The sequence below is a fragment of the Anser anser genome, assembly GCF_964211835.1.
Source record: "Anser anser genome assembly, chromosome: 1".
NCBI lineage: Eukaryota > Metazoa > Chordata > Aves > Anseriformes > Anatidae > Anser > Anser anser.
Window position 1 is genome coordinate 88,104,727 of NC_139720.1, and position 1,093,343 is coordinate 89,198,069.

The 1,093,343-nt window shown below is 37.9% G+C and overlaps 7 protein-coding genes and 2 long non-coding RNA genes across 48 annotated transcripts; 4 read left to right on the top strand and 5 right to left on the bottom strand.

Annotated features, from left to right (window-relative positions):
- Positions 1–24,883: 24,883 nt before the first annotated feature.
- On the top strand, positions 24,884–61,111 carry GABRR3 (gamma-aminobutyric acid type A receptor subunit rho3). Of its 4 annotated transcripts, XM_083820706.1 has the most exons (13): positions 24,884–24,909; positions 25,015–29,557; positions 30,137–30,216; positions 31,423–31,553; positions 31,797–31,926; positions 39,022–39,134; positions 48,544–48,611; positions 50,117–50,340; positions 53,000–53,082; positions 53,903–54,043; positions 56,834–56,986; positions 58,627–58,823; positions 59,857–61,111. In XM_083820706.1, exons 4-13 carry the CDS (start codon positions 31,478–31,480, stop codon positions 60,157–60,159), a joined length of 1,488 nt encoding a protein of 495 aa, XP_083676832.1. In that variant the 5' UTR covers positions 24,884–24,909; positions 25,015–29,557; positions 30,137–30,216; positions 31,423–31,477; the 3' UTR covers positions 60,160–61,111. The 4 variants fall into 4 exon arrangements, with proteins under 4 accessions (XP_083676832.1, XP_083676833.1, XP_083676835.1 ...); XM_083820707.1 differs by lacking the exon at positions 31,423–31,553 and having other exon boundaries at positions 24,890–24,909; XM_083820709.1 differs by lacking the exon at positions 31,423–31,553 and having other exon boundaries at positions 24,890–24,909; positions 25,015–27,663.
- A 2,216-nt stretch (positions 61,112–63,327) lies between these two features.
- Positions 63,328–81,153, top strand: RIOX2 (ribosomal oxygenase 2). 9 transcript variants are annotated; one of them, XM_083820710.1, is made up of 11 exons: positions 63,328–64,517; positions 67,246–67,380; positions 67,507–67,942; positions 70,392–70,511; positions 71,572–71,700; positions 74,184–74,287; positions 76,717–76,819; positions 77,457–77,622; positions 77,885–77,973; positions 79,248–79,361; positions 80,480–81,153. In XM_083820710.1, the coding sequence occupies exons 3-11, from the start codon at positions 67,511–67,513 to the stop codon at positions 80,639–80,641; spliced, it is 1,419 nt and encodes a 472-aa protein (XP_083676836.1). In that variant the 5' UTR covers positions 63,328–64,517; positions 67,246–67,380; positions 67,507–67,510; the 3' UTR covers positions 80,642–81,153. The 9 variants fall into 9 exon arrangements, with proteins under 9 accessions (XP_083676836.1, XP_083676844.1, XP_083676841.1 ...); XM_083820712.1 differs by having other exon boundaries at positions 64,511–66,019; XM_083820716.1 differs by having other exon boundaries at positions 64,512–66,019; positions 80,483–81,153.
- Positions 81,154–81,442: 289 nt separating this feature from the next.
- On the bottom strand, positions 81,443–175,459 carry CRYBG3 (crystallin beta-gamma domain containing 3). Of its 3 annotated transcripts, XM_083820684.1 has the most exons (23): positions 175,220–175,324; positions 168,134–168,260; positions 161,939–162,017; positions 149,148–149,584; positions 130,487–135,458; positions 129,479–129,526; positions 129,023–129,138; positions 127,776–127,923; positions 120,985–121,121; positions 119,518–119,632; positions 118,298–118,333; positions 117,290–117,423; positions 115,377–115,503; positions 110,376–110,518; positions 106,857–106,983; positions 105,789–105,821; positions 101,618–101,727; positions 100,943–101,069; positions 91,737–91,876; positions 88,234–88,357; positions 85,619–85,777; positions 84,885–85,044; positions 81,443–83,424 (listed from the first exon to the last, which is right to left on the bottom strand). In XM_083820684.1, the coding sequence occupies exons 2-23, from the start codon at positions 168,148–168,150 to the stop codon at positions 83,336–83,338; spliced, it is 7,578 nt and encodes a 2,525-aa protein (XP_083676810.1). In that variant the 5' UTR covers positions 168,151–168,260; positions 175,220–175,324; the 3' UTR covers positions 81,443–83,335. The 3 variants fall into 3 exon arrangements, with proteins under 3 accessions (XP_083676810.1, XP_083676808.1, XP_083676809.1); XM_083820682.1 differs by lacking the exon at positions 168,134–168,260 and having other exon boundaries at positions 175,220–175,459; XM_083820683.1 differs by lacking the exons at positions 161,939–162,017; positions 168,134–168,260; positions 175,220–175,324 and adding an exon at positions 153,295–157,220.
- Positions 175,460–186,941: 11,482 nt separating this feature from the next.
- ARL6 (ARF like GTPase 6) lies at positions 186,942–205,543 on the bottom strand. Of its 3 annotated transcripts, none has more exons than XM_083820722.1 (8): positions 205,416–205,543; positions 202,934–203,084; positions 200,692–200,753; positions 198,921–198,989; positions 195,908–196,002; positions 192,091–192,220; positions 190,608–190,663; positions 186,942–188,005 (listed from the first exon to the last, which is right to left on the bottom strand). In XM_083820722.1, exons 2-8 carry the CDS (start codon positions 203,054–203,056, stop codon positions 187,980–187,982), a joined length of 561 nt encoding a protein of 186 aa, XP_083676848.1. In that variant the 5' UTR covers positions 203,057–203,084; positions 205,416–205,543; the 3' UTR covers positions 186,942–187,979. The 3 variants fall into 3 exon arrangements, with proteins under 3 accessions (XP_083676848.1, XP_083676847.1, XP_083676846.1); XM_083820721.1 differs by lacking the exon at positions 205,416–205,543 and adding an exon at positions 205,279–205,415; XM_083820720.1 differs by lacking the exon at positions 205,416–205,543 and adding an exon at positions 205,279–205,415 and having other exon boundaries at positions 200,689–200,753.
- A 2,312-nt stretch (positions 205,544–207,855) lies between these two features.
- EPHA6 (EPH receptor A6) lies at positions 207,856–783,729 on the bottom strand. 15 transcript variants are annotated; one of them, XM_083820701.1, is made up of 19 exons: positions 783,696–783,729; positions 701,087–701,151; positions 604,786–605,449; positions 472,617–472,772; positions 464,292–464,627; positions 383,543–383,667; positions 360,902–360,949; positions 360,313–360,475; positions 349,897–350,005; positions 346,363–346,433; positions 342,826–342,951; positions 333,818–334,003; positions 306,995–307,117; positions 293,527–293,588; positions 280,476–280,685; positions 233,016–233,165; positions 223,538–223,731; positions 221,069–221,218; positions 207,856–218,461 (listed from the first exon to the last, which is right to left on the bottom strand). In XM_083820701.1, the coding sequence occupies exons 1-19, from the start codon at positions 783,712–783,714 to the stop codon at positions 218,347–218,349; spliced, it is 3,072 nt and encodes a 1,023-aa protein (XP_083676827.1). In that variant the 5' UTR covers positions 783,715–783,729; the 3' UTR covers positions 207,856–218,346. The 15 variants fall into 15 exon arrangements, 13 of the variants coding, with proteins under 13 accessions (XP_083676827.1, XP_083676819.1, XP_083676828.1 ...); XM_083820693.1 differs by lacking the exon at positions 783,696–783,729 and adding an exon at positions 733,149–733,899; XM_083820702.1 differs by lacking the exons at positions 472,617–472,772; positions 783,696–783,729 and adding an exon at positions 733,149–733,899.
- On the top strand, positions 211,996–297,142 carry LOC310892650. Of its 4 annotated transcripts, none has more exons than XR_014578286.1 (6): positions 211,996–212,110; positions 253,911–254,059; positions 257,904–258,001; positions 274,947–275,343; positions 277,872–278,001; positions 294,396–297,142. It is a non-coding gene; the product is annotated as an uncharacterized lncRNA (long non-coding RNA). The 4 variants fall into 4 exon arrangements; XR_014578287.1 differs by having other exon boundaries at positions 274,947–275,091; XR_014578289.1 differs by lacking the exon at positions 211,996–212,110 and adding an exon at positions 246,624–251,852 and having other exon boundaries at positions 274,947–275,091.
- LOC310892648 (inositol 1,4,5-trisphosphate receptor-interacting protein-like 1) lies at positions 320,176–328,169 on the bottom strand. Its single transcript, XM_083820719.1, has one exon. It carries the CDS (start codon positions 327,275–327,277, stop codon positions 326,243–326,245), a length of 1,035 nt encoding a protein of 344 aa, XP_083676845.1. The 5' UTR covers positions 327,278–328,169; the 3' UTR covers positions 320,176–326,242.
- Positions 783,730–813,506: 29,777 nt separating the features above from the next.
- On the top strand, positions 813,507–902,310 carry LOC310885764. Of its 8 annotated transcripts, none has more exons than XR_014574962.1 (9): positions 813,507–814,889; positions 816,004–816,157; positions 816,279–816,311; positions 830,882–831,023; positions 831,119–831,186; positions 892,752–892,991; positions 899,006–899,086; positions 901,113–901,397; positions 901,639–902,310. It is a non-coding gene; the product is annotated as an uncharacterized lncRNA (long non-coding RNA). The 8 variants fall into 8 exon arrangements; XR_014574965.1 differs by having other exon boundaries at positions 813,509–814,889; positions 901,113–901,313; XR_014574963.1 differs by having other exon boundaries at positions 813,508–814,879; positions 901,113–902,310.
- Positions 902,311–1,044,080: 141,770 nt separating this feature from the next.
- On the bottom strand, positions 1,044,081–1,046,115 carry LOC310885911 (inositol 1,4,5-trisphosphate receptor-interacting protein-like 1). The gene has a single exon (XM_083809765.1). The coding sequence runs from the start codon at positions 1,045,492–1,045,494 to the stop codon at positions 1,044,460–1,044,462; it is 1,035 nt and encodes a 344-aa protein (XP_083665891.1). The 5' UTR covers positions 1,045,495–1,046,115; the 3' UTR covers positions 1,044,081–1,044,459.
- Between the last annotated feature and the right edge of the window lie 47,228 nt (positions 1,046,116–1,093,343).

Sequence of the window (1,093,343 nt, forward strand, 5' to 3'; positions counted from 1 at the left end):
TGTTAGGAAAAGGTTCTGCACCCAGAGGGTGGTCGGGCACTGGGACAGGCTCCCCAGGGAACTGGTCACAGCACCGAGCCTGCCGGAGTTCAAGAAGCGTTTGGACAGTGCTCTCAGGCACAGGGTTTGACTTTTGGGTGGTCCTGTGAGTTGGACCAGGAGTTGAACTCAATGATCCTTGCAGCTCCCTTCCAACTTGGGATATTCAGTGATTCTATGAATAATAGGACTTGGGGGCAGGAGCTGGAGGGACGGTGGCAAATTTCTAATGTTTGTAGCAACAAAGGAAAAACTTGAAAATATTATTCAAGCGTACACAGAAGCAATCAAACAAGAATGAAAACATCAAACCATCCCACAATCCCCAACCTCACAACTCTGGAGGCAACCTGTTGGTCTGGGTCTGGTTTTGGACCCGGGCCTTTGAGGTCGGTGATGTCGCTGGAGCTCCCCCTAGCGCTGCCACTCGAGCCGCATCTGTACGGGTACAACCACTCGTTTGCGTGTAGAAAGGAAAATCGGTGGATGTCTACTTCACGCCAATTTGGTAACCACCATGGCGATACAATGCCTGGGACCATCGTTCTTCCTTTCAGTTAATCCAATGAGAGGAACAGACCCACCAGTAGCAGACCATAATGCTCTTGTTACACATCAGCTGACCAGTTCTTTTAGCTGGATGCCGAAAGATGCATAATAAAAATTTCTAGTTTCTAATTCCCATATTAACAGCCCACATTTGATGGATAGGATGGTGAGTGAGAATTTGGGGTGCATCTTATTTTCCTGCTAAGTGAACTGAAGATTGTCAGTCTGCTCAAGCTGCTTTTCCCCTGTTCTGCTGCCTTTCTGTCCTGCAATAGCTTGCTGTAATTCTTTACATCCCAGGAAGAAAATTGATTAAAACAAAGAGCCATTATCTAAAGCCAAGGTTCAGACGTAATTGAACTCACTTTTATATCATATAGAATTCTAGATATATGGAATGTATCTAAGAAGGATATTTCTTAGGATTGTTGCAAGCATCAAAAGCGACTCCTTTGCTGTGCTGCGATGATTCCTGGCAAATAATTTGGTGTCTTGAAGCTTGGGCAGATGGTCGCTGTAGGAAGCATTCTCTTGATTAAATGTCGGAGATGCTGAGTCTGTTGAAACAGTTATCTGCCTAAACTCCTTCCCTTTATGCCTTCTTCCCCTGGTGGAGGCAGGATGAGGTTCACTAAGGACATCGTCCTGCCTTACCTTTAATAGTAAAATCTTTGTAAGCAGTAGATAAATGTTGTTTCCATAAAACCTTAAGGTAGAATACTGTATATGTCTTAAACACTTTGAGAACACCCTAGAGGATGATTTTGAGGAGGAAATTCCAGAAATAAGCGTTTAAAATAGATATCATTGGAGGTGTGTGCGCTTGTGTGCAAGGGATGGGAGAATCTGCTCAGAGACACTGTCTTGGAAAGCTGAGCAGTGATGTCTGCAAAGTTGCTTCTGTATGGAAAGATACCACCGAGTCAGTTTCAGTCTGTGAGGCTGGGGCCTATTATTCATGGTCACTGAACCTAATGCAAAGACCACCAAATCCTTGGGAATCCTCTCTCTGTGCTTCACTGTTTCATGTCACTGCTCGACAGCGCTGTCAAAAAACAAGGTGCCCGTTAGCACGGCTTAGGTCAGAGCCCGCATTCCTCCCGGTCTGGTCACGTCGCTTTGAGAGACCTCAGCCAAAGTACAGGGAACGGCACAGAGGGCAGGCACGAGGTGATCTGCTCAGCCTAAATACAGATTGATTTTGTCTTCAAAACCCAGGACTAAATCGATTTTAAATTATTTTCATGAATTATAGCCTGCCTGAACGCTTTTATCTGTGAAAGCATCCAGTTTCTCTTCGGTGGCATCCTCTACTGTTGAGTTTGAGTTATTTTTTTAAATTTATTTATCTGTGTTTTAAATGTTCTTTTTATTATTTGTAATTGCTCTTTTCTTTTGATGAAAAGGTACCGTCTGTCTTCTCTGTGACTTTTAAGAACTTTCTGCCAATGCTCCCCCACTTGATCCATTTCCATTTGCTGATAGAGCCAATTAAATCCAAAAACTTACTAAGAATGTGCGCAATGAGATGTTTTGATTTGAAAAGTAGGCACGTGCTACTCTCAAAGCAAGATCTTTTCATTTGATCATGACTCAACCTGTTACCAGGCTTCCCTTATTTTGCGGGAGGAGGGCTGTGCGCAAATCCATGGGATCTGACAGATTTGTTCCAAGTCAGGCCTGACGGCTACTAATTTAGGCAGTTTCCATTTCAGTGAAAAGCTCCCTAACTAGAGTTTGTTAATGGGCTTGTTACTAATTAGAAAACAAATCCCAGGGGACCTGCAGCTGCTCTCAAACAGTTCTGCAGGTCTTCTCCTTCCCCTCGGGTACGACGCAAGGTTCAGATCCTGTTTCCAGTTTTTCCTCCTGCCTGACCTGCCCTTAACCCCAAGCAATCTGGCACTTAGCTACTATTTTTTTCTCCTGGTGAGCAGTGAAAGATGGAGAGCTGGGAGGAAAGAAGAAACTGGCTGTGGGAGAGCTATAAGAGCTGTGGCTGTAAATTTTTAGCGGCACCAAGCAGTTCAGTGCTCCAGTCCTTTCCAGGACACCTCTGCTGCACCGACAAATACAAGTGAGCAGCCCATTTGGTAGCTGCCGGGGAGATTTATGTGTGCGCTTCAGGTGCACTCATCTTCACGCTCCATCGCTTCCCTCTCAGATGCAATACCCTGATGTCCCCTCTGTGTCCAGCATGAATGTACTATAATTCATGCCCTATGATTAGTATATTAATTTTTAATGGGCCTTTTTGTTCTCCAGCTCTCATCTGTTTACAGAGATGCATCTGTCACTGAGCAAGATGTACCAGTGCTGAGTCTGGTGCTCCAAACGTATGTTATATATGGTACTTCTTGCATATCTGCTCCTCATTTTTTATATTGGATCCCCATGCATAGCTAAAGAAATTTGATTTAAAACAAAATACATTGAAAATCAACCTGCAACTGTTAAATCATCTAAAAGAAATATAATTAATACAAGATACTATTTGCAGTGAGCTGAAAATCACACCTGCTCAAATGCTGGACCGGGCTTCTGTTCATCAGAATGTGATGGCCATTCAGTAGTATGTGCAAGATGGGTTAGTGCTCTCATTTAAATTCTTACTGGATTAATTAGTGTTGTCGTGGTCCTCAGCAGTTAGCTCTAAGGGCATGAGAAGCTGATTCGGCACGTTTGTACATATAAAATATATATACATGGGACTGTTATCTGTCTCATTTCATGAGCATTTCAAAGAGAAAATGCTGTGCTTTAAAGTAATTTATGGTTATTTTACCTAGGATTATAAACAGCAAGGAAGGTTTCTGTAACTCTTTAAGCACATACATCCTTTCAGCTAAGCCCTGTGTGTGTTAGGTGCCATGACAAAACCATTTGGCTTCGATTTTGGCACACAGTGGGGTCACAGTCAGTGCCTCCATCGGGCCCCCCATGGGGCAGGAGCCCCTCGCCCTGTCCCAGCCCCACCTGCTCCTGCTCCCCACTGGTGTGCGGGTGTTGTGCGCTTTCCCCCACCTCACTGAAAATCTGTCTGATTGCTCCAAAACCCAGCTGCTTCATTCCCGTCACGGGAGTGTCACATTGCTCTTTTGAATGGGTTTGATTGCTGCCTGCAGGCTCTAAATGTGGCTCGTGACATACTCCCACAGAGGAGAGATGGGCAAACAATACAGAAATGGGAAACTGAACGAGCGTGATCCTTTCATTTGAAAAATGATTTCTCTCGCCCTGCTTTTCACAATCTCTATCCTGGCAGTGTGGCTCGGTGGGGGGATGAAGGACACAGAAGACCCTGAGCCCAAGATGCAGTGGGTGGCTGGAGCCCTGCCCCTGGGGGCTTTGTGTGGCCATGAGCACGAGGGTGGAGAGCAGGGGGAGCCCTTGGTGATCACACAGCAACAGAACCGCCTGCTCGCAAGGCTCTTTCTCAATACAGTAAGTGTGAAAAGGTTAGGTTAAATTCGTGATTCCTTGTGATTGCTGTGGGAATAACAGCTCTGGATGAGGTGGTTTGGCACAGGTAAAACTGGAGCTCTTCACTCACCATAGGGCACAAAGGCCACAAGGTGCCTCTTCAACTTGTAGCCATTAGCCCATTACCGTTGCAGCTGTGTCCTGACAGAAGCAGAGCTGTGCCAGCATTGGCATCCCACAGTCTTTCATGGGTTTCCATGGCAACTGACGAGGACGTGGTGAGGTTAAGAAAAACGCAACTTCTGGGCTAAATGCTGGGTTGGGAGAGGCAGCATCCGGGGGGTGCCCCACAGGCTCCATGCACTCCCCGAGCAAGCCCTGACAGGGATGTGTGGGCACGTAGGTCCAGAAACCTCCCTGGGCTGGCACATGGGAGGAGATCTGGTTGGAGGCAAAATATGATTCGAAACATTAATTCCTTCCCAGATCCACTCACTGAGTCTGACCTAAAACATGCAGGGCTGGTGCCGGGGGCAGCAGCCAGCTAAGGCAGGGAGGGCTGCCTGCTCCCCTGGGGTGCAAAGCGCTCCGGCAGCCACAGCCACATCCCAGGGCTTGGGATCCTGAGCAGCTCCGAATCGTGAACCTGGTGTTGTCAGTGTCACCCACACGCACCAGAGCACAGGTAATGGATTTCATTACAGAAATGTCTCCAAAATAAATTTCCCTAAAGCATTCTGTTCACAAAACAAATTAAAATGAAAAAAAAAAAAAAAAAGAAAAAAGAAAAAAAAGAAAGAAAGAAACACCTTGTTCCAGCATGGCCCAAGACCACGTTTTAATAGGAACATTTATCTTAAGGGAGAGAGACAGCGTGCTTCGTCAGCCATCTCTATCAAGCATGCAACACCTGAGTACATAGAAAGCTTCTGTACCTCAGGGCAGAAATAAGGAAAAACAAAACAGCCAGCACAAATGTTGTATAAAAAGTCAATGTAGTTACAGGCAGTTACTGCTTTTTGGTGTTGGTGGTGGTGGTGGTGTTCTCTGTGTGTTTTGTGTTTCTATTTCGTTTATTTGTTTTCTTTTGAATCACTTTTACTGTGGCTTTTATATAGTGCATGTTGTGAAGTATTTTATAATGAATATATTGTTATACTAAATTCATTTTCCAAGATTGTTTTCAGAAACATGATACGCTTTGGTATGCACAATCTACATACAATTTCTGAGTGTTTTCTTTTCCCTGCACAGCTCAGCCGTTGCTGCTTTCCACTTGCAGTATTTTTATTTTTTTTCCTATTTTGCTGTTATCTCAGGTTAGTCTGTGTGCATCAGAGTACTGTTTCTGATAATATATCATCATTAAAACATATTAAATAATTATATGTATTTAACAGAGCCAAATATACTTCCTATGCATTTACTAGGTTATGAACAATGCATTCTGCGCTTTCCAAAACATTAATAAATCTTAGTCTGATTGAGCAAATAGTTCTTACTCATATTTTCATTTTTTTGAGAAGAAAAAAAAAGAAGCAAAACCCTTCCTTCTTCTATGCTTTAGGTTTTGTTTGTTGGTTTGTTTTCCCAGGAAATGTGACATTCCTAATTATGGCATAGCAAAGGGAAATAAAATTCTACTTCCAGAGAAGGTTCCTGTTGTAAATAGTGCCTGGATTCTTCTGCCTAATCTCATTTCATTTGGGCTGTCAGATGAGCAGATAAATAACTCTCCCTATAACCTCTGTTTTGTTGTTCTTTTTTTTTTTTTTTCTGTTGCAAATAATTGACAATTCTAGTATTCGCCTGCATGTCACTAAAATATGTTCTAAATGACAAGGATAAAAGAGCCTTGGTTTAGTTGGAGATAATTTTAGCTTCTCTCTTCCAACAAAAAACGCATGGGCTAAATTTGGACACCATTTTCTTGCAGAGCTAATAATATTTGGCTTATCTTTTGTTCTGGTTTCATTTTTCTTTCATTTGTCCAACAGCCCTAATTTCATTTATTTATTTAAAATCATTTATTTAGAGAGACCAACAGCATGTATTCATTTTAACCAATGTATCTAACTATTCTGCCAAAGAACATGATAAATACTAGCTATTTCTAATCAACTTGCCTGGCTTTACAAGCACATTTTTAAAAAAAAAAATTCAGCTCCACTTGCTGAAAAAAGCAGACTATGAAGAAGTGAATTGGCTCTTTAGGAATAGCAAAATATCTATTTTGTTTCTGCAGGAAAACATCATCGTGCTTCTGCTTCTGAACCTGCACACGTTTCATCCTTTCAGTTGAATTCAGTTGTATCAACTGGGTTTCTTAGGACTTTTGGTCCTGATTTTAAGAATCATCCTAGGTTCTGGGATCCAACACAAGCCTTGAGGCAATTAAAAATGCATTTCTTCTCTAATGATGTTTTCCCAGAGACAGATTTTACCAACAAAATCTGTGCAGTTTTTTCCCTGCCTGATGTCAGGTGAGCTAGAGCTCCTGGATATGGTAAATTTGAGTATAGCTCAACAAAATAGACCAAGGTGTTATTAGGACTGCAAAACCTCAGGATAATGTTTGGTGTGGGTACCAGCTGCCAAAATGTCAGTGTGCTTATGGAGATCAGGTCAAAGATCTCTGGTGAGGCCCACTTTGAGCTATTTTTGACTCTCCTTTTATTGCTACTGCCACTATTCTCATATCATCCATTTACAACTTCAATATCACTGAGCTCAACAGTCCTCAAAGCAGAATTGCTTTAGAAATCCATGCTTAAAACCATGCAGGGCTGAGTATGGTTTCCTATTTAATTACTTTTTAGTTGTTTTTATAGGACATTTCCATTTTACTCTTTTGTCCAAAAAGACCCCACTCAGGCTTTCTGCCTCACTCTAAACATTTCACATCAGAGACCTGGTACTGTTCTAATCTGACACCTGTCCCTCGCTGTTTCATCTTTGAAGCTCTTATCAGCTGATGGATGCACTGATTTAAAGAGCATGGCTTTGAGCTGTGAGAGGCGGTGGTTTTAGACCAAGTCCATTTGCTCTGGGCTTCCTTTCATCTGGATGTGTGATACAACCTGAAAAGTCCAGGAGAAATTTTTCTGCTTTACCTATCAACAGCATTGCTTGAGGGATGAGTTCAGGGATTCTGTGTCACTGAAGCTGTAGATTAATTAATCTCTATTGAGCTTGTAGGAATTTAATTCTCTCTTTTTTTTTCCTTTTTTTTTTAATAGATTAATGTTCAATCCTTTAACCAAGATATGGGGAGGCTCTTAAAAATCATCAGTAGAAATAAGGAATCAGAATTTACCAATGTCATGTTATAGTTTGGTATATTAGGAAAAGCAAATAATACACCTTATTTGTTATTATAAAACAGAAAAAATATAATCACTGTTTGAGTGAGATAAGGATTTTTGCTCAGTTCCACTTGAAAAATTATCAGCAGTATTTTTCTAGCCAGTGGGAAATTATGCAGCCTGACATTTTTGCTAAACTGTCAGTTTTTAAAGGCACAGAATCTAAATCTGACACTTCCTCAGAACAATTTTGGATCAAAACCCAGGATTACCTTTGTAGTTTTTGTAACTAATGTTGTTCGTCTCTTGGGACTGCTGGAAGACATGCTATTCTCCTGCATAAAAAAAATCACTTGCCCTTATCCCCAGGGTATGTCAGTGAAAATAAAAGACAAACAGGTATTCTTTTAAACTGTAGTTAACACTTTATCAGTCCTGCAAGCCTTCAGTTAACCTTCAGTTATCTTCAGCTCACTGTCTTTCTAACTTGTACTGTTCACACTCTGACTAGAAATGAGAGACCATTATGGTCTATGATCTGACATGGGCAGTAGCATTTCACTACATCACAGAGATCTTAATTACTACAGCTGTGTTTTTTTCCTCTATGAAAAACACAACCAAAAACATTTCTGTAATTTCAATTTATATACAATGATTTTCAGATATACAGTGATCTATCTTAAAGTGAGATAAATTCCTAGATAAAATTTTCCTACATAAGTTTTCCTACATACATCTCCATTTACAGAACCTCTTACACCTTAGCAGCAAGCAGAGTTAAATTCTAGTCTAAAGAGATGCACATATCAGTCCATCCTTTCATTTGTGTAGATTAACGACTATGGAGCTTGTCTGCTAGGGATGTACATAATAACTGAATTCAGGGTTGTTTTTTTCTCTCTTTCACAAGATGAGCATGGTTGTTTCTTTCTGTTATAAAATACAGGAATATGGTATTTCATGCCTATGTATTTTTATTGATCTACTAATCATTATCTACATAGAAATTTCACTGTTCATTGTCTATACTGCTGATCTGCATCACAGGCATCCATGTGATACTTCTCATCAGAGATACATCTCTGTCAGCTGAATTCCCAAAGCATTTCAGATGTTGGACTTTGTTGTACCATCCACCTGGGGCCATTGCAGAGACAATAAGTGGTGGGCTTGGGTCCAAATAAAGTTTCCTAATGATTTCTTTCTGCAGAAAAAGCTGGGAAAAAACAAAGGATAATTTATGATATTGTTTCATGTTCCTTTCTTAACACTTTATTCAGCCACTCCCAAACAGAGCTGATGTATTTTTCTTTCAACGGGGTAAATTTGAGTCATAAAGTATTTCAGACTCCATCTTCAATATCTTCTTTTCCCTTGGTGAGCAGCAATGTTTCTTGTTGCTTTGTTTTGCTGCCTCGCAATGGCTGGAAGGCAAGGTTTGATGGCTGAAGCTCCACTTTCCAGGTCTGGCCTTTGATCGGAACCTCTGGAACAACATTTTGAGGTAGTTACCATGGCACAAAAGATGATGAATGGAGAAAAAAAATTACTTGTGCATAACACAGGTGATAAGTTTTCTTTTCTCATTCTAGTTTCCTCTCTTGGCTGGAATTCTTGAAAATATTTTATTGTTTTCCTAACTTGTGTATCTTTTTAAGAGATTTTAAGGTTTGAAGGTACCAGGATGATCAGCTTGTCTGATCCTCCTGCTTCAGACCCTGGAATTTCTCACCAGCTTTTAGCCATTGGATCTTGCATGCATTTTTCTACCACATACGGAGCCATGAAGAATGAAAACTCATCTCTGTGTTGGAATACTCTCACTGCAATATTTTAATGTGTTTTTATTCTTCCACCACTTTACAAGATGGAAAAGTCAGTACTCTGAACCTGGATTTAATATTCTAGTGCTGATCTCCATGAAGTGGCACCAATACAATTACATCCCTGTTACCAAGGACTAAAGGATCAACTCTAGATTTTTATAGACAATTAGCTTTTAGAATTACTATTTCATCACTAATACTGTGTAATGCATGTTTTCTTGGGACAGCTATAATAAGATTTAAGGAGAAAATGGAATGAGACAATGCAATTATCATCCATGATTACTCCTTTTGTTCTTGTCTGAGTCAATTTTTGAGGGGAGGGAGAGCTTCTTGTTTAGTGTTTCATAAATAATCTCCTGTTGTAATGGTTCTGAAGGTACATTTCATTTTATTACTCAAAGTGGTGGTGATGCCAGCAGAAAATGATAATTGTATTCCTAAAATGATGTATCAAACACAGAGGACATCAACAAATATGAATTGTAATGTGTGAGCAAAAAGCTGGTAAAAAATGACAGCTAAAGAAATGCACACGCTAAAAATAAGTTAATAATTATGTATTGAATGATGCAGATGAACACCAACTTTACAGCAGAGGAAAAGCAAGAGGACTTAAATGTGTATGGTTTATGCAAAACCATTACATACACATACCTACATTACACAGGATGGTCTCATGAGACTCTTGAGTGCCTGCAGCACTTGACTCAAGTTATCAGAAAACATACTCACACATTAGCAGTTTTGCAAATGCTGCCAATAAGCTGTGAAATGGAAACAGTCTGTGGTTAGCACTGGCCAGTGAAGAAAAGGTTCCAGACCACACCAGGATTTTTCAAGCCAGAAAGCTAATGCCAAAATCAGCAATAAACAAATAGGATTTTCTAATACTGCTCAATGTCTCTGAGCCAGCTGGTCACCTCCTCATCTTTGCTTTCATCTCAGTAGGTCCCCAGAGTTAACACAGAGCCCTTTCAGTGTTGTTATTTTTTTCCCCTAGGAAAAACATTCTCATTCCAAAAAAAAAAAAAAAATAATAATCCAAGTGGATTATATTTACAATTTAGAGACATTTTAGCATAAAATTTGTGTAAGTGCTGGTCTCAAAATACTGAACTTTCAGTGATAAACCTGTGGGGCTTGTTATAATTACTAATAAGTACTGTCTACCGGAGTCTTATGTGCCTCAGTCATTTTCCTCCAGATGAGTGAATTTAGGAGGAACTCATAAACCATAGGAAAGTGGGCTTGGGATTGGAGAATATTTAAAATTCCAAATTGTATTCTTCAAGATATATGTTGGCAGGAAAAAAAAAAAAAGTCTTATTAGAATCTTGTTAGACATTTGGAAAGATACTGGAAGGCTTTCGGTGACTACTGCCAACTACAAGTTGGTTGGGTAATAGAAAATAATCCCAAATTTAAAAAAAAAAAAAAAAAAAGTTGCCCAAATCTATTACTGAGAAGGCAAAAAACACTGTAAGAAAAGAATATTTTTTAACAAATGCAATAAGCCAGCAATTCCAAATGATATTAGTTCTTCCAAACCAAATACTGTGCAAAATGAGCTGACTTTTTTTTTTTTAATGTAAAAGAAATTATTTATCTCCAGCTTCTCTACCTACCTAGGAGGTGTGGGATATGAAGACATTTGAAGGAGATCATGACTATTTTGCACTTTACTTGTTTTGTTTTGCTTTGTTTTGTTTTGTTTTATAACAACAATCACAGGTCACAGAACTATAATTTTGATGGTGTATGGGACACAGATCGAAAAACAAAAAATAGTTGAAGGACTTGTGTGTGAATGGTGTTAATCTGTATTTTTGCTCTGCCTCATTTATGAACCCTGGTCTGCTGCAGCCCTTTGAATCTCAGTTCTGGCATGAGGTTTCCCCAGCATCGTCTTCTCAGAAAAAACGGAGCCTTTTACCCTGCCACAGGAGTCAGCCAGGGGGGAGAGAAATCACACTCAGCAGCACTTTGTCCTCCAGTGCTGAAGTCTTCTGCTGCTGGCTGTGCTGCCGTGGTGTGGCTCAGAAACCACCAGACCTTTTGGAGGAAAGGTCAGTGACGAAGCCCAGAGAACCAGCAAAGCGGAACGTGAGTGACTGACTAAATGCCAAGGCACTTTTTGGGCAGGGAGCCTGCTGGCATCGCTGATGGACCATGATGGGCCAATGCTCATGAGTGGGACGAGAGGTTCCCTTGGTGGGGGAGTTTTATGAGCTACATGATTTGTGATATAATTCTTCTACCACATATATTATGACTACCCTCCTTTTAATCGTGTCCAAGTCTCTGACCCTCCTATCCTTTTTGCTGTTGTACTCAGCTGGCTGGGATTGAGCACCCGCTGAGCAAGAATAGCTCTTCCACTAGTTTTCACAGCTGAGTCCTCAGTGTCCCACACCATGGTCTTCCCCAGCTTCAGCCAAGATTCAAGTTCCCACCTCATCTCTGCTGTGGAAGATGCAAGATTATGGCAGGATGGGAAAAAATTACTAATGTTAACCTTTACTCTGCTGTCAATTGCCAGATAACCTGTTCGCATTTTCCTTTGCAGTACACAATCTTTCACAGAATGGTTTGGGTTGGGATGGACCTTTAAGATCATGTAGGTCCACACCTCCCACCAGACCAGGTTGCTCAAAGCCCTGTTGGAGGACAGCCCTTCTCAATTTGACCTACAAAGTACTTGTTGTGAAGGTATTTTCCTGCACCACCTTAGGAGTATGGGAGATACATAAAGGGGAGAACTTTGCACCAACCATTGGAGTGTTTTGGCCGTTGTGGGAATAGTGGGTCTTTTGTTTGTAAGTAAGTGGATATTCTGGGATAAGGTGAAAGTTTTCATATAGGCATTTGCTGGTAGTGGAGTATTCCTGTGGGAAAAATTACTTGTGATGTCTTCTCTGTGAGGCATGGAAAGAAGGACCCTAGCTACATGTGATTTGATAAAAACTGCACACTTTTGTAAGGGACTGTTGAGTGCAGACCATGGGGCAAAGTTGAGGCTGCCTGCAAAATGCAATGTGATAGCAGGGAAATGTGTGGTGGGCTTTTCAAAGTGACCCAGAAGCTCCATACCTACCTGGCTTGTTCAGCGCCTTCTCTACTGCCTAGCTGGGCCATACCTCACAGAAGTACTCCCTCGTACTTTATGGACTGCTGCAACCTTGAACCTCAGTAAATTCTAGAGAAAGTGTGATAACTAGAGAAAAATATGGCCTTAACATCTGTTAAGCAGATAGCAAGATCTATGTAATACTGAGCTGTTAAGATAGTGAAACTGAAAATGTACCCTCCAGATTAAATTTGGGTAAAAGCAACACTGTGTGATTAACTTGGAAATAAACAAGGTTTACTTCATTAAATACATGATTCAATATAACATTTAATGTAATTAAATACTGTTCAGAAAGAATCCAGAGCTTGCCTTAGTTAAACAAGAAGAAATACAAAATAATTGTCAACTTAAGTGCAAATGGAAAAAGCTGTCTGTTTTGTGATCTTAGAATATTTTAATATGTTACCTACTGATGCACTGTGTATAATACAGTGTTCAAGTACATAAATTTTTCCTGTCTTTGCTGAACTGAGAAGAAATCTAGTAAGTATTGGAGTTTGTTTTGTTTTATTTTTTTTTGGTGTGTTGTGTTAAATGTGAATCACTTAGAGCTGGGAGAGAGATGGGTCTTTAAAGTGGGAGCTAGGAAAGAGCTGAGAAACTATTTGGGTCAAGGACAGAGGGTTGTGTCCTGTTTAGGAGAACTGGTAACTAAATCATAGAATCACAGAGTGATTTGGGTTGGAAGGGACCTTAAGGATCATCCAGTTCCAACTTCCCTGCCATGGGCAGGGATGCCACCCACTAGACCAAGTTGCCCAAGGCCCCATCCAACCTGGCCTTGAGCACCTCCAGGGATGGGGCATCCACAGCTTCTCTGGGCAAAGAGAACCTGGTGAGGAAGGGGAGAGCACAAGGGTTGTGCCTTTGGGATATGGAAGCTGTGTGGTTAAGAATAAGGCAGAAGGAATGCAAATATATTTTTAGTTGAAATTAGAGCCACCTTTTTAAGTCTAGGGCCAAATTATCCTGGCGCCTCTTATACAACACAACAACTATGCTAGGGACTTACCCTCTCCACCATGACAAACGTGTTCATGATTCTGTGAGAAAGCCCAATGGTGCATTGTTGAATTTGAGTGTTTTTTTGTTTGGTTGGTTTCCCTCCTACTTTTACCAGCTCCAGAAGAAGATCCAGAAGTCTTTTATTGCAAAACCGTATCAGTGGAGAAAGAAACGGTATAATATTATGTTATTTCTAGATTTCCCATGCTGAGGAGCTGTGCAGGAACGTTAATATATCTGTGGGCTGGGAATCCCAGCTTCGAGCACGGTAGCTGTTCAAATGTGATGCAGACGAGCTATTTAGGGCAGTAAGAAGCTGATAGCTGCACAGTTAGTGGCAAGGAATTTGCTGTGTGGCTGAGGGTGAAACCTACAGTGTGTGTGGAACATGCAGAATATTTCTAAGCTCTTTACAAGCAGAAATTCTGAGTGAGTTGCAACCCACTCAGAATAAAGGACATACTGGTACCTGAGGTGAGAGGTTAGAGCATCAGCACAGAGCTGCTTGTGGCTGCTTCTCCACTCAGCAGAGGAATCCTTGGGTTAGCCTGTCTCCACAGACTTTTTCCTCTTACTCAGCTGCTTGTCACTGCTACCAAAGGATGTTTAGAACAGAAATATCCTCTCCAGGAGCTGGGTATAAATGAGATTACAGTTCTCTCTCTCTCAAAAGGGGGTTGACAGCTGTACAGTCTTAGTGCAGCTGTCTTGAATCACAGAATTCCCCCAGCAATGATAAAAACCCAGCCTGCTGCCTATAAAAATCACTAGGAAAGTGTTTTTCTTTCTTCTGTTTTTGTTGTTGTTTGTTTAACTTCTGTGTAATTAGAGGATGTATTGCTCAATAGGGAGTGGGGGGACAGAACCTTTCTGGCCATGGTTTCTTTTCTAACTCTAACCCAAAAGACTTTTTCAGCCTTCACTTGGAGAAGTTATGCCTATTTCCTCCGGGCTGAGAAAATCTGATTGCTCTCCAGTGTACATTTGGACAGTGCAGATATTGTTCTCCACCAAAGTGTCCCTTGCTTTTTCTGAGCTAGTGACTAGACATTAATATTGAATTCCTGCTGTCAAATACCTCTTTGTGAAAGGTCAGTGGACAAACATATCCCCATGATTCCAGAAGTGTTCAGCTAGGGCAAGGTAGTTAACGATGTCTTACAGGCTTCCCAAGCCAAATGATTTCAGACTATAGTCCACTTGTACGCTGAGACTGGAGGAAGCTAAAGCTAATTAGAAGGTATTCTGGCAGTCTGCTCACCTTCATTTTTTTGACATCTTTCCAGGTCAGAGTATCCTAATAATAATAATAATAATAATAATAATAATAATAATAATAATAATAGTAATAGTAATAATAATAATCTTTTCAAAGTGCATATTTGACTGAACAGATGAACATTATGAATGGTGACTCTTCTACCCTTATGGCAGGTTTGCAACCAGACATGTACCTTCTTTGTGGAATAGTTAATGGATTTAAATGATGTTGGGAAATATGAGAAGCAATCATCTTGTCTGGCTTAATTAGAAAAAAAAAAACAGCAATAAGTCTAAGCACTGAGTTACGTAATCTGTTTCCTGACTGATCTGTTGAGCAACTTAAACGGAGGGAGGGAAAGCAGTGTAAAAGCTGAATTCTCTCTTGAATTTTAGCCATCACACCTGGGGAATGGAGTCTTTTTTTATTTGGAAAATAGTGCCTTTAAGTTCTCAGTGAGGCAAAGCAGGACATGAACAGGGAAATAAAGGGGTAGGGATAACTGAGGTTATGAGACATGGTGGGCAGTGGAGCTGTCTGTGAGGGGCAGGCAATGCAGAGGATGCAAAGACCGAATCTTTCAGTCCAGTTTTGTGGAGAGCTCCAGTGAGAAAATGCAACAAGGAAATGGTAGGGGAGATGCACGCACTGATGCTGCCGGCAGAAAGAAATAGATAGGTTCAAAACAGATTCATCAAGTCAGAGTAGTCTGTGAAGCAAACAGGATAAAAAGAGCGATCATTGACAGCCAGGGGAGGAAATGTGGCAGAACAATCGGGTAAAGCACCAATAGAAATGTCTCCTATAACTTAGCAGGGAGAGATCTCCGGTGAAGTACACTGGAGGAAAACCAGCAAGAGAGCTGTCAGAGAAGACAAGGTCCCATGAACAGACAGCTTGCCTGAGACCTGTGGAGGCAGCTTGAAGAGATGATCAATTTTGTTGTCATGGAGGCACCAGCTAATTTACTGAAAGTCAGAAGGGTATAGAGGGAGGAAATGCAATTTTTCCAAGAAGACAAATTGGTTGAAAATAATGAGGAGAACACTAGGATGTGAAAAGCAAAGGAAATGAAGGGATGGATTAAAGGGAGTAAAAAATGGGTTACTTTCTCTTGAGGTGTTGCAAAGACCAAGCTCTTAGCACAACTGACATCTCTCATAGAAAATAAAATCTCCTGAAAGCTGGGAGAAACATCTAGAAAATCACAAATTGCTATAAAAAAACTCTTCTACTGGTTTAAAGAATAACTAGCAATACTGTGATGTGTGGACAACAGGACGTCCAGACTGTCAGAGGGTTATATTTTACTACCCACCAACTCCCAACTCCAGTGAGACATTCAAGCCTCCATGTACTCTTCACATCAAAAAGCAAAAAACTGTAGTCTTTCATTCTGCGTTGAAAAGAAAAAAAATCTGTCTTCTTTTCAGTGATGCTGGTGGGAAGCTCTTAATTAATCAGCCTCTGATTAATCAAGAGCTGCCAACGTCAGTTTCAGGAGTTAAGCACTCCAGCCCAAAGAAGTCATTATTGCCATGAGAGAAGGTACCAAGGATAACAAGTTACTCCTGAAGGGAACATCTCATTCTGTCATATCCTCTAAATCTTTGTTATAGCGCTCCCTTTCATGTGGCTTCTAGCTGAGGTTTGCTTCTTTTTACCTTCTGCTTGTGGCACAGAATTTCTTTTAAGGTCTTGTGGGCGTCCAAATTTGTCAGAAAGTAACATGGACATTATATATAAATATATATATATATATGGGGCCTTTACTCTTTCAAGAAAGAAAGACAGAGAGAAAATTGAAGCATTACCTTTAAGCTTCATTTGCCTCACTGCAGCTAATAACAATGGTACTAAGAGGACACAAAGTGTTAACTGCAGATATGTAAAAATCCTTAGATAGTGGAAAAAGAGGGCCAATAACAGAGATGCCAGACTTTCAGTTTCACCATCTTCCTTTCCCTTGATAACTTCTCCTCTTCAGAAAGGAACATTCTCCTCTCCAGAGTGACCGGCGCTTCCACAATTCCTGAGGGGCTGCTTCATAGCCAGAGCGTTCCCCTTTGCAGTTTAAGGGTGTTCCCCCACAGCCCACATCTGCCTGGCCTGTCGATCTTGTTCCTTTTCTCTGCTGGTTTGGGAGCTGCCTTGACTGCAGCAAAGGCTGTGACTGCAGCAAGGAGGTAGGAGTGCGGAACGGCAGTACCTCCCATAGCTTTCAGAGGCTCAGAAGGATTTGTCACTCGTGCACACAAACATGTGACAGAAACATATGGCTAGGAATGAGCAATAGCTTCCTACGCTCGCTCACACTGGAGCTGGCAGGTCTGCTCGATGGAAGGTACGGAAGAAAGAGTGAGGAGGAAGTAGATTTTTATAAAACCAGGGAATAATTAAAATGTTCTCAAAGGTTATCTGTGCAAAACAGCTGCCAACTCCAACTGCTAGCTTACAGCATTTGTCTCTCTCTCAAATCCTCTGCCTCTCCTAGCCACGCTGTTGCAGGAACCAAGCAGTCATGTGCACAATTCCTCCATTGTGCTGCATCTTGCGTTTGACCTGGTCATCCCACCATGGTGCTGTGTAGCCCAGTCAATTCTGACTGCCTGCTCTCCAGATGCAGAGTCATCCAGATGCCTGTCATCCTTCTTCTGTGAGTTTTACCCAAATGTTCAGAAATTTCTGAGCCTTGCTGGGCGAGTTATCCCCAGCTGGCAGGGAAAGACAAGAGAGCTCAGGCAATATCCAGGACCAAAACTCCATTCCACTTGCTTGGATTAATCCCTGCTCTCCTTACCCCTGTTTTTATCTCAGGGGATAACAGACTAGTTTACTTTTAGGCCAAGTTTCCTACAAATGCAGAAAATGTTCAGGGCCATTTAAACTGAGATCTATGGGACACAAAGAAAACGCTAGCTAGAAGTCATGGGGAAAGTCCAGGAGCTACCCTTCCAGGAGGGTAGAAGAAGCCTCATTTGTGGCTGCTACCCTAAAGTGGTCCTTCAGAGCAGTGGCTGGGCAGGCTATTTACACCATTGCCTCTTTGCATCTCTGTAAACCAATGCCCTCTTTGTACAGTGTTGATGGTAAATGAAGGTCTGATGCTCCATGCATGTGAAATGTGAAGGTAACAGGCAAGATTCATGCAATCCCTTTATAACCTTATTAGGATTATTAGGTTACTAGGATGTAGCTTCTTCTCCCTCCTGCTGTGATGTTGAACAGAGAGTTATTGAAATAAAGTTGTTTTCAAAATAAACTGGTATTTCAGGGATTTTATGCACTCTCAACTCCTGGGTCTACCACGTCTGAAGAGACTGCATTCAGATGACTCTCGTGCCGTGTCCCCTTGAGTCTGCTGATTCTCCAGCACTGTGCATACCAGATATCAACTTGACTGTCTTGGTCTGAGGAACCACCATGCCAACATAATGAAAGAAAACAATAGAGTTAAAAACAAAAACAAAACAAACAAACAACAACAAAACAAACAACAACAACAAAAAAAACCACAACAGGATAAACAAGAATGCAGTCAAAATTAAGGCTAGCAATTAGGCAATAAGCTTTTTAGGCTGTTTTATTTAATCTTACTGATTTGGACTTTGAATTCCCGAGTACACTTATTTAAAACTTCAAACTCCAGTTTCATGTTCTGCATTTGTTGTCTATAGTCTGTTCTTGGAGGGTATTCTGTACTGACTCTTTATAAGGAAGATTATATGCCAGCCTGTTCTAAATAGCATGTGAAGTGATGAGTTTCAACACTGATAAAAGAAGAGGAATTCATACCTGCAAGACCACTAGGTAAGGTGGGCTGGGCTTACAAAGAAATGTACCATTGCATTTATATCACTAATTAAAAGCTACAATAGCACAAAGTTTCCACTTAAACATAAGGAAATAAAAGTTACGGAGAAGATATTCTGGGCAATATTGAAAGGCAGTTAAAGAACAAAGCAATTATCAGGCAAAGTCAATGAGGGTTCATGAAGGGAAAGTCCTGCCTTACTAATTTGATCTCCTTGTACAACAAGGTCACTCGCTTAGTGGATGAAGGGAAGGCCCTGGATGTAATTTTTTCCAGATTTTAGTAATGCCTTTGATACTGTCCCTCAAGGTACCCTTCTGGACAAGTTGTCCAGCTGTGAGATAAACAGGTTCACACTATGCTGGGTGATGATCTGGCTCAATGGTAGAGCTCAAAGGGCTGTAGTAAATGGAGGTATATCTGTCTGGCAGATGGTCACCAGGGGTGAGGGTGGTCAAACACTGTAACAGGCTTCCTAGAGAGGTGGTTGATGCCCCATGCCTGTCAGCGTTCAAGGGGCATCCAGGTAATGCCCTCAATAACATGCTTTAGCTTTTGGCTAGCCCTGAAGTGGTCAAGCAGTTGGACTTGATGATCTTTGTAGGTCCCCCCCTTAAAAAACACTGGACCCTAGGACCTTGCACTGGAAATTTAAATGTTGGTTTTGGGGTGCTTGAGTGACCCTTAAATCTGAAAGGCTCTAGTAAATTGTGTCCCAGACTTGTCAAAGCTCAGTAAGTATGCTGTTTTCGTAACTTCAAGAAATCCCACAGAGCTGGTGGAGAAATTGTATCTTGGCTTCAGGCAAGACTGAGTTTAAGAAAAAACTCTGAATGAAACATGGACTCTTCTGCTTTTCAGAATAACCATCAAGAGGATTTTGGCTTTTTGGAGACATGTAACCCTGACCATACTTCGCAGATGAGCAGATAGCTCTGGAGGACCAGCACCACTTTATCTGAGATGAGTAACATAAGAGAAAAATGTTGTTTTTTTTGGTGGGAGTTTATTCAACAACTCTTTTCATGGTGAAACCCCTTCATTCCAAGTTCTTCTGAGAATAGACTCAGCCCAGTTCAGACTCCAGAAAAGGCTTCTCCTTTGCGAGGAAGAATGTGTTTTCTGTCTTTAAATATAAGTAAAAGTGTCTTTCTGTAATGCTCTTTTTAATATTGCTTGAGGTATAAAATGAGATATAAGTAGAAATTTAATTAATTTCTCTCTTGGTATTAGATGGAGGCAAATAGCCATGATGTGTGTTGACTTTAGCTGTGAGCTAAGTTTAAGACATGAACCAGGATCAGAGAAATTGGTTTCCCCTTTTCAGACCACTCTAATGAATGACCAACAATTTTTGCATTGTCCTGTGTCTGTGAGATGCTGGCCCAGGAGCTGCAGCAGCGAGGGCATGGTGAGAGTGGCAAGCAGCTGAATGGCAGCTAATTTCCACTCCTTTGCCTGTGCTGAGCTCTCTTCCGGAGCTGTCAGGTTGTTCCTGGTAACCAGCCTTGCTGACAGCTCACAAAGCTCTGCATTTTGGAGTCTGCAGTATCAAAGTGCCTTTAGGCTGTCAGTCTGTAAGCTGCCAGCAGATCTATAGATGAGCGGACTGCAGGCTTCATAGATCCATAGGCAATGACACGGAGGAAATAACGTGCTGCAGGCAGTGCTATGCTTAGCTCTGCCTGTCAGCTTTAATTTTAGCTCTTTAATTTCCTGTGGCTGCAAATGATGGTGATGGGCTGTGCTATCATTTAAAGACTCTGCCTTATACAACATGTGTTTTGGAACGGAGGCCATAATTTTTTGATATCCATCCTTAGGATCTTGATCTGTTGCTTGACTAAAGTCTTTAGAAACTTTCCTATATTAAATATATATATTCTTATTAAGAAATAAATTTGTATTCAGGAGGTTTTAAGGACCCGAGGAAAATCATTTGCTGTCTTCTATCCAATGGATGTTGTGAGCTATTGCATTTTATCTCTAAAATTTGCTACTAAAGAAAAGAAATAGGAACGGGGCCCGCCGTATTTGATCATACTGGGCATATGCATATAGCTGTTTAGATGAGGTGTGTTTGCATTTGTCCTGTTTCTCCTTACCATATGTTGATCTACCCACTGAGTTATGTAAAGGGTCTTTTAGAGCATTTTACAGTCCCTTCCTGACCAGAAAGGGTAAAATGGGTTTTTGATGATCCCTTGTTTTTCCTCTGGAATTTTTACATGAATAACAATTACTCTGCCTTCCCTTAAAAAAAAATATAGTGTTTTGACACCCATTAAGCCATGTTCATGAGCTTTTACCTCGCTGTGACTATATATCCTATACATCCTGACCAACTTGAATTTGAACTGCTAGCTGCATCAAGGTGGGAATCACCCCTCTGTCTTGTGTAAGATCTTAGAAATAGAAGTATATTCCGGTGTAATGAAAATGCATTATTTTCAGTGATGACAATACCAATAATAACACTCTCACCTTATCCTGTCATGTACTTGGAAGGGTTTGCTGAGAGTTATAGCCTTTACTTGACTAGCTATGTTGTGAGCAACAGAAGATGAAAGTGAGAAATTGTCTTATAAAAACACATGGAAAGGTGTGTCCCTAAGAGAAAAATTAAGGCAAGGAGGATTTTCAAAGTGTGAACAAGAGTGTGAATTGTTGCCATTGGGTGTTAAGCTTTATGACTGCTTTTTACATCAATTTGCATACAGCTGCCTTTTCAGGCTGATTCTGAATGACTAGGTGCAATCTTTCTAAACCCTACATTTTCCTCCTGTAGATACAGCTTGGAAACAGAGCATTGCTGATCTAGTGTTTAACAAGGAAAAGTATGCAGCAGTGGTGATAGATCTGCCTACCTCACTGTTGCAGTAGCAGTATTATCTGTATTAATGTACATTTTTATATGGGTTTTATACAGGTTGGAATTAAGGTCTTGCAGGATCAGGGAACTGACATATAGAAGGGATAATAACTCCAGAAACAATGAGCAGGGGAAGTTTGCTCAATTCTTTCAACTATAAATACAATGAAAAAGACAAAGTAGATACGTTAATTTAATTTTGCAGTACAGAATATAACTTTTCAAACAGCTTTACTTACAAAATGCTGGAAACATTGCAGGCTGAAGAAGGCAGATTTAATAATTGGCCCTGCCTGTTGCACTGAATGTGCTCAAACTCTATCTTTTATACCATCTTTTTCACTATAGCTGAGTACCTTAGTGTGCAGCCTGAAGGGAAGCCTTCTGAAAAGCAGAAAGAAGAGTAATGTTTTTTCAGTAAAGCAATCAGAATCAGTTTATTTTTTTTTCCCTAGCATTTCACAAAACATGATTTCAGAGCCCTGAATTTCTTGCTTCTTGTTCCGTTTCCTCTCAATGCAGTGTGATGAAACTCTTATGATACAAACAGGGATGCTATCACATCACAGTGCAATTTTTTAAAATTCAGTGATGAAAAAAAATCCATATCACCGTTGGTGGGAAGCTATACCCAACAAGCCATCAGAGCACATAGACGTGGTGTGTTTGTGAAAGGTTAATGGGGCTGGAGCTGCTGTTGGAGGGTGTCTGTAAGTCTGTAAGTCTGGAAGCCTGGGTGTATTCAGAGTCCCTGCACTGGGACTGAGAGATATCTCCTGTCATGGGAGGATCATGCTCTTCCAGCCCGTGAGTTACACAATGGTGTGCACTGATCACAGCTGCACGTTGTCCGTTATCTGCTGAATGCAGATCCTTTGTTACAGAAAGAAAACAGAGCACAGCAAAACAAACAAGCAAACAAACAAAACACCTCAGCAATATTGGATAGAATTTTACTGCAAGTCTCGCACGCTCTGTCTCCGAGCCTGAGAAACCCAATGCCTTGCTACAGGTTTTAATCAAGTTGGTGCTTATTCACAAAGAGGTGTACATTTTGTGCCACTAAAAATTAACCCAATTCTTGACTAGGACTCAAGGTTGAGTCTTAGCTCACAATTCTGGAAATCTTTCAGCTGTGGTAGGCACGTACATTTCCCCTGTTCATACAGTATTAATCATACTCCTGCCATTGCAAGGTGTCAGAGTATCTCTGCAATTCCCAAACATATTTTTTTTTCTCTCTTCCTGTTCTCCAAGTCCACACACTATAGACTATAGACTGATTCCCACAGCTATATCTAGCAAGTTTACCACGTTCCTTTCTATTGCATTTTCCTTAATGCTGTGGATCTAGAACACACTGTAATGTAAAACTTGGCAAAAGCACGCTCCCTGTAAAACAAAACTATGTTTCTTATTCTTGTTACTGGAAAAGCTTCTAAATGTGATCATTCATGACTAACAAAGTAGAAGTCAGGCAAAACAGTGTGTTTGCTATTTAAAATCATCTACCTTCAAGTCATCCTGAATTTTTGCACTTGACAACTTTTGAAGTCTGGGGGAAAAATACCTATGACATTATTTCCCAAATTATTTCTACATCAAGTAATCTGTGGTGTTTATTTCCACTACATATTTGACACTCCTGCTAAAATTTGTGATAGACGAAGGCCATTGCTGAGGTTCTATGAATGCCTTGCGCTAAGGTGATCAGATTAAAAGTCGAAAAAAGAATGTGGGATATAAGGAGCCTCTTCCCATTCTTAAAATGTGTTACAGTCGTGCCACCTGCATCAAGTCACAGAAGTCAGTGCAGATGGCACATTACCTGGCAGGGGCCATATGACAGTAGGACACACCTATACAAGGAACCTAATGGCTCAAAAGTGTCTGTGCTGGGGCCTGTATCCCTCTACGTGCAACGTGAACTACAAGATCTCCAACATGAACGATCACCAGTAAATGAAGAACAAAAGAGGGCAGATAAACGACAAAGAACAACAATAAAAGGTGGTGGTGGTGGCAAGTTCAAGGCAAGTATGAGGAGGTATTTATCCGCATGCTGGGCAAGAACGCTGTGGAGCTCCCTGCTGCAGGCTGTTACAGATGCTGGTGCTTTGGATAAGGTCTCTGCAGACAGGAACTTAAGGAGGAACACTATTTCTGAGCAGGCTCCTCCTGTATCTTATCACTAGCTAAAATATTCTTAATCTACATAAGGTAATTAGCATATTAGCAACACTAAATTAGTTTTCTGGGTTTTGTTCATAGAAAGGTCTGCTCTTTTCTTTACTAATGAATTTCTTCGCCTTTTACAAGTATTCTTATTCCCTATATCAGTCTCACTGAAGCCCATCTGCCCACATACAACTTCAATCTTTTTTGTCATAAATTAAAAGCTGCTACCTTTATTTCAATTCTAAATGACTTCTAATGGTCTTTTGCAGTGCGTAATATACTAAGGTCTAGTAAAGGAATTGAGATCAAATTACAGTCACTGGATCTTATTGCAAAGCGGATGGAAATCAGTTTCTGTAAGAAACGTCAGGGAAGTTGCTCTGGACAAGCTGTGACAGAAGTAACTGCTAAAGAAAATCTGCACAGGCTCGTAAGCAGGGCTCCTCTTAGCCAAAGCAGGACATCTGATGAGCCTTACACCCCCTTTTTCCTGTTACTGTTCCAGACTTTTTATCAGTTTATCCATCCCTCAAATTCCCAGCTAAATCTGCCTGCTAGGCTTTGCGTCACGTCGTCCCCTGGATGAGGTGCCTCTCCATTGGGACTACCGAAGAGCCGCCCTTCTGCTCCCAGCCGACTTATTCCGCCTCGTTTTTAATTTCTTCCTCCTCCTGTTGCTCTCGCAGGTCGGTGTTGAAGCAGGGCACCCCGCTGTCCCCAGGTCCACACCGCCCATAGGCCGTTAAGAGCCGCCGGAGGCCATTTTGTCTCCCGGCTCCGGGCGGGGAGCGGCGCTGCCACCTTGCGGCCGCTGGCAGCCAGCAACCGCCATCTTGCTGCCGGCCCGCCGTATTCTTAAAAGTTGTATTTTTAATAAAAAGATGGCACGTGGCATAGCCAGGACACCCGTGTTGCAGATCACAGCCCAGACGTTTACATGGAGTTATCTTTATGTTAGCAGTGAAACAACGAACAGGAGAGCTAGAGCTAGGGAAAGACCTCAGAAACCCGATTAGATTCAATGCACATCCTTGTTGGTTTCACCTGTCAGTTGCAGGCAGCAGAAAGGGTGAAATTTTATCTCCTCTCATTGCCATCTTGGTTATTTCTACCTTCATGTCAGGATTTTTTTATCAAAGTTACGAGAAGGAGCTGTTCTTAGCCGGAACAAAGATTTTCATGCATAGAACAAATTTCACACCAACCTTCACTGCTGTTGTCCATCACTTAACATCTCTCTCCTTCAAGGTTTTCTTAATACACAAGTGTTAAAGGAGTGTGAGAGAGAGAAATGGAAGAAACCCAACAGTAGCATTACCTGTAAATTTTCCATGGAAATAGCCTGGTTGTACACTTAGGTGCATCCTCTTGGATCTATTGTTTATGCAACACACCATGATCAAGTTACTTGTTTTTAACAGCTGCTTCATTTCAAATGCTGCTCATTTCTTCTGCAGGGTGGACTGGTCAAAGAATTGGCACAGACACATACAGAAATAAAGTATGTTGAAAATAGCATTTTTTTTTTAATTCATTGCTTAGAAATGTGAATTGTTCAAATATATATATATATATATTTTGATTTAGAAATACATTCTTTTGGCAGCCACTGGGAAAACAGAAATTGCCAAACCCTGAAAAAACTAAATATGGGTACCCCCTATCAAGTGTTGAGATAAGTATATAAAACTTAAATGTGTATTTACTTAAGAATATGATTTGGTTAGTTAAAACTAGCTTCCCAGTTTGAAATGAGCACCTGCTCTGTGATGTGAACATATGTTTCTCTGGAAGTTATCAATGGGAAAGAAAAGCCTGGAAAACAGCCACACTGAATTGTGCCTGATGGCTTCTGAAGCTGTTTTATGTCCAATAGAGATCAGACTTTAATCAATAAATCTGTCTCTGTTTTGATTGTAAATCAAAAAAGTTTGTAGTGCTAAAGCTCAAAGGCACATATTTCCAATCGTTCAACAGTTTTTTTCTCCTCATGTTCACAGGTGACAGAAAAAGGAGATTAGCAGAGATGCAACACATCTCAGAAATTACTTCCCATCTGAGATATTGTTAACTCCCGGACAGCAAACTGGGCTTGTTCTGATATCCCTTTTGTAGAAGGTTCTTAATGAACATCAGGGTGGCAGCAAGAGAAGGGTAAACACAGTTGCTGAATTGTTTTGTTTAGGTCTGTGGAGGGAAATGAGCCAAAAGAGCCTCAAATAGCAGTTAGGACTAACTGGTGAGCACTGCTGAGAGACAGTGATATTTGCCAAACTGCCAAGGCAGAAAGAAAGAAAGAAAGAAAATTGACGCAGTCTATATTGCTTTCATATTGAAGCACTGTGTTCAGGCCATACAGATGGCAAACTAGCTTCCTTCTTGGGGATACACCATACTGTTGCAAGCCCTTGTTTTCTGTGAGTTGCTCAGGCTTATGGGTCATCCCCTTTCTCTTCCCTCACTAGTGAAAGGCACTAAGATTTTTAAAGAAATGTATCCTACAGACACAAAGAAGCAAACCCTGGAAACTCCTCCTGGGATGAGATGGACGTGAATGCAGGAGCACGGTAGCTGTATCCAGTGCCTGTGATCAACATGAGATAGTGGAAAGGCAAAACGGTTAAGTTATTGCCTTGTTTTCTGCCACGGAAAACAGTGAGTTTATAAGCGTAAATCTAGGATGAATGTGGCTGCCTGTTTTTTCCAGAGATATCCCTCAAGACACAGATTGTTCCTTAACAGGAGGCAGTAAAACTGATTATTTTACTTTCCAAATTGCTGGTGTAGAAGCTAAGTAAAAGGATTTAGGGATTAATTTAATTAAATGATTAGTCTGTCAAGGGCAAAATGGCAAAGGGGAAAGAATCCTCAGTTTAGAGGCTGTATAAATAGGGAATGTGAGGAATCAGAGAGGTTTAGGCAATTGTTTAGTTATCCTTTACTTTTTAATGAACTGCACTTTTTCTTAATGAGCCATAAGAACTGGATGCTCACTGATGAGAAGAAAAAGCAGAGTGCTGAAGTTAAATTTGATTTCTAGGATTTTGATCTCTCATCAGCATTTCCTGCTGACTTGGCTGTGAACAGTTTTCAGAGTACTGATTTTAAGATGGATTGACCACCCAGATGCCAGTGAAGCCAACTGGAAGCCAAATATTTTGTATTTCTCTCAGTGGCTTCTGAATTAATGTCATTTCCCAATAGCAATTCTAGAGTTTAGATTGCAGATTTGAGTTTTAGCTTTGCTATTTATGGGAGTGTTTGAGGGTTTGGAATAGTGACACCAGGTCTGTGGCTAGAGGAGGTGTCAGAACAGAGAAGTTCTTGCAAAAATGTGCTTAAGGCTGTATTTTCAATGTCCCAAAGCAGCTGTGAGGTGAGCTGAACTTCAGAGGATGTCAGAACCACGACCAGACTCCTGGGCTCAATGTGGATCCATGTGATATAGACGTGTAGAGTGTATCTGGTGACTGTGCATTTACAGTTTGGTTTACTTTGCTGTAGGCTTTGTCTGGTGCCAGGAATGCTCCCTGTGATGATATGAGAATTTCACAGAGAGTGAAATATTAAAACATATGAAACAATAAGTCTAGAACCATAATTTCACTGGAAATTTATATGCAAAAAAATTATATCACATTAAAGGGAAAAGGAAAACCAGTAGCACTTTCTTTTTACAGTAAAAATAAATAATCATTGGAAAATACTATGTGCTTTCTTCAGCATTGTTACTATTAATACTATTTTTCATATCACCTAACAGAAATTAAGGGTACAGTTTCATGGTTGGCTTAAGCCAGCCTAGCTGTATGTCACCACGGAAGGGGCAGATTCTCCCTGCCACGCTGCTGCCCGCTGCTTGAAGAAACCAGCTGAGCAGCTGCTGCTGGTGACGCAAGACTAGCTTGTGCTAGTGCCAGGCCAGTGTGCTGCAGGGATGGACAGAGGGCAGAGTTTCACCAGTAGCCTGGTAGTTCTGTCTAAGCTGGTTGTAAAACCATAGAGTTTATCTGAGTAAGCACTGTGCAAATATTTTGCACAGCTGAGCTGTCAGTTTTGCTGGCTTTTGCATGTTTTTTTTTGTTGCTGTGTTTTTTTGTTTGTTTTCTTTTGTTTCTGTTTCAGTGCTTTGCAGTCCTTAAGTGTCCAGTTTGTTACCTCAGACTACTTGGGACAGTCATGAATGTTCACTTGCCACCCCTACTAAGAGACTTCATACGAAGCGGAATCATAAGAGCTGGGTCACACTGCAAGGGTTAAGTAAAGCACTTCATCCATTTTGAGCTCTGTAAGCTGGATTCGTAATGCTCAGTCTCTGCTTTCCTCTCACTTCATCTTGTTAGGAAATGTGAATAGGCACCTTATTCTAGTGAGTTGGTTCATCACCTGTGTTGATATAAACAGGACAGAGTATCCTTAATTCTGACTTTTGTATTTTTGCAAGTGACTGCAATATAAATGGTAAGCTGTATGTGCTGGGCCTGTTACCATAGAAAAGCAAAACGCTGCTTATTCTTGCACTGCAGTATTTCATACACACTCACACAGCCACTTTTTCTATGATTTGCTAGTTGTATGGGATACCCTCTATCCCTTCTACTTTATATAACATGTATTAGAAACATGCATCTTTCAGAAGATTCTTAAGAATGCTTTTTTCCTTGTTTCATTCTCTGATTAAGAGAATCAAAAATATATTCCAGGTAAACCTACACCCTTTGTTCGACATTGCATTTCTTCTCCATCTTGCGCAGCAAATTTGCAGGTTTTTAGTACTAATGTGCGGCAGTGTTTCAGCTCCCATTGTTTAAAGTAGACTTAAGATGTGCTCAGATTTTCTGAAAAATGCAGGCCTCTGAAATGTCTCTGCATCCTTGGCATTCTTCTGCTCTCGTTTTTATAATAGCTGTTGTCAATTTGCTCTGTTTTGTGATTTGCAGTGGAGAGGGGTCTGTAGTTCCAAACTGAAGTTACCTGAAACTGTGTATTATTTTGTTTATTAAAGGGGAGGCATCTAATTTTCTGATATTAGGTGGTGTACTTACCTTTGTTTCTTTTGCTTGGTTGTTTGTAAACTGTTCTAATAAGCTCATGCACTATAACCACATACTGGATTTGTCCTTGAAAGAAGCGTTGTAAGCATTTCATGGGCTACAGAGAAAGGATAACTTTAAAGAAATATTTTAATGGTAGCAAAGAGACAATGTTTTAACTGTGTTTAAACACAAGGAGCTGTTAACAACTTGTCCGAAACAAGCAAAGTATTTTTTCTTCTGCAAAAAAAAATCCTTTCAGAATTGATTACTGATAAATGCATTGGAGATTAACCTGTTTTCTTAATGTTAATTTATAATGTTATTATAATCTGTTCTGTGTAATGCTCTCTTACCCAGAGGAAATTAAAACAGCTCTAGTATGAAGAAACCCTGTTGCTGTGGGTGACATCTAGTTGCCCTCACTGATATTACACAGCCATTACTGGAAGTGTTCACCATTTCATGCTGCAGGAGTCCCTCCCAAGGACTTCATGTGTGGGGGATAGACAGAATTAATTTCTGGGAATATTCCTTAGCTAAAGACAGAAAAATAGTACTAAGATTTGCAGTGCGCTTGCTCAAGGCTCCTCAAGGTAATATTTAGTGTTACGATACCAGTGATGTGGAGGTGGTGGAATATGCTAGTGTGTCTAGCCCTCAGTTTTGACTAAAGCAGAAACAGTGAAAGGAACACTGAGCATGCTTTGGAAATCCTCCATGGAGTACTTCTTTCAGCACCACAGCTTAGTGGTGAACTTCATGCTCCAGCCAGGAATAACAAACAGCAGGGTACTGATATCTGAATGAAAACATCAGTTACCTCTTTCTGTTAAAGACTCCCCTCTTGGCTGATGTACCTTCTGGAGGAAGGGACATCCATATGCAGCTTAGCCAGGAGCAGGCAGTCATTCTGCAAAGCCAAGTCATTTGTCTTTGCTCTTTCCCGGAGCAGGGGCTCTAAGCACTCCATTTTCCAGCCAAAGTAATTACACAAAGTAATATTTTCCTGTTTTTAATGGACTCTTTTGACTTCCTCAAAGAAAGCACACAAAGTCAACACATCTACGCATCAGCGTGATGTGATTTAGCCTCGGGTTCCTTTCAAAGAGCTTGGTGAGTAACCTCTCCTTCCCTTCTATCCTCCTTAGTGAGGATAATAGCTACCAGTTTCAGATAAGGGTGATGTTAACCTCTACAATATAGCTTTCTCCAAAGTCTCTGGAAACAATGTGGATGATTACTATTAGCAGGGAAGACGGTGTGTACATGTAGTTAATTATTTGTGGTTGAGGACAATGGTTGATAATGAGTTAACACTGAGGAGTGTGCAGATAGCTGAACATGCAGAATTGCAGTAACACCTTTGTCACACAGCCTGCAGTGTAGTTAACTCTGTATCCGATCTGCTACTGTTGGGCCTGTGCTTGGGCAGGGAAAGAGGAGGACCCAAAGGGTATTTTCTCTATTGTGATTTAATCAGGTATTCTGATACTTTGATATATGTAGGCTGGATGAGACAAGACAGCTTAACCAAACTGGCTAGGAAACAAGTAGTATCTCTACCTGGAATAAATTCTTATTAGAGTTATTATTTATTTTTCCTTTTCCCTCTAAACCGTAGTGCGAATTAATGGAACCTGTTAAAGGTCTTATATACTCTGGCATAATCAAATATATGTTTACCTTCTCCAGAAACTCCACCCTAGGAATACACTAAGACCTGCTGGAAACACTATCTGGCTAACCCTGGATCAGTCTGCAAATGATCTTCTGTGAGTTTGTTGAACAGGAAAGGACAAAACCATGAACAATGTAGAGTGAGAGGGATAATGGGGTTGGAAACCTTTGATCTAATCTAACACTGTTGCATTTTTATACTGATTGGGAAAGGATTTTTTTTTTTTCTTTTCCAGTCACAGGAAGATAGCTGTTCAACTCCTAGTGGAAAAAAATCAGCAGGAATTATTTGGTAATCTCCTCCTGGAAATAATTTGCATCCGATAGTTACTTCTTGGGCCAAATAAAGTTAGTTGAGAATCCCAAGGGACTTCTGAGGAGGCAGATGTCTACATCACAAAATGATTATCCGGTTACTCTGTGGTGTTAACAGTCTCAGCTGACAGAATAGTGGGTGTTTTGTGTTGTTTTGTTTTGTTTTTTTCCCTCCTCCCCCTCTATTTGTTTGACTCAGGAAGAAGCCTACTGCTGGGAGACCTGAATTACTTCTACTTTTGTCAGATAGGGGTTGGGGATTTCCATCTCCCTAACTTTCAATCTCATCTCTCTCATTTTGTAGATAAAGAAAAATAAACACATGCTGTCAGTTTTGGAAATTACTGAACTTGCTGATGGTTTTAAAAGGATAAATTGATTGTGTCAGCTAAGAAGGTGTGTCCAGTATTGCCCAGTTTGAAGTCCACAAGAAATCTTACCACTTTTAATAGAAGCTGGCAGTCTTAAGTTATCTCTTAAGCAACATTTTGTTAATATTTTGCAATTCAATCTGCCATTGAACAGGCAGGGCAGTCTAAACAAAATCAAGACAACATTAGGGGTGGTAGATATTAGATGTGCACATGCCTTTTATATTTAGGATAAATTAAATTATTATTATGCTGCAGAGCTTAGAAAAAAAAAAAAAGATTGTCAGTATTTCCAAATGTTAATGGGGAGTATTGAAACAAGACTTCATTTGTAGGCTGGACTTGTTTCATGGCATTATGCTTTCTGTATCTACAGACAAAATGCTTTCTACTGCAGATCACAGAATCCGAAATGATCTTAATGGTTGGGAAGACAATGCAATGTAGCCAGTTAATGAAAGAGCGTGATCTGTACAGAAAATTATTTTGAGCAGATACACACACACGTAGAAAGAAAGATTAATTTAGAGACATTTGTCATTAAAGCAGATTTTTGTATGGTTTTCTGTGGGATTTAAGGGGGATTAAATGTTTGACATCACTTTGCCTGCACAGGCTATGTTGTTGAAGAGGTTACTGAGTGAGTGATGGAGAACTCAAATATGCGCCTATGCTGAAAGAGTGGAAGCAATGGATCAGACTGCAACCTGGCAAAAAAATTTGCTCTATCTACTATATTTCTAAAAGTAAGGTGCTTCTGGTTTGACAACAGATGCCACAGGAATGTAGAGCTTAAGGAATTTTAATGATTTGCCAAAATATGAGGGGAACTCAGAGAGGGCATTGGAGCTGGGATGCCTATGTCTTCTGTCTTCAGTGATGCCTTGCTTCACATGCATCCTTTGTGTGATATGCTGTTTCTAAACAGTAAAAGCACTAAAAAGTCAGCAAAGTGGATTGGCTGATCAGGTGCATTTCTCTTTTGGAAGAGATGGTCCTGGTCATGAAGCTTCTGCTCCTCACCTGCCTGTGGCCAACAGCAGTGCTACACAGCTCTCAAAGTCAGCATCACCATCGTCATCATCGGCAACAATTCTCGTTCTTAAGAAAGCATAACAGGTAAGCAATACATTCTCTCTGTCTGTGTTCCTCTGATAAACTTTGTGCTGTCTGTCAGCAACCTTTTGATGCACCCTATTTGTTCACTGTCCTGTTTTGCCAGTTTCTGAATATATGCTATGCATAATACATGTATAGGGTGTTCCCAAAACAGAAATGGTAAACTATTAATTGACAGAGCTTTTTCATAATTAGACATTACATAATGTGATTTCATGTATGCTTCATGTATACACAGGCATGTACACACACCCCCACACAACTCTTTTAAATTGTGTGATATCAGACTACTATTGTGATGAACTGAGTATTTTTGTCCTCACTTCCCTTACAACAAGTAGAAATGCCTTCCAGAGTTTGATGCTAATGTTTGAAAGTGACTTCCATTAACTAAACAGCAGAGTAGCTACACTGTTAAGATGCAGAAGACATTTTTATGGCACTAAATGAGGTGAATTGTACTTTATTTTTAGTGATGACACAGTGTGCTCCCATTCTGGAATACGCCTATGCTTTTAGACATTGGAAGGGAAATTGTTCATAGTCTTTCCAAACAAGTAATTTGTTTAAAAGGAATAGTGATGCAAAGCTTTTTGTATAAATTTCTATGCAAAGTGTTTGTGCTTTTTCCCACAAATGCAATTTCATGTCTTCCATGTGAGGCCTCTGAATGTGTTTTGAGATCAGTCTCATAACATGTAAACAGACCACTGACTACCTGTGATATTTCAGGTAAAATCTCTCTTTGTTGGGAGGTAGGAAACAGTGTAATAAGTAGCTCTATTTAAGGAAGGAGAAGAGGTGCAATGGTTAAACTTTTTCCTGTCCTTGATGCCCTATTAAAATGGGCAGGGGAGCTCATTGTTTTTTCATAATAATCACCTATTGAGGAAAAGTGACATAATTGGACTCCTCTGATGCGGTTAAGCTGTTTTTAAAGTTACCTTTGTAGCAGGCATACAGCTGTTTATCTTCTGTATCACTCCTTATGTGATAATCCAGCAGTGACATATCTTTGAGTCCTTACATGTCTTGTTAAAATCATGGTTAAGCAACTCAAGGCAAGAGAAAATATCCCAGTGACACAATGGAAGTGCCTGGAGATGCTATATAGCTCAGTATTTCTGGATTTCACCTCAAGGTCATAGGATCAAGTTTAGTCTAAGCCAAAAGCTCATGAAAAGAATGCCTACTCAGCAGACTGTTTGAAACACTGATAATTTTAGAGTGAATGCTAGTGCATGATTATTTGTAACAATAAAACAAAATAAACAGAACTAGAACTAATGTCAAAATAAGGTATAATATGTTGCTTTACTAGTCTCAGGAAGCAATTGAGAATCAAATGGAAACAGAATAAAATAACTCCTTAGTGCTGTAGGGGTAAAGAAGGTCTGCGTTAAGCTGAGCTAATACATTTTTGCTAGTGGTAAAAGGGAAACGTATGCTAATATTTGCATTTATCCCGTTCTGCAATAGCTGGACATTGCTGACCTCTTGCCACAGCATGACGGTAACTATATTAGCACAGTATCCTCTACATCTTCATAGGTCTTTACTAATACCTACAAATGGATCCTTAGGACAGGCCTGTGAGACAGGCAGAAGAAATGTGTTAACAGAATAGAAACCAGGAAGAATGGCAGCACCGTGTTCTCAGCTAACACTGAATAGGGTAGCAGTTTTCTTTATACAAGGCAAAGCCTTCCATATCTTCATTTCCTAGGCCCTTGTGATTTAAAATTTGGAACTGGGAAGAAGACTGCAGAATCTGAGCCACAGAAGATCCCAAAGCTTAACAGCTGCAAATCAGCTTTTCTGTGGAAAGGATCCAAATACGTTTAATTTCTCTTTGTTTGATTCACACTCTGGTTTTATTTCTAAAGGCAGCATTATCCTCCAGTACATTGCAACAGGGTCTGACTTTCCTCTTTTTCTTTCTGGGGAAAAACCTTTCAGCCAGCCCTAGAGTTATTAGGGACACAGCTGACAGATGGCCTTGGTTAAATGGGTGGCCTTTTAGAAAGAATCCCATGTGAAAATGTTACTTAACCTACAAGTTCCACTGGTTTAATAGAGTAACCCAATTCTCCCTCCAAAGCTATTTGTCTGCATTCTCTTGTAAAGAAGATTTTAAAGCATTAACCAAAAGTACATGAGAAAGAGATTATTCTCATGGTCCATTTCCTAAAGCAAAGAACAAAGCATTTGACTATCCAAATAGTAGGCATTTTGACAGTGCATGTTGCTGATGTTACTGAACTCTTGGAAATGGAGAGAGAGAGAGAGAACTGTACAGTTTCGATGCTTACTTTTTTTCTGGGTTTCAAAATTTGATGTGTGTTTGTTTCAGAGATCACACAGTTGTATAGCTCCACATAACCTCCTGGGATTAAGATTTCCATAGTTTTTCATTTTGTTTTCCTTCTATTTGATAGTAGCTAGAGTATCTCAGGAACATAGCACTGGAAATAAACTTATGGCCGTTAAATTTAGGGTCTTTCATGGTATTCTTTTCACAAAAGGGTCCTTCAGAGTACCCTTTTCATAAACTCACCTAGTTTCATTTTGAATGTGATGAGATTTTTTTCTCCTCTACTTCCATACTGCAGTAATAAAGGAAGTGTGGTATTTCGGATACTAAAATAGTGTAACAGAAAACAAAGCCACTCCTACCTGTCCTTCCTGAGATGTGAGTTTAAGATTTTTCAAAGTCTTTGACTTTCTCATGAGCAGCAAAGAGCATTAAAACAGAACAGCTGCAAAGGATCTTACCAAATGTCCATGTATGATAGTGCCCTGTTTCCAACAGTGGCTGTAAGCACAAGTTTGGAAGAATAAGGACAGGGCAAACATAAAAGGTATTTTCCACTAATAGTCCCCCATCCTGCAGTCATCATATTTTCCTCAGAAACTTCCTGAGTTTGATGTAATTTCTGCAGATTTAGTGACTTTCTGTGGATTTCTTTTCCGTGAACTTGTCTGATTTCTCCCTGAAGCAGAATAAACTTCCAGTAACCTGGTAAGTTAGAAACAAACAAAACAAAACAAACAAGCAAACAAACAAAAAAAAACAGATGGGATACTAACCACATTGCTCTCTTGAATGCCACTGGTTATGTAACACCACTGTTGACATTATTGGGTTAAATGCTTCAGCCAGAAATGATCCAATTTCCCTGAAGCAGACCTTTCACCTTTCACTCCTTGTTACTTATTAAGGTTAGGTAGGAGCAGCTAAGTTTGCCCTTAAAAGCCTGCCATGTATTCATCTGTTGTTAAAGAATTCTGAATTAGTTCCCTTGGTTTTGTAGGCAGTGACTAGCTGCTCTTTGAGAGCTCTGCCAGACACCAAGGCATTGAGCCATGAGTCCATGTAACAGTACTGGGTAGCGAAGCATCCAAACAGTATCTCACTTGTTTTTCGTCTGAAGAGCTAGTGCTTCCATTAATTTCCTATACAAATGCCAGAAGGGGTGTCTTCCCTATGTGATCTGAAACACTTCAAATGATTTTTATGACCTCCTTTGGAATTTATAGGCTACAATTTCATTTGCATAATGTAAAATGTTGCCTGGAATACAGCTGTAGGAAGAGCTATTATAACTGGAAGCAGTAGTTTCTTGAGCATGTGCTTCACCGAGGCTGACAAGCCCATTTTTGCCATTGCCCAGATCTATGCCAATACCAAGCCACCTGTCAGATCTCCGTTTATTACTACTACCCCAGACAGGTAGAGAGAGATTTCCTTTCCTCAGATGCATGCGGGCTTTTCCTCTCAAACACCAGAGCCTGATGTCTGCCATACAATGAGGATACAGAATCAATGACTACCCTTAGACTCCTAGATTATGGTGCTCTGGCCAAAGCTGTGTGATAAGAGGCCATGGTGCCAGGCCACCAAAGTATAATCTAAGTCTTCGATGTGCTTCTGTGGGACTGAAAACTATTTCACTGGCAACTGCCACACCACTAGGGTCTTGACTGACCTTGAGAAGCTTTTCTGAGACCTACACTGGTTAGATCTGTCTCTTCTGCTTTTTAATGGAATTGGCCCCATGGGAAGGAGCACTCAAGAAAACATCTGCTGATGATTTCACAATGCTGTGGTACTGATCAATAGTTAGATATGGGTCTAGGATTTCTTGGGAGTAAACAAATACATGCATGCAATTTCCTTTGAGTCACCAGTTAAATAACTTTAATGCTGCAGTGAGGACAATTTAATACTCTAACTCTTAGCCAAGGAACAACATCTGGAATCCAGATGCTGATGTTAAAGGAATATTTGCTGGAGAACACTTCTTAGCCTTGGGTGGGAGAAGCAGGCAATGAAGAGAAAAAAAGTGAAGCAGAAGTGTATTAAAAAAAAAAAAGTAGAATGTTTTATGGGATTTTTAAAATTTTTGGTACCTTTACACGTGCAATGTTACCAGTGTCCATGAAATTAATTCCAAGTACCATGAGCACGTACCTCTGCATGTAAGCTTTTTTTCCTTTACAATTAAAAAAAAATCTGCCAAAGGAAGGTATTGAAGAAAAGATGCCACACATTTGTAATGAAAGTACATTCTGTACTGTACTTTCTCTTCTGACTCCTGCAAGATCTTGCCTTGTTTGAACAACTACTTCTGATAGCAGCTAGAAATAATTATTGTTACTCCACCATTTGTACATAAAACATCAGGTTGAAGATGCTATTCAACTAAATGGGCATAAAAGATGATTTTCACATAGGCAGCGTTTTTGTTTATTGTGTCCTCTTACAGGAGCACAGGAAGAATATCAAAATCAATAACATCTCTTTCAGAAGCTTATTAAGAAGAAATCTCTTGCCCTGGTTGCTTATATTTTGCCTCTTGATACTGCTAGGGAACATTTTCCTCTGTCACCTAGTTGTTTCCAGTAAGAAGTTATAATAAATGTAGCATAGCTTTAGCTTGCTTCTTCCAGTGAAATCGTCAGAGCCTCAGACAGGTATCTTCCTCGGCACATTTGATAACAAATAACTTACTGCTTCCAAACTGTATTAGCTGTGCCATGGCATTCTGAACATAATTCATCGTTTCCTCCTATACCAGTTCCCAAGCAGCAGAATTTCCCTGCATGCCTACTGTGGAGTACTGCAGGTGTTTGTTTCTACTGCCTGTTCTGCTCTGACACAGACAGGCTTGATTACGGCTGTTTTAATTCTCTGAACCGTGAGGTTTCGTTTTAGCATCCACATAGTTTTGTTCCAAGGGAACTAAAGTCTTTCTTTGAAATGCCTGATGGATGTTTGCCCTGTTAATTTTTTTCAGGCAACACTGCCAGAGACATTCAAGAATATGCAGGTAGATTAACTTGGTCAACCCTAACGGTTCTGAATAGACAAACAGATGGTGACACTGCAGCATCCCTGTGACACAGCATTGTAATTCCTTGACCTTCATTATTTAAAAGGGGGAGGGGGAGCCCAAGTAAATACAGCAGCTCCTTATCCTAAGGTATCTCATATCTCATCCAACTCAGTGCTTGACTACAGGGCAAATCTTTAGAACAAATTGTGATCATTCAGTCTAAAGCAACAATTACAGTCACTGGCTGCAAAGTCTCAGAGAATCATAGAGGGCATGAAAGAAAAGATCTCTAGGGAGATTCCCTTGCCTGTGGCAAAGTAGCTGTGTTTAAGACATTCATACAGATATCTGTCTAACCAATTTTTATATAGCCTGACTGAAAGGAGTCTCAAAACCTCCCCAGGCAATCTGTTCCAGCGTTTCACTGTTCTCACCAGGAGGTACCACATGCCTCCCTTGTTGCCACTGCCCATCCTGTCTGGGAGTGGATATGGAGCAAAGGGCCCTGTAAAAGCTCATTATGTGTTCTGAAGACTGTGATATGTTCCCTCAGTCTTCTTTCTACAAATTAAACAGCACTGGTTCCTTGGGATCCTCCCATACCTTTTATAAAATGGAAGCTCAAAACTAGGTGCAGTGCTCCAGCTGAGGTTTGGCTAGCTCTGCTATTACTTGGAGCCAGCCACTTAGAGCAAGTCATACAACAAGGAGTGGAGTCCGAAGGAGGCATCATAGCAGAAGCATGTAATATAACAGATTCTTTCAAAAGGCTGTGTCTCCCAGCTGCCAGATCTTGTCTGTGTTATAACCCAAATACTTTAGCATAAGACCACCCTGCTCTCTGTGGCGTACTTTCTGTGTATAGGAAAAATAAAAAAGGAGGCTGCACTGTGATGGGCAGCTGCAGTTCATTTTAGATGCAGGCCCAGCACATAAATGCCCTTCTCCGGTAGTGAAATTCCTCATGGAGTTTGGGATGTGGTGGCAGTACATTCTGCAAAGGGAAGAGAGTTAGCAGCAGTCAGTAGGAAGAACAGAATTCATGACATCCTACTGAGAGCATACAAACAGAAAGATTCATCTGTGTTGCCTCTGTGCTACCCAGAGCTAAGAGACAGGACGTCTATGATGCAAAGAAATACTGCGTGTCTGAGCAGCAAACAAGGGGTGAGCTAATGAGCAACAAACAAATGGGAAATTACATGTTAGCATATAACTTGGCCACAACCGACGGATGTTTGAGAGGACCTCAAAAAATGAGTTCCTGGATCCAGGACTGTCAGCTTCAGAGTCCCTCAGAAAAATGATTGATTCATTTGAGCTCTTAGGGAAAAAAGAAGAAGATTTATGATAAAAATTGTAATTGTCTTTGTCATATGGGTAATATATGAAGTCATTTAAAAATATGGATTCATGGTGTTATTTCCAAATCTGTGTTGAAAGAAGTTAATACCTTTTTTTTTTCTTTTTTTTTCTTTTTTTTTTCTTTTTTTTTTTTCATTTGGCTATAGTTTCTCATATAATGATAGTCTCTGAGGGGACTTCTTGTATGTAATAGGTGTTCGTCATGAACCTGGGTGCCCTCACACCTGATTTATCCACGTTTTCCAATATGTGTCTCCCCAGCTTTATTAACACAGTTGTTTCCCTTATTACTGCAGATTCAACTGTCCAGGATTCTTGAGCCCCTGCTTCATTTAGCCTTCTGTCAGGCAGGAAAAAAAATGAAGTTTCTTACTTTTTTTTTTAAACATAGCAAACGAGAAATTAAAATGAGGAAAATTGACAGCACCAAAGTACGGCCACTTAAATCTGAGCAGCTTCTTCGCATAGAGGACCATGATTTTGCACTGAGACCTGGATTTGGAGGTAAGCAGCAGGTGCCAGTGCTGTGCTGGTTAATACTTCATTCTCTATCTGAAAGTTACTTAAACTCTGTCCGGCAATGTCATTTAAAATTGAATGACAGCTTTAATTGCAGCTCACCTCTTTTATACTCCAGAAACCAAAGAAAAAAACTAGAAATAATTGAAGGTGAGGCACTTTTTTTGTGTTTAGCATATCAATAGGAGAAACCATTCAAACTGACTCCTTCTCAGAAGTAATTAAAAAAAGCAATATTATTAGAATACTACTCTTTGAGCACAGTGATTAAGGTATCCCTGGAAACTGCATAGTCTAGTAGCAATTAGCAAATTACTTAGTCATCAGATTTGTTTTGAGAGATTGAAATGAGCTATGAATTCCTAAATCTGTTTGCTCTGTACAAAATTTAATAGCTAACCACAGGCCTTCAGTTTATTACCATGTAGTTTCTGTGTTGTTGGGCACTATGATGATTATTTCTTCATTTAACTAAATTGCATGTGGATAACATCCCAATCAATGGGATGTTCCCAGTTTAGATTTGATTTTGACTCTCCTTCATGGAAGGTAAAATGAGAAAGCTGCCCTACTCTTAAGCTTTGCCTGCGTCTTTGCATCACCAGTTCAGTGTTCATAATTCATAGAAATAGACTGAACTGCACTGGATTATGAAGCCAAAATAAAATATATGAGGAGCAATAATCAGCTGTGTAAAAAGGCATAAATCTAGGAGGCTAGATGAAGCCTGTGGAGCTATTCTTATTGACACCAGGTGCTGGGCCCTGGCAAGCATGCCAGGAGGGAGAAATCTGAAGTAAGAAAAACCTCTCTGGATGCATTGGTTGAATGTGAAAGAATTTCTCATTACGCTAGAAATTTTGGCTTGTCAGGGAGCAAAAATCTTTCCTGACTTTTAACAGTAGTTGAGTTATATCTGTATCTTGGCAGCAAAAGTTAGGATTGCGTCTTACCTAAAACCTGTCTACCCTAATATCTGTCACTCTTGACATCTTCCTGTTATTACCTGCTTTGTCACACAAGGAATTTAAACTTTTGAGAGTATCATCTCGGAGAGGAAGCAGTATTTCCATGAAAGAAGCAACAGTTCAGGATGTACTTTATCACTGGATCATCACAGAAAGCAATACTTCTGATGTACATAAAAGCAGCTTTCAGAATATACCCTGTGATCTGGCAGCTGTAATTTTCCACAGGCAGCGAGGATTTTTCTGCGCCCAGCAAATCTGGACCAGGCTTTTTCCCCTTGTCCTTTTATTTTCAGATGACTAGTCATAGAGCCCTTTCAATTCCCATTGAAGACAGCTGTGGTTTTTCCACTGACTTCATTGTACGGGCCTCCTAATAATCAGATTGCCATGGGTACGATTTCAGCTGCACTCCTGTCTTTCAGAAATAGCTTTCAGCAGAACTGTGCATCAGCTTTGCTGCTCTTGTATTATACACATGCTGTAGTGGCATAGGTGGCAATTCTAAAAGCCATGTCCAATAGTTCACACGCATTCACATTTTCAGGACTCTCTTAATAAATGGAATACTTACGTATCAATCTCTCTAAGACTATAACATGGATCCATTAACATTTTTACAGCACGCAATGAAAAGTCTTGGGGAAATGAGTATTGATCCTAAATTTACACTGCATTATTCCTGTCTTACCATTGATTTCAATGTTGTTACAGCAGTAAAGAATGGCTTGTTTTTCAGAAGAGACAGGTTAATAAGGCATAACAGAGAGTTAGCACACAAATGTAACCTCATCAAAGGACAAAACCATCTGAAACATGAATCTGAGTAACATACCCAAAATTATTGTCTGACAGCAGAGTACGTGTTTGTCTAAAAGACACTGATGAATAAGTGTGCAATAGAAGGAAACCTAGCTAGAGAAGATGAAATTAGACGTATCCCTGCTGCCCAGGTACTGACTGGAAGGAGTCACATATACCCTTCTCACGAGGTGGGCACTGCCACCAGCAACACTCACAGCATGTTCGGAACAGCTTATGCCCTAGGGCTGGCACAGCTAGGGGACAAGGACTTTGCTTACTTTCCTCTTCTTCACGCTGCACCCACTGCCATAACATGGCTCTGAATTGCATTAAGACTTACAATACTGTGGCCTTATGTATTTAAACAGATGAGATTTGGGGTTCGTTTTTATCAAATATAAAATAGCATCTCAGTACTGTGATTCTTTGAGGGCTTGGATCTGTCACATGTCACAGTGCATGATTTATTTAGCTCAGCACAATGCATGATTTTATGATACTGATGGGCGAAAAAAAAAACAGAGCTGAGTGAAAAACAAGTATTTAAAAATGATTCTTTACCTTTCAAAGAGGGACAATTTTTTTGCCCTCCTCTATATCTCATTGGGATTTCCTTGATGTGTCATTGAGTTGTAATGACAGATTTTGTTAATTTCTACTGTGCCCCTTTCCCTGAGAAGGTCAATCATCCTTTGCACCAGTTTGAGGAAAGAAGCAGCTGGAAAATCTATGCTGTTTTTAACCTGCTGGAGATTCCTCAATTCAGGCAACTCATAAATCTAAATCTAGCTTTTTTAATTTCATTTAGCCCCACACATGCAAAGTGAATGAGGAAGATAACAGGACCCAGAGATTTTAGTATTTATAATTAAATAAAAAAGGAAAGACAGAGAAAACACGTGCTGAATTTGTATTGTAAACTGAGCAAACATCTGCACAGGAAAAAATTTGGGGGAAATGAATGTAGAGCTGTTGAACACTGATGCTTCTGGCTGCAGTGTCACTGGAAATAATTGTGACCTTGCTCACATGGCTGATTGCATTCTCCTGAAAATATATCATTGCTCTTTGGAGATGAAAGGTCGTTTTTTGACCAAATGGCCACAATTCTGCTTTTATTTATTTGAGTGTAATTTGTCTTTGTTCTGTTGATTGCAATGATCTTCCAGCTGCACAAGCAGAACCTGACTATCTGCTGATTTTAAAATTTAGTCCTGACATTGTCTGTTTATTAACAGATTAGAGATCTAAGTCTGAGAAGCATACTGTGTCAGCATGAAGCAAAATCAGCAAGCTGCTAGCAAGCTGTTTCTACATTTTTGCTATAGAAATGGTCCTATGTCTGGAGCACATTACACAGTGAGGCTGAGTGAAGCAAACCTATTCAGTACATCCAAATATTATTTAAAACAAAAAAAAATATGAAAACTTATGTTGTCACATTGCATTTACTCCCTAAGCCAGGCTCTTGGGTTGTTTGTTTTGTCACGGTCCTCTTCTGTTTGGAAGTCTCTGGTAGATGGACCCAAGCAGACTGGCCTCCTGCAGACCAAGGAGAAGAAAGAGTGCTAAAGTTTTGTAGATGAGCATAGTGAAGGCTTGAGAAATTCCACCAGCAACGGTATAGTACTGGTCATCAGTTGTGGTAAGGACTGTCTGCATAAGTCCTACCAAAGGAAACAGAAGACTGCCAGTAGACTCAGAGTCAGATCTTTTCATGACTTATAAATGTCTTTGTATGCCTATTGCCTAAAGTACCTCAACTGATTTTTCAGTAGCCTGATGAACTGATAGTCTGTGAGAAGATAGCTCAAGTTTGGACTGGAGAAAAAGCAAGAAATTAAATTATGTTGACAGCACATCTCAGAATGATCATCTCCATATTTTAAACTCAATGAGAAAAGGTGAGCACAGGCCAGTATCAGACACTGCGCTGAGATTTCTAGCAGCTCACATCTGAGGAGCACCATGCAGGCTGTCTTGACAGCCAAAACCTTATACATTGAGGGAGGTGTTAGCGTGAGTCACACTTAGAAACCTTTTTAAATTACTTTATTTTCTACTATATTTATGCATCTATTTCTCTATATAATGTTATTTTCTTAACATTCTTATTTCAGTGTATTGGCAGAAGTCATTTTGAGCTCTTGGTTTCCTGAGTTCTGTCTCCATGAGCTAAAAATCAGCATTGTCATTTTAAAAATCATCATTCCTTTACTCCTCTGTCCTTCGGTTTTCTTAAAACTCTTCCACAAGCTCTCTGAACTATTTTGCCATCTAGAGATTATAGAACGAGATATTAACTGTCACTACATAAAAATAGTTCTCTCTGTGTGTATATATACATATACGAATATATATATTGAAGTATAACAGCTTTATTTTTCTTTTCCATTGTGTGTTAATGACCTGTCAGGCCCTATGCTACTGGTGGGCGAGTTAAAGAAATTTTAGAATTGGTTATTTCTGCTTTGTCAACCTGTAAAAGGTTACACATATTAGAAATATGGAAAATAATTTAGTACAATTTAGCTGGTCAAACCATAGCAGTCTTTCTAGAGAATTTTCATCCCAAACTGCAATTAAGCGTAGTCTTTAGTCCACATTTTCAGAGGATCAGAGATCACAGTAACTCCTCCCCACTTCTTGAAAGTTCAGAAACATCTTCTCGCTGTTATGGAGGAGAGTGACTGACAAAAGTGGAATAACTTTCTCCCATGTGTTACTGGAAGGAATAGCTGGGGTCCAAAACAGGAGGGAAATATTTCGGTAATTTGCAAGACCTCTGATAGACAACTTCTCCTGGATATGTTTTTGTACATTGCTAATTCTTCTATTCCAAGAGCTGGCTCTGGCTGATACCAGTCCCCCTTCATTTCCCATGTGAATAAGAAAGAAACAAAAGAGTAACGAGTAATTGCCAATAGTGCTCCTGTTTTACTTCGTTGCCAGGGGAAAGTAAATGTATCCACGCAGCTTAATTTACCTGCGGTTTGTTTGCACTTCTGTCTCTTCGGTTCTCTTCCTCTACAAGCCTACAAGCCTTTTTTAGAAAAAAGCATTTGTATGGATCTTAATCCTCCCCCAGTCTCTCTGTGTTTTACTGGGAGCCTTCTGTAGACCTAGATTTTTTCTCAGCATACCCTGTTACAAAGCTAACTGTGAAAAATCAGCGACTGATCTTTCTAAATTCAATGTCTATCTTAGGAAATTGCAGGTGCAATCTGCTGTGTGTTTAAAGGTTTGACTACTACTACTACAAAAAACAAACAAACAATTATATAATTCATTAAGCCAGTTATTACTGCAGAAATTGATCCTAGAATGCTAAAAAATATCCTTTTTTATGTAATAGCTCTTTAAAAAATGATATTGTAGGCTCTGTCTTTCCTGCTATTTATTAAAAAATTCCATGCTCATCAAGGAATTCTTTTGCTGTGTTTAAACCTTTAAAATAAAAGAGAACAGCAATGGCTTGTGTGAAGATAAATCCCTCTGAAAACAATTCTATTTTTTCTCCTGAGGAGTAATTATCTTGAAAATCTGTGGAACCTCCATTGTGAAAATCACTAATCCCTCTAAAATAATGATTTGTAGCAGTGCTCCAGCAGCAACTGAAGCTGCTCAATTTAATAACAAAATCCTCTCTGCCATCCCCAGTTTTGTCAAGCTGGGAAATAAAAAACACAGCTTTTCTCTGGTTACTTTTTTTCAAAGTGAATTTGATGTCATTGCCTGATGGTCAGCCAGAGATTGAAAATCTCAGTACATTAAAGGGAAAGCTGTGGTGCACACATAGGAGTAGAAAAATGACTCATTTTCTGGCCGTTTTAGGATGCTTATTGAAATGCTGTTTTTTAAAAAAACAATCTTGGTATAATAAACCCAAGGGATAGACAATTTTCAGTTTTCAGCAACCTGTTCACAATAGCTTATTATTACTGTTTCTAGTGGATTTTTTTTTTTTTTTTTTTTTTTAATAATCCCAGAAAGAAATGTTCCAAGAAAACTACAAAGCTAAGAAGACCTGGATGAGAGGAGGGCCAATATGATTTCTACAGGGGCGGCAGTGTTAGTGGCAGAAATATAAAAATGCTTCAGGTTGGAAAAGCGAACAGTACTCTGAAGAGAACAGGACAGCATATATATATATTATATACATAATGTTTAGTGTCTTTATCATCTGAAGTAGGGGCAGAATGGGATGAAAATACTTGTAGCTGCTATGATCTGTCAATATAAGGATATAAGGTCAGAGCTGGGTTTGGGGGACATGGTTTAATAATTGTCTGTAATGAATGCTAAGCTCAACAGTGTTTTCTCCTTAATCAGTATGAGTACACTCTTGGGCTATTTCCCATACAGAGAACAGGAATCTCTTTCTAAGGATTATGTTTTACAGTTCTAGCATTTCTACCTCATCAGGAACAAATTTCATTGCAATTGTTACCTATTTATTTAATTAACTTTAGAAACACCCACTGTAATTCTGCTGGCCATAGCTTTTGATCTCTTTTATGTTTTTCACTGTCCTCACTGATTTGGTTTTATAACAGTTCTCAACTTAGTGCAAGCTGTCCTTTCAAAGAATGAAGTACCTCTCCATGTATTTATGTGTAACAGGCACTTCAGCTTGTGCAAGTGTAACCAACATAATCATCTGTACTTAAGCTGCTACTAGTTTCTAGTTCTAAGACCAGTTTCTTTATATCTGCCCAGATAAGGTGAATTATTGACTGAAATGGTGTCCACATTTGAGTAGCGATTGTTTGGGCCAGGAAATTGTCTACAGTTTTTGCAAAGCCCAAGAAAGCGTTAGGACTACCACACTTTGAAGAGCTGTCATTCAGAAAAAATACTTTTCCCTGCTATGCATGGTATGTGTTCACTTAGAAAGCCAGTCATCCTGTTCTGTGGTATGATTTCTGGGTCCTTCCCTGCCTGCTTGAAGAATGCTGAAGGAAGACAGTTAACTTTATTTGCTTTAGACTTGTACTTGACTCAGAAACTGGTAAAAGCCTTTATTATTATTATTTTTTTTTTTTACTGTGGAGAGCAGCTCCCCTCTCCTCCCCCTTCACCAATGTAATTCTACTCAAATAGGACTAAACCCACTGATAAAAACATTCCAGTCATGCATATCAACCCCAAATTTTAGTAATACCTGTTAAGATCAAGTGTATGCTCAGATATGAGCACTTCCAGTATGTCCTGCCACTTGCAGCTGCCACAGTGCTAGGATAAGAGTTTGGAGACACCTACAATATCAAGAAGTTGAAGCTTATTGGTGAGTAGGCTTAGATAATATGCAGTTCCTCTGCCCGTCAGTCCCTCCAAGCTTCCCTGGTAAACAACTGGCATTTCTAACGCTCAAGCTACATCCAGATTAGAACTCCAGGAAGTACCTGTTACAATGAACGGAGTTTAAAGGGACCCAAGAACAATGAGGCCATATTTCATGCTGTTGGCATACTAGTCAGCTTTGTAGCAACTATGCTCCTAGGCTGGAGCACTGTGCTTCTACAGCCAGCCTGCTCCCTGACATACCCCAGCTGGCCCACAGCTAACTCAGGTATCAGCTCTGCAATGTGGGCTTATCCTATTTCACCATGCAAATGAGGAGCTTGAAAAACAACACCTCATCTTTCCGCAGTGTTTGCATTCAAATGATGTGCAAATACCACTTGTGAATGATGTTCACATCATGTATAAATCCTGCTATGACTTCCACTTAGACTAAACCTGTCTTTAGCTTCCACCATAGTTTAGACCTCAGTGGAATACTGAAAGGATGACCACTCCGACTACAAGCTGGCATTTTTGTAGCCATACTCAGTGCAAATCAGTATTTAGCATAAGTAAACTATTTATGTAGTGTGCTTGGGACTGCATGGGCAAAATAAAGATGAGAAGTGGTCAAACCTGGTTTAGGAGAGGCGTAAAATATTTTTATCAGTTTGTGTGAAGGAGCCTGGTTGGATATATACGTTGATACTCTTGTGCATCGGCCTCTCAGGTAGATGTCTCCTGCTGCCTTTAGTCTCCTAAAGAAGCAGTATTTTCCCAAGTACTGTTCAGAGTTTTACTAACGCACTAATTGACTGAATTTGTTTTTGAGCTTTGATTCTCTGGCTGATGGACTGAGCCACACATTTCTCTCAGTGGCAGAGGTGATTTCTGAGCCATGCAGCACAGCTCTTGTGAGTGCAGACATGCTTTTGTATCCCCTGCTAACTCTGGTCGTGGTTTACCTTGTTTTTCTGTGCACATCCTCATCTGTTCTATGCAGGGTCAAAACCTCCATTAAAAATACAAGTCAAATCTAGAGATTACAGAGCCAGATTTTAAAATACCTTTAAAATAGTTCAAGATCTCCAGTGGTAAGAACTGGAGGCAGCTGTGTAATCCTCGAGGGCTGCTATTTAAAGGATAATTCCAAAAAGAGACACAGTATTGTGTAGCTGGTTATCAGGAGACTGATATTTCTGGACTATTTTACTCTAATGTAAGGAAAGCACAAGAAAGAGAGAAAGACGAGTTAAAGAATGCTATCTCCTGCTGTTCAGAATTCTTTGTACCCACGTTTTGTACTGCATTATTTTAAAAGTTTACTCTTAAAGTATTTTAAATGCTTATTTTTTACAAATGTAATTGGAATTCCAAGTACAATAGTTATGATTTTAATTCCAAATGGAGAATATTCTTCAGTGTGTGTGTATGCACAAATCTCTGTCCTCTCCTTCTTCTGTAAGGAAATGCTTAGTCAATTACTTAAGTGGAATGACTTGCTTGCTGAAAATTACACAGGTACATAAGCAGTATAGACCTAGGTTTTTAATTCTAGATATTGTGTACTGAAGAGACTATAAATAATTTTATATTTTGCTGTAATTCTAATTGATTCTAATCACTTTATAACAAAAATGCAAATATGGTTTTATGATATGTTCATTCAGATCACATTATGTCATAAATTTACAGCCTTTTTCAGTGGCATGAAATAGTGGGATAGTATTTAAAAAAAATCCACCAAGTGCCATTTGGTGTGTATTGTACTTGAAAATAAATTCCTATTTATTATATTTATAAATTATTATACATTGCACACACAACACTCCATCATGGCACATACTTAGTGACTTAGTGTGTGTACAGCTTTTCCCTTATAAGGTAGTCAGAAAGAAATCCATTTTCACAAATTTGTATGCTAAAATTTAAATAGTTAAGCAACTAAAGATAATCAGGAGGCATAATATTTTTTTAATAAGAGTTGAGAGTGATAAGTTTCTCCCTACGACAGCTTCTCCCTACGACAGTTCTAAATAGTACACCAAGCAGTTAATTGGCTTTGGTACTGCAAGGAAGCTGCCACTGCTATCTAAACTGCAATGCCACCAACAACTAGTCTGGCTTCAGAGATCACTTAAGATTTTGTATTTATTTCTACAACTCTTTAGCACTGGGTTTTACTGTATTGCCATGGACTTTCTCATTCAGTGTACTATGGTGGACAGACCATAGCAAATGATGGTATGGAGTGTACTCTGCATTTGTTAATATACAGTCTTCCTTTTAAAAATACAAATTTATGTTCATCGCTCTTTCATTCTGTTGCTTTGAAGGGTCTCCAATACCTGTGGGCATTGATGTGCAGGTAGAAAGCATTGACAGCATATCTGAAGTTGACATGGTAAGTTGGTTAGTAAAACTGAAATAAAGAATTTCAGCCAAAACGCAAGGTCCTAGAAACATCCAGATGGATGATATAGAACAATACAGTTAAAGAAAGCAAACACTTAGCACAGCCTTGCCGTAAAGCATGCAAGTCATCCTCATTTAAATTAGTGTTATGTACGAGCACACGCTGAATTTCTCCCCGAGCCAGAGGAACAGAACAGAGCGGAGAGCACTCCGATTTGAAAATGTCAACCATTCAGTGAGTCCCATGGGCTTCCATGTAAGCTCTTAGTGCTCTGCACTTTTGAATATGAGGTTTAATGTCTTTTGTTTCCTTTCTTTATGCAGGTCTGAATATTCCTCATCATTTCTGACATGATGGAGCTGTGGTCATAACAAATGGAAATACAAAAATCAGCTCCAGGAATGGTCTTAGGAAGGAGACACCCTCACTACAATCAAGGACATGTAGCAGTGGAATGCAGGCTGCTCATTCCTTAGACAAAATTGTCACTAATAGTGCCACTCAGACATTGGTGCCAAGTTGCTCAGTCCTAGAATAGCAGGGCACATTAACTTGGCAAAGAGATCTCATTTGTGGTATCCATTCACACCAAGTGTAGCTCACCATGAGTGTTGACCTTGCTGTGGGTTCTGTCAGTACGAACCCCTGCATTGCTGTGCAAACCTACCCAAATCAGTGGGTTTCACGCAGGCATAAAATCACGTTAAAGGAGATTATTTTCAGAAGTATTTGTTCTAACAAGATGAGTAATGCAAAAGCTAGTTAGGTCAGCCCAGAGCAGATATTCTGTGCAGAAGCTCAGAATGGATTTCCAGCTTCCTCTCCATCTCTTTCCACAACTGTATTTGTTATATGCCACGTTATATAGCCATCTTATTCTATGTAAGATATTTATGACAATATTTCATATTAAAAAGATTGTAATTCTTGTAGAATTTAATTGTTTACTCTCATGAAATTCACCATAATGTTTCTATAAGATTCATTTCATTCATAAAATTTACTAATCTAAAAATCCTGACTGATCTTTGTACAAAATGTACAGATGAATGGATTTTACAAACTGACCTAAAGGAACTGTAAAGGAATTGTAAAGGATCTGTAGTCTGTTGTGGGAATAACTTGTGAAAATTTCCACAGGAAAACCCTCTCCCTTCACCTTAGGTTGGTTGTAGAGTTTCTTTTTCACTTTGTTGATGATCCAATCCAGCAGACCCCTGAGCTCTGTAAGAGTTTTATCTGAGTATAAATCACATATGAACAAACCCCAGACTCAGACACCAGGGACCAGGCAAGCAGCAGGTATCTCAGAGGTAGCTCCGATGTATATTTCATCTCACTGAGTGGCATTTGATTGCCACTTTGATTGAGGATCCTCCACATGATGTTTATAGCAGAAACTGATCCTTTACATGAGTTGATTACTTTGTACTGTTTTCTGTTGTGCATGAATAAAACATGGATTGTCTTCTTTTATTTTTAATTAAACAAAGGACTTCACAATGACTTTGTATCTCAGACATTACTGGAAGGATGAGAGACTTTCATTTCGTAGTACCAAAAACAAAAGCATGACTTTTGATGGAAGACTGATAAAAAAGATCTGGGTACCCGATGTGTTTTTTGTACACTCCAAAAGATCTTTCATCCATGATACAACTGTGGAAAATGTCATGCTCCGAGTATACCCTGATGGCAACGTACTCTTCAGTCTACGGTAAGAACAATACCGTTTTTATAAGGAAATACATGATGCAGTTGTGGAGCAATAGTCTGTCTAATGAGAAACTACTGGAAATACTTGAAGTTAGGATTCTGATGCTGAACTGGCATTAATCCTCTGGTGTCAAGTACTGGGAACAACTGACAACTGGAAATTTGCAGTGTACCAGTGGGAAAATAAATTTAGGATCGATAACATAAAAATAACATCTGTCATTCACATACTGTTCCCCATCACAGGATGATGGCACTTTTTCCATCTGTTGTGAATACCACTGAAGTTTTTCAAGTGTTAGTCCATTGCCAGTGGTTTTAGCAATATTGCAGTAGTTTTACTGTTGAGTGCAGTAAAGCCCTAAATTATTAGTACAGAACATTTTTTTCCCCTGAGTCTTTTAAAATTGTCTCAGCTATTTTCACCCTGGGATACCTGTAAACATAGCGCTGATATAAATCAGAGCTGCAGGTAGGCACAGAGAGCTGCAGATAATCAGTGCTGATGCCAGCAGTGTTTAACAGGCACACTGTGTGACTACTAAGAACTGGAAAGCAAAACAGCAGTTCCAGAACTGGAATAGCAATGTCATTAAACATGCCTCCCTTCTACCTATACAGTATTGCTTTTCTTTATCAAGCAGATTTGGATGATGCGGCAGAAACAGTTTTAATGGAAGAATTTTCCCCCTTGGGCAGAGGCCCTGGAGCCTGTGCATTCTCCAGTTTCTTACTAATTAGCCCTGTGCACAGATGTGATATTTCATCTGATCTGGAGAGCTGGAAGATTTATGCAAGCACTTGAGTTTTTGGTCATGTAATAATTGTTCTAACAAGTAAATGAATTCATCTGCCTTCTCATACGGCATGCAGAAAGCCTCACAGCAATTGCTGTACACCACCTTAGAATAGCGTTAGGCTTTTATGTTCAAGAATCACACTGAGCAGCAAAACACCATGAGGTAAACTATGCATTTTATTGTTATATTCACTTCTGTGCTTCACAAGAGAGAGGGATCAGAGGAAATACACCAAGGCTTACAGCAGTAGCTCTCAATATGAGAGGTATGACTCTTGAGATGGGAGACCCTGCCTTGCGTCCTACATCCCATTTGCAAGCTAGTGCCCTACTTTTACATCTTGTCCTCTTCTCTCTGCTCCCAGAGTTACCTTCCCCTAGCCCTGCATTATCTGTTGGTGGGTTCTGGGTGACTCCTTTCTCTGACAGGTGAGCCTTCATGCAGTCTCACCTTCCTATGCCAGTGAAGAGCAAAACCCCAAAGTTCCTGCTAAACCTCTGGATTTTATCCTGTGCATAAGCATGAAGAGCAGGTCCTGTCCTCTTCCTTCCTTTCTCTGTCATGTCTTAACAAACTAAGAAGAAGGGAAGGGGGTGACCTAAGGGCTGGTGAACCAAGGTTTTGAAATGATTAAGGTCATACAGCATGTTTCTAGCCTGAGTGCTGTTAATCTATATGTTCCTAAAGAACCGGATGCTCATTAAACCCTCTTTTTGTATTGCCAGATTTACATGCGATGGGTAGATTATATTCCAAATCCTTATGTGCAAGAAATCTGAATATTCCACAGTTTTTCTTCAGTACCCAGCATCCAGGACTTTACTGAAGCAAAATGGAATAAAAATCCAGATTTGGTGCTAAAATAGTCTATTTTTTTCTCCACATTTTCTTGCTGTTCCCCTGATCCTGTAGTCAACAGTTAAAAGATAGAAATAACATCCATAGCTGGAGGTCTTATGCATCTTTTTAAAGATGTATCACTCTTACCATCTCATTTCAACCCTGTAAAATCTTACATTTGTAAAAGCTTAGCAGTGATTGCTGCTGTGTGATGTGATTGCTGATCACAAGTTTCCAAAGATCACATATATATCCATTGAATCCAGTATCAGTAAAGTTCCTGTAGGATTCAATTTGGGGAAAAATGAAATCCCAAAGACATCAAATGATATACAAGCTTTGACAAGAAAGGAAAATTTGGAAGTTTTTACTACATTTCAATTGCTGCTTCTAGCCTTCCTGTTTGTTTGTTTATTGTGTTATTCAGTTAAAATGCTAGGGGTCATTTGTCTTCTAAATATTAGTGAAAAAGCAAGTGAAATTCATTGTCTAGGTTTCCTTAAGCTTTTTAGGGTATTAGGCATTTGTATGTTGTTGAAGAGCAGAATAGGCTTTCAGAAATTGCAGCTTATCTTTTTATGCAATTAAATATTATAGCCATGCTAACAGGGAATACAGCACTTGGAATAATATTTACTCTACTCTTTAATATTACCTACTTCAGTCTATCAGAAACTCAGTCAAGAAATGTGAACTTTGCTTTTTAATCTTGGCAAGTGTAACCATTCAAAGCAAAATGTGTGAAAGGCTAATCAAGGATCAGGCCAGTAAAAAGTTTATAAATTGAGTGTAATGTACTTAATAAGAAAGACTATTTATGTTTAAAAATGTATTCTCTCACTGGCTTAGTTTTCTATCACTACCTTGAGGCAATTTTAGAAGTGTCCATAACAGCAGAAAAAGTAATTCATTTGGATTCTAACCAGCAGGTTGGTCGGGGATTTCAATCAGATGTTTGCACAGCCCAGAGAAAGTGTGAAATTTTTCATTTACTTTCTGGTTTTCTGTTCCTTCCTGCAGAATAACAGTTTCTGCTATGTGTTTCATGGATTTCAGTAGGTTTCCTCTGGACACTCAGAACTGTTCGTTAGAACTGGAAAGCTGTAAGTTTAATTCATGACTGCTCCTCACATGTGCATTATTACCAGCACTTCATCTTCTTCATAACACCTTTTTCACCTGTTTTGGTGTGGGCCATGAACTCTTTGACCTGTACATATTAAACTGCTTTGTATCCAGTTTGGGATATTTCTGTAACTCAGTACACTTTGGGAAGACAGAAAAACAACCATGTGCCCCACTTTGTTTTAACTGGGTTGATGTTCCAAGGTCTCAATCCAAAATTTTTTCCTTGTCAAAAATCATGCTTCGTCTGAGGAAAAATGCAAGTTAAAAGTAAAATAAAATGTCAAGATTTGACCTCATAGAAAAATGAGAAGGAATGCTTGTGTTACAGTGAAATGTCTGTTTTCTCAGCCCTGACTCTGTGGTCTGTAGTAAAGGTAATTGTCTCTTGCAGAGAACTTTGATACCTCAGAATTTATTTTGTTTGGATTAAGAGCAAAACTGGGATGCTGGCTGGTTGTTCAGACTCCACAAAAGGGAACAGACTGCCACTGCTCGGGCAATCTGCTCAGCACAGCAGCTCCCGAGCTGTACCCCTGTTTGCCTTGGGACCCTGAGCATGCCTGTGATCCCCCTCTGTCAGGTACATGGCTGACATGGCACAAGACTCCACCTGAAAAAAGGTGCAATGTGTTTTTTTGCAATTTTTCTATGTCAACTAACTGGCAAATTGGTATTAAAAAAAATAGGTTTCCTTGGGGTTTTCCAAATTGTTGTGACTGTTATTCTATTGCTAAGAAAAGAAAACAGTAGCTTTATTCCAGCAGAGAAGGTGATTTAGTTTTTACTTTCTCACAGATGCATATAATGAAGATGATCTGATGTTATACTGGAAACATGGAAATCAGTCCCTGAGCACAGATGAACACATCTCCCTCTCCCAGTTTTTCATTGAAGAATTCAGTGCTTCCAGTGGACTTGCATTTTACAGCAGTACTGGTATAGTAAGCCCCTGTCATTAGAAGAGAAGCATGGGACATAGCCAGGCAGACTGTCTTTCACCTTCAAATTAATTGCTAATTAATTAGCAATAACAGACCTCTGAGAGGTCTGTCAGTCACACTGATCTGTTAACCTCAGCCTTAAGTTCTCTTTACATTACCAGTGTAACACTTGCTCCGTATTAGAAGAGGCCATGATAATACTTGTAACCCGACAAAAGGAACCTTAAAGAAATGCAGAACAACTAAATATATGTTGTTGTGAGCTCTTGCAAAATTGTGGGCCTCTTCTGAAAGTCTCTGGAGTATCAGGTTTACAGGAATATTTGGGTCCTGGTTATATAGAAAAAATATTGAAAATACAAACCCTAAAGGGTCAAGTACTAGAAAGCAAACAGAAGGAACACTCAACGTATTTTGTTGTCTAAAATCTCGTTTTTGGGAGCTGGAAAGTGTCATTAAAAATATACTGACTTCAAAGATTCTTCATGAGAGTGTTTATAAGCTATTAAGGTCTAATTCATGGTTTGCTTAATGTTCCATGTTTATACATAAAGTTGCAGAAAAAAAATAAATAATAATCCCTGTATGTCTGTTCTACATTGTTTACATGCAGATATCTGTGCCAGACAGGTTTTTATTCCTCACTATACATCTTGAACTACACCTTTTGGCAAACTGCACAAGGCCCTAGGAGTTTATTATGGGTTTGATTTCATGCAAAGTGGTTTTTATTTTCTCTTTATTTGTGCATGCAATTATAAATTTTGCATTATGTCTCTATGTAAGTAGTCTAAACATACTTTTCTTAACCAGTTCAAATAGAATGCTTGCTACTGTACTTTCTAGTTTGAGACAGTTCATTTCAATGGGAATATTCCCCTTTTATATGCAGGCAGATTAATGAAATAGAAATGGACAAGATTCCATACAGCGGGATGAAATGCGTAACAACTTGGAAAACAAAACAAAACAAAACAACAACAAAAAAAACTTGAAGATATATAGGAAAGCTGCAAATAGATTTATTTACTTTATTTTAGATACAGAATATCTTCATTTTCTTTAAAAAGAGTAAGAGGGATTGAAGTTTGCAGGGCTCTCATTTTAATGGCTGATATTTAATGCAGAAATTCCAGTTTAAATGATACTGCAGCCTAAGCAGTGAGGAATTCACAGCTTGATCAGTTTCTTCAGCCTTATCTCTTGCCTGTGTCTGAGCTAAGAACAGAGCTCCAGCTTTCAAGAGCCACTGTCATGTGAGAAGAGAAAGGGTGATACCTCGCTATCGTAACACTGCCTTGCAGAGAGCTACGTCAAACTTGTCCTTGTTGCAAGAAGGAGACTGGGATGGTTTCCACCAAATTGCTATCACTGTGTTGAAACTGCATTCTGGGAACCCAGGTGGCTTCTTTACCCGTGCTATTCTCATCAAAAAACACTAATGCAAGCAAATACAGCCTTGTGCACAACACTGCAACCTCATACAAGTTCTGTACCTTTACAGCACCTTCACAGCATCTTTGATTTTGCAAAAAGTAACTGCTTAACAGTAACGTGCAGATGTTTTGAAAACAAGCTAATGCAGCAGGGTAAAGATGGCAGAGTAGGCTTTTTTAAGTCACCGGTGACCACTGGGAGGTACCTCGGAATAAATGCATGTGCCTTATCTGTTAACTAGATCACTGATGTTTGTAGGCATACACTTTTCTTTGGCTTTGAGGCCCTGTGTCAGACAGGAGCTTACACTTTCTCCTTTTCTTTTTGTTTTGCTTCTTGTTGGAAGAAAGTGGTTACATGTAACATCTCCTCCCCACCAAAGGAACAGTAGGGAACTATCAGCATAACTCTAGGGGCAGCCATCTCCTCCTGAAGAGTCTCAGATGAAAAAAATGGACAAAAAATGCTGCTCACAGAGCAGACTTCTGCATTTTAGGTTGTGCATAGCTTTTCCTGTGAATCTCAGTGAACTACGCATGTACGGCGTTTAGGCTTTTGGAGTTCCCTGGCCTCCAAAGGAGCAACAATGTCACTGTCAACAATCATTTCTAAAGACAAAACCCTTCAGCATGGCTGAAATCACTTAGAGCATGTGTAATATTAAACGGGGTCACTGCTGAGATAGTCCTTTTTATAAAGTGTCTCTTTGTGATGGCATGACTGTTCAGACACAGGCTTATTTCTGGCTGCAGTTGTATAGAAAAGGCAGATTCTGCACAGACAGCTACTTTGCCTTCTTTTCACCTCAGTGTAAACTGTCTTCCTTGCACAAAGTGTAGCACACGTGCTTTGCTGCACATCCAGAGCCTGCCCCAAAAGTCACTAGATGGCACCCTTACCTCTAAAGTCAATGCTGGGCAGGCAAAATGGTCTGACCATAGGAAAAGTGCGGCTTGGTGCCTGGGCGTTTGCAGCATGAGAGACGGCAGGCTGCTTTTGAGGGGAGGTAGGGTATCGGCTTCACTGAGCTAGCTGAACTGGACTATTATATCTTATCTGTATCCCCCCAGCAGTTTCACTTGAAATCTATTTACTTTTTTTTCAGTTTCCTAACCTTAAAATTATGCAATACTCGTGATGCCTCACTGCCGAGGCAGCTGTGTATTAATGAGGTATGGATGGGTAGTCTGTAAAGCACTATATGAAAGCAGGGTGTTAGCAGTATCTCTTAGGTCTTTACCATTACTGATGTGGAAACACTGGAGGAGAGGACTGGTGAACAGAGGTTACAAATAACATAGTTCTCTTCTTTTCTCCCCCATCTTCTTCCTCTCCTTTTTCTCAATAGGCTGGTACAATCGACTTTTCATAAATTTTGCACTCCGGAGACATATTTTCTTTTTTGTGCTTCAATCCTATTTCCCAGCCATGCTGATGGTGATGTTGTCTTGGGTTTCATTCTGGATTGACAGAAGAGCCGTTCCTGCCAGGGTATCACTAGGTAAACCTTCACTGTATTCTTTTGGGATACATAGAATGGATAGGAGAGAGCTTTGGAAGTTACCTTAGCTCCTAATTTACGCAAGACATGAGCAAATATATCAGGTCATTGCCTGAACAACTTTATTATTGCCACGGTTGTCAGTAACACAAACTCCTTTAGTCAACCTCTGTGTTTGGAAATGGGATGTTTCTTCAGGCTGATTTTGCTGTACTAGCAGCTCACATGCCGCAGAAGGAAAGAGAAAATTCTTTCTGCAGATTTCCCTAGGTCGAATTTTAGTTCATTCCTTTTTCTTTCTTCTTCTTCTTCTTTTTTTTTTTTTTTCCTCGCCTCTTCCCAGGGAAGTAACAGGTAGTCAAATCCCTTCCCAGATCCATGGCTCATGAGAGATACTTCACAGGCACAGCAAAATCTATCTAAAATCTTTGTAGCTCAGCTTTCTCTCTAGAAACAGTTGATATCTTCCTACAAACCTGGAGCCACTTTTTTGACTTGTCCTAGGTAGCAAAGCCTTTCTTTGTCAGGTACTTTGAAAATGTTTGCTTCAGTGCCTTAACTGTGCAAGGCAGGCAGGCTATGTGGAAGGCAAAGAGCAAGCTGGGTGTCTTTCTGCTCTTTTGGTTTTAATTCTGAACACCACATTTTGGGATAAAAAGATTAATAACAGTTTTTGTTTTTTTCTATAACATTATTGTTTTCTCAGTGATGAATCAGTTGATACCACTTCAAGGCTACCTTTTGTTGGTAATTTAACACTAATGGACTTGGACTAGGTACAGTCTTTTTTTTTTTTTTTCAAAGATTAGCATCTCTGTGAAAATCTGATGGAAATATATTAAGATATCTAATGTATCCCTAATATATCTGAGTCCTAAAACTGTCAGTTTAAGAGTTAGTGATGAAGCTCCTGCTCTTTCTTCTCACTGATACTGGTCCCAGAAGCTGACTGTATGTTGCTGTATTTCTTAGACAAGTGAAAACTTTGAGAATCTTTAAGAAACAAACTTGCACCTACTGAGGCAGCCCTTAATGTTTATCTATAGCTATAATAATCTGCCTTTCTGTTGGCAGAGTCTAAAACTATTAATACATGAGATATAAATATATTAGTCTAAAACCAACTTATGATACCTAGTTTTATTAATGCATCTACCAATCTATTTTATTTGTAAGAAATTTAACTTCATATTGAAAAATCAAGTTTTAATTCTCAGTAGGTCATTTGTAATGTTGTCAAGATGTTTTTGCTGATCATGTTCTTTAATTTATGCGTGGGTTTCTAAAGAAAGTTATGCATCAGGAGTTTTACAAATAATGTATGTTCACTGCCAATTAGCGGTCATAGAAAAGCTGTCAGAGAAAGTATTCCTTGCACTGCTGAATCAGCAGCGTTTTGTCCCCACTGCTCAAACATGGTGTGCTGCAGCTCTAACTACGCACAATGAGTGGAGACAGTTTTCAGTATTGTATGTGATAGGTCCTTCATGGTTCACTCCACTTTTCAGAGCCTGTTCAGTGAAGTTAAAAGCAGTCTCAATCATCTGCCCTCACAGAGCTGTGCTGTCCAAGCAACTGGTGATGAGCTAATCAGAACCAGCTGGCCTGTATTATGATAACCTCCCCTTCTTCTTTGGCAGGCATAACTACAGTGCTGACAATGTCAACCATCATCACAGGAGTAAGTGCCTCAATGCCTCAAGTGTCTTACATAAAGGCTGTGGATGTGTATTTATGGATCAGCTTCCTTTTTGTCTTCCTGTCTGTCATCGAATATGCTGCAGTGAACTATCTCACCACAATTGAAGAGAGAAAACAACTCAAAAAAAGGGGCAAGGTACAATGATCTGTTTTTTGCTGCCTTCAGGAGTATCATAGAAGCCACAAAATAATCCTGATACAAAACCGTGATAATAGTACTGTAACCATCTCTGTGACTCCATTTTGTATCTCATTTTTTCTTGGCCGAAGGGGGGAAATGTATTAATCTCTCAGATCTTGAGAAGGTCTGAGCTTTCTCTCCCTTCCTTTTCTTGTAGCAGAGGTTAAGGAGCACATCTCCTGATTTTTATTATTCCCCCCACCCCTGCCCAGAGGAAAGTAATCTTTATTTTGTTTCTCAAATGCCTATTGATCAAGGGAGTGTTTTCATCTTTTTCCTTTCTCCGAAATATACACTAAAATGTAGTCACTGTGATATTTCCTCCTGTTCCCTGTGAAACAGCCTATCCTTCTCCTGCTCCCCCATTTTCAGATAGGCAGATGGGTTTAATGATTTTTTTTTTTTGTGCCAAGACCAGATGAATGACAAGGTCATTTTTTCATTTTTTTGAAAAGTGTGCCTGAAGTAGAAATGTTTATATTTCTGTAAACATTTGCTTTCTATGAAGCACTCACTTAAAAACTTTGCTTCAAGAATATCCCCATATGTGAAATCATTTGCTGGAATATCACAAAGGGAAGAATACACAAAGGATGCATATGTTGCTCACATGATTTGATAATCCTATCAAAAACCATGGAAATGTTTGAAGTCCAATAGCTCCAGCAACACAGACCTACAGGAAATGCAGAGTTTGATTTTTCTGTTTCAGAAGCAAGGGCACATGTAAGTCAGCTGGCAATAATCAGTCAGACAAGTGTGTTTTGTCACATATATCCCTTTACTTGCTCATGTCCTCCACAGGGGGCCAGGCCCCACAGGTAGCAGTATTTGGGGTAGATACACTGGGAGGTAACCACATTCTCCTTATGCTCTCAATATGGGGAACAGCGCTGAAGAGAAAGCTTTTTTAATTTTGTGTTTTATTTAATTATTAATTACTAAAATGGCTCCTGCTAGATGCAGAATAACTATTCTTTGTTGCCAGGCATCAGGAATGTACAGTATTGATGCAGTGCAAGCAATGGCTTTTGATGGCTGCTACCACGACCCGGACGTGGACATGGACCTGACTGCTTTTTCTGACCGCTGTGAAGAGAATGCAACTCGGGCACGAGCAACCAGCGTCTCCAACGTGGGCCCAGCTCGCATCAAGAGAAAGAGATCTCTGAAAGGAAATGTGGGCAGGATTATTCTGCAGAACAATCATGTCATTGACACATATTCCAGGATTATATTTCCCAGTGTGTATATCGTGTTCAACTTTTTTTACTGGGGTTTGTACATATGAACAGAAATCATTATAAGCTAGATGTTATTTTGTGTATGAGAGTAGCATTGTGCTCTAAAAATAATGCAACAGCAGTACAGAAAATGGTTGAAAGTTTCTGAAACTGGCTTCTGTGTCAAACCAAGGCAGGTTTGTTTAGCAGCAAACCTGCTCATGAAAAATTCTCATGCGCCTGTTTTTTCAGTTGGACTGTGTGGTGCTTCATTGGGACAACCGAATGCACATGCTACTGCTGCAGTAGCACAGAAGCAGTTTGCTCACTAAGGGAGCCCTTTATCACACACCTAAACAGATAGCAGCTCCTGGTCAATGTATTATTCAGTGTCTATCTGCACTATAATTATTCCTCTTTAATCAGCCTTTCTGTTTGTTCTCCACTTATTGTCCAGGTTAGTTTTCAGTCAGCACCAATCGCCTTCAAATAGCTCCTATTCCTGTTTCACCTGCTGCATTTCTGTTTTGCTAGGCAACCTATATACACCTCAGGAGCCTTTGTCCTCAGATAGTACAGAAAGCAGGAAGCAAAGTTAATGGAGCTTTGTACATGGTGCATCATCGAAGCCTCAAGAAAACCCTTCACCCTGTCAGCTGTACTTGTCTTTCCACGGGATCACTGGGAGGGACCTCTATTCTGGAGAGATCTTGATCACTAGTCCCTGAGGTATCAAAGCAATAGCATCCCAGATGCAATGCACTCAGTGTCTTACAGCCACCTCCCTGGTGAAGTATCACCTGCACAAAGTGTGCCCTTCATGTGACACCCACACACCTGTGCCTCATGTAGGCCTGCTGTAATCACCTGCTTTCTGTATTCAGAAACCTAGCCTTTGAGGAAGAGATTTTAGAATACTTTTTCAAGAAAGCAAACAAACTGTGTCTTCAGCAGAATCTGGTTCTTCCATTTTATACCGTATACATGAACTTGGGGTTTTGTCCCACCCTTGGCTTCAGAGATTGGAAGTTACAGTGAGGGGATGCTGTACATGCTTGCTTGCAGCATTTGTCCCTATCACAGCTCAAGTTACCACACCAACACCTGAGACACACAGGAAATAAAAAGAAGCAGCTGTGCCAAAACAGAGCCATATACAGGAAACCTGCTGGTCCCAGATGAGTCCTGCATGGAACCCTTAGGTTGAAGGGTTAATTCAACCTCCTTAGGTTGAATTAAAGATGTTCAGGGACACACACAAAAAGTGTTCACAGGTCCAGGAAAGAATCAAGATTACTTCTGTGACTTTCCCAAATAAGAAACATTTTCCACTTAAATTTCCTGGTTTTGTCTGTCAATTAATGAAGTGAGTTCACATTTACAAATTCAGTTCAAAATGATAATTTGTGTTAACAGAAAACGTGAAAAGGTAAATGCTTGGTCACTGCTTGGTTAAGATCAGGAAATGGGAATAAATTTGGAAGTCTGAACCACTCTTGGATTTATATGATTTTCCTACTCCAATATTGTTTGATTATAGCATGGTGATGTCTCATACTGTTTCAAAAAGCTGCATTTGTCAAGCTCTCAGTTACAGAGCTGGAAAAGCTGGCGACACATTGCATGCCGGCTGATTGAAATCTGATGGAGTGAGTGGGTACTTTGGCAGTCAAGTCACTGCCAAACAAATGATCAGAGCTAAGACAGCTTTGATACTCTTCCAGGAAATCCTGACATGGAAAGGAGAACTGTACCAGGAATGACAATGCTGGGAACGTAAAGCCAAAGGACATGCACGGTTTTGGCAACAGCAACGGCACACCAGACCTCAAGCTGAGCAGATGTGTAATATAAATATATAAAAGAAATTACCATGTCATCCTTGTTACTGCACTGCTATTATGAATGCATCCTGCACAGATGTTCCAGATTGCCTGAGAAGATCCCATCTAATTGCTCCAGATGTGTGTGCCCTAAACTTATAGCATGAACTAATGTAACACCATTGTTTTCACATAAAATTTTTATCTGCCTTATGGGAAGAAGTATTTATCCAAAAGTAAATCTTCAGCCTCTGACAGAAAAAGTACCCAAGTGCTTCTTGACCCAAAACAATTCCCTCTTCTAAATATCTTAGAGGATCTGCAGCAGCAAGGGCTCTACAGTCTAGCCTGCCCAAGTCCCGTGTAGACTGGCCAGCAAACTGACCCACACATGGAAGCGTATAGGCAAAGAGATTCATGCCTGCATTTACTTTCCCAGCACATCCTATACAGGTACCTGAAAGCAGTTTAGTTTTCTTTGATGGAGAAAACTTATTTATTTTGCAAGTGTGAATGTAACCATTGGCAAAGTGTTCTCATCATGGAAAGTGATGAGAAATTCACTATATAGCGAGTTTTATTATGATAATGACGAGGATTGCATCTTATGATGATGAAACTTACTGCAAACTTTTTTCAGCAAAGCTTATGATTTTTATCTTCTCAATGCAGTGATAGGGATGATACCAGGATCAATTATGCTTCACAGATCCTTTCTTGTAAAATAATAAAAAACAGTATTTAAATGCATTATTTTTAGAGGGCTTTCTGAGCATTAGCTGACTAAAATTCAGATGACCCTCTTTTGAAGTTTGTGTCACCTTCCGGAAGGGTATGGTAGTAAATACTTTTAGTCATTTTGTCTAGACAAACCAGCATGAGAGTCTTTATAAAAGTATTCACAAGTATTTCCCACTCCTGTTATTTGTGGCCGTTTTTGCAGCCAGTCAAATGTGGGAGTTTTAATTCCCACAGCATTTACTAAAACTTATGTAAATACATATTTGTTTGAGTGTTCACCCTAGTGGTATTCAAGCAGTTATGCTGATAATACTTTGTGGATTTTTGGAAAACAGAAATAACAGCTTGTAATTGCTCCTTTGACCAGCTGAAGCGCAGGATGTGGCCTCCCTATTTTTAGCATCTGCTGGTACACCCATCTGGATTAAGAAAACATCCTGGAAGTGTTAATGTAGGTGATTAAGCTGCAAAATTTAAGTCTGGAAAACTACTTCACACTTCAAAGCTTTATAATTTTTGAGGAAGAAGTAAGCAGAATTTCATGCCAGTGACCTGTTTTTCAGAGGGCTAGAAAAAGTTACACCTTTGAATATCCTAACTATTAGTGTTTACACTAAAATGATCTCAATTTAATACATTTTGCAAGTGTCCTGGATGCTGAGTGACGTCACGATGAACTAATAAGAGGACAGAATTAGAAAGCAGAGAATATCTTTTTTTTCTTCTAAAGTGACAGTCCAATGAAAGAAAATGCTTGAGAGAGAAATTTAAATTTTCCTGTGTAATTCATATACATATGTACATAGCTTTAGTTTCAGCCCTGGCAAAATTTATCTCCTTGTAACAAATCCACATGCTGATCGGTCTATATTTTTCATGACTGAATGGCAACAACGTCCTGGTCATCTGGAGACCAAAGTGGTCCAGGAGGTAAAGACGCAAGGACAGAATACGATGAAAAGTGTTTGTCTTTTATTCCCTTCCATCCCCTTTTTCCATGTATTATGTTTTGCCATTCTCTCTATTCAGCACATAGGAGTTTGGATGTATTAGTGAATGTGGAACCCCATGGAAACACATAACATTTATTCCAAGGGACCCAATTAGCGCCATGGAAGCAGGAGTTATTTCTACCACAAGAAGAAACAGGACTGCAGAAGAATTTTCTAAAAAGGCAGGAATCTGAGCTGCTATTTTAGATGTGATAGGTAAATGTGATATTTGGATGCTCTATTATTTCTGTTATCTTAAGGCAACATCTCCCTCCGGAGTGCTGCTAGGACACGGTCTCCTCTGTTATCTATCTTTGAGAAGTCCTTCTAGGAACTATCATGTGCCCAATACAACTTTCCACGTATATTAGCCACATACTTAGAGGCTGCTCAGGTTTCCAAATTTCACCTTTTGCTGGTAGTTCTATTTTTTGTTCTTCAGGTGATCAGTACACAAGAACACAAGTTTAGCAAAACCTACCTAACAATTTCTCTGACATCTTGCAGCCAACGTAAAATTAACCCATTAATAGACATATTTAATAAAGGCAACTAAAAATATTTCGAGAAGTTTTCACACCCTCAGTCAAAGGCCTCAGCAGAGGGACACAAGAAGGAGACTCAGGTCCAGGAAAAAACAACGCAGCTAAAGCCCAGACCATTAATTAGTTATTATACACAGTAAAACTTCGCGCAAAGAACCACAAGGTTTTGCGATGTATTTGCTATTTTAACCCATCACGCTCAGCAACACGGGCTGCCTCCGAGGCTTCCCAGTCGATCCCTTACCGCCCCCCGGCCGCCATTTTGTGGCGGCCGCCGAGCACCTCCTCCGGCCCCGCCCCGCGCAGCGGCCCCGTGCTCGGGAGGGTGAGCCCGGGGGTCCGGGGGGGGAGCGGAGCCGGCGGGGGCGGCTGATGGCGGCGGGGGGGACCGTCCAGCAGCCGCCCCGCCGGGGAGCAGGGGGACATCGGGGCAGCCCGGCGTCTTTGCCTGTCCCGGCTGCGGGGTGGGAGGCAGCGTGGGGTGCTGGGTGCCGGGGCAGGAGCAGGAGGCAGCGTGGGTGACCCCCTCGGGGGGTAGAGGGGTGCCAGGAGTCGCCCCGGTGCTCCGGGGATCGTCAGACCGCGGCCCCCGGGGGCTGCTGCCCGCTGGGCGTGCTGCAGGCGGTGCCCCTCGCGGCTGGTAGCTGCCCCCCTTGGCGTGGCCGCACGTGTGAGCGCTGGCTGGGATCCGCGGCTGGCCCTGCAGCACGGTTTTCCGTGTTTTTTTTTTTTTTCTCCTTTCTGGAAAAAGTTTAATGGTACCCACATGTGGTAGCGCGGCGGTGGGAAACAGCAGGGCTGTGTGGCCTAAGAATAGCTGTGACCAAGTGTTTCTGCCAGAGCCCCCCCCACACACCCCGTGCTGCGTAAGGGCTGCTTTACAGGCCTGCGCTCAGAAGCAGGGCTCAACTCTCAGTAAGTTTAAGCATAAACAGGTGTGTGACAGGGAAAATACTGATGTGGAATAACTCCTGTCTGAAGCAAGAAGTGGTGCGCTCTGTTGTGTTTTTCTTGCTTGTTCTAATAAGCCAATAAAACACGGCAGCACAGCATGCTGTGTAAATGGAGCCCAGTTCTGTGAGCAGTACTTACCGGGATTTAACTGTTGAAGGCTGTGCGTGAGCATGAGGCTGATAGGACGGATTTAGGTCTGGGATACAAAACGGGCAGTTTGGTCTTGGTTGGATTTGAGTTGCTGGCTTTGGGGGTGTCAGTGCAAAATCTCAATGCCTGCAGCATTGTCAGAGGTTGCTAGCAGTCGTGGGCTAACCTTCAGTCCTTTTGAGCATTCCCACTTCTTGCTGAGGGCTGTGGCTTGCTGCAGCGAGGAGTGTCCGGTGGTGATGAGCATTCCCTCTTGCTGTACTTCGGTGACTGTCAGTTACTGCTGAGGCACAGGAGCTGCTGATGAAACACTTTGCTAGGGAGTTGGTGTAGCAGTGAGGACGCATGCAGCTGTGTAGGAGAACTTCGCACTGTGCGTACACACCAGAACTAGAGTTTGTTTTGTGATAAGGATTCTGCGTAAATAAAAGCATAAGAGCGTTTACTTTGGGGAGTAAAGCTGTCATTTTCACTGCCAAATGAAAGCTGCAGCATGTTGCAACTCCTTGCGTGTTGGTTTCACAAATCCTGCTCAGACAAGCCCAGGGTTAGCTGGGCTCAGCCAGCCCAGACAGAGCAAGCAAGCTGCAGTCCTGGAGGGCTTGGTGCTGGCTCTCTGTCAGGATGCTTAACTCAGCTTCTCAGGCTGGCTTTCACCTCTGCGTGGGGCTTTGAGCCACTCGGGATGAACTGCTGGTGCTGATCTAAAGTTAACGCAACTATGTCTGTACGTACTATGGTGTTAGACTTACCGTTACTTGATTTTTGCCTTAACTTTCCTGAAAACTTGGCAGATGAGCCCTTTGTGAATTATCTTTTTTATTTTTTACATAATGATATATGAACATATTATCTACCTGGAAAAAACAAACAAACAAAAAAACCCACAAATTAAGTGACTTCCAACTTTAAAATTAAATGTGTGCAATTTGGGGAAAAAAAAAAAACCTTTTCATTCTACATAAACCACAAAGTTTGACAGCTTTACAAAGATGGAAGCAGAACCTTATAATTTTAGTTTTTGCTGTAATTACACAGCGTCAGCAGAAGGCCCTAAAAATATTCCCTCCCTTCTGTAGACTTAGTTTAGCCAGAGCTGGCCATCCAAAGCACAGTGTAGAGACCATGACAGATGTGGGCCAGTGTCGCTGTGCACTGAGGATGACTAACACCGGGCTCTGCAGCATGATAACTTCACGATGTTCCCAGGGGCTGTGGCCTCCAGCAGGTGATCCACAAACAGGGTGCTTTTCTAGGTCTTTGGAGGCTGCTTGAGGGTTTCCTGGGTCTTTGGAGGCTGGTGTAACTGCTCGCACCAACTGTATCACCCGCCCCACCGAACCTGGTGTTCCTTCATCCCTCACACCAATCCTGCCTCATTGCCCACCCGGTGCTCGTGCTTCCAGTGTGTCATACTTGTGCCAGGGGCACATACCTGTGGCTGTATGAGATATGGCTTATGTTGGGTGTAAGTGGTGTTAATGTAGTGAGGTGGTTTTATACAATGACATATTCAATTCTTTATTATATTCAAAACAGGTAGTTGTTTAAATGACTTGAGTAAAGACAATGGATTTGTGATATGTACGGCAGCTGGAAAGCTTGGTTTAACGGGTGGGATTCTGCACTTGAAATCCCATACGTCCTTCCCCATCTTGCTGCAGCTGGAAGGTGGTTGGAAAGTCTTCGCTGTGCTTCTTTCCAACATTGGTGTGTTTCACGGAAGTGTAATAGGGTCCAAATTTCTCATTCTGTCCCCTCTCCACCCCCTTTGCAAGTTATCATTAAAGCTCTTACATGTAAGGGTTTTGTTTTATTTTGTTTTTTTTAGAAAATGTAGCTACTGCTACAGAAGACCAGTCTACCAAGGGTTCTTTTTGTGGGTGGATTTCTGTATTTATAAAGATCTCATGAGTGTGGCCGTTTGGATTCATTGTGTCTGTTTTTAGTATAAACTCAGGTGTGGGATTTGAACTTCTGTGAGCCACAGCTTCCAATAGAGTCCGTTGGAGTTTGCTGAGGATCTGAGAGTGGATTGGAGACCTACTGCGGACTCTCTTTTTTCCTGCTGCTTGGAACAAATAGTGAGCATCTGAAAGCAGAGCCATTCCTGGGGTGCTCTTGTACTCCAGTGGAGAAGGCAAGAGGAGCTGCTCAGGGCCCTCAAGGTTGTGCTGCTGGTTGACTGTTCTCTCTCTCCTCTTGAACAGGAACATGCCCAAGAAAGGAGGGAGGCAAGCTGAAATGGGAAAAGAAATGCAGGTGCAGTGTAAACGAGCAAAGGTGGAAGCAGCTTGTTCGCCGCCAGTCATGAGTTTTGAGAGCCCAGACAGCCTCTTTGGAAGCCTGATCTCTCCCATCAAACCAGAAGTGTTTTTCAGGGAGTATTGGGAACAAAAGCCACTGCTTGTTCAGAGAAATGATCTCCTGCTGGCTGCTTATTACCAGTCTCTCTTCCAGCTGCCAGATTTGAAGGAACTGTGCAGCCAGGGTCTGTACTATGGGCGTGATATAAATATCTGCAGATGTGTGAATGGAAAAAAGAAAGTTTTAAATAAAGAAGGCAAAGTGAATTACATGCAGCTGAAGAAGGACTTTGACCAGAAAAAGGCAACAATACAGTTTCATCAGCCTCAGAGATTTAAGGTTGGGTCATTTCATGCATTTGAATATAATTAATACATGTTTTATAATGCAGCATATTTTGCTTGACACATACTAGACACAGCTTCGTCTCTGTCCCCAGTAAATCCTGGTGAAGCAGCTCACATCAATGACCTGCTGAAATCTATATGTGAACTGTATTAAAAGACAGTTTATACTTTTGCACTGCACACATTTCAGTGGTCTGCAGTAAGAACAAATCTGACTTACGCTGTAAAATTAAGTATTCCTTTTTAAAAATTTGCTTTACATACAAGTTCAGAAAGATCTAAGTTCACAAAATTGATGATTATCTATCTGTGCCTGCTTAAATTATTCTTTCTGCCCCATTGTTTTCTTCTGCAAATGGAGTATTTATGCCGTTTTCCTATAATAGAAGACAAGGTGTGAAATCATGTAAAAGATCTGCAGGACATTTTGCAATTCTTGACAATGGATGGGCTTTGAATTGCACCACAGATGTGAACCACTGCAATTTTGGTGATTGTCTTCTCTTTTTTGTTCTTTTTGATGCTTTTGCAATCTTCATGCATTCAGAATGAGGCAGCGGGTATCTGCACAGTTGTGTAAAGGACTTGGGTGTTTATACTTGGATTTGAGTAGTCCTTTTTTTGTCCCATGGTGTCAATGCAATTTAATTATGAAGTGGTCTGTAAGGACTCAAGTATACAGCTGCATCAGTATTGTTGGCTGATACCAGGTCAAGTGCCACTGGCATTTCCAGTGACAGGGGCATCTGCAGTTGAGATGTTGTATGATTTATGTTGAAATGTAGAGCTTGAGCTGAACGTGCATAAATTCTGGCTGAAGTTGCCCTTGGGTGGCTCGGGTAGTTTGGCATCTTTTGCTGTGAGAGTCATCCCTTTGGTGCATTACCTGTCACATGTCAGACATGGGTGAGTAAAGTTTGTTCTTTAATATGCCCACACAATTAATAAACAAACATGCTTTTGAAAGGAAGTTCAGAGAAGAAACTCTCAGAGTTAATGAGAAAAACCTGTTCTGAGAAGAAAATGAAAAACAATCAAAGTGGAGTTTGGGCAGGGAGCACTGCCAGCCTCAGCCATGGCTCACGTGCTGTACATCAGCTGGTTATTTCATACGTTAAACTCAGGAGGGGGCTGGGGCTTAGCTCCAAAGCTTTGTGCCTTCTGTACTGGGTCTATTCAAAACATTGCACCTGAGCTTCTCGTACTGAATATGTGTCTGGTTCATAGCTTAATGTTAGATCTGAGGTGCATTCTTCAAAAATCTTTGGGGAGCTCTGTTATTAAATATTTGCTTAAATCCCTTGTTGAATTGAGTAATAACCTCAAGTATTTTGCTGCAGTAAGACATGCTTGTTTATATTTTCTTCTTTTTCTTTTCCCCAGTACCTTGTACTTATCTTGACCTTCGCTATAACTGTTTGAAAATTAGATTCAAGTAACGATTTGTAAAGTGTTAGTCTCTTTATTCTTGAAAAGCCCAGAGTTGCAGCACCTTGATTCAGCTTAGCTAAAATTAGCAGATAGATGACTTAAAACTTCTGTGTGCTAGCTATTAGAGTTCCTTTGTTCCTTTTTTTTTTTTTTTTTTTAATTTAAACTGCAGCCTGTGAGCCTGTGTTAACATATATGAGTGATAACAGAGGGAGAATGAAGTCTTATCAGTCTTCTTCAGGATTTGTTTTGATGGTACCTCAGTAGCTTTGTGCTTTGAAGGTTTTTTTAAAAGCATCTCTTGGCATGAATTTGTTAAATTTTAATACATATATTTTAGTTGTGGGGGAGCAAAGTAGTTTTAATAGGTTGAAAGATACAAGAGATTCTTGCTTTGAATTATAAATCTGTGGCTTATTCCACAAACAAATCCTGATACATACACTGCAAAATCTCAGAGGCATATAAAAACAAGTCAGAGATACTTCATCTCCTTGATTGTGTACCTGCAGAGTGTTGCTTGGTTTCTGTTGCAATTGGAGGCATTGGAAACAGGTCTCTAACCTTTGTACGCTCTCTCTGATGCTGGCTAATATAATGCAAGTCATGCATGTGTTTATTGAATTCAGATGTTTTGCAGTTCATGGGATGACGGTTGGTTTCTTTTCCTCTATATCTAGCCCCTTTTTGGTTTTGCAACCTAAAGACAGCACAGGGAAGAGAGCAAACACCAGTGCTGTGTAGCATATCTGGTAGCATGTACCAATCCTTAGCTTACTGACTACCTTTATAGCAGATCTTTGCTTCTGCAGTGCTTGCTTTCTGCAGGAACACCTTTCTACCCTGGCAGCAAGTACTCATTGCTTCCACCTTCCCAGCCTCCATCTCCCAGTTATTGATGTTGGTAATTCACTAGAAGAACCTCCCAGGCAACAAGGGAGGCTACGGGCTGGGAGACAGCCCGGCTTGGCTGAACTGTTCAGTAGTAACATCATCCTTTCTCTCTAAAGGAGGAGCTCTGGAAGATTCAGGAGAAGCTGGAGTGTTACTTCGGGTCCCTGGTTGGGTCAAATGTGTACATTACTCCGCAGGGGTCACAGGGCCTTCCCCCTCACTACGACGATGTTGAGGTAGGACAGCACGACCTTGGCCGTGAAGCTCTGCAGGGGGTTTTGCTAGTGGCAGTGGATACCTCTCTCTGTTTTTTTTTTTTTTTCCTCCCCTCACATAATCTAACATTATAGAAAAATGTTTTTCCACTTATGGTAATTGATTGCAAGTGTTTCCGTGTGGTTGTTTTTTTTTTCCTCTCTGAAATTTCACTGAAAAGGTACTGAGGTATCTAATGGTACTATCCCATAAAGTATGCTTTCCAGGCCTGGTATTTTCTTTAGATGAAAATTTGTTTTGCCAGCTGCAGAAACTTTCTAGCACCTTCTTTTCATTTTCACTTCATTCAGACCCCCAAGAATCTAGAAATTCTTTTTTCCGTTACAAATTACTTGCAATTTTTCACTGGAAGCAGCCTGGTGGTCCTGGTTCCCATTTGCTGGGCCTGCTGATTTTAAGAAGTTACTGGGATAATGGAGTCCTGTGGTCCAAATGCGTTTCAGATTAGCTTCTAAAAGAAGCACTCAAATAACCACTGGATTCAAGCACATCTTGAAGTTGGGCTGTCGCACCATTTATCTTCCCCATTAACTACATTTGGAGTTTCATTTTTCTGCATGTTCTGGCATGTGTCATCAGCCCCTAGCTCACAGCATCCCCTAGGTGTTTATGACACCGTTTGCCAGTGATTGGTGGTAAGACCCGTATCGCCTAACATTTTGAATATCCGTGTGGAAGATGTTACTTTTAAGTTAGTCGTCCAACGCCTTTTTAAAATCATTGGGAGAAACAGGGATTTCCAGGTGCCTACCTTAGACAGGATAAAGCAGATCTTACTTCACAGCTCTTCTCCTCATCTCTAAGTAGAGCCTAAAAAAATATGTCAGGTGTGAATTTCTACATTGGAATTTCTACATATATACACCTAATAATTCAGCTCGTGTCCCTTCTGTTTGCTTTTTCTCTCTGATTTCTGGCATGCTTCCACAGACTTTCCAAGTAAAATGATGGCTTGACATTTCGGATTAGTTGAATGTGTGAGGGGAGGCAGGGCTTCACTGTGCATTTGGTCTTTTGCAGGTGTTCATCCTTCAGCTAGAAGGTGAGAAACACTGGCGACTCTATAAACCAACGGTGCATTTAGCTCGGGAGTATAACGTTGAATCAGAAGATAGGATTGGGAATCCCACACATGAATTTGTATTAAAGGTACTGTAATTGAATTGCTTTAACTGGTCTGAGCTGTAATTGCCTGAAAAGTAGTTATATTTAAAACGGTCCTTTTCTTAAAAACAGTACTCTCAATTCTTGTGGCTGTGAAATTGAGGGCAGGGTTGGTGCACGAAACACTCTGAGCGTAAGAAATTTAGGTTGCAGTTGTCTAACTATCCTATCCTTTCACAAAGGTATCATTTGCTTTAGTATTTAAATAATGGGCCAAGAAACCAGTTCTTTCTGGAAACTGTTTAGTGTTTTATAAGTTGGGCACCCAGAGTCCTGGTTCATGTTTGTGCAGTTCCACGTAGAAAAAGCACTGGTTTTAAGCATGGTTATGAAATGGTTTATGCTGTTACATGCTGTCTGTAATCACTCAGTCTGACCCATCTGTGCACTAAGACTTAAAGTTTACCAAAGTTTTTCACTGTTTTGGTGAATTGGATTTAAATATTATACCTGACCGATAAACAGAAGCGTGAACTAAAAAACATATTAACTTGATGTATTGTTTTTTCTTTTTCCAAACCTGAAAATCAAGTGTTTGGCTGTTTTTTGTTATTTAAAATAGAATATTTCACTAAGATTAATTAATGCAACCCTTTCGACAGCAGCATATCTTGTCCTGTTCTGTTTTACATATTTGTACTTCAGAAGTGTGTTACTTACCCAACAGGTAGGGCTGCTCTGTTTTGGAAGCCTCGTTAGTTTCTCTACCTTGTGTCCTGTCTCTGCAAGGTCCCTGCTCTTTCCTGTTTTCAGACTTGCCTTTGGAAGTAGGTAGTTTAGGAAGAGTGGTTTAGCTTGGATATGATACTGATCTTCCTGACTGTGCAGTTTGTCAGATGGTAATTTTCAGTTGTCAGGATGTATTGGTTGATGCGAAGTCTAGTAGATTACAGTTCAATGTTTTCTTTCTGGAACATGTTGGGTTGGACTTCAATGCCTTTGATTTTTATGGAATAATGCCATATTCCACAAGGCATTGTACAGGTGTTACTGCAGTGAAGATACTGGCCTCTGGCCCTGAAAAGGGCTTGAAAATGTTCCAAGTTTTTAATTTACTTTTATGTTTGGTGTTCCGTTCCTGCGTCCCTTTTCTTTTTGTTGTCTGTATGAAGGTCTCTGACAGGAATGTATAGACTGGTATTTCCTCCCTAAACATCTAAAATATTTCCCATCTCCTATTTTTTGCATTTCTGCCTGCTGTTCATGGGCAGCTTAGAACAAATTGACTGGTCAGAGGCTGTATTGGAGTTCTTCTCCCCTTCTCTGAGAAACTGGTAGCTGAATGAGCGCGAAGGCATGCTAGTTGGTGTAGGAGGTCCCAAACGGCAGTTTGTCTTGGTGACTCCTCATCAGGCCGTGGACACAGCTGGATTGTTACTGGTGTCAAGCACAGAGCTTACGTGGCCAGTGGCTATCTATCCTTCAAGAATGATTTCCCATTTACTTTGCTGATATCCCCACCTTCATCCAGTTCAGAAGAAGAAGTGATCAGAATCTCGTGTCTCTTGGGAACTGCTCTGTCCTTTTCTGGGAGTTGCGACCCAGAGTCTGTGAAGAATCTGGTCATTTTAATTGATGATTGTTGTGCTTGCTGGTTCACGTGATTTACACTGGTGAGACTACCAAGCAGATAAGAAGAACAGGAGTTGCACTGCAGTGAAAGCTGCTTTGAACAGTGATGATCCTGGATTCTTCTGGTGTGAGCAAATTTAAGAAACAGTAAAATTACAACGGAATCAGATTTCACCATTGTTGGTGTATGAATTCTTTCTTTGACTCTGCTATACAGCTATATAGATGTTTATAGGGGAAGCTATAATTAACTGATGTTTTTCCTTCTTGGAGGCAATTTGGTGTGCTGCGTACTTCTCTCTTACCTTGACTTCCTAATCTAAATTTTTATCTGTGTGGAAATTTTATTTAGATAGGTAAGAAAAAAGTTAGGGAGGGGAAATGTTGTACCTTTTTTTTTTTTTTAAGTGCTATAACTGAAAATTTCAGACAATAGTATTGCAACAGACTGCAATCTTTATAGAATATTTGGCTTTTCTTGTGGATACTGACCTTTTCCTTTGACATGATCTGACTGGATTCACATCGCACTTCTTCTCTGCTAGCCCAGTGTATTGTCAGCAGGTTCATCTCAGCTGCGGCTTTGACACCTTTATGCAGCTGAGCTGGAATGTGCATGTTCTGTACTGTTAAAAGCTTGCTTTGTTCTTTCAGACAGGTGCATAATAAATATTAGTAGTAAGTTGGGGAGTTCAAGGTATCAGACTTCCTGGCATAAGGTGCTTTATATTATTAAAATATACTATGGAGGATCTCCCTATTTTGTGATTAAAAAACCAGAAACAAACCACATTGTCAGTCAGTCTGCTCAGAGAGTATTTCCTCTATTTTGGCAACAGCACAGTAAGGTTTGACCAGGTGCCCTAAACATACCGATTCTTTTCATTTTCTTGCAGCCTGGTGACTTGCTGTACTTCCCAAGAGGGACTATTCACCAAGCTGACACTCCTCCTGGGATATCTTATTCTACACACGTGACCATCAGCACCTACCAAAACAAGTAATTATTCTTTCTTTATTTATTTTTCTAAAAAGTGGCTTTTCTGATAATGGCTTTCATCTGCCCGGCGATGTGTGTGAATACAACAGACCTGAAACTGTTGTTTCAAAGTGAGGTCTTGTTGTTAAAATAAAACCTTGTAACGAATGTTGCTTAGCTCTTTTCTGCCTTCATTCTATTTAGCCCTTGTATATTTTGTTTCCCTTTGACTAATACAGGGATAGCGCATGTTACTTTCCTCCTAGAAATATGGTGGAATGGAACATATGTGGGTACCCCACTACTATATATGTTCCCTGCAGTTAGTAACAAAATTTAAGCCAGTATTCAGGTAGCTGAATTGAAGTTTTGGAGGCTGGGGGAGGGAGAGGAGGGAAACACTTGTGTGAAGTGGCCTGTTTACGAGGTATTTGTGCAGCAAACTCAGTGCATTTAATGGGTTATTTTATTATTTACCAGCAGTAGACTTTAATGTGGAAGATAATGTTACAAAAGTAAACTCACTGTTGTGTTTAAAAATCTGTCATCAGTGGCTGAAATTATTGGGCATTTCATAAACCAGAGAAAGAGTCATGGGTTACTTCTTTCATCTTGTTCTCTCCTACATTTTGTAGTCACCCACGCCTGTTCTGATAGACTTGCAGCAAATTCTTTCTTCGCATATATTTTCTACTTATCTGTGTTTTTCATCTCCCCAGCACATGCATGCAAGTCAGGTTTCCTTTGACACACATCTAATGCTTGTGCCCACTGAAACCTTTCATCACACAGGGAAATACTGCTGTGACCTAATCAGCCTCTCTCAGATGCTGGCCTTGGAGTTATTGGCCAGAGTTAGGAATCGGGAAGGATTTCTCTTAGCCACAAAATAGGGCAGAACAAGTTTGGGCATGCTCTAGATGATCATAAGATGTTATTTTTAACCACCGTGCTGTAACCCCAGGATGTCCATACTGCCAGTAACTCTTAATGTGGCCATGGTGGAGGGAAAATTAAGGTGAAGATACTCAGAGGAATGAGTCTTCTTAAAAAAAAAAAAAAAAAAGGGTTCTTCTGATTTTAATTTACAATATTCTATTGAGAAGGCAAAAAAAAGTTATTTTCTGTAAGCACTGATGGCCACTGCAAAGAGTGTTCGAGCTCATTTATAATATAGGTGGCAGTGTAAGTGCTGAGCTGCTTTGGCTAAGTGTGATGGCACACCCAAGCTGATCAGCAGCGAGTGGCCTCCAGAAACACGTCCTCTTCTTCCATTTCCCCGCCCTTTTTGTGCCACCACTTTCCTGCGCTGACTTGGTGCTTTCCCTGATGCAGTGAACTGAATAGACAGAGGATTGACTCCAGAAGAAGTGTATTTTGGTGTGTTGATGGTAGTTGGGCTGGACGGATTTGCTGTTTTACGTTTCAGTGGGCAGGAGTGCTCCTGAATGTGCAGAACAGATCTTGTCCAGCTTGATCCATACAGAGTTCTTACGTGTCAAGCAGTGTTGGACAGACAAGTTCCTTGTAATCGGGTTGACGGTGACCTGACGGGCTTGTGTGGAGTAAATGCAGTTTCTCTGTGAAAGCACAAGCCAAATACCAGCCCGCTGAGAAGTGGTGTCCTCAGGAAGCATATTCCCTGAGCACCTGTGTAAGGATGAGGAGAGGAAAAACGAAAAGCTTGAGGAGTGCCGTTCTTCTATCTATAAAAAGTGGAATTACCATCCCGGCTGTAGGTAATGAAGTGTAAAAGCCTGTCTCTGCATCGCTTTCAACAGGCATATGTAAAGTAAGCAGCAGTCCTATTATAGGCTTGCTATGGTACCTTGATTTGGCTTGGAGAAGGAAGTATGGTCTGGAAACATTTCCCTGGAAAATTGGAAGAGCTCCTTGAAAATAGCTGTTCCTTATTGTGGAGGATGATCAGTCTCCTTGTGACTGCTGTGGAAGCAGTGTGTGTGCAGAAAGAGCCGTGAGGGGGGAGCTGCTGATGGAAGTGGTGTGTTCAGGGATCTTAGGCACTGAGACAAAAGGGACTCCACTGTGCGCTGGGGGAAGGTTTGTGCGGGCCAGATCCCAGCCTGAGGCAGGAAGAGAAGTGTGGAGGAGTTCATTATAAGCAGGGCATTTTGCCAAAGTAATGAGTAGCTGAAGATAGTTGTTGACAGATGGAGATTTGGGGGAAGAGGAGGGAAGCAGTAAGAAGTATAAGATGGCTAATTCTCTTTATCAGCCAGAATCCTTCCCTCCCAGTGTGTAGCCATTCCTGAGTGGAGAAGATCTATTTAAAAATAAATAAATAAATAATAACCCCCCCCTTAAACGAGACTATAATAAGTCATACTTTCTCAGGTAGTAATGGCACCAGACATAGGTAGGGGAAAGCATGCCTCTCTTATTTCAGTGCAGCTATTTTAGTAATTCTCTTTTTCCTTCCTGTCCTACAGCTCTTGGGGAGACTTCTTACTGGATGCAATTCCTGGCCTTGTGTTTGATACTGCAAAAGATGACGTGGCTCTGCGGACAGGCATACCAAGGCAACTGCTCATGGTAAATAGGTGGGACTCGGGGAAAAATAGTTCATCCAGCTGAAACTTTAGTACTGAAGCAAGTGTGTATCTTGCTGATCTGCTCTGAAAGCTCAGTGCAATGGCACTGTCTTGTCCTGCAGCAAAACCACTTCTTCTGAAGACTTCAGGATGACTGTTCTGAGGTTTGGTGCAGCTGAAGCAATGCATATTCTTTAATATCGCAGTGTCCTTGTATGGCTCGCTTCCTTCTCAAAGCAATGTTATTTGCTTTGGAGCTGTCAGACAGGTGTAGTTTCCATCAGGTCAGACTTCTGACTCTTTAAAAGTTAGTGGAGCTGTAAATTGTTCTGTGTCCTTTTTATGGTTGTCTAGCTGTGAAAGAGAGAACAAGTCTCTCTTTCAAGTACGCTTGCAAGCCCTTTAGCATTGCAGTTAGCCCCATAGTGAGGAAAACTGAGCATCAGCTTTGGTGTGTGAACAGCTCAGCTCACATGGAATGTGTAAAATAAACAACATTTGTTGTTTTGGGAATAAATCTTGTTACCCTTTGGAAAGATAAAAGGGGACTGTCCAGATCATCACTGCACCTCCTTCTCTCTAGGATAGTCTCTGTTTAGCTTAAATTCATGTGAGAGCAACTCTGTGTGAATATTCAGCAGGTGGATATAGCAGACTCAACAAAAAAACTGAGCAGCATTTTGAGAATGCTTGCAGACCGCCTGGAAAACACCAAAGAACTGAGATCATCTGACATGAAGAAGGATTTCATTATGAACCGTTTGCCACCTTACTTGGGATGCGATTCTGATCCTTTAACTCCAGGTAGGTTTTGAGGTTTACCACCTCTTTATTCCCTTTGCTGATGTTATGGTAGAGCTGTTGCTAACTCTTCCTTTTATGATTTCTTTTGTGTATTATGGCAGGCAAAGATTGGAGTCTAGTGTGAGCTTCGTGTTTGAGAAAGATGTCGAAACATAGCTTAACAGGAAATGTAGCCACAAGAAGAAGGCTAGGAGAGTAGGGCTAATTTGCACCACTTATATGGTTTCCTTCCTTTCTAATGAAGAATTTTTTTTTTTCTTAGGTGGGAAGTTGCCGAAATTAGATAGCCAAATTAGACTGCAGTTTAGGGATCATGCAATAGTTACGGTGGAGCCCGATCAAGAGAATTCTGTAAGTATAAGGAAGGTACCCCTCTGCACTTCGGGTGTGTGGGAGTGTTGCAGAGTGTGAAACAGGGTCTTGGACTGTTGTACTGGTCTGTCTGAAAAGGTCCTGCAATTATTGCTTAGCTGGATAATACATCCTATTAGGATTTGGTAGGAGATCTTGGAGTTGCTGTCAAGCAGTAATATGGCTTGTTCTTGCCTTCTGGAAGAGATCTACAGAACTAAATTTATCCTGTGATTTTGCATGGCAGGTGCATGGTTTTCATCTGAGACTAGATGGGATAGATCATTACCACCACTAAATGAACTGTACAGCTCTTGATAATGGATTTAATTATTTATTTTATTCTTTGTGTTCAAGAGCACAAATAGGTTTCCTTAGAAAGGGGAATTCTATTGCAGCTGCTACAGGCTGTCTATGCGCTTAGTCGTCACCTCTGAGTGATCTTTATCCCTAAGCTGCTGCCAATGAAAACAAAATAGTTCCATAAAATAGATGCTGGCATCTTGGATTATGTTGTGTCCAGTCTGCTTCTTAGCTATGAAGGTTTGTGGTATGAATTTGAAAAAGTTATTGGAGAAAACTGACTGCTCTAGAATTTTAGACTTCAGACTTCTACAGAATTATTTTGTTGTCTTGTTTGTTTTCAATTAAAAAAACCAAAACCTAGGACATCTTGTACTTTTTTTTTTTCCACAAGTAAATTGTTTCCCTGTGAGAAAAAAAACATAGCGTAACTTCTGATTTTCCTCCCCCATTTTGTTTGTGTCTGTATTACCGTGAGAATATGTGGGTTTTGGAAGCTCTGTTGTTGCTGCAACTCCTTTTGATGTCATACAGATAAATCTGAATGAGATCACACAGAGAAGACTTGTGTCCTCAAATTCTCAGTGAGATCTGCCCACAGAGCACTGAACTAGCTTGCACAGCTTAACCAAGGAATGATAGACATGATTTTCAAGAGACAGACCAGTATGATGGAAACTTAACAATATGAATTCCTTCATTAAGACCTTCTAGGAGGTGCACCTTAAATGGCACGTGAGTCCAGCAGAGGCATTATTAAGGCAGAAAAGGCTTTAAAATCTTCCATAAATGTTTTGTAGACTCCCTTATTTCTGTCATAGCTAGCTGTTGGATCATTATGTTAGGAAGGTGATTTCCTTTTCTTGATACTACAGTGGACTCCAGAATTAGGCAGATAATATTGTCACTTGAGTGTGATGAATTTGAGGATGCGGGGCATATGTAACTATTTTCTTCCTGCTGTCTCTTAGGATGAAGTTCGCAAAGAGATGGTGTATGTGTATCATTCTTTAAAGAACAGGAGAGAAACTCACATGATGGGGACAGAAGACGATGATACTACCAGTGAGGAAGGTGTATCACAGGTTTGTTCCCCACTTCATTTTTATGAACACATACACACACAAAAAAGCTATGTTGTCTTGTTCGGTTTTGCTGCAGATTTCTTATGCATGCCTTGAGTTATGTCCTAGGTAATGTAGCTATATGCTGGCACATGTTCTGTAGTGGCAGGGGGTCACTGTACCTTCTGCAGGACAGTGTGTTTATGCCAGTTTGAAATGATGTTAGCCTCTGATGTTAGCCCTGTTACGTAGAGCAAGGTAAGTGTGCCTATTTTAGGGTGGTGTGGGAGGGTGGGTCAGCATCAGGAGTAATGAGTTAAATCTCTTCCTGAAGTGTAAAGAGGGAACTTCTGTTATTAATAAGGCTGCAGGTGGTTCTCCTTCATGCTTACTCAGGGTATATACAATATTCCTGAAGAGGCTGCAAGCTTTGCATCTTTTTGTTCCAATTTATGACAGTGAGATGCTATTACGTCAGGCTTGTGACCTGACCCTTGGATACAGGTGTCCACAAATATACCTTAGAGGCAAAACTCTTGTCTAAGCAGTTATATATAGCAAGGCTTTTTGCCTGTCAGTTGCTTACTTTTTAAGGTAGATTTTGCTGAACCTCTAGAGAAAACTGGTAACTGAGGTCTCATACTGGCAGCTGGACAATATATGTAAGTCTTAGAATATAGCTTTTTGCCCTTAAGGTCTCCAGCCATGGCAAGACAGGTCTTCTAGGTCTTCTGTCAAACTATTCCTAAAGATTGTGTGTAACAGAAAGAAACAAACTTACATCCTCTTCTAAAAATAATGGGTAGGGTTAGGCAAGAGTGTAAATTTGAAAAGGCATTTGCTTCCTCAGTTCAGAAGCCATAAGAGGAAGACATGTACCTTAGGTCTCTCTACATCAGTAAGAGGTGCTAGAGCATGTAAGCACAGCTTTCATATAAGAAGAGATTTCAGCTGTATTTCTATTAAGAAAATCAGCAGGATGATACTGATTTTATGCAGGATGCACTCAGAAATCCCAATGTGAAGTGGGAAAGGAGCACCTGCTGATCAGTACCTATGTCTTAAACATTGTGTAATAATAGACATGTTGTACTTGTGAACACTGAAGTGGTTTTTCGTTTCCTTTTTTTTTCTCCCAGCAGACTCATGGACTGCGTTTTCCTTTGTCATACTTGGATGCACTGAAGCAGATTTGGAGTGGCAGTACTGTTTATGTTAAAGAGCTTAAACTTACTTCTGACGCAGAGAAAGAAAACCTTGCCTTGTCACTATGGACTGAATGTCTAATTGAAGTTTTTTAATGCTTTTGTAAACTAGCTCCTCATGGAAGCAGTATTTCTGGCCATTAAGAAGTTCTTGAAAGAAAGACTCATTTTTTTTCTTTCTTTCCATCCAGCCCTTGGATTGTATTGCTGTCTAACAACACACTGCAATATGTGTGTGCATACGCAAATACATACATGCTTTGCTACTTTCTTATGCTGAATGTTCTTTTAGTTTCCTTAGTGCTTTGGGAAAGTGGTCATCGGGACAACAGGTAAGCTGCTCAGAAACACTAATAGTGGAACAGTTCATGTTACTTTTAATTGCCAGACTGTTAATACCCTTAGAAAAATTCTGTATCTCCACCAAAATTATTGATGTCTTACACTTCTTAGATAATGAAGCCCGATTTTAAGTACCTTAGTTCCTGGGGGATATTCTATGAAAAATCCCTTCATCACAGCTGTAAACAGCTCAATTTACTTTCCCCATGCTGTTGATTTTTTTAAGATGCTGTCACCTGTCGAATAAACAAATGTTTAGTATTTAACCTCTGTCCCTTCCTAATCTGAAAGTAACCCAAACCTGTACCTGGCATCTGTATCTCCAACACTCACCTGAGTGGGTTCCGGTGGCAGTATTGCAATTATTTTAATACTTTAAAATCTACATTTAATATGCAAACCGATATAATGGCAGTCACTTATTGAATGTACTTATTTCTGTTTTTTTGGCCAATTGAAAGAAAATACTTTACAGGAATACGCTTGACATCTATTAAAAACTATTATTGTGTTTTGATAAGTTTGTTTAAAAAGAAACCAACAGGCAAAAGATTCCTCCTAAAAAGTTTTATACAATTAAAATATACATGCTTAGCATTTTACATTCAAGATCTCTTAAGTACAAAAGCCTTCTTTACTTGGTTATATAACACTGGCACACCAAATATGATTTAGTTGTTCTTGATTTAAAAGACTAGACCTTTTTACACAGGCTTTAAAATTGCATATAGAAAGCAAGTCACATGTAGAACATGATATACTGACATATTAAAAAAAGCAAAACAAGTGCTTTAGTTGTAAAAATATATACATACATTTGGAAATCTGTTATTTAAACAGCAGATTTATGATAATTTTAGAATGTAAAATAGTAAGTTAAGTGCAAGTAGACTTTTTTAAATAGTTCTATATAGAATTCCATTTCATACAAAAATAGACATCCATATATTTTACTTCTGTGGCAAATAGGGTTATGGGTTTTTATTTGCTTAAGGATGAATCCTGTTTGGGTGCACTGGAATAGTTACAGCTTTTGGAAACTAAAATAGCTTTGTTTTTCACTAATCTAAACTCTTTAAATAGTTATAGAAATACATACCCTGAATATACAAATAAGGAAAAAAAATTACATATTCAATAAAGTAGATTAATTTAGTGACATGCAAAATGAAGATACCAGTGAACTAATGGACTTCTATTCCACTTGAGGGGTTAACAGCCCTACAAGTGTCTGCAGTTCCTTACGTATTTGTCCGTGTTGAGTGAGGAACATGCTTATTACAAGCCTGCAAGAACTGCAGTCCAGTAAAGTATTTTTCTCTTCCCTACCTTAAGTGACAGCAGGTGGGATGGCTGCATATTGCTGAAATTGAGGAAACTGCAAGCATGCTGGACTGGTCTTCATTAGTCTAATTCCTGCTCCTTTGGGCTAAGATGGACATGTTGATGAGCCAGAGGAACCTTAAAATACAGTTACACTGTTCTTTTGACATTAATCAAGTTGGAATGCAGGCTGCTAGCACTTGGTGAGTTACCTTCTGAAGGAAGGCATGGCTTCAAGAACAAATTATATTGTATTAAATTAGTCTATATGCATGAGAACAAGCTAGAGTAAAATCATCACTGTTCTAAATTCAGTAAGCCCTTGTAGAAATCTAGCCTGACCCAAGATAGCTGATTCTCTTGATATATGCATCTATGCCTATGTATTAAAAGTGATCTTCAGGGATTACTCACAATTTCACGGGTTGGACACAGCCCATGGATCTGCAAAACAAGTTCCTAAATCTGGAAATTTGGTCTTGCTAAAACAAATGAAGATAAAGGCCTACCAGTAACGTTAGGAAAGTAACAGTCAGATTTTCATTATTGCCCCATTTCATATACTGAGCTGGGAATTCCAGTTCAAAGTTGTCTTTATGAACAAAATAAATTGCACTTTAGCAAGAGATACGATTTGAGGTTCAGGATCGCTTAGAGCCTGAACTGTTTCCCTTGGGACATAAAAATCCAACTCAACCTCTTTCAGGCTCATTAGTGCATTCATGCTTCAGTGAGCTTTCATCAGTTTTTGAGAGAAAGGAAAAGACAACATTTCTAAAGAGTCTTTTCCATCTTATCTCTTGCAGTTCATATCCTGCAAAACTTCTGTCTAGCCTTCTGCATTTACTTTAATACTTCAGATGAAAAGTAACAGCGACTTTCATAGGAGAGGCCTCTAAAAGAATCAGCTCAGAGTACAGTCCCGGTGGAAAGACATTAATTAGCTCACCCTCACATCCTTCAGATTTGAGCAAAATCCAGTTGTTTTAGGAGTTGGTGCTTTGCACAAATGAAAGCAGAGAGGATTTGCTGCATAAGGTTCCAGTGGTGCATGACTTCAGTAGTAGGTTTTTTCCTCCAGATGTTAATAAACAACATAAGGTCCATCTGTGTGGTGGGTTTTACTCAAAATATTTCAATGTCCCATTTTTGTGAATGTTTGTCCTCTACTGGCTGATTCATAATGATGTGATTCTTGTCATAATAATTTCCTCCTTAAAAACAAAACAAATTCATAAAGGCAAACCATTAAAAAAGAAAAGCTCAGAAAAGTCTCAATAGAATCTTTAAAAATGTGACTAAGAAGAGAATTAGCTGATAGACAGACGTTCTATGAGGGACAGGCTACTGTCTGCCCTTCCATCACTGTTTGTCTCCTTCAAACTGTCATTTATCAACTTAAGCCCTGAGGAACTCTATTAATTCAGAAGCAGAGTCCACCAAAAACTTGAGTCCTCAATATACCTTTGTGCACAAAAAAAGCACCTTTAAAGAGATTTTTGCTTTTGGCAGATCCTGAGATCCTACTATGTGAGTGGATTTTTGAACTTACATGTTGCTAGAGTGAAAATACACAGAATTACAGCTATGGGGTATTTGGCATAAAATAACCATTTCAGACCCCAGATTTATGAAGTCTTTAAAATTTCTCTCCTTTGACTACATGTAGCATAGAAATAACAGTGCATTTGTACCATGCCATAAATAAAAATCCACTAAAAGAAATGCGTGTTCTAAAAAGCGATCAAATGGTATCTCCCCACTCCAGCCTTCAACATTGTGCAGTGATCTAGGCAGCACAGCTTTCAGATACTGTAAGAATTGCTATCAGTATTACCAATTGGGATTTCACTTCTCATCTAATCGCTTAGTAGTCACTATTTATCAATTAATAATGGTGCTTTAACTCCTTACTTATGGAAGCCAGAAATGCTCTATTAGTTTAAAATCACTGAGCTGAGAATTCATTATCAGCAAGTCTGAGGTGCAAAGGTCAGATCTGTAATGGCCAGCAGGACACTTACTATAAAGGTTGATAACTTCAGATGTGGGGTGTGCCATTACCCTGGTCTGTACACCCTGCAGGGGTGTTAGGCCATCAGTTAATTCACTTAGTTCTTCCATCTGAGAAGGCAGCATCATGGAGCCCCCAGCCTATAACCAGACACTGTAAGGTCACTGTCCCACCACTTTTCCTTGGGGATAAAACTTTAGCAGCAGCAGCGGGGCTGGAACGAGTTGTGCGTGAGGAACAGGCAGTCTCCAGTGAGGTTGTTCTACCATGATGGGTCAGTACGACTTGGACGTTAGCGATGAGAATTCTCACCAGCTTGAAAACATTAGGAGCAAGCACTTTTCTCTTTTAGGCACACCTATTCTGTGGTGGTGTTTTTTCCACCACTGTTGTGTCTTCTGTAACTGCCATTTCTTACTATCAGTGCTACTGAATTCCCTGAAGTAGAATAGCTGATTTGATAAAAGTAAACCTCTGGGATCAAACAGTAAGGTCCCCCCAGACTTGTCACACTGTCAAGCAACTGAACATAAAACTAGCAAGACAGGATACAGTATTTAACCATAGGTACAAAGGAGCTGGAATACTGCAACTGGCCACAATCCTAAATGCATTTAGAACATGTAAGGGTTGATTTCGTTTGTTTGTTTTTTTATATACCTTTAATATCAAGCACCAGTTGGTCGCTGAGGTATGAACTGATGGTTCCATCCTCGTTGAGTCTCCACTTTTGCCTTTCCTTCCCATGTTCTGCCCAGAGTGCGACTTTGGCTCCAGGCACGTCTCTGCCACCAATGACATCCAGACAGGCATTGTTAGCCTAAGAAGCAAGAAGAAAAGTGAGATCCAGGCCACAAAGCTTCAGTTTTGTGTCTGACTTACTTCTGTTTCAGGCCCTGAAAATATTACAGTAATCATGCTATAGTTGGTAAGTAAGGCGAGTAAGCCAGGAACAGATTATTCAACAATTGACTAGTTGCCCAATCACAGAAGGTGGTCTTTGTTACTTTAGTTATTTCTTATGTTAAGTCAACAGTTTTTTTTATATTAAAAACAGACCATCAAGGGCAGCATTAATACAAAAACACAGCCTTTCTTTGTGTATTCCTTTCCAGAGAAATTCCTAACTATTTAGAGATAATAAATGTTCTTAAATGTGAGACTTTAGACAAAAAACAGATTCCTACTTACAAGAACATCAGTGCCATTAGACAGATATTGTCCAATTTGCCAAAGCAGACAGAGTACATCTGTCTATACACAGTAGGAAGATGTAGGTTATAGAAGTTTTGGTTCAACGTGCCTAGGAGAGGCCAAAAGCTATCCAGGTGTTAATGCTAGTTTCTTTTAGAAATCCAGGTGTTACAACCCACTTCCAGCATCTGGAAACTCACCTTGGATTTGAAGAGTCCATGACAGTAGTGCCAGAGCTGGGTATTCTTGCCATTGTATGGAGACACGCACACTGATGTTGCTCTTATATCTGCTAGGCTTCCAGCAACTGTCAGGTATTTACCGTGGGCTCGGTTCTTGATTCTGAGGTACACTGCTGGCTGAAATGGTGTGAAGGAAGACAGTTAACACCACACAGATTCAAAAAGTTGATGCCAGAATGCCTCCCATCCATCCTACATTAGTTTTCTAAAGTATATGTTGCATTCCCCAGTTCCAGATGACTATGTAAAATACTTTTAGTGGAAATGAATGTGCATGTAAGGCAACACTAAATGTTTTTCACATGCAGACAGACAGCTACATGCAGCAATAGCAGTTTTTATTTAAGTGTATTTCTGTCTATAGAACTAATTCCTGTGACATGCAAATAGCTTTAGTTCACATTTCATTCACTCCAAGGCCAGTAAATGGGGTATAATGCACAAGCTTTTTACTCTCTGAACACAGAACTTGCTGAGTCACCTATCCAGCAACTTCAACACCATTAACTGGAATATTAACTGAGAAGTTTCACCATTGCTTTTGAACATACACAGACAAGAGGGTACTCAAATGGCATCTTCTTTTACTCAGCTTACTCAAAAAATAAGGAGATTCTGTAGGGCTACTACAGGATTTGTGGTTTTGCTCCATTATTCACAGATTTTGGAGCAAATAAAGGAAAGGGAACTATAAAGGGCAGCTCCCCCCACATGCCAAATTCTTCTGAGAGCTTTGAACCTCCTTTTTCTGTAATAAAACAAACCCTACATTAAGAGACAATAAAGCCTCCATCCTACCAAGCATCCATGAATTCATATAACATATTCATCCACGTATTCATATATATATTGTATATTCTTTACAGGGAAGGGATCATATTTGGAAGGTCACTGAGCAAAACTGTTGGGTCTCATCTTGCATTAGTTTCAGGTGTTTAGCTTTTCTTGCAGTACCTATTACACCAGCAGACTTGACACAGAAAGGAGGAGGAAATACAAAGTGGTAACAAGTTTGTAGTAGTATTCCAGTCTAAAAAAAAGAAAACCTAACATATTCCCACAGAAGTGTCAAGCATGACCAGCAGAGTGCACAAACTCAAGGAAGCCTTGTCTGCAGGATTTAAAATAAAAACAAAAACAAAAAGCAGCATACAAACTCCAAATGCCAAAAACCCCAGCAAAATACCTGAGGTACTACTTATAACATTGCTCACTGTTGCAATATAAAAAAGGATGCTACTGAATACAAAAGCTCTTAAGATTAGTGTCTGAAGAGAGAATTCTGTTTTTAAGATGAGCACAAATTATTTTATTGTTATTTGCAAAAACAGAGCCAAAATGGGATCCTTTGGTAGTTACCACTTCCAAGGAATTCCAGGGAACTGTCAACTTCCTAGACTAACAAATCATTTTTGTTAAAATTTCTTTCCTTTTCCAGTGGGGAAGCATATAATGCATAACTAACGGTAAAGATGATCGTGTTTTTCACTGTGACATCTCCCCAGTTGAATCTATTATTTAAAAATAAAGCAGCATTCGTCATGAAGTGGAGACAAGTTATTCTGTGAGCAGCAGAGCTACCGAAAACTCTTCTGTGGAGTTACTGCTCACATTCCCTTCCACTCTCCCTTTCCCTGTCTTCCAGGACACAGTGCTCCCACAGCTATGTGCGGCTGGGCACACAGCAGCATGTGCTTTGGCTGTTTTAGAGCTCATCTGTGTCCCTGATTACCTGACACCCCTCGGAAAGGTGAAGGGTCAGAATTAGAAATTGGCATTGCTTGGGTGTGCAGTAAGGATGGAGAACCTTGGTGGGACTGCACAAACTTTGCTTCTTTTGGAAATTCGGGCTACAGCAAACTTGTTCTTGCTTCCATTAATGTTAATTATAAAACAAGCCAATATAGAATTGGTTTTCTCATTATATGTTTATATTTTTATATTACAAAAATGTAAAAATAGCATATCTAGAGAACATGCTAATGAGCCGTTCAGAAAAGCAAAATTTGACTCCAAGAAACAAGGAATTATTTTCCTTTAGGAACCTAATATAGATCTCAGTAACTGCCAGTGGAGGAATTTTCTGCTACAGTAATCTTCTGGTATGTCCTTTTGGCTATCATCATTTGGCCTGATTTAAGGAGTACGATGTGCAGCATTATACTCAGTGGTACGACTGATACTTTCGCACTAACCCCCATCAAAGTCATAGAATCACAGCATGGTTTGGGTTGGAAGGGTCCCTTAAGGATTATTCAATTCCAACCCCCCTTTATGTTGGGGGCCCCAGAGCCGAACACAGGGCTCCAGGTGGGGTCTCACAAGAGCAGAGCAGAGGGGTGTAATCACCTCCCTTGCCCTGCTGGTCAGGCTTCTTTTGATGCAGCCCAGGACACGGTTGGCTTTCTGGGCTGCAAGTGCACATTGCCAGCTCATGTTGAGCTTCTCATCAACCAACACCCCCAGGTCCTTCCCATCAGGGCTGCTCTCACTCTCATTCTCCACCCAGCTTGTATTTGTGCTTGGGATTGCCCCTGCCCAGGTGCACAAGTCCCTATACAGTCTTACAGTACCTGCTTCACAGGACGAAGGGAGCCGATGACTTTCCAGCCACTGTATTCACGCCAGTTGGAAATTTCACTGGGCTCCAGCAGAATCTGCTTTCCTAAAAAATTACATCCTTCATATGCAATCCACCTGGATACAGAAAACAGAACGTGAAAGACTACATGTTAACTATAACAAAACTAAACTAGGGGCTTATGTTCAGGACTGTGCTCTTGAAAGCCCCCAGACCTCCCCACAGCAGGGACACTAGCAAAGCTGCATTACCATGCCCCAGAATAGCATCTGTTTTAATGGTTTAGCTGTTTTCTGTCTAAATTAAGACATGTTTGCTGTTTGCTTACCTCAGACTTGTAGGCTTCTCCCTTCTTCCCCAAGCTTCTCCCACAAATTTGAGAATCTCAAATTTGAGAACCTAGATGGGATTACTACAGGTTGCAGTGGGCGTGCATTAGGAAACCGGGAAGCCACACGTCAAGACAACAGTACTAGCAGCATTGCATGGTTGTACATAATAATTATGAGAGGATTTTGATCAGTGTTTTCTTTTATAATAACTAAAACTATAAAAAAAAATCCACTTGTCTGGAATATAAAAATACATAAAAAATATTTACTCCAAAACCCATAAATTGCTGTAGCAGACTGTACTATAGTGAACATATCTGCATGTGAACATGGCCAAAACATTTAACAGAGTTAAAGTGCCAGCACATACAGATCCTTTTTATCCGGACATCTGCTCAGTAGTTAGTGTGTTGCTGCTTACAAAGGCAGCCTCAGGATTATAGATCAGTTTTGTTTGAATCAATAGGACATTGTTGTGCAGACAGTGAACCTAAATGTTTGACTCATTAACTCATTGGAACACAAAGCAAATACTGGTTTCCCCAGTTACCTGTTCTACAGGTCAGCTGCCAAGAACTTGAGGGATGGCTGCACTCTTTGTTTGTTTTAAGTCAGTGAGAGAACATCCACAAACAGTGCTCACAGCACCTGTAATTTACTTTCCCCATTGCGCATAACTTGGAGGAGCAGCCAGCCAGCTTTTTAGGAGGCTGAGCCTCCATGGAGGAATCATCCAACAGTGATCTGTCCCTTAGTGAGACCTTACCACTGTTTCTTCAAATTAAGTCACATACCTCCTGAATAACAGGTATTCAGAGCAGCTTGACAACCACTAGGCGTTCCTTGTACTTCTAACATATTTCTGACTTTTTTCTTGTGATACTTCCTGTAAAGTCACTGAAAATTCACTGTTAATGTTTTTCTTGGGATACTGAACAGTCTCATTCGAAATCAGTTTCTGTTGTCAAAGCATATGTTTATGCTGGTATTTGCTGACACTGACAAAACTTATCTGGGCTCTCACGTGGACCAGCAAGCCCCCACTATTCCGTCTTTCTCAGACCCTGGAGCACCTCGGTCCCCAGCCCTTTTCAGCAAACCACAACCTAGGCTTGTGTCATTTCTCACTGAGGTGTTCAGTTGGCTCGGGAAGGATCCTCATACCTCAGCACAGGAGCAAGATGCCATCGCACAGACATAAATCTTACTCTGTCATTTGTTTAAAGCTGACAGTAGGCTTCAGGGCAAGGAGCCCAAACACCCTCTTAATCTGCCTCCTGAACTCTTGGTTACAGATAAGGCAAACCAACACTCTAGGACTGGAAGTCTCCCACAATCACCTGTCACACCCTTGGTCTTTAAGCTATCTATTTGCAGTGTAGGATGAGAACAGACTGTGGAGGTCTGTTTCCTGGGGAACACCGTGAGCAACTCAGAGAAAGCCCAGCCAAGCACCTTTTCATTCTGCCCTGACTCTTCACAGAGACAGGAACCAGCTAACCCAGCTGGGATGCTCAGGAACAAACAGGAAGGTGGGGAAGGGGCTGGAACCTTGCAATTACTCTCCCGTGCTTTTCTACTATGTGGTCCTGAAGCCCTCACCCTTCCTTTACAGCCACACACCTGATGAGATGGCAGAAAAAGCTCACAGAGAGATACTACCCCACAGGAAGCACTTCAGAGTGTAACACCTCTATAGAGGTATTTCCCACCTGAAATAAGTCAGGTGTTACTCTCAGCAACAGACTTTCCTCCTCCAAACTAGCATCACAGATCAATGTGGAACATGAATGCTGTTCTCAGTCTTAAACTGCAGCTGCTTGCCACTGCCATTTGGGGCACCTAAAGACAACAGCAGCAGATGATCACTCACTCTATGTATTTTCATAATGGGCTCAGGACTGAAGCGGCATAGATGCTAGGGACTAGAATGCATAGTAAATTGACAAAGCTCTGTGGTGAAAGTGAAATGGGCCCACTGCTACAGTCAATAGCTGGTGACTGTTCTTACAGAAAAGGAGGGTCAATTCTTAGCCAATGTTTCAAGAAAAAGCTTGTGTGAAATGTCTGAAAGAAAACAGTCCACACGCAGTGCTCTGGAGCATCAGCTAGGTTAGGCTTAGGCTTTGTACCAACCTCTAAGAATCAGAGGAGCATGCAGCAGTGTTAGCACATATCTATAGACAGGTTTTAACTTCTACATGGTAACAGACTCAATGAGTTTGCAAAATTCATCGCAAGAATCACAACAGAGGTGTATGTAAGCAGTGAACAAACAGTCTACATGAATTCCTTGCCTAATTAGTTCAAATTTTGCATGATTTTGTGTCATCCCATAAGACCTCTGAAGACAATTACAGCCTTGTGTATGTGAATGCCATAAGAGGTGGGAAGAAGGTTAAAAATGAACGCAGGAAGTGTGTGTCACATTTGAAGAACAGCAGTTTCCAGTCGGCCCCAGTTGCAAGACTCGGCAAGTTCTTTGTTCCTGCTGTCGAAGTGCAGGCCTGAAACTTGGCCAAGACAGAATACTTGGGAGCTTCTCCAGAAGGTGAAATGGGGAGAAGGGAAAGGTTGGAAGGTCACTTCCGCAGATGCAAGATGGTTTTCACAGAAGAGGCTGGGTGTTTAATCAGTCATGGGGGGGGGGGCGGTTAAACTAACAACAGAAGCAAATTACTGCTCCAGCTGTCCGATCTGCCCCAAGCCTCTCTCACAAGTCACTGACTCTGTGGCAGCTAAACAGCTTGTCAAGCTTCACTGAACCACTGCGGTGGTTCATGTTAAATCACTTCAGTTTACAGCAGGTATTTTACAACCAGTTAATAAAGGCAGACTGAGTTTACCTGTCCTTGTGAGTCAGGAATCAAAACTGATCTACTTTTGGCTCCTGGCTTGAACAACAGGCTCTATTGTTCATTATGCATAGGGATAAAAGGATGGTTCTTAACAGGGGAAAAATGCATCCCCTGCCCAGAGTTCTTGTTCATTTCAGGTCTTGGTACAAAAGGTGAATCCAGCATTCAACAACATTTTAGGATTTTGAAATGTCTTAAAATAACAGAATGTAAAATGCATCCTATGAAAAAAAGGCAGCAATTGTGAGAAAACACATGCTCAGTATTAGTTCCTACAATATCAAGAATATTTCTTCCATACTCACAATCCACTTCTCACCCATACAGACTGAGTGTAAAAATGAAGATCCTCATTCAAAACGGAATTGACGGGTTTGGTGAAGTGCAGCTCTCTGCCCTTGCAGCATTCCAGAGCAAACAGACTGATGGAGGGCTCAGCAAAAACCTTGGGGGAGGGTGAAAAAAGCAAAATTTTACTCATAGTTAACTTCAGTTGTTAAGTATGGTACACACATTTTGCCACTTTGATTTCATTTCTACATGCTTTTGGTTTAGATCATGCTCCCTCAGCAAATGTAGCAGCAAAGAAAAAAAAAGTGCATCTACCAACAAAGCACAAACAGCTGAAACATACTGGATTTATCAGTGGCTTTGTCATCAGAGTGTAGTTCCCCACTGACACAAGCCAGAGACTGAGTCACATAGAGATGCAGAGGAGCCTCTGTTTGCATTTGAAAAAACTCTCTATGATCTGGTCTGTATTGTCAGGCTCTTGATTGCTTTTCAAAAATCCAGTTTATTTACTGCTGGAACAGGTTATGGTAGTAGTTTTCAGGGTGATCTGCAGATTGCTTCTATAGTAGTGAGGCAAAACACAAGTCTATTGTCCCGAGACTTACATTAGCTATTCAGTGGTTTGTTCACTGAAAAAATCTTAGGGATCTGCAAATTGAAAAGGACTCAAAGCATCAAAACTACAAAGTTCTCAATGTTTTTAACAGACAGTTCTATTTTTCTTCTGACAACCATGAAAACTTAACATTATTAGTAACCGCTTCAATCTTGTTTAGAATTGCGACATTTTTCACTTTTGTCTTTCTCTACAGCTGAGAGATTTCTTATGAAAGCAAATAAAAAGATCAGTTTGCATAAAATTGTGGTACAGCTGTAAGATCAGCAGAAAAGCAGAGGGGGAAAAGATTTAATTGTAAAAAGTCTGTGCCTTAGTACAAGGAACACTTGTATGTTTTTTCAGCATTTTACAGCTGAAAAATGCTGAAATCGTAAGCACTTGCAATTTATATCTTGATGCAGCTGGCAAAGGAAGAGGGAATAGGTCTGACTAACTGCTCCAATTAGCAGCCTCTCCAGGGAAGCCACCTTGTTCTTAGAAGATGTTAACTGGAGATAGCCAGCTCAGTGCAAAAGGAAGAATTTCTTTTGCAGCAAAGGTATGGCCCCAGGTGGAATGAATGAAACAAAATCTTGAATTATAGTAGATGAAGGTGCTGAGTAATTAAGAGAACCTAACTTTCATGTTTGAAGAGGCACATGTATTGTAGTATCTCTGAAGAGCTCAGTTGTGATTCAGCACTTACAAATTTACTGGCACTGACTCAGTGCACTTGGTATGTAACTGGTTGTTCAAATCCTGCCTCAGAAAAATTGCTTTCCTCCACTGACCACTGCAGAGACAACATAAGTCATGCTACACTCCACGGACTGGGAGTTTGATGAGACATTTTAAAGAGTTTGGGATCATCCACCTGCAGAGATTTTTTAAAAGCCTATTACACTCCTACAAAACTAATGCTACAAAACAGAAGGAGATTAAAACCCATCATTGTCTTTATTTTGAAATGCCTGTTCTTCCCATATGCCTTCTGGTATATCAAATGGGTCAAATTTATGATGTGTGTTTAAAGGCTTACTTTGCAATCTAGACCAACAGATCTAGTGCAGGCAGCTACTTCTTGGTTCGCTTTGCTGAGCAAGGTGCTACCACCGCGCTCCAGTCTGCAAGAAGCCTACTCACTTGGCTCCAGCTTTCACCTGAGTGGAGACCAGAAGCCGTGTCCAGAACAGGTCCAAAAGGGAGAATTTTCACAGGTGCACCAGAAGGCATGGGAAACACCATTTGGCATCCTTGCTGCTAGACACTGCTACCGAAGTCTAACATTTATCTTGCTTTTTTCCATTACATTAGAGACTGGGATACTGTGCTAGATGAACCAGTCATCTGATCCAGCAGATCCATTTATAAACCAAGCATCTGAACAGCAAACAGGTGGAGTCAATTAAAATGACTACAGGTCTCACACAGTTGAGACCTGTTTAAACTTTGATGGGCCTGCAAAAGCCATCAGGTTTTTCAGAGTCCCAGTCTGTCAGTACGCAGCAGACATCACATCTAAGACACACACACAGACAGCTGATCACAAGGACTGATATCACCCTTTCCAGTGAGACCTAAAAGGACTTCACTGGTCTTGGTGCAGACGTGAAGCACAGAAAAAAACCCACATGCTGCTGTCTCAAGCACCGAAGCTCTCATATTTCCATAACCAAATATAGAGCAACGAGCTGATTACTCACTTTATATATACCATTTTACACCAACAGCTGGCAGCAGTGACTTGGCCTGGCTTTTTTCTCTGATTTTGTTTTCTTAGCTCCATGGAAACTATCAACAGTAAAAAACAAGGTTTTGAGGCTATGCTATTACACTTCCTACAGAGACATCTTGCTTGCCACCTTCCTTGCAGGACACTGTGGTGCATTTTCACCCATTCTCAGGCTGAAGAGCCATCACCAATAGACAAGCTGATCAGCTTACTTCACCACGGCCCAGTCCTGATGGACCACAGAAGAATGTGTATCTCCAAGGGCCAGAGGAAGGGCAACCAGGCAGAGAATACAAGAGGGGATACCTCACAGCAAGGCACTAGCTTAGATGGACTCCAGTCCCCGATTTTGAAAGGTGAGCTAAAGGCATCTACTTTCACTCACAACTGGCAACTCAGTCCCATGTCTAGGTTAGGACTACCTTGGCTTCCTTTCATAGTTATTTCAAGGAAAATACCTGAAATGACATCCTTTGGGGAAAGCTTGCCAATTGCAAGAATGATAAAGCACTAAGAAATTCATTTAATCTGATCTTTGTGTATTAAGGAGCTAACTGCCTTGCTTACACCCACACCAATAGATTTGCAGGTTTTGTTTTTGCCGTTTTTAAGGCCAGTGTCAGTGTTCAGGGAGAAACTTGAAAATATTTAATATATTCAAGAGGACAGTGATTAAAGAAGGCTGTATTTACATAGTATTTTCAAGGTAGAAGCACCCTTGTGAGCTTTTAAGAACAATGATATTCTTTACTTAACAGGTGTGGTAATCTATGGTTAATACACCCTATCGTGCAAGGAAAACGACAAATCCTTCTTCCCTCCCCACACTGTGATTTCAGAAGCTGAAAGTTAAGCCATTGAAATCAGCACAGTAAAAGTCTTTCGTTTAGTTCAGCTCGGACTTTCCCCTGCGTGACTTCCACCTTCACTTAATGGAGAGAAGCTGTGCACCACAATTTTTCACAATTCAGAACAGAATTTTATACTTTTGCAGTTCAGAAAAAAACTGCAAAAGCAGCCCTGAAGCATTTGATACTAAACAAAGATCAGTGCAAGGTGAGCTTCCTTTCAAATGCCTTTTCCTTGCAGTGTAAGGCTTAGGTGCCTGATTCATGGAAATAAAATAGTGTAGAGGTACAAAGAAGTTAACCAAAAGGTGCTACAGCTGAAAACCAAGTGCACATGGGGATTTGCACACATGCTTATAATAAAAAAAAAACTATAGTTTTAGTTAAAGATAACATACGGATAATTTTAATAATGAATTTTGTCAAAATTATTACTAATCATCCTGCTGAGAAGGGCTCACCCCCATAACATACTTTTCTTGCACTTTTGGCAAACATAGATTTTGAGAATTTGAATGTGAAAACCCAGTAAAGCCAAAGAAAGAAATCCATAGGACTAAAACATGACTGCAAGCCCGTCATGACAAGGGTTGGGACATTTCCCCATTTGCGGCCCTGCTGACCTGCTGCAAACAGCCTTTGCCAGATCTTAACTGGAGGAGCTTCAATAGCTGTATTATAACATCCTTGGAAAAATCTTTATTTTTCAGTCTTGGCTAGCTTATTATGTTCAAATGTCTTTGCTGAAGTTGTGCCTGACTGGCTACTCCCCTCGGTGTGGGAAGGACGCCTGGCTGAGGGAAACGAATGCAGTGCTGGAAGACAGGAACACCCATGGTCCAGCCCCAGCCACATCAGATGACTCATGACCTGGCCCTGGGAAACACTGATTGCTTTCTGTATCTTATTTTATTATTTACCTCACAGGAATGCTGGGAAGATAAGTTAACACCTGTATTTAACTTAAAGATAAGCAATATAGAAATACGGGAAGTATCGTGATTGATCAGAGGAAGGACAAGGAATGCCTCAGAAAAAAAAAAAAGAAAGAAAGAAAAGGCATTGCACAACCTACAACCCACATCTCATTTTTGTTTTTAGCAAACAAATTTAGAATTCTGTTTGACAAGCTATGAGACTGGTTTAACTTTAAGGATGAAGTTAACACAATCCCTGCTACCCACACAACACCAGATCAAATATTATGGGGAGTTTAATGAAATAACATGCTTGAGAAAAGGCTGAACTAAAGCTGAACTCCACTTTGTAAGAACATCCTGTAGGCATCTCCATCCCCAAAACTTTTCAAGCAACAAACACTGGACAAATGCCCCAATAAGTAACCACAGCCCTATAAATGTCCCAGCTGATTTCACCCGCTTTCTTGCTGTGCCAGGGGAGCAGCCCACACTTGGAGCCCACACTTCCTTTTCTTGAATTCATGGCAGTACAGGAGGCAAGTCCTTGTTGACGGAGGTATGGAAACCTGCACCTCTGCTGTAAATGCAGCAACCCTTAACCTGTGCTATGCTTTCACCTGCCTGCACAGTGGCTAACAACAATAAATCCAGACAATTTCATCAGTGAGCACTTCTTTAAAAGATTTTGCATTTGTAGATGAAAAGAGACAATAAGAGGCAAGCTGCATGAATTCCAACGTTCCTACTGCTGCTAAATAGATATGTATCCTCCTATTGCAAGTGGTTTTTGAAGTAACTGCCTGTTCACTTAAAGAAATGCGTTACAGTGAGATAGGCCTTTCAGCACTTTTTTCCCCATTATAAAATAGTACATGAAAAAGACTCTGGACTTTTCAGAAGCAAGCCTTTTCTGAAGAAATGAGGCCTTGTAACGTATTATTTACCTTACAATCTAGATTAATACATGGGTACTGTAACTGTTTTTCTTCATAGAATATTGAAAATAAAGGATATTGTTTTTTTCATTATCAAGCTACAGAAGTGGTTTGTTTCTTCTGTATAACTTCTTATTAACCTATACTGTTAAAAACAAACAAACCAAAATAAAAAAGCCAAAAAAAAAACCCAAAACAACACAAAACTCCCAGAAGGACAAAACAGAACAGTCTGAGCAAAATGGAACAGCAGGGAAGAAAACTAACTGGTAGGACCTCCTAAATATTTAGTTTGAGTATTATATGCCTCAGAGAAGAACCTCTTTCCCATCTTGGCCTACTGTAAACAGTTCTTGCCTTCCTCTCTGTCAGGAACAGGGAGGCAAATTCCAATTTCCCAGTTCAGTTTCGAGCATATCAAAACCACTTTTGGTTTGCAGTCAGTAAAATCAGTCCAAGCCCGACAAAAAGAAAAAATAAACTGATGACTGAAGAAGCACAGCCCTAGGACTATGGAATGCTTTCCTCACTCTCCTTATGAACCTGTGTAACTTTGCTTTGCTATTTCCTGAACAAATGGTAGAGGAAATTGTTCTCAAAGGTGTACTTACTTCCTCTATGACGCTAGTGCACAAAAGAGGATATAACCAAGGTGTAACCATGTCAATTTGAATTTCATGAGAAATGGGGGACTGTGTGTGGGAAGGGCTGGGGCCAGCATGCCATATTTATATAAGAGCTCAGTTTTTCAGGAAAGAACCAATAAGGCATCCCTCCAAGAGCAAAAAGTTAGAGCAAAAGTTAGCCAAACTAAAATACTATCACAGTAAAGAAATCAGACTATCACTAGTCTGAGCCTGTTTTCCTATCCGAATTCGTTAAACTCATTTTGTGTTGCTCTGAAAGTTTTTTTTTTTCTATTTTAATTGGGCCAACTCAGTGATTTAGAATAACGTTTTTCATTTTGTTAGGCAATTCAGCTCTTTAACAAGCAAACTATATTTCTGGTAATTTTCAAAATAAAAATCCAAAAGTTTACTTTTCTAAGAAAATACCTTTTTTTTTTCTATTTAGAACTGTTTGCTATATTTGTAAATATTCTGCTTGCATCAAAACCTCATTTTCCTGCGAACAAACTATTTATTCAAATCCTTTCCTTTCTTCGCTTGATTTAAAGAAAAAAAATTCAAGGATTTGCAGAAGTTATTACCCTGTTTCATATAGATTAAGGCTTTACTCTTACCTCATACAGTCACAAAAATACCACTGACATCTTGGAGTGTTTTCCCATCAGCTCATAAAGCTATATACTGTGAAGGAGTATGACAAATAAATAATTTCAGTCCTCAAGCCCTCCTTCCAAAATGGAGAGTTCAGGAATCTTGTGGCAGCTGACAACATCTAAAAAGGCCTCTCAAACTGTTGCATGTTTTAAGCAAAAAGTCAAGACGTTACACTTAAGGCATTTCCATGTGCTAGATGCTCCGTTTAGCTACCCAAACAGATGGAAATAGAAAGGGCACCTTGATGTAGAATCAGATGCAGAAGTCTCTGTGGATGCCCAGCCATGCTGCACACACCCTGCAGGTGTCACTGACCTATGCTAACTGCTAGGTTTCACAAATACTTTGGAGTTAGTCCCACACAAGGAACCAATATTTTTACACAAATACTGCTGATAAAGTCCCTAGGTTGGAACTTTATTCAGCTGCATAATATCAACATACCATATAGTTAATTATCATTACAAATTTGCAAATTATAAAGGGAATACCCAGATCCCTTGTCCCCATTTCACCCAGCACATCTGTCCTCCTACCCCAAAGGATGGGTTGAAACAATCTACTTCTAAAATACATAGTTGGACCAACCAGTCAATGGACATGAACTGCTCTCAAGAGCCAGTCAGGATCTCGCCTTATGAGCCCTTTGTACTGGTAAGGACATCATTTTTAATTCCTCTGCCAATGCCACGGGCCTCTATTTCTAGTTGACATCTGGGAGGCAGAAACCTCATGCGGGCTCCCCTGCAGTCTAAGAGTCCTTCCAACAGCTACGCTTGCAGTAAATGTACGTCCCTTAAAGGAGAACATTCAGGGCTTATCATTAGGGTTACGCATTCTCCTCACACGTCTGAGCTATTGAGCTCACAGAATCGTAGATACACACCTTAAGTCTCAAATTGGGCTAGTATTTAAACCCAAACAATGGAAGGGGTTCCAATGTTACAGCAGAATTCAATAATGCTATACAACAATTCCACTTGGGAATACACTTGCTGCTCTCTTGAATGAGCTAACAGAAATATTTTGTAATAAAAAGGGCTCTGTTCCAAGAACAGTGCATGGCGGACAATGCACAGAATTAACTACGGCTGTTTCTGACCACTGACCAAACCTACTGCTGCGTGCTTAACATCACGTCTGTGCTAAACAATGCCTCTGAACACTGTCCTGCACCATTAGCACACACAATGTGTTAGGGGTCCATGAGTGCATTTCTATTTGTAAAGCAGGTGTGGTTCAGTAGCATTTTACACTGTTAAATGCCTGGACTTTGAGAAACATAAGGTCTCCGATTTGCAAGAAAGGAACTGGACTAGAGGTGCAAGCTACACACAAAGCACAGGAAGATATGTGTAAGCTTCCCACACATGGCCTGCCAAGCATACTTCTCCCAGGGTTGGCCATTGACAATCAAAGGCTGCCAGTAACTTTCTACTACGCCAAGCTGCCCGCTTACTTCCCTGTGAGACTACACCTTGGGGAATTTGGATGGGACCTATCATTTCATGTCAAAACTTCATTCTGATTTAACAGAGCAGAACACAAAACTCTAACATGAAAGGGAGATCTTTAATCTGCAAAACAGGCTCTCAGCAGGTGGGAAGCTATAGCTCCACTGAAGTCAATGCAGCTTGATCTGTGTAACCTAGCAAAAGGACCAGTTCTCAGCCTTGAGCTCTACATCCTTCCCACCAAGGTTTTTGTGAACAGGTTTTAAAAAAAAAAGCACCAAACAGAAAAAAAGGACTTAAATTCACAGTTTACTTCAAGTATTGAGTAATCTTTACAGCCTACTTACATAAAAGCTACAGAAAAGGGCACCGTGCCACATGGACCGAGTTTGTACTCATTGATCAGGGAAAGAGGAAGACTCTTGGTGAAGTTGGTCAGTGCTGGAGAGCAGTGGGCGGAGCAGGTATTTGCTTCTCTTTCAGTGACAGCATTATGGCCAGCTTATCTTTTGTGCTCTTGCATAGGAGCATACTGAGAGATGGGACAAAGGCACAGACATGACAACAAGATTCCAGAGGCATATGTCCTATGGGCAGAATTACAGCAAGACCTAAAAAAGCTAAATCTATCTTGTACTGGATACATTCCTGTTCAATCTCCTGGCCATAAAGGACCTTGTATCTCAGCTTACTGCTACAATTGGTCACTTGACTTCAAGATTTTTGTTTGGGTAGTACAACCAACGTGACCTGAAGGTCACAAGAAAACTGTGTGCATGTGTAATAAGTACTTGCCTTGTGTATCAGGAGTCGCTAAGAAAGAGGATGGCCAGAACTGAGCTTTGGACTGGACTATCTGACGTGTCATACACAAATCACAGGCCACATGTGGTATATTATACCACTTTACTTACTGACCCCTAATTCGAGATGCCATTAGGAGATAAAACCCTTTTTAAAAAAAAAATAAAAAATCTGAAGAACAGTTAGTAAATTAAACAGAATAATGGCAAGTATATGCTAACATGTAATATCAGTTTTCATATCTTGTGTGTACTTTGCTTTAAGACTGAACCTTGGCTGTAGGCCTAATAAAAGCAGCCCCATATGCTTAGACAGCATGTCAAGAAGTAACATCTCACTGTGTACTAAGCTTGCTGAGCTGCATTACAAAATTCAGTCAGAAAAACACCAAACAATGCAACTTGTATGAATGACAGCAACTTTCATCCCAGAACACACAAGCATCCAAGAGTGTGTGCCTACAAGTGAATGCGTGCATGTGTGCACACAGCCTGACTTGTTCCAAACCCCCAAATCCCATAAGCCAAGAAAACAAACTTCATTCTTTTCCCTGAGTGGGAGTTTGTTTAACACAAGCACTTGCTTTAGACATCTGACTAGGAGAAGAGTTCCAAAGCATTATTATTTTCAATAACGTCCTTACGTATTCAATAGGCTTGAGGGATTTGATTGTAGCAGTTGGGCAGCCACAGGAAGTGAGGTCAACGTAGAGGCCTTCTTCCAGCACACAGTGATTGTCAGCAATTTCCCCTTGGTAATACAGGAGCCAACTGTAAGAATAATGTAGCAAAAAAAAAAGATTAGCACCTCTAGCTGCTTATTAACAGTAAGTTTTTTCAAGATTTAATATTTGCTAAGGAAGTGAGGAATTAAAAAAATTTGTTTGTTCTTGTTAAGCTTTGAATGAAGGTGGCTTGAAAGGCTATGTGACAAAGCAACCAAAGCAGCAAAAACAAATCGTGGTATAGAAATTTCAGACTCAAACAATGCTAATGGAATGCAGATACCTCTCCTGCATGGAAGTTCTTAAAGTCTGGAATAAATGCTAATGGGAGTTAAAAAAAAGTCACAGTAACTGTCAACTTGCCACAGGGAAAGCAAAAGGCATACTTCCCAAATCAATGGCAGGACGACACTTACTGAGCTACATTGCAAGACAAAGGGTCTAAGACGTGATGGAATATGATCGGAGTGTGTTACGCACTTTTGACAATTTGAAATTTGAGAGTTATGCACTTCTGATGATCTGAAATAAAGTCATGGTAGGAAAAAAAAATCATATTACTTAAAGCGGTGGCATGTAAAACAACAGACTTACCATCCCCGAAGAACCTTAAAAGAACATGGTATGAATGATGTGAAATCAGAAACTTCTGCTGTGAAATCTATGCATGCTCCTTGGAAATGTGTATTACTGAAAGCTTTGAGCTACAAGAACAAAACAAAATAAAGCCAATGACTAGAAGGGAAACAAACTCATTACCGTTAATGTAAACAAAGATAGCTGTGGTCTTATGTATCCATTTAATTCACAAAGATACAATAAATAGAATGAATTCTTAGGGAAACTTTTACATTTCCATAGCTGCTTTCTTCATTAGAAATACTGTGTTTTTATCATCTCTGTGCCTGGTTTAGAAAGCTGATGCTAATGATGTTAACACTGTTACGGTGATGTTAATGCAGAGGTATCAAACGTAAGTTCAAATGCAGTAGGAGAAGACCCAGAGAAGAGAGAAGGCTAGGACTGAAGGGTGTTATCTTCCATCTGAAGTACCCTTGAACTGCAGATAACTCTCAGTAATACAGGGTTCAAAACAGGAAAGGAAAGAATAGGTCAAAAGATACAAGGCTACTATCGACTAAGTGCCTTGAAATCTTCTGTGACCAGTGATTCGCAGTAATTTCTTGTTCAAGAACCAGCAGGAGAATTTCTGGGGACGAGTGGGTGCAGCTTGGTAGATGTACCATCAATATATGAAGTTCACCTAAGATAGTTTTACATGTCACAAAGAAGAACTTCCAGCAACATTGAGCAATACCCCACAATAAGATGTGTTCAATTCACCCTGAAAAACGATAAGGTAGAAAGTACTGCAGTTAAAAAAAAAAACATTAAAATAATGATAATTAAAAAAGTAGTATAATATAGCCTATGACTTATAGTGAAAGTCACTTAGAATTCTGTACCGTTGGATTACCACTGTGTAACTGAATCTCACTTTAAAGCCTGAAAGAGAGGCTGAAAAAGAACGCAAAATTTATCTTTATCAAGAGAACAGCTCATATTCTGTAATGGAAGAAAAACACTATGGCTGTTGCAAGAGCTAATTCCCCCTTTATGCCCCAAATTGGCCTAGCTTCCTGCCAAAGAAAAGAACTCAAATGCTCTTGCCAGTACTGAGAGAGAAGGCCAAACACAAGAATTAGCAAATGATTTTATGGAAAAGTTCAGACTATGTTTTTAAAAGAAATGAATATGTTTCTTGCTGGAAAAAAAAAAAGAAAAAAAGAAAAAAAGAAAAAAAAAACAAAACACAAGAAAGGTTTAACCTAGCCTTGCATGATAGAACTAAAAATTGAAGAAAACAGATCAGCTACAATATGATGGCTAAAGTATAACTATTTTTTTCTGTAAACATAATTGCACTGCAATATCCCAGAGCATTTATTTAAGCTGTAACTACGTACTATTTTCTATGCACTTATCTTAAAGTCTTTTATAAAGGAATATATGCACACACAGTCCTTCTTTCATAGGCCAGACGTTATGCAACACTTTAAAAAAAGATCTGTGACTCCTTTTTATACAGAATACATCTAGTCATGAATGATGGTCTTCAGTTCACAAAAGCTAAGATGAAGTACCAACTCCTCAGTGACAACACTGCATATCTGCAATTATTATCAAACGGCAGCTATCAGGATTTGACGTCACTTTATAAGGCTTTGCTTCCTAAAAAGTCAACAGCACGCTGGAAATTCAAACAAGTTATCACTGCAGTTCCCTCTGCTTCCTAAATTGTTGAAGTCAACTGTTAATGAAAGAGGCTTTGTTCTTGCTGGACGAAACAAAGTTTTCTTTTTAAAAAATAAAATGATTGGCTTTTTAGAATTGATGATTTCAGTCATTCTTGCATCATATGTACTTCGTTTATTACAGAGCCTGGCAGGAGTAAAAGGTCAGGGCAGTTACTGAAAGATTAAAGAAAATTTAGTTGTTTTTCCATTTCTGTATAACAACTAAAAACCAATGTGGAAAAAGACACTCTCTCTTAGACAGTGAACACAGTTCCCTTAACTCAGACATATGGTTATTAAAGGTGGGAGAATATATACAGAATCATTCAAAATAACTGGTGTATAGCTTATTCAAGGGTCAAATACTTAGGATGCTTAAGGATTTGCCAGCTCATACGCACCATGCTTTGAATTTCCAAACTAAGAGACTGTTGCATACATGGAAACATTTCATTAACTTTGAATAGGAAAATGCTTATATTTATTTGAAACACTGTCTATTACTTCTTCTTCTTATTGAGTTTATTTACTATTATTAAATGTTTCCTTACAAAAATTTATTCAAAATACTTCCCTTCCTAAAAGAAATGTAGCGATATGAATGACATTCTTCCTTCCCCAGTTTTAGGACAGAATCCTATGAAAATCAGGATTGTAATAAATCAGGATATCATCTTTTAAAAATGGGATTCAGAATGGTACTCGAGAACAGAACAGGCAAAGCATAATCTGGTACAGACCAGTATTTTTTGGTGATTGTGTATAAACACACACAGATGCAGATTTTTTGATACATCACTGGAAATCAGGAAGACAATAAATACAATTTACTGAGACTTCGAAAGTTTAAATTGATCTTAAAGGTCTGCAAAACTGCATTAAAGCACTTGAATACTTTTTTTGGAAATGCTGAAAAAGTAGAAGAGTTGAAGACAGAGAGAAAATTATTTTCAAGTGTTTGGATCCCACTGGTTTAATCTGAGTCTTACATTATCTTATTTTACCTAGTATCCTTTACCAAGGCCTTACTGTGAATGTACTTGCAAGTCTTTGAATTTGGCCGCAAACTGCCATATGAATAGGTCTGGCAGGAAACCAGTGTTTAAGACTAAAATAATACACCGATTATGTCTTCAGACAGGAAACATTTCCTGTAGTCCTAGGTTTATCATAAAACTGTAGAACTAAAGTACTTAGAGAAAAAGAAGGGTGTGGTCAACCTGCTAAGTAACACAATGCATGCACTTCCCACGTGTGTATGGCTATTATACTCATTGAAGGAAGAGAGAACAAAATTATGTCCACATGACAAAATACTTAAGTTTTCTAAAACTGTCATTGAGTTCTAGAGTCTCTTTCTTTTCAAAAATGTCATGTTTCCCAAAATAAAGTTTTCCAAACTTGCTTAATTAAAAGCATGTCATAAGGAGAGCAATATAACAACTTAGATAACCCATGCTAGCAACCCACTCCAGGACAGAAAAGAAGAAATCAAACCACAAATGCAGGAATGAAGGAGAGCCCTGTCAGGGAAGAACGTTGTGGGAGACACAGACCATCCTTGGTGATGAGCACAAACATTCAGAGCAGGTTTTAGACATAGAAAGATACCACAAAGGTATGTTAATGGAAAGATACCACCAAAGGTATGTTAATGGAACACAACCTTGTAAGATAAAGACCAGAAGTGCCAACCCCCAAACTAACTTGTCCTGAAAACAGAAGTGAATTATAGGGACTACTTTTTCTCTTTATAAATTGTCACTAAGGCAGATAAAACTTTCAGGGAAATTGTTAGAATGCATAATAGAAGAGAATGATCTCAATTTTGTTATAATCAAGATGTGCTCAGTGAAGGTCCTACATTACTGGGAGGAAAAGGAAAGCATGGAGTATGTGGGGCCCACTCCTACAAGAGCAGCTATACAATGCTTGGAAGACCATGACAAGCAGAGTTACCAACACGTAAGACAAAAATCCCAACTTCCCCTGTTGATCGACCTGCTGGTTTAAAGAGTGCAATTCATTTTTTTGCAGTTTGTACTTTGCTATTCTTCACCTCATACATAAGGCAAGATAGTGACAAACCACATGCAATACAAAAGAATGGAAAGAATGTATGCCACAAAGAGAAGGATGAATGCATGTGATAGCAAGTTTCCAGAAACAGGAAGGAAAGAATAGGAAAATAGCTAGCTAGAAAGATCCAAAGTCACTCAAAACCTACTGAAATGCTTGCGTTTTTAAGGACAGAACACTAAAGGGTATGATCTGGAATAAAACCAAGAACGGAACAACGGCAAACAGCCTTTACACATTTACCAGCTTCCTCAAGCAATGCTGTACTGTATGGAGATTATAATACTGAGATATTCATCTGAAGTAATGAAGCAAGAAATTCAGCATTACCTGTGTTTAATTATTAAATGTGGTTTAGTACTAGAGACTGTTATATAATGTCAGCTTACCAAATGTGGAGGTTCATTCGTTCCAAGAGGTTCCTGCAATAATAAATATATACACATGCATATGAACAAATAAAATTAACTACAATTAGTTTCCTATAACACATGTCAAGTTCCTTAAATTGTAAGCTACAAATTCAAGAGCAGAGACACACACTTCCTATGCTCTTGGCACAATTCTCTTCCTCCATCCTCTGCCATCAGATGCCTAGAAGGTCATGACTAACTGCCTGGTTGTTCAGTCCTCTTCCACATAGAGAACTTGCATCATTATTTAGTTCATGTAACTAATTAATTAGTTCACATAACATGGATTAGAGTCCATGTAAATTTCTCTGTATTTATTTTAAATGTATTTTGTGAAAAAATACAAAGTTCAAGATAATATTGGGACACCTCTTTCAACACATGCTCTTCAAAATAAGGTAAACTCTTTGTTCCTTTTCTGTTTTCAGTGCAGTACTATCATTTAGTATATACTCATTACTGAGGATTTTCTTTGTTTTGCATTAGGGCTTTGACAGTGCTGGCACTAATCCGTTTGGTCAAGTTGCCCTACCTTGGATTTAATAACGGATTACAAATTTTTCCTCCTTTTATTTGCTATATACCTTATAAATATTTCAGTGGAAAACAGAGAAAAAAAACACCACTACAGAGCTCTGTTACGCAATAATAATACAGGCCAGATAATGGATATAAAAATACTTGAGAATTTATCAGTTAGATATTATATTTTACTATGCTTTAAGGCAAATAAATATTTCCAGGTCAGGTTATTCTTTCCATGAATGCAGTCTGCCAAAGGGAGGTTCTTCTTATGAAGTTTCCCTGGCAATTTTCTCATTAACAGATAGAAAGGTCCACAATGTCCATTTCAGAAAAAGTAGGTCCAGTCTCCATCCTGAACAGATTCATTGTGTGTCATCCATAAGGGTCTTTAATTTATTTCCAAGTAAACAGATAAACTGATTAAACAGCACAACCCAAATGACAAAATTCTTGTATGCTCTGAACTCGACAGGTCTCCTTTCTTTTAAGTTTTCCCTTTAACAAGTTCTAGTAACTCACCAATTTAATAGGTCGAATTGACATAATGATTTTACTGGATCCTCCCCAGTCAAAGAAACACTTGTATTTTCCCTTCTCCAATACATATTGCTCTCCACAGAAATGTTTCTGCTGGTATGCAACCCACCTGGAAAATGGCACAAACAATAAACTGAAAACATCATATTTTCCTGTGTATTTGATGAAAATACTAGCAAGTTAAATTGAACATTTTTCCTTGGAATTTTTTTTGATAAGCTCATTTGACAGTGTAACATCAAATTCCATCTGAGGTGCTTAAGAGTCACACAGTTTATTTACTATTTTTACGTCGCAAATGTAAACAATTTGACAAAGATTCAACTTTGGGTCTCTGCTTTCTATCAAATTTATATTCAGAATAAGATCATGCCTTACTTAGAAGGCCAGAGGAAAGATACTTGATTGACAAGTTCTTCAATCTCTTTCAGCTCAATCTTTACTTGTTCCTCATCCTCCTCCAAGACACATCTTTCTTCCAACACTTCCAGTTGAATTTAAGAGAAATGGTGTAAGAAGAAAGAGAAATAAATGAGGAATTCTTGACAGGATGAGATAAAGCAAAAGCTTGCAATGGTTGCCTATTCAGACTACTTCCAGTCTGCTATCCACGTTGCAATTAAAGAAGAAAGGAACCCTGTGTGAGACCAGTGGCCCCATCTAGCCCTGCACATGTTCTTTAGTAGTTACATAAATAGGTGGAGGCAAGTTAGGGAGATGCCACTAAGCTGGCCACTTTCCTTGGTCCGTTCCTCTCTTAGTCCCCCATAAACCGAGACTGTTATATTAGGGATATTAGAGGACACCACATTCCCTAGTCTATTGTAATTACAAGCATACAATTTAGCACCATGTAAGCATTTTTTAGATTACTCTTCCCTATTTTTATTAATATACATTTTTCTACATTCCACCTGCCACCTTTTTGCCTGCTCAATTTTATGAGGTCCATCTGGAGGTCCTCACCATTAACGTGGCCCTTAACTGCCCATAAAAACTTAGTCTGTCATCTGTAGACTTGAAGAGTTCACTGCTTGCTTCCTTTCCCAGCTTACCAGGTTTTCCTGAATAAATCATTAAATATATGATTGAATAAAACCAGATTTATCACCAGTGCTTGAGAAACCAACAACTCTTCTCTATTTTTAAAAGTGCCCAATGAACCCTATACTTTGCTTCCTATACTTTAGTCAGCTTTCAGTCTGTAACAGAACTTTTCTTCCAATTCCATACAACCTTATTTCTTTAACAAACTATACACCATTCTACCATTCTCTCAAAGGCCTTTTTTCTTTTTTCTTTTTTTCTCTCTAAGTACTGTGTCTACAGGACCATCTTTAATGTATGAGCATATCCATTTTCTCATAGAATACCAGAAGTTCAGTGAAGCAGGACTTTACAGAAGCCACATTAAGTCCTTCCCTACAGACTGTGATTAACCATGCATTCCATGATCTTACAGATTTTCCCATTTTACTATGGACTGAAGCCAGATTCATTAGTCTATAGGTCCCAGGGAGCCCCTCCTAAGCCATTTTTGGAGATGGAGTTAAGCTGGCAGTCTACCAGACCTGTAGAACAGTGGCTGTTTCCAACAACGAGGTATGCACACTGGCCAGCAGTTGGTAGCCTTGCAACACTCCTCTGCTTATCCTTCATGTAAATCTCCGTGATGTCTGCTTGTAGTGGGTTTACGTGGCAAGGTTTTGGTAGCAGGGGGCCATAAGGGTGGCTTCTGTGAGAAGGATCTAGAAGCTGCCCCATGTTTGGTAAGGGCCCCACTGCTGACCAGAGCTGAGCCAATAAGTGATGTTTTACGCCTCTGTGAGAGCATATTTAAGACAGGGAAAAAAAAAACACTGCGCCACACACAGCAGGGAGAGTGAGAGGAGTGAGGAACAGCCTTGCAGGCGCCAAGGTCAGTGAAGAAGGAGGGGGAGAGGTGCTCCAGGCGCCGGAGCAGAAGTCCCCTGCGGCCTGCGGTGAGGACCATGGTGAAGCAGGCTGTCCCCCTGCAGCCCATGGAGTACCACGGTGGAGCAGGGTTCCACACTGCAGCCCGTGGAGGAGACCACGGTGGAGCACGGTGGACCTGCACCGAGGGAGGCTGCGGCCTGTAGAAGACCCCTGTGAGAGCAGATTCCAGGCCGGACCTGTAGCCCGTGGAGAGGAGACCACGCAGGAGCAGGTGACCTGGCAGGAGCTGCTGCCCGTGGGGGACCCAGGTTGGAGCAGTTCACTCCTGAGGGATGGACCCTGTGGTACGGACCCATATCTGGAGCAGTTCCTGAAGAGTTGCTGCCTGTGGGCAACCCACGCCGGATCAGTTCAGCAAGGACTGCATCCCGTGGGAGGGACCCCACAGCACAGGGGACGAGAGTGACTGAGAAGGAGCGGCGGAGAAGAAGTGCTGACTGTGACTGACCATAACCCCCGTTCCCCTGTGCCGCTCGGGGGGAGGACGTGGAAGAGGGTGGATGGGGGGGAAGGTGCTTTTGGTTTCTTTCCTTTGTTTCTCACTTCTCTAGCTTGTCAGTAATAGGTAATAAATCTTACTATCTCCCTATGCTGAGTCTGTTTTGCCCGTCATGATAATTACTGTGCGATCTCCCTGTCCTTATCTCAACCTTTGAGCCCTTTTCATCATATTTTCTCCCCCTTTCCCTTTGAGGAGGGGGAGTGAGAGCAGCTGTGGTGGAGCTCGGCCGCCCACCTGAGTAAAACCACCACATCAGTATCAGAGCTGCCATTTGATGCCAGGCAAGCAAGATTCCAGTTCCCCCCACAGTATTTTTTAGGCTTCTGGCACTGGGATAGAAGTACTTGTAAGCTTTGTCCTTGCTTCATCACTTAATACTTCATATACCTGTCAACAGACATTGCAGACGGTCTAATTTACCTTCCTTATTTATTGCAATTGTGCTGTTTACTTTCGTCCTAGACTTCACATAAGCACACTGAACATTAACGAAGTCCACCCTGTTGGTTTCATCAGCCTGAAACAGATACTCTTCAACCTGTTGGTTTAACTCCTAGCTTTTAATTTAAATAATTCTCTAAAAAGTATTTTAATTTTTAGTGCCCACAGCCTGACTTTATTATGATTAAGGCACAACACATCCTTTTTGTACAGACTCCACGTGTCCCATAAGGTATCCCAGTTCTTAACATACCTAAAATCCCTCTTCCATACCATAATGCTCTGTATTATTGCTGAAGTGCTTGTGTTACAAAACTACAGCATACATAGTTTCTGGAAGGTTGTCACAAGCTTTCTCTAGTAACTAGAGCGCCCAGATCCAAATCAAGGTGTCAGCAGGAGACTTAGAGAAAACATTAAGATATTTTCTTCATTTACCAAGGGAACAGAGGGAAATATTGTTCTCCCTCAACTGTTTACCACCTGTTCCATGTGAAATATATTCTGTCAAAATATGTACCCCAAAACAGCTCTGCACAAAAATACTTAATACTTCCGTTCATAGATTTCAGTAGACTTACACTCCACTTCTCACAAGAATCGACCTTGTTTCTGGGCCAAATCCAGCCTGCTCCAAATCAGAAATTTCTTCATTGATAATGTCCAGTGTTTTCCCATCTTCATCCTCAGACTGAAAAAGTGCCACTGATGACTCTATGAAATCCTAAGAGGCAACACAGGAGTTAGAAGATAGGCTGCTACAACTCAGTGACACTTCACAACATAAAACATTTTGGAAAAGAGCTGTAGCCTGAAAGACAACATTTTATAAAACAATGAAGGGGTGTATGTCCCTTATATGAATCTTTAAGGAGGATTTTGGCATTGAAGAATGTAGCTGGGAGCCTGTCAATCTGGTTTGTCCTTCAGTGGTTTCCACTTTAGAGAGGAAGAACATGCTGCCCCTGACCACCACCCTTTTCTTAACAAGAATGACTGAGTGCAAAGATGCCTGCCTGGGCAAAAGAATGCTTGGGGACCAAGCATTCATCATCCAACAGCTTCACAAATGACAACTCGAATCATTACCATCACTACAGTCTTTTACTTCAAGTTCTCCTTCCCCATCTCTTCCCATGTTCAAGGCAATAATCACGGAGAGGACAAGACTGTGCAACATCTGGGAAGGTATAGATCACCTTTTCAGCACAAAGGGTTTATGGATTTTGGAGACATTCATTGCATGACTGATCTCTACAGCAATAAAATAAATACCATACTGAATTATCATATCCTGTCCCATATAGCTGTGTGACATTGCTTTATGATTTCAGCCAGCATAGTGTCTTAACCACTCAGCAGTTCTAAGCACACAGCTCAGTCACTGCTTGTGAACATGGAAAACAACAATCACAGAATGGCCTGGGTTGGAAGGGACCTCAAAGATCACCTGCTTCCAACCCCCCCTGCCATGGGCAGGGACACCACCCACTAGATCAGGTTGCTCAGAGACTCATCTAACTTGGTCTTGAACACCTCCAGGGATGGGCATCCACAACCTCTCTGAGCAACCTGTTCCAGAGCCTCACCACCCTCTGAGTGAAGAATTTCCTCCTAACCTCTAATCTAAATCTCCCCTCTTCTCCATTCACTTACCTTAAAACTTAACAAGAACATGAACTCAATTCCATTTCAGTGTTTCTGAAACATTCTGCAATGTTGTAATAAGCTTCAAATAAGTAAGCTTTGCAAGTAAGTTTTGCAAACAGAAGAAAAGGCTGTCAAGCAAATACACTAGCCAACGCAGATTCACAAAACATATGAGGACACCCTCATAAGAATTATTAAATTAAATACTTGCTGATGTAGCACTTAAACTACCATGCGGAGAGCAGTATGCTGAAGGCTACACACTGACAAAACTAGACTTACAAGAATCAAAATAACACTTAGAAATTAAGACCAGACCAAGCATGCAGCCAGATTCATTTGGTCAGGTAAACCTGACCAAACAGACTCTTTAAAGAAGATCATGCCTTTTTGCAGGATTCAATCATAATCCGAACCAATTTTAGAATGAACACTACTTAATGTGGCACTACCTCTTTGCGTTGTTTACAGTACACTAAAAAGTGACAGAGCAACTTGTGTACTACAATTGGTTTTCCTATTATGTTGGCCACCTACTTCTTTCATTTATTTAAGAAGCTCCAAGTACTTCAGGTCTACACTAGAAATTAAAATACCATTTTTGGTAAAATCATCAACTGCAATTTCAGACTACTTTTTAGAAAAAAGAAAAATACTAGTGCAGTTTTAGTGACAACAGAAAATGGCTTACTTAACAGTCCTAAAGCAAGAATCTTCTATGAGTTCCTGAAAAGCCATTTAGATCAAACATGCGCATTTCTTTACATTTAAAATGCTGATAATATGTCCACAAGCCTAATAAAACAAACGTTTCAAATACAGTCATCATTTTTTCCTCCCTAAGTTTTCACAGCAATTTCTCATGTAGTAAGCAATATGAGAATACTTTAAAATGAACTTCCAAGACAAGGCCAATCACTTTAGACCTGAAAACATCAGTGGGAAAGTTCTGAAGGCAACATACTCTGTTTTGCTAAAAGATTCAGAAATTGGTCTTTCCCTGATCATGACAAACACAGGCATACCCCAAATTCACAGATTCTCTCATTTTACCCTGGAAAAAACAGCAAATTCAAGTGGTCCCCCATATCAGCATGCAGTACAAACTGCTGCCCTCCCTCAGGAACATGCCCTGCATTTGACTCCAGTGTCCCAATGTAGCTGCTGATAACAGAGCTGGCAGCGTGCTGGAAAATACAACTCTACACAACCTTCCTATCTCTTCTTTCAAAACACTACCCAAATCCCTACATGACAGCTTGTGACAGGTTGAAACAAATGTTTGAGACAGACCCAAACTGAAATATCTTAGAGCATATCTATGTGCATGTGCATCTTTACCAGTGGGTGGGGAGGGGTGAAATCCACAATCCCTCTTTTGTGTGCGATGAAGAAACCTTTCTGATTAGTCAGGAGATTAAACTCACGTCTCAGCTCCGCTGCAGTAGCTGGTACGAGTGGAGGCTTGGATTAATACACAGAAATATGGCTTGGATATTCCTGGTGCTAATAAGCTCTCAGGGAACCTGTCATGCTGAGTGTCATGGCACAGAAACACCTGAAGAGCTTTGCATAGCCACATTTAACAGAGCTGGCACTGACACAGGCTAATGAGGCACGCCGTACCCAGCCTGGCTGTACACAGCCATTTACGTGCTCCTGCACCATGCTCCCTGCTCTGGGAGCATAGCACCGAGACGTGTGATCCGACTCTGCCTGGAGCTGACTCAGGTACACAGGGCTCATTAGCTGGGGCTCCAGGCTGTGTGAACTGGGCTAAATTGTTTTCAGGCCTGGGCTAGCCTTAAAGCCAACACAGTCCAGGTCATCTGGTGTGATGCCTGAGGGAAAATGTCTAGCTGGATGGGCTCCTGCATGAGATGACACCGGTGAGTACCTGTGAAAAGTACGGTCAGTCCCCAGCCCCGCTCCTTGTTGTAAGCTGACCATGAATAACGCAACACAGCTACATTTCACAAATTCCTTCATCTTCTGCAGAGATTCTTGAATTCATCTGACTAAAACAGAATTTTCAGGAAAAAAGAATAAATATCTGGTATGTGGCAACAAGCCTGCTGTGTCTGAGACTGCCGTAGGCTTCACTACACTCCTCTTCACAGCACTGCTGAAATATAGAGATGAACTTGTATGCTCCTTGCGCAGCAAGGGGCCTGAGGCACAGACAGCTGTTTTTGCATTTTTGCCCAAGTCCCCTCTAAAAAGAGTTTGGTAGTAAAATGTATTTACAATCCTGACCTTAAATAGCATACACAAAGTCACAAAGGGAACATATGGCATGCCTGAACACTGACCTATGTATTGAAAGTGGAGGTCAATCTGTTGGTCAAGCAGAATAAAATGCCAATGCCATCAGTCATTTTTTTGATTCCAAATACAAACTGCCTTATTCTTTTTAAGTTATGCTACAATCTGAGGAAAAGCATTACTTATACACTGTCAATACTTATATATTGATATACATGTACATGTCTGTTTGAATGATATATGTTGATACACGGATGTGATTGATACATGTTTTCAAAATGCTATGGACTTCAGCAACCTGACTCTTTCAGGCTTGAGTCAAATTAAATCAAAGAATCACTCAATGTCCTGAGTTGGAAGGGACCCACAAGGATCATTGAGTCCAACTCCTGGCTCTGTACAGGACCACCTAAAAATCAAACGCTGTATCTGAGAGCATTGTCCAAATGCTTCTTGAACTCCAGCAGGCTCGTTGCTGTGACCACTGCCCTGGGGAGCCTGTCCCAGTGCCTGACCACCCTCTGGGTGCAGAACCTTTCCCTAACACCCAGCCTGACCCTCCCCTGTCCCAGCTCCATGCCGTTCCCTCGGGTCCTGTCGCTGTCCCCAGAGAGCAGAGCTCAGCGCCTGCCCCTCCGCTCCCCTCGTGAGGGAGCTGCAGGCCGCCATGAGGCCTCACCTCCGCCTGCTCTGCTCTAGGCCAAAAGATGAAGGAATTCCAAAATTCCTTTTTGGATTCCAAAATTCCAAAAATCCAAAGATGAAGGAAGTCCAAAATCCAAAGTGACTGTTGCATTAGTTTGCTCTAAATGCCTATCTTCAACTTTCACAAAACTCCTGGCTCAGGAATATCACATCATATCTGGAAGACTGGGTAACGTCAGAGTAAGCAATTTAATTCTCAAAAGGAGCCGCTCTTTGCAGCTGCATTTAAAGAGCAGGAACACTCACAAAGCTCCTTTTACTATCAAACAAACGACATACAAAAATCAATCAACAACCCAACAACAAAAAAAAAAATGACAAAAGACGAAACCAACCAACCAAATCAACCCCCAACTAAATGAAATAATAAGGAAGTTCTAATCCCATGTTTCTACATCACTGGAAAGTCTAACATTACTACCAGTGCTGGACTCTGATATAGTTTTTATTATTTCATCGTTGTCCCCACTAAACACATTTTAGTAGAATGGATTTTTTCCACTTGATTATTCTTGTTGCCAAAATTTTCTGGCACAAAAATCACAGAGACAGAGGGTAATGCTGTTTAAAGGCTCACAACAGCTGCTATGTTGAAAAACTATTTTATATTTTAATAAGAAACTACGCTGTACATTTACCAATGTTAAACTTATTTTTTTAAGTCTATTCTAGAGATTTGAACAGCTTAAAGTGCAGAAGTGAGATACTTTGAAAATCTTGCAGGAGAACAAGGAATTCTGCATGATACATTATTTCATGAACTTTAGAAAAGCTACTCAAAACCTGCTTCTACTTTACAACATATACAGTCCAGTCTAAATTTCAGCAAGTAAGAAAATGAGAGTGAACTTGGACAAACGATGGAATGACCAAACACATGACAGCTGTATCGTAAAGGAAGAACAACCTTCTTTATGTATAGAGCTGTGCATAATTTGTATGAAATTCATAAAAGTACTTACAGCCTGAAGAAACCGGAAAGACAGGAGGACGCTGTCATTTCCCCCCCATGAGTGCCTGTCTTGATAATCTCCCTCCTCCAGCAAATACTGACGGCCTTTGTAGCGTTCCTTATCATAAGCAACCCATCTACAGTAACCACACAACGAAAGAGAAATAACTAAAAGGAAAACAACTCCACACATGATTTTTCGTAACAAATAAAAGGGGAAATGAACATCCTAAGAACACTAAGATGAGTATCACAGACTCCGCTAACAAACAAAGCAAGATTTGTTGGAAATCACAACATGCAACCAAGCGCTCTTTGTGGATCAAAATTCCGCCATGTGATTGTTTCTCCAACAACAGTTTGTGTAATGCTACTTGATGTATCTCTCCTCAGTCAGCCATATTCTTAATACCAATATTCAGTACTAAACAGAGGCTAACACATCTAGCAGCCAAAACACCATAAGGCACCAATTGCCAATGATAAAACCCAGCAGAAGATCTCTTCCATCGTCTTCATGAACAAGAAGATCCGACCCTTGCTGGAGTTTATGATAATATTCAGGAATTTCAGCAGAGGAAGCTTTCATCCACTTACACTGTTTCCTGCTGTAGTCTACGAATAGACAAGTGAATTGAATATATACAATATATCATATATGGAACATATTTAAATACTAAGTGAATAAAACTCTTAAAAGTATTTTGAACAAAACAGATAAATCAATTAAAATAAGGTGTTTCTATATCATTTTTGAAAGTGGAACTTAATTTGAAAAAGTGCCACCCCCCCCCCTTATTTCTTTCTTGCAAGCATTTATTTCGCTAGAACTCCCTTGCAAGTATTTAGAACTGCTGTACAAATTCTGTTGGCATTGAAATTTGGCAGGCAGTTATAGCTTTACTCTTAGTACCATTTGGTTTACATTAATTCATCTGTTTAAGTTACCACAGCATTAAAAATAAAAGACACCACAACAGACAGAAGGATGATTCTTAAGAATTTGAGGCTTCCCAGATAGCTAATATGTAGTGTATTTATTTGAATAGATTGTGTATTCACAATTAAGTTTATTTTTAATTTAGTGCTTGTAAATTCTGATGACAGCCTGTATATTAGTGAGTCTTTATACTGAAGTATTGAAAACCCCTATGAAAAAAAATAAAGCTTCTGAAAGCTATTCAATTGCTAAGCTCTTTGGCAGAAGCAACCATCCTGTATGCTTTCAAACCGTCTTAAATTTTTGGGTCGTGGGAGAGGTTGAAAGAACAATCTGTGGGTTAGTAGTTCTCTAGAACAGCTGACGCTGAGCCTACCTCTTGAGTCGTTCACCTAAGTGTCTGGTTCTGTGTTTCACAGCCCTTTTAGTGTGTGTGAGAGGGAGGGAAGGACAGGCAAGGCAACAGAGTCAATCCCAGGCCTCAAAGGAGAAAATAAGGGTGGATTCTTATTTTTAGATAACATGCAACAGGTGGCAAAGTAAAACCATTAAGACAGTAAGACAGTTTATAGATTTCAGAGGCATTAAAATGTCAAACTGAAGACTGTCCACACCTATTGAAGGTCATTTACGTAAATCAAATAGAGATTATCAGAAGCATAAATCAATCTAAATTACAGCTCTGTGTGAAAGCTGTCATTAAGGAACAAAGTGGCCCAGTTTACTGGCATCTAAATGGTCAACATTGACTTCACACCCCTCACACACTTAGTTTTACCTTCCAATATTTCCTTAGATAGGTAAGCCACTCAGAGAGGTAGTTTTTTTTAAGGCTGATAACTGACAAGAGAAATGTATATTTCTTTCTTCTCAAAATATTTTACCGAGATAAATTTTAATCACGTCGTAGTTGGCACTTCCTAACATTTAGTTACAATTTTCTATTTTAAAGTACACGAATACAAAGTGTGAAATACACTTACACTCCACCGACGATGCGTATTGATCCAATTTCCTTAAAATACTCTTTGCTACCAAACAGAGCCGGGACAGAAGTGATATTTTCTGAAAATTCTTTGGACCATCCTCCAAAGTGTGTTTTCTCATATATTATCATCTAGAAAACATGATTTCAAACAATGCCTTGAACATGTCCTGAATTGTAGTTTGAATGTAACTGCACTCTGCAGCTATATGACTGTGATTTATTCTGTAATATGGTGCCTAGGCAGCAGATAATAGCCTGCAGCGAATCCTATGTTTGTCACAGCTGGATGTGCTAAGCTAACCCTTACAACTAGTCAAGAGTTTGAGAGTCAACAACAGTCCACAGCTCTGCACTTTGCTGAAGTCATTTCAGTGACTGCAGATAACATACACACCCAGCTGGTTTCTTTATCTGCCAAACCACACAGTTCAGCTATCAACAGTATTAATATTTATTAATGCTATTTATTACAAACATTTCCAAGTGTTGCATGTATTTGTATAATTAAAAGTTACCTAAACCATTAGCATTTTTGTGGAGAACCAGAAAGAGGAGGAAAGAGGAACAATAATGCTAGATTAGCTTTCTGCTCCTCAACTCACAGAAGGTTTGTGGTTTTACTCATGACCTGTAGTACTGAGCTCAGGTATAGGAAGGAAGGGTTCTGATCTCCCCCATATTTTTTTTAAACATAGTACATTAAATGGGAAAATCTCTCCTGACCCACTTCCATTACAGTGATGTGTCAGTCAGAAAACCCCATTTTATGTTGCAAAAGCTTTACAATTTTTCTACAGCAAATTCGCACTCTCTTAATATGTTAAAAACCAAACTACTACTACTTTCACATCTCAGGAAGCATTAGTAAGAAAGCAGACCTGACAGTATTAGCGAATTTTCCTTCAGCAGCAAATATCACACACCCAACAAAAAGAAAATAGCCTTGAAAAGGGTTTTGTATTTCCAGTGCTCCAGTTGTATTTTCAGCATCCTCAGTGCTTACCTTGACATTCATAGGCATTTGTACCTTTAATCCACCCTAAAAAAAGATGGAAAATAGTATCTATATAAAATTTGAAGTTATGGTTTGATACGTATTTCACATTACTATCAGATCATGAAATCTTTGTAATTATATTCACCATACTCAGTATTAGCCAAATCAAGCATTAGCTTAAATACTCTGGTAATTCATGAAGGCCAGGGATGCTATCAACCTGATCTACAAACAAAATCAGTGCATTGACAACCCTACAGGGGTGCAAGCAATGTTAAAATATTCCTTTGTTGTCTATTAGTGCTCAAAAACAAATATTTACCATGTGTTTTTTTTTTTAACTAATTTGCATTGAACATTTTTTTAAAATTAACTTTTAAAGCTGTGTTGTATGTATTTCAAGTTACTTAAGCATCAGTGATGAAACACTAAGAAACTACAAACATGAGAAGACAAAAACTATAGGCTGAAATATTCATGTCTGTGGTTAAAGAGCAAATTCAACAAATGTACTTTCCCTGGAAATGTTAGTGAATGATGTTCTGTAAGAGAATAAGACACCTACCTCCCAAGCTGTTAGGTGGGAGCTCCCAAGCTGTTATATCTTATTGACTTGAGGCTTTTAAATTCTCCTTCTGTAGACTTGCTACGTATACAGTCAAATGATGCGTTATATCCTGCCACATCTTTTTCACAATTAAACCTATATGATGTCTATCAAAATCAAAATTAGCTGCCCCTCTCAAGATTTGTATGCAATGTGAGGTGACGGGAAGACTACTGGGTATTTTTAATAGTAAACTCCTCATCTGTCTTGCACCCGCAGCAGACTCTGTCTGCACTATTAAAAAAGAAAATGAACAACTTCTCAGGAGCTGTTTTAATTAATGAATTGGTGTTGGTTGCAATACAACTACAAATCTTTCAGTTCTATCTTGTTTGATCTCCACTCCACAGCAGCAGTTTCCCAGGAACATGTCTTACTGTTGCACTGGCTATGTGTTCTTATTGGAACAGATGCAGGAGCCCGGCAAGCCCTGGAACAAGTGACTACTGTGCCATTCCAACACTACCAACATACCATGGCATGAGAGGACTGTTACACACGTAAGGATTAAACCTGAAAGGATGTCAGAACCTAGGTCACATGTCGATCAAAACCACCAAGGGTTCACAACAACCAAAAGGCAAGCACATGACTTATTAGGGAGCTGTGAAGTCCTCACCATTTTTAAGGGACGCAGAGATTTCACATCTGCTGAAGGAATTTCAGATGGTTCATTGCATTCTTCCAAAATCTTCATCTCTCCTTTGTAATTAAAGTCTGAATAACCAAGCCATCTATAACAATCGGGATAAAGGATTTATTAGTCTAATTAGATACATTACAAATATACCGATCTTAATATTATTTTTCTTTTTCTGCTTATTAGCGGTAGACAATGTGTTTTAGATACTGTCAGCACATCAAAAACAAGCTATTTAAACACACCAGCACTATCAATGCTAAAAAGATCTCAGATACTTTTACTCAGTCCCAGGCAAACATAAATGAAAGAGCAGAAAGTTACCAACTTGTTTACTTGCTTTAAGAAGCCAGTTTGTTACACCGTGAGTATACTGAACCAATACTAAAGCATCAGCATTAAGGATGAGACACATGAAATTTTACCTAGGACTGCCACATTTGGAATCGAAAGGTTTCTAACATCAAATCCTACTTATTTATTTTCAGTGGAAGTTATTAAAGTATGATTGTTTATGACACTCCTTTGGAAAGCAAGATACTTTAATTTTAATGTGAAAATCAAAAATGTTGGCACTCCTTCAGACTGCCTTAAATAAAAAAGAATACTGAACACAGAGGTTGGATGCAGGGTTAGTAAACAAAATAAGGAACGGAGGAAGAGCCATTGAGCTGTATGGACAATTACTTTCTTAAAACTACACACAGAGACTACAAGCAGTTAATAGTAAGTCAGAGTTCTGTCAAAACTATGACAAGATTCTGTTTTTAATTCCTTCATCACCTCAAGCTTCACAGACATATTACAAGATCGTGGGAAGGAAAGCTTGGCTTGCGCGGAAAGGCAAACTCAGACTCTTGTAACAGAACAGCTAATGTCATTCTGCAAAGAAGAGGCACAGAATTTCCAAACTTCAGGAAATGTGTTGGACATTTACCCAAAAAATAAGACTATTCTGCTCAAAACAGGAAATGCTGTTTCTAAACTAAAGGGGCCTATGCAATATGATAATATTGCATCACCTCGCTGCAAAAAGTCAGAATATAGCCATAAATTGAAGAATGCTTGCATGACATAATATTCATCTTCTGGTATTCAGCCACAATGTTATAGTTATAACAGGGTGGGTGGCTAGGGAGACGGCATCTATTCTCCAGTGAACGTAAAGCTAATTATAGCTGAGCTGCTCTTTCTATTTATAAAGCTACTCAAAGATGGAATTATAGAAGACCTCTGCCAGCAACTAGAAGAAAAAAATCCTTCAAAAATTTGCTTCCACTGCTAGAAGCTTGCATAGCACAATGCTGAAATGTAGAGCTATGAATATCTAGTGTATGTTAACTGATATATTGCAAAAACCTAGAATATCGTTCCTATCATTGACTTTCAGCCCAAGATGCTTTTCTACCTGCTGGCAAACTGCTGTAAAACAGGTTCAGTACTCACACTCCTGATTTGACACTTATATATGGGTTTTTTTCAACATCCAGTTCTTCTAAATTGGCAACTGCGCTTTGTATGCAGACAGGAAGTCCCCCTGTGTCAGCTCCCAGGCAGAACTCGATCTCTGGAACGCTGCAGTCCTGCAGAAACAAACCAAACGCTAAGGATTATCGATGCTCAGAAAGTCTGCCCCACTGGAGGGATGGGGAAAAAGGACAAGTAATCTTTCGTTCTTCTTTCCCGTTTTCTTACCCTTCTAACCTAACTCTGGGCTTTATGTAAAGGAAGGTTTTTGTTTTTAAATGGAAATTGTGATTTTTATAAAAGGTAAGAGAAGTAAATTTCCATCTCCTAGTAACTTTCAAAAAAAAAAAAAAGTACATTTACGCCTAGGCTGCTTTCAAAAAGCTGTTTAAATACTATTCAGGTAAAGGTTCTGACAGCATTTACTGACAGACAAACCATGAATAATATACTGTAGATTATTTATTTATTTATTTTTAAGACGTTGCTTCCGTAAGACACATGTAGATAAATATTATGCATGTATTACTAAAATTTTCTGGAAATGTCTACTACTTCATTCCTCTTCTTCCCCTCCAGCCCCCCTGGTGATAATTAGGTTCTGTTATGCATCTGACTATGCTTTCAAGACATGTGAATTCAATTTTCTGTCACATTAAATAATTTCACAGTGTCTTAGACAAAGAAAGAAAAAGAACAGTACTGGAAAGCATTTGTAAAGAAGAGAGTTTAGCAATTTTTCTGTTACTACAAAGCAACAAACTCTGTTACAATCTTGAAGGTATACGTCTATGCCAGAGAACAACTTGCTGAACACATGACCTGCTCCAGAATTTGCAGACTTTTTAGTTGAACCACATTAATTTAATAACATTTATATAAAATACATTGTCAAAACCTTTTTTTTTTCTTTTTTTTTTTTTCCCCAGCACTCAAACACATTATGAATCAATAAGGATCTCCTGTAAGATCCTGATTCAGCAGTGTATTACAGAATTGCCTTCCTGTTACAGTGAAAGGTGGCTCACACACTTATAGTTTGCTAAGCTATAGCTGAAAACCTTCAGTACTCAGTATTAACTTCATAGTACACTTTCCCTTTGGGCCCATGGGTCCTTTGCATTAGGCCAATGAACTTGAATAGCATAAAAAGACCCCAGAAGTCTTAAATGTAGCTGGATGAAGATGCCACTTAAATGTGCGCTGGAGAAGAAGGATGAGAAGCTGACCCCAAGGTTCCTTCAACAGAAGTATTGGGTTACTGGATTTGTTCCGGAACCAGACAGGGTCACAACAAAATCCCACACGCCCTGTGGCTTCTCAGAAACCCAGAAGACAAAATACATATAGCTGGCAGAGAAACCCTGCCTGAGGGCACAAAATCTCTTAAAGTTTCAGCCCCTCATCTCGTGACAATGCCAACACACTCTCCCTTTACACCTGGTTTTGAGTGAAGCTTTCAAATGAAGAAGCATCACAAATAGAAAAACAGCTCTGCTTGGTCAAAGTTCTTTCAGGAGTTATTTAACTGTCAGCAATAATTGTGGCAATTCTAATAGGTGCACTTCCGTATATTACTTCACTTTCCTCATGAGACTTAAGTACCACAGTATTCTGTTTTGGCAACTCTTTCTCTTGCACAATCATGTTTCCTTCTTATTGTACCTTGCAAACAATGAATACTATTTGTTTTCAGGAAAACAAAAAACAAGAAAAGGGCCACCATCCTTTAATACCAGAATATTAATATTCAGATGAATAAAAGCTGAAAGACTAGGGATAAAAACCTTTCTAGTACAATGCTACCTTATAGCAAGGAACATTATTCCTCAAGCTCTAAAGGTATTGCAAAACAAGATTAAAAGAAGTTTTACTGTAGTTTTATAGTCTCCTATAATACCTGACATATATGTCTGAAATCTGTGAATCCAACAGTAAAATTTGATAAGCAAGATCAGAAGTTGCACCAATAAGAATTCCACAGGTAATGATGCTAGACTCTAATGGTTTCAGATAAATTCTGAAACAAAGTACCTACAAGACTAAACAAGCAGCAAAATAAAGTATCTTTGCCTGAGGGCTCAGACAGACTAGGAGCCAGTATGTTTGATTTTCATTTGGTAGGAGGTATTTTTTTTCCATTTGAAGTTTGGAAAGAACCAGTTTGTATTCTCTTTTCAAGTTTTGCTATCCTCATTGAAGCTCAAGGCAGGCTCCACCTCAACAGGTGAAGAATGTAGCAGTTCTCCAAAGCCTACGTGAATCACAAGCATCCAGAATAAAATCTCTCCCAGTTACCACCACCTCTCTTCTGCCAGATTTTGACAGCCATAAATAAACTCTACTCATTGCAATGGTATTTTTGTGTGTACTAGATTAAATCTACGAAGTCCTGTCGTAAAGTAATAAACTGAGGTCTTCATCAAAAGCAATACCTACTTTTAAAGTTAATAACATCTTCAAGCAAGAAGTACCTTATATTTTCTAAGCATATTAAAAAAAAAAAATCAAAAATACACGTTTTGACTTAAATAGCTCAAATTACGTACATTGACTACACATATTAATTCACAGATTGCAAAAAAAGGATAGAATTACCTTGCTGTATAAATGAACACTATGTATTTGCAGATGTACATTCAAGTAGAATAACATTGATTTCTATAGCTTAAGCATGTAAACTTCAGCTGAGTAAACATTTGCCCTAGCATGTTCAGATTTGCCTAAATGTATTTAATTGGCATCATTACTTTCAGAAGCTTTTTTAACTTTTCTAATGAAGCCACTATCTTTAAAAACAAAATGAAAACCACACAAATATGACAGCATTCAAGTCAAGAACCAGATCCTTCAGCCCCAAACCCTTTCATTTGTAAGGCGTCAAGATTTTAGAGTAAGATAGCCACATGCAAAACTATCACAGTGTTTCTGGACAGATCCCAAACTGGAAAGTTTCCTTCCTATTCCCCCTGCCCTGCCACCCACTTCACAAGCAGTCAAAACTCATGCCACATTCATTATGCTACTGACACATCAGGCGAAAACAAAAGAAAAAGCACTGCAAACAGATTAAGTCTCCTCTGGGTAGTTGTCTTCATTACCAATGATACTACACAACTAGGAAATGCTTAGGAAGGTCACAGCCTATGGGCACTCAACTGTGGCACTCTACCCATACCTCCACCAAGTCATCCTGGAGCACCCGTGCTTCTCTCACGGTCTTCTAGGAGAAGAGATGAGGAAGCAGCAAAGACAATGCTGTCTTCTACAGTCTACAAAGTGCTTAGAAAGCATGGGGACTACTCAAGCCAGCTTGCTGAGAACAGACATTTCCAGAACTGTATCATGCCTCTTAGCAGAAAGGTTCAGGCTTCCTCTGAAGAAAGTTACAAAGCACCCTCAAGACCTTAGCATTAAATATTACTCTTGGTGGCGTCTTTGGCATTTTTCTAGTCTGTCCAAGAGCCCTATCATAAGCAAGAGACCCAGAGCCTTCAACCACCTCAAAGTGGTCTTGGCTATTTACCCTCCTTCTGGATCCAGGGTTACAGCACCAGCAGGGCTAAGCACTTTCAGTGCTGTTCTCATTGGAGCGGTAAACTTTGGTGACTGAAGTGATCAAAATAGCCTGTTTAAATGATGGTAGCCTTTTATATCAACAACAGGACAAAGCATGACTAAAGCCTGGCTTCTCAAGCAAAAAGTAAAGACGATGAGAGAAGAGAAGAGTCTTATTGAAAACCAGACCTAATTAGTTCTGGTGCTCACACAATTGCTTTTTAATTCAGTCTAGACACGCATCTTACTGTTGATACATAGTTTGTCCTTAGGACATGTCAGCTTCTGCAGCATTTTTAGAATTCTTATTCTGTCAGTACTACAGCCTTTTTTTATCCATTCAAAATCTTTTCTTCCAGTTCTGCCTTGCACCTCTCTTGCTATCACACATCATCACAAAACCAAACTACAAAACTTAACATGGCTGCAAGTAAAATAAAATATTAAAGAAATTAATGCCTATACCACCAACAACGCTTCAGGATACCTTGTGGCATTTGATTATGTAGTCACTGCTTGAATTAATATTTTCTTTTCATCCAGCAAACCACACAAACAGAACACAGCCTTCAAGTAATGTTGGGCATTGGGTGAGCATTCCCATTACAAAAAGTTTTGCTTAAGGAAACTGCACAAGGAATCCAGTTATTCCCTGCCTAAGCATCTTGCAGATAGAGATTACAAACTACTGTTTCAGACCTCTTTTCATCCTGTAAAACAGTGGTTTATAGGATTACTCCAGAATGGAAACATCGGTACCTCTTTTCAGCTCTTGTTTTTGGGAAAGCAACTGTTAGCAACCTCTTTGGGCCTCCAGAAACAAAGAGAAAAAGCCCCTTGATTCCACAGGATTTACAGCAGACCATAGAACTAACTTGGCTAAGTTGATTGCAGGAGCCGCAACAAACCTGTGTTTGCAGGTAGATTTCACTATCTTAGGCCCATGTTTACTTGCCTTAGTGGAATTCAAACTTCTCATTATTTCAAATAGGTCTTCATTTCACTACTCCCATGTTCTGTTACTTTGGGATCTTCTCCTTCTCCCCTCCCCAGCCAAGTTGCTTCAATTAAACACACATGAATTCATCTAATCCATACCCACAGTGAGTAGAGCCACAAGCTAACCAGAAAGTTAACAGAATCTTTGTTTTCTTCTGGATGCTTGAAGCCAAATCAGAGCAAGAAGCTACTGTCAGATTGTTTCTGAGTACACTAACATCTGCTAGTAAAAAATAAAAACATTAAACATACCTCCTAGAGCTTCTTTAGTAATCATCTGTTTTTCTCGTTTGTAAGCCATTTTCTTTTCAAATACTTAGCCAATGTTCGTATCTGCTAACTCAAGGCATCTGAACAGCCCCTAGACAACCACCATGAAAAGCCACTAGAAGATTCAGTCAACAAGCGTGATAAACTGGACACAGAGCCAGTATGACCAAACTAGGCAGAAGACAAGCCACTGGGCTTCTCAGGCTATGAAGAAGAGAATGGCAGTAAAACATACTGCTCATCATACACACAAGCTGCCTGAAAGAGAAATAGCTATTTGTCAATACTAAAAAAGCCTATATTATCACAAAAAAGTAAATTAAAAAGATTGAACTTTGGTAAACTACCTTCTAAAAGTAGTTCCACAGCAACTGACATAAAACTTAAAAAAGGGGATTTCACAAATCAAGATTTAGAGGACAAAACCCTGCTTAGCAAGTTCTATACCCCCACTAGCTGCATACAACACTAGGGACTAATTGCAAAAGTCCACCCATATCTACTGGAGATTTAAGTTACATGAGAAATAGTGTTTATTATTAAAATAGGGTATTACTGTAAGGAAGGCTTTCCATCTGTGTTGCATACAAATGAACCACATATGGGAAGAACAATATTAAACTTAGGTCTATTACAAACATTTTTATCAAGCATGATGGAACTAACAACAGTGTCTTTCCTGTCCAAAGGTTTTCTTAGATACCCACAATACACCGAGCTTCCCTGAGCTTCAGACCATAGTTCTACATGTTATTACTGGCTTTCTTTAATTATTTATCAGTTTTCCACATTATCAATCAATATTCATATCCCACATTGGTCAAATGTTTTTAGCATTTATTTGAGCTAAATAAATTAGCAGAACTGTTCATGTCCTCAACCAGCCTCTTCTGAATTTATTTATTTTCAAGTCTTTAAGAAAATGAAAAAGTATTTCTAATTGCTGTAATGACATTATGTCTCTGTAGTGATTACAAAAAGGTCATCAGTTTTAAAATGACTTGTATACCAGTAGAGTACAAAAACCCAGCACTTTCTCTGAAACACTTTCACATTGTGATACAAATGATAGTTCACTCACAATAAAGGGCCGTTGCACTGTGAATAAAGGGAATGTTATGCTAAACACAAAGAGCACTAATTCTTAAATCACAAGATCTGGTAAATATATTCCTCATTCACTAACCAATAATGGATGCATTATATTTAGTTTTAGGCATTTGATTCCTATCTTTTAAACAAAATGCCTTTTAAACTTCTGGCTGTATGCAGAGTCAGATGCTGTAGGTGTACCACTAGGCCACGTGGAACCCCAGGAGTCGACACAAAGCTGTGGAAGCAGCAACAGTAAATTTTGAAGGCTATGCTGTACAAATGGGATTGTTATGTGTGGGATTGTAATGTGATTATTTCCCGTCTAGACGCCTACCTGGGCATCCTGCTCTAGGGAACCTGCTTTGTCAGGGGGGTTGGACCTGATGGTCTCTTGAGATCCCTTCCAACCCCTACAATTCTGTGTGATTCTGTAATCCCAGCTACTAGCACCCAAAATAGAAACCACACTAACATAGTAGGTATTTTAAGCTTAATATAAGCATTTCTTAAAAAAATATGAACTGATTCCATTTAATTTCAATTAACTGGACAGGTAAACACCTAACCATCACTGTATCAGATAAAGGTGGTGGCAAAGAAAGATAAGCCATGTTTGCTCATTATCTTTAAGAAGAAAAGGAAATTTAGCACAAAAACTAATAGCAAAGAGTAAACACTCAGTCACTAGAGCCCTATGATTTATCTTGAAGGTAAAAAATTTGATTCACAACAAATTTGAACAAAATCACTAAACACAGCATACACACATTGTTCATTGTTAGTGATACGCCACTGTTGCCAACAGAAATTTATCATTTATGCGATAATATCGTTAACAACATCTATACCTTTGTTACATGTTTGATTGAACCCACTGTGAGGTTTCTTCGACGGTGTTTCACACCTGGAAGATCCCAAAGGTGATCCAGTATAGTCTCTCCTTCTTCTAGTACATGTTTCCGACCCTGGAACTTCGGTTTCTCATAGAAAATCCAACTGTAATAACGAAATCATGGACTGAGTTGTTGCTATTATGTAAGACTATCCTTATACAGCACATTTGCTGAAAAGCTTAGCAACAAGCTCTTCCGATCATGCCAGTTATCACCCATTTCTTACACATTCTTTCATTATTCACATATGAATGCAATACCTTCAGATACGTATGTGACCTGTGCTTTAAAAATAAAGCATGCAGTTCTTTTCCTCCAGGAGGTAGACTAAGATAACTTAAAATATTAAATGTATAAAAACATACCTCAGTAACTATGCAAATAAAAAGCCTTATTTTACCAGAACAAACACACTAACTGACATATCAAAACATATTCTGTTTAAATACATACTACGTAAGGCATAAAACATACACATACTAATGATGACATTCAATGTTTCCTTAGGATGTGAAAGAAATGCATATAAAAAAGAAAACGTGTGCCTCAAAACTGCCTAGGTGTTACATACATTGTTACTATGGACAAGAGTCAGAAACATACACTGTAAGCGCCACCAAGTAAATTCCAATGCAACAGCTGACGTGGTAACAGCCACAGGTTGCCAAGGCAAACCTATTACTTCATATTGAGCTATACCTTTACAAGTGGATTGAGAAACACTTAAAGGTACTTGTATATCCTCCTGCACACATAATCCTCTAAATACTACATTACAAACTGCAGTGGAGATTGCATGCTTTATGTTCTTTTTGCAGCACCTATTGTATAATAAAATTGAACCGGAAAAAAGCCAACAAAACAAACAAAATAAAAACATTTTCTTTGGCACACACATACTTCTCATGATGATTATCACTCTACTGTCTCAGCACTTCAGGCAAGAAGTCTAAACTTACATGTTGTTCTATTAGGAACTTTCTGTTTGAAGCTAGTTCCCAAGAGAAACATTATTTTTGCACTGCAGCATTTGAAGCCTTTTTCTATGCTTTTTTCATTGGTGTCAGTCTAATTATAAAAGAAAGAAAAAGAGTCTTGCAGATCAGATATGTGTCATAAATTAAAGAAATGTAAACACAAGAAAAAAACACACATACAGTCTTTTGAAAAGATTCTGTTTAAATATGACCTGGATTTCTTACCATCCTCTAATTATCCTAAGTAATGCTCCAATGGGAAAGATCCAGGATGTGGTATCCAGCACATCAGAATGAACTTCTTGTTTACTTTTGTCACCATGAATGTCATAAATAATAATCTGAAACAAGACACAACACATATGAATGAAGGCCCATTTCAACATACAGTGCAGACAGTTAATTTTTGCTTGGAATAAAACCTACTTCATTTTGCGCCCACTAAACTGATATCCTACACATTTTCTTGTTATATGAAGCACTCTACGGAGGACAAGGAAACACAGTAAGATTACTAGTGACAGGATTTTTGTAATACAGTCTCATTATAAGCAAGTGTAAGCATATGTTACATTAAAATACAGAAAGCTAGACTAACGTCAGGTGCTTTCCATTAAAAAATGGTATAATAAATTTTTCCATGTGTCATATTGATCTGTGTGATGCACAAATTCTGCTTACCTTTCCTGGTCTTGGATTGTATTTGAGACTTGCCCTGTCAATTAGATTCTGAAATTAAAAGGACATGGAAAACAACTATTAATATCCACAACAGTAGCACAAAGCATGGAAAGATTATTCTAGGCCCACTGTTCCAATAAATGTATGCAAGTGTAATTAGCAGAAACACCTAAGATTTTTCCCACTGTTATTCAGAATTGGTGTAACTAGTTAAACAGAATCAACCAGTCAGCAGAAAGCAGCGAACGCTAGAGAGGAAGAACTATTGTAGAATTTGTAATTTATGGAAATGTATTACACTTTCCTAGCAAACAGAAAGGCGTATGCCTCAACAGTGGTAAAACCAAACCAGACCCCTATCAAAGAATGAAACATTCCTAACATCATGAAGAGACGGGCTTCTTCAATTGCACTTTTGGTCTATGCAGCCTTTTTGATTTCTTAGTATCAGAAGAAATGTTTCCATACCCTCACCTGCCATTGCTCTAAATAAACTAAAAAAACGAATGCCAACCTACAGAAGCAGGTATATTACTTGTTGACAGAGCTACAACTTACAGAAGATTATGTGATGAAACAATCAAACAACTCAGTAAGCAGGTAATTATATTGTTTGGAAAACACAGCTCTACTAATCACAAAACGCGGAAGAAATGAAATAACAGTATTCATACAAAGGGCAGTTCCATGATTTTCAGACTGAAATATCTTTAACATGGTCAAGTCTGTTATGCTATTATACAAACTTGCCATTATGCATATTTTCCCATTATATTTTCTGTTCACACTTTCTATTTTACAATTAGAGGCTACTTTGATCTGTGTGAACCAAGAATACCATGTTTTTTCAATGATTCTATCAGAAGACTTTTTTTTTTTTTTGAGTCTCTGATCTTAAACAGCCTAATTAATCTTAAAAAGTGGGGGGCTGAAGGAGGAAGAAGCAAGACATACATTTTGAATCTGGCCTAATCACTTTGTTTATTAATATCTGACATGACATCTTACCGCTGACAATTCTCCCAGTTTTGTCATGGTGTGATCTTGGGACCAGTGAATCTTTGGCTGCAACATATCCTGGAGAACGCTTCCAAATCTGGCTCCCTTCTCAGAGTAGTAATTGGTGGCAGATTTCAAATACTGGTAATACACACTTGTAGGAGCATGCTTTAGAGCAGCATCAGCTTTCTGTGAAACTGGCTTACAATATGTTTGTCTAGGAGAAGCCTCATCTTCAACCAGTTCTGGTTGCTCCTTAGAGTCAAGTTGTTCTTTTGAAAGAAACAGTGACTGTTCAGGAAATGGATATATATTTTGGTCATTTGACTGAAGGGTTGTTTTTAAATTCCCTGTCCACTCACTGGAAAGACTTTGCTCTTCTCTCTCAACATCAAGTACATTTCCTTCATACAATGATTCTTCCTCCTCCTCATCCTCCATTCCCTCCTCCTCCTCTTTACTGAATTGAGAGGTAAACTGTAAGCGCTCAGAAACTGACTGGAGAAGGGATAGCACAGAAGCGTGATCAGTGTTATCTTTAGATATTCCACTAGGATGGCCTTCTGGTGACACGTCTGTGGACAACAGGTCTTCTTGGGGGCTGTCATCTTCATATATGGGAGACAAAGAGAAAGGGTATATTCTATAGCGCTTAGCCTCCACGCTCAGAAATGACTCTGAGCTACGGCTCTCTGTTGCTTCTTTCAACTTGATATCCTTTCCATAAAGATAGGCTGGCTCATGTTTATTTTTTGCTCTTTCACATGCTAGATGATCTGTACTATCCAAAGGCAGATGAGAAGAAGAAAGAGAGCTAGTTTCCAAATCTTCAGTTGAGACAGACTTGTTCTCAGTTTGAAGGGCACCTTCATAAATGATAGTAAAAGAACTGTTTTCCCACTGCTCAATTAGTGGAGAAGAGCCTGAAAGACCCATCGATTCCTTCATGTCTTTGCTGCAGTCCAGACCATTTTCTTCAAGCTGATCATTTCTCTGCATATCTTGATCCTTCATTTGTACCTCTTTCGGATTCTCATTGTTTTGGGCAAAGACTGTCTTGAAGCAGTGTTTCCCTTCACTGTGCTCTCCAGTAACAGGCAATTCAGATGCAATGAACTGTGTCTGTAATCCAATATTAAACAGTATTGTCTCACTTGCTCCTTCTGCTAGTTTGTCTTTATTCTCCACTACCTTTGAATCTTCTAAGGTTGCTTTTACTTGTGCAAATACTTCTGCAGCCTCTCTTCCACAGTGTTCATCCGGATTGTCCTCTGCACTGCTTTCCAGAGAACCCTGATGACTTCTTTTGTCTTTGGATTCACTCTGCATGCTGCTACTTGCTTCATCAGGCATAAAAGATAACAAATTAACATCTACAGTTGGCTGCACTGTGTACTCTGGCACATCAGTATTATTGCACGAATCTTTTAACTGCAATGGCAGAAGCATCTCCTCAGTCACAGCAGCATCTCTGGTCATTAAATGTAAAGACACATCAGACTTTCTACTAGCAGCTGATAACCCAGCGTTACCACACATCTCTGCTGCAGCCAGATGTTCATGCACCTTTTTATCATGTTCCTCTTTTGCTAGTATCATTGGGGTTGATTCTGGCTGTGCCAAACTACCAGTAGGTAGAAATCCATTTGTTTGACACGTAAATGCATTATTCAGTATCTTTTCACCTCTTTGGGGCCAATCTGCGCTGTTTTCTGTACTATTTGGAACCACAGGAAGATCTGAGCAATCTGCCTTTTCACAGTTTGTACTTATATTCTGAGTTTCCACCTTAGCTGTTGGTTCTTTGATTATGTCCTGTGTTCTGGCAGATAAATTACTATCCATGTTTAAAATCTTTGGAGTTTCAGCCTCAGTTTTAGGCTTAACCTTTTCAGAACGCCTTTTACTATCACTGCATTGCCCCTGACTGGATATTAGCTTTTGTTTGGCTGAGTTAATAACTTCATCAATTATTTCTTTTGCTTTTAATGTTAGTGCACTATGTAGGTCAATTTTATCAGGGATGTAAGACAGTGTCTTTTCATCTTGATTATTTGTATCATATGTTTCATTCCCCATTAGTGAATAGGAGCCTCCTCTACTGCTCTCGTTGAAATGTTTCAATGAATGCAGAGCTGACTGGATTTCTTCTGCTTCCAGCTGCACGGTTCCAGTTTTCTGATCATTTAGAATATCTGTATTTATTAAACTATCCTTGCTCCCACAAACGTGGCAGACACCAACAGCTTGTTTTGCTATTATTTCCTCTATAGCTAAGTGTAAAACTGAGTCCACTATTTCCTCAGCTTTCTTAAACAAAAGAGCAGCATCCTGGAACTTAGTGTATTCTCCTCCCTTCCCATAAGTATCTTTCCATACTTTCTCAAAACAGAGCTCGTTTGACTCTGTAGGTGCAGCAGCTGTTTGGTCATCTCTTTCACATAGGGATTCTGAGATACTAGACGTGTGGTTACAAAGATTCACCTTCTCCACAGTATTTCTGCACACCTTCTCAGTATGCACTGAATCAGATGCTGTTTCCAAAGTTTTCAAAGGACGTACGGGTGATGGCATTGTCTCTACCAAGACGCAGCCGTCAGCCTGCTGTGCAGAGGATACTTCCTCTGCTTCATCACCAGCTTTGAGAAGTGAGGAATTACTGTTCTCCTGAGCAATGCCCAATGTTTCCAAGGCAGAAATAGAAAGGTTTGAGGCTTCTTTGGATCCCTGAGTAGGTGAAGTGGGCCTGGGGATGCAAAAATCCCACGTATCTACTTCAGCACCAAAATGGTGGAGCACAGCTGGGGTAAACTCAGGTGCCAGAGAAACAACTGGGCATGAAGCCCTTGGGTCTTCCGAGCAAAGTGGTGTCTCGGTCATTCTGTCCTCAGGGATTATTCTCCTAGATTCGGCACCCAGAAGAACACAACCCTCCTGCTCAGAAGCAGCAGAGCATCTAGCAATCAGGCCATTTTCAAAATTAGTGGAAGGAGAATGGATTTCTCCTTGGTTGTCAGATGAAGAATAAAGCATTGTGGATGATATCCTATGCTTATTACTGTTTTCATTCCTGGAAGAAATACTAATATGCCTATCTTCAGAACTAGGTGAAGATGCAGAAATGATGTCTACATCAACATCTTTTTCAGCGATTACAGTGGAATGGTTGGTCAGAGGTCTTCCTCCATTTCTTAAGGCAGAACGAGAATCCTCCAGATTTTTTTCTTGTGATTTATAAATAGGAGAGGAAAGTTCAGAAATGTAATCCTTAGATTCAGAAGGAACAACAGTCATCTCGTTCATACCAGCCTCATTGATTTTAGAAGCAGCAGGAGTAGGATTGTCTGTCCTCTCAATGTTGACTAAAGGGCAAGGTGCAGGCTTTCCTGTGTTGTCTTCTGTAAGTATAACTAATGCTTTTGCAGGAATATCTTGCACAGTTTTAAGGGAAACAGTACCAAGGTCATGGACAGGAGCTGAATTTTCTGAGAGGCTTGTATGTACAGGCTCAAAGGATTTGCTCTTTTCACATTCATGATCAGGAAGAGAAACAGTGTCTCTCACATCTTTTAAACCGACTCCTCTTTTCACTATAGTTTTATTTTCAGACTTGCAACTAGGATGAAGAGGAGCTGAGCAACAATCTCCAGTTTCAGAAGAAGACTCAAAAGTAACAGAGAGAGGTGCTGTCAACTCATCAAAGTTAGATTTCACATTTTCACACTCATGTACGCATGCCAATACATCGGCAAAATTATCTACTGCAACCTCAGATGAAACCTTCATTTTTTCTAGACAAGGTAAACCAGGCTGTTGCGTGGCAGTATCCTTAGAATTCTCTGCAAGGATTAATTGGTGTTCATTTACTACCTGCGTTGGTTTCCCTAACTCATTCAGTTCTTCATTACTAGTCCCCTGGACAATGACTATGTCTTTATCACTTTTAATAGTTAACACTGAAGCAGTCAGATTACCTGTGACTATGCACTTTTCTCCTCTGGACTCCATGCTAAGTGAAGTGGGTATTTGTTCATTAAAAGGTAAAGGAATAGTAGCAAGAAAGCTCTGGGGATTTTGTTCTCTTTCTGCAGCTGCCACAATTTTCTGTGCATTGCTTTTTCTTGGATCACTATCTTTATTTGCACTATCTGTACGCTGATCTGCTGGCTGCTGAAGCGTAGTGGTACTGGAATGAAGCTCCTGGACATCTGATGTTAGCTCTGAGTGGTTATTCGTTTGATGATTACAGCAATATTCTCCCTTGCTTGTTTGTAGTTCTTCATTGACTGTCTTATTTGATTTGGGTGACTGTAAACAATCATCTTGTATTTTTTTTGTGGACTCCTTATTAGATTCTTTACTACAATGAATTTCTTTATCAGAGTTAGAAGTGGCATTTTTGTCCATTTGAAACAGAACTTCTGCTTCTCTCAACAGTCCACCCTCTTTTCCAATTAACTTGTCCACAGAACCCATTTTAAGGGAACTGGTAATTTGAGAAGTGGAATTGGTTAGGATCTCACCGTCTCTACTAGATGACAATAATGAATCTAGTGAATATGCCCTCTTAACTTTTGTTGCTTCTAAAGCTGGTGTATGTCTTAAGTCTACTTCATCAGATGATTCAGTAGGTGAAGCTGAGGCATTTGGAGTTATTTCATGCCTGTTGCTACCCAAGCAATGCTGAGTTTTACCAGACTTTTTCAATTCCATTTTAACTTCAGAAGAATTTACGATGACATCAACTTTATGATCTTTATCCTCAACTTCTCCATTTTCTTTTATTAAGTGTCCTAATTTTGGAGAGACAGTTGGTTGCATTTCTCCATTTTCTTTGACCATTGAAGCATTTCCATTCTCAGTACTTTCTTCTCCTTTTTCAGCTGTTTCTGATTGATTCTTCATTAGCTGCCTAATCCTTGCAGAACCTCGATATGTAGCATAAGTGACTGCGGGTGCTTGTGGTTTCTGTTGTGTCTTCCTGTAACAAGGAGCATCATTATCAACATAAGACAGAATACATAAATAGCTAGTGTGATAATAATAGAGGTTAACACAAACTGTAGATGATGTAACATTACTATTTTCCTCCAAAGACTAACATAAACTGTAGACTGCACGCAACACTACTTTCCTCCTTTTCTTGCTCTTCCTAAATATGGATTTCTGTGACAAACAATACATATACTGTCTTTTACTGAAAAAAGACAACGAACTATAAACAAGAACTAGATATTGCTATAAACAGCTTCCGTCATTTGCTTTTTACTGGACAATGGCATTATTATTTAGAAAAGAAACTGCAAGTCAACATTTGCAATGACATAAAAAGGCATACTTCTGTGAAGATGTTATATCCTACTAGAACAGGTATATACTTTAATACTGAAAAAATACTGTACTTATTATACTAATAATACTTATTAAAATATTGAATTGAAAATTGATTTTTTTTTTTTACCTAGGCTTTCAATACAGTGGTAAAGAGCAAGGCCAGGGCAAGCAAAATACATGGAGAAAAGAAAGTATACAAAAGTGGATGCTTTCTGGACCACTGGGCAGTAAGAAAAGAGAGAGAAGGCAGATCAGGTGAAAATGAAGGCTCCATAAATACTTGAAGAAATATCAATATGAGATGCCTAGAAATGTGACAAGTAATTGGTAGACCTAGTCATTTATCTTACATTTAATAGCAAGCAAACAATTATCCCCCCCCCCAAAAAAAACACAAAACAAACCACCAAAACAAACACACCACCATCAAAAAACCCTACTGTAATGCAAAAAAATAACAACAAAAAATCACCATAGAAAAACTGTGACTCTGATCTTTCACTGCCCTTTCTGATAGTCTAAGGATAAATTCAGAGCCTGTTAATTTTAATTTTCTTAAGAAGCTTCTAAAGAACTCTCTGAAGAAAGTTTTTCTTCTTTCTTAAAATTAGCTGACATAATAAATGCTTACCTTCCTTTCTAATGCTTCTCTCCTTCCCCCCTTTTTTGTTGTTTAAAGAATTCCTGCAAAAATAGGGCAGTGACGATATGTACATGAACACACCAGCTCTTCACCTTCGAGCAAAGCAGACACTCACAGACTGTTCTTAAATTCTATTTTGCTTTAGCTCCCACCTAAACTAAGAACAGAACCTTTCAAACACTTATCCAGTCTGATCCTACATCTACTAACATGCTGGCTGGAAGTGGCAGTTCACCTACCTAGGAAATTGCCATTTAGAAGAGTCTCTTGAAAAACAGAGTTAGCTAAGACTTTGATTCCTAATACGAAATAGCCAAAAAGTGTCTCAATAGCATGTTCAGAAATTCTTTGCAGCTTACCATTAGTTCATTTTTATTGAGAAGTTATTATAGCTAGAGAGTTGAAGACAAGTAATTTAAGCATGATATAGTACATGAATTCACTATGGAAAAGTGAACTACGAAATAAATAATTTTCTTTATTTGACTATCATTGAGCAACCGTAACTTCAAATATTGTCTGCATGGATTTTGAGTACGTATTCTCTCCATAGGTACAGAAGAATATAAAAAAGGAGTGGTTTTACGCATATAAAATAGAATCTCTTCTCTGTCAAGGCACCCAGATTTTTATTTCCATTATGCTTTTATTTTGAAGGGGTAACTCAGTATTATTTAAAATCACAGGCAAACTCCGTCCTTGTGCAATATTTGCACATGCAAAGAGTACAGGTAAACTCAAAGCAAAATTATTCATATTCATAAACATTAAAACAGAGTTATAAACACTCATTTATTAAGAGCTAGGTTTATTTGGGCTAATGCCAAAATACTTGAAATATGGGAATTTAGACATGGTGAGAACTGGAAAATGAAATTTCTATTGGGGATTAAATATACTATAATCCCCAATGAGGGCTACAACAGAATCTCAGTATAGAATTTACAGGAAAGTAATATATAAACACCATGTCTCCTAAGCATTTGCAAAGCTAGATGCATTTAGTCTTCTATACCACTAGTCTGGTTTCCAGAGATTCCAGCAGTGGTAGCTGCTAAACATCACACACACCATTTAAGTTGCTATTTTCAGCAATCTCATCTCTTAAAACAAGCATACATATTCCTGCTTGGAAGAAAACAAAATACATTTGGAAAAAGGGTAGTAGAGAAAAAATAAAAGATTAGGGTTTTCTTTTGTTTTGTTTTCTTTATGTATATATAAAGCTTCCTTTATATATGTATAAAGGTTTTTTTAATATATTTAAAAGTTATACTGTTTTCCATGTCCTTATAGAAAACTTTCTTGTATATTAGAAAAATATTTTTTAAAGCTCCAGATATCCTAAAAATCTTATAGGAAGGAATTGTTGAGTTCTATAGTACACTATATTTACTCAGCATCAAAACAGACATAGCCATAATAAAATAAGTTTGAAGGAAGTAAGACCGGATCATGTTCTCGCTCAGAATTAACCTTACTGTGTATCTTCTCCCATTTCAGTTAAGTTGCAATGGAGTCAAAATGCTTTAAATAACCACTATTAAACCACAAGATTAAAAAAAAAATATATATCCAACCATCGCTTCTCCCATACTTTGGTCAACCTCAAACATAAAAGTCAGTCCACAACAGTCCAGAATCCAGATAAAATTTCTTTGAAGAAAACAAACAGAACATGGGCTTGCACCAATTCTCCAAACAAGTTTTATGAATTCTTGAAAAGGAAAACCATAATGATACATATTTAAAGTGAGCTTGTTAAATGGTATTGCAAGGTACTGAAAACTCATTTCCACAACAAACACCGCATTATTTTGAATAAACTGCTCAATGACAATGAATTTTTACTGAGCGTCTTTCATTCTGCAGTTGGTATTTTGTCTGATATGCAGTGTGAAGAATTCAGAATTTATCTATAAACATAGTGCTCTGACACAAACCTGGAAAATACCTTTGTTTGTCTCTCACACCCAACTTTGCCTTCAATTTCACCCATGAACTCAACAATTCTTAAATTGAAACCATCCAGAAATGAGATGAATAGGTTAATTTTAGACAAGACTGCCTACAGAGGGATGAAAAGGAGAACCCAGCATGAAAGGGTACTATATTTTATATTGACTTGAGCTACGGATCCCAGTTAGGGGTTCTATCATCTATTCCATGTGGTCAGGCAAAACAAGTGTACACAGAACTTCCTTCTTGCCTATCACATGCCTTTTATCATTTCTCCTAATTCTTTTTGCTTTCTATTTGTCTTCTGAGGGAATTTTATGCTCTGATTGACTGAATTGTAGTTGAAGTCTGAGGAAGACTCAGAGCAATGTGCCCTACGGAGCTCCGTGTACAAACCCAATCATGACCAGCAGTGGCTACAGCACCGCTTCATCTTGCACAGCCTCATCCCGTGGTCAGCCTCTGCCAGCGTCTCCTGCCGTACAGCTCTGTTTTCCTGCAGACCTGCCCCTTCCAAGAGTTTCTGCACTGGATGTTGTTTTAAAAAGGAACCAACCTCTCCTTTGCAGACATGGCAACTTAGGGATCCCTGACCTTTCAGCGAGAGTTTGCTGCTCAGCATATTGTAACAATTTTGTCAACGGACTTTTATTCCTACTGCGTTTATTTTTAGAGCACACAGGAGCGTTTGCAATCTGAATGCTCGCATGCAACAAGATGTTTAAAAAATGAAAACCTATGCTCCTATGTGGCAGTTGCAACTCAGTTGGCTTGCTCTAAATCTTGCTTTAAGTCTTATGAAACACATTAAGAAGCAGGCTCTGTCATGCAAAATTGCTTTAAAATGCCACTAGGGACTTGTTCCACAGACATTTAAAGTAACAATTCATTTCTGATCATCAAAAGAATACATCATTTCAGAACTTACCTTAGAAACTCTTTGCAAATTGTTTTTTCCAATTCAGATGAGGGCACATATGAAAGCCTGATTATACACAAAACCTAGCCTATAGTTCTGTCACCCGTCACATACTGTGAGATTCCTTCTTTCCCTTCTTAATAGGAAGCTATTCAATTCCCTATAAAGCCAAAACTCTGTTTCACAGAAGACTCTCTGACAGCAACAAGAGAAGATGTCACCATGAGTTACGTTACATTTGTCAAAAGCAGCTGCTTGTAGAGATTTCTTCTATTATGGAAGAGAAATACTAAGTTCAAGAGGGGCTAACTCAAGGAGGGGAGGGGTACATTTTCTGGCACATCTCATATAACAGACATCTTGTGCAACTTGCCTTAAAGCGTCATTCGCTATAAAACAAGCTTGTTGGTTTTGAAACCCTGAAGCAGGAGGAATTTCACTACCCTGAATGCCTCATCTCAGTGCGTCCATATAGATTACATTGGTTGCATCTTTTTCAAGTGTATGTCATTAAATTGGTGACCCCTCATATTTGTACCATGCAACAAAGCAAAAAGCAGACACCCCTAGATTATTTTCAAACAGAGCCAGGAAGATCTCTCAGTAAGACATCGCACTACATGGATACACCGCCTCAGATCCCCAGGCAGCATAGCTTCATTTGCACAGCCTGACATCCACGCTACAAAGCCCTTGCAGCCAGCACCATGGCTGAGTTTTGGGCTCACCAGTGCTGAAGAATGAGCATATTGAAGGGGGCACAGGAAGTTCTGCACCAATATACGAAAGAACTTCTTCACAGTGAGGGTGACGGAGCACTGGAACAGGCTGCCCAGGGAGGTTGTGGAGTCTCCTTCTCTGGAGATATTCAAGGCCCATCTGGACGCCTACCTGGGCAACCTGCTCTAGGGAACCTACTTTGGCAGGGGGGTTGGACTTGATGATCTTTCAAGGTCCCTTCCAACCCCTACAATTCTGTGATTCTGCGATATTGCTGGCTGGCCTGTTTTGGCAGCACACAACACTTGGCTTTCCCAAGGCATGCAACAGCCATTTTTTCCCCCTCACACCAGATACACTCTCTCCAGTCCAGACGTCTCCCATTTTTTCAAGCTTACAAGTGCATGTTTTTCCTCATTTCCTTTCATGGACCCCTCAGAAGTAGCTCCTACACCAGAAAGATCTGCAGGCTTCAGGCTGAAATCCACTGCTCTAAATCAGTATGTCTCCCGTGGTTCCTGTCTACCCCTCCCTAATTATTTTATAATTATGCTATTGTTTATTTAAAATTTTTCCATTTATTTTTTTCTACTTCTTGCTTAACTGACTGCTTTTTAAAAATCATGTTAAGGTCCTCTGACCTTCTGGTTGACTCCAACTTATTCAGCTAGCTATTTTTACAGTCATGTCAGATCTTTATAAATGGAAAAAATAAAAATCTTATTGAAAAAAAGCCACTGTGGGCTAACTGAAAAGTTGCCATACACAACTTAGATCAAAGAAAATGATTTTTTAGCCAGAGGGGATAGCTTCATGATTTAAATCTGAAGTTTGAAACACCTAGTGTCCTGGGACTTCACATTTGTATACTCTTAAAGGTCAAAAGTTTGGTTTGAACACCGTGATTTGCACGCAGTTGATTTTGCAGGAGATTACAAAGCTAATGTTCCATAAGGACAATTAAGAGTCGAAGACAATTTAAATAAAAACAAATGTTGTCTCCGTGACCTTGGAAGGAATGTTTTTCCTTTCCCCGGCTTCTCATGGTACTGTTTCTTGCTTACCTTCCCCATCTGGGCAAGAAGCTGTACTCCACAGTCTGCAGGAAGAAAGGACAGCCCTAGGCTTACCCAACACCAGCAGCTGCAAGATCCAGAACAGCACAAAGGGTCTGGGATCACTCCCAGAACCTCACTACCCTCTTTCCCCAGTACCCATCAGTGGCAGCCTCTTCTGCCCCATAGCTGTGGGACGTATGCATGCATATATGCCTGTGTGCCACCCTTGCCCCCCACAACTCACATCGTTCAACCAGCTCCCCCTCTGCCAGGCACTCAGATACTCAGGTGCTCAAGACCTTCCTTTTCTAGGGAGCGGGGATGAGCACATCTCCAGGCACAGATCCACAGGAGAGGCTGGGAAGGGCCATAGGAGACCATCCACCTTAACGCCCACTCAGAGCAATGAGATCAGGGTGCCTGGGGCCTTGCTGTGCCGCCTCTGAGGATGTCTTGGGGATAGGAAGCCTGTGCACATACCCCATGGTATGTGACTCCCCTCATAGTAACTATGTGTTTCCCAGTACCAGTATCAGAATATTTCAAGTTCCTGTTGCCTCTCCTCCCAAGGGTGCACATCTCTGAGAGGAGTCTGCCTTCATCTCCTCTGAGGCTCCCTATGAGACAGCTGAGGACAGCAAGGTGTCCCCTTGGCCTTCTCTTCCTTGGGCTAAAGGAAGCCAGTCCTTCTAGCCTCTCCTCACACTTGATGAGGAATTAAAGGTAGGACATCCCCCAACTCTCAAGAGTGCAGCTTTGGACCTGTTTGACTTCAAGGTGCCCGACACAGAGAGATTATTCGTCCCTTTCACATACACCGATGTGAGCAGGAGTCAAGCAGATACATCAGCAGGACATTACACTAGAAACTGTCTCTGAACATCACACAGGCTCACTGTGAATAGATGACCAAAGATAACTTTGCATCCTAGCAGCCCATCTGCCTGCTTAAAGAAGAAAACTTGCAGTATCACCCCTCCGATGCTACTTGCTACCCCAACAACAGTAAAGATGAAGGTGTGAGGAATAAGCCCTTAATGGCAAATAAAGGCCAAAGCCTGAACAATTACACTGCAGGTACAAAGAACTCCCAAACTTCACGGCAAAATTTCTAAGAAACAGACTCTATTAAATTACTACATTGCAAAGCTCATTAACCATCCCCCCCCCCCCCCCAAAAAAAAAAAGAATCAGTGGAAAAAAAAAACAACGTAGAGTTAATTTTCAGCTTAATTAATTTAGCTGAATTTTGCATCGTGCATCTGTTATGAATTACTCTTAAACTAGAAGCTTTCATCCTTCAGAAAGGCACAGGTCTGTGTTTCGGTGCCAGCAGCCACCTTTCCTCTGGCCCACATCCCAGCTGTGGGCAGGGAAGCTCCCGGCAGTGAGGCCTGGGCCCGCATTTCCTCCACCGCAGAGTCCCGGCACCAACCCAGCCAGCTCCTGCAATGGGTTGCTAAACCCCAGCACAGCCCTCGTCTTCACAAGCTCACCCACAGCTCACCCACAGAGGCTTTGGCTCCCATTGAAATTCAAGAGTCTGTGGATAGCTTGGTCAACTATGGTGTGCACAGAGGTGCTTCTGGAAGAAAAGATTTAAGAAAAACGAAGCCCTCTGTTACTTCACTGAATGCTAAGTCCTTCCAGAGGAGCTTGGGTATACCCCTCCGGCCACTGCTAGAGGTCTCCCTCCACAATTGACCACCATGAGAATTAGTGGTAGGATGTCACCAGCCTGATCCTTCCCCGGGAGTCTTCTAAATCCATTTTAGGCCCCATTTGGCTGTCCTAGAAGGGCAGAGCTCTCCCACACTGTTTATTCCCCTCTTGAGGGGCAGCAAGTTGCTCTAGCAGAGACTCTCTGCCCATCTGAGCACCAGCAACCGAACAACACTGCACTTTCACCTTTGGTTTCTGAAGGCAGAAGCCAGAAAGCCATAGGAAGAGCAATTCCCATGTCCCTCTCCTCCCTCCCTCCCCATCTCCCCACCGCTACCTCTGCCCCTCACTCCTCCTTGTGCTACCCCAAGTCTCTGTGAAGCAAATTGCATCAGCGAAGTATTTGTTGATACAATGGGAACCTTTATGCAGGTACGTTAAAATAATTAGGACAGCACTCTTTTCTTCCTTTTACTGTGATCTTCCAACAAATGCTTTCAAAGATGCATGGAAACTGTCATACTGTGTGCACATTCGTGGTTTAAAATGTTCAGGTCTTGTGTGTAAAATAGGTCCTGGTTAGGCAATTACAGAGAAGGACACGGCTCTGTTCACAAGATGGATTTGATTTCAGCAAATGCCTCACTAGCTTCCCCACTCTTCTACATTATTCCTCAGGAGTTACCTGGTGAGACCATCGCTTGGAATTAAGTGATTTCATTTCTGTTCATTTACTCTTGATTCTGTGCCAAACGCATCTATTGAGAAAGATGAATGCTGCTACTACTTACTGAACCAAAACCACAATACACAATCAATCAGGCAAATTAATGGTTGTTTTTTCAGGTCACCACAAGACTGCATCTGACCAGTAATACAAAGGTGAATGACAAGCTCTGAAAGAGACATGTTAACCATTTATCAGAAGGATTTTATCATCTGCATTTCTAACAGAGCAAAATAAAAGGATAGCCTTTTTGACAGTACTAAGATGGAAACACTATGCAATTAGATGTGTATCAACTGTTTTTCTAGACTTTAAAATCCAAAAACCTCCAACCCTCACAAAACTTAATAACGTATTACCTAGTAGATCTGTACCTTGTCTCAAATTTGTCTCTCCTCATGGCTACCCCCCCTTCTCAATGAAATAGCTTGCAATGCTCTAGCTAAACTATTACGAGGACTTGGCTCCTGGTAGGGTGCAAAGTGTAAAAGCAAACTGTTTTGAACACTGCTTTTGAAATCACCCCCTCTCATCTTCTACTTACAGTTAGGAAATCTTTGCAGTTGTGGGTTGGAAATTCTTTCTCACTTCCAAGCCCACAGGGGTCGTAACAGAAGGGAGAAGTCAGAATCTTTAATACTTTGTTAAATTTGGGTATTAGCATTTTAACCAATGGTCAGGATTTTACAGTCAAAACATTTAGAGTTTTCAACAACTTTTCAGCTCATCGATCATGTTCAGCAATGCAACAAGACTTCTTACTGAACTCCAGAACAAGCCATGCGATTTCACAAGTTAAGCATTGTTAAACATCGTTAAGCATTTCACTATACACAACATCGACTTATTGTTCATCAATGCTATAAAAAAAAAGTATGAGAAGATAGGCAAATGGCAAGCAGTCAGCAGAGAAGATCTAGGCCATCAGATTTTTTTTTAATTTAATTTATTTATAGTTATTATTTTTCCCCTGGGAAAAAGAGAAATAAGTTGTTAGAGTTACGAGTTATGTTCTCAGTCACTTGTAGAGTGTACTGCCTATTACCTTGACTGCTATTCTTGAGAACATGGTACGTACCTACTGCAGGAAGTCCATTTTCAGGGGTCTTTGGGAAATAGCCTCAATTTTGAAACAAATTGCTGCTTGTTAATTAAAGGCAAGAAGATGGGAGCAAGCCCATGTTTTGCGTTATCTACATCATGAAATCTTAGACTCTCTCATAGAGACTTTCAGTGGTGAGAAATTAAGTGCATCCCCACTATTTCATTGGTTTTACTTTTAGGGCTTATTTTGTTAATTAAAGGTTGTTTTTCAACTTCATTAAGAAGGAGTGCAAAGACTAAAACTAAACATGAACTTTCCACTTTTATACTTAGCCCTCAATCACTGCAGACACTAAAGATTTTTCCACATGTAGTAGCCCATACCTTGTCTTTCTTTTTCCTACTGACAGCTATGAGCGCTATTTTAACATTGTATTTTACTGACCTCACCCCTTCATCATGAACCTTCTACAGAACAGGGCAAGCCCAATTGCTTGCTTCAGTTCTCAATGGCAAGGAAACCTTAAACCATCCCACACAACTGGAAAACTAATGGATGAAATAACTGGAGACTTAGAGAACTCAACTCCCTTCACCTATCTCCAGTGCTGCAATTATTACACTACTGTCCACAATAATTGTTGCCTAGAGACTTTGTCCAATTTATCATGGTTTTCTGCTCTATGCTTCTCCTTTACCACATGCTGCTGCCTGGATTAAAGGACCAGAAGCCCTGAAGGTACAATTACCACTGAGCCAGACAGGCAGGGTGATGGAGAAATAACACGGCCTACACGTTTCGTCCCTCACAAACACGCACTCCACAGACTGAGTTCACAAATTTCACTCTGCTTGGATCCAGGCCTGGAAACTTGAGTCTCTACCCAAGGCCAGGCCTCCCACTGAGGGCAGAAATAACCTCCGTCTACAGGTCAGAGCAGTCTGATTTCCTGGTATTTTGCAAAATAATGCTTTAAGGACATGAGGTTAATAAAGTTGTCTGGGTAGATGCTCTGAGACTACTTGGTATGCATTAAGCTCCGAAAGTTTTTTAAAAAAAAACAACCAAACACACCAAAACCAGACAACTCTCATGGGGATTATGCAATCTAACAACTGTTCCTCTTTTACTTATCGTTTGTAGCCTCCTCTCTAACCAGAGATAACCTCTAACTTAATATTTAACAGTAGTTTGGAATTAACAAATTCATTTAGAATGTTCCTTATGACAAAGGAAACAGTTATGAGATCAATAATACATGCTTGCAGTGGTCTGAAATATTTGTAAAGCCCTGCATTTCAACTTCTCACTACAATAAATGTTAAAACCACATTTTAACGTAACAATCAATGGAATCATTCATGCCTTTGAATATGTATGGCTCACTAACATATCTCATCTGCCTTTTGGGACCTGATCCTCAAGAGATTAGCAGAAGACCGTGTTCACACCACCACTTTCCTTTATGGTATCCACACACCATCCTGTTCCTTTGTGCTACATTTTTCCCCCCCATCTCTGTTCATATGCTTTTAGCACCCACATCTAGCTACTTCTTAGTACTTTCTACAAAACTATCAGGCCACCTGTAGGCAATCAGGAGTGCTTTTACAGTTTAACTATGCTAAATGAAGATTAGTTAGTTTACATTTAGTAAAGAAGCTAGTACTAAAGAGAAGAAAACCCTGCTCCACATCCTTTAAATTTCTATGAACTATAAGAAAACAAAAATGACGTAATCACCTCCATAACGTAAAACAGAGGTATTATTGATTCAAACTTTTCTAAAAGGTAAACAGTGCAAACCTCTGCTTCCATATTGTTGTTTCAATTTCTTTGCAGTAATTGCTTCAAAAACACAGTTCACATTGTGTAGTCAGGCAGAGAAAAACATACACAGAAGTTGCACAGAGATCGTCTAACTCTTTAGTATACTGAGCCGAAAAGGGCAGAATGTACACTGTACTTTTGAGAACAAGTTTAAAAGGAAAATGACTGTTTTAATGCTTTTCCAATTTTATAATGGCTACATTTAACAGTCAGTTTCTGGGAAAAACTTTGTTTTCTACATACACCAACTCACTCCTACCTTCAAACCAATAACAGACATTTTTATATTCTTGCCTGACTATGAGACACATAAACTACACAGAGAAAAACCTACACTGATTTGCCTAGCTTATCTAACACTATAGGCCAAAGTAAGATATGTTTGATTGAAAATGCCAACTGCAACTCTGATTTCAATAAAATCAGCATAACTCAAAAAATAATTGCACAAAGCAAGGTCACTTCAGTGAGCTAGTACCCATACCATCTGAACTCTTCAAGTTTTATTAATGCCATATGTATAAATCCTCATCGTTCTGAAGACTGAGACCATCTGACCCTTTCAATTGTGCATACAGACTGCCCAGCACCTCTTTACTTAGTGCTGAACATCTACTCAAATGCAGCAGTATAAAAAGAACAGAAAGCAAAACCAAATCTCAACACATTGTCACTTCCCCTGCTCCTAGTCACAGACCTGTAAGCATCGAAAAAAAAAAAAAGGAAAGTCAAACAAATCTCCTTCACACTTTGAAACACTTTGAAAAGGCAGCAGAAGCAAGAGGTCTCCACCTGGAAGGAGAGAAATGCACCAGCTCTTTATGGCATCATCCACAGGGCTGGGAGAAAAGAAAAAGACTGACTTCTTCGGAGGTGCCCATGACTGCCTCTCATCTACTCCTTCTTTGATGGCTCTCATTGCCATGTTGAGTTTACCACACTTTAGGCCTTCAGCTGAATCTCCAGTACTCATAATCATCCGAATACACAGAAGAGTCTGAAGGTAAATTACAAGAGAACAGCAGAAAAGCAGATTTGACTTTGTTGTCAAGATGTATGAGGTAAAAATGGTACAGAGTACAGATTGCCCCCATAAGGTGAATAATACAATCAATAGCTGTGTGTGGAGAGAATGAGAAAAAGAGCAAACACTGAAGAAAATACAGCAGAAAGTATGTTGCAATATGATATGGAAGAAACTACGTAGAATGAAGTAAAAAGTGAGAAAGAGCTGTTAATGTCTATTGCCTTTTTTTGACAGTGCATCTGCACAGCCCCTGGCATTATAGCGTGCAACTTCGCCTTCGGTTTCCAGAATTCACTACAAAAACAGTGAACAGCAGTGAGACTGATGAAGCAAGCCAGCCTGTTGAACACCTTTTAAGAAAAGCAGTTTGTTCAGAAACTAGACTGAATAGCATAATGCACCTGGGCCTCTTCAGATAACAAATAAAGGGAGGGGAAACTCTTATACACAGACCAGTGAAGTGGTCATGGGCTGCAACTTGCACTTTGGAAAAAGTGTCAGTACAACATATGCTAGTACATTAAGTATCCATCATAAAAACTGGTTGATTGTCACAATCATAGGATCATAAAACAGATTGGGTTGGAAGAGATCTTAAAGATCATCTAATCAATCAGATCAAAACCAAAGAGTTCTCAAGAGAACACAACCACTATTATTACAAATTATGAACAGTACTTTATTCTATGCTCAGTTCATCTGCCAGTTCTGAAATCTATGACTTACCCTTCACCAACCATAGGAGTACCGCAGTAGCGGTAATACCCCAAATCATTACTTTCGGTTTAAAATTTTAAATATGTATCCTGAGCAGTACTGAAAACCCAAGTAAAAATTAATTACAGACTCACCATCTTTGGGCAAGTTCATGTTCTAGGCACCAATCAGAAATTGGACAAGTATCACATGCACACACACATGTAACCCAAACGGAAGCTGTACTAGCCCACATATAGTCAAATATTCAACCTAACTGCTACAAATACTTTTGGAATTCTATTATCTATGTTTATACTAGAGTCAGAAAGTTTTGTAATATACAGTGTGGACCACAGCCAACATTTTAGCTTTTCTACTCACAAACACACATCAGTGCCTGTGGCACCAATTTTTTTTGGAAATTGTTTTTGGAAATATTACAGGACTGTTAAGGATGTTCTATACTTAGGCTAATTGAGTATTTTACATAACCTTCTTTTCATTACACAAAAAACCCTAAGAACAAAGGGAAGCAACATAAATAAGAAAAAAAATGCCAAGTCAAATAAACCAGGAAAGATAATTTAAAAAATGCAGAAACCTTAACTGCAGAAGTAAAAACACAGAACTAGTTAAATATAAAAATGAGAAACCTTTTAACCTTTATTTAGCCCACAATACGGATGTAAACAAGCTTGTATTTTCTTTCTTCTTTTTATTCTTTTAAATAGGTCTACAATACTGAATGTATTCCTAAATGCCACATCTTTTCTCCCTTCATGCTTAGAAGGATCTACAGTGGACTTATCATCCATGGTCAGAAGATTTCTAGAAAAACATTTTTTAAGTTGTATTTTGTAGCATTTGACGTCTCCCTATTTATTTAAGGTTGTTACTATTAGAGTTTTGCACAAAGTTGAGTCAGAGACACTCCATTCATTCTTAGAAATGACAGTCACTGGTTCTCCATTCAACAAAACTTCAGTCACTTTAGTTCTCTGCACACACACACTTTTTAATAAATTAATATTAAATTATAAAACTTACTTTTGCACAACTGTAGATTGTTTTTGACCTTTTTCCAGATCCTTTGAGCTATCTTTCCCAATGTTATTTGGGATCACGTCATCTTTATTTACAGAGTCCTCTTTCATTCTAGCTGTAGAACAGACAGGCTTTTCATTTTTTTGATGCTGTGGATGCATGTCCTCCATAGGAGTATTTGTGTTCTGCAAATCCTTTTCACATCTGTTGGGTTCATCTTGGAAAGTTGACTGTTTAGATTCTACCAAAGAAGATTTTGTTGTGAGATTAAATAAGCTTCCAAGAAACTGAAAAAAACCTTCTCGGGGTTGCTTGTCTTTATCTGCTGTTTTTATTCCAGGAGTCAAACTAGGAAGGCTATTAGCCTTTTTCAGCTCCTCTTGGATTTCAGACTTGTTAAGTTCTTCTGTGGAATGGTTCTTTTCTTCATTTTGACAAACCTAAAATAAATATGAGAAGTAGATAAAGAAGACGTTAATTTTCATTTTCCTGCATTCCCCAAATCCTTAGTTTTTATTTGCTTCTATGCCCTGTACTCTTTAAGGAGATCTGCAGTTTAAAATTCATTTTAAAATCAAAGCCCTGTGCTCTCTTTTTCTCTCTATGCACTAAAAAGCCAAAAGGGCTAAACTGGCTAGAAGATTCACAAAGCTGCTGCTGGGGAAGTAAAGCACAGAAGGACAGCTTCAACTTGCAGGGAAAAAAGCCACCAATACAACAGAGGAACAAGCAAAGAACTATTTTTCACACCCTTGTATCACAAGCAAACAGAAGAGTTTCTTAGTTAATACTACGGCACATTCAGTATTATTTACTGACATATATGTCCTGCCAGAAGGAGATTATGAGATTAGGCCTAAAACAGAACTTAAAATGAAAGAAAAGCAGGTTGCTTTCAGCATCTCTTTCTTAAAAGATCACATAAGGGAAATTACACACTGGTGTGTTAACAGACAGACAGTTGATTTTCTCATTGCTCCTAAAAGTTTCGACTCTTCTTACTGCTTGGAGTTAGGTGCCAACCATCTGCAGCAAGGACATGTTCTGGTCCTGCCGTGCGCTGAACCAGCAGAAGAAATTCCACAAACTGGCACTCACACTCTCATTCTTTCAGGTTGTACCCTGAGACCAACTCAGGTGTACCAACAAGTACTTCAGACTCCAATCTGCTCAAAAATGAAGCTTCACGAACAAAACTATATGCACTTACGAGATGAACTGTTTTCAGCTTGCAAATGCATACAAGTACATCATAGCAAAATACAAACGCAGCCGTAAACACACAAAGTCCTACATATCACTACTTCCCTGCACCTAATCCACAACAGCTGTTTAAAGCCCGCTGAAAGTAATTCATACTAACACAGGTTCTCACCTCCTTTAAACCACAGAGGCAAGGCAAGCTCTGTTCCTCACCAGTTCATACCCTTGAGTTTCCTTGGTGTCAGCTTCTCTTAGAGATCCAAGAACTGCTGCCCAAGACCATGCTATGTCTTCCAACAATGATCTGCCCAAAAAGGTGCTGCTAATTCACTGGTAGGCTTCACAAACACTGTGTTAAACCCCTTTTCAGCCTCCCAGTCTGGAAATACTTTTCCTCCTCCAAAATTTCTGGGGAGCTCCCCCCCTCCGTATTCTCCATCCTCAGCCTTCATAGAGGGTGCTAGATGCCATTGCTGCCTATTCCATCCTTACCGTATAATCCCTGTAATGTCTATCCTTTCAACCCAGTTTATTAGAACAGAATAAAGTTAGATCAAATCTATCCTGCTCAGCAGGGTGGGAAAGGAGAACATGAATAAAAAGTTCTGCACAAGTTTTAGTTGTGTCAATATCATCTTTGGATAAGATATTAAATTGGGTAATGCCTATCCATCCAAAATAAGCAGAAAGCTACTACTTTCATTAGTTTGCTAATCCTATTTCAAACTGAAAATATATTTCTCTCAAGTAATTAAACAAATATGATAATTTGTTAATGGTTCATCTATGATCATGCTAATGATGAAAAAAGTGTTTTAATGAACACCCTTTTCATGGTTGGGGGAACATTAATTTCTTTAAAAATTGCAAGCAACACTTAGTGATGCTGGGGCAGTGATCTTTAATCTTCAAGCAATATTTTGTCACCTTTTCCATCAAACAGTGGATGCACTTGCTTCATATTAAAAGGTTAGATTTGCATGTTGAAAATAGAATTGCTCACGTGAGGATAGAAATTGAAAAGCACTCATGGGTCCCTGAGAAATCCATACAACCTGTATTGTCTTCATACAGGTAAGAGAGTTAAAAAACCATGTTTAACGTTTTAGTACGCTTTCAAATGTGGGGTGAGTCAAACTCTAGCCTTTTTGTCATCCCACCTGTGACAAACCCCACCTGCTCCCACACACACTGCGCTAATCATCTACAGCTGTATCTCTCAAAGGGGATGCAGTCATCCCCGTAGCATTTAGGGAATTACCACTTCACAAGTCAAATCTACCCAGGCCCATCCCTGGAAATAAAATAGAAGACAGCTTACAAGAGTACCATAGTGTTGGCTGGTATCTTTAGTTCTAGACAAACTGACCAAGTAGCATGCAAATCTGAGATGAATCTCTTGGGCAATTAACTTTATCTCATATGAACTAAGTACTTTCAAGGAAGAAAGAAGAAAATTTAATTTCCAAAATTTGATGATACATGAATGACTTACTGTAATCAACTGCAGAGTTATACTGTCATAGTTTCTTCCTTCACTTTGATTTGTATATTAGCATTGTTCAATACCTGTTTTTGATTTAACTTTAAGTGAGGGAGGGTATTTCTCCCTTGTTCTGTGATTAACATAGTTCACATACATTTGTCAGGCTTAAAAGAGTATTTCAGTGCAAGAAGTGCATAAAAACCTTATTGTTTTTTTCTGCAGATCTAATTGTTGCAGGCTATAAACATTTTTCTTGATTACTACAATATCTATGAAATTAACAACTAAATATACTAACTACAGAAGAAAATATTACATTCAAAACTTGCCAACTATTTACTTTTTCTCTCTTTTTTTTTTGTTTTAAGATATCTGTATTCAGGAATGTTTTCTTCTATTAGGAACTGAGACTTCAAACATGGCTAAATCTCTACGTATGGAATTCTTCTCCTAGCAGCTCTGAGGCATTATGCTTGCAAAGACACTGCCTCTTACTTATAAGCATAATTCATATCCTGCATGAAAAGCTGTTTTGCAGTCTCTGTTTCCAGAAACAGAAACCTATTTAGACTTTTCTTGCTCTTTAATCTTTCTTTCCTTACTTAACTGCTGCTAAATCAAAAGAACAGGAAGTTTTAATATGAAAGGGTCCTTCTGTACCTTTAACCATAAGTGGTGTCTTGCATAATAAAGCCCCGGAGAACATTTACACTATGCTTACTTGACGATATATGTGGATATTAAATCCCAACACAGAAGCTACGCAAATCTTTCTTCCCTCCATTCAATATAATCAATCCTACTTTCCATATATTCTCCCCTCTGCTCCACTTTGCTACAGAAGAGAGCATCAGCTATTGATGCTTTATCAGTCGCACATAAAATATCAATCCAAAGTCTGAACCACTATTCAGGTATTATACAAACAAAACTGTTCCTGCCACAGATTTTAAAGTTTGTATTTTAAGATAATGGCGTATTCAAAGTAATTAGACTAAAGCACATGACCTGTAAATCCCGTAAGCCATTAACACAGCAGGAGCCTTCAGACACAAGCGCCTGAACACCACAGCAGTACAACAGCAATTGCAGAAGGCAACATCATGGTAACTTTCACTTATTATTGGCATTCTCTGAGCTTGCCCCTGACAGAAGCCACCAGCAAATGCTTAAGATAGGCAGAGAATGTGCAGGGCGTATGCAAGCAATCCTTACCCTGGTATGTCCCAGCAATTTTTAGCAGTCGAGGCTTCTACTTCACCTTAACAGAGCAGCCACATTGCATCAAAATTAAACTTGAGCAGTTTGGTATTCACAATGCTGGAAGAATCCCAGACCGTGATACTGGTTATACTTCGTTTCACCAGTTAAAAAATAAATAGACCCTCTTCCAGCATCACAGAAGTCTGAACAGTTTCTCAGGCATACCACACAAACAATAGCTTTGGGGTGAAAACCTACCTGCCAGATCTCCCTTGAGATCCTTATTGGTGCAAGGAAAGACCTAAGCTGCCCTGTCACAGCACTGTCTTTCTGGAGAGCTCCTTTCATATGCAGACTGCCATCAGTCTGCCCCTTGTCTCCCCCTTCCCATCCTCTATGAGCTTTCCTGCTTGTGACATGCTTCATAAGCCTTTAATCAACCTTTATTCCTTTAGCAACTCCTTACTTGAAGTTTCACTGGGCAAGCCCTGAGTCACCTGGCCTGACCTTGCAGCTGTAAGCAGGAGGCCAGACCAGATGACGACCTGGGGTCCCTTCAACCAGAGTTATCCTATGGTCCCGAGACCTCACACGCAACCAGGCTGGCGTGGAGGGGAAACTTAGCAGAGCGTGAAACAAGATCACGGCTTCAATCAGGTGACTGAAGAGACTGCGGTAATGACCAGAGCTGTATTTACTGTGCAGTCAGGTGGTGCAGTCTCACCTCGCTTGAGCAACCGCTGCAGAGAAGCACTAGCAGCAGGGACTTGGAAGACGAGCCCACGTTGTCGTGTCTCGAGCCTGATTGCTATCCGAGCTGATTTATTCAACAGTAGGCTAGGTATGTTTTCCAGGCTGCAGTCCACTTCTGGCTGCAGCACAGACATATGCCCCGAACCAAACTGCACGCAGGCAGCCCGGCACAGGGCTTGCTGCTGGTGCGAGCAGCTCCCCTGACGTGCAGAGCCCAGCAGCAGCCTGACCAGGGGCTGCTCTGCCAGCTTCGCCCAGCCTCTGACACACGGTGTGAGCGGCAGCCCTGGAAGCTGCCTCCTCTCGGCAGCCGAGTGGGAAAAGTTCACGTTGCCAGAGGTTTTCATTTGGCAGGGTTTGTGTCAGTCTGCCAGGAATATGATCTCTTTTATTGCCCTAACAAGTGAAATAAATGAAAACAGGGACAGCATTAAAACACAGATCTCTGCAAATAAAGGATTAGCTCCCAGCCACAACAGCCAGACATTTCGGGTTTTGCTCGCTGAGAGCAAACACTCATTACGAAGCAGCAATTCTAGACAACAGCCTGGAAATCTCCCACAGACAGCTTGTCTTACTACAGGGGAAGCTGCCAACAGAGCACACCCTGCAGACCCTATGGATGCACCTCTGTACTCTATCCACCTCACCTTTCCACAGGTACTGTTGCAAGAGGAGACAGACGGACATCAGGGTTTTAGGGTACTTACCCATTCACCCCAGGGACCCTCAGACAGTCATTTAACCCCAGCAATTTACTCATTCAAGAAATAGTCACAGAATTTCTTTTCACTAGTGTGTAGTTGTTTCAGATTAAAGTTTTGGGTGTACAAAGTAGTGTGCTAAAGCACCACTGCCTCAAATACTGGAAAATTAATGACGTTCCTCGGCTTAGCTTTGACCTTTCAACATAACCAGGATGACCACATTTAATTTCACAATTCCTGAGCATCTCATTAGATCTCTACAGTATGTAAATCTTGTATGCTAAGCAAAATCACACTGAAATAGCTTGAGTTGCTGGCAGATTAGTACATTCCCATGAGGAGCCCCTGCTGCATGTTTTTCAGCACATTTCCCTTCTCTGGGAGGGTAAAGCATCTTTGCAGTAATCTCCCACTTGTTTTACAATGAGTGGGACATGCTGAGCCACATGAAAAAGGCTTTTGTTTTTTTTTTCAGCTAGTATGAGGCAAAGAAGTTAAGCACTCTCAAACAACAGGAGGCAATACATACGGAAAGACTCTCTTTCCTACTGCAAACCTGATGAAAAAGAACTGGACATAGTGCAAAAGATTAGGAACAAGAATTCTGTAAGAAAATTATCATAGTATTAAGAGAAATTCAGGAAAAGGAACTATCAAGGCAGTATGATACATCATAAACAGAACTCCTAAGAGTCTACTGTTGCAAGCGTTCCTGAGACAAATGGATTTAAAAACCACACTGTCAAAACGTTTTTGTTTCTTTTTATTACAGCAGTAATTAAAGTGGAGAAGATGATGTAAGGCATCTCTCCACCGCTGTCAAAAACTGTTTATCTTAACTAAATAATAGCTTTAAAATAATCAGAGAAAAGAAAACAAAGAATAACAAATAAAGCATTGGGGGCTTTGGGGGTTTCAAGTTAAACGTGAGTTCTGTATTTCCACAAACAACACATGTTTTGAACCTCTGAACTCTTTGGCGTTTTCATACTGCAAAGTTTTCCTTCTACATCCTCCTTTCTCTGCTTGTTTTGACATGAAGAAAAAATCAGGTCATGACAACAGTGGAAGACGACTAACTAGAAAACTAATGAAATCACGACAGCTTCATAATCAGGTGTGTTGAACAACAGGAAGGGATTTTTAGTTAAACTGTATTGGCTTTGCATTTTTTTTTGATACACCCATTTAAATTCAATGACTATTCAACATCTGGAAAGCGAGTGGCCTTTGTTGAAAGTTCAGCACTGGGACTTTTAAAATTTGTTTATCCATTTGAATTCTTGAAACACTGAGGGGACCTTAACACATTTCATTTGTCAGACGATGAAAGAAAAGATTAAACAAACATGCTCTGAATTCACCCAAAATTTGAGCAAATACTCAGACTCACCTTCACTGACAAGTGAACAAAAAGCAAGGTGGTAAGGGGAAAGATTTCAAATGAAAACAAAGATAAAAAGGAGGAACAATTCAAAATAAAGTTTCTGCAGTGTAACCTTTATGTTGAATTGTAAACTCAGGCAAAGCCTCTAGAATGACAAAACGAACTTTACAATTTATGAAGTTCTGTTTATACAAGTAACAGTAATTTCCAAACTTCTCTCTCTGAATTTTCTCCTGAAATTACTGTAAAGCTCTGATTAAAGACTAAGAATTGGTACTCCTTTCTCAATATATAAACATCTCTTTATTACTCGGTCTAGTATAGACCCTGAGAGAATTAAATTGTCTCATTTCAGTTCTTTCCTCTATGTTCTCCCAACGTTATTCTTCTATTGCCCTTTAATGAAAATGCATTTATGAACACGAAATGGCTTCCATTCTCTTTTACTTGGTAATTCCCTGATATACAAAAATAAATTTAAAAAAGGTCAAATTCACCTTTTCAATGCAAAAAAAGTCTGCACAAGCAGGCAGTACATTGGGAAGAGAGTAAGAGTGCAATTTCCACCCATACTTAAATTCTAATGGCAGGTTTTAGCTTCTGGCATCACTCTCCTCCTCATCTGTCTCCTCAGTGATTTTATGCGCTAGACTCAGCAAGGTTTAAGCCTATTCTTTTTTCATTCATCCTGAAACAAAGTTCCCTTATCAAGATCTTCTTTGAAGAATGACTATAGTAAAAAGGGAAATATATTTCAGAATCATCTTTTTAAAAATTTTTGGTACTACAGAGGAACTTACTAGGACACTATATAGGATGATCTTGAAATGTCTTCCCAAACACATACTGCTGTAAACACCATTCATTTAACAAAGAGTCCTGTGTAAACAGAAGATTCTATGTACTTCCTCTAAAATTTCATTTCAAAGAATGTCCAAATAGTTTCCAAAGAGAAAAAGATTTGCTGTTGGGTTCCACAAGAAAAATCCTGATCACGCAAACTCCAAAAACATTTTGGTTTTGTTTTTCATTCACAGCTGTGAGCAGCAACAACTACATGTTTAGCAGTAACTTTTTTTTTTTTAAATCATGGTTGGCAGTAATATTCCACCTCCCTTGACTCCCAAAAGTCGACTAATCCTTCTCTCTCATTTCTAACTATTAAGTCTAAACCAGAGGTATTCAGCAAGCATTCGCACACATACTGAGCTGATATAACTTAACTACACACATATGAAATAAAGATAATATGAAATAAACCCATGCTACAGAAAAGTATGTGGTAAATAAAGACACTAGGCTTAATTTCAATTTCAATTTCTTTTTGTAGAACTTAAAATTAATGATAAAGTCAGAATTAGGGATACTCAGTAAGAACAGCTACATATATTCACCAAGTTCGTTCAAAGAGCTTTTTTTTAAAAAAAAAAAAACACACATGGATTACACACTAGATGGAAACTGATGGGATACAGAAATACAGAACTAATTAGGCTGAAAGGAATCTGGCTGGGGAGGTCACGTAGTCTAAGCTCCTGCTCAAAGCAGCTCCAGTTAGAGCAGGGCTTCAGCCAGCTGAGTTTTGAATATTTCCAGGGATAAAGGTCCCACAACTTTCTTGGGTAACTTTTGCCAATATTTGACCACCAATACAGTAAAACGGGAAAAAAGTAAGATAAGTTGTCAAAGCTAACTGGGATTTCCCATGTTCCAATTTACACCCGTTGCCTCTTGTCCTGCCTGTTGCAACTGCAAGAAGAATCTGGCTCCATCTTCTCACATAATTGCAGTCTTTGACATCAAATTTTAATACTTTATCTACCATTTAAATACAGCCATCTTTATATTACCTTGAAATTAAATTAATGTGAGAAAGCAGGGCTGCAGAATTATCTCTTCTCAATGTTCATAGTATACAGGAGTACTTATCACAGGCCAATTAGCAACAGGTTTAATTTGTAGCAAGCAAGCTTTAGATTGGATATTAAGAGAAGACTTTCTAATTAGAGGGCTTATGAAATTGGTGGGACAGTTGTCTGACAAAGTTGCAGAGATCTTGGAGATCCCCATCCCTGGAGGTCTTTGAGAACAAGTCAGACAAACTTCTATCAGGTATGACAGATACAGAGGTCTCACCTTGGGGCAGAGGAGTGGGCTAGATAATCTTTGCAGTACTTTCTCGCTCTGTGTCTTCTATGAAGACTGAGACTGTCTCTGGTTAATCCAGGCAACTAGTACCCAGGCTTGAGCCTTTGGGCCGAATTATAAAATATTTAAAGCTATCAAAATACTGACATCTAAATTACACACTTGGTAGATTACATTTGTACCTACCTTCTCAAACTTCTGCATTTGCCTCAGAGAGCTCACAGGGCAGTTCTTCTGCCAAGACGCTTAAGAATTCTTTCCTGATCAATTATGGGAGAATGTGCTTTTTCTTCCAGGCACCGTTACAGGAAGAATATCACGGGACGACTGTCAGGCAAGTCAATCTGCCAACACAAGCCCCAGTTGGACAAGAACCTCGGATAGGGCCAGCCTGGGATCTAAACAATTTGCTATTATTGAATCAGTCACTGCTGCTACAACTACAGTATGGTAATACAGGTAGAAGCCCAGGTTAAACTTGTGGCACAAGCACGTACAAGAGTGCTGTGTGCATTCTTCAAAACTATACTAATAAGACATTATCCAGTATGCAGCTCATTACAGTAAGCAGCATTAACTCAATCAGTAGCTGTTCCATTCAAGTCAAACAAGACCTACGTTCCACTTGTAAACCTCTGTTTTCAGGGCATTACCAAAAACTGTAAAGATGTATTCACCTGCTTTTGCAGGAAACACTGTTGCAATATTCCTTTTAAAAACAGTCTGCTAAAAGTGAGCTTAATGATACACTAGTATGTACAGGACACCATGCAATGCAGATGCTTAGAACGGGAAACATCAAGTTCAAGAACTGTTTACATCCACACAGCCACGTGTTCAACAATCACATCATTCAAATGGGGCATTTACTCAGAAAAAGCACTGTTTGCAGCTCTAATTCAAAGAAATAGAACCCAAACAGAATCTGTAAATAAACAGTGGCAGGCTCTGGCAATGAATTAATAGACATAGCAAGTATATTTCAATAATATTTTCCTGAATGTGACCAAATGATGAGTGATAATGTCATCTTGGCACAAAAAGATAAGGTTTTGTATTTTCTTAAGGTGTTAAAGTATCATCTTCTCCCTCTGAGCTAAAGATTTCATCACAGGGAAGAAAGAAGCATGTATACAGAACTGGTAAGCAAGCCCTCAGAGCAGCTGGAGGGCTGTGGTAGCTCAGCATGTTTCTCAGCTCCACTCACCCTGTCAGTTATCATTTACATCTCCGACCTTTGCTGTTAAGACAGAGACACTGCAGTTCCCCTGCTATGTCGCCCCCGGCCTTCTGCTGAGATGGCCAATGAATATAAATACATCACAGCATGTAAGTCTATCAGAAACACGACAGATCATTAACTTGGTGGCAGACAGACACAATATGGTATCAGTTTGCAGTCACCGTCCACCTGAAATAAGTAGGAACATAGTTCAGAGATATGGGTATGTATTGAAACCTGCCCAGACCCAATCCAATAGATACACAGACTTAGAAATTCCTCACAAAGTACACTTCCTACAACTACAAAAGATTTTTTTTTCATAGTGTAGTTACCTTGATGACTCAGTGAAGGAAACTGGAGTGATTTTCCATACCATACATTATTCCTTTCACATGAGACAGAGCCCCAGTTCTCTCCAACTGTTCAGCCATATTCTAGTTATCTTTGCACAAGACAGCTTATTTTGGACAATGTCAGGCACTGAACAGTATGGTATTATAAAAAAAAAAAAGTGTGCATTGGAAGGAGTAATGCCAGGAAAAAAAAAATCTCCACCAAAAAAAAGGGGGGGGGGGTTGAGGTGGGCTACCTCTCTAAATCACTTCTTATTACCTAGTTGTAATTTAAAGGCACACAAGATAAAATTGTAGTACTAAGAGTACGCATTAGTATGCCTATGAAACTGCTGAAGCGTATCAGAAGATTTTTTGATCAGCTTAAGAAAGCAAAAAAGAAGTTGGACAGGAAGTTCTCAGTACATTTGAACAGCCAGAGCATTCTAGTCATATGAAAGCCGCACCTTTCTTATAAAGCCTATACAAAGCCAAACACCAGGTATTATTTCAAAGATAATGTAACACACAATCTTACACTGCCAAGCATAAATCAAAGACAATATAATTAAATAAAAACTTTTAATGGCAAGACAAAGAACAGAGCAGCTACTTGGAACAAAACTTTACAGCATTAATATTGGCACCAACTTTAAACATACAAAAAGTTCTGAGTAGAAGACTTGAGTGCAATGAATTTAGATTCAGTAGGAAAAAATCAAAACTTAGGTTTCTGTAAATTAAAAATGTACCAAAGGAGATTTAGTTTTTGGCAAAAACGAGACACTCTTAGATAATTTAAACCTGTTATGCTCCTTGTACTCCACCTATACATCCCGCTCGTCCACTGAAATCTAACCCTGTTCGTACTTCTGTTTAAGCAGTTCCTTGTGTTGAAGTCCTGTGCACATATGCTAAATCATTCCTCTCCCCCAGTCAAAACCTTCTTCAAAAGGAAAATGTTTTAGAAATTTTCACTGATCTAACACAGAAAAAATAAGATTTTTTAAAATGCAAAAACATTGCTTCTACTATAGTACAATCTCCTCTGGTTGAAAGAATCAATTCTGCCTGTGTTTCAAGCCATAAAAGCAATAGTCCATGATTTATGACAACGGGAAGGCATTCAGTAGCGTGGTCTGGGAGCCCAGCTCACACAGTGCTGGCTTGAATCCACAGGGCTTCCAAAAAAATGCTGCTGTGCTGTTTCTCACCTTGATGCATAATAATTACATTCAACACAGGATTGATCTTTATCTAATAACTCAGCTACTGACCTACGTCTTTGCAGAGGCAACTGCAACATTTCTTCACCTTTGGCAAAACCCCTCCAAATAGTCCCTAGATAGTGAAGATGCCACTATACAGTGACTGTCAGCCATACAGCAAAAAGACCACTTCCTTCCCCATATACTGCTAGTGCTCAGTCTAGGCAACACTATATAGAAACCTCAGATTCAGTCTGTTAAGAAGCCTACTACATCCACAAATAAATCTGGTGGACTAGTCAAGGCCCTTTCAGGGAAATTGCCACAAGATTTTCTGTAGTAGTTAAGCTACTACTAATGTAGAAAAAGAAACAAAAAATAGAAAAAGTACTTAGTGAATGAACTGCTAAAATGACTCTGTGCAGGGCATGATGTGACAGCAACTACTTGGAAGAGGGCTGTACCACTAGGCCCCATCTTGCATAGAACTATTTATGATAAATAGTGATATGATATTAGTTTATTAGTTTAGATTAGTTTTAGATTAGTTATGATAAACTAAATCTAAACACAACTTTACTGGCAGCTACCACTTCGTGTCAAATGACTCATAGGAGAAAACGTCACATAAAAGCATGTCCATTTTTTCAGTAGAATGCTTACAGGATAAGACAAGCATGATTAACAGGGATAACATTGGTGAAGAATAGCTAACATGCATAAGTATTTCAGCAGAAAGTTCTTACAGCGCTTTGGTTGGCAACCAGTGCAACTTCAGGAAAACACTTGCTGGTTAGATATTCATAAATTATATAGAAATGGCACTTTAGGTGATTGTCAAATCAGAATTTGATAAAAACACTGGCTTCATCCTTTACTAGATGACTGCATGCGGAATTGGGACTACACTCACATTTATTTAATGTAAGTAAAGATATTAACTTTGCTTCAAGAACAAGAAGTACAGATAGTCTTCCTATTTTTTGCATGTGTACCCTAGCATGATGGGCCCTGACCCAGAACATGGCAACTATGTGCTACAAGGCAATACATGAAGACCTCCAACCTCAGAACATAGCAAAAAGCTACAAGCAGATGCGGCAGGCTTAGCTCAATTCAGTATTAGTAAATAAAAATCATACCTTCAAAAGTGCAGGAAGAGTTGTGCTTTCCTTTTGGTTGTTCTTTAAATTTATGGCTTCACTCCCTTTGTGTTCAGAACTGAAAAAAAAAAAGATATTTTGCAACACTGAGGACTTGCATTATTCAATTCCACTTGAGAGCCAACACATTCAATTTAAACACAAAGGAGCATTAACTTAAAAGGACAGATGAACATGTTTTCCAAAACACAGCCCATATGCTGCATGTATTGCAACTGAAAAAGCCATGCCCCAAAAAGCTCAAATGGAAGCAAAATACCTATTTCACATCATACTGATGTTTTCAAAACTCAAGCATTCAGAAAAGGCATATAGTGTAACTAAGGCTGCTCTTCCAACTGAAAAACAAAACAAAAAAACCCACATACACACAAAACAAAACCAAAAACTTTCTGTGCATAAATAATTCTGTGTATAATTTTCTATTGGGAAAAAAATAGTGTAGTTGATGAATTGTTCACTGTAGCATTCCTTGGCATAGCAGTATCCACCTGGCAGCTAGAAGGCACCCACAGTCCTTACACCAAAGATTGCAATTGAGTGGAATGTGCTCAGGGCAGATGGAATCATTACAAATCACACCTACCAGAGTTACCAAATCTTTACTCAACACTGAAAATACCTAATGAGCATTTGCATGCAAATTCAGAAAAAATTTCGAAAGGGGACAATAGGCACGTTATCATTACCAAGGCAACACTAGCTGACCATTTTAAAACTCAGAAGTCCAAAGTCTCATATGTCCTTGCTGCCAATTCACCCTGGCCTAAACTTTCTTCAGAACCCCATCTTTGGGATGAGGGGAACCATTTTTCTCCTGATTCTTAAAACTATCCTTAAGCACAATCCAGCAGAAAACATTTTTAATTCAAACCTTTATGCTACATGCAGCTACAAAGCAAAATCACATCAAGGAAAACATTAGAGGATGTGAATGACAGATCACTTCCTGCATTGCCTATCATAAACTGAAAAAAAAAACCACTTCGTATCAGTACAGCACATAAATATCCACTTTTGCAATGAAGTGATAATCGCTTCAAAAACCCTTCTTCAACAATTTCAGAAATTTAGCTTTGCTATTTATAAATGCACAAGCCCTTATTTTTGTTCTTGTATGAAGAGATGAATTGACAGCTGTTTAAATAAAAGAAAAAATATTTATTAATTGCATTTTGGTGAATTCTGCCAGGATTTAAAGAAAAGATTGAGATGTGGGCTGGTATTCCCATTACCACTGACTGTTAAGCCACAGGTAAGCACGTCTCAGTAAGACATTTGAGAAGAAAGGTTTTTTTCCTGATTGTGGATTAGGCATTGGAGTTAAATATACATTGATATACACATCAAAAATGAAATCCAGTCTGACTAAATGTTATTTTCCCTTACAAGCTGCTTAGAGTCAAGATTCCCTGAACAAAAATGAGAACACAGCTCTCCTGCGGTTAGGGTTAAGATCCTCTAGATCTTCTTGGATGCGTCAGAACAGAAAAGAGAAAGTTCTTTTCTCTCTTTTATAGATCCTCTTCAAGTTCAAAACCATGTACTTTCAGATCACCTCAGGTAATCCTTCATAATGCATTCTGAAACACTAAGATGCTTTTTCAGGGAAAGCACACAGTCTTGGCTGTTCTTTGCCTCCCTGTAAGACATAGCAGATGAATTAATATTCTCTCCTATCAAATTCTTGTGCTGTTGATGTGTTTCATGAAGAAGATGCCACAAACACTTCTGGGCAGCCTGGCACACTAATAAAAGTGCTTCACAGCATGTAACCTATTTTCTCCCTCTTAGTTTAAAAAACAAAACACAAAAACAAACCCTTCTTAGATCTGCACAGCTTTTCCTGACGCTGAAACACTTGACCTTAGCAGGAGCTCCCTGTACTAAGAGCAGAAGAATGAGGCTGATATCCACCAGGTGTTCTTCTTGGCTTCAGGACACCAGTCCTTACGGAACTGCTCTGCAGAGCACAAATTAAATACTTGCTTTTGTTGAGTATTACCAGCACTGAATCATTTGTGGCCTCTTCTCTTGCCACTTTGTTTTGCTCATATTCTTCCCTTCAAATTCTGTTTTTATTTCCTAATCCTTTTATCGCTTACCTACTTTTTGTTTGCGTTTGAAATATATGCCTGTGTTACTTCCTTCTCGCTAGCCGGGCTCGGACAGCTTGCTATGACATTGCACAGCGTACACACCAAAACTGAAAGAATGCAGTTCGGCGGATAAACATCTTAAAATCAACCAATCGAAAAAAAAAAGTATCAAAACTTTCTTTCCAACATAAAATAAACCCAAACCTGGAAGCAATTCCCCACACCCTTTCATGGTTTATATTCTAGCGTTTCTACATTCCTGAACCTTTTGCTTTAGGGTGTAGTTCCTCCACACGCTGACTTTGTCAGCAGAACCAGCTTCAGAAATCTCCACACCTTCCTCTTCAACCTCAGCCATCCGTTCTTGCCCCTAATCCAACTCCGCAGGGCTCTCCGGTCCTAGATAAACACAAGGGGGGAGCAGAAGCTTCCAGCAGTGAGAGCTCAGCCAGCGATCCAGCTCACAGCCCGGTGATTCGTGCCAGCGCACACGAAGGGGCAGTGAGCACTGCTCAGCGGGCAGGGATGAGCGAGGGCACGCTGCTGCAGCTCGCTTCTTGTCAGCCTGTGCCTGTGGCCGAGGCTCAGGTCTGAGAGGATCTTCAAGTGACTTGCACCAAAGGGATGATGTTCACAGCACAGAAGCTCACTTTGCTGAAAGCAAGCCTCTTGGACTCCTTAAAATAAAGTTGTCTTGTTTTCTCCCAAAGTCAAGACTACCTTCTACAACCTAACCAACACGTGCACATTACTTGTGCCACGCTCTGTGCTTGGGACTGGAGCCAGGCTGGTTGTTGTCCACCGGACTCTCCCTGATGCAGCTCATCACTCCCTATTGCCAACCCCCCTGCCATTTTTAGGGCTTCCTCCCCACCCCCCCCATCATTGCATCAATCACAGAGCAGTCATTACTCATACATTTTGGAACAGCACTTTCCCCACAACTTCTCTAAAAAGGAAAAAAAAAAAAAGTGACGTTTACGGGCCTCCTCACAACCATACACTCCCATGCTTAAAAGAACCAACCACAGAGGAGCTAGTGTAATTATGCCACATGTACTTTATGTTGCAACACAGTCCCATGCTGTCCATATGAGCCTATACTCAGAGATGCAGTGAACACATTTTTAATTGTGAATGCCATAGTTTAATAATTAATTATTGGGAAATACGTTAAGACAACTAACATGTATACTAAAAATGACCTATTCTTTCAATTTTTGATATACCCCTGCTAGGCTATCATCAGTGGAAATATGTAATACTTCCAAGAACTGTACTCTAGGAGGGTTTATACATTATTTTTTTTTTTACAGAACCGTATCTGCTATTAAAAAATGTTACAAATGTTGATTTCTTAGTTACGTGTATTACACTCCTGAATTATCATGCTTTTGCTAAGAACAGAAAACAACAGACTGGTAGTACGGATAGGCTCCCCACATGCATTTGGACTGCATCTGCATTACTGAAGTTTGCCTCCACTGAGCTTCATCCTTGCCTTAAGCTTTTCTGGAGCAGTGTATTTTTGCAGAGCTTGGCCACACCAGGTACTGAGCACATTACTCCCTGTTCAGCACGTCTGAAGCTAGGTTTGTGCTTAGCTGCCCACATGGCTTTGCTAGACCAGCCAGCCAGATCTCGGACAGGGTTGCAGCACTCCCACTTCTTAACTAAGGAAGATTTATCTCGTGAGTCTTCAGTCCTACACTTCACAAGGTACTGTTGTTATATTATGTACCCAGCAACAGGACTCCACTAACCCAAGTCTAACGGCACACAAACAGAGTTCACAGATTTAAGTTTGCCAAGTATTAGCCCTAAGAACTCTTAAAACCAAAATGCCTTGAAACTTGTTGACTGGCCTCAGAGGGATTTCCTTACCCTCCCTATACAGGGATCTTCCAGCACCAGGATCACCACGGCATCCCTGAGGCAAGGAACTCCATGCACCCAGGGGACTGCTCACCCAAGCGACACCCACTACTCCGAAAGCCTCCATGGTCTGTCCGTACTCCTTGTGCAAATCAGAAGGTTTGAATCTCCTTTCTTTAGGGAAGTGAAAGAGCAGAGCATGATCCCAGGACTACAGAAAACACCTCTGCCCCTCCAATGTGCTTCCACGGACTTCTTAACTATATAGGCAGTTACTCACAGATCATCACAACTGCTTGCTTACGTATTCAGGGAGATACTACTTTTATTTTTTAAATAATAATAAAAAAGATGGCATGGAAATATTAAATAACTTGCCCAGAGTAATAAAGATGCTGTCAAAATTAAGGCTAGACATCAAGCCTTTCAGCTACTTCTCCAGTATGTAATCTACTGCCTTCCTACTGCTATTTCTGCCTGACATCCCTTTTCTCAATCATATGTTGGTGCATCTGACACAGATGGGTTAATCGTCAGTGAAGGCCGACGGATCTCTTCATCTCAGCTGTCTCACTGCTCTACCCTAGTGCCTTGCCGGCACGCCTACCCTGATTAGTATCACTCCTATCCTCCAAATAACCAAGATTAAACACAAGTTAACAACAGATCCCATTCTGTATATTCTGCATAAACTTCTCTTTGTGTGATTTTCTAACGCTTTTTGTTCTGCTGCTGAAAATCTGTTCTGACCTTTCTGTAATAGCAGGACAGGTGGTGTCTGAATCAGAAGCAGATTTTGGTCCAAGTTTTTAATCATTGCACTTGCACAGGAAAGGTCAGAGATTATTACGGGGAAGAAAAATGCTTATAGTTCTTACCGTTGCTCACACACAAAGAATAAAAAAGTAGACAAGTATAAGCAGAAATACTCGGATCCAGTTTAGTTAATATACATGAGGGATTACAGTAAAGAAAGCACCAATTCAAGGGAGCAAATTTAATTTAATGGTTTGTGAGAGCTTTTCCAAATGTCTCTAAAAACAGAACGAGACAATTATAAACAATTACATCTTCAAACGGCCCTCGCAGCACCTCCATGCAGCACGAGAAGTCTGCTTCCTCCACCTTTGTTCTTCGTAACAATCCCTGGGAACTTGCAAATTAAAAGCCCACCCCCTCTTCCTCTATTAACCAACCCCACCCATATTATGCACACAGCAGATTGTGAATGTGTTGTGTTAGATAATAAACAAGCTACTGGCACTATGCAAGTGCGATCAAGCACAAACGTGTGAGTTGAGATAAGACTGACCAAACGCAGTGCTTACCAAACTGAAGCTAACCACTGTGGCATTTTACAAGGCACCCGCTGCAGATTGCTGTTTGGGAACGGGGCAATTAATGGGCAGGCAGGCTCTTAAGAAAACAGGGACGGCTGGCTGAGGCTCAACTCAAGGGACATTGCAACACCACTTGTGGATACCAACCCTGCCTTGTCCTCCCACCTGGGAATACTCTGACTGTACAAAGCGAGGTCGCTTCCAACCTGGCAGGTCCAGAATTCACTCCTCGTGCAGCCCAGATGTTACCAGATGTTACCGCAGAAGTGAGGGCTCTACCATTTTGCTACCTCTCTTCCTCTCTCTCTTCAGGAACAGATGACTCCCCCCTGCGAAGTCAAACACTCTTTGCTACCACATTAAGCTAACATTGTTTATTTTTAACTGGGCTTCTCTTCAGATTAAGGCAGAAATGGGGGCCATTTCATGGGTTGATTTGCAACAGTAAGAGAGTAAGCAATGCCTAACCTGAAAGCTGCTGTGAGGTACCAAGTGTCCCAAAGCTCCTACATCTGACTTTACTGACATAACGCTAATAAACTAAGCTTGACCTCTCTCTCCAGGTTTAATTACATCACTTGTGACATCTCCTTTGAATATTTTTGAAACGGTTTTCCTCAAGACAATGTGTCTTTGTTTTAGCATTGTTGACATAATTCACCCTCCAGTGCAGTCCTCACTGAGGCTAATGTCATTTTTGACTTCCCTTTCTTGACAGTTTCTTCATTTCAGCATTCGGGGATGTGATTCCAGTTCCTGATCCCTGCCTTTTATTTCTCTTTGAAAAAACTAGTGCTCCTCTCTGAGAAGTTGCACTACATTTGGTCTTGATGTTATCACTTCTTTCCAACTTTACTTACTGCCAAGACGATAACATATTTAGTGGTGATCCTGCAAAGGAAGTATTTCAAACCCTGACAATCAGAGAGGTTGCTAAAGAGAATCTGATCACCTAGTACCTCACGACACAGCTGGGGGAGAGCCTCCCTAAAGAATGGGAAAGAGAAGAAACCCGAGTCAAGTAGTACTATCAAATGTAATTTTGCAAGACCAAAATTGTCATGAAGTTTCAGCAAATTTCAGGGATTCTCAAACCGTGTGAACAGACCAGTAGTAGTTACAAACACATCTGCAAAGAGCCATAGGTTAGCTAGTATTGGTTTCTTCTCTGTTTCTGCTTTTAAAAAGAAGACAGCTAAAAACGCAGACCTGTTGAGTAATATTTTTCTACATCTACCAGTTGCCAGACTTGCCACACAGACCACTATGATCACTGAAACTGGCCTGCGTAATAATCTAGATCACAAAATTTCACCAAGGGAGACCTGCATTAAGCCTGTAGCACCTGGCTGAAAGATACAGAGTTCTGATTAAAAAGTGGCAAGCAACAAAAAATCTGTCATATTTGTAAATAAGACTTTTCTGTGTTTATTACTACTAAATTCCCTGAGTCAGTACTAAAAATTAGGCTTACTGCTCAGAATATGTCAGGCTTTGTCTCTCATCTATGGGATCTACCGACGTCTACGTGGAGCAGATCACAAAGCCCTCTGGTTCAAACACCTTCTTCAAGTCACAGGTCTGTTGTGACGTGAAGCACTTAACTCTCATTTCCCCTGCAGTTATATACCTTGAGGCAGAGCCATGCCTCAAACTGTAATCCTGTCATTTGAAAACCTCCTAGACGACCTAAACACTATTGAGCTACTTAGTTTTACTCTGTGAGGCGGGTTTTCCAGACATCAGATTGTTCTGGAGCTCTTCTCAGCCATTTCCAGTTTGTCAGTACCTTTTTCATAATAAAACATGGATGCTTCAACTAGGCTCAGTACTCTAGTAACTAAAGTGCAGCCATAGATTACACGTACTTTATTTATACAACTGAGCATCGCTTTTTCCTCTGAGCCACCATTTTGCTTTGGCAGCTCATGTTCAGGTGACTGCCAATGATGACAGTTGAGTCTGCTTCTGTAAGGTTGTCATCTACATGGTGATTCCTCTATTTTTCACCCTACTTATCTGCAAACTTCACAAGCTACAATTTTTATCTTCTTTCAAATTACTTGTGGAGATACTAAATTGATTCAAAACCACTTTGTTTAAATTTTTTCACATATAAAAAGTAGAAAATTATTTTCCACATACGATTTTTTATATCCCTCAGTTTGTCCCACTGCCATTACACTTGCAAATATTTTAATTGGGGCATCAGCACCAAGCGAGATGCCTTAAAGAGTCTGAAGGTACTGTTTTAGCAGTTTGTCAACTAAAATTGTAATCTCATCAAAAAATCAAGTTTGAGAGTTCCCATCCTCCTGCAATGTTAGGATCAACATATTTATTAACTTCTCAGGTCACCTGAAAGCCTTGATAAATCAACTTTTCAATCCTTTCCCTTTAATCCAACCAAATACAATGGACTTAAAAGTGTTAATTGAAATGCCAACACCTTAACTCTAGATCCTAAAATCACACTTGTGAAGCCATTCATGCCCTGTGAAGCCCAGAGAACTGTCTAAACCTGATCTACAAAGAGAAGTTAGACATTTTTTTCAAGAGTCAAGCTTTTGGCATGTATATTGAATAACATCCGTTAAACTAATCAAAAGGAAAACATCACAGTACAGTGGCAAGAAGATGCATCTTCAGCGTCTGAGGGAAGCAGCAAAAATTCATAAAAACTGCCTTCTGCACCAAATGTCAGTCAAGATACAGCAGCATTTTTACAGAAAACAGAGATGCATTTAAACAGAAAATAGTAATGAACAAAGAGCTATTCCCCCTCCCCCAAATGACAAATTTCAACCAACTTCTCAGTAAGATTCCCAATTCCAGCACTGTTCACGGGAAACCAGCAGTGACAAAGTCTTCCCGTAATCTCTGACAAGGCTGTTAGGGCTTGTCCTGAAGAGAGGAGTGTTTGCACAGAAATCTGAATGTGAAGTTTCTGGCTCCCACTTCTGTCCTTACATGTAGGCCACACACATAGGGAGGAACAGTAAAGACATCAAGATAAACGGAAATTATAAAAACAAGTCAGTGGGTTTGAAATCGGAGGGCAAAAGGAAAGCAAAACAACTATTTAAAACGTATAAGAGAAGTAGGGGAAAGGGAGCAGAAAGCAGAGAAAAGTAGGGATGAAGAAAACAGAGGCAAAAGGAAGATGAGACAGGAACTCAGGCAAGAGAAGTATTACAATCAGCCAACTCATTTAAGTGTTGGAATAACATAAAATGTATTCTATTCAATTAAACAACCCCACTTGAAAACTGGTTTGATTACAGGCAGCATTAAGCGTGTTAGATTGTTTTAACTGAAACATTTTTTCCTCTCAGACCTGTTTATGCTGCTTGTTTACATACTGTTTTTTGCTCTGCTTGCATAGCAAAGCTAGGTCAACTTCATGCTCTGCATTAGCAGCACTGCTTCACATACACAATGTGAACTGCAGAGCGTATAAGTATAAAACTGATTTTTTTTAATCCTCTTTCAAAACGCAAAGTAAAAAAAAAAGCCATGAAAAATAAAGATGTTATAAAAGTACCAATATGCCATATTTTGCAAGGAAAAAATACATTAAAATGCAAGAAACAAACCATGCCTTGCCATCAAACATGTTCCTTTAAACCTAAAAGGCTAGAGCTCAGTGAAATAAGTATGATGGCCCATGATCGCCCTTGCTGAATAACTTAATCTGTTTTATACACAAGGGAATTCAACAGCCATACAAAAGCTAGAGAAAATAAATACAAATGTTTCTGAGTAGAGTCTACTTCAATATTGAGCAGTAGGATTATACTAGATTACATCAAGGTTTTTGCCCTGGCATCTGTCAAGCATAGTAACAAATATGAATATAGGATCTGCTCCATATTCACTAGTCTGAGAGGTTAGGTAAAGTTTTCAGCATACGTATGAAATAAATATATTTCTGGCTGCTAACACACAAACTTGGTATAACACCAGAAGCGGCTTTGTAAACTATTTACATTTAAGGTTAAAATTACTGAATTAATAGAGAATAGCTCATTATAAAACTGCTTTCAAAAGACACATATTTACAGGGTTGGGGACAAACAACAATACATACAAATGACAAGAAAATAGAAGACATTAAACCAATCCACGAAAGCTTTAAAGCAGCAGTAGATATTTTCCTCCTGATAAACAGGGTTTCACGTATTTTTTAATAGATGCCATTAAGAAAAAGCAACCGAAAAAAAAAAAACATGCAAAGGAGACTGGTGTCACCAGCAAAAGCAGCGAGCTCTTCTAGTCAGGTCGGAGCAGAAAACTATTGGTAGAGGCACACGAGGCTACAAGTTCACCACAAGAAAATACTTCTCAAACTCTCCCATTTTGTACATGCGCAGGGCAGTATCCTGCAGACACTTCCCATATTCATCAAAGTTCCCTCTCTCAAGTCCAAAGCCTGCATCTTCGATTCAACCAAAACAAATCTGATGGCTAAATTTGTTGCACTTAATTGGTGATTAAAAAAAATAAAAGGCTTTGTCACTGGATTTTCTTCTGCCTTTGCTCTTCATGTACTCCCAAGAAATACTTCCTTGCACGTTGTTCCCTGCTTTCATCAATAGGCGAAGTGCAGGCCTGCACGGCCTTCTGGACTTAGCCCGAGACCTTCAACCCATTTAAACAGATATACTGCCTTCTGTGACACATTTTAGCAATTTAAGAAACACTGGAACATTTGGAAAACCAAGACTCCATTCAAAAACATGGCAAGCCATGAAATTATAAATACAATTAGTGACTGTATTTTATCTCACAAAATTGACACGAGAAGTTAAATGACTATGGAAATTCACATTTCTGATCTGAAGAGTCTTCAAAAGTGCTACTGTAAGGTCAGTTAAAATTTTTAAAAATTATTTTAGAAATTAAAATATCAGAAAAATAGATATGTTAATTTTCCCAGAAAAGCCTACGGTGTAGCAATGTAGTGCTATGCTACTGTCTGGAAGTGCAACAGTATACACTCGCTGAAGAGTATGCAGTCCAAAAAAGCCTCAGAAAATAAAAGCAGCAGTTAGATTTTCATCTTTGTAAGAAGTTTCAATAACCAGAAATACAATCTTCACAATAACATATTTCTGAATTCCATTTTTTTTTCCTCACTTGTGAGTCTTTTATTCATCAGATGAGAAGACTGATAAGTTTTAACTGCTGCAAAACCGTTCCTTAAAACCAAGGAATCACAGATATTTTGGAAATCTCTTTGTATTAATTCTAGCACTTATGACACTTATTGGGAAGGAGAGAGTGCTGTTAACATTAACTTTTTTTTTTTGTAAAGTTGTTTTTTCTTTTAAGGAGTGCTACTGTTATAATTAATACTTTAGTAACATTTCCTTTAGGAAATGTCTCACAAGCACATGGCCAGCTGCTGGGCTTGCTCCTTTTGGGTCTCACTCCCATGAGACATTTAGGTTCACGCCTAATTCTAATCAAACAAGTAGTCCCACTATAATATACAGAATATTTCCTTACTTAATTATAGGCAATAGCTTTGGTAACCTGCTGAATAAGGGCCTTTGCAATTTTGAATTATAATTTTGAATTATCCTGCAATAAAAGTCACAATAGAAAAAAAGAGGAAACAAACAGAAAAAAAGTCCAACAAATTAACAAACAAACATAAATTTTTCATAATGCACCTTGCTTTAGTAAGTTTAATTTGAATTCTTCTAAATAACTGGAGTCTTCCCCTTGCTGGTTCTACAAACTGTTACCTCTGCTGCATTCTCACAAATGAGTTAGATTTAAAAGAAATAAAACTGAAATAATCTTCCTCTGCCCTCTGAACGGAAGAGTGTCTTTACTAGAATACAGACTTTTTTTTCCCCAGAAAACAATAGATTTCTTCTAAGACACCAACAGTATGTGAATCAAAACCAGCCAGGAGGTAGCAAGTTCAGAAGAAATAAGTTCAAAATGCATTACTCCCCTTTTAATCCATTCCCAGTAGTTCCCAAATGCATTTTTTACAGCTACAAAAATACATGTGCTTTATAAACAGGAACAATGACTGGCAAGCCCAGAGGAAGAAAGAGGCTCTCTAATCTCTCCTTAGGCAGTATAAACAAAGTTCTTCCACCTCTGAAAGCCCTTAGAAACTAATGGATGAACAGAACAATAATCTCAATTTAAAAACAAAACAAAACCTATAAGACCAAATAAAAGGTTGCTCTTCCCTGCTTGATGTCTCTGGTACTCTTCAGTAATGCAGAAACAATATCTGGACAATTCCAACAAAGGCCCACTTGCACTGGTAGCTACTTGACCAAGCAATGGCACTTGGAGGGAAAAAGATAAACCTGAAATGAACTTGCTAAACAATATAGAGAGGAACAAATTATAAAGACAGAGTTTAAAGAAAATTTTAGTGGTAGCTCTTGGTTAAAGTGATTGGTGAAGTGTCACACCCCCTTGGAGGCTTCTAAGGTGACCTACAAGGTCACGTTTACTTACAACAGGTCAATTGCTAAGGCATGGAAGCAGCATATCACTGAATGAATATGCAGTAGATTGGCTTATACTCTAAAAGCTGCATCTTCATCCAGATGGACAAAAGAAACATGTAAACATAACGATAAATAAATTAGACTGACATTAGAATAAAAAATCAATCGGATTTTTCCACACTGGAGATTTAGACTGCCAGTAACAAACAATTAATTTTGTATATTGAAAATATCAAATAGCAGAGTAGAGCACAATGACTACGTTTGATGGAAGCTGATGATAAGGAACTGGGAAGAAAAACACCAAAGACCTCGTTCAAAGCCATGCCAGCATCATGACTCTGAAGAATGCATTTACAGAGGCAAGCAGTAGGTGAAAGATAACTCACATTTAAGTTGCATGTAAAAGCAGAATGAGCCCCTAACAGATGTGCTGTACCTCGTGCCACCACAAAACTTTCAACTATTCTGCACGGGTTATTTTCCACCAGCAAGCCTCCAGCAAGTCTCATGTTCATCAGAGCTACAAACAGCTGTAAGGGCAAGTTATCAGCACATAGCTCTTTGCCACACGAGGTTCTCAGAAGAAAATCCTATGACACTGATTAACAAACAGTGCAATTCCCTCTCCCCTTCCTCCTGTTTTAAGCCCAGGTGAGAGTAGGGTTGATTTTCTTATTTATTTATTTTTTAAAGCTAAATCTGAACATGAACACGATGCCCGGAGCATGAAATGCTAAGACCTCTGTACCCTGGGCTGAAGGGGCAGCTGTGGGGCGGGGGGACGCTCTGCAATTTTCCGCGACTGGTGAGAAAGAACTAGTGATATCCACTATCTCCTTTACTAGCGCACTTATTTGCCAGCCTGTTTAAACACAAACATAGGCAGTGTCAAGAATGACCCAAAAAGATTAAAACCAGCATGTTAAAAGCTAAAAAACCTTAGTAGTATACCTGAGGAAATAAGGCCAGGACGGCTGACACCTCCTTACCACAAAATACACCCCAATTAATTCAGACCGATAACAAGACTCCATAAGAAGCAGAAGGCAACTTTATCTGTGGGTACGTACACGCAGAAACCAGCCACCAGAAAAAGAAAAAAAAAAAAAAAGCAAAGCAAAAAGGAAGAGGAAGAAACGCACGAGACGCTTGGGACGCTTGGGAACCTTCTCACCTCGCCCGCGCTCCCCGCGCACCGGCAGCCACCGGCCCGCCCCGCCCCGCGCCCCGCACCGCCACCCAGACCCCGGGGAAGGTTTTGCCGGGCGCTAGCAGCCGCCTTGCACCAGCCCGGGGGGACCCGGGGCGCGGACCCCGCACGGGGCGAGCCCCCTCCCCGCTTTCGGTTTCCGCGGAAGGGCCGCAGCCGGCGGAGCTGCGCCCCGGGGCCGGTTCCCCGCGGGACAACCCGGGCTCGGCCGAGGAGTGCGGCCGTGCCGTGCCGTGCCGTGCCCCTACCTGTGCGCTCCCGCCGGCCGGCCGGGCGCCGCCGCCTCCTGCCGCGGGGGGCTCCTGGCGAAGAAGCGGGAGAAGGCGCCGTGCCAGGAGGGGCCGGCCCGCCGCCGGCTGCCCCCGCCGGACATCGCCGGGACGGGACGGGGACGGGGACGGGACGGGAGGCGCCGCCACAGCCGCCCGGCACCGAGTCACCGAGTCCCGGCGGCGGCCGCTTCCCCCCGCCCCGCCGGGGGCGGCCCTGCCCGGCCCTGGGGCGGAGCCGCCGCGGTGCCTCCGCCCGGCGGCGGCCCCCGGGAGCGGGGACACGGGGCGGGAGGCGCGGCCATTAGCCTCGGCGCCTTAATTGGGGAAAAGGAGCTCCGGGAGGAGCCGCAGCCCGCTCTTCGCGGTGGAGGTGGGACAGGCCCCGCGTGTTTGGCCGCCCGCCCCCCCTCCCCGAGGCGCGGCCATTTCCCTGCCTCGCCTCAGGGGAGCTCCGGCCGCCCCCGCTGGGGAAGGTGAGGGACGTGGAGGAAAGGGGCTCTCCCGCCTTTCCAGGAGATTTTTTTTTCCTAGAAAGGGATTTGCGTTTACTGACATCTTCGGTTGATGGCTAGATTTGATGCTCTTATGAGTCGTCTTCAAGCCGAAGGATGCTGTGAAGGTTTTTCTCCCTCTGAGGACTGTAGCCTCCCTCAAGTTAACATCAAACTATTTTGACCAACAGGGACGACTTCACAACAACCCAGTGATGAACAGAAATATCCCTGCTTTACAGATAGAGAGATGATGCACACCACCTTAACAATTCACTGTGTGTGAATCACTTGTAAAATAAGCTAACCTCGATGTCAGGATTTTAAATACAGAACCACCCTTTCCTCTTTTTCACCTTGATGAACATCTGTTTCTTTGTGACTGCCTGCCTCACTTTCATATGGCTTTGCATCGTGCTACCTCACAGTATCACAGCACGGCTGGCTGGGACCGCTGGAGGCCATCTGGTCCAGAGCAGGCTGCCCAGGACCGCATCTTTTGAACATCTCCAAGGATGGAGTCTCCACCATCTCTCTGGCCAGCCCATGCCAGTGTTCACCTCTTTCCTGAAAGAGGTTTCTCCATTCATTCACCTCAGTTCACCCCCTCTATACCCAAGGCTTCTGGGCCAGTATTCTCCACTTTCTTTTGCCACAGTACCAGCCTGCTGGGGCAGCAGCAGCTCAGGCTGGACATGAAGCTCTACGCCCACCTGCAGAGAAGCAGCAATAAAACAGCCTGGAAATGACATACTGGCTACTTTACAGTCTACTTTCCACTGCTTTGGCTATGAGAAAGATCTTTAAAATAAATATATACATACAAATGCACAAGCAGTTCCCCTTCATATTGTCCAAGTCTCCCGTAGCTTTGATCTGGATTTTAAAAACAGACACAGGTGGATATTGAACAAGTACTTAAGTTTTTACTGGTCAGCAAATTAAGACTAGCTGGTGGTCTCACAGGTTATGAGAGGCAGCTGTCTTTCCTGTGGTAAAAGACTGTTGTCAATAACCTCACTGAGTGGACCAGCATTTACTACACAGCAAGGTCCTGCCTCATTTTCAGTGTCCAGACAAGGAGCAAACACTTTTCTCAGTGATCCAGGATGCCCCAGACCTAGCACAAATCTATGAAATGTTTCATGCCAGAAAAGTGCATATATAAATAAGACACACACCACCACATTTTAAAAGTACCTACACAGTTGCCCATTCTTGGGAAAAAGAGCATCAGAGATACAACCACAAAACGTAACAGCAACCCCTACGAAACCTTAGAGAGGACATGTTCTCTCTAACATTCAAAATAAAAGTAATTAAGGCTCAAAAATCAAATTGGAAGACTGACAATTCATTAAAAGCAATTAAATGGAACTGCACGAACAGGCTGTGGTGATGCTTCGGCTGGTAGTGACTCTTTGTTACTTGTAATTCTTTACCACGTACATCTCACAACCTACCCACCTATTGCCCAAGTGAGATCTAATCCCTAAGCTGTAGCAAACCTGAATATAATAATTAGCACTCATAAAGCACCTGGTACCTCCAAATAATTTAAGCATTAATTGATCCTCATAACCACCTCAGGATGTAGTTAAGTATGGCACGGTAAGCTCTGCACGCAGACACAGGCAGCCAAAACATGCACCTGCTCCCCAAGGGGCACCCGGGGCAGCGTGAGGCACTGCCAGTGCCATGCTTGCCCAGGAGCAAAGCACTGAAGGCATCAGAAGTGCTCATCCCAAACAGCAGCATTTTGTGCTCCAATCTGTTTTTCCTTTCTGCTTTTCAATGAGATGAAGAAAAGACAGAAACATAGCATGTGACAGCTCTGGCAGAGGCACAGAAGTAAACTATAATCAAAGTAGTAAAAGTATATTGATATAAAAAAAAATGAACACAGCCCACATAAGGTAACCCCTTTCTTTGTATGTCCCCTGCAGTAATTGAGTACCCTGTGACTTCACAGCAAATAAATCTCCCACATTTAAAAGAGTGAAATGGGAGATGCTGGCAGGTACATCAAGGGGAACCTGGTTTCAGCTGTTCACTCCTTCCACGAAGGGAGATGAACTGAGGTGGGAGCATGCATTGCGTGGCAGGTGGGCTCACCTTCAGCACCACTGCCCACACTCACAGCAGCACCCACACGGTAGCCACAGCAGACGGGGAAGCGTGCTCCCTTCTGCCTCGTAGCAGGGTGCTCACATGCAGCCCCCGCGAGGTAAAGCTGCACCACCCAGGGCAGAGGGAAACCATTATAATACAGCTGTGGAGTCAAAGATTATTGCGGCAGAGGAAAAAGTCTGGCCAGGGCTCTCCAGCTGGTGGTGAGGTGGGTTTTTTTGCAGCTTGTCCTGCCCAGGGTTTCACATGAACCAGCATCTCAATTAAGGGAGGAGGGGGTGCTGCACCTGTGCCACATCCACTCATTTTCTGCTGCAATCCAGATGATAAGGGTTGTGCACAAGGGAAGCCTCCCCCTTCTCCTTGCTGCTTTAGGGTGAGCAGAGGGTGAAATTTTAATTGTGCTTTTTGCATTCCCTTCCTTTTAAGGGTCTTTAAAATCTTGAGTGAAATATTTTGTTTTGTTTGGATACCAAAAAGGAAAAGTTTTCGTCACGCTTGTTTATGAGGAGCCCTTCTCTCACACACATCTTTAAGCATTTTCTGATATACTGAAGTGATGACTAAGAAAGAAATGTAGTCTTAAAACCACCAAGCTACACATCTTCCCTGCAAGCACATTTTAGCACAACGTATTTAATAATAATAATAAAAAACAAACCCAAAACCACAACAGTTTCAATCTATTTGCATTGTTGCACCACTACAATAAGAAGAGTTCATATGCTTTGAGATACAGCCCTCTTAAGCGGAAGCACAGTTCACTTTTCTTTTTCATACACATCTAATGCATTTGTCTATAAAAGTATTTTGGATTTTTTTTTTTTTTTAATTAATAGGCAACCCCATTTTCCAGGCTCTTACAAAACATGTCTGTATTGCACAAACCACAATAACAGGTGCTCCTTTACTTTTTTCCTTTCCAATGTATAATATTACAGCAAGCTTTCTAATAGGTTGCATGGGACCATGAATTAATATGCACAGTGGAGTCACCACATGCAATATTTCATAGTCATTTTTGAGAATATTCATCCTCCAGAGAATGAAAAAAATACTGATGACTTTAAAGTCTCCAATCTGTGCCTATTCTAAAGTGAAGACACAACAGAATTGAACATTTGTGTCTTGGATATATTATTACCCAGATGAAGTACGTTACCAAGGATTCCTAGGATATACTGTCTATCTAGCTATGACCTTTTGTTGTAAAGCACGCACTGCACAGCTTCCAGCAATCCTCATCCTTTAACTGTGAGCACACTGTTCCTCCATTTGATTTGCTGAAAATGGTTTGAAAGAAAGACACACATGGGCAGCTGCTATTGTTCAAACGCCTTGGGGTCTGGAGAAGATGGCTGGAAATGGCTTGTGGTATTAACTGTAGTTACTGAGAGCTGTAACTGTATTCTTTATAATTTTGGAGAAGACTTATTCAGTGTAGTAATTCAAAGTTTTAAGATGATTTTTCAGAAGCCCTCTTCTTTTTGTTCTCCACACTATAATTTTTGAAGTTTACATTTACCATGTAGCAGAAGTTCTAGAATAGAAAATTAATTGTAAAGAACAAAATAAAATTGACCAGCACCTACAGGAGCTCTTTTTGGGGCAGACTTTCACTGTGCCTGAGCACAGAGCAAAAAGGATTAAAAACCTCATATTTCAGTGGTACTTATGTATCCAGCTCTTCTAGATAAGAACCAAAGTCCTTTTCTGTTAATTCCATCAGAACTGGTAACTGTCAGATAATTAGAACAGCTTGTCTGGAAGGGTTTCCAGACGTTTTGGATAGCACCTCATATCAATTGCACTTGTATGAATACAAAGATGAAACTCACTTGTGCTCTTACTGGTGCTAATTATTGCAAAATACTCTACCCTAAATGGCGCTCAAAAATTCAGCATTTCATATAACAAGGTCACTGTTAAACCATCTTGTTCTGCGTAACACCTCCTTGCTAAGGCTCTCTATCCACCATCACCCCAAGAAGAAAAATTATGATGAAATGAAGTCTTCCAGCAAGCTAATTTCATCCGCTTTCTAATATATGTAGTATACATAGAAAAAAAAGCAGCACAAATAATTTAGTGCCCAGAAGACTATAAGAGCTTACACAAAGAGATGTCTGATATGCTAATAAAGGAAATCCATGAAACGCATAATCAGCAAGTTCTACACTATAGTTCATTTAGCACTTTTCTTCCTAGAATGCCTTTTGACTATCAGATTTGTGAATATAGACCTTCCTGTACAAAACTACATGCTATCAAATATCACATCACATTACTAATATTATAAAGGCTTACCCTATTTACATACATATATGTAAAAGTACATCTTTCAATTTGCAGATTACTAAGCAGTTTAGAATTCTGGTACAAGCCTATGTACAGCAAACAAGCCTGTGGACACCAGATTTGCCTTTTTTTTAGTTACCTTTCAAAGATTTCTTAAAATTAGCTGCTGGAACCTGTGACTCCATAGAACCACTGACTAAAAAGCAGTGTCAGAGATACACCAATTCTTTTGTCTATTCTGCTAGATTTTGTAACAGAATACTTTTTATCCCAATGCCCTTTATACAACATCACTCAAAATGTTTGAAAAATTAGAGTGTATACCAGAAAAGGTAAACCTTATCAAACTCACAGCAAATACAAGGAATGGGATACTCCAAAAGGAATAATCATCTTTAGTGTTTGGAGGAATACACTGCAAAGTATTCTTGAAGATTGCAAGCAAACCAGTCTCTAACAAGTAGAATCTTTACCAACTTGAGCTAAACAGGATCGCAAAAGATTTTTGGCTGCAAATATTGCAGAATCCCATCTGGCTTCATGGAACAACTTAGTTTCCTGTCTATTTCACTTCAGCTTCCAGAAAAGGGGGGGGGGGAGGACTTTTTTAATGGATTCAAAGGAGATCTACACATTACTCCAAATAGCAAATACCTCAATCTTATTACAGAACAGAAAAAGAAAAAATAGAGTCTAATTCTTGGCTGAAGACATACACAGATTCACTTAACAATAAATAGTATGCATAGCATACGGAAAACCTGTAAGACAAATGTTAAAGCCCCAGTCTGTAAGAGTGCAAGGGACCTTTAATCAGAGTATGCCAATTACTTAGTTAAATAATAGCACAAATGAACCTTCAGCTTTGTCCTCATACCCAAAAACAAGAATTCTGTATGATACGTACACTTTCTCCTACTGGTTGGGAAGGGATTTACAAGACCACCTAGAAATGCATGCATCCCCATTGCAATATTTAAGGATGTATTAAAAGTGTTTTTAACAAGCTTATGTTTAACAAGGTTATTTTTGAGCTTTCGCTCTTCTGTTCCAAACCCAAGCAAAAAAAAAGACATTACGCAGATAAGAACAGCAAGAGGGAAGAAGCTGAGATCATGTAATAAAAATGTCACTTCTAGAAGTAACAATTCAAACTTCGTTATTGGTTTACTTAACCTTCACAACACAGACAAGCCCTCTGGTTCGGACCAAGTACTCTACAGATACCTCACATGATTTCCTGCAACACAACTACAATTTCCAGTACAGGTTTTAAAAATTTAGTCAGAAGTTGAGTGCTTCACTTTCGGACTTTTGAACTATGCTACCCTTCCCTAGAAAAGGCAGGAAACCTACTTTGAGGCAGAGAAGTTTCAGAACAGTCTGCAGAAAACTCACAATAGATGCACAGGTTGGAATGAAGCTCAACTGTTACCTGTTTATACCTATTCATACCATTTTATCATACATTACTGCCTTCCAAAAAAAAGTTTGATAATTTGATTACCTAATACATTTATTCTTTCTTCCAGAGAAGTTGTATATTTTAACAGTAACTTTTTATTTGTTTATAATTGCCTGTGCTGAGCATCAGTTTAAGAAATCTCAGCAATTTTGATTCAAATCTGGTGCCATAATCACAGGTTTTCCCTTTCTTTCACTTGCCTTTCTCACATAAGACACTCAAGATATGAGGCAACTCCCTCAACACTTTCTCAATACTAATATTCTTATAGGGTTTATTCTTACAGGATTTAATAGTTTTTGTTCAAATACTTCACCCTAGAGTACAAGTACTCTAAAATTTCTTTAAAGAACACAAGACCTCCTTCCTCATCTTCATTAAATACTGGTTTGAAAAGTATACAGCATTTTTTGCCATTAAAAAGTATACCCAGTTATACACGATTCAAGGTCACATGCTGCAAATATATAGCATGCAGACAATGGGGATATAAGCCTGAAACTCAGTCTTTTCATCTGATGATGATCTTTAGAAATATTTGCTGTACATATTGTACAGCTTTAGTCCAATATGAATAATACAAGTAAAGGGGATTCCCCACAATGGAAGATAACATTTATGAGCTATAGTAATGGCATCCTATAAAATAGTAGACAGAAATATTCTTCCAAATTTTTGTTCAGGGTGTGCTGCACCACCAAAAAACATTATCTTTCTCAGCAGGAACATTCTACCCTGGAGAAAGAACCCTTCATTCATCCTTGGTCCTCTCAACCAAGAACATAACGTTTTCTTCCTTGGTTTATGCAAATAAATGTTTGCGGATAATAATAAAACAGAGACTTCCTTATGAAGCGAGATTTTAAGTAACAAAGAAAAGAAAACAAAACAAACAAAAATAAGCATTGCAAAGTTTTTCCCTAGTAACACCACGCAACCTGTATGATCACAGACACAGACAATTTCAGGAGCACTATCAACACCTGACAGCTCATAATAGTTCCTTTTACTCATGACTGCCTATTTTTTCACTTCTCATGTTATGCTATTTCCTCTGAATTGGAAGAGCTACATACCACTTAACTTACCAATGCTTATATCCTTTAATAGTGGAGCAAACTTTCTCGGTTCTAACTGGACCATGTCACAAACTATTGTATTATTACTAGATATTCTACTAGAATTATTAGCCAGAGATCTCCAGGGGCCACGTTGTCCTGGTGAGTTCTATTCTTTTACAAGATTTAAACACCATGGTTTTGTACAAAGTTTTAAAAACTTGTCTTATCTTTTAGGTCCATATAGGCAAACACACACTAGTGCTTTAGTTCAGATCAGGAGAGGTACTTTGGAGACCATCCCCGCTAACAGTGCTTTTGTTTACAACACAAAATAGGTTTGGAGTACACAAACGGAATTATTTTTGGATTAAACTAACCTGTAAAACTCAGGGCATCTAACATGTTCCAACAACGAAGAGGCACACAGTCTAGAGGGCCAGAAAAGAGCCAGGCTGAAGAGGACTCTGTAACACACGGACTGTGGACACCAGGTCCTCAGTACCAGCCATCTTGCTCTGCAAAACCAGCTCTGTAGTAAGGCTGAGCTCCTTACAAAGGAGCCTGTATTGCCAAGCATCCACTTCAGTCATTTAACACGGCTACTTCACTGAGCCTCAAGAGGCGTGGGTTTCATTGATATTCTTTAACATTAGCATGACTTGACTTCAGCCCAAACAAGCACCTTCCACACATCCCATTTTTCTCTCTCCCCTCCTTGCTGTCTTTTCCCCGTTACTGAAAACGGTGAGGTAACCCTTCTTCAAGCTCCATTTGTTCCAAAAACTAAATTGCTAGGCCTACAATCTACTTGCTGATGTCCAAAGACAAACAGGTTGTAAAAAAGACTGCCTAACAAAGTTTCTCAATTTACATTTCTTTTACTAAATGAGTTAACCTGATCTTCAAAGGTGTCCACTGAATCACAAAGAAATTACTTACGCTCTCTTGTGAGTTGATGTCTGAGTAATAAGACTGCAATACAAGTTCATCTGATAAATATTTTATAAAACAGAAGAACATTTAATGGTGAAAAGAGACATTAACAATCTAGCTTTCATTTTACAGATTTACTTTGGAAAAGGGTAGTGGGAGTGGGCTTCATGCAATCATTAGAAAAGTGGAAGAAGTAAACACAGCTGATTCTCTCGGAGAGATCCTGACATCCTCTGGAACAGAACGGTGTGATCCCATACCATCAATGTACTCCTGAGAACAAACAGAACTTCACAGGGTTGGAAGTATTCAGTCAATTAAATAGCAATCCAATTGACTGGACACTAATAAATTAATTATTTCACACCAACACAGTTGTTTCCTGATGCAACTTACTTTGACAAGAGATAGAGAGCCTCAGAACTGAAGTATAGTCACTGAATATTACTATAAACACTTGGCACTTGCACTTGTTTTAAGACAGCACTATAAATCCTGAATTCTGATTAGATTGTACCCATAACATTACCTTGGCATAGTAACAGTGCACTTTACAATTTATGCAATCAAGTAAGGGCTGTACAATAAAGATAATAAAAGATCAGGGCATATAAAAGTCAGCTTTCAAAGCAAACTTTTCCTGACCTTTCTGAAAGGGGAGAAAGGAAGTCTTTTCTCAGTAGTTCCCTCTCTTGCTTTCTCATTCCAGTCTTCTGTGACCTTCTCTCATTATGTATTTTGTTTCACAAAAGAAACAGGAAAGAGAGCTGCACATTTTCACTAGCATAGTTGACTAGTTAAAAAAAAAAAAGATTCCCTGACTCAGCCAAAGTAAAGGAGTAAGAAGCTTAGGAACTAGATTTGTAAGGATTTCTTTGCAACAGAAATAAGGCTGGCCAGAAAAATTTACTGAAATAGTATCATGAGGAACGTGGTGATTTTCAAAAAAGCAAAACAAAGTGTTTTTTCTTTTTTTTTGATCCAACTGTACTTCTTGACATAAACATTTGCTTTCAAGACAAGTATTCTGAACCAACGTTAACAAAATGTTATTTCAGTTACACCTTCTATGGGATGACCTGTTTTCTGAGAGAAACAGTAAGTCTGCTGCACAGCTGTGTTAAGGAGCACTGAAATGCAACGTTACTATGCTGTGTATTATCACATCAGAATGCCTTCCTGCAGACAACTAAGCAATGCAACTGATCTGCTATGTTCTAGTTTTTCATAGTAGACTATCTTTCTCATTAGTAAATAAAAAACAAGAACCATATTAAAGGAAGATCCATTACATTTACATCCTAACCCTTAGAACTGCCCTTGCTCAGCACAAAATTGCCCAGGAGTCTTTGGGCCATGAGAAATCTCAGCACACCTGCGAATAGCTACAGGTTTAAACACACCAAGTAGCAGAGGCAAGGCTAGAAAGAATTCGGATTCAAACATTTACCTGATAGCCTCCTACTTGTGAAGGAGAGATGTAGAAAGCAGTACTTTGTATGCAAAAGTCACCGTCTCATGTTTCAGCTGAAAATACAGTCTTATGCATGATCAGGCATATTTTAAGGAAATTCATAAATGCTTAGCAGAGTCGAGTGCTTAATGGAAGAAGCAATAGCATACCACATTGCATAGGTTGTCAAGACAGAACTGTCTCACAGGCTCTTTCAGTCACTATATTGGCTTTCAGCTTCATACTTATGAAGTCTACATATACATATGGCAACACAGTAAAAAAAAAAACAAACCCAACAGACTATTCTACAAGCACCATTTAAACCTCCAAAGGAACTTTTTTTTTTTGGAAGCTCAAACAAACTCATACATACAAATTGCCTTGGAGCATCCAGGTAAAACTCATTAATCTAATTATATTAGCATTCTAAATTAAATGGGATAAAAGCATTAAAAACAAGTTACTGGGCCCTCAGAAAAAAAAAAAAACTCCAAGCAAGCATTTTTGTACAGATGCATGAGGCTTTTCTGTTATTTATGATCCATGTACTAAATCTATTAGAGCAGCTCAAGGCTGTAGCAACTGTGCATGTTATGGAGCTGTCCCTGTGCAAGAAGATGTGAACATGCAGACATTCCTTCTGCCGTTGTGTTCCACAGAACAATCACAAATGCTCTAGAAGTAGTAGCCATGTAATGACTAAAGCAGTAACAGAAAAACAAAACTTCACTGAAGGGAATGTCCCCATTCTCACTTATTCAAAGAGAGCTCCATCCAACACAGTCTCCTGGTAGAAGAGAAACAGAAAGATCTCCTGAGGTGAAAAATAAAATAATTTTTAAAATTCCCCAAAAAAGGGGGACAGTAATCAGCATAAATAAGTAACTGCTTTTTTCAAAGGACTTACTAACTTCATTGGAAAGCACAAAGTAAAAGTTAATAGGGTACTTCCCTCAGATTTGTGGATGGAAGAAGAAAGCAGTAGGTTCAAACAGCTTCCTATGACCATAAGAAAAAAGACAGTACTTTATGTGGTCCAATATAAACAAGTCATCAGCAAGCCATTAAGGTCCATATTCAAAAATATTTTTATTCAAGAAAGGCAGAAATGCAGTTAGGTTTTATGTAAGAACTTAAACCTTGCTTTGGTAAGGAAAAATTAATGTCAGCTTAAAATTAAATATGCCATCTAAGTGAACCAAGTAATTGCAAAGTATTTGTACTCAGAAAAAGATGTCTCCAACAAGTATTATTTTTGATACCATATTATCCAATGCAAAGTAAACAAAAAAGTTGCTACACAATTCAGAGTTCGAAAAACTTCTCAATTATGTGATTTTTTCCTCCTTTGTACCTGACTGTGTACATTTTTAGCAGTTGACAGAAAGCCAAAGGTGTCACAGAAACAGACATGAAGGATAAGTATTTTCATGACAAACAGAATTGTCAGAAATATAACATCCGGTAAGATAGATTTTTACAGTAAGAGCTCCCTTGAGCAAAGCAGGTGAGTTAAAATTCAATTATTATTAAAGAGTTAAAGTACATGAAACTGTTTTATTATTTCAGGCAGTTCCCTTTGCTCCAAATATTCCTCTATTAAGTTAGCCATAAAAGGTATGCTTACAGAATATTTCTGCATTTTATACGTTAACATGGGAGAGTAAAAAAAAATTTTCCAAGACCTACATATTACATCTCCCACAGGAATCAGTAAGTGGAAGTGAAATACAGTAAAGGACCATCTTTACCACTCTCAGTAAGTGTCGTCTTGTCTATCAGACATAGGAAGAGGGATTAATGAGGAAGAGTTGGCATGACAAAAACAGAGTGCTTAGCATTGCTTTAATTTGTTACTTAGACCTTTGAAGTTAGAAAGTTTATTAAAAATCCTTCTTGAAAGTAAAATATTTTATACACAACAGAAGTATAATACATATTTCATATTAATGATCTAGTAACTAGTGAACTGCCTCTTAACTGTGTTTCCAAAACATAATTTTCAATTGTACGCTTCACAAATACCTGGAACTGCAGTCTAGCTTATCAGAAAGTATAACAAATACATGCAATTAAAAACAGAACACCTTGAGAGAACCATTTTATTACAGTATAGAATGCTATTTCCATCACAAAATGGACAAAAATTCCAAATGAAACTAACTGAAAACCAAGAACCCCTATAATGTAAAGGCAATCAATGAACACATTTATGTTAAAAAAAACGTGACGTGCTGTACATTTAAAGTTTTATTGATGGGAATGCAAACATAACCATGGCATATCACAAAAACATTTTGTAACATTTCATTATGAGCAGTTCCTTAAAAACATCTGCAATCATTTGTAACAGCTGCACTTAGTATTTGAATCCTTGTAACTTCAATCAAAATATTCTTCTAGTAGCCTATTGCAGATGGTTATTAAAAAAACCTATGTCACAATTTACAGTAAAAAATGCCAGAAATACCTACTGTTTGCAGGTGCCCTATTTTAAGTATTTCATACAGCTTTATTTCAGGAAGTGCTGATTATTCTTCCTTGGGAATATAAATTTTACCACTTGCTCAAAAGTTGTCTTCCCCAGAAAAACACAGGGGCACTTCCTGATGGCTAATTATCACCTCTAACTAAAATGAATGCAGATGCTTATTATTTACACATTTTTGGTTTTAAATATGCTCTCCAGTCATGAGATTCAATTTAATTTATGGATGTGCATACCTGAGGTACTATGTTATCTAATGCATTTTTCCTGGAAGTGATACTAAAAAGAAACAAATGAACACAGAATATTTAGCTGAACTGGCTGTATTCTTCAAGTCTTTCTTCCTTTCCAAGATCTTGTACACCTACTAACAAAGCTTGTAAGTGAGAACACCATACATCTTTTATTTATCTCTCATGTCTTCATTGCTTGGATCTGATCTGTTAATAAAAAGAGACAGCTAGTATTAAATACAAGTAAGATGAATTATTGTTTTATTTCACTTCTTGAAAACATAGTCCAGTATGTCCAGGTTATGGAACTACATCAATAGATACTTTGGTGTAGTTAAAATAGTGGGGCACAATCCAGTTTGAGTTGTTTTCAATTTGCTCTCACATCCACTTCTGAAATTCCTCCACAGCCCAGTAGTTCTCCTCAAATATAGCTAATTAAACATGAAGAACCTTCTACATAATTTTTATCCTTTACAAGCTTTAGCTAAAGGATTAAAACAAGGCCTGAGAATTGTGAAGTACACTTTTCAATTCCTTGCGCACATTTTCAGCTTCCACATAACTAAACTAGGATTAACTCCCCAACAGCAATGAACACCAAAGGATTTAAAGTTTGTTTTTGCATAATTCACATGGAAACATCCTTGCTCTCAGTAACCACACTTCTCCATACCGAGAGCCTGATTGCCACTTCTAAATTCACTTCAAAGATTTTCTTAGTTAGCATAAATATACTGCATCCCCATTACAATATGGGGAAGTCAGCACAATTTAATTAAAAGCAGTAGTAAGGAATGAGAGCTGTGTTTAGTCCAACATGAGACAGGTTAGTTTTACCCTACTGATGATACGGTGTTGCAATAGAAATCCACATTACAAAATGTGGAAATAAGCAATCTCAGCGCTTGCTGAGGAAAAAAAGGCAAAACCTGATCCCTCCCGAAACCAGGGAAGCTATGAGTCTGCAAGAGACCTACAATGGATCTGCAAAAAGTAGCTAAGAAAAGCATGGTTGTTGACAAAAAACCTACATATTCATTAACCAGGTGTCTGTTCCTCCACTTAAGTTTATGACACCTGTGATTTAGAGACTAATATAACAGTTCTTCCATTTTTTCTCCTCCAGTGCTCTAGCAATGGGCAGGAGAATCATAGCAGAAGATGAAATGAAATCTTCATTCACTGAAAGTGTAACTGCCAAACCGCACATGCTTAGGTGACAATCCAGTTTAAACCTAACCCCACTTAAGCTTTTAGGGTGCACTGAGATGGGAGTTAATAGAAATTCTTTTAGGTAAAATCCATCTGTGAAGAATTTCAACTCAGAAAATTAAGAATTTTAACTACCCATGAGAGTGAATAGCTACAAAGAGCTATACAAGTGAGTGACAGCAGAAGCACTTAATTGCAGAGATTAAAAATCTATGTATACAACTTAAATATTTCATCAGAAAATATTTAGACTAGCATTTGAGAACCTCTTTAAGTAGCTTGAAGCTATGTACAAAATCATCAACTCCAACTTTGGACTGAAACTTAGAAGTTTTAAGTGGAGACCCTGGAAATCACAGGAAGATATTACAGAATCAGAACTATACCTAAAATTAGGAAAAAGTATTATATTTGGAATCTACTCTCTGTAATGAAATACAGCAGTGAAGGAAGCTCAGTAGTAAGGTGCTGCTTCTCCACTACTGAGCTCTTTTAGATGGTGGAGGATGCATCAGTTTCTCTGCAAGGCAGTAAATCTCTTTGCAGAGACCATTTTTAGTTAGTATACCTTCACCTGAAAACATGACCAAACGTTTTTGTATTCTGTAACAATGTAGTAAAACCAACCATCTCCTTCTAATTAACAGAAAGGATTCTAAGTAGAAAGGACAGTCTGGTATCCATGGACATGAGGAGTAATGTTAATCAGGTAGAATGTCTGATAGTATTTAGCTACACCTTTCAAAGAAATTTGGTGGCACTAACTCTGGGAGATTGCTGACATCTAGTGGCTACCACAGCACAGAACACGTCAATCTAAAGTCATCTCGCACAGCATTTTGTTCTCATACTCACATTATTCTCCACTAATACACTCACAATGTAAGCAATGTACATTAGATTGAGGGTGCTAAAATTAGAACAATACCACACTTCACTATTCTAAACATTTAGCAGTACACGGGAGGACCACAGAGACCCAATCCTTACCAATACACAACATAAGGAAATTACACAGCAACCACACCAAGTTTGCAATTAAAGAATGCATATGTAATGCATCCTATAAGCCAGATCTGTTATTTTCTATGTGGTTACAAGTGTCTGCATATGCTAGGATCCTTACAATGTAAGCTGTTTTTTTTTGGCTCTATGTCAAACAAATATACTGATTTTGATTCTTTTATCTTTCTAGCCTGCTTATTCACCATTTCCAAATACTTAACAACAAGATATGGAAAACTGGGACAGGCCAGTAAGAAAAAATTAAAGAACAAACTGAGCTACCACTATACAAATTAAAGTGCACGAGCACCATGTATTATTATTGTTTAAAAGAAAGTTTTGCACTGTTTCAAGGGTATGCGTTAACATTTCATAGTACACACTTTTGACAGAGAGCTAACATGATCTTTGTGTGCACATTAAGGAGAAAAATGAAAGGTAAGCATGAGACAGAGCATCAGTACTCACTGTGTGATTTGATCTGACAGCAGAAATGGACAGAAAGAAAAAGGAAATAAAGAAAAAACCTTACAAAATGAGAAGAGTTTAACGGAATGAGAATAGAGCAAGAGAATTGCACACTGCATACCTTGGAGCCAATCCACACCATCCTGTAAACCTTCTCCTTTAAGAGCATCACTGGCACTGAAAGAAACAAATCAAATTATGAAGACATGGTAATAATAACAGTTTCAATGGACTCGTCACTATACCTGTAATTTACAGAACTGCAAAGTAGTATGTACAATTAAGTTTTCTTCACCTGAAGAAGACTGCTTCTCAAAGGATTAATTCTACAGTACCTTCCCAATATGAGAACATTTCAAGATGTGCTTTTAGTTTTGAGTAACTACTACAGTTCTGAGACAGGGGAATCATTCCTAGAACATGAGGGGCTCTTGAAGACCTCCCACATGAGGCAGCTGTATTGTTCTGCTGCAGATACACTTTGGTAACACCCTCTGCAAATGCTGTAAAACGTGTTTACTGTCTACAACAAGACCAAAGAAATAGCACCTTTCTTCCTCCCACACAGTTCCTATACAAAGCAAAGGTGTTGGAGTACTGGAGGAAACAAGTACTGTGCGTACACGTTTCTTGTAACAGCCACCCTAGGGCTGTCTGTTTATGTTAGGCCACAATGAGAACAGTGTGAATTTACCCTTTGAATCACAGGGGTACAACTGTTTAAGGCCCCTCATTCTTCAGCTTATGAAAATTAACACAGCAGTGAATCTGCACTACTTTGTGGTTATCTATAAAATTATTTCTCAAGGAGCTTGGGAATTCATCAGTGCAAAGCAACAATTCCAAAATAACGCCCAGGTAATCAAGTTAATTATTAAAAGGGCCTAAAATGAAAATTTTAGCTTTCAGCAGCACTTAGCTGCTGATATCAATTTTAGTTTACAATATATGAACTTTTGTAAGCTAAAAATATAACTTCTGTAAAGTACTTCTGAGCACAAAGGGTTTTTTCCCCAGTCAACACGGACACAATCCTTTTATTTATAGGAAAGCTCTACATCCTTCAGAAAGAAAATACAATAGTTCTTAAAACTAAAAAAAAACCCTCAGACATTATGTGGTGCAATACTGTCTCTCTGAATTCCCACAGGAACAGCTTACTAAGGGATCTTTTAACAGCAGCACCTGGAGACTGAAAGAAATCAACTCTAAAGGCTTCACTGTTGATATTATTTATCCTGCAAGACAATCCAGCAGCAACACGGATGGCAATTCCACACAATCTCCCAGCAAAAATAGGCGCAGCTACTCTTCTGATAAGAATGCTGCTTTTCAATTTCACTGAAGTTCTCTATTTCATTATTCGGGTAACAGTTCTCTCGTGAAAATTTTCTACTTACAGTCTACATGAATGCACTGTATTGTGCCTATAAAATGTATTTCATAGCAAGTATTGTAATGTTTCCACTCATTCCACATATGGCAGAACGGCATTTTATCTGGTAGATTTAGTTTGTATTATATAATACTGAGTGGTATGATAGAGCTAAAATATGAATACAAATTGTCACCAATAAAAGAGTAAAAATAAAAGGAAAGTTTACCAGATATGCCAGGGTTTGTCTTTGATGTTTTCTAATGACAATAACTGAGATACTTTCACAGATGATATCGCATCCCTGAGGTCCATCTTGTTAGCAAAGAACAGAATAGGCAGTCGACGGTGCTTAATATCTAGGCACAGGCAGAAATAGAAGAACCATGACAATATGCAACACAATCTCTGCAAGTAACAAACTACAAACAATACAAGAAGGTATTCTGCTCACCTGTAACTGCAATTCTTTGAAGGTTGTATGCTACCAAGATGCACACTGTTGGGTCACATGGCCTCTGATGCATGCTTCAAGAAAGCTCAAACTTTCTGGTAGGCTTTGGGATCTCCCCCTACCTTACACATATACTTAAAGCTGTAGGTAGGAGTTGTTGGTGAAGCTGAGGAACAGGAGCTCAAGCAATTTCTTACAAATACTATGTGTGCCTCTGTTTAGTGAAGACTGGATGTGTAAAATGAACAGAAAAATTATTTGCATTCCTTCATATCCTCCCAAAAGTAGATGCATATGAGTAGTCTGCACTATCCTTTAGCATCCTGGAGTACATCCATGACTTTCTTTAAAGTTCATAAAATAAGAAAAAAGATGCAGATGTCAGGACATCCCTTATCTGACCTTCACTTGAACAAAGACTTCTCTACCAGAAGCTCTTTGCAGTTAGTAGTGGGAACCACAGTCCCAACCAAGGACCCTGATACACTGCTAGTTTCTGGTGTATTTATGCATGCAACAGCCTCTCTGATTACCATGAAAGGCTAGAGAGTCATTGCAAGGAAACAAAGCATACATCTGCCAGGTTGGAGAGAATAAAGCTGGCAAAAAATTACTAGTATCAGTGCCAACTACAGAAATTGTTCCACATTATTTAAAGAGATTAATTCTGGGATTTGTGAAAATCTGGATTTGAATCAACCCGTCAATTTTTCATAGGAAAAGATCTTTAAAGAAACTGTGATGAAAGTTTCCATAGAGGCGCTTCTTAGAATAGTAAAGAGAAGAGGTTGCTTCCCATAGGAAACAAGCTAAGGATTTGTATGGAACCTTCAAACATAAGCCAACTGACCCTGCTGGGAAGGGTGGCAGAACCCCCTTAAAAAACCGACTCTCCTAATGCTGAAATGAATCGAAATTCTTAATTATGCTCTTTTCAAACCTTTTACTGAACCTTCCCACAAATCCAGTGGAGATACTACTACTACAACCATACTCAGAGATCATGAGTGCTCAACAAAATGCTGACGTTTTCACAGTTGTTTACCCTATCTGGAACTACTTTTTCCTCTGATATCCTCTAATGTGAATCAAAAGGCCTTAAAATAGTAGCACAGAAAGAATATAATTAAATTTCTGTTCTGATTCCACAGTTGAATAGCTCTTGTGTCTCCCAACTGATACTCTTACACTAACGTAAAGTACAGTTAAATGAACTCTCGCACCCACAGGTTGCAGTTTACAGATATATTAGAACCACAGAAGTTTGTTAACATCACATAGGCAGATAGCCAAATTTACCAAGGAATTCTCACTGTAGTTTCTTTTTTGTTTGTTTGTTAAGCACCTGAAAACGGGTACAACCTACCCACATATACTCATAAATGCACACTTAAAGATGTTTGCTAAATAAACTGATAAACAGACACATTTTTTCCTACCTTATTATTTCCTACTATGCTATACCCTATTCTTCCTAACACATTAAAAAAAGACAAACACTAGAGACATGCGATGTGTAATTTTATACGAAGCATTTCAAATGTACAGAAATTTCATTTTATTTTAGAAGCATGTGCTGGAGGTCAAGTGACCCAAGAGTCAATGTCTGACTAGGTAATCCAATGACTGTGACCTTGCAAAATGCTGAAGTAATAACATAACAATGATCATTAAACAAGCTGTTATTTGTAGAGTTCACAGTCCACTATCACAAGTAGTAGTTTTGATCTTCAAAACAATCCCAGCTAGTACAACTTCTACCACCATTAATGCTTCACATTTCACATTCCCTCTCACCTGACCACTTCAGGCAAAGCCTGTTTTACTGAAGGATTGCTAAGATTTTCAGGGACAGGAATCTATTCAAGGTTATTACCCAGCGTCCACTTAAAGTGTAAGCATGTACATTCAAACCATTTAAACCAGGGGGTTCACAGAGGCAGAAGCACAGAAGGGGAGTAACTAGGGCATATAGAAGAAGGGTAGAACAACAGTAATGCAAATAAAAATATTGCTGTAGTAAAACAGCTATAGATTGATTCAGTTAATAGTTAATTTTTATCAAACATTATTCTCTTTGGTCCTCTTGGATTAAGACCTATCAAAATCCCAAAGGATAGGAACGCTATGGCTGCATTTTACCTGAGCTGCCCCAAGGCAAAAATACAGTAGTGCCCTTCCTTGGTGCTAGGGAATACACCAGGTGGCCACAGCCACGATCTTTGAGAATGAAAAAACGTAAGCGTATCAAAAGCTGAAGACTGCTGACCTACTAGATCAGTGTTAGTAACCTGTTAATACCTAAATACGATACCCAAAGTTGCAAATCCTCAGTCTTAACACTTTTTACTCTTTTGTGTTATAATAAAGCAGTACATACTGCAGTTGTGTCTACCTCCTATCCTTAGTCTTATGTGGCTTCCCTTTTATCAACAGAATCACCTTTTTACCAGTGTGGTTAATACCTGCTTTGTTAGAGTTCCCTGACCCTTATGTAATCCACCTGCAGCCCTTGGTTCACCTCCGCCCTCCCCTTGAACTTTGCGAGCCTGTCCTTTCAGCGTCTGCACTTGAAGTGGCCCATTCCTCTGAACATGAAATGAAGAGGGCCCAGTCAGCTCACTTATGCTCAGCTACAGCATCCTTGCTGATGAGCTCATGTATTACATGCAGCCTGCATGGAAAAGGAAACCACAGCAATATGATTGGCTCCTATCTCACAATACTATTCTTGGTTAGAAATACGGAAGTATTTCTCTTTTCTCACGTCTAGTACTGTAACCCCACAAGTTAAGGCTCTACCAGCTTAATAAATACAAAATTGCAGTATGATTTCACTTTTAAATTTCCTGCATGTAGTTTTACACCCTGGCTACTCACAACAATACTACAGTGCTGAAAGTCAATCAAAATTGCATATTGCTTATAAATACATAATTTGATTCCAATAGTGTTGGCCATATGGAAAGGCAAAGAAGGAAAGAGTTGATTGATCTCAAAACTTATCTAAGAGAACACAGCCCCATAGAAAAAAAATAAAGTAAAAGCCCCTAAAACTAAATGCCTCACCATGAATCTTCTCATATTCTGTCCTGCCCCACATATCCTTTTATAGGCAATTGAAACTGACTGGTATAACTACCCTGGTATCCTTATTTTTTAGCTATCTTGCAATAATAATAATAAAAAAGATCATGAAGATAAAAAAAATGAAAATTTGCATTAAAGGAACTAGTCTTCACAGAAGAATTTAGACAAGGGAATTTTGTGTATGTTAGTCACTGTATACAGGCTCTCCAGCTTCCAGAAGATCAAAATCTATTATTCAAACTAGCACAACTTTTGTTCTATGTTGATTAAGAATGAAGTCCAAGAAGAAGCAATCCAACACAATGTAGCCAGCTGGCAAATGACCAGTTTGTAAGTCAGAACAGGTACATAAAAAACCCTTATCCAGGGCTATTATTCTAGTATTCACGAATGTCTAAAATATTTATAAAATATTCAGAATGCAGAATGTGTCAGGTAAGAAGATTTTTTCTTACAACAACATAACAAATATGGAGACAGAAGGGGAAAAAAGCCTCCTCACCTGGATGATTCAGAAGGGTGTCAAGTTCTTCTTTGGCCACAACCATTCTTAATTTGTCACTGCTATCAATGACAAAAATAATGGCTTGGCCTTCTCTGCATAACATAAAAAGAGCAAAGAGGCAAATTATAGGTTCTCTTAAACTGTGATTAAGAAAAGGCTTTAGAAGAAACACCAAAAAAAAAATCAAACCTGTGTTTTCCTCTAATTTCTGCTATTTGCCATTAAGATTTGAATCCAGTCCTATTTCTGAAATTCAACCGTTTGACAACCTGCATACATTTTTTGAGACTTGAGATTGTTAGCTGCATGACTCTTACAAGGTTCAGTCTACACAACAGGCTCTTCAGAAATCTTGATTTCACCACCGACACTGAAAAATGAACTCTGAAAATGTAACCGACTGCTATGCTGACAACGTGCTCACAAAGTAAACCTGTAGAGAGCTTTCTGTAAAAGTCCTTTATTTCCTACACTAAAACAATTTTATTTAGAATTTTTCTGTTTAAACTGAACTTGATTTTATTTCTAAAGAAAAACTGCGTGTCTACAGCTGTTTAAACAACCAGGCACATGCAGATTAACTTTCACAAAAGTCTGCATAAATAGTTTTGTTTTTCTTTTAACAACAGGTAAAAATTTTCTACTATTTCAAATCATCAAAGACATTTTGCTGGCAAAATGACCACAGACAAAATGTATATATATGCCCATTAACTCCTGATTTCAACATATTATTTATATTTCATGTTTCATTTATTGAAACTTATTTGAAAGCAAAATAAAGTCTGATCAATTCAGAAGAACAGCTATAGGAGAGCCACAAAAAGTATTCTTAATTTACCTGTTAATGTAATAGTTATTTGTCCTTTGTTTTACATTTCTCTGAGAGACAATTAGAGGTACTTCTTCACCCCCCCCAACCCTACCCCTCAGTACTATCTTTGTCCCAGACCAAAAAAACCACAAAACAAAACACACACAAAAACCAGTCCCTACTGATAAAAAGAAATATCTTGACCAGTCTAAGACTGCAGGAGAATGTCCATTATTTTGAGGAATACGGCAGAACTTGAATAGTAAATAAAAAAATACTTTGACTGTTTCAGCTAATATTCAAAACTTAGAGTGTACAACATTTATCTATGGGAAACAGAGTCCTAATGTGTATTTACTAACACAAAATAACTTCACAAACAGGTAGCACAACGTAAATTTACAAATAATAAAGACACTTGTCCTTTGAGGACAACCTAGAAGATAGGTTCAAGGCAAATAAATGAGCAATCTTTAAGTACTTTGAGGCAACTACTTCAACGCAGACATTTGATCAGAATTGACTGGCATTTTGCTGTTCTTATAAAATTAAATCTAGCTTAACTTTATAAACTAAACAGTACATAATTATTTTCTATTATTTTTTAGCAGAAGTTAATCTTCAGTATTTGACTACTGCACTGGATCAGGAACAGAAGTGGATACAAGTGTACATTTCACTGTCAGCATTAACTAAGAAACTCCCTTCCCGTTTACACTAACAAAAGCAGTTTATGCCACATAAGGAGTAATTTACTGCATTAAAATACATCAGTCAGAAAAATCATTTGCTTATGAAACACTCAGCTAGCATTTTGAGAGCAGCCTAGGGGCATCAGCCATTGAAATCCAAAAGTTTTGGGAAACAGACATCTAACACTCTTGAAAGTGATGCCCACACAAGTCTTCAAATTGTTAACACAATTTTGACATGGAAAGAAGATGAAGTGTTAATCCTCAATTAAAGAATACTTTCAAGACTATCACATTTAATATTAATAAAATATTTAAATTTTATTATAATCTCCAGAATGGGGAACACAAGCTGTTTCTGTGTGATATAATAATGTTCAACTTCTGTTGATCAGCAACAGGTATTACAGAATGCCAGTGAAACAACAGAAATAAATCTTCAAGTTTCATCAGAAGCTACAAAAATACACCATAGTTTCTATTACCAGTAAGTCAATATTTGGAGCAGTGCATCCAGCTCTGGGGCCCCTAGTACAAGAGATGTGGACCTACTAGAGCAGGTCCAGGGGGTGTCCACGAAAATGCTCAGAGGGCTAAAGCACCTCTTCTGTGAGGACAGGCTGGGGTTTAGCCTAGAGAAGGCTCCAGGGAAACCTTAGAGCAGCCTTCCAGTATTTAAAGGGGGCCTACGGGAAAGGTGAGTAGATACTTTATACCAGGGTATGTAGTGATAGGACAAGGGGTAACTGCTTTAAACTAGAATACTAGTTAAACTAGATTTAGATTAGCTATAAGGAAGAAATTCTTCACTCAGAGAAGGGGTGAGGCCCTGACACAGGTTGCCCACAGAAGCTGTGGTTGTCCCATCCCTGGAGGCGTTCAAGGCTGGATGGGGCTTTGGGCAACCTGGTCTGGTGGGAGGTGTCCCTGTCCATAGCAGGAGGGTTGTAACTGAATGGATCTTTAAGGAGCCTTCCTATCCAAACCATTCTGTGATTCTATGAATGCCATAATATTATAAAATACAGTAAATATCCTACTTCATAAGTAACATATAAGAATACTTGATCAAATTCTTAGTTTACATGTGCCACCTCATCCTCTGAGGCTCCTCACATATTTTAAAAAAAAAAGCAACCCTCAGCCACCAGCCAATATCTTTTGGCTTTTAAAGTCTCTTACTCACAGAGGAACAGAAAAGTAAGAGACCTAATTTATCTTGGTGCTTTCTTACAGGATTGTTTTTTTGTTTTTGTTTTTAGAATTTAAATCTCATCTTTAGCACGCTCCCCCAATCTTTGAGATAAGATGTCCCCAAAAGTATGATAATTAACAGCATATCAATTCTTCTTAAAATAGTTGTACTTATTCAGACCAACCTCCTGTCGAACACCAGGCACGATTCTTTAACTCATTTCTAAGCGCTAGATATTATTAGACTTCCATCTGTACAACGTACATGCTAATATGAACAGCAATGCTTTAAAACAAATAATAGGCTTACTTGTAGTAATGTTCCCAGAGGTTTCTGTATCTGCCTTGGCCTGACATATCAAACACTGTGAAAGACAAACTGTAAAGAAAAGAAAATCAGGCACAAAGAACAAAACCAAAACCAAACTATTTACTTTGCTACCCTGACAGAAAGAGCCCGATCAACTTGAATCCCAATTATCTGTAAAAGATTCCAAAAGGAACTTTGGCTGCTGTATCTGCCTTCAAACTATCCTACTCAGCTTTGTGGTCTTATCATAGAAATACTTCACAACAGAAAAAAAATGTTTATTCTCTGCAAAAAGAACTATATCAATTACAAAAAGTTGTACTGAATACAAAATAAGCTCCCATTCAGCCTCTCTTTTGATCACATTATCATTGAATGTTGTTTACAACACCGAGTATATAAAATTTGGAAGAGCCATGACTTAAAATGCACACCCTGTCTTAAATTCTGTTCTTAGACAGGCATCAACAGCATCAAAAAGATTCTGTAGGCAGAAATAGCTTTAAAAAAAACAACAACTAAAAACAAACAAACAAACCACACACCACTCTCCCTTCTGAGAAGCATCACATTCTGGCAATAACAGGTTTCTGCAGGTGAGCAAGCTACAAAGGACAGTCTCTGCAACTTTGAGATATCACACAAATGCTAAACACAAGGTCAACTTCCAGAACATGACAAGAAAACTCTGATCCACTTCTGAAACGTCTACAGAGGCAACACTGAAAGCAATACTAGGTTTTCCTATTTTGGGTAGTCCCACACAGCTTTCAGAGTGGAAGCAGTATCAAAATGAGGAGGTCTCAAAACATTCTTTCCAGTCTATGTCCGGACATTACCAGATTCTAGACCAGCTGCCCTGCCAAATAAAAAGTTCTTAACAACTCCAAAACAATGTTTTGATTGTAATACCAGAACTTTTTTTTTTTGGTTAAACATTCTACATTGTATAATCGCAGGTCACTTCTGTTACAGGACCAGAATAAAAGAAAGTAATATAAATGGATTTACATTCTCACACACCCAAACCTGTCTTACGTGCTTTACTGAGACAGAATACAGCTGTGAGCCTCCAGTAGAAACAGGAAACCCATCAATCCCACATGTCAGCTCAAGGAGGAAACAATTGTCTTGCAGACTGACTGCACCCATTAAAAATACACAGTGAAGGTTACAAAATAATAAACTAATATCTAATGTTACCTCTTTGAAACATTTTTGCCTTGCCATATCCCTTACATACATCCTAGCTTTCCTAATAGCTTGGCCTTCACTCAGCCAATAATTTGTTCCTTTCCTGACCTTTGCCCCTGACATCTTCCCATTGCTAAGGCTGTAACCACCATTTTTCATTTAATGAGATTAGACTGCAATCTCCTCAGAGTCTCTCCAGTGAGAGTGCTTATCGGAATACAGGTTGCCACCTAAGTAACTGCCTGTCCTCAAGGCTGTAACAGCGTCCCAGTCTGAAATGGTTAAGAAAGAAATCACTCACACCACTGCAAAGCTTTTATTAAAAAAAAATAAAATAAAAATAACTTTACATACATAGTTTTATAGCAGCGCAAAACATGGAATATATTCTAACACTGTCAGTCCAGAATTGCAGCTAGGACTCCTGGATACTACAACACTGCAGCAGGCTACGTGACATTTCAATACACCAGCACGCCATTACGCTCAGTTACATTATACTGAAAGTGTGATCCAAGTCCAGCTGATGTACATTGATTATTACAGTTAAAAGGGAGAAAATTAAAGAAACTGCTACCTGGATGTCTTGAATTTCTCTATACTGAATCCTATTGTTGGAACGATGTCCTGAGTTTGAGCCTATAAGAGAAAGAAAGTACAAATTTTTAAATAAAATTAGGAAACACTTAATATTGAAATATATTGGTAACATGAATACATCACACATCTGTTTTTCCCAATACAAAATACAATTTGCAAAATACACAATGCAATACATGAGATTTTTATAAATCCAGATACTGTTACTAAATAAGTTCCCTGAAAAGCATAATAATTCACAATCAAGGTTTTTAATTTTCTAGGAAAAACAGTAGATACAATTGGACAAGAGCACTGAAGACATTTCATCCTTAAAAGTGAGATTACATTAGACTGTGTGTGTACATGTGGATGTTACCTAAGAAATAAACATGAGATATGTTAATGTGGAAGATGACAGCTTGAAGACGATGACTGAGGTCAAAGTTCAAAATACTCATGCACTCTTATGACCACAAGGTCAGCACAAACAAGCCTGCACAACGTCCAAAGCCTCTTTGAGGAAAGAGGGTATACTTCTGTCAACACGTCAGACGAGCCATACTCAACTTGTACTACCAGCTTGGAAGAGTCTGTCTGAGGCTGAGAAGTGTACTGCAGACACTACACAATGGCCTGATCGCAGCTCTACTCAAACTACCTGATCACTGGAGGAATGGCCAAAATGTAAAGCGTTACTGATAGACCTGACTGGTAACCAGATTTACTGCTGGGCTAGTGAAGTAACCTCTCAGCTAAATCGGTACAACAGAATAATAGCTCCTTTAGGAAGCAGAAATACTGAGCAGGGAGAAAGGTTACATTTAGATTACAGATCACATTTAGATTACAAAGATCCTCAGATTATAGAGCTGAGAAAGTGATACACAATCCTTTCACAAACTTCCTAAAGCCCCTTATTAAAAACACTATTAAAGTAGTTACTCTTCCCATGCAACTGAAACAAGCTTAGTTTATCCATCTACATCTAGTTTTATTGCGAAAATGGTATTTCACCATCCTAAACAGTTTAGTCAGCAGCTCCTGTCAACCAGGGAAAATCTGTGCAAAATAAATGTTAAAGAAATAATATCATCTCCTCTAGTTCAAATGTATTTATGAGGCCCAACAGATACAACCGCAGACACGCAGAGAAACACTTCTAATTGCCAGACAAATGATATATTGTTCCTACAGCAAAGCAGCACTTGTTCTTGAGAAGACTGCACTGCTCTTAAGAATATCCATAGCTGAAAATCATCTGTTGACTGAACTTACTAAAACCAATTTCATGAAATCTGATCTAATGATATTTGTTGCACATTAGAGAATTTGCCATGTCTTGCTAGGATAGGACTTATGGAAGTTGAATGCAAAGCCACCCTCCTAACATACCACATTAAAAGAAAACAGTAAATTCTCATTATATGACTTACAGTAAAGCAACGGAGAAATAAATTCTATTTGATCAAGTAACTCCCTCAGGACCTTCTCTTATATCTACCCCTGTGCTAAATCTTGAAATCAGTATTCAGCTCTAGTTAGGACACCTTTACTAAGGTGATCCTGACATCAAAACCCTGCTACAAGGAAGGTCTCAAAAATTGTGCGTGTATATAGATATATATATTCACATATATATGTATCGTTATAGATATTACATACATATACATAATTTTCCTGTTACAAATTGCAGCAATTCCCCCAAATGATTGGCAACAGACAGTAAGCGATTTTATAGTTTTCATTTATCAATTTATTTCATTCGCATTAGAAGACTAATTCCAAAGAATAGAATTGTACCAGGCTCTTTTACTGAGTTATATTTTTAAACAATGTGCAGTGGTACTCTTCAAAAAAATATAAATCAATGGAATTAAAAAACCAAAATCTGTGTCCTGATAATAAGCAACAAAAAAGCCACTATATTCCAAATGCACATAACCAAGATGCACAAGCCTCATCTCAGCCATCATAAACCCTTCCTTACTGAGTGATCGTAGAAGATGTGCCATGTTAACACTGGTTTTGGTAAACGTTTTCATAATATGCACATGGTTGCTGACATTTAGTTTTAGTTGGTTTGAAATTTGTAAAATACATCTGTACTGCTGTACTAAATCAAAAAATTCTTCACATCTTTTTCATGATCACAATCAGTATAGCAGCATGCAGAAACAGCTTAAACAGACATCAACTCCGGAGTAAAACATCAACAGTAAACTAAGTAGGCTACTTACATTTGAAGGTTTAAGTTTATTTATGATCGTTGTTTTGCCACTATTGTCCAAACCAAGGCACAGAACATGAACCTCCTTCTTCTTCAGCCCAAGCCATCCTGCTAGCTTGTCAAACAGTCCCATGATTATGGCTCAAATACACAGCGATCACCTGTTGTTCAGAAAATCAGAGACGGGAAGAGCCGTTGGAAAAGGGTTACATATACAGCAGCACTAGCACAGTAGGTGGGCATGTGGATAAGAAGTCCTTAAACTTTTAGAAGGACGGCATGAGTAAGATGCTGCACAAACAGTACCGCAGCAGGTTTGCTCGGTGCAATAAGCAAATGGTGTGTAAGCTGATTATGGTGAAGAAGCCCTGATGCTAAAGGAGATTGGCTGTTTATAGCCCTGCCGATGTAACGTGGCGTCCTCGATTCACTGGGCAGCCACGCTGCTGGTTTCCCAAGCGCTCCAATAGAAGCACGAGGGCAACACCTCCTTACCTTCCGCTGAACGGACAGAAAGGAGGTAAAGTAGATTTTACTTCAGGCTGCCAATAGTCCTGTCAGTCACTGTAATTTGGACAACAAAGCAAAATGAAATCTACCTTCTTCAGCACCTGCTACCTGATTTGCTGAACCCTGAAGCAAATAAAGCTCCCTCTGTCAACTCAATTCAAACTATAATTGTAACGGGCTTTGACGACATTAACATGCGGAAATTGGGAGCTCATGCACTACAAATAGAAACTGCTTATAATGGGTTCAACAGACACGAAGGCAGACAACTTAACATTCACCTGCACGTCACGTGGAATCTAAACTCCTGCTCAGACACTGAAGTTACCTGGCAGTCATATACTGGAAGGAGCTTTCATTTTGCTTTCCCACAGGGCAGTTGGCTGAACATGTTTTGCAAGGAGAATAACCCTTGTCTAGCCTGAATAAAATCCTTGGAGGAAATTTCAGCAAACAAATAAAACCAAACATTTGTGACACTTTCAATAATAAAGCATTTTATTAACGCCAGCGGAATTTCATGGAGTGGCCAGGGTTGTTTTTTCTCTTAATAAAGAAAACACACAAACACTGGATAGCTCAAACCGTGAGCTTTATTACCCCAGAAAGTTAGAAAGAGAAAGATGAAAAAATATCACTTCTTCACTAATTGATTACAACATTATCATTAATTGAATTTTAATATAAAATAGTTTAAGCACTTAAAAACAAACTTTGTAATTTAAGCCATCAGCTTTGCTTGGCATCAACTTTTTTTTTTTAAATATACAGATTTAATATAAAGCTTTATCACTCTAATGCGTTTTGGTTCAAGCCTGGCAGTAATTTAGAGTAGCCAGGTATGCTATATGTTGTTGTCACCAGATTAAACAAGCCCAATGTCAGTTATACCTATTCCCTCAAATAAAAGTCATGAATTTTCTTCTAACTCCCTTTATTTTATGCCCTACTACTTTATTATGCAAACAAGCACTGAAAGCAGATTAAGGCTTAGGGTTTACTATCAAATTAACCTGACAATCCCCTGCTCCAAAACACATTACTTCCTAGTGTAATCAAGGCTCACATATATACATATTCTAGAGGATGAGGTCCACAAAATAAAATAAACACTACGAAATTTTCAATAGGAAACCTCCAACTATTTCACATTTTTGAGCTGATCTGTGACAGTCCGTAATGTGGAAATCAGTCGAGTGTTAATTGGCTGACTGCAGCAGTGGCCCTTCAAAACACGTAACTTCAAGCGCTGAAGCTTTAGAAAAGTTTTCAGATACAAAGTTCTGGTGAAGCACTACTGAAGTGCTACCTTGCTAACCACAACTTAGTGAGCACGGAATATTGTGGAAGATGTTGAAGCAAGGCTTCTGTAAGAACAAGAAATAAATTCACATTTTTCCATTTCTAAATATTGCAGTCTATTTGAAATATCATCATCTCCTACAGTGAGCCAAACTAACTCGAAGAAAAGTGCTGCAAAGCAACCTTGCAGGCAGCAAGCTGCATCCCTGAACTCTTGTGTACATACCCTGAAGCCTGAGCAGACAAGGGACAATTGCATTGGGAAGGTAAGAACCTCACAGGCACTCATGCAACAGAAAAGGAGAAAACGCAAGAACTTAAAAAACGCTCCAGGGGCTTATAGCCTATAATGCTGTGCAGCACATCGCACCAGACATGCCCGCGACCCGCTGCTGCGATCACCCGCACCCTGCTTAAGCAGCAACCCAGAGCCCTCACCGCACACGCGGGCGCAGCTTTTGGGCTCCTGAGGCAGGGACGAGACCAGAAGGGCCGCGGGCCCCTTCCAAACTAAACGGCGTTAAACCACTCCACCCAACTCACCTGAACTACTCAAATTCAAACGCTGCAATACCAAGGCTGCCCCAGCCACCGAAGAGGCCCTTTTTTAGCTCAGCATCACCGACAACTTAACGATAACATATATTTTTTATGCACGGGGCCCCCGGCGCAGCACAGACCTCGGCCCACAAAATGTCGGCCGGGCCCGGCCGCCGCTGCTGTTGCCGTGGAAACCTCCGCCCCGCCCCGCCCCGCCCCGCCCCTCCGCAGCAGCCGCGCCGCTTCCGGCGGCTGGTGGGCGGCACCTGCCCGGCAGCCGGAGCCCCGCCCGCGTGCTGGCCCAACGGCCGCGGGCAGCCGTTGGAGGGGCGGCGGGCGGGAGTCCTGTCAGGGGTTGCGCTCTGGGGTGGCCGGCGTAGTGCTGAGGCTCAGAGAAACGCCTGTTAAAGAACAAGAGGCGAAAAGTAGAGGGGTCGGGTGCTCACAGGAACGCGTGTTCCGAAGGGTGGGTGGTAGACTACAATATGTAGTTTTAAGTAGTTACAGCAACTGCGCTTTGAGAAGGCAGCAGCTGGCTTAGGCTGGACATAGCATACAGAGATACATTTATTTTCATTTTTTTGCAGTGCAGCTTAATCCAGTCAGAGTGTCTGGTTCTATGTCTGCTGTACAAACTCAAAAGCTATTTAAATCCAAACAGCAGCAAGTTTAAAGTAAAACACAATGTCTTCCCTGCCACGTACCTACACTTCCATGCCGTATTTTTCTGTTCTGTGAAAATGAGTATCATGATTTTTTGTGCTGCTGCAGTTACCAAAATCCCTCAGGCTACCATTAAAAAGCCTCATGAAGTTTTTAACTGGACCACTGTCATGAGTTTTCCTCACTATCTCACTTGTGTTGAGGTACTTACAGGATTTAAAAGATGGGTCATATTGTACGCCCCGTGTTCAGATCGATAGCCTGCACTGCAGACCCGAATGAGACCCTATGTGGTCAAGCAAAACTTGATGCAGGGAAGACTTGGCATGCTACCACATCCTTATTTATCACAGATTGGCCAGCTAGCTAAAGCAACTCAGTCCCTGTCTCTCCCCTCACTACAACCTGGTGTTTCTGTAATTCCAGATCTAAAATATTTCTTTGGATTTGTGCTTCACTTTTAAACAGAAAGGAAGCAATGGGTGAGGGGTGGACAGCATGGTTCTTCCCAAAAGAGCATCTGTACTGCTCCTTGGCCTGAAGAAGCAATTTTCCTTCACAAAGCTCCATCCCTCGTTGCAATAAACCATGATCTAGTTTCACCGATGCTTTCACCCTACTGTCTTTACTGCCTTGGGAAGAGGAGTGACAGCGATAGAAATAGCTCTTTGATAGCAGTGTGGACAGTTCTTGCTGCTAAAATCTTTATGGTTATAATTTGCTTCACATTAAACTTCAAAGATTAAAAATACTGCCAACATTTTGTCTAGTATTTGGCTTTCTAGTTCTCATTGTTGCCTTCATTATTATTAAAGGTTTGAGGTAATTGCAGTCGTGATTTCGTGATTCTGCTAAACCCAGAAAGGTTCTGACTGAAAGATGAGATTCCCTCATGACATCGTGAGCCATTAAAGGAAAACCAAGAGGTGTAAGTGTCACAATGAAATCCTGAGTTGAAGCACTTTCTAATAGTTAATTGGGTTGTGGGGTAAGTCTGTGTTAGAGGAAAGTTCATCTCCTACTTTTTATACTGAAATTAGTCTACATGTAAGAATTAGTTCTAAAGGCAACCAAAGAGGTAAGAATGGCAAAGGTATTTCGGTAGCCAGATCTAAAATGAAATATTAATTCTTTACTATATTCGTCCTGTTAAACTTGATGGTCCTGAGTGATTAAACTCTTACCATGACTTCTGACATTTATTTTCTATTAATCTACACATTTCTGTTGGGTCTTGTATTGCACACATACAACGTTGTGAAAGGAAAGGCTAACTGTAATTTTAAACTTTTTGAGGTATGATCTGATTATTTTATATGGCACTCTGCTTCTCTGAGAATCAGTCTCATGCCCTGGCATTATTTACATAATACAGTCAGTTATAAAACAACATGTGTCAGCAAGTTTTGAAAAACACTAGAGAAGGAGTTGCATGGATGAGTGAACCATTGTAAGGAGAGTGAACAGTGCTGTAGAATCTTAACAGCAAATTAAAATCTGATTAAAATTCAAATAGTGTTTCTTAAAAGGGGAGAGAGCTGTTGTTTGGAACTTTTGATGTGTATAGTTTTTTCCTAATGCTATTAACTGTATGTGCACTTTGAAAAGGTGTTTATCAAAGCATAAATGCTCAGTGGTAAACACAGAAGAGGCCACAGTGGTTAAGCATTCTTTTGCTCAAACAAAACAAAACAAAACAAAACAAAACACCAAAAACACAACACCCTGAAGCATCTCAAGTGTTAGAACATATTGCCGGTCCATCTTTATTAGTACACCACCCTGTGTTAAGCAGCTGATTTTTTTTCTCTCCTTTTTTTTTCTTTTTCTTTTTTTTGCATTATCATGTATGACAGGCTTCTCTGTGTATCATTATATTAGTAACCTAAGGCAAAACAAACACCATTAACTCAAAAATAACCACCAGTACTGTAACTTTTATTTGCTAATAAATATCTTAATAAACAGGCTTACCCCATCTGTAAGACCTGATAATGCCTCTTAGGAAATCATAGAAAAATAAAATACAATAATAATCAGTAACTTGTACTTTGTACAAAAATCTTATTATGTTGCTCAGCAGGTAGCTTTGCCAAACCCCATATTCTTTCTGCAAAGAGATGGCGTATGTAATGCAATTCACCTTAAAAACACCCTAATGTTGAGAGCTGAGCATTCTATTACACTATTAACTTGTAGGCATGCCAGCACGTGAAAATTTACATGGAACATCATATTATCATAGGAATAGAATTTTAAAAAATGATAACGCCACTTTTCAGTAAATAAATAACAACTTCACTTCTTATGGAAATTCCCCTTGGGACTGCAGATCAGTATATTAAGCTTTTTATTTCATGGCTATTCCTACAATATTGTTCTAAACCGGTTAAAAGATGGAAAGAAAAAAAATGCACTTGGAGCATATTTGGGAGTTATACTATAGGAAGAAAGTCATTCTGAGCAGTGAGGCAGTCCCAGGGGGAAAACAACTATACCAGCTATGAAATGTTCAGTCTCTCAGAATTAATAGATCTTGCTTGCTGTGTGCAGTGCCACACAAGTTCAGACCAATGAAGATATAACAGTGCCAAGGTTGCTTTTCTGTGAGACGAATGGTGAAGATTTAGTTACAGGTAGTTGTCATTATTCAAATATATCTTGGTGAGGAGAAGCAACTGCAAAACAAGTGTTAACAATCTGGGGTCTTCAAAGAAAAGGTGATTTTCAGAGCAGTGATAAGGATATGAGATCTGGGCTGAGGCCACTGTTTGTCTGTAAAATAGTTTGCAAGTATTACGATTATACTGTTACTTTTGAAGCCATCTACCCTTGAAGTTTTGACATGGCTGTTTAAATATATAATCTAAAGTGTCTGTCATCAAATAGTTATTCATATATACACATACATTGATACATTTTATGGCTATGCTAGAACAGCAGACTATGAAGAGTAGTCATATTTGTGTACAATCTAATTTCACAGAAGAGACAGAGATTAAAACCTCTTTAATTCATATACGTTTAAAACCAACACACAGAAATAGAGGCTATCCTGAGAAAACATACTGTTCACATTATATTCCAAAAGAAAAAAAAATAAGCTAGTATTTGAGAGGTAATCAAACATTTTTCTTGTATTTTTTTTTCTGCAAGTGATTTCTTTTTAATGATGAGAAAACAATTAACTCCGACTTGATCAATGAAGGGTGCTTTGCTAGAAAATAAACCACTGCCTTTCAGTAAACATGGTTTCACATGATCTTTTTAAGCCTTTTTTTCCTTGTTAAACTGCAGATGTAATCCCGAGGACTGCAGAGTATCTGCCGTCATTACTGAAGTCAACAGCAGCTGTACCACACCAAACAAGAGCAAGCCCCCTTTGTTAGCCTCTGGGTTTTCAATCGTGGCAGCACCACATGTGACAAAACTGATACCACAAGGGAATTTTGACCATGGACCCAAGGCTCTAGGTAAGAGCAACATATACTGAAGTTCTGACTGAATCCAGTTCCTTCACCAGAGTTAACCAAGAAACAATTTTTCCCACCCTTATCTGAAATAGCCCTCTACCTTGTGAAGAAAAGTTGGAAGAAATTGCTGCAGAAGAAATGGTATTAAAAATCATATACTGCCAATTCAAACCTAACCATTTCTTGGGGAGAGGCCAATAGAGAATCATGGCCAAAAGTTTTAAAATGTTTATGTCATGTGTTAGGAATTTTAGAGTAGGAGGTTTTTCTTGAAATATGGAATTAATGAAAGAGTCCAGGAAACAGAACCACTAGGAGGACATTATTTATTTGCTACTGTGCCTTTCATTAACTGGCAAATCTCAAACCTTACACTGCAATGCACTAGGAGTATGAAACAGAGCTTATTCAAAGAGGATAATAATCAGCTAGAACTGCTGAAGGGGAGGTCATATTGTATAATGTTGTGTGTTTAGGAAGAAAAGAGAGACAAATCCTACAAATAAAGGTTGTATTCTCTGTAAGTTCTGCTTGATAGGGAGGGTAGCTTTATCCTGAATTTAAATCCAGGATTTGGGGAGATTTTCTGAAGAAAAAAAAACAACACACAAAACATTTATATTATGTACTGCAGTATTTCTATTAGATGTGTAGTTTGTTTTAAATACTTATTCCAAACTCAGTGGTGGTAACCCATTCCAGATAAAACAACAGTGCAGCAACCACTTTTTGTACCTTGCATGTGCCACTTTGAAGGTAACCATCATCTGTTTCACCACATCGCTGAGGCAGCAGCATTGTCTTTTATGATCAGTGCACCCTCTTTCCCCCAGTTAGAGTAGGCCATCCATTCCATGCAAATCTTTAGAAACCTTTGATGTAAAACCTACTTCAGTCTGTTGATGTCTTCTTATACGGATTTAACTGAGTTTGGATTATGCCCCGAATGGCCAAACTACATCTCAACTCAAAACTCCCAACAAAGAAATTAAAACTAGCAAAAGGTTTTAGCAATACATTTGAACGACAAGACAACATGTGTCCTAATAAATGTTGGTTCTCTAACAACAAATCAACTGTGACAGTAGTGGGATGCAGGAAGGGAGTATTTATTAGGAGAGCTGAATCCTACGTACTGTAAGTATAAGGTAGGGCTTCATCCTACTGCCACTGAAGTCAGTAACAAACTGATGAATTTTGGTCACAGCAAAACAGTGCCTATTGACACCGAAATATTTAACTCTTCACACAGTTACATCATTGTCCCTGGAATTACTCAATCAGGAGGTTTATTAAAATCCTTCATCAGAATGTGAAACACCTGGTGTTTTAGAGTAGAACCTTCCCAAGACAAAAATGTAATCGTGTAGTTGGCATTTAGTAACTAAAATAATCTATAGATTTGAAACATTGGCTGTATTTTTTGTCTTTTTTCAGCTCATCCTATTGTACATAAAGAAATGGTAAGTTATACAAATCAAAGCATTCAGCTTGCTAAAAATACTTGTTTAGCTTTTCCTTTTTGCCTCTCAGTCATTGTCAAGTAGAGTTCAGTCTGCACAAGAGAAAACTGAAAATTTGTGTAAGGAAATAGATATCAGTCCTCTGAAGAAAAATTAGTTCTTCAGTTGTGTGTGTAGAAAAGAAAATTGTTGTTTACTGGAAGTTCTAATTTAAATTATGACAATTGTACCTTTTTTATTTATTTTTTTTCATAAGCTGGACCCTGGAAAACCTGCAAATAGATTTTTTCCAATCACTGCTGTAGAGGACCCTCAGAACATTATGCTGTGATGGTACTATGAAAGTGCTCCCTATAGAGATTCAATGAGCACTTTTTCATAATTCACAACCAGAAGTAAATATTCCAATGCAGATTTTCCCCCAAATTCGATTAGCCAGGTCCTAGATTCGAGGTTACTTTCTAAACAACTGAGGCCCCAGGCATCACACAGTTCGTAATACAGACAGCTAGATTTCTTTGTGATTTGTGAGTTATCAGTCCCACGGTTTTGGCTTATCTACTGCTCAATATATATGCTGCTTAGCAGTTTTTCACTGAATTGTCAATAATGAGAAGTATCAGTATAAAATATTTTATTAACAAATTTGTAGTCAACTTGCTGATATGCATGTTAGAGATGAATATTCCCCAAAACCTGTACGAAGCAGTAGGTCCTCTGATAATATCAATGAATATGCTGGACTCCCGAGGAAACCATATGTGTTACTGAAGTTAAAGGACACAATAACATTATTTCTTACTGCCTTACAAATATTTTATAGGGGTTTGGATTTGCAAGCACTTTGTGCCTAACTCTTCATGTAAATAGTCCAATTCCTAATCAGCCTTCCTATATGAATTAAGCTGCACAAGCACTGAAATGTTTACAGATTCAGGAGTTTCTGAACATGGCACAGTAAATACATTATTTCTGGGACACACATATAGTTACTAACTAGTCAAGTACTAAGACGCTTAGACATAGGTAAAAAATTCAGACATGGACAAAGCAGAACAACTGAAATGATTTTGAAATGATTTTGAGACTGAACTCATTAATATATTTTCCCTATCTTCAATGTCATGAATTTGCATTTTTTATTTCAGTTTAATTGCAAAGATATGAAAAATCAGATAATATGCTAAAACTTTCTGGAAGAGAGGTGTACGCGGGAAATTACTGCAGCAAAGAAAGGTAAGAGATACTGATATAGAATATTCAAAGAAACATACAAATAGATTTCACTATGTGAATGTGAACTGGTGTTATTTCACATATAAAAGGCGGAAATATTTTTTTAATCTACTTTTAGCCTCATGTTCTTTCATTAAGAATTTTCTGTTCCTTTCTAAAGTTCAACACATCTTTTTATAGTATATATTGGCATATTATTACTCATATTCTTTTTTGAGATTTCTTTCATTTTAACCTCAGAAGAGTCTTAAAATGGCTACTTAAAAGAAAATCACTTATATACTGTTTAAACTCTTTGGTGACTTCAGCAGAGGGACTCAACTTTTTTATAGCATGGACAACATCTTACTAAAGATGCCAGCTGATGGACACCTCTTTTCCCTTTTATGATCACAGATAATTTCTACAGTAATCAGTTGCATGGAAAAGAATCATTAGAAAAAGATCCAGTGTGGTGGTGATAGAAAGGTCAGCATCAGGTTACCAGATAGTTTTCTGTAAACTAGTTTGCATTTTTTTTTTCTTCTTCTTATGGAGGAAAAGAGAGGCTGTCCAGAAAACAAGCCAAGGAAGTTTGGGAGGTACTACATGTATAGAGTGCACGCTGCTTAAAATTTTAAAAGCCAATGGAGCAGGTCAACACCATTACCATTATTGGGAGCTATGTAATTAAGTTCTGTATGCTTGAAAAATCTCAGACATTATGATACACATATTTACAATTATTTATGTACATATCCACACATTTTTTATATCCATTATGTGCTCAACATATCCTAGTCCATAATCTGAGAATCTATATACAACCATAGCACTCATGGATGAGCAGTGTGTGCTACTAAATATGGTATATGATGGCAGAAGATATTTGTGAACTCTAAATGTATGGAACTGTCTTGTGCAAGTTTTTTTGTTTTGTTTTGTTTTGTTTTTGTTAGACTTCCTTAGCACAATATGGACAGTTCTTTTTTCACTATGTTCTAGTCTTTATAGATTTTTTTTTCCTTTTCAGTGCTGATTCATTCATCTCTCCAGGTGATTTCAAGGCCCCTGTCACACTCAGTCTTAGCTCAGCCTGGCAGATCTTTCTCTTACTCTCAAAATATTACAATAGTACTGTTAATAAAGGAAGAAAAATAGATTATCTTTGCCATTTATTCAGGAAAGATCAATTACAGTTGGTGAGCAAGGGTATTCCTGAAGAAAACAGTTTAACAGAATACAGTGCTCTTCAACCATGTGCAAATGCTACGATAAATGAAGTATCGCTATTTTAATACTTTTCCTAGAAGATGCAATAGACTAAAGCCTTTTTAAGGTTATTCTGGCCTTTGCTACTCTAAGAGATGTGTTGGACTGGATTAGAAGTGAGCCCTCCTTCCCACTCTATGCAGGACATATGCCAAGACAGACTGAGCCCATGAAGGAGTAGTTACAGGTATCCTGCATTCATAAAGAGAAATTCTCGGCTGCCTGGATGTGCCCTGGAGAATCACTCCATCAGCTGAGTTACAATAGCTAAATACAGGCTTCAATTTGCAGTGGGGCCAGCTGAAATTCAGTAACTGGCCTTCACTACAAGTACATTCTATGCTGCTTTGCCTTGGTGTTTGACATAGTCCCATGGGGTTGTTCTAACATCAAAATTGCTGTGGTAAACACACTCTTACTAGGCACCTCCACAGTCCCAGGTGTTCCACATAGTAAATGTACTACATCTGAATAAAGGGCATCTGTATGTTACTTATGGCACACATTTGGGCCATGCATGAATCTGCATTGAAAATGAATTTAATGGAGCCCAGGATTAGGTTCATCATATCTATAAAAATGGAAAATGGAAAGTCAGTCTTAAATTACAAAAAATCAAAGTACTACCGTCTATGAGTTCCGTATCAGAATAAACTAGCTAATCCTTAATACGACTTCAGACGCAGAACGCTTTGTCAAGAGCAATTAAGTTATTTGAATTCATTGTTTAGTGTACTGTTTGCAGTTACAGGATTGCCTGATCCTGATGTATTAAACCACAGCATGCACCTAAGCTTTTATTAGACAAGTACTGAATTTATATTCATGGGAAACAAAAAAGGTTACTTAGGTTTAAGAAAAATTTAAATTATATAGCTCAATTCTCCTCCATGGAGTCGCATTGCTTCTCAATAATTCCAAAGAGTATGCAAACAGCTCATGGGCAAAGTCTACTAAATCTGCTGTTGTTTAATTTTAACACCAGCATTACAGATGAGGTCCTCTCTTTTTCAAAGGTTCAGCACAAATACTAAATACAGTCAATGCATGAGATTCATCTGACTAAACACAGATGCCTGTATATGAGCTAGTCATTCTGGTCTTGCGTGCTTCTCTGGCACAATTCATCTCACCCAAAAGTAAATAACTACGTTTGCCAGATGACATTTGTCAGTATATGAATACTGCAAGGCCCAGCTCTCTTCATTGATTAAAACAGAGCTTCAGATGACTAGCTCACATGCAGACCTCTAAAATTAGGTGATGAGAATTCCCCTCAATAGGTCCCAGGGCTCTGACTGACACATGAAGATGGCTTGAGTAAGGATGACTGACATGGCTTCCATGTTAGATGACTGCCCCTCTTGGCTGCGTGAACATCCAAGTTTCTTGTCAGTCAAATTTGGAAGCACTGTGGTTGGCACGTGATGGATAGCTGGGGCAGTGCCCTTGTCGACCAAGAGACCCTAATCCCATTCTCCTGTTCAGCAGTCAAGGCCCTCACTTAAGCTATCTTTTGTAGTCTTAAGTGGTACACAGGTAGAGGTAACAGTACAAATAGATGGAGTTTGTTCTCGATAAATATCAGATCTGTGAGAAAAACCTATACATGGATATTATTTTATTATTATAAATAACTAACTTAGAACTATTTCCTTAAGTCCACATTTTAATTTTTTTTTTCTTGCATATCATGCACATTTTATTTTGTGAAATTTCAACAAGTACTTTTAGTCATGAAGCACTGTGCAATGTTGGCCAGATTTTCAAAACCAGTGTACTAGATTTGCTTGAATTTGTTAAGTTTAAACTGTAACTGCACACTGCAATATGCAGGATAACTAGAGTAATATTCACCTGAAGAAAGTATCCCCTTAAAAAAAAAAACAAACAAAAAAAACACTTTAAGTTCACATATACACTTGTGGCTTGCACAGAATTGGGCTCGCATTTGAGAAGCATCACCTGTTTTTTCTCTTGAATATTTTTTTGTTTGTTTTTAAATGAACAAAAAGACACTTAAACAGACATAATAGTAGCACTTCTCTTTGTGCTGAATAACATGGAAGAGTAGGCTTGGAAGCCTAACAAGAGCAAATAAAATGTTTCCAAAATGGAGCAAATGTAAATCTGATCAAAGTAACTACTATAAAAGTGTCATATTGCACCTCCACAACAACAGAAACGAAAGCCATATGAACCCACAAAATCCTGGATGTACAATGTTTTTAATAAATGTCCTCACCAAAAGAATCCCTTCTTCTTTCCTTTCTGGTTACCCAAACTCTTGTTTATATAAAAAATATATCTGATTAATAAATGTTTTTATATTGTTATTATATTTTTTCTATTGAAAATATATTTTCAGTAGTGTGATAAGTTTGGAAATTAATTTCCATGAAATATATCCAGGTTGTGTGCATGTAACATACTGCTTTGCATGCACACTACCAGGAATGAATAAATGTGCAAAGGAGAATTTAAAAGTGCACGTTATGTTGCATGTTATGCAGACCAAAGTTATGGTCTGCATTAGTTATGAGTAATTTTGAAACCCCACTGACAAATAACAGATTCATACCTCCTCAGTAATATGTTTAAATATGAGAGAGGCTCCTTCCACAGATGTCATGTTGTTGGCCATGAAAGCAATGACAGGCAAAATGGAAAACAATAAGAAAGGAAAAGCGAGTTTTAGATTACCCTGTGATGTTACTGCTTTTTAAAAGGTTTCAGGTAAGTATGATTTTCTTTCTGTAAGGGAACCCTTAACAACAACAACACAAAAATTCAAATGTAGAATTGGGGCAGAAATTTTCAAGTGACAGTCACAAACAAGAATAATTTTTTTTTCTCCTCTAAAGGCCTGTGATCCTGCAAAACACACATGCTGGTACAGTCCTACTGAGGTCAGTGGGACTACTCATGCTGATAAAATTACCTCTGTGGCCAGTATAAGACTGGTAGCGCCCTTCTCTAAAACATGTTTACCAAGTTGGCATTGTAGAACACTGGTGAATCCTTATCTTTAGAAAACTTGTTCCTCAGTTAAATCTATTTTTTATTTTTATTTTTTAATGGAAGAAAGGAAAATTTATTCAGTTCACTATTGTTATCCCATGTAAATTAAGGAAGTTATTCCAAAACAAAGTAACAACAGTGAATCAGGCCTTGCATGTCCTACTCTGTGAACCAGTTGGAAGCATAATCTTTTCTGAGTTGCTTTCTGCTCTTCCTTCTTGCCACTGGTATATATCAGCAGCCTTTTTCAAGAGTCAGGAAATACAATTTGATTTACAATCTGTAAATTAAGCAGTAAATATTATTATGATTACATAAAGAAGTTAGTTCATTTTGATGTACATATATATTATTACTAATTACTCAAATGCACAATTTAACTGAATATTTGTAATGCTTAAGTATATTGAAATGCCACATAACTTAAGAATGTTCTCCAAACCATGTATAAATTAACAAAAGCATCTGTACCCCATTTACATGTGACATGCATGTAGATCTGTGTGCGACTTCTCCAGCTTGCAGACATGTACTCATGTCCCAGGCTCTTAGTAGCGCATATCCCATGCAAAAGTTTGGAAATGTAGCCCAGCACGAGTGTGTTAATTGTCTGATCAAAAAATGAAATCTGTAAGTCTTAGAGAGGTACAAATATTATGTTAGGCCTTTGCAGCCATTTTCTTGCATGTAAATATGGCTATTCAAGAGTTCTAAAGGTAATTATCTTCGATGTCATTTAGATATTTGTACTAAATGAAGATCTGGCCCGTGGTAACCAGAACTGCATTTCAGCAGAGTCTGCTTTTCACTTCTAAAAGCAATTAGAAGTAGACTCAAGGCAACATATTATTACACTGCTGTCCTATGTCTCCTTTTCTGCCTACATACAATATAATCGAATACCACAGTGTAACTTCCAGCATTAGTCTGTGGCTGTACCACTGCCCTCTATTGGATGATGCTACAGCTGATCTGCTCCTGTGGGATAAGACATATCACCCCACTGATGGCTGACCCTCTAAGGTCTACTGCCATGTTGAGTTCAAGTTGTGGAGGCCTGCATTTTTGGAACAGAAAACTTTCTGAAGTCTATGTGGCCACAACATAGCTGAAAACCATGCTTTACATGTGGTTATGGAAATATTACAATCAGTTTTCTGGTGACAATTTGCCACAGAGTAGAAGCAAATGCTGAGTGTTAAAAAAGGTCTAGGGTGGTGAAGAATACAAAAGATGAATAAATTTTCCAACCTAATCTAAAATTTAAACCATAAAAAGTGTCGAGTGCTAAAGTAATTCAGAATCAAGGACCTGAAGATTTCAGGCAGATTTCTTTCACTATTCTCCCAATTATCTACATAATGAAAACTCACTATATAAAATCATCAGTCATTTCTGCAAACAATACTAGCATTTTGAGGCACCGGCTTACCAGCATTTAAACGATTATAAAGTAATATAACGATAAGACCCATACATTTGGATTTAATTAAGAGATAAAATAAGAGATAAATAAATATTTATGTGAAACTTCTTGATTGCACATTTGGTATTGGAAGTTACATGGTCACAGAACATGAAAGAAGTCAAATACGTTTTGATCTACCAGCAAACTCTAAATACATCGATAAAGAAGCCACACCAGGCCAAATAGATTACTACTTTCAAGTGAGTTCATGAAAGTTTCCCAAATACTGTTATACAAAGTTACACATCCATGCTGAGTTATTCATCAATGTGTAGCAAGAGTCTTGCAGTAGGCCAGGATTTTATTGGCAGATAACTGACGGAGGAACTATGCAGTGTGATTAAAAATTCCAGTTTGGAAGCATTAACATAGAAGTACTTTTAGAGTCTAACCAGGAGACTGCAGTTCTTGAAGTTGGGAAGAGCAGAAGGGAAGAATGAGAATATTTTCCATTTTAGAAATGCTGAGGCACAAAACACAGTTGATTTCAGTACTTTCATACATGAAATCCTTTCTCCTGTATGTGCATCATGTGTAACCGCAAAGTCTGTAAACTGCTGACTATTCGTCTCTGGTGTCCAATGAGTACAACTCCAATTCTTCTAATGTCACTGCAAGATAAAAAATTTCATCTTGGATGCAAGTATATAAAAACTCTTGTCCCCAAAGAATATAAACATACGACAAGTTGCTCTGCTTAAGGACAGTTTACTTTCCTGAGTGGGACAAACAAGAATGCTGCAGATGTTCAAGTTTGCTGTATTTGTCAATTTCAAATTAAAAGGAAAAAAAAAGTGCCATTTAAGAATTTCCCTTCCAGTTTTCCTTCATCTCATCCAGCCCTCCATCCCAGAGCAGGTGGCACACCTGCAGAGCCTGACTCTGTCAGGAATGAAGCCAACAGCCCTTAGCATCCAGCACAAGCCACCAGTTTGGCTGTCATCTAAACATCATTTTCAATGCACTGAGAAAGATTACAGAGGTGGTGAGGGCAGGAAGCTTCAGTTATGCCCTGTCAATTGTACTAACCCCACAATAGGACATGGCATTGACATTGCATGTTTAGATATCCTCAAAAATTGTTTTACAATTATAGCTAGTAAAGCATCTCATGGGTTGAGGCACAACCCTTATGAGTTTCACATTTTCAGTTCAAGATACCTGTCTCTATCCTGCAGATGAAGAGCCAGTAGATAGCAGCAACTGTTATGTACTTAGGCTTAACATCCACATGGAGGATAACATACAACACTTAAGATCAGCAGGGACTATGCAAAAAATATTGAGCATCGTAGAAGCCTAAAAGCAGCAGCAAGGAGAATAAACCTTTGCAGGTGGGGTGGTGGTTAGAAATGCAGGAACAATGCATAGCACTTATCAAGAAAGACTTAATAAAACTCAGAAAGAAGGTAGCAGGCTAAGGGTCAGAAAGGTTATCTGAAGAAAGAAGGAATCTTTTGTAAATCTGAAGTGTTATCTGAAAGAGGAGAGTAGAAAGGACGATAACCTTAAGCAGATTATCAGTAAAAACACTGCAAGGCAGACAAAACAGAGCTTGAGGAACAACCAGCCAAAGGCACTTCAAAAATAAAGCTTGCAATAAAACTTTCTGTAAACTCATGGGGTAAAAGAAGCCAGTCAGCGTGCCCACAGAGTCTAATTTTAATTGGGATATAAAAGAGCACTGAAAGACTGGCCACTAAACAATTAATTGTGTTGACATTCACTGTGGAAGAGAGTGACTCACAGAGCCAGTTATGGGGGACTTGTCAGAAGATCTGTCAGAAGTGGAAGTGACTGCCAGAAACATTATGGGACAAACTGAAAAAAACAAGCAGCATCTTCAGAACAAGACTGTACTTAGTCAAGAGTTTTAAAGGATCTCAAGGATAAAATAGTGGAAATACTGATAGGGATGTGAGGGAGAGAGATATCAGCTCATTCCATTTGCTTAAACATTTATTAGTGCCTGAGGCATCGAGAGTGGTGACAGACAAAATAAAAAGCTTCCAGAGGAGGTCTGAGGAACTACAGACCTGTGAACCTGTAATCATTAAAGGGTAGAGTAGAAACCACAAAAAGGAATAAAATTAGTAGATGCCTGGGTAAATGATCACTTGAAGAGTCGCTACAGCTTTTGCAAAGAAAAGTCCTGTTTTATAAAGTTAATTGCTTCCTATGGAGGAGTCAGCATGCATATGGATGAAGGTGATCCACTTGATACACTCTACTTGGATTTCCAAAGTCATTAGAGAAGGTTCCTCATCAAAAGTTTATACAGAAAATGAGCTATGTCGTAAGAAAGTCTTCCCATGAATAAATAACTGGTTAAAAGATAGGAGGTTAAGAGCAAATTGTCAGTTTTTACAATGGAGTCATCAGTGAAAATCTGCAGGGACCTATGCTGGGATAATGATGAACATTACCGTTCAACAAATCAGTAAATGGTCTGGAAAAACAGGTGAGCAAAGAGGTTAAAAAGTCAGTTGGTGAGACTGAATTATTCAGGGCAGCAAGGGAAAGGGCCAGCTGTGAAGAGTTCTAGAAAGATCTACGACTGACTGTGCCACAAAACAGTAGATGAAATTCTGTGTAGGTGAACGTAAAGTGATACACGTGGTAGAAAACCAGTTCTAACTTCATGTATAAAATTCCTGAATCTGAACTGACAATTACCATTGTTAACACAGGTAAGTCCCAGCGTCACATAAAAGATCAGGAATGAATGCAAAGGGAATGGAGAGCAACATAGCTCTCATAGCAATATCATTATGCTACCATACTAATCCGTAGTTTGCCCAAACCTGTGTTTTCATTTAAAAAATGTAATGAAATTGAAGTTGGCTGAAAAAAGGCAGAAGGGTATGGAACAACTTCCACGTGAGGAATGACTTGGGCTTGATGATGTTCACAGCAAAGTAAGAAAACATTTTGCCACTGATTTCAGTGGTTTAGATCAAAACTGATTACCCAGGAAACATTTAAGGATGTTTATTGCCTAAGCTTTGCTAGCACGTAGTATGGTCAGAGAATGAACCTCCTGATGTCTAATCACAACTTTATCTTTCATTGTTTTGGTAAAAGCTGCATTTGTCTTTTATTAGCTTAGGTATGAAAGGAAATGAAAGCGGTGTTCCACGCATCAGAATAATTATGTCACTGCAGCATCCAAACAAATTCAGATTAGTCACTACAGGAACAGTAGATTACATACTTACTCAATGCTCATTCTTGAAACCATATCCAAAGTTGTGAAACCTGCTGCCATGAAGTTATTTTTATACTGACCCATTTTTATGGAGTCCAGCCAATCACTAACTGAAACAAACAAAGGATATTCTGGAACTTCACCAGGTGAATCTGGCATTCTGTAGAAACAAAATGCAAAGGTCACCAAAGCAATATAAAATATGATGCTTGGTTTACTCAGGTAGACATTATTTTTAATAAAAGGCAGAAGGAATGAATGGGAACCCTGAGATGTAAAGGTCAGTTCTTAACTGAGGTTCTCTTTAACCCCTTGTCTAAAGCTTACAAATCATGTTAGTGTGCAAAGTTTCACTTAAACAATACATTTTTTTAAAAGCACTGCAACTTAGTAACAAAAAGGAGTACACCTATGCCACTGTTCTTATTGTTACCACAGTGTTTGTTTGCAGTTCTTACATGTTCAGGATGGTAATTGTTTGTAAATACAGTAGTTGAAGTAGGGAGAAAACAAAATTTAATGTTAGATGCAATTTAATAATATTAACATACTGCAAGATGATTTTTACATTTTTCTGTAAAGTAATACTAATGGCTCCTTATTGCTATATCATTATGCAATGTGAACACTGTTTGTAGCAGCTACAAAACTAAACCTAAAAAAGCAAGAACATTTTATATCTTTGCTTTTACACAGAATTATACAGCATAGCAAATAAAAATGAAGGAGCTAATTTAGTTGAGTTTCTGTTTCACTTCTTTTCCCTACTGTTGTTGCAACTGAAATGGAAAGATGGAAAAAAAGCAATCAGGGGACATGCATTTCCAGTCTTTCACTGTGCACCATGCTGGTAAGGGCTCACAACTTCCACAGACTTTGTACGTTTTGTGTGGAGAAACTGTAGCAACAGAATGCAAAAAAGCATACAGCTATGTATAAAAGCTTTATAGTAGACTTTAGAAGGAAGATATAATTTATTCTATATATATAATTTTTTGTTTCCAGCAAAATCCAGCTAACATTAAGTGATGGAATATAACTTATGTATAACGTAGGAGGCAACACACCCTAGTATCTTAACGTGGAGTTTCAACCACACATCTGAATACATTAAACACATGGATTTTCATTCATATCATCAGAATTATACAGAGATAAAGTCTGGAGAACCCTGTCAGGTACAAGGCTAGATTACAGACCTACAGAGGTCCCTTACAATCTGATTTATTCTAAGATAGTACAATTCCTATAGCATAACTGCTGATCTTTTTAATTAATAGTAACACAGTAAGTATTCAGATTAACTGCATCAAACACTTCTGAATGAATGGAAAAACTTTCCCAAACAGGTGAGCACAATAAAAGATCATCTGCATGACTCTTAAAATCTTAGAACCTTAAGTAATGTTTTTAAAAAATAAGTAAAAAATGCATCACTTTGATGCTAAATAAAGTGACCCATGTACAAGTAAAAAGTGATATGCATATATTTACATGCACACACACATATATGTAAAGCAAGAGACCACTAAATCTTGTACATGCACATTAAATCCCACAAGCCACTCCAGTCTGTGGTAGGTGGAATGGCTGTAGCCTACTAGGTATTCCTAGAAACCACTCCCTTCACAGCAAGATACCAGCCTCAGTCTTTTCCCTATCTCTCATCCCTTCTCCAAGCACTATCACGCATCTTTTATCCCACTGAGGTTCTTAGCAAGACTCACCTGGGCACTGAGAATCCCTTATAAGCCCAGGGGATCTCCGAGAAAAGACATTTATCTCAAGGTATATTTCAGATAATGAGGTCAGTGAGGCCAGCTGTAACTTCACTCATTTCAGCTGCTACCCAGGCACAGCTTAGATTACTAAGCTTGCAAAAGTTGGAAAGTGTTCAACTATGGCCTTTCCTCTCCTGTGGCTGCATTCATTTCTGTAATATGATTACCAGAAAAAGCTTTGGACAACACCATCAAAAATTTGCTGTACAATGGTAACAGTGTAATCTCTGTTTGGTCACCTGTGCCATTCTTCTGCAGATAACTTTCTGCAGGAAGTTACTCCAAGGCACTTCAGAAATTGCTAGAGCATTGTCAGATGGAGGCTGAAGGTAATAAATGGAGAAGGAAAAACAAACAAACAAACAAACAAAAGTACAAACAGAAAAACACTTAGGAAAAGCACCAAAGCAGTGAACAAAGATTCCCAAAGATTAAAGATAGACAGTGAACAGAGCTCATAAAAATAAAAAAAAGAAAATTGCCCAGTGTAATTTTTGTGGCTTGAGAAAAAACGTCCTTTTGCAACAGCGTGTCAAGAATAAAACAAACCTCTAAAGGGGCTCAAAATTATTTGAAACCCCCGTAACACTGTCAATTCAGAACTTTGCCACTCTCTCCCACTCCTGCCTCATACTCTAAAACATCTAATGATGGCCACCATGGCATATTCAAGGGGAAAGTGCTGAATATGTTCTTACACAAGTACATCCTCCACTAGGGTATGAAGGGTGCTTGGATTGCGGATCAGTTTGTCTAGGAAGCTGACGATATCACTAAATTTTGGACGGTGGTTCCTCTCCTTTTGCCAGCAGTGAAGCATTAGTTGGTGAAGAGAAGCTGGGCAGCCCATGGGAGCTGGAAGCCTATAGCCTTCTTCAATAGACAGGATAACCTGAAGAAATAAAATGTATATGATTACAGGGCATTACAGTTAAATGCTGAAAAGACAGTGTAAAATTGAAAATTAGAAACCAGTGATAACACTTAATGGTACAGCCACCCTCACTTTATGCATCGCTGGAGCATCACTCGGCAAATCAGGGCTAGCAGGAGTGTGACTGATGCTCTCTGTAGGTGGGCTCAAGCAGAGCATCAATCACGAAAGTACGCCCCATGATGCGTGTGAAATATTTTTTTGGGATATGAAACAGTGGATTCTTTTTTAGACTCTGACCATCCAAGAAAGGAGGGGGAAAGAGCTAGTAAATATCGCTGTCTTTTTCTTCCACCTGCAGGTTGATGTTGTAGTGAATGGAGTCACAGGGCCACAAAACTAACCTCAAATGGCCTCTGCATACTGGGATGCTCTAATATTTGCATCCTGACAACATGTTGCACTACAAATGCACACTGGAGCATCCCACAAATTCACTTGCTGATCATATGCTTCTACTGATCTTTAGAGTACAACTAATTCAGTTCAACGTCTCGCACAGAATTACAACAAAGCACAACATTATTTTGCACAGCCTTTCTCAAAAAAACTGAACATCCAAGCTATTTATGATAAAATAAAATAAAATAAAATAAAATAAAATAAAATAAAATAAAATAAAATAAAATAAAATAAAATAAAATAATAAAATGAAATAAAATTCTGGTTTATATTGTGTACCCTAAAGTGAGTAAAACTTTCAGATTCAGTAGATGTGGGAAAACACTGGAATTAGAAAGAAACTGATTTGATGTTATAGATGAAGGACATGCATGAAAAATTACATTTGATTGAAAGCTTATTTTTAGTAAAACAGATAATAAATAATATTGTCTGGAAATACATTAGCAGCATGATAGGAAGCAGCAAAACCAGGTAAGGTCCATGAAAATTTGGCAGGATTTTTTATGTAAGTTTAAAAACCAAGAGGTTTTTTGCTCACTAGATTCTGCAATGAATGATGACGGTAGCAGTGGGGATGTTGACAGAAATAACGGAATTGTGCTTTCTTGTATGTAAAAGAATGGAAAGATAATATACAGTTGATCAAAAACAAAGCTAGGAAAAAACCAACCCTACCACACGCATATAATCCTTCCACAGAAAAATCCAAGTAATGCTAAATGGTCTTTGAAGTACACATGATTGTACACAATATTTATAATAATACAGCGCACTTATGAGAAACATACCTACTGCATTTATACCCACTCTGCTTTAAGGAGACATTTATCATTTTCACGCAGATATATGTATATGCTGCAGACATATTAATGCAGCTGGAAGGGGGTGCATTAAGATATTTACAGCAAATCAATGTTTTATAGCACTAGCTGTAGCTTCAATATATTCAGTCTCATTACCCTAGAATATATCCTCCTTTTTTTTTTTTTTTGAATTCTGAATTAATGTTGTTGGCTCTGTTTAGCAATGCCTAATGCTTATGCTGCAAGCATTATGCAAATAAATAACAGTAATGAAGCCACATTAGGACCTCAGCTCCCCTTTATGGCATGGCAGAGAATGGAACAAGAATCTTGTTACTGTACACAGCGGGGTGCCTGAGTTTTCTAAAATGAGGTGACTTGATCCTACAGTATACAGCCCCCTTGTACCCTGGCAGAAACACATATGCATGAAAAATGTGTTTCAACACCACGGGGAATTGGATTTCTATGGGTAAGTTTCAAAGCCATCAGTGGCAGCCCTCAGGAGGACAGGCCACTCAAAAGGCAGTATAATTTGCCACAGAGATCTCTGAATTTTATGCACCTGTGAGTACTGACAGACACACGCATACAGATGGGGCTAGCCACGCACATACGGCGGTGACATCTACCGGTAAATTATAGGTCAATATGATAATGCTTCCACCTGCCTTCCTGGCTACTTATCTCCCTGGGATTTACCTCAACGCTCCAAAATCTGGGTTGCCAAAACGGCTGCTCTCGGAAAAAAATACCATCAGGCTGCCAGAGAAATATCTCCTCCAAGCCTCCTTACCATGGAATATGCTCTCAGACGCTCCCGTTACAGACTCAGGGTGGATGAAATTCAATCCACCATGCACAAAATGTTATTCACAAAACTGCCAATAATCTAGTATCTCGAGCAGTCTGTCAGACGTGGCTTCATAAAACCTAGGTGCTTATTATACTACGGGGTATAGCTGAGTTGTTACTTGTCATTGAAGCTGCAATCTTCCGAAGCCCAGAAATGCAGATATCATAGTCTTTACATTTAACTCTACCCACTGCAAATGATGAATTTCTGAAATGTTTTCTGTTTTTAAGGGAAAGGAAAAGCTTCTCTTCTTTTATTGGACGTATAGCATTTGCTTGACACAACAATGGAGAGCTGAAGAGGTTTTTCTGAAATAAATTATTCAGGAAAAAAGCAAACGCAGCCACAATTTTGCAGACATTATATTTTCTCTGACACACTCTATTTCATGATGTCTTTGAAAAAGAAGTTATAGCCCATTTTGTTTCCTCTCTTGTTCAAAAGGAACATTTCTGTATAAAGGGAAATGCCAGCTGTTACTGGGATAATTACAATTTCTCATTGATACAAGAATGTTTTAAAAATAAACTGTAAATATTGCTCATTAGTATCACTGTGAGGCAGGCATTATTTTTAGAGTTGAAGAAGTAGAGTAGATGTGATGAGAGGTGGTGAATTCTGCAGTGGGAGTCGAGTGTCAAAGGAAGAACTGGAGCTTTTAAATTCAGTATTCTCTACTCACTTTGCTACTTGCATATCACCTATTTCTGAACAGAGGAATTAGATATCCAAACAACTACGAGGAGGAGAAGCATTAAATTTTTCTGGGTAATATATGAATTATTTAGTATGCAAAGATTATATATTTTAATACATTTTAAATGCATTTTTCCTCAACAGCTTGAAGGTTGAAGCAGCACCACATTAATCATGAAAGGGGCTAAGTGTTTGTATCTACAAGAAGGATATAGAAAAAGCTCTAGCTATCAGTGCAAGTCTTTGCACATTAGCAAATCTATGTGCCATCAAGTTCAGCCTGAAAGAATATGAACATGAGCTTAGTTTCAGTACACACCAAGCCCTCAGTCTGCTAACAAAAAGGCTGATTACTGCTCTCTTGTTCTGGTTTTGTGATGAATGCTTGATGGATATGAAAAGCAGTAAAACATTCAAATATTCCATACTGCAATCAAACACTGGGAAAAAAAAGCTTTAGGTTTCTTTTCAGTGATGAGGATGTTTAAAACTCACTAGTAGGTCTTGTGGGTCAGCATTAAGGTGAGTAAAATGGGCAGGGTGTTTTTACAAGTAAATCTTTCTGTCAAGTGAGAATATAAAATATATGGGAAAGGGAGTATTTTTAAAGTTAACTAATTATTTTAGTGCTCTTAAATGCACAGGCTTTTATGTTCGTAAAGGGGAACATTCTTTTTATATTTTTTGTACGCAGATGATATCAATCACTGGAGTTTGTTAAATACATTTTGTCATTTTTGTTTGATGTTAGAGGCAGCTGTAACGGTTGAAGACTAAGTTAATATTAAATATTAATTACACAAAAATATCTGAAAATGTTTATGGACTACTACATACAATTTATATATTCTTTAGTTTAAAAGTAATTTCAAATTGGCAACAAACGGTATCTGAAAATAAAGCTATAATCTTTCTGATAGTTTCATTATTAACAGTAATATAGACTTTGCTTTTGAAAGCTAACTGACAGGTTTTTTAATGAGACAGAGGCAGAACAAAGCCCAGAGGGATGTTGTCCCTGTGTCCTGCTGACATCTGAAAAATCTACCAGGAGAGATAGGCAGCTGCTCACACCTCATGGTACAGAGCCAATCCCAGATGCCTGCCAAGTGTTTTGATATCTCTGGATTCAAAGAAAAGTTTTAGGGTAAGTTATTATTACTAGTACAGGAAACTGCCATCAGTGTAAGGACTTTTATTCTGTGTGCTACAGTAGTTTTCTTGCCTATTGATTACAATCCATTAAATATTCTTTTTCTTTTGGAATACTGTAGTTCTGCAACATGCAATAATTTATACAATGGCCTCTAACAGGTGTCCCAGTAGACTTCACTCACAGCTGTTCTACAAACCAAATGCACGGAAAATAAATCTTCCTTTCCTCACACGAACATTAGCAAGCCAGGCTCTTAGCACAATCTGTTCATCAGTACACTAGTTTCCTTGGAAAGTTCAATATCTTAGCTAATGTTTATTAATTAAGCAATAAGACATGACAGACTGTGCGGCAGCCCTAATTAATGGATACCTCTGGTGCCTGCCACACATCTAAGAAGTGCATTAATCAGCACCAACACAGGTCTGAAGTGACTTACCACAATAATAAAATGGTTATTTACTTAAACAAGAACATTTCTCAAAGCTAATAACATTTCAAGCCTCTACATTATACCATGTACAGTATTAAAAAATGTATGAGAGACATTTTCAAACTCTGTTGCCTAAAGTTCAGCTTCCAAATCCCTGCATAAGAATATGAACAGAGGATGCCTGATCTGCAAAGGTGTTGAGTCTCTCTGGCTTGCACTGCCCCGGTGGATATGTATGAACAGCTGCAGTCTGAAAATCAGATGGAGCTTATTTAGGTGACAGGTATCACTTTTACACTTCTCTTTGCATGAGCTTGGACACTTTGCTACCTGTGCGTGTTCTTGGTTCTTTCATTACTGTGATCGAGGGGTTACACAGGGTAGAAGCAGACCCTTGGTAGAAGCAGTTCAGCCCCACTACTCGTCTGGCTGAAGGTGTGTTCATGAGGCAAAGAGGCACCAGACAATGCTGAACGGTCTTCTCTTACCATTTCCTCCTGTTGGGTGGGGAACGGTGTATTGTTTGTTGTCATGTTATGCATGTAAGAAGTGAATGTTTAACTGACAGCTGCTTCCACTAAAATCACAACTTAGCGTGGTCCAAAAAGTGAACTAATTTCCCAAAGTAATAAGAAAAGCAATTTACAAGATGGTATGTGAAAAAATACTCCAGACCTGTGGAGTTTATATGTGGAAAACTGCTTCTGTTGCTCTACAAAAACCCACCCTGGTCTGTAAGTATCTCATCACTAACTAGAGCCAAGTTTTATTAAGACCAAAACACGATTTCCAGAAAATAATTTCTTGTAATGTTAATGATGCCAAATATTTTGCTGTTGCAGAACCTGTAACTATACATAGGCCTTACAGACAATCGTTTGCATAATATGTCTTTTATGAACCTGGTTAGTGCATGCCTCTCTCTGTTACTTCCTCTGCCATGTGTACAGTATCAATGACCTTTGGGAAAATCCTGTTGTTTCCGCAAAATAAGCTCACGTGAATTCAGGGTAACTTACTGTACTAAAACATACGTCCCAACATCCAGCAAAGTAAACTTTACAATATGTCTAATAACTTGAAAATTCACAATGACATTTAGAGTCACTAAACATACTTAGAAGGTCACAGGTACTTGCTGTTAACATTTCAGCAGTGAAAGCCTGTGGGCAGGGCTCTGGAGAGAGAGTCCTTTGTGCTATGCTTTGGTGAACTGCAGGGAGAGCTCTCAGGAGTCCGCATCATTAACGTAAGCAGCATCCATAAGGCCCACATCATTATTCTGTGCTAACAGATACTTATATTTTGGACGTACAAATGATTAAATGTTACCCTCCTGCTGAAGCAGAATATTTAATATGCCCTAAATGGAGAGGGTCACTAATGAATTATTGCTGCTGGCATAGTCTTGAATAAATACTTTGTAGATTCTGACAGAGAGAAAGAGGATAGGCTTGAAGCCTGCTTCAAAGAAAGGGAGACAGGTAGAATAAATTTCTGTGTTGTGTATGACTCTAGCCTGGCCACTTGGACTCTACGTAAGGGTCCTACAAATTATTCAAACCCTTCCACAAGGAGGTGAAGAGTGGGGTCAGACAGACTTGATGAAGTCTCCTTCTCTCTCCCCCGCCATTCCCAGTTGGCAGGAACATCAGTGAGAGTCAAGGGCTGGGCTGGTATGGATCCAGTGTGAAGAGAAGTATTATGATTACAGAAGTAAAAGAGACAGTGGTAACTGGCTTTCTCATAGAAAGTTAACTCAAGACCAGATGAAATCACTCACAGCTGGAATAGAGACTGAAATTCCCTATGTGGTAGCACAAGATTGCATGACAGTGAGACACAAGGATGCAGCAGAAAAGCATTCTCTTCCTCACACCTCTGCAAGTTGCTGTCACTCATAGCCACCCATCACCCAGAGCTAGATAAGCAGAGTGGCAAGATGAGGGATGGAGACAGACTTATGGGGAGGTGACACTGCAGCTGGAAGCACTGGCTGCAAGGCACTGCACAGAAGCCAGGCACCACGGCAGGACTGACTTTGTATTTCTGGCTTCATTAATCTCCAAAACCACATGAACAGGGTGCTGCAGAGGGAAGTGAGAAGTGAAATACTAATTACACGGTAAGGAAATCTAGGCAAAAGACTGCTGCCCATGATATGTTCAGAGGCAAGAGCAGAAAGGACTGTGAGCTACTGCTGCATTTATGGTTAGCATAATCCCTTGACCAGGCAGAGTTAATTGGGTTGGAAGGGAAAAAGTAACTGCCCAGTAAGCCTCACTTGTAAAGCCACATGTGGACATTTTACCTACTGCTCAGCGACTGCTGCGTGGACAAGAGGCAGGGGGCACAAACTGAAAAACATGAAATTCCATCAAAACGTGAGACAATCCTTTTCTGCTGTGATGGTGACTGAGAACTGGCGCAGGCTGTCCTGAGAGGTTGTGGAGTCTCCCTCTTTGGGGATGCTCCAGGAGGGAGATGGTCCTGAGCAAACTGCTTTAGCTGACCCTGCTTGAGCAAGCGGTGTCGGACAAGACAGTCTTGAAAGGCCCCTCAGCCTTTGCTGTTCATGATACGCAAATGCCTTTTTCTCAGTTTCATGTTCTGTTCCATCTCACCTTAACAGAAGGCTCACAGTGAAACCAACCATTGCATCTGTTAGTTTGGGAAGGCAGAAAATGTGAGGCTAGACATGCATTTGGATACAAGCTGATTGCATGCAATGCAGAGTAATCAGGTTTTGCAACAGCATATGAATGATGAATAAGCTGATATTGCCTTGGCTGTGTTTAGCTTTGTTTCTGAATGGAAGAATAGCTCAAAAATAGCACCCTCTGCTATTTCAAGGCTGCAAGAGACATCCTAACTCTTTAGCAATGAGCTCCTAAACACCACATCTTACAACGTGGCATTTTAAGAAAAATAATGACAGTTTGCCATAAATTAGTGTTTGTATGCTGTGGCAGTTCAGGAGCTGGTAAGTGGTTCTCAGTTCAGGCAAGGAAACAGCTGGTTGTTAGCCTGCATTGGCCCATTCATCCTCTTTTATTAACTTTGAACCTACTAGCCCACTTCAATCAAATCAAACATGTTGTGTTAAAATCAGCAGCTGGGAAGAATAAAAGGTTTGCTGTTGATATATTTGGTTGTGCAAAACAGACTTAAATATGTGAGAAATGTATACACAGAATCACACACTGTGCCCCAGGGAAAAGTAGGCTTAATTCAGTCGTCTAAGTATAGGTGTTTAATTTTAGACTTCCTTGAGTATCCTGCCTGGTTTTCAGCTGTTGTTCCTCAAGGACTTGCGTCTCCTGCATGTGATGCATCAGATGCATGTGGAGATCTTAGTCACACTAGGCAATCTAAAAAGCTAATGGATTGCTAGCTGTGGAAAACAGAATCGAGCCTACTGGGCGTATCTGCTTATTTCACAATAGATCTGATGTGATTAGAGTTCAAACAGTACCAAAATAATGTCTCCACTGAACAAAAAGGTCCATCTCAGCTCAGTGGTTTATTGTGGTCTTCAGACAGACAACCAGCTGCCACTGCCCGGTCTATCAACTGGTGTGTAGCTCAAAACCAGGCACAGCACGTACTGTCCCATACCTGCTGTTAACTGAGGAGCAGAGTAGGGAGCTGGGCTGCTGTCTGGTAGATGTGTGGAAAGGGTGTGGAGGCTGTAGGCATTGTTAGGGGAGAATGATGTACAGGAGAGGTGATCTTATTCCAAAGGGTAAACTCACAAGAGAAATGTTGGAGAAAAGTAGGATATGTACGAGTGAGTACAAATCCAAAGGAAATAAGGCTTTATTAGTATTAGTTCTTTAGTTCTGATTTTTTTTAACACTCTAAAATTATGTTTTTTAATGAAAATCTTTTTTAGATCCTTATCCCCAAATGACTCATCAGCCTTAACAAGCAACCAGACTTGAACAGCTGAATAACTTAGCAACAATATAAAAACAGGCATTTGGGAAAAGTCTTGTCAACTCTTCAGAACCAGTGCAGAGGTATTCTAGACACACAGAGAGGTTAAGATGGGTTGGCAGATATTCTTCATTTTCACATAGAGGTTGATGGCTGGTGGGAAGACTATGCCAGCTTGAGCTGTGATGGGGGCGCATCAAATAACAGAGTGAAAATGTAGCTGTGGTGGAAAAAAAGGCATTCCTCCCTTTCTATGCTACATTTCCTAGGACAAGCCTTCGACGTTACAATATGTAAATATGTGTTTTAATTGGGAAAGCTTATTTGGCCACATGCTTTGTAAAAATATGTCAGAGAACAGCATTACTTTGTTAAGAGGGAGGACTATTATCCTGCACCGTGGTTAAGCCTATAGTTGGTCTTTAAGGAAAGCAATGTGTTTAATTCTTAAAAAGGAGGATTTGCAAATACATTCCTCATGGCAACTTAACCTTTACTATTTTAGCATTTATCTGTGTACGCCCATTGAAGGATACTGTCAGACTGTAATGGAGATAATGGGCCAAATTTATCATCAGAATAGTTCCAGTCTTCCCTCCAGTTTTGATTTATAGCTTAACTGAGAACTGCATCAAATTGCATATCTGATGCAGATTCCCAGGGATTTGGATGAAAGCCACATATATCCAGCATCAAAACCTGGCAAGCTGCCTATGACTTTGTAATACATCTTTAATCCTTGGACGAAGCTAGTCAAGGTATTGGCAATAGAGGGCCAAGTCTCCAGGTTGCATAAATTAGCTATTCCATTGAAGTTGATAAGAGTTATGCTGATTTAGATAAGTTGAGGTTGCAGCCTAGAAAGTGAATGAGAAAGCAAAGCAGGGAAGAGAAAGACAACCATTTTCAAGGAACATTTCAACAACGTGCAGAGTAGTCCTATGCAGTACTTACATCCTGGTTGGACATCTCCCAGTATGGCCTCTCACCGTAGGACATCACTTCCCACATTACAATCCCATAGCTCCATGCATCGCTTGCTGAAGAGAACTTACGGTAAGCTATAGCTTCAGGAGCAGTCCACCGTATGGGGATTTTTCCACCCTGCAAAATACGTTGACAACGTATCAATATGACTGGAATACAGAATATATATATATATATTTTTTTTTTTAAAAAAAAGGTATCCTAGATGCCAAGTTCTGCCTTCTGTCAATTTGCTGCAAGCGGAAAGGAAGAAATAACCCTTTTTCAGAATCTGATAGAAATTTGGTTTCGTCTGTAGTCTAATTCACCAAAAGCAGTGCTTCTTGAAAAAAATCTCAGTTCAGAGAACAAAACACTTTTTAAATGATTCATGTTCATTCAAGGGCATATAATTAGTCAGAACCTTCAATATAAATAGTCACATGCCTTTTGATTGAAAAAAAAAAACCAAAAAAATTGAGATTCCTAATAAATTGACATTTAATCTCTTTCTTCAAAGGAAACAGAAACATTTACTGCAAAAGGGAATACCCAAAGCACTTAATAAAATTATATAAGCAGAAAGGAAACTATAGCCTTTCTATTATTCTTTACCCTTGATAATGTATTTTATTTTTTTGTTAGTGCCCTTTAAACGTCCAGGTAAATAGCAAACCAAGTTAGTTTCTAGTAGGCATTTTCTTAGGGTATTGAATAAATTTGTTCTGCAGCTTTCCACTTAAAATTCAAGTACTACCACAAAAAAAATGGGGGTAAGAATTCAATCTACAAACCTGAGTTACTCTTTCGGAGACCACAGTATGCAGAATTTTTCTCTGACATTACTAATTTACTTCACTGCATCTGTTCTATACTCCCATAAATAGTTTATGTACAAAAAACTATTTTTCCTTTTCACAACAAAGTGTTTCTTCTCCATTTCTCAATTCAAAACTACGTATTTACTATCATTTTCTGCATAAAATTTCAAATAAGTTGTCGAGTGAGCAAGCAGTATGCTGACGGTGCCACTAGATGGTAGGAGGAGGCAGGCAGTGGAGCTGAGCTAACTTAGCAGGAGTTGCTTTCAACCAGCAGTAATAGACTCTGCTCAGTGTTATGATTTTATTTCTGACAGAAACAAAAGGAGAAATGAACTAGAACATCGGTTTGGCAGTTGAAGAGAAGCCACAGTTAAAAACAAATATGCAAATCTCTGTTAATTTGCTTTGAATATACACAAAAATATTTGTCTGCGAGCTGTTGAGGCCTGATGCAAAATTGACTCCGATTATGCTTCTTCTACCAGAAAGTGTTCAAAAGCAAAGCTTGGTGTCTGCAGTGATGTGCCAGAAAGGTAACTTCTCATCACTGACCGCCACCTTCTGATGAAAAATGTACGGTTAGCATTTAAGTTGTATGATAATTAAGAGAGTCCTCTGCATGAGCTTACATTTTTTGCAGCTGGTTGTTTAAAGCCTTTGCCTGCTCAATTTTGGCCTCACACAGGTCTGGTTGGCATCAGTAGCAAACTGCCTACTGATTTTCACAGCAGTAAGATAAAGGTAACACTGTGTTGTATTTTTGCCTAAGATACCACCTGCCCCCATTTTACTTTCTTTAATCCAATAACCAGCTCACTCACCTGGGATGCGTGAGACGCAGAGACCTTAATGCCACCCCTGCTGCCATACCTGAGCGGGCCCTAGCCAGCGCGTGTTATGGCTGCAGGGTGTGATGATGCTCCTCATCCCTCCCTGGTACAGCTGTTCCACTTGGGAAGCAATTACAAATGCATTTGGGTACGAGAATGGAAAAAACAGGATGCCACAGGAGATTTATGATAGGACATTCTCCACGGAAAGACAAGCCTGATTTCTAAATAAATTAGATGAGAACATTTGGCATTTGATGACTCACAGTCTCACTGCAATGGTATTTTGGTGGGATGTGTAAGCCCAGGCCTCCTTAGGCAGTGGAAGATTTAAATATTTAAATATTGTGTGCCCCAGATGAACACAACGCACTGGGCTGCCCGACCAGAAGGATTTCCCCAGAATCACTTGAACTGTGGAGAATGCTTCATCACAGCGAGTGGGGAGTGAGGAAAAATATCTCCTCGCACCACAGTCTGGGGCCTTATATTTTTTTACTGGATCAAGCAGTCCTTTATTTTTAAACACTTTGTTGTCAATTTTGTGTATTCCATTCTCAGATCCCTGGCTTTTGCAGGTTACAGGGGGGACAACAGATATTTTCCCAGCCTAAGTCACAGTGTTGCGGTAAGCACTTACCTCCTTATTTTGGACCTGGACACATGCATTTTTAGTAAGGTACACAACATTCATGCTGACCCATATAATAAGAGACACTACCCTGAAAATCCTAAATGCTCTTCCTCATCATAGCATATTAATCCTGGCTGCCAAATGATGTAGGACACCAATGAGAGTTTACCCTCTAAATCCAGTCTCAGCAAACAATCCTCGCTGCCTTTTGCTCTGTGCCCATTTAGGATACTTTCTGAAGTGCTACAACAGCATTTGAGGGAGGATGAAAAAGAAAAATTCCTTATTTTCTTTCCTCATCACAGTCTTAGCAGATAATAGTGAAAAAAAAAACTACCAGTTTAAATGATCGTGTTATTGTCAGACTTTCACACTGTTTATCATGACAAACGGATGAGTCTACACATTTACAGTGAGCCTACATTTCCACTTTGCATACTTTTATTAATCATGTATCAGTATTTTAATTTTAATAAAAAGCCTACATTTAATCTACTTTTAGGGAAAGCACAAATCTAGATACGCAAATAAAAAGCATTTGGATTTTTACAAAATTTGACGTTAACAATTTAACATCATATGGATATCAATGTGCATAATAATTTTTAATTTTTTTTCCATCAATCTGATTATGTATTCCCAAATTATACTCAAAAAAGCAGTCACTGTTGTCATCTTGAGCAGCTTTTGCAGCTCAACCTGTGGACTGCTGGCTAAATATAAATGAGTTTCAAAGAATCTGACTAGACTCTGTAACTAGTTTCATCATGCAGCTTTACTGACTGATCCGTTTTGGACTGAAACAGTAGTGGCTCATTGAGTGTGAAAATGAGAATGGAGAACAGCATCTTAACAAAATTCAAGGCAGTTCATGTTCAAGGGCAAAAGATGTGCTCAGTGTTGTAATGCAAAAGAAAATCTTTTGTGCTAGCCCTAATGACAAAGTGAAGCAAAACCTCTAAAACTTTTAAGTGGATTCATCTCAAACATGACATAATATTCATAAAAATGTAAATTTCAACACTTAATTATGTTTGCAGAATATCTTTTTATGCAAAAAAATTGTTTTATTTATTTGAAAATAATTCAAAAGGTGGAGATTGCAATATGACTACCTTAAGACACATATATAACTGAACAATAGTAATAGCTGTTCATGCATAACAGAAGGGCACGTAAGGTTTAAAATAGCCAAAAATATAATTCCTGTATCTGGTTAGAGTAATAAACACTGTTACTGATATCTGACATTTCCTTTAATATTTTGATCTAATTAGGAATATAGTAAATACTTATGCTTATACAATGCCCCACCTTCAAGTTAAAATAATTTATAAACCACCTAAATTTTACTACTTCAGCAATGCAATCTGTCACAGCTCCCTGTATCAGAAAGCCCTTGAGCACGCTTTTTATTTTTTTTGTTATTCTTTTTTTTTTTTTTTTTGGGGTGGTGGGGGTTGTTTGGGGAGTGGGGAAGAGGGGAAGGGACAGAAGTGGTGTTAGGAACTACGCTGTATTTCTGCCTCACCTCATACATTAATAATGACACCAGTGACAAGCTAATTTTCTTTTCGTATAGTAAAAGAACACGAACACTGCAATTCAAATTATTAAAATTTTTGCATAATCCTTTTTTGCATACACTTCCTGCTGAATACTGTCTAGCTCCTGATATTTTTCTTGATTGTCATTTAATACGTAATTTCACTATGCAATGTCAAGAATCCACTTGGAATTAGAGTATTAGGCTGACATTGCTTCATGTGTAGAACTGCTCAGAGATCAGCTCCTGAAATGAAATTTGCCCCCTTGCCCACCCACACCTACACAGACACTGGCTTTCCCAGTAGAGCTGGCAATAGCAGTTTGCCACACGTCTAATGACAGAATTGGATTTATGTGTTACAGAAAGCCTTTCTTTGCCTAAAGCAATGCATCAGAGACAGTCTTCCCAAAATGCTGTCTCTTATTTGAGCTTACAACAAAAAAGTGCTTATGATCTGCTATGTGAAAAGACACTGGTGAGCAACTGACACTGCCATTACGTATTGTCCAACAGGCAGCAAAGTCTATTCCTTACTCTGCGTTTTTGCCATCTCCAATTTGATTTTTTTTTTTTACATGGTTGACATCTTTTTAAAGAAACAAGAGGCGTGAACAGTTTCTTTAATTAAATATTTAAACATGTTTTAACACTGGAGCAGAACAATGTAACTGGCAGCTACAGCACATTATTCCACTAAGGTGAAGGTCAGGATACATCAGCTCAAAATCCTTGATGTGAAAAATGACACAGAGGGCAAAGAAGCAAAGAAGGAAGTCTGTTAGATGCCCAGAACTTTTGGCATACCCTGCTAGCTAATTAAAGAAAGGAGCAACTCCACTGAAAACCTCAGATATAAAATTGAAGGTAAGATTTACGAGCTCTTAATGGATGTGCAAAGACAGTGATGCACGTAAGCTGCCAGAAACAAACACTGTGCATCAGGGCCCATGATGTCCTCAGAACTAACAGTGATGTGAAACAGTACCTATTTCTGTTGGAAAGTCTGTTCCTTGTTTCCCTTGAGTGACAGAACATGCAGAGGGACTGTCACAGAAGTGACTGAGGTTTTATGAAATTCTGAGGCACAAACCCATCAGTTCCAGATCCACAGACACCTAGAACTGTCTATTTCTAGGACAAGAGGCAGTGAACTACATGCACCATTAGTCTGATCTGGCAGAGAAGTTCCTATGTATCTGTCACTTACTATTCTCTTATGTATGATGTTACTGAAATGGGCAATTTTCCATGACACAAGTGTAGTATCTGTCTTTTTCTCCACCCCATGTGACAGAAATGGGAAAAAGAACTTCAGAGTGAAGAGAGACAAAAGTAACGAGAGATTAGTTTTAAATATTGGACATAATTCATCATTCTGTACAAAAGCCTTACCCCACTTTACTGGAGCAATGCTTTTATTTGAGCATATGAATCAAGTTTTTCATGCACAAAGTTACAAATACTCAGAATATAGCATTTTCAAATCATTATTTAGAATGATTCAGTATTATCAACATTCTATAGACACTATTGGAATATCAGAGAAACTTCACGTCAGGATAGCGAAAAGGTTCTGAAAAGGCTTTTCAGAATTTGCCTTCATTCTGGCTGACTGTAGCCAGTTCTGCCAGTCTTTCATTTCCCTCAGAACTGAAACAAAACACCCCAAATTTCAAAAAGACAGGATTTCCTTTTAATCTCTGGTAAAAAAAAAAAGAAAAAAAGAAAAAAAATCCTGAATAAAATGTTAAATATGTGGAACTTGATTTATTTCCCCTAAAGTTAACTATCGATTTTTTATAAGTTATGATTTTGACAGTATGTCATTTTAGTGAATATTAACCCATACAGCACATGTATATTTGTGTCTTCAAAGTGGAGGAAGCTGTTGGTGGATGGGAAAAATCAGCACTTAAGATATTGCCAGAACTAAAACAGCCAAAATGAAAAAATTGTCCACAGATCATCGGAAACACTTCACATTAATTAGCATTAAGATTAGAGGTACAGCAGGATGTTTCTCCAAAATACTACACCCGACCAGTCATTTAATCTTCCTAAAGGCCATCAGCAAGTCTGAATTCATTAGTTGTACACGTACACACAAAAACTCCAGAAAAACAGATATCTCATAGAATCATAGAACGGCTCAGGCTGGAAGGGTCCTCAAAGATCACCTAGTTCCAACCCCCCTGCCATAGGCAAAGATGCTGTGCACTAGATCAGCCTGCTCAGGGCCCCATCTAACCTGGCCTTGAACACCTCCTGGGATGGGGCATCCACAGCTTCTCTGGGCAGCCTGTGCCAGTGCCTCACTGCCCTCTGAGTGAAGGCTCCTACCCTAATGACTTTTATATAAAGACTACTGCTAAGTTCAAACACTACAGAATTAAAGTATTATAGTACTCTTCTAAATATTGAAGAATTCTGAAATTAGGAACATTATATAAAACAACAGGAATTCTCATCAGTAGCTGTGGTAGTATTTCCTTCGAGACAAAACACTTCAACATGCAATCCCTTGCCTGTTCTGAGGCACTGATCTTCACTTGGGTTGAAAGTTAATAAGAAGTCTGATAAAAATGCATAGCTTTGACCCTCAAAATCCACATAAGTGAAATGGTACTGAATATTTCTGACCACTTACATCCGTCCTGCGATCATGTTTTCTTGACAGTGCAATTTAAAGAGCTTTATACAATGACAAAGATACAGCAAGTGACCAAATGCAGGTGGTTGACATCATTGTATCTTGTCTGTGTAAATAACTATACTACAGATATCTTTCCTTGCTAGCCATGATGCCTTCATCTACAAGGTGCTCATTAAAAGACCAAAGGTTTTTACCCATTTATTTTAAGAATGCATATTCTTTCATTTTCGAGCGAATAAAGTTCATTCCAGTGATCAAGCAAAAGGAGCCTGTGGTTGAAACTGGGAACAGTTCCAGTCCTCCAAAGCCGAAAGTTCACTGAAGTTTTTTTTGTTGTTGTTGTTGTTTTGTTTCAGAAGAAGAAGGGAGAAGAAAGTGAAGAGGAAGAAGGAAAAGACAAAGAGAAAAAGAAAAAAGATTTAACTTTCAGAAGTTGACAGCTAGAGGTGTCAGAGAGACGCAAGAGCAGGTCTGCTCCCTAAGGGAAGGAGAGCTGGGAGCAGCTTTGGCGGAGGCTGGGAATGCCCTCGTGGACCAGGTTCACCCCAAGGTGCCTGGCAGCACGAGCAGAGCAAGGTGGTGATGGTAATGGGCACTGTTGACAGCCCTGTGAGCATCAGGCAAAGGCAAGCCAAGGTCAATCCAACAAATCTGAACATCTCCAATCCAAAAGGACTGGGCTGGCCAGCTGCAGTGCTAATGAGGCGGGGTCCTGAGCCCATGGGCAGGGGCGGGGAGAGGCCCCCGAGGAGGCCTGGTGGTGTCCTCAGAGCCCTGGTAAGAACCAGACACTTTTTTTGAACCAGACTGTTTTTTTGAAAGGTAATGTTAAGACCGGTGGGGCCAAGGAACCTCCAAATGTTGTAGAGGGTAGACCTTGGCATTTCCCTAGCACTAAGAATGCATCAGTGAATTTTACAATATTGGGTGCTTGGCCATCAATAACAAAGAAATTATTTCTTTTTCTGAAATTAAATATCAGAGTCATGCATCTCTACAAATCCAGTTTAGAAACTACAGCGCTACTTGACAGTAAAGATAGGAAAAAAGGTCATTTTTCTTGAAACTAATATTTCTGGCAAAGATCTATCTCTTTCTGAGAGCATCAATTTCAAGCTATCTGCCAGCTGTGTCAGCACAGCTCACATTACAGCCGTAACCAATTTCTTGAAAGTTACTCCTACAGAGTCCTTCAATCTGCACACCCAAAGCCTATTCACTTTGCTTACATGACTAGTCCTACTGAAGTCAATGGAAAAGGTGAAGGGGATTTGTTCTGAGATGCTTATTTGAAGGATACCTTACATTGCACAACTCCGTAACAAAGAAATTTGCCGTAAGATCCACTCTTACTGCAGAATTGAGTTACTGGATAAAAATATTTCTCCAAAAATGAGTAAGTTGAATCAAAAAAAAAAAAAAGTTCCCAAGCATTATGCTTTCTTGAAAGCATCAGTCAAGACTTGCCTCTGAAATGATGCCCCTGACTTCACCAGGGCTCCATAAAGTGTTTATTATTGGATCAAAAGTAAACTGTTACCATGTGCTGCTTGAACACTTCATATCATTAACTATCATTAACGATTTCACAGCTAGTGATTTCAACACGAATATCTAGTTGACATGCACAACAAACAGTTCCCATGTTTCAATGATCGAGTGACCTTTCTCTGTGCTGCCATAATGCCCAGATCATTCAGACTTGACTGCCTTGTCCCCGAACCCCTGCCACGATTCCTCCCACAGCATGCAATTAGAAGAGGCCAATAAGAACTCAGAAGCATATAGAAGCTTGGAAATTGAGGACTAAAGAAAATGGATTTAAATGCAAAATTAACAGTATATAGGCTGCAGTACTGTCTCCAGTATACATTTTCATATTCCATTAACAAAAGCCTTGCATGTTTTCTTCAAAATGAGTCTGCAAAGGATTTTTTTGGGGTGCTGTACTAGAGAGAATGTAGGGACTTAGATACTGAATTCATATACAGCTTGCTGTGGGGCACACTAGATTTTATTTATCTAAGGCTTCTTAAAAACTTTGTTCTAGAAATGTGTCAGAAACATCACAAAAGATAGGCTTCTCTTTTGAGAGTTAGTGTCATACACAGATGACAATGATCAGAATTATTATGAGACTAAGCTACTCTGCAAGTATCATTGCTTTACATTTCATCCCAGCTGGGTCAGGAAGTGCAGAGGTGAATTAATAGCTCAGTAATGGATGAATTAAATCTTCCGCTCACATTTTTGTGAGGTCACTTCTCATTTTATCCTGAAGGAGTTTGACGGTTCTTTAAGTTTCAGTCAGTTCATGGATTAGTAACTGCTTTAAAGAAAGGAAACAAACAGTCAGAAGGAAAAGGTCAACTTTTAGAGTGGCAACCCCCAGGGACCAATGCTAATGTCCTGCTGTCAGTGTATGTAGAAGGAATCTACAATACAGACTGGACAGTGAACAGGTAAAACTGTGCTAATAACTAAAAGGTATTCATGGTAGCAAGGATGGTGACAGACCCCCCAGATTTGCCCAGAATCTTATGATACTGAGTTGCCAACTTATAAAGTGGCACAAAATTCAGTGATATAAAGTGAAAGACACAAAACAAAATGCTCCTAACTTTACATTAAAAAATAACAGGACTCTACTAACCTATCACTGTTCAAGACTGATATGTTGTGGTTATAACAGACAGTTCTTTGGAATTATCAACTCCATGCTCAATGCAGACTGAAGAGGACAAAAAAAAAAGAAAAAAAGAAATGAAGACATAGAAATGATCAGGAAAAGAAAAAAAAATATGACTGTTGAAACCTACTGTATTCCTGCATATTGTCTACTGATTGTAGTCTTGATCCCACATCCAAAAAGGACACACTAACAGAAGCTAACAGATCTGCAGAAAAAGACATGAGGGATGTTCAAACGCATGGAATAAAAGAAACTAACAGAGATCTAAGCAACCCTAAGTATAATGAATAGGAAAATAGGTGGAGAGTATATGTGTTTGCTTAGAGTATAGAACCAGGGTATATCACATGTAAGTGGCAAATAGCAGATTAAGAACAACAACAAAGTGAGTTTTTTTGTTTGTTTGTTTCACAATGACATTTATTGCCAGAGGATGTTGTGGACTCTAAAAATACAAACATCCCCAAAAAGTAACTAGATGAACTTACAGAAGAAATATTCATGAAAGATACACACCTCTGATTCCTCTAACTGGGAATCATAGAATCATTTAGGTTGGAAAGGACCTCCAAGATCATCAAGTCCAACTGTTAACCTAGTACTGCCAAGCCTATCACTCACCCACGTCCGTAAGTACCACACCCACGTGTCTTTTTAATACCTCTGGGGACGGTGACTCAGCCACTTCCCTGGGCAGCCTGGTCCAATGACTCACAATGGTTTCAGTGAAGAAATTTTTCCTAATATCCAACCTAAACCTCCCCCTGATGCAACTTGAGGCCATTTCCTCCTGTTTGTTGCTTGGAAGAAGATACTGCCCCCCCATCCCTCTGCAACCTCCTTTGAGGTAGTTGTAGAGAGCAATAAGGTCTCCCCCGAGCCTCCTTTTCTCTAGGCTAAATAACCACAGTGCCCTCAGCCGCTCCTCATAAAACTTGTTCTCTAGACCCTTCAGCAGCTTTGTTGCCCTTCTTTGGACATATTCCAGCCCCTCGATGTCCTTCCTGTCATGAGGGGCCCTGAACTGAGTGTGGCATTTGAGGTGCGGCCTCACCAGAGCCCTGTACAGGGGGACAATCACTTCCTCAGTTCTGCTGGCCAAACTCTTTTCCTATAGCCCTCCTTGGAGTTTGCTACTGATTGCATTTTGGAAACGTGCTACTGAACTAAAAGGCACTGGGGCTGGCTGAGTTTGATCAGTATTCCCTTCCTCTGTTCTCAATTGACTTGCGGGTAAAATATGGTGTAAAAAATGCAACATGGTGTAAAAGTATGACTGCAAAAGAGTGGACAGTGAACATGCTATTAACAATAAAATATATATATATTTTTAAAAAATTAAAAGCTAAAAAAAATTAAAGACATCTGAAGTGAGGTGTTCTTTATGTGAGACAGTATAATTTTAGACAGCTATCTGAAGGATCACAAAATGTTGTTGATTCTATGACTACAATTTTACACCTTTGTAATGGACCCCAATGATTATATATATCCTAGATGGCTAAAATCATCGACAAAAGGAAATAAATAGTACAGCATTTGCTAAGTTTTAGCAACAGAAAAAGGACTGAGTACTAAGGAGATAAACTGGCACAGTGTTATCTGTAAAAATACTGCCCTGTTACAGTGCAAAGCGGCTACTGGGTGTGTGTGGAGGTCTTATGTTTATTCCATGGACGCTATCTTGTAAAGATTACAGCTTCATATCTTCAGCAATAAATAAATTCACTTCAGGGTGGAAAAAATAATAAAAAAAGAGAATAAAATTATGCCCAGACTGTTGGGAAACTTGCAAGTTTCATGTCTCTAAGTGAACCCACATCCTATGTAAAAATATTGTTTATATATTGCTGGGGAGAGGGAGAACAGATGCTTACGAAGGAAAAGAGCCATGGGTTTAGAAACACGACAGGGACCAGGCAATGGTCAAATACTGGGCACCATCTCCCATCTTCCCACCTGGAGACACAGAGCTCTGACAAAGATGAGAAACTGCTTGCCAAAGACAGGGCGTGCAGTGAGGCTCAGCAGACAAGAGGACCACAACAGCCACTTCTCCTGTGCTGCACCAAAGCACTCCCAGTGTCACCCTGCAGGTTCTCCAAAGAAACAAAGTGCATGAGCTACAGCTGCATGCCTGACCATCAACCCCCACACTTTGAACCACCAGCAATTTCAAGAGGCATGTATGAGAGAAAGGTAGAGATTGGAAAGACATCAAAGGCTTGATTAAGTCACCTAAACATGGTGTCAAGTGTCCCTTTTGGCACTGTCACTTGCTATTTTAGGAAAATGCAGGTCTCCCACAGTGTCACATCTGCAGTCCTCTGCACCTATCTCAGGTACACCTTGATGTCTCAGAGGACAATAAACCTCTACATTTAAGCAATATTTGAACAAAGGAGAGAACTGACTGTTTCTCCTGAAGGAAAGGCAGAAGAGCTCAGTTCACAGCTGTTCTCAGAGCAGAAGGCAGCAGCTAGGTTGCAGGTCAGGCTGTACACTAGCTGGTCTGCTGGGCATAACACACTACGTCTTTCCCAGCTAGAGAAACCAGGCAAATGCTAGGACTACTGGGGAGATGGTATAGGGACACAGAAGGGAAGTATGAGTGGTTTGATGTTGTATGAGGCCACAGGGACAATGGAGGGCTCTAAGTCTTATCAGGGAAGTGAAACTGTTGGAGCACACCAAGAAACTGAAGGTACTGTGAAAGTGCCATTTGAAGACTTTGAGATGAGAAGTTATACTATTGAGGTTGTAGAACATAGCCTGAGAACTAGGATAACCGTAGGGCTTCATTAAGTTGCTGCTCATGAAATAATTTTTCCCTGTCCTATGACCAAGGAATCCTGTTATGGCAGAAGTTACAACACAGTGTTATCATACTATAACTACACAAATATAGATGAAACATATCACCAAAAAATTACAAAGAAATTAACATGAGGGAGTAGTTTTCAGTCTAAGGGGCTGCTTCACAACAAAGTTTCTCTGATATTTCTATTTGGTTTAGTGACATACTGGTATCATCCATAGATCACTGCAGCATGTCAGCATGCAAATTGTTGAATAATAGGATAACCATCTGTTTGATGATGAATAGTTTGGCACAGAAATGCGGTTGAGCCTTCCTGCAGATACCCACATTGAACTAAATCTCTGTAAAATGAGTAAAGGGAACTGAACACCAAGTTAGTTTCTATTTCACTACCATCACTAGCTTACAAGGACAAAGCATTGACTGACACTTGCATGGAAGCTCCAGTCATACTAATGGTGATGCTAATATGTTATACAATGGCTAATACTAGTGTAACGTTGGTTTACAGGCACTGAAAATTTAATTCTGACCTCTATAATAACAATATTTCTTAGTATTGCACTTCCTAGACTTATGTTTTTTACTTCTTTTCTATATCTTGATGCATTTTAATTTAGGCTGTACATGAGTTGTGGGACTAGGATACCTTTTGTCCTATATTCAACTTTTGTCAGTTGAATTTACTTGTGTTCCCCAGATGGCATAAAGTTTTGAGTAATACACTATTAGATTATCTTTTTCTGATGATACATCATACTAAATCATCATCTGACTGATGATAATATAATGGGAATAACATATTAACATAATTTATCATTCCTGTACCTTGCTCAGGGGATATTTTACTTTATCATATAATATATTAGCTGTCACTTCCATGATATATTACAGTAAGACATCATCAGAAAGAAACATTTTGATGAAGTAGTACTTAACAGTAGAGACTATTATCTAGGGATAAACAGCCCTCAGGGGTACTTTGTTTAACAGACTATTGGAATACAAAGGTAAGAAGATACATGGCATAATGAGAGGTGCGATTATTCTCTGACATCAGAGTTGCCACTGGTGCTAAACCAGCTGTGGTTTATCTTGGAATAGTAATTTATATAACTTGCTATACACCCTCCAAGCAATGGCGATTTCTGCTTTACTTTAATGAATTCACCTAAAAGCTTCACCGAAGTAGCTGAAACTTGTTTTGACCTTTAAGAGTATCTCTACTGATCAAAACAAAACAAAAACGTGTTTTTCACTGAAAAATCCACCTAGTTTAGAATAATGCAAAATGAGGTAGGTCGTCTCTGCCCCCAATTTAGAAATGTTCATCTAGCAGAGCTGGAATCGCAAATGACAAAATGTTTTTAACCACAAGTTTACTGATAAATGACCATTACCATAATTTTTAGCATTTGGGTTCTATGCAAATTAAGGGTATGCCTCTGGCTAAGTTACATCAAAGTTGGCTTAACTCCTGCCTTAAGGCACAAATGCATGGCAGTGATGCATTTACACAGCCAGCCCGCATAATAAACAGGTGCAGCTACTTCAGCAAGCCCCTTCCTGTGCTATAAAAAAGCATATGCTCTGATTTTTTCCTTTCTTCAATCATCTCAGTTACATTTATGTATGAAAAAAAATGAATATATACACAAAAAGGAAATGGATTACCAAAGCTCTTCAGGAGAGCAGCAAAACAACGCGTGTTCTGACAGGCAGCCACCAGCACAGCTCTGCCTGTGGCATCTAAAGTACATGCAGGTAAACTCTTTCAGTAATAGCACTGGGGAAGAGCATAAATCACAGACACAGCAGAACTTGATGACATTTTAAGAAAAAAAAATTTCCTCCTTTGTCTCAAAATGACAGCTCTTTGGTTTACAGTTTTGCTGCCCTTATTTCTGGATTATGACCTTGTACTCTTAAGGAAATTAAAGCACACAGGTTTCGATATCAATGAAGGGTGAAATTATGGAATATTAGTGCATGGTTTTGAGTTCTTATTTTCAAGATCTTCTGTGTAAAGTGCAAGTCTACTTCCAAACCCAGAAATTCATACAACTTCCAAGAGCAGCAACACTAATCAGACTACCACCTATTTTCACACTTACAAGAAAGAGGGGAATATGTTACAGCATATGTGGCCTTCCACTGCTTATTTCGGTGTAGACTGGAAAATTTCTATCGTGATCTCATGATTGTCATCAGTTGTTCCCAACAACCCACAAGGTCCCTTTAGTTGTGGTGGAAGAGCTGAAGAAAGCACTTTAATCTTGCAAAGAATGGGTATCATTGTTACATCTGGTAAAAACAGCAGTATCAAGATAATGCTGATGAAAAACTTCACAGGTAAATTCAGTGTCCAGTGATTCAACAACACCAAAAACAACACTGAAAAGAAGCCACCACCCCTTATCAGCAATTTCCAGAATGATACTTGATTTATTCCAGGCATGAGAGAGCTCACTAATTACAACTTCAAGAGCGTGCTCTGGGAAATTGCTCTAGGTGAGCCATCTATCCTCTTTAACAAATTTCCACACCTTCTGGCACACTCTGTGAAACTTTTTCCAGGGCCAGAGCATTAATAGCTCTATGGCACGTATTCTTACGGCTAATGAAAGGTAGATTAGGCTGCAGTTTTGGCATAACACCCATAAAATAAATTAAAAAAAGCAATGCAACCCCTCATCCCCGCCACCTATAACATAAAAATCAACTTGAAAGAAAAACCAGGCTTTGATCCAGTTTTCTTTCACAGATAAGATGTAGCATTCAGAAAGGGAGCTCTTCATTGCTGTTTCTGCCTTGAATCCCACAGGGTGTGCACAAGATACACTCCCAGCAATGCGGCCACTCTCTTGCTCATCTCTTAAGTTTACTCTGTCTACTTAAGCTGTTCACTGGACCCTCATGTTTCAGTGCCTGGCATAAATGCTTTTTACACCCATTCCTCTGATTTGCAATCACTTGCTACAAATGATCTTTGACTTTTGCTGTTTCTGAAATACAAGTGGGTGCTAGAGATCTTTGGTTTTTAAATGCATCTGCTACTGCTTCTGCTGACTTATCTCGGCTGAAAAAAGTATGTCTCCAGTCTTAATCTGTCTGGGGTCATAGGATACAATCCCACATCTTTATCTCATGTTTCATGGTTTCAGGCATTATTCTTCGTGGCAATATCTCACTCACTTCTTGCTCTCTTTGCCAGGCAAGACAGTAGAAAAGCTTTACCTACATTTTTAAAATTTGTAGTTGGTTGTTTACACAACCTTAAATTTTGCTGTCAATACCAGTGTTTCTGCTTTCTTACAGAAATCCAGCACCCCAGCATGTTATGCTTGCGCATGCCATCTCCTTTCCAAGGTACTTATGGCACATCTGTCTATTTATCATCCTCACTGTGCTTACAGATCGCATTCAATTGCTGCCACCATGTTTGATGTACCATGTGAATAGGTGTTAATGCAAAAAGGCTTCAAGCTTTTCAACACTTATGCACCTGTTTACATTGGAGATGCAATTGTGGGCTAGCTTTCTAGCCACACACATGTGAATAGGTTGTCCTGTGCTTTTCCAAACTCTCTTTTTCTGCAGCTTGTGTTTTCCAACCCAGGTTCCCTTTAGGATGCTGAAGTGATCATGATCTCATTAGTCTAAATAAAGCTGTTGATGGCACGCTCTTCGTCTTTCTAGCCCTCACTTCCAATTTCATCCACGGGATTGAACTTGGATAAACAAACAAAAAAACCCAAGAATTTGGGGAAAACGAGTCTTCGGTTTCTCACAGCTACATAGAATTAATGGAAACAATGGACTGATCAGGTTTTTTATGTGTACTGCTTTTTGCAATATACACAAACACTGTGTTAATGGACAAAAGCCATGATATTTTATTGCACATTTGGTCTTTTTAAAGTGCTTCAAAATCTATCAGTTGTTTAAGGTTTTTGGCAATGGGATATGGGAGCTGTGGTAAATTGCTGCTGCAGAAAAAATGTCTACTAAAAATAAGCACAAGGATATTTAAATTACTTTGTTTATTCTGGCATTTGAGGGTTAAAAAGCTCAGGGCTGAAACTGCCTTCTTTAGATTCAGGGTAATCACAGCAAATGTACCATACAAAACCCTTAATCAGAAAAACAAGCTTGTTTTTGCACTGTTCCCTCAATTGTCTTCACATTTATATAAAAGCCTATAAAGTTTGAGGTACACTGACCAATAATGATTTTTCCAAGCACTGTAACCGAATTAGGAGAAGTTGTTTTTCACACTTTGTATTTCGTAAGTATTCCCCAAAACAAGAGGCGTTTTTTGCTGAAATTTGTTAAACATTAAAATGGTGCCATAACACTGCTTCACCATTTTGCTCTTCAGAGTGCTTTACAGCTCATAACTAATTACTCTCATGGCAGCCCTTTGCAGAAGCTACTCTCTCCATTTAACAGCAGGAGAAACAGAGATGGAGGTTGAGAACTGTCGAATATGCTGAATACCTGAAATTCTTACTGGCAATACCCGGATTTCTGGATGCTCACTATTACTGAAAACAGGCTGTAAATGACATTTTTCTCCTTTGTCTAAAATTGACAACTCTTTGGCAAAAACCTCTGAGACAATGTTCCAGCTTATTGTGGTTGTCGGTTTCCTGGGCTGTGCCTTCATCTCACAATGGAAAGAGCTTTACAAAGGATTTTGCACTTGTAAAAATAGAAGAACAAATTTACAGTCAACCACTATGAATGCGTATATAGACACCTTTCTCCTTTGTAGTCTGTTCACTTAAGTAAAAATCAACATACAGATCTGTAAGAAAGAAATAATTACAGACAAAGAAGAGCCAGTTCTGTTTTGTTACAGAAAAAATGAAAATTATTCTCACAGTACGCACCTCACCAGGAAATGATGAAATATGGGATGTAAGGAAATGTATTATCTCTAACAATTCCACCTTGAAGCAATCTTTATAATACTTACCAGTCCTATCATTACATTCTACCTACAACTGAGGAAATGTTGCTAAAGTTATTAAGCACCAGTAACATATATAAATCTCTAGACTTAAAAAATGAATCACATTCACTATGAGATTAAATCAAACCTTTTCCTCAGTGCAACATTGTGGTGCACCTCCCAAAATAAAATGGTGTTGATCTCCTATCTCTGATCTTTGTAAATACTAGAAAAAGAGCAGAAAGATGTTTAACCTCCAAGAACATTCTGTTCAATTTCCTTTTTTCAGTTCAACTCAAAAGATCTGATAGGCAGCTAATAATAACTTCTCTTTTGTCATTCAATCTGCATGCTAACTTTCATAATGAAAATTCAGTTTCATATTTTTTGCCGTGCGTTTGATTATTATTTTATTTATTTAGTACCTCATCATTAATTTGATCAAACACACCTCACCACTACTAGGCTGCAGGAACAAAATGTTGGCTTTCATGTATTGCTCTGGGACTTGTCATCAAGCCAAATTCACAGATGTTCCAGTGAACACACAACGTTTGGTCCATTTCTAGTATAAACATCATGGTTTACTTTAGCTACAGTGCCATGATCTTGTCTAAGTAATCACTAAGTTCAGCTAAGACACCTCACCTATTCTGTCTATAGCTCTATGTTTTTGGTAAGATGATGCAAAGCAGAAAGAAGTGGGAAAAAAACAAGATTAGGCAAAGGGGAAAAAAATCCCATGAGATGATCACAATGGCCTTTTGCGTGAATAACCCTCCCTGAATCCTCATGAATTCTTATCAACTTCTGTTATGTTACTGAAAGATATAGGCCTATAAAAACTTTACAGGACAGAAAATCATGATTTGCTATTTTAAAGCAGACTGACAACAAATATATGTGCATACAGGAAAAAAAAATATTCCTGAGCAATAAACAGCTAGTTCCATGGACACACTAGCAACACAGACAGTGCAAATAAAAATGCTCAATGGCTATGAAACATGCAGGAGTGCAAAACATCTTTGAGCTGCTGTTCCCATGGACTATAAGACTGGTGTTGCATGGATACCAGGAAGAGTAATGTGTATCTTAACTATGGAAAAAATAACCTTTTCCACAGCAAATCCACCAAAATATAAGTCTCTGTAATAATAGAATAAGATCTCGGCTGGAGCTTAGTAGGTTCCTCATAAATGCTTGTCCTTGCCCTGTTCTCCATCTCTCTGACCTAGAGAAACCTGGATTTTCAGAATGCACTAATATTAAATCTGAACATGAAAAAATTATGACCCGAATTGCAAGATATTGCTTCTTTTTTTTTTTTTTTAAGTACTTTCTAGAGGGGATCTTTTAAGGGATAAGTTATTTATTTATTTATTTATAAGTTTTCTTACTCCTACAAGAACTAGAAAAAATGCATCTGAATTTCAGTCCTATGAATATTCCAAGAGCTGATTCTTCCCAAAGATAACAAGGTGATTCAGAGTAAAAATCACAAGTGCTGACAAGCAAGAGGCTAGCAGTTTGTGGAATCCAGCCTGTGTATTTGCTATAATTAAGCTCGTGCACACAAACTGATGACCGCAGTGTTGCTATTCATCTTAATATGATGGATCTTCTGAGCAGAACTTTTAAAGCTTGAGTTACAGACCTACTGAAGACTACGTCGCATCAGTTTTTTCTTATGAGTTTGTTTTATACATCTTTTTTTTTTTTTTTTTTACCACACAGATTACCAAAGGGCATCATCAGTTGATGTACAGATAGCTAATACAAGTACCTTTTACTATTGGTTATAAACAAGTTCGTGCGAAAAATGCAGTGCACCACAGGCAGAAACCTAGGTGCAAAGATTCAAGGTAACATTGAAGAACACCTGTATTATATTGCATTTGTGTTAGGGAGGCTGCTGTTGTTGCCCCCATAACTAATTTCAAACTTTAATTTCAAATCCTTACGTTTCTATGTTTAAAACTTTAGAGCACTACAACATTATTCATGTGAAAAGTTAACGTGAAAAAATGCATCAGCAAGATGTTTTTTTAGCTTTTAAATGAACATCTCATAATACCCAATTTCAACTCCAGTGTAGTATATGCAGGACTAGAAACAGGTGCCTCGTCACAGAGAACATATAGCCTGAAACTCTGAGATCACTGGAATAAACCATGCAACAGCTTGATTTCACAATGCCTGGAAAAAAAGGCAAAGCTGCACTGACAGTTACAGGGACCTTTAAAAAATAAGCTGTAAACAGGAGTCCTAGTACTTGACCAGACGTTTTGTAAGGAAAAGAGACTTGCAGAGGAGCCAGTGAAAGGAACCTTGTCTAAATGTGCTGTCAAAACACATGTAGAGCTTGCTACCAATGCCCTGGAGGTATGGGAGAAATATCACATACAAAGGGACAAAAATTATCCCAAGCAACAGTCATTACAGTCTTACAAGGGAAACTGACAGCAATCAAAGTATCTCCTTGGGACACAGCATGCACTTGGAACGAAGCTGTCTATGGGACAAATATTCTGATTTGTATGTCTTATTTGTGGATGAAAGTACCTTTCACTAAAACATAATACCTGCAGCGCTAAAACACAATTCCTAATGTGACTGGATATGTAGGACATAGAAAAAAAAATATAGGCCAGGTAAGGGCAGACAGATAGAATAGCAGGCTCTAAAAGTCCACCAGGCTCTGTCTTCTCCGACACTTCCACTGTGATGAAACTTCCTACACAAATAAGAAAAAATGTTTTCAAGGAAGTCACCAAGTAATTTCTTATGCAATTCTTCTATCTCAAGTAAATGTAATAAAGGGTACATTAAAACATGTAGGTTCCTATAACTAAATTCCTATAACTGAATGTTGTGGTTTAACCCGGCTGGCAGCTAAACACCACACAGCCGTTCGCTCACCCTCCCCCCTCCCTCTCTGGGATGGGGGAGAGAAACGGGAAAGTGAAGCCGGTGAGTTGAGATAAAGACAGTTTATTAAGACAGGAAAATAATAATAACAATAATAATAATAATAGTGATAATGGTAATAGTATTAACAATAATAATGTGTAAGAAAACAAGTGATGCACAATGCAATTGCTCACCACCCGCTGACCGATGCCCAGCCTATCCCCGAGCAGCCGGCCCCCCACCCCGGCCAGCCACCCCTATATATTGTTTAGCATGACGTCAGATGGTATGGAATACCCCTTTGGCCAGTTTGGGTCAGCTGTCCTGGGTCTGTCCCCTCCCAGCTCCTGCTGCACCCCCAGCCTGCTCGCTGGCAGGACAGAGCGAGAAGCCGAAAAGTCCTTGGCCTGGTGTAAACACTGCTCTGCAACAATTAAAACATCAGCATGTTATCAGCGCTCTTCTCATCCTAATCCAAAACATAGCACCCTACCAGCTACTATGAGCTACTTAACTCTGTCCTAACTGGAACCAGGACACTGAACTTGTAATATCCATTTAATAAGGACTTGGCTCTGCCTTCAGGTATAACCTGAGAAAAAGCATGGCTGAGCGAAGATATGGAGCTTCATCGTTGTGCTCTGAGTATTTTTCTTAACCTTTGGAGGAGTACTGGATGCTAGAACACATCTCTGGAGGTGCTCAAGGCCAGGCTGGATGGGGCTTTGGGCAACCTGGTCTGGTGGGAGGTGTCCCTGCCCATGGCAGGGGGTTGGAGCTGGGTGGGCTTTAAGGTCCCTCCCAACCCAAACCATTTTGTAGTTCTATCAGCAATTATAGATCTTTTTAGAAGATGATAGAGGATAAAGGCAGCAAACCCATATGACTTACTTTAATTTTTAATTATTTTTGTTTACAATTGTTTCTTGTGGAAAAGCAGGGTAAAAGCCCTGGGAGAGGGGCTATGTTATGTACAGTTTTACTTCTGATAGAGGCTGTTTTGCTTGTAGTGCTACTGACTCTGCCCAGGGATAGATGTGCTGGGAGAAGGTAATGCACAGCAGACAAGAGGCAGCCTGAAGCTCATGCTGAGATGGAAAGACACGTACTGAGGAACATGTAGCCAAAGCTGAGAGATAGAAGGAAGAACTTTCTAGAGGTAAGATTCTTGGGGCAACTGAGTGACAAAGTCTAGCCTGCAAGCAAGAGCTACATGTTTGCCTAAAGCTCTGGCTAAGTTAGGGTATCATCACAAGCTTTCTTCCCAGTTACCAATAAGGACTTAAAGGTAGAGCCCTAAGAGGAGGGAAGTTTATGACTTCAAGTACAGAATCTAGTGACATTAAAATATTTAACCATGGAAATAGAATATTCTCTACATCTGAATTTAAACTGTAGATTATTCTGTCACATAACTATGCAGTATTACTATCCTGTGGATGACAGTAGTACCAAGAATATATACAAAAGCCATTATCCTTTCCTAATTGAGAAGCAGATGTTACTTATGGTTTTTATTTCTGATGGAGGCTAAGTGTTCTGTGCGTGATTGGAAAGAAGCAAACATTTAAAACTCAGCAACTCACTAAAACTGTGGATCCCAGTCTTTTTCTTTCAAGAAGAGCAAAGCAGACCTGCTAAATAATTTATGAGCATGACAGTTTCATGAACCTTTGCAGCTCCCATTTAGAAAAGACTTTCTTTTCAAAGTCTGTGCACACAGCATGCATTACTTTCTTTGAATAATTTACAGTGCATTGTAGTGTAAGTTTTTTTTCCCTTTTATTCTATGAACTAAGCAAATTTCAGAAGCAATACTATACAATGAAATATATTCCTTTTGTTAGTCACAGCTGTTAGGTGTATCTGTCTATTTTCTCTCTCCTCCCATACCTCCCCTTATTGCAAGGTTGCTGTGCTATGAACAAAGGCAATACGATCAAGAGACTAAAGGGATCCCAGGAATATTTTCATTTCCTGGACTAGGTTTGTCGGGAAGATGGTACTGCTGAATATAGCATAAATGGATTATTTGTTGTAAGTGTGCCTTCCTGTTTCAGCTGGCAATGCTGAGCACCAGCATGTCTACAATCCGAAGTAATGTGGTGTAGAGACTAGCTCTTGAGAAGCATGGTCTCTGTGGCATGCCTCACTGGTGGAACAGTACTACAGAAGCACGAGCAGAAACACTGCCAGCTTACGCCGTAGGGCACACTACTAGTGAAGGTCAAAAGCTTTTCAGATTATTGCATGGAATAAGGTCCCAGTTTAACAAGAAAATTCAGCACCTATCTAACCCTAAACCCAACGGGAAACTGCAGTATTTCTCCTTCCATTCTTCTCCAAAAGTTTGCTGAAACATTAATTTTTACATTACATAGCACACTGATAAATTCTGTAAAACAAAACTTAAGGCTGCACATTCAGGCACTCAAAAATTAAAAGAATGAAATAGGTAGTTACGTGATGCTAATAAGAAATGGCCTAATAGGCTTCCTTGACAAACCTAGATGCTTTGAAGAATTGCCTGTTGACTTCCTTTGCATTTTACAACTGCAAATGTTTATAAAAACCTAAGTAACTTAGTATAATGTAGACCAGCATACGTATTTAACTAGAATAAGACTGAAGTAAGTTTTACTCAAGATATAAAGTTCAGCCCCAGCACAAGACCTGTTTACTTTTTAAAACACACTTGAATTATTTGAATTCCTGAAATGAACTACTAAACTTATAAGAAAAAAAAATAGCCACAGAGAAAGTTGAGAAAGTTATACAAAAATAGGACCAAGGGAACAAAGACCAAATTAAACTTCATACCAAGAACATTTACTTAAAGATATATTTGCATTTATTATTTATCAGCTTAAATGAATTATATCAGATTGTTAGAGAAGAGGCTGAAGAGAGTCTCTTCAAGTTTTATGCAAATGATATCTTTAAAATTTGTTGAAAAATTAAATGATCAAATCAGAGAAATGTGCCTTAAATAAGTGCATTAAGCATAAAATACAAATGTAGTAACAATGATTGGGCAATGTTTATTCACTGATACAGAACTAAACCAGGAACAGGCTGCTGGCTGCCACACTTCTGTGGGAAAAAAAAAAAAGGACATGAATGGAGAACATCTGCCTAAGGCCTTAACTGATAGCACTGCTTCTGTAAATTTGGGAGTATATCCACAATGAAAAGCCTTTCTGTGTCAAAAAACAAAAACAAAACAAAACAACAACAAAAAAAAACACATGGCATTGCTAAAGAGGATGAAATAAGAAGTTAGGTGTGGTGGCTGAGTTGCAGGATTTGGGCATAAAAAAATTGTTCAGTTCATGTGTGATTACAAATGAATTTAAAGCAAAGAGAGAGGTAAATATTTCTTAATTGTCAGAATATTGTTACTAGCTTCCTCATTTCAGAGAAATGGATGTAGTATGTTTTCCTCAGGCTACATCTGACTGCTTACCAAATATACCTCTGTATTGGCAGTGAGCGCTACAGTGGGGGAAACAGCCTAGATGCTCAAGCTAATTGCTCACATTGAATAACAGCTTATCCATGACTGCAACTATTTATTTCTGCAGAAGCACTAAAGATTTGGGAGCTATTCAGCCTGGGTAAGAAAGGCTTAAAGAGATGAGCAACACATTTGTTGAGATTTTTCCCTAGAGATTTTTTTTTTAAAGTAAGGAGTAGGGTGACTGCATTTTTATTCAAAAGGGTTTGCATTAAAGCCTTAGATGTGGATCTTCAGGAGGGAATTTAAATGAAAAGCAGATTGCCTGATGGAAAAAAGCGATAGCTCCAGTCAGAGGGTCAGATATAAAACAAGATACAATGAAAACAGAGGGAGAAATGATAGGTAATGCATTGAGAGTGAAGATAGAGGCAGTTAGAAATTACAGTAAAAATATAAGCACAGTTAGTGGCGCGGTGTTATGGAAGCGAATTACAAATCTGATCTCAAAGTGCACTTCCGCTCAGCTCATTTAGAAGTGTAATGCAAAATCAAGGAAGTGTAATGCAAATCAAAAGTAAGTGTGGCCATATTCATAGAATCATACAAAGCTTTGGGTTGGAAGGGACCATTGAAGATCACATAGTCCAACCCTGATATTATTAAGAAGAAAACCAATTCTTCCATGTGGCTTCGTGTCTTCATATGTCCTTAGTTATTTCCAAATATTGCACTTTTCTTGAACATGTTTGACTTCACCATCTAAAGACTTCTTTCGAAGGAAAAGTTATTTTAAGTGAACTTAGAAAATTCTAAGTGAAGAAACTCAAAATGAAATTTCTGAGTTTATTAGAGACAATTTACCTCATCTCTTACTTCATAAGAGATCATTCATTTCTGTATTTGACTAAAAGCCTCATAAGGAATAGTCAGTAATATGAATCCATGAAACATTCTGTAGGAGAAAGAAAGCTAGAAGATTTAAGAGAAAAGGTTCTTCTTCCCCCCATCCCCTTACCCCCCCCAAGAGAAAAAAAGTTTTAAAAAAAAAAAAAGAAAAAAAAGCTAGAGTTCTAGAGTAGAAGGAAGGGGAGCAAGGAATCCAAAGCGTTAAAAAAATAAATCCTTTTTATGCAGCAATATACAGAATTAATGTACACAGATTTTGGAATTACTTTAAATAACAAATATTCAGAACGCTGTCGTCCCCCCCCCCCCCCCAAACTGCCACAATGAAGATATGCTGAATGTGAGGAGTCAGAAGATTCTGCCACCTTTTAAATCAAAGATGATACAGCCACAGTGGGGCAGTCAAGGATAACATATGTGATGTGTTTCTAGAACGCTTCCAAAGTGCAATGAACAGATCAAATATTTTAGATACTAAAGGCAAAATCTCACAGTGCTTCGTCAGGCAAAACTCCTGTTGAAGCCAATGGGAGTTTTGCCTGAATAAGTACTGAGCAAAGACTATGCTATCTGACCTAGATTTATCAGTCATACAAATCTAGGTCTAATGTTTTTTTCTTTTTTCTTTTAATAACAGACAACTACTGTGCCGCAATATTCTTGCTCAAAGGACAACACAGCAACAATAAACTATGAAACAACCCCCACATATCTAATGAAGGGGAGAATTCACAGGTAGGCAAGGAGCTGATGTCTTGAAAACCTGCCAAAGGGCAAGACTAAAAGAATAAGTTTGCCATTTAAAATTTGTGGAAGCGCAGGAAAGAGAATAAAGTTCCCAAGGGCTTTTGTGTAACTGAAAATAATTTGGCTTTCCTATGTGAAAGCAAACCAATTCATAAGCAAATAGGCAACAATGAGTAATTTCTTTCTCTAGTTATTCTTCTGATTTAGGGCAGACTGCAATTTCTACATGGTCAGCAGAAATTCTTCTACTTGACTTCACTGGGGATTAATTTAGTTGAATAACTAGGTCTTCCTTGTTCCTAAGTTAACATTTCTATTACAGAAATAAAAAAAGTAGATTAAGTTTAACACATGCATATATCTTGCTTCAGAAACTTCCTTCTGTCATTGCAGAATCCCATTTACATCAAGTTCAACATCATTTACAGGAAACTATACAGGACTGCACAAAATATTAGAAATAGTATCAACACCAACGACAGTAGAATCACAGATTTTACTCGAAGGAAGAAGGGCAGATGGCAGAACACAAGTACTGCATATCACAACACAGAAATCAAAATCATACCAAGATAAAACTCCACTGTTCCATATTTAGCTGGATCTATGCCTTGCAAGATTATTTTATTTTAAGAGCAGTAGTTAAACAATGTGAAAAGACATTTCCTTTTTGTCTAAGAGCTCTTTCATCATTAATGTATCTGAAACCTTCTGAACTGTGCAATATTACCCAGAGAAGTGAACAGCTGTAGTATTCAGCCAGATAATAGCTTGATTCCATCTTTATGAAATTAAACTTAAGATTTTTAAAGGGCAGGTCCTTGAAAGTGAAAAGCCTACAACCCCTATCAAGTGTCAGTATAAGACCTTGTAATTTTACAAAGTAAATGCTAAACCCACAGTCCAAGTTCAGCCAGCTCCATGTTTCATCAACAGATTTATACATTTTGCTCCCTTTTGCAAACATCTGTTAATTTTTCACTTGAGAAATGAGGTTGTCATATTAACAAGAGCATCTGATTGATCCTCTTCAGTGAATATGGCCATGGAGAAGGTAACTCATACTCCAGACCACATCTCAGAAAGCTACTACACTCGTGATTTTGCTCAGATTGTTCTGCGTCTGAAACTATTCTCCTCATCCACTTTCATACACTCGTATAGATTGGACTTCGGCATCACCATGACACTGATACATTTCCCAGAAAAGCCTTTGCTACCTCCCCTCTTTGTGGATGACTATCATAAATTAATATTTGCTTAAGAAAATCAAAACATAAATAATATTAACTCTCCTTTGCTTTCAGAAATATCAGGCTTGCTTTCCTTCTTTGTATTCCTGCAAGACCATCACATCCTCCCCTCCTTCATTTCTTGACTGGCTCACTTCGGTGACATTACTAATACCAGTTCTCATTTAAAACAACCAACCAAAAAAACAACCAACCAACCAACACAAAAAAAACACTAAACAAAACAACAATAAAAAAACAAATCAAGTCAAGTGGCTTCCTCTCCCCTACCCAAAGATTTTTTGTAAGTAAAGGAAAAAAAGGACTGTCTTTTCCCCAGATCTGTTTCTTCATGACTGGATGTCAGAATTCCATGCGAAAAATCAATTAGGGTTAAGTCCTTGCAAAATTCAGAGCCTCTCTATTTTCTACATTACCATTTAATTACTCACAAAATAAGAACATAATCAGTACCTCGGAAATTTTATTGCCTGTTTTTAATTTGTTAGAAATTGATAATCAAAAGTCACTAGGACAATCAGGAAGAGCCAGTCACATACAAATACAGTGCAGGATAACATCTCAGGAGCTAGACTTAAAAACAGGAAAGACAGATGCATTCGTCTTTTGGGTCTTTAGCACACAGAAATTCCTAATTAAGAAAAAAAAAGCCTGCATCACAGTCTAGCAGTACTACCTAGTATTTTTGGTCTCTTAGGGTGTCGTAATTATTTGCTCTCCAGTTGACACAGTATGCTCAGTGCAAAACGATACAAGCAGATGAAAATAAGAGATTGAGACAAAAACATAAAAGATCTCTTATAGCATCTGAAGTCAGTGTGAGACTCCTCTCAAACTTCATTCCCTGTGAGCTCTGAAATATGCAACTGTGCCTGAAAAACTGCTTTTAAGTAGCTAAGAGTAGCAGGGTCCCCCCCATGCCCCAGTTAGTGCAATATGGGACTAGAGAAAGGAATTCATTTATTCATTTGATTATACTCAAGTACATACTGCAAAGGAATTATATCCTAGTGCAGAAGATATCAAGATTTAATTATGAAGCTTTACAAAAAGCCAGTGAAGCCAACAATATCAAATTTTCAACCCATTTCAAATTTTCCAACCCAAAAGTTTTATATGGTTCTGTGGAGAAAAAGTACTTATCACAGCAGTGTTTAATGTGGATCATAAATTCACGTGGGGAACGTTGCAACAAATGAAAACAAAAGTAATCCAGATCTTGCTTCCTTCGATCTAACAACAGCTATATAACAGAGGTGGATTTGAGCCGTTTGGCTCACTGGAGATGAATGATATTCTTTCTCCATAAATTGCTTACCTTTTCTGATGTCTACAGCACACAGTAAACAAGTTTAGCTTCTTAACCCGTCTTTAAAATGTACCGATAATTTTGAATGAGAAAAAGCCATATGACTAAGCTAAATTCTTTTTCAAAGCTTTTGGGAGGTTGTCCTGCTTGTTCCATGTATCAGAATGCTACTACCTCAATGTAATTAGAGTCAGCTTACACACTAGTGAAAGCAACAGCTCTGACCTTAAAGAACTGCATTTAAACTCATTTAACAGGATGTCAGGAACCGTGAGTGCTGCTTTCAGATACTTTCCAATATAACACTTTTACCACAGTAAAGGTATTTTATGATGCACTGCATTTTGGTCAACATTCTGATTATTCAAATACTAAGTAAAGTGGTTCACTAGTATCAACAGCCTAAGATATTGGTGTTCAGGTTTATATTCATTCACCTAATTGGCAACAAAGCAAGAACTTCAGTTTTATGTCAGCATGTCTACGGTTTTAATCGTGTTGATGATATAGTTCTATGCAAATGAAGGTACTGCTGAAAATGTATAAACCTGCAGAACATACTTACAATAGCTTCTCCAATTACAGTTTGAAAGTGGCAATTCTGATTAATTAAAATTAAACAATTATAAAAACATGCAATCAAGCTTCATATGCATGCTAGAACAGCTGTGTCTGAAGTTAGATTTTTAGTCTGATAACTGCTACTTATTAAAAAAATCTGTCAGCAGTACAGGAAATGAAGAGTAGAATACTACGACTGCTCATAGCACAGGTAGGTAGCGCATCCAGTATATTATATATTATTATACTACTTTATGGAACTTGTTTGCCAAAAGACCAGCTAGAAACAAGGACAGTAGTGCAAATGAACAGTTTCCCATTGTTCACAGGTCCAACTGAGAGAGCTTAAGAGCCTTGGTCTGTTCTTTCGGAGAGGATTACCTGTAGCTTTTTGAGATTCATAGCCTTCATTTAACTATTACTTTAGGTATTATTTTCAAATGCATGGGCTTTCCTTCCCAACTTCCATCCTTGCACAGATATTTAAGATTTGCTAGGAGATGTAGCATTGCCTATTGGCATGGGTTTAACACCAGTAAGACTTGCACCTTATACAGAAGACAATCTCAACTTTTATGATTGTGAGGTAACACTGGAAAAAGTGAACCTTTTTTGACTAGTTATATAACCACACATAAGAAACGCTATTTTTTTCCAAAATAGCTTCCTAAACATTCCACTAGTTAATTATATAATACTAATGATACCAGCCAGTGCTTTAACACAGCTGATGTATAATCCTCCATTCTGGGGTAGAGCAGAAGTAAAATAGATGTTTTTTTCAGCAATGGAAGGGATTATTTAAGTGCTTCAGGGAAATTGACCCTGCCTCTGCCTTCCCCAAGGTGCTAATCAGGTCATTAGGTCACCGGAGACAATGACAATTATATTAAAAAAAAAAAAAAGAATATTTGGTACATTTAAACATTTCAAAGTAAAAGGTGTCTGGAGAAAAATAACATTTTTCTTTTCTCCAGATGTTTAATGACAAGTATTTAGAGATAAAACAGGCAAAATAAAATGAAAAGATGATAAAATATGCAGCCTATTGAAGATCACTGTACAGTCACAAATTACCACCTTTGGAAGAATGGCAACTCCAGAGGCTCCCCAGCTTATCCATGTTTCCTTTCTAAACAGGAATATTTTTCTATTCTCATTTCATTTGCATTCCCTACCAGGAGTGGCTGAGCTGTGCTGTGAGCAGCGATGCAGAAGGAAGATTTACAGTGTAATGGATCTGTTATAAGAGTCTCTTCCTTTTGCACAGGTAGCATATGGTAGAGCTGCTTCATGGCTTTGGCTGGTCACATACTCTGAGAAACATGCACACTCCAAACCTATTAAGCAAGTCAGTATCTTCTGGTAATGAAATCTGCACTTTCCAAAGAAGAAATGATTTGTCTATTATACAATTAATCTACAATCTAGGAAGTAGATTTATTTTTTGAAAAACATATAGAGGACATGCAGGAGGTCATATCAAGTGTCCCCTAGAATTCTGTATTGAATATAAGAGAATGAAATAAAAGCTATGTTCTCAAAAACAACAACAAAAACACAAAACAAACAAACAAACACCACCACCTGGCCTAACCGTTGATGATACGTTTCTTTCAATGCTTTAATGTTATCTGAATTAAAAAATAAAGCCAGCTAGCATTTCCCTAACAGTGTGTGAGAGTTACAAAGCAAAATCAGGAACCTAACACTGCAGAAAAGTGTAACAATTAAAAAAAAAAAAGCCTTTCTTGCTTTTGAAGATAAACTAGAGATAAAATTTATTTGAAAAGATCAAATAAGCACTCCAAAGTCAGGTAACAAAACCTAAAGTAATTCAATTAAACCCATTTCCAAATCAGCATCCTAAAACACAAAACGTAGCTGAAGAACCTAATTTAATCTCACCTACATTAGCTTGGAATGTTTTTTTAACCTAATATTTACCACTTGCTTTTACTATTGCTTGCTCTTGATTATAGCCAAACCATAGGAAAGATTTAGATGCATTTCTATATGCTACTTTTTGATAAACTCCAATCCACGACCTTCTATTGTATTAGCTGGTATTTAAGCCAATCATTAAGATCCACTCCGGTGTACTTTTCTTCTTCTTCTTTTTTTTTTTTTTTAAACAGAAGTTTTTGCACTAAACATTTTATCAATAAAAGTTACCTTGGCTAATTTCTGTCATTACTTGCACTGCTAAAATACTAAGTGATACTCCCTGCCTGCTTACCTTCTCTTACCCTTTTTGATCTCTACAATGTTTCCCCATAACAGTGGTTTTAGTTGTATTCAATATTCTGTACTAAGACTCAGCAGAGCTACATAATGGGCTGCCCAGGGAAGTGGTTGAGTCACCATCCCTGGAGGTCTTTAAGAGACGTTTAGATGTTGAGCTTAGTGATGTGGTTTAGTGGAGGACTTGTTAGTGTTAGGTCAGAGGTTGGACTCAGTGATCTTGGAGGTCTCTTCCAACCTAGACGATTCTGTGATAAGCTGTTGGTAGTTTCTGCAAATTTATATGCTTGTCCTGGATTGCCTGTTTTTACTGCTGTACATAATTTCTTAAAGTTATTCCTAGAGTCTTTGTCAGATTGTTACTCAACCACATAACTGCTTCTTTTTGGGCTGCGATTCCCACAGCCACATTTTGGTTTTCACTTTCAGTAATGAACATATTTGGTAGAATTAGATTACTTAAAAGCAGTGATTTACTAAAAAAAAAATCTTGAGGCCAAGATTTGCTTTGCATTTACGCAGCACATGGCACAGAATTTCACTGTGTGAATCCTCCACAGCCCCTCCTGTACAAGTTAGGGCATACCTTTCAGAAAAATGCAGTCCTGATTCAAGGACGTCTCCAAGATACCCTCCAGTTCCATGAACGGGTTGTTTTATTGACTAGAGTTACTCTCACTGTTTGAAACAAGAACTGCCATAGTGAGTCAAACACAAGGTGCTCTAATTCCCCAGCCTATGACAGCGGCCAGTATCAGATGCTTCAGAGAAAGGAGTGAAAGTTTGAAAATAATGCACACTCTGCTACTTTGTGCTTTCATACTTGTTTTCTTCCTGTCCTCTAGGAGGACTATGCTGAAATACAAGGTTTCAGATCCCTTTAAAATTGTTAAAGATCTCAGTAACCTGCTATTCTTCCCTATTGATATTTAATCTTTTTTTTTTTTTTAAATCTTGTTGAAATCTTTGCCACAGAAAGCCATTTGGGCCATCAACTCCATAGCTTAACTATTCATCGTGTGATTAAACAATTTCCCCATCTTTAAAATCCTTTGGAATTTCCCATCATTTAACTTACTTAACTTGACTGTACCTCTGTATTTGTACTTTCTGAAAAGCAAGAGTGTACATTTCTGACCTACACCATTCACTATTCAACATAGCATCTTTTCAGTGATCATCCGAGCCAAAATTTTAGGCCAGATGTAAGGCTCACTGATGTGGATTCCCTTGATAACACTGCAGTAGCCAAGTAAATTTTCTTGTTAATTCTCTGGAATAGTGGCTGTTTCCAGTGGGATTCTGTATTGGGCTTACATGGCAAGGTTTTGGTAGCGGGGGACCTGCAGGGGTGGCCTCTGTGAGCAGAGCCCAGCACTTGCCCCATATTAGATAAGAGCGAGCTCCAGCCAGCTCCAAAAGTGTCCCATTGCTGGCCAGAGCTGAGTCAATAAGCGATGCTGGTTGTGAAAGCATAGTTAAAGGGATATTCCAAACCATATGACATCACATTCAGTATGAAAAGCTGTGAAAGGAGAAGAAGGGGCTCTTGTTATGAAAGCATCTGTCTTCCTGAACAGGTGCTAAACATATTGGGGCTCTGCTTCTCAAGACAAGGCCAAACATCACTTACTGATGGGAAGTAATATGGTTTTCTTTGCTTCCACATGGCCTTTGCTTGTTTTTTTGTCTTCTTTAATTAAAACGTCCTTACCTTCACCCAGGAGCTTTTTTTTTTTCCCCTTCCAAATTTTCTCTCCCTCTTCCTTTGAAGAGGGGACATGAGAGTGTGTTGTGGTAGAGTTTAGCTGGCCATCAGCGTGAAACCACCAAAGATTCACAGTCAGAACCCAACAGAGCTTTTCTGACTGTTGGGATACCTCTCATAATCCTAATTCCCTATGCCTTTCCTTGCTACAGCAGTGTTGTGGTTTAACCCGGCTGGCAGCTAAACACCACACAGCCGTTCGCTCACCCTCCCCCCTCCCTCTCTGGGATGGGGGGAGAGAAACGGGAAAGTGAAGCCTGTGAGTTGAGATAAAGACAGTTTATTAAGACAGGAAAATAATAATAACAATAATAATAATAATAGTGATAATGGTAATAGTATTAACAATAATAATGTGTAAGAAAACAAGTGATGCACAATGCAATTGCTCACCACCCGCTGACCGATGCCCAGCCTATTCCCGAGCAGCCGGCCCCCCCACCCCGGCCAGCCACCCCTATATATTGTTTAGCATGACGTCAGATGGTATGGAATACCCCCTTTGGCCAGTTTGGGTCAGCTGTCCTGGGTCTGTCCCCTCCCAGCTCCTGCTGCACCCCCAGCCTGCTCACTGGCAGGACAGAGCGAGAAGCTGAAATGTCCTTGGCCTGGTGTAAGCACTGCTCTGCAACAATTAAAACATCAGCATGTTATCAGCGCTCTTCTCATCCTAATCCAAAACATAGCACCCTACCAGCTACTATGAGCTACTTAACTCTGTCCTAACTGGAACCAGGACAGATATCCACCCCTTATTCCATACCATTTATGTCATGCTCAGGTTACACTCTGTCCAATACATTCTAATTAATCACCATTTTCATCTATGATATATAGCAATCATGGTAGTGATGACATACATTATTATATAATAATTAACATACTACAATTCAACTCATGGGCTATTCTCACCCAGTATCAAATCCCCTTGAGGTACACACCGGACCTCCCCATTCTTTTGCATTACCCACCAAGTGCATCCAGGTCCCTGAGCAAAAGCAATTCCACGAATAGGTTTGCCTTTTCCTGAGGCAGGAGTAGCCCAGACTGTTTTACCCAGCATGTTTCTTACGTGCACTACAGGAACTTTATCCCCTTCTACAGTGCGTAACAGGTTTGATTGGGCAGGTCCAGCTCGGTTGGCAGATCCCCTGGTATTGACTAACCAGGTGGCCTTTGCCAAATGTGTATCCCAATTTTTGAATGTCCCAGCACCCATTGCTTTCAGTGTAGTCTTCAACAGTCCATTGTATCGTTCAACTTTTCCAGAGGCTGGTGCATGATAGGGGATGTGATACACCCACTCAATACCATGTTCTTTGGCCCAAGTGTCTATAAGGTTGTTTCGGAAATGAGTCCCGTTGTCTGACTCAATTCTCTCTGGGGTGCCATGTCGCCATAAGACTTGCTTTTCAAGGCCCAGGATAGTGTTCCGGGCGGTGGCATGGGGCACAGGATATGTTTCCAGCCATCCGGTGGTTGCTTCCACCATTGTAAGTACGTGGCGCTTGCCGTTGCGGGTTTGAGGGAGTGTGATGTAATCGATCTGCCAGGCCTCTCCATATTTATATTTCAGCCATCGTCCTCCATACCAAAGAGGTTTTGACCGTTTGGCTTGCTTGATTGCAGCACATGTTTCACAGTCATGAATAACCTGTGCTATAGTGTCCATGGTCAGGTCCACCCCTCGATCACGAGCCCATCTGTAGGTTGCATCTCTACCTTGATGGCCTGAGGTGTCATGGGCCCATCGGGCTATAAATAATTCACCTTTATGTTGCCAGTCCAGGTCCACCTGAGCCACTTCAATCTTAGCAGCCTGATCCACCTGCTGGTTGTTTTGGTGTTCTTCAGTAGCCCGATTCTTGGGCACATGAGCATCTACATGGCGTACCTTTACAACCAGGTTCTCTACCCGGGCAGCAATATCTTGCCACAATGCCGCAGCCCAGATGGGCTTGCCCCTGCGCTGCCAGTTGTTCTGCTTCCATTGCTGTAACCACCCCCACAGGGCATTTGCTACCATCCATGAATCAGTATAGAGATAGAGAACTGGCCACTTTTCTCGTTCAGCAATATCTAAAGCCAGCTGAATGGCTTTTACTTCTGCAAACTGACTCGATTCACCTTCTCCCTCAGCAGCTTCTGCAACTCGTCGTGTAGGACTCCATACAGCAGCTTTCCATCTCCAATGCTTTCCCACAATACGACAGGACCCGTCAGTGAACAAGGCATATTTCTTCTCATTTTCCGGTAGCTTGTTGTACAGGGGGGCTTCTTCAGCACGAACCACCTCCTCCTCTGGTGATATCCCAAAGTATTTGCCTTCTGGCCAGTCCATAATCACCTCCAAGATTCCTGGGCGACTGGGGTTTCCTATTCGAGCCCGCTGAGTAATCAGTGCAACCCACTTGCTCCATGTAGCATCAGTTGCATGATGCGTAGAGGGGACCCTTCCTTTGAACATCCAGCCTAGTACCGGCAGTCGGGGTGCCAGGAGGAGCTGCGCTTCAGTACCGACCACTTCCGAAGCAGATCGAACTCCTTCATATGCTGCCAATATCTCCTTTTCAGTTGGAGTATAGCGGGCTTCAGATCCTCTGTATCCCCGACTCCAAAACCCCAGGGGTCGACCTCGAGTTTCCCCAGGTTCTTTCTGCCAGAGGCTCCAGGTGGGACCATTCTCTCCGGCTGCGGTGTAGAGCACATTCTTTACATCTGGTCCTGTTCGGACTGGCCCGAGGGCTACTGCATGAACTATTTCCTGCTTAATTTGTTCAAAGGCTTGTCGTTGCTCAGGGCCCCATTCAAAAGCATTCTTCTTACGGGTTACTTGGTAGAGCGGGTTTACAATCAGACTGTAATTTGGAATATGCATTCTCCAAAACCCCACGACACCTAGGAAAGTTTGTGTTTCTTTTTTGCTAGTTGGTGGAGACATAGCTGTTATTTTGTTGATCACATCCATTGGGATTTGACGGCGTCCATCTTGCCATTTTATTCCTAAAAACTGGATCTCTCGTGCAGGTCCTTTAACTTTATTCTGTTTTATGGCAAAACCGGCCTTCAGAAGGATTTGGACTATTTTCTTCCCTTTCTCGAAAACTTCTTCTGCAGTGTCACCCCACACAATGATGTCATCGATGTACTGCAGGTGTTCAGGAGCTTCCCCCTGCTCCAGCGCAGACTGGATCAGTCCATGGCAAATGGTAGGGCTGTGTTTCCACCCCTGGGGCAGCCGATTCCAAGTATATTGGACTCCCCTCCAAGTGAAAGCAAACTGTGGCCTGCACTGTGCTGCTAGAGGGATGGAGAAAAATGCATTAGCGATATCAATTGTGGCATACCACTTGGCTGCCTTTGATTCCAGTTCATACTGGAGTTCTAGCATGTCCGGCACTGCAGCACTCAGTGGTGGCGTGACTTCGTTCAGGCCACGATAGTCCACTGTTAGTCTCCACTCACCATTAGACTTTCGCACTGGCCATATGGGACTATTAAAAGGTGAATGAGTCTTGCTGATCACTCCTTGGCTCTCCAGTTGACGAATTAGCTTATGGATGGGACTCAGGGAGTCTCGGTTGGTGCGATATTGCCGCCGGTGCACAGTTGTGGTAGCGATCGGCACTTGCTGTTCTTCAACCCTCAGCAACCCCACAACAGAAGGGTCCTCTGAGAGACCAGGCAAGGTAGACAACTGTTTAATGTCCTCTGTCTCCAAAGCAGCTATGCCAAAAGCCCAGCGGAACCCTTTTGGGTCCTTGAAATATCCTCTTCTAAGATAGTCTATGCCAAGGATGCACGGAGCATCTGGGCCAGTCACAATACGGTGCTTTTGCCACTCATTACCGGTTAGACTCACTTCAGCCTCCAATACAGTTAACTGCTGGGATCCCCCCGTCACACCATAAATACAGATGGGCTCTGGCCCTTTATAGCTTGATGGCATTAGAGTACATTGTGCACCGGTGTCTACCAAAGCCTTATACTTCTGTGCGTCTGACGTGCCAGGCCATCGAATCCACACAGTCCAATAAACTCGATTGTCCCTTTCCTCCCCCTGGCTGGAGGCAGGGCCCCTCTAGTCCTGGTCAGAATCTTCATTTCTGTGTTTAAAGGACTGCCTGCTGGAAGTTGGAGCAGCAAACCTTTCAGAGAACTCCTTTTTCCCAATTGTTTTCCTTTGCAATTCACGTACCCGTGCCTCTAGGGTCGCAGTAGATTTTCCATCCCATTTTCTCATGTCCTCTCCATGGTCACGTAGGTAAAACCACAGGGTGGCGCGGTGTGTGTGCCCACCATATTGTCTTCCTTGCATAGATGAACGTTTACCCCTAATAGCTGAGACACTGGTTTGTACAGGTGGGGAGGAAAATAAACTCTCTTTAAGTTGGTGGATCTCTTCAGAAAGTTTCTCCAAGGTATTCTCTTTTAGCTGGTGGACACTAGTTCGTTCAGGTGAAGGGGAAGATAATCTTTCTTCAAGTTGGTGGATCTTTTCAGAAAGTTTCTCCAAAGCATTCTCTTTTAGCTGGTGGACACTGGTTCGTTCAGGTGAAGGGGAAGATAATCTTTCTTCAAGTTGGTGGATCTTTTCAGAAAGTTTCTCCAAAGCATTCTCTTTTAGCTGGTGGACACTGGTTCGTTCAGGTGAAGGGGAAGATAATCTTTCTTCAAGTTGGTGGATCTTTTCAGAAAGTTTCTCTAAAGCATTCTCTTTTAGCTGGTGGACACTGGTTCGTTCAGGTGGAGGGGAAGATAAATTCTCTTTAAGTTGGTGGACCTCTTCAGAGAGTTTCTCCACAGCTGAGACACAGGCCTTTAGGGAAGAGGAGAGATTTCCTTCGTACTGCCGGAGTATTTTAGTCACTTCATTCACTGTGGGATTCTCCTCCGTTTTCCAGGCTAGTATTGCCAATGAGTTGGCATATGATGATGGGGCACTCCGTACAAACTTCCGCCACATGGGTGGTGTACACTGGACTGCATCTGGATCTGTGGATGTTTGTGCGTCATCTAGGTCCTTATAAATTACTTCCCGTACGGCCAATTCCCTCAGGTACTGAATTCCCTTCTCCATGGTGGTCCATTTGCTTGGTAAACATACAAGTTCTTCCTTGAAGAGATACCTTTCCTTCACAGCTGACAGGAGACGCCTCCAGAGGCTGCGAGATTGTGCTCCATCTCCAATTGCTTTGTCAATGCATGCGTCCCTAGCAAGGGATCCCAGCCGCCTGGCTTCCTTGCCCTCCAATTCCACATAATTGGCTCCCGTGTCCCAGCACCGGAGCAGCCAGGTGACAAGCTGCTCGCCTATACAGCGACCAAAATCTTTTCGCACATCTCGTAGCTCACGCTGGTATAGAGTCCGGGTAATTACTGTTGATTTTCCGACATCCTCATCCTCATCTTCAGTCTCCTGCACCTTTGATGGCTGGTATGGAGTCCGGGTAGTTACTGTTGATTTTTCGCCATCCTCATCCTCATCTTCAGTCTCCTGCACCTTTGATGGCCCAGCCTCGTCTTCACTTCGCCCAGACTTAGCAGAAGACTGTCTGCGTTTTAAACGACCTGAGCCTCTATACCATTTTTTCACCTTGTCTACAGGGGCAACTTGCACTGCTACAGCTCGTTTCTCTGACCCAGCCACAGGGTCTGCCACAGGGGTTGGAATACCCTCTGCGGGGTCAACTTGCACTGCTACAGCTCGTTTCTCTGACCCAGACACAGGGTCTGCCACAGGGGTTGGGATACCCTCTGCGGGGTCAACTTGCACTGCTACAGCTCGTTTCTCTGACCCAGCCACAGGAGTGGGAGCAGCTGCACGAGCTGGGGCAGCTGCAGGAGCTGGGACAGCTGCAGGAGCTGGAGCGGCTGCAGGGGCTGGAGCTGGAGCGGCTGCAGGAGCTGGAGCTGGAGGGGCTGCAGGAGCCGGAACGGCTGCAGGAGCTGGAGCTGGAGTAGCTGCAGGAGCTGGAACTGGAGCGGCTGCAGGAGCTGCAGCTGGAGCGGCTGCAGGAGCTGGAGCTAGGTTGCTAATAACATCAATTGCAGCTCGATAGGCACAAGCCAGACCCCAGCACGCTACAGTGATTTGTGTCACTTTGGAACTGCCAGAGTCATGACACCTTTTTTTCAAGCATTCTGCCAGCTTTTTAGGATTTTGCAGTTGTTCAGGGGTGAATGTCCAAAACACTGGAGGTGACCACTGCTCTAGAAACCTGCCCATATCCTCCCACACTCCCTGCCACTCGCAACTATCCCGCCTCAAGACAGATCTCCGGATGAGATTCCTAAGTAGTTGTTTAACCCTCCACAAAATCTGAAGCGCATTCAGGAGACATAACAACAAGAGCAGGCTGGTCTGAGTATCCCAAGGATATTCAACATCTCGGAGAACCACCGTAACTAACTCGGGGGATAAGAGGGTGGTGGTGAAGGAGAAAGGGAGAGTGAACAGGTAGGGAAACATGTCTTCCCCTGTCCCCTTCACAGATTGGCTCCCTAACGAAAACAGGCAATAGGTGTAATTGCTAATAGTTTCCGAGATATGGGTTCCAAAGTATAGAGTCGACGTCAGTGCTGAGTACAAATACCAGGTTAGAGTCGTGACCAGATATTTCATCATTTCATAAGCCATTGTTACACCGCACAGTACCATAACAATCTTAAACCAGGGCCCGGAAAGGATAAACAGTGCAACAGGGAGCACATACAGAAAGTAACGCACCATAAAACTCAATTTGGAATACAGGTACAGCAGACTGGAGATTAAGGCAATCAACATCGTGACTAGCAACTATTAAGCAGGTCCAATACTTATACCAATTTTAGTTTAACACACTCTGGTCAGATTTGTCGATATCTCAACCCTTCGGGCCCCACGTTGGGCGCCAAAAAGACTGTTGTGGTTTAACCCGGCTGGCAGCTAAACACCACACAGCCGTTCGCTCACCCTCCCCCCTCCCTCTCTGGGATGGGGGGAGAGAAACGGGAAAGTGAAGCCTGTGAGTTGAGATAAAGACAGTTTATTAAGACAGGAAAATAATAATAACAATAATAATAATAATAGTGATAATGGTAATAGTATTAACAATAATAATGTGTAAGAAAACAAGTGATGCACAATGCAATTGCTCACCACCCGCTGACCGATGCCCAGCCTATTCCCGAGCAGCCGGCCCCCCCACCCCGGCCAGCCACCCCTATATATTGTTTAGCATGACGTCAGATGGTATGGAATACCCCTTTGGCCAGTTTGGGTCAGCTGTCCTGGGTCTGTCCCCTCCCAGCTCCTGCTGCACCCCCAGCCTGCTCACTGGCAGGACAGAGCGAGAAGCTGAAATGTCCTTGGCCTGGTGTAAGCACTGCTCTGCAACAATTAAAACATCAGCATGTTATCAGCGCTCTTCTCATCCTAATCCAAAACATAGCACCCTACCAGCTACTATGAGCTACTTAACTCTGTCCTAACTGGAACCAGGACAAGCAGTTACGATGTGTTCAATAAAAAGCATTCAGTTATCGAACAGAAGATATTCCAAGTGCAGTGGGTTTTCAACTTCAGGTATATCAACCCCTGAGAGCCTATGGAATACTTTTAAGAGATCTGTGAAAGGTACTAATGCGTTACACAAAAACTTGGAAATGGGAGATTTCTAACCAAGTCTGCATCTCCATTAGATAAATTTCAGGAATGCATGCCATGAGAAAGGTTAACAATCACTGCACCAGAATATGCTTTACTGATACCAGAGAATATTATTCCAAAAAATAATCAATGCAATCACTATTAGTATTAAATATAAACAATCATTTTTCTCCTAGATGTGACTCTAATGGCACAGACACTTCAGGTCTATCAGAAGTTCATTTTCAATCCTACTGTGCAAGCCACTCGTAAATTCATGCTTCCATTTTTTAAACGGACACTTACAGATGACCCAATCTGAGAAACAGCAAGGCACATACATGTAGGCATTAATACTCCAATTCGTTAACATGAAATTGATAGGAGTCAGAGAAATAAGAAATTTAAATCCAAGCTAATAGGCAGAGCTTGCAAGTTTCTAAGAGGCAGATATTTCTAGACTGATTATAGTGCAATTTCTTTTTTTTTCATTGGAAGTCAAATCATGTTATTACGAATGATGGGATGATGCTAATGGAAAAAAATCACATTAAGAATGAAACACAAAATAACCCACTTTTTACTATCAAGGAGTTAGGACATTGTGTTGAGTTCATGAACAGAAGGATTTTAAGCACAAAAAAAAAAAAGAAATGCAAAGCTTCCAACTGTGTTTCTCTGCTAAATGCATATCTGGAGTTCCTAGATCAGGGTGGGGTGTTGGAGGAAGAAGAGCAGGGATGCTTTCATATAGAATATCAGGAACTGTTATATAAAGTTTTACAGTTAAATTTAACCACAAAATTTAGAAGTCTCTCTGAATTAAGCTTCTTTTGACTCTCTTCACATCTAAACACAATTTTTTTGTGCTTGTTCCTCCCTGCCCTCCAACATTTGAGATTCAAGTGACAACTGTTACAGTGCAGAAGAGAATACTCACAGAAATAGCAAATTAGACAAAACTCTTGGAAAGAGAACGTATTTTTATATTTATTTCATTCTTGTCCTTAGACCTTTCCTCTAAGGGTCTGCTTTTGTTGTGATCTGTGTTATATTCTGTTGGCTTCCAAAATGGATAAATAAACCAGAAAACCTCTTAAATGAACTTGGGATCACAGCTGGAAAAAAAGCTGAATTGAGAACCTAGTAGAGTGGATGCATTAAAATACTTACCTTTTGAAAAAGACTCATGACCTCATCTTCAGGGGCTTCTGTAAATCAGAAGTCAACAAAACAAAAAGCACTACCACCTGCACTGAAAGGGAAAGTCTGGGACTTGGCAGCTTTGAAACACAGAACTACTCATCAAGAGTACTCACATCTAACACTGTGACAGGTCAAAGGACAATAAGTCTTTTTTTTTTTTTTTCCAGGACGCTCATTCTTTAGGCTACTCCTTTGCTCTTTGTCTATTTGTCCTTGAGCATAACCTGAGCATGTTCTATCTTTGATCCAGCCCAACAGAACAGACGACGGCATCTTGAATTACGCACGTGTAGGCTTCCATCCCCACCTATCTTCTGAGTGGGGAATGGCTCCACCTTAGGCTGGCAACTCATGGGAAGGTGATTTATCTGACCACCACCTCACCAATCCCATCACACACTTGAAAACTAGTTACCCATCTCCCATTCCCTGGAGTAGGCTTCGCACATTAGCATAGCTCTTATTAACTTGCTTCTTGACCTGTCGCTCATGCTCTGAGTGTGTTTACTTTATGTGTTAGCACCAGAGTCAAGCTAGAGTCCTTCCTACTGCTTAAAAAAGTTAAAGGCAACCCACTGCACTCAGCAGGCTGGCACCCAGCTATGAGCCAGGATGGATGGTGTCTGGAGATGCACAGCAGCTGCCAGCAGATGGATTCCTGCATGGGAGACCAATAATCCTGATAAGGCAGTTAGTTTGTATCCCCTTGCCTCATCAAAAAGACAACTCATTCAGGATCCCATTGAATTCTGTACCTCTAATTTGGCTAATATTATAATCTCACAGAGCATCCCTGGAAGGGTACAACCTTTAAAGGGTTCTGCAAACTTCAGCATTTGTCCCACAAAGTAGAAGTCAGGCCATTTTTCTCCATGGCCACAAGAGCTACGTGTTTACCTCTTAACTGAAATGCAGATAGCGCAGAGTAATGAAAACAACTTTTCCTTTTTTCTCACTTCCAGATAATTTGCCATCTTACAAAATGTTGTCTGTGCGCACTCAGCAAGTACCCTGCATCTAATGCTTGGCTACAGAACTGATGTGGTAGAAAAGATAGAAGCATGAAAGGGATTTTCGGACTGAATGGAAATGGATGGTGTGCCTGAGGTGGGTACCACAAAAAGAAGGGCCTGTTCTACTCATCCTACTAAAATTAGAGAAGACTGATTTTCTGCTTGGAGGCGTCAGGATGTAGGATGGCCCTACAATATGGTAGGAAGACTCAGAAGACTTGTGAGAGTACAAGCCTTTCTTTTAGATGCTATAGAGAACAGATGTGGTGAAGAAGGCAAGGCTACTGCAGAGAGCTTATGGAAATATGGAAAGCTGGAGAAATGTAAGCTTCATAAACAGACCCAGGTGAGGCTATTTCAGCTAGGCATTAACCTTAGACAGCAACAGAATATTCAGTCAAGGTACCCATACAGGGCTCCAGCTCAGCAAGATAGTTGCAAAGCTCGGGGGAACAAATCTTCTTCTCACAGGACATTACCCTGTCATAAATGGCTTTAGCCTACTCACTTTTAAGCCAGCCTTTAGTAAGATTAAAAGCAGAAAAACTCCAGATAAGGGAAGAGCTCAGTGGGACTCCACACCATGTGCCTGGTTTCAGGGACTGAAAACCAAACGTGGTCATGATGCATCCTGCTGATCAGGATGTTCCTCTCATTTGGTGATGACAAAGTGTGCTGTTTTCATGTTGCACACAGAAATAACCAACCGACAACAGTTGTGCTCAACCTTATGTCACCAATTAGTTTAAGAAAGGAGGTTAATGCAGCCCTTTCTGGTACAGGGCCCCTTTTCCTTATTCTTTCCTGAACTGTTGCCAATAATCAATTTACTCTATTGTCTTCAATTAAATTAATTCTTAAAGTAAATGTCTAGACAACATGCTTGTCATAGACTTGACTCACAACACTGAGACTGTTCAGAAATATTTGCTTGACATCCCAAACTAACTAGAAAATTGTGTGTCATTTTACTTTTCAAGAATCTAAACCGTCTCTCACCTCATACCCCTGATTTGTGTACCAGTAACAGAATATTGAAAGTGTATTAACATGTTGAAATTATATAGTAAAAGAAAAAAGAAAAAAAGTCCACATCCCAAGCCACCAGAAGTTTCACTACTTGCCAGGATTGGTATACATTACTGCCTGTCAATCTGCTTTGCTCCTCTAATGAATCTAATAAACACCAAATCTTCCTGAATGGGATATTTTATTCAACTTGCTGGGCGAGAATCGTATCCATGAAGTTCACAAAGTGATTCACTAAAATATATGCAATAATTTAATTCCCTAATGAGTATTATGGAAATAATGTTTTACATATTAAGGTTAAATTCATAAATCCTGCAGATAAAAAACAGAATATGTTTCTCTATGTATCACACAATTCAGTTTGTAGCAGGTTTTTATCTAACTAAAAAAACCCCACAGATTTAATGAAGAATATCAAAGTGTCATCATTAACACAGATACCAGTTTAGCCCTTTTTGCATTAGTGACACTGATCTTGGTCTGTTCATACATATGTACACATTTTGCTATATGCAAGGTTTCCTGGAGACTCATGGCGCTTTTCTAAGTACAGGTGAACCCTGAATATATTTTAAAAGTAAATGAATCCACATCATATAACATAGACTACCTAAACCAGGGATGCAAGAGCCTGGATGTCCTCTGTATTGACAGGAATGCATGTTTATATACTAGAAATGTCTTTTCATGAGCTACTGTTGCCTTGGAAACCAATACTAAAAATGAAAATTTTGTCTCTACGGGGAAAAAAAACACACCGTATTATTCAGTTATCTCAGAAGTGTCCTTATCTTTTCCTGATCAATCTGAAACAAAGACTGGCAGTTGGGTATTACTAACTCCTAATTCCCTCTTCCTATTCAAGAATAATACCTTGCTTTAATTTTTTTTCCTATCTGTGATAAGAAACAGAGGACTGTTACTTATTTCCTGCCAAACCCTCTTATCAAAAAAGATACTTACATTCTTTGTCTCAATAGTTTGGAGAAGAAAAAAGGAAAGCCTTTGCAGAAGTCGGAAAGCTGTTTCCTGAAACTGAAGTCTTCTCATGTACTGATTAAAGCATTCAACAGCTGTTCTAGTAGCGTCACAGATTGAAATTCTTGGGAAACATACTGTCCTTAAATTGTGTTACTTTGGGGCATTTGTCAGTTTTTCCTATGACTCTTAGTTGAATATTGTTTCCTAAATAGTGTTTCAACATGAGCACAGAATGATGCAATTTTCTAAGTGGTTTCCTTTCCAGCCTTTTCCTATCAGGGTTATTGCTTTTTCTAGACATACTTGTGATTTTTCCCCTGCACATGGGAAGATATGCCAATAGAAACAATGTAAGATCTATTCTGAACCAGCAAGTAAAGAGGAAGAAAACTTACATCAGATGACAACGGGAAGACAAAGCAAAATATGTTGATAATCTTTAACTCAAGGCTGTGCCTGCTGAGGTGTGGTAAATCCATAGGATATGATGGTCATTTAGCTTATTTTTGTTAGAATGCAAGCTGTTCAGTCACAGAGTGTGACACCCTTATAAAACTTGATTTGTCTTTTACTTCAGTTTACCTTGTTTTCATCTAGGAATAGGTTCACATACTTTTGACCACTGTATCAAAGATGGGATGACATATTTTTTAAAATTCTGATTGACTTGAGTACTGCTGTAGATCTTATTTCCAAAGAAAATATCCAATCATTATGTTCTATTTTTGGCACCAGACTAAGAGAAGAAAAAAACCCAGTCTCTTCTGAGTAGTGACAGGCAGTTGTATAATGGGAGATGTGAGCCTAAAATTACTACTACTCAATATGCAGATCAACTCTACGGATTTCTTGTAACTACAGGTACTTGGCTGCTATCAAGAAAAATCTCTGTGGAGAGGATACACACATTCTAACGGCACAAAACCTCCATTAAGAGCACTGAGGATTTAACCTTCATATGGCAAAAGCACAGTATGGAACTAACTAAACTGTATGTATGATATAAATACCTCTAGTAATACATGTGGCTTGCTGTTGGAAAGATGTTCATGAGTTTGCTCAGTAAAGTTGATGGATATTCTTGGAATAGTCCAATGTCAAAGTTCTAGCCAGAACTGGTGCCCTGCACACTACATTTTCCTTTAGGAAGAAATCTTGGATTACTACCTATGAATACCATGGAGGAAAAAGTAAAAAACCGCACCACCCTAAAGTAGCAGTAGGTTGCGCTGGTGAATAGTTTCCTGCCTCACATCACAGAATATTCATTAATTCTGTTCAGTACAATAACAGGCTCATGATTCTTTCAAAAACCATGCAGCTATGTTGAGGATTTTGAAATTTTACAAGGCTTCACATCCCAACAAAATTTCTATGTATTTCAGAGACAAAGGTTTCCAGTCACCATGTAAGCAGATCAGAAAAAAAAAAAAATCAGTTCTTTCCTGATCAGTAATGTTCTGTAAGGGAACTGTTTTTACCTTTTAACTTACCGCGAGGGGTAGGGGGTGTAAATGGTGATCAGGAGAAGGGTGTATGATGTAACAGGTGGTCAGCAAAAGCAATGAGAGAGCATGATGTCCATTGTGGGGTTCTATTCATTTACTATGAAAGGCTGCTTTAAGGGTGAAATGCCTGTTCTGTGTTTCAAGAAAGTCCTTCAACACAGATATATTTCTTTTTTTTTAAAAAAAACATAGCATTTCCTGATGAAATGTAGCTCTAGATGTGATGAAAAAGGCAGGCACTAACTACTCCGAAAAGCTTCCTCTTTGGTATAGGCATCCATTGGACAATTACAGATAATAGTTGCTTGTCAAGTCGCAGTGCCTTTCACCAGCTGAGCTCATCACACCGTGGTCAACAATGAGCAATGCAACTGAATTTGCCTGTCACTGGGGCCATCACCTGCCCCCCAGGCATGCTCATGTGGACAATCAGCATGACTCAGCCAACAACTCAGTAAGCTGCAGTAACTAAAATCATTTAGGTTGGAAAAGACACTTAAGATCATCATGTCCAATCATCAACTTAACACTACCAGTTCCAACACTAAAACATGTCCCTAAGCACCATATCCACACTTCTCTTAAATACCTCTATTTAGTTTTCCTCCAATCATCACACTAGTAAGCAGTGTTAAACAAAAGAAGCTTTAAGAAATAAATGAGGGAAAACCTCCCCTATGAAGGAAGAAACTGATTTTTTCCTTCTTCCTTGAAGTTTGAATACTAACAGCTAGAACCTTGTGAAGTGACTTGTTTTGCTTTAATCAGCTTGCAGTACTGCACAGACCTTGTTCTAAGAAGTGGCCGAAGTTTACAGTGAATTGACCAGAACACGTATTTTCACCTTAAATGAAGAGTGTGCAGTCCCATTACAATAGCTATATAGAATTCAACAGATCAAACAGCACTTACTACAATACTTTTAAATTAGATGTGTTCATCCTTTCAGCCATAAATCGCTTTTTAAAGTGAAAGTACTTTTGGAGAAATTACTTAATGCTATTTTACTATCTCTATTGGCATTCTGTCACTGTGCCCTATCACAGGAACATATACATTCTGTGCATTTCAGACAATTTGAATGAGAAACCTCTCTGGCTCTGAAGCAACTTCAGTTTCAATGAAAGACTAACATTACTTGAAAACTGTTTGTATTTCACTACGATTCTTAATGCTGTGGTAATAGTCATAACAGGAATGCAAATGAATATTTTGCTATGATGAAAAAAATGCTGCATCTGACCTTGGAGTTCTATTGGCATCAACATGCTCCTTTTTCTATTTGCTCCATACTGCAGATGCAGTTAACTTTTTCTTTTAAGTTAAATTTGAACAAGCTACTCAGGTTTAACAATTTTCATTTCAGTGAAAATAAAATAGAAGCCCCCATTCTCCACTATAAAAACAATTTACTTGCATTGCATGATGAATTTTTAAGTATTAATGAGATAAGATTAAACCCTGAGATAAAGGTCCTAAATATTCTTACAGAAGGTAAGCTTAAATAAAATAAGTTTTAATTTATGAATGCAAAGCTTGATACCATGCTTCCATCAGTGGAATCTGTGAGATGTCCTCGTCCCCAAACCCCCTTTTTAAGAGCATATCTTTGTAAGTGAACTTAGGGAAGCAGAGGAGGAAAGGATGTAGAAAACAAACAAACAAAAAAAGCAAGAACAGAAAAGTCTCTGTGTTACATCCGCACATTTGCTTAAAAAAAAAAAAAAAAAGAAGTGCTGAAGATTATAAGCCCCCTCACATTGGGGGGGAGGAAAAAAAATAAGAAAACTTCCCTTCTTCCCTTCAGTGAATTGGCAGAGCTATTAAACCACATGCACTGATAATGGAACAAAGCCAGCCAATTCAAACTGTTATTCCTATGGTATAGACAAATTTGAAACTGGAATAGAAGAGCTACAAGGCAATAAACTGTTCAAATTAGATAAAACAAACTTACACTTGTTGTGTAAGCAGCTTCAGGATCGTCCTCTAACACTCGTGAAAGACCAAAATCGGAGACTTTACACATGAGGTTACTGTTGACCAAGATATTACGGGCTGCCAGATCACGGTGTACATAGCCCATGTCCGAGAGGTACTTCATGCCTGATGCAATTCCCCGCAGCATGCCAACCAGCTGGATGACTGTGAAGTGGCCATCATGCTTCTGCAAGTAAAGATCAAAGTTCAAAGTAGATAGTTAGTTTTCATGAATTTCATACTAGCAACATTAGCTACATCTTTTATTTAAAACGCCAGCCAGCCAACGTGCCCACTGAAAACTCGATTTTTCATTTAACTGGCTCAGCGGCACAAGCTACCCCATCTGTCAGCATGCAGTTCATCTCCCTTTTCTTCAACACTTCCACGCTCTCTCTGATCTTTCCTGTGACCACACTTAATCTTTTATCCTTAGTTATTAAGAACATTTTCCCCAAACCCATTTTTTTTATAAATGCAGGAATGACAGCATAGAAAAGTCCTCTCTCCATCTCTTACTCCATACTCCTAGGAACCAAAACGTCCTACTTTTACTGCCCCAGCCTTGATGGTCTGCAAGAGATACTGCTGTTGCCTAAAACAGGTAACCAGAGTAACTTTGGAGCTTTACCACATCTCTGTTCTGCATATAACACCATATAATCTCTGAACACTAGACTGAAAAAGAGATTTGGGCTGATATTCAGGGGATCATGCATGGCTTCTCCAGTTTTCCTAGGTGACTGAAGTTAAGCCCAGATCTATGAAAGCATTAGGCTACTAAACTTCTACTTAGATGTTCAACTCCAATAGATTTCAGCAGAAGTTTTGTCATTAACTGTGCTCGTCTATGTAATTAGTATTGGTGGGCCTCCATTTCCCATCTGCAAAATGAAAATTAATGCTTCTATACCAGCTGGGTCAGAAGACTGCCGAATTCCTTGGTAATGGGGACCATACAAATACCTATAAGGAAGTTTGATGATGAGCTCTTGCCTGATTTACATCTGCTCTATCTACCCTTTAAGGCAGACTGCTGACAGCAGAATTTTTGTGACCTCAGCTGGCAGACATTTAGCTTCTCATGGATTATTCAGTAAGCCAAGCTTTTACATTAGCAAGAACAGCTAAGCAAAAAACAAACAGCTCTTCTCTACAAGCAAGTTAACTTCCCATTTTCTCTTTGGACACTTTCAGCACTCAGCTACATACAAGTAGCATTCAGGACATTTCTATTGCTTAGTTCATATGTTTAAGTTAGATAAACTTCACAGTCAAATCCAGTAAATTCATTAGATTAATTGAAGCAATGAACTCAACTGCACAGATATGCTTAATCTTATCCCTGAACAGCAAGTCATTTTAGCATATCTATTAATCAGGACTCATTAGTTTGGGGCCTACATCTAACTAGTCAGGTATATAAGCATAAAAAGAAACAAGGGACTAGTGCTCTAACATGTGTAAAAATGTAAAAAACAAACAAACAAACACCAAACAAACAAACAAACAAAACACAAACCAAACCAAAAACACAACACACAGAGAATACACATAAAAACATGTGCAGGGTACAGAGGTTAGTGTTACTTGCTCTTCATATTACTAACCCATCTGTCTCAGGACAGAACAGTACCAGACCAAGACGTGCCTGTAACATATAATGTCTACTTAGATCAAGTATTTATATGTTTTTAATGTAAAAATTACAAAGATAAAATATCCCCTGTGCATAACTGACTGCTAAATTGAGAGTTGCTCACCTCTAAAGAGGTTTGAGGAAATAATTCTTAATATCATTACTGTTTGATTAAACTCTACTAGGTACAAAGAAGAAGAAAGACAAACTTTGCAAAAAGAAGCAGGAGAGATAATGTGGATTTTGCAGCCTGTAGAACTCCTAGAGTATCTTAAAACTCTTCTAATTCCTTTAATAAAATTGACTGGAAAAAAAAAAAAAGCTCAAATGGAATAGTACATGAAATCCTGGTTTAGAGACAAGGTACCAACCAATACTATTGCACTTCTATTATTATTATTGTTAAAATAAAACAAAACAGAAATAAGAAAAAAAAGGCATATGAAATTTAAGACACACACAGTTAGACTCCAAAGCTTCTATTTTAAGCTAACATATCTTAATGCTAAGGATTGGACACCAACTCACCTAGCCTTCTAGAACACCATACAGCCTCATGCTTCCCAGAACGCTTGTTAGTTAGGCAGCCATACATCAACCCCTAGATGAACAATATCATCACATCACAGCCTTCTCCAAACTAATCACACTTACTGACACACTATCAAAAACATCTACATGTGACAAATTCATAGGAACTTTTCCCCCTGAATATCCCCAAGGCAATTCCCTCTAAGCCATCACATCACAGCTGTAAGCCCGAACCTGCTTCATCATCTCCATCAAAGCCATATGTAATCAATTGGTTCAGAAGACAGCACTCAGCTGAGGGTCAAGACACAATTAGAATATGCTCGCATCCTAGAAACAATAAGGTTGGAAAAGACCTGCAAGACCATCTGGTCCTACCATCATGCTGCCACCAATGTCACCCACTAAACCCTGTCAATAAGCACCAGGTCCAGTCTTTTCCTGAACACCCCCAGGGATGGTGATGCCACCACCTCCCTGGGCAACCCGTTCCAATGCCTGAGTACTCTTGCTCAGAAGAAATGTCTTCTAATTTTCCAACCTAAACCTCCCCTGGCACAACTTGAGGCTATTCCCTCTAGTCAGTCTCACTTCAGTACCAGGTAAAACTATGTTTTTTTTTTTTTATTTTTTTATTTATTTATTTTATTCTGGGAGTTATTGAAAAACTCCCAGAATTGAGTTTATTGAGGCCCACTGATGGGCCTCAGTGTGCCTGCCAAGGGCCAAGCTGGAGAATCTGCCTGTCCCAGACATCCCCTGGGTGCTGGTGCCTCAGGGCCAAGCACATCGGACAACAAGGTATTTTACAAAAGAAAATTCCCTGTTATGGACCAGAAGAATAAGGAACCTTTCAGAGACCCAAAACTTGTCAGTGACAGATACGTTAAGTAAGAACTTCCCATTACCTTTTAATGCGAGGAGAGAGAAAGGAGAATGTTTTTAATGCCTTACTCTAAGCGTCTACCAACAAATAAGGACATGAGACCTGTCTAGTATTTCATCTATTAAAGCCACAGTGGATTTTTTTTTGCTTTCTGTTGAATAATACAAACTCCTCATGCAAACTTTATTAATCTGGGTCGCTAACAGTTAATTCTCTTTGCACTTATCCTAGATTAATAACTTTTTTTTTTTTTTAGCTTACTGTAGAATTAGGATTTGAAAGAAAGCACCCATAGCTTGCTTTTGTAAAACAACCAAGTAGCCCCCCCCAGCCTCCTAACAAAGCACCAAGAAAACCACCACCACCCTCACCCTCTAGATTTTACCTCTTCCTTATCATCGTTCACAGTTCCATTATTTCAATGATCAAAACCTCAGTCATCTGCAACACCTCCCTTAACCTTTTGTCCCTTTAAATCACAAGCATTCATCCCTTCCTTTTTTAATTTGTTCTCTTTCAAATTTAGACCATGCTTGACTGATTTTTCATAAAACATATAACCTTTTTCTGTTCTTTCCAAATCTCAGCATTTGCCTTACCAATATAGCTGAAATGCCTGACTTAAAAACAATCACATGCTTTTGCCATTCTCTCTCCTTCACATTTCTTTGAGCTTCTGCCTTGACACAAACAGTTCAAGCTTATCTTTGCCTTTAAAAAAATGACAGACTTGCTAACATACCAGTTACAATTTTATTCTGTTCTCTTTCTTCCTCTGAATATTTCTCTGAATCCTCTTCCGCATCTGTTCCCCTCTGTTACTTCTCATTCTTGGTTTTATATTGTTTAATACCACCCTCATGGCTGGAACAACTACATTTTCCTGTCAGCAAAACCATCTCTTTCTCAAGTCCCTCTGTAATCACTTATTCTGCATTGGTTTCCATGCCAGCTGTATTCCCTTACCATCTATAAACTGTTTTCTTCCAATATAAAGAAATATTTGTCTAATTTATGCTGGCCAGAACAAGGACTATGTGCCATATTTAACCCTTGGAAAATTCAACTAAGTTGGTGAAATTATAGTAGGTATGAATCTGGCCTCATATTTTCAGTGTCTGTAAATCCCCACATCCATCTGTGAGTCAAACCAATCCTTTAGCAACTTTCCATTATCTTGTTTCATTTGCTTGTCCTATAGGGACATGAAACACTCATTTTAATGATATGGCAGTTGTTATCTAGGGGTTTATTTTGATTCCCATGACTTATATTTGAAATATACTTTTGATAGGATTCCCACTGGGGTGTTAAAGGTGTTAATCAATACTGGCAGCAATTCAGACACCAGTAGGCTTACGACATTTATCCTATCATCATATCAAATTTTAATCAGTCTTTAATGGCTTTGCTAAATAAGCTTTGCTTATCAACTGAATATACATTCATTATCTGAGTAGTTGTCATTGAATTTATGTAGGCCCTCCAAAGCCCTGAAAATAGTTGTTTTACATTCATTTACAGTTTGCTTCCAAAAACCTTACATCTGTGAAATATTCTCATCATGCTATGAACTCTTTAATAACATTAATGTATAATAAGGCAGTTAAGAGGGTCAGTTATTTCAGGGGAGGAAGGAAGGGATCTTAAGTTTCTCTCACTGTTTTTTATTTTTAGGTTTCCAGCTCCAGCCTGCACTAATTTAGTGCTTTTCTACAAGGCCATGGAATTTTTCTTTTTTTCAGAAGGTTTTTTTCCATTTTAGTACTGAAGAACTTTCTGGCAGAGTGGCAAGTCAAATTTCCTGTATCGTTTACACGATACAGGACTTACATCTACTCTCAAATTCACTTCTTTATTTGCCCTATAGGTGAGAGTGAGATCTTAGCACTTCTATGGCCTTATATTCTGAGAAGTGTACAGGATTTGCTACAGGTATAAATATTCCTCTACAGATGACTTAGATCTTATTTTTGAAGGAGAATATCATTGAAAATGGTGTGTCTAGGTCTAACTTGGATCATCTTTACCACTGAGAGTTCCTATGGGTCCCTGTATGAAAGATCTAGTTTTTACCATGAATTTATTGCTACCATTTGACAATGCAAAGTAAATGGTAGATCATTATCAGGATAAATCTTCCAGTGTTCAAGTTGAAACCTGGTACTACTTGGAAGTGTAATTCATGCTTTATACTATCATGTGGATTGCACTCTTGTTTCTACCACTGGTACTGGATTAGATCAACAGTCAATTTTTTCTTTAATTAATGGCTACCAGGATTTCATGCAATTAATAACATGTAACTTCATTAAATGTAATACATATAAAACTGAAATTACTTTAGTTCATTTTAAATGCTACTGAGTGATCCTACACCACAAGAATCTAACTGCCTCTTCAAGCATTAAAAATGTGTTATTATACTGCCATCAGAAGGGACTATAGATGCGTCTTCCTCCCACTCGTAGGAAGTCTTTTTATTACTAAAAATGTTGCAAGATGGAGCTGTTCTGAAGCTTATTTTAGGGCACAATAGCTACACTTAAATCTGGACATAACAGGGGCAGTAGCCTTGTAACCTGTGACCCTGCCTTCCTCTCCCAGCTGTAGCAACAAGAAAAGGCTGTCCTGGCATAACTGGGTGTCCCTGCCCACCGGGAGAACTGGAATATAGCTGTCACAGAGTTGGAAGAGACTTTGAGGGGGATCCAGATGACATCTTTGCCTTTTGTCGTGCCTGACATGCTTTTTTAACCTGCACTTAAAACCATTAAGACAATATTACTTATCCCATCCGCTTCATACCAGGACCATCTTAAATAAGATGCCTCCCTTGAGTATGACACTTTTAATGGCACAGAGAACAGATTTCATTTCCTTTTTGTAACTGTTTTTGACACCCATGATATCTCTCCTGCCTTTTTCTTTGGGCTAAAACCAAGTTCAGTCCAAAGACCTCTTTTTCTCAATGTCTTCTTTTCTTCAATATGTCTTCTTTTCAGTTTTGTTGTGCACTCTGCCCACTGAATTCATATAGTTCCTGAAGGGTTATGGTCCAAAGATGTAGTACTCTAAGGCCTCACCAGTGTCAAGAAATGAGGAACGGTGACCTCATATAACTTGCAGGGGATACTCCTGTTTCTGGATTGCATTGTGGCATTTGCTGTTCTCACAGCAACATGACATCCCTGACCTACTTCAAAATCTAGATTCATTTCTTCCGGTGAACTTCTTTCTGAGTAGCTATTCTCTGTTTTCTACATTAAATTATTATTCCAGCCTCAGAGGAGTATCTTGCCCTTGTTCTTACTTATTTCTAATTAGTTTCTAAAACCAACTAGTTCCTAAATTATTTCTTAAATGTGTTGTGGTGATTTTAAATTCCAGCTTTCTCTTCCTGTCTGCCTGTGTTCCTACTCAGCTTTGCATTGTCTGAAAACTTCTTAAGTTTAGTCTTCATCTTAGGATCCAGAAACTTAAAAATATCGAGAAACAGACTGCAAAAAAAACCCTTCTTCATATGACTTCCCATCTAAAGTCCATTCTCTCCATACAGTATCTAGCCAGTACTGTGTCCATGTACAGAAGTTTTGTCAAGACCATATTTCTCTAGCTGCTCATAAGGATCTCATGTGATAGAGTTTTAAAGCCTTACCGAAGTCAAGATTTATGATATCAACTGCTTCTCACACACCCACAAAGCCTGTACCCTGTTACAAAAGGAAACCAGACTGTTTGACATAATTTGTTCTTGACAAATCCACGTTGGCTCATACTTATCACTGTTATCTTTAAGGTGCTTATAAATACTTTTTTGATAATTTGTTCCAAAAATGTAACAGCAGTTTGACATTAAGCTGACTGGCCTGTAATTTCTTTACTTCTCTTTTCCCTTCTTTTTAATACATGGCTGACACAGGCTCTGTTATAATCTCCTAGTTTCTCATGTATTTTCCACAAATTCTCAAAGATAGAGCACACTGAAAGTTTCCACACGCCACTAATTCTTTTTGGCTTCAAATACAAGACAGTTGTTTGTGATAAATTTCTTGTTGCTCACTAGGAAGAATATCTACAGGGATTAAAAAAGCACAGCATTTGCAAATGAACTTCTCACAGTATTATCAGAAATTGTTTTCTGCATCTTTTAACAAGGTGAAACGTTGCTTGAGAAGAAGTGTTGGCTCTGTAGCATCACAGACACTAGCATCTCAGGCTAACCTTAGATCACATACGCACTTGTTGCTTCCCATTTCACTATTAAGGTATCACATTCACTCAAACTCAGTTTCTAATTTCTCTCTTTTTTTTTTTTTTTTGGAAAAAAGTATCTGTATCAGTAGTCTCCAATGCAAGTTTTCTTCTATACAGAATCATTTTTGAAAACAAAAGAAATGAAAATGCTGCCTTTATTCTACCAGGAAAGGAACGTGCCTCCAATAAATAAAACTGCACATGAACGCTATGTGTGAAAGCAAAAGAAGGAGTGTTAGTTATGAGCTCTAATGTTGTTGCCTCTCTGGATGCAGATAAATAATAAGGGGAACCATTAAACTTCAGAAAGGCCATCTGGCCTCTTTTCCCCAAAGCTGACTCTGTCTAGTGAGGCCATGTTAGATGGATTTACAACATATACTTTACAGCATCATTTTATAGAACTTTCTACCGGTCTTCATTTTTCTTCTTTCTCCCTTTTCCCCAGCCTCACTAAATGTAGGTGTCTGCTGCAGCATCTAAACTCTAGCTGAAAAAAGTGAGAGCCTGATAGCAAAGCTGCCCTGAGAATAACTTCGTAACGATTACTGCATCAAAGAGCAATATATCATAATATTTTCTCCTTCCAGTAACATATTTTTTCACGTATTTTTACACTTAGCTGCTGCTAGACATGCCTCAAGGGATTAAAATTTGGTGATGAATTCCTGGGTTTCATTTGCTGTACAGTCTGCTGCTGTTAATGTTTTAAAGTAGTTAAGCATATTTTATAGAATCTTTAGAAAAATATTTTCTTTGGAAGAAAATACGTTAAGGATTTTTAAATGCTATGCACTCCTGTAAATAAATCTACAGTCTAAAAGATACTAGATATCTAAAAGATACTCTTTTTTAAAGAGTATTTTAGTTTTCTTATGTGAAAAGAAATATATCAGTTTTTAGGTAGGAAGGAGAGCGTTACTATTTCAAATGTTAACAGTGAAGAAGGCAGAAAGACCCTGTGATTATCCAGGGTAAATTAATCCTTCCTCCTACAACTCAGAGATTCACAAAACTGGACAAGACTGGAGCATCTTTCTTTGAAACATAAACATCCACCTCTTCGGGGAACAGTTAAGGGAAAATGCTGCCAACACTCAAGAGCTGCTTAATCCTCATATTCTCTTTCCCACATGAATCCCTGGAGAGCACAGTTTTCTTCTTTGCTGTGGGCCGTTTCTTGCCTCATTGCCCCAGCTATTGGTTAGCACACCTTGGACAGTGAGCGGCAGTAAGACACTGACAGCAGCCTGGTGGTCTGCAGCTGCAGACGACACTCACAGGTAGCACACTGAAAGAAGTTATAGTACTCTGGTGACAGCTTTTTGGTTATTTTACAGTTTTTTAAAAGCCAGCTTCCAGCTGTGTTCCCTTTCTGTGGTTTAAATCCCCAGAATCAACAAACCACAATGACAGTGAGCACAGACCAAAGCCTGCAGATGTTCTCCACGTGGGAACTGAACCTATGAAGCAGTAACTCCCCAAAGCACCCAAGCCACCTTGCCTCATTGTGATCGTGTTCCTGTTCATGTGATGCTAAATGCAATTGCTTTAGCCAAGAACGACCTTTTAGATGGAGCTGTGAAAAAATTAGATGAGATTTAACTCGTAACAGCTACATAGGTCTGTGAGGCATCTATTTAGGGAGTAGGCTAAGCAGGGGAGGGTGTATCAGTGTGAAAAGACCAATCTCAGGACAAAGTACCTTTATAGGAATTATTGTGATCATCTGATGGGTGAAATATTGCTCTGTCACAGCACAATAACTAAGGAGTGAAACTGGGATTCGGACTTGGCTAATATTACTGTATCATCCTCCAAACTCCTGCATGGGCTTGGGTACAACATGGCACTCATCTCTGTTTTCCCCCAGCAAAATGGGGATTGCATTTATGTCACATATTAAGGCTGCAAGATCACTCAGCAGTGATTTACGTACCAATGTGGTATACTCAGTCATGGCCATGCTCAGAGAACAGGCACCTTGCACCCACTGAAGTGGAAGACAGCTTATTAAATAGGTTTTGCAGTTTTTAGGCATTTATTTATTTCATTATGCATCTCTCAGTTGTCTTTCTTGTTATATTTTCTATACGCTGTATCAACAAGCACGAGCAAACATATCTGACTGCAACTATGCTATCTAATTACTGAGTACATCTTTCTATCAGTTCAAATAGCTGTCCTTTCAACTTTTCATATGTTTATTAATTTACTCATATGCTTGCAGGATAAGTGATTGCTAAGATCTCCATTACACAGGCAGGTGACTGAAACAGAATGACAATGAGTCCTACCCAAACTCTGCATGTGAAGTTGGTAATAGGACAGGAAATTGCTTAAGTGTCAGCTCCTTTCTTCCCCCACACAGCGTACTCTTATCTGGCAGCTGTGGGAGCAATACTGAAAGAAGAGCTTCTATCCCATAAGGAAATACTGAAGTGGAAGCTCACATCCCTTTTCAGAGAAATTTCTCAAAGTGTCACCAGAAGTGAGTTCACATATATTGTATTTCTGGTCAAATGACCACTTCTTTGACAGCAAATTTCAGGTTTACTTTTGTAGGGTGATTAACTTATATACATCAATCTTGTAGGAGGAAAAAAGATACTGAGCTTCATCTTATGATAATGAGTTTTATATAACTGCAAAAATGTCGGATTTTTGAGGGAAATTTGGTGTCATGTGTCTCCAGCAATTTAGGATGTCTCATGGTGTGCCATCTGCTGTAGTTAACTGCCATCATCTTACAGAATCAGTTCTAATTAGCTGATGCCCTTCCATTATGAAAATATCTGCAGAATCTTCATGCTGCAAATACATGCCAACTTTTTACCCAAAAGCTCAAAGTTAGCAGTTCAATATATGGGATATTTTATCAGGTGGGGAAAACAATTTGGCTGAGTTTGCTATTTAATACATTTAATATTTCATACAAATAATGGTAAGTAAGGCACTGGTGTATGGACTTGGCCACGTAACTGAAATCAAAATACAGCACTAAATAAGATGAAGGATGGGTGTAAGCCATTGGCCTAGGATTCAATAGAATTGTTTTCATTTCTGCTCTCTGCCATGCACTTTGTAAACAATACTGTGAAGATCACTTAACATCTTAGTGCTTTATTTCCCTATCTGTAAATCAAGGAATTGGAGACTACTGAGAGTTTAGGTTTAGGGTTCAAGGGGACTTCTACTTTGGAGTTTAGGATTCCTGGCACAACTTGTTTGCAAAATGTCTTCCCTGAGGAGTCTTTCTTTGGACTCTCCTCACACAACTCATCACAGAGTCTCTCTTTAAGACTGTACAATTGACCCATTTTTGCAGGCCTCCGAGGAAGGACAGGTTAGAGGGATGTGCTGGTTAATGCCTGCAGGTTGCACCATGGGAGAAGCCTTTCTTATGGCAAGAAATTGATTTTTTTTTCCCTCACTAGCTCTCTGTAAAAAGATTTAGCTCTACAACAAGTCATTCTTTTAAATAATAAGGAATATAGACTATATTATAAGCTCTTCCAAATCTTAGCACATAAAAATTGTTATATTCACCAAATAACTTTCATCAGGATTGTTAAAGATAAACCCTCTCTGCTTCTTTGTATCTTCACAAAAGCTTCTAAAAGTGTAGACTTATATCTGCAGGAAACAACTATTATTAATGAAGCAGCTGGGTTTCTTCTTAAATAGGTTACTTTGCAGCCATTTGCTCTGCTAATTATTAACAGAAATGCTGATGATATATCTACTGTGCTTTGGGATGCTGAGTATTATCTAAAATCCTTTTAAAAACCATTTGAGAAGAATAAACCACATCTGAAGTGTGAATTGAAACTGTAAAATAATACACATGGAAACCAGCTGCAGAAATGATTAGCTCACATTTTTCCCCAGCAGTTTTGCCTGCAATATCTTTTGCAATGTGAGAAGTATTGCTTCAGAATAACATCATAATTTTGCTGATGTCAGTTTCTATTAAAGTATCCTAATAAGTAGCAATTGTTCTGACAAATAAAAGTATGTGAATAATAATTAGAATATAGATATCATACTAGAGCATCTCAGAGAAAGGTAATTCTCTGTCATGAGTTATTTCAGTATTTGGTTTAATTCTCTTCTATGAAATTTTGCACACATGCACATACATGTGCATGCACAAAGAAAAAAGTTTTGGGCCCAGGCAAGTCTTCCTGGGTCACTGCTGTAAAATTACAGACCATGGAAAACCCAGGTCCTCAAATCAGTGGCAGTCTGTCTGTCTCATGCAGATGGATAGAGAGATGAGCTAGAAAGGCAAGACGGGTGATCTTTTAAACCCAACCAGTTTCTAGAAGATCTCCACAATATCAAACTCTCTCCAGAAGATAACTAGATTTTGATCAACCATCAAATTCTCACCAGAAACTGCGGTGTTGGTATATTTCTGAGAACAGAACAGATGTTTGTCATATATCTTGACAAGGAAAGCAAAAAAATCTATATATTTTGGACAGTCAGTGGACAGCAAGAGATGCTACAAAAAAAAAATTACAACAGAATAATCAAAAGCAAATGGAAGGGATAAAAATATGTAGAAATATCTAAAATAATGGCTTTGGTGTGCTTTCAAGGTAGTACCCCCTGTTGCAGATGCTCTTCTCGTGGTTACCTCTTTTCTGAATCTGCTGTCAAACAAGTGCTGTCTGTATGACTTTCTCTCCCTCTCACTCATTTGCGTGTGTTCTTTCTAAAGCATTGTCTGTTCTTTCCCTACTGGTTATTCACTATTTTCTCTTAGCAATTCCTTCTTCCTGCTACCATAGCATCCTTCGTCATCACGATCTAGATTTTCCTACAAATATTTTCACAGCTCCTTATGGAGCACCTGTCCTTTGTGCCTTGGCTACCCTTTTCAAGCACATCCACAAAACCACAGTCCTCATCCTTCCCCAGACCTTTCCTACAGTCCCAGCTTTACCATTCTGCAAGATGGCAGTGGCAAGTCAGCAGGCTAGTAAGGACTGACATTTACTTTCTAAGGCAAATTTGAAATACTTGACAGTCACACAGTTTCTTATGTCATTAGGCCTCCAGACACTTCCAATGGTGTCAACAAAGAGGGTGTTTTAGGGTAAGTTTAGCTTCGGGGGTCACCCTTTCCTTCTCCTTTTCTAAGAAAAGCTAAATACAATTGTGCCAACGTAGTTTTCACACTTTCTATAGCCCTTATTTAATGTTTACAGAGTGACCTTTGGGGGTTAATTAGTGCCGGGACACTTCACCCATGAACTGTTTTCTAATTCAATTTATTAAATGCAAGTAACCATAAATAATTATAAATCAATTACTGAGTCTATTCTACACTTCACCAGCCAAAAATATCATAACGAAGTATTTTTGAAGGTGACTGTGCAAAATGAACAGTTTCCATAAACCTAGGTATTTATGCTTCAATTTATCTTTTCCTTCACAATAACACTAATCGAAATACATTTTGCTAAATATGGGAGCTACTCTTGTAGAAGAAATCAATTATATTCTTAAGTTTAAATCTTCTTTTTTTCCAGCTATGCTCTAATGTATCACTGTACCTTAGAAATGTACCCTGGGGAAAATGCTTCTATTCTTCACTAAAATTCCATGAATAACATTATGTAGAAATTAATTTATGATAAATGATTTAAAATCTTAACCTAGAATGGCTCCTTATTCAAATGTCATCATAAAATGGCACCTTACCCGCAAAAAGGAGTCGAGGGATCCATTCTCCATGTATTCAACTACAATCATTACTGGTCTGCCTGCAAAACAGCAAAGAAATACATTAGGATTACAGACGTAGTATGGGGTTTTCATATTTCCAACTGTTAGGCACAGATTAGTGACATTACCTAAATATGTTACCCATTTTCAAAATCCTCATTTATATTACAAACACAACTCCTTGTGTTATTCTCTAAGAGTTATTTTCTATTTTTTTTAAATGGTAGTGAATTAGCTGAATGTACATCATTTGCTGTGGTGTATTCTCCCCTTAAAAAGGATCAAATAAGAGATTTGATCAAATAAGACATTATTTCCAAATAACAATACCTGCTGTACCTCCCATCAGGAACTGCTCCATCTGACTTAAATCTACTTTGAATATATATATGTCTTGCAATAACAATTTGGAATATACCTAAGGCAAGGAAAAAAATCATAAGCCATCTCCAAGAAATAACATACTCAGTGCCATGATTTTCCTTCTCAAAGAAAAATATCTCAATGATTTAGTGGCAAACAGAAAGACAAAAAGAGATACCACAAAAATTCCTCCCAGATTGTGTGTGTGTGTATATATGCATGTATGAGTGCATGTCGTCTTAATCCAGCAAAACTCTGAATTCATGATTGCACTTAAAGGTGCACACAATGCTATCTGAACAAAAGCTTTGCTCAACCAGCACAGCTTTCCAGTTTGGTTTCAGGATGGCATCACACACAAATTCAGCATTCTTTAGAATACAATAATAAGTTATAATAATTTCTTATGAAAATATCCAAATATGAAGATAAACTTTTAAAGTGGGCACTTTACTAAATACCATTTCCCTGTTGATATCCAGGACTAAGCCACCACTCTGGAACTGCTTGACAGAAGACGTACATAGAGCATGTTAATCAGGCTGTGCTGCAAGATGTTTTTTAGAATTGTTAATACTGCAAAGGAGCCATTCTGATGTATGCAAAACTAATGTAACATGTAAGTATGTCAGGAGGATAGAGAAGGAGGTAGAAAGTCTTAGAATGTGAAACTTCTCTTTTCTCGAGAAAGGCTGTCTCTTTTGGGGTTTGTGCAAAACCGCTGCTGCATCAAGTGGTGAAAACACAAGTCCTCCCTTTTCACTTTCTCTAAATATTAGCTGTTCCAGTATTTTTAAAATCCAAAACAGGCCCCTTTCAGGACCCATTTCTCAAATTATCACTGTTTTATTTGGACAAGGTCATGAGAAACGAACACAATATTCAAGGTGAGAAAGCACTGAGTGGCATTATGACCATTCAAGTACAATTTCCTTTATATCATTCTCTTTGGTTTGATTAATAGTGGAAGTGTTAATTAGACTGTCCACAATACACAATCAACCACAGACAGGTATTTCTCCTAGGCTATTACAGCTAACCTTGTATTTAAAAAAGTGAACAAGGGGTTTCTCTGTTCCTTCCCAACATGTTGACATTGTATTCCATGTGTGCTGGTGATGCTCATTCATGTGCCTTACTCTAGTCTTTCTGGAGTCCCTCACAACATTTCTTCATTTATTCTAATAAAATTTGGTGTTCTTTCTGTATTTACCCTCATGTTGAGGTCCTCAATGAATAAAACAGTGCTTAATAAAGTTTACTTAATGCTTAATAATGTTTACACAGTAGTAAATTTTTTGTGTGTGCGAAAATTTTCAGCTGCATTCTTTGTCTTTTTGAATAGCCTTTCCAAAGTGTGAAGAATTAACAGCTTTTTTTTTTTTTTTTTTTTAATTGAATGTTTGGTCTCACCTACAAGTGTACATCTGTCGCCAAATCAGTTTATTTATATTCATCTGCATCTGTTGGTTATACTCCGGTTTTGCACCATACGTTTAAACAATACATCAATTTTAAGCTATTATCGATCAGAGCATTTTAAAAAAAATAACCTTTTCTTTACTTCCCTTTGCTTACACTGACTAGTTCTGCAGCCTAGTCTCTTTCGTTTCAAGCACATGAGTATCTAGATTGCCATACTTCTACTATTCGCTTATTGTCAAGGGACTGAAATCTCCATATGAAAGGAATATTCTATAATCTAGAGAAGTAAACAAATGGCAGCTTGATGCTAGAGGATCTTATTATATGCAGAACCTGTCTTTACAGACAAGCTTTCTAAAGCAAGCAGTAGTTTCTAAAGTGTTGCAGACTGCAACATCTTGCAATAAATAGGGATGTAAAGCCAGCTTTCAGATGGTATATTTGTTCAGGCTCAAGTTACCCAGAATTTTCTCTTTTTGGGTAAATCAACAAATAAAACACCTTTACGGAAAATTTACATTTGAAGGGAATGACAAATGGAGCTATTGAGCTTCAAAACAATGCTTCTAGTTTCCTGTTCATAACTCTTTGGCATCCTACACTTCAGAAACTATTCTGTAATTTTCTCTAGAGGTTCATAGGCTCTCATCACATCTTTTATGCTCCCTAGATGTATATCCTCTAACACGAATTATTTTCATACTTACTTTGCAAAGTCAATTTTTAATTCTTCTATGTTCTCTCCCAAAACACACTTCCCCCCCCCCAAAAAAAAAAAAACACACACACAAAAAAACCACAAAACACCACATCAAACACACAAAAAAACAAAAAGCAAAACACCCAACAAACTATTCTTCATTTTGCTCAGACCAACAGTATGAACTTCCAGGCTGCAACAGCAATGAAATATATCTATATGCATTCATCTCTGGATTTAAAAAGAGATTTCAGTATTTTTCACTAGACAATGTTTATGAGATTTTAAAATGCTTGATGTCTTCCTTTAATCACTTGAAATGGCATGCCTTAACAAATCGAGCCATCCCTGATCAAAATACTGCATAATACAATGAGACATTTCAAGAATACATACATAAAATCATCTCTATATCACAGAAATGGCATGACCAGGTAAACACACCAAAGGAAATTTCTTTCTGTCTTCAAACAGGTTGCTGTATATTGGACTATCTGCACAGCATTAAGTATTCAGGAATTTTGTTGAACAATAAATTTAATCACAGAAGCTGACATTAGCTTTCCACAAGGCTCAGTCTGTATCCCTTTCCATGCTACCTTTAATTTCAAATGAACTTGATGTGAGATAGTGTAAACCTTCAAGACACCAAAAAATGAACCCAGCTATATCCCTTGACTGCCTTAAGCCAGAATCCTAAGTCTGGAACCTAACACTAACTTCTCCAATAATCTTCTTTTAGTACACCAGCACTTGATAAAAGCCATCATATTTTGGCTGCAAGCTTAATATATCACTGAAGATATTTATGTGTTCATAGCTGGATTGTGACAGGCAATACAATAGGACTTCTAGCCAGTGTAATATTTGTCTTTGGAGTACATGTGGATCAAAAATGTCTCAGGTAGTGTTTTGGTTGCTTGAAGATATAGTAATATAAAACTGCTACATAGCAGATTCTAGTCGATACATTTATCATCAAAATGGTAATAGATAGGTTCTATGCCTAGCAAACAATTCTTGTGAAATAATTCTACAGGTTTGCAAATTTCATACAATGATCTCTAAGTATTTTACAAATATAAGAACACCAAGTATCAGGTAAGGCAGGACAAAACTTGATTTCAAAGGTGTGGAAAAACAGGTTTGGAAAATCAATGGCCCTCTCCACCTAGAGAGAGTAGTCTCCAGACCACATTTGGGTACCAATACACAATGTTGTACTTCATTCTATAGCTCAGGACCTTGCAGAGACACTCGTTGGTTCCACCACACATTCACGTTGTGTGAACAGGCTCTCCCATTCACAGATGAAGGAACGGGACTAGTAACTGGCTCTGGAGAAGCTGGCTGAGACGTGGGGATGAGCAGCTGACTCCAGCACATCCAAGGGGAGAATCCAATACTGGAAGTCTTGGTCCAGAGACCGAGCCACTAGTCCCAAGGGCATGCAGTGGGACTGACTGGAATGTCCACAGAGAAAAACAGATCCTGATAATAAATGGCCACTGGGCCCCATCATTTCCAGGTCTGGGAAGCAAACCCTGAAAGCACACTTCTACTTCTGATGCCCTTAACATAACAAAGCACAATCTGGGATGTCTAACCTCTAAAGGGTCTGAGGATGGCAGCCAGCACAGGACTGGCATAGAACAAAGTTCTTGGTAAGCCAAAAGCTATGCATGATATTAGTTGCTGTTAATTTTATTTATTTATTTAGCTGCAAAGAGCAGATGTTATCTTTAATACTGTGGTACAATCTGAGTCCTGAAAAGATTAAGGCTTCTGCTGAAATCACTCTACAAACACAGAATACTGCTTTTGCCTTAAAGAAGACTACAAAACTGACTTTGAAAAATAATACTGAAAGATTTCTGAAGTAGGAAAAAAAGAAGGAGAAGGAGAAGGAGAGGAAGAGGAAGAGGAAGAGGAAGAAGAGGAAAGAGTATTATTTCGGTTATCAAAATCCATGCTGCTCTCACAGTACTGAGAAAGATCAATTGTTCATCTTCAAAACAAGGACAGGAATTAATATTGGTTGGATGGGGGCAGAGAAGCCTCTGAGAGGGAAGAAGTATCTTTGAGTATTTTATCATGGGGTAGACTAATGCAATTCTGGAATGCATTGAATTATTTTCCTATCTTTATGATTACTTACACAGATGAAACATGGACATCCTTACTTGAAGGAATGGGTTTAAGGACAAACAGAAGTGGAAGGTAATACAGATGGGAGTCAGAGAAGCTCTCAGGGCTCAGAAGGACAGCCCAGACTGCAGTGCAGCACAGACACAGCTCTACCAGCATAACAGGAACCTGCCCTGCCCCCTGTGAAAGCTCACACGTAGCCACGGGGAACTCAGTAAGGGAAAGACAGCATGTGCCAAAAGGCCCTCCTGTAGGACCAATAACGAGACCCCCCTGAAGCACAGGTGGTCTACAACAGATAACTGGACACCTGAACTCTAGTTTAAAGGCTTGACCAACTCAGGTGAGTGTTTTCACACAGATACAAGCACAGGCACCGGACAATGTCTGAATATGAACCAGGTTAATTTTACAGTCAAGATCCATGTTAGAGAAGTCAAGGAATAAGGGCACTGGAAATGGTGTCAACTCTTTTAGAATAGAAGACAGAGCTCATGATCATCTAGGAGCTAAAAGCTGCAGACTGCTGGAAGAGAGCATACAACTTCATAGCTGAGCTGGAGAAGAACAAAATATAAAAAGGTTCAAAGACAAATTCAGGGATTAAGACAGCAAAACAAGTCATTCTTGCAGCAGTTTTAGATATCCAGCAGTGCTGGAGTGGGAATTACCGCAAGAAAGACTTTTAAAGTATAAATACTACATACTTAACAATATGAAATACTTAACAATATGAAATTATAATCCTATTTATACACGACAGATTGATACTATACCCACACTCACTGTTTTTATAGTTTCTGTGTAACTGTTAACTATTTCCAGCCCACTTGTCCCTATTACTAGACACCTGGCTGGTGTATAGGCTAAAGCAGCTTCCCCTCCTTGCACAATGCACAGGGAGTAGCTCTGGCAGATCCCTGTCAGACTCCCTGCATCTCAGAAACTCAGACTGAACACACAAGAGCAGTATCAGTGCTTTGCATGATCCAGAAAAAGGACATGGATTTCATTATTCATAACTTAGATGAATCTGTAGGAAGTGCGGGGGTTATTCATGGTTTTGATGCAAATACTACCTGGTGACAAGTGGCTGACTGGTTTTGACAACGTGTTTGTTTTTCCCTGAGAAAGTTTTTCATTAGAATTCTCCCTCATGGCTGTACTGTAATGCCATTGAAACAAAATTCAGCATAGATGACAAACATTCTCTATTGGTGTCATGCCTCCACAGAATGCATGTTACAATTTTGTATTTTCCACTGATCAATCTGCTTCACATTTTTTTTTATAAGCAGAAATGCAAAAAAAAGAAAAAAGCCACCATTGCAGAATGTTGTAAAATACCACTTGCATTTAAAACTCACATTGTATATATTTTTAGTTGTCTCTATAATTTTTATCCACAAGATTTTGATAGCATGTAATCTAATTGAGTGGTAGAATGATGAATAAGGAGAAGAATTTGAAGTGTCATACCAATGACAAGATATTCAGCTTGTTGTCTCCTGTTGTCATTTTAAATAATACAGCAAAGCCCACTTTAATGATTTTTTTTTAATGTAAGATTAATCCTCCAAAAAGAATGTAGTTAGTACATGCTCATTCCTACAGTCTTTACTTATAATGAAATCTTTAATACCCATTATGGGAATAGATCTTTTAACATAAACACAGGTTATTTATTCTTCCACTTAAAGAACAAAGGCTTTGAATTCTCTCTCTAGATCACGTAAGAAAATATTGCTCCACTACTTCTGCAGGTCTGAATTCATGTGTCCAGGTAGCCTCTCAGAAGTCACCTGTTTGTCTGACATTTTTTCCTTCCAATCTGCTGAAGGATTTCTTTCCATTCCATCCTTCTAAAGCAGGGGAGAAGTCTAAGAAAGCAAAATACACAGCACCTTTAGCACTGGGCTTTTCAGCACTCTAGTTGGGTGCAAAACACCCACAGTAAAAGACCGTGTCCCTCACTCAGGTGCACAGGGCTCTGAAAGCATACCTGGGTGTCACACAAGGTCTGTTTGTTACACACTGCTTCCAGTAGGAGAACCACTTGCTGTGGCACTGCGGCGTCTTCACTCCTGCTACTATCAATGATGCAGTTGTATGCATCACATCGGAGAACTAATGAACTAATTTCAGTGAATAGAAAACAGGACTTTTCATAGCACCAAAACAGTGGAGGGAAAAAAAAAAAAAGAAGAAAGAAAACCAATGACTATGGAAAAGGCAAAGGAAAAAAAATTCTGCCAGGTTCAATACACCTGAAGGCAACGGGGCTTTTTCTGCAAGCCATCCCAGACTGAGACCTATGTTCCCAAGTAGCCTCAAAAAATAGAAGTTGCAGTTCCAACCCCCCTCTTGAAACTTCAGAAGCCAGAGTTTGCAAAAGGAATAGCATTCACATCCATCCATCTTGCTGTTACAGGAAATCACCTAGATAAAGCCTACTTATCTTGCTGTTAGTGCTCTTTCTGTTATCCTGTGTCCTACATAACACTTTTCATTAGTGAAGGAATGATATCTTCGCAAAACAAATTGACAGAAATGTAAAATACACGAATGAGCATAAGTTACTATTATTTAGCAACATGACAACAGGAGAATGTGCTGCAGACAACAGAAGTTTTAGCAGTCTCCAGCATTGCTGCTTCTGCAACCCCTAATCCATATTACTCCTCTTAGTGTGCCTAGAAAAGAAATTCTGGAAGGTTTTGAGGAAAGAAAGTGGAACTGTAAAAATAAAGCATTTGCATTGTTTCCATGATTTGTTTCCTTGTTCTTGTCTTTTTGTGAGAGAAACAAAGGGAATGCAGCAGAGGGTAAAAACAGAACAAATAGCTGTATTTTACTAGCTGGAGGTGGGTATGTGAGGGAGAAATAGTGTCTAAAATTATACCAAACAGATACAATAACTGGTCCATTTTTTTTTCCCTCCATTTATACTTTGTAGCCGTATATCTTCACAAGAAAAAAAAAAAAAAAAAAGCATTTATTCCAGTTTCCTTATTTTGGGTTAGTTATCTGTATTATCTTTCTACACATTTATTAGCTTTACAGGTCCAATACGGATGAAAAAAAAAAAGTTCTGTTTTATTCTTGCTGCTTGTATTTACATGAATATTAAAAGCAAAAATAAAAAAGAGATACCTTCAACATTAGGGCAAGATGGCTTATTAGAATTCAGAGGCACACATGGAAGTGAACAAGAGCCAGTGCATCTGAAGAACAGCAACGAAAGCTGCCACATGAACGATTCTAAGTACATTTAAGCATTTCATTTGAGTATCTTACATTATTTTTCAAATAGTAACAAATATACAGATAAATTCTTGCTGTGTATGGAGAAAAGAGAAGATGAGGTAAAGTAACTTGGCAAAGGTAATCACATAAACTAAGTCCTCTGCCTGCAAGAAAAAGCTGTGGGAACGACCATAACTGCAAGAAGTGTGCATAAAGAGGGCTTTGAGCTGTCTTCATGTTCCCCTGATCCTGAGAGGGCTGTGTCCCACACTGGGCTCTCAGCATAAACTGATGCAACTTAAAAACTGATGTGAATTATGGCAGTTGCCTATCAACTTCCACAGATCATTACAACAGTTGATGTTTGCATCAAAATCTTCATGTACTCTGAAACCATTCTGACATCTCCAGGCCTTACGAGGACCACCTTATGCTGGCTTGCAAGAGGTTTTAAGAGTTTTTTTCTGAACTTCTTCTTAAGGCTAAAATATTTGGAATCGTTTACAATGACTGTCTGGGCATGAAATGAGCTATTTAGCAAGGGTGGAGAACGAAGACCTCCTTTCATCATGTACAGTCAGAGCTTAATCCCAGTTTTATAGTTCAAGATAAACTTTAATGGATCAGACCCAAAAGCTTTTCTCACTGTTCACGTTACTCAGTAATCATTCATATTTTGTCTATGAAGTCAAAATATGACTTCCTGCCTGCCTAATAGCAAAGTCAACATAAATTCCCAGTTTGAACTTCTGTCCTCAGAAAATGCATGCCATTATGTATTGGTTGTAGGGTTTATACGCTAGACGTGCCTATGAAATAGCTCTGAAGCTGGAAAGAAAAAAATGGAAGAGTCATTTGGCTCAGATATCCCAGAAAATACATATGCAATAAAAGGATCAATTTGTTAGTCACCAAGAAAGGTTTAGCAATTTTCATTTAACAAAAAATATAGCAGTTGAGGTACTGCAATCCAGAACAGGGAAAAATGCATTAACTGTGAAAAAAATAATGGTTACTTTTCTCATTATTGGAGTACCATAAAATTACAGTTGAGTTTCACTATGAATAATTGCTCCTTGATTGTTCTTGTTGAGCAATTTTGTTCAATAAGGGTCTGTCAATACAATTTGCTTTCAATTGTCAGTTTATACAATATCAAGAATAATGGGCTCACTCAGGTGCACTTTGAAATTGTAGTAAAATATTAATTTTGAGGAAAAGAAAACTGATAATCACCTGCTTTAGTATTCTACAGCTATGTCTGAGTTTTTTGAGAATCTCCCTATAATAAATGTGAGTATTACCATCTACATAGTTTGTTAATGTAGTTTCAATACTGAACATTGTGGAGGGAGGTGGGGAGGTTTGCTTAACAGGGCCTTACACTCATTTCTAGTTGTTCTTGTCAACAAAAAAAAATCAGGAAAGGAGTTAAGCTTGAAAGAAACAACAGTAAAGGTATTTGATTTCCCTCCCTTCCTTTCCAACACAGCAGGTTTAACAATCTCTCTGATGCCCTTCAAATACAGCAGTATACCATAAGATTTTCTGACCCTAACTTCTGCCAGGTAATACAGGTATGCGTTCACATTCACATAACAAACCCTTTACACATGACTGAAATCGAGAGCTTCAAATACACATCAAGAGCAGGAATCTAACAGTGTCCCCAAAATGGAGCAAACACTACTAGTTTGGGAAACGAATTTGAAAAAATAGAGGCAGCGCTGGCAATTTTTTTTCCCAACATGCACACAAATGTGTGTTATGCATGCCTGTGTAAATATGAAGAAAGGGGTAAGCTTCCATACTCATATCAATGTATGTATGACGAGGAGTGGAAATTGCTACATGGTTTAAGAATTCGATATCATTTTTGCAAGGATATCACTTGAAAAAAAATATTTTTTGCTTTCGTGGATCCATTGGTCATGAACCATTACATTATAGACCTGCATCAGCTAAGTCATGTGAATTTGTACTGTTAACACGTGCGATAACTAGAGACTACATTGTGAAAAAATGATAGTTGAATCAAAAGGAAGCTATTGTTTTTAAAGGGGGTTATTTTTGCAGAAATGTAGGATACACTTCTGGGGGCCTCCTGAAAGTCCTCCTTCTAGTGAAACACTGTATGGACTCACAAACTTTCGAGGCATCTATTTAAACAAAGACACCATACATTAGCATAGCTATGTCTGGGTTTAAAAAACACCTACATTTGAGGGAATCCATTTAAGCAGAAAAATGTTATGTCCCATGCCAGCAACATAAATTAATCTTTAAGTTGGCTCAATGAAAATACCTTTTACAAAAGTGAATGTCTGCACAATGTAAAATCAGAAACCAAATTACACAAAACTGGACATCAGCTGTCAATATGATGGCAAAACGAATACCACCTGCTTGTCCACCCCTAAAGTAGAAGGGGAAAAAGGAACGCAAGAGCTACGTTGCCCTGCCAAGCCATTTTCCAGGTGCTTGTTTAGGAGGCTTTCCAGTTTAGTTTTGTATTTCACTTTAAAAACATCTCTGGGGAATTCTGTAGAAATAAAAGACGTAAAGGCATTTTGTCTTGGGTAAGGAGTATTTTTTTTCTATTTTGAAGTAAATCTGCCACTTAACTTGAGTTAAAGGTTTTGGTAAATAAAAAAAAAATCTCATTATCTTTTCTCCCCCTGACCCTAACAGCAGAATAATGCAAGCATTTTAAGCCTTCCATGTAGTTACATTCACTGAATTCTTACACATAAGCTATATGTGAAGTAATTAGGCTATAATTCAGCAAAGTTATTAAACGCTAAGTACTTCTGTTAGGCTTATGAAAGCTACTGGCCAATATGAGCCTAATGTCTCAGATAATGGAGGTGAGGTCACCGTGCTATCAAAGGTAGCAGTCGAGCATGCTTCCCTCTAGTACAAATAAAAAAAAAAAGTGATTCTCTTACTTTTAATGAGAGAAGGTAAGGGCTGGGGATGGGGAAGCATCAAGACTCCAATGGGCATGATTTTGCTCACGTGTTGCTGTTCTAACAGCCACAGACTGCCATGATAACATGGGTATCAGCACTTAAAAACCTTCTGGGAGTACTATTGCCTTGGGTGTCTTTGTTTCTTGGTAAAGCAATATTCTGAAAAAAGGTCAGTTTTTTTTTTTTTTTTTTTTTTTTTTTTACACAAAGGGTACATCCCTTCTGTCTCTACTCAAGTGATTAACTTCAAGTGATTACTCAAGGATGAACTTCTCTTTTTCACTGAATCACACAGAGCAAGAGATTCAGTTCTGAGTCTCTCACGTTCCAGATCAGTACTCCTTTCAACAACAGATTTCTTTTTCAAAAAATACAGTAAATATTTGGGTTTTTGGCTCACTCATATAGCAATGCTGATTTTAGCAATTTAGAAAGTTAGCATGAAATGGAAATAGCATCCTCTGGTCATCTCTGTAACAAAGAGAGGCAATTCAGAATTAAGACTGTGCTTAATGTAAATCCAAATACATGAGAGTAAGAAAGGAAGAGTTAAACAGCAGCATTACAGATAAGGTTGTTAGGGTACATTTTTTAACAGCAATTGCTGACTTTTACAGTGGAGTTTCACGCCACTTGCCCACTCTCACCCCATGCACTCTTTCTCAGAAGAACACATACCATCCATTAGATTTATCACAGTTCCTCACTAGCTTTCAGCCACCTGACATTCTGCATTTTCTGGAAGGTGGACAGTCTCTCTGCTCCTGTGGGATTGTTTCTGAGCTCTTTTTTGCTGTTGACATGACCAAGCAACATTTATTTCAATTACATTGCTACGATATATATTGCACAGCATGCAGCTGCATTTCCATTTTCCTGTTTTGAATATTTCATCAGATTGATTTAGTATTCTTAGAAAAAGACATTTAATTATAAACAACTTTTACTAAACAAATAACATTTAAGAGTTATGATTTAAGTCTAAAACATGATAAGATGTTGTACAAACACTCAGAAAACAACTGGTTTTATTGTTATAAGTCTTGAGGACTTTATAAATGAACAAGATAAACTTGTAGGTAGCTAGGTTAGAAGCCAATTCATGAGCACAGTGAAGCCATTTTTAATCTAACAGAATCAGTGACTGCCACACAAAACACAGTATTCAAAACAGAGAATTTTGGTGGGCCTAGGGTATTTCATCTTCCATAGAGCTGTTTGGTGACAGATACCAATCTCATTGTGAGGCTGATGGCCAAAACAGCCTAATGGCTGTTAAACACTCTGAAATACCCCAAGGAGAAAAAAATACGAAAAGCATTTTACAGACTGTTGACAAAAGATACCCGAAGAGTCATAGGAAGAGACATCAAAGTTGCTCAGAAATAACACTTCAAACAAACAAAGAAACAAACAAAAAAACCACAGTAAAGATATTCTTCTATTAATGAGGTCTATAATTATCGTAATGGATAAAATGAGGCATACAGGGGTAGAACAGTTTCTTTTGTTTATATAAGTACCATGTATGCCATTTTTCAGTTTGCTCCCTAGTTTTACCATAGGACATTTTTTTTTCCCTTTAACCAAAACTGTAAGTAACATTACAGGTAAGATGCCCTGAAAGGATATAAGCATGACATTAGCCCATGTACAAATTAATTCTGCACAGGAATATGTAGTTTGGAAAGGAACAGAACTGAACTTTGATTCAATTTTAACTATAATTAAGATACATGCATTTACTCTTAATTTATTAGCTCTGGTGAAAGATGGTGTTTAATGGCTCCAGACAAGAATGAAGAACACACATAGCCCTTCTGGGAAAGAATGCCTTTACACTATCCTTCTTTCTTATTTCAGCCCAATATCTGATAGCAGCCTATTTACCTGGCAGCATGTTCTCATTCTCAGGCTACATTCAATCCTAGGTCAACCCTCTGTAGTCCTCCGTGCCACCATACAGCTGTACTTCTGCTCAGGACCTTGCAAGAAGCAGTGCAGAGTATCATGCTGACAACACAAGCCATGGGATTTCCTCACTTATTGCGAAGGAGTTCAAATTAAATTAAATTAGTTTGAATTGTAATAAAAGTTATTTTAAAAAGTTAAGGCATTTTTCATGAGATACAAGTTGCAACTACGGAAGACTGCTCAATGAAATTTGGCCTTTTCAATTTTTGTTTTGCTTACATGGTTTAGTGAGCAAATGCAAATTTTTACAGAAGAGTCACAGAGTCACATAAAAACTGGGATTTTACAGAGGCATTTTTAGTTTTGTTTCTATAGTGGACAAGGCCATGCTTCATGAAGCGCTTGATTAGAGGACATCAGGCTTCTGTTTACGTTGACCACTTAACTATAGATCACTTTCCCTCACACTTTCTCCTATACAGTGATTCAGGAGAATAGCTGGTTCCTGAAAAATAATTTCTCTTTCCCATTTCCTTCCAGTTTGGCTTTTTATTGGAAGGGACATCTGATCTCCCTGTTTAACCAGTACCATATTTTGTTTCCCTAAAAGGTGTGAAGAGATGGGGCAAAGGGTGAAGGGAAAAATTGATGTGGGGGAAAAGGCTGGAATACCTACCAGAGGAAATGCTGGGGGGTAAAGATCCACCTCCTGACACTGGATGTGAGGTCAGGATGCTATTTAAAAATCCCGCCCTCAGGAATCTCGAAAGAGACTTCACCCCAATGGTCGGAAAGGATCCTTTCAAAGAGATAAAAATGATCATTAATCAAATGAGTTGTTCTTTGGCTGTTAAAGAAGTTGTCTGTTTAAAGAAAAAATAACGAAACCTCTGCAAAGCTAACAATGGCTTCACTGGAACAGATCTTATAAAATGCAGTTAAAAGTTTTTGATTGCTTTTTAACCAATTCATACAATACACAGCTTTAACCAGAGAGAAGTTGTTTTCTGCATACTTCGCAAATGGAGAATTCCAGCACTCCTAGAAGGAATGTAAAAAATTGAGATTTTAATGGTAAAATACACCTCTTGGATATTCACAATGCATTCGAAATGGCTACAATAAAGACATTTTTACAGTTCTGTATACAAATCAAAGAGAGACTAGTAGAGGTGAAACTACAGCAGCAGAGCTGAGTTTTATGTCGGTATCTCAGAGACACATGACAAACCACCTGAAAGAGGTTGTGTCTGGCAAGGGGAGAAGGGGAACTAGAATTAGTGTTAGGACATCTAACTCTGCTAAGCCAGAGCTTCTGTCAAATCTCCCAACACCTGTCAATAAATTGATGCAGGCAAAAACCAGAAGTATAGACGTGGCTTCTTTCTGCTTTGCTATCACCAGAAGCTTTACAGGTTTTACACTTCCAATTGAATGAACCTTACATTCTTCTCATTGCCTAATAGTACAGTTTGATTGCTGCAAACTGAGGTTATCTCATCCACCCATTTTAACGTAAATACTTGTGATATATCTAAGGTAGTGTTGATAAATAAGGACTCTATCATCCAATCCACTGTTTCAGCTTTCAGTGTACATACAGAGACCTAGAGACATCATTACAGCTAGCTCACGTTAGTGCTCAACGAATACCAGCATCAAAGCTGGATCTGAAATGAGAGAAAATACACCTTGCATAAAAATACAGTCAAGACTCTCCAACCTTGCAATAAATTGAAACTGATAATTAGATTTTTTTTTTTTTTAGTTCTGCAAGTATATCAAGCAAACATATGTCCAATAATTTAGGCTATGGTAAGTTTGTTTTCATCATCTTACATGTATTTCACAACTGTTCCTGTAGGAGACAGAAAAAATCTTGATATCTATATACAATGAGAAAAAAAAATGTGCCTCTTGAAATTCAATCAACTGTGTTCTTTTTTCTTCTTCTTCTTTTTTTTTTTTTAACTCATACAAACACAAGTGAGGATAGTTTAGCCTCAAAATACATATATGCATTTGCTGAGCTTAACGTAGCCTAACAGCTCTGAATTTTTCTCTTGTACTTTCAAGCAAGAGACCTCTTGTTTCTTCTCAAAATATTCCTCACTTGCCCTTTAAATTTGTTATTAAAACTACCACGGTCTGTGAAAAAAGAATTAATTTAATTAGTGCTCTGGGTGCAGTATTTTTATATCTGATGGCTAAAGATATGGAATAAAAGTGTTCCCTCTGGCTATTCCAGAAAAGCTTAACTTTGTCTGCCTTGTCAAAGTGTTTCCAAACTCCACGGCTTTCATTTTAAAATATTTGCAGAAGAGATCATGGATAGAGTCCAGAATACAATACACAGAAATTCAATTTTAAAATGGAAAATTGTTCCATAAACTCCAAGATGTTGTATACTAAACAGCACCTTAAAACATGAAGGCTAAATGATGAACATATGAATACTTCCCAAATAAAACTTTGCTCCTTTGTTTCAAAATATGAACTACACCATCCATAAAGTACACCCACAGTGAGTCACATGCCATGTATACAGACCTTCAGAAAAGTGAAACAGCTTGAGCTTCACAATGGATAGTTTCCTACATTTAAATGGCGTTAAATGGCAAGTAACTCAGGTTTCCTAGCAGTGTTACAATAAATCACATTGTTATAGAAAGTAACAAAGAAAAATACAAGCCTGCTCCACTTATTGTGCATATTTGGAAACAAAAACAAGGAGCGGCACATTTTGGAGCAACTCAATCTGTGAATACTAAAAGAGCTGGATGGCTAAAATTACTGAGGTCTTCCAAGTGGCCTCATAATTAAAGGAATACATATAAATAATGTTTTTTTCTCACTCACTTACTTTAAAAAGGTAGAATTCAATTGCTTAAGCATAAATGCTTTATGTCATTTGAGATGCTGCAGAAAATCTGAGACATTCATATTTGAGTGGCAGACATGACAAGATCTGCAGGAGATTTGCGCTCTTTGACAGGGGCAGCAAGAGGCAAAGCAGCAGTTGTGTATCTAAGAGGAGGCATCCAGTGCCATTTTAGGCAACTGAAACCCATACAGATACTTTCTTGTCACCTCAAAAATGTCTCCAATTAAACAGAACACATGGTTACACAAACAAGACCTTGCTTAGTCTCTCTTCCAGAAGTCCACAAACAACTTCTGAAAAGGAGCAGGCCGATAACATTCAGAGCCCTGATCAGTATCCAGCAACATACAAATGTGAAGGACAGATTGAAAATTCATTCACATTAAAGCAGGCATGATCCTAGACCAAATTACAGCATATGCCCCAGAATGAACACATGGTGTGTGGCTGGTAAGAAGAGTCAATACTTTGGTAATATCACCTGCACAATGTGAGACTGTTACATGACTATAGAAGTTGACTATTGTTACAGGTAGCTGGGAAAGAAAATCAATTTTCATAGCTCCCATCAATCCCCACCAGAAAGACAGAGGTCTGATAAGAGATTTGGGCATTTCCAATAGCTTAAAGCATTACTCGAATTTTTACTTGTTTGCATAAGCAGTCACAAAATCTTTGAAAGAAAAACTGCAACAAAGAATTGTGTTCAAGACAGAAAGGGAGAAAGCTCTCTGCCAACACAACAGAGAAAGAAGGGAGGTGGGAGTGTGGTATTAAACAGAAAACACCAGCTTCTTAGAAATACATAAATTTCTGTGTGGAAATCAATAAACAGAACTGCATTTCCTTCTATCTGAATATGTTATTTTTTATTGGACAATGAGGCTGTAGCCTTTGCTCTTTTTCCAAATTGGAATTGTGCTTAGCTGAACAAAAAGTTAACGAAAAATGTGCTGCATCCTGCTGCTTTACACAAATTGCAAAGGCAATATTCATTTTTTAGAGGTGTATTCTAACAGTAAAAATCTTAATGCTTAGTTTAAACAATCTCTTTTAAATAACCACACTGGACACTTTCAAGACACTTGGATATTATTTCTTTAGCTAAACAACCTTCTTGAGAAATGCAATTCCGAAAGCATACATCATGCTGAGACTAGGGTTTTACACATGTTCTGTTGTTTGTATGAAAACTATTTTTTTTCCAGTGGGTGGAGTTACGCTAATGGAAAAAGCTTTTCATATAACATCTTACTGGTTCTAGAAAGAGAAAATGAGACATGAATATTAAGCCATGATTCCTGAGTGCACTGAAATACAGTTGTTATATAGCAGCTTGCAAGCATTATTTTATTATGGGAAATAAATAAACGATAATAATTAAAACAAACAAACAAAACAACAACAGTAAATCCTACAACTCCCTCCTGGTCCATAGTTACCCATGATGACCATTATGCCACCTTAACACTGGAAAATACATTAGTTTAGGTAGTAGTTGGAAAAGTGCATTGAAAGAGTAAGAATAAATGACAATATTCTCAACAGCTGACAGTTCGTGGAGTATACATCATTTAATGAGTTCTGTGATACCAGTTTATAGCTCAGCATCAGTTCTTCTCTTTCACAATTATCACAGCTAAGTGCTTGTGCTGAGAGGCAGTGGGGGAGTGCTGAATCAATTAGCCTGCCTTCTGCCTTTGTCTGTTGTTCCAGGGGGAATATCAGCCCAGAAGTGATAGAATTTGATAGGGAAATCACTTGTATAGCATCCTACACTGGCACAGTTTTAGTAGCATATTATCTACACAGAACAGAAGGGCAAGAGAAGATAGCTGGGTAAAGGAAATACATATGCTTTGTTCAGCTCCAGAGTGCATACATTAATTCACGTGCATTTATTAGCACCTGCATCACAACAGCATGGCCAGCCAGAAGGAACAGCCACTTCTCCCCGTGGCAAAGGCACATCCCATAGCCTAGGGCTAGCAACAGCAGAATGTTGCTGAAGATTGCTAGATCTACAAAGGCAAGAAACTTCTGTCTTGTGGCTCAAGGAAAGTACTGAACAGATGAATGAATGGATGAACAGAATGACACAAAACACGCCCAGTGCTATACTGGTAGAATAAAATGGACTGTGATTTCTGCCTGAATGGCAGGACAGATACAAACCCAGTTCTGCTCTGTTAATGACAGTACATGCTTACTCACACCTGCTGAGTGCAAACATTCCTACCAGCTTTGCTCCCATACACACTGCAGAACCAGTACAGTGCCAGCAGTCCTCTATGATCTACATCCCACCCCTTCCCCCTCATCAGCTGTGGCTCCTTTGCCCCAGTACTGGAGCGCTTAAGCTGATGTCCTTGCAGCCTCTGGACCCCACAGACTTGCAGGGATGGGACCTGAAGCTGCTCCGTTGTGCAGGTACAGGCAGGCAGGGCCATCAGCTTGTTCTGTTCATCAGAGTCCCTGGGTTTGCTGGAAGAAAACGAAGCACTTAAAAAAAAAAAAATCACTATAGCAGTTTTTTTTGCATGACCTTAGTACAGCTTGTGGAAACTTGCTTTTAAAAGGGAGAACATTTCTAAAGTCTCTGCACTGTGACTAACGATGTGTCTGAAGTAGGTTATTAGAAAGCCTACTGAAGATGCAGGATGTATGTATTAAATATATCCTGTAACATACCATATAAGAAAAGGAAACAACATAGAAGCCTCAAGCAGTAATCAAGCTAGATCAAGTATTTATTAGAACAATATGTCTTTTTTCTCCCTATTTCTGAATTATTTGATCATACTTGTTATGGTATTTATCAAATATATATCCAAACAAAAATAAGGCTCAGCAAATTCGCAGATGACACCAAGCTGAGTGGTGTGGTCGATACTACAGAAGGAAGGGATGCCATCAAAAAGGACCTGGATAAGCTTGAGAAGTGGGCCCATGTGAACTACATGAGGTTCAACAAGGCCAAGTGCAAGGTGCTGCACCTGGGCCAGGGCAATCCCAGACAGGAGCACAGTCTGGGAGAACTCACTGAGAGCAGCCATGCAGAGAAAGACTTGGGGGTTCTGGTGGATGAAAAGCTTAACATGAGCCAGCGGTGTGCACTTGCAGCCCAGAAGGCCAACCGCGTCCTGGGCTGCATCAACAGAGGAGTGGCCAGCAGGTCAAGGGAGGCGATTGTCCCCCTCTGCTCTGCCCTTATGAGGCCTCACTTGTAGTCCTGCACCCAGGTCTGGGGCCCCCAGTACAAGAAGGATGTGGGGCTGCTAGAGCGGGTCCAGAGGAGGGCCACAGAGATGATCAAGGGCTGGAGCACCTCTCTTATGTAGAAAGGCTGAGAGAGCTGGGAATATTCAGCCTGGAGAAGAGGAGGCTCTGGGGAGACCTTACTGTAACTTTTCAGTACTTGAAGGGGACTTCAGAAGGGAAAAAAAGATGGGAAGCGACTCTGCTCAATTGGATAATGACAGGACAAGGAGAAATGGTTTTAAACTAAAAGAGGGGAGATGTAGATTAGAGGTTAGGAGGAAATTCTTCACTCAGAGGGTGGTGAGGCACTGGAACAGGTTGCCCAGAGAGGTTGCGGATGCCCCATCTCTGGAGGTGTTCAAGACCAGGTTAGGTGAGGCCCTGAGCAACCTGATCTAGTGGGTGGCGTCCCTGCCTATGGCAGAGGGGTGATCATTGAGGTACCTTCCATCCCAGGCTATGATTCTATGATTTGTCTAAGCAACTTCTAAAGCAGCCTGAGCTTTTAATCTCACTGTAGTAACATATAAAACTTGGAATCTTCATTCAAAGCTAAAAAGTACTACTAGAAACACTTAAATATCTTAGATATACAGCCAATGTATTACTTAGGACATCCTATTCATTTACCAGGCAGACTTTGACTAATTAAGTTAGAAATATACATTTCCTGACTCATCTCCAAGGGAAAAACTGCAACTGAAATCATATCATTTATGGTAGCAGGTTTAGCAGAATGCCAAGGTATATGGGAAAAAGAAACAGGAAGACTAAATATACACTGCTGTTGGAGGCATGCAGCTGAGGACTGCTTATTGGGGTATTTTTTAACAAGTGAAACAAGAATTCCCTCTGAAGGAACTCATGCGAACATCTAAAAGAGAAGACCTTTGCACCTGTTCTGACCCCCTTAAGGTCTGGAAGTTAGGTAATATAGGGAATTATTTGACAGAACCTCTTCACATAATGAAATTTCACAACTTTAAATACAAAGCAGTGTCTATAAACACTAAAGTTCAGAGGAGTCTATCAGGGAATATTCACCTAAGCAAGGTCTCTATTAGAAAACCTGAGTACTCTTATGATTAATTATAGTGAGGCATCACTTCCTCATAGGATGTTGCATGGGTATATACCATCTCCCTGACATGTGCCTATGGAAAGGAAAATTGTATGTCCTGTTCAGAAGGGAGCTGCAATGAGTTTCAGTCACTTTCTCAGTCTGGGATGCAGCCACCACATACCTGGAACAATCCAGAGCTCCTTTTTTTTGCCTCTGAGTAACTAGATCACTTAACTGGGTTTCAGTATCTCAGTCCAAAAGATGGCCCATTTATAACTTTATTTCTGTCAATACAGCGTCTTGAAGGATTCCAGGAACTTGTCTGCAACACCACATATCAAAGAGTGACCAGTGACATTTTTTTTGGTGCTGACATGTAGCCACTGTTGGTGATTTCAACTAAGGATAATCTGTGCTGTGCATTTAAAACAGGAATTCAGACCATCCCAGTTAATGAGTATTACTTATGAACACTAAATGATTTTTCTGAATATTGGTGAGCAAGTTAGTTAGCTTAAATCAAAATATACTTTAGGAAAAGCTCTCTAAGAAATTTAACAAACTACAGAATTTGATTTTCCCAGATGGTCTTAAAAATGGAATAGCATCCTTAAAATTTCACCTTTTGGTATATCTTATAGAGACTGTTTGCACTTGAAGATTTTATTTTAGAACAAAAGGTCCTCCCATCCCCTCACCCCCGTTATTCTGCATAAGAAAGCTTTTCTCTCAGAAAGAGCTCAAAAGTAACATCCTACTGCACAACAACCACTGCAGGACTGCCCTTTTTCAGAAGTCAGTTGCCATTATTCTCAATGGGACTGAAATCGTATCTTGCCTACAGTTAGGTGACTATACTGAGAAGCACAGCCAACTTCCAATGTTTTAAATGAACCTACATTAACAAATTGCTCTTAAAGAGAACTGTGAGGTCACTGGAAACAATAGGGTGTAGTAGCCCTTCGTGACAAATGCCATAAGCAAAATGGCTGGGGTACAGATGTGCTCCAAGAGCAATAGGAAATAACACATTTAAAGCAGACAAAAATTCAGGAAACAGAAGATTGCACCTTTGTTGACAAATCAGTTCTCAGTAACAAACAAATAAAGGCAAAACTTCTAAAAATTCCTTAACATATTTTTAAAACTTTTGGATCAGATACACTTATTAGAATGAGTAGAAGAAAAGTGAACATCAGAAATACAAATATCTGGATGAAGGAAAAAAGGGTATGTAGATATGTGCACTTTGTAAAAAATAAAAGTGCAAGCAAAAGCAGGGAAATGAGACACAAGGACTGATGAAAGATCTTAACACAGAGGTCTGGAAAAGATTTCCATGCATCACACCTGCCCAGCGGTGACAAACAACTGTATGCACAAATATGTATCAGCCAGTTCTGGCTGATTTGTGACATGCTTGTTTCTTAAAAAAAGAGCTTTAGTAAGTTCAGAAAAAAAATGCAGAGAAATACAAAATGAACATACTTAGGATATTCAGAAAAAAAAAAGAAAACAGTATTTTTTATAGTGTTTGATTATTCTAGGACTGTGTCATGATTTTGAAGAGCCTTGACCTGAGATGTTTAGTATTCAGCAGCAACTTGCTTCTAAACTATGAAGGATTACTGTAAGATTTTTTTAACCCCTCTTTGTTAATTTGGGAATAACAAAGCATCCACATGTTTTGCCCTCATTTCTGAAAAGTAGACTACTCTAACCTAGTTCTTGTTGGAAAATATTTTTAAAGGCTGTTTTCTATTTTAAAGCCCACTGATATAAAAGCCCACTCCAGACTTAATTTCATAGGATCTATCTGGAAACATGAAGATGACAAACACTTGGCAGGGAAAAGCTGCTGCTCATTTCTCCATCCCCGATGAGTTTCACCTTGACATCCTTGTGAAAGACAATGCTTTCCTACGAACCTATAGAATTGGAGTTCTCTTATTTCTTGATTGGCAGCTGGAAATAAATCCAGATTTAGGAATATTTACATAGAATGAGATGATATTAGAAAATCCCAGTTAGAGCAAGGTTTGACTTAGGATTTCTCTGGGAGAAAAAGCAAATGCTGGAAGAAGCTTACAATTCTTAAGGAGGAATAAATAGAAGTTACAGAATATTTGAGTGGAATATTAACATCTAATTTAATTTCCCTTGCCACTTCTAGACAAACAGGCAATTTGGGTAAAAAAATGAGGGAATTGCTTGAAAAGAGTTCAACAAACACTTATAGCCATTTATTTTGTTATGTGTTAAATGTCAATGCACACTGAATTTCTGGTTGCTGAGAAGACTGGTGTGACAACATTAATATGATTAAGGCTTTTAACAGCAATAACAACTGTTGTGTTGAATCATCTTTGCAGTCTTAATGGAATAGTAATTGGAAATACTGTGCTTCTGTTACAGATAAAACAATCTGTCTGTGTTTAAATTGTCTATTAAAGAAGTATTTTTCAGACAGTGCTTAAACTGAAAATAGCTTTAACACTGAACAGCTAAACAAGAACTCTGAAATCTCTACGTATTTATGGATATGTACAAACTCAGAATGCTGTTCCAAGCAATGTATGCTGTGCATTTGGATTTCATGGCCATGCATGTATTATCAAATTAGCTGGAAGCAAAATACTTTATAATTGTATTTTTCATGATGGAAAAAAACATAGTCTGCAATTTCAGCCAAAACCTTTGGGATTTTGTATGCATCGTTTTGCAATATTATTTTCATTTCAGTCTTAGTTTCTGTGATTTTGGAATGAAAGATCCTCAGTAAAATCTGAGAGTTCCTATACTGTGGAATTCTTCATCCTTCAAGAGAGGAATCTCTCATGTAATATATTGATGGGGTCTTATAAGTGGGATGGTCAAGAAGTTTTAAATTTCCAGGTGTTCTTTTTTTTATGGTATTTCCATAAAAAGAAAGATTATAAAGGTTATAATTTTGAACTTCATGTTTAAAAATTGCAGTGGGTTTTAATTTAATGAGTAAAGTATCTTTTCATGGCTGATATCTGAGAATGGATGTATCGATGAACCTTGCTGTACAATATGCAGATCTGCAATTAAATCTCTGATTATCTACTCTTTTTGTCTTTCTAGTCTGTAAGTGTGAACGAGGATTAAAACCTCTTTGTTCACAAGATAAACCCTCTCCACTTGTAGACAGCAATTGAGGATGTACCGCTTTCAGGAAAACAATTGGGGCTGAATTTCCAGAGAGTCAATTGACAAAAAGTGGTTTTATTTTTTTGGTTACACAAACATAGATTATAAATTGACGTTGAGGATGATCATGTCAATTCACAATTCCATTCACTATTCATGTTCATACCATTAACAATTCACATTTCACTAATACCAGTGAAATTAAGTACAAAGGTTTGATTTTCTTTTCCATTACAAACACTGACTCCTTTAAATAAGTGATGCCAAGATGCTCTTTATTGTTAACTCTTTGATTAGAAGTGTAATATGTGTATAAATTTTCAACATTTACATATCTGTGTGCTAGATTTATAAATCTAAGAGAAATAATCATAAGCCTAAGGAAGTTATCCCAGCACACACTTGATAAACTGTGCTAGAAGCCAGAACACAGGCTTCTCCTGTAGTCTATCTGATGGACTTCGACATATGCATTGGCGGTACTACTGACCAAAGACAAATGTCTCTGCTGGTTAATTATCTATTTGTGAATATCAGTGTATTCAGGGGATTTTCTCCCAGTCTCAAGGCTGAATCTCAATCCTTAAGGATAAATGTCATGAGGTAGAACCTCTTTGATCTGATCTTCCTTATTTTAGTTCATTGTAGCAAGATGAATATTGGGCAGTCAGTATTTAAATAGGCGAAAAAGTCAAATTTTCCATGCGCCTAAAGACATTCACTGAAAATTGGAAGGAAGTTGCAAGCCTTATCTAAAATAGCAAAACAATTTCTGAATGATGAAGAATGTACTCACCTACAGCTGAGAGAAAAACAAGAAAAAGGGAAAAGCAGACACCCATTTCTGAAACGGGTGAGTTATTATCATTTTAGGGCATACAATAACTTTCTGTTGTTTCAGGAAAAAAAGGAAATAAATTATGTGAATTCTAGTAACGGTGCAGTAGTTTGTTTCAGATTTCAGCTGTTATAAAGACTCTGTACTATGCTCCTCTAGATGAATTATTGAAATGAAGTCATTATCAGCTTAACTTATTTACTTCCAAATTTCATTCAGTAGAAATTACCTTGTTAAAGTTTAGTAGAAAAATGACAATATTTACCAATTGATCTAGACATGAATCTATTCAGGAATGTCAGACTGAATATATTTCCCTCTTAAAACGTGTTTACACGATTGCCATTAATGTTTTGTGCTTATACTAAGATAACATACCCAAACTGAGTACTCTGCAAACTCACACCATCTAATTATGGTGTTTAAAAAATAATTATTTTTTCCACATGCTTCTCTCTTTCAGTTGTGTTCCCCTCAACAGTTTTACCATCTATTGCTGATTTATAAACAGTGCCAAGGCTATGTTTATCTGTGAAGAACAGTAAGACTTAAGAAGCAGTATTTATTGTGAACTGTATTTCCAACCTTAACTTCAAGAGTCTGGAATGGATCCTAGGCAGTTTGCATCTAAATTATTTATTCATCTGGAACCTGAACTGTGTACGTATTAAGAATCAGAAAGATAATTACAGACTGTGAAATGGATACAGCCAAGATTCACAGTAGAGAGGAAGCAAAGAAAGGAATTTGAGGGTCAGGAACACGGTGATGGGCTGAGTGAATTGATTCTCAATAAGCAGTTCACAGAAGAAGACTATTAAAATGATGGTATTATTTTTTGTGGATGATAATGATGATGCTAGAAGAACGGTGGATGCAGAAATAATTTATCTGCCTTGGCTGGAGCTGCAATGCTGAGTGACATGGGTAAGCAAAACATGGGGGTGTGTATTCAATGCAAACCTCTGTCACTAAAGTTCTCACTTGCTCTCCAGAGCAGAACACAGACAACACATGGCATTTTTCAGCAGTCTATAAATCAAACGGGTCTGAACAGATTTTCATTGCATAATATGCCTATTTCACTTCTAAATCTCAAAGATCACTGACAATTGTTACTTTCAGCAGCATTCACTTCAGTATACTGGAAAACTGATCTCTTCTTGGGAAGTATGTCCCAACTGGCGATACACCACACAAGTACTTAGATTGTGGTGTGAGGAGAATGTGTTTGCTTTGAGATAAAGGGACAAATTGACCTGCGGTTTGCTACAACAAACTGGTATTACCTCTTTCTCAAGAAATTCTTCTTATCTTTTGATCTTTCTGTACCATCCAAAGTACTACAACTATAGTTGTTTATGGTAATCCTTGCATTAGAAAGATGTTGATATTGTAAATAACCAAAGGTTTCTTTTCCTCACATCAAACCTCATGTTTCCATGAAATGTAGTATCAGATTGTTTACAGAAGATTACCTGTCCATATTTTAATTCTGCTTCTTCAACATGAATCTCCTGTTAAAGATATTTCAGGCTTGTTGCATTCCATTAGAAATGTAGGTATCAGCCTTTAAGCTGTAGTCAAGTCCACAATACAACCTCTTCAGGCAGAGGTTTATATGACAAGGGTGAGATCTGGATAACCACTACCATAAGTAACTATGTGACGAACTACCAGTTCCATAGATCTGATAGTCTATTTTGGGGTGACAGGATATTGATCACAAACCTCTTTCTTACTCTAGTTCAGGTAAATCTAAGGACCTTACCTTGTCCTTCTGTATTAACCTATTAAAGATATGCGAACCAGAGAACGGGTGCAGATTTTCTGGAAGAATTCTAATGGCTCAAACAAACATTAATTCAATCATCCCAAGTTCAAGCACACAAGCCAACCTATTTAACTTTGCACGTTAGGTGAATTAGGGAATATTTACACAATGTATTCTTTTGTTTCTCCAGTGAAGGCTTTAAGTCAGCTGGTGATGAAATGCAGCAGCATAACACGGTTGAAAGTACTAAGACCAATCCTAGCATGCCCATAAAAACTGTCAGTCTACCACACATTAGAATGCATAGATAACTATGGTCTATTTTCAGTCATGACACAGACATTTACATCAGTTTTTAGAAGTTATTTAAACAACTCAAATTACCAAAAAAATCTAGGTGCTACCATGTACGTGTTTACTTTAATGAGGCTTATACATTTCCTAAGGTTTGCAGAAGTACTAAGATATATAACTCCATCCTTAGGTACCTAAATTCCAACAGACTAAACAAAAAATAATATTCTTTACGACATTTGCTACCTTTGACAGCTCTTCTGAAATACGGTTTGATCATTATTAAATTATTTAGTTGTAATGACTATAACTTTAATAGCCCTCTGTATCCTGTATTGTATTTCCAAGGACTTTAGAAAAAAACTTGCACATCCCCACAAAATTCTCTCCATACATGTCAGGCAGTATGCTCACCAAAAGAACAAGAGAAATGCAAGCAAAACCGTGATGGTGAAGAACTCTTCAGCAGCAGGCAAACTTTAGACAGCATTAAGATAATACATTGAGAATAACTTTGTATCACATTTAAAACAGCAGGGATATATTATGTTTTATATACTCCTGTAAATTTGAGTTTAGTGAAGCCAGTGAGAATGGTAGCTGTTTCTTTAAAAAAAAAAAGTAACAATGGGGACTTGACAATCACCGTGATTATGTCTTTCATTTTTCATCTTGTCACCTTAAGGAGAAGCTGTGTTTCTAGGTATTAGACGTGGCCCTAGATCCAGCACCCCAATGGGACAGAAACATCAAACTATTTCTATTAGTTTGTTATCTAATCTAGATTTCTTGCATAAAAGTGTAGTCTTAGTGTAACATCTTAACTCAAAAGATCATGGAACAACACGACAGTAAAACCTGGTATGATAAGGTTTCTACCTTAAGCCAGACACATCTTTTAGCTTATTTTCGAGAACCAACTGTAATCCATAAAAATATAGAGATATATATGACAGTCTATCTGATACAAGATCTTATCTTCCATCACTGCAGCCTGCAATAGCTTTATTGTCACTTCGATTTTTTAAGTGACTGGTAGTTCAAGAACCACAGCTGGAAACTAAGAGACTAATGGCAGCACAAAAGAAAGGAAGATAGTAAGGAAATATACTCTGAGACAATGAGACATTGGTCCTGACTACATTTCATCATGATCCTCACAAGCTTGTATTCTAAGTAGTATTCTATAATTTACTTCTTCCTCAGTACTTTCCTCAAGTTCCCCCAGACTAAATATCATAATTGTGCATAAGGATTTTCATTTTCTACTTTCAGATGATTTAATCACTCTTACTATTCAAAGTTAGGCAGATATGTACTATACATACTAGACATTACTCCACAAGAATGGGGTTAGAGTTTAAATTCTTGTGCTGCTCTGAAGTAGGAAAGTGCCCATCTATAGTTCCATGCCAAGGACAGAAATAAGTAAATAAATAATTTTTTCTTGGCAGTGAAGAGCACAGAAGTTCTATTAATATTGATTTGTTTTTGATTATTGCTGTCTGTACTAATTCAATTGCCGTATCTTCCATACTTTGTAGTTAATATGCCTCGAATCAACAACTAACAAATTCTTTGTGTCTCTACAGTGATTCATTGTTTTGTTATTTTCTGATTTTGTCATTTTTTTCTATAGTCTTCCCCTTAGTCTGTTTAGCCTCTCCTGGCAATTCGAACACATTACCCATTTCATTTTCTGATACTCTTACCAATCGTACCTGATTTTACATGCTTTGCAGCCTAACACTCAACAGCTCCATTATGGAACACAGACCTGTTATATAACCTTAACGCTGATGGGTTTTATTATGTTAATCAGTGTAAGACCGAACTTGAAGTAAATGAATATACACCAAAAAAACTATCAGTGAATGACAAATGGAAACATAAGTATAAAGAGCTCAGAAATGAGACACAACCCATGATTTTTCATGTCTCTCTTGAAGATTGTAAAAAAAAAATCTTTTAAACTGCTACAGTGAGTACCTAGTCTCTGGGGGTAGAGTTCTTTGAACTGCATTGAGTCCTAGATTATGTCAAAGACATCTCCCCTTAATATATGTGTAGTGAGATGGAGACTCCTTTTTCTTTTCTGACTGATAGACAAAGGAAGGAAGAAAAAATACACCTACCTTTTAAGGTAGGTAAAATACTCAGTGTGTGCTTTTCCTTTGTCATTGGTTTTAAAACTAATGCAGTTCCAGTTATTTCAGCAGTATCTATTCTGATTTTGCAGAGCATAAGATAGAGGGCTCCTGACTCTGATATGGGGCAGCAACAATGCTATCTGCTTTCCTCTCCCTTTTAAGGAGCTCATGACTGAGCAGGGCTCATGATTTTGCAGCTGTAACTTCCAACGATGTTTGGCCGGCACTTTCACAGAAGCTGTATTTGAGAGAAATTTATATCAGCGTTCAAAGTCTTGGCTGAACTTGCAAAACTGAAGTTATAAGACACAAAGGTTTTTGTGGGTCAATTTTAATCCTTTTTTTTTTTTTTTTAAACGTTTTAGCTTTTCTGTTTTCCCAATCAACTAGACTTGGTAACAGCTGAATTAAATAATCTCCACAGGTGTATAACTAATTTATGATGATCCCTGAAGAATATGACAATGTCTACATTCTGTAGATGGAATGAACTGAAAAGAGGAAACAGATCATACCATCAACATTTGCATGTGCTAATTACAATTTGATTTCTAGTTCATTTCTTTACTGTTAGTCTGCATGTGCTTTTGTAGTATGAAAAAGACAGCTGTAAGAGTTGAAAAAGACAGCTATAAGAGTTGCAAGTTTCAAGACTTATATCAGTCGCAATTTTACTTGATCAAGTGATGCCTCATGAAGTTTACCACAAAGCAATGCTTTAAAAAGATATGGAGGACTTGGAGGACTTAAACTAACTTCTAAGAACTTGAAAAAAATAATCAAAACATTTGTAAATATTTAGGAGATGACGATGTAGTAACTAACAACCTGCATGCATTTGTTAAGAACAAAGAATACAGCAGCCTAATTTCTGCCTGTGACAAATAGGTCTCAAAGACAGAAGAGCTTCACTAATGTCATATATGCATGTCCCAGACTGGTCGCAGTAGGGACAGGGCATTACAGTTTCCTGTTTTAATGAAACTATTTTATAGCTGGGATAGTAGCTGCTGGGAAACTGTCCTCAGTGGCTCACTGTCAGTCTGGAAAAATTCAAATAGTATGGTCCAGGGCTTTTGTTACTATTCTATTTTTGCCAGAACAACTATTGTGATGGAACCAAGAGCATGTTTTTAAATCTGAGAAAGACACCAAAATGGAAGAAGCTCTTGGAGATTTGGCTCATAAAGTAAAACAACTTGGCATACTAGGCAAAAGGTCTGAGAAAACATGAAACAAAACTCTGTGAAGACAAAGCAGTTCAATGGAGACAGCAGTAATTAACCACAAAAATACATTCAAGAGGAAAGGCTAGATGGCCAGCTCCTTCACAGAGGAAGATCTACGGGTAATAATAAATCAAAATAAACCCCAACAATGGTTGCTACTGAAAACCACATGTACTTAAACATGAGTAACACCGTTTACATTTAAAATAATTCTTTCCTTCCTGCTAGAGGAAAGTAAGGCTCAGCATCCACAGTACCCACTTTTGAAAGCAATACTTTAAAAAAGATATGAACTGACTGGAAAGAGTCCAGAAGAAAGAATTAAGAATGACCAAAGGTCTAGCAAACATATACCATGCAGAAAGATTTGACAGAACCTGGCTGATTTACTGAAGACAGTAAAGACATTAAAATAGTCTACAAATGTAAAATATTGCTGCAAAGAGGAAAGGCTCAAACTGTTCCACCACAAGTAGGAAAAGAGTTAATGGCCTTAAGGTGCAGTAAAAAAAAATTCAATTTAGCAGTGGGAAGGCTAAGTATGAGGATAGTTAAACATTCAACAGATTGGCAAGGGAGGCTGTGGATGCTTCACCAGGTGAGGTTTCTGAGAACACAATGGGCAACCATCTATCAAGACTAGTTTAAATATAATTGATTCTGCCTTTGGGCAGGAAGACAGAGAAGATGACCTCTCAGTGTCCTTCACAGCCTTATCCTATATATTCTGTGAATTACAAGAGGATAATTTAACATTGAAGAATAATGCAGAAATTAAGCATTTATTTAATTTGCATTTTATAAGGACACAGTAACCCTGCCTGAGTTCTGAGAGTACTGTAATACTTAACAATTAGGTCGAAGTTTACTAAATAAATGCTTCTGCTTTCATCTGACTTTGCTAGGCTCTAGAATACAGCAGACCCGCTTTTAGCTATCATAATAAATTATTCTCAAACTCAGTATGTCCTGTATTAAGTTCATTAAGATCATCTTAATGGTCTTAATGCATCAATGGCAAAGATTTAGTAACAACAAAATTGCAGCTGGACTTGACCAATACTCAATCTCTCGTGTATTTGCTAGGGTGTTAATACCTCTATACAGAGTAAGAAACGAAAGTACAGATATCAATCAACTAAACACAACTTGTGAACCTGGATTATTGATTGCTTTTTATACACTCTTTAAACATCTCACTCCCTTATCTGTTGACTGTGAAAACATACTCATTTTATAATTTTTCTCATCATTGCTCATATGGTTTTGGTACACAGGCAATGGATCAGCCATGTTTCTCAGCAAACCTGTCAGCACAGTGCAATCTTGTATCCCTGTTACTCATGAAATCTTATGGTTACAGTTGTAAAAAAAGCCCCAACCCTACATATATCACCTACATACTGTATCTCTCTTGCCTTTTAACTTACTGCACCACACATCTCTCTAGTTTTATGGTAGAGGAAGACATTGAATACTTTATCCAGAAGATACATGGAAATGCAATCATTTGCATTTAATCATGATGTTAATCACGCAAATTGATGATCACATTTTTCCTTAAAAAACAAAAACAAAACAAACAAACAAACAAAATAAACCAACAAAAAACTGGTGATTTCTTATCTACAAGATTTCTTCTTTTTAAGGCTGTTGGCAGGAATGACTTCTGTCACCTCTTTTCTACTAGAACAACATCTCACATCAAAGCATCTAAGTATCTTTGAAAGACAGGTACTACATGGCTGAATGCAGACATCTGAAAGCAAAGGATCCTGAAGAAAGTGAAATCCTGTTTCTCAGACATAAAATATAAAAGCAGAATTACAGAAGTTTACTTGTGTTAGATAACATATCAGGGTCAGATTAAGCTGCTGCTAACAAGATGTTAGCTCTTTGACCGTTTGACAATATGCTTTTTCTTCACTGCTTATCAGCCTGCGAAAGATGTTACGGCAGAGTTGACGGTTATAATGTATAGCTTGCTTGCAGCAAAACAGAAAAGCAGAAAGCAGAAATGTGACTGATTTGAACTGCAGGAAACCATAATGACCCTTTAATTTCTGTAAAGCAATCCTCAGATTGTAATTAGTATAAGAAAAAATTAATTTTCCAGAGGTTTAAGGGATAATTTCTTTTAAGTACGTAACATTTAGGAGAACCAAGTATTCGGTATTAATTCCTGGCAGCAACCTTCAACAAATGAAACGCATGGTAGTTTGCATGCATTATCTGAAATACCCACATGCATGTGTGCATGCATAAAAATAACTTAGTACTATCGATGTTAATTATGTACTTTCAGTACAATTCATGAAAGGTAACCTATTTCGAAAGAAGACTATGGATACTTAGTTCTGTCCGGGTCACAGCAGTCATGTAAACAGCTCTAACATTAAACATTTTATTTTCGATTATGTTTTCATAAATTGATCTACTAAATTTAGTTCATAGTGGTGGAGGTGGTTGTGGCTTCCAGTTTCTATGCTGGTGGCACCAACACTGAAATCAGTAAAGTATTGTGCTATTTATCTATGAAACAGGACGGAAAGGAAATTAAAGCCAGTAGCCTGATTCATTTATCTAGCTGTAGGCTGGACGTTTTGTCCAGAAGGATACTGTGTGAAGCAGTATCAAAAGCTCTGCTGAAATCCAGAAAGATGACATCAGCTGGCTTCCTTAGGTCAACTAGATGGGAAAGGTTGTCGTAAAAGGAAATGAAGTTCGTTCAGCAGGACTTTCCCCTCACGAACCTGTGTTGTCTATGACCGATGACTGCGTTGTCTTTCAAGTGTTTTTCAGTAACTCCTAGAATAATTTTCTCCATACTTTTACCTGGCACTGAGGCGAGACCGACAGGCCTGTAATTACCACGTCTTGGGCACGGTCTTGGGCAGCCTGCTCTAGGTGGCCTTGCTTGAGCAGGGGAAATGGACCAGGTGACCTCCAGAGGTCGCTTCTAACTTGAACTGGTCTGTGGTTCTTTTTTTGGAAAATGCTTCCCAATCGTGTTGCAGTGGTGTACTCAGTACCCTATGTCCACGCTCCCCCCCAAAGTGCTGCACAGACAAATGTGGACAGAGTGTACGTTAACACGACCAATTTATTGGCCTCTGCATAGGCTGAAGCTCCAGGATGGAATGGAGTCTCTCCAAGGGTCTGGGTGGTCACTGCCCGCTGCTAACAGGTGTCTCTGTTGCGCTACTGGAGAAACTGGTGTTGTGCAGCAGCGCCGTCCTGGTGAAGCCTTCCACGGCCTACTCCAGGCTCAGGAAGGAGTCCGAGTCGTCTATCTGCACCCCAAACGTGAACTCGATGGAGAGGGTGCTCTCGGAGGCGCTGGCCAGCTTGATCTTGCAAGAGCGGCGGGAGGGCAGCACCGTCAGGCGGCAGTGGCGCGACTGCGGCAGAAGCTGCCAGGCTGCTTTCACCAAGGCCTGGAACCAGCGGGTGGTTTTCTCCACATTCAGGTAGGAGCCGCTGCAGAGGGTGCGTAGCAGGCTGGGCTCCTGTCTTCTCAGCTCGTCCTCGGGGTGGTGGAGGAAGCACAGCATGTCCCCCACCAGCCGCTCCCTCGCGCAGGCGCACTCCAGCTCCACGCGCAGGCCGGGCTTCCTTGCTGGCATCTCCCCCTCGGCGCCCAGCTCCGGGTGGAAGGCGTGCCCGGGGGGAGGCCTCAGGGGCACAAGCAGGCGGTAGAGGACGTTGTCTTCCCGGGCGCTCCAGCCTTCGTAGAGGCAGCCCACGCCGATGGCCAGCTGCAGCCGTGGGTTGAAGAGGCAGTTCCTGGACAGTCCTCGGCAGGCACCAAGAAGATCGTCCACCAGCTCCTCCACCACCTTGCACTTGTCGGCCATGTAGGGTGCCGGCCACTGGGTGCTATCGGCCCAAACTCTGCCCAGATCCCAGCTGTCATCAGCGTCGCTGTCTTCGTCTGCATCATCATTCTCCTCCTCCTTCCTTGCAGAGCTGCCGTGTTCGCTGCTGCTGCCCATCTCACGGCTCCGTTTCCTGAGCCAGCGGCAGAGCCCAAAGATCAGGACAAGGAGCTCAACCAAGGCCCAGAGCTGCCACTGCTTCAATGCAGTGAAGAGCAGAGCTCCCAGGGCCACCCCGCTCTGCTCCTGGCTGCTCTCCTCCATCTCTTGCACCAGCCGAGCCATGCCGTCAATCAGCTGCTCTGCATGCTGCTGCACTCTCTCGTGCCCATCCGCATCCAGATGATCGTTCACCAGCCATGGCTTCTGGGCAATGCCCAGCACAGCCAGGGCAAGGAAGATCAGGCGAGCCATGGCTTGCAGGAGGTGCGAACCGCACTCACCGACGGCCAAGGCCACAGTGTGGTGGCGCTGCCTGCTGCTGGCCCTGATGACAGCTCCCCCGCTGTGACGCGTCCTTTGTGATGTCACAGGCACCACAGCCGCATCACGGCAACCCCCCTCGCGTCACCTCCCTGCAAGTTTGTGGGAAGGTCCTTGCAGCTCTTGGACATGAGAAGACTTATCATGTCACACGGAAGGTCCCTAAAACAGTGACAAATTTCTTCTTCTCTTAATACGTGATGCAAAACATTCTTGCTCTTACTCCTTCTGATATAAATACGATTTCTTGAATGTCTTTGCGGTAAATTATCAAGGGGAAAAGAACATCTCATGGTGAATGTTGCAGAACTAAACAGAGAGAGTGAAAGGCCATCTGGACATAAAATCATAGACTGTCCCGAGTTGGAAGGGACCCATAAGTCTCATTGAGTGCAACTCCTAGTTCCACATTGGACCGTCCAAGTATCAAGCCATATGTCTGAGAGCGTTGTCCGAATGCTTCTTGAATTCCAGCAGGCTTGGTGCCGTGACTGGTTCCCTGGGAAGCCTTTTCTAGTGCCCAATCACCCTCTCAGAGAAGAGTGTATGTTAACACAAGCAATATATCGGCCTCTGCATAGGCGGAAGCTCCTGGACGGAATGGACTCTCTCCAAGAGGCTGAGTGGTCACTGCCTGCTGCTATCAGCTGTTTGTGTTGCAAGCCTCCACACAACATCTTCCTCAGCTGCCCGGGACCCCAAATACCGTTTGGCTGCAGAGAAACTGTTCCAGAGCAATTCCCGCTGCCTGTTGAGCAGTGTCTTCTGTGTGTCCGATGTGCTCAGTCCTGAGGCACCAGCACCCAGGGGATGTCTGGGACAGGCAGATTCTCCAGCTTGGCCCTTGGCAGGCACACTGAGGCCCATCAGTGGGCCTCAATAAATTCTGGGAGTTTTTCAATAACCCCTAGAATAAAAAAAGGACTGCATAGTTTCACCTGGCAATGAAGTGAGACTGACTAGAGGGAATGGCCTCAAGTTGCGCCAGGGGAGGTTTAGGTTGGAAATTAGGAGAAATTTCTTCTCAGAAAGAGCAGTCAGAGATTGGAATGGGTTGCCCAGATAAGTTACGGCGTCATTGTCCCTGGGGTTGTTCAAGGAGAGCTTGGACCTGGCGCTTAGGGACATGGTTTAGTGGGTGACATTGGTGGCAAGGTGGTGGTTGGACCATATGATCTTGGAGTCTTTTCCAACCTTACTGTTTCTGGGATGTGAGCATATTCTAGGATTGGCAGTTAGCCAAGTTTAAATTTACAGCTTCACTTACTGAACAATTTAGAACACAATGGAAATTCTGCTGCTTTGGGTATCATTATGGGTATGGCTACCATATGCTTTGTCAGACAAATACAGCTTTAAGTCTAATGCTGTGCAAAGCTCACTGGCTAATACTACATAGATACACTCTCACTACCACTCTGTGTCATAGCATATTGCCTGTATGCCAAGCTGAAGGTATTCAGCGGTGAATAATGCCTTGCCACTCTGCTAAGCGTTTCTGCTGCAGGAGGCAGGAGCAAGAGTCTGCCAGTGCAAGAGGTCTTTTCAAGGGGTGGATCTGAAGCTGTTTTGTCCTCCAATATATACGTCTGTGCCTGGAGATGCCACTGATGTCTCAGTGATGTACTGAGATTACTTACAAAAGTAAATGTCAGCATTTGAAATGGGTTACACTGTAGGTTATAACCAATACTATAATGCTAACATGGAATTTATTAATGTGTGTTTTCTGTTGATCCTGAATGTTTTAATTTTTAGAAGTCAAAAATAAATACTGCAATGTAGGTCATGTTTTTTGTTGAATAATCCTAATCACGTTTTGTAAGATATCATGGTATAGCCAACTTCAAATACTCACAATTTAACTCTTAAATTGCCAACATTTTATCTTCATACCATAACTTCTCCTGGGTATACACGTTTATGACCAATGTATAAGAATGTTACAGACACTGCCATAAAATTTCCTCAACCTTTTTGCATAGTAGACAAGTATACAAAGCTGTGTATAATGAACACATGCACTGTAAAATATATCACCTTCCAAAAGGATTTCTGAACTCTGTTAAAGAGTCTCAGCCTGTTAACAGGTTGAAGAAAGGAGGAACATTAGATTCATTACGTTAAGGGATGAAATGACCAAAACAAAATGTCTTGACTGAAAAAAAAAAAAAGATTAATCTCTTGCTTTTTTGATGAATGAAGAATGGGTTCGATATGAAGACTTACATATTGCAAATTGCAGTGAAACAGGATCTTGCTGCTGCTTTGCCTTTCTCATGGACAAGGACAATGTACATAGACCTCAGGACCCTTCTTTCACTGTACAGGTTATATATAATAATTTAAAAAGAAGCTCTATGATTAAGGCTTGAATTTAGTCTGCCAGGTGACTGACTAAAGATTTCAGAGCTGCTACAGCAATCTATTTGAACATCACCAAAGCAAAACAGTCAGGAGTTAATAAGGTTTCAGGAGGTCAGGAGATGAAGGTGCCACTCCAAAGCCAGACTCAATGTTATGGGGATGTGAGCTTACACAGAACCAAGAATCTAGGTGGTGTCTTCAGGCATCCTCCTTTTGTGAAGGGCTAATTTTGAAAACTTTTCTGAAGAATAATAATATACATAGTGTTATTAAAGAAAATGAATGTCTTAAAAAGATTCCGCTCATCACGATGACACGTGTGAGTCCTCCAGTATGAAAAGTTTGGAAACCAAAGCACTTCCTTAGAAATTAATTTTAACAATTGAGAGTGATTTGGGATAAAGTCTGAGGGGGAGGGGAACAAACTAAGATTATGATGACAGTAAAGCACTCGTGTGCATTGATACTTTGTTCTGACACAGTACTACACCGTACTGACAAGGCTATGCTTTAAACTATTGTGTAAGATACAAGCAAGGTAAACTAACTACAGATTCCTGTTTGGTTGGTGTAACTGTACCTACAACAATGATTTCTTCCAGCACAGTTAAAATAGTCAGAGATCATTTTCTTCACGTGTCTTGTAGATACAGTCATGTTGGCAGGTGTTTGCTGTAAACACAGCTTTTATTTACTTTACAGACTTTACATGGGAAGCCTAAAACACAGACTTCAGCATGGTGTAGGTATGGAATATGCATCTTATTTCTGTGTAGCCCAGATCTCAGCAATGGTTACATATGTTTGCACTGAAGAAAAAAGTTTTATATTTCTTATATCTGTTTATGAAAGTGTAGTGGTTTGGACAATAACACACAGCTTGGTTGAGCATGTCCTCAGACACCCAAGAAGAGCTCCCAGAATTATCACTGTGCTGATATGAGTTGGAAGGGGAACATGTATGGTTTTGTAGTGTGCTAAGCAACTCTCATCAATTTGCTAGGCAAATCTGCAGTCTTTTCTGACAAACCATGAAAGGAGTGGTGCTGCTAAAACAACACAAACAGGGATAAAGTTTCCTTTGTGACTTCTGGTTAGCAAAATGAGTGAACTACTGGATCCAGATTCTGTGCTACAGTGTATTTGCCTTGGCCTGGCAAATTGCCCTTGAAATGAACTCTCTATTAGCAGAGAGTTTTTGCTACAGCAACAATTCTGCCTACTGTTAACTGCGATTAGGGACTGCAGTTAGGACAAATGAGAAATGAAGCAATTGGAAAAGAGGATTAAAACTCTGTTGAAGACTGACTTTTGAGCAGGCTTAGTTTAGCATTTTTCACTCTCTACAGTACATATTCCATAGCAATTTTGGAAACAGTATAATTTAAAAGTTAACATCTGCTGAGCTGGTAGCACTGGATAAAAGCTCTCATTTGTAATGAACAGGCAAATTTGTTATTGCCCCAGTCAATAGCTATTGATTTGGTAGAGCACTTCTGTTTATTACAATCAAATCCTTTTCCTTTTTTGTTCAATAGTCAATGACATTGTAATGGAAGGTACTGCTTACAAACTGATGCAATATACATTAGCAACTGCTAGGAGTTAATGACTAATGGTTATAAAGTGGAAAGCATGTGCTAAAAACAGCATAATACTTCTATTAATTAAACTTACTGCATCCGATGTGCCTTTATAGGTTAGTAGAACTGTAATGCACATCACATAAATAGTTTCTGCTATTATTAATCTAAGTTTTAATGCAGAACACCTTTTAATCATGCTATCATTACATAAATAATTTGGCTAGGACAAGGTTCTGTCTGACTTTTATAGCACACCTTTTAGTCATGGGAAATTTCTTTCCCTTGTGCAATCTTAGATTTTGCATTTAGGGAAATACAAGGCAACTGTTCTGCTCCCAGCTGAAGTCATGTTATTCTCTAACAACCACAGATGGGGAAGTATAAAAGGTAACAACCTAAAGACAAACTGGCAAAAGAGGAGCATAGCAGAGTGCATGTATCTACCCCTTGCTCAGCTTGCCTCCTAGTTTCTTCTCTGCAGCAGAGCAGTACTATACAACTTTGCACTTAGTATGTTATATAACTTGCACTTTCCAAGCCTTTGGGTAAAATTTGTTGATAATCCATGTATTCTTTTCACTCTATAATTATTCTTGTGTAATTGTCATGTTTTAAACCTGCCTGACCTCAAAAATATTTGCTTTCAAAGTTTTTCTTTTATATCTGAGAGGGATGCATAGTTTTATAGGACAGTGTGACTATAACAGTTACATCTGCTATTCTTGCCCTCTAAGCAAGCAATCCAAAGCCAATAATGAAGTGCGTTGGCCTCTGAGAGAAAAGCACAACTGCTAATGATTATTTCTTGACTTAAGGTTGTCTATAACCACGTTTCCTGTAGAACAGGAACAAATACTCTACTGTTAGAGCACTGATTTATCTGTTTGTTTCTGTTTCCTTAATGCAATTTTCATTTCTCTCTAGACTGATGATGAGACATTACGGAAACAAAATTTATAAGTGTGGCAAAGATTAAACAATCATGCCATTGCCAAGTACATTATTCTGTAGTCTGTGTGCACCAACTAATTGGATTTAAACAATGTTCATAAATTAAGGCCCTTAGCCTTGTTAAGAGATGAGACATACAATACTACATCCACCAGGCGGATTCTGAAACTGGTGAAGACTGGTGAAATTCGAATTGCTGCTCTACTGCTCATTATGAATCAAGGAGCTAAACTCAGTTAAGTACCTACATATTACATGTCTTTACAAAGATATCCAGTGCTGCTCGGTCAGCATTAACTCGTGTTCTTTTTTGTTGTCGGCAGAGCAGCTACTGACAGTACAGCAATGGAGATTAAGCCATATCTTTCCAGAAGTCTGCAACATAATGGATTTTGTTAGTCTAGTAACCAAACATTCCTAAATAGTAATGAATTTATTTTTTGCAATACTGTGTGAAGAAGAACAAATTGATCCTCTTCATCTTAATTTAGAACCAGAGAGAGACAGATTTGCACAAGGTCATCCTGTAAATCTACTGAAATTCCATTCCAATGACATGAGTTCAGGAGATATAATTTTCTCTCTGTTCTAGTACACTGTGTTCTCCAAACATAGCTTTTGATATTGTAACAAGGTGAAAACAAGAAATACTCATATTTATTGTATCTACTGTGAAGGTAAGAGGGCATCATTGACTTATACACTCAACAGTTTATCTTGTCACAAGTTCTACAACCACTTTAGAAGAGAAATATATGAAAGCATTGCAAATCAGCAAACAACATGGCTTGGTTGAGGCAATGATTATGAGAAGAGTATGTCTTGTGAGCTTTCTAATTCAGTGCAGCAAAAAGATGCCATTAAACAATTACATGCCTGATAATAAGACTTCTAAATAATACTTAAATGATAAATATATATTTTAGCATTTCAGAAAGATTCAAAGCCCAGATAAAAATGCTAGACTTCAGAGACAAGATTGTTAGCCTCTTGGCAGCTGCAAATACGTATAAAGAGTAAAACATTATCATAGATTATTCTGGAATTTTAGAAAATCATTTGCAATTGTATAATAAGTTTAAAATAATTTACAATTTTATTTCTTTAAAATAGGAATTTGATCTCTTCTGGCACCAAAATCAGCAAAATTAACTGAGTAGAGTGAGTACTTGTGGAAAAAGAAGAATATAGCTGCTACCTTACAAACTCTACAAGGTGAATTGACCTTATTGTCAACTCAGTTACATTTATGGTTTCCTCTGCTGAATTTCACTTGCCCCTAAGCAGAATCTGCAGTGCTATTTCATAGGAACCTGTAAAGGTTTTATATGAATGAGGAGGATTTTTAGTAAAAAGCAAAACAAAATGCCAACACATTTCTAATTGAAAACAGATAGGCTACACATTTCCTAGTGTGATCTCAATCTCTGCAGTATTTGCCATCACTTTATGATTTGGATCATTTCTGAGGACTGCAATCCGTATCAAAGGTGGAAGCAATGCTTAATATCGATACTAAAAGACATAGAATGGGAAAACAAAGAAAAAACTCATAATAGTAACTTACTTTTTGTAACAACTCCTTCAAGGCGAATTATATTTGGGTGATCAAATTGCCCCATTATACTAGCTTCTCTCAGGAAATCTCTTCTCTGCCTGTCCATATAGCCACCTTTCAGAGTTTTAATTGCAACAGGTATCTCTTTTTTTCCTGGTGTCTTCAGACGTCCACTGCATACTTCTCCAAATTCACCTTAAATAGAAAAAATATTTATAAGAGCATTCACAATGGCTGAGGAACTATAGTATAGTTTGTACTGCTGAACCTAAACAACTTATTTTCCAAAATAACCTTCAATACCTGTCTTAAAAGTTGTCATTTTTAATAGCTCAGTGTTGTTTGTAGTGGTCAGTGAAACCAGAACACAAAAATATTCAAGAAACTCACACAGCCCATAAAACTAGAGAGTATACCTGTCAGTGAGAAGTAACAGATAGGATATTCAAATTCCTGAGCCACACCTTTCATTTGTGCCATTACCCTGAGATCATGGGGACTGCAGCAGCCAAACCATCTGCCCTCCATGGTGTAGTTTACCTTGTTTTACTGACACTTTGAAATTGAACATTGATATCAATACGTTTGTGGTATAACTGAGCATGCTACGAGGAAGTAATGTAAAGAAGCTTAGATTTTACTTCTAATAATGACAAAACACCTACCTATAACTATTTATAAGGCATGTGGCATCAAGACCTATATGAATAGTAATGCCATTAGAGTAGCAGAATGTATGACTATCCTGCACTTGCAGAAGGCATTTAAAAATGTACTTAATGCTATTATGCACCGGAAAAGCACTTGCACGATTTATTTAAGTGACTTATGTACCTACATGAAACTAACTACCTATTCCATGGTTTGAACAGCCAAAGGCCAACATTTTCAGCAAATCAGGACTGAGTTGTGTAACAAGAAGAATCTTAAAGCTTGCTTCAACTGGTGTTCCATATACGAAAAGGTCTTTGAAGAATGCACATCTCCTCACATTCACTTTGGACATTTACTAATTGAGTTTGTATTGAAACCACAACTTTAATTTGATCTTGGAGCCACTCAAAAGTTATTTAAAGCCCATACCAAACGTGACTTGGATGCCTGCAGGTCAGTTTTCAATGGGTTGTAATTCAGTAAATCAAAAACAGTGTTTACAAAAATATGTCAAAGCACTTGTCAGTGCAAGGTATTTCCATAGCAAAATCAAATTTGCTACCCTAGCCATTTTGGAATCAGAAACACTGAAAAACAACAAAAAAAGAAGGTCATAAACAGATATATATTTATCTGGAGGAAATAATTTTTTATACCCTCCAGTGAGTGCAGTATGAACTAGTTTTCCTTAAAGGTTGACTATAGAATGAAAGAAAATACAGTGTGTGACTAAATATAAACTGAATACAGAAGAGATAGGACTGAAAGACTGAAGCTTCATTTCAGAAAATTGTAAATTCCTGATATTATAGGATTAGAATATTTGTTGTCATACAGTCTGTATTTTATTAGCCTATGTCACTTCCACTATAATATAAAAGCATGTCTTATTAGTCAATAAGATACAAGAAGAGTGGAGGGATTAAAAAAAAACACAATTTCATAGCTGGCCTTTCACTTCAAAACAGAGACATCATCAAGTGCAAGAGTGCAATTAACAGATGCGGAACATAACCTCTGAATAAATTAGCCTATTCTTAAACAGCTAACGAAAGCCAAGTTTCCCAGGTCATCTTTCTACCAAAACAACACTATTTCTTTTATTTTTATCTTATTTTGAAAATAAACCCAAGTGTGAGCTTCCCTGAAGATACGTAAAGTGTGTAAAAATACATGTCACAAAACTAATGCTCTGGGAATCTTTTGACAAAATGGGAAGTTGGCAAGAGAATTTCCTATATGATTTATTCCCTTTATCTCATAGAAGGCTCTGCTTAAAACTCTGTTTGCCTGACTAGGGCCACTGAAAAAGCAGTAGTTAATTTAGACTTTCAAATTCCTACCATAAAACAAAATAATGAAACCTGAATGTTTTGAAGGATACAGAGTCACAGAATCACAGAATGGTTGAGGGTGAAAGGAATCCATGAAGTTTAATCCCCAGTTCAATACCCCTGCTCAAGCAGAGACGCCTAGAGCAGGTTGCCCAGAACAATGTCCAGGTGGCTTTTGAAGATCTCCAAGGATGAAGACTCCATAACCTCCCTGGGCAATCTGTGCCAGCGCTTCCTGATGTTTAGATGGAACATGTGTTCTGCCTAAAACACATCACATAGATATGGTATATCAATTTTTTTATTCCATGATATATCCAGCAGTGTTAGAATTCCTCTCTAAAGCCATGGCCTTATGGCATCTTACTGTTTCTTCAAACATAATTAAAATTAAGTCATCTTAAAATTAGAAAAAAAAATCAATTTCTTTCTCTTGCTGAAACAAAGTGTCAAGGAAAAAAATATTAAAACCCTCATATCCAGTTTTTGAAGGTATTTCAAGAAAAATAAATTTGTGAACTGCAAAATCTCATTTTTGAGAAAAAATTGGAAAGCACTGGTTATAGAATAAATTCTTTTGCTATTAAAATATAATACAAGAGAGTACTGCAACTTCAGAATTTCCAAAATAATAGCATTCATACCTTAGGGACTGTAGAGTTGTTCAGCAAGTGTTTTGAAGTGAATTAAACTGAAAGAGGCACTTGAAGGACTTACAAACCCAAGATTTATTATCTGTATAACATCCGAAGTGGGAGAAGGAACACCATGTCTTCCCCTGATCTGTCTCTTTTCCCTTTTCTGAATTAATAATTTGTACAGGCAGAATAATCCCCTTGGATATTGGGACTGATGAATTGATAAAGACTAGCAGCATTTTTTTGTTGTGGTGTGATGTCAACCAGACAGTTATTATATTTCGAAACCTAAGGTATGCGTAATAATTTCTAGTTCTGGTTTAGACTAGATGGAGATCAATAATATCATTTAAAGTGTTGAACTATTTATGCTGAGAAACATTCTGACAGGATTCCCTTCCAGAATATTTTTTCTGGACTTTCGTTAAGATAAAGAAAGAATCTAAAATTACTTTAAGTGAAAGGGAAATTTATTCAACAAAAAGGAATTTTTTAAACCTAAGAATCTGATTGTTCAGATGGAAGATAAACAAGACAAATGCTGACCCTGCAGCACTAAAGGTTCGTGACTGCATGGGTATTAAGTAGAAGCTAAGAGACAGATGTCAGTGAAGTCAACACCATTTCTTGCTCCAGGGAAAAAGCTGGTGATAACTAGAGTGAACTAGAGTTCATTGTCTGTTCAGTTTTAATAATGTGTAAATAATCTATGTTTTAATGATATAAAACTGACATGTCTTATTGTATGTTACGCAAAAATAAGCTAATTGAGCACTCCAGAAACTTGCCTTATGCAAGCCACACATCCCTTTTCTCATCCAGTCATAAAATATGTGTTATTTAAAGTGGAACAGGAATGGTCAGTCACTTAAAAGTCCAATATACAGACCTGTATTGCTACATTGTATTGGGTTTGTATGGCAAGGTTCTGGTAGCTGGGGGCTGCAGTGGTGGCCTCTGTGAGAAGAGTCCAGAAACTGCCCCATGTTAAATAAGAGCCAGCTTCAGCTGGCTCCAAAAGGACCTGCCGCTGTCCTGAGACAAGTCAATAAGCGATGTTGTTTGCGCCTCTTTGAGAGCAGATTTAAGAAAGGGGAAAAAATTACCTGCTGTGCAACAGCAGCTGGTAGAGAGAGGAGTGAGAAACAGACCTGCAGCCCCCAAGGTCATTGCAGGAGGTGCTCCAGGCACACAGCAGCAGTTCCCCTGCGGCCTGTGGAGAGGCCCCTGGTGGAGCAGGCTGTCCCCCTGCAGCCCACGGGTCCCACACGGAGCAGATCTCCACACTGCAGCCCGTGGAGGAGCCCCCGGTGGAGCAGGTGGATGTGGCCTGGAGGAGGCTGCGGCCCATGGAGAGCCCCCGCAGGAGCAGGCCCCGGGCCAGAGCTGCAGCCCGTGGAGAGGAGCCCACGCAGGAGCAGGGGGTCTGGGGGGAGCTGCCGCCCGTGGGGGACCCGTGCTGGAGCAGTTTGCTCCTGGTGGATGGACCCCGTGGTACGGAGCCATGAGGGAGCAGTTCCTAAAGAGCTGCTGCCTCTGGGCAGCCCCCGCAGGCTCAGTTCAGGGAAGGATGGCATCCCGTGGGAGAGCCCCACGTGGAGCAGGGGCAGAGAGTGACCGTGAAGGAGCGGTGGAGACGAAGTGTCAGGGACTGACTGCAGCCCCCATTCCCTGTTCCCCTGCACCACTCGGGAGAAGGAGGTGGAAAAGGGTGGATGGGGAAGAAGGTGTTTTTGGTTTGCTTTTAGTTCCTCACTGTTCTAGTCTGCTAGTCATAGGCAATAAATTATATTAATCTCTCTACACTGAGTCTGTTTTGTCCATGGTAGTAATTGGTTGGTGATCTCCCTGTCCTTATCTCAACCCCTGAGCACTTTCCATCATATTTTTCCCCCTTTCCCTCTGAGGAAGGGGAGTGAGAGAGCAGTTGTGGTGGAGCTCAGCTGCCCAGCTGGGTTAAAACCACCACATACATGAGATCAAAACAAGTATCTTACAACACCGAATTGCTGTTTATAAAACTGAAAGGTTGCAGCACCAAAACCAGCTCATTTCCCCCAGATTTAGTCATTAGACCTGTGGGAAAATTGACAGAAGATTTAGAATATAAAATAATAAAGCATACTGTCTGAAAAATTTAAGAGTTGGACTCTTCCTTATGTTTCCACTTTTTAATAAAGAAAACACAAAGATAAGTATAACTTTTAAGAGAGACTTGACAAAGATATGTCTGGGAATTCCTTCCAAGAAGAAGAGCTGAAGCTTTAAACTAAAGTTCAAGAAGCGATGGGGCAAAAATAGTGTCACAGAAAGGACAAAACCAAAGGATGTCATAGTGTGTCAATAGGTGCAAGTGAGTTCAACACAAAGTGAGGCTGAAAGGGATAATATGAAGAAAACCTACAGCAGTGAAGAAAAGGCAAATTGTGGGAATCGGCAAAAAAGCACCTGTCAAACTTTGTGATGAACCAATGGGTGATCTGATGGAATATTTAGAATTAATGATAAAAAATTTGACCAACAGTTTTGAATCTGGATTTATGTGCATATTTTGTTACTTTAATGCAGGTCTGCATACTATTGTGTTACAAATGGAGTAAGTCTAGGACTAAAGTGTGAACAATTTAGAAACGACCTTGCAAAGTCTGTATTTTATTTGCTTTATTTGCACCAAAGCACCAGAAGGAAGGACAGTAGTTTGGAGAGTTTCTAAATGTATTGGAACACCAAAAACAGGTCAGAGGGGAGGACTGGGAGAGTTGAGGTCGAAGGTTCAATTAACTGGCCCTGTGGAATATAGTGGCTGCGTTCAAAAACATCAGCTCAGTAAATGTCCACTATAATGACTTGAAAAAGGATTTTAACAAGAGATTGCACAAATTCATATTTTTTTCTCAAAGTAAAGATGTCTCATGAGCTCAGCACCCTTTCTTAACTTTTTGCTGGTTTGCATTTGTTATTATAATCTGCCTAATTATATGAATTTGCAACAGGAATGCTTATTCCTACAATTAAATGTTTAGACATTCTCTTTTTATTTCAGCTATGATGTCTTTGACAGTTGCAGGCCAAGTGTCATCTTGATCTTTATAACTATGAAAGGCTATTTTCCAATCTGCTGTCATTGCTTGAAGATCTTCACACTTTTTCAATTTGACCATTCGATGCCACCTCTCTGAATCAGATTTTAATTGCTTACAGAAAAACATCACAGTGTGGAACAGTGTGTGTGTAACCAATGATTTTAGACATGCTTTTTTTTCATGTAACTTAGTATTACCCTTATTCTACTAGCACTCGGCATGAAGGAACAGACCCAATTGTATAATATTGCTAATAAGGGATTTCAGAGAAATCCCAATGTCTTGTAAAGCATTCAAATGTATCCGTACAGCAGAGGGAAACATACGACAAAAACAATAAAAGAGGAAGCCCCATTTTTTTCAAGTTGAAAGTGTATGTATATCTGGGGTAAGTGGAGAGGTTAGATTTTAACTTTTTACAGTGCTGTAATCGGGAATGAGATAATCAGTAGTTTTACTTCAGAATATTACTTCTGACTTGATGGTATTACCCTCAGATAGTTGCAAAAGATTATTCAAATAATATAACGTACATTTCCAACGCACACCGCCCAAGGTCATAATTAGCAAATACTTTAAAAGACAACATGGGTACAGAGGTTGGTAAGCTGAAAAAAGAAGCTGGGAAAAGAACTTGAGTGTCAAATCCACATGCACTGCAATTAGTGAATTATGAAGGGTTTTTGGACATGACTTGTTCTATTGAAAAAGCAAATTTGAAACTGCTTCAGGAGAAGATTACCTTCAAAAATTTATTGTCCAGAAATGCTAGAAAAAAACCCAAATATTTGTAATGTTCTACTCTGACATTTTTCAAAATAAAAGTTTTTAGTTCTTGAATGGAAATAATTTGTTTTGAAAAATTAAAGTTACAAAAATTCAGAATGAAAATCATTGATCAAAATAAAATATTCTAACAACACCTTTTCAAGAAATACCATTCTTAATTCACTTTTTAAAAAGGTTTTAATGATTCATTTGGTAAAATATTTTAATTTTTAATTTCACTGAGGTGAAAATTGTAGACATCTTTTAAAAGGAATTCTCCTGTAATAAGAAATCCATTTTATATCTAGTTGCAATGTTTAGTACGGAATCAGAAAGAAAGCATAAAGGAAGCTTCAGGACTGCTGTGAATTATAATGATATGTCATGTCTCCTAGCAGCTATCCAAGAACTCTGTGAGAATTTGTACTCTCCCTGCCTCAGGCACAGTATTTAACCTGTATCTTGCCTACACGGAAATGGGTTTAAATTTCATCGCAAACAGTTTGCAAGTCCTACTGGGCAAATATCTTTGAAGATGACAGATTATTTAAGTAATTTTAGAAGATAAAAAGTATAAAAATAAAATACGTCAAAGCAGGCAAAAATTCACCCCTGAAGACTCAACAGAAGGGAGAGGGAAGCTGAGTAATGAATTTTCATAAATGAATTAAGTTGGGAATAAAGACACAATTTTCACCTGAACAAAAATCAATAAGCTCAGCCCTTCCCTGTTATATTCAACTTCTCCGAAATCAGCAGTCATTCCAATACTGAAGGTAGTTCAATACGCTTTGTAATCTAAGACACCAATATCTACAGTATGTCTGAAGAAAAGGAAAACAAATAAATAAATAATAAAACAAATCAAATAGAATATTCTCTGCAAAAGTCAGCCCTCTAAGGGCTTTCTCAAGCTAATTCCAATGGCGCACAGTGCCAGCTACACCTTATCTAGCTTTAGCAATCAGGTAAACTCTAAAGTACTCTTTAGAGTTTTTACTGCAGGGTGGAACTAAATTTTCTCTCTTACTTTTAGGTCAATACATCCTTTTCTCTGATAACAGACCAGGTTTTATGTCTATTATATTATTTGCATGACATTCCTAGTGTATAAACACATTTTAGCAACACTGGAGTCATTTCCATTGCTATCAGCATAGTAAAGTATCATTAAATGAGGGATCTCAGCTTAAAAATACCTCTTGCTTCTTAAGTGACTAAGATGTATGAAACAAAGATAAAAAAGAAGGCTCATAATGCATTAGGTATTCTGATGGCAATTTTCCCAACAGCAGGAATTCTGTGGTGGGCAAATGAGCAAATTACAGAATTACAGTCTTTACTTTTTTAACACTGACACCCTTCCACAAGGTGTAACTGAATTTTGCTCTCTGTTGTATCATGATTTTTTTTTCTTGATGTCATTAAAGTTAGAACAAGTAAAAAAGTTCAAAAAATTAATGATTTATGCTGGCATTTATTTATCAAGCAAAAAAAGAAAAAAGTATTGTTAAAGAAGGTCAAGAATGGATTGCTCAAAGATGGGCATTGGAATATGGCACTGTGCACATAATATCGCTGAGGATGTAATGCATGCCAGTGAACTCCAGACTCTCCCTGACAGTCTCTTCTTTTGATTTGCTTTAACACCAAAAAATGGTGGTGGGCCTTCTGAGTGATGCATTGGTCACAGTGCATGCACTGAGATCCACTAGTTTGGTTACCTCTTAAGAACATTTTGAGCCTCATCTCTGTAGGTCCTCAGTAAACAATAATAACATGCCACCTGTCCTAGAGTGTCCGAACACAAGTTGAAAGAAATGGTTTTAGAGGACTGATCTTTACATGTTATTTCTTCTCTGTAAGGAAATCCAATATCTTTGTCAAATGTATCTTCAGGGAAAAGAGAGAATCAAGTGGGCCTACCACACAGCTAATCCAAATCAAATAAAAATGACTACATTTTCATAGTGCACATTACCTTATATAACACATGATCATGCAACACTGTGGAGGCCAGACCAACAGACAGGTTCAAAAGAAGGAGTTAACAATGCTTGGAGGATAGTTCCATCAGGCACTTTCAAGAAGTCCAAAACCACTGACTACTAAACTTTGGGAGCATATATATGGATAAGGTTAGATTATGTATGTTCACTTTCTTTGTTTATTTTTCATTTCTTTTTTATTCAGTCAAAGACTGAGTTAGATAAGTACAGTAGTCTTTATGCTAACCATACACAAGCTAATTTTTTCTCATGGGTATCTAATTTATTTAGATGGCCTGTCTGCACCAAACCTCTACAAAGCTTATTGAAATAACTGAGCTGTTATGGGAGAACAGGCACACAGAGATCCTTAGTAGCAGCTGGACAGGAAGGCTGCTGCTATATCTTCAGAAAATGAAAGACACTTGAGAATAAACTGGGCTATCAGGGAAATATGCCATTTTTAACGACTTAACCACTTGCATTATCATGACGACTTCAGAAAAGCAGTCTTTCCATTCATAGACAGTTTTTGAGTGTGTTTGCTTTTACCTGCCCCAATGACTCTCTCAATGCGAATTCTTGAGGGATCTATCTCCTTTGCAAATTCATGGACAGCAAGAGATGGGTCTTCATATGTGTCTGGATCAATATATGTTTTGATTCCTGGGAAACGTACTGCAAAAAAGAGAGAATACTAGGAAACAAGCATTCTTCGATACTCACACATTATAACAATATAGGTATTCCTTTTTTTTTTTTTTTTTAAACATATTAAATCTTCCCCATTTAAATTGCCAGAACCTAAAAAAGGATAATGATGCACCCCAAATTATTAACACCTGCCACTCATCTCACAGAAACCAACTGTAGAATCCACAAGAGTTGTCCCCATTTGGTGGCAGCACCAGGCCTTCAAAGGCTGACTCAGCACAGACTTAAATATTTTCTTTCCTTCAAGTGTTTTTTTTTTTTTCTTTTTTCCCTAGGTAAGGCTTGTGAGACGTTATGGTTTATATCCATAGACAGAATATAAACCTCTGTCAATCCGACACAATCAAAAGCATTCAAAATTGCTGCTTGAAACTGCAAGCAAGGTCCTGCTAAACCCTGCTCGAATCTCTTGAGGTATTCCAGGTGACTGAAAGCATGGGTATGTCTTCAGGATCATTACAATGCATTGATACATCAGACTTCCCTTCAGCTTGCAACAATAACTGATAACCAGTGTCAGTGTAAACCCCAGAGAAAATATAGGTATTAGGTTAACTGCATTTTATGTATACCTCTAGTTATTATCATGTTTTCTGGCTACACAGGTGCCAGAGGAAGAAAAAGTCAAAGGCCTTTGGAAAACTCAGTCTTTGGATTTCAACTGATAAGACAGTGTCAAACTCTTACGCAGTTTTCTCTCCGTCACAGCTAAACCAAGCATCTCCTGAGAAAAAGTTAAATAACAGCCCTTCCTAAGTTTTGAGGTAAATGCTATTTTAGGTAACTCAAAGTACTTTTTTTTTTTTTTTTATTGTAGGCATTTCTGTTCCAACTGATATTTAGTATTTTGGTCTGAAGAGGCTCCTTGGTGCCTCTGCACTTAGCTCACATCCTGAAGGAATTTTTCAAGTACAGCTGGTAAATTTGGAAACTATAACCTTGGAAAATTCAGCAAGTCACAAGGGAAAATATGAGCTCTGTGCTGTTCAGTTGAGAGGATGTCTACAGAGACACCAAGTGAAGGCTCAAAGATATGGGGAAAAGCAGATCCCCACAACTGACAGTGATTATTTTCAAAGATGTTGTGTTCCCCTTTGCTACTCCTTGGACAATTTAGACAATCTGTCCTTTACTTTGAAAACACTGCTTGCTAATTTACTCCTGTCTTTTACTGGTGGATGGATGAACATTCATTTTGCCAAACAGGTCCAATCTTTGAGATCCCCTTCTCTGAGAATGGGTCCTAGAGGACTGTGCTGCTTTGTTCTATTCTGATCAGCTTGCACAACCAAAGAGCCAGGTGCAAGATGAGAACAAAAATATCCAAATCCATTTACAATGCTTTGATAATTTCTGTCTGCTTCCTTGGAGATGGCTGCAGCAACAGTGGGTTGGTGCCAGATTGCTTTGGCAGGTTCCAGCAAGGCATCATTTTTCTGGCATGGCTAATATCCCTTGTGTTCCTGAATGTAGAATGTCCAAGAACTTATGTTGTTTCTCCTGGACTATCTGGATAGGAAATTTTTTAGGCTCCTGCCATGTGGTGATTAAGTTCTGGAAAACTTTCAATTCGTTAACAGACGTTGATGTAGATAACGCATCAACTTAGCATGATAAGAGGAGAGTATTGCAGCTGGGTCCAGAGAACCTCTTTAAAAGAATTAAGTACCACTCAGACTTCTTCCTCTTATCACTCAGTAGATGAGTTTAAAGTACTTCATTATGTGATGAGTCTAAATACATTAGGTGAGACGTAGTTAAGGACCTACGAATATGTCTGGGCTTCATTAAGTCACCTGCAACACCCATTTGGACCAATGCTGATGGAGTACACACACCATTCAGAAATGGGAAGCACATAATGTGATTCCACATTACCATCAAGATCATGGACCCCTTTCTAAATTTCTTCAAAGAGTATATTCCCTGAAATCTTCCTCTGAGTCATACAGAGTTCTCAACGGATGGAGGTAGGATAGACAGGAGATGTTTCTTCTCTACATGCAGCAGAAGCATAGGAGATAGAGCATGGACATGACTAAGCTGGGAGAAGAAACGGGAAATGCTAACAAGTGCAAGTTTTGCAGCAGAGTTTGTTTTTTAAAACAGCTTCAGCCTGTTTAGGGAAAGTGACCCTTATACTGATACCCGTAGAAACTGCACAGCCTTGTATATTGTTTCAGGTTGAGATGCTGGATACCAAATTTGTAAGTACGCAACAGTCAGGCAAAGATTGCTACTAGCATGAAAAAGGCACTTGTGAAGGCAATGAGTGCTCCTGTTGTAAAGGAAGGAATATTGTTGGCGATACAGTCCTGGCTACTGGGGTAAATCACAGTAATTCCTCTAGATCCTTGGTTCTGTGGAAGACATGCATGATCAGGGAAACACCCTCTTGAGTCTGATGCTGAGATAACTCCCAAAGAATAAGAAGCCTCTTAGATGAAGCTTTGTGTCAGCATGAAATAGGGTTATTGTTTGCCCTGGTGTGAAAGACACTGAGTGAGGCTTTTCCCATATTCAGTCATGGCCTCCAGAGGTAAATATCAAACTCTCCAGCAGGAAGGTTTTTGTCTTCTGTTCCTTCTATGTTTGGAAACAAATTACAAACAAATCTAAGAAGTATTCTTTATGTCGAAATGTGCCCCTTTTCAAGATGGAAAGAGCTACTTGGCTGGGTATAGTGTTGTCACCTGAAAAATGATTTTATTTCTCACGACATAGCTTCTGTCTTGATCATAACATTTCCAGGGATGTTTTCAAAATTGAATAAAAAAATAATAAAAATATAATACCCTTTCTACAAGCCAAAAGTAAATAAAAACTTTTTTTTTAGCTACTCTAACATAAAACAATGAGACTAGTAATATAAATTAAGTAGCTAAATTGAGCTAAATAACTAATATACTGCTCATGAGAGCTTTTCTCTCAGAGTGCTGATCAGTGAGAAAAAATGTGAGAAAGAATGCAACCCATTCTACTTTTTACTTCTCGAGTGGCCGGAAGTCTAAATCCCAAAAGACGCTAATAGTCAAAGAGAACTGTCTACAAAAATGGCACACAGTCACCAAGAGTGGAATTTTGAGGCAGACATTCAATACAGTCCAGACCAGTTGTGAATGCACAGAGATACACCTGGAAAACTGATGAATATGATTAATAGAATACTAAGTAAAAACCCTTACTCACTGGAGTGAATTCAGTGAAATTGTCCAAGAGGACGTACAAATAAACAGTCTTGATGGTGCAGACAATAAGGAACTATTCAAATGGCCAGATTAAAAAATGAAGTGCAAAGGATGTACAGAAAACAACGACCATTCTTCATTTAAAACCTAATATAGATTTTATGTAACACAGTGTTAAACTACTTACAATGTCCATTTTGCAAGTGAGCCCTTCTTTTTTCTTCAGATTTCATTTTGGCCTTTATGTACCACTGGCATCTTTTAAGAAAAGCAAGTGAGGTTTAAATTAAAATAGTTGTCATATATAAAATAAATGTACATTGTTTTATCTGCAGTTTTATAAAAGCCAAAATTTTGCATTCTGAATCTAGAGATTTAGTTGTGAAACTCAAGAGAGAAAGACACACAAAGAGCTACAGCAAATTAGATACCAATGAAAAAAAATCACAGTTGGATTAGTAGTGAAAATGACTACTGAAGTTTGACGCAATACTTTATTTCCAAATTTGAAAGAATCTTAAATACTTTGCATACATTGGCTTAGGCAAATTAAACCTTATCCTATTACCTTTTATAACCAGTGGGTCAAAAAAGCTCACAATTTCTTCATAATATAATAAGTTCTTTGACTTCAACATGTTTCATGAAAAAGGAAAATATTTTTTTCCCATTAAGACCGCTATTTTTTTACTTCTGAGTAGCTCTGTTCAGTCTGTTAGGCACAGATTTGTTATTTCTCATAAGATAGCTGCTATCTCATAGGGTAAACTGTATGTAGACTGCTATGTGAACACAGTGATTTAGCATAGGCCTGGATGATTGCAAATCCTTGGCAAACAACACTAAGCTCTATTGATATTCATTAATAGTTAGCAACATTACCTGACAATTCAAGGTTATGCTGCCACATGGCAAGATTTCAGGTTCCCTCTAACGAAACCTCTCCTAAATTGAATGCTGCCTATCTGTGGGACTGCTAGTGCCCATTTAGAGGGCCCAATGATGGGAGTAACTGTTAAGGTCAAGAAACGTAAGATTTGCTCTTGGTCTTAAAGCTCTTACTCACTGAGCAGCCTAAGAAGGATGACTTAGAGGGAAACCTCTGGGGCTAAGGGCTAGGCTGAGGGCTAAGGGCTATTTGGGCACTGACAGCAGTGCATGTGGACATATGCTTTGGTGTACAGAAATTCAGTTCCATAACCAGCTTGAACAAAATGACTGGCTTTTTTGTGTTCATAATCAGCCTAACAAAATAAACTATAATTATAGATAGTGTATGCAGTAAAATAGTAACCACGGAGAAATGGGAAATACATGAACACACCCACCTCCTCTCAATGGTTCATTTAAACTACTGAAAAAGATTAGGATCACTCACAAATGCTTTCACTGCTATAGAGGTGATGATGAACATCTGAAGGGCAGAAACTTCTTAAGCTATCATAATTAGCAGTAAGATGTTTTCATAGTTACGTACCCTAATGGAGGGAAACAGTAACCATGGGATTCTCAGCTTCTGTGGAAATCTTCCGATTGTACACCAGTTGCTAGGACCACTAAGCATGCCAGTGACATTTTTAGGACCTGGACAACTGGTCTGTAGGGTTCCAGCCACTAAGAGGAACACTGAACCCAAGCTCTTACACTTGGAGTGTCTGCCCAGAGGAACATTCAAAGAAACAAGTCTTTACCCCCCACAATTCTTCTAAGTACCCAAAGCCATAAAATTAAGACTATAGAAGCCAGTGAGAACCAGCAATAGAGTCTTCCTGTTCCAACTCCCCATTTTCTACCACTGTCAGCTAGAAAACCATTGGAAAGGAATAATTTCTCTAATGATAAGGATAAGTCACACTGAGTTTTAATACTGCACTTCCTGGAATTTAGCCAAGACCCTGGTCTCACTGCCTACGCTGTGCCTCGAAGTCACTATCGCTTTCATTTTTCTATCTGCAATTGACAGCCATGCTTCCTGCTTGCTCTTGGTGGATAATCACTCAGCAGAGTGCAGAGGCAGGTGCTCATTTAACCCAGCCTCTCCACTATGAATAGACTCATCAGCAGCCCTGTGACTCGATAGCTCATCAAATTGCTAATTCTAAACATCGAAGCAGAGCACATCTGTAGGATACCAATCCCATTTTTCATGCAGAAATTCACCTCCAGTCCTATAGTAAATTGAGTATTTATTCAAAATTTTCTTGCTCTGTCTTTTACGGAATACACTCTTATCACTGCATTTAAGCAGCACTTCAAAATGAATTCATATCTTACATAATTGAAACAGTCCCATTGAGTAAGATGTTAGAAAGCTACGAGAATCACCAATGTCCTTAACATTACCAAACAGGAGAAATAAACCCAGATAGAAACCCATTTCCATTTCCATTTTTTTTTTTCATTCCTGAGTTTACTGGATGTTTTCTGAGGAAAGAGTTAAAGAGTTCTAGTTAGGTTTCAGGAGTCACACTCAAGGATTCTGCAGAATCATTTTCTCTGAAAGTTTGTCTTTGTCTGAATAACTCTTCTCCAAAAGAGTCTGTCATTTGTAGTGTTTGTAGTAATTGTATAAATATTTATTAAGCTTCTAAGATTACTTGAGATCACAGTATGTTCCAATGTGAACTGCTTCCATTAGCTTCAACTGAATGCTAGACTTAACCAGTTTTATTATTTAGCAGAAAGCATTAATTCACATAATGTGTACTAAAAAGCTACTGTAGTGCCATATTTGGCTACTGGGATACTGCAAATAAATGATCCAGCCTGCATTGGTAGGACTTTCTTTTCAAATTAAAATTAATATTATAACAACAAAATAGCAAATTAATTACAAATCTGAAAGTGCAGCACTGTCAAGTGATATCAGCCCAGTCTGTAATGATTACTATCCCATTCAGAGAAGTAACTGTAACATCTTTCCTCTATATGTAAGCACAGACTCTAAACAACACCAGGAATGGTGCAGAAACCCATCCAAACTCCAGATTTTTTTTTGTCCCAAAGCTGGGTAAGAAGGAAACTCCATGGAGAACAATCCTCACATGGAGGCTCTTCCACCATTTGTATTACGCATCTGCAGGAGGGAGAGGCAAAAAGGGTAGAGATGGGCCAAAGCCCACACAGATCCTCCTACAGAACTTACTGAAGGAGATGAGCCCAGCTACCTCTGCTTGGACTCATATGTCTACAGAGTACCAGGCTTTTTTTCGGCTTTCTTGAACCACGGCAGAACTGTGGTGCCACTGATGTCTCACAGAGAAGATGGAACATAATGTCTTCATCCTTTTAAATTTTGCTTTGTTTTCTGGTGGAAGCAGATGAAATCCCAAAGTCACATGGAAAACACTCGTATAAAAGAGATTTTACAATAAATACTGTTTTTTGTTTTCCTTTCTTTTCTTGTTTTCGAATGTCAGAGCCTTGAGGGTGCAGTCGTATTGTATTTAAAAATTTTTGCTCTACAGACAAGAGGGCCAGAAACTTATTTTAAAACCAGATAAATTATTTCCTGATTTCACATAATTACTTAGCTGCCCAAGCTGGGCTTTTAAGAACTCTGAGTGTGAGCAGTGCTGAACAAAGAGGACATTGACCCAGCTACATCTAACCCATATTTCAGCACTGACAATGTGGTTTAATGACTTAGCTATTCTTCTTAAATTCTTAGCATTGGATGACACAGACCCTGAGTAAATAAGAACACTGTAGCATTAATTACCTTCCAGTGATCAGGAAGAACAAAGTGAGGATGACCAGGAGAGTGAATCCACCAACAGCAGCAGTGGCAATCACAAGAATCTGCCCCTGCTCCGCAGCCATATCAGAAGCTGAAACAGAAGCACAAAGAAATGAGGTTAAAACTCCAGCACTCGGATTCATGCAGAAAGGGTGGCAAAATTTCACTGATCAAATGTTGCAATTACTCTGTAGTAGTTTTCTTGGTGCTTAGACCAGACATCAGATGTGAATATGCCTGTGAAGTGAAAAACCTTACCCTGTGTCCCAACTATAAAGAGGCAGAGAAGATTTTTATAATTTTTTAAAACGAGGAGCTGGCATTATCAGATAAGTTTTTCAATTGAAACTAACTTGCAACTTACCAAAGTTTGACATAAATACATGTTTTGGACATAAAACTAGAACAAATTTATTGATTTTTTTTAGCTTAACCTTGCCTCTAATTCAAAACTTCTCTCTATCCAATCGTCCCAAGTGAAGTCAGCAGCAGTGCTATGCATGTAAGACATACTAAACTAGGTGCAGTAGAACATGAAGTACAAAAAAGCGCATGTAACATGTAGCCCCACACATTCTTCTGTGTTTCTGTTATTTAGTTTTATCATCACAAATTAATACAGTTTTATCTATAACAAGCTCTGGTGATTGGCATAGCTATTGAAAAAAAAAAGATTTTCTTATGCCTCATGTTTTTCCTCTGCTTTTTGTAGAACATTTAGCAGGTAAAAAAGATCATCTGAAACTATCTTGTATCCAGAGGCTTGATCTTTTCACTATTTTTTCTTTATAATATTAAATGTTTACACTGACAAAGTACCTATTACAATTAGGCTGGTCCTCATCGTGCAAATACTACTGAACAGAAAAAGAACTGTATCTCCTGTTTTGTGACTTCAAAGTTTTACTTCTTAAAGTAAACTCAGTTACACTTGAACATTTTCACCATATGACATTTACCTAATTCTGATTTTCTTTTTCTATGAGAAACATAAGATTGTCCCGAAAGAAGAATAAACAATTCTATTCAGTTACCTTGGACAACAGCAGTAAATGCAGAAAAGAAAATAAGTTTTAGATTTATCAAGAAAGCAACTTTGGCTTTGTAATCTTGTAAATAAAATCTTCAGCTTTCTTTGTGCATCAGATGATTAAAGTTTAGGGAAATCACCTAGGCTGCTGGAAAGAGAAAGCTCAGCAGGCTATATTCTCTCACTTTGCAGTTGATGAAGCCCAATACAATGCACACATAACTCCCCAAAGCATCATAAAAAATTGTTTTCAAGAAAAACGTTTGGCTTCTAAATAATATTAGTGAGTGGTTTAGAAATTAGCTGTGTAAACTGGCTTTGTAATAGTAGTAAAGCGAATAAAAGCAATAGTAATTTATGCCTCAATTTTCAGCAAAAACAACTTGTTAAATTTCTGCCATTAGGTTTCTGTTCATATAATTTAATGGAGATATGCACTGGCAGTAAATTACAAGGCATTCAGTATCTGTGATCATAAACTCTCCTCAGACAAGTTAAATACATGAATCTTCCAATAAATGATGTATCAAAACCCTTTATCAAATACTTACTAAATAGCTAATCTCCAAAACAGTACCTAGTGATACCACAGGAAGGGACTGTAGCTCTGCATTATCTTGAGCTCCACAGAGTCTAACCAATGTCTAACCAATACAATTTTTAGCTGAGACTGTACATTCTTAAATAGTGAGTATTCTGTTTCTAGCATTTGTATTTTACTCTGTTGGCAGAGATGCCGGAGTCCAATATATTAGGATTTTTTTCAAGTAGCCAAATCATTATAAAGGGCCTTTCACGCCTGAAACTTCCTGATGACCTTAATTTACTTGTCAGATAAAAATGTCAAATGACAGACAAGTATAATTGGAAAATGTGGATTTGTTAAAAACTGACAGAGAGGCAGTTAAGGCAAAATGATGGAAATACTTATTTTTGCTTGAAGTGATCCTTCTAGAAATCGATAAAGGCACAGTGAAGTGAACAACACATATATAAACACACAGGCTCCACAAAACACTGTCCAGACAGGGAGAAGGTGTTAATAAAGGAAACTCGATAATTACAATTTTTACAGCATTTTGACATTCCAAATTAAATTCAGCACGTCCCTTGACTTTTCTGTTCTTTTCTTATTTCCCAATTTCTCTCTTAATTAAGGTAATGTTTAAGTTGTAAATAATAAGTGCTTTAATAAGAGATTGCTTTTGTTATGCACGTCCTTGATTCTTTTTTGTCATTTCCTGCTTTTTTCCTTCATTTTTCCCATCAGCTGTGCATGTTTGTATATGTCCCTGTGTTTCTCATCAAGAGTGTTCTTAACTACACAAGATAGAAAAATAAAAAACAATTATGACTGCAAAGCCAAGCAAGTTTCTGCAACCTTATTTTATCTTTTTGTGTGTACATATTACAGTGCTGGATTTCACCATGGGATCACACAGCAACTTTTCCAGGACCTTATTCTAGACAACAGAGCCAGTAATCGTATAGCTAAAATCACTGTTTATTTTCTTTCATTTTGTTTTCTTTACACTGCCCAGTGCATGAGCTCAGTCAGCACCTGCTGACTGCACAAGGATGCTTAGTAGTTCTGTGATTATAGGGATGAATGTGAGTTTATGATTTATAAGGCCATACTCCATTTGACAGTTATAGTTGATAGGCAAGGGGGTGGGGAAGTGCTGGTGGAACAGAAATGTGTAAACCACTAGCAGATCCAATGGGAAAACTATTGCCAACTTACTGCCCTTGTCCATATTCTCTTGTCCCTGTTCCCGTTTCTGACATTACATCTCTCCCTGCGCTTTCAGAGAGGACAAGCATGCTGCAGAAGAAGTGCTCTCTCTCCTCATTAGACTCCCTGTGGCAGAGTGAGTGGGGAGGTCAGTTCTGTCCAACTACAGCAGTTCACACAGGTTTGTGCAGTGGAGAGAAAGAGGCTAGGGTTTGCTATGATTCCCTTCTTGGTGCTCCAAGACACAAAAGGTGGATTTGTCACCCAGGCTTCTGCTTCAGAGTCATCTCATGAGGGAGCTTAGTACCTACATACCTGAGTGACTGTTACATCTGGTAGTATGTTTCATTCTTTCTGGCCATCTGCTCAATAAGTACATTTTGACAAAAACATACTTTTAAAAATGAATGGCATAATGCAAAGATAAGGGAGGATTTATGGGTTATCCTTGCAGATGATTAGATACTACACTACAATATTTGGGTGTTAGAGCTCTTCAGCATGGTGTAGCCACCACTGATATGACTAGTCAAGTTGTGAATGGATTCTACAGCTACAACATGTATCACACATTCATGTATCCAGAAGCCTATTATCCAGAGAAACTGTTTACTCACATTACTCTTCATGCTTAACTCAGACATAGGTTATGTGCTTAAAATGATGTTTAAGAGTTTCTAATTGCATCATTCCAGCTTTCTTCCTCAACAACAAGGCCAGCTTCCTTGCTCACCACCACATCTAGAAATCCCTTCCACATCCAACCTGGAATCAGGTCAGTTCCCATCAGCTACTTTTTACATTCAAGCCCTGTCAAAGTTGCAGCTCCCCTCTGGGTTCTTCACCCAAATGTGTGGAGGAGGACCTGCATTTCACCTTCTCTCTGGGCTGAAGGGAAATATCTGAGGCTTCTTCACTTCCTTACTGGGCAGACTGTGAGAAATGGTACAGAAATTTATTCACAGTGCAAGAGGATAAAAGGACGGAGAGTACCTCCAGCTCTGTTCTCTCTTTTTTGAGCAAATTTCTTCAAAGTCTTTTAAAAGGTTGTGTATTTGGTCTAAAAGGGCTGGAAGCCCTAATGACAACTCTCTTCTGTCTCTTAGCTACATACTTTAGTTATTTCAATTTGACATCTATCAGGCAGCGGACCTTCCAGCAGAGTGAAAGATAAAAAAGTGACAGAAAGACAGCTAGATAGATAATAGTGAGTGAGTAGCTGTGAGATAGATAAGTGTGGATGGTGAGAACTGGAGCTCTAACAGACAGTAACTGACTGTCAGATGGATTTACAACACATTGTAAACAACAGTGCTTAAGAACAATAGGAAAGAAAAACACAAAGTCTATTAGGGTAATCTTTACATTTCCAGAAGTGCTGCAGTTCAAGTGCTCCAGTGAGATGACGGTCTCCAATCTAAGGGGGGATGTGGGAAAAGGAGCAGGCAATGGAAAGGCAATCTTAAAAAGGACTGTTATTAGCATAAGAATGTAATACTTCTTTCTATGTATTGGCCTGAAAAGCCTTTTTCCAAGTGCTGTCACTAACATTAGCTTCCTGACCAGTGGATGAATGGAAAGCCTGTGCAAGAAGCTTGAGGTATGAGCAAGGATGTTGCTCTTGTTCAGGAAATGCAGACAAAAGTAAAATCTCTATGGCTTCTGGGCACATGCAGCAGGGACACCAGATAGGGCAAGGTCATATTTGAAGAACAAATGGTTGGAAATACAAAACATAGTAAGGAAATATTTCAAGATTAAAATGAGACACTCTGAGGTATCCAGTGCTGACTACTATTGAATGAACAGTAGGACTAGGCAGACATGAGGACAGATCCAGCAAGACAGTTACTAAATAGGATATTTGTGCAGTCTCATTTGCTTGGTGGTTTCATCCAGAAATTGAATTTACTGTTGTCAAAACATCAAACATTCTAACAAGAAAATCTCCATTTTGCACTGGCAACAAGATATATTTCTAAAAATCCTAAGGACAGCTTCTCTGCCATGGCATGAATGTGCTTGAAACAATATTGGGCTCTTTTAGAACCAGTGATTCAGGACCACCCTCTGGAGTTCCAGAAAGAATGGAGCTCAGGGTCCAGATCACATATGGCTGCAAATCCAAAATATCATGATTTCAGGCTGAAAAGGTAAAGACAAATATTGTGGATATGGGAAGCGAAGGAAGAATGCAAGGATTCAGCAGATCTGGCAATAAAAGAAAATCACCATCTGTGCCTATGATAAAGAAATTAAAGTTATTATTTCATCAAGATCAGGGTTCCAGACTAATTAATTTTTCACAGTCCTCAAATTAATAAAACACATAACTAGGTATTCTGTCAGTATTTCTCTCTCTCTTTTTTTTTTTTTTTACTGTTAATATAATTTATTTGAACCACATGAAAATCTACATTGCTTTTGGATTAAAACTCATCATGTGTTTATATTTGTCACTGTCTGTTCAGCTCAAGCAGTAGCCCACACTGCAAACACACTAGTCTGCCTGTTGGGTCCCTTCTGGAAAAAGCCAATTAGTTCCCTTTCAGATAAAAATTTCTTTCCTGATGATGGGAAGCCTGGCGTGGAAAACACCCTTGGATTTAGAACAACCCCTGCAAAAGAGAGCCACAGCATGAAAGCACTGCACTGCCTAACAGCAGTAAATTGTTCAATTTTTTGCAAATTCCTGTAGGCACAAGAGCCACTGGGGTGATATAGTAAAGAGCATTCCTCCAGAAAAACAAACAAGAATGCTTTGAATCATTAAATTTTCAAAAAAAATAACCACCTCAACATATTCTGTAAAGCCAGCAAGAAAGAAAAGAGACAGAGAGAGAGAAAACAGTGAGGGATTAAAAGATGTTTATGCTGGGACAAATGATCTTTTATTGTTGGAATATGTTTTTTTTTTTCTATCCTAGAAAGGACTGGAGTCTTTTTGTGGTGACTTAAATAGCTGGCACTCCTGATACATAAAAGAAGGAACTATGAGTGAGGTTATGCTTCAGTTTGTAGCCACAGCAGTGGTACATGTGTGTGTGCTGGAGCATATGAAACCCCGTCAACTTCAATAGAAATATTTTACCTGTGAAGTGCTGAAACAGGGAGACTGCATAAAATGGCAATAAGGAAGACCGTCAAAAGCAGTAGTTACTATGTTTTTCAAAGGTATCGTGTAGAAATTTCCCAACTTCTTTTAGCTTTAATAGTGGAAGACATCCCTAACAACATCTATTCATCCATCCCTGCTTCCTTGAAGCGAATTTTTCTGACTTTTCTAGATTATATTTCCCTTCGTGAATAAAGTATAAATTTTATTCTTTTAGCTGACCCTGCAGTGGGGAGAAGAGCTCTCCAGCAGCAAACTCCCCAAGCAATGGTTGCCTCAGTCTGCTGGTCAGGAAGTCAGGGTGCTGCACAAAAAAATCCCAGACCAGCATTGCACGATTAAGTGCTTTTTCATGACTCCTAAAGAGTTAATCTTCTTTCTGCTTCATGCACCACCATTAATAATTACACCAAAATTTCTTGGTGTTCCTAGTAATGACGTATCTTATTTTATACTGTATAACAGAAGCAGTGCAGATAAGTGTTTCAACCAGTAAACTGGAAAAGGCATGACAGCACTGTCCTGCCAAGGACACTAGGTTTTAGGGTGTTGATAGACGTGTCACAACTGAAGAGTGAATATCTGTTCCATTACTTTCTTTAGAACCTGTCTATCACTTTAAAGAAAAATATTAATTATGGACTGCTCATTGTACCACTATTTATTAGCAAGTTGTGTCAATATTCAAGTAGGATAAATAGAATACTTTTGGTTGTTCTCCTGCAACTGGTCCCAAAATTCTTCTCTAGAGGCTAATATTATAACATGTAGAAACACATGACTTGAAGTATTTACTGTAATTTTTATGAGGTTGTTGGTGGATAAAGTTTATTTGGATAACACAGACTTTTTAAACACTCTATTTTTCCTAGCATTCTGATGAAAACATTATGTAAAATCAGTATAGCTCACCTCAAATTAATTAAAAACTGGCTAACTGAAAGACCACAAAAATTAATTGCAAATGTGGAATGTTCACCAAGTAGCTTTTTTCTAATGGGTAGTGATTGAGGAAGCTGTAACAGCCTACCTTGGTCTAATATTATTTGGTATCTTTCAGAATAATTAAGAAGAAAATGTATTAAAAAATTAGAAATTTTTCAGATGAAATGAATACTGCCAGAGCTGTAATTGACAAAAACAGATTACTACAGTTTAACTTGGACTGCTTGGTAAGTATAGGTGCACACCAGTAAGGGTGACATATCATTTACATACACTTATATGAATATGCAATACAAGTCTAAACCCTCCTCAATCCTTGCATCTACATGCAGGCCAGTATCTTGGAATACAGTAGTACTCAAAAAATTGTTGCAATATGCTAGTTATTCAGTTGTGTAAGGCAATGCTGTAGTTGAGACAGCAAGTACTTGGACCTATAAATAAAAGAAAACTAAACTATAAGGAGGTAAGTGGTGTTATGACTGTTTATGGCATCATAAACAGGTTTACTTTTCTAGTTCAGTATCAGGTTCAGCTCTGATGTTATACTTCAACAAGAATGCTAAAATTCTGGTGAGCTACAAAATTGATTCAATGGTTGGATGAACTGCCTTTTAGAGGGAGAGAGCATTTTTCTCACTTAAGGGAAAGATGAGAGTATTCTTAAAAATGGCCTACACACATTTAGAAGAGGAAGACATTCCTGATAGTATCTGCCTTTTTAATTTGTCAGAAAAGGGTCAAAAGATACAAGCTAAAAAAAACAAAGGCCATAAACAAGGTGCAAATTTTTAATAACAAGGGCTAAGCACTGGAACTACCTACCTATAAATATGGTGAGCTTCCCATTGCTGGAGATGTTACATTTTAATCTATTGTCATAAACTGTCTGAAAAAGCTACTGCGTTACACAGGTTTGGTTGGTGTTATAAAAGGGGTTCAAATGAATAACCATAATAATCTGATGCTGCATTAAAGATTAAAATAGGACTACTTTCAAAATACTGCTTTGAGGTAGAACAATATTTGGAGAGCAATGGTTATCATTTGACTGATCACTGAGCACTGCTTCCATTTGAAATAAGAAATATTTACTACCAGGCACTCCCTTTGTTTTCTTTTTTCCTTTGAAATCTAAAGCAGTACTGTAGAAATACTTAAATAAGACCACAGCTGTAACAGACCTTTGAACTACCGTTTCAGTTAAACTGCAGTCTTTACCTAGCTCCAGGTACCATTTCAAACTGAGCTGCAGAATTTCTCTCTACCCTCATCTCAGCTGATCCTAAACAAAGCCTACATTTCCTCTCCATCACACAATTATCTCATTTTGCAACAAATTAAATACTTTTAGGCAGGCACAAGCCTAACCAACACATGTTGGTAAATAATAAATATATAATGTGTATTTATGTTTTACTATCAAGATTCACACAGAATGCTTTGTAGTAATTGAGGCATTAAATGTTGAGTGTTGAAACCTAAAAATCTGTTTTTTTCAAGATATCCCTGTTTCTGAAGGAAACTTGTGTTCCCATGCAGTGAGAAGACAGACATGTAGAAATATATATGCTATAAATTATTATAAGCCGGTGAACTTTCAAACAAAGCATCAATTATGACACCATTTCATATTGCAAAATCCAATGCTTCTCCAAAATGGAATCTAAATTTGAAAAAAATAAATTACACATGAAGCAAATAACCATATATATATATATTTTTTTACACTGAATTATTTAATGGATCATATTTTTGTTGCTGGGGTAATTCATTTCCCAGTGAGAGAAAATTATACTTACCCATTTCTGAGAGAAACTCAGAGTAGCATCACTTTAACCTATGACCTGTTCTTCTATCTTAAAATGGAGGACTGAACCATGCAGCCCTACTAGTCATCCTCTGCCTCCAGTGAGTCTGGAGAAAAACTCAGGCTTCTAGGTTACTGTTAATGCTTTTCACAGTACCATCCTTAGTTCTTTGTCTCATGGTGTTGGAGCTAGAGGAGCTTCAATATACACAGTCCCCAGGCACTATGGCATTATGGAAGTCTACAGAGATTTGAACTGCTTCAGACCTCAGATACTTGGAATGACATCTTAGGGAAGGGTCACTTACAATGACACCACTGGGTCCGTCATCTGGATCCAAGTCTACACTACTAATGGATTACAAGCATGTTCAAAACCAACTAAGGTTCCACAGCATTGCTTATAGTAGCAGTGGTCAACTTAATTTTTTTTTGTCTTTGATACTGAACTCAATTAATTGCCAATTATGGATTCAATTACTTGTTCCGATCCATATAAAAAGTTATTTTTAAACTGGATTAACACTGTACTCTACCTTACCATTCAACCCAACCAAGCAGTTGCATTAGTGCAAATGAGAAAAAGATGTGGGATTTGGAAGGCAGAGACTCTCACTTCCCAGGAGATATTTTTATCAGAAGTGCTGATGCAAGAAATGTCACAGGAACCACAGCCTTCCTGATTTGGATGGCTAAGTCACATTTCTACGTATATGACATAGGCTCATAGAGGTTTAAATACCATTTACTTTTGACAACATTTATGACCCACTGTGCCTAAAGGCTAGTATTTATTGCACCAGTAGATGCAGACAAGATCTACTAGAATTCTGGAAAGCACCCAAGTGCTTAATGTCTATTCAAACCAATTGGCTTAAGTACCTAGGAAAATTTTAGAAGTCCAATTAGGTATTAAGTACTTGGAAATCTGTCCCTAAAACATTTTTGAAATAGAAGTTAAGAAGCAATGAAAATGGAACACAAACCCATGGGTGCTCTTGAAAACACTTGTATAGTTTTGAGTCTGTACTTTAGCTTAAGTAACTTGAATTCTAAAACACTAATGAAAAACATAGTATACATAATTGGTAAATTAAAGTAATTCCATTAATGAGTGTTTTAGTGCTATATCTACTACACTCATTTTATCTCAAACGCTTGTAAATAACTCGTTCATGGTTTCTTTGAAAGTGCAGGGTAATATATAAGATCAATATAAAATTGTTCAGAGCATGAGTCAAGTCTTTTTGCATGTAATTCAAGAATATGTAGGGTTTTTTTCTTCTCATTGGCAAATTTAGTAGACTTGTTGAAATACATATAAAAGTTTTAATTTTTATAATTATAGATTCTGGGACTAAAAACTGTAGAGAAAAGACTCCACCTCTATGTTTTAAGAGCTTGCATGAAGCTGCTGGACTTACATAACACGTAAGACTTACTCAGAATTATTCCACATGTTAAAAGGAAGGCCATCTTTAAGTGAAAAGTGAAAGGATATGGGACAAACCAGGAAATCTTACAGAAGAAAACACTCCTTCAGCTGGAACAGTGGTCTCAAATTTCTACGTGCTGCTCAAAAAAATAAATGAATCCAGAAGTGTGAGGCTGAGGCTTACTTACTTTTTTATCATACAGCTGTGGTCACTCTGTGATAAGCATATTGTATGGATTCAGACATTCAAACTTCAATGTCTGACTGCTATAGAATTAAATGCTACTTCTATTGTATTTGATTTCTTTTTCCCTTCAGTAAAACTTACTTTCATCTCCAGTTTCAAATTCAAACTTCTGGCTATAGCCGCTGTATCCTGCTGCCGTCCTGACTCTGATATGAAATATATACTTGGTGGCTGGCTTGAGACCTGTGATGATAACACTTGGAGCCTTGGACCTTGTGGAGGAATAGCTGAGCTGCTCATGCTCCTGAGGGACAAAAGAGGGGAGAAATGATATCAAGTTGAGTTGTACAAATTTTGCAAAAATTATATAGCAAAACTGAAGCTCCACATTCTTCTCATGAATGTAAAATGTTTTTATAAAAGGAGGTGCAGATATGGATTTCAGTACTTTGATTTTGTGTTATAATCACAATGTATGATATGGCCTTGACTTAGATTTCATTTTTTTTTGTCCTTAGTCTTGCATATAAACATATCACATCTTTGTGACTTAGGTTAGTAATTACACTGTAGTCAAAACAATATGGAATTAGTACAAGACTACATTCACAGAAAATGACAGCTAAAATGGCAGCTAACTGTTTTTGCACAATGGACAAACTAGGAGGTCAGTAAGTACTAGTAAGCTGTAAAGTAAAGATGTGGGAGTATTCAAATACCCGCTACTCACTTCTACCCGCAGGTAGTGCCAAAATGCCGGCGCTATCCGTGGGTAGACCTGTGGGTAAAAGAAAATAAAAATTAACTTTTTCTTTAAAGTCTGTAAACTTCTAGCATGGTTCAACTGCTTCACTGGTGTTGAACTTTATTTCTTTTTCCAGGTAGCTGTAATGTAGGCATACATGAAATTCCCTTTCACACTCTGTAAAAGAGACATTTCCTGTGAAATTCCCCTGTTAATTTCCTAGGAGTTGATCTTGGGGATCTGCTGAGAATTCCTGACCCTTACAGAGATCACTGGGAATTACTACTGCAGACAAGCTGCTGTAGTATGGAGATCAGCCACATTGATTGCTGCACAAAGTGCAGCTTTGCTAGGCACATCATTGACTATGCTTTTACGTGAGGGAATAATTTAAGAGAGAGTGTATTTCCTGTCATTAGTTACCATCACTCAATAAATCAGTAATCTGTAATATTTTATATGGTGCCTTAAGGCTAACTTTTCTGTATTACAGCAGTTGTCCCCAAACTGACACATGAGCTTAATAACCCGACTGTGGTACCCATTGGGCACCATATACATTTATTGTATCATGCAGTAATACTACTGTATATGTTATTCAAAGGATGTTTCCAGCCTATTAAGAAGGAAGCAATCCAGTTCACAGAAGAGATACAGCCAGCAGAATAGGTTTCAATTAAATTCTGTTGAACTCTTAACCTCTTCTGAGCAACACACATTTTTTGTATAAGACAAACAGTAAACACATTGAGTCAACTTCAGTCAAGGTGTAACAGTCACATTAGCATAGGACAGGAGGTATATCAGTATTCCCCCAGTAGGCATACAAAGAGATGGTTAAGAAAAATAAATCAGAAAAAAAAAACCCACAAAAAAACAACTTAATCATTCTGTTAAGTGAAGGAAAGAAAGGTACACAATAATGACCACTATCTAAAATAATAGCATTTAATGCTCACTTCAAACAGTGGAAATAATTTGAGAAACTGGAGTAAGAGGAAGCGTTGATTTGTTCCACTGTCTATGAAAAGATTTTGAAAAAATCAAGAAATACATATTTAAATTGAAATAGTAGGACACTGTCCATGTATTCTTATGAATGGAGACTACAATTAACACATGATCTAACAACTGTTCTAAATATCAGATTTCCCCTATTACTTGAAATGTTATAACTTCACTTTGAGAGGGTTAGTGGATTTTAAGCTTTCGTTTTCTGAGAAATTTCAGAAAAAAATCAATTTTCTTCTGACAGAAAACCATATTAAGGTGAGGAATATTTATATGTATATATATATATTGAGATTAAGCTTGCTTCAGTTTGAAAATAGAATGTATCTGAGAAAAAAAGGTATAATAGGTTAATACTTAGATTTGCAAGGAAATAGAAAATGCTTACACAGAGTAGTTCCCATGTTTCTTTATAGAAATTTCACAAATAGTCAGTGTATTATGAAGAGCTAATTTCTATTCTATACCCTTGTTATATGTGCAACTTCCAGGGACTTTTGTGTGTAGAGGGCTAATATACTTTAACAAGTAACTTGGCCAGGTTATGCAGTTTTGGAGAACACAAGACTTGAATTCACTTAGTAATGAAGCTGCTAAGTAAAGCGTGTATATTTCTACCCAAAGAGACTAAGTCTTTTAACAAAATCATATAATCATTAAGGTTGGAAAAGACCTCCAAGATTATCTGGTCCAACCATCACTCTACTACCAATGTCACCCAATAAACCATGTCCCTAAGCACCAGGTCCAACCTTTTCTTAAACACCCCCAGGGATGGTGATGCCACGACCTCCCTGGGCAACCCGTTCCAATGCCTGACTGCTCTTTCTGAGAAGAAATGTCTCCTCATTTCTAGCCTAAACCTCCTCTGGCTCAACTTGAGGCCATTCCCTCTAGTCCTATCACTAGTTATCTGCAAGAAGAGGCTGACCCCCAGCTCCCCACACCTTCCTTTCAGGTAGTTACAGAGAGCAATAAGGTCTCCCCTGAGCCTCCCCTTCTCCAGACTGAACACCCCCAGTTCCCTCAGCCGCTCCTCACAGGACCTGTGGTCCAGGCCCTTCACCAGCTTCGTAGCCCTTCTCTGGGCATGCTCCAGGGCCTTGATGCCCTTCTTGTAGTGTGGGGCCCAAAGCTGAACACAGTACTTAAGGTGCGGCTGCACCAGAGCTGAGTACAGGGGTATGATCACCTCCCTGCTCCTGCTGGCTACACTATTCCTGAGTTGGCTGTTGGCCTTCTTGGCCACCTGGGCACACTACCAGCTCATGTTCAGGAGAGCATCAACCAGCACCCCCAGATCCTTTTCCTCTGCACAGCTTTCTATCCAAGAATTAGGGGGAAAAAATAAACCAAACTAAAACAGAACGAAACAAAACAAAATAATAAAAAACTCACAAGCAATTTTGCACTATCCTAAGGCCACACTAAATTGTGTGACTGAAAAAGAAATCATTGGTATAGCCTTGTTTGTGATCCTACCTGTTAAATAATACAGTATCATTCCAAGACACTAATTTTACATTTCAGTCCAGGAAAAGACATGACAGGAAAGACTCTGGATATGTTCATTAATGCTTACGTAAATAGCACATGTTTGTTCTGTACAGATATTATTATGCTTCCATTCAAAGATTTAGCAAGCACTGTGTGCTCCATCCATCATCATCCAGACATAGCTGGGCAGAGGCTTTATACTCTGGGACACTCTGGAAATTTGTATTTAGGCTCCACAGCCTGTGAGGTAAGGAGGAAATTATCAGCTAAAGGATTTCACTGTACAAGCTAGTAGTTGACAGCCATTTCCTTTCCTCCGACCACCTTGCTGCTTGAAATCAAGTACAGAGCATTTAATACTTTACTCTTTTTTATGACTTGCTGGAATTCAGAAATGAAGTTTCAGAATATTTGGATGGAATTAGAAAAAGAAATAGGTTCTTTCAGAGGGGGATGAAAATGGAAATGTCAAAAATAGTGGAAACTCCCCAAGATCTGCTCAGATTTACTCTTGCAGAAGGTCAGTGTCAGCAACGAACTTCTGAAGAAAACAATCTGATCTATATCTGCTATGTTATATCTGTTATTACAGGCTAGCCACAGCATGTGTAGAATACAGCACTTGGGATATAGCTGTTTCCTAGCCAAGGATGTGGAACAGTTATCAAGTATAATTTCTTATTTCTAGTTGGTCAAAGACAATGAGTGTGACAAGGCCCGTGATGGCAACATTTAATCAAGACAGCTGATTAACAGTAATTTGTATCCATAAAAAAGGTTTTTTTTTTCTTTTCATTTTAGAAAGATCAGAAAGATGAATTTCCAGTCAATAAAGACAGCAATAACTATCACGAAGTTTACGCTGTTTCCTCACTGATTCACAGAAGACTGACAGACAAAGAGGTGCAAATGGAGTGGACTAGAAGAATAATTCTAGAACAGTTTTAAAGAATAAAATGCAGAACTTCCTTTGTATCAAAGAGGTCTGAAAACAGAGAGAACAAGACCACACAGGAGTTTAAAAAAACAGTGTTTCATGGTATTGTTTTAATTCTTCATGTTGATAACTTCATGTGTCAGAAATGTAAATGCTATTATTTTCCAAAATTTACTTACACTTATAGTGTTTCAAAGTCTCAGGCATAGCCAACAATATATCCGATAATTAAGGAACATTTTTTTTTCCTCTCTTGCTAATGATGGCTCAAGGGAAATGAAAATAAAAATGTTTCTGATAATTGAAATAGAAATATATCAATGTATGTTTGATATTGGAAGACATTGCTTTGTCTGCTAATTAATAGAAAATGTGTATTAGCTTCTGGGTTATTGCAGCATATATATAATATTACAGCCAGATTATTAAAAACCCATTGGATCCTGAAAATTGTGTAGAAAAGATTTAAAGTCACTTTTTCTTGTAAATCAGGAAACTTCCAAATTACAGCAAATGTGCCATTTTGTTACCCTTAGCATACACAAACAGTGAAGAAACACTAGCAGATACTTACCTTCAGACCCTGCAGATTAAAATCATCCAAATATTTTTTTCAGTTATTGGAACCTAATTTGTAAACATTATGTCTAGATTGATGCGGTTGCAATTTTTAGGGTGATGACAGTTGAAAGACATTTTAATGACTGACCACTCTTTCTATTTCTTTCATAAAAAGGCAAGAAGCTATTACATGTTTTTAGGCAGCCACAATATGGTATTGTAGATGGTGATGTTTGTAGCTCACATTTCATCATATTGTGTCATTCAGTGCTTTGTGCCATAAGAAAAAAATATGATAAATTATCTGTCAAGATAAACAACTTTTATAAAAATCACACTGACAAAATAGAAGAAATGGGGAAGGGTTTCACAGCGACATGCATTAGCTTTCAATTACTTTCACGTTGTGATTTTGGCAAAAAACTTCATTTCTCTCAACCATTTTCTTAAAAAAACAGTTCTCTTTCTTTTTCTGCCTTTTTTTTTCTTTTTCGTTTGGTGAATTTATTGTATTCTTCTCTTCTTAATTACAACAGCAAAGAACATTTTCCCTGCAAAAAAGCTTGATGTTAAGCCTCAATTTAAACTTAGGTTGTAAATTTGAAAGGATTTACGGACTGACAGCAATGAAGCTGTTAGTTCATGAAAAAGAATACAGTTTAGATGTTGTAAGTATTAAATCATGCTTCATAATGAGGTGTGGAAAATAGAGTACTAAGAACAGAATTCACTACTGAAAGAAGTATATTCATGGTACTCAACTGACCAGTAGTCATTTATGCCAATGACAAAGTTGTCTGTCTTTGAATGAAAGGAGGTTGTGGCCTTCTTCCAAAATAAGATTTACAGAAGGACAGATATAACAACCCCATGTGTATTTGGAACTAGCCAAATGACCTTACAGTTTAAGGCACTGCTGACAGTATATTGGATATTATTCAATTTTCTGTAGAGGAGAAAAGTGGATGAATTTATTAACTACTAGATGTTCTGACCAAGACACAGATTATTATTCTGTATCAGTCACATACTGCTGGAGTACAAAGAAATATTCTGCAATGTCTGTGAAAATGCAACTGAGACAGTAACTGCAATACCTACCACATTTCGTTGTGGAGGAATACACACACACACATCCTTCCTTCAATGTAGTGACCAGCAGTAGGAAGTTTGAGTTTACTAAAGAAATATTTTCCTTACTTGAAAAGGTGATGAAGTGCTCCATCAACATAACATGACCACTACGAATACAAGTTTAAGAGTTTTGCTTCTTAAAGAAAACATTAGGAAGCAGACAAGGTGTAGTCCAGCAAAATTTGCATTCACAGAATCACAGAATTGTAGGGGTTGGAAGGGACCTCAAGAGATCATCAGGTCCAACTGCCCTGCCAAAGCAGGTTCCCTAGAGCAGGTTGCCCAGGTAGGCGTCCAGATGGGGAATTCATGACATATTATTTTTTGTTCTATTTCATTTTGTTCCACTGAAATCATGGAGTATATTTTCCAGTCCTTTTGGAAAATTTCAGCTTCCATCAATCTCTGCTAATAACACTACCCAATACAGTATTAGGTAATCCTATCTGCAGTTTGTAACAGACGTACAGCTGTACTTGTGGAGACAGAAGTTACCAAGGATCAAGAATGACTTTGCCACTACTCTCTCCTCATGACAATGACAAGATTTGTAACCTACCTTGGAAGCCAGAGCTTTCCACAGAGAGAAGTTTAGGAGTAAACAGAAAGCTTTGACTCCCAAGGTTGGTCAACCTTCTGCCATGACCAGGGAGACTAAAGACAGTCTCAGAATAAAACACCTCAATTCCAATGTGTGGAGAAGTATGGGATGCTGTGTCTCATTCTTGCCACAGATAATATGTACTTGCTCTTGCATGGATTTGGGGTTCATAAACTGAATCTTAAACTGCAAGACTTGGATGTACTTCCTGGATGTTTAGGCATGCTTTTACCAGAACCTGATTTTATGTTGTGTCATAATTTAGACATGTATCAGCCATACATACTGTCATGTACCTTATTTTCCATGGAAAGGAAGCTTAGTTTTGTGGGCTAGAAGAAGCTACAGTGTGCTCTGTGATAGATAGACAGTGACAGGATCGGGATCACAGGAAATGCCAAGGACTACATCTGTTCTGTATTTACTGATAACTACAGAGGATTTGTACATAATCTGCAAAATGAAAGAATAGTTTCACTCATATAGCTGTATTTCCCATTGCATGTAAGTAGGAAGCAAACTGTTGGCCCTTACATATGGCTCAGGGTTCATATAAGACAGGAAATATGAGAAATGTTCTGATCCTTCACATTATTTTCAAACCAACATTGTGATCTTTAGATGGCACAGGATTTGTAAGAAGTAGTTTTGAGAACACAGGGGCTGATGGTTTAAGCATAAGCTAAACTAGTCTATCTAACAAAATATACTCTCACAACTACTAGTCAGAATCTGATATGAGGAAATTCTTAAGACCTCTTCCATAACCTACTGCAAATCTATCTTGGGAAAACCTGTTAATAAAACATAAATATAATCCATACAAGAGATATCAATGTTATTACACAACGTAATACAGAGCCTAGGACTATCCAAGTTAAACATAGAATTATAATATGAACTTTGAACATGTTTTTTTCTATTTCTAAGGAAATTGCATTTTTCTTGTTGTTTGTGTGATCCTTCTTGTCACTGGATTCTGTCGTGCTTCTGAGAGACAGTGTTCACAAATCCATGACAGTTTGGTCTGTTCATGAACACAAGCACTTTTCAGAATCAAACTCTTTCCTGTAGCGAACACTACTCAAGTATCTGAACACATATCTATCTTAAATTTGTATTTGGTTTTATTAACAAAATATTTTTTCAGATCTAAATACATTGGCTGACTGATTGGAATTTACAGTGGTGCTAATGGCTGAAGACTAGGGAAACTGATTTCATGGAGCAGCAGTATCAGAGTATAAAAAATAATGAAAAGTTTTCTGCTTTCATAATACATCAGAATAGCTGAATCTGTTCCATCAACATATGCTGTAACGAAATACTTCTATTGTATAATATCATCAGACTAAAAGATAGTTCTTCATTACACATCACTGAAAGAAGCTACTTTATTTATGAATGTTATATTCACTCAACACCCAGATGCACTACTATCATGATATTAGCATTTTTCTCATAAGCTCAAAAGAAAATATCATCATTCTGATGATATTTAAAACCTGCAAACAAACAGATAAACCTTCGTATATCACCCCTATCAGAACATGCTGCTCTCTCTTTTTCCCCCGCCTTATTTCAAAGGGCAATAGCACAGAAATGAAGACGTTGTGCACGTACATAAAGTAAAATACTGATAAAGACTGAACAAAATGTGAATACCTTTTATCAGTTTAGACTCCTACTGCTATCAAAGAATTTATATACGATTTTATGGGTGAGAAAAAAATATTACTGAAAATATATACTGCAAAGAAAAATTAATGGAAATAAAAGCTGAAATGTAGAATTTTGCTTTTCATGTTCAAGTAGCCTTTAAAAGATTAACTTTACCAGTAAAGTGCTGATAAAATGTCAGGCCCTTTCAGTCTAACATTTGTCACTATTAGTATTTAAGTAGTAAAGAGAAACACGGCTCTAATCAAAATAATATCAGTACTTAATTTAGCAATTGAAAAAGATAACCAAATATAATTTTATATCTTATAAAATATATAAAGTGAGCTCCAGGAATTACCACTCTCTTGCAGTTTACTCTGTGCCTAGCTAATTTTATGAATGACAATCAACGCATTCAGTTCATTGAATCCCATGAGTAACTGAGAAGCCTTCTTAAGTTGACACTGGTGGAAGGGTTTTCATAGGCCTCTGCCAGCTGAAAACACACTTGTTGCCTACCTACAACTTCCAAATGCATGTGTGCAGAAAGAATCCACAGGAACAACAATTGAATTTAGTATCAACTCTTTGCAAATAGATTTTCTGGATTATATCCATTGTCTTCTACCAAGAAAATTCTGTACTTAAGCCACACAATCCTCCTCAGCCTTTTTGGAGCACTATCATCTAAAAGGAGGAAATACTAATAGAGATTCAATCTATATGTCACAGAGACCAGGTCTTTCTCCTGTGCATTAAAGCACAATATCAAAGCTGAATAAGTACTGCATTAAAGTAAAGAAGATTCCGAATTCTGTGATTCAGACATTATGAATGTTTAAATAAAAGCACCAATAATAAAAAAGAATCTTTTATGAGACCATTTGTTCACATTTTTCTACTTTCCTGGATACATCAGTTTGAAGGATATACACAATGTAACCTACAGAGGAAGCATTATTATTTTAAAGGAATGGCCACAATTCTGGAAGCCGAGAACTTTCATTAACTGTAGCTCTGGGCCATCGTGAAAGGAAAACTCCTACTCCTTCCATAGTTTTCCCTTGGAAAAACCATGATGGCACGTAATTTCCTCTGAGCTCAACTGAACTTTAACGTTGCAATACATATTAGAATAAAACAGTAGGTGATTAGTAGGTATAGTCAAATGTGATTAATCAGTTCAAACAGAATCTGTTGCAGTCAAATAATAGCAAACTGTGGAATTGGTTACTACTGTCTGTGTTTTCTAAGACAAATATAGCCTCCATAGTTGTAATTTATGGAAATTGCCTGTGATTTGTCTCACAACAAACTTGTCTCCAATAATTCCCCCAAAATATGTTCTTTTTTTGCAGTGTGACTATTCCTATAAAATGATTTTGAAATGTTTATTGCCCCTAATCATATATTGCTTCTTATCTCACTTATATCACTGTAAAGAGGAGTAACCACATTAAAAATAGGAAAATTAACTACACATGGGAAACTCAAAATCTATCTTTGAAAGCTTATCTTTATAACATTTTGTACATGATTTTCTGTTAGGCTATTTTGACCTATAGTGTATCTCTTAACATGAATGCCAACAACAATATCTGGAAGATTTTAGAGAAGAGATTCATAGGTTCAAACGTGCTTCTGAACATTAATTACTATCTGATTACAGTATGATCAGCAGGATTAGGTAAAGCCTCATTGAAATATATAGAGAGATAAGAAAAATTACAATAATAGCAATAATAGTCAAAGATATCATTCACCTTCTTAAAAAAATGCTTGCTAAAAATGTTGTACCTTACAGTTCCAGCTGTCTAACAAACTTCGGGTAAATTTAAAAAAAGTGATTACAAGGCTGTGACAACCAATCTGACCTAAGAGGAAAACTCTGACAGGAAAAGGTGGGGCCATAAAGAAAATTGCAGGTGATTATAGTATTTGCTTCAGAGAGGAAACCTGCAGAATTTTAAAGCATCAGCCACTTCAGGCTGTAATCTTCTCCCTTCCCTTCTCAACCTCCCTTGTCATTAATCTGAGATGTAACAGTATGGGGAGCTGAAATACTAAAGTCTGCTTTATCTGTTTGGCCTTTCAGTATTTTATATTCTGATTGCCTGCCAGTCAGCTCATCACTTTCTCCATACATAATGTGAAGCTGTCAACTAGGAAAGGGGAAGAGCAGATAACCAATCATAAAGAAAATATGGAAAGGTCAAAACCCAGCCAAACCTCATTTTAATTGGATTATATACCTGGAAAGACAAAAATGAGTTAATGTGAGGTAAACCACACACACACACACACAAAAAAAAAAAGGGAAAATTAAGTGAGAAGAAGGGAGGATGCGGTGACTCTGCTACAGTTAACACTCCCACAAGCACAGTGAGGTGAGAGGTAGGAAGAGCAATGCTATGTGGTTTACATGGAGGGCCAAGCAGGAAAAGCAGGTGTGAAGGCAGCAGATAGGACACAGCTGATCATACTGACAAGGGGATTAAATTGAGAGGAATAAAAACAGGTCTATGCCTTAAGTTGGTGGTTGAACAAGGTGCAATCAGAATATAATAAAGGGAGCTGGGAAACATGACTTGAATTGTCAGATAATCTCAAACATTAAATTCCATCTTTCCAGCAGTTATGAACTACTTTGATAACATGTGTTTTCTAATTAAAAATATTTACCTGTGAAAACCTCTGCAACAGTGTCTTCAGTAGCCTTTCTAACTTAAGCATATAAAAATTTCAGCCTCTCCAGTTCTTCTTGAGTTTTTTTCTTATTTTTTTTTCATTCGTTCATTTATTTTTTATTTTTTTCTCTGCACTATCTTTTCTAGTTTGGAAAAAGCAAGCATGAACTTCCTTATTATTGGTGAAAATCAACTCAACTAGTGTTCAAAGAGTGGCTGTCATCTTTGGATAGTAAAGTAGTGTCCTCTGAGATAGCTAATGCTTAGCTTTGCTTTGTAATCAGATAATAAACCAGCTGACAAATAATGCTCGACAGGAAACAGATGCAATCCTTCAAAAATTTTAAGACTGGAAGCCTTCTGTGACTTTCTCTGCTGTGAGACAAGCCCACAGAACCACATACATACAGCCAGTAGGCTAACTGCCAAGTCATTCATTTGGTGTGTAAGATTTGTAGTTCAAGTTTCTGAATCAGGACCGGTATATGCCACTGTAGATTTGAGACACATATAAGAAATCTAAGTTCCTCTTCCCCATGCCTACCTGCAACACTGCCACCTCATCCCCCAAGCCCCGAGTCCAGCAATTTGCAGATTAGTGGGTTTCTTAATCAGCTAAATATACTTCATTATATTTTACAGCTCATGGTAGACTTTTCTTCCACAAATTTAATTATGTTTTTGAACCAATTTTACTAGAGACTTCCAAAACATCTTTAGGCAACAAGTTTAATTGTGAACTGTTTTTAAAAAAATAACTATCTTTAGTTTTGTTGTCTGCTTCCTGGTGATTTTGTTGAATATAGTATAGTTCCTCATCTATGAGAAATAGTGAATAACCATGAATATCAGTGATTTGTTCAGTCAAACCCAATATACTTCTGTAAATCATAGGCATTGTACTTCTAGTTAAAGATGGGAAGTAGGTGACTATATGATGACATTTTTAAATTGAAAATGCAAGACCTTGGAGGAAAGACAAAAAAAAGGGACAACCTATGTAATACAAAAAAAAAGACCACCCCAAAACTGAAATGTAAAAAGCAACAGTCCAGACACCTCCAGGTCCCTAAGCTGCTGAGATGTATGTCGGGTATTCTTCTAGCATTATCAGCATTGGTATAATTACAGTAATGCTGTACACACAAAACTGCAGCATTCCCCCACGGCAGTACCCAAACAAGTGGTTCCTCTATCTCATATTGAAGTGTGAAGACATTTTTGAAGTAAAGAATTCTCTTAGAACTGAAGTGAAAGTTCAATACAAAGGCAATGATTCAATTTTTTTCAGAAGATGATGGTGACTTCCTAAAATATGATGTTGCCAGTGCTCTATTTTTACGAAAAAAAAAAAAGACCAACATACTTTCAAAGCTGTGAAATACAATTCAATCTAGCAAGCCTAAAAATATAGTATAACACTGATAGTATAACATGCTACACAAAACTCAGCCAGCTTTAATGGTGTTGACAAAAAAATGTTTAATTTACCCAATTTCAGAACCCTTACAATGCCCACAGGTAGTTAGGTCCAGGGTTTGGATTAGGGCTCCTGTTATGTGGTGTATATTTTTTCCAGGTTTGTAAGAATTTTCCTTCACGGGAAAATTTTAATTGCTTTGTGTAGTGTATACATTTTTACAAATGCCCTTGTGAAGACTGCATACTGTATTAAAAACCTCTTGAAGCAACAAGCCTTTCCAACTCCTTTTAAAATGTATTTCAGCATCTTGGAGTGGGAGGACAGGTACAGTGACAGGGCTGATTTTAAGACTGGTTTGTGCCTAGGTAGAACCATCTACATAAATATCATCTTTTATTCCTAGAACAGCAGACTAATGTACAGTTTTCTGTTTCCCTTTGCTACTGTATATATTCCTACCTACAAGAAAAAAATGGCAGCTACGGAAAAGAGTCCTAGTGATACGTAACAGCTTGAAAAAAGCCATGTTTAAAGCGAAACTATCCATAGCTGTTGATTTGCTTTATAGACACACAAAAGAGAGCTATTAATTGTGGTTCAGTGTTACTAACAATACTATCCCTTTTATTTAAGTAAGCAAATTACCTACTTTTATAGATAGAATTGATTCAGATTGCTATTGTGAAGATGGAGTAAACGACTGAAGTCAATAGAACTAATTTAAATCCACATGAATGTTACATTTCACATGATAACTTTGCGTGTGTGTGTGTGTGTGTATGAAGTTCTTTGGGACAACTGTTTTCTTCTCCAGAGAAAATCAGGACTTACAAGTTCAGAATAATGCTGAAAACAGTAATATATATTTCAACACCACTCAACCAAAATCACTTTTGATTCCAAAATACAAACTCTGACACTAACTAAAGTTTGAATTTAATCATTCCAATAAAAGTGATAAATGAGAGGCAAGAGGAAACCTGCTGATCTCTATATCGGTACAACCCTGAGATTGTGTAGCATGTGTCATTATGCAAAGCTCTTCAGATATGAATTTGTCAATAGATATCGAAATTCAGTGAAATATTACGTTCTTTGTGTATTAGTGAGTATGTGCATTTTTTTTACCTGTACACATGCAGACAGCAAACATCTGTCTTGTAATGTTAACTTAAAAGGGCTGAATTCATCTCTGGAATCATGACTATATTGCTCATGCTGGCATTACATCAAAAGTAGTATTTAATTAATAATTTAACCAATTAATATAATTTATGTATTATATTAATTAATATAATTTGTATATTAAAACACATGATAATTTAATTAATTAATATACAAATTATTTAAATTAATGTTTTCTTCAAACACCTCAGTGAGTTAATAGAGGAGTATATGGCAAATACTGAAGTCTTTTTCCGACTAGTTTAACATAAATTTTGAAGGATGAAGCAAACAATCTAACAGGTAAACTAAAATGCTGATCTTCCACTTTCAAAACAAAGAAAATTTTGTTTCTATTTTTGCATCACAGAAGCGTCCATTTCCAATTTAACTAACTGCATCTAAAACAGTATTTTTTGAGTTGGTAAACCACAAAATTTTTAATCTGAAAAAAACGTAAGGACAGGTACAGACCATACTTTTTTAAAGAAGAAGTCTCAATCACTAAAGAATTGCTATTCTGATAATATAATACACTAGTACTTCTGGCAGTATATACAAGAAAACCAGATAGTTTTTGCAAGGTCATTGCAAATACAAGATGCATCAACCTGGTGAAGTTCCTACAGCAACATAAATGTTTTTATGAGCAGCAGGTGAATTCCTGCAAAATACTCTAAAGCTATTAACAGCTTGGTAAGGAGTACATAATAATAGGTTGTTAACTCAGCTTCCCTGACAAGAACATCAAGAAAGGGCACTTTGAAACTATTAATACTAGTACATTAAAAAATAAAAAATGAAAAGATTTTTCCGCATTACATTTCTTTAAGTCAAAAAAAAAAACCAACCCACAAACATTCATGATTTTATTGAAGTACAAAACTTACAAAACTACCTGTGAATTACTAAACGATATACCTTTTCTAAGAATAAGAGTTGGCTAAAGAAATCACACTTCTGAATGAAAGGCTTGCCTATGTGCATTTTCAGTCACAACAAAAACAATTTAGCACAACTTTTATTTAGTACAACTGTAAAAGGCTTATAATAATATTAAACACAGAAAATAATATGGTTTATTCCATCAAAATAGAATGGGTCTCCTTAAAAGAGTTTCCTTTTACTCTTTGGATTTTCCTCTCTTCTCCCAGCCTGACTAATTCAGGGACATCATTACTTTAAATAAAAAAGTTTGTCTACATTATGTAGTCTGTGGCTTTGGTGTGGAAAAAAAAAAAGAAAAGTGGAAAACTAATAACAATCTTTCCTTCTGCATGGTTAGGGTGCAGTTGCTATGCAGCTTTAGATGAAAAAAAGGAAGAAAAAAGTCACATCCTCTATTATCTCCAAAAAAGAATACATGCCTTTTCAGCTCTATTTCCCCAAATATCTCCTAAATGCATCAAGGAGAGCAGGAAAAAACTATAAGTGAAATAATACCTTGTACTGGAACATTCCTTCATTTAGACAAAGTTATTACCTTAGCCATGTCTCAAAGTACATATCTTGTTGATTTATTCTGGGAATTCATGTTTATGGTTGGGAACAAGCAATTTTTGTAAAGTACATATTTTATGTATTATTAAAACACTGACCAAGCTTCAGTTTTTGAAATAGTTCTGGCTCACAGAGACTTTCAGGAACTTTTAAGGTAGTTCTTATTTTAAGAAAGTCTAAAGGAAACTTTCTGACATATTTTAGAGCAATGGGTATCTAGGCATTATATTTAACATATATAAGGAAATTAATATTGACTAGATAGTCATTTAGCAGTCACCTTAGTTATACTTAAGACCACTGCTCACAAAAATCATCTTTCTTTTTGTAAAAATAGGTCAAAGTTTCAAACCCAAAGTCTGACACTTGAATGTGTGCTAAGGTACCTGAAAAAGTTAAAACTCTCATTAACTTCAGGTATTACAAAAACTTACTGGAACTACACTCAAAGGTGAACACACTGAAACTGGGTAATAATACAACAACAATAATATTTTGAGTGCAGTCTCTTATTTGTTACTTCCAGATTAAACATGTTATATGTGTTACCATTTCCTTCTGTGCAATTGATATGTTGACTCTGAAAAGACATTCCTTTTTTACAACACATTCATCAATATCATCTCAAGTTTGATCTCCAGAGTGAGCTGAACTTTACTGCACTATAAAATATGAGGATCTTCTGATTTTTTGAGCTCACCTAATCACATGCTTAAAATTAACTCTTGATTGCTGTGGTTTACATTATTATGTAAAAATTAAATATGTAATATATTATTTAATTTAAATTTTATAAATTATTTTAAAACTTTTTTTTTTTAAAGTTCAACTGCTGAATAGCTAGAAAAAAACATTGAATAATACCTTTTTTCTTCAGGAACCAACCTCTATTATTGGTGGATTTAGTTTCCTTAGCTTTCTCTGATGTATGGAACTAGTGGGGTATTAAGTTTGTTGTCTTGATAGTTTGTAATGGTTGTATGCAGTAGTTTGCATACCTCTCATGCCTGTATCTTTGAAAGAGTTTGAAAATGATTAATTCAAAACCATTAATGCACTTCTACATTTGTGCAGCTCTTCTATAGCAGTTACTGAAATACGTATTGTGCACACAATTTTCCTTGGGGAAGATGGTATTGGCTACAGACAAAAACACAAGGTCAGCAGCGACTGAACTATGTTTTTTTAATCAAATCTACTAGGGTTGCTTAAACAGCATCATATTTCTTGTCAAGATTTTTTGTTTCATCAGGAATGACAATAGTAATAGCTCCGTAGGCTACTTTATTATTAAATACAAATGGTGAGAAGCTAGCTCTAAGTAACTGAAGAAAACTATTGGAAGACTGGCCAAACCAGACAGCTAATGGAGCTGCCCTAGCTTACCACTTCTTTGGTAAACCCTTTGCAGTACCTAATTGATATTTAGAGGCAAGATTTCTTTTTCTCCTAATAGTAATTATATCAGTGTCATTAATAATGGCTGTTGCAAGGACCTTAGGTTCCTTCCCAAAGGCAAAAATTATATCTGGGCAGAGTCTCTTAATTATTCACTCTCATTTTATACAGTTTGGAGACCTATTTTTTTCTCTTTTTAGAATCCTTCAGCCTTTCACAGTTCTTCCCTTGGGAAACTAGGTTAATAACAGCAGAATAGCAAAACTGAGAAGCTTGTTTAACATCACTTATTATGCTAAAATAAGCTAGGAGATTTCGTTTTAATGATTATCTCCCAAAGCACATTTGTAGTGATTATTTTTTAAAAACATTTGCCAGACATGGTTCATTTCCCAGGAGCTCTGAACAGCCAGGAATGCCAGAAGTGCTCCATGGAGCTCTGTGGGCTCACAGCAACATGCTGATCTGCTCCTGCTGCTTCGGTCAAACAGTAGGGTTTGTTTAGTACTACTGTCCAAAAGCTCTTAATATCCAAATTACTCAGTGCTCTCATTTTTACAAGAACGTGCTGAAGATATAACAAAAATGCAGTGTTTCATGGCCCCTACATTTCTTGCTTCTGTTAATTTCTGGAACACTTTACTTACAGGCAGCAGATTGCTACTTATCCCTCAACTAATTCCAATAATTTAAAAAAAATTACAGGAGCAAATTTTTCATTTTAAAAAAGAACAATTAGCATAAGGCTAAGAACTGCTCAGCTGACCATTCAATACTAACACTGTAGTATTCACTATTTTATAATGAGTATACATTTTAAAAAACTTACTGACTGGTCAGACACCTGAAGGGATCATATGCTCATCGCTGTTGTTATAAGCCTTTTCCTGTTCCCTAACCCTGTCACCGATATTTATAAAACTTAGTCAGAAAGCTTGCAACAGCACCAAGCACACTATGGCATGCCTAGCAATAATAAAAGAATATGCCTAGAGAAAGAAACAGTACATGCTAGCAATGCTGACACAACAGCACCAACTGAGATATGCCTGCTCCTGAACAATGTGACACAGTCCGCTGATTTTGTTTCACCTTCCCAAAATGTCACCCAGAAATTGTCTTAACTACATGATGTACTTCTTATAAAAACTGTCTGTCTTGACTAATGAAAATAGGTGGCTCCTTCTCCTTGAGGTTAGGACTCCAGCTGATACTTGAGTAGGGCCAGGTTTGGGGGCAGAGGGGAAAAAAGGAGAGAAAAGAAGCATGATGTACATATTGCCTGAGCAGAGCCGAATTCATCTAAAGAAAAGGATGACAAAATGTCTCCTTTGCTAAATCCACACAGCAACATCTGTTGTCCTAAACAGTGATGAGTCACACACCCTAAACTGGCAATTCACACGGGAGAAAAAACTGAAATGAAACAACTCGGGCACGTGGGCAAAAGCGAGTGTGGCACGTCTCCAGGGCTCCCAGCAACATGCTACTGCTGTGCCAGTCATCAGAGTGGCACTGAGCAGAACACCAGACTCTCTGTTCCTCAAAAAAATGTAGAAAAAATAGCAAAGGTATCATTTCATACCTTTCTACGTACATCGAGTGCCATATCTTTTTGCTGTCAGAACACATAGTATGTAATATATGGTACATATGTTTTATGGCTTTGAAATAATATGGTGCATGTATTTCTGGACAGATATATTTGCTTTAAACAGCAAAATATTATTGTAGGCATACAATTCTGCAAGAGTAAATTATTTCCTCGTTTAAAATTTTCCACATTAATTTTTGTAAAAATAATTCTGTCTTTTAAGATTTGTTACACGTTGATGTGCTCAAATCTTCACATTATTCCTATCAAGTCAATTTCCTCAAACTCTCTTATGTATTTTCATACTCAAATTCAGGATGCTTCATTTCAATTCATACTAATAAATATTCAAACAAATAGCAGTGTTTGCTTTAATATCAGAATTTAAGAGTGAGCATCACTCCTCATAGAAGTTAATTAAATACAGCTGTAGATTGATAGAAAAATTAAAAAGGTCATATTCCTTTCCAATTCTTTAAATCTGGTACTTTATCTACCTGCTTCATCAGCTCTTCATCTCTTTTTAAAATCTCATTGGGAAACTAATTTCCCCCTTGTCTCTACTACTTGGTTATTTTCTCTCCTTTATTTATTAATTCAACGCTAAATAAGAGTGGAGCAGAGGAAAAGTCATATCTGACATCCTACATATCTTGTCTACTCACTGTCATATAGACGTGGGTTAAAATTTTTATGTGAAAACTGCCTGTAAGTTACAAATCGAATCTGCCAACAAAATGAAGCATCTTATCAAAGGGATTTGGCTTTAGTGCAAATTTCACCAATGGACAAGAAAGCAAAGAAACATCAGCCAGTCTTTACATCCTGCATCCTGCTCCAGAAGATGCTTTCTATTTGGAGATGTCATTGCAATGCCTTGGATATTGCTTGGATGAATCCTATAAAATCTCTTCCCTACAGACCGACTTTATCAGCTAATTATATATTACCTCGTAACAGAAAATATAATCCAGCTGGTGTATTTGGGCCATATGGGAGAATTTAAAACTTAATATAGTTTCTGATATGTGTACAGCTTGGTATGCTTAACACAGCTCTCAGGGAACATTAATTTTTGATGATTAACTTTGAGAGTTTGGGTGGAAAAGGGGAGGAATAAGCATTTTCCAGTTCAGCTGCACCACCTGAAGTGCAGTTGGTATGGTTTATATCCACTGCGTACTGCGTTTCCTTTCCCATGAGAGAATTCCTACAGAAGGACTCAGCTTCACTGCAAGGCTGTGGCAAGGTCATATCAGCCTTCATCTGACTTGAGCATGCAACCTTTGTAGAGGTGATCAGATTATGATGCCCTGGAATCTTTCAAATGGTAAAAGTTTTAGTCAATGTCTGAGTAATAGTGTTAAAGTATAAAGAAAAAAATTGATTTCTGTTAGCAAGGAAACAGAGATTATATTGATATCTGGAGTTTGATTTTTGAAGGGAAAGACAACAATGCCTATGAAAGATTTTTTTCTTCTAAAAGTACTTTCCTGTTTGTGGAAGATATTAAAGATAAAATAGAATGGACAAATATAGACTGTAGAACAGGGTAGACATCCTGTAGCAAGAGAGATAACTTGCAAATGTTTAGTATCTGTGAAGACTACAAAGGTCTTTGAAGAAATGCTTTTCAGAGTACATCTTAGATCTCTAAGGTCAAACGCTTAATGGATTCTTTGTGTGCTGCAGTAAAGACTCACTTATTGTCTAAGGTGACAAATGTTGCTAACTGTAACTTTTTCAGAATGATTCCAAATCTACTGGAAATAAGATATTTCAACTACAAAGCCTCAACATGCACTATTACTTTAGGATCATATTCTCTCTCTCTCTCGGTATACCATGTAACTATGCAACAGAAAACTTCTGGTCTTCACTGTGCCAGAAACCCATAGCATCTTGGACTAAATTTCTTAGAATTTTTGTTTACTTCGCAGGCCAAGTCAGCTCTCAAATTATGTCGAAGGTCACCTTATGTTCCCTACATTTTTGGCTGAAAAGCTGCAGAACAGAGTGACCCCTTGTCAGCCAACCCCGCAAACATGTATGAGTGTATTCCTAAAAAAAGAAACAAAAAATATGTAGGATACATATAGAACTGGCTTACAACTAAGTTTTGCTATTTTCTCAAGATTTTCATTTTTAGGGACTGACAAAGGCAAACAATATTTTGTTAAAGTTATGAGTATTTTGCAGCAATTCGCTGAAGAAATGAAGCTCATATGGAAGAAGGTGCTTTAAAGCAGTCAAATTACTGAGCTCTTTATTATATTTTTGAATGAATGTATGGCTTCCATACTTGTAGCTTGTTGATAACTTCTCTATTTTATTTCTCTATTACTTGGAAGCACCTTTCTCAGAAGATGAGAAACTATTTTTCACAAAGAGATTAGAAGCTTGATCTTTCCATGGTTCTCTGTGTGCAACTTGTATCACACAAGACTGCAAATATAACTTTCATGCAGATCAAGCACAGTCTAGCCTTATTCCCTTGTTCTGCTTGTTCTGGATATGCATGGAAGGATGCTTCTGTATTCCATGTTCACCACCACTACTTTATCCTACTTATAAAATCATTGGAAACAGTCCAATTTTGTGGAGTGCTCACAGTATTTTATTACATGGCCACTGGACTTCTGTAAGTTTACAGATCTTTCATGAAACCATGGAAGCACATGGCAAGAAATGACTTCCATTTACAAGCTGCAGAATTCCTACTGGTTCTAATTAAAAGAAAGCATGCTTCCCTAGGGTCCCCAGTGTCTTCTTCATAATTTTGCAAATGTCACCAAGGAATCTTATAAGAAATAGATGTTCATAGTTATAAAAATTTTAAATCCTGAAGGGTTCTTCAGAGTTTCTCAAAGTTAAGAAACCGACACAACCTGTTGAGACCAGAATAGTGTTTGTATTTGTAATAGTGTTTGAGTGTTTGTATTTAATGGAAACATTCAGTTTCTTATATTGTATGTTAGAACGAAACCTCTTATCTTTTCTAACAGAAATGACAGGTAAAAAAGGATAGAGATAGGACTGCAAAATCTGTTTCTTTTTACTGATTCTTTTGTATAACAGTACCTAATGCGAATGGACACTACTTTGTTCATTTTTACTGTTTCCTTAAGACATTAAGAATTTTTCCGAGCTTTTAATATTTAACTTGTTTTTGAGCTTTGTCTCAACTTTTTATTCTCCAGAAGAGGATTGTCTCTGTGGTAGATTCATACTAAATTTGGTTAAATTATTTTCCTTTTATCACATTTCTTTTAATTTTGCAACACCATCCCTATTTTTGTCACTTCTGATAATAGGAATGGTGATATTTTCCCCTTTTAGGGTCATTAGGAAGCCTGAAAGATTACGCTTGCTGTATCTACCCCTGACATTACACAAACTGTGCTGTTTAATATGTGGAGTTTCAAGGTGAAGAAGAAGGAATTTGTTAAAGTTCATGTTAATATTTTCTGACTTTGAGGTAGACACTCTCCCTCTTTTTTTTCAATGTACAAATCCCATTTGCATTTGGCCACTATACTTACCCAGCAGTATAGTTGTAATGTATGCTTCTTCAGCAATATTTAAATATAATTAAAGTGGTATAAAATCACATTTTGTAATTTAATACTGCAAATCAACAGAGCATTTTGCAGTACGAGATTATTTATCTCTCTAGAATCTGGTCTTCAAGAGAGCTGTTGCAAATCTGTCACATAGCTATTCTTCTGCTCAAATAAGTGGCTTTGTTACTGTTAGGTGCTGGAGTGTTTTTCTCTCATTCCACCTATTACATAGCACTGACTGAGAGCATATATGTTCTAAGTTAACAACAAAAAGTGTACTGGAGAGCTATGCATGTAGTCCAGTTAGTGACTTAGGGAGAAAATAATCCCTGTACAACAGTACTGGAAGATGCCAGCAGTGCATTTATCTCCCCACACCTAAGAGGGAAGAGAAGTTAACAGTTGAAAGATACTCCTTATGCATTACAAAAGGTGAAAATAGAAAATGGTTCTTTTTTTTTTTTTTTTTTGTAGAAACAGACAGGAGCAGTTAAAAGTATATATATCACAGGGCCATGAAGCCTGTTTCTCTAGTCTTGTATAATGGACAGGACTTACCAATATGTAGATCTCTAAGAAGAGCTATTTGCCTTGTCACTCAGTATTGACAGATATTGGCAGATGATCTATTGATAAAAGATTTTTATAAATGTGAGCTTCATAATTTAACATCCATATGAATGGTTTTGGATATTTGTTCCCATATAATTGAATAAAAACTTGCTATTTCTCTATTTTAATTCACTTGGTTATTATTTTAATAGAAATAAACAAAAAAGGGCAGTGCTAGTCATAGTGTAGTTTACTATGGTAATGGATCAAAACTTGAAAGAGTTCCATCAGTGTAGGAAAATAAAGTTCGTTGCTTGACTGCCAAATATTCTAAACAAACTGTTTTCTCCCTCTAGCTATACTATTTAGATTACTTGGATTTTCCCCAGTTTACCCTTTTTTCCTGCATTATTAAAGCTGCATAATCTCAATAGAGAAGGGCAGCCAAGGAAGGAAATTCTGATATTTACAGAGCCTATCATCCCTAAATCTGTCTTTCATGCCTTGGCTTATATTACTGTTCTTTGTGGTCTTCTCACTTACCCATTAGTTCCATTGTGACTTTTAGATGGGGACAAAGAAACAGCAAGAACTGATTTAGCAGATTACTGTGTAAGATATGCACATCAAGAAATTCCTTCCTATGTTTCAAGGAATAAAGACATTGATTTGCACTAAATTTTTACACCAGTGCTAGGCCCTGTAGCTAACTGGAAACGATGAAATGTTCTGTGCTTTGGGAAAAGCAGGCTTCAGATTATGCTTTCGTAGGACATGCTGTCTGTTACCTTGTACCTTTTCCTGTAATGCACGTTGTTGCCTACTTTTATGTGAAATACCGTAATTTTGACAGGATGCCAGAAATGTGACATAAATGCCATGCAGTCTCTATCTCTTGTAACCCTCTAAATGAGGCTAATGAACTCTATCATTTAAGCACAGGTTATCGCTAAATAATAGCACAAAATGAAATTAAATTGATGTTTACCTTAGATGTATTTTTTCGGTGCCACTCCAATGTAAAGCTTTTACAGTTTATACATCAAAACATTCTCAATCATACAATCAATTATCCATGTTCATAATTGCTGCTACTATGAGACAGGTATATCTACTCCCTGACTGCTGCTCTATTTGGTTCTGACATGAAACAAGACATTCATAAACAAGTGAGAAGTGCAACAACAAAAATCTGTACAAATTCCAACAAAAAAAGTCTACTTATAAAGCATTGTATATGGGATCAAGTGAAAAGTTTAAAATATTTTTTTTAAATACAAAAATAACGAAACATATTGATCTTTAGGAACTGAGTTGGGGTGATGCTGTAAGTGTGACCTACTTTCTCATAGTACTTGATCTCGTAGTCCAGAATGGCTCCATGGGGAAAATCCGGCTCTTGCCAGGAGAGGGCAATGCTGTTTTGGGAAGCCCAGTCCTTCCTTACCATACCTATCAAGGAGGGTGCTGAAAGGGAAAAGGATAACTAAGGGTTAAAGACGAAGCACACGGTTTATCCTTTCATCCCACTGTCTTAGGATACCAACCCGTGGTAACTTTGAGTGACCTCCAGGCAGAAAAGCATGACAGATGGCGATTCTCAGGGAAACCATATAACCTGGAATTAACATTGCAAGTACACACCAGTAACTCCTTCGTTAAAGTGCAGACCAGCTTCTGAGAAATGGCTATATACAAAAATACAGAAATGGCTTTTCTGTCGTTCCCAGAAAAAGGGGCCCGTGCCAGTCCCCACCGCTGGCTGTGCACAACCAGGATGCGCTGCTGGCTCTGAGGACATCATGTCCGGAGCAGAGCCGTGTTTCAGAAACAGTAAATTCAAAACTCAGGATACTATCCTTTAAATGTCGTAGCTCAGCTGTGTAAAACATCCATTTGATTTACCCCTTGGGGTAAAATAATGTGACACAACTTAAAAGAGATGCAACATATTCTGTTTCTGCTGGCTGGGCTGACAGAAGCAAGAGTGTTTCAGCCCATCAGGGAAGTGGCTGTGTGTACGTAACACGCAGCTTGTTCGAGGAGGCCAGGGGCAGGGACACAGTTACAGGCAAGCCATGGCAGCAAAAGTGCCCCAAGCCTACCTGAAGCAATTGACAGTGTAGGTCTGTGGCAGTGCGGCGAGCAGGAACTGCTTCCAGCAGCTTATGGAAGGGGCCTGACAGGGGTGGATGCACCCAAGAGCCAAACTATCTCACTGTGGGGCTAAGTGATTTTAAGAATTGGATTTGCTGCCCTTTTGGAGAAGAAGGATCAGCGCCTTCTATGTAATAATGTCAAATGGTGCAAAAATTCAATTCTGGAAAACTCTTTGCTTATTTTATTAATGTGGTCAAGTATGGCGAAGAAAGCCTAGTATTCTCCAGACACTAAAGCTGTTATACTTGTATTGACATGCAGCTTTCCCAAATGTCACAACAAAACCAATCACATTGTTCAACAGTCTTGAAGACAACTGAGAAAGTTGAACAAACCAGCTCTCAAACAGCACATCCGAGTTCTGCCAACTTCCTGAGGTTGTCTCCCACAAAAAAGGTGCTTCCAGTGGTTCACAGCTTTCCCTATTTGTCATTCAAGTAACATATACCACTTTATTACACACCCTCCCCCATTCCTCTCTTTTATGAATCTTACTTAACCTCTTGTAAGCTCCTAAGGAACTGTCTCCTAAAAATAACATGCTTTTATGACTTCAGGTTTTATCTTTTGGATGAAGGAGTCTCCCTAGGAAAATAAAATAAGAATCTGCATCTAGTCACAAAATTCTGCACCTTTGTTTTCTTTCCTGTAAATATTTCAGGAAGTTTAAGAGGTGAAAACAATCAATAAACTCTAGAAAGCAAACAAACACTAAAGAAAACAAAACTGATTGTTTTCCTTTGAAAGAAGGGAAGCTCTACACACAAACATGCATAGAACAATCTCGTCTGTGATAGTGAGAGAAAATAAGCTTCTATCCACTTTCAGCCCTCCCTGTGGATAACTATTGTGTGGTGTAACAATCCAGTCCACTTCGATGTAAAAAAAGCCAACAGCCCAACACATGATACTGAATGAAAAAAAAAACGAACACCTACTAACAATGATATTAAGTGGATAAAATAGCTTACACAAGAAACTTTCCCACACCTGTACTTATGCCATTTTAACCACAGGTCTGATGCAAGGGAATGAGCGAAAAAAAAAAAGAAAAAAAAAAAGAATTCCTGCCTTGCCAAATAAAGGATTAATGTATCTATCAGGAAGTCCTTAAACAGTATAATGGAAGTAGAAACAAATAAATAAAAAGCGTTCATAAATTCTGGGCAAAAATGTTATCCCTGGGTACGTATAAATACTCCCTCAGTTAAAATGATATTTTTGTTCTTGAAAATCTAGGGTGAAGCTGAGCTCTAGTAATATTACTCTGGGGTAAAATCAGCTACTCCAAGCAGGGAAAAAAGACCAGTCTGTTTAAAGGAAATCACGAGGTAGCAAAAATGGTTTTGTACTTGTAAAACACTGATGAAGGACCTATGAGGGCAATTCCTCATATACATTTGTTTATTGTTTGTTGTTTTGAGTCATTCACTGGCATCAAGATGTGATTTAGAGGTGGAGTATAAGGGAGCTTTGCAGATTTGTCTGATACACCCTGTGTGCGTGCTCATGCCTGAGGGACCTCAGCTGGGCCACCTTCCTCAGCATACCGTGGCTTCATCACACTATGTTGTGGGTTCATTAATCCAATAACCAAATCCTTGCAAAAACATCCAGTTTGATTAGAGAAAGCACCAGGTTAAAATGCAAATATAATTATACTCATGGTCTTTCTAGGCTTTTCAAAATATGAACCACTGGTATTACACTTCTTCAGATTATGACCTAACCTTTGTATGCTTTTCATACGCACTGCATGTGGTGCATTTTTCTTTGGGTTCTGATTTAAAAACTTATATGACAATTTAAGTTTGTATTCAGCCTGAGTTCACTGCAGTGACTCTTCCATTTGAGCAAATGCATGTCATAACACAGTCTTGGTGCAACAGAAGATCAGCTCAAACACTATCAGAAGCAGCCCATGTCTTCTCCCCAGGAAACAACTCAGTAGCAAAGTAATGGAAGAAAATTACTTCAGCCCTCTTGTAAACCAGCGCTGCTTGACCTGCACTTGAAACCAAAAATCCCATGCAGCAAGGCTCATGTCACACCTGTACCACAGTGCCATCAAAATGTGAAGGTATGTACATAAGGCTCTGAATACAAGAAGAATAATTTTGTTTGTACTAGGGTACTGAGCAAAAATTAGGACTTTTTCTTTTCTCTTTTTTTTTTCCTCAAAAAAAAAAAAAGCCTCAAGACTCATCATTAACTATTTCTTAAATGTCCAGAAGGATGATCCTACTATTTGTCACACACAGATTATCTATTCACATCTCAGAGGCAATAAGTACTTAGAAAAAGAAAAGGATTCCAGTCAGAAAGTTATTGTATGAAGAAATGGGCAAATAAGACTAAGTAATTAAAAGCCGCAGCTAGCTCAGTTTCTATTTCTTTAGTTCTTGTGAAGTGGTTTTAAAAACAATACTTTCTATGGAGAAATTTCAGCTTCTTATATGAGTTGCTCACTAGAGCAGAAGTTATTTAGACCCTAAAGATCCTACCCATTTATTGTTTGAGCTCTCTAACTGTGAAATTGTAAGATAGGTAAATCCTATTTGCTCATTTATAAAGACTTCTCTAATGTTCCTATGATGAATCAATGGGAAGTTCTTTTAATTAGTTGTTTCAAATCCAGAAGCTGCAGGAGAGCTCTAATTTGGTTACCCAATGAAACCATTTGGAAAAAAAAATGCTTAGAAGCCCAGCATGGCTTTTAATCACTTTAATGGCAGCATTTTCTTGCCATTGGTACTAAGCTGAAGGATGGTTTCTGGCTCTTGAGCTCAGTGTTGATCTCTGTTTTGTACTGAGGATTCTTTGCACCATCTGCTGTCTACGTTTTCCTCTACACTGTTATAAATTTCTTGAATTGCAATGAGTCATCTACAGCTCTGTCAGCTCCTCATTTAATTTAGTCTGATAAGTTCCTTTGTCTTTTCAAAATTGAATTGAAAGTTCGTTCCTTAATTCAGAGCGAGCTTTTTTTATTCTAAATGCCTTTCGCTTCTCTCCTTTTCAGAATCCCTTTTCTCATACTCTACATAGAAGGCAGAAAATGTGTATTTCAAATGATGGTTGGAATTCAGTATCGTTTCTCTAGAGAGTTTCTCTTCATCCTAGATTGACTTCCATTATCTGTAACTGATTTCAAAACAATGATCTGTAGGAGAAGCTTTTTTCCTTGAGTCCATTTTCTAATTTTCAAATTTCTTGTTTCATATTTTTAAAAGTAGGCACAGAATTTCCAACATTTCTCACCTGGTTTCTGGGGCTAAACAAATTTGATATATTACCCACTCACCATGAAGAAGCCTTAGACCCAGCAGTTGCTGATGGCAAAAGCTGACCTGATGTCTGTCCGTATCTGGACTATACCCCTGCAGTATCTCATTTCAAGCCTTATTTCTCTAGTGAAGAGAAACCATGTCAGTGCACTGACATTTTATTGGCTGTCAGAACAGGCCCTACTAGGAACATATAAACACTTTTGTGTTAAAAAACTACCATCAAACAAACAAGATAAGCTACATCATCATTCTCCCCTTTCCTCCTTTCCTCCCTGCACTGCATCTGTTTTGCCAAGGTCAATGAAGTGTCAGTACATACAAATTCGGGGTGGCAGGGGGATCTGAAGTGCACATGTGGTGTGGTGAGGACTGCAACTCCGGTCATTTAGACACCATCCTCACGGAAAGGCTAATGACCTTCATGTGTAAAATACTGCCATTGGGAATAACGTGGTTTAATTTACTTAGGTGTTTCTATACCATCACCATTACCAATAACAATCTGAATTGTAATAAATACAGGCTATTCTTTCCTTGAGACCCCTGCTTGCTTCAAGACACAGGAAAGACAACTCACCAAAATATAGGGCTTTATCACATTTTCTGAATAAAGCTTTCCCAGCGAAGGAGGGAATCCAGCCTCCTCCCTACCTGTTCTTTCTCTCCTACCTCGGCCACTTCCCAACTGAAGTTGAGGGAAAACACTGACTGAGGCCCACTCAGCAACCAGTCTTTTTTTTGCAAACTCATTAATTGAATCCTCCTAGTTTCCTATGACACAGTTAGAGGAAGAAACATACTTTAGCATCCTCCAAGGAGTCTGCTTTCCTCTTGTTATTGCATTAATGGAAGGACTGTTACAGGTGGAAGAATCATATAATCATTAAGGTTGGAAAAGACCTCCAAGATTATCTGGTCCAACCATCACCCTACTACCAATGTCACCCAATAAACCATGTCTCTAAGCACCAGGTCCAACCTTTCCTTGAACACCCCCAGGGATGGTGACTCCACCACCTCCCTGGGCAACCCGTTCCAAAGCTTGACTGCTCTTTCTGAGAAAAAATGTCTCCTCATTTCTAACCTAAACCTCCTCTGGCTCAACTTGAGGCCATTCCCTCTAGTCCTATCACTAGTTACCTGCAAGAAGAGGCTGACCCCCAGCTCCCCACACCTTCCTTTCAGGTAGTTGTAGAGAGCAATAAGGTCTCCCCTGAGCCTCCTCTTCTCCAGACTGAACACCCCCAGTTCCCTCAGCCGCTCCTCACAGGACTTGTGGTCCAGGCCCTTCACCAGTTTCATAGCTCTTCTCTGGATACAGTCAAGCACCTCGATGACCTTCTTGTAGTGTGGGGCCCAAAGCTGAACACAGTGCTCAAGGTGCGGCCTCACCAGAGCTGAGTACAGGGGGATGATCACCTCCCTGCTCCTGCTGGCTGCACTATTCCTGATACAAGCCAGGATGCTGTTGGCCTTCTTGACCACCTGGGCACACTACCAGGTTGTGTTCAGGAGAGCATCAACCAGCACCCCCAGATCTTTTTTCCTCTGCACAGCTTTTGAGCCACTCTCCTCCAAGCCTGTAGTGCTGCATGGGGTTGTTGTGGCCACAGTGCAGGACCCAGCACTTAGCCATGTTGAACCTCATCCCATTGGCCTCAGCCCATCGACCCATCCTGCCCAGGTCCCTCTGCAGGGCCTCCCTACCCTCTGGCAGATCGACAGGAAGAAATATCAGTGCTATGAGGACTAATTTAAGTTGACTTTGGTTTCATGTCTGTGTTGGTCAGAAAGCTAAAGAAGATGGGTTTACTGTTCTTTAAAGAAAAAGACTTTTCCAAACTTATATCACAGGTAAATGGTATGAATTAATTTACACACAAAACTATGCATAACACTACAAAAGCTATGGTTACCTAATTATCCAAAACCCATTCAACAGAAATTTTAGGAAAGTAATGAAACAGATTATGGTGTAAGTACATTAACTTTCTAATGTTTTGTCCTATGGCTTAATTATGATGCTAGAAAGTTACTTAGTAAAGCACCAATAATATTAGATTATAAGGCAAAAAGTTGTCTAGATTTGTATTTCGCATTATAAATACAGCCATACTGTATTTATAAATAAAAAGTGTCATTTTTTTTTTCAAACCATACATATGGACTATTTATAACTGTTAATCATAGAGATGTACCAAGGTCCAGTATTATTCTGCGTGGTAAAAACCTTTCCACTTCTTTCTATACCAGAAAATGCTATTATATATACTCATTATTTCTCTAGCCTAGATTCTGTAACTATATTAGAATTTCTATACTATTTGATGCTGAGTATGATTTTATATTATACATAGCAATAAATGAACTCTGGCTTTTTATTCGTGATCCCACACTTGGAAAAATTGTTATTTCAGGACACTGGAGGAAAAAAATATTGATTTTACTTCTGATTCTGGAAAGTCTGTAAGGGAGGTAATAAACAATAAAAAGATTTTTTCTTAGGGGAGACATATTACTCCAGTAGCAGAACTGGAAGTAATGAAATAACATTTCCTGATCAATGATAATGTCTTCTGTATTATTAGCATTTGCGCTATTTACCAAGGAAGGATTTACCAGGGAAGCTGAGGCCAAAACCTTTCAGCCTTCGTTACTAATGCTACCCGTAATACATATTCTTGGTCAACTGACAAAGATCAGGACTGCCTATCGTCTCCAGCAGCCTTCGTTCCTACTTATTATTAGGGATTATTAGCCCTCCAGCAGAGATGCATTTCATTCTTTCTTTCTTTTGTGCTTGTTTGTTAATATTTCTATTTTTGTAGGATAACGGAAGAGACTATTTTATGGGTGGAGAATGTGATAGGGATTCAGGAGACCTACGTTTATATCTTTTCTGGTCACACTCTAGAGATTTTCTTCAATATCTGTGACTGAGCTATCCTAACCTACCAGGAATGTCAATACCTTCCATTATTTCCAGTATGAAAGCACTTCCATATAAGTGTCTATATGGAGGGCTGTATAAAGGCTAAAAATTTATAGATTAAGCACAAGTTCACATAGAAAATCTCCAGTAAATATGAACATAAATTATTTTTTTATAAAAAATATAGTCTCTAATGAATCACTACTTTTTAAAGATGTGTACAGGGCTGAAACATCTTTGTGTTTATCCTTAATTCAGTAATAATTACTTTTCTTATCATACAAGGCTGCTTCCAATTAGTACAGGTACTAGATAAGATACTTGATTCTTCACATAATAGAGTCTCTTATCTTCCTAATCACTTCAGTGGTAATTTACAGTTATAACGCTTGGAGGGTATACTATTACTGGCTCGAACTTTGGAGTTCGAAGTTGAATATGGACTTTTCCTGACAAGGCATTAGCAAATTAACAACTTAGGGTGTAAAATAATGTTTTTAGTTTATATTCTTACACTAGTACCCTAAAGGTTTGCATTCGAAAGACAGCATACCAGTACACTTCTTTTGAAGCACTTCATTTACTCAAAAATATGCCTCCAGCAAGCTATAATTACAATCTTTCCCTCCATTTTAAATTCTTTCCCCTTGCAGATTTTCTTTGCTTGCTTAGAAATGGTGGGAACAAGCCAAGTTAACTTAATCCCATTATTAAAAAACAGATTCTGCTACAGTATTCTGGGCTAAAGGTCATGGTAGATGTAACCCCCAAATCTCTTCCAGGCTAAATGCAGATTTAACATAATTTTTTTCTACTACGTTCCATAACGCAATTCTTTATTCCTTGCTGCTGAGTTTCTCTCTAATCTATTGTTGGTCTTACGTATGAAGACAATAATTATTTGCCCATACAATTTTTCAACACTACAGATTTTCTTTCACTTGCAGAACATGCTGCCATTCATTATTTTACAAGCTTGAGACAGAAGCACTCCTAGATCTTTACTACTAACAGGACTTGCTCACTCCCTGTTTCTTCTAAATATCTTCAGGAGATATTTAAAAGAAATTCTTTGAAATAAAGTCTTATCACCTGTCAACCTGTATGGATGTTCTGTTCTCTCTGATGAGGTGTATGTGTGAAACACATCCTCAAAGTTCAGTATTTTATATTTTTTTTAAATATTTTGCATAATTACTACTACAGTGAACAATTTAAAATATTTAATGATGTATTTCTTTAAATTACATTAGCTAAAATAATCACACAAATCTTTTCCAAAAATGTATGTTTTAAGGAGTTACTTTATATGCTCCGTATTTCTGAACCAAGCAGGATAACTTCAGTTCAAAAAAGCTCAGTGGAAATGTAAACTTTCAGGAATCATATGCAAACCAAAAAACCTGTAAAACTAAAAAGAGTCCCCTGCCATATAAATGGAAATAATGTCAAATCAATGCCCTCTGACAATCAAAGGGATTTGCACCAGAATAATCAAATTCTTGGCTCCTTTCCATTGCCTTTTATTGCTGGAGCTGCCAATATGCAGCTTAAAGATGTAATAGGTCACTGGGAATCCTGCTGAGGGGCCAGCTCCCCCCAAATCAGAGGTTTCTCTGTCCTTGCTTGGCAGAAGACAACGTTATGGTTGTGTGGCACCGGCATATGAGCTCAAGTCAGGTAGCAGCACGAATCACAGCAGGCTGAATCACACAGCAAGAACATGGTATTGGGTACCCATGGTACCCTTCATTTCATCTCCTTCTCCCAGGCATTTTGTTCTGGATCAGGTGATGGGCTGCTTGATGGCACCGGGAAATGTATAAGAGACCCCCCCTGCCGCAAGCAAATCACTTTCCTTCCCATCACCTGTTATGATGACTGTAAACCCTGCAGCAAAAGTAACAGGATACACGTTCTTAAGCAGAAATTTTTCTGCTTTGGCGAACTCAAATGTTATGTGTTGTATTGCTCACAGTTCCTCCTGACTCAGATGTTGCCACTCATTGCTGTGTACCATTTCAAACCAGTGTGCGTGCTTCTGGGAAACCACTCCTGACATGAAGGATTCCTCCTAAAAATGATGTCAGGGTCGCTTATAAAGTTTCCTTTCTAGGAAATCTGTGTTAAAAGAGAAGGAGGTGGAAGAAATTGGTTTACCAGCAGAATCAGATTGCAACTATAATGCTGTTAATCAGCATGAAAAAAAGATGTGCTGCAGCCAATGTGTTATGTGAGTTATAAATATCGTGCCAGCACTGCTAGGTGCCCTATGATGCGGGGACAACCTGTGGTGACACATTTGTCCGAAGAACCTTGTTTTCAGACGCCTAATGTAACCTGAGAATTGGTATAAATTTATTGGAAATACAACTTGAGGTTAAGAAGGCGTCATTTATTGCAGCAAGATGTCATTATTGAAACAGAGCTGTAAGTAAGTCTCATTCAGCAACAACCCCTCCAGGGTCAAGTGGAACCAAATTGCTCTGCAGAACTTCCTGCTGCTAAATTGATCACAGAAGTTTGAAAATGAAATAAGCAGGTTAAAAAGCACTAGGAAATCTGCAATCTTTTCACTCCATTAATTGCTAGTCATCCTGGGATGTAACAGATGAGCCTAAAATGTACAATCATTTCAGGAAATCTTCCCTGCTCTTGTTTATATCAAAATATGAAACTACAGATTGTAGGTCATTTTCTGTCAAACAGTACTTTACAGGTCTGAAAGAGGTTTTTATTTTAGCAAGGAAATCATGAATGCTTTATTTGAACACCTTCTCTGAACCTTCTGTAAAAGCTGTTTGTTGGCATGTGCAGAGAATGTCAGAGCTACTGTACTTTAATATTCTCAGTTAATGTAAGTACATGCAGATACATCTGATACTGACTTAAAATGTACATCTTCCAACAATTCTCCCACAAATGTTGGTTCTTACAGAGCATTTTATTTATCAGTGATGCAGAATAAATATGCCCTCATAAATTGATTCTCCCAATGATGTTACAAACAAAATTATATTACATACATAAATGCTACAACCACTCCAAAGGTATGTTGTTATCTGCTCTTTACAAAAAATAATCAGAAATGATAACAGCTATCATTTAGTATGCCTCTGCAAACAGTTTTATGTGCACGGTCATGCATCCTTTAAATCTTTAGTATGCATGCCTAAGCACAGAAAAGCACACCCTTTTAAACCCTGGCATATAGACTCACAAGACAGACAATGCGAAGCACTTCCAGAAGACCAGTATGTTACTGGCTTGTACTTGACGCACATGAATCACTGAAAAGCACTGTTGCTGTCAAATGTATGTTAGGTGCTCAATTTCTTGTCACAGAATCACAGATGCACAGATTCACAGAATGTCTGGGGTTGGCAGGGACCTCTGAAGATCATCTAGTCAAACCCCCTGTCAAGCAGGATCACCTATGGCGCACTGTGCAGGATGGCATCCAGGGGGGATTTGAATATCTCCAGAGAAGGAGACTCCACAGCCTCTCTGGGCAGCCTATTCCAGTGCTCTGTCACCCTCACAGTAAAGAAGTGCCCCCTCATATTCAGCCCAAACCTCCTGTGCTTCAGTTTGTGCCTGTTGCCTCTTGTCCTGTCACTAGTCACCACTGAAAAGAGACCAGCTCCATCCTCAGAGACAGGCGACTCCAGAGGGCAGTTTCTCATGCCTATCAGAGACACCTCCTGAGGGTGGCACAGACTGCACACTGAAGCTGCCTGTGTGAAGGCTGGACTTGAGATGTCTGCCAGTAGATCAAAGGTATCACCCAATTTCAGTCACAGGGTTCATTACATGCATCACTACTAATAGCAAAGAAGCTTAGGACAAAATCAGGCATGGATCTTCTTCATAGGTGACCTCTAGAGCAATGCAAGAGCAATTTTAGATATGTCAACATCCTAAACAAAGTGCTTTTTCATTTAGTTGTATTTGTATGACCCAACATAGTGTTGCACAGACATATCTGAGTTAGCCAATTAGCTTGCGTACTGAAACTAATACACCTGCATTAGCTCAGACTTATTAATTCTTTTGAGAAGACACTAACACAGTAATGAGCTATGCTGGAAAGATAACGGAAAGATATCAAGAATTGGAAAAAGAGCAATTAATGGAAGGCTGACTTATGAGCTGAGGTTAAGGAAAGATGATGCACACTGATTATGTGCAAATAATAGCAGTCTATAAAGGTAAGTTATACCAATTCTCTCCTGATGTCTACGAATGGCAGAAAGAGAGAACTAATGAATAGAAGTAGCATTGTCAAATTATCAAGAAACCATAAACAAGGAACACATGCTGTAGTGTAGTGAGGGACCACTTACTTCTTCTATTAGTTAGACTACTAGGATGTCTGCACACCTCTGAGTCTGTGGACAGGCTGTCAAGTTGAGATACAGAAGCAATGACACTTAAAGGAGCATGGCAAATCCCTAAAACAGAACAACAGCTGGGTGGAATGGACGGATAGCCTTTCTTACCTCTCATTTCAGACATGTCTAGGCTCTGAGGCTCAGGAAAGGCAAAGGCTGTTTGTGAACTACTGCACTCAAATATTGTGAAATAATCTTCAACAAGTTTAAAAAACAAATGTCTTTTATGTGCTTTCCTGTTTCAAGAAGATTGAGACAAAAATCTCTAGAGTTAAAGAACCATTGGGAGCTTAAGAGCTTTCATCCTTCTGATCAACAAAACAGAAGAGCCTAGAAATTAGATCAGAAAACAGGCAGTAAAAGAATTTCTAAGGAAGATTTGTAGAATCCTGGGCAATTATGGAATAACCTTACAAAAGGGAAGATTTTTCACCTATTCACTGCTACTTAGCTTATGCCCTAGAGCTTGTGGTTTTATACTTGTTACACATATCCATGCCCATACACTGATAGACAATCTGCTGAAAAAGATACAAGTGAGAAAAACAAACAAACAAAAACTCATGCATTCACAATTCTAGATCAGTGCATCACTAAGTTTAATGAACCTGACTTTTATTTTCAGTAAATTAATTATCTGATGATTACCCTCTTAACAAAAACCCGTGAATCCTCAGGGATCTTTCATTACGTCCCTTTCGTATTTCTATTCTTTTTCTTTGCGCTGTATTAAACAGATTTGGTGTTCTTCCAAGTTCTGCATGCTGAACTGTTTGAACTATTAGTATAAACTTAAAGTTTTCTTCCCAAGAGTACTCTTCATCTACCTGGTAATTACAGGCCAGTCAATCAATGTCACGGCGGCCCAAGACCATGTCCGGACAGCTATTGACTGTCACCAGTGTGTAACTCTACAATGTTTCTGAGCAGCCTCTGCCAGTGCTTGGTCACCTTCACAAGCACATCCTGATGCGCAGACAGAACTGCCTGTGAGAAGAAATGAAAAAGGAGAAGTGTGTGTTTGGAGAGACGGGTGGAAAGGGAGAACAAAAGCAAACAGAAAGAAAAAAAGGAAACGAGCAGGTGAGAGGACAGAAGATAAGTGAGGCCAGGCGAGGACAGGCGAGGAGGAATTGCTGTGATGCAGCTGTGGTGCCTGTGACAGCACCCGTTCCAATGCCTGAGTACTCTTTCTCAGAAGAAATGCCTCCTAATTTCCAACCGAAGCCTTCCCTGGCGCAACGTGAGGCTGTTCCCTCTAGTCAGTCTCACTTCAGTACCAGGTAAAACTATGGAGTTTTTTTAATGTTTTTATTTTTATTTTTTTTTTTCTGGGAGTTACTGAAAAACTCCCAAAATTGAGTTTACTGAGGCCCACTGATGGGCCTCAGTGTGCCTACCAAGGGCCAAGCTGGAGAACCTGCCCGTCCCAGACATCCCCTGGGTGCTGGTGCCTCAGGACTGAGCACATCGGACACACAGAAGACACTGCTCAACAGGCAGTGGGAATTGCTCTGGAACAGTTTCTCTGCAGCCAAACGGTATTTGGGGTCCTGGGCAGCTGAGGAAGATGTTGTGTGGAGGCTTGCAACACAAACAGCTGATAGCAGCAGGCAGTGACCACTCAGCCTCTTGGAGAGAGTCCATTCCGTCCAGGAGCTTCCGCCTATGCAGAGGCCAATAAATTGCTCGTGTTAACAAACGCTCTGTCTGTGATGGCCTGTGCAGCACTCGGGGGGGGGGGGGAACATGGACATAGGGTACTGAGTGCACCGCTGACACGCAATTGGGAAACATTTTCCAAAAAAAGAACCACAGACCACCTCAAGTTAGAAGCGACCTCTGGAGGTCACCTGGTCCGTTTCCCCTGCTCAAGCAAGGCCACCTAGAGCAGGCTGCCCAAGACCATGCCCAAGACGTGGTAATTACAGGCCTGTCAGTCTCGCCTCAGTGCCAGGTAAAAGTATGGAGAAAATTATTCTAGGAGTTACTGAAAAACACTTGAAAGACAACGCGGTCATCGGTCGTAGACAACACAGGTTCGTGAGGGGAAAGTCCTGCTGAACGAACTTCATTTCCTTTTACAACAACCTTTCCCATCTAGTCGACCTAGGGAAGCCAGCTGATGTCATCTTTCCGGATTTCAGCAGAGCTTTTGATACTGCTTCACACAGTATCCTTCTGGACAAAACGTCCAGCCTACAGCTAGACAAATGCATAGTATGATGGGTGAACAATTGCCTGGAGGCTCAGGCTCAAAGGGTTATGGCAAATGGGGTTTCATCAGGCTGCTGGCCAGCCCCTAGTGGCGTTGCCCAGGGCTCCATTTTTGGTCCGGTTCTCCTCAATGTCTTCATAAAAGACTCGGGCGTAGGACTTGAAGGTGTTTTGAGTAGGTGACACTAAACCGGTGACACTGAACTGGGAGGCGCTGTTGACTCCCTCAAGGGTAGAGAGGCCTTGCAGAGAGATCTTGACAGACTAGAGTGCCGGGCGGTCATCAACTGTATCCAGTCTAACAAGAGGGAGTGCTGGATTCTTCCCCTGGGAAGGGGCAATCCTGAACATACATGCAGACTGGGGGATGAGAGGCTGGAGAGCAGCCCCACAGAAAAGGAGCTGGGGGTTCTGGTCGATGGCAAGTTGGATAGGAGTCAGCAGTTTTGGGCACCGCAGTAGAAGGAGGGTACAAAACAACTAAAGAGTGTCCAAAGGAGGCCAACAAAGACGGTGAAGGGTCCAGAGGGGAAAACTTATGAGGAGCAGCAGAGGTAACTTGGGTTGTTCAGCTTAGAGAAGAGAAGGCTGAGGAGCGAGCGACCTCATCACCATCTACAGCTTCCTTTTCACCTTCCTTTTCACCAGTGTTCTTTTCCCCTTGATAATTTACCACAAAGACATTCAAGAAATCGTATTTATATCAGAAGGAGTAAGAGCAAGAATGTTTTGCGTCACATATTGAGAGAAGAAATTTGTCACTGTTTTAGGGACCTTCCGTGTGACATGATAAGTCTTCTCATGTCCAAGAGCTGCAAGGACCTTCCCACAAACTTGCAGGGAGGTGACGCGAGGGGGGTTGCCGTGATGCGGCTGTGGTGCCTGTGACAGCACAAAGGACGCGTCACAGCGGGGGAGCTGTCATCAGGGCCAGCAGCAGGCAGCGCCACCACACTGTGGCCTTGGCCGTCGGTGAGTGCGGTTCGCACCTCCTGCAAGCCATGGCTCGCCTGATCTTCCTTGCCCTGGCTGTGCTGGGCATTGTCCAGAAGCCATGGCTGGTGAACGATCATCTGGATGCGGATGGGCACGAGAGAGTGCAGCAGCATGCAGAGCAGCTGATTGACGGCATGGCTCGGCTGCTGCAAGAGATGGAGGAGAGCAGCCAGGAGCAGAGCGGGGTGGCCCTGGGAGCTCTGCTCTTCACTGCATCGAAGCAGTGGCAGCTCTGGGCCTTGGTTGAGCTCCTTGTCCTGATCTTTGGGCTCTGCCGCTGGCTCAGGAAACGGAGCCGTGAGATGGGCAGCAGCAGTGAACATGGCAGCTCTACAAGGAAGGAGGAGGAGAATGATGACGCAGACGAAGACAGCGACGCTGATGACAGCTGGGATCTGGGCAGAGTTTGGGCCGATAGCACCCAGTGGCCGGCGCCCTACCTGGCTGACAAGTGTCCGTAAGTGGCAGGTCCAACAATTGGCTGAAGGCTGAGGCTCAAAGGTTTATGGCAAATGGGCTTTCTTCGTGTTGCTGTCCAGCCCCTAGTGGTGTTGCCTAGGGCTCCATTTTTGGTCCAGTTCTCTTCAATTTTTTCATAAATGACTTCGATGCTGGATTTGAATGTGTTCTGATTAAGTTTTCGGATGAGACTAAAGTGAAAGGAGAGGCTGACTCAGTCCCTACCTGGTCTCAGATATACGGTTTGATTTTTGGGTCATCGTGTGTGGAGTCAATTCAGAGCATGCACAAGAGCAGAACTTGAGAATTTGGAAAACTTTCAGTTTGACAACTTATTTAGTCACATATGGGAGTGTTGTGGTTTAACCCGGCTGGCAGCTAAACACCACACAGCCGTTCGCTCACCCTCCCCCCTCCCTCTCTGGGATGGGGGAGAGAAACGGGAAAGTGAAGCCGGTGAGTTGAGATAAAGACAGTTTATTAAGACAGGAAAATAATAATAACAATAATAATAATAATAGTGATAATGGTAATAGTATTAACAATAATAATGTGTAAGAAAACAAGTGATGCACAATGCAATTGCTCACCACCCGCTGACCGATGCCCAGCCTATCCCCGAGCAGCCGGCCCCCCACCCCGGCCAGCCACCCCTATATATTGTTTAGCATGACGTCAGATGGTATGGAATACCCCTTTGGCCAGTTCGGGTCAGCTGTCCTGGGTCTGTCCCCTCCCAGCTCCTGCTGCACCCCTAGCCTGCTCGCTGGCAGGACAGAGCGAGAAGCCGAAAAGTCCTTGGCCTGGTGTAAACACTGCTCTGCAACAATTAAAACATCAGCATGTTATCAGCGCTCTTCTCATCCTAATCCAAAACATAGCACCCTACCAGCTACTATGAGCTACTTAACTCTGTCCTAACTGGAACCAGGACAGGGAGTTAAGCACTGTCATTGTTAGATGATGGTATTGCACAATACAGTATCGCTGGCATAACTCACAAAATACTGTTCTTATGAATAAAATACTATTCAGCCTCTTTTTCTCTTAAGCATATCATCATATTTCATGACCTATTTAGGTATTTTAAATAATTATTGATATCTCACTTTTTTTTGTGTGCGTGATTCAATTTTGAGTCTGGAGTCTGACTGGAAAGTTCAAGAAATTATTATATTCACAAAAGTTATCTGATGTTCTTTGATAAACAAACAAAAAACAAACCGTAAGATCCCCTAATTCAGATCTACGTTTCTCAGTAGTTGGCAATGATCTCTGCTTCTGTCACATCCACCTTAAATTTTCAATAACATGCAATATTTTCAAATCCCTCTGTACTCAAACATATGGTGAAACCTGTGCAAAACAGCCACTGAAACACAGAACAACTAATAAGGGAGCTTTTATATAGCAAAAAAATCTCTATACATGTAGCAATCTCTTGTACACCATCTTGAGGTGTTCCTATCTTACCATGGCCATGAAAGGGTACTGACAAATCCAGATGTGTGCACTCTAGATCTACTAGTTCTGTGTGTATTGTTCAGAAGATAATGGTTCATAAAATGTGATAAAAAATGAAGTTTAAAAATAGCAAAATAAATAATGCAGTGTACCTTCCTAACAATTTTCTAAAAATATTGTGCTTGCACAGAATAATTCTGTGCCAATAACCTTATGGAAAAGAATTAATGATAACAAATGGGCTATTTATGTATTGCAATTTTTCATCCCAGATGTGCTTGTTATCATTTTGAGGAACCCACATCAATGGTATTAATTTGCTGAGCCATCATGCTAACTTTGCCATAAATCAGAATTTTCTATGCTTCACTAATGATCATGATCACAAACCATTAGTGGTGTTGATTTAGCTACTCTAGCCATGGGTGGTCAGATAGATTGTGACTGGGTTTATAACTTTCATGTAATGCAAGCTGATCTTCCCCTGAAATGTCTTTCCAAAAATTTCCACTTTGACTGAATGCATAAAGACTTGAGGAAGAAAGCCTGTTGGATAATTAATTCATTGGCTCTGGCTGACAAGAGAGGATTTGGTTGATCTAAGAATGCATTCCTCTTCCTGCAACCGCTTTGAGTTTGGTGGTGTTTCATTATCAGTCCTCACTTTCTGATCAGTTCCCTTTATATTTACATCAGAGGATTCAGTTACTTTAGGAATCTAATTCAAATGGGATGCCCAAAGTTAGGAGCATCAAGACCATGTACAAATAGTGCAGGCAGATAGATGGAGAGGCAGAGCACTGATCTTAGATTTCTGAAATAAATAAGCACCCTATGCCTTCTTTGGTGCCTCACCAAGCAACTGAGGTTCACAAACATACCTCCATGAGCTAAATGGGATTTCGTCTCTTAGTGCTGCTTGTCCAGAGACAGACAGTTTTCCCTTCCTCCAACTTCACACAGTTAAACAAGACCTTAGAAAACACAACTAAACCCCATTCTCTATTTATAATCTGAAGATTATAAAATGGCCCATCTTAAAAGTGTTATGATCTCAGGCTGTCTGGTCTATGCCCTGCATCTCTTCTCAGCATCTGGACTGGAAGACAGAGCTGAGCCACAAGGTGTCTCCTAGTTCTTTCTGCGGAGATGAGAATGAGTGAGACCGATGTTACTCTTCTCCCACCCAGGACCTCCTAATTGCTGTGTGCTTTCTCAAACATACTGTGCATCTCTGCTAACGCACCTCTTCAGCTGGAAGCATCTCATGCGCTGTATGGTCCTAATTTGTCCCTCAAGCACTGTACTCAGTGAAGCCACGCAACGGAACAGTGGAAGGAATATAGCCATGATGTGTGCAATTATATATTTAAAATGTACTGTCTATCTCTACATTCATGCATGCATTTTACCTTTAAGCTATGTCTTCTATAAAACCAAATCCACACGCAAAGAACTGCACTGACATAATGAACTTTGCTTACAAAAGTATGCAAATATGGCAAGACTTCTAAAATACTGAATTATCTTTCCTCAACCAGCAGGAATTTCTCACCTTTAAAACAAGTTCACAAAACTACCTTACTGCTTTTTTGTTTTTAAGTTAAAAATCATAGCAGTCCTCCTGTGGTCTGTTTGACATCTCCATGTAATATCTTTAAAAAAAGATGCTTTACCACTTCATAATGCAATCTTTTGCATCAGAACCTCCCATCAGGCATTCAGATAAGTCCTGTTGTAACATCTCTACACCAATTTTAAAGACGCTGCTTGCTTCCTTTTAAAACAGGTAGAAACATGAGCATGGTACTAGAGATTTCAAGATAACAATCTCTATTACCTCACGTTTTAGTAAACACACGATCCTGAATACAAAACTACCACAGAACAGCTGATAAGAGGCATTTGTTGGCATCCTCAAGTAATTGCAACTAGAGAATCTTATGGCAAGGAGGACAACAGTTGATATATTTCGATGCTTACACTGCTTGATGAAATAATTATGAAAATTTTGTATCTTTAAGAGTGATTTGTATGTGGCATTCAGAATAATCACTTGTAAATATATTTGCTGTTATGCTAAATATATAATTGAAATATTCAGTTCTCATAATTCCAGTTCAAGTGGCATAAATGCGCTATTCTCAGCGTCTGAAGCATTCATATTCTACACAATCAATTCACAAGTTTGAAGAGTTTTTATATGTATTTTGTTAGCAAGCTATCTATACTTGTTCTCTCATGCTGAGCACAGCAGGGCTACCGCCGGCTCCCTGATCCCCCAGCTGACTTCCAGCCCTGCAGGAGAGTGCGGTGCGGCCTCAGAGGCGCCAGTCCTGCAGACTCCCATGCTCCTGCCTTTGCTGATGGGCAGCCTGGGGGGCTTTAGTCGCAGTTAACCCTCACTGATGTTATCATCTTCCAGCCCTAGGGGTGGCCTAAGGCTGAGGATCCCCCTGTTTGCTCCAGTCCTGACCCAGCTCTCATCCTCGCTCCCCGCAGCTGTGTGAGCGCTGGCATTGAGCTGCTTGGTGGTGTTTGAGTTTGTGGCTTCCCAGATTCCTGGGATCTACCAGGCATGAGTAAATATGGGTTTGTATAAAGGGAAGACATGCTTTATAACCTGCTGGAGTTCTTTGAAAGTGTCAACAAACATATGGTTAAAGGGGATGCATTTAATATAGACTACATAGATTTCTTAAAGGTCCTTGACAAAGTCCCTCACCAGAGTCTCCTAAAAGAAGAAAGGTCTTTGCGTGGATAGATAAATAAATGAAGACAGAAAACAACGGGTAGGAATAAATGCTCTTTTTGTTTACGGTGGGAAAAGTTTGCCAGGAGCCTCCTGCAATGCATTTTGCCTACACTGTGCCATTCAAGTTGTTCATAAATGATCTGACGAGATGAAAAAGTCTGCTAAACTCATCAGAGTAGTAAGAAAGGAGGACTAACTGTGAAGAACTATGGAAGGACTTTATGAGATTGAATTACTGGATGATAAAATGGCAGATGAAATTTGGAACAGCAATGCACATGACAAAAAAAAATACCCTAATTTCATAAGTAAAATAAGCTCTGAGCTAACCATTCCCATCCAAGAACAAGATTTTGGAGCTGTGTTAAACAGATCTACGAAAATGCCAGCTCTGTGCTCACCTGTGTAAGAAGATCAAGTGAAATATTAGAGATTACAAAGAAAAGGAAAAGAGAACAAAACTGAACTTTATAATGCCACAGCACAGGTCTGCATTTCAAACGCATTTTGAATATTGTGTGCAATTTTGGTCCCCTCATCTCAAAAATGATATAGCAGAACAGGATGGGGTTCAGAAAAGAGCTGTAATAGTTAGCACATCAGAGGTGCCAAGTGAATTACACACAAGTGACTCCAGAAAAGATTAGGGCTTTCAAATCTGAAGAGGAGGAAACAACAGAAGGTTAAATCATGAATGACATGGAGAATGTAAGGAGTGATCGTTCATTGCTGCTCCCAACACAGAAACCAGACAGCATCACATGAAGTTGAAGGAAGTGATTCTCAGTAAAACGTGAAATTAAGCTGCAGAATTTCTTGGCAACGGATGTTATAGATTCCTATTTAGATTCCATGTACTCCATGTATAAAAAATTATTAAATTGCTACTGGGCATGGAAGTCCTCAAGGTACAACGTGTCAGAGATCAGGTGAGTACACAGGGAATGCATCCTGTAAACTTTGTCTTTCTCTTACTCATCTCTATCTTTAGGTTTTAGCTACTGTGAGAGAGAATATGACGCCAGATGGACCCACAGTGTGTGATGCAGGACAGCTGCTTTTCTGTATAATCAACAGGAATGGAAAGTGAACGTATGAGGAGGGTAGGGTTGCTGCCTAGCTTGTTTGTCTACCTAATAGTTTGATGAAGAGTTTATTTATCTTTTTTTTTTTTTTTCACTGTGTGGGTGATCCTGTGTGTGTTGTGTTGGTCTCTTCTCATTGAATCTACTGCATGTGCATGGAGAAACTGCTTGCATCTTGCATATTGTAGAGGATCTGCACAATATGTGGCATCACCGGCATATCTCAGATGCACTAGATTCATTCAGCACGGAGTCTACTTGCACATACTCTGCATTTTTTTTGTACGGAATGAGCCAGTTTACAATAAACTGCCGAAGTGCTAACCACGAATGAAGCACCGCAATGGAACTTATGGAATATTTGCAGTGAGATAGTTGTACCAGAAAAAGGGGTAAACTGCAATATTAGCCCATCTGTTTGAGGGGGTCATCCAAGAGAGATCTGCATTACCCATGGATTTTTATAATCACACAAATCTGAAGTAGGTGCTGAAATTAATACACCACTGGACTTATCTTTCTTTTTAAGTCTTAAGCAGCTGAGACATTAGTTTGCTTAAAATATGAGCTATACTTCTTAACGTGATTTACTTGATTAAGGAACTCAGCACTATCTTAAGTATCATCACTATCAAACAGCAAGCATTTCATTGAATAAAGATGTGACTGGGTTGAAAAACTCATGTGAAAAGATTTATTACTTAATAAAGTTTGCTTAGCACATTTAGTCTGGATGTGAATTATAAGCTTTGGATGTTCACCATCTATATCCTGCAGCACATAAAATAAGGAATATCTAGTCCCCTTCCACAGGTCAAAAAATAATAACTGCATTTTGGCTACTGATCAAACAAAAAATATGTAGAGATTGGACCTGCCCCAGCTGTGCTCTGGCAGCAAAGAGGCTGAGGCATCTTGATAACTGAATCAGAGACATGAGCTTGAGAACGGCCCCGTCTCGGCACTGAAAGCCACCTACAATCACTTTCACTGCAGGTGGGAAAGTATCTGTGGGCTGAACAGCAAAGGTGGGACGTCAGGCTGTCAGCCGCATCGCTGGCTGGTGTGTCACTGCCTACAGCCCTTTATATGCTGTACCGACACCAGCCCAACGGATCACCTATGTAGGAACTGACTTTTTGTCTCAGCTGTCTAGAAAACAAGGCTCTGTAGTGACTGTTTTTAAGTCTGCTCGGCATGTGAACTTAGAAATGCCTAAGAATAGGTAGCTCCTGGGTGGCTTTATAATGCATGACATTTTGTGTCTTCAGGTCTACACATACATTTATTGCAAACTGTTTCTAAAATAAGAGATGGCTCTTAGCATGTAAAGTAACAAACTAAAACATCAGCAATTCATGATTACACTACTATCCTGCAATGGAAAAGATATTTTGTTTCTTCTTCTTCTTTTTTTTTTTTTTAATTTTTAAGTTTAAATTGAGTTCTCCTATCCAATGTTAGTTAAGAAATAGCAGTATGAATACAGAGATATACAAGATGGCTGAGTCAAGTTCCACTGATTTACCAAAAAGCTGTTAGGCAGAGAACACGTAAGGTCTGAATGCGAAGTCCAGTGTGTACTTGTGAAAGTCTGTACACATTATTTAAGAGGTGAGAAGCAACCACAGTGATACAAGGAAAAAAAAAGTGAAAAACAGACTTCTGATTAGAAATATTAAAATATACAGCTTTTCACAGAGAACATTTTTATAGTTCTTTATTTTAAGGATGTATTTTCACTTCTGCTTGCCACCCCCTAGTACTTTTTTTGCAACTTTTGCATTCATTTTGATGATTTTTATTACAAATGTATCTATCCATAACACTTGTGGAAACTCATTAACAGTTATTCCTTGAAACATTTTTGGCTACCAGAAATGAATGAATAATGAAAACAATATTATAAATGGATATAAATCAGAGTCTACCACTCTTATCTTACAACTGTATTAGATACTGCTTACTTAAAAGTAAGTGCATACAAGAATCAGTGCTTATTTATATCCACTTAAAGTACAAAACTGCATGGCTTAACCTTGCAAACAAGCATATGATACTGGCAGTATCAACCAGGTGAGCAACCAAAAGAAATGTAATGGATTTAGCCACAAAACCCTGATTATTTCTCTTTCCATTTGTATTATTTTGAACCTTCTAAGGGTATGCCATGTTGTCAAAGTGGCCACTAACAGTGCACATAAAATACTTCTATCATTATGTTTCCTCTCTATACATACCCAGAATTCATCTCAAGCACTTTCTGTCTTATAACATTCCCTCAAAAAATTGTGTTTTCCTACCCAGAGAAAAACTTAGTTGGATTTTTTTTTCTTTTAATTGCAATTATCCGTTGAAATCTTCAGGTAAGAAACAAACAAAAAATCACAAATAGTCATATAACTTAACCCATAACCTTAATCATTTTTATTTGGGAATGTCTATAGTCTTTCATGTAGCTCATGACTCTGTTCTTCTCTAAATGTTAGATTTCCTAGTCTCCACATTCACCAGATTTTACTCCTCTAAAACTAGAGGAGGAAACTAATCCTTAGGACATCAGGCAATTGTGATTGATGTGAGATACTGTTTGATGGAGACTGAAAAATTACTACTCTGTTGATAGCCAAACCTCAGTTTTAAAACTTTTGTTTTTCAGTCGGAAAGCAAAGGCTTTCCAAGAAAAACAGATGTTGTATAGATACAAATTAACAGCAATTATAATTTTAATGGAAAATCTTTAACCATCTCAGCTATATTTACATCTGTATGTCTTCCACTTTGTCCCTGTATGATATACTTACATATTTAAATGTCAAGATGACATAAGATTTCAATGTTGGTGAACGCATAGGTTTATCTGAGAGCACTTTTTTTTTATGTATATTTGAAACACAAGCAGATTATGGTTTCTGAAGAATTTTTTAAAAAAACTCTGATAAAAATGATGTACTAAAATCCTACAAAACTTATACACCACAATGATCAGGGATGGCTGATTACAGCTAGCTTGCTAAATTCAAATTAATCCCAGAACTCCACATGTTGGCTTCACCACAAGCATTGCAAATGAGACATTTGAAGAGTGAGGGGAATTTTCAAAATCAGACATAAACTAAGAATCTTATTCCTGAGACAGTACAAATCTAGTCTCGCACTATTTATGACATGATAAAAGGAAGCTTTTAAGATGTGACAGAAAGAAAGACTGGTATTGTATATCTGAATTCTTAATCAATGAGACCATGAAGATTCGACTGTTACCAGGCCTGAGTAACAGATTTATTGCATTTGGAAACACTGATGTGAAGTATAGACAAGATAAATACTGGAGATGACACTAGCAGCTGATATAAGTACTTTGAAGTCCTCAATTATGATCCATTATTTATGATCTAGCAAGAGATGTGGATAGGAGGACAGAGTCCCTTTCTCAAAGGTTTGAATCCAAGAGATGAGGAATTAAAGAAAGGAATAGATGATTTCCTGAGAGAGGGCATAAATTGTTTTCCTCTCACTTCTAGCAAGCAATCCCAACATTTGGAATATGTAACGACATTATTAAAATTGCTTTGCATAAAATTATGTGTATCCTAAATAATGCATAAGCAGTGCTCATTACTGTTGGGATTATTTTGGACTAATTCAGTGTCAGAAAAATTACTCTAACCAGAATCAGCAGGATATTGGACACTGCACAATACACTGAAGCTGCCTTGCACGTACATTGGTTTGGGTCCAGTAGCCCTTCATTACAGTCACAGAAATTTTTATGGCAGCTGGAGAGCCTTATAACTGAAGGTATAATCTATTACAATTGAAGATTAAATGTAAATTAATACTAATTTTGAAATGTACGTATTTGCAACCTGGATTTCCAAGTGTACTAAGCTCTCACAGCATCCAGATGGAGTTACAGCTGCCCAGCTCCTTTGCAGCACAGGCCACGGGCACTAATTAGAATTTGGAACAACGACAGTAGACTCTGCATGTTTACACTGCCTACCCAGGGTAAGCTTTCATTAAAGCTACCTATAGAAATAAGTATATATGATCTTTAAATTAATCTTTCCAGAGCACCTCACCAAGTTATATTGAGATTCTAAGACTACCGTTACTGAAGTGGATAATTTAATCCTAACAGCCATTCTTCAGAAAGATGATGTTGAATATATCCTTCTTCAGTACCTGAAATCTTCGTGGTTTCCTACCATAATTAAGAAAATGATATAGGTACTTAGAAATTAGTTTTATGTTTTGACCAAATATAAATGCAGGGAAAAAACAACAACAACAAAAACAAAAAACTCCTGCAAAATAGCAATTTAAAATATATAAAAATACATCAAAATGTAGAAAAAAGGCCAGATATTTCAAAGGAAATTAAAAAAATATAATTTCTTCACTGTACATTGCAATTAGCAGAAATATTTTACTTAGTTACATTTGTTTACCCACTGATCCAAAATACATTACAAAATACAGGCACTCCATTGTGTCCTTTGAATTTGACTCCAATGTAATCAAAATCTGTTACTTTACATTTAAATCTTTTTGCAAACACATTCATTGCTCATTCTGAACAACGAACTGCAGCCAAAATGAAGGGACATAGAGGAATTTTGATACAGGATTCAGTGGTGGAAATTCATACTGCTCTTTTATTTGTCTCTGCAAAATGCTGAAACTATTCCTAAATTTAATACTTAGAAAATATGAAGAATAACTTGGTAATCACCAGCATCCACGCCTTTTATATCTGTTTAGTGGTAGTTCCAAAAAAACAGTCTATTGTCTAAACACCATAGGGTTGTGTGCAAAATCGGAGTTTTCCTCCCCTACAGCTAAAGGTTTAAAACTCTAAATTTCTTAGTAATTGCTGCACCAATGATGATCTATTTTCCTCCTTTCATTCGGTTTCTATTTTTGAGTAGGAATACAACTTTCTAAATGCTGTTCATTGATTCATTGTTCAAATGTATTACTTATTCTATTTTGCTATCACAACTTCTTGCCTGGATCTTGCAAGACTCCAGGTAGGTGAATTTTTCCATTTCCAAGGCAAGACTATAGCAAGGACAGGGAGTTTGAAAGGAGACCAGGAAGACATGGGTAGTTGCTCTCCACTGTGGGCAAACCACTGGTGGCAATGTGGTGACAGCGAACTGCGAAGTGTCTCCAGGAGGAACAGCACCTCAGCCAGTAAAGTGTTTTTCTGCAGTTCCACCCAGCAGCACCCACTAAGTTCCTCCACATACTTCCGTGGCAGGAGGCTCCATTCCTCAGAGATCCTCTTGCAGGATGGTGTGGTCCACTTTTTCTCAGAGGGGATTTAACTTATTTTTAATATGTGTCAAATGATAAACATGCATAAGCAAAAGGCTGACTCCATCAGAACCCATCTGAAAAAAAAATCAGTCCAAAACGTTCTTACTTTGATATAATTATTCTGACGAAACAGGTATATTTCTTGGTTGTCAACATGAGAGCATATTTTTATTCATGCTACGCTGTAAAGGATTTTAAATTGTCTAGGAAGGGGCGGTGGGGGTGGGCAGTTCTTCATGCCACCATCCAGGTGGCCTCTTTAGCAGCAAGTTGGCTCAAGCACACGCTCCAGTCTCAAATTGTTGTGTGTGTGCTTCTGTGGCATGCTAAGCAAATCCTGCCATCCTCTTCCAGCTCTATCAGCTAGCATCTTTCAATCAACAAATTGCACTTTGGCACGAACAGAAGGTTGAAGATGGACTTCTGCCACCCTCCCCGTCCCAGGATAAATAGCTACGAACATATGCAGAGTGTGTTGTTCATTTTTAGGGCTTTATGAAGACACATTTAATTGTACTGAAAGTGCAATTGATGGAAAGTGAGTTACAGATTGAATAGGCAGTGCAGCAGATGTACAAGGTCATTCAACAAGGACTACTCATTACTTCAAATTACCACCCTTGAGGAGAAATTGTAGTATATGCCAGGATGGAGGCTTGCGCTCTGACACCTCATCTTTCTGTTCCATCCCAAAGGCCATCTTTGTTGTCTTACAGATAACATTTCCCAATTAGAATGTGCTACCTTAAATTGCAATGACTCGATGGCCATTTCTATTATAATTCATGTATGTGAAGTATGCTACTACTGCTTCCATTCATTTTAAGAAAGCTGATTGCAAGAAGTTGCATACAGTGTGTTCGTATGTTCACAGACCTGTTTCTGACCCATTTGACAATGATGAAAGACAGACGCCTTGTTCAGTTTTAAATCACATTAGCATTCTATTTTCATTTATCTTTTTCTTTCATAACTCCTCATTGAATTATAGTCTGACAAAAATTGTCAGAAAAGAACATAACTTGCTAAACAACTTATAGGGTTTGACACTGTTGGAATTTTTGCTTCTACTTACTTGGCATTCATGAACAAAAACAGGTATTACCTGGACACCATCAACTACACCACTTAAATTCTTCTCGGAATCAACAGTATACTACACAAGATAATTCATGACCTTTTTTTTTCAAAAACTGCTGCTTCCCAAAGAGCAGCCATCACAGCCTTCATACTTTTCAAGCTATTTCCCAGTGAGCTAGAAGGGAAGCATTGCCCTCTCCATATAGGAGAGACGTAAATTTAGGTGAGATGGAGTCAATGAGGCATTCTTTAAAGAATGCTCTTTCCAAGAATTCTTCCAATTTCATTTAGCAGAAAGTCAGGCTTCCTATCAAAGGAGTATCTGCCAGAAGCAGTAGAAAATGACAGCAATTAGCTCAGCCCATAGTTCTGTCCATCTATACTAATCAGTTCTCTCTCTAAAATGAGAAAAAAAAGAACTACGTTTTCCTCAGTACTGTTCCTGCTGTTTGTGGTGGGAAATTACTGTCAGATGTACTTCGTGAAGGTCTACACATCTTCTGGATTTACTGACCTATGGTAACTTGGCCATCTCACAGTGATGATTCTCACAGCTGCTTGAGGAAAGCAGTCCTAGTTTTCGACTAAATCTTTCTGTATCTAGGTTAAATAAAAAAGATGCCTTGAAGTCCCATATGATTATTGTATAGTAGAAAAAAACTGATTTTAGGTGGCTGTTCCTACTTTTGCAAAGATGAGTGCTGCTGTATTTACAGCACAGTTGCTCTGCCCTGCCAATGCACAGGCTAAGGAGTTTTGCCTTCAGGGGATGTGGCTGCTTGCCTGTGGGACCTATGGATGCCACCTCATCAGCTGATTTCTTGCCTTCTGCAGCACTATTTTGCACCTGTGGCACACAGCCTCACTGCCTTCTCACAGGGAGCAATGGGTTACATGTCCTGTCCATCCCTTCAGCAGATGCTTTTCTGGCCCCTCCAACCCCCTTTCCAAATCACAGTCTTCTTTCTCAGCAGGACCTTTAAAGAAAAGCCTTTGTTTCCTTTCCCCGGTGGCTTTTTAGACTGTTGTCTTCTACACAGCAAGCCTTTCTGTTTAACAAATGTATGCTGTGATGGCGTATGTCATGACATCAAGAAACGTTTTACTGTTTATTTTTGAAGACATGGCAGAGGTGCCTTCAAGTAAGAATGTAAAAAGTCTTCGACCTTTCTCTGAAGAACGTCAAGTTGGACAGAAAATGTTAAAAGCAAAAGAGAACTCTGAAAACCTAGGACATAACTTAAGATTTACATTTAACTACTTGTATTGGTCAAGACAAATCTCAGAAAGTATGTAAGCTACGTAATCCTTAACCTTGTATTTTTTGCTAGAATTTAGTGTAGAGATCCTGACAAAGGAATACAATAAATACCATATTTACTTATAGGAGAATGATGGCTCCTATTCATATCAACTTCAATCTACATTCTCAGAATTGCTGATCTAACAAATGCCACTGAATGAAAAAGAACTGGACATCAGTAGGAATAGTGTTATTTGCAAACACTTTTTCTGCAGAAAAATGTCAACCTTTTTCAAGATAACTGACTCAAGTAGCTGTACTTTGAAATATTGGCTATTACCTTCCAAAACATGCTAACTAATTGTCTAGAAAACTCTGAAAAAAATACATATTTTTTTTTGTCTTCAAAATGCAAAGGAGAAAGAATAAGAAAATGATTTACTGGGTACGTTTCATAATGTAACTGATAACACTTATCCTGCGTGGTTGCAGAATGCCCAGTAATTACGAAGAGTGGAGTAAATTTTTCTTTCTCATTTTCATGTCATCCCATTTCTTCAAGATCTGGCATCAACTACATTTATTTATGAGTGGTCACCTATAAATCTCATGATAAGAACTGTTTCTTACAACCCAAAGGCCAGAGATAACACGTTCATTCAAGCAGGTATTTTTATCCGTGTGCTGTGTACATCACTGTGCTGAACAATTTTTTACTATATTCAAGTACTATGAGGTCTTCAAGAGTATCAATCAGTCAGCAGATACACTCTCTGGAGGCTTTATGGTTCTTTAAAATGGCACACAATGCTTAGTTAGTCTATGGACTGCATGGCTGTCACAATTGATAAGAGCTCAAGTCAGTGCTGGACACATCCAGCCTTGTTTTGTTTTTCTTCCCTCATTCTTTGTCACTGTTTATCTCTGTTTTGCAATACTTAGTTTCTGTAGTGGACAAATACAGTTCCTAATAGTAATATGATTTTCTGCAAAATGTTAGAGCACCGAAGTAATTCCATTTTTTTTCGTTTTTCCCATACATCTGACTGACATACCACTCAAAAGGCATCCAATCAAGTGTATCTCACTGCAATGCCATGTCTTCTGGTTTGTAAGATGCACTCTGATCAAGAAATGGCTAGAAACAATAGTGGCTGTATTAAAATACTGCAAGAAGAAACCATTATGCGAAAGAGAAACATTCTGAGTCTATGAGCATTGACAGCGTTCCTTCAAAAGCAAGCTTTAAAATGATTTAGTAAGACACAAAAAAATTTATTTTGGTTTGGTTTTCAGAGAATGCTCCTTGTGCACTTAAAAAAGATGAACTTTTCTCTAAAGGAAGGGAATTAATTGAATTACTGCAAAGACAAAAATAAATAATATGGTAGAGGTTGATGGTGTCATTTTATTTCCTGATAAATAGGTAGACACCTTGACTAGTCGCTACTAGTAAAGTAGCAGTTCTGACGTTAAGTGTTATGGATGAGGACAAACTTTCTGAAGTGGTCCATTTATACTGGAGTCAAATTATACCGATCACAGTCACAGTCGGAACTCAAAGTACTGCTGCTTGCACTGATCTTGTTTTCCAGATTAATCTGAGTTCACCCTCAAATTCTGCCTACAAAAGCACTACAGTCACTTAAACAATTTTTATAGAGAACACTTTCCTAGCAAGCGAGTAAATAAGATATTCCTTTCTACTAGCCATTTATTAGCTCCCATTGTTCCTGAATTTCCACTTTGCTGTGCCAATTTCAACGTATGAAGAGGTTGATAGTTTATGAAAAAATGTATCATGTTCAAAGTCTCATTTTGAATGGACTCACTATCTAGCCTTTCATCAAGTATACACAACTGCGGAACAGTCTTCCAAGCTTTTACAAAGAAACCTTTACTACTGTAACGGTTTTACTGCCATTACTTTATTCTTAAAAATACATATTTTTGGTTATAAATTGTATGCAGGTTATTCAGCTGGCTATAACTTTTGTTTCTACATTAACTCACAAAGTACTGAGAAATGAGAATACTGCTAATAAAAATGGAACAGTGCAACAGACAATGAGGTAGCTCAACTTCTATATAGAAAATCATTAAATGAAAGTCTATACAGCTTGACAAAACCTGATGCAACTATGACTACAATGAATGCACTTTTACAAAGAGTAGAGAAACACATCACTCTATAACTATGAAACCTCAAGGAAAGAAACTGAATAATCTCATCAAAGGGCTGAATGTTAGGTGTACTGGAGCCAGCAGTTCATAAAATCTTGTATTTCAAATTTAGATTAACTTCTTTTACAGAATATTAAATTTTTATTTGCTTAGGGGCATCCCTTTAATGTCACAAGAATGTTAGTAGGAGTTAATAGAAGAAATTTTGAATCATCAACACTGAAGAAAATTGGATCCTAGCAAGTGTATTGAATAATAATATGATGAAGAGGACACAGGAACTGGACAAAGCTTTGATGCAGATACCGCCATGCCCAGATAATGCTAGATGTAGAACAGACGAGGAACAGAGCAGCCTTTCAAAAATTAATTAATCAACCTTCATTCCACTGAGGTAATGCCTTCTTTGAAATGTGTTTTTGCATGGTTCTTTTGACAGCTTCTCCTCGCATAAATCACCACCTTAATTTCAGCTCCCCCTATAGCAGAGGTAAACCATGCACACCTTACTGTTTCAAAAGACACGTCCCACGCCCTGTTTATCACCTTACCTGCATACTTTCCACCAAAACACTTAAACCACAGGGCTGTTCTGTGTGAGAAGCATCTCTCCTCCCTCCCTAACTCCGATGGGAGAGTTTCCAGGTAATGTTGCCCATTAGGAAGTAACACCCTGGGAGGGACATTGAGCATTTCAGAGAGTTCACTGAGAATTTCAGCATTTCATTGCGTTTCTCAAGAGCACTTCAGCAGATGCTGAGGGTAAGCACAGCTTGGGGCAAGATGCTCTGTTGTGGAGTAGGACAACAAAGTGGTGCTATATTATAGGGAACAGCGATGTAAAAACTGAGTACACTAAACAAATGAATTCTGTCAGATACAGGAAATAAACAGTAAAAAGAGATGAGAAAGTGGGTGTATGGTGGGGAAATGAAAAGCTCTTTTCAGATCAGATCTATATAGAGAGAAAACTTCCACAGCCCAGAGACCAACCACAGCCTGCTGTGACTGGCGCCGCACCAAGACACAGGTGGGTTTCCATGGGAGGGACTGGCTGGGCTCTTAGGCTGTTTGAGGAGCCATATGAGCAGCTCCCACATGGGTCGTGGGCACCTGTATCTCCTGCCTGGCAGTGCAGCAGGGCTGCTACCAGCCCTGCTAGCTAATATGAACCCACAGCACTGTGATAAAGTTAGACAGCAACAGGCAGTCTGCTTGGGTTGTTCTGCAACCCAGATGACTCTCATTCCAGTCCTGTGCTAAAAACAAAATCCTAAAGCTGTAGAGAGCCCCTCTAATTTCCTGGTGGCCAGCTCCCCTCTGCTCTCTGAGCTGTGGTGCACACCTTAGGCCTTTTGATAGGTCACACGATTTGGCGTGTGGTTCTGAGGATATGCTGGGAGACCAATGTAGTAAAGTAAGTTTTATTGTCAGCGGCCATTCAGCACTTTGAGTGTGTGTTGGAGCACCTCTGAAGGACACTCCAGGCTGCATTGTGTTTCAGAAGCTCTTTGGCTTTTGGTGAGATAGCATATCCCAAGAGCAAATGGGAACGAAGGAGGTTGCACCAACTCCATATCATCAGGTTCACAGTGTAGGTTACATTTTTCTACTGAGCTCAGATGGGTTCCTGCTCCTGTTGTGTCCCATGCATTTGTTGACTATAATTCTAATTATTAGGCGCTGTATAAATTTCAAGAAATGCTGTTATTTCTGTAATTTATACTGCACCCGTTAGTGTGTTCCACGCTTGCTTTCTATTGCTTTCCCATCACATAGTGTGATGTTGCATAAAGGCTTTTATCCCCAGAGAGCTTTTTTTCATGAAAAGTGCTGAGACGCTGGAAATCTATTCAAAACAGTGCTGCTATCTTTGACTTTGATACAATTAGCTGCTCAGTAAAAGGCACACTGGAATACGCTATGAAAGAAATAAAAAATTCACCGAGTCAATTCCGAGTTGATTCAGTGCTGACGTGTTTAGCCGACTGTCTCAAAAAAGATAAGTAGCAAACCATTTCAAAGATAACTCTTCCCAAACAATAAAAAAAATACCTTAAACTTGACATTTCCAAAATGATGAATCTTGGATTAAATCATGTGAAATGTCAAAATGAAGAGAAAAAGAAAAATCAATAGCTGTGCAGATGAAGCAATGTGAGGTCAATCGTACTATACAGCCAGTGCCAGGCCACCCATGTCTTTTTAATAGCAGCATTTTTGCACAGTAGCTGCAAGACACCAGAGAACAAATTTCAAGACTGAATCCCTTCTTAACAACAAAATTATTAAGCATTTTGTTTTTAGAGACTGGAGTAGAGACATAATAAAACATGTCCAAAAAATTTTTACTGCATCCTTAGGATTAGTTCACCAACTTTACCCTCAGTATTTCATGTTACATTAGCATTTCCCTTTGAGTCTGGGATGCTTTTCCTGCTGGGTAACCGAAAGCTTTATTCAGAGAAGAAAAAGAAGGGCTTAGAAATCAACACTGCTTCTGAAATGTGCCCCGAGCCTGCTAACTCTTTTGTGACAAAACCAGGATTTTCCTGTGAAAGCCAAAGGCACAGGCATGCTGGAGAACGTGCGAGGGGCTGTCCTGCCGTACTGCCCAGGCACGTGTGCTGATGGAGTACGTGCCTCCCACTCCCAGGCCAGGAGGGCTGCACACGGTGGACACCCAAGGTGGCTGTCTTGGGCCCAAATGCAGACAATATGAATGTTTCCCCCTCTGTATTTTAGTGTGTGTGATTAAGAAGGAGATCTGGTGCATTTCATTTTCTTTCATGTACTAGAAGCTACAATCTTTACAACTTTTATTTTTGAAGATGAACACCGACTATTTTTGACTAGTCTGGGTCTCAGCTACATTTGCAGTGAGGTGACAAGGTACTCTGCATGTCCACAGGCAGCTTTCACTCCATTGTAGTGGGGTTTTGTAGGCCTAAATGCAACCAAATTGATGACGCGATTGCTAATACACTGGGAAAGATGGATGAGAAGCTGAGCTAGCTGGTAATGCCTTTGGACCAGCCAGAGGAGCTGCTGAATACAGAAATGTACCTGTAAGAACTGAAGAATAATCACCAAGTAGGAAAAACACACGTTTTTCTAGAGCAGTGTAACATAGTGATTTTCCTATTACCCATAATCACTGTTTTAATTTAGGTTTAAGAGGTTTCTCAGTGAACATACATCCTAGATGTGGAATATTAGCAGAAGTGTTTGTAACAGCTCTGTTTACATCTGAGAGACAAACATAAGTGCCATGGAACTGGATAATTCCTGGATAATTCCTTAAGAGGGGACTGAGCAGAGAGAACAATTTTCTTCATTTCTTTCTGATCAGTGGGACAGAACGTTTATTTCAAAAGAAAGAAAAAAAAAAGAAATTTCAGATGAAAGAGGATGTTTGAAATTGTATCAGGGATTAGACTCATAATGGTGTAAACTACATGTAACCTCCTAAAGCTAACTTCTCTCTCCAAAGATAAATGGCATTAATTCACAATACCATCCCTACACCTCTCCAGTGCTTCTGCATAAGTTATTTTTTATAGCATGAGCTGCTTTACAACTTTAAGATGGAGACAAAAATGGAAACTAAACTATTTTATAAAATATAGTTAGTGCTAGTAAAATAAAGCTGTATGTGAAGTTTTTCTTTTAAGTTTTTCTACAATAGTTATTATCGATATCTTTTATTGCTGTTTAAAGAGAAAGTGGGAGGAAAAAACCTCACTTGGAAGGATATGAGTGCATTATATCAAAAATGGTCTTCATTTTAAGACTTTTTTACAGCTAGAAAAGAATTCAGCCGGCTTTTGAAAGGAGATTTTTCACTCAACCACCCACTGTAGAGCTAACATAATTGTGGTGTCGAACCACACCAGACTGTGTCAGTTCTCTCTGTAATTACTGAGCAGACAAGGGCATTCTGGAGTATGACTGAAGGATTGTTGTTTCCCCAAATCTGGTAGGAATCTTTTTGAGCTGAATGTGGGCAATAAATGTGAAAAATTTATTGTCTTTGATGAGCTGATGGTTAAATAGCTTCTTTAAAAATCTCTTGGCATTTGCCAAGGCAATACATTCAGAAACACATCTTTGAAGAAGAGGAAGAAACCCCTCCCAGCTCCTCTTTCCATCATTACTTAATACATGAAGATGCAAATATGAACTGTTTTATTCAAAAAAGCTGAAACTCAGAATATGGCTCTGATGTAGGACATCTATATGATAGAAAATTATGCCGACAGTGAAATGCAAAAGATAACCTGGAATTTAGCCCTGCACTTACACAAACATTGATGATTAGAAATCACAAAGTGACTGAACAGGAAGAATGATGCTTTCTCAGAGCTCAGAGGAATCTCTTAAAAATCATTTTATGCTTGTAAGGATTTATTTTTTTTTCTTTGCTCCAAGACAGAAAATCCTCTTCATCTATCCAGTTCTTACAGGAACACTATGGAAAACAAAGCCTACATTCTCCTAGCTAGTGTTACAGTACATCAAGGAAAGGACACTCCGCTTTGTCCACAACATTTCTGGTCCATATAACAGAGTACCCTCTTTGAAAAAATAACCAATGCATTACTCCTACAACAGAAATGTATAAAAACATTTTGATAAATTTCTACCAACATTAAGTTTTCTGATGTTTATAGAAAAAGAAAAAAATATCAAAACAGATAGCCTCCCTCAGGAAGTAACTATTTACTTTCTTACCAAATAAGAACTAGTTACTGAATTATATCTGGGGACAAACCATGAAAGAGAGAGATGAGAAAAATCAAAATGTCATAACAACTGCATGGTCCTATGGGTGAACTCGCAAGCAGTCCTGGAGAAATGATGTTTTAACAACCTCAGCTATAAATTACTCTTGTACTCTCTTCCTTTCTACATAAAAGACAAATACATAAGGGTCTTGTAATTACTTCATCGAGCATTTTTTCAGGTGTGCGGCTCACTTTAACTTGTGAGATTTCACATTTCAACTACAGAAATCTTAACTTTCCCTATCTAAACTCATTTACACAAAGATCTGAAAGCAAAAATATTTTAGAATTACTGTTGCAGAGGACTATTCATTCCTTTTTTGCTTATAGATTAGTATTTTTTGGGATCTTGCTATTCCTGCAGTATGAGTATGTACCAGCTGTTTGTGAAAAAAATCCTGTTAATCAGTCTAATTAAACCAATACATTTTATTGCATATTTTTGCATTTCATTAGTATTCTGTAAAATCAAACTGCAAACGCTAATTACATGAGCCAAAATTCAAATGCAAGCAAAAAGCTCATAAAACTCATTTTTTTTAATTTTAATATAAAAATATCTCTTGCAGTCTTGATACATCTGCTTAAATTTAGAGTATTTATTTATAAGTATATCCCTCCTTAAAGTATTTATTGTTAGTTTAGGACTATAGAGAAAAAGAGCATCATATCCTGCTGTATACATGCTTGTCAGCAATTCCTCAAAGGTTTTTGAGTTGCTCGTCAATCCCAGTCAAGCTGGACATGGAATCAGAGAATAATTCATTTTGGAAGGGACTTCCAGCAATGGTCTGAACATTTGGTCAAAACAAGGCCCAGTTAGGTCAAGGGTTTCAGGGCTTTATCCAGTAAAGTTTTGAATATTTCCAAAGATGGAGTAGAAGACTTCAAGGTATCAAGTTTCCACAAGTATTAAGTAAGCGGTTCAGCAGAGTAGAAAGCTTTTATTAACATCCTTCACTGAATGAAAGACTGCTCTCAACCCTTATGAAATGCCACACTATCCACTTGAGAGCGCCTGAGACTTGAAACCAAAGCATATGAGGCTTCAGTGGGTTCGTTGCTTGCAGAACCATGTGTTCTGCCTGCAGAACAAAACTTCATGAAAGGCTGACAAAGCTTTCTAAAAAACTTTCAGTCTACGCTGTAGTCAATGGTAATAATATATTAAGCACTAAAGCATCAGTTTAACTGGGAATGCTAAATTATGTTAAACTTATAAATGCATTGGTAAACGATTGACTGATTGTTAATTAAATTAAAATATAGATTCTACCTGGAAAACACATGAAATGAACCTAAGTTTTCTATCACTGTATACAGGGAAAATAACTTTCAAAATAACTAAGTAGTTCAAACAATGATGTTTGGTTCTTCCACATGATCTCCCAGAGCTGTGCTCTCTGCCTATGACTCTTCTATTGTATTTCTCAATGGAAAAAAAAATACTTAAACAATTGGGATTATCAGAGATCTCAGTCTCAGTAAGAAAATTAACACATACACGAGGTCCATTTCTCTTAAGATCTGCCATGCAAAAATTTCTAGTTCAGTCCTAAAGTTTGCTAAGACCTTGAATGCCCAACTGAATAACTGAATTAAGCATTGCTAAACCTATTATCCAACAAATCACAAATCAACTCGAATCGAATAATGCATCTTTATAAAAAACAAACCTGGACCTTTTAGATGGCAGTGCAAGGATTTGATTAGATCTGTGGACATTGATGAAGGTAGTTTATTTGCACTGCCTTTCATCTCCAGACCTGCTGGCTGTTTTAGCCTCGTGTATTCCTTATGCCAACAACGTTGCCCTTCTTCGATTTGAGAGTTGAGGCAATCCAGACACGTAGCCACAGACTGGAGAGCTTGAGTTTCTGATTATGTGTCATCCTAGATGTCATGGAGTTGCCTAAAATCTTTTCCCTATGATGCATACAATGTACTCCTCACCACAGAGGAACAGCCAGAAGAAAGATTTCATCTGGCTGATTAACTGCGTGTGATTAAAAACCTCTACTGACTAAAATACTTAATTGGGAATAATTCTGAGGGAAAATAAATACATATACATATAATATATACTGTCCAAGTCTAGGTCCAAGCATGTCTAGCAAGCCTACTACTGCGTGTATCCTTCAGTAAGCATGATGTTGCCATAGTTTGTGACTGGCCAGACTTTTGGTTAAGCTAACAACGCAGGCCTCTGGACTTCTCCTGGCCTGCCTGAGGCTCTGATTCAGCCTGGCTAGCTGCAACTAATGCAAATAATCACAGCAGCTACCTCAGGACCAGGCGACTGCTCCTCTTCTAATTTGTTTTAGCTTCTTTTCTAAAGTGGCATAATGTCACGTATATATATATATATATATGTTACGTTACTAACAGACAGTAATGACAAGGAGTTATTGTATGACAAATGAACTACTACGAACTGCAGAATTAACTGCAGCACAAAGGAATACAGGCATAGGAGGATAGCATACACCTTCAAAGTGCAGTCACGGGATGATACCAGAAGGCCCAGAGCTACAAGCAACTCAGCAATCATCAGTTATCACCCTCAAAGAAAGGCTGCTTTTGGAGCTGGATAAAACCAGTTTTAGAGGCTTTAGGGGAAAAAAAAAAGTATCTAACACATCTAAAATGCATCATATACAGAAACTTCTGATGTAGCACGGAACTGTGAACCAATGAAGAATGAGCAAGTTATACGGTATGTGAGTAAACACATGAAAATAGCCCCAGACAGACCCAAGAATGAGGAAGAAGAATTAATATCAACATCATACTCTTCCCAGGAAAATGCTACCAATCTGCCTTCCTCTCAACGAGCCTTTGGACTGCAGCCATCAACCCAGAGGGACTCTGGAAGGGTGAACCCCATAGCAGAGAGAGGGGGAGATACCAGAAAATTTATGTGTGTGTATATATATGTATATATATTTATATTCTGTGATACGATAAATTTAAGAATTATGACTGAAAGAGCTCATATCGTTGTATCCATCTTGCTATCAGATATCCATATATTAAATTCTGTTTAGAAGGTGCGACTGCAGAGTGAAGCATTCAAAAATTAGAAGAGTTCAGAATTATGGCTGGCCATCAACCTAATTAAACCCTATGCATTTAAACCATGATACAATTCTTAATAACTTGCATGAATTCTACCACCTCACTTACAGAATTGGATGAATCACATTCACCGAACAGGAAGTCATTCAATATTTCTCATCTTAAACCAGCATGGTCCCAGACCATATTTGCTGTGTCTCCAAAAAGGATTTTGTAAATGCAGTACCAAAATACAGTGCCAAAATTATCTGTCAGGTGACTTGCTATTACTTTCTACGTTTCACAAAAAAAGAAAAGAAGGCATGGATTTAAAAACAATTCTTGAAATATGTGTATACTGCCTTTGACATAGCAGAATCTACGTTGTAATAGGATATACCGTAAGTTTTCAGTACAAATTATACCAGAAAAATTAATCAAAATTCAGAGTTTTATGGCACACTGAGAAGTAGCTAACCAGTACTGTACCTCTTACATTCTTACAGGTTCTGAAAATAGCCATTCAGCATCAGAGCCTTAATTCATGACCGATGTAACTTAACCAAACTGGTAGAATGATGTAGGAACATCTGATACTGGGTATTACAGCAGAATATGCTGCTTTCAACATGCTAGCCTGTGTGCCTTAATATCCCAGTTCCTTTGTTAAGACAGAAGCACACACAGTATGCAGGAGCACAGATCTAAGAGAACCCCAAACAGAAATGCGGCCACAGAAGGACAGACGTCTATTCTTCAGTGATTTAGCTACTATGAGTTACGGGATGAAGCTTTTGGGCTAAAGCATGAAATGCTGACACACCACATGCTGAGATGAAAGAGGAAGAGCAGGGAGGGAAACTCCAGACAAAGAGAAAATAAGCAGAAGAAAAAAAGCAGAAACAACACAGAGGAGTAGATCTAGCTGGGAGGGAAGGTATGTGGCAGGCTGATTTGAAAGAAAAGGACTCAAAGGCATCTGAAGACAGCAGTTTTTTAGCTGTTGAAAACTACAGGATGAAAATGACAGAAAACACTATTTTCATGACATGTAAGAATAAGACCTAGATTAAGAAAGCACTTAAATGTTTCTTTTGTTTTAAATGGACTAAGAATTAAACAAAGATCAAACCTCTTTAAGTCAAGATAGCAAACTGTATTCCTCAGCTAGAGCAAGTCCCAAAGATAAAAGGAAATGGTTTGCAAGCCAAGGAGGATATGGCTCTACATGAGTTTCACCTTTGCATGGCATTTGGTGTGTATTTAATTAAGAACACATTTTGAATGAGAAGACTGCTTCAAGAAAATGGTCTCCAGAAATCAGAGATATCCTAAGTCATAGAATGCGGACATAAAAATGAAATTTGCCTTTCTGTTTTTCTTTAAAAATTTCCTTCAGTTAGTGACATTCACACACTAACAGCTCAATGAAAAACTTAAATAAAATGTTACTGAATGCCACTGCACTGCCTGTAGAGAATAAGGGGCTTATTGACATACCAGCTTCCAACATAAAATGTCATGATTGCAGTATTGACTAACAGCACATCAAAATAAACATCTGAAAGTTAAGGTAATGCCTGGAGTTGCTGGAGACAATCTTCCTGAAACACCAACTCTGCATTTAAATATATATATATATATCCCCTGAAACATTTTAAGATATAAATTAGAAATTCTATCTAAGTGGTTGAGGGATAATACGAAAAAAAAAATAATCTTTTTAGACTTCTGTTTTAGGCAACTTAGCTCTTTATTTCTCATTATTTTCTGATATTTTCTCATTATTTTTGCACTGCATCTTCACTGAGTATCATCCTATGGGCATGGTAGCAATAAGTATGTTGAATTTTACTTAATCAGAATTACTCTAGAAATTGTCCTGGAAATGGCATTAATAGCAAAACAATACACAAAACAATAAATTGCTTCTGCTACCAGTTAAATACCAAACCAGAACTGAGATGTTTATAAGTGCAAACGCCATTCATTCACTGTCAGCAAAATCCAACCAATTTACCCAATTTGTATTGTACTTGACATAGGAAAAAAAATCAAGCGGCCACATTATTGAAATATGTTTTATCACATGAGGGTTTCAAAGTTCACCAATGCTGTTGCTTTGTCACGCTTCCCACTGACGTTAGTATTGGAGTTTGTCATGAATTAATTTCATAGAATCATAGAATATCCCGAGTTGGAAGGGACCCATAAGGATCATCGAGTCCAACTCCTGGCACCGCACAGGTCTGCCCAAAAGTTTAGACCATGTGACTAAGTGCACAGTCCAATCTCTTCCTAAATTCAGACAGGCTTGGTGCAGTGACCACTTCACTGGGGAGCCTGTTCCAGTGTGCAACCACCCTTTCGGTGAAGAACCTCCTCCTGATGTCGAGCCTAAACTTCCCCTGCCTCAGCTTAACAACGTTCCCGCGGGTCCTGTCACTGGTGATAACGGAGAATAGGTCACCTGCCTCTCCACTCCCCCTCGAGTGGAGGAGTCCACACACATAAAAGCCCTGAGCAGGAATAGCGGGTTTGGCCACGATCTCCCACATTAGCATTTGGACTCATCTTTAGCAGAAGATGGATGGATGAAATTCTTTCCTGCAGTTAATCTGGTGTCTTCATCCATTTTATTATTGATGTAAAAGGAAATATGGATGCTATCACAGTATTATTTATCAGTTTTTATATCTTTATGGCAATACCAAAGAGTCAGTTCAGTTTATGTTGCATACACTATTATATGTATAGCTATTTTCTGTTCTCTGCTTCTAGGTTAATGCATGGTTCCTTTTATTACTAAAGTCTTAAAAGGCATCTATATAATGCAAACTGGTCAGACTCATCAGTTAACGCTTCACTATAATTCTTAACACTTAATTTTTTAGACTCTTAGAAAGCAATAGGAATTTTAAAATGTTAACTGCTTCACTGTAACAGGCTTCAGTCAAGCACTAAAGCACAGCCTTAGTTACTGGAGAGGGGAAGAGACCATCATGCAGCCAGATTTTAAACCGGCACCCTGAGGTTTGTGGTGTTGCTGTTAGTCTGAAATTTCACCTGCCTCATGCCTCTGTGCCTTAGCTTTTCTATCTGTCTGTAAAACTGACACAAGGGCAGTTTCCAATACAAAAATTCAGAACTGAATGGAAACTCATCAGTGAACAACATGGGGATATATCACGCATGCAGCATTTGCTGTATGTACATTCTCTCAGGGGCTTGGCAGAAAAAAAAGACTATAAAATCCTCTTTTTTTGTAAATTGGATCCCCAGTTTTGGAACTTGTCCCTGTCTGTTTTTAAACTAAATAACTGAAGCCTATGTTTTAAAGCTTGTGTAGAGACTTTTCATTTTTATTATTTTTTTAATTCTTAAGAGCTCAAGTTGTCCTTTAAATAAATAGCTTTTCATAAGTGCTGGGCACTCACAGGTACCTGGATATTTACCCAGGTTAAATATGGGCAGATTTTCATGTAGTCTGCAAAAACTGGAGCTTACAGCAGCCCTAGTTCTCTCTCTCTCAAAAAAAAAAAAATTATTCAAGGTCAAGTAACATAAAATTGCTCTCAGCTGCTTGTGATAAACTTAAGCTGTAGCCCAGTAGTCTTCATCTTTTCCAAGGCAGAGAATTTCCGTCTTTGCATAGACTGATCCATAACCCACAGCACTTTTAGAAATAGCATGAACAACTTCACATGAAGTAATAACTTTAAATGGTATCAGGCATGATCTGGTATTGCAGACATGCAAATCTTCTTTTCTGGACTGTGACTGGCTTTTGCCTGCTGTGCCATGTTGTAGTCTAACTGAAGCTAACAGCAGATACACTTCTTGGTTTATGTGGTGAAGCACTGTGCAAGTGTCCTAATTTCTCAAGATCACTAGCTTTCTTTTATGGCAGATATATTCACACTGAGTTGGGTCAAATAGTCAAGTGTAAATCAAATTATTTCTTTTTTTGCTGACATAAGTAGCTAACTCAGTTTTAATCTGAACAGAGATATCAGCAGTTATTCAGTTACTATGTTGAAGAAACATGAAAAGCTAATTTATCTATTATTATTATTTTTTTTTAATGAGACATGTATCACTGCTTCATGGCCTAAAAGATTCTCCATCAAAGTGACTGTGTCTGAATGTGAAAGAACGAGGCTTTTTCAGTTGGAATTTCATCTTAATTCAACCCGTATACTTCCTTGTAAAGGATTACAGGAAACAAACCTGGTTACATATGAAGAAATAATGAAGTAAGAAAGGTAGAATCTCAAAAACCTAAATCCTATTAAAATTTATGTTCTTCTAACCCTTGAAGCAGACAGATATCATAAACTCATATTGCAATGAGGAAAATGGAAAAAAAAAAGTTATTTTACTTTTGCAACTCTGCTTCTGTTTTTATATGGTACAGTTTTGTCTGTTTAAAAGAATGGAACTTACGAAACAATTTATTCTTGATGAACTTCCAAGCACTTAGAAACTGTGGACCTAATATTGTTTCACTTGGCTCCTGGGAAAGAGCCTCTGCTGAATACACTCCTGACTTCTTTGCCTGGGTCTGGTGACAGGACTGACTCTCAGTGCTCAAAGGGGAACTGCAAAGCAGCTCCTGCTATGGAAGGTGAAAATTAACCAGCAATAGTGAGAAAAACAAATTCTGGCTATATAGCAATCTGCTGTCTCATGAAAACTAATTTATAAACCTCAGACCTGCCAGATACTAGGAATTATTCCTGCAAGCTACACATTTTGTCAGCATGGAAAACAGGTGCCCACAGAAACCCTGTCCAACTGGCTGCTTTTCCCTCTGCATCCTGAGATGACTTGCCTGCCAGCCTGTATCCCCACCTTGTGAAAGGCATGCTGTAACATATGCAGTATGTTGCAAACTGTACTAATAATACACTGCAAAGGCACCCTGCTACTAGGATCCTGCCATACGATCTAGGATCTCTGAACCATATGACATAAAGAGGAGTACTAAGTGAGCGTAGTCCTGCATCTCTGCGAATATCCTCTGGCTCAAAAGATCAACACCTGCCCATCCTGCTTGCTAGGTATGTCTGCTTATTTCCTCATATTTATATCTGCCAACAAAACTGAAAAATCAGATCATAAAACATTTCTTCTTTGTGAATGGACAACAAATAGCCCTTTCTCTTTTTGTAAGTAATTTAAGTGTGGAACAACCACTAAACCAATCCGGAGCATGCTTCAAGGACATGTGGGCATGCCAACCTTTCGATCTTTCTCCCTCCTCCCTACAACGCTCTAGATATTTTTCCACTGACATTACAATCTGCTAAATGAAACAGGGGCCTACGTCATCTCTTTCAGAATACAAAGCCCAATAGTGTGGGGAAAGTCCAGGTGTTCCAGCTGTTTCTTGGTCTTTTCATTGTATTATGAGAAGTGTTCCTGTAAATTTTGAGACACAAACTCCCTTCACAGAGTTTCTGAAGCCTTCTGCTCAAATATACAAAGGTCAAATCTTTTCTTTTATTTCAGTCTTCCTCTTTTCCCTACCCATTGCTTCAGGAGTGAGTGCACTTCTCCAGGACAAACAACTACTCTCCCATCCCAGAGAAATCCTCTCACTCATGCAGCAACATGGTTGTGATGCACGAGATGGCAGGAGGCTGCCCAGGAACAGCTAAAAGCTCAAATCTTTGAGCAGGTCAGAGTGGATGGACAGAAGAGGATTGAGCAGCTCTACTCCAGGACTTTCAGCTCCTGTACACTTATCTATGTATTTATTTATTTTGCATGAAACTGTAGTAGAGAGCATCCACATGAGGAAGCCAAGAATCATTGTTGCATTTTATGGAGATCTACTGAGGCAAGGTGAAACAGAGTAATAGCAGTAGGGCTACTTAAAAGATTACGTTTCAGTAGCTGAAAGGTAACTGGGAAGAAGGTAGATGTTGTCATTTGATTCAGTAGGTAGCAAAGTCTGGTACAAGTTGGGCTGTTTCTTGAGAAGTTTTCAGGATTATTTCAACCCTCCTTACCCCCCAAAAAGTCGTATGTCATATGCAGTGGAAAAAATCTGTCACACACAGGAAAACAATGCAAGCTACAGACAGCAGAAATTATCAGTAATGACACAGACAATTTATAGAACTAATGGGCCAAAATGTTTCCCATACCCTCCCTTATGGCCAGTTCTGAAGCACTGTAGATAGAAGGTTTTTGAAGAGCACTCCTGTCTTCACTCGATACAGATGACAGGGTGAGAAACAGTGAAAATGGGAAAAGTATTACACGTGGAAAAAACAGGACGGAAGAGTCTTTTGGAGGCCACCTGGTCCAACTCCTGCTCAAGCAGGGCCACCCAGAGCAGGCTGCCCAGGCCCATATCCAGGTGGCTTCTGAAGATCTCTAAGGAGGGAGACTCGACTACTCTCTAGATTTCCTGCCCAGTGCCTCAGTCCTCCACACAGTAAGAAAATGTTCAGACTGAATCTCCTGTGTTGCATTTGTGCCCATTGCCCCTTGTCTTGTCACTGGGCACCGCTGAAGAGAGCCTGGCTCCATCATCTTTACACCCTCCCTTCAGGTATTATAAATCTGAATTTATTTGTCTTCCTACAGAACAGCCTATCTTAACTTAGCAAATGCAGACAATAATTTAAGCATCATTATACTGTATCCTGAAGAGAACAAACTACTAAAAGAGAGTAAGAATGAGCTTTGATGACTCATTTGGCCCCCATTCATTTCTCAAATGTGCATTTTTAAGGCCTTACATTTTAACTCATGTAAGACAAATAAGTCCAAACACAGTACTATTAAACTTGAAAGATTTTTGCTTGCAAGAAATCTGTATAATTAGTATGAATAGAAAAGAAGCAGAGACATGGATTTTGAACTAAATTACTAATAAATGAGAAGCACAAAGTAACTGGAAAATAAACATGGGGCAAGCAACATTCTATCTCCATTACACGTTGCAGCCCCATTAACTCCATCAGTATCACCTGTGTATAACAGAGCAAAACTGACAGGTGTGTGTTTTTGCAGCAAGATACCACTTACTTTCCTCCCATCCATTTACTTCTGCTAGAAGGGAAAAAACAGAATTAATTGAATAAAAGAAGAAGATGCCTATGTTCTAATTATTGAACATCTGCAAACCTTTCACGAGTGTTTTTGTTTGTATTTTATTCTGAGTTACTCAGCAACGCTGATCATAAAACATGTTTATTTCCTTGCATTGTTATGGAATTTAAATATCAAGCAATGTTGGACTACTAAATTAATATGCATATTGATACTACACTTTACTGGGTGAGGAAAACTTGGTATGTCCTTTGCACAACTGGTGGTAAAAGTGAAACATTTGTCTTCACGAGGAATAGTGATGAAAAGCTGTCTGTACAGATCAGCTCACAAGAATGATTATTAAGGGACTAGCTATTCAATTCCCTGTTTGGACATCCTATCTCAGAAAAAAATATTTTTTCTTTGAATAATTAAGTCAGAAAATACAATAAATATTTCACGATAGTGTGCATATAAAGACAGCTACTGTGGAATAATTTATTGTGCAACAGTGATTCAGTTAATTTCCAAATGCAGACAAGCTATTACATATTCTTCCTTTCAGGGGGACAGAGACACATCTCACTTGTCTCCCAGACCTTCTTGAGTCACTCACAAGAGGAAATCTGAAGAATCTCCTAACTGGGGAACCATGACAACAAGAGATGGAGAAGTTTCCACAGATCTCCCTGGACCTCTTTTGGTTTCAGGTGCTTTGTAAAATGCTACTTTCATGGTGATCGAAAGCAAAGCTAGGTGAAAAGGACACTGTGATAAGACAGAAGTTTACTCAGTATTAAGGAAAAGGTGATAGCTGTATTGCTGTATTGTGTTGGCCTTTTATTTATTACCAGTTCTGTGCTTGTTTTCTTTTTTTAGTTTAAAGCCAAGGTTGGATCCAACCTCCAAGGCAGATGCTAATTTTTAAATGTAGATATCTATTTACGTAATAAATCAGATATATGATTTATGTAATTTGCATCTTGAGAGAGAGGAGAGGAATCACTCTGTAAGCCTTGCAGGGAGTTGCTTTTTGTCCTGTCACCATCTTTCCTGTGAACTGCTCATTTGCTGCTTTACCCGAGAAGGATCTATCAACCCAAAGAGTCTCCTGTAGTGCCAACTCTCTCAGCTCTCTGAAGTATATCACTACCTGTGGCAGTACTTCACAGGAAAAGAGCTTGCTAACTGCACTTTAACTGGCAGATTTTTTTCACATATTCTGGACTACTCATTGCCTTGCCTGCTCAGAAGACAGCATGCATTCCCTTAATGCTGGTACTTCACCAGATTTGAGAACTACAGTGAGCTGTTGTCCAGCACTCATTATTTACTTGGCCAGGTGATACACCAAAAGGATTTCAGCATAGGAGGGATGCCAGCTGGGATCTTGGCAAACAAAAGTGGATTTTCCCAGCCTTAACTCCTCTGCAAAGATTATAAGCACTCACACCTGAAATGCAGGATAATTTGAGCTTAGATGGCAGGAGAGAACATGCTTTCAGTACTTAGAAAGGTACAGGTTATTACTGTCATTTTTCTATTACACATGCAGAGCCTCTTCACTTACTTGGTAAAGTGAACCATGGAAATTTGTGACATGCAGACACGGGGCTACACTATGCATTCAGACAAATAAAACTGTTGGTTTTGAACCATGGGCTTCCTTGAGCTAAGTCTAAATGAGTGTGTGCATGGAATTGAAGAGAAATACTCATCGTTTTTAATATCTAAAGAGTTATGAGTTCTGGACTAGTGATTAGATCCTACCATTACCATCCCATTGTGTGAACCCCTTAATTCATATAATGGAAAGATTACTCTATAATGAACTTAGAGTATAAATGCATTCATATAGAGGCAACTAAATTCGAAGTGTAAATATGGATAAGTTTATACACTTTTCCTCAGCAATTTTGTAAAAAATTACAAAATCCAGATACACCATTATTGTAAAGGATAAAACTTGTAAAATATAAAGCTTGAGAATTTTCCCCAGCAGTGGTTACACTGACAGCTAAGCCTACTGACCAGCGCAAAGTGCACATGAAACCTCTCACCAACAAAGTGCCTCGCTCTTCTCTCTCATCACTCTCATCCTACATGAAGTCCCTTACTGTCTCCCTTTTTCTTCCTCTCTGTTCTGCAGCATTTAATCCCTTCAGATCATTTTCTTTTTTTTTCTCTCAATATCCCTCAATCAGGACAGACCATGCATTCATTCCATACATGCATTCATTCCTGCCTAACTATAACATTACAGTCATTTAAGAGTTAGAGAGAGAAGCCTACTTGTTAGGGATTGCCATGAAAAGGACATCATCTACCTACAATACAGACCGGGCTTCCTCTGGGAAGCACAGCAGTGCTCCGTATGCTCACACACTCCCCTGGGCAATGGAGTGTGTCCTGTAATGTACTGAACAGCAAGACAAGGGCTTTGGAGGTCTGATGCTCTCTCCTGTTCTGATTGTTAATATTCTTGTGCAACTCAAAGTCTTTTAAAATACATGCCATCTTTTTGAAGGGATGCAATGATCACCCACTAGAGAGAGAGGAAAAGAGAAGCAAGATGAGATCTATCTAAGCACTCTAAGACGACAGTCTTTCCGATTTGGTCCTAAAGCAAAATTTCAGTCTGGTACAGATTTCCCATTGCCCTTCAGCTGCTGAGGCAGAGGTTAATACTCTGAAGCATCATACATGCCCCCAATCCAGACAGCAGGCCACCACCTAAGCCTATTGTAATATAATAACTTCTAGACCATACTTTGCTAATGACATACCACTGCTATATTTTCAGAGCTATAATAAAAAAAAAAAAAGTCACATTTATAAAAATAATTAACAAGATCATCTCTCTAGAATTCAGGCTTCACTGAATTCTAGCTTCACTTGCCCAGCGTAAAGGAAGCCTTCAGCAAAATGTCCTGTTGATGTGGTTCTTCACCCTCCCTCTAAATAGCTTCCTGGCAATAGTTCAGGGGCTTCTCAGCCATTTATGCTTTTCTTCATTTTTAGGTCTCTTCTTTGCTATGCCAGACTTCCCCTAGTTTCTCACTACTGAAAGGCAGTTTGTCAGTGACTGTACTTTTCTTAGCCTTCTTTTAGCTTCTCTCTAGGTTCTGAACAGTTTGTAGCAGACCTCTTTGTTGCAAAGACACACACACAACATTTTACTCAATTCACATTGAGAAAGCCACTCTTGTTAACAGCTATGGTGGAAACTTTGTCCCAGTGGTACTGTCCATAGGTGAGGGCAGGACTTGCTTAGAAAGCCTTCTACTTATAACTGCATTTTTAAAGCCCTGAAATACACCTCGCTTGGGAGCCGATATCAAACCATTCAGCTTCCAATGAATGTTCCCAGATGTAAAGGCTCAGATATCATTTCTCCAAAAAGCCCTGAATTTATCCAGACTTTTTATAGCCTATGTATTGTTTAATAAATGAGTAGCATTTATTAATGAACAGTGAGATAAAACTTAGTTCTTTTCAGAAACTGAAACACAAAGATTCTCTTCTGACAGGAATACGTTTTTTTCAGAATTAGGCTTTCCACCTCTGATCTTGGTAACAGTTCAACAGAGGAAACAGTACAGCATCACTGTTTTGAATTAATTTAGTTTAATTTTGAATCCAGTAGGAATTATGAGATGTTTTGACAAAAATAACTCAAAGTGATCTTTTAATCTTTTGTTCTCCTTTCACTACTTACGACTGTGTTAAAATGAATAATCATATGCAAGATAGGTGCCACTTTAATAATGGATTAAAATTTTAGAATAAAATAACATCCACATTGCAGGGAATATGAAAGTATGTGTATTGACTCTTTGGCACTTTTTCGAATTGTTTGGTCTGAACAAATTCCTCCTCCTCCCCTACTCAAACAACAGACAGCAAGTGAGAACCTGTGCTGTAGTTACTGAGATCTCAAGATCTGCCAAGTGGAAACAAAGGCTGGCTTCGTGTCAGCAGGGCAGTTGGGGTCTGGATGTGTTTGGCCCCAGCGCAGCTAAGAGCAATCTCGAGGGCTGTTCAGTGTCAGCATGGCCTTAAACATCCTGTGTCTGCCCCATATTTCTGGCTGGCTGGGGAACAGTGCGGTCACAGGGCTTCTAAGAGGAAGCACCTTAGTGAAAAGGAGCTTCCCACAGGAGTTGTTCTGCTACACTATATTGCAACGGCAGGGAGAATAGGAATGAGAGAAATCAGCCCCACTACCCTTACATTGACAGGCAAATGCCACTTGTGTTGGTGATTTAAGATTTAAACCTCACAATATCAGAGATACCGCTTTAGAGGACACTAATAAGAGTTACTAACACAATTTCTGCTTTGGTGTACAAGCAGAGAATGCTCTTAACTACAACGGTATGATCCACAGGGTATCAATCCTGCCCCACACAATTACTCTTAAATCTATTTACTTTCACTTCTCAGCATTAGTTTCTTTGAAGGAAAGCAATATACATGGATGGCTCAGAGAAACGTGCAAGACTTGTTAGAGTCTGTATCAGGTAGCTGTATCATTTTTTTAAAAGAATGGCATATTAGTGAGGCTGTAGCTAGCGGAAATGTTGGGACTTATTTATTAGTGCAATGTATCTTCTGTAAGTACTTACATTCACGCAGTATGAGAGCTAAAAGACACCAGCTCAGAATAACAGTATTTTCGTTTCACTCTGCAAAACTATACATGTCTACACAAGATGAAAAGCAATAAAGGATTGGGCCCTAATCTGCATACAACTTATTGCTTCTTTTCCTTCTGGCTGAAACCAGAAGTAGCCATAAGTACAGAACCTGAATCATTCTCTATCGCTTGAGAATATCCTGTAGTAACATTAGAGATTGATTAAAATACCCAAAATGACTCTTCTAGCAGTATCACTCCATCTTAGACCCAGAAAAAAAGTGGTAAGGGTAAAGCAGTTTTGAGAATACGCATTCCTGTCTTAAAAACGTATTCTTCCTTCAGCTTTAAGTAACCTGTGGTTAAAAACTTCTTAACGCTATCTATAACTTAGAGGGCTGAAATGTCATGAGAACCCTTGCTGTCTCATCTAAGATTAAACAATCAATTCCGGTGACTGTGGTATACTGCATTAATCACAAATGTTTTATTTTTCTGACAATCTTATTGATGAGATGCTGAATTAGGATTCTCACCTTCAGCTTTTACTCTTCTCTCTTTACCTTCATGCCTGCCGCAATACCCCTCAGGCTATCATCTTGTCGAATCAGGCCAGTAAGAATCTGAATGAGATTCCTCTGTAACAAACTGTGTAACAAATTAGACAGTAGCAGTTACTACTCCCTAATCAGTAATGAGGTATATATATCCAAGCTTCTGAGCACTGAGGGCCACTCAGTCCATGTTAATATTTTCCATTAGTGCTATGGAAATACGCTTAAATTAAGAATGTGTGCTCTTCCCATTTCTGTTGTTTATTTTCTCTTTAGTTTTCTAAAAAATGGTATGGTAGCTCTTTCCTGAACCCTGCTGCATTAACTTTTTCTTTTGTGGTAGTTTTCATGAGATCTCCATGGTAAGTATGACAGCATTACTTCTAGGTATTGAATGCAAAACTGTGTTTTCTGGTGGTCTTATTTGCTTACGGCCACAGCGGTGCAGATTGAATGCACACTGAGAATGCATCTCCTGATCTATCCATGCATATTCTTAAAATCTCTTTTCCTCAAGTGGCCCCAAATACTTCTCCATTTAACTTCTATCTTAGCTTCTGATTTTGTAATTCTACTATGTAACTCTTTATGTGACATTAATACACTCTGGGGAATTAGGTTATGAAAAATTAAGCTTTGAAGTGCAGAAACATGCATACAGAAAATGACACCTCTCTCATGAAAGGCAGTAAACAAGTGAATTAGCCTACAATACCTCATAATTTTGTAACAATTCCCACACGTCTATAGAGGCCATCAGTTGCAGTCACATTTGCAATCTCTGTGTGTGCATTATCAAGTTTTCTTTATTAGCTTCCATTTTAATTAAGTGAGAAAATGTTTTCATAACAAAATACCGTTTCTCAAAGAGGATGGAAGCAGAGTTTGTAACCTATGAATATTCCCCCTTTTCCTCTGTGGAGAGGTGTATGTACTACTCTTCATTTCAGTTTTCTATTAGCGTCATTCTACACGAAAAACACCCTCCAAGGCCTGAAGCTCAAGATACTACCCCAACCTGATAGCATCTTAATGTGCTCTTGTAATGGATTCTGGAACAGGTGGCTAATAAATTAACCAGAGGTATGCAATCTATTATTGACTGGCATCATTCCAACCACATAGCTCTCAAACGACAGCTTTTTTCATGTAAATTTTATTGTATTGAAGGTTCCATTTGTTACCAAGAGACTTCTTTATAAATGAAAAGAAAATGCAAATATTTCCTACTTTACATAGAACAATGCTAAAAAAAAAAGGCAAGCAAACCATACTTCATGTCATTTAATCTGTAGTATGTTAACTAGTAAATTAAATATGTTGAGAATGTAAGGTTTAGTAACCAAACAGATGAAAAATTAATGTAAAAAGCTAATGGTTACCTCTTTTGGTGTTTTTTTTGACATTACTTAATAAAACAACTATGTCTGAAGCAGATTATGAAGCTCTGCACTAGCAGAGCTTTCAATACTACTAAATTATCTTCATTTTGCTACGTAATAATTTACAGATTACTGAGTACCTTCTAAATCCCCTTTTACCATGTACCCAATGGCCTCTTTCTTACACATCTCTCATCTCTTTTTGTCACCCATTGATTCAGATACCTAAACAAGTAAGGCAAAGGCATCTCTGCCAAGTCTATGTGGTCCTTACTAGCTGCCTCCTTATTTCATTGTAGGTGTACGAAGTGATGAGCTGAATACTATTAGGTGAGTTATTCTGGAAAAAGAGATTTTTATTCATGAAGGGCAGCCAAACTCTCTCCCTCCAATTCCTCCATCAGTGTGCACAATGTTTTCCTGCAGAAATTCCTGCAAGACGGTAGGACGGGCATGAAATAGGCCGCATTAGCTGTGCATGTCCGCATCACGCACAAGGACCCGAGCCACAGAGCTTGAGACTGATATATAAAATTTAAAAGCAATATAGGACTTAGTACAACAGGCACTCAGAAAACCTACATATTTTCATGAGTAACAGGAAATTGAGTTTTACCTTCAAAATGATAGTAGAAGTGATTTAAGTTTGGAGAGAAATGAATCAAAAGTTAGTATTTTGAGCATGTATCATAGTACTTTTGTATTGTTGGTATGTTTTTTTCTTTTTTTACATGTTATGACCGACATATGTGTCTCGATATTCTTAACTTAATGTCAAAGGACACTAGGGGACTGATACTTCCTGTAATATAGCCGTATCAATACATTCTTCTGAACTGATTATTGCCTCTGTTAATCATTTCTACCTGATAATCCTGCCTCAATAAATCCGATGGTCAGTATACTACAAACAATCCAAACATTTTCACAGAATGACATAACTTATCCTTTACCTTTTTGTTATTTGTCAGAGAACAGATACTATTCTATTATCTCATCATGGATGTTAGGAAAAACCATCTTCCGCTATGAACTCCGGTTAATGAGTTTCTTTTTGCCTTTATGCATAGAATTTTTAAATTCTGATTCCCTAAATTACTTAAGAACTATTATATTTTTCACCACAAATTTAGCACTTGAAACATAATAATTAGTGATTTGTAGAAAAGGAAGTTGTTTATAGAAACAATGTAATAGTCTCATTTTTTTTTCCCTTGTAATCATTGAGAAGTATACAAGGAAAATAAAAACAATAAGCCTTGGTATTTAAACGCTTATTCATGAGCTTTAAAGTACTATATGAATATAAAATTAAAAAAATAAGATCAAGTACTTCATATGTTTTTTTTTTTTTCCTGTGCATTCTGCAAGTGAACATCAGACATGGCTGTGAGAGACTTGAGAGAGTCTTTTGTAGGCTGTGTTACAGCTGTTTGAGAGTTGCTATACACAAGGGTTTGCCATTTTGATGTTCAATAGAAACTTTTCCTCTCAAATGCTGTCAGGCATAGAAGAGCTAATACTGATATTGATCAGATAAGCCACATGCCAGCCATGATAACATAAAGATTAACATCAGAAATGTTCAGCTGCTTCCCAACACCTATTCTGGCCTGCTGGCAGCTGAAGAAGTTTTCCATATTTTCAGTTTGCTCTGGTATTTACCATATAGAAACACAGAGAGGATGACAAAAACTGGCCTGTAATCATTTGTCCTCTTTCTGCACGGCCCCCTGGGAGGCTCACTGAAGAAGTGAGATGAGGCGATGGCTGAAAGAGCGCTTTGGTCACATGCACAAAGAAAAGCACCTGGGGAAATTTTCACTGAAGTGTAATACTGAAGGCCACATCACAGGTATACCTAAACCTGTCAAACGTTTATTTTGGAGTTTCACTAAGAAATATGTTCACTGCATACATAACAATGGAAAAAGAATTAAAAAAAAAACAGTCATTAATGAAATTTGCCAGTATAATGGCATTAGATAAAAAAAGAGAATGCTGTAGCAAATAATCCTAGATTATTGTTTCATAAGGCAATTGATTCTTACAAATGTTTTATCTTTCATGAGCCCTTGAGTTCTATGGGAACAGAAAACATTATTTTCCAGAGATCAGTCTTTCTGTTTTGAGTTCTTTTATCTGCTCCCTACTGTCATTGCTTTCATACTTCTGTTCAATATGCAAGCAGACTGGATAATCATGATGCTCCTTTATGAAATAAAATTCAGCTAATAGTTTTGTACATATGGAACCTGTAAGGAAACACCAGTACAGCATACCTGAGCTCCCAATGGCCATCAGGAAGCCAGCTACCTCCATGTTAGAGAGGCAATATGTGAAGTGGAACATTTACTTTCTAATTAGTATTCAAAAGACTTGTGTCATGTGCCAGTATATCCTTTCCTGTCCACATCTGGAATAACACGCTTGCAGAGGGGGTGAGAGCTTCTTAGTATACACTACAGGACTGAGCATTTAAAATAAGAACAAGAAAACTCCCAGCAACTAATCTGTTCTTGCTCAACAGACACTGCATTTAGGGTGTACTACTGTGGTCCTCACACCAGTACACCTCCCTGCAAGCACAGAGTCTATCTCAGGGCTGGGGGAAATTATATTTGGTCCATTTTTTACACCTTCCCAAAGAACAATCTCTTCTTTCTGGCAGCCTCCTGTGGAGGACAGCATTTTCTTTGAGGCAATAGCGACAGGATAAGGGTAGTTTTCTTCATTTCCTTGATGACCAGATTTAATGAGGAGATTTATATTTACATGTTGATTGTTGTAAAAATGTTATGTAGCCCATAACTCTTCTGTCATGCATCTCTGAAAAACAGATTTACTTTCTGTTTAATTTCTATCATCAAGTTTATCTTTTCTGAGATTGATATTTATCATACGATGCTGCCTTAGCAGGATCAGGGCCCTGTCACACAGAGGCATTTTGCACAGACAGACAGGGCTCCATCTTAACCTTTATAAATATTTTAGAGAAAACTTCAGCCAATCTTTTTCCACTTCCCTGACTTCCCTCATGTCTGTTATTACTCCTTTGAATCCCTTTATATTCTAGCCACAGTTTATTTTTGCATTAAGTTGAGGTGCAGTGCATTTTCTGTCATCTTTCCTGTCACATGTTTACTGGGTGGCAATATCAAGCCAGATATTAGTAATGAACTTACTAAAGAGATGTTAATGCTGTCAATTTCACTGATGTTTAGGAGTGCTTTTGGAGTTTTTGCTTTGCTTAAGCCATCTGCAGAATTCCTGATAGTGTTACCTGACTTCTGAGCACTTTTTGTTTTACACAGATGAGATTAATCCTAAATCTTAAATTTCATAAAGTCATTTATTTTGAAATTTTGTTTTTCTAATTTCAGCTTAGAAACTGCATCTTGTTTATTGACTTCTAGCTCAATCCATGCTTACAGCTCCTATGACATGTCTTTTTGGCAGGAAAGTATAATACTAAATAGTGTCCAACAAATATTTTGATGTAGTCATCTACAAACATTACGATTCATTGACCAATGTGTAATTAACTGAAAGTTCTTTATCTCAACAAACATGCCTCTAATTTGTTGTTGTTCTTCCATTCAGAAGAGACAAAAGAAAGTTAAAATAGCCAGAAGGTCAATCATTACCAGTCTGATTATTCTGCTTTCTGTTCTCATTTGTCCATTTGAGCTAAGAAATACAGGCCCTAACTGCCATCTTGACACAATCAAAAACCCCAAAACTGAAGCCAAAGCAACTGGTCGGTGGGTAACAATCTTCTTTTGGGCTCATGCAATCAAAATTGTCTTCTTTCCCTCTCCCTTTTCCTGCTTATAATTCCTTATCCACTTGCTCTTCGTTATTCAGATGCTAAATTGTGGTTTCATGAACTCTCTCTCTTTATCAAGAACTCTCTTCATTTGCTGATGCTGTGACTTCTGTATAGGAACTCTTATTCTGGGTCACTGGGTGCTAACACAGTAAGAATAGATATTCACAAATGTTGTATAAAACACTCGGTAAATCTATCAGATAGCAGGATTGTTACATTTATCAGGTTGACATTTAAATTATCTTAGTCATTTTCAGTATAGTGTCATCGGAAAATTTCTAACTGCAAACAGTTCAGGTGAAAATGCAGAAAATGGAACAGAATACATTTAAGGAATAGTTAAAATAATAGGAAGAAGTAAAAAATACTTCCATTATTTTTATGCAAGTGAAGAATTTCTTATTCTCAAAACCATTCACACACATACACACAAAACAAATCGTGATGGACTACTTGTCTCATAACTTGATAAATCACTTGTAAAATGAAGCAATTTTGAGATTTTCCACTATTTTTCTTGTCACAGCAAAGTACCCTACCACTATGGGCTATTTCTACCCCACTGTGATGAATTGGCACCTCAGGCAGCTGTGTTCCTTCTATTTTATAATATCAGCAATCAAACAAGAGAAGAGCCATTAAAAAAAAAAAAAAGACAACTTTTTCAGCAGACCATGCAGGTATGCTCCAATTGCATATAATTAAAGAGAGCAAAATTAAAAAAAAAATAGGAAGAGAAATAGTATAAGTAAAGATGTAGTGAAGGAGTTAGAAAAGTCAATGAAAGAATGCATAAATAAACAAGAAACCAATTAGAAAGTGAAGCCCTGTAGCCTAGGCAAAAGGCTGGACAGAATGGTCCTGCAACTTTATGCACAATTTTGTGTTTTACTGTATCATACTGCAGTAGTTCTGACTGCATACGCAGGCACTCCTGCAATCCCCTGAGCCCAAGCTGTTGAAGACAGTGAGCAAGACCTTCTCAGTGCACCATTTCCAGCTCTGGAAGTCATTCACACCTTCAGTCTCCGAAGGCCGAAACTTTACTATGAATTTTTATGACAGTGAGCAGATTTCTGGCTAAGCCTCCAAGAATCATAAATGTATGTATGACTCTTTTTTTTAAGTCTATTGCAAATAATCGAAGGTGATGAGAAGCCCTTTATTGAATAAAGGAATATTTGTCTTTCCAGAAGGAAAGCCTAAAATTTTATTTCAGTGGCAGCGAAGATTTCAGTGTCTCCTAATGATACTTACATGTCCATATTAACTCAAGTAGCTTCCAAAGGGATCTAAAACCTTCTGAAATCCCTGCAGAAAGACAGACACAGGAATTGAAGCCTGCTGTGGGCAGCAGCGTCTCACAGCCCTGTGAATAAATCTGTCAAAAACCACCTGGAAACTGGTTGATATTTTCTTCCTACCTATTCCTACACCATGTTACAGAATTTAATCCCTGTGACAGTGGAAATCCATATAATCATTAAGTTAAAGAAATGAGTCAGACTTTTTTTTTTTTGTGTTTAAATTCATAGACTTTACATGGTCATCTGAAATAACAGCAACTCAACTCAGTCTGTCATAAATTATCACTAGATGAGGGTAAATGCTTACCAAATACATCAAAACCAGACTGGATGTTGACATATAAACAACAAGAATAAGTTCTAAAGCAAATAAACATTCTGGAAGGAATATAATCTAACACATGCTGTGAAATGGAAGAGGACATTTCCCTTCAGATGATGATCTTGTAAAAAGATAAAAAGTTCCCGAATTTTCCTCTGAATCATCTGGCACTGGTAACGATCAAAAATAAATTAAGAGATTAAGTAGATAATTGATTTAATCTTGTATACCACATTTACTATTTTAAATTGGAAAAAAAAATAGAAAGATTATATTCTAATAAAATTATCCTCAGAGCCACTCAAAAATGTCCTTGAAATTACGAAATTCAGAACTTTCAGAAGAGGAATTGTTACTTCAGAAATAAAATTATCCCTGTGCAGCATATATGATGTCACAACAAATCTACTTCTGTAATCATATATACACAGCACATTCATCAGGAGAAATTTCCGGAAGGCAAGATACATTTCTTAATCTCTCAGTGTAGGCAGGACCTTATGCTACAGGAAGTTCTAAAAAAAATCTGGGACCCATCTTCAGGGCAAGCAAAAGGAAAAAACCTCCTTGACTTAGCAATGACTGGAAACTTTCAGTCTCACTGTATGCTGTTTTCCTGCATTTCTAAAACATTTTCAAAGTTACTCTTTGACAATCAGTTATAGTATTTAAAAAGAAGAAAAAAAAAGCTACTATAAGTCAATCAACTTGTATCTTCTGCTTGGTTAATGACTGACACTAAAAGGTTTTATAATTGCTAAAAATGAGAACCCTTTATTAGGGAATGATGTAAAATCTCTGTAAACAAAGAACAGAACCGCGACAGGGTATAGCTATGGCTAATGTCACATTATTTTTTTAATGGCACATATGTTTAGCAATTTATTTATCAGACAGAAATCTGACTCCTTATTATTGGCATTTGACAGAAATCACTAGCTATAGTATACAGAGCTTCTCAGACCTGTCATTAACAAAAGCTGGAGTATTAAGCAGGCCCTCCATCATGTCTAATACCTAATTATCTTGTCTAAGTGGTTTTGCCAGGCAAGAAAGATAAACAATTAGCATGAAGGGTGGAGAATTTCAGAAGTTCAAAAACTGGTTGTATTTGAAGAAAGAAGAAAGCTTTGATTCCTACCTGCATGCTTAAGTTAAATGTATTTTTAGATATTTTTTTAATACTCAATTAAAATAATCTTTTCAATATTTATTCTGGCCAGTGGAATGAAAAATCAATTAGATACACATCTTTGCTCAGCAGACAAGTGGTGAAGCCCAGGTAACCATGAAAAACCATGAAAATGCTGTAGTTTACTCAGGTAGAAACTCTGAAGGCTTTCTGTGTTTGCTTGGGCTGTGAGATATAATCTGAACTTGTACCCCCTCGAAATTAAATTATTTTCTTTGTACTTAAAGCTTCAATAGTTTCCTATTTCGTATAATTACCCACTTCTAAAATCGTATGCATTTTCAACCGTTTATCCGTTTGCTGCCTTTCTTGGACCACAATCCTCTGCACCTTCCACAGTAGGTATTTTGGCATGTAGATTTGTTATAGCTCTGTTTTTAAACTTTAGAAAAGAATATGTAAGCATACAAAGCTTAAAGAAAATCAATTGTACCCTTCATTTCCTTGTGGAAAATCAGAACTAGTACATAGGAGTGAGAATACAAGCACCAAAAATTTCCTCACCAGCACACTTGTCTGAATCAATCATATTTCAGAGCGGATTTCTGACTAGTTATGTTGCAAATGCCAATAGAAGTACACGTCTCTAGTCACTCTATTCCATCCCTCAAACTTGAATGCTTTTGCCTTTAGGCACACAATACTTTAATTAAATACAATCCAGTGAAAGTGATGAACGCTACACAGGTGTAGTGCTTTACAAGCCAGACGGCTGACCACTTTGCATTTACAATAAAGCTATGTTGTCTTCACATTATTTTATATGTCCTCAAATTACAAGAAACACACAGCTCATCAGAAAATCAAATAATTGGACTCCAGGCAACAACTCCATACAACAATTTACTGAAAGCACAAAAGCCATCTCTTAGGACAAGAATTGTTCTCTATTGTTTCAAATATCTCTTGAATTATTTCAGTTCTGAACTAAGTACATCCTTGACATGTCTCACTAAGGACTCTGGCTGAATTACAGTGTGACCATTCATAGAATCATGGAATCATCTTGGTTGAAAAACACCTTCATGATCATCAGGTCCAACCACCAACCTGACCTACCAAGTCCTATCACTAAACCACACCCCTTAGTGCCATGTTCCCACTCCTGAACGCCTCCAGGGATGGGGACTCCACCACTTCACTGGGCAGCCTGTTTCCACACTTGACCACCCTCTCTGTGAAGAAATTCTTCCCAATGTCCAGTCTATGTCCCAATGTCCCAATGTCCTCTGGAGTAACTTGAGGCTGTTTCCTTGCATCCTATCACTTGTCATCTAGACTGAACGGTCTAGAAAGTATTTGCTTAAAAAGGATATTAAACCTTCTCCCATGAACCCAAATTTTGGTTTCCCCAGTTCCAAATGCACTGGCAAAAGTATAAGGTCACTGTCTACAGGAGACCTGAAGAGCTGCAGCTCCATGTCCAGAAGGAAGCCCTTCTCGCCAGCCTGGCAAACCAAAAGCAGCGAGACACTGTTAAGGGGGTGCCTGCCAAGCAGGACCTCACTAGAGGAGCAATAGGAGCAGACTGAACCTTCATGTAGGGAGTTACGTGGGCAGCAGCACCGGTGAATCACAGCACTCTTTCAGTACCTCGTTTCATCTCAGAGCTTTGAAGGTGTACTTGCAAGGTATACACGAACTGCATCCCAGCAAATAACTGCCAGTTAATGAAGGTAGTATTGTATATGAAAATAATAACCAGGACTTCAAAAGAGAACTACTCCAGGGAAATTGGTTTGTAAAAAACACAGCAGATTTTCAGAAAACAATACATTTTTAGTTTGCACTGGAAAAGCTAGTAAATACTGCAACTGGGACAGTGAAACCAATAGGAAATTCTGTTTTATCATAAGATTCTTACAGCAAAAAATACATCTTTTGCATTTGGGAGATATTGGGCATGTTGTGAAAACATAACAAAGTATTTCAGAGGAATTATAAAAGTAGTGGTTTGTAGAGGGTTATTTTTCTTATCCCCAGTTGCTCTTCTGTCCTTTTGTTGGTGAGGCAATTAAAATCTTAAATAAAAATTAAATGAATCCTAATGAGCATTAATGCAGAACATATGAAGAAGGAAACCTGTAACAGCCTGTTCTAGCAACCAAAACTGTCTTGCAGGCAGGCAAAGGTCTTTCTTTCTGAAGTGATCCTTCCTGTAAGACTTTTAAAGATTATGGGCTGATATAGATAATTAGGTCAGCCAGAACATTACATAAATGTCTGCATAACACTTTCCAAAACTAGAATTTAGTAATCACAATAAAATGCTCTTTCAAAACATCGATTTGAAATGAAAACTGGATTCCTGGACTTAACTGAAGAATTTCATCGATAATAAAGTTGGCACCTTGCAGCCTGGTGGGAAAATACATGCCCCAACCAAGAATTTTCCTTTAGAAACTCAAGCACCTGCATGTTCATAAGGATCACGGGAAGGATGGTGATGCTGAAAGGAACAGTAGCAGCAGCAGCAGTATCACTAGTATAGCATTAAGAAGAATAATTAAAAGCCACCACCAATGATCGATGTACTGCATTATGGTTACAGAGGGTTCTGCTATTGAGCCACCAATTAGAGAGCTTACTCAAAATTATCCGAACCCCACAGGTCTAGAAATCAACATGAAAATGCCAAGATTATCAGAACTGTCACAATCTCCACTCTGTAGTACACACCAAAAATAATAATAAAAAAGTCTTCAACTCTTTCCTGTTTGGGGTATTTCTATTTCTGCTCTGCATTTAGAAATATGAAGATGTCATTCACTGTTTTCCCTGGCTGCATCCGTTCTCACAGTGTTGTTTACAGAGCTCCAAAAAAAAGCCCAGCAAATGACTCTTTTGTAACTCTAGAGTACAGAAAATGGGCCAAGATAATTTCCAAGCCCACAGCTTTTGGCTCTAATAATCTAATTTACATATTCACACATAACTTGCATATGCAGAAAGCTTCAGAATTTAACAAAGGCACAGATTTTGTGGTGGGAAAGGAACTGCCTCACCAGTGCTGCTTCATGAAGCTCTCTGTTTATCTGCAGTATAGCAAAAAGATAAGATTCGCCTATTCGCATAAGTGTGTTCTCAAGTATTAGCTCTGCCCTGGGAACTTCTTGTTTTCAGGACCCATTTGGATGTGGGATTTCACCTTGTTTGTCACTGGTGACCAGCATAAGAACGTACTGGGGTATGGGAGCAGAAACTAAGACCCTTACTGAGAGAAAAATGTACCCCGATTTAACATAAATCACTTAGGGCTTTCTGAAAGGAGAGCAAGTGTAATGCAGAAGCTCTTTTTTCAGATTACAAATGACTTATCTCAACTGAATTTTAACTGATTCCTAATTAACTTAAGTTAGTCCAAACCAAGTTCATTTGCACATTAAGTCGTGGGCGATTATAGGATGAAATCTTAATTTTGGCAGACCGAAGGTTACACTGAAGATGCCAGATCTTTTGGAAATGACCTTGTCGAATTTTTCAGGAACCTTCAGAGTAAAATAATACTTCCTGCCCAGAGCATAGGATCACGAGGCTCTGTATGACCAAAGTCAGAGGGTGTGCAGAAATCTTGGCTTCCGGATCGATGCATAATCCTCTCCAGAAGAGTGGCTGTGCGAGGGAAGGTCTCTCCCTTCCCATTCTCCCTGAGGTCTGACATGACATGACAGATCTGTCAGCTACATGGCTGTGAGGCATGGCATCCGGCGGCTTTCCTGAGATGCTGATTTAACAGTGATTGAAAAGCAAAACTCGATTTGTAAATGCTTTCACCATTCCTCCATACCCATCAAGCATGAGACAAAAATCTATGCCAACTCTGTTCTGGCCTAGGAAGCAAGTGAGAGCTGGCATCAGCCTTGCTTGACAGGATGCAGAGAAAAGGCGCTGCCAGTGGCTTGCACCCCTGGGCAAGCTGCCTGGGTGCCCCAGCCCAGGCAGCTGGGATGGGAGCTGGAGCTCGTCTCCTTCAGCCCTTTGCCTGCCCCCTTGTAGGCTCTGGCTCCTTCTCTTACTCTTGCTCTGCAGGACTGCTTAGGGAGAGCAGGGGTTATGGCTTATTCTCTGAGATGTCGGTTCTGAGCAGTGTGGGGAGCAAAGAGCTCATTGTGGAAATTGCAGAAATGTCTCTATTTTATAAGCCGGTCTTAAAATAGCCAAGGCGCCGAGAGGAGATGTGGAATGGCATTTCATCACGGTGTGGAGAAAAAGGCAGGTATTAGCCACGTGCTGCCAGTAACCACAGCCAGAGCAAGTTGAAATGTCTTTGTCAAACTTATTTTTAACTCTTCTCTCTCTCTGTGCTATATATTTTATGTATGTATGTATATCCATGTGCGTATTTATTCATCAAAAATACAGGCCTGACCTAAGAGAAAAATGTAATGAACTCATTCTGGTTTTGTCATTGTTTGTGTCTTCAGCAAAGTAAAAGCATAACTCAAGGTAAGATGAAATACTGCCTTTTAAAATGAAACAAAACTCATCCTCCACAAAAGCACTTTACGTGAGCACACAGTCTGCTCATCATCCGTCCCCTTTTTGCTAGTTCTTTACAACTTCAGATATAACCAGCTAATTTCAAACAAACCAGGTGATGTCCAAAAGACAAATTCCTACAGCTTTCATGAGAATCAATACATGCATAAAACCTGACCTACCAATAAAGGTGTAACTGTGAACTAGTTGCAGCAACTCTTTTCATTTGTTCTATCAAATTGGTAGGAAATACTGGAAACAGCCCCAAGCACAAATTTAAAGGAAATGAAGTTATACTACTCATACTACAAATCTTAAAGAACAAAAAAATTAAAGGTATTTTTATGAGAACTAGGGATAGCATCTACTAAGAATTGAAAGGATGAAATTAGGTAGGTCTAACTTTGCTTAAAGACTTTAAGGTCTTTATTTACTGCTTTCCTTTATCAGAAACTTTTTTTTTATATGGGAAAAAGTAATTCTCAAAAATTCTTACAAAGGAAAACTAGAACTTGTTAAATTAACCAAGTTCAAACTAAAGGCCTATACTTCTGAGGGGACAGTACAAAGATAATTAAAGTTTCCAGAGATAAATTGAGTTATTTTATTAAGCAGCATCTTGTTTTTTATAGCTGACAAGAACGTTCAGTCACCAGCAACAAAAGAAAATATTGTGATTCTGGTATCAGTGTTAAGCCATAAAAAGAAACAACATACAACTTACACCTCAGTTAAATCTCCTTGCTAAAAAGCACGCCTTTAAATAAAAACAGGCAGACGTTCACTGAAAAAGCCACAGCAGAATCTATGATGGCTTCAGAGAATGTAAGGAGAATATATTTCTTCCAGAAAGTTGTTTATATTGAGCTGCTCAGGCGTATCAAGAGGAACAGTATCAGTGGTAACCAAACTCCTGAAGCTAATGCATTTAGATGACAATTACCTTTAAACTGCAAGATATACTGATTACAAACTGTTCTTTTCACATTCTTCAGCATTTCCAGGATTAAAATAAATTAATTGCCAAATGAGATAAGCACATGATAGGAGGTTTTACATTCCCAGACTCCTGCACATCAGTAACTCCTCTGCAGATTAGACCAGGGGCCTCCAATATCCTACATGGCCAAAGGAATGAAAGGCTCTATGTACTTGGCTGGATCACCTAAGTGAACTTGCAGAACCTTTCATAATGTTCAGTACAACATTTTCTACTCATCCAAAAAGCAGTAACTCTGGAAGACTGAGTATTACAGGCAGTGTCCTGAGCTGGTGCCATGAAAAAAATGATTCAGCTGAGGGTTTATGGGGGACCAGTAAAAAGAGGCAGCAGAGAGCTACTGAAGAACAAAGCCAAGAAAGATGATAGAAAAGATGGGGTAAGAAGTGAATCATCGCTTTAGGAGACAGAAGTAGTGCAGCGACTGGGGAAGAAAACCGAGCTGTTGAACACAACATTGGAGACTGGAGCAAGGAAACTCCAGTGAGTGAAACGTGTGCAGCCTCAGCTACTGGTAAGGGTGGTAGGGTGGTGCGAGGCAAATTAGAGGCAGAAGAAGGTAATGAACGTGATGGTGATTGACAAATCAAGCTTGATAATAATAAAAAAAAGCTCAGTTCAGTGCTCTGTCCTTTCTACTTTCACCGTTGCAATGAGAGCTCTATAGTAATTCATTTTAAGTTGTATTGGCCGGGCTGCAATACAGAAGCTTGAGAAACTTAAATGCTCAACAAACTTCTTTGGTTTAGGAGGTAAAGACTCATTTGCATTGACTTCAGCTTCTGTATTTTCTTTTAAAATGCTTTTATCACCTGAAGCAAATGGATAAATATTTCACCAATTTATATAATTTTTTGCAAGGCCTTTTCAAGCTACTACTGAATAACTAATGTGTTGCTAGAATGAACAAATAACCCATTGGTTGAGAAACAGTCCCACTGATAATGAAACTAAAATTAAATCTGAAACTTCAGAAAAAACGAAATGGTTGTCCGGTAAATTCCTGAATATTGTTGTGTCCACTTTTATATCTGTGTATAGTGGACATAGAGTAAAATAAATGAGAGTCTATTTAAAGAGACACAAGATTTACAGCTCTGCTTGCTCTTTAAGGTCACACTCTCTTAAAGAGAATAATTGTTCATCCTGGCACTTGCTGCCACTAAAACAGTTGACAGCAACTCTAATATCTAGTCAGTAGTGATAGAGATATATGTACCTAACTCCCAACAACCTACAAGCTAGGTACAAGAACGTCTCTTGCATCTTTCAATTTGCTCCTACATTTTTAAGCTGGCAAACACGTTCTCAAAGGAAAGTCACCTTCAGATACTCGTAGGCATTGCCACAGATACACACACCCACAGCAAATGCCCACTTTCTCAATCGGACTAATTTTTATTAGTTTCTTTATCTTTTGATATGTCAGATGGGATTGCTGCAAAGTAAAAAAATTGTTTTATGATGCCTTTTCCAATCAGCATCACTGTATTTATTCCAAGCTAGCAATTAACTTCCTGACTAATTTGTCACACTTAATTTAAAATCAAGCATGCAGTGATGTTTAGAGCTACAGTCATGGCATTTGTGTTTGGCTGAGGTAGTGGTCACTAGCAATCTCAATTTATCACTTTTAATTTAAACTCCCATGCCAATGATTTTAGTTCTTAAAGCTATGACTGGCACTTATGGATTTCAAAATCAAAGGGAAAATAAACTACAGTTAAGAATTTAACCACTCAGATCAATGAAAAACTGTTTTATAACTGTGCGTGCTCCAGTTAAATCCCAGCTGCCTGACAGAAAGTATTTAATGTTTCAAACAGTTCTTTCAGTTCTTTTTCCACTTAAATACTCAGAATACCTTTATATTGCAGTAGTAAGCCACTACTGGCTTGACAGAAGTGGACTGCTGATATATTCACAGAAAATACAGCAAAGCAAGTAAAGGTGGATGCATCAACCTAAAAAAGCATGTACTAATACCCAAATGGCAGTCCATGGACTGTTTGAATGTTACCACTGTATGTCTTTCTCTTTTAAGACTAGTGACGTTATGTATTATTTCTTTATTAGAAGTTAATAGCAGAAACATAAGAGAAATTTGTAAATTGAAGAACAGCATTAAACCTATTATCATTGAAATAAATGTCAGTTATATTTCTAGACTTCTATGGGGGTGAATAATCTGGATTATTTGGTGCAATATCTCACAATTAGCAGATAATCTAGAGTTCTTTAACACCCCTTGAAAAAGATAAATTGATACATATTTTATACTACTATTATTATTTGTTAATATGTTTAATAAAATAAACCCATTCATTTCATGAAAGAAAGTCTATATTAATGTGTCTGTGTATAATGTTGGCATGCGCATGCAAGAAAAATACATAGAGAAGGAGATAAGCAGGAGTCCATATATTTTTCCATACTATGTATGACAGAGTAAGAAAAACCCTTTCAGGGAACCATCTTGGTTAGTGGAACCTAAGAAGTCATTTAAGAATGTTTAACAAGACCACACTTGGGTATTTCAGGAGGATGTTTTCATTTCTTTTGTTTTGTTTTACTTATTCAAATCAGCCTTTCCTCAATCATATTTTTCCATCCAAAAAGGGACTGTTACAGTTTTTACAGGGTTTAAAATCTTCAACAACCTTTTGTTACTTCCATATATTTTTGTTTTGAGATCATTAGTGTCATTTAAACACTGAAGTTTTTTCCACATCTTAGCTGTGAAAAAGCCAAGGATGATTTGAGGACAATTCTCTCTTTCAACAGACTTGCTATAGTTCCTTGAATTTACAGGATTATCAGCTCCTACTCTGCTACTTTGAGTTGCTTACCTTCCCAAATTTTCATTCATTAAAGTAGCATGCTGTGCTTTGTAGCCAAATTTCCCATACAGGAAATATACTTCAAGAAAAGAAAAAAAGGAAGCAAAGCAGTACTCATTACAGGAGTGACCAAAACTAAAATAAAATAAAGTTCTTTCCTCATAAAAAATGATTAATTTTCAAAATAAAACAACAAAATGTTTAAGTATTCACTATTACTGGGCTAGCTCTAAGCATTTTTTTTTTCCGTCATTTTTGTATACTTGGCTTGTACAAATGCTGAGTACGTTCAACTGCCAGTGAAGGCTACAGGAAGCTCCAAGTTCTCCTAAGCCTGAAAAACAGGACATCTGCATCTCAGCGGAGCCATACTAGCCTCACGGATGGTTATACCATACATGGTTTTATGTGCCAAGTCTTATGCTCTACCTTCTAAAATGTGAGAAATTCTACCTACTTGCCTTCAAGGATCACTGGTGTAATGCTTGCAATGCACATAAAAACAACCATACACTAGAGACTATGAATGCAGCAGAAAACCTACAACAGCGAAAAAGGCACATCGAGGTTAAGCTTTGGAAAATTGTGGTAAACACGGGACAAAAGGGACAAAGGACAGATGAAGGTGATGTGGAATAACACTGACCTGTTATCACAGAGGCTTGACCAAGAAAGTGTAGGAGATTTACATAATTAAAGACAGCATAGTAAAACATAAAACATGATTCTTAATTAAAGTTACTTGAGAAACTTTCCAGTGACCTTGGAACCTTAATTTTTTAAAATGAAGATATCAGTAGTAACTTAGGTATGTATATTTAATATTTGATGTTTTATAGCTACTTAAAAATAATTTCTCAAAGAAATGAATACATGATGTTGCATAAAAATGGCCGTGAAAGTCACCATAAGTAATACAATCTCCTTGATTAAAATCTGGAGTATTTGTATTACTGCCAATAAATCTATGATACTATTATTTTGTGTTGCAAATATTGCAGTTGCTACAAGGACTATTTCACATTGCTTTAACTCAGAATAGTGGGATCTCTTCACGCTTTAAAGTCCAAAGAGTACAGCCAATACAACATTGATTATTGCAAAGGTATTTAAACAAACTCAATAGATAAGCAGAAATATCAAAGAAAAAAAAAAAAGAAAAAAAGGAGCAAAACAGAAGTAGTACAAAAAATAATAAAAAAAATCTATAAGCAGATTTTTTTTAATTCTTTAGGAAACAGAAAAAGCTGGTTGGTCATTACACTGGCCACCTAGAGTAGTAAGGCTAAGTGTACTAAGCTTGCAGTTTCAGGTGTTCCACCTTATATCAGAGATCAGAAGTGCTTAAATGGCACACTGTGTTTAAACCATTTGCTTTCACAGTTACTCCACACTTCTATCGGTGTAGGAGATAATATGTGACCCCTATCCTTCTGAAATAAATGTAACACTTGCAGTGCATTTTATCGATTGAGACGGTACTAATGGCTTGGTTTATAAAACAAGTCAGTTTCCATTAAGCATCTCAGTGATGGGGCAGCATTCTCAAAAGTGCTCAGTGAACTGCATCTCTCAGTGCTTTGCTTTCACTGAGGTGCTTGATGAGACTTGAGCTCCTGCGAAAAGCAGCCACTCACCTGTCAGTCCTGCAGAAAACATGCACACCCTGTCCTTACTCTGTGAGTACTTTCCCACTTGGTGGAATACCCACAGTGTGTATCAGGAGCTGTGTAACAGGAATCCCACTTCTTGTGGGTAAGGACTTTATTTTGTAATCTGACATAACAGCTTTTCACTGTTGGCCATATCACTACTTAATTCACAATACTCTACTCAGGAAATAGATTATACGCACATCAGGTACTTAAAATGTTACCTGTCAAAGCAAAGACTTAAGCAGAAATATGGGAAGACAGTTTAAATACAGAATAATGTAGACAGTAGGGAATAGATTGCATTGCATCTAAACACGTTTTTGGAAGTTTTGGACAGTTTTAATGGAAATGTAATTTTAGTGCTATGTGGAAATGTAACTCATGTATCAATCTGGTAAAGATATTAAAAAAAAAATTAAAATATTTCAACAAAGTAAAATTTTCTTATCAAACAGAAAGATCTTAACATACCATCATATATTTTATACTAGATAGACTAATAAATCAGTGGTGAATCATTATTTGCACGCTATTTATACATATACTGACAGTTTTGCATAATGTATATTTATATAGAAATAAATCTATATATAGCAAATATGATGTATTTTTACCCTTTACGTTATATTCAATTATAGAATAAATTCCAGATTGAGATTTTAATTATTTTTAATCCTCCATCAACTGAGACTGAAGAATACTGATTTGCTCATTCCACCCACTCAAATTATTTTTTAAGATGTTACAGTCTTATTCTCCCTAAAACTACACAAGAAAACTGTATTTTCAATGTCTGACATTATAACCATCATATTAAAATGGAAAATAGAAAAATGAAGAATATTTTATTCCCACTGGTGTTTAAAAGAGCTTAGATTTATTATGTTTATAAGAATGTAAAGGTTATCTGGAGAGTTTATCCAGAATGCAACTGTATATATGAACATGGAAAAACAAGATCTGAATTTATTTTCCATGCAGAAATCTGCCTTATGGAATTGTTCACCACCCAGTATTGCAGCTAACACCATGGGTGCTTACCTAAAAACGTCAGGCTATCTTTATGAACCAGCCGTGCCATAGATTAATGATCGTAGGAGAAAAGCTAGAGTTTTAGAGGTGAAGATAATGAAGCAAATGTGATAGATAACTCGTAAAATAGATAACGATGCCCTGCTGTATGTCCCTGAACCTTCACAGAATTGCACTGATACATACTTTGGAATATGGTGTGAAGGCATTACAATATCATGTTAATACCTTAATAGTGGAGGTGCAGGTGGCTAAATGGGATACAGGAGCTGTATCTGCCAAGGGGTGGAGGTTTCAGGACACAGCTTAATTCCTTTTGCAGCAGCTCCTCTGGGCTGTAACATGAGAGACTATTCACAGTGAAATTTAGGTTCAAAAATCTCCCCCCAAAAACTTTGTTCATCTGAGATTATAGTTTTTTAGTATTACAGTCTGTTTTATGTACCAAAAGTTCCCACTGAAACTGGCACCACTGAACATGATTAATACAGGAACAGGTCAGGGAGACGTGTAGATAAAGCTACGCTCCTCTTTTAACCAGCTGGCACCAAAAAAAATATACCAGTGCACTAAGTTAATACAGCTCCACAGTCACACATGTTCTCTGAAAAGGTACAGACTTTAATCTTCCATGCTGTCAGCTTGCTTCCTTGACCATGCAAAATTCACTGCCAAATACAAGCAAGCATTTTCAAGACAAATAGTATTTCTTACATTAGGAAAATGTGATTTTCTCTATTTCTTCTCTCCAAAGATTCTAGTCAACTTGCATTATTTATAAATTGAAATCAATATTTTCTGTAAATTAGCAAAGAGGGATGGTAACTATCAATTAAAATATTTTCCTTTTATGAGAATAAATCATATTTATGAACAATTGGCATTGACATATCAGCAAGTCACCTCAAGTCTAATTAGTGAATGACATTTCTAGTTTGACAGGAAAGTGGCAATCTCATATCTTTTCTATTGTTGATAGACCGTAGTCCATCATCCTTGAACTATAGACAGAATTTCCTGAATCCCATTACACTATTACCATACCCTGTAAATTTTTTTTTCAGTCCTCGCTAATTCTCAATTATAGAAAAAAAGGAAGTGCTAAATAATTTTAGGAGAACAATCTAATTTTGAAAAATGAAGCCTATAGTTTAATATTATATATATGTGTGTGTGTGTGTGTGTGAACCAGTTGCTGGAATCATACAATTTGTTTTCCAGACTGACTTGAGTGAATACAATCAAATGATCATTTATTTTTAAACTGTAAAATACAGTGTTGGAAACTGGCTGAAGAACTTGTTAGTAACTTACAGGATCATATATCAGCTGTTTGCAATGCATAACAAGTTAAAATTTATGAATCACTTAGATAATGCACATTAATTTCTAAACCCTTCAATACAAATATGGATCAAGCACATGATTTAAAAGCCACTGAATGTGTTATTTAAAGTGATACGGACAGGCTTAAAAAATATTACTTTATATTCAAACAGAATGAGCACAAAAATAATTCTTGCAAATATACCTTAATTTACCGGAGAATGGGATTTAATTAATACCAGAGGAATTCTTAGGGAAATGTTGTTATTTCAGCAGAAAAGTTGTGCCTAGTTATCTGAGTGCTGTGGATGAAGGCAAAAGAATTAAGCAAGAGTAGAGTAGAAAACAAGCATTCATGAAAACATTAGCTGAGCCAGATGTCCCTTCCATTTCAGTCAATGGGACATCTGTACCTGACTTCTAGTGAAACAGCTTTGGGACATTAGAACTAATTTTGCAGTTACATAATTTCTTGTATTTGGTTTAGAATTTTCAAATACTGAGTAGTTCAGTGTACAAAATGACATTGTTATTTCAAGAAAGAAACCATGAACAAATTGGTCTAGATTGCTGAAGACATTCCTTCTTAAATATATTTCATTTTATTTATTTATTTATTTATTTTTAAAATTCTAAATTATTTCATCCACATGCTTCTTCCTTTTATTCATGTATTCCTTGGGAATGCTCACGCATATCACCTTCCTTCTCCTTTTGGCTATCATAATGACTTTACACGCAGACAACAAGCTCAAGCACTTTTATCTGATACAATTTTTGCTAACTTCCAGGTCACTTTAGTAAGTGAAAACAACAGAGACAAAACACTCTAAATAGCTAGTCCATCACAGAATTAGTTGCACTCACTCCAGAGGACCAATGAAGTGTGAAACTGTATTATTGGAAAAATCCGCTCTAGAATCTGTAGCCACATCTTGAATATCTGGCAATATTTCTGCTTATAAGAAGTTTTTTGGGGAAGTCTAAAAGAGAGGATAAAGAAAAATATGTGTATTTAATATGCAAAACCCACTTCTCAATGGGAACCATTACATGATTGCATGAGATTGCATGCTAGATGGAAATAAGATTTAAGAGATTAAGAGTGTCTTTTTTTCCCTTCTTTTGTTTCCTGCTTACTAATCCACCGACCAATCTTGACACTGGTTTTCACCCTCCCTCCTCGTCTCTTTCAGACTAGGATTCTGACTGAAACATGAAGTCTGACTTATGACAGGATAGTGAAAGGCAATATAAATTTCTACACTAAATATTAAATGTGCATATCCTGGCTACTATAATCTTTTCAGAGGAGCAAACTTTATTTTTTATGTTATTTTTTCAGTGGAGATCCACTATAAATTTTACAACGGTGATAAAACATTTAAGTATGTAACATATTTATCTGAATATGAAGATAGCAAACAGATGTCTCTCATTGATTTGAGCAGGAAAAGGTAAAAGTATGTTATTAGAGACATTATCTGCAAGCTAACAGAACTGGAAAATAAATAGACTTCTGAAGCTTTAGAAACTACATAATTTTGAGTCTGCTCTCAACCTTATTCCAATGTGCACAATTTAATGCCATTATTGTATATAAATGAAAACTATTTCCAAACTGTGAGCCTAAGGCAAATGCATATGGAAGAGTCACAGAAGTGGAAGGAGAAGGGTTGTTGAGTGTAATGAAGAAACTACATTTTAAGAAGCAAATGAATTGGAGCAACCTGCTACCAACATAATTGCTTTAAAGACCCCATAGCAAACATCAGCAGAATTGGTTTGTAATTTACCATGTCCTTCGTGCTCCCTAAAGGTTTGTGTCAAAGTCATGACATCTACAAACACAATTTGTTTCAGATAGACTAGCCATGATGAATGTCTTCCTTTACTACCCTTGACCAAAATCACTTCTCTTGCCAAGAAAGCAACAGAAGTCTTCATGTCACTTGTCATATACTGGGAACATCAGAGGTTTTTTTAATGAAATAGCTTTCAGAAATGTTTAGGTAAACTTTGAAAACAGAAGGTTCCTAATATAACGCTGAAGAATTTCGTAAGTCGGTCAATTAACATCTGTGGCAGAGGTTTCTAATTACTTAAGGCACCAGTTTATATCCGAAATCTCTTGTACCCTACCCTGACTATAATACTCAATAATGATTCTTCTAACTCATTCATGGCAAGAGGTTCCAGCTAACTGAAATGTGCTTGATTATCCTAAGAGGGCTCTTAACTGAGTGGAGTGCAGATAGCACCAATAAGCTTAGTTGAAAATTCTGTTTAAAATCTCCCAAGTTGATGAATAAACATCTCATCCTTGATCATGGAATGTGCTGAGTGTCCTCAGCAGCTGCTGACAATAAAAGGACCAAACAAAATAAAGGCATATTTCTCATCCAGTGCTACACGCCTACCAATTTATGTGTAACCATTATTTTACAGTATTCTCCACAAAGGTACTTTTCACAAATTGAGAGAAAATATTGGTATTAAATACACAGTTGTTGCAGAAATTGTATGTGGTATTCTAATGACAGCAACTGAAAACAGAAACTTGCTGAAAAAATGCATGTCATAGACAAATTACCAATGGTTATAAATAGTACTGTGCTATGCAATGAAAGAAACTATTATAAAAGCCAAAAGACCACACTGACAAGCAGATTATGGGAAAAATACTTCGTGGTATTGATTAACCTCTTTCCCCTACTCCTCCAAGCCAGACTTTCACTTTGTCTCCTCATACTGCATAACTTAAAGAAAAAATATCTTAAAGCTATGTGAAGTCTGACTAGCTCAATGGATAATACCGGTGAATGAGAAACGAAAGTAAATGGAATCAGGTTGACTTTTGCTGCATTAAAGATATGGCTGAACATCAATATCTGCTAGCAGAAAGAGGCCACATTTGGTAAAGAAAATTTATAAATATTTAAAATATCTTCAGGATACAAATCAAGATTATTTAGAAGTAATTTTTCACCTATGATTATTGTGTAGGCATCAGACATATTTCAGCAATCAAAGAATCATCAGCAAAAAGTCTAACAGACGCCAGCAGATGAAAATCTGTGGGTAACAACCATGCTGCACAAAGATCTTTCCTTAAAACTTTGCATTTCATTCACAGAATCATAGAATGGTATGGGTTGAAAAAGACCTTAAATATTATCCAGTTCCACCCCCCCTGTCATGGGCAGGGACATCTCCCACCAGACCAGGTTGCCCAAAGCCCCATCCAGCTTGGCCTTGAACACCTCCAGCTTCTCTGGGCAGCCTGTTCCAGTGCCTCACCACCCTCTGAGTGAAGAATTTCTTCATAATGAATGCCTAATCTAAATCTACCCTCTTTTATTTTTAAACTGTCATCCCTTGTCCTATCACTATACTCCTGGACAAAGAGTCCGTCTCCAGCTTTCCTGTAGGCCCCCTTTAAGTACCGGAAGGCCACTGCTGGAGTCTTCTCTTCCCCGGGCTGAACAACCCCATCTTTCTCAGCCTGTCCCCATAGGAGAGCTGCTCCAACCCTCTGAGCATCCTCATGGCCCTCCTCTGGACTTGTTCTAACAGGTCTGTGTTTCTTATAATGGGAGCTCCAGAATCTTTGGGTTGACCTGAAGAGTGTTCAACAGCATCTGAGTTGAAAAAGTCTGAGAATGAAGACTTAGCATTTTTTCCTTGTGGTTTTCTTTCCAACTTTAAATGCTTAATGTATACATACACTGAGATAAATATGAATATATATACATATAGTTTCACAGACGAGCATGAATATTCACTGCATAATGCTGAAAATCTTTTTAAAATTGAACATGTAATTGGAAAAGAGCATTATTCAGATGTGTCTTAAAATAGGGACTGCATATCTTAAACTTTTTTTTATTTATTAGTAATCTCTCTTACTATCTTCATGCGCTACTCAGTATGGGCCTTCACAGACTATCTTTAGCCAGTAACCACTGTGTTAATATTTTTCTTCAAATTTTTCACATGAATAGCACTGGCAGCAGTGTTCTGCACTGTTTTGATAACAGTACATGGTTTGGTGAAAGTATCGATGCAGCTGAAGGTATCAGGTCCACAAATGCCAAAAATTTCTCATTTATTGTCATCTATGAAAACTTCATGATATTTCTTATTTAATCAAATCATGTGGCTTGAGCTCTGGTAATGTCTGCTGGAGGCTGTTTTGTGACTGTTTCATAACAGGCTTTTACGTGACCTGCTATTCCATTTTGACAATCGGTTATTACAAATAGCTGTTCCTTTAGATTTAGAAACCATTAACATAAATAGTTTGGAAGATGCTTTAAAGGGTTTTGTCATGCCAGTATAAGAAGATAAATGTTCTTGACTTTAAAGTTACAAAGGACATTTGCATCTATAGAGGCTTGAGGCTTAGGGGAAAAAAAGGGAGGTTGATTTTTGATTAGGGTGAAAGTCAGATGCTACCATGCAATTCAGAATTAGTGAACGAGGCCCTCCCCTCCCACCCCAACAAGTGTCCTGAAACTATGCTGTGATCACCCAGAGGGATTGATCCTGAAAACTGTCCTGGTAGAAGTAAATGCTTCCGAGATGCTATGTTTACAGTTGGATGAGGCTCTTACCAACTTGTGCTGTCTGCATTGTTAACATCATGATACATGGTATTAATGCGTGACGATGCGGGAATGTTTACTCCTGGAAGAGGCACTGAAATCCTTCCATGCACTCCTCAGTTCCCACAGCTCTAAGGGAGTGAAAAGAGGCTGCTGTTGCTACAGCTCATCCGCACCAGGGTACAAATGCATCTGAAGAACTACGTATACCACGAGCAATGAATTGGCCATAACTTATCTGGAAACATGAATTAGATGAAAGGCAATCTGTTTTCAGAAACCTGCAAGATTTTACCACCAGGTTAGGAAACATCTTATCACCTACAATATATCTGCCAATGGATATAAGATAAAATGACAAAGGAACCCTGCCAGATTTGCAGTTTCAGAGTCTGCCCTAATACCTCAGCTAGGCGCAGACTGTCTGCACTAGACAGACGCTGCAAAACAAGACCGGTCTTCAGCACAGTGATAGGGTGTGTGCCCAGACAGAGTCTCTCATGACAGTTTGTCCACCGGTAGCAGGTCTTCAATGCTGGTAGACCAGAGTCACTCATGAACTGCAGGACTGAGGAGGGATAAAATGAGATTTCTGGGTTGCGATGGCAGAAGGAGCTCTTCTCTATAGCATTAACTTCCTGCCAAGGTGGAAGAAACCCATGAAAGGAATGATGCCCATGAAACGTCCCATGTCTGGCCTGTGGTTTTAGGGGAGGTCGCTGCCTGTGGGGCTGACAGAAAAAAAGGTGAGCTGGGGACTTCGGGTGCAGAATCCCACAGGAGAAACACGATGAGGTGAAGATGCAGATCGGACATGGAGGAAACTACTCAGTCAGAGACTCCTTGGTCACACAGTTGAAAATGGGGGACTGGAGTGGAGCAGGCCACAATCTGTTTATACATATATATTCACACACTCAGGGCATGTCTCACAACTCCACTCTACCACCATGTAATGTTAAAAAAGCCCTCTGTACTCAGGTAACAGAACATGTGAATGTTCACTGAGTGCATGTATATGTTCGTTATTATTTGGAAATAGAAACTATTGTTTTAAGTTCTGCTTTGCTTAATTATTCATTATTTACTACATAAATTATGCATGAAAACCTCAAGTATTTCTGAGTTTTCTTTAGGCAATGCAGACTCCAAGAAAGTTATGTAGTGAGGTGTCTCTTCCTCCCATTAGTCATAAGGCAAACATAAATTACAATTCAGCTGCCTTTTTACACAATGATTTAAAGTCGACTGAGTACAATTACTTCATACTCAGCATACTCACTGCAGTATAAAACTTTATCGTCCCCACAAAGAAAAGGCATCGTAGCACTTTGCAGAACAACAGCATTACTAAACATTCCTGATGAGGCTTTTTTTTGAAAATGTTTTACCCTTCAGTTCACAAATTACTTTGGCAGTGATTTGGGAAAGCACTTAATTCGAGCTAATGTTCTTCCTTGAACAAGGACTTTCCTTAAGTGCTTTACTGAGCAGAATCTCATTCTGTTTATCTGTCCATTTATCTGAATTTAAAGTATGGATTATTTTGATATCTCAAAATATTTAGGGAAAAAAACAACAACAACAAAAAAAAACACACAATACAAGAGTGGCTTATACCTGACCTTCCCTCACCTCTCCATCACAACATCTAAGTTTTCCAGCAAATCCCTACCCCATCTTTGCCACATTTGCTGGACAAGGCAGCACATACTGTGGTCACACAGCAACTATACGTGTACTTTCTTAACTGACTAGCGGATATACAAGCTAAGTGGTCGGTCAGCAGGCCTCTCAAGTCCAGTATACAAGCCTAACACAGCTGAACCTTGGTTTTTAACTTGTAGACCCAACCAGCAGCTTGACGAGCGTAAGTGACCTCAAGGCTATTTTTCATGCTTCTGTTGAGAGAACGGAGTATCTGGGAAGTCTTTTCCTTTGTTATCAAACTGGAGTCGGGTTCACAGCTCTTCAGGGTGCCTGACAATGTGACTGAATAAACTTTGTTTCCTTATGAAACCCAGAAAAAAAGGCTATTGAATTTATGAATATTTGTACAAAATTAATAACTAAACAAGTCATGAATGCTAACAAATTGATTTTATATAGCTTACATTAATGTCAGTAAGTTTTTTTCAGTATTTGATCAGATCTAGTAATGCTTTTGTCATCAAATTGCAAAGTGGTTTGCAAAACCTTTTCAAAATAAGTGTTACTTTCCTTTAGTTTGCTTCCTGCCATTGTTAGACCTCAGTGTTGTACTTAATCTTGCTGATGATGGTGATCACATGTAGAGAGAGTTAAGATTTTAATATTAGTTGTAGTATAACTCCTAGAGATGAGCCTTAATCACTTTCGAATTAGTTCACTTCTCCTGTAAGCAACTATTCTCCTTCTGATGCTCTCAAGACTCTCTGCTCACTAACTGGTGTAGAATACAACTCCGCAGTTTCTGTGGATGCCCATGGTACTATTCACTACATTAATCTGGTCAGCAAAATACCAACAGTAGTATCTTCTCCAAAAAGAGAGAAAAAAAAAAAAACCACAAAAAAACACTGAAGAACAAACTAACAATTTTACATGTTTAAAGAACTATCTGTTAATTCCACATAAACTGTCAAAAAGAAGGGGCCACTAGGGGGAAGTAAATCCAATATGCTCAAAGAAAATAAAATGCTAGCTCCTCAGCTACTGTAAATTATTGTACCTAACAAGAATGGTTTGGATTTAGAATAGCTAAAGATATTGTTCCATATTCTTAAAAAGGTAGAGTAATTGAAGAAAAGAATTTATACAGAGATCTATCAGCATGTAATGTGTATAAAAAAATATTAAAACAGTATGTATGAAAAGATTCAAATAAAAAGAAAATATGAACATAGTATAAATAAATTGTCTAGGTATAAATTATTATAGATCTGGATTTTTCAAATTAGCCACATCAAAAGGAAAACATTGTTTTAAATGTGGATTTTTGGTACTGTAATACCTGCTCACACTAAGACATTTTTGATTTGTTGTCACTTCATGCCTGTCATCTTGGATCTTTGGTTTATATGAACATGTGTATGATATTTCAACATCAAGCAATAAGTAGTGTCCATTTCAGGATAACTATGATTAGAAGGAAATATTGCAACCATGAGTTTGCTTTTTAGTGGTACAGGTGAAAAATATTTGCAATATAAAGGCGATTATTTAGTATTTTTGGTAAATATGGCATGAAAAATACTGTAAGTTGTTTACTAATAGCTGGCTGCCAATAAAATTAAAAAAAATAAGTCATAAATACTTTTCTCAGAGAACTTCAGTGTGATTTATAAACATTAATAAAATCTCCGCAATGGTCTGAAGCTTTAGTTCTACAGCTTTGTTTTCTCAGGTCAGTCTCCATACTACCACTTCTTATTCATGACTAAAAGAAAATCACAAAAAATGTTTATTGTCTTCTCAATTTCCATCAACCAAAACCCCATTAATTTTCTTCCAAAGACTATTTCATATGACACTATCTTTCTCTCTTTTTCTTCTAAATATATAGTTACCATTTTTATGATTTTATGCAATGACACAGTTTCTAAGCCTACAAAAATATTTTATCTTTATAACTACATTTTATAGATGCCTCTATCTCATTTATTACAATGCTTCCCCCTGCAAAGCTGTCTTTTTATATCCAAATAAACATACTGATATTCTGAAAATCTGGTCTTAAATTCTCTCAAGCCCTTCCAATAGAATTTTTAGCAATGTAAGAATTATTATAGTGCAAGCAGCCTACACTCTAGACTTTACTGCCAGTGTGTCACAAATTATCAAAACATTGGTCTTTTCCCTGTTTTGAGTAAACTGCGCTGAAAATCTATATCCTTAAACCAGTAACAGACATCAGCAAAAGATGTATTATTTTTTAAAAGCCCACCACTTAAATACAATTCACAAGGTGTGTTCAGACAGCTGTTGGCCAGTTCAAAAATAAACCATCTCTCTGGTGACCTCCACTTGTGCAGGCTTACTGACTTGCATTTTGTACCATGTAACAAAACATCTGAAAGTAAGTATACAAAGCGGTAGATTCTGGCACCATGTTTTTCCTCTGATGAGAAAGGAATAGTGAGATACAAGTTCACAATGTGATGCATAGCCTGAGAGCTTAAGACTATTCTCATTGCAAGAAACATATCATTAAGTATCTTATATAATCATCTGTTCCGTTAGCATCATCGCATTAAGGATAAGTGAGCAGTTTTCATGGTTTTCCCAAACCATTTTCAAGAATATTATTAGAATTACCATCATTGTCATTATCATCATCATCACAGCAAGCTGTTAATTTTGGCATGCCCAAAGGCGAATAAGTTATTACTTACTCATCAACAAAACTACTTGTCCCAGATACACAGGTAAGCAGATTTTTGCTAGGCTAATCGATGAAAAAACCCAGGGCCTTCCCACAAGTGGAACATAACAGGATCCTCCTGAACATTAGCACTTCTACTAAATACTTTTATATGACCAAAGGTTTGGTACTCAAAAGCCTAGTTTTGCCAGTTCAGCTCATGTCCTACATTAAACACTTCGGCTACAGTTGCAATGTCACCGCACAGTAGGTGAAAAACATTTCTGGAACAAAAGTCAGCAAGGGATAATTTTGAAATAACCTTCTGATCTACAGTAGCACAAGCCAGAAGATAACACTGCTATACAGATTGTTTTGTTGGTAACCTATGATGCTTTTTGCTGGCATAGTAAGTATTTCTACAGATGGAAGAGGAAAAATGTGCAGAAATAAACTACAGAGCTCTTTTCGTTACCCATGTTTCTCATAAAGGACTGCCCTGAACATGAATCTGAACTGAAATGGTGTGTGGGGGGGAATCTCAGAAACGATAACATGAAGTGGACAATTAAAGGAACAAAAAATCCATTACGATATCTCACCTGAGGAAATGGCTCATACAGATGCTGAAATATCTTACAGTAAATCATGCTGTATTAGTACTACGAAACATTAATACTAAAGGAAATGAATTCACTTTCATTTCACCTTTAAACTGTGGAATTGGTGGGTAACGTGGTGCTTTAGTCTTTCAAAACTGAAATTGTAAGGGAAGACTTGGAAGAACATCTGACATGGACTCCAGTTGTGACAAACCACTGGTAGGCTCAGGCTGTGTTAAAGCACGCATTTCATTTAAACAGGAAGACACGTTAAGCAAAGATGTGGTTTTGTACCCTGTGTTACGGGGTCAAGGGCCAACTGACAAAAGCATTCAGTGACCTCATCAGCAGAAACTGAAAGTCCTCACACATAAAAATGCACAACAATCTGCAAAGCATCCTAACTCGCTGACCCGGACTTCCAAGAAGCAAAATGATACCCATAAAAAGTGCATGAATGACAGGGGCACAGTAACAGATGCGTGGTGGTGAGACTTACCATCTTGGTCCGTGGTAACTGTGATAGCTGTGAACTGCTTGGGGGAGAAACTCAGCTCCGAGACGCCATTCGTGGCCTCTATTTCGAAGGTGTAGTTGACATGTGACACAAAGTCCAGCACCGTCACGGAGGAGTTGATGAGACCTGTGTGCCTGGGGATGAAGCGGATGCCTCCCCCACATATCTCACACTGGCTGGCATCCGACCCGCATTTCTTACAGATGACACTGTAAGTGAGGTCTTTTCTTCCTCCCGTATCACTTGGGGGGCTCCATTCCAACATGAGAGCTGTTTCGTTAATGTTAAAAATCACATTCCTGGGAGCAGAAGGTGGCCCTGCAAAGAAGGAGGGGAAAGCCTGTTAAGCGCCTGTTGTCTGCTTTGGAGTTAAAACCACACAAAAATATAATATTAATCTTAAGGCAATTATTTGCAAGACATTGAAAAGATTATGTTTGAATAGTGAGTTCAATTGAAAATTTAAAATTATCTAAATAATTTAAATCCTTGAAAATTAAACAGGAAGGATAAACATGTAAGATCATAGGAAGCTGAAAACTCTAAATGAATTAGAATTAATTCAGAAATAATTTAAGACAACATATAAATTACTTGGGAAGGTCCAAGCTAGACTTGATAACCTAAATTTGCATTAAATATTTTGACTTGTGGGGTGCTGGGGTAGAGCTGTAGAGCTTTAACCACAAAATTTATTTCCTTATTTTTTTCCTCCTAAGGTAGGTTTTTCTGATACTTACGATCCTTGATGTCTTGTAAGAGTTAAATTGAGAAAATAAGTAAATAAATGACAGCTTTGGAATAACTACAGGAAGTAAAGTTGATTCTATTAATTCTTTAGTACCAGATATTTTTTTCTATCCTTCGCTGCTATTATCCTTGGGGATTTCTTTGCTGCTATTCATTAACAGAGCCAGGTAGCAACAGGCCAAGAGTATTAGGCACAAGAGACAGTTTACATGTTTTTCATTCCTGCCCCGCACCTAATCAGCATCAGTTTAACAGCGAAGACATCATACTTGCAAGCTAAAGATCTAAAGGATTGGTCGCAAAACAGGAGAAAAAATAGAAGACCACAGGGAGAAGGAATGCAAAGGTAGTAGCAGTAAGCAGAATATAGATAGGAAAGCTCTTAGCTAGCAAACAGGTGGTAAAGCTCTCTGTACAGTTAGAGGAATCACAAGTGATCCATTTCCAGTGGATCCCACAATAGCCAAGGTACATCCAGCAAGTTTTAAGCTGTTATGCTGACTTTCTGTGTATGATCACATGTAAATCACCTGAGACTGTATATACTCAGACAGGAATTGGTGAAGGGATGAAGGTGGAAATTGTTAGAGGAACTCCAAATAATCTTAACTCTACTTAGCATATTCTTCTTTTTAAAGCTAGCATATGTCAACTAAACACTTATTAAACACAATTTTCAAAACAAATTGTATATAAAACAAAAAAATGCCCATAAAAGTTAGGCAAGAAACACGGATCTGGCAACATGCAAGGCCTTATACTCCAGGTTTTGATCTATGCTAAGATGACTGTGGTAAACTTAACTGGTGATCTCTGGTTTCATGTTGAGCTGAATGAAAATTATATTCCCAGTTCTCATCAGAAAATCACAATGCGCTAGGATGGTTTAGTCAATGGTTAGCACAGCTTTGAAAACTTTAAGCTTGCTTTATAGCTTATCATGATTTATACGACTTGCCATCATGACTTAGCTATGAAGTTTTGACTGAGATAGTGGTTAAACTTTACATTAGGAAGGAAAAAAAATCACCAAAGCTCCTCCTGACATTTCATATATAAACCAGGATCTCAAATCCTAGCCGAAAAAAAAAAGTTATACTGTTTTTTTCCTAATAATTTAAATATTTTATTTATTTTATTTTATTTTATTTTATTTTATTTTATTTTATTTTATTTTATTTTATTTTATTTTATTTTTACTTAATAGTTGCAATTACTACAGCACTGATAGAATTTTCAAACTTTAAGCTATATATTTTTATAGTATTATACATAGTATTATACATAGTATTATATATAGTATTATATATAGTAAGCTATATGTACTTGGCTGAGCAGAAATGTTGTGTGATTTAAAAATCAAGCCCCTGAGTAGCTCTGAAATATGCACCTGCTGAAATAAATCTATTTATTCAAGTTCTTATTTCTTGAAGATGACCCAGAATACTAAAATGGACTATACCTGAACAGAAAACAATACTTCATCTGATGTTTTACTAAAAAACTCTAAAGATCTATGCAACTGTACCTACACAGATCTATAAGATATAAAACTCCAAAGATCTATACAACTGTACGTACAGCGAAAATTAATACTAACTTTAATGAAGGAAAGACACAATAATAGTTGCAGAAGAAAAGTCACTGCTTACCAAAGTTTATAATTTTAAGTGATGGTATTTGTTTACTCACACAGCATTAAATGTATCTATAAAAGCTGGAACGCTTGTAAAGGAAGAAAAAAAAGGTCTGTATGGCACAGGAGGGATCATGTGAACCAATAAATATTAAGGTTTTCTGTGAACTGTAGTTGAACATTTGAATTGTTTTTTTCTTTCTGATATTTTTTGTAACATTGAACAACTGAGGCTATGGTTTTATTAGAATGACTTTCGCCCTAAGGTAAATGATGAGTTAGCTACTAGATTTCAAGGACTTGATAATTAAAATACTTGGAAGTACGATATTTGCAGGTTTTTTTCAGTGGACAAGAAGGATTGCAGTATTTTGAAGGTGTGAGTATTTATCTTTATATCTATTTGCACAGAATTTATGGTTAGCAGCCAAAAAGCTCCTGACAGTGAAGAGCAGTTATTACTCAGAGTATCAAGGAGTCATTTAGCTGAATGGTATGTGGCTCATTTGTACTGAATGAAGATCAATATTTCTGGAACCTGGCAGATGAAAATTATTTTCGTAGTTTGCAGTTTTTATAGTCCCAAAGAATATTTTGAGTATATCCTTCCTGGCTTTTGAGTGTGACTTTGTGGTAAGTCTAATATTGTAGCATTTGACATACTGTAATATGCAAGTATTTACAAATGCAACTTGTTAACAACTGCTATTTATATTGATGCATTATTTTCCAATGGTGTGGAAAGCAGAGACAAGGTACAGCCTTGAAGATGCTGAGTTGGTAAAAAAAAGCCTCTATAACCTTAGTGTCTCAGATTCACAAATCTCTTAACTTCCCATAAAATTACTGTGACACCGGTGGTTGTAGCTACTCTGGAAAACAGTTCTTCAACTGAAATAAGCTAAAACCAGCACAGATTACTTCAGCTTCAGTTCTTAGTATTTCTGTGCAGAAGAGAGGAATAATTGTGCTTCATCTAAAAACATTCTGTGAGAATTAAATAATGACTGGTCTTAACAAATTCCCACTGTTAAAACCAATAAGGAGTTTTAGGAATACCGAAGATGATCCTTAATCACACTTACATATGTGCATAACTTTAAGCGGATCAGTTATCCCCTTAAAATAGTTGGTAATATTCATGCACTTAAAATTAAGCATGTGTGTAATCACTCATAGGTAGGACTGGAGCCAATGTTTTAAAACTGGTCTAATCTAATCTTACATAAACTACAGATATGACAATGGGTCATCACAGCTTAGTTTTTATATGTTACTTCAATAAGTTTAGCATGCTGAAACATAGGAATTAATGTGTATCCGGGCACTAGGAGAGTTTTTTCTTTTGCCTGGATTTGTCTATTTTAATGTGTTTAATTTGTTGTTCTGTGTAGATGGTATCAGTGGAAGAACTAATGTGGTAGATAAAATAACCTTTTTTTATCCATATGCTGTAAAGTGAAGGTTCTTATATTTATGATGTGGGCTTTAATTCTCATTTCTAAGAGAAAACATGAATTATTGTACATTCACATTTCAATGAATAAGAAAAAGATTACCAGTTATGTTAGGGGTGTCTGAAAGTGTATGACTGTCCGCCTGCAAGTACTGAAAAAACCCTCAGACACCCTTCATACTCAAGGCCCCTCATGCCAATTTGCATGACGATTAAATAGCTTTTTAATTGCTGTTAAATTATGCCAGTTAAACTGTGATTTCATGCAAATATTAAGCTGTAATGACATGCAGTGAATCATTTACTAAGATTTAGAACTTGGAACAAAGAGAGACAATTAATTCTAATCCTCAGATTCAGCTAAATTATGTGTCACTGGGCTTTTATGGATGTGGCCTGATTGCTTTGTTATCATTTATAAATTACACAAAGATTATTTGACACATCAAAAAAACTTGGCAGCAATAATCCTTCTGCAGACATCTGTGTGCAAGGCTCTCAGGGATTTCCTCATATTGTTTTTAAGGAAACCAAGTATATTGGTGAAAATGATGGATCCTTTTCTCACAGCAAAATTCATGACTTTGGATTTTATGCAGAAGAGTAAAACAGTTCAGATGGATGAGCATTACAAAAAATGAAGCTCTTCTGCTTTTTAGATAAAACATAGCCTGAGTGTGAGCAATGCCTTTTGCTTCATTTATGAATTATAATGAAACAAGTATTTCTACACCCTCTGTGGAGTAGACTGGCACTGATCTCTTATGGAAAATCAAGCTCACTCCAAGAGCATCAGAGTTGAGTTTATGCCTCATGCTGTGCTTCGCACCTCGCCTAGCTGCTTTGTGTATGCTCTCCCTCTACAAAGGTGAAGTGCATTTTGCCCTCTGTGGAAGGAAGGAGGAGCAATCCAAATGCTGCAGAAGTCCGGTGAGGACAATGCAATATTTTACACGACAGGGCAACGACTGTCTGGAAAATCTTTTTTTTCTTTTTTTTTTTTTCTTTTTTTTTTTTTAAGTGAGAACGTGAGAACTGTCTGCTACTGGACTCTCATAATTGTGTATTACTTGACTACTGAATTCACAGCAGAAGTGGCAGAAATTAATCATCATCTCATGAGAATACTCAGAATCACCATCTACCTGTGTCCCTTGAGTTCATAATTGCATTTTTATATACATACATATATACATGCAGCATAGATTAGTGCCACTTAGTGTGGAATGCTGTATTACATTTTCGTCTTTTCAGAATCATTTATTCTTTTCTCAATGAGGCAGGCAGGAAGAATTTCCTCATGACAGGAACTGGTGACTGCAAACCAATACTCCAAGTCTGAGCATAATGATAAATTACAAACAAATATATATATATATATATACATATACATATACACACACAAATAGCAAAAGAAGCAGTACAGTCAAAGGTTTCAAGCATGATGCTTGATTTTGCTGCTGGAACATAATGGTGGCTCTTAAAAAGTTTCAGTATGTAGGATACAGTTTGTGCCAAAGGTTTCTGAACAGAACATAAGTTTGTTGGCTCAAAATTGTTTAAGCATAATGTGAGAATAGATGCATTCAGACTCAGACTCAACAAAAGCCTGCCTGCCTTTGACCTTGAAAGATAGATCAATTTATTCAGTTACATTATAGTGGGAAATGTTAGTTTATGTACAGAGTAATCAGACAGGGAAGAAGATATGCTGTTATTTGTTGCTCACTGTGTGTGCAGAGAGATCACTGATAGAGTAGTCACATATGGCAAAGAAATACAATAAGGAGAAAGAGTAGCAACAAGAGATTGATAACAAGTGCCAATGAAATGGAAAAAGGCTATGAGAAATAATTAACAATATATCCTAATGTAATTTTCTTTCCTCTCATTAAAATTAGAATTCTATTATGCTTACTGTGAAGTGCATACTCTTCTTTTATAAAATATAGTTTCATGAAGTAAAAATGGGAACTGTACAATCTTGGGAAAATATACAGTATGCACTTTCACAGAATTAATGAAATTAGATTCAAAGCTCAGCTTGAAAAAATGGATGCCTGAAGCTAAACTCTTCAATTCATAGTCTCTTGGATCAAGGTCCTTATTCTACATATTGCTGTTCATGCAAGTTTTCCAGTACCAAGGAAAAATTTTGGAGTGAGAAATACTGTCTAACCCTATACAGGAATGAAGAGAGAGAGAGAATAAAATATCTACCTATTTTAGGCATATTGCTTTTCAGGACGTGAGGAAGCAAATAAAATAGGTTTGAATGTAGTTCGTTTAAAATATTTGAATATGAAGAGGTTTGTAAAGAGAATTCATTAGTAATTGTGTTTGATTCAAGAACAACTCTTCTTTGAAAAGTTACAAGAAAAATTTCTAATCTTTTATCTTGTCTCGTAAGTCAGGACAAAAATTTGCAAATTGACATCAAAAATACAGACCTGCCCCAAAAGTGATTATGCAGAAAACGCATATTCTTACTGTGCAGCCTTTTCTCTTTATGTAGTCAAATTGGCTCACTTTTTTTTCTAACTTTTCAGCTCCTCATATTATGGTAAAGCATGACAGTTTGGAAGAAACAAGCTAAATTCTACCCTGTCTCATACATTACCAATATCTTTGTTTATTAAATTTAAATTAGCCACATCTGCACAGACCCACCGAAGGCAGTGAAGTTGTATTTATGACAGAAACATAATTTTAATAACCGAGAGCATAATTTGAAAGCAGTGGGGCTAAAGATATCAGTTAGGGAATAATTTAGCCTGCAGACTCTTCATTACTGATGATGTGCAAAAAGATAAGAACACAGTCTGTCTGTCAGAATCTTAGTGTCATTTCCAGAGCTGACAATTAGTAAAATAATCATCATTGTAGGTATAAGATGAATACATCTGCTATTACAGTCAGTGAAATACTGATACCTTGCAATCTAGGTTGAATAAGAGGCAATCCGTGGTGGCACTGAACCAAGAACAAGGCAGAAACCAGAATGTGGTTCACTGTCTCCCTTACTTCTCCAAAACTGAGGTGAGATGGGGCACTGGTACTGCTGCAGTGGCTGATTTCTTCCCTGCCCCAACTTAATTGGTTGCTTTGGCTGATATCCTCAGCAGAAATAGAGTGGCCTGGCAGCAAATCTCTCCTGACAGATTTCAGCCAAAGCAGCTTTCAGCATCCCAGTTTTGTTGGGGAAGAGGGAGAAGGACCAGGGCGCTGTAGGTACCTGCTCCCTGGTGCCACAAGGCTCTCATGCTCCTCCTTACTTTATCAATACTAGTGGGTAGCTGGGCTTAAAATTGTGCCCTGAAAGATAACTAGGGAAACATAATGCCATGTGTGAGTAATTTTTCAGAAAACTGTCTTTTGCAAATGAAAAATCAATGGCATAAGTAATGTGGTACCACATCTGCATAATGTATGAGTGAAACCATCTTAATAAGCATGAAACTGTCAAGAGTGCCTGTGATGTGCGTTAGCTCTGTGGGTAAGTTTTCATAGCCTATGCTCAGGGCACTCATTTGAGTGGAATTGTTTGTAATCAACATTTTCCTTTGGGAAGTCTGGAACAACATTCTGTTCCCCTCACATATTCTGTGAAAAATGACAGACCTACACGCCTCACTCCAGAGCGAGCTGACAGCAGATTGTGTTAGTTGGGTTGAGGTGCTTCTTGAACCCATGTCCCTCAAGCAGCTGGAGGCTGGGATGTACCCTTCACCTCTGAATGCCCTACGGCTAGATTAGACAACTTTCTGATAAGTGCCTTGGATCTGATCAATGTCGCTTTTGGTGAAGATCACTCCCATTCAGTGGATGTGCAATGGCTTGGTCTACGTAATGACCTCAGGATTATAGAATACCTATAACTTTGTCAGTCAGCCTCAAATTACCTGGTATATTCCCAATTTACCCAGTATAGTGCCATATGGAGAGACTAGCATGAGCACAGAAGTACTTCAATTCTGCTGGTGTCAGCTCAGCTACTTTTACATGATTAGTCATACCAAAAATTGACTATGCACTGCTAACTACTGCAATAGTACTTTGTTTTTAATTTTTATCTGAGGAGACAAGAGTATGTCGTATCTGTTTTTTTCTTCATATGCAGCCTCATTTTTTGGGAAGTTTTTGTACATGAATATTTTCATGTCCTTAAAATACATATTGATAGTTAGAAATCAGCATTGCTATCTGTATGACAACGATGTATGACAAACCTTATATCACCTCTCAGAACTACGGGTTAATAAGTCATTAACGTAAGAAACATGGCAGTATGTTTAGGGATGTAACTAAACAGAAATCTACTGTTTGAAATTTGATCAAAAAAATCTCTTTGGGTAATTTTAAGCAGGATTATTCAGAAAATGTACAATTTCATGTCATTTTTAAATTAAAAAAAAAAGAATAAATAAGGTACAGAACTACAGACACGGGTACTGATCTGACTTACGGGTACATGCCATAGTTGGCGGGTCTTTCTCAGCTCTGAAGTAACCTTTCTCACACTGACAGACAGAAGTTGCTTCAGCATAGGTCAAACTATGTGGAGGGCACTTGGAACACTTTACATTTCCAGCAAATGCTTTATAGAATCCAGGCCTGCAAGCTGCAAAACAAGAAAATAATATTTTATTAATAGCAGCAAATTTTGGTCGTAAGTAAAATCTGTTCCATGCAGTTATAATGCACTGTCTTTTCTTTCCAACCTCTATATATAAGCTATTCTGATCACATATTGCTTCACAGTTTTTATTTTGGTATATGGACTTAAAAAAATATATATGTTCTTGATATCTGATGGGAAAACATTAAAAGAGACAGCTTCCTAATAGACAGCCCTCACTGCTGCTTGAAACTGTTATCTAGGAAACTTCACTAGTACCAGTAAACACAAGCTCACTGTCTATGTTTTATGCAGGTTCCATATATTAATAAGACAAAAGAGTGCGATAACTTCTTATCTACCAATGCTATTTATATGGCTTCCTTATTTAAGCAGTAGAGACTTGCAAGGCTCAATGTGCTTCTCCTCACAATGCCTTGATGAGACAGGAATGACATCCCGGTATTTGCAGATGGGCCTGACCTGCCCAGAGTCTCCTGAGAAGCCTCTGACAGCAGGGTCAATTAGTTTGGTCCTTTGCACCGTGTTGGAAGGAGGGCTGGGAGGCGCTGCTCTAATAACCTTTGGAGATGTAGGACAGAGGTGCCAATACCCTCTAGCACAAACTACAGAAAGCCTGAGGCTACTCTTAATTGTGTCAAGAAACAACCCGTATAGCAGCTGCCGTAGGGACGGGAGATGCTGCAGCAGTCAGAGCCCACTGCCCACCCAGTTGGAGCAGGAATCCCAGCAGTTCTTCATCACAGCAGAACCTTAAATGCCTTTCTGCTGGCCTTTAAAGCAGAAACAATTAATTAAAATAAATGTTATCATAAATATGCTTGGTTTGCATTCTGAAATATTATTTTAAAACTGTCCTCAGCCTTCACCACACAAGTTTAGACAGAGATTTCTTTCTTTCTCCTGCCAGCTACCACATCCACACATGCCAGTATGTATTACAGCTACTGTCTTCCGGATTCCCAATCAGCAAACAGAACTGAAACAAATGAAAGAGCAACTCGAACATGTGTGGAGTGCACAGGCTCATATTCCTTCCGACTCCTTCACCAGTACAATGGAAGCCATTGCTATAAATATTTCAAAGATCCATGTGGCTTTTTCTCATTTTGACATACTCAAAACTATATTCTTTATATTGCTACAGGAACTAGGCAGTATTTCCTTCCCTTGCAATAAGACAAAATAACAATATTAGAATATAGCGTTCGATAAATAAGTACCAAGATTTATGAATTTTATGGATTCACTGTCAGTTCAAATTAAGTGAGTTATTAAAGGCATTAACTTATAGATAACATATACACAGATCAGTTTTGCTTCCGATTCCAAAGCACCCATTTGATACAAAAGCGGTTTCGTTAGTATCTGAGGGAAAAGGGAGTGTGTGGGACTAAAAAAGGTAGCAGTTGATTATCCATCAGAATCCAGGAGCCATTTTTTCAAATGTAATTTTAAGAGCTTAATTTTGACCCAACAATTTCAGCAGTTCTCCCAGTGTGTTCTTCTGACTTTGCTGAATAGGTATTAGGAAGGAATCCTGCCCTGCTGTCACCGAAGAAAAAATATAAGTATTTCTGGTGCTAGAGATAAGAGAGGTGGGAACAGCAGGGGATTTCCCTTTAAAAGGCTACTGGTCTGATACCACCATGATTACAGTCAGTGGCAATTTTCTACTGATTGGAATGACAGCAGGTTTGGTACAAGGAAGACAGCAGCATTGTAGATACAGGCGGTAGATGCTGACTCCTCTCAGCTTTGCTGGGAGGAAGGAGGAGAGGAGGTAAGGTGAAATGTTGGAAGGGTGTTACATATGCCTGCTCCTTTTTTTCTCATGCCCAAATCCTGCCATGCCTTAGCTGAAGATGAATATTAAATTCTTGCTTTTAATAGCTACCTTTCATACATACAGCACCACAACAAAGAAGTTTGTGATTAAAGAGGTGGCAATTCCAGGCTACCTTTTCACTCACTGCAAAATGAGTGCTCTTTAAAATCCTTATTACTTCCAATTTTTTTTCTGTCAGTTCTCAAATCACTCCTTCCCTTCTGTCCCCCAAATGACAAACCAGTTTAGATCAAAAGAAACACTGCAGTCCTTTTCAAGAAAAATATTTTGTTTAAACTTCAAGCTGTTCATTATTCTAAAATAAAACTCAAGGAAAACATGACTTATTTCCAATTAAAAAAAAAAAAAGTAAATGTTTTATTCTGAAATGGTATTCTGGAGTATATTTAAAGCATTTATGGTTTCAATATGGTTGGATTTTTCATTCGTATTTATTTATTTTTGTCTTATATATATACTCATGAAAATGCTGGGGAAAAATGGGTAAAAATGTGGATATTCTACTTTTTCTGAAGCCAACACAAATGCATGCACCATTATGTCAGATACACACCACACATTCTAAAGCCAAAGATATTAGGACAGCTTTGGTATGCTTAAGTTTACAAAACTATTGACAATCCTCCCCCATCCAAACGTAGAGTAAGACAATTACAATTACTGGATACTTTTAAATAAAATCCAGCCCTTCATAAACATACTAACACATGCTGAGAGCCCCCAAATGATCACAAGTTTTGGATAACTCAGCTCCTGGGATAACTTGGTGCTGACTGCCAACATTCAAGGTGAAACTGTTACTCTGTAAAGATCACTGAATATGCAGCACAAGACTGAAATACAGCACTACAGCTGCCATACATATGAAAGCTTATACTCTACTAACAAATATTACGCTTCACTGTCTGAATTTCAACTTTAACAAGAAGCAATTTACCATTGTCCTTTGAAAACTAGCAAACACTAAATTTCCTACCCAGGTTTTTAAAAGCTAATTTAGCAAATGTCCCAGCCGCTATAATTTCAGAGACATGTATGCATCTTTAGAGACTGGAGTGGTACTGCTTTAAGGTAGTCCAAAACAAGGGCAGAAGAATTTGTGCACAAGCTTATTTCAGAGAAAAACAACAACCAATAACATGCAAATTTGCAACAATATCTGATCAGGTAATAAGCATGCAAGGTCAACACAGGCTGTTAATTTGCAACCTCAATTTCTAAGGAATTCTTCCTGAACATGAAACATGTCTAATAGCATGTTTTAAGGGGTATGATTTCTTCTAACTTGTTACGAGTTAGACTTTGGCAGGGTATGTTCTGTCATGCCTGTTTATGCCCTGATAGGTGCCACCAAACCAGCCCAAACTGAGTACAGCTTTACACTGCTCATGGTCTGTACAGAACTATGTCTGCTCGCTGTGAACAAAAGAAGAATCTCCTTATTACTTCTTTGGCATATCCTAACAGAACTGAGGATGGTTTGGCCTCCACTGTGGAGCTTCAGGCTATATAAGACCACTGCCAACTGTAGCTCAAAGCAATCCCAATCAAAACTTTTAGGAAAATTGCACAAAGGAGCCAATGGTATACGCACTCCACTGTAATTTCTGATTTGTGTAATGTTTTTTAGAACTGGGGTTTGTAAATGTTCTACTATGAGATCACAGATTGCGTTACTGCATGCAAGTCACTGTGACTGCAGCTTGTAGTATAAAACCATACACAAGCGCTAGATGTATTCCACTTAAAGAGTCCCAAAACCACATAACAGCTAAAATAAGGATTAGGATATGACTCTCTGTAAAGAGCATAATCAACAGAATTACCTGCATGCTTAATGTTAACTGAGCTCCTTAATGAAGCAGGATCTTAGCTTTTGCCCAGCTTCCTATCATTTTTGTTGCTTACTGATCTGTGGCAGTTCCAGCTCCACAGAACTCAGTGCACAAACTGCCTGATTGGCAAATCAGAAACTCAGGCACTTAATTATGAATAGGTTGTTGCTTTGTATTTGGAGAAGGAAAAAGGTCATCTTTCCCACTCAAAATCACATGTAAAATACATTACAAGTAAGTTAAAAGTTTGTTCCAGATGCTTATGTATGCAGGAAGTTTCATTTTGTATGGGTTGATAAATTAGTACTTTCAAAGTGTTTCTCATTATAACATTTCCTTTATTCTGCTAGCTGTTATTGTATCTATCATTTGCACAAATTATTTGTGCATGGATGACTATTCAAAAAAAAAAAAAAAGTTTGTATTTATGTTTGTTACCACACAGCATTTTTTTCTAACCTTTTAATCACTGGGAGGCATCTTATTTTCCCTGACTTTTTCCAACAGAAGTGACTTTGTGAGGTACTAATTATATGAACTGTATAAGATTTGACTTTTGTAAAGCCTGGGGGACAATAATAAAATATTGCCTTAATGGCTAAGTAATTAGCAGGGTGTCTGAATGAACAATTCAAAGACACTAAAGTTTTCTCCAATGAAATACCAGCGATCATGCAGAGAAGCACTGATAATTTAATTGGCTTCACAAATGATAACATGTCTATAAAAGTGCTTTACTGTAGCTTTATCATGATTTGCCTACAGTGTTTTTAAACTGTAGAAACTTTTTAATTATTATAATTTTCCTTATTTAATGTTTAATATATGACATTTAGGTTTGTTTGTATTACACAAAGATGCATATGAAAAGAGATCTTAATACTTTGCAAAGCTCTGGTGAACTCTTAAAGATACTGATTCATGACTTGCTAGTTTCCAGCTTGGGCAGAGAGTAGGGAGAAGGCATTTACCAAGCAGCTGCAGAAGAGTTTTAGCACTGTTGATGCTATGTGCAGAGGTACTGGAAGAGACTGTAAAAGCTTTTGAAGTGCACTGTGCACCAGAGCCCAAAGTTAATACTTACTGCTTAAAATGAGATACTAATCTCCACTGTTCCCAGCAGCACAGTGTTTGTGTATGTTTCCCACAAGGACTTGGGTGCATGCGATGCATGGCTTGTGGCTATTACCACATCAAGGAGCCCCCAGTGCCTCTCCCCACCAAGATTTCGGCTGCGGGACCTTGGGGCCAGCTCAGAGCCAGTGCAGCTGAGGGTGGACACATCCCACTGGGGCCATGATTAGAGGTTTCCCCACAGCTCAATCCTGAGGATGCAGACAGGGCCGACTCCTATCCCTGGGCGCTGCTTTCGGCTGTGGCTCCCGTACTTGGTCCCTATGCGAGCCACAGCCCCGCTGCATCGCAGCCTTGCCTGGGCAGGAGCCCTGCCGAGCCAGGAGCACCCGCAGGCCCACATCTCAGCCTGGCTGCGGGCTGCCCTCATGTTGGGGCTGCCCTGGCTGCCCCCACCCTGCCCTGCACCCTGCTGGGATGGGCCCTGGCTGTGCCCAGGAAGCCCAGGCCGCTACAGGCCCCATGACAGACCAAAGACCTAAACCTAGATGTATTTTACAGAAAGTGCAAAGAAAGCTGTACTACACCGAGGTCCCTCTGGGAAACCAGATAAATTGCCAAAGCTGGAGAGGCCAGCCAAAGGCTGCCTGTAGGCTGACAGGCCTTGCTCTAGTGGCGTTGCTCAGACAGTGAGGAGTGAGGGCTTCACCTCTGGCTAGCTGAGACATTATTTCTAAGACTCTTTTGAATTGCCCTGTCTAATAAATAAGGTCATGGGTCAATTACCAGTCTTTAGTGATTGAGACAGTCATGATTGTTAAGTACTTCCCTTACCTGGGTGGTACTCTGCATGATAACAAATGCAGACGTGTAGTCACCGTAGTGCTCACAAACCTTGCTGCTTTAAAAACGGGCATTTTCACCGCTGTGCACAAGCTTGTCACGGTGAGGACATACATTGATTTCCCAGTTTTACAAGGTCTGATTTGACTGCTACCAAGTAAGCTGAAGTAAAGGGAGTGCAAAGAAAACTTAGAGCAACTTTTAGGTGTATCTGACACTTGTTGGTCTGTGTGTGGGAAAACATTCCTCATGAAAATGGGATTTTTATAGTTGGCTGAGAACCCATCAATCAAATTAAAATGGAGAAGACTGCTGTCATTTACAATGAATGGCAACCATCAGGAGCTGTGGAAGAGATGGTTTAATCTTTCTGAAACACATAATTTGCTATGCTTTTACACACCTCATACATTTTCTTAAATTGTTTGCTGAAACCCATTATTGTACTATGAGACTGACATCTTCCATATTTGTTATATTCTGTCAATATATAAATATTACGATTTTAAAGTCCTTTTATCCTTCTGATGCCTGATCACTTTATAGAAAGAGCAATCTAGGAAAGCCTGTTTGACTCTACTATTGTGCAGAAACTAGGATCTAGTTTATTTTAAGCAATTATTTATTATTTCTTTAAAAAAATATTTTAACCAATTTATATTCTAGTAAAAGTATGTAGAAAAGAACAAAGAAGTGTATAGAAAAGAACAAGAAAAAAGAATATAATGAAAGATGCACAATGTATTTTACCTACAAAAGGCAGAATATGATCACAAAGATTAGGATATTACAAAATAAGGTTATAATGACAGTCTTTGAATGTGAGTACTATCTGATTTAGTAATCGCATGTCTTTTCTTTCTTCACATGATCCTCGTTTTATTCAGGTCACAAATGGACTGAGAAAAAAGAAGAGATATGCGTTGGGTCATGTTCAAACTGATAGTGAGACTATGCAGGAGGAGTTGCTAGAAACATGAGGCATGGTGACTCACTGGAGAGAGACCAGCCATGATAGATTATAAAATACTGAACGTGCTGGTTAGTCGAAGCTACAAGAATAAAAGACATCATATATCAAAAAAGCAATTATCTAGCTTGGTTCCCCGCTTCCTACAGATGGTAAGGAGAGATCCATACCCAACTTAGTGACAAAATGACCCAACCATTTTAGGAGAATGGACTGATTTTCCTTTTTATTTGAGGTAAATTTGATGGGATTATATTTGTGTGTGCTGGGTTATGCAATTAAATGCGTCTGTGTTTGTATACTAAAATCGATCTCTTCTCTTGCCAGTATTTTCTGCTGTCTAATATTTCTATTTTTTGGGGTGGAGAAGAGAGGACAGCATTACTCACATCTTTGACTTTGGAAAGCAAAAAGGGAGAGGAAAGAAAAAGAGTCAGGTAAAAGGCTGCTTTCTCTAATTAAACTATATATAGACAGGTAAATTAAATTAGTTAATCTTTGTGATAAATCTTTTTTTCAGTGACATATTTTCTGTCATTCTCATATTTCAATATTCTACCGAGACTGTTTATTAAAATGATTACAAGAAATGACAAAAGAGATAATCGGTATATATCAAACTATTTTCAGTTCATGTCAATACAGTTTTTCTCTGTATAAAACACCAGTTGCAATACAACAACTGGAGCAGTGATATGGGTCACATACCATGTTTTTAAAGAATCTGAATTTTATCCATGAGCTCATGCAGGCAAGGAGAACAGTCAATGATATTAATTTTATCACTGCCTGTCATACTAGATACAATTCAATGGCTCATCAAAGAGCTGGGATCTGCACTACACAGCACAGGTGAACACTATTCTGTACTTCTTAAGGTCCTTTGTCAGCTACTTCTCAAAGAGTTTTAAGTTAGCAACTAAAGGCTTCTGATAACAACAAAGATAAACACCTTGTTTGCCACTGAGGTGACTCAAATAGCTTTTGCAGTGTGAAAACAAACTCTATTATTAAACTTTTCACATACAGAGCAACAATTACTCAGTGACATAAGCTGCTTTCCTGTTGCTGTTGGAGGCTATCAAAACCTGTTCTTTGTCGCTGCCTTGTAATGGAAGGATTTTCAAAGATCTGGGAGGAAGACTGGCTGTTAACATTCTGGCGTGCCCTAAACTTACAGTCAAGGGGGAGCTGGTTGTTCAGAAAAAGTGACAGTGTAGGAAAAACACAGCTGACTGGTGCTCTTTTCTTTGTTAACTACATGCAGAATGATAATGTCACAGGCTGCCTACCTATTCTATTTATTACCTTATTTATGTGTTTTCCTGTAGGTGTATGTAATGTAGGCGCATTAATTTTGGTTTTATCTCCATACATGGCCTTCAAAGGCCTTCGTAACACACTGTTAAGTAATATTTCTTCCCTTTTTTGGTACATAACTTTATTCACACATTATGTGTGTATGTTATAGGACACACACCACAGTTTTATCTAATTTAATGAATCATCTACCTGTCAGGCTATTATTTTTTTCTACCTCAAAAAAAAAAAAAGGGAGTAGCAGATGTATTAAAGTAAGGTCTAAGAGCCTTCCACCACAGCATAACTTAATCTACCACGTTTGCCAACATCATTCCCTCTCTTTCCCTCTCTGAGAAAAGTCTATAATTTGTTTTGAATGTTTATGTATATGTACACACACATTACCTACATACACATGCCTTTATACAGAGAAACATATATATGTATATGTAGTATATTAGAGGAGACAAAATCAAAGAGGTGATGGGATGTGAGATGATCCGTAAGACTTCTTGCATTAAATCACAGGAAATCTTGTCTACTTTTTGGAAACCAGACACTGTGAGATCATCAGTTTAAGATCCATGCAAACTTCATCATACGCAACTTATCAAAGTTTTAATGGGCAAAGTAAAACATTCATTTCTACTGTACATCAATAGGTGTGGGGTATGCTAAGCAACATATTAATTATAATGAAGTTTATATGTAAAATTGCTCTTCAAAGACTAATAGAAATGTTCTCTAATTTTACATTATTTTCTATCCTCAAAAGACTGAAATAAATCTAAACTGAATAATAGCAACAATTGGCTACAATAAGAAAAAATAGAGGTGATCCCAAGATTCAACAGATGAAACAGTGAAATTAAGATCTTGCTAATTTTATAACGTAATACCACATTTGGTGGATATGCTTACTTTTTAGACTATTCTGTAGGTTCATATCCATGAAGATCACTGGGCTAGCATGGTACAATTCTCAAAATCCAATGTAACTATTAAATGTCATATGGTTCTCTGGAAAAGTGAGGACAGGTAGCTATGTAGGTTGTTATGACCACATATGACTTACTTTAAGGTCCTTACTTACTAAACATCTATTTGGTTTTTATTTTATAGTAGTGCCCTACTGAATTAAAAAAACAAACTAACAAAACCTTAAGAATATTTACAATACAACACTGCAGGAGAAAGATTAGTGTCCAAGAATTTGTAATTCATCAAAGAATCAATAAAACCCATACACAAACAGAAAACTAAATTATGTGTAATACATTTGCTAAATAATGGATTAAACTATTCAGTTGTTTGGATAAATTTGAGGGACACTTTTACTGAAGTGCTAATGCTATGTTCCTTAATGCACCGTAGATTGTTATCTTCTTTAAAAAATCTTGAATAAGGATTCATTTTTGTATTTTTAAAGAAATAAAAATGAGCATTCTAAACACATTTGTATAGATGCAAATTTATGAACATGATTCTGGAAGCACAGGTACTAATCAAAGACAGAGATGGAAAATTATTTCAATACTGATAGAACTTTCTTTTTCACTTTATACAACAGGTAGATGGCAGGTAGTAATGTTTCAGCATGAATGAGTAAAGTGGCAAAATTATAAGCAGCTGAATAGAGGCTCATTTGATTGGAAATATCAAGGATTGAAACCACAAGTCGACACCATATCTGTAAAATAAATGTTATTCATAATACAGGCTACACTGCTTTAAATAGTGTCTGCAACCTTTTAAAATTAGCCTTTGAACGCATTTTATAGACTGCATTGATGAATCAATACAGTTAACTTTTTAGGGAAAGTTATAATATTGCAACTTTTGTTATGTTTAGCTCAGCTACACCTCCCTAAAGGGCCTCCCAGATGACTGTACAGCTTCATTTTGTGTTAGAACCTTTTATGTATGCCTGTATAAGCACCGATGGTGAAAAAAAAACTCAGGCTAAAATCAAAACAAAACAGCTTTCATGCCACTTAGATGTGCCTGGAAGAAATCAGCAATTATCCCCTGCCCAGTGAAGATGCGTCAGTGATTTGAGAGAAACATTTGTTTCGGGCATCCAAGTCAATAAAAGGGCTGCCGAGGTTAAAACAAAACAAAATGAAACAAACAACCAAAAAAAAAAAAAAGCTATGAGAATTGGAAGACTCCAGACTTTAACCACATAGAGACTGCACTACCACGTTACTGCAGCACTGTGTTACTGGCATTACCACAGGGAATCCCCATTAATAAAAACACGACCTTTGAAAATTGGCTTAAGATTCCCACGCAGGAGCACCAAAGCTGGTCCCGTATTTTTTGGGGAAATGATCTCTGATTCTTCCATGTGAAGGCAATGACAACCTATGAGCCTAAACGTACATTAAGTGTACTCTGCATGGCCCTAAAGACCTCTTGCTCGTTGGTAAAGGCAGAATCTAGTCCCTAGTTTCTGTGGCTGTTGCCCATCTGTGTAAGTAGTTTCTGAGAGGGACAGAGGGACAGTTTCTGAGCTGTTTTCATCTGGCAGGCTGTCTTAAAGTTGTCTCAGCAACGTGCAAAGCAGCAGCAGAAGAAGACGACTGGGGTAGCTGTATGAGTGATGGGAGAAACGAGACCAAAACAACAGCCTGCACCTCCCTGAGCAGGTGAGCAACTGTTTTTGGCTGCCATGTGCTGCTGGCTGTTGTGGGGATCCCTGAAATCAGGTAAAATTTTTGAGGTGGGAAATACGCATACTCAAATGCACTGCTCTGTGCTCAAATTAGCCTTTTGTTCCGTTGATTATTTATGGATTGATCCCACAGAAAATCTACAATTAACCAGACTTCATAAATCTTTAAATAGTGTTTTCTACAGTGCCTAATTTTAAAGGAACATCAGTATGTTTTAGGAAGATAGTAAAGAAAAGAAATCAGTCAGAGTAATTAAGGAATGCAACAGAAATGGTAATCAAGGAACATGAGAGCAGTGGAAAAGAAGGTAAGTAATTCCCAGCAATGTACCAGTGCCTACTCCTGGGACCAGGAAAGCCTGCAATAAAAGAATGGAAGGAAAAGTCTACTGCATCTCCAGGCAGCCTTCTCCAGCATCTCCATCTTTAACTAGAAAAGCAGGAGAAACACAATCCTGAGAACACTTTGAGGCGATGCAGCACTGGAGTAAATGGTGGAAGTTATATGCTGAGTCCACAAATCCATCCACAGCAGCTGTAGAAATTTTTCATTTTAAAGTATAAACTTAATAATGCATTTTATTGCTTTTTAATCATTATTATTGCAAAGCATTTTTTTTCCTAAGGAAAGAAAATGCGTCCTTCATTCTGTCAGTCCAGTAAACAGCTGGCATCTGAGTGACATGGGAAAACAGTAATGCCAAGGAGCATTCTGCACCTATGCAAGTCCTTAAATCTCAAATACCAGATAATCAGCTGTAATAGTCGTCACCTCAGCATATTCCCTGCAGGGTGTCTTTAGGATAGACGTATTCTTCCACCCAGCTGCCGTGGCAGATTTGGGAAGTGGTAACACACAGACCAAAAAGGAGGAGCATGCTAGTCAGGAAAGCTCACTGGCACATCAGAAAAGTGGAAAGAATGCTTTAATCTCCATGTAAATTTTAACAGCTTCTATTTAACACATCTAGCTCCTTGTCAACGCATAAGCCAAGGTGAAATGGAACAACATGTGCATTTTGAAGCAAGTGGGCATATCATCTCCTGTGGAATGGATGTTGCAGCGGCACATCTGTCCACAAATTTTTCAAAAAGAGAGGTTCTTCTGCAGAGTTCTTTACCACTTCCAAACAAACAAACAAACAAACAAACAAACAAACAAAAACAACAGAAGGGAACTGTTGCTGCTCTAGTCCTCAGACTAAAGAAGTATGGAAATCAAGAAAATCCATTAGACTGAGGGCACCACGCAGTAACGCACACAGGGAGTAGTTTATTTAACATTGCTGGAAGCTGTTCAGCATATCAAATTGCTTTTCATAAAGGAAAGTTGAAATAGTGGTTAGGCTATAGCTGTTGCTGAAAGGGCTTTTTTGGGGAAGTGAGGAGGTAGGAGTATGATAAGTTTCTCAATACTGCAGTGAACATTATAAAAGAGAAGTTTGAAAAAAAGCAGTAAGATATTATTTAATATAACTGAGGAAAGAACCTGTGTTTGCTGGATTTCCCCTGATCATTTCAGCAGGAATTAGTGTCCAAGCTGGTGGGCCAGGAAGCCTAATGTTTTCACAGAATTATTTACATTTCTATGGACAGCTGAGGAATCTAACCTTATAAGAGGACTCTGCAAACCGTAACAAATATTTCATTCTGCCAGAGAAAAAATGGTCTGCAGATATCAGATCCATTTTGTAGCTTATTTCTTTTGTGCGTTATCCATCTCTGTATCATAAATGTTAGAATGGCATTCCTCCAAGGAGGAGCTCATTTGTGTATCTTTCATGATCGCAAGGAATGTGAATCCTCAGGAGATGATTGCCCTACAATACTGGCTGGTGCTAGTGTAAGGGCTGAAAAAATGGTCCAGCTCATTTAAGCTATGGCTTCCTCTTTCTCTACACTTTTACTGTTACAATGGTTGTAAAAAGACAGCTCTCCTAACTCAGAATTGTGTTGCTAGCTTTGTTTCCTAGTTCAAGTAGATGTCATGGTGTCTATAAGGTTTTCTCCAATATCATAAATATGTTCAGGTAGTGGCCAATGTGGTATTGTTTCCAAAAAGATTTTTCTTTATTGGAATGTTTAAAAAAAAATCCTTCAGAGTGGTGATAGGAGTTATAAAATTGTTATCTCTTCAACTGAGATACAGCAATGTTAGAAAAATACCTGCTACCATTAGAAAGATTCAAAGTATCTGTCGGTGCTTTCTTTCCGATATATATACCAAAATTGTTGATATACAGAGAACAGTTTGTCAATCTCACTGTGTCCTTTATCAAATGCTACAACATACATGTCATTCTTTCTCTCTGTCCCTTTTACTGATACTGGAAAAGGATGTTTCTCTCTAATCCTTCTCCCCATTTTTCCTCTCTTCCTAGAGTGAGAAACCTCATTTCTATTTTCAACTCTACATATGCTAGTTAGTACATGCTATATTTGCCTATTCCTTGTGCAAGAACTTTGCAGGTGCACATTTGTCTGTTCATAACAAGTGAATCTGCTCGCCTGGGTTAATTAATTCCTATGATATCAATTATTTCATCTGTTTTGCAGGTGCTTTTTTTGGACGTGATTTTTCTGAAGCTTCAAGATTTCAACATATGACAAGTACCAAAACTTCCAGCCTACTAATTGTAGCAACAGCATTTTTTTGGCTGCTTAACCCATTATTGTCCGGCTGATTTTCTGTGTAAGAACAGTAAGGTACCAGCACACTTCTCAAATAATTAATGGCACTTGGCTTCATGCCTCAGCACACACTCAAGGTGTACGCTGAAAGCCTACTAAAGCTCTCCCTGACATGACTTATTACTTTATTACAAAACTGTAGAACAGCTTTCTAGAGAAGGCATACCTTGAAGGTATGTAATATTCTTACAGGCAGTTATTAACAATAAAAACCTGAAGAATAGTGCAGTCACTATTTACAAGGATACAATTTCTTGTTATGTCCTTATTATAAGACTGTAGTTTTTAATAATTTAAGATCTCAGTGCTCTTTTTTTTTTTTTTTGGATTCACAACTTTTACAAGATCAATTGCTTTTCTAGTAGATCAGCTAAAGTTATGCAATTCTTTTCTTCCTTCTCTGTGTAACCATCTCTTTTACACTATTATAATTAACAAGGAATCATAGCAATGAGTACAATCCAACCCGTTGCAAGAAATATTTTATATCACCCAGTTTTTAAAAGGAGAGGATTCAAATTTTTATTCATATGCTTACATTTTTAATTATGGATACCACGACTGTGTATATAAAGTATTGATTTGTGTGTGTGATTTATTTAAACCTCTGTTTTATTTGAACATACAGTTCAGGAGTTTGTGCACACAGGCCACATTACTGTAATCATGGGGAATATATAAATGCCCAGGAGCAGATAGGTGATTGAATATGTGTACAATTTCTGATGCAAAAAATGCTGAAATGTTCATATAAAATCAGGCCTCTAGTCTTTAAAACATAATTCTTTTTGATGTGTTTGTAGAAAAAAATCACAAGCTTGATTATCAAAGACACCAAACATGGTTAGTGACTCCCAAACCATTTCAACTCTGTCCCATATTGAGAAACCATCAAAATAAAGCTTTCATGCTTCTGCGTGAACCAGATACTATTTTCTTTTGTATTATCTCTGAATGCTTCCAAGCTTGCAATATAATAATGTTCTTGGTTATTAAAAAATATTTCAAACACATCTTTGTATCTCTTAAATTACTGTACTAAATACAATGTAATTCTATTCTATTCTACTTTACTCTTATCAGAATCATAGAATCATCTAAGTTGGAAAAGACCCTCAGGATCACCAAATTCAACCATCAATGTGACGTGCTCAGTTCCATCACTAAACCATTTCCTTTACTGCCATGTTCACAAGTCTTTTAAGTACTTCAAGGGATGGGGAATTCAGCCCTTTCCCTGGGTAACCCATTCCAATGCTTGACCAGCCTCTCCATGAAGAACTTCTTCCCAATATCCAATCTAAACCTCCCCGGCACACCTTCAGACATTTCCTCGCATAAAATGATTTTAATGAAGCTCACCAACTTGCGATCTATAAATTATACTTGAGAATCTCTCCATCCATTTAAATCTCCAGTTTATGTCCATATCTAGTACAAGCAGATGATACTTTAAAGTAAAACCGGTCTTTTTTTTTTTAATTACCACATGAGTAGTGTCTTCCTGTAAAATGCAAGAACATTTAAAGATAGATTCTGATCTCAGAAAGTTCACTGGCTATACAACCATTGATTTTAACACAAAAGGAAATAAGGTCTTCATTTTTGTGTCATCGAATATTACTGTCATTCTTTCGGAAAACTTTTCCTTAATTACAGCTAATGATCAGGATAAGAGTCACTACATTGATCTACTGCTCACCTCAAAAACAATCAGTTTTTGTGTGTCTTAGTTCCAGCCAATTTTGCCATGGAAGCAACACAAAAAATTCTGTACTTGGTCCATTCAGGCGTTCCTTTCCTTATCCCAGCATTCATGTAGAACCACTTGCAGTTTTTAACCCCAAGTGACAATACTTACTGAATTGGATTTGCGCATGCATAGACGCACTTTTGATTGTTCATTCTGAATATATTTCATGTTGCTTTCTCTACTGCAGGAGTATTGACTATAGAATAATGAAAAGCGATGTTTATGTTTAAAAGTGAATCAAAGAACCATAGACTGGTTTGGGTTGGAGGGGACCCTAAAGACCACCCAGTTCCAAGCCCCTGCCATGAACCTCCCACTAGACTAGGTTGTCCAGGGCTCCATCCAACCTGGCCTTGAACACTTCCAGGAATGGGGATGTGTGAAGCCTCAGATTTATGTAAGAACTGCCATCTTGTCCTACTGATGAATTACAGGTAAGAAAAATAGACTGTGTTTAGAAGCAGGCAATTTAAAAAATACATAATTTAAAGTTTTATGTGTGTATAAAACAGACTAAAGCTTAGAAATTATTGTTAGTATTATATGCAATGGCAGAGAGTACTGTAGAAAGTATAGATAGATGAATAGTAACTAACAACAGAAGAAATGACAAAACACAAACTTCAATTCAATAAGCCATTGTCAGTTCAGTCAGATACTTGAACGATCTGTACAAGGGGTGCATGCATTTATGTTCTGTTATTCCTTTTAACAGATACATGAAGTGAAATGTACAGATGTCATCAGAAAAATTGCCCAGTACTTTTAACATCAACATTCCTGTCATTTTTTTTTAATTTTATAACCAAACATTGCCAACTTCTCCAAAACCATGACCATTAAATTCATATGAATTTCAATATATAGCCAATGGACCAATGGTAACCCACTGGAAAGCTCTGAATGCTGGATCAAGGATTCCTCTAGCGACCTTGTAGATGGCAACAGCTAAATCAATTTCTCATGCAAATCCAACTCCCTTTAATACAACAGAAATCCTGAAGGTGCCCTTTAGCAGAAGAGGGTTTATAATTTTTGTTCAACCAAAGTAGTTACGTGGGATACCTCTTCAGTCCTTGCATCTAGAATACTTCACGTGATTGATGACAACTATCAGCATTAGGTATTTCTACTGAGCATACTAAGGTATTTCACAGGAATCTCACAAAGATGAACCATGGGTTTAATAAGAATTCTCAAATAACCAGATTCATGTGAAAAATGCTCCTTTCAATAAGATTTCTGGTATGGGTAGTGAAGTTTAAGAACAAAGGTAAGTATTACTATAAAAACATTTTCATTATTCATAAAATCTCCATGTCTTTCCCAAGTTTTCTGAGAAGTACCAGAATGGCTTTTTTCTAGCATTCAGCTATATTGGATGTCATGGATGGATGTTCACTACCTGTCTCTTTTATAATATCCACTTCTACAGTGTCAAGTGCTTTCCAAAGGAAATAAAAATTATTAATAAAAAAAAAAAAGGAAAAAAAGGAAAAAGAAAAAAAGAAGAAAGAAAAAGGAGGGAACTGAAGTTATGAGGCTTTTACAAGGTCTTCTCACAACACTGAAACAGAGGCAAGGTCAACCCAGCTACTGGTAGTATCCTGACTACCAGAACAATGCCCTCACAACTCATAGGCTAGGTAGGGCTGTGGCTAGGGAAGTGAGGAGCCAAACACCACAGAATGGTAGGGAGAACGAACAGTTCAACCTACAGCCAGTTTACCTTTTTATTTTTTTCAGTTATACACTTCTGTACAGGTGCAAACATGCTGTCAGATATTTGGCATAAAAGTGACCATTTAATCACAGATTGTTTAGCTTAAATGTTCCTTTTTAAGTTACTGGCAGCAGCTAAGCAGGATTGCATGGCTATGGTATCTGCCCAAACTACAAATCCTTATTTTTAAATACATACATTCACATAACATTCAGTTTCAATTCTGAAAACAAAATGTTTAAATTTTATAACACACATATGTGTTATCAGTGATGCTGCAGAGCAATCAAACGTTTTAAAAAAATTGCAACAATTTATATATATTTTATATAATCACTTATACACATACTTTTAAATATTTAGCAGATGGTCAAATGCAGCTAGAAAAATCCCTAAACCAAACCAAAAATAAGTGAAAAATTAGGATTGATTAGCCTACAATGTTGATGACTACTGATGTTGCATACCCATTTCTCATCAAGTTGTGAATTTAATTCCAGTGAAGTTTAACTCAGTTTTAGCTTTTAAATACTCATTAGAAAGCCTTCAGGACAGCTAAGTTTGGAGTTCATAAATACTGCAATTCAAACTAGGGTGTAGACACATGACAGGAAACAAGAGGGTTATCATGCACCCACTGAACTGTAGACCCTGGTTGTCCCTGGTTGTCTTAACCCTGTAGCAGTTAACAGTACATTTATTTCACCATTGGGGATGGCAGAATGCTTGTACACAGTCAGTTCTCACTTTTTATTTCACTTAAATCCACCTTTATCATACTGTGAACAAAATGATGGGGAGACAAAGGTCAGCGTGTGCAAGTCTCACAATAAATGTGGTACTACTGCCACCATTGCTCAGTGTTTTGAACTGTAAAACTCAGCTATCTGCATTTCTCAAAAGCATAACAATAGATAAGGTGCAATTTGGTATATTTCTTGGGTATTTTAATGTTTTTGTATGTTAAATTCATTTTTTGATTGAAAACTGGAGAGGAACAAACAGTTGGCTCTGTTAACAAACTCGACCACTTACACTTGTATCTTACACTTGTCATCTACCTTTTCAATTAGTACAAATAGGTGTATGTCATATAATGTTAAGTCTTAGAAAAAATATGCAAGTATTCATCACCCTCTTGACAGCATTTAGAGGGTATTTCACTTCTAACTTAGTTATTTTAGTTTCACTATATGATCATTGGTAACTATCAGTGTGATTATCTAGTCTGATGATCACAGATGAATACATAACAATACCTACATAACAGATGAAATTTAGCAATTTCTAGATCTATTTCAAATGCAATGTATTTTAGAGCAACACCATGGATCACTTGTTTTATTTCCTTCCTTTGTGGTTTCATTCTAAGAATTTCCATTTTTTCTTGCCTAGCATGATGATGTTTCTCCACTTCCAAGCTGCTTTTCTTGGCCTTTTCTTCTTCAGTTTTTCCAGAATCTGTTTTCTTCCTCTACTCATTCCACTGTTACTAGTATCTGGGCATAATATCCCATGTAAATTCTCTACTGAAATTCTATAATGATTGCACAGAAAAAAATACATTCACTGTGTTTGGGAATTTAAAATAATGTTTTCCATTTGCTTTGTTTTAAAATATTGTTTGTCCTTTTTCTGCCTTCCTCTTCAATTTTATCTAGCTCTATTCTACGTTAGTCGTTAGTGTGAATTATTATCAGTGCTGTTTAAGGCTAGGACCATGGATAAATAGACTCTGAGCTCCCAGTTTGAAAATTATTTGTCCCATAAGACAACAGCTGTTCTCTGTACCTCTGTATGCAAAAAAGAAAAAAACAAAAAAAACAATTATAGGATTAGTCAGTGAAAGCATGTGTGCTTCTTGGTCAGGCACTACGGAAGTCAAAAGCGGTCAAGTGCTTTGTTCCCGGGGAAGCATAAAATAGACCAGACTTGGATCCTACTGCATCACAGGATGACTCTGCATCATATAGTATCTGGAGCTTTGTGTGAGACTGGAGTCTTCAACGTGCTATACAGACTACAAATAGGGGTTGCTTCTGCTCCGCACAATTTGTAGAAGTTTTTTAAAACAGAGTTCATCTGAAAACTCAGAGAAAAAAAAAAAAAAAGAGATCCTTTTATTTCACGATGCATAATGCCGTTTATGTGATACAAGAACTCTTTTTTTTTTTTAAATGTAAACATTAACTAAAATGAGAGAATTCTCTTATATTACCTTAGGATAGGAAAAAACAATCCACCTCTTCATATTAGATTTGTATTTCTTAGCATGAGAAAATGTTTTAGGGTTTAAAGAAAGCAGCAACTTAGGTCAAAAATGGAAATGAATATAAGCAGTCTCATCTCAGTTATAAACTTGCATGTATGCAGCTCAAATCTACAACAGCTGACAGAGAGGAACTTGACTGGCAGTCTGATTAAGAAAGGCGCAAGCCTGGAATTACAGGTAATTTCATTTACAGGATGCATTTGTCAAGGAAGGCATACACAGCTTCTCTGATGTTACGCTTGATATCACCTTGTGCTATGAATCTATTTTGGGGATTACCAATAGGAATTAATTACGAGCACTCTTGTTTCTCCTTCCCCTTTCTTCCATCATATATCATAAATACTGCCTGCTCAGAACAGATCCTAAGCAGTCTCTCTTATGTAGCACAGCTAAGCTTTCGAGGCATACGTATACCACACAAAGAGGCCTGCCAGTTAGATTCTCACTCATTTTCAATAATGTTTGGAGGAAAACAATGAACTCGGACGCTCTTTGAATACAGAGAGAAAAAGGATTTAACATAGCAATCAAGAAGCGTAAGAACAGAAAAGAGCCAACAAAAAGGGGATGTCTGTGAGTTTCTAAGTTTGTAATATTGATGAAATATAAAATTGGAAACAGCCTCTGTTCAGTGGCACATAATGTGTTAGGCTTCATAATACCTCTGGTATCTCCTTCATGATCCCAATTAAGTCTTTAAAATTTCATCCCTAGTATTACAGTTGCTTCTTTATAGACTCCTTTCTAATGCAAAACTGACATACGCCCAATCTTAACAATGTTTGTGGAATAATGAGATCTGAATCATCTATGAGACTCTTAATCTTAATTGGCAAGAGGTGTGGGAAGATGAAAAATCTCCTTTCCATATAATCTAATCAAACCCAGCAATATCAGCTTCCAGATCGCAAAGTCAGCCTTTCCACTGAAGGGCTGAGCAGGAGGTTAGGAAAAAATTAATCACAAACATTAATGTAAATACCAAAAGCGCACACTGGTCACACATGGTGGGTAAGCCATGTCAGCAACATTTGTGGTCCCTCTTCTACCCTCTCATTAATGTGACACCACATTGTTGGCACTGCTTTCAGGGTCCCTGCCTGACAAGCTAAAGCAGGAACTGTATTGTGAAAGGTTTCCCAGTGGGTTGGTTGGAAACTCAAATTGCACGTTCTCATGAGAAGCCCATGAGAACTGAGAAGTCAGGACCACTTCCAACTCACCTGGTCAAAGTCAAAGCCAGGATGAACTTTAAGATGCAATTCTCAATTCAGCAAGAAAAGATTTCTGCAAGAGCTCTCAGAAAAGAGCCCCTATCAGCTGCTACTGCTCCAGAGAAGCAGAGGAAAGGACTCCTGTGGTATTTGCAAAAAAGTGGAGTTTCAGCCTGTGCTGATAATGCAACCACTTTGCTATCCACAATGCTGATGCTCATCAGGTGCATTAACACTTCGGGACACTGGGGAAAAGCAGACATATTGTCCCTGAGTCCTGGCGAGCAGCCATCACAGCTTTCCTCCAGAACACAGGAGGAGACCTTGTCTGGATTTCTAAGGGCTTGCTTTGACATCAGTATGAGACTGTAGCCATGAAGATGAGGGCACTGCTCAAGACAATGTGACTTAGCTGGCTAATATGCTTGCGAGAATTGAAAGATGCAAACAGGGCCTGAGTAGGGAAGCTGAGGAGGCTCTGCACCACTGCTGAGGCAAATATGAGGAACCATCAAGATTCCTGGATTATCCAGTCTTATAGGCATCAGCAAATACAAGAATTTGAAAAATAACTTGGCTTTTTGAAAGCACCTGAAGAGGAGGAACTCTCCTCAAACCATAAACAACAAACTGTTTATGGTTCTTTGAGTCTACGTAAGCAAGTTTGCCCAGATTTCTGAAGACAACCCTAAACCACCAAGATGAAGAGAGACTTTTTTTTGTGTGTTTTAACATCTGCTTAAATGAGAGAAGACTCTGAAATGTGACTTTGACAATCCCTAAGGCAGGGCTGTCTGTTTGCCTATGAAAATATTCCAATGACCATTAACAGTATCATCTGTCTCTTCTACTTCGTATAAAACAAACAGAAGCAAAGGTGAGGTGTTTGATACACAGTGGAGTGAGGAAGCAGCTGGAATTACTGCAATTTATGCACAGTCAGCCAGACAAGCTGTTGCAACTGATGGCTATGCATTTTAGGACATTCTGCAGTTGGCACATTGTTTAAATAAAAAAATACTGTGGCCAGGCATTCAAAGCAATGATGGAGAGTTAGTGACCAATTTCAAAGGAGTTCACTTTTGGTCACTTAGTGCTGGGTTTTGTTTAATTAAATATTATACTTTATTAAGTCCATCCTTTATTACATAATACCAAGCAACACACTGTTGTACTTGAGTGATTTAAGATAAACTACGGAATTGTTGTTCCACTGTGCAGGCATTTTACGCACTATTCAGAAACATGGAATGAAACCTGATATTGCTAGCAGATAATAGCATCCTCCTAATGATGGAGCAAGTCTAGCAAGTGCACCATCAGGTTCAATATAAGCTGTGCACCAGTCAGGACTTAAAATACTATAATAAACTGAACATAATTTCGTGGCTTCTGTGTTACCTTTTCTCATCTCACTCCACTACATTTTTTTCTATGCCACGTTAAGTTCATGCAAAGCACACAGAAATAAAACTGACCCAAACAAATGACTGAGTTTCTCCTATGCATCAAAGGTAGGAAGGTGTTACAGGAAAAATGCAGCCTTGTACTGCCTGTCGACTCTACCCAGCACAGAGTGCAGAGAATAGAAAGACGCAGAGTCTGTTAGTACTTTTAACTGGAGAAAAACACCTGGCAATTGCCACTGTGTCCTTTGAGACAATTTCTGGTGATGTTTACGTGTACATGAACATGCCCAGCTGCCAAATTGCAAAGGACGCCTGCTCAGGTGGCGATAATTTCACTTGTGGGCAGGAAATAAAGGTTTCCGGTGGTGCCTGTGCACCTTTACACTTGCATGTTTCTCCTTGTACAATCCAGTTTCATGGAAGAATACTCCTAATCTATTCCATATCAATTTTATGGTATTTTAAGTTGTATTAGCTTTGCAGAATATGTAGTTACAGATGTACTGCAGTACATGTTAATTAAATATTGATGGTTTGTGAGACAGCCTTAGCTTTGCAACCATTTTAAAACCTACTAACATAGACTAGAAAGTGTTCTCATTAATCTAACAACATATTGTAAATTTGCAGAAGATGCATCCTGTAGGTAAGGTACTCAGGGTCAGGGAGGAAGGTATATTCAGTGGAGACTTCTAGTGGAAACAGCAAAGAGAGAGATGATTTGAGGTTACCAGTATAGGTGTAGATCTGGACACTTCATGCAAGCACTACCACAGAATATTAACTGTGCTCTGCTAAGAAAACAGCTGACCTAAATTTACTAAGGTAAATTAACAACTAGCCTCATTTTTTATTTTTTTTCCCGCTGTATGCTAGATGCAGTGTTTTAGTGTTTTTATTTTTATTTTTTTTTTATTTTTTGAGCACTACAATCCAGTTCTGTCCATCTCAATTTGATAATTACATAGTCAGTGGTATGACTGGCTAAAAAAGACTAAAATAGTCAGTGGTATGACTGACAAAGTCTCTTGTGACTCAATTCAGTGCCTGAGCATTGATGGCTTGCTGAGTGCCCATGTGCTTAAGGAAAGCTTCTCATGGGACACACTCACAAATGAAGCAGAACCAACCAATCCCTCTTGGACGAGTTGATCACCTAGAAAGCAATAAGCCAGTGAGTTTGTTCTGTCAGCCTCCAGGACATGTGCAAATAGCAAAAGCAGCCTTGGGCAGGAGAACGCGGAAAGGACATCTGAGGCAAATATCCGTAATGCAGGTATGGAGAGCACTGGAGCACAGATGCTCTTGCTACTACCCCAAAATACTCTGCTGTTGACACGGAGGGCACAAACATCCCTATTTGATCAGTCAGTATCTCACTGCAAGTAATTTTCCACTGGTGATCAGGAAGCCCAGAGCACGCTTTTACAAACATCCAGGAAACTGAACTAGATCCTGATGCAGCACACTTTGCCCTTCTGGTAATGTAGTTTGTGTTTCAGATTTTGTCTGTGACAAGCTTTGCATTTTGCTTGGTTTTAACATGGCATTACAGCTGATAGGTCTTTCACTTTGTTACTGCCAGGTCCAGAGATACCACAACCTGGAAAAGGAAAACAAATGCCTGCAACGACTGATTGACAGGCCCAAAACACCTGGGAGAGGACCATCGCACAAGAAATAATGGCTTAGAGAAAAACAAATCAGGAGCCAATTTATATTCCAGGAGACATTTTATTGCCTGCCACTCTCCGTCCCACTGAAATATCGTGATGGATTGGGGTGAGTGAAGAGAATTGCTAGGTGCTAGTAATGACTCCTTGAACAATGAGCTGAAGGAAACAAGTCATGCTCTGCCTCTCCCCAGACCATGGTTAGCTTATTGTGGAGGGAATCGATCCCACTAGTCACTTGAGGCACTTCGGGACGTGTTGTTGATCACAAACACATTCACACTGTGGGCATCCCTCACCCCAGCTTCTGGTGAGTTTGAGGACTTGTATTCCAAAGGCAAGATACTAAGAGGGTAGTGAAGACTGAAAGCGGATTAAATGGAGCTCTACTGACACTCCACTGAGTTGCCGGCCAGCCAGCAGTTACTTGTCAAACCATGGGAAGAGATCTAGCCCATGTCACCTACAAAAATCTTGGTGAAAGACTAAGGGGTGTGAATATGCTCTTGAAAATAGACTAAAACAAATTGCAGCTCTTTGTATGAAAAACCCGCAATCACAATGTGACGATGTGCAAGCCAGGCCACTTCTACAAGGATGATGTTGCAATTCATGTCATCACTGTGTGATGACATCTGTGTGATGACACTGTGTGATGTCATCACTGTGAATCTGGAAATGTAGGCATTCAGCTTTCTGAAGAATAGTGTCAATCCTACATTCCCAATAGCATTAAGAAATAATCATGGTAGGATCTCTTTCATCTGATACAAAATAAGAAACTTCTTGATGATATCTAAAGCCAGAAAAGGAGAGCTTTTCTGCTACAAGAAAGTGGTAGCTGAAAAGGTATGGGAAGACTGGGTTAGGTAGGTAGCATAGATATAAATCGAATTGTGACTCTCTTCAGTATCAGTGGCCAGGATCCAGCCTGGCCTCAGGTGGCACGTTACCATGACAACCTATCCCCCAAAAAATGAAGGCGTAGAGGGAAATGGAAAAGAGAAGATCTTTGTTTTTCAGCACACTGTCATGAAAGAGGATGGCTGAAAGTGGGTCCAGATTCCTAAAAGCACTGGGGCTCTTAGTCATGTTTCTGAGACCTCTGGAATCTACCACAACCACTGTTATAGAAAGGCAGTCACTGCTTCTCTGGGAAGGCTAGGAGATTTCCAGAGGCCTTAGGATGCTTTCATACCTTTTAAAAGTGTGCATGAACTCCATCAACCTGACTTGCTTAACAGTTAGTCTCTACATCTGCTGGCTTGTGCCTACGCGTAACAGGTTTTCCACACACATTCTGCTCATCGTGACCTAAGAGATGCTCTTCAGGCAAAGGTGGTCTGAGTGAGGTTCAAAATGTTAGTCTCAAACTTAAAATTATGTCCTCTTTATGCCTCTTAACTCTTAAAGAGGATATTGTTTAAGAAGGTAGACCTGTCTGTCAGGTAAAAAACTGTGGAAAAAAAAATGGACTTATTTTCTTATACTCGCTTCTCACTGGGCCTGACTCTGACACAGTCCAAGCTTTAAGCTTATTTAACTTGGTCTGTTGCTACTGCCAAAATTAGAGATAGGGAAAAAGAATAAAAGAAAGTCAGGCCTGGACGGGGAGAAATCCAACAGACTTAGGGAAATCCTTTAGGAATTAGCACTGAGCTACGCAAGAGCCTGCTGTTGCCAAGGTTAGCCCAACAATTATATTTTATTCTCTACAGTTATCTGAGTTGGTTCAAGCTACCAGTTTGCCTTATAATGCTCACCAAGATTTAAAAGCCTTTTTTGAGGGGATTCTGATATTTAATTTTAAATTAAGGAAATGCTCAAAATACTTGGACAGTGGAGAAATTGATGGCTGGATCATTTGGGCTATGGAGAGAAGGCACAAGGAGAGACCAGATAAGGTGCCAAGAAGGAGAACGGCGACTGAAAAGGAACCCCAAAAAAAGTCCTCCTCTGCTACTAGATGAATGGAAATATTTGGGGAAAACAATATAAGCATGGAGGTAAAAAATTCTTCCCTCTGAGGCCAGCAATAACTGTAGAAAGATGCCTGTGGCTGTATTGGAGGGAAGGTAAATAACAGAAGGACTGTTCCCTGAATTCCCTTTTGCAGTGAGCAGGTGGCCAGCACTGACATAACTACATCCTTCTTAATCTTCGGTGATCTTCTTTGTTGAAGGTTTTTTGAGCAAAAAAATAAACTTGCAGAAGAATCAGAGGAGACTAGTTGAGGGATGAGACCTGGGGAACAGCCGTATGGATGGAAAATGGCTTTATTCTCTATCCTGGGGGTTTTGATGACCTAAACTATATATCACAGCACTGTCTCTGAAAGATAAATGTCTGGGTCATATGATGGCAGTGACACTTTCCCTCGGATGATTTCTATGATTTCAGAGATAGACTGAATCCCAATAGTGAAAGTAGGGACAAGAGATTAAAGGAAATGTTGATTTTAGAAAGCACCCAGGAATGAGAAAGTAAAAATCCTGACAGCAAATCTCAAATCCAAGGAGGCTCAGCAGTAAGCAAACAGGAATACTCTGAGTCTTGCAAGGCCACAGATTTTGCAGATGTCACACACCGGTAGCAAGGTGACTATGAGCTTTTCTCTCATCTTTAGCATTTGAGATTCAGCAAATTTGGTTTGGGGATAAATGAGAAGAGGCTGGAATGAAAACTGGCCACCCATTTGATTTTGATTTTGTTGGGGAAGACATCCTAGAGAAAAGGATTCTTCCTAAATCTTAAAGTACAGATAGCCTGAGATGTCTTCTGTGTCTCTTACCCTTAAGGGGAAAAGTTATTATTATTTTAAATCTATTTTTAAAACCTGCCTTTTGTGGGACACTGTATTCTTTAATCAAGAATGTTCCCCATGTCTATTAGATATGTCTATCTAGTCACTTCCCATAGTACTCATTTATTAATCAGCTCCTGGATTGATCTGTTACCATATCATGTTGCTTTTGTCATTGAAATTACTATTTAATATTCAAAATACTCCATATAACCTGGAGGAAAAAAAATATAATGGGCTCCTAAGTGTGATCCGTTTGATCCTAGGATCACACCCATCGTGGAACTTGAGTTTAATGTCAGACATCTTTTCAACTGGACAAAAAATGGCTCTAGAGAATTTTGTTATATTTGAGAATAAAGGTGCAAAATAGACCACTCATAAACCCATTACATTTAAAATGCACAGAGATGATAAAACCTAACTTGTAGCTTTCCAAGCATTCTCTGCATTTCTTCTTCCACTTAGGTGTACTGATGTTTTTACAGATTCCCCTGTCTGAATGATATTACAAATCATTTCTCTCCAGCATTTAGTAAAAATTAGGCAGTCAGGTGAGCATCTCATGATTTCCAAGTACAAGTAGGTCAATCCAACTTAATGCATCTAAGAAAACAACTTGGAAACAAACATCCTATAGAAGATGATTGCTGTAAGTGACACTGATTTGGGGTGTGAGAAATCACGCCAAAATAAGGTTGAGTTTACAACAACAAAACCTGTTGACAAGATCAACAGGTAAGTGCACAACTGCATTGTAGAGCAAGGAACTTTGATGGTTAGTTCTGATAATACTTTATCTGAAATAGTATCTGCATTCCTGAGAACCTCTTTCACAGAAAGAGGTTAAGCAGTTGGCTAAAAGAAATGCAATAAAGGGAATATATCATGACACAGAAATTAACAAAGATTAAAATAGCTAAATAGGAGGAGCTTTGCCCAAACAGCAAACTCAGAAGAACAGGACAATACTGTAAAAATCTGTAGAGCATATATACACACTGAAAAATAAGTAGGTAATCACTGAGGACAAGGTAGGTGATAGGTTAGTGGAGTAACCATGCAAAGTTAAAAAAAAGAAAAAGGAAAACAAACGAAAAGCATAGTCCAGCTGATAAGAAAAAAAAAATGTAGGCAGCAGTATCTATTCAGCCATGAAATATTCTCCCAGAGGATATAGAAGGTCTATAACATTTAAAATCCACCGTAAACAACTTGCTAACGTAAAATAAATACTGTAGGAAACTTTTGGTTCTGGACCAGATGACCTAGTCTACTCCTCTATCTTAAATGTCCAAAATTCAATGAACAGACTTATATTATCAATTTCTCCAAACACTGGCCTCGACAAATAGTGAAATTTCTAATGTTTCATGCCCACCTAAATCACGATTTTACATATGGCACCTTACATGCTCACCATTCAGCAGTATTAGAAGAATTTTCATTATGCCATACTGATAAGGAGATTTAATTTATGTAAAAGATGAAGATCTGAAAATGTATTATCTGAGACGCAGGTGTGCTGTGAGGTGAGAGAGCAATTATCAGGATCATTATTATAGTACATTAGTGTCTAATGGTGTGTGATAAGGATTGTAAAATGCCTGCTATGTACTTAGTTATCTTTCATTTGGCATTCAGTGACAAAAAAGAAAATGATCTGTATCATATGTACACACTGAACAACTGAGAAAATAGAAAGCAGTATCAAATGCTTGGAGATTTAGAGTAGAAAACCAAAAACAAACAGAGAAAAAAAAGCAAAAAAAAAAAAGCAAAAAAAAAAAAAAAGCCCTTTTCATTTTTATAACCAGAAGAATGAGCTTTGGAAAAAAAAAAGACCTTTAAGAAGGTGCTAGGATGATGTCTTGAGTAAAGCACTTTCTATTTCCTAGGGTCTATTAAAAAAAGTTTGCAGTGTGTGTGTGCAAGCACATGCACAAAGGACCACCAATTTTATATGCTATTTTTAAACAAAATGCTTTACTTTCACCACAATTGACTTTTTGAGCAAAAGATGTCGAGCTGCATCAATTCCAACAGCAACACAGAATTCTGCAGCAATCCATTTCTGCTGAGATTAAACCAGCTACTACCAAATCCATTGATCCTTTTAGCTATTGATTTGTTAATTTAATGAAAAATGAAGTTTTAGAATGTGAGCAAATTCACAGTGCTGAGGAGACAGGATTTTGATAGGTTCTGCTGTCACACTAAGCTGGTAACGCTGTCAAATGAGAAAATCGCACATGATTTAAAATATTAAAGATTTTCAATATGGCAGGTTGCTTAATGCATGAATCCAAATAGAAATGTGAGCTGTTAGAAAAAAAACCTCTTAGGATTAGAAAGGATAATCTTGAAACAAGAGACCTGCCTCCTTTGTCTTCTATCTAATAATATTAGTGATTAAAGCAATTTTGCCATAATTCATACTTCTATTTGCTTTGAAGAGCCACATTTAGGAGAAAATAACAGACTCTGTTCTTATCACAGAGAAAACTAGCACGTGTTCTAACTAACCTGCGATAGCTCCATGCCACAACAGTCCTCACTGTGTTCCTCCCTGCTTTTCTTCCTTATCAAAAGAGTGTATTTCAAAACAGGTTGAGACTTCGCAGTCCAAGCATGCTCTTAGGAGATATCCAATCTGTGCACCACTGATGCTTGGGTTCTGCTGTCTTGTTGCCTACTTGAGGCATTACACCCATTAGGATGTCCTCGTTTTCTCATGAATTCAATTCACATAAATGAATGTTTGTGAGTCAGAGGGCCAGAGCTGTAGCTGGGTAATGAGACTGCCAAACTGACAGAGTGACCTCTCCTGCTGCTGGTGTTTAAAGCAGATCAGCAATTTGCCACCAAAATAGTTTTTCCCTGGAAAATGCTAGTTACAGGAAATTGATGTTTTGGAGAAAAAGAAGTTGTAACAAATCTATAACAACCTGCCTGTTTTCCTACCAGCTGTCCTGAATTGCTGCTGGGGGTCCCAGGCTGTGAGCAACCTCAGCTCCAGCTGGCTGACTGAGGACAGAGGTAACTGATAATAAGTTTAAGCAGCTCAGAGGCGAAGATGCTGTGTGGACTGTCTCCATAAAATATATAATATCTATGCACTATTGATATATAAGAGATATAAGAATAATATTTTCTTATTCTATGATATGGTGATATCGCCAGAATTCAAAGAGCAGTCTCTCGGGTAGCCAGCTGAATGGTTTGAAATAAGATGTACGCATGTCATGCCAGCAGCTGAGAACAGCACTTAATGGAAAGACAGAAGAACAAAGAATTAATACATCACTATTGAGATAAACACCTGGGTAAGTCTGAAGGAAAGTGCAGGCTTTGAACTTCCCTCATTTTCCGTACCATATCGGCCTACTCTATAACTGAAAACATGAACATGGGTAAAGAGCACACTAGACAAGTCAAATACAGGGAAAACTTACTATGTTTGTAGAGGTACTTGACGTGAAAAAATAGGAAACGACAAACCCCAGGAAATGTAGCTAAGTACTAACGCAAGTCTTGAGGAAATCCATAGACAAGTTTCACTGGCTATGAAGTTCCAGTCTGACCAGAAGTAACCCAAGCTCAAAGCTATGAATCGTATGTACCTCGTGCAATAAAAATGTAAATAATCCTTCATTCTGTGAAACTATAAATGTGTTCAGTTGCACTATGCACCTGGTCAGCAGCCCAGCAAGGAAGTGAGAGTGATGAGTTTACCCTTCATGGACAGCCAGCTCAGCTCAGATATTGATAAACAGACGTACAGAAAGTGCAGCTCTTGCTGTTATGGTATTTCCTCTATACGAATACATACCACATACACATATGAATATATCTGTATGGATCAAGTAAAATAAGGAGAATGAAACTGAAAAGTTGATAGCTTTATCAGCAGTGATTAGAGGGTTGACAAAATACCTGAAATGATTTTGAAACAATTAAAAAATATTTAAAAGCTAAGTGCTATTTTCCTATCTCCATTTATTCATTATTTTTGCACTGGAATAGCTACAGGTTGGAACTGTGACATAATCAAATCAGCTTTCAGCTGGGCTTAAAGTCAATTTCTCTGACTAGTCCCGATTCAATTTAAGATACATTGTCCTCTTGAGAGGAAATCTACCTTAACAGGAATATGGTTGAAAGTGATAGTGATGCCAAATTCTAAAAATTTCCATTACTAAGTATTTACATTTGAGGCTTTGCAGTGCAGAGGCTGCTCTTTCTCAGTATTTTTAAGGGATTTTGAATGACATAAACTTGATGCAGGACTGGGGCTTTTGCACATCTGCCACAGCAACTCAGCCCTCAAACAACAAACATGAAACATCCAGTGAATTCCACTAACATTATTATATGAGACAGAATCTGTGTTTTATTTAGTGGCCTTCAAACTTGATCATCCCAGAGCCTTCAACAAGCAAGTAAGCACAGTGACTGTGGAATGAAATATGAGATGATATATCCTCAATATAAACTTCTGTTCCACTTTGAACATTAAAACTTACTTAGGATAGGTTATTGACTTGAGAATATACCAATACTTTCTACATTCTTTCAAAAAAAAATCTATAGATCACTGTTACCTTTTGTATTTGAAAGAGATTTAACATTATTTTACTTGCTAACCAATGGTGACTCAAATAACATCTTACCTTTTAAGATTTCATTACAACATGAAAACTGACTCCTGGTATCATACTAGACTGGGACAGAATAAAGCCTGCATTTGTTATATTCTTCATTATCAGGAAAAAAGAAGTCTACAGATTAATCCTGTAGCATAATGAAGAATTCAAACTTTAGGCGTTTAAAATTAATACACAGTTTGCTGTAGAAGTGGCTAACAAAATTCCTTCTAATAGAAATTCATAATTTCAATATATTTTTTTTAATCAATCTGGCTAGTTCTGTTGTATTAGATGATGCAATTAAAATAATACGTTTTAAATGGGTTTATATTTCAAGTATGATTGTGCTGAATTGAATTATTTCTTACTTATGAAAATATTGGATGAATATTCCTCATTTTCAACCCACACTTCTAAATTGATTTCCATCCACTTCAGCATGACTAAATTTTTAAAAGAAAGTATGCAGATACTTCACACTCTCGAGTGCTGTCTCAAGTAGCAAATCTGATCTAGAATGTAAAAATTACTGATCTGGGTCCAAACTCTCTATATAAATATGCAAACAGACTTATACCTAAGGGAGTTTACACATTGTTGTCTGTTCTCTAGCCAAAAAATTGACTAGCACGTAATGATCCAATGTATTTTTTAAGGCTTTCCATTTAGAGATATTTTATTGTCAAAGAAAAGTTGTTCATGAAGTTCAAGGAGGTGATATGGAAAGAAAGACTAAAAGAACGGAAGGCATGATGGACTGGATAATGTGTTTTTCTCCCCAGACAGTAAGGAATGATCAGTTCCATCGTGGAGAATTTAGGAAAATCCCAATCTGTTCTACACGGGGGTATGTAATGGAGCAACACTAAAGCAACAAATTACCTTGCACAATCCCTCTCCCTGTGATACACAAAAACTCCTTTTATAGCTCCCCAGCTCACTACAGAAACCACGGCTGATTTGTGGAACTCTGCCCCAGCTGGTAGAGTGCAAATGCCACTTCTCAGAGGAGCTGAGCAATGCTGAGGATACAAAAACCGTCTGCATAATACAAATTATGAACGCTTTGTAATGTAAGGTGATATAGTTAACCCATATGGCCGAGTAGTGTTTTAGAATAAAAATAAGGGAACATTTGAAAGTCTTCATACCATTAACACGTTTCTTAAATGGATAGCAGAGACTGTTCTAAGGCAGACAGTTTAAATTCCTAACATTTTTGTGTCTAGTAGTAGGGAAAAAAATATTAGGAGTGATTAGGAGACACAGAAGGCATGAAGAAATCTCTTATTGGACACAGAAATTCAGTAATATTATACATCAAATAAGAAATGGGTTTCTACCAGCAAAAAAAAAAAAGTAATAATATTCAAATATAAAGTCCCAAAGGAAAGGCTAATGCACAAGTCTCATAAATACCAGACTTCTGTGTAACAAATCAGGTAGATCTTTATTTGCCTTGATTCAGATGGCACTCATGCATTTTCCCTGCATCTGAGGAATGAGATTCATATATATATATATGTATGTTTTTATATATAAAATCACTGTGTACAGGAAAAAGAGATGCCATTCCTATGGACTGCCACGAAGGAAGGTGGCATTAAGAAAGGTGCCACTTTATGTGGCACATGAAAGCAAAGCAATCCTCTTGGTGGTTTCAAGCAGTTGGATGACTAGGACTCAGAAACGAATTATCAGGGTCTTGTGGACCCTTAGCAATGACAACTAGCAAACAAGAAAAAAAAAAGGTAACTTTTGAGACACATGACCGTGTCCTCTGGATCTACACACACTGGTTCTCCTTGTGATTTCCTCTATATATCCCTAATGTGGTGTGAGGAATCCTGGCATTCGGTGACTGCAGGGATGAACAGTAGGAGCTGCAGTCCACTGCGCTGGCTGCAATTTATTCCCAGAAAACATTTCTATAGATCTGAAAGACACTGCCTGCCTGCCATTTGGGTATGTGATGTCTCTGACTTGCTTTTACCTATAAACCAGAATCAATGCTAGATTTCTATAAAGATAAGAAATCATGAGAATTTATGTTTTCTGTCTACAGAAACCCCAACTTCTTCATTTGCATGCTTGAGAGGAACCATTTCAAAGAAGATAGGTATTCCTTAATGTAGGTCTGCTATGTATGTCTCTACAGGGATTTCAGTATTTTCTTTTTCAGAGAGAGATACTATCAGAGATGCTTGACAGTTTACTTACTCATACCTTGGTGGTCTTCTGCTACACTCTGGTTTACTGATACCTTTTTTGTATTGGGGTGCCCCAAAACGGATGCAGTATTCTACATGTGGGGCTAAGTAAATCTCTTTCCTCAACCTACCAGCTGTGCTCCAGCTAGTAGAGCCCTGCATGTCAATGGCCTTCTTTGCTGCCAGGGCGTACTGCTGCCTCATGTCACCTCTTCGTCTGCCAAGGCCCCTGGGCCTTTCCACAAGAGCTGCTTCTCCACCAGTCCCCCACGGGTACCACTGGAAGAGGTCCTTCCTTCCCAGGTGCAGCACTGCAAATTTCATTAGGTTCCCATTAGACTATTTCCCCAGCCTGTCTAGGTCCCTCTAGATGATGATCCTGCCCTTGAGCTTAACAGCATTTCTCCTTAGTTAGCTGTCTTCTGCAAACTTGACAAGAGTGCTCTCTGTCTCCACCTCCATGTCATCAATAAAGATACTAAACAGGCCACAGCCCAGATTTCTGCTGTACGCCACCACAGACACAAGCTGAATTTGGCAAAAGAGTAGTGTAAAGGTTCTCCTGCCCTCATTTATGAACCCTTCAACAAGTATCTAATATTAGGTACCAAAGTTAGATGCTGTTGGCTTTCTACACACTCTGTAGAAAGAGATGGATTTTTCTAGAGGGTATGCCAGATGCTAGAGAACCCTACTCTTGACAAAAGCACTGAAATGACCAGAAGATCATAAAACACTTTTTTAATTTGCTGCTTATCAGTATAATTTTCATATTTTATTCTTTTAATTGATTCAATTTCTGTTCACATTTTGAAATGTACATATTCAAATGAGACAAGGAAAACAAGAACTTCCACAGTTTTCCTCTCATATTCAAACTGTGCAAAACTAAACAAACAAAAAACAAAAACTAAAAAATACCACAAAACTACATCCTAAGTAGTCAGCACAAACAGTATGCTAACTGAATTCAGTTTAAATCGAGGCAAGTTAACTCAAGATTCAGATGTAGTATAAACATTTGCTTTTCATCTCTGTTTAAAAGCTGGGGTATGTTTTTGGCACTATGTAGGACATTTACAAAATACAAACTCGTCAGCTTCTGGAAGGGCTAAGCATTTTTCTAACTTAAGGCATTAAATAAAACTTTCAGAGGAATTAGGGTGGAGCTGAGAAAGAAGCTTCTGGTGCAATTTGAGAAGGCCTTGCTTATCTACGGTGAGCACAGGGCTAATAAATGGAAGAGAGGACTTGTGCCCTCTCACAGAATAGCTGGAGTCCAAAGAGAACACCTCAGGATGTTTAAAATGGCACTAGGCTCTACATTTAGGTGGCTGAATTTCACTGTTAATACCTGACAGGATCAAATGCAGTTAGAGAATTAGACCTTGAAGGAACATCAACATAATCATGTTTGAATCTGTTTTTAAATGCTCTGCATATATGATTATCACAATCATTCTTAATAACAAGTCTGGAGACTATGTATATGTTTCCTATAATAAAATATAATATCTGCATTATGTATTGAGAAAGGGATATGAAGACTCTTCGTAGTCTTTTTTTTTTTTCCACATGCACTGTAACTTCCTAATGAGAATAAAAAAAAATCCAAATAGTAAGTCAATATGACTTCTTATTACATGCCAGAAACCAAAGCAGGGATCATTCCTAATTATGTTTCTGAATAGCAGGAAGCAGTGCTGTTCATTATACCTGCCTTGTTTTTCAGAGTCAACTGCTGGAGGTTATAGTTTTCCAATATAAACATCGACTGTAATAAAAGAATGAACGTAGGGCCAGAGGAAAGAGTGGCTGCTATGCTGTTCTTTTAGAAGAGCATATATGCTCCAGCTCTCAGAGCTGATTAGTTATATGGACAGAGGAGGGGAAGAACCTAAGTTAAGACTCGACAACCCTGGGGTTGAATATTGGTGAAACTTCATTAGTTCCATGTTCTCCAGAAACTCATTATCGGAAATAACATTTGATATTTCACCAAAGGGACCAAAAGAGCCCCGCTTACTCTCTGTCCTTTTGCATTTTCATGAAGAGTTTAAGTGTGCTCAGAATGAATAATAAAGCTTTGTTTTTGTTCTTGTTTTGTTGGAGGGAGATGGTTTAGGTCAGTATTACCTGACAATAATTGAAAAAAAATCATCAGAAAATATTCTTAATTCATAGAATCAGAAAATAATTTGGGTTTCAAAGCATCTGTGGAGCTATCTGGCCCACTCCTGACTTGCTTCAAGTCTCAGGTAGATGAGTTGCTCAGGGACTTGTCAAGTTTTGTTTTTTTTCTTGCCCATCTTGAAGATGGGTGCAACATGTCCTTTCTTCCAGTCATCAGGAACCACTGTTGGTCCCCATGACCTTTCAAAGGTGATAGACAGCCTTGTACAGGCATCACCCAGCTCCCCCAGCAACCTCGTGAGCATCCCTTCTGGTCTCAAGGGGGCCAGTCTACGTCCCATTGGTTTAAGTGCTCCCTCATTCTGTTTTCTAGTATTATTGACGATGCTTCATTTCCACTGATACTCTGGGACCCTAGAGGCTCAAGAGCAGATTTTGCCAGATAAGAACAGTAAAATAAAAAACTGGCATTCTCCTTTATGTAACAAAGATATTTTCAACTTCCTATCACGTCTGACTTTCAAAGGTGCCCCTGACTAATACTACACAGCTAGTTTAAATGTCTTATCATTGTTGTCTGTTTTTCACTCAGCTCTGAATGGGGAAAGTAGGACAGTCTTTTCTATCATACACAATTATTTACAAGTTCAAATAAATCTTCTAATAAAATGTTCATGCCCACAACATACAGTGAGAAGAAAGTCATAGTTTCTAATATTACCACATACTGCAAAACACAGCATAACATCATGAAACAGCTTTTCTTGAAAACCTGTGTTTTTTCTTGAAAGTTTTGACTATAAATGTTTGTGGTGGTTTTACCTGGGTGAGCAGCTGAGCTCCACCACAACTGCTCTTTCACTCCCCCTCCTCAAAGAGGAACGGGGAGAAAATACGATGAAAAGGGCTCAAGGGTTGAGATAAGGACAGGGAGATCGCACAGTAATTATTGTGACGGGCAAAACACAGTCAGCATAGGGAGATAGATTTATTGCTTATTACTGACAAGCTAGAGAAGTGAGAAACAAAGGAAAGAAACCAAAAGCACCTTCCCCCCATCCACCCTCTTCCACCTTCTCCCCCCGAGCGGCGCAGGGGAACAGGGGAATGGGGGTTATGGTCAGTCTGTAGTGCTTCTTCGCCGCCGCTCCTTCTCGGTCACTCTCGTCCCCTGTGCTGTGGGGTCCCTCCCACGCGATGCAGTCTTTGCCGAACTGATCTGATGTGGGCTTCCCGCAGGCAGCAGCTCTTCAGGAACTGCTCCAGATATGGGTCCGTACCACGGGGTCCATCCCTCAGGAGAGAACTGCTCCAACCTGGGTCCCCCACGGGCAGCAGCTCCTGCCAGGTCACCTGCTCCTGCCTGGTCTCCTCTCCACGGGCTGCAGGTCCGGCCTGGAATCTGCTCTCACAGGGGTCTTCCACAGGCCGCAGCCTCCCTCGGTGCAGGTCCACCTGCTCCACCGTGGTCTCCTCCACGGGCTGCAGCGTGGAGCCCTGCTCCACCGTGGTACTCCACGGGCTGCAGGGGGACAACCTGCTTCACCATGGTCCTCACCACAGGCCGCAGGGGACTTCTGCTCCGGCGCCTGGAGCACCTCTCCCCCTCCTTCTTCACTGACCTTGGCGCCTGCAAGGCTGTTCCTCACTCCCCTCACTCTCCCAGCTGCTGTGTGGCGCAGCGTTTTTTTTTCCCTGTCTTAAATATGCTCTCACAGAGGCGCAAAACAACATCACTTATTGGCTCAGCTCTGGTCAGCAGTGGGGTCCTTACCAAACATGGGGCAGCTTCTAGATCCTTCTCACAGAAGCCACCCCTATGGCCCCCTGCTACCAAAACCTTGCCACGTAAACCCACTACAATGTTTTAGTCACATCCTACTACCAGCAGTGGCAACAGAAGCAGCTCAGCCTCTTTCCTCATCTATTTGGGTGCTCAGGAAAAAAATTCTTGATACATGGCTTTCATAAACACTTAGGACTATATCACACATGCCAAGTTTAAGAATCTCAGATTCAGATTTATTAATAATTTGTTTCACTCTAAGCAGAAGAGAGGCCAGAGAAATCCTCTTATTCAATCTGTTAATTTTCCACCTCTGTATTTTCAGTTAGGAAATGTATGGTTTTCTATGCTTGAGTTTCTCTAATCAGACTGAAAATCATGATCCTCAGTCTACTTATGCTCCACATTTAAGTGACTACTTCTCTGTTCATTGAACGTGAGCAATCTTCTGTAGGATGCAAAGCATAAAATTTTTTATTACCCAATTTTCTTAATGCCCATGCAGTTTCATGCTGATATCAAGAGACTGCAAGAGGTTCATTCTTCCCTTTAATTATTTGTGGATGAGTTTTGTGAGAGCCTGAGTTGCCACTTCAATTCTACTGCTGTAAGGGATATGTTACCACCCGACTAAAGTAACTGAAACACTCAATACACTTCAGATTTGGGTAGGTTTATTTTTATTTTTTATTATTATTAATTTTTCTTTTCCTTTTTAGTTATATACTGAGATTTAATTTCACGTGTCCCACCTTTTCTAGCAAATTGTGCAGTTACCCCTACAAATTTCAATTCAAATTATTAGCACTAACAAAGCACAGGTAATTAACTAATGGCCGCCCAAAGACAAATTTGCTATAATGAATATCAGTTCTGTAATCCATCAGGAAATTACGTCCAGATTAAACACTGATACCCCACCTACTGATACTGCAATGCAAAATCAGAGAGACAGTTAAAGTAGATTTTTATCAGTACACCTTTTGCTATTATTTGTTACAAAAATAAATGTAAAATAATACTGCTCACAATGAAAACTCTAGGAAAATGTATTTTCTTGAAGGAAAATATTTTTACCCACATTTTTCATTAAAATGAAATTTCGTTTCAAAATACAACGTTCACCTATGTATTGAGATATTCTGGTTTTGTTTGTTTTTTCGTCTGTTATGATATGTGAGAAGACATTCTAAATACAGTATCAAAGTCTCAAATTCTCATTTTACTACACACAGGAAAATCTTTTGGTTCAGGAAATCACCTGAGCAAAAAGGTATGAAATAAGCTGAAGAAAAATATACTTATTTAATTTTATTTAAAGTATTTCATAAAGGGACAAGTCATACAATAATAAGGGATCACTTCTGTTTGTGGCCTGTCATGACATTTCACAATGTAAGTACCCAAAAAAGAAATTAAAAAAATGTACTTTTATTATTCTATAAAATTAATGCTTTGTAGAAACATTAGCAATAAACTGGGCAATAATTGCTTCTGTTGTTATTAAAAAAAAAAAAAGGCAATATCAAACTTATTTGCAGCAGAAATTCTACATTTAATCACCTTCATTGGGCATGGGGTATCCTCAACTCTCTGGTGTGCTAATAAGACAAAGTTCACATTGGGAACCAGGAACGCAAGTAAAGGGATGCTCATCTACCCAGGCAAAGTCTGCCCTGCTCCCAAGCATTTCCAAAATCACTATGTGCCTTGAGGGTAAGAGAGTCAGCCTGAGTGCTCTACCTTGGAGAAGAATGATAAACGTTCCTTAATGGGAACCTATTTTAATCAACTACCAACAGACTGGAAGCTAAGATCATTCTTTTCTTCTACAGGAGCCTTCCCACTGGTAACAATAAGAACAGCATTTCCTACGCAGAGATAACAGAGAAGTCCACCCCTGTCCATTTACTCACAGTGAGCTCCAATTTCACTCTGAGCCAGCTTCCAAACCCAACGGTGGAAAACACATCCCCAAACATCATTTAACTTCTAATCATGAAATGAAGCGTCTTTCATAGCTTCTCAGCACATCAGGAGTGGTGAAAATGTTGCTTCTGTTTTTTGCTTTCTGCTAAAGAGGGGGAGGTTATCCTTGCTGCACCGAAACCAAAAGACAAAAAAAAAAAAAAAAATCTATTTTTCTCTCTAAGAGACGATGGGGCTCCAAAACATTGTCAAATCCAAAATCTCAGAAGCTGTCTATAGTTTTCTGGCAGCTTTCTCCTTTATTTATGCTACCTGCTGCTGCCCTGTCACAGCACAGGCACAGCAGGGAGGGTGAATGAAAGGAAGAGCCACAAACGCATGCGGCTGGATTGTGTTTTCCCAGTGGAGCAGCGGGAGGTAAAAATGATAGGGATTATGTTGCCACTTGCCCCGAGGCAAAATGTTAATAATGGAGGAAACAGCCTTATGCTTTCCTCACCCAAGGGGAAAAAAAGAGGATCTTTGATCTTGGGAAATTGAGTTTTTATGCCCCTAAAGGTTGCTCACTGGCTTATAAGCGTATATTACTGCATGGGGTCGTTAAAGTAGCAACATGATAATATAAGGGCTAGATTTTGTCCAAGAAATCAGGCCTTCATTGCTTCCAAAGAGGCATCAAATAGGTTTTTCAGATAATCCAAAAGAGGGTTTTTATTCCAGCATGGCTTTATTACCACAGCAAGGTGTTTTTTTTTTTTTTGCCTTGATGTTTCAGGATTTTCACATTAGGTAAGTCCTCAGAAAATAGGTCTTATAGTCTGTTGACTGCAATATTAATCCATATTCACATTTCAGTGGAAGGTAGGAATAAAAACTCATTTGTAGCCCACTAAACTCTGCACGTTTAAGTCTAGATACTGAGACAGCAAATAGGCTTGGGTCATCCTGATGACCACTTCCTCTGCAGGCACACCTAACCACTGCAGCATTCCTTCCTGTTGTCATTCACCTTTCCGTAAGTGGTACTGAGCTTATGATTATGAATTTCAAAGAAGGCATGATTAAGTATTATGCTCTTTTCTCTTGGTAAAAACAGCAAATGTGCAGAAGAAATCTGGTATTATTCTGAAGAAAGAGTCCAACTTCTGTTTTTCAGATTTCTTTCTTTCCGCTAGTTCACATTTTAAAAATTATTATATACAAAGGCATGTTCCTGACCTAATCCCTGACCAAACAAAAATCATCTCCCCTATTTCACAAATATAAATATTTGCCAAATATCAGTCTTGAAATCCTGAATTATAAGAAAGTGAATCGCATCCAGCTAGAAGGGATTTCCTCTCCATGAAAGATATAGCATGACTGGCAGTGCACAAACAAAAAAGCATAATAATTGTTGTCTCCGGTAAATGCAGTGATAGGAAATACTTTCAATATCTTTGCTACCACTTTCTGATGCTCAGTGAGCACTCCTGAAACTACAGATATAAGAGGGACCCGTGGCAGTTTTGCCTCAGGATCAATGCAGTTGATAGGATTTTTCATCTCCTTAGTATGGCTTTGGGTTGTAGCAGCTTCTTTCCTCGTACATACCTTATATTTCCAGTCTGTTATGCTCATAATTCCCTATCAGTATTAAATGGAATTATGAATGTTTTTTGCTGAGAGAAATGTTCCTTTATGGTAGTAATTTCTCCCAGTGAGAAAAAGTACTGACTCATGTCCAGCACGATACGTTAAAGTGGATAAAGTACAAATATTTATTACAGGCTGTCATTCTTCTTGCCTTCTACTTTTTATTTTGTTAGGGTCTTATAGCAGAAGCAGCTTTACTTAGCCTTGTTAAGTGTTATTTGGGAAGACGAATGGAGAAGCACCACCTGCCAGTCTGAAGCAGCTATTTCAGTCCACAACAGGACTTAATTCAAATTGAAAATGCCTATGTGAAGGAATACATTTACCTCCAAATCTTACAAAATACATGTTTTTCTGATGTTGGCAATTTTTTCTGTGTTTTCTAATAACACTAATGGCTTTAGACCTTAAGAAAGAATTGGAAACACAAAGATAGCTATAACAACTAACCCTATAACAACTAAGTTAAGCTAACGAAACAACAGAAAACAGGAAAGCTAAGAGAGATTTTGAAAATCAGTGGCATCCAACACTTGTGTGCCTCAGGACATAATCGATGCCCAGAGCTCAATAATTTTTATTTTTTTTTTAACAGAGATTAGCACTCTGATGAATAATGAAATCCTTTACCAGATACTATGATGGTGATCTCCTCTCTCAGAGCCTTCACAGCTACAGATATACAAGAAACAGCACAACTTTTATTCTTAAATCTTAGAAAGGATTTCAAATTTGAAACAAAAGTATTTGCAAACCTGATTCAACATTTAAAATATTACTTCCGTATGGACAGCCAGGAGGTCCCTTGTCTTCCTCTTGCTAAGACTATTTTAGCTCGAAACTGAGTTGTAGCTCACAGGAAAAGACTGCCTTTGCTACTTCACTTGTGGTCTGCATAGTTTAAGAACATCAGTGACACATACAAAACAGCTGGGGAGCTTCAAGCTGTCTGAGAGCATCTGCCTCCCAGACCTGCTCTGGTGCACGTGAGGCGTGTTTTCCAGTCGTGTCACCCCAACGCTGCCAAAACGCAGACCGCAAGGAAAAGGCATTGCAATCCTGTAGGGAAAAGCCAAAGGCAGCAACACTGAACAGGGAAAAGCAGATTTTTGTCGTGGTATCCTTAGTGTTACCATCACAGCCCAGCTCCAGGTGAAGGAGTCAGGATGGATGCATGTTGTCCTGCCTACTGAGACCTGTACAGAACTGTACCTTCTCTTACAACCATCTCTGCTCATAAAGGGTTGTGTATCAGCAAGTGCATCACAAGCAATAAAAGCTTTCACCATATTCACGTTACTATCTTGGGAGAACACACACTGAGGGTGTTATCTTTGGTAGCGATCTGTTTGTTCCCTGCTGATCTTTTGCTTCTTGCTTTTATGAGCTTCTGATGTTCAGCAGATGCTTCAACCTGATTTTTATTGTTGATATAAAGCTTGGTAGCCCGTTCCTACAAGAAATGCTGGCTTTTCAAGACATTGAGGTAAGTTTTTTAGGAAAGTTACTGTAGAGAATTAAACAACACTCACACAATACAGCCATTTTTCTTACCACTGCCACCAAAACACAAAGCAGAAGTTTTAAAGAAAATTGTGGATGTTATAGGTGGCATTTGTGTGAATGAAAGCAAATGTTTATATTTTTGCATCTGACTTGAACTACCAACTTTTAGAGACCTTTTCTAGGTATGGGAGGAAAGCTCTTTTGGGCTGTCATTCATCTTATCTTAATGAATTTTCTTTAATCTTAAAGTAAATATCTAAAATACAATGTATTGATCTGGCTCCAAAGGCACCTATTTTTTTCCCGCTTATTAGAAATAAAGCCTCAGCCGTCAGTTCAGATGTAGACATATAGAGCTGGATATGACGAATCTCACCCTGTTAAATCATAAAAAACTGACCTATCAATCAACTCGCCTCACTGACAAATTACTATTACAGAATTGCAGGTACATAGCACACACGATCCAAATAATTAGTTACCACAAGCTGACATCTATGCATTCAGGGACAGAATAATTTCCAGCAGCGTCTCTGCATGAGCACAGGATCCTTGCACTGAAAAAAAAACATATGATTCTCCTGATAGTAGCACTGTATTTTCTAATTCTGTTTTAATACAGGTGGAGCACCGTGATGCCTTCTGTTTCCTGTGCTCTGCAAGGCAGGCGCTGCCCTGGGCTGTGATGTACAGCTACCTGTACAGCTGCTGCCAGTGCCGCAGGACCGAGAGCCCTGAGCACTCCCCTGAATGTTTCAGACACTTCGCAGCTGCCAAAATCCGTGCTTGCTCTTTTGTCTACTCCTGCATTACAGACACTAGCAGAAATTCTTCCAGCAGCCAGACTTGTTTCTTTGCTCATCCTTGCACACCCACTTACGTAACTACATGTCCTGTGATGCTCAGTGCTACCCATTGCATAGCTGGAAAACCATACAGCTGTGAGTACTCTACTACATTTGGCAATAAGATTGTTAATAAGACTGCTAAGTTTATAATTTTCCTCATTTCTATGGGAAAAAAGATGGCAGAACTACTTGCTTCATTTATCCTTGTACACAAGTCAGGAGAGGAAATGATGATAAAGTGTATTTTAGAACATTAGAAACTGTAGTTTGAAAAGCATTTTTTAGATCTATAGTTTATAATGAAGTGTGCAGAATGATGATAAGGATGAGCTATCCTGAATAAGTATTAATTTCATTCCTACTTATCTATCTCTTTTCCGTGTCATGGCTTCAATTTCAGGTTATGATTACCTAGATAAAAATCCTTCCCTTAAGATACTTTGGCATTTTGTGTGTGTGCACATGCAAAGCAATTATGGAAAAGATCATTTGTTTTCTTTTGAGTACAATCTCCATATCCAATGTACTGAACTAATAAATGAGGCCAAAAGTTCATATAATGAAAAATTGCAAGAACTATGAGAAAAAAAAGAAGTAAAAAAATTGGGAAGTGGAGAAGATACAGAAAGAGTTAAGTGCATGTTGTAAGAGGTCTTAACAAAGTACCTCAGCTCTTAGAGAAGAAGTATGAGAGAGAAAGGGTTGCTCAGTCCAAGGGGAAACATTTTTTTTTTTTAAACAAGGGAAAACAGAAAAGGAAAAAAACTTGCTTGAGAAAAAAGCTGCTTTTTATTATTATTAATTTTTGTTTTTATTGGTTTCCTGAGTGATCCTAACATCACAAGGCAAATCCTAGGACATTCTGGCTTTTCTGGAATGAAAAAATGTTGCACATGGAGCTAGCACAATAATATGCAAGGCTGGTAGCATGTGCACTCACTCCAAACATATGTAGATCAGACCTGCAAGGGAGGCTGGTGCTGAAATTGGAAGTCCTATTTTGTTTTGTCTTTAAATTTGGTCTCTTTCATCAGACCCCTCCCTTACACAGGATTTTATTGATCTTATAATCTATGTGGTGAGTTGGGTCATCGTAATGAGTTAAGAAAAAACTACTGTTTTGACAGGTTCATTTTGTTTCAGCAAATGACAGAGCTGAACCCACTCGCTGTGTGGTTGCCAAATTACTAGCACAGATGACTGGGAGGCTGGCACAGGAGCATGTGACTGAGGAGACAGGCCATGGCTTGCGACAGACACACAGCTGGACTGGAATAAGGGCATTGTGAAATGCAACTTGCATTTTTTTTTTGACCTATTCAGTTCCTGTGCATGAGTCACCACTGGTATCATCCCCAGAGAACATACGAACATGATTAAGGTGAGGGGTATAATGATGAAGGTAGACCCTCCTTGTACTGGCAGCACCTAGCTGCCGTTGTGACAAATACTAGAAATAAGAGAAAGGAGAAGGGAAATTGTACCATGGATATCTGTGAAGGTGGGAGGACTCAGATCCAATGAACAGCTGGAGTACAGAGGGAACAGTTACAACTCAAGGGCAAAGACAAAAAATCAGAAGTGGAGGTGAATGTGAGAACACAAATTTTGGGAAGAAGTTTATGACTGGAAGCCAATGAGAAACAGATACAGAAACAAAGCACAAAGAGCGTAAGGTAAGGTCCCCCCTGTGAATGGGGTGGAAGAGGGGAGCCACTATGGTATGGAAGATCAATGGACTTGATCAATGCAACCTGAGATGGGAGACAGACATTGGGACCTGAGAAACAGACTGGGTTTAGGAGCGAAAGGAGATGAGGACTGAAACATGGTCTCAGCTGAAAAAGGGCAGGACAGTGCTAGACTGGAGAATGCTGAAGACATCAGGTCACCATCAGCAGAGGAGAGAGAATACGGAACATATACCTACGTGACTGCAAGAACATTACAATGTGACCTACCAATCCTGCGCCTACTTTAGTTTCAGTGAACTTGTGGAAATCACTGTGGTGCTCATTTTCTGCAGGAGAACATCAGCCAGAGAAGGGCCATGCATACCGCGTTCCTTTAAGCAAAGAGGAGGGAGAGGGAGAAGAACAGAGAAGAGCTTCGTGGGGAGGAATATCACCAGCTCTTAGTGACACCAGCAACTTGGAAAGCCAAATGGTCATTGTGCTCTCCTGAGTCCTGCCCTCACCTAGAATCAACCTCACCCAGAATGTACATGGAAATCAGTAGGGAATATACTTAAAATAGCAGCAGCACTACAATCTGGTGAAACTCACTGGGAATTAATAGGAAAAAAAAGAAAGAAAATTGTTTCTTTTGTTTATATGCCTAATTAAATTACAAAAAACCTGACTATTAATGGTGAGACAATCAGATAGAGACTGCTTAGAAATTCATTTCTAATTGTGCCTTTTATATACGTGTAAGGGTAGATAATGAGCTTCATGGTGATTTTTCATTTGATACAAAATGAACTTCAATTGTCTAGACACCTCCATTTTTAAATACAAAAGTTTTTTCCCTCACATACTGATATAAATTTAAATTAAATAATAAATATGCTTAACATCTTATCTCTTAGTAGGAACCTGCATTATAATAAAAATTCATGTAATTCCAGATTACGAAATCAGTGAGCAAAAAAAATATATTGGGTAAAATATAGCCAAGATTTCTCTAATTCTCAGATGCAACCAAATACCACAGCCAGCCAGAAAAATTAAGTATTTCTTTTAATAAGTCATGCTCATCAATAAGAAAGCTATCATAAATGGAAGAATTCTCATTTATTTTACACACCCTCTGAAACATCATCAAACAAACTGTGACTGCCAGAGTAATAAACCTAAGTATCCAGAACATGTTGTATACATATTTCCAGTTACACAAACCTAACAGCACACTAATAAGCTTATTAGTCTCCACTGTACATACTAAGGGGGCCAATATGCCATACCCCATAGATTCACTATGAAATCATAAGTGAGAGGCGCAATTACAATGTACCACAAAGCGCAAAACCAGACTCATTCATCAATGCACACACAAGGATTCCTACTAACACATTCAGAAAGACAGAGATCTTCATTTAAAAAAAATAAATCAGTTATCAGATGCTGACTTTTACACATTTAAAAACTTATCTGTGATGATGCTGTAGTTATACTAAGTGTACCTCTTTAACATTTTGCAGGAGTCAATGCTGTAGAAAACCAAGCAGTAGGAAAAGATAATTACAACTCTTTTTTTGTTTGTTTTTTAAGAAACAGTTATTCCAAAATCCACAAGGTTGAGAGGGTCTAAAACTAAGAGACTTGTTTTACAGTTCATGCTCATGGAGGTTCTGTGCTGATTCTTCTCTACAGCTGGGAATTCCACCAGCATGATCCATGGTTTACAAAAATCCAGAGAAGGCTGGTTATATTAAAATGTGTTAAGAGATTTTCTGAATGCTTCTTATTATCTCCTCTGAATTCAACTCTTGATTAAAAATGATCAGGTTCATGCTATGTTTATTCATACTCATTTATTAAACAGTCAAATCTTAATTTGCAAGTATGCATTCTTAAAGAATGTCATGAGGAAAAATACGTTCATGTAACATGCCTCTTGCTACAAAATACTGGAAAACCTACTCTGGCCATTATGTCCACCTCTGAGCTCAGGGGCCACTGGCTTCAAAGTCTCCTTTCTGCAGGTGGCTTGGGCCAAACGACCTTGTAGTCTCAACTACAACATCTCCAAAGCGTTTCATAAACATCTTGTAATTATCTCAATAATGGGATTTGCTAGCTGTAACAGATACATGTTTTTTGTAAATAATCCACCCAGGAGTGTGCCTGCATAGTCCTGATCTTTTCAGCTGCTCTGAGGTAAACACACAGATGGGAAGAAAAAAACAGGCTGCTGAAATAATTAGCCTTGAAAATTCTGAGCATGGAAAACGCACCAGCAGCATGCATTGAAAATAGAAGCCTCCTGGTTTCAGACAAAGTTGGACTCCTTCTGGTGCTTCTGAAAACTGTGTTACGTATCCATCTGCACCCCTGGATGAAAGATAACTGCTTCTTGAAGGCTTTCAATAAGATACATATACACATCAAACTGACTTGGAAAAACGATATAGATGTGCTTTTGACAATTTTACTCTGATCAAGCTTTATCCGCTGTGGAAATTCCATCTTCTGCTTCTTATGCCAACTACATATTTAATGCAGATTTGCTATTTTTCTTTCTGCATATATACACAGTAACTTTTCACGATAGCATGTGCTAGGCAGATGGAAAAACAGCAATTATGTGTTCGTAAATGAATTTAATTTGGCAATTTGAATTCCAAATGCTAAGGGATCTTTAATCCAATGTAAGTGACTATCTTGAATGTAACTACCCACTAACCTTTACGCAACCTATCACAGTTAACCATTGCCATAGAAGCTTTTATGTCCATAATGCTCTAAAAGAAAGACATTTATATATATAACAATAGCATTTACCTCTATTTTTTTTTTCTCAAAACATACAGTGAGGTGTGCCAAGATTTGAAATGATCAAATGCTGTATGTCTTTGGATAATGAGAAATATATGTGAAACTATATATTGCATTTGGATTCAAACTGGAATCAAAATAATTCCCCATTAATATCACTGTATAAGCTTATTGAAGGCAGCCTCTGTTCCCTGAGAGAACCGGTAACCATTTGTTTAGATGCTACAGTCCTTTTCAGTGGACGTATGATCCTTTATTTGGCTATTACTCAAGCATGTCCTGTTTTCTATAGCCCAACATTTACCAGCTATGACAAGTCACTGAGTGGCTTGGAAACTCCTCTACTTAACATTCTCTTCCTATCAGGACCTGACTTTTGTAAAGCCTCAACAGAAATTTGTGATAGACTTTGATTCCCAAAATACATCTACTTCTTGAAATTCACGTTAGACATTTTTTTAATCTAATGTACACCATGGCATACTTTAAATTTGCTACTTCCTTAATTGAAGTGTTGCTAATTGTCAAATCAAATACAGAAGACCATAGTAAAGACATAATAAAAATGAATGTGACAATGAACACTAAGGGGTAAGTGACCCTGGAAATTTAATTTCTTCCTATTTTGTAACCTAAACACAGTCAATGGGTATTGGAAACAAAGTGAATGTAAAAGCTGGTATGTATTGTTTCCAAATAGCATGAAGAATTGAGATAATGCTTGTTGCTTTAAGAACAATCTGAAATGAAGTATTTATTCATATTTCAAAGAGAAAGGTATTTCTATATCAAGAATTTTTAATATAATTGGGAACAGAAACATTGGGATATACAATTTCATGCTTTTAAAGTTTAAAGCAATATAATTATTAGATTTCAGGAGAAGAGCTAATGTGTGGCTGATGATACCACATCTGTGGAGATCTTAAACTTCCCTCTGAAGTGTTTGATATTGGCTTTTATGAAAGAAAGGAAGTTGGAGTAGCTGGATGTTGTATCTGAGTCAGCATGGCAACTTCTATTTTCCTATTTAATGGAATTTTATGAACCAGCTGCTAAGAAAAGACTCTGCAATATAAACATCATGTAAGTAAAATCTTTTTTTTTTTTATATAGAAAAAAAGCTAACAAACGTTTTCCATTAAAGTAACAGGTGTTTTAACAATCAATGAATGTGTAGTAAGTATTTTAGTTTCTCACAAAAAATGCTACGAAATGTCATGGGTACATTTGCGTGATAGCTGAAACAGCCATTCACTGGAAAAAAAATTGAAGCAATTTAAGGCTATGATTCCTCTTGCAAACACATTCATTGTTTTTTCCTCAAGAACCCCCCCCAAGTATTCATTATTTTCCAGTTCAAGACATCTTTACGTTAGTCACTTGTAGTCTGAAGAAACTCTAATTGAGGCATTTCCCCTATAAATAACTTCCCCCCTTCCCCTTAAGCTTCACAGTATTGATTTTCACCATGCAAATGACTCAAGATAGTTTTTATTTGTCAGGATTTCTTTAAAAAGTTTCCTCATCCGCATTCCTCACAGAATGGCTTGAGGTGAAAAATTACTCCTCTCACTTATTTTTATTCTGACACTTTTTCTTCTTTATATAAAAATACCTTCATGTCTGAATGATCCATTTTATTTACTCTCTTCCAACCCAAAATTACAGAAAATGTGTTGTTCCCTAACAGATTACTAAGAGTAAATGTGTCCCCTGTGCACACCCAGACGATGTTATATACAGTTCGGGCAGAAAGGCTGGAGCGCTGTCAGCATTTTGGTTTTGGCGTGCTGTCATCAGCTGCAGCAAGCAGTGAAGGCGCATGGCATCAGGGCTTGTGGAGACTGAATTAGGGTAATTTACTGACGTCTGTGAAGGAGATGGTGGTGCTGAAAGCTTAACGCACTACCCACGTTTCACAGCTTCAGCACTTAGTTTCACGAGGCCATCAACAATTAAAGTTATTCTTTGGACAGTCTGACAATTTTTTCAGCTAGGTAGCTTTCTCCAAAGCTTGTTTTACCTACCTGACAGGCAGACACTTAACTTGTTGCAAACAGTCGTGCAATTCTCCAGGTTTTCAGAAAGCTACTAAAAAGGGAACGTTAGGAGTACGTTTAGAAACTGTGATGGTTTAGGCACACGGGAAGCTTCCCTCAGGCTGTCACTCGAATTCCAGGCCAGGGGCCTTGTCCGCCAGGCTGACCATGGGTGGGAGTTAAAGCAGCCCATGGACTGAGTGCTAGTCTCTGTGTAAAAAGACAGCCACCATGCATGTATTATCAGCTGTAAGTAGTCCTCCATACCTCAAAAGGAGGAGTCTGTTAGGTCCACTTTAACAAAATTAAGACGATAAATCAAAATAAATCTCTGCCTCTCAGGACGATCTCCCCTGCCTTCAGCCCTCAGGGTGGAGTACTGTTTTTTTTATATTCCTTATCCTATAGAAAACAGCTCCAAAGAGTATACTGGGAATCATATTGCACCTGATTTTCCTTTAACAGCAATTTCATTTAGTAACGTCCTTTAGAACGTGGATGGACATTTTTATTGCATTGTGTCTGACTTCTGAAGCATAGTTTCCTAGCCCATCTGAAGAGAAAACAAATCAGAAGTAGGCGTCACAGATTTACTTCAGTAGGAGCAAGGAGGAACTGAGAACACTCAGGAGTCAGATAATTTATTATCTGCATGTAAAAAGTGAAGTTTAATCCTTGCTATGCAACTAGAAAAGGGGTGATGAATATCACGGATATAATCTGCTTAACACTGACAGCAACAGAGCACTGAAAAAAAACACCTCTGAAATCTCCAGCACAAAACAAATATGCTGCAACTAATATGGAATACTTCAGTCACATAAATTACAAAAAGCAGGAAAATGTTTTACAGTCTGACTACAAGATCGTCTGCCTTTAATCAAAAAGTTATTCTTAGGCTGTAGGTTACAAATGAGGTTTGGGATTTTCACTTATTTTTGACCTAGAGAGTCTTTATTGTAATATATGGAGAAATTCAAATGACACTGCACATTTTAAGCTGATGCAAATTGATAAGTCTGAAAGAAAATCAGTGGGGAAAAGAATGCATGCAAAATATTATAGAATTGTTAAGGTTATTCTGACACTGTAATAATGCAGATGTTACAAACTAAATTTTAATTTCTTGATTATAAGAAGTAAAACAACAAAATGTTGAAAAATTACATAGGAAGAAGTACTTGTAGTGTTATTGCCAGCAAATTTTTTTTTTTTGTTTTCCTAAAGGTGGCAATATTTCAGATACCGTTTACTGTATTTTTATTGGTTTTGTTTGTGCATTGAATTTCTTTAAAAAGAGACTGCTTGATACTATGCTTGTACATCTAGCTGAGTGGCACCTTCCATTCAGGACCTTGACTCTGACTCACAGTTTCCACCTACATCTGAAAGGACAGAAAGGTAGACAATGCCCATAAAAAAGTTAAAACAAATAGAAAGAAAGGTGAGCATGGCATAGAGCTAACCTCAGCAACTACAGTATTTTTATCACGTCTGTTACAGAAACCATGCTTCTTTGAACTTTGAATGTAAACATCATTTATCTGTTCATTTGCCTACATATAGTGCTCCAAAGAAATGTGTATTGGGCTGGCAAATATGACGAAGGACCAACAGCAGATGTGAGCACATATAGTGACAGCCAGAGGTCAAACAGGATGTCCTGTGTACATAAAATGGCACTAGAGGACTATGTCTAAGTAACTGAATCTGATCTGAAACATCGCAGCCACTTTCTTACATTTCAGTGTCGCTGTGTTATGCAAAGACAGAATGTAATTCTTCTTTTCTTTTACTATGCTTGTTTAAATTATCATTCAAAATGTTTGATATTTCAACTTTGCTTGAGTCTGATTTTGTGCTAAGTAGCAACAAGATCCCAACCTGTATTTAGAACACTTTTTTTTTTAAACTTAGATTTATTGCCGATTGTTACTGAAGCAGCCTCTTACTTCTTATTGTCATGTAGCGAAACAACAATAAGGTAAACTTAAGCTTAAATTGCTTCTGCTGTTCTGTACCAAAGCATGTATCAAGTTGTGATTATAAAACAAGATAAGCTCTCAATAAATGATTCTCAAAATATAACATGTGCAACTTCCATGGTGTAAATTCCTCTTACCTAATGAACACATTTTAATGGCTTTAACATGCTTAATATTCATCAGCACTTGTAAGATCTCAAGGAACTATAATAATACAGTGCAAGTATTTATAGTCAAGATTTACAAAGAAAAAAAACTTGAAGATTCAGTGCAAAATTGTGTGTGTACTTCCATGCCTGCATTTTTAAGGACAGTAAGTGTGCATCTACCTACACCATATACTTAGGCACTACTTCAAGGAGGAAATTTTGAATCCCAAATCTATTCACATCCCTGGATATCAATCCCAGAATAACGGTTAAAGCCTTAGGGAGTCCAGATAAAATTATTTAATGATATAAAAACTTCAATGAAAACTGTGAATTTATCAGAACTACAGGAGCTGATTAGAAACAACTAAGAATAATTATTTCTAATCTGACAAGACATACTCTCAACAAATTGTTTTTCTATGCAACAAGCAAATGGACTTCTGCCTTCTCCTTCAAGCATGTTAAAAAAAATGCTTGCTATATCCCCATAAAAAAACAAAAACACTATAATTCCCTGCCCAGTCAAGTAGAGTTTAGAACTTGCTTCTGCTTCTGTTTTTCAAATTTTATGTTACATTCTGCAGTGGCATTATAACATATCTCAGTTAGTATCGCGGATAATGAATTCCACACTTAATCTCATAATTAAGAGAATACTCTGTTTCATAAAAAACTTCCACAGTCTCCGTGAGTAACAGATATATCTGTAAGACTTTAAAAGCTGTTGCCTAAAAGTAATGGGAGATCTACTACATTTTTTTCAATGGGGTGCATCTATTCATTATTCAGATGTAATAGTCCAGGAGGTATCCCACATTATTTCCTATGGCCTTTCATTATAGTGACATTCTTAGAGTTTCTTCCACTTGCTGGAAAAGAGTCATTGTTTAGAAGAGTGCAAGAAGTAGATGAGGCCTTTCTTGTTTGTTTTCAGTTTATTTTGGCTGGGGGCTGTGTAACCAGAGGAGGATATGATTAGTGATGAAGCTCAGTTTTCCCTTTCAAAAGCAATCTACTTGTTCTTATTTCCACTGATCTTCAGAGCTCCCTCTCTATCACAGTACAGTGAAGTTTTTGAGGAACCGTTCACTACTTCAGATAAACTGGCGTTAATTCAAAATAAAGCTGCCTTGAGGACTAGTATCATTCCAAATCATAAAAACTGTTATTACACCTTTGGTTTTGTTCAGTCAGCAAGATCTGGGCAGCTGGTAAATAGAGAGGAATTCACAAAAGGTGCATCAAACCTTCAAGTAAGTGAGAAAGAAAAAAGCAATTACACAGCAAGTGCATGAATCCATTGACATTGTCAAAGCTTCACCAATCTAAGACATATTTCATCATCTGGAGTGGCTTAAGCCTTTGTCTCCTAGGTGGCAGGATTTAAAAATAAACCAGAAGTTTTCAAGAGACGTGGTCAGGCAGGGTGAAACAGCCGTGTGTTCGTAACACTTGGCAGGATTTTCCCCACCCCTTAGCTGACTGAACTATCTTACTAGTTGTACAAATGCACTGAAAGCTGGATGCCCAGCAAAGTGCAACTGAGTTCGGTGATTTGGACCCTGGGTAGAGAAAGACAGAAGGGACAGAAAGTGCAGGTGAGAAGCCCAAAGCAGTGTGTGCTGGTCAGGCACCACTGCACCTGTTGGGCCTCAGTAACTGAGGGAGGACCACCACGAAAGAAACAGTCACATTCTTGTGGCAGACACCTACCGTAGTGGATTTTGTTTGCTGAAAACAGCAAGAAAAGAAGGGGAAAAAAAAACATGCAGACAGAAAGTCATTTGCTAAACTTTGCCTCATGTCACATCCTACTCTGAGAGAGACCTATGTGCCTATTGCACTGAGGTAGCAATCAATCTTCAAGTGAATCAAAGCGTTCAGCAGCTAACAGACACAGATGGTTTCCTATTCACACATTTTTATTCATGAATTCAATTTTGGATTCAAAACCCAGTATAATTATTGGGGAGAAACATTCAAACTTTATCCTCCTAAACTGTCAGTTGTAGCCTTGCAATATATTTTATATTTCTCACCAGAAGGAGTAAGTACGTATTTGTTATGTACTGACAAATTTAAATTATCAGGGACAAATAAGTGAAAGTACAGAACAGGAACAGTCTCGTATACTTAGCAGGGGGGTTGATTTCTGCTAAATTCAGATTACCTGAATCTAAATGATTATCAGAATCAACTTTATGATCTAATTTCAAATGTGTCTTCTTTACCACAACTTGTCATACAGAAGGAAAATCTATCATGTGTTATAGAGACCACATAGCTTTAAAAGACTCTTTCCATTCATATTTAGTGTAATGCCTCACGTAAAGACCTGAATAGCATTTGTATCAAAATAAGTTAGAAAGAGAGAGAACTGAAGTACAGTGGCTCTTCAGTGATTAATGTGAGAACTTCAGAGAAAGTCAGAATGTATTTTAATACATAGAACTCAAATCAGTTTCTTTTTTAATTACTTTTTGATATAATTAATAATAAATGCAAGAACAGATCAGTGATGAACTGATACTGCAGAGGGTGATGAGTATTCACAAATAAATGGCATCATTCAGAATCAAGACTAAAAAACATTTGCGGTTGGCACTTACTCATCAGCACCATTTTATGAAAGACAGGCTGAGGCCATGAACATGATTTTTCAGCTAAGTATTAATATAGCAGAAAATGCAACAAAACTGAATAAAAGCAATAAGGAAATAAGGTACACTAAGCAGTGTCAAGGTTGTGCTATCGCAATGAATCTAGCTTCACAAAGGCAATTCGGCTGTTAATGCAATGTTGCTATCATGTCTTAATCTAAGAAGTATAAATAGATCTTACGAAGGCTATTTATTTCATTCTTCAGGTCAAATTAATTTTATTTCTGTATCATGATAAACAGAGACATTCAGGATGTACATTCAAATACAGACATTTCAGATTAATTCATTTTAGCTTATAGTTTTGAATTTTATTCCATACAGTTTATGTAGTTTAGCAGCCTAAAATGGCTGACAGTTGGCTTCAGATTTTCTGTATTCTTATTGAACCTGATAACATTGGAAATGTGGTTTACTTTACCATTGAAATATATACTGAGTTTCCCCCCAGCACTCTGCTAAGAGTTCTGTCTAAATACCTAAATTAAGTTTTTCTCTCTGTTTATAAATATATAAAAGCACATAGCAAGTTACACTTGTATAGGAGTGTGGAAACTGGGCTGTTGCTATTGTGAGGCAAGTTATTTAGTTAATGACAATTTCGGGGGTTATTTTCTGCATCTTGAGAAGTAACCTCTTGAAGCTGTGAGGTATTGCTTTGAGGGCTGTAAAAAAAATAGTATGTTGCCATTTTGACAATGCAATAAAGCAAGGATGAAAACTACCACTGAATCCTAGGAATATTTATTTCATATAAAATTGTGGAACTTAATTTAAGGTTTCATTTACAGATTTTTTCCTTTAAAAAGCCACACTGTAATGGTTTGGAATGATAAAGAAACCCACTTCTTACAGAGCTGAATCTTTCTGACCAATACAAATCATATTAAGTAACCTCAATGTTTCTATTTAGGGAATAGAAAGGTGCTAACCAATTATATCCAATACATATTTTCATATTTTGGCACATTGCAGAGTATAATGAAAAACAAATCCCATTATTATTTAAAGTTTGAGTTTTACCATTTTATAACAAGAAATTTAGTTGCTTACTGCTTTTATAACGGCTGTTGTGAAATACCTAATAAAAATACTTGTAGATACAGAAAGAATTTAATTTGAAACGTGGAAGCATGGGAAAACAGATTGTTCAGTGATATAAAGTGACAGAAAAAAACGATAACTGAATAAGACTGCAAATCAAGTTGAAAGACATCATGAAGCCTATGGCTGTTGAAACCAGCAGAGTTAACTGCTTCTTAAAAAGCAGAGATAAAAGATGCCTATCTATAGAAAGGAAGAGATGAACCTGCTATGAAGGAAAGCATAGTAAAGATGCCAAAGGTAGAGATGATGAAGACTAAACAGCAAGACCTGTGTAGCCAAATTTGCCAACTGCATGGGTGAAAGCCCTCAATTAGTGAAGTCAGTAACTGATTATAGAAGAGAGAAATGGAGCAAAGCGCAGGGAAGAAAATTTTTATCTTTGTGGGGATGATTTATTCAGAATTGCATGGCATAAAAGGAACTAAACAGGCCACAGATTTAAGTAAGAGACCCCAAAAAGGAAACAGAAGTGAAGCAAGAAATTATTTTGTGGATAGAATTTGACAAGTATTAACAAGGGAATCCAAATTACCTGCCCACCTCTCCTCCACATAGGCTGCTACACAGACAACTTTGCAAGATGAGAAACCATTTAGCAGGAAGTTTTACTTTGTTGTCATACCCATCCCACGGTAGCACCACCACCTGTTCTTACACACTGTGCTATTGCAAAATAGCACATTGCAAGCCGGCAAAAGGCAGCACAGTGTTCCCAGCAGATCCACATTACTGCAGCCCTCACTGTGCCACATGTGGGGCTTGGACCCTTCCTGCTTCTGCACGATGCGAGCAGAAGATGCCCCAACAGCAGGGCAAATAAAGCAGAAAAAACATCCTGACCTTGTATCATTTTATGGAGTCAACATAAGAAGAACATCACCTTAAAGCTGCATTTCTGCTACGACTGCTCTGTATTCCCGTGAGCTATTGGTGGCACTCCTGCCTGAGTTCTTGCCTCAAAACCAGGTCAGGCATGCCAGGGTGGGGCTGTCCACATTGATTCCCCACTCCCTCACAGCTGAAATCCTACAACATTTCCTGCCATTGACTTCCCTGGTATTTCTTCCCTCCCCTCAAGCCTTCATTTCCCAAAGCTCTTCCACCCCAAGGGTTTCCATCCTCCCTTATCCTAGCACTGCCTTCGCCTTCCAGACCTGGTCTCTTAGAGGCTTCATACTCCCAACCCAAAACTTCTGGTAAAGACTCCCATATTCTTTCTTCCCTCAGATCATTTCCTATTAACTGCAGCTGCCCTAACACCCTTGTCATTGGCAGGCCAATGCACTCCTACTGGCTTCCAGTACTGACTGCTGGCCAAACACATAACATAGCTGGTGTCCCCTGCTGGATCAGGGAGAAACACCCCTCTGCTTGCTTCTCAAATTGAGTTTTTAAAAATTATAATTTTTATAAAATAATCACCCTGGAAAGGATTTCGGGGGCAAGGCAGAATTAAAAAAAAAAAAAACAAAAGCTATCTGGAAAAAGGAAAAATCCTAAAGGCAGCCATAATGGCATGACACAGACTGCTGTTGTGCATTCATAGTCCCCCTGCACACGTGTTCACATATTTATTATTTCTTTATGTAAATAAATACACTATATCTTCTCTAGATATAAACAAAGTACTTTAGTGGGTTATTCAAATTGCTGGTCTACTGCAGAAGTCAGCCCCAAACTGCAGGAATACCGACAGTCTTCTGTGCAGTAGATGCAAATACTTGGCTAATTCCTAACACTGGGAACAACTCTCCTACTTCTGCTGTACAACTTACTAGAAGTGTAATATTATTTTTAAAAAAATCAGTAAAAAGTGGCAAAAAAATAATTTAAAAAATATTAACTGGAAATGGTTGGCATTCTTTTCTTGGTAATTATTTCACTATCTTTCACTGTTCACCTTTTAAATGTTGAGTATAGAAAGAGGATATACTCTTGTCTTTATCAGACAGCAAAGGGCAAACTGCAAATATTACAGGATGCTGCTGTGACAGAAATCTGCCTTTTTTATCAGATGTTGTTGTTTTGAATCCTCTTGCAACTACAGAAGAAAAACAACCTGACGCTGTTCACACTTCAGCTAGGAAGCATTGCTAGCATTGTAAGACATCGTATGTAAGCACCTTCAGCACTTGATGTAATAGTCTGGTATGATCCATTCTTGAGGAGCAATTCTAGTGCCCATTAGTTGCATTTACTTTGTGTAAGAAACTGTCTGAAGAAGGAGGGAAAAGGAAGAAGAGGAGGAAGAAGAACAGCAGTTATCGACCAAAGGTTTTTCTGATTTTCTATGTAGATGTATTTATCCTCATACCTTACTGCCTGAGACTTTTTTTGTGACATGCTACACATTGCTAACATGTTGTGCTTGATTTTACCCTTCAGAGACACACTCTTGTAGACCAAAACAGCCCACTAACTTTCCTATATAATCATACTTGCTGGCCTGACTGAATCAGACTGAATCGGTAAGAGAGGTGCCCTACTTTCCAAAGATCCCTGTTTCGACTCTGTAATGCCTGCATACACCCACGATCATATTGTAGGCTCAAATTGTACCTAAAAGGAATTTGTCCTGACACCTGAAACATGATTGCATGTTACGGAATAACACTAAATATATATTCATACATCAAGGCACAATGTATTACATTTTTTTCATAAAGTAAGCTATCTCACCACACAAGATAAGAACCTGAATATCCTAGACTTTTCCTGTTGCACATAGTATCCTACATGAAAATGGAAATTGCCTTGGGTAGCAAAAAATAGCTATTTTTAATATGACATGGATTTTCTCATCCCCTAGAAATATATTTTTATAATTATATATCATCTTTATGTTTAGCCCCTGTAAGAATTTGTTAACTGCAATCCATCTCTAAATTTAAAATGCATTACAGTGGTAGTATGTGATGTGCATTTACCGTATAAAAGCATGTGTATATAATATATAAATAAGTTAACAACCCACACTCAGTTAAGGTGGGTGGGTGCAAAGGATAACAGAAATTAATTCAGATTTGCTATAATATATGTACTTATACATTTATATTTATAAAATATTTATAAATGTTTACATAAGTTAAATGGAAAATTCAGATTTACATTTTGGCACATCCTCAAGAAACAGCTCTTTGAAGTGAGGTTTCTGCGTTAATAGTTTGATTTTCAAGAGTGCTTAATATCCAACAGTCCTCAGGTAAAAGTGATGAGAGGACACCAGCCCTCAACGTTACACAAAAAAAGATTTTGTAAACTGCCTCCATGGGAGAAGTGAAGGGATTGCTCGCTGTCTGTGAGGGGGAACAGCAGAACTTAATGGTCATTTGTATGTGACTTAATTTGTCATTTGCATTTCACAATCTGCCCAGAGACATTGAGGTGCTGCGTCCTGAATCCATACTGTATCAGCTAACACTTAAAACTTCAATTCAGTGATTTACTAGTTGGCCTTTGGCCGGCTTCTTTATGATCCCACTGAGGAGCAGAGGATCTGACACTGGGTAATAGCGACAACCAACATATCTTAAGCTGAGAATCTGTGCTGTCAGTCAGACTACTGCATTTTTGAATGATGAAGAAAGCGTACCTTCTCCGAGTGGTACATCAGCTAATTCTGTTAAGTGGCGTATGCATTGCTAGCTAATCGCTTCTTCCCATTCGAAAAGCAATAGGTTTAGGGCACGCAGACCTCACTGACTAACACTTGGATAAACAGCATGTTGGTAGCTGAAGAGAGGCACAGTCAAGTCCCTCTCAGTTTTCTATTTGGTTGCAAAGCTTTCCATTGCTGTTCTCAGAAGAACCGGCTGCCAGGCATTTTTAGTGCTTGATGATCGCTTCTTTTGGAGTTATATCTATCAACACCACTAACACGTTTTGCTCTTGTGGGTGTCTCCTTCAAACAGACTTTAGCTCCTAGGATTGTTAAAATTGAGAGGCTGGCTTTCAAGGATGTGCAACAATCTGCAGCTTTTCAAAGGCAACTGTTGGGAGCTAAGTAAAGCGAAAAAAAGGCCATAGGCTTAAACCTCTGCTAAGAGCCCTATGCACTTGCTGCTGGAAAGTTTTTAGGGCACCGAGGGCAACAATATGCTCTCACTGCCCTGCTCAAAGCTCTGCCTATGTACACTTTTACTTAAGGATTTACTTACTCAATTCACTGACTGCATCTTAAGTCACTGAAAGTAAGGGGCAGAATTATTTTCTTGTACATGGAAGAAAGCCTGGAACCCTCAATCTAAATAAAAACCTCCCACAAAGACAGTTCCTCCAGTCAAGGTATACCATAGCCACCAAAACAACTTGTTTGAAAATCTTCCTAAAAACTGAGCTATTCAAAACCCATTTAAGAACAACACACGCTCATCAAACAGCATCCTCTTTAGGAGATGGAAAACAAATTGTCTGCATATCTGTTGCTAATACAAACAGGAAAAAAAAAGTCCTGAAAGATTAGTTGGCCAGTACCATGACAGATTGTTCTGCTTGTTCTATTTGTGAACGGAAAAATATTTTAATAATCCAAGATCATCCAATTCCTTCAGGAGTTGCATTTCAAATTATGACTCATTTATTTTATAACAGTAATGCACCAATGATTTATAATTTCGATAGTAAAATCCTCTCCGGGCTGAAATTCAGCATATGAGAAAAAAGCTGTAATTTATTTTTTTCCTTTATTGTTTTGAAGGTTATGGTTTTTGGCTATGAGTGCGTATTTAAAATTTCATATACATGTTTAAACAAAACACTGATATAATATTTAAAAGACACTTTTACAGACAATTAGCTCATAGTGTTATTTATTTCCAAATCAGTGTTCAGTTATGATTCCTATCTTCAGTTCCTCCTTTCTCCCATTTTCCACCCAGCCACACCACTGTGACTTCTCACGCATTTCCTTACCTATACCACTTGCGAATGACTCTGCCCTCCTGGCCAAGAAATGGGGTGTCATGGGGATAGAAGTGCTCTAGGAGCTGGGGGTGGAGGATAACCATTTTCTGTCTTCCTATTATATACCTGATGAGGGTGTCCTGCTGTTCTCCTCTCAGGACTCTTTCCCATATCCTCTCCTGCTCCCCAGCTTGAACCTCCTGGGGCTGTGGAGAAGAACCAAATGAAGAGTGATAGATGAGGGCCGGGCCCTGGTGGTAAGGACAGGGGTGTTGGTTCAGAAAGACAAGATGGAGAAGCACCTGCAAAAGGGGCTTTCAGCTTTGAACAATGACGCACTTAGGCACTGTGATCAAGACCAGTGGTTGCCTCCTCTGTAACCCAGACTTTCCTCTACAGAGGGCAAGAAAACTGGGGTGGGGAAGGGCCAGTACCATCTCCTCAGTCAGAAGCAGAGCATGAGACCTGCAGGTACCCACCAGCTGCTCTTGTGGGTATCTGCCCACTCCACCAACTTCTCAAGCCAGCTCTGTTGGGTAGGCAAGGAGCAGCAGGGCCAGGATCTTCTCGGGTGGGAGGGAACCCCTGCATACTACATTGAATCTGGAGAAGAAACAGTCAAAGACCAAAGATACGCACACATGATCACACTGAAAAGGAGCCACGAGAACGTAGCTGACAGCGAGCTCTTAGGCCATACGCTTCCTGGAGCGCCCCACTTGCAGGTGACAAAGTTTGATTTCTAATGGGTTGAACTTCTCCTGCGGGGTGAAGAAGTGATCCAGCCCGAAGGCATGGCATGCTATGCCCACTGCCCAGAACGAGCTGAAGAGCATCCTACACCTGCGTGGTTAACTAAGAATAAATGTGCAATTGCTGCCAGAGCCCAGCTAGACCACCTGAGTGGAGGCGGGTTTCGATGATCTGAACCTGCCGTGTGGGACAAGACATCTGTCACTGAAAGAGCAGAATTCATCTCAGCTGGCAAGGCAGTAAAACGACAGACCTTTTTGTGGTGAGCTGGAAAGCTGGTTGCAATTGTCACCAGAGGTATCTGAGACAAGATCTAAATGCATGAGAGACGTCAGCTCAGACTGCAGCTCTGGAAAGCGTTTGGGTTTACAGCTCTCTGTGTCTTGGGTTCTTCGATAAAGTTTTCAAAATATTACAGGTAACACTGTCAGGCACTTCTGGTAATATTTAAAAAAACAGGATTGAATTTAAAGCGATATCCGTTGCCAGCTAAAAATGGAATTTCAGGACAGTTTTACCTTATTTCACTAAATCTACGTGTATTAGAATTAAATTTGTCCTATTTACCTCTACTTCCTCTACATAAGCTGATGCACTGGATGGTTTCCATAGTAAGTTTCCATTTCTCTTATAACAAACAATATGAACAAATAAAATGTACAGGAGAACAGAAAGAGGAAGGAAACATTAGCTGGCTTTCTGTCCTTACATGAAAACAATTCTCTTTTAATATCTCCCAAGTTAATTAAACAAAATGAGCAGGAGTTATTTTAAGGTATGGCATTTTGGGGCAGAAGATTCTGCAGATTTGTAAGAGGTTTCCCTTACTTAATTCTTTTTAAAACGTGTACCAATACTCTGCCAATATGATGCTTCTCTTACATCACTCTAAGAAATGATTTATTAAATATTAAGCCCTTTGATGCAAATGTTACAGTATTATACAGAAATAACTTTTGCATTTAAAGTCATGTAAGGAAAAAAAAAAATTCTTTCTAGTGAAAGCATTTCTATGGATAATTTAAATTGCCATGACCCAGATGCCCAAAAGCTGCCTTTCCATCTTTCTACCTTGCAGTTTAGTAGTAGATGATAACATGCCTGGTGTGTTGCCTCCCTGCTGCCACCATCTACTTGGCATAAAAATTGATACTTTGATAGCACATAATGCTTAATAGGCTAAAAACTGAGTACGGATCTTAAACTAAGATAATAAAAATAACTGTTTGGGGGATTATAAAAGCAATACTGCAAGCATTTTTTTAAAATAGGATTTTGCACCAATTTAAAATGGAAGTAGTTTACAAGTTGTTCATGTAATGTGATCTATACACTGTTTTCACAAATACTTTTTAAATTCATCTAAGTCATATTAACCCCCCCCCTTAGCTTTTCAAAGCTATACTTATGATTTTTGATTTATGATTCAGTAGTACATATAAGCACATATACCTTGTATAAGCTGAAGACTTCTTAGCTTCAGAAACTGGAGGGATGGCATTCCTATAACAATTAAACCTCAGTCATACTTAGCCAAAGGGAACTGAGAGTATTCGAGTACTGATTTTCCAAGCTGCTGTCCATTGCAAGACAGGTACCCAAAAAATATGAGGGTCATTACAGTTCCTCAATCAACAGCACTCTCCTGATGCTCCCTCATTATGTTCATGCACGAATCCTTTTCTGGTACGAACTGGAGTAGGGCATCACCTAAGGGCATAACGATGTTGCGCTGCCCAGGCCGCTCTCGAGCAGACAGAAGTGTTCTTATTCCAGTATGAGTCTTGTCTTGTTCTGCTTGAATCAACAGGTAAAAACACTTTGTCCATGTTATATGTTAGTGTTTAAAAATCTCCAGCCATAATTCAGAAGAGTGGCCATGGAAAACAGACCTTTCAGTCCCTGATTGTGAATTGGAAAGGTTCCTGAGCACAGTGGAATAAGAGCGTCTCAAGACATTTTCTAATTAAACATACCACACATAGTGAAGTTGCCACTGTTTTTAACAGTGGAGGTAGATGCAAAATAGTCTCTAGATCAACCAATCCCAAAATGGGAAGCCGGGCTTCAAAAAGAAATAGTTAGAATGAGTCACATCATTAGCCATATTATGTCAGTATTTGCCATTTCTAGAACTTCATAGCTGAACCTTCTGTTCATGCACATGCCATTTAGATGGAGGATGCCAACACATCTGCTGAATCTTATTAAACTAGGTTTTAAAAGATAAAGTTTTTTTCTGAAATTTAAAGTAGAGATGTAGAGCAAAAAAAAGTGGTGTGTTTGGTAGCTGATATATAACATTATCCATCTGCCTGTTTGGTCCTTCTTTAGTGAACTAATGCTGCTACTGAGGACTCTGCCAACTGCATTTGCAATTTTCTTTCTGTTTTAAATAGCAGGCAATTTTAGATCCTACTTATATTACTCATATGATTTTCTCCAACTGAAAATCCTTCTGTTACTATTTTCCACTGACAGAGAAAATATTGTTTGATATGCAATCTGTTCCCTGCCTTCCACATTTCAAATTTAAGCTTGTCTCAGCAATCAGCTCCCTATTTTCTTGTGACAAACAAACCCTCACCTCAGCATTTATAGAATAAAAGCTGCATGAGAAAAGTTAAAATGTTACTGCCACCTCAACACACACCCTCCTATTGAACATCACACAAATTCCCTGTAAGAGAGAATCTGCAGGGACATTTAATCATATATTCAATCATATCATATATACTCCATATAGCTCTTTTTAAAGCTGAGGTATCTGGAAATACATGGTAGTGATACCACTGTTGCAGTAAGCACAGGTTAACATAAAGTCTTGCAGATGTGTCCTACCTGCACGAACATGTGGCAGCCAGCCCAAATGCAGGGGGGACAAGGAGGAAGCCAGGATTCAGGGAGCTGCAACTCCCCAGATAAAGAAACCTTCAGATTTTCTAATCTGTGCCTTCCTTACAGGTCTTTTACTGAGACTGTTAGTTTCCATTTAAAAGGCAGCAGAAAGAAGAAGAAGGTACAAGAGTGTTTTGATTTGTATGCACAAATACCATGCAGGGTACGCTCCTCTCCATCTGTCTTTTCAGCCCAGCAGACTGTCAGAGACATGAAACAGATGAAATCCTCTTCTCCAGAAAGCCCAGCATGCAGAAATGTTCCCCACCTCTCCTCACCCAGTACGTTGCTTGCTCCCAGGAATAAAACAGGCCAGGCTAACCACACGACACGTAGCCTACGTGGCCAAGCTAGGTAGGACCTGAATGGTAAGGATTGGTATCGTAATGCAACTGTTGATACCATGAGGCGGAAAAGTCTTTCTCAACCTATTCACATCTCAGCAAATCACATAAACATTAAAAATAGTAATAGCTAAAAGAATGACAGACCGCTAGAATTGTAACAAAAAATGTAAAACATATTAAGTGACACTTTGACTCTCCATCACTGTTATCATTTCTTTGCTCCTGGAAGAAGCAATAGTTCAATCTTAATTTTAATTACCACATTATTATTTTTTTCTTTCTTTCTGATAGCTTTGTGGACCACCAAGTAATGCCTAATGATCTATAGGCTGAGAAATTGCTGGAGGAAATTTGTCTGTCTCAGAGCAGCAAAGACACACTTTTCATCTCCAGGAGAAGCGACGGCTACTGATTTCTGCCCCGAGACTCTTAATACTTGTTTTAAGTAAAAATGATTACATAAGTGAATAAAACAAAGCTGACAAATTTTTAATTACTCCTAATCTTCTTTCTCACCACATAGCTAGAACTGGAAACAGATATTCTCACGGGGAAAGTTTTAATATTCTGAGTTTCATCTAATAAATACCCAATAAAATGTTTGTCTAATGTCACTGACACTTTGAGATGACTCTTGCAAATCCCACTAACACAAAAAGGTATGTTTCCTGAAAATGGCTTTTTCTGGTGAATGAAGAAATTCTATCCATTAAAAAGAAAAAAAAAAAAGTTGAGCTACAAAAACATTTCAAAAGGTAGTTGAAAAGTCTCAAGCTAACATTTTTCTACTCTTCTCTATAAGTTCCATCTATATTTTGTATTTGTAATCAAGATATTTAGTTATCCAGACAGAATACAATCTTACTTTCTCACTAAAGAAGCAGCAACTGTTCAGGACCAAGAAAAAAGAGAAAAAAAGAAAAGCCCACAGAATTTTAAAGCTACATTGTTACTTTTGACAGAAGACAAGAAATATTACAGGTGCTTGATTTACGGTTGCAGGAGCTTCAAGTTCATGAATTCCAGCTGCAGGATCAGCACTTAGTGCCAATATGAGACATGATATGTGCAGCCAACACTGCTGTAAACCAGCAGCCCAATGCAACCTTTTGCTCTACATTTCAAATGCCTTCCCTGGGAAAGAGTTTTAACCTTTTTTTCCCTTTTTAAAACAAACAAACAAAAACAGTAAAAAGAAAGTGCAAATACATGCAAAGCTGTTGTCTCAAACATACTGCTCGCTGCCCAGCACGCTGCAGCAACTCCTTTGGCATTCCCACCTTGTGCAGGGGAAGGAGAGGGAAGGGCTGGACGCAGGTGGTACTAAAACAGGCCTAAAATTAACTGTTGGATTCATTAGGCTGGCAATGCACTACTTCTAAGTCACCACAGTGACTCTGTGCATGTTTGCAATTGCAGCCATTTCATTTACCCATTTATTAAACCAAGGTGCAGCTCAGCTTGCGGCCAGAGGAGAAATCCATGTTATTATCAGGGTGATGGGAAATGCTGAAAGCAGGTGCCTGTCCTCATTCTACCCACCTGACGCTACTTATCCCGACGGGAGATTAACAAAATTTAATAAAAAAAAAAATCTAATACCAGGGATAGACAGAGGAAGAGCAAATTTACAGTGTAGAAGAAATTCACCGTCCAGTGGATACATTTTTTTTCCATAAAAAATAGTAAAAAAATTGTCTTAAAAAATTATAGAAAAGCCCTGGCCATCAGTTTAATTTAGAGAAATAGCATCCATCTCTCTTGCAAAATTTAAGGTAATTGGAACAGCCTTTTAGACAGACACTGAATTTTAGAGATCTATTTAATATTTCAGCTTCTAAACTGCTTGGTAACATTAAATGCACTGGAAGTATTCTATTTCATCAGTAAATGTAAATGACAATTCAGTCTGTACACCTTTAACATAAACAGCTTAATTCTAGTGAGAAAACACATTTCTTCCAATTTCTCATAGGCACATTTGAATTACATCTGAGCTGAAGGCACAACCTTGATTTTGGAGTCCTTAATGACATCTCATTAACTATGAAGTTGAACAAAAACTTGTCACAAATAACTGTAGAAAAAATTACTTTAGAGAAGTCCCTTCTGCTGGGAGTGCTAAAGTTAATCTTAGTAAAATAATGGTAATTCTGAGAAATATTCTCAAAAATGGTGTTGCTGTTATTTTGACAAAGTGATATGGGAAGGCTGTAGGGCTTCCTTCTCAAAATAGAAAACAATAAGGAAGCTTATTCTGAATTAATGAATATACATGTTGACTTTCAGCTTCAATTCACTGGAATAATTACTCCACATTATCACATCAACAAGCCAGCAATCACCAATCTAAGTCTCAGGTCACTGACTACTTCCTGAAGTGTTCCTCCCCCCTTCCTACCATTTACGATCTTTGTGCAAAATTCTTGATCTTAGTAAGCTCTTAAATATTAGATATGCCATTAACTGAGGAAACAAACTTTTTTATGTAAATTTTTAAGTGTATGGATGGCACAACTAAAAAGATGTGCTTAAAGAAGGCTTTAAAATGGCATTGCCATGAACTCAGGTAAGCAACAGCAGTCAATCAGCAGAGCCAGAACAAGCAGGGGATGAGACATGGTGCTGCAGTTTTGGAAATGGTTTTGCTTTGTAGATTTCATCTACTTTACTTCTTCCAATTTTTTTTTTTTTATTTTATTTTTGTTCTAGTCTTCTGCTTTAAACTAACTTTTTTAAAGATCTGGAAGGGATAAAGATGTTTCAAGACATGGCACTAAGGAGCGACTCAGTGACAAGCGACCAGGTCTCCTCATTCCAGGCTACTAGAAGCAAAAATCAGTATTTGATCATTTTTCATTTCCCGTAGGAAACAGGTTGCTTAACTAAGTCCATTTTTCAATATGCATATTGTCATTTCCTGTAAAACCCCTGGACAAATGTGGGAGTTGTCTATCTAAAAATGGGTACAAACGACAAAGTACCTACTTGCCTTAGAGTGCTGATACATGGGTGATGAAATAAAATTTTACTCATGATTTCCCTCTAGATTTTTATTTAAAAAAACAATCATGACAGAACCCCTGAACCCTTCTTGAGTGGGTTTCAGGAATGGACAGAAGAGACCCTTTGTAATCTTATTTTAAGGACCGATACCACAACACTCCTATAGGACCAAGAACACAGCCTGGCATCTCTAAGTTTGATGGGCTGTTGAATCCTTCTGAGAACTGGCCTCCTGAAGCAACTTTAAAAAAGGTGTTGCACAACAAGCAGCACAGCTCATTATATTTTGATCTTATTATTCAGTTTTCTAATGTTATTACTATATAAAAACCCCAGCTCGGTTTGCAATTCTGTTCTTCCAAAAATATCTTTAAAATAAACAAATATAAACAGTTTTTTCCCCCAAGAAACCTATTTCGTTAAAATGCATTTAGTGCTAATGATAATGACAGAACAAAACAAAAACAATAACAAACAAAAACATTTAAAATACAAGGAAGGTATATGGCCAGAGCTAAGTGTTATTATTACCTGCTAATTTGCCTTTTGTGAATCTCTCTCAGCTTGAGATGTTTATTCTCTACCAGATCATGACAGAAAAGATAAAAAGGTATCTTATTTGATTTTTCTGAAACCAATTTCAATTTCTTGCATCGGAAGTAAGTTTAGCATCATGGTATTTATACTCTGAAGTGTAAGAAGCAGAGTGTACACTATGATCCACGAAATAAATATATTTTCTGATCATAGCAGTTCTCAGTGCTCTACTATTATTACATATGCTATACATATATAAACAGTTAAGAACGTTTCTATTATCCTTTTTTTTTTTTTTAAGACAAAGTCTTTTTTTTTTTTGCAAGCAGCACACTAATAATACTTTTTATTTCCACAGATATGGAGACATAGTGAAAATGCAATTTTTAAAACCTAAAAAAGATAATTATTTTTAAATGAATTTTCACACCATACCTACCCTACCACAAAGGTATAAATTTAAAAAGACCAAACTCTAAAACATTCAAAAGCTTAAAATAAACTTGAGAGAAAGAACTAGCAAAATGGATACAACCAGACATGCTTAAAACTCTTATTTTTCAAATACTGCTATTAGAATTTCTGTTAATGCTAGGAATACTGCTCATTGCGGGACAAGTTTTATGGAAAGAAATCTTAGTATGAAAATTAAAGCTTGGTCTTTTGAATTGCAGAAGATCATTTTCCTTTGTGAGCATGACCACACTGGGATAATTACTCTGACATTTAAACATTTCTTTCCTTTTAAATTGTTTATGCCCTTTAAGCAAAACAGCTGATTATGAATTTCAATTTTTTTCATCAGACTAGCTCTAAATGTAGAGTCCTAGGTTGCAAATATGTAGATAGTTCACCAAAAGAGATCTAACTATGCTTAATTTTAATAAAACCTAATAAAATTTAAGTACTAGTAGTTTTTTTTTTTTTTTTTTCCTTCGATGATACAAGTCTTTATTGCTTCAAGACTGTCTTTAAGTAAATCTTATTATGTCTGGTTAGGGAATACAACCTCACTGAACAATGAATGAAAGGTAGTTTAATAAAGAAACTAATTTAAGTAAGTATCCCCAGTTTAACTTGTGTGAATTGCATCATTTTTATTTTCTTTTTGGCATAAGTTACAGAATGCCAAGAATAAAGTTTAAGATGTCAACAATTAAGAAATATTTTTAAGGAAAATATTAGGGGAGGAGAGGAATGTTATTTATGATACTACTGGAAGGGTGATGTTGCCTATTGTTTTGCATGAAGACACGCTAAAGACTGACAGCTTGCTTCAACTCCCTTCTGTGCAAACAGGCTCCTGTCTTTATGCAGAGGGCTTCTGATGTGTCCTCCTGCCGTAGGAAACAGAGTGGTGGGACAAAGCACGCTGCTACCAGCTCTCCTACTTCCTACTGGAAGTCAGAGAAGCTGGGAAATGCCACAGCCCAGAAAGAAAACAGAATTTACCTGCGATGACTACGAACTGATAACAAAGAGCCCCCTAGGCCAAAGAGCCCCCTAGGCCAAAGAGCCTCCATGGGTCACATGGAGCCACCTTGGTCCACTCCCACCACCCTCTGTTGCTTGTTAGCCACGCAGGTGTCCCACAGAGCTGGCAAAGCAGAAAGGAGGTCGCTTAATAAATGCAGTTTCCTCTTCAGCCCTGCCCAGCTGGTGTGTAAAGGCCACCGGTACTGGCAGATGTTTCTGGAAGAAGCCCCTGGCAGCCCTCTAGGCCCTGCCGAGCATCTGGCAGCTGCCTCGACCTGCCCTGTGCCCGCTGAGAGCATTGCAGCCAAATTCCCACTTCTTGAGAGGCAACACTTGGCGTTATTTTTTAATGCCGCCAACTCAAAGTCAGCTGTGTGCTGTTTAGACAATGCGAAACACGCAGATTTTGTGCACAGAGAAAGCAACAAGGGTTTACACAGGCGATATGCAAGATGGTGTGATTAATAGTGCTTTTTTGTCTCTGTCTTCCTTTATTTCCATATAGCCCGAGGCTAGATTTCCACTGTCCTAAGAGGTCCTGCCTACTTTCACCGTTAAGTTTTTCTTAAAATGGATGTATATGTGGCCTTAAACATAGAAAGAAATGTGTCTAGTATTATTTTTTTATTCAGAATCACTTGTGCAACAGGGAAGGATGTGCCACACTCTACTTTCACTCAGTAATACAGAACAGTTGTCGCCATTCAGAGAACACATCACCAGCCTCTTCCTGGAGCAGATTAAAGCTAGCAGGAATGCCCAAAATACCACAGGCACTTTTACATCATGGTACAGAAAAGCAATTTTGTCGAGAGCTTTTGAAAACTCTTTCTTTCCCCAGTCTCCTTTTCTTCAACTACTGTTCCCCCAGGTGCCCTTTGGCAGAAACGTGGGACGTGTGTCTAGAGGAGCAGACTGCACCCTGGAAAACACTGACCCTAAAATAAGCCTAAGGGTCAGAGCCAACAGGTGCTCCTCTTGTGAAGATGCCACAAGGGAGGTCTAAGGCAGCCCTTGGAGAGCCAGGCAGACAAGGCCTTCAGGTACACTGAGGTCTGAATTTCAAAAGGTGACTGAAAAGCTAGGGAGAGGGCAGAAGAAAAGCCACAAAACCTACCTGAAGACTAGAGAAAATGTTTTATGGTCAGAGTCCTAAAGAGCTCCATCTATTTATTTACCACAAATGACATTCAGTGGAGACTTAAGTACAGAGAGACTTTCAAAGGGAAGAAAGAACAGATACTAAAGAGCTCTTCAGAGAATTGGAGAAAGTAAGGGCAGGACCAAAAAAGGCTTCCAACAGTCAGAAAGAGAAGCTGCAAAGATTCATACCAGTGTAAGGCCGTGCATTTCAACAGTGGATGCACTGCAGAGACCAACCAGAGAGGTTTCCTTAGCCTTCAAAGTCCTGAAGTGCACACTGGATTCAATTCAAAGAGATCTGTGCTAGCAAAACACAAGTTTTACTATAATTAAACATCCCACGACTTGGTTCTATACAGGGGTAACTCTGTGCCATATAATGCCCTGGAGAGCAGCAGAGTGCAACTGGTCAATGTTCACAAAAGGTACCTGTAGCTCAGACTTTCCTGAGGAGCAGCAGCAGCTAATAATCTTCTTCCAGAAAGGAACAAGCTCTTTTGAAAATTGATTCAGAATAAGACACTATACTTTAATGTTTGAATTGGTATCACTCATCATTATTGGTTAAAGTCACCCTTTGTAAACATACGACTAGATAATATTGAGGTCTGGTCTGGCTTTAAATAATTGGTTTGGGCAAAAAGCTTTGACAGCTCAAGACCAGCTGAAAGTGGGGTTACAAACACTGCCAGCAGTCAGAAATGGTTCTTGCTTACAGATCTTTTAGCAGGGCACTTCTCCTGCAAATCTAAAGACAATTTCTTAGCCTACCAAACTAAGAGCTACATTGCTAAGGAGTGTATTAATTCACTAAGATGCATAAATAGTTATTAATAGGGACATTTCAGAAAAATACTGCACATCTCAGTGGTATTTTTGATGTTGTTAATAATAACAAAACACACAATAAACCTCTCCCATATTAATATCCACTTATCCTTAGTTAGACATTTTTTTAAGAATGGATACAAAGACCCTGAATCAGACCCAATGAATAAAGTAACTGAAAAATAAAATTCTGAAGAGTCCTCTGTCTCTTCAAGGAATGGTCAGCATCATAGCATCACACCTGCAGGAACACTGAAGCTACAGACCCATCTCTTTGGCACAGTCATTCTTCAGTCTGTGCTACTTACTTCTGCAGTACACTGGTTTGAACATCACCTTGGGAAGACCTCCTCAAACTGGTAAAATACAGCTGAATTGCAGGTTGTCCTTAATACAGATATGATGAACATCTGGGAGTTGCTAGGGTTAATGGGTATGTGACACAGCAAGGTGGATTCATTCACATATCCTTTAATTAACACGTTTATAAATATTCATAGGTCAACTAGCTCTCTAATTATTCCCAGAGACTTAGGGAGGCCTAATCTTCTATTAAAACATTAGCCTTTTATCTTTTTATCTACTAGTTTCTTTTTGACCAAATGTTAAATCTGGCACTCAAAAAAATGTGAATCGGGCAGCGCTCATTAGAATGTGGAGAACTCATTTCAATGAGAAGATAATTTAATTAAAACAAAGTGCAATATAAACAGCATGGTGCAACAAGCTGAACAAGGAATGCTAAAGATGCATCCCATGTTGCCTTATTTCAGGTGTAATAACATTTTGCATTGGCATTTTTTACGTAATGGTAAAGCTTGAGGCGAAAACTGAAAGACTGTTTTCACTATTTCATTGTACAGATACACTAATGTGTCTCATGAGTTTGCAAACATATCAGTACCCTGTGAGTTTGTCCCTGTATTGCATACAGGTGAATTAGTTACTGGCATCTCACTGCCCTCCTCCGCGGTGCCTGGACCGTGCTGTTCCTCTGCTGAACAGACATTTCTGAGCCACCACAGGGGCTGCCCGAAACATTACAGCATGCTGAAAAAGCAGAGACCAGACATGGTGAGATGTTGGAGAGGTGTCCTGTCCTCTGTCAGGGAGTTTTGCCTGTACCTGCATTTTGCAGTGCAGCCCTCAGGGTGAGAGGATGCAGATGTTCAGGGCAGAGCCCTGCACTAACATGGCTGCAGCATCCATGGCAGGCTGGCCAGGCATCTGTGCTGCTTTGTGTGCATAGACCTAAACCAAAAAGCTAAACACTGCCCTCTCCCAGCTAATCTACTGCTCTCTTACTCACGATCCTACTTGTGCAGGAAAAAAATGCACAGAGATTAACTCAGATAAAAAAATCTTTCCAATTTCAACCCAAGAACTGTGCAGAATCACCTCTTCAGGACTGCTAAGCTCTCCTTAATAGAAACTCATATCCACCTCCAATAACAACTGAATGCTCAGAAAATAAACCCCATAGTGTTTAGAAACTTGTTACCAGCCTCGCCAGGCCCTTTTTCTTCTTTTTCCTTTTACAGGTTTTCCTTTGGTCGAGGCAAAACCAGCTTTGGAGTATCATAGCTGCGAGGCTGTGCAGGGACAAAATTAGAAAGGCCAAAGCTCATCTGGAGCTCAATCTGGCTACTGCCGTTAAAGATAACAAAAAACGTTTTTACAAATACATCAACACAAAAAGGAGGACTAAGGAGAATCTCCATCCTTTACTGGATGCGGGGGGAAACTTAGTTACAAAAGATGAGGAAAAGGCTGAGGTGCTCAATGCTTTCTTTGCCTCAGTCTTTAGCGGCAAAACCAGTTGTTCTCTGGATACCCAGTACCCTGAGCTGGTGGAAGGGGATGGGGAGCAGGATGTGGCCCTCACTATCGATGAGGAAATGGTTGGTGACCTGCTACAGCACTTGGATGTACGCAAGTCGATGGGGCCGGATGGGATCCACCCGAGGGTACTGAGAGAACTGGCGGAAGAGCTGGCCAAGCCGCTTTCCATCATTTATCGGCAGTCCTGGCTATCAGGGGAGGTCCCAGTCGACTGGCGGCTAGCAAATGTGACGCCCATCTACAAGAAGGGCCGGAGGGCAGACCCGGGGAACTATAGGCCTGTTAGCTTGACCTCAGTGCCAGGGAAGCTCATGGAGCAGATTATCTTGAGGGTCATCACGCGGCACTTGCAGGGCAACCAGGCGATCAGGCCCAGTCAGCATGGGTTTATGAAAGGCAGGTCCTGCTTGACGAACCTGATCTCCTTCTATGACCAAGTGACGCACTTGATGGATGAGGGGAAGGCTGTGGATGTGATCTACCTTGACTTCAGTAAGGCTTTTGACACCGTTCCCCACAACATTCTTCTCAAGAAACTGGCTGCTCGTGGCTTGGACTGGCGTACGCTTTGTTGGGTTAAAAACTGGCTGGATGGCCGGGCCCAAAGAGTTGGGCTAAAGTTGTGCCAGGGGAGGTTTAGGTTGAATGTTAGGAAGAACTTCTTTACTGAAAGGGTTGTTAGGCATTGGAATGGACTGCCGAGGGAGGTGGTTGAGTTGCCATCCCTGGAGGTCTTTAAAAGACGTTTAGATGTAGAGCTTAGCGATATGGTTTAGTGGAGGACTTGTTAGTGTTAGGACAGAGGTTGGACTAGATGATCTTGGAGGTCTCTTCCAACCTAGACGATTCTGTGATTCTGTGATTCTGTGATAGCTGAGATACTGCCTATAAGGAGTCCTATACCCTACCTTTGTGAGATGAAACATCTGTAACTGCTGACAGATGCAGCGGTTCTTCTGTCAGCCCTTCATGTGGAGACTGCAACCCCTAGATCTCAGTGCAGATTTGGCTGTACCTGAGAGCCCAGAGACAGGATGGAAGTGGCACTGCATCAGCCAGACAAGAGGATGCACTGTGAGGAGGGCAGCTACAGGCTAGTGCAGGTGATGCTTGTATATGAAAGTGCAGGAGCTTTTCCTCAAAGACTAGAAAATAGGCAAGAAATAGGCAGAAGAAAGCACAAAAACCATCGCTATTTCAAAAGGAAATAAAGTATCCGAAGTTTCTTGTGAAATCAGGAAAAAAAATCTTAATTACAAGTAATTTGAACTGGAAGAAACAGTGTTGAACAAGAAAGGTACTTCAAAAATCTTACTAACACTACAGAGGATGCACTTGTAGCCAGATGGAAGCTAGCAGGAGTGTGACTCTGAAGAGTTTAGGTGGCAGAAAACCTAAATCCCAGAGTGAATGGCTTCTTTGCTTGGCGAAAGGCTTCATACTGGAAAACAAAGGTAAAATAATACCAGGCTTGCGAGAGCAGATTTACACCATGTTTGCACAAATATAATTTGGTATCTGTGTTCATACAACTCATTGAGGAGAGAATTCACTGGTATGCTGTAATCAGAAACAGAGAGCTTGTGTATCTTACATTTTTGAATTGTGAGGACACTAAGAATAAATTACGTATCAACATTTATAACATTGGTGCAACACCTAAAGGAACAAACACTGAAACCCTTATCAGCATATCTGTACCTAGTGTCCTACTTTTGGGGTGTCGTTTTGCATCTCCAAATTCATTTCCTTGAAAAAGGCAGTATTTCCTATGATCTCATTCCCTTTTCTTTCATTCACACCCATTTTTCCATGATATCCTGTTCCCATTCTCACTCCTTATGATTTCACTGTTTCTTTTTCTCATTTTACTCAGTTCTTTCCCCTTTAGTAATCACAAGACTGTACAAGAAATATAGTCAGCCTATGAAGATTTTATCATGAAAAATGCATCCTAGTAAAATAAAATCAGGTTCCTAAAAATACCCTGGTTTGGAGACTTTGGGAATTACATTTATATAACAATGACAGATAAATACAAAGCAATGGAGAGCAATTATAGCTACAGGTATTCAATATACAGCAATTATTCCTTTACAAAGGAGATGCATAATCTCACAGTGCCTATACTGAAGAATGTAAATTATTATTGAGTGTTATATGCCATTTGTGCATAAAACCATAAATTAGATTTTGATACTGAACATACTCAGTTTGAACAGTTCTGAAGTTCACTAAAAATACTGTAAACACAATTACGAACCCAGAAACAATACCCACTCCCTACTCTGCTAAGCATATCACCTCCACACAAACTAGTACAGAATGGCACTTACTGCACTGCAAACTGGCCATGCCCACATTATATAGCATTTGGTACTCTGGTTTTAAAGCTGAGTTTTTGACCAAGAGGAAGTAATCATTAATCTTTTGTGAAAGAAAATGCTGAAGTGGATTATACTTTTCATGGTGCAACTGGTATGGCTAATAGTGCTTTGAGAGAGGTGTTATGAAAGAAGTAATGAATATGAGAAGAAAAACAAGGTATTGTGATATGACGTAAAAAAACTACAGAACAATAATAATTGATTAGTACTGCACAAGGTTGACATACAAGCAAAGAGTAAAGGAAAAATGGATAAAGTGACACGAGCAAGGAAAATTGGGCAAACACTATAATACTTAAAATATAACAGCAGGATTTCATATTGTGAATTAAAGATTGGACAGTGAGAAGTGCAGTGGTGAGTCAGAAATCTTCCTCACGTTTTGCTGATGGTTGTTGAAATTCCTTCACCAAATATATATGCATGAAAATTACAACAACAAAAAAGATGATACATTAATTATTGTAAATGTAAGTTGATCAAGTATAACATAAACCTTTTTAGAAATATCTATAAACATATCATTCGAACTGTAAACAATAATCACATGCTGATGGGTAAAAACCATGTCACTTTCAGCCAAACTGAATTGTAATTCTTTCGTTCACAACAGCACTATACCTAGAAATAGCAACCTGGAAATGCTGAGATTCTGGAAATGGTTTTGAGGAACCCTCTGCAAAACTAGGCGTATCTTAAGAAAAGTTTTTTTTTGCTTTTGCTTTATGATGCTCAATGGAGAACCCTGTTCCTTATTTAAAACCTTAATTTCTAATGAACATTTATTTAAAATACATACACATATTGATTATATAATAAACCAAGATCCTCTTTCTAGACCCAGCTGTGCTGTTTCAGTCATTTCTCCCACTAAATTGAAGTTCAGAACCAAAGACAAAGTTGCAAACATCACACAAACATCTTTGTCCCTCTTTAAGGGAGCAAAAACATTTCCAAGCTAATTACCAAAAAAAAAAAAAAAAGAGGAGATCAAGGACTTTTACTCAACAAGCAAGAAACTTCATAACAGAATATTTCTTCCCATCAGAATTCAGTGCAGTAGTCACTCTTGGGAAAATGCTGACAAAGGGGTGAAAGAGAAAAGTTGACTCAGGGAAGTGGGACAAACAAAAGACCTCTATGAAAACAACACGCACTGATGGTGCTTCAAGCACAGCCTGCTTTGTGGCTGCGGGGAGAACTAGCAGATTTTCCTCTGATGCGAAAGCAATTAGAATGGCTGTGCTTATAAATGTTTTACTTTTAGCTTTTAATATAATGGACAGCTCGATTGTATATCTGAAAAATCAATAAGTACAGATCAACAGAAATGCAAACATTAGCAGCTTTTTGCCAGTACTGTCTATGTAGGGATTTTGAAAGAGTTTCGTAACATCAAGTAACTTAGGAAAGCATCTGACAGATGCAGACTAACGCATGCACTGGCAGGCACAATTAACCGGTTGCTGCCTCTTTCGGCCTTGCTGTCTCTCCTAAAGGTCAGCACACCTCACCTATTGGAAAAAGAAATATATGAATCCATCTTTCCTGCTCTAGAACCAGTTGTTGAAGAAAAAATGCTTCAGATTTCACCCATACCTCTGGTATTCTACATGGAGTATCCAAATCCTGCCAATCGGGTATTGCAGTACTGCTATTGAACGGTAGAGGAAGGAGATCTAAAAGATGTAGGGAACAGCCTGGAAGACATTTCTGCAATTAAGAAGCTCCAGTACTCACTGCAACCCACAATAAATTAAAATATTAAAATTCTGTCAAATACATAGAAATCATTTTGTAGACATTATCAACCCTGGTGTTGCTGTCTGCTCAGAAACCAACCAGCCATGCGATACTTCCCTGCGTGTCAGCTACACCAGAAGCACAGTGAAGCACAAGCACCAGCTCTGGCCAGACCAAAACGAGAGGTGTATATATGCTGCCTTGCTACAGCATAATAGGTTGCCTTTTATCATCCAGCTATACACATTTTCTTCCTTTGGATTTATTTTTAAGTTTTTTGAAGTGTTAAAGATGTACTCTCAAACAAGGCTATCCATGCCTATATCCACTTGATTTTACAGTTTTCAGTCTTTCCAAAATAGATCTTGATCCCCTCTAAAGAATACTGTACCCATTATTTAGCTGTCATGAAGATCAAAGCAGTTCCAACCTAAGGACTGCAAATGATGACCGAGGGCTAAATTTCAGGCTCATCAAGCACCATGCCCTTCTATTAGCTTTAACAGTACGAGAGGAAAACATTTGGTTACGTCTCAAGCAAGCCAAGCAAAACTCCAGTGACTGCTTTTGAATATTTAGTTGCTAGTGCTTGTTAAGAAGATCTATTTGCCTTTATAAATTATTTGCAATGTGGGATAGGAGTATCGTTGATATACATCGCACATGGGTCTTATGGTAAAACAAAATATCTGCGCTCACACCAGAAATACTGAGCAGCGTCTCTTAAACTGCATGCTGCGTGATACTGATTTAACAGAGATTTTTGTTAATGTTGCAAATCAATGAGCACAGCTCGCAGTGAGCATAACTACTGCTGTAATTGCAATCAGAGGCGTAATTGCGGATTCTTGTTTGAAATGTTGGAGAGACACTTTTCTGGATAAAATTTCGGACTAGAAAGGGGAAGATCTGCCGCCTGCTCCCAGTTTCTGGGTTTCCATTTACACAAGCCAAGCTGAAAAGCCGTGGGCAGAGTTTTTGAAAAGCCACCTCTGTTCACACAGCGATGGACACCTATGGCAAACTGCAGCCCCTCAACGCCACAGCCACCGGAACAGTTTGTTTCAGGAACCGTGGTACGTTCCCTATTCATTTCTTCCCCACGTGATGGGAACATAACAGCTCTGCGAATAAGGCCCTTAACGCCTGTCTATTAGGATAGGGAGATAGAGTTGCAATTATGATAATTAAATGTAATTACATTAAAAATAATTAGCACTTTAGCTATCAATTGCTGTGCACTGCACGGCAATTAAAAAGAGACCAAATTTCAGTATAATTTTTATTACTCTGTTCTTCATTCAAAACAGTAAATGGTAGAGAATATTTTCTTTTCATGGGCGCTGTGCTCTCATTTTAATGGGTACTATCGTCATCTGAGTAGAGTAAGTACTACCAGAGGTGACATAATTGTCAAAACATTACGATTTGGACTTTTTCCCAGTAGACCCAAGTAACTTATTTTAATACGCATACTTGTGAGAGCGTGAACAAAAGATGTCTGCCACCTAACTTTATGGTTTAACAGATCTCTCCTCATTAAAGATATTTAAACACAATTAAAAAGGATAATTGGACAAAATTGAGTAAACAAACTTCCGATAGACTTTACTGATTGACTATAGACTTAAAAATGCTTTACCATGCCAGTATCCTACAGGAATTCAGTAGGGCTGATTGCACATATGTAGCAGCAAAATACACTCTGGCACTTACCAAATCTAGCCTTGACACAACCCAAGTCAAAACCACTTATCTTTCTACATCTGGGAAACTGGGCTGCCAACTGAGACAGCACACGTGGTCTTCATAACTGATAACCTTCTGAGCAAACGAGCACTGCCTGAAGTGCTCAGAAGCGGGACTAACAAGAGACTCTCAACTAATAATACACTCAAATACAAAATGAACCCTTCCGGAAATGGTGTCAGGATAAATAACAGCAATCCTGCTCGGCCCACAGAGTGACTTGGGACTGATTTGATTTGGTGAATAGAGGAAAAATAACAGAAGAAAAAGAATACAGTCATGTACCATTTCTGATTCGGATAGTCGCAACTGGATTGGAAAGAATAAATTAAAAAGGATCTGGAAAGGAGTTTTACACAGAACAGACTGCATAAAATCGCAGAATTTGCCTGGCACTGTAAACCAATACGGACAAACAACATTATTGAAATGATATCCAAAGAAACCAAGGAATGAACAGTGCTGAACACAGCTGCCTGGTATTAATTGTTAATCGAGGTAGTTTAAGTCAGAACACTGCCTAAATAACCCTTCTAAGGCAGTTTTAGCACAGTCCTCCTTCCTTCCAGTACTGCACTTAGATCCCAAGCACTGCAGGACATGAACTATATTTACTCGAACGCATTTTTGCAGCACCCACTACCACCTTGCCCCCTTCTTGGTCCAACAACAGAGGCCACAACTCTAAGTACAATTAACGCCTACTACTGGAAGGTATTTCTGACCAGCCCATGAGACACCATCAGTAACATGAATTCTACGGGTCATAATGTATTCCTTACTCATTAATAAATATTGGTCTAATGAGGTGATTAAGAATCCAACGCTTACCTGTGTTAAGAAAATCCATTATTTAAATACTGTCTAAACACCTGCATTATTCATAAGCTTGTCTCATAAAAATAACTCTTCCCAGGCTTGGCACTCTGATTTCTCTCCACTTCACAAGGACCTTCTAAGGCCAAACCACTGGTGCTCACACCCCACGTCTCCTTTAAGCACCGCAGCAGCGTGAAGTACAGGGCAGTTGCAGGTTGATTTACAGCCTGTATTCCATTCCTAATGGAATCCTTACAAAGCTGCTTTTAGGGGCTGCAGCCACTTGACATGTTTTAAGGAATATTAAACTTTTACCTGTTGCTTCTTCTGTGCATCACATTCAACTTCTGCCCTCTACTGCCACAGTCTTTCCAGGTCTCTAAGGGAGTTCTGGACAATTGGCACAACTAAGGCACACTTGTGGGATAACATCACTCTCAGAAAAACCCTAGAGATAGAGGGTCAAGACAGTAAAAACTAGGGGGAGCCAGGACTCTGTGAGGATAACGGGGTGGGAAGAGAGAGAAAAGTAAGGGAGAGGGAGTACCACTTGAATTTGTCTCGTGTTTGCAAAACGCAGCCTTGCATTTTATAATCTGAAATGGACTGGCAGAATACTGCTGTGGTTACACAGCGATGTCAAATTGTTTGATTTTCAGCTGCTTTCAGTGGATTTTATTTTTTTGGTATAAGGACAAAAAGCTTAATTCAGGTCAAACTACTATTACTTTTGAACATTCAGTTTACAGTTTTTTCATTAGACCAGACCTTCAAATGATGTACTGTTTTGAAATGAGTCGACTTTTTTTTTCTTCCTCTATTTCACTTAGAACAATATTATGAACAAAATGTAAGTTCATGAAACTTGAAAGTCACCCTGAACTACATTTTTGGGAGAAAAGACCAAAATCTTTTTTTTTTTTTTTTTAGTTCCTTCACTTAAGTCAATCTGTATAGTATCTTCTCAGGAGGATGCATATCTCATTCTAAACTACAATAGCCAGATGGAACTTAAATATTTTTATACACACATGCACGTACACATATAAGATGCCCACACAGAAATGCTTAAAATAAAGAACAATGTTCATTAGGTATCACTAGCTTGCCAAGTCATATTTTTACATGGTCTGTAACTAAAGATATTTATGAATCATATATTACTAGGCTGTGCCATTAAAACTCTTTAACCTCTCTCTCCAAAATTAATCAAACCATTAATAAATCTAAGTTTAATATCTCATGTACATGGGTATCTTTCAAATCCATGTTCATTAAAAAAAAAAAAAGAAAAAGAAACATCTCTCCGGAATGTATTGCTGTGTAATGCTTGTTGGCAACATTCATTACACATTTGTAATGTAATTTCTTCATTTGCTTGTGAAATAGATAGAATAAAGCAAAAGGTGACTGCACTACAAGGAATTCAAAATACAAGACTGTACTTCTGAAAGTCTGCATGAAACATGCAAGGAGGTAAGAAGATTGAGAAGAGATTCAAAACTATGAAGGAGAACTGAAGGAACTGGTTTTGCCTGATCCAAAAAAAATAAATGAAAAAGAGGGACAGAAGACATTTAAAACAACCATCTTCCTCTGCCACGATAAAGAGGATGCTACCCAATAGATGATGATGTACAAAAAAAAAACAGTCTAAGCTTCAACAGAGAGAATGAAGGCAATGAACAGGGAAAGCTGTTCCACTGTTAACCACGATGAAAGGCAGCAACAGGGAGCTTGTAGCCTCCTTCACCAAAGGTTTCAATCATCCAAGCAGAAACCTCTTTCAGGTTTGTTCTAGGTATAATATAGCCTGCATCAATGAATCAATGCCAATTCATGAATTAAATGGTCTCCGAGGATCCCTTCCAGCCTCAAATTTCACCGAGTGCTATCATCTCCGCAGGTAACACATTACAATATACCATTAACCCCACTTCATGTTCCAGTTACACCTGTCCCTGAAAAGCATGACAGAAGTAAATCCTGGACTTAACTCACAGCCAACACCCATAATACTCTTGTAAGGGAGTTCAAAGCTGAGAAGAAATAGTCACAGAAGCATTACTATGTGACCTGCACTTGCATCACAGTAACACAAACTTAGCTGATGGTATGAGATCAGCGGTGCTATCTCACACAGTATTTATGGAGCCGTTTACCAACCTTTTGTGGGGCTGTTCTTCACAAGTGTGGAAATACAAGTTAGTTTCATTCAGAGCCCTGCAGCCCCAGACAGCCACAAGACACGATCCGTCGGGAATTCATCAGGTTGTGCTGCTGAGTGAGCACAGAGTTTTCACACACAGTTGCATATATTTACCAGGCCCTCTTTATGTACGACCAGTAATAGCTGCTGGTTCAGAAATCAATAGTTCTGTCGTACATTTGTTACAAGGAGTGATTATAATGCCCATTTTTCAATCAGAAAAAAAAATAATCAATGCAAAAGGCTCGTTTACTGCAGATAAAGGAGATTGAAAAGCTTATGGTAATAGCTGAGGCTAGAAAGGCTTTGAGAAACAGTTCCCCAAAGGGAAGTGAAGGCATGCGAAGCTTCATTTTATATAGCTGGAGTGTTTATGCAGATGAATATAACTGAACAGAAACTTATTTGCTTCTGAAATATATTAAGAAAAAGGTACGAAATAAATAAAAGCAAGTAATGGACTTACAAACCTCACAGCCTACTGTGCACGTGACATTATTCACTCAGCTTTTCACATATGCACTAAAATAAAAATTAAATCATACCACTTACACCGAAATTAAAGAAAAACAGAAGCTGCACAGCCTAGGACTTCTGCATTTCTCATTTTATTTAAACCTGCATAATGGGAAGTCTTTCTAACACTGTATTTATTAACAATCCAAGAAGTAAACCAGAAAGAATGTTCCAGCTGCTTTCCAACTGTTGTCTTGATAATAGAAGATGCTGTTCAGATAGCTATTGCATGCTAAAGAACTGCATATTATAGCCATTCTTGCAATCTGAATGTGCAAATGAGAGTACTTAAATACAAAATTTCAGTTAAGGTGACTACATATCTGTGAGAGAAACCTGTAAGTTTTCCTGATAGCAACTATTTGCAAGAATGCAGGTCAGCAGCTAACACCAGTTTATAAACCCACCTCAAGCAAAAAAATCCATGATGAGAATAAGCTACCATTAAATTTCCAAATGACAGCAAAAAGGGAGAGACTTCATCAACATGTGAGGACGAGACTAAATTTCAGATTTGATTTGAAAAATTCAAAAATGCAACTAAAAATCACTGTTTTGGTATGAGAAAGAACAAAGCCCAACACTCATCTAGAACCAGTAACTGGCTAAATATAGAATTGATGAACCAGATGCAAACAAGCAGGGAGTCCTCGGAAAACGATAAGGTGACCTGGAATTGTTAGTGGGCCACCATGAAAACATGCTGATGTAAAAGGAGAAATAAATAATCAAATATATAAATAAATAAAAAGCTGCCCTTCCATTCAGCTTTGGAAGGGCATCAGATTTTGTCCACTTGACTTGGTCCTCTCTAAGGTGCCATGTTTCAGGAAGGATATGAACCAGACCATGAAAATCAAGAAGAAAGCAATGATTTTTTTTCAGCATCTAGAAAATACAATTTTAAATAAGTCTTAGACATCCTGGACTTGTTTAACTGCATGCAGTGAAGACTGAGGTCATAACAACAGTTTTTGTCTATGTCAACAGTCCACTGTAAGGACCATGCGATGATCTATACTTCATATCTATAGCGAATAGAGCAAGGAAGAAATTTAGGTTGAAAGGACATTTAACAGTTGGGAGAGTGAAGCATGAGTACTTATTTTTTGTACCCATCACTGAATCATGTATATAAACTGCTTTTAGGCATGCTACAGATATTATTAATCTAGTTGTGTCAGGGACACAGTATAAATGACTTCGTTACAGCTCTGTAAATCCACAGTGATTTTCTTCTACGTACTACCTAGCGCACACATCTGTGTCACCAAAGAGGCATGCACACAGAACTAGTTTTGTTCTTTAAATACCTTGTGCCTCTCCCACAGAGCAATCATCTTAATAGAGCTGTGTGAAAACAAAAAAAACATACATTAGGGTGTTTTTTTGTTTTGTTTTGTTTTTTAAAAAGTGAATTTGAAAAAGTTCAAATGCATTCTTACTTTTCCCACATAGTTTTTACCAAAGATATAACTGCAAGCTAAGACTCATGTTTTACACTATAATCCTGAGATCTGCTTCCTACTTAAAATTACCAAAACAAATATTACTGAAACAAAGGTAGGCAGCTTTGCATAGCTCAGAGCATACAGCTTGAGAAGTCTCTGCTGAAAAAGTGGTCATGAAGGTTACATGAAAATGAGACATCTTATTAACATAAAACAAACTGAAGAGACGTAATTGTAAAAAAAGATTTTTGGAATCTATTATATGGGGTGGAATTATTTATTTATTATAAACTAGTAAAGAGATCACTGTATTTACTTTTAAACTAAGAAACTTTGAAGTTGAGTTACAGGAACAATAGTGAAGAAAAAATAAGTTATGAGACATACTCATCCAAGAAAAAAAAAAGGAGCACAACAAGCTAAATACCTGCAAATATCTAACAGGCATTCAGTAGAGAGGAGTAGGTCAATTATTTGCATTAGCTTTCTTAGGGCAGAAGCAGAAGGAGGCTTAAGCTGCATCACTGGAAATGTAGGTCAGTTATTGGGACAGCAGTAGACTAGAAAAACATTAAGGAGTAAGAAAAAGCTGTTGAGTGAAAGTAAAATTCACTAAATTATTTTACCTTGTCTTATAAGCCTGAATTGATTCAATTGGAATGAATGGATTTAATAAAATAAGACATAAGCTTTACTATTCTCTCATAGTAAATATTATTTTGTAATTGCACTGAATTGAAAAAAAATAATGCAAAATGTTTGGTGTTCATTTCACATACTTCCTATGTTCTTTATGTACACATGTTCTTTGTTGTCACAGATACTGTAGTCGCAAATTCACATCATAACATTCAGATGTCTGTACACACAGCCAAACATTCTGGATCTGATTAAGTGTAACAAGGAAAAATGGAGGCTGTGAAGTATTTCAGACTAGCATTTCTTAACCTTTTTCTAGTGAAAAGGTTAAGAATCTACTGTATTTGGGTAAATATACGACCATTTATTAATTCTAGGGCAATATATCACTGTCTGATATATTAACCTCTATTACTTTGGCCACATTTACTTATTACTTAATGCCACATTTGTATTATGGGATTGAGTTAATTTGCTTATTATAAAGGAGCAAAATCAGAAACAAAACTAAGAGAGCGAGGCAAGAAATCCATGTGGTAGCAGTTAATCTTCATTTGAGAAAAAAAAAAAAGGAAAAACACCAAAAGAAAATAGTTTTTCTTTCTCAAATATGGCCAAGGTGTGATTTCAAAACTTCAAGACACTTTGGCAATGGTTCTCTGAGTCATTAAAAGTATCCGTGTGTTATAAAGTACAAATTCTGGAGCTTCTTGGCATATGAAATTTTCACTCACTTACTGACTACTGTAAGACAAGCAGAAGTGCCCTGAATTTTAAAGTTTCATCTATATTTTGTCTGGTAAATGAATCCACATGCTTGTTTTCTTTTAAATACATAAGTTATTTACGTCGATAGATTAGCAGACAATCTTTAAGATAACCAAAATGCAGACAAGCGTATCACCCATTATTTTATGTAAAAAGAAATTAATATCATAAGCACAGAAGCATCAGTTTGCTCTCCTCAGATTGTGCCTTTGTGAGTGGACGAGGAGATGAAGTACAGCTGCCAGCTTTCTGCAGACAGCCAATGTGCATATAAAATAATGTGTACACATGGCCATACAGCAGACACCCAATGATCTTCACGGGTCTATTCACATTTTAAAGTTTTGCATGAACATCTGGGAACTAATATAAAATCAAGTATATGTCTTGACATACAAGACAAAACAAGAATAACACACACCAGAAACACACACTGTTGAGTTAATACTACCTTATGACTACTGAAGTTATTGTATCATATTTGTATTATAAAATAGTGTATAAACAATATATACATTATGCTATATATTTATACAGCATATTTATAATATCATTATAATATTGCTATCAATATTTTTTTCTGGAAACAACTGAAATGACTTCCTCTGTTCCTACTTGTCACCTCACCAAGCGACCCCCTCATCTCTGGACTTTTACAAGTGAAGCTGCTGGCAGGCTACTATCATCTTCCCCTGATGCAGGCCATCCATCACAAGATCCGTGCAGTATTTCTCAGTGCTCGCTCACGAAGCAGCTTGCCTAAAGCAAGGTCATACTCAGCCGTTGTATCACACAACCTTCCCGCGCGAACACGCTAGCTGTGCTGTGTGTCACCCTGTGTTTATAGCAGCATTACTCCGCGGCTGATGTAAATTTTATGGCCCAGAAGGTTATATCGTTCAGGCACTCTGTCAAATATACTCAGCCCTATCAGTCAAGCTGCCTTCTGACAGAAGGCGGCAAGGTTTGCGGCACAGGCAGACCGAAGGGCCCTTGCTGTGGTTTTGGTGAGGTTTGCCCCCACAGGATGGGGCATCCCAGCTGGCTGAGGCAAACAGGCGCTGGAGCACTCAGTGACCTTCTTTTACAAGTCACTTCCCAAGGTTAAACCACACTTGAAAAGCAGGGCATCATAGTGTCTACAGCCTAAAATAATGTTAAATGACAAGTGCACGTCCTTTCTGCCGCATCGTTTCACAAGGCAGCTGCCGGAGAAACTCGAATCGTTTCTGCTGCACTGGGACCCAGCCAGAAGCCCTGCTTTTTGAGTTCCCTCTGCCAAAGGAAGGGAAAAAATAAACACACACATACCTACATACTCAGGCAGCTATTCCCAGCGTAGTACTGCCAAAACTGGTAAATGCCAAGATGAATTCCATACAGAATTGGAAAGAAAAATTACCCTTATCCTACGGCTTGTAACAAACAACTGATCAAAAAGAACATCAGACCATCCTGAAAGCATTTTGCCCCATCTTGTGTTTCGATCTCTTTTTCATTAGACATTAATTCCTCACCACACCTAATTCATTCACCAACAGCCAAAGGGTATTTAGGCGCAACTCGGGGAACCACATTTCCATTAGCCTCAGCCCTGTGCCCGCTGACAAAAACACCAGCATGTGGAGAAGGGAGCTATCAGTCTCTAACAGCAGAGAAAAACAAAAAGTTTCTCATTTTGGTACAAATCTGCTACAGCGCGAAACTCTCTAGACACTTGTAAGATGAAGAAGGGTTTGAAGCACTTCAAGCGTACACTCGCAGAGCAGTCACATCGCCTTTCATTCTGGATGAACTTTTGATATATTTTCAGGACCGCATGACCAGCTGCCCTGAAGAGCTCGCTAGTACATGCTAAATAAAATTAATAGTACGTGGTGGAGCTTTTGACACAGCATGAAACATCTCAAATGGTACTGATGATGTACTAAACATCAGAGAGCAGAGATGAAAGACAGTGTTTCAGGGTGAAGGATTTCGCTTTACAGATACTGAATGCATGACCACTTGTCCTGAAATCTAACTGAGTTTAAATAAAACAGCTAGAGAACACAGAAGTAAAGTAAAAAGCTATAAATGCAGTACTGATGCAACGATAAATTATGTAAAATAAGAGATTTGTCCTGTGAAGCAGGTTTTAGTGGTTCTGTGAAAGTGATCAGACATTCTAGCCTGTTTTGAAAGCAAATCAAACACAACTGAGAAAAAGGAGACCTAAGATGTTTCGCACAGGTAACCTACTGGAAAGAAAACTTGAATGTACACACAAACACACCTTTGCAACAATATAAAAACATATGGCTCAGCACAGGAGGGCTGTATGTATGAGTGCTAGAGATGTGGTAATCTTAAAAAAAAAGTATTTGATTACTGTGTTCAATTGAAATTTGGGATACGGTCACAAATCTACAGGTATTTAAATATAGTTGTTTTAAAACAAGAAAAACCTTAATAACTCCATCACCCTTGACTGAGTGGCTACATTTCAGGTGGTTCAAGCTATTTCTCACTGGAGAAACATAAGCATCACAGAATCACATTTGCTACACTGTGTTTATTTGTGACATAGATATTATTCTCCATATTATGAACGTTTCATCTGAACCTTCCTGTGAAAATATAATTGCACATAAGCAATTTTGCAAAATTCTGTTAATTTACCCTGTTCACTGTTCTCCCCTCTTTTTTTAAAGATGCCTGTCCTTTTTGAGATACTGTCCTTTCATGAGCAAGAAAAGCAGCAGCAGGCTCAAAATATCTCTTGCCTGATACTTTTCATCAGATTCATTTCCATGCATATTCATATTTAATCAGGATTCTGCCTTTTGCAGTATCTGTATTAACCACTGCCCTTTTCCTTTCTGAGCACAATTATGAATGATTAACAAGACACACAGTTCATTATGGACTTGTAATACAAGCTATTTTTCCAGTGATCTGTTTTGTACATTCAGCATTCTGAAAGGCTGGCACGGTACTTCACAGCATAACACGATCAGTACTCTAACTCGCTACTCTTTCAATGTCCTTGTTTTTTGGAACACGTCATTGGTGAATAAATATGATGAAGGAAGAGGTAGGGTGTATTAGGGAATGCAAAGACCACAGTATGGAGGAACAGTGCAGGGGAAGACAAAACATCCTAAAGCTGGTTCTGGGGACTTCTTTTTAGAAATCAGAAACTATACAGCCTGCTATATGCAGAAGGCCTAACATAATCTGGACAGCGCACCATTTGTGTAATCACTCCTCACTTTCCTACATCCTTCCCATCAAGGACAACAGAAGGATGCATGAGAAATCATTAGAAGTAGACATATCACAGTGCAGAGCTTTGTATACCTTAATCTTTTGCTTTATTTTTTTGTTGTTGTTGTGATAGACCACCTTGCAAAATCCGAAACTGCCTTCTGTTCTCAAAGTGTTACACATTTAACACCTTGCAAGTCTGTGAAGTAAGACTATAGCAATGTAGTACCTCTACAGCACTTGAGGCTGAAAGCTGCTTTTTTAAAAGTCAGTTTTGCTCAGCTTAACTGAACTGCTGTGAAATGCGGTGCATTTTTAGTGGCTTCAGAGAAGGACTGGTGATAAAAATATGGGATCATTCGAGCATTTGAGAAGCTGTCAGAAATGTGCTTGGCTCCAACTACTCCTTGAGGAATCGCTAATAAGCAAAGAGTAAGGAAAATGTTAAGTTCTAGTGGTATGTGTAAGCTTGATGTGTGTGTGAGAATCCACCGTGTCTTGCTTGCCATTGCCATGCAGACTAGGATATGGAAAGGACCTTACAAGCAGGTAAATAGAATTTTAGCTTCTGTAAAAAGGAAAAAAAACTTCACCATGAAGCAGTTGTTGAACTGATCTGCTCCAAGAAGAGAAAGCACTGGCAAAATGTCCCACTCAGGATAGCTCAGGCCTCCTAGTAAATATTTCCAATGCCACGCCTCTGTAAGAAAAGGATGCAACATCAACACAGCCAGGAACACCTTTAGGGCTTCTAAAACACTAGTGACTCAATGGCATAGGATATCAATACTTCCCTGGAAATAGCAGCAGAAACTGGGGGAAATGAGACACAACATGCTGCAGGGATGGAGAAATGGGAGAGGAAACCAACGCTGCTCCTCCAGGCATCCAAACTTTCCCTCAGAAACCTGTCCGGAACTCAGGAGGAAGACTACGCTCATCAAATACCAGTTCAGATTTCTTCTGCAGGCTCAGTTAGTAGCTATACTCTTCAGAAATGTCAAAGTTACAACTTCCTTCCCGTTATACTTCAGGTGAATGGATGAGGTAGGGGTTATGCAGGCACAGCATGATTCACTCAGATGCTGTCATATGCCAGCTACAGCCACCACTGTGTGACTATTAACACCTGGAGAAAAACAAGTGCATGTACATATAACCAAACCCACTTCTTTTTCTACTAAAAAAGGTTTGAAATTGGCAACTAAAGATTTTACTAGTATTACAATAAAGCTCTGCAAAAAGTAGTTCATATCCTTACAGAACTGCTTAGTAAAACTTTTCTGAAAATGAAGTAACAAAAATAACAATTGTTGACATAAAATTAATACTGCTTTTCTGGCTGATACGATTGCCTCCTAAGGCTTCTGATGCAACTCCTGAACAAGATTTAGCTACCATTTCCTTACAAACAGCCTATTCTGCAATAATCTGCTAAACATCTGCTAACATCTTCTAAAACATCTTCTAAACATCTGCTAAACTTTATGACTCTTCTAGTCCCCTGATCATTTCGTAGCTCAGTCACAGCTCTGACAATCTGCTTCAACAGATTGCTCCTCTATAAAATGAAGCTGTGTGTAAATCGGTGAAAGACTTCAGCCATCAGTTCCAGGGACTGGGATTAAGGCAGTTTGGGTGTGCATCTTCATTTTTCACATAATAATACTCAGGAACAAGTTGGTATTTACTAAATGCAGTTTCTGGCAGTGTACTAGTGGATTGTCCTGACTTTGTGATGGTTTGATCTTCTTGACATTGAATATTCCTACACTTGTAGTTTTTAAGCTCTCCAAATGCATTTTAGCACTTAGAAATAAAAGAGGGGTGCGAAAATAGTGTCAGAGAAGCCACAAAATGTGTGCAGCTGTCAGCAAATTTCTCTATAAAAGATACTCAGATACAACCCAAAATAGAACCTTTTCATGATACATTTTCACATATCCAGCATTAATTAAATTTATTTATAGCGATTCTTTGAAATAGCTCCATTTTTTTTTTAATTACTGGCAAACAGAACGACCAAAAAAAAGTTAAAATCATTCTTTTCATTTGACAAGTATTTTAAGATAACTGCTCTCCAGAAGATCTACGCACTGTACTCCAGATCTAATCCAACATCATTAGGCCACAACCATACTCAGGTTAAGTCCATTATAATAAATGAAAATTGTTATATGCTGAGCAAAGACATGTACAGTCTCCTTTAACTTATGAGAGCCTCAGTTTAAACTTTTTGGAAAGTCTTGCATTACTTAATTTGCCAAGCACTGACTTTGTAAGATAATAAACTGGGGCACAATTTATGTTTAGTGAAGAGTACTTGTACAGTAACAAAAATAGATTTCTGATTAGATTAATTCACAGATTCTAGCACTAGCTGGAATTTATGTTTACAAATCAATTTTTCCATTCTAGCTTTTAGCTAAGTGGAAACCTTACAAGTAAATATTATAAATGTAGATAAAACACTTTAAAATTGTAAACTTTCAGCATTTCTCATTATGTTTATTCCCTTGATGGCTGCACAAGGAATTTTCCAAATTATATGAAACTCCTATACCTTAAATGTGTAAGGTATATCTGAAGCTGGTCTCATTTTAGGCTCATTTATGGCCTCACTTTGGGCTCAAAGTGACGCCAGCATTTACTTCTTCTTTCGTTCTCTCTGATTGCACTAAGATACAGTGCCACAATAACAAAAAGCTACAAAACATTTCAGTAAGTTAGAAACACTTCACTTGGAATGGTGAGATGAATTGCTAAAGAACATTTAAAGTGAAGCCGCATTACAAAAAAAAAACAGGAAAACTGTCTTGTAAGTCCAGATTAAGGCCCCAGGCTTTATAATGAACCTGGAATGTGGATCTGACTCTTATACTGGAAGAAATCTACCTCTGATCAGCTGCTTGAACATTCAATTCCTTCATTAGCACGTATTCTCTATTACATAGATATAATTTATAGACATCTGTTACCTGAACTTTTCTACTACCTCAATAGCTGGAAAACATTGCCATTACACACCACTGCGCTCCCAAGCAATGCGAAATTGCTCTGCACCCGTTTCACCATCATTTCAAACCTCTTTCACTCTAGTGTTGCCTCCATTCCTTTGGGACCTGACCCTGTTCTTGCTGCAAAGTCAGCAGCAGTTTTGCAACCCAGCACGAACATACAGAAGAACTGCATCTTTCTCCTGTGTACATTTCCTTCTCGCGTCCTTTCCAATAGCAGGATGTTACCTGTTTTCACTTCTAGTAATTCATGACATTCTTAATTTTTTTTTTGCACTTACACTTTCTTTTCTATTCTCTTCCTGCTCTGTTTCGCTTAGCTGCTCTTTGTAGCAATTTTCCACTGATTGTGCTTCTGGAGACATTGTGTCATAAGAGTTAGCATGAAAAACAGCCATCTTCTCTCCTGCACCTCTAGTGTTTTATTTGCCTTTTTTTTTTCTTTCCACTATTAAACTAAATATTATTTTCACTATGACCATTCTTTTAAGTAGAACTAAGAAGTAGCAGCAGTGGCTTTCTAGCTGGGGATTTGATTAAGATACATGTAAAACCTGCAAAACTGATCAGATGCATTACAACTCTGTAATAACACCAACTTTTCTTCAGAATTAAACACTATGAAAAGTATCCACGAAGCCATCAAGTTTTTAGTCCAAGAGAAACCATCCAAACTCACAAGGTTACACCAGTATTTTCAGCTTTGTCTGCGCCTGAAGTACCGCTGTGATGAGACACAGTATTGGAGAAGGGCTGAACATCACCTGAGCGATAACTTCAAGTGACCTCCAATTATTTATTTAATAAGAAGGCATTTTGATTAGGTTTAATTATATGGTAATTATTACAGCTTCTGTAATTACTGAAACATATTTACTAAACAGAGTGCAGAACTGGTGGTAGCCTTGCTTGTGTTTTATTAGTCAAAAAATAAACATACAGAATTGACTCTAAAACTTGTAGGCTAGATTAAACAGCAGAATTTTATATTTAAAATACAGATATATACATATATGTATTTTTTTTAACAGAAGGTTTGTTCACAATTGTCTACATGAATTCCTGTCACAGGTTCAATTCCCGAGACATTATACACATTTACTGCACCATAATAGATGTTTCTTGTATGGACTTTTGTCACTCACAGTGCTAGTGTAAGAGAAACACAAGCAGTAAAACCAACTACACTTACAAATCTATTCAAACTAAAAAAGTAATCAATATCAAACTTTTAAAGGTATTTTCTATCTTCTTCTGTGCATCCTGTTATTATAAAAAATGAATTAACTCCCTATTAAGGAACATATTCCATTTACAACAAAATAAATGCATTTCCTACCTAAAAAAATATACCTGCATTTTGTCATCCTCTGTACTGCAGGCAGCATGAAGATATTTGGTATACCAGTTTCAGAAAATGATACCCTCTGATAACAGCCAATACCACAAACTCAAGATCAGTAATATTTACTAACATAAATCCTGTCATTTGGTAGACATGGATGATTTTCCATTTGACCCTGGAAGGATCTTCAAATGCCTCTTCACACAGAGAGCCATGGGCTCTCTGCAATATTCACTGAAAGAAATGATCCCACTCCAATTTCTTTGCAGTTATCTCTACTAGTCTTTTCTATTTTTTTTTAATCATTTTGTCTAGTTTGGTATCAAACCCACTAAGTCTGCAAGCATTCTCTGTCGCTTCGTTTGGGAGACTGTTACATGACGAGTTTTGCTACCATATCAAGAAACTTCCCACGGAATTTCTGCAATGTGGTTTAAAAATGAGAAATCAAATGTCATCCAGTTACTTTATGTCGGCAATCCAACATCAATTTGTGTGCACTTAGCCTTGCCTTTTACAGCCACCACCTGTTTGTAAATGATGCCTATTATTAATTTTCTGCTCCTGACTAACGAGTCTCCAGTGAGCTGCTCTTGCTTACCCTAAGAGGTTCCCTCGGAAATCCTTTTAGCAGAGGAAGGCTGGTCCACTTTGGCTGCTTTAGAAAGACTCAGCCCCATGCTACTTTTTGCAGTGTTCTGGAGCCCACCACAGTCTTATAATCTAGACTATTCAGATCTAAAAAGACACAGATCCCATGAATCAGAATTTTTTGTTTCTGTTAATCTCAAAGGAGGTACTTTTAAAATATTAAATCTGTTTTCTCATAAGCAAATGCTCTGAAAAAAAGTACTATGAAATTTCAAAAAAAAACTCTTTCCTTTGCAATCCTAATTATTCAAATATTATAGTCCAAAAAGAAACTGCTTTAAAGTGCTGTATTGCTATTAAAATTTTCATTTTGAAATTGGTTCCACACTAGCAGGATCCCTGTATTGCCACTTCTAGAAAAAGCAGTCCAAATTACAGAAGATTAAATGGGTATCACATTTTATGTCTAAACTACTTTAATGAGAAAATCACCACCATAGAACATTATTATTTAATTCTTCAAAGCACAGAAGGCAAAAGAAAATAAGTGTAAGTTCATTTAATTGAATTCAAAGGATATTATTCTCTGAACTTTTAATAGAGTTGCCTAAAATGTTGAATTGTTGAATGTTCTTAAAAAAAAAAAAAAAGCTTCCAAAGGCTTATTTTATTTGGGGTAGCACTCTATTGCAGAAGAACCCAGCAATCTTGGTGTACCTTCTCATGCTTACACAGTTTGGCTCAGAGAAAGGACATAGGCTCACTGAAGAAACTCCTAACCTCTTTACGCAGTTTAATTTTAGCATGTTTTCTACATATTCTTATAAACATTGTTTATCATACATAAAATTATGATAATATTTGTAATAATTTTCTACTGCTGTGGGTATTCAAAAATCAGGAAAGCTCTTACTTGAACAAAGTTTTATCTACTGTTATCTTGATTAACAGCATCAAACATAGGGTTAAGTGAAGAGTAACTGGGAGTTACTTATGTGACTGTGAAAGGATTACCTTCACATTCCCAAAGGAGAAAGCAGCTTCAAAATCAATAATTTCTTGTGAAAACCTTGGGGAGCTGGTTAATATCTGTGATTCTGACACAGAACTAAGAGAATAAACACATGAAAACGGGCAGATCACAATCAGCAGCCACCACTGTTTCAGTACTGATGTTTCAGCTGTTAAGAGCATAAACCCCAAGGCAATATCTGCCTCAATATGGTACTTGAGCCAACAATACAATCATCTTATCTTCACTTCCCACCATCATATTCAAGTATATATTCAAGTAGAAATGAGCAGTCCCCTGGTGATTTAACAGAGGAATCAAATTCCTGGAAGATTACAAATCTTTCTAAAACCTAATGACCCAGTTGAAAAGTCTTTCTACAAACAAGATACTTGAGCTTGTGGATATTAATTGGTGTAGACTATCAAATTCAAATGCATTAGCTGTTTCTAAAAGCATCATATCTGTATCTACTGCAAGGTCTTCCACATGAGCAGTAACGGTATTTCTAGCAAAAAATGGAATGAAAAGGCTTCTCAGCCTAATAGTGCTCTGTCAAAAGTTATAAAAGCTGTTCTGTTTTATATGATAGCCAGAGAGGAAGAAAAAAAAGCTTGTATTCAAATTAAGTCAGAAAGTTCCTATGTATAAGTAATAACATCTGTTCTTTCACTGTTACTTCTGTGACTCACAGAAGTAAACTACTAAAATACATTGATACTAATCTACATTGATACTAATTTTAGATGAATGTAAGAAAACAATCAAGGCTGCTGTCTCAATCAGCTTCAGGTTATGGGTGAGCTCCAATAGTTTCTTTAAGTAGTTGTAAAGACCAAACAGCCTTTTTGTGAACTATAAATCTTTACTGATTTGTGTCATTATAATTTTAAAAGCGCTCACAGAATACTGGTAATATAAAGAAAACAAAACAAAAAGCAATCTTTGACTTTTAGATAAGACAGCATAAACCCAATCAGACATATAATACTACTCTGACCCTAAACTCATTGACCTTGCAGCAGATTTCAACTCAAAATATATATATATATTTTCAGTTCTTCTCCTACAGGTGCTTAATTTGCTGAGGTACTCTGTGTTTCTGGAGATTATCGCTTCTATTATTGCTATTACCAGCTATACTGCAACAACGCCTAAGTGTCCCAGTCACGGGCCAGGACACGCTGTATGAGGCAGCAGCCACCAAGAGAACAAGAAGGCACACCTGCCCCAGAGATCTCCGTTCAAAACGCCTGAGAGAAAAAGTGCAAAGAATGAGAGAAGTCCAAGATGAAGATGTTGACCAGAATGAAAAGCAGAATAACGATTAAAATATGCAAGGATGAAAGAAAGAAAATAGTGACTAGGCACCAGTCCAGGAAACTATTAATGCTGAATTTAATTTATTGAGAAACGTCAGAAAGTAGATATTTTCCTTTGGTGCAAAAGTGATAGAAAGGAGATTCAGCAAAAAACCTCCATCTGCCTTCCTGTCCTTCCCTGATGTGAAGCAGGACTGAATTTGTACAGACACACCTTACACAAACTATTTAAAGTTTGGCCAAGCTAAGAAAGCGCATCTTTATAACAGGAACCAGCAGCAAGCATTACCTGCATTTTACTTTTCAAATTTTTATTATATAGCTGCAGAAAGGGAATTTAACAAAAATAGCTCCTATTAAATAATTAGGTATAAGCATCTAACTGATAAAAGACATACACAACTCTCAATGTCACTGGAGACTGATGTACTTTTCCTGAAGTTGTAAAGTAATAAGATTTTAAAACTCATTCCTCTGAAGGATTATAATACCATTTATCTTAGGCAATATAAAAATTAAACAAAAGAGAAGAGATAATAAAAGCTGTGCTCTCTCCTGCTGCAGTCTCTCAGAAATAGAACTTTGGAACTGAATTAAAGTGGTTAATAAGCAACGCAATCTTAATGGTAATTTTTCAATATCTAAGGCAGCAGATTCCTACTAAAATGTTCAGTGAAGCATCCTGCTAACAAGATTTTGATAAAATACATACTCTCATTTTAGTACCCTATCTCATAGACTATGCTTGAGAATTAATTAAAGCTTTTGGAGCATTGAAATTTCAAAAAAACTTCAGAAAAACAGATTTTTAAGAGGGAAAACTCTCTTAATTTTGAGGCAGAGGAGTTGTTTGCTCTTAAGTATTTTTTGTGCTATTTCTTGCAAACTAGGCACTCAGAAGTTGAGAAAGTACAATAAAAATAGAAACAGCTTTATTTCAGATGTCTTTTCTTAGTTTCTTCATTAGGAAGACATGCTAACAGAATTACAGGCGTCTCTTCTGTATTTTCTGAGAATGATGTCAATGTGTTCTTAATGAAGATGCTGTAGTTTTTGTTCCCATATACCCACTCAAAGTAGGCTCTTTTCTGCTTTACATGAGATGTGTTATCTTCCTGAATTCCCCTTGCTTCATTCCTGCAATGAATAAAACATGGAACTGGACACTTCAAAACCAGCATCTACACTGAGATCAGCCTACTTCTCTGTCCATCTTGGCTACTGCTAAATAAGAGGATTGCTACCCATCCCTGAGGCCCAGTGACTTTTACTGGCTTTATCATGCTGCTGAATGCTGGTTGCTCAATGCAGGTTTTGTTTTCAGAGAGAGCTTGCTGAGGTCCAGTGGAAAGTCAAGGAACGAGCTGACTGAGGTGCATTAAACACAGCTGTAGCCAGCTGGTAAGAGATGACTCTCCCGCTACATTTAGCGCTGGCGCAGCCTCGCGTTGAATACTGCGCGCAGTTCTGGGCCCCACAATACAAAAGGGATGTTAAGGTCCTTGAAAGCATCCAGAGGAGGGCAACAGAGCCGGTAAGAGGGCTGAAGGGCATGTCCTGATTGCTTCATCTCCTCTGAAGTGGGATTTGCAGGGGAGGTGAGAAAGAAGTACTCCAACAGACTCTGCAGAAGGGTCACAGGCTCCTGAAAACACTGCTAGGCATCCCTTGTCTGACCCCACAGGCCAAATTTCTTAGCTGGATGGATGGATAGATGGTTGGATGGATCTCACACTGAGATGAAAGATGAGGAAGATGTGCTGAAAGAAAAAGTGCTGGCATTTGGATTACCCAAGCACATGGAATATTAATATGAAGCATTTCCTGTGGGCATTTTCTCACAGTTTTGAGCTTTAACTATGAAACCACTGTCATACAGCTCGCTTCTACAGTGGGAAATCAAGTGATATAAAGATGAGCTGCTCCCTGCAGTTTGTGCAAGAAGCACTGTGAAACAGCAAAATGAAATCAGTTTTCATGTTCTTTTTGCATTTTTAGATTAAAAATCCTTTATTTTAGATATGAAAGCTTTCACTGTTTACCAAGAAAAAGCGGGATTTTAATTGTGTAATATTTTTATATTTGTTAATTGCAACTGTTTAACAAAACAGATTTGAAACATGAAGCAGTAGGGACTATTGTATCTAGTACATATCCAAAAGTGAAGAAAGATGAAAAACATTTGCTTTGACACTTTATCACAGTCCCAGAACACCCATGGCCCTCTATCCTATGGAGTACAGTAATATTCCCCTAATACTACAGAAAGGTAATGGGACTTACCTTGTGACTACTATGTATTACAATTAAATCAAGTCTTTTAGACGGTAAAAGTATCAAAGATAAAGTAAACGGTAAGCAACATCATCAAGGGTATGCTTCCCTTGTTTTAAAAACAGCAATGTTAACAGTCAAAATACATGCACATCAGTAAAAATAATAAAAAAATTACTGCATGTGTCATAAAATTTGAGATGAATAACTCCTCTGGAATACACCCAATAAAACCCCATTGATGTAAAAATTTTTTGTTTCAGTACAATAAAAATATCTCAAGCCTAGGACAGAGCTAATGACTATCACATGAAATATAAATCTTTTAAATTGCTCTACGGTTGAATTCAGTATTCCTTCCCAAGAAGATGGGAGCAACACATGTGTGAGTTCACAAACTTAAGTGCATGTTCATATACATAAATATAGACAAATAGACAAATTTAAATACATACTGATGTTCTAAAGATGTATTCATATATATTTTGAATGTTTGTATTAAAAATGATAAATGAAATCATAAGTAAACGAGCTCTACTGAAAACTTTAGCATATCCTTATATATTCCATTACATATGTTCTTAGCACAATTGCAATCATGCTGTTGTCTTAGTTCAGTTTTGTGAGTCATTATGATTCTATAGTCCTAAAAACAGTGCCCTATTTTTTATGGATTCTGTTCTGTAGGATTTATATGAAAGAGGAAATGCTAAATATAAGATTAAAATTTTCTAGAGTTATTGATGTAGTTCCTCACTCCTGGAGATCAATACAAGATACACTAGATATGAATTTGTTTTAATGTCCTTTACATTAAGGTACTTCCATAAGCCTAAATATTCTCTAAGCTATTTTTACCTTTTTAATAATAGCATTTTTGCATTTCTGTTGAATTACTACTCTATACTTCTAATTTTCATTTTAATGTAATTTTTAGTGGACGTTTTCTAATTACTTTTCTAAAAGCTAATTTGTATAGCAATAATACTACTCACAAACAGTATCACTACCCACATCGCTACCCACAAACAGTAGCCACAGTACACTAAGAAAGTTGAGTTCACAGCTGCTATGTCATTAAAAGGAAGCTAAGCAACTTAAGTACATTGATAAATGCAGCACGTCATTTGTAATAATCTATTTGGTCTGTATCATTCAGCTATTTTGGAGCCGGAGTGGAAACTAGGCCAACTGAGCTTCAGTCCTGAATCTCAATACCCCTCCACCTTTGACGATTAAAAAAAAAAGTCAAAGCATGTCAACCTCAGTCAGAGCTGCAGAGTACAGAGAGCTAAATCTTGCATTTTGTGTTTCTTCTTATTACACTGGCTGTTTAGGAATCAAACTCATGGCAGCTGATAAATTTTTAATAAGTGAAACCATTTAATGAATTAAAAATTTGGTACAATATACGTGAATACCTCAACAGCTAAGAGTTAGGAAGCAGATGGAGGTGATGCCATCACAGAAAAATAATATTCAAAACATCTTCTCAACTGTATAAAATAGAGGCAAAACAGAATCAAAAGAGCCTGGCACACTTTAAACCTCAGAGTATCTGTCTGGTTAGCAGAAGTTTTATTTGTTGTTTCCTCTATTTTAACCCTAATCATCTCTCATTTAGCCTAATAGAATAGAGAAAGCAATGCTGGAAAGTGCAACACTAGTGAGAAACAAAACATTTGCAAGATGTTCAAGAGCAATTAATTCAATTACACTTTCTTGCTCTTCATGGTAAACAATTACATCATTCTTCTAGTAATAAGTCAAGAAGTATGATATTGTCACTGCTGGATCCAACAAATACAATTAGGATTAAATTTTCTCACTCCAGTGACAGCTCAGCAGAGAAAACTGCATGTAGACGGATCACTGCAACCAGGTTAAAATCAATTAGAATTGATCAGTGATAATATAATTTTCAAAACTATCAAAGGAAAAACCTGCAGTATGCCCAAGGTTCCAACACCAAGAATATTCTGTCCAGCCCTACTGATCCTAGAAATTCAAACCAGTAACTGTCTCATCTGTTTACTCCTTATTTCACTCTATTGTTTTATCTATGGTAAATTATGTACTAGGCAGGATGTTCCATTAGATACCTCATTTATTGCATACGTAGGTAGATGAGCATTTTTCAAAAGTGTTACTCAAGGTTCAAGTTACTTTGTACTCAGCTTGAAATATTGGTACTACCAGCTTATTCCATGCTGGGGGCAGTCCTGAGTCAGATTATCATGCGGGGAACTCTCCTCTCACAAAAGTCCTGTGAGAACATGAGTCACATCACCCTTCTGGCGATGAAGTATGTCATCCCAGAGTCCCCTTCCTCTCCCCTCTCTTCACTGTTCCTGGTGGTCCCCTAATCCCCTCCAGATAATCTCTCGTAAAATGCTTTAAAGGAGCAACTCTCCAATGTGCTTAGGGTTGGCTATATGTAGCATCTAAGTCTTCTCATCTTCACTTCTCACTACATGCGTAAACACAACCTTTGGTAAAGCTCATCTGATTTCTGCAGCGTTACAGGACAAGGTACATGGGACTGAGTTCACCAGAGCACGTCATTTAAAGCTGGTGAGCACTAAAGGTGCTTGATGACATACCGCATCTTGAGAGCCTCTTCAGTCACGATCTAAGTGTACAGCTTTTCTGGGACACAGAGTCCTTTAAATAATTTAGCCATGAGATGACTTAGTGACTTCACCACTTTAGCTTTTTGCTTTTTCTTTTAAATCTCAAGTGCCTGCTTACACAGGGACAATATGAAAAAAGGACTAATAAGGCAAGTCAAATTAGAGGCTTATACGAACTTTGACCATCTTTCTGCATCGTACAGCCTCATGCTAGTCAAGCCTTGCACTCAAACCATTTGAGGTAGTTCAATGACAAATCCAAGACGAATCCTGCTCGTTTGATATGCACAGAAGCCAGGTAGTATGATCCGACTAGAGAGCACAGAGCTGTTCAAGTTACTTCACTATCTACCTGACCTGGATGCTGCCACTAGCTTGTGATTATTCAGTGTGCAAATCAAAAGCTCAATAACTGCTCTGCAAATCCCCAGCAGAAACATCCCCTTTGTCTGTGCTGTTATGGAGCTGGTGTCTGTGTCCAGCTGAGACAGCCCCGTGCGGGGTTGCCCAGATGCTGTCAGGATGCTGAGCCACAGCCAGCATAGCATCCCTGGGGAGCGAGGGAGCAATGGGGAAGAAGGCTTGCTTAGCTTGGCACCCCCGAGCTGGCTGCATGGAAGAGATGAACCACCGGGAACAGAGCCACGGGAGAAAAATAAAATGAGAGGAAAGAGAAAAACAATAGTGCCTCGAGAGCTTGTACATCATAGCCATATTATGGACTACACAGATGGACCCAAGAGGAGGACAAGTGACCAAAGATGCCTTTGCTGCTGCTGCACAAATGCAAGGAGAATTCTGGCAGGCTGGGTTAGCATTTTTCTGGCTGTGCTGAAGAAATGCAAAGTGGAGCAGCAGCTGTGCCCTCCTTTGGGATACTGAAAAATAATTCTCTTGGATCATACTCTGGATTAGCTTTGATAGCCAGTTAAAAAAAGGAGCTGGTGCCGGTAGCTCGGTGCCAGTGTTCATGCTCCGGGTCCTCTGGGGTAGTACTACTGATAGCACTAAGTTAGGCACGCTTGGGAGAAACAAAGGTTGCAAATTAACAAGTATTGTCATAAAACCAAGGAAAGATGCTGTGCGATATGCTTTCTCCACACCTGTCCCGGCACTAAGTAATGTTAGTGAATACAACATACAAAATTTAAGCATTCAGTATTATGCAGGCTTATTCCATTCCCACGAAAATCATCAGGAGCATCTCTATGTAATGATTTAAAAATGGAAGGTGCCAAGAAAGTGGATGACAGCTAACGGTGCAAAATGCTGAGACAGATAGCTCTTCTCTTTGTAGACTATAATTATGTATGGTATTGTCTTCACACACTTATCTTTTTAAAACCACTGTGCTTCCTTTGCATTTTTGCAAACATTTATAATATCTTTTTATGAAGTAAATGCTCTTGACTAGGAGAGTCTACATTCAGTGGCATGAGTTGCAGCTAGACTGTAACGTATGCAGTGCTGTACAAATTCTCTTATGTGATTCACCAGTCTTCCCTTTAGGGATTAGGTTTCTGTCATTACAGATTGTCCCGAGAAAAATGAAGGACAGCATACAGAAATTCTGTTAGAAAGGACTCTACATGTGCTCTTTTAGGTCCCAGTATCATTACTGCTGATGTGAGAGCAAAGACCTCATTTGATCTCAGTGGGACACAGACTGAGCACCCAAGAAGCACTGCAGCAGTTTTATCCAGCCGAAGAATATATTGAATAAATTTCATTGCAGCACAGATCACTGCAAGATGAAAAATTAATGCCCGAGGTCGTAAAAGGGAACACCACCACAGAATAGAGCATTCCAGGAAAAACTCTCATACTGAGATTTAAAATCAGCCAGTACAAACAATAACAAAATGTTCTTGGTAGATGCAGATAGAAGCAGACTACAAATCATAATCAGATCCCCAAAAGTGCAACTTACTCCTGAAAGAACGTATTGTCCCACATAAAATGTCAAGTGTAACAGAGTAAAGTTGAAATGGAAAACAGTTATTTTCTCACTGTTAGGTCCTTATTTTCAAATAACATTTGTGAGAACTGTGCTCCCACTCCAAATCAGATTTGTGTAGAACTGCTCTACCTAGCCCCCTGGAAAAGTTTACAAATTTTTTTTGGAAGGAAATTAATCCTCCCAGGCAAACACATGTAGAATTTTAATCCAAATAATAAAAAGATATTCTAAAAATACAATAGTTTCTATTAGAATAACTGAAAAGATTTCTCCTTCAGCCTTAACTTAAACCTGTATGAAAACAACTGGAAGTTTTATATACACAGGAAGCATCAAGTTAAATTGAAATTAGTGAAAATAATTGGCACTACAAAAATGTTAAAGTTTAAAATACCTCTAATATTTACTAGACATCTGTCAAAACGAACAGGCTTAAGATAAAACAACAATGTTGGAGTTGTTTGGAAAGCATGAAGGACCACAAGCTATGTCCTGAGACCATTAAACAGTGAGAATGCTTTGGGAAAAGTTTCACAAATCTTTGAAAGTTATATAAAGAAAACAAAAACACCCCAAACCCCATGCTTCAGACTCCAAATCATGACAGTTCCTACTTGATCCATCTGAATTGCATAGTATCCCATGGGAAACTGAACAATCTCTTCATCTAACTGCTATGATAATTATTCTCAAATACTGGATGAACAAGAATGGTCCATCTGTGGAGAAATTTTGCTGCACCACATAAAAGTCATTTTGGAAAAAAGAATAGGCTCAGTATGTGGGACAGCATACACGTGTCTCTACCTGTGTATGGGAATATTTTTAATATATTTTCTGAGCATCAAAATGCCCCTCAATATGCCTCTAAGTAAGAGATAATATTAAACAGTGATAGGCAACAAAATAAACAATGAGATAAAGCCAGCAAAGAACAGCATGAAAATTCACCCTACTTTGGAGTCATTCAGACAAATTTAAATTTACTCATTTAATTATACACCATGTTTGTAAGGCTGCATGTCCCTCTTCATGGCAACTGCTGCTCATATCCAATATATTCAAGTCTTCTGTTTGCTATTTGACCTTATTAATCAGTAGGAAAACAATCACCATTTCTAGAACTATTAGGGAAAGAATTTATTGATAAATAGTTGTTAAGGCTATTTCTTTCTAAACAAACACACATTTCTTTCTAAACAAACTCTGATCAACTTAGATCAAGCACAAATTCTTAATTATTCTTCCCATGCACTTCTATGGTAGATTAGATGACTGAGCTATTACCCAATTCCTGCTTTCTCCTCCTCTGAGAGGGATGTTTGCTGTGTTTTCTTATTATTTCCAAGGTATCTGCACAATCAAGTTCACTTATTAAGACTGAATTACTGTAACTCTTTCTCTCTTGCCTTGCCGAATGTTTTCTTCTGTTTCATTCAGAACATTTTCATGCCTGTTCAGAGTACTATTGCAAAGATCACTTCCGCATGTTTTTTTCATCCTATTAACTTCTTCCTCCCCCCTCCCTGCTTCCCCCCTCTGTAGCAGGAAATATACACACCTTGTCTTCATGAAAGCTGCGCCTGGCCCACCCAAGCTTTACTAACCACAGCTTACAACCAAGTCAATGTCCACTTGGCTTCAGGTGCCAACAAATACCTGAAAAGTTATTTCATTATTCCCAATGAGAAGCTCCCTGACACATCCATTTTCTAAAAGCCTGTCTATCTATTATTTTATTTTTAAAAAGCTAATTCTCAGTTAAGACTGTAGACACTGCACTGCCCAACAATGTCTCCTAGGTTCCTTGAATTTCCTTGTGTGCTTCTATGCAGACTAACTCTATTTTGCTCTATTACCTTGTGTCTACCTATTAACTTTTACGCAACTTTTACACAGCACCTAGAAAAAGGGTCCCTGTTCCATCACTAGAGCTCTTGGTTAATGTAAATAACGTAATAACAACATACGGTAAGGGATGTTCTATTTTCTTAGATTTTCATACGTCTCTACCGAATATCACTATTTTCCCCACAAGGATATAAATCATCTGGCTTCTCAACTTTTGGACTGACATCACTTGTGTAGCACGATGGAGTAAATTTCTCAAATAGTAAGCAGTTTGTATTACTTGTCTTTCTTCTCAAACAAACCTCCTGTTAAATTAGAAATACTCAATCCTCTTTTCCTTCAGCTGCTGGCTAAATCAATACCATAATAGCTGTACTCTCAGTAGAAAGCCGCCTCACTTTTGACACTGCAACTGGCCAAACAAATTCAAGCAGCTTAGGTTCCTTTTTGTCAAGCCTGGTTCCACAACACCGTTGACCTTGTAAAGCCCTAGATTCCTGGAGCTGTTGTACGACCTTCCCGCATTAACCTCTGGGTTAACAATTTATGTTAAAATAAATTCAACCATGATGGATAAGATCAGTTTGAGCTGTTTCATTGTTTGAGCCACTCAGACAGACTCTTTGGACTTACTGCCACAATATGTGAAATTGAAAATAAAACATTTTGAACTTTCCATGATCAACAGGGCATTTGAGAAGATTCACTTAAAATTTAACAACTACACAAAAGAAGACCTATTTGACCTATTCTTCTGACTCAGCATTTATTTATTTTTTAATATAGTGGCAATCACATTGGGTGCTATTTATATGCTATTAGATTTTATTTGAACTTTTTAGATTTTTCCCAGTCCTGAAATTTTGTCAGAGACTGGATGAAGTATTAGTGACCTAGCATTTAAGACTGGTTATTCATCAGTAGTAGGAATAAATGAAGAATACCGACACTCAAGACAATGTGTCTGTTTGCATAATGTTTCTTGGCTTTGCTGCCACCTGCAGCAGAACAGAGGATAAAAGCCCAGTTCAGACATTTCTGTCCTACTTAGCATTATTACTTTCCGGTCCCTCTATTACCTTATTATAAGGGTTTTTGAAATTTATCAGAAATTGATAGCAAAAGATGCTTTCTAAACTAATCTGGACTCTTCCAAATGTTAAAATGTTATGTGAAAAATGTATCAGAAGTCTGAAATATATGTTTTATTTCACTAGATCAACAAATTATTTGAATTGTGTGGAACTGACACATGTATGCCTACATTTTTATTTAGATTTTTCAAAGTATTTCCCATTTAAAATCTCTAAATCCTAGCGGTAACAAAATCAATTTCCATTCTACCTAGGTAGAATAAGCTTATATATTCACTACTTATACTGAATATAGGTACTACCTATACTGAATATATACATCATAATATGTGGTTTAGATTTCAAAATAAGTATGTAGTTGAATTATTTTTTCAAATATATATATTTTAGCAACATTTCAATAATACCGATGATACATATACATCTTATGGTGAAGTCACAGGTAAAATCTTTATAACACTATATTTTTTACATCACAAGTCCCACTGGAACAAAAATAATTAACAGTACAAAGGAAAAGCAGATGGCTGAGTATTAAGGTGAATTTGCTCATTCTTCTCAGCATTAATTGGAAACTATCATTTCACATACTTCCTGTTTCTCAAAGACCACTGTTTATGGCTTCCAAGGCAAAAAGTAACCAGCTCAAGTAAAACAAAAGCAATACATAAGCAAGTTATCACTGAAAATGGCAACTACCCTGAAGAGCTCTCCAAACTTTCTGTCTCTACCTTCTGTCAAAAGGCTACTAGACCCATTTGTCACAATAAAATACAAGGTCTTGTTGGATTTTTATTCTTGTTTGTATTTATTTTTTTACTCAAGGTGAATATTCACTGAGTATCAGTGTCCCAAACGGCCTCCTTTTATCTCCTACTTCTTAGGAAACTTTCCTTCCAGATGAAAAGTTGGTCATAAATCACCCAGTGTGTAGTCACCTTCAGTGTAGGTCACTGGAATTCACAGTATCTGAATATTAATATAATATTATAATGTACAAGTTGTGGTTCATAGAGGGAGCGTATCTACCTACCTGCGTTTCATGCTTGAGATCATGCTGACACCATCACCCTATACTTCAAATCCTCTATCAAGTTCTAGTAAGAACTGGATGCCACTTTATAATACTGTCCTAATTTATAAAGCAACCTATATGAAAAAATCTTGATATTGGGTCACCCATGTGCCTTTAAAATGAAGCAGACAAAGCGCACTTTATGGTATCCAGTATTGAAAAGTCCAGATATGGAAGAAGTTTCCACTCTCAGGAACTACAGGAATTTACTTTTTCACACCTTCCCCTCACAAGCTTCCTTGTTTCAAACTCTTACCATGAACTCCACAGGCCCATCAGAAGAAAGCTCTACAAACCAGAGCCTGACTGAGAAAAGTAGTCCCAGAAATTGCACACATTTCACTACTTCACTCTTGCCATTGACAGGGTATGGAAAGCATCAAGTCAAACCATGAAGGAAAGCAGCAAAATGTCTTAAGATACGTAACATTCCTTGTGTGTATTCTGTCATATTGACAAGTTATTTTTGGCATTTTTGTCCTAGAACTAAAAAGCTGATACAACCCAAGAGCTTGCTGGATTGAATCCCTCCCCATATGGCACTAGAGAATTTAGTTCAGTTACACCAGTCCAACGTCTGAGGCTATGCAGCTGCACAGCAGTTCTTACGGACTTAATTTAATCTACAAAACCTTTACTTTAGATTAAGGGGAAAACGGGAACTCCAGCATCCTTCTCAGATCTTAGATTTTTTTTTCATTTCATGGGTGTGGGTGGGTTTATTGTTGTTGTTTCAGCAGACGACATAGGTTGATTGATGACATTTTGTTGATTATTTTTCTTTCACACTAACCTTTTGTCAAAGGAATGACTTCTAAGGACAACAGAGAGTTAGGCCTTTGACTGCATCCAGTGTTCTGAACTGCTGAGCAGATATCTTAGAAGTTTATTGCTTTAAAATACTGCTCAAGGACCCCAGCTGAGGTTGTCACCCTACTGGGTTCAGTATAGTACAAATACAAATTAAAATAAGACAGCTCTGCTCCAAGGAGTTTGAGAGCTCATCCTCTCTATCAAAGATGATTCCACTCTTTTGCAGTAAATCTAGATTTGGTTTCAAACCAAAATAAAAAGAACCTTTGGCTCATCTTCTGTTTGGTCTCAACGCAACGAGTTCCTGCCAACTTACAAACAGCAAAGCCTCAGAAATAATGAAAAGGGAAAAGAAAGCAGAAACTCAACACTGAATGTGGATTTTCATCCTGGAAATCATCAAGGGGAGAAAAGTTGCTTCCATGGAAACACATGCTGAAATGGGAGAGAAGAAGGCAGACAGCCAGTACTTTTTCCCCTGCTGAGCCTGTAGAGACCATCTCAGAAGTTGTTAATAACTAGAGGAACTGTTGTTCCCTTGGGATCCTCATGTAGCTGCTGCTCAGCCCAGTGAGACCCTGCTAGCACCAGAACATCGCCTGTTGAAACTGCGTAACAAGAAGAAACGCAAAGAGGCTTGGGATGTTGGGAATAACTTTTTTTCTCCTGACTACTGAAGAGGTGTGCTTTGCAGTCCCAGATCCTTCACCTGCTCTTACCTGGGAAGAACTAGCCTAAAAACTTCATATGAAGTCTTCATCTTTCTCATGGTTTTCCAACAGTGACCTGATCATTAGCTTCAAATAATATAAGTCTGCAAGAGTAGGTATAATTCATAAGGAAAACATTATTTGATTCTTTCTGTTCATGAATAAGCAGAAAGGGTCTTTTTGATTAGCTTAAAGCTATTCAAAAGTCAGTCAGGGCTGTAAATAACAGACGTTCTATACACTGCTCACAGACATTGCTTTACTGGAGGTCCAGTTAAGGGACCAGAGTTGTTTGTGGTGGGCATACAGGAAAGACGGATGCCTGTTCTCATTTCTGCTCTGTAAATGAATGAGTTTAGCTTTCAAAGTAAACATGAGCACTAGTTCAGTTTCTGCTTGCAATCTCTAATAGCTACTAAGTACCAGTTCCTAGAACAATTCATTATTTGAAATTACAAAGAAAAAATTGTACAGAGAACTACTGAAAAAAGAAATGAAAACAAAACTTGTTTTCATTTAAGTGGATACCAAGGAATAATGTCCATTTTGAAAGAAGTATTAAGGAATATTAAATTTGCAGGAAGGTAAAGATATATAGTAGTTGAGTTTCATTAATCAAGAAAGACTGAGGACATTCTGAAATGATCTTTGTTCCTTTAAATATTACAAAATATGGAGATGAGAAATGAGAAGGGAAGGTGCTCTGTTTTTTCTCCTAAGAACCACTTATTTGAACAGTGCTGATTTTATTTTTAGGATAGGTTCAGTAAAAAGACCTTAATACACACAAACAGCCAAAGAAAACTGTATCTACACATCCTTCGTAATTCAAAGCAAAATGGTATAGAATTAAAGGACAAAAAATAAACCTCTTGCTTGCTATGCTGTTCTTATTTTGTGTCTCAATGGGAAGAGAATGACAGATGGAAGTATAAAGTATGTTTACTCATATCAGGCCTTTGATATGCAAATGCTTGTTCTGAAAGAATGAGAAATACACTGACCAGCAGACATCCCCTCAGAAGAGAAGCATCGCAACCTGAGAGAGAAGAGAGATAAACACTCCTTGGCAGATGCATTATGAATACTGACTACGGCAAGTTCTGCCACAACGCTTTCCTGAGGGAAGTATTATGTTTTCAAATGTAACATCTTGACAATATTTAAATGCCAAGAGTGAAAGAAGAGTGAAATATCTAAGGGATATTGCTGATGAATAAAAAACATTCACTCCACTTTATATATATATATATATTTCAGCACACTGGTAATTACATTACATAACCCCCAAGACACCACAGACAAAAGCCAAGTTCAGTCTCGTAAGGTTTGTCTCAAGGATCTCCTTTTTTTAGTCAATGGACAGACATCAGTTGATGCACAGGAGACAGCAGACCATCATGTTAGATTCCTGCTCTGAACTGGCTGGTGGAGCCATGCTGTCTCCATTAACTTTCCAGCGAATCAGCAGAGACTAGCCTCTCCTACACTGCAATACCGTGCTTTTCTGACAACGGAGCTATAAACACTAATATTAGTTTAAAACCTGATCCAAACTGCTTTAAAAGTTTGTGACTGTAAAAACAATAAAGCTACCAATAAAGTCTCATAAATACCCACTAATATGAAATAGCTTGTTGTAACTCTACAGGGAAGCAACAATGGTCTTGAAATGCATTTAACCTCTCTTGCACCATGTAAAAACAGCTTTTCCAGTCCTTTCCACACTACTACAGTACAGAGTTTGGTTGAACAATGAAGCTTGGAGCACATCAGTAAGGTAACATTTCAGAAACACTAAAATTCAGAAACACTAAAAAAGAAATGTAACAAGAATTAAACAACTATATTTTTAGTTTGAGGACTTTGATAGAGCATGAAACAAGATAAGTCGAAAAAATGAAAAAGCCCAAATCAATACAACTAACTACCATTAAATTTAACATACCCAGTGAAATGCACTTTTAAATTTGAGTTTCATCACATTCTGCAACCATCACGAGCATAAAAATGTAATGCAGTGTAAAGCAAACATGTAATTAAAGATTTTTCCCAAATTATCCCTTATGAAGGCTACATGCCACACCTAAGTATTCACAGTGGAAGTGAGGTCATGGATTTCTGTCACAAGTATTTTGGGAAAGGAAACCATCTATTAGGATTAGGAAATTAGGAGTAACTGCGTCTCAGAAAGAGCAGGGAGGCATTGGAACGGGTTGCCCAGGGAGGTGGTGGCATCACCATCCCTGGGGGTGTTCAAGGAAAGGTTCAACGTAGTGCTTAGGGACATGGTTTATTGGGTGACATTGGTGGCAGGTTGATGGTAGGACCAGATGACCTTGGAGGTCTTTTCCAACCTTACTGTTTCTAGGATGTGAGCATATTCTATGATGTCATTACCACATCTTGGGCACGGTCTTGGGCAGCCTGCTCTAGGTGGCCTTGCTTGAGCAGGGGAAACGGACCAGGTGACCTCCAGAGGTCGCTTCTAACTTGAACTGGTCTGTGATTCTTTTTTTGGAAAGTGTTTCCCAATTGCGTGTCAGCGGTGCACTCAGTACCCTATGTCCATGTTCCCCCCCCCCCCGAGTGCTGCACAGGCCGTCACAGACAGAGCGTTTGTTAACACGAGCAATTTATTGGCCTCTGCATAGGCGGAAGCTCCTGGACGGAATGGACTCTCTCCAAGAGGCTGAGTGGTCACTGCCTGCTGCTATCAGCTGTTTGTGTTGCAAGCCTCCACACATCTTCCTCAGCTGCCCGGGACCCCAAATACCGTTTGGCTGCAGAGAAACTGTTCCAGAGCAATTCCCACTGCCTGTTGAGCAGTGTCTTCCGTGTGTCCGATGTGCTCAGTCCTGAGGCACCAGCACCCAGCGGATGTCTGGGACAGACATTCTCCAGCTTAGCCCTTGGCAGGCACACTGAGGCCCATCAGTGGGCCTCAGTAAACTCAATTTTGGGAGTTTTTCAGTAACTCCCAGAAGAAAAATAAAAATAAAAACATTAAAAAAAAAAACACTCCATAGTTTTACCTGGCACTGAAGTGAGACTGACTAGAGGGAACAGCCTCACGTTGCGCCAGGGAAGGCTTCAGTTGGAAATTAGGAGGCATTTCTTCTGAGAAAGAGTACTCAGGCATTGGAATGGGTTGCCCAGGGAGGTGGTGGCATCACCATCCCTGGGGGTGTTCAAGGAAAGGTTGGACCTGGTGGTGGTAGGGGAACGTTTGTCTAGATGATCTTGAAGGTCTTTTCCAACCCTAATGATATTATGATTATTACTTTGTTAGTTTTATCATGGAGTTCTGAGTAATGACAGCTATTGTAACCATTTCTTTGTTCCTCCAGAGTGCTGTCTTTTACATCCCTGCTCTACTCGTCTTAAATTAAAATGATACAACGCAAGTGGTAGCAAAAATCTAAAAAGCATTCTTCAGAAACAGAAATCAGTAACTGCAGGAAGACCTAGGAGAATACATATGGAAAAGTAGAAGAACTAGCATTCTTGAAGCCAAGAGTAAACAGTATAAGAATATCTTTCATATTGCTACTACTAATTTCTGAAGTACCAGAAAAGTTTCATTGTGCTCTTGTCCTTGATCAAGCTGATTTTTAAGTTAAATTGGTTTGCTGATGCTATTAACGTTTAGCTAAAGATGGTAAGGTACAGGTGTAAAGAGCCAATCAAATACCCATTACCTGTATTGCTTCTCTTGTAAGTACACTGCGGTTTCTTGCATGCAAGCAACTGTAAAAGTTACTGAAGACAGTGATTTGGTCAAAAAATCAATAGGTTGTTTTATAGCTACTGCACCTTCATTTCTTTCAGGTTACCTAATTTATCGCTAAAGAGTAGGCAAGTCCATAAATCAGCAACAAAGATAGCAGTCTCACAGGTTTCTCTTGAAAGAAAATCTTTTTGATATTATATACAATTCTTTTCCTAACTATAAATATTACTACCTAGTAGATTCCATCATCGTTTGCTATGCCTTAGAAATTATATTTTTATTTCTGCAAGGTTGAGGATTACTTATGTAAAAAAATGAAAACAGCTTTAAAATATTTTGAATTACAGCTTCCACACCATAGATAAAATACTTCTTTCTCATCAGGAGATTGCAGTTTTTATGATATGTTTACAATGCAGCAGCTTCTAGCTACAGCTAAATAACTGCATGCAGAAGAACTAGCACTGTGATTAACAATTCTCCTACTAGGATCTGGGGAGCAGCAATGCTAACTGGTAACGTCTGTGAAGGAATACTCCAGCAGAGAGTTCAGGTCACCAAACTGCACAACAAGCTTGAACACTGCAGCACGGGTAAGGAGAGGTGATAGAAATACGACCGGTAAATAAAAAAAGGTGTGTGGACACTGTGAAATAACTTAGATCCCCATCTCTGCTCTGGGCCTGTGGTCATCCATCCCACGTGCTAGTTCCCTCCAGGTCTACCTTTCTTCTTGAGAGGTAGAATCTTCTCATCTGCATATCTTTTCCTTGGGGTGTCCCTGGCATTGGTGGCTGCACCCATGGCAGCCAGGCTCACCGGGAAAGTGGGCAACGAGGACCTTGGAGCCAGCTCTTTATGGTCACCAGTATGGTGAGGAGCAGGGGGAATAACTCAGCCAAATACATCGATCGCAGCCCAAAACCCCAGCTAGTGCCTTGTTAAGCTGCTAGCACAGACACCTGGACAAGAAAATAGCAAGACACCATGCACTGTGGAGCATTTCCAGCAGTCAGCCCTAGCCCCAGCCTCTACTGGCACTGTCCCACAGAGAGGTGTGGGAGAAGCATCCACTCCTGGTGGGTGGGTATGGCCTTCCCAAACTTAGGGCCAGGAAATGTGTTCCGAACTGGAGCCATCCACCCAGGCACTGCTACAGGAGTGGTAGGGTCTGAAAATGCTGCCCCTTCAGATCTTTTCTCCTTGCCATATTGTCACAAAGAAACTTATTCTCATTCAACATTTATGGGGGAAGAGCGATCATCATGTCACCTTTTAAAACGTGTATAGCTTTGGATCATTAGACTAGGTAATATATTTTATGAAGGCTATGCCGTTTTATCAAGAGACAGCCTGCAAGCATCGTTTTACACTTACTGGAGAAAAAAATATTTTTCTGTAGGCTATTGCAGGCTACAGTGATTAACGTGACCTACATTTTGGAAAAAAACAGAATATGTCCATAGAGAGCAATCCTACAATTATTTGCAGATTTGATTTATATTGTGATTACTTATTCACTATTACTTCAGCTACCTGGAACATGAGTGGATTGTTTTAAAATTTCTTCTCATTTAGCGAGGCCACTTATTTCCTTAGCAGAAGAATTCAGTTTATGCAAAGTTCCTCTAATCACAGCATTGTGTTATGATTTTTTTTTTTTTAAATTTAAACATATCACTAATTTTTAAAATGTCATGGTAATACATTTGCATGTGAATGTCAAAACACTTGTATAAAGCAGCCTGAGCTGTTAGAATACATTTTTTCCTACCATTTTCCTTCCTATATTGCTTATTTAAAAAAACAACAGCAAACTCACCATACCAATTGTATGAAGAATTGCTGCACGAGTATTAAGTCACACTAATGGCAAATTATGAAAGTGGTTGTACCTGCTGATCCCTGTGTTGTCTCCCCTCTAATCTGAGCCTACACAAGTATTTTAAGAGAAATAAAGTTGACGACTGGATTTTTTTTTCCTGATTGTATTTACAATCATGTATTAACAATTCCTTAACGACTGACTTGATTCTAAATTACATGGCCTTAATGAATCTTATCCACTATTTTCCTTTTGAAACTAAAAAAAATTATCACAATACTTAAATTGCATCTTCACACCATCCCTCCCCCCACCCAAATAATAACTTAAAAAAAAACCAACTACCTGGTTCTTAACTGAGATCTGCTAACAGTGAAATGGCTGATACTAAAATTTGAGTTGCGTGAAAATAGTAAAAAGAGCCCAGCTAAATGATGTAGACCTATCCTTAGGTTCGTCCCAATTGCAGTATTAGAAAACTGTATCCAATGATGGAAGAGGCCAAAATGAAGGCTGCTAGACTGATCAGCAGGAAGAACGCAGCCACACAACTCATTCTGTGCAAACAGAAAAAAACCTCTAGAACAGAGGTTTATTAAAGATGGCATGCACATCTGTACCTGGCTTTTCTTGAGCATACACATTAGTAAGTTCTTGCTGCCACAGCAAACTAATCCTACAGTATGACAGCGTCTAGTGTCTATTAATTTCAGCTATGGAGTCATGTTGGATTTTGCTACTTTCATCTGCTAGAACACTCTGAACTGTACTTACCTTATAACATGTGTCCAAAGAATCCTTACAGAAAAAACTCTGGAAGATAGAATTGGCATTGCTTTTTGTTTACTGTTGAAATTTTTCAGCAACTTCACAGATCAGAGTAAGTGCATTGAAACAACTTATTTGCAAGCTTAGGTCAAGTCTTACTTGAAAGAAATACTCAATTTGCCCTTGCTACCAGATTAAAACCTAAGCTCCCGAGCCATTAAAACATCAATAATCAATTTTTGCATTATATTGATGTACTGTAGAAGCCTTTAAGGGTTCATTGTTTACCAGTCATCAGCATACAGAGAAGGTAAGAGAAAATGGTTTTCATTGTCCAAGAATACCTTTCAAAGTATTTCTTGGATCATCTTCAGTCATGATCAAATCATGAACTGCACCTCATCCCATTATCCCATCCCATCATGTACCACCATTATTTACCACTTTCTGTAACATCACTATCAATTGTACCACAAAGTGACTGCAAAAGAGAGGCCAACATGCTGCTTTAGTGTTCTCTGCTGCTGTCCATCACAACAGTTGCAGCTATCCAAAACCAGTAAGGATAGTAAGCTTCTATTTCCTCCCTTTTTTCGGGAGGGAAATTCTCTGCTTGTGTGTGGGATTTTTTTTTCCTAGGTAGGGCAGCTGTATCTCATTCAGCCTATGCTTTACCAAAGAGGATGAGTTTCACAGACTTCTATGAATTTCAAGTTTATCTGAATCAATCATTTGGCTACAACAACTGTGAATATATTTTTCCTCTCCTCTTGTGATTTTTATTCTGAAGTTGTTAACAAGAACAGACATGACTGTAGAAGTTTGTGGTAGTTAACAACTTTGGACAGAATAGCTAATAAATCAGGTTGCTGAGACATTAACTGCTTAAAGAAAGAAGAGAATGGCATCCATCTAATACTGGAAGAAGAGCAATAGTTTAAAAGCTTTGCAAAGGTCTAGAATATGCAGAGAACATTGATCTGCATTTTGCACTAGCATTAGCGCATCCCATTCATACATATAAACATGTATGCTTAAAAAACAAAACAGTTTTCAGCTATTTTGAGCCATTCACCAAATCTAGTGAAACTTTGCATCATTGGCCAGGCTTCCACCAACTGACCAGGATCCATCCAAAGACCTCAGGCAGTACAGATCACTGAAAAATCTCTTTAACTGGACTTTGTCAACACGGTGGCCATTTCCTTATGAACATTATGAATTTTACACAGGCTTCTTTTCCCTCTGCTGTCTGTTTTTCAGTTCAACACAGTAACTTATTTTGGGACTTCTCATTAAAATCAAGAACTTTCACCCAGGAAAAATGATATTAAAAAATCTACTACCCTGATCAAGTCAAAAATATTATAACCTGCATAACCTAAATTACTCTATGAAACAACACTGAAAAAAAATTACCCCCCTGCCAGATATTAACCACTAGCCATTATATGCTGATTTTCTGACAAAGAATAGAATATCTTCCATGGTTGTGGCAAAGTAATTACTTTTTTTTTTTTTAATTAAAGATAACCACAAACCATTCAAATTAGTTTTTTTTTTATATATATATTTTTTCATCAGCAGTATAATTCATGATTCTTAAAGAAGGCATTCTAAAATGCATAGCATAAAAGAAAAAAAAAGTTTTGATCACTCCAAATTTTACCTCAGAACTTCCCTTTGAACAGAACCCAGATTTACTGAGAATTGAAAAAGAAATTTTACAAACTTAGTCCTTCACAGAATTTCTCTTACCAGAATGGTGTGCCATGGCTTGTTAATGATGATAACAATGTATATAATTTTTAACAACTAAGAAATTATGCATTGTAAATATACAGAAAGATAATGAAGAGGAGTACAAGCACAGGTAATCATATATATTATTCATTTACTGTGATTAGAAGGACCCCTATTCTGATTTTGAATAGAAAACTTACTCCTACTCTGGGATTTGCCTCTACTGGCCTCCTAAACACCATCAGCCAAACATGTCTTTAGGCATTCCTCCAGGCCTGTCCTCAGGGTCTTCTCTGCCTCCTAACTTCGCATAGCCTTGCAACTTCTTTTATGTTTTCTTGTACATGTGGTAGAACATCTTTTCCAAGTTAAAAAAAAATTAAAAATATTTTAACACCTTTAACTATTATTCAAGTCTCTGATATCCCAGTGACTCAAGACTAAAATTCTGACAGCCCCTGAAAAACTGCATTTTAAAAAGTGGTTTCTCAAATATTGCTGTTAAATACTTGTGAAGTGTGACAATGATATATTATGGTGATCATAGTCACCAAGTGAAATAAATACATCAGCCTGATGGAATACTGATCAAGTTTTGGATTTTTTTTTTTTTCTCTCCAGCTTCTTGCATGAACTGCCAGAACACATAGACACTGGTATTCAAAATACTTTACATATTCAAAGGATTTTAGGAAAATGTGAAAAATTATATCCAGTCTTGACCACTCAGTTTTTCCATGACAATCAGTTTACACAAAATTCAAATCTGTATTTTGACTCTGCATAAAAGAAATATTGCTATTAAACACACTGTTCCACAGGGACTTTATTAGGGCTGCTGCTGAACTGTTCATCATTTTAATTAGAATTAACACTTTCATCTTGTTTATGAATATATGTAAGATAAGCTTTGAAATATTTAACATCTGGGAATACCGTCAAGCTGTCACAGCAAAATTAAGACATTTCACATACATAACATTATTATATAATAACTAGATACCAAATAACTAAACGTTCATTGTTAGCATTTGGAGTATAATCTCTCTATGCATACATTTCCATGTCCTTTGGGACATGCTTTGATCATTATCCCTTTGAAGCAACACTTCTTTAAAGAGAGAGATTTCAAGTGCAGTCCTTGACTCTGTTAGATGTTTCACTGGTAGGTATGAGACCTATTTTACATAATTTATTCTACCTTTAGCAGACATAGCCCTAGAAGAACACAAGCTTACCGCAGTGAGTTGGCTCCCCTGGATCACCTTCCTTTGCAGAGATATTTATTTATTGGGCTACAGAGATTATTTATAGGCATTACTGTTTAAAAGACCACCATCACCAGGTCAGCCACCTCTTGCCTACGCAAGATTTAATCTCCTGTGATTTGATGGGACTGCCAAAAATAAAATTAAGGAAAAACCACACCTTCAAGAAAAGGATTTCCAGCACATGAAGTAAAATGCTACCAGCCTATGTTAGAGAGCTCATTGTTTTGAGATGTGTCAGACAGTAGGCCTTTATTAATTTAACCCTTTAGATCTCCTTCAACCACCAAAACCTACATATCGCCACTTAGATTATGAGAAGTGCACACACCAGATGCATGTTGGGTGAGGTTCAGACAACTGATAACAACCCAAAGACGAGGCCAGATCTGGGGCTGACTCTCCGAGAGTTGCTGGAGAGGATGCCCAGGGAGCAGTGACCAGCAGCTGGGGCCTGAAAGAAGCTCAGGGAGGTGGGAGACCTGGGGGCCACCAGCAGCAAGAAGGGCTGGGGTGGTCGGGGCTGGCTCTGTGGGGCACTCAGAGCACAAGATGGCTGCTGCATGTCACTGCCGCCAAAATGGCATTGGGGAACGCTAAGTCGAGTAGTGGTTAAGAAACTGACATGAGCCACCAGCTGTAACAGCACTGATTACAACCCATATGACACCACATGCATAAACCTGTAGGGAAGAGCTAACACTGGGTAACCAGTAAGAATTAACATTAGTTTCTATAGGCTTTATTTTCTTCCAAACCTTGCTTCAAGCACAACACACACCTAAGCTCCCCTACAACTTCTCAGACCTACCTTCACAATTGGAATTCAACATTCAGCAAATGAGCATACCATATGGATGTCAAAACACGAGAACTTGTGGATTAATAGTTTAATCCACCATAATAAAATATTAAAAAGAAAAACCTAGCCATAGACCAGCCTTCTCATTCTGAGAAGTGAAGCAATTTAGAAAACATTTCAGTCTCCAGAAAAATATCTAAGAGGATAAAGTAATACACATGCTCCTCAGGCAACAGATAACGAAGTATTTCCCATTCACAAATTAAAGTTCTTGGCACACTATTAATAGTGTAAAACATTAAAAAACAATTTAAAATTGTTGAATAAAAGCAAATGGAAAGTAAGGCACAAGTAGGAGAAAAAGTAACAATCACAGAAAGAGGAAAACACATAAAAAGGGGAAAGGAAGAAATGCACTCAGATGCAATCTTTTTGCCTGAAAGCACCTTAGACAATGCACAGACTGTTTATTTTGCTCCATTTATCTTCTGAAGCATTTCTTCCAAAAAAATACTTCCTGAAAATCTAAAAACTTTCTGCCAGTGACTTGCCCAAAAGGACAACGAAAGGCTGATGTGTAAAATCTACAAACAAACCAGGACCTTCTAAACATTTCCTAGCACATCAGCTTATGTATAATTCACTTTTTCTGTATCATAATAAAACTGCCAACAGCATTTTTCCGTCTTCAGGTCTAAGTCCTTCCCTCCCCTCATCTTTTTTAAGTGACATTGTACAGAACTGTACAAAATGCTTTGTGCGTGTTTTGACTATATAAATGAGATTTGAATATGTCAATATGTCTAAATGATGTGAGATGACAGCTGCGACAGACACGAGGATTTTAGAGATACATAAGCTTAAATATATTTAGATAAATACCAGCAAGATTCACACTGGTCCGCAGTAAGAGCAGTGGAGCACATCACAAGTACTGTTAGAAGCATGACCATGCTTGTTCAGGGTATGCAGATATCAGATGTGATATGCCTAACAAGTGGAATATTCTACAAAGTAGATCATAAATAAAAAAGAAATAAAGCAGTAATATATATATATATATTCTCCATTTGGCAAAAGCTTAAGCTCATGGGTAGCTTCCTAACTCTTTGGCTCAAATGATGCCTCTAACATGACAGATTTTGGGGAGGAGTGATTTCTAATTATCTTTTAAATACTAAATACCTTTGAAATCTAAATTAGTCCATGACATAGAATAACTTCACATTCTACTTCAGCCTTGCTCTATGAAACAACTGTTTGATATTATTTTCAATATCAAGCTTTAGGAAGAAAAGGATAAATTAGTCAGCTAAAGCAAATCTCTTCTTACTTGAATGTCTTTCTAAGATACAAAAAGCAACTACAGTAATACAGTTCAAGTTTTTACATTCATACTTTTTTTATTATTCAAGACAAACTGTCCATCAGAAATTTCTTTGTGCAGTTACTTTACTCCTGCATGCAATTCCCAGGCTAAATCACACATGAGGAAAGCCTTTATTGATTGCTTTTGAAATTACATTTCTCAGTATAAATGCTTTAATAATTGACTAAATAAAATGATGGGTAATCTCTAAGGGAACAGTTCCATTACAGAACATGCTTTTTGGTTTATTTCTAAATATGCTGCTCGTTAACAACCTTCTCCAGGAGGAAGTACAGGTGATTATCTTCAGATTTCCTAGCTCAACTCCACTACTTCTCACAGGAACATCACCTACATCATAATCATATTCTGAAATGTTTTAATTTTTTCCTCAAACTATAAATTTAAGTACCTGTGTTCAGCAACAACACGAGAAGTGTCTTATTTAAAAAAAAGAAACTAATTTCCAGAATATGAGAATCTGAGGCAGAATTGCATCTGCACATAGAAATCTACATAAACTTAAGATTTAAGTAAAATTTCTGATCATTTAGTAAAAAAAATCCATAGCCTACTGTAGAGTAAAAGCTTGGAAATTTTCACTGAGCACTCAGTTTCCAATTTTTTCCTCAGTTTATCATTATTTTTTCCTACTGAGGGCTCCACACAAGTCAACAGTGAATAAACATTCTAGGAACTGTATTTCCAAACAATCCAAAGATGAATAAACATTCTAGGAACTGTATTTCCAAATAATCCAAAGACAAGTGTACCAGACAAATATAACAAACCCTTATTGAGTCTGAACTGTTATTTTACTGCAACATATTTATTTGTACGTCCTGAACACTATTTATGTAATGATGCAGCACACAAAGTGGTCATTTGCCTCATTAGTGGCCAAGGCTGTAAATCACATCTTCCTTGAGAAGTATTTCTGTTTTGCAGCTTTCATTGTGGATGCCCAAATTCTATGCCTAACACAAGGCAATGTAAGCAGTTCTGTATTAAATACGTTTTACTGTGTGTTTATAAGGGAGTAATTATGATCTTTCTCTCTTCCGTGCGCTTGTCACAGCAGACCTCTTCAGAACTTTTTCGGATGTATGTTTTTACAGAATCACAGAATCGTCTAGGTTGGAAGAGACCTCCAAGATCACCTAGTCCAACCTCTGATCTAACACTAACAAGTCCTCCACTAAACCATATCACTAAGTTCAACATCTAAATGTCTCTTAAAGACCTCCAGGGATGGTGACTTAACCACTTCCCTGGGCAGCCCATTCCAATGCTTAACCTTTTCAGTAAAGAAGTTCCTCCTAATGACCAACCGAAACCTCCCCGGCACAACTTTAGCCCATTCCCCTCGTCCTGTCACCAGGCACGTGGGAGAACAGACCAACCCCCACCTCTCTACAACCTCCTTTAAGGTACCTATAGAGAGCGATAAGGTCACCCCTGAGCCTCCTCTTCTCCAGGCTGAACAATCCCAGCTCTCTCAGCTGCTCCTCGTAAGACTTGTTCTCCAGACCCCTCACCAGCTTCGTCGCCCTTCTCTGGACTCTCTCGAGCACCTCCATGTCCTTCTTGTAGCGAGGGGCCCAAAACTGAACACAGTACTCGAGGTGCGGCCTCACCAGAGCCGAGTATAGGGGGACAATCACCTCCCTAGCCCTGCTGGCCACACTGCTTCTTATGCAAGCCAGGATGCTGTTGGCCTTCTTGGCCACCTGAGCACACTGCTGGCTCATATTCAGCCAACTATCAACCAGTACTCCCAGGTCCTTCTCTGCCAGGCACCTTTCCAACCACTCTTCTCCCAGCCTGTAGCGCTGCATGGGGTTGTTGCGCCCCAGGTGCAGGACCCGACACTTGGCCTTGTTGAACTTCATACAGTTGACCTCAGCCCATCGGTCCAGCTTATCCAGATCCTCCTGCAGAGCCTTCCTTCCCTCGAGCAAATCGACACACGCACCTAACTTGGTGTCGTCTGCAAACTTACTGAGGGTGCACTCAATCCCCTCATCCAGGTCATCGATAAAGATATTAAAGAGGACTGGCCCCAGTATTGAGCCCTGGGGGACTCCACTAGTGACCGGCCTCCAACTGGATTTGGCTCCATTCACCACAACTCTTTAGGCCCAGCTACCCAGCCAGTTTTTAACCCAACAAAGCGTACGCCAGTCCAAGCCAAGAGCAGCCAGTTTCTTGAGAAGAATGTTGTGGGAAACGGTGTCAAAAGCCTTACTGAAGTCAAGGTAGACCACATCGACAGCCTTTCCCTCATCCACCAAGCGCGTCACTTGGTCATAGAAGGAGATCAGGTTCGTCAAGCAGGACCTGCCTTTCATAAACCCATGCTGACTGGGCCTGATCGCCTGGTTGCCCTGCAAGTGCCGCATGATGACACTCAAGATAATCTGCTCCATGAGCTTTCCTGGCACTGAGGTCAAACTAACAGGCCTATAGTTCCCCGGGTCTACCCTCCGACCCTTCTTGTAGATGGGCGTCACGTTTGCTAGCCGCCAGTCGACTGGGACCTCCCCTGATAGCCAGGACTGCCGATAAATGATGGAAAGCGGCTTGGCCAGCTCCTCCGCCAGTTCTCTCAGTACCCTCGGTTGGATCCCATCCGGCCCCATCGACTTGCGTACATCCAAGGGCTGTAGCAGGTCGCCAACCATTTCCTCATGGATAGTGAGGGCCACATTCTGCTCCCCATCCCCTTCCACCAGCTCAGGGTACTGGGTATCCAGAGAACAACTGGTTTTGCCGCTAAAGACTGAGGCAAAGAAGGCATTAAGCACGTCAGCCTTTTCCTCATCTTTCGTAACTAAGTTTCTCCCCCGCATCCAGTAAAGGATGGAGATTCTCCTTAGTCCTCCTTTTTGTGTTGATGTATTTGTAAAAACATTTTTTGTTATCTTTAACAGCAGTAGCCAGATTGAGCTCCAGCCTTTCTAATTTTGTCCCTGCACAGCCTCGCAACATCCTTATAGTCCTCCTGAGCGGCCCGCCCTCTTCTCCAAAGATTATAAACCCTCTTTTTTCTCCTAAGCTCGAGCCACAACTCTCTGTTCAGCCAGGCCGGTCTTCTTCCTCGCTGGCTCGTCTTCAGGCACGTGGAAACAGACCACTCCTGAGCCATTTAGATTTCCTTCTTGAGCCATTAAGATTTCCTTCTTGAAAAGGTTTAGCACTGCAGTTGAGGAAACCTTGAGTTGAGGAAAATGTGCTCAGTCATGAGACAACCGCATTATGTTTCTCCAGCTGGAGGAAAGCTTCCTATAGCTCAGACAAGATAGCTGCAACCAACAGTGAACATCTACAGCCATTAAATACAGCAGGCCATGGTTTTCTCTCAAGCAAAACCTGCCCACATACAATATATCTGACTGTTGAAACAGTTGAGATTGATCATGTGTGAAGTTCAATGAACAATTTCCAAGTCAAATTAATCTCAAATGTTTGAGCTCAAGCTTTAGCTAGTGACTCCCAGAAGAAGTAAAGTTTATGTGGCAAGCAAGAAAAAGCTGTATTACCCCAGGACTGACAGGTACTGCTTCTTTCAGTCTTTTGAGTACACGACATACATTTTAAGGGCAAATTCCATCATAGTGAGGAAAATCAGACAGGAATTTAGGGTTAATGCCTGCCTTCTTCACCCATCTCCACACCACAGCACCCAGCCTGTCTGTCTTCCTGTTATCCCCATTTTACCAATATGCAAGCAACTTGCATATTTTTCTGACAAATAAACCTTTGGGAGTTTAACAACACAAGATTTCACTAAATGACTGTTCTGGCACCGGCAAGCCAAATATAAGGCTTGACTGAGAACTCAGTTATGACTGGACTGTAACCATTGGAAGATTGAGTCTCGCTATATATAGGGAAATCCATCTGCACACAGGTTTACAAAAGATTCATGAAGTAGATCCACAGCCCCTGCCCGTGTTTCCTGCCCTGACACTTCAACCACTTGCTCTGCCCAGCATGGGAGCTGATTTGCACCTACAGAGAGAGAGCCTGGAGACCTAAACCAGCATCATTGCATGTGTCACCACCCCAGGACACAGCCCCACGCTCCTACACTGCACTGAGGAGGCCTGCCCCAGGAGAGCCTAAGGAACAGGGAAAAAACACTGCAAAGTGCTGAGAAATCTGCATAGCAAGTTTAAAAAACAGCAAGTCAGACAACTTTTAAATGTGTTTGTTCTATACACAGTTGAATAAATATATGAACATTTGTGTGTATTTATATATATTTTACAAAACTCAAGGAAAAATTGTTTCCTGTAGCATTAAGTTTTGCTTGCAACCATCACTGTACGCTACTACTTTCAGCACAGCTAGAACAAATAATTGCAATACACTATGGGCTGCTGCTAACATTGAATCATGAAGCTCTATTACTGAGTCATAAACAACAACAACAAAATTAATCACTGCACTATTCAGAATTTTTGCCTAGTATATTTTGAGGATAGCTGGGATGATCAACGCCCAGCAAAACATATACTAATAAAAATAAGAGGCAACACAGAGTAATCAGCATGGTTTTGCTCCTAAAACTTCAAGTCTATACGCACAGATGTACATCAATGACATTATCTGTTTGAAACTTGTTATTTTACCTAAGTTGGCTTCATGTTTCTATTATCAAAGCACGTTTCATACTAACAGTATTTTAACACACATTTCTGAATGAAAGTGAAAAATAGTAATTTCTTAAGATTAATTCAGTTTGCAAATAAGTTTATCATATACGCACACTTTATTCAGATGCAGGCTTTCATTTGTATTCTTACGATGAAATATACTAGAAACAAGGTTGTGGTGGCTACTGTAAGTTTCCTTATTTGCTTGAATTAACACAAGGTTAGTCACTATGATAAGAGAAGAACACAATAAATGAACATGTTATTTGCATCAGCTTAGTTTCATTGATAAAATTAAATATATATATATATACATATTTTTTTAAATCCTTACTTCTTAAGCAGCACCCCTTTCAATTGTTTTTATCAGATTTGTTGTGTTACAATTTGACTGAAAAAAACCTATAGACAGCCACAGATTAAGTAAAAAGGGTTGGGTCTGAGCTACAATGTGAACGTCTGTGTCACTGAGATTTTTCTGGCTGCTAACCCACGGAGTCATGGAAAACAATTGTCCTTAGGTACTTACTTAATTCCCAGAATTTTGCTGGGGTAAAAATAAAAAAAGTAAATAATTTTAGTAACAAAGGTAAGAAATATCCTTAGTTTTAAAACAATATAAAATATATAACACTAGAAATTTAAAATAAATTTAAATAAACATGCATATCTTCAAATGCTTTGCAGGAACTATCCTGTTACACAGGGCACAAAGATACAGCATGAAACAGCTTAGCACACAACAAAATTAAATTAAAATTAAAACACAATAAAAAATTAAAAGTAGTATGCAATGAACATAGAAGTGCTACCAGTACTCTGCCCTTCCACCCCCAAATAATCACCTGACTAAACTACCATTTATGCTTGAACTACCTTTATATTGCCATTTTCCTAATGTATATAATTCTTGAGTTCAAATCAGGTCTGATCTTTGGCGGTACATTAGCAGTTATTTGTTGTTAAGCATATTCAGAAACTTTGAACAAGTCATTACTGCTTTTCTGTACTCTTACCTATAGAGTTGCTATTATCCACAATTCCTATTTTTTTCAGGCACGCTATAGGATTATACTAAAAAAACTTCTAGTAATTCAACCTAAAAACTATTTTGAAATTTCAAATGGCAATGACATTTTATCCACATTTAAAATTCAAGTATGTAGTGAGTGTTCCCATATACTGCATAGCCTAACACAGGCAAGAGAGCATGCTCTTCCTCACCCCCCGCGCTAACAATGAAAGGTCTAAAGGCACTTTCATTGAAAACAGTGAAATTGGAAACAGTGAAGTCTAAAGTTTTTCGGACTCACATGAATTACGTATAGTAACCCATCATTTCTAAGTGTAGAAAAAAGAAGTGTGAACCTCTTCCAGAGCACTTGCATATTCAGGAGTTCGCTATAAATTCCAATAAATGATATGGCTGTTTGCTTTAAAAAATAATGCAACTACTTGGTTTTGGAATTGCACAGTAAATCACAGAGACTATTAAAGAAACAAAAACAGTTCTGCATTGGTATCTTCTGGAGGATTAACGTAAAAGATTGTGATAAGCAACCCCCTTCTCAGTCACTCTAGAATGGGGGAGAATTTGGTGAATTTGGCAACCTCCTCATTCCCCCTACTCTCTGGGATGTCACTGGGGACATCTGCTACACAAAACATATCATGTCTTTGTGCTTCGGAAACAAAGGGATACTGAAGAATAACCGTGGAGTTAATGCTGTTGGGCACATCACCATACCTGATCACTCATTCTGAACTTTCTCACATCACTGCTGCCATAACCTTCATCCATGCTCCCACTCACCTCTCCTCTTGCTCCTTCACAAATTGCCACTGGCTTTCTGCACCATGCTGCAGTACCTGCAGACTGCAGTGACTTATCTTTTACCTTGCGTGTGGGCTCACTATGAGATTTCACTTGCAAGACTTCAATTTCAGGAGGAAGTGAGGTTTCAGTTAGAATTTATTTTTTTGTTGAACTCATAGGCTTGCATTATCAACATCCCTATTTGTCTATCTTGTATTTTAAAAGGAAAGAGTACTCAAGACTTGAAGTAAGTTACATCTGCAAGAGAATCACCTGTGGCAGTCTAGGAGACATGCTATATCAGCTAATGCAGCCACCTAGCTGCAAGAAGTCCCAGGACCTTCTGCAGCTGCCCATTGTGTGACAATAAAGAATAGTCAGTAGATCATCGCAGACAAGTGCCCACACCTTTGGCTATCCCGAACAGCCTGCAGCTAATTGCACCCCTCGTTGTAAAATGTTCTATTGTGCTGGAGTGAACAGTGTCCCACTTCTGCTGCAGGAAGGACACTGACTACTACTGTGGAAGGGTTTTCTCTTAAAAAAGAAAATTAAGATTTAATCTTATTTAGCCACTTTTTTGTAGTCCAAGATCTTCTGTGGTTTTCCTTTACATGCTTTTATTCAGTGCCTAAGGGCTAGCAAAGAAAAATGGATCTCAAAAGTAAATAAATACTCCAGAGGAAAAAAGCAAACAAACAAAAGAACCCAATTCAGTATTATATCTCTGTAAGTATCAGGAAGCTTGCCATTCCACTGCAGGTGCATTTTGCTTTTCTTATGCCAGCAGATAGCTAACTAAAGCATGACCATACCATGAGCTTGCATGGTTTTAATAAACTGTCACAAGGCAGTTGCCACATTTCCATACCATAGCTCACTAGGGTTTGTGAAGTATCTTTATTACTGGCAAGTATTGTACTAACCAGGGAGTCACACTATCAGCTCACATATGATGAGAAGGGTTAGTTTGTATTTGCAAAGTGAAAATGCTTTCTAATTGAATCAGACAAAAAGACTGAAGACAGGCTGCCAAGACAAATCCTAACACAGAAACACTACCACAATTTTGAGTAATGAATAACAAAAGTATTTGTTCATTTAATCAAACTCTAAATATTTTCATGTGTTAGTATCCCTAGGAAGTGTTGATCAGGCAACTAAAGTTCAAATAACTCAATCACATTTCTATTTCTCATTATATTTGTTTTAATTAAACTAAGTCTGTCAATGCCTGTTAAAATACATTTTAAAAGTTTCCTCAACAATGCTACATTATTGAGGGGAAGGGGGGAAGTTAAGGGACAACAGCTCCTGAGAATACTCTTCAAGAAAACTCTACTTGAAAAAGTTAAAACACACTTCTGTATTGCATTTATTTGGTTGACTGAGAGTCTAAAATAAACGTTAAGGCGGCTATAATAATTAGTGTTTGCTGTATATAGTTGAATTAATTGCTAACCTTGATTAATTCAGATACTTTTTGGTCAATCATTAAAAAAAATAAATCAAACTTCAGTTAACAATCAGCCAATTATTAATATATCATACTTAAGAGAACAGTTCAGTTCTCTGAACTGTCAGGTTTATATGATGACTAATATAACCAGAACTCAAATAGGCATAACAGAACAAACTTTGCAGAGACTCATTTATATTTTGAGAAGTGTCACAAAATATATTTCATTAAAACTATTTTAAGTGTAAGAACCACATGTTTGTCTTGCTTTCCAAAACATCCAGTTATCCTTTTTGCTTTGCAGATGCCCGTCAAATCCACTCTAACTACTTTTATCAATCAACAAATGACACTATTTTTCCTTAGCTCACAATAATAAAAGTAACCCTTTGTTCCTTATTGTTTTTCTTTTTAAATGCAAAAAGCATGTGGCATCCCTGTCCATGGCAGGGGGTTGAAAATAGATGATCTCTAAAGGTCCTTTCCAACCCAAGCCATTCTATGATTTTTATAAACATATGGCCTGCATATATTATGCCTTTTTTTTTTTTTTTTTTTTTTAAAGTCCAGGATGATCTTTGTCTTGAACTGAAATTCAAAGAAGATACTGCATTGAACTGGCTACTTTTAACTGACGTTTATTAGAACCCTATGCAGCATCTCTTCCTTTTATGCTATGACTAACTCACTTGTTACTGGGGCAGGTACCAATGATCTAGCAAAGCAAATGCTTCATATTCAAGCCGTTTGTGATTAGCAATGCCAAATTATTGGTTCCTACACATTTATTAACACTTAATGAACCAAGAACCAGTTCAGAGAATATGGCTTTTTATCCCTCCAGGCTATGCCGCTAAGAAACGTACACGATACATGAATAACCATGAGCATCTTGCAGTCAATAAGACTTTTTCCATTGACCTCACTAAAGCAAGACAGTGCCCAAATCAATAAAAAACCTCTATCAACATATCTCTGAACTGTTCTAGATGCATTCAAGTAGACATTTAATAAATACAGATATTTTAATCCAGTTGTCAGTTCTCCAGGCACTGTCACTCTGAAACTACACTTTTAAAGCAAACACAATGGATCAGGAATACTGATAGTTTCACAGACAAAGAGAGATGCATAAAACCAACTCATTTATATAACTGAAGTAGTAATGCAACGTAGTATTTCCTGAATACAGAGATGTACTTTTTAAGATCTGTGATAGATAAGCCATACTTGTCATCAAAAACTTACTGTTCCTTACTGAATTATGCACTAGTGTATAATTGAAAGTTTGACTCCATTTGGAGGTAGGAAAAATATTCAGGTGCTAGCCTATATGCTGCCCACCACCCAACTACTTGCCAGAAGACATTCCAAAATAATATACTGTTACCTTAAAAGTTACTGTCACACAGGAGAAAAATAATGACAATCAGTTCAGATTAGTTCTGATCTGTAACCTTCTCTTCTATCTCCAATACATCCAGTATTGGGATGCCTATGAAAAGCCTGGAGAACAGCATCCAATACTTCCCTTCCCATGTTCAGACTTGTAATGGTGGAATGGAAGGGATAAAAGGGTTCAGGTTTGGATTTGGTGGGCTGGCAGGGTAGAAAGGGAACCAAGAATATATGATGATTGTATAAAATATATTGTATCAATAAATAGATGCAGAGGTGTGTTTTTTTTTTCACCTTTACGTTTCTATGAAAAAAAGGCAAGCGTAAATTTCACAATCTTTCCACAGAAAGGTAGTATCATTCAAGTACTTTAAGATGTAATGAGTAAGAACAAGTTGGTTCAGGATTTATTGATTGGTGACAAATCTTTTTAACTCCAAACTTCCGATCCTTGCCTCAGCCTAGAAGCAAGGCTCTCAAAATAGGATGCTAGGGCTGTCTGGAAGCCTGCTGTCAGCTTAGCTGGTGATCTTAGTTCACAATACTCAAAAATTCACATCGTAAAAATGCATCTGCAGCCACCCAAGCACACATCTCTGCTACAAGCTTTGGCACAAAGGGAAACACAACCATCTTGACAGAAACTCTTAAGTCACTGCTTAAGCAAAATCCTAGAGAGTGGGCATTAGCGAAGTTAAATTCACCAAGAAATAAGACAAACGTTGAGAAACTGTCAGGAAAAGTAGTACTAATATTAAAATACATTGAATATAACTGAAAGGAAAATATTAGACACCTATGGAAATGATTTCAAAACATATATAGAAGCTCTATTAGATTATGATCATCTAAAATAGTTATCTGTTGCTCTCGGGGCAAAAAGGTAAGATGTGAATACTCATCTAAATATTCCATTTAATTTAATAGGTACCTGTTCAGTAGCAGATTGTACAGTCAACTGGATAAATGAGTGGAGTCAATGCACAGCAGAATGGTTTCCTGACGTTTTATGTAGGCTTTGGTTGCTGGTTTTATTGCTCCTGTATAGTTCTAGAGTATGACTCGCATAATGGACAGAAATTCAACGAGTATTAATGTCTTGAAGAAAATCCTTATCCCGTTAAGAGAGAAACCTTTTGACCTTTTGTAGAAAATTATATTTCTTTCCAGTAATGGCACTGTCAAAACTTTGCAATGAGTATATTTTGATAATTAACAGCAGCGGGATTAGACAACAAACAGTAAGCAGATTTCATTCTCTGATTGCAACGTATAGCATGCTTTTAATATTCTATATCTCTCAAGGTCACTGCACAGCTTACTTAAACCTGAGTAGCTCTTGAGCACAGTATTTAGGCAACAGAAATCTCACTTGCATAATTTATAGACATGGACCCTTTTTTTTTTTTTCCTTTTTGCTAAAACACAAAATTAAACCAAAGCAGGTTAGTATCTCAATGGCTATTAAGGCTCTCTCTACAATCCATTACAACAGTGAAGAGTAAGAGTATCTTTTTTTAAAAAAAGTCTATGTGAAACTTATGAAAGGTAGAAAAAATGCTGAAAAGCACACGTGTTCTTTAGTACACTGTTTCTGAAGCTGACAAAACAACCAACTACCACGAAACTCCATTGCATGAAAAAATGCATGCCTTTTATGATTAAGTATTACCCAAGCAGTAAGTATCACCTATTCAGAAGGCCTGGCAGGTGGAAAAATAAGTCTCAGCACACACACATTCTCCATAGATGTTAGTCTCAAATTGAATGCACAAAAGGTCACAGGATTGGGGTATATTGAGTCCAGTGCTGTGCTTGAAAAGTGTTAGAAATTCATGTTATGAACAGAAATAACGTGAATTTTCCCATTTGCGCATGAAGCCCAATTATCAAGGTTTGACGAACACAACCAGCCTTTCAGGAGTGGCAGAGAAGGGGATTAATGAAGAACAGCACCTGGATTCTGCAGAAGACATACTTTTTCCTCCTGCATGTGTCCTCTGTCCTACCTACGAATGTGAGAGGCTGATAAGGAAAGATACATTTCCCTTTGTAGCCAACTTCAATTTGCTGCCTTGATTTGAAACATCCTTAGCTCTCTGTCATACAGCAAGGTGCAGTGCTATGTTGTTCTACGCATGCCAGCACACAGAGAGGTCTCCATGAAAGTTTTAAAGGGAGATCACCAAGTACAGTTTTTCTAAGACAGAGCTCTTAAGATACAAGAAGGTGGCAAACAACATTCAGCAACTAACTCCGACGCACTGACGGTTCATCAGCAGTTTGGCTTACTGTATTCTTACCTTAGTCTTTGGGAAACACCAGTACTAGATACGTAGTATGACATAAGGTAATGACAATTTTGACTATTGTTAACTTTTTGCTTTAATTCTGAATAGGGACTCAAACTTCTCCAATTGAACTCAGTTACAGATTTTCTATAACACATTACACATGGAAGCATTAAAACCCACCAAAGCATGGATGACAGTGTCACCTCTTCAGGTGAATACTTCATCTTCATGCACCTACAGGAAAGACCTAAGTCTGAATTAGGTGACTAAATTTCCCTTTCTGAGAACAAAGGGGGAAAAAGATCATTTCCATCACTGCTTATCTCATCCTGACGTATGCATCTAAAACAGATGAGAAGAATCTGCTCCAACATACACACTGATCTCCACTAATTATAAAAGGAATCGTGGTGACCAACTGGCCTATAAACATCTACACTGTAGGAATATACACAATTCAACAAAAATCTATCTTCAACAAAATGAAAATAATCTTTAGTAACTGTTTTCTTTGAAACCAACAATATAGTGATTTTTAAGTGATATTGCTTATTTCTGGATAAGAGGCATTCCTTGAAAATGTGATGCAACATTTCCCAGACACAATGGGCTATTGACTGTTCATATAATAACATAAGACTACTTTTAATCAAACATTGTTTTCTTACCGTGGCAGGAACCATCGAGTTCTTCATATCCTACACTGCAGATACATCGTCCAAGAGGCACAAGCCAATCCCCGTCTGCTCCACAATACAATTTTGGGGTATCACGTTCCTCAGCGCTCTTCACACAGGAGCCCCGCACTTCCACCAAAGAGGAAGAATCAACCCTTGGAATAGTATCAGGGAACATAGCCAAGTTACGGACCGTGAAAGGGCACTTTTTGTAATAAACACGGACTGAGACCAAAGCAATGCACGCTCCAATGTCTTGAAAAGCAAGATAAAATCCTTTCTTGTTTATTGGCCCAACCTCACGAACTTCTGTGTTGAGTTTAAGAATGCGGTCACCCAAGTCCATCTGGGTAAAGCTCTCATCAGCTGCAATAGTATCAATTTTAGTGTACTGGTTTGGCTTGAATTTTAATCCATGAGATTCATCTGATTCCATGTAGTAGAGATTAAAAGTTTCCTTGCAGGTTCCCAGTACCCACGGAATACTGTTGCAGTCTCTCAGGGTAAACTTCATTTCCACATAAATTTTCTGTGCAGCATCACGGGAGATCCAGTTTGTTCGCAGCCAGTTGTTTTGGTTCGGTTCCATCACGTTACATACCTGGTATGTATGAATGGGACGATTGTGTTCATCCATTTCAGTTATGGCATCCCACTGAAAATAAATCAGATTGTGATAAAAATCAAGAAAGATAAAAATTATACATATACAGAGGCAATCTAGACACACACGTATTTGCATTTATGGTCTAGTTAAAAACAATTATTTACTTAAAGATTAGAGGAAAAACTATAGTTAGAAGCTGATACCAACCACAGAAGAGTACGACAGTTTTCAGAAGCTCTGCAATAAGCTTCTGTTAATAAAGTCTCTAATGTGGCTTCAATAGAAGACACACTGGCCATCTATGGTTCTAGTGGTAAATTCAATACACCTGAAAATATTCCTGGGCATCTGTTTCAATCCCCTGTGCTGAAAAATTTCCTATAACGGTCCCATTTGGCACGCTTGTGGGCTGGTTCTCCAGCAGTCCTCCAAGCAATTCCCACTGCTCAGGAGCACTGCACAGGCCAAGCGCCTGCAGCGGTCAGCAGCTGGGATGCAGCCACTTCAACTTGGTGGGTCTGAGGTACATGTACAGACTGTCCTGCCTTACACTCACTGTCGACACAGCAAATTGTACAGACAGATGTTACATTTCTGGCCCATAGGCTCTGTATTACACTTATTTCTTTTTATAAGAAAAATAAATCTGCCACAGGTATCATGTTATCTCTTTACCCTTACAAATTTTCTGTCTTACAGTTAGGAGCTAAAGTAGGAATTTGTTGTTGTTGTTGTTGTTGTTAAGTTTCATCATTGTAGCTAAAGAGCTCAGAAATCAAAAACACATCTATGAAAAGCTATTCACATGCTAAACATTAAAAATTACTGAATGCCTAATTCAATACATAATATGCTACCATAAAGGATTACCAACAACACCAAAATATCTTCAACAAAATTGAGCCAGCTTTCCACCAACAACAATATACCACTAAACATGAGTGTCTTCTTATAAAAAGACAGCAAAGTTGTAGTTCTGTGTCCAGAAATATTGTCCCACAAGAAGTTTTAGTGTGGCCTTTTGGACATACTGTTCTCTTATGGCATTCTAAATGTAAACTAATGTAATGAATGGGGTTTTGGCTTATTGATAAATATCACTTAAAATGCCAGACTATGATAACATTATAAAACATCAAAATACATGCTATTCATGTTCATGGCTTAGCATACTTGGAACACATCAGTTATGAATACACATTTAAGATTACTTGCCTACTAAAAAGAAATGAGCTTAAAATTGAGAAAGCAGTTAGGAATTGAAAAGCTGACCAACTTTCTCATCTTTGCAGTTACTTTGGTTAAATCACAGTACAGCATTTTAAAATTTTCTATTAAGTATATAGAGGTGTACATACAAAACATGTCAAAGCACATGTTCAAATTACCCGTAACATGCAATTGTGAGTACAATAGCAAGATAAGGACCTTACACGTCATCATTCAAACATGAATTCAAATACTATAGTCCAGTAATACATCCACCCTACAAATTCTTCTCTTGTAATATGCACAGTATCAATATATATATTTTATTCTTTAAAGCTAGATTTCTGAAGATGCATTTCGACTACTTAAGCAGTAGAATTTTCTGTGTCTACCTAGTTCAACATTACAAAGAAGGTAATGGTTGGCCCTCGGTCTACTAGATTGAGAAAATACAGGAAGTATGAGTTTAGTTTATATTTTTTAGAGCAAAGTAATAAATAACAATAAAAGTAAAGGAAAAAAGGGTACCATTTAGAATCACGGTGAAAAGAACGATTATTTGTTCATCTTTTTCTGCGGAAGAGGAAGATATTACTTACAAGTCAAGTGTTCATTTTCAGTAAAATCCCGATCATCAGATGATTCAAGGCCTACATGAACATTTACACAGGAAAAATCCCGTATAAATATGTAGAAAACTAGTAAGTGAGGCCAACTAAGTTTCAAGAACAAGTAAGGTTTCTATATGGAATTGGGAGAGGTTGTTCCCATCTCCAAGACCTTTCACACAATCTTTCCGTAAAAAAGAAAAAAAAAAAAAGGGTAGAAGGGAAGTACACCTCCTGTAAGAGTGAACTGACCCATTGTGGTGGAAGTAGCAGAAAAAAATCCCCAAACCCGTAGCTCCACTAGCCTGAAATTCAAAGTGGAACAAGGAATTCCAGGTGGAGCCAGAACTGACCAGAGGAGTGGGACTCCTAGTCACTGGAGTGCGTACCTAGGAACTATCCAGAAAAATTGAATCATAGAATATCTGAATTGGAAGGGACCCACAAGGATCACTGAGTCCAACTCCTGGCTTCCCAAAGAACCAAACTCCCCCCCCCACCCCCAAAAAAAAAAAAAAAAAATCAGAACACGTGTCTGAGAGCATTGTTCAAACACTTGAACTCCAGAACTCCAGCAGGCTTGGTGCTGTGACCACTGCCCTGGAGAGCCTGTCCCAGTGCCTGACTGCCCTCTTGGTGAAAAACCTTTCTGTGATATCCAGCCTGATAGGGTGGACAGGATAGGGTAAGTCAAAGTATTTACTGGCAACCACTTTTGGAATTCCATCTCCCAGTTGCAGCAAGAGTAATAGGACCTTCAGGCTAGGCTATTTTAAAAAACAAAAAACATACTTTTATACGATAACCAGACAATAACCAATGGTTGTCAAATGTTCTGCTACCTCATGGGATTTTTACATTGCCAAAGGCTTTTGACCTCCGAGTTTGGCACACATTCAGGAAGGACAAAGCTGCTACTTCATCATTTATGGCAACATCAGAAAAAATTCAGATTTGGTCAAAGTTGTGTCACAGAGGACTAGTTAGCACAGTGCCACTGCTCCCAATTTGGGATTTTGAAATATGATTAAAATATACCCTGCAGCAAGCAGTACATAATATCCCAAGTAGATCTTGGCTTTCAGAAAGGAAAAGGGGACTTCCACACTCTGATGGGCCAGGTCTCTTCCCTTTTGCCAAGCATGAATGCACACAGCTTGAATTAACTCAAGATTCCACAGCCATGGAGGATTTAGAAAAGAAAAAAGTGTTTAATTAAAATACATAGCTCCAAGCCTTAAAATCTTGCCAGTAGAGGTTCTTTAAAAGAGAAATAGAAGAATCTCTCACTTGTCGATCCCTATCATGCCTACCATATCCGTTAAATGAGATAAGGACATAGCAGCTTTTTCTCCATAGATAAAACACATCCCATAAGTTTAAGCATTATACAAATATAACCACAATGTAGATGTTTCGAAAAGTGTAAGAAGTTTTCTTAATTTGTATATCAAACCACATTAAAAGGAGAATGTGTAACAGGCTTCAGAAAGATCTCTAGCAAAAAATTAATAATCAGAATAAAAGTATAATAGGTAGGATGACAACATAGTTTTTAAAATGGAGAACAGTCCTCAGAACTGGAATAAACTAGATTAAAGCAAAAAAAAGCCTCAATATACTACTGTCTCTTAAGAATATTACAGAAAAAAATCGCAACATATTCTCCCCTAATATGAAATTCTCTTCAGAAATATTTATATATTCACTTTGAATCAATACCTTGAGTTGAACTTAAAAATTAAAGCCCCAAAGTTTGCTGCTAGCCATATTGTTAATAATATAAATCTACTACTTATGTAAGAAAGCAAAGTTTCAGCATTTCAATAACAGGTTTCAAAGACTAAAACAAGAGGAGTTCATCAAACATGGGCAGTGCTTCAGTTTATTCAAAGCAGATCTTACATGTTCCATGCCTGTGCCTTTCCCCTGTGCTCTGAGCTGTGCTACTGACAATTTCCAATTTGTGAAAATTGATGCATTAGGCAATAAAAAATATTTAAAAGAAGCATTTGCAAAAATACTGAGCAATAATCTAATCATACAAAAAATATTTTCAAAAAATTTTAACATCTAACGTTTTACCTAACCACTGTACTGAGACATACTGCATACGTTACGCTTATAAATACAGCTGTGAGCTTGTTGGTGCATGATCTTAATTACTATTCCTAGATATTAAGTGCAAATGAGGCAAGTTCTACCACCTCAAAATGTCAACATCAGAAGTCGGACAGAATTCAGTCTATGATAATCTCTGACAAGGACACATTCTTCCTTGGTGAAATACAATCTGCTTTTAATTTTTAAAAAAGCATTCCTCCCCCACCACGACAGCCAAGAAATATTAAAAAAAGTAGTTAAATTCAGTGCAACAAAGAAGCTGAACAATTTACTAAATATGCACTTGTTTTCTTTTGTATTTCATGTTATAGCTATCTTATAGGAAAGATGGGGAGAGACTTTATCAGGGAGTGTAGTGATTGGACAAGGGGGACTAAAAGACAGTAGATTTACATATTAAGAAGAAATTATTCACTCAGAGGGTGGTGAGGCACAGGCTGCCCAAAGAAGCTGTGGATGCCCTATCACTGGAGGTGTTCAAGGCCAGGTTGGATGGGGCTTGAAGCAACCTGGTCTAGTGGCAGGTGTCCCTGCCTGGCAGCGGATTTGCAACTGGATGATCCTTAAGGGACCCTTCCAACCCAAACCATTTTATGCCTTCAGTTACGCAAAATTATTCTTCTCTTAGACCTTAAAAGCAAATAGAAATATCTTACTGGCAATGTCAGCACTAGAATGTTGTAGCTCCTCCCAGAACACTTAACTTGACATGCATGAGAGGTGGCAGAAGCTGTGGCATTTTGACAAGATGACAGCTGAGACTACCTTCAAACTGAGTCTCTTGGCATCCTAGTGTACTGCATACTTCTGAAATTTTTCAGCACATTTTTTACCTTTCAAATCACACAAACCTGGTAATACTGATGGACACAGTAGCAGGATAAAGTTAGTTTGTACTGATGAAGTTCCAGGACTTGCAATAAAGGAGTTGAAAAAAAAAACATTTTGGAAAAAAAGATTTCAAAATTCTATTTTAACATTGTAACCAGCAGTGAAACCAATAAGAGATTCTATTTCACTTTTACTTGTGGCATAAAGCAGGAGTAAATATCACTGAAAGAGATGAACATGGAATCTGAAGATCAGGAGAGAATATGACAAATAATCCTTACATTTTTTCAAGTACAAGGTATGAGATAAGGCTACAAGCCACACTAAGACTTGAGTTAGATGAAAATCTCAACTGTTTTCATATCTCTACAAACTACTTTACAATCTGTTTCCTTTTAGAACATCGCTAATATTTAACAGCTGTACAGAGAACACCATAAAAAGCAAATGACCTGATTTCAATCTTGTTCTAGCTATAATACTGGCATTTGGTTTCAAAGTGTTCCCCCTTTATTTATTTTTCCTAAGCTAAATACTACAGATTTGCAAAAATCAAATACTATACTTAGATTTAAAAATCAGCAAGAGGTGTTTATTAAAAGTCAGTAGGTTATACTAAAGGCTGTATGAACCATGAACATTACCAAAAAAAGACTGCGTTTCACATATTGAATGTTAGTTTTAAACATTAGTTTTTCATAAGGAAATGTTTTAATGATAGCATTCTACAGAAGAGTAAACATAGCAGACCAGTTTCAGTGTGATGGAAGTAGTCATTACTTCCCTGAAGACGTGACGGTTATTTCAACAACATCTGAATCTTGACTATTATCTTTAAACCACAGTTGGCCTCTTAAGTGAGGCATTATCATGGTCAGAGTGTACTATTTAAGAGATGTTCAGTTGAACACTGGCATGATTTGCCCAGTACTAGCCATACTGAGAAGTAGATTTATGTGGGGAACACAGGAAAAAAAAAGACTGAGAAGATACTAGTCATTAAGGATGTAAAACTATTAGAGAGCATCCAAAGAAGTGCAACAAAGATGATGAAGGGTCCATAGGGGAAGATGTCTGAGGAGCAGCTGAGGTCCCTGGGTTTGTTCAGCCCAGAGCAGAGCAGGCTGAGGGGAGGCCTCATGGCGGCCTGCAGCTCCCTCACGAGGGGAGCGGAGGGGCAGGCGCTGAGCTCTGCTCTCTGGGGACAGCGACAGGACCCGAGGGAACGGCATGAGGCTGGGACAGGGGAGGGTCAGGCTGGGTGTTAGGGAAAGGTTCTGCGCCCAGAGGGTGGTCGGGCACTGGGACAGGCTCCCCAGGGCAGTGGTCACAGCACCGAGCCTGCCAGAGTTCAAGAAGGGTTTGGACAATGCTCTCAGGCACATGATCTGATTTTTGGATGGACCCATGTGTAATCAGGAGAATCACAGAATATCCCAAGTTGGAAGAGACCCACGAGGATCACTGAGTCCAGCTCCCAGCTCCACGCAGGCCTACCTAAAAACTAAACCATAGTTATTGAAGAGTGTTGTTTGTCCAAATGCTTCTTGAACACCAGCAGGCTCGGTGCCTTGACCACTTCCCTGGGGTGCCTGTTCCAGTGCCTGACCACCCCCTTAGTGAACTTGATGATCCTTGTGGGTCTCTTCCAATTCAGGACATCCTCTGACTCTAGTCCACCCTGTTGCTGTCTCCCAGCACCCTGTGGTGGCTTTGGAAGGTTGTGTGTTCCTACAGCAATTTGTAGCTCATCTTTGACTTCCAGTTCCAGGTACTGCACGTGGGAAGCAGAGAGAACTCATGGCACTGCACCAGAACCAACAAGAGTGCATCTTTTTTTCACGTGGAGACCTGTACTATAGGCTTTTCTCTATTGTGTCACTGGAGCCTTGTTACTTCCCACGTTTGCAATCTCCACTCTGCAATTTATTTGGAAACAAGGCCAAGCAGATTCTCACAGTTTAGCAGCAGAAGCCCTATTTGTATGTGAAAGATACACTACAATATTTTATTTTTATATCAAACTCCACAGTAAAAAGCTTTTCCAATTAATACGAATAGTTGCATCAAGCAGTTGAAGATGTCTATTTTATGTGGTCTGATATCTAGATAACTTCACACGTACTGGAAGACACTTCTCCCACAAGTTGTCACAGACTGATGAATTAATAGTGGGTTCTTAATCTCAGATAACAGTTATTTAGGCACTGATCCCAGCAGTAGCTATGTAATCTAGGATGGCAGTTTTAGTATCCTGCACAGCTCGAGATTATTTTTATTGACATTTTACTGTATTCAAAGAAAAATGCATGGACACCAGTTACTCAGGCCCAAGCCCTTACTCAGTAAGGTAAGGAATAGAAGAGACCATCCGACCTTATGAGTTCCGCACATTTTGTTTCCCAGGCTAGAAAGTTCCCTCACTTTTCTCATTAACCTTTTTACTCTAAGGACAATTCCTTAAAAAACAAGGGTTCTGCACTTACAAATGACTAACCAGTGTATCTTAGCTCATTCCCTATCAAGGAAAGGTGGTGGTGTGCAGCATATTCAGATATATGTACATACTAAGTACACAATAGGACCCCTGGGTAAAATATTTTACACAAATCCTTTGATGTTGAGCAAAATATGTATGGATAAATCCTAGCTTTGCATTCGGGGGAGAACTGAAGGAAAAAGCAGTGCCTGAAAACAACATGCAATAATAGATTAGGGAATAAAACCTGTTGACTTCAGCCACTCTGCAATTGACTAGGAAAACACATAAAGGCAAGTCCTCAAAGGTCATAAATTGTATTACATATCTGGCAACAGAAGAAAGCTTTCCTTTCTAAATCAATGAACAAAATACATAAGGGTCATGCTAAAGAGGTCTCTCGAAGGTATCAGAGAACTAGGTAATTCAGAAATGTAACTGTCAGTTACTTCTTACACAAAAACGGAGGCTGGCATTTGAAAACTCAGGGAACCTGAAAAAAAAGTGATGGGGTTTTCTGACATATATCCCTCAATCACAGATGTCCATTTCGAACAGGTCAAATCCCTAATAATAAAAAGTATGACTATGTTCATTATATAAAGCTGTTTCTTTGGATAGCAGCAGCCTGAAGAAAATTACATGTACAGGTAACTTCTGTACCCAAAAACAGTTCAGTAAGCAATTATTATATCCAAATAGGAGAAGAAAAAGGAAATGGCATTTTTTTTCCCTAAAATTTTAATTGGTTCTTCTATTATTGTCATTTAATGGAAGATTTTATTACTTGTTTTCGGTATCAGTATTTGCAGTATGGGAGTCTGCAAAAATTTACAAGTGAATTCTCACTTTCAGCTGTTAGTTCCTGACAATCTTGTTGATCCTATTTCCATGGAAACAAATTGAATCATAAAAATAAAGAGTTTTAAAAGTTGTTTTTTTTTAATTCCCTTACACTGTCTCCAGTGAGATGATCTCCACAGAAGTGGGATCAGAGAGGTCTAAGCTAGAAAGCAAAAGAGAGGACCTGCACTTGGCATGCAAAGTTGCTGACTGCCATCTACAAATGCAGATTTGAACTTCTGGCTGCTGTAGTGACATTCAAGCAGAAACAGCTATACTAGGTAACAGAATTGCAGAAAAATTCTCTTAATGTTCTTAGAAAATAAACATCTTAAAGCATAGTTCACAACTAAAACATTACAATGAAAACATCGAGTTTAAGGAATATTACAGAAACCAACAAAATTACTGTAAAGAAAAAAAGGCAGACAATCTCAGTTATCCATACGTTTCCCACCAAGTTTGCATAGCTAGCAAAACAGAACAGCAATTAAACTACTTAATCATTTAGGTTGGAAAAGACCTCAAAGATCATCAAGTCCAACTGTTACCCTAGCACTGCCAAGTCTATCAATAACTAAACCACATCCCTAAGCACCACATCTACATGTCTTTTGAATACCTCCAGGGATGGTGACTCCACCACTTCTCTGGGCAGCCTGTTCCAATGCTTCACAACCATTCCAGTGAAGAAACTTTTCCCAATGTCCAACCTGAACATCCCCTGGCACAACTTAAGGCCATTTTCTCTTGTTCTATCACCTGTTGCTTGGAAGGAGAGGCCAACCCCCATCCCACAGCTACCTTTGAGGTAGTTGTTGAAGGTGATAAGGTCTCCCCTGAGCCTCCTTTTCTCTAGGCTAATAACCCCAGCCCCCTCACCTGGTGCAGGAGCTCTGTCGCTAGGTGGAGCAGCTCCTCCACACAGGCACACCTCCCACAGGTGCTCCTGTACCACCATAAAAGTAGAGCACACCCCACAGCCCAACACCTGGGTAGCAGCACTTTCCTACCTGGGCTCTGTCTGGGGAGCTGCCTCGGTTGTGCTGGGTGCAGAGCTCGGAGAGCCCATGTCCTTTGGGTAGGCCAACACCACCGCTCCCTGGTGGAGCCAGCAGAACCCCACCTCCGTGCAGCCCACCCTCCGTGCCAGCTGCCGCACTGTGACTCCAGTGGCTGGGGCAGCCGCTGCTGCCACCACCACAGGATGGCTGCCACGGCCGTGCCCTGGGGCAGTCTCGGGGCAGGGAACTCCTGCAGGCCGCAGACTTTGTTCCTCCAAAGTCGGTTGCCTCAACCAAGGCTTACATTTAAACCGTGCCAATTTAAAGTCGCTTAAGGAATGCACACAGACACGTTAGGTTAGCTCTGTAGAACCATAACTGTAATTGTGACCCAAGTTTAGGGGTAAAGATGACAACAGTTTTCTACGTGGGCAGCAGCATATAGGAGCCTATGACAGTCAGTGGCATACCTCTCAAAATCTGTAGAAGTAAATGTAATTGGAAGGGAAGAGCAAAACCTGAATTTAAAAAAAGAATAATTAGGAAAGTTAAACAAGAGAATATAGGATGGAAAGTGGCAGATTATTTAGCCTGTTTTGGTTCTCAAAATACAAGCATTAATAGGTCTTGGACTGCAGAGCATTTATTCTATGGCTGAAGTAGCCAGGATAATGCAGAAAGCTGTTAATGCACTTAAAATTTAAAACCCCAAATGGCAAGTCACCTCCCTGTTATTTACATGAAGCACTGAGTACTAGAACAAGTGCAAGTATGAGCATCTCCAAATGATTCAGCCTTCCTTCACCCTGAAAGTTACTATGGTGCATATAAATGTTTTCTTCAGGCAAATGAGAATGAAATCTGGTGAGGTTTTGGAGATGAACCCTGGAATCCAAGTGAGACAACCTTCAGCCGTAAAACTTCAACAGCCTGCCACTCGTGGATTAGCCAGTGTAGGAACATCGGGACAAGATGACAAAACAGGGCAGCCCTGGTTGAGCTTTGTAGAAAACATTGTGGGCCTTTGAGAAGGGAAAGGGAGTCACACATCCTGAACATGAACCATTACACATATACTAGAAAAGATCAAACTCCAAGAAACATAATTTTGTTTGAAAGTACCTTATCTGATAGGCGCTCAAACTACCGAGGCAGTAAATCCATGTGACCAACATATAAGCGGTGTCATAATGCATCAAGGAAAAATATAGCCATGGAGAGATGTTTCTGCTGTTTGTATACCACAGAGAAAATGTTAAACAGAAGTCTGAAGTAATAATACATGTTCCCTTCCATTTTAGACCATAGGAAGGCAAAGCAGTATTGGAAAAGGGCTATATAGGAAAATGAAAAAACAAAATCGTACACATACACATACAGACTGTTTATAGCAAACCAATGCATAATTGAAGCCAAACACTAGCTTATAAAATGCCATTCTCCTCAGCACTCTGGAACAATGTCTTTGTTTTCCTGAACATGTTATGAACTGTAAAGACTCAATGACTTGAGTCTGCAAGGATAGCATGCCAGGGTGTAATTTTCTTTTTAAACGAGAGATGATAGTAAAACCTCAGCAGGAGGTGAGAGATGCCACAATACTGTGGTAAAAGCACTGCTGATCACCTTTCCAGAGGCATCTTTATCCCTATGTAATGCAACACTCCCACTGTATTCAGAATTGAATGGAAAGTGAGAGTAGAAAGTCAGCTCCTTTTCCAGATACTGTGCATCTTAGCTCTCAACCCAGCAGCATGCCCTTCAAAATCTGCTTGTGTGCCATCTTTGGGTCCTGGGCCATTTCTTTTGTAAAACAGAGGTCAGGAAGCTAAGAATATGTACACATAATGACATTTTACAGGTATCTGCTACTAGAATAGAGCTGATTCAACTGATCATAAGACAATTATCAAGGATGCTGCCAGGAAAAACAGAGGTCCTGTGCTGAAACAAAATGATGAACAATGCTGATGCTGGCAGGCTAATGAGAACAAGAAGCTGGCAATCCTCACTTGTCTGAATGAGACTTGCAGGATTAACTAAGAACAGAAAGAATAACAGAGCGGAAGAGACCTTTACAAAAAAAACATGAATAATTTCTACATTTACAGTGTCTCTAGTTCAGAGACTTGTACAAATTCAGAAGCCACCTGTTAATCTTCATCATTTATGACCAGCTCAGTGCAGCCATGTCTGTACTGTACTGAATTCGACCCAACAAGCCTCATGGTACTGGAGCTGGTCTGCAGCCTCCTCTCCTGCCATATCCCTACTTCCCATGGACCTCAGCCCCTCACATTGTTTTGGCCACCTGAAAAGCCAGAATACTGTCAGGGCAGGGAGAGACAGTTGGTACAAAAGATCAAGTCCTCAGTCTGAGACTGACCTTGCCTGCTCATGATTTAATGCATGCAGTACTATGACTTAAATAACTGACTGCTTTTTACCAGTCAACACCTTACAAAATAATGTAGTGCATCAAATCATAAAGGTGAGTTAAACGCACAGAGTTTCAAATATTACTTCCCTTTTACTTACTATTCAGGCTTTGAATCTTCAATTTAGTATTTGAAATTCTCCTTCAGCACTGGGAAGACGCTCTTTTGCCTTCAACTCTTTAAGAAACAGAGCTTTAAATAAATACTATAGAATCACAGCAAAAAGGTCCTGGCTATGTGCACACAGATACCAGAGCATAACTCAGAGTTTACCATTTTTATTTCCTAAATAATAGCTCAAAGAAAGCATTTTAGTTCCAATGACAATAAAAACTGTACAAATACTTAAGCTTTCCCATCAAAATCTGGTGGATCTCAGAGTCTATTGTTACATGGGCATTGGCACATTTAAGTTACTGCAATTAGCAAGCAATCAATGGGGTTAATACCGATGAAGTAAAACCCATAAGAGTATCTAACCATTGCTTCTTCCCATCTTTCCTTGATTCTTCAGGGAAGTCACTAGAGCTTTAAAAAAAATTTGAAAGTCCTGCCATTTCTGCTTCTTATTGAATTAGTACTAGTCAATTAGTGGTTTTAATTGAAACTATACCAAACGGAAACAATTAAGAATAATAATTACACAAAGCAGCTATATAAAGCAGTCCAAAGATGAAAAGCCTTACAAACACTAACACATTAATTCAAACTAAGACATAAAACTAAAGAAGCAAAACTAAAGATAATTAGAGGAAGGTAAAGTGACAGATCACTGATTTTTACCAGCATGCGCTGCAAGTTATAGTAATGAAGAGCTTGCTGTATCGGTGTGGATGCCTTTTATCTGACACCACGCTCACCTGCGTGAACTGAAGCAGTGGCACTTAAACTTCACTGTGGCACAACAATATTCCTTCAAGCACATTGCTGACAGGCTCCTTCAGAACTGCCCATCATTTCTCTCTGACTATTGTGCTGCTGTGTGAAACCGAGCCTGCTCCCATGGCATGTGGCAGGCTGAAACACCTGCTACCAAACTGCTGATGAACAACTGAAGATGTTCATCTTTCATTGATCACTTTGTGTGATCATCATCACGCTAATGTGTTACCACTGTGTACCAATAACATAATTCATTACTTCATTTTATTTCCAAGCTGCTTATCCATTTGCAAAAATCAGTATCAAAAGGGGAATGACCTCAATTAGAGACATAGGAATTATTATAGGGACAGTTAACTTGCTATTACTTGGCTTGCAGGGGATCTTGATACACTCAAGTGAATGCCAAAAGGAATGGCATCATATCCCACTGTTTAACTATACCCAGAAGTTCTGGAAGTAAAATCTGAGAGGTGAGCAGGAGAACTAATTACTGGAAGGGTAGTAAGCTGAATAAGCTAAGCAGCAGCACAGTCTATTTGCTTTCAGTTCCTAAGCTTATTCACACATTCTAGATACATACATTACAGCTTCAGATACTTTCTCAGTCAAATCAGTCTGGAGCATAGAAATTCTGCAGGCTAACTTCCATTAGAGGTTGGAAATGTGTTTAACCTGGTCTCCAGAATATGTTTAGAAACAAATACGTGAAATGAAATTCAGAAGCCTGCAATATGAGTAACAGATTCTCAGATGAGCATACCAGCCTCATCCATATAGTCTGGAATTCCAAAGCAGAAACAGAAGAAAACAAAAAGGTAAAAGAAAGGAAAATAAAACAATCGCCAGTGTCTTCCAGCAAATCAGTTTGTTCATGCTTCCCAAATAATTGCATATTTACTGAGAGCTTGTATAGTACTGTCTCCTGTGGGAGTCTAAGCTCAACCATACTCATTTTAAATTACTGGAGGAAAACAACTTGCTACCCTTCCCTGGTGCTCATCCCATGTCTGAGTTAACAAAAGGAGGAAGCATCAAGCTCTTATTATCATGATGTATATATAAACCAGTATAGAGAAAAAAAAAATCACTGGAGTCGAGTCCAGTGTCAGAGCAACCTGCTCATCCATTTCCTCTTCTCTACACAGTGGTCCATTCTCCTGCTATGGCTGAATAAGAGATATGAGCTATGATAATGAATAATTCACGTGCTTTTTCAGCCTCCCCCATCCTCATTGCCCATGCTTTTAATTAGATAAAAAACAAAGATATTTTGTAAATCGATTTGTGGCAAATTTAATAAGAGTAAAAGAGAAACATTTTACTGTATCTTGGTTTATTTAGAATAAAATTTCATAAACTTTTTTCATAAACTTTATTCATAAACTGTGTAAAATAGATCCCATCTATTCTTTGTTGCATGCACAACTTTGAATCACATGGGTAGGTACTGAGTACTGATTTGTTCATATCTGTATATTTGATGGAGTAGGCCAGTCTATCGACTTACATAGGTTTGCAATCTCTTCAGGTTCACCCAGTTTAGGGAACAGCTAGAAGGTACTGATTTAATGAATAACTCCCTGTGATATGCAGAGGTGTTCAGTAATTATTTTCTCAGAAGTCTGTAGTTCCAGTTTCTGAAGGGAAAAAAATATACAGTGCGAGGTGAAGAGATTTATCTTCTATTGCTCTATTGTTAGTTCAGTAAGCATTGTTTTCTTAGAAGAACAAATAATTCACCCTAAGATAAGACTAACGAACTTTGGTTGTCCAAAAGGGCCTTGTTTGTAAGATGAGGCATCACTCACAGGGCATTCTGTGTTAGGAGCATGTCCTGAGAAAGTCAGCTGCAGTTTCAAGGAAACCATTTGTCACTGATTGATGGAGGCATAAACATCATTTGTCTTTTATCTGTTTGAAGGGATGGGTTGAACATAGAAGTAAAAAATAAGATGTAGTAGTATTCCACCATATCAAATGCTTTACTCCCACTGAATGTGATGCCTAATGAAAGCATCTTCACTGCACTCTTATGGCAAAGATTTTGAAGCTTCTTCAGACTTACAGTCCTATAAAAATACCTTTCTAGCTGCAGCATTAACTATCACAATCTTCAACTGCTAAGCATTTTCTGCAGTTATGTTGCACACCAAACTAAAAGTAGGGGTTGATTTAAAAAAAAAATCCTCCTCGCTGTCCTATGCAAGTTAGTGTTGATAGAAGTCAACATGTGACTACATTGCAATCCCTCCCCAGACGTCTTCATGACCACAGGCTGTGTACCACGTGTCTTGTCTATCCAGTACAACATTCTAAGGAATTTATAAATATCTGAAGACTGCAAGACAAAGACAGAAGATAGTAAAAAAAAATAAAATATGTAGCAATGCAAACTTTCCTTCCCCTCAAAAGAAAAAATAATCAAGAAACACATGAACTACAAGTCTTAGTTCTGTGAAAATTTGAGTGCTCAAGAACATCACGTTTTACAAAGGATGTCAAGCCTGAGCCACATAGTTTTCATCTTAAAAGTACACTATTTACGGCAAAGATATTTAAACACGACATGTTCATTTGCTTTTAACCCCAGGAGATTTTTAAAAGTATATTGATAACTTTTAACATAACGTCATTGCTTCTTACTGTCATGACCTATAATAATCTTTGCATTTTCCAGATTTTGCAATTGCAATAGCAGCAACTGACTTCCTCAAGTACAAGGAGTCTTATTTCACCTGTCAGAAACCTAGAGACATATTTGGACCCCACTGTAGATAAGCTGATTTACAGCCATGCAGAGCATCCACCAGCTAATGACAATTCATGACAGCTGTGGGCATTCAGGGACCATCAACTGCAGGTCAAGTTAGATATCAGGTTCATTTTATCATTCACCAAAAGAAAGATCACACTTCTTAGCATGCTCCCCCCCCCCCAAACTGCCTTTCAGTTGTCACAAGCATCTCTCCCACATGAGAACTCTACTACATTATAGTTGAACAGAATTGTTGAGATATTAGCCCAATGTACCTACTTAATACATTGCCTGCCAGCATGATGTCCTTTCAATGCAAAAATAAGACTCATTTAGGCATGCAATTTCTGAGCAGCAAAAAGGAGTAACAGATTTTTGGCATAGGTCTTCATGTGTTTGTGTTGGTTTTTGTTTTTATGAAGGAAGGGCACTAGGAAGATTAGAGTTTTATTTAGAACTTCTACATCAGTGGAGGTTTTCACACCATTTAAGATGCTCCATGACTATCTTATCTGGTCATTGAACACATGGCAACCAAAAAAGCAAATAGGTTTATAGATATTATACACTAAGCTAAATTTTTGCTATAAAAACACAAGATATTGTCATTTTTGTTACTTTAATTATGTTTTTATCAGAGCTTCCAGTTCTCTAGAATATGAAAGTCAGAGCATTCATAGGGGCAAGGGGATGAAAGCAGTTCAACTCAGATTTGGGAGTCATGAACCACAGAAAAATTCCATGCTGTAGAAGTTAAGAGGTTCCACAAGAACCAAAAATCTAGGAAAAGGGAGGACAAGAACTTCAGTTTGTATCTTCCTATTTCACTCTCACTCCAAGAAGTATCCTACAGACCACAGCAATTACTATCTCCACTATGCTATATGATGCAGCTGGTCTCCTAGCATAGTATTTAGTCTAAGAGGTGGTCTTCAGGAAGTGTCCACAACTCTGGCTCTTAGTAGCAGAGCTAAATAGAGGCTTTTAGAATGCTAGTCTGCCTCATAATTTATATTTAAAAGAAACATGGTCTAGATGATCTTTCAAGGTCCCTTCCCAATCCCTAACATTCTGTAAAAAAAAAAAAAAATCTATCATACTGTTGAGTATATAAACTATTACATCAAATTACTATGATAATTGTTTATTAGTTCTCTGATGTTCATTCATTATTGCCTACTTTTCATGATTGCAGAATAATGACTACATAAGGCTTCCAGTTCCCTTACAAAATGACTTATTAGCATATGATCACACTGGAAGGCTGAATTTGCAACTAGTGACGATACAAAAAGAAATCAAAAGCAGCAATTCTCCCTTCTTACAGGTATGAACTCACAGCTTTCAAAACTTCCTCAACTCTTTGACCTTTTTGCATTTGGGACAAGACCTGGGAACACATCCTCTCCCCACAAACCCGGATTATTTGGGGAGGAAAAAAATTGAAGCTTTTAAAAAGTGAAGCAGATAGGGAACTTCAGGTCTCCTCATGTAAAGGAGCGAGGGACTGAGACTTCGAGAATGCAGACAACCCACAGGAGGTAGAAAAGAAGCATATAACCCAGACACTGGCAATCACACTGTCATTCCTCAGCACATTTCTTTCTTTGTCAGTCGCAACCATATAGACAGGAGTAGACAGACAATAATTGGGTATGATTAATTGAAATAGAACATTTCTGTCAAATTTGTATAAAAATGGATACGTTATTTTTACTGCATAGGTTTATATATATATATACACACGAATTGCATTTTTCTTCTGTACCCCATCTTCAATACAAAACTCTTACGCATTCTCATGAGAATCAGTCTCAAGATTTCTGTCCTTTTTTTGTCAGATTCAAGAGACTTGTGTATATAGTGCAGTTCCAAAAATGCATGTGCAAAACATTCTGGACTATATTATCCGCTAATCATAGTCTCAGTACCTTCTGTGAAGGTAAGTACTTGCCTAGAGCACGGTGTGCTTATAAGTTCAAGTCATCGCCCCCACCCTCCCCTTCCAAAACACAGCAAAACTTCTCCCTAGCCCTTGTAAACTTTTTGCTGGGAAGTTGTTACGTTATCTCAGTTTACATTCAGATAAACCTGGAAGTGCTGGCCAGGCAGTTCCCAGCTAGAAACTATGTGGTAGTACCTAATACTGTACTTACGTATGAGATGCAGTATACTGCTCTTCTGCACAAACCTGAGATGGAGGATGGTCAAAAGGAAAACTGTTTGTGTAAACTGATTTTTGTACACTATTGACCTGCAATTCCTTCACAATTTCTCAGCCATCTTTTGAAGCAGGTATGTTAAATAAATGTACTTAGGTACATTTGTGTGTCTGTTTTCTAATGAGCTCTGGCAACAGCTCATAATATATAGCAAGCTAGGGTAGTTTAATATACTTCCATCCAACTTTATATAAAGTTTCATTAGTTTTGCCAGCAACAACAGGAAAACAAAGCATGTATTTGAAAAATAAATAACAATAATCTACACTTACATTCCAGTTCCAGTATTAAATACTGGTTACTGAAAATAATCACACTAGTTTTCAGAAACTAATTATCTGGTTATTCAGACAATTCAGGTAAGCTAAGTTCCCTAAAGCTCACCTTTTATAATTGTTGCAGGTAAGAACAGTCAGTTGAAGTTTTGTGGACAATGTGAATTGGATGCAGAATGAAAGAGCAACACAGTTGTCAGTATTTTTGTACTCAGCTGCTGTACAGGTTATTGTTTTGAACTTGTAGAAAACTTGATCTTAGCATAGCAGCCACAAAACTAGTAGATTAATCAAAACAGAAGAAAGACAATGAACAATTGAACAATGAATTGAAAAATGAACAATGAATGTTAGATGCAAACCTGACACTTATGGTATGTAAATAGCAAAAAGCACGTATACTAAAGCCTCAAGCTAGTAAAAATACATGTAAATTCATTACACTCTGCAAGATTAGGGCTTAATTTGTTCTCTTTCTAGAAAGAAAATGAAATGGGATTTCTATATCTGACTTTATACAGAACACATTTCTTTAAAATCTGATACAGGTACCCAATATCTTTGCAGATTTCTTAATTCTTTGCTCTGCATGCATATTCTTACATAAACTTTGTATATGCAAAAGAGGCATTTGGACTTAGGATTTTGAAATGAAAAAAAAAAAAAACACCGAAAAATTTCAGGTGAAAGTCACTTTAGCAGCTTCTGTTCAATAGGATAAGCTATTTACTATAAAGACCGAATTTAATTTTTACCCATATGTTGTCCCAGCAAGAAGAAAACCACACTACTCTACAGAAAGTTCACACTGGGACTAGGAAGTGTTAAGATTTGTGTCAACTCAAGAGCTTGTAAGTACATAGTATGTCAATAATGCTGACCCTTCAACACTTGATAGTGTCTGAGGGCTCAGAGCTACTCCATACTCCTCAAGTCTTCTCTCTCATTCTGGGTGTCCATCAACTCCACTTCCTGCTACTTACATTTCTTCCAAGTTATGCTCTGAAGGTCATCCTTGGAACTATCTTCTGACTGATATTTAATGATATATTGCTTGTGACCAAGACTTTCAAATTCTGTTTCTACCCCTACCATACCATTAACTTGTGACACCATTTCTTCCTGCCACTGTTCTGCAGTTCACAGCAGTTCAATTGTTTTGGGCTGAAAAAAGGGCTGTGTCAGGGACTGCTCCACAAGCCAAAATACTTCAAAATACTGGCTGTTCTTTTTTAATTGCACTTCTATGGCAAAAAGTTATTTTTAATTATCTCAGCAATGATTTACAGTAAACTGTAACAGCACAACTGAGAAAGGTGTGGTACTGGTGCAGCAGCAGTTTCTTGGCATGCAATCTTTGCTGCCAAAGTATCAAGAGGTTATACAGTCAGCTACTAAGAGCTCCATCCCCTTTCTTTTTCACAAATTTTTCATGAATGTTTCATGATTTCAGCATTATACAGGAAAACTATATATACAGACCCCAACCTTGTGAACATTGACAGATCAGGTAACCAAAAAGACAGTTTTCTAATAAATCACACAGCCAGACTCTACAATTTTTCTGCCCAATGTCCTAGTTCCCTGCCCCTTCCAGAAAATCCAGCTCTACCTCCCTACCAGTTTTCCACAAAAACTTCACAGGGTATAGCGTTAACATTCACAGCAGGACCAGGAACAAGGCGATTTGCCTGGCAATGCAAAATTTGCTGTGAGCAAATCCCTTGCTCCATCCACTGGTGTTGAGGTTGCTGAGCACAACTCAAAGCCTCCCACAAAATCTGCCATGGTAGTCTTCCACGAAAGCTGCCCCTGCATGTAGGTGCAAATATCACCAGCATTGTAAGCAGACCCTTGACCACAATGTGCAGATCTAGAAGAAATCCAATTTAACAAGCCTTTCAGAGCACAAGCTCCCACCTCCCCAGTTGCTTCCTGCCCATGGTCAGCCTCCATCTTGAGGATCTGAGGGGACAATGCTGACCCTCACCAGCCTAGTGTTCCCTGCAGTCCATCTTAACAGGCGGTTTAGAACAACACAAAGGTGTTCTTCCATCCACTACTACCTCAGCACATTGGTACTGAACACTTATAATTAAACAGTTGTCCTGTTTGTGGGATTTTGGCAGGTGAGGGAAGGCCAGGATGATGGGTAAGATCAGAATCAATGCAGTGAATGTAACAGTAAAATAAAAACAAACTCTTGTATGCAAAACAACAGTTAATCACCTGAGCTGACTGCAGAGCCTCTGCTGGGAAGCTTAAATACAGAGCTAGAAAAATTAGCAAAAAAAAGCTTACTTGGGAAAGAAACATTTGGCATCTTTGAAATCAAGAACTTAAGTTTTTATTTTTGTCTTCAATGATGCATTTTGTCCATGCTTTTTTTTCTCCTACAGAGTTCACAAAATGTCTTTTATTCTTTGGCAGCCACATAAGAAGTAATTTTAAAACCTCTGGGTGCAGAAACTCTCCTTTGGGGTTGTACTGTTTACAGGACCTTCCTTGCTGTGTAGAAATGAGCAGGTACTTCAGGCTGAACGATGTAGCAGCTACTTAGAGCTATGCTGTTTTTAATACTGCTGCCAAATAAAGTTTTGCTGGAAACAGCAATGAGTAAATTATACAGGTTCTTGCTTTTTTTCCCCAGCAACTTAACTTATATTTTCCGACAGAATATTTGGCCTGCATAATTGCTGTTCTGCCGAAATGCTCTACAAAAATACCAACAATTATGCTATAAAATGTCACGAATCAATAGCACTGCATGCAATATCTAATATATGCTAAGCCCCATGAGCTTGCTCTTCCATTTTTTACAAGATACTTTTTGCTTACTTTCAACATTAGAGTGTTGAAATAGCTATTATGCTTTAAAGACACAAAGAGCTCCAGTAATCTTTGATAATATAGACAAAACTGGCTCCCCCACCCCAAATGAAGTCTGTTGGGGAAATCACAGGAGGAATAAGACATCAATTCTAGGCAGCCCCTCCATTTTTAACCTTTTCATCAATCTGCTCATGGCATTTAGTGTTTTTTTTTTCCCCCTACTTTAAATATAAGGAATATTATACAGCTGTATTTTAATCTCAGTTTGAGGTATTTTAACTTACGTGACAGATAAGATCATAAGCTTAACAAATTCTGTCACGTACACAAAAATTATTGCAGACAAATAGCTTGGGAAATATTGCGCTAGGTATTAAAGCATCCTGTGCTAATTAAAACATTTTAAAGGAGAAAACGAGTGAGCATAGGAACCAAAATATTGTATGCATGCTAGAGTATAATTTAAAGCTTGAAAAATTTGCAGGGCTGATTTTCTAAGTACACACCCCAAAATGTCACTCATTCCTTAAGAAAACAGAGAAACTGCCATTGTGCCAGATGACTTCTGCACAGCAGTAGCTACTTACAAATACTTTGCAACTACTTATATTCCAATCATTTATTTTTCAGTTTGCATAGTACCAAATCAGACTGTCTTGAATGTTTTGTTGTTTTTTGTTTGTTTTAAGTTAGGCGGGACTTGTTTTGAATATTATCATTGGTCATAGTCCTGATGTAACTGCTGCACTTTTCCAGAGCTACTTAATTTGAACCTACATGCCCTTGAACATTTGAAGAGCTGAGAGCCAACCACATTGCCTCTAATTCTGGATCTCCAAAGGTACTTTCAGGAAGCACATCACCTGGTGAGTTACCCTTATAAAAGGTCCCTGTGCCATGTATGTAGATTCTAATAGAAGTGTCAATACAGAGATTATAGTTGCTTACTTATTGCCAGGCCTTCCAGTTCATTGATACTTCTTCAGTAGCACAGGACAGCTGTAGTGAAGGATATAATCATGTGCCAAAGACATCAAAATCCACACAAACTAAGATATTCTTGAACCGTTTTCTTGAATATTCATAGGCTTTTTTTAAAAAAATAAGATTTACAGTTTAGGATGCCACTATTCTTCTTCTGTAGCTTACTTCTCATGGACAGAATAAGTCTGTTTCTTTCATCTATCAAGCTTGCTTTACTAACTTAAAAACAAATCCAAAAATTTTATATTTCAATAAACCAATGCACCCAGATACAATACACTACTTCGAATTCAGTCTTGGTACAAGCCCAGGTAAAAGAAACAGGCTGTTTGCTTGGTCTCGGGTTTCTTTCCCAAACACAGTATGTGAGTCATAATCCACTCATGTTGTTGAATCCTAATATTCCAGATAACCTGGCCAAACTTGGCTACTTCATGTACATGATATTTTCAATATCACTTTTTCCCCAGCAAACCTCTAGGCACGAAGATGGTAACTCCTAGCTGCCAGATAAGTAGCACAAGAGAAAGGTAAGTAAAAAGAGTTGCTCAGTATTTCACAGACACAGGACTGACTTTCTTATCGATCCCAGCCACGACTCATTTTACACCATATTCTCTGAGAAAATGGACCCGAACTCCCAGAAATAAAAGAAAGAAAGTTTTACTCTAGGTTGTCTGATGGTACACAAAGATGTCTTCTTGCTGAGGATTTCCATTGATTAAACTGAGGCTTATAAGAGGAGAATATTTGAAGCTGTATCTACCTTTTCATCATTCATAAGTATACAGCACACAAATAGGCCAATACGGGTCACAAAAATCTATGGAAAATAGATAATGGGAAATTAAAATAGTAAATGTATAATGAAGATAATGATCTAACGTTGGAAGAGGAAAAAAATAACAGATGCATAAAGTACAATTCTGTCTCAATTGAATACATGCAGAATAATCCAACCATACTGCAGAAGCTGATGGAGCTGATAAAAACAATAACAATGAGAAACTGTAACACCACTTACAAATAAGAACCTTTCTGGCCACAACTCTTCAGAAAAGTCCCAATGCTCCTCATGAGCCTTTAGTGGGAAGGAACAGACGTAGATCTGTATTTTGGATTATGTTCTGGGTTTTGTTGGGATGGAGTTCATTTTCTTCATAGTACCCATAAGGTGCTGCACTTTGGATTTGTGATTAAGACAGTGTTGATAACGTAGAAGTATTTTGGCTATTGCTGAGCAGTGCTTGCACAGCAGGGAGGCTTTCTCTGCGTCCATCTCTGCCCCCCAGAGCGACTAGGCTAGGGTGGGGAAGAAGCTGGGATGGGACATGGCTGCAAAAGCTGACCTGAGTTGACCACAGGGATATTCCTTACATAACATCACACTCAGCAGTAAAAACTGAAAGGAGGGGGCTTTTAGACCATTGCTCAGTGACTGGCTGTGAATCAGTCAACTTTTGAGAGGTGGTGAGTGCCTTTTCACCCTTTGGTTTGTGTTCTCCCTCTCTCCGTCCTTCCCTTATTGAACTCTTTATCTTGGCACATAAGTTTTCTCAGTTTTTCTTTTCCCATTCCCTCCCCTGTCCTGTTGTGATGTTGGGGTGAGCAAGTGGCTGGGTAGTGCTCAGCTGCTGGCTGAGGCCACCGTACCACAGATTGAAATAGGTTGCTTGAGGGTTTGGGCTTCTTTACTTCTATCAAGTAAGTTTTTACAGCTAAGTTTTGTTATTATAACAGGCAACATTAGAATCTAAACCACGCAAATAAATTATTTTTGAAGAAAATATTAGTTTTTATATATCCATTTATCTAAAAAGAATACAGTAAGCAACACTAAGTTTAATACTGCATTATGCAACAAGAGGTGTATACGCTACCATTCCTTGTATATACGCCAGAGTAACATTCATAGTACTGAGTCTGTCTCAGAAATATTACTGTATTACTCAGTTTTAGAAACATGACTTAAATCATGATCATGTTAAAATTCTGCTCCCATACACATGAAGCCTTTGATAGAGATTTAAGTTCTGAATAATATTTACCCTCAGTGCTTTACTATTTTGTTTACCAACTTCAGAGAAATTTAATGAGAAGAAATGATAAATTACTCTAAAAGTTTCCAGTATTCAAGAACATTATTAATTATTTATTTTTAAATGCCTGGTACCCTTAAGATTTTTATTATAAAAACTTTGTAAGGAAGGGGGAGAAAAAAAAATATCTTCAAAACACTCCCTCAACTCCCAGCCAATATAGCTGGTAGTATTTTATGGGGAGCAAGTTGATCAGCACAATTTTAAACACTGCAGCTTAAGTACAAGCCAGTAAAACAACTGTTCTTGTAAGAGAGAGAAGAGAGGCAAGGATGGCTATATTTAGAGCATAACAGCTAGCTGCAGCAGCATCCTACCCCTAGCGATGTCAAATAAAGGATGCACAGAGATTTAGGAACAGGGCCCTGCTAAGTTTGCTCTGTACTCCTGCTCCAGAGCAGTCTCCCGGCCACCAGCTGTCTCTCAGCCTAGCCTCACTGAAAGTTGGCGTTTCTAGGAGCCCTCTTTCAGACCAAAATTACCATCCAAACTTTAACAACAGCAGCAACAAAAGTGAGGGCTGACAGGACACAAGAGCCTCGATTTGGCTGGATGGGAGAAATGGTTAGATGTAAATTTGAACCTCACCATTTTCAGAGTTTGCCCTTATCGACTGCTCTAAGCAAAGAGAGATAATAGTATTGTAGGACTGTGCTAATTACCTCTTTTCCATAAATTTCATGTAATTCACATTGCAAACAGTTTATCCACATGCTATAGTTTTAGCTGAAGCAGCTTTATAAAATAGTGAATGCAAACAGATGGATGTTCTGATTCAAACATGCCTGATTCTCAGGCATGCTCTGAAGACAGAGAAAGTCTGGTCTAGTCTGTCTTTACTCTTCTGAGCAAAATAAATGCTGTTGCATCATATATATATTATTTTGAGCAATGTTCTTTTGCATACTGTGTATTCATATCGTGTATGAGAATGTTTCTTTGTAGAAGTGGCTTAGAAGCATAAGGATGCAGAATATATTTTCAGACCTGTATCACTGTTGCTTTTGCCTTCCCTTTCTGTAAAGGGTTTTGTATAATTGCAGAGAACTTTTCTTCAAGAAAACTTTTCAGTCAACAGCACTGTTTTAAATTTCATCTTCTATGTACACACAACATCAAGAGAACAGTTGCACTGAAAGATCTATGGTATTTTGTTTTGCTGTGGCATTCAGCTTCTCACAACAATGAAAATAATTAATATCTATTAACATGCACCCAAGCAGTTTATATGAATAAACATTCAAATGAGAATTTTCAACTTGTGCAAATTATAACACTGTGCTTGTTTAAACAAAGAACACTGGCTCATTTTTAACCTCTTTTTCCAGAAAGTTCAGTACTTTCTCATTGACAGCCTTCCTGAAGTAACTGATATTAGCACAGACACAAAATAAAGCAAACAGCATGAAGGGCTTCCTTACTAAAAGACATGATCTTCTCTGCCCCTGCTGGCTCTGAGCATGCACAGGTAGCAGTACCCACAGCTACCAAACACCAGCATCCCAGCGTGGTGAGCTAAGAGCCTAGCTGGTGGTTTTAATTAAAATGCAGTCAGCTGAAAATCATTAGTATTGCAGAGAACAAAAAACAACCTTTACTATACTGGGCACGGGTAATAAAGTTTTGTTGTTTTAACTCACTGAGCTCCATCTGTGAAGGTTAAGATGAAGGTTAGCTCTGATAAGATTGCAACTGTTTTGTAGACCCTGTGGTTCCATATCATTCAACCCTTACCTCCACAAGCTGAATCACAGATTTCATTACAAGATTACACTTTTTTTTTTCTTAGACATTAACATTATTTAAACAACATTCTTGAACAGCTCTATAATGGAAGCATGCCTATAAAAAAATAAAGTAAATTTAAAGCAGGCCATCTAAATAAAGCATACCAGCCAGGACTGTTCTTTAAGGCCTCTGGCAATTTAAATTCTGACAATGTAAGAAAACTGCAGTTGATATTCTAAGTAATGGAAGTAAATGGAGACATGAGTAGTCTGAAAAGACTTGGAAAATGATAATAATACTTTGTAATAAAAATTACGCTTTTCAGTTGAAAATATTTTCATTTTGTGAAAGTTGTGTGTTAATTTGTTAAACAGCCCGACGGAGGAAAATTCTCATTATTAAGATATGAGATTTTCCACTTTTATTTGTTAAGGATTTGCTTTGGGGGAGTGGGGAGAAGAGGCACATGTATGTGTCAGTGCATACCTGCAGCTTCCCCTAATACAGGGAGGACAATAACTCAAAACTGAATGTACAGAAGCTTCCCCGAGCACTAAAAAATGTACCTGGATTTTCACACCTTAGTCTAACAACACCATAATATAATACAAAGACCATAATAAGCATTTGCAAAAAGCGTTTGAAATCTAAGAGGCAGACAAATGTTAGGTCTTATGGCATTCTTATAGCATAAACTTTTCAATACTTAAAAAAAAAATGCTCAAGTTCCATAAAACGGAGAGAAAGATGGAGAGCACCAGTGATGAGAGTTTCAAGTAAGAGAAATTCATCAACATCATATTAAAGGACATATTTGGTGTTAGATCCCCTTGTTCTCCACTTAGGTGATGTGGTGATCTGTTGAAAGCTGGAAGTGGTATTTGGGATTGAAGGCCCCAACTGCCATTTAGGGTATATGGATAACACTTTGTGCTGCTTGTTTTCTCTGAACAACATAGATAAGGGCAACATACTTAACCTCTTTGTACACTAGTTCTCCATTTACAACAGAATGATGCTTCAGGTCACCAGTCAGCAATCTACTTAGAAAATGACAAATACAATAGTAATAATAAAGCTAGGAAAAAAAAAGTCTAAGCAGCTTTTCAAATGAATCTTAGAAGATCTAGGAATTACAGACTGCTGAATATCTCCAGGAGTTAGACTTGATGATCCTTGCAGGTCCCTTCCACCTCCAGCTATTCTATGATTCTGTGATCTAACAGAGATTAATTTTTTCTTTAACATAAATATTACAAAAACAACAACCATTTCAACTGTTTCAGAGAATCACTATAGATACACATGCTTCCACACCTACAGATATTCAGCCTTTTCTCTACCCAGATTTCCTGTTATACCATGCATGCCCCCCCCCAAGGAAACCAAAGACCCTACAATCCCAAATCACACACCATCTCAGTTTAATTTTCATTTCTGCAACTTTAAAAAAAACAGGAGAGAAATGATTCAATAGTGCTTTTTACTAATAGAAGTCCTACAAATAGAAATAAACAGATTATGTTAGCTTATTTCTGATTCAAACTGTTGATCCTATTTTATTATCCTTGGTGAAGGGTATTCTGCATTTCTCACATCTGCAAGGATAAGTCTGCTTTGTAGAGCAGGCTAATATCCCACGATCTAACAATTCAATTAATTTGGAATGTGCCTTACTGATTAATAAGAGTTTTTACAGAATTGGGTATGTCATCTGTATTCATATCCTGACACTAAAAACTACCTTCAGTCAACGACACAGATAAAATATTTATATTGAGATACTGTAAATTTAATTTTATTATTAAAATTTGATATTATCAAAGTTTTGTCTCATATTCTAGTCCTTAGTCCAATGCAGTTTTATAATGAGATTCTACACACCTACAGCCTAAATAAACTGGGCAAGAGACGCAGACGAAGTTTAATACTTTCTGGCCCCTACAAAAAAATCGGGCTATTTTGTTGGAAAATGAGAACAAACTTGACAGAGCACAGTGATGGAACAGCTGTGACGGCAGCTAGCACCACCATGTACAGGAGGAGATTTAAAGACACACCATTTTTCTAAAATACACATTTTAATGCTTTAGCACAACTTTTTATGCACATTAACATCAGTGAATTATATTAGAGTAGACTAGTAGTATGTAATAGTCATACTCATAGAAAAGTGCCTGGAAAAGTCTGAGTGAAGTTCTCAAAAAGGCCACGAAGCTCAACTCTAAACTTGTAAGGAACTTGCTCAAATGAAGAGGTTTCAAGTTCCACTGCAAAATAAACCCTTGCTTTTTTGATAACATGACAACAAATCTACTTCTCAGTATTCTGCAGGTCTTGTTTTGACCAAAAGCAAGAGGAACCCTCTACTCAAAGTAGCTTTGAGATGGCGTAATGCGTTGAGTAAACAGAAAAATCTCTAGGCCTATTTCTACCACTACAATGGAGGAAAAACAAAAAAACACCTTTGCTTATCTAAGACCGAGGGTTATCTCTTGTTTGTCAAGTGACACTCATCCCACAACTGTCTTCAGTCATAGCTCATGTATCATGACTGCAGATAAAAATTAATCAACCTCAGAAAATTGTTCTATTACTTTTGTTTTTCTCTTAACAACAACATCAAAAAAAGTGGTCAGCTGGTGCCCAATCTCCAGACTTGGTACTTAGACATGGTCATTAAGAAGGTTATGACCCTTTAAGAAAGTGGGTTTTTCTTTTGGCAGGGGTGGGGATGTTACTTTTCACATGTCCTAAAGATACAAGTCACAAACATGCCTTGCACTTCGAAACTGTGCTTTTTCAAAAATGAACTTTTGACTTTTGTTGATTAGAGCCTCTCTTCCTTCCCATTACACTGCTGCAAGTAAAATAGCCCCTGATATTAGGTATAAGTATATTTGTTCCAGTACAGAGCACACGTTGTTCATTTTTAACTGAAATATACTGTAAGATGTCAACTACGTATTTATTTCTAGTTCGCTCAAATGGAACTTTCCACTGGCAAAACACAAATAGCACTTCCAAGGTACATTTAATGTAGGTTTTATATTACAATGCAAAGCATAAGCCACAGCCCTGGAGAATGACAAAATGTCTGTACCACTCCTTTATTTAAAAAATGTTCCCAAACACAATCTAAAAGACAAGATGAGCACCAACTGGGATTCCTTAATGGCTGTTTAAATTTCACTGCACCATTTCACATGTCTGTACTTCCCAGCGATGATCTTCAGATGCTGCTGCTGACAAAGTTACTGATTCTGGAACAACTTCCTCTGATTATGGAAATTGTATGAGTAGGGAAAAACAAAATATGTCTTTAGTGATGACAGTCAAATTGTAAAATGGTAAGAGAAATCTATCATTTGCATTTCTTATTTCCCAGTATAGGCAAATCCACAGTACAAAGGAGACCCTTAGGAAATGAATCTAGAGTCATTTCCTCTTAGTTATTTACATCTTACTTCAAGACTTTTAACTATAATGAAAAGTCAATAGTTATTTATCTATGTAGAAAGGCTAACATCAAGCAAAAATCCTACTAGTATTAAAAGCATTTTATGAAAACCATAATAGGATTTAGTATTGGAAGTAAGTTGGGATGGGAATGAACTTCTGATAGAAGATATCTGGATTAAAAGCATCTGTTACATGCCTGCTGTATGCATCTGGACAACACAAATTTGTGCTTTTTAGGAACATATGTTCTTTGGAAAGGAGTCTTGCACATCTCTCAGTATGAAGTACTGTTACTGCTCAGAACTAAATGATGATTTATGGTAGTAAAATCTTAAAAGCTAGAGTATTTGTGATAAAACAGAACACACTGAAGTTCAGGGTTTAAAAGCATACCTGCTCACAACAACTTTAAAAAGCAATCCCTTGTGCTTGTTTGACACTGAAGAACTGAATGAGCAAATACTTGACTACAGACACTCCGCTAAAGCAATACACATGGTATGCTTTACATATGATGGGATTTTACACAAATCTGAATTGGGCTTTAATAATTTTCAGTATTACAAAAGGTATTCAAGGTACCATAAAATTATAAAGTGTATTTCATTAAGAAGAAAAAAAGGAGCAATTACTATTACCTTATGAATGTTTTATTTCCACTAAAAGAACAGTAGCCAGAAACAGAAAGAGTAGCTGATAAAGCATTGTAGTCAAACCCATAGAAACAATCTTTCCCTCATTCTAAGGTTCTCGTTGTACCATCATGTTACTCAAAACCTACAATTAGTAACCCAAAACTAAAAGATTGCACAAGGTATTTCTCCTTACTTAAGATTTCAGTTTAAAGGACAATGATCCAGCTTTGTGCACACGTATGGGTCTTCAGTCCAGCATGGAGAGTATATATAACACTACCTACTTTTACAGATTATTCAAACTGCATGGCTACATTGCTTACTTAAGAGGCTTTATTAAACATGAGTTCAGTGAGTTCCAGGCAGGTTATGTATCGCACAAAGTGATGCTTTTTAATATGAACAGTTATCCCCCTCTTTACAACTCACCAGTACCATGCCAAGTAATGGTTTCCAGTCATTACAAAGTTTACCATGACACAAAAGGTTGTGTAGTGGTGGTCTGAACAACCACTGAAAAAAATAAATTGGAAGTGACACCTGGATGTCATTGAGCCCCACCTCTTCCAGCCAGCAGAGGAAGCACTACATGCTGATGAGGGTGCCGGGGGCCACATCCAGCTCGTCCCTGGAGGTGGGGATACAACCACCTTGCTGGGCACCTGTTGTAGGGTTTGACAGTGAAAAATTATTGTCCAGTTAGGATTTCCATTGTTACAGGTTGTGACCTTTGCCAATTCCCTTCTCTAAAACCTCCCCATGCCTAGGAGAAGGTTGCAGTTGAGTACCCCCGAGCCTTCTTCTCCCAGGCTAAACAAACTCCATTATCTCCTTCTCCTTGTATGTCACACACTCCAGACCCTTTCCTTGGTGCCTTTCAGCTGGAACTCTTCCAGTTTGTCGATACCTCTCTAAAAAAGAAAACTAAACAAAACCCCACACAGCTTTAGGAAAGCTTAAAATGCACACCGTTTCAATGGCCAGGACAGCTACTGAACTGGTAAATGAAGGTGTCCAGGAATACAGCCAGGTACTGGCACACAACTGAACTATTACTTTCTATTACTTTCTATTAATAGTTTCTATTACACAGTATTAAATTGTGCCATCAAGCAGTACTAAGAAACTGCTGTAACGGTCCCTCAGATGTTTTGGCACATCCACAAACCCCCAGGAAACCACCAGGCACAATTTCCAGTGTGAGAAGCATACCCTCCACAGGCCATTTTTAACAGGCACTTTGCACACAGTGACCCCCTTCTGGAGGCTAACAAACTCCAAAATAGCTGCAAGTTATTCCAATAAACCCCCCCAAGCATGTTTAATTTACTGATACGGATGTCGCTTATGCTTCCATTATTTTATCATGAGGACTTAACCGAAGGCCATGCTTATCTTTCTTTGGATAACATTAAAAAGTATGCACTTGTAGCTGATGTTTTGTGATAACCAAGAATAAGAATACACTTCCTCATCAACTGTGTAACAATCACGTAAACTCATATCTTCTTCCAGTTAAATTACACTAGAGTGGAGAATCATGCTCAAATCCCTCTGTGCCATCCTTCCCTTTGCACTGGGAAGTGTACTTCCACTGCAGACAGGAAACAGCTGATCCTCAGTACATCACACAGTAATAACAAAGTCCTATCTTTTACTGTATTCTCCCTTTCTGCAAGTGTTTTGGAAACTGTAGAGTGGAAATAAGACTATACTAGGAGCTGCAGTAAATGCATAGCCTGGATAGTAAACATTCAAGTAAAATGCAATTAAAGATACTATTTAAATATCCTGTTCACAAGCTGTATGGCAGAAGTTTGCTTCTCATTTCAAAGTTTCATCATGGCCAACATAAAAATGCAAATTCTGTGAAACAAACTAAGTACAGTTAAAAGCAAAACAGATTTTTTTAGATAGCACTTTTCTGCCTCTTAATACATACCTATGACTTCCATTACCAAGAAAACAATTTTCAGGTTCCTTGAGAAAAATAAACTCTAGTAGAGAGTGTGTTCAGAACTATTACTTTTTCACACACTAAATATGTAAAATCATTTTCCCAGGCAACTACAGTTAAAATGCTTATGTTAAGGTGTCTAAAATTGAAGAGCTCTCCTTACAGTCCCCAAACTTAAGAGGAAGAAAATCTGAAAATTTCAGATGAGATTTTTTCATTCCTTTACAGTTATTAACCTTTAAATATTAACCTTTTTAACAAATTAACAATTTTTGATAAAAAACTTTAATTTTCTTGAAACCTGTAAACTAGTACCTATTAGTGCTTTAGTGTCGACAATGTACAAATGAGTGCTGAAACAGCAAGGTCATGAAGAGTTTGTTTCTTTATAATAAATTCTAACTCTGTCTATAGGATACTTTTTTATTTTATTATTGACACTTATTTAGAATCAAAACATCTAGAAACAACAGTAGCCATTGTCTTATTTGGCTATTTCCATTGTAATTGATTTTAAACGTAATTACTATTAAATAAATTAAATTTAAATAAAATAAGATACGTAAGAAAGGCTATTTCTGTTTAACTTCAGAGAACTTTCTTTTTAATCTCATTCTCATATTAACATTCTCCTTTTGTAATACTATCCACTAGATTTTTCCAACTAAGCAGTTTTAAAAGCCTTCTTCTGAAGATGTCTGAAGAATGTCACATGTGCTAAGTATTTGCTAAAATACCTTGCTTTAATAAAAAAAAATTGCAAAGAAATATGGAAGTATGTACTAGCTTGTTTGAAAAAAGTGAAAATGATAAAACCTGACAAGCCAGAAAGATAGCTTTCCAGTTGTCTTTAAAAAACAAAATTGGTAGACAGCCATATCATCCAACCAGACAAAATAGACAGCCGCTTTTAATTGAAATACAAATGAGTTGAAAAATACTTCTTACAAGAAAGATGGCTATTTGTGGTAACGGAACAAACACTCGCGTTTGGCTTCAGAGTTTCCTCTCCAGGAACCGTTTCATAATGCTAGAGAGACCCATTCTCCGTTTCTATTTTCACATTTTGCTTTGAAGAAGCTATTGATTCCTCAATGAATAGCACTGCAGCTAACCTTTGAAATAAAACTCTGGTGTCGTCCTTATATGTACAAGGTTGCTAATCTGCGGTATACCAAAGGTACAGACACTGCCAAAATAAACAGCGACCAGTTGTGACATCCAAGCCAACATTTGTGCTTTCAGTTGTGGGGGACCACTGTAATGGATGGGAAGCCCAGAATGAGTCAGTCTAAACAAACACTTTACGACTGCCTCTCAAACCCTAGCACAATATTTTACGAGTCCCCAGAACATGAAGGATGCTTTGATATTGGCTTGCTGGGAACAAAGTATTGATCTTTTGAGCCCCTCTTCCCTGTTTATTTCTCCTTTTCTGCAGCAGTGTCCCAGAGGGGACAGTTCTTTGGGTACATTTAGAAATCGCTATGCATAGTTAAGCCACTTACTTCAGCCACCAAATAGATACACTAAATCAAATAGTTAATATTTATGACCAATGTGACAAAAATTACACAAAAATGTTTAAATCCCTTACGAATATATGTATTCTTTAAACAACACAGTTACAATGATGGCCTAAATATCGATCATTTGCACACAAAACAACAGAAAAGCAAATTAAAGTTTATCAGGTGGTAGGAAACTGACATTCAGAATCAATGAATCACTCTGTTACATTTAATCCCCATTGATTCAAGGAGTTCAGTACATCTTCCAAGCTTGTCTTTATGTCATATCATAAAGTATAAGGCAAATGGAAATTTATTAAGCTATGAATCCTTTATTACTTAAATTCAATAAACTCTAAAAGGCTCGTCCATAAACGGCAGCTCGGGTTCTCCATGTTTAAATTTTTTAATACAATAAAAAGCTTTAGTAAAATTGACAGTCTAACACGCTGTACTGTAGTAACCAAAGCTAAAGCTTAAACCACTGCTACTAGCCCACCAGAGGGTGGCAGGGCCACAGGGAGTGCAGGCACCACCAGGCAGAAAGGGTATTTTGTCAGGGAGCTCTCAAAGCCAAGGATGAAGCTGCCAACCCCAGAGAGAAAAAAGTCCTCCCAGAATGAGAATTGCTGAGATATGGGATAAATATGGGGGATATAATAGTTCTTATTGAGGATGCAACTGGTCACAGATTACTACTTTGACACTTAGATGGAGCCAGAGGACACAGACCTGGACACTGTTTAGACAGAGTGACCTAAGCAGAGCACTGAATAAGCGATGTTACAGTCCAATGTACAACCCTTCGCCCTTCCTCCCATACCACCAAAATTACTGCTTATGCAACTGGTGCTTGACAAACCAGGCTAACTTGAGTAACAGCTTAGAGTGTAATTACATGTGCAATAACAATGCCTTCTTTCATCCAAACCCATCCCCTCAGGTAGTGGTGATGAACAACAGGCGCCACCGCTGCTTCTGCTGGTGCTGGCTGCAGCTCCTCCTCTGGTATTTGAGGCACCAGAGGCTGGACTTCCAGGGAGGCCAGAAAAACCAAAGCACACAAGCCCCACTGAGATGTAACAAGGGTTGGTGCCCAGCACCTACCAGCTGCAGCAGAAATCCTCATCGCAACCATTAACTAATGAAGGGGCTGAGATCCTTATAATTAGACAGGGTAACTGTAGCCTGTAAGGATTTGCAGATATAAGTGCAGATATAGACAACGCAGAAGCTATTCAGGAGATAATAAGCAGTAACAGACCACAGAAGTGTGCCTCAGGGATGTTCACATCCCACACTGAATTGGTGCAGCTGACAAATGAGCACCATTTTTATTTAGCTCCTGGACTGAGACTTAGCTCTTGCAATTCATTCAAATGCAAGCACAGAAATGCAACATGCCAATTATAAAAGTAATTACCTTTTGGGATCCAATTCAAAATTAGTTTTCATATTCTGAGCGCCTAACAAACAGTAGGTCCAACATGGAATATGTTATAATCCTTGGAAACACCATCGGTGTGGATCTGCAGTAAAATAGTACTAAACACTGTATGAAGTATCCTATACAGCATTTTTTGGAAAAAGAAAACAGTCTGGCTCTTTGAATTGTAGGCAACCTGTCTGCACTGGAGCAGCAAAAATGAGCATCCAGAGTAAAAGCAAGGTATCACTTGGATGTTCTTCTCAAGGTCATCTAAAGAAAATTTAGACTACTGACTGGAAGGACTCACTTTCCAACTGAATGCTGAGCCAATTTGCACAGTCAAGCAAGCAGGAATTAATTTGTTTTGTTACTAACCTGATATTAAATCCATCTGTTGATATTTATTTAAAATGCAAGTTTTCATAGGATTTCTCTAATATTTTCAATGAAATTAATACATTCCAGTCATAATGAAGTAAATGCAAAGTTTCTCATAACTTCAACAGCTTTGAAAATATCTAGAAGCGCACTATTCAGATTGGACTCAAGCCTTCACAGAAGCATGCTTAAAGTGGACTGAATATGAAATCCCAAACCTGGGAGGCATTTTAAGAATTTTTCAACAAATTATCTATGCAAGAACATACGCTATTGCCTATTTTTCCAACTAACCTTGTCTGATTATTATGGCAATGCAGCCCAGAGCCAAGTAGTTATTCTTCTGTCCAGTGACCAGTTTTCTTCCTCATGTGAAGTAAAACAAGATTTCTCTTCACTGGCAAGCTACCAAGAAAAAAATATTTGGCAGATGATGCAATAATATTCCATTAACTCTGAAATGAAGGCTGGATTAAAACAGCCCACACTACTTGTTACTTTTTGAAACCTAGTTCTCTTTTAAATTATATGTTCTTAAAAAAAAAGGTCCTGTTTAGAAGGTGTCAAAGCAAAGCCTATCTGTATTTCCAAATAATGAAGTCTTCATCCCATGCTTTTATCTGGCTACTAGCCTTGCTGAATTGGAATTAGGTAGTTTGAAATTTCAGTCATTCCCTTTAAGGCCAAGTTTAGTGAAAGCATTAAACAAGAAACAAGCCCTATAGCATTAGGATGCATTTTCTGTGTTTAAAAGAGACTGTTCCAATTCATGGTATCTTCTTTTTAAAACTGTATCCCACTTGCCGTATTTGATCTTAACCAGAAAACTATATCCCTGTTTGTGTTGGAGCAAACAAAAATGAACTATTTTTAATTCTGTTTTGCATAATAACATTTGTCCTATTTTGTTCTTTGTGTGTGTACTCATATTTCAAATAAAATATATTGATATGGAAAACAATACTTAACTAGTATTAACTCATTGAAATTCTAAGTGCCACCAACATATGGTAGAAGAACTTTGTTGTTGTTTTTAAATTAAATATATAAGAGATCTCAAAAAAAAGCTTGTGAGATAAATATTGCACTACATCCAAAAGGTAGAAAATTACATTTCAGGTGAAAAATATATTTCCCAACTTGGTATTCTTTCTTTTTAAATCTCATTCTTTCTTATGAAAGAAATAAGAGATGGACAACCTGAAACGTATTTCAGTATGACTGGATGCAGAATGGCCCTTTTATCAAAACATAGCTTGCGTATCTAAAAATATCAGAACTGGTGACCTAGAAAATGTAAAAGAGATTAATGAAAATGAACCTAGAAATAAATACTGGCATATGATACTTCTAGCATGGTATATAATTTAATATTGTTAAAACTAAAGTGCTATTCTATTCCACTACAGGCTCTCTGAACATGAATGAAATGCTCAAAGCTGTGGGAATATTTGTATTTTATGATTAAATTAAGAACATAACTAATCAAAATTACATTCAAGAGTGACTCTTCTTCCTTCTGGTTTACAAGCAACCTCATCACTTAGGAGCACCCATATGAATAAACATATTAAGATTCAGGTATCTTCTCCCAGCTTCTATAAATTTCCTCCTCCTAATTTTAAAGTAAATCCAAACCTCTGATGTTCTTCACAGTCCTCATCAGCTTTTCTTTTCTTTAAAAATCACTCAGGAATATGAATCTGGTTATTGTTTTAGCAATAACTGCTAAATCCTCACATCCAGATGCATATCACTTCTTGTCTTTTTATAAATATTTCTTATCATAATGATCTACTTCTAATTTTGAGCATTTTCTATGCTCTTCTGACTTCTTGATTTGTAAACTCTCTAGGACGTTAATATTTTTGCTTGTTTTTGTATCACACAAGACACATTGAGACTTGATCCATAACTAGCATCTTCATGCACTGTAGGAACATGGACACAAGAAGTACTATGGATCATTTTGGGGGTAACCCTCTTACAGAAGTAGTCCTAATATAGCCTAACCAATTCATAAATCAAGCCTGAGCTAAACAAATGAATAAAAGACCCCAAGCAACAGACAAAGCACAATGCCTATATACACACACACACATAATTTTAGATAGTGGTGTGTGTGTGTAAGTATATATATATATATATATATATATATATATATGAATGTAAGCTACACACATCTTTTTACCCATCCATAGACGTAACAAAGAAAACTTCAAAGAAATCAAGACATCTCTGATGACATCTTTCTTTTCTGCTGTTTTGTATGAAGAGGTTTTGGTTTGCTGACAAATACCTTCACAAGTTTTACATTGATGCATATCACATGGTGATCACGAAATTATCAGAAGGAACTACTGATACTGTATGTGTTCATACAAGGATAAAAACTGAACAATAACAAGGTCTTAACCAAAAAATAAATAATCCTTTCAGGAAGTAACTTAATTCAAAACCACTTATTTATATTTGGCTCTCTACATTAGAGAATCTTTTGATGTTGATGTTGTGGAACTCCAGGCTGGGAAGGATAAGGTTGAATCCCTGTGGGTTAGGATCCGCGGGAAGGCCGGCAAGGCTAGCTTCCTGGTCGGGGTCTGATATAGACCGCCGAACCAGGATGAGGAGACGGATGAGGAGTTTTATAGGCAACTGACAGAAGTTGCAAAATCGTCGGCGCTTGTCCTCGTGGGGGACTTCAACTTCCCGGACATATCCTGGAAACACAACACGGCACAGAGAAAGCAGTCTAGGAGGTTTCTGGAGAGCGTGGGAGATAGCTTCCTGACGCAGCTGGTCAGTGAACCTATCAGGGGTGGTGCCCCGCTAGACCTTCTCTTCACAAACAGAGAAGGACTGGTGGGAGATGTGGTGGTCGGAAGCTGTCTTGGGCAGAGTGACCACGAAATGGTAGAGTTCTCTATTCTTGGCGAGGCCAGGAAGGGGACCAGTAAAACTGTTGTATTGGACTTCCGGAGGGCTGACTTTGAGCTGCTCAGGACGCTGGTTGGCCGAGTCCCTTGGGAGGCGGTTCTGAAGAGCAGAGGAGTCCAGGAAGGCTGGGTGCTCCTCAAGAAGGAAATCGTGATGGCACAGGAGCGGTCCGTCCCCACGTGTCCAAAGACGAGCCGGCGTGGAAGAAGACCGGCCTGGCTCAACAGAGAGTTGCGGCTTGTGCTTAGCAGAAAAAAGAGGGTTTATAATCTTTGGAAAAAAGGGCGGGCCACTGAGGAGGACTACAAGGATGTAGCGAGGCTGTGCAGGGAGAAAATTAGAAAGGCCAAAGCTCATCTGGAGCTCAACCTGGCTACTGCCGTTAAAGACAACAAAAAATCCTTTTACAAATATATCAACGCGAAACGGAGGACTAAGGAGAATCTCCATCCTTTACTGGATGCGAGGGGAAACCTAGTTACTAAGGATGAGGAAAAGGCTGAGGTGCTTAATGCCGCCTTTGCCTCAGTCTTTAGCGGCAATACCGGTTGTTCTCTGGATACCCAGTGCCTTGAGCTGGTGGAAGGGGATGGGGAGCAGGATGTGGCCTTCGCTATCCATGAGGAAATGGTTGGCGACCTGCTATGGAGCTTGGATGTGCGCAAGTCGATGGGGCCGGATGGGATGCACCCGAGGGTACTGAAAGAACTGGCGGAGGAGCTGGCCGAGCCGCTTTCCATCATTTATCGGCAGTCCTGGCTATCGGGGGAGGTCCCAGTTGACTGGCGGCTAGCAAACGTGACGCCCATCTACAAGAAGGGCCAGAGGGCAGACCCGGGGAACTATAGGCCTGTCAGTTTGACCTCAGTGCCAGGAAAGCTCATGGAGCAGATTATCTTGAGTGTCATCACGCGGCACTTGCAGGGCAAGCAGGCGATCAGGCCCAGTCAGCATGCGTTTATGAAAGGCAGGTCCTGCTTGACGAACCTGATCTCCTTCTATGACCAAGTGACGCGCTTGGTGGATGAGGGAAAGGCTGTGGATGTGGTTTACCTTGACCTCAGTAAGGCTTTTGACACAGTTCCCCACAACATTCTCCTCAAGAAACTGGCTGCTCGGGGCTTGGACTGGCGTACGCTTCGCTGGGTTAGAAACTGGCTGGATGGCCGGGCCCAGAGAGTTGTGGTGAATGGAGTCAAATCTGGTTGGAGGCCGGTCACTAGTGGTGTCCCCTAGGGCTCGGTACTGGGGCCGGTCCTCTTTAATATCTTTATCGATGATCTGGATGAGGGCGTCCAGTGCACCCTCAGTAAGTTTGCAGATGACACCAAGCTAAGTGCGTGTGTCGATCTGCTCGAGGGAAGGAAGGCTCTGCAGGAGGATCTGGATAGGCTGGAGCGATGGGCTGAGGTCAACTGTATGAAGTTCAACAAGGCCAAGTGCCGGGTCCTGCACCTGGGGCGCAACAACCCCAAGCAGAGCTACAGGCTGGGAGATGAGTGGCTGGAAAGCTGCCTGGCCGAGAGGGACCTGGGAGTATTGGTTGATAGTCGGCTGAATATGAGCCAGCAGTGTGCCCAGGTGGCCAAGAAGGCCAACAGCATCCTGGCTTGTATAAGAAGCAGTGTGGCCAGCAGGTCTAGGGAAGTGATTGTGCCCCTGTACTCGGCTCTGGTGAGGCCGCACCTCGAGTACTGTGTTCAGTTTTGGGCCCCTCGCTACAGGAAGGACATGGACGTGCTCGAGCGAGTCCAGAGAAGGGCGACCAAGCTGGCGAGGGGTCTGGAGAACAAGTCTTACGAGGAGCGGCTGAGGGAGCTGGGCTTGTTCAGCCTGGAGAAGAGGAGGCTCAGGGGTGACCTTATCGCTCTCTACAGTTACCTTAAAGGAGGCTGTAAAGAGGTGGGGGTTGGTCTGTTCTCCTACGTGCCTGGTGACAGGACGAGGGGGAATGGGCGAAAGTTGCGACAGGGGAGTTTTAGGTTGGATGTTAGGAAGTACTTCTTTACCGAAAGGGTTATTAAGCATTGGAACGGGCTGCCCAGGGAGGTGGTGGAGTCACCATCCCTGGAGGTCTTTAAAAGACGTTTAGATGTAGAGCTTAGCGATATGGTTTAGTGGAGTACTTAGTGTTAGGTCGGAGGTTGGACTCGATGATCTTGAGGTCTCTTCCAACCTAGAAATCTGTGATACTGTGATACTGTGAAATTGATTGATTTAAATTAAGAAAATTAAGAGTATTCTTATGTACTTCTTGCTTAATTCGGAGCTGTTATTTACAATATGGAAAATTACATTAATATGCAGAATCACTTAAAGATTTAAAAAAGCATGCAAAGAGTTTTTGTTTCTTTATTTTTAGGTACATATTTCTGGAAACATTTCGTTATGTGAAAATATTCATCATTTTGCTTTTTTATTTTCCATAGGATTTTAATATGCTTTGTAGTTTAACAATTTGGATTTCCCACAGGCCATAAATTCTATTTCTTAAAACATCTCTACTGACAGACTTCAAAATTAGAATGTGATTTAGATTACATGCATCACTTTCTGTCAATTATTCCCACATTACTTATTCACTTGAGCTGTCTCACTGTTATAACAATACATCAATAATTTCTACATGAATTCCTATGTGTTATTTTTCAGTTGCCACCATGACAAATAACTTTATCATCACCTTTGTCAGAACTTTTAATCAGTAGATCTCAAAGGTCTTTGGAGAATGGAAAGATACTAAGTAGTTAGGATTGCTTTGGTAGTTTGGCACTTTTTGGCACTTTTCCACAAAGAACCAGCTTGTTGAAATGAACCGTTCACAAAGCAGGACTTGATTTCCCTGGTTTTCCTGATGTGGGCTTAAGGACGGAGGGAAGAGAGGCTGTTCAAAGTAACAGTATGGGATTTTAGAAAACATTTACTCTTCCAGTGTCTCAAAATTGTCCAAGTATTCTAAAGTTCAGAAAATTCCAATCTCATTAATGCTTTGTTTCATAAATAAGTAATTAACAATAGGCAATTTTATTTTTCATTTGGATACAAAAGATTCATCTTGGCAGTGCTCCCGGTATGTGACTGCAGTACACCATCTATCACCACTACGCACCTCAGCCTCGGGCTCCAGAGGAGAGGACAGAGACAGTGAGACCCCTGAAGTAACTGCCTTGAATAGAGAAGGCAGAGGCTTGGCCGTCTGCACCAGGCCATGTCACTTCCCATGGCATATATTTATGGAACTGCATCGCAGAATGGTTGAGGCTGGAAGGCACTTCTGGAGGCCTTCTGGTCCAACCCTCCGGCTCAAGGATGGCCACACAGAGCATGTTGCACAGGCCCATGTCCTGGTGGGTTTTGAAAGTGTCCAAGGAGGAGACACAGCCTGTCTGGGCAACCCGTGCCAGTGCTCAGTCGTCCACATGGTAAAAAAGTGCTTCCTGCTCTTCAGATGGTACCTTCTCTGTTCCAGTTTGCGCCCAGTGTCTCTTGTACTAGCACCAGGCACCACTGAAAAGGGCATGGCTCCATCTTCTCTGCGCCTTCACAGAAATAAACACTTGCAGGGTGTTGTGTTCTTGTGTCAACAAAATGCAGTCACACACCCATGAAAACCCACAGTAATGTTACTGCAGCACGTTAACAGAAATACCAGTCTTTGGTTGCTCTCTTGTCTACACATCGTAGCGTAACTTCTCAAGAAAGGACCCCAACACTATAAGCCTCTCCTGCTTCCCCATGAGCCTTCACGGGGATCCAGCACCTGCAAGGTCTCCAACAGCAGGCCTCTGTTGCCAGGCTCACAAATTCAGTATGGCCACTCCTTCCAAAGAGGCAGGCCAAACACCTTACCTCACCAAACCCTTCAAAACAGATACTGCAATAGTGAGATGTTTTAATACACGCATTCATAACACAGAAGTGGCAGTCAGGGAGGGAGGGACTTTTTTTTTTTTTTTTTTCGGGGTGAGGGATGCGTACGTAGGCATTTTCACAGAACTTATATATAAAATATAAATAAAAGACTACTACTGTTACAGGGCAGAAAGATGAGGAGGTGATAACCCGCAGCCATACACTTCAAAACACAGAAGGAACTAAGCAGTGCAATATGGCATAAGCAGCAACAACAAAGCTTGCTTGAGTTACAAAATAAAAGGGTAGACTCAAATGCAGGAATCAAGTATTGGTATCTGCCACAGAGAGCAGAGCCAATATAAATGGTGCAAAAAGAGCGAGAATGATTTTTCCAAAGTTTTTACTCTAGCTAAAAGCCTTTTGACAATAGTGAAGGCAAAGTACCTAGCTAGGAAAAGCAAGTTACACAGGCAAAACTGTCAGAGGACACCAATTAAAGAGGGATTTTACATCATTTCAGGAACTTCACAAGCATAACTGTTACCTGCTCGCACTTGTGTGAGGCAGATCAACTGCTCCTACCTGAACTTCACACAGCCTGTGAGCCAAAGCAATTGCTTCGGGAATTCAGCCTTCCACATCAAAAAAGGTTAGCTTGCAGTTATTAAGTGCTTGAGAAAGTTTTTCCTTTGTGCAGGCATGACACTAACATTACGCCAGAACTCAACTATGAACTCTTTGAAGCAAGGACTGAACCTGACTAAGTGTGCATTTGGAATGGGGCCAGGCTCTGTTACCTACTGAACTGCAGTTTGTTGGCACCACTACAATCTCAATAAAAACAACAACAGCAGAACAAGAAGGATTTATAAGAGGTGCTAATATATCTTCACAGGACATAAAACAGTTGGCATATGAATTCTGAGGGAAGTTGACCTTCGGGTAGACTTTACAACAAAGCATGCAAGTGACTTATACGTGGATTATGTAGCTAAATTGAGATTAAAATTCATACGAGCATCTTGAAAAGCAAAATTGGGGGGAAACTACTTACTTAAAAAAACTACAACAGAGCCATAACTGGGAGAGAAAAGCCTACAGACAGCTCTCTCTTCCCCACACATATTCAACCTACCCAGACTAAAGAAAGTCTTCACCATGAACAGAAGTTCAGCCTACTTTTTTAAATGAAATTATGCTCTAAATCCACCTCTCTCACTGCATCAAAAAAAATTCCTCTGCTAACTCACCACATATGTTCACTCCCATTTTCTCATTGATTTCTGTCCTTCCAGCATGGCCAGCTAAAAGCACTACTCCTGCTTAGGCAGCCCCCAGCTGTAGCCGGGTAAGCAACTTAGCCCTACTAAATGGTGAGATTCACTGCTGCTGTACCCCTGTAGACAATAGCTTGCACTTCTCTCCCTTCTGCCACTCTCAGTTTTCAGGAGACGTATAGGAATTACAGTTCCTCAAGATTTTTATCTCCTTGGGAGGGAAAATTAGCTCTGCACTTTTTTATGTGCCAAGACATTGAAAGATGAATCCGCCTGTACTCAGACAAAAGAGGGGTCAGGGTGCTGACAACCACAGGAGTAACAAATCATCAAATACTACAAGAATATTAAGCAGCAGTCTATGAAAATATAAAAGATTAAAATGTTTGGGTGAGAAAAAGTAAAGATAATTTGCATTACCATCTGATTCACTCTGCAAAAGCAGAAATGAGTAAGTACTTCTAGAAATATATTGTCTGCAATGAATATTGAAAGTCAAAAATGGAAAGTAGCATTCTTACAATTCCATCAGCTTGAGGGAATAAATGACATTTCTGATTCATTTTCTAACAAAATTGGTGACAAAGACAAAGTTCCCATTGAAAGAGCCTCAAGTTATCTGTCTCACGAATTTTCTCCAAAAAGAAAGGAATAGGTAAAATGTTTTTCTTTAGGTAAATATGACAAGAATCTGCTTAGGCAGTCACCAATGTTTATGACAAATTATGACACATATGAGTTTGTTGAAAGCCTGACAAAATCTGTCCGATTTTTTCATCAACCAAGCTTTAAAGACTAATTTGTAGCAAGACCGTGCTGCATAATAGGTCTCTCATGAGCTGCAGAATTGGCCAACTAATACAACGTAAGAATGGAATAAAAGCGTTACTGAACAATTTTGTAAACCTGTAATAGGCTTTTATTTTAATTCATTTAGAGAAGATAGAGTGGGCAAATACTTCCCCTGAAGTATGATCAACATCTAAAAATCACTACAACAAATGCAGTCAGAAAATACAAAATAAAGTCTAGTGCTAGCAAGCCGCTCTCCACACAACAAGACAAATAGAAAACAAGGAGAGAATGGAAGTTTGGAAATACATGAGCAAGTGTAAGATGACTAAGTTGGTCAGAGAGGAAAAAGGCACAGTTGACTTTTGATAGAAAGCAAAGCTCATCTAGGTGCTTAGAGAGTTAAGTTAATCAGAACTACCCTATCTGTAACACTGTATAAGAAAACTAGGAATTTTCAAGGCTCACTGGCAGTAGTATCTGGATTATATTTGGCCAGTCTGAGACAAATGTAAATTCATGCATGAAGCAGGTTTCCGAAATCAAAGTGAAGAAAACTCGTAAATGCGAAAACAAGAAATCAAGTTTTGCAAACAAATCCCACACCAGTTTATTCTACTGTTGGTGTACATTGATTGCTCCTCCTTTTCTGCTCTGGGAGCCTTAGTGGATGGTATTTCTGTGTCAGGATGGAATAACATGAATAAATCAGACTGATTTTGGGTTACTGAAAAAAATAAATCACAGTTACATGGAATTTCATTTGTTTGGATATTATTTTTTTGTGTCCCTTTGGCCAACTTTGTGTTAAATTTTCAGGTTAGAATGCAAAAAGCTTTGCAAGACAGTCCAAATCTGTGGCATGTTTTAAAGCAATTATGACGAAGCTTCACGTGAAGGATGTTCTTCAAGTTGGTAGGCAACTCCTGCTCCCTAAGACAGCAAGAATAAACACAGGCAGAGAGGGGAGAGAGCAGTAGAACAAAAATATGCACTTTATTAGTTAAGACATAAGAAAGGCATAACTTTTGATGCAACAAAGAGCAATTGTGGAGGTACAATTGTGGAGGCCTCAATGTGCTTAACAACTCAAGGCATTGCTACTAGAGCTTGTAGCAGCAATTTGCCTTTAAAGCAGCGATGCCCAGAATGGATGTGTGCAGGGCCACCCATGAACCATAAGGCCATCATGTCTGAAATGAAAGCACTTAGACCCCCTCTCCCAAAAATGACTGTCCACTCCCCAGGCATCTGCAGTGCAGGGCTGAGGCTCTTTCCTCTCTTTTCTTTACCAAGCCAATTGCTGCATGCTAACCCAGACAATGAATCAGCCAGACAGCCACATGTTACATATTCGCGTGGAAAACTGAACCATATCAACCTGGTGAAATCTTAAAAGATAACCTAGTTTGCAATGCAGCTAAGGTGTGACCAGATGGTACCATGTAATTGGTGAATGTGTGCTGCAGGGAAATGAAGACCCTATTGTTTTGTGGCTGTTTTGAGATCTTTCCTCTGGAAATCATACATTATTTGGTTCTGTTCTTATCTGCTATGACATTTTGCATCGTTAAGGTTATTAGATGCTTGATTAACAGTTTTATCATATCAATGGTATGTTTTTATCATAGCATTTAGCTTCTAACATAAGATAAGGTTCACCCTTGTTATATAGTATAGATAATGATTTGAAAGACAAACCAGTAGGAGCAATTATGAAACAATAAAGCCAGGCATGTCAGCTAAGTTGATCAGCAAGATGTATTCTTTAAATTTTTACTAAAAAGATTTAATAAAGGGAATAAATAAGCAGAGAAATGAACTAGCAAGTTGTACATAAACACTACATAAATTTTTATATAAACCATATTGTCTTATATAATTTGCCGTTACTTGATGTTTTAATTTTTTAGAGTGGGATGACATGAGAGGACACAAAATATAAGATACTGGTAAGGTGATTTCTGTCTTAGAAGTTATCATACAATCCAGATTCATTTCCTAACATTTTGGAATGAGGGACTGGATGAGTACCAGGGTAAGGTATATTATTCATAGTATAAGAAAAGTCCACTCATCATTTCATATACACAGTGTGCTAACTGGTCCATTATTATACATTAGTAAGTTAAATTGCATACCTACTAATCCTCACAAAAAAAAAGCACTAATTTAAAATTAGTTGAAGTTGAAATTACATTTTCAACTAGTACATGGAGGTTCACCAAGCTTGCATAGAGTGCAGGCTCTAGACAGAGCTATCAAACTTTTTAAATGTTCATATTTCATTTCTGAAAATAAATACATAAATAATTCTGGGAGGATTCTCAAGAGTATTTTGAGAAGACTCAGAATGAACAATATTGAAAATTCACAGGCTTCTTATATACCAGCTCCTTATGAACTTGAATATACTTTGCGTATCTACCTTTATCAGAAATATTGACCAGTAAATTAAATATATGATATGTCCAAGTCCTGAGAAAATACTGGAATCAAATAAGTTATAAACATATAATAATAATTTAGTGACCAGCGATAAACTTTGATGAACAGTAAAAGAGGATTTGGGATTATAAATTATCTTATTTTAAAGCAAAATATCATTTCTCTGCATGAGAGTAATTCACTTCCCCACATGTACCTCTGTCTACTAACAAAAATCATGTTTATATCTATAGTCAATGCTGGTGATTTCAATCCTCCTTTCTACGCTGATGAATAACAACATTAAAGCAGGTCCATGTTATGAATTCAGAACTACTTCACAGCTTTATTATATTTACTACCAAACAACTTCAGCCAATTGATGTATGTTTTTCATCTCCACATTGGCAACAATAAGTAAGAAAATATTTAATGTGGATAGCTCTGTTCAGGCAGTGCTGTTCGACAGTGTCTGTTGCCTACAGTCATCTAAAGACTTGTTTTCACTCTTCAAAATGTTTTTTTCTCCCAGAGTAAACATGTAGGGAATACAAGAATAATCTATCTTATTGTAAACCAAATGAAAAATGGCCAACCATAAGCCAAGTGCAAAGGATGCCACGGTAATACAACCGGCATGTGTGTTTTTAACTAGAGATAATAGTGCATGTTACAAAACTGTGCACAAAATAGTGAAAATAAAATGCCCAACTTTCGGTCAGTGAAAATAAGAGAGTTTTGCTTCAGGGGTTCTTACTGCAGTAGATCTTTGTTAAATTCATACACCTGATAACAACCTCCCTGTCCCACTGGAAAATGGCTTTACCAAGTGTCCCCAACCCTTTTTATCCCTCTTTTCTTCATAATTTACATTTAAATCAGACAGAAATTTCAACTACCAACATCACTGGGAGTTGCTCACCTCTTCCACTGATAATTTGAGCCTCAGCTTCAGTGCTAGTGATTAAATTAACAAGTCAAACAAGGTAAATGTGGGAGGAGGAACCAGAGACATCTTTGTCGCACCTTCTATGCCAAACTGATTATGCTGATGGCAACAGTTTGTTTTTAGATCACTAATGGATCTATCCAAACAATCCATTTGACATCATTTTCACAAATAAGTAATTTCACCTATGGAAATTTTTCACAGAGCCTAATTGTCTAACATAATAAAGGGGACAATTGAGGGGAAACGTACAAGCTAACAGTAACTTCCAGACACTGGCAATTTGCCTGTTCTTTACAAACCCAGTGTGTCCTTTCTTTATTGAGATGGACAAAACATTCACCACTAATACAGCCAAAGACTTTTGGCAAAATAAGGGCACGTATTTTAACAACTTTAAATTCATGGGCAATCCAAAGAGAAAGAAAAAAGAACAAACTACTTCACAGAGCATTAAAAAATCCATCATACTGATAGAGCTTTCTTCTCCAAGGAGCCAAGAAAAAATTTGCAACACAAGGTATTGAGGGCAAGCTGTCAGATTGCTTAGAATGGCACAATAAAACAGAACTAATCTTTACGTAAATACTCATTTAATAATCTCATTTGTTCATTTAGACAGTTCTTAGCTGGATTTAAATAATTATCTGGTTTGCTTTGAGAAAAGGTGCTAGCCAGACTATGTACTCTTTTCTTGATTACAACTATTGTTGTCACTTATGTTATGCCATTTTATCTTCACTTTTGCTTTTTTGCTGATCAACTTCCTTTTTTTCTTAGTCATATATGTGCTTTCCATAAGGGAAACATAGCCAAATAAGTCACCATTAATGAAGAATATATTTAAAAGCAATTGTAGCTCCTTAGTGTGAAAGGCAGACTTACTGTGTTTGTTTGTTTGACAGCAAATCAAATCTTTCTAGTAAAGCAACAGTTTTTCCTTGGACCTTCCATCTAGCCATTTCTATGGGTTTGGGGGTTTGTTTTTTTGGGGATCTTTTCCTGGCCTGTCTTTTTGCAGGAGCATCACATTTTACAGAATCACAGTATACTGGGTCTAGCTGGGATGTTAACTTTCCCTGCAGCAGCCCATACAGTGCTGTGCTCTGCACTTGTAGCTAGAACAGCAGTGGTATCACACCAGTGTTGTGTCTGCTGCTGAGCAGGGCTGGCACAGCTTCAGGACTCTCTCTAACTCCCCAAGGGGGTGGGCAAAAAAGTGAGAAAGGAACATCACCAGGGCAGCTGACCTAAACCAACCAAAGGGATATTCCATACCATATGATGTCACACTCAGCAATAAAAGGTGGAAAAAGGAAGAAGAGGGGAGGGGTGGGCTCTCGTTGCGAAAACATCTGTCCTCCTGAACACCGGCTACTTGCGTTGAGGCCCTGCTTCAAGGACGTGTTCAAGCATCGCTCATTTGTGGGAAGTAGAAAGTAATTTTCTTTCCTCTGCACTTCCACACAGCCTTTACTTGTTTTGTTTTGTTTTGTTTTCCCCCTCCCTTTTCCCCTTTCTTTTTTTTTCCCTTTAGTTAAATTGTTTAATTAATAATAATATTTCCTTAATAATCATTATTTTTTTCCCTTTAATTAAATTATCCTTATCTCAATCCGTGAGTTGTTCTTTCCTTTACTTCTTCCCCTCCTCTTCTAAGGAGGGGGAGTGAGAGAGAAGTTGTGGTGTTCAGCTGCCTAGCATGGTAAAACCACCACACACAGAATCACAGAATCACAGAATCATCTAGGTTGGAAGAGACCTCCAAGATCACCTAGTCCAACCTCTGACCTAACACTAACAAGTCCTCCGCTAAACTATATCGCTAAGCTCTACACCTAAATGTTTTTAAATACCTCCAGGGATGGTGACTCAACCACTTCCCTGGGCAGCCCATTCCAATGCCTAACAACCCTTTCGGTAAAGAAGTTCTTCCTAATATCCAACCTAAACCTCCCCTGGCACCACTTTAGCCCATTCCCCCTCCTCCTATCACATATTTCATTCCAATTGCTTCCTATTTCTATGAAGTCCATAGCATCTGGTAGGAAACACTAACACCGTTGCCTGCAGCTCTGTACGGGTTCCTTTCCAAATCCATCGGAATGGAAGCATGTTGCTTAAGCTCTGCTTCTACCTGCTGCTGCCTGGAAACAGGGCTGTGTGGGGGTGGCTGCGTGAGCTGGTCATCCAAGGAGGAGCCAGAGCAATGCAGCATGGAGGAACTGCAATATCTTTCCACAGCGCTGAGCTTCACCATTTTCTGTGGGAATTTCAGAGGTGCAGAAAGAATTTCGATCCATATATGTATATATGCACATAAGCATATATGCATACCCACACTATTTATTCTGCATAGTGTTTAACTCTGGCTATCACATCCAAGTACCTACACTACATTATTAGTAGCAGATGCTGGTTTGGCAGTGCTGGTTTCTTCGGTCAGGACAAAAGCTCCTTTTGGGTGAACATGCCCAAGCTGCTCTCACATCTGAATTTAGGCAACCCATATACTTGTACTCATTCTTTACTCTTTAAGTCATCCAGGTTGAAAATGTCATGAAAGGTAAGGCACATAGTAGGTGCACAGGGTAACTCAGACTTAAACACAGTATTTTTTATTACGGTTGAAGGTAGTCATTAAACTGGATTTGCCTCTCAGATTTTCATACTGAGAACTTCCCCAGGCAGACAGCAAAGGAGTAGTTTCTGCGTTGGCCAGCTCCTCTTTGACCACATACTCATTCCCAATAGTTCCTTAACGTGAATGAAACTGGCCATGTCAGTCTACTGTAGTTGGGTCTACTGACAAGGTTGTTATTCCATTAACATTAATGTAGGCCCGGATCTGTGTGTTAGCTGCTTTGTATTTGTCTTGTACTTTGCTAGAAAACAGTAGTATATCATGCCAGAAAGCAGATTCTAGAGAACATCCACTTCTGAGTTCAGCATGCTTACTGGAAGCAAATCTACTCTGACTCTTTAATAAACTGTTCTCACCTTAACTCCTCTGTAACAATTTGCATCTCAGGCAATATTTCACAGTTCTGCACTAACCAAATCAAACATCAGCTGAGGTGTTAATAACTGTGGTGGCTCAAGGTTCCAGGGAATTAAATTAGTGTAGCATCTTACACACAAGAAATGCAAAATTAAAATATTCGGTTTATAGAATGCTCTAAAAAAAAATAATCCCAACAACAGCAACAACAAAACAGGGTTGTACATTTATCTATATTTACCATTAAAGTTTAGCAAACTCAAGTGGCAAAATTCCTCAATACAGGAAGCAGCAAGAGATGACCAAAACTTTGGTGCTCAGAGGCCAGTCACATTTTCAATAACGTAGCTTTTAACTGCAGAGTTATAGAGCTCAACCCATTGGGTATTTAATGCCAAACCATTTCCTATGAAATAAATGACTTTTTCATTTACTAATGGCAGTACAACATTGCCCATTGGCAGTGATAACTACTCAAGCTAAGTTCAAGGTTACTGAAGCAAAGCTACTGATCTAAGTGGAAAGATTGTACAATGATTTTTATTTGAAGCAGTTACATTTTAGATATTTAATGAGCATAAAAATTTAAGCCACGCTGTACATTTTAGCCTGGCTACTAAACCAAAAGGAAAGATTTGTACAGATGATATGAAGAAAAACAGAAACTAGATTTTCTGTGTGCAAAACTGGAAAATATGTAAACTATGACAGCCGCAGTTTGAAGTCTGTATCATGAAGACAGATATAGTGATCAAAACTTTTACTCTCTGCTGCTGAAGGGGTCACCATCAAAATAGGCAGTGGCCGCATACAGCTATTATACAAGTATAGCCATGTATACAGTTTATATTGTATTTGTAAAAATGTTTTTTTTTTAAAATGCCCTGTGTGACATTAGTTAGGCTAAAAGCAGCAGGCAACTAAATTGGAAGAGAAATTTTAAATATAATTAGCTAATAGGAAAAAGGGAGTAGAGGTGAATGAAGATAGCAGGAAAATCAGCTGCAAAGGAGTGGCTGGAAGCATGTGAAACTACCGACTACGTAGACTGTTTCCATTTGACTTAAATGTTAAATTGTACAACAGAAAAATCAGAAAAATAATAAAAAAAATTAAAAAGAAAAACAGGCATGACTTCAGAAAGACAATTTCTGAATTAAAAATGCATACAGTAACTTCCCGGTTCAATACAGAATTTGTTAGGGAAAGAAAAAAAAAAGCCTAAAACCATTTTGCTTAGTCCAACAGTATGGGTTTACAGAAAGAGAAATGCTAGCCACTATAATCAACAATGTAATACATTTTAATATAGTTATTTTTCCTGCTACCTCATGTTAATGTAGGTAGGATGTGGGAAAGGAATTCGCAGGGAGCTTTGTGCTGTTTCACATGTCCCTGAGTTAGAGATAATGAGGAAAACAGCAGTAGAACCAAAAACTTGAGCAAGGTCGAGATAAAGTAAATTGGCTACAGTGTTAAAAGATGAGCTTTGGGCAGTGGCCAATTGCTGGCTGGCTCAAGGCACGTGTCTGAGGGTCTCTAACCAATTGTATGACAGAATCGGGCACGTGGACAGTGCGTGGGGCTACGGTGAAAGTATATATAGTAGTGAAAAAGGGCAATAAGCATCTCCTGTTCAAGAGCCATCAGGAGTCCGTGTCTTGCATCCCTTCAGTAGGATAAAAACAGAGGTTAGGGAGTGGGAAACATATTTTATCACTGTGTCTGTTTGACTAAGGGAACACTGAAATTTCTGTAACCAGGACTCTGCCCATATTCACCACAAAAGGATATGAAGAAGGGTTTAGCTCTGCCACCCAAAACACAGAGTTTCTTCAAGCAACAAATTAGCTGAAAGAGCAGTCTTAAAAAACTGCTTTATTGTAACTCTGCAAATTTCAGGGATTTGTAACTCCAGCTTCACTGTTTCTATGAGTAGCTGATTGTCCCAATATCTGTTCTCAGTGAGAAGACATATACTTATCCTAGTTGGATGTCTTCATCAAGTATGTTTCTTATCACATGGATTAATATGAAAGAGAAAGCTCAGTTGATGAGGGCACTTCATCATAAAGGACAGAAGAGTACAGTGGGGAAGGAAGAGGGAAAGGATCATCCATTGCTGTGTGAAGAGCTCCTAGACAAACTGTCAGGCACCACCGATGTTTTACAAGGAGACATTTGCAGCTTCAAAAGAATGAAATTGTGCTTAACGTAGATAGAGGAGTGCTAAGACTGGAGAGTGAGTGCTATCTCCTGAATAAATTCAAATTAAATACATTTCAAGGGGAAGAACTGCTTCTCATTACATCTCTTAAAGGACACTGAAAGAAAATAAAGTCTTGCATATTACACTAAAATAGAGCTCTTCTTGGGAAATACAGTTGATGCAGGAAGATAAAATCCCTATAAAGATGTATTTTGGGAGAGTGTCAACAGCAAGTTAGCTTGGTGTTTAATATGAGACACTACTCAGGCTTAATACAGAGTAAATATAGCAAGTGTTTAAAAATACAGAAAGTATTCTTCTAGTTTTTCATTTATAAACATTTTATATACATATATATATAAATAAAGATTGTAACTGTGCTGTCCATTTGGATATTTTGTACATATTAAGATAAATTCTACTCAAGCTATCTTGTCTAAACCTGAGCTTGAATCAATGGTGAGTAAGTGGCTAACTGTCTAAAAGTAAGGTATTCCTTACCTAATTTCTAGCATTCTAATTCCTTCTAGCATTTCTAGCATTTCTAATTCCTTACCTAATTTCTAGCATCTTACACAGCAAGGTGCTAGAAAATGCCTGGGGTTGACCTGAGAGCCGGTATAGCAGCAGTGAGGAGGAGGAGGGCTGCCCCTCTGTGATAACAAAGACAGCCCTGCAAGACAGCAGTATATCCGGAGTCTGTTGTAAACTCCTCTGTTTTAAAACTGGCTGTCATTTGGAATCGTATGAACTTTATTGAGACACCGTCAGGAAAAAATCCTAGGTACCCCCCTGTTAAATTTTGAATTTAGTGGCATATCTATACTGCTAAAAATCATAAAAGCATGAGTAATCTTCTGTGTGTGTGATTTGAGGTACCTGAATGCTTTTTCTAACATCAGAGTCCCTTCTGTATTTTTTATCCTACTTACATATTTCTTCCCAGGAATTTGGTACAAAAAAAGGGAGAACAACAAAAAAATATGATGAGGCATCAGCAGATCATAACCAAAATGCCTTTCTGACACTGTCCCCTCAAAGAACACATCTAACCAAGTGCATGAGTGTTTTGTTCTGCTCTCATTGTTACCGCTGATAACATGCTACAGTTCATATCGCTAGACTTGATGGGTTTAGAAAACTGTTGGGAGCATGCTTTCTGACTGCTTTCTGACTGCAACATGTAAAAAAAATCCCATAGTAACATTTCCACAACCAAGTAGGTATACTTCACAGGTGCTTTAAGAAAACAAGGATTATTATGTTGCACATCTTTTTGGTAATTTCTTAGGACAAAATTATCCCAAACTCTCATTTAGACTAGAAAGATGCTGGGTTTTCTCTTTTCTTATTAGATTATGAAAGTATTTGTTTGTATAATTAGGGAAAAGGAGGAAAATTTACAAAACTTAAAGGGACTTAGGAACTGCTAAGTACTGATCTCCAATTTTCCAGTAAACACTATTCAACTTCATGCCCTCTTTGTAAGCATGTTTCTAAGATATTCTCTATTTCTGCAGGTTTCTGTCTTTGCACCATTCACTTAAACCAGTGGCATGGCACTTTTCTTTTGCAGTTTTCATGTATCCTGAGTTTTTTAAGTACGTACCTTTACATAAAATTTACCACCAGGATATCTGGTGTCAAATTCAACTTATTAAGTAAAATAGTTCTTTCTACATGATTTTGGAAGTTTTATTAAATTCTACATCTTTTGCTGCTAAATGAAACTATGGGATTAAGACTGAAGCTCTGCTTCAAAGTCTAGATTTTCATTTCTCCCTACTTTTTTTTTTTTTTTTTTTTTATGCAAGTCAATTCAAATTGGGTTACCTTTAGCTTTGGAACAGTCTTCAAGGTTTTCTTGGCATTCAAATAAAGCACAATCTTTTGCTATGAAGAATATTATTTGCTAATTGCTTTGGGGCTGCTGAAGCAGAAGGAGCACTAGCATCCCCTGTGCTCCCACCCGGACAGCAACAAGTGAATTATTGCAAAATGATCCATCAGTTCCAAATGTATTTTCTTTACTACAACTAGTTTAATTCTCTTGTCTTTCTGTTAGGTAATAGTATGTGGCCAGTACCATAAAAATAAAAAAATAAAACAACAGCATATATAACTGTGTAAATTTAAAATAGCTAATCCTGCTATTTTGTAATTATTGAAGTATGACGCATACAATTCCATCTCCATGACCAATGACTTATATTATGTACTACATCACTTTCTACAACCACTCACACTGTTATATCAGTATTTATTTACTGAGATGAGAAAATGTCTGAAAAAATTCTTCACCACTCAAGTTTTCCAGTAGGATTTACTGGATTACCTTCCAATATAATGATTTTTAATCCATTCTTATTGGTGCAGACCTTCAGTTTAATGCTTAGTGGAAGTCCAGTGCTTTATTTGGAATGTCATACAGTGTACTGCTCACACTGAATACCATGTAGGAGGGTTTTCTTTTTATTATTTTAAGGATAAAATATTAAAAAAAAAAAAAAACTTTTTTGTAATGCTAAGCTAGATGTACTGCGCATAAGATTCATTTGACAGAAAATATCTCATCATACACATCAAACACAACTTTTAAACAAACCCATTTCCTTGGTCTAATTAATTGATCAAATTGATTTTTCCTAGTACTTCTTTATCAGCAAGTAGTTCATGAGAGCACCTATGAGGCATCACAGACAGTTGTGTGAGTGCAAGATGCAAGAGTGAAGACATTCTCTTAAACATTCTCTTAAATCAAGCTATATTTTGAATTTCATTGGGCTTGTCACAGATGTTAAAGTTACAGAAAAAAGGAACTTCCAAGTTATCAAAGAAGAAATTCCGAGTAATTTACATATGGCAAACTACTGAAGCAACTGATGTTTAAAAAAGATGTTGTGATTGCTATTTCTAATTACTGCATTTGCAAACCGATTACGATTTGTCTAACCTTCTTTTAAGTATATATTTGAAGAAAAATTGCCAATATAAAAATCTATTTAAATGCGAAAGCAGATGGAGTCTTTTGAAGGTAATGGAAATGCTAGCTATTGGAAATACTACAATAAAAGAAACTAATAGTCACTTCTCTGACCTGCTACATTCTATAAAAGTACTGGCAGAAGAAATACAACAGTTTCAGAATAAACTGTTTCAAAATGTTCTAAATGTTCAAAATGTCTAAAATAATTTGTCTGGGATGCAAAGGCTCATCAATACAGAAGTGTACCAAACAATAGATTAAATTGTCTTATTCTGCTGAGAGGGGTGAGCAGATTTTCTGGATTGGATATTGCTTACTGCAGAGAAAAACAAAACAAAACAAAACAAACCATCTAGCTATGAAGAGAGAGATGCAGGCCCACTATGTATGAAATTGTTGAAATATGCATTTACTGTTTTACTTTATAACTTTCATGGTCTCTTTACAAAGGATAGAAAAGATATGAAAATAAATTCCATGATTTCATAGAAACGTCTGGAGGACTCAACCCCTACCCCCAATCCCACTTGTGTTACACTGTCACTTGGACCTTTTTTTCCAGTGCTTCCATATATTTTTTATTCCTTACTCTCCAAGGACTTCTGTGGGACTCGGTAGCTATGCTCCATTATACTGTGTGCTACTGACTTTATGGATAGTCCTGCCACCCCACATTAGCATTTCACAGGCACTGAAATGACTTTAATTCAGCTGCTGGAGTAGTATTTTAACTGCAATCTCTCACCCACCTTTTACTGAAAAGTATTGGAGATTTTAAAGTAAGAAGAAAAAAGATTTCAAGCCAACATAGAAAAGGAGATAGCTGCTAATGAAATGAAGTCTCTGTGACTGCTGTTTGTCTGTCCGTAATTCCTTCCATTAATATCTTTTAAATCTCTTAGCTTAGTTTGCAGAAAATCTCAATGCTACACAAACTCCAAACATTTTGTGAAAATCAGATCACAGAAATAGTGACCCAAATGGAGGAAAGCTCAAGAACATGCCTCTTCTGCTTGGTCTCTTCTGTGTGTGCTGGCTGGCCAGAGAGCATGCCAGGGATCAGAAGCATGTCTTGCTTCTTCCCTTTGCTGTGGGGGTAGTACAGGCAGTGGGATGAAATGGAGGTTTAGGATACAGATTTACAGACAACCTGAGTATGCTGTTAATGTGTCTCATAGAACAACTTAATTTAAAGAAGATACCTCCATTTTTCTATTATTGTGTTTGTGTCTTCCTTTCGGTATATATTTCATAGAATCATAGAATCATATAGACTGGCAAAGACCTTCATGATGATCAGGTTCATTAAAAGACTATTAGGAGTGAGTGACTGCATTTACTACACCACCTATATTAGAATCTAAGTTTGAAGTGTCCACTAATGTACCCCATATCTCAAGAAGGTGAAGACACTTCCAGAGGCACCCAAAGCGTTCTGTTAAATGCTAGTTGTATCTTCCTATACACACTTTTTGTATCTGCTGGAAAACATGATGTACATATCTATTTTACACATTTCTGTATTTGAAAGTATGTGCAGTCTGGCAAGCATATGCTGAGGACTGCTCCTTTAAAAATTTTAACCCAGAGTCTTAGCATTGAAGAGAAAAAAAATCAAACAGCTTATTGTTGTATACAAAATTAATACATTTTTCTTCGTTTAAGAAATAAATGAATATTCACCATCAATACTTCAATATTTCTCTGAAATCTAGTTCAGTAACAAATAAATAAGTAATAATAATCTCTGTTAGGTAATTTTCTTAAGATTCATAAATGGACCAGCTTTACTTGTTAATAATGAAACTGCGGATTGCTGTCAAGGTCCTGGGTAGCAACACAGAACCTCATTCTTTATTTTTCACATTTAACATTAAAAATACATATAAATGTTTAAGATGGGAAAGTCAGAAAATTGAAAAGAAAAATCCCATTCCAGTTTCAAACTCATCAGCTCTTCTGAAGAAACACTTCCCTCTGCCAGTTAAGATCTGAGATATCCTGTGTATCCAGACCTGTAAACACTACCCTCGTTTCAAAAGTTTCCAGCTACACCCTCCCATTTGGTACCAGACAGGCACTGGCTACTAACATTGCAAACTGCCATTTCGTTTCCAGCCTTTAGTTTCTAAGTGAGTTACAAATGTTTTAGCACCATAAACATGTTCTTAGTATGCATGTAGAACTGAGCTGCTGTGATGGATCATACCGTGTAGGTATTTTTCCACCATCTTGTGCTTTGCAATCACCCGTGTACTCATCTTCAATGTCTTTTTGAGGTTGGAAGTGATCACCTTCTATAGTCAAAATAATGAAACAGGAAAATTAAGTAACTTGTGCGAACAACAATCTCCCCTATGTTCCTGTGAACAGCTGATGAGATGGTGGTACCTCTGAGTCAACACGCAATCTGTCATTTCCATTTATGACAAAGATGAAGAGCACTGCTTTGTATTTCTTGTGACATTTATTCAATCTGAACAAATACAATATCAATAGTAGTTACAAGCCACCTGTCTTAGAAACATGATACCTCTGTACTGACAAAGTGTCCATCTTCTATGCGTAATGGCATGTTTCCATGGCACACAACACTAATGTGTCAATAAAGATACCATTAATCATAGATCGGTTGGTACTCTATCAACCTATTTAACCATCCTCAATGCCTTAACATTTTGAAAAACAGGCTTGGTATTCTACTTACTGGGACAAGATCACAAAGTCAAAAAAACAGGATTTGAACCAAAGAAGTATGAATTCTCTATTATGTTCAGTTGTTGTAGTTTGTTTATTTATTTTATTTATTTATTTTGCTATGCTAGTGATCAAGAAAAAAATCTTCAAAATATTTAATCCCTTTTAGAAGTCAAAATAGAATATATATTCCAAAGTTATCATGCAAAGAAATAAACAGCCTATGTAGCTACTGGCTGGGTTTTGGGTTAAATACAAACTCTAGGAGGTTTTCCTACAGCATTTTACTCTTCAGGGTGTATGGGACACACAGTATTGCAACATATGAAAATCACTTTTTTGTCCTTGCAACATTTACTTCAGTGTTATCTACCATTATGCACTACAAGTCCTAAGTCAGTAAAATCAGAGGCTTAATGTACAGTAACAGAGGCAAATTATCTGTCTGTCTTTTCCTCATATTGGCTGCTCTTTGCCCTGTGATTGACTACAAGTGGAATGTCTGGTTATTTACAGAGCTTACATCATTCTTTGCGTACACTGGCCTCGGACCTGTTCTATTTTTCTTGCTGACTTAAATAGGAGCAGGATCAGATATCTGATGAAAGCTTTACTGCATAGGAAACACTGATTTGAGAGATTAGCAATACACCCTTGTGGCAAAAGATATTCTTCATCACAGCTAAGTAAAGTAGTTGATTACATAGGCTCATTTTATCAGTAAACTGGAATGACATTAAGTAATTTGTGTCATGGAGTATTCCAAGGACAAAGAAGAAAGATATGTTTTTTTATTTGGAAGAGAAGACTATTGTTAAAAAGCCATGTACTCCTGATTTAGCATATGCCAAGACACAAATGTAGTACTGGCAGGAAGAAGACTGAAATCCAGCTTCAGGCTTTCATCGTTGAGCATTTATCTGGTGTGCTGCTTGAGCTACGTTTAGGTATTAGATAGAAAGATGCTGTCAGGAGTTACACATTTCCTTTTGGGAACAACTGATGAAGAAATGTTGTGGCTGTATATGGATTAACATTTTTCCAAACGGATGGGCAGGTGTACTTTGCACTAAGCTGACTATATATTATAGCAGAGATTTTTTATTTTTTTTTTATTTTTTTCATAGATTGTCATGAATTTTAGGAATGCAGAGACTAAACACTAATTCTATTCTTTGCATGTGCATCTTTTCATGTTTGCTATTCTGAACATAGATTTTCTTCACAATAACTACCAAATTGGATACTGAGGTTATTCTATAGAGCACTCACAGTGAGCACCGATTTGGGGAAGTGAGAGCAATTTTCTTCTTAATCTTTTCCTGCTAAATGTCATCAGAAATCATAGTTGGACTGTTGCAGTCTTTGTTAGGACTGGTAGAGGCATTTACATTTATAAAACTGAGCTACAGAACTCTGTATTTATAAGTTATCAGATCCTAAACTACTATCTAGAAAATAGAAGAAAAGGAACAGTAATACTGAGATACCAAAGGTTCCTGAACTTTCATAACACTATTGTGTTAGAAATCTGCAGAATTATTTTAAGATAGTGTGGTTTTACTTTATTATATAGATTGAAACACTGTTCTCAGCCTACATGCCAGAAATATATAACATTCCTTTGTGAGCACTGAGAAGTCTAAGGCCCATCTCCTGTACTGAGATAGAGCCAGTGTTATTAAAACATAACAGAAATATTGCTGTAAGAAGTATATAAATTTGAATGAAACTTTGCTCATTATTAAAAGTTCCATGCATTTTTCAAAAATAGCCTGTTTTAATCTGCCCAGTTCCTTCCTCAATTCATTTTAATCTGTGTGCCTCTGGGGATTACATACATAATTTCATCAGGTCAACGTACATATCTGTTAAATTACATCCAACCAGTTATTTAATTTTCTTCCAAGCTGTCTTAATAAATTTTTTGAACTGTTATCATTTGTACACTAAACCACAGGGAATTAAGAGGATAGTTGTTCAAAACTGATCTTTTACATGGTTCTCATGTCTTCCTATAACCAGCACATTTCATGGCTTCACTTTTCATTGACATTATTGCTTTGGCAAACTTGGAGACTAAAGCTCTGTAGTTACAAGAAAACTGTAATGGTGTCCAGGGGGCAGTGAACATGTAGGCCACCCTGCTCACATACCAGAGCTCTTAGAGGGAACTTCTCTGCCAGTAGGTTACATAGACACATCTTTTTATTCAGTCTTTGGCATCCAAGCCATAAGGTATTGAATAGCAATAATTCTATTCTCTGTATCATTGTTATCTATATCTCCATGCTCAGCAACCAAAATCTGAGCTTGATTGTTGGCTTTCCATCCAATGTACTTTCCATCACGTCCACCTCAATGCTAAGCCCCTAAATGGATGTATGAGCAGGTGTGATGCCTAATCAGGTCAATGCAAAGACATTTCTAAACTAGACTTAGGAGGTCTACACACACTCACACATCCACTCCCCGTTATGCTCAGGAGCCCAACTTTTATTTCCTTCAAAAGAAGCATGTAAAGGCAGAACATGGACTGCTAGGCCCAATTCACAATTTAATTTTGTCAGTTTAAAACTAACAAACATCTTCAGTTCTGCAGTTTGTTGCCACCAGCCAGGTTGTGCATATATAAGCAGATATTACAGCCACAGCTATGGCCTTGAGCAAGATGACCCATGCATTAGCAAATGGTCTTGGCTGAAGTTGAAGTTCCCAATGCCAATCCAATCCTTGAGCCTGGGAGCAGAGAAAAGTCTGGGCAGAAGGTGACATAATGCAGGCTACCCCTCCTCCAAATTCAGTCATGAATTTAAGGCACTAAATAGAAATGTAAAGGAGTTGTTTATCTCACACCACCCTAAGTTATACAGAATCCAGGCATCTGATGCCCAGTTATGTCTCACAGGAGTGTAGATCTGTGCAGTAACTTGAGTTGTTTAATATGAATGAGCAATTACTCACAGCCTATACATCCAGCCACAACCTGTGAGTTTGTCTCTCTGCTTCTGTGCCAAACCCAGTTTTTCTACAGATATATTTTTTTTAAGCCTTTATACTGCAAATGCTTACACATTTACTAAAATTTGTTTACATGAATCACTTAAGTGTAGTTACAAATCTTGAATATATTTAAATGATTGTAGGCTGAAAATCTAATTATCCACAATATAGCTCTAGTTGCGCCTATAGAGTTCTGAACTTCTATTATAAATGTGTATTTTATGCAAATTGTTTCAATTTGCACATGTTGATATTTGCATTTTTATTTAGTCTGACCAAAGTATGCAAATTTGAAAGTTCCACTAAATGCTGAACAAAAAATTTGTTGGAACAAATACCCCTAATTTACTTTTAATTTTCCTGTGCTTAACTAATTCCTCTAGACAAGTGATATTTTACTAGCTTTTTTAATGTAAAGATTCACAACAATTGTGTTCTGAGAATTTAAGGTTTTGAAATTTTCATAGAGTTTATGTTATTGTTTCACTGCTTGCACTTCTACATGTTGAAATCTTTACATCTTTATTTCATGGACAAAAAAAGGTTTCAAGTTTATAGCTCTTACTAGACTAACTGATGTCATGGAAATAACAGTCAAAATTTCTACTCTGTCTAAAACTGATCAGAAGAAAAGCTTTTGCGCATGAAAGATTTCATGCTGAGATAGTCTAGTGAATGAAATTGCCTCCAGCTACAAACTGGTTCTAATTTATGCCCACAGATTACCATCACCTTAATAATATTACTACCAATATTTTATTTGGAGAGAGAATGGTCTCTCTTACCAGCTGCTTCACCTACATCACTGTCACAATAGCCATCCTATACCCCAGCCTCAAGATTGAACAGCAAAACTCCATAATTAGAGATGACATCTGAAAGCAGAAACAGCTACATGAAGTCTTGTGGCCTGGTCTGTTACAGCTGGTAGGTTTCTGGAGAACTCTATATTTCCAGTGAAGGTTGTTTTTTTTTATGCTTCACTTACTATCTTATCATTTCTGCAAACTATACCTCCTGGAGTCAAATTTTTAAGATTTGTTCACTGCTCAACTAAATAAATTACACTGTCAGAGAAAAAACACCATACATTGAATTACAATGAAAAATTGTTCATTGTTTTACGTCCAGTTGAATATAGGCCATTCAGATTTTTACATGCTTCTTACTACATGTTAATGTTGATGTTTTTCTCATTATGGAAAACAGTCATTCTGTAAGTGTACAAATGCGGTGGGATCCCTGACTTCAATGGAACAGGAAATAGCAAGATCAAATCTTGCACAGAAACTCTGGTATATGCTCAAAGTTGTGATAGTCTTTAGTAATTGTCAGCCTCTTACAGAGCTTTGTCTTTAACCATCCTTTGTTTCCTATAACTCACTAGAAAGCCTAACTTGAGAAGATGTGGCCCAACACCTATAAAATTAAAAATAATAAGGTTTTAACAGTCTACTCTTTGTAGAACAGTAAACATTAAGTGAAGTCTTTTTTTTTTCATTTACATGTATATCTCATTTCCTATTCTTTTGTACTATCTGCAAATAAAATAAAATGAAATAAAAAATAAATAAAAAAAGGAAATAAAACCAAAAGATTAAAATATTACCAGATAAATTATATTTCTAATCCATCTATTCCACCCAAAACCAATAAATCAACTTAAAAATGTATTACCTAGCCATGCCAAATCTCCATATGTCACAAATTTTAACATTTTTATTAGGATTCGTGGAAGCAATTTTTAATCTACATTCTCTATATGGCCCAAATTGCTTTCACATTTCCTTACTGGCAGAAATATTTATGTGAAACATTTCTTTTGAAAAGGCCAACTGGAAAACAATGGCATTTTGATCCTGTTCCTCTCACGAATACATGTGGACTTCTAAGTACATCACAAATTGGATGAAGGGGGCAATCTTTACCAGCACGAATTCAAGTTAATTCAGCCCCTCTCATTGGTAATGTCTGTTTCTTCATCAGTATACATGTAACTGCAGTTTACTTTGGCTGTAGAAAATCTGAAAGCAGCCGTAGTAATTTCAAGCTCTCATGGTATGCACTTTTTGTTCCTGATACCACATTTCTAAAAGTCTTCATTCAGATGCTGTAGTTCTGAGCTACAACTGAGGTGCACTTTGCAACCTTTGCTGAATTGCCAGCGGTCACTCTTGGCACATATTTTCAGATCTTCATTCAGTTTCCCTTGGCAGCATTGAGCCTCCGATGAAACAAAATAGTTGCTGATAGCTGCCAAGCTTTGTACTTGAAAGTGTGTTTCAACTGAAGTAGGGGGAAAAATCACATTTATGATCCTTCGAAATAGAGAACTATTCACATGCCATTGATCAAAAGGATTGTTATACTGCAGAAAGGCTCTATTGTGATATATCAGGTGCTTTGATTAAATTTTCTAAACACTTGCAGTAAAAACAGTTTTCCCCTAAAACTACCTAGTGCTGTTCTTTGAAGCTCCCCATGTAAATTCTCACTACAATAAATATTGTTTTGAAAATGTCAAATTAAAAACCTGAGTATGCTACTAGTAACTGCAAAAATGATTAACTATAGAGGGGCACATCATTATATAGAGTATAATGCTGTGAGAATAGAAGAAAAAAAAAAAAAAAGCTTTCTTAAGACCATCTTAATTACAAATGTGGGTCCATTACTGGCGGACCCCGAGGTAGCTTGAGTGGGATAAGGCCCTTCTTTCTTTACTGCATTTCCCACCTATGAGTTGATCCTTTTAGGGGAATAATGTGGCATTATTTCATAAAATCACAGAATCACAGAATGGTTTGGGTTGGAAGGGTCCCTTAAGGATTATGTAGTTCCAACCCCCTGCCATGGGCAGGGACACCGCCCACCAGATGAGGTTGCCCAAAGCCCCATCCAGCCTGGCCTTGACCATTTCCAGGGATGGGGCATCCACAGATTCTCTGGGCAGCCTGTTCCAAGGCCTCACCACCCTCAGAGCGAAGAATTTCTTCTTTATACCTAGTATAAATCTGCCCTTTTTTAGTTTAAAACCATTACCCCTTGTCCTATTTACTACATGCCTTTGTATGAAGTCCCTCTCCAGCTTTTCTGTAGACTCACTTTAGGCACTGGAAGGCCACCATGAAGTCTCCCCAGAGCCTTTTCTCCAGGCTGAACATCCCCAACCCACTCAGCCTGTCTTCATAGGAGAGGTGTTCCAGCCCTCTAAGCATCCTTATGGCCCTCCTCTGAACCTGCTCCAATTTATGTTGGAAGCCCCAGAGCTGAAGGCAGGGCTTCAGGTGGGGTCTCACAAGAGCAGAGCAGAAGGGTACAATCACCTCCCTCGCCCTACTGGCCATGCTTCTTTTGATGAAGCCCAGGATACAGTTGGCTTTCTGGGCTGCAAGCACACACTGCCAACTCATGTTGAGCTTCTCATTAACAAACACCCCCAGGTCCTTCTCCTCAGGGCTGCTCTCAATCCATTCTCAGTCCAGCCTGTATTTGTGCTTGGGATTGTTGATTTCATCAGCATTTTCTTTATTTCAATGAGACTAAAAGATTAAAAACTGTTTGCTTTACAGAAATATTAGGTATGCTGAACCCTGTGGAGTGACAGCATAGAAACTCATAGCACCCAGGAGGAGATCACATCTCCTGGGACACTCCTGGGACACTGAGCCCTGCTGATTGAGGTATGCCTGGATCCCCCTGTTCCTGCTGGGAGGGCACTGACTGTGAGAAACTTACTACGTTAATAATGAACTTATTAAGTTAATAAAAAGTTAATGATAGTACTAGAACATCAGTAAATAATATCACACCCTCAAACTTGAGATGATGTTGAAGAAAAAGATACAGAAGTCTTGTGGGGTTATTGAGCACGGAGAGAAATGTACTGCCACTAAAATAAGCTCTCCTCAGGAATTCCTTTCTGTGATGCTAGAGGCAAAATTGCAAAAGCATCTTAGTTTGATCAAGATAGTAACTTACACTAAGGCTTTTCTTCTCAGAGGTAGTGCAGTGGCTTTGTCGAGCTGCAGGAACAACCTTTAGTGTCAACTTGTGCTATTTTTTTGTCCTTAATCCTTAAACTTCATACATTTCTCAAATTCCTTCTTAAGAAAGTTGATGGACATAAGCTTTATATCAAGCTTACACAGTTTCACTTAACATAATCATTCAATGAACTTTTATTTGGGAACTGGTCAGCCAAGTAAGCACAAATAATACTTAAGAGAAATGAAATAATGACCACAAAGACCCATGTTTTAGTTTTGGTTCACATAAACTAGAGCTTCCGCATTTTTTTTTTAACAGCCTGAGATCATACCTCCAGTAATAAATTAAAAGGTCTTTATTTCTATCTGACTAAATCTTCAACAGTGAAATTGCTTATGTCTGTGAGAGAGTACCTGTTACTAGCTGAACTAAAAAGACTAAATCTTTTCATTTATTTCAGAAATCCACATGCCAGCAATAATATATTGGTGTCTCACTAGACAGGAGACACTGAAATTCTCAAGAGAAGGAGAGAGAACAGGAAACTTGTCACCTACGGACATCACCCATTAAAAACTTTTGATTGACTGAAAATGAACATTCTAGTTCCCAGATTGTATTTGTATGTTATTTTGTTGTATTTCACATCTAACTGTTATTCCTGGAGAAAAACAGCATCTCCAAGCGTCCCAGAGAGCTTCTATGCATACGTATTACATGTATCTTTGGTAAAATTAAATTTCATTATCCAGGTCTCAAGAACAATCACCGTAGTCACATAATTTATATTTCTTGGCCATGAAATCTCAAATGGTTCATATTTACCGGTATGAGCCATTGTTAATGTCATCTTTTTTGTTTTGTTTTGTTACAGAGCAGAGATGTGAGAATTTAGATTCCTGGTAGAAAGCATATTTTTTAATATGGACAGTTACTTCTTTGATGAAGTCACATTTCTTTTCAAAAGACAATAAAAATATTGTTACTTTGGATGATGATAAAATCATGAAACAAAAGATACTCTTTTTCTAAAGTATCAATCAGCTAATTAGCATTCATCCAAAAAGAACAATTTGCTTTTCCTCAAGACCATATGTTTCTAGTGGACCTGTGAATATCTTACTATGTTTGCTATCATCTTTCTTAATCTCTGCTGTGTATGGTAATGATTTACCTTTTTATAGAGGGGGTCAGGGATATTTGTTTTATTTGTTGATTCCCTTTTTTGTAGTCCTTCACGGAATAATTACGAAAGAGGTTTCCTTACTCTCATGTTCCTTACAAGCACACTGGTGCTTCCAATGGAGTGTGACTGGTTTGAAAAATGCTGCTATCATTTCAGTTTCATGACTTCTAATGACTGTCTTAGGAGAATGGCAGTAGTTATGAGCAAATCACATGAGTAAACTTGAGTCACAGTACACAACACAGTCTTATAGGTTAAAATAATTCTTTTGCTTTGGTTTCTTCAGTTAGTTCAGTTACTAACTGATGTCAAATGTACTGATCTTTTAATCTCAGAATACACATGCAGGTGGTAACATGTAAGCTTCTCACGAAATATAAGAAACAGAAATGTGTGAAATGAAAGGCATGTCACAATAACTTTTGGCTTGTGACATAATCATGAGTAAAAAGAAAAACACACCTGTAAAATGCTTTTTTTTGTACTTGCTCTAAATGATGGACACAAAATCCATTATATTTATTCAATTTATTTATTTTAACAATTTTATTTATTTTAACAATTTATTCAGCCAGTGCACTTGGCAGTAACTATAAAAATTCAATAATTTTGCCCTAAATTCACATTAATAAACTAAACATAGCTAAAATCTAAACATCAAAACTCTGATCAAAACTTATAAAACCTATCAAAAAATGAAATGCCAATATAAAAATCTAATTAAATTTTGTCATATCCAGGGCAAGATGCCATGTCTCCAAAGAGTCTTCATTTACAAATGCATTGGACTGTAAATATATAACTAGGGATTATTATAATGATGATGACATTTACTTCCATTCTGGAAAAAAAATCTTTATTTACAGTAATTACCGTATATTATATATTTTTCATAAATAATTGATTTCCAAATGGCTTGAATATTACAATTACTAACAACAATAACATTGATAATATTCTTCACTTGTTAAATAAATTAAGTTCAAACTCTGTTTCAAAGACCTCATAAACCTGCTAGCATTTGGAAATATGGTTTTGGTAGGTTTTGACAATGAAGGAAATGCACCATTTGTTCACTAATTTGAGTGAAATTTTGGGGCACATTTTCTCGTTTCTCAATTTCTGTGCCTACAGTTTCACCCATTCCTGTTAGCACAGCAGTAGTTATAAACAACTTCAGCAATATAGCTCCATTTAAATCATCAGTAGATCTAGAAACAAAACAGTTGTTTTACTATTCTAGCAGGGGCTCTAAACTAAAGTTTTCCTAACATTAAGAATCTTTTCCTCCCAAAACAATTGTTTCCTGCCTTGCTAATATTTTAAAAAGGAAAAACTCTCTACTTTGGTACTTCCAGTAGCAAAACATCCATTATTGAATGAAATCTAAAAGGATAAAATTAAATTGATCTCTTGGTATCTATCGATCCAAAACAGAACAGTACTTATTTGAAGCTCATACATTCCTGATATACCTGCAACACACTTGCAGATCTTTGTTTTTGCCTTATTAAATCTGTTGATGTATTATCACAGAAAGAATAGCTAGCTAATTAAATTCTCTGAAGCAAAGAAAGGAATGATTTATATTAGGAAGGTCACATTTCCCTGTCAAGCTGTCCTATCTCTAATACATGATTCCATCAATCTCTAAGATTGGAGTACTTGGAGGGAGTTTATATACTGCTAACTTCTTCCCTCTGAATTCATACTTGTCTAAAGTGTAAATTAAAAAAAAAAAAAAAGACCAAAGGGACAACATTTGATATTTTGCATGGCCAGGAAAGAAAGTAGAAAGGGCTAATTACAAACACTGAATACTTCAACGTATTTTCCAATGGTTGTTACAAACCCTACAACAAAAATTCATATAGATAATTCCATCACAATGACTTTTTAAAGTTGCATATCTACACATATTTATGCATGTGTACCTGTGCTTACTGTCGCAGAATTTTAAAATCAAAAAAAATTACTTTTTTTCAAAATATATTCAGTTTTTAGCATTGAGAACAAGCAATAAGGAAGATTCTAACAGCCTGAAAATACTTCCCTCTCACAACCTCTGAAATAGAAGTTCAGCAACAGCTGAAAAGAAGTGGGATCTGCTTCTTGTGTGATCAAAACAATGCACTGCATTGCCTTCAGTGATCACTTTTGTGATTTGTGTGAGAAATTAGACTAATAACAATTACTTCTGTGTTCCTTTCTGGTGAAGCTGCAATTCTATTAAAACTATTTAAAATGTATTAATTTTATACTGTGTTACCTTTTACTATGTCATATTTAGTGAGCATGAAAACTTGTCTTTTCAGGTTATTGGTATACGTCAGATTAATTTTTTACAACTTTTTTCCATCCATTGACTTGTACAAAAGTTCAAATCATTAAATGTTTGCAGATAAGATATAGGAAAAATGCTTCACTTTTCTCAGCTTACTCCTCTAGGCAAAAATATTTTTCATTCATCTTTACATGACTCAAATCTGCCCTGATATTCTAGACCCCTCTCCAATACTTGGTGATTGATCTTCTAGCACTGAAATGGTCTTTTACAATGCACAAGAAGTCAAGCAGGCATGGCAGAAGGTCAGCATGGAATTAGGGAGTTCCTGATTGAGCTCACACATACAAATGAAATGTATCGAAAATGAAAACAAGGTTAAACCATCTTTAGAGGAATACAGAAAGCGTATGTAGGAATACATACCCTGGATATGTAGGAATAGAATTAGGAAATCTAAAGTCCAGCTGAACATGAAGTGGGGTATGAAGATCCTATACATACACCAACAAAAGAAAGACATGGGAAAATGTGGGCTTACTACCCAGTGAGGCAGAAGTCTTGAGGACAAATGACATGGAAAAGGCTAAGGCAGGCCATGAATCAATTTCCATGATGATGTGAGTGGCTGTGTGGCCAAGGGCAGAGCAGTGATGACTATTTACCTTGACTTTATCAAGGCTTTTGACATGGTCTGCCATAGTATCTCTGAATACATCCACAGCCAGTTTGTGGATGACACTCATCTAGAGGGAGAGGTTGATATGGAGACAAGGGCTGGCATTCAGAGGGATTTTGAGAAGCAGACAAACAAAAATCCCAAAAGTTCATCAAAGGCAAATGCAAAATCTTGCATATGGAAAATGGGATAAGCCCGTGTAGTTGTGCAGGCTGGGAACAGATTGGCCATAAAAGACCTTTGCAGAAAAGGACTGGGAGTCTTGGTGGACACAAGTTGAATGTGACTTCACAGTACAAGAACAACACTGACATTCTGCAGTGAGTCCAGTGGAGGTTCAACAAGACGGTGAAAGGCCTGAAGCATATAAGATACACAGAGAAGCTTGTATTCAGCCTGAGAAGAGAAGGCTAAGGAGGCATCTACTATGCTGTCAGCAGTTAATTAACATCTGGTCACAGAGAAGTCAGCAGTGAAAGCACAGAAGGCAACTGTACCATGTTGCAGTAATGAGAACCCTGGTATGATATAAAGACAAAAAATGCTCATAATGAAGACAGTCAGGCACAAAGCTAAGTTGCCCAAAGACTGACATCTACTTCCATTTCAGTATACGTAAAACATAACTGCCATTGCATTTTTTAATTGTGTGTTGCTGACAACGTCAGACCTCTCTGAACACCTTTACTGGCTATCTGATTTCCAGCTTTAGATCGTGTAATAACTCTGCACCTCCTTCTCTATTAGTGTGTCTACTGTTGTGTGCCTAAACAAATTATTAGGCTCTCTGTCCTTTGAGCCATTTCTCATGACAATTTTGCCATTCTGCTTACAAGAGTTAAGGTGACTAATAATAGAGAGACAACAGGAAAAAATGGGTTAACTGGCATTTGTGAAACCATACATAACCTTGTTGCAGCTTAGCTTCCTGTTCACTTACATTTCTTCAGCATAGTGAATTAATTTTCCTTTATGATGGTAGGTACCTCATACCAAGTGGGAAAATTGAACTGAACCAAATTCTAGTGTTCCCACAAAGACCGACCATTATTACATTGTAACTTTTTACAGTTATAAGGGACTTAAGAGACTAATATCTGCTTCAAAGTTTTCCTTTCCCCAAAAGATCTGTGGTCATAAAAGCAGAGACCATGCATGAATGTGACCTTTCTGGCAATATCCAATGTCAAATTTCTGGTTTTGGCCACTGGAGCTCCCTTTAATTACAAGAGCTATTTATAAATGTACTTTTCTTTTACTTTTATTAAATCAGTTATGGCACACTTTTTCTGAGATAAACTTCTTGTTCTCCTGTAACAAAAAAACAAAGAGATGGTATAATCATATGTTGTATCAAAAACCACTGTAGTGTTTTTGTTTGCTTACGGTAAGTGACCACTCATCATAATATATGATAGCTTTTCCTGATCTCCATCAACCACTTACAGTAAAACCTTATTAAAACTCTGGTGTAATTCATCTGTTGCAGGCATTGTACAAGGCAGTGGTGAGGCAGCAAGAGTAAATTCTGTCAAAGGTGAAAGCAGAGCTAATGTGAACACTGGGAACTTCTAGCAGCTTTTAAATTAAGTGGAGTACGCATATAATGATTGTATATGATTTCTCTTCTGTCTTGTGACTGTTCATAACAGCATCAGAAATATTTGCAGGCTGAACGTAAACAATTTATTTTCTGCAGGACAGAGACAAATTGCAACTTAAATGAACCCTCTGCAACATATATAAATTCTGTAACAGAATATTTATATTTTGAGAATATATATACAGTGGAGACTTACTGCATACTACTAGGTTAGGTTTCACATCTGTAGTTTGAAGAGCTATCATATTTATTGGTTCGACTCTCCTAGTACTACTACACTGTCAAAGCCAACAGCGAGGCACGGTTTATATCACCAGAATGACTACTTGTTTTGGTGTATATAAACTATCCTTCTGAACAATATTGGTTGCTACATAAAGGTAGATGATTTTTTTCCCATAATTTTTGACCATAAATCTACATCTTCATATAAATAGGAAATTTAAAAAATGTATTAAGATAGTTATCTAACAGATGTAGATTGTTTCCAAAAATCACCATAATTCTCTTCCCCTTCCTTCTTGTGTTATTAATAAATAGATTAAATGTAAAGCCTGGTCATTCTTGATTCCATCCATTGTTCCAACTTTTTATGTCTTGAGAGCCTAAAGAAATGTTGTGTGACAGTAAAAGGCAGCTGAGAATAAGTTCATTTAGATTAAATAAATACTGTAAGAAGTATTTACAGGATACATTTTTTCCCCTTCAATTATATAAAAAATTATAGCCTCCATAGATTTTTGAAAGAATATGCAAATGGAAATGTTTCTTCTTTTGAACTTTGTCCAATTCCAAATTTGATTTTTTCTTAACAGACAAGTATGGTGAAAGCAACAGCGTTAATTCAGTTTAATCTTTAGTTAAAATAAAAAGAATAGTAACTGTTACATCAGAGAGGAAAAGCAAAACCTTCTCTAACTGCATCCATTGTTCACTGTATAGTACAAGAGTTTCATACTACTGGAGTGCACTGATCCTGTCTTAGTCAAAAGAAAAAGTAACGAGTTTAGTTCCTGAGTCCTCTTCCTCTTATTTTCCTTGTATTTTGCTTTCTTGATTAGCAACATGAACAAGAAGGTCACTGGGAAACAGTCTACAAGTATCAAAAACAATCTAAGAAAGATTTCTAACTATTATATAGTTAGATAAAAGGTTTCAAAATCATATCAAAGTACAGTATGGGTACTGGGACTTTGACTTCTAACGGGTATAAAGCAAGCTCAGTCAAGAAAGAAGACTTGAATTTACCTGTAGGACTTCTAGTAAATAAAACAAGCCTCCCGCTGCATTTTAAAACATATTTCAAAGCTTCATAGATGTAACTAATCAGCTCACTGTAGCGGAGAAAGTACCAATATGCAAAAGGTATTTTCCTTTTTAATCTAAACTTGCATTCACTGTTTTCTTACTACTTTAGAAACATTGTGGAGGGCCTACTTCCTGGATCACCTGTCGGTAATATAGAATTATAGGCTGAAAATTCTTTGGTCAGTACACTGAACAGATGAGTAACAATAGAACAGCTTTGTCTTTCTTGGGGCAAAACAGTTCAATTTAGATTGCAAAGAACACAAACTGTACTACCTTATAAGACTTTTTCATTTTATCTAATTTATTTGTGCCTTTTTTTTTTTTTACTCAGGTAATTTACAAGACTATTTCTTCAAAATAATTACAACACTGCCCAGCTTAACTTTAGCAAAATTAATAGACATTGTTTACCATATCTGTTATCGTGGGAATACATACTAGTTTTTCTTGGTAGGAGAAAGTACAGACATCTGAATTTGCATTTCTAAAATTTGCTGTAATAATTTCATACTGTTTTTAAATTTATTAATGAAACAAACTTCCAAATTTTTACATCTTGTGCCAAAATCAATTGGAGTTACCCATCAAATGATTATTTTACTGATCTGAAGTATTTCTACTCTGTATTATATTACCTATTCTAGCTGAATTACACTACACTAAACCTTACTATCACTCTTTATTGAATTTTTGATGCAAATTGTCTTCCAAATAGCAACTGGTCTGTCAAATTTATATTGAAAAGATACTGAACTACTAAACTTTACTGAAAATCATATTGTACTGAAACATCACAGTAGACTTTTCAGACTAATGTACTCCACTGCAAGCTAATATACTATGACATTTTGAAATGCTGATAAAACTGACGTTCTATCTGTACTGCATCAATTTTAACAATTGTCCTATGTCACTTTCCTGCACTTTCAGATTACTTACACTGATTGTCTTCACTTGCTTTTCTGGCAATTTAGTAATGTTATAGATGCAGTTGTTCTAAAGCACTTAAGGCATCTCGTAAACGTTTGGCACGATGTGTTTTATCTGATTTTACCCATTAGACTGGATAAAAAACAGAATTTTATTGCATATCTATATTTGGCAATGAAGTTGTACTTACCACAAAAAGTAATAGTAATATGAACCAACATAAGACGACCTCAACCATTCACAAACTTTAAGAAATGAGCATGTTATCATCTGTTGGGAAAAATCACTTATGGTATCTTTTTTTTTTTTTTTTAATGGTAGCATCTCCAAACTCCCTATATTGGCTCTTCTTTTCAGTGTGGATTTCATCATTCAAACTAGAGTAGCGCTAGCCTAGTTATCAACATCTCTATTTCTTTATTATTGATCCTTAAATATCTGTCCGAACCCAGTTATTTTGGGTTACTCCTGAATGCAACACATGCATTATTACCTGGTTAACACGTTTTAAAAATGGATGCACTCTCTTACCAATTCCTGTTTCTTGAAGTGTTTAGTGTAATGAACATTTTCATCACAGCTTTCATGCAAAAAGAATTCCTAACTGACAATCTGAGCATATCTTCTAATCAAAAACTTCCTAGGGAGCATTTCAGTATTCATTTGCTTTAATAACTTTAACACAAATGCATAGTTGTAATAAGGATGCATGTATGAATGCAAAAGTAGATACTAACATACAGTATAACTGTGTTAAACAGACAAGTATCTCCATTTCCAAATGGTTGCTAGGTGGAAAACAGTGTATTTGTTTTTGATATGTGCTTATACATAGGAAGGTCAAAGGGATGTGTTTCAAGGTATTTGGTCAGTTTCATATTGTTTTGAAAGCGTAATTATTTTTTACTCTCTTTTTTAAATTATGTACAATGCTTTGAAGATGTGAACTGATATATTTTACAAGTTCAAGATTTAGACATTTTGCCTATGAGTATGAATATAATTGAGAAAAAGAACTCCAATGTTCAGAGTTGCATGATACTGTAATACTGCACTAAGATGACATACTGATGACAGAGTACCCCCAGCTGACATCCAGGTTGCAAACCATTATCAATTGATATACCAGGATAAACATACATGGGTAATAATAATAATAAAATCTTATTAAACTGATTTAGACGATGTGAATATGGGAGACTGGAGCAAATCCTGTGTTTGATACTGGGTTCAGGCTTTGATATAGGACTGGGATCCTGACATCTCAAAGTCTAGATGTAGTTGGGGATATTTTTCAGGTGGTGGTGATAGGTTGAAGATAGAAACTACATATTTGAATTATAAGGTATTAACATTTTCTAACAAGGCAAAATTTCACTTGACTTGGAGAATTCAATCATAACACTGTTGTCATAAATGAATTACTTTATTATTAAATTATCCTATATATGATCTGTCATTTTTGTTTTAAGTACCTTAAACTAATGTCATCATAATTTCTTTGTCCCATTTTCCAACTGACCAACTGTCAGTTACTATTTCTAGACACAATTACAAATTCAGCACAGAACATGGCAAAAAGAATTCAGAACAGATTGAACACTGAAGGGAATCTAACTGACGTAGCTAGCTGAAATGGAAAAGTTGCAAGCCTGCTGACAGATTGGAAAGTAGCAAGCCAAATGAACTGACAAATGCGGCCAGAAAACTTGTGAGACAGCAGGGTACAAAAAAGCTAGATTTACAACAATTAGGATATACTAGTAATTTAAAAAATGCAACACATCATAAGATATGCACAACTTTAGGGAACTATCTAGAGATATGTATATCTTAATACTGCTATTAACAAGTCAGTAAGTAATTAATTAGATGATCTCTGTACTTAACACAGTATTTTAATTAATTTAAACTGAAAGTTACAAAACTGAAAATAGTCAGGGTTACCTTAACATTGTGAATTTTCTGCTGAAAAAGGTATTTAATTATCTATGTATATAGAAAATGAGAGGAAAAATGTGGCATGTGATGGTTGTTCCTTTATTCTTGACTGATTCCAGGATTCATACAGCAAAATTCCTTTAGTAATTTTGTGTAGTATTATTTTTTCCTCTTTAGTAGCTGAAGTCAACATGTTACAACTCTTTAACAATGTAAGACAGTACGTATACAAAATACAATGTCATATAGCTTGAAAATATTTCTCTTGCATTTGAGATAGAAAATAATGCACAATATTTTTCCTGGGGACAAGAAGATGTCCTTCAGAATTCTCAACTAAGAATCAGATCCTGAGAAAAGAAAGTCTAATTACGTCAATCGTCTACAGGGTCTTTAAAATTAGATTGGGCATTCTTTTTAGAAGATATGTTAATCTATCAATTCATTTGAGAAGAAAAAAAAAATCCTTACTACTTAAATTAATTTTTTAATGGACAGTGAAATCCATTTTCAGCTACAACTTTTCCTCAATTTCTTTTTCCTTAAAATTCCTGTCTCTCAACTGCACTTTGAGTAACACTTATGTAACTAAAAAAAAACCTCTTCTTTTGCCTGCTTCCATCTCCAACAGAAAATTCAGTAAGCCCGTTGTGCAAACCTACAGACTAAAATAAAAGCCCAGTGTGGCCCAGGTGAGTATATGTTTGGCCCATAAACACAGGCTCAAGTATTTGTGCAGTGGCTGTTAACTGTAATATTTTCTTTGTTTTTACTTATAGTCATTGATTCTCATTTTAAGTAAATGAGTTTATTTTTGCTAAGACACTTCTAATATATGCTACTTCTATATACCAAATGCAGCCTTCACTATACTATTCGTATTTCTAGAAGGCACTGTCAAATTTTTGAAGAGAAATTCAAATATATGCTTTGTATTTTAGAAACTCAATGTAATTTAAAGGGAATAAAGATCTAGATATGATTTAGAAAATCTTTTTTACCTCCCTAGAAATTATAAAAAAAAAAAAAAGTCAAATATATTCCACGACAGAATTGCACATTTTCAGAAATACTTTTCCAGTGCTACCTGTAGATATTGCCAGACTTACTTTGTGAATGAGTTTATTTTTTTCCAGTTGGTCTCTGTGGCCAACAGCCAAACTCATACCCAGATGCTCACTCACTCCTCCCCTCCCTCAGTGGGACAAGGGAAAGAGATTAGGAAGAATAGGAATCAGACAGTTTTTGGCTCAAGCTAGAAGATAGGAAGATTGCCTACCAATTACCCTCACAGACAAAACAGACTCAATTTGGGGAAAATTAATTTACTACTAGTGAAAACAGATTCAGGTAGTGAAAAACTACCTGAAAAAAAATGCTAAAGCAACACCTTTCTTTCTCCCTTTCCCAGGCTTAACTTCACTCCTTCATTCCCAAGCCCTCTACCACCTCTCTGAGAGGAACAAGTGTTTGTGGGTGGTGGTGGTGAATGTCAGTACACATCAGTTTCTTTTTGCTGCTCCTTTCTCCTCATACTTTTCCTCTGCTCTGTAACAGGCTCTCCATGGGTGGCAGTTCCTCTAGGAACATCCATCATGCTCAGGCATGGTCCTCAATGGGCTGCAGGGGACATCAGCTCCAGCACCTGGAACACCTCCTCCCCTGATGCCCATGGTGTTCACAGGGCTGTTTCTCTCTTTTTTTTTTTTTCCTCATTCCTCTCTGTAACCTTTTGTCTCTACTGAACACGCTTTGCCAGAGCTGCCCCCACGGTGGCTGTGGGGCCTGGCCATGCCCTGCATGGGGCCATTGGAGCTGTCTGGAACCAGCTGTGTCTGGCATGGGGCAGCACCGGCCTTGCATCACTCAGTGGTCCTGTGGCTGTCTGCTACCAGTACCTTAAGAAGGACGCCCGGTGAACTCATCCTTATAGGATGGAGGAGAACGGTTCTAAGAGATTGTTATTGCAGTTTCTGTAGGGTTTCACACATTTTGGGGTCCTATACTTTCCATATCATCCATGGCTGTACCTCCTTCAGGTACAGAAGACACAGCCATTAACTTGCATTGCATACATTTTAAGATCAAGGAGTTCCATCAAGCATGCCAGATGCTAGCTTCATCTATGGCAGTCTAGACATGAAAGCACTCTCCTTTCAGACATTGGCCAAGGCAGGCCCCTGTTCCTTCTGCATTCACTCAGAAATGGTAGAATTTAGTACCTTGTTTTCTTCAGTAAGTGAAAAAGAGCAAGGAAATCCATGAATGGTAAGAACTTTACACTAGCTTTTAATTCAAGGCCTCAAAATGTACTTTACTATTTAAAGGGATTTTTTAAAAATCCTGGGATTAAGAAAGTTGCTGTCTCAAATACCATGTCAGTCAGCATTAGCTGTGGCATTATTTTAGACAAACTAAGAATTTGAATAGAAGTATTTATCTTCTAATGTCATATTCCCAATGCTACTGAAAGTAATTACATATTGTATCACACACGGCCATGAACTTTACAGGGCTAGCTTTCCTCTGCCACATGAACTGCACAGCACCTAAGAACTGCTGCTGCTTCCAAGGTGAAAGGCAGTGCCTGCAATAGCTGTATTTAATATTAAAACTCTAAAAAAGGAATTAGAAATGTCATTTCAAGTGCAGCCATTTCTTTTAGCTAAAATTTAGAATCTTTCCAGAAGCGTGCCCTACTTGACTTTCAACCCTTGTATAAAATATCTATATAATGCCCTTCTTTATAGTACTCAAAGAAGTAAAATAAAAAACTATGTTTATGCTGTGTGTACAATTAAGTATTTTGCACCTCCACACATGTAAATCAGAAGGATGTTGGTCAAAGTTACACACAATTAAAAGATTTTGGTCACAGAACATTAAAAAGGTAGGAAACTGTGGACTACAGTTCTTATAAATATTAAATCAATCTTGTACTGCTGTCACAAGCTAATAAATTTCTGATGTGGAACTTTTTTTTTTTTTCGCATACTGGCAACATATCACAAATATCTAATTGATTACTTTATAAAGAGAAAAAAAAGAGGGATATCAAAAAGAAAAATCTTGTCTTCAATGGAACAGATTAAAAGAATATTTTTCTGGGTCTGAAAGACAAAAAAGCTATCTGTGCTTCTTTCCTCTATATAATGTAGGGCTGTTGACTACAACCATGAGTTATAGTAACAGTTATTATCCTATTTTTGACAATTAAAACAAACAAACAAACAACAACAAAAAACAGCCATACAATTCATTACTCTTAGTAAATGTTCCTACATCTAAATTTATCTTCATCTGAAGTTCCTTTGTCTGATTACCCCTCCTCTGTGGACACAAATCATACATGATGAAAATTTCCGAAAGTTCTACTACATACTACAGTACTGCACAAAAAGACATAAGTATGACAGCACTGAAAAACTCGTCTCTGTGTAGATTCCATATAGATTCAGGCTTTACTCCTACACAAAATGATACCATTGTTTGTGAATAATCTGCTATCAAGAATACCGTATTTTATTGTATATTCATAACGTTGAAATACATGCAGGAAATCACATTACTCCAAGGGAGTCAAGAAATATAAAATTTAATAATCATAGATTATAACTGATCTCTAGCTCAGGCAACAGCAAGTAGATGCATCATAATTCCCAAGAGGAAGGAATATTCAGATGAAAGCCACTGCAGTAACTCTTACTCTTTTATTCTGCTCTCATGTAGTAGTCAAAGAAGGAGTTCTGTCACCCTCAGAAACAGTCTCCAGTATATAAATCAAAATAATTATGAAGAACAAAACATTTTCCTTCAGGAATTTTCCCACTCTGACCCAAAAAGGGGAAAAAAATCTAAGCTGGTTTCACCTTCATTGGGCTCTGATCCTATGCTGTGGGTAAACCAGCTGGACTTAAGTTAAAGCCAAATTTTCATAGCAGTGCCGCCTCAAATGCATTAGAGAGAATTCCATTTTTTATTGAGATGGTTTGCTGCATGTTTGGCTGAATATACTATTATCTGCTCCATAAAAGGCTGGAGCTGAACAGTATTTGTCAGGTTAGCATTTTTGGAAAAACTCCTATCATTTTTCTTTTTTTTTTTTTTTTTTAAAGTAACTGTTTAACTCAGTGGACCACAGTCCTAGAGGAGTGTATGTTTATTTGCAAATCTCATGCATTCATATACAATCATATTGGTATACATAAAACTGAAGTGGCTGCACATGTAATAGAAATAATCAGCTTTTGAGCTGGCAGCTAACTGCAGCAGGTAGATGCTGAAATAGTTCTCCTGTTTCCCATTGTGGAGGACCAAAATTAGCTATATAAATGGCATATGCTTCTGCAAGTATTCTCTTAAAAATATTGTCCCTAAGGCTAGGTCTGTACTAGTAGGACCAGCAGATGCACTATCATTGATAATGTTTATTTGTTAGGGGAGTTTCTGGTGTTGCTTTGGTCTTTGCCAACTAGCACTTCCCCAGACTTTTCCTGGGCAAGATGTATCTGGATAGGACACATCAGGCAGGACACAATGCTTCCAGTGAGTGCTATGGATGAGGACTGTAGCTAGAGGGTATCAAACTAAAAGTCACCATCTGATTTCTTCTGATGGCTTACATAATAATTCTGACATAAGACCAGCTCTTCACAGCACATCACTTCAAAAGAGCTACCTATACAATTAAAAATAGGCATGTTAAAGCAATTTGGTAAACAAAAACCTAAACTCTGAAGCACTTCCACTACACAAATAAATAACAATAAAAAGATATACATTGTCAAAGGAAGAAGTTCATTAGTTTCTGGATGTATAGTCTAAAAACTGCTCATTCCCTTGACAGAGACTCAGGTAAAAGCAATCATTTGAAATAGCTTTATGGAGACAGGAGGCATGCCATGCCTCTGCCTTCAAGGCTAGGGCAGAGATCTTAGTTTATTTAATAGCATAGACATAAATTATTTAGCTGTGCATGAAATACCTATTTTGAATTTACACACAGACATCTCATTTGCATATAAGTTTGGAAATACTAATTTGTGTTAGCTGCATAATGCAATTTGCTACAAAGGTCTCAGAGCTGGTTCAACTGGAGCTGCTATATTCAGAGAAGCAATGCTTTGCAGAAACACAAGAGTTTCCGAGAGCACTTGAGTCTAGAGTTTTGCTCCCTAGCTAACAAACCCTAGCCTTCCAGAGTGCCAGCTGGCTTGGATTTGGTGCCACACTGTCTTGGCTATACTGCTTGTAGCTCAGGTGATACTTTCATTGGACTTGTTCCAGAATCTCTGCTGCAGTTGTGCTCTGACAGGCAGGGTTAATACTCCTCTGAGTCCTTCATCTACTGCTAAAGCTCATGGTCATACTCATTGTTAGAAATCAGATAATACATTAGATGGACCACCAGTGTCATCGGTTATGGCAATTCCTACACTTGGTTTTATCTGTAGAAACAGTAAGTGCTGAATTTTAATGAGGAAGAGATTAAAAATACATGGCATTTTATTACTTTTCATTAACTTCACTTTACAGATAAAAGGTTCAGTATGGGCCATGTGCTTTCTGATTGCTGGGCAGAAAGCATGAACAAAGTAAAATAACTTCGAGGAGTAAGAACAGAGGAAAAGAAACTGAAACAAGAGCAAAAGAAGCAAGAAAAATCTTGATGCAACCACATGGGCAGTGCAAGCTTTTGCCCCTTAGTTACTGTGTCATGGAATGAAAAGCTAAAGCTAATCCCCTTAGCTTTCCTACGAGAAAGTGGAATCCAAAACTAATCCTTTTATAGTAGCTATACCACATGAAATGGGGTGTTTAAGCAAATTCCCTTAATCATCACGGCAAGAATCAGGGAACTGAAGTCAATCCCCTTAGCAATTCTGCAAGAAACAGAGAAGGAAGCAATCTCCTTAGTTATGCTAGGGTTAAAAATAAACTCTATCAGCCTTTGAAACTATTTTGATATAAAATTATTAGTACCATGCTTCTGGCATACCAAGACCCAATGTGAATACACAGTAACATCCTTGGTACAGTAAGTTTGACATTAATAGTAATTAATAGTCAAATTTTAATTAATAGTCATTAATAGTCAATTTTATTAATAGTCATTAATAGTCAAATTTTGTGGTGTAAGTTATGTATCTAATACTCACCGCTTTCATTTACTAGTTGTAAGCATACTACAAGAATGTGTACATATAAGTTAGCTGAGAAGCAAAAGAAAATGTGCGAGCTCTTCTTTAATTAACATTAAAAAATAAGGAGTATTCTTCACAATATTAAAAGCTGACAAAAAGTACTAACAGACACGATGAGAATTGCTTGAACAAGGTGATATTAAATATATCACATTATTTAGCTGTTGTGTCTGTTAACATTCACTTTACTTTTTTTCTATTTATTCTGCAATGTTTCCAGTTTTTTAATACTACTAATCAAATTCCCAAGAAACATTAATAGAACTCTTAAAATAACTGTTACTAGTTGAAGTCACGCATATTTGTTCCATTTACTGGTAGTTTTGTTTAGTTCTTTCTCATTTGTTTTTTTAAGCAGATTGTTTGATAAGAGCACGATACCCTACAGTACGATACCAGAGGCAGATCACCTATCCCTTCATCTTGTCTGTGTGTACAGTGGAAAAATTTTTGTTGTTTCTAAAATACACGGGATAGTCAAGCCTCCAGAAATACAAAATTAAATGTGTACCATTTTTCAAGTGAGACCATCTATTTCTGTTCACCTCAAGGTTATATGCTTGTCTTAATGCAAAAAGTCAGCTAGAATATCTGCATTCTTCAAATGCTGTTCTGCATCTCAACAGCACTTGTGATCTTTCAATTTATTTCTGCAAGTCATATATTATGTTTTAAACTCTTCAGAAGGGATTCTTTTGATTAAATACAATAGAGGAGGATTATCCTTTTAAATCTGAAATACAGTTATAATTTTTATTCATAAATGCCTGGATTTTCTACTTTTTCTTTTTTTTTTTCCCCTCTCCATAGAATTGTGATTCTTAAAAAGAATTCAGTTTTCTTATTAGTAGTCAATAAACATATCTAAAAACTGCCTATTTTCCACTTTGTGAAGTAGCTTATTAGGATTATATGAACAGTTTCCAATTCTGCTATAAAGGCCTCTATACTTGCTTGGATCCTGTTGCAGGATATGCACATTAAATCACAAGTGAAAATTACTATGTAAAGTGTCTCTTCTTAAATCTGAATTTTCAATTCTTTATATTTTGGACTAGCAATTGCTGCCCACTTTAAATGTTAACTGTTCCTCAGAGAAGAGATTTCAAGCTCAAACATTCTACTGGAGGTTAAGAAACAGACATCTACTGGCAGAGAGAGCAAAGCTGAGAAGAATTTCTACAACATCGGGTATTCAGTTCAGACGGAATAATTTTTTCAGTAGTAGTAAACCTAAGACTAGGGTTTACCACTTCGGTGTTTATACTGAGAAGTATAGGAGGGCCAGGGTCTCATCCCAGCCTTGAGCGTCTAGAAGATTTGTCTTAGAAACAGCAAGTGGGATCATTGCAAAACAGCAAGGAGGTCACCAGGCAAGGAGTGTGCACAATCCAACACTACTCTGCTATTGCTTCTTGACTCTCCTTTAGCTAGCAGTATAGTCATAGCCTTTATTTTTACTTGAGTTTTTGGCATGAACTCATGGACAAGGAAGGGCACATCACGGAGGAAGCTGGTAAAACAGGGACCTTTTGACAGAAGATAAAATACAGACAAATGAAAAGAAATGGAGCAAAGCAAAGCAGGGAGAAAACTGTCTAACTACAAGGAAGAAAATCAAATGTGTTAAGCCCTTGAGGACTGCAACTAACGTCAAGTTTCCAGACAGCGTCAAAATGGTAGTGATAGAGTCCCTCTTGGTCCACACTTACTCAAAAAGAAATGGAAAAGTCTGTGTCAGCACCAGAAGGGAAAAAAAAAATCTGGGAAGTAGAGCTCTATTTAAGTGTGCCCCAAACAAACTGGTCTTAATTGCTCTAGCAAGATCCATTTGGCGAGAATTCCTACAGAGCAGAAAAACTATTCGTGTACAATCCTTCCATCCTTACAACTGTGAAAACCCATGTAAGGTCTTATAATTGAAAGCAATATTGGAATGTAAATGATTTACTGCAATTTGCAAAGGGGATTATATGTGCACTTAAGTATTTAAAAGAGGCTTGAAAAATGCCTCAAGCTTACAGATTTCTTGACAAATTGGTCACTTTTCTGTAACTTCAAGAAGTAAGTCACTGCATCAAAATATCAGGAAAATGTTCAAAAACACAGTTCATTTTTTTTTGTTTCAATTCCTTTTCTTTTAATTCTAAGTAAGGGCTTCCAATACAAGGTCAGGCTACTGAAAACCCTTAAGAATATATAAATTATTTTACTTTCATTACACATAGAAGATCCACTTTTAGAAAATAATTATTCCTGTCACTAAAAGGATAAAAAGACAGCAACAATCTGTCAAGAATTTCCCTCAATTACTGAACACAGCATGCAAGCAAAAAGCAGCAACCGAGACAGTGAAGAATCTTTGCTGCTGCCACTTTTATATTTTTCTCTGGGGAAGAAAAAAAAAAAAAAAAAAACATTTTGTGGCTTTTAAACAATCCACAGAGAATACTTTTCAGAATACCTAGGTATTTATCAACCACTTAAGCATTTATGAGAGCATTTCCAATGCACATAAGAATTCCAAGGGGTAGTTCCCATGAGTTCAGTATAGCTGTTCTTAGTCTCCAAAAATACACTGGTTCTATTAAAGAGATGTTCAGTATGTACCTCGTATTTCCATAAATATTGCTTTTCTTCTACTTTCTTTTTGTCCTTTCTTTTCCATGATTTTGTAATAAAAGCAACATTCAGTTTGATGTTCTTTATAGCTACATGCTTGTGCAGAGTGAATGCTGAATTATATCAGAACAATATTATATTTGATTGGGAATTAAGTGAATTTTTTCACTTCAATTATAAGTGATTTTTTTTGAATTTCAAACTATCTAGATGCTGGCAGAAACAGTAAAAATTCTGTAATTCAACACTGCTGAAAATATATCCCATACTATTTTTAAATCAATCATACTTGCTTCTCCAGTTGAGTATGTTTTTCTTTTCAAAATATTTTTCCCTATAGAAAAGGCAAGAATATGTTAATTTTCGCTAAATTTTACTTTCTTTTATTTCTTACTGCTCCTTTTGGTAAACCAAGATATGAAGGTGAAATCTACAGTGTATTAAAAGCTATTTTCCATGCATTAGGTACATAGATGTGCAACCCATGTGTGCTATTTCTGCTCATTTTAACTTCCAACCAATGTATTTTTGAAAAAAAAAATATAGGATTTAGTATATATTTTGTGGGGTTGCACAACAGAAAGAGATAGATGTGCTCGACTACTTACAGTGCTTCTCATATCTAGAATGGGAAACGTAACAGAAAGTATAAATACTGCTACTGCCACTCTGTACCTTCTTTTGCTATATAATATAAAACATGCACTGAAAAATAATCAAATTTCAGTGTACATTATAATTAAATTGCCTGTGTTAGACAAGATACATTACAAATCAGTATCCTAAGAAAATGAAGCGAACAGTTTTACATTTGCTATTTGGCAGTTTCCAGGCACTGAGAGCATGAACTAGTTCTAACCAGAGTACAAACAAGCATTTTTAAGGAAAGAAGGTTTACATTATAAGTAGTACTTTCACTGCATCAAAGATTACAAGACTGCCTGCTTTGTTTCCATTTTCTTTATTATATTCCTGGCCCTACTAAAAAGGGACTTTTAACAAAACACAAAGTCCTTAATGGTCATAAAAGCATACAGACAAGTAAGAAAGTGAAGAGTAGGTGGTGTATGAAGGCAGTGGGGGAAGTCTGATCTTGGGCAAGAAAAGAAAGCCTCATTAAATGTCAGACTGCTCCATTATTAAGGTGATAGACTTGAATTTCAGCTATGTGGATTCAACACGGATTTCACTCTTTTGGTATGTTTTTATGTTAAATGTTAGAATAATCAAAGAAGATGAAATGGAGATGACAAACTCCTAGCCTGACATCCTAGTGAGAAGTTATCCTGCTACAAAACCAGTTAAAAAAAAAACAAAAACGTTTCTGCTTAGCAGATATCCTATAGAAACGATTCCAGTTATGGACAGGAAATTTTGCTTTTACTAAGAACATATTTGTACACAATACCATCTAAGTTAAACAAGAATAAAAAATAATTCAAAAAGTATATGCCGAATTACTATCATAAAGTTCAGACTTACCATAGAGCAGATTTAAAAAAAAAAAATTTGATTGAGCAGTTTAGAGACTACTTCTATCACTTTAATTTTACATATTACTATTTAAGCATACAGCTGTTCACTACTGAACCATTCAAATTTGTTTATAATCCTCCATTATACATGCTTTCTTCCAAGTTGGTTTTTTTTTTTTTTTTTTTTTTTTAATTTACAGCTAATTATATCTCATCTTTTAGGCTATGAATGCTTTAGATCTGTGACTGCACAGTGGCAAGCACAAATGGGTCCCAATGTGTTTGCAATATCCAAATAAGAATATGACTATGTTTTGCCAATAGCTATCCTCTGTGGAATCTGTAATTAGACGTTTCACACAAAAGCAGATGAAAAATAATCAAAATACTGCCCAAGTGCATGAACAAAAGAAAAAGAAAAAAACAGGGTGATAAATATCTCTTCTTCACAGTGCCTGGCATATTTTGTGAATTTAACCATTATAGACGCAAAATGCTCTGGTAACCGTGCATCCATTCAATAGGTACTCAAATCCCCAGCGGTTACAGCTAGGGTTTTCAGGTTACGTATGCACACAAATTAAGATTTTTGACACTCTAACAGGAAATACAGGTAAAACAAAAAACTTAGGCATTTGTCAAATTACTTGGACATTGGTAGTCACAGGGACATACACTCTTCAAGAAAACCTTTTATGTTCTAAGAGGTGTTCTTAAATGAAACACGAAAGTTGACTCTCAAAGGCAAATCACCTCAGATTAGAAACAGTAAGTCCTCTAGAAAATCTTTCTTAGACAGTTAACTAGATCTTGGATGTGCCTAATCATTAAATCCCTGCAGATAGATATTAATCTCAAGAAAAATGACCCTCGTCTTACCTCTTTCCTTATACAGCATGCCTCAAACATCAAAAAGGATTCTAAATAAGGTGTGGTAGAGCATGGGTCTGATGATGTCCAAATTACAGCTCAACTAAGCATTTTAAAATATTTTTCTTAGTGTCATCTCTGTAAATTCCCCATATTGTGTGAAAATCTGAATAGCTTCTTTCATTTCCCTCATCTCTGTTAAATGTTCTAACAGCTAAATCCCTAACTTCTATTAAACTTGTTATTAAAACCACCATCTCGGTGACACCTCCAAAATCTGGCTGCTGAGCTTTCATAGGTATAACTACATGTTACAGTTGGACTGCTCTAAGAGAGGGAAAAATTTACGCTTTTGGACGCATTGTTTCTTCTCAGAAATGTCCTCAATTCCTGGTTATAGCTCTGCTTCTTGCTACTGCTGCAGCATCTACCTACATGGATGTAATTCTCTGTTCCATGAACTGTTCAAAGCTATTTCCTTGGAATAAAACACCTTCAGAATGTGAGTCTTTCTTGGTATTGGCATTTTTTTCCCATTGACTTCCACAGAACTTTAGAATTAAGTATGTATACTGGATCTGGCAGGGATGGAGTTCATTTTCTTCATAGCCACCTGTATGGTGCTGTGTTTTAGATTGGTGACCAAAACAGTGTTGATAACACACCAGTGTTTAAATTATTGCTGAACAGTGCTTGCACAGCATCAATGCCTTCTCTGTTGCTTACTCTGAACCCTTAAGGAGTAGACTAGGGGTGGGCAAGAGGTTGGCAGCTGTCCCCAGCTGACCAAAGGGATATCCCATTCCATATAACATCATCCTCAGCAATAAAGCCAGGGGTGAGTTTTCTTCAAAGCAGTCTCAGAGTCTCAGAATCTGCTGGTAGGAGGTGGTGAGTCACTGCCTTTGCATCCCCCCCCCCCCCCCCCCCCCCCCCCCATTTTTTAATTGTCTTTATCTCGTCCCATGATTTTTTCTCACTTTTGCCCTTCCAGGTCTCTACCCTATCCTGTTGGTTGGGAATGAGCTAGTAACTACATCTGGACTCAGCTGCCATGGGGTCAACCCACCACAGCATGCCATTAAAGAAGCAATGATGTCTTGTTCACTAAGTCACAGCTCTCCAATCACACACTGTTGTCAGACTAGGAACTGATAAATAGAATCAAATTTCTTAATTACACTTCTAAACGCCCTAGACTATCTTATTCACCACACAAATCAGCCTAAAAATGCCATTAAATTGAGTATCACACAATATACTATTAAAACTATTTTACAGCATTCAAGCACAGACTACAGAGGCTAAGAATCATAGAATCATAGAATCATAGAATATCCTGAGTTGGAAGGGACCCTTAAGGATCATCAAGTCCAACTCTTGATACCGCACAGGTCTACCCAAAAGTTCAGACCATGTGACTAAGTGCACAGTCCAATCTCTTCTTAAATTCAGACAGGCTCGGTGCAGTGACCACTTCCCTGGGGAGCCTGTTCCAGTGTGCAACCACCCTCTCTGTGAAGAACCCCCTCCTGATGTCGAGCCTAAATTTCCCCTGCCTCAGCTTAACCCCGTTCCCGCGGGTCCTGTCACTGGTGTTAATGGAGAAAAGAAGTACGACTATATATCATACAGTTACTTAGCATCATATATATAATACGGGAGCTATCAATAATGAAACATTATTCAGTTTTTTTCTAATGAGACTATTCAATGGAACATTGCTGGGTAAATATTTAGAACACAAAATCATACAGGTTGATATAAATATTTTGGTCAGGAAAACTCACTCAAGGATGATGTATATTTACATACCTAGGAGCGGGAATACCACTTATACCTAATGAATAGATTACTGTGTGTTATATAACAGCAGTTCTGGAAGACAACTGTGAGTCATGGCGAAGATCAACTGAACATGATCTCCTAATATTATTACTATAGAGAGAAAGCCTAGTGGGAACTCTTTGATGTTTAAACAGGAGAATAATAAAGAAAAGTGGCATGACAATTTGTAACTGTAGAAAATAATGAAATTGACTGTCAAATACTGCATACTTGTGTCCGTGCTTTTGAAAAAAAAGAGTCACATACTGATTTGAATTTTGGAGTACAGGAGGAGGAGCAATGAAGAACTTAATCTACTTAGATACAATATTAGGGTAAGAAGGAAGAATCAAACAGTAGGAACTTTAAAAAAAAAATCTAATTAATTAATGGAATAAATGAAAGCTTCTTGACGTCTTTTAAAAATATATATTTCCGTGAAATTCTTGTTACAGGGTTAACATAATGACAATGCTTGAAATCTTCCAGCTCCTGATAAATAAGGATGAACTGACAAATTGATCTTTCTGATCATAAAGAATTTAAATATCTATTGTGTTCTAATAGTTACAGTATTGAAAGTGAAGACTGAAAGTATTGATGATATTATAATTCACACTGCTACATGAAATTTTCAAATCAAAGCTTAAAATCAATATTGATGTGGCCATGTGGATATGTAAATATATCTGTTTGCAAATACAGATAACTCATCTGGTTTCTATTTCATAGACAAATCCAAACAGCTGCCAACTACAGTTAGGAGACTTTGCATTTCTTTCGTGCTATAATCTGTACCATTTATTTGTTGTTATGCTTTAGTACCATGTAGTACTCTTCTGCTTGTAGATAACAAGATAACATGAAATGCAGAACTAAATTATGGGCACTGAGTATCACCATATCTACAATGCATTCCCTATCTTTTTCTTATGATGCCATACTGCTGCCTGAGCATGTTTAATGCACTAACCTCACTTACCGTTTGTGTTAAGGATTTCATTATAAACAGGTTAGTCTTATATTTCAGATACTTGCTCCGGTTTCACTTTTTAATATTTTCTTAGCACTTCAACATTTCTTATTTTCATGTTATATCCCCTTATACTATATTTTGTTGAGCCTCAAGCTGAACCTGTTACTTGTATTATCACTTCCCACAGTAAAGTCTTTTCCTTTTTTTAGCTTTTCTTTAAGTCTTCTTCTTTTAGCTTTTCTTTAAGTTAACTTGACTTCCTACACAGTTTTCTACTCTATATGCATGCAAAGACTTCTTACTGGAGAGTGTTACTTTTTCTGCCAGTTGCTTTGTTTATTGATAATTTTAATAGAGGAAAGGGCCTAAGCTTCTCTCTCGTTCTTTATAAGTGCTTTTATGTGATTTCAAAGGAAATTCAGAATATTCTAAAAAATAATTAATCCAGCTAAAAAAATTGATACTTAAAAATCCTGAGTAAGAATAAGAATGCTCCATAGACATACTGGCCCAATCACCGTAAGAGCTAACTGTTACAAAATAAAGAAGAGTGGATGCAGGTACACTGAAAGAAGTGTTTTGAAGGTTAGCACTCGAAAACTTCTATATCAGCTCTGATTACAAACAAAATTAAAAAAAAAAAAAGGATTAGCAAATGAGTAGTGATACGACAAATACTAGTAAGCTGTTCAAGAGCATGTCACCATAAACCCTAGCAATGTCTTCTAATTACTTAAGAAGGAGCTAAAAGTGATTTGTAGACAGATATATATAAATTAAAACAATTATTTTAACAGAGGGTAAAATAATCAGTCTGGTAGGGGGAAAAAACACCAGTGCTTTGACGAGCTCAATCTCAACAAATTCAGAACAGAAAAAAAAAATAGAACTGCATATTAGTGACAGTTGTGCAAAATCTTAAATGATCACCCAAAGAAAGAAGATATTTAAAATAGACTTACTTCCGTGGATAAATCAATTTAAAAAAATTACAAGGAAGTTGTTCAGATAACTACAGGAACTGGGATTAAAATAGTTTCATCACTTACGCAGCTGTCAAATAACGTAGGAAACTTCTAGTAGGCTTTTTACTGCAGAGGCTATACATTTTCCCTGCAATGATAAGTCAGGGTAGCTTCTGCAAGCCCCTTCCACACGTAAATAATTTCTCATAGACTTGTGCTATGAGTCACCTTGCCCTTCTTTTGTGCTACATTTAAAATATTTTTGGAGTTTATTAAGTGTCTACATGGAAGTGTAAAGTTAGATGATGTTAGAAGCAAAGAAATTCTTCATTATTAATTTTATTTTTCCAGCAAGAACACTTTGTTCCAAATTACCACTTGCAAAGTAGATTTAACTCATGCAAAATAAGGAGTTCTTAGATTTAAGTAGAAGTATTTATGGTAGAAGTTTATCAGCAATAGACAGGCCCTTATGGCAGTGCTCTCCAATCCATAGCTCACACGCAGATTTTATTCACAAAATTCTGTTACATTGCTTAATGCAGTGGGAAACTAAAATTAGATAAATAAATTTAAGTCAGAAAGAAAAAACAAACAAACAGACCAAACCTGGAGTTGTTGGCACATTATCGTATTAGCATTACTGCTAATGGATAACTGAAGGTTGAGGATCACTGCATTCCTTTCCTTCCTAAATTTCAAAATGGTATTAATTGCTGAATAAGTGTTTAATCCCATAGGAAAAAAAAAGGGGGGGGGGGGGGGGGAAGACCTTCTAAGAATCATAGCACCACACACAATAGTGAAAAAATCTAACAAATATAATTCCGTTCAGTGAATTGACTCTAGCTGTAACCATGGATAATGGTTCATACGAACTCAACTGGCCTGTCCACTTGCTCACACTCAAAACCTCTTTTTAAATCTATGAGGGGGTTCCTTCCCATTTTTTGGACAAATCCAGGCAAAACTTCTGCATTTTCAAGGTTAAGGAGTAACAGATGAGTAAAGTTCTATCTTCATTCTGAAGCACAGACCAATGAACGGAGTAAGTATCAGATGGTTCATTATTAAAGCAGAATTTTTGTACAGCCCATCACTGAGAAGCTAAATTGGAACTCAATCAACAAAAGCTGATTCTATCGACCTCAAGGATATTAATGTTTTACGCTGCATTTTTGTAGCTCTAAGCACTTAATTTATTACCCAATCAAAAAACAAGGAAAAAAATCTGACAAGCAAACAAAGAAAATACATTTGTAAGAGAAAGTGCTGTATTCTTGAACTTGAGAAAGGTTGTACAAACAACTGGGAAGAAAATGAAATAGTAAAATCACATATAGTATTACTAAAGAATGGATAACACTGTTGAGCATGACTCATTGTTGCAGCTAAATGATGACACTGCATACAAATGCCACATTAAAAAAAAGTGTTGTATCTTTGCTTGCTTGGGTAGGTGCCTCTGGAGGTTACCAAAACTGCTGAAAGCTTACAACCTTTTTTTTTGCATTATGACTATACTATAAATAGAAAACCGGGGAGGTGAAGGTTCTGCAAATTTCAGAAGAATACCTACTTCTAATTTTTTCTTCCACTTCACCCTAGCCAGTTAGTTTAAAATCGCTGAGGCATACTCAATATTACACAAATCCCAAACATTAATATTTCAGTTGCTATTTAATTTAATGGAAACATTCTTTGTGACTGAGTATGCCCATAAATTAATGACTTCTGTTAATGTCAGTCTCAAGAACATCATCATCCCATTCTTCTACCACTGAAAATGTTCTAAAGTCAGAGTAGCTTTGTAACTATATGTCAAGGTCTTTTTTGTTGCACACATAAACACCGCACTTACTCTTACTTTTTGATAAAATAGTTGATTAAAGTATCACAGTATCACAGATTTCTAGGTTGGAAGAGACCTCAAGATCATCGAGTCCAACCTCCGACCTAACACTAAGTACTCCACTAAACCATATCGCTAAGCTCTACATCTAAACGTCTTTTAAAGACCTCCAGGGATGGTGACTCCACCACCTCCCTGGGCAGCCCGTTCCAATGCTTAATAAACCTTCCGGTAAAGAAGTACTTCCTAACATCCAACCTAAAACTCCCCTGTCGCAACTTTCGCCCATTCCCCCTCGTCCTGTCACCAGGCACGTAGGAGAACAGACCAACCCCCACCTCTTTACAGCCTCCTTTAAGGTAACTGTAGAGAGCAATGTACATGTACATGTACAGTAGCATGTACAATTTACACAGTATCAGAAAAAAAGTCTCTATCAAAAGAACAAGCAAACGAAAAACAGTCACTCTTCAGGAAAACAGGATAGGATAGGGTAGGGTAGGGTAGGATAGGATAGTTCAGTTGCAAGGGGCCTTCAAAGTTCATCTAGTCCAACTGTCTGACCTCTTCAGGGATAACCAAATTTAATGCATATTGTTAAGGGCATTACCCAAATGTCTCTTGAACATTGACAGACATGGGACATCAACCACCTGTCTAGGAAGCCTGTTCCAGTGTTTGACCACTCTCACAGTAAAGATTTTTTTTCCTTATGCCTACTCCGAACCTTCCTGGTACAGCTTTGTGCCACTCCCTTGAATCCTGTTATCAGTGACCAGGGAGCAGAGACTGGCACCTCACTCTATGCTTCTCCTTCTCAGGATGTTGTAGAGAGCAATGACCCTGCCTCTGAGCGTTCTCTTATCCACATTAGACAACCCAGATGTCCTCAGCCTTTCCTCATGGGACATGCCTTCCAGCTCTTTTACCAGTTCTATTGCGCTCCTGTGGATGCTTGAAGGGTCTTTAACATCCTTTTTATATCACGGGGCCCAGAGCCACATGCAATGTTCAAGGTGAGGCTGCACGAAGGCTAAATACAGCAAACGAATCACCTCTTTTGACCAGCTGGCTGTGCTGTATTCAGTGCATCCTAAAATGCAGTTTGCCCTCTTGGCTGCCAGGTCATCATCTGGTGTCATGTGAACCTGTTTATCTCACAGCTGGACAATTTGTCCAGAAGGATACCATGGGGGACTGTATCAAAGGCCTTACTGAAATCCAGAAAGATTACGTCCACTGCCTTCCCTTCATCCACCAATTGGGTGACCTTGTCACCTTAAATTTTACCTTAAATTTTGAAAAGAATCAGGTGTCAAGTAACACAAATATTGGTTTTTTGTTTCATAGACCACATAAAAAATGGACATGAAGAAGCATATAAATGTAATATTCTGTTAATTACCTGAACATTTGTAAACTCAATAATCTTCTCACCTTCACATAAGGTACAGGATCCCAGAATAATTTAAATAGAAATAGTTTAGAAATATATTCCACTTTAGTTTTTAATTTTAGTATATTTAATATTTTATAAGCAATGTTGCATATTTTAATAGTTGCATGCAATTCTTCAGTATGATCAACTACCCAAAACAACAAGTACATTTGCTATATTTTAATGAAGTTTGTCAGAATGAGACTAACCCAGAAAAATCAGCAAACATTGATTTTAATCAGCACTTTTGCATAACTCTCAGTGAGAAAAGTCTCATTTCAATGAATTCATTTGTCTTCACTATTTTGCTTTGTTGTTTGTTCCTTCTTTCTGCAGAGGTCCAGCATTGCCACTACCTCCGAGTGCTCACAACAAACTTTACAGGACCAGTACATTGACCTAAGATATTTTCCTACGTGACTCTGTGAGAAATGGATAACTTCGTTTTTCAGCATATCTAGTCATCTGCTGCTGTATGTGACCAATGGCTTACAGTCTCTTTCCTAAAGTGCTCATGCTTCTTCCCCAAATCACATATTCCTCTCATCTGTACAACTCTCCAAAATCTGTTGCAAAGCTTCTTTGCTGAAGTGCTCACGAACCTTTATCCAATTTACAGCTTATATTAATTAATGCACAGTTTAGACACATTTTTTTCTAAGTTCACAGTTACTACCTCTCCATACTGCATTTATCCAGTTCTTACCTGAAAATGGTAATTTTCACTGGATTTTTCTATTAAATGTCCCAGTAAGCCTTACTCTGCATGTTTTCCTCACGCTACAGACTGCTTTTCTCCCACACATTTACTTTAGCTACCTTTTTTTTTCTTTTTTCTTCTTTTTTTTTTTTTTAATGAATTTTACTTATAGGGAAATTATCTAATAATTGAATCCCAACTACTGCCTCAAAGGTAAGCTCTTTGTATTCTAGTATGTGCTGCCTGTTCTTAACATGCAGCAAAGGCAATTTCCGTGAAAACCTCAACATGGTGCAAAAGTAAAGTTAAGGATAGGATAGGATAGGATAGGATAGGATAGGATAGGATAGGATAGGATAGGATAGGATAGGATAGGATAGGAATGACCAACCAAAAGAGATATTTTGTAATAGTTATGTTTTAAATCAACTTTTATTGCCTTTTTATGCTTCTATATTGTGGTTATTGTCACTGGAGTAACTGAAGCTTTTAAGAATTTACAGAAAAACTGAAATTATATCCTGTCTACTTTCCAAATGCCAGCCTCCTTGTCCAATCCAGCGGGATTTACCACAAAACGAGAGCAAAAATTTTTTGCTGTATTTTCTCATCATACTATATGACAATATTATTTTTTTTTCTAGAGCAAATAATGCAAAAATACTGTGAGGAATTTAATATATGACAATATTTGCTTCGTCTAGGAATTCTGAAGGAAAAAACTTTCAGAATTATAATGTACACTGCATGAGACTTCATACAAAATGAAAAATACAGAAGTATCTATAACAGACTGAAATGTGTCTAGGAATACAATGGACTGAAAAACCCTGAAAAAGAATACATCATAAAGTTGAGAATAGGCTGAGATTAAGAAATGTAACATTGCTTGAAATCCCTGAAGGCAAAGACACAGAAGGTATTTTATAAAAATGGATTATTGAGGTGCTGAGGATAGACAATTTCTACTTCCTTCTGGAATAGATCACAAGAAATAAAATAATTAAAAATTAAACAAGATTTCTCACTCAGAAAAACAGAACTTTGAGCTCATTTCAGAGCATCAAGAAATTATGTCACACACAAGAATTAAGAGAGAATGCCAGCTAATATAAAAACACATGACACGCGATCAAGAGCTGTACATACAGTGACATCAGTAGCTGATGGAATAGGTGTCAAATGTTTTAGTGCACTGTATCTTAATTAAAAAGTTAAACTACAAATGCCTCTGATGTTCTGTTAAGTGCACCAACTGGGTGGAAGGAAGACACAGACTCTGCGTAGCCCCTGGCAAAGCACTGATGGCTGTACTTCAAAAAGCAAAAATGCACCTCTTCCCCACCCTCATCTAGCCATACCACCTCCAAATATATCAGGTACCTGCAACTCTATGAGGCCCTTAACACAATGTCAAGTGCCTGACAATCTGTACTAGCAGCACAGTGAAACTGTGTAAAATGTTAAACTGGAATAGAGAACTTTTACCTAGAACGGTAAGTGGATGAAAACAAGAAAATACTATTTAAATATTTTCCCTACATGTTTCTACTGGCTTAATGGCATTAACATATTTGTAATGTTTTCCTGATTTAGCAAACCTGATACCATTTTACCAGATTCTAAAGTCCATATTAATCCTCACTTCAATCATGTTACAAAATCAAAACTTTTCCTTTTAATTCACAAAAATGTATTCATAAACGCATCCTCCAAAATAAGAATTTTTAATATGTAACTTTATGATATGTAACAGTTAGAATTAGATTTTTTAATGGGATAGATTCCTAAGCAGAAAAGCCAGAGAAGGGCATAGTAATGTGTACTCATGTCATTCTTGCATCTGTTCTTCCTGTTATTACAACACACGCTGCTCCAGTCCTGAGAACAACTAAAATCTTTCCTGTGAGTCCATACTACAGGAATATTGACTCAGTTATAATAGTCATTCACTTTAGTACTGTTGGAATGCCAAATTCAAGACAATAAAGCCAAAATAGTGAGTGACTTACCCCATTTAAAGGAAATGTTTTCCATCCTAGTTCTCCGAGGGCAGCTGTAGTATCAAGCAACACAACTGAAAGTGGAGAAAGAAACGATATGTTTGTGGTGTTGTTTTGATTAGACATATACAAGTATAAAGTACAGCAAAGTATAAACCAATATGAACTGAACTAGACATATCAGCCAGGTACATCTGCTTAAAGCTATTAAAGCTTTAATATTAAAGCTTTAATGAAAACATTGGAGTATGAATACTCCAACACAATAAAAACATTTAAGCTTTTGAGGTTTACATTTCATTATTATGCATCTCAGAAAATATCACTCATACAAAAACTAAATGTCTTGCCAAAACCATTGCCAAATCACAACACATTACTGATGCCTCATCATTAAATGGTGCCTGAATAAGCAAGCATGAGTTTGCAATCCTTTGCCTGGAAATCTAGAAAGTCTGCATGTGGACTTGAGCACTAAAGCTAAGAAAATAAGGAAAAACATCTTCAAAAGAAAGATATTTGAAAAAAAAAACAAACTTTCAAGAAGGAAATGCAAGTTATACAATACACAAAGTATAATTCAGAACAGAAAGACTAACAACTTTTGAGTGGGTATTTTAGCTGGAATATCACAATGCTGAAAGTTGTTACAATTATTTTGCAGATCTTCTGGCATATTTGTTTTTTTTTAAATATATGACAGAATGTTCATGTTTGTAGATTACAAAATATTTCTGCACTATTCTAATATGTTAAATTACACTATCGTCATTTTTCTCTTCCTGTCAGTAACAATGCAAAGATTATACAGAACACAGCTCATAGAAATAAAGAAGCTGGCTGTAAACTAAATACGTAGTACATGAGATGTCATACCTACGTGTACTACTGCCCTCTAATGGAATTGTTTAATCTGACCCTCTAATCTAATTTAAAAAATGTAAATTATGATTTAACATAAAATTAAGTATGGTATAGTGCAGTTGATTTTAATTGTCAAGTTAGTATGTTTTGAAGGCTCAGTTCCTCCTTACAGCCCACAAATACCCATTCTCCTTCTGATAGCTAAATGATGGAGAAAAATTAAGCTATTAGTTTGGAACATGATACCACTTTGCATACATTTTGGGGTTTTATACCGTTGCACATTATCTTCCACCTCTGATCTGCACATTGATTATTTAGACAATAAACTCTATAGCTATCTATAATATTTCTATAAAGCATTTACGTCGTTATGAGTAGATGTCAGGGAAGGTTTTTTTTTTTTTTTTTTTTTTGCCTTATGGAATAGACACATCAGCATGCAAACCGTTAGGACTTGCCAGCTTCTTAGATGAAACTTGGCCTAACACCTTCCTTTGTCTCTCGTATTAGTAGCACTTAGAATTCTATATTTGGCTGTATGTTGACTTTTAACTTCATATTGAAGTAGCCTTATCAGCAAATTTACAGTCAGGTAAAAAGCTCAACATTAACCAAATAAATTTTTAATGATTTATCTGAATAAATAAATGACATTTTAAAAAGGATATTCCACAAAGGGGAGGGTTCTACTTCTGTCTTCTTCAATGCTTCACCAGTTTATGAAGCTTTGTGAATAACTCAAAGACAAATTTAACCTTTTATTTTACATGCCCTTTTATTTCCAAAAAATGGAATCCCTGTCCCTACTGAGATCATTGCTTCTGCTGATTACTTACAAAGCTGTGATTTACAGTTGTTGTAGTATTTGCTGTTTACATCAGGCTACCAAACTCTTGCTCCAGAGCCTCTTCACATTTGGCTGGTGAAGCATCAGCTTCCTCTATCACCCTCCAAGCAACAATGTACTGGGGATCTGTCACCTCCAAAAAACTTAAGCCAGTGGGTTTTGACATTTCCTTTTCATAGACAAGACCAAGCACTCAGCTGGTTTCTGAGAATATTTCAATTCATCTTAGGAGTTTGTTTTCTTTTCTCCATGTCTTCCTCCCTGTCTCTCAATCAAACCCAGACAGCACAGGCAATTTATAAATATATTTGCTTCTCAACTGAGATTCTGTCTTGCTATTTATCAAGTAATATTATGATGAGATTTTAATTCTTTCATACATGATTATATAAATAAAAAGCACTGGAACTTACTGCAAAACCTATGGACCTGCAGGCAGAAACTGACTCTTGAAAGCAGTGTCAGGGTATAATATGTTGTTTCGCTTTCATGATTTTTGTGGTAGCAGGGCAGTGATTTAATAAATATTGAGGTATTCAAAACTAATACTTCGAAGGAACAAGAACCAAAATACAGGAAGGAAAACTAATTCATTTCTTCAGTGAAAATTGAATTAATTAGTTCCTTGCCTGAATTAATCAAGTACTACCTGAAAGCTCAAAGCTATATATTAAAAAACTTAAAAACTGGTGTGAATTCATCGCTGAAAGTATGCTAAATTCAAATGTATGTGAACCATGTTCTAATATTTCATGCATATATTCACAAAATGATCCCCATCAAATAACTGAGTTTGCTAAATACAATTTTTGATATATTTTTACCTACTAAGCATCTTTTATGGTCACATATGCTCACCTATAGCCACCAAATCAGCTAGAACCTCAAACTGGAGAATTCAAACAACCAAACAGCAAATAACCAGAACTAGAATGGCAGCGCTTTCAAAGTCAGAAATGAAGATCATTAAAATTAAGGCTGCCATTGCAACAGGATTTCTATCAAAAGACATAAAAAAAATTACCAATCAGAAATGTGCAAATGATGGCAGATCAAGTAAACAGTAAATTTATGACAAAGAAATACAAACCCCTGTAAAGCTGTGAAATCAACAGGAGCTGCTATACAAATGAGGACACAGATAAAGTAATAAAATCCTCACACACTTCACTGATTTGGAAATATCTACACAATAGACTTCAGCATGGGACAGATACCCGAGCTAGCTTTAAATGAGGTAATTAAGAAACAGTCTATCCCCAGCAGCACAGACCTGATGGCAGACAAATTTGCACTGCCAAGAAGCTTCCAACTCACAGCTCCTTGGCAGAAAATTCACTCCGCCCAAAAAAATCCAGACTAAGAGGAATGCTCGCATGTATACATCTGAGTTACATACAGGAATGAACGCTTCTCTGCTGGCTGTAGAATGGTGTCATTTTCTAAGGAACTGGAAATACACATGCACAGTGACTGAAAAGAGATGGTAGACACTACACGCATGATGTTTAAAATGAGAACATTCTCCAAAAAGTTAATGGAACCAGGAAGCTTTATTTACTGACCCTTGTCCCCATGCCTACTTGCTCATGCTCCTTTCTCTGCCTTAAAATGTTCCATTCCTCTTAAATGAGACTTCATGCAAAGAGGTCATTATGGACAAGCCATTAGCTGCCAACATAAGAAAAGTGGATGCCTGGAACTACTGAAATTAACATTTACGAAAAAAAACACCTATAGATAAATTGGTTGCAACTAAGCAATGTTATTGACACTTCTGACACTAACCTCCATCTGTAGGAGCCAGATCTTTGAGGTGATGCAGACTGTAGAACTTTCAGAGTGAACAAGAATGAAAGAACGTAGTTCTACCATTACAGTCATGCATGTCCCAATTCAAAATGAACCTTTAAAAAATCTCTTTCAATAAAAAGAACTTAGATTTAGCACTTGCATATCTTTCTTTAACTAACTAAGCCAAGAATGTTGTCACTTGGGCAACAATAATGTACTGACTTAAACATGCAGCTATAAACCTATTGTTTTAGTTAACTGCAGAGTTTGTACATAGAAGTTAAAAGTGTTCGGCTTTGTTTTCCAGTATATTCCTTAATAGATATTACACCATTATAACTCATTATGCCGTAATGAACTCCATTTTCTTTTTTTTTTTGACATATCTTACATTGCTATTATTAGACTTTACAATTGAAATTAATCTTTTTAGAAGTTTTGCCCAGTCCTGAGGGAACTGCTTTATTTAAAATTATGATGATCAGAGCTCTGAGGACTGGCAGTGTGGATTTTTAATTCTGATTCCAAAATACTGCTCTGGAGATGAACTCCACAATCTTGTCTGTACAACAAAGGAAAAACCGAACATTCGTGTCACCCATTTCTTTTCTCCTTTCTTCACACAGCTGCAGACAGTCTGACCTACGAGTTTTAAAAGCATTAAGGATTTCAGCCAAATTACTTCACGGATTCATAGTCTGACATCAGAGTAGGCTATCAGATCACCTAGATTGACCTCCCACTCATTGTAGACTAATATATTTCACCATTACCTCTATACTGGGCACAATAGCATACTTTTTTTTTATTTATTTATTTTGTCTAGGCATGTTGTAACAACCTGGTTGGCCTGGCAGCATGCTTGCCCTACCTGTCTGCTGGCTGGGTTGGCCAGCAAGCCAATGCCAGGCTCACGGATGTAGGATCTCTCTGCTGTGCAGGGTAAAAGATGCACAAGTAGCAGATGGAAAGTTTCACTATCTTCCAGTAGGGCAGTTATGACTGATGATATCCTGAGACAGGCAAAACTGGCACGATATTTTTTGCTCTGAGAACTTACTTATCAACTGTAGTCAGTTCACATTTAGAAGATGAACACCCTGAGCTTCTCAAGTCTCTCACTTCCAGCCCCCAAGATAGTTGTTACAGCTCTTTTCTGAAGTGACTGCACTCTTTTTCAATTTTGATGGCCTTTTTTTCTTTCATTTTTTGAAACAAGGATCACCTAAAGTATTCTGAAGTCATTCCTTCTAACAATACTCATTAAGATAAAGAACCTTCCCAATTTTCATATCCTGTTTATATATCCCAGGTCACATCAGCCCATTTTTTATGGCAGCACAGCACTCATAGGCAGCTACTAATCTATCAAGATCACTGTCCTTTGCTGAATTGCTCCTTTTCACCATTATTTGTCAATTCAGGTTGCATTTTTCTTCTTGAATATACATTGATCCATTTGTTTATATTAAAACACATTTTACTTTTAAGGGCTGACCTTTACTAAGTGATACAGTCTGGTTTCTGTCTGCACATCCTCTTTATTTACTTACCGCTCTGCTACTCTTTTGTCAGCTGCTGGCTTTATTCCCATGTTACTAATGAACAGTGTTGACCAGTCATAATTTTGAATGCTGCATAAAGAACATCTCCAGTTCTGTGATTTACCAGTCACTGAAAAATACTTCACGGCTTCTTAGACCCCCATTTATTAATTCCACTTTCTACTTTCAGAAGCTTTCTACTGTCAGAATACTCTGTGGTATTTTGTCATCCTTTACAAAATCTAAACATGTTACCTCTGTGGTTTGTCTGCTTGATGGAGAAGGAAAGAAGAGATAAGCAATATGCGAGTTATCTTTGGAAATTAACATGTAATCAACTGGGAAAAAAAATAATAATGATTTAATTGTTTGGTTTTTGACCAGTCCTGTTTTCTATAAAACAAATGAACTGAAATCATTCTATATATATCAACTAAATCCTTTTCCAGCATTTCCATTATTTTGCATGCCACAGCTATCTGGCTTAGGCAAGATTAACGAGCTGCAGCAATAAAGGACTGGGAGCCCCTGTCTAGATAGCAGTTCTGCAGAAGAAGTATAGGGGGGTCATAGCAAATCACATAGCAAACAAAGTATCAGCAATGTTGTGTGACTGAGACAAATAAACAGGATTAGAGCCAGTGAAAAACATAAAGCAATCCTTCCCCTCTCTTCAACATTTGTAAGCCTTTTGTAAGGGAGTTCTGTACCTGGTTTTCAGTGCCTTCCTTCAAGAAACACAAGGATCACTTGCCAAAAGAGCACCAGAGAGCAACATGAACGACGAGATCTCTAGAAAGGCTGTGCTCTGGAAAGTCCTGACTGCCCTGGAGTCGTGCATCTTGGAGGTTAAACTAGAGAGGCTATCCAGTCACAGTCCTCAAGTGTATCGAAGGCAGTTAAAGCCAAAGAGAATGATCTGTTCTCTTTATTAATGGTTAACAAGGAAGAAGAGGTTTAAATTACAGAAGAAAAGAGTTTTATGTTAGACTGCAGGAAAAGCCTTACTTCCCCTATAGTTGTAGAGAAGAGGGATAGTTGAGACTAATTGGGAAGTTGGGGAATCTCCACGACAGAAAGCTTTTAACACACATTAAACACTGGTTTCTACATAAACTGACGTTGCTTTGGGGCAGAGGGAGCTAAATGACTTCTCAAATCCTCTCCAGCACTGATTTTTTATAAAAATCTAGTTTTCTGGTTAATGGTGCTTCCCTTTTCTGTTCAAACTAGTACTCTAACACCTACGCTCTTCCAGTACTCTTAAATTCCCTGTGTCCCCAAACTCATTAAACTTACCATCAGTAGCCCAGAGAGCTCCTCAGCCAATTCTTCCAGGACTCTTGGAAGAGAACTTTCTATGCCAGCTGGGGAATACTCCATATTTTTCATGTTATGTGAATAAATTATTAATTTCTAAATTTCTCAATTCTGAACACCTTATTTTCTGCACCTTTTTCTATAAATAGCTCAATACTATTTACACAATAACTTTATTCATAACGCACTAAGGAAATTCCCCTTATCCTGAGTATTCTGAGACATGGGCTTTTACCTAACACATTTAGTTTAATTTTCAATTTTCTACACTTAATACTTTCTATGGGTATTAACGTCCATGTGTGTAGTCTTTTTCTATTAATTACTACACGTGTTTATATTTCTAATTTCTGCTTTCATGTTACCTCTAAAGTAGGCTGAGCTGTTATCCAAAACTGGCCTTTTAATGCATCAATGATTTTGCAGTCAAGAATTTTAAAAAGTAATTTCCACACTGACCTTTTTCCTTTTCATACTTGCACATACACACACAATTAGAATTCTACTCTAATGAATGAAAACAAGTCAGAATATTTTTTCATGAACAAAACCCAACATCTCATTAATGGCAAACTTATCTTTCCAACCTAGTAAGTTATTAGACTGGGTGCAATATTTTTTTAGGGTAGACAACTGTTCTTTAACTCAGTGGCGTTTTACTCTTAGTTACATGAGGTCTCCAGTGAGCGTCTTCAAAAACTAATTCCCTCACAGCACCGTTTTTTCTTTCCATTTATTCCATACAGATGTTTAAGGAATAACTTATCCTGTTTTCTAAATCGATTCAGTTATCTGTTTCAATGTCACTGTTCCCTACTATTACCTGGATACATGTAATTTCGAATCCTGTAGCTCTGTGCTAACAAGATTAAAACAAACAGTATTTATGTAGCATAAAATGCTGCTACCCACCTTTTTCATTCAACCTTCTTACCTATTACCATTCAACCTTATTACCTATTTTCCAGCAGGATCATTTTTTTAATGAAATTAAAATTTATTCTCTTTGTTATATCATTTCATGCTTTCCTACACTTTCTTAGTGCTCCTGCTACTCCAGAGCCAAAACAATTATCTTCTCCGTGCCTTTATGTGCAAACATGCACATACTCCTGAGACTAGAAGGCTGCTCCATCTCTCACCAGAAAGTGAGCCAACATTTTTCATACCAAAAGCTTCATTTTTACTTTATTCTTTCTCATATTGCCTTTCTTTCATTCTGACTTCCTTTTTTCCTTTTTTTGTATTATTGTTGTATGCATTGCCAACCATTGCAGCCCACTCAGTTACATCAGGATAACTTCATTGGATTAAGTACTAAACAGAAAAAGCAAGATGAAGCTCTGATTTATTATTCAGTCTCTTCCTTTTTTTTTTTTTTATTATTATTTTTTGGTGGAAAACGGTGTTGAATTTGGATTATGGATTGCAGATTTTTATATGACTGTGCCATATAAATAAGAAAGATAAATAAACCAAAATCTTTACTTCATTCTTGCTACCTAAAACCGTAAGATACCATGCTGAGAGATGTAATTTATGTAATTTTTTAAAATGAAAGAGTGTCTTGTACCTACTGAGGGAACTGATGGAGGCAGAGGCAATTGATTCCCGCTGTATCTTCAGTACCATCATTCCATATACTGTCAACCCCCTGAAGCTAAGGAAAGGGAAGCAGCAACTAACCTTGGAATGACACAGTATTTCATTTGAACAATTAAGTGGATGAAACATATTTAAGACCAAAGCTGATTACTGTACTCACTGCATATCATTTTTGCAAGCTTATGTGTTCCTTTCTGTTTGCAACTCATTTGCCAAATACTTATTTTTTCAACTCCATATGTTTTTTAGCATTCAGAGAAATAAGCCAGTTCCTTTACAAACATGTAGATTTTTCTATTTGTTATTCATGCTGTGTAATTGATCTTTGATTGCAACATGACATTACTTCAGAAGAACAAATCATAAGCATAATATATGATTGTATCTTTGGAAAGGGGAGCTATATGAACATGCATACAACTTATATTTTCATGAAGAAAAATGCAGTTTTACAAATATTTCCAAATAACAAGGTATGCAGCCATAATGGGATGACACAATACTCAATACTCAGATTCTGAATAAATGTGTTTCAGCACCTCAGAAGTAAAGTTAAATCTCAGCTAAAACCAGCAAGACTTGACACTCAGAATTCTACAGGTAGGCCTAAATCATTTGTTATTTCTATAGCACCAAGGAATTTACATATTTATCTTTTACCAGCGTCTACTAAGACTGCAAAGGTCCACTTCACATCTATATTTTCTTTATCTAGAAATGACTGTTGAAATTATCACTGTAAATTCTGACGGGTACTCAGAAAAGTCTACTGTTTGGAGAAAGCCCTTGGCTTTCATCTTTGGGGAACAATAGACAGCAGTCCTTATGTGTTATTTGAATAAAAAGACAAAAATTAGAACATACAGTCAGCTTGTTGTCTACATTTGTCTACAAAAATAGGCCACATTTACTGTGGCTTATTTTTAGTATTTTAACACCTGTCTTTCTAAAAGAAGGACAGTATATTTTTAAAAAGTAACAAGTCTGTGGCTACAGGATGCCAGACTTTAAGCTAAATTTAGGGTCTAAAATATCCAAACACAAACATTTCTTATTTTAACAATAGAACTTTACTTCCTTCCTAATGCCACTTTATTGTAACAAACAATTCTTCAACATACTTCAAATGCTTATCAAAATGCTCTGATGAACAATTATTATCATTTGTAATTTATAACCGGTATGTGGCCCATTGAACATACCTATATCATTTTAAGTAGAGGTATGACAAGATATTATTGATAATTACATTTTTTTAAATGTTGGGATCAGTAAATATTCAAAATGCTGGACAAATTTAAATAAGTTTTATAAAGTTGGTGCTTAAGATATTGTAAGATAAAGAACAAAGATAGATGGGTTTATTTTAAAGACACGAAAATACTTACACCCAAACCAAATAATGGTAAACTTTTACGTTATTTATTTCCATCACTTTTGTAGTCTGTTTTTAATAGCATTAGTCATGTAGAATAGTGCGCAAATGCTTAATTAAAAAAATAATAAAAAAATTGGAAACAAATGATTAATTCTAAATATTAGTCAATTATGCCTAACCATTTTTGTTTAAATGAAGGTTGTTTCTGCTCAGACATCACATAACAGGCAGAGTTCATACTTGAAGTAGCCTCAGTACAGCTAGAATAGAGACTACTTGACCAAGTATTAGCCTTTAAAATTATTTGAGACAAAGAAAGGTATGAAAGCTTTGTAGCAGCTTCCTGTACAAAGCATCTTGTGAGATTTATTTCTCTGACATTAAAAAAAAAAAAGGAATAATCAAGTGAGTGAAGGCAAGAAGAATGACCTTTGTCCTGTTTTGTAGCAGCACTCAGAAGAGCCCCTCTGCATGATGGCCTACAGCAGGAGCTCCTTGCTGTGGAACTTAACTAGAGGTTGTGTCACCTCCACACTGCCGCAACAGTCCATGCTTCAGTGGTTTTTCTGCACGTGTGTATAGGACTGCTCCAATGGTGAAAGTCCCTCTAAAGCAACTTATGAGGGACAGAAGTGTTTAAATGGATATTCTACATTGACTTCCTTTTTCAATATCACACAACTTGAATCCCTGTTAACAATACAGACAAACATATCAAAGACATAGGAGCAATTAAACAATTTATCAGTCATGGGCACATAACATCATTCAGTAGAAGATACAGGCTTCCCCAGTAACATGGGTGCCACATTTCATTTCATGAATACAGTGTGGAGCCATGGGCATCATCCTGACACATTGTGTCACCAAAGCGTGTAGAAAATGTAGCTATTGTGCTCAAATACATGACAATTTATACACTGAATTTTTTGGGGGGATAATAGTTACAAACCCATATTATACACAGTTAAATCTTAACTACGTTATTTTACTGCTTCACAAGCTGTTTTGCCCTAAGACAACTGTAAACATCTGTTTTGAGGTCTAACATACATTCTGGCTTCTCTGACATGACTCCTATCCACAAGCACAAGAAAAAATAAAATTACTGAGGTAAAGAGAAAGCATATTCACATTTAGAAAAAAATTAGTTTACTTCAGAAACAGATGAACCCCCAACTTTTCCTCAGGTAACTGTGAAATAGAGACAGAATAGGTAATATCCTCTCCCTCCTAGCCTATAATACAGATTTTTCCCAGGAGCACAGCGTCAAAGTGATTTCAAAGTGATTTAGTTGAACACTGCACTGCTGAACAGGGGAATAAGACAGGAGGAGGTTCTCAAGTCCACAGACCAGCCAGAAGGGACTAATTCCTATATTTGTAACGCATCAGTAGGGGCTGAGTGCTGCACTGTCAGCCCCGCAGGACAGGCAGCGAACACAGAATTGAAGAGTAAGTCTTGGCTGGTAGAAGCAGACTGTTGTACTTTACTGGACTCTGCACAACGTGTAAGATGGGAAGAAAGACTTTTCAGATACCAGGGAAACAGCGTGATCTTAAGCATTGACTCAGCTTTCATTTCTAAGGCATTTCTTTTCAGGAGGGATTCATGGCAAAATGATGTGAGATAAATTAATGCAGGTCACAGGTCCAGAAAATAATACTGGACATGGTGTTATGTCACATACCTGTATTATTTTCCTAAGCTTTTCATTTCACGTGTGAGATACAAAGAAGTCAGGAGCTAACCCTAATAAAAACAGGAGTCACAAAATTATGATAAGAGCCTAGCTTCCCTATGTAATAATTTTCATTCTGACTTGAAAAAGCTAATTGATATTCAATTCACCATCATGTTCATGTCAACAGTAGATTACTGGGCAGATTTTCCTTAATGAACATGAACACCTGACAGTTTTGTCAGCTATGTTTATTAACCTGACTGTATCTTCATTAGGGAAATTAGAAACAAGTGAAATTCAGACAAATGGATTTTTCTTTCCTTGCATTGGTAAAGTACAAATGACTTGCGTGTTGAAGCCAATCCTACTAGACTGTGACTTGGTTTGTGGAGTCATGATGCTAAATTTAATATTCTCCACTTTACTGTTAACCTTTTTTGTTCTGCATTCTCCCATGCATTTGCTTTTATGACTTTTACTATACTAACTTTTTTTCAAGTGGCGATAAAACAAACAAAAAGGCTACATGACAACAATCCATAAGTGAAAAGGATACACAAAAGGTTTCAGAAAAATATAGCAAAATGTATACGGAACTGTCAGTCAGACTAGTTATGAAGTTAATGCTTCTGTAGCTATTATTCTTATACTCTACATTTCTTGGGATTTCCTCTGTTCAAGTGGTACAGAAACTTCCCATGGGAGTTGATAGGAATAATCAAACCCACCTTATTAGAAACAATATTAGAATTATTATGATACTGTTATTATATTATTCACCCATTCTTTCTCCCACTGCACTGATCCAAAGACCTAGCCCCTCTATTAGTAAAGCATAAAATTGTATAGCAAGGGTTTGTTCCCTTTGTCCCATGCAAAGCCGGAGAGATTGACACAGAGATACCTTCAACCAGGTGACCTGTTTCTTTTCAAGTGGAGTGAGAACCAAAACCAGTACAGACCTTTTCCTTTTAAAGGAAGAAGTTTGGAAGAGAACAGCTCATAGTGACAGACAGGGAATGGGAAGATAGATGGTCACTGCTTACTCAAGTAGTTACTTAATAACCATGATAAAAAATAAGCTGTTTGGTCCCTCTGAGGAATAAACCAGGAAGATGTTAGGAGAGGTACAAAGACTGAAGCAACTCAAGAGAGCTCATGCTTGACTCGCAGCACAGCTCCATGAAGAACTGTTGGGAGCATCTCTAACACTTGAACTGAGATAAGGGCCCGCTCCAGGCTTTCTGGCCTGGTGCTTGAGAGTGCATATTGCCGCAGCTGCAGAGCATGCTGCTTCAGACACAGCTGAAACCAGGAACCAGGAGTCTGAAGCTGTGACCTACATGAAAATCAGATGTGGGAAGAAGAGCCGTGAGACAAGCAGGCGGACAAGCAGGCATTTGTGTGGCCACAAGATGTAGAATTGGTCTCAGGAGGATAAGCGGTGGCACAGATCTGTCCCCTAAAGCTGAAGGCTCTTTACCACCCTCTGTCTTCTACTACTTCTGTAGTTCAGCTTAACTTCTTAAGTCTAGGCTGTTAAATAAGAGTTTACCTACATTCAGTCAGTATTTTTATGTCACAGAATGAGATAGGAGTCATGCCTATTTTGCAGACAGAAAAGCTACGGTACAGAAAGCAAAGAGCTCATACAGCTCGTAAATGGCAGATCCATCTCCAGCCATTTGTTTCAGTACTCGACTGGCCTGCTCTTGAAAGCTAAGAATGTCTCCATGAAGTGGCACAGAGGGTGAAAAAGCATATCCACCCATATGGAGTTTAATCCCCATATGTTGCGTTGATGCAGTTTGAACTACCACCCAGATTTTATTCACAAATCATACAAATGAGCCTCCAGAAGAGACAGGATGTTAACATAATCCACTGCAGATCTATAGCAATGCTATAAGCCTGATGAAATTAGTATTCATACTCAAGTACAAGGACATGCTCCCTAACCTCCCTACTGACCTGAGAAAACGAGAGAAATACAAAGGATTGGGGAGGGCTATCAAGCCCACATTTGTATTTTTTTCAGCTTGTTAAAGGTGATGTGTTTAGTAATGGTTTTAGCTGTCAGCGGTTAAGGCAAGTTATCAATAGAGCCACAAGCTGTGGGCATATATGAGAGCAGAAGCAGTCAAGACTTTCAAAGGTGTCAGTGCTCTCAAGTAAAATGATCAATTTGCCTCCTTTGAATTCTGAAGTGGCATCTCATTTGCTTAGTAAGTCACCCACTTTGGAAGTAAAAGGTTTACTATAGTTGGCCTTAAGGCTGGGTTGTACACGACATACAGAAAAAGAGTCTAGAAGTCTAGAACGGTGAAAAAAAAAAAAAAAAAACTTCCAGAAAGGAACTCAAATGCAACTTGGAAATCATGAGGTTAACAGTTGACTATTAAATATTATTATTTTAATGCAGACGTTCAAAATATACCAAAGTAAATAAAACTTATTAGAAAGAAGAGTTGTTCCACTCATGACAAATACTCCCAGAGATATCCCAGGTTTATATTCATGATGATAAAATGCTTTCTATCTCCTTTGATTAAATATCCGCACAGCCAGTCAGTTTAATGTTTTTCAGCTTTGTAATTCTCTCTTTCTCTGAGTTAGTCTGTCACTTTTTCTACCAGCTCTTCATTTATAATTTATGGTGTCAAGCACCAAGCTTTCACAGCATGAACATTTTCCAGGTGCTAGGTCAGGCTGTCAAACTAAAGTACATGCTAATAATTGGTAGCTTTGAAATTCTTGGTCTCTTACTTATGGTGGAACATCAACATGAAAGCTCAATTGTTTTTACAAAATAATCAGGTTTGCAATACTTGCAATGTTATCAACAAATAAATATACAGCATCCTGTCATTTACTTGACAGTAAATAAATTTTGACTATCTAACCAAAAATCAAATTGCTTGAAAAGATTGGATGGCATGGAAGTGCTCATCTCTACTACATACAGACTTCAAGCTTTGAGTGATATACTTTTAAAGCACATACATTCAGATTAAGATTCCAAAGATAACTGAAGAGCATAAAATAGATCTGAGAACGCCATTGTTCATGTAGTAAACTGGTATGCCTGTCCTGTTGAATAAGTAGTCTCATATTCATCAGTATATAGTTACAATCCTTTTTTTTTTTTTTTTTTTCCCTTTTGTGACTACGTGGTAACCAAATTGGAGAAAGTAAACTCTTTTCTGATATCACATCAAGAATAGAAAGTAAAAAGACTCTGCTTTTCTGTCTTACTTCAGAAATTCCTTTGAATTTTCTACAGTGCAAGAGTTGATTTGAATATGATGCAGGGAACATTTTTCAGTACATCTTTTCCTAATCCGTGGCTCTTTAAAATTAAGCATCAGAAAAAATGTTGTAACCTAACAGTATGATACTTTTATAAAAAATAATAAAAGCAAACAAACTGACTGCTAAAACAGTGCAATGTAAAAACAGTCACTTCTGCTAAGGCTGAAAATAGTCTGTTTTGTACCAAGGGGTAGCCGTGTGTAACACACACAGACATGGAAGGAATTTGTGAGACTTCCATTGACCTGAAATGAACACATCTGGGGCACAACAATTTGGCAGGTACAGCGCTGCATCACTGCTGCCGGAAATGCGGTAGTGCTCTTCAACCGGCTTAGTTCAAAGCACTGCTTCCAAGGCTTGTCATTGCAGATTGCTGGAGTGCTGCCAAGGGACTTTGAAGGCAATGCAAAATATAGACTATATAATACTACATCCACACTGTAACTTCACAATATGGGAACCCTTATATTTGAATGATTATCACAAACTTAATGTTTGAATTAAAATCTGCTTTATATTATTTCTCTTGGAAACTTCTTTTCTTCTCTTTAGCCATTCTGTCTGAAATGTTTGAGCCCAGAAAATGAGAGAAGGGTATAAACAGCACCATGACTGTGGAGATGTGTTACTCTTAATGGAAAAACAGGGAATAATTTCAAAATTCTTCTTTGCTCCTAACTGAGGACTACATTACCTCAACCTTATCTTGGAGGGCCATCCAGTATATCTATGAATCCAGTATATTTGTCTATGAACTAGCATGATATACTTTTTACCAACATAACAAAGACCAAGCCTGAAAAACTACTACTGCCCCTGCACTTCTTCCCAATAAAGTTCTTTGTATGTAAATACTTTGAAAAGCATATGAAGAATGCACTTTAACTTACACTGACCCCTTGTTTAAGGTCCTAACATATGCAGTTCCACAGAAATGTTTTGTTTTCGTCTTTGACTAAAGATTTTACCAGACATAATTAAAGCACGGAGAAAACTGTACTGCAGAGTAACTTACACAGAAGATCATCAACATAGCATGTTAAGTACTATGAATGAAGCCTTCCAAAACTGTATGTATTACTATTCTAGTTTTCTAGAAAAGAAACTCACTACAGCATGGCTACATGCTTGCTTAAAAGTCACAAAAAAAGAAAAAAGAAAAAAAAAGAGAGAGATGGGAAATGAATCAGCTAGTGTGACCCTGCCACCTACCCCTGGATTTACCTCACCTTTTTAGGTGTCATGGAAGTCTTACAGAGCAGATGATTCAATGGCTGTGCTTTGCCAACAAAAGGTCCCTGATTTTAAAGCGTAGCATCTCTACCTGCACAGTCAGTCAGAGTCTAATTGGGACTACAATGGGTTTGGAAGTAAAGCTGGAGAAATGGAGTATGGTGTTATCTGCAAAAGACACAAACACCAAACTAGCAAGGAGGAACAAGTACAAGGGAAAGACAGAAAATCAGTTGTTAGTGGAAAGGCCAAGGGCCACCCAGAGCAACAAACCCTAACAACTGAAGGTCAGTTTGTGAAGGACAGACATTTTTACCCAAAGGCACAGTGAGTGGATTTGACAGTTAAGAGAAGACCCCATGAACGATGAATATTGTGGGAACAGAAGTTTGATGAAGGTGGTTAAGGACCAACAGACTGATGACACCCACAGAGAATGAGATTGGATTGAGTGGGTGGACGACAGCAGTCAGACAATGAACTTTGCAGGAGCATAACGTGAATTGACGGGGCTAAAAGGACATACAATGGACTTAAGAGTGCCCAAAGATATATAGAGGAATCTGAGGGAGAAATGGCTAGGCTAAAGACAAACATTTCTATAGGAAGGCTTGATGGGAAGGAAAAATGAAAATGAATTATGTTGAATAGCAAAATAATAATACACAACAGAACTGGGGTTGTAGGAAAATGTGGATTGGAGAGTGTTACACAGTCTCCAATGCATTGAAAAGTGTTAATGGATAGCTGGGCTGTGCAGGAAGATCATAAACATTGGCTCTGTTAAAAAGAAACATATTTATTATTCTTTGCATATCAGGAGTGATGTAAAAGTTGGAAAGGGGAGGCAGCTAACAGGTTTTGCACATATTTGCTTTCACTAAGGCAACTTGTCATCAGAACTGTATCTAAAATCCTAAATATATCATCCATAACGGATTTGTCTAAAATTTAAATCACAGTCTTTCAAAATATGGCAATTCACAGGACATACTACAACTAAGACAACTGAAGCTGTCTTTCCCTTTTCATTTCAGACTGCATGATAAAAGCCTGTCTACAAGAAACAAGGTTTCACGTTCAGTAATGATAGAGTAATTCTGGAATAAACATAGTATCATCAGTAGAGCTAACACCGGATAATTGAAGGCAGTTGAATCTAAGAACAGTTTCAGGCCAAAAATATTTTGTTACTTACCTACATGTATTTTTTTCTCTACCTATAAAAAAGGGTGAGATTATAACCAGCATTAAATCAGGAATTAGATGGAGAGAATCAGCGTTGAAATGAAATACATTAGGATGAAAATTAGGTATATACTTGGAACACAAGTTAAACAAAAAGATAAAGGGATATTATATCTGAAATTGAGTACAGATTTATATATAGATTATATTATAGATTATATAAATCTATATATAGATTTACATATATTTCATAAACACATACCTACCTAAGGTCTTCTCTTACAAGAGCTAGCTGCCACATTATCTGAGAAGTTCAAAAACTCATTGCTCTCAGTTTTCCACATGTTCAAAATCAGTCTCAGACTATAAATATACTATCTCATGGCAGGTTTCTCTACTGTCTACATGAATGCAATCAATTATTGCTTAACGTTGTTTCCCACCAACAATAATGAATGACTTGATCAGAATCTCAGTTTACTTTTTTGATTGTCTACAGTCCCTTCATTTCCTGTGCTTGCTCTCAATCAGAATAAGTGATTTAAATCTCATACTTAATTTAAAACAGATGAAGGGGGAGTTTATGATGTTTCATTCATGTAAATGCCAAATTTATAACAATGAATATTATCTTTTATATTGCTATACAGTTTAATTTATTTCATCTAAGAGCAATAAAACAGAGTAAGTACTGAGCGATCCTAATAGCCAAGAAGAATCAAATTATGGAAGAAAAAGCTGACATCTGAATTATAATGCATTAAGGTAAAATTACAGCTGAATTTGAGTGTAATTTCATTCAATTTGACTTTGAGAATGCAGTAATTTTTTCAGGCTTATTTCAGAATTATGCAAACCAAAAAGTGTTTTGAAACTACAAAAATTATGAAATATGATTTGTGTTTTTATAGCCAAGATATTATTAAATTACTATTTGTGTGGCAACACCATTTTAGTAGTGAATGTTCTAGCTTATTATGTACATTCTGTTGCATAAATGTCAGAAATAAATCTGAGTTAGGAAACCGAAACAAGCTGTAAAAGCGTTTTTAGCTGCTTTAAACAGAGAGCAAAAGAGGTGAGGAGGTACATAAAAGGCATAATCTGAGACAGATAGTATTTAACTGTGCAATTCCTCAAAGATTAGTCATGAGACCGATCTTATTTAACATTTAAGTAATGTCCTTGGCCAAAGTAGGTTTGTTCTAATGAAACTTTTTCATGGGAAAGTTTAGAGAGAGTTGAGTCAATGCAGCTGAAGGCTGGAACACTATGTGGGGACCTATGGGGACAGAAGGAATTATTCCTTGTATCTGGCATAATAAAAAAGGGAGGACATTAAATATAAATAGTAAGACAATCCAAAGTGAGCTAAAAATATTATAATTTTTTTAATGAATCACGAGCTTAGTGGCAAACATATTAGCTGGCAACAAGACAAGCAAGGCCCAATCAAATAATGCAGAAAAAAAGGAGACAAATTCTATCACAGAAAGTGCCAGGTATAGAAATACTACTATTGCACAAAGTACTAGTAAAATCAAGCCCAGAAAGCCACACAGAGTTCTGGGCACCTTTGTTCAGGAAAGAATGAGTTTAAAAAGGAAGAAGAACAGGCAAAAGCAACAGTAACTGTTAACAGTGCTAGCACAGGAATAAATGAGTAAGCACTGACTACTAGCAAATGTGGCTTATAAATACACACCAATATCACAGTAGTGAAGTACTAAACAACACTCCAATGGGGGCAATCAGGGAAGGTCAACAAACTAGACTTAAGATGAAAACTAATCAATTCTTTCTACAGAATGATATGAGGCATTTGATTGTGGTAACAGTCCTCCTTTCCAACCCTGTGTTCCAGTTACAGTCAACAGAGCCACTCCATGCTGAGTGTAAGCAGTCTTAGCACGTATCACTAATGCAAATACTATTTTCTCTGTCAAGAACAATTAAAAAAAATAAACTTTCAATGCCAGTAACGTTACAGCAATTTTTTTCCCCCACCTCCAAGGAAATGAAGCCACTTGCTGAATGATAAACTGACTCTTCCATTGCTGATTTCCTTTCCTACTTTCAAGGCTGATGACAACCTCTCCCCTCTCGCCCCATTTCCTTTTGGAACACAGTAACAAGCACTTAAATAATTCTTGAACCCTCTTCACAGAACTACAATATAGATCTTCCTGAACTACTACATTTATCTTTAACATAAGTCTCCAAAGGACATAACCCACATTATGGACTAATTGCCTGTAAAACTGAATTTTATGAACTGTAGCAGTTTTGAGCAATAAAAATGGAATCAATGGACTCAAGTTCATGACATTTCTTCCCCACCCTACACTGGAATAAAAGCTTTTTTTTTTTTTTTTTCCTCCTTAGAACATACTTTTAAAAAGAGCTTGAACTCGCTTGATTCTACAAACCTGCATGCTTACACCCGCAGATGACATATTATTAAAGTTATGATTTTTTTTGTTCCAAACTAAACACAAAATTTTGTAAGTTGAAATATTCATGTTAGAGAGAGTCACAGAAGTGTGATTTTTAATCTCTTCCTCCTTCCTATTTTCTTTTCCTCTCTCTTATCAAAAATGCACTCTTCCATCTCATTAGTTGAAAAAGGACAGCCCACTGCTACTTTAGGAGCTTTAGTAATGTGTTGTATCACTTTACTGCAATGAAAATCACCCCTATATTCCTTACAGCTGCATAAATACGTTTACCTCTGCTCAACGAACACTACCTCCGTGACACTCATCAACAAGTTTTACTATATTCATAAAGCATTCCATATCAAGATCGTATCTTAAACCTTTTCCAGAGTTTTCCTTTAGTTTTAACCAGATCAGAAACCTTTAAACATGTTCCATATGGTATTGGCCCTGAAACCCAAGCATTGAAAGCAAATTGTGAGGTCAACCTGAGCTAGTACCTAGCAGCTCAAAGAATCAGGTCATTTGGACAATGTATTCACTGAATTTGGTGTAATCACATCTCATTTGGACATGAGAGTGCTGGATATCAGAAAAGAAGTAATCTCTTAGGTCAGAGAGTCCAGCATTCATGATCACAGATAAAAGTTAAAATACATTAGTGAAAGAAAAAAAAAAGAACAGTTCTTCAATCTCTCCTTGCACAGCTTGAATAATAACTGACCAACTTTTTTCCTTTTTGAAATACATCATAAAAAAATACATCTTACATCCCTTAACTAAAAAGACCTTTAACTAACAGTGATTATGAAGAGCCTGCCAATAGCTGGACTTTTTTTTTTTTTTTTTTTTTAAGTCCTTTAAAATATATTACATGCTACAGTGAAGTAAAAAGTCTCTGACTACAAACTGTTTTGGCAGTCTCATCTGACCTGGAAAGGTAGGAAATTCTCTTCTGGTCAGGTGGTAGCAATTGGTTCTTAATTGAGAAGATGAGCAAGACGCACAAACTTGTCACCCACAAAGAGGTTTTTCATTATACAGCATATCAGAACACTTCACCCAACTTCAGTATTAATTTCAACCAATTTTTAACATTTCAAAGGCAAAATGGAATTCCTAAAATGGAAAGGGGAAGAAAAAAAAACAAAAAAAATAACATGCTCCCGCTTAAATGCAATAACCCAGTACAGACAATTCTTCTCCTCCATCTTTCTCTTCCATTTCTAGCCTTTGATAGTGCTTTGATACACTTCGATATTGGTACCATTCCCTCCCATAACACCAGCACTGTCTGGTAAATGTCTGGTACTTAGATCTGAGCTATGTGATGCAGCAAATCCAGTTCCACCATTTTCCTTTACCCCTTTCACACAAACCAAACATTGCACCTTTGAACTACAGTGTACCCTTACATTGGTTGAAGTGAGTCATCTGGAACTGCATTCAGTCATTCTCATTTGCAAACAGACAGAGTATGCTTTTTTGTTTCTTTTTTCTTTTTCTTTTTTTTTTTTTTTCTGCTGTCAAAATATTTTGCTACTTGGGGATTTTTTCTTTCATTCCTACTTCTGGAATTTCAGGTTATCCAATGGGAGCTTCATAGAGCCCCTTACATAAATGAAATAGTCTGATTCTGCCAACACTGATGTACATGGTTATTAAATTCACCAGAAGCTGATGCATTAATGTAAATTGTTTGCCCATGCAATACATTGACAATTCCTGTTCCAAGCTATACATGCAAGTAAAGAAGATGTTTGGGACCCACATCTCAACAAGGTTTCCAAAAGAACTTTTTATTAGTCCCCAAGGTTTATGAAATAGATAATTAGATAGAACAACACATTCCTCTTTTATCCAAATAACCCAGAAATAATACCAACAGCTATGGACAGAAACCAAAGAAAAGGACCAGAATCTGTATTACTACAATCAAAACCCAAGTCATGGGATGTCAACACTTTTTGATTTTGTCAAAGCCCAGCATCTGTAGTGGGCTATTACCTGAGAAAATTGTTTTGCTTGTTTCTTTGTTTTATCTATAGCTAGATGGAAAAGTTTGAAAACATTACCACATTTTGCAAAACAAAATATATAAAAAAAATCTATTTTGGGGTACAGTTCTGCCTTTGTCTCACAATACTTGGAAGTTAAAATTTATCAAAGCCTACTTGTACGTGTATTTAATTTTTGTCACCAACTTTGAATTGGAATCATTACAGTACACTGGACATTATAAAATTCCTATTCCTTATTGTGTGCCTTCTGATACCTTCTTCAGTCACAGTTGACCTAGAAGCTTTTGCTTTTTTTTCTGGGGGTATTGCCTTACAGCAATAACATGAATATATAGAACATAAATTACTTATGTGATTATCGTCTCCCTAGTTTTGGTCTTGGTTTTCTGCTCTGGAATGGTCCAGCTGTCCTTTCCTATACCTCCTTTTAAGAAAGACACAGTGCCTTTCATTGACACACAAGCTTGCTTCTTTTGAATCTATATGCTTTAATAGTGCCTAGCACAATTAGGTCCAAACTGACCCCTCTTGAACTGATCTTACAAAATGTACTGTAGTCCAGAAATATCTGGGAGAAGACTGATTATTCACAGCTTTATTTTCACCAATGCACTGGGCGCCGCTGAAAAGAGCCAGGCTCTGTCCTCTTTGCACCCTCCCTTCAGGTTTTTATGCACATAGACAAGACCCCTGCTGAGCCTCCTTTCCTCCAGGTTGAGCAGTCCCAGATCTCCTGGCCTCTCCTCATAGGAGAGGTGCTCCAGTCCCTTCACCATCTTTGTGGCCCTTTGCTGGACTCCTTCCAGTAGCTCAATGTTTCCCTTACTCCGGTAGGCCCAAAACTGGACCCAATGCTCCAGTTGTGGCCTCACCAGTGCTGAGGAGATGGGAAGGATCACCTCCTGCCACCTGCTGGCAGTACTTTGCCTAATGAAGCCCAGGACACCGTCAGCTGCTTTTGCAGCAAAGGCACATTGCTGGCTTGTGTTCAATGTGATGTACACCAGGACTTCCAGTTCCTTTTCTGCAGAGCTGCTTTCCAGCTGGGTGGCTAGGACTGTATTCCCCAGGTGCAGGACTTTGCACTTCTCCCTGCTAAACTTCATGAGGTTCCTGGCAGTCCATCTCTCCAGCCTGTGAAGGTCCCTCTGGATAGCAGCATGACCCCCTGGCCTAACAGCTTCTCCTCCCAGTTTTGCATCATCTGCAGATTTTCTGAGGACGTACTCTGCTGACATAGAAGTGATCTTCTCAAACTGTAAAAATGGGTTTTAAAACAAAATACTCTTCAAGGAGAGATACAAAAGAAATTTGTTTCTCCAAACAAGCGTATGGAGCAAGGTAGAAAGGAAAATCACTTCATAAATTATTTTAGACTAACCTAAACATTCAAGCAATTCAGAATTTCATATAACAATAAATAAATAAATAGAATTAGGTTTCACACAAGACAAACTAGATTAGAAAACATTCAGCCCTCCAGGCTAGAGCCTGAACAATCAGATGAGCTATATGGTAATTTTATCATCATCTCTTCATTAACCTTTACAACATATATATCATGATACATCTGAAACAAGAATGGAGGTAGAAATGCAAATCAGGAACAAGACTGTCTGTTGTCAGTAAATTTTAACATTCTCTATGTGCAGTTCTAAATGTCAACATCTAATCAAGCCTAATCTATTATTGATTTTCTTTTCTGTTTTCAAAATATCCGTCTGTGGCACCATTTCAATCAGCTTTTATTTCTTAAGGCACGTCTTTCAAGTATAAGATACATCTATCAGACTATAGCTATTAAAAATAATTTCCTGATTTTCTTTAATATGATGGAAACCTGCTAATGCTAGGGCTTCAGGACATTACTTAAAATGAAAACTACTTGTTACTAAATTAGTAAGGAAAATGATCGTAAGTGAAATGAATAGGCTAAACATTACTGTAACTTTTGATGTACTGTGGCAAAAACAGGTATGCCACGAGAAGGGGAAAAAACGAGAAATTAGCTACAAGTGTGACCTCCATTCTAACTATTGCTATGGTTCAGGTTACCTAAGTCTTTCATCTTACAGCACAGTTTTCCTTTTAAACATTTTGAAAATTAAAATATTCACTCTGAAATATTTTATGTTGAATTCTATGTCTGAAATGGTCTTCTGCAAAAACATTTCTAATAAAACTGCTCAAACATTTCCAGGAGAAAGACAAGGGAAAATGTGTTTTGAATATTTAATTAATGAACACTAGCATATCTGTCATTCGGAGCATCTTGATAGCAATTCACTGATGTCCTTTGCTGTAAGTTCACATTTACCCAAGCTGAACTCGTTCATTACAGTAAGTTGAAATTTTGGTTCTGCCAAAGCCTATAGCGCATTAGTGCATTTCATCCTTAACAGACTACATACCAATTTGACTGGGCTGATACTGTTAACCACAGAGCAAAGAAGGAAGCTTATTCCAACCTAGTTACTTCACACTAATTCCAACCTAAGATACCGAGGGTGTGCAAGACAGTCCTCTCCTTTTATCTCCTGGTTGCCACATCAACAAGTACATAAAGCTTTCAGCTGTACTTTCATCCTGACAGACGTCAGAGTGAGTAGAGGAATATGGGAGACAAACATCCCAAGTCAAAGGCAACAAGATGAGGAATGGAAGAATGAAATAAAAGGAAACTGCAGGCACTGATGAATAGAAGCCATCCAGAAGAAGGGTACGGTTAAGAAAGGTAAAAAGAGAAGGAGAAGAACAAGTGAAGATACAAACAGCTACAGAATGGGAGGTAATAACCATTAGAGCTCTTAGGCAAACTAATGAAGACAACTCTGTTGTGTAACCTGTAAACGAACCTATTTTTCTTCAAAATCCCTTTGCTGTTTAACACCATCTACTGGCAAGGTGCATGTCTTCGTTACCCTCTAATGCCATGGAAGATGGCATCTCTCTTCCCTTAAGTAATTCAGATCATTTAGTAGATGATTACACTGTCAGTCTAAATAAACCAACATTCTACGTGAATGATCTGTGAAGAGCGAAAGAATAAAGAACATTTCAAAATGTAAAAATTGCAATCAGAAAGGGAATTTCATATTAACTACATTTTTACACTGATGGGATTAGCAAGTTCCACACTTTAAAGTTAGGAAAAGCCAGAACTGAAGTAGTCACTATGACTCACAGTCTACATCAAAGAGAGCTGGTTCCTAAGACTGTGGGAGTCAAACAGGGGCCAGCTGGATGAGGCCTCTGCTGTGAGGCTGGGGCCTTGCCTTCAAGAAGGCTGTTAAGAGACCAGGTGCACAAAATGAAAGAAAAGTTTCAGATCTTTAATTTCTAATACAAATTCACTTCATCTGCATTCAATATTTTGACAAATTGTGTTTTGATAAACAAATTTGTAAAATAGGAACACATTTTTCCAAGCAAAGAACTTAGTTATGTACAGGAAGGAAAATACAATGAATTTAGCTGAAGAGTACAGTGAAAACCAAGGTGTTATATCTCTCTCTGCCACCACTTTTCTGTCCGATCGTGGGTATATCACAGAACACAAAGTGTAGAGCTGATCAGTGAAAGTGTCTCATCTTCCTTTTACCCAATTTGGCAGAAGATATGTCTGAGCTCCAGAAACACATAGCTCTCTGAGTAGTCAACAGTAGCTTTTTTCAGAGCATGTATAAAACTAATTCCTTGGAATGTGAAGTGGGTGTCACAAAACTGCTCACCTAAGATAAAAGCTTTAGCCTCTAACTCTTAGTTCAGTGACTGAAAGGAATATGGGACACACACACATGAGTTTTAAAGAGATTTGATACTAGAAAAAGAACTCTGCATGCAGCATGTTTGCACAGGGCCACATATTAAACAACAGCAACAAGAAATGTTGACTCCTTCCAGCCATTTTTCTACACAAACCAAGATACCCTTTAGCTTTAGACAGTCTATAGAAAAATGAAGTATAAGATAACATCATTACACTCAGCTTCAGCAAGAGGAACCATTAACGTGGCATGGAATACCATCTCACTTCCTTGATTTTGCAATCCTAGATTTCTTCAGAAGCAGTCTTTATACAATACCTCTCTCTTCTTTGTTCAGTATATACAATCACCCTTCTTCCTTTGAAAATAACTACTTCCAATATATACTATTTTATAATGGCCAATCCTTACACTTAGCATGAGATTTTTCTGTATACTTCTTGAATTAAGGAATAAAGCTACTTATTTTCTAAAATTCTGGTCTGGAAATATTTAATTTAATGATGCCTTTCTCATATGCCCAAATCAGAGGAAACATTCTTACTGTTGTCTCAGCAGCAACAGGGTTTAGGTTTCTATCACATCTGACAACAGTCCAAGTACAAGTTTGGTAGAGAAGCTCATGTGTGTCATACATTGCATCATGTTTCTTCATTTTAAAATATTAACAGTATTCACATTTACCTAATTAAATGTTCTTCCAAGAAATAAGGTCCACTAAACTCAATGATTAAATCTAACATAATCCTCCGAGTGGTTGTTCCTACTGTATCATTCTAGCATGTAAGCACTTAACAATTTCAGTAATGCAAATAAAATCAATCTAACAGAGACAAAGGTTTTACATTTCCCTTACTTTCCCCTTCAAGGATCTTCAGCAGTCAGACAGAACTACACAATTTTATAAGGTCCCACTTTGTTTAGCAGATACTGCTGAATTCAGACTATGTTCTGAAATACGAATTCTTCATCCAAACGCTTTCCATGCTATCAATTTCTAGCCACAGAGAATGAAAACACTATACAAAGAATGCCTAAAAAGCATGACTAAGGAATGTCTAGGTCTCTTTTTTTTGTCTTTTTTTTTTTTCTTTTTTTCTCTCTAATATATCTAAAATAAATTTGGATTATAAAATTTGAAATTTTAGCAGAAAATTTTCTACAAAATTTGATTTTAAACCAGCACTGGGAAAACTGGTCTGGGAAATTTCAAAGATAATTGCTTCCCCCAAGATTAAAATGCTCATGCATTATTTTACAGAATGTTTTCTAATTTGCTCTTTTATTCCTTTATTTTAAACTGAAAAGCAACCAGCAGCCAGAGAATACAAATCGCAGCAGCAAGTGCACTCTAACCAAGGGTCCCCAGCCAAGACAAATCACTCATTACATGCATCAATGATACTGTTTGCTATATGTGACCTTTCCCCTTTTGTCCTAGGTGCAGAAGCCATTAAATGGATTGAGACAGTAGAACTCCCAGTAAATACACCTTTAACTATGTCCTCATTCTCTGTATGTACCTTCACAGTAGTTTGTTACAGATGGTGCCTGCTGCCCATCCTTCTTACAGAAGTGACACAGCACTGATTTTATGCTAGGCTAAAACTTCTATAATTGCAAAAACCTGCTGGAATGAGGAAATGCTGTATCACAAATGCAGTTAATGCAACTCTATATTAAAACGTTCACTCTGGATCGCTTTGCTTATGTTAGTGCTTTTAACATAAGCTTTACCTGCGCTATCCAATAGAGAGCTGCACTGACCTATGAGGAGCAGCTGTGTATCTAGTCCTCATTAATCTGGTATTACTCTTCTTGGAGAACCTGTCAGCAAACAGTAGACGCCTTCAAAGACTGTCTGGAATTCAGTCAACTCAGAATTAATAAAACCACTTCTCTGAAGGGGAAAAAACCAACTCTATCAGCCTCTAATAAATCTACCTAAACACAGACCAAGAATTGTTATTCAAATAAAGAGTATTACACGTTTAAATTCTTGTTTCTTTACTGACTTTAAGCAGAATCCTTCCCAGACCACCGTAGAGCCCAATTTTCTGACTGAAAGAAAAGCAGAAATATCTGCTAGAAACTAATGATCTTTTTCCTTTCTTAATTCATTTCTTACTTTTCTTAATTCAGTACATCCATGAAGTGGAAGGAGCAGGGAAATATGAGAAAAGGAAACCCGACAGGTATTACTTTAATACTTAACTGTCAAATGTACAAATAAAAAACCATTATTGAACTTGGCCAAATATCTGTTGTTCACAAAGCGTCTGCTTATAATCAGAGCTATTAAAGTAACTAACTGAATTGAAATTTGTTCAGATACTGAACGTTCAGCTGTTACCAAATGAATTAGGGAATTAAGGAATTTGGTAAATACAGTCAGAAGAAATTTTTGAGAAATTTCAGTTTGAGAAAAGCCAGCAGCAAAGCCTTTGAAAAGCAACCCAGAACAGTAGACACACAGGACAGTCACCAGCCCTGTGCTTGGGTCCAGGTGATGTCTAGGAACTGTGCAGCCTTGTTTCCCAACAAAAGCAAGATGCCAGGTGAAACTGAAAACATGATCTCTCTGAATAAATCATGAGAGATGGAGAAAACACCGCTCGCTGCTCAACTGTTCTCTTCAGTTTATACTTCCATAATTCCTCTACCATTTAGCTTAATTTTTGACTTGCCTTCTTTCTCAACAGGGCCAAGTTCTATACTTCTAAAAATACTTTAGTTCCTCTGAGGTGTTTTCACACCCCAAATTGCATGAGAACCACAGAAGAACAGAACTACAGAAGAACATAAGGTCTTAACTTATAGGTGGTTAAGCTATACGTTGTTTTTTTTTTTTTTTTTTTAAAAAAAAAAAAAACACAAACATTTCCATATCAATCATTCTCATTTGTCCAAAACAAAATAACAAAATATCCAAACAGCACTCAGCATTGCCAAATACAAAACCAGGACTATATCATGAGGCATCAACATCCAACCTGTTCATCTCAGGTATTTATGGCACTCAAATCTAGGCTCTTGGATAAAAAGTTGTTTCATGTATCTCTACACCTGTAGAGGTTCCAAAGTCATCCTTACCAATGAAGTCTATAGGGTTGTAAGATAAATGGGTAGAAATATTTTTAAAAAAAATTCTGAACAGCTTGAGGCAAAAATATGATTCTGCTCATCACTTTCTCTACAGATGTAAAAGAGAATAACATTTTTACTGCAATGGTTTTATTTAATTTTCTCATTTTCATCTAAGGATATAAATGTTCACAAATACCAGCTGGACAACTGAATAGCAGAATCCAACAGGATGAGTACAATACAAGCGTCAGCACAGCCTTCTTCTTAGTACCTACATTTCTCAATGTAAGAGAGATCCTCTAGGAGTAAAGCATTTTATGATTCTATTCTATGATTCCATGTCTTTAGAGGGAAGTTCAGCCTCTACACTCAGTCCTGGTCTCCTTATTATAACAGGAAAATTCGGAATGCTGTATTAAGAAAGACCACTTATCTGTGACAGATTGCTCTTATGTAAAAATAAATATCTGAATAAATACAACATCTTTGAACTGATGAAGAACGCAAGGTCATTAGTAATCTGTCTCAGATTTAATATGAGAATCAAAAGGTTTTATTTACGTACTTTGAGCTACCCAATTTACATCAAGCATAATCATTGCGAAAATAGAGGCTATATGAATTTTCAAAATGGCAGTTGACATTATTTCATACCTTATTTTTTCTTTTGCAGGATGAAGAAAATAAATAAGTATGCCTTTCAGAAGGAAGCATATAAACAAACAAACAAAAAACTAACATAAGTCTAGGAAGATATAGTGACACCTGGTAACTGAGAAAGCACACAACTTCCTTTTACAGTTCACCGATAGCCATGAAACATGATCAGCTCTGTAAGTCCTACAGTTTACTTCAGAAATTGATGGTCTGGTGACAGATAATAGCAGTTACAGTTTGCAAGAAGCCAGTGTATAAAAATCCTTTCTGGTTTATGTGTATGTGGAAACATACATGGATGCTTAGTGCTGGATACTGTTAAACCATTAACTGATGCTACCTCTATCTCAAAAACTCATGTTTTATACAATGTTCACGGTGTAGATGCTCTTATCTGTATCTTTAGGATTGAGAGTAGTTGCTCAATTCAATGTGTTTTGGCAAGCAGAAAACAAACCTACAACACAGGGTGAAATCTTGTACAATAACACAACTTATTTGTAACTAGATGTCATGGTCAACTAACTAAAATTTAGATGAACGTGCAAGCACCCAACCGACACTATTAACTGAGGTTTATATTTCAAGCAATTCAATTTCAGACCGCAGTGATACATGTCCTACGCAGCTTCATGGCCTTGCCTACCTACAGGGTTTTTCTTAGCTGTAAAATCTAGCTCTTGGCACAGTCATAACTTGTTTTTGAACTTACCACTCCATTAGGATGAAAGAGTAAGTTCACTTCTCTGTCAGTAGTATTGTTTCTGTCTGCCTAGCTACAGATACTTTAAGGCGCCATGCATTGATTTACGGGGTGAAGAAAGACAACCTAAGAGTCTTGGAACTATATAAAAATATCCTTCTGTTTGAGGAAAGCAAACAAAAAGATAAATCCCAACATAATAACAGTAATTTATAAGACTGGAGTATATTAATTCTCTGAAAATCCCTCTTTAATAACAGAAAATTCACCATTAAGGATGAAGAGGAAGGGCTCTCTGGTTACCAAGCTGGATTAATAAACGTATTCCCCTTCCACACTTTTCCCCAATCAAACAACCCAATAAAAACATTCCTTTGCAAGTTTGCATTAATGCTGATATGCTTGTAAATACAAAATAGAAGACCAAATATTTTAGATAGTAAAGCTAAGTTATAATTATTATGATAATTAATGAAAAACCAACAAGTATTGCAACCGTGCTTCCAAGATGTATACTCTGAAATATCACCTTACGAAAATATAAGAGATTTTTTTTTTCTCAGCTAACTACATGAGATTTAAAAAAAAAATTGTAGCTGGGATTCCAAACATAAGTAACTAGTACTTTAAACTTATCCATTTAAGTGTTTACACAATATGCAACTGCTTAATTGTACTCATTTTCTTTTATTCAATTCCTGTTTTTAGAGAAAATCATCATTAAAAGTAGACTTTTTTGGCTAACATTTTATTATTCGGGTGGTGTGGGTGTTCTGAATCACCTGTATTAATCCAGTAAATTTTAATTTCACATGTGTTTGGATGAGTTAGATTAATCATTTGATTTCCATGGTACACTGGCAATACCAAAGATATTAGAAGTTCCTCCTTTTATTAGGAGTTTTGTATCGAACTGCAGAAAGAGAAGTTAACTCAGAAGTTAGGAAATTCATCAGCACTATATGCAGCCAATACCTCATTACCCAAACATGTTGAGAAAAGTTACGTCAACATCAAAAACAAAAACAAAAAACACACTTTATCCTTGAAAGCCTTTTCTTTGGGCTAAGCTCTTTTGGTAACTTTTCCCCATTTTTAACTAGTTTTTGAAACATTATTTAACTATCACTAATTTAATCCCAGGAATATCAGATACCAGTTTAGAAACTTACTTTAAAATGCCCTAATCTAACTTGCGCTACTTAATACAAATTCTTTACCTTTGATGCATAGAATGTGTCATGGTTATTCTATAACACACGTGAATAGATTTTTTCGGACAGCATTTGTGTGTCTTGTTAGGCCTTGCAGTAATGTAGCAGGCATTAGCATGCGCTAATGAGAGGGACATAAAAGGAAAACCGCGTTGTGCTGCTGTGAAAATCTGATGTCTTCTAAGACACGAGTAAGGGCAAACTGTAACACAGCACTGATCTGGCTATATGTTATCCAACTGCAAGCTGAAATTATACATCACATTCAGTATAGAAGAGGCAAAGGAATAATATCACTTGGAATGTCCATGCCACATCTGACTGATCCTTCAAGGTATTTGTGGCCGAACTATCACATTTTCCTACTTTCCTGATATTTTATTCTCTCTTTTTACTGTTACCCATGTACGTACAATGAACACTGAAAACAGACTGTAAAACAGAAGTGTGAAAATATACGAGCTACACATTTGGTAGTGCTCCACAACTAAAAACAGTTTGTTTTCTCATTACTTTCCACAATAGTCATTTTCAGCACTCCTTTCAACAGTAACAGGTACAATAATTTCTGCCAGAAGCAACGTTTAGAGCTGCCCTTCAGCTCCCATATTTTTACTCGCATCAGACTAAAACCCTATATCAGGAAAGCTAAATTGTGCAAAAAAAAAAAAAAAAAGACTGAATTTAGGAAGAGATGCATCCTACATTCTCCACAACTAAGTAGAGAGATGTGCATTAAATAAGCAATTAAGGAAACACTCTGCTCTCTCTATCCAGATGTTCAGAACATATAAGACGATGTTTCACAATCAGTTATCGTGTGTTTTTTTTTTCCCCTGGTTCTATCTAACAAAATTTGATACCGTCTGAATGTGCTATGCAGCCTTATTTTTACTTCTCTAAGTAGGGTGATTCATTTTTTAAGCCACGGGCGTTTTCCTTCAACACAAGCAACGTGACAACCTGGGCAATTAAACTACCGTCTTCGGGAGGACCTGAGGAGCATGCATCTGTGCCAAAGACTTTACAGGGGATTTTTTCGGGCCGTCGGACGGCAGCCCGTAGAGCTGAGGTGCTGAGGGCAGCCACGCATCCCTGAGCAGCTGACGAGCCGCAACCTCCTTTAACGGGCGTTAAGCTCCCCCAGACCCGCTCGGAGGGCGCTTCGCTCCCGGCAGGAGTCGCGCGGACCCTAGAAAACCCCATTTCACATCTACAAACGCTACCGCTCCCTGTCAGCGGGAGGAAACTTCGCGGCCGGGGCAAGCTGAGCCGCTCGGCCGGAGCCCCCCGCGGGTCCGGCGGAGCCCCCCGGAGTGGCAGAGCCCCCCGCTTCCCTCCGGGAAGACCCCCCCCGTCCCGCCGCCCCCCTCGGGAAGTTGTCCGCGGGCCCCCCGGCGCCCCTCACCTTGGTTGGCAGCTCCGTGGCCGCCGTCGGCGGGGCGCGCAGTCATCAGGGGGAGGAAGAGGCCGAGTCTCCAGAGCAGCCCCCTCGCCTCACGACACCCCATGGCTGGTCCCCGCCGGGCTCCCCTCGTCCTCGGCCCGCCGAGGCTCCCTCCCCGTCCTCCTTCAGGCCAGCGGGGGACGCCGGGGGGGGCCCCCGACCGCCCGCCGCCCCGCCTGGCTCCGGCGCATCCACCGGCGGGGTCCCGGGGCACGACGGCGGGCGGCGGTGCCGGCAGCCCCCGTGCCGCCCTGCCGAGGGGGGCGGAGGCGCCGGGAGAGCTCCGGTAACCGGGAGAGCCCCGGCGGCAGGGAGAGAGCGAACCCCGGCAACTTCGAGGCGGCGGCGGCGGGGGTCGCGCACCGCTCCTCCCGGCGCCCTCAGCCCCGCAGAGGCTCCTTCGGCGGCTCCGTCCTCGGCGGCTCCGTCCTCGGCTGCCCCCTCCGCCGTCCCCGCCGCGCGGGGCCCCGCATCCCCGGCCGGACGCAGCGCCGAGGGGCTTCAGTTTGCCATGGCGGAGGGTCCTGCCCCGCCGCCGTGGGCGGGGAGGGGAGAGGAGAGGAGAGCAGAGCAGAGGGGCCGGCCGCCTCCTCACGCTCCCCGGGGCATCAGCGCATGTTGCGCGGCGGCATCTCCGGCCGCTCCGCCGCCGTGCCCCGGCTCCCTCTGTGCCTCTCTCCCCCCGTCTCCGGCTGCCTTGGCGGAGGGGCGATCAGAGAGCGGGGCGGCTCTGCCGCTCTCTCTCGCTGCGCCTCGCCGCGGTTTTTGGGGCGCCACTGCTCCCCCGCCGCCCGCCGAGCGATGGCGGGGCGGCCCCGCTGCGCCCAGCCTAGCGCAGCCCGGCCCGGCCCGGCCCGGCCCGGCCCGGCGGCTGCCGGGTCCCCGGGAGGCCAGCGCGGCCCCCCGGCAGCCAAACAGCGGTGGGGGGAGCCGCTGGAGCGGCGGCGGCCCCTCCTCAGCCGCCCTCCTGAGGGGAGCGGGAGCCCTGTGCGTGTGTGTGTGTGAGGGGAGAGGAGGAGAGGAGGCGCCCCCTCGCCTCGCCGCTGCCGGCAGCCCACGGGTCGCATGCGGCCGGCTCGGCGCTAGAGGGGGTTAGTCGACAAGGCAAAAAAAAATAAAAAAAAATGCCCGGCCTCGGCGCCGAGCGGGTCTGCGAGTGGGGGCTGCAGAGTGCAGGCGTCACAGGGGACAGTGGAGACCCCCCCGGCCGCGGGCTAGCTGGAGGCTGCCTCTCGGAGCTGCCCCAAGGGAGCACACGTCCGTGTGGTGGCATCCCCAGCTGCACCCCCAATATTAACTCTCTTCTTTCCCCCTAACTCAGATAATAGTGCTGGGGATGCTGACTCAGACAGGAGGCCCAGGTGACTTAGGTGAGAGTATCTGCCCCGAGCAGAGCTGCCTGCTGCTACTCACCTGCTGCCTGGTGTGCAGGACTCACAGCAGGGAACAGACACTTGGGATGGGTTTGCTACATGCTGCACGTACAGCGCACCCCAGGGTCTGGGCCATTGGGGGTCTAGTTGCTTTTCTTTTGGTTGGTTGTTTTCTTTAATCCATGCAGCATTTCAGTTTCTGGATTTGTACAAAGCCAAAAAGAAAAAAAAGCAACAAGAAGATACTCACATCCACGTTTCTGAAAACAACTTCCTAAAATCAGGTGTCTAAATCCAAATGTGGGAGAACAAAAGCTGTCTGATTCCCAAGGTTTATGAGTGTCCATCAATCCCATTCAAATCAACGGGTAACACAGCTACAATATACTACACCAAAGGATAACAAAGTTCCTGCTGAAGTGCCTAAAGAGACATGCAGAGAAGCTATATATTGAAACAATTACTTTGTAATGCAAGAATAAAGAATTAAAAAAAAAAAGCATCAGCTCTTACGTCAATTATTTTCAAAGGCGTTGCTCAATAAAAAAGCCAACACAGAAATATATATTTTATTTTTATGAGGTGAATCTTTCCAGATTACTGTTGGCCTACAATATTGCAGTCTTTCTGACATTTAGCTGAACAATCTCCTATAAGAAAATTTTATGCAAAAAGAAAGTTTAACAGGAAAAGCTTAAGGAAATATTTATATATAGCCAAATAGTGATTAGTATTTTGCCTTCGTTTCATGGTGGAGGTAAAAGGAGAAAGTTCAGTTTTTAGCATTTCATCTGAATTTCATTATGAGACTTTACAGTCCACATGGTAGTGTTCTACTTTAGAAATAACAAGGTCAAAAGGCACGTAACAGTGACATTACAGGGCTAGCACTTTGGAGTAATGGGTGAGAATTTAGATTCTTTATCTGCTCCAATTCTCAGTTCAGTAGTAAGATGCTTTCCAACCAGACTGACAGAAGAAATTAGTGCATGACATCACATATAAAGTCTCCCAAATTAAGATGGGTCATTTGGTCCTCATGCATAAACAATACAACTGCTTTTCCTCAGCCTCTGAAAAAGATTTGTCACGTGTTAAGGCAAAAGTGAACTTCACACAGCAGAAGTAAACTGAAATTCCTTTCCTCACATCTGTTATCATATGACACAGGTTGGGGCTTTTTATGGGAGTTTTTTCTCTTTTATGGTAGTAACACACATGTATATATGTTTATATGTGTATATGCACTCTCCATGTGCTCTCCACTCTCCATAAGTACATGTCTGCATCACCATATATATCTGCATAAACATCATGGGGGCACACTATACATTATCTATCCTTACTTGCCATTAATGAAGTCAAACTAGATTTTTTAAAGCAGCTTAGATGGTCTGGTTTACCACTTCTTTCACTTCTATGTGCCAATTCAGAATACATCTGAATACAAAAAGGAGGCAGTCAAAGATGTCATAGGGACAAAGACAAATCTTTCTATGTCCTCAGATGGAAAGCATAGTTTAGCCTCCTGATAACCTTGAACTTCACAACTAGTTAGGAAGCAGTTAGGAAACAGCTAAAAGAGAGCTTTTTCTCTGACGAGTCCATTCACCAACATTTACTTGCTTACAGAATTTCTGGGGAACAACTTTGAAAAAACACCTCTCATTCATTTATATACAAATTAATTTTTATAACTACGTATTACCATGATAACCAAATTAAATCTTAATCATTGTGCTTTTACCTTTCAGACATGCAAACATGCTAAACGTATCAGAGGAAAGCAAAAAAATATATAAAAAAGTAGAGTCCTATTTGTATACACTTTTTTTTTTCCCCTGAAATTTAGAGCCACTTAGTATTGTAAACCGTAAAACAAAATTTATTGCTAGTGCATAACTGTACCAGCTGAAACAAAGAAAAAGAACCATGGTTTGAATATCTTCATACTCAGATTTCTAGAGAGTATACTTTTCTATAAGCAAGGAAATCCATATGTTCCCATTCTTAAAAGATAATTTTATATGTCCTGGGAACAGAAAAAATACCCCTTCTATTTTCAATGCTATTTTCTTAAATAGAGAGATCATATTTCTGTTGAAAATAACCAAACCAAACCAAACCAAACCAAAAAATGATACAGCATAGACATAGAATTACACATAATTAGCTGTCCTTTCTTGTTTGTGCAGCTAAGTATACATAATTTGTCTTTAATGTACCACAGTTGTTAATTATAATAAAACAAATTGTGACTTCCTGGAAAAAAAGCAAAGCTATTCTTTTTTCATTAAAATTCCCCATAATATAGAGCGTTGTGTTGTGTGTTAGTCCTTTGAGCCATCATTCACAACTGCATGTGATTTAGTGTGATCAAAGTAACCATTTTAATTAAGACACTGACAAAGAACAGATTTACAATAAACTTAAAATGCATTTGCCATGCAGCAGTCAATGGGATTCTGTGATTTTAAAATTACCCTAATATCTGGACCAAAACACCTGCCTTCGGATGTTTTAGAAGAGTAACACTCACACTTCCTAACCTAAACTATAACATGTAAACTGCAAAAAAATATAATGTAATATTGATCCCTTAAAGTCTGAGCCAACAGCTTTTTTAATGAATAAAAGTCACTGCCAATTTGGCAGTGTAACCAGAAATGAATCTTTTCGTAGCATATCTCCTACTCAGGGTTCTAAATTACACTTCCCATAAAATTGAATGTGAACTCCATTTTGTTATACATGGTATTCATGTTTCTATAGAATTAGAACCGTAAAATTTTCGTTTGAATGAGTAGGCCCTTTAGTTAACTACTATGTTTAATTTTATAGTAAATTTAATGACAGGTTGACACTAGAGCCTTGATACTTTTCCTTCTGACTACTGTAGTCCCCAAATATGCTTATGTGCAAATGTGCAGCAATTCACATGATATATTTACAGATTATGACACTTTTCTATGTTCAAAAAGTGACCCTCCCCAACACCAAGGGAAAAAAATGAAGGTTCATAAAGTTTCAGGATTATTTCCTTCATTATGATTGATACAGAAAAAGATAATAAAAGAGAAAGGGATTGTAATAAAAAAGAAAACTATATTCACAGAAATCTGTTAGAAAGATAACTGTACTAAACTAGGCTAAATAGGTATTTGAATTCTGGCATTAAAAATACTCTTTGAAGTACAGAAGTAACATCAACACTTTAGTCATAAATATACTGTGTTGTGGAATGTTTGTTACAAGCAACATTTCCTGTACACACAGGATCCAGAAAAGTCATTTGCAAAGTCTTTCCAGTTAATTATGTAAGTTATGTTATTACATTACCTCTTTCTTTTCTGTTGACTTGTATATAATATAGACCTATTTCTGAGCACGCTAATTCTAATGCTCTGCACCATGTAAGAAGGTACAATTTAATTAAGTGACAATGAACCAATTATACTGAACAATGTTTTAGGGAAATTACTGACAAAACGTGTAGTATAGTAGTTTCATCCCTATCTTTTTACATGCACAAGCTTTGAATTGCCTCAAATTATTTTTACACTAAAACTACTGAATTAGGATTATAGGATTATATGATGTACAAGATCATAAAATGTTGTACATTTTTCAAAATGTATACATTACAGTTACAGAATTTGTGTCTATAGGACAAGTCTTTCTCAATTTCCGGAATTTCCTTTTCCATTTCCCCATTAATTCATAAAATAAACAAAATATAAAAATTGTAAAGGTGGTGATCCAGGCCAATCCATTCACGTTTTTTTACTTGTGGTTTCTACAAGTAAATCTAAGTATTCGGATTAACAGGCAAAGCAAAGGATACAATTTCAGGGGTTTATATTTTGTAGGAGTCTAATAATAATAGAATTGCCCTGGAATTCTTTCAAGAATAACAAATTGCTTGGCAGTGAGTATTTTCAATATCTGAATTTAGTGAGTGGAATCATGCTGCAGATGGGATTCCAGAATTCAAAATAAAGGTAGCAAAATGAATTAAGTTAAAGATCCTTAAGCAGAAGAATTGATGGTCTGGACCACAAAGGTAACTATCATGGCCTCGCTGACAACAGAGGAGCAAAAGTTTTCCTCGTAGTATTGGCAAGGGCATGTCAGAGATGTAGGTATGACTCTGGTTTAGTAGAGCATCCAAATTAAAATGCAAGAGAGAGCAGAATTATATACTAATCGGGCTTGGGAGTGCAAGAAAGGTAAGCTTTTGTATAAGGGCTTTATCCATCTCCGTCGATCAAACAATTCCAGCTGATTTAATTGCAAGCTGAGTTGGGTCTCAAAATGATAAAAGAGTTTTATTCATGAACAAAATGCTTTGGAAAAAAAAATGTAGTTACAAAACAGTGAATCAGATTCTATTCACACTACCCAAATAGTCCGTTTGACATAACCAAGAGTGATTAAGTGAGGGCATACTTCAAGACTGTGTCTGAGCTGTTTATCTCCTGGAAGTTAGAAGACTTACATTGCACTCTGACAGCACATAAAATCTGTTAGTTTTTGTTTGTTTGTTTGTTTTCCTAAGAATATTTAGAACCAATTAATGATAGTAGTGAAATATTTATTTAGCAATTAGAAGTAATAGTAAATATAAACCTTACTGAATGTATGATGTTAATACTATAAACATTCTGGGTTACAGGTACCAGATTATATGCCCAGTTTTAAGGATCTAAATTTCAAATTGTTATTAAAACATTACCGCTAAAATCTAAAAGCATACTTATGGCTCTGAAAGAGAAAATTTTTAATTTGTATCCTCGACATTTAAGAAGAGAAAGAACTTAAATTTCATGCCACAGTCATGAAAATGGTGAAACCAAAAGTGAGGTCAAACCAGAGTTTTGCTTTTGAATGCTTTTAGCTATGGGCAAACTGTGTCTAAATACTCGACTTGAGTTCTATAATACCTTAGAAAAATGGAAAATTTCACATGCTTTAATATATATTGCTTCTGAAATCAAGCCCTGTGGCTATATACTGTCTTACTTGATCTAATACTGTATCAACTTAAAGATTTGAAACTTCCTAATTGTTTTTCTCTTTTTCGTACTGTTGCCTTGTAGATGAAAATGAGAAAACAGTGAGGTTGGCTCAGTACAAATAAGAGTAAAGGTAAACAACCAAACTTATTATAAAGACATATTTTTGTCCTTACTGAACTACAGCTTAATGTAGAAATCGCTTCAGGCACTGGAGCAGACATGTTTATCATTACCAGAGATTAATGTTTTGTTTGAGCAGTAACTCCTATTCATGCCTTCATTATCTCAGCAACTGGTGTAATGTGACATACATTTCTGCACACCAAGTTGAGCCAATCTCCTCGAAGAGAAAGCAATCGTTCCCATGGAAAACTAGCAGCAGGATGTAGTAACTTTATTGTATGTGAGACATGGGTGGCAATTATGTCAAAATAGCTGATACAATCTTTAACTACTTCTGAAAACGATGAGTCAGATCATTTCAGTTATGTGCAATGGTCCTTCATACCACCATAAACCTAATCTGGTGCTGTCACGTAGACTTAAACTCCATGTGAAATATTTTAACTAGTTTCGAAAAAGGGTTAGCCTCAAGTATACTATTCCAAGTCCAAAAATATCCGTCCTTGGCACACACTCAGACTGGCATACAGGAAGTAGCCATTCACAATCACTCCAGAGAATTCAGACCTCCCAGGCAACCTTTACTTTGACCTTAAAACATGAAAAAGACATCTTGGAATGCAGTCATAATCTACTAATTGAACTTCACAAAGCAGCAATGTGTCAGAGAGTTCATTTATTTAAAATAGTCACAAAACGTCTAACACCTTCAAACACAATTAGCATTTGTTAGTGTCAGAAACCCTAAAAGTGCAATTTTGCTTGGACACCATGTCCCTTGCCATCAGCAGTGACAACTCATATATTTCATATTTGAAGAATGCACTTTATATTTATACATGTGTATGCCTGTGCGTGTGTATAAAAATATGTATGCACAACTGCTAAGTTTTTCAAATATGTGACCAGAAACTGAAGTTCAAATGGTTGCTCTTGATTTCAGTTATCATAAGAAATTATCTGTTTTGTGAAGAAATCAGGTAGTCTATATATCCTAACTACACATTTGGCAAATTAATATTCAACAATTGCTTAATTTTTAAAGACATGATAGAAGGAGTAACAAATTGCAGACTTGTATTAACTATTATATAGGAAGCCATCATCTAAATCTAGCTACCTTCACAAATTTCATATTTGATATTCCCAACTTTTTACGTTCTTATCACTTTTATAAACTATGTACTTACATCATTAGATGCTGGGTTGTGTCGTTATGATCAGCAGACATTTTTCAACACCTGTGGAAACAGCTATATTCCCAGAGCCATCTACCCTTCAAACAGTCTGACTGAAGGTTTTCTGTCTAGAAATAAATCACAGAAAGCGGGACTGGGCTAGACTGTTCTCTTCAAGGCAAGTTCTTAGGCTTAATGCTTTGAGTGGACACCCATGATATCTTGAAAATCCCTATAAGATCTATGAAATTTATCTTCTATGCTAGTCTTTCTTCCTTACAATACAATGACCTAAACTTCTTAAGTAAAGAAATTAGGGTAGCAGGGTAAGTATCCAAATGCTATGATAAACAATTAAGAGACTGGTTAAAGAAAGCTGTTAGGTGCCAACAAACCTTATTTATAAAACTCAGGAGATTTTATTTCTATTAAAAAAAAAAAGTTGAAAAGACATGGACTCAATTGTTAAAAATTGAGATCTGATGTGTCTTTTTGACACATTGCTTTTGTCTTATGAACAAATTACTGCAGATTTTTTATTTTGTTAGTATAAAATATGTCTTAGTGCCTGATCACTCTTCCTTCAATGCACAGGATTAGTAGCATTCAGGACTCTAAAACTAAGTGAAACAGCTAGGTATTACAACATCACTTGTTGCAGGAGTCAGAACATAGCCTTCAGGAAGACAGACTCAGTTCTGTCCTGACCTTTGCTATAGCCTTTTTCTGTGACATCAAAACCACTGAAATCAATGTTAATCACAGGTAGTTGCACTGATTGTGTAGGTAGGAGTTGTCAGTTATAGATAACAGGTGGTAGTGATGATAGGTACTAAATTTTAAAAAGTCTCATCCCTTTGTCCTGCTTGCGAATGACTGTCTCCCTTTCTGTCTTCCTATAAATATCCCTTCTAATTACAATCTACTTTTCTCCTATGGGCATAAAGGTTTCGAATATATTTCTTCGTTGCTTGATCATACACAATTTTAAGAAAACCTATAGAATGTTACTGATGGTAATTTAGAAGGAAAAGATCTTCTGAAATTTTGCAAAACTATTATGATTTTATCTAAAACTTTGGTAAATGAGAAAAAAAAACTGCACATTTTCTGATTTGATGCAAACTGAACAACTAGTCTGTGGTACAATATAGTGTATCAGATTACAGTTTTGCATGTTTTAATTTCCACCATATCAAAAAGACAGTCAAAAACAGAGCCTTTGTAAACAGGAGGTTTGCTTAAACCTTGGTTAAAAATGAGATATCACCTTCCGTTGTAATATATTCTTGATATATTCTAGGCAGGTCTTTAGGCAGGTGTGACATGTTTGGACAAACTATAGCAGATATAACAAAAGGATGCTATTACACTGCTGTTAATTTCTGCACAAAAGAAGTGAGATTTATTCTACAATATATCACTACAGAGGGGGGAAAAATTACTAAAAAGTTTTTTTGTTGTTTTTAAAGTCATAGGTCTAAGAAGGAATTAATGAAGAAAATACATATGTTGCAAAATCTCTATGGGAAAGGGTTTAAATTTCTTTTAGCAAAAAGTTATATAATAATAATGATAAAAAATGAAAACTCAAGGTGTGTGTGATGAGTAACTTTGTGCCTGTAACCCCTGGGAGGGGTTACTTTGAACTTTGAAACTTCGGTGCTGATGTGATTGTCTCTACACAGATATATGTTGCGTTCTCTTTGCTACAATTCATTATTTCTTAAGAACTCCTAGCTGACTTTACTAGTAAAGATTCTTTGCTGCCAGACCTTCAGCTGGCCGCCTCTCCTTAATCCATGCAGTGTTTCCTAATAATGTGGAACAGGATTTTAACACCTACTTTCTAGATGCATGGTTGCTTCTATTTACTGGGGTTTAATTCACAGTATAATTTACTATGTTACTGTGAGTTATATAAAAAACACCTCTGTGCATTGACTGTGTAAAAAGATCCCATGCAGGCTTAGAGGAACTCAGGGTAAACAAACAATTTTCTTTAAAGGCTTCGAGGAACAAGTATTGTCAACATTTTATTCTATACTTATTATCTCCAATCAAAAACACATAATGAGACTTATATTGGGACCATCCTGACCACTGAGATCTGTGGAAACTGACAGTTTTTCAGTAAGGCTGTGCATTTAATCTATAAGAGATTATGTAAAACAAAATAATTACATCAGATAAAACAGAAAATATTCCATTTTGATTCCTGAAATATATTCATTTGGATCAGCTTAAATATTTATCAGCTTTATTAATGATTATTACATAGTATAAGAAAGAACATAAATTATAATGCCCTCAAAACCTTCAGAACAGTTACCCTGGATACCACCATCATTTTTGTAAAGAATAAAATATTTCTGTAAATACACATAACTAATATATTGGTTAAAGTCAATTGCTGATGTAATAGAGGAAAACTACAATAATAAAAGGTAGGTGGTATGGGAACCTAGCAACACTGAATTAGCAGCTTAAATCTTACAGTACTACTTTGCATCATACAGTATGAATCATATTATCTTTTGATCTGTGATCTTTACTTAATCCCAGAATCTGAAAGAGTTACAATGACTGGAAATGCAATAAATGACAATTAAATAAATATACAACGAGCTGTTTCTAATAAACAGGAGTTTTTTGAAGAGAGCAAATCTACTTGTTCATGTGATAGTCCATCACAACTATTCAAGCAAGCATTTGAAATATTTTGGTACAGATGCTTTCATTAATCTGAGTCTGTATCTCCAAAATATTTTTTCAAGGTGGATTGTTGGTACTTCTGAAATGTTTACTTGATGTTGTATTGAAAGTAAATGGTAGGCAGAAATTGACACTTTTTGTTCTAAGAAGTATGAAGCTAAATGGTGCTCTCATAGAGAATAGAAAGATGAAGTAAATTTGTGTCACTGTCACTGCTTTTTAAATTATGTCACTTCTAACTACTTTCCACAGAAAGAGCACTTTCAAAATGCAGAATACAAAAATACCTCAGATTATTTTACTGTCAAAAGCCAGAAAAAAGTGAAAAAGGAGTCCTTAACTTCCGAATCCTTCAGAACCAAAAAATCAATCTAATGCAGCTTCCTCCAAATACTGCTTTCTAAGTCTGAATGGCTAGTTATAACAATGCCAATTTTTTAGGAAAAAAAAATTAATTTTCTAAGGACTCATAGTGTAGATAACATGCACACAAAATGAACTACCACAGGGACTATCAAAGGAGCTTAAAACAATGTTTTTCTACTTGTTCATCTGACAGATTTTACACAGTATATGGAAAAAGAATGAGAAAGTTTTTTTGGTTATCTGTTACATATAAAATGCCACTAGAGGGACTTGTACAGCCAAGAGTAACTTACAGGAGCTTCAGATAGAACTGTGGATAAATTATTAACAAAAAATGAAATACGAATATGAAGTACTTATGTCTATATTTTTAAACCACATCTAAAAAGATCTCTGCCTTTCCATCTCTGTCTTTTCTTGACAGCATCCTAATTTTTTTTTGTAATATTGACATCTTAAAATACAACATCAGGTGCATGCCTTTAATATTATATATATCACATAGCTAAAAATAGACTTTGGTTTGACTTCTGAATATGGATTAACTACCTTTAAAGTTATTCTCATTTCCTTTGATTAAAATTCAATTTGTGCAACTCAAACAGTTCATTTGTTTCTGTGCAAGCAAGGCAATGTAAAACAGTATGCATAGTTCACGAAGAAACCTCTTATATGTAGATGATGAATATTGCATGAGGTGAAAGGATTGAAGAATTTTCAAATGAATTTTGAGAAGAAGTCTTTAAAGTGATCTAGCTTTACCACATGAGTAAGATGCTAAAACGGGATAAGGAATTTTCAACCCTGTGTTTACAAAATGAACACTTGAACTGCAGCAGAAAAGATATTGTTGTTCTTTCAAGTTTTTCTGCACATCTGGTTCAGGTAGTAAAATATGCAACATTAGTCCAGGAAGAGAAATTCTGTTTTGCTATAGGTAAGAAATAAATTGACAGTAAAATAAGTAACCAAACTATTGTAAAAAATATCTGTGTAATTAATTGCCTACTGTAAAGTTCAAAGTGGGGTTAAAGTGCATTGATAGTTGCCTTCATATTTATTCCAGACAATTCCCACATTTCTATTAGTTTATAGAAAACGAAGAGGGTAACATTTACTTATAGGCATGAGAAACATATTCCATATGACAGTTTATTTTGGCCATTGAGGGATATAGCTAATCCAAGTTCCACTATAATTTTAGATCTTAGAAAAGTGCACTTTAAAAACTTGATAATCAGTATTCTAAAATTCTTGACAAGAATAAGCTGAGGTATTTAAGGCAACGAGAATTTCATGCTACTGAAATGGCTGCATCTAATTCAAAACAGAAAGTATTATGATCTTTTCTATAACCTTGCTAGCTGATACAAGCTTTTTATTCTATCTAGGAAATATTTCTGACAGAAAAAGAAATACCTTAAAATTTTCCAGCTCAGATTTGAAAGTAATGTTATATTGCACAAAAAATGTATGTTAGTTAATGCCTTAAGGAGCATGTTCTTATTTTCAGACTGAATCAAACGTAGAATCTTGAGAAAATTTTGGTATTAGTGAGAAAGGAAAATATTACAATAGAGAAAATATTAGAATTGGTCTGCAAAACATTAGTTTAAGAAGAATGCAGAAAACTTTAACTCATGGTTCTTAAAATGGGACAAAAGAGCTCAGGAAAAAAAAAAAAGCTAGTTGTATTAGCAGTTCGGTATTATATAATCCTCTCACTTTCATCTTTTTACAACAGTTTCATGTAAATTTTTTTTTACTCATGAAGTGCCTAACAACAGATGCAGTATTTTTTGTTTAGGTGTGTGTTTTTTTGGCTAATTTTAATAAGGAGAATTTGCAAATTTGGCAGTAAAGCAGAATAAGTAGATTAGAGACTTTACCATATTCCATGGAAAGAAAAACACTGACAACAAAGATCTAGTCAAACACTCTTGAGCATTTTGATTAAATTAACAGGATAAATAAGGTTTTCCCACAAGCTCTGCACTAGGTGATATGTAATGTATATGGATGATTATGTGAATACTGACAGATGATAAAAGCAAACCTTAAACGAGACAGACACATAAAATTAGGAGTAAAAATTACTACCCTTTTGCTAGCAGGGCAGTTACTTTTAGGGAAAGAGCTGTGTCTAATTTATCTTACCAATAAAATATAGGAACATTTTGAGTATCTGCATACGCGAATCTCTACTTGAAAACTGGTTAAAGGACAGAGGAATGCAGTTATGGCACACAAAACAACAACAGCAACAACAAAAGTATTAATGTATGTAATGTAATGGGATTGCACCCTAATTTGAATAAAATAGCGTATATATTTATTGGCTACTGGGCACTTAAGTGACTTCTAACCTTTGGTCCCTGAAAAGTCATCAGTCACCTTTACTTCACACCTCGTATGCTTTCTCAGCATGTAACATCCTCTTAGCTTGTAAAGATAAGTTGAGTTTTGCTGCCTGTAATAGCTATGGTTATGTATTTTTCTGTGCATTATCTTATTCTAACAACTAATACCTGGATTTACTAAAAGAGGATTAAGTGACAGGTCTGCATACTGACAAATCCGGACTATTTTTTCAAGATTATAAGATTATAATATATATTGCTGCGATATAGCAGGGCTGTAACTCAGGCAGGGACCAAGCATGAGACCCTCAGCCAAAAGCAGCTCCCACAGGCAGGAGTTGGCCCTGACTGCGGCTTCCCTGCAGTGCAGTGCTGTTGAGGAGCCTCTCCCCACAGCCAGCAGCAGGATGAGAAGCACCCTCAGCTGCACTGGCTCTGAGCTCAGCATTCCCCCACACCTCCTCCCTGCCAGGGGTATGCCCTTGGATCCCTTACAGCAGTCTCTTTTGAAGCTTGGACTTACACTCGTTCCTAATGCCTTCCTCCTAACGGTCGCCTAACTATGCGACTAAGCACAACTCTTTTCCAAAAATTCCCTAGAATACCCAAAGTGTTTATCTGGTTATTTTGTGTCATCAAGGACACATTTGTGAAATGTGATATGGGAAATACTATTCTTCACAGAGCTAAGCACTCCAGATAGGAGCAGTCATTGTGCACATGTCCTGCCTGTGTGTGGGGAAAAAAACTGTTCAGATTTCGTAATAGTGCTGAGTGGCCCTAATGATTTGCACCTGTGCACTGTAAATTCAAAATCCATACTGAGAAAGCTTGTAGCCAAGTTGTACAAACATCAGAAGTATGTAACACCATACTATTTAAGCATACATTTAATAAAGTCACGCTCATCTTACAGGAAAAGCCTATTCAACCAGCAGAGAGATTTCTGTTCTCTGCTGATGAGACCACTTGTATAGTCTCTCCAAGCCTATCTCATCTGCTGCAATGTATGTCATGACGTACACCTCTTTCCTTGTTCACATTCAACATAGATGGAAAATTCAGCCTATAAAAGCACATGGCTACACAGGATGTCCTCAGCTACATCTTTTTCAAACCAGATAAGGAGATAAAGAACTCTTCCGCCATTCTGTACAGCTGCATTGTCATAACAATCCCTGGAAGGACTAAACAAGGACAAAGATCTTTGGACATCCAAAATAAATTTGGACCTGATCCAGGAAAAAGAAAAGATAGTAGTGGACATCATTAGCTTTTAGAGAGTTGCAGAAACTTCTACTTCATAGATATTCATCCAAACTTAATTATGTTTTTACAAATATCTGAAATTGGGAATAGAGAACGTATATAATTAGAGTATGTGTTGGAAAACTATAATTAATATAATTTTCATTTTTACAAGGTATGTATGAGGTAGCTATTTTCTGACATCACCTGATGCTAAGAAGTGATTGTTACTAAAGGACTGTGAAGTGGGAAAAGCAAGAAAATGTGAGAGCAGTAGTTCAACTTATCACCCACACATTATTTTTAAAATCTCTTTATGGGTTCAAATTCAGACAAATCACAACATACAGAAACAAAAGAGAAATGATGACTAAGCTGGTCTTTGAACCTAGCTTATGTCTTTTAGATATTGAAATTAATTAAGTAATACCAGTAACTATATTTACAACCATTAATATTATAAAAGGATCAGAATATCAGAAAATCTTTTATATTGGAAATTAAAGAGCATGTTAAGACATTTCTTCCACTTTAGAGTTTAAATGTCCTCACATTGTCTCTTTCCATGTCCCTCTCCCTGTCTCATTTTCCCTTCATGGAGAAATCTGTTGGAACTGGAATTCCAGTAGCTGTGTCTGCTCAAAAGGGATGGATAGAAAGAGCTGAATAATCCAGCAGGAGACGTTCAGTCTTTTAAAGGAGAAAAAAAAAAAAACAACAAAAAAAAACCCACACGTTCTGATAAAGGTAGCAGGTCTTATGCAAATAAATTTGTTTTGCAGTCTTCTTCATGTTATTCAGCACCTTACTATTGGTACTTCTGAAATGAGAAAAATGACAGCAAATGACTACTGCTTCCCTAAAGATTTTATCTTAGATTTTACCCCTAATCTTGCCAAAGGCAATGTATAGATGGGTCAGGCTTCTGAAAGTGATATTAGAAGATTCCTGCAGGGAACATCTAAGAATTTCTTGATCTAATAATGTAAGGTGACTGGGACACAATGTAATGTAAGAAACAAAATTCAGTTTTGTGATTGATATTCCATGATCAGTAAACTTTTTATTTACTTTACCTATCTTTCACATGAAAAATGTTCTTCACTTTTCTAACGTATTCTTGTTTAACTCTAGTTTTGCTTGAAATTTTTGAAGATTTTATCAACCCTAACTTGTTAACATGGAAGTCTTGTTACTGTATGAAAGAAATTAAGCATTCAATCAATTTTTGGGGTTAATCATTTTTTCAATTAAAATGAATATTTGTAAGCATTCTTGGAGATACATCCTTCTTATAAAAACAAACAAAAAAAAACCAACAAAAAACCCAAACAAAATCTAAAAGAGATCTAAAAGAGATATTTGTTTGAAAGGACTTCTCTCTGTCTCTCTTTCCCTCTCTCCAGAAGAGTGCATACCAAAAGGAGGAACATCAGAAGACTATATGGAATTGTGTTTGCAATGATCCTCAGTTTCTTGTAAGGCTTTCAGATGAGTCCAGAACCTTTTAAAGTATTGTTGTCCAGTGTTTTCCAGTTTCTTCTAATCTTCTGATCCAAGTCACAAGCATGAATCTAATATTTAATGGGAAATTTGTAGACATAGATTTACAAATGTAATTTTTGGGTTCCTAGAAATGAAAACAGCACTCAAGGTATCCTACTTATTCAGTACTACAATTTTTGACAGAAAACTTCTTCCCTGACACTATTCTTTGGAAACGCCCACACTCACCAATGCCCTCTGGCTTGAGGAATCTATAGCAAATCTTATCAAGACATTCTCCATCAAGTCAGAGACTGACAGAGACACAGTACAATCATTAATCCTCCACGGGATACACAGCAGCACAAAACCCTGCTTTACAAGCCACAGGGGACCACTTGCCTAGCAGACTGCTAAGCTGTTGCTTTTTGAGGAAGCGTACAGTAATTCACAACTCCTGGGCATAACTGGGTTTCAACTTTGACCTCCAGAGAGTCTCTTGTGCATATCCTCATTTGCTTCATTCTGTGAGATCAGAGGGATGACTTCTTGTCAACACCAAGTCCCCTGCTCAGCTTTTATTCTGAATACAGAACATGAATACATGTAGAAGCTTGAGCACTGAGTTGTGAGTTTGCCATTTCAGCATAAAACTTTTAGGGACTGCATCCTGTACTACACTCAGTCTGTATTTAGAAACGTATGCTTTCCACAATGCATATGGGAATAATGAGACTCTGGAATGGAATTCACAGCAAGTAACACAGCAGGAGGCAGGGATGTCTGAACTAGTAATAGGAAATGATCAGAAACTCTGGACTTCTAAAATGCATTTTTGTCAGCTCACAGTTTAAGAGTTTTGAAGCCACAAAACTTTGGGGCAGGGTGGAATGGAGGGCATACTTCTTTTTTGCATTGCAGATAGGAGAACTGCAGCCTACACCCATAAAGAGGGTTGTTTGTCCCTTAAATAATTCATATTGCTTCTTCATTTTGTAATGAGCGCACTTTTAGTAAGATACAAATTTTTATTTATTTATTTATTTGTAAACAGAAGATTGCTATCTCTGTAGGTGATCTAAATGTGAGCATCAGGGAATTTCTGTTCCTGGATATTTATGTTGCAGACTGATTCCTAAGGATGGGGTCTAAGATGAGTTGGGGAATTTGGGAGAATATTTCACCTCCTCTTTTATCTGTTCCCATTATCCACATTAGGTTCTATCCCTTTAAAACTTCCAGAAGTCCTGGAGGTTGCACACAAAATTAGAAGGAAAATAAGCGTTTATTGAAGCTCATACACAACACATTAGAGAACAACTTTTCAGCTACAGACGACATCTGCAAGAACTATGTCAAATGCTGACATTTTCTAAAATTTCATGTTTGGAAATATAAGCCACAGTATCTCATGTGAGACAATAGTAAAAGGATATATAACTGAAGGTTACAAAAAAATTAGCAACATGAAACTCCTTAAAATCCTTCTTGTAGCTGAGTAGCCTTTAGAGAGTCTTTCAGGGAAAAAATCCACATTTTTGTATGCTGAAAACAGACCATGGTAAGTTTCATTTTCTTACTCACAGGTTGCTTAAATCCTACAGTAAGAACATACAACTTTGATTTCGTCATCTTCCAGTGGAATACAACGCAGTTTTCAACAGACAAATATGCTGTATATGATATTGGGCAAAATTCTTCCTTCTTAAAATTTCTTCCGATTCATTTGCTGGTAATATCTATCATCTGCCATGTATACAAGAAAAAAAATAGATTTCCAATACATATTTGTTTTCAATGTAGATAGTGTATATTCTACTGCTGGACAATTATGCCTACACATCATCTTATATAGTCTTATATTGTTTCATATAGTATCTTCGGAGTTTCACAGAAACTACTGATAGTCTCAAATGTAATGAAAATATTGTCATATCAGTCATCATTTCTCACATAGACTTTTTATGACTTAAATAGGAATTAACTATAACTTAAAAGTTGCAGTTTCATTCTGTAAGAAGTAATGTACTTCCTAAATTTCTAAAAAACAGTACTCTCAAGTTATACAACAGTCATTTCATTTATTAGACTTCACAGTCTTTTAAAAAACAAAAAACAATTGCTGAAAGGAAAGCATGTATGAGCATAGTTTGATAACAAACTTTGATTTCTTAAGTACACCACGATTAAGAATTCAAGATATACTGCAATATTTTATTTTTTCCATTTGAGCTTTCCTATTACACCATTTTCAGACTGTAAATTATTTAAGCGAGTTGAACATTCTGCCTTGAATAATTTATTTACTATGAAATTGTAAATTGCAATATGCTGTCAAATTTTATGCAATCTAGTGAAAATAATCCAATTTATTGAGGGTTGATATTATTGGTTACATGAACATCCCTAGTGACTGGTAGACTACACTAAATAAACTTATTTACTTAGTTATTTTAGGGTAAGAAAAGAAAATGCAAGAGTAAGCAAAAAGTCGGGAAGTAAACAGGCCTAAGTTTTTTATTGAGACAACGAAATCATTGGCATTCCAAGACTTTGAAACTTTGCATATTTGTCATTTAATTTGCTATTATGTGTCAGAGATTTTGATTATACTTTATAACAATTGTCTTTTAATCAAATGGTTTATTTACAAAGCAGTGAGAAACTGTAGTGGTTAGCTCTCTTATGAAATTTAGTGTACGATTTGCATGAGCTAATAAAAAATTATATTTGAAAATGAGACTGTTTGACTTCTTTTTCAAGTGTAGCAAAGATGTGTTGAAAAAAATAACTGTAATCCTTCTTCTCTTTTGCAATCTTTGTGAAGCCATGGCAAATATTAAGATAGGGTGATTTCCAGTTAAACAAGGGAAATTAGTTTGTTAAGGATAGTTCCAATTACCTTAATGGAACAAAAAAAAAAAAAAAAAAAAAAGGAAGATAATATTTGGCCAAGGAAACAATTATAGAGCCTTGGGAAAAATAAACTAACAGACTGTCTGCCACAACAGAATGGTTAAAACAATAAAACAAACTTGGATTCCTGCTGACCCATATGGGCTGTTCAATAGCAGTCTGGGATAATAATGCTCTGCCACAACAGCTCATTCCATAGTGAAAAAAGTGAATATGTTGTTCTGACAAGAGATAAATACTTTAAGACACAACTTAACAACTATGAAGTCCGTCTAGTAATGGGCTATTCATCTGAATAAGTAGTCAATTTACAGACAAGATTATTCATTCTGTGCTTTTTAGAATGTAATTAGCTATGCTATTCACAATCTTACGTTTATTTCAATACCTCATTCTTCTGTTTGAGATATGTTTGACATGCCCTAATTCTCCTTTTAAACTGGACCAATGCAGAGTAACCATCTCAAAAGTCAATGGATTGCAGCAGGGTAATGAGCAGAAATAAGCATCAGTGTTCACAGTTACTCCCCTGATATATACAGATTGGATACAAAAAAGATGAATTATTTCCACAAATGCAGGACTAAGCGTTCTTGAAATGGCTTTCCATTTATGCTGCATTATTTTGTTTATTAAGTAATTTAGTTTTAAATGAATGATAGATTTATATCAGACAGGGTCAGATTTTCTTTACTAATTGCAAAGTGGATTATACTGTCCATGAAATTATGTCTGCATTCTGCCTTTCCAGAACAAAAAATTTAAAAAGTAAAACTGCTGCACATTACCTCAAGATATCCAGATATAGCTGTTCCTATTATTCAAATGGCTGCTAATGCAACCAGCTTCAGCGTGTTCTAAAAGCTCATTTCCATTTACTTTCAAGTTCTTTATTAACACTTATTTTCTTCCAATGAAAAATGAATTCAAATATTAAATGACTTAGTGGTTGTCTTTCTTCTTGCAGATCTGAAACTAAGGAAAGCTTCTGTTATTCAAACTAACTAATCTATTCAAGCTACAAGCAGATCTGCACTGGATACAGGGTAGTGAAAATAGGATTTATGCCTGCTTCCTAGTTTTCCAGCCACTAGAGGGCAAGGCTTTTCTGTACCTTTTTCCATTTAAGAAAGCATTTGACTCCAAACACATATGCTTTGTGTTTCCTATAAAGCATATATGAGCTTGAACATGCCATTCTACCAGGTACATCTGAACTTGAATTCTTTCACCACTATTGAAAAACATTCAAGGAATAAGTAAAGCATAAGATGCACTTTTTCTTGTGGCTACCAAGATTTGTTAAGTGGTCATGGTAAACAGGAGAGAAGATAAACTCACATTTGACATCAACCTATGCTAACTCAATTCCTCACTTACATGAAGTGTGCAAGCTTCATCTTTGTGTTCATTATCTTATAAAACTGTTAAATGCACCGAAGTAAATTGGAATAAAGATGTCAAGTACTTCCCTAACATATCAATCAATTTGAAAGGCAATGTTTATTCAAAAAAAGGTCAGTTGTCTTTTTTAATAAGGGGAGAACCTAATCTTGTCTTTTTTTTTTTTTTTTTCTTTCCATTTTTGCTTCTGACTCTTTATTTTTCTTTGGAGCACACATTTCCCCTTCTTTTGAAGATACATAACCTGATACATAACCTCTTGCTTTTTACACCAGCAATCTTACCACATTTTTTTTAACATATTCTATTATTTTTTTTTGTGCTGTTTTGGTGAAAATTTTGTCTCTGCTTACAGCCTCCAGTGATTTTAATTAATCTTCCTTTTTGTTACTTCTGGATGGGCTGGATATTATGAGGCCCAATTCTAAATGACTATGTTTTGTAATCAGTCATATTCTGAAGTCTTCTCTATATAGCATATTTTGAACATATTTTTGTCATTGTTCTTTTCTCATTTATCTTTTATCAGGTCCAATTGCTATCATAAGCTTACCTTTGAAAGCATAGTTGACTGAGTAAATCTCTTGAGTTATCACCTGCTGCTCCAGCTTATTTGACTATATTATGTGTCTCCAGTTATTTCTTTATGTTAGTTTTTACTATTTAGTCCTTCGTATTATACAGTTCTCTTCCTATGTTGTTTCTGCTAGTGGATTTTTTTTTTCTAGTGGTGTTTTTGAGAAGTAAATACTGCATTCATGTCTTTTAGTAAGATTCTTTAATCTGCACACTAGATTTTCTCATATAAAAATCATCTTCATGGCTGTGTTATGAATCACACTGAATAAAGGATCACAGCATTTGGCTGATAAACTTACAAGGATAAATCTAAGTTTTGTAACACAGAATATTCGGTTCAGTTCAGTATGAAAGACTTGGAATGTTGTCTGCACATCCCTGTAGCTTTAGGAATTACATTTTTCTGATACCAACGTGCAGTTGTTCATAACGTCAGTTCCTTTTGCATTTGACATCCATCTCAACTCCCTCCCAAAACACAGATGACTTATGTTCTTTCTAGTAACACCCATGTGTTGATAAGCTATCTTCTGGAATGGTTTGCCTGTGGAAGCTGTGTTTGTGCACCCATTTGTAAGAACAGGTCTTGGTACCAAGTAAATTTCTTTCACAGACTTTGGTCCCATGGCTCTGCTGGCTCCTTCTCGTGCATTACTGCATCAGCTCAATCCCTATCCTGGGATGTGAATAGGCTGCTTTTTATCTGGTCGCTACTCTACGATCTGGTCAGCATGGATGAATTATTTGAAGGAAATATTTTTATTTGCACAGCTCCTCAAAGCCATGGATTTCAAGGTATGGTCCTCAAGAAAATCCCTCAGGCAGATACATGAAAAAAAAAGCACATCATGAAGTTAAGTAGAAAAGAGTCCAGAAGCAGAATTGGTTGCACTGTAGGAAAAGCTGTGTCGGTAAGGACTGGAAGACAAAGGCCACAGGATGTCTTGTGCCAGATACAGCTGCCAGATACTATCTTGTTATCTTAATATACAATCTTCCCTGACATATCTTCTTTAATAGATAATACAGTAAAATGACCTGAAGCCCTTCTGTTCAACTGAAACTCCACCCTGGAGAAGTGTTCAAGCCATGAGTGCAGTAATGTGTCTGCAGTCAGATGTTCTGACTGATTTCACACACTGACTCCACAGCCCTGCCAAGTTGCTGGAGTTGTACGGTGCCAGTGATAAAACCACTGCAAGTGAAAAGATGGTTATAACTTTTACAGCTACCAATCAGTTTAGAATATATTGCCTACAACTATTTCAAATAGTTGATACTGTCAAAAGTGTCGTTCTCCAATTGAAGAGAAATTTTACACATGATTTTCAAATAAATGTTTTTAATTATGATTTTCAAATAAAAATGTAACACTTGCTGAGTAAATCTTACTGCTATATATAAAAGTAAGAACAGTGGGGAAAAAATACAGAAAAGGCCTGTTGTTCTCTTAATTTGTATTCTACTCTAACATTATGAGTTGTGTATAGATTTGGGGGAGAACTAGTAAGCTATTTCCATTGAATGCATTACTATTACCTATCTAAAAAGGAAGGATTCTGTAACAGCCAATATAAAACAATATAGTATAATATGGTCTTTAAGATATTCCTCTGAACAAACATAAAAATTACTTGTTAGTTGATTGAACAGATGAGCAAGAAAGGTGCGTACATTTACTCACCACTGGCTACCTCCTCAAATATAAATCATATTTAGGGAATCTAAGAATAGCTTAAAGTTTCCCCACACCTAGCCACAGCTGTCAAGTCACAGAAAAGAGATTTTTTTGCTGATAAATTTTACTTGCAGAGGAAAAACAAATTGCCTTTGTCTGTAAAATGATTTTCAGCAAGGATCATGCTTCTAATACACATACAAAATACTTGTGTTGCATTACATATTGAGAGTGATGGAGAACAACCACACTCAGTGCTGGATGTTAATTCTGAGATTTGCTCCCTGTGGCAACTGTAGTCATTGGTCCCTTGCAGTACAAGTAAGAGACTGAGTTCAGCTAAACCCAGGACAGTGGCAGCACCTGCCCTGTGTGTGCTGATGAGCAGAGCAGTCATTACCATTCAGCTATTAACAGCTGTGTGTATCTCAGTGAATAAATCAAGGACTTGAACTAGCAGAATGAGGAACAACAGTCACTAGTGCTAGGTATGAACTGTGAGAGCTACCTGTGTCAGAAAACCCTCCTTCTGACTTAAAAAATAATGTACAAGCATTATCTCGGTGGGAGATGAGCATTCAGTATCACTTGGCTGCTGCTCTTTGCTGACTTTGCACCAACAGTTCACCCTGTATTTCAAGAATGATCATGACAGTATCAAAGGATGTAGAATTATTTGAATATGAATGAATGCAGAGAGAAGTTTTCACTATAGTTACTCAAGTCCTAGTCACTACTAAACACATACAAGATCCTTAGAAAGTAAGAACTTAAATGCTTCATGTGAACTTTCTATGAATACGAGAAATTCATCACTGAATATGCTAGAAGGCAGTGCCAAATAGGGGAGGGAAAAGCTGCACGGCTCTATTCTGACTGTTTAAAGTAGAAATTCTGTTTACTATTCTCAACTCCTTTCATGGCATCATTAGGTCTATTCCTTCCCATATTAGTAAAAGAAGCAAACTCTTTATGGGGAAGACTACCTTTTTTTTCTTCCATCCATTAGTCTAGTCATCTCATTACAGCAAGAAACCAGTTAACATTTTTGCTCATAAAAAATGTATGTTTTAGCTATCAGCCCCTCTAAACCTGCAGCACCTTCGGAAAAAATATGCATATAATTTTGTATACTAACTGATGTGTAAAGGACAATATTCATTACAATTATTTTACTCTCTAGTGTATAAAACAGTCTCAAACTTCACCACCCTTCAGTATGTAGTTAATATATTCTACATGAACAACCAGATTAATCGTGTGTCTAGTAAAAGTTGCAAGTATAATTGCATTGGCTTCCTCATAACATTTTGATTTACAGTTTGAACCCCTTAAGGACAAAATTATGACAGTGTTCTCTTTTTAAATAAAAAGAAAGTAACAAGATAGCTTGTTTAAACTAATTTGTATACTCTAATTCTTGCATTTTTCCTCTTGTGTTTATCAGAACTTAATGTTGTTATTTTTTATTCTAAAAAGACTTTATTAGGTCTTTTTTAAGATGCTCATGCATCTCCCAGTGCCAAACAAAATCTGAAAACTAAAGGCTCAAAATGCAACAACATGGAGAAGAAGCCCACACCTGGAACTTTTAATTTATTTTCAAGGATTTGGTCTTTGATTTTCTATTTCTTCCTGTTTGTGAAATTGCTATTGGGATTTTTGTGAGTGCATGTGTGTTTTTGTGTGTTTCTGCACTTGTACGTACATAAGCATATACTGATGTGAACTGTTGAACACAGTTCCCAGGATGAATTAACTTTCTCTTAGAACAAATATTAAACGTCATTTCTTTAATTGCAATTAGAGATGATACAATGTACCTCAACATGCAACAGCTATTCAAATGGTGAATAAGATCAGGGGTGCTACAAGTCCCTGCAAGAATCAAGCAAGATTAAGCTACCTGCCAGCTAGAGAGCAGTTAAATGAAACATTTTTTCCTGTCCTTATGCACCAGAAAGTGAATTAATTGAAATCACCTGCAGAAAGTTACATGCATGTGCAATTGCTGCATCTCGCCTGAAATTCCAAGTCTGCTCTTTAGTCTGGCTGACTGTGCAGAACCAAATTCTCAAGAATGACTGTATAAATATAAGTGAATATATGTTTCAAATGGCATAAAATATAAAAAAAAAAGAAGAAAACTTGGATACATTCTGCAAAGGTATAACTCATTATAATGTTTTTAAAGCAAGTACAGGCTTATGATACACGTCAAATCCAAAATCTAAAAAGCATATAGTTCCAAACAGTGTCCGACAAATGTATTCCATAAATTTGTGTACAAAGAGACTTGCAATAAAATTCCAAAGTCAAGCAGGGAAAGCCTTGCTTCTGTTATAACATACAGTCTCATGGACATCCTTTGAAAACTTCATATTATCTCTTCTCTTTTCTATCTCCTTTACAATTTTTAGGTTTTAAAGCCAGTTCAGTAAATGCTATATTGCCTCTCCAAGATGCACCGTAGCTGAATCACCAGTACAGCCACATGATTACTCTTAAGTTTCAGTGGTAGCTGCTTTCCTAATGAGCCAGGATAAAATCATTAAAAAGTAATTGTGTGCAGGTTTTACAGATAAGTCTCCGCTCTGGGACAAGGCAATCCTGACAGACTGTAATATTTCTAAGACAATATACTCCTCCCTTCCTGTTTAATGAGCCATAGATTTTTAATCTGGGAGTTTTGGTGATATGTAGAAGGAATGCACAAGAGGTCTTTCCGGAGGCATCTGTACATTGTACATGGCTGTATTCAATACAGCCAGTGAAAAGATGAGAACCAAAACTAGCTTTCAGTCTTTCCAGAAGTTGTGTTACAATCTGTGCCACAGTTTCCTCTGTAATTTTTGATCACTGTACACTAGTCCAGATGTGTATGTGCTTTCAACTGATGGACTGTATTTACTACTAATGTAAGTGAAAATGTGCAAAAATAGGATTTGAATGACACAGCAAAACGGGAAGAAAATCTAATTATAATTTGTAACATCAGTGAGAAAATAATTGCAGTAGACAATTTTCCTTCCCCCTTTAACAAAATTTTAAAGATGGAATGTAGTTATATCATGTATATATAAAAACCTTTTAATGTCACCAAAAAAAAAAAAAAAAAAAAAAAAAAAAGAGAGAGAGAGAGAAAATGAAAGACAAGATTTCCTTGTGGGAATTAAAATATTCTTAGTACACTACATTCATAATTAAACACAGTCCATCCAATGATCATTTTGTAAAAACATTCTATGAAAATAAGGGAAATAACAGATGTGAAATGAATAAGGTGTCTCCCAGCACATCTTGTGAAAACCACAAAATCTACAAGAAAATGGTGACACCATGAAAATGAAAATGATGAGACCAAAAGTATATGGTCTGCTTTTCAACCCACAGGCATGCATCCTGTCGTATGAGCAGTATTCCATACAACATATCGACGTTCACCATGCTGCTATCAAAATTTCAAGCTTTTAGCATTCACTAAATTCATTTTCCTGCAGACCACAGTACCTTGACTTTCCCTGCTTAAGACCATAACCCCATCATGAACAGACATCCAGTGAAATATTTTGGTGAGTTAGAAAAGAGCAAATTTTGAAAATATTTTAAGTGCCACTAATCTGTAGAAACACCACTTTCCCAATCTTCTATAACAGGTTTTATCAACTCTTGAAGAGAACAATAACAAAAGCACATAGTAAATGGCATTGCAGAGACCCAAGTAAGATATTTGCATGCAAGTGGGGTCATCCTACTATGATGTATTTTCCAGAGGCTGGAGCATCTCCAGATAAAGAACGCAAAAAATACACTTACCCTGGCTAACTCCTCTATGAGCAGTATATGCTGTGTCACATTTTTATTTAAGTGAAAAAGGCCAGAATTCAATTTTAGCATTCAATCAAAAGAACTCCCTTTCTGACACACCAGGGGAAGAGTTTTCACCTAACAGGGAAGATTGGAGTACTTCCTATTATGCTATTTATATGCCATTTGTTCTGCTGTAATTTAGATCTGGAGAAACAGACAAGCAATTATGCACAAAACCCTAGTACCCGTTAAGTTTGGGGGTTTATAATGTCTCCATTGGAGTCTTCAAAGGCGTTATGGGAAGATATGTAGTATCAGTGAAACCTCTTAAAAAAGAAGTATCAGATAAATAGATACAGAAATGTGCTTACCATTGTTTGACACTATATCTTACCGTAGATATCCACATATATTTTGTAGCATTACCTTAACTTCCCAGGAGAAAGAGGTCCCCTGAACTCTTTCCATGATAAGAGGTTCTCAATTACAGTCCCTTCTATCACATCACAAGACCCACTGAACTTCCCAATCTTTATCAAACAAGTACTGGTTATTTTCTCTCCCATACTGTCTCTCACCTCCTTTCCCACCACCTATGTCGAAAGTTTTTCTTGATGTTTATGCTGCTAATGGCACCTGTGCTGTCCAACACATTTCTCCTTCTGTGTTTTCACCCCTTCCTACAACCAGCTGCTGCCCCACTACGAAGAACTGCACTGCGAAAGAGAAACACTTTGGCCAGGCCCTGATGCTGTTTATTCCCTGGGGTTGCTTTACAAAATTTTCATCTCAATACTGGAATATCAAGCCAGAAGGAAGAGATTCTCTGATTTCTTTCTTGCCTTTAAAAAATCAGATAATTTAATATATCAAACACGAGACCATATTGTAATAAATAAAATTGTTACTTGCTGTAGCAAGAAGCCTTCTGGAAAAATGATTGAAGTGTGGAAGAACTGGCTATTTTTAGCATGCCATCTAAGCCTAAGTCTAGGGTATAGTGTTACATGCCAGGAGGTATGCACTTCTTGCAATATCTCAGGCTCTGGATTTGATTGGTATTCTATCAAATACAACACCACATTGAATCTACCCCTTGCAGTCGAAAACATTTCTCATGTTACCTGATCTACACATTTCTCTCATGTCAGAGTGCAGGTCTAGTAGAAAGGCATTTTATTAAAGCAGCGTTTTTCTAAATGATGTTATTAAAATGTATAAAGCAATTTCTTCAGCCTTGTTAGCTAGACAAGCTGTTCTTAAGATTAAAACCAAGAAAGAGTAAATGACTAAAAAACTGGGCTGGAAGCAGATTTGACTTGTGCGCCTCATTTCAATATAAATTTTTTAATATGACTTTCAACAATTCTCTCAACTATGGCATATTTTTCCCTCTGTATAAAATATGGATTACGATTCCTTATATCTTTTAACTGTAAGAACTGAGACCCTGTTTTACTATGAGCTCTGCACATTTTAAGCTTTGTTCAAGGTTGACATCTGCCCCATTTCTTACTCAGGAGATACAGAACAGTTCAGGGAGTAACTCATTTGTAAATTGAGAATATGACACATGCACACACAAAATTTCAATCCCATACTGTGATCCTTTAGATCAGACTGAAAGTACAAGCATAATAAAAACATCAGCAAGTTACATGATAAGCATTTATGGTTTATCTGAATAGGTACTATTAACCATCTTACAAACTTAGCTGAAGAGATATATTTTAATTATTTTTCCATATTCTGTTTTTATTCCTTGAACTACATAATTTTGAAATCCACTCATGCATCACTGATGTTATAGGAAAATATGACCAGAATTTGTAAGCACTGTACACTGTTCTAAACTTACTTGTTGTCTGATTTCATCCCTGGAGGATTTAGCCTTTATATAGATAATTGGTGACATTTTCAACAGTCTCCAGTCTCCACTAATGTTAGACATTATAAATTGCACACTGAAAGTTATTGATTACTGAGTTTCTTTATGCAACTGAGCATATTCAATGTTTTTAAGGAACTAATGCCAGTTCCTCAGCCTTCTGTTTTAATATTATCTTTAGGCTGTCCACAAACGACATCACCTGTCCCATCCGCAGACCTTTGAAATGCAGAAGAATACTCAGTTTCTACAGAACCACGTAAGTTCACTTTAATAAATCTGTTTACCTTCAGGGTAGGCGAGGAGGATACGAAATTTAGGTGGACAAATTTTCCACCAAGACAGTGGCTTAGTACTTGCTGCTTGATCAGCTCCTCTTCGCAGTGCCTGCCTACAGAGACGCTGTAAGAGAATCACGCTGTCTCTGTAGCCTGTAGGACCAACTGTGTCTCATTTCTTCTTCTGTGTTACAACACTGACACAATGTTCCTGGTCACAAAGATACACACTATGTTCCAAGGCCACTGAAACTTTCAGTCTGATTGAGGTTTTAGGCTTTCAGGTAATAAAATCAAAGACAGAAATGAGTGCAAGAATGTTACAGAAAATAAAGCTTCTGGAATTCAAGGAAAAATTCAGCCAAATGTAGGAAACAAATCAACGAAGTGGATAAAAACCAGAACGGAGTGTGAAGTTTTGCAGTACCTTTAATTCCATAACAAAGAAGAGAAAGATTTCCTAGAAAGCGCTTAGTTTTATTTTTATAGTGTGTGTCTTTCAAGGTGAGCTTGTAGCTTGGTTATGTCAGACCTGTACTGCAATACAAATTCCTTGTGCTTCCTACCTCTGCCATAAGAAAAGTAGAAAGTTTTTGTTTGTTTGTTTTTTCTAAAATAAATATCAATCAAGTATATCTACAAAAGAGACTTTACAAAATCTCATGCCCTGAACAAAATATACCAAACCTCTGCCTGCCCCTGTGTCGGGGAATGAGAAAGTCTCTCCATTTTAGTGGGTGGTACAACAAAATTTGTTACAGGTTCAAGCTCAAGCCACACGCTTGTCCTGAAATAGAGCTGTTTTACTTTACAATAAATATGTTTTATTTTTAGCCAAATGTACGACTTGTTCATTTACTTAAACCTAATATAAATGAACCTCATTGAATAATTAATATTCAACTTCAGTAAGACAGAGATGGGCACACATTTGCACAAACGTTTCAGGACAAATGTGTCTAGTCTTTGAAACATGGACTAAGAAATTGTTTTGTTTTAATTCAGAGTAGATGAAGCAATATATACATGCCTGCAAGTATACCAACAAATTGATGGAATGCATTTTATTTATGCAGAACTTTAAAAAATATTTATCACCATTTGAGCTTCTTTATCTTTTCTTCAAAAACTCTAGTTATGCCACTCCAAAGGATAATATATTCCTCTGAAAAGACTGACTAGAAAAGCCATAAGATTTTATTCTATTTGAAAACACAAAACCTTTAGAGAATCTCAATTTCATTTGGATGGAAGTTTCAGCTCTTACACTGCCAAAATGCTTTTAAAGAAGGAGCTTCCTTCTGTTTGCTTCCTACAGATGTAAATGTATCATCATAGAACTTAACTTATGTTTTGAGTTTTAGTGTTTAAAAAACATTTTTAGATAGGCATTGAGAGGCATTAGACCAACAGAAAAGAGAAGGAAAACAGAATTAGCATTAATTAAATGGAATAAAGAAAAGCAAAACAAGTAACATTTATTACACAAAATGCCTTCTAAAGAGCTATGACTTTTTGTCTGTGCCATATAGGAAGGGCAATTACTGGCAAAAAGCATGCAGAGGGAAAAAAATCCCTAAAAATGGTCTGTCTTCATGCAAAACATATTGCATAATGAAAGTTGTTCTCCATTTTTCTTCTGTGAGCAAGAGCTTTTTGGTTACCATAATAACAATGCTCACTTCTTTTTTAATCCAGCAGATATTTAAGTAATAGATAAAATGGTCATTTGAGAGTTTTAACTGATATTGAGTAGTCCTTTTTTATTTCTTTCATTTATTTATTTTTATTTAAAAACCATCTAGTATGTATATGTCTTTGTTCCACAGCCTATCTTCCAATTTTATTTTATTTATTATTTTTTTTAAGAAAGAAATTTTGCTGAATGTGGCAGAATTCATGTTGATTTGGTACGTTTGCTTTTCTTTCCATCATAAAGCATAAGCGTTTAATTGAAGTCAAGTGTGTGGAAATTTAGTCAGGAAAGCTGTTCGCTGGAGTTGCTTTGAGTACTTCAGGCACTACAGACTGGAAACTGAGTCAGCATCTCAGCAAGCTCAAAACTGATCTCCCTGAAAGCCTCTAAAGGACTGAAATAGAACATCATAATCTCCTCAGGAGCAGATTTGGACCCAGACAAAATGAAGTGAAGAGCACCACCACCAATAACACATACGCTTTTGAAAATGCTTTGGCAAAACCCTTTGGCATAACATTAAGCATGGTTGCATCTTGCACTACAGAACAGTAAAATGTTCCTAAATTAGTGACTCAAGAGGTGAAGCTAAAGAAAAAAAAAAGAAAAAAGAAAAAAAAAAGTGAAGGTTTGACAAAGTCCACAACAGCTCCAGATTAACCCCTGATCTAAGACTCCAAGCTTTTAGGCCTACCATAAGGTTTGGAGCATATGCTTTCCTGAACAGTAAATCCAAAGCCCTGACAATCTGCAAGAACATCAGATGCTCTCTGCAAGGTTTCTATCCACAAAATAGCAGTAGAAAGATCAGATCATTTCTAGAGTGTCAACTTTTAATGACTATAAGATAAATTTTAATGTTTTTACTAGAATATGTATTAAACTCCAATAGTTCACTGGAGTTTCAGCTGGGAGAGCTTGTGTATGTGTGTGTGTGTTTTCCTTTTATTTTATTTTATTTTATTTTTTTCTTTTATTGAGGTCACAAAACTGGTTTATTTCAGCATTTGTTTATGCCAGTACTCTTTTTCAATAACTTCATTTAAATAAATATTGTTTCACTTAAATTGAGTTGCAGTTGGAAGATAAATCTTTTGTTGTTTAGTTACTTTCACAAACTGACATATATATATATATTTTTTCAATGGGGTTCTGCCTGTTTATTTTTTGCCAGGCAAAGTATTCTAGATTGTCTTGACAGCCAAGATAGCCTATTCTGGTGAAACTGCAAAAAGGAAAACGGAAAAGGCAATGTCTGATAACACCTACCTACACCAAGTCATGTAAAATGTTCTCAAACTGACACACTATCTGAGAGCTCTGAAACCAAAGAAGGCTTGACATGTGCCTGCAGGTTAAGCTCACACATCATTTCCAAGCTTTTGATTCCCCTTGACTTCTATGGTAGCAATGCTGAAATAGTTCACAATTAGGATTGAATCTAAGGGCTTGTTTTCTCCAATTAACTGCTGTCAGAACTGATAGGCAACATTTGTCAAGTTACAGTCTATCCTTTCAAACAATGTTAGTATCCCATATCTGGATTTAAATCTCCTTATAGCAGGGCAAGAGGTAAACTGGCAACAAGTTAAGCCTGCTGAGATACAGAAGGTTAAAGGTCTAGTAGGACTGCAGAAGAGAAGTCATCTGGAGAGCACATCCTGAGGAACTAAGGAGTGTAGAGGAAATAAAAAGGCACTCATTTTCAGAGGTGAGGCTGGAAACTCTGTAGTTCTTCAGGGAAATAGTCAGAGGGCCTGGGATAAGGTCTGGTGTGTTTAATGTGGTTAAAATCTACTGACAGGAGCACATAATGTCTATAATGGACATCTAGAGTACAAGAAGAAGCACCAGGAAGAGAACTTGTTCTGTAAAGCTTATGTCAGCTAATCCAGACTGTCATATTTTAAGTCTATATGTCATATTTTATGTCTATAGCTATCACAGTAATATCAAAGAAAGACAGATTCCTACACTTCACTGACGTGTTTACTGCAGCCAAGCTTTACTGTAGGTTTGCTTTTTACCATTTTAAGGACAGCATTATTTTTTTTAAAGTATATAGGTTTTTTGACTCCTTTACAAGTGGAAATGAATGCCTTTCTGAGGGGAACAGAAAAAGTATGATTTTCAACAACTCTCTTATTGAACCAAAACCAGATCTTATGATTGGGATGATGCTGTAACACTGAGAGGAAGATATAATGGCTGTAATTTGTCCAGGTGTTAATGTGTTTTTTCCTCAAAGTTGCTGGAAACAGATTATTGAGCATTACATCATTTTCAGCCTATATATGTTGCTCTATTGAAAGCATTTTTACATTTTCAGAAACTTCTTTAGATACCCTACAGTGATTTAATGCACTATTTGCCAACAATATAGAAATAGAAATGTTGAACTTGATTACAGAGCCATAGAAGATTCTTGATCCTTAAGATATTGCCATATCTGAAGATATAGTGTATCTCTTGTCAGATACAGCTAAGAAAGTTTAAGTAGAATTAGAAAATAACTACAACAAAGCTTTATTTATTCACTCCTGTTAGTTCTTATGTTGTTTTCAACACTGTTGATCTCAACAAGTACATCTATTGAATACATTGAGCTTGTTTCCTGTGACATTGATGCATTTGCTTTCAGTATATGCTTACAACTAAATGATATGAAGGTATGAGTTTTAAATGACCAGATTACAAGCAAGAAGCATTGAAAAACGTTTGTAGAGATTTCCACTAATCTGAAGTTTGAAAGACTTCATCAGGCATCTCAGTATAGCTCTCCAACAATAGTGTGACTGCCCCAGAAACATGTGAAACTTGTTCTGTACTTTTCTTTAGTAACACTACCCTTACCAACTCAATTACGGTCTTTATTATCCTATTATCCTTTGCTTCCACATTCTTCAGGACTATTGTGTGGAGAATCTGTTTTCCATAATTTTTAAAGGAGAGGTTTTTTAAAGGAGAATCCAAGCATTGAAATGAGCAGTCTTGTTGTGAGAAGTCAATAAGGAGAATTTATTTACATTGACTACTTGTTCCCATGAAAGAGCACAGGGAAAAAAAAAAAGTTTGTGTTGTACTGTATTCTTTTACCACCTTGAAACATTATTCACTTCAGTGATCAGGCCCTAGTGACAGGGAAAAAGGATGCAATGTCTCCCAGTACACAAAGCAGGAATTTGCATGCCCTAGTAGGTGTATACCTTAACAGCACAGTGCTGGACAGGAAGCATATAGCTCCCCAAAATTCTTGCAATTTTTACCAGACAGTGTTATAAGTGTCCACTAACCGCAGAGTTCTCTGTACCAAATGAAAGGGAAAAACTGGGAAATATTATGTAGTGCCAATTTTGCCATAGTTCCAGATGCCATCAACAGGGATTGTGCAGAAAAATAACGACTGTAACTAGTTTAAATGAAGGATTTGTGAGCATATTCTATGATTTTAAAAGATTGGAATTGTTAGATGTCATATACTAATAGACATGAACTTCTTATGGAAGGAAGGTAAAGTGCCTGGCTATCTTCTCCCAGCCTGTGCCTCAAGAGACAGGGCAGCCACATTTCCTCTCTTTTAACTATTATAAGACAATAAAACATGAAAAACTTCATCCTCCCTGTTTATGCAATGTGCAACATTCTTCTGTCTTACAGACCTGTTTCACAAGAAAAAGTGTATTCTGTTTAACGTTAATTATACCTAGAAGCCATGGAGGTGCTTAAATGTCAAAAACCTTTCCACAACTGGTGTTTCAGAACTTTACCTCATATTTTATAGTTTTTTCCATAGCTTTATGGTTCCCATGAGAAAAAAAGTCATTTAGTCTCTGTGCTGAAGCACAATTGCTTGAATATACTCGCCGTGACTAAACAGTGCTGAAGAAACTACGACTGTGACGTGATTTAAGTGCCATTTTTCAATCCTGACACTTAATCTATGAGTGCAAATTAATTTGGGAACTAATCATAGTTCTGTTTCTTCATCTTGGAGCTAGATACAAGGCTGGATCACTCTGTTTCGTGGGGGCCCTTTCAGTGTCTGTACTCAGGCATCACAGCGAGAGCCAGGGTAGAAGCAGTGGCAAGGCGCCTCACAGGCCTTCACTGACACAGCCTCGCTCCACTCACAAAATTAATTAAGAAGTTAAGTAAACTGCCCCCCTTGTGATTAGAATGAGTACATGCACCAATTATTTTGAAATCATCAACGCACAATGTCTGTTTAGGCAAGCATTTGCTCTGAGGGAAGGAGAACACCGGTTTTTGGGTCCCTAATGCTTGACAGGTGGATGTGTGAGGTGCAGACCAGCACCACAGCTTGTCTGCAAAGCTTATAGCCAGAATATTGAATTCTTACCAAAATTTCAGTCACTGGGAAGGGAGCGTAATTATTTTAGAATAAAACCCAGAGACTAAATGGTCTCTTTTTCACTATCTGGGCATGAGTGAGCTTGGACCTCCTCCCGCTCTGTATGCCTCTATCTCAGGCTCAGCTAGACTGCGGAGCTGGTGACCATTTGCAGCAACTCCCACAGACGAGGGACTCCTGCTTTGGTGTCCCCTCAGCCTGAGGCTGTCCTCTCTCCAGCACCAGCAGCAAGGCAGGGCATGGTCAGCAAGCCAAGATGAGGGTGACAGCGGCTGCCAGGGGCTCCCTGGGTTGACCAGGCAGGGCTGGGTGGGGGGGCAGCCCCAAGACCGAACTCAGACATAGGCTGTGGCAGGCAGGGCTGTGGGAGCTGGAGCCCATCCCTGCTGCGGCCTTGCTGGGTAGGGGCTGACAGCTTCAGGGGCTGAGACGGTGTCCTGGGGTGATGGGATGAGGGGGAGCTCTGGGGGAGGCTGTCCCCAGGCACTCACTGCCCACCCCACTTGCCCCTCAGTGTTCATGTCCTTGCGGTATCCCTGGATACCACAGGAAAGGAGCAAGGAAGAGGAAGATGCGTAAAAAATAAATTTACTTATGTAATGGTGATTTGTTGTTAATAAAGGCATAGTAATTTACAAATTATTCATTAAACTATTGCCAGTTGGTTTTATTACACATAATTATAAATTATGGATGAATACTCAAGACATAATTGCTGTAAAGGCCCTTATTTCTCTCACTGCTTTTAGGTGAAGGCCGCAGACAAGCTCAAGATCTTTCCTTCAGCAAGTGTCCTCCTCCCTGTGTTACAGAGGACCCTCCCTTTGGTAGGTCTTAAAAATCAGCTGCCTTATTTAACTACACATGACACATTACACAGTCTTTGTTTCTTAAACTGACTGATTAGCAGCTCTTTTACTTGCAGTGGTACATCCGGAGTTACACAGGCTCGGTAGCTTTCAAAGTCTGATATTTAGCCTGACATTTCTGTGTTGGTATGCTTATTCCTGTCTCCAAATCCCATTCTCATGCAAAGCATTAGGAATATATTTTTTTATCTATGTGACTGGTGTCCCAAAAAGGGCTTATTTAAGAGGATCCATAGAAAGTTAATTATCCCCAACGGGGTTCTGAATGACTATACTGTATGTCTGCCTCACTATACATTGGGAAATTCAGTAATAAGCAAATTGCAAAATTCAAGTCTACAAAGTCTACAAAAAATGTTACTTCAAGATCATCTTCCCCCTTTCACCCCTCCTAGGAATTTCTCTGCTATTTTTCCTTTCTCTGTGGCTCCTGGGAGTGGTAGCCTTATGTGCGCTTATCTTGTGCTGACAATTATGATTTATTTGCTAGCAGCCATCTGACTTATGCGCAGATCTAGGCCAGAACCCTATCAAAAATGTGTTTAACTAAGAATAAAATCAGTTCAAGCAGAGATATGTCTGAGATTACATTTGAAGTTATTAACCCTAATAATTCTATCCTAATCTATCATTGTTTTGTTTATTGGTTTCATTGTTTATGCATGCCTGCAACATAAACAGAATTCATGGAATACTTTGCTTTTTAAATGCATGCTGATAGATGAGGGCAAAAATGTTATTTTGAGGGATTTAAAATAGCATATTAGTTCTTAAGTGCACCAAGCAAATATGGAATAATTCTGCAGTTATTACAACCTCAAATTTCTAGTGTTTCAGGGCAAAAAAATGTGTTAATTTATCACTATACAGACTCGAGACACCTCCGTAAAATTCCCTTGCAATATTGTTGCTAATTCCAATCAGTTTTTCTTTGATGAAAGCCCAGTTTGAAGGGCTGTAGAATTTCACCCAGTTGTTCATGGGCAACAAGACCCATGGGTTTTCCATGCAGCAAGGTTCTTGTTCAGGACAGAATATTCTCAGAAATTGCAGTCAGCCTTGAATTCAGAGTCTCAGTAACAGATAATCATCTATGACGGTCCTAGTTAAGCTGTCCCACTGACCTTTATTTTAAAAGTTTAATGTTATTTCAAGACTCTTCCCTCCCTATCCTTTCTGTTTAGTGTCCTTGTCAGCCACTGGATTTGCTGTTGTCCACTAGATTAAATCCCCACAAGCATTCATTATTGCATTCTGATAAAATAAACAACTTCTCTGGACTACTTTGTGTTCCTGGAAAACAAATGGTACAATATCAATAACACCCTTCTGTGAACTGGAATATACATCTTAAAACCTTGACACTTACTCTATTTTCTTTAAAAGCTTCTTTATCCAAAACATATTTTCCCACTGTCATTAAGGAAACAACTGCTTGGCTACTTAGTATCTCACAATAAGTGTCACATCTTTTGCCAAGGGAAGGATTACCACATTGCAAAGATAAATGATACAGATCTAAAACAAATCCAAGGCAAAATGCCGAAAACATTTGAAATTAAAGAAGCTGTGAATCAGCAATATGAACAACACACTGATATAGAGAAATAATTAGAGGAATTTATTTTGTTTAGAACAAGGAAAAAACTTTGCTGTGATGTGCGATGTATTTAATTCCTTTCAAAAGCTGCTACTTCACAGGTGCCAAAGTACAAAAATAACTCTAAGCTTCACCATCTTTGGCTTTGTGCTCCGTCTTTAAAAAAGGGTTACAGATTTACATCTAAAACATCCCATTAGCTTGACAGCATGACTTCTGGTTGTTACTTCAAATTCTACTGTGATTTTTCAAAAGATGAGCTGATTATTTCTTGTAACCATATGGTATCCATCAAAGTAGCACTGTGTTATGCTGTATTAATAATAATTGCTTATTGTTTCACCAATCAGAATATTGCTATTACAAGGTTATCTGACTATACATAATCTTGAATTTAGGCTTCATAGATGCACTGTTTTAATAGTCTAAAGACTTTAGTTGAACTATGTATTAACCCTTTACCTACTTAATTGTAATAAACTGCTTACAATTTGTTTTATTCTTAGATGGGTCTCAAAGTAGTTGAATAAAGCTGTTAAATGAAGCATTTAACCCGAGTTTAGTCACATGCTATCTCAATTTCATCACTTCTCAAGGTATGTAAAATGTTAATTTAACTATGAATATTAACACAGCAGCATGTAAACACATCATTATCTTTTCTTCTATCTAGCACCTCAATCAAATAGCTTTTATTTTTGTGTAAAATATCTTTTTTTTCCTTTAATATTTGATTATTATTTTCCTCACTGCAATAACAACAGTGTTTCTCAATAGTCAATGGCAGCAGTATGTCTGTATTATGGGAACAATTTTGATGCTGAGCTAATAGACTGCGAAGCAGGAGAAGATTCAAAGGTCACAGGAAATTTAGAAGAGCTTTCAGATTAAGCTGTATTTCTCAGACTGTTACTGTGCTAATGAAGAAGATGTGGTGAAAATTGCCTATATCTGCAATACTGTTTAGCTTACATTTTGTTTTGAAATACAACACATTTGGCCAAATCCACCAGCAACATAAACAGAACTGCAAAGAAAATGTATAAAGGCTGGTAAAAGAATGGGTCCAAGCATTGAATTAGTGTCATTTGATATTCAGCGATTCACAGGCTTAGTGACTGCAGTACTTTTCCTTATTTGACCATCTACATTTCCTCAAAATTTGTGGGTGTTATATATAATTATCTGTTTTGAGATTTTGTTTTTACTTTTAGAAATGAAAGGTAATAGAAAGGCCTGGATGGACACCATATAGCAAGGAAAGTGGAATGCAGCCTGCAAGTTACATTTTTAAAAGTAATTCCTTTGAGCTATAAAAAATAGTTAATGCAGTAGCTGTGATTTGGTATATTCTATGTGCTCTGACACAAACTTGCAGGTAAATCAGAATGGAGACTCTCTATATGCAGATATATTACTTGAAAACTAAGTAAAGGAGATTTTTCCATATCATATCTTTAGAATTGTGATCTACTAAAGGCCTGGTGGTAGAATATAACTCACTGAATAAACCCCTACAATGAAAGAAGGTTCAGTGAAGATGGTCAAGGGCAATGAGAGAATGATGCAGGGTATGACTGACCATAGCTGCTGAATGAAGCTGACTTTACCTCTACAAAAAGGGGAATGGCGGGTGGGCTTTGTTTTAGATAAACAGCTATCAACAGTTGAGTGGATCAACTGGTGGTGTAAATGTTTCCCCTGGGTTCATTAAAAGAGTAGGAAAGTCTGCCTGAGTTTGCCAGACCAACCCTGGGGGAAGTGAATACATGGCTCAGCCCAACACAGAGTATAAAAACTAAAGAAATATCAAAATAATTTTGAAGTGAGCAACGGGCTTGAGCTGTCTTCAACCCATGTATTCCTCCCCAGTGACTGTGGATGCACAGTGTCATGACAATGAACACATGCAGATTGTACAGTGATCCAAATGTATTTGCAATTGCTATATTGTGTTTGTATAGTGATTTCAGTACATTGCTGTATCACTCATCTAAATCAGAATTCTGTGCAACATCACATATCTTCCAATAAGTAAATTTGATATTAAACATTACACTCTCCAGTATCTAAAAGAATCCGGTCAGTGAGTATTGGACTCTGACAAAGATTTGCAATAAAAAGTGTCAAAATGCTGTGTAGTAATTCCAAGAATCTGAATCACAGTGGCAAAAAATAACGTGAATAACATCTTGTATTTTTAAAAGGAATTATATAGATGGCATAGTGTTTCTCATTTGTCACAGGGATCATATAAGATTCATGGCTGGAAACATATGTCGTTAAAAACATCTCCCTCTCTCTTTTTTTTTCTTTCTTCCCATGGCCTGTTTTTAGGTCTTAAAAAGATCTCTTTGTCTTAAAAAGATAAGCTACATCTTAAAAGTTTTCCATACGTGACTATTAAGAGTATGGCATGGATGTAGCAACCTGTTTTTCTATACTATACGTTTGCTATACTATATTTTCAAACACAAAGTCACGTGCATTTCACCGAGGTTATAATTTCATGCTAAAGAATCCCTAGATAGAATCAGAGTGCAGGCTGTGTTTGAAGGTCTGACCATTAAAAAATATTTAAACTAAGAATGTTGGCTTTGAAATAAACAAACATATAAATCCTGTACAGAGTTTTAACACATGGCAAGCATTACCATGGTATTAAATGGCATCCAAAGTCTAATCTTGGAAATCATTATAAAGTTTAGGCCATATTTGTGAGGTGTGCAGATGGTATATGTAGCTGGAGGGGTTTTGTTTAGTAATGTTACTCAGTCAGTGTGGACAGTAAATAAATGAATCTTGGCTCATGTAGAAATTGGACAATTGCATGAGTTTTCTTAAAAGACACAATACTGAAACAAAAGTTTGTATTATACTGCCTTTGCTCAACTACAAAGTGTCTCATGCTAAAGTTTCCTATTAATTTTAAAGATATGGCATTCTGCTTGCGCAGAAAAATCTTTAGGCAGCTGAGCTAGAGAACTTGCCTTAGCACGAAATCGAGTTCTACAGATTTGCATCCAAGCCTTGCATCTTCTGTTTCATCAAACAAGCACAGATGGCAGGGGATTTTCTAGATTAAAAATCACTTTCCTATATTTCTTCTCTCTCTGGAGTAAATTGCTGTAAGCCTTTTACTGTTTTTTTCAAAAGTTTTTGAAAGTATAAGAGACCATATATGTACAACTTACTCGAAAATAACATTCCTTTGGAAAAAATGTTGCTCTGAAGCACTATTTAAAACAGCTATTTACTTGATGCAGTGATACTCTGTGAAAGTGCCATGACTTTGTCCCAAGTACAGACTGATGAAGGTGATGACTGCAAGCATTTTAAATAGCTGTTTTGGAGAAACAGAAGGTCAGTGCATAAGTTATGTGATTGATTTTTCATGTAAAAAGCATGGCCTAACTCAGGTTTTGAGACCTGGATATTTTCAAAGCTGGGATAGCCCAGAGGGTGTTAATTTCTAAGCACTGGAATTAAGTTTTAAGAGAGAGAATTCAGTCATGGGCCCAAGCCATTATGAGGCATCTTTTGGGGGTTTGGAGTAAGTAAAGTTGTTTATACAGACATAGCTATAATGTCACTTACTATTAGCAATCATTAGTATGACAGAATTTGGCCTAGAGGTCCTGAAGCAAGCAATTCTAGGGTAATAACTCAGTTTCCTTTGCTCACAGTGTAATTTAATAAAAATCTTGTGTTCGTAGAACATGGCATATTTAAACATAAATTTTGATTTCATAGATGCAACACTTTCTGCAAACTATTTGGAGGGTGAGGAACATTTGTACTTGCTACGCTAATGCCTCAAACCCCTCATATTTGCAGAGCTCAGAGGTTTGGCAGCAAGCCTGCAATATGGTAAGCCTTGCTGATCTTTTGTTTGTATCTCCATTTATATCAACATAATTCCAAACTGTTCTCTGCAATTTACCTGTCAGAGTGCAATTTTGCCAGTAGAAGTCCTATACTCTGTGTTAGGCAGGAGTCAAAGGGCACCTCCCAGCCAGTGTGAATAGAAATTGTATTAGAACTGCTTACTGATATTCACCAGAAGTAGGAATGCTATTTATGTTCTGCTCACATGAGAATTAAATATCTACTTCTCCACTCCCCACCCCCATTCAACAGCTTCTGGTCATGAAATAGGAATAGGTTTCAAAATCTGCTTTCTATGTTAATGTAGGAAGATGATCTTCTTTAGGACTGGGTATAGATTTTCCCTTTGTTTTTAGAGATGTTGGTTCAGACAAGACAGAGCTACAAGAGTTCTTGGAGTTCTCTACAATGAGTTCTCTGTGAGGACCCACTTAGGCAAATAAGTAAGTTAATTTCTAATCATTGGAGTTCATCATATGATATTGTTATTTCAGGAACATTCACAAAATGGGCCAGCTGGGGTAAAAAAATGGACTTAGAGGAAGGCCTCTGCAGCAATTAACTGCAGAAATTAAATAAATTTCTACCATTAAAAAAAAAGGAAAATATCCGCTCTCATCTGTGTTAGAATTAGAAAAGAAGATGGCAGGAGGGTCCAAGATATTTTGGATGGAGAGGGCTGACAGCAAAGTTGCCAAAAAAATAAGAGAGAGAGAGAAGATAGTGAATAAATGGTCTGTATTTTACAGCATACTGCCAGATAATACAGAGAAACTGATAAATGTCCAATCTTTTACATCCCTTGTTTCTTGTCCCAGAAATGAAAGAACATTGACAAAAACTTTAATGCAGGTGTTCTTGACTTACATGGGACAACTGGGACTGGCAAACTTTAATTTAAGCAACTGTACATAACTGAAAAAATAATTGCTGAATTTGCAAAGAAAACTTTGTGAAAATGGTTTTGTAAAACAAGATTCAATCATCTTATCTTCACATATTTTTAACATACATGGAAAATCTGATTTATTTATTTATTTATTTATTTATTTATTTTAACAGGTAACTCAGTTTACCTACTCTTAAAGCTGGCTACAAATTCCTGGGAAAATTTAAGTAGTTAAGTGATTAAACAGAATTTGCTAATCATCTGGTCAGGGTGACAGAGGACTTATTTTTGCTTCTAAATCAGAACCTTTCAACTTTTGTATCATTTGTTTAGTTACCCTTCACCTGCAAAAACTACACCAATGTCATAAGCTTCTATAGGTCTGAAAATAGGTTTAAACTTGGTGATACAGGTTAGGGTACAGATGGGCATACAAAGATGATTCTGTTTTGTGGAGCTGCTTTCAGAGTTTTTGAAACAGTATGTTTATATTAGTCGTATTATTAGTTATATAAATCAAGAATCAAGAACTTCTACTACACCTACTGCTTTTTGGCATTCATCTTAATCATTATAACTGGAGTCTCTTTGGAAGATTCATAACTGATGTAGAAAAGCTTAGAAGCTTACTGCTCTAGTTTACAGGAATATTGTATTCATGGTGAAAGAATAAATATTATTTTTTTTCTTCTGTAACTGAAACATCTCTAATTTCTAAAGATTTGTTCTGTTTTTATTTGCATCTCCTTCTTCTCCAGCTTTCCATGGGCCTGAAAATTATGCTATGCCCTGAAAAATATGGGGATTGTATGGCAATATTTGCACATATTGTAATAGGAATGCATCAACAGATGCTACTGTAATACAGTTAAAATGAATTTTGTGAGCATGAAGAGGAAAATAAAACTAGCAATTTTTATCTGCACAGAGACTTGATATTAGGATATGATTTTTTTTTTTAAGAGATTTTTTTTCCCACAAGTTTTAAAACATTAAATAAAAAAGTATTTCATCTAGTGTAATTGCTTGTTGAGCCTGAATCATTGTTGAAAAATGAACAATCTTATCTGAACCCCCAATCTGCTGCCATCCAGAATCAATGAGAAGTACAAAAGTCACCTGAATTATGAGCTGACCCTGCTAAATAGGACTCAGGTGACCAGCAGCAAATTTCAGTTATTGGATTAACTCTAGGATTGGATGAATACTTTACAATTAGTTATTGATTTAGTCAACTTCCATACATCATTCTTTTGTCTTTAAACATAACGGCTTTGTCATTCTTTTTAACTTGCCAGTTGTTGTACAGCTAGACTTATTCCAAAACCTAAATGTTTTTTTTTCCAACATGATGTATCCTCTAGTACTGAATGACTTGTTTTATAATGACTTGGTAAAGAAAATCTAGATTAAAAAGTTAACTAATCAGTGCTGTTGGAACAGAGTTTATAAAGGTAGATAACAGGGTATGTTGGAGAAATTAAGTTCTCTTAAATTAGGACCAAAGTTTTCAGTTTTTCTAAGGTATACTTTCAATGGGCAGAAATACTTAATCTTGTGAATACTGTTCTGTAGTGAAGCCGAGGAGCCACACTTTCAAATGTAAATGAAAAAAGAGAATGGATACATTGTGAGTAAGACTATTGTAGTGAGCTGCATTTTGAGGTCTTTCTGAAGGCTACAGACAATGATGTTTCATATAATAATAAAACAAGCTACTGCATGGTGCAGAACAGTTTTACTTGAATTGTTACTAATGCATTGTGCTTGTCCTGGGAGGTGTTTTGCAAAAGAAAGGCAAAGCCAGACTTGTCATTTTTCCCAGCTGAAGGTCTTGAAAGTAATTTTTCACCCACAGTTCCTGAAAGCTTTGACAAGTCTTGGCTCTGGAATAAGTGAATAATAGTAAGCAGCAAGCTAAAAATACTGCGGTGAAATGAATGAATACTGAAAACAACTAGCAGAGGGGTTTACTGTTCCCTTTTTTCATTTGTTATTCTAACAATTGGAACTGCAATACGTGCTTAGAAAGTAATAACTATACTCTTGATTATACTGATTAAAGGACCTGAAAGAGCCGTCCTTTTAGCAACAAGAAATCAAGCGAGGGTAAGCTTACACTGTATCTCAAATGCTCATTGTACTTGTGGATAAGAGAAGAGGGGAAGGCAGGAGAAAAAGGGCTTGATATTATCTGCGTATTGGGGTGTAGTGAGGGGTTCTAGGGGCAGTGGGGGCCTCTCAGTGTTGGGGTGGCAGAACAGGGCTGGGTAGCCAGGGTGCAGAGCAGGACAGGGGCAGCCATGGGCATTGGGTACCCTTGAGACCAGGCTGGGTCAGGATCAGGCCTGGTGAGGAAGCCTGAGCAGTACCAGTAGGGCCAGCTGGTGCCCTCAAGCCCCAACCCTTGTGGCAGAGAGCTCTGGTTTCACCCGAAAGATTGTCATGTGAAGTTCACCTTCGCTGTTAATTCTCACTGGAACATGGTAATTCTCTGGTCTACCTACCCTTTTTTTTTTTTTTTTCTTTTCAAGACTGGAAGCTTGTTTTTATAAAATTGTTAGTAGTTCTCAGCATCTGATGAGGATTTTATCAAGGTTTTATAGGCAGTTACTATTCAGAGATCCTATAGTAGACTTGTATGAGCTTATGCTAAAAACAGTAAAATAGTTAACTGAAGTCACTGTGTTGACACTTACAGAATGTCCTTCTATTTTGATCCATGGGTCTTCAGAGAGGACCTTCAGAGGTCTTCTATATCAGTTATAGGTGGGCTGCTAATATTATTCTTCTGGTCTTAGGCTAGCTTCCTTTTGGGTGGACTTAATTGACAGAGTGTATATTCCCTCTTGCAGTGACAGGGACATCTGTCTATCACAGAATCATAGAATAGTTTGAGTTGGAAGGGACCTTAAAGACCACCCAGTTCCAACCCCCTGTCATGGGCAGGGACACTGCCCACTAGACCAGGTTGCTCAAAGCCCCATCCAGCCTGGCCTTGAAAGAAAGTGTAATAGTAAAGAAAATGTTGCAAACAGTTTCTTGTAATTAGAAAGCTACAGTAAAGCATCTTTACATGCTTATTAACATTTCTGAAAAATCTGATTATTTGCATAGACACCTTTATGAAACATTATAAACTATAACAAATAATAATTTTTTGCACTTATTCAATTGCTCCGAATTAAATGGTAGAGCAAAATGTTGATAGGAGTTATTATTTTATTTAGTTGTAAATTTGGAATAACTATCTCTTATCAGGTGATTATATAAGACCATTTTTAACAACCTTTCCAAACTCATTGCTTTCTGAGTTCTTATTGCATAGTATGTCACTGGCCTCCAGAAATTCAGTCATGTGCTCTTTCTTATAGGTAAAGTGTGATGACTTGAAGGAAGTCTGAATACAGCTAGTATCTAAAAAGAGATTCACACTTAGTTTTCATTTCTTTTCTTTGTGAAGTCCCTATTCAGCTCCGATAAGAAAGCTGTGAATTTCTAAATTCATGTAAGAATAGCTTATAAAACATACTAATAGTGATGGAAGGGATTCAGTCTTATTTAAATTGTGCATGTCCATACTTGTCTCTAAGTACCTTTTGGGTTTTCCAATAATTTTACTCTTGATTGCTGTAATTGCACCACCTTGTCCTAGTGAGATTAAACATATCCCCAGGAGTATAATCTCATTTTGCTCAAGAAGAAATCTGTATTCCACCTTTCTATTAATTATGGTAGAGTAGCTGGTAACTAGTTATTTTCCATGTATTACTAGCTGATTGCATGAACTCTACCTTTGTCATTTCTTCATCTAATGTGAAAGGTCTAAGTGATATACAAACTAAATGAACCCAGTAGTTTATCATAACAAAGTCTAATGGCATGGTGTGATTTTAAATGATGATGCTGTTTTCACTAGCAATTAGCGTTAAATTTCTCTACCACTCTTACTTTATCTTTTCATGTTTAAAAGTAGAAAACAGAAAATGAAAATTGCATGTCTAGGCAGGCTGACATGGGAAACAAATAAGCAATAATTTTTTGATGCTTGACACGTTACCATAATAGAAAATAATTGTAAGCAGTCAGAAGTTTTAATAGATACCCAACTGAAGTGTTTATCAAGATTCTTGAGAGTGTTATGCCAACAAGATTACTTGTTTATTGACTTAATCAAAGAATATGCTAGATTTGGCAATGCAACGTGGAACACTTGCATCGAACTTTTGTGGAAGCAATCTTTATGCTTATTTTGAAAACAGCTTTAGAGTTTAGGAGAAGCTTTCTCAATAAATGCAACATTACTTTTATCAGATTTTTAAATATATGGTGTGAAATAGCTGCTCAAAAGGTGTTCCTATTTGAGAAGTGAATGAGAAAACGATTGTACGACTGATCAAGGCTTTTCAAAAGGGAACGAGAACAATATCTTCTGATTTTTTTTTCTTTCCTGTATCTTAGTGATTTTTTTCTTTCAAGTGCATTGCTTTCATCTACATTTTTCTACATCTTTTTTTTTTTTTTTTTGCATTAGTGAGACATTTGAACACCTTTCAGAAAGCACTGTGGGCACACAGAATTGACCTAGTTTCTGCTAGAAACTTGAATTTAAATGTTCACTGCTTGTATGCATATCCTGACTATTTGAACTTTATCTCCTAATAGAGCTCAAGAATTACAAAAACAGGCAACACCCCTTAATAATTTAGAAAAACAAAACTGGTTTGGGGGAACCAAAATTTTCTTTTCATTAGAAAGAAAAAGACCACCAGGGATAATAGTTTTCAAGATATTTTTTATGGATTATCTTTCCTCTTGTATTGTACAGGCTTTTGGAGCTTGAGATGTTCTTTTCCAAAATGTTTGGTTAAATTGACGGTATTTAGGGCTAATGTCCAACTGGATGCATGTTACCATCTGTAGTTCAGCACATTAATATTTGGAAATACTGTTTATCTAAAATCAAATTTCCATAGATTTTGAACCTCTAATGGAAAACTCACTCCACAAAATTGGCACACATGAATCTAAGCTAATTCAGATTTTCCAAATGTGCAAAATGCATGCTGACAATAACACAATCTTTTTTTTTTTTTTTTTGTAAGTATTTGTAATGCTCATCTACCGTGATCTACTATGACCTGCTGTGGTAGGAAAGTAGACCTAAAGCCTGAGAACAAAACAGAAAATCTGGGAACCTTAGGATGTATGTGTAACAGGATGTTTTTCTGTTTCTGGTGTGACTTACCTGAACTTTTCTGTATCTGACTGATAAGCAGAGTGGTAAATCCACTTTAAGACTAAAACTGAATATAGCTGTGTGAGAAACAAAGTTGAAATCCACAGCTAATCCTAGTTACAAATTTCATAAATTGCTCATCTGTTGTGACTGTAGTCTGACAGTCTGCATGTATTTCGCAAATTATATTAAAAATATGAATCAGAAGAGTTGTTTTATCACTCACGTCAATTCATTTAAACCCATTTCTCAAGACACCCCATTGCTTTATTTATGTAGTTGCTGCTTAGATTTGATTTAATCCTGCCATAGTAACTGCTTATCAATACCCAAGTCAGTGCTTTCAGAACAGATCCTAAATGGTAATGGTTGTGTTCTATTTATTTATTAATCACTTAAAAGGGAAAAACTTTTAATCTTGGAGATGTTGGAACATCTTTCTTGTTTTCTTGATTGGGGAGAAAGAAGAAAAGGAGATGGATGAGTCTGGAGTGGCGTGGGGAGGTTTTATTTCCTCATGGTAAGCAAATCTTTTAAAGTCATGATATGCATCAGGTTTTTGATTTGTTTGCTTGTTTTACTGGTTCCACTTCTTCCCTGATTCTCCAGATGAATAAAAAGATATTGTGTATTTCATTTCATGTATTCCTTACTTCATAACTTCAAAAGCAAAAGCATACATATTTACTGGAAAAAGCCTCTGAATCTCCAGAGTGTTTGTATCAGTCACTGTAAAGAACAATTATGTTCTAATTAACCTTTAGAATTCAAGAGAGCTTAATGATGTCTGATGATGAACAGAGGGAGATGAGGTGATAGCAAGGTCCAGGAAAATGGAGGTGAATAGGGATGTTTTAATATGCTTTTGGCAAAGTGAGCAAAAAAGCACTTTTTTTTTTTTTTTTTTTTCCCCCATCTGTTAGAAGAAGAGAGGTTTTGTTTTTGGATTGGTTGTTTTCTTTGATACCATTCAATTTAGAATCTGATCATGCTACGAGAAAATAATATTCTACATTTAAATGTCATAACATTATTATTGCTGTTTTCTGTAGGTTAGACAAGTACAATGGTATACTATATCAAAGCAACTGATGTCATGCATGTGTAGAGATACGTTCTGTAAGAGTCTTTCTCTTATCCTGCAAACCAATATTTTGGGACATATTTGTTGCAAGTTTGTGTCTTGTGGTAATGTAATCTGTGTAGAAATACTAGGCTCCCTTTGCGGCAAAGTTTATAATTGTCTGAAGCTACAAGTTGTGTATTATATACTACAGTCTCTAGCTGATGTGTTCTGAATCCCTTGCTAAGCTGCTACTGCTGATACAAAGTGTGAGTTAGGGTGTTGAGCAGACTGTTAACTTGCTAAAGAGTTATGAAGAACCTAGCATCCTGATCCTGGGGTTTTAAGCAAGTTTTGAGAGGTAAACTTTTTGGAATACAGGACGTTTCCAGTTGTCCATGAGACAGAGTAAACATATTTTATATGCTTTCCTCAGCCAGCTCTGGTTAGGGGAGGATATTATAAAAGTGGAGTGAAACACTGTAGAGGAAAAGGGAGAATGTGACATGACTAAGGAAAAAGACAAGAGGAGGTCCAAGTGAACAGTGAAAACACTGTGAATGACAAACAGGAAAAGAGGAGGCTGGATTGAAAGAGCAGTCAGCATGAGGCTGGGAAAATACAGTCAAGACAATCTCTCAACATACAGAGGTCTATACTTCATCTATTTTTACAGCAATTTCTCTGGACTGGTTCTTCCTAACATTTTCCCCTGAAGCCACATATTAAAGAAGAAAAGGAGATAAGTGTCTCTTCTAGCATCAACCAATGTTAAAAGATTAAAACAGCCTTTCCACCTCACTTCTCCTTCCCCTGTCAGTGAAAGATCAGAATGATATCTTCGTCTGTTTATTTTTGGTTCAATATTGTAAAGCAATTGACTTACCAATTTCTCTGTTGTGGCATAGCAGCATGATTGTGGAACACTGAAAATTAGCTAGACCTTTCTGATACAGCAATTACCATTTGTCAGAGAGCTTCTGCACTAGAATATAGAAAATGAAGCAGATCTGTTACCTATTTTTCCAAAAACTATATTACTGTAATGAAACACTGTACTAGTGGTAACAAATCACAAATGGTAATTTGCACTCACTATGCAGCCAATTAAAGTTCTATGTAAAAGCATTGGCAAGATAATATTTTCTGTCTAATATTGTAGATTTTGCCTTAACTTCTCTTGTTCTGGACACTTTAAGTGCTTGAGCACTTATCTTTCTAACATTTATTTGCCTGGTTGCCAATAGATTATTTTGGAGAATGGAAATATCTTACATACTTTTACCACATTTCTGCAGTATATTGAAACTACTGATTTATATACTCTTTAACAGGTAGATAAAATACTATTCTGGCTGATAAAGGTTCTGTAGAAATGATTACATAATGCTTTAAAAAATATTAATTCTTCATCACAAACTTTCCATGCATTTTAACTTGATTGGCAGTCTGGCTTATAAAAAGTGAAGGACTAGAATTAGCGTGGTTTTGCATATCACCAATGATAACTAAATAAATATGCAAAAGGAAAGCCACAACACCACCTTTCTACAATAAGCTTTGGATGAACATGTCCTTCACTTTTATTATCACTACTCCAAACCTCATCAGCAGGGAAGGATCTTTGTTGCTCCTTAAGACTTCACAGTCACTACTCTCTTCCAGTCCATTCCGTTTGTGCCTTTTAATATAGCAATACATAGCCTCTTTCAAAATAACTCCTCTCAAGCAAATAAATGCATATTCTTATAAATGGAGAATTCTATCCCACTTTTCATGTTGGCATAAAATCTTAGAAGATGTCAAGATTTTAGTTTCTTGTTTCTTTTGAGACAAATCACTGATGAGAGAACTGTCATTGGATCTCTAAGAGATGCTCGCTAGAGAACAGACGCTGTTGCATCAGGCTCTGTCAAGCAGTAACTCCATGTGTGGAATTCTTCAAGGAGCAAAAATCATTCACACTTCAGCAACTTCTAAATACAAAGTATGGCATGACCATATTTGCACCAAAGAGTCGTTTTTGCAAATTTTTCTTTAGGCAAAGTTTTGTTCATATGGTTCTGCTGGGGAATAAAATTCTGTGGGATAGCTAGTGCCTGTAATAATGAAATCAGAAACATTTTGTGCAGAAGTATAGAACATAAACAGCTGTCAAGTTCTGGGAGGACCACTCCAGGAGCTATATCCCTACTGGTATGCAACATGCCAAAGTGACTCTAGCAACCCTTGCCAAAAAAAGGCTCCTGTCTCTAATTGGCACTTCTTATAACAGGCCCTTGAAACTTAGCGGAAAAGAGACTGACAAAATTCAGGGAGCATTATTTTGGAGTGCTTTACTCAGGGAAAGGAAGCTAGAAGCCACAAGTTTCCCAGCAGCTGTGAAATAATAGACAAGTTTTGAAACAATTGGAAAAAGTAAAATAAATAAAATAACCCACAACTAAAGTGAGAAACTTAGTGAACCAGTTACCGTGTTTGGAGACTGGCATAGAAAAAATCCCCTCTCTTTGCACTGGCCCACTTTGTTTTGTTTTCAGTGATTCAACTACAGACTCTTGAGTCCAGCCGGAACTCCCCAGAACTGGAATCCAGATCCTCAGGAAAAAACTTCAGAAATGTTCAGAAAAATTGTGAAGTTTTGCCTTTCTTAGGTAGGTGTGGTATAGGCTTCAGTATATCCCTATAATATTGTTGAGTAGGTTTCTGAGTTTGGAACCCCTCGTCGTGAGAGCTGAGTCAACCAGGAACATCAAATTATGCTCCGCTCCAAGCCTGCTCTGTTGGCATCTTGTCTGATAGGGTGTCACTTGAGATGTCTATAAGGCAAAGATGACTGGAATGTCTCTGCTGATCTGTTCAGTCCATCTCAAAACCTGTTCCACTACAAGCAAGTTTGGTTTTTTTTTTTTGGTCATATGGCTAAGAAACATAAAAACTGGACTTGCTACTTGACCTATCCATAAAATGAAATAATTATTAGGAAAGAAAATCCTTCTCTGGTCTAATAAAAAAACCTAAACTTTCTGAGTTGCTGTAATGGTTTATCTATAAAAAGTAGCAATTTTAGAAACTGAAAACTGCAGGTAGCTAAGTGACAGTAGTAATGTCAGAGAAGTCTGAGATTATAGTGTTTGAAACATATAGCCCTAAATAGGCTTGCTAGATTTGGGAAAGCAGGCATGTTTTGGGATGTCCTGACAACACATTGCAATGAAATAATTCAGTAAAAATGCAACTGCCAGAAGTTATGTATCTTAATGACTGTAGTAGCTGATCAAAGCCTAAATTTCATCTTATAGTTTATGAGTGATGTTTATGTGGCAGTTTGATGAATCCACTCTTCTTTAAAATTCCTCTTTGTGTCCATGTTCCCTCTTTTTAGTTGCACCTTGACATCTTTTGAAACCCAGTTGCTTCCACTGCACAAAAAATACCACGTCTTTCTACAACTCCAGTTACCCTGAGAACCTTCTTCCATCTTCAAATTCTCCAAAAGTTGCTTCTGTCCTTGTCTTTGCTCTCTCCACATTCTTTGTTCCTGACCGCCCTTACTTCATTTTCTTCTCTTCTCAGAATGCTTGAAGCCTCCTTGAGATCCTCCTGGTCATAAGAGGCACTCAGGGGGACTGCAAAGGCAAAATAAAGCTGTTTCATCCAAGGACCTTTCTCAGGCTTACTTTGAAATGATCTCTAAAGAAGGGGTAAATATCTGCAGGCCATCAGATTTCTTGTGGCACTGGATTTCTTTGTCAGAGACACTGCCACTTTTGCACTTCCCGTGAGTCATCTATTTCTTGTTTTGCTTTTAATTTCCTGCATCCAAGTGATGGCATGATTAGGTAATCCTGTGGTGTCATCCAGCTCAAGAAATCCATTTCTACCCTTCATATATAGGATTAGAAGAATGGAAAAACAATCCTAAAGTTTCTAATACGATAAATCAAACAAAGGCCAAACTCTTATTTTTTAAGTACCGTGACTTTTCTTCCAGTTGTGACATGGGTTAGAATAAACTACTTTTTGTTTGTTTGTTTGTTTTGTGTACTTGTTTCTTTTTTGTTTTGTTTTGAATAAAAAATGGTAGGGACAAGAGAAGTCCTCTTTTATTTTTATGAAAAGCTACTATTAAAAGCTTGAAATACATCCTTGGTAATGCTTTGCTAACTGTATTTGGCTGAAAACAGCATGTCAAACCATATCGCCTTTGACTTTAGTCCTTGAATCATTTAAAATAGTAATCAGACGAAAGTGTAGGGGAGGCTAGGGGACATTTCGCTGACCAGGGAGAAACATCACCACATCTCTCTAAGTACACTTCAAGTAACAGGGAGGAAAGAGAAGCTTGGATATGGCAAAGAAATGGGGGTGGGGGGGTGGGGTGGTGTGAGGAAGGGAAGAAATCGGCATCAGTTAAGTCTATGAAAAACTGTATATGGAGCTGTAATAGGCAAAGGGCCAAGTAATCAGTAGTGAGACACCATTACATTCCATTAATAATGAGTACATAAAACATACTAGCTCACTACACTGCCATCAGCAGAAGATTCAAATAAGTAATTAAACTGCAGTTTTCCTTCTGCTGATTTTAAAAGCCAAATGATTGCTCAAAACCATGAACATTACCTGGGAAAAAAACTAGAAAAGTTGGGATACCTTAACAAATTAATGACATCTTGCCATGTGTGAAGTTAAATGGATGAATCAATTTTCAAAACATCAGAGAGGAAAACTGGATGGGAGAAAGCTAGCAAATGTTTATAAAAACTATATTTCTAGTCCATCACTGTCAAAAGTGTAAAGCACCTGTCAGTAATGCATCACATGTCAGTAATAAAAGCACCTATGTGAATGTTGCTGTACCTGACTGATGTAGGAGCCTGCTACAATTTTTTTTTTTCCAACCTTGAAGATGGGTAAATTTTGACTGTTATTCTTACAATATTCTGTTAAAATACTGTAATGGCAGTATTATGCAAAGGTGTATAACAGACATTGACAGAGTTGATTTTTTTTCCAATTATTTAGAAAACTTTTGTACTTGAAATGAGAAATAAATGCATCCTGTACAGTTCAATACATTTGCTGGACACAATATGGGAATCTTTAGGCACGTTAAACTGGAAATTGCCAATCCTTTTCCAGATTTCCATGTGTGATACATTGTCCATCTCTGTCCTGCTTCTAGGTGCAGTAAGACTCAGTTGTTCCTAATCCGTCACATACCTGAGGTCCTTGGGAAGGCAGGTATGTTGGTCAGAAAGACTCCATGATATAACCTAGTCATGCTCATGGTTTTGACAGCTGAGGGATCAGAACAAGGGGGAATGCCACACACAATTCCCGCCTGGCACTCTTATTGTGACCTTTATGGATAATAAAGGCAACTTCTGTCTTGGGTCAAAGTTTGAAAACTCTGGCGGTGTAAAACACTTTTTTTTTTTTTTTCTCTGAATTACTCCAACCTGTGTTTCCATAGCAATAGAAATAAAAACCTACTGGCAGCTTGTAGGCAGGCAGCAGATGACAGCTCTCAGTACCAGATTTCAGCAGTTGACTTTCAAATAACAGTTCCAAGAACCCACTGCAGTAACAAGCACAAAGATTTTAGTACAATATTGGCTCCTCCTGTATGTGTTACTTTAAAACAGAAGGAACATGGCTTGAGGATAGAATTATTGTTTAGAGAAATGTTTATGCCTCTCTATTGACAACAGCTGCTTGTGCTTTTTGGTTTTGGTCCTGCAATGTACACCGCATGCATTGATGTAGTAGTATACTTTTTATGTGATATCTGTGTGATAGTGTAATACGTAGATAGTGTAATATGATATGATAGAGGAAATATTTGGTATCTCTGAAGTGTGATAGTATAGGTAAAGAAAATTGCAGAAGGACTAAAGCACTCCAGTATATGGAAGAGAAGAAACTCACAAAACTTTGGGGAGGAATTAAGAATCTTTTTTCCTGAGACCCTGAGTAAGGGAAGATTCCAAGAAAGGAATCTATAAAGAGAGTAGAGGTGGTTTGGGGTTTCTCTGGAGAGCTTCCCAGGAAGTAACACAACACTAAAGCATTGCTTAAGGACAGGTTTTCACCGTGCTTGTGAGTCTTCCAGGACTGATCAGAAGCAATCGCAGATAGTCATCTTCTGAGTGCTAAAACTGCATGCCCCTTAGAACTGCTGTTGCTGCCAGCAATAATGCTGGCCTTTTTCCCAGTGCCACTGCCTACTGTGGGACTTGCAAGCTACTCCTACTTTGTAAATCAGATCATGAGGAAAAAGTCTCTCTCTCTCTCTCTCTCTCTCTCTCTTTTTTTTTTTCCGTTGTTCTGTTTTTGATTTCTCTAACATGGGCTGAAGCTGTTTTCCATGTTAAAATGGAGTTCTAGTTCATTGTCCCACTAACACTGGCCAGATCAGAGACAGTAAACTCTAAACCAAAATCTGTTTGTATATTTACTAAGTTTTTCTTTGTATATTGCTTGTTTGGCTTGTATATGATTTTGTTAGTAAAATTCACCTTTAGAAGAGTGAAAGCATGGTAGTTAACAGTAACTAGATCCATTTCAAGGATGTCAGTATTGCATAAGCCTTGTGGAAACCCCTGTTTGTACATTTCTTTATTCATTTGTCTCATTTCTCTTTCATGAATGTTTCCAAAAAAGATCAGCCCAGTAAATCACTTCACATGAAAACCTGCAAAAGCTCTGAATTCTTAATCCCAATCTCTTTTCATAACCTCCAGAACTAGAAAAATGACATGATGCAATTTCTAACAAATACAGACCAAAATCAGGGACTTGTGTTTGGCTATTTAAGAGCAATGACTTCTCTCTCTGTTGCTTGAATAACAACTTTCAATAATAATAATAATAATAATAATAATAATAATAATAAATTTTTGAGAAAACAGCAAAATCAAAAATTTCTCCATAAGGAGAAAAAAAAAAGGTGACCTATTCTGGCTAGATGGTGCATTATGACACTTCATTTTCTCTGTGTAATACTTCATTTTCTCTGGAATAATACTGCCCAAATGAGTACCCACATGGCTGATTGCTCTTGAGAAGAAAAAGCACAGTGCTTTCCTTTCCAGTGCTTTGCTAACACATGGTTCCAGTTTCTAGACCTTCTTGGCTGTAGACACCTTTGTCAATCTCCTTTTCTCTTGAATAAAGAGATGAAAAAGCAATAAATTAATCTCCCATACACATTTTCATGTCACCATATCCACACGTTCTCAGTGTTTCTCAGGAAAAAAAATGTATATGTGAGAAGGCTACTTTCACCTCTTGACCTCAGTGTGAGACAAGTGTATGGAGGTTTTTAACAACTTCCATGCATTCTGTTTCTCTTGCTTTAGCTGTATGAAAATGTCATGCCTGATTACATGATGTCATATTCCTTTTATTGGAAAAAGCCTTAGCTGCTTTGCTACTACTGTCCTGAGTGGCCTATATAGAAATAAAACTTAAGGCTGGGTCTGCATACTGCTTAGCATAATGACTTTACCTAGTCCCCAAACATTCAAGATTAGAAGAGGAAACAAGTTTTTATGAATGCTTCGGCAGGGGGAGGGAGGTGGAGTGGGGAGGGATACAGTTGCAGTTTCTTGGGGGAAAAGTATACGTTCCAAAGGCCAGAATATTACAAATGAGATCCCTTCCTTCCATTCCCATTCCCTTGTTGTGTCTATCTTGTCTAGAGCACTCTATATCCTAAATCAAGTATTGATCGTTATGGGATTAAAATAGGAAAATGGAACTATTTTTGAGAGTTAGGATTTAATAATTAAACCACTGCCTGTACATAAATAGGTTTTCTTCATGACCCTTTCCTCATTCTAGACATTGCCAAAGTTAATTTTCTAAGGAATACCTTCAATTCTGCTCAGGACAGCCCTATATCCTAAATTACGATTCCTTGGATTAGCTCCTAAGGAAAGAGTGTCCCTATAAACAGAAGCCTTTCTGTAATAGCTGTAAGCACCCTGTCATGGGAACCTTTCTTCACAAGTGTCTTGAAGAGGTAAAGTTCTGGGAGATGGTGCTGACTGGATCTCAAAACAGGAGGCAGCCAATTTTACCATCTCTTAGATTTATTCTCAAACTTTATCTTCATCCATCTACAGTGTGAGGGCCATCATGTTGAGAAACTTTTTTTTTTTTTCTTATAAAAATGTTTGCTTATTTCTTTAAAGACAGATGATATATTTTCTTGCCTGCTTCTTTAGGGTCCTGGGCCCTAATATGTTTAATGTGTTGAGTTCACTAATTGCCTGCTACTTTCAGATGATGGCACAAAAAAGTTGTTCCTTCTAGAATGTTGTCATTAAAATACTTTTTTAAAAGAAACTCAATTCTTTGGTACTGATGCCAATTGAAAATCTGAAATAATTCTAATAGAGTATGGAAGGTAGCGTTAAAGTCATATACCATACCAATGAGACTAAAGACACAGCAAGCAGTCCCGAGCCTGCGCTGTGCCAGTAAGGATACTGTTGGAAGATGTTATATCTAAAGCCAAAGTGCCTAGTAATGGATATCGATTCTGTTGCCTTTGTTAAAGGGAAATTGATAGATGTTATGATTTACTCCTGGTAATGCTAGGGGAACTATAGACATTGAAGTGAATAAGTGTGATATGCTAACTTTATAATAATTTGTTACTGTTTGTGTCCAATATCCCTAATGAGAACATCGGTAGATTTCCTTGGAAAGGAAATGAAGGGAAAGAAAAAGACTTGTTTGAATAATGATGCTTGTTGAAGCCAGGCAAATATTCTCTCATCAGTCATCAGTCATTAGTTTTCCAATCATTTTCATATGAATACTTGTTGTAATAAATACCAAAACATAAAAGTTTCTATGCCCACCTGACGCCTTTCTTAGTTACATGCTTCCTCCTGTCATCCAGATCCAATCTTTTTCACTGAATCATGATTACTTGTTTATAGATGTTGTAGCTTTATTCCATCTTTTTCTCTAATGAGGCACTAGAGCAACCTGCATATACGACAGGTCCAATCTCAAAGTATTTATCAAAAAAGGTATTTAAAAGTCACATATGTTTGGGCATAGAAGTATCATAGAAGTATTCAGTTCAGGGCTTGGAGGTGGACATGTAAGTAAACATTTTTCTAAGAAACCAAGCTTTCACTTTTATACTATTTTACCTCCAAGTAACGGTTGAACCAAAACCTTGCCAAAGCAGAAAAACACGTCTTTCCTCTGTTTATATAAAGAGCATGTTTATAATACAAGATTATTCCTTGTGAGGAAATAGCTAAAATCTTTAATATGTCCAAGATCTTTGTAGACAAAATGGTGGCATATATATCATAGAAGCCAGAAATTAGTTCTTTATAAGTTAAATATATAGATTTTATTTTAATATACAAGCTCTGTTTGATTGATATATCATATTTAGGGGACTTTTAGGGTCTTGCAGGCTTTTCTTTGTTGTTTTGGTTCTGGGTTATTTTCTGTGAGTTTGTAATGAGAGTCATGCTATTAAGCTTTAGGAAAGTAATGCAACATATTGAGAGAATGCTGACAGACTGCGATGTAAATAAGAATATTTAAAAGTTGACAGCAAAAATAGAAACTGGAAGAGAAAGCAGTGTGAGGAAACTATGGACAAGTGTATGGGTCTCTTGGCATAAATTTCCATGGGCCACTTAGTCAGTTTATGTCTAAGAGTTTATATTAGCGAAGAAAAGCCCCAGAGTTCACAGCCTTAGTATGCTGAAGTTTTATTTTAATATTCTGCAATAATCTGAAGTTTATTTCTTTGTTGAGATTCAGTTAAAATTCTCAGTACTTAATACATTTTTTAAGTTAAATTACAATCTATGAAAATGTGTACTTGTGTGTTTGCACATATATACATCTCTCTCTGTATATATTTTTGTCTTTACTCCCTTTTTTGTAGTGTTCTAACACCCTAGGTAAGAAAAAATTGAAATCAATTAGAATTAAAGTACCATGTAAAATAGCAGTTTTTAATGTTGTACACCTGGACTTTTAGGAAACAAAGTCTATTATACGTATATTTAAAAGCAAAAATGTGGCCCTTAGTGTCCCCCTGGATCTGTGAAGCAGATGAAAAAAAAAAGAATCATATCAAAACTTGAGTGTTAAAAGTCAGTTCTGTGGTATGCACCATGAAACCAACTTAAATTTTGGTGGGTTGCACAGAATTTGAGTTGGAATAAACTATGTCTTTGGGATGACAGATGTTAATACATACTGTAGCACAAGGATACTGTATGCATTCATTTCAGGGTGAATTAAGTTTATTACTCCAACCTCAAATTTCATACAAGACAGATTTATGAAAACACACTACATCCAGTGTAGTCCAGTACATCCAGTACTTATTTTTTTTTTCTCTTTTCTGATAGCCTTCACAACAGTGGCATACCAGATCTTCTATGAGTATGTGAAAAATGGAGTTAAAGGAATTTAGAGATTGGTGCTTTCATCAGTTTTAACTATTCCTATCTATGGGAAAAATACTTTTATGACACAAAAATGTTAGTTTTTGAAGAATTAAAGATATTAATAGTAGCTTTTCATGAAGTAGTGAAAACAGAAGATATTAAATGTACTTAAAATTGAACTAAATATGGCATAACTTGTGAAGTTTCATAGAGGACAGTAAAACGATTAAAAATATAATTCCATTCCAAACTCCCTGTATACTGGCATAATCACAGTAAGAAATCCTGTGAGAGCATTGGTATTATTATTCTGAAGCAAAGAAGAGGTGTTTCAGGTTATTGGTATGAGCAATGCATCTCATTTCTATGGTCTTTTAAAACCTAGGGTTAAGCTTTGTGTTGTATGCTTCCCCAGGAGACATCATTTGGATTGTTTTCTTTCATTTGCAGTCATATTGCAGAAACTTCTCATTATCTACCCATTATATCCCACTTATCCCTTTTATCATGAAATAGGTTTTTGTTCATTAACAGTAGGTCTCTAGATAGTTTTCCCACTTCCTTTTGCCATTATTCACTTTCCAACATGTTTTAAATCTGTTTTTGCCCTCCCATCTCTTTATTTACTGGATTTAATTATTGTATTTGGACCACTTATCTTTGCCTTTAGCTGTCTTTCTGTTCCTGTTGGTTGTTGCTTGCTCAACATTTTGGCATAAAAGCTGTAACAGAAATCAAAAAAATTAGAATGTAGTGCTCAGTCAAACAATTCAGATGGATTCTTTACCCATACCATTTTAGCAACTGGAAAGGAAAAAAAAAAAGAAAAAAAAAGGCTCTTTTCTCAATTACAGAAGTATAAATCTTTGTACAGTCCTTCTATATTGAACACCTGCATTATATATATATTTTTAAATGTTAATATATATATATTAAATGTATATATATATACTTTAAATGTATCCTTTTGTGATGGAATCTTTCCTTGTTGCTCCATTGTTCTCTTAATTACTCCTTGGTTTTCATTATTAGTTTTATAATGTATCTTGCATGTACTAAAAGCTGTAGGTTACTAGAGAAATACCACCTTTTAAGAGGTTGTTTCTTTGGTACCTTTATTTTTATGTTTTTAGTTTATGCAGTGGCAGCAAAACCTTTTTTTCCTCTTCTTTGCTTGCTGTGTGACTGCTTTGTATTGATAAGTTGCACAGACAAGATGATTGTTCTCACTTTTTTTTGTGTGTGACAAAAGTACTGAGGAGCTTAAAATTATTTTTCATTTTACTGTTGCTGAAGAAGGCAGCATCAAATGCCATGTCTTACAGTGGGTTGCACAGAATTGCAACAAAATGGCAAGAAACAGCAAAATGTGTAAATAAATTTCACATGCGATCATGATCCCAAGAAGAAAACACATTTATTATGCAACAGGATGCAAGAATCTCTTTTCTACTTGAACAGGCAGTTGGATCATTCTCTAGAGGCCAGAGATACTGTAATGTTTTGATGCTTAGAGCAAATCTCTCACCTGTTCACTGTCCACCTGGAGATGACAAAGCTAACACTTCTCGGTGTTATTAGTAGGAACAGAGAGAGACTGTGATGAGTATCTTATCTGTATAACTCAGACTTTAAACTGTTTTGCACTACGAGGTCTTTCCCCAGCAGGAAATCTTATGTTGGTATCAGTATTGTTTAATACTTTTGCATTTTGTCTCCACACCTGTAAAGATGTAGACAACAAACTTCACATACTTGATACATTTTTTTTTTTGTCTGCCATATTTTTTTGGCAGACAAATAAAGTATATGTGCTTATTTAATGGAAAGACCATTTGCACTCACTAGTTAATTTTACAGTCTGTACTACTTGGGTTTTTCTCTGTGCCCTGCAGGCTCTGGTACCTGCAGCGCAACATGTTTAGCAGCACATCACCACAATGTGGCTGACTCACATTCACTTTTCAAAGAATTTACATAGGGGCTAAAACATTTTGGCACTAGGCTTTTGTAACTAAACCACCTAGTGTTAAGGGGTGTACCTGAGTATAATGGTATCTCACAGTGAAAAGATAATGCAAATAGCTTTTGAAAAAACAGTAAGATCAAAAATGCTTTTTTATTTTACACTATTTATAAATAACTTTGTAAGGATAAACCCAGGGATGCTGAATGAAAAGTGACAACCATTCATAATAATTATTCCGTGAGAAGGAGCTCTGAGGAAGTACTGAAGGTGTAGTTTAGTTCTTGGTAAAAAAAGCAATCATACACTTGAGGTCACTTACCACAGTAGCCTGTGGCAGACTTTGAACAAGCCGAACTACCTCATGTCATCAATGGTTATGCCTCTGAAGGCTGTATACAGACAGACCTTCTATGCCATTTGTGGTGAGAAAATCCATGGCTCTCTCCATCCTCTTTCCTTCTCAGTATAGCTGCACAAGAAAGTGTAGGACTTAGCCATGGAAAAAAAAAATCTTAGTGCTTACCAAACAGTCCTTCTTTTTTTTTTTTTTTTTTTCCTAAAGGAAAAATGGTATGTAAGGTCTCTGTAAGCTACCTGTTAGGTTTTAAATATTGGAAGCTGCTGTGTTACAATTTCAGTGCAGAAACTATGAAAACTGTCATTAAGATGCTCAGGATGTGCCTCTCAGCTAAGATTCTGAATTGAAAAAATAAATGCAGTTTGCCTGCAATGACCCTGGATGATGGAAGTTCTCTGTGTGTCTCATTATCACGTAGCTTGTTAGGTAAAAAGCACTTTTCTGGAAGCTAATAAAGAGACTTAAGTGAAACTCAGACCTCTTAATTGGTGCCAGTAGCAAGAGAAGCAAAAGATTGGAGGTTCTGAAAATGATAACACTGTGTATAAAACTGAAATTACTGACCATGACATTACTTCATGGAGAAGTCTGTATCACAGGTTTGGCTAGATACTGCAAGCCAAATCTTGCTTACAAATAAGGGACTGAATTTGTTGTCCATAGTTTCATACATAGTGTGCCCTGCCAATACACACACATCAGGACTACAAATTCATCCTGAAGAATATTTTAATACATAAGGCCACTGCCTGTAATCCTAAAAATCCATTATGCATCCATCAGTTTGTGTGTTTCTATTTTGTATCCTACATATTAGTCCCCTTAAATTTAATTTTGTCTATCAACTTCAGCTCAGTTTTTCCCCTCTGACATAGTTGTAGTTTTCTCAGTAAAAAACTGTTGTGGTTTAACCCGGCTGGCAGCTAAACACCACACAGCCGTTCGCTCACCCTCCCCCCTCCCTCTCTGGGATGGGGGAGAGAAACGGGAAAGTGAAGCCGGTGAGTTGAGATAAAGACAGTTTATTAAGACAGGAATATAATAATATAAGGAATATAAGGAATATAATAATAACAATAATAATAATAATAGTGATAATGATAATAGTATTAACAATAATAATGTGTAAGAAAACAAGTGATGCACAATGCAATTGCTCACCACCCGCTGACCGATGCCCAGCCTATTCCCGAGCAGCCGGCCCCCCACCCCAGCCAGCCACCCCTATATATTGTTTAGCATGACATCAGATGGTATGGAATACGCCTTTGGCCAGTTTGGGTCAGCTGTCCTGGGTCTGTCCCCTCCCAGCTCCTGCTGCACCCCCAGCCTGCTCGCTGGCAGGACAGAGCGAAAAGCCAAAAAGTCCTTGGCCTGGTGTAAACACTGCTCTGCAACAATTAAAACATCAGCATGTTATCAGCGCTCTTCTCATCCTAATCCAAAACATAGCACCCTACCAGCTACTATGAGCTACTTAACTCTGTCCTAACTGGAACCAGGACAAAAACAAACAAACAAAACCCACCTGCTATAGTTTACAGTCTAGTAAAACCTGGCTTTTGAGTTTATAAGGCTTGTCAGTATTTACAAGATACAAAGTATTAGAAAAAATACAAGGCAGATCCATCGTAAAGCTCTGGATTACTCAGTGTCCCATCATAAGAACTTTTTTCTGTTTTCATTACTATAGTATTTGAAACAAGTTCAAAGTGTTAAATGGTCAGAATCGTTTTGGTCAAGATATCCAGCCCCAAGTCTGTACAGCCTCTACATAAAGTGTGATGGTTGTGGAAAGCTTACTGGTTGTGGCTGTACAAAAAGGAAACAGAGAAATTGCCCTGGAGAGTTCATTCAAGACGACACAATGGCATTGAAAGGGGAAATGAGCCAAGAGGAGATCTGCAAAAAAAAGCTGGTAAGCTAGCTATAGGAAATCCAGTATAAATCCATTCCATAAAAAGCTAAAAATGCCTACCAATACAAAGTAAACCAATCAAAATATTTTAACACATGTAAACCAGCCCATCCCCCTTGGACAGTGCTATTATTTTGAGCTTTCTAGTCAGAGTTCTGCTGTAAAGCCTTGCTCTCGTATGTTGTGTATTGTCAAAGCAAAGGCTGATACATGCCCTGAGTGGAGAGAAATCCTCTAACCTCCATTCAAACACGTCCTCAAATCCCAATATAAAAACTTTTCTTCATAAGCAAATCTTTCTCTGTGTTTGACCAGGGTCCATTTCCTAGACATTCAAAATAGAAAAAAATAATAAAAATTGTTTCTGCTTTGTTCAGAAACGCTGTGTGAAAAGGTTGTTTTCTGTAGTTATTCTGATCATTGACTTCAGAATGGTTTTATGAGGCATGGAAATGTAATATTGTATGGCTTTTAATGTAACTAATACATAACTAATCCTCAGTTTGCCCCTGTGCTCTCTCTTTTCTAACTATTCTGTCTTCTGAATTGCTTCTGAGTGAAGCAGATAGAAGTTTATATTGAACATATTCTTTGGTTACTTAGTTTTCAATAGTTCTGGACTTGTGTTTTTTATTTAGTTGGTATTATCTTAAATGAAAATGTTAAAATCTGATGAATAAAAATATTTTTTTTTTCTATTCCTCTGAGATCTCGAACTTCACTTACTCCTGAATCTGTTATACAAGCACAATTTCTAAGGACATTTTTAAAAGAATTGTTTAACACAGACTATCAGCTAGCTGTAAAAATTGAAAAACACCAACCGATTTAGGACTTCAGGATTATTAGGAAGTACTCACATGTGGAGGTACACAGATAAGAGGAATTGTCACAAGAAAGATATTGAAAGTTCAAGAGATTTCCATGTGGAACCTATGGGCTATAAAGCTTCAAAGAGCATTTCTGCAGGAACATGGAGTTATGGCTTCTGAAGGAGCTGAGCACTGATAAACTCCTGCGTAAATGGTGGGAGTTGCAGGCCCATACTCATACTACATGCTAACTAAATCTCTGTGCCTACAATTTTCTACCTCTAGCAGAAAATGCTATCAAGTAGTTTAGCATATGGTTACCTGAAGATAGATGATAGAAAGTCTCTAATACAAGCTTAAACAGGAGGCATGCATGTGGAGCCCAGTAATTAATATCTCAGAAAAAAAAAAAATCATGATAGCCTTTAAATTCAAGAGCTTAAATAGAATTTTGTAAACTTGAACTTCAGTCCCAGATTTGAAACACTGTGCTCCTCCAGTGCATAACACAACACATACAATCAAACACATACTTCATTTGTTTATGTAATCCCTTTCACTCTTTTTTGTACAGAAGGATGGAGACTTCCTTGAGTACTATCTATCTGCACAGTAGGCAGAACATTGTCCATTGCTTTTCTAACATTTTTTTTTTTAATGGTGTTTAGTAGCATTTTGAAAATTTCAGTCAGGAACTTAGCCACTTTGTGGCTAGCACAGCATTGTAAGTTAAATTTACTGCAACATTATGTTTCTACTTGCACACTTCAGTCTAATTTCGTAAAAAGTTGGCTTACTTCGACTGATGTTTGAAATACCACCTGACAGCGATGTGACAGGTGAGAGAAGTGTAATAAAGCTGTGCTACCATAGTAGATGTGAGTGAATCAGAGGGAGGCTTTGGATTATGCTGAATTTTTATTTATCAATTGGAGGAGAGTCTTACTCTCCAGGAAGAATATATTTCCTGATTTATGTTTTAGCTATAAATAAAATTGCAATTCTGTTCTGCTCTCAATAAGGTTCATACACATGCATTTAAATCACTTAATCTAAATTTTAAAGGTGTAATTCAGAATCATGTTCTTTTTATATTTGCAATTAGAGGGTGGAACAGATGTGGAAGGCTTACTTTAAAATTAAATGTCCATTAAAATAATCTTTGTTACTAAGGTATTGCTCACATCTAGAAAAAAAGTTTATCCTTTGATTCAGATATTTTTTCTATTTAAATATATTAAAGATGTATAGGATTATAAATAATTTATATTGAGAGCAAGTGAGTGTTCTGAAGGGATTTACTGAAATTTCCACTTGAAATTATTTTCATAACAAAGAATTTGAATTCTACTGGATTCTACTGATCAGTTTTAGCATAGTTACTGATTCACAAATGGTGCTGAAGAATTTTCATAGTCCCTACAGTTCGATCATAGATGTGTGCAAGGCAAATGAGTGCTCATATTACTGTTATTTAATTTTTTTTCCACACCTCCCCTCACCCCCAAGGATATACCATCAAACCACTTTTCCTACATATCTATATGTATTTTTCCTAGTAGGTGGTGTCCCTGCCCATGGCAGGGGGGTTGGAATTAAATGATGTTTAAGGTTCCTTCCAACTTGAACCATTCTGTGATTCTGTAATTCTGTTATTGCATTGATCCAAATGAAGCTCTAAATATACCTAAGATTTCTGAGCACTCATGGTGAATCATACAAATGCACTGGGTAAAAGAAAAAAGTGACATTTTTCAAGGGAATTGTTTTCAAATCTGTGAAGTAACTAAAACAATCCTTTGGTTGGTAAGTGAGGAGAACCTATTGCCAAATACTACTTAACCTTGAAAGGAATTAAGTCATGTCTAAAGAATAAATATTTTTGTAAGCCAATTTGCTTATAAAACGTAAGTGCAGTTTGCCTTTTTCTTAGACTGTTCCCAAAGGCTGAAATACTGGGCTCATGCATTCACTACTACCCTCCCACTATTTTTTTATTGGTTCTCAATTCTCTTTTTCTGTCAAAGAAAACAAAATAAAAAAATGACATGCCTAATCTTTTGAATAAGCGTTGTCTACAGACTGAGTCACAGGGATGAATCACCCATATATCTTGTGTAAATGTGCCATCTTCTCTAAAATAGAAAGTTGTTATACTTAATTCTTGAACACTGTCCATAGACTGAAATCTGTAAGAACTAGATCTGCCAGAAAGAGAAGACTGCAGTCACTGCATGCAAATTTTCATCCTAAAGTTTATGCATATATATTCACATACATTTAAACAAACTCACTCTTTGAGACCTTTACAATCACCAAATAGCTGCCACATGATAAATAAGAGAAGGTCATTCATCTTATAACACTTGAGGATAACAAGTACAGTAACAGCTATGGAAATTGTTGAGCTAGAAGCAACTCTTAATGTTAACTGAGAAGTCTGACTGTTGACTAAAGGCTATTCTGGTTAATATCACTCCAGTAGTTTTTATAGTTGGAAGAAGAGAAAGCATCTCGCCACTGACAAAAGCTGGCTTTAAAGATTTTCCCTGCTATTTATTGATACTCTTTTGGATGTTGCTGCAGTAAACTTGTATTTAAAATTGCCCTGATTTAAGGAGCAAGGAAGAAACTTGCCTGACTGAAAATTATTCTGAATTCTACCTATGAAATCATGCCTGTCAGGATTCTTGAATGTGTTCATCAAGTAGTCTCTCTTTGCTTTTTAAAATGCCTTTTGTTCAAACAATCTTGTCTTGCTGTTCATCAATATTCCCCACAGCTTCTCCCCGCTTAAGCTTTGTGTGTGCATGCTGTCTGAGTGGGGGCCGGATGCTGCTACCTTTATTCATTCTGTGCAGTCCCTTGAAATAAGATTGAACTGAGGTAATCAACTCTTACAAGGTTTTATCCTAAAGCTAAGACATTTGGGTTGACTGGGATAGTAACTGAACTCTCAAGCACTTATATGAATCCTTTGATGTCTGCCCAGCATTATTAGTGGCATGTAAAATCCTTTAAAGCCAGATGCAGCCATTTTCCTGACATAGTGCTGGAACTTCCACAGGCATGCCAAATTGACATCAATGAAACTACTGCCACCAAGGCAGAAGTCTACATGAATAACACTGTCAGAGTCCAGCCCTATTTGAGTTTATAAATCTAATTTCAAATGCCTAAAGCAAGATACAGGGCAAAATCTAGGTGATGGAGAATGTAGGGATCAGATAAACAGAAAAGCTGGCATGGGAAAAGAGGCAAAGCTGTGCCAAAAGAAGTTACTAAGGAACAATAGCATCCTGACCAATCAATGATATTTAGTAGCAGAAGAATGAATGAGAAATTTCTGTGGCATTAATCATGCTTTCCCCCCTCTAGGGAGCTACTCATTCAAGGATTGACCCCTTGTCTGGCACTGTATGAAGCATGATTTTGTTAATTAAATATCAGTCTCCTGAATGTGCTGGGCTCTTCAGATTAGCCTATTAGCAGCTTAACACAGTTAGATAAATTAAAAACAGAATCCTTGCTTAAATTAAGACAGCATTTTTTCCTTCTTTATATCCCTTTTTGTTTCAGGAAATATGCATTTTCCAGCTGTTTTAAAATAACATGTTAGCTTGACATTGCAAAGACTGTTCTGTCATCTCTGGCTGAATTCTGCTATTCTCATTCGGTCAATAATCTTTCCCTGCCCTGACCCATATCTTTAACTGAAGAGAGATGCTCTTCTGGAGCCAAGTACTGCCCTGTGGATTTGAAGTGGCAGAATATGATCCTTGCTGAAACTATGTCTTATGAATGTTCACAACATGGACTTTTGTTGGGTGAGATTTTTAAGTTATTTCAGTGAAATTTGTCATTAACAATACTTCCTGCAGGAATCATTACTTACAGTGTCCCTACCAGACAGGACTCTTTATTAGTGGAAATAACCTCTGAGAAAGACTATAGATGTTTGGAAACACAAAGTTGGAAAAGACAAGCTTTGGATTCTCATTTTATCTTTTTTTTTTTTAATGAAAAACAAAAACAAACAAACAAAAAAAACACAAAACACATAAGTAGCCCTTCAGATGTGATAGGTTAATGTTGCTCTGTCACCCTGCTACCCAAATTATTTGAATGTGTAGGCTGGATTTGGGGAAGGGCGGGTGGTTGTGTGTGATAGGACCTAAGGAAATCTTCCTTAAAGAGGCTTTGAATATGCAGTAGCTAGCATTTAAAAACTGAGAGATTTTGCACAGCAATTCTTGGCAGCTAGGGGGTGATGAATAAACTGGCTAAGATTTGAAATGATTTTCATTTTTTTTAGAGTAAATGTGTGTCAACACAGATACCACCATTTTAGCCATATCTGTTAAAAGTATTCTCTTTTAAAAATGGAGTTGCTGTTATGGAAATTGATGAGAATGGCTAGCTGCTAGTAACTGAACCCAGAAGATGAGTAAACCATCAATGGATGATTTTAGAAAGAACTCACTAATGCCTTTCAACAAACACTGTACATAGAGATAACTTCATGAAATTTATACTGACACTTCTCTTCACCATAGCATGGACATTCCCCTGAAACCTTCTCTTTGGACATACTAGATCTCAGAGATGCACTCTTTGAGTCAAGGTGAGTTTTGTCAACCACTATGGTCAATCATCTGTATTTGGACAAATGCAGTTACAAAAACATGTCCAGTTAAGTTGTTTCGCTAAGAGCAAGTATTTGCAAAGGAAATTGTGGAAATCCCCATTTGATTTTTTGTGTGCAAGCTAAAACTGAAATGCAGCACACCATTTTTCAATGCACCTTTCTCCTCATCTTTCTGTCTCTAAACACAAAATGCTAAAATTGGCAATTACTCTAAAGTGATGATCTTTAAAAAATAAGATGGCATTAAGGATAAACTATAAGGACACAATAATATACAAGAAGAGGTTTCTTTCCTTAGGTACTTAAATTTTATTTTAATGTGTGGCAAATGCTGAGACTCACATAGAGCTACCAGAAAGATCTGAAGAGTTGCGCAGTGGAATTTGTACATCTTTATCTTTTCTGTCATACTGCAACTGAATCACAAATGTCTACAGAAATCTTCCAGTGATCATTTTGAACTGACAGTAAAAAAAATTTATTATTATTATTTTTTTTTTCTCATGTGGATTGCTGAAATCTTATGGAGATCTTACTGATTTGTTCTTCAGAACTTCTGTAGTTAGGATTGAACTAAGTTCACATCCTGTTTCCAACAGATATATTTCTGTCTATGAAGTTATACCACAGACAAATACATTCTATAATCTTCCTTTTGTATAAAAATATATAATCTCCCTTCCCCTCCCCCCCCCCCCATTTCTATCTAAATGCCTGTGAAAAAAATACTGTTTTTTTTTTTTTTTATGATTGGAAATAATTATGCTTTAGGGCTTGTTTTCTTCGTTTAGTGCTCTATAAACAAACAATAGGAAACTGGTCAGCAGTTGTGGCAGTTTTACCCTGCTGGGCAACTGAACTCCACCATAACTGTTCTCTCCTTTTCAAATAAAAGTTTATTTTATCAGTCCACAGTTTTGATACAGAATTTTCTCTAGTTCTTAGTATTATTATACTCAAAAAATCAAGGGCAAAGTTAGTTCAAATTCTGGACCAATCCTTCTCTGCCCAAATTGCAAATGCCAAAAAAAGGCTGTGAGATGCGCAAACAGCAATCCTGTATATATATATTAAATATATTTCAGAATTGAAGGTTCCAAATTTTGCCTGAAAACTGATTCTCAGATATTTTTAATGAACCAGTGGGAAGATATTTGATTGAAACCCCAGTTCTAATTCCCTCAGCTTTCATAAAACAATATCTTTGTATTAACTTGTTTATTCCTTTGATTAATTAAAGGTTACTCCATAATTACTCTTTTTTTATTATTGTAGTGTATACTCCAAAGCTCAGTAAATCTTATACAATTAACCTAGGCTTTGTAATGCTGGCTCTGAATCACAGAAAAGCTTTTGTTGCTGTCCTGTAAGTAAAAGCTGAAAGCTGCGTCTCCTTCCCAGGTTTATTTTTGTTAGTTTTGTTTTGTTTTGCCAAAGAGGTCTTTCAAAACATTGTCTGAAATTTGACTTCACTGTATAGTCCACTTTTTAACTCTCTTTCAAGGCATCTGCAATTTGATTTTTCTATCACATTGTCTTTTTACAGTGTAATCTACTAGAGGTACAGCTGATCTCAGAATTTCTGATCAGTCACGCTGGCAGTGCTTTATTGCTAAACACTTTTGCCATCAACTGAAGAAACATCTTAATGGAAAATGCCACATTGTATAGGGAAGACAGGTGAACAATACACACTGAAAAATCTGCAGTAACAAAAGCTTTCCATACTGAAAATATGAAAAGCAAAAACTTAGAAACAAACAGTAAAAAATGTGAGAGAAGTAAAAATTTAATAGGAGAATAACAAAGTCTGAGAAAGTATGGGGTGGGAAGGAGGCTGAAAAGCTAGGTTATTTTTTAGCATACTACCAATTGTTCTTGTTCTGTATTAAACTCATTGACATTTTCCATGCCTAAAGCAAAGTTAGGCATGAGCTGATAAAATGTTCAGTATTTGCATATGCTTTAGCTGACTATGGTTATGATACATAGTTGAATGTCATGCCCAGTAGCTTAATAGGTCATGGTGCCAAAGCATAAGTACTCCATAGCAGTTGTCAGAGGCAACAGCTCATTACGTTGTTCTAGAACACTAAACTTCAGTCATTAAGCACGGGGGTAAATGGAAGAGAACCAAAATACAGTAAAGCCGTTAAAGGCATATGGCTGTACATTAAGCAGTTTCCTTAGAACAGAATTGAATGGCAAATATGCATCCCCTAATGATATACTATGCTCTTGCACAGTAAAAAATATTTTTAAAAAGTCAGATTTAGATACAAATTCCCATAATCAGTGCTCTAGTATATATATCCTGTGCTGTTCTGCCCTTTAAACAAGAGAACATCTCTCCTATGAAAGGGATTCTTAGTTGTCAAAAGCATCTTAAACAGTAATTATAGAACCCACTAACCTTTGCCAAAGTAGTCAATCTGTATTGTGATACCATAGGAAGACCCAGAATTTATGACGGGTTGGAGTAACCCTAGATTGTAGGAACGCCCTAAGATATTGATATAAATCGGATTCACAACTGAAGAAACATTACTTCCCTTGCATAATAATGTTAGATCACCACTGCAGGCTCTGTCAGGAGTACAAAGCAGAATTAAAAGCGTTGCTTTAACCCATTTTCAAGATGATAATACACAAACATAGTTTGCTTTACATGAATGTACAGTACTCGTACTATACTGAATGCTTATATTTTTCTACATCCAACAGCATTCAACTGAATATTGATAATGTTGGAACTAATCCGACTGGAAAACTAATTGTAAACAATAAAAAGGAGAATTTTAATTTAGTTTCCCACAACGGTAACGATGGAGAGGATGTATGTCCTAAAGTTTTGTATGAAGGACAGGAACACTTACCATTCATTCTGTTTCCTACTCTTAAGATAAAATAGTAATTGGTAGTTCTTTGCTGTTCTGTCTGATTTATACCAGTTTGTGGGATAGGTTTCAAAAAAAAAATCAGTATATATAGAGAAGTTGAATGCATATTAAAATATTGTTATGCTTTCTTGTACATAATAGCCTTACAGCTACTTCAGCAGAACTAAATGAACAATGCTAAAAGCATTCTGCAAATATTAAATTTGGTTTCAAATTCAAGTCAATTAAACATGGCTAAAAAAAGCTGGTGTGTTCTTTTTTTCATGAACCTGTGCAGTGTACTAGTGTCAAAGGAAAACAAAACCAATATTTGGAATAAATGAATATTTAAGATATTGTTCTTGAAAACTCTATTTACTAGTTGTGTAAATCCTGAAGTCAGTTAACAAAGCTATCACTTAAAAAAGTTGAACAAAACATTCAGATGTGTGTTTCAAAAAGTCACACAACATTATATAATCTATCAATCTGTGAAATAACCAGTACAGCATAAAGTTTAGGAGAGTAAATATTGTCAATAATGTGACTGTTTTAGAGGTCAGTTCTGAAAAAAATTAATGGCATACATAATCATCTTGAGAATGTTATGATTTTTGTAAATGTTTCTAGGATAGAAATCAATAACAATCTGAATAAGTATAATACACACGCAATATGAATTATGTATTTGTCTTGAGGGTTTTCCAATACCTTGATGTAAATTCTAAATATGTGTCAAGACTATTAAACATCAAAGGCTGTACATATATGGAAATCTTTTGAAAATTTCTCCTGCTATATTTTGAGGATAGCATATTTTCTTCCATAACTTTCTTCTGGTATACCACCAGGAGAGATATAATAATTTATATGAGGCAATGAAATCCAAAAGATCAAGCTACAGAAGGAAATCTGTACCTAATTTTTCCCCTCCCTTTTTTGTGTTTATACAAAGTCGACCACAATTTGGGAGCAGTTTTAATATTAAAATGAGTAGCTGTGATAATTTGTGATGAAGTCCTAGGAGCTGCCCTGGTCAAACCAGGGCAAAAAATACTTTGTTAATTGCATGAGCCACTAGAATTAAGAATACAAGATAAAGAAATAAGCAACAAAATCTTTAGAAAACTGTTCTCATAGACTCTGTGGTTTGCCTAGTCTACCCTGTTGCCAGAGAAAACACAATACATTGAGATAACGGGAAAAAGGACAGGGGAAAACTACACTGAAGTATGATGGGCAAAGGTGTTTTGTTCATGAATAGTGAGTCATTTTAACATAATCTTCCACTGCCATACTAGTTTGGCACTTACTGCTTTCTTTTTAGGTAGCTTACAACTAGCAGTAAATCTTCAAAGAACATACTATAACTGCTGAATAATGGATTATTAGTGATGCAGCTATTGAAATACATAAGCTATGTTTTATAATGTATATCTGATGTGTATTTTGTAAGAATTTTTGATTCCTTTTTGGTATGGCACAAAGTTCTAGTACTGAAAGTAATTCTAAGTGCCATTATCATGGGTATATTCAGAAGTCTTCTGCCACCCATACAATATTGCATTTGGTCTTATTTCACTTCTTTGTGTTTATGTGAAAAAAAAAAAAGTCTATCTGTACAGGTAGTATGTTCCTGAGGACAAGAGTGCCTGTTGGAATGGTTTATTTTCATTCCATCTTAGATGGTGTAATTAGGAATTCAGAATACTGGTACAATATAAATAATTAAAAAAAAATCTCTAGTAACTAAAAATACATTTCAAAGGAATGGGAACTACAGAATTAGCCAATTAGCTATCCAGAATAAAGAGTATTAGTAGGATTATACTTCATGGTAATCTGATTTCATGACTGTTGCCTGTTACATCTCTTTATCCGCAGCAGTAATAGAAAGCTTCCAACAGCTAAATGATGCTTTTCTTTTGCAATGCACTATCAAAGTATTATGACAGCATACATGAAGTAACCATGAATTATCGTGTTATCATTGTTTCTTTGTAGTACAACAAAGATGGAAAGTCAAAAAAGACAGGCTTTAACTTCCAGCAAAGGTGTCAGGACTTGAAGGTAGAAGAAACCTTTGCTTCCTAATGGCATAGTTGGTTGACTGCATATACACCTTCACTGGGGAAGAACAGTAAACAGGTCAGTGACATTGAAGAAAGTAAATTCAAACATGAATTTGCACTTGAATTGTGTCCAGATGTGTTTTGGTAATTTTTCTCACTGTTAAGTGATGGTTTACATATTCAGACACCTAGCATACATGAAAGTTCCCATGTCTTTTTGATGACAGATGAGAATATCACGAGTGTTGAGGGCAATGACTGGTAAAGCTATTCCCTATATTTCATCTGAATCTCTAAGCAAGGGACAACATAGCACATTTTTGTTTCTGTAACTTGCAACACTGAGATGCTTGTGAAAACCTTGTTTTAGAAGCTCAAATTGTAGCTTTCTCAAAATAAAAAAAGTTCCTTACATTTTTAATGTCTGATTATTTTAAAGACTATTTTAAAGACAATTTCCTCCCCCTTCCTTTCTTCCTGAAAATTGCATTTATTTATATATATATATATATATTTAACTTTTCTGCCATGGTTTTGTTCTGTTACCTGCTTTACGAGTCTTTGTCTAAGACTCTTCGCCTCTTTTTTTGTCTGCTAGGCAGATGTTTCTTTCCTATGTCCAAATAATTCTGGTTGCTTCTCCTTTCCATTTTTCATTTGTTTTCTCTCTCTCCTGCTGACAGACAGATGGGGGACAGGCTGGTTGGCACTGAAAATGTTATGGAGAGATTTAGTTTCCATCCTACTATGAGAACAGACTGTTCCTGTGATATTTCTTTGCAAATAGAAGGAGAATGCTCTGGAGTACCAAATGGCACTGCTCTGTTTTCATGGCATTCTGGAGAGTCCTGGCGAGTCCTGAAAGATGTTTGAAGAAACATTTGATACAGGGTTGAGAGCCCTGATTTGTTTCCTTTTGTCTTCCACACATTTATGATGATCATGTACCAAATACGTGATCTATTCAGCAGTTTTCTCTTTGGATGATACCCTGAAAGACAAATGTGAAAGAATATCTGGCTTGTACTCTTCCAAAGCAAGCCCAGAGTTCTCAAAGCACAAAATGTTTTCTAGTGAGAATGAACACTTACTGTACTTGTGCAAAGGGAACATTATATAAGCATCAGAGGCTCATCTCATGTGCTGCTTCTATCTGAGCAGCATGGCACTAAGACATACCATTAATGTGCATCATTATACTCAGAAACATACTATAGAAAACTTCTGCCAGCTTTTATGTGGTAGATTAAACATGCTGTGGATTTTATTTTATTTAAGTTCATATAGACGTGATTTGAGAAGTAAAATAAAATTCTGTTCTGAAATTCTTGTTCACACTTACACTTGATTCTTCCAACTGAAGAGACACCAGCAGATAGCCTTCACCTAGGAGGATTGCTCTAACTGTAGCTACTGATTTCTGAACACTTATCCTGTTCTAACCTTCTGCATTTTGGAAAAACAGCCTTAGTTTTTTCATTAAAAAACAGAGAAATTTTGCAAAAATATACTTCCCAGAATAAACAAAAAATCAAAATGAAGAATCTACAAACAGTATTACACTGACTCTGGTTTCGAGCAGCTTAAATCTTTCTGCAATTGAAACACAGTCTTCATATGACCTCCAAAAAATTGAAGTTCAGCAAGTTAAAAGACTTTATAAATCTAGTACTTGAATACTAAAATACTGTTAGAGCTAAGGAATGACTTTTAAAATTATTATTTTTATTTGTCTTTCCTTTAATCATTTGGTAGTGTTTTTTCTGTTCGGGATCAAGTTTTAGATGCTGAGGTCTGAATTTACCTTGTTAAAATTATTGGGTGAATTGGTGAATAAGGAAGGAGAATCTGTCATCTTGTGTCTTATGACTCATTTCACTTGTCATATTTTCAATTGCCATGCAATTGCATTTTTAATCATTTTAAAATCAGTATGTAAGACATCACTTTGAGTCAGATTTGCAGTTAGGTAGCTGCGAGTCAAAACAGATTCCTTGCTTCTGTCTTCTGCAGCAAATAAGTTTGGACAAACCTAGATGAACACATGTTACAGAGAGTTGACTCTCAGTGTCTGAAACATCTTTTGTTCTCACTGAAAACACTTGCAATCTTCTTAATTTTCTCTACAAATTCAGACAGAAAATAACGGAGAAAATTTAACTGGAAAACAGGTCCTAAATCACTTATGAAGTATGTAGGTTTTCCTGAAGAAAATTAAGTTTGATTTTTATGTCTCTGTTTATTTGATAAAGAATAAATATTTTGGGTCTGAGTGTTTCAGGGGCTTACTCTTTAGGATGCTTGGGTGGTGGTGGGGTTGAGGAGGAAAAGTGGTTTTGTTTTGCAAATAAACTTCCCTTTCAAATTCTGAGCCTTCAGAATCTTAGCCTCTGTAGATTTAATTTCTACGTGCTACTTAAAGACTCATGCCTGTATTGTTTTCCTCTAGTCAATATGGATCTATTCTGCTTTTGGGTAAGTTGTATGTCAGGACTACAAAATCTTGGACATGATGCTGTGACTTCTATATATTATCTTATGTAATTGCATTTTAGTTTAGACAGTAAATATGATGGGTGGGCCATCATATTTATTTTGTTGTAACCTACAGAAGATGCAATACTATGTTTTTCTACTTCATGTATTTCCTTATAAACAGTTCAACCTGTTCAGTGGAAAAGCAAGGAAGAGGTAATCTCCTATGAAAATTTTTAAAAAAGAAAATATATTGAATGGACAAAACAAGGATATAACAAAACTATTGTTTAACTAAACTTGTAGTTAGTTATGCAAATATAATATCATACCCTTAAAACTTATACGTGCTGATTTGATTGTTGACCTTGTGTGTTGATTTCAAGGACAGTGATACAGATGGATAAAAATAGGTTTCTAAAAAGTGCAGTAACAAGGACTTCTTTTTCTCTTTGTGTTTGAAATTAGTCTGATGCTGATCTGATCTTCCAGTATTCAATAACCAGAACAATTTTTAAAGGTTTTTAATCACATCAGAACTCTAAATGACTACAACATTGAGTAGTTTAAAATATCAAGATGACTTCTAATGGGCTAAGAGCTTTCCATGTCTAGGGTATAGATATCAATCAATTTCAACTTCATAGTGAAGAGACATGAATATAGCTAATAAATGGTTTGTAAAAAGTTTCTAGTCTTGATTGTTCTAGCTTAGAAGTCTACCCAGAAGCAATAATACTCCTCCCCTAACTCAGTTGGTTGCTATTCCTAAACTAACAGTTCCTTATTTGAAAATGGAAAGGTCTCCTACTATCTCATTTTCATTACATGATTCTTGGTACTTCCTTTATCTGAAGGAGTTTGTGTTTAATATTTTTGGCCTCTGCATACTTCAGGGCTTGTGAATAAATCAAGTAGGGGAGATTACTCATTTAGCTAGTCTTCAAGAGAGACTGGAATGTTTCCTGGCTATTAATTTTGCTATGCTTTCAAAGTATTTTCTGTTAGAAATAATATGTTAAAGCCAGCTAAGGCCTAAATAAATACATGTATTTAAGTACCCTTTGGCTGAGTTTTTAGACCTAAAGATGTCATTTTCAAAGGAAAGACCTTTACTGTGAACCTTATGAACTGTCACATTATGCTAGGAGTTGAGTTTCGTGGCCTTTGCACTTTGTATAAGTTTTCAATCATGTTACTTAATAAAAAGAAAAAAGTGTAATAGAAATCACAAAAAGGAAATGTAAAACGTTGGTGATTCATTCTTTTAATACATTGCCTCTGAATGAGATGAACTACAGCAATTTGATGCCTTAATTTATTGCTTTGATTACTTAATAATGCAGATTGCAGCCTGCTGTTGAAAGACATGAATCTCAAACTACAGATTCACATGTGCTGTCTGATAACTCACTATGCAAGAATGGGACATTGGTACTACCTGTGAGAATATACCATAACTCATTTTGCAGAGAGATATATGCTAAAGAATACATAAGATGAGCTACTCCTAAAGTCAGTATGAATAGCTGCTCCCAAAGTCAACGTGAAGTTAACATTACAAGCTGAAACTATTTAGGTGTATGATTTGTATGCTTTGCTGTGCAATGATAGCCAAGGACACTGCTGCTGTTAAGCTTGAACAATGAGGTCAAGTCGTATCTTCCTTTCCTTCTTCTGCTCTAAACTCCCTGTAGAGAACCTTGTGTTCACTTGGTTTGCATTTAGAAGGCAATTATTTTTAATTCTGCAAGCTAAACACCAAATTTGCAATTAAGAGTGTTATAAAAAACAAACAAGAAAAAAAAAGCACACAATGTTTTTTTTCAAACACTGAATACTCACTGTGCCACACAAATAGGTTCAATCTGACTTTATATTCCTAAATTAACTCCTGATTTCTTCTGGTGCCTACCATCTCTAAACTTCCTAGTTTAGATCCATCACCATTAGAATAAGAGCTGTAGTTTTCCTTTAACTTGCTTAGGAGCAAAGTTTGTTTCTTCATAGACATCCTTGCTCATGGAATCTAATCCAATCCAGAGGATCAATCCAGAACTAATATAACCTGTGGTTTATAGAACAGAGGGAGATTAAGTTCTTGCCTGCCAAGAATACACTATGCAGACATAATGCAAGACAGTTACTGCTTCCCTAAGTAATTTCCACTTGGACAGAAAAACTAAGGAAAGGATGCATCACTTCCTCAGAGGCATTATTTCCAACCAACAAGTTATAACACAGGAAGATATAAAACAATATTACTCAAAATCCCTGAAAAATATAGGAGTTTTGGTGGACGGAGCTCAGGGCTCAATCCTAACCAATCCTTCAGGATTTACACCCCTACAACTCTAGAAGTTTAGAGAACAAAAGAAATAGGAAATCAGATCATGAAAGATAAGCAGCTGGTAAACTTAACCAGCTAGCTTGTCATGTTGATGGATAATATTATATGGAATGCAAAACTGAGAAATCCTTCAAATGTAAACAACTTTCTTGGTGTGGTTGAATTCAATAGTGTATTTATTTATTTTATCCTGAAATCATTGCTATGCTTTGGAATTTAAATATTCCTACATTTAGAAAAACAGCTTAGTTCCTATTTTTTATCCTTTTTATTATTTTATCATTGTAATACATTAGACAGAAAACAAACCAAGACAGCAAATACCAAAAAATGTGTTTCTTATATCACAGAGCCTTGGGAATGTTTTTTTTTTTCTTTTTTTTTTTTTTTCCCACCACAAGATCTTGGGCTTGATCATTAGAAGTTCGTTGATCTTTTATGTTTGTCAGCAATTAAAGGGAAATTTAATTTTGTTTTTATTTTATTTCAGCTGCTTGGAAAACAAGTTACTGCTGTGCTAGTATTTCAAAATGATTCAGCTCCACATTGTCCTGAAATCTATGAAATACATGCATATGTTCTAGCAATTATGTGTTTTCCAAAAAAAGTTTTTGGTGGAGCAGTGTATCAGTATGCCTAATTAAATTACCTTAGAAATAAGGAGAACACTTTTTGATGCTCAGGACAATACCCCCAGATCTCTTTAGCACCCTCTCACCACCCTTTGTCAGCTTGTTTCTATAAGCCTCCAGGACACAGACACCCTGAAGTGGAGATATTTAGGAAATGGTCACCAGATTGAACAGCTGTGCTGATGGGAAGCTACCTTGCTTTGTCAGTTGGACTGCCTGCCCAATTCAGACTTCTGTCACTTCCCCACTTCCAGAAGTCTAACAGGCACAAGGCTATTCTCCTACCTTTCTCCACTACTTGTGCTAGCAATAGCTTAGGCACTTGCCTTGGTTGTTGTTGTGGTTTAAGCTCAGCGCCATATGAGCTCATGCACATATTCTCTTCTGAGGATCTCTCTCTCATAACTTCAGGTTATGGCGTGGGGAAAAATAAATAAATCCATTCAAGACGACAGGCATATTTCATGTTAGCAGGAGTACAACTGAGTATGAACAAAAGAGGCTCCATTCTAGTGCAGGAGAGTAAGTTCCCCTTCACTGCTGAAGAAAGGACAGAGGTAGCATTCTGGGCTTCCAGCATGCAGACCAGTTTACCTCTTTTACCAAAACTCCGTCCCAATTGCTTCCATAAGCAGGAATGAATTCACTACTATCAGGCAAACAAGATCTAACCAATTGACGGATATACAGCAGAGAATGTCTGGCACCATTTACTGTGATCTGATAAGACATGAGATTGAATTCCTGCCATCCTCCCTCCTCCAGACCAACTGGACATAAAGAGATAGAGCTGCACGCTGCTTCATAGACACTCTGCTGGTCACTTTCAGCTTCCATGTCCACCACAATATTTAGTGGGCAGACTAGAGTCTGTCCTACGTATGGTCTAAATTGACACTGCCTGCCTCTGCCCCTGCCCTTTGCTTCCTGGGAGCATATGGCCTCATTTCTGCGGTGCCATAACCTATCTAATATATTCTGCTATACTGATCAGGGTTTATTAACTTGGCCTCAGTCAAAACTAGCATAAGCCACACAGCTTCCAGCTGGCTCGGACTGCAGAGTAAGTACGCAATCGTCTGTGAAACAGCTAAAGTCCATAGCCCAACTTAATGATGCTTTAAGAAATCAATTTAACTTGCATATAGCATAAGTTGGGAAAGGGTTGTGGAGGCCAAAACTCTTTCCTTTCTCCTTTTCATTCAACACTCAGCAGTTTTGAATATAGATTTTAATACAAAATATGGACTATTTAAGAAGCTTGTATTCATCAACTATTATATAATAAAGAACAGGTTATGTTGAGTACAACCAAGAAATAGGAGACAGCAGTGGTACTAGATACTAATACAAAGTAATTAAGTGGCCGCTTTTTATACACTGTTCAATCTTCAGTTTTTTTCAGTGACATACGTGAAAGCTGAGGTGTTACTCCTTTCATTTCAAACTGCTATACATTTCTAGATATACCTCCTATTATTTTCTGAAAACAGATCAAAAAAAATCCACCTGTATAATTCAAGGCACAATGCAAGTTTTAAGGAGATGTCACACCAAAGAAAAGTATCAATTAATCTTAAATTTCTAAACAATTAATCTTAAATTTCTAAATTATTGATAACTAACTTCTACTGAAGTAGAAAAAGAAGATGATCTCATGCCTATTCTGGATGTAATTCAAGTAGAATAATATATTTTTTTAAGGAATTGCGTTACAACAGATTTTCCCCATCCCATTAACCAGAACTCATTTTTTCAAAATGAGTTCAACACTCTAAATCACAACTTTTTTTTTTGAGCTGTGTTACTCAGAAAGCTGAATTTCTCACGTCATCAGCTTTTAAATACTAAATTAAAAGTTACATATAAACTATGATCTAGTTGAAATACCTAAGTTCTGCATGGATTATAAGATTACTTCTCTACTCTCAAAAAAAAAAGTATGGAGAGGCATACAAGAAGCAAAAGTATGTGATTTTGTATGATTTCCTCATGAATTAAATGCAGAACTACAATAAGTTCTTGCTGTCCAGAAGAAAGAATTGTGTCAGGTGAGAAATGGCAAGTATAGGTCTAGAGCTACTTGTCTCCACACCATTAAAAATGTTATTTACAGTATCTCAAGTTAGGGACAAGAGTTTTTTAGTTAAATGTAAAGTGAAAAATTTACGGAGTCATGTACTGTGGAATAGCACTGCACAACTTTTTTTGATAAGAGATTTTGGTACATGACAAAGTCTTGAAATGACTTAAATCCAGAAATTTCCTGTAAAGGTTAATAGTAATTAATAGCTGAAGAAAAATAGAAATAGGAACTGCTGATATTTATGACAGAGTACTGAGCCCACAAGAATTTCTCCTGCATATACTTTGCTATGAAAAAGTACACCAATACATTGATAGAATAATAGAGTAACCATAATGTTAAACAAATGCAGAGGTGCTCCCTGAATTGAGGCATAAAGCCCTAGACTGATGAAATGTTTTTTTCTTCTTTTAAGTTTCATAACTAATAATCTTTTGCCAAGTGATAAATAAATTAGTTCTATAGAAGTGAGCTTTCACCTTTATTTTCTTAGGAAATATAGCTTTGCTTACAATACCTAGAGGGACTAACACAGGTCTCAACTAGAAAACGCCTGTTTTATTACATGACATACCTATCCCCAACATTATGATAATGAACCATGTGACAAGAAGGGTACTCAAATACCTTTCAGAAGAAGAACACAACTAAACAGTACTTATTAGAAGCAATAACTTGACAGAGAAACTTAGCTACAGTGACTCCACTGCTTCCCTATGCACCCCCTTCTAATACCTGAGTACTCCTTCTGAGAAAAAATTTCTCCAAACTTCTAACCAAAGCCTCTCTCCCTGAACATATTTCAGCTTTAAGTAGAAATGTGGTAATAAGGTTAACTGCTCAAACAACGTAATTAACTGAGATTGGTGACACACTGAATCATGCTGCCAACAAACAACATCAGGTGACTCCTATCTCGTTTTTGGCTTCTCAGGTAGACTTGATCTCTGGGATGAAACAAAGCTTGACTCCCAGAAAGCTGAAGAAAGAAGTCTAAAGTTTGTTTGAAGGTATCTACATGTGAGTGTTAAAAATGATGCATTTTTAGAAGCTATACATGAAAAGGAAGTCAAGAGTGGAACTGAAGAGTTGAAAGCAATTTTTATGTGGTTCAGTGAGTGTTCAGTAACTATGGGGATGTTTTTAATGGTGTTCTCAAAAGTTAGTTCAGTGTTTAGTTTGTAAATTTAGTATTTTTAAAATGCAAATTGAGTGAATGTATCATTCTCTATAGGGAGTTTAGAACAGAAGTACTAAAGGGAGAAAAAATTTCACTGCAGTGTTTGAGATTAATAGCGGCAATGGTGGAGAGAAATTCTAAGAGATGTCTTGATACATATGACCTCTTACTTTTGGAAGTTCACGATAAAGCTTAGAGTACACAGCAATGTACTACAAATAAGTTTGATCATAGAAGATACAGCTATGTGAGGACTGAATGCTGATAACTGGCTTGGCTACAAGAGTAGGGCTGTATTCTCTTAGTTTTCATTTTCAGATTCATGGCTAGTATAACATGGTGAAGGAGGAAAGGTTTTTTTTTTTTTTTTTTTTTTAGCCTTTGATTATGAGGCTTAGATACATGAACAAAACACATTTGTTGTTTCTGTATTGTGGAGTGTGGATTTTGGTTTTTGTTTTGTTGCTTTTTTTAACGTGTTAATTAATATGCTTGGAGAAACATCTGAAGCTGAGTGTTTGAGGTTAGGTTTCTCAAAAATCTTTACAGCATATCACTACCTTATTCCTAGCAAACACTATGCAACTGTTGCTATCAGTAAACTATCAAGTTGTTTAAGTAACCTTTTCAACCCAGTCAAGCATTAACTTTGATGAACTAGTATCTTTCTTCATACAGAAAATTTTTAAAGGAATGAGAGGAAATTATACTTGTCTGTTGAAGTCTGTCTTTGAATGCTCTTTGCAGAGATACCATCCGAGTGCTTCTGTTTGCTTAGTTATTTAGATTACAGTTCTATCTTTATGTTCCTTAAAATTGAAGGTGATGAATACAGGAGGGAATGAAAAGAAGAGAGAGGACATTACAGCTCCTGTTTCTGTTACTTTTTTTTCAGCTTTTGAAGGATTACAGAAGCAGTAAATATTTCATTTTGAAATGCTTTCTCTCTTCTAGCTCTGGTGAAGACTTCCACAGACAGCTTCTACCTTCTTTCCAGTCCATGGAATCTAAGACTTCTATGAGGATCAGGCTATACAAATAGAATCTTTACACTGGCAAATTGCACCTATTGTTGTTGGGGTGCATCTGAAGACTGACGCAGAAACAGGCAAGAACACTGAGTGAAAATAGGCACCCCAGAAAAGATAATGGGAACTTGATCCGTATTTTGAGAGCTGTTCACAGTGCAAAATCAGAAATAAGAACGTTATTTCTTTTTGCCTTTCAAGATCCTGGATCTGGAGGTGGGGCGATGAAATGTGGTGAGTAGGTTGAGGTGGTGATACCACCTGCAGCACTGTAACATGCAAATGATTCCCTTGGTTACGTGGTCTTGCTTTCTTCCTTGGCACTTGTGAAGAAATGAGGTATCTTCCAATGTTAATTTTGTTTTGATAAGAGATAGGAATTAATTTTCTTCTGGAATCACAGCCCTTCCAATTCTGCAAGGATTGGAGGAAAATTTACATTTCACTTGACAGTATATGTATCAATTAACTTGATGAGATCTAGTTCTGCATACAGCATCTTTCCAGAGTTTTGTAGACTTTTTAATATTGTGTATTGCTGACTTGTATTGACTTTTTTTTTTTCCAGTGGAATAACAAAAATACTAACCTTAAAATTGCACATTTCCTAACTTATCCCAGTTCACTGTATCTCTTTCTATAGTTAAAGTACATAAACTATCTTCTATTCATATATTAGTGACGTTCTGTGTGGCCGCAGGAAGGAGTGTTTATTCATCAATGTGCTTGGTTTTTATATTAATGTGTCAGAGACCTAAGCATAAACTCATACAGTGTTTTATGTGGAATGTAAATCAGGACCTAGTCAAATAATGATCTGAAGATGCCTGTTCTTGTCAAATTATTTCTTCTAAAACCCGATTTTTTTTTTAACTCTCATGTAGTAGGTAGCTCTGACATTTTGATTTCCTACCCCCCAAAAACCAACCAACCAAACCAACCAACCAACCAAAAACAAAAACACAACACAAACAAACAAAAAAAAAACAAAAACAACTGTTTGTCAATATAATTGTCATGTCTGGTATTTGTGCAGAGCTCCTGTCCAGAGGACTGGCATAGAATATACAAGTAACATTGGCAAACTCTAGGGAGGCCTGTATGTATCATTTCCCAGATTCCTACTTGCTTTTCTTGTTAGTGTACATTAGGAGATATGAGCTTGTAGGAAAGCTTGGGTACTGCAGAGTGGTATGACATCGCTGTATTTGATTCTTTGTGCAGACATGGAAAAAGAGAATGATAATGTGTGCTAGTGACATGTTGGATTGGGACGAAATAGTTGTAGTACTCTTTGTTTCTGATATAGTTTTCAAGTCAGTAGGTTGTTTTCTCCTTTTTTTTTTTTTTTTAGCTTTCCTTCTTTTTTTCCTGTACTCATGGCACTGAGATTATGTGCAAGACAGATGTTCAGCCCCTAGCCACCATCCTCCTGTGGCTTTCATGCCTCCAGTTTGATTGAATATGAGCACAGCGATGTTTTTTCACCTTGAGACAGTCTGACAAACGTTCTTTGTGTGAATGGTGCACTTGGTTGCTCTAGTAAACAGTCTTCTTTTTATCCAGATGTCAGGAGAAGCAATGACTTCTTCACACTGCACCTGCATTGTACCATATCTCATTCCTCCAGGGATGTAGAGGCTACAAATCCTATCTGATATTTCTTTTAGCCAGTTCAGAGGTGTTTCCAATCAGGCTAAGGCCACATGCTTCCTTGCCATGGAGAAATCTGTAGATAGCTGCTTTCATTCAATGAAAGCATTCACTTGGTGCAGTTCCCAGGAAACACTCCCACCAGAGGGAGTGTTTTCAGCCACACAGCTGTGCAGCAGGACAGAGGAGTGGAAGAGCTAAAGCTCTTAAGGCAGAACTGAAGAATTTACAGGCAATCAAGCAAAACTCTTAAATCTTGTGAGGAATCATGCCTTGTCTTGGCAGACCCTCTCATCATCTTGTATGCTTGTTTCTTTGGATTCCTTGCTAGGCCTCATGTTGCAGCTCACACTGGTGAGAAAAAATAGGGTAGTTCTTCAGGCTATGTGGATGTGCTGATAATTGTTCTCTGAAAAGGGAGAGCTGCTCTGTCTGCCATGTTTGACAAGCAGGATTAACAAAAGACCTTCAGGCCAGTGAGATTCTGTATGGCCACAGAAAGGAGTGGTGCTTCATCACTGTGCTCCCTTTGTATATCAATACTGCAGGAATACACACCTGCATGCCGGTTACCTTTGCAGTAACTGAGTGTGTGGCATGAGCTTGACTTTTTTACTTTTTTTTTTCCTTTCTAGCTGACTTTCTAGACATTTGTGTCTCTCCATTTTTGATAAGGAAGTTGAAAGGGGATGTTTGAGTCTGCAGTGAGCACAAGATCCAGTAGCAAAAAATGGGCTATGCCATGTTAGAGACAGGCCCTGAGAGCAGTACTGTTGAAACTCTTGCTGGAGTCTTCTGTCCTCCGCTGAACAAAGTTCAGGCCACAAGATAGTTCATCCATCTTCAGCTTCCAAGGCTGAAGTTAAAGCTCTGCTGGGAATTGTTTTCCATGATTTGTCTTGGTGGTAGTTTTATTTATTTAGTTCTCCTCAGAACCAAAAGGAGATCTTCTTTTATTCACACCGCTGTTTTCAAGGAACCAGACACAATTCAGTGCCTTATTGTTAAGGCATGAATGTATAGCCAAGAAATACATTGTTGAGAACAAAAGTCTAGCAAGCCACCCAAATGACTTGACAACTTAAGTATAACAAAATAAGGAGTGTTGAGAGGACTTTGACAGTTTTCATTAACAGTGTTGTATGAGGCAAATGCCTACTTTGCCAGTTTTGGCAGCAAGTCAAGGCAGCAGTACAAGGAGTGTAATTACCTTGGGCACTGAGCCAAGTAATTTTGTACTAGCATTTTCATGCAAAACGCATTAAAGACTTGACATAAATTAGAGAATACCAGTATACCTCCTATATTAAATGTCATGTTCTTGACTTAAAACTAACTAGGAGAATCACATGTGGAAACTTCTTAAACTAAGCAGTCTTATCACAGAATTTTGTTAGATTAATTTTTTTTTTCAAGTTTCAACTATGGCTTAAATTTTTTTCTTTAAAATGATCTTAAGCACTTGTCTGCTTCATTATGACTTGTACAATAATGTAGCAAAAAGCTAAAATTAGCAGAGTTTCACTGAATGGAAGGAGATGGCTTATGGGAAGAAGCACTGAATCTAATGATAGTTTCAGGTTGGCCTTCAGAGGCTTCCATCATTTTGGTCTGTCATTAGTCTGAACTTATAAGCAGATAATGCAGCTTAATTACTTGATGGAAGACACCTACTAGTATATTCATGCTACAAATTATTATAAATTCAGTAGTTACATGACATAATTCCCACTTCTCTCAGATATAATTCCTGTGCAACAAAACTTCAAAATTGTGGAAATGTATGATCAGTCAGCATGTGCCTTCTAGAATACCACCATGTGTGTTTCTGTGGTGACTGTTTTCCTGAACTGAGTGTGGGAAGGGGAAAAAAAAAAAAAAAGAAAAACCACTTTCAATTTTTTTTTAATGGCTTCTTATCAAAACAATATAAGTTGTTGAAAATATTTGTGACAAGTTTGGTTGGATGAATATGTTCAAGAAAAATGCAAAAAGAGGCAATGTTTCTATAGGCGTAGCAACAAAATTCTTGAATCTATGTTAATTTTTGAAAAAATGAAAGCACAGAAAAAATCCTTTCAGGGATGGAAACAGTATGATCCTGTCAAATGTTTAGTTACATTTAAAAAAAAGACAAAAAAACAAAAAAACAAGCTATGAATTGCTTGAACTATTCAACTTAACATTATTTTTATTCAGGCAGTATCTCAGAAAGGAGTGCACTAATAGCATGCACTGACTTGCTTGCTAAACCTGTTAAGATGTTACTTATATTTAGTGGAAACTGGGTGCTTATATTTTTCTGAGATTCTGGTTAGTTAAAGTGTGTATGCTTTATTATAATAGATATTATTTCATTGAAAAGAAAGAGTCTTGATACAGGCAGACGTGATTTGGCTGATATCTGAAAGACTTGATAAACTTCTATGTGTTTCATAACACTTTGTGTGTGGTTATTTCGCTATTGTTTGGCTTTTCTATCATTTTTTTTTCTACTTTTGGGTTGCAACAAATCTGTTGGGTAGACATTTGCAAGCCGTCTTCCACTGGAGATGCATGAATGTGAAGTGCAAAGCATTAAACTTGATGTACTCCTTTTTCAGTTGTTAATACCATAAATATGTATGCCAGCGCTCTCTATGTCCACTCCCTTGCAGCAGGAATGCAATGTGCGTAATTCTGTTATCAGCCTGCCCCTGGGATCTCAGTAGGACTGTCAGATGTTGCCTTACAAAATGAAGGATCAGACCATGAAATCTGGATCTTTACAGAGAAATGCAATACAGTTAATTTGAAGAGAAAGAAAAAGATTAGCTACTTAAACTGTTTCTTGTTTTCTGTTTCCCGCAATTGGCTTTGACAGAACAAGATTGGCTCAAGCCTGGATTGTGCATTGCAGTGAGCTTCTGGATAACTTTAAAAATTTTAAACTTACTTTCACTCTTTCTCAATATTAGCAGACATCCTGTCTTCTATCACATAACTGTGGCCTAGAGCAACCTTTCTACTTCACAACCTTATTTGCACTTCACCTGAACTTCTTGCACCCAAATGCAACTGTTGACTTTTTTTCTTCCTTACAATGATGTACAAAGAAACTGGCTGAAGGTGTCCAAATGACTTGTGCTGCACTGTCCAATCTGGTTCTGGTAATGCATATAGAGTTGGAAATGTTTTTTTATAAACTTTCATGATACTTGAGATGTCTGCATTTGCAGATAGTCTCAATAGCAGGTTTCTGGCTGTCCTTCAGGTCCTTTCTCTTCCCCTCAGTATTGCCAGAGTGCGACCAGCAGATACTCATTGGGATAGGTGGAGGGGTATCTTGGACAAGCATTTTCTTTGTAGTCCCTTACTCAGGTCTAATCAACTCTGCAGCACATACTATGTTTCAAAGGGCCAGTGTCTCTAGTTTGGTACTGCTGTGTCATGACTTCATGTTATGAAGCTGGTGGAGGCCCGATGGGAATCAGGGGAGAGAGACTGCCCACACCATGTTGTCCAGCCACGCTATGCGAGGTGTAAGTGCATGGACTCTATGGGACCCTCCTAATGGAAAGACCATGGTGGTCATCTTAGACACCTTCCTGGTTTTCTCATCTCTTTTATGGCCTTCATTTGGCCATAAAAACTGGTCTTGATATAGCAGAGAGTACATATGGTTTTCTCACCATGTTTGTATGGCAATGTCAAATGAACTTCCTTTTCAAATGAAAATCTACAAACTGTAAATACCAGTTATGCTTCTCAGAAGAGCATTTGGTTACAAATGCTAGCATAAGCTTATCGTTATAGCCTTCTGTATTTACAGATGTCATTGCAAATTTGCCCATTCAGTCAGAGTATCCATTGTAATAGCAAGGTCTCTAAAAGAGATGTGAACAAATGCTACAAACTTCTTATTGTGTATTTATGGCAATGCTTTTTAAGTAGTTATTTTTCAGTTAATGACTAGTTTCCTACTTTTATGCCTAAGTATTCTGTTATTGTTTTCCTGCTGTGGAATTTTATGCTGGCAGTATTCTTTTTAATTTTTAAGGCTTTAGAGGTTATTTCTTTTTCTGTCTATGGAAATGTGTGTCCCAATATAACTCATTAGGAGCTTTCTTTAGTTCTTTTGTTTGATTCCCTGCTGTGGGGAAGTGTTTTAATAAATTATGTTTCTGAAAATGGTGGCTTTGTCACGTTGAAACTGCAAGCATGACGTATAATGCATCTGTCAACTTCAGGCAATGATAGGAAGGCAATCTCTACTCTTGGGATGAACTAAAGGTGGTTCCTGAAACCTCTTCAAGGCTCATGATCAGGCTATGGTTGTCAGTAAAACAGAGCAGAGAGACCTGAAGGAGGAGTAGTGTATTTAAACTTCTTAAAACTGTAGAGTAACTTGAAGTAATCCCAAGAGAGGAGACCTGCAAGTTTTTTTGGGACTCTGCTGAGACTGATCCTTCAAGAAAGATGACCTCTTATGTATACCCAGTTAGATCAGGGATTGGGCTTCAGACTCTGCTGAGAACTTTACTCCCAGATACTTATTTGGGTTTAGTTGAACGATTATCTGGGATTTGCTGGCTATATGAAGAGAGCATTATGGTGACTTTGAGTATTACTTCAAGTTTTTCAAACATAATAGTTCTTCTCTCACTAGTGCATCATGTTTTCCTGTCTGTGGCTACCTGCTGTTTGTCACCTGAGGCAGTTCTGAGTCTGGTGGTAGGTAAATCTCACTCAATCCAAGTGTTTGTGAAAGCTGTTGCCAGCTCAAAATCAAGCCACAGAGCTACTTTTCTGTCCAAAAAGGCCATGTGTCATTTTTGTGACTTCAGAAGAGTTCAGCTTTTAAAGTGTGCGTATATGTAAAAGAAAAACCTCTCAATCTGTCCTTGTTCAATGAAATTATGTTCACGCCTGGAAGGTACCAAATATTGATTATGAGAAAGGAGTTATTCGGTTGGAACATGGAATAAACACCTATCAGATCCATGCCATGCCGCACCATCTGTTTTCTAATATGTTTGGTTTATTTACCTATGTGTTTATCTTTGCAAGACAGCTCCATCCCAGGCAAGTACAATGGAAGAATTAAAGCAAGCAAAATGACCAAACCTGTAGTGGAGCATAGGAATAAACCAGTCTTGCAAGCTAGTGTTTGAAGCAGCACATTTTTTTCAGTTTTAGCACAAAGGCTAGCTCCATAGTTATTAGTTCTACTTGCTTTAGAAACATTGCTGTCATATCTACTTTAACTTCAGAAAACTGCTATTTCATTTACATCTTGCTACTATATACTAGAAAATCACCATAGCCTGAGGTATGTTGTTTCCTCTGTTATTTTTTTCCCTTTTGAATCCTTGTCTTTCAATTGTTCTGTGGCTTCAACTGTTTTGCATTATATTGTCTGGTGTAAATGGTCTCTTCTGGCACTTTTTTTTTTAAAAAAATAAAATTAAATTAAAAAATCCCCATTGTATATGGCGACAAAACCACATCCTCAAAGACAAAATGACTGGCCAAACTGCATCTGGGAGGATGAGAGGACTTGGTCTTTTATAGAACCTTTTTCAGCCTGTTTTTTATTTTGGGGAAGTAGCTTGATTCAATATCTTTACCTTTTTTCTTTGCAGTTCTGGAAACAACTTCTTTTTTCTTCTCTGAGGGCTGCCTGTCCTCTGCCTTGCTAATATTAGTCTTACAATCTCTCTGTTTATGTTACGCAATGCAGAACTTGGCACTTGATAGCACTTTTTCTTCTTTAATTTAGTGTGAGAGTTTCAACACCCCTCTCCACCCCCCATTTTTGTGTAATATAAATACCACATTAAAGCGATAAGATGGAAAACATGGCAAAGAGTCTAATGAATCAATTTTTATAGATGCATGACAACTTGGTGACTATTTTATCATTTTTTCCTCAAACTTGCTTTTTTTTGTGAAAAGTGTGAAATGACTAGAGGTAACAGAACTTTTCCCCAATATTGCAAACTAGCAAGAAAGGCATAACTGTCTCCTTTGCTCTACTCTAACTTGCTCACAGGTATTTTGGTGACAGTTTCCTTTATTTGTGATATATTCTGCTTGCAAGGATAGCTTCACTGAATGAACCTCTCTGAAGGCAGTCTGGGTGGTCTAAAGCTGCATTTGGGTAGTGCCTTGAATTTGACTACTTTCCATACTTGAGCGCTATTTGGAAAAGATGGATGGTACTCTAGGCGTCAGTGGAGATACTTGTATATTGGTATATTTGTGCACTTTGTGTACTGAGATTTTTAACTCTGGTAATAGCATCAATCTTCATATTTTTAGGTTAGATATAATTGTAGATGTCATGCTAACAGAAGTATATAGTTTTCTTCCTTTTTTATTTTCCTGTGTCTTAGGCCCTGATTTCCATATCATGATTCATTGCGAGCATATATAGTTATTTTGGTTTTTGTCTCTTCTTAAATAATATGAAAGGAAATAGCACACTAAAAGTACAAAATCTCATTTTCTGCAAAATGTCAGTATGCTAGGTAATTCTTCATGATTAAATACAGTAAGAACAGAGAGCCTGAAATCTTTTAATCTGAGTGGAATTCATTTGTTATGTAAATTAAGTAGGAAAATTGTGCAGCTGAGACTAGGAAGTTTCACATTCTAAATCAAACTCCTAATGTCTTTGTACTAGTTCATCTTTTATTGAAAGTTTCATTAATTTTTTGTTAACCTTAATAACAGGTATGTAAGAGAACTTCAGAATGTAAGTTTTCATTTAAAAACTATATATATAATCTTTATTAAAATATATTTTTGCCCATTCCTTTGAGCTTTTTTTTTTTAAGTAAAGTATTCAGAGCTGTGCAAGCTCTTCAACCTGCCCATGTTTTCAACTTCTCCTAATGTGATTTGTTTTTCAAAATTTTGCTCCGCTTCCCTGAATGAAGGGGACACAAGACAGTGAACTGATGATACAGGTGAGAAGACAGATGCACTGGGTAAGAATAGTTAGATGATGATCTGGTTTTTATGTGAATGCAGGCCCTAGTGTGAGGATAGAGGACATCAGCCTTCACTTAGCTTAGTGCTGCTTCTGAGTGTGGAGGAGCTTGTGAATTCAGGCAGTCTCACAGAAAATAACTCATGCAATTGCAGACTGAAAAAGTCGAAACAGTCTAAATTTTGAACATTCAAAAGTGCAATGACTTCCTGTCTTTCATAACTTAATTACCCAGTATTTGACTTGTGTTTTTCATGTTGGAAGCAGTAGGTGTACTTACACAGGGAGATGTTTCTCTGTATTACCATTAGAGGCCCATAGACTTTGATATTAATATAATTTAGATGCCCTTCATTCAAAGACTGAAGTCTTTGAACAGTCCAAACTATTCCAGCTTCATGATGAAGGCTAGGATAATTTGGATGTTTGCACTGTAGATGTAGGTGAAATGATTCTTCCTTGAAGAGACTTAAAATTGTTCTATAGTAACATAATTGTTTGAGAAGCAATTCTAGGCTTCATCTGATCCTCCAGCAGGAGACTACACTTTTAACCAGTTTTCATAAGGAGGGCTTGTTTTGCTTCTTGTATCTCAATAGCAATTGTCAGATTTTCAGCTACGTGAGGTCACTTTTTTGTCTTTATGCAAAATATATTAAAATTTCACATCTTCAGTTCATTAAAAGCAGATTTTGATCCAAAAATAAATTGTTTTCTTCTTCAATGCTAACAGAACAGCTGATGAGAATTATGATTAAATCACACTTGTGACAATATGAAATGAAAATGTGGTAGACCAACACTTCTCTTGATTTGCTTTGCTTGAAATATCAATGCAATTCTACTTTCAATTTGAGGGAGGGGTCAACTTTTTAACTGAGACCACGTTTGTAAGCTATGCAGTCTGTTTCACTCATTGTACTGTACTTCAAAGAAAAAAAATTGATTTTTATGTAGTAAGCTCTCTTTCTGTTTATCTAAAACTGTTCTTTCATAGTTTGCAGACTATGAAAGCACTTTAAACTTTGTTTTTGGAAGACATTTGTCAAAGCATGGCAATTTTTGGAATATGCTTAAATACATCTCCCAGTAATCTCTTTACTCTTCTTGTTGGCTCTTCAAATTTCTCGTGCAGTGCTATTTCGCATTTCTAACATGTAGAATTTCACACTAAACTAGAATACTCTTAAGTACAGAATATGGAGAATTTAGTGAAATATCTTCACCTGAGCTTCAATTGTTACGACTTTGTTGAAAAGTATGAAGTGACCTGTTTTAATGAGAAAATCACCTTGTTAGTAGAAGTTGCTATGTAGGTAAAACTAAAGCAGCAGTCTTAAGTCTCTTCATGTGCTTTTTTTTTTTAGAGCTTACCAACAGTTATTCAACTGTTTTAGTTGTTCAGTTAGTCTACCAGTAGATTATCCATAGAGGTTTAATCAGTTTGTCAGGTTTGCTATACCTCCTCTCCCATAATTCTCTCCCTCTCACTTTAAGTAGGAGTTATGGACAGTATTTATCTCTGTGTTTGAATACAGATGATAAATCTCTTCAGGTGGCTTTGGGAGATGAAGCTTCAGAGGTTTGAAAGATAGGCATTTACATTTTAAATGTGAATTATCTGGGCTAGTGGGTTATTATGTCTTCAGGGCCATTTCTGCCAATGTTTCTCTAAATGTGACACATGGGACTGACTTCTTCAGCCTTAATAAAGATGAAAGTTACTAGAGCATGAAACTTTACAAACAAGTTCTATTGATATATGTTGAAAATTTTACTCATTTCCATTTTAAGTGGAAACCAGTTTATAGCCTTGTAAAATGGAACATCCTAATCATTGTTTTTAGCACTAAAAATAACAGATACGGCTGTAAAGTTACATGACACTTCACAAATATAAAGTAAGATTTATCCTGAAACAGCTCTGAAACTTAAGTACCAAACACAGGCAGAGTATTAGAACAGAAAATAACACAGCAAAAGAGAAAGAGGTAGTAAGAAGAAAGAAAGGGGGTGGAGGGGAAATATGAGGATTTTTGAGATGAGAACTTTTAAGGAGAAGGAGTAATAATCATGAAGAGCAGAATATGAAGATGAAATAATTATCAGATAATCCAGATTATAGATATGGGTTTCTAGCCATAATTTATGTGAGTAGAATTTTAAGATGAAACAGCACTTGTACAGGAAGATAAAGAGACTAAATGTGACATAAAAATGTCAATGCAAGATATGGGAGAAAGGGAGAAAAATATAATAAATGAGACTTCATATTCACTGATCTTCAAGAATGGAAGCCAAAACATTGGGTGCAGGCTGACATGCTTGCAACAGAGAGAAGGAAAGATAAATTGCAATGAAATTATAACAGCTAAAGCTTGAACACTTTCAGCACTAAGTCTGTGGAATTTGGCCAGTGTATTTGATACCATTTGCCTTTTTTCAGTGTCTGTGGTATCTCTGTCTTTCCTGTTAAAGGCAGACATGAAGCTAGATTCAAATTCTTGATGCCTGCTTTGACAGCTAAAGTTTGGCAATATTAGCTTAGAATAAGATATCCTTCAGTGAAGTGAACAGAAAGCTGAGAGGCTGAAGGACTACACTTGTGTTCAAAGAACTTCTGATGAACCTCTGAAATACGGTCTTCCTGGTGTATATCCAAAACAGTAAATACATTCCTAAGTGTTTAGAAAATAAGTTTGATTCCATGCCTTCAAATATTAAGTATATCCTTTTCTGCACTCCTCTTGTGCCAGAGTTCTAGGACAGAGATAATAGTAAGCATACTTCTACATTCTTGACTTCACAAAATCTTGTTCAGAAGTTTTGTAGGAAAAATATGGATTTAGGGTCTCCTGGTGCAGCTTACTAACCCATTACTAACCAATCATCTCTAAATGCACCTGGTTATTTGGCAGGCACATATCTGCTATGTGTTTCCACCTCATCTACAGTGGGCCCTCATAAGCCCTTGAGTATCCTGGCCTCCTATAGGTCCTCTTAGATGCAGATATGATCTCAACTCATAGATAGCATTGTATTTCTTTTACAAATGGGCAGTGCCTTGAGGAGGAATTTAAGTCTTGGATTTTAGATTCAGGCTTGTTCACTGAAGGTGAGGGAGGAGGGGAGAGAGAGAACACATGGGAATGGAATAAAAAGCCTTTGCCTTTCTAAGGGTACAAGGAGCAGGTTCCTTTGCTAATGTAGATCTCTGAAGAAAGAATGTCACAGATATTCTTACTACTCTTACAAGTCACATACTGATATGTGATTTCATTCATAAAATAACTGGGTCCCAAATGATTTAGGTTAGTGTAAGATCACCCAAATGCCTACGAGGAATAGTCAGGATAAGTATCTTGTTTCTGGTGGGATTTGTCTACTCCAGATTACTCATGCCGTTGTCTCAGTGATTTCTGAAAGGCAGTGGGAAGTACAGAGCTGCTACAGATGGTTATGCACATGCTTCCTTGTGCTGAGTAGGCTTTCTGCTCCTGTCCAACCTTTCTCCTGAGCTTTTGCTGGGGGGAAAAAAAAAATCAACTAGTGAGAATTGTTCACATCAATAATTTATAATTCTCATTCTCTTCTTTCTATGAAGAAAGACAAGGAAAAAAGGGAACTTGCACTAGAGGGAGATGGAGAAGCAGGTTATTTCAGTAAAAAGGAAAAAAGGACTTAGAGGTAATATAACCTAAGAATGGATTGTAACTGCTCTCAAACTTGTCTTTATTGCCTTGAAGCCTCTAAATTATCTTCTCATAAAAGCCTGCTTCTGTGAGAGGTATTTTCTATTCCCATTCTGGTCAAGAGGTCTCAGGTTTCCATGTGTCAGAATTATTACCTTGGCAATCAATAAGCTTACACTAATCCATCCAAGATTTCTCTTTTGAAATTATTTACTGGAAGTGGCATGTAGGTTACAAAATTTAGCTGAAACTGGAAGAGTTGTGTTAAAGATGAGTTTATTTCCATTAGCTCTTTCTGAGAATTTAGTAAAATGCTCATGTTGTAGGAGTTGTATGGTGTGCTGCACCAAGTAACAGCTTATAGTGGGAAAGTATACTTGATGCTTGGTATGAGGGAAATTTCTCCCTCTTATAAGAAAGAACTGTCTGACTACTGATATACCAGCAGCTCCTTGGTCTGCAGCAGCTTTGAACAGCTGATGCTTCCATCACCCTCTCTTGATCCCATTTTTCTGTAACAGGTAGGAATGGGAGAAATCTGTGCAGTTCCATTTTCATAGCAGTAGGACTCATCACAGGCATGCTCAAAATTCTGGCTAAGCTCATCACTGGCTCTGACTTGGCTGCCCCTGCTGTAGGCATCTCTCTCCACAAACACTTTGTGTAAGTTCTAACAGGGTCTCAACCTATGGTTTAATTGTAAAGCTGGAACAGAGCTGTAGTGATGTGGCATTAATTTAGACTTTCGAAGTATTTTGGCTATATCTAGGGATGAATGCCAGGTAAGAGATTAATCTGACCAATATCTGTTTCTTGTGAAAGTGTATAAGTTGGATTTTCCTCTATAATACTTCAGAGTGAATCCCTGAGGAAAGGGGAACCCTTAGCAAATACTGTGTGCTAAAGGTTTGCACAATGTGGTTTCTCAGGCTTAGCTGTTACAGTCTAATGTTGTGGTTTTGGGGACTTTCATTTTCTTCCCCTCTGCCTGCATGTCTGTTCACAGTGCCATAATATTGGTTTAAGGGCCTGACTTGTAATAAGGATGATGGGAGTCAGGTACCAAACATTGGTACTGCTCAGATGTCAATTTTATTCTCTGAACCTGTTGAAAATCACAGTGTGAATAAACTGAATGTTCTCAAAGAGCTTAGTAAGCCTTAACAGAACACTGTTTGGCAGGAAACAGAAGATGACAAAACCTTATGTTAAATTTCGAAGAGGTTTTCCAAATAACCTGTAACAAATTTTAATAGTTCAAATAAGTAAACAGCACTTCTCTGTCCTCCTTGACCGTCCCCCCAGTTCATATTATTAGTTTGAATTCTGATTTGCTGAAGGTTTGCTGCCTCTCCATTTCGCTACTTTTTTTTTTTTTTTTTAAATGGGAGACCAGTTATGACAAGCAAGAGGGTGCTTAGGAGGCAGAGGTGTCATTTTTCACTCCCTGCTTTATTCCGATTGCCATGAAAGCTAAATTTCTTAGTATGTGAGGAAGCACTAGTAGTCTGCTATTTTATAAAATCCTTTGAGAAGCCTGGATGAAAAATGTTATCAAAGTGGTGGTAGTAGTATACTCTTTACCTGTTCTATAGGAAAATAGAGGAAAAGAACTTGGTTTTCTTTTGAAAACATGCATTTGCATTGGTATGCATGTATGAAGGATAAAGAATGGAAAATAGCTGGTGAGATTTTGTATACATAACTTTCTGAAGGTATTTCATCCCTTCTTTACTGAGTTTTATTTGTAAATCAAGACTTTATAAATCAAATCTGTGCATATATAAGACATAGCTTGAATCATAAGAATTTTATTGACTACTGAAACAGTGCCAAAAACCTTCTGTTGCCTGTGAGTGGAACTGAGTCCATCAACAGGCTTCATCTATGTATAGTTTGATGTAAATGATAATGCTGCTGTGAGCAGGGATCGATTCAAGATAAAGCGAGGTTTGCTGTAGGCACATCAATACCGATTAAAATATGACTTGTTTCAGTCAATTTAAATACCAGGCAAAATATTGCTAACTTCTAGAATGCAAACAGCTTCGCTTCTGCGCAGACCCTGTACACTGCTCACTCCCTTCTCTGCAGTTTTATGTCCCTGGCACCTCCCTAGACTCATGTATCTGCTAGGAATGAGCTCATTAACATTGCTACATGGATCACCAGGTAATCCACCCATCCTTGTTAGTAAATTGCAGGAACATCTGGCTGCTTGGAGCATAGCTTTAACACTGTTTCTGCCAGCTCAGTTTGAATATAACTTCCCTTCATTTCAATCCAAAGCAAGTGTGAATCATTTTGCACATCTATTTCAAACTTATTTTGCATTTATTCCAGCACTGCTAGTCCTAGACACTGAACTTAAATGTCATGAGATTGAAAAATCAGAATCTGTGCCTACAACTGTGTATATGGATTTTCTTGTATGTAATTGTCTTACTATTTGAGCCCAAAGTGGTTTTTTTTTTTTTTTTAAGATAAAACTAGGAAACATGAAGGAAGACACCGTATTGGGTTTTATTATTACTTGGCTCCCAGTGAAGAAGCTTTAATCGTGAATGTTAACATACAACGTTCAGTGAAGTTGCAAGATGTGGCAGTCATGGTAGTGAAGAAGTGGTACGGTGTATACTTGGAGTCCAGGATCTAACAACTGTTTGGCTTGTATGATGTATTTTATAAGCTTTTTATTCTGTTTATTTCTTCTTCCAAAGGAAAGACTGATTCCAGTTGTTCCTCCGTGAACTGTGCCGAATTCCTGCCTGAATTGTGGTCACTGAAGGTACATAAGGCAAAATTCTGTAAGGATAAAATGAAAGAAAATGCCAGTAGAATGATTCCTGGAATGGTCTTCACCCCCTGAACTCTCTTTTGATAGTCAGGGCCACTGAAAGTTCCCCACACAATCTGGAGGCTTTGAGAGGAGAGGAAAAAGAAGCTGAGAAGAGTTAACATTAGTTGTATGCTGTGGTTTAGTGGTGGCTGAAGAGGCGGTGAGATGTGACTGTGGAGATACATACTGCTAAACTGCCTTGTGCTGGGAAGCCCTGTTGGGCCACAGGAGGACTTGTGGCTCTTGCCGGTAATGCCTCCAAGGAGAATTAAGGAGATGTCTAGAAAATAGGTTACTACAGAGGTAGGTTGCAGACTTGTATACCTTGGTAGCTAAGACTAAGGAGCACAAAGGGTCTGAAGCCTTACTGAACTCATGTTCTCTATGAAAGATAGATTTCTTGATGACAGGAGCACTGGACTGTGTATTTGTCACTTATTTGTTAGGTAGTTTCGGACAAGAGAAAAACAATTTGACATGTCCACATTCTCATCTGTAGAATGAACATCTTATGTGATTTCTTTATGGCACGTGTGATCTGATCACCATTAGTGAGAGACGAGTGTCTTCACTGAGATGCATGTCTACTGCTTACTGATGTATAGAAGCTTTCAGATGGGTTGTACTCCTGCACCACATAACCACTTGGGTACATATTTTCTTGCTGTTGCAGAATTCCTTTAACTTTGGATAAAATTGCAGTCTGCCTTCCTGAATAACAATGCAGAGTTAGAGACATATTCTGTCTGTAATACCTTGGATTTGAGGAAAATGCATTTAAAAACAAACCCAAATTCACATAAATGTTTTAAAAGTCAGGTCTGAAATTGGATCTTATTCAGTTTAGGTCAATAGTCTAGAAAGAAAAATTCAGAATAGGAGATGAATTGTGCTGAATATTTATTTCTTGGGGTTTCTCTAAGGCTTTTATTATGGGAGTTGAATCTAAAGAGTGGCTCTCCTAAATGCTATTAACGTATCCACTTTTTCTGTGTTCCTGTTAGTAGGAAGCAAATGACCTCAGTATTAGGAGGCAAGTTTGAAAACTGCACAAGGAATTACATGTTAAAAAGAGAGAGAGAGGTGTGCATACTTCCCCTTGAAGCTTTGAAAATGTATTTCTGCAGGGTAAGGAGCTTCTGAAGCTACAGCAAAAAATAAGGGTATTTCTTTCTTCTGTCTTTGTGCTATGTACTGAGATGTTTTGGGGAAAAGCAACAAGACTTCATATAAATACACCAGTATTCTTTGAATGTCCCCATTTCATTATTCCCTTAATCATATGCTGGAGAGCACAAAAGTAGTTATACGACTCTTCCTGGTTCTTAAAGAAAACTGCTGTGTGGGCTGAAAAGACGCCTAATTTGTAGACTGAAAGCAGAACTTTTCAGTTCTGGGTATATTGTATAATTGCTTACAATTTTGACAGGGTTAGCCTAGAGCGGAATGAAAATGTGTTGAAATTCATTTCTTGTGTAACTTCTCTGAAATAATCATGTGTTTTCCATAAGAAGTCAACTGGGTGGGCAGGAAAGATGTCCTTAAACTGATTGTTTATTTTTATTTTTATTTACTTTTTAATTATTTTTTATACTGCCTTTTTATTTTTCCCTACCATAGTGTGGACAAGTCAGTATTTACAAATAAATCTTACTAGCGATCTTTTCTCAGAGATTACACTGAAGTAAGGGGTTCAAAAAAAATACAAGTAAATAATAAAGTTTACAGTTAATGCATTGAGAACTGAGTTAGAGTTCAGAACACTGGTAAGCTGTTATGCTTACTCTTGAATGGCTAAGTCTTTTACCTTCCTTTCTGTGATGTGAAGATGAAAAATGTTTCACTTTTTGCATGTGGTTAAAAGAAGCAATAACCTGAAAAAACTCTGTTAATCTGAAGGATGGAATGGTAGTGAGATGGTAATATACAGAGAGGGAAAATATGTTGTTGTGGAACTGGAGAAACTTGGTGTTAACACTGAGAATTCAAACCGAACTATCTCTTGGGGAGATTTCTGTGTATTTACTTTATTGACTTCTGAATGGTAAGAGCTCAACATTCCCTATCAGTGACATAGGAGGATGTTTGATGAATTAGAGTTAACTAGTAAGTGGTTCTGTATCAGGAAATGTAGACCTCTCGTTCACCTAGTTTTGATCAAAATGAAAGATGTGGTTAGTAGGAGTATCTATTGATATAATAGAGCCGATATTAGCAAAGCTGGATTTCTATAAACGCATTCTGTTTTAAAAAGACTTGTGTAGAATATTTAAAATGAAGACAAGGTAATTTCAAAGCTGAATCAGTGACAGATGTCAAAAATGACTTTGAATTAAGTGGTGTCAATCGACAGCCAGAGGTTTGAGACTCCTCCTGAAAAGTTTGAGTCAATGGTGCTATTCTCAACAAAAATGACAGGTCAGATTACTAGTACGGAATAATCTAATTCTTAGGTTAATCAGCTGTAATTCAGCACAGCTAGTTTTAATACAGTCCTCTGTACGCTTATTTAAGGATATAGAATGTGGTCTATATAGACGGGATGGCTGAATCAGAAAAATTTAATGGTCATCACTGATGAACTCCCAAAAAAAAGAACTGAGGATGTATAGGTACTATTGACACAATCTGGGTTGAGACTATCTAGTTCTTAGGTGGGAGGAAGGGGAACATTGGACATTCTAAAAAGGCAAGCCACTAAAATGATCTAATATTTTAGGAGCTAGAATATGAGCTTTCCATTATGAGTTTTTAGAAACTTGTTCTGTTCAGTTGACATTAGAACATCTTGCATTGAAAAGAGTTCTAAGAGTGCCAATATACTAGGAATTTCAGAAAGAATTAAAAGAAAGTTCAGTGGCTAATGTTTGAGTTTACATTATTAAACCTTGAAATTAAAATGAAATATCCTGTAACTGAGGTTAACTAACCATTGAGAGCATTTATATAAAGCCATAAGAAGAAGATCTCAACTGGAATGTTTAAAATAACAACAAAAAAATCATCCATAAATGTAATCTAATATTTATGTTTTAAATTCGATTGGGGGCGGGGGGGATCAGATCATGAGATTACATGATCATAGCATTTCTTTGACTGTTAAATTGTGGACCCGTGAGATGGATCTCTGTGGCCAGCAAACCTTTCAGAACATTCAGTATATTTATTTATTTATTTTTGTTACATCTAGATGGTATCTTTTAAAAAAACAAAACAAAAAACAATAACAACCGAAAAACTTACATTTGAAGTTTCATATTTTTTTAATGCTTTTTTTGTTGTGTTTCATTGTGTCCATTGTGATTCACTGTTTTTTTTTTAATAACACTTTTTCTTTAAGGTATTTCACACACAAAAAAATACTTTGTGGCTGGTGCCGTATCAGGCAGCTTTCTGACATCAGTCCTATATTTCAAGATAATGTAGCTCTTTACTTCTGTGCAATAAGTCTGTTGTAAATTGAAGTTCAGACTCCACCTTCCCCTAAATGTGAGATTTAAATTTACAACTGAACTGTATCAAGTATTTTAAATGTGCTATATGCAATGTAGTATTTAAAAAACAAACAAAAAAAAATGAAAGGAGGAAGTAATCCACCTTAAACATCTTTCTGAAAATATTTGCCGATTTTTTTAACCTATTCATGTTGTGCTTAGAGAAGACCTCATGAATACAATGCTCTACTTGAAGGGTGTATTTGCTTGATATGCTTCTCATTATCTGCTGGTCTCTCTTTTGTCTCCATCTTTAGGAGAAGTCTAGACTGTAACTTTGCAGGAATTGTGAATTTGTAAACCTATTGGCAAAATAATGTTCCTAATAGCTGTGAAGTTTTACCAGTTTTCTTCCACTGTTTTTTCAGAGCTTAGTAAGTTTGTTGCCATCTTTAACTCACTTTTGCTTTTCTTTTATTGCTTATGAGCAGATTAAACTAGTAAGACATTAAAATGAAACTTTCTTCGATGTAGGCAGGCATCATAGAGTGCTTCTTAGGTATAAGGTGATAACATTTCCTACATCATGTTTATTGGAGTACTGTTATGACACATGTTGAGTAAAGAAAGAATGCATACGTACTACTAAAATACTGTATTATACAGTGACCAAAAGAAAAAAAAAAACAAAAACCACAAACCTTTGGATAACTGGTAAAGGCAACAATATGCAAAGAAAATGATCAGAGAGTTGTCCTTAAGATCCTATATATTTATTTATTTTTTGGTGCTAGTGTGAACTTATGCTTAATATAAACAGATGAAGTTAATTTGCAATGAGGAACACTTTTTGGGGAACGGAAAACTGAATACAGGAAACTAATGAGGAGTGGCTCCTTACAATTTAAACTTGCATACTACCTTCAACCAAATTAATCATATTTTCCTGGCCAGCAGTAGATGACAAATGTTTGCAATGCTGTTTCCTCAACTGAAAAATGTTTTTAAAATGAAGTACTTTTAAAACAGCCATACATTGCATTTAACAGCCTTATGTTTGGACACTTATTGGGTACTGTATTTACAGGCTTACCTCTACCCCTGTGGTGTTGAAGATCACAGTAAATGTAATTACCTTTTTTTTTTTTTTCCCTAAATGTAATTTTATTACTGCTCTGGGGGCAGCATTTAGTATCTGAATATTTTTTTGTATCTTTTTCCACACTAGACATAGATTATTGCCATTATTATGGTGAATCTGTATGTGTACTCAGATTTTGTCTGATATGTACCATTTTGCTGTAGCATGTGCTTTGACAGGTTTACTTTTTGTTGCACATTAAAGACGGCTTTTTAGTTTTACTAGCAATATATAGCCCCTCAATTTCTTCTATCTTCAGTTCAATGGATGATGATGTTAAGTATGCAATTAATTTAGCTGTGTATGCATGTCTGCACCCTACAGTTCTCCTGAAGTGCAGTTTGGGGGGTAAGACTGTTAGCTGCAGAACTAATATGACCACAAAATCGAAGTGGTCTATATATGTCAGCAGGAAGTTTTTATTCTGTGGTGGTTTATTTAATATGCTGCTTTTTGTGCTAATATTTGTACTGGGCTAGTATTCATCCTGTGTATTCATCTCATTTGCTTATCATAAATAATTAACAAAATAGTCTCCAATACTGCAAGATGCTGCCAGTTAAAGATGGTATTATCTTAATATAGAAATTTACTAATTGTCATATGGTTAAGGAAAGTAATGTGCACTTGTAATCCTTAAGAGCTTCTCGCTGCTTTGAACCGATACACTACTTCAGGTTTTTTTCCATCCTGAATAGACAAAAATTTCATAAAATTCTGAGTGAAAACATAATATTGGGAAATTAATTCAAGTGCAACTTTTAGTATAGTCATCTCTGCTGCTGCTTTGAAAGTGATACTGAGATGATAATTTCCCACAGGCCCTGTATGTGCATGTTGAACACTGCTGGCCTAAGCAGCAAGTAGTTTCATATGTCTTTCTGTCTTCCTTTGTGACACCTTCAGTAATAAGTGGTATTGCTTTCCATCACCGTTTATCCCTTCTTCGTGCAGTATGCTTTTTCTTTTGCAGTTTCTCTGAGATTTCAGTATGGTACTGTGATAAAGACCCTGTTAAAATCCAGATGAATTATATCCACACCATCTCCCCTTATCCTCCTGGTCTGCCGCTGTGCTGTAAAATCCTTTCAGGTTAGATTGTGCCAATCTGTTTTCCTCAGACTCTTGTTCTGTCTGTGACTCAATAAGTTCTACATAGGATGCCTAGAAATACATTAATAGGTTTTTATTATTGTGCTTACTTAGTATTGTACCCCTATTCCGAAGCAAGTTCAAGGGTTGAAATGCATTTCTGAAGCATGCTAGACATGAACATTAAGACTGAGGCTTCTGAAGATGCCTGAGGGATCCAAATGCCAATGTCCTGTTAAACTGAGAAGGAATAAAAAGTGTTTTGATTCCTTAGTGTCACTTATTTTCCTGTTAGGCTGAATATTAAGATCTGTACAAACAGTCTAATATCTCATTAAATTACATTAGTGTCAGCAGAATAGGCTTGGTTTTCTGCACTTAAAGCCATATGCTGAAAAATACCAAGTTTGTCTTAAAAGGTTTTGTTTGTATTTTGCCTTCGCATAAGCAGGAATCTGCAACTTAAAAATATTAGCAGCATGTTAAATCATTCCTCTCTTTTTTTGTTTTTCCGTCTTCTTTTCCTGAGATTCACCCAGAAGAGCCAGGCTTCACTTTACTGCAGCAGCAGCTGCTGTTGGGGGCAGCCTCTGTGGTGAGAGGGCTGAATGCACTGGAGCGTGTGCTTAGTAACTTGTGTAAATGTCAGATTTTAATCTGTTTCTGTATGTAAATCAAAATCTTCAAACCTAAAAGACAGCTGTTGCTCCAGGGGGACTAGAGGAGGGACCTTAACAAGAAAGAATAAATAAATGAAACCTTGAACGTTGCTATAGACACCACCTTGATTAACAACTGTTCGTTTTAAGATAATAAAAACTGTCCTGGCAAGTTGATGATGGTAGTTTTCTAAAATGGATTCTTCAAAATGTATGTGTTGACATTATCAATCTCACTGAATTCATAGCTGGAAGAACTAATAATTTAGACTTTAGTTTTGGAAGGTTAGAGAAAACACAAAGGATCCAATCCAGTTTAGTCTTTTCACTAGTGGATAAGTACCTTCTTTTGTATGAAAACAATACATGGTATCTTAAGAAAAATTACAAGTTTTTAAATCATCATATGTCAAGAAACCTTGAATATACACTGTGTGTAATAGTTTTTTACTTGAAATAAGGACAAAAGTGGATGAACTTGTCCAATGTTTCAGACTGTCCAATGTCCAGTGTTTCAGACTTCATGCATATTTCTATATAACATTGCACAGATGAAATATTCTGCCCATTTTCACATTTATAATTCACTTTGTGCAATGAATGTTAATGAATGTATATTTCAGTGTTAATCTACATTACAAAACATTCTTCATAGTTATTCTTCCTGGATGGGTACTTAGTTTTTCTGTCTGTAGACATGCATTCGATCATACTACCTGTAAAAACAGTTTTTAGTGTAATTAATGATTACTTATAAAAGTTTGGATTTACAGAAAACTTTTAATACATCAATTTATCATTTCTGCAAATTGTGCTAAGCCTCATTCAAAATCACAGAAACATCACAAACAAATCTTCTGAGTCCTAATCAGTTGTGAAAACTTGGTACATTTTCTCAGCCTCAGAAAGGGGTGTCCTCCCTTAGTTGCAAGTATATTTAAGTGAGTTGAGATTTATTCACATAGCTCTCCAGTAGGTCTCAGGACTCCATAACAAGTCTAGTGCAGCATTGGGAAAATAGTGAGCTTTTCATGATGGAGAGTATGATTTCTGTGCCTCTCAGGTATTAGCTATTTACAGCCAGAAGAGGTGTGAAATAGACCATGTTTGCTCTGCCTTGTGTTACCCTTTAATGTTTAATACTACTTAAAAAAGAATGTGTGTATTTAATGCTAACAAATCTTTTATGTTGTATTTCTTTTAATTCTAAATTAATATATCCAGAATAGCTCTGTCCTCTTTTTTTTGTTTTGTTTTAAACCTATTGACAAGTATGCTGTATTAAAAATATTTGGTGATAAAAGCAGAAAACAAATATGAACAATTAACGCTTCTACAGCAGCCTTTAAAGTACCTGTAAGCATGTCTGCCAGCGTGTGACTTGTATGAAGGAGGTACATCAAGTGTTTTTTTAAGATGTGGTGCATGAAAACTTAGATAACTCTCAAGTGCATGAGATGTCTATGTTGTGACATGCCTATGTTTCACACTTTTTGGGTGAAATGGTCTTAAATAGAAAGAGTAACCTCTTGTTGAAGTCACTTGATTATTTGAAACAACTATTTCCTGTAGCTTTTTATTTAAGGTAATTTATATTTATTTAAAACTTCCAAAGACCAGTGGTTTTCTTACAATACCATAAAAATCAATTAGTCTTTGTACTCAAGTTCTGGATTCTGTATCATAGAATGACTACAATGAAGTTGCTTTCTAATATAGACTTTATATTTTTTAATGGTCTAGTTTAAATACTTTTTTTTTTTTTTGGGGGGGGGAGGGGCCGACTCAAGATGCATGTGCTGTTCAAGTTGAAAACAGTGCTTTCTAAACATTTCCTGTTTTTTCCTCCCTTTAAACTGGGCAAATAGTTCTGAGGTGGGCTCCTGTTCCATATCTAAATATAAGCAGTTGTGTGATTTCACAGCCTATGGAAAATATTGGCAGTACTTTAGAATATCTTAACTATTTCTTCCCACTTCAGGAACTGAAATGCATGGAATTAAATACTGAACTCCTGTAAAGCACAAGGCTTTTAGTCATGCAGCATTTTGGAAGCTGTCATCCAGACTGCATGCTTCCTACCTCATGCTACACAGCAGAGAAATCCTCAGTCTATGCATCAGTTAACTATCTTAGGAAATAACATCACTTTATCCTTAACTAATTACAAGGTAATTCTCACCATGTCTTTCTGTAGCTTACCCTTTAGTCATGCTGCTGTTGCTGTTCTTCAGGTGCTTTCACCACCCCCAAACCCTGTGACTCTCTTAAACCAAGGCACTGCTTACTTGTGGAAGTGATTTATAAACACTTGCCTGTGAAGCCCTCCTGAAGTCAAAATACTTCATCTCCGCTAGGTGTTTCCATTTAACCAGATGTCATGATTCACCATGCCCACAGAACTGGAGAGTAAAGCATGTTGGGTGCTCTGCAGCTACTGGTCACACCCAGAAGAGAAAAGCTCCACCTTGACTCGTCCTGACCTGCCCCCTCATTGCAGCTTTTTGCCTTTTTCTTCCAAGCCAGTGGTTTCTCTGTGACAATTGTCCTTAAGGACAGTCCTGTATTGGACTGCTGACATGTTTATTTTTTCCTTTAATAGGCTGCTGTAATGGGACCTTGAACAGTGTGTGGCTCTCCCAGGCCAGTTATGGAGAATCAGTCTGTGGATTGTAGAGATTTTGATGTCTTTTGAATGACTACGAATATATAAGGTTTTTCTGTAGTAGCGATTTTTGTATATTGAGTATAATGTTGAAGATTCTCATTATTTCCACGAGTATTCTAGGATCTATGGATTTCTGCCTGAAACTGTAATCTCAAAAGATCACACCTGACAATGTTTTGCCAGTTATCCATTTGGTTAAAATTAAAAAAAAAAAAAAAAAAGTGGCAGGTCTTTGTTTTGTTTGGACTGGGTGGGAGGAGAAAGAACCAAACTGTAGGAAACTGGGCTCTCTCTTATTTCTTTGTTCTCTTACAGTGAGAGTAGATGTTGAAAAAGTCCAGTCAACTTGTGCTGCTTGTTACTGGATTTTTTTTATGTATCTCACCTGACAGAGGCTCTCCTTTATTTCCTGTTTAAGTTTTCCTGCTAAGTAGTACAAGGAAAGAAAATAGAGACATGTATAGGTCTGTTCTGAGCAAAGCACTGGATTGCAGCTACCATAGGTGTAGGTTTCTCAGTATCTTCCATCGTCAAACTGCTACAGACCCATTCAGAGGTTTTATGTTCTTGTTTGTACTTACTGTAAAATTAGACCTGCTTATTTCCCAGATTTATGATTTAATGCTTCAAGGTTTTGAGGCCCTCTGGGAGTTACAAGAGCCAAGCTCCAATTCTCTGCTATTTTGATACAATAAAAAAACATTCCTTTGTTAGAGCTCTCGATTTCATGGGCTAGTAGGTTTTTCTACTAAATGGTGGAACTGTGTAAGCATCTGCTTTTTAAGCCCTCCTCTATAGTAAGATAATGCTGACAGTAACTACTATATCCAGGCTCCTTGTATTCTTTTCAAAAGCCCATGCTCACTGGCAGTATTTCTACAGCAATTTACTTCCAGCATTTTTTTTTTCCCACTTATTTTAACACTACAACTACAACCAAAATTTTCTGGGGAAATCTATTTCAAACAAAGCTGTGCTTTCAGAAAGCTAACTAGGAATCTTATGCCATTCAAACAAAATAGTACAACAATATATGATTGACAGCTAGACCACTAATGACAGTATGGTGAATCAAAGCTGAAAGGGTTTTAAGCAGTCTGAAAATAGAAAGCTTGGATTTGGAGGATTTGATAGGTGATTCAAGAAAGAAGAATATAGGAAAAAAAAAAACTGGTAATCTGTTTTAATTGAAAGCTTAGACCGTGTTGGTGGTTGCAGTCAGGTCATGGATACTTTCCTGTAGTTAAACAACTTGCTAAAAGGATTGTTTTCCTTTTTTTTTTTTTTTTTGAAGTGTGTGTGTGGGAAAGCAGGGGGAAACATCAAAACAAGTATGCATTCAGATGTAAGCGTTCAGATAAAGGAAACTGTTAAATACTCTCTCAGAAGCAGGTTCCTTTGTTAGTGTAGTTATGTCTAGGTTCTCTGAGTAGGCAAGTGGGTTACTGAGGACTAAAGTTTAGATTAGTTGAAATCTTTTGAATCTGAAGCAAATATTAAAGGTAGAGTGCCTTTGTGGGGAATAATGGCATTTTGCTGCTGCTGTTCTTATTTGTTATTTTTCCTACTGACTCTAAACAGGGATTTTCTTTCATGCACTGATGTTTGGTTAGGTGGTTTGAGCTTCTTAAGAATATCAGCTCCTGTCTGAATAGGCTTTAGGGCAACCAAACTTTAGGTTTGGCTATAAATTTGCATTCCCTTCTCTCAGTATGTCTTTATGGTCTATGGGAATCTATGTTAGTATTTACCTGCTAATGTTTCTCCCTGAGTAGTTTTTTCTTCTCTTGGAAATGCTCTAAGGCATACTTTGCCTTTTAGGCTGTGCCTAGGTGGGAGAGAAATCTGCTCACTATTTGGAATTTTTTTGTTTGTTTTTGTTTTGTTACTCTTGAGGGGAGAAAGATGGAGTGGGAGGAGGAGAGCTGGGCCCTGGGGTTTATTGTATCTGTGTGTAAGAGGAGATAGTCTTATTGAGTATTATCTGAGTTTGGGGACTTCTTTGCTGTATTTAGCATTCTAGTTGTAGTTCACTTTATTCTGATGACCTTTATAGGGATAGCTCTGTTCCCCATCTTTTATTTTTATCTTTCTGCATTTTCAACTTTTATATTTAGGCAAATAAAAGGAGAAAAGATGTAAGGCTGTGGTATACAACTGACAGCAAGACCCCATTTACACTTGCCGATGACCAGCACAGATACAGTATTATTGTGTCTTCTTTTACAAATGAAACTGCCAACAAATAGATCATGCTGTGCTTCTTTTTATAGTGTTCCCCCAAGATTCAGGTGTGATAGAAAAAGCATGAAAATACAGATAACGGATAACACAATATGTTGGAATAGGGAAGCATTTGTCACTAAGACTACACTCAGATATGCATGTGTAAGCCCCACAGGATTTGAAGAAGCTTATCTGAAGGCAAAATCTAGCCATCAGGAGGAGAGGGGAAAAAAGACGACTTTGGTTTGTTTTGGTAGACTTGTCTCTTTTGGTCATTCTAGCCTACAGAAAGCCCTAAGGCTTTTTGCTGTCTACCATGCTATATAATATAACCTTTTCATGGTAATGGCTTACTGAAATAATTACAAATTTATGTTGTCATATTACCCGTTCCCCTGGCAATTCCCCAGCTCCACCCCCCCCCCCCCCCACACCTTCCAAACTGTATTAAGCTTGACCAGGATCCCAAAGATTACCCATGCCAGCCCTTTGAGAAAAAGCAATGTCACAGGTCTCTTTTGGGCTCATCTTAGTGAAAATCCAGTAAAGCTTGCTGCATAACTACTTTAGAAATATACTGATCTAAGGTGTGGGGGAATGATATCCACTCCAGGGATAACCTCTCTCTGTATAAACACTGACCTCTACACAAGAGACTGTATCAATATGGTGAATGTATTCAGGTATAGTCAGCATGTATCTGTTAGGGACATGCATAGATTTCAGTGCTTGTGAATGCAACGTTCAGATTTCAGTGTGCATGTGTGTGCACGTACCAATATAATGACCTTTAATTTAACTGTAAAATAATGTGGGACTTAAAGACAGTATAAAATTTTACTGGCATGTCTGACATAATTGTACTAATAAATGAATTAAATTAATTAATACAAAGAAAAATCCTACTTTCAGTCTTCCTGCCTTGCCACACCATAGTGTATGTCGAGAGATGTTGATAAAGATTATAAGAACTCTAGTCTGGAGCCACCTAAGGATGTTTTTTATGTCATTCTGCCCTTAAGACTTGTGAATGCCAATTTTCTTAAATCTGACTGTTTGGGTCACAGTGATGATCTATTCTATGTCTCTGGACAAGCCACTCTGATTCTCAATTGTAACTTTCCTCTGTGTGTGTGGGGAATAGTGATGTTTAAGTAAAATGTTTTAAAGTCTTTGGATGGGAAGAACCATAATAAACTAAATATAATTACTATTTCTGAGCCATAAGACCACCATATAAAAAATATTTGAAGTAATTTGTAAAATCAGACACTGCTTTAGGTTAAGTACGGTGTCTCAGCTGTTTCTAGGAGCAGAAACATGTTTATTATGCCTTCCAGGAAGGCCATTCATCTTCCCTCTTCAAGTAGTTTATGGATCCTGTTTATTAGCTTTGTTGGGCTAAGAGAAAACAGACGTAACTGTGCCACTTTTATGGGGAGGAAAAAATACTGTTACTCAGCTCAAGAATACTGAATTATATTTCTTCTGGGCTTAAAGTGGGTATAATTTTGCAAATAATTTCTGTGTAAAGTATTGAAGGAGGTATTAAGTTTTGTTTTTTTTTAATAATCAAAAACACATTAAAACATCTATATTGCATAGAATGCTAGAAGTCAAAGTACTGACCAACATGTGATGGAAGGCAAAAAACTAAGGTGGATAAAAGACCTTGAGTTGAATTAGCTTCTTGCAGTCTTGATGCATGTGTGCATCAGCCTTTCTGTATACAGTCTGTGAGACCTCATGTCAGCACATATTAAAATAAGTGCTAACCCTCTGTAAAGATGCCTACTTCCAACTGTCTGTTCTGATTTAGATTTTTGAGTAGTCTGATGTATGATCTGCTTTAAAAGGTTTTAGCATTAGAAGTTTCAAGTTAAATAAGATGCTAAATACAGTGTTGAAAGAACTGCATAGCCCACTTTGTCTTCACTATTGGCTACAGGTGAAGAGCAGAGTGCTACTTGTCCAGGATGGCCTCCAATGTTTAGTGGATCAAGGGCATACCAGGCCAGTGGTAGTGTATAAGCTTTATGATGGATTTGTTTTCTATGAACTTGTCCACTAGTCCTTTGAACTCAAATTTCTAGTATCCACCCCAGGCTTGCAAGGAGCTAGCTTAAAATATCAACTAGTTGAGGCTTCAGAGAATAAGTTGAAAAGTTTTAAATGTTAAATTTTAATTATGTATATTATGTTGACCCTGTTAACATTCTTCAGCAAAGCCTTCAGACCTTTCTTCGCTGGAATGAACTGATCCTTTCTGCAAGAAACTGGTGTTAGGGTAGTGCTAGGGAATTGCTACGTTGTGGAAAAAGTGACTGGCTTGCATGTGGGAATAGGGGAAATTCTTCCCATAGGTACTAAGAACAGAAAGGGCAATAGGTGCTAGTGGCTTATTTGAGTCTTTTGGATTTAGTGACACCAAAGATCCCTACTATGCTGTGAAGGCTGCAGTTTTGGTGCCATTGCCTCTTCATAGTCCCGCCTGTGTAGGAGGCAGTGCTGAAGAATGAGGGATGGAAAAAAAAAAAAGAGTAGTGCTTCACTTTTTTCATTTCTCCCTCTTCTTTCAGGATAAATGGACAATGAGTTTTCCTAGTTTGTTAATGTGGGTTTTGTAGATTTGCTTAGTAAAGCATTGCTGAAAAGATGGGTAGTTTAGTACCAGCACATTGTAAAGAAATACTGTGAATGACATTCACAGCTGATATGGTATTCTTTAACTGCAATAAATCATCTGAACTGTAGTGTCTGTATTTTTATCCTACAGGATACATATTGTACTTGCATAAAATCTGATATGTTAAACTTTATATGCTTTTGACTCCAAAAATACTGTGTATATCAATATATACAATGTGTATCTTCTTCAGTCTTTCATAGACTAGAGTAACTGACTTGGCTTGAGTAAAGCATATATTTATTGAAAGCCAACGACATCTTTATAGCAGTTTTTGTTCCCCTTTCAGCAAATGTTTGCCTGCACTGTTTTTTTTATTATTTTTATTTTTTTATTTTTAATCCAGAAATTGTGTGAATGAACTTTATGTGCAAAACCAGGTCTGCATGAGTAGTTTGGTATTGGAAATGTTTACATAACTATAGAATGACTTCTGCACATTGAGGACAGACAGTATTTAGAATCAAAAAGGGGATAGTTTGTAGAAAGGAGGAGGTGGAGCAGAAGGCTGAAGTGTATCTATTTGTTGCATTTTTAATCAAAAGATAATACTTCTGATCTAACTTGTTTTTCTGTTTTCAAGAATTTCAGTACTACTGTACTAAATCTAACATTGATTTGGAGATAGACTACTTAATATTTTATTAGACAAGCCAAAGCAAGAAGCCAGAATACCCCAGTGTCATTTGAAGGAACAGTGGGCAAGTCCATTGACTAGGTTGATTTGGATTTACAAAAACACCACATAGGATCAGAGTATCAAGAAATGGGCCACAGTTTGTGTGTTTTTAAATGCATCCATAAATACATATGTTGAAAGGTTCTGTGGTAAAATGAACCTGTGATTCAACTTGATTCTTAGTTTCTTGTTGAAGGTGTTTTTTTTTTTAATTTTGTTTAATTTTAATTTATTTTTTTTTAATTTTAATTTAATTTTAATTATTTTTTTAAAATTTGGTTAAAATAGAAAGCAAATTATTTAATTGTGAAGATCTGAGGATATGTATGTATCTAATATGGATGTGTAACAGTGCAATTTTTTTACCAAAGTTAATTTTTTTTTAATCTGAGCAACACTGCACTATATTTAAATATGAAAATAAAAGATATGCAAGCTTATAATGGATTTATTTGGTTTAATATGTAACAAGGCAGAAAAAGCTATGATAATTTCAAATGTTAGCATCCACTAAAGATCTGTTACTGCATCCCCTCTTACTACTTAAACATGGTATTTTTTTATTTTTTTTTACAATCTCCCTCTACAGTGGGCAATTTTGTTTCAAAGGAATTTTTATTTTCAAAGGATTACTGAGGATCTCCTTTAATTAGCTTTCAGCAGTTACATAAACTTCATTGGTTGAGTGAACAGTGAAGTAGATGAGGATTACTCCTCTCTGCTTTGTGAAGACTCAGATATGTGGATAGCAGCACTATGCGCTACCATAACTTGCTCTCTTTGTTGTGTAGCCAATTTCTAATACATTTAGCTTATTTTATTTAAGGCTCGTATTGAATTATAACAATATCCCCAAAGGAATTTATGCTATTTTATTTATATGTATTTTAAAATAGCTTCAAGTTAGTGATTTCAGCTAAAATTGTGCAGGTAGCCCTAAAATAGCATATTTGGAAGAGGCAGAAGTTACTTAGAAAATGCATTCTTTTGGTCATTTACCACGTGAAATCTGACATCTATCATTTTAAGTTTTTATTTTTGACCCAGTCCAGCTGCTGACATGTTTTCTCTGTCTGGATTCTATCATTAAAGTTTTTAGCTTTCAGATACTTCCTCATGAGAAAGTTCATTATGAGGTTGGCTTCTCCAAAGGTCTCTCCCTGACTAACAGAACCTGGCTTTCAGTTGCTGCTAGGTTCCCTGGACTGATTTTATAAGTCCAAGGTTACATGCCTCACCAGTCCCATTCTTGTGTTTCTGAAATTTTGGTTTGTTTCTGGTTTGTTTAAAATTAAGATTTTTTTATTATTATTTTTTTTAAGTGGACTACATCTGTATCAAAATACCAGTACTTTGTCTTCATTTACATTTTCCTGAGGAGATTGCTTGCTCCTCCCAGTAATTTCTCCAGTTGTTCCACCTGCTTATAAGCTGTGTTTTATCCAGTTCTGGTAGGTGATGACCCATCTATACAGCTTGAGTTGTGAAAGCCAATTGCAACAGGGAAATCTGCCCAAATCTACAAGTTCAATTTATTAGTAGGGCAATGTGCAAATAAACAACCATGATTGTCACAGCTGTTTCACATCTCTGAAAAGAGGGCAAAAATTAGGTGAATAAGTCTATGCAAAGCAACTAGTTGAGCTAGGTTGATTATATTACAATGTAAAGAAGCAAAATATGATTAAACCATTCAAGATCTCTGAAGGGATGTTCAGTGGCAAAATTTAAAATGTTATTCAATGTTTTCCTTCTGTGGCATGGGCTATCAGTACAACTCCAAGACTCTGGAAACTGAAAAAGAAAAGTTATTGAAGCTAGCAAGAAACTATTTGATGGCAGTAATGACGGTTTTGCATCCATCTAGTTCCTTTTATACTGAAGGCAACCTTTAAAAGTATTCAGATCACGTGCAGGAATCATTTCATGCACTACTGAAAAGCTGTGAAACAAAGGCGCTGCTCAGCTGCACAGCAACCCAGTCTGATCTGCATGGGAAGTTCAGAGTGACAAACTATAATTACCTGAGGTAGTCTGGCCAAGACACCAATATCAACTATCTTGCACTTACAAAGACAGCCATGGGATCTTTAGCAGTAATCGTAAGTGCCTGGGTTCTTAGGTTTGCAGCTCATCTCTCTTTCAGAGAGATGAGGTTATATCCCCACTGAAACAACAAAAATTGAACATTCACTGCCTGGGGTCCTATCTGTCTCCTGTGTTTAGGTCCCCATCATACAACACAGGGGGAGTGGTAGTGGTGCTGCCTAGAAATTAGACTGTGCAGGCAGAGCATGAATCTTGACTCCTATAGCTGTGCTGCCAAAAAAAAAAAAAGAGAGAGAGAGACTTTTTCCATTGAAGCTGTACTCCTGTACTCGAGCTTGATCTCATCTGGAAGCAGGGGGAGAGCTTGAGTCTCCAGCCTTGCTGGCAGGGTTGTGTCTACACTGAGCACGTAATGGGGTGTGCCTGTGCAAGGGTTACCTGCCGCTTTACTTGTTCTCTGCGGGATGCTGTAATTCTCTCAGACCAGATGGTGCGAATGCTCCTTAATTGATTTTGATCAATATGAGCCTTGTTTTGCAAAAACAGACTTTCTGAGCTGTTTAAGTACTCTGGTGCCTGCTGACTAGGCTTGCATCAGGGTGACCTCACAGGCAGCTTGGTCTGCAGGTCAGGAAGGCTGCAAGGTGCAGCGAGGAGCACGAGCTGCTTCTGCCAGTGTGGTCTCTCTGACTTTTGGGATGTTGCTTATAAACATGTATTGTTTGGAAATATACTTTGACAAATTTGTGTAGGTAATTTTCGGTTTGGCTTGGTAGGAGGTGCTGGGTAGACTTTGCTAGCTGAATTTAATGCTCAGCCATTCTAATTCAGCAGCTAATCAACTGGGTCAGTGATGATACAAAATAAATACACTGTGAAAACAAAATGGTTTTAGCATATTGGGTCTTAACTGCCTTTAGGGTTTTACATGCTTTGCTAAATTGAAATTTCATACGCAGAGAATACCTCCAATAGCGCAGTGGCTTCTTAATCCCATGCTTTTGTGATAAGTTCCTTTCTAGAGGAGAAAATGAAATGTAAACTTAATTGCTTAAACTCTGAAAAATGCTTTTCTTTGAACTCAATGAAGCACAAAGATGAATAGTTTATTACTAAAGGGAATTTAGCTTTATTTATGACTGCTTGTACTGTGAAATTGGTTGTTTGTGATCTCTAAAGACTTGCTTTCTTTTCAGGAATATTGCAGTGTAGCTCAGACTACAGTGGAAAGCCAGACTGTCAGAAAATTACAGTCTCTAGGACTACCTGTTTCTGTATTTATGTGAATATGGAGCTTTAACAACTTTAGTGTTCAAAGCAATGAAATTCTAGAAAATCACTGAAATGTAAAATACCCAACACTGATGGCCCTAAAAACAATTATTCTGTAATACTAGGTAAGTGTTGATCTACTGGTGCTACCACTACCTTATTTAGGTCTCCAGTGCTGCTAGACAGGCTTTGAAAAACAGTCCAAAATATAGCTATAATGAAGCCAATTCTGCTTGGTGGACAAATACATCCTGAGAAAAATACTTCATGTATTTGTGACACTTTTACCAGTGAACAGTGCCTGGTGACTTACTGCACAGGAAAAGCGTAGACCAATGTTCAGCATATGTGCATGCATTTCCCAGCTGTTCAGAAAGTTTTCATCTGCATATGTAACCAGCTAAAATAGTGTTCTTTCTGATGTAGTGGGATAAATCAAGGTTTTGGGGTATATCAGCGTTTCCTAGGCCATCTTACTATGTAGAAGTAGTGTCTGGGAAAAAAAGTCTTTGTTTTCTCTTTCAGAATAGCTAAGGAGGTCAGGAAGCAAGTGTAATCACGAAGTATGTTAGATGTGTTAGAACTAGAAGAATTGCTGTTGTTTTTCAAGATGTTGGTAAAATGTCCTGTAGAGTGTTGTGTCCTGCTCTGGTCAGCTTTGAAACCAGCTTTCAAACTGGTCTGAATGCAGGGAAGGGACAGTGGGCTGATCAGAGAAGCAGTGAGCTTCCCTTGCCCAGAGATATAAAGAGCCTGATTTGTTTAGCCTTGACAAGAATGAATGGTTAACCTTTGCAACAACTTTCCAATAGAACTGGGTGGATACAGAGACATTGGAGGAGGTAGGAAAGCTGACACTTCTTAAGATAGTGTTTGATAGCTTGGTAAGTGGGATTATATATAAAGGGTAAAACCACTAAAATAGCAGAACAGGGAGACTGATGCAAGAAGCAAATTCCAGGTCTCTGTTCTTGTGAACAGATTGGTTTCAGCAAATACCTTAACTCTAAGAAAAAAATATTAAAGGGCTTTAAATTTATTTTATTTTAGGAAATACATCTAGTATCTTTGCTTACCTTGCAAAAAGCCTGTTTCAATAATATGTATCATAAGAAGTGGAAATTTGGTATATACTTGTTGCTTCCAGAGCAAAAACTAGAGTGAAACTCAAAAAGAAACAAAGCATCTTAAAGACGATATGGTTCTGTTCAGCCTTGGCCACACTACAATTATTTGCTGGTTACTCGAATCTTGGTTTTGTTTGGTTTTAACTTATACCAGTAGAATCTTTTTTTCTTCTAAAACACAGCTCCAATGCACAGAATGGGTGTACTGAGGATTTCTGATAGAATTCAACACATAGGTAGAAAGCACTGTTGTCTGCATGGCCATGAATGTTGTTTTCAACAGTTATGTATCAAAAAATCATTAAACTAACTGAAAATATCCATGCTCTGGATCCACAAAGTGTCACACACAATATGCAAAGAGTCTGAATATCTTGTGCGTTTTTGTTTTATTTTTACAAAACAGCTGTGATGCTGTAGTGTTACATTTCCATGAAAGAATAATACATTAGGTTTCACGCAACACCAGCAGCTACTGAAATCATGATAGTGCCACTATTTTGATACAAACCTATTAACGCTTTTTAATGCATTAACACAACTACCTAATGTATCATATGGGCCACCGGCCGTTAACTCATTTTCAATTTATTGCATTTGAATTAAGCAATAGCCTTTCTAGCACATAAAAGTGATGGAGCATGAAACCTTTCAAAGATGCAGAGGACCATATGCTGCTTGGTGTATTTACGCTTGCTGGGTGTGTTTTCATCCTGTGTCTTGGTTTTGGCTGGCAGCTAGCTTGCTTAAACTCTGGGAACACGGATCATGTTGCTAGCACTATTCTGACTGCTTTGCTCCTAATCCTTTGCTGTTGGGAGCATGTGCTTGGTGTTTTGGCTTAGAGATTGTGCAAAGCAAGCTCACACCTGTCTGTAGCATAGAGCATAAGTATAGTCATTATCCGTACATCTGTAGTACTTATGGTCCTCCTGCTGCTAGGCATGGAGTTGGAATTTTTAAAGCAATAAAAACCAGCACATGAGTGAAGTTGTGCACAATGTCTGCAAGAAAGGGTAAAACAAATTGAATTACCTTGGTATGTGAGGTGTTTGGTGCAAGGGTTAAATGGCATTGACAGCGATATAGTAGGTTCACTCATCCTCTTATAAGGGTATTTTTACCCAAGTATCTCACTTGCAATGTGAGTTGTGCCCTAGAAAAGTGATTCTCTTTTCTGATGGAAAAAAGTATTTAGAAAGAAAGATGAGGCTGATTCCAAGTGAAACTGCTTAAGAAAGCTTGCCACTCAGATATTCAAAAGTCACCTTTGTGCATGTTAGAAATTTGAATTTCACTTTTATTTTTCTGCTGGGAAATTGCCAAAAACAGCACAAAAAAAAATCACTGAATTTCACAAGAACCTTTTCATCATTTTAACATTGCTCTTGTTCTTGCAAAAGATACTTTATAATGGGATATCAGTCCACTCTGTGTGTGTGTGCAAGTAACTTCTTATTCATGCACATGTGAAAATGGAAGAATATGCTGAATGCAGCTAGGTGCATCTTTCTCCTGTATCTAGGAGCACTCAATATTTTCTGTTAATTCTGGATGAAAGTTTAGTTACTAAGACTTACTTATGCTACCAAGTAAATAAAAGTAAACATCTGTAGATAGAATTAGTATTTCAGGTGATTAAAAAAAAATTGTATAGGGGATTAAAAAAAACAAAACAATATTTTTTTTTCATAAGTACAAATGCAAGATAATGCTAGTACACGCATGCAGGTTGAGAAACAGACTGTACTGATTCTTCACAGTACATCAGGAAAGAAAAAGGAAATCAGTGCTGTGTTAATGTGGCAAGGAAAACAAATGCTGTGGTGGGATATGTGAAATAAGATGTGAATACATATATGCTCCTCCCAGCATAGAACATGGTTGATAGTGTTGGGAAATACATTTACAGACAGATGTAGGCTAGTTAAGAGAAGAGCACTGACAAAGTTTAGAAGATCAGAAAATCTAGAAAGACATGGCTGTGAGAAAATCTTGAGTAAGCTTCAGGACTGAAAAGAGAAAGTACCACAGCCTTGAAATAAATTCTTCCATATAGAACAAGAAAGCAAACCTTTTTGCCCTGTGCATGGTGAAAATAACAAGCAGATGCTCATAATTGCAGCAAGGGAGATTAAGGTGAGATATGAAGAAAAGTTCTCTGATCATTTTTATGATCCTATAATCACCTTTTGGCTCATTTGTTTTCAAGCTGTTCTATGTAACAAATGATTTGCTGAATCTTTCTCATCAAAGGCTTTCTTTTGTATTCTGAATTGTTTATAAAACAGCTAGAAATGAAGGACAGCTTTTGCATTTTGGTAAATCTAACAGTTTGTGTAAACAAAAATTTTCAAACCATTGGGCATATTCAAAAAGTAACACAAACTTCCAAGCAGAAAATTAGAACAAATTAATTGGGTAAATTATTTTCTGTGAATCATTCGCTTTAGCTTTATTTCAAAATTTTACTTATTATTGATCATTAATTAGAATAATGGTGCTATATGCAAAATTAATTGTGTTTATTCTTAGGACAGATATTTTGCCATTGCTTTAAAAATGTGCATCTTTAGATGTGCTTCTGAACAGTCAGTTTGCACATTGATAACTGTTAATGTTGTGCTAAAACCTATACAGTATCATTCTGTGGATGCTGGAGAAGTAAGGCTAAGTAAACAAGATTAACTGCAGGCTGTGATGCTAAACATATTCAATTATTCAAGCGAATGTTTCTCTCCCTTTCAGCTAATGAGAAATTTATGGATTAGCCTTTTCCACCTTCCCTGGTGGTTATTCCCTCCTATTGTTAAGAAACTAGGGATAATATAATCAGATGCTCACTTGATTTCTATCAATAAGACTTCAAATGGCATTTTTAGAAAGCAGCAGCCAAATTCATCCCAGGTGTAACATCACCAAAATCAATAACGTAGCAGTGATGAATATTGCTGCGGAAAACTGCATAGATCACTGCAACATGTCTGTATGATCACTTTGACTTAAAGGATTTCTTAATTTACAAAACACCTTATTATAATGACATCACAAGACTCAGTGTTTATCCAAAAGCTTTGTTGAGAACAGGGACAGTCTGTAGAGAATCAACAGGAACCCTTGCTGACCTCAGTAAGGTGCTGCCTGGGTGCCTTGGCATGGTCAGAGCCCATTTTGAAGGTGTGTGCTGTTAAGGGCTGAAGGGCAAGCTGTGGTCGTGCTCCTTTGGGCAGTTCTCATCTGTGAGCTTCTCTGGTGGTAGGAGAGCTTCATGTGGTTCCTTAGGAGAGGCTGGAGTAACTGGGAGACACGGGTAAGCTAGGACATGAGCTGTAGTAGCTCTTGCAGACTGCAACCTCCAACAGTTATTTGAAAAGGAAAGGGTCCCTGGCATGGGCCAGGGCTATGCAGGAAGCTTGCTGACAAATATACAAAGTGCAGGATCATCAGCCAGTGTCCGAGCCCGCACCAGTTCTTCAGGGACAGACATACCCACAGTTATTGAGCTGACTATAAGTATCGAACTCTTCTACCTCCTGGCGTTACTCCTGCCATTTCTTTTGTTCAAGCTTTCAGAGCGGATCTTAGGCAGAGGTTCCCTGCTGTCCTCAACAGACCTAATATACTGATTTAGTATGTGCTCAGCAGACTTGATGCAGACCCAGAACAGGAACTCAGCTCATCAAAAGTTCCCACTGAGATATCCAGTAACTACTTGAACTTCTCAAAGCAAAGTATCTCTGTGGAAACAAAGCACCTCGGTAGACAGTCTTATTTAATAAGAAGGGTTTATTTTAAAGCCTGTTCCTCATTTTCTTTCTTAGAATTTCATTTTAACACATGGCTTATCTTTAAAAAAAAAAATAGAACTGCACACACTTTCTATTGATATGAAACAAATCTATCATGAACTTATTGCTCATTTTTTTAATTAAAATTTTCTATTACATAAAGCATAAGTTTTAGGCTGACTGGCAATCATTCAAGCTCTTGAAACAGAAGATCTTAGCACAGGCTCATAGAAAATTCAGTGAGAGCCTCCTGCAGGAGTTCCCTTCCCCACAACGAGATTTCAGTAAATTACACTATCCCTTTCAAGAGTAATTGCAATAAATTTAATATGACCAGCAAACATGAAATATGTCAGCGTATCACAGTTCATTACAATGGGATCTCCATTGTGGACTAATAATAAATAGTAATGCCCAGATAACAGCCAAGAAAATGTAATGTCTGAGCACTGAAAGAACATAAATAAGGATCTGAACTCATCGGATCCTGTTCTGAATAGAATAAATGGATGCCCTGTGGACTTCTATCAAAGTGATGGATGAGGGGTTTTCTTTTTAGACTACTGAAAATGCAAAGAAATAAAAAATGTACCCAACCCCCAGACTTTCAATCCTCCTCTTGCATTTGTAGCAGCTCTCCCCTCCAACAAGTGATTGAGGACTGTGAACACAGAATGTGAAGGACAGCTGCTCCGGCAGGAATATTTGAGATCATAATCCAAGTTGTAGCGGTATCTTGAGCACTTAAAGGGATACAGTCAAATAATGCCTTCTGTGGGTTTTGTTTTGCTTTACTTTTCAGTGTGTGTAAAAATCATATTTTCTGGAAAATGTGAGCATATCATCTTTTGTTCTTGGCTTGTCCTCTTGCTTAGAAAATGTTGATTTCTTCCCTTCATTTCTTTTTAGAGCACAATCCAATTTAGTATGTTTTTTTTCTGCAATACTGATCCTGCCAATCAATAGCTAACAGTTATATTCATTTTTAATACTATTTTTGTGTTCTTTCAAGCAACTCTGTCTCAGCACACTGAAACATATTTCAGCTGCAGCACAGTACACTTAATTTTAATCTTTCACTGATAGTAGTGGGTGGATAGAGAACTCTACTTATTTGCAGATTATGACTGAATAATTTAGAGCATGGCCAGATTATTACTGTGAGCTCATGAAGGGGAAAATTAAAGGTTTAAGGGACAAACTCAGTGATGATCTAATACTACCACAACATGTGGAGATAATATACATAAGTAGTGAAATTTGTCCAAATATCATCCATGAATTGGCAGTGTGTGCGGATAATCTTGTGATAATGTTTTATTGTTATTCAGGTTGAAGCAGAAGTAATCAAATCTCATTTGTCAAGGTTGGCCTATTATTTTAACCATCGGAGGGGAATGTTTCTTTCCAAAGATAAAAAGGGGAAAAAAAATCTGCAGCAAAGCAGGTGTAGTGAAGGGTTTCATTCTTGTAAGGTATATGATGTAGGATAGACAGGACACCAATCTTGACTGATAGTGGTATGACCCATCATGGAACAAGAGGGAAGGCGGGAGAGACCTCCCCCCTTTTTGCTTTATAATTTATTTCCAGAAATTTATAGATTTGCAGTTGCCTACAACTTTGGAAGCCTTTAATTATTTGTGATGATATTTTCTTTGTACAAATATTCCTTATGCAGTGCTCGAGTATATAATAAATATTATTTGCAGTGGGTGTATTTTTTTTAACAAGAAACTTCAAACATTTCAATTATGCATGTTATACATAACAGATAAAGCACATATATATATTTTAAATTTCTGTTAAAATGTCTCAACTCTTTGAGAGATGCAATGGTCTGGTGTTAGAAGAACTTTTTTTTTTTTAGACACTCAGCTGAATCCAGAAGGGTTGCTTTGCCTTGTTTTTGCTTGTGCATCAGTTGTAAAAATTAACTATCTCATCTCTTCTTTCGTGTCTGAAATAATAACAACAGTGCTATTTTTAGAAAATCAGAAGCGATTGTGATGCGGGTCTGAATGAAACTCCCTCTTCTCTAGGCTTCCAGCATTACAGCTGATGTGGGACAGTAGGCCTGTTGATTTTAGAGCTGACATGCACGATGTTTGAGCAAACTAGCATTCTAGGGTTGCCCAGGTGTTATGATAATTTTCTTCTTTAGGCATAAAGATATTAAAATCCAAAATGGGCTATTAGGATTGTCTGGTTTATCTCCTTGGCATTAGCTGTAAAATAGAAACTGCTGATTTCAATAACAAGAGCATAATTTTGGTTGGAACTAGAGAGTATCTTATTCAGGTGTGTTTCTGTTTGTTTTTCAGGAAGGCAGTAATTCACAGGAAAGTCACCTCTTCTCTGAACCTGTTTCCATCCTGCATTTTCACCCCAATGCTTACAGCCTTAGCATTGAGTAAAATTGCTGATAGTTTTTTTTTTGTTGTTTTTGTTTTTTTTTTTGGTCTGATTTTTGTCTAACCAAACTCTGATGGGTTATTGAATCATGTTGTATCACTCATGACTCGTTTCTGGTATTAGAAAACTTCTTCCTGAGTAAACAGTTTCAGGCTGTGAGGAAGCTTCCTACTTACTATTCCCTTGGATAGATTCGAGCACGTGAGGTAGGGCTTATAGGCTTGTAATTGCTCATACAGGGTGTATGCTATTTAGACCCTCCTCCCCAGCTGAGAAATAGTCAATGCCAGAACCAAGTGCAAAATTCCCAGTAACAGTTTGTCTGTTCCCTTATACAAACACAATACATTTTATGGTTCTGGCTTGATAATTTGTTCTTTAAACCTTGCAATAAGACAGAGACTTGTGAAGAATATGATTATTGTTTTGGCTTAGGAAGTCCCTTCTGCCCATGTCTGGATTTCAGCCAGGATATTGTATAAAGCTTCATGTTGTATAAGTAGATGAACTCTTCTGTAGTACTGACAACTGTAGCCCGGCTCACAGCTCATCTCTGCCCCCTTTCTGCAAGTTCTTGCCTCTGTGGGTTTGCTACCACCATTAACCATTTAGTTCTTGATTAGTTTCAGTCAAAATATGTCAGGCTAGCAAAGACCCTACCACCAAATCTGTTTAAGCTGAATTTGGTCCCCATCAGCTGAAAGCAAGGTGGAGGGAGTGTCATGGAGATCAGCTGGTGATGAACAGGTGCAGGGAGAAGAGCTGGGAACAGGGGTCTGAACCTGTAAGATCCCCAGTCTCAGAGCACACTGAACATACAGCAGCAACTGCATACTGAAAAGGACATCACCTATATTCTGGGTAGATCTTGAAGGTGTTTTCCTTGCAATTTAAAGTGAGACAGGATCACGTAAGGCATCTGGTCTTGAGCTCTTCAAAGGTGGTGGGAACATCAAACTGGCAAGGAAATTTAGGCTGGCCCTTGAGAGCACTAGCTTATTTTCAGGCTGAAGGCATCAGCAGTGATGCTGTGCTTGTGCTGTGGGACAGCTGCAGAACCAGGTCAGTTCCACCAGTGTCACACAAACATGGCTGAATAGTTCTGTCTTCTGGCTGGGAGTGACTGTCACCACACTGCCAGAAATATGCTGCTGACAGTTATCTGTTTGTGCAGTTGCTGTCTGGGAGGTTGTGGACCATCCCTTTTTTTTATTATTATTATTTTAACATATTTGATCCTTTTTCTACCTCCTCTTCCTGAAGTATGTTGATTAATATGAAACTCAAATGATTTCACTTGATGCTTACACTTTTTAGAAAAGCAGTCCTTGAGATTAGAACTTTCTTACCATCTACAGGCACAGAGTAACATTTAAATAAAACTAAGGCACTTTTCATATGTGTTTTCTCATTTTGTTCTCTGAAGAAAAGGCAGTCATATCTTTGACTTCTGATTTTCATAAAGTTTAATTTTTAAGCAGTGTCATAGCTCTCGGCAGAGAGATCAAACCAAAGCTGTATCAAATTGCATTCTGACCTCAAGGTATTATCCTCAAACTGCAATTCAAGGTGTTTCCTCTCATTAGTTTAATGAATGCTACAGCAGTTTGTCTCGGTTGACTTTTTTCATAAATAATTGGAAGCCCTTTGTTGCCATGGCTTAATATCATTTCATGCCCTATCTCTTAATGATTCACAGACAATTTGTTAGTCCAGAACTTTATTTTCCCTAAAACACTCATGTCTGCAGTGATTATTTCCATAACTGCACCAAGCTGATTGAGAACTCTGGCTCTTGCCCGTGAACCATTGCTCTATCTCCATCAGAACAGATGCTAAGGAAATTTGCTACTTTACTCTCCTGACTCCTTTTGACTAGAAATTTTGATCAAGTACTTATTATGTGAACATGGACTTTGATAGTAACTAATTTACATCACTATACAGGTAGGTACTTCTGTATTATCTTTTCGGTCTCCTAAAAGTATAGAATCAACATGCTTACTGCCAACCCAATCACATTAGCAACTGCTTGGCTTGTACGGAGCGCTCTGGCTGTAGAGTAAATCCTACCCCTGTAGGATTTAAGCTGCTGGGTGAGTCTCAGAATAGGAAAAATAGACTTTTTCTGCTCATATAAAAATAAAAAAAAATAAACCTGCCTTTCCTCTCCAAAGAGGTCATAGAGGATTCTGCTTTTTGACTTATAGATCCAACATAAAGTTCAATAAATTTCAAGATGCTTGGGTCCCAAGAAATATCATAGAGTGGATGCTGTGAACTCAAACGTTAAAATAACAGCTTGAGATTTTTAGTTCATTTAAGTATTACTCGGATATATCTGTATGTATTTACGAACAAAGTTTAGCATTTTAATTTAGATCAGGCATGGTCTTTGTGCTTTGTTTTGTACCATGTAGTGCACAAACTGGGTTTTATTTGGACCAAAACAAACTGGAGTTCACCTAACGTACTTTGTTTGGCATCATATGCTTACCTCTACTGGGCAACCCACGGACTGAATGTCAACCAGTTCAAAGTAATGCCCCCAATCTCAAAATGCTCATTGCATGGATGCAAGTTCCTCAGCACCGCTGTAGAGCAGAGTGCTTGGCTCTACGGATCAGCTACTATTGTGCTGCACTACCTGCTATTGGAGGCACTTAAACATAACTAGAGAGTCTGAAAATCAGAGAAGAGTGTACTCTCTATCTTTATTTCTTTTGAAATGCTTCTCCTGAATGTTGTGATGCAGCTATTAGTACCAACGCTTGGTGCAAATTTTTGGCCCTTACGGTTATGACTGTAGGTAAGGGTAGTGAAGGTCTGATCCACACTGTTTTCAGTACTTTTGTGTGCTTAAAACACTGGCAATGTGTTTTACTGTATGTTGTTTGGAATGATCTGCAAAAAAGAGAATGGGGTTAGAAACTGAACAACACTAAAAAAAAAAAAAAAAAGTGTGCTTACGAGTAAACAACAAGTAAATGACATATCCCAGAAAGAGCAGACCAAAAATAGTACTCAGTTTTACCTGTGCATGAGTACGCATACTTTGACTGGATGTAGTTGAAAACTGATTTAGTGCCAACTGCATAGCACAGACTCAATGAAAACGGTTGCACCTTTGTACTCTACTTGCACAAGGAAATTCTGGAATTGAAATGGTTTTGTGGCTCTATGCCCACAGTACTGCACTTTCTATTGATGATGGCTGGGAGGGCGAGGGGGATGTGGAGAAGAAAATCTTAAACTGAAACTACTAACCTATTTATGGAACATACTGATTCATGTGCAAGGCATGTTGATGCCCAGTTTTTACACACTGCCAGAAAAACAGATTGGCTTGATACTGCGGAACCCATGGGTTGGATGCTGCCATCAGCTCCTCTGTGAAATGAGTTGTTTCATTTTTAGGAGAACATTCTTCTATATGTTTGTAAATTTGCAAGTGTTGCATTTTGATGTTAGAAAGCACAATGCTGATTTTTATGACCTCCTGTGAATTAAATTCACAGTACACGAGCTAGTGTTCTGGATGTATGTTTTTAACTAAATAAACAAAACAAAGAACCAAAAAACTTTACCTTTTGTTGACTTGTTCTGGATACCCCTTTATTCAACTTACCCTTATATTATGGTGCATTATTTAATTTTATTGGTTTCCCTAGGACTTTCTAGCTCCCCTGGGTAGGTACTAGTGATGAATCTGTCCCAGTCTTTCCTATTGCTGAGCTGAAGACATGCTTCTGTTTGATGTCTAATACAAGATTTTATTTCTTGTGATGGATTTTTCTTGTTTGTTTGTTTCATTATTATTGATGGCAGCTTGGAGTCTGTACCCTCTGTGAAAAAAACAGAACCTAAAAAAATTAAGCGATTACAAGGCTAAGCATTTACTCAAACATACCAATTTAAAGGATGTGTGCATCCATATATTCTATGCTCAAGTGAATGAAAATCAACATTTTATGCAGATAATCACACACTTTACAGATGAACACACAGTTTTTCCTATGCAAAATATTTGTAAATAAGCCAGTGAGTTTTAAATCCAGTTCAATATGGATTACAGTAAAAGCTAACGAGGTTTGAATAAATCAATAAGATTCTCATTAATACTACCCTCAGTGTGAAAATGTTTATTATTAATACAAAACAGTATGCTTTGTCTACAAATGAATCTGTCATATCATTTTGTGTTTTATATACCACTTTCTAGTCAGTGATTTTTGGTCTAATAACATGAAAAATGTATAGATTTTCTATATAATACCAGCCACCTTTTAATATAGGAGTAGGCTGTTTTTTTTTTTTTTTTTTGTCAAGCTAATTTTATAAAACACCACATAAAATGTGCAAATTGTGAAGATGTGGATAGGCTTCTAATGCCTGTGGGTTGGATAAACATATGGTTAGAGGCTTTTTTTGTGGGTGGAGGTGAGGTTTTGTGTATGATGTGTGATTTTGTTGGAAGTGCACAAATGAGTGTTACTTTAACTTTGGGTTTCAAAGTTCAGAAAGATAGTTTCACAAGAATTACCAGTTTCAGGGGAAAGAAGTGCTGTTCAACTGTGTTCTGTCTCAGAGTCACAAGGAAAACCACTCCAAACTTGCAGCTCTCTTTCTCTCCTGGGCCCTGGCCAAGTGCAAATCGCAACCTCAGTCAAGGCAGGGTGAGCTCTGCTCTTTTTAAGTGCTTAAAACAGAAGAAATCTTTTGCATACAGTGAATTAAGTAAACAACTAGGGAACCTCACAGGTACTTGAGAATCAAATAAGCAAGTATTCATGTATTCTGCGGTTTAATTTATATTCCTGTCTTTTAAATTAGAATACCTGAATGTGGCTGCTTATGTTTGGTTCAGGAAAGAGCATGAACTATCCTCAGTAACATATGAATTTCTTTTCATCCTGTAATTTGCAAGTAGATGACTTGTAAAATTAGGTGTTAAATTGCAGGGCCAGATTATGTGCCTATGTGAGGGAATGAAGGCTGTATCCAAAAGGTGAAGCTAGTCAGAACTAGCCTGTACAGGCTCTCACTGTAACTGGGAGATGGCTCAAGGTTGGTATGAACATGAAGTTCACTGGGGGCTGCGAAACCCCTCATGGACCACAGAAAAATATTTCAAGTTGTTGACTGTTAGCATGATCGGTGATGCTGCAGCACACTTCTGCCATTGCTTATTTAACTTGCTAAGTGAAAAATGTACCCTTGTTACAGTAGCTTGCATTTTGGCTAAAATCAGGATACAGAAAGAGAAAGTCACTGGTCTAATCCTATAAGGATCTTCATCTCATGGGTCTACATGAAAGCCCTTTAACTATCTTAAGGCTGAGCAGTTTGGCATCTAGTTCATATCTAAACACTACTCATCTGTATCAGGGAGACACTTCTTGTCCTTGATCTACTTTAAGGGTATAAAATGCAGTGATGCCTGCATCTTTCTTTTTACAGCACTTCCATTTTAGTACTTCATCTTTGGTTGAGTGCCAAGGAAGCAGAGCCGTCTGGCCTTGGGAATCCTGCATATTGGCCCCCGTTCTACTGTGAATGCTCCCTGTGGGACTCATTTAAACACATAGCAAACACCTTTGATATCTAGACTAACAGAATGCATGTCACTCTAGAGGAAACTGTATATTAATTATAAAATTTATAGTAACCAACTCGTGAATATATTCACCTTTCAGACATACGCTTGAGTGAGATTAATTTTATGCTGTGTGTCAAGAGCATGAATTCTCCTACAAGACATTTCATATGAGGCAGACAGTGTTAGGGTTTAGGGACTTGTTTATTCCTTCAGAGTAGCTTTATAGAGAGCCTGAAGAGTAAAGCAGCGATATGCAGGTGTCTTCTTCCTTGCATATGTTAGTACAGTACAGCGGGAAGTAGGCCAGGGAAAGCAGCAAATGCTCAAATCTCCCTGGAAGATAAGCTTTCTGCGGTGAGGACTGATAGGTTTATACCATTCCCACCTCCCATACCTCCATACCTTAGGCATCTGTGGCAATGCTGTGTAAAGTGAATTCCTATTCGCCTTTATTTATTTATTAATATTTTATTTATTTATAAATATATATATAATATATATTTATTTCTAAATATATATATTTATTTACATTTATTATTATATATTAATATTTTATTTATTATTCCTATTTCACCATCCTCCCACAGATGCATATGGGAAAATTTTCACAGCTTTTTTTTTTTTTTAGTATGTTTCTTTTTCTTATTTTGATAGTTATGCTATTCCTGTCTCATATACACAGCTTGTTGACAACTGGACAGGATGGACTGTGGGCTCCATTTATGAAGTTTTAAGCACAACAGTAACCTGTAGGCATTGTGTCCACTGTTATAGGCAGCCTTAAGGGAAAACTGAGGCAGTGGGAGGGAGAGGGCAGAGCTGAGAGCTCTCAGCTTCCACTGCCTTGAAACAAGCTGAATGTTTGTTTGTTTTCTTGGTCACGCATCTGATGTCACTAAGATAATGTATGCTGCATAAGAGATTTCAGGAGTACTAATGGAAAATAACTTGAAAATCCCTGCTTATGTGCATAGTTTTAGATGGCCAACTACATTTCACATTGAAAAATGCAGTCTCATATAATAGAAGAAAATATGTGCTCTGTACACAACTGAATATCTAGTTCAAGTAATTCATATGAGGATCAGAAAATTTGACAGACTTAAAAGCGACTTAACTGAATGAAGCTTTTCTTTCTATACAGGTCTTTCTGTTATTAAAGATGATATTTGGGCATAGATCTTATTTAATATGCTTCTTAAAGTAGCAAATGTTATATAAAAAATAAGACCTTTAAATATGTTCATTTGTCATTCATTTAACAATGATAATCACCTAATGAACTGAATGTACAGATCCACAGTTTCATCAAGAATTGCATTTGATGTCCAAGCTACCTTAATTGCTACCTGTGTAATTGTGTAACTCATGTAAATTACTAAAGACAGGTTGATTTAAACACAGTGTTAAAATTTAAAAGGAGTGACAGTACTAATAAAGTAAAATAATCAGAATAGATCTATTTGACAAAGCCAGTAATTATAAACTTGAATACCAATTAGTTCTGAGTTAGTAGGTTTATTTCAGCTCTTTTGTTGGACTTGAGATAATTATATTCATTTTCCAAACTATCCAAAATATTCAGAAAAATAAAGCAAGAATTCATTATATAAAAACAACACATGTCTAGCACCTGTCTTTCCAGTATTCCTATTTAGTAACGATGAAAATATACCTGCTGGTAAATCCATCTACTTAAAATAGACAAAGTGTTGTGCTTTGTTGAGTTTAAGTTATGAAATCCATCAGAGAGTTCTGCGGGTGAGAAATTGATCCAAGTAGGACAGTGTAAAACACCAATGGAAAAAACTCTAAGAAGGCTTTTGAAGATATATTGATAATGCATCTGCTTTTCTCACAGTGGTTTATTTCACTTTTAGTACTATTGCCTCTAATGGTATAGTCACTCTAGTGGTGCCTTCTGATTTTCTCTTGTGAGTGACAAATTCATCCATCCATCTAATATGGACAAAACAGGGTTTCCCCTCAATTCCTTTGGGAATTCCGTTAAGGTAAATTAATTAAAATCAGAACTTGATGGTTTTTATTATTATTATTATTATTATTTTCTTTTTTATTAGCTCTAAAATGCAAATAAGTATGGGTACTTTCTGTAACAATGCAGAGTATTGTATTTACAAATTTGCATAATTTAGAAAGTTAGAGTTTAGGTTCATTGCAAAGCATGATGGTATAACAGCAAGACTTGTTAAAATAAACTCAAAGATAAACATGGAAAGTCTTATCTCTTAAGACGTCTTAAACTGAACAAGCATTAACATTACAGGGTCTTGTGCTCAGAGGGATGAATTTGCTTACTTAAAGTACTGGTGGGCCTTCTGTAACAATGCATCCTTGTGAATGTGGAGAGGAACGAATAGAATACATTCAATTATATTTGAAGTATTTCTGCTAAAACTTTGAAAGTGCAGTTATTTTTTTCATGCTGGCAATTGAAAAATATGAAACGAAGTCAATAAAAATGTGAGCATTATATAAATTCCTTTTTCATCATATCGTTTTAAATTTCTTTGAGGAAACATTCAAGACAAGATCTCTGTTAAACATTCTCATGATTTTGATTTTTTTATTTTTTTTCTGGAAAGTTATATTAATATAAGGCAATTCTTTGGTGTGAAGTCTATGCCACCTATCAATTGTTTAGGAGAAACAGACAATAAAAATCGGTAGAGTAGTATCGCTGTCACTACAAAATTTGGAGTCTTGTACGTGTTGACCAGCTATGTTAGGATAAGCTACAAGTACAGATTTCACATCCCTGTTGTTGGGTATAACAGCATGTCTGTTTCTGGAAATGCCTAATCTATTTCACTGCCAGAGTAGTTAATAGTGAGAACACGGAAAAAGTAGATGAGGGAAATAAACGATACTTCAGGAACTTGTTCCTGAACAATTTCAAAATTTGGTTAAGCTTTTGAAAAAAAAAAAAAAAGAAAAAAAAAAAAGATGGTATCTTTTTTTTTAAAAAAAAAGTTGGTTATTTTCTACTTAAAAAAAAGTAACAGAGATTAGCTCCATTTAAAAAAGAGATAGACAGAAATAGATTCTTTCAGGATGTCATATTACAAGCTAGTGAAAGATTTGTTGAAGAATTTGGCAAAAGAGCATGATAGAGAGATGATGTTTTTCAGGCTGTGGGCAATGTTAAAGGTAAAATTGTTTTGTGCGGTGGGTGGTGTGAATGCAGATTTGCAACAATACTAGAAAGGAAAAGGCTACATTTGTCAGAATGTCAAGAATCTTCCTTGGGGTTTTAGTTGTAGAAACAGGACAGAAAAGACAGACCTGGGAGTTTTCAAGATTATGATGAAGACCCTGGAAAAAACATCTATGCTGACTTGAATCTGGTTTTGATGCTTAACATACTGACAAGAGTTAAGTCATGTTCATTTCAATTTTGCAGAGCCTTTATTACTCATGCTCATTGTGGGTGTTGAGGATATTTTTCTTTGCCAGTTTTACAGTCAAGAACAGTTACTTTTTTTTTTTTGTGAGTGGGCAAAATTCAGGAGTATTCATTGTAACTTTTTTCTCTTGATGAGAAATGACTTTTTTTGAATACATAAACTGAAAAAGGCACACAAAGTTCTGGAAACTAGCTGCAGAGCTCAAACTGGTGAATGATTCCCTAAGCAAGAAATGTTAATTATGCTATATGAAATTTTGAGGCATTTTTAACAATAGCCAATCCAAAATTAGGATTAGGACTACTGTAGTGACAAAGGTACTAGTTACCTCCAATGAGTAAACAGGGATTGCATGTTCATGACATAATTTTTCCCTAAATTAATGTGTTCAAACCAGTTATGCAGAACTCTGGATTATTAGGTGTACAGATAAACATACTAACTAAGCGGTATTTTTTTACATGCACAAAGGAAACAAGTCAATGGAGTTGTACAAAGAATCCCATTTTTATGTTTAAAGGAAAGGTCATTGGGGGATGGATCTTATTTAGACAAATACCAAGACTGGAGTTGGAAGGGTTTTAATTTTATGGAAAACTGGTTTAGAAAGTGAAGTATGTTATGTTAATTAGATGAAGGTTACACAATGATGAATGTTTGCTCTCTCTAAACAGTGAGGTAAATCACTGTGACAGGAAAACAACTCAGAGCTTTTTCTTTGAACTCAAGAACTGCTGCTTGATGGAGAAGGTCAACTTAGAGCAGCAGTGTTCAACTTTCTTCAGTTTACAGGTACCAATTTTTTTTTTGCAGTGCCTGTAAGGAACCCTATATAAAGAATTTGCTGTTTCTGTATCCCATGGGACTGAATCTTTCTAATCCTTCATATTTCAAATTTACTTTGTTTATAAATTTTCTTTCATCACAATTCTCCTGACCTCTGTCTTTTCTTGGTTAGATCCAGGTCTGTATAGACAAAGGTAGAAAATAAAATAAATTTGTTGTTAATGTAAATCCACTGTATTAATCCAAGAGCTCAAAAATTTTGGACTTCAGTGGGTCTTACCTTTGGCATTTAGGTATGTTAATTGTTGTATATTGGCCACTTAGATTTTCTGTGAAACCCCAATGAATAGAAATAAAACAAGAATTTGAGAGAAATTTTATTCTTTAATGTCATTTGTTAAAGATATATTTAAGAATCTTATACTTTCCTTTAAAAATGCCCTTAATCATCAAATCAGTAGAACAAAGAAGTGGCTCTGTATTGGAAAAGACTGTATAGGTGATTTTTTTTAATAAAGCTAGAGAATTATAAGATTTATATATAGGAACTTTTTAAAACATATTTCATAGAATATTCGTTTTCTTGAGGTTTGGGAATTATGGAACGATGTCTACCATGTACACAATTTTCCTTGTATACCTTTCTGTTTTATTGTTGAGATGGTGGAAATGAAGTTTATCACTATATGAAATTCACATTTTTTTTGTTGTTAAGCAGTAATTACAGGCTTAATCAGCTGGGGTTAGGAAGAAAGGAGTTTTAATTAATATCTTCATGCCATGGCTTTCACTTTCAATTATTATTTTGAATTCTGTTTATTTATTTTTTTCTGAGAAGCAGTCTTAAATTACAGCTGAGATGTTCATTTCTGCAAAATGGTTACTGCCTTCAATTCTCATCAAAGTCATTGTAAAATGAATGAATGCAACAGATTAAGAAATTGAATCTTAAATTATTCATTCATTATTCACAGGACTGGGAATCTCTGTAGCTAGGAGAATTCATAGGGGGGAAGAGGATACTGTGGAAATTATTACAGTTTTGGACATGAACTTGAAGTGGCAAGGTCAGATCACTGATAAGGGCCCTAAAGAGCTGTAAGAAAACAATGTGGCAGAATGTATGGTAAAAATATAACTTTAGATCAATATAATTTAGACAATATCTAGTTGTAAATTGCAAAGTTTGGGGATTTCCCTCCAGTAGTTAAAACAGAACAAATTAACTTCAAGATAGTTTAAGATGGAATTACTAAAGCTACATGATTAGTCTCTGTTGCTCAGTAGCTTGTGGCAGCTGCACAAGATAACCAACAAAATATTTATTTACGGACAGTTCAGAGAATTGAATTTTTCAGTTGGTATAATCATATAAAGGCAGATGGGAATACAGAAAGTTAAATCAAAAAACATTCAGAGGATGGAAAGATTGAGGGCAAAAATAAACGGAATGTATCAGCCTGTTCAAAGGGGATGTTTTAATTATGTGGATATCTATGATTGGAGAAGGTATATAGCATTATATTAATCTAATAAGATTTAGTGGCTCCTTAATGAAATTCTTTCTCCTTCTGTCTTGTAAGACTGAGAGCTCTTTGAATCCTGGGTAGTAGGAGAAAGTTTTTTATTATCATCTTATCTAAGGGTCTGTCATCCTTAATCATGAAGAGAAGCATTTCAAGTTATTCATGATAAGAATGTGGGGGGGTCTTTGTGTCCACATGTAATTCTGTAGGGCTCTACAACCCTGTGGGAACTGACCTAGACCTCAAGACCAACCATTTAAAACCTAGTACTTTTTTTTTTTTTTCAGTAATCTGAACATACAAAGTACCTTCTTCTGCAAGGTTTCCTTCTGATGGTGGGATGAAATACTTCAATCTTTTGTACAGAAAATCTCTTTTCTGCATTATCTATGTATAATCCTTGTGGCATAGATATTTGAGATACAAAAGACTTTTACAGAAGCTATTTATGATTACTGTTAGTAGTTTTGAAATTGCTTCCGTCAGTTCTCTAAATGTCCTAGGGTGAATATTTTCAGGCAGAAAGTGGAAAATAACAAATTTACCAAGACTTATTGTCTTTCCTGAGTATTTCTTTGTGTTAGCCTCTAACAGGTGCTAATCACTGTAAGTGTATCATTGTAGTTGTTTATTTTTAGTGAAAACTAACTCCTAAGAGCTTCTCACGGTCCTATATTTTGGCATTACTGTAGCCAATGCTCAGGATCTTTTCTTTACTGTATTTTCAGTATTTGTGAAACCAACAGGTCACACTTACAAGAAAGGCACTCATACATGCAGCGTGGCATGGACAGTATCAGCATCTATCCTCACCTGTTTTGTTCCAGCCTTCCTCAGAATCTTCTTAGACAGTGAACAACTTCTATCTTAAGTCTATTCATCTCTTGGCCTTTCTGCGAATAGTAACATGCATGAGTTGTTTTGTTGAAGTTATGATGTGGTCATACTGAAGTTAGGAACTGTGGTTGGGTCATGAGCTCACTTCACCAAACTTAATGGAAATAAAGCATTTACATACCTGGTATTTGTATCCTGTTATACCTCTGGGGAATTTTTAACATCAAACCACTTATTAAGAAAAAAATGTTGTTTTAAAAGTCAGTGGCACTGTGCTTGCAAAAATAAAAAGTCCCCTTAAGACTAGACTTTGAAAAATAATTTAGAGTTTTACATCACTGATGACTGTAATGTTCAATTTAAAATAAGTATTTCCTCATAGGAAGAACCTTATGACTATGGAATGCAAGTAAAGTACTGAAACCTTTAAGTTAACCACTTAAAACATGTAATAATTTGAAACCTAGGAATAGGCTGTATATGCAATCCTTCCATTAAGGAAAGTGGAAGATGGGGGGGGGGGGAAGCTATTCTTAGTAAGTGAGAAAAAGAATGAATTAAGGCATAAAGGCTAAACCTGTCTTCTGGTCAATCAGAAAATTCATGGTTCAACAAGATATGTTAGCATCCAGAAGAAAAGGAAGAGATAAGTACCTGTATTAATTTGTAAAGAAAAAAAAATCACTTGCATCCTATTCTCTTTTCATCCTATTTTCTTTTCCTTCTAAGAATAATAACCCATTGGAAAGGGTAGAAGAAATAGATGTCAGAAGTCTGGTAAGGTATTTGACATCACTTACATTTCCCTACTTTGCTTATAAGTATCATCTGAGACAGAGGAAAAACTGTAAGCACTATGTGAAAGTATTTGGAACTCTATAATGAGATAATCTTTGAGGTTTGCTGTCAAAATGGAGGCATACGTGGAGTGAGTTTAAACAGATCTCAGCGTGCCTCAAAATTGTTATTATTGACTTGTGTAGTAGAATATGGAATGTACTCACTAAGTGTGCAGATGGCATATAATTGGGGATCCTTCAAACACTGCAGAATACTATTCAGATACAGGGTGATTTTGCTGAAGTAGAGAAATGGATCAAGTGGTGCACAGTACAATATAAACAATGCAAAGTAGAAAACTTTGCAACAATAACCTGAAAAAATAAAAGCTGGAGAATGATTGGTTATCAATTTTGCAGGAAAAGGCATGATTATCAGGCGGACATGAGTTAAATATATCATGTTCTTGCAAAAAAGGCAAACATTGTGATGAGGTGCATAAACAGGGCTGCTAAACAAGGCATACAAAGTAATTCTTTTGCTTCACTTAGCACTAAATACTTAGCCTCAGAGTTCAGTACGAATGCTTTCCAGAAAAGTGCACCCAAAGTGTTACTTTATTCTTTTATAAGCTTTTGTTCTCAAATATTTTAAAATATTTTATGTTTTTTTCAGTCTGCAACTTAATACTGTCCACACTTGTTAGTTTGACTACTCCAGGTCCTGGCCTATCTGTCTATCAAACCCCATGAGCAATAGCCTATATCAATTCATAAAATGCAGTCTCATTGGTTCAAAGATTTTGTGATTCTTGCACTATCGTGCTTATTCAATGCTTCATCGGATCTGTGTCCTTTTCCCTTTCCCACCACAGTCAGCTTCATAAACAGGCTTATGTTTGTGCACTTGCAGCTAAGGGGTCTTTCCTCCATACTGAGCAGTCATCTTTCCTCTCTGGCTTTTAATATATGTTAGGATATATGCCTTTATAATTTAGGAACCATTCAGTGGTGACACTTACAGAGAGAAGCCTAGGAACTCGAAACAAGCAGGCTTGTCTCCCTTTGAATGGCTCCACAGATAGAAACCCAAGCTGTGAGCTTGTGACAGGACAGAAGGATATTCCATTCTGAACTGGCAAATCGATGCCACTTGTTATCTTTGTTACAACTGATTTGAGTCTTATTTCACTGATTAAATGAAAATTAACTGTTTGCACAACCTATCAGTACAGTAAAAACTGTGCAACTGTCTCATTGCATTTGTTTTTTGTCTTGTGGACACTTTTCAGACAGGTAAGAGCCTCTGACTCCTCTTTTGTCTTCTGTGAGAGCATGTGCTCCTGTGCCTCTCAGCAGCTCCAGCAACCAATGTGCTTTGGTTGTTGCCAATACATATGTCGTTGAAGAGGCAGCTAGTAGGCCAGCACCTCCAGACCTGTGAAAATACCTAAGTAGGTGAGGATCTCTCCTATTGGTAAGAAGTATTTCAATTCAGTTTCAGCTGCCTTTGTTCCTTGTGAAGTTAATCCTGAGCTTTACTATTGTTATTTTTATTACCTTTTTTATTATTTTCTGGACAAGATAGTTTTCCCATTTTTGTTGAAGAACTGTGTGTGAATCTCTGTTCACATGCTTATCCTAAGAGTAGAGATACTTTCCTTAGTTTGTCATGCAGCATTTAATAATTTTCCCATTGAATTCTGAGTTTCTTGAAATGGGCTGAAATCTAAAAATATTTCTGGCAGAAGCAGTTACACCAGACATCTTAATTATTATGTTTCCAAGGGAATGACAGCCCGTGTAAGGGAAGTTGACATGTCTCCCTGCAGCTATGTGCTTTTTATATTGGAACTTGAGGCTATTATAAATTACCTAGGAGTGAGACAGGCATGAACACGTTACATCAGATTTACACCAGTTCCCACAGTATGTAGTAAGAGGGTTAACCCATTCAATTCTTATTTTAATTTTGTGCAATTGAACTTACTGATGATAGCAGATATCTCAAATAGATACTGAGACATAATAAAAGTATCTCCGTTGTTTGCTAGTCCACAGCGTGATCCCCTGCAGTGACTGCAGGGAATGCAGGACTTGAGCAGGGTGGAGGAGCAGTACTGATAGAGCACTTGTTGGAAAAAGCACCTGTTTTTCTTGATAACTACTGTTTGATTTTGAGGTACTGTTTGTTATTCCTACTGCCAAATTTTCTTGTTTGTCAGGGCATGCGAGCTCTGCACCTGCTGCCTCCTGGTCAAATGGGAGAGGAGGAGATTCCCCAAACCCCACACTGTGCAGCTAATAGGACAAATGAGTAAAGATGAAAGTAGATTTAAAAATAGACCCTGCTGATCAAGTATTGTGTTGCCATGTTGCATTATGCTATCATCTAATTATTCATTCAGTTTGTTCAGAAGATATTGCTTCCATATAAAAGAAAAAAAAAAGATGGAAAGGAAAAGGGAAATATTTTATAGTTCAATATTATGTACTGGGATTATTCTACTAATCTTAGACTATTCTGAAATGAGAATAACATAGCTAAAAGACAGACAGGTCAGTGCTAGAATGGACTTCCTATATTGTTCACAAAAATACAGAGATCTCTATAACTTTGAATAAATTTATTACTAGAGAAAGCAGGAATTCTTTGAAAAAAATCAATATCATATTTTATGTAAAGACTTCTATGCAATTTTGAGTAACAAGCAGTTGTCAACAGCAACTGAAATATCACAATCATAAAACAAATTGATGACAGTCAGTAATTTGCCACTAAGATATAAAAATATTGATGTCTGATTCTTTCCAACCATTACAAACTAACTTATCCACTTGTCACTCAATTTACTGATGTTTTCATTGCTACTCCATTCCATGATGTATGTGAAGCCTGTTTGCCTGGATATTCAATACAGTTTTATGTTTGAGTATTGACTTCCTGAATGTATAGGCTGTTAGGTTTTCTTTAGTCCAGCTACTGCAGTTACCTCTGAATAAATCACAAAGTCATGAAAACAATGGAACAAGCTTCCTACAAAGGTGGTTGATGCCCTGTGCCTGTCAGTGTTCAAGAGGCATTTGGATAATAGCCTCAATAATATGCTTTACCTTTTGGTTAGCCCTGACATGGTCAGGCAGTTGGACTTGAGGATTTTTACCTTCCAACTGAACTATTCTAATTTAATTTATGAAGTCATCACTGATACCCTGATGGGTATACATTTAATTTTAGGATTAACCCCGTAGGGACCTCCAGACCATTATTAGGATACTTATAAAGGCAAATGAAAGAGGCAAGTAGTGTTCAAACTTTGCAGAGCTACTAGATCTGTGCTGAGTATAATTTCCTAAGGCATGTTCCCTCCTTTTCATTTTCTTTGGACACAAGGGGTTTGTGTGCAATCACGCTGAGGTTATACCTAAACTAGGCAGCTTCTAGTTTCATGGAAGTGAGAAAAATGAAATGTCAGAATACTCATAGTTGTTAAGGATAATCCAGGTACAGGATCAATGTGAAGTGTAAAGTTCATTTGAATTACCTGAAGAGAGGAGTTATCCTACAAATGAAATACCTTTTTATTATCTAGAAGTGGGCAAGTAGACTTCATGAACAATACTGTTTCCAGTAACTTCTAAAGACACTGAAATTTCCTCTGAGTTTTTATGAAACTTCTGGAGTTTGAGGGACCTTTAGAGGCTTAAGGGGTGGGCCCATATGAACAACAAGCAGTTCAACAAGGCCAAGTGCAAGGTCCTGCACCTGGTTTGGGGCAATTTCAAACATGAATAGAGGCTGGACAGTAAGTGGACAGAGAAGGAGAAGCCAGGTGGAGAAGGGAGTACTGGTGGATGAAAAGCACAATTTGAGTTGGCAATGTTTGCTTGCAGCCCAGAAAGACAGCTGTATCCTGGGATGCATCAAAAGAAGTGTGGCCAGCAGGGTGAGGGAGATGATTCTATCCCTCTACTTCACTTTCTTGAGACCCCATGTGCAGTACTGTGGGCTTTGGGGCTCCCAGCATAAGGGCTCGAGGACCTCTCCTGTGAAGACAGGCTGAGGGAGTTGGGGTTCTTCAGTTTGGAGAAGAGAAGGCTCCAGGGAGACCTTGTAGTGGCCTTTCAGTACCTAAAGGGGGCCTACAAGAAAGCTACAGAAGGACTTTTTACAAGAGCATGTAGTGATAGGACAAAGGGTAATGGTTTTAAACTAAGAGAGGAGAGATTTAGATTAGATATGAAGAAATTCTTTACTCTGAGTATGATGAGGCACTGGAACAGGTTGCCCAGAGAAGCTGTGGAAAGAAGCTGTGGAAGTGTTCAAGGCCAGGCTGGATGGGGCTTTGGGCAACCTGGTCTACTGGGAGGTGTCCCTGCCCATGGCAGGGGGTAGGATCTAGGTGATCATTGGTTTGGGTTGGAACCAACTTTGAAGTCTGTGTGTCCCTGGATAACATGGTAGCACGTGCTGAACCTGTACATATACTCTAGACCTCATCAACTGTTTGCTAAGACATGATATAAACATGTAAATAACCTGGTATGGGTTGTGGGATACTTGCCATCTCATCCCCATGTGTCTCAGCTGAGACTTGTTAATAGATTGGAAGAGCTCCTAAGGCAAGACCGTGCAGGTGAACTTGAACACACAGCTATGGGATATTTAAACAACCCTAACTCCCTTTGCCTTCAGATAAGGTGCTTGCATAGTTGGTGAGTAAGATTTTGGAAAGCTTTGGAAATATTCAGTAACTTAGAGCAATATAACTGCATAATACCTATACAGGCTGTGCAGACAAGTAACCTGCTTCTGGCATTGAGGATGGATGTTGGATAAATATTTAATGCTTGTTATATATTTAATATTTACCACCTTTCTGTAGTATCTGACCTTGCAAACTTGTCTGTGACTGTGTCAAGCACAGAGAGAGGAGGCTGGGGGGCAAGAAGAGGATGACTAAGAAGTCTAAGCCCAACAGCATGAAAAAATGATTCATTATGCTTCTGTCTGGATAAAGATGTAATAAGACTTTATAAGAATTCACCTATGCATGAAACAAAATGTCTTCGGGGTGCTAATATTCATCTTTATTTTTAATTTACATTAAATACAATACAACTAGAAAATACAATATGCATAACTATAAACACACATATACCACAACATATTCTAGTTTCTTTGTTGAGTACAAATCTTTAAGGTTAGGTAAATTCTAGTGGATCAGCTCATGAAGAGATACGCTTATTGCCTTACTGCAGCAGGTGAGAGTTCACAAACTGAGAATCAACCTGGATGCAGCTAAGAATGGTTTAAGTGCAGGATAAGAGAAAAAGAAGGTATTATGTATTTGCTCTTGATTGACAGATTTTTTTTCTGCTGTTTCGATTTAAGGTTCATGACCTGATGATCTTATTGGCTCTGTGGACTATTTCCGTATATCCCCAACAATGGGTGAATTAAGTTTTATTTTTTTTATCCTTATTTTGACAAGCTCTATTGATCTGGGAGAGATCCCCTATACTTACATTTACAAGCACCACTGGAACACCAGCAAAAACTGTCAGAATGGAAGAAACATGTCAAAGTTATCTGTGCATTTGTCATTCAGAAGATGAATTGCTGAATAGGGCTACAGTTCAAGGAATTTGTAGGCTGTGCTTTGCGCAAAACACAACGGGTGATGCCATAAGTACTATTAATTTCATAGGGAATACTTTAGCCTCACTCCACCTAGTAACTAATGAACAGGTAATTCGAATTTTGAAGTCAGAGGTGCTATGTTTCTAACGTGCAACATTAAGTACTCTAAAAGGTAGTCTGCTTTTCACTGGAAGAGGATATTAAGTTTCTCCCTAATTTTGTTTCTTCTATGCAATTTAATGAGTTTGTTTTATAGCCCTTATATTTCAACTGTATGTGTCCCCATCAGAAGAGGATGGGAGTGTTAGGTAAGGAGTAAGAACAGGTTTCTTGGATATGCTTGCATGAACAGATAAAGTGACAGTTTAAAAAGTACATAAGTATTAAATCAGAGATGCCATCAAGTTCATGGAGTTTCTGGATCTGAGGGATGTTGCATCAGAGGAGATAACTGTGACATACATTCAAATCAGGCTTATGCATTGATCTTGGTCAAATTCTTTAATTTATCTCCACATTTGTTCCTTGGTGTAAGCCAGTGTTAAGGATATATTTTGCCTGTTTGATTTGTAGGGCCTTCAGGAAAGAAATTCCATGCATAAAGATGTCACCTGACATCTTTGCCTATTGTTGTAGTATGTAAAAATCACAGTTCCTGAGAGAGAATGATGTTTTTCCTTCATATCTGTCTCTTTCATTAGTGAAGTCAGTACTTGAGGATTCTATATTGGCCACTAACCCTAGAAGAGCTGGACTGATGTCTTTTGGAAGTCTACCTTTGCTTGACTTGCTTTCTAATGTTCACAGAACCTGTTAGATATCTTCTACAGTGAGGTTAGATTTGATGAGGAACATGTTTTGTAATTGTTCTTTGTTCCAATTGTTTTGTTCAATGACAACTTGCTTAAATTGCACAGAGGAGAAAAAAAATCACATAATTCAAAACTAAAGAAAGATTTTGGCAAAAGTAATTGCAGTCACTGGCTAGCTCTTTTTTTGGTAAATGTTTGTGCTGAAACCCAAAAGCTGTATTTATTCTTAATTTTAGATAATGATGTGCTAGTTGTAAAATAATGTATTGTAAAGTTTAAATCATGTATAGAGCTAACTATATGTCTGTATGAAGCACTGTGAACCAATGCTTAGAATATTTATTTCTCTCCCTCCAGTTTAGAGCCATGACCATTCTTTCAAACTTCTGAAATTTTAATCAAGGCTTTCAGGCAATTAATACAACCAGTAAGGTATTTTATCTGTATGTCCAGTCTTTTTACAAGGTCTTAGTATTAATTACCATGCCCCCCAAAGAAAAACAAAACAAAACAAAAAAAGGCTTTAATACTGATGATATGTCAGGGCCTTTGAAACAAACTAATCACAATAGCACATTTGAATGCTAGTTCCAGTCTATGCTGCTTGTTTCAATGGAGCTGCAGCCAGTAGAATTCCAGGATAAAGAGAGATTTGGCATTATCTGTTCTCTTTTTGAATGCTCCATTCATGTCAAAATTGGTAATAAAGCTTTCAATAATGCTACAGCAATTTGCCCATGATCAGGCAACACGAATGATAGCTGTTTCTTCATTGTCAGAGAGCTGAAAGACAATCCAGAGTCTGTTTTTTAATCTCTTCTTCAGTAGATGCGCAATTTGTTCTTATTTGAGACCTCTGCAGAGTGGTTGAAAAATGTAGCTTTTGACATCCCTCTTGATTTTGCTTAATTATTTCCATTTGATAACTACTCTTTCTTAAATCTTCCTCTACTCCTACCAGACAAAATGTCTCCAAATAAACATGGAAATGGAAAGCCGCTGTTTGGTGCAAAGTGACTTGTTATTTAAGTGTATTAAGACTGATGCCTGGATATTTGCAGTGATAGAATTTCTACTAGTTCTCTAGGGAGCTTTTTCTAATTTTTGTTTTCATGGTAAAAAAATAAATAAATTCTTATATTCCAGCAGAATTTCCACTTATGCCTCATTGCCAGTTGTCCTGTTGCTGTGCATCCTTGTGAAGAAAGCATCTTCATCCTCTACCTTTTAGGCAGTGGAAGTCTGTGTTTAAATATCTTGCACCTTCTCTTATTGAGGACAAACAAACCTAGTTATGTCAGCTTCTCTTCATATGTCCCCTCTCCACCCAATGGTAGCCTCGATGATCCTCCATTGGACCCTTTCCAATTTTTCCGATGTCTCTCTTGAACTTGGGGGTAACAAAACTGGACTCCATACCCAATCAGGCAGAAATTCAGGTGTCTTTGTATGACTATTGCCCATTGTGGATGTAAGATTAGTATCTCAACATACATTTAAACTTTTTAAAATATACTCTTAATGAGGACTCTACCAAGTAACTGTTTTTTAGCCACAGGTTTACGTATGTGGCTACACCCACACAGGTGGGTATAAATCCAGGATTTTGGTTCTGTGTTTTAGAGATGGATGACTTTCAGAAAATCCTGATTTTGATCTATGTTCCTCATGACATTTGTAGTATGAACAATCTTGATATTTTTGAAAGGGTACCTTTCAAAGATCCCAACACATCTTAGTTGGGAAGTAGGCAGATTTGGGGCTTGTAACTTCTCTATCATAAGGAAAAAATATGATAAAAAGTTAAGGAGGAAAAACAAAACTTAGATTTTATTTTTTTTAGTCATTGCCATCAAGTAGATATTTTTTTCCTCTCAAATAAGTATTTTTTTTTTTGTGTGTGTGATAGTCAGCACATCCAGTTAAGAGAATGTGCCTAGGAAGAAAAATACTGCAATCACTAGCTTATTACATGATTGATCTTGTCTTTTATTATCCTTATTTTGAGAAAGAGATTATACCTGTAGAGAAGCTGATCACTATTTCTGATTATAATTAATAGAGACTTTTTTATTAGACCTACTACATAGATTCTGTTCCATACTTTCACCAGCTTTAACAAGCAAAAGGTCTTCCAGAACAAACACAACTGAAAAGTAAAACAGCTTTTTCAACTGAGCTTCTATGTAGGAAGGAGCAACATGAGAGGAAATTAATTATTCCTAGATAAAACATAAATTACTTTTTCTTAATACATCAAATCTTCCTGCTTTCTTGGATACTGTTAAAAGGGAAAAATATTTTTCCGGAATATCTAAATCTTAGTGCTACCCAGCAGCCTAATATCTAGAGTGATTGTTAAAAGAGGGAAGGGGGAAGAGAGGAAGGCAAATAACACATTTAAAAGTTACTCATCATATCTGAAGTACAAGGTATTTGCTCTCCTCCAGCAGAAAATTAAGCAGTCATAGAGCACTTCCATCCAAGCTCTTTCACAAAATGAAGGCACTGGTAAGACTCTTCTTACTTGGGTGCTCACCCTCTGCCACCCTGTCACCAAGCCAGCCAGGCTGCTCAGAGCTTGTCTGCCTCTTCTTGGCTAGTCTTCGCAGCTCTGATAGTCTTTCCCTTAACTGAAAGAGCCAGATGAATGTTTTTTTGCAGAAGCCTTGGATGAATTTGTCTTACATACACAGAGAGATGGTTGGGAGGGATGAGGGACTAGGATGGCAGAAATCATCTAGATCATTCTCAGCATAGAGTACTACCACTGCCATTCTTAATAGATTTTTGCTTAATTTTTTTTTCTTTTTTTTTTTTCCTCCAATAGCTCCTCTAGTGAAAAGTCCATAGTCCATAACAACTCCTGCAGCCCATGCAGTTACTGTCATACTCTTCTCACTGCTTAGCTCAAGTCTCACTCAAATGGAAACTATGCATCTATACATCTTCATGAAAAGCACACTATTTCTACCTCTGTGCAGCAGCCTTTTATAAACTTCAAGAGATGCCTCTGCCCACTTCTGTCCCTTCTTTTGGCTGAGCAAACACAGCTTGTCTCAGCCTTGCCTCACAGATCTTGCCTCACAGATTATATTTTCCAGAATTTGGATCATTCTTTTCGTTGTTCTTTGAACTTGAATTGGTCAATGTCTCTGAAGTATCCCAAAGTACACAGAGGAATTATGCTAGCCAAAGTGTCTCAGTAAGGTGGAGCAGAACAGAGGACTGGTCTATGTCTTGTCTAGCCCAGTTATACTTCCTAGTATGTGCTCGCTCTTTTTTTTTTTCTTTTGTCAACAGCATATTATTTACTATGGTATAGCTCATGACCCATTTCTAAAGAAATGTTGCTTAGTCAGTTGTGTTATTGATTATTTCTTCTTGAATATATATTAATCCTCTGGAATAGTGTGGCATGATTTTTCAGACTGTATCTCCAATATTGACCCAGGGCTTAGAACTCAGCCTTGTCTTCTGGAGTACTTGCAGTACCTTGGGGACCTGTACCTTATTCACATTTAGTATTCTAGTGCCGATCTGTCTATGGAAAATGATCAGTTCATCAATGCCAAAACACATTATTTAGAATGACTCGCATTTGGCAAGTGTTCCCCCAGGCCAGAGCCAAGGTCTGAGCTTTTGCCCAGACATCTGTTCTCACTGGAAGCTTCTGCGAGTACCATAGTGGTCTAGGTGAGGACTGATACAGGGCCCAAAACTTCTTTGAGGGAAGTGGATGTTCCGTCACCGACAACAGCAATAGATTTTCACTGTAACATCCTGAGTCTGGAAAATTTTGAAAGAAAAAGTCTCGTTTAGATTGTACCTGTGATTCTCAACAAGCCAGAGACTTTTAAGAAAAAAACAAACACGCATGTATCTGCCTGTACTAAAAAGAGGCATCTCAGAAGAAATGAGAAAAGATAACGTTAGATCACTTATAAATTCTTCTCTGATAACAACTGTTTTCTTCCCCTTTCTGCCCAGAACGCTCCCTGTTAAGTGGCCTACAATGTCAGACCAGTGGCCATGCCAATTTCTGCTGGACAGGTGCTCATTATAATAAAACATAGAGGTCCGGCTCTGATGAAAAGCACAGGTTGAATATACGCTGTATGCAGAATTGGAACTGCCTTCTTCATGTTAGAAGATACATTGCCAAAGTAGAGTCAAGATATGTGCAAAACATCATAAAGAAACCAAAGTTTCTACTGAAAGCGAAGAACCTGAGCAATGAAGTACATCAAAGCTGAAAGATCCAGTTCACATAACTGGGTTTTATTTCTTGCAATTCTGACTACAAGTATTTCATTTTCTGTTTAAGGAAAGAAAGGATGGTTTTGAAAAACATGCAAGATAGATGGGCTTTATTTGTTAATATGTGCTTTTTGTAATAATCTATCATAAGCTTTGTTTCTCATTTCTTGTACAGTGTTTCATAACTAATTCTTCCTTTAAAAGGAGGATTTTTATTCTCTTGATTAAAGGAAGAAATAATTACAAACCTAAGCCTATCTTCTTCTGATGTTATAGTTGCAACTATGCTCCCAACCTTTTGTAACCTATATCTATAATATTTGTTAAATAAGTACTATGTTTCAGTCATGCTCTTGCCCCCTTAAGTCTCATTACTCAAGGTTCAAATGTATTCATTTCCTTACATAAGCCAAACTCCTCCAAGCACTTCTACCTACTGCCCACTCAGTCTACAACTTTCTCCTTTTAATACAGTGAAAATCAATTTCTGATCCTTGTCTGACAAACAGAACAACCAACACAAACTCTTTCTAATTGAGATGCAACTTAGCAGTTATATCAATATTTAATTGTATGTTGGTTTTCATGATAACTCTTACGTCCTCTCAGGTTATTTAATTAGCTTATGGAAAGTATTTAAAAACAAGAGGTTACTAGCAGTTTAAAAATCCAGCCTTTTGTGACTTTTTATGTGACTCTTGTCCTGCTTGGGACAGGTGGGAGATTTGTGGCCATTCTATGTCACTGAAGGAGATACTGCTCGGCTCAGATCCTTCTGAGTAGAAACTTGTTAAGATGTAAATGGCAATCTTGACAAAGATGTTTGAGGCAGTCCATTTTTTCAACTTTTTTTTTTTTTCCCCAAACCTGTGCGTTATATCTTACTGTTGGGGTGAAGCTGCAGCCATAAAAAAGTCGTTTCCCACATTCAGATGTTTGAAGAGAAGTGGCTGGCCTCCTGAGGTATCGTGGTAGCTTCCCATGAGAATCAGAGTCTTGAAAGATCTACTTTGTTTTGCGCTGTCCAGCTTCTTCAGGCTTTAGACTCAAAGATGTTTGAAGAAATATGTAATGCTAAATCCTGAACTGTCTACGATAATCATTCAAGGAATGTTTAGGGAAGTTTTGAATTAATTGATATCATAAATCTATCATGCAGGAAACCCTAGGGGAAAAGTGTTTGCAAATCTCATTGTCAGACAGCAGTGAGTGCTGGCTTGCTCTCCAGGGAGAGGTAAGTGGGAGCTGATGATGATGGCCCAGAGTACCCAAACTGGCAGGGCAGAGCAGGCTGGGTGACAGTAACTTGGACCAGCTGCAGGTCAGTGATCAGGGAAGAGGCTACAGGTCCATTGGTACTCTTGGAGCCCTTGATCACACCTTTTAAATATGAGCGTGATTTCCTGGGCTGGCTCAGAATTTTTAAAGACTTGGTAAGAGAAGGCTTGAACAAGTTTTTTGTGCCAAACATGATTTAGCTGATTAGAATACTGGATTTGCCCTGAAGTAGATGTTTTCCTGTTCCAGTATACTGGTAAACAACATATGATTAGTGTGAAAGTCTTCTAATTTATTTGCATGTCTGAAGACATAGGGACAAATCCTCATGGGTTACCACAAATGGCTTAAGACATCTAGAAAACAAACAAACAAAAAACAGCAACAACAAAACCCCCCGCTCCATTATTCGTGCCCATGAATAAACAACCATTGAGTTGTTCTGGAACTCTGTAGCCACAATTGGACTGTGTGCAGCTGAAAACCCATTAGCAAAGCTATCACCTGAGGTATGTTTCCAATTGTTAAACAGCTTGGACATTATCAGAATCTCTTATCCATAAAGCATTTAGACTTCATAATTAGATTTTAGAAAGACACAGATTGATTAGCTCTTATCCTCATTTAGGAAATGATACCCCCTTCTGGATTTTAGTTTCTGTTTTCACTAATGTCTACAGTTTAGAATTCCATAATGTATTTAACTCCAATCTTTCTATACAGTATCTTCAGTACAGGAAAACACCATTAAATTTTAAATGAACAGGATTCAAATAGGTTCTCAGTTTTATGGATGCTTCAGAGGTTAAGGCTGAAAGGTTATAATATTTCATGCCTCTCTTTCACACAGAATAGATTGTATTTTTATAATCCTTTACTTCTGTGACAGTTGCCAATAATCCAGCCATGTCTCATTTCAAACTTGGGATGCCTGGCTGCTTGGTTTCCCTCCCTTATATGAAAAATGAAGCTAATGAACAGACTTGGTTTACAACTGCAAGGTTAAAGCTGAGCTCTGAATTTTATGTTATTAACAGCAGGTTTTGAAAAAAAAAAAAATGCAGTGATAAACAAATAAAAATTTGTGAGGAAAAGGGTTGGGTACAGGCCAGAACAGAGGTGCAAACAATCTTGTACATAAGCGGAAGCAGGAGAAATTGTAGCAATAGATAAGTAAGGATAAACTTTTCAAATTCCAGATAGGAAGAGGATATGTGGATCAATCCCGTATTTCACTCATTACAAGTGTGCAAACTTGCCCTTTAATGGCATAAAAAATACTGGGGACAGATAAAAGATTAATAAAGTTACTGACTTCTGAGAGCCAAATACTTAGAGGAACCTTCTCTCCTACAGGAGAAAATTATTGTTTAACTAGTTCTGCAGCAACAAAGAATGATTCCTGTGGAGACTGGGGTTTGTGGCTGTGCTGGTTCTTTGTAGATGACAACTGGAAGTGGCAATGCCAATAACAGTATTAAACATAGGCTGAAAAAAACGTACTAAAAGGGTATGTAATAAGAATAAATACTGTTAATGATATGTTAACAATAGTAACATAAATAGTTAACTGCTGAAATTGCCAATATTTCATCAATAACTCTGAAAATGTTCTTCCTTTTGAGCAGACAGACAAAGGGAGGCAAGGCAAATTCTGTTTTCCTGAAAATAGGCCAGCCAGAAACCTAGTCCTTGCACCCATTAACCTGACCTTGAAAGCTTTGTCATGGGAATGTGCCTGGCTATGTTTGAAATGCAAGCTGAATTAAGTTCATATTAGATGATGGTCTCACACCTTTACTGTCTGGGCAAGCTAATTAATTTACCACTTTAATAAGGGGCTTGTAGAATGTAAAATCTTGATTGTTAGCATGTTAACAAGGCTGTAAACTGAGTATTCTCTTTCAATTGCAATACAGCCTGCTTTCTGAGAGTCAAGGGTCTTAAGAGAGCTTCCTCCACACTACATATCTGATATAAAGTGATAAAAATACTAATGAAGAAATTATCTTGGGGCTGAGGAGATAATAGACTTGCTTTGAGACCTGCAATACCCAGCCCCCATGGAATATAGACACTGAAAATCACAGCCTAAATCCATCCCTGTTTACTGAAGTCTTTGGTAACAGAGCCTACATGATTAAACCCAAGAATGACCAATTCAAGGCCCTCAGCATTTCCCAGTAGACAAATTAGGTTGCACGTTCTTTAATGACATCTTAAAAACACAGTGTGTTTCCTGTTTTGCAACCACCTTGTTTTAGCTGTGATTACTTTTCATCCAAATGGGAATTTAAGTTGTGGTAGCCCACCAAAGCATCTTCTCCCCTTCCTTTTAGTAATGAGTAGTAAGCCACAAATATTACTGTTGTTCTTCATCTTGGTCTGGAAGCTATTTTGCTGAGGCTTTGGCCCTGTGTAGCACCAGAAAGATGGATAGGAATGTTTTAAAATCTTGTAAGGAGATGAATGGAGAAGTCCATGGAGCAGGCTGGGATCTGTTAAATTATCTATGTACTTGGCACATCTTATGGAATACCTGTTAAAAACAGCTATGCTCCAAACTTGAAGGCATGAGCTGCTTTTTAAATTTTATTTTAATTTTTATTAAAATTTTCAAAAGGGATGATTTAGTTTCAGTTATATCTAGTGCATTGGATGTCAAGAGCTAGTGATTCTTTAACTCGTAACATGGCTGTGAAGAAATATTAGTGCAGATTATGAAAAAGAAGAGAAGACTTGCTATGTAGGCCTGACGCTGAGCATCTGTGACTAATCCCTGCTTGGCTCTGTATAATTCCTGAGAATTGAGTTAATGCACTAAGATACTATTGGGAGGGATGACCCAATCGACCAGAGCAATAGCAGAGAAAAAGCTGGGTAGAGCTGCCAATGAGACATTAGCTGGCAAAGGCCAACACAATAGAGCAAATCCTCAGCCAAGACCTGAGGGAGGGTTACATTTCTGTCATATATTTAAGACTGAACTTATCCAGGATGTGAGTTGTGATCCACTGAAAGATCACGGGGTTTCGTAAAGGTGATAGGGGGCTCATATTAATATTCATGATTGTTTTTGCATGGGAGCACGTGTAGCCACAGACTGTTTTGGTCCCCAGGGGACTTCTATGCAGCATAACAGACAGAAGTTTGTATTGTTAGTCTCTGTGATGATGTATTTTGGAGATTATTGAAGGTTAGGGAAGGTAACATTAAATGTTTGTGAACTCTAGCACAAAATTTTATTCTTTTGTTAGTAAGCAGTTTCATATTTCATATTTGTGTTTATTTACTGACTGAAGACACTCTCCACATAATTGCCTGGCTGTGCTGTCTGGCATTTAATAGCGTGTTGTTAAAATAGCTCTTCTTTTTTCCGTCTCTCAGGTTTCTTCATTATTCTTTAAGATTTTCAAGAAACTGGCCTTGCTAAACCATTGAACTTTGGAAAATATTATTTTTAGTTCAGTGAGTAATTCTATTTTACCCAACACAGCAAGCTTCAGTTTGGATTTGACTGATAATTTTCTGCATTTTAGGCAGGTAGATTTTCTAATTTTTAGAAACATCCTGGGGATTAGTGACAGTAAAAGAACATCTTAAATCGTTAAGATATCTCTTTCTGGAGAAAATGTTTAAAGTTGTTTCTGTTTCACTAATTCAGAGGTCTACAACACAGCTATATCATGATTCTTATAATAAAATGCACTTGCCTAGTGCATTTATTCATATTACTCATAGGAGTTGCTCGTAATCTCCAACTGAGGTTATGACCTCATTAACGTTTATGTAATACATACTTATGCTTTCCATCTTCTGTAAGCTGTTGGTGTCTCTTAGGAGCCTCGAGAATTGGAAAAACTGGGATTCAGACAAGAACTATCTTCATTAAAGCCAAGGTTTATGGGTAGTAAATCATATTTATCCTGCATTTGAAATAGGCCTACCTTAAACTCTTTTTCTTTTCACCTACTTTCACATTACTTTGTCATGTATTTCCCATCCTTTTTACTAGTTTTTGCCTTATCTCAAGGCTGTGTGTGCTGTAACGGAAGTCAGTGTTACACCACGTTATAGGATCTGTGACCAGAAAATAGTAAGAGAGTAGCAGTTTTGCTCCTGAAGTGAAAAAGGAAACTGCTGGTAGATTTTAGGTAAATCTAAAAGCCGAGATTTCTGCTAACTTGGCCCAGAAATGTCTGAGGGGTACAAGGTTCTGCCCAGGTTCGCCAAAGACCAAAACTAGACTAAAGAGATGATTTTTGTTCCCTTTCTCCTTGTTATGTGGGTTACCCCTTTTTATTACAGGGTTGCTGTTTGTTAGTTTATCTAGACTTCTGGGCTAATTTGCATAAGAGCTTGTGAAATGAAGAGTTTGGCTGTTTTGGAGTAAACATGTTTTTATTACTGTCTTTAAATGGAAGGAAAATAATTGACATGGTATCCTTCTCTTAGTTTGTTTTACAGAAAGGAACCATTTTGTATAACTAGTAACCACGAACAAGCTAAGACTGTGGCAGAAAAAGGGAAAAACAAGTTCACAAATCATAATTAGCATTGTGATGGTCTCTGTTACCTATAACATAGTGCTTATCCTTATGCAGAAGCCAGTGCAATGGTGCAGGTGGAGTGACCAGGCAATATTACTGCTTACTGTAGTGTTAGAAATCTCCTCCCAGTTTTTAACTAAAATTGCCACATATTTCAGAGAGAAGACAGCAATGCTGAGCTTTGCCTTAAAGCAGCTGTTCCTAGTCAAGATTTCATGTTGTTCTGAAGCAGACATAGCCCTTTCTTCCCACAATCCCACCAAGACCTCTGGAAAAACAGGAGACAAAAGGAGGTAAAATGTTTAAGTTAGACACCCAGAGAAAAGCCTTAAAAGTGTTGTGCATGTTTCCTTGTTTTTGAGAGGCTGATTAAAGGTCTTATGTTAATGAAAATGACTACAATCAGCCACTGCATGTATTTCTGAAAGGAATGATAATATGCCCTTTACTGTGGCTCAAAAGGGATGCTTATTTTAAATTTCATGTGTTAAAAGAGAAACCTTACTTTGAAGCCAGTGACCATTGCAAATATCAAACATATTTATAGTTGGGTACAAATATGCATTTGTGAGCTGTCTTTCAGCCTACCCTAGGGTTCAGGAAGACCACCTGTAAAGTCACCCTACAGACTAAAACCATAAGGAGAGCTAGCCAGCTCCTGGAGATAAAGTACCATGTGGATAGTGTGTCACTTCACAGGAGTAGCTAGCGTAGTCTATTATAATTATTATGTTATTAATTATTATTGTATTTTTTTTCAATCTGCAGTATTCATTACAAACGTTGCAGTTTGTTTTTTATTATTTGGCAGCAGTGAGGGAACAGAAAGAAACCTTCCTTTAAGAATAATTTAACTCCCAAGGGAATAAAAGCATAACTCTTATTTTTATGAAGAAATTCATTATAAAAAGAAAGATATCATGAACTAAATTTTGGGAAAAGTAATCTACAACTTCTAATGTTATTTCATTTCCATGCTTTTGTAATTTGTATGATTTTCAGCGAAGTCAGAAATATAGTTTTTGAAAATTCTTCCTTGTCATTTTCAGGGAAGTTGTTCTAAGGTTCAGTCCTTAATAGCTAACTTTGGTATAGATTTCATCCTGGTCACCTCTCTTCCTATATGAGAACAGAAGTGCCTGACTTACAGCCTGCTGAAATCAACAGAGGTTCTTTCCTCTGGATGCAGTGAACTTTGAGAGAAGGTTGTTTGCATTTTATTAGAATTTTAGCGTTCACAAAATAGTGAACTGGAATCACCTCTTTCTGGGACAAAAGAAGGTTCTATCACTATCTTTTTTTTTTTTCTTTTTTTCTTCAAGAAAATGATTACAACTTTCTCAGCTTTTACCAGTCCTTAATGAAAAATTCATGTCTTGTGGACTTGAACATTGCTGTCTCTAATAACATTTGTAATACCTGACAGAAATGAATGAGGGTTTAGTTGCATACATCCATATCTCAGAAAAAAATGAAAATAGGTCTGAGCTTGTAACACCAGAGCCATGATATTTCTCCCTCTCTCACTCACCTTTTTAAATCTTTGGTTAAATTATGAGTTATATTCAGTGGTGCTTATTGACATCCTATTTTCTGCATTCTAAGCCATCTAAGCACTTGTGCAGAAATCATTATAGCTCTAATACTTTGGGGGTGTGTAGAGCAACATAGCCAGATGACCAGCAGCGCATCAGGCACTGAAGGGCACACCTATGCAGTAAATCCACTCTGATGTGTATAATAAGTCTTCCAAAATGATGACAAAGATCTTAAAACAGCCTGAAAAATTAAATGTTTTCCTCAATTCAGCAAGCACATCCTCTCTTTTCCCTGCACTCCAGTATATTTGGTCACTCCCTCATTCCCTGAATGTATCAAATCTGAAAACGTGCCACTGTAGTCAGAGCCTGCTTTGTCATTTATCCTTTTCAGAACAACATGCTGACAAACTTAAAAATCCCCAAATCCTTACCTGGAGTTCTGAAAAAGAAGTAACTTCTTGCAGAGGTGTAGGATCTGTCTGTGTTCCCCCAGACTTCATCAGAAGTAGCAAAAGAGGGTTGCATGTACACAACAGGGTTCTGAAAAATGAAATGATTTGGAAGGAACAGGCAGTGACCTGTACTAATCAAAGTAGTTTTGTCTCTCTGCCATGACATGTTTATGCTTTTAGATGCAGCACAAGTTGTCAGGTTTTTGTCTCATCACACTTTTGTTGGGATTTTCTGCATATTTCAGTCGTTGTCATGAATTTTCCTTGATAATAATTGAAAGTCAACTTCTATTTTTATTTCAGCTTCAAGCTAAACCAGAGTAACTCTAGGGTAACTCTGTTAAAATCACTTGTGGTGCTGTATCAGTGTATTTCTTGTATTTCACATTTTCTGATACTAATAGAAATGTCTCTCTTTAATATGATTGGAGCCACATTACATGAAGTATCTCAAACAGGTACCAACCCCCCCCCCCTTTTAAAGCAGACTACTAGCAAAAGAAATCAGCTTGTTTTGTAGAAGATTCGTTGCCATAACCTTTGAAAAATAAACATTTGAAACAGTGTAATTTTACCAAGTCATCATATGGTTAATGAATTCAAAGACAAGAGGCTAAGGAAGCTTTCAGCACAGATAGGCTAAAGACCATTAAATGTTTCCATGCGGAATTAGATGTTTTTTGTCCTCTTCCCAAAAGTTCAGGTCAATGTATGCAAGGAGGAGCATGAGCTCAGTTTAGGACGTCAGTAGTGGGACCAGAGTCTGTATTTCTTTTGAATAATCCAGAAGAGAGGGAAAGGGTTCCAAAGAAATGCCAGAAGATCAGAAAATGCAAATAGATTAAAAGCATTCATCAAATAAAAGCAGTTCCCTGCCTCCTCACCAAAAATAATTCAAAAATTGTAGGTTTGTGGCTTAAAACAAATTGAATTTGTTTAAACTTGAGATTAAAGAAGGCTTAGAAATTGATTTTATGAAATTTCAGTAACTTCATTGTTTTATGCCTGCCTCTGAGCTAAAAATACCACTCTGAAAGCAAAACATGCAAATCCAAGTTTTCATCTGGGGACTAAATTCCAAACTGGTCTTCTCCTGAGATCAAGAGTTGCAGACTGAAAGCTCTGGTTTTCAGCTTTCTTTTATTTTGTTCTAAACAACTTGGCTCAGCTCATCCATTTAAAAAATAGATCTTTTAAAAATATATATTTTTGATAATTTATTTTTTCTACCTTTCCATCCAGAACTCCTCTAATAGAGGCAAGCGTTCTCTGTAGGACACAGGTCATTAGTGTAGTAATACCTTTACTTTACAAATGCTCTTCACAAACATGCCAGCTCCAGGGGCTTCTTTTTTTCTTTCCTTTCTTTCTTTCTTTTTTTTTTTTTCTTTGAAACAGCTGCTAAAAAGACATCTCTATGTAAATGCATAAAGAGGAGAAGTATATGTACGTGTACACCTTCACATAAATTGCATAATTCCAGCCAGGTGAACTACTCTTCCCATGTTCTCACTGCTAAAGCAAACCTCCTCCAAGTTTTTATCCTGTTAGTCAAATTCCTATGAGCAGTCTTCATTTCCAGGTTCAACCTTCTGTCAGTGCATATCCACAAAACCTGCTTGGCTGATTTTTTTAAAGCATTTTACTTGTGAATTTTCATTCCCTTCAGAAGAGCTAAGGAAGAAGCACAGGAGTAACCTAAAGAGAACTCTTAAAAGAAACTTAGAAACGTAAATATAGATGTAAATAATCACTAAATTCTGGTGGGATTACCATAGGGGGAGAAGATGAGAAGGGAAGAGGATAGTTTTGAGAAACCTCTGTTTGTATTACGCAGTAAAAGATGGTCCCTATCCCTAAGGACTGTTAGTGTAAACACCCACCAGAACAAGAGTCAGACAAGGAGGAATGAGTCTTGAGGTCACAGTGCAGTGCCAAACTTGGATTCCTGCCTCTTCATCCAACATGTGAATGCCACAAACTTCTAAGGCTCAAATTTGTTGTCAGTTCTTTTTGAAGAGAAAATACTAGTTTTAGCAAAATATTTCAAAACAGATCTCTCACTGTTTGAAGGCAGTGGTTCACTTTAGGCTATATTATATATGCATTATTTTTTATGCTGATTCTTTCTGGCCTTTAGAAATAATATCGTCAGTACATCTTATGACACTTGCATACATTACTCCAGAAGATAGGAACATAAGCAGAAAATGCCTTTCCTGCTTGACTGCTTGCATTCAATTTTATTTCACTCTGTGCTGCTTCTGCTTCTATTTCTTATAGAATACATCTAACCAGAAAGGTCAGATTGGCACCAGATTTTAAATATAACGTATTTCTAGTAACTAGCAAGCACTTTCCCCTTTAGTCCAATAATAACTCATGTATGGACCAAAACATCCACCTGCTTTGAGAAGAAAAAAAAAAATCACAAATCAGGTGTTCTATTAGAAAAATAAAATAGATGATTACAGGTTATAATACGGGCATATGCTTTAACAATGGCTAGTGTGCAATGAAAATAGAATTGCCCTATTAATAATTTCCTGTTAAGTGCTAATCACAGGTGATGTGAAGGAGACAACACTTCTAGTGGCTTGCAGCAATTCACACAAACTGAGAATCTATTCTGCTTTATTGTTAATGGTTATCTTCAAGAGGCAGACCTTTAATTATTACACAACAGAAATCCTTTGGTTCTTACAGAGTAAAAAATACACTCTTAACATTCAACAAGTCATGCAGTGTTTCTCCAGAAGGCACTGTCATTGACCGTTGTTGATAGATTTCTATCAGTTAGATCTATTTGTGTCCTGCAGCTTTTCCTTCTATTTATGCTGTGCTCCCTTGGACAAACTCAGTTTTCATTGTAAATCAATGTTGATAATAAACATGATAAAAATATTTTATGCCAGTTTGTGAGATAATGAAACAGTGTATTTTATTACAATGAAGGAGTGCATTTTCAGAGCGTTGAATAAGGCTTGTTAACAGCAAAAAGAATTGCAGTGGGGTCACATATGTGACAGCTTCAGATTATGCTTCTAAGCTTGCAACAGGTCCTGCCAGTGTCACTGGAGGGCTCAGTGCTTCAGCTGCAGTGATTTGTGTACAAGCTATTGCTTGTTGATCGAGAGCTTTTGTAGGAACAAAACTCACAAGGAAAATGTGCATGTTAGTAGTGGCACAGCATTTTGTTCCTCAAAATATAGAAAATTTCTGCTTTATGTGAGTGCATGCAATATGCATTTTAAGAATCAGCACTAAAACCTTGAGGAAGACAAAGTAATTGGGTTTTCTGCCTAAAAAGGCTCATGTTATACACATAGACTCTGAAATGGTAGTTACGTAAAAGAAGTTTCTCAATGCCAACAAACCAGCTAAAGAACTTTGTAGATGACTCCACTAGCAGGCAGGCCTGCTGTACCCTGCTGATGACAGGAATCAGAATAACGTAGCGCTGGACTTCCTTCCTCCAACAGTAGGTATCACTGTGCGGTGGATCAAAAACCTTGCTCACAGCGTTGTGACCACCACAAAATTGCACTTTGGTGCGATCTCTCAGAGGATTAGAAATACCAGTACACTCTCATAAACTGTGTGGGCAGTAACTGCTTGGATGATGTGAGTCTAGCAACAGGGAGATTGTGGCACTGCTTGGAGGCCTCCTTTGCAGACAATTTTCACTAGGGAGTGGCAACCAAGGTCTGACTGTGAGGACTAAGGTATTTTCTTCTCTCTGGTAAACTTCCTTCTGCGCTGCCTTGGCACTGGGGCAGTTTTAGGATCCTTAAAAAAAATGATTAAGCCTATCTTTGAGTAGGGGCACAGCTAGCAAGACTCAAATTGGAAGAATATTGGAATATTTGTTCCTCCCTGTAGAAAGGCATGGTTGTTTTGCTTTTCTTTTTAATTTGTATTTATTATATATAACATAATATTTAACTTAAGTACCAAATGAAGTAAAAATGCAGCTCTAATATTTTCTCAGAATAACTTCTTCCAAGCTGCCCAAATATATATATATATATATATGTATGTATATTTTTTGTTTGTGAAGCTGATGAACTGAAAAAAGGCAGGCAAAAATAAATGCTTGGAAGTACACCTGAATCTTGACTATATTTTTTGTATAAATCATCTACCAAACAACTGAACTGATGTATCATATTTGGCTTTTGGTACAACACGCAGTACATCTCCTGTTGACTTCAGTGACGTTTGTGTTGTTTACAGTAGACAGCACCCAAATTTTGTTAATTACTTAATTATTGGTGCTTTCATTTAATTTACATACATATTGTTCACTATCTCAGCCCTAATTAAGAGCTAGCTGCAAGTGCCATCTTTATGACAGCAATTAGCTTGTGTGCAGTGCCAGCTCTGCCTTGGAAGGTTAGGACTGGGCTGGGAAAGGGGAAAGTGGTGATTCAGGTGCCCAGGAGAGAAGAACAGCAAATGTCCTGCCCTTTCTGTTAGAGCAGAACTGATTGTTGGGCAAGTTTGATTTCATCCTAAAAAGATACTCCCAAGCCACTAAGTTGAGATTTGAATCTTATCTTCCCTGGTGCAGTTTTTACTGTAAGGTAAGGCCTATTATTTTTTTCCTGTAGAACATCTTTCTATAAAAGTCTACTTTTTACATCGTGTTCTTACTGAATTTGAAGAAATCAATTTTTATTTTACTTATATAGATAACTATATACATACATACATATACTTCATGAGAATGAGATTCTTCTGTGTTGTTTTTTGTTTGTTTTTTTTTTTTGTTTCATTTTGAAAGAAATAAGGCAGATAAGACTGGAATGGGATATTCAGTCTGCAGACCTGCTCCAGTGGATGCATGAAGCCTTCTCGATGAATACAATGAGTACTACCCCATGATTCAGCATTTTACTGTAGAAGAATATTTGACTGTAGTTTCATAACCACTGTACTTCAAGCGACATTAAAGCACAAGAGTAAGCACTAAAAGCCGGGGTCCTCCTCCTGGGTATTTTGAGGACTAACTGTTCAGATAGAGGTAAGTGAATTGGTCTCCCTTTCCTCATTATTTTGTTTTCCAGCTCACGCAGTTTTGGAGAGCCTTAATTTATCATTTAGAAAGTGCTTTAAGATCCTTCCACAGAACTGACTATAAAAATGCAAAGTATTAGGAAACAAAATCCCATGAACAATTAAAAATTAATCACTTTCAAGCCAGAGCTTTCAGAGAGATGGCCAGAGGAAATAAAAGACAAACTGGACTTTCAGGAAGAACTCTCTATTCATAGGATAACTAAAGTAAAACAACCACTACCAACTGGGGGATGTTGTTTTTTCTCCTGTCCTGTTGCCTTCTCTACCTCCTCTGCAGTCTCCTTTAATGTTCCTGCTGCCACATGAAGCAGAAGGAAGGAGAACAAAGGATGTTGCCTAAAAACCAACACAACGTTCATCCCTCAGGCAATGTGGAGATGCTTGTGCACTAATTGCCTGCTGGCAGCCTTTCCTCTGGGCCAGGATCTCCTCATAAGTGTCGGTAGTTTAGCTCTTCAGAGGTGTGTGATCTGTCTTGAAACCTGGGCTAACACTCCCCATTAGAGAGGCATTTAGGAAGAGGTGTCTGAAGCTGCAAGGCAGAAAGAGCAGTAAGGGGCTGGTGTGCCACACAGGTTGGTGTGCCCACAGGAAGGTGCAGATAAAACAAGCTTGATCTGCATAGGCACGAACAGGGAGGAGTATATATGTGGGGCTTGAAGGATTATCTGCGTACTGGTTGTCATGGGCAAGTAGGAGGAAGCTCTTGTCCCTTGGGAGAGAAGCAACAGCAATAACATGAGGATATCACCTGTGTCTGTTTTAAACCTCAGTCCTGAGGTAGCTCTCAGCTCAGCACTCTCCTTTCTCAGCACAAACCCAAGGTAAATTTGCCATAGGAAGCTGCTGAACAAGAAGAACAGAAGTGCCGGGACATCCCCTGAGGGGATCCACTATCCTCACAGAGGCTTCGTGATCTGCCCCTGATAATCTGCAGCAACTGAGTCTCCACGGCCTTCTTGGAGAGTTTCTTGCAGTGCTTTGCTATCCTTATCTTTACAAAGCTTTTCCTAATACAAATCTACTGCAGTTTAAACCCACAGTCAATCCTACATGGACAATTTGTAGCAGTGCTTCTAGACAGTAAACTGACAGGAATGCAATATTAGCCATTAAAAGGCAGAGTGAGATTGTGGGTATGAAGCAAGAAAGATTTCACATGGCCCATTGGATTGAGATGCTTTATGCACAGGACAAGGAGGTATTTGAGAAGAATTTATTTATGAAAACTACTTATGGTAATTGAATTTATAGGCATAACAGTAAAATAATCTGAGATCAAAGATTAAGCGTGCCTATTGAACTAATTTTTTATGTTATACATCAGTTAAATATATCAGTAATTAGAATCCCAAGTGAAAAAGTGACTTGATGTACAGAACCTACCTGTTGCTGCTCCAAACTAAAAGTGCTCATGCATGTGATCTGGTTTTTCTAGCTGAACTGTGGGAAAACCATACCCAAGTCCCCAAACGTTTTTTGCTTACAAACCTTTCCGTTTGCTATTGTCATGCTGTGTCCTTCTTGGCCTTTTTCTACGGAACTAAAAAACTAGTAATTCTATCTGTTTGGACTTCTTTCTTAGCTTCAATTATTTGTAATGGATATTTCAAGTCCTCCTTTTACAAAATGTGCTGAGAGCTAGTCTTGCACACCAGGATTTATTTTCCAGCAAGCAAGCTATAAAGTCCACATTTTCTTTTTATGGTGAAAAAGACTAACTTTCTGAATCTTGATATAAGTACTTTTTCAAATCACTTCACTGATTCCTTCTATTTATTTATTTATTTTTTAACAGAAGTCAAGCAGTCTACGGGCTGCCAGCCCAACAGTGTAAACAAATCTGTTTTTCCTGGGTTGCCTTTGTCAAATCAGCCTACAGCTGAAATACTGACATATTTACCTCAGATGAAATATATCAAGCCCATAAAGCAATAATTATAGCTGCCCGGTCATAAAGAATAAAGAGCTAGGCTTTGATCAGGGTCAGCAACGGAGGGTGCCTAAAATACTTACAGTTTTTGAATAGGAGCTGGGAGCATTGTTTTGTGATAGACAGACATAATGGCAGTGAGCCTAAGTATAGAGAATTTGTCCTGGTTCTTCCTAAATCCAAAACACAGCACCATACCAGCTACTAGGAAGAAAGCTAACTCTACCCCAGCCAAAACTAGGACAGGAGAATACCAATATGTAAGACGATATTAGGACACACTAATCAACAAATTGTAGAAATAAACCTCTACAGAAAGGTTTTCTACATAGTTTTCTGGCTTCAGGTTCAGCAGTGTGTAGTTCTTGGGCACTGTGAGCTGGACATCACCTCAGTAGTCATCCTGCACAGCCCTTTCTTGGGGTTCAGGTGAGGATCTGCTGAGAGAAGGAGAAGCTTTCTCACTGTGCTTGTGCCTGAGCCAGCCTCCCAAGGGACACTGAAATGCTTTGACAGCCTTTCATGTCTTGCAGGAAAACTAACCTCTTTGTAATAGCTCTTCCAAAGGAATCTTAGTTGAGGAAAATGTAGCGTAGGTTTGTATTTAATAACATCTCTTAATAAAATCTGGAGTAACAGGTACTCCAAGCTGTGACAGTCTGAGGCTGGCACTGCAAACCTCAGGGAATTCTCTGGCTTTTGTCTGAGCAGTTTTTATGCACCCTCAGGGCTGAACATCTACACTGCCAAGTGCCTCCTGTAGCGTGGCTGCCTTGCGCAAGGGTTGTGGAAATGCTTTCGAAAAGTGAAGGAGCTGCTTGAAGCAGTCCTCACCTTGGCTAAGGGTCAGGCTTTAGAATAGCAAGGTGATAATATCTAATAGGAACTGATTACTTCTGAAGGGCTGCTGGAGTAGCTATAGCCTGTTACAATAGGCACCAAACAGTGGCTGATGGGCTGGTCACTGTATCACTCAAAGCCTTCTGGAGATTCCCTAGCCAGAGAAACTCCCAGCAGAGAGCCTGTCAACCTAACAAAATACAAAGAACCCTAAATAACCCAGCTAGCACAGCCTGGTACATAATTCCCAGTTCTGTTACTGGATAATGTGAAGGAAAGCCAAGCTAGTAACCCAATGCAATCAAAGACTGCAGAAGAAATCAAATTGTTTAGTGCTCTTATGAAATAAGGCTGTTCCCACCAATAGAAAAAGAAGCCAGTGAGCATGAGTGAGATCATACACAGTGGCCTTTCCTCAAGAGTTCATCTTGACCATTTATTAAGGAACAAAAAGTGCCAATAATGTGTGTTGGTTTTGCAGAAAACAGGAATATGAAAACAAAAAGGAAAATTGGTAAACAAAGATGGTGTATTTATTTGAAAGCCACGATTTTAAAACAGATGCTAAGACAATGCATTTAACATTACTCTACAGGTTAGCTTAACATTGTTAGAAATCATATCATTTGTTTAGTGTATCCTCAAAAGATTGTGGAAAATAGGACAAAAGCATCCAGCAAAGAGGAGATATGCCCACAATTTAACTATAGTTTCCCTTTAGGTTACTTTATTCCATGTAGTTTTTGACTCTAGTGCTGAGGATGGATTTTAGTCCAAATATTTATTTAGGTATTATTTAGAACATCTCTTACTGAGTTTGCTCTTTGGGGAAAAATGGCAGAGAACAAACAAACAATACCTCAAGCTCATCTTATTTTGTTTATAAATACTAAGTTTCCATTTGGTGCACAGAGTTTGTTATGAATTAATCTGAAATTTAAAAAGCAGTATTTTTACATTGTCAACAGCTTCTGCTTTTGATTGTCAACAGCTTCATTTTTCTACAGCATTAATGTGCAATAGCATAACTAATTGATGTCAGTACAGAGACATACTTAATTGTTGCCATAGACGCAGAAAGGGAAAGGTATGGATCCACTAGAAATAGCCTTTTCAGACTTAATAATGAAATTAAAAAAAAAAAAAGCACTCAATTTAGAATAACTCGTCACTTTCTCATAAAATGACTGCTATACTAAGCTGCAGTTTGAGATGACAATTTTAAGAACCTTGAAACATTGTTTTTCAATTTGTCGTCCACAGCCTGTGTTCCCTGTCAAATGACAATTAATTCCGCTGTTTGCTTGTTTTGAAGACTGGCCGCAAAGTCGAATTCCTGTACTCTCCATGGCTGCTCCTGCAGCAGCCACAGCGACATGGTTCAGGAGGCTCCTCCCCAGCACAGCCTTTCTGGGTTGGCACGAATCACTCGTGCCGAATGTGAATACAGTGCAGCAGTGAAGTGTTGGTGTGAAATGATATTTCTGCTGTAGCTGCATGCCCATGCAATCTAGTTTCAAATGCTTTTTTGCTTCCGACTGCAGTTTGGCCTCTTCTTTCCCATTACTCTTTTTCCACAGTTTTTTTATTATATAATTTTGGTGTGGAGACCTGAGGAGGTTAGTTAGCTGTTTTTTGAAAGACTATTATTTGCTTATATTTTAGACGTGTTTCAGACATAGGGAAAGATCTGAGTTAGAATTGCTGCTTAGATCACATGCAGTCAAAAACTTAGTCGAAGAAATAAATGAAGTTGTCTCATCATCCAAAGCACTCTCAGTTAAAGGGGGAAAAATAGCTGTTGTCCTTTAGGCAAAAATTTTTGCTGTTCTCTGCAAAAGAAACTGTCACAGTTGGACATGCAGTAACATTCCTTCCAGCTGGAAGATTAATATCATTTAATCTCTCTTATACATTATTCTCATCTACTGTGCCAAAGTGAAATTTGTTTCCACGTGCTCTGTAAGGAAAAGAAACATTTTTTGCCTTTTGAACAAGGCAATTTAATTTTCAAATTAACCATTCTCCTGTGCACTTTTAGTCCACACTCATTTTCATAGCTTCTTGACTTCTGACTTGTGGACATTTATTTAGTGCTTAGTATATTATTGTTTTACTTTGTTTTCAGGGCCTGATTTTTTTCTGCAGCGTTACCAAAAACGCTGCTTGCTCTGGGCTCTAGCAAAGCTGTGTGTGAAATCTTCTGATGATAAAAAAAGGTCTTGAAATTCAAAGACTTGTATCTGAGCTCTTGGAAGAGCCCTAATTTCAGAGGGAGCTGATAGTACAGCAGAATAGGACTTATGCACAGGGTCATGTACTGAAAAGTTCAAATAACTTATAAATACGGTAACTTTCCCAAAGCTAACTAAAAATCTGATGGAAAAATAGCTTATACAAACATGGAAAAGGTGTCTCAGTCCCAAATGATAAAATTGAGGAGATTTCTTTCTCTTCATTTAGGGTGTAGATTAATCTCTGATTCTTATCAAAGTAAAAGGGATAAAAATGTGAGTGGAGTTACACAGAACTGCAAGCTTTTATAGGTTTGAATTTGATATATGCAATAAAGAAATCGTTACTCTGTTTACTAAAGGTTTTGGACAGAGGGAATTTTAAAATTAGTTTTAAAATTAATATAGAGGTTTGATTTTTGCCATTGTACCTTTAGGTTGCTAGACATAGTTGTCACTAGAGGATTGGCCAGGATGCCTAATAAGGCATGTTGTCTGAAATCTGATTTATATTACAAAAAAGAAAAAAAAGTTAATCAGGACAAAAAATATGGTCCGAAGTATTTTAGCACAATGTCCACTGTAAGAAGAAGACAGAATTGAGCACTCAGTTTGTTTTCATAGTTCTTATTTAAATTTGCATTTACATATAGTGATGTGCAGTATCTGCATTTCCAATGGCTTTTTTTTTTTTTTTTTGGATGATGGGATTTGTCACATTTAATTGGAAAGATGTTTTCTCCCTACTTTCCCAATGCCCCACCAAAAAGTTACTTGTGTTATTTATTTTTCATCTGAGACAGTATATTTTGTCTGTCAGAACACTAAAGAATGATGTGCTCTTTTGATTTATTTTTGTATCTAACTGGATGGGTTGGCATTTAAACGCCTCAGCTGAATTTAAACATCTCAACATTTAAACATCTCAGATAAATGCATCTTTCTTTTCAGAAATGAAGAACACCCCAAAAATCATTTGATGGGAAAGAGAAACTCAGAAAAACTCCACAAAATGGATCAGTAAGTATGAAAGTAAGTGGTCAATAACTTATACCATAGAAGGCTGTAAGGCTGTGATTTTATAAACACTTATTGCAGGTTTTCCCCTTTTTGTTAAAGATATTACTTTTGCTTTTCACTTACCACCAACTAATTAACATAAACCAGATGGGTTTTTTTAATTGGTACATTCCCATGGATGTACCACCTTCAGGCAGAAACTTACACTGGCTATGTTTACATGCAAGATCTCCTTTTAATTCTTCATTTAAACTAACAAACTTTATCTTTATTATTAATGATGGGAAAGGGATTGCAGATAGATTTGTTGTTACCTTCATTTTCTATTAAAGAAATTAAGGAGTTGGGAGTGTGCAAGTTCCTGGTAGCATGTATTTTTATCTAATTAAAGAGGCACAACAGCAACTTGTACAAAATAATTTTCTGAGCATACTAATAGATGTGTAGAATTCAGAGGGAAAATGGATTTTTGCTTGTTGACTTTTTTTTTTTAATTGGCTCAATAGTTGGTAAGCATTTGCTTATAATTATTTTTTCCTCCAGCTGATGACACGAATAATTGATCTGATAAAATGTTCTAACACATCAAATCGGTAAATAACCATGAAGATGAATTGACACACTTCCAAACACCCAAGTTGTGTTCCGCGCCCCCCCCAGTAATTTCTGTCAATTAGACCTGTGAAATTTTATATTTTGACCTATGTTAGTTAGCCAATCTATACATGTTGAAGTTGTCCCTAAGACCATCAGAAATATAACTCAAATTTAGTCCATATTTGGGCTGTGAAAACTAAGTAAAAGCAAAAGTTAAATGACTATCATTGGTCTCAGTCTTTTTGCTCAGTAATGAAGTGGCTGAGACTTTCTCCACAGTGCAGAAAATCCTCAGTTCCCTCTCTCCATTTTCTGAAAGGCTTCAGATCTGCAACTCCTTACTGCTGTAAAATACCCCCGTGAGGAGGTTATTCTGAGAAGGGGCTCTCTGGTCTCCTCTTCAGTGTTGTTAGACTTCAGTGTCCACTGGAGTATGACCTGAACTCCCATGAGTGTCCTCACCACCCCATGCCCACCCCGGGGGATATTTTTATCCAAGTATTATTCAGTCCCTGTTTACTCCTTGCTCCAGTTAATATTAATTCTCACATAAGGAAATAGTGTCAGCAGAAGAGATGCAGAGGCATCCCTCCAGATTCTTCCTTTGCATCAAGATTAGTACAGTCTGACATATATTTTAGTCTGTGCTATTTTTTTTTCTCAGATGTTGATCTGTGCATTTTTCTTCAATTTGTTTTCATATCATTTGGATATAGAAAAATTATTTTGCTTGGCATGAAACAATGTTTTTTTTTTTTTTTGTCTAACAACCTCTGTTTGATGGTTGTTTGAAAATAGGTATATTTAAGAAGGGCTTTTTTAATGTTGTAGTGAATACATAACAATATTCTGTAGGAAAGTGACTATGGCAGAAATTTTATGAGGAAGAAACGCTCAGTTGTCATTTTAATTTCCTCTTATTATATCAAAATTATTAGTTTCACATTGCCTTCATTTAATACCTAATTGGTAATGTCAGTTTTTTTCTGTTGTTGTTATTAGCAAATATTCACACTAGCAGAAAAATCCATGTATGAAATACATAACATCAGAAAGCTTAATTGCAATGTGAAAATAGCAAATCTGGCACTGGCTGACTGTTGGGTAACATCAGAAATAGGTCTTCTTTTCTTATTTCTTTTGAAGCATGGGAATAACTGTTCCAAGTGACTTTAGCATGAGCAGTTTGGGACTCGTTGGATTTGATTAAGACAAGGAACTGAATTCTTCCTGATGAGTTCTGTTAAAGCACTTTGCTCCAAGAGCATGTGCAGCTCCATTCATGGCCCCAAGCAAAGACCTGTATTTGAATCAGGCACCCGCTTAGGTACCTTGCAGAGCTGGTCTCTGGACTTTGCCACAGTCCAAAACAACAAACTATCAGGGATTATTCCCTATTTGCCTTTGTATATTTTTCCCTATTTTTCTGTATCTTCTGCAGATGATGGCTCCAAGAACACGTAAGGTGTCTTTCCACCTGCCAATTAAGAAAGATGAGGAAGTCATCTATGACTAAAGCTCCTATGCTGTACGAGGACTTCTAGCCTCAAAGCTAGGGGCTGCAGAATGGTGCTGGGGCTATCTCATGCCTCCCCCACCACCACTCCATCCCTGACAGCAGTTAACCCAGCTGTGTCTACAGGTGTGTCACTGATGCAGATGAGAAAAATTGATTGGTTTCTCCATTTAGTCTGAGCGGCTGATGTGGGGCTCTGACAGGGTGAAGGTAAGCACGGTGCTGCCCAGTCAGTCAGTGTTGAACCACTGGGGCACCAGCCCATGCAGTATTCTCTCATCCTACATCTCTCTCTGCCCTGGGTGATGCCAGAATGCCACCATCTTGTGAGGTTACTTTCCAAAATTTTTTACCACATTCAAGCATTAAAGTAACAGAGGAGACTGAAATAGTATTAATTTTTCAACTAGCTTCTTTTATTCCTTTTTTTCTTTTTTTTGAATGCTTACAGGAAACTACATTACAGTCCCAAAGTAATGGAACATTAAAAAACCATCTGGAGATCTAAAGCAATTTTAATATAAAGAGTTACAGTAGCACTGATGCATGACCACAAAGACAGATATGATCCATTGGATTCCTTGTAAGTGTGGCAGATAACTTGCAGTAGTGCTCAGGAATGCAAAAATCTGATATTTCAAAATGAAATCTTGGGATAGTTAATAATTACAGAATGAAAATGAGAGAAACTAACTGTTGGCTTCATAAACGGAGTAAGACTGTATTTAGCAAATACTTGTGTTCTGGTAGGATTATACACACAAATACACATGCATGTGCTAAATAAATGGCACGAACATGATGGGCATGGTGTATATAGATACGTGTAAGTATATAAAAATATAAAGACATTTATTGTTATGTATTATTTGTTGTTGTTTTTTTTTTTTCCAAACCATAAACAGTTCCTAGTTGTTATTTTAATTTTAGCAATTAGTTCAAGGGTTAATTTTTGGTTTTGCTACCTTAAAAAATTCTACCTTAGAGAAATAAAACATGACATAAAGATACAAAACATTACTTCTCATGGAAACATGCTGGAGTCATACAGACTTTTTTCATTCAGTCTCTTCACAGAAGAGCAATAGTCTGTTTAAAGGGAGTTAGAAATCTTCACTCCTTTTCATGCCCAATTATTTTCCAGGCTATGTATGGCTGGTGCATAGAGAATTGAGTATCGGGCACATGGCAGTGTGTGCCGTGCACCTGGACACTCTCATTCTCTGGTCCCTGAGCAAAGGGGACCTTTTGGAAGAGACATGCACCCTGGCCCCGTTCCTGTGTTCAGCCAGGCTGTGAACCTGGGAGACCAGATTGCATGCAACTGCTGCAACCACAAATGAGGCCAACCCTAAATGTACACATTGCCATCGTATCTGCTACGGTGCTGCTCTTCTGGCTTTATCCCGCAATATTACTGTGACAGGTGTTACCACACGCAGACTTAAAATCAGTAAGAAAGTCTCCAGGTAAACTCTTGAGGCCCCGTTCCCTGGGCTAATAAGACAGTGGTTCAGCATCCTTCAGAATCAAGCTCTGCGTCAGGAAGATTCCTGCCAAACTCAATAGAGTTGACTTAGCAGCATTTTCAGTTCTGTGGTCTCCCACACGACACCTATACAACACATCCTTTCATTACACTGTCAACAGCTGACACAAACTGTTATGAGAGAATCTCAATTTCCCCAAACCCCTCTGTGTGTGCACTCAGTATCTCGAAAAAAAATTTCCCATAAGAGTATAGAAGTTACATCTTTTTCATATTGTGCATTTATATTTTTACTTGTATGATTTCACTTTTTATGGAAAAGTCACTTAGGCTCAGTTGAACCCATATACATTTATGTGGGTTCAACAGCTTTTTAGCAATACACCATGCTATTTGCATTGTGAAATGAGCTGAATAACTCAGCAATAATTCAGAGATCACTGAAAGTGGCAAAATTTTCTTGCTTAGCTATATAGCAGATTTTTGTTTTAGATAGCCTATATTATTTGTACATGTACATGGTACTACTCATTTCTAGCTGCTATTCCAATCAGTAAGAAAGAGCAAGAACCCAAAGGCACATTCAGGAGATATGAAAGTTATAAAATCATTCATTGTAGCTGTGTGACTGTAGCGTAGTCTTGCTTTCTGGTCAGGCTGCTGATTTTTGCATACAAAGAGCAGAACACTTGTTGAATGAAAGGACAAGGAAAGTAAGGTGGCTTTATTCAATTATCTACTATACAGGGAGTTGGGTAAGTACTCCCATATTCAGTACTACATTAAATATTGATCAGCAGTTTAAATGTCCTTCATCTCTTCTGCAAAGAATATAAATCTACTGTTTGATATTCAAGCTAATTCAGTTTATAATGGTAACGTTTTCTACTCAAGCTTGTGTTTGCTAAACAGGTATTTAAGTTCTCTTAATGTTTATTACTCTTTCTGAACTACCTTACATGCAAGAAAGAACTTTGTCAAAAAGATGACACGACAAAGTTGGTCGTCAAAGCATTTTTGCTTTGGTTGGTCAAACTAATCCTGTTTGTCACAACATAACCTTTCTCAAATAGAAATTCTATAAAAGTACACTAAAATTTTGTCCAAGCAGAGTTTTTGTTTACTTGCTTTATCCCAGGACAGACCCAAGCAGGGTTTGTGTTGGACCTTTTCTTTCTTTGTCTTTCATAAGTGTGTTCTTCATTTCCTTTCCTAATAGGAAATGAATGAACAAACAGTTAAAGAAACAAACAGAAAAGGATCTGCAGTACATTTTTTAAAGCTTTTGAAAATGTATTGTCCTGTTCCACAAGCACTTGGAAATTCTTAGTCTACTTTTCCAGTTTGATTACATTTTACGGTTAAAATGGGCATCTGAGTTTACCTATTGCATTTAGAAGCCAGGAACAGTTACATTCCCAAGATGTTAGTTGGAAGGCAAGCAAGTGCAGTGACTTCCCATTAGAAGAAAACTCTGGGGGAGTGGTGTTTTTCATGGTTACCAGAATACCTCCAGGAACTTTGCTTCCTGCTCTCCAGTAGGAAACCTTCTGAAGTGTTCAGAAATACTGTATAGACATTTTTGTGAATTCAGTGCTTATTAGTTTTCCATCTCTGCAGATTGTAGTCCAGAAAAGAGTGCTGCCCAGGAAATCTTCTCTGTGCACTTCAATCAGCATAGTTCCTTATCAGGAAGACATGCGCCTTAGCTAGCGAGTTCACCACTGCAATGTTTCTTCTTCGCTTGAGTTTCCCAGGAATGTGTCAGCTGCTGTTGTGGTGTCTTGGGAAGTAAATATATAGTTCCGGTATGACTGGAACAAAAGAATCCTTTTTGCTACATATACAGTCCTGAGCATACACTACGTGTTAGAAACATTCAGTCATCAGAAATATATTCAGGCCTTTAACCAAGGAGTGGTATTGTTTGTATATTGTACTGCTGGCAAACATCCCAACCTATGTAAAATATTCCTCTGGAAAACCTTGCAATCAAAAATTTTCTACTTCTTTTGTTTCAGAAGGAACCCAGAGAGGGAACTTGTGAAAATGGAGGCAACCAAGTAACGCCTTTAGAGTTGGATTCTTTGAGCTGGGTTCATTAAGTGCTAAGATTTGGGCTTGAGAGAAAGTGAAGGGAATGTGTCCTATTCTAAACTTCATTAAATAGCTTCATAGAGATGGTAAGAACAAAATTTAGCTGTCTGTTGTTATTTTTAAGATTAAAGCACTAACCTAGACACAGAAGACTCAAAGCTCATTGTTTAGGCAGCCATTTGGTCTCTTGTCCGCTCTGCATCAATGTGCAGAGAGTACAGTATGTGGAACCACTTGCTGTTTGGAGACGTTTGGATCCTCACATGCTATGTTGAGCTACAGAATAAATTTTTAGTATGGCCACTGAATTTTTCAAACCTTATTTTGTATAAAGTTACTAACTAAATGCAGAGTGATTCCTTTTGCTGTTCCAGTTTTTAATATATAAAAATGGACGTGTACAGTGAAAGGAAAGGAAATATGGGAAGAAGTGCAAAACTATTGATAGATGTGAGAGTACTCTTCTAGTCAATCCCTGTAAATCAGTAAGGTTGAGCGAAGTGTCCCATTTCTGAGGGAGGCAGGCTTGATTTCAGGCGTATGTGGCCCCAGACCAGAAAAGAACTTTGAGATCGTCATCATGAGAAATGGCTAGTAGTTTTGCTGCCAGGGATTATTGGAGAGCCACAGCCAGAGAGTCTGGGTATGAATAAATCCAATTTTATCACATTTGGCTCTGAAGGGAAGGACAGTACAAAAAATGCAGCCTAGAGGAGATCTGGGTAGGAAGATGCCTGGCTGAAGATGTGCCCTCCAGAAACTCACAGATAGTAGTAGTGTGGGTGAATTATAACAGAGAAAAAGACTAAGGTTTAAAATGTGTTAAACAGTTTAAATAAATAACCTAGTCCCTGAAGAAAAGAGTCTGAAGTAGAATGGCTGGGAGGTATTGAAGTATTTGTCAATTTAGTAAATTTTAAATATTTTGAAGTTTCTAGAAAAGCAAAATAAAGCACACAATAAAAATAACTAACTCCAAATTCAATAAAGCATATATTGATAACTGTCAAAGTGCAATACCTTATCACTTTGTACTGTGAAATTAACCCAAGATTTTTTAGACAGACAATATCACATCAGCAAGGTGCCACTTTAAACACCTCAAACCTTCCAGCAGTTTTAAATGTGGTGGGGAAATAGACCTGCTGAAGAGAAGGAATCTGGAAGAAAAATTTTTGAAGAAAGCAAGAGATGTGTCCTAAGCTTTTACATGTATTTTTTTTTTCAAGGGCAGAAGGAGAAATCTTCAAGCCTAAGGCAGAGAAAAGAAAGGGTAGAATTAGGGGCAGCAAGATTAAAATATTACTGAAGGTTATTCAAGATTAGCTGTATGATGAATGATCCAGAGAATGCTGCATAAATCAAGATAACTAAGATAAATGAAAGTCTAATTTAAGGAGTTTGCTGTCTCTGGATCAGAACTGGAAGGAACCAGATGCATGATTGCCAGTTTATGAGGTACAAGAGTAATACTAGAAACAGGGGCAGATCTGTACAGACTGTACAGAGCCAAGACTGGTTCAGGATACTGTAAGCAAACTTTTACTTCCTTATGTATTTACCAAAGAGAGAAGAAAAAAAATCAGCTGGGAACTGAAATTGGACAGTAGCAGTTATTTTTAATGAGTATCCCCTCTTACAGAAAGGAACTTTGGATTTTTTCAGACTGGGTTTCTCTCCCCAGTGACGATGACCTGGCTCTTTGCTACAACCTTACAGCCATACCCCTAACTGTACCTTAGTTGACATACTTCCTTCTCATTGCACACTCAAACCTCTCTTCATCTTTTCTTTTTTTTCCCCTCTCCTAATTACCTGTATGAAGAGCCAAAAGATATGACCAGAGAGGCCCAGAGTCCATTGCCTATATGTTGTACAATAACATAACATAGAATTTTGTTGAAAAAAAGGCAAAGAAAAAGTCACTGCAAAAAGCACATTTTTAAAGCTGAGGTGTCCTTTAACACTTGCTTCCATATTTAAAAATTCATTGGCCAGAGAATTATTTTCATTGTGCACACAGAAATACAGCTAGTGAGAGGGCATGGATGATATAAGCCTTGTGAGAAAAGGGAGGAGAAAAAAAGCTTGTCTTCTGTGGGTAAAGTTCTGGGTGAAGGAAATCTGTAATGCACTGACTTCTTGTCCCACGGATACACAATACTGATTGAGCTGTTGAAAGAGGAGGTTCAATGAAAAGTGGGACTGCTAACAACATTTGACAAATGACTGGGGTAAAGCTCTTCAGGCTGAGGACACCAACTGCATGAGCCTTGAGGAGGCATTTGAACTGTGGTCCAGGTACAGCAGGGATAATAAACTCTACATGCCTTGGAAATGATAAAGTGGACTGCTTAAAATCTGGGTTTCCTGACCATCGACTGCACGTTGTAATCAGGTGACAACTGCTGGAAGAAGGTGGCAGCTAACCAACTCCTGAGCTATTCCCAAAGGGGGTAAGACTGACTTAATATTATACCCATTTCACACTGACCCAGGGAAAGTTAGTTCCCACTGCCTACCTAGGTTTTCCAAATAAGTATTTTACTTCCCTCCCCTGCCCCCCCACTTTGTCCACTGCTTTCCCTCTTCTTTGTCCTGCAAAGTTCTATATGTTTAAAGTCAGTGCCGATGAGTATCATTCACTGAGCCCTCTGTAGTATAAGTTAGTTCCTCAGATTTCTTGTTGGGTGCTTCAGTCAGCATCACTTAATTTTTTCACACTTTTTAAGCAGGAATCAATTGAGACTGAAACCATCCCTTTTCATTACCCAGAAATATCCAGCAATAAGATGTGTTAATTTATGAGAGTTAAATTTATTTTTTTTATAGGCCTAAGTATGGATGGATAGTGAAATCCAAGCCATTATTCCCACTTGCTGATTATTCATAAACCTGTGTACTAAAGCATTTTATCCCTTTTATTAATTTGTAAGTAAGTAATGGAGAGGTGAGCATTGCCTTACTCAAGATGAATATGAAGGAGAAAAAAACATCCAATAACTGTTGTCGTTATGCTGATATTGCCTTGAATAACAAGCAGAAGCTATTAGCATTCACCAAATAATTGATAATTAACTAAGAAGCATAATTTCCCTGAGGCTGCTCATTTTGTCCTCAAGAGCCTTAGGCAACTGAGAATTTCCAGAGAGCAGAAACGCAGGCCACACCTGTCTCCTTCAAGACATATTCCCTTTCTCTCCCTCACCTCATCCTCAGTCATGTGTCTCCTTCTCTAACTCATGTTAATTAAAAAATCAGGAAATGTTCTGACATCATCAGAGCAGCATAATTAGGCAGATGAATAATTTAGTTTTATGAAAACTTTAATCAGAAATTAAGCTTGTTTGCTGGATTTTTAGGGCATACTGCCATGATATACGGTTTCTTTAGACTAAGAATTATTTTCCCTTTGCATTCCTTCCATGTACTGTTCCCTCTCCCACAGCTTGCAGGCAGTCATTCCTGCTTCTCCTATTCAAGAGTCTGTGGGACTGCAAGCTGAGCTAGGCTGCAGAAATGATTATGATTAAAGACAAGCAAAAAGAAGTTGAACAGCATTTAAAAATTTTTACATTAACACCTGGATTCTTATAGGGGCTCAGACTGCAGTGTGGACCCATGAATAGTTCCATCTTGACAGATAGGTTCAATGACACAAAACAGCAGAGGGGAACAGAAGTAAAGAAAAGAGGGGGAATTTTACAAGCCGGTTGTGAAGAAAATTATTGTGGTACTGTTGTGGTTTAACCCGGCTGGCAGCTAAACACCACACAGCCGTTCGCTCACCCTCCCCCCTCCCTCTCTGGGATGGGGGAGAGAAATAGGAAAGTGAAGCCGGTGAGTTGAGATAAAGACAATTTATTAAGACAGGAATATAATAATAATAATAATAATAGTGATAATGATAATAGTATTAATAATAATAATGTGTAAGAAACAAGTGATGCGCAATGCAATTGCTCACCACCCGCTGACCGATGCCCAGCCTATCCCCGAGCAGCCGGCCCCCCCACCCCGGCCAGCCACCCCTATATATTGTTTAGCATGACGTCAGATGGTATGGAATACCCCTTTGGCCAGTTTGGGTCAGCTGTCCTGGGTCTGTCCCCTCCCAGCTCCTGCTGCACCCCCAGCCTGCTCGCTGGCAGGACAGAGCGAGAAGCCGAAAAGTCCTTGGCCTGGTGTAAACACTGCTCTGCAACAATTAAAACATCAGCATGTTATCAGCGCTCTTCTCATCCTAATCCAAAACATAGCACCCTACCAGCTACTAGGAGGAAAAATTAACTCTGTCCTAACTGGAACCAGGACAGGTACTATGTTCTTAAATATCGGTCCCAGCACACTTTTTTAGCACATTACAAGGGAACCATTTGGAAAAACAACATCCTAAGGCATTTTTATCTGCCTAGTAACCACTAAAGAGATTATTCAGTAATGACAAAACTACTGGAATGTTGTGTCATGCTAATGGTAACCTCACCACAAATTTTCATTTCATTTCATTTCTCCTTCTTAAATAAACTGTCTGTATTTCTTAAAGAAGATGATATAGGTCCAAGGATGAGCAATGAAACTTATCCCAGGCATAGAAGGACTTTGGCCATTTAGTTTACAGGAAAGATATTTTGGACTACAAACTGATTAAAGTCTGCTCTCCCCCAGTCTTCAACATTACGTTACTGCACTATTTGTCCTTTATGAAAATTTAATACCTACCTCTCTAGCATCTGAACCCACTACGCTGAATAAGTCATTTGATCACTCTGACTTGGTACAGCAATTGCTGCGTGCCTGCATGTTAGCAATTTGGAGATTGATTTTTATTTTGAGCTTGAAATAGAAGAGATAAGGGGTCTTATATATAATGTAATACACATGCACACACCTGTTAGATTATGATGTGGTTAATGCATTACAATGGAACAATTTATATTTGTCAGCTATACAGCGTTGCACATCACATTAAAAAAAATCCTGCACCATTTAGAAATCATTCTTTTATTCTGTACTCCATTTAGCCAAAAATATGCACATATGTACAGACAAATTTTATTACACAAAGGCACTACTGAATATAAATAGAGTATTTGTCATACTTCAGATTAATGTAAAAAGAACATTGTGCAAAAAGCTGATTCTGCCAACCCACTGGCATATTTTCCACATTCATAAGAGTTCTGCCTAAAGTAGCATAACTGAAGACCACATTAGTGGGAAGAAATGGGTGAAAATACAACGTAGATTACACAAGTAGAAATACATGAGACAACAGATGCTACTACGATGAGAAAACCTCTCAGACACTGCAGGGAACCTTCTGCAAATTATATTTAAAAATTAATTATGCACTGACATAGTGAGGTTGGAATTGCCTTCTCAGATGGGAGACAATGTCTCAGGTACATCATAATATCTGGTAGAATCAGGAAGATTACTATAACTTTCATGCATGAATTCATGGTTTAAGGTAGAGGTTTAAGCAACAATCATATAGCATATGTAAAAATGTACATCCCTGGTTAATGTATTTTGTATAAGCAATCTATATCATTTGGCTACACATGGGAATAACGTTCCAAATACTTTCCCAAACCTCTGCCAGCAGCGTCACCCTGAAGAGAAAGTAGACATGGAACATGCAAGAAGTAAGGAAAGTTGCCAGGTTCTCTTACCTGGCATAGAAAAGAGAAATAATAATAATAATAATAATAGTTGCTGTTGCTATTATTATTATTATTATTATTTTCACACGTAGGCTGCAGTGGCTTCTCTTACAACCAGTTTTCTTTTAAATAGGTAATAGAGGAGTGACTGTGAATTGAGTGACTATGAATTTTAACAAATTACAAAATTACAGTCTTGATGAAGATTATGAGTTCTGCGAAAGGGCATGCAACTTCTCTATGGTATGCTAACAGGGAATGATAGAAAAGTAAATTAAACACTTTTTCATGCTCTTTCAGACAATACAAAATATTTTAACTCATAAGGAAGACATTCAAAATCTACAGAGAAAGGTTATCTAGCCTTTTCCTGCTCTACTAGAATCATGCCTATTTTCTCTTCATTCTGGTGTCATCTACACTTACGTAAGGTGAAAAGCAAATAAATTGAATTTAATAGTTATTAATTGGTTATATTTTGTAGGTGTTGCTCTAGAAAATGAGCTTACAGTGAATGGAGTGGAGAGGGGCTAGTTTCAGACAAGTGTACGATTTCTACACACAGCAGCAAACAGCAAGTTCGTGTATTCATTTTGAAATGTTTTTAATGCTGCTCAGCACTCACGTGAATAGAATACTGTCTCATGAAAAAGATCCTGACAATGGCTTCAGTTGAAAGGCAGGGGAAGGAGAGGTGACTATCTCACAAAGTAAGAAAACCTCATAATTTCTGGTGAGAAAATTAGTTCATCATGGCCCAATATGCAGTCAGATTGAGGCTTGTCTTCCATCTGTAGTCCACATGCGTATTTAAAGAAGAAACATCATGTGAAATGATGGAGACTTCTGTGATACCACAGGCCAGAATTTGACTGGGATTTACGTGAGAAAATTTTGTTACTTCTTACCCAGAAAGCTGCTTGCAAATTGCCATCAAATCTAGATCAAATTCAGAAGTATTTATAGCACAATTTAACAGTTATAAATACTGTGTCAGTAGGCGGTTAAAATGAGATCTTTTAAAAAAACCTCTAGGGGAAATAACGGCAAGAAAAAAGTCCTGAAATCATACAACTTCCTAAAAATGCCAAATTGCCAGTTTCACTTTGATTTGCTCTTAGTGATGTCACGTTGGCTGTCACTAATCACTGCCTTACTTTCCATGTGCCTTATCATAGTTTCCATAAGCATCTGCTCCATGGTCTTGCTGGGCACAGAAGCGAGACAGACTGGCCCATAGCTCCCCCCTTCTTCCCTTTTTTCCTCTTTAAAAATGGGGATTATGTTTTCCCTTTTCTAGTCCGCTGGAACTTCACAAGACTGACAAAACTCTTCAGATATGATGGGATATAGTTCCCCCCCCCAAGACTCTTTTTGATGTATAGGTCCTGGTGTACTAAGACTACATCTCAGTCCTGTGAAACAGAGCTCTGTCAGAGCATTTTATGATTAGCTGAGTAAGGAATTGAGTATTTCATATACATTGCAGCTGGAGTCAATTCTTCATTAGAACAAAACTCATAATTTTAGCAAGTACACCTACTGTCAGAATTCAGTGTCCAAATATAATGAATATCATGTCAAAATGATAATGAGCAAAATAAATCTAAAAAAAAATTCTATCTCAAGCCTGAGTCTGTGATGATTAGAATGGGAGTAATAGGTGAAAGAAACTGAAACAATAAATGTAACACTAATAGCGTTTTGTTCTCTCTCTCTCTCGCTCTTTTATTTATTTGAGCTCTGATAGCATTTTTTTAAAAATAGAGCAACTACAAGTTTATAGCCTAATCTCACAGGTAAGAAAGTTCTTCATAGCTGACAATGAAAACAATGCAATCTTCTTTATCGCCATCTTACAAAACAGATAAGTTTATGTATTATGCAAAGGAATTCAAAACTGAAGTTCAGAGTTTTATATCACTTTAAAATGTAAGATAAAGGGAATCTGGAGCAGAATTTACAAATGCAGAAGCCAGTAGTGTCGACAGCAGTTTATTCATGTCCTCCCACTTTTTGTGGACTCTGTGCTCTTTTTCAGTAAAGTGCAACTAGACATCTGCAGAACTTTTGTCTTCATTTTGCTATTGGTGTGAGAAATCATCTGTTAGAGTAGGAACTCTCAGTTAGAAAGTCCAGATTCAGCTCCCGATTCTGGAACAGTTTTGGTATGCAGCCTTGGAGGACATATTGTAATTAAAGATGAGGAAGTAATCTGGAGATCATATTTGATTTTCTATCTTGCAGAAGTAATACAAGAATTAATCAAAGTTTCCAAAACATTGGGAGATCCTGAAGCTGAATATCCTATAGAACTTCTAATAATTTATCACACTTCTTTTTGACCCTATGCACAAAGTCAGTTAGATGTTTTCCCAGAAAAGACTAATCTTGTCAGAATACAAATTTGAGTGATTTATTATCTCTCCCTCTCATGGCTTTATGTAAAGAGCAAAATTATATAACTTTATGCATTTTTTGATTATTCCACATGTTACATAATATATGTAAATTTATACCCTATATTTATGAAAAATTATTTGTTCAGTACTCTTCAAACTTCTATTGTTAAATTTCCTTCTTAATCTAGATTTAACAAGATATGGAATTTAGACACGCATTTGATCTCTCATACTGCTCATACTGAAGCATTTCCAATTAAGCCAGAAGGTACGGTCACAAAAACTGTTTGGAGGCTAACCTATTCAAGTGCCAATTGAGTGAAATAAAAATTAAAAAAAAAAAAAAAAAAGCAATTTTTACTTGGCAGTGGCAGCAAACCATAATAAGCAAGTAACAGAGTGGTAGCAGAGGGGTGCATAAGTTTTATGAGCTATATACAAGTAAGTTGAAAATTTTGCACCTGGAAAATGACTTCAGTTTGGTCAAGTGTTACACTATTGAGATCTCCAAACCTATTGATGGCTTCCAGGATGAACTGGGAAAACTGAAAAATGCCTGTGAAAATTATGGCTACTGTTTAAGATATTGAATTTGTCCCTGGACTACACTAAATGCTGTTTGGACAGTTTTTTTTTTTTTTTTTTTTTTTTTTTTGCAAGTAGAGCATGATTTCTGGTCTTCCAAAGATTGTCTTCTAAACGAATTGTAAATTTAATCATTTGCCTCACATCTTATCTTTAGTAACACTGCCACTCCCTCCTTCAAAAAGGCAACTGATCATTTGGGAAAACTTATATCTAAATCTACATTGCTGTGGAATGCCAAAGTCTTTCTCTGTTCTGGACTTTTGGGAGGCTACTGAGGTCAAAAAAAAGAAGCTATCTCAGCAAGTAATCCAGAAAAATGGATCAGTCTTTCCATATGGAACTGATAGGGAAAAAATGCACTTTCAAACTGTCTTCATCTTGCAAAATCTATTTTGCATGCTAATCTAATCTCTAGAAGACAATCTGGCTTTTAGTTACATGTTACTTTAATTCCATAATTTAAATGCATCTCTGGAACACCAGGAACATTGACTAAGTGTTAAAAGATAAAGCCAAGGGGGGAAAAAAAAAGGAAGGGGGACAACAGTTTCATTTATCAACACTGGGACATGTGGGCTAAAAAATATGTTATCTTGGAACTGATCTGCATGAATAATGAAGACCGAGGAGCAGAGGTCCATGACTACTAGATAAAAAATTCAAAACTGTTGTCCAAAAGGCCATGACTAGATCAGTCCATGTGCTGAAGGCATTTGCATGTTGAAGGCAGATCACAAACAGCCACATCCCTTCTAGATGCAGTTCTCCTAATAAATGAGTAGTAACTATCCCCAATTTCACGCACAAGCTTCTGTTCTCCAACTATCTGCTACAGTGCCATCCTCCTTCTCAGATTTAGGGTGTATTATACAATTACAATGTCTTGATATTTAGCTGAAGATAAAGAGTTATTTTGTTTTCATTCATGATTCCAATGTAGAAAGGATGGTTTTGGTTACAACTGGTGATCAATCACCAATTTACAGCTGCAACAAGTTCATTGTGTATGTGATAATGGAATATAATTTGATCTTGACTGAGGGATGACAGGGCATGCAGCACCTCAGATGAGTATTTTTTGCAGTGAATAGTTATTAGTTTTTGTTTGGATCTCAGGAGCCAGAGCTCCTGCTTTTGTATCTTTGATAGTGAGAGTCTTAGCCCAGATCTTCCACTCAATGTTTAACAAATCTTTATGATCTTCTCTTCTAAAAGAAAATAAAAACTTCAGGCATGTGTGGATAAAAGGATTTTGAAGTACCACTAACCAAATTTCTTTCACTCAAAACTGCTTTGATTGAAAACTTTTCTATTCTATTGACAAACTAATTTTTCACCAAAAGTACTTTTATTTCCTTATTCTGCTCTGAAAAACAGAAAACCCAGAAATTAACACAAGATGTTCATTTCAGGAAGGCTGTACAGCTGTAATTTGGACACTTCTGTTCTTCTCCAACCTAAGCTTTCCAGGAGCTCTTTTCCTCCTATTCACTGTCGCTTCTTTCTCTGGGGAGGTGTCCGGCACATGTATGGGGATTGGTGTCATCTGAAGCCCTGCTCCCTGTAAACATTGCAACTGCATTTCTAAATCAAAACACAGCCATTTTTGGTTTCTCACTGAATTTTGCAACAGAGTCTATGGTTTACAGTTTTCTCTGTAGAAAAGCACCTTCTTTTCTTGAAATTTTGTCACATGAAAAACAATTTAACAGTTCATATTCCATGGGTTACTTCTGATTTATTTTATAAATTCAAAGGTAAAAAAGAGCAAGCTTGGTGGTGCTTTTGATGGGTTTTGAACTTGCTGTCATAACTTGCACTCTAAAGCGATACAGTCTTCATTCAATTCTTTTTTCTTGCCATATTTCAAAATAATGACAACAGATTGTAGAGCTGGGTACCATTAGATACTTGAAGAGTCCTAGTTTACTGAGTCAGTATGTTCTTTAAAAGACAATACAAATGTCAGAAAATATAGAGATTTGAAGTCCTCAAGGACTTTCCAAATTTCTGGGTATGGTAGCAGATTTATTTATCCATAAATCTGCATACTACAGTAGTTGAATGTAAAATTTGGTATCCTTCTATAGATTAATTAGAAACATAAGGATGAAAAGGGTCCATTCAGCCTGCCCCTCCTCATGGCCCCCAGGGACACATGCTAGCAGGCTGAGTCTCCACCAACGCGCTGCTCGGTAATTTTTTACAGCAGTCAGTGTCCGTTTTATTCACTCATTGCCTTTGTGCCCACTTTATTCCCCCACTGCCTTTGTGCAGCCTCCACGCTGAGAGGAAAGGCTGCCCCGACTGCTGGTAGCAGGGTGAGGTGAGCTGGGCAGGTGCGAGAGAAGCTTCTGGAAGATGGGGGGGGGGGGGGGGCTGGTGTGAGGCCCTGGCCCAGGGTGGCCATGTCTGCTGAGGGGGGGGGGGCTCATCTTCTGATCTCTCCTTAATGCTTTACAATGCATAGCTGTAACCTTGCTGTTTTATTTAATTAATTAATTTATTTATTTATTTATTTTCCTTTAATGGATGATAGCTTACACTTAACACGTTGAAGTTAATTGACAGTGATCTAATTTCTAACTCTGAAGCGAGCGCAGCGCAGAGGTGGGCTAGGCCCTTGCATGGATCGAAAGGCTGAAGTGGCACTAACAGATGTTATCTAAAACATCGCCCAAGTGTTTGATCTGATTTTTTCCCCTTTTCTGATCAACAGTTGGACAGCTTTGGTAAGAGTAATTGACAAAACTAAGAAGGATGAGGAAATAATTTTCTAGTCCAAAGAAGATGAAGTGACATTAGTTACAGAGCACGTCCTGCCAAACCTCGTGGTGTTCTTATTGAGCCATCTTTACTGTGAGGCTCTTGTAGCCATAGCAAAACCTCGTTTGTATTTTATTTATCTCTGACACATTTAGTGAAAATGTGCAAACATCTAGAGTAAATGAATTTAAAAATACCAGATGAAAGGGAGACACCATAACTTAAGGTGCTTCACTGATAGTTTATTAAAAATGACCTATTGCAAGAATTGTATTATCTAGTGCAATGTTTTTTAGATGTTGTATTATAAAAAACAATTTTCCTTCAGCGTGTGATGCCTTCAAAGTCACCGTATCATCTGGTAAATTAAGAATTGATCTGTGTTTCTTCTGCAGAACTCAGAACTGAATTTTAGTGGTCATGTTCCATTTCATGCATCCGCACAGTTGAAGAGTAATATATATAGATCTGCTGCCTCTGACTTGATTCTACATAAAGTTCAAGTGGGAAGCAAAGATGGCAGCAGCCACTGGTGTCACAGCAGAGTGACCCTTGCTATGTAACAAGTTGTTAGCAACTGAAATTGCTTCCTGCACCTGATGAAGGCACAAGAGGGTGAAGGCTGGGTTTTGCCCAGGTCTCAAGCATTATTAAGTGTGACCATCTGAACTAAGGCCTATAAGCTGAGGTATTCAACCATGTGACGGCAGAAGCAAGTGTCACATTTCTGTCTTACAGTAAACACTCCTTACCATTGCCAAACATAAACAGTTTGGTCGCTTTCTTACTGTATTTGATAGATATTTAAGGTAAAGGTAGAACATTTGATATTTAAAATATCTAGCATATTATTGTAAAATGCAGCTTTCTAAGAGTCAGCTTCTGAACATATGTCTGTCTTGTACAGATAAATGGAAAAATATTTTTACTTGAAGTAGAGAGGTGAGTTCCTGCAGCCTCCAAAGCTGTAGTATTACCAGCCTTGTGGACTCAATAATTTAATAAACCAGTCTGGTCTTGGAGAGTCGTGGCAGATAAAGCTGTCCATGCAGAAAGAACTGTTCCTCATATGACCCTCCTTTTCCAGATTTGCCATTTCAAATAGTAGCCAGATTCAGTGCCCTAGGAAAAAGAACATTCAAGGCTTTAACATTCAAGACTAGATTTGCCGTTACAGCTTTTCCTGAGATCACATTAAAATGGATAAATTCTGCATTTGGTTATGTGACTTTATCATATTCTCATCATCATAGGGTGAGGAAAGAGAAATGCAGGTGACTAAGAGTAGCAGCAGTAAGGCCCATACTCATATAGACATTCTTTAGATACAGAGCATTTGTTGAATTTTATTTATTTATTTATTTATTTTCTCACTATTGACCAGTTATTGTCATTCCTGTATTGGAAGCTTCCATTTAGAAATGGACTTTGGGAGTCTGAGTGGGTGTAGGTGACCAGGCATGTCCAATTGTAACATCCATATATGAGAGTCTTCAAGGGAATAGAATTACTTCTGCTAGGAATGGCCTTAGTATTTTTCAAGTGTTCCAGAGCTGAACTCAGTTTCCTTTCTGTAAGCAGACACATAAAAAATAAAAACAGAATGCTTTTTTTGATTTTCATTTCTATGACTGATTTACCTTTGGCTGTTGACTCTGGCAGTTTCTCAAAAAACCCTCTGTATTCTGCCTCACTGTTCTTGGCTTGGGAAGCGCGAAACTGATGTCTATAATCAAATTATCATCAGAAGTGATAGATAATCACTTCTAGATTGCTAATGCCAAGAATATTTTCTGAAATTCTGGATTTGTTCAGACTTGGTTTTAAAAGGCTGTCATGTTATAGAAAAGTCAAGAAATACCAATGAATGAGCTTTTTGGCCTTTTTTCCACTCAGCTAAATTCAGGGTGGCAGGTATTCTAGTTACTCATTTTGTGCTTATGCTGTACTCTAGGCTCTTGTGGTAGGAGAGCTCTCTCCAAGATACATGTTATAGACTAGGAAAAACAAATACCCACCAGGGAATTAGAAAATAAATAATGTTCTTGTTAATCTAAGATGACAGTGTTTTACAAAAGAATCTGGCATCAAAAGGAGGGAACAAGCACTGCTGGGAGCTCACTGCTTTTAGAACTCACAGATTACAGCCCAGAACGGCATGCTAGAAGCTTGTGAGTAAAACCTGTTGTATGCTTACTGACATCTGGATAGCTGCCAACATCTTCATTTCAATAATTGCATGCTCTCAGTGATTCCTATACTATACAAGAAACAGATCCTGGGGACAGTGAGAGGGAAGCACGTTCTTTTTTTTTTTTTTTTTTTTTTTTTTTGTGCGCGCATGTACGTAGGTATAAAGGACTAAGTGTTGTAGCAAGAAAGACAATACAGTTTAATACTTCATTCCAGGAATACTAGTGGGATCTGGATTAATATCAAACAAACAAACAAAAAATCAGCTAAAATGTAGGTAATCTTAACTGCTTGCTCAGATCTTTAAATTTGCTTGCTTAAACTTTTATTCACTTTTGGTTTTCATGAACTAATAATTGGGAATTTTACTGGAAAACTCTGCCTTTGGAATGTGGTAATGTGTGTTGGTTTCTGTGTAGTTAAGTTTCTGTAGTAAAATTTTTGTCAGGTAAACTATCACTGTGGAAGGCAACCCTGCTCATGTTTTTCACATACTTTTTTTTCCCCCTCACTGAGTATGTATTTGTATGTCACAAAGCCAGTTACTCGTGGAAATCAATTTTTAAATACCTGTGCATGTCTATTCTCAGAAGTAGGTTATGTTTGTTCATCCAGTCAGGAAATGGAAAAATACCACATTATCTTTTTTTTTTTTGAACAAAGCTCAGCAGAAGTCTGAATAGTCGCTGCTGAGTCCTACATTGGAAAATGCTGAGAAGAGATTTGGATACATTTAAATAATGCAATTCCATTCAGAGTGTTCTAGGAAAATGATGAAAAGAGAGAGGCTAAGTTTGTCAAACATATTATTCATGGCAAATCATTCATTCAACTTTAACAAGCATGCAACAGATGCTGTATTTTGCATGCTGCTACACCAGTTCTTCAGTCACTCTCTAAAAAGTGACGTACTGAGGAGTCTCCATCCTTACTTCTCATGCAGGCTAGATCGTCAGAAATGTTTTCCTGTAGCTGCAGGCAATATCATCATTCCCTATCTTGCAACCAGTTCAATTAAGACAATATGCATTTAATCCTCACTGCTCTCCTTTTATCTCCTCTTCTTCTTATGTTTCTACCGCACTGTTTTTTTCCACTATACGAGAGTGGTCCTGAATACTGATAAAGTTAGTCTTGCTGTAGGTTACCAGAGAAACAGGCTAGCCCTGCAGTGTCTGGTCTTGCAAACATCAAACTTTCTGTGTTCAGAAGGTTCCAAGAATTACCTATATTTTCAAACTTTATTTTGCACACTGTTTAAATGCAGGTGCTTTTCATTTTCAAAGTTTCCCAGTGAAGACTCAATACAAAATACAACAAAATTATATCAGCTCTCATAAGGCCTGTATTAATGTTAAGGATTAGAAGCCCCCAGAAGTTAGTCTGGTCCAACAGCGAAGTTTCTGCTGTATGGTAATAGTACAGTTGTTGTTGTTGTTGTTGTTATTGCTTTGTTCCTCTATGATTTTTGGTCTTCATTTTTTAAATTTTCAAGCCATTGAGCCCTCATGGAGGCTTTTCTACTCACCTTCTTAGTTTTCACTTTTTTTTTTTTAATCTTAATTGAAATGGAATGAATTTGAAAGATGAACTTCTGAGGTGTTTCAACATAAAAAAGGAAGTGGTTCACCTCCGCTGCCAAAAAAAGCTGTATCATTAAGAAATTAATTCAGGATATCAGGCTAAATCTTGAAGCCTGACAGGCCACATTAAGTGACTGACAGAGTCTGCATGCTGTTACATGCAGTTGTTTGGTGCACCCTTTGTCCTTTTTCAAAAGTGCCTATGCACTTTTTCTGACTCAACAGTTGCCTTACTAGATAAAAAATGAATGTATACATTCTTGCCTAAGTTAAGATACAACTTGGACAATACACAGAAATAATCTTGGGAAGCTTTCAGAGGCTCATATGGTCATTGTAAATGCATTTTCTCCTTATTTTTAATAATTGTTTTATTGCACTACCTACAGTTTATGCTAGAAGTTATTTTTGTGTGCATCATCTGCAGAGTAATCCCATGACTGAGAGCAAATGACATTGCTTGTTACTAGAGGGACTACACAGAGTATTTGCAACAACATTACAGAAAAAAACAAAAAAACAAAAAAAAACCCCACCTTTTAATAGAGTACAAGCAAAATCACATTCTCTCTCAGATTTTTGATTATATGGCAATGGGAACAATTGTCAATGTGTTTGTATTACAGATCTAATGATATTATTTTAAAAGACTTACTTTAAAATATTTTAAATTATTTTAAAACTAAGTTACAAAATTTATTTTTTATGTCAACAGCCTGTTTTTAACAAAGTATCAACATAAAAAATGAAAATACATTAAAAATTATATTAGAAATCTTAAAAAAGAGGCAAAGATGTTACCCAGTTTTTAAACTTTGCAGGGATGCTGGAAGTAGAGCTGAATGTGCTTCTCTTTGCACTTCAAAACAAATTTTCCAATTTATATTTTCTGAGTGACTCCTATTTATAATGGACCAAACCTCAAACCTTAGATCAAAATGATCAGAGCATTCAGGTTGTTTACATCTAGGTTGCACCTTTTTTTTTGTTTGTTTCTTTTTCCTTGTGATATGTATTTTAAATTCAAGAGCAATTTATGTCTGGGATATTATGTCATGATTGCCTTGTATTTCAGTGACAAGGGAAGTATTCAGCGTATCTGTTAATTTGATTGTAAGCCTGTTTTGTTTGATTTGGCTTGAATTATTCATTTGACAAAAACAAAAGCATGGGCAAAATGCTTTGGTTTGGATTTTTGATTTGACAAAAACAACAGAAGCATTCAAAATCAGGACAGCGTTCTGTCTTTCCTAGCTTTTCCTTGTTTTATTTTATTTTATTTTATTTTCATTTTTATTTTATTTTATTTTATTTTATTTTATTTTATTTTATTTTATTTTATTTTATTTTATTTTATTTTATACTTTAGAACCTGATTATTGCTTTCCAGAAAATGCTCTTTTTATCTGTTGTGTCTTTAATGCTGTTGAAGTTCATGTGTACCTATGCATATGTTAAAGAGAAAAAATGCTAGAATTAACTTGTTGGTTTGTTGGATGTCATCTTTCTGTAATCCAAATGCTTAACCTGTTCACAATGTATAAAATGTAAACCCATGTTGTAGTTTAGTTATACTGTATATATGAGATAGTATGATAAGTAATACTTAAAGTTAGGAAAGTACAAGAAATAGTACATTTATCTTAAAGTTTACTAAGCAGCAGCGAGCACTAGTGATAACAATCTTGTTTTAACCTGGTTTTAAACGTATCAACTGATGTCTGCCATCACTGATCTCCCAGTTTTAGCCCTGTGTTGGTCCATTTTCTGTGTTTCTGTTGCTGATCTGATTTGGAAAATGAGATTCCTAGCTGGAGTAGTAGGCAGGTGTGGTGTCTCTCCCTGGCATATCCTCCAGCACTCCACTGCCTTGGTTCAAACGAGGGCTGCAGCTGAAACTGGAAATGTGTCCAAGGCATGCCATGCAGCCTGAAGTCCATTTAGCAGCACAAAGGGGGACTCTCTGCCTCACCCCTTGCTCTCCTGGTTGCTGCCTGTGTAGCACCATGTTGATGAACTTGCCCGTGGAATTCAAACCCATCCTTTTATTTATTTTAAACCCTTTTTTTTTTAGTGGTTTAGAGTATATTCTGAGACATCCAGTTTCTAAACCTTTCAAGTGGAAGGCAGTTGATCTTCAGAAACTGATAATCTTTCCTGTTTTTTTTTTTTTTTTTTTTTTTTTTTTTAAATACAAGCCCACACAGAGGAAGCAGAGAACAGAGACATATTGAATACTGAGATTTTCCCATTCTGTGACGATTACAGAAACCTCTCCTGCTAAATAGCTGCTTTTGATCCACTGGAGGAATTCAGTATTCAGTAGCCCTCAAAATTTCTCTTTTTGTTAAGTAGTGTAGAGATTTTTCCTTTGGCTCCAGTACAGATAATGATGGCAATACATACCAAGGATCTATTTTACACTGATTGCAAAGGACAGTGTTTTTTTCTTTGAACTGATAAGGAATTACTTAAATATTTCATATTTTTCAGAAAGTAGCCAAAATATGTTCATTAAGATACTTTGATGCATGTGTTCTAAGAGAACTGCAGAGTTTTGAACAAAGATAAACAAAAATCTTCCCTGGAAAAGTAATTAAAGGGTGAGAATTACATTAGTAGCTCATTGCCTGGACTTCATTGTACTGATTTTCGTTTGGTGGTTATGTTCTTCTGGAGCTCTGTTCTTGCATTCTGTGTTACATGCCTGTGCCCCTCATAGTTCCGAAGAGACGTATTATGCTTAGCATGCTGATTATTTATTTATTTATTTATTTATTTATTTATTTATTTCTGCAAGGGACTGGGGGAGGCAGCCAGAGATTACAGCTGGACCTGAAAGTAAAGTGCAGGGTGAGTGTGAGAAAAGGAAAACAGGACAAAAGGAGGAAGGACAGAAACTGCTTGGGTGATAAGCTGGGGTGTGGAGTTGTAGGGGAGGAAGGAAAATGTAGGCAATTGAAAAAAACAATAGCTTTCAGGATACCAGCCCTTTTTTGTCTGTTCCAGTCACATCACTTGGTCCAATTAACTGCCTTTTCCTAAAAGAATTGATTTCTTCCATTATATTCATGTTCAGAACTTCACTGCTATGGTGCAGAAATAATACGGGAATGTTACCAGAGTGGAAAAGTCTAAATTGCTTGTATTAAAAGGACAACACCTAATTCACATAATCATTGTTGATTCAGTATAAATACAGAGTTTTAAGGTCTACATTAGGAGATGATTAGTATGCTTAATATGGAAGTACCTTTTAGCACGTCTTCCAGTGTAACATTTCTAGCTTTTTTTTGTGTGTGAGTATGTAAAGAATTGATGTCTCTTTTGTGGCACATAAAGAATTTCCCTGAGTTAAACCTCTGTTTTTTGCTAGTTAAGGCATACTAGTGTTGAGATGTGAGTTCGGCATTTACATTTAAATTTACAGTTTTACATATGGGTGATTTTTTAAGTTAAGATTTAGGCTCTGGATTTTTTTTTTTTTTTTGAAGAAATCTTGGGATTGGTAGGAATTCTGCAAAGTAACCCTTGTAACATGTCAGACTGTTCTTCTGCCATCTCTTTTCCGTGACTGCTGCATGGAATCTGGGCTGACACTAATCTAGAAGGACAGTCACACCTCATGAAAGAATCATCACTGCTAATCAAATCAGAACGAAAACCCACTACTCTGCATCACTGGAGACATTTCACGTGCTGAATATTTCATGTACTGGGTGCTGTGGCTGTAGACAAAATCCGCTCAACAGCTCTTGTTGCGTGCAAATATTTACTCAGACACTCTGGTGTGGTTGAACTGGTGTGCAGTAACACCAGGAAGCCTTGAGTGATCCTTATAAGTAATGGTAATTACATGTGACTCCACACATGCTAGGTCAGAGTGGCTTGCGGACAGCCTCTCGCTTTGTCAAAGCTCCCCTTGCCTGCATGATTAAGTGGGCAGTGTGCCACAGGAAATTTGATGCATACAGGATGACAAATGTCTGTTTTGGCTGCTGAGAATTGAACTCAATTGTAGATCTGCAGAAACATCAAAACACAATCAAGGGCTGACATCAAACCCGTGAGCCAGGAGAATTCCTGAGGCAAAAAGGGTTGAACTTGAAAGAACAAGGAAAGAGTGCTTTAGTTTATACGCTGGTACACCAGTCTCTTTCTGCTGACTTGTTACGCGGAGGGGTGGGGGAAGTAACAACGCAGAAAAATGTGTCTCTGCCTTTTCAGTTATTCTTTGCATTAGAATTGTAGCAATGGAGTGGCAAAAGAGCAGAACAATACAAAACAGTAACTTTGCTTTTCATTTATATATTTAACCTTTTATTTTTTTTCCCTAAAGTGTACAAGATAACTTTGAATATCTGTAATGAAAAGAGTTCTTACATCTTTTTTTACCTTGATAATATCTCCCTGTGGCATCAGGAAGAATTCCCTGCCCCAAATGCTCTCCTCACCTGCTGCTTTTGTGATTGCTTGATCTTACATGACCACTGTTATAAAAAGTTGTCCTATTTTGTTACTTGACTGTTGCTGATGCTTGGTACGGTGGTAAGTGATGGCACAAGAGGTAAGACTCTGGAATCAGATTCATTAGATGCTTCCCAATAGAGCTAAGGACTGAGTTCCTCTTATTTTCAAGTCCTAGGACATGGTATGTACAACCTGAATAGTGCTGTGGGTTGATATGCGGGATGGAGTCCACTTCCAGGTTGGAAGCAGGCCATGGCTTTGCAACATAAACACATCATTTTTGAATGGAGCATAGTGGCTGTATTCCCTTATCTTCTGTGTGAGTGATGACAGAGATGGTTTTTGGCAACTGAATCCTACATCAAGCTTGTTCTGTGGTCTTCATTTTAACTAGAGCACTTCTACATCAGCATTTCTGGCGCTTACTTACAACCTTACAAGGTTTATAGCCCTTCCTGAGTACACAGTTAAGGGAGATGTCATGCAGAGTTGCAGTGATGTGTCCTCTTCCCAGCTTCTGTAGTGCTCTGTTTTGCACAGAGGACTTTGCTTTGATCTTATATTCTGGGCCTTGACCCTTCTGGAGCTTGGGGAGCTCGTCCCTGAACAAGAGTGGAGCTGGTACATAGTATGGCAGCCTAGGTTGCTGCCTGTGGTGAGGGATTGTTGGTACTGATTTGGGTTTTGAAAACAAGTTGTTTAATAAAGCATAACGAAGTGCTTAGCTGGGGTAGTTTCCAACTGTCAGCATTTTCTTTCTTGTGCTGATGTGACCGTAAGGAAATTTCCTCTATTTCAGGAAAAAAAAAAATCATTTTCCATGTGAAGTGGAGGGTAAAAAAATGTAGTTTTTGCACTAAAGTATTATCAGTGTTGAGATTCTGCTGTGCTAGGTGCTTGTAAAACACAAATATACCCATAAACCCAAAGAGCCCAGCACTGCTTTTGTTGTCCTACTACACCAAAGGTGGGGACAAAATGCTTACCTGACAGGGCTGCTTGTCAAATAATACAAATTATTCTTAAACAGGAGTTCAGGAGTTGTGAACAGAGTGTTAAAAAAGTTATTTGCTGAATTTGGGCAGTCTGTGGAGTTGGCCAAATAATGAACCGTTGAAAGCAATTTGAAGCAAATGTCAATACTTGTCAGATAAATTGCTTTCAATAAATAATTTTTCCAGGCTCTAGTCTTCCGCTAGGAGACTCAGTGATGTCTCTAAAGCAGACACATAAGGAGTACAAAAGCACCGTACGCAGGGAAGCTTTCAGCAAAGGGTGTCCATAGATGGGCAGAATTCCTCACAGTGCAACTTCTGCTCAGTCTTGTGGGCACATTCTGCCACACAGCCCTGCTCTAATGAAGTAGGAAAAACTATAATTGCTCCATCCCAGTCCAGTTCACTATTCAGAGACTCTTCTGGGTGTTGAGGCTGTGGCTGTGTTAAGTACAGAGGATTACAACCTGGTCAGATAAGTGATAAACAGAAACATCTATAACTAGCGACAGTGGCCATAATTGTTTTGGTGTGGGCCGGTGACACATGATCAACCCTTTTTAAGTAAAACTTTCACTGCCTAAAAAAGAGCATCAAACTATAAGCAAACAAAACCTGAAGAATATCCCTGAAAATACACAAAGCAAGCTCTGAAAACAACTTAGCTTTCTTCCAAGAGTGACAGATTTATTTTCTGGATGAAAATGAATAAATTTGTCATACTCCCAACTGCTGTCCTTCAGCATGCAAACTGCTTTTTCATGCAGCAGCATAAATGCTATGTGCCCCAGGTTTATGGTCTTGAGTTCTTCCTGTCAATGCCTGGATCCGCAGTGGGAGAGTGAAACTCTGTTGGTATAGTGCATGTCCTTCGTCAGGTGTGGTCTTTCTTCAGGTTTAAGATTTCACAAATAGCCTTGCTCTGGAAATCTAAATTGCACATTACAAGCCAGAGATTGATAGCATTTTTTAATTTTTATTTTTTTGGGAATAGCTGATTTTTGAATGGCAGAATTCACAGTGCAATAAGAGCATTTATCTTTTCCATAAATGCTTTCTGTGGTAAGCAGAACACTTGAAGATGTAAGCATGATTGTTTGCTACTGTAAGCAAAATGGTATTTGAAAAGAAAGACTTTTTCTGAAGCTGTAATATGTATGCTCATGTATAACATCACAAGATCATGCTGTTACTTGATGTGGCTTTATTATGTCTCCTTGTGGATGGATTTACATGATGTCAGCCGCTTTAAACTAGATTGAATCTGAAAGAACTGCTGATTGTCATTTTTTTTTTTTTCTTATTCAGAGGTGGGCCTCTGTTCTCTCTGCTTTCTTTTGAATGATGTTTCTGAAAAGCATTTTAAAAGTTGCAAATTTCATCCTTTTGAAGAAGTTATGCTTTTGAGAAAGTATGTGAACTGTTGCAGGGTAAGCAGTATGAGTTGCTATTAGGCTTTTTGAGGATTATTTTTTTTTTGCCTCATGATCTTTCTAAGGAGTTGTTCCTCGTTTCTGGACTGTAGTGGGGTGACACATATTTGTTTTGTTCCCATCAAGAAATGTTGCAACAGTTGTGATATGAGTTGTAACAAGTCTCTGTGGAAATTAATTTTACTATTTTGGATTTAATAAAAGCAAATCCTGATAGTAATTGCAAGCATTCACAGCATCTCATGACATCTAAGAAATGATTGTGTCACTACTCTTGAGTGTTGAGCGGCAGAATGGAGTCACTTAGTATGGTTATCTTTAGAATTTGGCTCTTTGCCATTTGCTTACTACCTGGGAAGCAGAGTGTGGTGGTTCAAGTAAAAGTATGATTCTACAGACAGTACCACACACAGCTAGTCTTGTCATTTCTTTGTGCTTGCTTCCAGATTTTGCTGCTGCATCATGGGTTATACAAGTATCTTAGACTGCAGGATTTCAGCTGAGCTCATCGGGACTTTTGCATGAATAAGATAGTAGGAATATGAGTGAGAATTGCAAAATGCTACCAGGTGCACAGAGAAAAGCTAAATTATTTTTATTATATTTTTTTTAATGTAAAAAGGAGGGTTCTGTAGTCCTTATTGCACTGCAGTCTTGCAAGTGAAAATGTATGAGATGCAAGGAATGTAAGTACACATTTTTCCAGCCATTTTCTGGCTTTCTAAAACAGTATTACATACCTGCACTGAGTGGTCTGAAATAGTGTAATTACAGTGTCTTGGGAAATGTTCACTGTGGAAATCTTACTCGTGACTGAAGTCTTGTAATCAGAAAAAAGAACCTTAATGCATGTGCATTATAAGCATTTGCCCTCATCTTTAGAGCAAGGTCACTGAGATTGAAACTAGTGGCTGCATTAGGAACTTGCTATATCTTTGATAATAGCTTGTGTACATGCTGTATATAGGCTGTTTTACATACCAAACTTCAACAAATTTTGAAAATTGGGAATTACAATCCATGTCAAATTCATTCAGAAAGAAATGGAGAAAAGTTGGACTACTACCTGCCCTTATATGCTTTAAAAAGTGGATAAAGAAATGGGAATATATTATGCTGCTCTTGTTTTCTAATGGATATATCTCAGAAAATAAATCACTTCCTACATCCTTTTTGTTTGAAGAATACAAGGATACTTCAGGCAGAATCAGAAATAAGCTTCAAGTAATTGAAGTTCTGCTTTATCTGGTTTTGATTCCCTAATGGACCTTCATCCCCCAAAAGACTGAGATGAGATGGGTATGTTCTGATTAATGTGGACTATTTACCATTTCTGCTGATAAGCTGGAAGGATGCATTAAATCTGCCTCAGCAAGTGGCAGTGAAGTTTCAGATGGTAACGAGGACAGTTGCATCTTTCATTGACTCCTGAAGGTCAAGCATTTCTAAACCCTTTCTCAGCTTATAAATAAGACTGCTGATGTGATTCAATTGGTTACGGAAACTGTAACCTCAAGGATCCTTTCAGCTTTTTGCATTGGTGGAAATACTACTGGCTGTATTGTAATGATATTCCAGGTATTACTTTCCAGTGTTTTTGGACAGGCCATGTCAAGCCAGAAACATGTTCTGAATGAGCAACAAGACTGCCCACATCCTGCACTGGAAGTTGAAGTTACAGAGCTAGGCACAAAGTTGACAATTACATGAGGAAATGGTGGGTCTAAGTGGTTGACTTCCTTAGGTCTGTTCATTTCAGACTTTGTGTATCAGTGCTGCTTGTGCATGCTGTCTGAGAGAGAAACAGTAGTGATTACTCAGAAGATTACAAGCCCTTGGTGTGCTTGTCAAGGTGAAGGTTTTAGCTTGATACTTTTTTTTTTTTTTCCCCCAATAGTATTGAAGAACTGCATGAAATCTGGATCTCAAACGGTCCTGAGTATAATCCACCTTTTGAGAAGAGAGGGCAGGGAAGTGGCTACTCCATCTATTACTGTTTTAGAAAGACGGAGAGTAAGAGAAGGGTCAGAGTTGCCTGTAAATCTTGTAGCTTCCTCTGGTACTGGCCTGTCAAGGTTGCCTTTACCAGCATCACAGCCCAGATTGCCAATCTGTCATGCTTGCAATCCTGCTGCTGCTGCTGGGGGACTGTGTGTGTGGAGCAGCAGTTACTACTCCCACTTGTTTTTTCATACCTTCAGCAGCAGTCTTGTATTTTGCAGCTTTTGCCTTACTTTTTGTTCGTTATCTATACCTTTTCTACCCTGGCCCCAGCTACTTTCATTTCCTTAGTAGTCAGTGAATGTTGCCAGCCTCTCTGACTCCTTCCATTTCTGCTGCCCTTACTACATTGAATCTTACTCCTGTCAAGCATGAGAATGGTCTCCTAGGGAAGACTCCATTGTTTCCTCAGGATTGAAAAGCCTAGAGGTGATCCAGAGTAGTGGCTTGTTTATTTAACGCACAGGTGAGAGCTGTGTTTATGGTAGAGAAGCTGTAGTGTAATTAGTGTTGCAACTTCAGCAGTGCAAACTACCTTACTCATACCATACTGATGTATTTGTCTTATTATATTTTTATTCTAACACTTCAGAGAACTTAATCTGATCAGTAAAACTTTTAACCTCACTGCAGCTACCTTCTTTTGAATTTTACCCTAGTGCCATGTTCCCCTCATGAAGGTAGTTTTCTAGCATTTTGAGCCTTAATCAAAAGGTAAAGTACGTTCATGACCAAAGGTGGTCAGTGCTACTGAGCTGCCAATCACTTGGACAACTTTTTCAGTTTTAGTATGAGCTACTTCCTGATCTGGTTTGCATGTTGCAAGTACTTTGAGTGTGGCAAGGAACTTAAGATCATAATGATTAGCATACAAGGCTACAATTAAAGTAAGTTCAGTGCTCTGTCCTTGGTAGTGGCTAGTACTACAGTTATGAAGAAATATTAAAAAAAATTATATCACAAGGATGTAAGACAAAACTACCCTTGTGGTCTTGTCTCGATCAGATCTTTGATAATTAAGCATGGATTTGTAATGTGATATGGGAGGATTTTACTGATCCATCATCAAAGTATGTTTAGCATCAGCTCTAACTCGGAATAATTATTTCATTTGTGTATTGTTCACTTTTAAATAGTGGTAAGTTGTTTTCATGTAAGGGAGTTCAAACTACATGTTGAGTGAAAGCATATTTCCTTTCATCATTTATAAAATGTCAGTATATCTCATGCCAACTCTTTTTTGTATGGAGAAAACAGCTGTTTTAATGTTCTTCACATTTGTCTGAGTAAGGTGTGGATAGACAATTGTGGAAGTAAAATAATCTGGAGTTAGATTAGGAGTTCAACTAGTTTCTGGGATTTTGGTATTGCTATGAAACCAAGAATATGGTGGTTATTTCTGTTGGAAGTGTTGTCATTATAAAACTACTGAGGTTACAGTAGGACTTTTGTTGTTGTTGTTGTTGTTATGTCAATCCCAAATAATGCCTCTCTATCCGTAGTAATTTCAGTCAGATACTCCAAACTGCAGTTTGTGTGGGAGATATATTGGTATATTGCTGATATTTTGTAAATCATGTTGCATAGAAAGATGCAAATGCCCAGATTGTTGAATTTTCTGAACTTTCACTGAAGAAAAGTTAAGTTTTATAAGTTTTTGCATTATATACCACTGAAAGGTCTTTCAGTGACTTAAATAGGACCTCAATATCATGGGGATCTAGAAAGACTTCAGTAAACTTCAGGGATGTGCTGAAATGTGGTGGGCCCTCTTCACAGTAAGGTTTTGCCTTGACCTTTTCAGCAAACTTAATAAACTATGTCAGAAAAGCATAAGCGAAGTATAGATCAGTAGTTTTGGTTTTCTGAAAACTGTTGGTACAAGAGAGGAACATATGGTCAGTTTTCAGTAGCCCAGTGACAGTTTTCAGCAAAGAGTTGATATGCCAGCACTCTTGGTCTTTTACTTGTGAAGCATGAAGGAAAAGGGAGGAAAAAGAGAAAGAAAAAAACAAATCAAACTGGTTTCCAACTGTCTCAACATGGGCTCAAACAAGCAAATTCCTGTTGTCTTCTATTTCATAACTTGTTAATTTTTGAAAGATCTCCCAAGGAAATACCTGCAATTTGAGACATGAGAAGCTATTCCTTCTGTGAGATCTACAGATGAGTGATGCTTTCATCTTTCAGAAAAAATTCCTGACATACTGACATATGACCAAACTGATGTGCATCCAGCTACTCTGAAGTGGAGAATTTTATGGAAAAGCCATTCAGAGCACACTAAAAAGACACCTGCTGGTCAGTGCTCAGATTTAATCAATTGGCCGAGTCATTGCTGCTGAGTTCCTGCTGGGTGCACATTCTGTACGCCCTCCCAGCCAAAACTGGGATTGTCTTTGCTCAGCAGGCATTTTACCAGCAGAACTGAATGGCAAATATCCCCCCAAGCAAGCTAGTAGATGTCCTAGTAAATGTCAATGACATATAATGTGTGGATACTGTTAATTAATAAATTGGTGCTGATAACAGCATAGATCTTGAACTGAGTTACTAAAAATGTGGTTTTATAAGGCTGATCATATGCTTTTGTATATGTTGATTGGGGCCATGGATTGGGGTCCGTATGAAGTCTGTGCCCTGTAGAGAACATGTAAATTCATACAAAGACTTTCTTTTGATCCAAGGAATTCAGTCACTTAGAAATTAAATTCAGAGCCTGTGCTACAACAATTGCCAGTGTATCCTGGCTTATGGTGAATCAGACCAGGCCCAGAGGGAGAACTCCTGCTGGCATAACTTATTATGCTATAGAAGAAAATGTACACAGGTGATGAAGGATTACTGATGATTTCTGGAGGGTTGAGGAGACTAAAGTTCATACAAATCACTGGCTCTGAATTATATATAGAGACCAGTGCTCTATGTCCACATGTTTTTAAGGAAGGCAGCACAGTTTAGCAATGAGGATCTTCTGAGATGCTGGGAGTTTCACAATGAAGTCTGCAAGATGTCTGTGGTCCACCAAGGAAGTACAAAACAAATCACACAGAAACATTCAGAGGAAACAGAATAGCTAACCATATAAATAGAAAAAAATGCTCAAGCTCATAGCACTATGGGAGGAAAGCACAGACAGCTCCCTTAATTTTGGTGGTAAATCCCTTGATTTTTTAACACTTTGATTGACTCTTCTAGGTTGTCAGTGTTGGGTTACAGTGTGATTGGATGTATGGCATAGCATTTGTGTGAGGCAAATAGGCATTTAAATTTTGATCTTTATGTTTGTATCTGGTATTACGTTTGTATCTATTTAAAGACAGTAGCACTGTTAATTTCACATTATCTTGGTTTAACATATATCCCCTTGATCACAACCAGATACACTTATTATTATTATTATTAATAATAATAATAATAATAATAATTATTATTATTATTATTATTATTATTTTCTGAGTAGATATAGGGGAAAATAATGTACAGGTCCATGTAAGACAAGATACAAACTAGATGTCTTCATGATAAAGCCCCAAACTGGTTCCGTACAATGATGATTTCAGTGACTGGATTATATCAGGTAGAAGAGGCAGGTGAGAGGAGGATTTTTTTTTCCCCCTGGCAGTTTGTATATTATTTCATTTATAATCTTGCAAGGGAGGCAAAATATTCCTGTGTTCTGAGTAGTTCAGTCTACCAGGTTGTCTGGTTGTGGTCACAGAGGACAACACAACAGAACAAGAACAAGAGGACAAGACCCCAAGGTTGGGGTGAGGAACACTTTGGCCTTGGGCATTACGTCTGAGCAGTGGAGATGCAAAGATTGTGTTTAACTAGTTCTTGCCACACTGGCTTTCAGGGTTCTGTGCCAAACCCTCTTATAACTTTGTGATGAATTATGCCCATGTTGCTTTCAATTACCAGTCCAGCCTTCTCACTCTATTCCTTATTGCGTCTTAAGAATAGTTGACTCCTTCTAGCTTCTTCTTCTCCCTGAAAGTACAGGACAGAGATGCAACTCAAGGACAGCTGAGAGCTGATATGTTTTTGCCACCATCTTAGTTGTATACTGTTTTAAATGTCCTTTGGAAGAGAACAGGGCATACTGTTACCTATTGGCTGCATGAATTTTGCTGCTGTTAAACGTTGAGAAAGCTGAAAAAGATCTGTCAGTCATTTCTGTGAATGCATGTAAAATGTCATGGGGTGTTTGTGTGGATGCGATCTTCCTTTTAACCCACAAAGTGAAGCATCTGATACCCTGCCATATTAGATAATTATCGATGCTGCGGCACGTCTTTTTTTTTTTTTCTTTTCTTTTTTTTTCCCTCTCAGTTGACAGGGAAGAAACATTTATGTGGCCTAGTGGTGTAACATGCCAGAAGAATCGAAGAAGGAGATCAAGCAAGACTGTCTAATGTAGATTGTGCACACCATGATTATAAAACACGACAGCTGCTCTTTGTGGAGAACTAAGGATAGGTAAACTTTTGAGCCAGTTATCGATGCTTTCACATACCTTTGTACAGAGGAGCAAATTTACTTGTGAATGTAGTGAGCATCAGTTTTGAGAGCTTTGTTTTCAGTATATATAGTGCCTTTTATTTAAATATATTTCTTTATCTGTCAAGTGAATTTCTCATTTTGTAACTGGAGTTGGCTCCTGTCAGACCTGTCATGGAATTATATTTGAAGTCTGTGGCAAAGATAGACTTGTAGAAGTTGAGACATACAGTCATTTGGGGCCTTTTAACTTTCCATTTGCTATCTTCCAATGATCTAAGCTCCATAAACTTTGGCCATTAGGTTTTGTATCCAGTAAAGCTAAACAGGAAAATACATTGTTTTTTATATTTTTATATAGCTCTTTCAGTATTACAAAATTTAAATATTTCTTAAAATTTATACTTTCTTGCAAGGCAAAAACTGCACACACCTAACTAATCTGCTACACTTTCCAAATTCAGGTAAGGCTCCACCTGGCTTCTTACATGCCAATACCATGTCACTGTATTTTTTTTCACAGGTTGAATTTGTAATTATGGGTAAATGCTGGCAAACAGCCAAAGGTAACTTATCCTGTTCTGGGAAACTTACCTCTCAGCAGTAATTTAACTATTCGTCTTTTCGATCGTCTTTTAGCCTGTAAATTTTATCGTGAAGAAATGATGTTGGTGTTTTACCTCAGAAACTTTCATAATGGCAAAAGGAAAGAGTAATATCTGTTCCTTCAGCTGTGAATTTCCTGATGGTAGTAATGCAAATTGAATAATAATATTAACTATTTTTTGTCTTTATTTTTGGTGTGTAATGTCTTTTGGATTTGATACTCTATTTATAACTTTAGCACAAGGTTGAACACAGTTATCACACCTCATTGGTTGCACATTTTATTCTTAGACAGAGTGTTAAAAGTCTTTTTCTTGTCGATTCCCAAGCTAAGCAATTTCATTTTTTGTTTTCGTACTTTGACCTCTAACCCTGGGATCCATTAGGACACTGAGCCAGCAAGGTGTAGACACATCAGCTAAAGAGGGAAAGAACTGAAATGACACTGTCTCCAGCAAGGAATGCATTAATAGATCTGAATTCAAAGATAGAAAAGGCAATTTTTTTCCTGCTGGGAAGCAGAGTCCTCAAGAGAGTCATCTCAGAGTGAAGAACATGATATGAAAATCAATAAAGGCCCTATTGTGCTGGTGATGTGTCCGGGAAGTGTCATTTTATATCTTGTTAGTGGATATCTAAAGGAATTTAAAGCTACTTAGCTCATAATAATTGGATAAATCCTCTTTCATCAGTGGTCTATTTTGCTGTTCAAAGTAAAAGTGAAAAATAGTGGAGAGTCCAGTTTGAAATTGGATATGATGAGACTGAATGAAGACAATGGCTGTTAAGTGTGTTTTTTTCATCAGGCTGACAGAGCTTCCAGAACTGATTTTCAGCTCTGTTTTTCAATCAGAGATTTAAAAGAGTAATTAAAAATAGAAGGTTTTCTTCTGTGTGTTTAATTGAAAGAAAACTGTGCTCTTGACGTTTTTACTATATTACTTAATGCTCCAGACAGAGAAACTGTAAATGCATCATTTGCTTTATTGCAGTGGATGAAGGAATTATGGATCTTGGTTAAGTTTATCTGCATTATTAATACTATAGGCTGGATAAACTCAAATAATGGAGATGACAATTGTACACACAGCCCTCAATATACTTGTGGCATTGCACAATTAGCAACAAATATGGTAATATTATTATAGCAGTTTTAGTTAAGTTATTGATTAAAAAAATAGATACAGTTGGCAGAAGGAAGAATACAGGGTAGGGAAGGAAAAGGAAGGGTGATTTCCCATACTACAACTGAGTTTCTCAGTTTCTTTCCTTAGGTTGTGTACATTTTGCAGTTACTATTACATGTTATCATTTGAGATCACATGTGGGACTTAAAATTGAAGCTTTTTTTCTTCTGTGCCTTTCAAGCCACATTATTGTTCATTTACACGTGAGTAATGACAGGGTTAGGAGATGACTGGGTATTGAAAGAGCCTAAGTAAAGAAAGAGCCTACTACGCTTAAATTTTGCTGGTGACAGACTTTGTAAAGGTGCTGCTCTCCTCTGCTTTCTGTACACCACAGGGAAAGAAATAAATGGGAGGAGTTTAGTAGTCTTTCCTCCTCTGTGGTAAGTTTGGCTGGTATGTATACCTCCTGAGATGTTTCAGTCTGCAGCTTTCTCAGTGGTTACATTGATGTTACCTCACTGAGAGGGTGTGAAATTCTGCTCATTCATTAGCAAGACATCTATTCCTCCCACCAAATGCATTCAGTGAGCTAGTGATTTTTTTTTTTCCTCTTCACCCAGTAACTTTTAACTCAATTTCTTTATGAAACAGAAGGCTTTTCAATCAGCTTTTTGGACCCTCTTCTCTTTGTAAGATTCAGTAGCTGTCTTTCCCACATATCCTCATGCTTTGCCTTACTGTTTTAAGCAATGCTTCTCTCCACAGTGACTGTGTGGGTTTTGTTTGTTTGTTTTTTGTTTCTTTAAAAATATATGAAGAAAGATGTAAAAACAGAATCTCTTCTTTTCTGCATAAAAATTGTGGCAAGGTAGAAAGACTGCTCTACCTGCTGGGTTGTTGAGTGGATTAGTGATGCAAGAGGGAAGACAGAAGAGTTGACCTTTCTCCTTGCAGTGTCAGCTATGATTTTTTTTCTAAATGGTGTGATATAAAGTTTATTGTGTGAGTACAACAGGAAGCAAAATCAATGTTAAGAAAAAATGGGATTTCCTTGTTTGCCCATCCCGTCCAACGTGCATGCACTTTCTTGCAATGAAGATGTTATACTCATCAATAGTTGTAGGATAATCTGTCCTAGCACCCCATTATATTCTTTATTTTCTTATTATTAAAGTAGTGTTAATAATTTGAATGAAAATGTTACTGATGAGAAGGAAGTCATTTGTTTTCACACAAGTTAAAGACATAGTCGCTACAGATTTTTTTGCTTTAAGAGCATTTGACCTCATATTGTTGATTTGGGTGAAATACAATGACAGTTGTAACCACTTTCATTTCCAGGGTTTTGTTAGAAGCGTATGGGACCCGAAGGCTTGGTAGTAAATACAAGACCTGACTAATAGAGATTGATGCAGTGTATATGTATCGCACAGTTAAAAAGATAAACCTCCAGCAGCCTTTGCCTCAATCCTTTGAGGATTCTCTCAGCCTTTAACAGTAGTATCATCAGTGCAGCAGGAATCACTTTCCCTACCTAGCTCTGACCTTGCTAGACTGTATTCAGCAACAGCAGTGGTTACATGACTATCACTGACATATTAAAACTACTGTAACCTTTAGATGTAACTTCCCAAAATGTATATTTACTAAGTACAGTAACTATTGCTATTTTTGCTATCCCTGTAAGCAACCAGTCCCTTTCAGAAACTTGTTAGGTCCTTGACGTTTTGTAGGAAGCTGTTTTCTTGCCTGTTCCTCTTCATTACAGTTGTGGATATGTATATATGTATTTCTTTCAGTGATGCCTACGTATGTGCAAAGCTTCTGGTTTCTTACTGCAGCTGTACAGAATAGGTCAGTGCTTATTTCTTTGCAACAAAATGCTGTTCTCACTTTACCATTGACTTTTTTTGTATGTCTCCTCTTTTTCACACAAGTTCAAAATAGAGCTCAGTTAACACCTTCTATTAAATTTCTGTTCTTGAATTAACATGACTGTCTTAAATGGATATCCTTTTTAATTTGAATAATGCATTTTATTAAAAGCAGACTCAGTTCAGAACTATCAGTACCATGTTAGCCTTCTTCTTTCTCTCTTTCCCTTGATCACTGGAAGAAAATGGCTAGAGTAGTACTTTGGGTACTGCTTCAGAGTACTTTCCCTGATAGTCTTATGGTGGGTTGACCCAGGCATCAGCTAAGCTCCTACCTGTTTGCTCACTCACTCTCCCCTAGCAGCATGGGGGAACGAACTGGGCAAAATCAGGAAAACTCGCACATTGAGATATAGTTTAATAAGTGAAGGAAAGAGGAGGAGAAAGCAAACAAAAGAGGAGGAGAAAACAAACAAAGTAATGCAAAGGCACTCATTCACCACCTCCTGAGATTAGACTAATGCCCAGCTAGTCTCTGAGAAATGGCTATCTCACCCAAAACACCCTTCCCCTCCAGTTTTATTGCTGAATATTTTGTTATATGACATGGAATATCCCTTTGGTCTGCTTGGTCAGCTGTGCTGGTAGTGTCCCATCCCCCAGCTTCTTGCCCACCCCTGACCTGCTTTCTCTGGGGTGCAAAGTGGGGAAAAAAAAAAAAAAAAAAGAAACCTTGGTGCTGTGCAGGTAATGCTCAGCAGTAGCCAAAACACTAGAGTGGTATTAATACTAATTTAGTCACAATTGCAAAACACAACACAACATGTGCTACCGTGAAAAAAACTAATTCTATTTAAGCTAGATCCGTTATATCAATGCAAGTAATAAAATGTATATTCTGACTTTCAGAGCTACTTGTTTCTTTAGTGTACCTTAGACAGAAAGAAGAGCTTAGTTGCCTTTTTCATGAAGACACTGGAAAGTCAGAGATTTTTTGTAAGTTCAGGTAAGCTTATTCTGATAAGGGGATGTGGCTTCTCTCTTCTTAATCCTTTCCCTCAGCATCAGGGCTGTGAAGGGTAGAACCACCCTAAAAACGTGCACAGATCCTGAGTTCCTTACAGTGTCTGCAGACTGAAGGGAGTTTCAGTCAGTATTTTCACTCCTACTGCCTCTCCTCACAAGCAAATATTATCTCCCACTGCTCGTGAAAGTAGACAAAATGGACAAATGAGGTTAAACTGGCTGGCTGAGAACAGAGCTGCATGTTTTATTCCCTTTTTAAGTATGTCATCCCATTAATGCTGCCAGAAATGCTTCATTACTTTTGTGTTCAAAATGATGAATTCCCTCATAGGAGATAACCATTGCAAATAAAATCACCAGCAGTTCAGCATAAAACCAGGTCAAGAGTTTTCTGCAGAGCATGTGATAACTTTGTGTTAGGACCCTGTTGTATGCAGACCTGTGCTGGTCAAAAGTGATTTGCTTTATGTTTTTAGGGATATTTCAGGGCAGGGGGAACGTATGTGTCAAACCAACTCACACATCTCACCTTAGACTCCCAAAAGATAGCCTCTTGTGCCAGGAGAGAGATTTTTCTGTGGCTCTAGAGCTCCTTTATAATGTTTGCCTACCAAAAAAAAAAACCAAAAAACAAAAACCCACCACCACCAACAACAAAAAAAACCACCCTCCACAAAAGCAAAATGAAACAAACACAACCCCAAAAACAAGCAAATAAAACCCACACTGAATCCAGTGAATCCTCTGTACTTTTCTTTACATTCGTTAACAGAATGCCAGTCCTCCTAAATTAAGTATCTTGGAGCCATGTCTTCATTTTAGATCTTAGAAAACAAGTAATTAATGATACGATGAAATCGTATCAAGGGCCAGCCTGATGCCTTGGTGTACTGGAAGTGCTGATAGATGATTCAGTGCACCAGGTGGTTGCATCTAAAATAAATGAGTGTGAAAAGCAGTAATAATTTGGGGTGTGCAAGTCATATACATACTTAGAGTGAAAAAGTAAGTGCATCGCGTTTATGATAGCAGGTTGTTGGTGTGTGCGTTTTGTTTTTTTTTTTTTTTTAGTTTACTAAATATGTTGTTTCTGTTATAGGATATTTTCCATACTAGCGGACAATAAAATGTCTTGAAATAGACACTAGAGACAAAAGAATTCTCTATGGTGATATTAAGAACAGATAAAAACATTCTGGATTCAAGTATTGTGTTCCCTGCATATTTTCATTTGTCCTTTCTTTGATGACTTTCCTGGTCAGTATGAACAAAAGAGAATATTTAACTGCATTTTCATAAGCTATATAAAAAGTCACCTTTTACACATCATTTAAGTATTACTTTAGTACTAGAAAAACAGGGAATGAAGTAGAGCATTAATACTTTCTCAAGCCCTGCCTCTATACTGTGATATTTTAGTTGTATTATATGACAAAGCATTTCTGTAATAATCAAACAGAATGTAAAATGTAACTATAAACTAGAGCAAGAAAAAATGAAGTTGACCATTAGTGACAATAAAGGAAGCATAGCCTAATACACACAGAAGAAAATTGGCAATCAGAAAACTTGTTAGCTGCCTCCCCCTAAGAAAACCTTTTTACTTGGTATGTCAGTTGTCTGTTAAAGAAAAATATTGGGTGACTTCTTCCTGGGCCTTTAAATGCATCAGTGTTGTGCTGTCTGTGCTTTGGAGCATGTCCTACGGGTACAACAAAGTATGAGGGGAATCCTAAGCTTCGGTCTTGCCTCCCATCACAGGCTGAAGCTGTTATAGGCTTTTTTGGTAGGTGGCTGCACAAAGGCACAGAAACTTGTTGCTGAATTGCTGTGGTAGGATACTAATCTGTCAGTCTGCTGAAGGGCATTAAAGGGCCTCAGGTGAATCTTCTAGAAATAAATGGTTCTAATTCTACCCTTCCTCAAGTGCTGACATTTTGGGTAGCTCTGTCCTGACCTTAAGCTGCCTATGGGGGTATCTTGCTGGGAGGTTTGTTCCACAGACAATAGTTAGGTCTTGAGCTTACTGGTGCTCAGTGCAGTATTACTGCTTACTTACAGTGCAGTATTACTGCTTACTTACAGTGTATGCTGTTCCTCTTGCCTCTAATTATTCATGAATCTATGACTCTGGTGTCACTTAACTTTCAGTATTATTTTGTAAAAAATAAGTTAATTTTTTTTTTTTTAAGAAAGTATTAGTTCTCATTTAATTCAGTAGTAATGATGACTAACGTAAATTGTTGGTTATTTCATGCTGGAGTTTTTGGGCTATGAAAATGGGAGTCTGGCATTTAATTTGAATAATTACTGGTAGTTAAGTCTTCCTCTTAGCAACAAGTGGGAATACAAAATATATGAGAATTTTTTTTCAACAGACTTTAAAAGCTAGGGAAGAGAATTTGTCTTTGGTTCAAGTATTTGCAACCAGCGTTTTCATAATTTAGCTCATCACTTCAGTTTTATTGGAGGCACTTGAGAAATGTCCCTTGACATTCCATGGGCAATTTACAATCTTGAAAAAAAAAGAAAAGAAAAAAATAATTGATGTAGTATAAAGTTTGTCCAGCATTTGGAGATGTCTCTTCTTTAAAAAAAAAAAATTATTTTAGCAAAGGCTGTCACTGCCTTGCTTGAACAAGTCATTGGAATTTGAGCTGCTGTTTCTGCAACTCCCCAACATTTTAAGAGGGGCACAACTAAAAAGGCAAAGAAATTACGAACTCTGGACATATCTGGGTGAAAATGTTTATAAAAGCCTGTGTATTTAGCTATAAAAATCAAATTAAATTGTGCAGCGTATGTGGAGTAGAAGGGAGGCATTTTCAAAATAAACAATTGATATCTAATCCTCAAATTGAACCTCCTACATGAAGAGGAGACAGTGACAGGTAATGCAAGCAGTACAAACAGCAAAAGGTCATCTACCTTATTTGAATATGTATAGGTAAGTTAGGAGCCATGAAGGCTTTTTCCTTTTCTCTACCCTCCCCAAATGTGGTGCAGCAGCCACATTAATGCTACATTTCTACCAAATTACGCTGAGTTATGAAAAAGCAAATATTTTCCAGTTTGACTTTTCAAAGTTATCTGAGTATTTTCCATTTGCAGAACAAAAGCAATCTGCAAGACTTGAAAACACCTTGAAATTGTGATGGAAGAGAGAAACAGGCTTGAGAATTTAGACTATAAAAGTACTATTAATATCTTATATTAATATAGCTATATTAATATATAAGCTACTGTTCCATAGACACAAGGATTGGAATGGTTATAGTTTCTTTTGCCTTTTTAGCTGATAAAAGTGTTAATAATGATGAGGGTATGTGTGTGTGTGTGGGGGTTTTTTTTTTTCTTTTTTTTTTGTTCCTTCCCTCTCTTCCTATTCTCTTCTAGTACATGATTTTAGTATTGCTGTGTTATCATCTTTGACAGGAAATGAGGGCATCCAGCTTCTATGGTGGTTGTCCAGGATTTCAGGTGGAGACCTGCTCCAAGGTCATACTTTATTGTTTTGTTGCAATTTCTCCTACAGGAAGGAAACAATACAGAGCTACACCAAAAGCATTTTGCCTGGGCATGAGTTTTTAGCTAACACTAATACGTGCTTCAGATAAGTTATACCTTGAGTTCTTCATCAGCCAGATGCATTGGAATCAGTGCATTCTGAATAGATAACAGGTGGTTAGAGTGGAATCTGATGCTACCTTTCTGTCTTTGATTTCTAAAACTTACCTTAATCCTTAAAAATTGTTAATGATTATTAACAACACACACGCTTTGGTGGGGGTAAGACCTTCCATAAAATTTCTTACACATATAGAGAGGCCTGATGCAATGCAGTAGGAAGATAATATGCATTTTGACTATGCACAAAGGGCTCTAGATCTGTCCCATTATAGGGGGCATAAAATATGAACCTCTGTGTTTAGGCTGCTTCCAATTATGATGGGTAATATTTGCTTGGTGCCATTGCCATATTTAAGACATCGTCAATGTGCAGGAAAGACAGAAAAATAATCTCAGAAGCTGGCAAAATTATTCTTCAGGAAGAGGTCATCCTATGTAAATTTTTTTTTCCATTCTTTATTTAAAAAAAAATCTGTGAACCATTGGAGAGAAGACAAAATACAGAGATATGGAGTCTCACTCAATTTAGTAGGGTGCATTTCCATTTTCATTTTTCATCAAATTCTGCTGGGGATCTTAGTCTTCAAACTCTAAAGAAATACGCTTGGACATATTTTGCTTTACGACAGTTATTACAGGTAACTTTATAAAAACTTTTATGTGGTTTGGCTCACAAATGCTGTGATAATCTGCATTTTTCCCCTCAAGAAAAGATCATTACTTCTCACTCTTAGAAGCTTCTCTTAGCAACCTTTTCTGGTGCCTCACCATCCTCTGAATAAGGAATTTCTTCCTAATACCTAATCTAAATCTACCATCTTTTAGTTTAAAGCCTTTACCCCTTGTCCTATTACAACATGCCTTTGTAAGGAGTCCCTCTCCAGCTTTCTTGTAGGCCTCCTTTAGGTACTGGGGCTGCTTTCAATCCATTATCTACACAGCCTGTATGTGTGCTTGGGATTGTCCTGATAAAGGTGCACTTGCCTTGTTGAACCTCATGAGGTTTGCACAGGCCCACCTCTCAAGCTTATCCGGGTACCTCTGGATGCCATCCCTTCCCTCTAGTGTGCTGACCACACCACTCTGCTTGGTGTCATCAGCAAACGTGCTGAGGGTACATTCAGTCTCGGTGCCCACGTCACTGACAAAGATGTTAAACAGTGCAATATTGACCACTAGGGAACACCATTTATCTCCGGTCTCCACCTGGACATCGAGCCATTGAATGCAACTCATTGTGTGCAACTATCCAGCCACTTCTTTACCCACCAAGTGGTTCATCTGTTCAATCCACATCTCTCTGATTTAGAGACAAAGATGTCATGTGGGACAGTGTCAAATGCTCTGCACAAATCTGGATAGATGATGCCAGTTGCTCTTCCCCCTAATGTTACAACACTGTAACCCCATTGCAGAATGCCACCAAATTTGTCAGGTACAATTTGCCCTTATTGAAGCCATATTGGTTGTTGCTAATCACCTCCTTATTCCATGTGCCTTAGCATAGTTTCCAGGAGGGTCTGCCCCATGGTCTTGCTGGGCACAGAATTGAGACTGACTGGCCTGTAGCACCCCAGGTCTTCCCTTTTTTCCTCTTTAAAAATGGGGGTTATGTTTCCCCTTTTTTTCTGTCAGTGGGAACTTCACAAGACTGATGTGACTTCTCAGATATGATGGATAGTGGCTTAGCAACTTCATCTGCCAGTTCTCAGGACCCTCAGATGTGTCTCAGGTTCCACAGACTTCTGCACTTCAGTTTCCTTTGGTGGTCTCGAACCTGTTCTTTTCCTACAGTGGGTGGTTCTTCTTTCTCCCAGTCCCTGCCTTGCCTTCTGCAACTTGGGCTGTGTGGTTAGAGCACTTGTGAAGGCTGAGGCAAAAAAGCCATTGAGTACCTCAGCCTTCTACATATCCTAGGAAACCAGGTCTTCCGTTTCTTTCTCGAGAGGGCCCACTTTTTCCCTAGTGTTCTTTTTATCACTGACATACTTACAGAAGCCTTTCTTGTTGACTTTGGGATTCCTGCACAGTTTTAATTCTATGGTGGCTTTAGCTTTTCTAACCTGATCCCTGGCTGCTTGGACAATTTCTCTGTATTTCTCCCAGGCGACCCTTCCTTTCTGTGTTTGACTTTGTCCAGGAACTCCTTGTTCATCCATGCAGGCTTCATGGCATTTTTGCTTTTTCTTTGTTAGGATGCATTGCTCTTGAGCTTGGAGGAAGTGATCCGTGGATGTTAGCTAGCTTTCTTTCTCCAGGAAGGTAGGAGTTACTGCTGTGGAGCTGCTGGGAGTGTGTATGCACAAGTTTTGAAGATCTGGGGCACAGGGCATATTCTCTTTCAGAATACGGTGTAGATTCATGATTAAGCAGGAGTTAAAGCGTCAGCCCAGAGTACTCAGTTACTTGTGTGCTTCATCCCCTGTAACACCAAAGATATATTAATCCCCAGTGCTACTCGCATATCAAAACATTCTTCTCTGGTTCACTTGCTCAGTATTTTATTCTGTCTTCAGAGGGGAAAATCCATTACTCATTTTAAGTAGTGACATATGCTCAAGATGATATGGATGCAGTTTCTGATTTTCAAGATGAACAAAAATGTACATTCTGTCCAATTCACCAAACAATTGCTATCTTGCTGAAATTATGTAATTTTTTATTTTATTATTTTTTTATGTAAGTTCTGACAGTGACATTGAAAAGAATGGAACAGTTTGCAAAGAAAAATGCTATTGAAGTGGTTGGTATTTCCTATCCAATAAACACAGATGCCTTCCAACAAAATATGAGAAGGAATTCTTCCGGGAAGAAAAAAAATAAAGAAAAAACAAGAAAAAAAGGAAAAAAAAAAAAAAGCAGAAAGAAAGGAAAACCCCCAACATTGAGGAGGTTCTTGAAATAGATAAAATATACTATTTTGTAACAGTTGAGTTCCATGGAAACTTTTATCTAATGGGCTGTGAGTAATTAAGACATCAGAATTTTAGAATAATGGCGTACCTTGAAGTTAGTTATAAGTAGTAGTATACTGATGTATGTACTACATACCATGAGATGTATGAGAGTCTGTTTTAGAGGATTAGATTAGATTTCTGTGATTAGATTTTATCAGGCAACTCTAGTTACATTAAATGTCTGGAAGGCATTAAGAAGGACCATGTTGTTGTAGGAACCACTCGTGATGCTTTTTGCAAAGCTTTAGATTGTGGATTAGCCTTAAAACTGAAAGGATTCCTTGGTAATTATGTTGTTATGAAATAATGTTATTTAGAACACATCTGTTATTCTGTATTTTGCACAGGTATACTGCTGCAAAGGTAACAGCAAGGTCATGACATTCATGCATTGGACTTCAGCAAAACACATTATAAGGCTGCTAATTCAGGAGATGTCTACATGATCTAAATGTTAGTTTTACGTGTTAATATTTGGACATCAGCATAGCCTTAAAGGACTTAAGAGACAGTGACAGAGGCCTATTGGCACAAGAGGGTGTTTGAAACTGCTAAAGCACTGGGAGGCTGAGATAATTGCTTCAGATTTTTTATATCAAAACCTCTGGAAGTTTGAAGACTATTACTTCCTGTCTCTAGGTAAAAATATGAAAAGCCATACATAAATTTTATGCTTGCTGGGCCAAGTAGACCTATCTCATGCCTTGAGATAAGAGACAAAAATCTAACCTGAAAGGAAGCCAGTGCCTTTTAAGTACACCAGCCCCCTAGTACACAACCCATACGCTTTGGCTACTTCTCAACAAAAGGGCATGAAAAGTTTATTCCGGCTGGCTTCCCGTTAGTTCTGCTATGAAACCTATACAGTGTTGGCTTTAATGACATAAAGTCAGTCAGAGTTAAGGAAGACAAACAGTTTTACCTGAGAATTAGTTCCAGTCTGTGGCAAAAACAAAGAAGCCTAAGTGCATCTTTAGGTCCTTTAGTTAGCCTTGATTTAGGAGCCTTTTGTTGTTACAGACTTCCAGTAAGAGGAGGAGGAGGACTTCTCTTAGGAATAAATCAGGCTTTTCAGGCTCAGATTGTTGCAGTAACAGTGCTGTGGCTTTTTTGTGCTTTAATCACATCATATGGTTTTTCATCAGGCTCCAGCTTCTGTATTCAAGGGTATAAGAATCATTACTGTCATCTGAAAGAAATCTCTTTCTCTCTTGGTTGTAGGTAAAAAGTAAAGCATATGAAAAAGTTGAAAGAAGAGTAAAAAGCATGTTTTTTGTTTTTTTTTTTTGTTTGTTTTTAACTGTAATAAAGACGTATGGTTAGAAAGTTTGTTTTGCTAATAAGTTAATAAGTTTTTAATAAGAAGTACGTCTTATATATTTTGGTATCCATAATGAGTTTTTTTTTAGGGGAAATGCCAGCTGTTGAAGAACTGGAATCTGGGGTGAAGTCAGATTGTTGGTGTAATACTGTCTGTAATTTCTTGGCAGGCGAGAAGACTTTGCTGTGGTTATTCAGTGCTGAAAGTGTTCTAATGTTAATGCATATTGTAAATGCTTGCTTTGGGAATGATTAGTAGCAAACAGAAAAAATAATACACAGACCTGTTCTTGTCTTGCACGAGTGCACAGTAACTTCCACGAGCATACAGAACAACTGAAAGAAAGGTACGTGGCCTTTCTAGCAGGAATGATTAGTCAAAGATGTATTTTCTTGTAAGAAAAAAGTTTATTTTTTAGTAAACTGTTTGATCTGAGAAGTGTTGAGAACAGAAGGAATAAAAGAATCATCTGTGATAAACTAGAAAGAAAAACTTGGGGGTACAGACAAAGTAGTAAAAAGCAGATTTAGGGATAGATCTGTTGCCTCTGGAAAACCCTGTTTTGCTTCTGTAGAGATGTAGAAGAATGAAAGTTGGCCATGTAACAGCTACTGACTTCACTGGATTCACCACTGTTATCATCTAGGCATTTTGGTCTGTGGAAGAAATTTGGGACTGACAGTGCTTTGGCATGAGGCAGAGCCTGCCAACAGCTCCCAGGGAGCCAGGTGAGGAAGTTAATAAAGAGTTCCTTTTTAAAATTAATAATGAAGAAGGTGAAGGAACATAATTCCAATACTGCTCTCCAGTTTCGTTTTAAATGAATGTGGAGTTACTGCTGCAAACATTTCAAAAGTGTTTTCAAAGCAAACAAATGTAATACATAGAAAGCAAGCACAATGCCCAGACGTGAAATGAAAGCAGAAGCTGATGAGTACAAATCGAAGGGAGTCATGCTGAGATTACAGACTCTGCCAGCCGTTGCCCATTTGGAGGACTATGTTCACATCTGGTTACAGTGCTGCAAAAAAATAAAAGGTAAAAAGGATTATAGCACTTACAGCTGTAGCAGTACAGAGAAGGTCAGCATCCTGATCCTGTATTAAAGAAAAGAGGTTATGATGGTAGGAGAGAGAATTTTATCTTCTGTACAATTTAAGAAGAAGAAGCTTTAGGATCTATAAATGTTGTGAATTGTCTTGTTTACCAAATACAATTAGGCATAACTCTGTAGGCGTAATTATCCCTAGCCTAAGCTATTATTAGATGTGGCAAGAAATAAGAGGGCAGTAAATTAGTGAAAGAGAGGCATTCCTGCACACAGAAGTACACATCAGTCCTGCTTTTCTTCCCTTGCTTCCTCTGTGATTGAAAGAAGTAAGTCTGTAAACATTTTGGGATGATGGGAGGTGAGGAAAGAAATTGAAAAAGAAAACAAGCGTTTTTGTGCTCTGAAGAAAACAGCACTAAATGACTCAAAATGAGCCAACATCAATGGACCAAATAAACTCATCTCCCCTTCAGTGTAGTATATGGTTTGTGTTTAGCTAAAAGCACCACAGTTCAGTCAGTGAAGAAAAGAAAAAGAAACCACTTTGGGAATGCTTTGATTCTTGAGGTAGTTGTTGAGGTAATTGCACCTATCTCTTGTATGTTTGTTTCCCTCCTGTCCTCACCAGCCCAGTAATGCAAAGAACTTCAACAGAGGTTGGTAGAGGAGTAGAGGTCTCAGAGTTGGACCCACGTCTAACTCCAGATGGAGGACCACTGGCAGCTGATAGAAAAGTTGCATATTGAGCCTGAGCCTTGTGTGACACCAGAGGATGTACATGAAGTTAGAGCTGTTAAGAATGTACCACACAGCAGAGAAGAGTTTCAGTTGGTGTCTGGACATAAATAGCTACCAGAAAATTCTCCTGTAGGACCTGTTCAGAAAACAGAAGGATGAGTAGAAAGACTAGAAGCCTTGAATTTCTCTTGAAAACTCAAACTGATTCTATAGTTAATATTAGAAGGTTGCGACTTAGTGGATTTTTTTTTTTTTAATTCTTCAAGTATTATGTATTTTGCTACACTATACAAAGGAAAAAAATACAGGACTACTTTCTTCAGCTGGCCTGGCTGTAACCCAAGTGGTTGAGCTAAGGTTTAAGCATGTTTGCAACATTTCTGGGTAGTTACCTGAAAAGAGCACGGACCCATTACATTTTTTTAACCTCATGAAAATTGGAGAATAGTATCTGCTTGTGGAGCTTTACAATACATTTTTTTTTTTTTAAGAAAGAATAGGTCTCCAAGTTTCAGATGTCAAAATGTAGTTCATTACACTTTGACTGAAAAAATTGCTGTACTAATCCCTCTTCTAATGTGAGCTGAAGTACTTTACCTAAGTACTTTACTTGGTTGACTTGGTTTACTTATGACTTGGTTCCCAGTCATATTAAAAACAATTTGAACATCCTTGTCAGAACAAAAACTTCAACAGCACGCAAAAGGGCTGACATTAAGAAGAACCTATCAGAAAGGATGCCCTGTAAAATAAATACAGTGTCATGCAATTATGTGTTGCCAAATATATATTCTAGTGGCTCGATATTTCAGAGGGTTCTAAGACACAGCATTGCTGGAGTTATTTAAAGGAAGTGAGATTGTTTTCTTGCAGTAAACAAGAGTCTGTTTTAACAGCGGTGGTTAACAAGTAATTTGGTTTGATTTTAATCCACAAATTATTTATAATTCTCTGTACTACAAGCAAGAATGGTAGTAGTAGTAGCTGTCCCCTTAAAATTTAAGTGGAAGTCAACCTTCTGTCACTGACTGTCTCTCAACTGTAAGATGAATAAACACTCTTTTAAATATGCCTCTGTGCTATTTGCACATTTGCGATATGAGAAATTTGGAAATATTTGTATTGTGTAATAAAACCTAATGGAGCTCTTATGGCCTTGGGTAGGAAGCATTAGTCCAGCAGATTTTCGTAACACTGAAACAGTGCAAAGTGCATTATGTATGGTTTGTCTTACAGTATTAAAAACTGTTAGTGATTGGCAGCAAACTCTCTTTGTGGACTACACAAACCAGTGATTTTATTTTAGCTCTTAAATGGAAAAATGTTTACAGTAATCCTCTTAAATGTGGTGTGGCATGCAGTGCTAAGATGCTTTGAAAAGATAAGTAATGTAAGAGCAGGTATCTTCCTTATGTCGTGGTGTGGCAAAAATCTGTACAGTTTTCCTTCCTCATTATAAAATTTTAGTAGAGGTCATAGTTTATCAAGGGACCAGTGGTGGGACAGACAGCCTTTCACTTTTTACCTCTAGAATTCAAATACAGCCAAATCATTAGTAGCTGCAAGTTGTTACCACCCGGTGGCTAAGCGCTCTATGTAAAATTAATTTGGTAGTCTCAGCCCAGTTCTGAGTAAACACATTTCCACTTTACAAATATGATGAAACCTGGCACTAATTGGCACCCTTGCTAGCAGTCTCATCAGAGATGCCAAAATAACTGAAATGTTTCTTTGCTTCTAGTCGTGATCTCTCCAGGTCAGCAGTGAAATACAGTGATGGGACAGTATGGAGGAGATGGCACAGCTGTTGCCCTTGCTGTTTTGTGGACTAAGTCTGCGAAGTTGTCAGTCTGGTGCATTTCTCATGCCAGACTGTGTAGAGTTATTAGAATTTTTCCACCACTGTTGGTGCACTTTCAGCAGTCTGCTGGCAGTCAACTTAGAAATCTTTTTTGCCATCTGTGTGGTTGATGCAGCAATAGCATAATAGCTAAGTGGTTCAAATGTGGGTTTGTATGGTATATTTAGGAACTCAGAATTACAGCCAGTGTAGGCAGAGCAAATTGCTGACAGGTAGCTATTAATCACTTTTAGCCATTCTTTGTGCTGCCAGCTGCTTTGTAAATGAGGATTGGCATGCAGTAGATGAATACCTCCTCATTGTCCAAAAGGAAAGTAGTTTATATTTTGTTTTCAGTGTTAGTATCCATGTAGATGTCAGCAACTGCAAGTGGAGATCACAGATTTTAATGTGAGACAGTGTTTTAATGTATGTAGTGCCTGGAGGGATACAAGTTTGTGGGGAAATAGTTATAAAGAGGGAGGAGGAAAATTCTTTCATGTTGTCCTTTTTTGGAAAGGAACTATATTTCTTTGATAATTCACTTTATTCAACTGCACAAGAAAGTTCATAAAGTGCAGTCGCTGACTTAATCTCCACAAAAGATGGAGGATTTGACTCCATTCATAAAGTAAGGGTGCCAGTGTTGCTTAGGGAATCCCCTCTTGCTGTCAGTGGGACATCGCAGTAATTCATCTATTATTCTCGTTATATAATACCTTGCTGAATTCTCAACATCAAGGTTGCTCTAAGAAGTGGTGTTGGGACTTTGAAAAGACTTAGCTTCCTCTGGAAACTTCCCAGCTTCCTTCAGAGTGACCGCTACTCTGGCAGTGCTTTTATGTGAGGCTAATGCAACAGTCTCTCCAGGAAAGGTATGTAAAATGAAGATCCTGGCTACTTTTGATAATTCAGGATTCCATTTCTATCAGCCTCCAGTTGTGAGGTTCTCAACTCAGGCATGCATATAGTACCAGGTAACATTGGAAATTTTCACCTCAGGTTTGAATGGCACGTGTTTAAGTTGAAAGTATACATAGTACAGGTATGAGAATAAAAATAAAGTTATTGGTTTTGCATTTCCCTACAATGAAATTGGATTTTTAGGTCTTCTTTTGCATGGAATTGATTGTGGTATTTTCCTTACTCAAGCCATTTAGTTGTACAGTTTTGCTTCTTGGAAATACAATATTGAAAATATGTTCAAGTTCTCCTTCCAGAAACTTTGGAATTCGTGACAAAATTATGCACTATTACTGTTTTTCCATTATATTTCCCTCAGGCTAAATATACTGTCTTATTCATCAAAAATCTCTTAACTTCTAGCATGAAGCTAGAAACCTTTCTACATACTCAAATAACTATCTACATATGGATATATAGTGTATTTGTTCAGAAAGGAATGAAGAACGTAGTACATCCTTTGTAATCTGTTTTCAGATAGAGATAGCATGCTTGTCCTTGTGAATTGCTGTACTGTAGTTCTATAGTTTTGATAGAATTATGTCAGTTTTTGCTAGGTAATCAGCTAGCTCTAACTGTCTCTGCTCTGATTTATTTCATTAGTACAATAAATGTTCTTATGTCTGTACTGGGGTGCAATGCCTCAACTTCTTGGGCTTTTCTGATGGAGGTTGTAAAAATGTGTAGATGTTAGAAAGATCAATGAAGTTCATCCAGAAACTACTCATGCCTTAGAGAGACTGACAGAGACACAATTAATTCACTTCTTGGGAGAAATTACTCTGGGGATCAAAACCAGTCTGCACAAAGTGGTAAACTATTGAACCCAAAGAACTGAAATCTAGCAGGGCTGTTGTATGTTACCCTTGGGATCAAGATTTATGAACACACATATGATAGTATCCAAATGCCAGTAATGGGCATGCATGATTAAGAATTTGATTTTTGTTTAACAGAATATCTTTGTGCCGTTTTATTACAAGAAAGGGTGAATGTAAATTGCCTGTTCTCTGTTAGCTACTTTGGTATTTTGTATACTTTTCTAAGCTGATGTGTATTGGGTCTCTTCTTGAAAGTAAATAAAGCTATTTTTTTTAATCTGCTGTTACAGGGAAGTTGGGCTATTCCTTTAAAGCATTCTTTTATAGACTGTTTTTGAATCACCCTTATTTCCACTGTATCTATGTAAGAGGAGATACAGCAGCTCTGTTGTGCTAGCACTAGTTGAAGGATGGTAGGTGGAGTGGTAGGATCCTCTAAGTGCCCTGAAGTGAGGTCTCTATCAGTTCCAGAAAAAAAAATAAATAATATGATAATGCCAACAGCAGCAGTAGCTGAAAGTCTTTAAAATTAGCTACTTTGTTAGCGGGCATATTTGCACTATAAGTTTTCAGTATGTGTATGTTTTTAATTCTTATTTACCAAGATAAATTATTACTGAGCTTCAGAAGTTTAGTGAATTAGAAACACCTTTTGCTAAAGTGTTTTTGAGGCCTGCAAGCTTGGTATCCTCTCATACCACAATTCACAGACATTTAATTTTTAATAACTATTTTTTCCAGTCTGATAAAGTACTCTGCCTAAATGAGACATGCAGAGAAGTAGAACCCAAAATAAAATGTCTTTCCTATGGACTACCTTCTTGACCAGACTCTTCAGAATGACTTTGAAAAAGAACACTAATCCAAACTGGAAACCGAATATGATCTAGAAACATCATTCATATGGAAGAAGACATGCTGTCTACCACCTTACATTTTAAGCATAGCTATTGAATTTAAGTGGAAATCTTTGTCATGTCAGTGCTTTTTGTCTGTCCACTGCCTATTTCTGTGTAGTTCAATCCTTCACTTTCATAAACTTCTGCAGTTCAGTATTAGTTATTTCTTAGTTTGCATAATACACAGCCAAAATGAAATCTGAATCAGTGTGTTTTATGCCTCGTTAGAAAGACTAGAAGAACACAGGAGCTGGAACAAAGTACAGTCTGTAAGGAACTGTAAGTTACATGTTTGTTCTTCCTGTCATGTATTTTTAGTTTGGCTCCATAATTTAAGAGTTGCAGTAGCTAATATCCTATCAAGCATTAGATTTGCAGTCTTTCATTTCATTTTGTTAACTAAAATGATGTCTAGTGGGAGTTAAAGCTGGTCAATATTTGAGTGGGATTGGGATTTATATTTTAAACTATATTAATGTAGAATTTGTTTGAAGTTACAAACTCTGTTTTGAATTTGCCCTATGCATGTTTATTAGACATTTCAAAATGTAACTTATGCTATAACAAAGACACAGAAATGCAAAAGCAAAGTAATTCCTTTCCAGACACTGCTTAAGTAATTTTAATGCATGCATGTTTTCATTAGCTATGGTATGCTGGAAATGCTTAACACAATGACAGTTGCTTTCTGTAGACATCTTTGATAACAGGCTATCAAAACAGATGAATATGGCATTTAGGCTGTCTGTCATGGTATATTTTACTTTCTAGCTACTCAGTGTTCAATTTGATAGGTGAAGTGGGAACATTTGAGGCTCAAACATTTCATATTGCAAATTAATTTAAATGATTAGCTTTGGGGCATCTGACTAATGTGGCAAATACTAAAATATTATCTGAGAGCTCAAAATATCCAAGCATAGTTAAATTTTAGAATGCACTTTGGAGTTACAGATTCACAGATTCACAGATTCACAGATTTCTCTAGGTTGGAAGAGACCTCAAGATCATCGAGTCCAACCTCCGACCTAACACTAAGTACTCCACTAAACCATATCCCTAAGCTCTACATCTAAACTTCTTTTAAAGACCTCCAGGGATGGTGACTCCACCACCTCCCTGGGCAGCCCGTTCCAATGCTTAATAACCCTTTCGGTAAAGAAGTACTTCCTAACATCCAACCTAAAACTCCCCTGTCGCAACTTTAGCCCATTCCCCCTCGTCCTGTCACTAGGCACGTGGGAGAATAGACCAACCCCCACCTCTCTACAGCCTCCTTTCAGGTAACTGTAGAGAGCGATGAGGTCGCCCCTGAGCCTCCTCTTCTCCAGGCTGAACAAGCCCAGCTCCCTCAGCCGCTCCTCGTAAGACTTGTTCTCCAGACCCCTCACAAGCTTGGTCGCCCTTCTCTGGACTCGCTCGAGCACGTCCATGTCCTTCCTGTAGCGAGGGGCCCAAAACTGAACACAGTACTCGAGGTGCGGTTACAGTGATATAGAACTAAGAAAATGATTTGTGTTTTAATTTGAGGATCTACTCCAAAATATTATCTTGCAATATTTTGAGTCCGGTGTCTATTCCAAGTCCCATTTTCTGTTCCCTTGGGGATGGACAGAACTGATTGAAAGAACATGACCATATACCTACATTCATGGAATAGGTAATGTCAATTAAATGTGAAAGATAATAAATCATTTTTTTAAATCATGCCTCAAGTTCAGTACATAATGGAAAGCAAAATACTCATACTGGTAGAAATGGAAACAATTAATTTAATCAATCCCTGTAGTTATTCATTGTAATTCATTTATCCACTTAAAAATTATTCTTTATAAGCCATTTACTCAATATAATTCATTTATCCAATACTGTAATTGATTTGATACTTTAGTCATTTACTCAGCATAATTAAGTCTCCTGAAATGAATGTATTTTAAAAGATTCACTATCTTTTTATCAGAGTGTTAAGAAGTTTTAGTTGAATCAAAAGAAAAATGAAAGACTAGTCATAAAGATTAGCTTCTTCACAAGCAACTTTGCTTATATTTGTAGTTCATGTTCTGTCTGCATTGATACTGACACTGACTGGAAAGCTCCCACCCCCAGTGTAAGTAAAACAGAAAAATTATTGGGGGGCATGTAAGAACTACAAGTGTGTTTGGCATAACCAAGAAGCATCGGTATGCTTCTACATCCTGTCAAGACAGAGTAAAGCATAGCATACACCTGAGAATAAAATGATCATATGGAAGCTCCAAAACTACTTACTTAGAGGCGACTTGCTCCCAGTTTGTGTATGAATGGTGCTGTCTGTGCTGAACATACTTAACCAAAACATTGAGTGTGATCAGCTAAGTCAAAGAGCAGAGCAAGAAGCTGCTGAGGACAGAACAATGTTCAGTGACATTTTTTTTGCTGTTGTTGTTCAAATAGTTTCTCTTCTGCAGGTGTCGTTGTTGTTTTTGTTTTGTTTTAATGTTTACTTTGCTTTTAGTTTTGTTTTGGTTTGTTTGTTTTTCCTCTCCAAGAATTCTGAACATTAAGTTCATTAACCTCCTGAACATTAAAGTCTAAAATACAGCTGCATTGTCCATGCTAATTGTCTAGAAGAAAGCAGGTTTATCATTTGCAGAGCTTTATAAGAATCTCCTTATGCATATACAGAGCACACAGTATAGCTTAAAATTTTTGGGAGTTGATGTTCTGCTTATTTAATGGTCTTGGTTCTGCCTTCCTATGTTTAGCCATGGTTTTTAAATTAAGATCAGTAAAACAAGCAAAATCCATAATGTAAAATGGTATTCAGTAGGTCTCCTGCTTGATCACACAGCTTTAGTGTAGACTTTCATCTGTTTCCACAGGTTACTGGACTTTCTCCCTTCTGACACAATATTTCCTGAAACTATTCAGTTGTCAGCTGCTCTATTCAATGCCCTTGGCCTTTTCAGTTTTCCCAGCCACTTACCCACTTGCCTTTTTGTTTTCAGTGCTCTGTCTTTCACACACTGTGATTCAAAGGGCAGTTGAGTTACTAAGGAAAGAAGGCAGTGGAGGCTGGGTGAATGGCTGGCATGGAGTAGAGAAGCTTCAACCTCCAGCCTCCTGCAAAGATGTCTGTGTCCTTTCCTGAGTACAGATAAATCCCTTAAAGAAATCTTTATACACACAAAATGTCTCTTAAAAATGAAGAAGAAAATCCATACTGTGGTGTAACGTAGTGAAATGTAGTAAAAGCAATATAATGTAGTGAAAAAGTTGTTCAAAAATCATATTCATATGAAGCTCTCTACCATTTATTTCCACATACAAAATCAAGATTAATGGCAATTGCACTATTTTTATAAAATGTATTTAAGGGGAAATACATTTTCATATAGATGATAACTTATTAACACCCCTAGTTCATGTATTTGTGATCCTGTGCCACTAAAGTTCTTGGTCAATGTTATCTGGTCACTAACAAAAAATATACATGCACACACACTAAATAGCTCTGTAATAATCTTACATAATGATATAATTATTTCTTGGGCTAAGAGGTATTATGAAAAGCAGAAGTAGAATGTACAGTGCTTGAAACTATTTGACATTGAGAACTCATAAGCTTTATTGTAACACTTGGCGCTGATGCATGCATTCTTTTTGGAATATCCCTAAGAGAAGACAGGAGGCAGAAAAATTTATTCTGTTTGACTGTGGAATGAATCACAGTGAGCAAGTTGTGCACTGCAAAGTAGTGGCTGATGAAACAACAACAGATGAGTGAAGACAGTATTGAGATTGTTAATGCCTTTGGTTACAATGTACTCCTAACAACCAGAAATGCTCTTAAAATGGTAGTGAAAAAAGAGGTAACATTGGAAATAACAATATAATGGAGAGAAAGAATGCGAATGTGTAATATTCTTCATATTACAACATTTACTCCAAAACAGTCTATCAAGAAAGCAATCAAACAAAAGCAAGCGGGCAAGGGCAAAGAGACGGTTCAACTTCAGCCTTGGATAATTAGTCAATTTGGTAGGTCGACTGCTTTAGATACAAGGTGGTACCACAGGGTACTCCAGAAGCTTCTTCAGAGAGGAAGTAAAGATTGATTCTACCTCTTCCTTTTCCCCTGCCTCAGTGTGCCATATACGTCATCATACAGAAGTGTCCTTCTCGAACATAGGCTAGCACGTGGTAAGAAGTGAATAAAAATCTATTAATAAGTCTGTTAACATGTGAGGGAATTGGAGTTGACTGGTAGCAGGATGACAGATGACACTATGAGTGAATGGATAAAAAGAAAACAAAAAACTTTAAATCAGATGATGGTGTGTGGTCTTGGAAGCAAAGGAAGATGTAGACAGATTGTCTAGTATTCATTAGCTTTCATAAGGTATATGACTTTTTTAAAACATACTTCATCTTTCATTTTTGTCTCTAAGTGAACCTTTAAGTCTAATATTAAAACCTTAGTGAAAGTAATTTTATGTTAAATTTATAACAAATGAGCTCCTCCTGCATGTCCCCCCCCCCCCCCCCCCCGCCTCCCCCCTACCCCCTACCCCTCACCAATTCCACAAATTAGGGAGTTTTTGCTAGAGCTAAAGGGAAAGATAAACTCCAGAAAAGCTGTGTATGCTATAGATGCTTTTGAATTTGTAATGAAATCAAAGTTTTGAGAAATCTTAGAAGAGAACAATGATCATGTTTCTTACTAGATAAGGTTTTTTCTAATGTATGTGAAGAATCCTGTTCTGAGAGATATCTATAGCACTACTGGTTGTTTGAATTGAAAGTGATCAAATATTTTTTTTCCTCCCAGCCCACTCTCAAAGCTGAAAACTCAGTGGCAATAATACTGAATATTCTTATTATTCTATTTCCTATTTTCTATTTGAATTTCTCTAATTTAAATAAGGCAGACAACTGAACAACATAGGCACACAAGTCTCTTATTTGTTTTCTACCTTCATTTTTCCTTCTGTGATTTTCTTTCTTTTCAAAATTTGCTCAGTTTTGGAAAAACTTTAGGGCAGAAATAATGACCATTAGAGCTATTTACCAGTAGGTACATCAGCTATTGCCAGGGCATTCATTTTAAACAAAACAAAACAAAAAAATTTACATCTCCAGTAACTTTTGATATTTGAAAATCCTGTCCTGTACGTTATCTACACTAATGTCCAAATGGGTGTTAGTCGATCAAAATATGATTGACTTTGTCTCAGTCTCTTATTGTAATAATGAATTGTAGTGTATGGAATTAAGGAGAGAAGAAGAAAATGAAGTCAAAGTCTATAACACATTTTCAGTCATTCTGCCTTAGTGTCTTTGTCAACTCTTGTAGTATACTAACTTTATGAAACTTACAGAACATGGTGATGTAGCATTGCCTTTAATTTCAGTTACATTCTGACAAGTACCATGCAAAATTACAAAATGTCCTCATTTATATTTGTATGTATTTGCATTTCTTAGTGTCAGATTATGATGAAGTTTTTTTAAAAAAAGTACTACAATTGACTCAGTTGAAACTCAGTTTTGGCTTTGAATTTTTGAATTCTGATTTGTAATCACAGTTAACATTGCGAAGGTTATTGCAGTCAGTAATCACTTGATTTTAATGGTTGTTTTCATGGTGCCATGACTCCGTGGGTGAAAATCTTGCTTTTATTTCACAGATGTGGGGAATCACTTTTCATCTGAAAGCTTAAGAAAATCGTTTTATAAATCTATGTATCCCATAGCAAGAATGGTTTGGTTGTCTTTATTCTCTGTTTCCCAATGCTTTTTCCCTATCCCAGTATACCTCCTGCAAAGAAGTTTGAAACACGAGAATGAAATTACTTAGATTATTTTAGTTTTAGGTAGGCACTGCCTTGGACAGTGCTATGCATTTTTTTAGAAACTTGCAATCAGAGAAACAATTTATTTTTCTGAGATTAGATTGATTTCTTATCTGTGTAATTTGGGGGTCATTGGGTTCACGTTAAAAAGAAGGAGAACACTTTCAGTTTCTACGCTCTCAGCTCTGAGGATGTAAAACAGTGCTAAGCACAAATACAATTATAACGTCCCAAGTTTTATTTTGCATTTCACTCATTCTTTTGATATGGAAAGCTGTAACAATTCATTATGTTGGCAGAAAGAGTACTGAAGGGATGAAACAAGTAGATTTGAGGTAGGCTAAATCAGTATGGAAATATCGTAGTAAAGCCTGCAAGGGGGAAAAAAAAGGCTAATTCTGCTGTCAAAAAAGTTATTGCTAAAACCAATAACATTTACAGAATCATCATGCCTTTGATTTAGCAAAACATAGAACTGAGGTTTTGAGTCTGAGACACTGCCACGATATTTAACAAAGGTAAATGACTCTTTGAATGAGAAGTGTTTCTTATTACTTCACACATCAGCAATCTAAACTTTTTCCACTTAGTTTGGCTTATTAATATTAAGAATTATAATACTTAGGGGTCACAGTCCTCACAGCTCTAGGCATGTTTACTAAATTCTGTAGACCTGGAGAATTTCAAACAAAAACACAAGAAATTCTTATTGTTTGCGTATAACAAAAACTGTTTTGAGAACAGCAAGTGATCAGTGCCAGTGCTTTGCCCTTATGTTCTTAGCATAAAATACAAACACAATCTTTGAAATATTTGTGATACATACAGCTAAGTGAATTCGCATTGCAGCATTAGATTATTTTTTCTTGAATAAAGGAAAAGGTCAAAAGAATTCTTTTTATTGTACTACCTGGTCTTTAATGAATAGATATTTTGTTCCTTTGTGGATCCAGCCCTAGGCTTTGACAAGAATGGAAACATGATGCGCCATTTACTGTCACTGATAAATGTGAAATACTTAACATTTAATTTGTATTAATTGATACTATGCCAACAGTAAGAAAAAAGTCGCACTCTTCCTTGAGAGAACTGAGAATGCTTTACGTGCTTTGATGAATTCAAGTGGTATCTTTATAATTATAAAAGGCTTATGTGGCAGTCAATGTACCCTTTTTTGGCAACTGATATACTGTTGACTTTTCATTGTTACCTGTTAGGAAGTTATTTAATGGCTTTCTCCATTGTAATAGTCCTGTCCCACTGCATTGCTTTTTACCTTTATTCCTCTTTGGTGGTGGATTCAGTCTTGGATGAGGTTTAATGCTTTCAGGGAACACTTTCTTGTGCATGAAGGACCAGTATAACCTGAAGTTTCTGAACTATGCGTATGCAAGCCACATTTATTTGGGATGCTCATAACTCTGCAGATAATGGGCAGATTGTCAGAGGACCTTCAAGAGAAGGAAAGATGTGGTACAATGAGCAATTCTTTGGTGATGGATTTTTGCTGCAGAACATGAGGACTCTTAGAGTATCACAAAGAAAGTTACCAAAGTTTATTCATCGGTTCATTTTAGTATTAAAACCTACTATCTCCTTCTTTTATTTTCATTCCCAAGAACAATGAACTGTTTTGCTGAAATTATTCAGGAAGGAAAAAATCTTTCCTATTTTCATCTAGGGAGACACTGGACCAAATAATGACTGTGACAAAGATGCAGTTGACAGCAAACTGTGTCTTCCAAGGAAACAATAAAGAGGCCATTCAATTGAAAAAATATAGTATGAATTGTACGGAGTAATAAATGATAGAGTTGGCATATAAAATTGTTGTCTAGAGCTTTAGGATGTTACTAAACATGAGTAAATTTTAACTAGGACGGTGACTAGAATCTTCATGCAGTATTCCAAAATTAGTTATAAATTTGTAATGATAGAAATTTTAATACCTTTTGCCTCTAAAGAAAATTGTTGCTTCCACTGGGTAGCATTTCTTCAGAGCAGTCTGTATAATAAACAGAAGCTGCCAGGCATGAAACAAGCAAAATAACTTTTTTTCCTGTTTTGTTTGAGAATTGAAGAGTGTATTTGGCACTCATTTTCTTACATAAGTAGAGGGCTTATGTTTTTTCCCACCTTGTCTTTTCTGTGTAGCATTAAGGCTGTGTTCTAGAGAAATTTATTAGTTCTTCAGTAAATGGAAAAGGAGTGGGAAACATCTTCAGAAAAGATTTCTTCTTCAGAGGATCTCCAAGTGTCAGCTTCATGCACACTAATGTTACAGCATAAATACCCATGTTGGTTCTACCAGAACCCCTTGCAGAGCAATGTCCAGCTCACTGCAAGAACAGACACATGACCCCAAGGGTTGTGTACACAGCTGGCTCACATGACGGTGAACCAGTGTTTGTGCATGTTTTCTGTATATCAGTACAGAGTGGATGGATGAAAAAAAAAAAACAAAAGGTGTGAAATGATCAGGTTAAAAAAATTTAAAAAATTTGCTGGTATCTGTAGTCTGCCAAAACAGAAATGTTCTTCCAGAAATCAGGCGGGGTTTTAAACCTTACTTGTGTGCACTCCTGGTGGTTTGTCTACCTAGATCCGTAATATTGTAGCCTTTGAGATCCTTCATCTCAAGGTTAAAGCAGATTATGTACAAGATGGGATTCAGGCTTTTCTCAGATTTTTTTTTTCTTTCTTCTGAATGAGAATGAAAATAAGTTTTGAAATGGCAAAACTGTAAAGCAGAATGAACTTTACCCTGTATAGTTCTGCTCCAGTAGCTTCTGGAAAACTGTTTTTAATTCTTTTCTGGTTCTTTATTAATTTTCACTGTGATTGCCAGTTGTGCCACCTTGATGACATTCTTCCCACTGGTGCTGGAAAGCTGCATCTGGACTCTCAGCAACGAGTGTGCTGTGGCCATGCCCAAGGGCAGTGTCACTGTCATTGTCCAGAGGTTGTTTAGGGTTGCATGGCCCACAGAGGAAATTTTGGGAGGACTGTTTCAGAGACACAGATTGTGTTTCAGTGGTGCAGTCTGTACAACAGAAGGAAGGGATGCCATCAAATGGGACCTGGACAAGCTTGAGAGGTGGGCTCATGTGAATATAAGGAGGTTCAAGTCTAAGTGCAAGGTGCTGCACCTGGGTTGGGACAATCCCAGACATGAGCACAGGCTGGGAGAAGAATTTCCATTGATGGATATGTGAGGGAGTTCAGCCCATTGGCCAGATACTCATGTCTCTGAGGTGTACTTAGCAAAATCTTTACAACAAAAAAGACTTTCAGGCTGACAGATCTAGTTTACTAATCAAACTGAGTCTGCTATGTCCATCAATGGACATTTCAGTGCTAGGAGAAATGTGATGACCTTTATTGACTGATAGAAATGTGAAGTAATACAGGCAGAAGAAAACTGGAAAAATGCATAAATTAGAGTTTGAGCAGAATGACTCCCGAAACAGAGAATAACAGCCATTTGATGACACTGTGTTACACTTTAGGATTATCACAAAGATATTTCTCCATTTCCCCATGGTGGTAGATGAGTCTACTGATGATAGTACATCATCATCTCAAGTCTCTGTGGCCTTAAAACTATACCTGAAGTGCAAAGAACTGGGGTACTGGTTTTAGATAAAAACCAAAAGATTTCTTTGTTTTCCAAGCATCTGTTTACATGGGTGTAATGTGTAGTCCTGACTTGTATTAACATTCAGATGCTGTAACTTAAATCAAGTTTTGACTGAAGTATTTCCCTCCTAAAAATTTCAACAATGCAAGTATTAGGTGCATTTTGCAAAACAGTTTCTCGAGGAAGTCTAAGGAATATTTGAAAGCTTTGATACAGAATGGTTTGCTGATTCAAAATGACTTTTCAGAAACACTTTTGAATTTTATTTAAAAAGTAATTGTTACAAGGGCCCATAGAAAAATAATCTTTGCCATTTGCTGAACAATACCTGAAAACAACTGATTCAGGTGAGATGTGAAAGTATTTTCATGGCAAGGCTTTTGACACTAGAATTTTAACACTAGAGAATTGAAAAATATATTTTCTCTGTATCCCCAATCTTTAATAAATAGGTTCTCTTTAGAAAGAGCAGTGGTATAGTATCATACTTTCTTTTGCTGCCTTGGTGGTCATGAGTTATAAATAAAGTTTGGTATTGATACCACCGTATGCTACAGGAAAAAAAAAAAAGGCAAGGAAGAACTTACGCAATACTGTTCATGTTGTGGCTGTCAGCTCTGAACAAAACCTAAATTATGACCAGAATTTAGTTGTCTTTATGAAAATCAAAGCTAAATACAAAGAGTAGGTCTACTGATTTCAGACACGTAGGCCAAAAAATAAAAAATAATTGAGGATCAGAGAGTAGTTAGGGAGAAGCATTTCAATTCAGACCTATAGGTCTTAATTGAGAAAATATTTCATACAAGTTTTATACCACTCTTCATTTTTCAGATTTTATTACTTTTTTTTTTTTTTCCCTAGCAGTGCATCTCACAATAATATGAACTACTACCATGGTGGAGAAAAATAATTTAGTTTTTGTTTGTTTTTGTTTCACCATTTTGAGCAGAGGTGGTAATTATCCGTAAGCAGGCTAAGCTGTGACCTTCCCTACTTGCAGAGTTAAAAGCAGACGCGGAGCAGAAGAGATCCTTTTCTGCATAGATATTGTTTTGAGTGGATTAGGAAGCACCTGCCTTCATTTCAGATATTTCAGAGCCTTTGAGGAAGTTCACTGGTACCTGTGCTGAGCAGTAAACTTGTTTGTGGTTGAGGGAGCAGGGCAGTGCTCGGGTAGAGCTGACCAAAGTGCTACAAACCCATAGGTTCCAGTTCCTATAATTACATGTTGAATGTGATTGAAGAATTTTGTAAAAGGCTTGCTGCTTGAACAAGCCCCCTGGGAAGCACTTCTTTGTTAACAGAACTTTTCTGTTTCGATGCTAGAGCCAGTAAAATAGCTGCACACGATGTATTTGGTTTACAGCAGGGATTTACCCCAGGGAAGCTAATGGGGCTTTATCCTCCCCATTAGCACTGCCTAGAATGCCTTACTTACTCTGTGACTTTACCTCTCCTGCCGTTGCTGTTGTCAACAATGTGGTGGAACAGTCATTCTTCACACTGTAAAGTGCTTGGTGGAAGATACAGTACTTTGTAGCTTTCCAGCATCTAATATTTTACCCTGTTTTTCAGACATTGTAGGCCCTGACTCAGTGTAGCCAAATACAGCTCTCTTTCTCTTTCTTCTCATCTTCCATATCATGGTGGACAGTGCATTCTTCTTCCACCACCTAATTTGTAGCTTTAGAGAAAACTCTTTTTTACTCAGGCTGAACTCAAACTGTCAGGCCGTTATTATAGTATCATTAGAAATTCTGTATATGCACGAGTTTCTAGATCAGTTCCCTTTTCTCTTACCCCTCCCCCATCCCCCAACACACACACATAAAAAATATTTGTTTAAACTGTCATGACTTAATTCCCCTATACCTGTGACGTGTAAGGATGCACTCTTCAATTGTTAAAATTAACCTTTTTGTTCATCTTCCTGGTCATCTCCTCTCTCCATTTCTTTCTGAGATGATCTGCAAACTAAAAGTGTTAGTTCATTACAGTTCAGAAAAGCAACAGATTTGAAACTTCATGTGTTTGTATGAGGTTCACAAACAGGAAATACAGCACATGTTTTCTGTATCTGATCATTACTTGCCTGTGACTTTAGAATATAAACCCTTTTGGAGACGGTTGCTTTAGTTGAATCCTGGGTCCTATTTCCTCCACAGCCTTTGCTTTATGTTGTGCATGTATAATATGTTAGCTAACCAAAAAAACACACTTCTGCCATTTAGCAGATGTTCTGTAGGAGCTATTTTGATTAACTGCATGTTGGTGAATTGGTCACTGTGAACATTACTTGAAGTATTTACTGTTTGGTTGCTTTGAGTTGTCTGCTTTGTCTCACAGACATGTTACTTGTTCTTGGGGTGGATGGTGGTATTTCCACGTAATTTTAGCGTCATAGTGCATTTCATGTATAAACACATCTCAGGGGTTTGCCCTAACTTCACTTTGCATTAATTTTCAAGCAACAGAAACTCAGCCCTTATCTTATTATTCAGCCTTTAACTCTTCACAAAGGGTTAGAAGCATGGATGCAATTGGACTTAAAGTTTTACTGCAATTTTTGTATCTGATTTTCACAATTAACTGGGTTCTTAAACAGAACAAATGTAAAGTCAGGGTTCAACTTTGAGTCAAGTGTGTGACAAACTGGGATTCTGGCAGTATGGAAATTCTTGCAATGTGCTACATCTAGTAAAATTGGTAACTGTTTAAAATGTGGTTGTCCAGAAAAAAATATTACCTAGTCAAGTATATAAACAAGCAATTTGAAATATGGAAACTGGCCTGTGTACATGTTTTGCCTAAAGTGCTCCAAACCAGACCAGAACTATTTCCATGAAAATTTCCTCAGGTATTAAAAATGAACTGTATTTTACAAGCCACCAACTTTTGCAGAAGCACCCTCTTCAATGGCCTGAAGCTGTCAGTGTGTTCTTAGAAGTACTGGAGAGTTTGTAAACAATTTAGGTACAAATAACTGAACCAGTGAAGAACAGGTCTAGTTTAACCCAGGATTGTGTAAAATGTCTTTGAATTATATATTTTTTCTTACATAAAAAGATTCTTGTGTGCAGAATTACAGCATATTAGCCAGTGTACCACAAGGTCTTGCTTTAGATTTTAAAATTTGTTTATAAGTTCATTTCATCGATAACTAACAGGAGTGCTGATTTCAGGAGTGTTTGTATGTTAAATGAAGAATTCGGTTTTCAAGAGTATTCAGTATTTAAAATTCAGTATTTAAAAAGAAAAAAAAAAAGGTAAAGCTACCCCCAACCCCAAAACCAACTAAAAACAGAGCCCCAGTTCCATGAATGGTCTTCAGTAGTAACCGTGTGGTGTTCAAAACCTCTTCAAAAGATCAAGACTTTAATATAAAATAGACTAGCTAAAACTTAAGTGAACTTCTTGGGATTCATATTTCAGCAAGTTACAATTAATACTTTTGTAGTACTTTTGGCTACAAAGTAATCCATTCAGAGACACAAGGAGTTCTATCACCAATCTCAGTTTCATAAAATACGGTTTTTTAGTCCATTTCTCCAATTCCTGTTCTTTAGTTTTTAGAAGTATGAGGAACTTACTCAGAACCATTTACTTTATTCTTTCCTGAAGATTGCCTTGCAGACTGTAATGGTCTGTTTCAAGCAGGTAACAAAGATGATTTCATCTAGCAAGGTGTTTATAAACCTGATTCATCTTTCAGGCCTACAGAGTATTTTTGAGATGATGTGTTCAGCTCGTCAAAGCTATCGAAGGGCATCTGCCTCTCCGATGGCTAAATGGCTTTTCCATCAATTTATGTGAACCATCTCCAGATAATCTCCGTGTAAAAAAAATGTTGTAATCTTTGTTCTCTTGGGGGCTATGAGTTTTCCTGCAATAGCATCAAATTTAAGGTAAGTTATCTGACACAATCTCAGAAGAAGAATTGAGACTTTCAAAGACACTTGTTAGATCTCTGAGAGTGATTGGTAAATGTATACAAAGGTACTGTCTTGTCTTGATTTGAAACTGAGAAATTACGGTGTACCTGAAAACAGTCACTTATGTTTTTTTCCTTACCTCATTGCTCTCAAGTTCATATGGAGTGACAAAGCTGAAGCAAATTTGTATGTTATAAAATTTCTTTAAAATCTATTTTTCCTAATTTGTAGGGCATAACCTTTATCAGATAAACACTTCAGGGATTAAGAATACCTACCAAACTTTCTTTATCTGAGTACTATAAAATTCATTTCCTTTAATGGAAATTGAGTCATTTCTTACAAAGAACAGAACTGCCTGATTTGATCTATCATTGTACTTAACTCTAAGCACATTTAGCATGGCAAATTATTAGTTTATCTAAAATTTTGTAGTGTCATTACTTTAATCCCTGGTGTATTGTTTCATTTTTTAGTTTTTACTGCTGTAATAATACTGATAAGTAGAGTTAAAAATCATATTTGAATGGGTATTTTATATGAACGTTCAATAATACAAGAAGTGTTTATATTGCATTTGTCTGTCTTTGAGATAAAAGCCATGATCAGTAAAGTGTCCATATTCAGGAAGCCCTTTTTCTGGGTCCTTGCTGAATTTTATGTACATTAAATGCTTTTTTAAGCCAGGGGTAAGGTGCTTTCAAATACACAGGAATGATTATAGCTTCATTTCCAGCACGGATTATTGTTTTTAGAATTTAGTTTCATAGCAGCTCGGTAATTAATATTGGCCAATATAGTTAGGTTCAAATAACCAAACAGTTGGAAATCATGGCAGTTGATAACGATACTTTTTTTTATTATTATTCTTGTTTCAAACTAATTTCTTTCTATATCTTTTCTAACAATACTTCATGTTATGTGTTTTGTATGATTTAGGGGTTTGTGTAATAGTAGTATTCTTAGATGTTAAGATTGTAGTTGAACAGGGCTTGCAGATAGAAAATAAAATAATAAAAGAAGTTAAAGGAACCTTTGAACTTTACGTAAATTAGGGGTAAAATTATATAAGGTCATGTTTTGGCAACTTGAGAGCCTGCTGACCTGGAGCTGCGTGTGCTCTTAATATGGTAGTAGAGAATAAATTTATTTCTTTTGCCTGAATCGTTTAAGATTTTCTGCATTCTGTGTATTCATCCTTCTGCAAAACACATTTTTATTTCAACTAGCAGAAATAGTAGTATACATTTTTTATTTCAACTAGTAGACAGCATAATATGGAAAGTAATTAGTAAAGAAATACTAGAAAAGAAACCAGAAAGAATAAGCTATGATGTTAACTATCTGTTTTATAACTATAAAAGGTAATATATAGCTCTTATGATAGCTTTGCAGTATTGGTTGGAAATTGAGTGCAATCGCTAATCCCTTAATGCACTAAAATTTACAGTCATTTGGCTATTTTCACTTTTATTATTTAAAGAACAGTCCATATTCTGCAGCTGAATCTTGTGTGGGACATGAGTGTAGCATCACAGGAAGTTCAGAGCTGGTCTGATCTGGATTTCAGCTGCTGTTATCTTAGAAGTCTCTTTCCCATTCCTAAGGTATATTTTCCTGCACCACTATGGGTGTTTTTCTGTGTATTTTTAGTTCTTTGAAGTGGCCATGGACCACAAGTTAAATTAGCTGAATTGTATCTATCACCTGAGTCTGGGACAAGCCTAAATTTAGTTAAGCCATAACAGATAAACATGCCATGAATCCATCAGGATTCACAGAAACCCACAAAGGAGATGTCATATCCTCCAGAGCTCTCCAATGACAATGTGTGAAGTATCTGTACACTGAGATCCTTCCCCCATTTATGAAATATGGGCTGGGGTGAGCCAGAATATGGCAAGGTTGTATGTGTATGTGTTTTCTGTTTTTTGTTTTTTTTTTTTTGTTTTTTTTTCTTCACACTGCCAGCAGAAAAAGAGAGAAATTGGCCATTTGTTTTTGTTTGTTTGTTTGTTTTACTGTTTCTTACTGACTGTGTTCCCCAAATTTCCCATTGTTCTGTCTGTCTTGTGCCATGCTTCCTGAGGTGTGGTGCTCAGAACAGGATAGAGTATTCATGGCCTTGCTAGTTCCAGAAAGAGTAGACCACCACAAATGTCACTCTGATTAATCTCCTGTGAATATGGGATATCTGGCTTGAATACTGTGAACTGCTACCTGCTCTCTGTTTTGCTCTCTACTAACTGTATCAAGGACATAGCAAGGATATAGGATGTTAACCCAAGATAGCTACCTGGGGAAACCTAAAATGAAAAATGTGAAATATTTCTATTATATTCCTACTATATTTCTACTATATTTCACATCTCTGTAAGGGATTACATTGCATATGTGTCATAAAAAGTTTTTTTTTCTTTTTTTTTTTTTAATAAGCAATAACTATTTGCACAAATAGCCTCTCCGGGCAAATCTTTTCTGTTTCAAGTAGGGAAAGCTGTAGAACCAAGTTACTGCTGAACCATATATGACAGATAGCTCAGCTGTTTCTTAGTAGTCAGTTTTTAGTTCTCTCCTCTTAGAATGTTATGTTCATAGCTAATTATAACTTCTTTAAAACTGATCACTCTCAGAGCCTTCCTGATTATGCCTGCCTGTTTACAGTAGCTATGACCATTATGCAATACTACAGAAAATGATAGAACTAGGAGAACAGTGTTCTAAATAAGTTTTTGACCTAAATGTGTAAATATGAAACTGTTTTGGAAACATCTAATAATTGTCTCATATTTCTACATTCTTATGCTGGGAAATATTTGGTGTGTAGATCAGTGGCCATAAGTAAGGACAGTATTTCAATTATTTCACCATTAGCAGATGCTTTTGCTGGTATTTTGTTGTGGGCTATGAGCATACGTGAGTGCAAATGTAGACATATTCCTCCCCAGATGATTCCTTGGAATGTGTTGTTCCACAAAACCAATACTAGTGATGGGGCTGGAGTTTTCAAAACAAATGCCTGAAGTTTGTACTATGTACAAACATGTTTTCACTTTGAAAGTCATTGGGTACTCTAGGTGTTCAGTTATTCCTTTAAGTCCTTAGCTGATGAATTATTCTTTGAAGAATCAAATCTTGGGCTTTGACTGCAGCTTGTAAAATTTGGTTGTTTCATCAGTTGATGTTCTCAGTTTGTCTTTGAGTTTTTAGCTTGATTTTTTTTTTTTTTAAGTTTAAACTGGTTTGCAGCTTAAGCTGGTTGAGTTTGTCAGGCTGAACAACAGTTTTCTTAAGTCTGAAGTACTGAAATTAGAATTGCTGGTACATTTGCACATCAAAAGATAAAAATGAGAGCACACACTAAATATGACAAAGATTTTAGTGTTATCGAATATGGTTGTTAAGACTTTATTCTAATGATTTCCTTAGTTAAAAATAAATCTCTATTTCCTGTTTTTTGTATATTTGTTTTTTGTTATTGTTATCATCTATTAGAAATAGTGGCAGAGTTTTTTAAACCAGCAAACTCTGCTATTTTACCCTATTACCAGTGTGCCAAAACCTTTAAAATAGTAACATTTCTGTAACATCCTTTATATAGAGACTTACATATTTTTCCCTTCATGCTCCTTTTCATTGTCAATGAAGTTTGTTAGAATTCAGCCACTGGAAGCGTGGTGTAAGTATGGCGTATACCTCATGATCTCTGATATCAGGTTTCCTCTTGCAAAAGGATTTGAAACTGGTGGCTACAGATGACACTGCAGAGAGTAATTACTGTTACAGAATTAAGTGTTTGACCAGAGACCAGTAATACTTACCTTTCTTAATTTTTACTATCTGTTAAAATGAGATGAGCATTACCTCTACAGGGTTTATAGACTTGCAGGTTAGGAAACCTGCACAGCAACTTAGATTTCCGAAACTAAGTATTCCTGTGCTATTGTACTTTTATAGTGAATCGTTAGAACATGAAATTTGAATTGATCTTTGTTGTTCTTTTGCAGATACATGCTGTAACTGGTAATTATTTCTTGGTAGTTATATATACAAGGTGAAATAATATGCTCTTTTTTTTGTTGTTGTTTTTGTTTTAATAGGCATAGTAATAGGCTTTTTATATGATACTTTGAAAACAGAAAGGAGGAACTCTTGGAAAAGAGTCCTTGGATCCCCAGATTAGATAAATATCTAATTAGATAAATATCTAAAATCAAAATTGGTTAAAGCTGACTGTTTTTAATAATGTCACTAGATCTTTCAGTTGGGTTCTTCTTTAACCACTGATGTTTCAAGTGACAGCATGTTACTGGATTGTGTTGCTGCTGTTGAAAACATATGGGGTATGCCATTAATGTTTTTACTGTTTGCAATTTGTTTGTGACAGCACAGTTTATCATTAAGTACCTGGTAATGAACCATTGCAAACACTCTCGAGTGAAAGGAGTAAATGCAAATATCTCTGTGAGGAAAACAAAATGCATTTTTAGCTGCTGTGAAATCTCTATTGTTTGTGCATGGTACTCTTTCAATCATTCTGTGAATGTACCATTAAGTAGCACTCAGGGGCAGAACTGGAAGAAGTGCTACTGCAAGTGTTCCTGAATCTGAAAATGGCTCTAATATTTCAGCAGCTGCCATGCTATCATAATAGCTGTGTCTCTCCTCAGGTGGGTCACTTACCTTCTCATAAGTGCAGACCTTACTATCTTAAAGAATAAAATTATTCTCCTGAGTATCAAAGATGTCACTTCTATGTAGCTTGTGAGATGTAGCATAATTGTGTGGAAAATGCAGAGTGATCCCGTGGTCACCCACCTTAATGTCATTAAAATCTGGTTCCTGAAAATGAAATGATTTGCTTGAAGCAATGCTTTAATCAATCTTCAACTAACAGTTCATTGCATTAATTTTTCAGCAGTGAGTTTGTACTCCCTGTATGACAGTACTCACTACCTCATGCACGTCTGAGCGTTAAAAAAAAAAAAAAATCTTCTAGGTAAAACAATGAAAAATGTGTTGGCAGCAGCAGCAATTTAATTTGTAGGAGTATCCAGACACTTTTGTCCCCCACTGCTAGCTATAGTGTTCGTTGATACTTAGTTATTCAAGTGCTTGCTTGCTTGTTCAAGGGGAAATACTCAGCAGGACTTTTTTTGTCTGGTGCAAATACATTTGCCAAAATCTCTTAATATGCTTTCCGCACATTTTATACCAAAGACAGTTCATAACTTCATTAGAACTACAAAACACGCAAGAAGTTGAATAGGATGGTTCTCATCTTCACACCAACTGCTAAAATAGGAGTTATGTTGGGATACCCTGGCTAGATGAGTGACACAGACTATCTGGATCTTTGCTACAAAAAGATAAATTGAGATGTGGTGAATAGTAAAAATTTAGTCATAGGATAAAGTAACTCCAAACCCCATATTTTAAATGTGATGTTGAGAACGTTGTACCATACAACCTCAGGGACACAAGCTAGCAAATGCTAGAGAAATATTCCTAAGAGATTTTTTTCCCTAATAACATCTGTAATGGGATCAGTTCTACCAGAGGAAGGAGTCATGAGATCAGTTCAGAACACTAGTGTGGGTGAAAACCCAAGAAAATCTATATTGATTCTGGGAGAGGGTCTAGAGGGCAAGCAACCAATCCTGTTCTGTATTGGGTAAGTTATGATCTTTAGCCACTGTGGAAAATTGAGTTCTAATACCCTTCTACCCATACCTGTCAATTTCATCTAAGCACTTTCAGATGTCACCATTCTCCCCTATGTCATTGTATTGAATTTGACCTTAGCATATAAATTGTGTATAATTCACTGAATCAACACAGGACTGGTAAATTTCAACTTGGTATTGATGGGATAAAAATGTATATTAACCTTTTTGTCTTTCAGAGAAAAGAAAAGTTACTGCATCCAAATAGTCCTAAACTACTGTCATGATGTTGAAACCATGTAAGTGGAATAACTAGCAAAGACAGGAGTAAATTAGATGAGTCTAGGACAACAAAGTAAACAGTGCTATAATAAAAAAAAAAAAGTCTATATTTGTAAGAAATCACTATCGTGCCTCATGCATTCAGAATTTACAAGCTATCATGCAACTGCTGTAGTTCTACCATCTATGAAAATACTTAGAGAAAACTTCTATAGGTTCCTTAATTACATTTAGAACTTGGTAGTGAGTGATAATCATTTAAAGTACTTTAAGTCCCACCTGTAGAATTGTAAACAAAAACATATGCTTCTGAATGCCTAAATGCTTGAATAACTTTTTATGGAAATCTTTTTCTTGTTCGAGGTTTATGAGATTTTCTCTGTGAGTAATTAGACTCTCTGAAGACAAAGACAAAGATTTGCATGTAGCTTCAGAATACCCCCCAAAATTAAAGGCTTCCTAAATGCTGTGATAGCATTTTGTGTGACCCGTGAACTAGATCAGCTCTGAAGATCTTGTTTACCCAGCCATCTGTCAGGTTCTTGCTTATGTAGCTCATCTGATTTTAGAAGAATTTCACCTGTGGGAGCAACCAATTGATTGTATCAGGGTGACAACAATGCATGCAAACACCTAGGAATCTTAGATTTTGGAAAGTGTTTGATAACTACAGCTCCCATTGTTAGCTCTTTGGTGGATCTAGCTTTAAGGATCTGATCTGAAGCCTGTTGAAGGGTGAGGTTTTGCATAAACTTCAGAGGACTTTGGATTATGATGCAAAGCATCCTTTTCAGCAAAGCATATGTAGTTGTGTTAAGCAAGTGACCAGGGCTGGTAAAGGTCATAAATATTTAAGTGTCTTCCTAATGTGGAGCTCAAAGCTTTTTTTCCTTCCGTGATTCTGTTTGTGAATGGACTGTGATGCTTGCTGTCTGATTAGTCTTACTGAGGCAGTTCAAGAAGTTACCACTTTGCTTCTGCTGGGGTCTGCCACTGATGTAGATACTCGGTAAGATGAACATTTGATCTAGCTCAGTATGGCAATTATATTTGACTTGATGGCTTTGCTTGATACCTTCTTAGCCCAAACCCATGCATTCCTTACCATGCCTTTCCTTTCACAGTACAGGGGCAGAGAAGATAAATCTTCAATCCAGAAGTTCATTTTACTTTCAGATATAAAACAACATTTCATTTTCTTTCTGAATAAAATCCAAAGCTTTGGTTAATAAACAGATCCTCAGAAGAGTCACATATGCTTTTATATTCAATTCTTAACCATGATGAAATACAGTGTCCCCAGAAAATAATGTGTCAATGAACTCTGACTTGATATCTTACTGCTAAGAGGACAGATGCAATCAAAGGGGTTGATGCATAGGTTCTTGTCTCCCGCTCCTGTGTAGCAGGCCAATAGGTACAAAAATCAGAAATAAATGTGTTGCATTAATATGAACACTCAACTAGTAAAAGTGGAGGTAAAATCTTCAATGTCCATTTTTGTCCACAGTTTCATTTCAAAGCACAGAAAGAATTAGTACAAGAATTACACTACCTGGTTTTCCTGAGTATACATGGTAGTTCAGTCCTTAATTGTGCTTCTTTCTTTCATAAGAAACACACACACACACACACACACACTATATATATATATATATATAATACGTATATACAAATACATCTGTATTTGGAATTGCATTTCTTTTTTTAATTATTACTACAAACAAATGGATGTAGCAATTACAGCACAAGAGGAAACTGAAGTGCGCAACAAGAAAGGAACATACTTGTTCTCATTTAGTCTACTTTGGGTATGTGATTAAAAAGTAACGGAACTAATTGCCAAATAGCTAGACCATATCATATTATTTCATAATAAGACAATCAAGATTAGCAAATAGCTTTGAAGTGCATTGTGCTTAATGGAAGCTAGTTAAATTAGATAAATAAAGATCTAATGAACTATTTTTTTATATGTCTCTATATATGTATACATTTTTTATGTTATCTATCTGTAAAACCCAGCCTAAAAATATTAGTATCTAAGTATTTAAGGGATAAGTTTCAGAGCAGTACTTCCTGATTCAAGTTCTGTTGAATTTAAATAAATGGAAATTAAGTTGCTTAAATAAAAAAAATACACCCATGCCATAGTTTGTCAGTAGTCCTGGAGTCCAAGCATCTAATTCACATAAAAACCTAGGTGATGCCTTGCTCTTAGTGTAATCTTTCTACTTGAATTGCATTTTTTTAAATCAGAGCAGGAAGTTTTCTTTCATCCGGTGGAATGCAACAAGTTAGGAAAAATATACCTTTAAATTACATAAAAAAATTACTGCACCCAGAACACAATTCAAATAACTTACTACTTTTACTACCTATGGTGGAAATTTTATATTACTTATTTTGAAATGCTTCTTTTTATCATGGACATTTTTATTCTATTCTATGTTGCGATTAAATAATGAAGGCTGCCAAGTCTAATGAGTGTCATGAACTGTGCTTCAGTTGTTATGTGACTGCTACTTTCTGAAGCAAGTACCACAAACGTTAATTAAGAAAAGTTGGAAACAATACAGAGGAACAATAAAAAAGTAAAGTCAAATTAATAGACATAAATATAGAAGAATGTTTTAGTGTAGATGACATTATTCCTCTGTTTTCTTTATAAAAATAAAGTCAAATATATTGGAGGAAAATAATTTTTGCATCTTGATTTTTTTGGGTAGAATCTAGAATGTTGCTAAGTGTTCAAGACTAAACTAAACAGATTGCAGGCTCCAAATAAGTAGTTGTCTACATTGGTTAATTGGTTTGATCCTTGCCGTCATTATAGCCTAGGCCAATACTCTTTGAAACAGTCCCCAGGAATGACTTCAAAGATTACATATTCCAAGGACCGTTGCTGTAAAGAGTTTGAACATTGCTGTTGTGGTTTTAGGGTTGAAGAAGAAGAAGAAAAAAAAAGTTTAGCAATTCTGCATGTTAGAAACTTTCCTGTTTTATTTTGTAGTATAGAAATAGCCCTACATAGAAGATGCCTCTCTGTAAGTCCAGTATATGTTGTCTCGATTACACAAGTACTGCATTACAGTTCTGTTCTGGATTCTTAAAATGAGAATATATTTGTACTTATTTACAGAAAAAAACAGACCTGAATTTAGGTGTTTGCCCCCAAAATGGTTTTTGTTATTTGCACTGAACAGCATTTAATGAAAGTTCAAATCCAATGTCTGAGAAAGCGGGCATGAAAAAACGAGAAAGAGAACATAGCTGGAATTTCAGTGCATAGAGGTTTACGTGACAGCTGAATAGATCAGAGCTATGACCTTAAGGGAATTTAGCTACCCAAGCCTCACTTCAGATGTCTAAGTTTTCTTTTTGAGTAATTGCATGTGTGGCTTGGATTTTTAACTATTCTTTGCAGTCCTTTTCATAAGCAAGAAAATTGTGAGCAGTAGTCATGTTAAGACCTATTAGATGTAACAAGGTGGCCAGTCTTGCTCATCATTGAATGTGTCTAGTCAAAACAGATACATGAAGAGGGTGGCAAAGATAAATTTGAATACAAGGAAGATTTATTGATACATTACAACTCCATGGAGAACTTATTCCTTAATCAGAAGAAGTTATGTATTGTTTTTAATGTCTGCCTATAAATTGTAATGCTATTTTTGAGTCGGTGCACATTTTCTGGTTTTGTTTTCCATCCCTTGGAATTTCTTCAGTTATTCATGTGCTAGCTCATTGCGAAAATACGCATTTTTTCAAAGTAGTAAGTGTTCGGTTAAACTAGGACTATATTGCAAAGCTATGGTCCAAGCAATTTCCTTTTACAGGAAGAGGGAAAATGTGCAATGTTGCCCTGAAAAGAACAATGGAGCACCATATTTATTTGGTGGTAAAAAGTAATAATTTACTGTACCACTTTTTGGTTGCATTCACTTTCATGATACACTTCAATCTGCGTGTCTCTCCTTCAACATTCTGTGAGCACTAGTGCTCTGGAAGTTGCACTGAGAGAAATACCTGTACTGTATTTCTGTTGTAGTTTGAGGACAGATCCAAGCCATCACTTGTGTCTAAACTCACCTAGCGTCCTGAATTTTTGGACACAGGTATGTATTTAGACAAGGGCTTAGATCACATATTAGAACATTAGTGGGGATTAATTTAGCATCTGTGCTACTCTTGAATGTTCTGCCTGAATCTACAACCACGTGTCTAGAAAATGCCTTGGGGCTTCATAGACTGTGTAGAACAGAAAAGTAAACAAGTGGCTCTTTCTGCAAGAGCTGTTGTTATACATTAAGTACTGAGCAATATATATCAGTGGAATAGCACAGGAGGTACAGGAAGTTGGCAGAGCTATTGTATGAGGGAAAGGCATCCAGAAGCTGGTGATGTGGATGTGTAGAACATGCTATTTTGTGCATTCTTATACCTATGCTTCATTGAACGATACAAAGAAAATTATGTGCCTGTAGTAGCATTTAACCTTTTTTTACTCTGCTTCTCTGTATATCCCTGTGCAGGGGCGGACATATGATTGCTCATCATCTATTTTCTTTTAATGTAGCTTATTAAATTCTTCAGTAAAAGTGCACCTTCCCATCCTTAGAGCTCAAATCATGTGATCTGTATGCTTGCGTTTTTTATTTATTTATTTATTTATTTATTTTACCACTGAAGGATGCAATTTGAGACTGGACAAATAGAAAGTCTAAGTTGGCAAACACTATTAAACAAAACTGTCAGAACTGACATGCTTCTGTGACAACAGAATATAATTCTGTGGTATCTAGCTATTTTTAGTATTCACAGAATGATCCACACCATAGCACCACGTTAGCTTTGCTTCTCTTGTGATTGTGGTTATAAATTCAAGAGCCCATGTCATCTGCTCTCTACTCAAGTTTGAGCTTTAATTTGAGCTTTTTGGCAGAAAAAGCAAGAACTATTTTCTGGGAAAAATAGGAAACTTGTACCGAATTTTTCCTAGGACATACAGATTTTTCTTCTGAGGAACTGTTTTCTTGTATGTCTTCCTGAAGAATGCAGTTTTGAAGAAATAGTGATTCCCTCTACTAGACCAGTTTCCTGCATAGGTTTGAGAGTAACCAGGTGAAGCACTTGCAGGTCTTTAAGCATTATCCGAGAGACTAAGAAACAAAGCCATTCAAAGCCATTCCCCCCCCCAAAAAAAAATAAAAAAAAAATCGGGCACTTCATGCTCACTGAAGACTTACTCCATACAAATTGTTTACATGTTTTTCTGTGGCATTGCCAACCCAAGCATTTTAATGGGTCTGCTTTTCTCTTGTGTATTGTCAGTCAGTGTGTCTCTTGCTAAGGGTTCTCTGAAGACTCAGTGTTTCTAAATGAAGTGTCAATATATCTTTTGTAAGTGTCAATTGGAAATTTAAAAATTATTAATAACATTGTTATGGCATGTTTACTGCCGCACTAGCTTTTCAGGTGACAACATAGATACCCTTAACACTGCCATGATTCAACGTGACACTACAATTATTTTTGTATCAAAAGTTATGTGCAACTTTTAAGTTTTCTCAGAAGACTTTTTGGCAATGATTTTCTAACCTTACTGCTGCTGGGAATTCAGTTGTTTGTGTGGGATATGTGTAAAGGTATCCTTTCACACTATAATAACTTTTTTTTCAAAGTCCAAGCAAACTTTACATAAGTTATATGACTTTTTTTTTTCCCAAGTTAGACTTTCTTGATGTGCAAAATCCTTCTGGATAGCTATTTTCTATTTACAAACCTATTCTAAAAAAAAGTGCTATTGTCACTGGAATAAAAATAAGGCTTCTGTGTGACACATTGATTTCAGCACACTTTCTAGGTTTGAATTATCCCAATTTCTTTTTAGAAGTTGGTATTGCTGCTGCATGTGACTATTTCATATTGGAACACCATGAAGAAAATAAAAAGTTAGTATTTTTGATAATTAAGCTATTAAGACTTGGGGACAGAATCATTAATTAGTTGGTGGAGCCTAAGATGTAAGCCCATGACAGACAGCATTTATAATAATTTCTGAGAATAATTATATATATATATATTTTTTTTTTTTTCTTGCACAGACACCTTAACTGGTGCACAAGCTTTGTGCCTGGTCCATGGCATGAGTTCATCCATCTTAACTAAGCTTTTCTTTTCCACTCAAATAATCTTTTTAGTATTCCTGATTTGGAAAACGACACATAGACTGAAAAGTAGGTCAGAGAGGGGCAGAGAGAATCTTTTAAGCTCTGGGCTACTGCTAAGGCCCACAATATTATTTGGTGTCCCTGCAGTACTTGTATCTTTTTCAGTAAAAAAAAAGGAGCTTCTTTTGCAAGAATAAAAATGCAAGTCACATTCTTCTTAAATGAAAGAGGAACCTGACTTGGTAAGAACATACATGTTCAACATTTTTCCAAAAGAAATCATTGGGCTTTCATTCTAGACTTTAGGAACTTTAAAGGGAAAAGGTGCAGTGAAATGCTGTATGTAGTTAATAATCTTTGAAGTGTCTATAACGTGATGTGTTGGAAGGGTGGAAACTTAAACGGCTGATAAAATGGATCAGAACACCAGAACATCAGTATTCCTACTTTTTTTTTTTTTTTTTGAATTAACAGCCTCAAGCTACTGGAATTTTCCTCTATTTTCTCCAAGCACTTTATATATATATATATATATATATATATATAGTAATAAATTAATGACCCTGAAAATGAGTCAAATATTAGGGTACAGTCAGTGAGGGGAAAAAATGATGATAAAGAGGAAAAGTTCATTCTTAACAGGAAAGTAAGAATCATAAAGCAAGATCCTCTTTCTTCTGCACCTTAGCTAAAAATCTTTAAATATGATTTTGTAGGATTACTTGAACCAAATGAATACTCTCTTCCACAGTCCCCACAGTTTTATGTTTCACTGGAGCCATCTCAAACACTACTTTGATTGCCATAGTAAGCTGATATAGCTCACTAAAATTGTGAGAAAATTATCCTACCAAGCTAGCATGTTTGATCACTTTGTCTTATGAGCAGAGAAGTACCAGAGCTGGCCTAAAGAGGAGAATAGAAGGAGAAGAGGACAAGAAATAATCATATGCTTTGAAGGGGAGGGAAGGGGCAGGGGGGGGAGTAAAACTGTGGAGAGCAGTTGGTGGTAGAGAGACAATAGAAAGGAGGGTGAGAGTAGGAGCATTTTTCTTTTGGTAGTTGTCAGTTATTCATCTCAGTGCCTCATACTGTTTTTACTGTTTTCTAAAGCAAAGATCATGATTTTTTTTTTCTCAGCTGTAGGATTAAACATTGAGGCTTGTACACATGAGACAATTGGTAGTGTTAATGGCTGTCCATGAATTTATTTAAATCAAAACATCAATTAGTGTCAAAGTAGAATAAACATATAATATGCAGAAAATATATAGCACAGTATGTAGTAAAAACTTGTGGAATATTATTTAGGAAACCTTGTCAGTTATTTGAAGAAAATAAAGTGGGACTCTTGGTAGAGAGTTTTCACTGATATGTATATATTTCAATATAAAGATATAAAATCATATTTAAATTTCCATGCATACAATTTTTCTGATAGGATTATTCTCCCTCTGGTTGTTGTTTGAAGTCAGCATTTCAGGCTTCATGTGAGAGCTGTCTAAGTAATTTAATGTCACTTAGTTATTTCAGTATTTGTGAAGTACAAACCCATATTTCATGTAGTTCTGCCTCTCAGGTAAAAATCAGTGCTACAGAGGAGGTTGTTTACATTGTGTATGTATCCAATTTGAATGATGGATTTGATTCCTAATATATCTTCAGTATTTAGCTGGGGATGAGCTAGGTCAGCTGATTCTCAAGTGTGTGGTTAAAAAAAAAGAAAAGTATTTCCACTGGTGGTAACATTGGAATTAAAAGCTTCTGCTGTTGTCATCTTCTTCTGTTCCTTCACCAAAATACCACCCCCAGGCTCTGCTGTGCTTGAAATTGAGAAGAAAAAAAAGGTGAAAGAGTTTTCTCCTCTGTCTTTCTTGCCTGTGGTGTCAGGCTGGGGAGGAGAAGAAACAGGAGGAGGAGGAGAATGAGGAAATCTCAACATTTCACCTTCTGTTCCCAGGTTCTGATACTGGACTCATTTCAGGGAAATCTGTAAGGGAAAAAAAGTGGGGAGGACAGTTCTGCTGCTGGGTGTATAGCCCTAGTTGGGCGGTTAAGCTCTGTAGGGTTTGGGATGATAGGTTACTTTTCTTTTATGATAAAGACTGGGGATGAAACTTGGAGTTCAAATATAAAATCTTACAGACATGTAATTAGCCTGAATTAATTCTGAATGACCTAGCTTGTAGAAAAGGAGGCTGTATAGCCAGATTAATTCTGAGTTCATGTAGGCTAACCTGCTGTGCTGAGCACTGGATATATTTAATCATATACACAACGTTTGTGTATTCATGCATATAACTTGAAGATTTATGTCCTGCTTCTATCACCCGTTCTGTTTGGCACAGATTTTAAGTGGCTCATAATCTGTTGGTTGGATTTCCTGCAAAGCAATCTTCCTTATATACAGGCAAAGAAATAGTGAGAACATCGCCGTTTATGGTACCTTGTGTTCACACTTCTCATGCAAAAATGCTGTCTTTGAACTACTTCTCACCGTTTTTATTGTCGCCCTTTTGATAGTTTGAATTGGTTTTGTGAGCAGAAAGATGTGAAATCTTGTATGGGATTAGACGTTTTTAGCTCTTTGAAATCCCTGCTCTTCTTTCTTCCCATCTGTCCCAGGAAAAGCAGGATGAGTTTGTGTACAGAATAAGGATGAGGTCCTCATTTACACTGTCTGGCTCCTTTTTTGTTTTCTTTCTTTTTTTTTCTTTTTTTTTCTTTTTTTCTTTTTTTTCTTTTTTTTTCTTTTTTTCTTTTTTTTCTTTTTTTTCTTTTTTTTCTTTTTTTTTTTTTTGTGTGTGTGTGTTTTGTTGTTGTTGTTTTTGTTTTGTTTTGTTTTCCCCCCCAAGTCATGCATCTAGCTCTGAACGGAAACCTGTGAGAGAAGAGCTTGAGTAAGTTGCTGCACAGTAATTCCTGGCATTTTCTAGGGAAGAGGGAGAGCAGTGGAACTGAAACCTAATTTACAGATGAGAGATGCAAAGAAGCTTTGACTCTCAGATTTTGTTTTCCTTTTGCCCACATGAACCCTCAATATTTGTCTTTTCTTTCTCTTTCTGGAAATTTCCCTATCAGGCATTAAACAGTTGTTCTTTCCTTTTACTCCGCTTTCCCCAAGATGGCCTTTTAGCTTGAGAGGGGAGAATGGTAGACCAGCTCTTTCACTACCCAGAAAAGAAGAGAAGGCCAGTATTAGAAAGAGATGCTGAGCATGAGATTCACCTCAGACTGCATCTGTCTAGTGTTGCCATATGCAAGATGGAATAAAAGTGCATGTTCTTCAGTTTACTCATTTACTATTCCCCTGTGGCTCAGGACAGTAAAAAGGTGGTCGTGCTACTGTGTCACACCTGAGAGCATATTGAGTAATTCCACTAAATACACTTTCACAGGTGTTGTCTAGAACAGCTTCTCCCTCAGGTTGTTTAATAGTGCTCTTTCTTGAGAATTCTCAGAGAATGGAATACTTGGGCTGTATCTTTCAGTATTCTTTTGGCCCATTCTTTTATCAGATATTCACTTGAATAGTTTATGTTATATTTTATCATAATAAAATAGCTTTACAGAGCTTTGAAGAATGTTCAAATTAAATTTGGATAATGGTCAAAATTTCCACTTGTTGGAAAAAATAGCTGCAATAGAGAGAAGGGAAGAGAGAGGGGAAGGTGGTTCAGTGAATACTTTTAATACAATTAATACAATTTTGTGAAGGTGTTCTGTAAGTTGTTATATTTGAAGCCTGGATCATCCATATTTGTAGTGAGTGGTTCATCAGTCATGACACTTTGCACTATGTTAGCATTGTATCTCTTACCAGAGAGCTTTTCTGACAGCAAATAGGCCAAAGAGAACCCAGTAAGGATAGAAGATTAATTCATAGAATAGTGTATATTATTTTCAGAGATGGGGATGAAATATCAGAATTCCCTCACAGACAGTGTGTTTCCTACTAATTCAGTCCTTTACCAAGGTTTTTGAAAATGTAGGAATTTTTTTTTTCTCTGAAGCATGTATTGCAAATTAAAATCATATCAAGCCTGCCTGGAATAGCTGGCTCTACCTCTTAATTTGAAATATAACTTACTACCACTCATATCAAACTCAGCTATCTTCTTGTTTCATTGCCAACTATCTGATATTTCTGTTTGTATCAATCTCCAGTCCTCTGGCATATCAAGTTGTCTTTGTCTTTGACGAACAAGCATAGTGACCAGGGCATGACCATGCCACCTTCAGTTCATTGCGTTTCCAGATGACAGTCCCATGAGTGATAGAGCAAACGGATTGACTTCGAAGGACAGTTTGCTGACAATACACAAAGGTCATTTCTTTCTCAGCATAGAGTACACTGGGAACTAATGTGTGGGCAGAATTAATGCCAGGATATAAAAAAAGTCCTGGAAAGGCAAAAAGACAGCAGAATATGTATCTTATAAAACACAACAATTTGGATCTCAGCAGACTGTGTTCTATGATTGAAGTGTTTCAGAAGGCTGATAACACTGCAAAGACTAATTGATACTTTAATTAGACAAAAACATATAAACTACAGGTGTCATTCTGTATTTGAGAAGTTTAGAGAATACTTCTTTCATTCTTTACCTTTTAGAGCTTTCAGAGATGTATGAAATCTGTCAGTTGTCCCCAAGGAGACTTTCTAATTTTCAAGCATTTTTTTCTTCTCTAGTCACCCTGCTTATTTGTCATGAATATTAAACAAGTGCCTCTCAGGGATTATCACTCAGAAGCACTGGCTTGATCAAAACTGTCTAGACCATGACGATGTACGGTATCTATCTTTGCAGGCTTTGTCTGGTTTATTCTTTTTTTTTTTTTTTTTTTCTGTTTTGGTTTTGCTGTTGCAGATTACACACAGTGCCTCTTTATTGAGGTCGATTGCTTAGGAACAATGAAGAGCAATACAGTGCTGTCATAGAATTTCCCACTTGCTAGGTTTTCGCTCTATAAGGATATTGTCAAACCCAGAGACGTGTCATTAGTCATAGCCTTTGACATAAGACATCTCAGACACAGAACAGCGGTAAAATACTGTTCACAATGGGATCCATTTGCTTCTTTCAGCTCTTTCTTATGTCTTGTGATAGTAGTAGTCTACTACATAAAAGCAAGAGTTACTGCCCTATAGATTAATCAGGCTGAAGATTTATCAGGACTAGTACAAAGCTGAGAAAAAGGATTTCTCTAAACATCCTTACCTTACCATCCTTACCAGTGAGTAGTGTCTTAGTTTGTGTAGGTTTTTGATCATGATGAATACTTAGTAATTTCTTATGAAGAATTAAAGTCACCATCAAGATAAAAAAGCATATTGCAAGGTGGTATTTTACTCAAAAAAACTGTCTAGTTCATGATACATAGCTCTGAATGCATTAGCTTATGTTATCAAGTTAGACCAATGTGTGTTGAGCAGAATGTGTATGTGCTCCCAGAGATGTGGTATATGTGGAGGGGTAAGAAGATAGGCTGGTATGAAGATGCTGGTATCACGCATGCATGCGATGCACAAATTACATTCTTTGTGGAGCTCTTTGTGAGGTATTGCTATGAATGCTTTCACTGTCAATAAAAGCACCTAAAAACCCTAATAAAAGAATCTATTTCAAATGGAAAACCACTTAATTTCTCTGCTTTGGTAGAGACATTCTTTTCTCTTGCAAGAAACTAACAGTGTCATCCTTTTTGTTAAGATACCTGTGAGTTTTACTAAATCCTTTGTGCTTGAAGTCCCTTTCCCTCTTCAGATGGAGACAGATGCAGCAGAAAAGAGCATATGGACTGACTGAGGAACTCTAGATTGCATTACTAGTTGCAGCTGTGAGGCACAGTGACTGAGAGGTTAAATGAGGCCTATGTCTGGAAAGGAAGAACAGTTGAGTGGCACAAGTATATAGATGATTTCCATGTTGGAATGCAGTTGCAATTACTGTGATTGAAACTTATATTGCAGTTATGCTGGAAATATTCAGGCTAAACAGAACTGAAGTCATGATATGTTGTCTCCCTCTGCTCTAAGCTAACAACACTACAGTTGTGTGGACTGCAAAATATCAATGAAAGTTTCCTGTTAGTTTCCCTTGAAATGGGCGATTGTCTTTCTGCTAAGAATTAGAGGACAGTTCATTATTTCATAAGTCAATTCAGTTCTTTTGTATGATAATTCTATTAATAAGAATAGCAGAGATCATAGAATCACAGAATCATTGATGTTGGAAGGGACCTCCTAAAATCATCTAGTCCACCTGCCCTCGCTTAGACATGGTCATCTGGAACAGGGTGCACAGGACTCTCTCCAAGCATGGAGACTCCACTACCTCTGTGGAAGCCTGTTCCATTGTTTGGTTAGCCTCACCAAGAAAAAAAATAGTGTATTTTTGAGTTCGGATGAAATTTCATTTTCTTCAGTTTGTGTCCATTTCTTCTTGTCCTGTCATTGGGCACCACTGAGAAGTCTGTCTCCCTCTTTTTCATTCTCTCCCTACAGGTATTTATATGAGATCACACTGAGCCTTCACTGTGCTGAGGAGAGTGGAAGGACCAACTCCGTCCACCCACTGGTAATGCTCTTCCTAACAGAGGCTCAGATGCTCTTAGTCTTTTTTTTTTTTTTTTTTCTGCAAGGGTGAATTGTTGGCTCATAGTTGACTTGTCTGCCAGGTTCCAATGGTTTTATACCATTTGCAGACTTAGTGAAGGGACACTCTGTCCCATCATCCACGTTGTTAATGAAGATGTTGAACAGCGTTGGCCCTGGTGTTGACCCCTAGTTGAGATCAGCACTACTGACTTGACTCCAAGTGGACTTTGTACCGCTTATCACAACTCTCTGTAACAGGCTCATCAGCCAGTTTTCCATCCTCCTCGCTGTCCACATATTCAACATCTACTTTGTCAAGCTTGTCTGTGAGACTGTCATGGGAGACAGTGTCAAAAGCCTTAATAAAGTCAAGGTAATAAAGTCAAGGTAAACAGCATCAGCTGCTTTCCCCTCATCCATCAGGCTAGTCATTGTAGAAGGCTATCAGGTTGTTGAAATGGTTTCCCCTGTCATAAATCCACACTCACTTTTTTCAATTACCACCTTCTCCTACATGTGTTTGGAAATGGTTTTTGGGAGGATTTTATCCATCTCTTTCCCAGGAATAGAGTTGAAGCCGACAGGTCTGTAGTTCCCGTAATCTTACTTCTTCTTGCCTTTCTTGAAGTGATATTTGCTCTCTTCCAGTCTTCAGGAACATCTCCCATTCACCATGACATTTCAAAGATAATTGAGAGTCATCAGTGACATCAGTTAACTTCCTCTGCACTCACAGCTATTCTGGCCCCATGGCCTTATGTACATCCAGTATATGTAAATGCTCCCTCTTCCATGAAGGGTAAGGCATCCTTGCTCCATACTTTCCCTCTGTTCTAAAGTGCCTGGAATTCATCAAGGACAGTTTTACTGGTAAAGATTAAGGCAAAGAAAGCATTGAGTACCTCAGACTTTTTTTGTGTCATTTGTCAACACTTTCCTTGCTCCATTAAGCAGTGGGCCCATATTTTCCATAGTCTTTCTTTTGCTGTTAACGTACTTGTAGAAACCTTTCTTGTTGCTATACATATCCCTTGCCAGATTCAACTACAGGCTGTCCTTGGCTTTCCTAACTATCTGCAAGATTGGACAGCAACTCTGTACTTCTCTGTCACCTTAGGATCCTGAACTCCACCATCTCATGGTCACTGCAATGAAGGCTGCCCCTGATATTCACGTCCCTCACCAGTTCGTTCTTGTTTGTGAGTATCAGGTCCAGCAGAGCCCTTTTTCATGTTGGCTTCTTAGTCACCTGTGCCAGGATGTTGTCATCAATGCACTTTAGATGTATCTTAGGTTGAGCCCAGCTGTGTTGTCCATCAAGCAGATATCAGGGAGCTTAAAGTCCCCCATGAGGACCATAGCCTGTGAATGTGAGGCTTCTTCCAGCTGTTTGAAGAGACCTCATCTGCCGCTTTCATCACGAGGTCTATATTGGATACCCTTTACTTTAGCACCCATGTTTGCCTTGCTTGAGCCATAAGCTTTTGACTGGAACCTCACCACTCCCAAGGCAGAGCTCAATGTATTTCAGCTACTTTCTCACCTAAAGGACATTTCCTCTTCCTCATCTTCCCAGCCTTTCATTCCTAGAAAACCTGTACCTATCCATTTCTGCACTCCAGTCCTGTGAGCTACCCACCTTGTCTCTGTGATCCCAACAAGGTCATAGCCCTGTAATGGCACACAGACTTCTAGCTCTTCCTGCTGGTTCCCCACACTTTGTGCATTAATGTAGAGATGTTTCAGAGAGGCATCCAAGCATGCTGGATCCCCAGTATAGGCTTGAGTGCTTTCCCTGTTCTGTGAGCACTTCATGCTTTACATGCCTATGCTTCAAGAGATTCCACTTCAGATCTCTTTTGTTGATTGCTATTTCCTTTCTGTTCCTGTCACCCTGATTCTTTGACTTACACATCCCATCCACAACTTGTTTCTTGAGGAATGGTATATAAATGGGGTGCTATAGGTGTGTAGAAAGGCAGAGCATATTTATGACATCTTGATCTTTCATGATTACAAGCAGTCTCTCTGCAGAACACTAGTATGCCTAAGGTTCTGCTGCATGGGTAAGGGGGTTTCTGCGATGAAAAGGAACATCAGAGATGTAGAGCTGCTATTTTTGCTACCTGAATTGAAAAAAAGTCTTGTTCTTTCTCATGATCGTGAAACTGAAAGTTATTTCAGCTTTTTGCTTTTCTGTGTCTCCTTATAGCAGATTATGATTACGTGTTCGTGAGTAGCTAAATACTCCTCGAGAATCACGGTTGTGTGAGAAGAGGGTGGAGGGTTTCCTCACTTTGAAATATAAGGCCCAAATCATTCCAGTTGAGAGTGTTTGAAAATCATTACTGTCCTCTGGGATCTGAATTCTCCCTGTATGAGTGAATGACTTTTTTATTTCCTTTAGTTTCTGCGTGTCTGTGTAAGCTATTTATTCACCATGTTTTATTCTCTCCCTGATTGTACATTGTCTATTTTTACAGCTTAATTTTTTATGTATTTTTTTCAGTATCCAAAATAGCATGACAAACACTTGGTACAAACATCTTCATAAATAGTTGTCTTCAGCCTATTTTCTGTTTATGTACCTGTGTGATTGGTCTTCTCAGTCGTGTTATACTGTTTCTGCTAGCTAATTTTACGTTTAAGATTTATGTAAGCTTAAAAAAAAGACAAATAATGAAAAACTTTTAGAAATTTCCTTAAGATATCATTTTTCTACAAATCCTCCAGAGACACACAAACAACAAAAAGTTAAAGAACAAGAAGTTTAGTCACTTTTGAGAAAAAGGAGACTGGATCCAGAATATACTATTTGAGTTTATGTATGTTTATCATCTTTCATCTACAGTGCTTTTCTCATCTACATTTGATCTTTCTTATACCGGTAGAAGAATTTAATGAAGGACTATGAATAGAAGTGACCAGAGAGTGAGGTTTTTTTTTTTCCTGCAGTCCTTCATTTTTGAACAATTGATTTGATCTGTATGTGGAGGAAAAATGTCAGCTATCTTTACAAACTCATAAGTTTCTTGTATATTTGGTTTGTATGCCAGTAACCTGACTGTGAATCCTGAAGGAATAAAAGTCCAGTTTCCAAAACGCTACCCTACAAAGAGTTTCCTTTCCTTTGATAGGAAAAATAAATAAGAATTCATCTCAGACCTGCAGTTTTACTTGAAGGAAAAGGTTGCTCCACTTGTCCAGTCATCTCAGTTATAAAACACCCTCGTGTTCCCACCCATCCCCCCCCCCCCTTTTTTTTTTTTTCTTTTACCCTCTCTCTGGAGAAATTTGTGGTAATATTCAGTCTTGAAGTCACCTAATATATCTGAAAGGATGATGATTTTTTTTTGTGGCTCACTACATACTCAGAATGAGATGTCTTGAAATGGTTTTATTTTCAGAAACAGCTATGCCTCTATTGTCTGGTAAGCAGGCCCCTTTTAAGATCTAATAATGGTCAAAAAAAATCAATTTGTGTATAGGGGACTCAGATGGAAAAAATGAACACCAACAAAGGGTTAGTACAGTAATAACCAAATCTTGATTTTCATAGAGCACTTAGAGATTTTATATTATTGCAAGGGGCACAAAACTCTTCAGCTATGGTCTTCAGCACAGAATTGTTTTATCAAAAGATATGACTGTGATTTCTTACCAGGAAAATACATCATTTTCTATGGACTAATGGTGCTTTTCTTGATAGAAGAAAGTGTCTGTAATGCTAAGGATACCAAATAGGCTCTTTTTGAAGAGGAGAACATTAAGAAAGGATCACCTTGGAAACTGCATATAGTAACATCGGGATGTGCCTCCACAAGTAGTCTTACGGGAACTGTGCATGTAAATGCTAATTAAGATAAGCAAAAGTGATCACAGTTGGTTCCTTTATTAAAGGCATTTCCTCTGAACTCATCTTCTCTCCAGAAAGTACTAAACTGCAGACTTCGGAGTATGTTGTGAGATTTTATGTTTGCCTGGCAGAGCTAACCTCTCTCAGCAGGGCTAATTAGTGTGGTGAATCTACTCATGCAGCTGTGGAGGTTTCTGTGCTGCAACTACTTTTGAAAGAGCTTGCTTGGGACTCTATCTAGCAGTGCATTGTACAAACAAATACAACAGCAAAAAATGAAGGGGGTGAGGGGAGTTTCAGTGTTTCTGCACACAGGTTGCTAATTCATTGACTGAAAAATAATGCCATTACTTGACACACATGTATTGATGAAGGAAAGCAGGCCCTGTATGTTTGATCAGTTCTCTGTGGCTGGACAGATTGCAAGCTTTACCTCTTGAACACCACCGAATGAATTAAAAACAACTTCTACTGCTAATAATTCATATTACATTTTATTGTACTCTACTGAAAATTCCTGATTTGAACATAAATCACATAATTTGTTCTCCCTGTTTTGGTATGTTCTCTCTGTTTTGCATTAGACTGTCTTTCATAGGTGACTATTGTATAACCATGAAGCTATCTGAGCAGGTTTGTTGGCATAGGAAATGACTAACTGATGTTACATTGGCTTTAACCAACTTGATTGTAATTGAAGTAGCGTGGCTCTGTAGGAAAGGAAGCAGTGTAGTAAGTACTTATTCATTACCTCTGGACTGAAAATGTTAAAGCACAGTACTTAAGAGACCGAGAGGACCTTTTAATTTTCATTGATGATTTGTTGCAGTGGTAAACTACATAGTAATATAATGTAGAATATATAATAATAATATAGCATAACATAATATATAATAAAGTATATAACAACAGGTTATGTAATAATACCAAGCCTTACACATAAGTGAAGTATAGTGAAGAGTACAGCTTAGTTTTTCACATATTCCCATGATTTGGTCAGGATAAGCAAAAATATAATTAAAAAATCCATAAAACAAATAATTTTAAAATTAAATTATTATTATTTTGGTAATAAACTGATTATTAGTTTTATATAGATTTGATTACCAAGTCAGTTTACTACAAACTGGTGTATATAACATGTTAGGATGTGTTTTTTCCAGTACACTGTGCTATCCAGATGTGCAATTAAATAATACCTTTACAGAATTTGATAGAAAAAAAGGCCTTTTTAATACATACACATCTTACTCCATAATCTTAAGCTATGTTAAAAATAAACCATTGCAATAAAATCAATATTCTATAAAGTAGATCTTTATTACAAACAATTTTATTTAAATCTACTTTTAAGTTTAGATTGTGATAATATCAAATAGAATGTTTTGCCATTCAGTCACTTATGTGCTTACTGCTACTTAAGCAGAGCTCTTATACCTCGTCATTTTCACTGCTATTTTATAGTAGCGTACCTAAATATTTATCCATTTGTTTCTAAAAACTTAGTATGTCTTCATGATTCTTGTAGGTGGCATTACTATCATCGACTGTAGCCAAAGCTATTCAGCACCCGCCACGGTAAAAGTCTGCTTTCAGTTGCTTGAACTTTTGCCATGCTCTAGCCATTTGCACTTCAATCTTGCCTGCTGGGCATAAGTCTCAGGTAGTTTTTATGAGAGGGGGGGAAAAAAAAAAGCTAGGAAGAAAAAAGCCCTTTCAGGGAGGAAAAATTCAATGAACTCTTCTGCTGCCTTTGTTGGATTTAGAAAGAGAATGCTGCGCTAAATGAAATATGTATCTCCTTATCCATGTGTGTGTGAGTTGATGTGTGTGTATATAATATATATATATATATTTTTCCCTGTTGAATGGAAACCTGCTCTAAGTGGGCAAATCTGCTGTATAAGTAGTAGTTATTCTTAGAGCTTGGTAATGAAGTTCTTTCATGATTTTTTTTCATCATCAAGGCATATTACCTATGGGGATTGGCAATCTCTGTTCTCAACGTCCCCTGTTTTTTCCTCCAGGAATATAATAGGAATAAACCAGCAGAGCTCTACTGGAAGACCCTCTGTGCAAGACCTAATCTGTTTTAACAAGTTGCCTATATATTAGCCAAACAATGTTTCTAGTCTGAAGGGTTGCAGCATTTTAAAATAATGATGAGAATTGTGCTATTATATTGTCTAGGGACTGTTACGTATTAGTGTTATTGATCATTGTTTTCCTTATAATAGCCAAAAAACTTTTCAAGTCCTACTTATGGTCTGTTAGTTGGAGCAAATACGTGCACAGACTATTGTACCTGTCTTGTACCTGTCCACCACCAAGAAATCTTTTAAGAACAAACAGATGATAAGGAGATACATAAATCAAGTAAAGGTATGCGTAGCACATTTGAGGACACATTGCACAAGACTTTCAGATATATACAATTATGGAAAATATATTCTAATCTGAAAGCATGATAAATGCCAAAAGATCAAGATGTTAAGGGGCTGACAACCAACGTAAGATCAGAGAAGGATTAGAGATGGAGCATCATTGCAGAAGTTCACAGTACATTTGGGCTAAGAAAGTAAACTGTCATCAGAAATCTGCTGAAGCAGATTTCATTGTTTGCTGATTTTCAGATCTCTACTTTGTTGCAGTCAGTAAAGGGGGCTACTGATCCTCCAAAGAAGGCGCCTGCTCTCCTAACCTGGGCTTCGACAGTGGAAAGAAAATTTAATGTAAATTGTGGGAAGACAGCAAGCAGAAGGGCACAGCCTATTCATATAACTCCTAGCACCAGGGAAGCTGAAAGCTGAGGACAACAGTTCCTGGCAGTGAGGATCGGGAAAGCTAGAAGGGGGAAAAGGACAGGAGTCAGAAACTAGCAACTTGGTTCCAGGCTAGAGCAATTAATGGGAAGGGGAAGGAAGGGAAGGGAAATGGGGAAAACTTAAAGGGCTTTTCTCGAGGTGAATAGGCCTAATAGAGCACCACCACTAATTTGCCTCCTACTCCACTTAGGCTTTGGCCTGGACCCCAGCATTTCTGAGTTTTGCTGTACCTGCATTGTCACCAGAGATCTGTGAAGTAAACACTGGTGTGGAGAGCGTGTCATCTCTTAGCTAATGCTGACCTAGAAAAGAGAGCAGCCTATTTGTGATGGTATTTCTCAGAGTAATAGAATAACCGGGGCCTGTGCCTAAGATATAAGGATTTGAAACATTTACATGTATCAAATGTAATGCTGAAGTAGACAATTATAATAGCAGCCTGTATGGAAAAAGGGGTGAAAAAAAAAAAAAGGAAAAAAGAAAGAAAGGTTTTAACGAGAAATGAACAGTCAAATAAAAGCAAATATAAAGAAGAAAATTATTTGAAAGTCAATTGCAATATCTCATGGAGGTGTAATTTCTAATACAGTTGTTAAAATATAATTTTATATTGCATTTCTGTAAGGTGCTTAATTTACTCTGTTCCTCTTTCTCCTGGAATGAATAGATTATTTTTTATTATTTTAAAGGAAAGTGTTTGACAAAGAAGAGCCCTAATGTACATTCAGGTTTTCAGGGACTCTTCGTAGAGATCACTATCTAATTAATTTCCTGCTCTGTGATTGGATATTATTTCTTTTTAGTTCTTAGTGTTCTGTTGTCTAAATAGATATTACTTTTTCAGAAATACAATATTCGTCCAAGGTGTCATTTCCAGTCCCCATCTGTGTGCTTCAAATAAAGCGTACGTGCTTTTTAATAGAGACTGAAGTGCAATAAGGTACAGTTATCACATGTACTTTGTCACAGTTTATGCAAACACTGTCATGAGTTATTTAATTAGGGATCTACATTCCTTGTCTACATGTACTCGCTATTATAGCTTTCCTCCTTCTAAAATGATTTGCTACCAGTTCCATATCAGGCCACTCGGTTTGTAAGGTTGCATATGACTCAATATCATGTGCTGATTGTTGTTGAATTCTCTTAGCCATTATTAGTCCTGCTTTGGATCTTTGAATGAACCAGGCACTCTTTCTAAGCAGTGCACTGCCAGATTCATGAGTGACATATATTTTATGCTAAACAACGGTCACTCAGTGCTCGTATTTTTATTTACACTCAGTATTACAAACTATACTGTATAGGGAGGTGAATTAGAAAGATTTTATTATTATTATTATTATTATTATTATTATTATTATTATTATTCCTACTATATGCTCAGCACCAAATGACTAGTGACTTAAGCCATGCTGCTTGAAAAAAATGTATGAAAATTATTTACAAGCAATCAAATCACTTTAAGCTTTTTGCAGCAAAGAGGAGTACATTACATTGACTAAGTCAGCTTTTCACTACCTTTGCTTTCATTAATGGCCTCCCAGTAGTATTTAGAATCTTAAGAACCTCTTCTATCTTGGTTTCCCTTTTTAGCTTTGACTCATCCCACCAAAATTAAACTTTATGGCTATTTGGATAGGTAATGCAAACTTTCTTTTGCTTCTTTCCGGCTGGAAAGAATTTCCTTTGCATATGGCCTTTGTAAGAAAGGGTGTCTTCAATTCCTGTTACATGCGCTTTGCTTTGGAAGATAATGTGTAAAATTCCTTCTCTTGCACTCTTACTCATTCTGTTTAGGTTAAACATTCTTGCATTAGCAGAGATGCGGAGAGGGTGCTGGAAATGCAGTGCTGAGACAGAGAGGTCAGTCAGTTCTAGTAACAGAAACATTATCACAGAATCACAGAATCGTCTAGGTTGGAAGAGACCTCCAAGATCATCTAGTCCAACCTCAGCCCTAACACTAACAAGTCCTACACTAAACCATATCACTAAGGGCTATATCTAAATGTCTCTTAAAGACCTCCAGGGATGGTGACTCAAGCACCTCCCTGGGCAGACCATTCCAGTGCCTAACAACCCTTTCAGTAAAGAAATTCTTCCTAACATCCAACCTAAACCTCCCCTGGAACAACTTTAGCCCATTCCCCCTCGTCCTGTCACCAGGCACGTGGGAGAATAGACCAACCCCTACCTCTCTACAGCCTCCTTTAAGGTACCTATAGAGAGCGATAAGGTCGCCCCTGAGCCTCCTCTTCTCCAGGCTAAACAACCCAGCTCCCTCAGCCGCTCCTCGTAAGACTTGTTCTCCAGACCCCTCGCCAGCTTCGTTGCCCTTGTCTGGACTCTCTCGAGCACCTCCATGTCCTTCCTGTAGCGAGGGGCCCAAAACTGAACACAGTACTCGAGGTGCGGCCTCACCAGAGCCGAGTACAGGGGGACAATCACCTCCTTGGACCTGCTGGCCACACTGCTTCTTATGCAAGCCAGGATGCTGTTGGCCTTCTTGGCCACCTGAGCACACTGCTGGCTCATATTCAGCTGCCTATCAACCAGTACTGCCAGGTCCTTCTCTGCCAGGCAGCTTTCCAACCACTCTTCTCCTAGCCTGTAGCGCTGCTTGGGGTTGTTACGCCCCAGATGCAGGACCCGGCACTTGGCCTTGTTGAACTTCATGCAGTTGACCTCAGCCCATCGGTCCAGCCTATCCAGATCCTCCTGCAGAGCCTTCCTTCCCTCGAGCAGATCGACACACGCACTTAACTTAGTGTCATCTGCAAACTTACTGAGGGTGCACTCAATCCCCTCATCCAGATCATCGATAAAGATATTAAAGAGGACCGGCCCCAGCACTGAGCCCTGGGGGACTCCACTAGTGACCGGCCTCCAACTGGATTTGGCTCCATTCACCACAACTCTTTGGGCCCGGCCATCCAGCCAGTTTTTAACCCAGCAAAACGTACGCCAGTCCAAGCCACGAGCAGCCAGTTTCTTGAGGAGAATGTTGTGGGAAACGGTGTCAAAAGCCTTACTGAAGTCAAGGTAGACCACATCCACAGCCTTCCCCTCATCCACCAAGCGCGTCACTTGGTCATAGAAGGAGATCAGGTTCGTCAAGCAGGACCTGCCTTTCATAAACCCATGCTGACTGGGCCTGATCGCCTGGTTGCCCTGCAAGTGCCGTGTGATGACATTCAAGATAATCTGCTCCATGAGCTTCCCTGGCACTGAGGTCAAGCTAACAGGCCTATAGTTCCCCGGGTCTGCCCTGCGGCCCTTCTTGTAGATGGGCGTCACATTTGCTAGCCGCCAGTCGACTGGGACCTCCCCTGATAGCCAGGACTGCCGATAAATAATGGAAAGTGGCTTGGCCAGCTCCTCCGCCAGTTCGCTCAGTACCCTCGGGTGGATCCCATCCGGCCCCATCGACTTGCCTACATCCAAGTGTTGTAGCAGGTCGCCAACCATTTCCTCATGGATAGTGAGGGCCACATCCTGCTCCCCATCCCCTTCCACCAGCTCAGGGTACCAGGTATCCAGAGAACAACCAGTCTTGCCGCTAAAGACTGAGGCAAAGAAAGCATTGAGCACCTCAGCCTTTTCCTCATCTTTTGTAACTAAGTTTCCCCCCGCATCCAGTAAAGGATGGAGATTCTCCTTAGTCCTCCTTTTTGCGTTGATGTATTTGTAAAATCGTTTTTTGTTATCTTTAATGGCAGTAGCCAGATTGAGCTCCAATTGAGATCCAGATTGAGCTCATCTGGAGCAAAGATTGAGCTACAGATGAGCTTTGGCCTTTCTAATTTTGTCTCTGCACAGTCTCGCAACATCCTTATAGTCCTCCTGAGTAGCTCCCCCTCTTTTCCAAAGATTATAAACCCTCCTTTTTCTCCTAAGCTCGAGCCACAACTCTCTGCTCAGCCAGGCCGGTCTAGTTCCGCGTCGGCTCGTCTTTGGGCACGTGGGGACAGACCGCTCCTGAGCCATTAAGATTTCCTTCTTGAGGAGTGCCCAGCCTTCCTGGACTCCTTTGCCCTTCAGAACCTCCTCCCAAGGGACTCTACCATATAGGAGAAATCTTTCAAGTTTTTAGGCATGTATGCTTTTAAGCTAAAATGAATGGAAGGATTGTTATTTTCTGTGCTGAAAGAAAACAATAGACTAGAAGCTAGACTTCTTGTTTTGCAAGTAGCTCCTAGTATGCTGGAAAAGTAACGTGAAAAATTTAGAATTAACTGGCAGTGTCTCTAATGTTATTAGCCCACTTTAAGAAAGATTGATTGCATCATTGTTTGCTATAGAAAATGGAAAAGACAGGACATTTTTTTAAAACTGAAAAGCTCTCAATGAAAGTAGCTAAGGAATGACTGTAAGAAATAAAAAATAGTAAAAATGCTTACTTGTTGGCTTTCCATAATTCAGCACCCAAATCAGAGGAGGTAAAAAGATACAGTACAATATAATTAAAGAAGGAGTTACTGAACAAAATAAGGCTAGGAAGAATGTATAGGGTCACTACGTGCAGTTGTTGGGACTTCCTGAGAGGAAGAAATTTGAACTGTTAGTATCTTAATTTCTATCTAAAATATGATGCAAAAGAAAGAAACAGTGCATGGCAGGTACTTTACATTTGAAAACTGTAAAAATAATACACTCTTAAAAGCACATTTTCATTTAAAAGCTGTCTTACTGAGGCTTCCAACTCATATTAATATTTACTGTGGAGTCTTCCTGTATATGCTTCATATAGACGTGAAAGCAAAGAAAGGACATAAAGAACTCAGCATCCAGAGTTGTTCCATAGAGACCATTTTTCTGAGTATTAAATCTAGGAGATTGTTACGGAGAGTAAACAAACTAGATTTAGATTGCAATTCATTTTGACTTCAATGTCTAAGTCTTGAATTAGAGCTTGGTTTGTTAAAGCAATTACATTGTTGATAATCACCTGCGTATGAGATAACAAGAGAAATAGCTGAGATGACTAAATATCTGAATATCCATTACAGTTTTGCAGCTCTTTGGCAACATTCATCTTCTTTCTTCAGGCCTATGAGCCAGTTTCTGGGAAGATGCTCTTAAGTGACATGTTGTTTGCCATGGTCCTGGCTATAGAATAGGCTATGAATCCTTGACAGTAATACACACACACACACAATAATAAAAGATTAAAAAGTACTTGGATACTAAAAACACAGTGCTTCAACACAGTACTTTTTCTTGTACTAAAAATAAATAAAATATACACCTGTTTAACTTCTACCAATAAGTTTGACTGAATTCCCCTTTCTGAAGATTTATAACACTTTGTTTCACTGTCCAGATTTTCTTGGTACTAGTGTTAACACTGGACTAAATCTAACCTTGTTTTAAATAAAATAAAAATGTTGTGTTGAGGAATCAAAAATGTTGATGTCATAATTTAAAATAACAGGTAGATTATTGTTTTCGATTTTAAACATTATTGATACTTTTATGGCAATTAGTTTTTTTTTATTTATTTTTATTTTAGATATCACAAATATAGCAAGTATTCTCATAGTTTTTTTATATCATCGGCTAAAATACTTTACAAAGAAATTATTTAACTTAGAACTCTTTTAGCTCTTTACCAACATCCTAAATTCCTAACTTTTAATCAGTGAGACATTTCCCACTGAACAGGTGGAACGAGAATGTCTCCTTAGACTTCTTGATTGACTGATTGATTAAATTGTGCTTTCTCTGCTTATGTTTTTTTTTAAGCATCAGTTTCCACACTGACGATACTATCACAATATCTTTAACAAAGAGAAACTAAAACCTAGTTATCTTCCTTTACACTTCTCCTTGCTCAGTTGCTGTTGCCTTTTAATTCAGAAGTTCACAGAAATGTGTGTTGAGGTAATTAAGAGGCACACTGATATTTAAGTATTATTTACTTCAGCAGTCTAACCTTTCACACAGTTTTAGCTCCTTAAACCAATTCTTTTGGTCAGTTTTCAATGCACAGGTTGCCTATTCAGATTGTGTGCATGCACAAAGCTTTACCCAGTCCAGAGTGTATGCACAGACACTTGCAACCAAATGGAAATAACTTGCTTGCTAAATTACTTGCATGATTGTTTTGCACAGGAAATTGTGTGTGCAAATACCTTGATTAAATTCAGCTTCCTCATGCTAAGTTCTGAAAATCTGTTGCTGGAAGAAGTAAATTTACATATAAATGTACTCCTGCTAGAAGTTAAATCCCAGTTTAGCCCTGTCAACAAAAATTAAGCTTATATATACAAAGGAGTAGTCTGATAGATTTACAATCAGGTATGATGCATATGACTTTGAATGTGATGTTAGTTACTGTTTTCTGAATAGGAAGATAATTATAAGTTGTAGACTGAAGCCTTAGGAACCTGAATGATGTTATTTAAAATTTACTAAATTGAGTTTCCCAAATTTGAGATGAAAAAGCTGCCTTTGATTAGAGAGTAGATAAGGTTATAGGAAAAAAAGGGAGAGAGACACATATGTGAAACAAAGGATCAGAACCCAAGCACTTATAATAGTTTCTTTAGAAAACAAGCTAATAGATTAAAAACTGTTATAAATTGTTTTGAAAATATGATTCTGATTACTTTGGGCATCGTCTGGTTTCATTGCATTGTTACTGAATAAGCATGCTTGAATTTGAGCAACATTAATACTTCAGAAAGTAGATATAAAAATCCATTTTTTTCTGATTTAATTATTTTTTTTTTTTACGTAAATGCAGTTCAGAAAAAAACAAACTGCTTTCATTCTGTAAGGAGATACCAAACCAAAATGGTGCTCTATTAATTGTAAATATCATAATTTTAAAACGTTTTCTTTCTTTTTTCTTCTTTTTTTTTTTTTTCTCTTTCTCTATGCTTTGATCATCTGTGAAATAATAAATAAAGTTGAGGTACAATCCTTAATTAATATACTTATATTGAGTCCGCTGTTTATAGAGAGTAGAGTATAAACAGAATAATTCACTTTGGTTCTGGAATAAAGCAGAAATTACTGAAGATTTGTCAAATTAATGTCTGAATATCGATTAGCTTTACAATATATACACACTTACTATAAGCAGACATGCAGGAACTATTTCTTTAAATATCTGAGAACAAAAAGAGTTGTTCATATAGTTATCTGGGGGTTAGTTGTGCTAGCCAGTTTCTGGCACCCAGTTTAGAAATCTGATCTCTGTAGGTGACTTTAAGTGAGTGGAGCAGAAATTGTTTCGTGTACAGGACAACTCAGATCACCTATTTACACTTTTGCTGTGAATATGTCTTTCCCAATCCCCTAGCTGCCATTTTTGTTGAAGAAATCTGTCAGGTCCTATCCCTTCAGTTGTAGGAATTACTAAAAAAGAAATGGCACTTAGATCAACCATTCACAGAAGTCATGCTAAAGGAGGAACCATCATGGAAAAGTTTTTTCTGGTTTTCACTCCATTGGTCACCTCCGTATTTTTGGATGGTGTAGATGTCCAAATGGGCAACCAGAATACCTTTTGTATCTATTTGTCCAGTTCCAAATAATCATCATTTGCAAGAGAGGCAGTCTTGTTGGTATTGTCAGACCTTTCTAAAGTTCACAAGAAAGAAGTGCAAGAGAGCCCTGTTGAGACTAGCTGGCAGAACCATTATCATGGGGAGCAATCTGAAAGGTGTGTCAAAAGAGATTCCACAGGGTCCCAGAAGAAAGTTAATGTTTAGCTAAACATCTGTCAAAATGTCTGTCAGTTTTCAAATTGGTTTGCATTTTCTGCTAAAAAGGATGCCCGTTTCTAGTCTGCTTCACAGTAATAGCTTTTGCAAATGCTGTTTTCTGATTTCATGTGGCACTCGAATGAGTTCATTGTATTGAAAACTTGGTTTCTGGTAGTTGTACTTTTGCAGTTCTGCGGTGGCCTAAATATGTAACCAAGGCAAGATTTGTTTAGGGAAGTCAAATATGTTATTGGACCAAATGACACAGTCAAAGCATAAGATAGTCATGGAAATCTTTCAAGTCTGAAGTGGGAGAAGCAATTTTGAGATCACTTTAAATTTAGCAAAACTGAGTTTCCCAGTTTGACTATGTGGATAGAAGGATTTTTTTTTTTTTTTGGTAGAGAAGACAATACAAAAATCTAAGAAATGCAGGCTTGTGGGAGAGGATATTGTTTAGCATTTGAAAAAAAAAATATCCCAGGCAGTTCCTGACAGATGTTTTGGGAAGGACCATCAATCATATGGAATTGTCACTTCCTACCTGTAGTCTGCAGTGAGGAAGAAGTATGGAGAAGTTGTTTAGAGCATAATACTCTTGACTCATGCTATGATAAAACCACCATGGAAATGATTGCTCAGTGGATTTTTTTAACAAAGAATGGTGAAAAGTCAGGGTTTTCAAGTGTTTTTGTTGTTGTTATTTTTTTTTCTTCATTATTTAGGATACCTAGACTTGCTTATCTACAACATCTACATGATTGTTTTCTTCACCATTTGACTTCCAGCTAGTAATCAAATACATACCTTTTGAAGCAGATTGGAGGCTGAAGGGAAAATATCAGTTCACCATATGATTGGATTCCCAAATTCCACTAGTGCTTTCAGTGATTCTGCGTTACAAAGCTAAACATTTCTACTAAGACTCGGGCTTATGAAAGTTGGTTCGGCCTTAGATCTCAATTCATGAAAGAGAACAGACATTATGTGGGCACTACAATCTTTCCTGCACTGTTTTGCGGCATTCTGTGATCCAATTCATGCTGACTACTTCCAGGGTGAAGAATTTGCTCTGTTGCAGAAGCTGTCCTAACTCCAAGTGTATTGGAGTTACAGGCAAAAGTAGAGTTGTGATAATTTTTTTTTGTGGCATGTGTCAAAACATAGGAAATATGACCACTGATTTAGTTTACTTTGGTACCAACCTTCTAGCACATTTTAACAACTATTGGTCAATAATGACTTGGACTGAGTTCCTGTACACTACAGGTCACGTGAAAGACTCCTTTTAAAGGTCAGGCAGGCAAATGTTAATTTGTTTCTTAGTTCTCTGTGGTTTGATTATAAGCCAAAATGAATTCTGTGGAAAGGGAAGAAAGACATTGTGATTCATTTCTGTACAGTGCTGTTAAGAGTGTAAAGATTGGACCATAGTCACACAAAGGAAAACATTATTTTTCTCAGTATTTGATTTACATACTGCATATTTTTTTCTTACACTAGCATTAGAGCCATTTGCAGCAGGTTTTATATTCTACTTTGCAAATTTACATGATATTTCATTTTGAAACAAAGCACTCTACGTATTTCCATGACAAACAAGTAGCAGCTTGTATGTATTTCCCTGAAGCAAATGGGATAACCACCATTAATATGGTAGTTACATTAATGTAAACTGGCAAATAACAGACTTTTCTTGCTTAAAAATAAAAAAGTCAATAAAATAAATAAACCTCTCAAAAACAGTAAACACTTAGGAAGAGATGATAATTTCTGATTACTGAGAAAATTAACTGGTTGAAAATAGTGTTTGAGACCTGCTAATATGGTTTATATGTAAATTAATAATGCATTTACTGATTGAAAGAATAGCTACTATATGGACAGAGATTGTCAAAATATAATTAATACTAAATATTCTTTCATCTTTATTGGACTTGGCAAGAAGCCAAATGCAAAAATGTTAATGCAGTACTTTTGTAGTAACTCTGTTTCTATGTCTTGTAAACTGTGAATATTCATGTCTTTTAATTTGGAACACATTCTTACTGCAGGCACAAACCATGTGGTATTGTTTATTTTCTCCACTTGAAGAAGTAAGTGACACATTCTACTCTGAATAGCACAGCCTGAATGTTACCTTTTTTTTTTTCTTCCCATCTTTGTGAATATGTTTGAAACATCATGATAGAAAAATTCTGAAACGTCCTTTCTGGGCAAAGGATTGTGTTGTATATTCACTGCAACCTTATTAAGCCCTCACCAGTACTTATTACATGGGCACTGCATTGCCTCTTATGTTGGGTGACCTGTCTGATGGACAAAGATTCTTATGTTAATATCTAAATCAAGATAATGGATTATTAGCATTGCTGTTTGCCTTTTATCTTATTTTCCTTCTTTATACAGAAAGAAGTGAGGCTGATTCAAACTGCTGCTATATAACAGCAGATAAAAGAGAGTTTCTATGAAATGCTAATGAAAACACTAAAAAAGAGAGCATTAATTGTGGATTTGGGTGGATGGTTACCTTGTGACTCTGTTACTATTTGATCACTAGGGATTTTGAATCAAAGTAAACTCAAGAAAAAGAGAAATTTATTATTTTAGGTGGAAGAATTATGTAAATATAATGCACTTATGGTTCAGCAAGGGCAGGGAGTGGTGTGGGGAGATTCTAAAAAGTTTATTAAACAATATGTTATTGTTGTCATGACAACCACTGTTCTTGGTATCTTGTTGAATATGAATCAAACACCAAGCTAAAGGGTAGCTCATGATAGTGGACTGTGTTTTTATTCCTCCAGTTTTGGTTATGGCATTTCATCTCCTGTGCTATTGCTCTGTAATGCATTATTGCAGCTCATCAAAAACAGAATTGTGTTGACGTGATTCTGGTGATGGTGCTGGGAGGTCATGGATGACATTTGGGGAAGTTGAGGTTTTGTTGAGAACTCTGGAGGAATTGAATTATGTAAAAGGAGGATACTTTAAATGTGTGTAATAGGCTAATCAGAACGTGAACATACACAAAATAATCTTCAGTGGAAAGGAGGTTTTTGAGTACTTTGCTTATTTTTAAATAACTGAATCAAAGGGAGACAGTGATTTCTGAAGCAGGACTCTGTTTACTTAGGCGGTGGGGGAACCTATGAAATCAAAAACTTTCAAGTATTTGAAGAAATATATTTCTTAATAATCCTGTGGGATAGAGAAATGATGCCCTGCGTCCTTTGGTGTTGTGTACCTTGGGACTTGGATGATAGCACAGCTGGCTGTAGATATGCACTGGAGAGCAGGGCAAGGGATGCTTCAAGTCTACTTTGGATTCTCTTTTACCCCAGTATAAGTCTTTAGCTTGGCAGAGTAAGAACTGGTAAGACTTGCTGACGAAAGGTAAAAGCATATGTTTTCATATGTGCATTATAATTTCCTACTTAGTACCAAAAAGTACTGTATAGATAAAAATAAATTCAAGAGTCCTGGAATATTTTTCTCCTTTCTTGAATTTTCTTTGCATTATCAAATAGCTGCATGTTTTCTAAATCCTTTTGATGAATTTCGCAAAAACAAAATTAATATAAAAAATCCTTTGAACTAAAAAAGATCTGACAGTGGCTTAGTCTTTCTAATACTGAATTTTTAATCTACTAATACTACTACAAAAAGGAATCAATGAAGGCTTTCATTATAAACCCACAAGTTTGTTTCGGTCATTCTTCCCTTTCTAGTATTATACCAGCAATTTATTTTTTTTTCCCTTGACAAATGTTTTCTAAGATAATGTTACTTGCAACACCCTGCTGCCAGTGCTGCGTCTTATATTTTTATAGGAGAAAGGAGAGATAAGAATACTTTATAGCAAGCAAATTTGGCCTTAGCAATTAATTCTAACTCTGAGTCTGCCGTCTGCCTCGTGAAAAGTGTTTATAAAACTGTCATTGCAGCCCAGTCTTGGTGTACTCCTTTTGTTTTGTTTTGTTTTGTTTTGTTTTGTTTTGTTTTATTTTATTTTATTTTATTTTATTTTATTTTATTTTATTTTATTTTTCCCCACACAGGGAAAAACTTATAAGGTGATGAAATTGCAAAATTTCTTAAAATTCGCCAGAGTTCAGATGTTGTGGCAATTTGGAACTGAATCTGCATGTTATTGCTGGATTTGAAGATGTATTTCAGCTTTTAAAAGTGATGTTAGTTTTTACAGTATATACCTAAAAAAGGAAATTGGTGAAGTTCATTCCTTTTGATTCTTAAGTGTGATGCTTTGGTTTTAGCATTTAGTTTTGTGAGAAACCATGGCTTTGAAGTTTTATTCCTTACAATGGAACTGTGAAAAAACTCAAGTGAGAAGAAGATAAGGAAGTAATTGAGGTGTCCTTCAGCTTCCTAGAACGTTTTGAACCATAAGATTACAGGATAATTCAGGTAGAAGCAAGTTACCTTGTGAGGTTTCTAGACCAGCCTTCTGCTCAGACCAGAGTGAGCCGTGTGATCAGACCAGGTTACTTACAGCTTGGTTCAGTTGCATCTTGAAACTGTCCAAGGATGGAGGCTACACAACTGCTCTGTGTGCCTTACCATCTTCATGGTATGGGAAGATTGTTATCAGGTCTCTCCTAAGGCATCTCTTCTGCCTCTTCTGCAGGCTGAACAAGTCCAGTTCCCTTAACTTCTGATCCTAGGTCAAGTGCTCCAACTCCTGCACTGAACTCACTCCAATTTATTGTCTTTCTTATATTGCTTTAGACTTAATTCTGCAACTCCCTTTCCAACAGCAATGTAAAAAGGAAGCATGTGCAGATGCAACTTACTCAGCATCTGTGCTGTCTTTACTTATTTGAAAATTGCATTTTAGACATACTTGAATTTTTACAGACTTTTCTTAACGTTGGGAAAGGTGTTCTGCAATTTAAACACTGCATTTTAAACACAAACATGCAAAATCCACTTTGGCATTCATTAAGGCAGGAAAATATTTACTAAAATAAACTCAGTCTTTCCCTCTTTCCCCCTTTCCCTCTCTTTCTCTTCTTCTCTCTTTTAAAAAGAGCTCGGAAGTAATAGATTTTATTATTATTATTATTACTATATATATATATATATATATATAAGTATCTGGTTTGCCTTAAGAAATAAGTTGAGGGTTTAAAAGAAATTTCCTGTGTTGGGTTTCACTTGCTCACCCTCCAAGAAAGTTCAGCACGTGTACTGCACATAGCATAGCATTGACCATATTGCTTTCAGCTGAGGATGTTTTATTTGATGGCAAGAGGAGGAGGTCTGTTAAGAGATACTTTCTTACAAATGGAAATAAGAATTCTGGAATTTGTAAAATGTCTGCCTGGGCTGGGGTTGTGATGGCTGACAGAATTCATGTATCTCAGAGTCTTTCTAACACTATTTCCCCAAGTTGCTCTGTCAGCAAGTTAAAGTTGGACACACATTTGTCTTGGGCTCAGCCCTGCTGCATTTGGGTGTGCAGAAAATAGTGTACCGTAACCGCAGTAGCAGTGAAACATTTAGACAATGATGGATTTTAGAGCTCAGCTCCTTGGGAGCTAGAGTTTTGTGCCTAGCCATGCCAGGGATGGCTAATTCTCAAAAACATGTTTAGGTGTTACAAAGCTTGAGTTATGACATGAGCTACTTAATAAATGAAACAACCTGAAAAAGTAGAAGGGAGCAAAGATTCACGTGTGGGAGCCCATGCAGGTTCTTGGCACAAGAGCAGAGGACCTTCTATCTAAGGGAAAGATGGAGAAAAAATTCTCCTACCTTGCATGCAAGCCTTTGGCCACAATCAAAGTTTTTGGGAGCATAACTATTGAGAACAGAGGGAGTAAGTGGGTGGCTAGTGATGGATCTCAAGATAGATCAGCATTTAAAAAATAAGACAAAGTCTGTTTTTTGCTCTGTAATAAACTGATGCAGGCAGAGTCAATGGAGTAGTAATTATGTTTGGACACATAGGTAAATGGAGGGGAAGACGTCATCTGACAAAAAAAGGATTATATTTTTTAGCAAATATTGCAGAAGATACAGGGGAAAAAAGTTTGAGTAAGCCTGGTTTGTAGAAGTATATTTTTACAGTTTGGAAATAAGAATGCTTTACAGCTCTGTCTTAAATATTATTTCATTGGTTAGGTAAACACCAGTGAAAAGTAAGAATGAATAGAAAACAATATGGCACTACATCCTGAATATGAAACCCTATGAATTCCAATGTAAGTGCTTGCTTACTATTTGCATGTTGCTAGTTACCTGCTAGTTACCTGCTCGAAAAAATGAACAGATACTGGAATGACAAAGAGGCAGCCACATTAATTTATGTGCTTGAGTTATGCATTAATCATACAAGAGCAAGGTATGAAAAAAAGAACATATATGATTAACTGCAAACAGAACAACAGCAACTTGCAAGCTGATAATTTAGACTAGTTTTATGGTTATTTGCTATGCACAGTGTTGTTATGTACTAAATAAGGGTTTTGACAGTACACCTAACAAATATCATTTGGTACTTATAATGTCTTTGCTAAGCAATATGATTATGGGACATATAAAGGTACACAGTTCTTATCCAAATTAAAGAGTCATATGGTGGTCATATTCTTGGAAAGTAAATATATAAAGCAGGTTATTTTTATAGAGCTTTCTTAGTTATATAAACAGTTTGATCAATATGGATATAAAATTAAACGCTTTCTTAATTATACACATGCTTAACTGGAATATTGCAGTTCATAGTAGATTCCTAAACTGATAGCTGGCTGTTACAGATAACAATAAATACTAAGCAGAAGGTCAGTGCAGAGGCCATGCACCACTTAAACTTTATTTGAGGGTTTCAGCAACAATCAGCAAATGTCTTCAAATGCTATTCAGCTGCACCATGTAATTAAAATGAGGACTAAAAGAATGCAAGATTTTCTTTAAGGAATGGATTCCTCCAAATTGTTGTTTCTGAGGTTCATTTCTATTATTTAGGCAGCTGTAGGAGTCATAGGCTGTGAAATCTAATCACATGTTAAAAAAAAACAAGTCTCAGGCATGATTTATTTTCCTCTGTAATAGAGCTGAGTATGAAATAAGCAAATCAGGGAAAGGCAACCAGATCAAATAGCAGACATCTGAAAATTAACAAGGGCACAGTTCTTCAGAACTTGTAATCCTCTAACAGTAGGAACCTATTTTTGCTTAACTTTTTCCTTTTAGCACTATGTTATTAGCATTGAAATGAAACGAAACAGGTCAGTATTCTGTTTAATTTTACAAACCATATGTATTATGCATTTTGACTACCTGAGCATGTGTCAAAACACTAAAGATACTAGTTGCATATGGTATAATTAAGTTATCATGGAATTTCTCAAACCAGGTGACACTTGTTTCTGAAAAGGGAAGAATATTTTTAATTTAGGAAGAAAGTTAAAGTGTAATTTTAGACTGAATGACCCTAATTATTGTCTCTGGAAAAGTACAAGGTAACATACTGTTCCTAGGTTTAAGAACAACACCTAATGTCTGCTCAGCTGTCATTTTCTTACAACTACAGGCTATTCATATGTCTAATATTTGATTATAGCAAAACAAAGAAAAAAAGAATTAAGTCAAAACGTTATTATGAGAAGTCCTGTAGAATCTACTGTAGCTATTTTCTCTGCCTAGGTATTGTATTAAGCTCAGTTTTGATTTTAGTTCTATGGATAAGGCTTTAAAATTTTACTTTAGTCTTCCTGTTTTTCCAGTACTCTGCATGTTATAGTGACTAATTATTTTGTTATAATACCATAATTTTTATTGAAGCTTCAAAATGCTTCAGAGTTCAGAAAGCATTGCAGAGAACAGTTTACCCAGAGGCAATGTTAATACTAAATTCACTGTGTGAGCAGCATTCATAGGAAGTCTGGAATTTTCAAAGTTGTAAAATCTGTGCTAGGGTCTGGCCCAAGGCTGGGCAGCATCATTAGCAGCTCTCTATTGCATTCATTGGATATTAACCCAGTCCCTGGATGACTTATATGGTTGTCATAAACCAACAGCTTCTTTACAAATGTACGCAGTGAAATGTTAAACTGAAAACATTCATGTTAATCTTACTCATGAAATTCAGTCAATGGATGAAATAATTTTATATATAAACAAGAAATAGTAAAAAAAAAAAAAAAGTCCAGAAAATCAACGTATTTAGAGGTAGTGTTTTCATATCATGAGTTAAACCCATCTTCTGTAGCTACATTAAAGACTGTAAAAATCTCACAGAAAAAAAAAAAAGCTAGGAAAAATGTATTTGTGAGATTTGAGTTTGTATGATTGCAATGGATAATTATTCACTTTTATCTCTATGGGATATATATGTACAGTATTTGTCTCGGTTTACTGAAACATTTTGATGTCTGATCAATAAGCTAACAAGAAGAAAAGCCAATCTTCAGGAATTCTGAAATTGCTTATCTTAAATATCTAATTTCAAAACTAGATGTCTATGGTCTCCATGCTTAAAGCAAGAAGTAGGACACCATTAGTATCCTGACCAAATATCACCATTCTCTTTATGAGAAGTAACTTAATATAGAACTGTAATAGATTTTCAATCTGGTATCATTCACATCCTGCAGCACAAGTAAAGAGAAATTTTATACTTCTGACATAAGGTGAACATACTATTGAAAAAGGTGCAGAGGTTAATACCAGTATTTTTTCAGCCCTGATGTCACAGTGAAAACTTCAGTGCTTTTCAACATCATCCAGTATCACATACATATGACTTCCATCTTCACTCCCTACTGCAATTTTTTTAATGAGTTGTCAGAGACAGTTGAATCAGAGTGGCTGGATTTGAATAGATGACCTGGCTTTTCAAGGAAATGTTATTTTCTAGACTCAAGTCCGAATTTTGAAATATGTTCTTTGAATGTGCCTGAAACCGAATGTGAAGGGCCATCTCTGATGGTGAAAGAGCTTTCTCTTCATACGTTTTCAGTCAGTAAGAGTGGCAGCTGATGACCATAGCAGTAGAGCTTTTCTGCACTTTGTGCACTTTCCCCTGTGAGTCTGATGGGGAATGGCAATTGATTTCACAGACAGTTATGTTACTGTTGTTACCTAGATTAAAGGGATTTAATAAGTATATACAAAATGATAAATGATTTCTCTTAGCTGTCAGTAGCTTTTGTAATAGTTTAAGGACTGAAAACATCTAGTGCTCCTAGTTAATTCCCAATTGAGTTTATTTCTGTCACTCCATAAATACATTGCCTTCTGCTAGAGTTTCCACTTCAGATTTTACTTCTAATCTTTAAGATCTCTCATGACCTTAGTCCTGCCGAGCTAAACTTTCATTTCCTCCACACATCATCCTGAGCCATGTATTTAATAGATAGTGATTTATTAATTATCTCCAAATGCAAATTGAAGATGTCAGGTGCCGGAGCCCTCATCATCTGTTCTCTAGGGCTTGAAATTCTCTGCCCATTGGTATTAGATCAACAGTTCTGTGACTGTGTTGAAAAACTGGATGAGTATACAACAGATACCTCAAGCATTTCAGGCAGTTTCACTGAACCGCGAAGCCTCTTCTGTTGCTGCATTTTTTTCTCTTTGTACAATGCCTTACAATTCTCATCATGAAAGGTACTTTACAAATGCATGTTGAATTGTTAAATACTGAGCCAATTTGTAAAACATCTTGATAATATTTTAAACCTGAATTAGGTTATTACCTTGATTGCATTTGACTAATGTGCCAGCTCATTAGGATGGTGGCATACACAAAGCAAGCATATTATGGTAAAGAATGAATGAAATCTTACTCCCATCTTTTAGAAAGGCATCATGTGCAGGAAGAAGAAATAATTAAGTCAGAATAAAAGCATTTAAGTTATTGTAAAATTGTTGTCTTCTATAGTTCAATATAAAGAATTTAAATTAAAAAAAAATAAACTTACATATTCCAAAAAAACTCCAAAACCTTTCTTCCCTCTTCTTCCCTTCTACCCTACCTCAGAAAACAAACCAAACTTTATTTTTTATTACTGTTACCAAGACGCCTAGTAACACTTGCTAATCTCAAATGTCAAGTTTCACTATGAATTAGCAGATATAATGTGTGACATGAACGCTGTGAATTTTAAAGAATAAAGGGGATGTGTGTTCTCCCTGGAGAATTCCATCACAGGGGTGCTTTTGAAATAGCAAAGTAAAGAAAATCTGGAACTTCAAGCTTGTTAGCTATTGGTAGCTTAGTAGCTATTTTATGGGTGATATTTTCATGAGGGCCAGAAGAACCACAGTGGACACAAAGGTCAAATGAAGTAGAAGAGTGGTTGACTAAAAAAAGAGACACTAGATGTTTCTAAATCCTTAAGTCATTATATTTTGTAGTCCTTAGTACTCTAGCCTCCTCTGGATTATAGATGATACCACGCTACTCTATTGTCACATGGTTTGACATAAGAGAAGGCAATTGAATTCTTTTCCAAAATAAAATTAATTAAGAAATTGTTGATTACACATGTAAATGTGTACACAGGAAAAAGGCTTGTTTCAGAGTTGAACAAGTAAATGGGAAAGGACTGCTGGTCTATATACCTCCCTTTTCTTTCAGCTCAGTGTAAGAGAAGGAGAGGCTGAGATGCTTTGTAGGTGATTTGATGTTATAGCAGTGTCAAGCTTCACCTTCTTGTGGCTTTCTGAATTTAGTGTCTCCTAGTGCAACAGAAAGCAATGGAAGAATCATGGTATGAAAATGTGTTAGGAACATAGTGTGTGGTGGTAGTGTTCCCTGGTGGTAATGCCCATCTGCCATGTCCTTCCTTAATTAATTGATATTCCTCTTATGTCTTCAGTATAGGAAGGTCTTATCGTTGTACTAGAAAATTCAAATTAACATTTCCATATTTTTTCCATAGTTTTTTGATGTTAGAATGCAGATATGCATTGCCTTACATTGATAAACTTAACTAATGTTAAGTGATATTCTCCTTTGATATTAAAGATGTGGGTTAAGGTGCAGTTCAGACAAATTCAGATGTGGGTAAAAATATGTAAATTCAAGTCAAGTTTGTTCTTGCAGAGGGTGGTATCAGTAGTATAACCTAATGAGTTTAATCCTGCACTGCTAGTATTTAATCATGTCATGTTCTGCTGTTCATCGTTAGTTAATATATGTCACAGTCTAATGAAAGTGTCAAGGTTAAAAATATATCGGTAGTACATTGTACAGAATGGTTCTTGGTTCTGGTGTAAGTTCATTATCCTTTTTTTTAACACACACACACACATGCTTTGTTCTCTTTTTTTGTGTTTCAGGTCAAAATGTTGGTAGCTTTTTTTTTTCTTTCTTTCTTTCTTTTTTTTTTCTCCTTCCGCTTACATAATATTTGTGATTCTTTTGTTTTACTTGACAAGAGAAAATAAAACTTTTAAGAATCTTGTACTGTTACTGGGCTACACCAGGGTGACTTTGTTTGGCATAAAGGAAAAGATTGTAACAGTTCTCCCCAGAACTACACTAAGAAACCCTTGATTATACTTGTATACACTGCAAAAGGAGGAGGTGATTTTTCAGAGTTCAGTGAGTAAACGGGGAAGAGCTGCTGATGCCCATACCTCATATTCCTTTGTGTGTGAGAGGAGGAGGAGAAAGGATACACAAAGACAAAAGAGGGGCTTCAAGTAGTGTATGTTTTAAGGCATTATTTGATAGAGATCTATACCAAATACAGAAGCTCCTTGGTGGGTTAGTTAGCAAGCTCCAAAGCTTTCAAAGCTTCTTTTTCAGCAGTGAAACTAATTCTGTTTGGGAAGTGATGTATTGGCTCCTCTGAAGTCACTTGGATGGTTCGGCCTGTGTAATGGCCTCACACCTTTAAGAATCATAAATTCTGCTGTTCTCTAAGGTAGGTCTGGGAGCAGGGAAGCTACTGTGGAACTCTGAAGTGCAGAGTGCACAACTGTGTGTTTTAACTTAAACTGATGCCTCAATTACTGTTCCTATTTACAGATGTTTTAACAGTTACACAATAAGTAAACTAACTTGCTGTTCTGCAGAATATCACTAGACAAATTTGATGAGAAGAGTTGATTAATGTTTGCCTTCATTTGGGAGCTTAGTCACATGTAACAAAAATAAGGACCTGATTCTAAGACGGAGATAATTTCAACTCCTCCAGGCTTCAAATAGTTGACAGTGTTCAGAACCTGTCCCAGACTTGACAGGACCAGGGTAATGCAAGGGTTGATTGCTATGAGAATGTTAGATTGAAAGGGGGTTAAAAATCTGTTAATTCGACTTAAATTTGATTCTAAAAAAAAAATGAAAGGTTATTTTATTTATTTATTTATTTATTTATTTGTGAAGCCACCAGACTTGAATTGCTGTCGTTCCAGTACTTTGATCCTTTTGAATGTTTAAACTCTGAAGTATTTTTAGTACACTTGATAAAGTAATTATTTAAGAAATTCTTCTTTTGTCTTATATTCATAGCATTTCACTGTGTATTCTGTACAATGAGCTTTTTAACATCCAGTTAACGCAAGTGTAGCAACAAGAAACAAGTGTAGCAACAAGAAATATGAACAACCTTGATGCTGTCAATATCCTTATCAAGTCTATAAATTAACTGATCTACTGCTGGATTCTCCATGACTTCATTTTTTCACCCTCACATTAAATGAAGGAAAAACAATTACTGTCAGTGTACAAGTACTCCCCATCCTGTGTCACATCAAAGAGCTCTGCTGATTAAATAAAATTACATCCTCCTCACAGTTTCATAGTTCAAATGCCACAATTTTTGCCTGACAGCACTACCTGTTCATTAATCATTTTTTCTTTTCTTCCCCCCATTATTTTTCTTGCAGATGACTTATATTTATGGCTGGCAAATGTTTCATTGCTAAACTAGGGAATTCAGTGCTTGTATTCTGGTATGCAGGTTGAACTGTCCTCAATATGCAGCTTAACTGCTTAAGACAATTCACACGTTCCTAGGCATACAGAAGCCAGGTCTTTACTGCAGAAACAAGCATAGCAAAGCCACAGGACTGCTTTTGCACTGTAGAATGATTTTAAATGCTGTAGATGGGTTTCATGGTGCCCAAGAAAGTTGAGAAGGTGATGCATGAAATCTTTCTTCTCCTATTGATACCTGATACAATCATTTCACCTTCAAGAGGTGCCAGATTTTGGACCATCATTCAACTCATAAATATGAGTTCCAGACAAGGATTACCATAACAACTCAAATGATTGCTCTGTTGCATTCAGCTCTGGGACCCCCAGCACAAAAAGAACATGGACCTGTTAGAGCGGGTCCAGAGCAAGGCCATGGAGGTGATCAGAGGGCTGGAGCACCTCTCCTATGAAGACAGGCTGAGCGAGTTCAGGTTGTTCAGCCTGGAGAGGAGAAGGCTCCAGGGAGACCTTATAGCAGCCTTCCAGTACATAAAGGGGGTTTACAGGAAAGATGGGAAGAGACTCTTTACCAAGGTGTATAGTGCTAGAACAAGTGGTAATGGTTTTAAACTAGAAAAATAGTTAAACTAGATTTAGGTTAGCTATAAGGTAGAAGTTCTTTACTCAGAGGGCATTGAGGCACTGGAATAGGTTGCCCAGAGAAGCTGTGAATGGCCCATCCCTGGAGGTGTTTAAGACCAAGTTGGATGAGGCCCTGGGCAACCTGATTTAGTGGGTGCCATCCCTACCCACAGCAGTGGGGTTGGAACTAGATGGTCTTTAAAGTCCCTTCCAACCCAAACAATTCTATGATTCTGTTGAAGAACTAGTGGGGACTCTGGTGTCAGATGGTCACCTCATCTGTAACTAGTGACCAGAGATTGCAGGATGCCTTTCTTACACTTCTGACAGTCTTTGGGAAAGGCCAATTACTTTAGTTTTGTGCTTGTTGTTTGTAATTCTTACTATGAATACAATGATCCTCCTTATTTTTGAAGATCTGTTAATATTGATTTCAGGTTAGCTAAATATATGACTACGTACAAACTATAGAAGTCTGATCACCAGACTCAAGCAACACAAGAAAAGGATATATTTAATGTATGATTTCACTTCTTAATGAACAAAAGCATCTTTAACACACTATTTTACATGTATGTACTTTCCTCTTTTTTTTTTTTTTCCTTTACCTGAGCTTCATTGGCCAGGACAGATATATAGTAAGACAAAGTCTGACAGCAAATTTATTTTCAGTTTTCACCATATCTTATTCTCATTTCTGTGGTCTGAACTCAGAAGAGTTTCTTACTAAAAACAAATCAATCAAGATACCTCTCTTTTCAGTTTTTTATAATCTTGATATTTCTATTAGATTTTTTCCTGGAATAGTGGCTGTGAGCAGTTGCCACTATGTGAAAAATTCTTCAGTATGTAGACACTTCCTGGCTTGTGTTCCAGAAGATACAGGAGATCCTGTTGCTTGTGTTTACAGGATGTCACAAAAGCAGCATGATAAAGCAGGTGTCCCTTTTTTTGACCAAACAATAAAACTAAATAAAATATTGACAGAAAACTTATATTCACAAAGAAGACAAAAGAGACAACATTAAGTAAGTCAGCATCACATGGCATCAGTCTCTACCAGCATGTTCAAACCAGTTTCTGCAATCTGCCATGTTCAGAGTGATTAGCCTCATTGCTGTTGTTCACATGGGGTTCACCTACATTTGTGATCCCTAAGGTCTGAAGAAGATGGTAAATACCCCCCCCCCCAATGATACCCGAAGTTTTTGACTTCCTGAGCATCAGTTATGTATTATTATGCATTTGCACAGGTAATGGCTGATAGTTGGAGTGGCTGGTTCTTCTTATAGACAACTACTTGAAGAAATGGAGATCAGAAAGCATGTTTTCACTACTCTTTATATACGTGTGGACATAGCTTTGATTGTTTTTTATTAGAGCAAAATAGGAGCTGTATTAGACAATTAGTGGAAAAAAATCAATGTGGTTATCCTAAGACCCTCCAAAGATATGATGAGTTTGAAATCTGAAGATCTACGTCACATATATATTTTTTTAAGATTGAAACTCAAAAATTACAATGGTGTTTTTTTTACTACTTGTGTGCTTTTAATTCCATAGCTAAAATACATTTTCCCTCACATTCCTTTTCTCTCATGGGTATTCCCATAAAGTGAAAATGGATTGCATACAGGTGTAAACATAAGACCACCTGTGAACTTTTGAATAACTGAACAATTTAAAAATCTAAATATGATTATTTCAGTATTCAGAAGAATGTCATCATATTGAGATTTCTAAAATACCAAAGATAGGAAACTGAGAAAGCAAGAAGTAGGTGAAGGACAATTGTTGGATCTGCACAAACATAGGATATCTTTCTCAGTATCCACTTAATACATCCAGGATTCAAGCATTTCACGAAATGTGGTGGTACACTTCTGTATTGTGATAACATGGAACTACATTTGTAGGATAGTGGTTTTTACTTTTTCTGTGTATTATATAGATGCCAATTATTTTATCATTTTGCTTTAGTGAATGGAAAACTTAAGAATGCCAAGAACATAAGCTGAACTGTTTGTATGTTCCTCTTGGTCTAATGCACTGTACACCTACAGTTTCATTTTACAGCCAATATTGTCATATTTTACTTGTTTTATGTTTAGCTTTCTCTCAGTTTCTATTCTGGATATAAGACAATAAATATAAGAGAATAAAAAAAATATTTATTTTCCTTAGGGACAATTGATGAGTTATGTGGAGAAAGTGACTCCTGGGCTGTGGTTCCATGATCACTGCTTTAGCACTGTGTACCACCCTACCACCTGGTGGTACAGCTTGGACCCCTCCTAGACATGCATGCATCATCACCTTTCTGTTAAATTACATAGAAACTTCCCTTGGGGGTTTTACTTTTATTTTTTTGTATTTTATTTTTTTTACCAGATTTTGGCTGACTATGGGAGAACAGACAATAGCATAAAAGGCTGCGAGTACCTCCATACATCATGGGTGTTTTTGGCGAGTATGAAACAAATTCATAGTTTTGAACAAGTATGAAAGAACAGTGGAGCTTACAGCAGATAGTTTGTGCCTTTCGGTACTTGGAGCTCCAAAACTGGATTTAATTTGTTGTCAAACAACAGTCTGTGACAGAAAAACAGTATTGCTTAAAAGAAATTAATCATCTGTAAATGTTTCAAATACTAGGAAGAATAACTGGGCGCATATGTTTCTTATTTCAGCCTGGAATGATTTTCCCCCTGTACAATTAGATGAACCAAAAAAAAAAAAGAATAAATAAATATATATATATAGTGGAAATACAAGCTCACTGTAATGTAAAGCTACCATCGTAGTCTCTGTAAACAGCAAACGAAGTGTGAAGGATTAGTCTGAACCCCAACAGACACTTATTATGAAGAGGTGACAAAAATGAAGCATTGGGTAAAAACGTTGAGAAACATTTATTAAAGCATTGCTGTTGTGCCACCATAGTTTTAGAACAATTTAGCAGATGTGTTTGTCATCTCCTCGATTTTTCTTCCCAGTCCCTGGGAATGTGCTAATTTTGTATGTATTCTCCTCTCACCTTCTTCCTGTTTTGAAAGCAAAATAGACTTTGGAAGAGGGTTGCCGTGACTGCATTATTATGGAATTCCTAGCTAAAAAGAAGCACAATTGCCTCGTCTGGCATAATGAAAGACAACTTTGGGCTTCTGACCAGTTAGAGACAAGAGGGATCAGCCCAAAACCAGAACTATTTGACCAATTGTATATAAGGTTGCAGTATAAATGCATGTAGGTGTTAAATTGGAACAGATGCACACAACGAAGGGAAAGTTCCTTGAGACAGTATGCTTTAATTTTAAAAGATAAATATAACCTTTCATTCCCCGCCCCCCTGCAATTTACAGGGAACAAAAGCTATGTACAAACTGTAGGTGTGGTGTGAAAAGCCACTAAGTATATATAATATAATATCTGCTCTGAATATGTGGTAGATTCATTGAATACTGCTAAAAAATTGTATTCTAAATACTGAATTGCATAGAACAAGAGAGTTTTTTAAAATTGAGATTGATGTTTGGTAGCTATGTTTTAATATATTCTTTCTACTTTAAGTGCTGTATATATATAAATTTTGTGTCTTCTCTAGTGCAAGACAGCCAGAGGTATGTGATATCTGCCTCTTCAAATTACTATAAGCAACATTACTTTGAATGGTAGGAGTGATAAGCCACTCATTTTTAGATTTTCTAGGTTCAGATTTCGTTCTTTTAATGCTTCTTTTCTGACACCTCTAGTACTAATGTCATCAGATAAACTGTTTTCTGCATCAAACTGAAATACACTCATATTGCTATATAAAAAGAACACTTTTTCTATATGTATAAATGATTTCCAAATGAGTTACTTAACACGTTTAAAAATTTTGTTGAAAATATAAACACACGTTATGAAGGTTCTTTAAGATCCTTTGGACTTGAAATTGCCCTTGTGCTTTACCAGCCTTCTATTTGGCCAGTCATCCTTTCTATCTGAAGAGGAACTTTTTTTTTTTTAATTTATTATTTTTTTAACCTTTGCTAAGGCGTGATGGTAATGTGTAAGTTATTAGAAAGTTATCATTGTGTATTTTTGAGGTGTTGATCTTAGAGGCCTAGAAGATACTCTGAACACAAAGTAGCATCCTTCTCTTTTGTAATGTCAAAACCACAGCTTTTAGCCTAGCTTTGTTGCAATTACAGTCAGATACCTAATCAGCCATCACTGCAGTATGTGTTTGGCACACACAGTCGGGGAGATAACACTTCTCCTTGTGTACAAGCCAGTCTCAGTACCACGCACGTAGAAGAGCAGGCACTCTCAGCAGTGAATGCTGAAGCATTTCATCTCAATTCAGTTGTATTCTCTGAGACCTAAATCTGCTGCTACAGAGTCAGATGTCATTTCTGACAGTGACAGAAATGATGTGTGTATTTCTTGACAATGACAATGAGGGGAAGAACAGATGGATTTATTCAACTTGACAAGCATATTCTTTGACATAGAAGGTGTCTGGGACTAAGGATCAAATGCCCGTCAGTGTGTGCTAGAGCCTTTGCTTTACTTCCACCTATTCACATGTTTAGAGTCAAATCCTGAGCATTCTGCATTTTTCATTTCCTGAATAACATGTGTGAAATTCATAGTTATTGGCAAGAAGTTTAAGTGACTGTGCTGTATGTTGAGTAATCAAGTGCTGAAGGCAGTGCATTATTCCATGTTTTATTATTATTATTAATAATTGATATTATTTTATGGTAACGGTAGAAATAAATTCAAAATGCTCAGGAGCAAATTCACAAACATCTTTTATTTTCTGGAACAGATCAATAATTTAGCAACTTGCTCTGTGATTTGCATGGTACCAGATGATCCACTGGGACGGTCTATCCTATGCAGTGAATATCCTGTGTAGGGCCTGTAGGGAAAAAAAAGCGGTCATGTTGTGTGATAATATCTATGTTTGTGTGTTACCTGTATATCATAGAACAAAATTAGAGGTACAGAAACAATGTAAATGCTGATGTTTCATAACTGCTGAATGTTTGGCTTTACAACATTGGCATGTTCTTTCTCTTATGCACTATTCTATACACTATCATTAACACAGCACTTTTTAATGCTAGCTTTTTACTTCTGAACTGCATTGGTGTTCTCTTTATATTGCCATTATGTTTCTTGCCCCAGAAAAATTAAATAGACATTTGACTTTTTTTTTTTTTCCAGTTTCTGAAGCTCAGAAACAGTGCTTTGATGTTTAACATGGTCATTATTGTGTTCAGCTCAATTCTGGCAAAAGTCTTGCTGTCTCTTATTTGGAACTTACTGTCTGTATATGGGGTCTTCAAGCCTCAGATGACTGAAGTGTCTAGGAAGAGTTAAGAAGGGGTTGGCTAATATACCCATCTGTGACTAACTAGGTGGTTAGAAGTAGTGTTTTTTATCTGCTCCCTTGCCTATCACTACCATAGCTCCTTATTCTTCCAGAAAATTGGAAGAGAGGGTTGAGAAGTTGTTTTGAAGCAATGGGAGAATTCATGTAGGAATTCTGACATGATTGAACAGATTAACGAAAATCAAGGGGAAAAAAATAAAACAAAACAAAACATAAATATTAAGGGACAAGAGAGAGCAGCTTCCTGTGACTGGAGGTAGGGCTATAGAGGACTGTGTGTACAGACATGCATTCCTCTTCTCTCCTAGAGTTAAAGAGATGTCCCTAAAACTTAAAGGGGAAGGACCTAAGCTAGACAGCAGGCCTTCTGCTGATTTTGGAAGGGAAGTCATAATTTCTCTCTGTATGTTTTAAATGTTAAAAAAAAAAAAAAAAAAAAAAAAAGTTTTGTGAGTGATGTCTTCTGTGAGGAAAATCTCTCTTTCTCAGACTTGAGACTAAGTTAGTTGTTTTGTTTTTTTCTGGGAAAGAGGGGGAAAAAAACAAAGACAAACTGTATGAGAAAACTGAGGAAACAAAACAACAACAACAACAACAACAAAAAAGCAGTGAATAATTCTGCTAGGTCTTGGGTTAATCTAAATCTGGAAAGAGTTTACTGGAACTGAGATCTAGGTGTGAAAGTGTGAGAAAGCAGAAGTGGTATCATGGATCAATGGAAGATAATTGTTCAGTGTTTTTTATTTCAAAGTGTATATTTTGGAAGATCATTTACTACAGTTACCTATAAAATAATTAGGATGGCAAGAAATATTTAAACAGAGTATAAAAATGAGCATAGCCACACTTAATTGCTGTGAATCAAAATGGATCTGAGAAGAATTAATTACATGGACCGGAGTCTGAGTTAGTTGATACCCACAATATACTAGTATCACAGAATCATTAAGGTTGGAAGGGACCTCCTGTGATCATGTAGTCCAACCTCCCTGATAAAGCAGAATAAGCGGGAGCAGGTTGCTCAGGACTGTGAATATCTCCTGGATAATATCTCCACAACCTCCCTGGGCAACCTGTTCAATTTTTTAACTAACTTCGCAATGGAAGTATTTTCTTGTGTTCAGATAAAATTTCATGTATTTGAATGTGTGCTTGTTGCCTCCTCACCTGGAGCTGGGTGCTAGTCTTGTCTCTCTTTTCATTCACTCCCCTCGTTAATACTCAGGAATAAGATCCCCTGACCCTTCTTTTCTCCATCCTAACTCATTCGATCCTCCTATAACAGGTACTTCAGACCCTTCATCATTGTGGCCCTGCACTGGAGTTGCTCTAGTAATTCAGTGCCTTTCTTGGGCTCAGTAGTCCAGATGTGGCCTCAGAAGTGTAAAGCAGAAGGGAAGGATCACTTTCCTCGACCTCTTCCTAACAGAGGCCTAGATGCTGTTGGCCTTTTTTGCTGTGAGAGTGCATTCTCTCTCAAGTTAATTTAAATTTTGGCTCTTTTTTTCATTTTTCTTTTGTTTGCTGTCCAGCTTAAATTTGACTTTGTAGTAGCTGAGCAGAAGGACTACAGAAGCCTTCCCTCAAATCTAAGCAAGAAATTAAATAAAGATTGACGGTGGAGAAGGATGAGAACTTTTCATTATTCCAAAACCAATCTTGTCAGTAAGAAAAGTAGGCCTCGGAAGGAATCATATGTTCCCAAGATGAGTAACAAAAACTTCCTCTGGTACCTTTTCTAAGACTCTTGAGCTCTATGTGACAGCCCTTATATATAGATAAATACTTTACCTGTTTTCTCTTTATTTGTGTAAAACTTGTAAGCTCCATAGTATAAAAGCTGTCTTGTACTAAGTGTATATACATTGCCTAGCACTGAAGCATTTCTCATTACAAATGACCTACAATTTGTAGGATAGGTACAAGTGTATGGTGTATTTTATGATCTCCTTCAGTTTTAGAACAGCCTAGATGTTGCATTAAGGGGTGTAGCCGATTAACTGTTATGGGTCCGGTCGGATTCAGGGTACTGAACTATCACAATCACAGATTCACCAATAACGCATTAACCGATATGGGTCTGGTCAGATTCAGAGCACTGAACTACCACAGTCACGGATTCACCAATAACATATAACCGTCCTTACTCTAGTCATGTTCAATGAGAATTATCACGGCTAGGAACAATGCAGTTAAGTGCAATTTATTACAGCAACAGGTACACAGGTTCTTTGGATTGCCGGCGATAATTTACTGTCAGCAAAAGCAAGCTAGCATGCATGAAATACACAGGTGTGCAGCCTGGAAATTAACGCGTTAAAAGGCACAAAGACTCTATAGAGATTTCTAAGTTTCCATGGAGACACACAGTATAACCAAGTGTTCAAATCTCACCCAAAGCCATCCCAATTGGGGGGGGGGAAGAGAGGCTCAGCATGTCGACTGATCCCAGGAGTCAGGAGGTCCTAGAATGGTGTATTCCCTCGGGATGGTATCTCCCCTGACGGTAGTATCTTCCCTGACATCCCTTCTCTCTTAGGCCAATTTATATTATTTTCTGTCTTTTAGGTGGAGCTTGAGTGACTCTAGTCAAGTATATCTTAGTTATCATTGGTGAAAAGTTTTCCCGTCTCTGTTTACAGGTATAGGCTCCAAGAAATTCAGAACGTGTGCTCAGTGAGGGGTGGTCGCACCTTGGAGGTGGGTGGCTTTTGGGATGGAGGTGTGTTTTGGTATTATAATGAGTAAACGTACAGTAGAGTACAGCATTTGTCAAAACATGACAGGTCATTGGCTCAGGGTAGCAAAAAGTGTGGCTTATCAGTCTCGGTGTGCACAAGAACAATCGAGTCCCCACCTGGTCACAGAGCCTAACTGTGGTGTCTCCACTCCACTCTACGCTCCGTATTGTTCCTTAGAGCCAGCACACCAGGTTCCCCCAGTGTGATAGCATCTAAGGTTGGAAGCCTAGGGAACACTCAGGTAATGCAGCTATGCCCTACCCTGAAAGCCTTTTCAATGCTGTACATTTTCTTTAAAATGTGAATATTAGTTTTATTTTACCACACTAGAAACCACTGGGACTGCAAAAAATCTTATGAAAGAAAACTTTCAAGGAAGCACAACTTTTCAACTTCCAAACAATCTGGCCTGGAGTTTTAATGTGATTTTGTAAACTGTTCATGTTCTGAAAATGTATTTTAATCACATTCCTTCTTGCTTTCCTAAAATCCTCTGTTAAGTCCATTTTCATTTCTGAGTAGGCCATACAAGGATTAGATGCAATTTTCTTACTGTGCTTTAACTCTGCGTTGCATGTTTGAAGCAGAAGCATGACAAATGGTTGAAATCAAAAGTTCCTCTGAAAAGGAAATACTTTTATTTAAAAAAATAAATAAATCTTTCTGCATGCATATGAGTTCTTGTTTTATCTTATTATAACAATAACCGAAGACGTATACTTATATCTGTAAAGGACAACAGCTTTGTCATCCTATTACAATCATGACTGAAATACTGTGTCAAGGTTTTCAGTATTTGAGAAAATGTCACCTATAAAAAATGTTTCTGTAGGCAAATATTAGTAAGATATTAAGCCAGTCTTGTCAGACAGAACAAGAGTGTGATGTTTGCTAGTTTCTAAAGTCATAAGGTCATCAAGCAGAACTCTGAAAGATGCTGTATTTCTTCTTTTCATTATCACAAAGTTGCTTTTTTCCAGTGAATTCTAATTCCTTTTTGTATTAACTGATGTATTTCTTTTGTAAGAACAGTCAGGTAAGCGGTAGTAGATTTGCTTTCGAACAAGGAGAAAATATCATTGACCAAGTTGATGCCTCATTTTGAGGTTTGTCCTGTTTTAAATCTTGAAATGGCCACTTTTTCCATATGTCTTACTGAACCTGTGGTGTTGGGTAAGTACAGGAAATTTAAATCACATGAAGTTACCAAGCTACTAAACAATGAACCTCAGCAACCCTTTTATTATTTTACCCCAAAGTTCCTGTTTTTTATGAGCAACAGTTTAGGATATAATTTTGTTGATTAAACAAAGACCAATTAAAATCTCCTCGGCCACCAAATAATTAATGGATATAATGGCTTAATATTGTCCCCTTAAGATTTTATCATGAAATATGTTTTATTAATCCACCCTTTGGTCAGCTTCATCACTGGTGGCTTATCAACAGTGGTGGTGTTTTGAGTTTCCAGGCATATTAGTCTAGTATCTAAATCCAGTATTTGGAATCATATGAATGAGAATGAGCTTGTACTTTTGTTGTGGTATGGTTATTGGGATAAAAGACACACTTATACATTAACATTGTCTGTAGCTTAAAAGTATTTTCAATTCTTTCTGCACATATTCAGAGGTTCATGAAGAGATGCAGGTGTCGCTTGGATGATTGTAAAATATCGTTTGCACAAAAATGACCACTAAGAGTTATATTTACCATCTTGCAATTTACCTAATTACAATTAAATTTTAATAACAGAGTATTACTTTCATTTGATGATTTCCTCCCTCCAGCCTCTTTCTTCCTTTATTTTTGTTGTACAGCAGTGCATGCTGTTGACTCCACTTTGGGAAGATATAATTATCATTCACTATCTGTTCTAAATAGGACTCAGTCTCAGCTTTCACTTTTTTTTTTTTTTCTCAGAAAGTTATGCATATGTCAAAAAGTAGCATTTGCCCATGTATGCATTACTGCTGAAGTGCAGTATCTGTAGTACAGTAATCTTCAAATACTTTGAGAAATGATTGATTCTTCTGCAATTCACTAGCTTTAGTATGAATGTATTATGTATTATCTTTCTCCTTCAGAATACAGTACTGTGGCTTTTCAGATCGGAGATCTCATGCTTTGTGCATATTCTTTAGCATTCTCTCACCTCTAATCTTACAATATATTCTATTTCCCACATAGAGAGCTGATTTATTATTATTATTATTTTTTTCTCATACATACATAGATACACCTTTCGGTCCTGAAAAGGGAATAATACTGAATTAATGACACTAATTAGTGAGCTATTTCTATTTTCCATGCCAACACAAATGGATGGTAATGCAGATACATCCTTACATATCAGTGTAATTTTTCAAAACATTCATTTCCTTTTTCGCACCTGAGCAGTTGCACGAGCACGCAGTGAATGAACTTTGAATGAACTGAATTGGGATTCAGTTGTTAATACCAACAAAAATGCGTGTTTAGATATTCCACATGCAACATTTTGTACTAACAGATCACGCTTCTCAAGCTTTCATATTCATATTTTTTTCCATTAAACTGGTAAAAATGAATAATGTGTCAAACAATAGCTTATATAATGTTTACTGCTAATTTAAAAGATTTCAGACTGTATTGTCTTTTGCACCAGCCAGAAGTCTATATCATTTTAAACAGCAGACACTTTGCCCCATCTCAAGACTGTAATGTGTGATTATAAAAATTGTATCTTTTTTTTTTTTTCTTTAGTATCTGCTACTCTCATGGTTAGTGTAGTCAGAAAAATGAATTCATTGCCTCCTAAGTTTATATTCATTAAGTTTCTGTTCAGGCAACCAACTCTGCTGTCTGTTTAAGGCTTCTTAGTGTCAATTGCTATAATATAAGTTGCGTACATGAGCTGTGTTGATAGGGCCATAGTTATCAGAGTGATTTTTAGGTCTGTAGATGATGGAATTAACATTAGGACTTCAATAAATTCAATTATGAAGTGACATAATAGATGCTGGGCAGCAAGATGACAGAGATGTGATATGTAATGAATCATGTTAGTCTTGTCCTGCAGTGGGTTAGTGAAACATCCTATTATCTGTGGGCCAGAGTTTGTGTTAATGTTCAGTACTTAGAGCTTCTCCCTGCAGTACATGGCTTATAAGTGTTGATTACTTGAAATGCAATTCTTAAAGCAGATAATGAGGCAACTACTTCTTAAACTACAATCAGATGTCTACATGTACTGTGTATGAAGATAGGTAATGGACATATCCAGTCTCTTAGATTAGCAGAATTGCTGAACTCCTATATTTCAAGAAGACAAGTCAGGATGTGGAGGTAAGGAAAGACTGCTAAAGGGGAACTGAAAAGGAGGAGGGGTCTAAAAGCTGAAATTAAATAAGTAAACAAATCTGTGTTAATTGCTGAATTGAGTCTGTGTAGTGCTTTCATATTTTAAGTATGATTAAACAATGAAAATGGAATCAGCGCTTTGAATTTTAAACTTTTTTTAGTAGTAGGGAGTTACCAATAAGCATGAACACATGTAAATTCTTGCACTGGTAGTCAAACTACCCACTTTTGAATCCTTTAGACATATAATTTTCCCTTTTCCCCAGCCAGGGAGGTACATGTTTTGCCTTTACTACATCAGCAGCTCAAGCTTCTGTTACTACTTGTGATTCAAAGGACTAAAGGTCAGACCTGCCATTGCTTGTGTAGTTAATAGAAAGAAGTAGGTGCCTCTGGTAGAGAAGAGCTGGGAAGTGCAGTAATGGGAGGACAAGTAGGAAAGGGTTTCCAGATACCTTAGATGTCTAAAATAGAACCTCTGTATAATCTTAATGTATAACAAAAATATTATAGTTGTAATCAAACTATGTGCATTTTTATAGTCTTAAATTTCTGATGCTTACTTTAGTGATATACCAGGAAATATTTTCCATATGATAAATATTATCTATGGTGCATTTCTTACTTTTAGAGTAAGTGCAGTGTGCTTTTAGGGGAGCAATGAGCTATTTAAAGTCTTGTCTTTTCTGAAGAAGGTGTTTTGTTGTTGTTGTTGTTTTCTCCTTACATGTGCAGCTATCTCTTTTGGAAATGCTGTGTTTTTGAGAGAAAGGGCATGAAAAGTTGTGCCGTTGTGTGCATGGAAGAGAAGATGAGACAAAGAAAAGTTGTGCTGGTATATGCACAGAAGAGGAGACATACTGAAGCAGAATTTTGCTAGCAAATAAGCTCTGGTGATTTAGCAGTTCTTGGAACTAGTTCATTAGTTCCAATAAATAACTAAATAAATAAAACATAAGAAACAAACACAAAAAAACAAACACATTGTTTGCATAGTCCTATGTTTTATCTGCTGTTCTTCTTGTGCACTGCACTACAAAGAAGTGCTGCAGAATAATTGTATGACTGGTGAAGTCAGATACCTTTAGTCACCACAGCAAGCTATAATGGAGCTGCACCCAATTACAGTAATATGGATAATACTGACTCTGGTGTTTCAAGGCCTGGAGTTCTCAAATCTCAAATATCATGGGGTTATATTTTTGTTCCAAGGTTTTCTACTGTCAATCCATTAACCTAAATGTAGTCATTAAAAGCAGGATACTGCAAAAGTTATATCTAAGGAATCTTTCTCTTTTATCACGTGAAATTAAACAACAACAACAAAACAAACAAACAAACACAGTAATAGAGAAAAGTTATAGACCTCTGTAGGAACCAACTGGCTATTCTCACTGTCTTCTAGGCAGGAGACAAAAGCGGGGAAATTGATTTAAATTTTGTTTCTGATTCTGAAAGGGAGATGGAGAGAGTGGTGAATTGTATTTCTGACATACTCATACTAAAAGCTTTACAGGTCAGTGAATGCAGGTCCATGTAGTGTGGATATAAGTTAGAATATTCTGAAAATGCTGAAAATGTTGTGTGAACTAGTTAACTCATGTTGTTTGCTGTGTCCAGGTTAAAAGCATAAGGACTTGCTCAGAAATTTGTATGAGGGGCAGTGAAATAAGAGCAACCTGACAAAAACCAGGTCTTACTCATAATCCTGCTGACTTTTTCCTTACATCAAAACTGGAGGGGAAAGAGCAACAGCACCTGTTCCTTCCTGTCTTCCTTGCTCCTTTCAACTCCAGATCTCAGTCTAGATGTGTGTGTGAGAGATGAGCTAGCCGAATTTCAAGTTAATAAAAAATGTTGATGTGTTCTTGGCTTAATTTAGTGCAAGTTTCAGTTTTTAAATTTCCTTTGAAAGAAAAATGTTCTACCTCTAGCTCAAGGAAAATTATTTGCAGAAACACTGATTCTTGATGCTCCTTACCTGATTTAATTGAAGGTAAATGGATGTTTTAAATTTTTGTTCAAAGTGCTGGTAATAAGTCAGTGCTTTTGCCATAATGAACTGACTTTCAAGACCATTTGGCTTTGAAACCGTTTAGCCACTGCAAATTGAATGTGCCAGTTATAAAGTCAAATCTTAATTCAGTTTTCCTTACATTTTTTTTCCATTATATCTATTTGTTTCATTATAACCTGTACTGAATAACCATGCACTACAGATTCCTCTTAGCAGCTTGAAAAGACCAGAAGATTTGCCTTTGAAGACCGTTTTAATTTCTTGGCATTTTCTTTAGTTCTTTTGTGACTTTGAAGAGAGTTTGTATCTCTAGATGACCAGCAAAACAAAGTGCTGTGCTGCATTTTGCACTATTGCCACATGGGCCTGTGACTCTACCTTTTCCTTTTCTTTTTTCTTTTTTCTGTTTTTCTCCTTTTTTCTTTTTTTTTTTTCTTTTTTTTTTCTTTATTTATGTAGATTGGGAAGTTCCTGTGGAAATTTCTGTTTTTGCTCTGTAGAAAAAGGGAAAGAATACTGTGCCTTGCCTTAATCTCTCCCAAATTTGTTTGTGACGTTTTTTGTTTGCTTGTTTATTTTTTGTTTTGTGCCTTAATTTTTAAGCATATTATGAGGTATTTTAAGGGTTATGGTGCATATGAGATGTGATTGGGTGGGTTTTTTTGTGCTTAATACCAAGGAGCTGACTTCAGTGAGCCAGGTGGTGAATTCTAGACCTGGGTGCTTCGGTAGGTTGTCACAAGTCTGAAGTCTTTAGTTTAGGGATTAGGTATGTTGACATTTTTCAGTAGCAAAATATACAGTAAACTTTGTATGTGTAGCCAAGTGTAGAAGACAGAGATTTAAGGAAAACTTACAGCCATTATTTTCTTTTTACATCAGTCATGTAGCTCAACACCTGAATTTACCACAGCTTAGTTATATAAGTTTAAATTTTGGTGAAAGATCTCTATATAGAAAAAAATAACATATAGCAGAATTTGCCTAATAAACTAAGTAAGAAAAGTATATTCAAAACTGGAATTCAGTCTTCCTGTTCACCATCTGGGTGCTATAATGAAGCTATATTTGTATAAACGAGTTTCATACTGTCATTGTTAAATATCCATCGTAGTAGTTCTAACAATAAAAATTAAACAGCTTTGAAGCAAAGTGAATATCTAGACTTGAGTGATACTACACCTGATAACTGGGTAAGAGATTTGTTCGTTAGTCTCTTGTTTATGCACCTCTCAATTTTGCCTAAACAAACTTGTTATAATGTCACTGTATCTCAGTATTTCTTGATTATGCAGATTTTAAAGTGATGATAGCTTGCATTTTAATTCTTATTTTGATACATAATAGTAAACATGAGTGATGTTGAACCTTTCTGTATGTATTGGTTTGTATGCTTATTTTGGTGAGTGAGGTGACTGAATATTATGAGAGGAAATCACAGCAATCTGAGCTCTAAAAGTACTCAAACTGTAGCAAAACTATTTTGATGTGATATAACTTAAATATGCAAAGAGAAACATACTTTTTTAAGATGATTGTACACTCAGTCTAAGACTTGGATTCCATATCTGGTGTTAATCGGCATTTTTGTGTGCTGCAAAATGGTATTATATGACATACATTTTAATAAGTATTAGTTGGTTTTGTTAAACAATGAAATGGTGATTGAAAATAGCATTACCTTTTTAGCATACATTAGAAATTATCAAGTTAGAAACACTTTAAGAGAAATACTGCAAAATTATTTTCAGTAGTGGTCAGTTCTTACTATTTCTGTTATTTTCATTTGTATTTGTTATATGAAAGAGGATAGTCCCCCTTCCAACTGCAGCTTTAAAATTAAGTTGTCCTGAATTTTTGGTAAGAAATCATACCTAGCTGCTCTCTGTCCTGTTTGCACACACTTTTGGCTATACTCCTACCAAGTGTCAAGACTAAGTTCCTCTGTTTCATTTGCTGCTGTGTAGCACGTTGCTGCCTCAATTCCATAATCGTTGATTTAAAAAAAAATAATAATAAAAAAAATCTTGTAAACCAATGTCAAATTAGATACCCCTTACTTATACTGTTACTATTTTTTCATCTACATCTCAAATATGTTTCATAAAAACATTCTGTTGTGGCTTCTTGGTTAGAGTTTTTGGAGCCTTGATTTTCATTTAATGTGATTGATACTTAGCTACCTGTAAGGATGTTTGCTCTTCTGCAGTAAGCACATCCAAGATACTTGTCAATTTGGAAAAGTTGTTTGTCAGAATTAATTTTGAAATGCGGTACTAAACATCTTTAAGGCATTATGATCAAAGATGTTGAAAAAGAGCAAAGAATGTAAGTAATTTCTTTTTTAAAAGGTGGCAATAAAACAAGGTACCATTATTCAGAAATATATTACATTAGAGAATATCTGAGAGCACATTTTCCTGTGGAAAAGATTTTCTTGTTAAAATTCTAGTAGCTGATACATTAAACTGATGGGAATAAATAGCTTATTTGTCTCAAGTGTCCAAATGAACTATGTAGAAAATCTATTTTGGCTAAACAAAGAACAGATGGTAAATAATGTGATTGCATTAAAATGACTATGATAGTAGTCACCACATAAAAATGAGCAGTGTTTTGCATTTTTCTGTATTCTTTGTCTTATAGTCTGGGAAAAAGAAATATCACAAGAGAGGGAGAGTAAGTCCCTTACCGTTTCTTTTATTACCTTCTCAGAAATTGGCCTCGTTGTAAGCATATGCTTAAAAGAGGGGCTACAATAAGTCATAATAGAAGAGAATAATTTAGAGAAAACATCACCATTGTCATTTACTTTGAAATCTCTGAATGCAAATGAACACAAAGGATGCTTAATAAATATTTTAAATGAAAATATTATTGAGTTACATGAACACAAAAGGTTTATTATTCTAATGCTTAATTAACTGAGTTTTTTTTTAATGATTTTTCGTACATTGCTGGCAGTGCTTGGCATGGCTTTAAACTGTGTATGAGACACTGCTAATGTGGTTCTGGTCCTGCTGCCATTTTGAAAACAAATATTTACATAAATTCTCAAACACGCTTGATGAACAAAGGAACAAAGGACAAAGCATTTGGACATAACATATCAACATGCTGTTCTCCAGTTTCCCTTTAAAAAAATGGAAGGGCAACTTAAAGATGAGATTAAATGCCCTCAACAAGTAACAAATATGAAATTTAAAGAGAGTAAAGTACTTTCCTTTAACAGCATTTAGAAGTCCTAGTCCCACTTGCAGGGACAACATCGGAAAAAAAGCTGGATCTTCTTCCTGACCTCTGTCCTTTGGTCCTGGTGAGTTCAGTAAAGTTAGGTGCCTTTTGGTCCACCAAGCACAAACAGATCCTAAGGATGCAAACTTTTCCATTGCAGCCTTGATTGAACAAGGACTGACCAAAACCAGAGACAACTCAGGATTTCCTGATGAAGCTTTTCAGTCAGCTTGGGCTTCTCTTTTTGTGTGTGCTGGGATGTAGTGATCTGGAACAAGTGTCCTCATTTTTAAATGGCACTGAAGATGTATCCAGGTGACACCCAACCACTGTAATTCTGAGAATATAACAATAAGAGTGTTTTAATACTTGTTTGTACTGTGTATTTTGTTTTGTCTTGAATTAGATGTATTCAGTTTCACATCTTTATTTTGTGTTACTTCCAGAGTTCTTTGTGGGAGGGAAGAGGATGATAGGCACTTTCATTACTATTTTATATATATATATATATATAAAAAGAACATTTAAATATTGCTTCTTGGAAAGCAGTGTGCTGTGAAGAATTTTGCATTTTGTTTGCTTCGTTATGCATTTTGACATTCTATGGCTGGAAAAAATGCTAGATAATTATGCCATTTTAGTCATTTAATATTGGAATTATGTGGAAAAAAATTACTTAAAGTCATTAAAAAAGTCATAAAAAAGTCATAATTTTTTATTATTTGAAAATTTTTACCATAGAACACGGATGATAAATTTTGATGCAAATTGTTTGCCTACATCTTTTATGAGCATAATACAATAATAAATACAATAAGGCTTTAAAACTTCATTTTAGCCTGGTAATAGAAGAAATGTGGGGAAAGGGCATAGGGGTATCTTTGATAAAAAACAAAAACAACAACAACAACAAAAAAAACTACAGCCTATGAAGTTCTCTGCCACGCTAGTGTGCACCTTTGATCCTCCTGGATAGCCTAGCACACTTGGAGCTTTCTCTGACTTTTTTCAAGGCTTGTATTTAGTATTGCCCAGCACTCATCCCAGCACTGTTGCTCACAAAACACTCTCTGTTTGCTTCACTAAGCTTGATTGTCCTCTTCTTCATCATGGGCAAATTCTGTGTTGCCTTAATATCTGAGATGCCCTTGATCTAGGCATAGCATAGGCTACTTCTATTTGATGATTAAACTGTGATTTTGGAAAACCTGATATGACTGCACATTACAGGTGTGAATAGGTGTGTAGCTGGGTGCCTCCGGCAAGCAGCTGATGCCTTTGTTTCCAGATTCTTACTCCATTTTATGTATACAGGCACCCTATTCTTGTTGAAAGTGTATGTATTTATGTCAGCTCAGAAAGAAGTTTTAAAGAAAGCTTTCACATTTATCAAATCTGAAAAGCAAGTCTAGGTGCCTTCTGTTGGAGGAAACCTTTGCTCTACTAATATGCATGAAATCAAAGCTGACTAAAAGAGATTGCTGAAAGGTGAAGACTGGTTATTAGGCACACTTGTCTTGGGATTGTTTTTGTCTTTTTTTTAGATCTGGAATACCAGATGTAACAGTCAATTAACTCTGCAGAGGTGTAGTGTACTTTATTATTTCGAATCAGATAAGATTCTGCAGGCATACATTCCATTAACATGAGTTTAAACATCAATTTAAAAATACTCTTAAACAAGAGTTTGTTGAAATAGAAGTTATATGGGTAAAAATATTGCTGGATTCTGGGCTGGATTCTATGGGAATAAATCCAGTCCTTTCACTCAAATATTGATAAATAAATTAGTGAATAATAGGATGGACTAACTCAGAATACATTGGATCTGTGTGCATATATCTTTTGTCTGTTGAGTAACATTTAAGTTGTTTCACTTCTCATTGTCTTGTTAGCTTTTCTGAAGATGCTACCGTATTTTTATTTTTTTTTTTCATAAAATGTATTGGTATCTATTCCAGAGAAGTACTATTAAGAACAGAATTCTTTTATTTCCTTATGACTTATTATTGAATTGACACATAAAGACAAAGAGAATAACATATACTATTGGTGTGTATTTTTTGTGTTTGGTGTAAAAAATACATGCTGTCAGAGGCACACTTGGATAGACATTCTAAGTGGCAATCATGTCCCTTTTCCTCCTTCTGTGACTTTAAAGATGCTGTTCAGTTGCAGTGCTATTGAGAAAATTGAGGACACTTTATAATATGTGATAATGAAGGCAATAGCTGTTAGAAGTCAGATCTATGCCTCTCAATTTTGAGGTGTTCTATGGCCATACAAATAATTGCAAATTTTCAAGGAAAGGCATAATGATACACTTTTAAATCAATAAACACTGCAGACTCATATTTTACTTTCTCACACACCAGTACATCTTGGGAATAAATCCGTAGTGGAAAGCGAGTTTGTACAAATGGAAAACTGAGGTAAGTGAAATGATTCATTCTCAGTCCTTGTATTGAACTTCTGTTCAGTTAAGAAAATAGTTTTAAAACATTAAGAATGTAGGCTCCATTGAGAAAATTACATATTATCTAGTTGTTTATTGAGAGCTCTTTACTGCATTTTTTTTTCTTCTTGCATATATACTGTTTAATATACTATTTAATTTCCATAAAGTTCTTCAGGGCAGATACTTACCTAAAAGTTATTCTTTGTAATTTTAAAATATACCCATTATTTTAAAACCTTTGTGCTTTTTGAGTATGCATCTTCCCTCAGAAAAAAAAATAAAATATATATATAATGATGTTCTTTCTTGCAATATACAGAGTAGCTGTTAAAAAACAAAACAAAACAAACAACAACAAACAAACAAACAAACTAAAAAATGGTATATTCTACTTTTTTTTTTTTCTTTTTCATTAGACAAATCAGTAACACTTGCTTTCAGGTAAGGCCTTGAGTTAGTATTTAACTGACTAAGTGTATCTAATTTTATTGCAATTAATAATTAATTTGAATCTCTTAATTTAAAATGCAACTAAAAAATCTTGGGTTCGGATTAGCTTGGGATAAGTGATCAGAGTAAAAGAGTGATAGCAATTAAAATGAAGATGGTTGGATATACCAGTCCAGATATTGACTTAGACCAGAGTAGTACCAAATACTTTTCAATGCGGACACTGGAGTCTCATCTTGGTAAAGTGACCAAAGTTGGTTTTGATGCAAATCCAGTATTTATGTTTGCTCCATAGCTGTCAAACTCTGTTATCAAATATGTTGTCACCACAGATAACCTCATTAAAAAACATGAAGGAATAACCAGATTAGGTATGAAACAAAATGAAATAATTTGATATTTTCTTCTTTGAGAATGTACTAACTTGGTAGTTTCATTTACTTTGCCATTTTCTCCCCCCTCAACTGTAGCAAAAACCTCCTAGAATTTAAATGACTGCAGAATGAAGTTTATGGGTCTCAGATACAGGTCCTAAGTAGAGATTTTTTTTCAGAAGTCAAATGGCGTCTTGTGAGCCCTTTCCCTTGTGCCCACTGATGTTGGATGAGCTGTTTTTGGTACCTTCCTCCTAGAAGGGATGTTTTCCTAATGTGCTTGCTTTTGTTCCGTCAGGCATGTGGCTATAGTCCAGTAGCAGACAAACTTCATAGAATACACTGAGTGATATGACTTGAATCATTATGGTTGAATTTGGGATCTCTCACCCTCTTTTGCCCATACAGGGGAAAAAGAAAAAGAAAAAAAAAAAAAGATGGTATGATTTTACCTGCATTACTTTAGTGCCTTGATTTTCCTTTGAGTATCTTATTTAGAGCTAATATAGGGGTGAGTCATGCTATGGAAAACAAGTTATCAAATATGTTTTCAGTGATCTTCTTTATTGGGCTCCATTGCACAGTCAAAGGTTTATCCTGTAAGAAAAAAAAATCTGTCTTCGCAAAATAGCTTTCTCTTTAGTATGTAGAGCTTCACTGTGACCCTGGGGTAAAAGACCAAATTCTGATTCCAACTTTTTAAAAGGTTCAGGGTACGGTTTGTTAGTTGTCATCATGAGAAAGAAAGAGATATTCTGATTTTTTTTTTTTTTTTAAGTTCAGTTACTGTGAAGAACAGGAAAATGATAGCATCAACTATTTGTTATTCTGAAATAGTGCTAACTTAGGCAAATATCCAATTGATTTTCACTTCATAGCTGAAGACAGAATTTAATCAATATTATATACTATTCTGTCAGATACTTCGATAGCATACACCAGTGAAGACACCTCTTTTAAACACTATTAATATATACAATATCACTGAGTATCATTTTCCATTTCAGTTTGAGGATGTAGTAGAGACTAGGTAGTTTTACAGCTCTTTGAAAATTGTTGTGAACTACATCAATATTTTTAAAAAGAATTTCAGCTGAATGATTTCATCCATGGTGGGGCCAGCTAACAGTTGCACTGAATCATGTCGTTCTAGAGGATTAATCATGAAGAAGAAAAATGATCCTGACCTCAAAAGAGTGTTTTGGTGTTGAAGTATTTGTAGTTAGGATATGGTTGAATCGCCTGTGGGAGGAGAGCTGGGAGCTGGTAAACCACATCCCTTTGTGCTCCCCTTTCCCAGCCTGGATGCAGGCTGACCGCTGAGAGATAGCTGCTCTTCGACTTTGAATTCGTATTTTTTAGAACACAGCCGCCCATATCAGCTGATATGCAGATGGGCTGTTGTTGTCGTGCAGTAGGAGAGTGCCTGACCCCTTGCCCCAAGTCCTGCAGCAAGCTTAGCACCTCCCTGTGGCACAGCGGTGGCGAGATCAGCCTGCTGAGGTCCAAAGAGGAAAGATTGGTTGTTTAGCCATCTTCGGTAGAGAAGGGTGCTTTGCTTCTGCAGTCACAGAATAATTTAGTATGTATGGGGATACATGAAAGGCTTTTTAACTTCAGGTCAGTGAAGTGTTTTGAATAAAAAGTGTTACATTTAGAGCAGTTTTCTGAAATACATCTTCAAGAGACTCTTCAGTACTTTTAGCAGTCACCAGGGAGTACCTAAGAATTTTTGAACGCCACAAGTCAAAACTTCCATCCTCTTACTCCCATTATTTGATGATAGTTATAGATGTCAGCTTGTTTAATTTCCTTTAAAGAACAGATTTTCCCCCTATTTAATGTTTATTTTTTAATTTCCTATATTGAGTTTTATTTTTTATTATTAAAAAGAACCATAAAGCAGTTCTTGAATTAAGAAGTTGGTGAACACACCTAAAAGTTCTCATTTATTTTCTGCAGGTAGCTCCTAAGCTATCTGAATATGAAAATAATAGAGAAATCCTCAAGAAACAGAGGTTTTAATCAAATCAAAAGAGAAAGATACCTGATAAAAGTTGCTACCATTAATTGTAGAGGGAAAGGTGCCTGTGGTGTTAATTTAACATGAATTTCAATGAAAACATGTAAATCTGACACTTGGAAATATGTATTTAAGCAATACATAATTAACCCATGGAATTCATTGTAATAAGTTATCACAAAGGCCAAGAGTTTAGGAAGATTAAAGGTGATTCTGTAACATTTACTGGAATATAAATATATATGTGCACAAAATATATACATAAACTGAGTTATTTGGTGTGTTTAGTCATTGTGCCTTTTTTTTTTAAAAAAAAAATAATGTTTGGAATTTGTATATAAAGAGGGAAAGTTAGTATGCAGTTTCTGCTTTATTTGTGGAAAATAAATATAAAGCAGAAGTTTGGAATTTTTATTTTTTTTATTATTTTCTTGTTTTGTTTTATTTTTAATTTTGGTTCTGTAATTTGTAGTAATCACATAAACATCCCTTTATTATACTTATAATGCTAGTAAAGGACAGAAGAGAGGTGTCCTAAGATAAGCACATTCTTCCTTGTGATAACACTGTATATTACAGCAATAATTAGTGTGATGCTTTGTGTTGTTGCTAGTGTCCTCAAACTGTGCTGCTAGCACGAGTCTAATCCCAAAGATACGGGTCAGATCTGTCCCCTTGAAGCTTTCCCCCTCAGGGTGACTCATCACTGGTTTATAGCTGACAGAGGGGTCTTACTCCTGTGCAAATAAAAACTGGACCTGCTCTTACAGGGATGTGCCGTGGAACCATGTCTCAAGAGAAAAGATGGAAGTTGGCTGGTACTTGAGAAATAAACTGGTCAAAGAAAAGTAGAGAAGAGTTGTCTGTTGCCTAGAGTGAGTAAATCTTTTCCAATGGTTTTCATGATTTTATGGAGGTAAAAGTGCTAACCACACGTGCCTTTCTTAATATTGCTTTTTGCATAGCATGTTTAATCAAGTTCTATGAATTAACATTTTCTGACTGTGGAACGTGTTCATATATGCTAGATTGTCAGCATTCTAGGGCCGGTGTCAGTGGAAGTAATGAATCTTTCAAACCATGCTAATGTATAGTTTAATTTCATTGTGAAATGCTGTTTAGGGGCCAGCAGAACACACTAATGTATTTTTGCATCCCTACACAAGAAATTATCATGTTAATAATATAATGAACTGTTTTGAACTTAAAGAGTTGTTGCCCTGTCATAATTTGATGTGAAGTATTATCACTGAAGTATTAATTTGACTTACTTTAATTTGGACAGAACATATTTTATTAGTTATTGTTGTCATAATAAATCATCTATGTGTTAATCACCTATGTGATAACCCTGTATGTTGCAGAAGATGAGCACAAGCTGTTCATCTCGTTTCGATGGCTACACTCATGATTGTTTTCTGGAAAGTAAAATGGTAGCTATGCCATAGGTATACAAACTCAGGAGCAGCAGTTATTACAGATTACTTTTTCTTACTCTGGAGACAGACATAGAGCAACCATTGACTGAACATCAAAGTTAGGTCAGAAGAAAACATCCTTTGGTACCCTTCTGCTTCGTGGTCATTTCTCCACTCCACTCTGTGATTTGGGCAAAAGTGTTGCCAGAAGTGAATAGTTTCCACCACTGTATAGGACCCCAGATAAAATTCAGACCATCATTATATGATGGCACTTTTCTCTTATACAAATGTATCCATTCGCTAAGTTGATCTCTCATCAGCGACTTTAGAGCAGTATTTTTGTTATGTGAATGAAGTCAGCTGAAGGTTTTTTTAGGGAGGTGCCTTAGTTTTGGTTCCAATTAGATAAAGATGTGGAGTTACTCCTAAACTAAAAGACATGGTGTTAAAGATGTGGAGTTAGTCCAAAACAGTGCCCATAGAACTGAGAGAATACTTGAACTCTTATACAAAGTACATATAGTGAATGAATTTCATTCTGGAGTCTGGAGGAGATTTGTAGGATTAGTTGCAGCAAGTAAAATGTAATAACTCAGACTGATGCTTAAAATGATAATCATCTGTATTTTTTCTGCTACCTGGCATTTGAGTAGCAAACTGAGTGCATTCTCTAAGAATAAAGTATATAATCATGTAATTACACATGCTTGAAGGAATAAAATGAATATTGCATGTGTAGCCTTACATTTGTTACAGTACACACTTATAAATTTATCACTTTGTCTTTCCTGCTGTCAATAATCAGATGGCTTTATAGACTTTATAGCACGTATGAGCTCTTAGGTCTGAACCTTCAAAGTATCACAGAATCACAGAATCATCTAGGTTGGAAGAGACCTCCAAGATCACCTAGTCCAACCTCAGCCCTAACACTAACAAGTCCTACACTAAACCATATCACTAAGGGCTACATCTAAACGTCTCTTAAAGACCTCCAGGGATGGTGACTCAACCACCTCCCTGGGCAGACCATTCCAGTGCCTAACAACCCTTTCAGTAAAGAAATTCTTCCTAACATCCAACCTAAACCTCCCCTGGAACAACTTTAGCCCATTCCCCCTCGTCCTGTCACCAGGCACGTGGGAGAATAGACCAACCCCTACCTCTCTACAGCCTCCTTTAAGGTACCTATAGAGAGCGATAAGGTCGCCCCTGAGCCTCCTCTTCTCCAGGCTAAACAACCCAGCTCCCTCAGCCGCTCCTCGTAAGACTTGTTCTCCAGACCCCTCGCCAGCTTCGTTGCCCTTGTCTGGACTCTCTCGAGCACCTCCATGTCCTTCTTGTAGCGAGGGGCCCAAAACTGAACACAGTACTCGAGGTGCGGCCTCACCAGAGCCGAGTACAGGGGGACAATCACCTCCTTGGACCTGCTGGCCACACTGCTTCTTATGCAAGCCAGGATGCTGTTGGCCTTCTTGGCCACCTGAGCACACTGCTGGCTCATATTCAGCTGCCTATCAACCAGTACTGCCAGGTCCTTCTCTGCCAGGCAGCTTTCCAACCACTCTTCTCCCAGCCTGTAGCGCTGCTTGGGGTTGTTACGCCCCAGATGCAGGACCCGGCACTTGGCCTTGTTGAACTTCATACAGTTGACCTCAGCCCATCGGTCCAGCCTATCCAGATCCTCCTGCAGAGCCTTCCTTCCCTCGAGCAGATCGACACACGCACTTAACTTGGTGTCGTCTGCAAACTTACTGAGGGTGCACTCAATCCCCTCATCCAGGTCATCGATAAAGATATTAAAGAGGACTGGCCCCAGCACTGAGCCCTGGGGGACTCCACTAGTGACTGGCCTCCAACTGGATTTGGCTCCATTCACCACAACTCTTTGGGCCCGGCCATCCAGCCAGTTTTTAACCCAACAAAGCATACACCAGTCCAAGCCACGAGCAGCCAGTTTCTTGAGGAGAATGTTGTGGGAAACGGTGTCAAAAGCCTTACTGAAGTCAAGGTAGACCACATCCACAGCTTTCCCCTCATCCACCAAGCGCGTCACTTGGTCATAGAAGGAGATCAGGTTCGTCAAGCAGGACCTACCTTTCATAAAACCATGCTGACTGGGCCTGATCGCCTGGTTGCCCTGCAAGTGCCGCGTGATGACACTCAAGATAATCTGCTCCATGAGCTTCCCTGGCACTGAGGTCAAGCTAACAGGCCTATAGTTCCCCGGGTCTGCCCTGCGGCCCTTCTTGTAGATGGGCATCACATTTGCTAGCCACCAGTCGACTGGGACCTCCCCTGATAGCCAGGACTGCCGATAAATAATGGAAAGCGGCTTGGCCAGCTCCTCCACCAGTTCGCTCAGTACCCTCGGGTGGATCCCATCCGGCCCCATCGACTTGCCTACATCCAAGTGTTGTAGCAGGTCGCCAACCATTTCCTCATGGATAGTGAGGGCCACATCCTGCTCCCCATCCCCTTCCACCAGCTCAGGGTACCAGGTATCCAGAGAACAACCAGTCTTGCCACTAAAGACTGAGGCAAAGAAAGCATTGAGCACCTCAGCCTTTTCCTCATCTTTTGTAACTAAGTTTCCCCCCGCATCCAGTAAAGGATGGAGATTCTCCTTAGTCCTCCTTTTTGCGTTGATGTATTTGTAAAATCGTTTTTTGTTATCTTTAATGGCAGTAGCCAGATTGAGCTCCAGATGAGCTTTGGCCTTTCTAATTTTGTCCCTGCACAGCCTCGCAACATCCTTATAGTCCTCCTGAGTAGCTCCCCCTCTTTTCCAAAGATTATAAACCTTCCTTTTTCTCCTAAGCTCGAGCCACGACTCTCTGCTCAGCCAGGCCAGTCTAGTTCCACGTCGGCTCGTCTTTGGGCACGTGGGGACAGACCGCTCCTGAGCCATTAAGATTTCCTTCTTGAGGAGTGCCCAGCCTTCCTGGACTCCTTTGCCCTTCAGAACCTCCTCCCAAGGGGCTCTGCCAACCAGTGTCCTGAACAGCTCAAAGTCAGCCCTCCGGAAGTCCAAGACTGCGGTTTTACTGGTCCCCTTCCTGACTTTGCCAAGAATAGAGAACCGAACCATTTCGTGGTCACTCTGCCCAAGACAGCTCTTGACCACCACATCTCCCACCAGTCCGTCACTGTTTGTGAACAGAAGGTCTAGCGGGGCACCTCCCCTGGTAGGCTCCCTAACCAGCTGCATCAGGAAGTTATCTTCCACGCTCTCCAGAAACCTCCTAGACTGCTTTCTCTGGGCTGTGTTGTGCTTCCAGGGTATGTCTGGGAAGTTGAAGTCCCCCACGAGAACAAGCGCTGACGATTTCGCAGCTTCTGCCAGCTGCCTGTAGAACTCCTCATCAGTCTCCTCATCCTGGTTTGGCAGTCTATAACAGACCCCCACCAGGACGCTTGCCTTGTTGGCCTTCCCTCTGATCCTAACCCATAGGGACTCAACCTTATCATTCCCAGCCTCAAGTTCCTCAACATCTAAACATCTAACATTTACCCTAGTGCGTGCTACTGAATTGTTGATCTGTTGATCTCTATGTTCTTAGCCAGGTTAAGCTGTGATGACCAAATAAGAAGTCTGAACAATCTGAATTGCTAGGTCTCAGCTATGTGAGGATGAAGTGCTGGTTGAAGACCAAGTGGATTAAAGACAATGGGAGAGAGTGTGACTTAACTAAGAAATTGAAAATTAAACTTGAGCCTTCACATTATTCATAATTCAGACAAGGCTCACATTGTTCCTCTAGTGACTGACCCGGAAAATAACTCTGCAGTGTCATAACAGTTGCTTCATTAGCTGAAATAACAGAGCTGAATATTTGAAACCTACAGATTGGCTGAAGGTGGGGTAAATTTGGCTCTGCGTGCAGACATCTTTGTATATGTTAGAGGACATTATAAAAAGGAAAATTATTACTGTTACAGGTTTGAAGGTAAGGTTAGGAAATTCAAGAAGGAATCTCTTGAACATTTTGTAATTTCCTCATGGCAAAAATGTTTCATCTCTGTGAATGAGACTGAATTTTCTCTCCGTCTGGAACAGAGCTCTGTGTTAGAAAGGCAACTGCTTACAGCATTTCTGTTGCTGCTCATACTTTGCAAATAGTGAATAGTATGTCAAAATGCAGATTTGAAATAGAAAATGAGATGATTTCTGGCTTTAAAAAGTTGAATGCAATTTTAAAGACCTGTATTCTGTATTGCCTTTGCCACTAAATTATATATTAAAGCAAATTTGAAGGATGCAGATTTAAAATCCATATAAACTCAGTTTTAACATTTTATGTTACAGGGATTTGGAGTATCACTAACTTGAAATTGCTCTATATAGATAAAACATAATAATGTACAAATCCATAGTGCAGATTTCTTCTTTGAATTGTTTTTCTTTGAAATTACTGGAGCATCACAAGCTACAGGTTTACTTATACAGTAACCATGTTGTCATGTGTTTACATGAACTTTTTCCTCCATGCCACATCTTTAGAAATAAGACTGATAAATTGATCAGCAAGAAAACTCTGTCCTTGTAACATAGACATTTATCAAATATTTCAGTGCCATCTTTTTCTTTTCTACCAGATGTATACTTTTTGTGCCTTTAGATGCTCCTGAAGGAAAATAGTTTATTATTTTTAATTGCCCTTTTTCAAAGTATAGCAACTGCATACACCTGTGGAACAGGATATACTGTATAAGAGTAGTAAAACCTTTTTATGGTCCCTTGACAGCAAGCAGCTTGACCTACTCCAAAAGCCAAGTTTCTACAAATTGGTCTGTTTGGTCCTCATTGCAGTAACTCTGACTCATTCCTTGCTCTCCTGAATTTCTTACTGCCTCTTCTATTTCCCCTCCTCTTTCTCAGATCCCCTAACTGCTGGCCTGATAGGAGTTGGTCAGTGCATTGCAACAGCCATGGGCTGTGGCGGGTGATGCATGTACAAGTAACTCAATGTAGTTACAGAAACAGAAGAACATCATAGTTTTAAATTCTGCATCAGTTAAGTTGAATTGTTTTTGTAATTGGATCCCATGATGATACAGTTCCTGCCTTGCACATTCTTCCTGACAAAACAGCTCCGCAAATGAATGAGGTATGATAGGACTGATTGTCAGAAGAAATTGTCCGCATGAAAAGCATTCACTGACGATACACTAGTCATTTTCTAATTGTGCTTCAGGAGCACCATCCCGTTGATGCTTGTTTTTCAGTCTCATCAGAAACTGTGCAGGCTGATGTTCCTAGTGGTCGATGACACAGAGCAAACCAAGGAAGAGTATGGAAGAACAAGACAGCTGTTGCAGCGTTTGTGTGTGAGAGGAATCAGTCCGATTGCTTTTAATAATTTCTACTTTTGCAGCACTGGTGAGCTTATCCAGAAAAAACAAACAAACAAACAAACAAACAAAAACTATTGAGTTTGTCTAGATTATAAGGTGCTGTTCCATGCAGCATCACTTGAGCAAGATTAGATCACTAAGAATACTTAGACAAAATAATACGTGAGCAATTAGTAACCGTTCCCAAATCCTAGATTTCTCCCCCTCCCCATTTGCTCCTGAATAATGTATCTGCTCATAGTAAATACAGATTCTAGTGACTCTGTTTATCATAGAGAAATTGCATTTCCAAGTAAGCCTGGCAGTTTCAGGAATGCTTTCAGTAAGTGCATAGAGATTGTAAAGTATTGATGCAGAGAGCAGCAGAGCCATGACTGATAGGCCTTTCTGGAAAACTGGCCCCTCTAACCATGAGATAAACTCCACCATTCAATCCTAGATTGAAAGATGACAATTGGTTGCATGCAGTGTCCCAGCTTATCTTGAATGACCATCTGTCTGATATTTACTGACCTTCCTCTAAGAAAAGGGGGGCATATTACCTTATAATTTTAGTAAGTAAATGTATGACAAAGATGGGAAGCCCCAGGGTTTATTTATATGAACTACTGTGTTCTTTTTCTGAAAAACAAACCTAAGCCAAAAAAATCTAATGAAAAGCTTATATTAAAATCAGCCTTAAAGGATTACCACATTTTTTAATGATTTTGATACTTGCAGAGCAGGTTGTTTTGTTTTGTTTTGTTTTAAAACACACGATTCCTCTGCACACAAAAATTTTCCAGCCCATAGTTTGCCTTGACAAAATGGAGCTGACAAAATATTTATGAGTTAACTGCCTATTTCTTTCATCATGCTAAATTTTTTCAGCTGTGGAAATATGGTGGTGACTCCCCTAAATGGTGCAGAAAGTAAACGTTAATGCTTGAGTCTTTCTGTCCCAAAGAAAAGCTGCTGTTCAAATGTTCTAATGAAATTGAAGCCATATGTTATGGTTATCAAATATTTTTGCCAGCTGTAAATTAGTAAACACCCTATGTTCTTTCCCATTAATTGCAGATATTTCTCCCTTTTTTTTGTTAATAAATTTGCATTTGTTAATAAATTTATAGTTCATTTGTTTTAATAAATACTAATTTTACTTCAGTGTTTGTCTGAACAGTCAGGCAACTAGACTTGAATGGTTTATAAATCTGCTGTATTCTTCCCTTCTAAATTACACATTGTAACTACTAACCTTCTGTTAGAATTGTCAAAAAATGAAGAAGAGTTGTCCTTGTGTTGTATTCTTCCATTTAAAAAAAAAAAAAATCCTGTATATTACTTAAAACTAAAATAATCTAAGCATTTAGTTGCATGAGCATATGTAAATCTCTCTATATTTATATTTAATGCTTAGTAAGGAACATTTGCACTTGCTAATTTTATCCAACCACCACTAGGCAGTACTTTCTGCCCTCTTCCAATGTGTCCTAATAGATTCTTTTTGGAACCCATAAATCTGAGAAAGCTAATTTATTGCCTGGGTTTGCTCTATGGCCCGTTATCACTGCTGGGGCTGCTACGTGGTGATATTTCCCTTTAATTCAATATAGAACAATAGTTTTGATGTTGTTACTATTATTTCATCACAAATATTGCTCTCTCAGAATCTCTTCTGGTCTGTTCTGCATAAATATTTAGCCACCTTTCTTGTTTCAGTTGCCCATTTTCTAGTAGCAGGTTTTGTTTTTTTTAATGTTGTTTTTGTTTCTTTCCCCCAAAGTAAAATTATATTCTTGTGTTTGTAACTGTTAAATTACAGATTGGCAACAGGAGCCAGTCACTTAACTGTAGAATGAAACCTCACAAGAGAAGTCAAGAGATGAATACCTACGTGGATATTGCTGCCCTAGCACAGTACTGTCTTTCTCCACTTGGAAAAAGTGCTTTTATATATAGACATTTACAGAGTTTCATGCCTGGGCATAGAGTTATGGTTATGACCTCAAGCAGCCAGGCTTAATGAGCTTTACCATTGAAAATGAGCCTGATCACTATGAACCGTAAGTCAGAGTTTATTTAGGGAAATTACCTTGTGAAAATGAAAACTTATGTAAGTAGCTGGTAACCAGATCCTGCTAGAGCTGGGTGGGAGCCTGCAGTGATTAAGAGTTTGAAGAACTGAGACCTCTTTGGACTAGTATAGAATATTCCTTCCTGGAGCTCACCCAAGTTGTTTATAAATATTTGTCTCTGTAAAAAGATACATTTTTTCTACTTAAAGAGCTCTTTGGTATATGAACTGTCCCACTGAAAACAGTAAAAGCAAAAAGACAACTTTCTTAGGTTATGTTTGTAATTATTTTCTGGTTTTGTTTTATTTATTTTTTATCATGTTTTTTGCCACTTAGCATCTGTTGCTAACATTACACAGATTGTAAAGGGCACATGACACCATTTCTTTACAATATATAGCAAAATGCCTAAAATAATGATGAATGTTGCAGGTATGCAATTAATACCTCTAAGAAAGTCACTGAAAAGTCTTTTTTTCAGGGAAACACCAGGTTTAAAAGAAAAAACAAAGACACTTGTTTAAACATGTTACACAAATCGGACCTTCAACTGGGGTTGATATAAATTGTCACAAGTAAGAATATCCAGGCTTTATAGAATGACCCGTTCCTCCCACGTCTCAAGCATGACTTCAGATTCTTCTGATGTGTTGCTGGATGTGTGTTTCAGTTTCCATAAAGTAGGGGAAAGGTCTTCTACTCTATGCTTTTAAGTTGCTTTTAAAATCCACATTGTGCTACACACCATGAAACTTCTGGTGTATAAACTATAAAATTGGGAGAAATTTATTCTTGGAAAGAGTGGTTGAGCATTGGAACAGGTTGCCCAGGGAGGTGGTGGCATCACTATCCCTGGGGATGTTCAAGGAAAGGTTGGACGTGGTGCTTAGGGACATGGTTTAGTGGGTGATATTGGTGGCAGTGTGATGGTTGGACTAGATGACCTTGGAGGTCTTTTCCAACCTTACTGTTTCTAGGATGTGAGCATAGTCTATGATGTCATTACCACATCTTGGGCACGGTCTTGGGCAGCGTGCTCTAGGCGGCCTTGCTTGAGCAGGGGGAATGTCCACATTCCCCCACAAAGTGCTGCACAGACAAATGCGGACAGAGCGTACGTTAACACGACCAATTTATTGGCCTCTGCATAGGCTGAAGCTCCTGGATGGAACGGAGTCTCTCCAAGGGTCTGGGTGGTCACTGCCCGTTGCTAACAAGTATCTCTGTTGCGCTGCTGGAGAAACTGGTGTTGTGCAGCGGCGCTGTCCTGCTGGTGAAGGCTTCCACGGCCTACTCCAGGCTCAAGAAGGAGTCCGAGTCATCTATCTGCACCCCAAACGTGAACTCGATGGAGAGGGTGCTCTCGGAGGCGCTGGCCAGCTTGATCTTGCAGGAGCAGCGGGAGGGCAGCACCGTCAGGCGGCAGTGGCGCGACTGCGGCAGAAGCTCCCAGGCTGCTTTCACCAAAGCCTGGAACCAGCGGGTGGTTTTCTCCACGTTCAGGTAGGAGCCGCTGCAGAGGGTGCGTAGCAGGCTGGGCTCCTGTCTTCTCAGCTCGTCCTCGGGGTGGTGGAGGAAGCACAGCATGTCCCCCACCAGCCGCTCCCTCGCGCAGGCGCACTCCAGCTCCACGCACAGGCCGGGCTTCCTTGCTGGCATCTCCCCCTCAGCGCCCAGCTCCGGGTGGAAGGCGTGCCTGGGGGGAGGCCTCAGGGGCACAAGCAGGCGGTAGAGGACGTTGTCTTCCCGGGCGCTCCAGCCTTCGTAGAGGCAGCCCACGCCAATGGCCGGCTGCAGCCGTGGGTTGAAGAGGCAGTTCCTGGACAGTCCTCGGCAGGCACCAAGGAGATCGTCCACCAGCTCCTCCACCACCTTGCACTTGTCAGCCATGTAGGGCGCCGGCCACTGGGTGCTATTGGCCCAAACTCTGCCCAGATCCCAGCTGTCATCAGCGTCGCTGTCTTCGTCTGCGTCATCATTCTCCTCCTCCTTCCTTGTAGAACTGCCGTGTTCGCTGCTGCTGCCCATCTCACGGCTCCGTTTCCTGAGCCAGCGGCAGAGCCCAAAGATCAGGACAAGGAGCTCAACCAAGGCCCAGAGCTGCCACTGCTTCAATGCAGTGAAGAGCAGAGCTCCCAGGGCCACCCCGCTCTGCTCCTGGCTGCTCTCCTCCATCTCTTGCACCAGCCGAGCCATGCCGTCAATCAGCTGCTCTGCATGCTGCTGCATTCTCTCGTGCCCATCTGCATCCAGATGATCGTTCACCAGCCATGGCTTCTGGGCAATGCCCAGCACAGCCAGGGCGAGGAAGATCAGGCGAGCCATGGCTTGCAGGAGGTGCGAACCGCACTCACCGACGGCCAAGGCCACAGTGTGGTGGCGCTGCCTGCTGCTGGCCCTGATGACAGCTCCCCCGCTGTGACGCGTCCTTTGTGATGTCACAGGCACCACAGCCGCATCACGGCAACCCCCCTCGCGTCACCTCCCTGCAAGTTTGTGGGAAGGTCCTTGCAGATCTTGGACATGAGAAGACCCAGCCTGAACCTCCCCTGTTGCAGATCCATCCTGTTCCCTTGGGTCCTACTGCTGGTCACCAGAGAAGAAATCAGCACCTTTCCTTCCGCTCCCATCTTGAGGAAGCTGTAGATGACAACGAGGTCGCTCCACAGCCTTCTCTTCTCTAAGCTGAACAACCCAATTTACCTCTGCTGCCCTCATAAGTTTTCCCCTTTAGACCCTTCACAGTCTTTGTTGGCCTCCTTTGGACACTCTAGTTGTGTTGTACCCTCCACCACAGCTGCATCACAGCAATCCCCCTCGCCTCGCCTCTCCTCTCTCCTCTCACCTGCTCTTGTTTCCTTTCTTTCTTCTCTGTTTGTTTTGTTCTTCCTCCCCCTCCCTGCCCCCAAACACACACATCTCCATTTTCATTTCTTCTCACAGGCAGTTCTGTCTTCACAACATCAGGATGTGCGTGTATTACTGTGAGGGTGACCAAACACTGGCACGGGATGCTCAGAGAGGTTGTGGAGTCACCCAATGGAGACAGTCAAAAGCCATCCGAACATGTTCTTGGGCAGCCTGCTGTAGGTGGCCTTGCTTGTGAAGGGCAGGTTCACCAGGTGACCTCCAGAGGCTGATATGCCAGGGGAGCCACCTGCTGTTGCTCTTGCTGTGAGATGGGACTGGTGAGGGTCAGTCACTCTCTCTGGGCACAGATGGTACCCAGCCACAGCAACCCTTGTGTCTGTATCAGAGACAGCAGCCACCAAGCTTTGGCCCTCCAAAGCTTGTCCATATGCAATTAGGAACTGTGACTATGCATTCCAGGGACTGACAAAGCACATCATTCTGATGTAACCCAGGTGTCTAATTTCTTCTTGGTTCATGATTTAAGTCAGTCCTTGGGCAACTGCAACTCCTGCGTCAAAACTGTTGAACATTGCAGTCAATTAGCAGTGCCCGGTATCAGCCCTGGCTGTATCACCTTGTATCTACAGCTCCCTGTCAGGTTACCATCCTTGCATCTCTAAGCTTGTGTGAAAGTCCTTGCAGCTCTTGGACATGAGAATATTATATCAGCTGGCTTTCCTAGTTTAACTAGATTGGAAATCTTGTCGTAAAAGGAAATGAAATTCGTTAAGCAGGACTTTCCCCTCATGAACCTGTGTCGTCTATGACCGATGACTGCATTGTCCTTCAGGTGTTTTTCAGTAACTCCTAGAATAATTTTCTCCATAGTTTTACATGGCACTGAGGTGAGACTGACTAGTGGTAATGGCCTCAAGTTGCACCAGGGGAGGTTTAGGTTGGAAATTAGGAGAAATTTCTTCTCAGAAAGAGTAGTCAGGCATTGGAACAGGTTGCCCAGGGAAGCGGTGGCAACACCATCCCTGGGGATGTTTAAGGAGAGCTTGGACCTTGTCCTTAGGGACACGGTTTAGTGGGTGACACTGGCAGTAGGGTGATGGTTGGACCAGATGATCTTGGAGGTCTTTTCCAACCTTAATGATTCTCTAATGTGTGCATATTCTATACCTCAGTTGTTCTTCTTTTCTGAATCTTTGTAGGCCTACCCGTCCTACACATGTGACCGTCTTAACTGAGATCCTTTGATATATGAACTATACCTAATACCTTGAGCATTTTCTGGAAAAAATTTACATTAAATACATTAATTTTTTTATTAGCTGGTCATAGGTGCACTGGTATATACATGGTTTACACAGTTGTGCTTATTTTCTAATTTCAATAATTCTTTTTGTAAGTCTTTTATGTCTTCAAAATAATTTTGATTTCTTTACACCTTTTATAGTTTTATATTTATCAGTCAGCTTATAGTCACTTCAGAATCTGCTGGACATGAAGGATAGGCTTTTGCTGAAAGTATTCAGCATTTGCTTTACTATTCTCTCATTGTAGTCAACTGGTATGTTTGCAAAGCAAAATGAAGATGAATTTGTAGCTATCCTTTTTCTGCTGCTAGTTCGAGATAACCCTTCACAACCATATTATGACCCCCAGATCTAGAATGCACTGATACTCTTCCACTGCTGTTGGACCATTTGTGCTGCTTAGTTTAAGACCATCCCTTAGATTTTTATAAGCAAATTTCTGCTTTGGAGGGATAAATATATTCAGTGCTGAGGCATTAGTACCTAAACACAGCTATGTGAAAGTTAGCACTCTGCAAACATTTCTTTCCAGGTGTTAGGCATGTTATTTCAATTGTAGTGCTTGAAGAATGCTTGTGGCTTTAAATTTAAAACCTGCACATTACTTTTAGAAGAGTGCTGCTCTGTGTACATTAGAATAGAAAACAGTTGATATAAAATTGCTGAAAATATTTGTGCAATTTAAACACAAAACAGCATGAAGTTCTTGTGGTACAGCCTGCTTTTGCTTTATTAAGTTCATAGTTTGGTTTCCGATAAATCACTTTCTTATGCATTCATGTTCTTGAAGTACAATAAAATAATTTAAGTGCCTGTGTTCTCAATAGTCTTTCTATGTAAGAAGGCAATAGTATGTTAATAAATTTATCTACACTGTGTATCTCAGTTGAGATTCTTCATTGATATAATCAGAATGCAATGTTACAGCTGCAGAAATCTTGAACTGGGGAAGTGCCTCCATCTGATTTTATCATCTGGAAGAATTTATTCATTGTAACTCAAAGGTGATAAATACCATAATTAAGGTTTTTCAAGCAATTGACTTCTAAACTCTTGACTTACATTCGAAACTTTGTCAGAGGGCTTTGACTGGGGGACGTTTACAGTTTTGCTTACTTTCTGTTAGTTATATCTTTTCTGTACGTCAGATACACTGTTTTTGCTTTATGGGAAATTTTTCTTTGTTTTGTTTATGTTTTAGAATGGACAAACAGGTATAGAGGTAGCAGGAGATCGTATTAGACTGCTTAGATTTCCGTCATGTGCACTGGCTGGGCTCCAGTGCTTTCACAGGAATGCACATCTGTCATGTATCTCTAAGGCATCTATAGGTTTGGTGTGCAAGCTCCCTCTCAGGCTCTGCTTGCCTTCTGCTGTGGTCCCTTTGTCTATAGACTCTTGCAGAGAAGTGCAGCTGGCTACCTGAGCTAGTTACAGTCCTCATATTCCTGCACCTCTTGCAGACATTCCTATGAAGGAGCTCAAACAAAAATGAAAGCCATTATGATGAGTTTTCCATGGAATGTTTTCATTTAAAATAGGAGATCTGAAACAAACATGTTCCTGTATTTGAAAGAAAACTTTGTTACTCTTTTTTTTTTTCTTCATTGTTTTTAAAACCATTGGAACGTTGTACATAAACACAGAGATACGGTAAATGTTTTGCATATGTTCTGTAAATATTAATGGACTGGTTTTGCTTTTGATTTGTATTTAAGCATAGAAGAACAGCTTGATCTATTTTTTTTATTTTTTATTTTTTTTGGATAGCTACATTGCTATGAGATTGTTTAAAAAGATCTTTGAAACTGATATTGCAGCTTCCTTTATTATATTTTTCAGATTGAAAATATGTAATTTCTTGGAGAACAAAATATTCTGAGTTTTGAAGCCAGAATTTTCTTGCTGTCATCCCTTTCTCCACATTGTTTTTGGGGGAGTCAAGTATGGAGAAGGTGATGGGTATAATCAAGGGTATGGGCTATGGCTTTGTTATGACCCCAGGAGGGGGAATAGATGTGTTGCCAGATCATCAATATCTGAGCAGCAAGATGTCATGAAGGCTTTTTACCTTACATTTGATGGCAGGAGAACAGCAGACCAGATCACAAATGTGCATATGTGCATGGAATTTGATGTCTTTTTATTCACACTGTGTGCGTACATGCACACATTGAGATGATGAATTGTCTTATGTTTTCATTCACGTTTTCTTCAACAGAGGGAAAACGAGAAGGCGGCTGATGTCAGATCAGAAAAGGAAATTCTAAAATATTCACTAGTTCTGGAATAAATCTGCCCTGTTATTTTACAGTGGAGTACCAAAACGTTAAAAGAAATGCCAGTGTGTCTTCACAGAGACAGAAACAAGCTTTACCATGAGGTCTACAGAGAAGTAAAAACACTCTGTGCTACTTCTGACACAATGAGAAAATGAATATGGGCAAAAATTGTGCAAGGACACATTATTTCTTAATATTTCTAGTAAGTCTGCTATTCAAATATAACTGTGCTACCATCATTTCACATGAGGTTAATAAATAATTGTAATGGAAGATAAGGAGGGTGGGAGGTAATGATTAAACTGTGTTGGGTGCTGTCTCCGCCACACAGATGAATAGCGATATTAGTTTTAAACCTCAAATTCTAGGAAGAGATTATTTTTTTTTCAGTGTAGTATTTTCTTATCTTGGGTCAGCTCATTATTAGCATTGGAGAGACTTGTTCCTAATCTAAATTCATGTGTCTAAGAACAAGGAGCTCAGTAAAAAGAAAACATTTATTTCCCTATGCAAATTCCTCCTTGGCAGATGAGGAGGCTTCCCTGGCAGCAGAAATGGTGTGTTTCCAGTTAAGGATGTCAAAAGCATCAGGCCTAGGCAGAAGGATCTTCTGTATGTGCCAGTTAGTAGTAGTTTTCCACGAAAAGCAAGCGTTAATGGAAGAATATGCTCTTTGCTTGAGATAAGGTAGGGATGGCATTTACCAAGCTTTATTTAGAGCAAATAGCTCTAAAGGAAATGGCTTCTGCCACTTCTTTGCTAGAAGAACACTGTTGACCTTTGAGCTACTGGTAGTGGTTTTAAACACAGTATCTGTTGCAATTTGTTGAGTAAATGCATATAAATAATTTAGGATTTATTTATTTATTGCTGAAATAAATATGCACTCTTTTCATTTGAATTAATCTGCACTGTCTGATGAAGGATTTGAAGTATTAAATGCAGAAGTTTGGTATGAGTATTGTTGTACCTGAAAATGGAATGTGTATATACAGAACCTCTATGTCACAGATGTGTTAGAAATGTTTTGTGGTGCCTTAAAGATCACAAGGATGTGTTAGTTGTATTGTGCAGTATATCATTCTTGCGTATTTTACATATCATGAATGCAGTGATCCATCAAAATTATTTAGATCCAGCAATAGTTATTTTAATCATTTCTTAACCATCTTTTGTATTGTTATAAGCAAGGCCATTTTGTCACTAGCTTTTCGATTCCAGAGCCAGCACCCTTCATTTATCTGCATAACTAAAACCAATGGTAAGCACATTTCTGTCGGAGTGAGGCTGATAATGGTTCCTGTTAAAGTCTTTTTAATGATTCAGTTTGGAGTAGTGATTTACACAGGAAGGAATTTCCACTTGTTAGGGGTCTTTTATTTTAGTTCTTTTTATGAACAATGGAACAGAGAGAATAAAAAAACAATTCCTGCTTTCTGATTTCTCAGGCTGGCAAAATTGCTGTATATAGAGTAGAAATGTGTTATTATTCCCCGCCCAAAAAGAAAAGCATTGTTTGTCAGATAAAATGATGTAACTATGCACCTTCTTTGTTGTTCTAAGAAAATTCTGGGTCTCCAGATACTGTATAAATTAAATGACATTGCTTGCATGTTTTTCATCATGTTTGTGGTTCCACTTTGCCTCACATTGGAGAACAGTGGCTTAAATGACTCCCTTTAGAGCTTTACAACCTTGCTACTTTAGTAATTATATCTGTGGTTGAGCACAGGAATAAGCATCACAATTTTTTGTGTGAAGCCTTTACTGTTCATTTAAGATGATACAGATAGCACATGATGTTCCAGTGTTAGCATTCCACATCTGCAGTTCCTCTTCTATCTTCATACTGAATCAATGACAATTTTTCTTAATTCTAATCTTTAGTACTGTGCAAGTATATACGGTGTTTTAAAATAACCAGGCATTAAAAATAAATAAATAAGTAGCATCAGAAATGTTAATGAGGAGCCTGTGTTCACATGATGAGAAATGCTACTACAAAACATGGAATTAGCTGTAATTCAGGAAACAGAATGCAGACAGTTGCACAGGCTTGCCTGTGAACAGTGCATGATCAAGGATGGTTGACCTGTTGTAAGTCCCAAGTGTTTATTTTCCACTGCTGTGGACAATAGTGGAATACTGAGTTTCTCATCTGAGTGCTGAGCTTGATTTAAAGGACCTGTGTTCTAACAGCACAATAAAGATATGTGAGCTATTTTTTTTCTTTTTTTTTTTTGTTTTTTATTATTTTCTTTTAACATGTATACTCTAGCCATCTTAAGACCTGTTTTCAAATATATGGAGTTATCATGAAGGCATTACCCATGTTAATATATGGAGTTATCATGAAGGCATTGCCCGTGGTATAAAATCTACTATACTAGAGTATTGCACCAAATTTCTTACATGAGTAGATCATTCCGTTAAATGTACCTCTCTACCTTTTTTAAAAACCTTGCAAAGTTGCATAATGTTCAGTTCCAGATACTCTGCAGCAGCCTTTGTTTTCCGGTGGTTGAAAGCCCTATTTTAGAGATTAGTGAGGAAACCTCCCTTCAACATCTTGCCAGGGCCTGTGGTGGGCCTTCTGTGCTGCCGCATACCATACTGAAACCTTGGAGCATATGAAGGGGACATCTTGGCGGCATTCCTAATTCCTGTGTGTAAAGACAGACACTGCAGTGCTATAAGGAGTTTCAGTTTTTCTGGGGGGACACGATATTTTTTGTGATTTGGGGCAAGTTAACCCTAATTTTACTTTATGGGTATAGGACAGGTAGATCTAAGTCTTCCCCTGCTCTCCTACTAATGACTAGCTGTACACAAGTTGCAGAGGATTGAGGTGACTGATAGCAATCTGCATTTAGATGTATTGTGGTGTATCTTCTTAGATCTACTTCCATATTTGCAAATATCTCCCAAGTAAATCCAATAGGTTTATTACTTTTAATTAATGATAGTGACAGTTGTTTGTAAAACGGTGTGTGAATAACTTACTGGATTTTCATGACATCTTACTCAGCAGACTGGATCATGTAATGCTGGCGGTCCCTTTTCATCTGAAATGTTATAGTTCACTCTCAGCCAGTCACCTGTGAAGAGAAAAACATCTCCCTTTTCAGAAGCCACAGTTTGCCTTGCTCTTCTAGATGGAAAGCCTTCTAGGCCAGGAACTCCATCAGTTGGCTGTGTGGTTGAGTCAGTCACTGATCCATGTGACTGGCTGCTATAGGAATGCAAATCCTTCATTTTTAGAGCCGCTTGAAAATGGGAGAATGGAGAGTGGTTTTGGTAAAGAACTAGTTTTTACCTGCTCTCCCACATATGTGAGGGAACAGGCTGTCATCTTCTGTGCCTGACTGTTATTCACTGCATCTTTCTGCTTATGGCATCCATAGGAAGCTCTTAAAAAGGTTTCAAGTCTCCATTCCTCTTTTTAAAGAAACCCTAAGATAATTCCCAGGCTGATTAGCATTCAGTGCTTCATGATGAGAACGTACTGCTGAATGATCTTGTTTATATTTGAGCTTTAACTTTGGGTTTTAACTGTTTGCTGTAGTCAAAATGTGGAAAAAGGAAATTTCAGCAGAAAGTGGAGGGATGGAGGTTCTCGGTATTGCACCTTATGTGGGTGAAGGAGTTGTGCTGCTGGAAAAACATTAAAGTCAAGGGAAAGACTGCCAAAGCAGAGCAAACTTGTTTCTGCATTGGCCTACTTTTAGCATTTTATGACTGAAGATTTATAAATTATTTAGGTCCATGCATTGCTCTAAATGTTTTATAAAGATAAGTTTTATGTGGAAACTTCTGGAAATTTGCATGTCATGAATGTTTGAAAAATGTACACAGATACGGTGTTCTGCAGCCCCTCATCCTCCAGCATTTTGTTGCAGGTTCAAAATCACAATCTGCTGCTCTTCCTTTTCCTTTTTTTTTTTTTTTTTTCCCCTGCTGTACAGCTGCTTCTCAGTCTGCTCATTTTATCTTTTCATATCTGCTTTAGGATTGCAGGTATCTCCCAGATAAAACTAATAGGTTCTTTCTTTTTTTTCATTTGTGAAAGTGTTACAGTGTATTCTTACCTTTCATCACTCCTTATTCTGTACTCTGGCTATTTCTTGTTGATTCCCTGCTTTCTGCTGGTCATTGCAACTTTTTGCATTCAATTTCCTTTGGTTTAGTGTTTCTTAATTTTGTAGGTACTCTCTGAATCCCGATCTCTGTTTTGCCGCTGAATTTGGCATTGTTATGATTCTTAGAGTTTCCCCATGCTTCATCAGTGCCTGTTCACAACCAGTTAGACTAGGTGATGCAGCACTGCCTCTTTTTCACTTTTCTGTTTGTGCACCCTGTGACATTACCTTTTGGTTAGTAGGCTATTTTACAGCAGAACCATTGCACAAAGCAGATGAAACACAAAGCCTTTATCTTTAATAACACAGTGTTGAGCTTTTGAAGCTGTTACTGGTAAATCATCTTTCAGAAACAATAGGGAATCAGATTTTCTGTGGTTTTGCTTGAATATATCACACAAGGTCAGCTGTCTGTTTTGGACTTTTTCCCAGTTGAATCAGATTTTCTGTTTCTGCATAAACACAGCATTATCTTTGGCTTTCCTTCTTTGTCGCTGTCTTTGTGGACTCAGTGTTTTGTTTTCTGTTGCTTCTTGGGTTCTGGGTTTCTGTCCTATGTTTAATGCTGCAGAGCCTTTAGCCCTCAGTTTGTCAGTTGTCTCAGTTGTTTATTAAGATGGTCTGTGTGTGCATGAGTGTATATATCTTTACAGTTAGTTGAAAATACTTGCAAGCAAATTCAATATGAAAAGAGCATTCATATATTTCTTAGAATAAATTACTATTCTCACGTATTTCAGCATACTTAGTGTACTGCGATAATAAATAAGACATGGCAGGGCATGAATTGTGTTGAATTAATTTATATGTGCTAGGTTGTTAGTCATGAGTCTGACAACTGAATGCTGTCAGCAGAGCAAGGTGTGCATTAACATGATTCTTGTGGAAGCCTAATAATCTAAGATTATACAACATACATATACATGTTTTCATACATTTACATCTACAAACACATGCAAATGCACCCCAATTTGAAGTAACTGGATAGTTATTAGTGAGACTTCTATGGCCCATTTTTCTAAATTCTAAGGGAGAGTTGTGAGGTCTCATCTAGTCAGTACAATTCTCAACTCTGTGTAATGAAATGAGCAATTTACAGTCACAGGCTCAGAATTATTACTGGACAGCCGTGCCTCTAGATCTCTCCTGTGTGTTTTATAACAAGAAATATCTTGGTGGCCTGCACTACTGTTGACAGCTTTGTTGAGAGCATTCTAACAGTAAGAAAAAAGCCCCTCCAGTACAGCAGCTAATTCAGGATTTATGAAGCATGTGGAATTCTTCCTGCTTGAAGTCTGAACATGCACATCACCAGGAAGCAGTCTCAGAATACAGGGAAATCAAGGAGGCCATTGCCCCTCATTTTGCCCAGCGGGCCATAAACCATGTGGTGTTATGAGAGCCACCACCAATATTGGAACTTTTCCAACCTAGTAAGTCATTTCCAGTCATAAATACAAACACTGAAAAGGCATGAAGGATAAAGAATATACATCTTCCCCAATCTTATTATTTTTTAACTTCCGTGTCTCTCCAGTTCTGCTGCAGGTCTTGTGCGTTTTCTCTTCTGTCTCTTCTTGCCACTTTCTAATTTATGTCCTAATGTGTTCTTTTTAGTGTCTTATTTTGGATCTTTAAGTCATATATCAGTATTCAGATTAATTCATGGATGATTAGGCCTTTCAAAAGCATTCCAATAAAGTTAGGATTGTAAGTCTTGTTTTTAAGATTCTGGCTCTTTTTGGAGCCTTGGAATTTTCACTTCAAAATTTTTATTAAGGCTGATGCTTAGCAGTTGCTTTTGTATATAACACAACTACTCAAATCTGAATTCATAAGCATTGGTTCCCTAATCCCCTGATTCTGCCTCCTTAGTTTCCTTGAGGAAATGGTGCTATGTGCTAAACATGCATTGGATGAACCATAAAAACTACTTATCAAGAGATGGCTGTTGTCTCTTGCAGTGGGTAAAAGGCTGAACTACAATTGCCTAAAGCAAGCACCTGACCTGGAGACAGCTTCAAATTCAACAGTGAAAATTTGTCAAAAGTATAAAACTAGAAAACTAGTAGAAATCAATTAGTAGTGTATAAATGGTTCACTGTTATGTCACCTTTAACACCATAAATCTGTCATTTTTGTTTCACCCTGCTCTTTCCCAGCAGCATATTTTGTTCCTATGCATGGCTTTTCAAGGATTTTGGTCTTCTTTCATTGTTAAGGTTCTTGAAAAAAATGGCTGAAAAATGTTTTACCTTGTGGAGATAGGAAAAATGTGTCATCTTGCAGATGACAGTGGTAATTCCTGATGAGTTTATTGGACTTGGCATCTGTTACCGGTAATTGTGGATTGTGGCAGTTGGACTCAATGGCCTTAAGCAGCTCTGTCCTGTCTTATCTTGCCATGTTCTAATAATGCCAAAGCAGATGAAAATGCGGACAGATTTTTCAAGGCTGCATAGACTAAAATCACTGTTAAGCTTATCCCATCTTTTTTTCTTCCGAGTATTCCATTTTCTTTTCCTTCTGCTTTGCTTCCAATGTGTCCAACTTATCCTTCAGTCTGCTTTTGGGCCTTTCTTTTTTTTTTTTTTTTAGTACAGCTGACTAAATGGGTGCAGTAGACAGCCTGAACCGTTTTATTAAAAGAACTTATCATAGAATCATAGAATATCCTGAGTTGGAAGGGACCCTTAAGGATCATCAAGTCCAACTCTTGATACCGCACAGGTCTACCCAAAAGTTCAGACCATGTGACTAAGTGCACAGTCCAATCTCTTCTTAAATTCAGACAGGCTCGGTGCAGTGACCACTTCCCTGGGGAGCCTGTTCCAGTGTGCAACCACCCTCTCTGTGAAGAACCCCCTCCTGATGTCGAGCCTAAATTTCCCCTGCCTCAGCTTAACCCCGTTCCCGTGGGTCCTGTCACTGGTGTTAATGGAGAAAAGGTCTCCTGCCTCTCGACACCCCCTTACGAGGAAGTTGTAGACTGTGATAAGGTCTCCCCTCAGCCTCCTCTTCTCCAGGCTGAACAGGCCCAGTGACCTCAGCCGTTCCTCGTACGTCTTCCCCTCCAGGCCTTTCACCATCTTCGTAGCCCTCCTCTGTACACTCTCCAACAGTTTCATGTCCTTTTTATACTGTGGTGCCCAGAACTGCACACAGTACTCGAGGTGAGGCCGCACCAGCGCAGAGTAGAGCGGGACAATCACCTCCCTTGACCTACTAGCGATGCCATGCTTGATGTACCCCAGGACACGGTTGGCCCTCCTGGCCGCCAGGGCACACTGCTGGCTCATATTCAACTTGCTGTCTACCACGACCCCCAGATCCCTCTCTTCTAGGCTGCTCTCTAGCGTCTCATCGCCCAGTCTGTATGTGCAGCCAGGGTTTCCCCGTCCCAGGTGCAGGACCTGGCACTTGCTCTTATTGAACTTCATGCGGTTGGTGATCGCCCAGCTCTCCAACCTATCCAGATCCCTCTGCAAGGCCTTTCCACCCTCATTCGAGTCCACAACTCCTCCAAGTTTGGTGTCATCAGCAAACTTGCTCAAAATACCTTCTATTCCTACATCCATTATCTGTCACCCAAAATTATGTTATGAATGCCGTGATGCGAAACCCTAATATACTCATAACCTTGTTGGCATCAAAGTTATATGTAGGTGTAGGTGATGTGTAGGGTCCTTGACTACAGAAATTGGGGGCATTTTGTAAGCCCAGAGAACATATGCATTGACAAGGGCTGACCAGCATTGCACCTGTCTTACATATAATTGTTCCCCTGCAATGGGTGTAATATGTCTGGGGTTTTGTGTGTAGTAGTTGGAGTACTACATGCTACATTCATTCTTGTGAAAGTACTACATTCAGTCTTGTGAAAGCATGAATGAAGGAAGCAGCACTGGTAGTTTATTTTCATTCTGCAGTCTGGTGGTTAGGATTCCTTCCCAGGTAAGGAAGGCCCAGATGTTCTTCCTCTGGCCAGAAATTCAAATCCATCTCTCACCTGGTGTAAGAACAACTAGTTAAATTGTATTGTGTCTTGAGGTATTTGCTGTTCCTCTTCTTGGAGACGGCATTATATGTAAAACAAAATCCACCAGGTCCTACAGGAAGATGGAACGGGCGTGACCCTGGGTCAAAGAAAGCTTAGAAACCTTCACCTGAGAGATTAGGTGCAACAGTAGTTGCATCAGTGGTCCCATTTTGCATTAGCTGATTATCAAATGAATAAAACTTCCTGACTTTAGCCATTGAGCTGCTGAATAAAAAAGGATAGAAGAAGCAGCCTCACTATCACTTGCTGTGTTCAGGAAGGCAACCGGCACCATTATCATTTCACTGAATTATTTTTGAAAGGACGAGGTATCAGTCTTGAGGGCAAGTTCCAGCCTGTGCATCTCAAGTAGAAGGAATTTTTTAAGGTTCAGTAATTTAAGGTGTAATATTTGAACACATACTTTTTTTTTTTTTTTTTTTAATATTTCTCTGCAAGTTGGCTCAGGCAACTGTCTGCAAGTGTAGTGTCCTTTGAGTCCCATTTCAGGTGTCCACCTCTTCTTGTGAATTAGGTATGGCCCTACAGCATGCTTTCTGCTTAAAAAGTCAGACATCAGAACAGTGTTCTCTCTTTTGAATTTCTTTTTGAGGTCTGGGTTTCTGCCTGAACAGCTACATTGTTGGGATTACTGCATGTCTGGAAAATAGGGAAATGTGCCTGGACATGGATGATGTCTCATCTTGGGCTGCACATGTGAGAAGGCCCAGATGAAGTATCATTAGTCAGTAGCATGTGAAATGCAGTATAATTTCACTTTAAGACAAACTAACAGGACCAGAACACTATAGAGTCATAGAATAATAAGGGAGAATGGATATTGCTTATTCGTATGTTAAGAGAGAAGACATCTCCATGAGCACTGGGAAGAAGAGCTGCCTTGGATTGGTGTGGACACAGTGGATAGGTGGTAGAGGTTTTACCTATGATAAAGGGCCAGGGTCAGTCTGTCGTCTGTGAAAGGAGGGGGCCTGAAGTTGCATCCCCTTTCTTTCAGAGGAGGTTCTGACATAACTGCTGCTTCAGGAGGACCAGCTCGTAGCAGGCCATGTCAATGATGTCAAAAAATAATCAGGGAGGACCTGGCAAAAAGAGCGTCAGCTTTCATTGGAAAGCTGAGGCCTAGCAGGTAGAAGGCGGGGGGTGGGGGGGTGGAAGCAGTAGAGGAAGCATTTTGGTGCCTTAAAGGTTAGGCTGTTGTTGTAAAACACAATAATTCAGCCCAGTGTGTAGCCGGCATGACAGGTATATGCTGCTGTGTTACTGGTGGAGCTTGGCCAGTCGCCACAAGCCAGGGACCTGTGGGAGGCTCAGGGGAGGCTGAAGGGAACGGCTTTTAGAAAGTTGCCATCTGGTGCCTTCACTTTTCTGATTGTGGAACTTTACCAGGACTGCTACTTTCATCGTGTTTTCCTGTTGTGAATTGATAGCAAGCAGTAGAGTCATATGACTCCATTGTTCCAGCAGCAGTAAGCCCTTTAAAAAAGTTTTAACCCTCTGTTGAGGGCAAAATTATTTTATCAACTTATATATATATATATGTTATTTTTTTTTAATGCATTGAAAACTATTTCTAGTTTGCTGGTTCATTCATTATATTATCCTGCACTCTCAGAGGCTGTTCTCTCTTTGCTTCTTTATTAAAAGTATGATTTTATTTTCCTCCCTGGTGACTTTTCCTTACCGGTGACTTAGCTTGAGTCACAAAATACAGATTTGTATTTTTATTTTTTCACTTCAGCTGCTCTGTGGCACTATACAGATGTAAAACACAGTTACTGAGGACTACAATATTTAACACAGAAGTAGAAGGTGTTGCCTACTGTGTTAAGCTTATCACCACAACAACATAGGCCATGATTATGTGACCTCTTTATGTTATAAGAAGGATTAGAGAGGTCATATCCTAGCACTCAATTAAATTGGCATAGCTGCCAAATACAGACTAAAAAAAAAAGCCTACAAATGATGTGACACCTGATTTTTTTATCACACACTATTATCATTATTATAATTTTAGTAATGATTCTGATGTTCCATGAAAAACTCTGTACAAACAGTACAAATTTGGAATTTTCTCCTGTCTTCATTATATATGGCCACACTTTCAGTCATGAGAATATAGAATCACAATAAATAACTGCAATTCTGATCAGCACGTCTACTTTTCTGTGTATTTTCTGGTACAGTCGCAGGATGAGTAGTTGCAGATATATATATGGTGAGTTTGAAGTATTTGGGTGCCACCTACAAGTGTGGATCACTACAATTCAGAGCTAAGGAGTATTTCTAAAATATCTTACAAGATATTTAACTTTGGAAAACAAGTCATTTAAAACATATTACATTTGTGTTGTAGTGTTGTAGATAGTGCTTTCAAGATTTGTTTTATAAATACTTAAACATCTCAAAATTTAAAACTTTTTTTTTCAGTTCTGTTTTGGGGGATACATACAAAAAGGTACTGAAAAGGATCTCCTTCTGTGCACAGCTAAGCAAGCAACTTAATGTTAAAATATGGAAGCAAAATGGATATTGGTTATTAAATTTGAGTGTAATGCATGGGATTTGAGGTAATTCTGTAAGCTGTGTACATGACTATGCAGATAATTCATGCTTTAATATTGATGGCAAACATTTTCACACTAAAATATGTATAGGAAAAAGGAAATTGACTATTAAAGATGTATGTAAAGAGAAAAATGTAAATTATATTTGGGAAGTGACATGCCAACTATGATCTACCCTGTCTGCTTTTCTTTTTAAATTTGCAAATTGGAAAGAATTAAATCAGATTACAAGAGAAACTATTACCTACTGTAGTAATATACTAAATATTATTCAAATTACTAGGAAAATTCATTTGTTGCTAGTACCTGCCAAACTGAATGATAAATGGAAGCGCATCAAGGAATCGTACTGCAAACAGAAAACAAGAGATTGAAATATGACTTAAATATAAAAATAGCCTTTCCTACTCTTGCAGAAATTGCTATGGAAAGACACTTCCAGGAGTAGGTGTGACTATTTTGCATCTTTCCTGCATTCTTCTCTGTTTGGCATGGGCTCCACTAAAGTAACTGTATAGAGAAAAATAATTGTCAGTCATAACAGTTGTTTGCTCATCTTATATTTAAAAATGTCTGTTGTATACAAATCTGTGCTTTGAGTGTTATGTGGGGAAATAAGAGGTCTTCAGCACTGACCCATGCACAGGATCGTTTGTTCTTCATGGTACTGTGCAGTGCTGCAGTTTCTCTCCTGCAGTTTCTCTCCTTCCATCTCTTTCCCCACTTTGGGTTTCACTAGTGCCTGTTATTGTGCTTCACATCTGCAAGATATTTCACTGGATGTACAGGTAATTTCAGATGCATGATATAAGCATGCATGTGATTTCTTTAGCATTTTTATGATCTTTTGTAGAAGGATGCTTTGCTTTTGCACACCAATAGTATGTGCACAAACTTTCAGGTACACAAATGGAAGTGAGGATTAAGGTAAATTTTGATAGCCTAAGTTTGTATCATAGCTTATCCTATGCAAACGTTAGAACGGTTTTCTACCAATTCTCTCTTCTCATGCTTGCCTATGCAGTCAGAATTCTGATGAAAGAAATTTTAATGGTTGATGTAGGACTAGATCTCTGAAAAAGTCATAAAGGTGTGTGTGTGTGTGCGAGGAAATCAGACAATCCGGGCCTGTAGTTTTCATTTATATGAAAAGTATTTAGGATTTTTAGTTGATAGTTTAAAAAAGATAGATTCTCATGGTTGAATAAGTTAGTAAATCATCTTGCTGTTTTAACCACTTGATCATTTCCTTCCGTTGTTGCTTAAAACTGTAGGTTAAACTCATTCTTCTGCTAAGAAGTTTTGTATATCCATAAAGACAATTCTGATAAACAGCGAGCCATTCTATTCTTCAGGGTGTGGGGCTTCTTGACAGGTATTTAATGCATGGTCAGTGACTAGCAGTAGGGTACCAAAGCAGTAAAAGTGTGTGTAGACACTGCAGGAGGTGGTAGCTGAGGCCTAGTGTGCGTGAAAAATCTTTCTGTGGCCACCGTTTGCCAGGAGACCCCTGGCCTGCAGCAGGACATCAGGCAGAGTTCAGAGCCCCACAGAACTCTCTTGACAGTTTCAAATATACGGAAAAATTTGGACTTTTTTTGTTTTTTATTTTGGGGTAGAAATTCAACTCCATTACTATCCCATATCCCAAATCCTCCCTTTCATTACATTTCTTCCCACATCCTTATTCTACACGGGGAATCTGAGTGACCTTTAGGTGGTTGGCACTTCCCTCTAGGCCATCTCATCTTCTCTGAGGACTTTCTTTCTGTGCTCCTTGAATTCGTTATTTTGTTTTACAGTTTTTTTCCAGTATGTCTGTGTGGTATCTTGCTGATAAACTTGGAGAAAATTCTCCACTTAACACCTTCGACTGATTTTTAGCTATTTTATGGTCTTGTTGTCATCTCTTTTTCTCTCTGGGGACCTTGCTGGATGTAGAAAAGAGGTGGAGCAGAGAACACTGTATATGACTGAACAGCATGTGATTAGTTTTAGGTAGTCCGCTTGAAGAAGGTCTAACAATGGCCAAAGCACTGAGTCAGCAGGGGAAATCTTTTTTACTAACAGCTGCTGAAGTTCCTTAAAATTCACAAGGGTTGTGTTCAGGTTGATGTCAGCATTAACCAAGAGCTGCATAAGCTTTTCACTTAGAGTTCTGATTCACAAATTTACTTTTAATGCACACTTAAGTTTACTTTGGTCTAGTAAGGCATCAGCGTGTCATACTTTTGGCTCACTTTTGGCTGTGTTCATACTTACTTGCTTTTCTAAATTAGGATGAGGTGGTGTACGATCAATAAACTGAGAAGGCAGATGAAATTTGAAAGCTCTACTTATGGGCTACAAAGAGAAAGTAATGAAATGTTCTGCCTGAAAATGGATTAATTTAAATGTGTCAAATTGCTCTACAGAAATGTCTGTCAAAATACCATTTTACAAGATCCCTGATCAGTACGAGTTACCTTTACCAAAGTCTTCAATGTCTTTCTCCTTCCACCCTAGTTTAAACACTACATTTGTTACTATACAGAATTATTTGTTTTCGTGTCCATATGAAACATTAATTTTGTGTCATTCAGAAAATTACGTTTGAGCAAGCATATTTAATTTTCATGGTTCACACAGTAGGATGTGTGTAGTTTAGTGCCACAATACATGTTATATTTAGTAGAAGTAATAATGATACCTATTTTAATTTCTAGAGTATTTGATATAAACTACCAGCCTGGCATAAAAAGCAGGCCTGAAGATCACCCCCAGATAGGAATGTGTTTAGGGCATATGTTCGTGTGAAGGATAAGAACAACCCCTGCACAACTTTCACAACAGGAGTTTGGGAGCAGTACTCTGCTTTTTTGGAAGCTGGAGAAAATGGACAAAAAGGAAACTGCAAATACGAGGAATAAGTTAGTCCAGGAAATCTTACTCCAAAAGGAGAGAACCAGTGAAATAGCCTCGTTCTTGTTGCTGATGTATGCATCATACAATACTTGGAAAATGGTATTAATGCTGCGTGGACAGCAAAGGGAATTGCATACCAGGATGGAGGGTGATGGTGTATCCAAATCAACGTATAAGAGAAAAAACATTTTGGGACTACTGTTGTCTTGTCTCATGAACTTTTGACCAATTGGCTAAAAATGGAGGGAGAGGAAAATAGGTGCTAGTAATTGCATTGTGTAACTTTTGCAAGGTGTCATCATGTTTGAGACTTTCAAGTTAAGGAAGGTGAGAAGACACTACGAATTTTACTGTTTAAGACAGTTGGAGAAGTGCATCAAAGGAAATTATTTTAAAAGTGGTGAAAGATATGTGCAGTTCATTTTCAGCACTAAAGTAGTAACTAACGTGAAGGTTAGGAAAATAAGAGCAATGACTCTATATTGTTATTTTTGACCTAAATCTTTTGAGACGGGACTTGATTTCTTTTGAAAAATGTCCAAAGTAGATTCTTGAGACTCTGACGAGGGATTCTGCTTTTTAGAAGTCTTTTGCAGTTTCCTGGTTCTTAAAATGGTGTCCTAATAAGTTTCAAATACAAGTGACATCAATCTCTCACTTACTTGGAAAGTTAGTTTACAATATGCAATCTCAAACAGAACAAAAAAAATTAAATTGCTGCAATTATAGAGGTATTGTATTTTTTATCCTGCAGTAAAAAGGAATCATAATAGTTTTGTTTGCGTACTTTCAGAATAGGAACAAAATGATTTCAGAATGATGAATTTTGATCGGAAACAATAAGCCTCGTTTATTTGTAAGTAATTGTATCTATTTTCATGGTGTCTTTCATTGTTCTGATTTTGCCAGTGCATTTTTTTTTCTAATTTACTTTTATTTTCTATCCAATTCAGAATTTTCAGGCAGAAGTTTCAACTGATCTCTCTCTCCCCTGTCACCCTCTCCCACACACACAGTCAGTTGAACCAACTTGTTAGTGATCAATTAACTTTGGAGGTGTTTTTTTTATCTTCTTGGATAGAGAACTCATTTCTTAAACATCAAAAAATCAATGGAGTAAGTCAAAATTCAAAAGAATAACAGCCAAAATAATAACAGTTTTGCTTAGTGTATTGGATGGGTTGTTTTACAGATGTACTTGAAATAACAGGACCATTTTATACTGCAAGGACTAGTGACATCTTGACCATCAAAACAAAGTAAAGAGAGAACACTAGATTTTTTCCACTCTCTTTTATGCATCTTAGCTTCTTTTTCAATTTTATATGCCTACAGGATAAGTTTTGAAGGCACAGTCATCAGTAGTGCTGGCCACAAATCAAAGCTTCTGACCTGCATGTAGATTCATTCTACCCTTTAAGGTTTGCTCTAGTCAGAACTGCATTTGTCTTGAAGCCAAAGACTTGAGAAGCACTAGTCTCAACCTTTAGCATATCCACCATAAATGCAGGCTGATTTTGGCTAGAACCCTTTGCAAAATCTGGTGAAGTTATCAATGTCTAGCTCTTTTTAACAGGAAAGACTCGCAAAGTAGGTCTGTGAACACTGACCAAAAAAAAAAAATGTGAGAAATGAAAACCAGTACTGAAAGTAAACTAATAAAAAATGATAATAATAAAAAAAAGGAAAGAATTGAATTGGTAAAGGAATAATATGGTATTGCTTATTGTCTATGAATCATGAGAATACCGAACTATTCTTTTTATTTAGTTGTCTTTTTTCCTTTTTTTTTTTTTTCTGAGATTCTTTAAAATGTGTTTTTTTTGTTCGTTTGTTTGTTTGTTTTTTAGATGTGCTTGTACACTGCCTGATGCGTAGAAGGCTTCTTATTGGTTCAGGTTATTTAAGGAAGACTTTAGTTGAAAATAAATAGCTGCAATAATGATTAATATAGTAGCAAATGAAGTACATAAATATGTAGAGAAAAGAGTGCTTCAAGGTTTTGTCACTGCACACAGTTGTTTCTCAGTCTCTCCTACAGCATAGCTTTTCAGCAACATTCATAATACATGGCGTTAAGTATTAATTTGGGCTTTTATGCTCCAAGGACACTGCGTGTTAATAACCAATACATTATCCACACAGTTTTGTTCTTCCCACTCCACCTCACTCTTACTGGTGTGTTTGTGTTACTGAAGAGACACTAGGTAAAGTAGTAACAGCTGAGACTGCTCTGACAGCTTAAATATATTTCCGAAAATCAGCTGTTGTGAACAGATAAATTTCTGATGTGTAACTTTCCAAATTTAAGCAATAGGTTGCAGAACGTGCTCAAATGTTATATCCATGTTATGCCATTGCTCATTAAGACCAGAGCACTGCCCTTTTCTGTCTCTGTTGTGGTTTAACCCGGCTGGCAGCTAAACACCACACAGCCGTTCGCTCACCCTCCCCCTCCCTCTCTGGGATGGGGGAGAGAAACGGGAAAGTGAAGCCGGTGAGTTGAGATAAAGACAGTTTATTAAGACAGGAATATAATAATAACAATAATAATAATAATAGTGATAATGATAATAGTATTAATAATAATAATGTGTAAGAAAACAAGTGATGCACAATGCAATTGCTCACCACCCGCTGACCGATGCCCAGCCTATCCCCGAGCAGCCGGCCCTATATATTGTTTAGCATGACGCCAGATGGTATGGAATACCCCTTTGGCCAGTTTGGGTCAGCTGTCCTGGGTCTGTCCCCTCCCAGCTCCTGCTGCACCCCCAGCCTGCTCGCTAGCAGGACAGAGCGAGAAGCCGAAAAGTCCTTGGCCTGGTGTAAACACTGCTCTGCAACAATTAAAACATCAGCATGTTATCAGCGCTCTTCTCATCCTAATCCAAAACATAGCACCCTACCAGCTACTATGAGGAAAAATTAACTCTGTCCTAACTGGAACCAGGACAGTCTCTTTCTGTATAGTGTTTACAGGACAGAGATGCTATTCCGATCACTTTTGTATATATTGTATATATATTATATATATATATATGTTGGTTGTATATATTTTATTGTTATATATACGTTTGTTGTATATATTTTTTGTTTTGTTGCCTATCTGGATAACCTATTTTACATTTTTAAAGAAGTGTTTTCAAAGATTGGTTTTTGTTCTTCTGAGATACCTAAAATCATTTTTCTTCATACAGTGTGATGCAGAGGACTGCTGAATAACTCCTGTGAGGTGCCGAGTGCTCTCTATTTGCATTAATTTTTTTAGGCTTTAATCTGTCACTGAAAGAAATTGGCAACTTATCCCCCTTATTCCCCTGATGAAGTCTATTTGACCCTTTAGGTCACACACAAAAGTGTGCTAAAAAAGAACAATCAAGAAGTGTTGTCTGAGGAAGATCACCTGTGTTAAGTCAGTGAAGAAAATAACACTATCCAAGTTGTTATTTTGAGAGCAAATAATTTCCTGTATCCACTGACTTACTCTGGGGAGAGATGAGGAGCTGAATGCAGTGAAAGGATTCACACCCCTTTCATAGCCAGAACTCCTGGTTTTAGAGCTGTGTGGAAAACTGCTGATTTGGAGTCTCACTTCAAATTTGTGAAAACCTCTCTAATAATCTACTGACCATACATTCTTGTTTGTGTACTTGATCTGTCTTGGGGATACCTGTGTTGCAGGAAGGATGAAACTCCTATTCTGAAAATACTATTCACATGAAAGTTGACTGAACTTGAGAACTATGTAAGAGAAAGCAAACAAACAAACAAACACCCCCCCCCCCCCCACACACACACATGTTGATAGTGTTTTCAGGATGTCTAGAAAATGGACCAATAGTCTTGTGGAGCAAAAATCTTTGGACAAAATTATCTTTGTTAAATCAAAAATGCAGGCAATGCAAGTGTTTTATAATTTTGGTCTGATTTCAGTAAACCTGTGTTGTAAAAATATAAATTATTTCTTAAACAATTTTGGTTTTGATTACTTTTATTTTTATTTTTATTTTAGGAGACTTGTGATGTTGAAACCAAACAGAACAGAAATGAACAGTTTGTGTCAAGCCCAAAGATCACAAAATAGTGTTTTAGAGTAACTTCAAATGAACATTTTTCTGTATTTTTCTTTTTCTTTTTGGTGTCATAAATGAGCCAAGCACAAGATTTTCCCCATTTTTAAACAGATTATTATTGTTTAAATTAAAATGCCAGGGATCGAAAGTTCAGTGTGTTGAAAGTTGTTTAAACATTGAACAAAGAGATGATCTCTTCCCCAAAGAAATTACCAATTAGTTTTCAGTGGAAGTGTTGAATGATTCATATTTCAGATTTGGGCTTACTCGTCTAGTATATTCAGTTTTACATTTTAAACTCATTTCTCTGAGTGGAGAAACGTATTTTAGTTGAGGGCAGCTAGCACCTTTAGTTCTTTAATTTCCACAGATATATAGGCAAGCTGTTACTTGCAAATACTGTCTGAAAGAGATCTACCTCTAAATAAAATATCTGCTGAACTTGTAAAACAGTGGTTGCAAGACATTTTTTTCCCTTATGTTAAAGAAAAACTTTGCCATTTTATTGATAGTATTTCATTAATTTCTGTCTTGGCAGTGTTTACTTTTTGTCTTTCAGAAATGCCTGTTAATTTATATGCTCATGCAATTAACTTCGTACTTGATATATTGTATCTCAGAGCCTGACATTCTGTGAAAATAACATTTAAAATAATACTGCCACTTAAATGGTCAGCAGAAAAGCCATTAATTATAGATCTCATTTTATACCTCATTTAATTTATTATTATTTGCTAGTTATTTTTTGCTATGGCTATAAGAGAATGAATGAATTCACCCATTCTGCGTGTTGTTCCGGCCTCTTAATTGCACAGGAGGATTAAACACTGAAAATGTGTGTGTGTGTCATGATTTTGGCTTGGACAGAGTTAATTTTCTTCATAGAGGAAACACAATGCAGCATTTTGGATTTTTGATGAAAATAATGGTGATAGTACATCGATGTCTGTAGTTGTTGCAAGGCAGTGCTTACACAGAACCAAGGGCTTTTGTGTTCTGGTGAGGATGCTGGGGGCATACAAGGAGCTGAGAGGGGACACAGCCAGGACAGCTGGCCCAGGCTGCCCAAAGGGATGTCCCATGTCTTGTGGAGTTATGCTCAGCAATGTAAGTTGGGGGAAAGGAGGAGGAAGTGGGGGATGTGCAGAGTGATGGCATTTGTCTTCCAAAGAAACTGTTCTGCATGATGAGCCGTGCTGTCCTGGGAGTGGCTGAGCACCTGCCTGCTGGTGGGAAGTAGCAAATGAATTCCTCCAACTAATTTCTTACACAGACACAAGATTGAATGAAGTGCATGAATGCATAAGGAAGTAGACCACTCTGCCTTTTTAATTCATCCTCCTTCCCATCCAGCTGTAAACCCAGCTGTAAATTCCATGTCCTTTTTGACTTTGGTACTCAGTGAGGTTTTGCTTTGCTCATGTGCATGGCTTTTGCTTGACCTAGTAAACTGTCTTCATCTCAATCCATGAGTTCTTGCACTTTTAACTCTCCAATTCTCTCAATTCTCTCAGTGTTTGAGATGCTGCTGAACTATCAGAATAGGCAGCTACTCAGAATAGACATTTAATACACTTTCATTTGTACATGTTTTGTGACACCTGAAGTATCATCAGTGTTCTTTAAGTTGGTGCTGTTTGAAACTAATGGGATGGTTGACAGACATTTGCTAAGGCATTTGGATAACTGAGGGAGACCTTGAAGAATCTCTTCCACTTCCATAGATGAAAGGAAAGCTTTACAACTGAAATAAAGTCTCAATATTTCTGTGTGCTCCTCATTCAGATCTCAACAGGAATGGTTTATCTACCTTGGGAAATACTGGAAGCATTTGGACGTCTGTCCCTGAATACATGCCATTTCTTTTTTAGTACTCCATTCAAGTTCCATACCACTTGTATTTCTTGTTTGCCGCTTTATTCTTTCTTGTTAAGATTTCAACTTCAAGTATGAAAAGAAGTTTAGAGTGAAATTGTGATAGCAGAAGGTTGGACAAAGCTCATGGAAGGTGGTATGTGAGCCCCAGGCAATTCAGTACAATTGAACTCTTAAGTTTTCTCTTAAATTAGAGGGGGCATTACATTTGGTTAGGTTTTGGGGACAGCTGACTTCAAAATTATTATGAATTTATCCTAGTGCCTTAAGGAAAGATAAGAGTGAAAAATGTACAACTTTGTAAACCAAAAACAGTGTCTGCCTGTTGAGCTGTTCAGGTGCTGTGCTTCAGGTCACCTCTCGAGTTGCTCTATTCCCATGCTTGCTCTTCCTCTTCTCTTAAGAATCCTTCCTTTTGATGCCTGAAAAACATGACAGTGGTTATGACATTTTTATGCTGTCTTGGTGAACTCCACCGACATGTTACTTTGTGGAGCTTCTTTTGTATCAATCTGCAACTGCCTGATATCTCTTTGGTGTTTTGGAAGATCTTACTGCAAATTTTCCATAATACTACAACAAACTTATACAAAGAAGCCCTGTTTATGTCATGGGTGCTTCAACAATGAAACAAAAAACGACAACAATAAAACCCACCACATTGTTAGCTGATTCACTGTGGTGGTTTCATAAGAAAACAAACTTGTTGGACATAAAGAAAGCCTACTTTGACTTGGAAAAATTCACTGGTACTAACTGCAGTCAAGGTAAGGGGAGGAGACTAGGGCCTATAGAGGATGGTTTTTATTCAAAGGCTTTTTAGTAAATTAAATATAAAGAACGGGAAAACTGATTTTAGGATTATGTATTAGGTTTTCCTAAAGTTAAACACAATTAGTAAAATAGTGGATTAAATTAAAGTTCATGTCTTGATTTTTCTTTTAATAGATATGGTTCATGTTCATTGAATGAATAAATAAAGATTAATGAGCCCTGGAAAATATGTTAATTACACTCATAGAATGGAATTACCTTATGATGAAACCATCATAAAAAAGTGTTTATGGACTGTAAACAATATGCTCTAATCAGTATCATGAATCTTGTCTCTGAGGTCTGTTGCATGTGTTTTTGAGGGAATAACAGTTGATAAGCATTCAAGACAACTGAATTCATTTTAAAATATAGGATGAAATGCATAGCTGATGAAAACAGTGACAGTCCTCCATAGCAATTTTCAATTTGTAATTGGGTAAAGCCTCACAGGGCTAGAAGAACAGTCCTCTTCTGAAACTCTGAATGTAATAATAGTGCATGAAGGTAAGTATGCAGAAGAGCACCTGGCTGAACAAGAGTTAGATCTCTAGAAACTTGTATTTTTGCTTTTCAAGTTGAAGACAAAAGGTAGTGCTAAAATTAAAATAAATACACAGTTGGTGAATGCAAGTAATCAAAGCAGTGCGTGCTCATGCTTGAATAAAGGTCAAGATCAAGACTGAACTACAGAAACGTTCTGCAGCTGAAACAGTCTGAATATCTGTGCACTTTTATTGTGTAAGTGATTATGTTTTAAACTGTATTTTGTGCTTCAATGTATGTTGCAAATCTCTTGCTCTCCACAGAACATGCATTACCTCAACACATGCCAAAACCAAGAGCAGAAAAGAAAAGACCTCTATGGAGCAGAAAATGAAGCTGCACCTAAGGATTTTGAGGTGGCTTTTAGTTACAAAAAGAATATATCTTATCCTGCTGAATGAGGTATGTTTTTTTTTGTTTGTTTGTTTGGTAGATTTTTGGTTTTGTCACCTTTGTGATTGCTTTTCTTTTCATGAAGGTTTTGCAATACGTAGCTAGATAGATGCCCACTAAATGCAATTATACAGTTGAAGCATTTATTTTCTTGCACCTCATTATATGTTGTACTCATATTGTTTGTATGTTAATGTCTTGTGCTGTATGGGATATTAGACAGTTAACATGTCACCTTTAGCTAATGCCCAGAAGATACAAGTCACTATGTATGCATGCTGACACATTCAGTGACTAGTCTGACTTTTTTTTTGATTTTGAAATCCCTATATCCTGTTACTGTTGCCTGCTTTGTACAGTGTTGCTAAGGAATAGACTGTTTTTTTGTTTGTTTGTTTGTTTGTGTGTCACAGACTTAATGCATGAAATTTTGTAGAGATTGTTTTTTGCCATGCCAAGGACTACATTGTTAGCCATTAATATCTAAATAACAATGGTTCTTACTTTTTTGGAGCTAAGCAAGGAATATACTTTTGAAAAATCTTTTTATCTCTGTTTTGGTATGTTACTCAGTATTATTTGTCATGCCTGTATCATTGGTTGTGTCTGTCATTTCTGTCTGCCCTTTTCTATTTTTCCTAGTCTAATGGGGTTGTACTGTGGGTCTGTACTAGAGTCATTGGGGAAACCTCAAAATGCTTCTGAATGGAGTTGTATGAAATATGGTGCCAAGGAAAGCTTCACAAACACCGTGACTAATGATACAATTAGCATATAAATCAAAGTATACAATGAAAACAAGGTATTAGTTCGTCTATCACATTACCAATCAGCTTTGAAATGACTAAGGCTGTGGTTTAACTTTTTTATTCTTCTTGCCAGATTTTTTTTTTTTTTTCTCAGGTGGTATTTTCAATTTTGGCAAAAGTACTTCCCAGGATTTGTTAGCGCCAGAGCTCCCCTTTTTTCATGTAACTCACTGGTAAATATCTTTTGTAAGAAAGCTTTTCCAGATGCATTCAGTAGGATAGTCTTTTGGTTAGCTAGGTCAATAACCTAGCAGGCCAATAACCTTCCCACAATGCACACCTGCAAGAGTGGTCTGGGTTTCCACAAACGAGACATTTCTGTAGTTTGTTCAGTTTCTTGCTGTGGTTCCTTTTGCAGCTGAACTTCTGTACTGCACAAGGTCATTCCTATCCCTTCTTCAGCCCCCCCACCTTCTTTGTACAAGTTTTGAATTGAGGACCTGGGCCACAACATGAAATAGGGGAGACTGTAGTGTCTCTAGCAGCCGCACCGCTCCTTCCCTCTGCTCTCAGAGGTCTGCGGTGTGCCAGCTCCTGCGGAGTTTTAATGACGACTGTCACAGTTTTGTGCCTGGGCTGTGCAGCAGTAGGCAAGGGGTACATCTGAAGAGTACTCTCCGTGTGAGAGACTAAGCCACTGATTTGGTTTGGGATTGCCCAGTTGGTGGTGTCTGAGCCGTGTGCCGTTCTTGGGAAGTTAGACGTGAACTGCTCTACGGGACTGTTATGCCACTTACCCTGGTGCTGTGATAATGCTGTATAATCTAATGTGCAGTTGCAAGACAAATGGATCCCAAGCTGTCCTGAGACCTGACAGCATGCCCAGCCCTCTCCTCTCAGCAGCAGACTGCTGGGAACCCTAGAGCAACTGCAGGCCTCTCCCAGAGAGGATTTTGTCCCAGAGCATTTCCAACCCACGTTTCCCAGGTATGTTGTGATTATTTGTGATTATGTCACATAAAGGCTTGTTTGTGTGTGGATAGTAGAGACTGGACTATTGGACATCTTGGCTAAACTACTGTGTTCATTTTGCTGATAAAATGTGACACGTGTGGATTAGGAGGGCTTCTCCTATAAATATTCATTTACGAAGTGTGATTTGTTATAACAATTCTTTATGTTAACAGCTACAGTTATCCAGTAGTGATTTTCATTAACAAATTACTTTTTTTTTCAGCTTGAAAGCAATGACATTAATTACTGCTGTTATTCTTTATATTGTTTTGGATTTCATTGCTGATTCTTAATTACGATGTGAACTCTCCAGGAGCAAAAAGTTTTCAGAAGGACTTGTATGGAAAATTCCTGTAAAAGTCAACATACATGTCTCTGCAATCAGTTACATTTACTTTTGCAGTTTGAGTGTTGTTGCCAGAACACCTGTGGAAAAATGTGCTGTAATGTAGAACACCATACTGCTTTTGCAAGACAAATAAAACTATTACCCTTTGTTAATTTTCAGTAATTTTGTTTGTGCCATAACCTATTAAAATGTAAATAATTTTCATCTTGGCTTCCTCTCAGTCAGATTCTAGAGAATCTTTCAGTAAGTGTTGCTCATAGAAATGGCCGCTCTGATATGGGTAGAACATTCTTGCCTCATGTAGAATTTTTCTAGCTTTGACCTCAATAAAAGAAAATGCCTTCTAAAAGGAAGAAGCCATTTGCTGTGGGCCACTAGATGACATAGTATAGCACTAAGGAATTCTGAATATTTGCCAAATGATCAATAATGACTTTTTCATTTTAAGCAGAAAAATAACTTTATTGCATAACATGACATTGTCAAAGTATAGCTGCAGCAAAATATTACTGCAGAAAAAAGCTCAAATGCAAGTTGGAAACACCGTTTTTTTTTTTGTTTTTTTTTTTTTAATCCCAAAGAAAGCTGTTAAGTGTGGTGTGCTTTGAGTTGTGTTTGTTGTTCAGAGTAAGAACTGACCAAGGCATAATTAGAGTGCTTGGGAAGAAATGAAGAAACTCCTGCTAATGAGGCCATGGTTTTTGCTGTAGAGGTCTTCCTCCAGGCACTTCATTATTTCTCCAGCAAAGAAATACATTGTTGTATGCAGGTAAGGGAAGAGTAAGACCATCTCCTTTCTGAATATCTCTTCAGTTCAGACTGTATGTTTGAGTCTCAGGCCAGCATACTTCTCGTAGTTGGGAGCAATGCCAAGCTACCTGCAAGAGGGATTTCTATTCCTAGTAGGATTTCTGAGCTTCACGGTGGGAGTAGAACTGTAACAGTGCTTGTTCATATATGCATGAACCCAGATGAGCCGTGGTAAAAGGAGATTAAAATCAGTGGTTGTTTCCATGCTGAGCAAAATATGGCCAAAATAATAAGGATGTAAGAGCATTTAAAGACATTATAACTGACATTAATTAGGTTGTCTGTTTTATTTTTGTCACCACTCATTTCTGCAAGCAGTGTTTTTTTTATTGGGGAGATTTCATCTATTTATAAGGTCCTCATAAATTTGTATTGCTCCAATAAACTAATCTTATTTCAGGTTTTCATTTCTGTAATTCTTTGCTAAGATTATGCACAGGGACAAAAAGAAAAAAGAAGTGATTATTGGCAAATGGATTTTCCAATTTTTCAAGCAGTCTGACTGACTTCACTTACCTGTCTACTGTTTAGAATGAGTTTCTAGTTCCTAGAAGATCCTAGTTTTGCAAATATTAGTAAGTTTGAAATGAAGTCTGTTCAAGGAAAAGCACAGACTGAGATGTTTCCTGTATTGACACCTGTGATAAAGCCCTCTGAACTACAAGGAAAACACAGCTTAAGTAAAGGAAGTCTTCCTTTGCCTGAGAAACCTTTTAGTAGTTTTCTGACAAAGAAAAGTAAGGTGCTGGGTCAGGTTATTAAGTTTGAAGTATTTCTTTTTGAGATCTTCTTCTTCTGCAACTACTGATTTTTTATTGTATTGCAGTTGGGTCCTGCGTACATTTCTACTGCAGTGTTTTGTACCCATAAATGGGGTTTGATTTTGAAGAGTGCCAGGCATTTGATTATGGCCTTTACAGTAACTGCTGGACTTTCAAGAAGTCAGGACTAGCCATACTGGGCTTTCAAGAAATCCAGTTTCCAGTATCTTTTTTTTTGGTCTTCAGAACAGTATCTGTTCAATCCTTTCTTGCCATGATTCTAGGCATATTTATTGAGTATCTTCCCTCAATAAAAGCTAATTGTCAGTTGTTTTCTTGTTAAGCAGTCATGTTACTGGTAGTTTATGTCCTTAATCCTGACAAGTTGAAACCTGGATTCCAATCCACATTTCCTCAAAGCATGGAAGATGGTCAGGTCTGCAGAGGCACTTCAAGCCCATGTCCAAATGGGAAGCTTATGTTTCATGCTGAAATCAGTGCTTCTAGTGTATGGCTAGGTAAAGTGATTTCAAATTGTTTACAGATTGCAGGCCATGATGAATGAGCACTGAAAACATTTGAACTGCTTTGCTTTGACACGAATCTGTTGTGTTAAGAGGGAGCATATTGTCAGGTCATGCAGGCCCCCTGGCTATTGAGAACATTGGCACCTCAGCAGATTTCTGATCAGAAGTGCGTAAAATTCACACGTGCCAGTTATGAGCTGGTCAGGATTCCCACTCCTTATATCGACAGCTGGGATAACAAGAAGTTAGTGTCCAGATAACATATATACATATGGAAATGTCTTTTTTTTTTCTCTCTCTATGAAAAGACACAGTCATATGGCTGTCTGTGAGATGGAACATATTATAGTTTAATATTTACAAATATAATAGCTGCTATCTGAAAGCATGGACAAAGTTTAGGTATTTTTACAAAGGCTTTGAACTTGGCCTTTCTAACAACCCTAAAAATTTGCCTTGTACAGCAACTTTGAATAGGGCTGCTAAGTCCAGCAGTCTACAGAGTACATATTCTTATGTAATCCAAATTTTAATCCAATTTTATGATGATTCCATGGTGATAATTTTCTTCATAGCCTAGTAATTACACTTGTCATTTGCTGCACTGTGGAAAACATCTTAGTTACGCTTGAGTAAACTTTGCTGTGTGTGTTTTTTTAATTATTTTTGGCAGTTGTGTAGGTAAAATACTTTTGTCACTACTGCTCTGTTACAGTAAAGATCTGTTTTTTGATAAATACCACTTTTATAAAATGTTTCTAATTCTTGAAGTTTCTTATAGCATATGGATGAAGACTTCACGTTCTTTAAAGACAAAAATCTTATCATTTAGCTTTGTCATTAAATTCTTAGATAATCGTAAAGCCTATCCTACCCCAGAAGTTTAAAGATCCACGTTTGTATCTTTTCATGCCATCTGAATAACTTTGAAGAGAGTAAATGGCTCACTTTCAGAACAGGTGGGACGAGAAAGATTAGAGCACTTCACGAATTCATTATTTTTTCCTATTCATTGTATTTCACTGATGATATTTCAAAATACAATGAATAATTGTAATAACAGTTGCTGGGAAATGATCTGTAATCTAGATAAAAAATTCTTTCAGGTTCAAAGACAATCTGCCAGTTTAAAGCCTCATGGTAATGAATACTGGATTATTTGAAAAAAGGGTGGGGTGAGGAGGGAACCTATTTTCTTCAGTTCTATCATTCAGACTCCTAGATATCAGATAGAAAAGTAAAATGGAAAGCTGTTGCCATTTCTTGTGAAATTGCTGACACATGCTTTCTGCTGCCAGGCTTCTCCATCCTTACCATTAGGTTTTACTTTTACATATTTCTTTGCTCTGTGAAGCTTTATTATGGATTTGCTCTTATTACCAGCCCAGATATGTACTAACAATGGTACATTACCTTAAACTTGGTAATGGTTTACCAAGGAAGTGGTGAAATACAATTAACTTCTCATCTTAAAGGCCAGAGACTATTAAACTGATAAACTCCTAATGCTGTGAAAGGACTAGGAACGTCATTTTCATATTACTAACTTCAGACAGTGAACCAGTGCATAGTGATTTGTGTAATGATGGAGTTTTCTTGAGATTAATCCACAGGACTTCTACATCATGGGTTTCTGGTGAGGAGCAGAAGTGGTGGCTGGGTGCAGGTTCAACACAGTCAGTAGGCAGGCTTCTGCTTCCACTTCCTTCTGAAAAATGGTATTGGTTTGGTCCCCATTTATTTGCCAGCCAGCCAAGGCTGCATTTTCAATGGGCTGCTTTTAAATGGCTCTCTTTGCAGTGGGAGTTGTGTTTTTTCTGCTCTAGAAACTGTTATGCTCAGTGTCTCATGACGGTTGCTGTGAAGCTAAAACTCAAGTGGTGGATTAGGATTACCTGGTCTTCATGGAGGACAGCACCGGGGAGTGAGCTGCTGAGACTGAGAAGGCTTTTGGGTGACAGGAGTAGAACATGTTGTGTGCTGGGCACCAGAGCTGGTGGTTTGTGAAGTCCTACATGATAGGGAGGAGGAGGGAGTAAAGAGAGGATTGGCTTGGTTTTGAGACTGAACAGTGCAGGAGGGAGCAGCTAGAGTCCTTTCAAAAGAAAAGGCCATGATCTCAGAAGTTGGACATTTGTTAGGTAGTCTTATTTTGAACAAGGAAAATTGGATTCCTGGAAGAAGAGGAACATGCTGTCCCATGAGAGCATTCTGTGGTGGAGAGGTTGTTGAATTAATCTGATGTGTTGCTCAAAAAAAAAAAAAAAAAAAAAAAGCTTTAATCCATCTCTGGTATATGTGCTCAGACACAAACAAATGCAAAACTGTTTTCTTTGTGTGTTATTTATAGCTGCTGCTCTGTGCAACGCACTGTTCCTCTGTGATAACCTTAGGCTGCACTTTGGCTTTTCAGACTCTTAGGAGTTCTCTGGAACAAGCTTTCTCCTGAATCAACTCTTGACAGTGGTTGCTGGCACGCTATGCACCTTGTAAGTCTCAAATCATTGAACTCTGCTACAGTGTTCCAGGTAAATCTGATGTTTTGCAGAGGAAACTTTTGGCCTGCAAGTGACTGGAGGCTCTTCTGAAGTTTACTGTTATTATTAGTACATCTTTTAAGGTGGCCAAGATATTTTTGGATTAAGTGGAAGACAAACTTCTTTTGTGGATAGTGTGAGATGAAGGAGGGACAGGAGAGTGAAAAGACTCCTTGTTTCTGTCTTTTAAAGTTCTCTACAGTGTATTATGCCAGTGAAATAAAAAGTTGATGTAAAACTTCCAAAAGTAGTTTGGGTACCTGTCATAAGCTCGCTGTCTCACCAGTCTTTCCCGTCACGTATAAAAGCTCCATTATGGGTCCCTCTCTGTAAACAGATTCAGAGATAACGACCAAAAGTTCAAACTATAACTAATATTCCTCACCCACTGGCTTTTCCATTGCTTGAGCTTCTGTACTGATAACCAGTTCTGATCTGGGTGCATTTTTTGTTGGCTCTTACTACCATCGTTACATGGCATAGCAAAATAAGGCAATTTCATAACACAGTTGAAATAGGAAGAGCTTTCACAATAAGGCATACCAGCTTTCACATAGCTTAGTTGTCCTCATTATTAACAGGTAAGTCCTGTCCCCCCAAATGGGTACTTGCCATGCATGTTAGATATTTTTTTCTGTTTGAAATGAAATCAAAACTTAATTATAAAGTTGTATTGTATAATATTTGTTATACAATAGTTGTATTGTGTAACATTTCCAGTTTGTAAAGTTTCACCATATAGAAAAGAGTCAAAAGTTTCTTCTAACCTGGTAAAGTCATTGTGTTCTTGTCACCTAATTTGTTTGGAGAACGTTTTAAGACCTGATCTCTCTTTTGTTCTCTTGTGCTTTCTTTTTTTTTTTTTTTTATTCACTATGAAGATCCATGGATTAATTTGCAAATAACCACCACATTAGTGTTTTTTTTCCATTTGCAGAATGTGGTTGAGTTCTTCTGAACATTCAGTTAAATGCTAAGGCACAGCTCTACTCTCACAGAATGACTCTGTAACCATAAGCTACAAAATAATAATAATAATAATAGCGTAGACCCTGTGTGTGGTCTTTTTCATTGTCTGCTGAAAATTTTCACAGGTGGTGCTTGTTTAGGTTTCTGTGAACCAATGAAATTAGCAAAAATAGCATGGATCTGTGTGGCTTGGATTTTTTTTTCATATTTGATCTGCTTTAAAACATTGAATATCTGCTATATAGATATATCTGCTGAGTTCAGTGCCCAGATCTAGACTTCTATTCTCATGTTGAAGTTGTAGGATTGTAGCAGTAGACAGATACTTCTAAACAGCCAGGGCCAGGTTATTAAAAATTTCAAGAGTCATTGCATGGTCTCCTTGATGTAAAAAAGAGATAGAGATCTACTGTGTGACTCTTTGTCAAAATGTAATTCCCAAGTTGTTCAAAAGCAAGGTTAATTGTCATTTTCATTATACTGTCTAATTATTTTTCACAGCCATTTCAGGTTGTGTTGGCCTGAAGTATAGTGCCAACATAGTCCTTGAGATAGCATGACTTGAGTAAAAAGCCCCCATGTTAATGACTTAAACTTTCACTTCCTGAAAGTTTTTGTTGTTGTTGTTGTTGTTGCTACAATTTTTGGTCAATATGCTCAAGTTTGTAACTTTTTTTTAAATATATTTTTTAAAGAACACTTGTCTTTTTTTTTGTATCTGTTTTACTGGAAGTTTTTAATTGATTAATTGTAATCTAATAGGCTAACTATAATGTAACTATCAAATGGCTGTTGGGTTTGTCTGCTTACATTAGGTTGGGGTGAAGGAAGAAGTGAAATTCCGTTTTAACTTCTTGATATTCATATTCTGCTTCCTAACTGTTGTATAGGGAAAAAAATGATATACACTGGTTCCCAGTTTGCTGTCTCTATACCTCCATTATAATACATTTAGATATTTTCAAAAGCCTTCCCCAGATATGAATATGTTCTTCAAAATAAAGTCCAGTTGATGGATTACAGTCCATCTCCTCAGTTCACATGGTGCAATATAAGAACACTGAGACCCAAGTCTTCAGATGATTAAAATAACTGCATCTAGCAGTCAGTTTCTACTGAGGAGACTATATGCAAAGAAACAATAAGTTGCTTTAAAAGAAATGATGTGAAATTTAGATTTCAGCACTGGGGATTAAGTGAAAGATGTGTGTCCTAAGCACATCTGGAAGGATCACAGAGACATAAATAAGACGGAGGAAGAAGTTACAGAAACCAAAGAAAATTAGAAACAAATATTTTTAAGGAATGAAGATACAAATTCATGTCAGAAATAGCACAGCATAACTAGAAAGAGTGTGGACAAAGTAACAGGCTGATCAGAAGTAAAGAACAGGTTCCCTGTGAGGAAAATCTGTAACTTTTCATCCTGAGAAAAACACAAAGAAGAATCTGACATCCACATAGCCTACACTTAATGCAGAGGTAACCCAGATCTAAGACCAACTTTCCTTCTCCTGGCTATCATAGAATGGCCCAGATTGAAAGGTGAAACTATAAGACAAAGTAGATGAAGCTGAGCTCTCTATACTGTCAGGTAGACAGCTCCTCCCTCTGCTGTGTCCTCAGCCTGGTTTGCAAATGATTGGGATGCTGTGAATTCTCTTGAAAGGCATGTTTTCTCTCAAGTAACATAAATTACTGAGAAAAAATCCCAAAGCATCTCAGCCAATAAAAGCCATATGATGTATTCGATCCCAGAGATGAACACAGGAATTGTGAGGGCACAGCAACCTGTTTGTGACCTGTTGGGGTAAAACTCTGCCCTCATTTCATTTTCTAATACCTAGACATCATTCTCCAAAGGAAAGGATAATGGGAATTACATTACAGTTGAGTTTCCACGGGTTTCAGAATTCATGTGATGTTTTAAAAATATTTTTGTAAATATATTCATATTCCCTAACCGTTTTTCATGCATAAGAGGATATCCTCATACTCTTATTTCTTTAACAAAAATATTTAGGAGATAAAATAGTATGTTTCTCTTATTATTTTTAGAAGTACTATGAAGATTTTTTTTTAAAAAAGCATTTTACTTAAATTTAATTCAATGAAAAGTAACCAAGATAATAATTACATGTGATCTCCACAACAAAGCTATATCTTCTCTGTTGTAGAAAAATCATGAATCTGAGATAGAAAGCAAAATTCAAACAGATGTCCCTTGCATTTTATGAGAAACCATCATAGTTTCTCTGATTAGGCATATTCTTTTCCATTTAAGCAGTCACATTAAGCTATGCCTTATACATACTAATAGAAAAGATTTATACTCTGGAACAAATCTAGGAACTGACAGTTATTTCATATAATACTTACGGGTATCTTTAACCATAATGGCAAATATATATTAAATCTGGAAGGCATATTATCCTTTGATGCATTTCAAGCTCCTATTACTATTAGTAGGAGTTAAATATGTTGAAAGAAGAAAATATTCTCTGGCGTGCCATTTTGGAGACCACAGCTTTTAAATGCCTTGCTTTATGGAAGTGGCTTTTCTATTTTGACCGATGGTGAAGAACTTTTGCAGCATTATACATGCATGCATTTTGATTGAAGTATTAGCCAGAAATAATTGTTTACTAGGCTGTTTCAGCTGGGGGAGAAGATTAATGTTGCAGTCATGGCATTTTCTGTAATGAATGTACAAAGTGCAAAGCCTTTGGAAGCGCAGAGCCTTACCAGTGGTGGATGTGCAGAGAATTCATCTGGTATCCCTGAGCATAACCACCATCAAACAGGAGCTCCAAACTCTTTTCTTGTCAGTATTTTTGTTCAAAGCGCTCCCTCAGGGAAGCCATTGGAGGAGGGAGAAAGGTAGAAAGACTTTTCTCAGTGCTTGCTCTGGCTGCCTCCTTGTATTTTGCCTTTAATCTCTTTTCCTCCCTTTGATGCAGATACATAGGCAGTTCCACTAGATAGTATTGAGTGAAGCTCCTTGCCAGCTGTGCTCTGCTTGTACTTTCTGTTTGGACCTGTCGTTTGTGTCAGGGCTGAGGGCAGGGGGTGGGGGGCTTGATCTTTCAGGAGATGGGTCTCAAATAGGAGGTTAAAGGCTTTTTTACAGTTGTCAGAAGTGAAATAGAGAATGTAAATTCCAGTGTAGTCTACCTGAACGGGGGCAGTACAGTCTCACAGCCATAACATCCTGCATCGCTTCAGTATGCTAATCATTAGCATTTTTATTTTATTTTTTAAGACAAAGTGTGTTAGATTTTTAGGTCGCTATATATTACCTGCATAACTTAAGGCTAATCTTTCATCCAAATTCAATTTGGTTCGTCTCATTTGAGCTACAGTTTGTTCCACATTTCTTGCAATCATTTGTCTAGACGTGTTAATTGCAATACTGTGTTTTGCATTATGGTAATACATTACTCTGCAATGACAGTTAATATCTAAAGCAAAAATCTTTGCTGTTGTTGTTCTGAAATGTGTGAATACATTTCCAAAATACAGTCATTTGAACCTTTATTGTGCTGTCCTATGAAATTCTATTGCAGGTTATTGCACTTACATGATCAGGAAGCTTGGTATTTCACTGTATCTATACAAATATAAATCTGCTGATGGAGATCATAGAATTGTAGAACCACAGAATGGCTTAGGTTAGAAAGGACCTTAAAGACCACCTTGTTCTACTACCCCCCTGCCATGGGCAGGGACACTTCCCACCAGACCAGGTTGCCCAAAGCCCCATCCAGCCTGGCCTTGAACACCTCCAGGGATGGGGCATCCACAGCTTCTCTGGGCAGCCTGTGCCAGGGCCTCACCACCCTCTGAGTGAAGAATTCTTCTTCCGGAGTGATTCAGGGGGAAGATTTGTATATATACTAGACCCCCTGAAGAAATGAAATCAGTAAATGCTTTTTTGATTAAAACTTGATACTTAATCCTTTTTCACCATACTTTTCTGACAGCTTTTGAAAAGTGGCTGTTTTAAAAACAGCAATTAATTGTAGCAGTGTACTTTTAATCAAAAATAAAATAAAAATGGCAAAATTAATTTGTGGGATTTCAACTAAATCTTTGAAAGGTGTTTTCATTGTGAACCTAAACTGAAGTCATAAGTTGAGAATGAGCTTTCTTGATATTTCCTTTGAACTGTCTACCTCAGAGATCAGTACTGGATCTTAAACAGCATGGAGCTTATGTCAGATAGTTTAATCAGGGCTTTGTGGACCATACTGAGGTTCATTCTTTGGCCTTCTATGTGGCTGCGGTTACACTTAGCTGGCTAAAGTGTTTTCCAGTTTATCTATTGAACATTTAAGCATACCTTTAGAGTAACAGAGAGATTTACTTGAAGATAGTTCATGTCTTCACATCTGAATGTCAGAATGTTCTCTTCTCTCTCTAATTTTAAAATTGCATTAATTATATAAACTGATTGAATTAAAACTTTCTGGGATAATTTATAGAGATTTGTCTCTACCTACCTTTTATCTTCCATTGTGTCTCCAGAGTGATTATGAGCATAGAATTCAAAATTTTTTTTCAGCAGTATTAACTCTTATAAAATATCATGTTAAAAATAAATATGGCTTGTAATTTTTCACTCTCTCTGTTTCTGAAGCGACAGTCAGGCATGTCACCTGTATCAGCTAGCATCTTGGACTGAGAACTCCCAGCATATGCTTCAAGTGCTGGATGGATGTGTGTAGAGCTTCAGAAAGGCAAGTTTAGAAAAACTGTACAAAAAAATACTGCTTGGAGGATAATTTTTATTCCTCCAGGGTGCAGTATCTTCAAACTATGAGGAAAATACCTTTCAGGAAAGTTCAGAAAAATGTTGTCTTTTGGGAGGAAGGAATAAAATTTCTTGAGATGGTAATAAATAATAAAAAAAGCCAGTATCCCTAACAGGAAACTTGAAATCATTTATTTCAAGAGCAAATTTATCATCAGTTTGAGGATACTACTGTGGAATACATGAGCTGGAGAAAAGGATTTCGGGAAGTCAGCATGGGCCTTTAAAACACACGCGCTAGACCTAGAGGCAAAATTCCATGAGAAAATAATTTAAAGTTCCTTTTTGTCTCCTGTGTTATAAACAACCAGCCACACAGAGCTGTACTATTGATGTGTCCAGGAAACTTTCCACAGCTTATTTGTGCTTTTTGTCTATTGTGGAAAGATCATCAACACTTTTTGCCGTGTGTCCTGAAATATTTCAATATTGTTGCTGTTAGTAAAAGCACACCACACATCTCTGTCCTCTTGGGATGAAATACATACTTAAAAAAAAAAAAAGTCTGTGTAGTGTATGAAATTTTGTCTGATTTAGGAACCATTTTTTGGTTCCATTTTTCTGACAGAAACGGATGACTTTAATCAGAGAAGCTTTTCCATTCATTTCAATTTATTCTGAGAGGAAGCTGAAAACTCAATGAAGATTCAGAAAGGTAAAGAGATGGAGACTTGACATCATCTTGCATTTCTGTTAATATCTGAATTACCTGAATTTGGGGAGACTATAGGTACAACTTTAAGCCTAAAACCATCTGTATACTAAGCAGAGCTAACGTAGCCCATTGGTTTGTTCATCAGCCTCACTCCAAGACACAGGAGACATTGCTGTGCCATAGGAATCCATCCATTATCTGACCTTCCTCTTGATGTCCCATTTCGGAGAGCCCTGCAGCCTTCCTCACCAGTTACATATACTCCATCCACCTCTTATACAGGTGAGGTGCTGCTAGGAGGAATGGCCATTGTGTTCTTTCCGCTTGGCTTGGTGGATTGTGGTGTTGTTGCTGAAGAGGAATATCTGTCATTGTAAGAGATGTTATGTCTGTTTTTGATGTAAAGATAAGTGAAAACTAACATTTTTAGGAAATGCAAAGTTATTGCTTCTAGTCCTAAATCAGTTCTTTGCTTATGGAATTATATTAACACTTTCTGCCTTGTAAGAGAGAGATAATGAAAACCACTTTTGCTTCTTTTTAGTGTTAGTGAGGGACATTATTAAGAGCAGTATTCATGTGTAAATATTTCAATAAAGTATTCAATACCCTACCTAGGGAAAGCTATGGATCAGAAGGTTTATAGTCTAACTGTTGTAAATTTAGGCTATTTCCTGTTGCTAAGTCACTGACCCTTCTGTTTCCAGAGAAGTTAGCTCTTTATTTAGCATGATTTTTATTATTATTATTTATTTTTTATTTAGGCACTGAATTAAAAACACTTCAGGCTCTTTCCCCCCATAAAATATTTTATGAAAAGGTGAACAATAGAAGCTTCTTCTTCTGCACTATCAGTTTTAATGTAAACCCAAAGGGACAGTTTTACGCTGTACTCTAAAGATTTCTGTGAAGGTAATGCTAGAGTGGGACAAAATACATAGTGCTATTTAATCCACTGGAAACAAAGCTGCAATAACTTTTCTTAATTGGGGTGGTTTTCAGTCCTTTTTCTTGGTAGTAGAATGATGGCATAAACAAGAAGGTGTGCCCTTCAGGTATGCTTTCTCTAAATAACATACTCTGTGCTCTCATTCCTTAAGGAATCAGTATGTTTGAAAATTAAAACCTGTCTTTTCAGCTGTTTTTTTGGTGCCTTGTGCTGCCCAGGAAATAAACAAATCTCAGCGCTGAGAGTCTCAAATATGTGATTATGATTATTTTATAATACATCCTGGGAGCAGTTCCCAGCACGTGCAGCACACTCATTGCTGGACTTGATGTTGATTTGAACACTGAATTATGAATACTAATAGAGGTGTTACCTCACTGGTTCTGCTTTTCAACTGTAGAGCAATTTTTGTGTTCTTTGGGGCAGAGACTGTATGATGTATCATCTGTATGATGTCTAGTATAATGGATCCTTGAGCTTTGGTGGTACAACCAGACATCATTCCTGTGAATAACAGAAAGAACAGGGACAGTAGGTGAGTCTAGAGATGTATTTTATTACAGTAAATTAAAATGTTGCAGTGAATTGCTGTGTGCACTAGTGGTGCTCCACATTACAAAGGTGAAAATTTCAATGGAAAATGGAATCTGGGTGGTTTCTGGTGAAATCTGCTAGGTGAGGTCCTTGTGCCAGAGGTTATAAAGATGAAACCATGAAACAAACCCTTCAACCCTTCACTAGAGTTCCTTCTTTACTGTCTTTTTTTTTTTTTTCTGCATATAATACATCCACAAGATAGTGTAGTAAATGTTCCATAGCGTTCTGGGTATGTAAGGATTTTTTTTTTATTTATTTTTTCAATAAAGATAAATTGGAATGTGTCTGGCTAATCCAAATAAAGGAAAAAAAGTTCCTGTGGTGGAATTAGTACTAGTTTGAACAGTTTCCAAATGCAATCCAATTCTCTTTAATCTTTGTCTGCTTCTGTTTCTTTTTTCTCTTTTTTTTTCTTTCTTTTTGTCTTTTGGTGTGTGTGTGTGTGAATATAATGGTTTGAGGTTAGTGACAGAAACTGGACAGGTATGAAGAAGCAGCAAGAAAAGAGGTGGTTCCTGGATAGGTGATCTGTTGGTAAACAATTTGAAGTTGTTATCATAACATTCCAACTACAAATGAGGAGTCTGACTCATCTTTCAACACTTCATAAAAACTGACTTTAACTGGAGAAAAAGTGGTCTCTGAATACAGAAAAATTAAAAAATTTTGAAAGGAAAACTGAATTGAATAAATGTGTGGTTGTAGAAAGCACTTGAAGAACTCTTTGTGGTGTTTGAAAAAGTCATATCAACCTGAACAACTGTTTCTAGGTACATACATTCTTATTTTTAACCCCAAACCCAGTCAATCTAGCAGTAGGGTTATCGGGAAGTTTCATTTTGAGGTAGTTAAAGGTATGAGGTCAAAGCTTTGAAGAAAGGTTGCATTTAAGGGGCATAGTGATATAACAGTTTTATTTGGCATCCAGTAATGCATATATGATTCCATTTTATGGCATTTTTTTCTGCTTTTTTGTGTCAAAAGAAGTTGCCATGTTAGATTGTTTAGACTAATGACTATCAATTCTTTTCTGCAAACTGTTAATATATATTCTATTGAAAAAATTGTCTGTTAATTACACATCAGCTGTGTAGTTCTGTGCATTGTTTTGGGCTTTAGCACCTTGCTCTTTATACAGCATCTTTACCTCCACTGTATATTAATCACTGAATGGGATTGATATTCTAAATTTATGCTTTGAAAACACACCACTAAGATCTAAAAGTAGAGAAAATATCATTAGTATAAATGAAAATATCTCCAAGGTCTGAAATATGACCTTTTTATATGATTTGGGCAGAAAACATACTGGATGTTGGTTTTGTGTGTGTGTTGCAGAACTCATTCATGATAGTAAATGTATAAAAATTTTGGATGTACATTTATTTTTGCTTTGGTATGTTGGGTAAAAAAAAGGTCCATTTGTAACTAACAAAAATGACAACTAGACGTGAGGGGAAAATAGAAGAGGAGAAAGAGATTAAAGATGAATATTTTAAGGAAGAATTTGGATCTGTCAATTCATATACATGTTTTAGTAGAATATAACGTTTCCAAGAGGAATATGTACTAATGAACATGAGGTGGTTAAAAAGAGAGAAAATATTTTTTCTGCTAAGCATTCTGGCTTTCCTTAAGTATATTTCATATCCACTTTACTACCAGTTAAATGCAGATTCTGTTAATATATTCTTCAAAGAAGTGCCTAAATACCAGAACATGTGATTAGGTTCTCAGAATCTCCTTATGTGATTCAGTATTGTGTTTCAATTATACAGGTAGAGAATTATTTGAATATAAGGGTGGTCTTTCTTTTCTTTTCTTTTCTCTTTTCTTTTCTTTTCTTTTCTTTTCTTTTCTTTTCTTTTCTTTTCTTTTCTTTTCTTTTCTTTTCTTTTCTTTTCTTTTCTTTTCTTTTCTTTTCTTTTCTTTTCTTTTCTTTTCTTTTCTTTTCTTTTTTCTTTTCTTTTCTTTTCTTTTCTTTTCTTTTCTTTTCTTTTCTTTTCTTTTCTTTTCTTTTCTTTTCTTTTCTTTTCTTTTCTTTTCTTTTCTTTTCTTTTCTTTTCTTTTCTTTTCTTTTCTTTTCTTTTCTTTTCTTCTTTTTTCTTTTCCTTTTCCTTTTCCTTTTCCTTTTCCTTTTCCTTTTCCTTTTCCTTTTCCTTTTCCTTTTCCTTTTCCTTTTCCTTTTCCTTTTCCTTTTCTGTGTGTGTGCTTGCTTGTTTTAGCCACCTGTATTCCAGAAATAATTTAATTATTGTTGATGGACAAACTCACTTGGCAGCTTGCTTCTGTATTAAGTGTTCTTTAGTTCTTCAGTTCTTTAGTGGTTTAATGATTAATATCCCTTTAATTTCTGAAAGAGAAACACATATTTCTTGTTCTGTGTATAATTCTGATACATCTTTTCTAATATGATTACTGAAGATCACTTTCTGATTTCTAGATAAAAAATGCATTTTTATTCTGTCTTCTTTTCTGGAGCCTGTGTCTGCACCTGATTGTGTTCCTGTTAACATTACCTTTTTTCCTCTCAGAATTGTTTCTCTGAGTCTCTTGTTCTCAAAATCTCTTCTTTGTTTTTCTTCCTTAGATTTTATTCTTTTTTATTTTTTTCCCCTATGTGGTTTGTCTACTTCCAACCCTTCATTTCTGGTGGATAATTTTTAGTGTCCCTGTGATAAAGACACTTGCTAAATATCTAATACCAATCAGGTGGTTAAAAGGGCAGATAATAGGCCTCTAAAGTAAGGCCAGATCAAGACACAATGGATTTCCAAAAGGAACTGCCTTTGAGTGAAAGTCCTGTGTCGTCCCCCCCCCGCCCCACACACACTGATTTTACATGGCCATTCACCGTTTCAGATTACTTTAAAAGTTGCTGTTGTGAGTAAACCCTGGTGGGCAGCCAAGCCCCACAGAGCCTCTTGCTCACTTCCCTGCAGTGGGATGGGGGAGACAGTCAGAAATGCAAAAGAGAGAAAAGTTGTGGTTTGAAATAAAGACAGTTCAAAAGGTAAAGCTAAAGGCAAAAGCTGCAGGTGCAAACAAAGCAAAATAAGTAATTCATTCAGTTCCATCAGCAGGCTTATGTTTGGCCATTTTCAGGAAAGCAGGGCTTCATCATGCTTAAAACGATTACCTGGGAAGACAAATGCCATAACTCCAAATGTCCCGCTCCTCCTTTCTTTCCCCAGATTTTATTGCTAAGTGTAATGTAAATATGGTATGGGACATCCCTTTGGCCAGTTGGGGTCCGCTATCTTGGCTGTGCCCCTCCCATCTTCCTGTATATCCCCAGCTGGTGGGGCAGTGTGAGAAACAGAGAAAGTCTTGATGCTGTGCAAGCACTGCTCAGCAAGAACTGAAACATTGGTGTGTTATCAACACTGTTTTAGTTACAAATCCAGAACATAGCATCATAAGGGCTACTATGAAGACATCTAGCTCTATCCCAGCCAAAACCAGTATAGTAGTCTATGTATGTGTCTTTGCTGAAAACATATTTGAGGCTTATTTTCACTACTTGCTAATATTTTCCGAGGCTGAAATTTTTATTTGCCATGATGTGATGGCAGCAACCAAGAGAAAGCAGCAAGGAAAGGATGCTTTCCAAGTGATTACATGGACCAGTTGTTGCTTCATTTTTTTTGCATCATACTTATGACTCACTTCTCTTTCTGATCTAAGCTAAACAATAACAGCAGCCTTATTGCTCTTCACATAACATAGCCCTTAATGTCTCCTACATACCCAACTTCTCAAGCTCAGCTTACTGTAAGGCAGGTGCGGTGGTGAAATGTATTAGAAATCTTGTGTGAGGATAGATTTTCTTATTTAGGTTGTGGACATTTCTGGGTCATGAAATAAGTAAGTGGGTATTTAGTGTATTTTAAACTTTTTTTGATCGTTTTTTAGTATTTTTTTAAACTGAAGAACAGAAAATGTAGAGGCTATAACTTTATTTATTTATTTTTTGTTTTAAATGTGTCTGGGAAATTGCCTTGGATGATTATAGCCATTAGTCAACTGTAGCAAATCATAACATCATAGAATCATAAAATATCCAAGTTGGAAGGAACCTGTAAGGATCATCGAGTCCAACTCCTTGGTTACAAAATGACCAAAAAAAAATAATAAAATAAAAAATCAGATCATGTATCTGAGAGCATTGTCTAAACACTCCTTGAACTCCAGCAGGCTTGGTGCCATGACCACTGCCCTAGGGAGCCTGTTCCAGTGCCAGACCACTCTCTCCATAAAGAAACTTTTCACACACAGAATCACAGAATATTAAGGATTGGAAGGGACCTTGAAAGATCATCTAATTTTCCTGATATCCAGCCTGAACTGCCCCTGAAAAAAAAGAGTGAAAAAAATATATAAAAAGCAGCTTGAGTTTATTAAACATAAATCTCCGTAGATGATCCTGAAAACTGTCTTTGATAAGCACTCTTTCTGAGATATGGGAAATCTCAGGGATCTGAGACTGCCTGGAGCTAAGTACTGCATAGATGGTCATTAGCTGAACTCTGAAGAAATTGGTGGTTGATATTGATTGGAGATGGTAAAGAACTGGCTAAAGGAATGTCATCACTGCCCTATGTAAAATGAAAAAGTAGGATTGGATGAAAATTGTTTAATTTTTTCATTTAAGACTTTGGCACACACACACAAAAAAAAAAAAAAAACACAAAACGAGTGTGTGGTGACTGAATTGGAATCAATTTTACACAACTTTAACGTAACAGTAATTAGGGATTTATTATATACTCTTATGGTAAATAACAAGATCAGATTGTATGATTTTTAACATCACTTAATCAGCATTTAAGTATTAGTGAATTAGTGCAGTGACTTAAAATAATTTGCTACAATAGAAACTGACTTTAACTTAAAGATTCGAGAATAACAAGGTTCACATGAGACTTACTGTGGGGTACTGGGGAGTTTCTAAACTGTGGCATACAGTTAGAAGGCATTTTGAAACTGGAAAGGGAACAAAATAAAGTACAGAATGAAACTGATAGTAAGATCAGAGTAAAAAAAAAAAAGATGTAATTGAACAGTACATTGTTAATGGTCATGCAATTAATAATCTGGAAATTCCTCAGCTGGAAGTAACAGAAGAAAAAGGCTTGGGAATATTAGTTGATATCTAACTGCTACATATGATGTGGTGATGATAAAGCTAGATATAATCCTAGGGTGTGTTGAACACGTTTCTTTTGGGCAGGGAAGACAGCAGGTGTCATGGCCAGGCTGATGAGCATCATTGGATATTCTCATTTGCTACTTCATGCAGTTCTGGCTACATCTAAGGATGAACTCAACTGGAGGGAGAGTGGAGCTGCTAGGAAGTTGGGGAAAAAAAAGAATATTTCCATTAACACTTTAAGAATGTGATTAAATACTAGGGGCTGGTAAAGTGCTTTAAGTGATTGCTATTGAAGCTTACTGATGAGATGATTTCAAGGTTGGGCTCTCATTTTTGGAGTCTGCCAGAGCTGTTTTGCAGCCATGCCTGTGCTTGGCCTTGCACCCTGTTGGTCTGCACTCTGCCCTGCTCATCTGAGGCCCCAGTGGACTTCAGACCTGCCATGTCACAGGGCCATGGCTGACACCACTAACCATCACTGGACCAGCTGGCCCTTGTTGCTCCCTAGTACTGCCTTTCATTTTTCACTTGGGCTTCTTGCTGTATCAATTTTGAGATGTCATCAGGATAGAGGCAGATGTTTCTGGTGTCAAGATATAAGAGAAAGAACTCCTTTGGTTTACATCCTCTATACATGTCATTTCATATAAGATACCTGTTTGGTTACTTCTAAAATAAACCATTCTAATTTGTTTTCATGCCCCCTTTCTGTGAGATTCTCTCTACCTTCTCAAGATAATCCTCTATCAGCTGTTGACATTAGTAGCAATTGCAAGATTTAACATGCAGAATTTTTTTATATGATTACAAATCAAAATATCTGTGCTGGATTCTGTTTAAAAAAAAAGTATAAATCTTGATTATTTTAATATCTAAGTCTAATACATAACAGAGCAGTTGGGATGGGTCGAGGAGATACTCTGTCTGCAGACTAGATGACTTATCTGTAGTGTATAAATCTGCTAGTTTATAGTTCCTTTTCTAATTCTTTCTAGCTCATGTTTCCCCTGAGTAAGACTGTTGCTCTCTTACATGACCTCTCACTCAACTTGGTACTTACAGAAAAACTAAAAGCAGAAAAAATACATCATATCACTGTTCTTTTTTTTTTTTTTTTTTTTTTCTTTCTTCCTGTTGTTTAAGGTTTAGTCTTTCTGGCTTATACCCAGTTAAATTTAGTGCCGGCCCTTTTCCAGTGTATTGCTGGCCTTTTTCATTGATGCTTATCTCTGTCCTGACTTAAACATATAAGGAAACAAACAGTTTTGAAAACCCTGACCTTATATCGTAAAACTTGGAGGCCAAGTTGTTAAAGAGAGAGACTAATAGTAATATTTTGTAATATTTGCTATCATTTGCTTGCAAATATTTGTTATTAAATGACCTATTGTAGTGATACTACCCCATTGTACTAAACTATGCCACGGTGATCAAAGCAAGCTTCTGCTTGGTCTTTTTGGATCAAATTGACCTGGATCAATTAGTAAGAGACAAGACAGGAGAGGAAAATAAGGAAGAGTTGGTTATGTTCTTCAAATTAATAACCCATTTGGGAGAGAAGGAAAGGAAAAATCCTTGCCATTCATTTTCAATCCAGAAAAGTAAAAAATCCACCTTCTAAGGTTTAGTTATAACAGCAAAATCTAAATTAAAAAGCAAACTCTTTGAATAAACGTTCAGAAGAGAAACTATTATTTTCCCACAACTGACAATGTGTCTCATGAACAAGTGTCCGAGAAAGGACTGACTGAGGAAGGAATTGTGACAGTTCTCATGGGGTGGCCTTAACTTAGTAATATTAGAAAACTTAATGGTTGTGCCTGGGATTTCTATTCTGCTGCATACTGTACTTTCTTCTGTTGCACTGTCTGCTCTTATGATGTGAATATGTGCTTACTGGGAATTTGAGTCAGTGTGTCAAACTTCAGATAATGCTTTTTAGAGAGCTAAAGCCAGTGCAGTCACCATAGGTGTCACTGAATTTGCTAAGAATTTAATTCCAATTTTAATGAATGTAACAATCAGTTTTATCCACACAGTTTTATTCTTACCTAATTGGGAACCTAAAGGATTAACAGGGTAGGAGCCAACTGTAGGAATTTCTATTCCAATATACAAAAGGTGCTTTCAATTTGCATTTTAACTCCAGTTCTGCTTTAACACTGATAATGCACAAAACCCAGTGATATTATTACACTTTGACACTGAATTACCAGATAAATGACTTGTCAGAGTTCATTTATGTTTCTGAATGTTTGGCAAAGAGTGACAGCTGCATAGAGCTTATAATTCAGTAATGCATTACCTCAGTGAAGTAAAGCAGCTTCCCCTGAAAAATATATACAAAAAAAAAATATGTATATAATTTGGTGGTCTAGATAAGGTGCTTTTAGATTCAAAATGTGATCATGGGTCAAATAAGAGGATTAATTCTGCAAGTCAGATAACTCCAGAGA

Bases quoted from the DNA above. Each gene is read 5' to 3' on its own strand.
- GABRR3 (XM_083820706.1), top strand. From the start codon at position 31,478: ATGCTGAAAGAGTGGAAGCAATGGATCAGACTGCAACCTGGCAAAAAA. The intron at 31,927-39,021 runs GTAAGCAATACA...TTTTAAACATAG, and splicing joins TTCTTAAGAAAGCATAACAG to CAAACGAGAAATTAAAATGA. The intron at 56,987-58,626 runs GTAAACCTTCAC...CTTCTTTGGCAG, and splicing joins TCCTGCCAGGGTATCACTAG to GCATAACTACAGTGCTGACA.
- RIOX2 (XM_083820710.1), top strand. From the start codon at position 67,511: ATGCCCAAGAAAGGAGGGAGGCAAGCTGAAATGGGAAAAGAAATGCAG. The intron at 74,288-76,716 runs GTAATTATTCTT...CCTGTCCTACAG, and splicing joins ATCAGCACCTACCAAAACAA to CTCTTGGGGAGACTTCTTAC. The intron at 77,974-79,247 runs GTAAGTATAAGG...GCTGTCTCTTAG, and splicing joins AGCCCGATCAAGAGAATTCT to GATGAAGTTCGCAAAGAGAT.
- CRYBG3 (XM_083820682.1), bottom strand. From the start codon at position 175,344: ATGTCCGGCGGGGGCAGCCGGCGGCGGGCCGGCCCCTCCTGGCACGGC. The intron at 129,139-129,478 runs GTAAGCAGAATT...GTCTTGTTTCAG, and splicing joins ACAATCCAAGACCAGGAAAG to ATTATTATTTATGACATTCA. The intron at 101,070-101,617 runs GTAAGTCTGTTG...TTATTCTTACAG, and splicing joins TTTAAGGTTCTTCGGGGATG to TTGGCTCCTGTATTACCAAG.
- ARL6 (XM_083820720.1), bottom strand. From the start codon at position 203,056: ATGGGACTGTTTGACAAGCTAGCAGGATGGCTTGGGCTGAAGAAGAAG. The intron at 200,754-202,933 runs GTAAGTAGCCTA...TTTCTCTTATAG, and splicing joins ATAAACTTAAACCTTCAAAT to GCTCAAACTCAGGACATCGT. The intron at 190,664-192,090 runs GTAAACTTTCCT...TGTTTCTTTCAG, and splicing joins GACAAACCCTGGCATATCTG to TGCCAGTGATGCTCTTAAAG.
- LOC310892648 (XM_083820719.1), bottom strand. From the start codon at position 327,277: ATGGCTCGCCTGATCTTCCTTGCCCTGGCTGTGCTGGGCATTGCCCAG.
- EPHA6 (XM_083820693.1), bottom strand. From the start codon at position 733,251: ATGGGGTGTCGTGAGGCGAGGGGGCTGCTCTGGAGACTCGGCCTCTTC. The intron at 280,686-293,526 runs GTAAGGTGCCAT...CTTTACTTGCAG, and splicing joins CCCTCGACTCCTTTTTGCGG to AAGCATGATGGCCACTTCAC. The intron at 221,219-223,537 runs GTAAGAACATAT...TTGTTTCTACAG, and splicing joins CTAGTGGAGGATGTACTTGT to AATGCCAGATTCACCTGGTG.
- LOC310885911 (XM_083809765.1), bottom strand. From the start codon at position 1,045,494: ATGGCTCGCCTGATCTTCCTCGCCCTGGCTGTGCTGGGCATTGCCCAG.